The sequence below is a fragment of the Dendrobates tinctorius genome, unplaced genomic scaffold (genome assembly GCF_039654945.1).
Source record: "Dendrobates tinctorius isolate UK_male_01 unplaced genomic scaffold, ASM3965494v1 ptg000044l, whole genome shotgun sequence".
NCBI lineage: Eukaryota > Metazoa > Chordata > Amphibia > Anura > Dendrobatidae > Dendrobates > Dendrobates tinctorius.
The window spans coordinates 18402582-19520575 of record NW_027361712.1 but is presented as its reverse complement, the minus strand read 5'-3'; the positions used below and the strand labels follow the sequence as shown (position 1 = coordinate 19520575).

Here is a 1117994-nt window from a genome sequence, read left to right as displayed (position 1 = left end):
ATGTCACCTTTTTTTTGTAACTTTGGGTTTCATCATCGATTCTCTGCAGGGCAGGTGGAGCCTTCTGCCTGCCCAGGTGTTGACACTGTGGTGGAGAGAATGCACCAGATCTGGGACGAAGTGGTGGATAAGTTGTCTCTCTCCCAGGAAAAGGCCCAGCGGTTTTCCAACCGGCATAGGACCATTGGTCCCCAGTTTAAGGTGGGTGATATGGTTTGGTTGTCATCAAAGAATATCGCTATGAAGGTGGCTTCTCCAAAGTTTAAACCTAGATTTATTGGACCTTACAAGATTTTGGAGATTCTTAATCCAGTCTCTTTTCGATTGGCTCTTCCTGTTACATTTAAGATCCATAACGTGTTTCATAAGTCTCTGTTAAAGAGGTTTGTTGAGCCAGTAGTTCCTGTGGTGGCACCTCTTGACCCGGTATTGGTTGAAGGTAATGTGGAATATGAGGTTGAGAAGATACTGGATTCTCGCCTGGCTAGACGGAGACTCCAATATTTGGTTAAATAGAAGGGTTATGGCCAGGAGGATAATTCTTGGGTCCCTGCATCCGATATTCATGCCGAAAGATTGGTTCGTGCTTTTCATCGGGCCCATCCTGATCGCCCTGGTGGCGTGGATGAGGGTTCGGTGACCCCTCCTCAAGGGGGAGGTACTGTTGTGAGTTCATTTTCCCCTTCACCGTCGATGTCTGATGAACTCCCTCTTCTGGTGAAGGAAGGTAGTGAGGCTGATTACCAAACACCTGGTCTGGTAGATGATGACTGGGTAACAGGAACTTCTGACTGGATATAAGGCAGCCAACGCCCTTCTGAGTCGCTGGTGATTTCTCTGCTGGATTCTTGGAGACCAGTCTGATTCCTGCTTCCAAAGATAAGTTTTTGCTCTGCTATTGAACTTATTAGTTTTGTTTTGTTTACCTTGTTTTTTGGAGTTCAGCCATCCCCGGTCGGGGGTGTGCTGAGTTCCATTTTTGTCTCTGATCAGTTTGTCTCTTTGCTCTGTCTTCAGAATTTACCTGAGTGCTGATATAGTCATTTTGAAGTCCTAGCGACTTCAGGGCCTGTTTTTCCTATCAGACGGTTGGGACATTTTTTGTTAGGGTTTTTTATGGATTGCAGACAGCAGCTTTTCTATCCTGTCCTTTTTAGTTAGCTTGGGCCCCATCGTTTGCTCAACCTATCTTTCTATCTGTGTTAGTGTTTTCATCTTGCTTCACCGTCATTATATGTTGGGGGCTGCGTATTGCTTTGGGGTCTGCTCTGGGGCAGTTTAGATTCCCCCTTTCTTTCTTTAGGCCTATTCAGTTCTCCGGCTGTGATCGAGGGGTCTAGGGCATCGTAGGAACCCCCCACGGCTATTGTTAGTTGTTGTGGATAGGATCAGGGGTCTGCAATCCGATAGCTACCAACCTCTCCGGGTTTCTGGACTTAGCTTGTATTTTTGTTTTTTCCTCCTTCGGTGACTCATTCATAACAGGTTCAGATGTATGTAAACTGCCGCTGTCCGGTCCGCTGGGCGGGGCTTATCCAACTGCTTCCCCCCTCTCTGTCTTGCGCTACGCATTTCTTCTTGTGTAGAGCAAGACAGGGAGGGGGGAGAGCAGTTGAATAAGCCCCGCCCAGCGGACCGGACAGCGGCAGTTTACATACATCTAATCCGATATAAAAAAGGTATTTATGCATGAAAGGTGCTGTCTCAGGGGGAAGCAAAAGTACTAAGAGAATCCTTATGTGACACACAATTGAATGATATCATTATATGATATCTCAAAAAAGGGATGACAGATTCCCTTTAAAAACAATGGATGAAAAGACATCTAGTTATGCGCATGATGTGGCAATAACTAACCTACACCAAACCCCTGACAGCTAGTACAATGCTAGAGAGATGAAAGTGGCTGACCTCTATCGAGGAAGCCACACAGTCTTGTGGTGATACGTGTGGGCTTTGCATCCCTCAATTCCCTCTCAGCTTCCATGGCTCCTTCAAGGCCGCTTTCATCTCTCTAGCATTGGGCTAAATCACTGGGCCGCTTCCTCTTCCATACTACAGGAATTGGTTTGCTATTTTATATATATCAGACTCATTGATTTTGTAGTGAAGCAGCCTTCTTTTTCTTTCTGGCTCATGATTGTGTTCATAAATATGGTGCTATCATTAGGCATATGCAGTTCTATTTATTTGCATTTTTTTGAATGTTGGCATTAGAACACATTGTTCATATTATGATCAGTGTGCCTTTTTTCCCCTTTCTTTGGAGTTTTGTGTAGTCAATTGTACTAGCTGTCAGGGGTTTGGTGTGGGTTAGTTATTGCCACATCATGGACATAACTAGATGTCTTTTCATCCATTGTTTTTAAATGTTTTTATTGAGTTTTGCTGTTTTTTTGCATGTGTTGTCATTGTTCAATAAAATTGCAAAGCATTTGACAAAGTATCTCATACAATCCTTATTGAAAAAATGACTAAGTATGGAATGGACAAGGCAACTGTTAGGTGGATTCATAACTGGCTTAGTGTTCGGACCCAAAGAGTGGTCGTAAATGGCTGCACATCCAGTTGGAAGAATGTCTCAAGTGGGGTACCACAGGGCTCTGTCTTGGGCCCTGTATTGTTCAAAATCTTTATCAACGATTTAGATGAAGGAATTGAGGGTAAACTGATTAAATTTGCTGATGACACAAAGCTAGGAGGGATAGCTAATACTAGAGAAGAGAGAAAAGATTCAAAAAGATATAAATAAACTGGAGAAGTGGGCAGCAACTAACAGAATGGTTTTTAACAGGGAAAAATGCAAAGTACTACATCTGGGCAATAAAAATGAAAAAACCATATACAGAATGGGAGGAATAGGGCTAAGCAACAGCACATGTGAAAAAGACTTGGGTATACTAATAGATCACAGACTGAATATGAGTCAACAGTGTGATTCAGCAGCAAAAAAGGCAAATGCAATTCTAGGATGTATTAACAGAAGCATACAGTCTAGATCACATGAAGTCATTATTTCCCTCTACTCTTCTTTGGTCAGACCTCCTCTGGAATATTGTGTCCAGTTTTGGGCACCACATTTTAAAAAAGACATCAACAAACTGGAGCAAGTTCAGAAAAGAGCGACTTGAATGGTGACCTGTCTGCAAACCCTGTCTTATGAGGAAAGGTTGCAGGATTTGGGAATGTTTAGTTTGCAAAAGAGAAGACTGAGAGGAGACTTAATAGCTGTCTACAAATATCTAAAGGGCTGTCACATTGTAGAAGCATCAACTTTATTCTCATTTGCACAAGGAAAGACTAGAATCAATGGGATGAAACTGAATGGGAGGAGACACAGATTAGATATTAGAAAAAACTTTTTGACAGTTAGAGTGATCAATGAGTGGAACAAGCTGCCACGAGAAGTGGTGAGTTCTCCTCCAATGGAAGTCTTCAAACAGAGGCTGGACAGACATCTGACTGGGATGATTTAGCGAATCCTGCTTTGAGCAGGGGGTTGGACCAGATGGCCCAGGAGGTCCCTTCCAACTCTACGATTCTATGATTCTAAAACATTTTTGCCTTTTATGAATTGTGCGCGTTTCCAAGGTTCTATGCATGCTTCTTTGTTCTTTTGTTTCCTTCCACATTCAATATTAGCATGCTTTTGGAGAACCCCTAGTTATAATACTTGGCAGCGGTACCCTCCATCTCTTCTATATACAATAACTAAATGAATGAATGAAAAACCCGGCATGGGTTCCCCCTATTTTCTATGACCAGCCTGACAAAACTCAAAGTTGGGGGCTGGAACTCTCAGCTGTCAGCTTCAGCAAGTTTGGTTATCAAGAATAGAGGGGTCCCACGCTTTTTTTAAATTATTTAAATAAATCATTAAAAAAAATGGTGTGGTGTCCCCCCCATTTTTGACAATCAGCCTTGCTAAAGCCCACAGCTGCCCAGAAAAGGCAAATCTATTAGATGTGCCAATTCTGGCGCTTTGCCCGGCTCTTCCCACTTGCCTTGAATGATGAGAACCGTTTTCAGCACCCGCCGCCGGGGAACAGCGCTTACTGTAGCGCTTCTTCCATGCCAGCTGTCCTTGTGGAACTGATGCGGCACACGGTTGTCACACGTGTGCCGCAAGTATTACACACACGGACACGAATATTTCTGAAACCGTTTTTCCGGTACCAGAAATAAAAGGACGTGTGAAACCGGCCTTACTGATGGAAGGAGGTTGTTGGCCAAAATCTCACAATACATGACCCCATCCATCCTGTCTTCAATGCGGTGCAGTTATCCCATCTCCTTTGCAGAAAAGCACCCCAAAGTATAATGTTTCCCCCACCATTCTTCATGGTTGGGTCAGTTTTCTTGGGGTTGTACTCATCCTTCCTCTTCCTCCAAACACGGGGAGTGGAGTTAATACCAAAAAGTTCTATTTTGGTCTCACATGACCAAATGACCATCTTAAATGCATTCTCTGGATCTACTAGATGGTCACTGGCAAATTTCAAACGGGCCTGGACATGTGCTGGCATGATCAGGGGACCTTGAGTGCCCTGCAGGATTTTAATCCATGACGGCTTAGTATGTTACTAACGGTAATGTTTGAGACTGTGGTCCGAGCTCTCTTCAGGTCATTGACCAGGGCATCCCTTGTAGTTCTGGGTTGATTCCTGACCTTTCTTAGAATCATCCTTAGCCCCAGACCGAGGAATATTGATAGCCATCTTGTGTTTTTTCCATTTTCTAGTAATTGTGCCAACAGTTGTTGCCTTCTGACTAAGTTGCTTGCCTATTGTCCTGTGGCCCATCACAGCCGTTTGCAGGTCTACAATTTTGTCCTTGGTGTCCTTATACAGCTGTTTGGTCTTGACCATGGAGGAGAGGTTTGAGTGTGTGGACTGATGTCTTTTATACAGGTAACAAGCTTAATCAGGCGCAGTTAATACAGGTAAGGATTGCAGAGTAGGAGGGCTTCTTTAAGAAAAACTAACGGGTGTGTGAGAGCCAGAATTCTTGCTGGTTGGTAGGTGATCAAATACTTATTTTGTGCAATTTATTTAAAAATCATGCAATGTGATTTTCTGTATTTTATTTTTAGATTCTGTCTCTCACAGTTAAAGTGCACCTACAATAAAAATTACAGACCTCGCTATTCTTTGTAGGTGAGAAAACTTGCAAAATCGGCAGTGTATCAAAAACTTATTTTCCCCACTGTATATATCAAGCTTGAATGAGAAGTATGCGAAAAACAGAAGTGTGAACTTGGCCATTTACTAAGCCAGAATACTAGCGCAATTTGCTACATAAAAAAGGGTTTAGACTAGGTACACACTGTGTTTCTGCCCACTGTCAGACGCTTACACTAAGGAGGTATGGGCCTGACAGCAGCCACAAACAGGATGAAACTTAGGCATTAGTCCACTATATGGACACATTGTATATAAATAACTGTATACAGAATTGCACATTTTTCTTTTTTGCACTGGTCCTCTGTTCATAATTCTGAGACTAAAATTTATTTTGTCTACACTGTGGTATGTCCTAAGGTCATTTTTTCAAAAATATACTCTTAGACCACTGGCCTTATCAACCTCCATATTGTCTGTAAACTTCAGTGTACTTTTGGTATTATTTCGCCTATCTACATATAAAATTGTTCAGTTTCCCTCTTTCCCTGTGTTTTTGACTAATGTAATAGCTGACTTCTGCAACGACTACTTGTACTCTAGTTCTGTTGTATATACTGTTAAGTAGAGTTTTTTTTCTCCTGTGTAGGTCATCTGCATTGTTATTAAAATAATCACTTATGGTATACCATGTTGTTTATATTTTTATTTTTAAAAAACCCAATAAAAATAAAATGATGAAAAAATCTCGGATCTGTTTTTGAATTTGTTCCCCCTTACAGCAAGTTGGTAGAAGAAATAGCACTTATATTGCACCATTAATTTCCACAGCGCTTTGCAGACATCTTCATCAGTGCCCCCATTGGGGCTCACAATCCACAATCCCTATCAGTATGTCTTTGGAGGGTGGGAGAAAACCCATACAAAATGGGGAGAACATACAAACTCCATGGAAATGTTAGAGCCCTGTCACACATAGCGATCTCGCTAGCGAGATCGCTGCTGAGTCACAAGTTTTGTGACACAACAGCGATCTCACCAGCTAGATCGCTGTGTGTGACAGCAATCAGCGACCGGCCCCCCTGCCGATATCGCTGATCGCTGCAAGAAACCTCTGGACATTTTTTTCGTCGCTGATTTCCCGCTGGCCAGCACGCATCGCTGCGTGTGACAGGCGGGAGACCAGCGATCAGCTGGTAACTAACGTACACATCGGGTATCCAAGGGACGCGCGTCCCTTGGATACCCGATGTGTACGTTAGTTACCAGCGAGTTACAGGTGTCGCCGCCGCCTCACGCTGGGGACCAGGAGTCCGCGGAGTGTGTACCTTAATTGCCGCCACCGCTGCACGCTGGGGACCAGGAGGCAGCAGGACGCCGCCAGGAGAGGCCGGGGATGCAGGCACGCCCTCTGCTGGTGGAGGACTGGAACAGCAGGCACACTTGTCCGCTGCTCCCGGGCTCGCTCCTCACCTCGGCGTCGGCGTGCTGATCGCAGGTGAAGCTGTCTGTGTGACAGCTCACCAGCGATCACATATTGACTTACCAGCGATCCTGAGACGTTGATATCGTTGTCAGGATCACTGGTAAGTCGCTATGTGTGACTCCAGCTTTAAGTCATCTCCATCTGTATACTTCTGATTAGATACAGAGGGGCCAATTCATTAAAGGGACATTTACCCTGCAAGATAATCGTGAACGAACGTTGATAAAAATGCTTTTTTCATGGTTATGTTGACATGTAAACAGGCAGCAGCACAACAGTTCATTATTCTTGGCAGTGCATTGTCCTGTGTAAATGGGACTCAATCTGTTGAACTATGACAGCCTTGTATAGATCACTCAGTGCGCATCGTTTACTTTGGTCTGCCTGTGTAGATAGGCATCAAAATGACCACCGATCGGTAGAAGTTTACTGGTCAGCAGGCCATGTTCATTCCACGTAAACGGAAGATAAGACTGCTTTGGCTCATGCCAGTCGTAATGAAGTGCTCCCTAGAGTATGAAGCACATAATTCATTAAGAGGCAAACACACCAGGGACTGGAGTAGCATTTCTGGCATTTAAAACGCCGTCTTTTGCTGAATTTGATGTTTCCTGTGCCCAACTCTGCCCATTTTGGAGGAGCTGCTTCACACTGGTTCGAAAATACCAAAAATCGCAAAACTTTTGCACAATTCAGCATTGCAAAAAAAGTGGTGATTCTTTTTTTTCTAAAGCGTTTTACGCCAGTATTCTGGGGAAAAAGATTGAAGAATTGCCAGCAGAGACTTTTTCTGTTGTATTATGTATAAATCAAACAAAAAAAACTTCATACTCCTTCAAAGGTATACAACATCAAATTAAAAAAAAAAGTTGGGGTGCTGTGTAAATTGTAAAGAAAACAAGAATGTAATGACTAGGAAATTTCTTATAACCATTATTTATTCACAACAGAACATAGACCACAGATCAGAAGGTGAAAGTTAGACACTTTTGCATTTCAATTAAAAAAAATAGTTCATTTAGAAATTGATGATAGAAGCACATCTAAAAAAAAAGGAACTGGGCCATGTCTACCATTGTGTAGCAGCCCCTCTTTTTACAACAGTCTGTAAACATCTGGGAAGGGAGGAGACCAATTGCTGGCATTTTGGGAAGGGAATGTTGTCCTGTTCTTGTCTAATGTAGGATTATCGCTTCTGAGCAGTAGAGATGAGCAAATGTGTTCGGAAAACATTTGCCAATTTCAAGTTTGGTACAAACGTAGCACATTCAGATTTGTGTTTGCTTTCATGAGCATTTTTACTCAGAGTCAGAAAAATTGGTCACAGTTCAGTAAATCGCGTTTCCACTAATGCTTTTGTTATTATATTGGCTAGGATAGTGCTGCTATATGATGAGGGGAGGGAGTGTGGAGAAGTTAGAGGAGCATGTGGAGAGGTTAGAGGAGTGGCGCAGTCTTTTTTTATTTTTCCCTTCACTTTATGTGTGTTGATTTCAGTAGCCAATCAGGGCGCAGAAGCCATACACAACATCAGGACACAAGGTCTTCTGTGATTGGCTGCCGTAGTCACATGTCCCTGGCCACATAAAAAGCGGACATCTTTATTTGCTGAACAGACAAAACAGCAGTCATAAAGTCCAATAAAAAATATATTGTCACGGCACCCCCAGACTCAGGGCCTGCTGTTCCGGCCTCGGCCAGTAGGAGGCGCCGGACTATCACATCACCGCCAGACTCGGGGCCTGCTGTCCCGGCCTCGGCCAGTAGGAGGCGCCGGACTATCTCATCACCGTCAGACTCAGGGCCTGCTGTTCCGGCCTCGACCACTAGGAGGCGCCGGACTGTCCTATCACCGTCTGACCCGTGGCCTGCAGTCTCGGCCTTGGTCTCTGGGAGGCGTTGTGCTTCAACCCCGAGTGGTGGCGGCGATAGTCATGAGGCTCCTGCGCAGGCGTCCGCTGGACGCAGGCTTCGCTCCTCGGTCAGTCATGAAGGGGCTGGTGCATTACCATCCAGCCTGGTCCTGGGGGCGGTCCGGATGACATCATCAGGCCACGGGCCTGTAAGGGATGACCTGATCCCTTAAATACCTTGGGACTGCTCTTGCAGGCCGCCGGATATATTCTTGGTTCCCCTGCGTGTTACTGTGTGAATTGCTGTTTTACTGACTCTGACTTTTGCCTGGACTTCTGACTTTGCTTCTGCCTAACGATTCTGTACCTCTGCGACTCTCCTGGTTTATGACACTGACTTCGGCCTGGATTCTGACTCTGCTTCTGCCTAACGACTTTGTACCTCTGCTGCCCTCCTGGTTTATGACTCTTACTTTGGCCTGGATTCTGACTCTGCTTTTGCCTAACGATTCTGTACCTCTGCTGCCCTCCCGGTTTATGACTCTGGCTTCGACCTGGAATCTGACTCTGCTACTGTCTACTGTTTTTGTACCATTTCTGCCTGACTGGTTTAGTCTCGGATATCATTGCCTCTGTGTCCTGTATTGGAACACCTTTCTGGCGACCGTCCTGCTCTGGTCATTGCTCCTATTCAGACAGCGCCTCCTGGGCTCTGCTATAAATCCAGATCCCTGTATAGGGGTAAAGGGTCTCAGTGTTTCTCGGGGTGCTGTCTGGCTGCAGTCCAGACCGCAGGCAGACGCCACATTATATCCGGCCCTAAAAATAAAACTGCTTTTTGTGTCTATACTTAACATAGATAAAAGCAGTTTTCCTCACCTTTTTTTTTTCTTCCTCTTGACTGAGCTGATTCTTGGCCCAAACACCTGTTACATTGCTCAGCCTGGGAAGTCACTCTCAGGCTCAAACATGCTGCAGCCTGGAAGCTTCAAGGAAAATGCTGGCTGTTGGAAATCCACATTCCTGGACCATCACCCCCTGGACAGCGTTGGGGGTCAGGTATTGCCCGCAAAAGCGGCCAAACTGTTGTTACCAGTTTCCCTTTCTTTTGCTAAGAAACGTCTGTGTGTGAAGGCTTATGTGGATTGTGGTGCTGCCGTCAACCTTATGGATTTTTTATGTGCTAAGAGCCTTGGTGTACCTCTGTCAAGGCTTAAAGCGCCTATTCAGACTACTGCGATTAATGGTACATCTATATTCCAAGGAGGCGTGGAATTCTTTACTGCTGAAATTTCTATGTCAGTGGGGACGTTACATAACGAACAAGTGTCATTTTTTGTTATATACAATTTATCAGATCCAGTGGTGTTAGGCATGCCATGGTTGCACCAACATAATCCGATTATTGACTGGCGCATAGGTGACGTGGTACGCTGGAGTCCATGGTGTCAGAGTAACTGTATGTCTTTTTCAGTGAACCAGATTAAAATTAAAACACCTTCTATTCCATATGCGTTTAGGGATTATGAAGATGTTTTCTCTATAGTGGAGTCGGAGAAACTACCTCCTCACAGAGAATACGATTGTCCTATCGAATTGGTCCCTGGTGCCCGTCTCCCTAAGGGGAGAATATTCAACCTCTCCGGTCCTGAGCGTGTAGCCATGAAGGAATACATTGCAGACAGCCTTCGAAAAGGCTTCATTAGACCTTCCACCTCACCTGTAGGAGCTGGGTTTTTCTTTGTAGAGAAAAAAGATGGTGGTCTCAGACCATGCATTGACTACCGTGAGCTTAACGCCATAACGGTAAAAAATCAATACCCGCTGCCACTCATTCCTGATCTGTTTAACCAGTTACTGGGAGCTCGCTGGTTTACTAAGCTTGACCTCCGGGGGGCATATAACCTGGTCCGCATAAGAGATGGGGACGAATGGAAAACGGCCTTTAATACACCCCTTGGCCATTTTGAGTACCTGGTAATGCCCTTCGGACTCAGTAACGCTCCTGCAGTGTTCCAGCACTTCGTCAATGATATTTTTAGAGATATTTGTGGGGTGTATGTCGTCGTATATCTGGACGACATTTTGATTTATTCTGCTGATCCTGTGACTCATGCTCAACACGTCCGTTCAGTACTGCAAAGACTGCGCGAAAACTCTTTGTTCGCGAAATTTGAAAAATGTGTTTTTTTTGCCGAAGAGGTGCAGTTCTTAGGATACATGGTCTCAGGCAAGGGGTTCCGCATGGATCCCGCCAAGATTCAACCCATTAAGGATTGGGTACAACCCAAATCGCTGAAAGCACTCCAGCGATTTTTGGGATTTGCGAATTATTATCGCAAATTCATCAGGGGATTCTCAGAGATTGCCATGCCACTCACGGACCTTACCCGGAAAGGGGCGGACGTGACTAATTGGAATCCTGAGGCAACCAGGGCTTTTTCCACACTAAAAGGGTGCTTCGTGGCCAACCCGGTGTTGATTCAACCAAACTTGGACCACCAGTTTATTGTGGAGGTGGATGCCTCCGAAGTCGGAGTGGGAGCAGTGCTCTCACAAGGCTCTGCATCCCTCACTCAGCTTCGTCCATGTGCCTTTTTCTCCCGCAAATTCTCTGCCACGGAGAGAAATTATGACATCGGCAACCGAGAATTATTGGCAATTAAGTGGGCCTTCGAGGAATGGCGCCACTTCCTCGAAGGCGCCAAACACAAAATTACTGTTATTACCGATCACAAAAACCTAACCTACCTAGAGTCGGCTAAAAGACTAAACCCTAGGCAGGCCAGGTGGGCCTTGTTTTTCTCCAGGTTCGATTTTTTTTAATCACCTTTCGCCCCGGAACCAAAAATGTGAGGGCAGATGCCCTCTCCCGCAGCTTTTGTCACACACACACCGAGGACTATGAACCAGCTCCCATATTGGCAAATGGCATTGTTGTGTCGGCAGTATCTCTGGACCTTCTGGAGGAGATCCGTAGGTCATCAGAACAAGTTCCTGACTCTACGCCCCCCAAAAAATTATTCGTCCCAGCTACTTTTCGCTTACGAGTGTTAAAAGAATCTCACGACTCTGTCCTGGCAGGCCACCCTGGTCTTAATAATACCACTAGGCTGGTAACCAGGAACTTTTGGTGGCCAACGGTGGCCAAGGACTGCAAGGAGTACGTCTCAGCGTGTGAAGTCTGTGCCCGCGCCAAGTCCCCCCATAACCGTCCTGCCGGCTGGCTTCAGCCCTTGCCCACCCCTGAAAGTCCATGGACCCACATCTCCATGGACTTCATTACAGACCTGCCACCTTCCGAGGGGAAAACTTGTATTTGGGTGGTGGTGGACAGGTTCAGTAAGCAGTCTCACTTTGTTCCCCTGTCCGGCTTACCCAACTCTGAAACCTTAAGCAAGTTGTTTGTTCTTCATGTTGTACGTCTGCACGGCGTTCCGGCAAATATCGTATCCGACAGGGGTACCCAGTTCGTCTCGAAGTTCTGGAGGGCGTTCTGTAGACGTATTGGTGTTGAGTTGTCTTTTTCCTCGGCATACCATCCCGAGACGAATGGTCAAACTGAGCGTGCCAACCAAACGCTGGAGCAATACCTCCGCTGCTATGTCTCAGCACATCAGTCAGATTGGGTGGAACATTTGCCATTGGCAGAGTTCGCTCTCAATAATAGATACCAAGACTCCATCAAAACCACCCCCTTCTTCTGTAACCTCGGTCTACATCCGCGCTTTGGATCATTTTCGGCAAAGATGTCGGAAATCCCAGGGGTTGAGCAAAGTATACATCGTCTAAAGACTATTTGGTCCGAAGTAAACTCTAATTTAAAAGGGGCTCAAATTAGACAGACTTCGGCAGCCAATAGACGACGATCCCAGGGGCCGCACCTGGGAGTTGGTGACAAGGTTTGGCTCTCTACAAGAAATATCAAACTTAAGGTACCGTCAGCCAAACTGGGTCCCAGGTTCATCGGACCATATGAAATATTAGAGGTAATTAACCCAGTAGCGTTTCGGTTAAAACTCCTGCAGTCTTTTAAAATTCCTAACGTTTTTCATAAGTCCCTCCTCAAGGTATACCGCTCCCCAATTCGTCCCGTCCGGTCCCCTCCTCCTCCAGTTTTGGTCAAAGGCGCCTTAGAGTACGAGGTCCAAGGCATATTTGATTCCCGTCTAGTGAGAAACTCGGTACAATACTTGGTGCATTGGAAGGGCTACGGCCCAGAGGAGAGGTCCTGGGTCCCCGCTAGTGACATTCGTGCAAAGCGGTTGATTAGCAGGTTTCACCTCCTCCACCCTGACAAACCGGGTTTTGAGGGTCCGGAGGCCCCTCTTAGAGGGGGGGGTACTGTCACGGCACCCCCAGACTCAGGGCCTGCTGTTCCGGCCTCGGCCAGTAGGAGGCGCCGGACTATCACATCACCGCCAGACTCGGGGCCTGCTGTCCCGACCTCGGCCAGTAGGAGGCGCCGGACTATCACATCACCGTCAGACTCAGGGCCTGCTGTTCCGGACTCGACCACTAGGAGGCGCCGGACTGTCCTATCACCGTCTGACCCGTGGCCTGCAGTCTCGGCCTTGGTCTCTGGGAGGCGTTGTGCTTCAACCCCGAGTGGTGGCGGCGATAGTCATGAGGCTCCTGCGCAGGCGTCCGCTGGACGCAGGCTTCGCTCCTCGGTCAGTCATGAAGGGGCTGGTGCATTACCATCCAGCCTGGTCCTGGGGGCGGTCCGGATGACATCATCAGGCCACGGGCCTGTAAGGGATGACCTGATCCCTTAAATACCTTGGGACTGCTCTTGCAGGCCGCCGGATATATTCTTGGTTCCCCTGCGTGTTACTGTGTGAATTGCTGTTTTACTGACTGACTTTTGCCTGGACTTCTGACTTTGCTTCTGCCTAACGATTCTGTACCTCTGCGACTCTCCTGGTTTATGACACTGACTTCGGCCTGGATTCTGACTCTGCTTCTGCCTAACGACTTTGTACCTCTGCTGCCCTCCTGGTTTATGACTCTTACTTTGGCCTGGATTCTGACTCTGCTTTTGCCTAACGATTCTGTACCTCTGCTGCCCTCCCGGTTTATGACTCTGGCTTCGACCTGGAATCTGACTCTGCTACTGTCTACTGTTTTTGTACCATTTCTGCCTGACTGGTTTAGTCTCGGATATCATTGCCTCTGTGTCCTGTATTGGAACACCTTTCTGGCGACCGTCCTGCTCTGGTCATTGCTCCTATTCAGACAGCGCCTCCTGGGCTCTGCTATAAATCCAGATCCCTGTATAGGGGTAAAGGGTCTCAGTGTTTCTCGGGGTGCTGTCTGGCTGCAGTCCAGACCGCAGGCAGACGCCACATATATATACTTTATTAAATATGCAATATACAATGTGACAAGTACAGGGGTATAAAAGGGGGACATATGCACGCTCCAATAGCCACAAAAAGATAGAAGGGCTAGAAGGACCACACTTTCTTGCATCAAAAACATTCCATTTAAATTATTAGATACCATATAGTAGCATAGCCACCATGGATTGGGCAAGTGCCACATAGATCAATAGTATATCCCAAAGATGGCGGCCATATATGAAACAATAGAAGGTCAGAACCTGAAGGATGCAGAAGGTGGAGGTCCGTCAGCCCACCCTGATGTGTGTTTCAGAGTGACAAACTCCTTCCTTGTTTTGTTGGCGGCATTGTCTGTGTCACAGTGCAGAGAGGCTGCTCCTGCGCTAGTGCTGTCGCTGAAAGTGAACTAGTCATTTAAATAGATAGGATCCTGTCCTGTGTGGAATCGATATTCTAGCTGTGAAGCAGATTGTGCAAAAACTGTAGCTGTTTCTGGAGGCATAGTTTGCTGCGCCAAATCCTTTGTGATCAGGAGGCCAGATTTCCACTCAAAAATCATTAGGCCTAATATAGTGTTGCAGCCTGGAGAGCCAATTAGGTTCTCCAAATCGTATGTGATAAAACAGTGTTTCACAGATAAATCAGAAGGCCAGATTTTCACGTAAAAATCATTAGACCTAATATTGGGGTGCAGCCATGAGGCCGAATTAGCTAATTCAAATCATTTGTGTTAAAACTGTGTTTCAGTGGCAAATCAGAAGGCTAGATTTCCACTTAAAAAGCATCAGGTATAACAGTGTTGTTCAAGAACACAATCTAAGAAAATAGTGATTGTTCATTTTTTGACAGGCGACTGACAGCTGTGGGCCTAAAGTTGTGAAAAAGCAGGTAACAAGAGGGGAAGGCTACTTACAACATAAGTGGGGAAAAAGCAAGGTCATGGTGGAAGGAGGAATAGGCTTGGTGTTCGTGGACTTGGATTAGCTGTTAGTGTTAATGAAAGCTCAACTGAACAAACACTGTCTCGCCCTATCCATAGATCAATGACAACATCTGTTACTGGCCAGGATACTCAACTCCCTTTCTTTGGCAGCAGCACAGCGGTATTCCATGTAGATTAAGATCAGAAAGAGCATGTGCTACAGTGAATGGCAAGTGCTGCATCAAGTGGCCTCTCCACCTCTTCCTCCACCTTAACATCACACACTCTTATGAATGAGTCACCGTAGGAGGCAAAAACAGAAATACTAGCTAAGTCCAGAAAACCAGAGAAGTTGGCAGCTATCGGATTGCAGACCCCTGAATCTATCAACAACAACTAGCAGTAGCCGTGGGGGGTTCCTACGGTGCCCTATATCCCTCGATCACAGTCGGAGAACTAAATAGCCTAAAGACAGAAAGGGAAATCTAAACTGCCCCAGAGCAGACCCCAAAGCAATAGGCAGCCCCAACATATGACGGTGAAGCAAGATGAAAAAACACTCACACAGATAGAAAGATAGGCTGAGCAAATGATGGGGCCCAAGCTAACTAAATAGGACAGGATAGAAAAGCTGCTGTCTGCAATCCGCCAAAACCCTATCAAAACAAGGGCCAACAGGCTGATAGGGAAAAAAGCCCTGAAGACGCTAGGCTTCAAAAAGACTATATCAGTACTCAGGTATTTTCTGAAGACAGAGCAAAAAGGAATTCAGCTCACCCCAGCAGGGAATGGCAGAAATCCAGAAAAACAAGGCAAAACAAAACCAAAACACAAATGCAAAAAGCAGAGCACAAAACTTAGCTTTTGAGGAGCAGGAATCAGACTGGTCTCCTAGAATCCCTCAGAGAGGTCACCAGCAAGGCAGAAGGGCGTCGGCTGCCTTATATCCAGTCAGCAATTCCCGTCACCCAGTCATCATCATCCAGCTCAGGTGCTTGGTAATCAGCCTCACTACCTTCCTTCACCAGAAGAGGGAGTTCATCAGATCTCAATGGTGAAGGGGAAAATGAACTCACAACAACACACTGCACAATCCTCAGAGGTGGCAACCTAATCACCCTTGTTTCCCCCACGTAAAATATTTCTAAACGTCCAATTGACTGTGGTTAACCTCAGATGGGTCATTATGCAGAGCTGTTCACACATTCTATTTCATGGGCATTAGAGGTCTACTCCGAAGAATCACAGAATGCAGAGGAGGAAAGCATCTGCACCAATGCCCAAAATTTTTTTATGTTGGATCCGGGGCCGGCCAAAATAGGGTCCGAGCAGAATCCAGACCCTCATCACCAGACGTTAACCACCAAGTGTGAAGGTGATCCTGATGAGACTCAGATTTCAGAGGCGCACATGGACTGTACTGTGGTGTCAGGGCAGGGAGAGGATAAGGGTGACTCTCAGGGTGAGGAATGTGAGAACAGAGAGGATGACGATGAGGTTGTAGATTCCACTTGGTGTGAACCCAGAGGTAAGCAGCTGAATAGCTCAGCAGAGGAGGTGGAGGACAAGGATGATGAGGAGGTTAGATTGCAGCTTCCCACACAGACACAAAGTGATGCAACCATGACAAGCAGTGCATCCTCAACCCCAACTCTGCCTGTGGCCAGCACCAGTCGCAAAAAACAAAAAAAGGGGAAAAAAAAACTCAGTAGAGGCAAAAATTGCAATAATTTGACAACTACATGCATTCACCAACACATGAGCAATCAACATGCCTTAGTGTGGGAATCTCACTGAGCTAAAATGCAGACTAGCGGGCCTCGCCAACCACCAGCCATCCCATCAAGCCCATCTGCTGCTTCTTCCTCCTCTGTCACCACTCCAAGTCGTCTCACACAGGTCTCCATCCGCAGAAACTACACTTGTTTACTCTCTACAGTTGGGGGGAGTGAAAGCCTGTCAGCTACTACGAAAGTAGACATGACTGCTGTTTTTGTGTCACATAGCACAACACATGTTTCCCAATCCACCATAACATCTCCACCTGCACTTCACAGTCCAGTAGTTTGTCCTGTTCTCTGTACTCCACCCTCTCTCAGCACAGCAGCCAGCACTCAGTCCCACAGTGGTGGTCATGTAAAAGAATGTTTCCTCCTACACATGCCAAAGCTAAGAGCTTGAACTTTACCATCTCCAAGCTATTGGCCACGGAAATGCTGCCTTTCTGCCTGATGGATACAGATGGTTTCTGAAAGTTGATGGCTGTGACAGTCTCCCCAGTATTAGTTGTCCAGTCACCATTACTTCTCTAAGAAAGCTGTGCCTGCGCTACACCAGCATGTCGCCAACAACATCACCTGTTCCTTGAAAAAATCTGTGTTTGCCAGGGTACATTTCACCACTGACATCTGAACGAGCAAACATGGGCAGGGGCATTTCATCTCGCTGTCTGGGCACTGGGTGGCTTTGGGGGCAGGTGGTCAAGGGGCTGCTCCACAAGTCTTTGAATCCCCAAGACTTGTGGTACAAACCTAAGTATCTAACAGTTACTCTACTGTTTCTACCTCAGAGGAGGATGCGGAAGGGATAACAATCTCAAATTTCGAGAGTGTCTTCGCACAGGTGGGTGCCATGGCATGGTGACTTACAGCTATCCATGTGGGGCTCATTGTACCAGACAAACTGTTAGTAAAGATGCAGGAGCCGAGGAAAAATTGGAAGACGATAATGATCCGCTCTCTGTTGTCTGTGGTTGGTCAGAGGGACTTGGACCTCATGAAAGCGCCTTTTGCTTCACGATCTTCAAAACGAGGCCCATAATCTTAGGGTTAGAAATAATGCTGACTACTGGGTTTCCACTCTGTTAGATCCACAGTACAAAAGTAAATTTAGCCAGATGCTTCTCCCCCTGAAAAGGGATGCGTGCATGCTGGAGTATCAAAACACGCTTGTAGACAGTCTTAAGAGTGGTTTTTCCCAAGACAGCAGGAAGACACACTGTGTGCTTCCCAGTTCTAGACGACCAACCCCAGAAACGTCAAGGCGTCATCGCAAAAAAAATAGCAGCAGCAATGTAAGTGGCATAGGTAATATCTATGAGTAGTTTCACACATATTTTAGACCAGCCCGTGCACCAGAACAGAGTTCAAGTCTGACACGTTGTGAACGACTGGAGAGGAAAGTGCAGGAGTATCTGGCGCTCAATAGCAATGCCATCAGGTGGGGTTTGGACCCTTTTGTATTTTGGTCTTCAAAAATGGAAGAGTGGTCTGAGTTAGTCGGTTACGCCTTGGAGGTTTTTTCATGCCCGGCAGCCAGCGTTCACTCAGAACGTGTCTTCAGCGCTGCTGGTGCTGCCCTGAAGCATAAGCACATCCGGCTGTCCCCTGAAAGTGTAGACTGCCTAATTTTCATCAAAATGAACAAGTCATGGATCTCCAATGACGTTTGCAAGTCAGTCGCAGATGTGGCAGACTAGGCGATGATGTTTTTAGTGTCATGTATTGATCTCGCGTTATTACAGTCTGTGCCATCTTTGTGGTGTCGTCTGTGCCTGCTGTTGCAACTGCTGCTGTAGCAAACAATTTTTTTAAATGTGACATGGTGGAGGAGTAGGCCTTCTCCTTTCTTCCAACTGTACCTTTAACCAAATCTCACTTCTATCCTCCCTTGAAGTCCACTTTGTCCGCAACTACTCCCTTTCCAATCTCCAAATGGCCGTCACATACCGACCTCCGGGCCCGACCACTGCCTTTATTTACCAATTCTCCACCTGGTTGCTTCTTTCTCTCTGCTGACATTCCCACCATCATCATGGGTGACTTCAACATCCCCATTGACACCCACCAGTCAGCAGCCTCCAAACTCCTGTCCCTTACTTCATCTTTTGGACTTACTCAGCGGTCCTCCTCTGCCACCCACACAGACGGACACACATTAGACCTGGTCTTCACCTGTCTCTGCTCCCTATCTAACTTCACCACCTCCCCTCTCCCTCTATCTGATCACCATCTACTCACTTTCTCATCACTGTCCTCCTCACTTGTCACCCATATCCAGCAACATGTCCACCCCCGCAGAAACCTCGCACATCTAGACACTCGCACACTCTCTGACTCCATTCGGCCACTGTCCTCCATATCTTCACTTCACGGCACAGACACGGCCACTAGTTTCTACAGTGCCACTCTTGCATCAGCCATCAACTTGGTCGCCCCTGTCATGCATAGCAGAATGTGACGAATCAATAGGCAACCCTGGTACAATAACATCACTAAAAAACTTCGGCAAGTATCCAGAATTGCAGAATGGCCTTGGAAGAAAATGCATTCGCAAGATGATTTCACTGCACTCAAACAAGCAACACTCGCATTCAAATTAGCTCTCACCTCTGCTAAACAGGCCTACTCTACATCCCTTGTATATTCCTTATCCCACAACTCCAAACAGTTGTTAAACACTTTTAACTCCCTCCTCCACCCACCACTGCCCCCTCTAACCTTACTAAACTCGGCCGAGGACTTTGCCACGCACTTCAAAAATAAGGCAAGACTTTGTTGTCCGACTACCACAATCCCTTAGTATGCCAGACCAATGCCCTAAACCCTTAACTTATCTCTCCAAAATCACTGAAGGACAGCTTGCTCATATTCTCTCCAAATCACACCTCACCAATTGTGCACTTGACCCCATCCCATCCCTCCTTCTCCCCAACCTCACCACTACACTAATCCCATCCCTAACCCATCTCTTCAATCTATCACTAACTTCTGGTACCTTTCCCTCTGCTTTCAAACATGCCACAATCACACCTATCCTCAAAAAGCCATCCCTTGACCCAAGTGCTATGTCCAGCTATTGCCCCATATCCTTGATCCCATTTGCTTTCAAACTCCTTGAGTAGCATGTCCACGCTGAACTTTCCTCTCAGTTTGCAGCTAACTCGCTCTTCGACAACCTACAATCTGGCTTCAGTCCCCACCATTCCACTGAGACTGCCCTGAACAAACTTACAAAAGACTTACTTACAGCCAAAGCTAACAGACAATTCTCTATACTCCTACTTCTAGACCTGTCCTCTGCCTTTCACACAGTTGACCACTGTCTCCTACTACAGATCCTCTCTTCCTTTGGTGTCAAAGACCTTTTCCTATCCTGAATCTCCTCATACCTTACCAACCACACATTTAGCGTTTCCTACTCCCATAGTACCTCTTCATCTCGCCCCCTCTCTGTTGGTGTCCTTCAAGGCTCTGTTCTAGGACCCCTTCTCTTCGCAATCTATACCCTTGGCCTGGGACAACTCATAAAGTCCTATAGCTTCCAGTACCATCTATATGCTGATGACACTCAGATCTACCTCTCTGGCCCAGTTGTCACCTCTCTGCTCTCCAGAATCCCAGAGTGTCTATCATCCATATTCTCCTTCTTCTCCTCTCGCTTCCTCAAACTCAATGTGGACAAATCCGAACTAATTATCTTTCCTCAATCTCGCATATCTTCCCTACCTGATCTATCACAATAACTAAGTTCACACTTTCCCCTGTCCCAGTAATCCACTGCCTCAGAGTAACCCTTGACTCTGCCCTGTCCTTCAAACCACACATCCAAGCTCTCACCACCTCCTGTCACCTCCAGCTCAAAAATTTATCCAGAATCCGTCCTTTCCTCATCCCTCACTTTACAAAAATGTTTGTGCATGCCCTAATTATTTCCTGCCTCGACAATTGCAACATCCTCCTCTGTGGCCTACCTTTTAACACTCTCGCACCCCTCCAGTCCATCCTTAAGTCTACTGACTGACTAATTAATCTCTCTCCTCGCTACACTCCTGCTTCCCCTCTTTGCAAATCCCATCACTGGCTCCCAGTTTCCCAGTGTATCCAGTTTAAACTACTAACACTGACCTACAAAGCCATCCATAACCTTTCTCCTCCATATATTTCTGAACTAATATCTCAATATCTTCTCTCACGTAATCTCCTGACCTCCCAAGACCTCCTTCTCTCCTCCACGCTTATTCGCTCCTCACCAAATCGCCTCCAAGACTTCTCCCGAATATCCCCCATCCTCTGGAATTCTGTGCCTCAACACGTCCGATTATCCACCACATTTGGATCCTTCAAACGAAACCTGAAAACCCATCTCTTCAAAAACGCTTACAACCTGTAATGACCACACGGCTACCTCAACACCATTGGAGCTACTTCAATCCCCATCCTAGCGTCTCCTTCCCCATAATCCTGTAGAATGTACAGTAAGCCCACAAGGGCAGGGTCCTCTCCCCTCTGTGTCAGTCTGTTATTGTAGTTTGTTTACTGTAAGTGATTTGTATTTTGATGTAACCCCATCTCATGTACATGTAATAATAATAAATGTGGTGACTACAAGTTTGGTCTCCATCTGGTGGTTTGCCTGTGTAAGTAGGGCTCCCAGACAGGCAGGCCTTCACTCACTTTCAGTCAAATACCTGTGTTACTTTCCTTACATTTTTGTACCAATAGTAGGGTATGAAACTGATGTTTGTGCCATCTGAGTGTGGCTGGGAAACTAAAAAAATTGAGCTGTTGCATGAAGTGTCTGGGCTCCCAGCAAAGAAGGCTTAGCCACCATGTCTTAATTGAAACTTCAATTACTTGCTCTAAATGCTGGCCCAGATCCTGATACAACATGCATGGCCTATTGCTGCAGCTGTGCCATTATAAAGTGTTCTACTGTGGGTCAATTGATCAGTCACCTACCTGTGTTACTATCCTTACATTTTTCTACCAATATTACTGTATGAAACTGATGTTTGTGCCATGAGCTGATGCATGAGGTATCTGGGCTCCCAGCAAAGAAGCTTACACCACTCCCTTTGCCACCACCTCTTAATTGACATTTCGATTCAAAGCTTTAAATGATGTCCCAAACCCTGATACCTCATGCATAGCCCATGACTGACTGCTTCTATGGCATTATAAAAAGTTCTTCTGTGGGTCAATTGATCAGTCAATTACCTGTGTTACTTTCCTTACACTTTTCTACCATTATTACTGTATGAAACTGATGTTTGTGCCATCTGAGTGTAGCTGAAATAAAAAATAAAATTGGAGGTGTTGCATGAGGTATCAAGTCTCCCTGCTAAGAATGCTTACACCATTCCCTTTGTAAGGAGGTGGCAGGTACCCTCTTCTGCCTCCCTCCTGTGTGCTGGTCCTGTGCACTTTATGCGGTACCCGGATGGTGTACATGCATGTTAACATGTTAATGTTCTGATGTTGTTCAGTAATGCGTAATGCTATGTACCACTTATGCTTTAATGTTATCCCCTTGTGTTTTACACTGTAAAATGTGCTGTGTATGCCATGTATTACTGTTGTGCTGTGTCTGTTATGCACATGCTAGAGGCAGGGACAGAGGGGGTTAATATAGGGGGCTGGGCCAGCAGCCTCTAGGACACACATCCGCCTGAGGAAGGATGTGTGTCCCCATCTGTGACAGAAGGGACCCCCATATGGGGAATGTGTGTGGGTGTGTCCATCTGGGACGAAACTTGCCCCCGGCTGGGGAGGACATAAGCTGCCAGGACTGTTGGGTACATGGACTGGATATGTGCCCCACCAGAGACTTTGGCTCCTGAGAGCTTACTGAAAGTCATGGACTTTGCTGCTGCAGCCGTTGCTGTGTCTAGGGCCAGAATATAAATCATCTGTCTCTGGTTTATTTCTACATCCCCTTTATTAAAATACAAGTTGCTAGTGTTGGGCCCTATACAGTGTGAAGTGCCATCCTGTCACAGAGAACAGCCGCAGGACTGAGGTAACCCTCTGTGACCCGGGGCTGGGATTAGAACTGTCATTTTATGTGCAAGGGGCCAGGGTGTGGAGTGACTCTGCTGAAGTGGACTCGTCCGCGACTACCACCTTGTCACATTTGGTGTAGTCAGCAGGATTTGACCCAGCAGCCCTGAAACCCTAAGACTGTTAGAGAAGGATCCAGGGTCTACGACCGGGGTGGGAGCAGCTGAGATGGCGTTCCTGACAGCTTTCCCCTTTGGAACAGAACGAGAGACTTTGAACCAGAGATTTGTGATTTGTTGCCCACCGTGAAAGAATTGAAGATGGCGGCTGTTAGGCGTCGGGTTCCTGCCTCTGCACAGCAGGAATCCCGAGCCTTGCCATCTCCGGTCTCCCATTCCTCTCCAGCCGCAGAGGAGCCTGCTCAGCAAAGACGTCTTTCTCGGCATCTTGCTCAGTCTACTACTGTTGGCTTGGTTACTGCTGCTAATCAGGGTTCCGCTATAGTAACCTGCAATAGCCAGCAGCAAGCAGCTCTTGGGACTAAGTCCTTCTTTCGGTCCACTGAGCATGCCCGTGGGAAGTCCTCTCATTGGCGGTCTGAGGTCACATGCTCAGGTCCTATTGCTGCTCCCATTGGACCACTAGGAAGGTCCCGGAAGGACGCTGCTATAAAAGAGTCGCATGGCCGCACTGCAGGGCACTATCATACTGTGGCAAGTGGCAGATATCGCCTGTGCAGCACCTTGCGAACCTGTGCGCTTATCTGACCCAACCCTGGGCGATTAGAGGCGGCTACCTGAGCGGCTCTGTGCACACCTGCACGCTTATCTGGGATTATTATCCCGTGCTGGCACCACTGCAGCAGCGCCGAGCGCTAGTGGACTAAAAGGACTCTATCCTGTGTCCTTGGGACAGAGTCCTGTGTCCGTATTCTAGCGCTCATCTGGCCGAGCCCTGTGAGCTTAACAGGCTTCGGCATTTACTTTGTGCAGCACTGCAGTTCTGTGAAGTAACAGAACTCCCTTCTGTACACACCGGGTGACGCTAACCCGGCTGTGTACATTTATTGTCTGCCGTATAACCTCCGCCATTACCGAGCAGCAGTTCTACATCTCTGCACGGTGGACCCCAGGCTGCGAACGCACCTCATTGTCATTTTTTATTATTTGGTGCGTTCTGCCAGCCTAACATTACAGTATAGTAGCGCGCCAGCGTCTGGCTAGTAATGGTGGATGAACAGCGACTGCTGCAGTACATCCGGAAGCTGGAGGGCAGGTTCGCAGCTCTCAAGCATTCAGCCTCAGCTGCGGATGTTACTGCGGTCGCTGTTCAGGCAGCCACGGAGGCTGTCTCCCGTGTGATCACTGCCCCGACTTTGTCCTGCTTCCCGATGCCCGAGAAGTTCTCGGGTGATAGTGCTTCATGTAGGGGCTTCGTGAGCCAGTGCTCTATACAGCTAGAGCTGCTGGTGGCACAATTCCCCTCAGAGCGGGCTAAAGTGGGATTTGTCATTTCCCTCTTGTCAGGCAGGGCTTTGGAGTGGGCCACACCGCTGTGGGAGTGTTGTGATCAAGTGGTGTAGACCGCTTCTCAGTTCTTGGCCGCTCTGAAGCAGGTCTTCTTGGGACTGCGAGCCACCCATGATACTGCGCTTCAGCTGCTGGCATTATCACAGGGCTCGTCCTTGGTCAGCCACTTCGTCATCCAGTTCCGGACTCTGGCCTCACAGTTGGAGTGGCCAGATAAGGTCTTCGTTCCGGCTTTCTGGAGAGGTCTGGCTGACCGTGTGAAGGACGCCCTGGCCACCAGGGAGGTTCTCACCACACTGGAGGAGCTTATCACCGTCTCCACTTGCATAGACCTTCGCTTTATCGAGCGAAGATTGGAGCGGTCCTAGTGTAGGCAGAGGTTTAGGTTGGCACCTAGTTTTACTAAACCTATGGAATCTCCTGATCAGGCATCCGAGCCTCCAGGGGCTTCCCGTGTGGGATCTAGGCCTGTTATGATTGAGTCACCGTAGGAGGCAAAAGCAGAAATACAAGCTAAGTCCAGAAAACCAGAGAAGTTGGCAACTATCAGATTGCAGACCCCTGAACCTATCAACACAACTAGCAGTAGCCGTGGCGGGTTCCTACGATGCCCTAGACCCCTCGATCACAGCCGGAGAATTACATAGGCCTAAAGAAAGAAAGGGGAAATCTAAACTGCCCCAGAGCAGACCCCAAAGCAGTAGGGAGCCCCCAACATATAATGACGGTGAAGCAAGATGAAAACACTAACACAGACAGAAAGATAGACTGAGCAAAGACGGGGCCCAAAACTACCTAGATAGGAAAGGACAGGAAGGCTGCTGTCTGCAATCTGCCAAAACCCTATCAAAGACATAAGCCAACAAGCTGATATGAAAAAGGCCCTGAAGCAGCTAGGCTTCAAATACTAAATCAGCACTCAGGTATTTTCAGAAGACAGAGCTAAAGGAATTCAGCACACCCCAGCAGGGAATGGCAGAAATCCAGAAAAACAAAGCAAAACAAAGTCAAAGCACCAATGCAAAAGGCCGAGCAGCAAACTTAGCTTTAGAGGAGCAGGAATTCAGACTGGTCTCCAAGGATCCCACAGAGAAATCACCCGCAGGGCAGAAGGGCGTCGGCAGCCTTATATCCAGTCAGCAACTCCACTCAGCCAGTCATCATCATCAGCCTCAGGTGTTTGATAATCAGGCTCACTACCTTTCTTTACCAGAAGAGGGAGTTCCTCGGGCCTCAGTAATGAAGGGGAAAATGAACTCACAACATAGGCCCCGGTCCGCTCGAGCTCCTGAGACTAGTCATGTTTGCCGGCAGTCTGGTCACCTTGCCAACCGGTACCCACAGCGGCCGGGAAAACGCTCACGTCTAGTAGCCATAGGAGGCGGCTCGCTAGAATCAGCTGCATTTTCCTCCAAGCTGTCCTTTAAGGGGACGCTTGAGTTTGGTTCTTCCACTCTGGCGGTGGAGGTTTGCATGGATTCCAGAGCGGAGGGCAATTTTATGTCATCTGCCTTTGCTCAACGGCACGCTATACCTCTGGTTATGATATCTAAGCCAGTTACCGTCAGAGTGGTGAACGGCGCAACTCTGCCCTCACAGATTACCCACCAGACCGCCCCTTTGATAATCTTGGTGTCTCCATCTCATCAGGAGACGATATCCCTCCTCATCATGCCCGAGGGTTTTGACCAGGTCCTTCTAGGAGTCCCCTGGTTGCTGTATCATTCCTCCCATATAGAGTGGTCCTCGGGGAAAATTCTTGGATGGAGTAAGTCATGTGAGGGTAGATGTCTGAGGGAGTGCGTCCAGGTTGCCTCCACTGAGGTTCCCGCAGATCTTTCCTCGCTCCCCAAACACTATCGACAGTATGCGGAAGTGTTCTCCAAAAATGCGGTGGAAACCCTTCCCCCACATCACCCCTATGACTGTCCTATTGACCTCTTGCCTGGTGCTGAACCTCCCCGGGGTCGAGTCTACCCGTTATCTCTCCCAGAAACAGAGGCCATGTCTCAATACATCAGGGAGAATCTGGCAAGAGGATTCATTAGGAAGTCAGTGTCACCAGCGGGGCGGGATTCTTCTTCGTCCAGAAGAAAAATGGAGAACTACGTCCGTGCATCGATTACAGGAGTCTTAACGCCATCACCGTTAAGAACAAATATCCTTTGCCCCTGATATCAGAACTGTTTGATAGATTACGGGGAGCGAGAGTTTTCACCAAGTTAGATTTGCGGGGGGGCCTATAACCTGATATGCATCTGTGAGGGGGACGAATGGAAGACGGCATTTAACACCAGGGATGGCCATTATGAGTACCTGGTCATGCCCTTTGGTCTGTGTAATGCTCTGGACGTCTTCCAGCACTTTGTCAATGATATCTTTCGAGATATGCTATCCACCTCGGTGGTTGTCTATCTGGATGACATTCTCATCTTCTCCCCAGATATGGACTCCCACCGGAGAGAGGTTGGCAAAGTTTTCGCCCGCTTACGAGCTAACTCCCTCTATGCCAAGTTGGAGAAGTGCCTGTTTGAGCAGGAGTCCTTGCCTTTCCTGGGCTATATCATCTCTGCCCAGGGTTTGGCTATGGATCCTGCCAAGCAGCAGGCGGTAATAGACTGTCAGGAACCCCACACTCTCAAAGAGGTGCAGCGCTTTTTGGGGTTCATTAATTACTATCGCCAGTTCATTCCCCACTTCTCCACCTTGGTAGCTCCCTTGGTGGCCCTCACCAAGGAGGGAGCAAACCCCAAGTTGTGGTCGGAACAAGTCTCCAAGGTCTCCTCCATCAAGACCCACTTTGCTAGTGCTCCCATTCTACATCGCTCTGATGTAGATAAGCCATTCATCTTTGAGGTGGATGCCTCCTCCGTCGGTGCTGGAGCGGTCCTCTTCCAGAAGGACTCTCATGGTCGGAAGCAGCCTTGCTTCTTTTTCTCTAAGACCTTTTCACCGGCGGAGAGGAATTATTCCATCGGGGACAGGGAGTTGCTATGAAGTTGGCCTTTTCGGAGTTTAGACACCTCCTGGAGGGGTCCCAGTTCCCCTTCCAGTGTTTACTGAGCACAAAAACTTGGTGTACCTACAGACAGCCCAACGGCTAAACTCTCGCCAGGCCAGATGGTCCCTGTTCTTCTCCCGGTTCCACTTTACCCTCCACTCTCTCTCCGGGGAGAAGAACGTCCGAGCCGATGATCTCTCGCCTCTCTCACAGCTACCTTCTGCACGGGGCCTGGCAGCATTGTTCATCAAGCACGTTTTTCGCTTGCATGGCATGCCAGACAAAATTGTCAGTGACCGGGGTCCCCAGTTTGCGTCTCGGTTCTGGAGAGAGCTCTGTCGCTTGCTCAGCATTGAGCTGAATCTCTCCTCGGCCTATCATCCCGAGACAAACGGGTAGGTAGAGAGGGCCAGCCAGAACCTGGTCACATATCTACGACATTTTGTCTCAGCCAGGCAGGATGACTGGGCATCCTTGCTGCCTTGGGTGGAGTTCGCCCTGAACAATGCTGTGGCCGACTCATCCGGTCAGACAGACCCCATTCCTCCTTAATTACGGCCAGCATCCACGCGTCCTTGTGCCCATACCCGTGTCTTCCACCGACTCTAGGGTGACAGACTGGGCGGTGGAGGCACGTGATATTTGGGACCACACCCAGGATTCCATCAGGGCCTCCAAGGAGAGAATGAGGGTCTCTGCGGACGCACACCGGCGCCCTGCTCCGACCTTCGCTCCCGGCGACTTAGTGTGGCTCTCCACCCGTAATATCAGGCTGCGGGTTGAGTCCACTAAGTTTGTGCCTCGTTACATTGGTCCCTTCAAGGTCCTTGAATAGGTCAACCCTGTGGTCTACCGTCTGGCCCTCCCTCCACACCTGGGTATCACTGACACCTTCCACGTGTCCCTCCTTAAGGCCGTTCACATGTCCCGGTTTTCGGAGTCACCTACCGGGACATCAAGCTTGTCCTCGGACGAATACGAGGTGAAAGCCATCATGGGGTGTAAGGTGCTACAGGGCAAAAAATATTATCTAGTGGATTGGAAGGGTCATAGCCCAGAGGATAGGACCTGGGTGTTAGGAGTCAGGTTTCTGCGTCTGCTCTGCAGGAATCCAGAGCCTCACATTCTGCGGTCTCCTGCTGTCTTTCTACTGCAGAGGAGATTGCTTTGCAGCAGACCACTCCAGAGACTAAGTCCCTCTGTGCTCACGAGACGATCTCCCATTGGAGATCGGGAGTCAAGTGCCCAGGTCCTGTTCCAGATCTCATTGGTCCATCTCGGAGATCTGGAAGGTCCCGCACGGCTACAAAAAGCGCGCATGGCCGTTGCTATGTGTGAATGGTGACGGATGTATGATTCTGGTGAGTGACTCATTATAAAACCCTTTCCCTCTGATATTACGCTTGTGGATAGGGAATTAGTTTAGCAGTCAGCGCCAGTTAGTGGCAAGTCTTAGGCCACTGTGAACACTGCACCTCTACGCTAGCGTCCGACATTGCGCTTGCTTTCCAGCTTTGTCATCGAACGGCAGTGTCCTACGCCGCGCTGCAGTTGCAGCCCTTCTTGGCGCTCGCAGTAGCGACACCGCACACACGGTAGGTCTAGAGGGACGCAGCTCCTCTGTCTTAGGTCCTGCTCCTGTGACCAGATACGGTGTGTGCATTTACCTGAGGCCTGTGTCACTAACAGGCTCAGAGTTTTTGTATGTTTATGTTGCAGCGCCTCTGTGTGTGAACAGAGCTCGCTCTGCGCACTTCGGGTGAAGTTGAACCCGTGCGCATTATACCGCCATATTGCTTCTCTGTCATTACCTAGCAGCGGTGTAACACCTACTGCACGGTGGACCCCGAGCGGTGAACACACTTTATTATTTATTTTTATTTAGTGCGTTCCGCCGTTCCTAACACTGGGAGCCTGTGGAGAACATTTGTGCTCTCTTGCTCATTGCGGCCTTTGAGCATAGCGAGGTACAGGGTTGAGGGGGCCCTAGGAGGGGGGGTAATGTTAGGCGTCGGGTTCCTGCGTCTGCACAGCAGGAATCCCGAGCCTTGTCGTCTGCGGTCTCCCATTCCTCTCCGGCCGCAGAGGAGCCAGCTCAGCAAAGACGTCATTCTCGGCGTATTGCTCAGTCTACTACTGTTGGCTTGGTTACTGCTGCTAATCAGGGTACAGCTATAGTAACCTGCAATAGCCAGCAGCGAGCAGCTCCTGGGACTAGGTCCTTTTTTGGTCCACTGAGCATTCCCTGTTGTGAACTCATTTTCTGGTCTGCCTCTGGTTTCTGGTGAGGGAGCTGGTTGTGCTGACAGAGGAATTGTGAGTTCTCTTTCTGGGCTCCCTCTGGTGGTGGCAGGAGGTAGTGAAGCTGATCTAATTAATAGAGACCTGCCACCTGATAATGAGGAACAGGATTGGACATCTGGAGTCTCAGACTGGATTTAAGACAGCCGACTCCCTATTCCCATGCTGGTGATTTTTTCCTGCCTCCTGAGGTCTTAGTTTCCAGTTCAGTTCCTGCCTTCTCAAGCTAAGTTGTCTTTGCTAATGTTCACATTTGATTTGGTTTGGTCTATTCAGTTTTTTGTGTGGTCAGCCAGCCCCGGCTGGGGCTGTGCTGAATTTCCACTCTTATGTCACTGTATGTGCCAGTGCTTTTTGTCCCTTATTAGATTGGCCTCTTTTTGCTCTATTCTCAGAATATGCCAGAGTGCTGATATAGTGGGAGAAGTCTAGTGACTTCAGGGTATTTTTTGCTATCAGAAGTGTTGGACATTTTTGCAGGGCTTTTTGGCGTGATTGCAGACAGTATCTTTCCTTTCCTGTCCTTTCTAGTTAGTGTGGGCCCCATTGTTTGCTCAGCCTATTTTCCTACCTGTGTTTGTGTTTTCTTCTTGTCTCACCGTCAATACATGTGTGGGGACTGTCTATTCCTTTGGGGTCTGCTCTGGGGCAGTTTTAGATTTCCCCTTTTCTTGCTTTAGGCTTATTTAGTCCTCCGGCTGTGATGAGGCGTCTAGAATCATCGTAGGTACGCTCCACGGCTGCTGTTAGTTGTGTGGTTAGGATCAGGGGTCTGCAATCTGCTTAGTTACCAACCTCTCTGGTTTTCTGTGACTTGACTTGGTCTTGTTTTCCTCCTCAGTGACCCATTCATAACAATTCCCGTTTCTAAGTCCTCTCATTGGAGGTCTGAGGTCACATGCTCAGGTCCTATTGCTGGTCTCATTGGACCTCTAGGAAAGACCCAGAATGACGCTGCTACAAAAGAGTCACATGGCTGGATGGCCATGCGCTAGTATAGACTCTTATGCTTATTTGTGTGCATGATGATGGATGCATGTATCTGGTGACTGACTCATTATATCTCCCCTCCCTTGGATACGCATGTTGGTTAGGGATTCAGAGTTAGAGTCAGCGCCAATGGGTGGCTATACTGACGCCACTGTGCTCCTAGTACTCTGCACACACTAGCGTCCAATGGTGTCGCCCACTGCAGGGCACTATCGTACCACGGCAAGTGGCAGCTACCGCCTGAGCAGTGCCTTGTGCAACCTGTGTGCTTATCTGACCCAACCCTGGGCGATTAGAGGCGGCTGCCTGAGCGGCTCTGTGCACACCTGCACGCTTATCTGGGATTATTATCCCGTGCTGGCACCGCTGCAGCGGCACTGAGCGCTAGTGGACTAGAAGGACTCTATCCCATGTCCTTGCGACAGAGTCCTGTGTCCGTATTCTAGCGCTCATCTGGCCGAGCCCTGTGAGCTTAACAGGCTTCGGCATTTACTTTGTGCGGCACCGCGGTTCTGTGAAGTAACAGAACTCACTTATGTACACACCGGATGACGCTAACCCGCGTGTGTTCATTTATTGTCTGCCGTATAACCTCCGCCATTACCGAGCAGCAGTTCTACATCTCTGCAAGGTGGATCCCAGGCTGCGAAGGCACCTCATTATCATTTTTTATTATTTGGTGTGTTCCGCCAGCCTAACAGCGGCTGACAGTGAAGTTGAGATGTTGCCCACCATGAAAGAATTGAAGATGGTGGCTGACAGAGAAGTTGAGATGTTGCCCGCCGTGAAAGAATTGACGATGGCGGCTGAACGTGAAGTTGAGATGTTGACCGCCGTGAAAGAGGTGAAGATGGTGGCTGTTGGCACGAAAATGAGAGATGTTGCCGCCTTTCATGGGCGTCATGGAAAAGATTTGGTGCCAAAAGGCAGTGGGTTGCACCCCCTGTGAAGAAGGCTCACCCTAAATGGGTGCAGGCGAAGAGGAAGTTCCCTCCCGTACAGCAGAACCCAAAGAAACGGGTAGAACAGCCAAGAGGGATCCCTCCCACGAATGGGTGGATCCCAGAAGAGCAAGATGGTTTGTCTGGAAGAGAGTCGCTATTGCCCAGTGAGATACCTGTCCAAATACAGCGGACGATTGCCGGGAGCTGGAGGACCGCGAATGTAGTGAAGCAGGAGTCGGAAGGAGAAGTCGAGAAGGTGGAAGCAGTGGAAAGAGGGTCTGTCGCAGCCGTGATCCTGAGTTCATGCGGCCGCAGTGGAGGCCTGCCGCAGCCAGATGCTGTGATATTGAGTGCAAGTCCCCAGTCCCTGCACGTACTCCAGCCCCAGAAGCCGTATGCAGTGACAGTAAAAGTGCTCTCCAGCACTGAGGAGAGACAGATGCAGGAAGTGCAGTTTTATGTGCGGCCGCCTGCAATGGTCGCTACCTCCACAGTAAGCCAGAGGGAAGAGGCGCCCTCAAAGAAAATGGTAGCCACAGTTAGGTCACGGGAATGGGAGGCTCCAAGTTTGCAGAGTCAGCCACTGCTGGAGGAACGAAGCCGGAAGCTCCGGAGAAACTGGACTCACTGCTGAGGAATGTGAGAAGCAATAGGAACAGCAGGGAATCCACTTCCAGTGAATCTTCGGGCCACATGTACATAGTGGTGCAGGGCCCGAATGCAGCACATTATGCTGCTCAGATGTCTGGCATCAAATGATGTGGTCCTGTTCCAAAAGGAAAATATTTGTGTTGTGTTGATTGCACCCGAAGAAAAGTACCAGGGACTGCTTCGCGTTCCTGAGAGGGCAGGGAGCCCTGTATGGCGTCAAAGGAGTGAGGCGATCGCGTTGTCTTGATGGTCTCCGTGGATTGCATGTCCATTTTCTCCTGTTACCCTTGCAAAAGTAAACAAAATAGGTCTAAAAGAAAATTTTGGTGAAAGAAAGGTAAATGTTTATTTTTTTCTTCCACATTCCAAAAATTCCTGTGAAGCACCTGAAGGGTTAATAAACTTCTTGGATGTGGTTTTGAGTACCTTAAGGGGTGTAGTTTTTAAAATGGTGTCACTTTTGGGTATTTTCTGTCATATAGTCCCCTCAAAGTCACTTTAAATGTGAGGTGGTCCCTAAAAAAATGGTTTTGCAAATTTTTAAAAATGAGAAATCGCTGGTCAACCCTTATAACCCTTATAATTTCCTAACAAAAGAAATTATGTTTCAAAAATTGTGCTGATGTAAAGTAGACATGTGGGGAATGTTATTTATTAACTGTCTTGTGCAAAACGACTCTCTGATTTAAGGGCATAGAAATTACATTTTTAAAATTGTGAAATTTTAAAAATTTGTCGCCAAATTTTCATTTTTTTTTTCACAAATAAATGTAAATCATATCAAAGATATTTTACCACTGTCATGAAGTACAATATGTCATGAGAAAACAATCTCAGAATCAATGGGATCCATTGACGCATTCCAATATCATGACCTCATAAAGTGACAGTGGTCAGAATTGTAAAAATCGGCCTGGTCAGGAAGGTGAAAGCAGGCTTCGGGGTGAAGGGGTTAAGTTAGAAATGAGAAAAGTGTCCAGAAAGCCCTAGTACTTTTTCATAGAGCAAAATGGCACAATTAATGAAACTTCTCCAAATTAGTGTGAAGACCACTCTTTTATCCAGTCTAGATTTCCTATGATCATGTGCTATGCCTATTCATTATGAGGTGTCCTTACTTTCTCACCTAACTACATAAAGCATTACCAATACTGGTTTTGACATTTCTGGTAGGTTATATATTATGGAAATGTCATGGGTTTTTTTGGGATATGAAAGTATGAGTCACCATGAATTAAAGCATTTTCCACAGACTGTCCTCACCACCTCATTAATTTGCTACTAAATTTGTGTTTTTTTTCCCATTAAATAATGTTTTCGGATTGCTCCATTTATTTGAGATTTGTATGCTCAACCCTTGTTTTCTTCGTCAAGGGGTTCAGACAGCTATAACTGTATAGACAGGTTTGATGGTGTAATATTTGTCTTCAAGTGGAGGCGCCACGGGTCTATATTATGTTGCATGCTGTTTACTTACGTAGTGTTCCTTGTTTCTGTATGTGATGTGCTTTATTATTACGCTCGTTTATCAATGAAACAAATTATGACCAGCAAAATATTCGCTTTCTAAACCTCTATCCTTTCTTCACTTCATCAACCCCATTTCCAGCCATCTGCCATCTGCTGCTATAGATCCAGGCAGTGAGGACCCCTCCCCCTCTATGGATTTTCCATCCTCCACATTCCCATTGTTTGTACATTTATTTTCATTTGACCATGATATTCTAGTGTTCTAACAGTAAGGAAATCTTTTGAATGTTCAACCATTTGCATTTTTCTTTTATTAGTTTTACAAAAATGTTTAGAAAATTTAAGTTTTTGCTGTTTAATCGGACACTTGGCTTTTTATTTCTACCCATATGCATGGTGCCCTTGCCATGACTGAGACTTCACTACATGCACAAATGCACGTGCAGAGCCTGAGACCACGTCATCTGGATAGATTTCCTGCAGTATTTTTCTATGGCTTTCACACGGCACAGTTATTCTATTGTAAAGATCCATAATACAAAGCCCACAACATGCTATGGGCCTATAGTGTCTTTGTCTGTGACTCTGATTTTTCATGGAGGTTTTTGAACACATTTCGTAAGAATCATGAAGAAAAAAATACTAAGGCTGGTTTCACACTTGCGTTTTTTTGCGCTGCTTTTTAGCGCAAAAAAAGCATGCGTTTTTTCCCCTATACTTTAACATGGGTGCGCATATGTGCGCATACATATGCGCACGTACGCGTTTGTATGCGCATGAGGCTTTTTGCAGTGTGCGCTTGGGTGCACAAAATGCATCCTGTTGCATTTTTTGTGCGTCCAACTTGCCCCAAAAAACGTATGTGCACGCAATGCGTTTTTTTTACAGCAAAACACCCATTAAAGTCTATGGGTGCGCATACGTGCGCATTGTAATGCGCACGTATGCACAAAAAAAGCATGCGTTTTAAAAAAAAAATGCACCAAAACCCGCAAAAAACGCACACAAACGCATGATGGGTTTTTTTCATGCGTTTGTGAGCGCAAAAAATGCGCAGCAAAAAAACGCAAGTGTGAAAGTAGCCTAACATGCTTCAATTCTTGTATCTTCTTTTTTTTAATTAGATGTTTTTTATTACATTTTTTTTTTAGAAACAGTACAAAACTTTAAGATGTCATCACAAATCCCATTCCCTCCTACCCAGGTCTGCCACCAGGAATTTCAGGGACCCATACTGGCAAAATTTTCAGGCCCCTTGAGACTCCACCCAGGCTCCACCTCAGCTCCGCCTCCACCCCTCAAACTTTCCACAGTCCCACCACCCACTCTTGGAAAAACTCCACTTCTTCACCACGTCCTCACCAGTCACACATTAACAGTTCCCATCGAGCACCATATCACATATATAGCCATCAGTTTTTGTTTTGGCCAAAAGATTTTTTAAGCCGCCATAAACATTTCTTAAAAAATTAGGTGTATTTTTATTTATTTTTCTTTAAGGGAATGTGTCACATACATTTTTTTTAAATTACCAACAATACCACATACAAGGGACAAATACTGTCACATCATGGCTGGACCACATATTTCCACCACATAGTGAATGAATAATACCGCATACAAAAAACAAATACCGTCACACCATGACCAGATCACATATTATCACCACGTAGTGAATGAATACTATAATACTGATCATTAATAAAAAAACACAATACTAATATTACCATAAGTGCCATTATACACAGGAGCTCTGTACATAGTATATAGTGTAAGTGTACAGGTAACTAACTGACTCACCAGTGACATTATACCCAGTAGCTCTGTATATAGTGTCATTGTACAGGTAACACACTGACTCATTAGTGACATTAGACAAAGGAGCTCTATATACATGTATAATGACAGTGTACAGGTAATACAGGGATCACCAGTGACATTATACACAGGATCTCTGTATATAGTATATAGTGTATAGTGTCAGTGTACACAGGAGCTCTGTACATAGATATACAATGTATAGTATCAGTGTAAGGCACGCCCCACAGGGCTGTGGGGTACTCTGTACCGGGCCTTCAGGGAATGTCGTGGCGGCAGTGACCCGGTCCGTGGCCCTGGGCGTCCATTAAAATAAATGAGGAGGAAAGTTTATAAGGTATAAATTCGTGACGCCACCCGTGGTGTTTGGCAATAAGGGGATGGCCGATGCTACCTAAGGGCCGTTGGTGATGCAGCAGAGTTGTTACAGCTCTCCACGGGTAGAGCTAGGCCCCAGGCAGTTATAGTTCTTATAAAGGATAGTGACGTTGGGGTGCAGGACTGAGGGAATAATGAATAACTGTAGACACATGAACTGTAGTTTCCTTTACCTTTACTTGATGGTTTGGAATGCAGACCGGAGCACTGCTAACAGATGGAAATGGAGTTCCAGACAGCCTGGAAACAATTTAGGGTCCCCTAAGCCAGATAGAGTTGGAGCCCTCCTTGCAGCGCTTTCCTCTGAGGTCCTTGCTTCTTAAAGCTATGCTCAAGCCTCTGTTCCTTATTGTCCTAGTACTTGCCCGCATGGCAGGCAGCTTGAGCCTATTGCAGGTGTCGCTACTTTGTGGTGGCTCCAGGCTCTGATATGCTGCTGTGCCCCAAATGTTTGATGGGCCAGGGGACCTGCAGTTTCCTGCCCTCTGGATTTAGCTGCTGAGACTGTTGTACCCGTGCAGCCACGGACTCCGGCGTCCGGTTCTAGTGCACTGTTCTGGGGTGAGCTTGGTCACAGCTCCACTTCCCAGGTATTTCTAGACTTCTCTCCCCCTCTCTCACTCTCTGTCTGACTCAGACCGCAACTCTAGTCTGGGGACGAGCTCCTCACTCCTCCAGTCCCCACCACAGACTGCCCTGCCCTGCCTCCAGGCCAGAACTAACAGGGAAGCTCCCACAAAACTGGGTTTTGAGCTCCCTCTTCTGGTCTGGAGCCAGGAAAAGTGTTGAATGCTGATGTTACCTGACCAGGGAACGCCTCCTTGCTTCCAGGCATGATATCATCCCCTGTGAGGGAGGCAATGCCACTGTGGCAACCGGACTCCAGGGGTGCCACATGTACAGGTAATACAGTGATCAACAGTGACATTATACACAGGAGCTCTGTATATAATGTTAGTGTACAGGTAATATAGTTATCACCAGAGACATTATACACAGGAGCTCTGTATATACTACATAGTGTATAGTGTCAGTGTACAGGTAACACACTGACTCACCAGTGACATTATACATAGGGGCTCTGTATATAATGTTAGTGTACAGGTAATATAGTTATCACCAGTGAAATTATACATAGGAGCTCTGTAAATACTACATTGTGTATAGTGTCAGTGTACAGGTAATACACTGACATACCAGTGATTTCTCTAGTTGAAGATATTAATCTTCACTTTTCTTCTTCATCCAGCACAGACTGCCATCATTTCTTCCAGCCAGAACTTGTTTCTGCGGAAAACAACAGTTATCAAGAGCACATTGCCCAATTTTTCCCCAACTTCTACAGTACGCCAGATGAAGAAAAAAAGAAACAGTGTTGCCCTGCACAGTAACAGGACCCCCCCTCCAGTGAAAACAGTATCCTCAAAAATATAAAATATATCACAGCAGTAATAATATCCCTTAATTATCCCCTACAGTAATAATGTCCTACATCCTGGTATCTTCCTGCAATAACATCCCCCATCCTGGCCCCATGTATCTCATTTCTGGCCCCCATGTGTCTCCAACCTGCTCCCATATGTCCTCCCATCACAGCCCCATGTGTCCTACCATCCTGGCCCCATATGTCTCCATCCTGCTCCCATACATGTTCTCTCATTGTGTCTCCCCATATGTTTCCATCCTGCCCCCATTTATGTCCTCTTGCCCTGCCTCCATATGTGTCCTCTCATCCTGCCCCCTTATACGTTCTCTCATCCTGCCCCCTTATACGTCCTCTCATCCTGGCCCCATATGTCCTCCCATCCTGCCCGCCTATATGCCTCCACCCTGCCGCCCATATGTCTCCATTCTGCTCCCCTATATGTCTCCATCCTGCCCCCATATTGCGGATTTGAGTTTAAAAAAAAAAGTTCTCCTTACCTGCGTGGGGTCCAGTGGCATCCTATTCTTCAACCATTTGAGGCGTGGACGCACTGGCGCATGACAGTGACATCATACGCTGGTGACATGCGCGTTGTCTTCAACTGCCGGCCTCTGATTGGCAGGTGGCTCCTATTGCAGTGCAGGAAGCGAACCTGAACGGCAATAGGTCGCTACTGAACGTGGGTCCGAGAACGCACGTTCAGTTATTAAAATCCACCATCTATCCGCTATTGGTATAGCCAAGACAAATTGAGCAGGGTGAAACGTGCACGTCGGGGCAGAGGCACATGACTCCCATTCAACACATCTAGTACGCTGCTAGGATCCAGGTAAAGACCACCAGGGCTGCCATTATGAATGTATTTTCAATTGATTGTTCCATGCGAGTCTGCTTAATGGGTGCAGCATATCTGTTATGACATGGGTTGCTCTGACTAATTACCTCATGTGTGAGGTTCATTGTGGTATATACACTGATATGTCAGGCAATAGTGGTTGCACCTAAATAGAGCTATATGAGACTGATGCCTTATTTCCACACCTTTTGGGCTATTGTTGTCACAAAGCATTGAGGACATTTTGGGTGTTGGGCTACAGGACTCTATTAGTAACCAGTTTTGTAGCAGATCATGTAAATCCTTTTGAATAACCATATTTGGTGGTCATTCAGTCCTTTGCCACACAGCAATATTTTTAATAAGGGTGAGCCTTAAGTCCCTCTTTCTTTTTCTTGCATCTTTTTTCTATATACTGATTATACTGATACATTATTGTATTGTTAATGTTGTTACTTATGACTTGTCTTTTGAAACTGTTAAACTGTAAAGCGCTGCGGAATATGTTGGTGCTATATAAATAAAGATTATTATTATTATATACTTGTCATGTAGTTTTTTTTATATTTTTGAATCAATAAAATTTGATTTTATTATTGTTACTTGTGGTTTCATGCTCAATTTGTCTTGGCTATACCAATAGTGGATAGATGGTGGTTTTCAATTGTTGGTAATTTGAGCAAATTACTTATTGTCATACTATTGAATTGGCATTCTTTGGATGTATTACATTCAGTTATTAGTGAACGCTTGAATCTTGTCCCTGATGCCTGGCGGGAACGGGAGCCCCAACAAACATAACAAGGCACAGAAAAGAAAAGTAATATTACAGTTCAGAAAAAAACAATAGCTTATTTGGTTGATACTATTCAACCTATCAGAAAGTATAATGACTTATAACAGTTGAGGATATATGATGTAGGTTGCCATTTCGAATGCGACCAGCGGTATTCTTATGTTTGAGGAGTCATAACTTTAAAATAGATCCAAGAGATATCTTTTCAGTTCTCATGATGCCAAACCAGATCAGTCAATCCAAAAGGCCCAGAGTTTTTGCAAATTTTGTGATTGCATTTCTCTTCAGAAAAATACCTATTTCCAGATTCAGTAACCAGATAATCTTATTTATGAATTCTGGGATCGTATGGGTCACTCGGTTATCCAATATTGTGCTATTCATTTCCTAGCCATAAACAACATTCGAGAAACAGCAGTTTTACCGTATTCATCAATAGTCAGGTCTTCATTGTACCCCAATATGCATACCAAAGGTGTGATGTCTATTTGCACTCAGTAGATCCTATGTATAATGTCCACTACACCTTTCCAGAAGCATTCCAACTTAGGGTAAGACCAAAGCATATGTAATAAGTCTGCTGAGTTTGTCTTACACCTAGCACATAGTGAATGTGGTCTAAGTCCAATGTCGAATAGGAATTTAGGCGTTCTATAGACTTGATGTAGCACATATACCTGGAAGAGTCTGTGAGATTCTCTCCCATTTTGATTTAAAAGAAATAGGATATTTCACTAGTACTAGGTCCAGAAGAGCAGTGTACAATATTGATATGAAACCACAAGAACAATGTGAAATTGCTATTCTGTGTATAATCATTTTTTAGATAGGGATATGTCTTGTGTAGACTCTTTTGTATGGTGTATCCCAAAGGGAGGTAAACTGAGTTGTCCCTTGTATGTCCTGCATCTCTCTCACTTTCCATCAAAGCCGAAGAATTAGTACAGTAGTAGGGAATGTACCCAAGTGGGCCTTAAAGTTGTGAGCTTCTAAAGCTTCATATAACCTAGGGGAGTTAAAATGGTATTGTAGTATGTTGCATGAAGCTCCCCCATCCCCAGTATCATCACAACCTCATTTATGCTGCAGCTGTTCTGCTATAAAGTATGGGACTGTCAGACCTCCATTGCTTTTCTCTGTTTGCAGTGTTTCCAATATAATTATTGGAATTAATTCCCTGAACAGGCCTCTTTGGGATATCCATATAGGGGAGTTATGAAATGCATATTGTAACTGCGGCATCCAAATCATATTAATTAGGTTTGTGCATCCCGCCACTGACAGTGGTAGTTTCCTTGCTTAAAATGTTTACATTTCGTGAGGATTGGGGTGAGGTTTTGTCACGGGTTTACCGCAACAGAGAGGAGCCAGAAGAATGCAGCGTCTGATTTCCCCTACTCCTGCACTGATTAGAAGCACCTCACCTTCTTATTAAATGGTGTAAATTTCTTTTAGCAGTGCAGGTGTTAATCTGTTCTGTTGAGAGCTCCTGGAGCTAAGGCTCTCAACTGTGCACGATAGACACTCCCATCTCCTGTATAAACTAGGCTCTGGCTAGCACTCATAGTCAGAGTAGCTTATGCTGCATGGCTGGAGGTTGTTGTTGGTTATTATAGGAGAAGTTGTTTGGTGGGTTTATCTGTAACTGTTGCTAGGTTTTGAGTGTGTGATAATTCCCTTTCTTCTACTTAGCTTTAACCTCATCCGCCACTCCCCGGTGCATTAATCTGTTATATGTGTGAGTATATTTGCATGTTTGGTATTTTTCGCTAACCGTGTTCGCATACCTTGTTAATCTGATTGGTGTACTACGATATACTACTACTCCCGTCTTCCATGGGTGGGGGAAGGGTACAGACTGAGAGCGGATTCAGGAGCTAAGGGAAGGTATATGGCCCTGGCATCTTCACCATCAGAACTAGTCTGAGGAACAGGGTGAGCTAGGGCGCCCCTAGCAATAGTAACAGGGAAGGATCCCCTGGTCCCGGGACATCCGGCAACAGAACCGTGACACGTTTAGTATGTCATAGTCCTTTATTTTTGCCGTTATATTGATACCTAAATATTTGAATTCAGAAAACCCTTGTAGTCAAAAGCTAGCATAGAATGGAAGTGGCACGATACTGGTGCAGGATTTCCTATCTCTAATGCTGGGGGGGGGGGGCTCTCTAGTCTATCCCTATCCCCCGGATTACTCCGGAAGATGAAGAAGCCAGGATCAGGTGCCTTGCTACGCACCTGACTTACCTCTATCTGTTCCCTCCCCCACCTAGAATGAAGTGAGGCCAAAGTGTATACTATTACACTAACCAGACAGACAAGGGAAAACAAACAAGGATAAATTAAAACTGAAACCATACAAAATACACTCACCAAACAACAGAGCAGAACACACGGGAGGCAAAGGTAGGTGAAACCAAATAGGAGAGAATGAGGATGAACACACAAACAAACTCCAAGCAGAAATCCCAAGTAGAACTCTCCAAACGCCAACTCCAAACACAGAATAACTCCTCCTACTCCAAACTATGCAGAATGAACTATCACTGGCAATTCCCAAATGCTAGTGGCAAGCATATATACCAGAGGGGAGTGTTCAACACGGAACAGCTGAGGCAATCCATGGTGGAAAGCTCCAGGAGATAAACTGAACTGATTAACCATAGCAATGCCTTTCACAGATTTATCTTCACATAGAAGAGCCAAAAGACCGCAGCATCTGATTTCTCCTACTCCTGCACTGTTTAGAAGAACTTCACCTTTATATTAAATGGTGCAGGTTTCTTTTAGCAGTGCAGGGGTTAATCTGCTCAGTTGATAGCTCTTAGAAGCTTTCCATTAAGGCTCTCAGTCTCAGCTGTTCACTGTTGGTTTGAGAAGGCGTTTGGTGGATTTATCTGATACTGCTGCTAGGCTTTGGTTGTGTGCTAATCGCCCTTCTTTCTCCTGCTTTGGTTTTACATCTTCCTCCACTCTCTGGTGTTTACCTCCGTTGTTTGTGTGAGTATATACAGTATATATATATATATATATATATATAAATATATATATGACTACTATTTTTCTTTATACCTATATTACCTTGTTATTCTGGTTGGCGGTACAATTCTAATTCCCTCTTCCTTGGTTGGGGGAAGGGTACAGACTGAGGGCGGATTCAGGAGCTAAGGAAAGGTATTTGGCCCGCCGTCTTCACAGTCAGATGTAATCCGGGGAACAGGGTAAGCTAGGGCGCCTCTAGTGTTAGGGACAGGGAAAGAGCCCCTCGCCCCGGGACACACGTCAACAGAGTCATGACAATGTCAGAGTGAAGAAAACCTGCACTGTTTAGTGTGAAGGTGAAGCAGTTCTAACAAGTGCAGAACTTTGGGTAGCCAGACGCTACCTGGCCCCTCTGTTGCTGTATCCTTGTGACAGATATATTATCACTATTATGTAATGATAGTAGAACTCATTTGCTCCAACTAATCTTTAAACAATAGCGTATTGCATTTTGCTCATTATTTAATGCACTGTTTTTAAAAACAACCGCAAAATCACTACAAAATGCGCAACAAAAAAAGCTCAAAAAGACGCTCTAAAAACAATTAAAGGATCACTCCGGTGACTTTTTTATTGTCGCCTCTGTTAGCTAGCAATGAGGTACAGTATGTGTATTGAGTGTATTAAAATACTTACCGATCACCATCTCTTCTGCTATTTCCAATGCTGCTCCGGTATCACATGACCACAGTAATGTACTGGTGTGCAGAGGATGCAGTTGCCCCAGGCCCCAAGCTCAAAAGAGCCCACCCGGACCTTCTCTGTCTTTTAACTACTGAATATCGGAGTGCCCAGTATGCCGATACAGTTAAGCCCTGCGGTAGAGCATGGAGATTGTGTGTCCCTGTACTACTACTCTCTGTTTTGTGGGCCGCAGGTCACTTTAATCCTGTAGTCTAGATAACGGCCGAGGCGCTGACACACGCTCAGAACATCAAAGTCCTGACGTGATTGTCATTATGCAGCGCCGGGACTCTGATGTCCTGTGTGTGCGTCATCGCTATGACAGCGTGTTGGTCGCCGGTGGAGTCCTCGGGATCCTGGATTAGGTGAGTATATAATTTTTTTTTTAATTATCAAAAATAATTGGGGACTTTGAAACAGTGGGGGCCCTCATATATTATAGGGAGTACTGTCAAGGCTCTTAAAAATCATAGGGCCTATTATTCAGTTTGGGGGCTAATATGGGGCCCATTGTATGGTATAGGAGCTTAAGTGGAGCTCATTATAAAGTTTGGGGGCTAATGTGGGGCCCATTACACAGTATAAGAGTCCATACTCACTTGCGAGAAATACAGACGAGTGCAATCCATTAAAAAAAACGAATTGCACTCGGGCCAATTTTATTTAATAGGGGACATCTCATTTGCGAGATTTTTCTCAGCCGAAATCGGACTGAGAAAAAAATCGCAGCATGCTGCGTATTGCTGCGTATCTCGGACGAGACTCGCCAATGCAAGTCAATGGGTGCGAGAAAAAAATCCGACAGCACACGCACCATGCAATTCATATGCGGCTATACAGTAAAATCACACTGACATGTTATAATACAAAAGACAGAATACATGGATACACGTAGAATAGGGGTATGTGTGTGTATATATATATATATACAGTGGGGCAAAAAAGTATTTAGTCAGTCAGCAATAGTGCAAGTTCCACCACTTAAAAAGATGAGAGGCGTCTGTAATTTACATCATAGGTAGACCTCAACTATGGGAGACAAACTGAGAAAAAAAAATCCAGAAAATCACATTGTCTGTTTTTTTTCATTTTATTTGCATATTATGGTGGAAAATAAGTATTTGGTCAGAAACAAGCAATCAAGATTTCTGGCTCTCACAGACCTGTATCTTCTTCTTTAAGAGTCTCCTCTTTCCTCCACTCATTACCTGTAGTAATTGCACCTGTTTAAACTTGTTATCAGTATAAAAAGACACCTGTGCACACCCTCAAACAGTCTGACTCCAAACTCCACTATGGTGAAGACCAAAGAGCTGTCAAAGGACACCAGAAACAAAATTGTAGCCCTGCACCAGGCTGGAAAGACTGAATCTGCAATAGCCAACCAGCTTGGAGTGAAGAAATCAACTGTGGGAGCAATAATTAGAAAATGGAAGACATACAAGACCACTGATAATCTCCCTCGATCTGGTGCTCCATGCAAAATCCCACCCCGTGGGGTCAGAATGATCACAAGAACGGTGAGCAAAAATCCTAGAACCACGCGGGGGGGACCTAGTGAATGAACTGCAGAGAGCTGGGACCAATGTAACAAGGCCTACCATAAGTAACACACTACGCCACCATGGACTCAGATCCTGCAGTGCCAGACGTGTCCCACTGCTTAAGCCTGTACATGTCTGGGCCCGTCTGAAGTTTGCTAGAGAACATTTGGATGATCCAGAGGAGTTTTGGGAGAATGTCCTATGGTCTGATGAAACCAAACTGGAACTGTTTGGTAGAAACACAACTTGTCGTGTTTGGAGGAAAAAGAATACTGAGTTGCATCCATCAAACACCATACCTACTGTAAAGCATGGTGGTGGAAACATCATGCTTTGGGGCTGTTTCTCTGCAAAGGGGCCAGGACGACTGATCCGGGTACATGAAAGAATGAATGGGGCCATGTATCGTGAGATTTTGAGTGCAAACCTCCTTCCATCAGCAAGGGCATTGATGATGAAACGTGGCTGGGTCTTTCAACATGACAATGATCCAAAGCACACCGCCAGGGCAACGAAGGAGTGGCTTCGTAAGAAGCATTTCAAGGTCCTGGAGTGGCCTAGCCAGTCTCCAGATCTCAACCCTATAGAAAACATTTGGAGGGAGTTGAAAGTCCGTGTTGCCAAGCGAAAAGCCAAAAACATCACTGCTCTAGAGGAGATCTGCATGGAGGAATGGGCCAACATACCAACAACAGTGTGTGGCAACCTTGTGAAGACTTACAGAAAACGTTTGACCTCTGTCATTGCCAACAAAGGATATATCACAAAGTATTGAGATGAAATTTTGTTTCTGACCAAATACTTATTTTCCACCATAATATGCAAATAAAATGAAAAAAAAACAGACAATGTGATTTTCTGGATTTTTTTTTCTCAGTTTGTCTCCCATGGTTGAGGTCTACCTATGATGTAAATTACAGACGCCTCTCACCTTTTTAAGTGGTGGAACTTGCACTATTGCTGACTGACTAAATACTTTTTTGCCCCACTGTATATATATATATATATATATATATATATATATACAGTATGTGTGTATATATATATATATATATATATATATATATATATATATATATATATACAGTGCCTTGTGAAAGTATTCGGCCCCCTGGAACTTTTCAACCTTTCCCCACATATCATGCTTCAAACATAAAGATACCAAATGTAAATTTTTGGTGAAGAATCAGCAACAAGTGGGACACAGTTATGAAGTAGAACAAAATTTATTGGTTATTTTAAATTTTTGTGGAATTTCAAAAACTGAAAAGTGGGACGTGCAATATTATTCGGCCCCTTTAACTTAATACTTTGTTGTGCCACCTTTTGATGCGATTACAGCTGCAAGTCGCTTGGGGTATGTCTCTATCAGTTTTGTACATCGAGAGACTGAAATTCTTGCCCATTCTTCCTTGGCAAACAGCTCAAGCTCAGTGAAGTTTGATGGAGATCGTTTGAGAACAGCAGTTTTCAGCTCTTTCCACAGATTCTCGATTGGATTCAGGTCTGGACTTTGACTTGGCCATTCTAACATCTTTGATACGTTTATTTGTGAACCATTCCATTGTAGATATTGCATTATGTTTGGGATCATTGTCTTGTTGGAAGGCAAATCTCCATCCCAGTCTCAGGTCTTCTGCAGACTCCAACAGGTTTTCTTCAAGAATGGACCTGTATTTGGCTCCATCCATATTCCCATGAATTTTAACCATCTTCCCTGTCCCTGCTGAGCTGAAGAAAAGCAGCCCCAAACCATGATGCTGTCACCACCATGTTTGACAGTGGGGATGGTGTGTTCATGGTGATGAGATGTGTTGCCTTTACACCAAACATATAGTTTGGCATTGTTGCCAAAAAGTTCGATTTTGGCTTCATCTGACCAGAGAAACTTCTTCCACATGTTTGGTGTGTCTCCCAGGTGGTTTGTTGCAAACTTTAAACAGCACTTTTTATGGATATCTTTGAGAAATGCCTTTCTTCTTGCCACTCTTCCATAAAGACCATATTTGTGCAGTGTACGACTTGTTGTCCTATGGACAGACTGTCCCACCTCAGCTGTAGATCTCTGCAGTTCATCCAGAGTGATCATGGGCCTCTTGGATGCATCTCTGATCAGTGTTCTCCTTGTTTGAGATGAAAGTTTAGAGAGACAGCCGGGTCTTGGTAGATTTGCATAGCGAGATACATAGTAGAGTAGCCGGTAATTCATTTCTCAGCTTTTGAGTTCACCTCAGGCCAGGCAGGGCCTCTGGGCATCCTCAGTGGCTAGCGCTGATGTCACTGAGGCTGCCCAGAGGCCCCGCCTGACCTGAGGTGAACTCAGCAGCATGGGAAAATGTTCAGAAACTTTCCCACGCTACTGAGTTCATGCCCGGTCAGGCGGGGAGGCTGCGCAGGCAGCTTTTCATTCATTCTACAGTGGTTTACAGCCGGGCCGATAGCATTAGCACCACTCCCGGTTGTAAACTATTTAACCCCTTGAGATGGATTGCGGCGTGGGATTTGACTGTACGGAGGATAGGTATGGGATATTGTTGCTTTTTCATTTTTGATTTTTTACAGGAGAACGAGGGATTCGCTTGGATTGGGAGTTTAATAAAGATGAGAAACCTGTGTGTTTAATTATTTAATTAAAATACTTTATTCTTAATGCCTGTGTGTTTTATTAACCCTTTCATACTATAAGATTAATAATGGATAGGTGTCTTATTGACACCTCTCCGTTATTAACCGGGCTTAATGTCACCTTACAATAGCAAGGTGACATTAACCCCTTATTACCCCATATGCCACCTCTACAGGGCAATGGGAAGAGAGAGGTTAAGTGCCAGAACTGGCGCATCTTACAGATGCGCCTGTTCTGGTGTGGCTGGGAGCAGATGTTTTAGCCAGGGGGGGCAAAAACAATGGTCCCTTTCTAGGCTATTAATATCTGCCCTCAGTCACTGGCTTTCCCTCTCTGGCGGAGAAAACTGCACAGAAGACCATGCAATTTTTTTTCAGTGATTGTATCCTTTCATTTCACATCTACAGATCCAAAAATGTACACAAACACACTAATAAAATTATTAGTCACTGACATATATAAATCTCACTGATATGCAATGGTTTACTATATGTAAACCATATCTCCTATTTTGTCGGCTTCTGCAATTATTTTACAGTTTCACAGAAGCCAACAAATGAATTAACGGCTATTCTGCTATATATAGTGATGCAGTGACCACTGTGACAGCTAGAGGGTACTGTATGGGTTGCCCAGAACATGCATGCAGGTGTTCCCTTTATTGTAATGGGGAAATGGTGAGTGGCAGGATTGTAAATGGCCGATATGTATCACAGGGGTGGGTGCCCTGCGATGGAAGCCGGAACGTGCTTTGATCAGCATATGTACTGCTGATAGTTTCTGTTGTCACATTGGGAAGTGTTATGAATGGGTCACCGAGGAGGAAAACTAAACAAGCTAAGTCACAGAAAACCAGAGAGGTTGGTAACTATGCAGATTGCAGACTCCTGATCCTAACCACACAACTACCAGCAGCCGTGGAGCGTTCCTACAATGAATCTAGATGCCTCGTCACAGCTGGAGGACTAAATAAGCCTAAAGCAAGAAAAGAGGAAAACTAACTGCCCCAGAGCAGACCCCAAAGGAATAGACAGCCCCCACACATGTATTGACGGTGAAACAAGATGAAAACACAAACACAGGCAGGAAAATAGGCTGAGCAAACGATGGGGCCCAAACTAACTAGAAAGGACAGGAAAGGAAAGACACTGTCTGCAATCTGCCCAAAAAACCCTACAAAAATAATGTCCAACACTTCTGATAACAAAATTAACCCTGAAGTCACTAGACTTCTTCCACTATATCAGCACTCTGAAATATTCTGAGACAGAGCAAAAAAGAGGCCAATCTAATAAGGGAGAAAAAGAAAATTGGCAAATACAGATAAATAAGAGTGGAAATTCAGCACAGCCCCAGCCGGGGCTGGCTGACCACACAAAAAACTGAATAGACCAACAAAATCAAGTGTGAACATTAGCAGAAACACTTAGCTTGAGATGACTGGAACAGAGCTGAAAACCAGGTCCTGAAAAGCCAGAAGGAATCACCAGCACCAGAATAGGGCGTCGGCTGTCTTAAATCCAGTCAGAGATTCCAGAGATCCAATCGTTATCTTCCTCATCAGGTGGCAGATCTCTACTAATTAAATCAACCTCACTACCTCCTGTTACCACCAGAGGGAGCCCGGAAGGAGAACTTACAACTGGTAGACCAGAAAATGAGTTCACAACAGGGAAGGCTTCCAGGTGACTTGATGAGATGGGTGGGACCAGTCACCTACAAACCCACCCAGGGGCGTGTGTCTGAACGCCCAAAGTTTAGCCTGTGTTTGTAAGGCTGGGTGTGTTAAAAGGACCTGCAATGAGGTCATGACCATGTGATCCATACCTCACCTGTTGGTGTGGTTACGGGCCATATAACGTGACCAGGGTGGGTCACATGGGGAGAGTGTATGTACCTGAATGGTTCAGGCTGCAAGGTCTTGTTAGGTCTGTGTTGGGAGATGCTGGGAGTAGGATCGGATTCCTGGAGCATGTGTTGAGGCCCTGAACCCGGTGAAGCCGGTGTGTTGGGAGATCCTGGGAGTAGAATTGGATCCCTGAAAAGCACCTGGTGAGGCCTGTGTGTTGGACGGTTCCAGGAAGAGATGGACTGCAGAGTCACTGACGGCACTGCATTGGGGGAGCTACCCTCCGTCTGTGGATCTGGACTGTCGGTACTGCACAGGGCACAACGACGGTGATCCCAGTTCGGAAGCTTCCTCTGGAACCAGGACTGACAGGAGGTCTGTCTGCGGAGCAGGCGCTCCTAAGAGGTAACCCCAGACAGGGGAAAATAACTGTTGGTGCTTGTAAGGCTCCATGAACATTAAGGAACTGTTTGGCGGGCGGTTGCCCCGGTAACCGGACAGAGAGGTCCGGGTGGTTTAGGTACTGCAAGTTTAAGTGATGTGATGTGTAACATGTTCCTCAGCGGTTTATGATGGCATAATAAACCGTGTGGACTGTTTATGTGGGAAAAAAAACGTGCCTGACCATATTAATCCGCTACCAAGTGAGTGTCCCCCAACACTAACAGTAAGCACTGCCTTACAATAAATATATATATATGTATAGATATACTGTGTATATGGGTCGCCCTCCCAGGGCTGTGGGGTACTCGGTACCGGGCCGGTGTCAGGGGGATGTATCACAGCAGCAGTGACCCGGTCCGTGGCCCGGGGTGCACAAGTAATGGGGGACGTAGTTAATGGAATGGAATAGTTCGTGACGCCACCTGTGGTGTTCGGCAAGGGAGATGTTAAGCCGACACTGCAGACAGCTCCGCTGGGACAGATGGTGTGGTGCAGCAGTGATGGTATAGCCCTCCACAGGCAGGGCTAATGTCCCAGGGTAGTGTAGTGGTGGTTGGCATGGTGATGTAGCAGTGCCGTAAGGGTAGGAAGCAGACAAGACACAGCGGGGTGCAATTTCTGTACCTTTACTTGATAACTGCAGTCCAGGGTCCTGATTACAGATGGTATTGGAGCAGGCTAGCCTGGAAGCAATTCAAGGATTCTATCTCACAGACGGGCTGTGCAGTCTCCTTCCTAGCGCCTTGTGGTGTGAAGCACTCCAGTACTTAGTTACTCTAGAGTTCCTCCTGTCAGATGTTCCCAAGAACCTCACTTGCACGGCAGACAGCTGTAGCCTCTCTCGGGGACTCCTCTCTAGTCCTGGCTCTCTATCCAAGCTGCTGTTGTACCTCAAGTCTTAGATGGGAGTAGGGCATTTACAGCCTCCTACTCCTCTGGTATCTGCTGTAGGACCTTTAGTATCCGTACAGCCGTGGAGACCAGGCTCCAGTTCGTGTCCTCTCAAGCTGAGGGAGCTCTCCTTCCTAGCTCAACCTCCAGCTTCCTTCTACACGTCTGCACACTTCACCCTCCGCAGACTAACTGACCACTCCTTCCTCTTGGCCCTCAGAGGGCACCCCTCCCCTTAATCCTGGTTCAGAGTTCCCCCTGCTGGCCTGGAGTGGAACTGTGTTGCATGTATGGATTGACTGTAAGAGAGACCCATCATTGCCTCCAAGCCTGGCATTACCCTCCCCTGGAGGAAGGCAAAGTCACTGTGGCGGCCATACTCCTGGGGGCACCACATTCCCCCTAGTGCAAGTCAGCACTCCTGGGCTGAACAAAAGCAAACATGAATAACATATAAACAATTGAACAACAATAATTTGTACAAGATTTGAAAAAGGGAAAAATGTACAAAAACCAAGAGCTCAAAAATGGTCCTATGATGATAAGTCCAGCATCAATGTCTATGGTCCATTCCTGGGCAAATGGTGAAAATTTTTGACCACACACAAGTCCTGTGGTTCAATGTCCATAAAGAAAACAAGAAAACTCCAAGGGAACTCTTACAGGTTACCTGTAGGCACAAAACTTGAAAAACAGTTACATATTTACACAATTTCAACAATTACATTACTTTATATACGGTATCTAAGGGGTGGTATACCTTGTGTGGTGCGGATAGACCTGCGTAAGACTGGTGTAGTGGGTAATGTACTGGATACACTACTGGGGGTTCTCTGTAACACAGGGATACTAGACTGACTGTGACTTCTTAGACTCACCAAAGGTATAACAGGTTCACCACTGGCAGGGCGAGGGTTCTCTGGCTCCACTGCTGGTGTGGCATCTGCTACCCGATTTTCCTGATTCTCTTGAGTCACATCTTCCTGTGCTACCGATTGGGGAAACAGTAACACTGGCACCACTATAGCATCGTTCACTCTAGTCCAATTCGCAGGGAATTCTCCAAGCACTGTGCTGACATTCTCTTCTTCCACCATGGGTTGGATGTTATCTGGTTCTTCTTTCCTTTCCTTCAGCTGGCCAGGACACAACTTCAAATGATCTCTCGATACCGCTGCCGAGGTCTCTCCTCCATCTTTACTCACAAGGCATACCTTCGTATTATCAAAGTTCGAGGGCAGAATGGTATAAGGTTCAGCTTCCCACTGATCATCCAATTTGTGCAATCTACTTTCTTTTCAAGACCTGTTCTCCTGGCAACAAAGGAGTGGCAGGTGCATTTTGATTGTAAAGCTTCTCCTGCTTATGCCTTGCCTGGGCCAGACTTTTCTCCACACATTCTTGAACCCTCCTGTACTGTTGCTGCCTCTCCGTGTCCCAGTCAGCATCTGGGGACGCCACTTCTGGGGTCAGGACTCCCATGTCCAAGTCAATAGGCAGCTTACCAGGTCTTGCTCTCATTAAGTAGGCTGGGGTACAGTTTGTGGAGTTCACTGGAATATGGTTGTAAAGGTCTATCAGGTCGGGCAACTTCTCTGGCCACAGATTCCTCTCCTCCAAGGGCAACGTCTTCAGGTCAATCACCACCTGGTTCATCTTCTCGCACATGCCATTGGTCTGTGGGTGATACGGTGTTGTCCGGATCTTCTTACAACCATACAGGTTACAGAATTCTTGGAACACTTTTGCCTCGAAAGCTGGACCTTGATCTGTAAGCACTTTCTCCGGGTACCATGTGGTTTACAGAAGTGCTGTTGGAATGCTCTGGCTGCTGTCCTGGCCGTCTGATCTTTGACAGGCACAACTACCAGGAATCTTGAGTAGTGGTCCACAATGGTAAGTGCATAGATGTAGCCTGACCGGCTTGGAACCAGCTTCACATGGTCCAGGGCTACCAACTCAAGGGGCTGTTTGGTGATGATTGGCTGTAGGGGAGCTCTCTGACTGTCCAGATCCTTTCTGCGCAGGTTACATTGTCCACACTCCCGGCACCACCTCTCAATGGCTTTCCTCATACCAGCCCAGTAGAACCTCTCTTGGAGCAATACTTCCAACTTCTTCTATCCGAAGTGTCCAGCTCCATTGTGGTATGCTTCCAGGACCATTGATGCCTCTCTCTTTGGGACTATCACCTGCCAAACCAGCTCATGTGTGCGGGCATTGATACTCCTCCGACACAACTTCCCTTCATAAATGAACAGCCGGCCTCTCCTTCCACAACTACTGAGTTTCTTCAGGAGCATCCGACTCTAGACGTGAGTCAGCTCGTGTCAGCAGCTCCTTCACCAGGCGGACTGCATGGTCACTATCTTGCGTTTCTGCCCAATCATGATGGGGCAATGGGTTCAGGGTGACCTCCTTCAAGCCAGACCGTCTGTTTCTCACTCCTTGAGCAAGCTGGGCCGCAAGTGGCCGGTAGAAGGGAGGTAGCTCTATCTCTTCAAGAGCCTCAGGGTCTTCTCCGGCATCTGGTAGGTTAGGCATTCTGGACAGCGCATCAGCATTGGCATTCTTGTGCCCTACCCAGTACTTGATGGTAAACTCATAGTTCGATAGCCGAGCCATCCATCGCTGTTCCAGTGCACCTAGTTTTGCAGTGTCCAGATGCGTCAACGGATTGTTGTCCGTGAAGATAGTGAACTTGGCAGAGGCTAGGTAATGTTTGAACCTTTCGGTGACAGCCCAGACTATGGCAAGGAACTCCAGCTTGAAAGAACTGTAATTATCAGGGTTCCTTTCAGTGGGGCGCAGCTTCCTGCTGGCATAGGAGATCACTCTTTCTTTCCCATTCTGTACCTGCAACAGTACTGCTCCTAGTCCCACGTTGCTGGCATCTGTGTACAGCACAAAAGGTTTGTCATAATCTGGGTAGGCCAGAACTTCGTTTCCTGTGAGAGCCGTCTTCTATCTGGTGAAGGACCTTTCCAACTCTTCAGTCCATTCAGAGGTGGAATTTTTCTGCTTGGTCTTCTTGGACTGCCCCACCAGAAGATTTTGCACAGGGGTGGCTATTTCAGTAAAGCCCTAGATGAATCTTCGGTAGTAGCCTACCAGTCCAAGGAATTGGCGCACTTCATGGAGGTTGCTGGGCTTCGGCCAGTCCCGGATGACTGTGACCTTATCAGGATCTGGTGCCACACCTTCTGCACTGACCACATGACCGAGATACTGCACCTTGGGCTTCAGGAGGTGGCACTTGGAGGGCTTCACCTTCAGGCCAAAATTAGACAAAGCTTCAAACACTTCAGCCAGGTGTTCCAGATGATCTTCATAGGTTTTGGAGAAAACAATGACATCATCCAGGTACAACAGGACCGTCTCAAAGTTCATGTGTCCCAGGCAGCACTCCATCAGCCGTTGAAATGTTCCTGGAGCAGTGCAGAGCCCAAATGGCATATAATTGAACTCACAGAGACCCATTGGAGTGGTAAATGCTGTTTTCTCCTTGTCTGCCTCTGCCACGGGAACCTGCCAATACCCACTAGTGAGATCAAAGGTGGAAAAGTAATTAGCAGTTTTAAGTGCAGCTAATGATTCCTCAATGCTAGGTAATGGGTGGGTATCTTTATGTGTAATGCTGTTAATTTTCCTGTAATCAACACACATTCTCATGGTACCATCCTTTTTCTTTACAAACACTATTGGAGCTGCCCAGGGGCTACAACTGTCTCTGATGACCCCTGCCTCCTTCATCTCCCTCAACATACTCTTAGCACACTGGTATTGTGTTGGGGGTATAGGTCTGTACCTCTCCTTTATGGGTGGATGGTCTACCGTGGGGATATGATGTTGAGCCCCCTTTGCCTGCCCAAAATCTAGTGGGTGCTTACTAAATACCCGCTCATACTCTTGTGTCACTCTGTAAACGCCATTTTTCTGGTATGAAGGTGTAGAGTGAGTTCCCACCTGCAGTTGCTGACACCACTCATCTGGCTGCTTCACAGAGCCATTGTCCTCCACCTGATCGGATGAGTCCAAGGGTTCTGCTGCCTGCAAAGAGTTGTTATTAACGGTGAGCAGCTTAACAACTGTGGCGTACCGAGGTATTGTGGCTTCCTCTTCCCCACAATTCAAAAGCTGTACAGGTACTCTCCCCTTTCGTACGTCAACCACCCCTCTGGCTGTCAGGACAGTGGGCCTGCTCTTGGAGTATACAGTTTCTACCAATGCCTGGTAATCTCTCCCTCTAAGACCTATAGCTGCCTGACACCAAACCAACATTTCACATCTGGGTGGTATTGCAATGGGGAAGGCATCACTCACTCTGACGCTGCCAATCTCTCCGCCAGATAGTTCCACCTGTTGTCTTTGCATCAGGGCTCAGATCTCCTTCTGCAGGACTCGTTGTTCTCCGGAACCAGCAGTCTCAGCCACCTGTTGCAACAAGACAATAACCTCAGACAGACAGTTTTCAATTACATTTGTACCAAGAGTCATCATGGGATTACATTCACTTCGGTCAATATCAACAACTATTAAACCTTGAGACTTTAGCTCTACCCGCCCCACTTTGACAGTAAGTTCTTTACATCCTATGTGTGGTAAAGACTGACCATCACTAGCAACTACTGTCAGTTCATCAGTTGGGCCACGGGTAAGCTCTGAATCAGCCCAATACTGCTTGTAAAGGATATAGCCAGTGTCCAGCAAAGCGTTCATGGGGATGCCGTCAATCACCACAGGAAGGATTGGTCTCCCTCCCACATACTTGGCTCTCCAGTTCTTTGGGCCTGGGGATCCTACTCCTGGGGGCTGGCCCTCTGCCCCAGGGGTTGCTCGTTTAAAGGACAATATCTTGCAAGGTGGCCTGCCTTGTGACAGCGACGACAGATGGGACGTCCATCCTGGTCATAGCGATCGTTGTTCCTTCCTTGAAGTAGCGGGGCTCTCCTCCTCCGGAGCCACGGGACATCCTCTGGACTGGAAGCAAGCTGGATCTTGTCTTTGGAGGACACCTTCAGGGACTGCACGGTTTTGGTGAGTGCAGCCATTCCTTTGGTCAGCTCCTGGACTTGAAGACGCAGCTCCTCAGTGGGATCTTTATCCAGAGTTTGAGCATCAGCCTCCACAGGGATGGAAGGGAAAGATGGGGCTTCCTGATGGTAGGTGATCGCTAGGCGCCTAGGGGGCGCTGGACGGCTGTCATTGGATTCCTGCAGTACCCGATTAGCCCTGTCATTAAATTCAGCAAAGTCCAGATCAGGGTTTTGCAAGGTGATGATACGCAACTGTCCTCTGTGGGTACTGGACAGGAGTCCTTCAATGAACTGCTCCTTCAACAGTTTATCTTCTTCCTTTACGCTGTCAGGATCAACTTGCTTGACTGCTCGCAGCGCCTCCTGCAGGTTGAGAGCATAATCCCTGATACTGTCCTGCGCTTTCTGTTTACAGCCAAAGAACCTCATCTTGATTTCAGCTGCAGTGCGAGTGTCAAAGGTGCTCTTCAGTTTGGCCAGGACCTTTGCAACAGTCTCTTTATCAGTGTCTTGCCAGGCTTTCACTTCTCTCAGCGCTGCACCCGTTAGCTGTCCAATCAGGATATTTACTTTCTGGCTTTTAGACAGAGGGTAGACTTTGAACAAACTGCACAGTCTCTCTTTAAATTCACCCAGGGTGTGTGACTCACCCGAGTACTGTGGTAGCCGGGCCGCTCCCGGTATGTAGGGCATGGACAGCGGCATTATGGGGACCGCTGCGGCGGGCGCTCCTCCTGGCGGTACCGCGGGGTTAGCAACGGCGCCTGCCGCTGCATCGCTGTTTGGCGCGGACATCCTCTCCCCCCAGTTAACGTTAGCTAGGGCCGGGGGTTATGTGAGCTCACCGGCAGCCGCATCACAGGCCCGACGCTCCAGGCTGTAGGCCTCAGCTCCTCCTCCTCTCGCGCGCTGTCCTCTCTTCCCGTGCGGCACTTCACTTCTTCGCGCTCTGTGGCAGGCTCCGCCCACAAAGGCCTGCCTCTTTCTTCCCATGCGCACCAAGCAGCGCGGCAATGGCGACAACTGGCGCCAATTACACAGTTCACAATCACAGTCTATGGCACACAGGACCTGGGGATACCGGGCTCCATAATCCTGTTCGTGACGCCAAATTGGGTCGCCCTCCCAGTGCTGTGGGGTACTCGGTACCGGGCCGGTGTGAGGGGGATGTGTCACAGCAGCAGTGACCCGGTCCGTGGCCCTGGGCGCCCAAGTTATGGGGGACGTAGTTAATGGAATGGAATAGTTTGTGACGCCACCTGTGGTGTTCGGCAAGGGAGATGTTAAGCCGACGCTGCAGACAGCTCCGCTGGGACAGATGGTGTGGTGCAGCAGTGATGGTATAGCCCTCCACAGGCAGGGCTAATGTCCCAGGGCAGTGTAGCGGTGGTTGGCAGGGTGGTGTAGCAGTGCCGTAAGGGTAGGAAGCAGACAAGACACAGCGGGGTGCAATTTCTGTACCTTTACTTGATAACTGCAGTCCAGGGTCCTGATTACAGATGGTATTGGAGCAGGCTAGCCTGGAAGCAATTCAGGGATTCTCTCTCACAGACGGGCTGTGCAGTCTCCTTCCTAGCGCCTTGTGGTGTGAAGCACTCCAGTACTTAGTTACTCTAGAGTTCCTCCTGTCAGATGTTCCCAAGAACCTCACTTGCTTGACAGACAGCTGTAGCCTCTCTCGGGGACTCCTCTCTAGTCCTGGCTCTCTATCCAAGCTGCTGTTGTGCCTCAAGTCTTAGATGGGAGTAGGGCATTTACAGCCTCCTACTCCTCTGGTATCTGCTGTAGGACCTTTAGTATCCGTACAGCCATGGAGACCAGGCTCCAGTTCGTGCGCTCTCAAGCTGAGGGAGCTCTCCTTCCTAGCTCAACCTCCAGCTTCCTTCTACACGTCTGCACACTTCACCCTCCGCAGACTAACTGACCACTCCTTCCTCTTGGCCCTCAGAGGGCACCCCTCCCCTTAATCCTGGTTCAGAGTTCCCCCTGCTGGCCTGGAGTGGAACATTGTTGCATGTATGGATTGACTGCGAGAGAGACCGATCATTGCCTCCAAGCCTGGCATTACCCTCCCCTGGAGGAAGGCAAAGCCACTGTGGCGGCCATACTCCTGGGGGCGCCACACACACATATATATATATATATATATATATATATATATATATATATATATATATATACTGCTCAAAAAATAAAGGTAACACTTAAACAACACAATGTAACTCCAAGTCAATCACACTTCATGGGATATTAATTTTTATTTACAATAATAATTTTTGTATATATATATATATATATATATATATATATATATATATATATATACAGTGCTGTGCTAAATAATTGGGACAAAGCAATTTTTTAAGTAAAATCGTAAGTTGGTTACCAGTCAGTGATTCAACCCAGTTTTGACTGCTTTGAACAGGCACTCACACCTGTTCAAAGCAGTTAAAACTGGTTTGAATCACTGACTGGTAACCAACTTACGATTTTACTTAAAAAATGCTTTGTCCCAATTAATTTGCACAGCACTGTATATATATACAGTATATAACACACACCTATACTATGTGTATATACCTTGTCTATCTATTCTATTCGAACCTATTCTATTCTTTACTGTACTCGGCATCTGCCTGCTTTTACTATATCTCTCTATACACACACACACATACATATATATATATATATATATATATATATATATATATATATATATATATGTTTTGAAGATTATTTTGTTTTAATACGATGTGTACAATTTTTATTACAATGCTATTTTAACATGAGATTTAACATAGAGAGAACTGCTGTATGTAAAAGTTCATGTTAAAATCACATTGCATACAGATTGCATGCACATGTCATATGCATGTCATGCAGATGTTCTGTGGAAAAATTGCACGGAAATCGCATTACACTCACATGACACTGGCATAGCACTCGTCCATTTTTTCGGTCCGGAAATCTGACCGTTATTTTTCTCACAAATGGGTATGAGCCCTAATAGTTAAAGTGAGGCCCATTATACTTCTGTGGAGGTCAATATACTGTGTTTTGGGGGAATAGTGGGGAGTCGGGACTACTATGTATAGGGGAGCTGTGTATAGTGTATAGAGAAGATGTGGGCCCAGGACACTATGTAGGGAGAAGCTGTGGGGACAGCATACTCTGTATAAAGGAGCTGTGGGCCCATCATACTGTGTAGAGGAGCTGTACATTGGGAGACTCAGTGGCCATTATTAAATGTTAAGTAAGCACTGAAGAAACATTGTTATAGGGGCACTCAGAGTATTGTTCCCATCAAAGGGGCAAAATGTGGACACTGTTTTCTAGGCACAGTATTGGGGTATCAGCAGGGTGAAGAGTTTGTGCACTGGAGGTTGGGAAAAGATGGGAACGGTGCTGGAAATGATAATTCAAATGTGTCTTTGTTGTAATTTCTGCAGATGAGTCCTGGCTGAAAGAAGTGGTAATATAGGTCTGGGTCAGATGGAAAAGATGGGAAAAGTGAACGACTCCATCAGAAAGAACGTTGTCTGTACGTTACTACTCGTATATATAACTGTACTATAATCAGTTGTATGTTCTGCAGGACTTGTATCTACTACTATATGTAGTATGGTGGTAATATCAGTATGCCACCATTGTCGTAATCAGGGTTACCAATTAGTGGCCCATTCAAATGTTTTGCACCCCCCTGAGCTGGACCGCTCGCAACACCTCTGCGTGACCACATTTGAAACCTGCTGGCTCACCCAGTATTTTTTGTGTGGACCGAAGGTCACTTTATATATGTGTATAAATCACTATTAAAGCCCATACTCATCTGCGTTTAAAATGGATGAGTGCAATCCTATAAAAAATCGGATTGCACTCTGACTAGTGTTAGTCAATTATTCTGTGTTCACTTGCAATTTTTTTCTCAGCTTGGATCAGAAGTTTCTTGCGCAGCAAGCAATGACTCCAGTCACCTTACTGACGTCAGCACTCACCACTGAAGCTGCGTTCTTCATGCACATCCAGATGTAGCTGAGTTGGGCTTGTCGCGAGACAAAATGATTATCGGCGGACAGGTGAGGATTTCTTTGGTTTTTTTCTTTGGATAGTAATAAATTTGTAAAAGAAGGTCAGAGTGTTTCTATTTCAGATAAAGGACTTTACTCTGTGTTTGTTTTTATTACATTTGACTATTCGTTAGTAATAGGGTTGTCTTATAGACATCCCTCCATTACTAACCCCTGGGCTTGATGTCAGCTGACATTACAAAGTTGACACCAACCCCAATACTACAATATTACACCACTTGCCACCACGCCAGGGCAAGTGGGAAGAACAGAGGCTAAATGCCAGAATTGGCGCATCTAATGGATGAGCCATTTCTGGGGCTGTTGAGGGCTAATGTTCTTGATCTGGGAGGGGGCCAATATCTATGGCCCCTTCCTAGGCAATTAATGTCAGCCCACAGCTGTCTGACTAGCCTTTGCTGATTATTAATAGGGGGGACCCCATGTAATTTTTTTGAGGGGTTACTCAACCCTTTTCTGCCATCGGACGGAATAGTACGTCCGATGGCAGCACCCCAGCTTTGATGTGGGCTCCAGCAGTGAGCCCGAATCAAAGTCGGAACATGTCAGCTGTTTTGAACAGCTGACATGTGCCCGCAATAGGTGCGGGTGGAATTGCGATCCACCCACGCCTATTAACTAGTTAAATGCCGCTGTCAAACGCTGGCAGCGGCTTTTAACGTGCGCTTCCGGCCATTGGGCCAGCAATACGTGCACCTCTGACCACAGTCACGTGACCGGGGGTCATCGGTTCATCGGCATAACAATCAGAGATCTATGAGCGCCACCCTGTGGTTGGCGCTCATAGCAATGCAGTAATTCTACTACATACAGGCGATCTAAGCATTGTCTGTATGTAACAGAGGCGATCAATCTATGGCAGTTTCTAGCCTCCCATGGATGTCATGAAGCATGCCAAAAGTTAAAAAAAGTTTAAAAAATATAAAAAAATTAAAAAATATAAACGTTTAAATCACCCCTGTTTCGTCCCACTGAAAATAAAACAATTAAAAAAAATCACACATACATATATTAGGTATCGCCAAGTTCAGAATCGCCTGATCTATCAATAAAAAAAAGGTTTAACCTGATCGCTAAACAACATAGCAAGAAAAAATCTTAACGCCAGAATTACATTTTTTGGTCACCGCAACATTGCATTAAAATGCAATAACGGGAGATCAAAAGAACGTATCTGCACAAACGTGGTATCATTAATAACGACAGCTTGGTGCACAAAAAATAAGCCCTCACCCAAGCCAAGGTCACGAAAAAAGGAGACACTATGGTCTTGGAAAATGGCACATTTTGGGTTTTTTTTTAGCAAACTTTGTAATTTTTTTTTCAAAACTTAGATAAAAAAGAACCTAGACATGTTTGATGTCTATGAACTCGTAATGACCTGGAGAATCATAATGGCAGTTCATTTTTAGCATTTAGTGAACCTAGCAAAAAAGCCAAACAAAAAACAAGTGTGGAATTGCACTTTTTTTGCAATTTCACCGCACTTGGAATTTTTTTCCCGTTTTGGAGTACACGACATGCTAAAACCATTGATGTCATTCAAAAGTATAACTCATCCCACAAAAAAATAAGCCCTCACATGGCCATATTGACTGGAAAATAAAAAAGTTATGGCTCTGGGATGAAGGGGAGCGAAAAACAAAAACGCAAGCCGAAAAAAGCTACGGTCACTAAGGGTTTAATAACCAGTAAAGGCTACGCGCTACGCAGACAGCTGTGAGCTAATAGTATATCTACTGTAAACATGAGCCCCCAGCTGTCGGCTTTCTCTCAGCTGGTTAAGAAATATATGGGGGACCCATGCCATTTTTATCTCTTATTTATTTAATTATTAGCTAAATACATGTACAGTAAGCTACACACGCACTGCACTGATTATATATCTCAATAACATCTATAAATCTATATCTGTATATAAGATTGTTTTAGTAAACTAGCTTGTAATGACAGAGAATTACTGTACATAAAACCTGATGGTAAAAACGCATTGCATACGCATGTCAGAGAGATGTTGAACAGATGCTACTTGCTAAAAATAGCATTGTACTCGCATGACACTTGTCCTACTTTTCAAGAAAAACATAGCACCTATTTTATATATGCTGATGACTGTGAGCCCTTAGAACCATTTTTTCTCCAGAAAAACATGGCAACGAACACCACAAAACTAGAAAAGTCACTTAACCCCTTAACCCCCCCTTCCCCGAACACAAATGAAGAGTTGGGGTCTTTGTTTCTTACACATGGTACAACAAAAGACACATGCAAGTAAAGGTACAGGAACTTATTAAGGCTTTTCTTAATTTTAATTTATTAAGGCTTTTCATTGGTATTTTGACATGAAAAAAATTCATATTTTGCTGCACAGAAGTTCTGCGCTAAAATGTGCAACTTTTGCTTCTCTTGACAATTTTCAAAAGTGATGATGAAGGTATTGGTGCCTGATGGGAGGCCGACACTAACTAACCACGGTCTGACAAATTTACTATAATTTGCCACTAAATATAGCCAATCTTTACATCTAACCATCACAGGAATAGAGTTTAATTTCTAGCACACAAACAAGGAACTGTATAATTACTTCTACTCTATAGTTAGTTCTACTCTACCCAATTCACTTCCCATAGACAATGAATTGATGTCGGGTGACCCTATTTAGACAAATATGATTTTGACCAATCATTAGCTCATTTGTCCCCCTTTTCTCTTATGCCATATGGCATACAAGGTCAGTTTTTTATGCAGGATTGGTCTGTCACAGATGGCCTCTACTCTATTTTAAGTTGGATATGGTAGTCACATTTTCCGGATTTAAATATTATATGAATATGAAATAGCTTGCTCAATGCTATCATGTAGAAATATACTCAGCAAGCATCTAGTGAGTCAGTTTTCCATGATACCTCTAGACTTTGCTGACTGTCTGTGTGGCATCACTGTGGAAAAGGAATCCAGCACAAATCATATGTACTGGCTGCAACAGGATTTTTTTTTTCTTCCCCCACAGCCCTTTTTTCATTGAAGAAATTCAATGGAACTTGCAACAGCTGTGTACAATGGAGTGGGGGTGGGATGGAGCCAGTCCTTTTGTCACTGACCAACATTTCAGGGTATGCAGACGAGCAACATTACAATTGGTTGTTCTAGTTTTCTCTGGCACAAGTTTTATTGCACCTCCTCTAACCCACCAGTGTTGTAGGTTTTTTTTTTTGTTGCACACTTCAAAAATAACATAGAGAAAAGACTAAAAGAAAAGCAAACTGCAACTATTCGTCCTCTGTAGACATTGTCAGCTTCAGAAACATATATGTTAAACTGGAGAGTGACGATAATGGCATGTGGTAAGCCGTTCTTGAGCGCTCTGGTGGACAAAAACAGAAGAGGGCCCCTGGGTAAGAACAATACATGGGTCCTGCACAGTTTAATAGTTTATTGTAATGAGCAATTTCACCGACTTTGGAGATAGAATTGGGCCCCCTTACCTCTTAGGCCCTTGTACTGCTGCCCAGGTTTCAACAATGATATGTCCGTCCCTGCATGACCGTTCAATGAGGGCAGCATGGAGGCTCAGTGGTTAGCACTGTTTCTTTACAGCTTTAGGGAAAAATCCTACCAAAGGCAATATATCCATCACTCTAAAAACATACTGATAAGGAATATACAGTATAATGTGACCTAAAGGAGACATTGATGGTAATAGGAGACATTGATGGTAATTCATTTAACCCCTTAAGCACTGAGCCACTTTGTAGGTTAATGACCGGGCCTCATTTTTTTAAATCTGTCAATTTTTGAGGCATAAACTTAGGAACGCTTCAATGTATCCCACTGATTCTCAATGTCTGTCTGCTATTTCATCCTTCTTCTCCGCTAGATTTCTAAAACTTATTATGGACAAAACAGAATTAATCATCTTTCGCCCATCTCACGTGACCCCCCCCAACGGACCTATCCATTAAAGTTAACGGCTGCCCACTCTCTCCAGTCCCACAAGCTCGCTGCCTCGGGCTTATCCTTGACACTGATCTCTCTTTCAACCCACATGTCCAAGCCCTTTCCGCTTCCTGCCGACTTCAACTCAAAAATATTTCACGGATCCGTACATTCCTCAACCAAGAATCTGCAAAAACCCTAGTCCATGCCCTCATCATCTCCCACCTTGACTACTGCAACCTCCTGCTCTGTGGCCTCCCCTCTAACACTCTTGCACCCCTCCAATCTATTCTTACCTCTGCTGCCCGACTAATCCACCTGTCCTCCCACTATTTTCCGGCCTCTCCCCTCTCTCAATCCCTGCACTGGCTCCCCATTACCCAAAGACTCCAGTTCAAAACCCTAACCATGACATACAAAGCCAACCACAACCTGAGTCCTCCGTACATCTGTGACCTAGTCTCCTGGTACTTACCTGCACGAAACCTCCGATCCTCACAAGTTCTCCTTCTGTACTCCCCTCTTATCTCCTCTTCCCACAATCGCATACAAGATTTCTCCCGCGCATCCCCTCTACTCTGGAACTCTCTACCACAACATTTCAAACTCTCGCCTACCATGGAAACCTTCAAAAAGAACTTGAAGACCTACCTCTTCCGACAAGCCTACAACTTGCAGTAAACACCGATCCACCAAACCGCTGCACGACCAGCTCTACCCTCGCCTACTGTATCCTCACCCATCCCGTTGTAGACTGTGAGCCCTCTCGGGCAGGGTTCTCTTTCATCCTGTACCAGTCGTGACTTGTATTGTTTAAGATTACTGTACTTGTATGTATTATGTATACCCCTCCTCACATGTAAAGCGCCATGGAATAAATGGCGCTATAATAATAAATAATTAGGATAATTCTGAGACTGTTTTTTCGTGACATACTGTACTTCATGATAGTGGTCAAATTTGTTCAATATGACTTGCGTTTATTTGTAAGAATATCGGCAATTTGGCAAAAATTTTGCAAATTTTAAAATTTTCTAACTTTGAATTCTTATGCCCTTACATCAGAGAGTTATGTCACATAAAACAGTTAATAAATAACATTTCCCATATGTTTGCTTCACATCAGCACAATTTTTGAAACATAATTTTTTGTAGGAAGTTAGAAGGGTTAAAAATTGACCAGCGATTTCTCATTTAACAAACAAATTTACAAAACCAGTTTTTTAAGGACCACATCACATTTGAAGTGACTTTGGGGGGCCTTTATGACAGAAAATACCCAAAAGTGACACCATTCTAAAAATTGCACCCCTCAAAGTGCTCAAATGTGCATTCAAGAAGTTTATTAACTCTTCAGGCGCTTCACAGGAATGTGGAAGGAAAAAAAAAACTTTTTTTTTTTACAAAAATGTTATTTTAGACCCATTTTTTTTATTTTCATAAGGGTAACAGGAGAAACTGAACCTCAAAATTTGTTGTGCAATTTCTGCGGAGTATGCCGATACGCTGGAAGGGAAGGAGCACAATTTGACTTTTTGAATGCAAAAATGGATAGAATCAAGAATGAGGTCATTCTACAAACTACACATCTCATTGAATTCATCTAAGGGTGCAGTGAGTATGTTAACACCACAAATGTGTCACAGAAATTTATACCATTGGGCAGTGAAGAAAGAATAATTTCATTTTTAGCCGCAAAAAATTTTGTTTTAGCCCCAAATTTCTAATTTTTAGAGTGCTAATAGAAAAATATTAAGAATTGAGAGTCTTCAGTGGTTGATACCTTTTGATGGTTAACTGAAAAGATGGTAACAAATTTCAAGCTTTCGAGACTACTCATGACTCTTCATCAGGCATTGACTAATAAAACATCTGAAGAATCACATACAGAGGGGAAAAAAGTAGTCAGCCACCAATTGTGCAAGTTCTCCCACTTAAAAAGATGAGAGATCTGTAATGTACATTCTGCACCCCATCCTGACTGAAAAACCCCCCAGAAATGTAGGATTTTTAGCAAATTTATTAAAAAATAAAAACTGAAATATCACATGTGTTCTGCCAAGTACTTTGAGGACTCAGATATGAATATAACTCCTTAATGACCAGAGCTTTTTTCATTTTTGCGTTTTCATTTTTCGCTCCCCTTCTTCCCAGAGCCATAACTTTTTTATTTTTCTGTCAATATGGCCATGTGAGGGCTTGTTTTTTGCGGGACGAGTTGTATTTTTGAACGACACCATTGTTTTACCATGTAGTGTACTCGAAAATGGGAAAAAAAATTCCAAGTGCAGTGAAATTGCAAAAAAAGTGCAATCTCACACTTGTTTTTCGCTTGGCTTTTTTTGCTAAGTTCACTAAATGCTAAAATTGACCTGCCATTATGATTCTCCAGGTCATTACGAGTTCATAGATGCCAAACATGTCTAGGAAAATAAAGCGCAATTTTCCGAGACCCATAGCATCTTCATTTTTCGTGATCTCGGGTCGGGTGAGGGCTTATTTTTTGCTTGCCGGGCTGCCGTTTTTAATGTTATCACTTTTGTGCAGATACGTCGTGGTGACCAAAAAAAGTAATTCTGGCATTTTGATTTTTTTTCTCGCTATGCTGTTTAGCGATCAGGTTAAACCTATTTTTTTATTGATAGGGCGATTCTGAACGCGGAGATACCAAATATGTGTAGGTTTGATTTTTTTTTATTGTTTTATTTTGATTGGGGCGAAAGGGGGGGATTTAAACTTTTATGATTTTTAAACACTTCTTTTTTTTTAACTTTTGGCATGCTTCAATATCCTCCATAGGAGCCTAGTAGCATGCCTTACTTGATCCTCTCTGCTACATATAGGCGATGCTCAGATCACCTATATGTAGCAGAAATACAGCATTACTATGAGACTTCTGGTTGTCATGGCAACACGTTGCTGACCCCCGATCATGTGACAGGGGTCGGCGATGCGCTCATTTCTGGCTGGGCGCCAAAAGTACTAGTTAAATGCCCACTGTCAGTGTTTGACAGTGGGATTTAACTAGTTAATAGGCATGGGCGGATCACGATTCCGCTCGTGCCTATTGCAGGCACATGTCAGCTACTTATAACAGCTGACATGTTGCGACTTTGAGGTGGGCTCATCGCCGGAGCCCACCTCAAAGCATGGGATACTAACCGCTAACGTACTATCCCATCCATGGTCAGTAAGGGGTTAAAGAAGGCAATTAATTTTATTGCAATAATTAAGTGACTACAGAAAACAGGAAATAGTGTGATTTTGTGTACACTTTTGCATAATATAAATCATAAAGGTAAAGTATTTACATTGCACACTACATAAGCAAAAATTCACCAGGAATAGCGACATCATCTGTCCGGAAACATCAACCGTGAGAAGGAAGATGGCGAAGACAGAGAAATTCCTGGGATAGCCACACTGTAGACCCACACGGGCGTCCCCTCCAGTCTACAGGTTAACAGGCTTCTGTCTTAGCTACATAGCTAAAATCTTCCCCAGCTTATGTATGGTGTTGAAAAAACAAATGCTTGCGTATCCATTGTTACACAAAACTATAACAAATTCTATTTGTCCAATATAATATCTCTCTTCTGAGTGGCCAGCTCTTCAGATGTCAAATTACACCGGACAAATACATCATCGGATACGACATGCCAAAGGCTCCTGGTACCGGACATTGTGATAGTAGACAAGGTTCAGAAGGCAGCAATGATAATAGATGTGGCAGTGCCAAGTGACAGCAACATCAGAAAGAAGGAATATGTGAAGCTGGAGAAATATCAGGGTCTCAAAGGAGAATTGGAGAAGATGTGTAAGGTGAAGGCAACAGTGATTCCAGTAGTGATAGGAGCACTTGGAGCAGTGACCCCTAAGTTGGGAAAATGGCTACAACAGATCCCAGGAGCATCATCTCAACTCTCTGTCCAGAAAAGCACAATGCAGGGAACAGCTAAGATCCTGCGCAGAACCCTCAAACTCCCAGGCCTCGGGTAGAGGACCCGAGAATGAGAAAGGGTGAAAAAGACCACCCCCATTGGGGGTGAGAATGAAGTTTTGTTTTTTTATGAATATTTTTATGAAAAAACAAAAAAAAAGTACACATATTTGGTATTGCCGCATCCAGAACGACCCGACCTGTAAAACCCCTTCAGTAAAGACCATAAAAAAAAAACTGAGGCAAAAAGATTCTTTATAATTATATCACCAAACAAAAATTGGAATGAAACACGATAAAAAAAAAATGTAAATAAAAATGATAAAAAAGTTACAGCTCTCAAAATGCAGTGATCCAAAAATAATTATTTTTTTCTATAAAAGTTTTCATTGTGTAAAAGCGTCAAAACATAAAAAAATAAATGTGGTATTGCTGTAATCGCACTGACCCGAAGAATAAAGCTGCCTTATCAATTTTTCCACATGAAGAACTTCATAAAAAACAATTCCAGAATTGCTCTTATGCTTCCCAAAAATCTGAATAGAAAGTGATTTTAAAAAAAGTCAGGTGACTGAAAATACTGCCAATAAAAACATCAACTCGTCCAGCAAAAAAAAAGCCTTCACATGATTTTGTCATAAAAAAAATATATAAATCTGATATCGCTGTAATCGCACCAACTCCAAGAATAAAGTTGTCTAATCGCTTATACCGCACAATGAATGGCGTAAAAAATAAATAAATCCAATTCTTGACCTACTACTGATTTTTTTCATTCTGTCTCCCAAATATTGCAGTAAGGCTTGGCTCACCTTTATCCTGCGCTCTGCGCTTACACCAGGGTTTCCGTGTAAATCTCTAAAATACATGATTCAGATGGAACCCCTAATGGAATATTCTATATACTGTAATGAGGCAGTCGCTGTGGACAAGGTCAGGCCTTTGATCTGGTAGTGTCCGTCTTTTTAGGCGTGCATAAAAGTGCTGTCTGCGACAGTTTTATGTATTTCTGAAAAGAAGGACACCGCTGAACAAAGGCCAGACTGAGTCAAGAGTAGCTCTGCTGCCTCATTATAGTGAATGCATCCCTCAGGGGTTTCATCTGAATCCGTGTCACTTGGAGATTTAGATGGAAACCCCAAAGTAAGGTGCTCAGCATAGAGCGCAGGATAAGGGCTCTTTCAGACAACAGTGTGTCCAGTGCGTGGTGACATTTTTCACACATACCAGACACTTACTGTTAGGAACGGCGGAACGCACTAAATAAAAATAATAATAAAGTGCGCTTGCCGCTCGTGGTCCACAGTGCAGTAGGTGATATAACCGCTGCTAAGTGGTGGCAGAAGCAATATGGCGGAAATGCGCACAGGGTTAAACTTCACCAAGGTGAGCAGAGCAATCTCAGTTAATTCACAGAGATGCCAAATAAGTACAAACACAAAAGACTGAGCCTGTTGAAGTCACAGAACTCAGTAAAAACGCACACACGGTATCAGGTCACAGGAGTAGCCCAAGACGGCGGCACTACATCCGTCTAGACCTACCGTGTGCGGAGCGTCGCAACTGCGGACGCAAAGGGGCTGCTACTGCGGCGCGGCGTGGGCACTGCTGCTAAACGACAAGGCTAAGGCGCAAGAGCAATGTCGGATGATAGCAGCTGTGGATGTTGCAGCAGAGGAATGCTGGCGCTGATTCCAACTCAGTCCCTAACCACATACGTAATATCAAAGGGAAGGGGTTTTATAATGAGTCATTCACCAGAATCATACATCCGTCCTCATACACACAGCGGCAAGTAAGTTTATACAAGCGCATGGCGGAACAGCCATGCGCGCCTTTTATAGCAGCCGGGACCTTACGCAAGCTTCCAGATCTCTGAGATGGACTAATGAGATCAGGAGCCGGACCTGAGCACATGACTCTCGATCTCCAATGGGAGATCGTCCCATGAGCATGCTCAGTAGGAGGACAGAAGGACTTAGCCTCAGGAGAGATTTGCTGCAAGGCAATCTCCTCTGCAGTAGATAAACAGCAGGAGACTGCAGAATGTGAGGGTCTGGATCCCTGCGGGGTAAACGCAGAAATCCGATGCCTAACATTACCCCCCCTCCTAGGGCCCCCTCCTCCCTGAGCCTTCTGATCCACCAACTTGTGCCCATCAGAGATATAGGCCTCAGACTCGTCCGAAGGCAAGTCTGATGTCCCAGTAGGACCGGGAGACCCGGGACAAATGGAAGGCATCAGGGGCAGCAAGATCACCAGGTTTGAGAAGGGACCCATGGGAGACAACGGGAGCAGAAGTTAAAGTGGAACGCCACCGTGTGTCGGCAGGCGTCTCCACCCTTCGTTTAAGGAGGCTATTCCGAGCACAAAAGGCGCAGGCCCGAATATATTTTTTAACATCCCAAGCCCTGCGCGGCCACCAGTAAGACCCTGCCAGGAGTTTTGTGGTCTGCATATAGCCACAGTGACCACCCCTCCTGGACGCGTGTGCCCACGCGAGAACCTTCGGCCGAAGCCGGGGAGAAACAAGGGTCTTGCCCGGCGGCACAGATTTTGGCCGTTGCAGGGCACTGTTGCTCTGAGAAACAGCGTGTTGACAAATATAACCGCAACTGGAGTCTTGTGCCGGACGCGTCTGGAGAATGGCGCGAGACATCTCCATGGGCTCTGGGGGTGGAACCTTTGGCTCGGGTAGTTCCAGAGGCTCAAAAAAATTGGGAGCCGAGGTAACCTTCCGTTTGGATTGAGCACGCTCCATACCGCGCTCCGAAAAATGGAGGTCAATGCGGGTGGAAATGGCAATCAGCTCTTCCAAACTTGCAGGAACCTCTCTGGTAGAGAGAGCATCCTTAACATGCTCCGCCAAACCTCTCCAAAACACAGGGATGATGGCTTTATCAGACCACTCCAGCTCGGAAGCCAGTGTCCGAAAACGGACGGCATACTGACTAACCGAGAGAGAACCCTGAGTCAAAGCAAGAAGCTGAAGAGAGGTGTCGTGCGTGACCCATGGACCGAGGAAGACCTGCTTAATAGCTGTTAGAAACTGAGCAGCAGTCCGAACCTCTGGGTCACCACGCTCCCATAATGGCGTAGCCCATTCCAACGCCTTGCCCGACAGAAGGGAAACAATAAACCCCACCTTGGCCCATTCCGTAGGGAATCGCGCAGCCAGTAGCTCCAGCTGAATAGAGCACTGGCTGATGAAACCCCTACAAGAGGCACCATCGCCAGAAAATTTATCGGGCAACGGGAGGCGGGTAACTGTCGGTGCGAGGGAGAATGTGGACATATGGGAAACCGCGTCTGTGATTGTCTTTACAGCAGCTTCGGTGGATTGTGCAGCTGAGAGAGCCCTCTCAAGAGTGGCCAACCGGCCCTCAAGCTGCCGAATACACTGTAACAGTTGCTGCTGTTCTGCCATCACTAGTCAGACCCTGGCGCTAGTATAATGCTAGGAACAGTGGAACGCACTAAATAAAAGTAATAATAAAGTGCGTTCGCCGCTCGGGGTCCACCGTGCAGTAGGTGATATAACCGCTGCTAAGTGGTGGCAGGAGCAATATAGCGGAAATGCCCACAGGGTTAAACTTCACCAAGGTGCGCAGAGCAATCTCAGTTAATTCACAGAGATGCCAAAAAAGTGCAAACACAAAAGACTTAGCCTGTTGAGGTCACAGTACTCTGTAAAAACACACACACGGTATCAGGTCACAGGAGTAGCCAAAGATGGCGGCACTACGTCCGTCTAGACCTACCGTGTGTGGAGCGTCGCAACTGCGGACGCAAAGGGGCTGCTACTGCAGCGCGGCGTGGGCACTGCCGCTAAACGACAAGGCTAAAGCGCAAGAGCAATGTCGGACGCTAGCAGCTGTGGATGTTGCAGCAGAGGAACGCTGGCGCTGATTCCAACTCAGTCCCTAACCACATACGTAATATCAGAGGGAAGGGGTTTTATAATGAGTCATTCACCAGAATCATTCATCTGTCCTCATACACACAGCAGCAAGTAAGTCTATACTAGCGCATGGCGGAACAGCCATGCGCGCCTTTTATAGCAGCCGGGACCTTCCGCAAGCTTCCAGATCTCTGAGATGGACCAATGAGATTTGTAGTGGGACCTGAGCACATGACTCCCGATCTCCAATGGGAGATCATCCCATAAGCATGCTCAGTAGGAGGACAAAAGGACTTAGCCTCAGGAGAGATTTGCTGCAAGACAATCTCCTCTGCAATCTCCTCTGCAGTAGATAAACAGCAGGAGACTGCAGAATGTGAGGGTCTGGATCCCTGCGGGGTAAACACAGAAATCCAACGCCTAACACTTACACACGTAGACCCATTCAAGTGTGCCTGTGGGCAAAATAGGCTGACAGGTTCGTTTTTTAACAGCCAGGAAACGTGCTGCACAAGTGCACACTCATAACACACTGATGACATCCGTGTCTCATCAGCGTGACATGTACCGGTGGCTGGAAAGCAGTGGAACAGTTAGCACTGTTCCCTGGTGCCGGGTGCTGATGACCACTTTCATCATTCTCCCCTGCTCTGCTGGTGACCAGCATGAGCAGGGGAGATTATTGAGAGTTATATTCATCTGATAACAGTGAGAGCAGGCCGCTGATGGGAGTAGTCATCAGCCGCCGCCTGCGCTATAGATAAATGAAAAATCTGGGTTGGGTTCCCTGTACTTTTGATAACCAGCCAGGCCAAACTGACAGCTAAGGGCTCTGTGTAGGAGTTGTCAGTATGTGTTGGTTGTGCTGGGTTTTTGCTGCATCATCTGTGTTCACTTTCCTTGATTAGTCTTCTACTTAAGCATGCTAGCTTCTTCACCCAGTGTCAATCGTACACTCGCTGCTGCCTGTGTAAGTCTGACCCCTCTGCGCCTGACCCAGCCTGACTTGATTTCTTTCTTGGACTTGACTCTTTGCTTGTGACATAATGTCTCTTTTACCTGCTCCCTGTAAGCTATATTTGCCTTGCTGGTTTTCCTGACCCCGACAAGTAAATTGGATTTCGTCTTTGACTACCCCTTGTTGTACTGCATCATTTCCTCCACCTGACCTCGGATTGTTTGACCTCCCTTTACTTATCCAGTAAGTAGTATTATATTACTTTCTGTTATTGTAGTTTTCCTCTACATTTTTGGGACTTATTATTTACTATAGTGACTCGCGTCACAGCTGGTTATCAAGAATAGAGTACTGGTTTTTCCGGTATCAGAAACATAAGGATGTGTGAAACAGGTGAAAATGTGATGCCAAACATTGTGTAAAATGTTCTCAATAAAAGCTTCAACTAAATCCACAAAAAAGCAAGTCCCCATTCAGGTCTATCATCTATTAATGGAAATATTGTGGGCTTCCACGTTACTGGTAGTACAAAGTCTCTGGAAAAGAGCAATGGCTCCTCGCCCCCCAAAAGAAATCCAGCAAATTCTGCCCCCCTACCTTCTGAGCTCCAGTGTGACTAAACCACATTTAGCATCCACATGTTTGGCATTTCTGTAGCGATGATAGCCCACCTAATTGCATGCCTGAGTTGGGCACTACCAGGCACCGGACACTACAACGTACTGCGCACTACAATGCAGTTTGCAATTTTCATTCAACAACAACCACTGCTGGTTGTTTCTGGAAAACACCCATGAAGTCAAAATCATCACAACACCTGTAGATAAATTCCCAAAGGGGTATAATTTCCAAAATGGGATCACTTGAGGGGGGATTCTGATCTTCTAGCACTTGGGGGCTCTGCATATGAAGCCCACAAATTATTCTAGGAAAATCTGCGCTCCAGGAGGCAAATAGTGTTCTGTCCATTAGTCTCGCCATATGGCTTAGCAGTTCTGTACAGCCACATATGGGGTATTTATGCATTCAGCAGAAATTTGGGACACATTTTGGTGCCTTTTTTACCCATTTCCCAGTATGAAAATGTAAAATCTAGTGCTAAAACAAAATTTTGGTGGTAAAAATGTAATTATTTTTTCTTCACTGCCCACTGGTATAAATTTCTGTGACACGCCTGTGGTGCCAATATGATTTCTGCACCCCTAGAGGAGTTCATTGAGAGGTGTAGTTTGTAAAATGGGGTCACTTATGGGGGTTGCGCTGTTCTGCCATCTCACGGGCTCTGCCAAAGAGACATGGCACCCTCAAAGTAGGCCAGAAAAATCTGAACTCCAATATGGCGCTCCTTCCCTTCTGAGCTCTGCATTGTGTTTCAAAAAGTTTTCTCCTGCTATGCTTGTGAAAATGATAAAATTTAGGGCAAACAACATTTTTGTGGGAATTTTTTTTTTTCCATTTTATGAGATCAATGTTATAAAATTCTGTGAAGCACCTGTGGGTTCAATGTGCTCACCACAAATCTAGATAAATTCCTTGAGGGGTGTTTTTTCCAAAATGGAGTCAATTTTTGGGGGTTTCCATTGTCTAGGCACATCAGGAGCTCTCCAAATGCGACATGACACCAGCAGATCATTGCATCAAAGTCTGCATTCCAAAACATCACTCCTTCCTTTCTGAGCCCTGAGGTGAGCTCAACCAGCGTCGGACTGGCCCACCGGAGAACCGGTGGATTCTCCGGTGGGCCCTGGCATCTGGTGGGCCCTGGCACCTGCAGGAGCCCCTGTCCCCGCTGCTAAAGAGAAATGAATATTCACTGCGAAGCAGTGAATATCATTTCAGGTCTCCACCCCCAGAGGCCCCGCCCCCAGCCCAGTAAGCTGCTCTGCAGACTACAGCTGTAAATCAGGGCCGGCGCCGCCCTCAGTCCTCTCTGCTCCTGGCTCACAGCCAGTGCGCGATGACGTCACTACATCGCGCACCCGCTGTGTGTCTGGCAGAGAGGGCAGCTCCTGACACTGAAGCCGGAACAGCGTGGGAGCGAGGAGGAGAGGTGAGTATTGTGTTTTGTTTTGTTTTTTATATCTCTCTCGCTCTCTCTATCTGTCTCTATCTATCTCTATATCTCTATATATCTCTCTCTCTATCTCTCTTATATGTATCTATCTTTCTATCTCTATCTATTATCTATATCTATCTATTTCTATATCTATCTCTATCTATCGCTCTATCTTTATATCTATCTTTCTATTTCTACATCTATCTCTATATCTTTCTATATATATCTCTATATCTATCTATTATGTCTATCTATCTCTATATCTATCTATCTTACTCTGTCTATCTCTATATCTATTATCTCTATATTTATTATCTATCTAGCTACCATCTATATCTATCTATCTTTATCTATATATATCTCTATCTAATATCTATATCTATCTATCTCTATACCTATCTATCTATTTATCTATCCGTTATCTATCTCTATATCTTTTCTCTGTATCTATCTCTATATCTTTATCTCTCGCTATCTATCGCTCTATCTCTATATCTATATCTATCTCTATATCTATCTTTATATCTATATCTATATATCTATCTCTATCTATCTCTATCTCTATATCTATATCTATAGCTATCTATCTATATATCTCTATCTATCTCTATATCTATCTCTCTGTATATCTATCTATCGCTCTATCTCTAAATCTATCTTTCTATCTCTATATCTATATATCTATCTTTATCTATTTATCTCTATATCTTTTCTCTGTATCTATCTCTCTCTATATCTATATCTATCTATATACAATGTATATATCTATTATCTCTATATCTATATCTATTTCTCTCTATCTCTCTCTCTATATCTATCTATCTATTTATCTCTATCTCTATATCTATCTCTCTGTATATCTTTCTATCTTTCTATCTCTATATCTATCTATCTTTCTCTATCTATCTATTTATCTCTATTATCTATCTCTATCTATCGCTCTATCTCTATCTATCTTTCTATCTCTATATCTATCTCTATATCTATCTTTCTATCTATCTCTATATCTATCTATATCTATATCTATCTATTATGTCTATCTATCTAGCTATCTCTATTATCTATATCTACCTATCTCTATATCTTTCTATCTTACTCTATCTCTATATCTATCTGTTATCTCTATATTTATTATCTATCTTTATCTATCTCTATCTATTATCTATATCTATCTCTCTATTTATCGATCTCTGTATCTATCTCTCTCTCTCTATCTACCGCTCTCTCTATCTCTATCTATCTTTATATCTATATCTATCTATTATCTCTATATCTATCTACCTATCTATCTCTATATCTATCTCTATATCTATATCTGGTTCTCTCTATATCTATCTCTATATCTCTCTCTATAGCTATCTATATATTATCTCTATATCTATCTATATATTATCTCTATATCTATCTATCTATCTCTATATCTATCTATCTCTCTATCTATCTCTATATCTATCTGTTATCTCTATATCTATCTATCTATCTCTATATCTATCTTTCTATATAACACTATATCTATATCTATCTCTATATCTCATTATCTATCTATCTCTATCTCTCTCTCTTTATCTATCTATCTATTGATCTATCCATCTATCTCTATATCTATCTCTATATCTATCTATTATATCTATCTATTATCTCTATTATCTATATCTATCTATCCATCTATCTATCTAGCTATCTCTATCTATCTCTATATCTCTCTCTATATCTATCTATCTTTCTAACTCTATATCTATCTATCTCTATACATATCTCTATATCTAGCTATTATCTCTATATCTATTTTTCTATATCTATCTGTCTCTATATCTATCTCTATATCTATCTATCTCTATATCTATTATCTCTATATCTATCTATCTCTATATATATCTCTATATCTATTTTTATTTATAGCCATCTATCTATATATATTTATCTCTATATCTATATATGTCTATATTATTATTATTATATCTGTATATCTCTATCTATTATCTATCTCTATCTATTATCTATCTCTATCTATATATCTATCTATCTCTATATCTTTCTATCTATAGCTATCTATCTCTATATCTATCTATCTATCTATCTATCTATCCATTATCTATTTTCTATCTATCTCTATATCTATCTACCTATCTATCTATCTATATTTCTTTCTATATCTATCTTTATATCTATATCTATCTATCTCTATGAATCTTTCTATCTATATCTATCCATTATCTACTTTCTATCCATTATCTACTATCTATCTCTATATCTATCTATTTCTACATTTATCTTTCTATCTATATCTATCTAACTCTATATCTATATAGCATTATACCCTATGAGGGGGTGCATTATTCCCTATGAGGGGGGCAGTATTATACCCTATGAGGGGGCAGCATTATACCCTATGAGGAGGCAGCATTATTCCCTATGAGGGGAGCAGTATTATACCCTATGAGGAGGGCAGCATTATACCCTATGAGGAGGCAGCATTATACCCTATGAGGGGGCAGCATTATACCCTATGAGGCAGCATTATACCCTATGAAGAGGCAGCATTATACCCTATGAGGAGGCAGCATTATACCCTATGAGGGGGCAGCATTATACCCTATGAGGCAGCATTATACCCTATGAAGAGGCAGCATTATACCCTATGAGGAGGCAGCATTATACCCTATGAGGAGGGCAGCATTATTCCCTATGAGGGGGGCAGTATTATACCCTATGAGGGGGGCAGTATTATACCCTATGAGGGGGCAGTATTATACCCTATGAGGGGGCAGCATTATACCCTATGAGGGGGTGCATTATTCCCTATGAGGGGGGCAGTATTATACCCTATGAGGGGGGCAGTATTATATTCTATGAGATGGCTGCATTATATTCTATGAGATGGCTGCATTATACTATGTGAGGGGGCTGCTTTATATTCTATGAGGGGGCTACCCCAACTCCTGCTACATAATTAAGACATGTACAACCTTATATTATACCCGGATATTAGCGTGTTTTACCGCATAATTGGTGGTCTGGTATTTAACTCTATGCAGCTACATAGTGGGCCCCAAGAATGATTTTCTATGGTGGGCCCAAGGTGTTCCAGTCCGACGCTGAGCTCAACCAATTGTTTTCCTCCATATATGGGGTACTGGCGTACGGAGAAATTGCACAACTGATTTTTTTGGACCATTTTCTCCTGTTACCCTTGTGAAAATAAAAAATGTGGGGCTAAGAACATTTTGTGGTAAAAATTAGATTTTATTTATTTTCACGTCTCTGCGTTATAAACTTCTGCTCACCACCCATCTAGATACATTCCTTGAGGAGTCTATATTCCAAAATGGGGTCACTTGTTGGGGTTTACACTGTTTAAGCACATCAGGTGCTATCCAAACGTGACATGGCTTCCGCTAATTATTCCAGCAAATTATGCATTCAAAAAGCCCAAACAGTTCTTTTCCTCCACATATGGAGTATCGGTGTGGTCAGGAGGAATTGCACAACAAATTTTGTGGTCCATTTTCTCGTTACCCTTGTGAGAATAAAAAAAATGAGTTTAAAGTAACATTTTTGTGAAAAAAGTTAAATGTTAATTTTTTCCTTCCACAATCCATGAATTCTTGTGAAGCACCTGAAGGGTTAATACAATTTTTGAATGTGGTTTTGAGCACCTCCTTGAGGGGTGCAGTTTTTAGAATGGTGTCACTTTTGGGTATTTTTTCTCATATAGACCTATCAAATTCACTTCAAATGTGATGTGGTCCCTAGAAAAATGATTTAAATTTTGCTATTGATATTTTGTTGTAGTCCTCTTCCTCTCTGAAGAGACAATTTGCATAGTTGTAAAAATGAGAAATGGATGGTCAAATTTTCACTTCCTAACAAAAAAAATGTTTCAAAAATTGTACTGATGTAAAGTAGACATGTGGTAAATGTTATTGATTAACTATTTTGTGTGACATAACTCTCTTGTTTAAGGGCATAAAAATTAAAAATGTGAAAATTGTGAAATTTTCAAAATTGTAGCTATTATTTTTTTCACAAACGCAAGTCATATTGGAGAAATTTTACTATTATCATGAAGTAAATATGTCCCCAAAAAAACAGTCTCAAAATCAGTGGGGTCCGTTGAAGCGTTACAGAGTTATTACTGTATAAATTGACACTGGTCAGAATTGTAAAATTTGGCCTGGTCATGAAGGTGAAAACGGGCTCGGGGGGGGGGGGGGGTTAATGGGTTGACCTTATGACTAGTCCATGGGACATTTGTTTTTCCTGACTAGTCGTCCCACTCGGCACCCCAGTGGACATGATAATATAGAATCATAGAATGCTAGAGCTGAAAGGGATCTCAGAGGACATGGTGTCCAACCCCCTGCTCAATGCAGTATTCGCTAAACCATCTCAGACAGATATCTGTCCAGCCTCTGCTTAAAGACTTCCATTGAAGGAGAACTCAACACCTCTCATGGCGGCCTGTTTCACTCATTGATCATCTTCACTGTCAAAAAAGTTTTTTCTTTCCAATGTTTTTTATTAACATATTAACATTTTAACAGTGTACATCAGAGGCATAGCTAGTGTTTTGGTTCGGGGGGGCGCAAAACTTCTGAGTGGGCCCGTAACCAGGTAACCTTGATTACAACTCAGTGACGCACCTTAATAGTGGATGTAGGAGAACCACAGCAGATGACTGCGATGTTACTGAAAATAATATCTATATAAACAAGGCCAGCGTTGGGGCCCTCTCACACATAGCGACTCACCAGCGATCCCGACGATATGAACTTGTCAGGATCGCTGGTGTGTCGCTTACATGATGGCTGGTGAGCTGCCAAACAGGCAGCTTCACCAGCGATCAGCACCAGCGACGACGAGCGCGCGCATCGCTGTGTACCTTAGATACCAGCGCGCTGGTGCAGGGAGCTGGTAACCAAGGTAAACATTGGGTTTCTAAGCACTGCGCGGCACTTAGAAACCCGCTGTTTACCTTGGTTACCAGCTCCCTGCATCAGCGCGCTGGTATCTAAGGTACACTGCGGGTTTCTAAGCGACGCGCAGCGCTTAGAAACCCGCTGTTTACCTTGGATACAAGCTGGGAGCTCGCTGATCATTCCTCTCCCGCCTGCCACACGCAGCAATGCGTGCTGGCCAGCGGGAGACCAACGATCAAAAAAAAGTCCAGGGCATTTGTGCACGATCAGCAATACCCGGCAGGGGGGCCGGTCACTAATACCTGTCACACACAGCGATCTCGCTGGTGAGATCGCTGTTGCGTCACAAAACTTGTGACTCAGCAGCGATCTCACTAGCGATCTCGCTGTGTGTGACGGGGGCTTTAGGGGCAGGCATACCCCAATGCTGAGCCGCTGCTGCCGTATGTGTCTCTATTACTGCCCCTACTGGGTGGTTCTCTGTGCCCTTTAAATTCTAAAGCAACCCTCTGCAATATAGTGATGCCGGGTGCAATTGCTCTAGAAAACAGTTCCCACATTTTGCCCCTAGAAAGTAATAATGCCCTCTCTGTGCCCCTTTGACAGTCATAGTTACCTGAGTTCCCCTATAACAAAAGGTGCTCACTTTACATTTAATAATGTCCAGAGTCCCCCCCCCCATATAGCTCCCCTATACAGAGTATGATGCTCTCTTATACACAGTATAATGCCCCCTCACGGTAAATATACTGACCCCTTACTATCCCCCAAACTTTTTGATGACCCCCTCACTGTAATCTCCACACTGTATGATGGCCCCCTAGATAGCCTCAATATATATATATATATGCACTCCCTATAGGCAGACTCTACAGTATAATGCAGCCCCCCATAAGCAGACTGTAAGGTAAGGCAGAACCCCCCATAGGCAGACTGTAAGGTAAGGCAGAACCCCCCATAGGCAGACTGTAAGGTAAGGCAGCACCCCCCCATAGGCAGGCTGTAAGGTAAGGCAGCACCCCCCCATAGGCAGATTGTAAGGTAAGGCAGCACCCCCCATAGGCAGACTGTAAGGTAAAGCAGCACCCCCCCATAGGCAGACTGTTAGGTAAGGCAGCACTCCCCATAGGCAGACTGTAAGGTAAGGCAGCATCCCCCATAGGCAGACTGTTAGGTAAGGCAGCATCCCCCACATAGGCAGACTGTTAGGTAAGGCAGCACCCCCCATAGGCAGACTGTAAGGTAAGGCAGAACCCCCCATAGGCAGACTGTAAGGTAAGGCAGCACCCCCCATAGGCAGGCTGTAAGGTAAGGCAGCACCCCCATAGGCAGATTGTAAGGGAAGGCAGCACCCCCCATAGGCAGACTGTAAGGTAAGGCAGCACCCCCCCCATAGGCAGACTGTAAGGTAAGGCAGCATGCCCCCATAGGCAGACTGTTAGGTAAGGCAGCATCCCCCCATAGGCAGACTGTTAGGTAAGGCAGCACCCCCCATAGGCAGACTGTTAGGTAAGGCAGCACCCCCATAGGCAGACTGTTAGGTAAGGCAGCACCCCACATAGGCAGACTGTTGGATAAGGCAGCACCCCACATAGGCAGACTGTTGGATAAGGCAGCACCCCCCATAGGCAGACTGTTGGATAAGGCAGCACCCCCCATAGGCAGACTGTTAGGTAAGGCAGGACCCCCCCATAGGCACACTGTTAGGTAAGGCAGCACTCCCCATAGGCAGACTGTAAAATAATGCACCCCCATAAAAAAATAATACTCACCTCTCTTCCTCGTGGCTCCTGCGCTGCTCTGAGCTCCCGCTCATCTCCTGACAACGGGTGCCAGGCAGTGACATCATTGCGCCCCCTGTCAGTGTCTGGCATCAGATGCTGAGAGGGGGATGATGTGAGGAGCGCTTGCTCCTTCTCTCATCAATGCGGTCAGCTGTATCGGCTAGATGCCGATACAGCTGAACTTGCAACGACAGGTGGGGGGCCCACTGCTGGCATCGGACCCCGCCACCTGCTCAGGGGCCCATTGCAGCCGGGCGGCAGAGCAGGGAGATCGATTCTCCATGCTCTGCCGCAGAATGTAACTGTATGGGCGCGATGTGCATGCCGATACAGTTACAGTAGCGTAGCTCCGGGTGGCCCCCTCAGAGCGTGCCCCCCCCCCGGGTGGCTACGCTACTGGTTTACATGTATTTGTAGTAGTAATAGAGGGGAGAAGAGGGAGGGAGGGGAAGAGGGAAGCGGTAAAGGTGGGGGGAGGGGAAAATAGGGAAGGAATACTAGGGAAAGACAAAAACAAAGGACTAAGAAGTCCCAACAGGTTTTTTAACAATGTATACAGAGCAGTATTACACTCTTAAGACATACAAAATATTGATAGATATCATGAGCGTTTCAGGAAATGCATATACATTTTACATTTTGATCGATGGAATAATTAGGTAATGATTGCTGACTACTCTCTTGTATACTGGGATTAAGGGTAGATTTCCATCCATCAAGCCCATTTTTGAGCGTATTTATTAAATAGTTGTTGACAATTGCAAATTTGGATTAATATAGTCTATGCTGAGAGATTCTATGTCTGAAAATGAGGGTGGATTTGGGTTTTTCCAATGGTATGCCATAGAGCTCTTAGGCTAGTTTCACACTAGCGTATTTGCTCGCAGCACACGGCGCCGCTAAGCCCCGGGGCAGCGAGCTTGTGGGACTGGAGAGAGCGGGCAGCCGTTTACTTTAATGGATAGGTCCGTTGGGGGGGTCACGTGAGATGGGGGAAAGATGATTAATTCTGTTTTGTCCATATTGTTTTAGAAATCTAGCAGAGAAGAATGAAATAGCAGACAGACATTGTGGGATTCTGGTTAATAGGGAGGTGATATCTGGTCCAGAGATGTAGATCTGTGTGTCATCAGCATAGAAGTGATACTGAAAGCCATGAGAATCTATGAACTGTCCGAGGCCAAAGGTGTAAATGGAGAAGAGCAGGGGCCCTAGGACTGAACCTTGTGGGACTCCGACGGATAGGGGGCGCGGTGAGGAGGTGGTGTGCGTGTGGAAGACATCCGGTCTGTTAGGTATGACGCAATCCAAGATAGGGCCAAGTCTGTGATACCAAGAGATGAGAGGGTCTGTAGTAACAGGGAATGGTCCACTGTCAAAGGCAGAGGACAGGTCCAGGAGGAGGAGGACAGAGTAGTGTCGCTTGGCCTTGGCGGCTAGTAGGTCATTGGTGACCTTAGTTAGGGCAGTTTCAGTGGAGTGGTGTGACCGGAAGCCAGATTGTAATCGGTCAAGGAGGGAGCAAGAAGAGAGGTGGGAGGTCAGTTCAAGATGGACGTGTTGTTCCAGTAGTTTTGAGGCATAGGGGAGAAGTGATATAGGGCGATAGCTAGATACAGAGGATTGGTCAAGAGAGGGCTTTTTGAGGATAGGTGTGATTGAGGCATGTTTAAAGCTTGAGGAAAAAGCACCAGTTGTTAGTGATAGGTTGAAGAGGTGGGTTAGGGTTGGGATGAAGACTGTGGTGAGGTTTGGGATGAAGTGGGATGGGATCGGGTCAAGTGCACAGTTAGTGAGATGTGATCTTGAGTAGATTGGAGTCGATCTTCTGTAATGGTGGAGAAGCTGGTTTTGGAGGAGGAGGGCAGGGCAGTTAGGAGGAAGGGCACTGGGGGATGTTGACCAAAACTGTCTCTGATGTTATCAATCTTCTCCTTGAAAAATGAGGCAAAGTCTTCAGCTGAGATGGGTAGGGAGGGAGGAGGTGCTGGGGGCAGAGGAGAGAATTGAAGGTGTTGAATAACTGTTTAGGGTTGTGAGACAGGGAGATGAGAAGTAGGTTTGTTTTGCTGCAGCGAGTGTGGCCTTGAAATTAGTGAGGGACTGTTTGAATGCGATGAAGTCCTCGTTGGAGTGGGATATTTTCCATCTCTGCTCAGCAGCCCTGGAAGCACGCCTCAGTTCTTTGGTCAGACTGGTGTGCCAGCGTTGTCTGTTGATTTTGTGAGCTTGGGTGTGTTTGGGAGGGGTAACGGATTCCAAAGCTACAGCTATTGTGGTGTTATATAAAGCAGCAGCGGCATCTGCATTGTGTAAGGTTCAAAAAAAGATTTTTATTTGCTGAGGTAATCTGGAGAAATTTCACCCCATGCTTCCAGAAGCCACTCCCACAAGTTGGTTTGGCTTGATGGGCACTTTTTCCATACCATACGGTCAAGCTGCTCCCACAACAGCTCAGTGGGGTTGAGATCTGGTGACTGCGCTGGCCATTCAATTACAGATAGAATACCAGCTGCCTGCTTCTTCCGTAAATAGTTCTTACATAATTTGGAGGTGTGCTTTTGGTCATTGTCCTGTTGTAGGATGAAATTGGCTCCAAGCGCTGTTGACAGGGTATGGCATGGCGCTGCAAAATGGAGTGATAGCCTTCCTTATTCAAAATCCCTTTTACCTTGTATAAATCTCCCACTTTACCAGCACCAAAGCAACCCCAGACCATCACATTACCTCCACCATGCTTGACAGATGGCATCAGGCACTCTTCAAGCATCTTTTCAGTTGTTCTGCATCTCACAAATGTTCTTCTGTGTGATCCAAACACCTCAAACTTGGATTAGTCTGTCCATAAGACTTTTCCAATCTTCCTCTGTCCAATGTCTGTGTTCTTTTGCCCATACTAATCTTTTCCTTTTATTAGCCAGTCTCAGTTATGGCTTTTTCTTTGCCACTTTCCCCTGAAGGCCAGCATCCCGGAGTCGCCTCTAGTCTTCACTGTAGATGTTGACACTGGCATTTTGCGTGTACTAATGAAGATGCAAGTTGAGGACCTGTGAGGCGCCGATTTCTCAAACTACAGACTCTAATGTACTTGTCTTGTTGCTCAGTTGTGCAGCGGGGCCTCCCACTTCTCTTTCTACTCTGGTTAGAGCCTGTTTGTGCTCTCCTCTGAAGGTAGTACACACCGTTGTAGGAAATCTTCAGTTTCTTGGCAATTTCTCACATGGAATAGCCTTCATTTCTAAGAACAAGAATAGACTGTTGAGTTTCACATGAAAGTTCTTTTTTTCTGGCCACTTTGAGTTTAATGGAACCAACAAATGTAATGCTCCAGATTCTCAACTAGCTCGAAGGAAGGTCAGGTTTATAGCTTCTCTAATCAGCCAAACTGTTTTCAGCTGTGCTAACATACTTGCACAAGGGTTTTCAAGAGTATTCTGACCATCCATTAGCCTTCTTACACAGTTAGCAAACACAAAGTATCATAAGAACACTGGAGTGATGGTTGTTGGAAATGGGCCTCTATACACCTATGAAAATATTGCATTACAAACCAGACATTTGCAGATAGAATAGTCATTTACCACATTAACAATGCATAGAGTTTATTTCTGAATCATTTAGCTTCATTGGAAAAAAACTGTGCTTTTCTTTCAAAAATAAGGAAATTTCTAAGTGACCCTAAACTTTTGAACAGTAGTGTACACAACTGATGAGACATATGCCACTGATGAGAAATACACCACTGATTAGAAATACACCATTTAATGAATTCAATGCATCTTATTCCTGCATGCCCCTAATTAAAATTAGTGTATAAAGCGGCAGTCTTAATGAATCGAGGTAAATGTGTTTACGTGTGAAATCACTGCACTTGAAGCCATACCTAGTGTCAAAGTTGTATAAGGCCGGGTTCACACATGTGAGAAACTCGGACGTGTCACACACATCAATACCTGGCACTCGGTCGTGCGGCTGGATAGAAAAACATGCAGCCGCATGCTCTGTTCCCAAGTGTCAGAGGCAGTGCCGGGAATTAAGATGCAAGACTCGTATGAGTTTCTCGCATGTGTGATCCCGGCCTAATACAGAAGGTGCGCGCACACCTAATATCTGGCTGCACTATATGCCTGCTGATCAACAACATGAGGGTATGTTAATACCCTGATGATACTAACACTTCAGATCCACACAAACCGATCAGGACTAAATCGCTGTGCCCACAGGCTGCCATTGCTGTCAGCAGAGCAAGACCTGTTTACACGAAATTATGTGCTGCTCAGAATGATGATCTTTGTGGTAAATCTAAGGATCATTTCATCTGAGCAAAGAGCATTTTGCTTGTTTGATGAATGATTGGCAGTCTGGTTACAGAAACAAGCGCTCCTAGGAATCCATGGTCGCGATTATCTTGCACTGTAAATGGACCTTTATCGGAGTGGGATAAACACAAGTGTGCGGCGGCGGTGTACTGGAAGCAGCCATTTGGATGATGAGCGATGAAGCGGAACATCTAACAGGGTGTGGAACTCACAGAATAGGGACAGGCACAGGATATTCACAGGAGGCGGTCAGGTCATGGTTCACAGTCCAGCTATTAGGCCACGGTCACACAGTCAGTATTTGGTATTTTACCTCAGTATCTGTAAGCCAAAACCAGGAGTGGAACAATCAGAGGAAAAGTATAATAGAAACACGTCACCACTTCTGGATTTATCACCCACTCCTGGCTTTGGATTACAGCTACTGAGGTAAAAAAGTCACAAAATACTGAACGTGGCCTAAGGCTGGTTTCACATTAGCGCTTCTTAAGCGCACGCACGGCCGGGGGTAGCTCCGCCCCCGAGCCGGCTCTCTGCCCGGCGTGCCCGCCCCTTGCTTGTAGCGCCGCCTCCTAGCGCACAGCGGCGCCTGCGATCGGCGCACCCTATCTTTAGCATAGGGTGCGCAGATCGTGCGCAGGCCGTGCGATAGTTGCGCTTTGACCTGCACTGCGCACTTTTGACGGTGCGCCGTGCGCGCCAAAATCCGAAAAGTTTGAGGCGGCGCTACAAGCAAGGGGCGGGCACGCCGGGCAGAGAGCCGGCTCGGGGGCGGAGCTACCCCCGGCCGTGCGTGCGCTTAAAAAGCGCTAATGTGAAACCAGCCTAAGGCTACGGTCACACCTTCAGTATTTGGTCAGTATTTTACCTCAGTATTTATAGCCAAAACCAGGAGTGGGACAGTCTGAGGAAAAGTCTAATAGAAACACGTCACCACTTCTGGATTTATCACCCACTCCCGGTTTTGGCTTACAGATACTGAGGTAAAATACTGAGAGTGTGACTGTGGCCATAGTGTGCGACCGGATTGTGGGCCCCTGTACACGGACCGCTTCCTGTGCAGGCCACTCATTGCTTCTGCGCTGTTTCTCTCAGGACACACGAGACCTGAGGCAGCAGGAATCCCACTGGGAGAGGCAGGACCCCCACAAGCAGTGCACTTGTCCACGTTATTTTAGAGCTGCGTCCACAGCGGCCATTACTGCACAGACGATGGTGTCACCACCTTCTCCTCCCAGTCCCACCGCTGCCAGCTCCCAGCATTCTCGGCCGCGTCTGTCCCTCCCTTCCTGTTGATGCACCAATCTGTGTCCCTGAGTGCAGAGCCTGGCAACGACCCCCTCCCAGTGTGATCCCGGACAAGCACAACAACGCGGCTCCCGACCAATAACCCCGCCGTGCACAGAGTATTGGTCTCCTGACGGCGGCGATGTTACGGGGGCGGCCGGTACAGTCGCTGAGCTGAGGAGCAGCCGGCACACGGTGAGTGCGTCCTATGTGTAGCAGTCACATGAGCGGCCGCCCGCGGTGTGCTACGTGTGTTGTCTTCCTCCACGTGTTGCCCTGTGCCCCGCTCCTGCCAGTCCGTCCCGCACCCAGCCACCTTGTGTACGCTGCGCACATTCAGCTGCTCTTCACCCCTGGGTGGCCGCACCAGCCTGCCATGAAGTGGCCACGCACTGTGTATACGGGTGTGCTGCCTCCGTGTTATCAATAGCAGGACACCAGTACCCTCAGCCTGGATTGCTTCCTTCTGGAGGGTTGGTAACTTGGTATAGTGTGCTAGTAAATCTCTCCACCCCTTCTGACAGATGATTTTGGAGAATGCCCCTTTCATTCCTGCTATTATGTTTGGGGTGATAAGTGCCCCTATCGCCAGTGCCATGGAAGGTTAGGACTCCTGTGTAGCCCAGTGTGTAGTGATAAAATCTAGTGGTGAGCGAGTATACTCGTTGCTCGGGTTATTCCGAACATGCTTGGGTTTTTCCAGAGTTGCTCGGGTGACCTCCGAGTATTTTGGCGTGCTCGGAGATTTAGTTTCTGTCGCCTCAGCTGCATGATTTGTGGCTGCTGGACAGGCTGATTACATGTGGGGGATGCCTCATCACTAATAAAATCCCTTAGGGGCCAACCCTAAGAACAGGGTGCCCATCTGGAGTCTGTGCTTTCAATCCCTTATCAGTTACTTCTGGGACCCCACTAAACCCCCAGAAATAAGGGGTCGCTCGTCGCCACAGCAGGAAGCTGACGACGAGAAACGGTCCAGTACGTTCTCACACGACCAGCGACAGACAGCGGGGGAGCCGGTCAGAGGTAAGTATCACACATTGCGATATCACTGCTGCGTCACAAAACCAGTGACGTTATAGCGACATTGCTAGCGATATCTCTACGTGTAACGGGCCCTTAAGTCTCCTATCAATGTCCTTCATGGGCAACTCTTCAGTAAAGTTGTGTATTTCCTCTTCGAGTGGTCCCACACTTGCTGACCGTGTCCAATCAGCACTGATGCTCTTAGATTCTGTAGCAGTGCACTCTTGTGACAAGGGGTATGATAATAGTCTGTTGTACATTTAGACTATGTTCACTGATTCGGGTTTTCATGTGATTTCAGAACAGAATGTTCTCCAAAATCAATTGAAAAACACGTGTACTCTTCGACTATTCTTCCAATTCTTTGCACTGTGAAAGCTTACCCTTAGTGCTTCTGCTTTTCCATGTAGAAAAAGAAGCAACATGCCAATTCTTGAGGCTTTTCTGCTTAAAAATGTTCCAAACTTAATTTTTCAATTAGTTGAAATAGAAAAAACACCCCATACCAAAAATCCACATCAAACCCATTGTGAACATACCCTTATGATATACAGTTAATTTCCAGGAGGAGTAACAGAGGAAAGGTACACTATACGTTGTATTCAATGATGATTCAGAAATCTCTTAAAAGTAGTAGGATTGGTCAGGCAGCAGGTTCCCTTTAACTCCGTCATGGAAATGTGATCAAATGTGCCAGCTTATCCAACAAGCAGACGTGCATGTACGCTCAGTAATAATAAGGACTAGTGCATGCATACCGTATATATACATGTTCTTAATGGGGATAGGGGATAAGCCACTGCCAGGCACCGTGGAAAGTGTTTAATCTGGGAGAGGAAAGGAGTGGCAGTCCAACAGTTTTGATACCTCTGGAGGAGAGTCAGGAAACATTACATCGTACGCTGGATCAGCTGACCTCTGCCTAATGTCAAATTCTCAGCACTTAGTCAGCAAGTTATTTTCTCTGAATGTAATGATCATTTTTAGCTCCTCATGCACATTATATAAAATTGACTGGGACCCTCCCCTGATAGATAATTTCAGTGTGAACCTTTTGTTCCCTTGGGAGATGAGCTGCTACCAGAAGAGTGACAGTGTCTTACCCTCCACTGGTGAATAAAAACACGCACACTTGGGCTAGCCCAAGGATATTGGGGGCAGGGGGAAGAAGAAATGGCTGTTGCCTAAATGAGTTAGACTTGTCACTATTAAAGGTTTATGGCTGGCTTACTATGTGTAAGGCCTCATTCACATGTCCCTGTTTAAGAGGAGAGAGAGCAGAGGAGCATTGCACGGCGAATAAGTCTCCTTACCTTGACAAGCCACAGCTGGCATGTCACTCTCCGCAAGGAGAAACCTTACTTCTTAGACCCTAGTCCAGAGCCTCTCACCTTGCCAAATCAGATCTCATACTTTGCACTGACGAGAGCCAACAGCTCGAAACACCGTGTCTGCAAATTGAGATTCTGATTTGGCTTGTATCCTAAGTCATACTACAAGACTCGTTAAAGGGTTGATTGTGACTTGTAGGATCGCTACTACCAATAGGTGGCGCTGTAGAGTAAAAGTCCTCTTTCTTTCTGAAGAGGCAATTTGCATATTATTTTCCCAGAGGAGCATTGCACGGCGAATAAGTCTCCTTACCTTGACAAGCCACAGCTGGCATGTCACTCTCCGCAAGGAGAAACCTTACTTCTTAGACCCTAGTCCAGAGCCTCTCACCTTGCCAAATCAGATCTCATACTTTGCACTGACGAGAGCCAACAGCTCGAAACACCGTGTCTGCAAATTGAGATTCTGATTTGGCTTGTATCCTAAGTCATACTACAAGACTCGTTAAAGGGTTGATTGTGACTTGTAGGATCGCTACTACCAATAGGTGGCGCTGTAGAGTAAAAGTCCTCTTTCTTTCTGAAGAGGCAATTTGCATATTATTTTCCCAGAGGAGCATTGCACGGCGAATAAGTCTCCTTGCCTTGACAAGCCACAGCTGGCATGTCACTCTCCGCAAGGAGAAACCTTACTTCTTAGACCCTAGTCCAGAGCCTCTCACCTTGCCAAATCAGATCTCATACTTTGCACTGACGAGAGCCAACAGCTCGAAACACCGTGTCTGCAAATTGAGATTCTGATTTGGCTTGTATCCTAAGTCATACTACAAGACTCGTTAAAGGGTTGATTGTGACTTGTAGGATCGCTACTACCAATAGGTGGCGCTGTAGAGTAAAAGTCCTCTTTCTTTCTGAAGAGGCAATTTGCATACGTGTTTAAACAAGTACTTGAAAAAACTGGTACCGGTGTCAATCGGTGGTTTGCATCAGTGTGTCCGTATTCACCATCAGTGTGCACATTTTTAACCACCAGTGTGGTCGTCATTGTTTTTTTTGGAGGGATAACTAAATACATGTGGTCAAAATTGGGCGCTGCAGATGTACGCAGCGTCCAACCTGCAGCGTTTACTGACCGTGTGCACATACCCCAATATATCTGCAAACAGGAAATCACTTTTTTTCCTTCCCAGAAGCCAACTTTCAACTAGCTTTATTTCGAGTGACAAAAAAAAGCATAAAATGAAAAAACGCATCAAAAATGCATGTGGAAAAATCGCATCAAAAACGTATGTAAAAACCGCAGGTGACCTGCCAGTGACCTCAGATGCAGATTTCACCTGCGTCAATTCCTGAGGAAATCCTGATTCATTCCCGATCTTGTTCACATACCTTTTAAAAAAAAAAAAAAAAAATTGCAATGGCCCCCTGAGTTTCCAGATTGTGAGATCCTACAATGCTCCGTGGCTGGTTGTATTGATCTGCTGGTCAGTCTCTTGGCATTCTCGATGAGAAGAGGCAGTCACCGGAAATGGTCTTCCAACAGTCTTGAAGGAGTTCCCAGAGATGCTTAGCACTTGTTGGCCCTTTTGCCTTCACTCTGCGGTCCAGCTCACCCCAGACCATCTCGATTGGGTTCAGGTCTGGTGACTGTGGAGGCCAGGTCATCTGGCGTAGCACCCCATCACTCTCCTTCTTGGTCAAATAGCCCTTACACAGCCTGGAGGTGTGTTTGGGGTCATTGTCCTGTGGAAAAATAAATGATGGTCCAACTAAACACAAAACGGATGGAATAGCATGCCGCTGCAAGATGCTGTGGTAGCCATGCTGGTTCAGTATGCCTTCAATTTTGAATAAATCCCCAACAGTGTCACCAGCAAAGCACCCCCACACCATCACACCTCCTCCTCCATGCTTCACGTTGGGAACCAGGCATGTAGAGTCCATCTAGAGTCCATCCGTTCACCTTTTCTGCGTCGCACAAAGACACGATGGTTTGAACCAAAGATCTCAAATTTGGACTCATCAGACCAAGGCACAGATTTCCACTGGTCTAATGCCCATTCCTTGTGTTCTTTAGCCCAAAGTTGCCTGTCCTTAGTCTAAGTCTCCTCTTAACAGTTGTTGTAGAGATGTGTCTGCTGCTAGAACTCTGTGTGGCATTGACCTGGTCTCTAATCTAAGCTGCTTTTTAACCTGTGATTTCTGAGGCTGGTGACTCGGATGAACTTATCCGCAGCAGAGGTGACTCTTGGTCTTCCTTTCCTGGGGCGGTCCTCATGTGAGCCAGTTTCTTTGTAGTGCTTGATGGGTTTTTGCCACTCTACTTGGGGACACTTTCAAAGCTTTCCCAAATTTTCGGACTGACTGACCTTCATTTCTTAAAGTAATGATGGCCACTCATTTTTCTTTACTTAGCTGCTTTTTTCTTGCCATAATACAAATTCGAACAGTCTATTCAGTAGGACTATCAGCTGTATATCCACCAGACTTCTGCACAACACAACTGATGGTCCCAACCCATTTATAAGGCAAGAAATCCCACTTATTAAACCTGACAGGACACACCTGTGAAGTGAAAACTATTTCTGGTGACTGCCTCTTGAAGCTCATCAAGAGAATGCCAAGAGTGTGCAAAGCAGTAATCATGCCAAAGGTGGCTACTTTGAAGAACCTAGAATATAAGACATACAGTATTTTCAGTTGTTTCACACTTCTTTGCTAATTATATAATTCCACATGTGTTAATTCATAGTTTTGATGCCTCCAGAGTGAATCTACAATTTTCATAGTCATGAAAATAAAGAAAACTCTTTGAATGAAAAGGTGTGCCCAAACTTTTGGTCTGTACTCTGTGTGTGTGTGTGTATGTGTGTATATATATATATATATATATATATATATATATATATATATATATATATACATACACTATGACTTATCTCAGCTAAGACAAAGACTAGATCCTCAGGCTACATTCACACCACGGGCGAAGCCAGGATCAAACCTTGGGGGGGGCATAACCTCATACTGCACACGTCAGCTGCTGCAGAACCTCATACTGCACACCCCTACATTTGAAAATAAAGCCTGCACCTTAAGAAGATGTGGTGAATGCAGTCTATTTATTCCAACTATCAATTGATGTTGATGTGTTACTGAAGATGAGCAATGCCTGTCCTGGGCTATGAAGTGTACCTGACTGGTGCTAAAAAAAAAAAAAAAAAAAAAAGAAGTGTTAGTCTGTGTGCTACCCGGCTTTCATTCTTTTTGGTACAGATAAGATATTGATAGACAGATATGGACAGATAGAGCAGATTTCTGATCTGCTTTTGCTATTGAAAACATTATCTATGAGATAAAAAACCTTTCAGGTGATGCGGTTTTTTAAAAAGCTGATCTGTTTTTGCAGCTGAAAAACGTATCCTCAAAAAACGCAGGAAAAATGCTGAGTGTGAATGTAGCCTTAGATCAGGAATAGACCAGCCATTTATAGGACATTTCATAACTTTCCCAAATTCCTATGAAAAAAATATTCAGCACGTTCTGCATTGAACTACTGTACCCAATTTATTATATATTTTAGGAGTCGGTCCATTTTATACTGACTCCACCAAAATGAGCAACGACTCCACAGCCCTGGTTGTCGGGATCGCTGGTGAGTCGCTATGTGTGACGGGGCCCTAAGGCTAGCATAATTAGGGTAAGTTCACACTGGGCGTTTTTGCTGCTTTTTTTTTTTTTTCTTTTATGCTGCTTTTTTTTTTTTTGCAGCAAAACCTGATTTCTTGGCAGGAAAGAAGCTGCGGCAAAAATGCAGGCTTAGGCTACTTTCACATGTCCGTCGGTGGCATTCCGGCGCCGTGCGGCAAAAAGATGGAGTGCCGGATCCAGCCGTGAACGGAGGGACCGGAAGTATATGCGGCGCATCATACGGCGCCTGACACGGCTATGTTGCAAAGGAGTCGCCGGGGAAGAAAAGGATCCATGAGCCGGTGAACGGGGTATGAAAAAGAGAGAGAGAACGGGGTATGAAAGAGAGAGAGATATCCGGGCATGCGCACAGGGTAAAACCGTGCATGCGGTGGCCGGATCAGGTAGAAGCCTGACCCGGCGGCCGGAATGTGCCATTGAGAAATATTGTCCCGCAGAGCCGGAAGGGCCGCATACGTCCATGTCCGGCTTTTTTCGCCAGACAAAAAAACGCTGCAGCACCCGGCCGCCGGACAGAGGAATTCAGCCGGATCCGGTAAAAACCGGAACAAACGGAAGCACATGCGGCGAGATCCGGTGTATGTGCTTCTCAATGACAAAAAACGCATCCGGCGGTAAAAAAAAAAAAACGGATTCTTTTTTTTTTTTACACACATGCCGGATTGTGCCTGACGGCACAAACCGGATGTGTAAAAGAGGCCTTGTGTGGTTTTTTTTGGTGCGTTTTTTGGTGCGTTTTTTGTGTCTTTGTCCATGCTAATGTCCATGACTTTTCTGCAGAGAAACGCTGCAAATAATGATACCTGCGTTTTTGCTGCGTTTTTTCAACACCTATTCAAGCCAATGGGTGAAAAACGCTGAAATAAGTGACATGCTCTATGTCCCAAAAAAGCATCAAAGCACAAAATCCTGATGACACAAAAAAACAAATGTGTGTGCATGAGATTTCTGACATCTCATAGGCTTTGCTGGTACTGTACAAAGCGGCTGAAAATTAGCATTAAAAAAGCAGCAAAAAAAAATGCAGCAAAAATGCCCAGTGTGAACATACCCTTACAGGGAGGTTCCACTACATTGGTAAATATTTTAGTGCGACACCGAGACCTTTCCCCAGTCGTCACACTGGGTGTAGCCATTTTAGTAGTGCATTCAGATGTCATAAACAAGTGGTCTGTTCTAAAACCCCACCCCACGTTAGCCAGTACACTGGCCCACTATACAGAATAGCTCCCACTCTGCCAATGTAGGCCACACGTTGCATTTTTGCTGCAGTGGTGATGTGTGCAGTAGTTGTGAGTCCACCATTGCAACCTGTAAACAATCACAGGAGCAATGGCAGAGCTGTACTTGAGGTGGGTGGGTTACAGCTTTTTTTTAATTATAACTATGCTCCTGCCAACTTGGTTAGCTAAAGTTATATTCACACGTTGCATTTTTGCATCAGTTTTTCCCCCAGCTTTTATTTATGCAGATTAACCCCTTAATTGCCCACTCTTGCCGCTTAAGGTACTGTAACACTTAGCTATGTACCAGCGATATGACGCGGTCAGGATCGCTGGTACATCGCTAAGTGGTCGCTTGTGAGCTGCCACGCAGGCAGATCTCACCAGCGACATCGCAGGGGACGGGGGTCGCTACTTACCTATCACACTAGGCGATCCTGCGTCCTCCCGCCCGGCTCCACGCTTGTCTCTCCACAGGAAGCTGATAACGAGAATCAGTCCAGGACGTTCTCGCGCGATCAGCGATAACCAGCGGGGGAGCGGTCGGAGGTAAGTATCACACACAACGATATTGCTAGCAATATTGCTATAACGTCACAAGTTATAGCGATATTGCTAGCAATATCGCTTAGTGTGACAGGCCCTTTACAGCTAAAGAACATCTCTAGAATCCGCCCTTTTCTCACCATGGAAACAACAAAAACCCTCACTGAAGCATTGATCCACTCCCGCCTTGATTACTGCAACGCTCTATTAATTGGCCTCCCCTCTCCAGTCCATACTTAATGCAGCAGCCAGCGTCATCTATCTGGCTAATCGGTACTTGGAAACGTCCGCTCTTCTCCAGTCCTTACACTGGCTGCCCATTCATTATAGGATCCAATTCAAAGTGCAGCCGCTGCAGAAATGGTGCATCTATTAAATGCGCCATCGATGACCCTTAGCCTCAGCTCTTCCCAATTGCCCTGGAACGGTGGCAGACAGGGTAATGGTTTTGGGGTTAGTTAATGAAGATGTATCTGTGAGACAGCCCCATTACTAACCTTGTAGTCAAAAGATAATAAAAAAACAAAGGCTGAAGTACTTTAATTGTAAAAGGCACTCCCGACAATTACCCACTTTTTCCCATTTATTAGCAAAAAAAACCAATCCACTGGCTCAGCTGAAATTCCATAATACCGACATTCCACGTCATTTATTTTGTCCCACCTTTTTGATAACCGCTAAAGGCTATGCAGACAACTGTGAGCTGTTAGTAATAGGCTTTATTTCTCCCCTCCAAAATGATTTGTTTGTTTTTTTTTTTTTGTTTTTTTTTCAGTGGATTTGTAGAAATTATGGGTGACATTAAGGCTATGTGCACATGATGCGGATTTGTTGCGTTTCCACAGCAGGCTTTTTTCTGCGCGGAAATCCTCCAAAAATGCAAAAGATTACTAAAGCAAGATTAATCAATGAGAATCCAGAATTGTGCACAAGATGCGGAAAATTCCGTCCTCACTCGCAGTGTCTTATTTTCCTCAGCGTGTCAATTCTTTTTCCGAATCTGCAGCGTTTTTCACCCAATGACTTTTGAGTCACTCAAATCTGCATCAAAAACGCTGGTGTAAAAAGCTTTGCAGATTTGCTGCGGATTTGCTGCCAAAAAACGCTGCAGATTTGTCAAAGGAAATGATGTCAGAAGGAGGAAGAGTGTGTGGACGGAGAATATAGAGTAGTGCCCATCTTGGTTGAAGCAGATCAACAATTGGAGGTTGGACAAAGAAATGACAAAACATTTAAAAAAAAAATAATATATCTTTATTTAGCTAACAAATCTGCAAACAAATCCTCATTCAAGTCATGTAAATTCACATCACAAGCGCATAAAATCCACATAAAAAACGCGCGGAATATCCACTGCATTTTCTGCCAAGAGGCGCAGAAATTTCCGCAAGAAAATCCGCTACGTGCGCACATAGCCTAAAGGTGGAAGAAGTTCTGAAATGATTCTTCTTGTTACATGACAAAAAGTGGGCATTCTAACCAGGGTGTGTAGACTTTATAATATCCTGTACATAAAGTGGTGCTTGAAACTTTGTGAATCCTTCAGAATATTCCATATTTTTGCATAATTTTGACCTAAAATGACCTCATACTTTCACACAAGACCAAAAAGTAAGTAAAGAAAACCACATCAAGCGAGTCAAAAATATTATATTTTGTGGTTTTGTTTTTTTTTTAAATCCGGAAAGTGATCCAATATCACATGTCTGTGAGTGACAAAAGTATGTGAACCTTTAGGATTAGGTGAAAATGGCGTCTACTGCTTTCAAACAATGGGATGACAATCATTAGCGGGCAACCTATTTTATTTAAAGAACATCAGTGTATCATAGAACAAATAAGAGATTTCTGAGAAGCATCAGCCATAGTGAGGAGTATAAATACTTGTTACTCGAGTTTGCCGAGGGTGCTTGGGTATGCAACGAGTGAGCTCCCAAGGCTGTTAGACAGCCACAAAGGATGCAGGGATTGCCTGACAAATACGGGCAATCCCCGCATGTTTTGTGGCTGTTTAACAGCGCAAAACATGCGGCCGCAGGAACTCGAACATGTCACTCTAGCACTCCCAATACCCGAGCACCCTCGGCAAACTCGAGTAATGAGCACTTGCATTCATCACTAATCAGCAATTCTTCTGAGGTCGTCGGGCTATAAAAGTTTACAAATCTCTAGTGTTTGGACTCCACCAATCCACGGTCAGACTGTTTACAAAAGGACAAAATTGAAGACCATTACGTCCCTCCCTAGGAGTGGTCTGCATATAATAGTCTGATGCACATGATCTCAAAGTAGCATCTAAGCACCTAAAGGCTTCTCTTACATTAGCTAATGTTAATGTTCATAACTCATCATCAGAACAACATTAAATATCAATGGTGTGCATGGCAGGATTGCGCAATAAGAAAGCCACTGCTCTCCAAAAAGAACATTGCTGCCCATTTGCCCTTTACCAAAGATGATGTAAACAAGCCAGAAGACTATTGGCACAGTGTTTTGTACTTGGGTGAGATCAAAATAGAGCTTTTTGGTTTAAATGAGAAGCGTAATGTTTGGAGAAAGAAGAAAAACATTGCGTTACAGGATAAAAATCTTATACCATGTGTGACACGGTGGTGGCAGAATCATTGTTTGGGCCTGTTTTGCTACATATGGGACAGGACTTCTTAAGCTGAATCTTAAGAGAACATAGGTTATAATACAGCAGGCAATGACCCAAAAGACACAGGTCGCTCTAAAAATAGATTGATTGAAAAAGAATAAAGTTTTGGCATGTCAAGTAAAAGTCCTGAACTTAAAGGGAACCTGTCACCAGAAATAACACTGTAACCTGCAGATGAACCGCACATCTGCAAGTTAACAGCGTCATGATGCTGTACGGCGCCTGCACGTAGCCAAATGCAACGTGGAGAAAATGATTTTTATTCTCCTTGCCAACATTTGGCTTCAGTCATGGGGCGCTGCTCTGGTTCAGTCACCGCTCTGAGTTGAGCTTACAGAGTGGCACTGAAGCCATGCCACCAGCCCTAACTGACAGCCTAAAATGCTATTAATCTGCAGATATAGGGTTAATCTGCAGGTTAATAGCGCTATAATGCTGGCCGGTGCCTGCACGTAGCCTAATGCTGCAGGGAGAAAATGAACTTTACTCCACAACCAACCCCCATCCCTCCACGGCAGTATTCCCGATTTAGTCACGAGGTCGGCGCTGGTTCAGTAACCTCTTTTGAGCAGCGGCTGGAACAGCGCCTTCGGCACTGATTGACATTGGCTCTGCATTAGGGGTTCAGCTGTCAGTCAGGGCATGGTGTGCCTCTGTATATTTAGAGAGGTGACTGAACCAGCGCCCCCCCATGACTGAATGCTGGTGGGGAGAATCAAGATCATTTTCTTCCAGCAGGCGCCGGAAAGCATCATAACGCTATTAACCTCATATCTGCAGGTTAACAGAGTTATTCCTGGTGACAGGTTCCCTTTAAAGGGACTGTCAGCACAGAGTGACTGTTCAAACCAAGTACAAGCGCTTGGTGCATCATGGCGGGGACAACCATTTAAATTCATTTTTCCACCTTGTTCTTCCAGATGCAGTTATTGTTTCACAAGGGGTCACTCTAGATACTAAAGTCAAATGTTCACATACTTTTGCCACTCTCTGACATGTAATACTGGATTATATTCCTAATTTAAAAAAAATGATAATGTCTAACATTTTTGACTAATTTGATTTGGTCCTCTTTATTTACTCCTATAACTTGTATGAAAATCTGCTGTAGTTTTTGGTCAAATTTATGCCGAAATATGAAAAATTCTGAAGGGTTCACAAACTTTAGCACTAGTGTATGTTGGAGCCATTTAGAAGGGAGGCTGTTGATTTCTCTTCAAACTGAGGTGTCCCAATGTTGTTGAATCATAGAAGTGATCATATTTTTGCGCTGTCCTTTCTATGGCTTCATCAATCTGTACTTTAGCTACATAATTGACTCCTTCTGTACTTATTGTAATATTGTAGTGGATATTGGAGACAAAAAAAAGTAAAATGGAGAGGTTGTAAATGTTACTGTCTATGTTCACCATAGATGGTAATGCCCAGACATTTTCTAGACTCTGCTGTAGTTGATGCACACTTGTGGGAAGTCCAGGTGCTTCTCACAACATTAGAATATCATCAAAAAGTTATTTTATTTCAGTTTTTCAATACAAAAAGTGAAACTCATTATATAGAGTCATTACAGAGTGATCTATTTCAAGTGTTTATTTCTGTTAATGTTGATGATTATATTCAGTAAATGCACTCAATACTTGGTCGGGGCTCCTTTTGCATTAATTCATCAATGCAACATGGCATGGAGGCGATCAGCCTGTGGCACTGCTGAGGTGTTATGGAAGCCCATAAAATCTCACGGTAGAAGGCTGCGCTGTCTCTGGTCTTCATAAAACACGAGACCTACACCAGCAGATGACATGGCTCCTCAAACCATCACTGATTGTGGATACGTCACACTAGACCTCAAGCAGCTTGGATTGTGTGCCTCTCCACTCTTCCTCCAGACTCTGGGACCTTGATTTCTAAATGAAATGCAAACTACTTTCATCTTAAAATACCTTGGACCACTGAGCAACAGTCCATTTTTTTTTTTTTTTCTCCTTGGCCCAGGTAAGACTGTTTTGACGTTGTCTGTTGGTCATGAGTGGCTTGACACAGTGATGGAGACGGAAATTTAATTCTCCAGCAGGACGTGGCACCTGTCCACACTGCAAAAAGTTCCAATACCTGGTTTAAAAACAACAGTATCACTGTGCTTGATTGGCCAGCAAACTCGCCTGACCATAACCCCATAGACAATCGATGGAGTATTGTCAAGAGGAAGATGAGAGACACCAGACCCCACAATGCACATGAGCTGAATGCTGCTATCAAAGCAACCTGGGCTTCCATAAACCTCAGCAGTGCCACGGGCTGATCACCTCCATGCCCCGCCACATTGATGCAAAAGGAACCCCAACCAAGTATTAGCGTGCATTTACAGAACGTACATTTCAGTAGGCCAACATTTCAGATTTTTAAAAAAAAATTTCAACCTGGTGTTATAAAATATTCTAATTTACTGAGATAATGACTTTTGGTTTTCATTGGCTGAAAGCATAATCATTAACAGAAATAAACACGTGAAATAGATCACTCTGTAATGACTCTATATAATATGAGTTTCACTTTTTGTATTGAGGAACTGAAATTAACTTTTTGATGATATTCTAATTTTGTGAGGAGAACCTGTAGGTCACGCCAGAATATGGTGACCCTCATCCTACAACACAGATAGCAGGTGGTCACTCTTGGATCATGTGACACAACGGATCTCAGGAAAACATGAAGTTTACTCATAGAGAAAAGATAGCAGCAGTATTGTATGATGGAATGAAGAAAAAAATGCATTACTGGAGTTCTTTTAAGTTAACCCTTTCCCAGCATAGCCAATTTCCATTTTTTTTCCATTGTGAGTTTTGCAGGCGCATCAATACATGCTGGACTAGGGGGCCATGACATCACCACTGCCATGCCACAGCATCAGCTGGGGAAGGGGGTGGGTCAATGGGAATTGAAAAAGGCCCCCTCCTGTATATAACTTATGGTAAATGCCGCTGCTGTAGGCTTTAAACAGCAGTGACTGGAACTAGTTTAGTTAGAGGATGGTGCAGGCTGTGTGACCCAGCTGGTATCTGCCATCTTATAAGCCTGCTCAATACATGGCATGTTTGGAAATAATTAAAAAAAAATCCTGAAATCTTGCTGTTTTCACCGGACGCTAAGCCTGAGAGGCTGACAGTGCCTGTTCTGTGTAGACCACTTCTCTGCAATCTTCTTATTACACACAGGATTACAATGAATAGTATCACCTAACTGAAGATCATACAATGTCTAATTCACAAAAAGTATACAAAAAAATCAGATTTTCATTTGTATGCAGTCTGATTACTATTTTTATACATCAGTAATTATTGAAATTTACAAGACCAAATACAGTTTTCTATGTTAAAAAATTGCAATGTAGCTGTAAAAATCGGATGCTATTTGGGTGATGCGTATGGAATCCAAATTTAATATATTTTTTTTTTTTGAGCACCCATAGTCTTGAATAGGCCAGCCTCATCTGGCATCTGGAAGAAACTAGTGCATGCTTTAATTAAAAAAAATAAATAAATAAAAAAACACCCATCTGAACACTGCCGTATTGAATAAAATTTGTCCTAGTGCTGTCCATGTAATGGTAATTTTTTTCATGGATGGTACTAGGACTGAAAATACAGTGTTTTTGTGAATTTGCCCAGTAAGTAATAGTCACAGCGCACCTCCTCTCTCCTTAACTGCACTGTGTCCTCTGGACAGATAAAGCATGCCTAGAAAACTCCTATGAATGTTAAAGGGGTTGTCCATTACTAGGACAACCCCTTGTTGATCTAAATGTTTGTCCCTTATAAATTAAAACCTATATTCACCTCCTGTGCCGGTGCCTTTCCATTGGTGTAGGCACTCGTGGTCCTGGGACTTTCGAGCGGTAGTTATGATACATGAGCCCGCCGCCCAATCAGTTGTGGGTCTCCGCCTTCATATGAATTGAACATGAAGAGAAAGTGAGGGAACAGTTGCAGCCCTGACTTTCTCTTCATATTCAATATAATGAAACAAGAGTCAGAAAATAAAAATATAATACAATATTTCACTATAATTTAAGTCAGGGTTCTCAAACTCAGTGGGGTAAATGTGCCATGCATAGAAAAAATTTGAACATGAAGGGCCTTGTTTTTTGTGATAGGAGATTACGTTTTCAGTAATACCATTATTTTTCTTTCTGACTTTTTGATCATCTTTTTGGCATGTGTTTTTTTCATTTTAATGGTGTTTATCATATGGATTATGGTACAGGTTTTCTCTTTTATTTCAATTTTTACAGAGTTTTTTTGTGTACAAATATTATTCCATTATTTTACATTTTTTTTCCCAAGATTGTTATCCTTTTTTGACACTCCATACACTAATATAGTTTTACAATTAGCCCCATATAGTAATTCTGGCCTCATCCTGTAATAATGTCTCCAGTCTTTGAGTAATGTCCCCATCCTGATCCCATCGTGTAGTACTGCCTCCATTCTGGTCCCGTCTTGTAGGAGGATGCGGCCGCACTGGTTGAGGAAGAGAACTGAAGTGACAAAGGCTTCGGGTCTACAGCCTTGTTTGCATATCAAGTATAACTGATTTCATTGTAATGGGGTAATGAACTGACCATATAAAGGTCTTTCTGAACTTTTCTGTGAAAGAGCTACATGCCCATATAAATCGTTTGTGGGTAAAATCCTGTTGACAGATTCCATTTAAAGTAGACTAAGCTGTCCAGTTGATCTGAAAAACTTGTTTTAATGATGACCTTTCACTGCAATTTGCAATATGCAGCAGTGATGTGGCATTGCTATATATAGCACAAGCAATTGCAGGTTCAAGTTCCCTAAGGCCCCGTCACACATAGTGATCTCGCTAGCAAGATCGCTGCTGAGTCACAAGTTTTGTGACGCAACAGCGCTCTCACCAGCGAGATCGCTGTGTGTGACACTGACCAGCGACCGGCACCCCTGCCGGTTATCGCTGATCGTCCTGGAATGGCCAGGACATTTTCTTGATCGCTGGCCAGCACGCATCGCTGCGTGTGACAGGCGGGAGACCAGCGATCAGCGTGCTGGTAACTAAGGTAAAACCAGGGTTTCTAAGCGGCGTGCATCACTTAGAAACCCGATGTGTACCTTAGTTACCTGCGCGCTGATGCAGGGAGCTGGTAACCAAGGTACACATCGGGTTTCTAAATGACGCACGCCGCTTAGAAACCCGATGTTTACCTTGGTTACCAGCTCCCTGCATCAGCGCGCAGGTAACTAACGTACACAGCGATGCCGCACGTTCGTCGTCGCTGGTGCTGATCGCTGGTGAAGCTGCCTGTTTGACAGCTCACCAGCGATCATCTAGCGACTCACCAGCGATCCTGGCAAGTTGATATCGTTGTCGGGATCGCTGGTGAGTCGCTATGTGTGACGGGGCCCTAAGGGACTTAAAAATACTCTGAAAAGTAAAAAAATATATATTTTTAAAATATAAAAGTTAAAATCACATCACGTAAAAAACAAAATACACACTTGATATACATTAGTAAAAGTCCAATCTATCAAAATATAAAATAAATCCGATCGGTAAACGGCGTAACAAGAAAAAAATAGACAGAATTGCAGTTTTTTAGCAACTGCAACAACAGAAAAAACTGTAATAGCAGGCAATCAAAACAAAAACAAGCCCTTGCCCAGTCTATATCCCAAAAATTGAAAGCGTTATGACTCTCGGAAAGTGGCATCACAAGCAAAAAATGTTTGCTTTCACCACTTAAAGGGAAGCTGTCAGCTGTGCACAGTAACCTACAGACAATGTCATGTTGGCGCCGTTATACTGATTAAAATGATACTTCATGAAAATCCGGTTGATGAAATCCGTCTTGTGCTGGTTGTGTAATCTTTATTTTCAGTTTTTAGTTAATAATATGCTCGTGCCAGGGGCGACCTGTGTCGGGGGGTCTTCATGTGGTGTTCTGCTTAGGTATTCATGTGTATGGCTTCTGACAGGTCACTGATCCCTCACTGACCTTCCCCCTAGTTTACATAATGAATATTCTATATGGCTTGGGGGGAAAAAAAAACAAAACAAATGTTGGTTTTTTTTTTTTTTTGTTTTTTTTTAGGAATGTCAGGAGAACAGCAAATAAATTACCATATACTCGTGTATAAGCAGCGTTTTTTTCAGCACATTTTTTTTGTGTGCTGAAAACGCCTCGGTTTATGCACGAGTCAATTGTCCAGAAAAACGGCGGGGGAGGGTGAGTGGCGGAGCAGCAGGTCACAGGAGGCAGGAGCCTGCAGCTGTAACTGTGCCCACTGCTAAAGAAAAATGAATATTCATTTCTCTTATAGCAGTGCACAGTGACAACCTCCGGCTTCCAGAAGACTTCCTACTCACCCAGCAGCGTGCCCTCGCAACGTCTCATTGTCCTGCGTCTTTGCAGCATCTCCATGGTTCCGGCGCAATCACATGGTGCCGCTCATTAAGGTAATGAATATGCACGTGTCTCCACTCCCATAGGCGTTCAGCGCATATTCATTACCTTAATGAGCGGTGCCACATGATCGCGCTGGAAGAGCTGCAGAAAGCCGGAACCAAGGAGATGCTGCGAAGACTCCGGGACCACCAAGACGCTGCAGGACATGCTGGTGGGTGAGTAGGATAGGGGATAAGGAGCCATGCATACCAAGACGGGATGGGGGAGCCATGCATAGCAGGACAGGGTTGAGGGGACAATGCATACCCGGCTTATACTCGAGTCAATAAGCTTACCCAGTTTTCCGTGGCAAAATTAGGTGGCTCGGCTTATACTCGGGTCACCTTATACTCGAGTATATACGGTACTTATAAATGCATTACATAGGCGATTATGCTGCAGTGCTGGCACCACCACCGGCACCTGCCTGCAGTAGGGTTTTTTCCCCAAGCTCTGTATAATATTTATTATGTTAACTAGAAGGCATGTCAGTGACGGATCAGTGACCTGTCAGCAGTCGGCATTATGAATACCTAATCAGAGCATCACATGAAGACCTCCCCACAGGCCGCCCCGAAGCACGAGCATATCATTAACACAAAACCCAAAATAAAGATTAAACAACAACCACAAGACGGATTTCATCAACCAAGCTGTCATTTTAATCAGTATAACGGCGCCAACCTGCCACTGTCTGTAGGTTACTGTGCACAATTCTGCTGACAGTTTCCCTTAGAATAAATATCTATGCATGTTTGGTATCTCTGTAATTGTACCGACCTGTAGAATCATATTCCAGGTTAGTTTTACTGTAAAATCAACTCTGTAAATAAAAAATTGCACAATGAAACTTTTTTTTGCTATTTCGCCACACTGAATTTTTTTCCAGTACATCATATGTTTAATCAATGGAGTCATTCAAAAGTACAACTTGTCCTGCAAAAAACAAGCCTCCAACATGGCTATTTTGAAGGAAAAATTAAAAAAAAAAGGTATGGCTCTTGGAATAATGTTGGATAAAACGAAAGAGCAATAATGAAAAAAAAAAATTGCCTGGTCCTTAAATGGGTTAAATTGAGTATCTCCTCAATTGCTGCATTTGTACTGATTCCTGAAGAGTTTTTTTTTCTGTACCCCTCTATTTTAACCCCTTAATCCCTCAAACCTGTTTTCACCTTCATGACCAGGCCAAATTTTACAATTCTGACCACTCTCACTTTGTGTTAGTAACTCTGGAACGGTTCTGTGATTCAGAGGTTTTGTACTTCATGATAGGGGTAAAATTTTTTCAATATGATTATTATTTTGCGAAAATTGGCGAACATTTAGCAATGATCAAACTTTTAATTTTTGTGCCCTTAAAACAGATTTGTCACAGAAAGTAATGTAAAGTAGACATGTGGTAAATATTTTTAAATCGGCACAATTTTTGAAACCTAATGTTTTTTGTTAGTACCATATTTTTCAGACTATAAGATACACTTTTTTCCCAAAAATTTTTTGGGGAAAACTGGGGTGGGTTTTATAGTCGGAATATACTTACAAGTAGTGTGGTGGCAGGAGTCGGACGATTATGCAGCGGTCCGATACTGCAGGGCGATGATCATACTCCCTTCCCAGGCTGGTGCGGCAGGTTCAGCGGAGCTCTGTAGTTCAGGGGCTGCGCTGGCATTTTGTCAAAGCCCGGATGACCCCCACACATCCATTGCTGCGATGCGGTGGCCTCCGGGAAAATGGCCGCCGGGGGCGATGCATGCTCAGATTGAGATGTCAGCAACGAGAGCTTGTCCCGAAATCTCGGGAGATGAGATCACGTTGCTGAGATCTCAATCTGAGCATGCACCGCCCCCAGCGGCCATTTTCCCCGAGGCCACCGCATCGCAGCAATGGATGTGCGAGGGCTCTGGGCTTTCAGAAAATGTTGGCGGAGCCCCCCCGCACCTTTAGTACCGCCGCACCAGTCTGGTATGGGAGTCATTGCCGGACCACCGAACACCCCCTGTGACCACACTCCATCAGCGCTGCCGATTCCCCCCCTCCCAGGTAAGCTGAATTTGGACTGTAAGACAGACCCCCATTTGAAACATTAATTTTTCTTTCCCTGTTTTCCTTCTGAAAATTTGGGGTGCGTGTTATGGTCCGGTGCGTCTTATAGTCCGAAAAATATGGTAAGTTAAAAGTAGACCAGCAATTTTCTAAATTTTTCAACAAAACTTTCAAAACCATTTTTTAGGGACCACATCACATTTGAAGTGACTCTGAGGGGCCTATATGATAGAAAATACCCAAAAGTGACACCATTCTAAAAAACACCCCTCAAAGTGTACTCAAAACCACATTCAAGAAGTTTTTTTTTTTACTTTCACAAAAAAATTCATTTAGACCTTTTTTTTTACTTTCTCAAGGTGCTCAAAACTACATTGACTAAGTTTATTAAAGGGAATCTGTCACCCCTTTTTTGAGATATCATATAATATCATTCAATTGTGTGTCACATAAGGATTCTCTTAGTACTTTTGCTTCCCCCTGACCCCGCACCTTTCATGCATAAATACCTTTTTTATATCGGTTCAGATGTATGTAAACTGCCGCTGTCCGGTCCGCTGGGCGGGGCTTATTCAACTGCCTCCCCACAGGCCGCCCCGAAGCACGAGCATATCATTAACACAAAACCCAAAATAAAGATTAAACAACAACCACAAGACGGATTTCATCAACCAAGCTGTCATTTTAATCAGTATAACGGCGCCAACCTGCCACTGTCTGTAGGTTACTGTGCACAATTCTGCTGACAGTTTCCCTTAGAATAAATATCTATGCATGTTTGGTATCTCTGTAATTGTACTGACCTGTAGAATCATATTCCAGGTTAGTTTTACTGTAAAATCAACTCTGTAAATAAAAAATTGCACAATGAAACTTTTTTTTGCTATTTCGCCACACTGAATTTTTTTCCAGTACATCATATGTTTAATCAATGGAGTCATTCAAAAGTACAACTTGTCCTGCAAAAAACAAGCCTCCAACATGGCTATTTTGAAGGAAAAATTAAAAAAAAAAGGTATGGCTCTTGGAATAATGTTGGATAAAACGAAAGAGCAATAATGAAAAAAAAAAATTGCCTGGTCCTTAAATGGGTTAAATTGAGTATCTCCTCAATTGCTGCATTTGTACTGATTCCTGAAGAGTTTTTTTTTCTGTACCCCTCTATTTTAACCCCTTAATCCCTCAAACCTGTTTTCACCTTCATGACCAGGCCAAATTTTACAATTCTGACCACTCTCACTTTGTGTTAGTAACTCTGGAACGGTTCTGTGATTCAGAGGTTTTGTACTTCATGATAGGGGTAAAATTTTTTCAATATGATTATTATTTTGCGAAAATTGGCGAACATTTAGCAATGATCAAACTTTTAATTTTTGTGCCCTTAAAACAGATTTGTCACAGAAAGTAATGTAAAGTAGACATGTGGTAAATATTTTTAAATCGGCACAATTTTTGAAACCTAATGTTTTTTGTTAGTACCATATTTTTCAGACTATAAGATACACTTTTTTCCCAAAAATTTTTTGGGGAAAACTGGGGTGGGTTTTATAGTCGGAATATACTTACAAGTAGTGTGGTGGCAGGAGTCGGACGATTATGCAGCGGTCCGATACTGCAGGGCGATGATCATACTCCCTTCCCAGGCTGGTGCGGCAGGTTCAGCGGAGCTCTGTAGTTCAGGGGCTGCGCTGGCATTTTGTCAAAGCCCGGATGACCCCCACACATCCATTGCTGCGATGCGGTGGCCTCCGGAAAAATGGCCGCCGGGGGCGATGCATGCTCAGATTGAGATGTCAGCAACGAGAGCTTGTCCCGAAATCTCGGGAGATGAGATCACGTTGCTGAGATCTCAATCTGAGCATGCACCGCCCCCAGCGGCCATTTTCCCCGAGGCCACCGCATCGCAGCAATGGATGTGCGAGGGCTCTGGGCTTTCAGAAAATGTTGGCGGAGCCCCCCCGCACCTTTAGTACCGCCGCACCAGTCTGGTATGGGAGTCATTGCCGGACCACCGAACACCCCCTGTGACCACACTCCATCAGCGCTGCCGATTCCCCCCCTCCCAGGTAAGCTGAATTTGGACTGTAAGACAGACCCCCATTTGAAACATTAATTTTTCTTTCCCTGTTTTCCTTCTGAAAATTTGGGGTGCGTGTTATGGTCCGGTGCGTCTTATAGTCCGAAAAATATGGTAAGTTAAAAGTAGACCAGCAATTTTCTAAATTTTTCAACAAAACTTTCAAAACCATTTTTTAGGGACCACATCACATTTGAAGTGACTCTGAGGGGCCTATATGATAGAAAATACCCAAAAGTGACACCATTCTAAAAAACACCCCTCAAAGTGTACTCAAAACCACATTCAAGAAGTTTTTTTTTTTACTTTCACAAAAAAATTCATTTAGACCTTTTTTTTTACTTTCTCAAGGTGCTCAAAACTACATTGACTAAGTTTATTAAAGGGAATCTGTCACCCCTTTTTTGAGATATCATATAATATCATTCAATTGTGTGTCACATAAGGATTCTCTTAGTACTTTTGCTTCCCCCTGACCCCGCACCTTTCATGCATAAATACCTTTTTTATATCGGTTCAGATGTATGTAAACTGCCGCTGTCCGGTCCGCTGGGCGGGGCTTATTCAACTGCCCCCCCCTCCCGGTCTTGCTCTACACAAGAAGAAATGCCTAGCGCAAGACAGGGGGGAGCAGGTGAATAAGCCCCGCCCAGCGGACCGGACAGCGGCAGTTTACATACATCTGAATCGATATAACAAAGGTATTTATGCATGAAAGGTGCGGGGTCAGGGGGAAGCAGAAGTACTAAGAGAATCCTTATGTGACACACAATTGAATTGTATCATTATATGATATCTCAAAAAAGGGGTGACAGATTCCCTTTAACCCTTCAGGTGCTTCACAGGAATTAATGTCGTGTGTCAGGGAAAAAAATGAACATTTAACTTTTTTTTCACAAAAACTTTACTTTAGATGCATAGGCCCAATTTTCTTTTTATTTTCATAAGGGTAACAGAAGAAAGAAAAAGAACCCCAGAGTTTGTTGTGCAATTTCTCTTGAGCACACAGATACCCCATATGTGGGGGGAAAACTGTTTAGGTGAATGGCTTGGAAGGGAAGGAGCGCCATTTGACATTTTGAACGCAAATTTATCTGGAATCGTTACTGGACGCTATTTTGGGTTTGAAAAGCCACTGATGTGCCTAAACAGTGGAAAATCCCCCCACAAGTGACACCATTTTGAAAAGTAGACCCTTCAAGGAATTTATGTAAATGTGTGACGAGCACTTTGAACCCCCAGATGCTTCACAGATGTTTATTTGTTTGAACTGTGAAAATGTTGGCTTTGTCCCAAATTTTTTATTTTCACAAGGGTAACAGGAGTGAAATGGACCATACAATTTGTTGTGCAGTTTCTCCTTCACGGATACCCCATATATGGGGGAAAAATATTGAGGCACAGTGCATAGCTCAGAAGGGAAGAAGCGCCATATTGGAGTTAAGATTTTGCTGGAATGGTTGGAGTGTGCCTTCTCACATTGACCGAGCCCCTGAGGTGCTAGAACAGCAGAATTCACCAATAAGTGACATTCATTTTATAAACTACACCTCTCAATGATTTCATCTAGGGGTGCAGTGAGCATTATGACACCACATGTACCTCAGAAAATACCATTGAGCGGTGAAGAAAGAATAATTACATTTTTACCTCAAAAATGTTGTTTTAGCCACTACTTTTTAATTTCATAAGGGCTAATTGGAAAAAATGGACCTGTCAGTTTGTTCTGCAATTTCTCCTGAGTACACTAATACCCTACATGTAATTGGGAACTACTTTTGATGCGCAGTGCAAAACACAGAACATTTAGTGTTGTGGGTGCCATGATTCACTGGGAAAGCCCTGAGGTGCCAGAACAGCAGCCCCCCCCCCCCCTTTCGCATAAGTGCCCCACTTTAAAAACTACACCTCTCACCCCCCTGGAAGAAGCTGGCGTCGGGGTGAGGGGACGCCAGGAGCACATCCACAAATTATTGGTAATTATGACCTAATCTTGGCCTTTTTGGTTGCATTTTTCATTAGTTATCTTAATATCTTGGGGAATTTAGGACTGTTCCTCCCTGCCTACGACCTAATTTATAGTGTTACCATACACTTGGGTATTTTCTGCTAGAATTGTATAGGTGAATGCAACCTTTCTTTGATTGGGGCACTATTTTCTGATTAAATCGGTCTGCTATTGTGTATTATATTTATACTTAACAGGGTATTCTGGCTTAGTCGTTCTCATTATAATGTTACCGGCACTTCTTATACTAGTATATGTTGGCATCTTAAGCACTGTTTATTGATTGCTATATTGAGTGAATATACCTGTATGCCAGCATATGATTGCTATTTATTTCCCTATATTAATATAAATGTTTCTAGATTGTTATAATTTTCCCTATTAAGGATCATTACATTGGTGTGCTCCAGCGTCCCCGTAGACGGCATTTTGCTTTTTTTTTTTGTATATTTAATAAGCATGTAATTAATTTTTGGGATCTCTTCTTAGTCCTGTATATACATTTATTGTATGGTTTGATACCTCTCAATGAATAAAAACGATCCCATAAACATTTGGGCATAGGGGGCACAGCACCACCTGTGGGTGCACTGGAACCATCACAGAGTAAAGCTCACGCCATGCATGCAGATGAAATACTGGAGAAAGAGGAGTACCGAATAATCAATGATTTTTTTATTAAGTGATTTAACAATTCAAAAGCAAATGGTAAAAAAGTACAAAAAGGATGTATATCACATCATGAAGAATAAAGACGAAAGTATCAGCCGGAGATCATTCCATCACCTAAATAAAGCTTTATTTACTGATTGCGCTCAGATGTGCGTGGGTAGTCATGAGGCAAATCACCATAGATGTGAACAGGATGTATGAGCCAAGTGGTATTACTAATTAGTATAGTTATTGTATACTAGTATGTACAAACTAGGCAAAGCAACTGTTTGAATATTCAGTGCGAGTCTCCCTCCATACACCTGTAAGAGGCACTTTGCCCTCCCCCTGTGAAATCCAACCAGGACACACCATTTCTCTGCTTGCCCTGGTAGAGCGCCATCATCTAACCCGGCACGCCCCCTGTGACATCATTCGGGCACAACCAATCCCAGTGTGCCTTGCACTCTTGACGTCAGTGGAGTGTGCCGTCACTTCCTGCGAGTCTTGCCGACTTCCGCATGCCTCACAGAGTGGAGGTGAATAGGGGGAAGACGGTGCAGTGGTCTGAGACATGCAACGCTTCGTGGTCTCTGCTACTCACACGTACAATGGAGCCCACAGTGGACTGCACTTCCAGAAACCTGAAGGTCAGCGTCACAGGCATGTAGCCTGCTTTTCCAAACGCTGAGACAGGGCTGAGTAAGACTTTTTTCTTCTATTTTGCGGAATTTCAGCACAAGCTTTCCGTCAAGGACCAGAAACTAACTGATGCGGAGGAGAGATGCCACCCTTCAGTTCGTTTCCTGTCCTTGATGGGTGGATCCCTCTCTCAGGTGTGCTGTCATGGGTGAAGGGAAAATACCCGATATGTGGCTGTACAGTGCTGCTTAACCACACGGCGAGACTCTGGAGGGACGGAGTGCTATTTGCCTCATTAAGAGCACAATTTTCTAGAATAAAGTGCAAAGTGATGAGCATCGCCATTAACCTTTATTGGTCACCTTTGAAACATCTTCAGCAGGGAGTGGAATAGTGGAGTGTGAGGACGACGGCTGTTTTGCGCAATTGTGCGTCTACGGGTGCTGCCGAAGATGTTTTAAAGGTGACCAATAAAGGTTGAATTTTAATTCTGGTGAGTGCCACCTTTTCTTCTATTTTATGGAAATTTCCTAGAATAGTTTGCAGACTTCATATACAGAGCCTCTAAGTAATAGAAGAGCAGAATATCCCCCTGAAGTGACCTCTGTCTCACGTCCTCCTGCGAGATCTGAAGTTAGAAGATCACTACGTATTGTGAATTGCAGATCTTCCATTTAGCCTGTTTGTTTAGTTTCCTTTGGTGCTGAAGAGGTTAACGACCCTTTCTATTCTGGTCAGAAACATGCAACTCCATTTCATCTGCTTCTGATCTGGTCATTACCTCTAATTATAAAACCTGGCCAGACCTTCTCTTCCTTGTCAGTGAAAACTTTGCTTCCTAGCTCCTTGGAGACGCTATGCTAAATTGGAGATTGTTGTTGTGTGCTGTTTTGGGTATATGCTTTCCTCAATGTCCTGTTCCCATTTGGTTGGTACATTACTATCCTTCCCTGTATACCTGTCTACCTTTGATTGTATGTTTGTTGCTTTATGTTATCCCTGTCTGTCCTACATGATGATACACTAGTATTTCTGTCCCGAGCCTACTGGGGGAGGGGACAGCTTAGGGAATTACAGGAGAACTGTAAGGCTGGTGGCCCAAACATCACCATTAAGAGGTACTTTTGGGAGAAGGGATAGTTACGGCCTCTTTCCCTAATCGCGAATAGTCACAAACAGCATGATGGCCCCATTTTGGAATTTACACCCCCTTTGGGATTTTATCTACAGGTGTAGTGATGATTTGACTCCATGTGTGTTTTCCAGAAACAAGCAGCAATGGATGTGCTGAGTGAAAATTGCAAATCTATTACAGTGCCTGTAGGTTGTAGTGCCTAGTAGGTTATGCTCAGCTTGTGCTTCTGGAGACATGTACCCATAAATTTAGCAGGCTCTCATCGCTACAGAAATACCAAACATGTGGATGCTAAATGTGGAAGGGAGAAAATTTAGGAGCACAGAATTTGCTTTATTTCTTTTGGGGGGCGAGGAGCCATAATGCTTTTCCATAATTCTTTCGTACTATCAGTAACGTGGAAGTCCACATATTTTCGTTAACAGATGATAGACCTGAGTGGAGACTTGCTTTTTGCGGATTTAGTTGAAGCTTTTATTGGGGACATTTTACATAACATTTTGGATCACATTTATCTGGCACTCTATGCTGAGCACTTACATGGGTATTTCCTTCTAAAGGTACTGTCACACTTAGCGATGCACCAGCGATCCCGACCAGCGATATGACGCGGTCAGGATCGCTGGTGCATCGCTAAGTGGTCGCTAGTGACCTGCCACACAGGCAGATCTCACCAGAGACATCGCAGGGGACGGGGGTCGCTACTTACCTGTCACAATAGGCGATCCTGCGTCCTCCCGCCCGGCTCCACGCTCGTCGCTCGTCTCTCCACAGGAAGCGCCGCAGGAAGCTGACGACGAGAAACAGTCCTGGACGTTCTCGCGCGATCAGCGATAACCAGCGGGGGAGCCGGTCGTAGGTAAGTATCAGACACAGCGATATCGCTAGCAATATCGCTATAACGTCACAAGTTATAGCAATATTGCTAGCGATATCGCTTAGTGTGACAGTACCTTAAATCTCTGAATGGCATGATTCAGATGAAACCCCCAACGGATCCATTCACTGTAATGTTACTCTGGACTCCGTTCAGCGGTGTTCTTTTCAGAAGTGCCCAAAACCGTGTCCAACTGCACTTTTATGGACCCTAAAAATCCTGACACTGCAGGATCATAGGTTAAACAGTGTTCTCAATGTCCCCATCTGCCTCATTAGGCCTGTTTCACACTTCTGTTTTTTTTTTGTTCAGTTGCATGCCACCGGACCGTTTTTTTTTTTTTTTTTTTACGGATCCGCTGAAGTAGGAAAGGTTCGGAAATGGAACCGCGTCCTGGAAAAGGAGAGAGAGAGAGATTTTCCGGAACACTACTCAGGGTTAAAATCCCTGCCAAAGCAAATATGCCGGGCGTGTGCAATAAAAAATAGCGGTCCGTCGCTCTGAAAAAACATTTCAGAGTCAGTCTCCTCCACCCGGGAGCCGCTAAAATTCTGACGGATCCATCAAAAAAGGGTGAGACGGACGACCGTCGGTCAAAATCTGCCGCTAATGTAAGTCTATGGGGGAAAAAAACGGATCCGCCAAAAAAGGGGCGGATCAGTTTTTTTCTAAAAGTGGCGGATTTTGACTGACGTCAAAAAACGGAAATGTGAAACAGGCCTTATAGGGAACCTTCCGCCTGGGGTTCCTTGCCCTTCTGAGCTTTGCACTGTGCCTGAAACATATTTCTCGATTTACATGTAGGGTATAGACGCACTCAGGAAATTTATTTTTACAACAAACTGAGGTTTATTTTTTCCTATTAGCCCTTAGAAAAATTAAAAACTTGGGGCTAAGACAATATTTTAGTGGTAAAAATGTTAATTTATTCTTTCTTCACCGTTCAGTGGTATAAAACTCTGTGAGGCACATGTAGTGTCAATATGATCACTGCACCTTTAGATGAATTCATTGGGGAGTCTGGTTTGTAAAATGAGTTCACATGCAGGGGTTTCCCAGTTGTTCTGGCACCTCAGAGGCTCTGCCAATGTGACATGGCACTTTCAAACCATTCCAGCAAAATCTGAACTCCAATATGATGCCTCTTACCTTTTTTGTGCCTCAAAAGTAGTATTCCCCCAACATATGGGGTATCGGCGTACTCAGGAGAAATTGCACAACAAATTGTATGGTGCAATTTGTGAGGAAATTTTTTTTAATTTTTTTATTTTTACGGCTCAGTGTTATAAACTTCTGTGAAGCACCTGAGGGTTCAATGTGCTCACCAGTAGAGTTGAACAAATTTGTTCAGGTCCCTGCTTATTCAGCAAGCTATAGCGCTAACCGAATAAGCTAGAGCGGAAGCCGGATACATGGAGAGCATCAGCTGATCGATGTGCAGCTGCATGTGTCGCGACTGTGTCAGTCGCAGCACATGCATGGAGAGCCCAACACACAGTCTCTCCAATCATGTGTCGTGACTATCACACAGCAGCGACACATGCAGCGACGGCGCAAATCAGCAGATCAGCCAGTGTGCTCCTTGTATCCGGGTTCCCGCTGTAGCTTATTCGGTAAGTGCTATAGCTTCGATCAACTCTACTCACGAACACATCTAGATCAGTTCCCTGAGGGGTCTAGTTTCTAAAGTGGTGTCAGATGTGGGGGATTTTCACTGTTTAGGCACATCAGAGGCTCTCCAAATGCAACATGGCGTCCGCCAATGGTTCCAGCAAATTTTACATTCAAAAAGTCAAATGGCGCTCCTTCCCTTCCATGCTCTGCCGTGCGCCCAAACGGTGGTTTTCTCCCTCATATCGGGTATCGGCATGCTCAGGAGAAATTACACAACAAATTTTGGGATCCATTTTCCTGTTACCCTGGATCTAAAATTAATTTTTTTGTGAAAAAAAGTTGTTAATTTTTTTCAAAAAATTCCTGTGAAGCACCTGAAGGGTTAATAAACTTCTTTAATGTAGTTTTGAGCACTTTGAGGGGTGGGTACAGTTTTTAGAATGGTGTCACTTTTGAGTATCTTCTTTCATATAGACCCCTCAAAGTGACTTCAAATGTGAGGTGGTCCCTAAAAAAAATGATTTTGTAAATTTTGTTGGAAAAATGAGAAATCGCTGGTCAACTTTTAAACCTTATAACTTCCTAACAAAAAAAAAAAAATTGGTTACAAAATTGTGCTGATGTTAAGTAAACATGTGGGAAATGTTACTTATTAAGTATTTTATGTGACACATCTCTGTGATGATTTAAGGACATGAAAATTCAAAGTTTGAAAATTGCGAAATTTTTGCCCAAATTTCCGTTTTGTGTTTTTTTTTCACAAATAATCGCAAGTCATACCGAAGAAATTTAACCACTATCGTGAAGTACATTATGTCACGAAAAACAGTGTCAGAATCACCAGGATCAATTGAAGTGTTCCAGAGTTATAACCTCACAAAGTGACAGTGGTCAGAATTGCAAAAATTGGTCTGTCATTAACGTGCAAACCACCTTCGGGGGTAAAGGGGTTAAATAAATTTCACATCAAAACATTATTTAAACAATAGATCATTTACTGATTACACATTCCCTTTAGGGTATGTGCACACACTCATTATTAGCAGCTGAAAACTCAGCTGCAAATACTGAAGTGTTGGAAGGGGAGACATGGGGTGTCCTTTTTTATGCATTGTTTCCCATTAGTTTGAATGAGTGAAAAACACTGAAAGAATTGACATGCTGCAGATTTGAAACTGCTTCAAATCTGCATGGAAAAACTACAATAAATTTAATAAGCTCCGTAAAAGACAGTCTTTCGTAAACAAAAAGTCCACATGTGGTTTTCCATGTAATTGTACTTTTTTTTTTTTTTTTTAAATGCAATACCAAGTGCTCATTATCCCTTTTTAGGATGGACAGAGGGGTGTTGGGCTTTCTTGAAAGATCACAATGGTTAATCCCATTCATTTGAAAGAAGAGGTCAGGAAACAAAGGATTTTTTGCAGAATTGGGGGTGGACACCAGAGGTGGAGTTAACCTTTTGTTCTCTCATCATTGACCTACAAGAGGACACGGTACCCTCATCTAATATACTTTTATACATTGGACTTGTGGGGAGATCTCCCTCCTGACTCTCGAGTAATAGAAAACTGAGTATGTAATGGGTACATACTTGATACTGGTAATCCGGTAAGTATGGAGATGCACGCAAAAATGAAACCTACAGAAGGTGCTCACACTGTTAGATACTAAGTGAGCACATGGCATCGCTTCTTTGATCTATGGTAAATTGCAGCTTACATGTCTGAATTATAAGTCTCTTGTGTTCACCATCTGCATAAAACACTTTGGTCATTGAGATCAAAATGTGACATGCTTTAAAGGCGGTAATAAGATAAACAGTTGGTGTTTGGAGTTGCCAGATCTAAGATATTAAAGTCCCCTGTTTTTATAATCTGTGGGTGTATTTCAAGAGTCTCAATCTTTTGCTGATGTTGTTAATGCAGATGACAAGTTATCTTATACAAAGTTTTTTTTTTTTTTTTTAAATAAGCTCAAAATTAGTCAAAACATTTTGATAGTCATTTTAAAAAGTTCCTAAAAATATGTGATCACAAAGAGGATTTAGGTTGGCTATCCACTAAAGATTTTGGATTGTTGACAGGGCCAATTGACTATTTGCGAAATGTTAGTGCCTTTTCTTGACAGGAACGGTTGAGGCCAACTATCAGTGGAAAAGTTGATTCACCATTGTTGGAGTTTTTTGGCTGTTTGGGTGTAGTCTGACCCAGAGAAGGTTAAAGATCAGCACAATTATCAAATCACAATTATCAAAAGGATAACTTTAAAGTACAACTAGACAGTGCCGCCAAAGATTTGCTCACGTAGGTTTAGCTATAGGCACCTTGCTTTTACAAATTAAATCTTAATGGGAACCTGTCACCCCCCCCCCCCAGGGCGTTTTTCAGTTAGAGCCACCTTCAGCAGCACTAAGGCTGCATTCTGTGAAGGTGGCTCTTCTTTTTCTGACCCCTAGTAACACTGAAATATCGACTTTTATAACTAGCTCCTCATACCTGTAATGTGTCCCATAGGTATGGTGTGTCCCCCTGTATCAGCCGTCTATCATCAGTCAATCATGCCTGTCCGGTGTCTTGGCGCTGCCGAGCATCTGTCTATCATGATGCCCCTGTGCGTTGCTGCATCCTCCTGATTTGAATGCCGGCGCCTGCGCTGTAACAAGAGTTCTCAGCCATTCGCAGTGCGCGCTGCCCGAGAACCGACATCAGGCTATTACGCCTGTGTGTGTGGAGGCCCCAGATCTCGCCCCACAGTGTGTTATGATGTATTCACAGTGCGGGACTGGGGCCTCCGCAACAGGTGAGGGATATTGTTGCTTTTTATTTTAAGGAGACAATGGCTTCAGGGGATTAGGTGATAACATGCGTATTTATTATTTTTTTCTTCATTTTACACTCAATGAAGACAGTGGGGGCTGACTACAACTCTCAACATTGTACCCTGTTCGTTTGATCTCGGTTCACATCATAGTGCAAGCAGGGGACAATCTTCAGAACCTAGCGCCAGGGATCAGCGCGAATAGTAATGCTGATTCCTAGGCGCCAGTACATGTTACACTGTACGAGTGTGATGGACGTTTAGCGGCCCGTGCTGTTGCTAAAAAACAGAATGTCTGTGTTTTTCCCATGGACAGTCTGTGGAAATACACCAGGGTGTGCAGAACAATTCACTTGAATGGGACTAGGTGTGTAAGTGTCTCTGGTACGTGTGAAAACTGTCACTGACGTGTGAAGGAGGCCTAATTGTGAGAGATCACATCAGTGTTCATCTACTGTACTCTTCCTTTTTCCTTCTGTCTCCCACAACATTCACAATATTATTATTATTATTATTATTATTATTATTACTACTGTATATCTGTGATTATTGTGAATGTTAATTAGCAATGATGTAATAAAAACAAACACCAGCACGAAGCTCTGCACAACCATAAGAATAAACCTTTTAGGTTTTCCTTTCTGATACAGCTCATATTCCATTTATTTTAGCATACCTATATAATGTAGAGATATCGCACTCTACATTTTGTCACCATAGTTTTGCATGTGTGTGTGTGTATGTGTGTGTATGTATGTGTGTGTGTGTATATATATATATATATATATATATATATATATATATATATATACACACGCATGCACACTGCTCCAAAAAATAAAGGGAACACTTAAACAACAGAATCTAACTCCAAACAAGGAGAAACAACGAGCATATATTGCCAAAAATTCAATGAAATGCGTATATCAAAAATTATTTTAATAATTTATCAATAAATTGTACAGAAATTATGTAATATATTAATTACAAAAATGCATGAGCATGTATCAAAATCATGTGACCAACTCCTGAGGAAGCGACATCCTGCGTTGCGAAACGCGTGTCGGGGTATATGACCCGGGTCCGGACGGGACATTATACACACCGTTATGGGTAAATATTCCTTACTATTTCCTCTCTCACAATGCACTAGATGATGTATATGTAAAGGCACAACACTGTGTCAATGAGGTTATCTTAGTATTGGTAATAATTATTTACCCTCATCATGTGATGTTTACTTAGCGGTATTATGATTGATATGCACTAGGTAATTTTAGCACGATGTATTTTCATTGATTCAATTGTTTTTTTCTATACCGCTAAGCACATGTATTGGAATGATTTAACCCCTTACCTACAAAGGACGTAATATTCCGTCCATGTGACCCTGGACCTAACTACCATGGACGGAATATTACGTCCCAGCGATCAGCGGCGCCCACGTGGTGAGCGCCGCTGATCGCGGCCGGGTGTCAGCTAATTATCATAGCTGACACCCGGCACAATGTGTCAGGGGCGGTCACGGACCGCCCCTGACACGTTAACCCCTTGCACACCGCGATCAAACGCGATCGCGGTGTACCGGGGGTTAAAGGGAAGCATCGGCAGGGAGGGGGCTCCCTCCGTGCTTCCCTGAGCCCCCCACGGCAGCGCAATGTGCAGCGCTGCTGCGGGGGGCTCCTTTCCTCCAGGCCCCCGAATCCAAGATGGCGACGGGGGCCTTCGGGGGCCTGAGGAAGCTGGCTTCCTCAGTGCCTGCAAAGCGCAGGCATGAGGAAGTCTGCAGCAGTGCCTGTGACAGATCGCTGATCTGTCACAGTGATCTGTGATGTGACAGATCAGCGATCTGTCACAGGACAGTGATGTCCCACCTGGGACAAGGTAATAAAGTAAAAAAAAAAAAAAAAAAAAGTGTTAAAAATAATTTTAAAAAAATCGCTAAATAAATTAGTAAAAAAAAAAAAAATTCCCCAATAAATCCATTTTTTCAAAATAAAAAAAAACAAAAACAATAAAAGTACACATATTTGGTATCGTCGCATCCGTAATGACCTGCCCTATAAAACTGTCCCATTAGTTAACCCCTTTAGCAAACCCCTTAAAAAATAAAAATAAAAAACAAAGCAAAAAATACTGATTTATTATCATACCACCGAACAAAAAGTGCAATAACGCGCGATCAAAAAGACACATATAAATATCCATGGTACCGCTGAAAACGTCATCTTGTCCCGCAAAAAACGAGCCGCCATACAGCATCATCCGCAAAAAAATAAAAAAGTTATAGCTTGCAGAATAAAGCGATACAAAAATAATTATTTTTTATATAAAATGGTTTTCATTGCAAAAAACCGACAAAACATAAAAAAATGACCTAAATGAGATATCGCTGTAACCGTACTGACCCGAAGAATAAAACCGCTTTATCAATTTTACCGCACGCGGAACTGTGTAAACGCACCCCCCCCAAAAGAAATTCATGAAACGCTGGTTTTTGTTCATTCTGCGTCCCAAAAATCGAAATAAAAAGCGATCAAAAAATGTCACATGCCCGAAAATGGTACCAATAAAAACGTCAACTCGTCCCGCAAAAAATAAGACCTCACATGACTTGGTGGGTCAAAATACGGAAAAATTATAGCTCTCAATATGTGGTGATGCAAAAACTATTTTTACAATAAAAAGCGTCTTTTAGCGTGCGACAGCCACCAAACATAAAAACCGCCATAAATCGTAAATCAAACCCCCCGTTATCACCCCCTTAGTTAGGGAAAAATAATAAAACTAAAAGAAAATGTATTTATTTCCATTTTCCCGCTAGGGTTAGGGTTAGGGCTAGGGTTAGGGTTAGGGCTAGGGTTAGGGCTAGGGCTAGGGCTGAGATTAGGGTTAGGGGTGTGCTGGGGTTCGGGTTGGAGTTAGAATTGGGGCTTTCCACTGTTTGGGCACATCAGTGTTTTACCCCCACATGTAGGGTATCAGCCTACTCAGGACAAATTACAAAACAACTTTTGGGGTCCAATTTCTCCTGTTACCCTTAGGAAAATAAAAAATTGGGGGCAAAAATATAATTTTGCGGAAAAAAATGTTTTTTTTATTTTCACGCCCGGTCGTTATAAACTTCTGTGAAGCACTGGGGGGTTCAAAGTGCTCACCACACATCTAGATAAGTTCCTCAGGGGGTCTAGTTTCCAAAATGGGATCATTTGTGGGGGGTTTCCACTGTTTAGGTACATTAGGGGCTCTCCAAAGGCAACATGACACCCACAGACCATTCCATCAAAGTCTGCATTCCAAAACGTCACTACTTCCCTTCCGAGCCCCGACGTGTCCCCATACAGTAGTTTTCTCCCACATATGGGGTGTCAGCGTACTCAGGACAAATTGGACAACAACTTTTGGGGTCCAATTTCTCCTGTTACCCTTGGGAAAATAAAAAAATGGGGACTAAAAGATGATGATTGTGGAAAAAATACGATTTTTTTATTTTCACGCCCGGACGTTATGAACTTCAGTGAAGCACTGGGGGGTTCAAAGTGCTCACCACACATCTAGATAAGTTCCTTGGGGGGGTCTAGTTTCCAAAATGGTGTCATTTGTGGGGGGTTTCTACTCTTTTGGTACATCAGGGGCTTTCCTAACGCGACATGGTGTCCGATCTCAATTCCAGCCAAAAACGTCAAATGGCGCTGCTTCCCTTCCGAGCTCTGCCATGCGCCCAAATAGAGGTTTACACCCACATGTGGGGTATCAGCGTACTCAGGATAAATTGCACAATATCTTTTAGGGTCCTGTTACTTTTGGAAAAATAAGAATTGAGGGTGAAAAGCTCATTTTTGTGGAAAAAATATGATTTTTTAATTGTACTGCTGTACGTTATAAACTTCTGTGAAGCCCTTGGGGGTTCAAAGTTCTCACCACACATCTAGATAAGTTCCTTGGGGGGTCTAGATTCCAAAATGGGGTCACTTGTAGGGGGTTTCCACTGTTTTGGTACATCAGGGGTTTTCCAATCGCGACATGGTGTCCGATCTCAAATCTAGCCAAAAACGTCAAATGGCGCTGCTTCCCTTCCGAGCTCTGCTATGCGCCCAAATAGTCATTTACACCCACATATGGGGTATCAGCGTACTCAGGACAAATTGCACAATAACTTTTAGGGTCCTGTTACCCTTGGAAAAATAAAAATTGGGGGTGAAAAGATCATTTTTGTGGAAAAAATATGATTTTTTAATTGTACCGCTGTACGTTATAAACTTCTGTGAAGCCCTTGTGGGTTCAAAGTTCTCACCACATATCTAGATAAGTTCCTTGGGGGGTCTAGTTTCCAAAATGGGGTCACTTGGGGGGTTTCCACTGTTTAGGTACATCAGGGGCTCTCCAAACGCGACATGGCGTCCGATCTGAATTCCAGCCAATTTTGCATTGAAAAAGTCAAACGGCGCTCCTTCCCTACTGAGGTCTGCCATGCGCCGAAACAGTGGTTCCCCCCCACATATCGTGGCTTCAAATGTGAAGTGGTCCCTAAAAATAAAATGGTGTTGCAAAAATGAGAAATCGCTGGTCAATTTTTAACCCTTATAACTTCCTAACAAAAAAAAATTTTGGTTCCAAAATTGTGCTGATGTAAAGTAAGCATGTGGGAAATGTTATGTATTAAGTTTTTTGTGTGCCGTATCGCTGTGATTTAAGGGCATAAGAATTCAAAGTTGGAAAATTGCGAAATTTTCAAAATTTTCGCCAAATTTCCGTTTTTTTCACAAATAAACGCAAGTTATTTGAATGCAATTTTACCACTAACATGAAGTACAATATGTCACGAGAAAACAATGTCAGAATCACCAGGATCCATGGAAGCGTTCCAGAGTTATGACCTCATAAAGGTACAGTGGTCAGAATTGTAAAAATTGGCCCGGGAGTTAACGTGCAAACCACCCTTGGTAGTGAAGGGGTTAAGAACCTTAATGGTGATAATTTTATTGATACATGTGTTGTAATGCAGTCTGGTCCCATACTCTCTGGTCATTTCATTGACCCATGGAGTTAGTCACATGATTTTGATACATGCTCATGCATTTTTGTAATTAATATATTACATAGTTTCTGTACAATTAATTGATAAATTATTAAAATTTTTGATATACGCATTTCATTCAATTTTTGGCAATATATGCTCGTTGTTTCTCCTTGTTTGAAGTATCATGTTGAGTCGCCATATAGCATGGGCATTTGAGATTTTTTGCCGGTATTATTATGTGTAGAATCTAACTCCAAGTAGATCAAACTTCTGTGGAATCAAACTGTCCACTTAGGCCTGTTTCACATTTCCGTTGTCGGCGGTCAGCTGAGATCCGCCAAAAGGAAAAAAACAGATCCGCCTCCGTTTTGTGACATACGGATGTCAGCGGCCGCTTTTTAGGACGGATCCTGCGAAGATGAAAAGTTCTGTAAATTTAAAGCGACCGCGGCCTGGAAGGAGGAGAGAGAGAGAATTTTCGCCGATCCCGGAATGCCATTTCATGGTTAAAATGTTCCCGGAGCAAAGCTTCCGGGCATGCGCACTTCAAAATAGCAGACCGTCAAGCAAAAAAAAAAACGTTGCAGAGTCCGTCTCATCCGCCCGGGAGATGCTAAAATTTTGACGGATCCGTCAAAAAATGGGTGAGACAGACGACCGTCAGTCAAGATCCGCGGCTAATGTAAGTCTATGGGGAAAAAAACGGATCCGCCCCTTTTTTGGCGGATCCGTTTTTTCCAAAATTGGCGGATTTTGACAGACATCAAAAAACGGAAGTGTGAAACAGGCCTTAGGAAGCAACACTGATTGACAATCAATTTAACATGCTGTTGTGCAAATGGAATAGACAACAGATGGAAATTATTGGCAATTATCAAAATACTCAATAAAGGAGTGGTTCTGCAGGTGGGGACCACAGACCACATCTCAGTACCAATGCTTTCTGTCTGATGTTTTGGTCACTTTTGAATGTTGGTAGTGCTTTCACACTCGTGGTAGCATGAGACGGACTCTACAACCCACACAAGTGGCTCAGGTAGTGCAGGTCATCCAGGATGGCACATCAATGCGAGCTGTGGCAAGGTTTGCTGTGTCTGTCAGCGTAATGTCCAGAGGCTGGAGGCGCTACCAGGAGACAGGCCAGTACACCAGGAGACGTGGAGGGGGGGCCGTAGGAGGGCAACAACCCAGCAGCAGGACCGCTACTTCCGCCTTTGTGCAAGGAGAAACAGGAGGAGCACTGCCAGAGCCCTGCAAAATTACCTCCAGCAGGCCACAAATGTGCATGCATCTGCACAAACGGTTAGAAACGGACTCCATGAGGATGGTCTGAGGGCTCGATGTCCACAGATGGGGGTTGTGCTCACAGCCCAACACCGTGCGGCCCTCCAAAAAAAATGCTTGAAAAAGGTTCGCTTCCTGAACCGAAACATTGCACTTATGGGCTAAATAAACAGCTCTTATTTATACTGAAAAACCGGTGTGCTGTTCCTGCTTTTTGGATTCTTGCACTGAAAAGGTTTGGTGGTTGCCTTTGGGAGCTTTGCACCTGGACTCTATCTCTCTATCTAGTACGTGTGTGTGTGTGTGTGTGTGTGTATGACTTGCTACATAAACGTGTATATATTGTACGTGTGAGATATATACTGTATATAGATACTCTGAGGCATACCACACATGTTGGCATTAGATACATGGTCGGTTATGTTAGTGTAAGTTTCCTTCAGAGTATTACAGTGACATAGCAGAGCTGAGTCAGTGATGATTACTCTGCTGCTCTCTAAACACCTGCAGTGACAGCAGAGGGGAGCGGTCATCAGAAGCCTGGTACTGTACTACTCCTGTCAGGCTGTGAACACTGCTCAGTTCCTCCAATACTCACCTCATCCTGGACCTCCTGTCACTGCTCGCACTGTGGATGTTGACAGGGGGAAAGTGAAGCTCACAGCATAGCTGCAGGCTTCAATCAAATGGCATTGATCTCCTCGGACAGCTGTGACCAGTACAGTCCAAGGGGCGTGCCCAGATCACAGATGGAGGCAGCCACAGTGTAGGCGATGCTGTCGGAGAGCCACCAACAAAGGCAAATGGCAGGCCCCCAGTAGCTGAAGGAAGATTAAAAGGGGATAACCGGAACTTTGGAAAAAAAAAAAACAAAAACTAACAGGCAGGTGGTAGTTGCTATGTGCCTGCGTGTTGTGTGCAGCGCCATTCTTCGCTGGCACAGAACAGTCACAGACTACTCCTGCTGGCTGATTCAGCTGACGTCAACAGAGAAGTGGCTTCTTTTAACCCCTTTCTTCCATCCGACGTACTATCCCGTCCATGGGACCTGGGCCCCTATGCCCATGGACGGGATAGTACGTCAGCGCAATCAGCGGCGCCCACGTGGTGAGCGCCGCTGATCGCGGCCGGGTGTCAGCTGATTATCACAACTGACACCCGGCACAATGTGTCAGGGGCGGTCACGGACCGCCCCCGACACGTTAACCCCTTGCACACCGGGGGTTAAAGGGAAGCATCGGCAGGGAGCGGCCTCCCTCCGTGCTTCCCTGAGCCCCCCACGGCAGCGCAATGTGCAGCGCTGCTGCGGGGGGCTCCTTTCCTCCAGGCCCCCGAATCCAAGATGGCGACGGGGGCCTGAGGAAGCTGGATTCCTCAGTGCCTGCAAAGCGCAGGCATGAGGAAGCCTTCTGCAGTGCCTGTGTCAGATCGCTGATCTGTCACAGTGATCTGTGATGTGACAGATCAGCGATCTGTCACAGGACATTGATGTCCCATCTGGGACTATTTAATAAAGTAAAAAAAAAAAATAAAAAAAAGTGTTAAAATAATTTAAAAAAAAATCGCCAAATAAATTAGAAAAAAAAAAAATATTCCCCCAATAAATCCATTTTTTGGAAATAATAAAAAAAAAACAAAAGTACACATATTAGGTATCGCCGCGTCCGTAATGACCCGCCCTATAAAACTGTCCCATTAGTTAACCCCTTTAGCGAACCCCTTAAAAAATAAAAAACGAAGCAAAAAATAATGATTTATTATCATACCGCCAAACAAAAAGTGTAATAACGCGCGATCAAAAAGACGCATATAAAGAATAAAACCGCTTTATCAATTTTACCGCACGCGGAACGGTGTAAAATTCATGAAACGCTGGTTTTTGTTCATTCTGCGTCCCAAAAATAGGAATAAAAAGCGATCAAAAAATGTCACGTGCCCGAAAATGGTACCAATAAAAACGTCAACTCGTCCCGCAAAAAATAAGACCTCACATGACTCGGTGGGTCAAAATACGGAAAAATTATAGCTCTCAATATGTGGTGATGCATAAACTATTTTTATAATAAAAAGCGTCTTTTAGCGTGCGACAGCTGCCAAATATAAAAACCGCCATAAATAGTAAATCAAACCCCCCCCGATATCACCCCCTTAGTTAGGGAAAAATAATAAAATTAAAAAAAAAAGTATTTATCTCCATTTTCCCGTTAGGGCTAGGGTTAGGGCTCAGATTAGGGTTAGGGGTGTGTTGGGGTTAGGGTTGGAGTTATAATTGGGGGTTTCCACTGTTTGGGCACATCAGGGGCTCTCCAAATGCAACATGGCGTCTGATCTCAATTCCAGCCAATTCTGAGTTGAAAAAGTCAAATGGTGCTCCTTCCCTTCCAAGCTCTGCCATGCGCCCAAACAGTGTTTTACCCCCACATGTAGGGTATCAGCCTACTCAGGACAAATTGCAAAACAATTTTTGGGGTCCAATTTCTCCTGTTACCCTTAGGAAAATAAAAAATTGGGGGCAAAAATATCATTTTTGTGGAAAAAAATGATTTTTTTATTTTCACGTCCGAGTGTTATAAACTTCTGTGAAGCACTTGAGGGTTCAAAGTGCTCACCACACATCTAGATAAGTTCCGTGGGGGGTCTAGTGTCCAAAATGGGGTCACTTGTGGGGAGTTTCAATAGTTTAGGTACATCAGGGGCTCTCCAAACACACATGACACCCGCAGACCATTCCATCAAAGTCTGCATTCCAAAACGTCACTACTTCCCTTCCGAGCCCCGACATGTGCCCATACAGTAGTTTTCTCCCACATATGGGGTATCAGCATACTCAGGACAAATTGGACAACAACTTTTGGGGTCCAATTTCTCCTGGTACCCTTGGGAAAATAAAAAAAATGGTGACTAAATGTTTGTGGAAAAAATACGAATTTTTTATTTTCACGCCCGGGCATTATAAACTTCTGTGATGCACTGGGGGGGTCAAAGTGCTCACCACACATCTAGATAAGTTCCTTAGGGGGTCTAGTTTCCAAAATGGTGTCATTTGTGGGGGGTTTCCACTGTTTTGGTACATCAGGGGTTTTCCAAACGCGACATGATGTCCGATCTCAATTCCAGCCAAAAACGTCAAATGGCGCTGCTTCCCTTCCGAGCTCTGCCATGCGCCCAAATAGTGGTTTACCCCCACATGTGGGGTATCAGCGTACTCAGGACAAATTGCACAATAACTTTTAGGGTCCTGTTACCCTTGGGAAAATAAAAATTGGGGTGAAAAGATCATTTTTGTGGAAAAAATATGATTTTTTAATTGTACCGCTGTACGTTATAAACTTCTGTAAAGCCCTTGTGGGTTCAAAGTTCTCACCACATATCTAGATAAGTTCCTTGGGGGGTCTAGTTTCCAAAATGGGGTCACTTGTAGGTGGTTTCCACTGTTTAGGTACATCAGGGACTCTCCAAACGTGATATTGCGTCCAATCTGAATTCCAGCCAATTTTGCATTGAAAAAGTCAAACGGCGCTCCTTCCATTCTGAGCTCTGCCATGCACCGAAACAGTGGTTCCCCCCGACATATCAGGTATCTGCGTACTCAGGACAAATTGCACAATAACTTTTGCAGTCCAATTTCTCCTGTTACCCTTGGTAAAATAAAAAAAATTGAACCTGAAGTATTTTATATTTATTATGAAAAAGTTAGATGTTCATTTTTTTTTTTAAATATTCAAAAAAATTCCTGTGATGCACCTAAAGGGTTAATAAACTTCTTGAATGTGGTTTTGAGCACTTTAAGGGGTGCAGTTTTTAGAATGGTGTCACTTTTGGGTATTTTCTATCATATAGACCCCTCAAAGTGGCTTCAGATGTGATGTGGTCCTAAAAATAAAATGGTGTTGTAAAAATGAGAAATCGCTGGTCAACTTTTAACCCTTATAACTTCCTAACAAAAAAAAATTTTGGTTCCAAAATTGTGCTGATGTAAAGTAAATGTGGGAAATGTTAGTTATCAAGTTTTTTGTGTGCCGTATCTCTGTGATTTAAGGGCATAAAAATTCAAAGTTGGAAAATTGCGAAATTTTCAAAATTTTCGCCAAATTTCCGTTTTTCTCACAAATAAACGCAAGTTATTTGAATGAAATTTTACCACTAACATGAAGTACAATATGTCACGAGAAAACAATGTCAGAATCACCGGGATCCATGGAAGCTTTCCAGAGTTATGACCTCATAAAGGTACAGTTGTCAGAATTGTAAAAATTGGCCCGGTCATGAACGTGCAAACCACCCTTGGGGGTGAAGGGGTTAAGCCCTATTGACAGGGCGTAACTGCTGCTTAACTGGGGGAGCCAGCAGTGGTCTGTGACTGTTCTGTTCCGAAGAACTCCTCGCCACCTTTCGTGGCAGCCTGTTCCACTCATTGATCACCCTCACTGTCAAAAAGTTTTATCTAATATCTGAGGCTGGTTTCACATTTGCGTTTTTTAGCGCTGGAAAAAAAACGCATATGTGCGCATGCGTTTTTTCCCCTATATTTAACATGGGTGCGCATACCTGCGCGCTTGTAAGCGCATGTATGCGATTTTCATGCGCTGCGTTTTTTTGGGGTGTGCGTTTGTATTTTCCAGACGCAGCATGTTGCATTTTTTGGCCCTGCAAAAAAGCGCATGCGCACATATGCGCATGTTTTGCGCTAAAAATGGCCATTATAGCCTATGGATGCGCATATGTGCGCACTGGCATGCTCATGTATGCGTTTTTTTGCATATGCGTTTTTTTTTTTTAACCATGGAATTTAGGGGTTTGGGTTAGAGTTAGGGTTAGTTAAGGGGGTTTAGGGTTAGGGTCAGGGTTAGGGTTGGGGTTTGGGTCAGGGTTAGGGTTAAGTATGGTTTGGTTAAGGGTTAGGGTCAGGATTAGGGTTAAGTATGGTTTGGTTAAGGGTTAGGGTCAGGGTTAGGGTTAGGGTCAGGGTTAGGGTTAAGTATGGTTTTGTTAAGGGTTAGGGTCAGGGTTAGGGTCAGGATTAGGGTTAAGTATGGTTTGGTTAAGGGTTAGGGTCAGGGTTAGGGTCAGGGTTAGGGTTAAGTATGGTTTTGTTAAGGGTTAGGGTCAGGGTTAGGGTTAAGTATGGTTTTGTTAAGGGTTAGGGTCAGGGTTAGGGTCAGGATTAGGGTTAAGTATGGTTTGGTTAAGGGTTAGGGTCAGGGTTAGGGTTAGGGTCAGGGTTAGGGTTAAGTATGGTTTTGTTAAGGGTTAGGGTCAGGGTTAGGGTCAGGATTAGGGTTAAGTATGGTTTGGTTAAGGGTTAGGGTCAGGGTTAGGGTCAGGGTTAGGGTTATGGTCAGGGTTAGGGTCAGGGTTAGGGTTAAGTATGGTTTTGTTAAGGGTTAGGGTTAGTTAGGGTTTAGGGTTTGGGTTAGGGTTAAGTATGATTTGGTTAAGGGTCAGGGTCAGGGTTAGGGTCAGGGTTAGGGTTAGTAAAGTCATGGTTTGGGTTAGTGTGAGGGGCCACCTAATGTTGGAAAAAAAACGCAAACGCGGTAAAAACGCACTAAAAACGCATACAAACGCATAAAAACGCTGCGTTTTTTTCATGCATGCTCATAAAAATGCTTGAAAAAAACGCAGCAGTTGTATGCTTTTGTATGCGTTTTTTCAATGCGTTTTTTTGCGGGAAAAACGCGCTGCAAAAAAAAGCAAGTGTGAAACTAGCCTGATCTGTATTTTTTCCCTTTCAGTTTAATTTCATTGCATCTCATGTTTCCATGTGCATGATATAGGAGCGGAGACCCTGGTTCCAGCTATGTCACTTTCCGGTCTGTGTGCGGTCATTCTGATAAATCAAGGTTTTCTTTTTTTTTTCTGCAAACATAGCAACTGTCTGAATGCTGAGCTCTGTATAGCCCTGCCCACACCACTGATTGGCAGATTTCTGAGTACATTGTAAAAATTGAAAGAAAGCTGCCAATGAGTGGTAGGGGTGGGGTTACAAAGAGCAGGAGGACTACATAGCACAAGACAAGAAGTCCTGTAATGATGATCTCCTGCTTATATAACACTGCTTTTATTGAAACGGCCAAGACAGCCTAGTAAGTGACACATCACTTGAAGCAGACTCTCAACCTCTACTTCATGATGCTCTCAAATTACATAGCAAAAACCTATTGACAGATTCCACTGGAATTGCGATCCACCCGCGGCATTTAACTCGCGCTTCCGGCCATCGGGCCAGAAATCCGCGCATCGGTGACCTAGTCACGTGATTGCGGTTCACCTGTTCGTTGGCATGACAACCAGAAGTCTTCTGGAGACTTATGGTTGTCACGCGGTGGTCAGCGCTCATAGGAAGTGAATAATTCTGCTACACACAGAGGCGATCAGATCATCGCCTATATGTAGCAGAGCCGATCGGGTTATGGCAGCTTCTAGTCTGCCATGGAGACTATTGAAGCATGCCAAAAGTAAAAAAAAAGATAAAAAGTTTTTGAAAATATTAAAAAAATAATTCAAAATAAAACAATAAAAAATCAAACATACACATATTTGGTATAACTGAATTCAGAATCGCCTGATCTATCATTAAAGAAATTATTGACCTGATTGCTAAATGGTGTAGTGAGAAAAAAGTTAAAATGCCAGAACTATGTTTTTTTGGCAATGTGAAATTTGCATTAAAACGCAATAACGTGCAATGAAAAGATCGTATCTGCATCAAAATGGTACCATTAAAAACGTCAGCTCGGCACGCAAAAAAATAAGTCCTCACCCAACCCGAAATCACAAAAAATGGAGACGCTACGGGTATCGGAAAATGGCACAATTTTTTTTTTTTTTAACAAATTTTTTTTTCTTCTCTACTTAAATAAAAAAGAACCTAGACATGTTTGGTGTCTATGAGTGACCTGGAGAATCATAATGTCAGGTTAGTTTGAGCATTTGGTGAACATGGTAAAAAAATAAATCCAAAAAACCGATGTGGAATTGCACTTTTTTGCAATTTCACCGCACTTGGAATTTTTTTTTCCCGTTTTTGAGTACACGATATGGTAAAACCAATGGTGTTTTAAAGTACAACTCGTCCCGCAAAAAACAAGCCCTCACATGGCCATATTGACGGAAAAATAAAAAAGTTATGGCTCTGGGAAGAAGGTGAGCGAAAAACAGAAACTCAAACAAAGGCAAGGTCTCAAAGGGGTTATTGTGTACAAAGCTACAATGGAATTGGCATTGCTCAGACCCATTGTGAGACAATATGTAGTTGCAGAGGGCCCTGAGTTCCTTCTGACAATGCTAGACCTGAAGTGTGTCAGCAGTTCCTGCATGATGAAGGCATTGATGCTATGGACTGGCCTGCCTGTTCCCCAGACCTCAATCCAATCGTGCACATCTGGGACATCATGTCTCGTTCCATCCACCAATGCCAAGTTGCACCACAGACTGTCCAGTAGTTTACTGATGCTTTAATCCAGGTCTGTTAGACAATCCCTCAGGAGAATATCTGCCGCCTGATCAGGACCATGCACAGGCGTTGTAGGGAGATCATACAGGCACATGGAGGCCGCACACACTATTGAGCATCATTTCCTTGTCTTGAGGCTTTTCCACTGATGGTGGATCAGCCAGTAATTTGATTTTCCACTTTGATTTTGAGAACAATTCCAAATCCAGACCTCTAAGGGTTATTAATTTATATTGATTATTTTTATGTTTTATTGTTCCAAACCCATTCCACAATGGTATTCTAGTGTTCCCTTTAGTGTACTTTCCCTCTGACTATTCCACTCATGGTTTTTGACTTACAGTTACTGAGGTAAAAAAGGTGACAATCAAAGTGTTCTCGCCAGAAAACCGTCATGAAACACTGAAAGTTGCAAGATTTGCACAATGCTGAGTTGCTCAAAAATGTTGTAACTTTTGCCATTCTCCAGGTTCTACAAGTGCAACTTTGGGTGTTGTTTGAAGCACCTCTTGCAAAATGGTAGGACCTGGGAGGGGGGGACGGGGCTTAGCTATGTCCATCTGTTACATTCTCCATACCCTGATTAGTGTAAGATTTCTAGCAAGGCACACACCACTAATAAGTTGCTCCGAATTCATTAATTGTTATGCGCTTTTTACTGTTTTCGCTGCATCTTATTCCTGCATGGCCTCATTAGGACTGGCATCTTTTTCAATCAGGGCCAAACTTCATATTGTTTCAGGAAACAGCCATATGCATATAGTCACAACGGTCTGATAACTACCCAATCTTTGGTTGAGTGTAAGGCCTTTGTTAATTAAGGGGAAGTAGGGTTAATTGTGGCTTTACCTTGTTCTGATTGGTGTATCCTGTGATATTAGATGTTTTTGGAGGCGCTATCAGTCATTCTAATCTTGCCTCTAGTAATATGGATCCTTGTTGAAAATTCTTCATGAAGGGACAGGAAGTATGAGTCTAAACAAACCCCAGTGGCCAGTGTGAAAGTTACACATTATTTTTTAGTCCCTTTCCAACATTTGCAGCACATTCAGCCTACCACATACTTGGCAGTTAATGGCTGTGATCCGTAACCAGGATCTGCCTCTAAGGATATGTTCCCACGGTGAGCTTTTGATGCGTTTTTGACACTGCCGTCCTACAGTTTTGGCAGAGTGGATGGGAGCTTGTCCCCAATGTGCTTTTTTTTCATTTTTTTTTTTTTACTCTGACCTGCGGCACGTGTTTTAAATCTGCATCATGTTAATTTCTATTCCGGATACGCAGAGTTTTCTGTGCGGATATTCCCCATAGACTTGCATTAGATTATGTATGTGGTATTGCCACATCCATAAAGTCTTTTCTATCAAATTATAAAATTATTACTATGATTGGTAAATACAAAGAATTGCAATACATCAATATTGCTTATAGGAGTTTGATGCTGCAAAAAAATTGCAATAAGAAGTGGAGAAAACGTATCTGTCCCAATATGGAAACAATAAAAATATCAGTTCGTTCTGGAAGAAAACAAGCTCTCGCACAACTCCATGACTGGAAATTAAAGTTAAGCGTCCTAGAAAAAGCCTTTTTTTTTTTTTTTTTTTTTTTTTTTTTTATGGGAAATGTTTAGGAAAAAAATAATTTTAAAACTAAACAGAATCTCACTGCAATTTTTTTTACCCAGTTTTTCCAATACATTATGTGATAAAATCAATGATGCTATTCAAAACTACAATAAGCCCTCCATAAAGCTGTGGAGAGAAAATTAAACAATATTGCTTTTTTTTTCTTTTTAATAAATTTAACATAAAAACCTGATTTGAATAGGTATTTTTCTGATTATAACTTCCCTTTTAGAAGGGATTGTCCAAGTAATAGAGGATGCCTTTAATGAATTTGTATATTTACATTGATTATTTAACTCTGTATTTAAGGTGAATCTGTTACGTTAGATAAGACTAACCTACACAAAAGGGGTTAATCTGCAGGTTAATAGCGATAGGAAGGTGCTCTGCCACCATATTGAAGTGCAGTACTTGGGAGAAAACAAACTGTATTCTTTCTGGGAGCTAACATCTTTCAGTCGTACAGCCATGACGGCGGCACACCTGAATGACTGAAAGCCGGCAACTCCTGTAAGAAATAAGTTTGTTTGATCCTGGGCACCTTTCTAATGCTAATAACCTACAGATTAATTTTATATCTGCAGGTTATTAGCATCTGACTTGACAGGTTCTTTCTAAATTTCCAGACCTCAGCCACATTGCCTCTATTAAGTGCTTATATTCATATTTATTACTATTTTATTGGGAGTAATGAAATTCTAAGCCTTAACTACAACTTATCAAATAGATGAATGTAACATATTAGTTGTTTGTAGTCAGTAGGATTTCATTAACATTGGCTGGAAAATATAAAAGTCTGTTAATCTTTTGTTTTTTACAATCTAACATGCTTTTCTTCTTCTTGTGTAGAAAATCCAAAGAGCAAGAAAATTGGTCAAGATTCATTTCTAATGAAAATCACAACCTGCTTTATGATTCCACCCTTCTAATTGGACCATGTCTCCCACAGCCACCAATGCATCTGGTGTGTACCCAGAAGACACTCCAGGACTTGTGTGCCTGCCTCCTATTTCTGATGACCTTCAGTTGATTTGGACACAGGCAGAGCTCACCAGTGAGTTGGATGATCATCCACAGCTTATCCATACTTTTAGTTACTTTCCTTATCCTACAATGCCAGAAATTGCTTTGCTTTGCTTACGATATGGACTACAAATGGAAAAAGTTAAAGCCTGGTTTATGGTACAACGTATTCGCTGTGGTATCAGCTGGTCCTCGGAGGAAATTGAAGAGACACGTTCACGTTTGGTCTACAATCAGGATCAGTTACATTTCAAGCCTTTGATTGCAGTAGCCAAGAAATCTGGTTTCAGGAATTTAGAAAAATCTTCAGTTCCATCACCAAAGCGTGATGCAGTGAAAGCGATACTTCCACACACTCCTTGTGATGTGGCCCCAGAAACTAAGAAACTGAAATTAAGTGAGACACCTGAGAGACCTGAACAAAGAACCCTAGAGCTGAGGAATGAACAAATGAAGGAAAGCTCAAGCAATGACTCACCAGGCACTTATGGACATTGTAAAACCGCTACTGACATGACTCCTGAACCAAAACTGGTACTTATAAGCCAAGTCAAGCATGAGCCTGAAACAAACTCATTTAGGCTTTCTCCTTTCATTAATGAAGACACCCGTAAAATGTTGTCTTCATCTTGGCATATTTATGATTGTCAGGGAGTGCAAGCTCATGGGTCTAATGTAAACAGTGGAGGGCTTCTTGGAGAAGACTATTACACACGAGTTATACGACGACAGCGAAAAACCAAAGAACAATTGGCAATACTAAAATCCTTTTTTTTGCAGTGTCAGTGGGCTCGACGTGAAGACTACAAACACCTGGAGGAATTAACTGGACTGCCAAGAGCAGACATCATCCAGTGGTTTGGAGATACACGTTATGCACTTAAACATGGACAGCTGAGGTGGTTCCGTGATAGCACCAACAATGAACGCCCCAAATGGTTGGATGAACCACAGTATTATGTAAATCAGAATGGAAGATCGAGTGAACATAACTCTGGAGAACATTCTGAAGTTGTAACATTGGCTCCTGAATTGGGAGCACAGGAATCAGAAAATCAGCCTGCAGGTAAAGTGTTAAAATCACCAGAACATTCTATAGCCGGTAGCCCAGTAATAAAATTAACAGAACCATGCTCAGGAATACCTATGCAAAAAGTAACAGAAATACATTCTAATATATATGCAACGCCTTCAGGGACACCACAATCTGCACATAGCAAATTAAAATCAACTTCTACAATGGTAGCTTCTCCACATTCAGAGCATTTTTATCAGGACCATAATCTGTCTGCTCCACAAAAAAACTATGAAATACTAGAGAGATACTGGGATACTCATCATTGTATACAAGAGGAAGACTTAAATTCACTTATTAAAAATTCTGGTTTAAGTCGAAAGGAGATAATAGATTGGTTTTGTTACAAATCTAAAGAACCTTTTGAAGTTGAAGTATGTCTGGATGAAGAGGAAGATGATCTCGAGGAGGAGGATGAGGATGAAGTTGTTGTAATTCAGGACTAGTGCAATGATTACAAACATATTTTTCTGAGGAATGGTCTATTTGAATAAAAAAAAAGAAATTTATGTTCTACCTATAATAATTTACTTTGGTACACCTTTTTGTATTTATTATTTACATGTAATTTAGTTTTTTTTTCTGCATACTACGAGGGGCTACTGATAAGTCTTTGGCTTTACCAAGAAAGAAACGAGATGGGGAAGATGAAACTTTATATTTATTCCACATACTCTCCGCTGATGTCAACACACTTCTTACAAGTTCTGTAAGCCTTGCAAAAATATGTATTTTGGTTGTGCCTTAAACCAGGCATTCATAACAGTCATGGCATCAGAAATGGTGTGAAATTTGGTAAACTTGGTGTCTCTTCAGGTTTGGAAACAGATGATAGTCGGAGGGAGCTAGATTTGGTGAATAAGGTGGGTGGTCAACCAGCTGGAACCCCAGCTCTGCCAGTTTTGCCTTCGTCATTTGTGCAGTGTGAACGGAGGCTTGTCTTGCAGGAATTCCAATTACAAGGTCCTTTGGACCTCTTCCGCACCTTTTGGCCTTCAGAGCTGCCTTCAGTTGGTCCAAAAGTTCAATGTAATACCTTGCATTGATGGTGGAACCCTTTTGAAGGTAGTCCACTAGCAGCACGCCCTTCTTTATCCCAGAACACAGACGACATCACCTTAGTGGCTGATTTTTGCACCCTGAACTTCTTTGGAGGAGGAGAACCACTGTGTCTCCAATCTTTTGACTGCTCCTTGGTTTCAGGGTCATGCAAGTAAATCCAGGTCTTGTCCATAGTGACCAGTCGATCCAGGAAGTTCTTAGCAGTCTAGAAATGCTGACAGATGGATCAGGAAGTTTTCACTTGCATGCTTTCCTTATCTGTTGTCAAACATTTGGGGACCCACTTTGCAGATGGCTCTTTTATGTCCAAATGTTCATGGAAAATTTCACAAACACATTCATGGGAAATGCCCATGATGTCTGCTATTGCTTTAGCTGAAATTCGCCGATTCTCCAGTATAAGGTTGGTGCACAGCATCGACGATCTCCGGAACAACAACCACTCTCGGTCGTCCAGGCCCGTTTTAAATTTGGCAACCCAGTAGAATATGAAGTGCATTGATCCCCCAATGTCTGCAGCATATCACCATGAATGTTCATTGCGGACTTTCCTTGCAGAAACAAGAATTTTATCACTCCTCTGCTCCCATTTGCTGTCAATAGCATATTGGACTCCGCCATTTTGCTTTTCTGCATGCGTAGGACACTGTTGCCATAAGCTAAAAACACAAAATTTTGAACACATATATTAGATACACAAGGCTTTCATGTGATGTAACATTCGTTACCATAGGAACAAAAAAAAATCATAAAGCCAAAGACTTATCAGCCGCCCCTTGTAAGGACTATTGCACATAAATTGTATTTACGTTCCCCAAAAGTTGAAGGGCCTGATTCATCAATGTAATTTCACCAGAATTTTACAACTTTTGGTGTTTAAACACTAGTTTCTCCCAGTTCTGCCAAAATGGATGGGGCAGGAAGGGGATGTGGTGGCGTTACGCCACAGCTTCTCTAATTCATGACAATCTGTGGTGCTCCCTAAGCCAGAAATCTCACTCCAGCCCATGATTGGAATCAGATTTGTGGCGTGGAGCACGCCACTTATCAGACATTTCAGATTAATGAAAAGGCATGCATCTCTTCATGAATCAGGAGCATCTGACGCCACCATGTCCCCTCATCAAGTTTGATAAGAAAATCACCACTCTTGATGAATTGGGGCCAAAGTTTTCCTTTTGGACATAAACATTAATAAGCCTTCAATGTTTGGTGGTGTGTAGACCTTTTAGAAGACCAGCAAATAAAGGGCAGCGGTACTTTTGAAAATGTCTTTCCTTCATTGTTTGCACGACAGTACCATACTTACAAGTGTGATTGTGACTGGTAACACAGCTCAGTATCATTTACTTGAATGGAAGGAGCATCAGTACTATGTACAACCTCCTATAAAATCGAGCCGCTATGTTTGTTTGTGGCACCTCATCAGCAGGACTAAGTGAGTTAGAAAATCCATCAATCGTATGTTTCTGGTAAAGAATATAAAATGGTCACAGCAAATCTCGGCATGTTGTCAAAGTGCATGAGTCTTAAGGCCTCGTTACACATAACGATGTCCCAGCGACAATGGCGGATCTTAATAGGGGCGGATGGGGCGGTCGCCCCAGGCCCAAGGTTTTTTGGGGGTCCAGGGCACTGGCGTAGCGTGGTGGGGGGGGCGGTCCGCCCCAGGCGGCATGTGTGTGGGGGCGGCGCGGCAGCAGCAATTCCACCCTGCAGTGCAGCGGCGGGCAGGGAGCGATGCGATCACGGCAGCTCCGCTGCCTGCAAGAGTGAATAGCAGGAGCGGCAAGGGTCCGTCCTTCCTGCCCGGAGGCCGCGCTTCCTGTTTCACACAGAGGAGCGCCGCTGAATGACGTCATCATTCAGCGGCCGCTGCTGTGTGAGGGAGGAAGCTCGGGCGATGCTGCGGACAGGTGAGAGGAGAGAGGTGGTGTCTTGTGTGTATGTATGTATGTCTGTGTGTGTATGTGTGTATGATGGAGCAGGCAATGATGGGAGTGATGGTCTAGAAGGCAGTGATGGGGTGAAGGAGCAGACAATGATGGGGTGATGGAGCAGGCAATGATGGGGGTGATGGAGCAGGCAATGATGGGGGTGATGGAGCAGGCAGTGATGGGGTGATGGAGCAGGCAGTGAGGGGAGTGATGGGGTGATGGAGCAGGCAGTGATGGGGTGATGGAGCAGGCAATGAGGGGAGTGATGGGGTGATGGAGCAGGCAATGAGGGGGGTGATGGAGCAGGCAATGAGGGGAGTGATGGGGTGATGGAGCAGGGAATGAGGGGAGTGATGGGGTGATGGAGCAGACAATGATGGGGGTGATGGAGCAGGCAGTGATGGGGTGATGGAGCAGGCAATGATGGGGTGATGGAGCGTGATTTTGTGCGTATTGGCCGTAGGCCTACAGCTTATGTGCAACGTCTTTTTAGGCCATGTCCACACGTGGTGGAATGGTGGCGGGTTTTCCGTATGGACCCGCAGCAAACCAAGTGCTGCGGTCCGTACGGCTGTCAATTCCCGCACGGGGACCGCAGCGCTCAGGTGGGAAGGGGGGTACAGGGGCCCAGGTTTTATGAACAGCCCCGGGCCCATAGTCCACTTAATCCGCCACTGCCCAGCGATCTCACTAACGATCCGACATGGATGGGATCGCTGGGACATAGCTCACCAGCGATTAGCCTAACAATCACATAGACAGCCCCTCCAGCGATCAGCACCAGCGAGCAAGCTGGTTTCCAATGTAAACAGCGGGTATCTAAGAGCCGCGCGGCTCTTGGATACCCGCTGTTTACCCTAGATACCAGCGTGCACCCAGTGTGCGTGCGCTGGTATCTAGGGTAAACAGTGGGTATCCAAGAGCCGTGCGGCTCTTAGTTACCCGATGTTTACGTTGGATACCAGCGTCGCTGATCGCTGGTCTATCGCCACACGCAGTGATGCGCGCTGGCCAGCGGGAGACCAACGATCAAAAAATGGCCCAGGACGATCCTGCACGATCAGCGATAACCGGCAGGGGGACTGGTCGCTTATCCCTTTCATACAGCGATATCGTTGGAGAGATCGCTGATGCGTCACAGAATCAGCGATCTCGCTAGCCATCTCTCTGTGTGACGGGGCCCTTAAAGAGCTTGTCCACTACTTTAGCATTGATGACCTATCTCTAGGAAAGGTCATCAATGTCTGAACGGTCGGGGTCGATCAGCTGTTATCTTGCTCATGGTGGCTGCTGATCACTTGTGGAGCTGGTCATCCTCCGATAGTGGCTGAGGCTTATTAGTACACATTCTTCTCCTTTTCAAATCACTAGGAGGCTGCTGCGCAGTTCCCTGCGGCGGACACTATTTGAAGACAGCCAGCTCTGCAAGTGAGAACTTCCAGCCAGTGGCCGCTGACACCGATAACAGCTGATCAGCGGGGGTACCAGGTCTCGGACCCTGACCGATCAGTCATAGATGACCTATTCTAAGGATAGGTCATCAGTGCTAAAGTTTTGCATAGCCTCTTTTAGGGTCTGTGCACACGGTGCGGTTTCTACTGCGGATCCGCCGCTGCGGATCTGCAGCAGAACTGCAGGTGATGTACGGTACCATTATAGCCTATGTAAAAAAAAAACCAAAACGCTGTGCACATGCGGATTTTTCCGCGGGGAAAAAAAAACAGCATGTCACTACTTTTGTGAGGTTTTGCTGCAGTTTTCCACCTGCTCCAATCTACAAATCCGCAGGTGGAAAATCGCAGTGGAAAACAGCACAAAAACGCCAGTAAAACTGCAAAGAAAAGGAAGAAATCTGCAGGAAAAATGCAGGTCATTTGACCTGCGGATTTAGTAAAATCCGCGCGGAAGGATCCGCACCGTGTGCACATAGCCTTAATTATTTTTTCTGTTTGTTTTTAATAGCATCAAGGTGAGTAGTTGGCAGATATAAACACTAACACAAATTTATGACAACTCATTTCAATTCTGGTATTTAAAAGAAAACAATTTGAAGACAAAAATATATTAGTCCTGTCTTTTATACTTTTAGGGCGATTTTGCCCTGCGGCTTTTCATCTCTACAATGGAGGAGATGGCAAACCGCAGCGGAATCAGGAGAAAGAATTGACATGTCAATTCTTTCTGCGGTTTAAAAACCGTGCGGAAAAATCCGCACCGTCTGCACTGCGGTTTTTAATATCCATAGGATATTATGGTACTGTACACCGCAGCAAAAACTGCAGCGGCTGGCACCCTAAGGCCTCTTTCACACTTCAGTTTTTTACAATCAGTCACAATCCGCCAGGTTTTGAAAAAAAACGGATCCTCAATTTTCTTTTGAGGATCCGTTTTTTTTTCTCCATTGACTTTCATTAATGGCGGATTGTGACGGATTGCTGTCCGTTGCATCCGGTTTTTTTGAGGATCCGCCAAAAGTTGCTGTCCGTCACATCCTCAAAGATTTCAAAACGGAGCTTGCAACGTTTTTTTCTGTGGCGGATTCTCCAGACACTCATTTAACCCGAAATTCTTTCTGGGTGCCGGACAAAAAGAAAATTCATTCTCTCTCTCTCTCTCTCTCTCTCTCTCTCTCTCTCACCAGCGATTCCTTTACATTTCCTCATTTTCAGGATCCGTCTGAAAACGGATCCTGTGCCATCCGTTCACATCAGTTGACAACGGATCCGCTAGTCTGACTTTTTGGCGGATTTGAACTGATGCAAAAAAACTGAAGTGTGAAAGAGGCCTAAGGGTGTGTGCACACTAGGGTGACCGGATCTCATATGGGGGGGAAAAAATGTCAGAATCTTGTTCGTCTGGACCCCACAAAACGATTCCCCTTTCCAGATATTAGCCAAAATTTGAGCTCGATCAAACGACGTTAACCCGTGCCGCTCGTCACTCAAAGTTTGAAAAAATCCAAATTGAGGTATTTTAAGATTTAGGTATTTTGCATAGTCTGTTAGACTATAAAGAATGTGACAACAACATTGCAGAAATAGCCCTGACCAAATTTTCGAACCATTTGTGGTATTTGAATGCAGAGTTGGTGGGATTATCGTTTTTTGATCCCACCATTACAATGAAAAGTTGTTAATGGCTAATAAATTGCTCAGCACAGATGAACCATCAGAGCACGCTAACCTACATGAGTTGATAATTTTACATAGTTATCTAATCTATTCTAGAGCTTTTGTTAAAGTAGTTTTTGAAACGTCAGAATATAATGCTCGGCATTTGCTTACAACTTGCAGGACATATTGCTTTTGTTCTTCATCTTTTGTCAGAAGGTCGTTAAAGTCGGTTACTTCCTACCTCTTTTAATTTTTCTTTCCTAACTTTTGGATTTACAACCCTAGCGTGCTCTGATGGTTCATCTGTGCTACTGAGCAATTTATTAGCCATTAACAACTTTTCATTGTAATGGTGGGATCAAAAAACGATAATCCCACCAACTCTGCATTCAAATACCACAAATGGTTCGAAAATTTGGTCAGGGCTATTTCTGCAATGTTGTTGTCACATTCTTTATAGTCTAACAGACTATGCAAAATACCTAAATCTTAAAATACCTCAATTTGGATTTTTTCAAACTTTGAGCGACGAGCGGCACGGGTTAACGTCGTTTGATCGAGCTCAAATTTTGGCTATCTCAATATCTGGAAAGGGGAATCGTTTTGTGGGGTCCAGACGGACAAAATTCCGACATCGATTTTTTGCGGTCACCCTAGTGCACACTCTGCGGATTCTGCTGCTGTTCCGCAGCGGATTTGGCCGCTGCGGATCCGCAGCAGTTTTTGCTGCGGTGTACAGTACCATAATATCCTATGGATATTAAAAACCGCAGTGCAGACGGTGCAGATTTTTCCGCGCGGTTTTCCTGCGGTTTCTAAACCGCAGAAAGAATTGACATGTCAATTCTTTAGGTGGATTCCGCTGCGGTTTGCAATCTCAATTGTGGAGATGAAAAGCCGCAGGGCAAAATCACAGGCCAATCCGCAGGTCTTTTGACCTGCGGATTTTACAAAATCTGCGCGGCCAAATCTGCACCCCAATCCGCAGCGTGTGCACATACCCTTAGTTTACTTAGTTTCCACTGTGTTTATCTGAAAAAAAACTTGTGAAGGCAGGCTTAGTTTATACTCACATATGCCAGATTGAAAATCAGTTCTATGAATTTTAATTAAGTTGCATTCTGTATATCCATTTTAAGATGAATGAGTCCAGTTGCAGAAAATACTGCATCAAGTTTGCCATATGTGAATAGACACTTATTGTAATATTTACAATAGTATATATTGTAAAACATTAAAGAGCCAGTTAGACTGGGGGGGGGGGGGGCGCAATGCATTGTGAGATTCGTATGTATTAGGCTTATGGATATATAGAAAGCATGTTGGCAAAAAAAGCTATAATGTCCAATACTAGTTTTTACCCAGCTTAAAAGTTTTCACCTACCCACCAGCTGGTTGTCCACTGTTGGAACATCCACCGAAGCCGAGAACAAGATTTTACATTACCTTGAGTGCAGCAGTGGTCATGCCTATGCATCACCACTCTGTTCGTTGTTAGTGATGAGCGAGTATACTCGTTACTCGATATTTCCTGAGCATGCTCGGGTGGTCTCCCGAGTATTTTTGCGTGCTCGGAGATTGTTTTCGTCGTTTCAGCTGCATGATTTGACACTTGTAGACAGCCTGAATACGTGTGGGAATTAGCTAACAAACAGGCATTCCACATATGTATTAAAGCTGTCTAGCAGTTTCAAATGATGCAGCTGAGACGACGAAAACTAAATCTCCGAGCACGCCAAAATACTTGGAGACCACCCGAGCATGCTCGGGAAATCTCCAGTAACGAGTATACTCGCTCATCACTCTTCGTTGTCTATGGGATTGCCCAAGATGGCTGAGAACAGCAATGGGACCACCAGCAATCTGCAAGTAATCGGCTATCTTGTGCATAGGTGATAACTTTAAAACTTGGTACAAACACTTTACAAAATTTGCTGTTCAGCTATCCATGATGTGATATTTTGAAAACGGAAATGTAGCTTGCAAGGTGCAACGAAATATGACAGATCAAAATGTGCTACAACAATTTATACTTCCTTGTTACTTGCTAGTTATTTTGTACGCTAAACATATCTTTTCTATGCTAGTTAGAAGGTACAACTTTAACCCTTACTGTCAGCTGACGGAATACTACCTCAGCTGGTAGTATCCCCCACTTTGAGGTGTGCTCCGGCACCTCAAAGATGGTTGTGCCATCACAACCAGAAGTCTCCTGGAGACCTCTATGGTTGTTGATGACGGATTGCTATGAGCACCACCCTGTGGTCAGCGCTCATAGCAATGCCGTAATTCACCTATATAGAGGTGATCTGTGCAGGCTGTGCATGGAGGCTATTGAAGCATGCCAAAAGTAAAAAAAAAAAAAAAAAAAAAAAAAAAAGTTCAAAAATATAAAAAACAAAAACAACAAAAGTTCAAATCCCCCTTTCGCCCCAATTAAAATAAAACAATAAAAAAATCAAACCTACAAACGTTTGGTATTGCTGCTTTCAGAATTGATCGATCTATCATTAAAAAAAGGATTAACCTGACCGTTAAAATGGCATAGCGAGAAAAAAAAAAATCAAAACTCCAGAATTACGTTTTTTTTGGTCCCCACCAGGGCTGTGGAGTCGTGGAGTCGGAGTTAGTTTTGGTTGGAGTCGGTAGAAATGTACCGACTCCGACTCCAGCTTTAAAAAAATGTATTAATATTTCATAATTGAACTTTCATATGAATTTTATAAATGTTACTCAAATATATATGTTCTATCAAACTATGAACAACAGTGATAAGCAGTTCTGCTGGAGATAGAGACATTTCTTACTTCTTGTGTGTCACTGTTCTCCACTGCCCTTATCTAATCTTATACTTGGTTAACCTCATGCTGCCCCAACCCCCTTACTTACAATGTATGAAACTGAAAGTGAAAATGTGTTGCAAATTCTTCGTAGTAAAGCTCCTCCTCTAGACTAGATCATACTAGGTGTGCGTCTTCCAAGCATCTCACAGCTGCCTGCTACTCAGAAGAGGAAGACTGTAAGAAGTATTATCCTTTCAACAAACTTTGCATCAGTTAACTGTGAGTACATGAGGAATAATAACAGTATAACTGACCACTATATCAGTTGTACGACCTGGCAATAATTTTGTACAATTGTTTTTAGGAAAAACAATTGTCATTTGGATTGTGAATGCAGAATTAAAAACCTGAGAATGTCAAAGAAGCATCACATTAAATCAGCTGTATTTGAACATTTCACCATCACTCAAGATAGAAAACATGTCTGTCAGTGTATGACAAATGATCCAGACGAAAAAAAATGCTGTGAAGCCAAGATGAGTGCATATTCAGGCAAAGATAAAAATGCTCCTACCAGAGCTTCTAATCTAAAGAAACATTTACAGCGCTTTCATCCAGAAGTACTGAAAGCAGTGGATGAGAAAGACTGCATCCAAACCAATGAACCAGTGCCCAGCTCTTCCAGCCAAACAAAGGAGCAGAGAACTTTGCAGCCATCAGTTGCAAGATATTTTGTCAGTGACAAAGTTACTGTGACAATGACAGTAGATACATTTAAAAAACATCATAGAGCTTGTTGTAAAGGATAGTGTGCCTATTTCATTATTTTCACGACCAGCTTTTATGTGTCTGAATGGGGAAATGGCCCGCAAGCTTGTTGTTTCTCTGGAGAGAGAGAGTATTAGAAAATTAGTAATCGAAGAAGCTTTTAAACAAAAGGAAGAACTTAAAAAAACTCAAGGGACGCTTTCTGTTTCTTAAATTGGATGCCTGCACACGTCATAGAGTGAACTATTTTGCCATCAATGTCCGATTTGTTTGTGACAAAAATGAAATAGTTACCAAGACATTGGCAGTAAAAGACACCAAAGCTCATCACACCAGTGAGTTTCTCCAGGTCTTGGTGGAAAAGGTTCTGCAAGACTATGAACTTAAAAAAGAGCAAGTTCTTTCTGTCGTAACTGACAATGCTTCAAATATGATAAGTACTATTAAGCTAATGAATGAGAGTAATGATGGTGACCAGCAGCTAGAAGAACATTCTGGGTCCACAGACACAGAAATGTTTGAAATAGAGGAACACAGTATTGTAACTGAGGAGCAAACTGAAGTTGCTTCAGATGAACAGCAACATGATAGTTTAGATGATCTTGTTGAAACTGTGTCAATATGTTCTTTCATTCATCACATGCGCTGTGTTGTGCATACGCTACAGCTGGCTATAAGAGGCAGTCTGCAAGAAGGACATGCTGCTGCACTGATTGGCAAGGTGAGAAAATTGGCTACTGTTGCCAGAACCCCTAAAGTTGACTCAATTTTGAAGAGACGTGCTGGAAAAGGGGCAATTATTGATCAAGCCACACGATGGGGAAGTACTTAATGATTCAGCGCTTGGTTGAACTGAAAACCTTTCTTGTAGACATGGCTAACCCTCAACTGACGCTAAATGAAAGTCAGTGGAATCAGGTGACTGAGCTGGAAAAATTGCTAGAGCACCCATTTACAGTGACTAAAAAATTACAAGCAGAGGACTTAACTCCAGGTATTTTCTTAAAGGAGTGGAAGAACCTGATGTTTCGCCTGTCCCAAAGAGGAGGGTTAATTGCAAGTGGCATTGCTACATCAATGAAACGGAGAGAGGAGCTACTATTACAAAATAACATTCTTTTGCCAGCTGTTTATGTAGACCCAATGCATCGGATTCTTCTAGATGATCAACAGCTAAGTAAAGGAAAAGAAGCTCTCTTTGAAATAGCAGTAAGGATGAAAGGGTTGCAGAACAATCAGGAGGAACAAGAAGAATTTGGTCGTCCTGCCACATCTTCACCCTCATCATCAACTGATGAAGAATTTAATTTCGAAAAATATTTGGATCACAAGGACCGTGCAAAGCGTTCCCGCATAGAAGAAGAGTCATCCCCATCAAGGAACACAGCCAGTACATTTCAGCAGAATTTTTCATGTGCACTAAAAGAAATTGAGAAATTTGACCGTTCATCAAAAATAACAGTGCAACATGCGATTCCTCTGTATCCTGACATTGTCAGAGATGTTGCCCGAGTGGTTACTGCTTTGCCACCAACACAAGTTAGTGTAGAGAGGTTGTTCTCTGCTCTCAAAATAATTAGATCAGATTTGAGGACATCCATGAAGGAGGATCTGACAGAGGCAATACTTTTTCTGAGGACAAATTTATAGATTTCTTCTTATTAACTGCATAAAAGTGTTTATTGCATATTTACTTACAGTTTAGAAAAGTTTATAAAAGTTATTTGCTATATTCTAATTGTATTCTAATAAATGTAGTTTTTGCTCTAAGTGGTCTGCTTACTTATATGATGGTGAGAAACTGAATAAGCACGATGTTTAATATTTTACAACAGTAAATTTGTTATGAATTGGCCATTTATGAAGGAGTCGGAGTCGCAACTGTGGCTTACCGACTCCACAGCCCTGGTCCCCACGACATTGCATTAAAGTGCAATAACGGGTGATCAAAAGAACATATCTGCACAGAAGTGGTATCATTAAAAATGTCAGCTCGGCGCGCAAAAAATGAGCCCTCACCCAACTCCAGATCACGAAAAATGAAGAAGCTACGGGTCTTGGAAAATGGCGCTTTTTTTTTTTTTTTTTTAGTAAACTTTGGAATTTTTTTTCACCACTTAGATAAAAAAAAGAACCTAGACATGTTTTTGTCTATAAACTCGTAATGACCTGCAGAATCATATTGCCAGGTCAGTTTAGTGAACCTAGCAAAAAAGCCAAACAAAAAACAAGTATGGGATTGCACTTTTTTTTGCAATTTCACCACACTTAGAAAACGGGAAAAAAATTCCATTACATGACATGGTAAAACCAATTGTGTCATTCAAAATTACAAATCGTCTTGCAAAAAATAAGCCCTCACATGGCCATATTGACAGAAAAATCAAAAAGTTATGGCTCTGGAAAGAAGGGGAGCGGAAAACGCAAAATCGAAAAAAGCTCCGGTCATTAAAGGGAATCTGTCACCTATTTTTTCGTATATAAGCTGCGGCCACCGCCATCAGGAGCTTATCTACAGCATTCTTTTAAGGGGTTAAATATTGTATTTGACTGACCAGTTCTCGTGGTGAAGAGTTATTTCCAATGCCTAAGGGACTTTCCCCATCTAGTGAAGAGGAGTCAATCAGCATTCGCCTGATTTACCGAAAGAAAGCTGCTTGCACCCATCAGTTATATGTCCTGAGGATATGCTATAAGAGTGTAGGGTGGGAATACCATTCCGTTATCCACTTTTGGCAGTCTCATATACATGACATTGAAATCATAGAAACCTTCGCAGATCCCAAAAAACGTTCCCTTCTGCTCCATGTACAAGACCTTTGTAACTTATCCTGGGGATATTGCTATACATGTGTATGATTTAAATACCCATTTAGGTTGTATGCTCACGGTAAGTTTTTGACAAAGCATATTTTCGCTGCATCAAAAACGCAGCATCTTACAGTTCCAGCTAATTGGATGGGATATATAGAGATCTGCCCACTGAGCTTCGTTTTTACTCCGCGTAAACTGACCTGCAGTGTGTGGTTCAAATCCACAACGTGTAAATGCTTGGCATACCCGGAAGAGCTATTATGTGCACTTTTTTTTCTATAGGATTGCATTAGATACGGAAAATCCATAGGTAAAAAGGCACAAACATTTTGTCAACGATAAATACCAGGTAGTATCAAAAATGAAGCAGCTTTGTTTAAAACATGAAATACCAACAAGAGACAAAACGATGACGCTGTAGGAGAAATCAGCAGAAATAGGGTCTTATCCGACTTAAATTTCAAATATGTAGTCAGATTATACTTGCCTGATTCAATGTTTTGGCAAAGCGAAAAATATATAATGTAGCAGTTAGCTACAGCAGATTCACGGGTCAGCAAGTGACCGTATCAGAGCCAGAGTAAGGTGAAATGTGAATATTATCTGCGCCGCTGAATAAAACATTCATCCAGTTGTGATAAATTAAAAGATGGTTTATTCTACGCGTTTCGAAGTATAAGTTACTTCATCAGGATATTACCACGTGCATGGTAATTTCCTGTTTAAGAAGTAACTTATACTTCGAAACGTGTAGAATAAACCATCTTTTAATTTATCACAACTGGATTAATGTTTTATTCTGCAGTGCGGATAATGTCCACTTTTCACCTTACTCTAACAAGAGACAAAAAGCGCAACATAAACACAATAAAGTGCATGTTGGAAAAAACGTACGCAAAAATGTAAGTAACCTAATTTAATTAGAAAAACAGCAGCGCTCCAGCTCCTTGGATAAAATGTAACTCCTTTATTGGAAAAAAATATAACTAATTAAAATATGAATGCTCCGGGAAGGATCAGAGGACAGGAGGTAACAAGCGACGCGTTTCGATCACATCCGATGGCAAAGAGGAGCTGGCTGCTACAGATTCCCATGTCTGATTACAGACATTACCAGGTTTATAGTAGACTTTTTTTCAGAGATTTGCAGCAGAAGTTGACCAGTTTTCTGTATTGAAAAGTTTCTAATGGCAAATTACTTTTCTTTAAAAGATTGTTTCCTTTGTTCTGATTATGTGGCAGCTTTGACTTTTGCTCTAAAAAAAAAAGCTTTGCATTTTTTTAACTAATTGCAATTTTTAGATTTTATTTAAATATGTATACTCACATTAAATTAAATTGTGAAAATATAATCTACAAGAAATTAGGTTGATTTTACAATGTCCTGATCACTGTTGTAATGAAAAACTTAGTAAAAAGTCTTGCAAATTTTTAACTGATTTTTTTTTCTTAAGCTGCTAACAAACATTATCAATAAATGTACACATTCATGATAATCCACACTGTACAACAGCCAACTCTAAAGATTTTGTTACTTGGGGCCAAGCCTATATTAAACAGTTTGTAACATGTGCATACATTAATGCACCTGGTAACAAGAAAAAGGATACTGGTATGTTGTGTCTGTCAAAAGGTGCTATTGACATAAAACTCTAACCAGATGTCGGTACCGACCCATCCAATCTACACAGGCAAATAAATCAAACCATAGATGGCCATAAATGATAAGTACAGTTGGGCTCAAAAGTTTACATACCCCGGCTGAATTTTTGCTTTCTTGGCCTTTTTTCAGAGAATATGAATGATCACACCAAACCCTTTTTCTCCACTCATGGTTAGTGGTTGGGTGTAGCCATTTATTGTCAAACTACTGTGTTTTCTCTCTTTAAATCATAATGACAACCCAAAACATCCAAATGACCATGATCAAAAGTTCACATACCTTGGTGATTTTTGCCTGATAACATGCACAAAAGTTGACATAAATGGGTTTGAATGGCTACTAAAGGCAACATCCTCACCTGTGACCTGTTTGCTTGTTTTCTGTGTGTGTGCATAAAAGCTGAATGAGTTTCTGGGATCCAGACAGACTCTTGCATCTTTCATCCAGCCATTAATGTTTCTGGATTGCGAGTCATGGGGAAAGCAAAAGTTATATAAATTTATTTGCATTTTGCAGTGAGAAATAAGCAATTTGGTCCCTCTGGCAAACAATACTTAATACTTGGTGGCAAAGCCCTTGTTGGCAAGCACAGCAGTCAGACAATTTTTATAGTTGACGATGAGGTTTGCGCACATGTCAGGAGGAATTTTGGTCCACTCCTCTTTGCAGATAATCTCTGAATCATTAAGACTTTGAGGTTGTCGCTTGGCAACTCGGAGCTTGAACTCCCTTCATAAAGTTTTCCATGGGATTAAGGTCTGGAGACTGGCTAGGCCACTTCATGACCTTAATGTGCTTCTTTTGGAGCCATTCCTTTGTTGCCTTTGCTGTATGTTTTGGGTCATTGTCTTGCTGGAAGGTCCATCCATGACCCAATTTAGTGTCCTGGAGGAGGCAAGGAGTTTGTTACTCAGGATTTTACGGTACATGGCTCCATCCATTCTCCCATTGATGCGGTGAATTAGTCCTGTTCCCTTAGTAGAGAAACACCCCCAAAACATAATGTTTCCACCTCCATACTTGACATTGGGGACGGTGTTCTTTATGTCATAGGCAGCATTTCTCTTCCTCCAAACACGGCGTGTTGAGTTAAAGCCAAAGAGCTCAATTTTTGTCTCATCTGACCACAGCACCTCTCAATCACTCACATAATCATCAGCAAACTTCAGAAGGGCCTGCACATGTGCCTTTTTGAGCAGGGGGACCTTGTGGGTACTGCAGGATTTTAAACTTTTACGGTGTAATGTTACCAATGGTTTTCTTGGTGACTGTGGTCCCAGCTACATTGAGATCATTAACAAGTTCCCCCCCATGTAGCTTTAGGCTGATCTCTCACCTTCCTCATGATCAAGGATACCCCAAGAGGTGAGATTTTGCATGGTGCCCCAGATCGAAGTCGATTGACAGTCATTTTGTATTTCTTCCATTTTCTTACTAACCAACAGTTGTCTCCTCAACCAGCGTCTTGCTTATGGTTTTGTGGGCCATTCCACCTTTGTGCAGGTCTATGATCTTGTCCCTGACATCCTTAAAAAGCTCTTTGGTCTTGCCCATGTTGTAGAGGTTAGAGTCTGACTGACTCTGTAGACAGGAGTCTTTTATAAAGGTGATTATGTAAGACAGCTGTCTTTAATGTAGGTAACAACTTAATTAGGATGGTCTAACTGCTCTGTAGGAGCCAGAACTGGTAGGGGATCAAATACTTCTCACTGCAAAATGCAAATTTATATAATTTATACTATGTGATTTTCTGGATTTTATTTTTGATGTTCTGTCTCTCAAGTTTAAACTTCACCTACCCTTAAAACTATAAACTGTTCATGTCTTTGTCAGTGGGCAAACTTACAAATTCAGCAAGGGATCAAATATCTCCTTCGCTGTATATGGACATGTAGGTCATAGGAAGATGAATACAATGACACCTTGATATCTGATTTCTTATTCCAGAGAATCTATATATATTTTTTTTTTTTACATGTAATTGAGTTGTTCCAGGCTATAGCCCAGACACAAATCTGAGAATTTGCCTCCGGAGATTTTTACATCACAGAGGGAGTTAACGGTTTGATATGTGATAGCTAGTGATGAGCGAGCATGCTCGCCACTAATCTGTACTCGCCCGAGCATCTCACTGCTTGAGATGCTCGGAGCTCGCCGAGTATTTCCGGGGTTGCTCGGTGGGAGCTTGGGTCCCCTCCCTGCATGTTTGCCACTTTTTAGAGAGCCAATGAACATGGAGGGATTGTCTACCACACACTGTAATGCCGCAGCCATGTTGGTTGTGGCATTACAGTGATTGGCTGGCCACACAGCATCATCAGGTCTATATCAGACCTGGCATCGCCATGCTCATCACAGTCTACTTTGGAATCAGACAGTGTAGGAAGAGGTTCTGCTGAGCTAGGGAGAGATTTGCTTGTTTCTTAGAAAAAGAGAAACATAGAAAAGCACAGTAAAACAAACGTGTAAAAATACTCTGCTGTAAAGAGGTAACAGTAAACAGCAAGTGCTAGTAAAAAGATGATAAAAAAACAGCGTATTTGGTTGATACGTTTTTTGCAAAAAATGTATACTAAGCCGCTGTACCAAACGTCAAGCTATACCGCTCTCAGTAGTCCCTAACTGATGTATTTAAAAACCTGGTCATGTGTATAGTACCTATAGGAGCAGGATTCAGACAGGTAATATCCGATGTGGACGATGGCCTTTTATGTGCATGGCCTACAATGGCGGGCTGGAAAACCTCTCTAATCCACATCGGATATTACCTGTGGTGCATGCAGAGTCCATGGGCAAACTGAAATTGTGCCACAACAAACACATCTCGCCTGACCTTCCTGTCCCAATTACTAGGGGACCGCAGCAAACCACTATTGAACCCACAGAAGTGTCAAAAGGGTGCTGGTTGGATAGCGGATAATGCTTCCAGTCACTTTGCCGCCACCACCATCACCCTGTTTTCCACATGGTCAAGTCTCAGCTGTGAGTCTGGACCGCACATTCCTCACTCTGATCCTCCTTCCTCCCACCATGCCGAGTGCCCGGAGACAACTGAGACACACTTGGACACTCCGAAGAGCTGTTCACTTTTCTATTTATAGTTTTGGGCAGGAGGAAATGCAGAGTGAGGACAGCAGCACACAGAGAGGGAGGCGTAGCACCCCAACAGGCTGGAAGAAGCAGTGTGGTGGCCGCAGACAGAAGGTGGGCAACCGTTCCCCGTAACACCAATACGACGGAAGGTGCCAGTCCAACTGTTAAGTCTTCCCGAGTCCGGTTGTTTTTAAAGACTCCGCCGATAACCCCTAAAAGGCCATTTGCACCACCTGCCAGACCAGCATCAGCAGGGGTAGCAAAACTACCAGCCTGACCACCATCAGCATGATCAGGCACATGGCAGCAAAGCACCTGACTTTGTGGGTAGAACCCCAGGGTCCAGGAACAGTGTCTGTAGGTGACACCACTGCTTCTTCCACTGTTGTGCGTGCAAGCCATTCCCCTGTCTTTGGTGCATGCGAAGATGCCTCCTGGCCTGCACCTGTCATTGCCCACAAATAGCACCATCAGCAAGCACGTCCACGCCCTTGTCCCAGCGCAGCGTTCAGTTGTCCATACCTCAGTCCTTGAAACGCAAGCGCAAATATGCAGCCAATGCCCCACAGGCCACACTACTAAATTCCCACATTTTGCGAATGCTTGTGCCCAAAATGTTGCCTTTTAGGCTTGTGGAGATGGAAGCTTTCTGCAACCTGATGGCGGTTGCCGTCCCTCGGTACTCGGTCCCCAGCCGCCACTATTTCTCCCGATATGCGTCCCTGCATTACACAAGCACGTGTTACTCTCACAAGGAGTGCAAATAGGAAGCTGCTGAGGCAGTACCTTGCTGACCGTACCAACGTCCTTCGTAATTCCTCTGTACCTTATAATTATTGGGTATCCAAGCTTGACACGTGGCATGAACTGGCTCTCTCTACGCCTTGGAGGTCCAGGCGTGCCCTGCCACTAGCATTTTGTCAGAGCGTGTTTTTAGTGCCGCTGGTGGAATTATAACTGATAAGCGCATCCGCCTGTCAACTGAAAATGCTGACAGGCTGACTTATAAAATGAACAAGGGCTAGATTGGGCCAGACTTCTCAACACCACCGATAAACTAAAATCCAGAGTCTTTTTTTGGGAGGTCTATTCCCATGCACCTCTTCACACCCACACCTGGGTATATGCTTCCTGATTTTGGCTATTTGCTGTTATTGTCCTCCTCCTCATCCTCCATCACCATATCGCGAGCGTGACCGTGGTCCATGATGCAATATCCACATAATTTTTTTAAAGGGTGTTTATGATGCCCATAAAAAATTTGCTATACATTATGTTCATGTATACCCCCTCAAGGGTAAATATTTGTCAGCCCATACACTTAGTGCATGGGCATTACATGTAAAGGAGACCCGCTCCTTTCTAATGGGAACATTTTTTTTATGAGGCTCTCCTCCCACGTCTCTTCCAAGAGGCATTGGCGTGCCTCCAAATTTTTGGCAGCTCTTGCATTCACTGCATAGGCAAACAGTATGGGAGGCACACTTCTCAATAATGGGAGCGTTATTTTCAGGAGGCCCTCCTGTACGTCTCTTCAAAGGGGTATTGGGATGAGCCCTGCAACTCACTGCGTACGCAATAACAGTATAGGAGACCCACTGTTTTATAATGGGAATAACAAAGCATAGCCGGCTGATGGCTCTCTAACAAAAATTGAGGGCAGACTGCTGGACCTTTAAGAATAGTAAAGGCCGCCTGATGGCCCTATAAAAATAGACTTTGTGACTTTCAGAGTCCCTCCTTCATAAATGAAACAGCATGTGTCTGCTGTGTCACACCACATGGCCAGATAAGGTTGTAAAATGTTAGAATGACATTTACTAAAGTTCAAAAACACTACATGTGAACATAGCCCAAGGTGTGGAGGAGCATTTATGTTTTAGGTTATTTATTTTGCCTTATATACAAGTCATTACCCTGGAAAAAATGTTCCTTAACATAGTTCCCAGGAATATCCATTTTGGTTTAGTTTTTGTATGTTTTATTGTGAGTCTGTAAAAGTGGCTCTGACAACATTGTTCACAGCAGTGACTTGGGAGTCAGAAATGCTTCCATGGGTCTTCCCTATGCTGTTCCCTTGTCATTTGAGCACTGTTCCCATCGATTTACGCAATTTCTGGTCCCTCTGCAGAGGGACTGGGGAGCCAGCGGAAAAATGCTCGAGTTTCCCATAGACTTACATTGGGGCTTGTTGCTCGGGTCGAGCACCCGAGCATTCCAATTTGCTCAACCTGAGCAACGAGCACCCGAGCATTTTAGTGTTTGCCAATCACTAGTGATAGCCACTGTCCTGATCTCACTGCAGAGCTGTGTAATTATTAAAAAAAAAAAAAAAAAAGTGGTAGCAAAACATGTGTTGGGAGCAGTGGAGTGCCAGACTGGTTGATTTGATTCTTTCATTTATACTCTTGCACTTTATTTTACTAATTATGGTTGATTAATATCAGTATCACTTCATCATGTGCACTTTATTCATCTTTGTATGGGAATTTATTACCATTATGTGATCGGATATTTACTTGTATTCCCATTTATTCATAAAGATTTACTTTTTTTTTTTTACTTATCACATGGTGTTTTGTCATTGATTCTTTGCACTTTCTATTTGTTATTTGCATTAGTATATGTATGATATTTATTTTATATGTTATATATTTTTTATATGTATGAAATTGAGTCTTTGCTGACTTGTCTGCCATTTGTTAGGCTTCGGATTCCAGCCTCTGCACAGCAGGAATCCCAGGCCTTGCCTTCTGCGGTCTTCCATTCCTCTCCAGCCGCAGAGGAGCCTGCTCAGCAAAGACGTGGTTCCCGGCGTCTTGCTCAGTCTACTACTGTTGGCTTGGTTACTGCTGATCAGGGTTCAGCTATAGTAACCTGCAATAGCCCGCAGCGAGCAGCTCTTGGGACTAAGTCCTCCTTTCGGCCCACTGAGCATGCCCGTGGGAAGTCCTCTCATTGGAGGTCTGAGGTCACATGCTCAGGTCTTATTGCTGCTCCCATTGGACCACTAGGAAGGTCCCGGAAGGATGCTGCTATAAAAGGTTTGCATGGCCGCTCGGCCATGCATTAGTATAGACTCAAATACTTATGGAGTGTATGATGATGGATGCATGTATCTGGTGACTGACTCCTTATGAAACCCCTAGCCTTGGTTGAGTCTGTTGTTAGGGCTTAGCGGTTAGTCAGCACCTGTCAGTGGCTAGGGTATACGCCACAGTGCATTCCAGTCTTCTGCACACTAGCGTCCAATGGTGTTGCCCACTGCAGGGCACTATCGTACCACGGCAAGTGACAGCCACGCCTGTGCAACGCCTTGCGCAACCTTTGCGCTTATCTGGCCCAATCCTGGGCGATTAGTGGCATCCGCCTGAGCGGCACTGGGCACACTTGCACACGTTATCTATTATAGTAACTCTTGCTGGTACCGCAGTCACAGCGGCAAGCGCTAGTGGTCTAGAGGGACTTCAGTCCTCCGGTCTAAGGGCCGAGTCCTATAACCTTACACTATGTGCTTCCTCTGCCGAGTCCTGTGTGGTTAACAGGCTCCGGCGTTTCTTTCAGCGGCTCTGTGAAGTAACAGAGTTTGCTCCTGTGCACACCGGGTCAGTAGTTAACCCGCCGGTGTTCACTTAGTACTCCGCCATTACTAAGCAGCAGTTTTCCATCTCTGCACAGTGGACCCCGGGTTGCGATCGCACTTCCTTATATTTTATATTTATTGCGATACGCAACCCTAACACCGTTCCATGCCCCTTACATCACACGTATGAGATTTTGTTTTTCTATTTAATTTTTTAATAAAAAATTATTTTAACATTTCTTGTGTACATCATTTTTGGTATAGTGTGTATAATCATATTTTAATTATTAATAAAATCATATATACTTTTTTAATTTTGTAGTACTTGGAATATTTTTTTCGGGTTACGACAGTCATGGCCAAAAGTTTTGAGAATGACACAAATATTATATTTTCACATGATCTGCTGGCCTCTGGTTTTTATGTGTGTTTGTCAGATGTTTTTATCACATACAGAAATATAATTGCAATCATATTATGAGTAACAAAAGGTTATATTGACAGTTAGAATGAGTTAATGCAGCAAGTCAATATTTGCAGTGTTGACCCTTCTTCTTCAGGACCTCAGCAATTCTCCCTGGCATGCTCTCAATCAACTTCTGGATCAAATCCTGACTGATAGCAGTCCATTCTTGCAAAATCAATGCTTTTATTTTGTCTGAATTTGAAGGTTTTTGTTTGTCCACCCGTCTCTTGATGATTGACCACAAGTTCTCAATGGGATTAAGATCTGGGGAGTTTCCAGGCCATGGTCCCAAAATCTCTATGTTTTGTTCCCTGAGCCATTTAGTTATCACCTTTGCTTTATGGCAAGGTGCTCCATCATGTTGAAAAAGGCATTGTTGGTCGCCAAACTGCTCTTGGACGGTTGGGAGAAGTTGCTCTTGGAGGACATTCTGGTACCATTCTTTATTCATGGCTGTGTTTTTAGGCAAGACTGAGAGAGAGCCCATTCCCTTGGCTGAGAAGCAACCCCACACATGAATGGTTTCAGGATGCTTGACAGTTGGCATGAGACAAGACTGGTGGTAGCGCTCACCTGGTCTTCTCCGAATAAGCCGTTTTCCAGATGTCCCAAACAATCGAAAAGGGGATTCATCAGAGAAAATGACTTTACCCCAGTCCTCAGCAGTCCACTCCCTGTACCTCTTGCAGAATATCAGTCTGTCCATGATGTTTTTCCTGGAGAGAAGTGGCTTCTTTGCTGCCCTCCTTGAGACCAGGCCTTGCTCCAAGAGTCTCCGCCTCACAGTGCGTGCAGATGCACTCACACCTGTCTGCTGCCATTCCTGAGCAAGCTCTGCACTGCTGGTAGCCGATCCCGCAGCTGAAACACTTTTAAGAGACGGTCCTGGCGCTTGCTGGTCTTTCTTGGGTGCCCTGGAGCCTTTTTGGCAGCAAGCGAACCTCTCTCCTTGAAGTTCTTGATGATGCGATAGATTGTTGACTGAGGTGCAATCTTTCTAGCTGCGATACTCTTCCCTGTTAGGCCATTTTTGTGCAGTGTAATGATGACTGCACGTGTTTCTTTAGAGATAACCATGGTTAACAGAAGAGAAACAATGATGCCAAGCACCAGCCTCCTTTTAAAGTGTCCAGTGGTGTCATTCTTACTTAATCATGACAGATTGATCTCCAGCCCTGTCCTCATCAACACCCACACCTGTGTTAATGGAGCAATCACTGAAACGATGTTAGCTGGTCCTTTTAAGGCAGGGCTGCAATGATGTTGAAATGTGTTTTGGGGATAAAGTTCATTTTCTAGGCAAATATTGACTTTGCAAGTAATTACTGTTAAGCTGATCACTCTTTATAACATTCTGGAGTATATGCAAATTGCCATTAGAAAAAATGAAGCAGTAGACTTTGTAAAAATTAATATTTGTGCCATTCTCAAAACTTTTGGCCATGACTGTACTATGTGTGATTATACCTGACACATCTGAAGGTTTCTCTCAGTGATTCAGCTTCCATCAGACAGGTAGCCAGTGGTTCGATACAGCAAAGATCAGAAATCTGCAAAAGACAAAGTTTATTTCTCCTGTTCTGTGTTAGTAACTTGTTTTAAACTGGTAATGTCTCCTTTTATTTAAAATTGTCTCTGAAGGCAGATTCTCTTGAGATCACGGTACGGCCCATAGCCTGGAACAACTCATTTACATATTAGAAAATCGTGGATTACTCTGGAATAAGGGTCCCGTCACACGGGACAGGGATCAGCGACCGGCCCCCCTGCCGGTTATCGCTGATCGTGCTCGAGCGGCCTGGGCCGTTTTTCGATCACTGCTCTCCCGCTGGCCAGCATGCATCGCTGCGTGTGGCAGCGAGAGACCAGTGATCAGCAACGCTGGATGCTGGTTTCTAATGTACACGCTGGTTTCCAAGGTAAACGTCGGGTATCCAGGAGTCGCGCTGCTCCTGGATACCCCACGTTTACATTTGAAACCAGCGTCCAGCGTCGCTGGTCCTGATCGCTGGGGCTGTCTAATGATGTCCCAGCGATCCCATCATGTCGGATCGTTGGTGGGATCGCTGGGACATCATTTAGTGTAACTGGGGCTTAAGACATCAGATCATAGATATTAAGGTGTCATTTTATTCAGCTTCCTATGACCTACATGTCCATATAGACTGCTTAGGAGGGTTGATCTTACTAACAAGATTCCCTTTAAGCATGTGAAATGCCTTCTCATTGGGGTTGGGAGCTAGTGACTGACTCAGACATTCCAGAATATTCCACTTCTTTGCCTTAATAAACTTCTGGATTTCCTCCCACATTCCAAAGACATACTGATAGGGAATTTAGATTGTGAGCCCCATCGGGGACAGTGATGATAATGTGTGCAAACTGTAAAGCGCTGCGGAATATGTTAGTGCTATATACTAATAAATATTCCAGTATGTTTTGGGTGTTTGTCCATTTCTACAGTGAAGCGCTGTCCAATCATCTGCTGCATTTTGTTAAATCTGAGAAGAAAGTATAGCCCTGTACATTTTAGAATTCATTCCGCTGCTTCTGGCTTCAGTCACATCATCAATAAACACTAGTGACACAGTGCCATTGGAAGTCATTCATGCCCGTGCCGTCACACGGCCTCCACATTTTACACAGGATGTGGTGCGCTTTGGATCATGACTCGTTCAAAGTCTTCTCCACACTTTCTGCTACCCATCATTCTGGTACAGGATGTTCTTAGTTTCATCTGTAAAGTGCTGCGGCATATGTTAGCGCTATATAAAAATAAAAATTATTATTACTTGTCTGAAGAATACTTTTCCAGAAGTGGGCTGGTTTCTTTTAATGTTTTTTGGCAAAATGCAATCTGGCCTTTCTATTTTTAAGGCTGATTAAAGGATTGCACCTTGTGAGCCCTCTATTTAATCTCATTAAGTCTTCTATTTATGGTAGACTCCAATACTGACACTTCCTGGAAAGTGTTCTTCACTTGGGTAGATGTTTGAAAGGGTTTATCTTCAACATGGAAAGGATTCTATGATCATCCACCACTGTTGTCTTCAGTGGATGTCCAAGCCTTTTTGAGTTCTCAAACTTTCCAGTGCATTTTTTTTGCAGTATGTACCAAATTGTTGCTTTAGCTTCTCTTAATATGTCTATCATCTCTTTGATAGATTTCTGTTTTTATCAGCCTTATTATGGTCTGTTTCTCTTCCGTTAAGAGCTTCTTTGATCACATGTTGTGGTTTCACAGCAACAGCTTCAAAATGCAAATGCCACACCCAGAATCAGCGCCAGACCTTTAACTGCTTAACTGATGATGGATTAACAAGGTAATAGCCCATACAGCCCATTAAAGTGCTTTTGAGATAATTAGCTCATTACTTTTGGTCCCTTTCAAAAGAGGCAGCTACAAGGTAACGAGCTGTAATTCCTAAACCCTTACTCCAATTAGTATGTGAATACCCTCAAATTAAGGCTGAAAATTTACAATTTAATCTCATATCGATTATTTCATTGTATATTGAATGTTTTGGTAGACAACTAAAATTTACCTTCATGACCAGGCCAAATTTTACAATTCTGACCAGTGTCACTTTATGTAGTAATAACTCAGGAATTCTTCAATGGATCCCACTGATTCTGAGACTGTTTTCTCATGAAATATTGTGTAAGAGAATGGTCAGGCATAATATACTGAGCGGCCATGATGAACCAGGCAGCCATCTTGTGAAAGTGCAACTTTTACAAAAGAGCTAATAAGATGTACTTTGGAAAAGTTAATGGAGGATGTGAAATGAGATCATGTCTCCTAACAAAATTGGCAGATGCGCATGAAGGAAAATTGGATCAATAGGGGAATAGGGTTAACAAATATATGGTCAATGTGTGTATACGTGATAGTGTTGGTAGAGAACAAACTCATTAAAATGTCAAATGCATGAATTTATGGATCAAGCCTGGAAGCAGGGTTAAGATTAAGGACAGTAGCTATAGATACCAATTACTTTTATGGGTTTAGTGTTGTTTGGGGAAACATTAATTAATGTCTTTGTATTATGTCATTATATGGAAAGAGGGAGGCATATCTAAAGAAGAATATAATGCTGTCTGCAGAACCTGCAGGGCACAAATCAGATTATCTAAAGCTGAAAATGAACTGAGGCTTGCAAGAGATGTCAAAAGCAATAATAAAGGATTTTGGGGATATGTCAAAAGTAAAAGAAAAGTCAAAGATGCTATAGGATTTTTACAGGATGAAAATGATGAAATGGTAAGACAGGATGTTGAGAAGGCTGAACTTTTAAATTCCTATTTTGCATCTGTTTTCTCTCAGAAAGGAAATGCAACATCAACTGTTATTCACTGTCCTATTAAGGGAATAGAAGAATCCAGGATATCTATAAACAGAAAGATAGTGAGGAAACACTTAGCTAACCTAAATGAATTCAAGTCTCCAGGTCCAGATGAATTACACCCCAGAGTACTGAAGGAGATAGCAGAAGAAATTTTTGAACCCCTCTCCATAATCTTTGAAAATTCTTGGAGAACAGGAGAAGTGCCAGAAGACTGGAGAAGAGCAAATGTTGTTCCTATCTTCAAAAAGGGGAAGAAGGTGGACCCAGGCAACTATAGGCCGGTGAGTCTGACTTCTATACCAGGAAAGATCTTTGAACAAATTATTAAACAACATGTATGTCAATACCTGGATAAGAATGAAGTGATTAAACAGAGTCAGCATGGGTTTGTAACTAATAAGTCATGTCAGACTAACTTAATTTCCTTCTATGACGGTATCACTGATTGGGTGGATCAAGGAAATGCTGTAGATATAGTATATCTTGACTTCAGCAAAGCATTTGACAAAGTCTCTCATACAATCCTTATTGAAAAAATGACTAAGTATGGAATGGACAAGGCAACTGTTAGGTGGATTCATAACTGGCTTAGTGATCGGACCCAAAGAGTGGTCGTAAATGGCTGCACATCCAGTTGGAAGAATGTCTCAAGTGGGGTACCACAGGGCTCTGTCCTGGGCCCTGTATTGTTCAACATCTTTATCAACGATTTAGATGAAGGAATTGAGGGTAAACTGATTAAATTTGCAGATGACACAAAGCTAGGAGGGATAGCTAATACTAGAGAAGAGAGAGAGAGGATTCAAAAAGATTTAAATAAACTGGAGAAGTGGGCAGCAACTAACAGAATGGTTTTTAACAGGGAGAAATGCAAAGTACTACATCTGGGCAATAAAAATGAAAAAAGCATATATAGAATGGGAGGAATAGGTCTAAGTGACAGCACATGTGAAAAAGACTTGGGTATACTAATAGATCACAGACTGAATATGAGTCAACAGTGTGATGCAGCAGCAAAAAAGGCAAATGCAATTCTAGGATGTATTAACAGAAGCATACAGTCTAGATCACGTGAAGTCATTATTTCCCTCTACTCCTCTTTGGTCAGACCTCATCTGGAATATTGTGTACAGTTTTGGGCACCACATTTTAAAAAAGACATCAACAATCTGGAGCAAGTTCAGAAAAGAGCGACCAGAATGGTGACCGGTCTGCAAACCCTGTCTTATGAGGAAAGGTTGCAGGATTTGGGAATGTTTAGTTTGCAAAAGAGAAGACTGAGAGGAGACTTAATAGCTGTCTACAAATATCTAAAGGGCTGTCACATTGTAGAAGGATCAACTTTATTCTCATTTGCACAAGGAAAGACTAGAAGCAATGGGATGAAACTGAATGGGAGGAGACACAGATTAGATATTAGAAAAAACTTTTTGACAGTTAGAGTGATCAATGAGTGGAACAGGCTGCCACGAGAAGTGGTGAGTTCTCCTTCAATGGAAGTCTTCAAACAGAGGCTGGACAGACATCTGACTGGGATGATTTAGCGAATCCTGCTTTGAGCAGGGGGTTGGACCAGATGGCCCAGGAGGTCCCTTCCAACTCTACGATTCTATGATTCTATGATTCTTTGTTCTGAACCACACGTTTCTCTAGAATTATCATGTAAACGCCCTCTGCGGCAAAATGCAGCTTTATTTGTTCTCATTATGTATAAGAAGCCCCTGTTACTGTTGCTCGGGGCCATTCCACCGCCATTATGCCACTGTGCCACACCATGGCCAGGACTAGGAGCCTTTTTACCGCCAGACTTCCTAGCGAATCTCTGCCCGACTGAATTCCTGTTTTTGTGCCCGCATGATTCAACTTCCCTGACTATTTGTGCCTGTTCTGCCGTGTATCTTCTAATAAACTTCGACCTCAGCTTGATAAGAAGATTGTCTACATCTTTTTCTGGCTCTTTCAGCTCTCAGTAAGAACTTTCTCTTACATATTGTACTTCATGAAAGTGGTATAATTTGTTGGATAAGACTAATTTGTAATTTTTCCAATAAAATTTACAAGACACTTTATTTAGGGACAACATCAAATTTGATGTGACTTTAGGGGACTATATGATAGAAAATACCCAAAAGTGACACCATTCTAAAAAAAACTGCACCCCTCAATGTCCTCTAAACCACATTCAAAAAGTTTAACCCTTTTGGGTGCTTCACCGGAAGATGGAAAAGTTAACATTTTATTTTTTCACAAAAATTTTACTTTAACCCTCTATTTTCCCAAGGGTAAAAATTGAACCTCAAAATTTGTTTTGCAATTTCTCCTGAGTATGCCAATATCCCATATGTGGGAGAAAACTACTGTTTGGGAACATGGCAGGGCGCAGAAGGGAAGGAGCACCATGGCTGGAATCAAGAGTGGACATCATGTCGCGTTTGAAGAGACCCTGATGTCCTTAAAGATGACCTGACAGCAGGATTTTGCTAAGTAAACTTCAGGCAGTGTCATGTTGGCACTGTTAAACTGATTACAATGATACCTGGGGTGAAGAAATCAATCTTGTGGTTCTGGTGTAATCAGTGTTAGAAGTTTTCAGTTAATGAGATGACTATAGGCAGGTCTTATGTTGATGCTCTAGGCCAGAGAAACCAAGAAAAGACCTGCCCACAGGCCCACCCCAAAGCACAAACTGGTTACTCATCATTGTGCAATTTCTTTCGTGCACACTGATACACCATATATGGAGGAAAACTACTGTTTGTTAAATTCAAAACTTGCAGGCATTATTAGTGGACAACGTTTCGCGTTTGGAGAACCCCCTGATGTGCCTAAGCAGTGGAAACCTCCTACAAGTGACACCATTTTGGAAACTAGACACCTCAAGAAATTTATCTACTAGATGTGTGGTGAGTACTTTGAACCCCCAGGTGCTTCACAGAAGCTTATATGGTTGAACTGTGAAAATGAAAAAATACATTTTACAGGAAAAATGTTTGTTTTTGCTCCAAATTTTTCATTTTCATAGGGGTAACAGGAGCAATATGGCCCAAACAAGTTGTTGTGCGCTTTCTCCTGAGTACACCGATACCCCCTATGTGGTCAAAAGAGGACAAGCACCATATTGGAGTTCATATTTTGCTGGAATGGTTTGAAGGAGCCCCTGAGGTGCCAAAACAGCATAAGCCAAACTTTGCCTATCAATTCTTCTAGGGGTGCAGTGAGCATATGAGCGCCACATGTAACTCACAGAAATGTATACAATTGGGCAGTGAAGAAAGAATTTACATTTTTATAGCCAAAATTTTTAGCCCCAAATTGTACATTTTTATAAGGGTTAATAAGAAAAAATAGACTTCTGCTTGTTGTGCAATTGCTCCTGAGTACACTAATACCATACATGTATTTGGGAACTACTCTTGAGGCACAATGAAAAACTCAGAAGGGAAGGAGTGCCATAATTTGGTGCAGTTTACTGTTATGATTTGTGGGAGCCGTGACCCACTGGGAGAATCCCTGAGGTGCCAGAACAGCAGATTCCCCTCTCCCCCATAAGTGACCCCATTTTACAAACTACACCTCTCAATGAATTCATATAATGGTAAAGCGATCATATTGACACAACAGGTGTCAATATGTTATATCATTGGACAGTAAATAATTATATTTTTACCACTAAAATTTAGTTTTAGACCCAGATTTTACATTTTCACATGGGGAAATGGGGAAAAATGGCACCAAAATTTGTCACACAATTTTTGCTGAATGTTGAAATACGCGAAAGGTGGCTGTACAGTACTGCTTAGCCACACGGTGAGACCCTGGAGGGATGGAATGTCATTTAGTTTTTGCATCACCATATTTTGGATGATATGTTTTTGCAGGTCGAGTTTACATTTAACGTTTAAATCAGAGTTATGTCACACAAAATAGTTAATCATAAGTTGAGGATCCAAGAAAAGCACTTCTGAGCATCCGCGCTGCTTTAGTGATAAGAATTCTTCAGAAATCCATATAAATCTTTCAAGTTCTTTATAAACTCCATATAAATCTTGAAAGATTTATATGGATTTCTGAAGAATTCTTATCACTAAAGCAGCGCGGATGCTCAGAAGTGCTTTTCTTGGATCCTCAACTTATGATACCTAGTGGACGCTGTCCACCTGCACGAGCTCTGCAGCAGCTATATGACTGCAACAAACGTTGAGAGTGGTTGTGTCTGAACACAACTCATAAAGGGTGAGTACTTCAGAGTACTATTATATTTTAATTGATTTATACCAGGTGAAGCCCTATGTCTGCGCCCCCGCCCTTGTTTTATCTTACAAAATAGTTAATAACATTTTCCACATGCCTACTTTACATCAGCACAATTTTTTTAGAAACTTTTTTTGTTAAGAAGTTATAAGTGTTAAAAGTTGACCAGTGATTTCTCAATTTTCCATCAGAATTTACAAAAACAATTTACAAAAACATTTTTTTAGGGACCACATCACATTTGAAGTGACTTTGAGGGGTGTATATGGCATAAAATACCCAAAAATGACCCCATTCTTATAATTGTACCCCTCAAGGTGTTCAAAACCATACTCAAGAAGTTTATTAACCTTTTAGGTGCTTCAGAGGAATTAATGGAATGTGGACAAAAAAAATTAACATTCAACTTTTTTCACAAAAATGTTACTTTAGACCCAATTTTTTTTTTTATTTTCAAATGGTAACTGGAAAAAATAGACCTCAAAATTTGTTGCGCAGTTTCTCCCGAGTATGCCGATACCCCACATATGGGGAAAAAACTGGGCACACAGCAGTGCCCGACAGTGGAGGAGCACCATTTGAATTTTGTATGTAAAATTTGATTGAATAATTAGAGGTCACCATGTCGTGTTTGGAGAGCCCCTGATGTGCCCAAAGAGTGGAAACCCCTCACAGGTCACAATTTTTATTGGATTTTTCACTTAACATTAACAATAATAACAGAAGCAACAAAAGTCAGGAAAACATCAACAATCAAAGTTTATCCTTGATACGAGGTTGTATCTCTATAAGGAAAGAGCAATAAGTGATATGGCCCTCAGTTGCTATATTTATACAAAGAGGTTGAAGGCTTTAAAGAGTCTATTGCATGAGGGTACAGAATTGTTTTCATATCACAAGTTTTCTGACATATAATAAAGAGCAACAAAATTAATATAAAGAAGAGAAAAAAAGACACAAAAAAAGGGGAAAGGTATGGAAGGGGAGGGAGTTTGGATAGCAGGGGGGATGTCTCTCCAATTTAGCCTCTTTGTCTCGCTTGTCCGTTCAGGTCATTTTTCAAACATTCAGTCGATCTGGAGACAACCCAGATTATTTTTAAGATTCTCCATTAAGTACCGTTTTGTCGAAGTGAATGGTCTAATGATTTTCTGTTTCATTTTATTACCCAATTTACCAATAAATTGTTTCCACTGCAATAAAAATTTCCCGGCTAATGTCTCCTTATTCAATAGTGCGTCACCCTGTTATATTAACAGATTGTAATGCAATTGGGTCAACAAATCAGAGAGCGACAGAATAGAGGAGCAGAGCCAATTCCTAAGAATCAGTTTCTTAGCCAAAATCAGAATAGTATGCATAAGTTTTGGAAAGTTCTTTATTTTACCATCCTCCATTCCCGATTCATCCCAAAAATGTAGAATTGCTGTCATTAGAGTCAACAGTTTTATGTTACTCCAAAGTTTTGATAGCAGCCCTGATACTGGGTCCCAAAAAGGGGTGATGTAAGGGCATGACCACAATCCATGGGATAAGTCTGATTTTGAAATTTGACATCTGGGACACCCAGTAAGTTTATCAGAACTGAGATCTGGTTCATGGATATTAAATGCATAAATAGCTCCATGCATTATTTTGAATTGAATCTCCCACCAAGATTCATTCATTATGTTTGCTAAAAGCGAACCATCCTTTTCAAATCTTAGAGGGAGCATCAACGTCACCCAGTTGGGACCTCCAGTATTTATAAAAGGTATCGGTGGGGGGTGATAAAATTTAATTGTGGAATAAATTATAGATATCAAAGGAGTACCACCTGGATGTTGAATTAGTCCATCCAACTCATTGTGACTTGACTCAAATGTGACATTTTGCAAATTTGACATTATCGAGAGTGTGATCTGTTTATATTGAGAGAAGTGTGAATTCAAGTGTTTCTCTACAGGTTAGCCATCTGGACTCTGTCTGGTGGAGAAGGTGCGAAATATTATACCCCTCTGCTTCCATGTCATAAATAATCTGATTTCCATGCCATGAGGAAATTCGGGGTTGGCCCACAATGTTAAATATTTGTAAACTCTAAATGAAAGGCTATATCCCTTTCGCACTGCCTTCCACGCCAATATCATGTCTCTAAAAGTAGCTGAGTGCTTTATGACCAGAGGTAAGGATGAAACACGGGAGAGTAGTATCGCTGTCAGGTCTAGTGGATGGACAAAATCTGATTCAAGGGTGGAGTTAGCATATGAATGTCTGTTATGCAACCAGTCTATGGTATACCTCATAAGACAAGCTAGATTGTAAGTTCTGATGCTAGGGAAATTCAAGCCACCATCTTGTTTAGAAGCCATCAACTGTGCCAGGCTGATTCTAGTGTGTTTTTTCTTCCAGATAAATTGGGTAAATTATTTATTGAGAATATTAATATCAGAGTGTTTTAGTAAGAGAGGTATTGTTTGGAGTGGATACAGCAACTTGGCCATGCTGACCATTTTGATGAGCTGAACTCTTCCCATGAGCGTAAGTGGGAGATTTATTTATTATTTATTTATTATTATTTATTTATATAGCGCCATTAATTCCATGGTGCTGTACATGAGAAGGGGGGTTGCATACAAAGTTATAGATATCGTTAACAGTAAACAAATTTACATTGAAAGACTGGTGCAGAGGGGAGAGGACCCTGTCCTTGCGGACTTACATTCTACGGGATAGTGGGGAAGAGACAGAAGGTCGGGGGTGCAGCAGCTCTGGTGGTGATGAGGCGGCAGCTCAGGCGGTGAAGAGGCGGCAGATCCTGCCATCCTTTCAGTTGGTTTGTTATTTTATTTATGGGGGGGGTAGTTTAATGTATATAAAGATGATGGCATCCGGCCAATTTTGATTCCTAGGTAAGTGATAGGAGTAGAAGTAATGGATATGCCTCCCAAAGGAGATTGTCTTAAAATACTCTCTTCCCCCTGATTGTCAAAGGAAGGAGCTCACATTTATCTGTATTTATTTTGAGTCCAGAGTATGCTCCACATTCTTTAAAAAGACTTTTGATAATTGATCTTTAGGGTTGGCCATAAACAAAATAATATCGTCAGCAAAAAAAGCTAATTATACAGTCCATTTATTAATTTGGATGCTCTTGAAGGTGGTCGGATCCGACAGTGTACGCACCAATGGCTCGAACGCTAAAAGCGGACAACCTTGTCTTGTGCCTTTTTGTAACGGAAAGGAACTAGAAAGGAATCCCGGGGTACAAATTTGAGCACTAGGGGAGCGATTTAAAGCACGCAAATAATCAGAAATGGACCCGATAGTGACATTTTAGTCAAGACTTTAAAAATCCATTCCCATTTAACGTTATCGAACACCTTCTTCGATAGTGACCAACGATCGGACATCGTCGCACCCAGATCGAGCGCCCTCCAAATTAACCCTATCAAGGGCCAAAAGGACCTTCCTCATATTTAAGGTTGCTGACCTGCCCTTGACAAACCCTGCCTGTGAGGGAGATATAATATCGGAGAGAATTGAGGCCAGTCTGTCAGTCATGATTTTTTGATTTAGCTTAATATATATATTGATTAAAGAGATTGGCCTATAGGATGACGGGAGCCTGGGATCTTTCCCTGGTTTTAGCAGTAATTTGATATAGGCCCTATTAGCTGATGGGAAATTTTATTGGCCAATTGCTGTAAGGTTGGTGAAATCTCGTGAGAGAGTAACTTGAAAAATTTGTCCGTAAAGCTGTCTGGTCCCAGGGCTTTATAAGTTTTTAGATTTTTAATAGCTGAGATCATCTCCTCAAGTGAGATTGGTTTATTTAGAATTGTTTTCTGCTCTTCTGAGATTACTGGCATCTCAATTTTATTCAATAAAGTGTGCGGGGGTATTATTGGGGTACACCATATAAAGTTTCAAGTCCTCAATATTGGCGGCCAACAGCTTAGGGATTAGTATGAGTGAGACCAGGCAATAGTCAATACGAGACCAAGAGTTTTTTGCATGTGAAAAATGAGTATATTCTCTACCATCTGGATGTAGAAACCTCCAGGCATCTTTTAAGGAGCAATTTGCTAATAAGGGGGCCAAAACCCTATCCTTCGGTAGTATAGATTGACTAGTTTGAGGATCTTGCTTTCTATCCTCCGCCGTAGATAAAACTGAATTAAAGTCTCCCCCGACTATTTTGTTTAGGTTATGATCAGAGTTAATTTTGCCTTCCAAATATTGAAAGTAAGGTTTGTTGTTGCCGTTAGGGCCATAAACATTAAAAATTGAAATATCACACCATTGTGTGGTTAGGCTTAGATGCGAAAATCTACCTTCTTTATTGGTTCGGTGGTCGATCAATTTATGTGTAAAGTGTTTGCTTATTAAAGTAATTATTCCCGCCTTTCTGTGCAGTGAAGAGGAGCCATATACACTGCCCACCCAAAGTCTTCGCATGCTTATAAAGTCTGTCTGGCAAGTGTGTTTCCTGGAGGAGAGCTATATCTGGTTTAAGACGTTTCAAGTGCCTAAGGACCATCAGCCACTTATGAGAAAACCTCAACCCTTTAACATTCCAACATATCACTATCATGGATAAACAAATACATTTACATGTCTAAATGCTCGATCGGTAATAGAACAAAATTCTTGAAAACAGTAGATATTCATCTTCCCTCCATAATCGATGCAGAGCGAGGCAAGTGGAGAGAAAAAAACTTATAGATAGTAAATATTAACCTTAGCAATATCAACAGTAACTTAAAGAACTGCCCTGGTGGGCTGAGTGCAGAGGCGCTCCTACCATGAGGCAAGTTGAGCAGTCTGCCTCAGGCGGCGGTGCATCCCTGAAGAGAGGGGGCGGCAGAGTCTCCTCTCCTGCATCTGCTGATGTTGCTCATACATGGCTGTTCTGTGCGCACAGGACCTGTGATGAGGTCACAGGAGGGGAGAAGTCAGGAGTCACATGATCAGGGCCTCAGTGTCTGCAGGGCTCTGCTGTGCTGGTTATCATGGTGCTGGATGAGGGAAAGTTTGTGTGGGGTCAGGAGGGGTTTACAGTGTGGATGTAGCAGAGCCATGTGTGTACAAGGTGTACGGAGCGGAGCCGTGTGTGTACAAGGTGTACAGAGTGGAGCCGTGTGTGTGTACGAGGTGTACGGAGCAGAGCCGTTTGTATACTTGGTGTACGGAGCGGAGCCGTGTGTGTACGAGGTGTACAGAGCGGAGCCATGTGTGTACTTGGTGTACGGAGCGGAGCCATGTGTATACTTGGTGTACGAAGCGGAGCCGTGTGTGTACTTGGTGTTCGGAGTGGAGTCGTGTGTGTATGGGGTGTACGGAGCGGAGCCGCATGAGTACGAGGTGTACGGAGCGGAGCTGCATGATTAAGAGGTGTATGGAGCGGAGCCACATGTGTACAAGGTTTACGGAGTGGAGCCATGTGTGTACGAGATGTACGTAGCGTGGCCGCGTGTGTACAAGGTGTACGCAGCAGAGCCACATGTGTACGAAGTTTATGGAGTGGAGCCATTTGTGTACTGAGTGGAGCCATGTGTGTGCAACGTGTACAGAGCAGAGCCGTGTTTGTACAAGGCATACAAAGCGGAACCGTGTATGAGGTGTGCGGAGCCGTGCGTGTACGAGGTCGGTGTATGGTGGGGAGCATTCATACCTCCCAACCGTCCCAGATCCAGTGGGACAGTCCCACGGACACATGAGTACATGGCGGAGCCCCGAGGAGCACTTTAAAACTTGCACGTGATGTTCCACCGGAAATGACGTGCTGGAAGCTGACCGGAAATTAGGTAATTTCGGGAGGAGATTGTGACGGAACCATGGAGGCACTTCAGGGAATGCTTCAGATCCATCACCGTGTCCTCCTTCGACAGCATGGACAGCGGGATCACCTTGGAATCGGGGATGCCGACCATGTGAGTGGATCATATGTCCTGCATCAGGAGACTCAAGTGGGCATTACAATGGTAGCCAGACTGCTATAGTATCTTTATAGAATCGTTCTCTCTCTGTTCTTTCTTTCCCTCTCTAATCTTTCTTTCTGTTTCTTTCTCTCTCTCTGTTCTTTCTTTCCCTCTCTAATATTTCTTTCATTCTCTCTTGCTCTGTTCTTTCTTTCCCCCCTCTAATCTTACATTCCCCTCTTTCTTTCTCTCCCTGTTCTTTCATTCTCTCTGTTCTTTCTCTGTTCTTCCTTTCTCTCTCTCTCTTTACCCTTACTTTCTTACTCTCTGTTCTTTCTTTCCCCTCTTTTGTTCTCTCTCTGCTTGCTTTCTTCCCCCTCTTTCTCTCTCTCTGTTCTTTCTTTCCTTCTCTGTTCTTTCTTTCCCCTTTCTTTCTTTCTCTCTGTTCTTTCTTTCTCTCTATGTTCCTTCTTTTCTCTCTCTCTGTTCTTTCTTTCTCTCTGTTCTTTCTCTCTCTCTGTTCTTTCTTTCTCTGTTCTTTCTTTTTCTCTCTGCTCTTTCTTTCTTTTCCTCAGTACCAGTCAGTGTGCCCATAGTACCAGTCAGTGTGATCAGCAGTGCTAAATGGGTGCAATTGGGGCATGGATATGGGTGTGGCTAGTTGTGAAATGGGTGTGGTAAGGGGCATGACTTAAATTTGCCGCTGACAGAATGGTGCACGGGGGCCAGAATGGAGCACAGGGTGACAGAATAGAGCAGGGGCAGGATGGAGACAGATGGGGCAGGATTGGAAACAGATGGGGCAGGATCATGGGGCAGGATGGATACGATGGAGACAGATGGGGCAGGATCATGGGACACCACATGGGGGCAGAATGGATACTCATGAGGGCAGGATGGGAGAACGTACTGCTAGAGCCAGGAATTTGACACACGGGCCAGGATATAACATAGGGGCTAATTGAGGGATTATCTGTGTAGCAAGGTGGATATTAAAACTTAACCATTATTAGGTAAAATTGTAAAAAGCCAAATCAGTCACACAAGAAAAACAAAGGGGTACCGCAGTGAAGGAAGTGCCCTATAATCAATGAACAGAAAGGGGGTTGTTAAAAAGGTACTACTGGCCTCTCAGATCCTCAATATTAATCTGACCTGATAGCAAAATGACTATAGTTGCCCATAGGATGAATAGTATATACATGATCTCATTTATATGGTACAAATAAGTGGTGCTTATAAGAAAAGGATGTTATACCCATACATGTTATTGTGACTTACTTGGGAAAGTGGATGACATATCCTATGGGCAACTATAGTCATTTTGCTATCAGGTCAGATTAATATTGAGGATCTGAGAGGCCAGTAGTACCTTTTTAATAACCGCCCCTTTTTCTGTTCGTTGGTTATAGGGCACTTCCTTCACTGTGGTACCCCTTTGTTTTTGTTTGCCTAATTTAGCTTTTTACAATTTTACCTAATAATGGTTGTTTTAATATTCACCTTGCTACACAGATAATCTATTTTGTGTCACATACCATAGAAGAAAAAAAAGCAGGACAAAGGCACAGCTGTATAACCTCGGGTTAATGAAGCTGCACACACATCAGGGAACACGGGTGCCACTTCCAAGGAAAATTAGTCTGCATATCCATAGAGAAGAAAGTGGATAGGCACATTCCGTCCCGTGCAAAATAATCCTTTATTGTGGCATCAAGTTACCAACAGCGGGCAGATAAAACCATGGAGCAAGTACAGACGACGATCGTTTCACGCTTACATTGCGCTTCAACAGGTGCTTTTTTTCTTCCTCTTGTGTAGTTTAGAATTTGGGATAAAATTAAGTAATGTGTTCTGCAAGCGGTGCTCTAGATAACTGTGTTATTTCCTGCAGAGATGAGCCCTGGCTGGAAGAAGTGATGGCGGTCTGTGCTGGAGGAAAGATGAAAGCCAAAGATGAAGGACTTCACCTAGAAACGTCACTGGTGAGTTAGTGTGTTACCTGTACACTGACACTATACACTGCATACTATATACAGCGGTCCGATGTATAATGTCACCGGTGATCACTGTATTACCTATACATTATATACAGAGCTTCTGTGAATAATGTCACAGGTGATCACTATATTACCTGTACACTGACATTGTATACAGAGATCCTGTGTATAATGTCACTGGTAATCACTGTATTACCTGTACACAGACACTATATACAGAGCTCCTGTGTATAATGTTACTGGTGATCACTGTATTACCTGTACACTGACACTATATACAGAGCTTATACTGTCCTCATGCACTTTAGCAGGGTGTGCAATGAGACATGTAGCTAAACCCCCTGTCTTCTTTAAGAAAAGAGGCTGTAAAATTGTAACCTTCTTTTATTGATTGCAGATGTGACAGGAAAGGGTGAAACTATAGGATGCAATAACAGGAGCATTTCAGAATATATAACTGCATAGAGCATAAAATACAGATAGTCTGCAATACACAGTAACATGAGGTAATACATAGGTACCATGAGGTAATACATAGGTACCATGAGTTAATACATAGGTTCCATGAGGTAATACATAGGTACCATGAGGTAATACATAGGTACCATGAGGTAATACATAGCTGATGATTACCTATTTAATACAACAAACGTTATAAACACAGGATTATAACACCTAGATAGTGCTTACCAACTATGCTTAGAGCAGGCTGTTTAAGAAGCATGAAGAACATGAATGGTGTATTTTCTCCTAAGACACATGGAGGAATAATGGCTGCTGTTCCCCTCACAGTGTCATAAACAAGACTATGATGTAACAGGAACAATCCCACAATACATTGCAAATTAACCCCTTAACCCCCAGTGGTGGTTTGCATGTTCATGACCGGGCCAATTTTTACAATTCTGACCACTGTCCCTTTATGAGGTAATAACTCTGAAACGCTTCCATGGATCCTGGTGATTCTGACAATGTTTTCTCGTGACATATTGTACTTCAGGTTAGTGGTAAAATTTCTTTCAAATAACTTGCGTTTATTTGTGAAAAAACGGAAATTTGGCGAAAATTTATAAAATTTCGCAATTTTACAACTTTGAATTTTTATGCCCTTAAATTACAGAGATACGGCACACAAAAAACTTAATAAGTAACATCTCCCACATGTTTACTTTACATTAGCACAATTTTGGAACCAAAATTTTTTTTTGTTAGGAAGTTATAAGGGTTAAAAGTTGACCAGCGATTTCTCATTTTTGCAACACCATTTTATTTTTACGGACCACATCACATTTGAAGCCACTTTGAGGGGTCTATATGATAGAAAATACCCAAAAGTGACACCATTCTAAAAACTGCACCCCTTAAGGTGCTCAAAACCACATTCAAGAAGTTTATTAACCCTTCAGGTGTGTCACAGGAATTTTTTGAATATTTAAAAAAAAATGAACATTTACATTTTTCTCACAAAAAAAATACTTCAGGTACAATTTTTTTTATTTTACCAAGGGTAACAGGAGAAATTGGACTGCAAAAGTTATTGTGCAGTTTGTCCTGAGTACGCTGATACCTGATATGTGGGGGGAAAACCACTGTTTCGGCGCATGGCAGAGCTCAGAAGGGAAGGAGCGCCGTTTGACTTTTTCAATGCAAAATTGTCTGGAATTCAGATCGGACGCCATGTCACGTTTGGAGAGCCCCTGATGTACCTAAACAGTGGAAACCCCCCACAAGTGACCCCATTTTGGAAACTAGACCCCCTAAGGAACTTATCTAGATGTGTCGTGAGCACTTTGAACCCCCAAGGGCTTCACAGAAGTTTATAACGTACAGCGGTACATTTAAAAAAACGTATTTTTTCCACAAAAATGATCTTTTCACCCCCAATTTTTATTTTCCCAAGGGTAACAGGACCCTAAAAGTTATTGTGCAATTTGTCCTGAGTACGCTGATACCCCACATGGGGGGTAAACCACTATTTTGGCGCATGGCAGAGCTCGGAAGGGAAGCAGCGCCATTTGACTTTTTTGGCTGGAAAGCCTCTGATGTGCCAAATAAGTGAAAACTCCCCACAAATGACACCATTTTGGAAATTAGACCCCCCCAAGGAACTTATCTAGATGTGTGGTGAGCACTTTGAACCCCCAGTGCTTCACAGAAGTTTATAACGCCCGGGCGTGAAAATAAAAAAATCGTATTTTTTCCACAAACATGATCTTTTAGTCACCAATTTTTTTATTTTCCCAAGGGTACCAGGAGAAATCGGACCCCAAAAGTTGTTGTCCAATTTGTCCTGAGTACGCTGATACCCCATATGTGGGAGAAAACTACTGTATGTGCACACGTTGGGGCTCGGAAGGGAAGTAGTGACGTTTTGGAATGCAGACTTTGATGGAATGCTCTGCGGGTGTCATGTTGCCTTTGGAGAGCCCCTAATGTACCTAAACAGTGAAAAACCCCGACAAATGACACCATTTTGGAAACTAGACCCCCTAAGGAACTTATCTAGATGTGTGGTGAGCACTTTGAACCCCCAAGGGCTTCACAGAAGTTTATAATGCCCGGGCATGAAAATAAAAAAATCGTATTTTTTCAACACAAACATGATCATTTAGTCCCCAATTTTTTTTATTTTCCCAAGGGTAACAGGAGAATTTGGACCCTAAAAGTTGTTGTCCAATTTGTCCTGAGTACGCTGATACCCCATATGTGGGAGAAAACTACTGTATGGGCACACGTCGGGGCTCGGAAGGGAAGTAGTGACGTTTTGGAATGCAGACTTTGATGGAATGGTCTGCGGGTGTCATGTGCGTTTGGAGAGCCCCTGATGTGCCTAAACTGTTGAAACTCCCCACAAGTGACCCCATTTTGGAAACTAGACTCTCCCACGGAACTTATCTAGATGAGTGGTGAGCACTTTGAACCCCCAAGTGCTTCACAGAAGTTTATAACACCCGGGCGTGAAAATAAAAAAATCATTTTTTTCCACAAAAATTATATTTTTGCCCCCAATTTTTTATTTTCCTAAGGGTAACAGGAGAAATTGGACCCCAAAACTTGTTTTGCAATTTGTCCTGAGTAGGCTGATACCCTATATGTGGGGGTAAAACACTGTTTGGGCGGATGGCAGAGCTTGGAAGGGAAGGAGCACCATTTGACTTTTTCAACACAGAATTGGCTGGAATTGAGATCAGACGCAAAGTTGCATTTGGAGAGCACCTGATGTTCCAAAACAGTGGAAACCCCCCAATTATAACTCCAACCCTAACCCCAACACACCCCTAACCCTAATCTCAGCCCTAACTCTAGCCCTAACCCTAGCCCTAATGGGAGAATGGAAATAAATACATTTTCTTTTAATTTTATTATTTTTCCCTAACTAAGCGGGTGATAACGGGGGGTTTTATTTACTATTTATGGCGGTTTTTATGTTTGGCGGCTGTCACACGCTAAAAGACGCTTTTTATTGTAAAAATAGTTTTTGCATATTGAGAGCTATAATTTTTCCATATTTTGACCCACCGAGTCATGTGAGGTCTTATTTTTTGCGGGACGAGTTGATGTTTTTATTGGTATCATTTTCGGGCACGTGACATCTTTTGATCGCTTTTTATTCCAATTTTTGGGACACAGAAAGAACAAAAACCAGCGTTTCATGAATTTCTTTTGGGGGGTGCGTTTACACCGTTCCGCCTGCGGTAAAATTGATAAAGCAGTTTTATTTTTCGGGTCAGTACGGTTACAGCGATACCTCATTTATGTCGTTTTTTTATCGTTTGGCGGTTTTATGCAATGAAAACAATTTTATATAAAAAATAATTATTTTTGCATCGCTTTATTCTGCGAGCTATAACTTTTTCATTTTTTCGCTGATGATGCTGTATGGCGGCTCGTTTTTTGCGGGACAAGATGACGTTTTCAGTGGTACCATGGTTATTTATATGCTTCTTTTTGATCGCGCGTTATTGCACTTTTTGTTCGGCGTTATGATAATAAATCATTATTTTTGCTTCGTTTTTTATTTTTATTTTTTTAAGGGGTCCGCTAAAAGGGCTAACTAATGGGACAGTTTTATAGGGTGGGTCGTTACGGACGCGGCGATATCAAATATTTGTACTTATTGTTTGTTTTTTTTATTTCCAAAAAATGAATTTATTAGGGAATACTTTTTTTTTTTTTAATTTATTTAGCGATTTTTAAAAAATTATTTTTACACTTTTTTTAACTTTATTACATTGTCCCAGTGGGGACATAACTGTCATGTGACAGTTCGCTGATCTGTCACGTCACTGTGACAGATCAGCGATCTGTCACAGGCACTGCACAAGGCTTCCTCGTGCCTGCGCTTTGCAGGCACTGAGGTAGCCAGCTCCCTGCAGGCCCCCGTCACCATCTTGGATTCGGGGACCTGCAGGGATGGAGCCCCCCGCAGCAGCGCTGCACATTGCGCTGCTGTGGGGGGCTCAGGGAAGCACGGAGGGAGCCCCCTCCCTGCCGATGCTTCCCTTCTACCCCCGGTACATCACGATCGTGTTTGATCGCGGTGTGCAAGGGGTAAACGTGTCGGGGGCAGTCCGTGACCGCCCCTGACACATTGTGCCGTGTGTCAGCTGTGATAATCAGCTGACACCCGGCCGCGATTAGCGGCGCTCACCACGTGGGCGCCGCTGATCGCTGTGACGTACTATCCCATCCCTAGAAACTAGAATCTATGCATTAAACGGCCAGCAGGTGGTGCTGTTACCTTACAGTATGAAATATATGAAGGATTAATACACACAAAAATACAATGTCTGTAATAATCGAAGACATAAAAAATGACTAGACCTTCTAGACAGCAATTATATGGCGGGACAGAGCACTCCCCGCTTGACATCAGCCGACGTCACTATTGTGTTTATTGAACGAGTTCCCCTACTGGCCTGAGGAACAATTTGGTCTCGCCTTGTTTTCCTATTTTTACTTCCACCTTACGTACGATTCCATCCTTACTTGGGAATGTCTGGGTAATGAGACCTAATGGCAATTCATTTCTTCGAGACTGACAGTCTTTCATTAGTACTATATCGCCAGGCTGGAGGGTAGACTTGTTGGTTTGCCACTTTCTCCTCTGTTGCAGAGTAGGCAGGTACTGTTTTTTCCACTTGCCCCAAAAGGCATTGGAGAGACTCTCTACTTGTTTCCATCGACTCCTGTAATGGTCTTTAACTTTAAATTCTCCAGGTGGAGAGCAATTAGGGTCGGTCTTCTGCGTAAGCAGCAGGGCTGGGGTGAGAACAGTTGGGTCATCAGGATCACTGTAAATTGGAGTCAATGGTCTGGCGTTTATGAGGGCTGACACTTCGGCCATGAATGTTGTCAAGCTTTCGTGTGTCAGTCTTGCAGATCCTTCCTGTAAGAAGATTGAATAGAGGATTCTCCTTGCGACACCTATCATTCTCTCCCATACACCTCCCATGTGTGAAGAATGTGGTGGGTTGAATGTCCAAGTACACCCTTGTACACTTAGATATTTTTCTACGTCATTCATATCCAAGTTGGAAGAGAGTTGCAGTTTTCTTGCTGCTCTGAGTTTCCTCAAAACACTATCTTTTCGCATTGGTCGTTGATTGGTTTAACAGTCGATTTCTCTGGCATAGTTTTCCCATTGTACAGCTCGGATAATTATATTCTTCGACTGCTCTAGCTGTAGAGCTGTGTGGACGTGTTTACCATGGTGCCAGTGGTCCTCAAAGTCTTGAAGTGTAGGTGCTAACTCTGCATGACCGTTCTTACATATCTTCTCCATGAAGGTTAAGAAATGGTCTTTCATCTCTGGTTTATTATGGAAGCTGTGCCTGAGGGAGACAAATCATTTGTAAACTTGTTCTCTGTTGTTAGGTAAGCGTTGTCTTTGAGGCTTGAAGGGTAGAGGTGCAATCCAGCTCTTCATTTTGTCCTGCACCATTCCTTGCTCCATCATCTCTAGGAACAGACTATCTTCAAATGACATTGCTATACGATTATCTTCTTTGGTCTTGTGGAAGACCGTACACCCAAGGTGATCTTGGTCGCAATTCTGAATGCAATCATCATTGGCACGACTCGCTAAGATACTTGGTGCTGAAGTGCTGTGTAGCAACTCCTTTATGAAGTAGTGATTTTCACATGGTTGAAGTAGAGAGAGATCAAGCGTACTGGTAAGCATGTTGTTAACCACTGTCGGTTTGTGTGCTTCTCCTAAACAGTCCTCTCCTACAATGACCCACCCAAGGTCGAGTCTCTGGGCATATGGAGCGTTGTGAGAGCCATTGTTATGCTGCCTAACCTTGTGGACTCGTAGAATATCTCTCCCAAGGAGCAAGACTATTTGAGCCTCTGGGTCAAGGTTAGGAATCAGGAGTTCTATACGCTTCAGATGAGGATGATATGATGCCACTTCAGGCGTAGGTATCTCTGACCTGTTGTCAGGAATCTGGTTACATTCCAATGTGGTTGGTAAGGGCAGACGCATTTGGCCATCTATAGACTCGAATACGTAGCCTGTTGCTCTCCTACCAGCTGTCTCTACTATACCGGCACAAGTTTTCAAAGAGTAGGGGGCACTGGGTCCTCCTTAAAGCTATCAAAGAAGGCAGACTTGGCTAGTGACCTGTTACTCTGATCATCTAAAATCGCGTATACTTTGATGGCTTTGTCCTTTTCATCTGCCGGGTAGACTCTCACTAGGGAAATTTTAGAGCAGGACTTGCCTCCTATGAGATTTCTACAAACTTCTGTAAACTTAGAAGTAATGGCTGGAGTGTCAGTATTTGAGTCATTCAGCTCCCCGCTATGCTTTTGGGGCAAAGCATCCGATGGTGGTTCAGGGTGTGGAACTGAGCTATGTTCGGTGCTGTCACATTCGTTTCACCTTGCACTAACCTCACAGTCCCTGGCGAAGTGGGATGTTGAATCGCAGCATTTGTAGCAGATGCAGTTCTCCTTAAGGAAGGCCTTCCTTTCTTCCAATGACTTTTCTCTGAAAGCTCTGCACTTAAGTAAGAAATGTGGCTTCTTGTGTAAGGGACACTGCCTGCTTGGGTCCTTGGATTTGTCTTCTTGGTGACCGGAGCTGAACTCTTTGCGAAATGAACCTGTGGAAGAAATGTTAGTTTTGTGGACCTCTACAGTTGTTCTACGAGGTTTACTAACAGAGTTATTGGCACATGACAGCATGAAATCAAGGCTAGGATCATTTCTAATTTTTGCTTGTTCTGAGACAAAATCTACAAACACATTGAATGGAGGAAATGGTACATTGTAAGTCTGTTTATACCTAGAACCATATGTAACCCATATGTCTTGCAGGTTATATGGGAGTTTTTGAACTATGGGGTTCCCACCTCTAGCAATGTCGAGATATGTCAACCACACAAGATCTCCTTCTGCTTTGGGTACACACAACTCCATTAACAAGTCAGTTAATTCTCTGAGCTTTGAATAATCCTTGTTCGCTATTCTAGGAAAGTCCTCTATTCAGGGACTTTCTATAACCTCTACTGAGCCATAGCATTCATCAAGTCTATTCCAAATTCTTTTAAGGCTGACATCTGGATAATTTACATTAATGTCTCTGATTCTCTTTGCGTGTTCGGCAGACTCACTTCCTAGCCATTTTACCAAGAGATCCACTTCTTCACTACATGATAGACCTATGTCTCTTATGGTATTTTTGAAGGCGGCTCGCCAAGCCCTGTAGTTTTCAGCGCGATCGCTGAACTTTACAAGTCCCTTAGTGACCAACTCACATCGAGCAAGGAACTTGGCAAAGTCAATCGTGGCTTGATTGGTACTGATGCCAGCTGATGGAGTGTTGTCAGAGTACATGTGTGCTGTGCGATCATACCTGTTAGATGTCTCTGGTTTGGTCCAACTGCTGTAGTACCTTTCTAAAGTGAAGGGGTTCTCTTTAAGCCGGGACAGATACCGGATCTTCTGTTCTGGAGAAAGATTGTTGTAGTCAGTATCATCCCAATGTATATTTCCTTGCTTTTGGTAGGGAGACTGATAGTTGGCTTTCTGGGGGTCCGAATTATCTGGTTGGCTTGACTTGTTGACAAAATGCTGTCTTCGCCTGTGGGTCTGGATCGTCATTTGATTTGGAATGCTGATGGACGTACTCTGCAGTACGCTGCAATGGATCGTGAGTAACTTGCTGTAGGCCTTGCACACTGGTGTGTTTGTCGTCAGAATATACGGCAGCTTCTAAGGCTTCTGCTTCTGCTATGGCAGCTGCTGTTTCTTTTTCAATGGCAAGTTTCTGTAATGTTGCTTCAAGGCGCGCTTTCTCTGCATCCAGGCATGCTTGTTGGCGTACTTTTTCTGCATCCAGGCATGCTTGTTGTAGTTTCAATTCTATCTCTTGCTCAGCAAAGGTGCTTCTTGCTTTTGCCGCTTCAGCTTTTGCGCGGGCAATAGCGGCGGCATTGCTGACGGCTGATGTCTTGAAGGAACCAACTCGTGATCTTGTCTTGAAAGAGGATGCTCGTCCTTGAGACATGATTCAACAGTTAGGCGACTGCTGTGATATCCCTTTGTCGGTTCTGCGTGGATAATGGCGGGCTCCGTATGGTCCGATTATTCGGTCCGACCGTTAGGAGGTTGCTGCAATATCCGTATGCAATAACCGTATGCTTGGATAATGGCGGGCTCTGTAACGTCAGATCTTCAGCGCTTGTTCTCAGCAGTTGTTTCACTATACTGTCCTCATACACGTTAGCAGGGTGTGCAATGAGACATGTAGCTAAACCCCCTGTCTTCTTTAAGAAAAGAGGCTGTAAAATTGTAACCTTCTTTTATTGATTGCAGATGTGACAGGAAAGGGTGAAACTATAGGATGCAATAACAGGAAGCAGGCTTCAGAGCCCGCGAAACACGCGTCGGGGGTGGACATTAGGCACCTGGGGCTCCCTCTCTGGCTTCTTAGATCCCGGTAAGCGCCCACATTCATTTATTTAACCTGGCTGCTCAGGATATATCGCGGTATTATTGCGGTCCATGATGGGAAATTCCTGACCTGCCTCTTATACATTCTTTCTTTTGGTCACTTGACCTGAGTATTTGCTTGCAATAGGATTGCTTTGCCAGAGGGGTGGCCCTCGTGTATTGCTTGTATGCTCCTTGGTGCACTATCCTACTATGTATAATTATTTATATATTTTGTATGCATAATAAACATTTATATTTTACCAAAAAGTATTTTTCTTGCTGTCACCGCGCACTCCAGTTTCTCTTGTTATGGCATAATTTATTGGAGTTGGTGTATTTGTTTGCTGGGAGGCTCACCAGGTGGTGATGTCATCCTGTGCATTTTTATGCACACTGATTTTGTTTTTAATTCTTTTATTGATTGCAGATGTGACAGGAAAGGGTGAAACTATAGGATGCAATAACAGGAGCATTTCAGAATATATAACTGCACAGAGCATAAAATACAGATAGTCTGCAATACAGAGTAACATGAGGTAAGAGGTACCATGAGGTAATACATAGCTGATGATTACCTATTTAATACAACAAACGTTATAAACACAGGATTATAACACCTAGATAGTGCTTACCAACTATGCTTAGAGCAGGCTGTTTAAGAAGCATGAAGAACACGAATTGTGTAGTTTCTCCTAAGACACATGGAGGAATAATGGCTGCTGTTCCCCTCACAGTGTCATAAACAAGACTATGATGTAACAGGAACAATCCCACAATACATTGCAAATTAAACTAGAATCTATGCATTAAACGGCCAGCAGGTGGTGCTGTTACCTTACAGTATGAAATATATGAAGGATTAATACACACAAAAATACAATGTCTGTAATAATCGAAGACATAAAAAATGACTAGACCTTCTAGACAGTAATTATATGGCTGGACAGAACAGAGCTCCTGTGTATAATGTCACCGGTGATCACTGCATTACCTGTACACTGACACTATTATATACAGAGCTCATGTGCATAATGTTACTGTCTCCACCTTCTATCGGTGCCATCTTGTGACTGCAACTTTTGTCTGCGGGAAGTCAGAAGTAGAAGAAACCCTTAATCAGGTCACGTTCACACGTTCAGCATTTTACCTCAGTATTTGTAGGCCAAAACCAGGAGTGAAACAATCAGAGGAAAAGTATAATAGCAACACATCACCAATTCTGGATTTCTCACCCACTCCCGATTTGGCTTACAAATACTGAGGTCAAATACTGACCAAATACTGAACGTGTGACTGTGGCTTTAGGCTGGTTTCACACATCCTGATATTTCCGGTACCGGAAAAACTGGTAGTGGAGATATCCGTGTCTGCCGGGGAAGAAGTGCTACAGTTAAGCACTGTTCCCCGGCCAGGGACACACCTAAAATGAGGCAAGTTGATCACTTTGCCTCAGGCGGCATTGATTCCCTGAAGAAGCGTAAAGATCGATGTTTCAAATATATTCCTATTTAAAAGTGTATGTATTTTACATGTGTGTCAGGTTAGGCTAGTAAAGAGTTAACCAGATTTATTTGTACTGATTTTACTACGGGGGACGCCATTTTGCAGTTCGCCTCAAGCAGCAGAGAAACTAGGATCACCCCTGGCTAAGTGTCAGCCCTTCCAAGACCATTTCTCCCAGAGAGCATCACACGCAACCGTGTCCACCCCCTGGGGAAAAGGAGAGTAAACAGCAAATCGGCTTATCTTTTTTCTGACCTTTTGGAACAAAAGCCCCTTCAACCCTCTGCCTTGTCTTAAAGAAAAAGTATAGCATAGCTATAACCACAATGATAACCGTAATAATATCCGTGTCTCGAGCATTCAGGTGCCTTCGTGTCCTCCTGGTGAAGCGCCCGCAGTGTGATTTGATGATCCCACCAGTGACTGTGGATCCTTCAATCCTCCTGAAGAATGATTGGCTACTGACATGGGTTTCATTTCAGTAGATTTTTATGAAGATTTCCACCTTGTCTGGGGAGGCAAATGTATGAGATATGCCAGAGGCTTCTCTGAATAAGAGGATTGCCGGATATTTGAGTTGGAAGCGGATACCCTCTTGATATAATTTTGTACATAGAGGGCTAAAGGCCTTGCGTCGTCTTGTAACCTCCGCTGAAAAATCGTCAAAGATAGGGGTTTTCTGACCGCGAATCATAATCGGTTGTGTGCGTCTCTGGTATGCTTAAAAAATGTCTGTTTTGTCATTGTAATCCAGGAAGCGCATGATGATTTGACGTGGGCGCTTCAAAAATCTTCCCTCAGCGCTAGATGATGATGGTATAGGCCCCACTCTGTGGACTCTTTCTACCTTATGACCCTCAATTAGCTGCAGTGCTTTAGGGAGATCTACTTCGCAGAGTGCCTTTAAATCTTTTTGTGAAAAGGATTCCGGCAGGCCCACCAAACACAAATTATTTCGTCGTGAACGGTTTTCCAAGTCATAAACTCTATCCCACAACAATGCGTTTTCTTTTGTGAGTGCCAAGAGTTTATTATGATCGCTGTAGGTATCATCTTTGATATTTGACATTCTTTTTTCCAGTTCAGAAATACTCTCCGCATGTTCATCCTAGCTGTCTTGCAGCCCCTTAAGGGCTGCATGCAAAGAGTCCTCAATAGTAGATTTAATTTCTGGCATTATTTTGGCCACAATGCTGGCAACTATGGAAGGGATGTTTAATTGGAGATCCAATTCGCCAGAGGGTGTCAATGCGGATTGAGTGGATTCTGCAGGTCCGCTGTCAGAGGTCATTGTGGAGGACATTAAAGTAGCAGACTCCTTAGAAGGGTGACGTTGCCTCTGGCAACTGCATAATAGATAGATAGTGGTCCATATACTGTATAGATATATTGTAGGAGCAAAAGAATGATTGACCTTTAGTACCCGTAATCTGTCTGGTGCACAGTTGAGCACATCCGGTTATAGATAGTTAGATGAAGATGGCGGAGGGCATAGGAGAGAGAGAGAAAAAATTATTTCTATCATTTAAGTTCACATGGTCGGCGCCTGATCCGGAAGCCACATGAATTAGATAGTAACATGAGTCTTATATCACTGGTTAGAGATAACTTGATGATACAGTGTAATGTTAACTGTTATACTGGGCTGAATGCTGCAACCCACTCATGAGCAAAGCAGCCTACCAGATTTATTGCAGTCCAGTGTGAAATGGTGACAGGGGTTATGACCCGGCCTATAAGCAGAAGCGCAAACTATTATGGGGGGGCAGTTATCCACTACACATACATCCCATAAGCCCCACTGTTCCCTGTAATGCTTTTTTATAATAGCAGTAGAGCCAAAAACATCTCTGATTGCTCACCTCTGGGTGATAAGATCTGTTCCGGCTCTTTGGATCTCTTGCGTGGGGTATGGTAGTCTCCTCAGCTCTTTGTTTGCCTGTCTCAATCTGCAGTCTCCAAGTCCCCCTGCCCTGAATCAAAGACAGAGGGAGAGTGCCACCGATGCCGCCTCCTCTGCAATATGGCTACAGCCTCAGGCTCCATGCCGCTCCACCACAGCCCCCACATTCCACCGGTGGTGAATCCCGCTGCGATGATGCAGGAGCCGTGCTCTCGGAGCTCAACCCAACAGCCAGGCCCAGGACAGGGAGGAACCTCTCGTGCGCTGACGGTACACCTGGCCCCTGTGAGATACACGGTCCGATGTGGTGGGGGGTGGCAGGCGTGGCGATATGGGAGTGTGAGGGGTCCAGAACTGACCAGATGAGGTAGATTGTATCCTACCGGTCCGGAGCCTCCTCACATGCGTCCATCTCCTTCGACAGCCATCTTGGATCCCTTTCTTTTTATTATTTTACTCCATGCTAGTTCAGTTACCACCAGTGACATTATACACATTAGCTCTGTATATAGTGTCAGTGTACAGGTAATAGAGTGATCACAGGTGACTTTATACACAAGCTCTGTATAAAGTGTCAGTCTCCAGATAATACTTTGATCACTAGTGACATTATACACAGGAGCTCTGTATATAGTGTCAGTGTACAGGTATTACAGTGATCACCAGTGACATTATACACAGGAGCTCTGTACACAGTATATAGTGTGCGTGTACATGCAATACACTGACTCACCAGTGACGTCTGTAGTTGAAGTCCTTCATCTTCGCTTTTCTTCTTCAACCAGCACAGACCGCCGTCACTTCTTCCAGCCATGACTCATCTCTGCAAAAAATAACAGTCATCAATAGCTGATCGCTTTCAGAGCACGTGCTCCACATTTTCCCTGACTTCTAAACTTCGTCAGATGAAGATGAAAAGCGACATAGTACCGCCCTGCACAGGAACAGGACTTTCCTTTTGTTCCCTCCATGGGAAAACCGTTTCCTAAAAAGTAAATTATATTACAGTAGTAATAATGTCCCTAATTGGACCCTAAAGAAATTGTCCCATAAATCCATCTTGGCCACCCATGTATATGCATCCTGGTTGTACCATATATATATATATGCATCCTGGCCTCCCATATATCTGCATCCTGGTCCCATGTCCTGCCCCCCATAAATCCATCCTGGTCCCACCGTATGTATCTATCCTGGCCCCTCGTCCTGCCCCTGGCCCCCATGTGTATTCATCCTGGCCTCCCATATGTGTATACATCCTGGCCCTTTCTCCCCTGTATATACATCTTGGGCCCCACCCCCATATGTGTCTCCATCCTGGCCCCCTTCCCCCTGTATATATATCTATCCTGGCCCCCTTCCCCCATATATATATATCCATCCTGGGACCTTTCCCCCATATATATATCCATCCTGGTCCCCTTCCCCCAGTATATATCCATCCAGGCCACCTTCCCCCCCATATATATATCCATCCTGGCCGCCTTCCCCCCCGTATATATATCCATCCTGGCCCCCTTCCTTCGTATATATATCCATCCTGGGCCCTTCCCCCATATATATCCATCCTGGGCCCTTTCCCTCATATATATATCTATCCTGGGCCCTTTCCCTCGTATATATATCTATCCTGGGCCCTTCCCCCATATATATATATCCATCCTGGCCCCCTTCTTCCGTATATATATCCATCCTGGGCCCTTTCCCTTGCATATATATCCATCCTGGCCCCCTTCCCCCTGTATATATATATATATATCCATCCTGGCCCCCTTCCCCCATATATATATCCATCCTGGCCCCCTTCCCCCATATATATCCATCCTGGGCCCCTTCCCCTGTATATATATCCATTTTGGGCCCTTTACCCCATATATATCAATCCTGGGCCCTTCCCCCATATATATATCCATCCTGGACCCTTCCCTCGTATATATATCCATCCTGGCCGCCTTCCCACCGTATATATATCCATCCTGGCCCCCTTCCTCCGTATATATATCCATCCTGGGCCCTTCCCCCATATATATATCTATCCTGGGCCCTCCCCGTATATATCCATCCTGGCCCCCTTCCCTGTATATATATCCATCCTGGCCCCCTTCCCCCCATATGAGAGAGAGAGAAGAAAAAATAACATTGCTCCCAGCAGCGTCCTCCTCCTCATCTGCAGGTCAGTGCGCTCATACTAAAATGTCCACCGACATAGCAGAAGCAGAATGTGTGCGCCCGTCGCATGCAGCGCATGACACTGACGTCATACGCCGTGACAAGTATCCATTGGGGGCGCGCGCCGCAGTGGTTCAGGTAATGAACGCTCCATGCGCGCGCCCTTGCACATACGCGGCCTGCGCTTTTAAAGGGCCCACGCCGTTTAAAACTGCAGACTTTTTTTTTTCTTCTCTCCTTCCCATAGCCAATGGCCCACCGGGGGAATCCCTGGTACCCCGCCAGGCCAGACCGACCCTGGCTGTTTGGTTTTTGCGCAATGATTGTTTACAGCAATACTATTTTTATTTACATTTGTCTTTTTGATCACATTTTATTCCACTTTTTGCTAGGCGATATGATGAAAAAGCATAGTTTTTGCCTTTTTTTTTAATTCAGTGTTCACTGAAGAGGTTAATTAGTGTGACAGTTTTATAGATAAGGTTGTTCCGGACATGGTGATACCAAAAGTTATTTTATGAAAAAAAAAGTATTTATGGGTACGGTACATTTTTAGATATTTATTTTGTGATTTTTTTTTTATATTTGCACAAATTTTTTTCTTTTTACTTAGTCAGTGCTGCATTGACACAAGCTTTTTTGACCATGCACTGCGCATGATCTAGAAAGCTTGCTAGCACTGGTGACCCAATGTCGTCATGACGACGTCTGGTCACCTGGAATGATGGGTCCCTTGTGATGATGTCATGGGAGCGCCGATCAGAGGGCAATCCACTCTCTTCCTGCCATCTAAATGCTGCGATCTATATCGATCACAGCATTTAGGGGGTTAAACTGCAACACCTGGCAGTGAGAGAAGGGGGTCAGCTGTGATGTTTGCGGAACACCCGGCGGCGATCACGTGCATAGTCCTTCCCAACCTGGACATATGGCTATGTCTAAGGTCATGAAGTGGTTAAAGGCTTCCAGTAGTTGAGTCTCCTCCTCATACCATATTTAACAATTTTTTTGGAAAGTCTGTGAGGCTTCCAGTCTTAGTAATAACCAGCAAATCTCCTGCATCCCACTTGAATTTGCCTGAACCCTACCAGGAATCAGCAATTTCGTGAAAATTCTTATGCCATGGACTCTTCATCAGTCAGGGACGGAGATGTGAAGAAGGTATTAGTCTCCATCCAATGTCCGATCAAAAGTGAGATCAGCATAAATACTATTACTATTCACTAATCTATTTATATAATTGCCTTGTAATGTTTTCATTTCCTGTTCTGTCCAGATGTCACCGTATCCCAGAATTCCAAGCGGAGGAAGTTCACCGACCGCCATATTGGGACACCCAAGTGATGGGTGTCTCAATATGGAATCTGCTGCTGGTACCAGCCTATTGCGTGGTACCACCAGCGGAACACCGTCGCACCACACACACACTCTATACTCTGTACACACCACACACACACTCACAGCCTCTTGCGCGGTACCACCAGCAGAAAACCGTCGCACTGTGCCTGCGCGAATTCTGGACAGCTGATCCCGGCGGCAGATGTGCGACGTGTCTACAGGCAGAGGAAGCTGGTCACATTAAAGGGGTTTTCCCCATGAACGAAAGTTCATTTTAAAAATTGTCTGTGTCTGACTGTGTACAGAGCATGCCACATCTCTTGGGCAGGGGGGGGAGCAAAAGACAATACTGACATTACAGCAGGGGATCACAGAGGATTCCTTTTGTGAGGTAAATTATTTCACTGACTGTTTTTAAACAATACTTTACCTCACAAAATGTATCCTCTGTCATCTCTTGCTGTAATATCAGTATTGTCTTTTGCTTCCTCCCCTGCCCAGGAGCTGTGGTATGTTCTCTACATGGTCAGACACAGGGGTGAGAGAGACAGAGCACAGGGGGAAACAGCTCAAACGGGACAGCACATGAGGGGAGAACACAGCACAGGAAGGAGAGATACAGCAGACAAGGGGGATAGCATATGGGGTAGACAGGTCAAAGAACAGAGCACAGACGGGAGAAGTCAGCAGATGGGGAAAGAGAGAATGGATAGGTGGGTGAGAACATGGGGGGAGAGATTCTCAACGCTGCAAAGCCTGCCCCCATCGTGACATTACCGCCCTCCTGATGTGATAGCATCGGGTCTCCATCTAGTTAACTAATAATAATTCTGATGTGAAACAGAATTATGTTCACCTAGTTCTGATTTATAGACTAGATGTGTGTATTTAAATAGTAGGCAGATACTACAGCCATCTGCTATGCAGTAGTGTCATGAACTGGGGTGTGAGGTTGCCTTCAGTTGTCAGGGATTTATTATATTACAACCTGTCCCCCATAATATATGAAGGGCACAAGAAGAGATTCCACAGTAATAGTCAATATAAAACAAATTAAATTTAATTTTTTGATCTGGTGTCCCCTATCATGGCAGTCTTGCTTGTTTTATTTATATGTTTTATATTGACTATTACTGTGGGATCTCTTCTTGTAGCCTTCATATATTTATGGGGGACAGGACCTTTTGTTGATATAATAGGGATTTATTATATCCCACCTTCCAGTTCCGGTTTAGGAACTTGCAGCTCTCTGGCGCCCCTTACCCTCATGTCAGTCAGGGAACTACACCTAGGTTAAGTAGTTGCCAGAAAGGCAGCTTTGCCGTTTACTGGCTATTGGGCAATCTGCAGTGAGGGCGGTATGTATATCCCCAGTCTCAGGCAGGAAATACACACATAAAACCTCTGTTCCATCATTACTAGGGTCTCCCCAATACCCCAGAACACTTTGCTGCCACCAGCTCCTGGTTCTACATAAAAATCAATATTGCTTCAGTAGCCAACCCACACGGTAGTGTAAATTTAAATAACGGGTTACCATCGCCAGAAAAATACCAACTTGAATTGGGCTCAATTTAAAGCAATTCAGGTAATTAAAAACATGCCTGAAATAACTGTTAAGATGGCCGATAAAGGGGACTGGTTGTAATTATGGACACTACCACTTATAGGGATCATATAAATTGTTTATTACAGGATAGTGCTACTTACACTAAGTTGACTTGTGATCATTGTTTCCAGGTAAAAACCTTTAAATAAGGTCTTGCATTGGGGGTTCTTACGAAGTCTCAGTCTGATTTCCTTAAAGGTTGACCATCCCATATTACCTATCATGCATGCTTTGCCCAAAGTTCACAAAGGGGTCTCACCACCTCCCATGCGCCCTGTTACGGTATATTCGGCATTGGTTTGGTTACTGAGCATCTCAGTCAGTCAGTGGTTGGACTCCTTACTACAACCCTTATGTGTTCGTATACCAGGATTTTTTAGGGACTCCAATGATGTCCAAGAAAAATTTTTCTGTCTGGAATGGCAGGAGGGTTTTTGCTGGGTCAGTTGTGATGTGATTGCTCTGTACACCTCGATACGACAGGATTTAACTATTGCAGCCAGAGAATTTCACCTTAAAGAGCATAGTAATTATACTCCTGATTTGTGCCATTTTATTGTTCAAGTCTTGCATTTTTTGATGAATCACAACTATTTTTGTTTTGATCAGAAATACTATGTTCAATGCAAGAGAGTGTCAACAGGTGGTAAGCATTCACCTCTGTTGCGAATTTGGTAATGTCATATTGGGAGGAAATGTTTCTTTACTCAGTTGATAATCCATTTTTGTCTTGCATTTTCTGGTATGGCAGATACATTGATGATACACTTCTTATTTGGACGGATGATGTGTCTGCCATACCAGAAATTGTCACTTATTTAAATTTGAATCAATTTAATCTGCGGTTTACCTACGTTTCAGATCTTTCATGTATATCACTTTTGGATTTGTCATTGAAGTTTGAAGGGTATTGTAGGTAGGTCTATTGTTATTTCTACTTAATCAAAACCTTTGTCAGGCAAGAGCATTTTGCATGCCATTTGTAGTCATCCTCATCACACGATTAGATCTGTCCCAGTTGGTGAATTTACAAGGGTTGTGAGAAATTGTAATGACGCCCTTGTTCTTGATGGGAAATTAAAACATGTAGTGATAGTTTGAGAATGAGGGGCCATCCAAATTGGACTTTAAACAGGGCAATTCAGATTGAGCGTAAAAAGAAGCAATGTGAATTAGTCACATCTAAATCATGCTCTAAAAATGCTTCTAACAGGAAACCAATTTTATCGATAAAGTATAGTCCACAATTTATTCTAATTAGGTCTATTGTTCAGAAGCATATCCCTATTTTATATGAAGATTACATCTTATCCTTTATATTGTCATCTGGCTGCCATATAGTTGCCAAGAAAGCTATTACTATGGGTAACATAATCTCCCCAAGTTTCTTTAACCCTATCAAAAACCACCGTACCTGGTTACATCATCCAGGATTTTATCACTGTGGCAATGCAAGATGTAGGAGGTGTTCACATTCCATTGTAACTCATACATTTTCTGGTAGTGATAATTCTAATCATTACAAGATACAACAATATATTAATTGTAATTCTAAGAATGTTGTCTACTTGATTAGCTGCACAACTTGCAATCTCAGTTATGTAGGATGTACTACATGGAAGATTAGGATTTCGGAACATATTACTGACATTGTATCTTTGACTAGCTCTAATCATAATATGTCTTTTGCCTCCAAACACTATTTCTCAACATCAGAGGAATACCGCATCAATGAAGGTTGCCGGCATTGAAAGACTGATGACATCACCAAGGGGCGGAGATATTAAGAAATCACTGATGACATGATCCTTTCCCTTGGAACTTGTTTCCCTGCAGATCTTAATGATCACAGGGACATTATGTATCATTACTAATGTGCAGCCTTTGATTTTATGTTTTCACGTTTTTTGTAATGAAATTGGCTATATTTGTTTTTATTCAATTGGATTATGTCACATGATTTGCAATCATTATTTTTCATTGGTTATTTTTTATATAAAATCACCTAGTTGTCTTTGTATGTAGCTTTGAGAAAGTACATTAGTTTGTGTTCAAAAAGCGTTGCGCTGCTACCATTGTTCATGTGAACTGTTTTTATCATGACTCTTTTTAACATTTAATTCAATAAATTTTTTGGATCATTTTGGAAGCTGGCGTATTTTTTTTTCTAGTTATTGCTTGTATGTGAGACTACACGGGTTCCGTGCTTCCACACGCCACAAGCTGGTTCAAGTGAGCTGGTTTCCCCCATTTTTTCTTGTAGCGTAAATTTAGAACGGAGGATGTGGCAGTATGTTATAAAGCAAGGAAAATGAAATTAGTAAATTTTTATAGATTTACTCCAGAAAATATTTGCAGTGTTTACAAAAATATAAAAGATGTTACAAACGAGACAAGATACAGTATATATAGATAATTACAAAATAAAAGTGGATTAAGATCTGAAACTCACATATCTCAGTCAATGGCACGCCATGTGGAGGACGGGAGAGGGGCGCCTTCCCCAAGGGAAAATCGTCTATCAGCACAGCTTCCTAGCTGGCACCTTGAGCAAATGACCCCCCCTTTATCTGGGCCTCGGAGCTTTATACCTTTGCCCAAAACTAAGGGTCTTCCACATGGATGACCTCACAGGGTGGCCGGTTATGCCCCCTTTAGAAAGTTATTAAGAAACTACTATTGGTCATAACTCTGGGTGGAAACCTTGCAATGAGACAAACAGGGTTATCATTTTTCTTATTGCCACATTACCTTTCTATCTATACCAAACAAGAACTACCTGCGGGCTAGTGGACTGCGGGAACCCTTTTCTTGATTCCGGATGGGCGCCAAAGCTTCAAAACTCACCTGTGGATAGCTCTAACCCTGCAATTTCCAGAAATATAAATTTCCTGCTTCTATGAATATTCTGTGTTATTATATTCGATCTGAGATAAACAAAGGAACCATGTGCTTTTAGACAAATGCTGAGTTAGCTGATCACAAATCACATTTGAAGTCACTTTGAGGGGTCTATATGATAGAAAATACCCGAAAGTGATTCCATGCTAAAAACTGCACCCCTTAAGGTGCTCAAAACCACATTCAAGAAGTTTATTAACCCTTCAGGTGCTTCATAGGAATTTTTTGAATGTTTAAAAAAAAATGAACATTTAACTTTTTTTCACAAAAAAAATTACTTCAGGTCCAATTTTTTTTATTTTACCAAGGGTAACAGGAGATATTGGACTGTAAAAGTTATTGTGCAATTTGTCCTGAGCATGCTGATACCTGATATGTGGGGGGAACCACTGTTTCGGCGCATGGCAGAGCTCCGAAGGAAACGAGCGCCGTTTGACTTTTTCAATGCAAAATTGGGCGCCATGTCACGTTTGGAGAGCCCCTGATGTACCTAAACAGTGGAAACTCCCCACAAGTGACCCCATTTTGGAAACTAGACCCCCCAAGGAACTTATCTAGATGTGTGGTTAGAATTTTGAACCCCCAAGGGCTTCACAGAAGTTTATAACGTACAGCCATACAATTAAAAAATCATATTTTTTCCACAAAAATGATCTTTTCACCCCCAATTTTTATATTCACAAGGGAAACAGGACACCAAAAGTTATTGTGCAATTTGTCCTGAGTACGCTGATACCCCATATGTGGGGGTAAACCACTATTTGGGCAGATGGCAGAGCTCGGAAGGGAAGCAGCACCATTTGACTTTTTTGGCTGGAGTTGAGCTCAGACGCCATGTTGCGTTTGGAGAGCCCCTGATGTGCCCAAACAGTGGAAACCCCCCAATTCTTACTCAACCCTAACCCCAACACACCCCTAACCCTAATCTCAGCCCTAGACCAAACCCTTACCCTAGCCCTAACCCTAACGGGAAAATGGAAATAAATACATATTTTTAATTTTATTACTTTTACCTAACTAAGGGGGTGATAAAGGGGGGTTTGATTTACTATTTATGGTAGGTTTTTATATTTGGCAGCTGTCATACGCTAAAAGATGCTTTTTATTGTAAAAATAGTTTTTGCATCACCACATTTTGAGAGCTATAATTTTTCCGTATTTTGACCCTCAGAATCATGTGAGGTCTTATTTTTTTCAGGCACGTGACATTTTTTGATCGTTTTTTATTTCAATTTTTCTGATGCAGAATGAACAAAAACCAGCATTTCATGAATTTCTTTTGGGGGGGGCATTTACACCGTTCTGCGTGTGGTAAAATTGATAAAGTGGTTTTATTCTTCGGGTCAGTACGATTACAGCGATACCTCATTTATGTCTTTTTTTATGTTTTGGCGCTTTTATACAATAAAACCAATTTTATATAAAAAATTATTATTTTTGCATCGGTTTATTCTGCGAGCTATAACTTTTTTATTTTTTCGCTGATGATGCTGTATGGTGACTCGTTTTTTGCGGGATAAGATGACGTTTTCAGCGGTACCATGGTTATTTATATGTCTTTTTGATTGCGCGTTATTGCACTTTTTGTTCGGCGGTATGATGATAAAGCATTGTTTTTTTGCTTTGTTTTTTTTGAAGGGGTTCACTAAAGGGGTTAACTAGTGGGACAGTTTTATAGGGTCGGTTGTCATGGACGCTGAGATACTAAATATGTGTACTTTTATTTTGTTTTTTTTTATTTAGAAAAAAAAGAATTTATTAGGGAATTTTTTTTTATTTATTCTGGGATTTTTTAAAAATTATTTTTACAAGTGTTCTTTTTTTTTTAGTTTACTATATTGTCCCAGGGGGGACATTACTATCTAGTGTCAGATCGCTGATCTGACACTTAAAACAGTGCTGCGTCAGACGAGCGATCTGACAGGCACTTCTGCAGACTTCCTCATGCCTGCTTTCAGCTGGCAGTGAGGAAGCCGCCTCTCTGCAGGCACCTGAAGGCCCCCGCGGCCATATTGGATCCGGGGGCCTGCAGGGTGGAGGACTCTCGGAGCGACGCAGCACATTGTCGCTCCGGGGGTCACAGGGAAGCCTGGGGTTAATGTGCCAGTGGCGGTCCGTGACCGCCCCTGACACAGTGTCAGCTGTGATAATCAGCTGACACCCGGCCGCGATCAGCGGTGCTTCCCCCGTGAGCACCACTGATCGCGTGTGACATAATATTCTGTCCTTGGGACTTAGGTTCCAGGTCACATGGACGGAATATTACGTCCAATGTAGGGAAGGGGTTAAAAGTGTTGTCTGGTCTAAAACGACAAGTCTGTAGTCACTCTGTGACTGCAGACTTGTGAATCCTCACAGCGCATGCACAGTGTGCTGTGAGATTCCCAGTATCAGCGCCAGTCACGTCACCCCAAGTATGCGATATGTAAAAATCTGACCACAATTTGATTAGACTGTTTCCAGCACACTCAATGCAATAGTATTGCGTGAGACAGGAAATAGTTTAGTAGGATTCTGGCCAGGAGTATGCATAGCATTCAGTTGCTAGTGGTGGTGCCTGGTGTTAGACACCCACTGATCTCATATCACTGGCATATGTTATGGATAGGCCATCAATATATAGGGGGTTACGGACAACCGCTTTAAGCAATGGAGATACTGCTTTTATAGGAGCTTATAAGTAAATGCCCATACCATACATATAAGGTGCTGCTTGAACGCTTGTAGTTAGCTATCTCAGATGAATGGTCAACTTTGTTTCATGAACTAATGGCAAATTACAAACGTCCCTGAAAAGAGAATAGACTGTAAATAATTAGAAAAAAAAAAAGATTAATCAGACTGTGAAGTTCTTATGTTTAACTGGAGGTAATTTTCACTCAAATTGTTACCAATACAATAGTTTGATTTTGACATAAGTAGCATTATCTGGGACAAACTGAATATTGGTCTATAAAGAATATGTTCTTTTGATAAATAACTGGATTGGAGCTTTTCAAGGCAACATTATGGCCACCTGCAGTTCTGTGAAAAAGTATTTGCCCCCTTCTTGATTTCTTATTCTTTTGCATGTTTGTCACACTTAAATGTTTCAGATCACCAAACAAATGTAAAATTAGACAAAGATAACACAAATAAACACAAAATACAATTTTTAAATGAAGGTCTTTAGTATTAAGGAAAAAAGAAATCCAAACCTACAGCGCCCTCTGTGAAAAAGTGATTGCCCCCTATACCTAATAACTGGTTGGGCCACCCTTAGCAGCAACAACTTCAATCAAGCGTTTGCGATAACTGGCAATGAGTCTTTTACAACACTCTGGAGGAACATTGACCAACTCAGCTTTGCAGAATTGTTGTGATTCGGCGACATTGGAGGGTGTCCGAGCATGAACCGCATTTTTAAGGTCATGCCTCAGCATCTCAATCAGTTTAAGGTCTGGACTTTGACTAGGCCACTCCAATGTCTTAATTTTGTTTTTTTAAGCCATTCAGAGGTGGACTTACTGTTGTGTATAGGATCATTGTCCTGCTGCACAACCCAAGTGCGCTTCAGTTTGAGGTCACAAACAGATGGCCAGTCTCCTTCAGGATTTTTTGGTAGATAGTATAATTCATGGTTCCATTTAGCACAGCTAGTCTTCCAGGTCCTGAAGCAGCAAAACAGCCCCAGACTGTCACTCTACCACCACCATATTTCATTGTTGGTATGATGCTACTTTTCTGAAATGCTGTATTACTTCCACGCCAGATGTAATGGGACATACTCCTTCCAAAAAGTTCAACTTTTGTCTCTTCAGTCCACAGAGTATTCTCCCAAAAGTCTTGGGAATCATCAAGATCTTTTCTGGCAAAACTGATATAAGACTTTATGTACTAATTACTCAGCAGTGATTTTTTGTTTTGGAACTCTGCCATGCAGGCAATTTTTGCCCAGTCTCTTTCTTATGGTGGAGTAATGAACACTGACCTTAATTGAGGCAAGTGAAGCCTGCAGTTGTTTGGATGTTGCTGTGGGATCTTTTGTGACCTCTTGGATGAGTCATCGCTGCACTCTTTGGGTAATTTTGTTCAGCCAGCCACTCCTGGGAAGGATCACCACTGTTACATGTTTTCACCATTTGTGGATAAAGGCTCTCAGTGTGGTTCGGAGGAGTACCAAAGCTTTAGAGATGGCTTTATAACCATTTCCAGGTTGATAGTTCTCAATCACTTTGTTTCTCATTTGCTACTGAATTTCTTGAATCACGGCATGATGTCTAGCATGTGAGGTTATTTTGGTCTAATTCTCTTTTTCAGGCAGGTCTTATTTTACCACTTAACAACCGACCATACATCTTTTAACGGCGGCAGTTAAAGGTACTTAAACCAATCTCCACTTTTTAACGGCGCTGAGGAATAAGTGTATAGTGCCCCCAGAGTTGGAATTTCTCTGGGGTCTGGGATTAGGGTTAAGGGTGTGTTGGGGTTAGGAATGGAGTTAGAATTGGGGGGTTTCCACTATTTAGGTACATCAGGGGGTCTCCAAACACGACATGGTGCCACCATTGACTCCAGCCAATTTTGCGTTCAAAAAGTCAAACAGTGTTCCCTCCCTTCCTAGCCCAGCCATGCGCCCAAACAGTGGCTTTCCCCCACATACGGGGTTTTGGCATACTCTGGAGAAATTGCACAACAAATTTTGTGGTCCATTCTCTCCTGATACCCTTGTGAAAATAAAAAAAAATTGGTTCCAAAGTAATTTTTTTAATGAAAAAAGTAAAATGTTCATTTTTTCCTTCCACGTTGCTTTAGTTCTCGTGACGCATCTGAAGGGTTAATAAACTTCTTTAATGTGGTTTTGAGCACCTTGAGCGGTGCAGTTTTTAGAATGGTGTCACGTTTAGGTATTTTCTGTTATATTGACCCCCAAACTCACTTCAAATGTGAGGTGGTCCCTAAAAAAATGGTTTTGTAAATGTTGTTGGGGAAATGAGAAGTCGCTGGTCAACTTTTTACCCTTATAACGTCCTAACATAGAATATGCCCCCATATGCTGCCAAACAAAATGCCATACTCACCTCTCCTGGGTCCATCGCCACTGTCTGCCGCTTCTTGTGTCAGTGACTGTTCAGCCAGCAGAGGGGTGGCGCACACTAACCACGTCACCGCGCCCCCTGCTGCATAAACTTCACTGACACAGGATGCAGCAGACACAGCGGTGAGCAGCGATGGACCAGGGGACAGGTGAATATCGCTATACTCACCCATACTGCCGCGGTCTCTGCAGCCTCGCTTCTCCACTGTCTCCCTTCCTGTCTTCAGCGGTCACGTGGTACCGCTCATTACACTCATGAATATGCGCATATTCATGAGTGTAATGAGCGGTACCACGCTACCGCTGAAGACAGGAAGGGAGACCGTGGAGAAGCGAGGCTGCAGAGACCGCGGCAGGACAGGTAAGTATGATCTCTCACATCCCCGCTCCCCCTCCCCCGCCGACCCCCAGGTATATGACCCGTGTATAAGCCGAGAGGGGGACTTTCAGCCCCAAAAAATGGGCTGAAAATCTCGGCTTATACACGAGTATATACGGTATGTTTCCAAAATTATACTGATTTAAAGTAGACATGTGGGAAATGTTATTTATTAACTATTTTGTGTGACATCACTCTTTTCAATTTTTTCATAAATAAACGCAAGCTATATCGAAGAAATTTTATGATTAACATGAAGTACAATATGTCAAGAAGATGTAAATACTTATGTCCCCCAAAAAATTTGAGAAAAGTATTCAAGGAGTGATACCTTTATTGGCTAACCAGAGAAATTATATTTGCAAGCTTTCAAGGCTCAGAAGGCCCCTTCATCAGGCAAATACAGTCATATGTTAAAGTTTGGGCACCCCTATTAACCCCTTCATGACCAAGCCTATTTTGACCTTAATGACCAGGCCATTTTTTGCAATTCTGACCAGTGTCCCTTTATGAGGTAATAACTCAGGAACGCTTCAACGGATCCTAGCGATTCTGAGATTGTTTTTTCGTGACATATTGGGCTTCATGTTAGTGGTAAATTTAGGTTGATAATTTTTGCGTTTATTTGTCAAAAAATCAGAAATTTGGTGAAAATTTAGAAAATTTTGCAATTTTCAAATTTTGAATTTTTATTCTGTTAAACCAGAGAGTTATGTGACACAAAATAGTTAATAAATAACATTTCCCATATGTCTACTTTACATCAGCACAATTTTGGAAACAAAATATTTTTTTGTTAGGAAGTTATAAGGGTTAAAAGTTGACCAGCGATTTCTCATTTTTACAATAAAATTTACAAAACCATTTTTTTTAGGGACCACCTCACATTTGAAGTCACTTTGAGGGGTCTATATGGCAGAAAATACCCAAAAGTTACACCATTCTAAAAACTGCACCCCTCAAGCTACTCTAAACTACATTCAAGAAGATTATTAACCCTTCAGGTGTTTCACAGGAACTAAAGCAATGTGGAAAGAAAAAATGGACATTTTAATTTTTCCAACAAAAATTTTCTTTTAGCATCAATTTTTTCATTTTCACATGGGAAACAGGATAAAATGGATCCTAAAATTTGTTGGGCAATTTCTCCTGAGTACAACGATACCTCATATGTGGTCATAAACCACTGTTTGGGCGCACGGCACGGCTCAGAAGGGAAGGAGCGCCATTTGACTTTTTGAATGGAAAATATGCTGGAATATTTAGCGGTTGCCATGTCGTGTTTGGAGAGCCCCTGTGTGCATAAACATTGGAGCTCCTCCACAAGTGACCCCATTTTGGAAACTAGACCCCCCAAGGAACTTATCTAGATGCATAGTGATCACTTTGAACCCCCAGGTACTTCACAAATTGATCTGTAAAAAAAAAAAAAATACTTTTTTTTAACAAAAATTTTCTTTTAGCCTCAGTTTTTTCATTTTCACATGGGCAACAGGATAAAATGGATCCTAAAATTTGTTGAGCAATTTCTCCTGAGTGCACAGATACCTCATATGTGGTCATAAACCACTGTTTGGGTGCACGGCATGGCCCGGAAGGCAAGGAGCACCATTTGACTTTTTGAATGGAAAATTAGCTCCAATCGTTATCGGACACCATGTCGCATTTGGAGAGCCCCTGTGCACCTAAACATTGGAGCTCCCCCACAAGTGACCCCATTTTGGAAACTAGACCCCCTAAGGAACTTATCTAGACATGTAGGGAGCATTTTTTTTCCTCAAAAATGATTTTTAGCACACTATTTTTAATTTTCACAAGGCTAACAGGAGAAATTGGACCACAAATCTTGTTGTCCAGTTTGTCCTGAGTACGCTGGTACCCCATATGTGGGGGGGAACCACTGTTTGGGCACACGGCAGGGCTCAGAAGGGAAGGAGCGCCATTTGACTTTTTGAAATGCAAATTACTTCCAATCGTTAGCGGACACCATGTTGTGTTTGGAGAGCCCCTGTGTGCCTAAACATTGGAGCTCCCCCACAAATGACCCCATTTTGGAAACTAGACCCCCTAAGGAACTTATCTAGATGTGTGGTGAGCACCTTGAACCCTCAAGTGCTTCACAAAAGTTTATGACGCAGAGCCGTGAAAATAAAAACATTTTTTTTCCCTCAAAAAATTATTTTTTAGTGCGCAATTTTTTATTTTCACAAGGGTACCAGGATAAATTAGACCCCAAAATTTGTTGTCCAGTTTGTCCTGAGTACACTGGTACCCCACATGTGGGGGGAACCACTGTTTGGGCACACATCGGGGCTCGGAAGGGAAGTAGTGACATTTTGAAATGCTGACTTTGATGGAATGGTCTGCGGGTGTCATGTTACATTTGCAGAGCCCCTGATGTACCTAAACTGTGGAACCCCCCCACAAGTAACCCCATTTTGGAGACTAGACCCCCCAAGGAACTTATCTAGATGTGTGGTGAGCACCTTGAACCCCCAAGCGCTTCACAGAAGTTTATAACGCAGAGCCGTGAAAATAAAAAATATTTTTTTTTCCACAAAAAAAAAATGATTTTTAGCCAGCAATTTTTTTTTCACAGGGGTAGCAGGATAAATTGGCCCCAAAAGTTGTTGTCCAGTTTGTCCTGAGTACGCTGATACCTCATATGTGGGTGGGGACCACTGTTTGGGTACACGTCGGGGCTCGGAAGGGAAGTAGTGACATTATGAAATGCTGACTTTGATGGAATGGTCTGCGGGCATCATGTTACATTTGCAGAACCCCTGATGTACCTAAACTGTGGAACCCCCCACAAGTGACCCCATTTTGGAAACTAGACCCCCCAAGGAACTTATCTAGATGTGTGGTGAGCACCTTGAACCTCCAAGTGCTTCACAGAAGTTTATAACGCAGAGCCGTGAAAATAAAAAATATTTTTTTTCCTCAAAAAAAATGATTTTTAGCTAGCAATTTTTTTTTTCACAAGGGTAGCAGGATAAATTGGACCTCAAAAGTTGTTGTCCAGTTTGTCCTGAGTACGCTGATACCCCATATGTGGGGGATGACCACTGTTTGTGTACACGTCAGGGCTCGGAAGGGAAGTAGTGACATTATGAAATGCTGACTTTGATGGAATGGTCTGCGGGCATCATGTTACATTTGCAGAACCCCTGATGTACCTAAACTGTGGAACCCCCCCACAAGTGACCCCATTTTGGAAACTAGACCCCCTAAGGAACTTATCTAGATGTGTGGTGAGCACCTTGAACCCCCAAGTGCTTCACAGAAGTTTATAATGCAGAGACGTGAAAATAAAAAATATTTTTTTTTCCTCAAAAAAAATGATTTTTAGCCAGCAATTTTTTTTTTCACAAGGGTAGCAGGATAAATTGGACCCCAAAAGTTGTTGTACAGTTTGTCCTGAGTACGCTGGTGCCCCATATATGGGGAGTAACTATTGTTTGGGCACACGTAAGGGCTCGGAATGGAAGTAGTGGCGTTTTGAAATGCAGACTTTGATGGAATGGTCTGCGGTCGTCATTACGTTTGCAGAGCCCCTGATGTGCCTAAACAATAGAAACCCCCCACAAGTGACCCCATTTTGGAAACTAGACCTCCCAAGTAACTTATCTAGATGCCTGGTGAGCACTTTGGACCCCCAAGTGCTTCACAGAAGTTTATAACGCAGAGACGTGAAAATTAAAAAAAAATTTTTTTCCACAAAAATATTTTTTTAGCCCCCAATTTTTTATTTTCCCAAGGGTACCAGGAGAAATTAGACCCCCAAAGTTGTTGTGCAATTTTTCCTGAGTACGCTGATACCCCATATGTTGGGGTAAACCACTATTTGGGCACACGTCGGGGCTTGGAAGGGAGGAAGCACCGTTTAACTTTTTGAATGCAAGATTGGCTGGAATCAATGGTTGCACCATGTCGCGTTTGGTGACCCCCTGATGTGCCTAAACAGTGGAAACCCCTCAATTCTAACTCCAGCCCTAACCCCAACACACCACTAACCACAGCCCTAACCCCAACACATCCCTAACCCTAATTCCAACCCTAACCATAACCCTAACCACAAGCCTAACCCTAATTCCAACCCTAACCCTAACCCTCTTTCCAACCCTAACCCTCTTTCCAACCCTAACCCTCTTTCCAACCCTAACCCTCTTTTCAACCCTAACCCTCTTTTCAACCCTAACCCTAACCCTCTTTTCAACCCTAACCCTCTTTTTAACCCTAACCCTCTTTTTAACCCTAACCCTCTTTTTAACCCTAACCCTCTTTTCAACCCTAACCCTAACCCTCTTTTCAACCCTAACCCTAACCCTAATGGAAAAATAAAAATAAAAATATTTTCTTTATTTTATTAGTTCTGCCTACCTATGGGGGTGATAATCGGGGGGTTTATTTACTTTTTCTTTCATTTTGATCACTGTGAGAGTGATCAAAATGAAAGAATGGAATCTGCAGCCGGCAAATTCGGGCGGGCGCACTGCGCATGCGCCCGCCATTTTCAAAGATGGCGGCGCCCATCATCCGGACCCGAGGGACACGGGGACGCAGGAGGTACCGGGGGGGGTGAGGGGGGGATCGGAGGCTGGCGGGGAGCAGAGGGAATGGGAGGGGGGCAGATGACAGCGGCGGCAGATCGCCGCTGTCATTCAGTTGCGGGGGGGGCGATCGCCGGTGGGGGGGTGGGATCGGTGTCTCCAGCCATGTCCGATGCTACAGCAGCGTCGGACATGGCTGGATTGTAATATTTCATCAATTTTCATTGATGAAATATTACTATCGCTCTGATTGGCTGTTTCACTTTTAACAGCCAATCAGAGCGATCGTAGCCACGTGGGGGCGAAGCCACACCCCCTGTGGTGAATTACAAAGCCCCCTGTATCTGCGGGTCGGGTGACCTTTCAGTGACCCCGGTCACCCGACCCGCAGGGGGGCTTTGAAGTCATGACGCCACATAGGCGTCACTGGTCAGATTTGAACCAGGTTTCATGACGCCTATGTGGCGTCATTGGTCGTGAAGGGGTTAATGTTAACCTTTTTTCTTTATAACAATTTTGTTTTTTGCAACAGCTATTTCAGTTTCATATATCTAATAACTGATGGACTCAGTTATATTTCTGGATTCAAATGAGGTTTATTGTACTAACAGAAAATGTGCAATCTGCATTTAAACAAAATTTGACCGGTGCAAAAGTATGGGCACCCTTATCATTTTCTTGACTTGAACACTCCTAACTACTTTTTACTGACTTCCTGAAGCACTAAATTGGTTTTGTAACCTCATTGAGCTTTGAACTTCATAGCCAGGTGTATCAAATCATGAGAAAAGGTATTTAAGGTGGCCACTTGCAAGTAGTTCTCCTATTTGATTCTCCTATGAAGAGTGGCATCATGGGCTCCTCAAAACAACTCTCAAGTGATCTGAAAACAAAGATCATTCAACATAGCTTTTCAGGGGAAGGATACAAAAAGTTGTCTCTGAGATGTAACCTGTCAGTTTCCACTGTGAGGAACATAGTAAGGAAATGGAAGAACACAGGTACAGTTCTTGTTAAGCCCAGAAGTGACAGGCCAAGAAAAATATCAGAAAGGCAGAGAAGAAGAATGGTGAGAACAATCAAGGACAATCCACAGACCACCTCCAAAGACCTGCAGCATCATCTTGCTGCAGATGGTGTCACTGTGCATCGGTCAACAATACAGCGCACTTTGCAAAAGGAGAAGCTGTATGGGAGAGTGATGCGAAAGAAGCCGTTTCTGCAAGCACGCCACAAACAGAGTCACCTGAGGTATGCAAAAGCACATTTGGACAAGCCAGTTACATTTTGGAAGAAGGCCCTGTGGACTGATGAAACAAAGATTGAGTTGTTTGGTCATACAAAAAGGCGTTATGCATGGAGGCTAAAAAACACAGCATTCCGAGAAAAACACTTGCTACCCACAGTAAAATTTGGTGGAGGTTCCATCATGCTTTGGGGCTGTGTGGCCAATGCCGCACCAGGAATCTTGTTAAAGTTGAGGGTCGCATGGATTCAACTCAGTATCAGCAGATTCTTGACAATAATGTGCAAGAATCAGTGACGAAGTTGAAGTTACGCAGGGGATGGATATTTCAGCAAGACAATGATCCAAAACACCGCTCCAAATCTACTCAGGCATTCATGCAGAGGAACAATTACAATGTTCTGGAATGACCATCCCAGAACCCTGACCTGAATATCATTGAACATCTGTGGGATGATTTGAAGCGGGCTGTCCATGCTCGGCGACCATCAAACTTAACTGAATTGTTTTGTAAACAGGAATGGTCACAAATACCTTCATCCAGGATCCAGGAACTCATTAATAGCTACAGGAAGCGACTAGAGGCTGTTATTTTTGCAAAAGGAGGATCTACGAAATATTAATGTCACTTTTATGTTGAGGTGCCCATACTTTTGCACCGGTCAAATTTTGTTTAAATGCAGATTGCACATTTTCTGTTAGTACAATAAACCTCATTTGAACCCAGAAATATAACTGAGTCCATCAGTTATTAGATATATGAAACTGAAATAGCTGTTGCAAAAACCAAAATTGTTATAAAGAAAAAAGGTTAACATTAATAGGGGTGCCCAAACTTTTACATATGACTGTACTGAGAAGAGATGGCAACATTTATATAGGAATTATACAAGGACATGAGAGATGCTTGAAACATAGGCCAAGGAAATCAAATTAAGGTTTTTGTATACATGTAGATGAGGCGGAAGTGTTCTATTAGACATCTGAAGATCTTCTTGTAGAGGTGTGAACTGGAAGTGTTCTGTCAGACATCAGGAGACCTTCTTGTGGAGGTGTGAACTGTGTCCATGTAATGAGTCATGAATCCAGGTGTCAAATTCAGTCCTATTATTAGAGATTGAAACATATGTATAAATTTGAACTCCCATATTTTTCTTTCTCTGTCACTATTGGAATGACCTTTCAAAATTAGGACTTTTAGATTTGCCATACTGTGTCCAGGTCTAAAAAAGTGTATTCCTACAGGTGTGTCCAGCTCATTTTTTATCGTATGTCTAAGCAGATTCATCCTTGTTTGAAGTTTTTGTTTAGTTTCTCCTATGTATGTCCCTGCATTGCACCTTGTACATTTTATCATGTACACAACACTGGAGGATGTACATGAAAAATAGTCCATGATCTTATAGTCCTGATTTGTGTTGGGTATGGGGACTTTATCTGTTGGTGATATGTGGGTGCAGGTCTTGCACTTCTTACTGTTACAGAGGACTATGCCTGTCTCTGATGGTGATGCAAGAGCACTTCTGACAAGGCTATTCCTTAGGTTGGGAGGCTGTTTGTAGGAGAGCAGTGGCAGTTCTGGGATGTCATATGTCAAGAAAAAACAGTCTCAGAATCAGTGGGAGAAGTTGAAGCGTTCCAGAGCTATAATCTCAAAGTGACAGTGGTCATAAAAATTGGCTTGGTCATTAAGTACCAAATTGGCTCTGTCACTAAGGGGTTAAGTGATTTCTTGATTGAAAACGGGTGTGGAAGTACTCAGGCCTGGGTGTGGCTAGGAAGTTTGAACTCAGCTTCCCAAAAGTGACAAATCACAGTTAATTTATGTTGTAGGTGAGGGGAGAAGCAATTACACTGTAGGTGTGGATTTGTTTTCCCTTAATAATAAAGACCTTTATTTAAATACTGCATTTTGTGTTTACTTGCGTTATCTTTGAATCACACTAATGATGACCATGTAGTAAACACAAGGCACCACTGAATGGTATATACAATAAAAATATTCTTTATTTGCAGATAATTAAAAACATATATAAACAAGGTGCTGAATGAATGAATTAATGGGGACACACTCACCATAGACTCACCACAAACCAATGCTGTCTAACTGCAATGCAACAAATTTCACAATGTGATAACAATCACAGAGGACCACAATGCCCTATCATGAATAAATAATGAGCCTAAAAAAGAGTCATACATATAAAAAGGACTGTGCATCCACTTCTCACAACTTAAATGCTGGCCTGTGCCAATACTATATACCGTGAATGAATTTAAAAAGATGTATGAATGCACATACCAGCGGTAGAACGGTGGTGAACCCTGGATGTCACTCTGCCCCAACGCACGTTTTGCACAGCTTCTTTGGGAGGCGTCGTTGTGTTATCTTTGTCTAATACGTAAATGTTTCAGATCACCAAACAAATTTAAGAGTAACAAGCATGCAAAAGAATATGAAATCAGGAAGGGGGCTAACACTTTTTCACACAACTGTAAATCTGATGCAATGCTATATGGGAAGATAACATTGCAGCTTTTTAATGTGAATGATCTTTTCTGGAATGTTTTTTTTCTCTTATTTTTAGAAACATTAGATAAACATTAATACACTGCTGCTGAGCACACATAATGATTTTAACCCCTTTCCGACATCGGGTGTAATAGTACGCCGATGTCGGACTCCCTCTCTTTGATGTGGGCTCTGGCAGTAAGCCCACATCTTTCCCGGGACATGGCAGCAGAATAGCCGCGGGTAGAATCGCGATCCACCAGCGGCTATTAACCCGTTAAATGCTGATGTCAAACACTGACAGTGGCATTTAACTCACGCTTGTCACGTGATCGCGAATCACTGGTTTGTTGGCATGACAACCAGAGGTCTCCTGGAGACCTCTATGGCTGTCACTGTCGGCTTGCTGTGAGCGCCACCCGGTGGTCGGCGCTCATACCAACTGAGTGATTCTACTATATAGAGGCGATCTGATCACCGCCTGTATGTAGCAGAGCCGCTCGAGTTTTGGCAACTTCTAGTCTTCCATGGAGACTATTGAAGCATGCCAAAAGTAAAAAAAAGTTTTTAAAAATTTAAAAAAATAAAAAAAATCTAAAAGATCAAATCACCCCCCTTCACCCGATTCAAAATAAAACAATAAAAATATCAAACATACATATATTTTGCATCGCCGCATTCAGAATCGCCTGATCTATTAATAAAAAAAGGATTAACCTGATCGCTAAACAGCGTAGTGAGAAAAAAGGTCAAAACGCCAGAATTATTATTTTTTGTTTGCTGCGACATTGCGTTAAAATGCAATAACGGGCGATCAAAAGATCGTATCTGCACCAAAATGGTATCATTAAAAACGTCAGCTCGGCGCACAAAATATAAACCCAAACCCAACCCGAGATCACGAAAAACGGAGAAGCTACAGGTATTGGAAAATGGAGCAATTTTTTTTTAACAAAGTTTGGAATTTTTTCACCACTTAGATCAAAAAGAACCTAGATATGTTTGGTGTCTTTGAACTCAAAATGAGCTAGAGAATCATAATGGCAGGTCAGTTTTAGCATTTAGTGAATATAGTAAAAAAAGCCAAGCAAAAATCAAGTGTGAGTTTGCACTTTTTTTGCAATTTCACCGCACTTGGAATTTTTTTACTGTTTTCTAGTACACAACATGGTAAAACCAATGGTGTTGTTCAAAAGTACAACTCGTCTCACTCAAAACAAACCCTCACCCGGCCATATTGACGGAAAAATAAAAAAGTTATGGCTCCGAGAAGAAGCGGAGCAAAAAACGAAAACGCAAAACCGAAAATACTTCCGGTCATGAACGGGTTAACTAATTAAAAGTAAAACTGTATTACAGCCACATATAGGTTAATGTGGCATTTTTTTTTTCCTATAGAGGTCTTCATTCATGACCACATTCATTTAGTTCCAGAAATACACACAGTCATCCAATTCTGGCTACAATCACCGACATCAACAAATTATTGAGAAAACATTACTTTAATGCAAAGAGTTAAATACTATAAAAAGGTGACTAATTAAACTTATCTTAAATATGAAGAAAAGGGTGCACATACTGTGTGCCAGAGTGCTACAAAAATGTATCATAGGTAACTGTGACATCAAAAAGGAATACACTAGTGAAGAACACACCTGAAATATGTGAAACATTTTATTAACATGAAACAATATACAAAGTCATGAAACCAGCGAAAACCACACGCAAGGAATCACTATATAAAGTGAGATAGGGCAGATGCTTATGAACAATAAACAATCACAATTAACCACAAATGCACAGTCAGCTAAGTGTGTATACAATAATGGTGGTGATGGTATGCAGGCGCAGAAGAAAGTGTCTGTCCCTTAGGGCCCCGTCACACATAGCGACTCACCAGCGATCCCGTTAATGATATCAACTTGTCAGGATCGCTGGTGAGTTGCTACATGATCGCTGGTGAGCTGCCAAACAGGCAGCTTCACCAGCGATCAGCACCAGCGACGACGAGCGCTCGCGTCTCTGTGTACCTTAGTTACCAGCGCGCTGATGCAGGGAGCTGGTAACCAAGGTAAACAGCGGGTTTCTAAGTGCCGCGAGGCACTTAGAAACCCGCTGGTTACCAGCTCCCTGCATCAGCACGCTGGTAACTAAGGTACACAGAGGGTTTGTAAGCGCTGCGTGGTGCTTAGAAACTCGCTGTTTACCTTAGTTACAACTCCTGCTCGATGATCACTGGTCTCCCGCCTGCCACACGCAGTGATGTGTGCTGGCCAGCGGGAGACCAGCGACCAAAAAAATGTCCAGAGCTTTCAAGAATGATCAGCGATACCTGGCAGGGGGGTCAGTGGCTGATAGATGTCAAACACAGTGATCTCGCTGGTGAGATCGCTGTTGTGTCACAAAACTTGTGACTCAGCAGCGATCTTGCTAGCAAGATCGCTGTGTGTAACGGGGGCTTTAATAAGGATATCCGTTCTAACAGTTGGCACAGGCGCTATTGCAACAACAGATCGCATATTCGCCACTGCATAAGGTATATGTGGTCTATCAGTTAGCACAGGCGCAATCGCGATTACAGGTAACAAAACGGCAAATGGTTTGCCAGTCCATAAGTGCACATGTGCAACCCGGCTGAAAATCCACCACTGGGAACCGAAAGTACCTATGAGCTGTACAGGGTTAGAATATGGAGGGCACATCAAAGGATCGTTTGTGCATGCATAGGCCAAGACTGCCTATGGTACCTAAAATTCAGAATGGCAAAATGCAGGGCCGAGCCATACAGTGGAACGGGACTGATTGAAGAGGAGGGTCACCCTACACAGCAGCTGATGGAAAATGCAGGAACCAGCATAAATCTAAATAGAGAAGAAAAAAAAAGAGTAAGGGCAGCCACACAAACAGAATCAACCCAAGAAACCGGTAAAGTGTAACTCCTCATAAAGACTTGATGGAGAAGAGGATATCAAATTAAAAATTCATCTGGATTCTAGCTGCAGAAGTGGCTTATTACAATTGATTACTGCTTTTTTTGTGACATATTGTACTTCATGATAGTGGTAAAATTTTTCTATATGTCTTGTGTTTATTTGTGAAAAAAAAAAAATTTAACGAACAATTTGGAAAATTTTGCAATTTTCAGCCTTTTAGTTTTTATGCTTTTAAATCACAGAGTGATTAATAGTTAACAAGAAAGTTAATAAATAACATTTCCCATATGTTTACTTTACATCAACACAATTTTTGAAACATAATTTTTGTTTGTTAGTAAATTAGAAGGGTTAAAAGTTGACCAGCGATTTCTCAATTTCCAACAAAATTTAACCCCTTCCTGACATCAGACGTACTATCCCGTCCATGGGACCCGGGCCCCTATGCCCATGGACGGGATAGTACGTCTACCGCGATCAGTGGCGCCCACGTGGTGAGCGCCGCTGATCGCGGCCGGGTGTCAGCTGATTATCACAGCTGACACCCGGCACAATGTGTCAGGGGCGGTCACGGACCGCCCCCAACACGTTAACCCCTTGCACACCGCGATCAAACATGATCGCGGTGCACCGGGGGTTAAAGGGAAGCATCGGCAGGGAGGGGGCTCCCTCCATGCTTCCCTGAGCCCCCCACGGCAGCGCAATGTGCAGCGCTGCTGCCAGGGGCTCCTTTCCTGCAGGCCCCCGAATCCAAGATGGCGACGGGGGCCTTCGGGGGCCTGCAGGAAGCTGGCTTCCTCAGTGCCTGCAAAGCGCAGGCATGAGGAAGCCTTGTGCACTGCCTGTGACAGATCGCTGATCTGTCACAGTGATCTGTGATGTGACAGATCAGCGATCTGTCACAGAACAGTGATGTCCCACCTGGGACTATTTAATAAAGTAAAAAAAAAATAAAAAAAGTGTTAAAATAATTTAAAAAAAATCGCCAAATAAATTACAAAAAAAAAAAATATTCCCCCAAATAAATCCATTTTTTGAAAATAAAAAAAAACAAAACAATAAAAGTACACATATTAGGTATCACCGCGTCCGTAACGACCCGCCCTATAAAACTGTCCCATTAGTTAACCCCTTTAGCGAACCCCTTAAAAAATAAAAATTAAAAACGAAGCAAAAAATAATGATTTATTATCATACCGCCAAACAAAAAGTGTAATAACACGCGATCAAAAAGACGCATATGAATATCCATGGTACCGCTGAAAACGTCATCTTGTCCCGCAAAAAATGAGCCGCCACGCAGCATCATCAGCAAAAAAATAAAAAAGTTATAGCTCGCAGAATAAAGCAATGCAAAAATAATTATTTTTTATATAAAATAGTTTTCATTGCATAAAACCGACAAAACATAAAAAAACGACCTAAATGAGGTATCGCTGTAACCGTACTGACCCGAAGAATAAAACCGCTTTATCAATTTTACCGCACGCGGAACGGTGTAAACGCACCCCCCCAAAAGAAATTCATGAAACGCTAGTTTTTGTTCATTCTGCGTCCCAAAAATCGGAATAAAAAGCGATCAAAAAATGTCACGTGCCCGAAAATGGTACCAATAAAAACGTCAACTCGTCCCGCAAAAAATAAGACCTCACATGACTCAGTGGGTCAAAATACAGAAAAATTATAGCTCTCAATATGTGGTGATGCAAAAAATATTTTTACAATAAAAAGCGTCTTTTAGCGTGCGACAGCCGCCAAACATAAAAACCGCCATAAATAGTAAATCAAACCCCCGTTATCACCCCCTTAGTTAGGGAAAAATAATAAAATAAAAAAAATGTATTTATTTCCATTTTTCCATTACGGTTAGGGTAGGGTTAGGGTTAGGGCTAGGGTTAGGGCTGAGATTAGGGTTAGGGGTGTATTGGGGTTCGGGTTGGAGTTAGAATTGGGGGTTTCCACTGTTTGGGCACATCAGGGGCTCTCCAAATGCAACATGGTGCCTGATTTTAATTCCAGCCAATTCTGAGTTGAAAAAGTCAAATAGTGCTCCTTCCCTTCCAAGCTCTGACATGCGCCCAAACAGTGTTTTACCCCCACATGTAGGGTATCAGCCTACTCAGGACAAATTGCAAAACAATTTTTGGGGTCCAATTTCTCCTGTTACCCTTAGGAAAATAAAAAATTGGGGGCAAAAATATCATTTTTGTGGAAAAAAATGATTTTTTTATTTTCACGTCCGAGCGTTATAAACTTCTGTGAAGCCCTTGGGGGTTCAAAGTGCTCACCACACATCTAGATAAGTTCCTTAGGGGGTCTCGTTTCCAAAATGGGGTCATTTGTGGGGGGTTTCCACTGTTTAGGTACATTAGGGACTCTCCAAAGGCAACATGACACCCGCAGAACATTCCCTCAAAGTCTGCATTCCAAAACGTCACTACTTCCCTTCCGAGCCCCGACGTGTGTCCATACAGTAGTTTACTCCCAGATATGGGGCGTCAGCGTACTCAGGACAAATTGGACAACAACTTTTGGGGTTCAATTTCTCCTGTTACCCTTGGGAAAATAAAAAATTTGGGGACTAATTGATCATGTTTGTGGAAAAAATACGATTTTTTTATTTTCATGGCCGGGCATTATAAACTTCTGTGAAGCCCTTGGGGGTTCAAAGTGCTCACCTCACATCTAGATAAGTTTCTTAGGGGGTCTAGTTTTCAAAATGGGGTCATTTGTGGAGGGTTTCCACTGTTTAGGTACATTAGGGGCTCTCCAAAGGCAACATGACACCCGCAGAGCATTCAATCAAAGTCTGCATTCCAAAATGTCACTACTTCCCTTCCGAGCCCCGACGTGTGCCCATACAGTAGTTTTCTCCCACATATGGGGTATGAGCATACTCAGGACAAATTGGACAACAACTTTTGGGGTCCAATTTCTCCTGGTACCCTTGGGAAAATAAAAAAATGGTGACTAAAAGATCATGTTTGTGGAAAAAATACGAATTTTTTATTTTCACGCTGGGCGTTATAAACTTCTGTGAAGTACTGGGGGGTTCAAAGTGCTCACCACACATCTAGATAAGTTCCTTGGGGCTCTAGTTTACAAAATGGTGTCATTTGTGGGGGGTTTCCACTGTTTAGGTACATCAGGGGTTTCCAATCGCGACATGGTGTCCGATCTCAATTCCAGCCAAAAACGTCAAATGGCGCTGCTTCCCTTCCGAGCTCTGCCATGCGCCCAAATAGTGGTTTACCCCCACATGTGGGATATCAGCGTACTCAGGACAAATTGCACAATAACTTTTAGGGTCCTGTTACCCTTGGAAAAATAAGAATTGAGGGTGAAAAGATCATTTTTGTGGAAAAAATATGATTTTTTAATTGTACGGTTTTATGTTATAAACTTCTGTGAAGCCCTTGGGGGTTCAAAGTTCTCACCACATATCTAGATAAGTTCCTTAGGGGGTCTAGTTTCCAAAATGGTGTCATTTGTGGGTGGTTTCCACTGTTTTGGTACATCAGGGGTTTTCCAATCGCGACATGGTGTCCGATCTCAATTCCAGCCCAAAACGTCAAATGGCGCTGCTTCCCTTCCGAGCTCTGCCATGCGCCCAAATAGTGGTTTACCCCCACATGTGGGGTATCAGCGTACTCAGGACAAATTGCACAATAACTTTTGGGGTCCTGATACCCTTGGAAAAATAAGAATTGAGGGTGAAACGATCATTTTTTTGGAAAAATATGATTTTTTAATTGTACGGCTTTATGTTATAAACTTCTGTGAAGCCCTTGGGGGTTCAAACTTCTCACCACACATCTAGATAAGTTCCTTAGGGGGTCTAGTTTCCAAAATGGTGTCATTTGTGGGGGGTTTCCACTGTTTTGGTACATCAGGGGTTTTCCAATCGCGACATGATGTCCGATCTCAATTCCAGCCAAAAACGTCAAATGGCGCTGCTTCCCTTCCGAGCTCTGCCATGCGCCCAAATAGTGGTTTACCCCCACATGTGGGGTATCAGCGCACTCAGGACAAATTGCACAATAACTTTTGGGGTCCTGATACCCTTGGAAAAATAAGAATTGAGGGTGAAACGATCATTTTTTTGGAAAAAATATGATTTTTTAATTGTACGGCTTTATGTTATAAACTTCTGTGAAGCCCTTGGGGGTTCAAACTTCTCACCACACATCTAGATAAGTTCCTTAGGGGGTCTAGTTTCCAAAATGGTGTCATTTGTGGGGGGTTTCCACTGTTTTGGTACATCAGGGGTTTTCCAATCGCGACATGATGTCCGATCTCAATTCCAGCCAAAAACGTCAAATGGCGCTGCTTCCCTTCCGAGCTCTGCCATGCGCCCAAATAGTGGTTTACCCCCACATGTGGGGTATCAGCGTACTCAGGACAAATTGCACAATAACTTTTAGGGTCCTGTTACCCTTGGGAAAGTAAAAATTGGGGTTAAAAGATCATTTTTGTGGAAAAAATATGATTTTTTAATTGTACCGCTGTACGTTATAAACTTCTGTAAAGCCCTTGTGGGTTCAAAGTTCTCACCACATATCTAGATAAGTTCCTTGGGGGGTCTAGTTTCCAAAATGGGGTCACTTGTAGGGGGTTTCCACTGTTTAGGTAATAATAATAATAATAATATAATAATAATAAATTTTATTTTTATAGCGCCGACATATTCCGCAGCACTTTACATTTCAGAGGGGATTTGTAGACAATAGACATTACAGCATAACAATAATCACATACAGTAGATTATAACAAATACCAAGAGGAGTGAGGGCCCTGCTCGCAAGCTTACAGTCTATGAGGAAAGAGGTAGACACGAAAGGTGGGTGGTAACAGTTGCCCTGATTGTATGGACCAGCCATAATGTTAAGTGTGTAACAGTACAGACACAGAGGGCTAATGGATGCATAAAGCATGTGGGAACATGATGCTGGGAACCTGGTTATGGTACATCAGGGACTCTCCAAACGTGACATGGCGTCCGATCTGAATTCCAGACAATTTTGCATTGAAAAAGTCAAACGGCGCTCCTTCCATTCTGAGCTCTGCCATGCGCCGAAACAGTCGTTCCTCCCCACATATCAGGTATCAGCGTACTCAGGACAAATTGCACAATAACTTTTGCAGTCCAATTTCTCCTGTTACCCTTGGTAAAATAAAAAAAATTGAACCTGAAGTATTTTTTTGTGAAAAAAAGTTAGATGTTCATTTTTTTTTTAAATATTCAAAAAAATTCCTGTGACGCACCTAAAGGGTTAATAAACTTTTTGAATGTGGTTTTGATCACCTTAAGGGGTGCAGTTTTTAGAATGTTGTCACTTTTGGGTATTTTCCATCATATAGACCCCTCAAAGTGGCTTCAAATGTGATGTGGTCCGTAAAAATAAAATGGTGTTGTAAAAATGAGAAATCGCTGGTCAACTTTTAACCCTTATAACTTCCTAACAAAAAAAAATTTTGGTTCCAAAATTGTGCTGATGTAAAGTAAACATGTGGGAAATGTTAGTTATCAAGTTTTTTGGGTGCCATATCTCTGTGATTTAAGGGCATAAAAATTCAAATTTGGAAAATTGTGAAATTTTCAAAATTTTCACCAAATTTCTGTTTTTCTCACAAATAAACGCAAGTTATTTGAATGAAATTTTACCACTAACATGAAGTACAATATGTCATGAGAAAACTTTGTCAGAATCACCGGGATCCATGGAAGCGTTCCAGAGTTATGACCTCATAAAGGTACAGTGGTCAGAATTGTAAAAATTGGCCAGGTCATGAACGTGCAAACCACCCTTTGGGGGTGAAGGGGTTAAATAAACAATTTTTTAGGGATCACATCACATTTAAAGAGACTTTGAGGGGCCTATATGACAGAAAATACCAAAAAGTGACACCATTCTATAAACTACACCCGTCAAGGTGTTCAAAACCACATTCAAAAAGTTTATTAACACTTCAAGTGCTTCACATGAATTACTGGAATGTGGAAGGAAAAAATGAAAAAATTTTTTTTCACAAAAATTTTAGTGTAGACCCAAAATGTTTTTATTTTTACAAGGCAAACAGTAGAAAATGGACCCCAAAATTTGTTGTGCAATTTCTCCTTAGTAAACCGATACCCAGTATGTGGAGGAAAACTACTATTTTGGTGCACGACAGTGCTCGTAAGGAGCACCATTTTTCATCCCCAAAATTTGCTGAAATAATTAGCGGATGCCCTGTCAGGTTTGGAGAGCCCCTGGTGTGCCTAAACAGTGGAACCCCCCACAAGTGACCCCATTTTGGAAACTAGACCCCTCAAGGAATTTGTCTAGATGTGTGGTGAGCATCTTGAACCCACAGGCGCTTCAAAAAGATTTACAATGTTGATCTACGAAAATTAGAAAAAAAATATTTTTCCCACAAAAATGTTTCTTTAGCCCCAAATCTTTTCACTTTCACAAGGATAGCAGGAGAAAATCAACTCCAAAATGTTTTGTGCAATTTTTGCCGATTACACCCATGCCCCATATGTGGTCAAAAACTACTTTTGAGGCACGTTATAAAGCTCAGAAGAGAAGAAGCGCCATACTGGAGTTCAGATTTTGCTGTACTGGTTTGGGGATGCTATGTCACATTGGCAGAGCTCACGAAGTGCCAGAAGAGCACCTTATTTTACAAACTACACCTCTCAATGAGTACCTCTAGGGCTGCAGTGATCATATGGACACCACTGGTGTGTCACATAAGTTTATACCATTGGTAGTGAAGTAAAAATAATTACATTTTTATCACAAAAAATTGTTTTAACCCCAGATTTTACATTTTAACACTGGGAAATGAGCAAAAATGGAACCAAAATTTGTCCTACAATTTCTGCTGAATGTAAAAATACCGCATATGTGGCTATACAGTACTTCTTAGCAATACAGAGAGACTCGGGAGTGACAAAGTGCTATTTGCCTCCTGGAGCGCAGATTTTCCTAGAATAGTTTGTGGACTCCATATACAGGGACACAAAGTGCTAGAAGCAGAATTCCCCCTCAAATTACCCCATTTTGAAAATTATACCCCTTTGGGAATTTATCTACAGGTACAGTTGTGCTCAAAAGTTTACATACTCTGGCAGAATTTTTGCTTTCTTGGCCTTTTTTCAGAGAATATGAATAACACCAAAAAATTTTTCTCCACACATGGCTAGTGGTTGGGTGAAGCCATTTATTGTAAAACTACTGTGTTTTTTCTTTTTAACCCCTTAGTGACAGAGCCATTTTGCAGCTTAATGACCAGGTCAATTTTTACAATTCTGACCACTGTCATTTTATCAGGTTATAACTCTGGAACGCTTTAATGGATCCCGCTGATTCTGAGATTGTTTTTCGTGACATATTTTACTTCATGTTAGTGGTAAAATTTCTTCTATATGACTTGTGTTTAGTTATGAAAAAAACGGAAAGATAGCGAAAATTTGGAAAATTTAGCAATTTTCAAACTTTAAATTTTTATGTCCTTAAATCAGAGAGATATGTCACACAAATTTCTTAATAAATAACATTTCCCATATGCCTACTTCACATCAGCACAATTTTGGAAACAAAATTTTTTTTGTTAGGAAGTTATAAGGGTTAAAAGTTGACCAGCGATTTCTCATTTTTACAACAAAATTTACAAAACCATTTATTTTAGGGACCACATCATATTTAAAGTCATTTTGAGGGGTGTACATGACAGAAAATACCCAAAAGTGACACCATTCTAAAAACTGCACCCCTCAAGGTGCTCAAAACCATATTCAAGAAGTTTATTAACTCTTTACGTGCTTCACAGGAACTAAAGCAGTGTGGGAAAAAATTAACATTTAACTTAAAATTAACATTAACAAATTTACTTCAGAACCGATTTTTTTTATTTTAACAAGTGTTCAAAGAGAAAATGAACCACAAAATTTGTTGTGCAATTTCTCCTGAATACGCCGATACCCCATATGTGGGGGTAAACCACTTTTTGGGCGCACGGCAGATCTCGCAAGGGAAGAAGCGTCGTTTGACTTTTTCAACGCAGAAATGACTGAAATTGAGATCGGACGCCATGTTGCGTTTGGAGAGCCCCTGATGTGCCTAAACAGTGGAAACCCCCAACAAGTGACCCCATTTTGGAAACTAGACCCCTTAAGGAACTTATCTAGATGTGTGGTGAGCACTTTGAACCTCCAAGTGCTTCACAGAAGTTTATAACGTAGAGCCTTGAAAATAAAAAATCATTTTTTTCCACAAAAATGATCTTTTTGCCCCCAAATTTTTATTTTTAAATGGGTAACAGGAGAAATTACACAACCAAAGTTGTTGTGCAACTTGTCTTGAGTACACCCATACCCCATATGTGGGGGTAAACCACTGTTTGGGCGCACGGCAGAGCTCCGAAGGGAAGGAGCACCGTTTGACTTTTTCAATGCAGAATTGGCTGGAATTGAGAATGGACGCCATGTCGCATTTAGAGAGCCCCGATGTGCCTAAACAGTGAAAAAACCCACAAGTGACACCATTTTGGAAACTAGACCCCTTAAGGAACTTATCTAGATGTGTGGTGAGCAGTTTGAACCCCCAAGTGCTTCACAGAAGTTTATAACGTAGAGCCGTGAAAATAAAAAATCAGATTTTTTCCTCAAAAATGATATTTTAGCCCGCTATTTTTACTTCACAAAGGTAACAAGAGAAATTAGACCTCCAAAGTTGTTGATCAATTTGTCCTGAGTAAGCCGATACCCAATATGTGGGGGTAAACCACTATTTGTGGGCACAGCAGAGCTCGGAAGGGAAGGAGAGCTGTTTGATTTTTTCAATGCAGAATTGGCTGGAATTGAGATCGGACGCCATGTCGCATTTGGAGAGCCCCTGATGTGCCTAAGCAGTGGAAACCCCCCACAAGTGACCCCATTTTGGAAACTAAACCCCTGGAGGAATATATCTAGATGTGTGGTGAGCACCTTGAACTCCCAGGAGCTTCACAGAAGTTTATGACGTACATCTGTTAAAATCTAATTTTTCCCACAAAAATTTACTTTTAGCCCCATTTTTTTATTTCAAAAGGATAACAGGAGAAATTGCACCATAGAATTTGATGTGCAATTTCTCCTGAGAACACCGATACCCCATATGTGAGGGAAAACTACAGTTTGGGTGCACAGAAAGGTTCAGACAAGAAGGAGTGATGTTTTCAAACACAGACTTTGATGGAATTGTGTGTGGGTTTCATGTTGTATTTGGAGAGCCCCTGGTGTGCCTAAACAGTGGAAAACCACCACAAGTGACCCTACTTTGGAAACTAGACCACTAATGGAATTTATCTAGACTTACTGTTAGCACCTTAAACCCCTAGGTGCTTCACAGAATTTTACAAAGCTGATCTGTGAAAATGGAAAAAAAATTTTTCCCACAAAGCTGTTATTTAGCCTAATTTTTTAATTTTCACAAGGATAGCAAGAGAAAATTGATCCCAAATTTGTTGTGATATTTTGCCTGAGTACGCTGATACCCCATATGTGGTTGAAAACTACTTTTGAGGCACAGTGCAAAGCTCAGAAGCCCCATATTTTGCTGGACTGGTTTGAGGGTGCCATGTCACATTGGCAGAGCCCTTGAGGTGCCAGAAAAGCAGAACCCCACATATATGACCTCACTTTACAAACTACATTCCCCAATTAATTCATCTATGGGTGCCGTGATAATATTGACACCACATGTGCCTCACAGAATTTTATACTATTGGGCGGTGAAGAACGTTTTTAATATTTTAAAGGGCTAATAGGAAAAAATGGACCTCACTTTGTTGTAAAAATTTCTCCAGATTGCACCAGTACCCTACATGTAAACAGGAAATACTTTTCAGGCACAGTGCAAAGCTAAGAAAGGAAGGAGCGCCATATTATAGTGCAGATTTTACTATTTTGGTTTGCGGGTGACATGACCCACTGGGAGAATCCCTAAGATGCCGCAACAGCAGAACTCCTCATAAGTGACCCCATTTTACACCTCTTAATGAATTAATCTAGGGTTGCAGTAATCATATGCACACCACAGGTGTGTCACAGAATTTTATACTATTGGGCAGTGAAGAAAAATAACTACATTTTTACCACAAAAATTTTGTTCTAGCCTCAGATTTTACATTTTCACATGGAGAAATTAGTAAAAATGGCACCAAAATTTGTCCCATAATATCGGCTGAATGTAAAAATACCCTATGTGGCTGTACAGTACTGCTTAGCCACTCGAGAGGGATGGAGCACTATTTTTGCCTCCTTGAGCCAAGATTTTCCTAGATTAGTTTGTAGACTCCATTTCCTAAGTGCTAGAATAGCAGAATTTCCCCTCAAGTGATGCCATTTTGGAAATTTTCCCCTTTGGTAATTTATCTACAGGTGTACAGTGAAGATTTTTACTCCATGGGTGTTTTCCAGAAACAAGCAGCAGTGGATGTTACCGAGTAAATTGCAAACTGCTATTGTAGCGCCCAGTAAGTTGCAGTGCCCAGTATGTTGTATTGACTAGTACGTTATGCCCAGCTTGTGTTTCTAGAGACACATACCAGTAAATTAAGCAGACTCTCATCACTACAAAAAAACATGTGAGCGCTAAATGTGGTTTAGGTACAATGGGGGCTCAGAACGAAGGGAGGCATTTGGATTTGGGAACGCAGAATTCGCTGGATTTCTTTTTGGGTGCGAGGAGCCGTAGCGATTTTCCAGAGCCTTTTTTGCTGTCAGTAACTTGGAAGCCGTCTATATTTTCATTGACAAGTGACGGACCTAAGTGGGGACTTGCAAAATAGCAAGATTGGAGTGAGTTGAAGCTAAGCGTCTAAGGTCGGTAAGTACCAGCCAATCATGACGTACTGAGTACATCTAAGGTCGGGAATGGGTTAAACAAGTGCTATGTCTATATAGGCATCTTGACAGGTCCCTTTTTAATTTCACTTTCTTATTTGTCCCACTAGACATCTAGAAGAATTAGATCCTTCACTTACTTAATACTTTTGAACACATAATAGTGTGCATTGCATTCAGCTGCTTGTCATTGAGAGAACTTGGCACAGTCACAAAGCTCCCTCTCTGACTAGCACCCAGTACAGGAAGACAAATTAAACGGGAAATAACCCATTGCTGGAATTAGGTGAGGCAATTAAAACATCAGGTTGTAACATCTCATTTGTCACATTACTAGGAAAAAATATATTAACCCCTTTACTATATTCTTTTTTTTAAATCAAATACTTTTTATTGAAGAAAGCATACAGGATAATATTACATACATAAGTATACATTAGTCAGTCAACGAAAAAAGAAACATCCGGCACTGTCCCTGAGAATGAAATACCCGCAAAGCCACTTATAACCGCTATCAGTGTGACACCTGTAACCCTTGCTGAACGGGTGCTCTATCCATGTGAAGAAAAAACATGAAATATCATAGTAGAAAAAGACAGCAGGATGGCACTCACCGTTCTCTTGAAATGATTCACTTTATTTCATATTAATAAAGCATAGGCAATGGCACGGGAGAAATGCAAAAGACGGACGACAGCCGTTTCGTGCACAATGTCTTTTTCTACTATGATAAGTATACATTAGATTACAAATTATAATACTTTCCCCATTTTTAAATAAATGCAAATACACGAAAAACATCCCTCTCCCTTCCTATAACAAGAACCTCCCCCCCATCACGCATCTACAATCCTTATCCATGCATTACTGAGGCAATCCTTATCCATGTTTTTTTCTGAGGCACACCGGCAGCTATCTGATACAGTAACATATACCAGATTGAAGACTGATCCCTCTCCCAGGTACATCAGGGAATTAAGGTTGTTACTCAGGAAATATGTCATGATTGATGTTATTTCTGAGAAGAAGGCAGAGAAATTGCTGCCGGAGTTTCCCACGTGCCCCCACTGGTACCACGTACCCAAAATCCACAAGTCTGCTTCTTGTCCCCCAGGACGCCCAATCGTATCTGGCATAGGATCCGTCATGGAATCCCTGTCCCAGTATATTGATTGGTTGCTGCGCCCTTTATTGGGAGAGATCCCGTCGTACATAAAGGACACCAATGCTTTTCTGCATGTGATACGGGACTTTGCTTGGCAACCCGGCTTCATGCTGGCATCCATAGATGTGGAGAGCTTATATACACGAATTCCCCAGAAGTTGGGTGTGGATACTATTAGAGAAATATTGAACTCCACAGGCAAAGAGCAGGGCTTTGTGGATTTTGTTTGTGAAGCTTTGAATTTCATACTCACTCACAATACATTCACTTTCCATTGTACGTGGTACCGTCAAAATGTGGGTACCGCGATGGGTACCCCGGCAGCATGTACATTCGCCAATCTCTTTTTGGGTGCCCTGGAAGAAAAATATGTCTACAATACCAAACAATTTTTTCAACATATTAGACTGTATCTCAGGTATGTGGACGACGTGTTCATTGTCTGGGATGGCACCAGAGATTCTTTTGACAAGTTTGTCAGTCACCTAAATGAGGTGAACCAGATGAACATGCTGTTTACACACAATTTTGGAGGGACACGGCTGGAATTTCTTGATGTCTTGTTGGAAGTTAAGGATAATGAAATCTGCACGTCAGTTTACAGGAAACCTTTGGCTACCAATTCCATATTGCGTTATGATAGTTTCCATCCATCACATACCATCAATTCATTGCCATATGGTCAATTTTTGAGAGTCTACCGTCTAAATAATACCTTAGAGGGCTTTGAAACACAATCTAGAGAGTTATATAATAGGTTCAGACAACGGGGATATCCTAAGGCTCTATTAGATACCACACTTGAAAAAGTAAAATCTCAGTACAGTAACAAAGTTAGAGGAGTTGTGCCTCTAAAAAATAAAAGAGTCGAAAATGAAAAGAGATTTACCTTCTGTTTTCGATATAGTCCCATGGATCGTCAGATACGAGCAGCAATTAGAAAAAATTGGCATATTTTGGAACAAGATAGGGATTTAAGCGACATAGTATCTAGAGGGCCCCTTATCTCATGTAAGCGGAGTACAAGAATTAGAGATATTCTGGTTAAGAATCGGATCGTCACTAAGCGTGACACTTGGCTGAGTAAAGGAACACCACAAGGGAATTATAGGTGTGGCCATTGTCCTTATTGTAAATTTCATCGTACTGATCGTACACTACACATGGGCGCGGTCACGCATACAGTAACAGATTTGATCACATGTAAGACAGACCATGTAGTCTATGTGATTTTTTGCACATGTCGGTTTTTCTACATAGGTAAAACCATACTTCCACTATACATTCGTTTTCGTGAGCATTTTAAGTCCATTAGAACGGGAAAAGGAGTCCCACGTTTAATTAACCATGTAAGAGATGCACATGGAAATGACCCTAATGTTCTCTCCTTTGCAGGAATCGAGAAGGTGGTTTTACCGCCGCAGGGAGGACATTTAAATAAAATCTTATTAAAACGAGAATCCAGGTGGATTATGAATACACAGGCGACAGGTCTGCTGGGATTTAATGATAGAATAGACATGGCTGTTTTTTTATGAAGGAGTTTATATTTTCCCTCATTTCCCTTGAAGTTGATAGGAGAACTAGGTCACACATGTATACATGTGGCTTTTCTGGTTGGTACCTTTTTTCTGGAGTCTCTTATTGCAGCTTTGATGAACTTCCACATATTTGAGACAAAGACATCTTTTTGAATTTGGTGGGTTTTCTTTCCCGTAGTATTTGAATCGTTTAGTGACTTGTTTTTTGTTTGTATAGTATACGTGCACATACACATTGTGCGTTTTCGGTGCAGCGGTTTTTGTCCGCTATGATTGAGATTTGTCATTGATAGTCCATTATTGTGTTTATCCATAATAAGATACAGCTATGCAGGTACATAGTAGTTTATGAGAATCCTAAAAAACCAGATATTAAGTTGCACACAATTTACATTTTTCATTTCAAGAAAGAAAAAAAAAAAAATTTTTTTTGAGAGAATTTTTTTGAAATTTTATTTTTTTTTTTGTGAGTATATTAATGGTTCAATACAATAATAGTGAGACAGTTTGGTCTCTGGATACATATGATTGTAGATGTTTTCCATAAGAAAAAGGAAAAAAATAGTAGTTTTCGACATATGAAAATAACAGTAGTTTTCGATATATGAATATGCATTGTAATTTATCTCTCGATGTAACCATTTTTCTGCTTGTGCAGTAAGTTGTATTTATGCTTTTGTATGTTGTAATGCATCTCAGCATGTTTTTAATTCACTAATGTCACTTAGACAGCAGCTGTGGAGGGAGGAGGTACGGAGTGATGTGATTACCATTTGAACCCGGCACTTCCCCCCACTGTTTGACCCGTTGAAGCGCTCGAGCAGCGCGAAACGGCCGTTGTCAGCCTTTTTTGCACTCCTTATGTCACTCCCCCGACTTGACATGTTCATGATATGTCAATAAATCGGTGAAACTTCCATCTCGATGAGTGCGACCTCTTTTCTTTGCATGGATTCCCAGGATTGACTGTTTCCAGGTCTGGCACCCGAGATTCCCAGCTGCTGAACTTCTGCATGCCGCACATCATTTGAAGTCACACGGTAACAGCGGTGCCGTCCGCTTTTTATCTTGAGTTTTGTGACCATGCATTACAATGTTGTACACTTTTTTATAACCCTAATATCCTATTTTTGACGAGTTCTGCGGAAGCCAATCCGGGATAGTCCAACCAACCCCCCCAGATATTCTCGTAGTGGTTCATCTTGCCTCTTTTCATATATACGCTTCGCTCCATAAGGATTACAAAATTAACTTTATTTACAAATTCCTTCCTAGTAGGAGGATTTTCATCTAACCAGTGCAATGTGATAGTCTTCCTTGCAACATAAAGCAGTCTGGCTATTGCTAGCCTACCCCATTCATCTGACGTCACCTCCTCTACATGTCCTAAAATACACGTCAATGGATCTCGAGTAATATTTGCTTCCGTCACTATTTCCACTAAATTTAGGACCTCAATCCAAAATGCCTGAAATATTGGACAAGACCATAGCATATGAAGAATATCAGCTTCATCCATCGTACATCTCGGACATCCAGAGTCTGCCCTTAGTCCAGCCTTTTTCATCCACACAGGTGTCCTGTATACCCAATGTATAGTGTATAACTGTGACACCCTCCCAGATTCACTTATAGATATTCTAGGGAGATACTGTAAAACCAACTCCCACTGATCATCTGATATGTCTCCCAAATCCCTTGCCCATTTGGATCTAGCCATCATTGGGTGTCTATCCAAAAACGTATCCAGCAATCCCCTGTAAATTATTGATATAAGACCCCTAGTACCCCTCTGGGGGCCAAGCATATTCAACATACTGTAATTCTGTATCACTATCGGTGACCTTCTCCACTGTCTAGAGAATGCGTGTCACAGCTGCAGATACTGGTAAAACATAGTATGCTCCAAAGGGAACTCTTCCCTAAGTGTTTCAAATGTTTTAAATGACTCACCATCTAGCAATTGCGACACATACCATCAGGGCTGTGGAATCGGAGTCGGAGTCGTGGAGTCGGAGCTCATTTTGGTGGAGTCGGAGTCGGAGTTGGAGTCGGTATAAAATGGACCGACTCCGACTCCTAAAATATATAATAAATTGGGTACAGTAATTCAATGCAGGATGTGCTGAATATTTATTCATAGGAGTTTGGGAAAGTTATGAAATGTCCTATAAATGGCTGTTATATTCCTGATCTAAGGCTACATTCACACACAGCGTTTTTCCTGTGTTTTTTGAGGATACGTTTTTCAGCTGCAAAAGTTGATCATCTTTTTAAAAAACTGCATCACCTGAAAGGTTTTTGAGCTCATAGATAATGTTCTCAATAGCAAAAGCTGATTAGAAATCTGCTCTATCTATCCATTTATCCATATCTGTCTATCCATATCTTATCTGTACCAAAAAGAATGAAAACCAGGTAGTACACCAATATATATTCTGTTCTATCTAAATATCTTGATTATTGGATCATAAAAATGATTAAATGTCTGAGGTTCACATTGTACTACAATAAATTTTTCACTTAAATATAAGCAATATGTGTGGGAGTCGGAGTCGGAGTCGTGGAGTCGGAGTTGGAGTCGGAGTCGGTGTAAGGGAAATTGAGGAGTCGGAGTCGGAGTCGGAGGTTTGGCTTACCGACTCCACAGCCCTGCATACCATATACCTATTCTTCTCCACTGACCAAAATTCCGTAGACTTAGCAGTTCAGTCAGCCGGGGGTCAAACCAAATGGCTGTGTATCTCGTGTATTCCCCTATACCCCTCCATAGCTTTCCCTTTACTATACTATAGACGCCCATACAGAAGACTCCCCATTATTCAAGACAATGAAGGGAAAAATATATTAATCCCACCAACTCACTGTAGACCACCAACTGTTCTTCAACATTACACCACAAGAGAAAAATTATGATCCACTTTTAAGATAACTGACAGGTAAAAAAAGGAGACTCTACATTAGACCTGTTAGTGACTAAAAGTTTGCTTCCCATCATGAGAGTTTTAAAGAGAATCTTTCAGCAGGTTTTGCAATGTAATCTGAGAACAGCATGGTGAAGGGAAAGAGACTCTGATTCTAGTGATGTGTATCTTACTAACCTATGTGTTTTGTTGTTTCAATAAAATCAGTCTTTTATCAGGAGGAGTTTATCACTAGAGGACTAGGTGTCTCTTGCCTCATAGTCCACTACTCCATCACTCTTTCCGTTTTTTTCATAAATAAACGCAAGCTATATTGAAGAAATTTTATGATTAACATGAAGTACAATATGTCAAGAAAAAAACTGTCTTAGAATCAGTGGGATAAGTTGAAGCGTTCCAGAGCAATAATCTCAAAGTGACAGTGGTCATAAAAATTGTCTTGGTCATTAAGTACCAAATTGGCTCTGTCACTAAGGGGTTAAGTGATTTCAACACAATATCATAGTTTAACGCAAGAGCATACTTTGGTGTTTTTCTGCTTTTATCTTTACGGTTTATCCCCATTAGTATGTGATCCATGGACAATGCTACCAGGTGTGCATCTTTGTGAGATGTATGCATGCCTTGAACAGCTGTTTCTGCACTGGATGTCAGCGAGTTACATGTTTGGAAGCTCAGATAATAGATTTAAGGCTATGTGCCCACGTTGCATGTTAAAACGCACACAGAAAACCGGACTCCTTCCCAGAAATCGCGCGTTTTTTTCTGCGCGATTTCACCGCGATTATGATCGCGATTTTGCCGCGACTTTCGTGTGCAATATTCAAGCACTTTCCAAGCGATTTGAAGCATCGCTTGGAAAGTGATTGACAGGTTGGTCACACTCGTCAAACATAGTGTTTGACAAGTGTGACCAGGTTTTTACTATTGAGGCCGCCTATGCGGCATCAATAGTAAAAGATAGAATGTTAAAATGCTAAAAAAAATAAAAAAATCAGGGTATATTTACCTTCCGGCGTCCCACACTGCATTTCCGGGCCTTAGCGTTCCCAGTAATGCCTTGCGAGACCTGTGATGACGTTGGTCTCGCGTTGCTATAGCGATCTCGCGAGACTACGTCATCACAGGGCCTTGCCGTAAGGCATTACTGGGAACGCTTAGGCCGGGAATGCAGCGCGTGACGCCGGAAGGTAAATATACCCCGATTTTTTATTTTGTATTCTTTTTTTTACAGGGGTATGGTACCCAGGGCCTGGAGGACAGTCTCCTCTCCTCCACACCGTGGGTACCAACCGCACATGAGACGCTTAACTTCCCGCATGGTGGGCATAGCCACATGCGGGAAGTAAGCCATTCTCATGCATTCCTATGGGTGCGGAATTGCGGCAATTCTTTGCGATTCCGCACAAAAGAATGAGCATGCTGCTATTTTTTTCCGCGATGCGATTCCGCCGCGGAAAAAAGCGCAGCATGAGCACAGCATGTGCGGAATGCCATAGGAATGCATGGGGGCGTTCTCTACAGGATTTTTAAATGTTTTCGCAGCGTTTTCGTGCCGAAAATCGCGGCAAAAACGCTTAAAAATCGCTACGTGGGCACACAGCCTAAAGGTGCAGCTGGCAACACTCAGGAGCATTGCAAACCTTGAGAGTTTAGAACTCACTGAGCATGCACTGGCTGGGGCAAGTGATATAGAAGAGGGTGGAGGTGGGGAAGATCAGGACTCAGAAATATGTAGCTGGATGACAGTTACAAGAAGGGGTAGGGAGAAAAATGCCAGGAAGCTCAGTCCTAATATAGCACAACCTAGTAAATATGCCTATTTGGCTGATATTCGGAATGAAAGCCCAGGACTAGGATCACTGTAACAGGACGTTGCTCCTAGCAGCCAGGAAAACGACTACTGTAAAATGGTGTTTGTAAAATGGGGTCACTTATGGGGGGTTCTGCTGTTCTGGCACCACAGGAGCTCTGCCAATGTGACATGGCACCCTCAAACCACTGCAGCAAAATCTGCACTGTAATATGGTGCTACTTCCCTTCTGAGCTTTGCACTATGCCACAAAAGTAGTTTTCAACCACCAGGGCCGGACTGGGACTAAAATTCAGCCCTGGCATTTGAAGTTACACAGGCCCACTAGTCACATGGTGACTATATAATATTTTTGTACACTTGTAGGTTACAAGAAGTGAGAGGAGATTAACACGACTATATAACATGTAGTCACAGCTGTGCCCAGTATTTCAGCTCAGCCCTCCCAAAGCTCCGTCCCCTTTTGTACGCACAATAACAGAATTCCTGGCAGAACTGCTATCCATTGGGCAACCAGACCCCCTGGTCATAGCCGCCCCTATCATACCTCCCAAGTTTTGAAGAAGGGAAAGAGGGACAAAGACTGCGGCGTGCAAATTTTAGGCCACGTCCGGCCACACCCATTTCACAACTAGTCACATCCATGTCCACGCCCAACCGCACCCACTAGCACTGCTGATCACACTGACTGGTACTGAGGGCACAGTGGCTGGCATTATGGGCACACTGACTGGCACTAAGGAAGAGAGAAAACAGAGAGAGAGAAAAAAGAAAACAGAGAGAAAGAAAGGAGAGCGAGAGAGAAAGAAAGGAGAGCGAGAGAGAAAGAAAGAACAGAGAGAGAAAGAAAGAGGGGAAAGAAAGAACAGAGAGAGACAGAGAGAGAAAAAGAAAGAAGTAAAGAAAAGAAAGAAAGAACAGAGAGAAAGAAAGAGAGGAAAGAAAAAGAGGGGAAAGAAAGAACAGAGAGAGAAAGAAAAAATAAATAGAGAAAGAAAGAACAGAGAAAGAAAATGAGAAATGAGGGAAAGACAGAACAGAGAATGAGAAAGAACAGAGAAAGAAAGAAACAGAGAGAAAGAAATAAAGATAAGATAAGATAATCCTTTAATCGCCCCACCATGGGGAAATTCAAAGAGATATTCTATGAAGATACTATAGCAGCCCGACTCCCATTGTAGTGCCCACCTGAGCCTCCCGATGCAGGACATATCATGATCCGCTTACATGGCCGGCATCCTCGATTCCAAGGTGATCCTGCTGTCTGCGCTGTCAGAGGACATGGTGATGGATTTGAAGCATTCCTAGTTCCGTCACAATCTCCTCATGAAATTATCTCATTTCCGGTCAGCTTCCAGCACATCACTTCAGGTGGAACGTCATGTGCGAGTTTTAAAATGCTCCTCGGGGCTCTGCCGTGTACTCCTGTGTCCCTGGAAAAAGCCCGCTTTGTATGCTTCGTACACACTTGGCCATGCTCCGTTCATCCCATACACATATGGCTCCGGTCCGTACACCTCGTACACGCGTGGCTCCGCTCCGTACACCTCGCACACGCGCGGCTCCACTCCGTACACCTCGTACACGCGCGGCTCCGCGTCGTACACTCCGTACACACACGGCTCCGCATACCTCGTACACACGCGGCTCCTCTCTGTACACCTCGTACACATGCGGCTCCGCTCCGTACACATCTCCGCTATGTACACCTCGTACACACACGGCTCTGCTCCGTACATCTCGTACACACATGCGGCTCCACTCCGTACAACTTGTACACATCCGGTTCCGCTCCGTACACCTCGTACACACACGCGGCTCTGCTCCGTACACCTCGTACACACACAGCTCTGCTACATCTATCCTGTAAACCCCTCCTGACCCCACACATACTTCCCTCATCCAGCACCATGACAACCAGCACAGCCGAGCCCTGCAGACACCAAGAGGCAGGGCTGTACGCACAGGACCAGTGATGAGGTCACAGGAGGGGTGGAGTCAGGGGTCACATGATCAGGGGTCTGGACAAAGGCTCCTGATCATGTGACCCCTGACTCCTCCCCTCCTGTGACCTCATCAAAGGTCCTGTGTACAGAGAAGAGAGCAGGCAAGCGACGCTGTGAGTGGCTGCGGGGGGGTCTCATGCTAGGGCGTGGATGGAGAGCGTGGGGGTGTGTGGATGGAGTGCGGGGGGGGAGGTCTCATGCTAGGGCGAGAATGGAGTGCCAGTGGCCGCATCAGCTGGCAAGCGGCCTCCAGATAACTGGGCGCTGCCGCCCGCGGCCCACATGACAGCGGCCCAGCGGGAAAATGCCCGGTTGGGTATATTACCAATCCAGGCCTGTCAACCACATATAGGATATCGGTGAACTCAGGAGAAATTGCAAAACAATTTTTGGGGTCCATTTTCTCCTGTTACTTGTGAAAATACAAAATTTAGAGCTAAAAAAAGATTTTTTTGTGGGAAAAATGTGATTTTTTTTTTATTTTCAAGGCTTAACGTTATAAGCTTCTATGAAGTATCTGGGGTTTCAAGGTACTCAATACACATCTAGATAAGTTCCCAAAAGAGTTTAGTTTCCAAAATGGTGTCACATGTTGGGTGTTTCCACTGTTTAGGCACATCAGGGTCTCTCGAAAAGAGACATTGCATATGGTATTTATTCCAGCAAATTTTACATTCAAAAAGTGAAATTGTGCTCCTTCCCTTCCGAGCCCTGCCGTGTGCCCAAACAGTAGATTTCCCCCACATATGGGGTATCTGCAGGCTCAGGATATATTGCACAACAAATTGTATGGACAATTTTCTCCTGTTACCCTTGCGGAAGTAAAAGAAAAAAATAGGTCTACTCTAAAGGAAATTTTTTGTGAAAGAAAAGTAAATAAACTTCTTGAATGTGGTTTTGAGTACCTTGAGGGGTGGGTATTTTCTGGCATATAGGCTCCTCAAAGTCACTTCATGTTAGGAACGGCGGAACAAACTAAATAAAAATAATAATAAAGTGCGTTCGCCGCTCGGGGGCCACCGTGCAGTAGGTGATATAATCGCTGCTAGATGGTGGCAGAGACAATATGGTGATTATGCACACGGGTTAAACTTCACCCGGAGTGTGCACAACGGGCTCTTTTCACACACAACAAAAGATACAAAACACTGAACCTGTTTGTGTCACAGGCTTCAGGTAGAATACACAAAAACGGTAAACGGTCACAGGAGTAGCCCAAGATGGCGGTACTAAGTCCTTCTAGACCTACCGTTAGTGACTGAGAGTATAGCGTCGCAGCCGCAAACGCTCAAGTGGGCTGCTACTTCAGTGCGGCGTGGATACTGCCGCTCAACGACACTGTTATGGCACAAGCGCAATGTCGGACGCTAGCAGCTGTGCCTATGGAGCAATAGCGCGCTGGTACTGGTAATAACTCAATCCCTCACACACGCGTAATATCCAAGGGTAGGGGTTTCAAATGAGTCATTCACCAGATCATGAAGGAGATAGCAGAAGAAATTTTTGAACCCCTCTCCATAATCTTTGAAAATTCTTGGAGAACAGGAGAAGTGCCAGAAGACTGGAGAAGAGCAAATGTTGTTCCTATCTTCAAAAAGGGGAAGAAGGTGGACCCAGGCAACTATAGGCCGGTGAGTCTGACTTCTATACCAGGAAAGCTCTTTGAACAAATTATTAAACAACATGTATGTCAGTACCTGGATAAGAATGAAGTGATTAAACAGAGTCAGCATGGGTTTGTAACTAATAAGTCATGTCAGACTAACTTAATTTCCTTCTATGACGGAATCACTGATTGGGTGGATCAAGGAAATGCTGTATAGTATATCTTGACTTCAGCAAAGCATTTGACAAAGTCTCTCATACAATCCTTATTGAAAAAATGACTAAGTATGGAACGGACAAGGCAACTGTTAGGTGGATTCATAACTGGCTTAGTGATCGGACCCAAAGAGTGGTTGTAAATGGCTGCGCATCCAGTTGGAAGAATGTCTCAAATGGGGTACCACAGGGCTCTGTCCTGGGCCCTGTATTGTTCAACATCTTAATCAACGATTTAGATGAAGGAATTTTGAGGGTAAACTGATTAAATTTGCTGATGACACAAAGCTAGGAGGGATAGCTAATACTAGAGAAGAGAGAGAGGATTCAAAAAGATATAAATAAACTGGAGAAGTGGGCAGCAACTAACAGAATGGTTTTTAACAGGGAGAAATGCAAAGTACTACATCTGGGCAATAAAAATGAAAAAAGCATATACAGAATGGGAGGAATAGGGCTAAGTGACAGCACATGTGAAAAAGACTTGGGTATTCTAATAGATCACAGACTGAATATGAGTCAACAGTGTGATGCAGCAGCAAAAAAGGCAAATGCAATTCTAGGATGTATTAACAGAAGCATACAGTCTAGATCACGTGAAGTCATTATTTCCCTCTACTCCTCTTTGGTCAGACCTCATCTGGAATATTGTGTCCAGTTTTGGGCACCACATTTTAAAAAAGACATCAACAAACTGGAGCAAGTTCAGAAAAGAGCGACCAGAATGGTGACTGGTCTGCAAACCCTGTCTTATGAGGAAAGGTTGCAGGATTTGGGAATGATTAGTTTGCAAAAGAGAAGACTGAGTGGAGACTTAATAGCTGTCTACAAATATCTAAAGGGCTGTCACATTGTAGAAGGATCAACTTTATTCTCATTTGCACAAAGAAAGACTAGAAGCAATGGGATGAAACTGAATGGGAGGAGACACAGATTAGATATTAGAAAAAACTTTTTGACAGTTAGAGTGATCAATGAGTGGAACAGGCTGCCACGAGAAGTGGTGAGTTCTCCTTCAATGGAAGTCTTCAAACAGAGGCTGGACAGACATCTGACTGGGATGATTTAGCGAATCCTGCTTTGAGCAGGGGGTTGGACCAGATGGCCCAGGAGGTCCCTTCCAACTCTACGATTCTATGATTCTATGATTCATGCATCCATTCACACAGCAGCAAGTATGACTATACTAGCACATGGTGGAACAGCCATGCGCGCTTTTTATAGCAGACGGGACCTTCCGGAAGCCTCCAGAGCTCCGAGATGGACCAATGAGATCTGGAGCAGGACCTGAGCACATGACTCCCGAACTCCAATGGGAGATCGTCCCATGAGCATGCTCAGAGGATGGAATGAAGGACTTAGCCTCAGGAGTGATTTGCTACAAGGCAATCTCTTCTGCAATCTCCTCTGCAGTAGATAACGAGCAGGAGACTGCAGAATGTGAGGGTCTGGATTCCTGCATAGTAACCGCTGAAATCTGACTCCTAACATTACCCCCCCTCCTAGGGCCCCCCCCTTCCCTGAGCCTTCCGACCCACCAACCTGCGCCCATCAGTGGCGTGGGCCTCAGACCTGTCCGAAGGCAAGTCTGGTGTCCCGGTAAGTGACACAGAAAACCGGGACACACGGAAGGCATCAGGGGTGGCAAGATCGCCAGGTTTAAGAAGGGACACATGGGAGATGACAGGAGCGGGAGTTAAAGTGGAACACCGCCGAGAGTTGGCAGGCATCGCCACTCTCCATTTAAAGAGGCTATCCCGAGCACATGAGGCGCATGCCCGAATATATTTTTTAATGTCCCGAGCCCTGTGCGGCCACCAATACGACCAAGCCAGGAGTTTCGTGGTCTGCATGTAACCACAATGACCATCCGCATTGGACGTGTATGCCCACGCGAGAACCTTTGGCTGAAGTCGAGGAGGAACAAAGGTCTCACCGGGCGGCACAGAATCTGACCACTGCGGGGCGCTGTTATTCTGGGAAGCAGTGTGTAGACGGTGGCAATCGCAAATGGAGTTTTATGCCGGGCGTATCTCAAAAATGGTGCGAGACACCTCCATGGGCTCTGGGGGTAGAACCTCTGGCTCGGGCAGTTCCAGAGGCTCAAAAAAATTGGGAGCCGGAGTAACCTTCTGTTTGGATTGAGCACGCTCCATACCGCGCTACGAAAAACAGAGGTCAATGCAGGTGGAAATGGCAATCAGCTCTTCCAAACTGGCAGGAATCTCTCTGGTAGAGAGAGCATCTTTAACATGCTCCGATAAACCTCTCCAAAACACAGGGATGAGGGCCTTATTGGACCACTCCAGCTCGGAAGCCGGTGTCCGAAAACGGACGGCATACTGACTAACCGAGAGAGAACCCTGAGCTAGAGCAAGAAGCTGAAGAGAGGTATCGTGCGTGACCCATGGACCGAGGAAGACCTGCTTAATGGCTGATAGTATAATGCTAGGAACGGCAGAACGCACTAAATAAAAATAATAATAAACTGCGTTCGCCGCTCGGGGTCCACCGTGCAGTAGGTGATATAACCGCTGCTAGATGTTGGCAGAGACAATATGGCGATTATGCACACGGGCTAAACTTCACCCGGAGTGTGCAGGACGGGCTCTGTTCACACACAGAGGAGCCGCAACAAAAGATACAAAACACTGAACCTGTTTGTGTCACAGGCTTCAGGTAGAATACATAAAAACGGTAAACGGTCACAGGAGTAGCCCAAGATGGCGGTACTAAGTCCTTCTAGACCTACCGTTAGTGACTGAGAGTATAACGTCGCAGCCGCGAACGCTCAAGTGGGCTGCTACAGCAGTGCGGCGTGGATACTGCCGCTTAACGACACCGCTATGGCGCAAGCGCAATGTCGGATGCTAGCAGCTGTGCCTATGGAGCAATAGCGCGCTGGCACTGGTAATAACTCAATCCCTCACACACGCGTAATATCCAAGGGTAGGGGTTTCAAATGAGTCATTCACCAGATCATGCATCCATCAACATTCACACAGCAGCAAGTATGACTATACTAGCACATGGCGAAACAGCCATGCACGCTTTTTATAGCAGACGGGACCTTCCGGAAGCCTCCAGATCTCCGAGATGGACCAATGAGATCTGGAGCAGGACCTGAGCACATGATTCCCGAACTCCAATGGGAGATCGTTCCATGAGCATGCTCAGAGGATGGAATGAAGGACTTAGCCTCAGGAGAGAGATTTGCTGCAAGGCAATCTCTTCTGCAATCTCCTCTGCAGTAGATAATGAGCAGGAGACTGCAGAATGTGAGGGTCTGGATTCCTGCATAGTAACCGCAGAAATCTGACTCCTAACACTTCATATGTGTGGTGGTCCCTAAAAAATGGTTTTGCAAATTTTGTTGCAAAAATTAGAAATCGATGGTCAACTTTTAACCCTAATAACTTCCTAACATAAAAAAATATATTTTCAAATTTGTGCTGATATAAAGTAGACATGTGGGAAATATTATTTATGAACTATTTTGTGTGACACAACTCTCTGATTTAAAGGCATACAAATTTTTTCAAATGTTCCGATTTGTTTTTCACAACTAAACGTAAGTCAAATCAAAGAACTTTTACAACTATCATGAAGTACAATATGTCAAGAAAAAACTGTCTCCGAATCATTGGGATCCATTAACCCCTTCATGACCAAGCCTGTTTTGACCTTAATGAACAGGCCATTTTTTGCAATTCTGACCAGTGTTCCCTTATGAGGTAATAACTCAGGATCCTAGTGATTCTGAGATTGTTTTGTCGTGACATATTGGGCTTCATGCTAGTGGTAAATTTAGGTCGATAATTTTTGTGTTTATTTGTGAAAAAATCAGAAATTTGGCGAAAATTTCGCAATTTTCAGATTTTGAATTTTCATTCTGTTAAACCAGAGAGTTATGTGACACAAAATAGTTACTAAATAACATTTCCCACATGTCTTCTTTACATCAGCACAATTTTGGAAACAAATATTTTTTTTTGGGAGGAAGTTATAAGGTTTAAAAGTTGACCAGCGATTTCTCATTTTTACAACAAAATTTACAAAACCATTTTTTTTAGGGACCATCTCACATTTGAAGTCACTTTGAGGGGTCTATATGGCAGAAAATACCCAAAAGTGACACTATTCTAAAAACTGCACCCCTCAAGCTACTCAAAACTACATTCAAGAAGATTATTAACCCTTCAGATGTTTCACAGGAACTAAAGTAACGTGGAAAGAAAAAATGGACATTTTAATTTTTCCAACAAAAATTTTATTTTAGCATCAATTTTTTCATTTTCACCTGGGCAACAGGATAAAATGGATCCTAAAATTTGTTGGGCAATTTCTCCTGAGTACACCGATACCTCATATGTGGTCATAAACCACTGTTTGGGTGCATGGCAGGGCTCAGAAGGAAAGGAGCGCCATTTGACTTTTTGAATGGAAAATATGCTGGAATATTTAGCGGTTGCCATGTCGTGTTTGGAGAGCCCCTGTGTGCCTAAACATTGGAGCTCCCCCACAAGTGACCCCATTTTGTAAACTAGACCCCCCCAAGGAACTTATCTAGATGCATAATGATCACTTTGAACCCACAGATGCTTCACAAATTGATCCGTAAAAAAAAAAGTACTTTTTTTTCACAAAAATTTTCTTTTAGCCTCAGTTTTTTCATTTTCACATGGGCAACAGGATAAAATGGATCTTAAAATTTGTTGGGCAATTTCTCCTGAGTACACGATACCTCATATGTGCTCATAAACCACTGTTTGGGCGCACGGCAGGGTCCGGAAGGGAAGGAGTGCCATTTGACTTTCTGAATGGAAAATTAGCTCCAATCGTTATCGGACACAATGTCGCGTTTGGAGAGCCCCTGTGTGCCTAAACAGTGAAAAACCCCCACAAGGGACACCATTTGCAAACTAGACCCCTTATGGAACTTATCTAGATGCATAGTGAGCACTTTGAATCCCCAAGTGCTTCACAAAATTTATAACACAGAGCAGTGAAAATAAAAAAATTTTTTTCCTCAAAAATGATATTTTAGCACGCTATTTTTTATTTTCACATGGCTAACAGGAGAAATTGGACCACAAAAGTTGTTGTCCAGTTTGTCCTGAGTACGCTGGTACCCCATATGTGGAGGGGAACCACTGTTTGGGCGCACGGCAGGGCTCAGAAGGGAAGGAGCGCGATTTGACTTTTTGAAATGAAAATTACCTCTAATAGTTAGCGGACACCATGTCGTGTTTGGAGAGCCCCTGTGTGCCTAAACATTGGAGCTCCCCCACAAGTGACCCCATTTTGGAAACTAGACCCCCTAAGGAACTTATCAAGATGCACAGTGTGCACTTTGAACCCCCAAGTGCTTCTCAAAAGTTTATAACGCAGAGCCGTTAAAATAAAAAAATTCCTCAAAAAATTATTTTTAGTGCGCAATTTTTTATTTTCACAAGGGTACCAGGAGAAATTGGACCCCAAAAGTTGTTGTCCAGTTTGTCCTGAGTAGGCTGGTACCCCATATGTGGGGGGGGAACCACTATTTGGGCACACGTCGAGGCTCGGGAAGTAGGGACATTTTGAAATGCTGACTTTGATGGAATGGTCTGCGGGCATCATGTTACATTTGCAGATGTACCTAAACTGTGGAATCCCCGCACAAGTGACCCCATTTTGGAAACTAGACCCCCCCAAGAAACTGATCTAGATGTGTGATGAGCACCTTAAACCCCCAAGTGCTTCACAGAAGTTTATAATGCAGAGACGTGAAAATAAAAAAATAATTTTTTTTCCACAAAAATAATTTTTTAGCCCCCAATTTTTTATTTTCCCAAGGGTAACAGGAGAAATTAGACCCCGAAAGTTGTTGTGCAATTTTTTCTGAGTACGCTGATACCCCATATGTTGGGGTAAACCACTGTTTGGGCACATGTCGGGGCTTGGAACGGAGAGAGCACCGTTTGACTTTTTGAACGCAAAATTGGCTGGAATCAATGGTTGCACCATGTTGCGTTTGGAGACCCCCTGATGTGCCTAAACAGTGGAAACCCCTCAATTCTAACTCCAACCCTAACCCCAACACACCCCTAACCACAGCCCTAACCCCAACACATCCCTAACCCTAATCCCAACCCTAACCATAACCCTAACCCCAACACACCCCTAACGCTAATCCCAACCCTAGCCATAACCCTAACTACAAGGCTAACCCTAATCCCAACCCTAACCCCAATACATCCCTAACCCTAATCTTAACCCTAATTCCAACCCTAACTCCAATTCCAACCCTATTTCCAACCCTAACCCTAATTCCAACCCTAACCTTAATTCCAACCCTAACCCTATTTCCAACCCTAACCTTAACCCTAATTCTAACCCTAACCCTAATGGAAAAATAAAAATAAAAATAATTTCTTTATTTTATTATTTGTTCCTGCCTATGGGGGTGATAGAGGGGGGGTTTATTTACTTTTCATTCTATTTTGATCACTGTGAGAGTTTATCACAGAGATCAAAATGAATGAATGGAATCTGCAGCCGGCGGGCGCACTGCGCATGCACCCGCCATTTTCCAATTTTGTTCTGACCATATTGAAATTAGGAGGATTTTAAGGAGCAACTGGCATATTTTACTAAATGACCCTATTTTACAGAAATTTCTTCCAGATAACCCTGGTGTCACGTTTAGAAGGGCACCCACTATTAAAAGTATAGTGGCCCCGAGTCGGTTAAAAAATGTTTCTAAAAATATTAATAATGGACCTCTTTGTATATCCAAATCTCCCTTCAAAGGCATTTATAAATGCGGCAAGAAAAACTGTCTGTGTTGTTCTTGTATTACACATAGAGATAAATGTTTTAAATCTACCAGCACTAATGAGGTTTTTCCTATCAAAGATTTCCTTAATTGCGCCACTGATTTTGTAATATATTTAATTGAATGTGAGTGCGGCAAGCAGTATGTGGGTAGAACAGTCCAACCATTACATCTAAGAATAAACTCTCACAGACATAATATTAAGAGGGGTTTTCTAAAACATGGTCTTTCTAAACATTGTACGATTGTACATAATAAAAATCCTAATGTGCTAAAAATTAGCCCTATCGAACATATCCCGGACAATGTGCCCGACAGGATAGGATTACTGAATAGAAAGGAGATTTTTTGGATCTATAGGCTGAACACTTTAAGACCAAATGGGTTAAACGAAATAACTGAGGTTTTTCTGTAAAGACTTTTCAAACTGTTATTTTTTATTCTGAATGATTATTTGGGGTTTATCTACATTTTATTAATGTCTGTTTCTATTCACTTTGTATCATGCTTGCGTTTTTGTCAGTGCGACTTTCTGTTAATTCCATCTGACTGATTTATTTCTGTCAGCGCGATCCTCTGCCGATGTTATTTGACTAATCTATCTTTTTGTCAGTGTGATTTCCTGCTGAAGGTTATAATTTGAATGTTTTTTTCAGCCCTATTGTTCTAAAAGAAACTTTTCTTCTCTGATGAATTTATACCGTCTTGCGGTCTGGACAGGTTTTCCTCCGGTCTCTCCCCCTCCTGGGTGCGATCCGTCTTCTCTGGGTGCTTCCCTCCCTCGTGAACTGTCCTCTTTTTCTGTGAGCCATTGAGTTTTTCACAGATGTCTTGGCAAATCTTTCTTTATAAATCCCTATCATCTAGTACTTTTAAACATGTCCTATTTCTTTTACTTGCACCTCATATCACTGTTTTTTATCAATCCTTCACTTTTTTTATTCAAAAAATTTTTTTATCTCGAATAATTTTTATTATGACAACATTTTTACATAAAACATTTTTATTATATTGAATAAAAGAATCGTTTTAATATATATATATATGTAAATTCATTATCCATTATTTTCTTCTTTTCTTCTTTTTCTTTTTCTCTTTCGTCTGCCTATTTGGGATGATGGTTTGAGCTGTGATTTACTGCTCCCTTTTTTATAGTTCTAGCACAGGTCTATCCTTTTATATATTCATTTCAAATTTTCTCATTCTTCTTTTTATGACCTGCAAATAAATATTTTAAGAGAATTTATTAAGGTGGAAACAATACAGTTTTAAACATTTTTTGTACATTTTTTTGTTACTGATGACCTTTGACATTCTTTCCCTGTAACATGTGACCTTTGGCGCCAATATTTGAAATTTGTATGTATAAAACTGGGAGCCACTCTGTCTGTTTGTACATGTCATCCCCTGAGGAAGAAGTTTGAGACTTCGAAACGCGTTGGGAAAATAAAAGTATACAAGTACACAATCTGGAAAGGAGTCGTTTTGTCTAGCAGCGCACGTTTAAATCCGAAAATTGTTTCTTTGATATCTGATGATCTATGGTCACGGCGGGGCCATTTGGATGTGCAGCAGCTTTGACCTCTATTCCTTTATGCCTCTAACTCTCCTGCTATTGGTGAGTATAATAGCTTGAACTGTATCTCTTTTACCTGGGTAAGACCCTATTGCGCTCTTTCTCTTTTAGTTTTAACCACATCGTCCGGACCGCGGGACACCGGGAGCGATAGCGGCACTAGGTAGGTACCGGGGAGTGGGAGGGGAGGTAATCGGAAGGCGTGGGGAGGAGATGATGACAGCGGCGGCACATCGCCGCTGTCATTCAGTGGCTGGGGGCAGATTGCCCCGTTAACCGGTGGGGGGGTTGGATCAGTGTCACCAGCCATGTCCGATGCTACTGCAGCATCGGCCATGGCTGGATTGTAATATTTAATCAATTTTCATTGATGAAATATTACTATCGCTCTGATTGGCTGTTTCACTTTTAACAGCCAATCAGAGCGATCGTAGCCACGTGGGGGCAAAGCCACGCTCCCTGTGGTGAAGTACAAAGCCCCCTGTATCTGCGGGTCGGGTGACCTTTCAGTGACCCCGGTCACTCGACCCGCAAGGGGGCTTTAAAGTCACGACGCCACATAGGTGTCACTGGTCATAATGGCACAGGTTTTCATGACGCCTATGTGGCGTCATTGGTCATGAAGGGGTTAAAGCATTCCAAAGTTATTACTGTAAGCGCCACACAGGATCCCTGCTCTGTCAGACAGGGTCTCTGGCGTGTCTCTTCACTCACCCATGCTGCAGACAGTTCTTCCACTCCCCATGCTCTGCATGCGTCCAGCAGGCTCTCTAGCCACATATTTAGGGCACGCGCACGTGCGCTTCCGCCCTCTTAAAGGGCCAGCGCGTGCACTTGCTATTTCCTCCCCAGCCAATGGCTGTGGGACTTTATGCATATATTGCTTCCTCCCCAATGGGGAGGTGCCTGAGCAACCTTCCTGTTTACAGTCTATGTATAAGGTCGCATACCAGTGAAAGTCCTGTTTTCTGCACTCTAGTGCAAATCCTGCTTGCTGCACTCTGATGCAATTCCTGCCTGCTGCACTCTGATGCAATTCCTGCCTGCTGCAGTCTGGTGTAATTCCTGCCTGCTGCACTCTGGTGCAATTCCTGCCTGCTGCACTCGGATAAGAACTTGGTCAGCTGCACTCTGATGCAAGCTTTGCCTGCTGCTCCATCCAGTCTGTCCTTCTTGGTCTAGCTGCTGCGCGACTGTTGGTCTGTTCTGGAATGGCACCTGGCGTTCATCGGGAGCCAAGTCTAACCTCACAATCAGAGGCTCTAGTGAACCATCAGGTGATTGCTTAGTCATAGAATCATGTTTGAAGACTTCCATTGAAGGAGAACTCACCACTTCTCGTGGCAGCTTGTTCCACTCATTGATCACTCTAACTGTCAAAAAGTTTTTTCTAATATCTAATCTGTGTCTCCTCCCATTCAGTTTCATCCCATTGCTTCTAGTCTTTCCTTGTGCAACTGAGAATAAAGTTGATCCTTCTACAATGTGACAGCCCTTTAGATATTTGTAGACAGCTATTAAGTCTCCTCTCAGTCTTCTCTTTTGCAAACTAAACAATCCCAAATCCTGCAACCTTTCCTCATAAGACAGGGTTTGCAGACCGGTCACCATTCTGGTTGCTCTTTTCTGAACTTGCTCCAGTTTGTTGATGTCTTTTTTAAAATGTGGTGCCCAAAACTGGACACAATATTCCAGATGAGGTCTGACCAAAGAGGAGTAGAGGGAAATAATGACTTCACGTGATCTAGACTGTATGCTTCTGTTAATACATCCTAGAATTGCATTTGCCTTTTTTGCTGCTGCATCACACTGTTGACTCATATTCAGTCTGTGATCTATTAGTATACCCAAGTCTTTTTCACATGTGCTGTTGCTTAGGCATATTCCTCCCATTCTGTATATGCTTTTTTCATTTTTATTGCCCAGATGTAGTACTTTGCATTTTTCCCAGTTAAAAACCATTCTGTTAGTTGCTGCCCACTTCTCCAGTTTATTTATATCTTTTTGAATCCTCTCTCTCTCTTCTCTAGTATTAGCTATCTCTCCTAGCTTTGTGTCATCAGCAAATTTAATCAGTTTACCCTCAATTCCTTCATCTAAATCATTGATAAAAATGTTGAACAATACAGGGCCCAGGACAGAGCCCTGTGGTACCCCACTTGAGACATTCTTCCAACTGGATGTGCAGCCATTTACGACCACTCTTTGGGTCCGATCACTAAGCCAGTTATGAATCCACCTAACAGTTGCCTTGTCCATTCCATACTTAGTCATTTTTTCAATAAGGATTGTATGAGATACTTTGTCAAATGCTTTGGTGAAGTCAAGATATACTATATCTACAGCATTTCCTTGATCCACCCAATCAGAGATTCCGTCATAGAAGGAAATTAAGTTAGTCTGACACGACTTATTAGTTACAAACCCATGCTGACTCTGTTTAATCACTTCATTCTTATCCAGGTACTGACATACATGTTGTTTAAAAATTTGTTCAAAGATCTTTCCTGGTATAGAAGTCAGACTCACCGGCCTATAGTTGCCTGGGTCCACCTTCTTCCCCTTTTTGAAGATAGGAACAACATTTGCTCTTCTCCAGTCTTCTGGCACTTCTCCTGTTCTCCAAGAATTTTCAAAGATTATGGAGAGGGGTTCAAAAATTTCTTCTGCTATCTCCTTCAGTACTCGGGGGTGTAATTCATCTGGACCTGGAGACTTGAATTCATTTAGGTTAGCTAACTGTTTCCTCACTATCTTTCTGTTTATAGATATCCTGGATTCTTCTATTCCCTTAATAGGACAGTGAAGAACAGTTGATGTTACATTTCCTTTCTGAGAGAAAACAGATGCAAAATAGGAATGTAAAAGTTCGGCCTTCTCAACATCCTCTCTTACCATTTCATCACTTTCATCCTGTAAAAATCCTATAGCCCCTCCAGGATCTCTGCGGCCCATGGCACAGTGGTTCCACAAACTACGTCCGTGACCATTACCTCATAAAGTGACAGTGGTCAGAATTGAAAAAATTGAACATTAATACCATAACCTAAAACTCAATTTTATTTAAACCATTTAAAATTGTATCACACACAAAACTTGTGAAAAATAGCAACCAGCCGGTCCAGTAAAAAATGGTGGCTATTGAGACTAGGCTCTATTACACCCTAGTACACCCTTCCTAACAGCGGAAGTTGGCTCCCTAGTTTGTTTGCAATGTGGCGTGGTGTGGGTGATGTGAGGAATATATGTGAGGAGACTGCAGGCACGTAGGATGCAGTAACGGACTGTACACAGACCAAAGGTGAAAGTGGTTTATTATACAGTAGAAACTCCACACAGGGAGAAAACGGAGGGATAATATTCCCTAATACAGCAAAAGGTTAATGGGGATAACTTAAGGAACAGGGACAAGTTAAACCGACAATACAATAAAATATAACTTATCACTCAGGTGCCAGTCACGGTTGAACTTCTGTCTGTGACTGGTGCTGCCTAGATTGCGTTGCAGTGTGGGTCTGTCACAATCCTGAGGCAAATTATGTAGTATCTTTTGACATTGGCGGTGTCCACCCATGGTCCTGACGATGGCGGCATATCCTCGGGATCCTGATGCAGATCTTGGGTTCAGCAGATGAGGTGATGAAGAGGGATACGACCTTATCCTCAGCGGTGAGTGTCCCAACACTACGGAGATTTGCAGCACTGCCCAAATACAATGGGCAGCCCAGTTCACTGTGCCAAATCGACACACGCCTAACTCCTGTTCAAAGACCTTGTCTCTCACGGTCAGTACTGTCAGCGGGAGCGGCTGTGGCAGCGTTGGCAGCGGTCTCAGCAAGGGCAGTGATGTCAGCTGGGACAGCGGTGTCTGAGCGATACTCAGTCGACGGTCTCCTGTCAAAGCGCTCTGCCGTCTCACGCTCTGCTCTGATCTGCCCAGACGCCTCTCAGCTGATTTTACCTCACAGGCGTCCCGTGTGCCCGAAATTACCGCCCAAACTGTCTGGTCACTCACGCGCTGCAGCTCTGTCCGCTTAGCCACGCCCCCTTTTCTCAAGCACAGAGTACGGTCTAGCGTCTCAAGCTTTCTACCCCGCAATATAGGTGACAGCCCTGACAGTTCCGGACCCTTCACGGAGGAGACATGCCTAGTTAGTTCCTTCCCGTTATATGTACGTGACGCCCCTGTGGCTAGACACGTATGGGACTGCCATCGGGGAAATGGGGACGTTTTTGTGTACTAGAGGTGGTTAAACAAAATGGGAGACAAGGTGACTGTGATAAGTTGCTGTTACCAAAAAGAATCCCAGTGGATTTTTAGAACGGAGTCAACAGCCCCTAGGGGACTTAATGAACATCTTACCTAGAGTGGTTTCATCTGAAATCGCAATGTTGTTTTTTCACTGATACCAGTAGTGATCACTCTACCCTTTGAAAATTTAGGGACCAACCAAGCTTACACACACTTGAGATAGTGTGTGTTACTAATGATTAAGATGACTTTGCTCCAGTCCTCTTGTTATATCTCTTTTGCATATGACAAATTGTATTGGTTTATGGTATTGGAGTGTGTTTTGGTCACCCTTTTGGATTTTTTTTACAGGAGAATGATGGCTTTGAATGGATTGGGAGTGTAATAAAAATGTAAAAAACTGTGTGTTTATTTCATTAAAAGTAGTTTTTCTAATATGTGAGTGTTTTTTTAACCCCTGTCTGACTATTGGATTAATAATGGAGAGGTGTCTTATTGACACCTCTCCATTATTAACCAGGCTTAATGTCACCTTACAATAGCAAGGTGACATTGATCCCTTATTACCCCATATGTCACCACTACAGGGCAATGGGAAGAGGGTGGGTAAGTGTCGGAATTGGGCATCTTACAGTTGCGCCTTTTCTGGGGTGGCTGGGGGCAGATTTTTTTTTAGCCGGTAGGCCCAAAAACAATGGTCCCTCTCTTGGCTATTAATATCTGCCCTCAGTAACAGGCTTGCCCTCTCTGGTGGAGAAAATTGGGGTGGAGCCAACGCCAGTTATTTCTGTGAATTAATCCTTTAATTTAACACCTACAGCTCCAAAATTTGACACACACACTCTACTAACATTATTAGTAAGGGACATATTAAAAAATAAAGGATATGCAATGGCTTACTGTATGTAAACCATGTCTCATATCCTGTCGGGTTCTGTAATGATTTTACAGATGCCGACAATTGATTTTTCACCTATTCTGCTATTTAGATCTCTATGAAATATAAATATATATATGTGTCTCACCAGAGGCGTAGCTAGGGTTTTGCTTTGGGGGGGGGGGCGAAACTTCTGAGTGGGCCCCTAACTAGGTAACTTTGATTACAACTCGGTGACGCACCCTAATAGTGGATGTAGAAGATGACTGCGCTGTTACGGAAAATAATCTCAATATAAAGACCAACATGGATATTACATGGCCAGTGGTAAATACCAGTCCTACAAAACATACAAGTGATTACTGCACAGCTACAGATAGTGCCTTACCGCTGACGTTCTTTCTGATGGAATCGTTCACTTTTGACGTCTTTTCCATCTGGCCCAGACCGACATGACAACGTCTCCAGACACGACTCTGCTACAGAGAATACAACAAAGACATGTTTCACTTCTCATATTCCAGCCCCATCACCATCTATCCCTAACCTGCACAAACTCCTCATCCTGCTGCTACCCCAATACTGAGCCGCTGCTGCCGTATGTGTCCCTATTACTGCACCTGATACCCCAATACTGAGCCACCGTTGCTGTATGTGTCCCTATTACTTCACCTGATACCCCAATACTGAGCCGCTGCTGCTGTATGTGTCCCTATTACTGCACCTGATACCCCAATACTGAGCCGCTGCTGCCATATGTGTTCCTATTACTGCACCTGATACCCCAATACTAAGCCGCTGCTGCCGTATGTGTCCCTATTACTGCACCTGATACCCAATACTGAGCCGCTGCTGCTGTATGTGCCCCTATTACTGCACCTGATATCCCAATGCTGAGCTGCTGCTGCTGTATGTGTCCATATTACTGCACCTGATACCCAATACTGAGCCGCTGCTGCCGTATGTGTCCCTATTACTGCACCTGATACCCCAATACTGAGACGCTGCTGCCGTATGTGTCCCTATTACTGCAACTGATACCCCAATACTAAGCCACTGCTGCTGTATGTGTTCCTATTACTGCACCTGATACCCCAATACTTAGCCGCTGCTGCCGTATGTGTCCCTATTACTGCACCTGATACCCCAATACTGAGCTGCTGCTGCCATGTGTCCCTATTACTGCACCTGATACCCCAATACTGAGCCGCTGCAGCTGTATGTGTCCCTATTACTGCACCTACTGGGTGGTTGTGTGTGACCTCTACATTCTAAAGCATCCCTCTATAATATAGTAATGCCGGGTGCAATTGCCCTAGAAAACAGTGACCACATATTGTCTCCTAGAATGCAATATTGCCCTCTGTGTGCCCCGTTTGACAGTCACTGTAACCTGAGTTCCCCTATAACAATAAGTGCCCACTTTACATCTATTAATGTCCTGAGTCCCCACCTGTACAGCTCCCCTATACACAGTAATATGCCCCCTCACTGTATACATACTGACCCCTTAGTATCCCCCAATGATGGCTCCAACACTGTATGATGACCCCCTCAATAATCTCCACATTGTATGATGGCCCCCTAGATAGCCTCCATATAGTATAATACACTAGATAGTCCTCAATATAGTATAATGCAGCCCCCATAGGCAGACTCTACAGTATAATGCAGCCCCCCCATGGGCAGACTCAATAGTATATTGCAGCCCCCCATAACCAGACTGTAATGTAAGGCAGCACCCCCCAACCCCCCTATAGGCAGCCTGTAATATAAGGCAGCACTCCCCCCCATAGGCAGACTGTAGTATAAGGCACCCCCCATCCCCTATAGGCAGACTGTAGTATAAGGCAGCACCCCCCATTCGCTCCATACACCTTGTACACATATGGCTCCACTCCGTACACCCCATACACACACGTTTCCGCGCCGTACACCTTGTACACAAACAGCTCTGCTCCGAACACTTTTTACACAAACAGCTCCGCTCCGTACACCTTGTACACAAACGGCTCCGCTCACCCCATACATACGCGGCTCCGCTCCTCCGTACACCTCATACATGCATATCTCCGCTTCATACACCTTCTACACACATGGATCCACTCTGTACACCTCATACACACACAGCTCTGCTACATCCACCTTGCTGTAACCCCCCCCCGACCCCACACATAAACTTCACCTTATCCAGCACCATGACAACCAGCACAGCAGAGTCCTGCAGCCAGCCACTGAAGTCCTTGATCATGTGACCCCCTGACTCCGCCCCTCGTGTGACCTCATCACAGGTCCTGTGCGCACAGATTAACTCAGGATGACATTGCTGGCTGTGAGCCCACTGCTGGCACTGGGGCCCCCCACTGCCTTCTCAGGGGCCCATAGCGGCTGGGCGGCAGATAAGGGAGATCGATTCTCCCTGCTTTGCCGCAGAATGTAACTGTATGGGCGCGCTGTGCACGCAGATACAGTTACATTAGTGTAGCTCCAGTGGGCCCCCTCAGAGAGCAGGGCTCGGGGCGACCGCCCCCTCTGCCCCCCCGGTAGCTACGCTACTGTGTCTCACTGATATATATATATGTATATCACACACCGCCTCTAAGATTTCTCCCTAATATCCCCTATCCTCGAATGCCATGCCTCAACACGTCCGATTATCCACCACCCTCGGATCCTTCAAACGAAACCTGAAAACCCATCTTTTCAGGAAAGCTTACAGACTGCAATAACCATTCTGCCACCTCACCACCGCCTGAGCTGCCGCCTCATCACCACCAGAGCTGTTGCACCCCCGACCTTCTGTCTTTTCCCCGCTATCCCGTAGAATGGAAGTCCGCAAGGACAGGGTCCTCACATGCTCACATGTGAATGGAAATGGAATACACAACAGATGGAAATTATTGGCCATTATCAAGACACCCTCTATAAAGAAGTGGTTCTGCAGGTGGGGACCACAGACCACATCTCAGTACCAATGCTTTCTGGCTGATGTTTGGTCACTTTTGATTGTTGGTTGTGCTTTCACACTCGTGGTAGCATGAGACAGACTCTACATCCCACACAAGTGGCTCAGGTGGTGCAGCTCATCCAGGATGGCACATCATTGCGAGCTGTGGCAAGAAGGTTTGCTGTGTCTGTCTGCGTAGTGTACAAAGGCTGGAGGCGCTACCAGGGGACAGGTCAGTACACCAGGAGATGTGGAGGGGGCCGTAGGAGGGCAACAACCCAGCAGCAGGACTGCTACCTCAGCCTTTGTGCAAGGAGGAACAGGTGGAGCACTGCCAGAGCCCTGCAAAATGACCTCCAGCAGGCGACAAATGTGCACGTGTCTGCACAAACGGTTAGAAACTGACTCCATGGGCATGGTCTGAGGTCCTGACATCCACAGATGGGGGTTGTGCTCACAGCCCTCCCAATCCTCTTCTATTTTTCCCACCACACATCTGGGTAAGGAGATTTGGTAGGGTGAACGTTGAGGGATAACGAGGGAAAGCCGAGTGGGATGCCATTGCGTGATTATTTAGGGTGCCAACCTCCGCGGCAAGGTAGGGACACAATATGACGGCAAGTGGAGGGTGTAATAGCTCTCCCCCTTCCCTACTCATCTAAAACATATCTAGTTTTGTGTTAATATCCTGGGTATCTGGTTGCCATTTTTCAGTTTCTTGTAGTTAGAGTGGGTTTTTTTTGGGCACCCAAGGGGGCAACTTTCACTGTTTGGTTGAGTCTATTTGTTGGGCATACCTCCTTTGGCCACCAATTTACACACCCTACATACCTTATTTTCTTTTCTGATCACCGCGGCACACCGATTATAACATTTGACTGTTTGTCTTTACTGTTTTGGTATATAGCTAGGGAAATCTAGGCTGTATTTAGGGTGAACCAACGTTGAGCGGGGGGCGCCACATTGCGTAGGGTGCCAGCCTCCGCTGTTAGGAAGGGTGTACTAGGATGTAATAGGGCCTGACAGGGCCTAGTGTTAATATCCACAATTTTTTATTGAACCGGCTGGTTGCTATTTTTGACAATTTTTGTGATACAATTTTAAATGGTTTAAATAAAATTTAGATTTAGGTTATGGTATTCATGTTAGATTTTTTTGATTGACAATACCTCATCATCTTTGGCTTTTTCTTCTCAGAATTGAAAAAATTGGCCTTGTCAGGAAGGTGAAAATAGGCTTCAGGGTGAAGGGGAAGAGTCATCAAAATAGCAGATACCGAGTATCTACTAAGAAGTGGATACAATTGTATCTAATGTAGGTAATACTTCTTTCTAAGGTTAAAGAACATGGCTGGACTTTACAGGGATACCAGACAGATACCTGCAGATAGCCTTAAAGTTAAATATTTCAGCACTATGTTCACACAATGTGGGTTTTTTAAGCGTTTAATGCAAATTTTCAGCTGCATTTTATAGTACCAGCAGTCTATAAGATTTCCAAAATCTCATGCATTCAGCTCGTTTTTTTGTTGTCAGTATTTTGTGCAATACCTTTGTTTTTGCAAAATGCAGCATGTCACTTCTTTCAGCCTTTTTAACCCATTGAAAGCAATGGGTGGTGCAAAAAACTGTGAAAAAACACAGCAAAAATGCAGGTATCAATTTAGCTGCCAAAACCTGATGAACTAGAATCAGATTTTTTTTTATGCACTAAACTTTCTCAGCATTCACGAGACATACAGTATGTATCATGACAAAAACGCACCAAAAAAAGCAGCAAAAAAGAACTAAGCAGAATCTGCTTTATTGAAGCAAGTTTCTTACTGCTAAGAGAGCAGGTTTTTCTTGCGGAGAAAAATGCATAAAAAACGCAACGTGTAAACATAGCTTAAAGCGTTGTTGCAGTGATATGGAATCATGATTGGAATCATGTGTGTAAGTGTCATGAAAGTAATAACATACTCACTAATCGCCATGTTCTCCTGGTTTCATGTCCATTTCTGCACCACGTGCCTGCATTTGTGACCTAACTGTATATGCTGCATTATCATTGGACTGGCAGTTTTGGTTTTGTATTGCATTATCTGTGGACTGGTATAATTTTATCTTATGTCTAGATATCAATTGTATCCTAAAGTTTTATGGTGTTGTCCTATATCTTTATATCATGTGATACACATTTCGTGGACAATTTGCGCTACACCCTCCTATTAATATATGATTGATTCCTAGGGTATCAATATAGGGATACATGACGGCAGAGCGGGGGCGCCATTTTTGAAGATACATTTAGGGTGGCAACCTCAGAAATTAGGTAGCTAGGTAAGTGTTAGGAAATACTAGGGCTATCTAGTCCTCCCTGTTGTTTATATATCCAACCTAATAGTCCCAGTGTCCTGACTCTGTTGTCGAGTGTCCCGGGACCAGGGGCTCCTTCCCTGTACCTAACGCTAAGGGCACATTAACTCGCCCTGTTCTCCGGACTACTTCTGATGGAGAAGATGCTGGAGCCACATACCTTAGCTTAGCTCCTGTATCTGCTCTCAGACTGTACCCTTCCCCCTACCGATGGAAGAGAGTAGTAGCAGTGAATAGACATGAGTGAATATCTTCGGCTCCCTCGTTATACAGCAATCTATAGCGCTTACTGAGGAAGCTGCAGCGGGAACCCGGATACCTGATATGCTCCGATAATCAGGTGTCCGGTGCTGCAGCTGTATGTGTCATGGTTGTGTGACAGTCAAAACACACAGGCTCTCCAGGTATCCGGGTTCCCGCTGCAGCTTCTTCGGTAAGCGCTATAGCTTGCTGAATAAGGAGGGAGCCAAAGATATTTGCTCATCTCTAATAGTGTACCATAATACACAAACCAGACTAACCAGGTAATGCAAAAGGGATAGAGGAAAATACCAATCATACAAATATACTCACACAAACAGCACAGGTAAAACACCTGGGAGTGGAGGATGGGGTAAAACCAAAGTAGGAAAAAAAGGGCATTAGCACACACCTATAACCTAGCACAGACTCGGATAAATCCACCAAACATCTTCTCATACAATAACCACAAACCAACATCACCTAACCATGCAGAATAAGCTAGTTCTGGCAATGAGTGCTAGCCAGGGCCCAGAATACAGTGGGGCAAAAAAGTATTTAGTCAGTCAGCAATAGTGCAAATTCCACCACTTAAAAAGATGAGAGGCGTCTGTAATTTACATCATAGGTAGACCTCAACTATGGGAGACAAACTGAGAAAAAAAAATCCAGAAAATCACATTGTCTGTTTTTTTTTCATTTTATTTGCATATTATGGTGGAAAATAAGTATTTGGTCAGAAACAAGCAATCAAGATTTCTGGCTCTCACAGACCTGTAACTTCTTCTTTAAGAGTCTCCTCTTTCCTCCACTCATTACCTGTAGTAATGGCACCTGTTTAAACTTGTTATCAGTATAAAAAGACACCTGTGCACACCCTCAAACAGTCTGACTCCAAACTCCACTATGGTGAAGACCAAAGAGCTGTCAAAGGACACCAGAAACAAAATTGTAGCCCTGCACCAGGCTGGGAAGACTGAATCTGCAATAGCCAACCAGCTTGGAGTGAAGAAATCAACTGTGGGAGCAATAATTAGAAAATGGAAGACATACAAGACCACTGATAATCTCCCTCGATCTGGTGCTCCACGCAAAAACCTACCCCGTGGGGTCAGAATGATCACAAGAACGGTGAGCAAAAATCCCAGAACCACACGGGGGACCTAGTGAATGAACTGCAGAGAGCTGGGACCAATGTAACAAGGCCTACCATAAGTAACACACTACGCCACCATGGACTCAGATCCTGCAGTGCCAGACGTGTCCCACTGCTTAAGCCTGTACATGTCCAGGCCCGTCTGAAGTTTGCTAGAGAGCATTTGGATGATCCAGAGGAGTTTTGGGAGAATGTCCTATGGTCTGATGAAACCAAACTGGAACTGTTTGGTAGAAACACAACTTGTCGTGTTTGGAGGAAAAAGAATACTGAGTTGCATCCATCAAACACCATACCTACTGTAAAGCATGGTGGTGGAAACATCATGCTTTGGGGCTGTTTCTCTGCAAAGGGGCCAGGACGACTGATCCGGGTACATGAAAGAATGAATGGGGCCATGTATCGTGAGATTTTGAGTGCAAACCTCCTTCCATCAGCAAGGGCATTGATTATGAAACGTGGCTGGGTCTTTCAACATGACAATGATCCAAAGCACACCGCCAGGGCAACGAAGGAGTGGCTTCGTAAGAAGCATTTCAAGGTCCTGGAGTGGCCTAGCCAGTCTCCAGATCTCAACCCTATAGAAAACCTTTGGAGGGAGTTGAAAGTCCGTGTTGCCAAGCGAAAAGCCAAAAACATCACTGCTCTAGAGGAGATCTGCATGGAGGAATGGGCCAACATACAAACAACAGTGTGTGGCAACCTTGTGAAGACTTACAGAAAACGTTTGACCTCTGTCATTGCCAACAAAGGATATATCACAAAGTATTGAGATGAAATTTTATTTCTGACCAAATACTTATTTTCCACCATAATATGCAAATAAAATGAAAAAAAAACAGACAATGTGATTTTCTGGATTTTTTTTTCTCAGTTTGTCTCCCATAGTTGAGGTCTACCTATGATGTAAATTACAGACGCCTCTCATCTTTTTAAGTGGTGGAACTTGCACTATTGCTGACTGACTAAATACTTTTTTGCCCCACTGTATATGGGAGAGGGGAGTGGCGAACAGTGAACAGCTGAGAGTCTTAATGCAGGAAAGCTTCCAAGAGCTCTCAGCTGAGCAGATTAGAAACCCTGCACTGTTTAATATAAAGGTGAAGTTCTTCTAAATAGTGCAGGAGTAGGAGAAATCAGATGCTGCAGTCTTCTGGCTCCTCTCTATTGCGATAAACCCATGACACCCAGAGTGCATTTTTTTTAAGACATTTGATCTTTGGCGGTTATGGTGGCTTTTGTAATATTTTAATTATAACAATATGTTTTAAAGGGAGATATTTATTATGTCAGCTAACGTACCAAGTACACGGAAAACTGTCAGTGATGTAGGCAAGGCATTTAGGCATTCTGAACTCTGCCAGATCTGCAGCATGGAAAACAGAGATTGTACAAAAATGACAACAAACAGACCAACAAGGGACACATCACTGGAATTAGGGTCTCAGACCCTACATTATGCTGCTCTCATATTACATAGCTGAAATATGGTGACAGATTCCCTTTAATTAGTATGACATTTTTTTTCATTCTTTTCTATTGTCTAAGCCTGGGGGTGCATCCTATACAGTTAGGTCCATATATATTTGGACAGAGACAACATTTTTCAAATTTTGGTTCTAGACATTACCACAATGAATTTTAAACAAAACAATTGAGATGCTGTTGAAGTTCAGACTTTCAGCTTTCATTTGAGGGTATCCACATTAAAATTGGATGAAGGGTTTAGGAGTTTCAGCTCCTTAACATGTGCCACACTGTTTTTAAAGGGACCAAAATTAATTGGACAGATTAAATAATTGTAAATAAAAAGTTCATTTCTAGTACTTGGTTGAAAACCCTTTGTTGGCAATGACTGCCTGAAGACTTGAACTCATGGACATCACCAGATGCCGTGTTTCCTCCTTTTTGATGCTCTGCCAGGCCTTCACTGTGGTGGTTTTCAGTTGCTGTTTGTTTGTGGGCCTTTCTGTCTGAAGTTTAGTCTTTAACAAGTGAAATGCATGCTCAATTGGGTTGAGATCAGGTGACTGACTTGGCCATTCAAGAATATTCCACATTTTTGCTTTAATAAACTCCTGGGTTGCTTTGGCTTTATGTTTTGGGTCATTGTCCATCTGTAGTATGTTGTCTCTGTCCAAATATATATGGACCTAACTGTAATTCTGCAATTTGTCCAAAAAATATAGCCACTGCTGAGGGGGTAATGTATAGGCTGGTGTGGATTTCTCTGGGAATAATAGCTATTGTATGGTTTACATGTATATAAGCACAGGATTGTTTGCAGAGACAGCCACTTACTTATCTTTGAAAGCTGAATAATCTGGGCATTCTTGGAGTAAATGTTAGCTGTAAAACAATATAACCAATCTTAATTGTGAAACCTGAATTATACTTAAAAATAGTACATAACATTTAGGCGATACAAGGTTTTTTTTATTTTTGCAAATATATATTCAATGCAAATTCAACTTCTCAGTTCAATTTTACATGCAGCATTAAAAAAACAGGAAAAATGAAACATCTACAGGTTACATAATATTTTTTTCTTAAACTATCTTTGCAAATATCTGTAAAAAGAGTGTCCAAAAAAATGTATCAGGGCATCAGAAACAAAGTTAAAACTTGAAGGGGAAAATCAGCAGTTGAATACAGGAGCAGCAAAGTGAATGAGATTTAAACAAACCTCATCCAACACTGCAGAAAATTATTGATCAATATATTAATGAATGCTGCAAAGGTTAAATCGGTAGGGTAGCATATTGATTATTCTGCACCACTATTTTACCCCTTTAGTTCCTTTAAGGCCGGTCTCACACATCCAGATAATTCCGGTACCGGGGAAAACGGTACTGGAGCTATCCATGTCCATGTGGATACATGGTATCTCCGCATGGCACACGTGTGGCAACCGTGTGCCGCATCAGAACCACACGGATGGAAAAAGCGGCTACAGTAAGTGCTGTTCCCCTGCGGCTGGTGCTGAACCCGGCTGTCATTCTGCTCTCCTGCTCTGCCAGCAACAGCGAGCAGGAGAGCAGAATGAATGAAAACCTGACGTGGGGTCCCCTTCAGTTTGTGAACCAACCAGACGAAACTTACAGCTGGGGGCTGCAGCCTTCAGCTGTCAGCTTCATCAAGGTTGGTTCTCAATACAGGGGTCCCCACTCGCATGCTCAGAAACTAGCGGTGACGTCACCGCTCATCACTGAGTCTGCGCTCTGCTTCCATTCATTCCCCAGTACTTTACAGTCAGAGCGGTTGTGTTAACAGCGCTCCGCCTGTAAACTAATTAACCCCCGAGATGGATTACGCCTTGGGACGTGACTGAGCGCCGGACAGGTAATGTATATTGTTGCTTTATTATTTTCACCTTTTTTACAGGAGATCGATGGCGTCGCAATGGAATTATTGACACCTCTCCATTACTAATCCGGGCTTAATGTCACCTTACAATAGAAAGGTGACATTAACCCCTTATTACCCCACTTGCCACCTCTACAGGGCAAGTGGGAAGAACCTGTCTAATAGATGCACCTTTTCTGGGCAGTTGGGGGCTGCTGTTTTTAGGCTGTGGGGAGGCCAAGATCAATGGCCCCTTACCAGCCTGAGAATATCAGCCCTCAGCTGTCAGCGTTATTCAGGTTGGTTGTCAAAAATAGGGGGGACCCCACACCGTTTTTTTAAATTATTTTTTATCAAGAATAGAGGGGTCCCACGCTGTTTTTTTCAATTGTTCAAATAAATAATTTTTTCTAAAAAAAGGTGTGGGGTCCACCGTTTTTGACAACCAACCTTGCTAAAGCTAACAGCTGGTATTTTCAGGCTGGTAAGGGGCCATGGATATTGACCCCCCCAGCCTAAAAATAGCAGCCTGCAGCTGCCCAGAAAAGGCCCATCTATTAGTTGCGCTAATTTTGGCGCCTTGCCTGGCTCTTCCCATTTGCTCGCTAACGGTGGCAAGAGGGGTTTATATTTGTGGGATGATGCCGGGGAGACTGTTTGGATGATGCATGATCGCGTCATCCACAAGAAGCAAGCAGGAGTGCTTCTTGTGGATGACACCCATTGGACCGGACCGCCCCACAGGTAAGTATAATAAAACTTATTTTTCAGTTCTTTCAAGTCTGGTTGGGGGTTTACATACAGCGTTATAGAATGCTGTGTATAAGCCCTGAAAGGTGATGTCCGCATCTTATATCAGCCAAAACTGCTGACAGGTTCCCTTTAAGTAGCAGATAAGAGACTTTCCTTTGAAGCAACAAAACGGGACTACTGCATGGCAACTGCAGCATCCCTACATTCCCATTCTTCTCCTGTTGAGGAAGATGTACTTAATACACTCATATATATTTACAGTTATTCTTCTATAGATGCAGTAGTTGCATGCATTGAGTTATGCAAGCTAAATTAGCTTGGTGAAAAAAAACAAAAAAACAAAATTTGTTTACAAAAAAAAAGGTGTCATTTTTCCGAGACCTGTCTCTATTTTTTGGGATCTGGGGCTGGGTGAGGGCTTATTTTTTACGTGCCATTACATACCATTTTGGTGTAGCTACAATCTTTTGATTGCCCGTCATTGCAATGTAGCGCGACGAAAAAAAACCCCCGTAGTTCTGGCATTTTGAATGTTTTTGTCATTATGCCGTTTAGCGATTGGTTTAATTCTCTTTTTATATTCATAGGGTAAACATGGCGATACCAAATATGTGAATATTTGAATTTATTATTGTTTTGTTTTGAATGGGGTGAAATGGGGGTGATTTAAACTTTTATATCTTTTTTTATTTGTTTAAAAACATTTTTTTAACATTTTGCATGCTCAATAGTCTCCTTGGGAGACTACATGTAGAAGCTGCAGTACCTTGATTGCCTCTGCTATACACAGGCAATGATCCAATCGCCTGTGTGTAGCAGAAATGCTCACTTGCTATGAACGCCGACCATGGGGCGGCACTCATATCAATCTACTGCAGACCTCTGGTTGTCATCGGTGACCTGCAATCATGTGATGGGGTCACCGATGGGTAGGTTTAAGTGACGAGCTAACTGGAAGCACAAGTTAAATGCCATTGTCAGAGATTGACAGTGGCATTTAACTAGTTAACAGCTGCGGTGCATGGTAATTCCATCCGCGGCTGTTGCGGGCAGATGTCAGCTGTATAGATCAGCTATTACGCCACATGTCGGAAAGGGGTAAAATCCTCAGATGATATGCGCTAGCCCATGATTTTTATGTGAAAAAATATTACTGTTAACCTTCTAATATCCAATGTGCATGGCCACCTTCAGGGAAAGATGTTTTATAAGTACAATTCTCAGTATTTGTAAAAGGTACGGTATATACCTGAATGGCCCTCAAGCGGTCAACGTTGTTACATGGGGTATATAAAGAATCTCTTCCAAATGCTGTAAAAAAAAAATAAAAAAGTACATGTCTCATTGTTTGCCTTTTTAATGTCCATACTTTAGTTATCCCTATTATTTCTCTTTCCTAGCATTTTATTAGCTGGAGCAAAAAGATGTAATACATTCAGAAACACATTTCAAACACATTCTTATACTATTTTTGCAAACTTACAAAACATGAATAATGCTCAAATGTACAGCATTTCAACTTGTGGATTTTTGAGTGACTGAAATAGCAAGTACAGATTTGTGCAAATTAATTGGGACAAAGCAAAAAAACACATTTTTGAATATTTAATAATAAAATGTTATAATGCACTGTTACATACTAATTTTAGTAAGAAATATGTCCTCCTTTAGCACATATGAGATTTTCAATGCGTTTTGGCATTGATTCTACCAAGTTTTTGCATAAATTCTTCAATTCTTCATCATGGAACCACACTTGTATGGCACTGTTTATCATGCGTTCTTTGGTTGTACAGTCCATTTTGCCAAGACGTCTCTTAACAATGCTCCACTAATTTTCTATAGGATTTTAGTCTGGTGAATTGCCAGGTCATTCCAGCACTTTTACTTTATTTTCTTCCAGGAATTTCTTCACACACTTGGAATTGTGGCATGGAGCCAAATCTTGTTGGAATGTCCCTTCAAATTTACGCATGAATGACACAATAAAACGTTTTAAAACGACTTTGTATTTGGATGAATTCATCATACCATCGACAGGAAATAAGCTCCCTGTACCATCAGCTGTAAAAAAGCCCCAAAACATCTGTTTTTGAGGGTGTTTTACAGTTTGTTGAATATGATCAGCTCACAATGGTTCATTTTTGCTTCTAACCACACTTGCTCTGTACCCTTGAACAAAAAGATGGGTTTCATCACTGAAAATTACCTTTTTCCACTGGCTAGTTGTCCAAGGTTTATATTTTTTTGCCCATGAGAGTCATTTTGCCTTCATTGGCGATGTCAGAAGTTGTTTCTTTACTGACTTTGTTGCCCTCCGACCAACTTCCAGAAGCCTGCGCCGTACAGTCAAATCGCTAATATCAATACCTGCAGCGAACAAGTCTCTAAGGCTGGTTTCACAGTAGCGTTAAAACAAACATGCTGCATTTCGGCGCGCACGGCGCACCGTCAAAAGTGCGCAGCACGCTACTTTCCCACTGGCAGCGCATGATCTGCGCACCCTATGCTAAAGATAGGGTGCGCCGATCGCATGCGTGCAAATGCGATAGTAGGCGGTGATCCCGGATGGGGCGGGCAGGGAGCCGGATCGGGGCGGGGCTTACCGACGCAGTGCGCAGCGTTGTTTCAGCGCTAATGTGAAACCAGCCTTAGGAGGTCTTTGCTTGTTTTTCTTGCAGTAATTTTACTATTTCTAAGTGTTTTATCAGTTCTTCTTGGTGTCGTTTTCCTTTTCCTTCACATTTCCATTTTCGTTTTGGAGAAAACGATCCAGTTTTATTGTGTCTGCAAATTATTCTTGAAATGGTAGATTTTCCAATACCAACGGTGGAAGCGATTTCTCTTACAGTCAGACTTGTATGTTCATTAAGAGTAATAATTCTACACCTCTTCCGTGGAGTAACATCCATTTTTACAGGCACGAATCACACAGAGAAAAAGTACACTAAACCACTCCTCACAGAAACAAGCTCTCAACTGAAGCTGAGGGGGCAGCTAGCTGTTATTTTCAGACTAAAACCAGTCAAACCACATTTTGTTACTCAAGGTTGTACACTCACACCTGTTCAAAGCAGTTAAAACTGGTTTGAATCACTGACTGGTAACCAACTTACGATTTTACTTAAAAAATGCTTTGTCCCAATTAATTTGAACAGCACTGTATAACCCCTTCACACAGCACTGCAGGGTGTTAGATCAAGGCAGGGAAAAGTTGATGTCCCATGATTGGACTAAGTAAAAAATAGAAAAAAAAAGTTTAAAAAAATTGTAAAAATATAAACAAAAAAAAATCAAACTAAAAGAAGAAGAAAATATTATACCATTATATAATAATATATCATATTATGCCTAGGAGCTGTGGTATGATCAGACCATGTTCCTCCAAGGTCACTACACAGTACATAGCAGGGCACACTGATAAATATTCTTGTGCTGAGATAATCTTATGTAACACATCCAGTTGTGGAACTTATAATTATTCCAAGATCTATCAATTAAAACCAACTTAGTTTGGGGGAAAACCCCTTTAAGGCCTCTATGCATTAGACTAACGTATTGATGGGTTGGGCTGACAGTCTAATGTGTCTGGGGGCCTCCGATAGACGATGCCAAAGAACAGAAGCATGTGGCATGTAGGATTAGGGGCTTACAATTCTTTTGTTCTCCAATAGATAAGCTGCGGCCAGAAGTATTTCAAAGTGGCACTCTTATGGATGACACATGAGTGCTTGACCAGCTGAGTGCTCCAGTGAATGAGAAAGTTTCGGAAACAACTGTTGGCAGAGCGATCAGCTAAACCATCATTCTGCCGACAGCTATCTAAAGTGTATGGGAGGCATTACCTGTCTTGCCTCCAATGCAGTGCAAGAGGGGGCCTTATATAGAAGGAGCTGAGGAGCAATATACTGCAGGGGGAACCTGTATATAGAGGGGCTGAGACACCATATAATGCAAGAGGAGGCTGTATATAGAGGGCTGAGGAGCTGCATGACTGTACAGTAGGAATGAGTTATAATCAAGTGGATGAGTAAACAATTATACCAAACAAGTGATAATGATCATCATTTTCATATTTCGGTTGAAACTCAATAATTAACTAAAACAGAAACAGCTGTGCAGGAGGCGTGAAACTGAGTGAGGAACAGCCAAACTATGCTACAAAATTGAGGATGTGAAAGACAGTTTCATGTCATAGGTCAAACACAATGGTAAGACTAAGCACAGCAACAAGGCACAAGCTAGTTATACCGTATTAGCAAGGTTTCTCCAAGGAAAATACTTCAAAACGTGCTGTTAAAACTGTTTAGAAGAATCACCAAGTAATGTTAAGGCAATGTAGAGGACCATAAACTCAGTGGCCAGCCAAGGAAACATTGTGCAGCAGATGTAAGACATATCATGCTTTTTTTCTTTGAAAATCAGGAGATATCCAGCAGTGCGATCAGTTCAGGACTGGCAGCAACCAGTGACAAGTTTGTCCAGAAGTAGTCATTATGGAAGAATTGTAGACCAAAAGCCATATATTCAACATGGAAACTAGGCCAACTGACTCAACTATACACGAAAACACAGGAACCGGTGTGCTATAAAATGGCAGGTGCTATGGACTGATGAGTTAAAATGGGAAACATTTGGCTGTTACAGAATGCAGTTTGTTCACCATAGCGTCTACACTCTACAGGATACAGCAATGGATTGTGCAGGTCCCTTGCGAGCTTGGAACTGAATTTCAGCAAAGGGAGTTGGGGATTTGGTCATGATTAATAATGTCCTCAACGCTGAGAAATAAAAGCATGAAATTATCCATCATGCAATACCATCAGGGATGCATCTGATTGGCTCCAAATGTATTCTGCAGCAAGATAATAATCCCAAACATACAAACAATATCATAAAAAATATCTTCAATGTAAAGAACAAGGATTCTAGGAAATAATGATATGGCCTCCACAGAGCCCTAATCTTAACCCCTTCACTACCAGGTGATTTTTCCATATTCTCCTCCCCTTTTTCACAAGAACCATAACTTTTTTATTTTTCTGGCCATATAGTCATATAAGGGCTCGTTTTTTGAGAGACAACTTGTACTTTTGAACAACACCATTAAGTTTAACAGTGTGAAATAAAAGGTTTTTTTTAACCCCATCACGACATGCGCCATACCTGTACTGCGCAGGTCATGTCTCCACACATCTTTTATGGCACATGTTAGCTGTTTTGACCAGTTGACATGTGCCCGGAACAGCCGCGGGTGGAATCCCCGGGAACATAAGCTCCTAGCCATTGTCTGCCGCCCAGAAAGGAGCAGAGAGCACATGATAGAAATGAATCATCTCCTCCTCCATTACTGCCGCGCTCTATTGTTACCGGCGTAGAACAAAAATACTGATTAAATACTGAGGTAAAATACTGACCAATTTCTGAGGTAAAATACAGACCAAACACTAAGGTAAAATACTGACCAAACACAGGTAAAATGCTGACCAAATACTGAATTAAAATACTGATCTAACACTGAGGTAAAATACTAAAACACTGATATACCCATCATACATATCCATCATCCCATAGTTCCATGCCCATATACCTATCATACATAGATATGGGCACTGGACTATGGGATTGAGGATGTGTCATTGGTATATGGGCACTGGACTATGGGATGGAGGATGTGTGATGGGTATATGGGCACGGGACTATGGGATGTAGGATGTGTGATGCGTATATGGGCACGGGACTATGGGATGGAGGATAATCATTATAATTTGTTATAACTAACCACAGTTAGCTAATTAGCTATTAAGCCCGGGCAACGCCGGGCTCTTCAGCTAGTAAATGAATAAAGGAAAGACATCGCACTACAGCTGATACAAGCAAACTGCCTATACTGTTGTAATGACCAAAATAACACCATATATGATATAAAGCGTAGCACCAACCTGGTGTATTCGCTAAAAATATAGCAGTATTTCAATAGTCAAACCCTATGAAACCAAACAGCATTCATCTATATATATAAAATTGAATGTATGTATCACCAACCAATCACGAAGCATTGTTTCATTTCACCAGAGCTGTCTAAAAGAAGCTGAGCTGTGATTGGTTGCTATGAGCAACAGTTTTCTCACTTCACAACACCTCAACAGACCCTGACCGGATGGGAGAAATCTAGCATCCCCAGAAACATAAGCTCCCAGCCATTGTCTGTCCCCCAGAAAGGAGCAGAGAGCACAGGACAGAAATGAATCACCCCCTCCCTGCCCATATAAACATCACACATCCTCCATCCCATAGTACCATAGGCACATCTTCCCTCTTAAAGGGATCTCCGGTATGGAAGTTAGGGCAAATCCCTCAGCGCACTGATTCTGACCCCAGACTTCTATTAAAGGGATCATTGGTATGGAAGTCAAGGCAAATCCATCCAGCGCTTTGGTTTTGACCCCAGGCCTCTCTTAAAGGGATTCCCGGTATGGAAGTTAGGGCAATTCCACTCAGCGTTCTGTTTCTGACCCCAGGCTCTCTTAAAGGGATCCCCGGTATGGAAGTCAGGGCAATTGCCTTCAAATGCTCTGATACTGACCCCAGGCTCTTTTAAAGGGATCTCCTGTATGGAAGTTCTGGAAAATCCCTCAACTCTCTGATTCTGACCCCAGGATTCTATTAACGGGATCATTGATATGCAAGTCAGGGCAAATCCACTGAGCGCTCTGGTTCTGATCCCAGGCTCTCTTAAAGGGATCATTGGTATGGAAGTTAGGGCAATTCCACTCAGCGATCATCCCATCAAAGCCACCGGACTACTACCCCTAATATCCCACATCATCCAGTCAGCCAGAGCCACCAGACAACTACCACTAATATCCCACATCATCCCGTCACAGCCACCAGCCTACTACCACTAATATCCCACATCATCCCATCAGACCCACCAGACTACTACCCCTAATACCCCATATCATCCCGTCAGCCAGAGCATCCGGACTACTACCCCTAACATCCCACATCATCCCATCAGCCAGAGCCACCGGACTACTACCCTTAATATCACACATCATCTCGTCAGCCTTGGGTCAGAACCAGAGCGCTGAGTGGAACGGTCCTAACTTCCAGACCGGGGATCCCATTAAGAGAGGCCTAGCGTCAGAACCAGAGCGCTGAGTGGTTTTGCCCTGACTTCCATACCAATGATCCCTTTAATAGAAGCCTGGGGTGAGAATCAGATCGCTGAGGAATTTACCTTAACTTCCATACCGGAGATCCCTTTAAGAGAGGTCTGAGGTCAGAACCCGAGCGCTGAGTGGAATTGCCCTAACTTCCATACCAATGATCCCTTTAGGAGAGACTGGGGTCAGAACCAGAGCGCTGAGTGGAACTGCCCTAACTTCCATACTGGGAATCCCTTTAAGAGAGCCTGGGATCAGAACCAGAGTGCTGAGTGGATTTGACCTGACTTGCATACCAATGATCCCTTTAATAGAATCCTGGGGTCAGAATCAGAGAGTTGAGGGATTTGCTCTAACTTCCATACAGGAGATCCCTTTAAGAGAGACTTGGGTCAGTATCAGAGCATTTGAAGGCAATTGCCTTGACTTCCATACCGGAGATCCCTTTAGCCCCTTCATGACCCAGCCTATTTTGACCTTAATGACCTGGCCATTTTTTGCAATTCTGACCAGTGTCCCTTTATGAGGTAATAACTCTGGAAAGCTTCAACGCATCCTAGCGATTCCGAGACTCTTTTTTCGTGACATATTGGGCTTCATGTTAGTGGTAAATTTAGGTCGATAATTTTTGCGTTTATTTGTGAAAAAAACGGAAATTTGGTGAAAATTTAGAAAATTTAGCAATTTTCAAATTTTGAATTTTTATTCTTTTAAACCAGAGTTATCTGACACAAAATAGTTAATAAATAACATTTCCCACATGTCTACTTTACATCAGCACAATTTTGGAAACAAAATTTTTTTTTTGGGTGCTTCACAAATTGATCCATAAAAAAAAGTACTTTTTTCACATAAATTTTATTTAGCCTCAGTTTTTTCATTTTCACATGGGCAAAAGGATAAAATGGATCCTAAAATTTGTTGGGCAATTTCTCCTGAGCACACCAATAGCTCATATGTGGTCAAAAACCACTGTTTGGGCGCACGGCAGGGCCCGGAAGGGAAGGAGGGCCATTTGACTTTTTGATTGGAAAATTAGCTTCAATCGTTAGCGGACACCATGTCGCGTCTGGAGAGCCCCGGTGTGCCTAAACATTGGAACTCCCCCACAAGTGACCCCATTTTGGAAAGTAGACCCCCAAGGAGCTTATCTAGATGTGTGGTGAGCACTTTGAACCCCCAAGTGGTTCACAGAAGTTTATAACGCAGAGCAGTGAAAATAAAAAATCATTTTTTTTTTGCTCAAAAATGTTTTTTTAGCCCGCTATTTTTTATTTTCACAATGGTAACAGGATAAATTGGACCCCAAAGGTTGCTGTCCAGATTGTCCTGAGTACGCTGGTACCCCATATGTGGGGGGAACCACTGTTTGGGCGCACGGCAGGGCACAGAAGGGAAGGAGCGTCTTTTGACTTTTTGAATGGAAAATTAGCTCCAATCGTTAGCGGACACCATGTCGTATTTGGAGAGCCCCTGTGTGCCTAAACTTTGGAGCTCCCCCACAAATTACCCCATTTTGGAAACTAGACCCCCTAAGGAACTTATCTAGATGCATAGTGAGCACTTTGAACCCCCAGGTGCTTCACAGAAGTTTATAACGCAAAATAAAAATAGTTTTTTTCCTCAAAAAATGATTTTTAGCCCACTATTTTTTATTTTCACAAGGGTAACAGGATAAATTTGGACCTCAAAAATTGTTGTCCAGTTTGTCCTGAGTACAATGGTATCCCATATATGGGGGGGAACACTGTTTGGGCACACGCTGGGGCTCGGAAGGGAAGTAGTGACATTTTGAAATGCCGACTTGATGGAATGGTCTGCGGGTGTCATGTTACGTTTGCAGAGCCCCTGATGTATCTAAACAGTGGAAACTCCCCACAAGTGACCCCATTTTGGAAACTAGATCACCCAAGGAACTAATCTAGATGTGTGGTGAGCACTTTGAACCCCCAAGTGCTTCACAGAAGTTTATAAAGCAGAGCCGTGAAAAAAAAAAAAAAATTTCCTCAAAAAATGATTTTTAGCCCACTATTTTTTATTTTGACAAGGGTAATAGGATAAATTTGGACCCCAAAAGTTGTTGTCCAGTTTGTCCTGAGTACGCTGGTACCCCATATGTGGGGGGGGACCACTGTTTGGGCACACGTTGGGGCTCGGAAGGGAAGTAGTGAGTGACGTTTTGAAATGCCGACTTGATGGAAAGGTCTGCGGGTGTCATATTACGTTTGCAGAGCATCTGATGTACCTAAACAGTGAAAAACCCCCAAAAGTGACCCCATTTTGGAAACTAGACCACCCAAGGAGCTAATCTAGATGTGTGGTGAGCACTTTGAATCCCTAAGTGCTTCACAGAAATTTATAAAAAAATAATTTTTTTCCTCAAAAAATGATTTTTAGCCCACTATTTTTTATTTTCACAAGGGTAACAGGATAAATTTGGACCCCAAAAGTTGTTCTCCAGTTTGTCCTGAGTACGCTGGTACCCCATATGTGGGGGGGACCACTGTTTGGGCACACATTGGGGCTCGGAAGGGAAGTAGTGACGTTTTGAAATGCCGACTTGATGGAATGGTCTGCGGGTGTCATGTTACGTTTTCAGATCCCCTAATGTACCTAAACAGTGGAAACCCCCCACAAGTGACCCTGTTATGATTGAGTCACCGTAGGAGGCAAAAACAGAAATGCTAGCTAAGTCCAGAAAACCATAGAGGTTGGCAGCTATCGGATTGCAGACCCCTGATCCTATCAACAACAACTAACAGTAGTCGTGGGGGGTTCCTACGATGCCCTAGACCCCTCGATCACAGCCGGAGAATTAAATAGGCCTAAAGAAAGAAAGGGGAAATCTAAACTGCCCCAGAGCAGACCCCAAAGCAATAGGCAGCCCCCAACATATAATGACGGTGAAGCAAGATGAAAACACTAACACAGACAGAAAGATAGACTGAGCAAAGACGGGGCCCAAGCTAACTAGATAGGAAAGGACAGGAAGGCTGCTGTCTGCAATCCGTGAAAAACGCTATGAAAATAAGAGCCAACAGACTGACAGTAAAAAAGGCCCTGAAGACGCTAGGCTTCAAAAAAGCTATGTCAGTACTCAGGAATATTCTGAAGACAGAGCTACAGGCAAAAGGAGATTCAGCTCACCCCAGCAGGGAATGGCAGAATCCAGAAAAGCAAGGAAAACAAAAACAAAACACAAATGCTAACAGGCAAAGCAGAAAACTTATCTTTAGAGGAGCAGGAATCAGACTGGTGTCCTAGAAGTCCACAGAGAAGTCACCCGCAGGGCAGAAGGGCGTCGGCAGCCTTATAACCAGTCCGTGACTCCACTCAGCCAGTCATCCTCATTAGGCTCAGGTGCCTGATAATCAGGCTCACTACCTTCCTTCACCAGAATAGGGAGTTCACCAGACCTCAGTGACGAAGGGGAAAATGAACTCACAAAATGACCCCATTTTGGAAACTAGACCACCCAAGGAACAAATCTAGATGTGTGGTGAGCACTTTGAACCCCTAAGTGCTTCACAGATGTTTATAACGTAGAGTCGTGAAAATAAAAAATATTTTTTTTTCCACAAAAATAATTACTTAGCCCCCAATTTTTTATTTTCCCAAGAGTACAAGGAGAAATTAGACCCCCAAAGTTGTTGTGCAATTTTTCCTGAGTACGCTGATACCCCATATGTGGGGGTAAACCACAGTATGGGCGCACATCGGGGCTCGAATTGGAGGGATCACTATTTAACTTTTTGAACTCAAAATTGGCTGGGATCAATGGTGGCGCCATGTCGCGTTTGGAGACCCCCTAATGTGCCTAAACAGTGGAAACCCCTCAATTCTATCTCCACCCCTAACCCCAACACACCCCTAACTCTAATCCCAACCCTAATCATAACCCTAACCACAACTCTAACCCCAACCCACCCCTAACCCTAATCCCAATCCTAATTACAACCCTAACCCTAACCCCAACCCTAATTCCAGCCCTAACCCCAATTCCGACCCTAATCGTAATTCCAGCCCTAACCCTAATTCCAACCCTAACCCTAATTCTAACCCTAGCTGTTATGAATGGGAAACCGAGGAGGAAAAAAAGACAACAAGCTAAGTCTCAGAAAACCAGAGAAGTTGGTAACTATGCAGATTGCAGATCCCTGATCTTAACCGCACAACTAGCAGCAGTCGTGGAGCGTTCCTACGTTGGTCCTAGATGCCTCGTCACAACCGGAGAATTACATAAGCCTAAAGCAGGAAAAGAGGAAAACTAACTGCCCCAGAGCAGACCCCAAAGGAAAGACAGCCCCCCACATGTATTGACGGTGAAGCAAGATGAAAATACAAACAAAGGCAGGAAAATAGGCTGAGCAAACGATGGGGCCCGGCTAACTAAAAAGGACAGAAAAGGAAAGACACTGTCTGCAAATCTGCCAAAAAAACCTACAAAAATATTGTCCAACACTTCTGATAGCAAAATTAACCCTGAAGTCACTAGACTTCTAAACCTATATCAGCACTCTGAAATATCCTGAGACAGAGCAAAAAAGAGGCCAATCTAATAAGGGACAAAAAACAGATTGGCAAATACTGATCAATAGGAGTGGAATTTCAGCATAGCCCCAGCAGGGGCAGGCTGATTACACAAAAAACTGAATTGACCAACAAGCGCAAGTGTGAACATTAGCAAAAAACAAACTTAACTTGAGAAGACTGGAAGAGAGCTGAAGTCCAGGACCTGAGAAGCAGACTGAATCACCAGCACCCGGATAGGGCGTCGGCTGTCTTATATCCAGTCTGATACTCCAGAGATCCAATCGTTAACTTCCTCATCAGGTGGCAGATCACTACCACTTAAGCCAACCGCACTACCTCCTGTCACCACCAGAGGGAGAATGGAAGGGGAACTCTCAACTGGTGGAGCAGAAAATGAGTTCATGACAGTACCCCCCCCTTGAGGAGGGGTCACCGAACCCTCATCCATGCCACCAGGCCGATCAGGATGGGCCCGGTGAAAAGCACGAACCAATTTATTGGCATGAATATCAGAGGCAGAGACTGAAGAATTATTCTCCTGGCCATAACCCTTCCATTTGACCAAATACTGGAGTCTCCGTCTAACCGAACGAGAATCCAATATTTTCTCTACCTCATATTCCACATTGCCTTTAACCAATACAGGATCAGGAGGTGCCGCCACAGGAACTACTGGCTCAACAAACCTCTTCAATAGTGACTTGTGAAATACGTTATGGATTTTGAACGTAACTGGAAGAGCCAATCGAAAAGAAACAGGATTAAGAATCTCCAAAATCTTATAAGGTCCAATAAATCTTGACTTAAATTTTGGAGATGCAGCCTTCATAGGAATATTCTTAGATGACAGCCAAACCATATCACCCACTTTAAACCGGGGACCAATGGTCCTACGCCGGTTGGAAAAACACTGGGCCTTTTCCTGAGAGAGTGTGTGACAACTTATCGACCACTTGGTCCCATATCTGCTGCATTCTCACAACCACAGTGTCCACACCTGGGCAGGACGAAGATTCCACTTGCCCTGAAGAGAATCGAGGATGAAACCCAAAATTACAGAAAAAGGGTGACATCAGAGTGGCAGAACTAGCTCTATTGTTCAGCTCAAATTCGGCCAAGGGAAAAAATGAGACTCAATCATCTTGATCAGCAGATATAAAACATCTTAAAAAAGACTCCAGGGTCTGGTTTGTTCTCTCAGTCTGCCCATTGGTCTGGGGTTGAAACGCGGAGGAGAAGGATAACTGAATTCCCAGATTGGAACAAAAGGCTTTCCAGAATCTGGAAACAAACTGGACCCCTCTATCGGACACAATGTTCTCAGGAATCCCGTGCAACCGAACCACCTGTTGTAAAAACAAGGGTACCAACTCAGCGGAAGATGGCAACTTTGGGAGTGGTACAAGATGGACAATATTCGAAAATCTATCACAAATCACCCAGATAACAGTCATTCTCTGAGAGACAGTAAGATCAGAAATATAATCCATTGAGATATGGGTCCATGGCCTCTTGGGCACCGGCAGGGGCATCAGCAACCCACTAGAACGAGAACAGGGTTTAGACCGAGAACAAGTCCCACAGGACTGTACAAAATTCCTGACATCACGAGATAAGGCAAGCCACCAAAACGACCGACTTACCAAACCTCTGGTACCAAAAATACCTGGATGACCAGCCAATGCGGAGCAGTGGACTTCAGACATCACTCTCTTTCTCCACTGGTCAGGAACATACAATCTTCCCATAGGGCAACGCTCAGGTTTATCCTCCTGAAATTCCTCCAGGGTGCATCTCAAATCGGGCGAAATGGCAGAAAGAACTACCCCCTCACCTAGGATAGTAATAGGCTCGGTCACATTAAGAGAATCAGCAAAGAAACTCCTAGAAAGGGCGTCTGCCTTAACATTCTTAGTGCCCGGAAGAAAAGAGACCACAAAATTAAAACGCATGAAAAACAAGGCCCATCTAGCCTGTCTAGGATTCAAGCGTTTGGCCGACTCCAGATAAATCAGATTCTTGTGATCGGTGAGGACCACAAATTGATGTCTAGCTCCCTCCAACCAATGTCTCCACTCCTCAAATGCCCATTTCATGGCCAACAATTCCCGATTCCCCACGTCATAGTTACGTTCAGATGGGGAAAACTTTCGAGAAAAGAAGGCACAGGGATTCATCTTAGAAGTCACAGGGTCTTTTTGGGACAACACAGCTCCTGCACCAATCTCAGAAGCGTCCACCTCCACTTGAAATGGAAGTGAGACATCAGGTTGCCGTAAAACTGGAGCTGAAGTAAATCTCCGCTTAAGCTCCTGAAATGCTGAGACAGCCTCAGGAGACCAATTCAGCACATCAGCTCCCTTCTTGGTCAGATCAGTCAGTGGTTTGACAATACTAGAAAAATTACCTATAAATTTACGATAGAAATTAGAAAAACCCAAAAACTTCTGGAGATCCTTCAAAGAATTAGGCTGAACCCAATCATAAATGGCCTGTACCTTGGCCGGGTCCATTTCAATAGTCGATGGAGACAAGATAAATCCCAAAAATGAAATCCTCTGTACACCAAAGAGGCACTTCGATCCCTTAACAAACAGGGAATTCTCCCTCAAAATCCCTAACACAGTCCGGACATGTTCCACATGGGAATCCCAATCACTTAAAAAGATCAAAATATCATCCAGATAGATGATCAAAAACTTATCCACAAAGTCTCGGAAAATATTCATAAAGGATTGGAAGACAGAAGGGGCATTAGAGAGCCTAAAAGGCATCACCAGGTACTCAAAATGTCCCTCCGGAGTATTAAACACCGTCTTCCATTCATCCCCGTGCTTGATGCGAATAAGATTATACGCCCACTGAGGTCAAGCTTAGTAAACCAGCAGGCACTCTTAACTCTGGAGAATAAATCAGACATCAGAGGTAACGGGTACTGATATTTAACCGTCATCTTGTTAAGGGAACGATAATCAATACACGGTCTTAATGAACCATCTTTCTTGGCCACAAAAAAAAAACCAGCGCCTAACGTTGACAAGGATGGTCTAATATGACCCTTCTCCAACGACTCCTTAATATAGGATCGCATAGCATCATGTTCGGGTACAGATAAGTTGAAAAGCCGACCCTTGGGAAATTTACACCCAGGCATCAACTCAATTGCACAGTCATAACTCCTATGAGGAGGCAAAGACACAGACTTACTCTCACTAAAAACATCAGAGAAATCAGCCAGATAATCAGGAATATCATGAGACTGAGGAGAGGTGGAGAAAACAGGAGCGTCCCTACGAACACACTGACAACCCCAACTCACCACAGACACAGATTTCCAATTCAAAACTGGATTATGAGTTTGCAACCAGGGGAACCCCAGAACAATAGTATCATGCAAATTATGCAGCACCAAAAATTTACAATTTTCTTGGTGGTCTGGGGCAACTCGCATTATCACCTGGGTCCAAAACTGAGGTTTATTCTCCGCCAATGGAGTGGCATCAATACCCCTCAAAGGAATGGGCGTCTGCAGAGGCGTCATGGAGAAACCACAACGTTTAGCAAAGTCCAAATCCATCAGATTCAGAGCTGCTCCTGAATCCACAAAAGCCTTAGTAGAAAATGTGGAATAGAGTAATTGCCAAAAGGAACTTAGGTTGTATACTGCCCACAGCAAATGTGTGTGCAAAACGTTTCTCTCGTTTAGGGCAGACAGAAATAGTATGAGAGGCGTCTCCACAGAAAAAACACAGCTTATTACACCTTCTAAACTCCCGACGTTGCGCCCTAGACAAAACCCCATCACATTGCATAGGTTCAGACATTTGTTCAAAATGTGGCAGCGCCTCCCATGTAGTTTTAAGTTCACGTAAACGCCGATCAACATGAATGGCTAATGACATAGAGCCATCCAGACCAGAGGGAACAGGAAATCCCACCATAACATCTTTTACGGTCTCTGACAAACCTCTCCGAAAGAGAGCTGCCAATGCACTATCATTCCATGTAGTAAGGACCGCCCACTTTCAGAATTTTTGACAGTACAATTCTGCAGGATCCTGACCCTGGTTTAATGCCAACGGGGTTCTCTCAGGTTGATCAACTGCATTAGGTTCATCATACAACAACCCCAAGGCCTGAAAAAATGCATCCACATTAGTCAGAATAGGATTTTCAGGTGTCAGAGAAAAAGCCCAATTTTGGGGATTGCCGCGCAGCAAGGAGATGACAATTTTAACCTGCTGCACAGAGCTCCCCGATGAGTTAGGCTTCAAAGCAAGAAATAATTTACAATTATTCTTAAAATTCAGAAATTTAGACCGATCCCCAGAAAACACATCAAGAGTAGGAATCTTGGGTTCAGCAGCATGTGACTGAATAAGGTAGGTGGAAATTCCCTGTACTCCAGCAGCAAGCTGCTCCACACGATCAGACAGTTGCTTAATCTCCATTAGGAAAAAAATCCTCCTACGGCCCCAGAGAAAAAAAATACATAATAAAAAAAAAAAATTCTGACACTTTTTTTTTTCTTTCTCTAACAATTCTTTCCTGCTTTTGAGTACACTAGAATCTGCGGTATGGCTGGTGATTCTGTTATGAATGGAAAACCGAGGAGGAAAAAAAGACAACAAGCTAAGTCTCAGAAAACCAGAGAAGTTGGTAACTATGCAGATTGCAGATCCCTGATCTTACCTGCACAACTAGCAGCAGTCGTGGAGCGTTCCTACGTTGGTCCTAGACGCCTCGTCACAACCGGAGAACTACATAAGCCTAAAGCAGGAAAAGAGGAAAACTAACTGCCCCAGAGCAGACCCCAAAGGAAAGACAGCCCCCCACATGTATTGACGGTGAAGCAAGATAAAAATACAAACAAAGGCAGGAAAATAGGCTGAGCAAACGATGGGGCCCGGCTAACTAAAAAGGACAGAAAAGGAAAGACACTGTCTGCAATCTGCCAAAAAAACCTACAAAAGTATTGTCCAACACTTCTGATAGCAAAATTAACCCTGAAGTCACTAGACTTCTAAACCTATATCAGCACTCTGAAATATTCTGAGACAGAGCAAAAAGAGGCCAATCTAATAAGGGATAAAAAGCAGATTGGCAAATACTGATCAATAGGAGTGGAATTTCAGCATAGCCCCAGCAGGGGCAGGCTGATTACACAAAAAACTGAATTGACCAACAAGCGCAAGTGTGAACATTAGCAAAAAACAAACTTAACTTGAGAAGACTGGAAGAGAGCTGAAGTCCAGGACCTGAGAAGCAGACTGAATCAGCAGCACCCGGATAGGGCGTCGGCTGTCTTATATCCAGTCTGATACTCCAGAGATCCAATCGTTATCTTCCTCATCAGGTGGCAGATCACTACCACTTAAGCCAACCGCACTACCTTCTGTCACCACCAGAGGGCGAAAAGAAGGGGAATTCTCAACTGGTGGAGCAGAAAATGAGTTCATGACACCTAGCCCTAACCCTAATTCCAACCCTAACCCTAATCCTAATTCTAACCCTAATTCTAACCCTAGCCCTAACCCTGATGGAATAATAAAAATAAAAATATTTTCTTTATTTTATTATACGTCCCTACCTATGAGGGTGATAAGGGGGCGGTGATTTACTTTTTTTTTAATCTATTTTGATCACTGTGACAGTGATCAAAATAAATGAATGAATCTGCAGCCTCGCAGATTCCCGGCGGGCGCACGGCGCATGCGCCCGCCATTTTCCAAGATGGCGGCGCCCATGATCCGGGACGGCGGGACACCAGGAAGGCCAGAGGGAGTTCGGAGGCCTCGTGGAAGATGAGAGGGGGTGATCGGAGGGCGGGGGGACCGGAGGAAAGGCGGGGGGCAGATTTTGACAGCGGCTGCCGATAGGCGCCGTCAGATGGTGGCGGTAGCCGATCGGCGCTGTCAGTCAGTTGGGGGGGTCAGTTCAGTGTCTCCAGCCATGCCCGATGCTATTTCAGCATCGGCCATGGTTGGATTTGTAATATTTCATCAAATTTCATTGATGAAATATTACCATCGCTCTGATTGGCAGTTTCACTTTTAACAGCCAATTAGATCGATCATAGGCACGTGGGGGCTAAGCCACGCCCCCTAGGGTTAACTCTAAGGTGTCCTCTGTGTGCGGGTCGGGTGACCTTTCAGTGATCCCGGTCACCCGACCCACAGGGAGGCTTTAAAGTCATGACGCCACATAGACGTCATGGGTCGTTTTGACACGATGGATGACAGGATGGATTTTCCAACTCAGAAACAGGGCGGTCACACCCTTATATGCACAGAATGCACAATGAAACAAATGAGAAACTGGGTCTGAGCAGAAAAAGTAAATACTGACCTATACTATTACTGGTGGTTCAGTCCCTCTGTCCTTGTTCACATTTACGTCACTTGACAAGTGGAAAGGTTTTAAATACAAGAGTTAGGACTGTCCCACAAGGGTTGCCGTGATGTGGCGGGATGGCTTCTACATTATTTTGATCAAAATTATGTTAACTAAATACCCTTAGTATTACTATTATTACTACCTTCATGCAATTTTTGCAATATATTTTTTTACTTTTTTATTCCAGGATATTTGTTTTGTGTTTTGTTTTTTTAAAATCCACAATTAATCAAATTATTCAGCTTAAGCTTAATAGAGGCACCGTGTGGCTAAGTATCAAAGCTAACTAACTCACTCTAATGTGCACACCTGTGTGTGTGAAAGGGAGGGGATGTACGGGTGCCGTCATGGGAGCAGAGAAATACCGTTATCGGTAAGTAACTACGATTTTCTCTTTCCCCCATGACGGCACCAAGAAGAGAATAACAAAGATTGTACATCTAGGGAGGGACCACTGCCTCCAGAACCCTTTTCCCAAAGGTGAGATCTGAAGAGGAGGTCAAGTCTAGATGGTAATGTTTGAAAAATGTAGAGGGGGAAGACCAAGTGGCAGCTCTACATATCTGGTCTATTGAAGCGCTGGCTTTCTCTGCCCAGGATGATGCCACTGCCCTGCTTGAATGGGCCCTTATGTCCTCTGGGATGGCTGCCCCGCAGGAGGAGTAGGATAGGGTGATGGCTTCTCTTATCCACCTCGCCAGCGTGGCCTTCGATGCTTTTTGACCCTTCTGAGGACCCTGAAAACAGACAAACAGAGCCCTATCCTTCCTAAACTCCCTCGTGGTTGTTATATACTGGACCAGGCATCTTTTTACATCTAAAGTGTGCCATACCTCTTCTGTTTTGTTTTTGGGATTGGGACAGAAGGAGGGTAGGGAGATTTCTGAGATTTCTTGGGTCCTATGAAACTGTGAAGACACCTTGCGGAGATATGCTGGGTCGGTTCTAAGAATTACCCTATCATCCAGAACTTGCGTGAAGGGTGAGTGGGCAGACAAGGCTTGTATATCACTAATGCGGCGGGCAGAAGTTAAGGTTACGAGGAGGCAGGTCTTAAGGGACAATATTTTTAAGGGAGCCTCCGCGAAGGGTTCGGAGGGAGATTTGGTTAGTGCTTTCAATACCAGGTTTAGATCCCAAGGGGGGGTGTTGCATAGGGGGATCGGCCTAGATCTACTTGCGGCCCTCATGAATCTCCTAACCCACCGATTTCCGGCTAAGTCATGATTATACAAAGCCCCTAAGGCCGCCACCTGTACTTTCAGGGTGCTTGTAGCTAGTCCCTTTTCCAACCCTTTCTGTAGGAATTCCAGAATTTCCCCTATTGGGATCTCTCCCATTGGGTCAGAATCTGAAATTGATAGGAATTTTTTCCATACCTTCCCATATGCCATAGTGGTTACTGGCTTTCTACTTTGTAGTAACGTGGTTATCAAGTTTGACGAGAAGCCCCTATTGCTTAGGAGTTCCCTCTCAAAAGCCAAGCTGTCATGTGTAGATTTTTTATATGGGGGTGATACACTGGTCCCTGGGATAGAAGGTCCGGGGTTTCTGGTAGAACCCAAGGGTCTGTGACGGACATTTTCCTCAGCCAGGGGAACCATATTCTCCGTGGCCAGAAGGGAGCTATTACTACTACCGTCGCTTTGTCCCCCCGTATTTTCCTCAGTACTAAGGGGATGAGAGATATTGGAGGGAAAGCGTAAGCCAGACGATAATCCCAGGGAACCGTGAAGGCATCTAGAGCTACTGGGCCCCCCCGGGGATCTATTGAGCAGAAGGCTTCCACTTTCCGGTTCTGACTATTTGCAAATAAGTCTATCTCTGGTCGGCCCCAGAGGTTCACAATCTGGTTGAAGATTGACTGACTTAGTTCCTACTCCCCCTGCTTTAGGCGTGTTCTGCTCAAGAAGTCTGCTGTTCGGTTTTCCGACCCTTTTATGTGAAGGGCTGTCAGTGATTCCAGATTGTGCTCTGCTAGGTGAAAGATGGATTTTGTTACTTCCATCAGTGCTCGAGACCCGGTGCCCCCCTGGTGGTTTAGATATGCTACCACTACCCGGTTGTCTGAGAAGACCCTTGTGTGTTGGGAGCGAAGTGAGTCTAGAAAATGAACGAGAGCTAGTTTCACTGCCAGCAGCTCCTTCATGTTTGAGGAAACTGACTCTTTTTTTTGAGCCCAGGGCCCTTGCGCTACCTGGCTGTCTAGATGTGCACCCCACCCCCAGGGGATTGCATCTGTGGTTAAGATTTTTGTCATTGGTAACGCCCAAGGGACCCCCTTGGTTAGATTGGCTGGGTCTGTCCACCATGCTAAGGAGTGTATTGTGTTTGGTGAGATGTTTAACCGCCTGTCTAAATTCCCGTGTAGGGAAACGTCTGCGTCTAATATTTCCCACTGTAAGGCTAAGTGCACACGTTGCAGAAAATTTCTGCACAAAAACCTGAATCCCTTCCCAGAAACCGCACCTATTTTTCCGCGGCGGTTTTTGCGCGTTTTTGATGCTTTTTTTACCGCAGAGGTTTCTAAACGCATGGGAGAAGCCAAAACCGCGGAAAAATCCGCAAAATTAATGAGCATGCTGCGTTTTTTACCGCAATGCGTTTTTTTCGCGGTAAAAAACGCATCAATGTGCACAAAAAGTGCAAAATGCATAGAAATGACTGTGCAGCTTATTTTTAGCGGTTTTATAGCGGTTTTATAGTGAAAACCGCGGTAAAAACCGCTAAAAAAACGCTGTGTGTGAACACAGCCTAAGACTCGTGTGTGGCTTTGTGCCCACTGTACTGCTGGCATGCAGGCTGTCATTGACCGCAATAGAGACATTGCCTTTCTCAGGGTAGTTACTGGGGAAGCTATCATTTGTGACACCATCTGTGTCATCTTTTGAATCTTCGCCTGTGGAAGATAACATTTTTGTTCGGTTGAGTCCAGTATTATTCCCAAGTATTCCTGTACCTGACTTGGTATGAGTCTGGATTTGGGCAAATTCAGCATCCATCCTAGATTCACTAGAGATCCCATGACCATGTCCAACTGTTGTTTGCAGTGGTGAAAGGTGACGCCTACTACTAAGAGATCGTCCAGGTATGGGACTATCAAGATGTTTTGCTCTCTTATGTGGGCCATTACTTCTGACATTATTTTTGTAAATACTCTTGGGGCAATAGCTAGCCCGAAGGGGAGAGCTCTGAACTGATAATGTTTTATCTCCCCCTGGCTTGTCACCGCCACCCTGAGGTATTTCCTGTGGTCTCTGTGAATAGGTACATGGTAGTATGCGTCTCTTACGTCTAATACAGCCATGAAGCATGATGGGGGAAGCAATTTTACACAAGATTTTATTGTTTCCATCTTGAAACGCTGAATTTCCAGGAACTTGTTCAGTCTCTTTAGATTTATTATGGCCCTGTACGATCCGTCTGGCTTTCTGCGGAGAAAGAGAGGGGAGTAGAAGCCTTTGCCCCTGTCCTGGTAGGGGACTTCTTGTAGTACCCCCTTTTCCCTTAGGTTCGCGACCTCTTGTTGCAGAGCCAGCTGCTCGTGTGATGTCCTTTGGGGCGTTATCACAAAAAAATGATTGGGGAGGGTATTGAATTTTAGTCTAAGTCCTTCTTTTATTATGCTCAGAATCCACGGGCTCGTGGATATTTTTTCCCAGGCCTGGAAGAAGTAGGACAATCTTCCCCCGACCCGGGGAGCACTTTCATTGTGGCTTTTTGTTATCGGGGGGCTTGTTGAACATAAAACCTTTGTTCTTATTTCTTTAATCCTCCCAACCTTCTCTGTTCCCTTTTGGGGGTCTTCGCCGCATAAATCTTCTGTTCCGAAAAGGCCGTTTGTATGCCTGATTAGGGAAACCGGGAAAGGATTTTTTCTTGTCCCCCGCCTTCTCCAAGATGTTGTCTAACGTTTGGCCAAATAAGAACTCTCCTTCACATGGGATTGCGCACAATTTGGTTTTAGTCTGCAAATCCCCCGGCCAGCATTTTAGCCATAAGGCGCGTCTCGCGGCGTTTGAGAAGGAGGCTGCTCTGGCCGCCAACCTAGTTGAGTCTACTGACGCATCTGCCAGGAAAGCTGCTGCTCCCTTCATTACGGAAACTGACCTTTGTATTGTTTCCCTTGGGACTTTTTCTTTTATTTGGGAATCTAAGTGGTCTAACCAAACCATTAAGGCACGTGCCGTGCATGTGGCCGCTATGGCTGGCTTTAGGCCTGTTTCACACTTGCTTTTTTTTGCAGCGCGTTTTTCCCGCAAAAAAACGCATTGAAAAACGCATACAAAAGCATACAACTGCTGCGTTTTTTTCAAGCATTTTTATAAGCATGCATGAAAAAAACGCAGCGTTTTTATGCGTTTGTATGCGTTTTTAGTGCGTTTTTACCGCGTTTGCGGTTTTTTCAAACATTAGGTGGCCCCTCACACTAACCCAAACCATGACTTTACTAACCCTAACCCTGACCCTAACCCTAACCCTGACCCTAACCCTTAACCAAACCATACTTAACCCTAACCCAAACCCTAACTAACCTTAACCCTAACCCTGACCCTAACCCTAACCCTGACCCTAACCCTTAACCAAACCATACTTAACCCTAACCCTGACCCTAACCCTTAACCAAACCATACTTAACCCTAACCCAAACCCTAACTAACCTTAACCCTAACCCTAACCCTGACCCTAACCCTGACCCTAACCCTTAACCAAACCATACTTAACCTTAACCCTAACCCTGACCCTAACCCTGACCCTAACCCTTAACCAAACCATACTTAACCTTAACCCTAACCCTGACCCTAACCCTAACCCTGACCCTAACCCTTAACCAAACCATACTTAACCCTAACCCTGACCCTGACCCTAACCCTTAACCAAACCATACTTAACCCTAACCCTGACCCTAACCCTGACCCTAACCCTGACCCTAACCCTTAACCAAACCATACTTAACCCTAACCCTGACCCTAACCCTGACCCTAACCCTAACCCTGACCCTAACCCTTAACCAAACCATACTTAACCCTAACCCTGACCCTAACCCTGACCCTAACCCTTAACCAAACCATACTTAACCCTAACCCTGACCCTAACCCTAACCCTGACCCTAACCATAACCCTAAACCCCCTTAACTAACCCTAACTTTACCCAAACCCCTAAATTCCATTGTCTAAACTAATGGTAAAAAAAAAAACGCATGTGCAAAAAAACGCATACATAAGCATGCCAATGCGCACATATGCTCACCATAGACTTATAATGGGTGTCTTGCTGTAAAAAAATGCATTGCGCGCGCATGCGTTTTTTTGAGGCAAATCGGACGCACAAAAAATGCAACAAGTTGCATTTTGTGCGCCCGAGCGCATACCGCAAAAAAACGCATGCGCGGTAAAACGCGGTAAAACGCATGTGTATGCGCACATAAGCGCATCCCATGCAAAGTATAGGAAAAAAAAACGCATGCGCTATTTAGCGCTAAATTACCGCGAAAAAAAACGCAAATGTGAAACCAGCCTTAGTCCCCCTCCTGCCGCTTCCCAAGCGTTTTTCAAAAAGTTTTCTGCCTTTTTATCCATTGGATCCTTTAGGGTACCCATATCTTCGAAGGGCAGGGCAAATTTCTTAGAAGCCTTTGCAACCGCCACATCCAGTTTAGGTGCTTTACTCCATAGGGAGCAGGCCGGATCATCAAAAGGGTAGTTCCTCTTGGGTGTTAGAAAGCCTTTCTTGTCTGGCTTTTTCCATTCTCGTTTGATTAGAGAGTGGATTTTCTCATTCACCGGGAAAACTCTCCGTTTTTTTTTGTTCCAGTCCACTGAACATTAATTCTTCCGCCTTTTTTTAGGACGTTCATCTACCAGCCCCATAGTTGTCCTTACGGCTTTTACCAGTGCGTCCATCTCCTCAATAGGGAAGTAGCTGTGTCCCCCTTCTGAGGATGTTGATGATGACTGGGAGGATGATGAATAACTCGTTAGATGATTCACTCCCTGACTCACTAACACTGGACTCTGGAGATCTATGCCCTCGGATCTTCACTGCCTCTCCCCACTCACCCTCAAGGCCCGCCGACCCCGGAGGTGGTGCTACGGGGGAAGCCTACGCGAGGCCTCGACCCAGCTGAGGCAGGGAGCCCCGCTTCCTATTACCGGACTGGTTCGGTCCCCGGCATCCCGCGTCGACTGCAGGTACGTGCTGTAGGTTCCCCGTCAGGGACAGGAAACCAACTGATGTGGGAGAGAGGTACCGCCTTTTTCATCTGTAGGTTTCCTGTCCCTGAGGGCGGATCCCTCTCTCCGTGGTGCCGTCATGGGGGAAAGAGAAAATAATAAATTACTGATAGGGGTTTGTTATAAGTCTCCAAAAACAATGGAAGCAACGTAAAATATCCTCGTAAAGCAAATAGATGAAGCTGTGACTCAAGGAGAAGTCATTATTATGGGGGACTTCAACTACCCTGAAATACGTTGGGCAACCGAAACCTGCAATTCCAGCAAAGGTAATAGGTTTTTGACAACTATGAGAGACAATTACCTTTCACAACTGGTTCAGGACCCAACAAGAAGGGGGACACTGCTAGACCTAATATTAACCAACAGGCCAGACAGCATATCAAATATAAGGGTTGGGGGTCACTTGGGTAACAGTGATCACAAAATATTAAGTTTTCATGTATCCTTTAATAAGATGTGTAGTAGAGGGGTTACAAGGACACTAAACTTCTGGAAGGCAAATTTCTAACAGATGAGAGATGACCTTGGTGCAATTAACTGGAACGATATCATAAAAATACACAAAGAAAATGGGAAACATTTTTAGCATCCTGAATAGGACCTGTGCACAATATATACCGTTTGGGAATAAACATGCTAGAAATAGGAGGAAACCACTATGGTTAAATAGAGCGGTAAGGGGTGCAATAAGTGACAAAAATAAAGCATTTAGAGAATTAATGCAAGTATGTAGTAGTGAGGCATTAAATAAATACAGAAAATTAAATAAATTCTGTAAAAAGCAAATCAAGGCAGTAAAGACTGAGACGATACTCATTGCCAGAGAAAGTAAAAATAATCCCAAAATATTCTTTAACTACATAAATAGTAAGAAACTAAAAAATGATAGTGTTGGTCCCCTTCAAAATAGTCTGGGTGAAATGTTGGATGAGGATCAGGAAAAAGCCAATATGCTAAATGACTTTTTTTCAACAGTATTTACACCCATGGCAGACAATATGATCAGTGATAAAAAAATTCTCCATTAAATGTCACCTGCTTAACCCAGCAGGAAGAATAGCGGCGTCTAAAACTCACTAAAATTGACAAATCTCTGGCCCAAATGGGATACACCCCCGAGTTCTGCAGGAATTAAGTACAATCATAGATAGACCATTATTTTTAATCTTTAAAGATTCCATAATAACAGGGTCTGTACCACAGGACTGGCGTATAGCAAATGTGGTGCCAATATTCAAAAAGGGGACAAAAACTGAACTGAGAAATTATAGGCCAGTGAACTTAACCTCTACTGTGGGTAAAATCCTGGAGGGTTTTCTAAGAGATACTATACTGGAGTATCTGAAGAGGAATAACCTCATGACCCAATATCAACATGGGTTTACGAGGGACTGTTCCTGTCAGACTAATCTGATCATTTTCTAAGAAGAGGTAAGTTCCGGACTGGACCAAGGGAATGCAGTGGATGTAATCTATATGGACTTTTCAAAAGCTTTTCATACGGTGCCACACAAAAGGTTGATACATAAAATGAGAACAATGGGGATAGGGGAAAATATGTGTAAGTGGGTTAAGAGCTAGCTCAGGGAAAGGAAACAAAGGGTCGTTATTAATGGCGCACACTCAGACTGAGTCATAGTTAGCAGTGAGGTACCACAGGGGTCACAAAGGGTCGTTATTAACGGCGCACACTCAGACTGAGTCATAGTTAGCAGTGAGGTACCACAGGGGTCAGTATTGGTCCCGCTTCTTTTTAACATATTTATTAGTGAACTTGTAGGGGGAATACAGAGTAGTATTTCAATATTTGCAGATGACACTAAACTCTGCAGGGTAATCAATACAGAGGAGGACAATTTTATGTTACAGGAGGATTTATGTAAACTAGAAGCTTGGGCTGGTAAATGGCAAACGAGCTTTAATGGGGAACAATGTAAGGTCATGCACTTGGGTAGAACAAACAAGATGTATAATTATGTGCTTACCGTATATACTCGTGTATAAGCCGAGATTTTCAGCCCATTTTCGGGATTCGGGTGGTCTGACAAGGGGGCATCTTTATCAAAGGACAAGAGTCGGATGATGAACGCCTACAGAAGGGTTCAGTAGCAGGGTCCGACTGGCAGAGACGACCGAGAAGGATCTCTGGTCGAGCAATAGAAAGTGCCAAGCCCCACGGCTTTAGGCAGAGGGGGGGAATATGTGGTATGACTGGTGGTCACGTGGTTAATGGGAGGTCTATGTCACAGGGATGGATGCTCCCTGCGATGCAACCCAGAGTATTTTGTCTCTAGTGTACATGAGCACTTAAGATGTCATTTGGTGCACTGGGTCCGGGTTGCTGGTAGCTATGAGAGATGGGAGGGTCTGGCTATCCATTTTGCCTCACCTCTGGGTGAGGGTGTTGACTGTACCCCTGTTTTCCTTCAGGACCTGCCATGAGGTCATGCCCATGTGATCCATACCTCACCTGTGGGTGTGGTTACAACCCACATAATGGAGGTTGTGTTTAGCACATGGGCAGTGAGTGTGAGGGAGTCTGTCAGAGTGTGGACAGACTTCCATGTGTCCAGGTGGGACACTACAGAATAGTCTGTGTTCTTAGGAAGGAGAAGCCCTCCTGTGTGTATGGTTCAAGTCGGAGCCTCTGGGCTGGATATTGTCCTGGCCTGTGTGTGCACAGGGCCTCATGGAACAAAGCCCAGCTAAGGACTGTTTCTGTTGTTTTCGACTGCTGTGAAGGCTGGAAACCGTGTTTTGTTGCTGTGAGGTTTATGGAGCAAATAAACCGAATGGACTCATTTAAACCCTGAGTGTGCCAGTGTTTTACCTCCAAGACCAGCAACGTGAGTAATCCCCGTTCACAGATAGTGTGGAACGTTACACTATTGTAAGTTAAATAAAAGGTTTTTCTATATATTTTGGACATTTACACCTCGTTCTCAGTTTCTAATTCAGAGAGAAAGTTGCAGATACTCACAGACAGTGTGCAGAGACAGAGGAGTAGTCAAATGCTGCTGTGGCTATGGGGAACATAGAGGGAAGCTTATGGGGTGTTACGCTCAGAGAAGGAAAAGATGGAGAAAGTGTAGTGTGTGAAGCAAACCAATGTCCATTGACAGGATGTAAATAAACAAAGGTAGGGGCTGTGTTCACCTGCATAAAATGTAATTCTAAGTATATAAATGGTCAAAGCAAAGCTCAAATACTTATGAATATTACAGCTATTGTTAGGGTCTGTGCACACGTTGCGGATTCTGCTGCGGATTTAAATCCGCAGCATGTCAATTGTTTTGTGTGGATCCTCAGCGTTTTGACACCTGCTCCATTATAGGAATCCGCAGGTGTCAAAACGCAGGGAAAATCCGCAGGCTAATCCGCACTAAATCCGCAAGTAAACCGCAGGTCATTTTACCTGCGGATTAAGCCAAATCCGCGTGGAAAAATCCGCAGCAGAATCTGCAAAGTGTGCACATACTCTTAAGGTTTTTAAATTTTGACATGGATCTCATCAATCTTCTTTAAGTGTTCACTCACACTTGTGTATAAATCGGATTAGTGCAATCTAATAAAAAAAAATCGGATTGCACTCGGACCAATGTTATTCAATGAGGCAATGCAGGTCTGCATATTTCTTCTCAGCTGTATTCAGCATTCACTACGAAATCTGATGTGTGCGAGAAAAAAAATAAAAGGATGCCTTATGGACCATCAGTATGGCATCCGATTTTTACAGATACATAGCAATTATGTAGAAAACTGTAAATGGTCCTGTAAAAGATTAATAGCTGGTGGTTAAAAAAATGGATTGTATACGGACAGCACACGGATGACAAGTGAGGCAGGAGTCACACACAACCATTAAAAAAACGGTCCCATTTTAACGGTCCGAAATCGCACAAAGGTATCTTAACCATTTATCCGTTTTTGATGCGATTTTTCTTAATTGATGTGATTTTAATCGCACATAAGGATCCGTTTGACATCCGTCTGGCGAGATTTTCTCGCAGGGTAGCTAAATGGACATATAATGGAGCCCAATGACAGGTTTCCCCACACAAAGAATGAATAGATCTAGATATATATATATATATATATATATATATATACATATATATATATATTTTATACATGTCATAGAGACACATTAATATATATATTACAAATTCATACAGTTCATCATAGCAGAATAGCCGCAGAAATATTTGCCGGCTTTTGTATAATTATTCTCCTGCCCGACATGAAATGACACATGGTTTACATACAGTTAACCATTTGATTTCATGTTTTTTTTTAGATGTCTATCACTATTAATTAGATGAGGGTTTGTGGATAAAATTTTGGACTTGTAGGGGTTAATTTAAGGGGTTAATTCGTTGTATTAAATTGCAGGGACTCCTGCTGACGTCACTGAGGCTGCATGGAGTCCCCGTAATTTCATACAACTAATTAACCCCTTAAATTAACCCCGACAAGTCCAAAATGTTACCCACAAACCCTCAACTAATTAATTGTGATAAACAGAACAAAAAAAAACATGAAATGAAATGGTTAACTATATGTAAACCATGTGTTATTTCATGTCGGGCAGGAGAATAATTATACAAAAGCCAGCAAATGTTTCTGCGGGTATTCTGCTATGATGAACTGTATGAATTTGTAATATATATATATTAATGTATCTCTATGACATGTATAAAATATATGTGTCTAGATATATTCATTCTTTATTTAACCGGTCTCTGTGATTTTACTGTATTGGAAGAATTGCCGGCTTTTGCTAAAGGACACCGTGTGCGATTTTATCGCAAGTCACACATCTAGTCCGTTTTTAGTCCCATTTTTTCTCGCCCCCATAGACTTGTATTGTCGAATCCGATCCGAAAATCGGTGACAATCGCAGCATGCTGCGATTGCCTCAGTCCGAGGATCGGATCCGATCAAAAATCGCATGATGGGAGATGTCCCATAGAATAACATTGGGACGAATGCAATGCGATTTTTTTTTTATCGCATTGCATTCGTCTGATTTAATCGCCAGTGTGACCCCAGCCTGAGAGGAAAAATAGTACCACTTTTCTGGAAGACAATGGGAACGATTTTTTATATACTAGTGTTAGTGAACCCTAAGAGACATTACGCTGTCTAATGCCAACTAGAAACAGGCAATTAAAGACAACAGAAACACATGGGGCACAACTTTTTCTTAGCACCACTGCCAATCTTAATTTTAAAGGGAACCTGTCAGCAGGATTGTGCACAGTAACCTACAGACAGTGTCAGTTTGGCGTCGTTATACTGATTAGGCTGGAGTCACACTAGCGAGAAAATCAGACGAGTGCAATGCGATAAAAAATCGCATTGCACTCACCCCAAAGTAAATCTATGGGGCAGCTCCCAGCATCCGATTTTTTTTCTCGCCCGTTTAAAACGGGCTGAGAAAATCGCAGCATGCTGCGATTGTCACTGATTCTCGGCCGAGACTCGCCAATGCAAGTCTATGGGTGCGAGAAAAAAATCGGTTTACACACGGACCACAAGTGTGACTTGCGAGAAATATGCACCGGTGTCCTTTAACAAAAGCCGGCAATTCAGTGCGCTATACAGTAGAATCACACTGACAGGTTTAATAAAGAAACGAAAGAATAGATATAGACTCATAGAATACATATATATATATATATATATATATATATACACATGTCATTGAGATATGTATATATATATATATTTTTATTTATATTTCATACAGTTCTACATAGCATAATAGCCGCTAATTCAATTGCTGGCTTCTGTAAAATCATTCTAAAACCCGACATGAAATGACGCATGGTTTACATACAGTAAACTATTTCATTTCATGTATTTTTTATATGCCCCTGACTAATAATTAGATTATGATTTGTGTGTAAAATTAGGGACATCTAGGTGTTAAATTAAGGGGTTAATTCGTTGGAAAAAAATGTGTGGTTTCCAGCGGTAAAAGGATATGGTTGCTTTTTTGTTTTATTTTTGTTACAGGTCGATGGCTTTTATTTGGATTAGTAGAGGAATAAATATGGTCAAAAACTAGGTGTCTTTATTTCATTAAAATAATTTTTAATTAATGTCTGTGTTTTTTTAACCCTTTATTAGTCTAGGGTTAATAATGGCAAGGTGACATTAATCCATTCATATTAACCCATTAGCCTCCGCTACAGGGCAACGGGAATAGCGAGGATAAGTGCCAGAAAAGGTGCATATTATAGATGCGCCTTTTCTGGGGTGTCTGGGGGCAGATTTTTGTAGCCTGGGGGGGCCAAAAACAATGGTCTCTCTCAAGGCTATTAAAATCTGCCCTCACTCATCTGCTTTACCTCTCTGGTTGCGATTTTACCGCGGGAGTCCACGCATTTTTTTTTTCCAACGAATTAACCCCCTAATTTAAAACCTAGACATCCCAAATTTTACACACAAATCATAATCTAATTATTAGTCTGGGACATATAAAAAAAATACATGAAATGAAAAGGTTTACTGTATGTAAACCATGTGTCATTTCATGTCGGGTTGGGGAATGATTTGACAGAAGCCGGAAAAATATGTGTGTATTCTATGTGTATATATCTATTCTTTCGTTTGTGTTTTAACCTGTCATTGAGCTCCATTATATGTCCATTTTGCAAGCCGCCGACAAAATCTCGGCAGACGGATGTCACACGGATGTCAAACGGATGCTTAGATGCACGAAAATCGCATCCTCGCATTAAAATCGGATGACATACGGATCACTGTTCAACTAATATTTGTGTGATTTTGGTCCGTCAAAAACGGTCCGATTTTTTAATCATTGTGTGTGACTCCAGCCTTACAATGCTACCTTGGTTGATAAAATCCGTCTTGTGGTTGTTATTTAATCTTTATTTTCGGTTTTCAGTTAATGAGATTCTCGTGCTTTGGGGCGGCCTGTGGAGGGTCTTCATGTGGTGCTCTGCTTACATTTTCATTTGTATGGCTTATGACAGGTCACTGATTCCTCAGTGACATGCCCCATATTTTACATACTGTATATGTTATGGTTTGAAAAAATACATTCATCCTGCAGGCGCAAGAGCCTGCATTGTAGCAGGATTGCATATATATAATATCCATATAATATCAATATTCATAATATCCAAAAATTTGTCTTCACCAAGATGGCGCTGACCGTGCCAACATCTTGGTGGAGACAATTTTTTTTTCCTCTAGCAAAATGGCGCCGGTGATGGTGCCTGCGCAGTAGCATCTATTGTGAATTTCTTTTTTCTCAAGGAATTTATATCAAAAAATAAAATAAAAATATGAATATTATAGATGCGATCATGCTACAGGGCAGGCGGAATGTAAGTTTTTTATTTCAAACCATAACATACTGTGACGAGGTCAGCTTATGCTGAGTCGACTTTTCTTTAGAGTGGACCCTCTGGGTCGTGGCACCCACCCACCTAGGGCGAGCTGACCTTATGAGGAACCACCCCCTATACAGGGAGAGTCAGGGGCAAGACCAAGGGGGTGAGCCACCCCGACTGCTGGCACCAGACGGCCGGCTCAAGTAGACACTAGATACGAGTGTCTGACGACAAGGACGAGCAGGAAGCAAGACAAGACAAGACATAAGTTCAAGGTATCTTCATTAAGACAACTTCAGGATAACATGCAGTGCAAAAACGTGAGAACAAGCAAACATGGCAAGGTGCGTGCGTGGGCACGACAAGGTCCATAGCATGATGTTGCCAGGTGGCACGCCTGGGTACAGGCAAAGGCACAATGGCATCGGACTCCGGACAGCTGGCAACGATCGACATGATCAGGGCATCAGGCTGCGGACATCAGCTCCAGACATCAGGCCGCAGTCATCAGGCTTACGATCTCTGGCAGCGATCAGCAGGTTCCGGGCATCCGGCAGGCAAACCAGGGTTCAGGCAAGGAGGCACGACAGATCTCCAGGCATGGTGCGTGTTAGGGGACACACCGAGGTCCAAGGCAGGATTCCAGGCAGGGTTCGTGCTAGGGGCACACCAGGGTCCAGGGCAAGGTGCAAGGCAGGGTGCGTGTGTAGGGGACACGCCAGGGTTCAAAGCAAGGTGCAAGGCAAAGTGCGTGTGTAGGGGACACGCCAGAGTTCAAAGTTCAACAAACAAGACAGGGTGCATGTGTAGAGACACACCAAGGCATAAGGTACAAGGCTAGGGTCAGGGTTCAAGGCAGAGTCCTGCGCGTGTAGAGAGACACGCCAGGTTCAGGTTCAAGGCAGAGTCCTGCGCGTGCAGAGGGGCACGCCAGGGTCAGGGTTCAAGGCAGAGTACTGTGCGTGCAAAGAGACACGCCAGGGTCAAGTTCCAAGGCAGAGTCCAGTGCATGTAGAGAGACACGCCAGGGTCAGGGTTAAAAACAGAGTCCTGCACGTGCAGAGGTCACACCAGGGACAGAGTACAGGCCAGGACCTGTGCGTGCGAGAGTGCACGACAGGGTACATGGCAAGGCCTGCGCGTACTTTTACAGAAGCACGGGGAGGTATGCCACGGGGCAGGCGAGGGCCTGCGTGTGCTAAGAGAAGCATGGAGAGCACAGTGCAGAGACAGTGTGAGTGCAAGGAAGCACAGAGAGCACGGCTGGGGCACTGGCTAGCTGGACGAGCTGCAGCACAAACAGGCGGGTAAGGCTGGTTTCACATTTGCGTTGAAACAAAGCTGCGTACTGCGTCGGTAAGCCCCGCCCCGATCCGGCTCCCTGCCCGCCCCATCCGAGATCACCGCCTACTATCGCATTTGCACGCATGCGATCGGCGCACCCTATCTTTAGCATAGGGTGTGCAGATCATGCGCTGCCAGTGTGAAAGTAGCGTGCTGCGCACTATTGACAGTACGCCGTGCGCGCCGAAATGCAGCATGTTGCATTTCGGCGCGCAAGGCGCACCGACAAAAGTGCGCAGCACGCTACTTTCACACTGGCAGCGCATGATCTGCGCACCCTATGCTAAAGATAGGGTGCGCCGATCGCATGCGTGCAAATGCGATAGTAGACGGTGATCCCGGATGGGGCGGGCAGGGAGCCGGATCGGGGCGGGGCTTACCGACGCAGTGCGCAGCGTTGTTTCAACGCTAATGTGAAACCAGCCTAAGACTCCAGCGAACCCGACTGGGGCATAGCAGGCGACACAGCTGTCACTGATCGACGAGCACGGCTGAGGCACAAGCAGGCGGGCATGGCTAGGACGGGCACGGCTGAGGCACAAGCAGGAGGCTAGGAAGGCCAGGCACATGCAAAGGGCACACGAAGAAACAAGGCAAGGCAAAGCGAGAAACAAGGCAAGGCTAGGCGAGAAACAAGGCAAGGCTAGACAAGAAACAAGGCAAGAGAAGGTACGGAACACGGAGCAGAACGTAGGCAGAAACACAGAGCCAAGTCGGAGCGAGAACAGAGCTAGCAGCGGAGCGTAGCCTGAAGCCCAGAGCCGGGTCAAGGCAAAGCCTTGAGACTAGACATGGAAATGTGCAAGAGAGCACCATAAGACAGAGTACGGAAAACCAGGCAGAGACAAGAAACATGAGAAGCACTACAAGGCTCAGAATAGAAAAGACCAGACATGGCGAAACAGGCAAAGGCAGAGAACAGCGGAAGTACTACAAGGCAAAGCAAGGCAAGGACAAACATGACACGAGAGACAACACAAGACATGGCACGAGGCAAAAGGCAGAATACAAGCACAGAGTGTATGCAGAGACGCACGACAGTGCAGAGTGCAGGGGCACAGAATACAGGGAGCGACCGAGCAGCCATGCAGGGAAGCAACACAATACTCAGGCCTCGACCATAGGAAGGGGTGGTCTGATATAGCACCAAAGCACCTACAGTTCCGGGTCAGAATCAGGGAAGGACTTCCAGTTCAGATCCTCCAGGATCATAGAGAGCGTTGCTATGTCAGACTGGGCTGAACCATAGAGAAGGTCACATGATCAGGGGTTCCAGGATTACATAGAGGATTGCAGAATCAGACAGTGCTGGAATATAGGAACACTCACATGATCAGGGGTTCCAGGAATACATAGAGGATTGCAGAATCAGACAACACTGGAACATAGGAAAGGTCACATGATCAGGGTTCCATGAATACCGTGGATTGCAGAATCAGAGCAGAGACGGATGGTTACCAAGCAACGGCGTGCAGCCATGAGGTAAGGCGCGCGTGCAAACCGCTCCAGGCATCTTGCAGCATGAGACATAACGGGCATGAGAATTCAGTGCATGTGCACACTGCTCCAGGAGTCATGCGGCATAACAGACATGGCGGGCATGACAGGCATAACGGACATGGCGGGCATGACACATACAGTATGTACATAGAATAGGGGGCAGGCCAGAGAGGGATCAGTGACCTATCATAAGTCATACAGATGAATATTTAAACAGAACACCACATAAAGACCCCCACACAGGCCGCCAAGGACCACGAGAATATTATTAACTGAAACAAAGATTAAACAACAACCACAAAACGGATTTCATCAACCAAGGTATCATTTTAATCAGTATAACGGCGCCAACCTGACAGGGTCTGGAGGTTACACAGCACAATCCTGCTGACAGGTTACATTTAACCGCATGCCACCAATAGCTGTGATAAAACCACCCGTTTATAGTGATGATTTATAATTCAGCACTTGTGATTCTAGGTCTGTTTTCATAAGCTTCATTTCATCGTATGTGTTTTATTACCTGAATTAGTTGTGTGAATGTTGCTGCTTTCAATAGGAGTATCCATCGGGTTACTTGAGGTAGAGGTCCGGTCACTAAAATAGAAGAGATTACAGTTTGTCTGTGAGGTTAAGCCACTTAGGATATGCAGCGTTTTCTTTTATACCAAAAACCAGAATGGTGGCAAACTATATGAACAATAAGCATGTTTTTGGTGCATTTTTATGTGGCAGCATTTTTAGTTGCTTGTTTCACCCATTTATTTGAGGGTTAGGTTGGTTTCAGACTTGTGTTGAGGAGGGCTGCGGATGGCAGGATACTTCATCCTTTCTTCCTCCGTGAAAAAAAATTTTGCGTTTCCATGCAGTCGCCGCACACATCCAATCGCCGCATTTAATGAACACCATAAAAAAGGCAAATAACAAAGCTTTATCATCATACCGCCAAACAAAAAGTGGAGTAACACGCGATAAAAAGGATGGATATAAATAAACATGGTACTGTTGAAAACGTCATCTTGTGCCGCAAAAAATGAGCCACCCTACAGCTCTATCACTGGAAAAATAAAAAAAAGTTATAGCTCTCAGAATAAAGTGATGCAAAAATAATTATTTTTTATTGTATAAAAGCACCAAAACATAAAAAAATGATATAAATGAGGTATTGCTGTAATTGTACTGACCCGAATAATAAGACTGCTTTATCAATTTTACCACTCGCGGAACGGTATAAACGCCCCACCCCCAAAGAAATTCATGAATTGCTGGTTTTTGTTCATTCTGCCTCCCAAGAATTGGAATAAAAAGCGATCAAAAAATGTCATGTGCGTGAAAATGGTACCAATAAAAACATCAACTCGTTCCGCAAAAAACAAGACCTCACATCACTCTGTGGGCCAAAATATGGAAAAATTATAGCTCTAACAATATGGTGATGCATAAACTATATTTTTGCAATAAAAAGTGTCTTTTAGTGTGTGACAGCAGCCAAACAGAAAAACCTGCTATAGGGCCACTTTCACACGTCCCTGATATCTCCGGTACCAGAGATGTCAGTGTCCGTGTGTGTAATACTTGTAACACACGTGTGGAATGCGTGTGCCGCATCATTACCACAAGGACGGGCGTCAGGGAAGAAGCATTACAGTAAGCGCTGTTCCCCGGTGCCGGGTGCTGAACACGGCTCTCATCATTCTCCCCTGCTCTGCCAGCGATTGGCATGAGCAGGGGAGAATGATGTGAGCCGTTTTCAGCACCCGGCTTCAAGGCGTGTCACATGGATGACATCCATGTGTGCTATGCGTATGCACGTGTGCTGGATGTTTTGTGGCCCATGCTGACATTTAAAAAACGGACATGTCAGCGTGTTTTGCCCACGGACACACGGTCCATGGAAACACACGGACACGTGCACAGACCCATTCACTTGAATTGGCAAATAGCACTCCATTCCTTCCGAGTCTCTCCGCATGGCTGCCCAATGGAATAAAATTCTGTGACACATCCATGGTGTCAATATGATCACTGCACCCCTAGGTGAATTCAATGAGAGGTGTAGTTTGTAAAATGGGGTCTCTTATGGGGGGTTCTGCTGTTTTGGCACCTCATGAGTTCTCCTTCCCTTCTGAGCTCTGCCACGTTCCTAACAGTGGTTTACCCTCACATATGGGGCATCAACATACTCAGGACAAATTGTACAATAACTCTTAGGGTCCAATTTCTCCTGTTACCCTTGGGAAAATACTTTATAAAACTTCTGTGAAGCACTTGGGGGTTCAAAGTCCTCACCACACATCTAGATAAGTTCCTTAGGGGGTCTAGTTTCCAAAATGGTGTCACTTGTGAGGGGTTTCCACTGTTTAGGCACATCCTGGGCTCTCCAAACGCGATATGGCGTCCGATCTGAATTCCAGCCAATTTTGCATTGAAAAAGTAAAATGGCACTCCTTCCCTTCTGAGCTCTGCCATGTGCCCAAACAGTGGTATACTCCCACATATGGGGTAACAGCCTACACAGGGCAAATTGTACAACAACTTTTAGTATCCAATTTCTCCTGTTACCCTAGGGGAAAATTAAAAAAAACTGGGGGCGAAAAGATCATTTTTGTGGAAAAAATATGACTTTTTATTTTTACGGCTTTATGTTATAAACTTCTGTGAAGCACTTATCCTTGGTAAAATAAAAATAATGGATCTGAAGTAAATTTTTTGTGAAAAAAAAGTTAAATGTTCATTTTTTTAACACAGGAAAGATGTATATCTTTGTACCGTGTTAGCCAGTAGATAGAAAAATATTCAGAATTGAGAGTCCTCAGTGGTTGATACCTTTTAATGGCTAACTGAAAAGATGGTAACACATTGCAAGCTTTCGAGACTACTCGGGTCTCTTCATCAGGCATTGACTAATACAAAAACTGAAGAATCACATATTTATACACAACACAGCACAGAAAAAATGCAATAGATAAGATAAGTGACGTGAAGCAGAACTATCATTGTGGGAGAGGGAGAAACGTAAATATTGGACCAGTTCATAGATAAGGAGTCTGGATGTTTTATTGTCCTCTGAGTCAATGCTGGAATGAATGTGTCGCATGGATTTATGTCTTTTTACATCAATTAAGGAATTTGCTCCTAAGACCTTGTGGGGGCATCACAACACATTAGGAGACCCAAATCAGAGGACAATAAAACATCCAGACTCATTATCTATGAACTGGTCCAATATTTATGTTTCTCCCTCTCCTACAGTGATAGTGTCACGCTCACCTCATCCCCGGCACCTGTCACGCTCACCTCCTCCCCGGCACCTGTCGCGCTCACTGCTTCTGCTCTCCCTACAGCGTCGGCGGCCCCCGCTCTGACCGCCGCCGCAGCTCTTCCTGCCTGTGTCCCTGCCGGCCTGTCTGCCTCTGCTGCGTCTTCTGTCGTCATGGCGCCGGCGGTCCCCGCTTCCTCCCGTGCCTCCACATCACTCAGGCACTTCTGGACCTCTCGGCCCGCCTCCTCTGCTGATGCCTGTCCATCTAGTGCCTCCTCTCCTGTCCTGCAGCCAGCCTCGGCTCCTCCTCAGGTACGGAGGCGCAGGCCCCCTTGACTAGGCGCCCTATCTCTTGGTCTCATTACTCTGCCGCACCCTGACCCGGAAGTTCTCCAGCGTGCCCTATATCAGGCAGTCTCTCCCTCTCCTCCCTGCCTGATTATCAATTGTGTTTCACGTTCTGATATCGGGTCCACGCTCTCTAGCGTACCTTCTGTCTCTATGCTTCGTACCTTTCCTGGTTTCCCGCTAGTTTCCCTATTAGTTACGCTCCTGTGTTCCCTTCCAGGTCCTGCCTGTTCCTGCCTTCGTCTGCCTGTTCCAGCGTCTCACCCGCTACCCGTTCATGCCTCCTCCTTGGTTCTCCACCAACATCTCTGCGGCTATAGCTGTCTCCCCTGTGGTCGTCACCATCCCCCGTCTGGTCGCCTGCACATCCCCTGCCTGCATCTTCCTCCGGTTGTCCCCAGGTATCAGATTCCGTGGCGATAGTCTCCCCTGGGTCTGCCCCTAACGCTCCCTGTATAGGGGGTGGTACACCTGGCCAGCTCGCCCTAGGGAGGTTCGTCGTCATGGTCCTGAGGGTTCAACTCCTGGAGCTCTCTAGGTCTCACAGTATAATCAGGCCATGGACCCCACTGGTACCTCGACCCCGACTCAAAAGGAACTTCTGTTCCTACGAGAAAACCAGACAAGGATAATGTCCTTCCTCAAATCTATGGAAGCCCCCCAGATGGCGGGTATTCAGCAGGAGCTCGCACAGCAGCGCGACACTCAGGCCCATATTTTAAACTACATGGCCTCAGTGGATAACCGTCTCCTGGCCCTCCAGTCCGTGGCCTCTGCTCCAGCGTCGGAGGCTACCCCCCACCCACCACCCCAGTTGGCAAAACCCCCACGGTATAACGGCGATCCCAAACTGTGCAGAGGGTTCCTAAATCAATGTCAGCTACACTTCGAGCTGTCTCCCCTGCAGTACCCTACTGATCGGGCCAAGGTAGCTTTTGTTGTGTCTCACTTGGAGGGTGAGGCCCTAGCTTGCGTAAACCCTCTCTGGGAGCGAGACGACCCCATTATCTCCCAGTTCTCCGTTTTTCTGGACACCTTTCGGAGGGTGTTCGATGAACCAGGTCACTTGGTCTCTACTACCGAGGCGCTGTTTAATCTCCACCAGGGCACGCTCTCGGTAGGTCAGTACGCCATTCGGTTTCGTACCCTGTCCTCAGAGTTGGGGTGGAACAATGAGACCTTGGTAGGAGCCTTTTGGCAGGGACTCTCTGGTCGAGTCAAGGAGGAGTTAGCAGGACGTGATACTCCAGCCTCCCTGGAGGACTTGATCTCCCTGGCCACTCGCATCGACTGACGATTTCAGGAGCGATCCCGAGAGGCCGCTAGGGAGAGAAGACCTCGCGTTTTTTCAGCCGCTCCTCGCAGTCCGCCCCGCTCTCGTCCAGTGTCGTCTTCTGTGGTTCTTGCCCAGGAACCCATGCAAGTGGATCGTGTCAAACCGGTGGAGGAGCGTCGGAGAGAGAGGGTCGAACAGAGGCTCTGCTTCTATTGTGGGAGTGCATCCCACTTCCTCCGCTCCTGTCCAATACGCCCAGGAAACGACTCCGCCTAGGACAGGTAAGAGAGGCCTCCCTAGGTAATTGTGATTCCTCTCTACCCTTGATTCTCTCCGTTCTGATGCACATAGACTCCAAACGCTCCTCTGAGTGGGCTTACATTGATTCAGGCGCAGCTGGCAACTTTATTCAGTTCGAGGCGGTTGAGAGACTTCGGATCCCAGTCCGATCCCTGGAGACTCCTCAGCAGATTGCTTCGGTCGACGGTCGACCCTTGCGGATGTCCGATACTCAGGTCACCGAAGAAGTGGAACTTCAGATTGGAGCCTTACACCGGGAGAAACTAGTCTTTTATGTGATGCCTGCGCTATCCCATACCATCCTTTTGGGCCTACCCTGGTTAAGAACTCACAAGCCTGTCTTGGACTGGCGATCCGGGGATATCCTGCGTTGGGGACAGCCGTGTCAAGACTGTCCTCCATCCAACCGAAGAACTCCAAGCCTCCCACTTCAATCTCTACAGACTTACCTTCGGCCTATTGGGCTTTTTCGGACGTCTTTAACAAGAAGGAGGCGGAGGTTCTGCCCCATCGATCTTGTCCCAGGGTCTACTCCCCCTCGTGGTCGGATCTATCCTCTGACTCCCTCCGAGACTCTGGCCATGACCAAATATATCCAAGAAAATTTGGCCAGAGGCTTTATCCGCAAGTCATCTTCGCCTGCAGGAGCAGGGTTCTTTTTTGTCAAGAAGAAGGATGGATCCCTTCATCCCTGCATTGACTAGCGGGGCCTCAATGACATCACCATCAAAAACAAATATCCACTGCCTCTCATTCCAGAGCTATTCGACCGTCTACGGGGAGCACGGGTCTTAACGAATTGGATCTCCGAGGGGCTTTTAATCTGATCCGCATTCGTTCTGGAGACGAGTGGAAGGTTGCTTTCAATACCCGAGATGGCCAATATGAATATCTGGTCATGCCCTTTGGCCTGTGCAATGCTCCCGCAGTGTTCCAGGAGTTCGTCAACGATGTGTTTCGAGACCTTCTCTACTCCTGTGTGGTGGTGTACTTGGACGATATCCTTTTATTTTCCTCGGATCTGGCTACCCACAGAAAAGACGTCCGCCAAGTCTTGCTATGACTAAGAGCATCGGCTTTACGCCAAACTCGAGAAGTGTGCCTTCGAGCAGTCCTCTCTACCGTTCTTGGGCTATATCATTTCAGACTCTGGCCTACGTATGGACCCGGGAAAAGTGTCCGCCGTGCTCAAGTGGCCGCGTCCCCAGGGAATCAAGGCGATCCAATGATTCCTTGGTTTTGCCAATTATTACCGGCAATTTATTCCACACTTTTCTACTTTGACTGCTCCTATCTCTGCCTTAACCGGAAAGGGAGCAAACCCTCACCTCTGGTCCCCGGAAGCTGAAGACGCCTTTCAAACCTTGAGACAAGCCTTCGCTACAGCGCCTGTACTCCATCATCCTGAAGCCAACAAGCCTTTTATCCTCGAGGTAGACGCATCGGCCATCGGAGCCGGGGCGGTTCTTTCCCAGAGATCTTCCGGTCGACTGCTCACCTGCAGTTTCTTCTCCAAGATGTTCTCCACCGCAGAGAGAAACTACGCCATTGGTGACAGAGAGCTACTTGCCATCAAATTGGCCCTGGAGGAGTGGCGGTATCTTCTGGAAGGAGCTGTACATCCATTTAAAATCTACACCGAACACAAGAACCTGGCATACATCCAGACAGCACAAAGACTTAATCCCAGGTAAGTCAGGTGGTTGCTATTCTTTGCCCGGTTTGATTTTGAGCTGCATTTCCGTCCCGGTGACAAGAATCTCAAAGCAGATGCTTTATCCAGGTCCTTTCTGGTCTCCGATAACGAAGAGGAGCCATCACACATTGTGGACCCCAGTAAAGTCATCATGGTCGCACCCATTAGCTTGACTTCGTTACCGCTGGGTAAGACCTTCATGCAAGAAATCGAGAGGAAGCGAGTGCTACACTGGGGTCATGCCTCCAAGCTGGCCGGTCATGTGGGCGTCAAGAAAACGCTTCTTCTCATCTCTCGTTTTTTACTGGTGGCCATCACTTCTTCAAGATGTCCGAAGTTTCATCGCCTCGTGCCCATCGTGTGCTAGAAACAAAGTTCCTCGGCACCTACCCTCTGGACGCTTACACCCGCTTCCGGTTCCTTCGGCTCCCTGGCAGCACGTCGCAATGGACTTTATTACGGATCTGCCTCGGTCTGCGGGCCACACCGTCATCTTGGTCGTGGTGGATCGATTTTCCAAAATGGCCCATTTTATTGCTCTGCCAGGCTTACCATCCGCGCCTGAATTGGCGAAGATCTTCTTCGCCCATGTTTTCTGGATTCACGGCTTCCCCAAGCATATCGTTTCCGACAGAGGGGTTCAGTTCACCTCGCGGTTTTGGAGGGCCCTGTGCCGTATGATGGAAGTAACGTTGGACTTCTCCTCTTCCTACCATCCCCAGACCAATGGCCAGGCAGAACATACTAATCAAGTCCTTGTGACTTATCTCTGGCATTTTTCCAACGCCCATCAGAACGACTGGTCCAGCCTACTCCCGTGGGCTGAATTCACCTACAACAACCATACCAGTGAGTCCTCCTCCAAATCACCCTACTTTATTGTCTATGGCCAACATCCAGGTGTTCCTCTGCCGGTACCTCCTGTCTCGGGTGTGCCAGCGGCCGATCTTCTGACCGAGGAGTTCTCCAGGATCTGGCAGGAGACCAAAACCGCGCTTGACCGTGCTCAAGACAGGATCAAGAGACATGCCGATAAAAGACGCCTGGATTCTCCACTGTACCAACCCGGAGATAAAGTATGGCTGTCTTCGAAATTTGTCCGCCTGAAGCAACCCTCGTATAAACCGAGTCCTCGGTATATTGGTCCGTTTGAGGTCTTGGCTCGTATCAATGATGTGGCCTACAAGTTAAAACTTCCCGCCTCGCTAAGGATTCAGAATTCCTTCCATGCCTCTCTCTTAAAGCCTGTTATCCTTAACCGCTTTCATCCTTCCACTGGCCGCTTGCCCCCGCCTGTGTCCGCACAAGATGTCTTTGAAGTTAAAGACATTCTTGCAATGAAAGATCCAGAGGTAAGACCCTCTTCTTAATTGACTGGAAGGGTTTCGGTCCCGAGGAGAGATCTTGGGAGCCTCGGGAGAACATTCAGGCTCCTCGTATTCTAGCCAGATTCCTTTCCGGCCTTAAGAAGAGAGGGCGTAAGGGGGGGGTACTGTCACGCTCACCTCCTCCCCGGCGCCTGTCGCACTCACTGCTTCTGCTCTCCCTACAGCGTTGGCGGCCCCCGCTCTGACCGCCGCCGCAGCTCTTCCTGCCCTTGCCCCTGCCACCTGCCCCCCTAGACTAGGCGCCCTATCTCTTGGTCTCATTACTCTGCCGCACCCTGACCCGGAAGTTCTCCAGCGTGCCCTATATCAGGCAGTCTCTCCCTCTCCTCCCTGCCTAATTATCAATTGTGTTTCACGCTCTGATATCGGGTCCACACTCTCCAGCGTACCTTCTGTCTCTACGCTTCGTACCTTTCCTGGTTTCCCGCTAGTTTCCCTATTAGTTACGCTCCTGTGTTCCCTTCCAGGTCCTGCCTGTTCCTGCCTTCGCCTGCCTGTTCCAGCGTCTCACCCGCTACCCGTTCCTGCCTCCTCCTTGGTTCTCCACCGCTATCTCCGCGGCTACAGCTGTCTCCCCTGTGGTCGTCACCATCCCCTGTCTGGTCGCCTGCACATCCCCTGCCTGCATCTTCCTCCGGTTGTCCCCAGGTATCAGCTTCCATGGCGATAGTCTCCCCTGGATCTGCCCCTAACGCTCCCTGTATAGGGGGTGGTACACCTGGCCAGCTCCCCCTAGGGAGGTTTGTCGTCGCGATCCTGAGGGTTCAACTCCCGGAGCTCTCTAGGTCTCACAGATAGTTCTGCTTCGCGTCACTTGTCTTATCTATTGTATATTTTCTGTGCTGTGTTGTGTATAAATATGTGATTCTTCAGATTTTGTATTAGTCAATGCCTGATGAAGAGACCTGAGTAGTCTCGAAAGCTTGCAATGTGTTACCATCTTTTCAGTTAGCCATTAAAAGGTATCAACCACTGAGGACTCTCAATTCTGAATATTTTTCTTTTTTTTTAAACATTCCAAAAATTTCTGTGAAGCAGAAGATGAACCAATTAGCGTGGGAAAGTTTCTGCATTTTTTTTCCCACACTCATTAGTTCACCTTAGGTCAGCCAGGGGACTCCGCGCAGCCTCACTGACGTCACTGGCTGACCTGAGGTGAACTAATGAGAGTGGGAAAAAATGCGGAAACTTTCCCACGGTAATTAGTTCATCTCTGGGCAGCCAGGGAGGCTGCGCAGAGATGAAATAATTCATTCTGGCAGTGGTTTACAGGGGGGCTGGTCGCATTAGCACCGGTCCCTGTGTAAACCACTTAACCCTTTCTGATGGATTGCAGCGGGGGACGTGACTGAGCAGCAGAGAGGTAAGGATATGGTTCATTTTGTTTAATTTTTGTTACAGGTCGATGGTTTATTTTTGGATTACCAGAGCAATAAATCTTGTCAAAAACTAGGTGTCATTATTTCATTAAAATTTTTAATTAATGTCTGTGGGTGTTTTTTAACCATTTAATAGTCTAGGGTTAATAATGGATAAGTGTCTAATTGACACCTCTCCATTATTAATCGGCTTAATGTCACCTTCCAATTGCAAGATGACATTAACCCATTAATTTTAACCCATTAGCCACCTCTACAGGGCAATGGGAATAGAGAGAATAAGTGTCAGAAAAGGTGCATCTTATAGATGCGCCTTTTCTGGGGTGTCTGGGGGCAGATTATTGTAGCCGGGGGGCAAATACAATGGTCTCTCTCAAAGCTATTAAAATCTGCCCTCACTCACCTGCTTTACCTCTCTGGTTGTGATTTTGCAGTGGGAGCCCACACATTTTTTCCCCAATGAATTAACCCCTTAATTTAACACATAGACATCCCAAATTTTACAAACAAACCCTAATTTAATTATTAGTCAGGGACATGTAAAAAAAATACATGAAATGAAATGGTTTACTGTATGTAAACCATGTGTCATTTCATGTCGGGTTTGGGAATAATTTTACAGAAGCCAGCAATTGAATTAGCGGCTATTCTGCTATGTAGAACTCTTTGAAATGTAAATATATATATATATATGTGTGTATGTGTCTCAATGACATGTGTGTATATATGTATTCTATTCTGTGTATATATCTATTCTTTCGTTTGGGTTTTAACCTGTCATAGGGATCAATTATATGTCCATTTTGCAAGCCTGCGAGAAAATCTCGGCATACGGATGCCATACGGATTACATACGGATGCTTACATGGGCAAAATACGCGGCCACACCCTGACAACGGATGACATACGGATCACTGTTTAGGGACCATTTCTGCGTATTACGGCCGTAAAATACGGACCGTATTTTTATACATTGTGTGTGACGCCAGCCTTAACGTTACTATTAATTTAAACCTTTAATTAGAGGAGTTATAAGGGGACAGACATGGGAAGGATCATGAAAATGAAAAGACGTGTGCACAGTGGACGCAATCAACCCCGAAATCCAAAAAGTATATAAAACATCATAATATTATCAAAGATTTTTATTATTATTTATTATTTAATCTTTGATAATATTATGATGTTTTATATACTTTTTGGATTTCGGGGTTGATCGCGTCCACTGTGCACACTTCTTTTCATTTTCATGGTTTGTTCTGTTAGGTTTGCGGACTGCAGTCCCCTGAAAATAATCTGTAGTGCCCTCAAGCCTTTTTGAAATTGGTTCAATTTTTAGGGTTACTTGCTTAGACATAGGAAGGATAGCCGGTGAGAATGGGGAGCTGGATTGGGGGATGAGACTTATGAATACTAGGTTCTTCGTGGAGAATTGTAGATGGCAGAAATTTTTAGGCGAAACAGTGGAGTGGTGAAGGAGTATTATTAGCGTATTCCACCCAGGAGCCAAACATTCTCAAATTGTGGACTTTATCTGTGAATATGGCTGATAATATTTCATTAACCATGTACCATGAATGAGAGACGTCTTTTAATCTCCAATAGATAGGGCAGCATGGTGGCTCAGTGGTTAGCACTGCAGCCTTGAAGGGCTGGAGTCCTGCGTTCAAATCCCACCAAGGACAACATCTGCAAGGAGTTTGTATGCTCTCCCTGTGTTTGTGTGGGTTTCCTCCAGGTTCTCTGGTTTCCTCCCATATTCCAAAGACATACTGATAGGGAATTAAGATTGTGAGCCCCATCAGGGACAGCGATGATAATGTGTGCAAACTGTAAAGCGCTGCAGAATATGTTAGCGCTATATAAAAATAAAGATTATTATTATAGATTGAGGCCTGATTTTTTTCCAGACTGAGTCTATGGTTTGTTTAGCCACTAAAAATATAAAAGAGATTAGGGCTTGGGAGTTTTTGGGGATATTAGAAATACATTCGTTTATTAAGTAAAGCTTCCCAGGGTTTATGTTTTAGGTTAATGTCGGTGACAGAATTAGAAATTATACTCCAATACAGAGTCTGTGAACTATGGGGCATAACCACCATATGTGGTACATATCGATGGAATTGCAGCCTTTACAACTGCTGGGGAAGCAGTAGGGCACTGCTTTGGCCCCTCTAGTTGGGGTCAGGTACCATCTACAGGTGCATCTCACAAAATTAGAATATCATCAAAAAGTTAATTTATTTCAGTTCTTCATTACAAAAAGTGAAACTCATATTATATAGAGTCGTTACAAACAGTGATGTATTTCAAGTGTTTATTTCTGTTAATGTTTATGATTATGGCATATAGCCAATGAAAACGACATTATCTCAGTAAATTAGAATATTTAATAACAGAAGCTTGAAAAAATTATTTTAAAATCCGAAATGTTGGCCTACTGAAATGTATATTCAGTAAATGCACTCAATACTTGGTTGGGTCTCCTTTTGGCATCAATTATTGCATCAATGCGGCGTGACATGGAGGTGATCAGCCTGTGGCACTACTGAGGTGTTATGGAAGCCTAGGTTGTTTTGATAGAATATTAACATCAAAGCCAACGACTGATGTTAATATTCTGGGAAGGAGCCAATAGCCATAAAGGTTCCCAGGCTATTAACCCCTTTAACCCCAAGGGTGGTTTGCATGTTAATGACCAGGTCAATTTTTAAAATTCTGACCACTGTCCCTTTGAGGTAATAACTCTAGAATGCTTCCATGGATCCCGGTGAGTCTGACATTGTTTTCTCGTGACATATTGTACTTCATGAAAATGGTAAAATTTCTTTGATATGACTTGCATTTATTTGTGAAAAAAATGGAAATTTGGCGAAAATTTTGAAAATTTCGCAATTTTCCAACTCTGAATTTTCATGCCCTTAAAACAGAGAAATATGTCACACAAAATAGTTAATGAATAACGTTCCCCACATGTCTACTTTACATCAGTACAACTTTGAAACCAAAATTTTTTTTTTGTTAGGAAGTTATAAGGGTTAAAAGTTGACCAGCGATTTCTCATTTTTACAATACCATTTTTTTTAGGGACATCACATTTGAAGTCACTTTGAGGGGTCCATATGATAGAAAAGTTGCACCATTCTAGAAACTGCACCCCCGAAGGTGCTCAAAACTCTTCAGGTGCTTCACAGGAATTTTTGGAACGATTAAAAAAATGAACATTTTACTTTTTTTTTCACAAAAAATTTACTTCAGCTCCAATTTGTTATATTTTACCAAGGGTAACAGGAGAAATTGGACCCCAAAAGTTGTTGTACAATTTGTCCTGAGTTCGCTGATACCCTATATATGCAGGTAAACCACTGTTTGGGCGCATGGCAGAGCTCGGAAGGGAAGGAGCGCTGTTTGACTTTTCAATGCAAAATTGGCTGGAATTGAGATCGGACGCAATGTCGCGTTTGGAGAGCCCCTGATGTGCCTAAGCAGTGGAAATCCCCCACTAGTGACACCATTTGGAAAGTAGACCCCCTAAGGAACTTTGAACCCCCAAGTGCTTCACAGACGTTTATAATGTGGAGCTCTAACAATGAAAAACCTTTTTTCACAAAAAAGATCTTTTCACCCCCAATTTTTTATTTTCCCAAGGGTAACAGGAGAAATTGGACCCCAAAAGTTGTTGCGCAATGTGTCCTGAGTATGCTGATACCCCATATGTGGGGATAAACCACTGTTTGGGTGCATGGCAGAGCTCGGAAGGGAAGGAGCACGTTTTACTTTTTCAACACAGAATTGGCTGGAATTGAGATCAGATGCATGTCGCGTTTGGAGAGCCCCTGATGTGCCTAAACAGTGGAAACCCCCCAATTCTAACTCCAACCCTAAACCACAACACACCCCTAACCCTAATCCCAACCCTAACCATAAACCTAACCACAAACCTAACCTTAACTCACCCCTAACCCTAATCCCAACCCTAACTTAAGCCCCAATCAGAGCCCTAACTTTAGCCCCAACCCAAACCCTAACTTTAGCCACAACCCTAACTTTAGCCACAACCCTAACCCTAGCCCAAACTCTAACCCTAGCTCTAACGCTAATGGAGAAAATGGAAATAAATACTTTTTTTAACTTTATTTTTCACTAACTAAGCGGGTGATAAAGGGGGGTTTGATTTACTATTTATAACGGGTTTTTATATTTGGCAGCTGTGACACACTAAGAGACAGTTTTTATTGCAAAAAAATAGTTTTTGCATCACCACATTGAGAGCTATAATTTTTCCATATTTTGGCCCACAGAGTCATGTGAGGTCTTGTTTCTTGCAGGACGAGTTGACATTTTTATTGGTACCATTTTCGGGCACATGACATATTTTGATCGCTTTTTATTCCAATTTTTGGGAGGCAAAATGAACAAAAACCAGCAATTCATGAATTTCTTTTGGTGGGGGAAGCGTTTATACCGTTCCGCGTGTGGTAAAATTGATAAAGCAGTTTTATTTTTTGGGTCAGCACGATGACAGCGATGCCTCATTTATATAATTTTTTCATGTTTTGTCGCTTTTGTACAATAAAAACTATTTTATAGAAAAAATAATTATTTTTGCATCGCTTTATTCTGAGAGCTATAACTTTTTTATTTTTCCGATGATGGAGCTTTATCGTGGCTTGTTTTTTTGCGGGACAAGATGACGTTTTCAGCGGTACCACGTTTATTTATATCTGTCTTTTTGATCGCGTGTTATTCCACTTTTTGTTCGGAGGTATTAAGATAAAGCATTTTTTTGCCTTTTTATTTACGGTGTTCACTAAAGGGGTTAACTATTGGGACACTTTTATAGGTCAGATTGTTACGGACGTGGCGATACTAAATATGTGAACTTTCATTGTTTAGATTTTTTTATTAGAATAAATATTGATTTTTTAAAATTTTTTAAAATATTTTTACAACTGATTTTTTTATTTTATTTCATTCTTACTTTTACACTATGAGACACTCATTTTGTGCAGGTTGATCGCTTATATGGCATGCAGATCTGCATGCCATATAAGCTGTCAGCGCTGCACTCTGTTCACACTGACTTCAGAGACTTCCTGACATGCACTGCGCATGACAGGAAGTCTCTGAGCTCTGGTAACCCGGTGTAACAGGCCAGATTCAGATTAACCCCCGCCCAGAATATACCAGGGGTTAAAGTGGCCTAGGCCAGTTTATACCCCTCTGGGACAGAATATACCCTGGGTATATTATGGCGTAGGCCAAACTATACCAAGGGGTATAAATTGGCCTAGGCCAAATTATACCCCTCCGGGTCAGAATATACCCCAGCTGCTGTAGATCAGATTTTTCACACTTTTGAGAACCATCAAAAACGGGGCCCCAGGCAGCACACGGGGGTCAGAGACAGCGAACGGGGTCCCAGGCAGCACATGGGGGGGCCCCAGGCAGCACACAAGGCCCAAGAGCGTACTCTGCTCAAACTACCAGCAACAAATGGAAATTGTAGCACAGCGCTGGGCCAATAAAATCATCTACATTTGTTGCCTTTGCATGACAGGGAACATGCACAGTTCAAAGCTGAGGCAGCCGCAGAATAAGGGTAAGTTCACACAGGGAGTTTTTGCAGTTTTTTTTCAACTTTTTTATGCTAATTTTCAGCTGCTTTTTCCATTACCAGCAAAGCCTATGAGATTTCAGAAATCTCATGCACACACATTGTTTTTTGTGTCATCAGGATTTTGTGCTTTACTGCGTTTTTTGGACATAGAGCATGTCACTTCTTTCAGCGTTTTTCACCCATTGGCTTGAATGGGTGATGAATAAACCGCTGCAAAAACGCAGGTATCATTACTTGCTGCTTTTTTTCTGCAGAAAAGTCATGGCCAGCAGGAAGTGACCTCACAGCTAAGAGCTTGGGATGTGGTTAGTGAGGTGTTCATAGTGACATTGAGCTATTGTGAGGTAGTGTCTGGTAGTAGTGAGGTGTCATGATAGTGAGCTATTGTGAGGTAGTGTCTGGTAGTGAGGTGTCCTGATAGTGAGCTATTGTGAGGGATTGTCTGGTAGTAGCCATGTCTTGGTATAGGAGGATGAGCATTAATGTTATGGGTGGTTCTACAGGAAGAAGTTTTTTTTTTTCTCTGGGTGCACTCAACTTTATTAGCATGCACAAAGAGACACAAAAATGCATGAAAAAAACGCACCTAAACCTGCGTTTTTGATGCAGGTTCTTTCCTGGCAAGAAATCAGGTTTTGCTGCAGAAAAAAAAGCAGCAAAAACGCCCTGTGTAAACTTACCCTAAGAGATTTCGCTTGGCTTCCAACCCTAGTCTCCAACCGCTTGTGTGCCTTCCGTATTTGCTGTATTTAGTTCTCATGCTCTGACACATAACCACTTACACAACCAGCAAACAAAAATAGCAGCCCCCAGTGGCTGAAGGAATAAATAATTTAAAACATGAACAGTAACTTTTATACAGCTATATAGTGGGTACGGAAAATATTCAGACTCCTTTAAATTTTTCACTCTTTGTTTCATTGCAGCCATTTGGTAAATTCAAAAAAGATCAATTTTATTCTCATTAATGTGCACTATGAACAAAAACAGAAATGTACGAATTTTTTCAAATTTATTAAAAAAGGAACAACTGAAATATGACATGGTCATAAGTATTCAGACCCTTTGCTCAGTATTGAGTAGAGACACCCTTTTGAGCAAGTACAGCCATGAGTCTTCTTGGGAATGATGTAGCAAGTTTTTCACACTTGGATTAGGGGATCTTCTGCCATTCTTCCTTGCATATCCTCTCCAGTTCCGTCAGGTTGGATGGTGAACGTTGGTGGACAGCCATTTTCAGGTCTCTCCAGAGATGCCCAAATGGGTTTAGGTCAGAGCTCTGGCTAGGCCAGTCAAGAATGGTCACAAAGTTGTTCTGAAGCTACTCCTTTGTTATTTTAGCTGTGTGCTTAGGGTCATTGTCTTGTTGGAAGGTGAACCTTCAGCCAAGTCTAAGGTCCAGAGCACTCTGGAAGAGGTTTTCATCCAGGATATCTCTGTACTTGGCCGCATTCATGTTTTCTTCAATTGCAATCAGTCGTCCTGTCCCTGCAGCTGAAAAAAAACCCCATAGCATGATGCTGCCACCACCATGTTTCACTGTTGGGATTGTATTGGGCAGGTGATGAGCCCAATACAATCTATCTTTATCTCTTCAGACCAGAGAATCTTATTTCTCATAGTCTGGGAGTCTTTTATGTGTTTTTTTTAGCAAACTCTATGCGTGCTTTCATATGTCTGGCACTGAGGAGAGGCTTCCGTCGGGCCACTCTGTCATAAAAGCCCGAATGGTTGAGGGCTGCAGTGATAGTAGACTTTTTGGAACTTTCTCCCAACTTTCCACTGCATCTGTGGAGCTCAGCCACAGTGATCTTGGGGTTCTTCTTTACCTCCCTCACCAAGGTTCGTCTCCCACGATTGCTCAGTTTGGCTGGACGGCCAGGTCTAGGAAGACTTCTGGTAGTCCCAAACTTCTTTCATTTAAGGATTATGGAGGCCACTGTGCACTTAGGAACCTTGATTACTGCAGAAATTCTTTTGTAACCTTGGCCAGATCTGCGCCTTGCCACAAACTGTCTCGGAGCCCTTGACCAGTTCCTTTGACCTCATGATTCTCACTTGGTCTGACATGCACTATGAGCTGTGAAGTCTTATATAGATCGGTGTGTGCCTTTACAAATCAAGTCCTATCAGTTTAATTAAACACAGCTGGACTCCAATGAAGGAGTAGAACCATCTCAAGGAGGATCACAAGGAAATGCACAGCATGTCACTTAAATATAAGTGTCCGAGCAAAGGGTCTGAATACTTATGACCATGTGATTTCAGTTTTTCGTTTTTAATAAATTTGCAAAAATTTCTACATTTGTTTTTTTCAGTCAAGATGGGTTAAAGAGTGTACATTAATGAAAAAAAAATAACTTTTTTGAATTTACCAAATGGCTGCAATGAAACAAAGAGTTAAAAATTTAAAAAGGTCTGAATACTTTCCATACCCACTGTAAATAAATATTTTTACATAAGTACAAAACATTAAAAAAATAGTGATACACTCCCTTTAAAGGATGTTTTTCGATAAATTACATTTACCCCCTATCCATAGTATAGATAATAAAAGTCTGATGGCAAGGAGCTCAGTGGCCACTAGAACAGGGGTCTTGACCCCCATTCTTCCTCTGGGAGGTCAAGATTAAATGGAGTAGCGCACATGCACTTTGCCGTTGTTATGTATTCTCTATAGAGATTACTTAAACAAGTACTGTTCTTTAAGGCAAAGTGTGTAATGCCCCAACATTGTAGTGTATGTGCCTTTAACGTTACCTCATTGTGCAAATCTAATGTTCACATTTCTCTTTGTAGAGCATGTACCTTAGAATTCAGTACATAAAAGTGGTTTATATATGCAGAAAGTGATGTACTTATTATGTTCTGCTATCAGGAGGTTTTTAAGAGTTAACAAAGCAGCCTTGTTTTACATACATGGCACTAAGGTCACAAGGCTGGACCACAGGTCCTGAGCTTAGCACTGAAAGATAAGGAGGCATTTTGTGCGCACCAGGGTGTTACTGGGGAAAACTGAAGTAACAGGTAGGAAACAGGCAGAACTCCAGTAAAAGAGAAACCACAGCCTCAGCTTCAGATAACTGTGTGATAAGAACTGTGCACATAACCAGAAGTTGAGACTCAGGAATCATTGCACCTTTTGTTATATCTGCATTACTATAATGGAAAGTAACTGTGATTGCGGCATGGGAATTGAATCTCTATTAAACCATTGTTTATCTGGATGTACCTGTGTATTCGTGCAACAAGTAAAGTTTATCAATAGCCTCTCTAGCCTCCCTGTTTTCTGTACTATTTGGAGTGCACCACATTACATCATACTTCCAAGATACAGAGGTTAATTAAGTGCACCCTAGCGTTACAAACTTTGCTTTCTTTTGTGCCTTCCATTGTGTGTGACCAATGGCATAGTAGTGCATCTTGGCATTACAAGTGCGTGCTATAACATCACCTCCTCCACATTTGGTAGTTATTGACAGGGGAAGCAGCTGGATCCAAAATTTCTCCTTACTAGCGAACAATATTTTACTTGATTCCCCCAATCTACTCAAGTGGTGATAAAGTTATATTAATCAAGATAAAGTTGAAAATAGAATCTCATCATTTATGTCAACATATTAAAACATTACTCTTCACTGCACAAATTATAGATCTGTAAATAACTTACCGAGAGGATAAGCTGTGCCCAGACAAAGAAGAACCTGAAGATATATCAAATTTAGTTATTTTATACAATTGAAGAATAAAACCTAAGATAAAAACAAAACGAGCAAATATCCTGTAGTAAGTAATCAATAATAGTACACGCAAATAACAGAGTACTTAGCTGGTACTATTTTAATAAAAAAAGAATAAAAGCCATCCTATCGTGACAAGGTGTCAGCAGACCTTAATATAGCTAGGAGCAGAGCATGATCAAGGCCCAACTGTTGCATCAGCCCGTGGAAAGCTATATAGACAAAATGCCCATATCAAAAGGGAGCTCACCTATGTTGGTACAAAAAAAAAAAAACTAACACAAATCTAAAGAAATGAGCTGGAACATATGACTTTTAAGCTTTTTTCATTAAAATGTCAACTAAGTAGCCTCTGTTATTTAGATATACACACGTGGTCACAATTGTGGATACACCTCGTTTAATGACAGAAAAACCCACAATGGTCACAGAAGTAACTTGAATCTGACAAAAGTAATAATACAAAATCTATGAAAATGAACAAATGAAAAAGTCAGACATTGCTTTTCAACCATGCTTCCACAGAATTAACCCTCCGTCAGGAACAATGGATCTGACAGGCGCAGCTCTTCTACTTTCATTTCTCCCTTCTCACCAGATTTTCAGGAAACCCCCTCCCTCTAGATAGTCTCCTGGCTCTAGCTGCTGTGTGAAACCTGATACCACAGTTGGTCTGCAGAGCTTCAGGTAGGAAGATATAGCTGTGCTGGCTTCTCAGGCTCATTGGTCCCGAACACATCACACTTTATAAGGTTGGTATGTAATGTTTTTAGTCATTACTATTGTTTATTTAGCTTGTTTTATGAATGGATAGAGAAAGGTTTGTGGATATTTCATATAAATAAGGCAGATTTTCTTAAAAATGAAAGTGTACTTCTCAGGAGTTTTGAAATTTGTGTATATCAAAGTTATTACTTTTATGTTGAGTAAATGGGTTTGTTTTGCACCTGATAATGTGTAGTCTCTTTTATTACATCCCTATGAAGGTCTGATCACTTTTAGATCACTGAAATTCAGAAAATTAGATATTCTAGGCATTTTTCTAGCCTGCGCTTGACAGGCACATTGTTCCATTACGAGTTAGTGTGAATATTGTTCCTGACGGAGGGTTAAAAAAAATAAAATAAAACTCATGAAATAGGCCTGGACAGAAATGATGGTACCCTTAACTTAATATTTTGCTGCACAACCTTTTGAGGCAATCACTGTAATCAAACAATTCCTGTAACTGTCAATGAGACTTCTGCACCTCTCAACAGGTATTTTGGCCATTCCTCAAGAGCAAACTGCTCCAGTTGTCTTGTGTTTGAAGGTTTCCTTTTTCAGACAGCATGTTTCAGCTCTTTCCAAAGATGCTCAATAGAATTTAGGTCAGAGCTCATAGAAGGCCACTTCAGAATAGCACAATGTTTTCCTCTTAGCCATTCTTTGTTGTTTTTAGCTGTGTGTTTCGGATCATTATCCTGTTGCAAGACCTATGACCTGTGACTGAGACCAAGCTTTCTGACACTGGGCAGCACATTTCTCTCTAGAATCCCTTGATAGTCTTGAGATTGCATTGTACCCTGCACAGATTCTAGACACCCTTTGCAAGATGCAGCAAAGCAGCCCCAGAACATAACAGAGCTCCCTCCATGTTTCACAGTAGGGACAGTGTTTTTTCTTGATATGCTTCATTTTTCCATCTGTCAACATAGAGCTGATGTGCCTTGCCAAAAAGTTCCATTTTTTGTCTCATCTGTCCATAGGACATTCTCCCAGAAGCTTTGTGGCTTGTCAATGTGCAGTTTGGCAAATTCCAGTCTGGCTTTTTAATGATTTTTTTCAACAATGGTGTCCTACTTGGTCATCTCTCATGAAGTCCACTTTGGCTCATACAACGACGGATGGTGCGATCTTACACTGATGTTCCTTGAGCTTGAAGTTCACCTTTAATCTGTTCAGAAGTTTTTCTGGGCTCTTTTGTTACCATTTGTATGATCCATCTCTTTGATTTGTCATCAATTTTCCTCCCATGGAGCTTAAATTTCTGAATAATATGTGCAGCTCTAGTCACAGGAACATCAAGCTGCTTGTAGATGGTCTCATAACTTTTACCTTTAACATGTTTGTCTATAATTTTATTTCTAATCTCCTGAGACAACTCTTTCCTTTGCTTCCTCTGATCCAAGTTGAGTGTGATACACACCATATCACCAAACATTCAGTGAGTATCTGTAGCCCTCTATACAGGCCCACTCACTGATTCCAAGATTGTAGACACCTGTGATGCTAATTAGTGGACACACCTTGATTTAACATGTCTCTTTTGTCACATTATTTCAGGGGTACCATCATTTCTGTCCAGGCTTATTTCATGAGTTTTATTTTTTTTAAATTCTGTGAAAGCATACTTAAAAAGCAATGTCTGACTTTCATTTGTTCATTTTCATATATTTTTGATGTATTACTTTTGTCAGATTCAAGTTTCTGTGACCATTGTGGGTTTTTCTGTCATTAAACAAGGGGTACGAACAATTTTGTCCACGACTGTATGTCTATGCTGGAAAGATAGTCTAAAGGCTCCCAAACACAGTCTTATGTTGGCCAAACTAGCTGATATAGACAGGTTTGGCCAACAGTCTAATGTGTATGTGTGGCGCCCCCAGGACTATGGCCGCCACTGTGGCTTTGCCTTCCTCCAGGGAGGGTAATGCCAGGCTTGGAGGCAATGAAGGGTCTCTCTCGCAGTTAACCTATACATGCAACACAGTTCCACTCCAGGCCAGCAGGGGGGACTCTGAACCAGAATTGAAGGGAGGAGTGCTCTCTGAGGGCCAAGAGAAAGGAGTGGTCAGTTAGTCTGAGGAGGGTGAAGTGTGCAGACGTGTGGGAGAAGCGCGGAGGTCGAGCAGAGAGGAAAGGCTCATCTCCAGTGAGAGCGCATGAACTGGAGCCTGGTCTCCACGGTTGTACGGATACTAATGGTCCTGCAACAGACACCAGAGGAGTAGGAGGCTGTAAATGCCCTACCCCATCTAGTACTTGGAGGCACAACAGCACGAAGTGAGCCAGGAGAGAAATAGCGGCTACAGCTGTCTACCATACGAGGAGTGAGAGTAGAAGAGAATTGAGAGGAACTTCAGTGTAACTCAGTACTAGGAGTACTTCACTCAAATAAGCGCTAGGAGGGAGATTGCACAGCCCATCTGCTGAGAGAGAATCCCTGAGTTGCTTCCAGGCTAGCCTGCTCCGGTACCATCTGTAATCAGGACCCTGGACTGCATTTGTCAAGTAAAGGAACAGAAACTGCACCCCGCTGTGTCTTGTCTGCTTCCTACCCTTCCGGCACCGCTACATCCCCGTGACAACCACATCTACACTGCCCTGGGACTACAGCTTCACCTGTGGGGAGCTTTTACATCTTTGCTGCACCATACCATCAGTCCCAGAGGATCTGCATGCAGCGTCGGCCTAACATCTCACTTGCCGAACACCACAGGTGGCGTCACGAACTATTCATCTACATTCCATCATTTCCAATCTCCCCTTTTTACATTGGGCGCCCAGGGCCACGAACCGGGTCACCGCTGCTGTGACACATCCCGCCGACACCGGCCCGGTACCGAGTACCCCACAGCCCTGGGAGGGCGACTAAATTTTTGGCGTCACGAACAGGATTACGGAGCCCGGTATCCCCGGGTCCTGTGTGCCAGAGACTGTTGTGTGCTATAGACTGTGTGAAATTGGCACCATCACCGCCATTATCCCGCTGATTGGCGCGCGCAGGAAGAGAAAGGGGCAGGCCTTCGTGGGCGGCGCCTGCCACAGAGCGCGAAGAAGTGAAGTGCTGCGCGGGAAGAGAGGACAGCACGTGAGAAGGGGAGGAGCTGAGACCTACAGCCCGGAGCATCGGGCCTGAGAAGCGGCTGCCGGTAAGGTAAGCTCACACAACCCCCCGGCCCTGGCTAACGTTAACTGGGGGAGAGAGAATGTCCGCACCACACAGCAATGCAGCGGTGGACGCCGCCTCCAACCCCTCCGCGCCGCAAGGAGTAGCGCCCACCGCAGCAGTCCCCATAATGCCGCTGTCCTTGCCCTACATACCGGGAGCGGCTTGGCTACCGCAGTACTCGGGTGAGTCACATACCCTGAGTGAATTTAAAGAGAGACTGTGCAGTTTGTTTAAAGTATACCCCCTGTCCGAGAGTCAGAAAGTGAACATCCTGATTGGGCAGCTAACAGGTGCAGCCCAGAGAGAAGTAAAAGCCTGGCAGGACACAGACAAAGAGACTGTTAAAAAGATTTTGGCCAAGCTAAAAAGCACCTTTGGCACCAGCACCGCAGCGGAGATCAAGATGAGGTTCTTTGGGTGTAAACAGAAAGTGCAGGACAGTATAAGGGACTATGCTCTTAACCTGCAGGAGGCGCTGCGAGCAGTTAAGCAAGTTGATCCTGACAGTGTGAAGGAGGAAGATAAACTGTTAAAGGAGCAGTTCATTGAAGGACTACTATCCAGTACCCACAGAGCATAACCCTACAAGACCCTGATCTGGACTTTGCTGGTTTTAAGGACAGGGCTATTCGGGTACTGCAGGAATCCACTGACATTCATCCAGCACCCCCTAGGTGCCCAGCGATCACCTACAGTTGTGGACAAAAGCATTGAAACCCCTGCAATTCTGTCAGATAATACTCAGTTTCTTCCTGAAAATGATTGCAAACACAAATTCTTTGGTATTATTATCTTCATTTAATTTGTTTTAAATGAAAAAACACAAAAAGAATTGTACTAAAGCCAAATTGGATATAATTCCACACCAAACATAAAAAAGAGGGTGGACAAAAGTATTGGCACTGTTCAAAAAATCATGTGATGCTTCTCTAATTTGTGTAATTAACAGGACCTGTAACTTACCTGTGGCACCTAACAAGTGTTGGCAATAACTAAATCACACTTGCAGCCAGTTGACATGGATTAAAGTTGACTCAACCTCTGTCCTGTGTCCTTGTGTGTACCACATTGAGCATGGAGAAAAGAAAGAAGACCAAAGAACTGTCTGAGGACTTGAGAAACCAAATTGTGAGGAAGCATGAGCAATCTCAAGGCTACAAGTCCATCTCCAAAGACCAGAATGTTCCTGTGTCTACCGTGCGCAGTGTCATCAAGAAGTTTAAAGCCCATGGCACTGTGGCTAACCTCCCTAGATGTGGACGGAAAAGAAAAATTGACAAGAGATTTCAACGCAAGATTGTGCGGATGTTGGATAAAGAACCTCGACTAACATCCAAACAAGTTCAAGCTGCCCTGCAGTCCGAGGGTACAAAAGTGTCAACCCGTACTATCCATCGGCGTCTGACTGAAAAGGGACTGTATGGTAGGAGACCAAGGAAGACCCCACTTCTTACCCCGAGGCATAAAAAAGCCAGGCTGGAGTTTGCCAAAACTTACCTGAAAAAGCCTAAAACGTTTTGGAAGAATGTTCTCTGGTCAGATGAGATAAAAGTAGAGCTTTTTGGGCAAAGGCATCAACATAGAGTTTACAGGAGAAAAAAAGAGGCATTCAAAGAAAAGAACACGGTCCCTACAGTCAAAGATGGCAGAGGTTCCCTGATGTTTTGGGGTTGCTTTGCTGCCTCTGGTACTGGACTGCTTGACCGTGTGCATGGCTTATGAAGTCTGAAGACTACCAACAAATTTTGCAGCATAATGTAGGGCCCAGTGTGAGAAAGGTGGGTCTCTCTCAGAGGTCATGGGTCTTCCAGCAGGACAATGACCCAAAACACACTTCAAAAAAGCACTAGAAAATGGTTTGAGAGAAAGCACTGGAGACTTCTAAGGTGGCCAGCAATGAGTCCAGACCTGAATCCCATAGAACACCTGTGGAGAGATCTAAAAATGGCAGTTTGGAGAAGGCACCCTTCAAATATCAGGGACCTGGAGCAGTTTGCCAAAGAAGAATGGTCTAAAATTCCAGCAGAGCATTGTAAGAAACTCATTGATGGTTACCGGAAGCGGTTGGTCGCAGTTATTTTGGCTAAAGGTGGTGCAACCAAGTATTAGGCTGAGGGTGCCAATACTTTTGTCTGGCCCATTTTTGGAGTTGTGTGTGAAATGATCAATGTTTTGCTTTTTGCTTCATTCTCTTTTGTGTTTTTTCATTTAAGACAAATTAAATGAAGATAATAATACCAAAGAATTTGTGTTTGTTTCAGGAAGAAACGGAGTATTATCTGACAGAATTGCAGGGGTGTCAATACTTTTGGCCACAACTGTACCATCAGGAAGCAACATCTTTTCCTTCCATCCCTGTGGAGGCTGATGCACAGACTCTGGATAAAGATCCAACTGAAGAGCTGCGTCTTCAAGTCCAGGAGTTGACTAAAGGTATGGCTGCACTTACTAAAACCGTGCAGTCCCTGCAAGTGTCCTCCAAGGAGAAGATCCAGCTGGCTTCCAGTCCTGAGGATGTCCCGTGGCTCTGGAAGAAGAGGATTCCGCCACTCCGAGGGAGAACCAACGAACCATCTGTCGTAACTGTCGCAGGCCAGGCCACTTCGCCAGGTACTGTCATTTAAACTAGCAACCCCCAGGAATAGGATCCCCAGGCCCAAAGAACTGGAGAGCCAAGTATGTTGGAGGGAGACCGATTCTCCCTGTGGTGATTGATGGCATCCCCATGAACGCTTTGCTGGACACTGGTTCCCAGGTGACCACTATGCCCTATATCCTTTACAAGCGGTATTGGGCTGATTCTGAACTTACCCGTGGCCCCACTGATGAACTGACAGTAGTTGCCAGTAATGGTCAGTCTTTGCCACAGATTGGATGTAAAGAGATTACAGTTAAAGTGGGTCGGGTAGAGCTAAAATCTCAAGGTCTGATAGTTGTGGATATTGATCAACATGAATGTAATCCCATGATGACTCCTGGTACAAATGTAATTGAAAATTGCCTTTCCAAGGTTATTGTCTTGTTGCAACAGGTGGCTGAGACTGCTGGTTCCAGTGAACAACGAGTCCTGCAGAAGGAGATCAAGGCCCTGATGCAAAGGCGGCAGGTAGAACTCTCTGGCGGAGAAATTGGTAGTGTCAAAGTGAGTGATGCTTTCCCCATTGCATTACCCCCCAGATGTGAAATGTTGATTTGGTGTCAGGCAGCTATAGGTCTCAGAGGGAAAGATTACCAGGCATTGGTAGAACCAGTATATTCTGATAGCAGGCCCACTGTCCTGACAGCCAGAGGGGTGATTGATGTACGTAAATGGAGAGTACCTGTATGCCTTTTGAATTGTGGGAAGGAGGAGGCCACAATACCTCGGTACGCCACAGTTGCTAAGCTGCTCACTGTTAATAACAACTCTTTGCAGGCAGCAGAGCCCTTGGTCTCATCCGATCAGGTGGAGGAAGCAGATGGAAGAGTGGTGCCAGCAACTGCAGGTGGGGACTGACTCTACACCTTCATACCAGAAAAATGGGGTTTACAGAGTGACACAAGAATATGAGCGGGTATTCAGCAAACACCCACTAGATTTTGGGCAGGCAAAAGGGGTGCAACATCATATCCCCACTGGAGATCATCCACCCATAAAGGAAAGGTACCGGCCTATACCCCCAACACAATACCAATGTGCTAAAGGTATTTTGAGAGAGATGAAGGAAGCAGGGGTTATCAGAGATAGTTGTAGCCCCTGGGCAGCTCCCATAGTTTTTGTAAGGAAAAAGGATGATACCATGAGAATGTGTGTTGATTACAGGAAAATTAACAGCATTACACATAAAGATGCCTACCCATTACCTAGGATTGAGGAATCATTAGCTGCACTTAAAACTGCTAACTACTTTTCCACCTTGGATCTCACTAGTGGGTATTGGCAGGTTCCCATGGCAGAGGCAGACAAGAAGAAAACAGCATTTATCACTCCGATGGGTCTCTGTGAGTTCAACTATATGCCATTTGGGCTCTGCACTACCCCAGGAACATTTCAACAGCTGATGGAGTGCTGCCTGGGACACATGAACTTTGAGACAGTCCTGTTGTACCTTGATGATGTCATTGTTTTCTCCAAGACTTATGAAGACCATCTGGAACACCTGGCTGAGGTGTTTGAAGCCTTGTCCAACTTTGGCCTGAAGGTGAAGCCCTCCAAATGCCACCTTCTGAAGCCCAAGGTACAGTACCTCGGACATGTGGTGAGTGCAGAAGGTGTGGCACCAGATCCGGACAAAGTCACAGTCATCCGGGACTGGCCAAGGCCCAGTAACCTCCATGAAGTACGTCAATTTCTTGGACTGGTAGGTTACTACCGAAGATTCATCAAAGGCTTCACTGAAATAGCCACTCCTATGCAAAATCTTCTGGTGGGACAGTCTAAGAAAGCCAAACAGAAGAATTCCACATTTGAATGGACTGAGGAGTTGGAGAGGTCCTTCACCCGATTGAAGATGGCTCTCACAGGAGATGAAGTTCTGGCCTATCCAGATTATGACAAACCCTTTGTGCAGTATACTGATGCCAGCAAAGTTGGACTGGGAGCAGTACTGTCACAGGTACAGAATGGAAAAGAAAGAGTGATCTCCTACGCCAGCAGGAAGCTGCGTCCCACTGAAAGGAACCCTGACAACTACAGTTCCTTCAAGCTGGAGTTCCTTGCCATAGTCTGGGCTGTCACTGAAAGGTTCAAGCATTACCTAGCTTCAGCCAAGTTTACTATCTTCACGGATAACAATCCGTTGACCCACTTGGAAACTGCGAAACTAGGTGCACTGGAGCAGCGATGGATGGCTCGGCTGTCTAACTATGAATTTACCATCAAGTACCGAGCAGGGCACAAGAATGCCAATCCTGATGCGCTGTCCAGAATGCCTAATATGCCGGATGCAGGAGAAGACCCTGAGGCTCTTGAGGAAACAGAGTTGCATCCCTTTCACCGGCCACTTGCGGCCCAATGTGCTAAAGGGCTGAGAAACAGAAGGTCTGGCTTGAAAGAGGTCACTCTAAATCCATTGCCCCATCATGACTGGGCAGAAACTCAGGATAATGACCCCGCAGTCCGCCTGGTGAAGGAGCTACTGTCACAAGCTGACTCACGCCCAGAGTCGAATGCTCCTGAGGAAACCCAGTGTCAGGAACACCGCACTGAACTTGCTCACTGAGCCAGTGCGCGTGTCCTGAGTAAAGCGAACAGTGCTCAGCCGAGTAGATGCGTACTTCAGAGCCGCAGGACCTGAAGCACGTGACTGCTGGGGCGTGGCCTAAACTCCGCAGAGCTAGGAGCTGCAAGATAACTCCTAGCAGGGTAACTGCGAGACAAAGTTACCAGGGGGCATAGACAGGGATAATAGTCAAGACGTAGCCAATAAGTCACACACAGAGATAGCTGCAAAGGTACAAGAGGGGCGAGCAGAGAGTAGTCAGGTCACAGGCAATGAGTCATACACAGAGACAAAAACGCAGTACAAAATCAACAGGCAAACACAACGGGAAACAGAATCAGGTCAGAACCATATAAACAAGCTATAGCAACAAACAGGCACACGGGGTCAGCACTCTAGGCCAAAGGCAAAAGTATAACTGGCAGGGATTGAAGCTTCCCAGGGGTTTAAAAAGCTCTCCCAGAACCAGAAAGAGGCCACAATCATTAACCCCAGGTGTGCAGGTCAAAACCTGCACCGAGCTCCAGACATTAACCCCAGGTGTGCAGCTCAAAAACCTGCACTGGGATCATGACACCCAGCAGCTGTGGAAGGAGAGAGGCCGGCTGTTCATTTATGAAGGAAAGCTGTGTCGGAGGAGTATCAATGCCCACACTCATGAGCTGGTCTGGCAGGTGATCGTCCCAAAGAGAGAGGCATCAATGGTCCTGGAAGCATACCACAATGGAGCTGGACACTTTGGATGGAAAAAGTTGGAAGTATTGCTCCGGGAGAGGTTCTACTGAGCTGGTATGAGGAAAGCCATTGAGAGGTGGTGCCCAGAGTGTGGACAATGTAACCTGCGCAGAAAGGATAGAAACAGCCAGAGAGCTCCTCTACAGCCAATCATCACCAAACAGCCACTTGAGTTGGTAGCCCTGGACCATGTGAAGCTGGTTCCAAGCCGGTCAGGCTACATCTATGCTCTTACCATTGTGGACCACTACTCAAGATTCCTGGTAGTTGTGCCTGTCAAGGATCAGACAGCCAGGACAGCAGCCAGAGCATTCCAACAGCACTTCTGTAGACCACATGGCTATCCTGAGCAAGTGCTTACAGATCAAGGTCCCGCCTTTGAAGCAGAAGTGTTCCAGGAATTCTGTAACTTGTATGGTTGCAAGATCCGGGCAACCCCTTATCATCCACAGACCAATGGCATGTGTGAAAAGATGAACCAGGTAGTGATTGACCTACTGAAGACATTGCCTTTGGAGGAGAGATATCTGTGGCCAGAAAAGTTGCCAAATCTGGTAGACCTCTACAACCATATTCCAGTGAATTCCACCAACTGTACCCCAGCCTACATAATGAGAGCAAGACCTGGTAAGCTGCCTATTGATTTGGACATGGGAGTTCTGACACCTGAGGTGATGTCACTAGATGCTGACTGGGACACAGAGAGGCAGCAACAGTACAGAAGAGAACAAGAGTGTGTGGAGAAGAGTCTAGCTCAGGCAAGGCAAAACAAGAAAGGCACTACAACCAGCATGCACCTGCAGTTCCCTTGTCACCAGGAGAACAAGTCCTCAAGAGGAAAAGAAGACTGCATAAATTGGATGACCAATGGGAAGCTGAGCCCTACACCATTCTACCCTCAAACATTGACAATACCAAGGTGTGTCTTATTAGCAAAGATGGAGGAGAAACCTCAGCAGCCGTATCAAGGGATCATTTGAAATTATGCCCTGACCAGTTAAGAGAAAGAATGGAAGAACAAGATAAAATCCAACCCAGAGAGGAAGAAAAGGTCAGCACCATACTTGGAGAATTCCCTGCTAATTGGACTAAAGTAAATGATGCAATAGTGGTGCCCGTGTTGACATTTCCCCACCTGGTAGCACAGGAAGACATAACTCAAGAAAATCCTGAGGATCAGGAAAATCAGGCAGCAGATGCCACACCAGCAGTGGAGCCAGAGAACCCTCGCCCTGCCAGTGGTGAACCTGTTATGCCCATGGTGAGTCTAAGAGTTCCTAGACAATCTAGTATCCCTGTGTTACATAGAACCACCAGTAGTGTATCCAGTACATTACCCACTACACCAGAATTACGTAGGTCTACCCGCACTACACAAGGTATACCACCCTGTTATGATTGAGTCACCGTAGGAGGCAAAAACAGAAATGCTAGCTAAGTCCAGAAAACCAGAGAAGTTGGCAGCTATCGGATTGCAGACCCCTGAACCTATCAACACAACTAGCAGTAGCCGTGGGGGGTTCCTACGATGCCCTAGACCCCTCGATCACAGCCGGAGAATTAAATAGGCCTAAAGAAAGAAAGGGGAAATCTAAACTGCCCCAGAGCAGACCCCAAAGCAATAGGCAGCCCCCAACATATAATGACGGTTAAGCAAGATGAAAATACTAACACAGACAGAAAGATAGACTGAGCAAAGACGGGGCCCAAGCTAACTAGATAGAAAAGGACAGGAAGGCTGCTGTCTGCAATCCGTGAAAAACCCTATGAAAATAAGAGCCAACAGACTGACAGTGAAAAAGGCCCTGAAGACGCTAGGCTTCAAAAAAGCTATGTCAGCTACACTAGCTACACTACAAAGCTATGTCAGCTATGTCCCCTCTGAAATGTAAAGTGCTGCGGAATATGTCGGCGCTATAAAAATAAAATGTATTATTATATATTATTATGTCAGTACTCAGGAATATTCTGAAGACAGAGCTACAGGCAAAAGGAGATTCAGCTCACCCCAGCAGGGAATGGCAGAATACAGAAAAGCAAGAAAAACAAAACAAAAACGCTAACAGGAAAACAGAAAACTTAGCTTTAGAGGAGCAGGAATCAGACTGGTGTCCTAGAAGTCCACAGAGAAGTCACCCGCAGGGCAGAAGGGCATCGGCAGCCTTATATCCAGTCCGTGACTCCACTCAGCCAGTCATCCTCATTAGGCTCAGGTGCCTGATAATCAGGCTCACTACCTTCCTTCACCAGAATAGGGAGTTCACCAGACCTCAGTGACGAAGGGGAAAATGAACTCTCAACACCACCCATCAGATATCGTATATAGCTAAGCAAATGTAAATGTTGAAATTGTGTATATATGTAACAGCTTTCAAGCTTTGTGACTACAGGTAATCTGTAAGAGTTTCTTCTGAATTTTCCAGTTGTTACCTTGGTTCATGGACACTGAACCACAGGACTGTGTGTGGTCAAAAACTTTCTTTGTAAATAGTTCACCATTTGCCCAGGAATGGACCATGGACATTGATGCTTGGACTTGTCATCATAGTACTATTTTTGGAGCTCTAGGGTTTTGTACATTTTTCCTTTTTCAAATCTTGTACAATTATAATTGTTCACCATGTTTAACTGTATTATATGTTTTCATGTTTTGTTCAGCCCAGGAGTGCTGACTTGCACTAGGCGGGAATGTGGCACCCCCAGGAGTATGGCCGCCACAGTGGCTTTGCCTTCCTCCAGGGAGGGTAATGCCAGGCTTGGAGGCAATGAAGGGTCTCTCTCGCAATTAACCTATACATGCAACACAGTTCCACTCCAGGCCAGCAGGGGGGACTCTGAACCGGAATTGAAGGGAGGAGTGCTCTCTGAGGGCCAAGAGGAAGGAGTGGTCAGTTAGTCTGAGGAGGATGAAGTGTGCAGACATGTGGGAGAAGCGCGGAGATCGAGCAGAGAGGAAAGGCTCATCTCCAGTGAGAGCGCATGAAATGGAGCCTGGTCTCCACGGTTGTACGGATACTAATGGTCCTGCAACAGACACCAGAGGAGTAGGAGGCTGTAAATGCCCTACTCCCACCTAGGACACGGAGGCACAACAGCACGCAGTGAGCCAGGAGAGGAATAGCGGCTACAGCTGTCTGCCATACGAGGAGTCAGAGTAGAAGAGCATTGAGAGGAACTTCAGTGTAACTAAGTACTAGGAGTACTTCACTCAAATAAGCGCTAGGATGGAGACTGCACAGCCCATCTGCTGAGAGAGAATCCCTGAGTTGCTTCCAGGCTAGCCTGCTCCGGTACCATCTGTAATCAGGACCCTGAACTGCATTTGTCAAGTAAATGTACAGAAACTGCGCCCCGCTGTGTCTTGTCTGCTTCTTACCCTTCCGGCACCGCTACATCCCCGTGCCAACCACATCTACACTGCCCTGGGACTACAGCTTCACCTGTGGGGAGCTTTTACATCTTTGCTGCACCATACCATCAGTCCCAGAGGATCTGCATGCAGCGTCGGCCTATCATCTCACTTGCTGAACACCACTGGTGGTGTCACAAACTATTCATCTACATTCCATCATTTCCAATCTCCCCTTTTTACATTGGGCGCCCAGGGCCACGGACCGGGTCACTGCTGCTGTGACACATCCCGCCGACACCGGCCCGGTACCGAGTACCCCACAGCCCTGGGAGGGCGACTCATATGGAGGCCCCGGACAACTGATCTTGCCCCGGACAACTGATCCTAGTGAAAGATTTCAATCAGGCATGTCTGATTTCAGACTGATGATCTCTTTGTCCCAGACATAAGCCAACGCCAGACATGTCTGGTGTTTGGTGACTAATTTCTCATAAGGATCACGGGCGCGTTTGCCAAGATAGCCATCGCCCGAATGATAGGCTAAAGCTTTGTTCGCCCTACAGCCATCTAATGTGCATGGCCAGCTTAAGGCTCAGTTCTCAAGATAAATATTTGATGCTTATATCAAAATCTGTCCATATATAACAACAGCTGGCACTTCATAACACAATAACCAACAAGATCGGACTTAAATTAGATTAGCCGAGAAAGAGATCCAGATAATAATACTAAAATCATTTTTATTATACATAGTGTTAAAAAACAAACATAGAATATAGATAAAATTAGCAGAATGCCCAGGGGGGATTTAATACACCAAAAATGTCCAAGATGAAGGTACAACTGTGCAAACTGAATGACATTATTAAGTAAACAGAGTTACATCTAATATATCAAAGGTTATCAGCTCATCACCCAATTTATATTAAATATTCAATATATCATATATTAGATGAAGTAAAAAAATAAATTGTGAAGTCCCCTGATATTAAAATCATAAACATCAAGTGGAACCACTAAATAGCAGCACCCTAAACCATCTACACTGCTTCTGGGGGCAGAAGAAGCAACGGCGAAACATGCGTTGGGGTGAGGGGGTCACCCAATCCTGTCTTCACATTGTGCTCTCTGGTTAGGTAATTATTTGCCTTTTGTTTACTATATATAAATTATGCCTGCTATATTATGTAGTCTATCAACCTAAAACAATTCCATGGCCAACCGGATATACCTCTCAGGCCTTGAACTGGAACCAAAGAACAAACAAAAAACAAAATCTCAAGCCAGAAAATAGTGAGGCTACTGATGGCATAAATTAGTATTATATTAAATGCCTAATAAGTAGAAGAATAACCACAAGAAAGAGAGGATATTTATAAACAGTAACAAATTTTATTGCACATATATTATAAACACATACAATGTATTTATGATGAGGTAGATGGAATAAAGCAGCTAAAAAATAGTGGCATAATGAAAAGATGAAAAGTATAGTGCCAGAAAGAAAAAACATCTCAGGGCTAAAGTCTGCATAGAGCCAGGATAATAATAGAGACTACTCTGAGCCTAATTGTAAAATAGGCCAAGCACCAGGTAAAAGAATCCCAACAGGATATGAGGGCCGATGAATAAATGATTAATTTTGATAGACAGTATTATCTCAGCATGCTCAAAATAGGGCCTATAATTAGGAAAAAATATTAACTATCCAGTTGCACCTAACTAATAGGTATATATATCTCAATGCAAGGCTCAGAATAGTAGCGTCAGAGCCTGAACCATAAAAGGTTAATTACCTTGTGACATGATCCTGGGTGAATGCAGGGACGCCCGTGAGATGCGCTGAAGCCCCGACGTGCGTTTCACCGTCCTCGGTTTTGTCAGGAGGCATGGTTAAAACGTGAAGGGCATGAAGTTTAAATAGGGGAAGTTTGGATCCGTCAGCCAATCGGCGTGCTTCCTGACATGATGTCCCGCCCCAAGGAGGAGCGAGCAGGCGCGCCATGCATGATGGGAGGGAGGACGTGCATCATCACCCAACATCACCATGGCAACGCGTAGTCTAGTTTAAGATCAGCGGTGTAGGTGGTTTAGGTTGCTGCTATTTAGTGGTTCCACTTGATGTTTATAATTTTAATATCAGGGGACTTCACCATTTACTTATTGATTTCTTCTAATATATGATATATTGAATATTTAATATAAATTGGGTGATGAGCTGATAACCTTTGATATATTACATGTAACACTGTTTACTTAATAGTGTCATTCAGTTTGCACAGTTGTACCTTCATCTTGGACATTTTTTTGCCATATTAAATCCCCCCTGAGCATTCTGCTAATTTTTATCTATATTTTATGTTTGTTTTTTTTAACAATATGTATAATAAAAATATGATTTTAGTATTAGTTGGATCTCTTTCTCGGCTAATCTAATTTAAATATTTGATGCTGCAGATTTTCTGCGCCAATTAGCTACTCTTGTTTGTTTTGTTTGCTTGTTTTATTTATCTTTATTTATTGAATTGTGAGATTGTATAAGGGTGGATTCACATTAACGTTTAAGGCCGCAGCGTCGGCCTGAGCACGGCCGCCGTTAAGCCCCGCTCCCTGCCGCGCCTCCGCCGGTAGCTCCACCTATGGGCGCATGATGCTGCATGCATCCTGCGTCCCCTATCTTTACCACTGGGGATGCAGGCCGTGCGCAGGTATTCGCTTGGCGGCGCATGCGTCCTTTTGACGGTGCGCCGAGCGCACCAAATTGCAACAAGTTACATTTGGCGCTGGTCGGCGCACCCGTCAAAAGGACGCATGCGCCGCCAAACGCATACCTGCGCTCAGCCTGCGTCCCCAGTGCTAAAGATAGGGGATGCAGGACGCATGCAGCGTCTTGCGCCCGTAGGCAGAGCTACCAGTGGAGGCATGGCAGGGGGCGGGGCTTAACGGCAGCCGTGTGCAGGCCGACGCTGCGGCCTTAAATGCTAATGTGAAACCACCCTTACTTCTATCACAAGGCACTGAATACGCCAAGAAAGCAAAACAGAAAAATAAAATACATTTTGTAGTTTAAATAAAAACTGTCATAAAGAACAGGAAGTAATGTCTGAACAGTAAAACCACCAAGGTAATCCAAGACAGAAGCACAAGTTCTGCACTAAAGAAACAGGATTTAAGCTTCCATGACAACACAAATTGAGTAAGAGAATGTAGCCATAATAAGGATAACAAAAGAAAAGGCAGAAGAAGCCCAAAGGAGAGCAGTAGGGAGGGAGGAGAGGTGAGGGAAGAGAGCTAGATGAGCATTGATGAAGTCATGTGTTTACCAATTCGATGTTCCCCAAAAAGGACCTGATATTCCGCAGAGGATCTGAATTCCAGCCAATAAAACCAGGTTTTGCAAAAACGATCATAGGATTTATAGGCAGTAGAGCTTAGTTCCTCCATTAACAACACTTCATTAATTTTAGAAAACCTGAGGGGAACTGTTGGAATGGAGTGTTTTCTCCAAAGCAGATGAACGCATGCTCGAGCAGTCACAATTAAATGTCTTAATATAACGTGCCTATGTTTTTATGGGAATGTCACAATGATGGTGAATGTCACGCCCCCTACCGGCGCCGTCACTTACTTGTGCAGCCCCAGGCGCACCTCCCGCCGCGCTCCCACTCCACAGCGTGTCCCCGCTCCCGACATCCGGCCTCCTAGACGTCGGTCCTGCGCGCATGCGTCCGACGTTCCACCCGGCGCTCAGACTGATGGGACCTCTGATGCGGTGGCTCCACCCCCATCATGGCTGCGCCTACCAGCTATATCTTCCCGGTGTCTCCCTAGGTAAGACGCCTGTTAACCTCATGCAGTGTCGCTGTCCGTTCGGCCAGCGTTCGCCCATTCTTCAGGCCCTCTCCTGCTTCTGTGTATTCTCTGCCGGTTCTACCGCTAGCAGCCTCTGTGTCCTCCCCCATTGCTCTCCCTGTGTCCCTGTCTTCCCGGGTCTTGTGTCTCTCTCCTTGCTCTCATCTTGGGTAGGCTCTCTGTGTGTCTCTTGCTTATTAGAGTCTTGGTTTTTTCTTCCCGAGCTCTGTGTCTTATATGTTATATATCTCCCTCTCTTGCAGCCTCCAGTCTCCGCCTGACCCGGTTACTCCCTGTCTCTTAGTTCCACAGTCTCTGTTACCTCCCTCTGTTGTTGCATCTCGGATTCTCTGCCTCTGCCTCCCTGGTGCCTACCCAGTCGTCCCTTTGGCTCTGGCTGTCACGGTTTCATCCCTTGTGGGCCTGCCCCTAACACTCCTTGTATGGGTGGTTCCACCTGGCCAGCTCGCCCACAGGGGCTCTGGAGCCGTGACCCAGAGGGTCCACTCCGGGTTGTACTAGTCTCCTTACCTCTCCATAGCACAACCGTAATAGTGAAGGACAAGAGCTGGGTTCAGGTCAATTGTAAGGTCTGGGAACCTACACAATACTAGTTGTATCTTTTCCTAAAAAGGAGTACTAAGCTTACAGCCCCCCAAAAATATGTATCAGATCACTTTGCTCATCTCCACATCTCCAATACATGGAATTGAATGAAGATAAAATAGAATATAGGCTAGTTGGGACTCTATACCACCGAGACAACAATTTATAACTAGCCTCATGAAAACAAGAGCAAAGAGATGATTTGTGTGTTAGGATGGAATCAGATGACCGCATAGCATCCGATGCGATATGCTAATAACCCTGGGCTACAGATCTGCAGCGAGCGTGAGTGTCAATGATCTGTGCTCCGATCCTCTCGCATGACAGAATCGCAGTACAGGTGCAGAGGAGACGGGGGAAGTAATTCCTTTTGGGATGGAGGAGATGGGGATTTCTAATGAATTGGTATGAGATGTTTTGCGGCTCCAATCATTAATGCTACTAGACCATGTTTTTTGTTTCAAAATTTTTTGAAGGGCAGGACAGTAGGATCTCCTTTTTGTTTTTTTGTGCTTTATTTACTTCTGTCCAGAAAATCTGTATGTTGGGGCATATCCAAAAAATATGAAACATATTCCTATACCTGAGTTACATCTCCAGGAGAGATTTGAGTCAGAAAGTCCTAAATAGTATAGCAACTCCGGAGTTCTGTACAATCTGGTTAGGAGTTTATAAGAATTTTCCTGCAGAAGCGCACACATTGAAAAACCATGGAAGTAAGAAAGTATCTTATCGAATATAGACTTCAGAATCCTTTAGGTTAATGCCCAGCTCATTTTCCCAAGACAAGATGTAAGCTAGAATGAAAGGGGAAGTTAAATTTTAAAAAAATTAGGAATAGGAAAATGTAGTTTAGTGAATAGATCTAGCCACGTCCATTCTCCTGAATTTGGGAACTTTGCTTTAAATTGTTTCAAAATGTGAGTAACATGGACTTGTTGTAGCAGATTTACCAGATGCTTTCTGGCTTCTTTTGGCCAGGAGTTTGCCATAAGTATTTCATTATGTGTCAAATGGGATATACTGTAGCTGGGAAGGTGTGACCACAGATCACATATATATATATATATATATATATATGTATTTAGGGTCCAAAATATTAGGGCCAAAGTCGAGGGTATGTTAGGTGTTTGAATGTTTTTGATTATGTCACTTTTGATTTTTCAAGTTGTTTTGGTGATCTTGTTAATTTTAATATTTGATTGAGGGGGTTTATCTATCCATAAATAGTGGTAAGAATTTTTGGATAAAAGAAGAAGTTTCAAGTTATTAACAATGGGTTGTTTTTAAGATTGCACTAAGTTAAACCATCTGCCCACATGAATATATGTCTGGGAGACCCAAGCCCACTAGTGATTTAGGATAGGTTAGTAATTTATAGGGTAACCTAGATTTTTTTTATACTTTCATGTATAACCAGAAACGATCTTTCTAATTGTATTGAAAAATGCCTTAGGTAGGTGTATGGGCAGCTTACTCATAGTATACAATATCTTAGGAAGAATGTATGATTTTAACATGTTTATTCTCCCCATCCAAAACAAACATGGAAAGTCATATGTTTTTAGAAGAGATGTGATGATGTTATTAATTAACTTTACGAAGTTGAATTAATACTAGTCTTTTGGGTTTCTAGTGACTAAGATTAAGTATTTGACGTAACTTGAAGGCCAATTGAATGGGGCCATCTCTATTTCTTTGGATGAAGCAGAAATACTGAGGGCCTCTATCTTGTCTAGCTTAATCTTAAAATTTGATAGGAAAGGGAGGACTGGGAGCTTTCTACATTTTAATATGGCTTGGCTGCTGCTGCTCTTTCATATGGTGGACTACACTTCTCTCATATCCCAAGATCAGACATTAGAGCAGGTGGAGGTGTTGGTCTGCTCCTATCACCCAAATGTACCTTTCAGGTTATCCCTCAAGTACCCTCACTTGTCTTCCCTTCTTTTGAGGTCCAGGCCATCAGACTCTACACCCCCTTCTCCATGCGAGTGGCGGTGGTATATCGTCCTCCCGGCCCCTCCCATCAGTTCCTGGACCATTTTGCCACTTGGCTTCCGCATTTTTTCTCCTGTGACATCCCTACCCTCATCATGGGGGATTACAACATCCAAATTGCTCTTCCCCTCTCCCCATCTGCTACTCACTTTTTATCTCTAACCTCCTCGTTTGGCCTTTCGCAGCTTACTAATTCTCCAACGCATGAAGACGGAAACTCCCTCGACTTGGTCTTCTCTCGGCTTTGTGCAGTGGATGATTTTGCAAACTCCCCTCTTCCGCTCTCTGACCACAACCTTCTTTCATTCTCTATCAAGAACTGCCAGACCACTCAGGTCACCCCCACTGTCCATACTTATAGAAACATACAGGCCATTAACACGCAGAAACTTATGAAGAACTTGCAGTCTTCATTGGCCCCTATCTCCTCCCTCTCATGTCCTGATTCTGTATTGAAGCATTACAATGAAACACTTCAAAGTGCCCTGGATGAATTTGCACCTCCTATACATAGAACACCACAACACAGACGGCGACAACCCTGGCACACCCTGCAAACACGTTTCCTGCAGCGGTGCTCCAGGTGCGCCAAACGTCTGTGGAGAAAATCCAATCTACATGAAGATTTCATCCATTATAAGTTTATGCTTAGAACATACAACACTGCCCTTCACCTCTCAAAACAAACCTATTTCAACACGCTCATCACCTCACTGTCCAATAACCCTAAACGTCTCTTTGACACTTTTCATTCTCTACTCAACCCAAGAGTACAGGCCCCAACCACGGAGCTTCGAGCTGACGATCTGGCCAATTACTTCAAAGAAAATTTCCTGTCAGATCTGGTCAATTTTATCTCCCAATCACCTCATACCATGCACTGTCCTCCCTCCCCCACTGCATCTAGCTCACTCTCTGATTTTGAACCAGTCACAGAAGAAGAAGTAGTCAGGCTCCTTGCATCTTCCCACCCAACCACTTGCACCAGTGACCCATTTCCGTCACATCTTCTCCAGTCCCTTTCCCCTGCTGTCACCACTCACCTAACTAAAATATTTAACCTCTCTCTCTCTCTTCTGGTATCTTTCCCTCCTCATGCCATCATACATCCACTACTTAAATAACCATCCCTCAACCAAAACTGTGCCGCTAACTATAGACCTGTCTCTAATCTTCCCTTCATATCTAAACTCCTGGAATGCCTGGTCTACTCCCGTTTTATCCGCTATCTGTTTGATAACTCTCTTCTCGACCCTCTCCAATCCGGTTTCCGCTCTTTACACTCTACTGAAACTGCCCTCACTAAAGTCTCTAATGATCTACTAACAGCTAAATCAAATAGTCATTACTCCATGCTAATTCTCTTGGATCTCTGCAGCATTCGACACTGTGGATCATCAGCTCCTCCTCACTATGCTCCGTTCCATTGGCCTCAAGGACACCATTCTCTCCTGGTTCTCCTCCTATCTCTCTGACCGCTCCTTTACTGTATCTTTTGCTGGTTCCTCCTCCTCTCATCTTCCCCTTACTGTTGGGGTTCCTCAAGGATCAGTCCTAGGTCCCCTCCTCTTCTCTTTGTACACTGCCCCTATTGGTCAAACAATCAGTAGATTTGGTTTCCAGTACCATCTCTATGCTTATGACACCCAAATATACGCTTCTTCTCCTGACATCACGCCTGCCTTTCTAGAAAACACCAGCAATTGTCTAAATGCTGTGTCTAACATCATGTACTCACTGAAACTGAACCTGTCAAAGACTGAACGCCTTGTGTTTCCTCCCGCTACTAATGTACCTATACCCGACATTGCCATTTCTGTGTGTGGTTCCACGATTACTCCCCAGCAACATGCCCGCTGTGTTAGGGTCATACTTTACTCCGAGCTCTCCTTTGCCCCCCACATCCAATCACTGGCTTGCTCTTGTTATCTGCACCTCAAAAACATTTCTAGAATTCAACCTTTTCTTACTTTTGACTCCGCAAAAACTCTTACTGTTTCTCTTATTCATTCTCGTCTCGACTACTGTAACTCTCTTCTAATCAGTCTCCTTCTTACCAAACTCTACCCCCTCCAATCTGTCTTGAATGCTGCAGCCAGGATCATATTCCTCGCCAATCGTTACACTGATGCCTCTACCTTGTGCATGTCATTACACTAGCTACCCATCCACTCCGGAATCCAGTACAAACTTATTACCCTCACCCACAAAGGTCTCCATGGCTCAGCACCACCCTACATCTCCTCCCTTGTTTCAGTATACCACCCTACCCGCGCCCTCCGTTCTGCTGATGACCTGAGGTTAGCATCCTCAATAATCAGAACCTCCCACTCCCGTCTCCAAGACTATACACGTGCTGCGCCAATTCTGTGGAATGCACTTCCCAGGTCAATACGATTAGTCCCCAATCCCTACAATTTAAGCGTGCCCTGAAAACGTATTTATTCAGACTGGCCTACCACCTCAACACATTAACCTAATCTATCCCTGTGTGGCACAGTCAAAAGTTTTACCATAGCCAGGTTCCTCGCATCATGTTCCCACATGCTTTATGCATCTATTAGCCCTCTGTGTCTGTACTGTTACACACTTAACATTATGGCTGATCCATACAATCAGGGCAATTGTTACCACCCACCTTTCGTGTCTACCTCTTTTCCTCATAGATTGTACGCTTGCGAGCAGGGCCCTCATTCCTCTTGGTATCTGTTATGATCTATGTGATTATTGTTATGCTGTAATATCTATCGTCTGTACAAGTCCCCTATGAAATGTAAAGTGCTGCGGAATATGTTGGCACTATAGAAATAAAATGTATTATTATTATTATTATGGCGTAATTGCCTAATAAAGTTTTTCATTTGTTTATGGGTTGTGTGCTGTTCCGTCTATGTTATGCTTCTATGGTTTCTACAGATTATTATTTCCATTCTGCGTATAATTGCATTTGCTCTGCTGCCACCTGCTGGTCTTTTTTCTGTATGGCAGCCTGCAGCTAATTAATCCTCATGCATGCCTTCCACTTCCGGTTCAAAGTTCACATCTTCTCTTCCTCCTTCCAGCCATTGTTAGTTTCACTTTCTCTGGGAGAGACATGCTTGTACCGAGCTGTGAAAGGCATCAGTTTTTCGACCACTTTGCTGTATCACTTTGCTAACACTCTGCATGTCTGGAGAACTTATTGTATTACCAATCATACACTGTATTTCCAGATTTCCAATTAAACAAGTCTGGACTGTACAATCACTGGTGTGCATCATCTATCCAGATGCTGAGCAACATGGTCCTGTCTGCCCTGCATTAAGGAAACAAAGGTAGGACCTCTCCCAGCCCCTATTCACCAGCCACATCTTCATTCGCCTCATGTGGGGACAGAACAGTCGAAAAACTGCCTTGAAGCCCGGCCAGAATTACCCTAATTTTCCTATCCACATGCCTGCACTCTGCCTGCTCAAATACTGCAGCCCTAAGAAACCGTCTGCAGCATCACCCCAGACCGCATTGTGTATAGAGACTCTCTGTATATTATACAACATCGCTGCAGATTGTCGGACTGCAAAACCCCACATTTCTCCAAAAGCAGCAAGGGTATCTCGTCAGGATGTCTTAACTAAGCTGCACTGCGAATTCCAGCCCCCAATTCAAAAGTTCAGTTTCTTAAAGAGACAGCGCACCTTAAATCAAAATGGCCGAAAAAGACTCTGCATTGTTCCCCAGTGTCGAAACAGAGCGAATACAACCTGATACTGCCCATTATGAAGAGTGGGAAACAGGCCAAGACTCACGACCAGTACGCTCCCTTAAGCCAACGTTAAAGGTCCTCGAGAACTACCGTTCCACAAAGGATGAGTTCAATGACAGCCTGGACGACCTATGGGAACGAGTCACCTCCCTCATGTCAAGCTACAAAAATGATGTAGCGAGTCTACAGGACACTATAAAATGGCTAGACACGGCCCACGGAAGATACAAGAGACTGTCCGCAAGGTACGTTGCCTTCCTGAAAGACTCTAATAATGACGAAGCCTCATCAGAGTTAAGCAAAGCAGATGCCACAAACAGAGAAAGGGATGCCGCTGTGCAAGGCGCCAAAGATAAAGCGGGGCTCTGTAACGCTTATCTGCAAGAAGCTAGATCTCACAGGTCAGGTTCATCCAAGCACTCTTCTCGGTCATACAAATCATCCTGCTCAAGAACTTCAGCCCTCAGCGACAGAATTCTAGAGGCCCGTTTAAATGCAGAGCGATCCAAACTAAGACGTTCATACACAGAAAAGAAAGCAGAGGCAGAAGCCAAGAAAGCAGAGGCAGAAGCCAAGAAAACAGAAGCAGAGGCCGAAGCCAAGAAAGCAGAGGCAGTGGCAGAAGCCAAGAAAGCAGAAGCAGAGGCCCAAGCAAAGATCCTTCAAACAGAAGCAGAGGTTAGGGCAAAGATTCTTCAAACAGAAATGGAGGAAAAATTGCAATAGCTGAAGTAAAAATACTCGAGCAAGCATTGAAGCAAAACCTCTACCCGATTTGCCTACCGCCACTGGAAGATGACCCAGCTGTCTGTACCAGTGATTACGTGCAGAAACAGATATCTGCAGCACACCTTCTCTAGCGACGTTCAACCCAACAATGTGGAAACGTCCAAGTCAGCCCAACTTACGTTGCCAGTGTTACCCACAGCATTTGCAGAAAGCCAAGACCAACGCCATAATGTGTCCCCTCAGGAGCAGCAATCATCACAAGAGGACCACAAGATGCATTCCAGTCCATCTCCACAGTTCGAGCCGCAGTCATCGAAATCTCCAGAGGTTAAACCACAGCTCAACCCTGCAGCAACATCATTCTACCCGGGAACAATTCACCCTTCTACGCCACAGCTTATACACCTGAGGGGCACCACAAGCTAACACGGTAACAAGAAGTGAAGGATCAGACATGTCCGAGTTTGCCAGGTTTATGGTGAGCAAAGAGCTAATCAGTACCAGCCTCTCAAAGTTTGACGACTGTGCAGAGAACTACAGAGCCTGGAAAGCAACCTTCAAGGCCGCCATTGCTGACCTCAACCTATCTGCGGAACAGGAGCTCGACCTCATGGTTAAATGGTTGGGTCCTGACTCCTCAAACCGCATCAAGAGTCTTCGAACCATCTACGTGGGGCAAGCTGAAGCAGGTCTCGCTGCTGCCTGGCTGGGACTCAAAAGAACCTACGGCAGCACTAAAGCCATAGAAAAGTCCCTATTCAAGAGACTGCAGAATGTTCTAAGGATCAACCTTAAGGAAGCCCACAAGCTTCTGGACTTAAGTGATCTGCTTATGGAGCTGGAACTGGCAAAAAGAGACCCTGGATTATGAAAAAAGAGTCTGGATTATGCTACCTGGACACTGCCCATGGGGTGAACCCAATCGTCTCAAAGCTGCTGCATAGTCTGCAAGAGAAGTGCGCAGTATGCATTTCCAGGTATGAGGAACGACCCTAGCCTAGACTTCCTGGAGTCTAGCACTACAGCTCCAGCAACACCGTCATCAAGGTATGAAAGCGTCACACATAGACGCAAGGACTTGAGAAATATTCAGAAAGACTAACGTGCCACCACCTGCAGTGTCAGCTGATAAACAGTACACTATTCTGTCGAGGGATAAGTCTTTCAATCGTATGTGTCCCATTCACAAAAAACACACTCGTTGAACAAATGTAAAGGCTTCAGGTCCAAAACCATGCAGGAGCGCAAGAAAATCCTCAGTGAACTTGGGGTGTGTTTCAAGTGCTGTGTGTTATGAATGGGTCACCGAGGAGAAAAAGGCAAAACAAGCTAAGTCACAGAAAACCAGAGTGGTTGGTAACTATGCAGATTGCAGATCCCTGATCTTACCACACAACTAGCAGTAGCCGTGGAGCATGCCTACGATGAACCTAGACGCCTCATCACGGCCGGAGGACTACATAAGCCTAAAGCAAGAAAAGGGAAAACTAACTGCCCCAGAGCAGACCCCAAAGGAATAGATAGCCCCCACACATGTATTGACGGTGAAACAAGATGAAGGCACAAACACAGGCAGGAAAATAGGCTGAGCAAATGATGGGGCCCAAACTAACTAGACAGGAAAGGAAAGGGAAGACACTGTCTGCAACCTGCAAAAAACCCTACAAAAATAATGTCCAACACTTCTGATAGCAAAATTAACCCTGAAGTCACTAGACTTCTCCCACTATATCAGCACTCTGAAATATTCTGAGACAGAGCAAAAAGAGACCGAACTAGTAAGGGACAAAAAGCCAATTGGCAAAATACTGATAAATAATGGAAATTCAGCTCGGCCCCCAGCCGGGGCTGGCAGACCACACAAAAAACTGAATAGACCAAGAAAATCAAGTGTGAACATTAGCAGAAAAACTTAGCTTTAGATGACTGGAACAGAGCTGAAAACCAAGAGCTGACAAGCCAGAAGGAATAGTTGGCTGTCTTAAATCCAATCTGAGAATCCTGAGATCCAATCGTCATCCTCATTCTCAGGTGGCAGATCTCCACCGATCAAACCAGCCGCACCACCTCCCGACACCACCAGAGGGAGTCCAGAAGGGGAACCAGAGAATGAACTCACAACAGCTGTGCCTCATTAGAACACATGGCCAAAGACTGCAAAACTGCCATTAAGTGTGAAGAGCGTCATAGTGACAAACACCCATCGGCTTTGCATCCAACCTCAGCAACCAGCGATCCAGCAGTCGCAGTTACCTCTAGTCCGGCTACAAGCCATGGTGGGGAGCCACAGAATAACGCCAAGTCTACCACGGCTGTCTCCTGCTCATGCTCAGAGGTATGCAGGGAGAGCCAAAGTGATAAATGCTGTGCCAGGATTTGCCTAATCAAAGTTTATCCAGAAGGGCAACCAGAGAAGGCAGTAAAAATGTATGCCATCATTGATGATCAGAGCAATCGATCCCTAGCTCGACCTAAGTTCTTTGAAGCCTTAGGAATCAAGGGACCTGCAACGCCCTATACTCTGAATACTGCTCAGGTCGCATAGAGACTAGCGGCAGGAGGGCACAAGGTTTCATTGCTTCTCCTGCCAACGAAGGTGTAGAAATACCCTTACCTACGCTAATCGAATGCGATTAAATACCCAGCCAAAGGGATGAGATTCCTACCCCAGAAGCTGCGTTCCACCAACCACACCTAAGGCACCTAGTCAGCGTTATCCCACCTATGGACACAGATGCTGAAATCCTACTTCTGCTCAGCAGAGACAATTTAAGGATACATAAGGTCCGCCAACAGAGCCATGGTCCTGACTATGCCCCGTACGCACAGTGACTCGACTTGGGGCAGGTAATCATAGGAAATGTGTGCTTGGACCGAACAAGAGTCGATTCCTTTAAGACCTACATACGCCGAGATGGACAAACTACTTTCTGCAAACCATGCCCTCATCATTATGAGGTGAGAGAGAAGCCTCCAGATCCCGTACAGCTGCCTGATGTCATTCCTTCTCCCTATGCAGATGACTTGGGAAGATTGGTGTTTTGTACAACTAAGGATGACAACAAAGTAGCTCCGTCAATGGAAGACAAGGAATTTGTCAGGATAATGGACGATGAGTTCCTTAAGGACGAGACTAATCGCTGGGTTATTCCCCTACCCTTCCGGGTTACCAGGGTAAGACTCGCGAGCAATCGTGAACAAGCCTTGTCCAGATTCAACTCTCTCCAGTGGAAACTTAGCAACAAACCGGAGATGAAAGAACACACTGACACCTTTATGAGCAAGATATTCCATAACAACCATGCAGAGCCAGCACCTCCCTTAAAGGAAAATGAAGAGTGCTGGTACCTACCCTCATTCGGAGTATATCACCCACGGAAACCTAAGCAAATTAGAGATGCCTTTGATTCAAGCGCCAAACATCAAGGCGTGTCTCTCAACCCTATCAAATGCCTTCTCGGCATCAGTGGATATGAGAATTGATGGGACATTCCGGGATTTAGCATGATGAATTAAGTTAATAGACGTAATAGTATTATCTCTGGCCTCTTGGCCTGGCATGAATCCAGCTTGGTCTGGGTGAACGATTCCCGAGAGAAGGGGAGCAAGTCTAGATGCAAGGATCTTGGCAAAGAGTTTTACATCAACATTTAACAGTGAAATGGGGCGGAAGCTAGCACACTGGGTCGGGTCTTTCCCTTCTTTATGTATCACCGCAATATGGGCTCTCAGAGAATCTGGATGTGGGGGGTTATATTTAGATATTGAATTAAAGAAGGTTAACATTCCCGGGATTAGTAAATCTCTGAATTTTTTGTAGTAAAGGGCCGGGAAACTGTCACGACCTGGTGCCTTACCCGTTTTAGAGGCAGAAATAGACGAGCGCACTTCTTGTTCTGTTATGGGTTCCTCCAGCATCAAGATGTCACTGGAGATCAGCATTGGTAAATCTGCTTTCGCAATATATTTCTTTACACGGGAACGAAAACCAAGCGAGGCGGTGGCAGGATTTTTATTATCTGAGTTGTAAAGGGACGCATAAAATGTCTGAAAGGCTTTTGCAATGTCATGGGAGGATTGGACACATTTAGCATGGGCGGTGGAGAATATTTCTGGAATGTAAGACCTAGCTCTTTGCTGTCTTAATGCTTTTGCGAGGGATTTGCTACATTTGTTCCCATGTTCGTAGTAGTGTCGCCTACAACGGGCTAGAATCCGCTTGGCCTTTTTATTATGAAGGTTACGCAAATCGTCTTGCACCTTAATGAGTGCAATTTTTGCTGCTTCTGTAGGGGAAGTTTTATGGCTTGTTTCCAGTATTTTTAATTGGGTTAGAAGGGCATCAAGATCGGCCTCCCTCTTCCGCCTCGCCCTATGTTTTATCAATACTCCTCTGATCACGCATTTATGAGCCTCCCAAACAGTGTTTGGAGAAGTATCAGCACATTTGCTTAGTTCAAAAAATTCTCTCAAGGTCTGGAAAATCTCCTGAGTAACCATAGGATCATCCAGGAGAGAGGAGTTTAGTCTCCACTGCCATTGACGGGAGACCGAGGAGGGCAGGGCAAGCACGATACAACAGAGCGCCTGGTCCGAGAAGGTAATGGAGTCTATATCAGTCTCCTGTATCTTAGAAATATCTTTGTGGTGTACAAAGAAATATTCTAGTCTAGAATAAAAGTCATGGACTGACGAATAAAAAGAGAAGTCCCTTTCCGATGGGTGTAGTAGTCTCCAAGTGTCGATAAGTTGGTGATCATGTAATGTCCTTCTAAGTCTACATAGTGCTGCTAGGGAATTAGATGAAGCTCCAGAAGATGTGTCTACAGATGGGTCAAGTGCGATATTGAGGTCGCCCCCCCGGACCAGAGTACCCTCCGAGAACTCAGAATAGAATCCAGGAGACCCGCCAGTGCAGAGACCTGTCTGATATTAAGTAAAAACACAGAAGCAAGAGTAAAGATGTGGGAAACTATTTTCCCCTTTACCAACATCATTCTACCCATGTTATCCATGCGAGAATCCATAAACTCCCATCGGAGAGCCCAGGAAATCAGGATACCCATCCCTCTAGATTTTGAGTCAGGAGAGCAGCTCTGATATTCCTCTGGGAACCAATGAGAAGATAGTTTGACTGGCTTGGCTGGAATGGCATGTGTTTCTTGCAAGAAAGCGATTTGGATATGGGATTTTCTCAAAAAATTTGTCAGAATGGCTCCTTTGCCTAAACTATGCAATCCCTTTACATTAAGTGAGCCACACTTTACCTCCATTGGGATGGCATGAGGCATAGTGAAAGTAGCTGTGGGTCTCCATGTGTGTATGGGGGGAATGGGCAGGTGGGAGGAGGGGTGAAGGTAAGAAGGGAATAGATAGGGGGGAAAAGAAAAATACAAAAATAGGGAAAGAAGGTAGAAAGTAGTTAATGTGAAGCGCTAAAAAGATGAATGGAGGAGGAAAATTCCTCCATCAGTAGTACTAGTGAGCTCTCCGCACCCCGAGCAAGACGAGGTCAAAGAACCACCTACCAAATCCAAATTGGACTTGCAAGTACTTTGGCGAACACAGAAAACATAAGAACATACATTAACTGAGCAAGATCAGATAATACTACTCACCCATAAGATCCCAACCCAACCCCAATTCACAGAGTATACAATTCTATCAGTCAGAACAGGGGGGAGGAGGGAGGGGGGACCAAGATAAGTTTACACTTGGATATATTAAACTCAGGCATTTTAGATGAACAAAAGCATATAAGCCGCAGCCCCATGAGACAGGATCCCAATAGTTCCCTCCAAGTCTACCTCATCAGACAGGTGGGAGGAAACCTCATAATAGCCATACAACATTTGCAGCAGAGTGTCAGATGGGAGCCTCAGAGGGAGTGGAGCTCATCGCGAAATCGGCCTTCTCCTTTTCCTGCACATGGGAAGATTGTCTGCCCCTATTCCTCCTCTCTTCTCCCTCTGAGGTAGCGGCTGAGGACGTTCAACTTGTAGCCAATGTGGTACAGGGAATGGTGATATGTCCAAAAATTTGAACAAATCCTTGAGCTCATCCGGGTGTTTAAGTGTGAGGACAGAGCCCTCTCTCCATATGATTAGATGGAATGGGTGGCCCCACCGGTAAGTGGCTCCAGACTCCTTGACCTTTTGCAATAGTGGCTGAAGCAGACGTCTCATAAACAAGGTGCGAGCTGAAATATCCGGAAAAAAACGGATCTCCACTCCCTCTAGGGAGACCGGCCCAGATGTCCAAACTTTATGTATGATACTCTCCTTCTCTGAGAAGTAGTGCATTCTGCACAGAACATCTCTGGGGTTCGCGCTGGAAGGTGGCCCCTGATGTGTGTGACTCTATGGATTCTGTCAAACACAGAAGGAGTCTCTGGTGCTCTTTGCGTAATTTGGTTAAAGATGGCCGTGACTTTTTGAGATAAGGTATCTATGGTGACGCTCTCAGGTATACCTCTGAGGCACACCTTATTGCGTCGACCACGATTCTCTTGGCCATCCAGCAACAGCATCATGTCCTGCATAGGAGCCTGTGATGATGAGAACTCCTGTTCCAGAGAAGACAGCCTCTCAGATAGTGACACCGTAGTCTCTTCAACTGAGGCCGTGCGAGCGGATAGTGTGTCCATATAATTTCTAAGGGCTGAAACTGCCCTTTCCTGTGAAGCTTCTATCCTAGCTATCAGGGAGTCTATGTCTGCTTTAGTAGGAACGGCTTTGATCAGCTCCTGCAGGCTGTGGAAGTCAGACTGGGAGACTGCATGGATGGGGCTGCAGTGTACTGTGGCATTGCCTTCTACCTGGGTCTCTCCCTGCCAATCTCCACCAGCTTTATCTTCCTGGTCTACTGCATTCTTGGTGTGCACTGGATCTGGGCTTCGGTGGGGGGTTGAGTCACCCTCCCCAGGTGAGACTTGAGCACTCCTTCCCTGACTCCCCACAGACGTCTCCTCTGACATACCTCGTGGTCTCACAGTGCTGGACACCATTGCTGAGGCTGTTGCTGGCTTCCCCTTCAGCATACTGCTCTGTAACATGTGGGTCAGGACTGTTTCTTTGTGGTAGGAAGGGACCGGAGTGTTGCTGGAACCAGTTCCCCTTCTTCTGGAAGCACACATGGATCCTGTGGGTGAGTTAAAGTGAAGTATATTCTCCCTGTCCCAGGAGCACTAGGAAGCAGCTTCTTCACTCCATCACAGCTAGACCACGCCCCCTAATATAGTTTTTCAACTAGTGGGACATCTCTCGAAAGCACAGAAAATCCATCTTTAAAAACCCTGTTTAATGATATTTATTTGTGCTATAAAGAGAATATTAAAGCTTGGTGGGAGATTAAGGGGATAGAAAATTACATAAAAAGCAAAATAGTGCCAAGATGTCTCCGCATAACAATTAGACCCTCTCCCCATACTACAAACTCTGCTGTATTGGCAGCCTGGACTAAGGAATCAATTGAGCCCTCTGTTCGCTTCATGCAAATTTTGCTCACAAAGGAGAAAAAACTCTTTGAAGAGTCCAGTAAAAAACTAAACCAACTGATTGAAAAAGTGCAAAAATTAAAATTATCTCCTACAGATATCTGTAGAAAAATTTCAAAACAGATTAAAGGAGAGAAAACACTCACAATTTACACAAGACTTGGGTGAATTCAAGGAAAACAAGGCCTACGACTTCCAAACACAAAATACTGTGGAAGTATCTTCATCTGATATTGATACGTCAGACACTGAGCGTTCTGAACAGGGTTTTACCACTTATCGTGATAGAACACAAAACAGATGGCGTACGCCAAGAAACCAATACAGACAAAGGGTGAGGGGGAGGGGAAGGGGAAATCAAGGAACCTTTGGCACTTCTATAACCCCTATGCTGTCATCTTCATCACAAGCGCCTTCTTCGTCTTTTTTAGACAAAAGACCATCCATGAATTACGATCTGAGAAGGCCCCAATAACACAGGGTCAGATAATTAATCTTACATCTTATGTGCTCTCGAGAGAGGAATATGCTGTCTTACAAAAATGGCTTAATTATGTCCCAACAAATTCATTTAATTGTTTCAATTGGGTGAAGGACAGCCATCGGTTCGTTTTTCCAAAAACATGACCTAGAACAATGCAGGGAACAGGGACTCACTGAGGAGGATCTAGAGAGCTATCAAGCTCTGGTTGGTTTGCTACGAGAAAATCAGAGTAACAGAGGCCAAGGGCCAGTTACGAATTTAAAAAGAAAAAGTACCAGGATGCCTCCATGTAATGACATCACTAGTGTTGATATATTCATAAAATTGGTTGAAACAGATCTATGTAGAATTTCCAATACCCGACTTGGCAACCAAATAATGAATAACTTAACGGACAATGAGCCTCTGGCCCTGAGGAGGTTGGAAAAGAATAACAATCTAATTTTTAGTCATCAGTCATCAGAAAAAGGGGGAAACCTGGTAGTCATGGACCACCCCAAATATTTGGAAATGTGTGGATTACTCCTCAATGACAAGGAGACATATGAAATCTTATCAAAAGATCCCACAAAAAGTTTCTCTGATGACTTAATTTGTATTTTGAATCCAGCCAGGGAAAAGGGTTTAATATCACAGAATGAATTTACTTTTCTCGCTCCTGTAACTCCGGTCATACCATCTTTCTACGCCCTCCCAAAAGTTCATAAGGGCTTAACACCCTTAAAGGGTCGTCCAATTGTGGCAGGTATAGACTCCCTCTCACAGAATGTTGGTGTGTACATTGATCAAATTCTGAGACCATTTGTGGTATCACTCCCGGCCTATGTGAGGGATACGTCCCATCTACTTGGTCTACTTGAGGATGTTGTTGTGGAGCCTCATGTCAAGTTGGCATCTATTGATGTGGAGGCTCTGTACAGCAGCATTCCACACGACATTGGGATTTGTGCGGTGGACCATTTTTTGAAGACCAGAGCTGTGGAATGTTCTGAGCATAATAACCTCATTAGACAGCTCCTTCAGTTTACCCTCTCTAGGAACTATTTCATTTTTAATGGCAAGTACTTCCACCAGCTCAGGGGCATGGTTATGGGGATCCCCTGTGCTCCCATATATGCCAACCTGTTCCTGGGCTGGTGGGAGGAAACCATCATTTTCTCTGGGGAGGAGAGGTGGTGGCAGTCATCAATCAGCCTCTGGGCCAGATACAATGATGACATATTGATTCTGTGGTCTGGTTCAGAGGCTGAGTTCAGTCGCTTCATTGAGGAGATCAATGTCAATAACATAGGCATGAAATTTACTTCGGAGTGCCAGGAACATAGCATCACATTCCTTGATTTAACCATCACAAAAAATCATGAGGGAGGGGTGAATATCTGCACCTACCGTAAGCCAACTGCAACTAATAGTCTGTTACAGTGGAAAAACCATCATCCAACACCACTGAGACGAGGAATACCAAAAGGGCACTTTCTCCGTATCAGGAGAAACTGCTCTGACATTGACACTTTCAAAAAGCAGGCAAAAGACCTACACTGTAGGTTTAGGGAAAGAGGATATCCTACTGAGGTTTTGGTCAACTCATACAATTATGCCTTTGGTAAAAACAGGTCTGCACTCCTGAGGGAAAAAAACACCCCCAGGGATAATCCCGAGATGGTAAGGATGATTGGTACCTATGACAATCAGGCTGAGAGGATGTACCAGATCATGAAAAAACATTGGGGTGTACTGTTGGCAGACCCGTCTCTCAAAAACTTGGCTTCACCAAAACCAAGTATTACATATAGGAGGGGCAGATCTATCGGGGATGGCTGGTTCATAGCCTTTACCAGAAACCCAAAAAAACTGGAACATGGTTGGACTGAAAACGTCTAGGCATTTTCAAGTGTGGAAATTGTTCGAAATGTCGCTATATGTCACAGTGCAAGTGTTTCTCTAGTGCGGCCAATGGAAAATAATTCTATATGAGAGATTTTGGCAATTGTAGAACCAAGGGGATGGTGTATAGTGTTGAGCGACTTTTGGTTTTTTAGGGTCGAGTTTCGTTTCATGAAACCTGACTTTTCCAAAAGTCGGGTCGAGCAAAATCGGCCGACTATAGGGAAAAGTCGGGGTCGTCCCGAAACACGAAACCCAATGTAAGTCAATGGAGAATTAAAGTCGGCAGTGAGAGGAGGACAGGAAACACACCAACAGTGCCCATTTGAATGCCAAAAGCATAAATTCTTGTTACTGAAGCTTGTCAACCTTAATTAACTTCATAATACTAGCTACGCACTGAAAAATGGGGGTTATTTGGCTACAGTTGTGGGGGGGAGGGCTGGCTCCAGGTTTTCGTGGGCCCAGGGCCAAAGAGCGCCCCTTTAACACATACCACAACTCATGATGCTCTGATACGGCAGAGAAATAGCAGTATAGTACAATGAAAAATACTTCACTTCTTACATCTCATGACTGATATCCATTTTAAATTCTCCAATACCTCCAAAAACGGACAGTATATAACTCCATACAGTATTATGGCCAGCGCTTAGTGCGCTATACAGAGTAATGAGGCCCATATATTTCTCCATACGGAATCATTATTCCCATATAATGTTTCAAACCGTATATGATGAGCTCCACATAATGCTACAGTATATGTTGGTCCCAATGGATGAAGCTCCACTGTCTTATGGGCCCAAATAATGCTCCATATATAATGGGCCCCATTTCTACTGCTCTAGTGTATAATGGGCCCTGTAAATGCTGCTCCAGTGTCTGATGTCCACCTTTGGAATGCTCCAGTGTATGGTGGGCCCCATATATCATTCACCAGAGTATAGTGCTCCCCAAAAATTGCTGTCCCAACATTGAAAACAATTACATAAGTCTCCTTGCTAGGGAATCCCTGCACTACTCTGAACTCCTTGTCGTCCCCATCTTCCATCTCACTGCACTTGGTTGTTTAGGCCCTCCCACCGGCAGAGACACTTTTGCGTACTATGCGGTGCCCTGTGCCAGTGCCATCGCCCATGAGTATGCCCCCCCACCTGCTCAAGGAACCTGCACTTTCATCTGCACCTTCCTCTTTGTCACCGTGTAAGGTGGTATAGTATGCGGGAAGGGGAACCTGAGTTTCCTCTGGGTCAGATTCTGGCTGTGTAGAGTGCGAGGGGAATGTAGTGGTCTGGGTCAATGTACCAGCAGCAGCATCCAGCAGTGGCTGGACCTCAGTGCACTTGTGGCGTCCCCAAGAGTACGGTTGCCACTGTGGCATTGCCTTCCTCCTAGGGAGTGTGTTGTCAAGCTTGGGAGCAACGAAGGATCTCTCTAGCAGTGAAACCAACACACAACACATTTCCCACTCCAGGCCAGCAGGGAGACCTCTGAACCTGACTGCTGAGGAGCTGCTCTCTGTGGTCGGGAGGAGGTAAGTTAGGGCACTCTGTGCAGGGAAGGGGAAGTGTGTGGACGTGAGAAGGGGAGCTGGAGGATGAGCAGAGTTAAGGCTCACTCCTAGCTGGAGCGCATGGTCCGGATTCCGGTCTCCGAGTTTGTAGGGACACTGACGTTCCTGCAGCAGAAACCGGGGGAAGTAGCAGCTATAAATGCTCTGTACCCAACTAAGGCTTGGAGGCCCCAGCATCGACGTGTGCGAGGCAGAAGGAAAAGGCTACAGCTGTCTGCCATACAAGTAAAGTCTGAGGAACATCTGTTAGACAGGAGGCGTTTCAGTGAACCACGGTCCTGTGAGTGCTTCCCCCACAAGCGCTAGAAAGGAGACGTTCAGGAAGGTACATGTTGGCGGAGTGTTGGAAGGGAGCTTTCCATTCTGGTCCCGGAGGTTGACAGAGGTCCTGACCTGGAGGACACAGCACGGAGGCAGGCATCTGTGTAACCTGCAGACTGTGAGTAAAGCTTTGGAACTGCACGCTCTGGTGTCCTACAGTTATTCCAGCACCGCTACATCTGGGTACCAGCACCTACACCACCTGTGCCTTTCCTCCATCACTACATCTACACTTCCCTGGGACTCCAGCTCCACCTGTGGGGAGCTTCACCATCTTTGCTGCACAACACCATCAGTCCCAGAGGATCTGCATGCAGCGTCGGCCTAACATCTATGTTGCCGAACACCACAGGTGGCGTCAAACTATCTATATAAACTCTTTACCATTATACCACGCCATTTGGGAGGGCGACCCATATGCCGACTGCTGATCGGGCGGCGTTATTCCCACGAACCTCCAAACAGCGTCCCTGAAGGCAAAGTTTTTGGTTTCTGGGGGCAGTATGATTGCAAAGCTGAACCTTAAAGGAATGTCCAAAAGGGCACCACCAGGAGTGGAGCCTGTGGCTTAATTGGACTGCACCCGGGAAACCACTACCATACAAGCTACAGAAAAGATGGACAGATTGCAAGCTTTGTCGATTCTGTGTATGGTGTGGTATGTCCATTTGTAGTTGTGCTAGCGATTTCTCAGCTTTATTCCGTTAACAACCGGGACTCCAGCATGGCCCCGCGGTACGCGTCAAGCTTACTAGAGGGATACGCGAGGCTGTGGCACGTGAGATCGAGCAATAACAGGTCTAGCATTCCAGTACATGTCCGGGGCTGCATGCACGCTACACTGAAAGGACCAGCTTTTGTCGCTTACAGGTGCAGATAACCTGCTGAACTCTGTTAGTGATGGGGATCTGGGATTCAGATTATTCCCCGCGAACGATGATTTCCCAGTAAGTTCAGGTCAACCGCAATTCCGGAGTTAGGCCTAACCATCATTCCTGAAAAAATTACGTGTCCAAACCACAGGTGCTGTAGCTTGCTTAACAGCTCGGCAGCCGTTTTCAGGCCCAGTATGGATTCAACAACATTGTAGAAAGTTGATAAAGGGTACAGTTTCACCGGATAACACGTATATATGTAGCCTAGTTTACACATTAAAAATATATGTCTATAGATCAGGAGGCAGACTCAGATGTTCTCAGGCCCAGTATGGATTTGACCAGATTGTACAAAGTTGAGAAAGGGTACTTTATCACTGGATAGCAGGTATATATAGCATAGTTTCAACATGTAAAATCTCCGTGTTCTCAGTATGGATTTCACAGCAATCTAAAACGTGGAAAAAAGGAAATGCATTTGAGGCATACACAACTATATACTTTTGGTGTTATTTTTAAATCTTCATATATATTTCTGTCTCAGTAATACAGTCCAGCCTCTCCGCAATAGGAAATGAGATGCATACTATTAGTGACATAAAGGCTATTGATTGCAGAAATCTAGGAATTATTATTCATGGGAAAAACTTCCGTCACAATTCTCATAGGCGATGCTGACCCTCAATTAATTTGTGTGTTAAGACAGTGAAAACTTTTTTTGTGATTAAAGTCTTGCTGTATCGCACTTCCGTTGATTCCATCACTGTTACTCATCTCAATCCAATTTTTATCACAGGGAGCGATGTAAACATGGTGCTCACTGGCTATCATGATCTGTCACGTAACTTTGGAGTGCAAAAGACAGAAGCCACAGGCCGTAGGCGAATCTATTTGATTGGCATGAGAGGGCACATTTTGAAATGTGCGCCGGAATGTCACACATTTGTGAGTAGGAAAACTGTGAAAGCTGATGATAAACCACCACTGCATGTAATTGTGAGTCGACATCCATAAGAAATGGAAGCCACTGATCATCTGGAGCTAGAGCCCGGCCAGCAGGACAGGGCATATCTACATCTTAACCATCATCTTTCAGTTCAATCAATTTGTAGTGGCAGTCCCAGTGAAGGATTTGACAGCCCAGACTACACAGCGGAGGAGCAGGGAGGTAAACATTGCAAATGCTGGGACCCTGCCCAAGCAAGGGGGGCACACTCGTGGGCGTCGGTACTGGCACTGGGCCCCTCATAGTACGGCGGTGTGTCTGACGGCGGGTGTGCACCACCACTGTCAGAGACACTTGATTGCACTATGAGGAACCCTATGCCAGTGCCTGCGCCCAAGAGTCGGCCTACCCACCTGTCCAGGGCAACGGCACTCGCACGGTTTTGTGCGCTAGGTGGTGACCCCGGCCATGGGGGGGGCCGCCCACTTAGGGAGGTTTACAAAGTGGCATATGTAGATGTGGGTCATTCAGCTGCTGCAAAAGGCGAAATAGGTCAAGTTCGCGGAATAGGAGGAGGACCAAAGCAAGCCATTTTTCTGGCAACCTATGTGTCATCAAGGGAAGGTGGGACAAAATCCTTGGAAACCCATGCATGGTTCATTTTAATGAAGGTTAGATCATCCACATTTTGGGTTGACAGACGGGTCCTTTTTTCTGTCAGGATTGATCCAGCTGCACTGAAGACTCTTTCCGATAGCACACTTGCAGCTGGGCAAGCGAGCTCCTGTAAGGCATATTGTGCCAATTCAGGCCAGGTGTCCAGTTTAGCGGCCCAATAGTCAAAGGGGAATGACCTGTGCGGGAGAACATCGATATGAGAGGAAAAGTAGTTGTTAACCATAGTTGACAACTGCTGTCTCCTGTCACTTTCCATCGATGCAGTATTACCAGTTGTGTGAGCGGTCCGTGAAAAATCAGTCCTCAACATTGTCATGAAAGCCCTGTCTCCAAAGCCACTTCCGCTGTGTGCACCACGAACACCTCTGCCAAGCTGCCCCGGCCCATACGGCTCGTGTGAGAACGATCACCACTGCTGTGTGCTGGGAATGCCTCAACCAACCGGTTAACCAGAGTTGCTTGTTTAGTAGCCAATATTAGGTCAAGGTTCTTCTGTGGCATGATGTTTTGTAATTTGCCTTTACAGCGTGGATCCAGGATGTTGGCCAACCAGTAGTCATCGTTCATCATTTTGGCAATGCGTGGGTCCCTTTTTAGGATTTGCAAGGCATAATCTGACATGTGGGCCAATGTTCCCGGTGTCAATGATGCACTGCGAGTGCTGGGTGGAGGAGCACTTTCTGGCAAATCCACATCCCTCCAGTCACGCACAAACCCTGTAGCAGACCTTGCCACGCCAACATTTTCACTTGCCCCATGAGATGCATCCTCCTCCCCTAAGTAATCATCCCCATCATCATCCTCCTCCTCCTCTTCTTCCTCCACCTCGTCCAGGAGAGGTCCCTGAGCAGACAATGGCTGAATGTCATCAAGGATTCCCTCCACCTCTTCCTCCTCGTCAATAATGGCTGCAGATGCCTGCTCCTTAAGGTGCGTCAAAGTTTGCATGAGCAGACGCATAAGTGGGATGCTCATGCTTAGGATGGCGTCGTCTGCTGTTGTGAGTTCATTTTCCCCTTCGTCACTGAGGTCTGGTGAACTCCCTATTCTGGTAAAGGAAGGTAATGAGCCTGATTATCAGGCACCTGAGCCTAATGAGGATGACTGGCTGAGTGGAGTCACGGACTGGATATAAGGCTGCCGACGCCCTTCTGCCCTGCGGGTGATTTCTCTGTGGACTTCTAGGACACCAGTCTGATTCCTGCTCCTCTAAAGCTAAGTTTTCTGCTTTGCCTGTTAGCATTTGTGTTTTGTTTTTGTTTTCCTTGCTTTTCTGGATTCTGCCATTCCCTGCTGGGGTGAGCTGAATCTCCTTTTGCCTGTAGCTCTGTCTTCAGAATATTCCTGAGTACTGACATAGCTTTTTTGAAGCCTAGCGTCTTCAGGGCCTTTTTTACTGTCAGTCTGTTGGCTCTTATTTTCATAGGGTTTTTCACGGATTGCAGACAGCAGCCTTCCTGTCCTTTCCTATCTAGTTAGCTTGGGCCCCGTCTTTGCTCAGTCTATCTTTCTGTCTGTGTTAGTGTTTTCATCTTGCTTCACCGTCATTATATGTTGGGGGCTGCCTATTGCTGCCTTAGATTTCCCCTTTCTTTCTTTAGGCCTATTTAATACTCCGGAGGGACATTTTGAGTACCTGGTGATGCCTTTTGGGCTCACTAATGCCCCTTCTGTCTTCCAGTGCTTCATGAACGATATTTTCCGAGACTTTGTCGATAAATTTTTGATTATCTATCTGGATGATATTTTGATCTTCTCCAAGGATTGGGATTCTCATGTGGAACATATTCGGACTGTGTTCCGGATCTTGAGGGAGAATTTCCTGTATGTCAAAGGATCGAAATGCCTTTTTGGAGTACAGAGGATTTCATTTTTGGGATTTATTTTGTCTCCGTCAACTATTGAAATGGACCCGGCCAAGGTACAGGCCATTTATGATTGGGTTCAGCCCACTTCTTTGAAGGCCCTCCAGAAGTTTTTGTGTTTTGCTAATTTTTATCAGAAATTTATATCAAAATTTTCTAGTATTGCCAAGCCATTGACTGATCTGGCTAAGAAGGGTGCTGATGTGTTGAATTGGTCTCCGGAGGCTGTTGCTTCCTTTCAGGAGCTGAAGCGAAGATTTACCTCCGCCCCGGTTTTGCGGCAACCTGATGTCTCACTCTCGTTCCAGGTAGAGGTGGATACTTCTGAGATTGGTGCAGGAGCTGTTTTGTCCCAAAAGGATCCTGTAACATCTAAAATGAATCCCTGCTTTCTTTTCCCGAAAGTTCTCTCCATCTGAACGTAACTATGATGTGGGGAATCGGGAACTGTTGGCCATGAAATGGGCATTTGAGGAGTGGAGACATTGGTTGGAGGGAGCTAAACATCAAGTTGTGGTCCTCACTGACCACAAGAATTTGATTTACCTAGAGTCGGCTAAACGCTTGAACCCTAGACAGGCTAGGTGGGCCTTGTTTTTTACACGTTTTGATTTTGTGGTCTCTTTTCTTCCTGGAACTAAGAATGTCAAGGCAGACTCCCTCTCTAGGAGTTTCTTTGCTGATTCTCCTGTGGTGACCAAGCCTGCTACCATCTTAGGCGAAGGGGTAGTTCTTTCTGCCATCTCGCCCGATTTGAGACTTGCTCTGCAAGAGTTCCAGGAGGACAAACCTGAGCGTTGTCCCAGTGGAAAATTGTATGTTCCTGACCAGTGGAAGAAGAGAGTGATGTCTGAAGTTCATTGCTCTGCATTGGCTGGTCATCCAGGTATTTTTGGTACTAGAGATCTGGTGAGTCGCTCTTTTTGGTGGCCCACCTTGTCTCATGATGTCAGGAATTTTGTGCAGTCCTGTGGGACTTGCTCCCGGTCTAAATCTTGTTCTCGCTCTAGCGGGTTGTTGATGACTTTGCCGGTCTCCAGGAGGCCATGGACCCATATTTCAATGGATTTCATCTCTGATATGCCGGACTCTCAAAGAGTGACTGTTATTTGGGTGATTTGTGATAGTGTCATGTCGGACGCTGTTCACACCACAGCATCCGGCAGGCAGAGGTAGTTCCACCTCCAGCCACTATAGCCTCGGTGGCGCCGGCCTGATCTTCAGGCTCTCGGGGGTTAATCCTGCTGGAGACCAGGTTGGATGGTTAGTCACGCCCACGGTCTTTAAATAGTCATGCTGGCCTATGGGCGTCGCCGATTATAGCTTGTGTTTCATACCAAGTGGTTCCGGTCTGGAGTGGAGGTGTTCAAGAGAGAGAGATTCATATCTGGTGTCGTATGATCCGTCGTTATCCTTTCTCCTTCCCATATTTGTGTTTAGTTGTGCCCTGTTCACATTACTGTTTATTCCTGTGTGTGTGCGGCGCAGTGCAGTTTAAGTTCTCCCTGTCTGTCATTATTTGTGTGGGAGCTTTGGTGGTGACTTCTCACTGGGTGGAGGGTGGAGGGTTAAGTGCAGGGCTGAGCAGGAGATAAGGAAAGGTCAGAGGCTCAGGCATTTGCACCTTCAGCAAAAACCCTGGGTTGAGGGTCAGACAGGGTTTCCCCTAGTAAAGGGACACCACAGGGGCCCCGGGTATTTCAGCCTTAGTTGAACTAAGCCCCGTGACAGATAGGTTCTCTAAGATGGTTCATCTTGTACCACTCCCTAAGTTGCCATCTTCCTCTGAGTTGGTGCCCCTGTTTTTGCAACAGGTGATTCGCTTACACGGGATTCCTGAGAACATTGTATCTGACAGAGGAGTTCAGTTTGTGTCTAGATTTTGGAGAACTTTCTGTTCCAAGCTGGGAATTCAGTTGTCCTTCTCCTCTGCTTTTCACCCTCAGACCAATGGGCAGACAGAGAGAACAAACCAGACCTTGGAGTCGTATTTGAGATGTTTTATTTCCGCTGATCAGGATGATTGGGTTTCATTTTTGCCCTTGGCCGAATTTGCTTTAAATAATAGAGCTAGTTCTACCACTTTGATGTCACCTTTTTTTTTGTAACTTTTGGTTTCATCCTCGATTTTCTTCAGGGCAGGTGGAGCCTTCTGCCTGCCCAGGTGTTGACACTGTGGTGGAGAGAATGCACCAGATCTGGGACCAAGTGGTGGATAAGTTATCTCTCTCCCAGGAAAAGGCCCAGCGGTTTTCCAATCGACATAGGACCATTGGTCCCCAGTTTAAGATTGGTGATATGGTGTGGTTATCATCAAAAAATATTGCTATGAAGGTGGCTTCTCCTAAGTTTAAGCCTAGATTTATTGGACCTTACAAGATTTTGGAGATTATTAATCCGGTCTCTTTTCGTTTGGCTCTTCCTGTCACATTTAAAATCCATAATGTGTTCCATAAGTCCTTGTTGAAGAGGTTTGTTGAACCAGTTGTTCCTGGGGTGGCACCTCCAGACCCTGTATTGGTTGAAGGTAACATGGAATATGAGGTAGAGAAAATACTGGATTCCCGCCTGGCTAGACGGAGACTCCAGTATTTGGTTAAGTGGAAGGGTTATGGTCAGGAGGATAATTCCTGGGTCTCTGCCTCTGATATTCATGCCAAAAGATTGGTGCGTGCCTTTCATCGGGCTCACCGTGATCGCCCTGGTGGCGTGGTTGAGGGTTCGGTGACCCCTCCTCAAGGGGGAGGTACTGTTGTGAGTTCATTTTCCCCTTCGTCACTGAGGTCTGGTGAACTCCCTATTCTGGTAAAGGAAGGTAATGAGCCTGATTATCAGGCACCTGAGCCTAATGAGGATGACTGGCTGAGTGGAGTCACGGACTGGATATAAGGCTGCCGACGCCCTTCTGCCCTGCGGGTGATTTCTCTGTTGACTTCTAGGACACCAGTCTGATTCCTGCTCCTCTAAAGCTAAGTTTTCTGCTTTGCCTGTTAGCATTTGTGTTTTTGTTTTCCTTGCTTTTCTGGATTCTGCCATTCCCTGCTGGGGTGAGCTGAATCTCCTTTTGCCTGTAGCTCTGTCTTCAGAATATTCCTGAGTACTGACATAGCTTTTTTGAAGCCTAGTGTCTTCAGGGCCTTTTTTACTGTCAGTCTGTTGGTTCTTATTTTCATAGGGTTTTTCACGGATTGCAGACAGCAGCCTTCCTGTCCTTTCCTATCTAGTTAGCTTGGGCCCCGTCTTTGCTCAGTCTGTGTTAGTGTTTTCATCTTGCTTCACCGTCATTATATGTTGGGGGCTGCCTATTGCTTTGGGGTCTGCTCTGGGGCAGTTTAGATTTCCCCTTTCTTTCTTTAGGCCTATTTAATTCTCCGGCTGTGATCGAGGGGTCTAGGGCATCGTAGGAACCCCCCACGGCTACTGTTAGTTGTTGTGGATAGGATCAGGGGTCTGCAATCCGATAGCTGCCAACCTCTCTGGTTTTCTGGACTTAGCTAGCATTTCTGTTTTTGCCTCCTACGGTGACTCAATCATAACAGTCTGCGCTTACCAGCCGTGTGCATTCCTCAAAACACTGAAGGACTTTACAGAGGTCTTTCAGCTTCGACCACTGCACACCTGTCAACTCCATGTCTGCTCTCAAAGTGCCTAGCCGTGCATCCTCCCACAAATGCATTATGGCCTGCCTCTGCTCGCACAGCCGCCCAACCATGTGCAGGGTGGAGTTCCACCTTGTTGCAATATCGATAATGAGGCGGTGGTTGGGAAGGTGGAGCAATCGCTGCAGCTTCTGCATACGAATGGAGTGTACAGGCGACCGGCGGATGTTCGCGCACAGTCTTCGCACCTTCTGGAGCAGGGCTGTTAACTCCGGATAATTATTGAGGAAGCACTGCACCACCAGGTTCAAGGTGAGAGCCAAGCAAGGTATGTGGCTGAGTTTTGAAAGGGCTATGACTGCCACAAAATTACGGCCGTTATCACTAACTACCTTGCCTGCCTCAAGATGTACACTGCCCAGCCATGACTCAGTTTGTCGCTGAAAGTACTCGGCCAGCACCTCGGCGGTGTGTCTGTCGCCCAAACACATCATCTGCAACACAGCCTGCTGATGCTTTCCACTAGTTGCTCGATAGGGGGACACCTCGTGTACAACAGTGGCAGCTGCAGATGGAGTGCTCGTACGACTGCGCTCTGTGGACGAGCTTTCGCTTCTGGAGGAGGAGGGTCGAACGCCTACAGCCAACTGTTTCCTATACCGTGGGCTAGGCAGCACTGTCCCACCACCGCTGTCCCCTGTGGACCGTGCATCCACCACATTAACCCAGTGTGCAGTGATGGACACGTAACGGCCCTGGCCATGCCGACTGGACCATGCATCAGTTGTGAGGTGCACCTTTCCACTCACTGACTACTTGAGTGCATGGACAATGCAGTCTTTCACATGATGGTGGAGGGCTGGGATGGCTTTGCGTGAGAAGTGGCGACTGGGTAGGTCATAGCGTGGTACTGCATAGGCCAGGAGTTCGCGGAAAGCTGCGCTTTCCACCAACCGATAGGGCATCATCTCTAACGAGATTAGTTTGGCAATGTGGGCGTTCAAACCCAGTGTAGGCGGATGAGAGACTGAGTGCTTTCTTGACCTACTCATAGTGTCAGGGAGGGTGAGATGGACTTGAGAGCTGCATATGGTGGAAGTAGCGGTGGACAGGGCGGACTGAGAGAGGGTTGATGATGGTAATGGAGTTGGTGTTCTTTCTGATGGCCTAGATTCAATCTTTCATTGATATAACACTGGGATTCCCTGACAGCTGTGGCCTTGCAACGACACCTCAACATTTGCTGCTGTGCTAACCCGTGGGCTTACAGTGGGGGAAACAATGTAGCGTTGCTGACTACCTTCTTTGTGATCAGTTGCACATGTGGTACTTGAGGTTTGGTGTTGTGTCCACGCTTGCAAGTGCATGCTGGTTAAATGTCTAAGCATGCAACTGGTATTCAAATTTTTCAGATTTTTCCCTCGGCTAAAGGTCTTTGCGCACTTCTTACAGATAACCTTGGCCTGATCATGAGGATTCAAAAAAGTGCCACACTGCACTCTTCCTACTTTGGCAAACATTTTGCAGCCTAGCACGCTGTGATATTTTGACCGTCTGGACAAGCTGTCCAGCAACTCTTTTGATTTTTGGAACCTGTCTTTGGAGTGCTCCGGGCCTGCCAGATAACAGCTGTTGCGATGTCGATGTCTGCTGTGGATGCTCCTCCTCCTCATCTGAGCTATTGGAAGCAGCACCCTCTTCCCCCAATGGATGCCAATCTGGGTCAACAACTGGGTCATCCATCACCTCCTCTTCAATGTCATGTGCACCTTCCTCTGTGTCACCGTGTATGGTGGTATAGTGTGCGGGAAGGGGCACCTGAGTCTCATCAGGGTCAGAATCTGGCTCTGTACACTGCGAGGACAATGTAGTGCTCTGAGTGAATGTACCAGCACAGCAGAATCATCTATCAGTGGCTGTGCATCAGTGCACTCCATGTCAGATTCATCTTGGCCTGAGTAATTCACCATTTCACTTGATAATCCAGGCATGGTATGTGAAAACAGCTCCATGGAGTAATCAGTAGTATGGCCTGTGTCTTCCTTCAATCTTGGTTGGGGTGAAGGACACAAGGAAAGGTGTGGTTCATGAACATGAGCCTCCAATGACGACTCAGTGCTTTTATTTTTTACAACTTCAGAAGAGGAGGCGATAGAGCTGGAGGCTGAGTCAGCAATGTAAGACAAAACTTTTTCCTGAAGCTCTGGCTTTAAAAGCGGTTTGCCAACTCCTAGAAAACTAAGCCTTCGAGGCCTTGTGGAGCCAGACGATGACGCAGGCTCAACACCTCCTGCATTCGGTCCTATTTTGCTTTTGCCACTACCATCAGATCCACCACCAACACCATCATTACCAGCTGCCAACCCCCGCCCAATTCCACGGCCTCGTCCACCAGCCTTCCTCATTTTTGGTAGAAATGTAGACAAAATCCAACAAACTATATAGTAATGTAAAACAAGGTACAAGGTGTCTATAGGACAGGGGAGATTTTGAATTTCTGCACACACTTGTGGACACTGGACACTTTTGGATTGTGTGAGGCCCACTGAATATCACAGCGCTATGTCACAGGCTCGATGTCGCAGGTGTGAAAAATGTCACTAGAGGATAACGGAGATTTTGAATTTCTGCACACACTTGTGGACACTGGACACTTTTGGATTGTGTGAGGCCCACTGAATATCACAGCGCTATGTCACAGGCTCGATGTCACAGGTGTGAAAGATGTCACTAGAGGATAACGGAGATTTTGAATTTCTGCACACACTTGTGGACACTTTTTGATTTTGTGAGGCCCACTTAATATCACAGCGCTAAGTCACAGGCTCGATGTCGCAGGTGTGAAAAATGTCACTAGAGGATAACGGAGATTTTGAAATTCTGCACACACTTGTGGACACTGGACACCTTTGGATTGTGTGAGGCCCACTGAATATCACAGCGCTATGTCACAGGCTCGATGTCGCAGGTGTGAAAAATGTCACTAGAGGATAACGGAGATTTTGAATTTCAGCACACACTTGTGGACACTGGACACTTTTGGATTGTGTGAGGCCCAGTGAATATCACAGCGCTATGTCACAGGCAGAAATTGGCTAGTGTATGACAAACTACAAGGTGTATATAGAATTGGGCAGAATAGGAATCTCCCTAGAGTGTAGGTCTGTAAGAACGGAACAAGTCCTCGACTTATCCTTACAGAGCGACACACAGATAGCTTCACTGTGGCCGTGATAACAGCCGTTACACGGTACTGAGAGAGGAGCGTGCACGTACACGGCTGTCCGGTGTACGCAAAATTGTCAAGCTCCGTGTTTTTTAAGTATACGGACTGACACACGCTGTCTCTCTATAGTTTTGAATGTGATCAAACAGCAAATATATTTAACTGTTTGAAAGCTAGACAAAACTAGAAGGTGCAGGTCTGTAAGAACGGAACATGTCCTCGACTTATCCTTACAGAGTGACACACAGATAGCTTCACTGTGGCTGTGATAACAGCCATTACACGGTACTGTGTGAGGAGTGTGCACCGCTGTATGGTGTGAAAAAATGCACGCTCAGTACCTCACCAGGACAAAAAAAAAAAATTGGGATTGCTTTTAAAAAAGCAGTTTGCAGAGCAGTGGGTAAACAGCAATGCAGCCGTCAGGAAGCCTTAGAAGGCAGCCTAACAACCAACACCGCTGATCCAGCAAAATATAGCCTCCACTTGCATTGCACACACAGTGACTGGTGTGTTGTACAGGCAAAATCGCTAGCAGCAGAAGCAGTTTTTGGTGTCTTCTTCCCTGCCTAACGCTCTCCCTACAAAATCAGCAGCAGCTCTCCCTATTCTGAGATCAGCATGAGTAACATGGCGGTCGGCGTGCACGTCCTTTTATACCCCCTGTGACGCCCACCAAAGCAGGCCAATCACTTGCATGCCCTTCTGAAAGATGGTGGTGACCCCTGCCTATGTCATCACGTTGCCCACAGTGTCCGTGGATCCTGATTGGCTGAAAAAGAGCGCAAAACAAACTTTTGAAACGTGACTTTGGCGCTTAAGTCGCCGACCTCGTGGCCGACCTCATCCTAGGGTCGGGTTTCGTTTCATGAAACCCGACTTTGCCAAAAGTCGGCGACTTTTGAAATTTTTCGACCCGTTTCGCTCAACTCTAATGGTGTATAAAGCAACTTGCACATGACCCCTTGATTATATTGGAAAAACTAGTAGAGAACTGAGGACTAGAGTTGGTGAGCACTTGGGCGACATTAGAAATAAAAGATACTCCGATTGCCCGTCATGTTAATGAAAAGCATGACGGACGCTCGGAGGAGATTTCCTTCTCTATGATTGAATTAGTAAAACCCAAGACAAGGGGAGGTGTTATGACTGAGTCCCTGAGGAGGAAAAAACAAAACACAAGCTCAGCCCAGAAAATCAGAGAGGTTGGAAACTAGCGGATTGCAGACCCCTAATCTTATCACACAACTAGCAGTAGCCGTGGAGTGTTCCTACGGTGATCCTAGACACCTCGTCACAGCCGGAGATCTACATAAGCCTAAAGAGAGAAAAGGGAAAAACTGACTGCCCCAGAGCAGACCCCCAAAGCAATAGGCAGCCCCCAACATATAATGACGGTGAAGCAAGATGAAAACACTAACACAGATAGAAAGATAGGTTGAGCAAACAATGGGGCCCAAGCTAACTAAAAAGAACAGGACAGAAAAGTTGCTGTCCGCAATCCGAGAAAACCCTGCTAAAAAATATTACCAACACAACTGATAAGCAAAAAGGACCCTGAAGTCACTAGACTTCAAACCCTATATCAGCACTCAGAATATTCTGGAAGCAGAGCAAAAGAGAACATTGATCAAGGAAAAAGAATCCAGCACACCCCTGGCCGGGGATGGCTAAACTCAAAAAACAAGGTAAACAAAAGCAAAACTAATAAGTTCAATAGCAGAGCAAAAACTTATCTTTGGGAAGCAGGAATCAGACTGGTCTCCAAGAATCCAGCAGAGAAATCACCAGCGACTCAGAAGGGCGTCGGCTGCCTTATATCCAGTCTGAAGTTCCCGTTACCCAGTCACCATCCACCTGATCAGGTGTTTGGTTTCTTTCATCTAAATCAGCCTCACTACCTTCCTTCACCAGAAGAGCGAGATCCTCGGACACAAAAGATGAATGAACAGATGAGCTCACAACAGGGAGGAGACTTTGATAAGGCTATTCTCAAACGTGAGGCCGAGTGAATATTTGGAATGCAATCTGTATCACCAAGGGGGTTAAATGAATCCCTTACTTATGCCTGCTTTATTTAGTACAGTTGCTCTGATTTTCCCATTTTTGACATCTTGTTGTTTAGACTGTCTTGCTTCCTCTACCCCAAGTGTTGCTGGGGGACCCTTTACTAGATCCAATTCTTTTATCTTAATACTATATTAAGTACCTATTATGGCCAACTAATTTATGTATCTTCTATTTCCCTTATCTTTTATATGTTTTGGATACCATAAAACACGCTAGTAATAACTCTATATGTTATATAAACTATAGGGGGAGACAATGGTTAAATCATTCCGCACTATCAGTAATATTATGTGCATTTTTTCTTATTAAAACGGATGCGGAAATATCTATATATGCGGCCTATATTGGCACGCAGTTAGACAGTGCACTCTAAGACTGATTTTGAAAGACTTACACAAGCACAAATGAAGGGTTAAAAGCGCTCTTTATTGAAGTAGTGCGGGACATCTAATAGGAAGTCTGGCCTTAAATCTGTATTGTGCATGCCCCCAAAAACCTGCCGCCTCATAGCCCACAGAAAGGAGCTTGCGCTCCACACTGGAGAGCACGCCTGTAATCATCAGGCATGTGACGCCTTTCTGTGCATGCCCAGAAGAAAGTGTTGTGTCCTAACACACAGAAAGGGGCTTGCGTTCCACACTGGAACGCATGCTTGCAATTATCAGGCATGTAACGCCTTTCTGCGCATGCCCAGAAGAACGTGCTATCTCCTAACACACAGAGGGGCTTGTGTTCCACACTGGAGCGCACGCTGGCAATTATCAGGCATGAGTCGCTTGTCTGCGTATGTCCATAGAAGCGTCACAGGAAACCGTGTTCACTCCATGCTGGAGCGCTCAGCATATACTTTATTTATCTGGAGTGCACGCCTGTAATTATCTGGATACGGTACATTTATGTATGCATGAAAGGACTATAGTGAGCTGACAAGTGCCCGATCTCTGAACACTCAGCGTGTATTTCAGGTATCTAAATCATTCTTTGTGTCCTGCTGTACACATATTATTTTATTACCCCTTTTAATCATACCGCTGGAAATAGGGTTTGATGTTTGGGTCTGTCTGATAAAATTTATTAAGGAGACTTTATTTATGACCTGGTGCGACATGGGAAATGTGGGCGTGTTTGTCTTGGCCGGACATGATTGGTCCTGGGACTCCATTTTAGGATATATAAACTAGTCCTTTATGGAATTGGACAGATCTGCCTCTCTATCTGGACACCTCACATCTATGCATTAGCTGGTTTCTTATTGTGCCTCCTGATGAACCGTATGGACGAGGAAATGCGTCGAGGCTGGAAGCTAAGTTTGGATTAACCCCCAGCTGTTACTTGTGATTTTTCTCTGACAACTGATACCATTCATTGCCTTCTATGGGAACCAATATGGACAAAAGTCTGATGTTCCTTTTTTGAACCATGCTTTTTTACCTCTTGTACGTACTTGTCTGAATTATTGCAGAGAGATTGCTTTGGCTTTATTTGAGAATATATTAAGTGTATTGAATCTGCATTTTTATGGTATATTTTTGCCTAAAAAGACAAGATTTATGCTATCTATTTTTGGTACAAGAGGTTTTCTCATTGTTTACATATAATAGCCTGTATTTGGTTTATTGAATATGTTTAGCCTGTATAATATACTAAGCACTATCTTTTCATCTCTTTTAATTGCTCATTGTTTTCCCACCTGGATTCTTTAAGGGCCATTTTGGGCTAGTCTGGGACAGCCGTCATGGAGTGGGAGCGCCAAAAAATCGTATCTTTTAGGGTGCCAACCTCCGCTGTCTGGAATAGACAGCAGGCGAGTATAGGGCCGTTACAGGTTATTCATGTTTATAGTTTGTATTTACTGCACTAGGGGGGTGTATTTTACCTCAATTTATTAAAGTTTCATGATTTTAAAAGGGATTATATGATTGCACTTATGCTGTACCAAGCTAAGCTTAGATTGCACAAAATTGCTTCAAACAACCTGGCCGTCAAGAGAGCCTTTGAGCCAAGTGACCACGCACCAGGATTCAAAGACATAGACATGCTTGTACCGAGCTGTGAAAGGCATCAGTTTTTCGACCACTTTGCTGTATCACTCTGTTAAAACTCTGCATGTCTGGAGAACTTATTGTATTACCAATCATACATTGTATGTCCAGATTTCCAATTAAACAAGTCTGGACTGTACAATCCCTGGTGTGCATCATCTCTCCGGATGCTGAGCAACATGGTCCTGTCTGCCCTGCATTAAGGAAACGAAGGTAGGACCTCTATCAGCCCCTATTCACCAGCCACATCTTCATTCACCTCATGTGGGGGCAGAACAGGTTGGTGTGCCAATTATTTTTTCTTCCAGCCACTGTTAGTTTCACTTTCTCTGGGAGAGACATGCTTGTACCGAGCTGTGAAAGGCATGTTTTTCGACCACTTTGCTGTATCACTTTGTTAACACTCTGCATGTCTGGAGAACTTATTGTATTACCAATCATACACTGTATGTCCAGATTTCCAATTAAAAAAGTTTGGACTGTACAATCCCTGGTGTGCATCATCTCTCCGGACGCTGAGCAACATGGTCCTGTCTGCCCTGCATTAAGGAAAGGAAGGTAGGACCTCTCTCAGCCCCTATTCACCAGCCACATCTTCATTCGACTCATGCGGGGACAGAACAGGTTGGTGTGCCAATTTTTTTTCTTCATTTTGTTAAAATTTGATACTTCATCAAATTCATTGAAGAGTTCAATGAGTATGGTGAAGGCCCTGGTAGGATTAGCGAGTAGTAGGAGTATTTTTTATCATTGTTAACCACCTTCAATCCCTCTATATGCAGGTCCTGTCTAATTTTTTGTATCAAAGTCTCCATTATGAGAATAAAGATAGATGGGGACAGGGGACATCCCTGCCTTGTTACATTTTGGATATTGAAGCCCTGAGAGAAAACACCACTGACCTGCACTTTCGCTGAAAGGAGTAAAGTGTTGGGATTGCTTGGATAAAGACAACTGGAAAAGCAAATTTCTTAAGTGTATTTACCATAAAATGCCAATTAACCCTATCAACCGCCTTTCCAGCATCTGTTGATAAAAGAATAAAAGGGGATTTTGTTTCCCGAGAGTGTGCGATAGAAAATAGGAGGCGTTATCCGTTCCTTTTCTACCCTTCACAAAACCCGTTTGGTCACAGTGTATCAGTTTTGGAAGATCTTTGCTAATTCTTAATGCCAATGTCTGTCCAGAGCTTCACATCTGTATTTAATAAAGACAATGGTCGATAACTGCTACATAACTCTAGGTCTTTACCTTCTTTAGGGATTATTGATATATAAGCCTCAAGGGACTATTTGGAAGAGGAAATCCTTGTAAAAAAGTATTGAATAATTTTGTTAGGTGAGTGGTAATAGAGGTTTGCTAATTTTTTTTGTAATATATAATTGGAAGCCCATCTGGGCCAGGGGTTTTCTCATTAGGGTTAGTTTTCAGTGTATCTACTATTTTTTTTCTACCATTTCCTGAGAAGTAACTTGAGATATTAGGGTTTCACAGTCGCTTGTTTGAAGCGTAGGGAGATTTAATGAATTTAGGAAATCACTAATTTTATCAGCTGCCTCAGACAGGTTTAGAATGGAGTCTGGAGTTTTTAAATTGTATATTCTTTTCTAGAAAAAGCTCAAAAGCTTCAGCTATTTCTTCTGTTTTATCAGCAGTTGTATTTTTGTCTACTAAAATTTTTCTGATAAAAGATTTTTCTGAGCATTTTTTTAGTAGGGAGGAAGTGAGTTTACTTTCTTTATTAACTTACATAGAAAAAGTTGGCAAGATTTCTGCGTCTTGTTTCCAAAATATAAAAGGATAAGAGTTCTTCTGCTTTTCATATTAATCAGGGGAAAGAGATTGAAAAGTATAAGAAACAAACTTCTTGATGTCTGCTTACTGGGTTTAGGAGATGAAGCTTTCCTCTGCAAAGTCCATGATTCTTCTTTCTGTAAGTGAGGATACACAAACTTCTGGTCTAAAGGCATCCAACACGGTACTTCAACTGGGGGGATTTGAAGGACTTCCCAAGCCTTATGAAGGTCTTCTAGGGAGTGGATGGAGATTTATTTTCCTTCTTTTAAAACAGCCACACCAAAAGGAAAGAGCCATCTGTAATGCAATTTGTTAGTATCAGGCTCCTGACACCGCCGGCGTGCAGCCTCCGCTGAGCAGGGACTCACCCGTACTGTAGGGGCCCCGGGGACAGGAATAGCCGGAAAGTACAGATGCACAGGACCTGAACGCTGAAACTTTAGCAAGCAGGCACAGGACCTACGGTCATGTGACAGCAAGGGGCGGGGCTTAGCATCCTGCTTGCAGAGATGGTAGAAAACCCAGAGTCGGGCAAAACGGAGGTCATACACAGTACGGGAAAACGAGGTACAGAATCGTGAGTCAGAGAATAGTCAGGCGTAGCAGTGGGTCACACACGGGATGGAGGCAGAAGCACCAGAGGAGCGATCACAGGGAGGTCAGGACAAAGCCAGGGGTCATACATGGGACGGACACACAAGTACAAAATCAGAATCCAAGATACGTAAACCGAGGCCAAACCAGATCATACACCAAACAATCGTACCAGGACAGGCGAGAGCACAAACGGAGCAGGGTCGGGTACACTCAAACTAGGAGTATAAACGACAGGGGAGGGTCCTCACCTGAAGCTATAAAAACCCTCCCCAGACCCAGAAGGAGGCTCTACCAATTAACCCCTACACCGCCTGCCCAGCATTCTGAATAAACCATGACAGTTAGCTCTTAGATAATTAAGTAGAGGTTTGACCATTCTTTTTGCTAGGGTAAAAGGAGCAATATTCTGAAAAATCTGAAAAGGTGCATTATCATATGAAAGTGTGGGTGAATCTCTAGCTTTGGAGAGTACAATTGCTGTGGCTACATATCTTAATAGGCCACAGGTAATATGCCTTGGAGAATCCAACAATTTCGGTTTGGGTTTTAGGGCCCTGTGGACTCCCTCGATTGTTATCATTTCCACCATTTCCACTCCTACAATAGAGGTAAAGAATTCTTTAGTGAATTTTTCTAGCGGTTCAGGGACGTAAGAGTCACAGATTCCCTTGATTCTCATGTTTTTATGCCTACTCCTATTTTTTTGTCCTCCAAGGCCAACATAGTTGCATTCAGTTGGTGTTGGTGGTATGACACTCATCCCTCAGAGTGCTGACCCTACGATTGACTTTGACGCTATTGAGTTATCGTCTGACCCTGTTCTTTTGGACAGTTCAGTCCTGCCTGTGGTGACTGATAAGCTGACTTGCTGCGTTCCTAGTGACTATCCCAGAGGACCGCCTGCTACCGCGGTCTGTGAGCAGGCACACGGCTCGTGTTCATCGCAATTGCTGAGGAATCAACACAAAGGACTGTTTCTACAACCCAGAGCACTCAAGCCAGCCAGGACCAGATCCATCAGCATCGTTGGAAGACAGTGCTTTTCGTTTCTCCATAATAGAGACAGAGACTTTGTTCATGATTTGCGATGCCGTCGGGAGATATTCCAGCCTTTCCCATGCAAGAACTGCAAGCGATAAGTTACCCCATTTTTTGCATATCTTTCTATCGTGCATGGTGGTTGTGCTTAATTTCCGTAGTCGCTGTTATTAGTCTTGCCTCCCTGCATGGAGTATTCCTTATTTAACTACCTGTGCAATAAAACTCTGTTAAACCCTTCTGTCTCCAGCTCTCCACTACATTCAATGAACTTCTCTTCTTACATAGACTCCGGGGAATCCACTCTGTGACCTATAAGTTTCAAGTCTGCTCATAGGCCAGATATTTCTTGTAACAAGGGCTTCATGGCTTGGGTAAAAGATTGTTCAAGAAATTATCTAGAAATAGGTGCAGAGTCTGATGAAAAAGTTTCATTTTCTGAATCATCGTTGCTGAAATCAGTATCCTCATTCTGGATTTAGTTTATAGACTGGGTAGTTGGTTTTTTAGAAGCTGGTTGTTGAGTGGAGAGCTTTTTCTTTATAACTGTATCCAGTTTCCCTTGTTGTTTACGTGAGTAGATGCATTCTGTAGAATCTTTTACATGCTCTTTATTCGTTTTGACCATTTTGCATTTGAGTGTGTTTACCATAAAATCACCACTTGTTAATTAGGTAAGAATTATGTGCTCATGTTTGTCAGTTTATTTTCAAATGCTGTTAATACCAGCTAAAATAAACATTTGTAATGAGATGTGGTGAAAAGCAGGTGGCAGTGGCGAACTGAGAACCAAAACATCACAGGAAATTTATATCCAAAACGTCTGTTATAAAGAATGCACCTGTAATCACTTTGATGTGATATAATAATTACACTTGTTGTCATGCACAGTGTAGGACAGACTCAGTGCAACACAAAGGGATAAGGGAAGGGAAACCAAACACTAGGGTAGGGGGAAGTGGAGACCCCCTAGACTGATCTAATGTCGCCCTGTCTGTCCTACCATCCCTATATAGGTTCCACACCTATCACCGAACAGAATACCTAGTTCATGTGGCTCCTGGATACCCGATGCTTACATTAGAAACCTGCTTGCTCGCTGGTCCTGATCGCTGGAGGGGTTGTCTATGTGACAGCTCACCAGCGATCAGCCTAACGATGTCCCAGCGATCCCATCCATGTCGGATCGTTGGTGGGATCGCTGGAACATGTTTTTTCTCTACATAACTCCCTTTAGCACCATATTTGTCCCCTTTTTGCAAGATATACAGTTTTGCTCAAAAGTTTACATAACCCGGCAGAATTTTTGCTTTCTTGGCCTTTTTTCAGAGAATATGAATGAAGAGACCAAAACCTTTTCTCCACTCATGGTTAGTGGTTGGGTGAAGCCATTTATTGTCAAACTACTGTGTTTCCTCTTTTTAACCCCTTAAGGACTGGGGTTATTTTCGTTTTTGCGTTTTTCGCTCCCTTTCTTCCCAGAGCCATAACTTTTTTATTTTTCTGTCAATATGGCCATGTGAGGGCTTATTTTTTGCAGGACGAGTTGTACTTTTGAACAACACCATTGATTTTACCATGTCGTGTACTACAAAACAGGAAAAAAATTACAAGTGCAGTGAAATTGCAAAAAAAGTGCAATCCCACACTTGTTTTTTGCTTGGCTTTTTTGGTAGGTTCACTAAATGCTAAAACTGACCCATTATGATTCGCCAGGTCATTAGGAGTTCATAGACACCAAACATGTATAGGTTCTTTTTTATCTAAGTGGTGAAAAAAAATTCCAAAGTTTGCTAAAAAAAAACAAAAACAAAAAAAAACAACACCATTTTCCGAGACCTGTAGCGTCTCCAATTTTCGTGATCTGGGGTCGGGTGAGGGCTTGTTTTTTGCGTGCCGAGCTGACATTTTTAATGATACCACTTTTATGCAGACACGTTCTTTTGATCGCCCGTTATTGCATTTTAATGCATTGTCACAGAGATCAAAAAAACGTAATTCCGGGGTTTTGACTTTTTTTCTCGCTACGCCGTTTAGCGATCGGGTTAATGCTTTTTTTTATTGATAGATTGAGCGATTCTGAACACGGCGATACCTAATATGTGTATGTGGGATTTTTTTTTTACTGTTTTATTTTGATTGGGGCAAAAGGGGGGTGATTTGAACTTTTTGTTTTTTTTATTTTTAAACATTTTTTTTACTCGTTCGGCTCTGCTACATATGGGCGATGAGCAGATCGCCCATACGTAGCAGATTTACTCCTGTGCTTTCAGACCACCGGGCGGCGCTGAAAGCCATCAGCCTGGAACAACCATAGAGGTCTCTATGAGACCTCTGGTTGTCCAGGCAACATGACGCCGACCCCCGATCACGTGACAGGGGTCGGCGATGAGCTCACTTCCGGCCCGGTGGCCGGAAGTGCTATTTAAATGCCCGCTGTCAGCTTTGACAGCGGGATTTAACTAGTTAATAGGCGCGGGCGGACGGCGATTCCGCTCGCGCCTATTGCGGGCACATGTCAGCTGTACAAAACAGCTGATATGTCCCAGCTTTGATGCGGGCTCAGCGCCGGAGCCCTCATCAAAGTAGGGGAGATGTCTGATGACGGACTGTGTCCGTCATTGGACATTAAGGGGTTAAATCATAATGATAACCCAAAACATCCAAATGACCGTGATCAAAAGTTCACATACTCTGGTGATTTTGCCCTGATAACATGCACAGAAGTTGACACAAATGGGTTTGAATGGCTACTAAAGGTAACATCCTCACCTGTGACCTGTTTGCATGTAATTAGTGTGTGTGCATAAAAGCTGAGTGAGTTTCTGGGATTCAGACAGACCCTTGCATCTTTCATCCAGCCACTCATGTTTCTGGATTGTGACTCATGGGGAAAGCAAAAGAATTGTCAACGGATCTACGGGAAAAGGTAGTTGAAATATATAAAACAGGAAAGGGATACAAAAAGATATCCAAGGAATTGATAAAGCCAGTCAGCAGTGTTCAAACTGTGATTAAAAAATGGAAAATCAGGGGCTCTGTAAAAACAAAACCACTGTCAGGTAGACCAACAAAAATTTTGTCCACAACTGCAAGGAAAATTGTTCGAGATGCAAAGAAAAACCCACAAATAACATCAGCTGAAATACTGGACTCTCTGAAAGGAAAATTAGTGGTGTGGCTGTTTCAATAAGGAGGCACTTGAAGAAAAATGGGCTGCATGGTCGAGTCTCCAGAAGAAAGCCATTACTGCGCAAATGCCACAAAGTATCTCGCCTACAAAACGTAAAAACAGCACAGAGACAAGCTTCAAAACTTCTGGAACAAGGTAATTTGGAGTGATGAGACCAAAATTGAACTTTTTGGCTACAACTACAACCATAAACGTTACATTTGGAGAGAGGTCAACAAGTCCTATGATGAAAAGAACACCATTCCTACTGTAAAGCACGGAGTTGGATCACTGATGTTTTGTGTATGTGTGAGCTACAAAGGCACAGGAAACTTGGTCAAAACTGAAGGAAAGATGAATGCGGCGCATATTAGCAAATACTGGAGGCAAATTTGCAATCATTAGCCCGGAAGCTGCGCATGGGACGTACTTGGACGTTCCAACATGACAACGATCCAAAACACAAGTCCAAGTCAACCTGTCATTGGCTACAGCAGAACAAAGTGGAGGTTCTGGAGTGGCCATCTCAGTCTTCTGACCTCAATATCATTGAGCTACTCTGGGGAGATCTCAAGCGCGCAGCTCATGCTAGACAGTCCAGAAACTTACAGGAACTGGAGGTTTTTTGCCAAGAAGAGTGGGCAGCTTTACCATCTGAGAAAATAAAGAATCTCATTCACAACTACCACTAAAGACTTCAAGCTGTCATTGATGTTAGAGGGGACAATACACGGTATTAAGAAATGGGGTATGTAAAATTTTGATCAGGGATTTTTTGGGTTGTCATTATGATTTAAAAAGAGAAAACACAGTAGTTTTACAATAAATGTCTTCACCACACCACTAACTATGAGTGGAGAAAGTTTTGGTGTTATCATTCATATCCTCTGAAAAATGGCAAAGAAAGCAAAAATTCTACTGGAGTATGTAAACTTTTGAGCAAAACTGTATCTGATCCCTAAACAACATGTTGTCCAGCAGTGCATTTGCTTATTCTGTGTGCTACACAAGCAGCCAATGGATCCACCATGTTTTCATCCCTATGAATGAGTCTATCTCTGGTTGAAATTGCATTTCATTTACAGAAGACAGTGGGAAGAATTTATCAATAATGGCATTTCATAAACCAGTCTCTAACCTACAGATCGCTGAAGTAAAGCTTACTAAAAGGTGCACATCATCTTTAGGGCTATCCAGGAGGTAAAAAGTCGCAACTATGCTGGCAGATTTCAGCTACAATGTAAGATATTACATTCATTCTGTTTCACTGTGCTGGACCATGTTCTCTTTTTGGTAAACCTGACAAAGTTTTTCTTTTTTTAAAGAAATGTCCCAGGGCCAGCACAAAAAGTTTCAAAATATTGTACCTTTTTGTGCCACAAAACTGGCATAGAATTGATGAATATTTCCTGCCACTATGTCTAAGCATTGACGAATTTGTGCCAAATGTGACTGTGTAATGGTTAGAAAGCATGGAGGTGAATTTTGTAAAAAAAAAACAAAAACAAAAAACCTTGATGGGTCCCAGGGTCCAGGGACACCATTGATGTTATTTTATGGTAAGTTACAAGCAGATTTTTCACAAGATATTTGTGATATTCTTACTGGAACTCATTGGCGTGGTCCTTTCTTGTACACGACTTGATGTTGCGGATTGCTTAAAATAATAATTCACATTAGTTTAGTTTTTTTGCATACATTTAGTTTAAACATGATAAAAATATTCAACTGCATTATTTGCTATAATACAATATTTATGACAAATACAATTTAAAACGACTTTGAAAGCATTTTAAAGACAGAAGTATAATATAGCTTCTATTTGTTGTTTATATAAGGAAGGTAATTATGCGAATACTTTTAGCCTACTTCGGGTAGAAAATTGGCTGCCATTAGATGTCAAAGAACAGTGCTTCCTTCAGGGTTTCCATTTAAATTCACAAAAAATGTGATTCAGACTAAACTCCTAATGGAAAATTTCAGAACAATGAGGCAGACACCCATATCCATCTTTTTAGGCATGCACAAAAGTATGCCTAAAAAGAAGGAACACCATTGGAACACAGGCCAAAGGAGTCCAAAATGACTCCTTCTGCCTCATTAAAGTGAATGGTTCCATCTGAATTCTGTTTTATGGGGATACAGAGAGAAGCGCTCAGCATAAAGCACAGGATAAATGTGAACCTAGCCATAAAAGTGATCACAAAATGTTATGTACCCTAAAATGGTACCAATACCATTCATCTCACACAAAAAAAACAAGTTCCCACTTATCTGTCAAAAGAAAAATATGTAGAACTGGTAGTACAAATGTTTTGAAAAAGATACTGGGCTCTCCTTCCCACCTACCACTCCCCCAAAAATGTGCCCAAACTCCAGAGAGTGTCCTCATATTTAGCATTACTGTAGCGAGAGGAAAGAACCCACTTAAAGGGAACCTGTCACCAATATTTTCTGATTTAACCAACGGTTACCACCTTTCAGCCCCATGTGACAGCATTCTATAATGCTGTACATATTAATCAAATTCGCGTTGTAAGGCTAAAGGAGAGAAGAGGTACTGGAACAAGACCAGCAACGCCCATTGGACCAGACTGCCCCGTAAGGGAGATCTTTTTTTTGCTTTGCAGGTTGAATCGGAGTCATATGTGCAGCATTATTGAATACTGTTCACATGGGGCTGAAAGGAGGTGGCCGTATGTTATATTGGAAAAAACTGGAGACAGGTTCCCAATATATTAGCCACTAAAATGGCATATTTGCCATTTTACCCCTTTCTGACATCAGGCGGAATAGTACGCTGATGTTGGACTCCCCCTGTTTGGTGCGGGCTCCGGCGATTCACCCCGGCTGTTAACTAGTTAAATGCCACTGTCAGTTTCTGACAGCGGCATTTAACTCATTGTCAGGAATATGCACACATACACAGCTCTGCTACATTTCCTTGGTAAGTGAATCACATGGTACAGCAACTACACCCCTTGCAGCTTGGGTATACCTGCATACAGCGTGGTGTGATGTGTAACGTGAGACCCTAGTGTGCCAGCTGCACACAAAGCAGTTTGAGAAAACTGGTTAAAAGCAGTTCTGGAAGCACATGGCTTTTTGTCTAGTGCCGTGATCATTTAAGATCAAATATATTAACACAGAATATTCATAGAAATAGAAAGCTCGGGGGGCGGAGCCGGATGTTGATGGAGTAGGACGTGTGGCAGAGAACTCCCCGCAGCCACAGCTACAAAAACGGCCGTAACAACTCACAGACTCACCGGGGTTGTCCAGGATATGGTTAAAAAGCATCAGCAGAAGCCGCCGGACTGATCGGTGCCCTCCCCACAGCATACCCATCAGTTGGGACCTCTGGACGCGTTCCTCCATTCCTCATCAGGGAGGACGCGCTCAGGTAACATGGCGGCGGCGAAGCGGGAAGCACAGGGAGGAAAAGCTACACCGCTGCAGCTGGAGGATTACCGGGCCCAGCTAAGCCCCGTGTCTCCATATAAAGAGCAGAGGGCGCCGGACAGAGGAGGGGGAGGGGAAGGCATAGAGGAATGCGACTCCCGGCGCTGTGCAGTGGAACAGAGAGGGAGGGCTGAACACATGGAGGGAGAAAACATGGAAACTTCAGCAGGCGCACAGGCATCACAGCAACCAGTACAGCAGGGGGTTATGCAGTCCCCAGCGCCCCAAAATGATGCAGCCAAGGGAAGACGATATGATCCTCCACAAATGCAGGGACCTGCAGAAGATTTTTGTCTGTCCGCCACCCCCTCCATGTCCAGATATACACATCCGACCGCCTTTCTTTCCAGCACCCCAGATACCCCTCTTCTACCAGACGAAGACTCACAGAGTATATCCCTGAGGGACTGGAAGCTATATATGGCACACTTGTCCACGAAAGAAGACTTACAATCCATGGTACAGGAGATTAAGGAGGTCTGCAGAGCAGAAATCTCGGCTGTCAGACAGGACATCCAACATATGGCTTATAGAGTAGATTCTCTGGAGAATGACCATGACGAGACGAGGAAATATGTGGCTAACCTACAAGCTACCATGACAGCACAACACGACACCCTCCGTGAGTACCAGCGCCATCTTGAGGATTTAGACAACAGGGGACGGTGTCATAATATAAGAATCAGAGGCCTGCCTGAACATAACGGAGAGGAAAACCTATTCATAATTTTACAAAATATATTCAACAAAATTCTGAAGGCTCCGCCATCTCACAAAATAAGCCTAGATAGATCTCACAGAGCCCTACGGCCAAAAAATTCCTCCCAAACACCTAGAGACGTCATCTGCTGTGTCACTGACTATAAGCTTAAGGAGGAAATCATGCAGCCGGCACGGAAGCTACGTAATATAGAATACGAAAGTCACTCTCTCCAATTACTGACAGACCTCTCCTGGATGACCCTACAAAAGAGGAAGATGCTCAGACCTCTTCTAGACACTCTGAGGGAACACCAGATTCTCTATAGATGGGGATTCCCCTTTAGCCTCTCGGCCAGGAAAAACGGTCGTACAGCCACACTCAGAGAAGCATCTGATCTTCCCCAATTCTGCGAAATTCTGGAGATTCCTATGCCGAAGTTGTCCAACTGGGGGCTGGTTCCCCCTCCGCTGCCCCCTCCGGAGGTCTGGCGTCGGGTGTCTTCTAAAAGGCATCATTCCCCTGCGTCCCCGGGTTCCGGTGGACCGGGGGGGGCCAAACACCCCATAAGAAATGAGACACGAAACACAGCCACACTGCAAATATTGAGCAATCCCTGTTGGCCATACTATTCATCACTTACTAAAGATGACTGCGGGGAGTAGACATGCCTAAAGCTAGTTGTATACTCTTTTTCTTTTCTATATACATCTTTGTTCAAAGATCCTGGTTTCGAAGCGGAGGCTCTGTTATATAGCCGAATCCGTAGACCCTTACGAGTGAATCTGACTCCTAGAGCACCCACGGCTCTAGAGGGAACAACTCTATTGTTATTCAAGCGTTAATTATAGACACTTGACCACAGTTCTTCTTAACTTTTTGAAGACCGGAAAGACTGATTCCGATAACTCACTGTCATGACTTAGGAAAGTCTGACTGACGGCTTCACTGTAATGACCCCTCCCAAAACCCACACCTTCTTAACTTAAATAAGACACGACTGCGTGACATTGGATGTAAAAGGCCACAGCAGCCCCGTTTATTAACACCAAACAAGCAATAACATTTTATCCATAAACGTAGAAATATTCCATAAACATAACCACCAGCAAAAGGAGGGGGGGTAAAGTCCATTGTACATGATTGCAACACCAGCTCCACCACGTGCCCTCAGCCGCACCACACCGGCTCGAGGACACCCAGCCGAGTGTTGCCCAACCAATGTCCTGCTGGGACCCAGCCCAGCAGGGACCCACGTTAACATGCCCCGCTGTGACCCAGCACAGCAGGGTCCCACGTTAACATGTCCCGCTGTGACCCAGCACAGCTGGGACCCACCTTAACCAAGTATACCATTGCACCACCAGGGGTAACCCGCTCCTGCACTGGGTTCACCCCCCAGCTCTTTGTGCAATCCACCGACTTCAAATACCCCCCCCTTTCCGCCGACTGCTGCGACGTCAAACCTCTTCTTCTCTTCACCATGTCGATCTCCAGAAGATCCTAAAATTAGGGCGGGAGGGCGGGACGATTCCGGACGTCTGCAAGGTAAGGAATGACCATCCCCCCACAGTTCTGCCCTATATATCCATCCCACAACTGACCACTCCCTGCCAACTCACATTGCACCATAAGCCCCATAGCTCCAACCCACACCTTCCCCACAAACACAAAAGCACTACACCTTAACCCTTCACTAACCCTCAGGCCTAGCATCCCTCCTTAGTCATGTGCGCCCTCCCTGTAGCCCCTTTGGGGCAGGCGTCCGGGCTTGCCTTGACTTAGGAAAGTCTGACTGACGGCTTCACTGTAATGACCCCTCCCAAAACCCACACCTTCTTAACTTAAATAAGACACGACTGCGTGACATTGGATGTAAAAGGCCACAGCAGCCCCGTTTATTAACACCAAACAAGCAATAACATTTTATCCATAAACGTAGAAATATTCCATAAACATAACCACCAGCAAAAGGAGGGGGGTAAATGAAGAGTCCATTGTACATGATTGCAACACCAGCTCCACCACGTGCCCTCAGCCGCACCACACCGGCTCGAGGACACCCAGCCGAGCGTTGCCCAACCAATGTCCTGCTGGGACCCAGCCCAGCAGGGACCCACGTTAACATGCCCCGCTGTGACCCAGCACAGCAGGGTCCCACGTTAACATGTCCCGCTGTGACCCAGCACAGCTGGGACCCACCTTAACCAAGTATACCATTGCACCACCAGGGGCAACCCGCTCCTGCACTGGGTTCACCCCCCCGCTCTTTGTGCAATCCACCGACTTCAAATACCCCCCTCCTTTCCACCACCGCGAGCACGTATGACACCTTGTACGTGCGAGTACCACCACCAAAAAACCCAACCCGAGCCGACTCTGCGACTCGAGTAACCAATGCTTCTGTACCAAGACAATCGATCAAAACTGATCCCCATTAGACCTCACAATGCCAACCTACACCAAACAACCAGTACAAAAAGGTCAGCCACACCCAAGACCTGCAACTAGCCAACCGCATCGTCCAATCCTATGCACCGCCTGCGCGACCAGTCCCCAACCTGAGCCGCCGCCTCTGCCTCGTTGAGACCGCAACATTGCAGGCGCCTCCGAAAATTGCACTTCACCTAATAATTAATCAAAGCCAACCATTATTGCCGTGAACAAAAGAACCTACATTGGTTCCCCAAACCTCTGATAGATTCTTGAAAATGTGCCCAGTAAAACCCACTATGTAGTCATTCCAAACAGGAGCCCCTATGAACAACAACACGAGCACGGCTCCCAGGCAGAAAATTGCACTCCACCTGATAATAATCAAAGTCAACCATTATTGACGTAACAAAAGAACCTACACTGGTTCCCCAACCTCCGACAGATTCTTGAAAAACGTGCCCAGTAAAACCCACTATATAGTCATGAACAACAACACGAGCATGGCTCCCAGGCAGGAAGAAATGAACCACAGCATTCAGGCCCGATGTCTCAGATCCAACCCCTTGACGCCCCAGTGACCAAGTCTCCACCACACACGTGCTGTACCAAAACGCTGTTGGTCCCATCAACCCTGCGTGATAGCATCTATCTTAAAATATCCACCCAACTAGAAAACATAAACCAATCCACCCCGTAATCACCACGACCCAGAAACGAATTAATTGTGTGCATCACCCGTGCACTTCGAACCCAGAATCACAACACTATTGTTGCCACCCTCTTACCAAAAGTGAGATGTACTCCGCACCCATTCCCCGCTGAACTGCGGACTCGACACTACTCACAAAAGAAAGAAAATCGACTCCACACCACCTGAAGTCCAGGAAAACTCAGACACACATCACGTCTCCCGAAAACCCCAGACACCATAAACCCGGGCCATCCGTCAAAACATTGCACTCACCGGTGCCCGATGCTTGTCCACCACTCAGCCTTAAAGCACCGCAAAAAGCACCCCCAAACGGAGCACAGCCCCAGACAATTACCAGGTCCTTAGAATCATTAAAAGTCAATGCACATCGCACTAGCTTCCCCTGCCACGGCGTACCACCAGCCCGACATTAATGAAAGTAATGTTATAGTTGCAACCTGCTCACCCACTACCTAAATTACACCTCCCCCGCAGCAGCGCTGCGCCACAACCATGTCCCCATAATACCAGCCAGTCCTGACAAGTGCGCATAACGGAATGAATTACATAGCCATGTATTGCCGGACGGGCTACACCCACGCGGGAGACCATTCACACGGCCATCGAAACAACATGTCCTGCCTCATGCTCTATACAGAATTCCCGACAAATGGAACAACACCCGCTGGATAAACAAACCGTTCACCAACCAGGACCCCCGAGACCAGTAAAGCACACGCTGGGTTACCCAACTCAACTGTTGCATCATCCTTGCGCAACACTTCACCCTAGCCCCCCGTCCGGGGGCACCCAAAAAGAAAAGACTCTAAGGAGAGCTGTATACCCAGAAGGCAAAGCAGGACCAGCTGCACCCACAATAAACCTCCTAGCCCATCGTAACGAAAAACTATCCACTCTGTATAATAAACTCCTACGTAGCTGCCATCAACGGCTGTAACAAATACCACCCGATACAGTCTGCCAAAAGCACAATCGGCAACCCTAAAGAACCGCAGTGAGAACCCACCAGTCCTTACGTACAAAAGTTGTTAAAACTGCCCCTGGGCAGCCACGACCAGCAAATTACCGTAAGAACGCCATATGACTGCAGATCATGCAAAAGCCCCCAGTGGATCGTAGACCCACGTATTCAATAACCAAACTCAACCTCCAAAACAGCAGCGCGATGTACACGGGAACCTAATAACGACCCCCGACCTGACACGATGTACTCGTTAACCTAACCTGACTTAGACATAGGGCCCCAGGTGAATCAAACGCGTTGACTTATCCAAACACATGATAACCGCAACTACGCCCTGAGCATGAAGAAACCCTAAGTAGTCAAGGGTTGGACCATGAACAGAAAATAAGCACTGCACCATCCCTAATACCAGATAATCCCCGACTACCACACAGAAACCAAACCACGGACCTCAACAACCAGACATTGACCAACCATAAAACCCCAGCTCCACGCCATATCTACATACCCCCAGAAATTAACCAGGAAAACAAATCCAGTAAAAGGTCAACTCCAAGCCCCCCGGGGGAAATGTCATCCATTGCTGCCAGAAAGGCAGGTTCCCAAAAGATCTGCCGTCCCAAGCATCTCGACCTCTCCTGAACGTCTGCCGCAACAAACCATAATGCCCCTAGTGAACATGAAAACCCTTAGTACACTCAAAGCCCCTATTGGAGAAACGAACCGGGACCGAGGCATATAAATAAAACACACCGTAATGAAAACTCGACCACCTACCCCCTCACCTCTGACGAGCAATAGCACACACCCCACTGTAACGTGAAAGATTAAGCCGCCCGATGCACTCCCCAAACTGCTCACCACGTCAGTGAACTGCCATCCAACCCTTATCAAATACTAGGCCCGGCGATAAAACTGCTCACCACATCAGCGAACTACCATCAAACCCTTATCAAATACTAGGCGCGGCGATAAAACTGCTCACCACATCAGTGAACCACCATCAAACCCTGATCAAATACTAGGCGCGGCGATAAAACAGCTCACCACATCAGTGAACTACCATCAAACCCTTATCAAATACTAGGCGCGGCGATAATCCTCCAGCCAAAAGACCCCATGCCTATAACAATAAACCATAAAACCGGCATGGATATGGCTATCCACCACCGCTCTGCCAATATCCGTATCACCACCTGAATTACTCACAAACCGCCATGGAATCACTACCAGTCATACACAAACACCCAGAGAATGCAAGCACAATTATACCAACCAAAATAAAATGATGTCGTCACCTATAGATATACCCACTATCATAAAAGCAAACTAGCATGAAATTAAAAAATACCTCCCAACACTCCTGAAGTGCACAAAACAGCCTCCTGGACCACAAAGCAACCATTCCCTCACAGATTTGATTGCTGTCCCCATGGACCAGCCGCGCATCTTTCCGAACCCCCAGACAAACACACTACCACCCTAGTGCACCCGAAACCATACGTAGCAACACCCTTCCCAACCAGTATAATCTAGACATTAATAAAGGTTTAAGTGTGCCTTAGTGAGCCTTACTTACTATAGATATACCCACTATCATGAAAACAAACTAGCATGAAAATAAAAACCACCCAACACTCATGAAGTGCACAAAACGGCCTCCTGGACCACAAAGCAACCATTCCCTCGCAGATTCGAACGCTGGCCACATGGACCAGCCGTGCATAGTTCCGAACCCCCGTGACAAACCAACTACCACCCTAGTGCGAAACCATACGTAGCAACACCCTTCCCAATGAATATAATCTAGACATAATAAAGGTTTAAGTGTGCCTTAGTGAGCCTTACTTACTATAGATAAACCCACTATCATGAAAACAAACTAGCATAAAAATAAAACCACCCAACACTCACGAAGTGCACAAAACGGCCTCCTGGACCAAAAGCAACCATTCCCTCACAGATTCGAATGCTGGCTACATGGACCAGCCGTGCATCGTTCCGAAACCCAGTGACAAACCAACTACTACCCTAGTGCGAAACCATACGTAGCAACACCCTTCCCAACCAATACAATCTAGACATTAATAAAGGTTTAAGTGAGCCTTACTTACTAGGCTGACTCAGCGGAACCCCACGGAACAGCCGTCACGTGTCCTCCGCGTCGAGCACCGCAACTGCGATCTTCTCCATGGATCTATGCCGACTGCAGCCCTCCTGGGCCGCAGCGCCAGCGCCCAGACCGTCTGTCCGTCCGGGAACGCATGGCAAAAAGTCACCGGCTCAGAGCCTCAAACAGGGGGGGGGGGAGGTTGGCGCTCCAGCCGCAGGCAACACCTTCTGAATCTGGCACCCAATGCCGGGGGAACGCGACGCCGGACCACATGACCTGTGGCCCTTGGCAGCTGAAGGGTGGCCACATGACCGTGCCACCGCCCGCTTCCCCCCAGCGCCGCGAGAAAGGAAATGAGGCCGGTGACGTCTCACACCACCTCGCCACCGGGCTCCTTGCCGCGTCACGTCACCGGCGTCCACCGATGCCGATGACCGCGTCGGGTCAGGTGACCACGCCGGGTAACGTGGCCGCGACGTGCGCGTCGCCACTGTGTGCCGCGATCCGACTTCTCGACTTCTGGCTCCGGCCCCGCGATGTCTCCTGCAACAGGTCTGCTAATGGGGCTCATCCTGTGCTGTAAACTTAACTCCGGGCTGAGGTGCTCAGGAGGCCGTGATCGTCGCTGCCGCTTCGGAGGCAGAGGGGTCCCATCTTCTCCGCCGTCGCCATCACCGGACCATCACTGCAGCTGTTCCTTCATCCACTGCTGGCCGCGCTGCTCCATCATCCTCTTCATCTGTGCCACGAGGTATTCCATCTTCTGGATCCAAAGATTCAAGCTGAAGTCCCAGATGTGAGGGGCTGACGATACCGGACGTCTGCAAGGTAAGGAATGACCATCCCCCCACAGTTCTGTCCTATATATCCATCCCACAACTGACCACTCCCTGCCAACTCACATTGCACCATAAGCCCCATAGCTCCAACCCACACCTTCCCCACAAACACAAAAGCACTACACCTTAACCCTTCACTAACCCTCAGGCCTAGCATCCCTCCTTAGTCATGTGCGCCCTCCCTGTAGCCCCTTTGGGGCAGGCGTCCGGGCTTGCCTTTGTTGACATATTCATCTGTGATGGTTCTAAATGTTGTTTGTTGTCTCCCTCCTTTCCTAATGTGTTTTCCTAATGTGATTTATCTTTACTTGATTTACATGATGCATGCTGATGTGTTGGCGACGATGGGGAGCAGTCTGGCGGAGATCCACCACGCGGGGATAAGAAAACTACATCTAGAGAAGCGGGGTAGGACTAGGACCCATTCTCAACTAAATACTTACAAACACAACCATGATTCGTATAATAACTATAAATGTTAAAGGGCTTAACTCCAATGTTAAGCGACAATTAGCCCTACAGGAGCTAAAAACCTCAAAGGCAGATGTGGCGTTTATACAAGAAACACAACGACGACACAGGCTCATTTCACTTTGCACGGAGTAAATTTCCCACAGCATACACGGCTCCCTGTGATAAAAAAAGAGCAGGGGTGGCTATCCTCATAGCCAATGGTTGCCCAATTCAAATCACTAAGGTTATCAAAGATCCCAAGGGTCGATACATCATCCTGACCGGACAACTAAAAGGAGCCCCAATTGTTTTATGCAACATATACGCCTCAAACGTAGGTCAAATACCCTTCCTTGAGCGGGTCCTAAATAAGGTTACTCGAGAGCTCCCTTCCACATTGTTTATTGGTGACGATTTTAATGTCCCGTTCTCAGAGGTCAGAGATAGACACTCACTGAGTGGCCGACAGACGGGAGCGCACATAGCCAGGCAAGCAAAAGCCTTTCGTGCTCTGATTCACAAGCATGCCCTTTTTGATTTATGGCGAGTGGCGAACCCCACCTCCCGACAATATACATTCTACTCACACCCCCATTCCACACATACATGCATCGACACTTTCCTGGGGAACCTTCCGGCAATGCGCATCACTGGGAGTCGGAGATTGGCCAGATTACCTGGTCCGACCACGCCCCCGTATTGTTGGACGTATGTGACTCTACCACAACCAGGAGGGTATGCCATTGGAGACTCAATGATCATCTCCTAAAGGTCCCCATGTACCAAACTAAGCTACAAGGCCAATTGGAGGACTACTTTCAACTAAATAAGGGATCTGTCTCCTCCCAATCTGTTTTATGGGAAGCACACAAATCTGTCATGAGGGGTAATTGCATTTCATTGGCATCCCACATGAAAAGAGACGCGGAGCGACAGCACCGGGAGCTCACCAGTCAGCTTGCAACACTAGAGCGAGACATGCTCACTAAACCCTCCATTGCTAAATTAAAATCCATCGTAACTGTAAGGGGTAAGCTAAAGGATCTGGCGGTTGGGAAGGTGGAGAAAATGATGGCGTTTACTAAACAACGATATTATGAGAGGGGTAATAAGGCCCACTCCCTTCTCGCAGCACAGCTTAGGGACCGTAAGGCGCAATCCACACCCTTGGTTATCAGAGATACACGAGGACATCTGACATATGACCCCCAGGGATATGCAGATACCTTCAGGGACTACTACGCCGGGTTGTACTCGCTTCCCTCAACTCTTCCGGCAGACCCAGAAACAAGAACCCATTTAATTGATGAGTATCTCGCCGCTCGATCACTCCCAACACTAGACGCGGAAGCTCTTAACACACTTAACACCCCTATTACCACGGAGGAATTGAACTCCGCAATCAAAGAGCTCCCAAGTGGAAGAGCCCCAGGACCAGACGGTTTCTCATATTTATATTATAAAGTATTCCAAGATACACTTGTCCCTCACATGCAGCCTCTATTTAATTCATTCCTCAGTGGTAACCCGATCCCTACCTCGATGCTGAAATCCCACATAACAGTGATTCCAAAACCTGGAAAGGACCCCTCGAACTGTGCAAGCTATCGCCCAATATCATTGCTAAACACAGACTTAAAAATATTTGCAAAAATCCTGGCCACCAGATTATCAATATTCCTCCCACGGCTGATTCATGGGGACCAAGTGGGATTTGTTTTGAATAGGCAAGCGGGGGATAACACCAGATGAACGATAGACCTTATAGATGCATTAAACCGCCGAGGGGGGGAGGGCTTGCTTCTCAGTCTCGATGCGGAGAAGGCCTTCGATAGGCTGGGTTGGCCCTTCCTGTTTGCCACGCTTAAAAGATTCGGCATCGAGGGACATTTTCTGCAGGCTATTCGGGGCTTATATACGAATCCTGAGGCCTCGGTGAAGCTTCCTCACGCGTCATCATCTGCTTTCCCCATATATAATGGCTCTAGACAGGGGTGTCCCCTGTCCCCCCTATTATTCGTACTTTGTATAGAACCCTTAGCTGCACAGGTCACGGAGAGCCCGGACATTCAGGGAATTCAGGTAGGGGGACACGAGTATAAGTTATCACTTTTTGCAGATGATATCCTTTTAACAATACGGAATCCCCTGATCTCTCTGCCCAACCTACACTCAATTCTAAACGAATATGGCAACCTGTCAGGCTACAAAATTAATGATACAAAAACGGAGGCTCTGCCGCTTAACCTAAAACCATCGACCATCGCAACACTGCAATCGGCATTTACATACACCAGGAAAAAAGACCACTTAAAATATTTAGGGATTTACTTAACAGACACATACAAAACGCTTTGCTCCCATAATTTCCCCTCTTTTTTGGAAGACCTAAAAAAGACACTGACCAAGTGGGAAAAGCTCAATTTATCATTCTTTGGGAGAATGGCCTCCGTTAAAATGACGATACTTCCAAGATTACTATATTTGCTGAAGACATTACCTATACCGATCCCGAGACTGGTGATCCGACGAATCCAAAAATCGTTAAATAACTTCGTCTGGGCTCACAAACGCCACCGAATTGCCCAAAAGGTGTTGATGTCTCCCAGAAAATTGGGTGGCTTAGCTTTCCCTGATATATGGAAATACTACATAGCCACACACCTGAGACGTGTCCCTGCTTGGACCAATTTGACCTCAGTGGATAGATGGAGAGAGGTGGAACAGAGATGGCTGGCCCCTATTCACCCAGCTACCTTACTGTATGGAAAATCCTCAAATGCCATAGATGCGAGTCTTTTGGGACCCATAGCACTCACGAGACGAGTGTGGCGGGCAGCCAGGAAGGCCTTCTCAATAGCACCAACCGAATCTCCACTGACGCCATTTTTATACACAACAGCCTTACAAAACAGTTCAGATAGTCGTGTGAGGACCCCATGGATCCGGGCTAGACTCTTTCGTTTTGTAGATATTATAGACCCTTGCACCAACACAATACTCCCCTTTGCGGCCCTACGAGAAAAATTTAGACTTTCTACACCTATGCCCAGATACGTCGCTTAGCTATATCAATGATCAAATCAACTACATTCCCCAAACTTACCCCATTTGAGGGCCTCTGCAGGCAGGGTCCATCAACTAAGGGATTAATCTCACGATTATATGACATACTCTCGTCGCATATGGAAATACAGCACTCGTACATGACGAAATGGGAAACATATCTGGGAAGAGTGATTCCGAGACAAATGTGGCAGACCATCTGGGAAAGGACAGCAAAGACTTCCATATGCACCACACATAAAGAGAACCAATACAAAATACTGATGCATTGGTACCATACCCCTGAGGTCTTGAATAGACTCTTCCCCAACACACCGGACCAATGCTGGAGATGTAAGCTAGATAAGGGGTCTCTCACCCACATTTTTTGGGACTGTAATGTCCTGGCTCTGTTTTGGAGGGAAGTGGGGAGGTTGATCCACAGAGTTTTGGGGATTGAGGTCGCTTTGGATCCATTCAATTACCTCCTTAATGTTCCACCTATGGGTATCTCCAGGGACTCAGCCAGGCTGCTCCTACATATCTGGACTTCGGCAAAGTGTCTTATATCCTCGTTCTGGAAGAAGACTTCTCCCCCTACCATTCAAGATCTAGAGCAGAGAATCCAGGAAACAAGGCGACTGGAATACCTCACCGCATGTATTAATAACCAGCTGGAAAAATATCAACGGATATGGTCACCTTGGAACCTTTTTGTGAACAATAGCACTTAACCGCCAGTGAGCACAGTTTATATATTTTGATGTGCTGATCTGTATGCAAAATGTGTCAAATACTCCTTCATACCCTTCCCTTCCCTATCTTTCCCTACGTCTCCCCCCTGTCTAAAAGTTTCGTCAAATTTGATGGAAGGAGAGAGAGGAGGGAAATTTTTTCCTTTTTTCTTTTTCTTGAAATGTAACCTTTCGTGTTTATGTTTTAAAAAAAAAAAAACTTTTTCAGATAATAAAATAAACAGTTTAAAAAAAAAAAAAGAAATAGAAAGCTCATACTTCTGGAAACTGCAGTTTAGAGCTACCCACAGGTGGGTTTTGAAGCTTTGGTGCCTGTCAGGAGCTGAGAAAAGGGTTCCTGCTTTCCCCTAGTTGGTAGATAGTTTGTGCTAGGTAGCAATAGAAAGCTAATTTCATAATGAGAAAGATGATAGCCCTGCCGCCACCCTACGAGCCTCACGGCCAGAGTTATGACACTTATGAGTTTTAGTATCTTTTGAAAAGGGGAGTACACTCCATAGCTCCGCCCACTCACTGAGGTCATGGGACAGCGGGTGTAAGGGTAGGAAGCCCAATTAGGAAGTGGTCTTTCTGCCTGGGGACCAGCTGTGGTGAGCTGTGATTTTTACCTGCCACTCTGGGAAGGTCCCCTCCCCCTACTCCACATGGCATACCATTGACTGAGATATGTAAGTCCCTTCATCTTTAATCCATTGTTATTTTGTAATTGCCTGTATATAATGTATCTGTCTCACTTGTAACAACTTTTTATATTTTTGTAAACACTGCCTACTCTTTTTGGAGTAAAACTATAAATATTTACAAAGCCGAAAATCAGTAGTGAGCATGCGCCATGAGTCCAGTTCCTTTCAAATGTTTCCGGCAGCAGGGAACACAGAGATGGCCGCAAAATACTTCCGGGACATAAGAAACAACTGCGTATGCCGGCGCATGCGCACTACCGATTTTCGGCTTTGTCCACAGTTGGGCAAAGCATACTGCGCACGCGCGAGGTCACATTTCAATGCGCATGCACAAAATCTGTACGCAATGTGTAATAATGACAGCGAGTAATGCATATAGCAAGCCGATGAGGGGTGGAGTGAGGGGACAGATGTAACGCCCATTGGACCGGACCGAACATATTAACATACAGCGCGGGAAAAATAAAAAAGGTGTTGTGAGTGATACATGCGGAGTCAGGGGGTTTCAGAAGTAGTTGTGGAACGCATAGCTGACACTCATTTAAATGATATTTGTAGCTGGTAGACCAAAAAAGTGGTGACAGGTTTAAGTAGGCTCTGAAAAATTGCAGATACTCTAGTTTTTGATTCTACAGTGACACCTAGTGGCATAAGAGAAATAATGTTTCATAGTCCTTTTATGCAAATTTACTTCTGGCTTTTACTCTCCTAAACTTGCGAGATTTAAATTTCAGTATGTGAACAGTTTTTTTTTTGTTGTTTAATAATTGGAACTCTTTCTAATGCTATACATCAACAAATAAAAATTTCCCTTCCATTATAGTTAAAATAGGGAGTGGCCCCACCAGAGAAGTTAATACCAACTTAAGGAATTCAAAGAGAGAGATGGAAAAATTTGTAAAGAAAACTGGCACTTCACAGTCTACAATGTCTAACAAGAACCCTTCTCTCCATAAAGAATCCGTCTCTTCTTTAAAGGGATCCTTTGTTACAGATAAAGACAGTGATAGCGATGATTCCACACAAGACTTGCGTCCAGTTTCTCGCTCTTTCATTCAAAAAGCTCTATCTAGTGCATTAGACCCACTCATTAAAGAAATTTGAGAGGTCAAGCAAGATATTATCCAAATAGGAACAATAATAGAATCTTTAGAAGAGACTCAAGAATCCCTTTGTAACTTCTCAGTGGTGATCTCAGAAATGTCAACTTTATCTAAATTTGGCCTTTGAGGCCCTACAGTAGAAGACCAAGAAAATAGAGGCAGCAGAAACAATCTGTGAGTTAGAGGCCTACCAGGGTCTGTTCCTCCCGAATCTGTGCCCTCCACAATAAAAGCTCTATTTATTTCGATCCTGGGTGACAAATATCAAGACGAAATAATAATTGAAAGGGCCCACAAAGCTTTAAGAAAAAGGCCTAACCCTTCCGAACCCCCAAGGGATATAATTTGCAATTTTAAGGTGAAAGAGGACATTCTTAAGAGAGTGAGAGATTCCAAACGCATTGACGGCACTCAAATCTCTATATATCAAATGTTACAAAAAAGAACTGTAAAGCCTCTAACAGATATCCTTCAGAGTAGGAAGATCCTATACTCATGGATGTTCCCTTATGGCATCTCCTTCACACTTAAGGGGAAAAGACTGTCTATACACTCTAGAGATTATCTAAATGAAGCCTTGACTCTCCTGGACCTTTCAGACCTCAACATTGAAGACTGGAATGTGGTCCAAGACTTTACTAAACTCCTACCGGTCCCCCCCACTTGCGGGTTGGGAACCAGTCCCAGCAGGACGACCAGGCAAACAGAGAAAGAAAGTGGGGAAACTCACACCAAAATGTCTTATTCCAGATTGATATTTGGACTTTCAGATATAATCTTTCACTTTTAGATAACTACAAAACAGTAATTTTTTTTCTCTCCTGAAGTCCAAATGGACCCATTCACTGTTTGTGACCCCACAGGTGGTCATCTGAACATATTGTTGTTCTGCATCCCCCTGTTCAAGTTCTCTTAATTGTTGGTTGATGTAATCCATTATTAATCATTTTCTAGAAGAGTTCCATATAATATTATTAGAATCGCATATCACCTCCTCACACTCCCGCACAGTAAAGGGATATTGACATTCCCAATCCAAGTCTTTTTCAACATGCTACCGTACCATTGTTGTTTCCTGGACCCATTAACAAGGTAATAATTGTTTGGCTGATTTTCTCTCTGTCCCTGGTTTGCTACCTATGGTAGCGTAACAGCCTTGTCAGTGACCTGGTTAAAGTGATTATTATAGTGCATTACCCTATGGTGGGAGCATTATACTTAGATCCTGTGGTCTTTATCTAGCACTTTATTCCAAAAGCATATAGACATTATATCTAATCATTATATAGAGCATTTACTTCTCATTCATGTCAGCCGGGAGTACACTGCTCATTAGCACTACACCATGTGCAGAATTATTAGGTAAGTTGTATTTGAGAGGATTTTTTTTTATTATTGAACAACAACTATGTTCTCAATCAACCCAAAAGACTAATAAATATCAAAGCTTAATATTTTTGGGAGTTGGAGTGGTTTTTTTTAGATTTGGCTATCTTAGGAGGATATCTGTTTGTGCAGGTAACTATTACTGTGCAGAATTATTAGGCAACTTAATAAAAACCAAATATATACCCATGTCACTTGTTTATTTTCACCAGGTAAACCAATATAACAACACAAAATTTAGAAATAAACATTTCTGACATTCAAAAACAAAAACAAAAAAAATCAGTGACCAATATAGCCACCTTTCCTTACGATGACACTCAAAAGCCTTCCATCCATAGATTCTATCAGTTGCTTGATCTGTTTACGATCAACATTGCGTGCAGCAGCCACCACAGCCTCCCAGACACTGTTCCGAGAAGTGTACCGTTTTCTCTCCTTCTAGATCTCACATTTTATGAGTGACCACAGGTTCTCTATGGGGTTCAGATCAGGTGAACAAGGGGGCCATGTCATTTTTTTTTTCTTTTAGACCTTTACTGGGCAGCCACGCTGTGGAGTACTTGGATGCATGTGATGGAGCATTGTCCTGCATGAAAATCATGTTTTTCTTGAACGATACCGACTTCTTCCTGTACCACTGCTTGAAGAAGGTGTCTTCCAGAAACTGCCAGTAGGTCTGGGAGTTGAGCTTCACTCCATCCTCAACCCGAAAAGGTCCCACAAGTTCATCTTTGATGATACCAGCCCATACCAGCACCCCACCTCCACCTTGTTGGCGTCTGAGTCGGGAGTGGAGCTCTCTGCCCTTTACTGATCCAGCCTCAGGCCCATCCATGTGGCCATCAAGAGTCACTCTCATTTCATCAGTCCATAAAACCTTAGAAAAATCAGTCTTAAGATATTTCTTGGCCCAGTCTTGACATTTTATCTTATGTTTCTTGATCAAAGGTGGTCATTTTTCAGCCTTCCTTACCTTGGCCATGTCCCTGAGTATGCACACTTTGTGCTTTTTGATACTCCAGTAACGTTGCAGCTCTGAAATATGGAAAAACTGGTGGCAAATGGCATCTTGGCAGCTTCACACTTGATTTTCCTCAATTCATGGACAGTTATTTTGAGCTTTTTTTATCAACACGCTTCTTACGACCCTGTTGGCTATTTGCCATGAAACGCTTGATTGTTCGGTGATCACGCTTCAAAAGTTTGGCACTTTCAAGACTGCTGCATCCCTCTGCAAGACATCTCACAATTTTTGACTTTTCAGAGTCCGTCAAATCTTTATTCTGACCCATTTTGCCAAAGGAAAGGAAGTTGCCTAATAATTAAGCACACCTTATATAGGGTATTTATGTCATTAGACCACACCCCTCCTCATTACAGAGATGCAAATCACCTGATTTACATAATTGGCAGTTGGCTTTCAAGCCTATACAGCTTGGAGTAGGACAACATGTATAAAAAGGATGATGTGATCAAAATACTCATTTGCCTAATAATTCTGCACACAGTGTATATATTTGGCACTGTGGTCATTGTGTCTCACTAGTTTTTATTCTATTTGTGATGTTTACATACGATAAAAATATGGTATTTGCACTATTATATTTATGAGTCGGCACTTTTCATGATTTTTTTTCTTGATACTCTGTTGTAATCTGCTCCTTGCTGACCTTGGTGCTATATATTGGGTTACACTGTGTCTGTGTATTACATACTGATTGGGATACATATATGAGATATATATGAGAGATATATCACCAATTATTGTGGGTCAAAACTTATATTTATTATTATTTTATATTATACTTTGGTGCGTTTGTTTCTGTGTGTATGGTGTTATCTAACCACCTATTAATAAAGGTTTTTTATTATGTTTCATGTCCCACTGTGTAATTTTATCCTCACGGTTTTTAACACTTTTTTCCACTTGATCACTGAATGGTTTACCATTTAATTGCATGCAGATAAGATATTATTTAATTAAGGTGTATTAATACCTTTGATAGAAGATATTATATATATATATATATATATATTTTTTTTTTTTTATATTTTCTGTCTATTTTCTATCCTATATTTTTTTCTGCTATATTTTACTTTGGAAAAAAAATAGCAGGCGCATGCGCAGTGAGATCTACTGGCTAGTACCCGGCAACAAAAGGACATTTTTCCTATTGGTTCCTTTTGATCACTAGACCCTATCACATTGATCACAATAAAAGAAAATAGTAAATCAAATCCCCCTTTGTCATCCCATAGTTAGATAAAAATTATAAAATATTTTTTTTTATATTTTTTCCGTTCTTTGCAGTTGGGCTTAGGGTAAGAATTGAGGGGTTTTAAAAAATAAAAAAGACGATATGACGCTAGTGTTGAACGCAAGTGCTCACTACTTGAGTTTGCATTGTGAATCCCCACTTTTTTTGTTTGGATGTCTAACAGCTGTGAAACATGCAGGGCGGGGACTCGAGCATGTCACCCAAGCACCCACGATATTCGGTGCATAACCGAGCACCCAATGCAAACTGGAGTAGCAAGTAACAAGCTCAATACTAATGACATATTCAATATGACGACCTAATGCTATGAAATTGTGTGTCGTATCTGTAGGTTCAAAATGTTCACTATACACCTGGATAAAATCCTTGTTGGGTGTGGTTTCCAAAATGAGGTCATTTGTTGGGGTTTTTAACTGTTTAGGCACATTAGGGGCTCTCTGAACGCAACATGGCATCCGCTAATTATTCCAACAAATTTTGCATTCAAAAAGTCAATTGACGCTCCTTCCCTCCTGAATGCCCAAACAGTAGATTTCCCCCCACAAATAAGGTATTGGCATATTAAGGAGAAATTGCACATCAAATTCATCAAATTTTGGGGTCCATTTTCTACTGTTATCCTTGTGAAAATAAAAATATTTGGGTCTAAAGTATAAAAAAGGTTTGCGTCTAACTTTTATGTGAAACAAATTAAATGTTAATTTTTTCCTTCCACATTGTTTCAGTTCCTGTGAAGCACCTGAAGGATTAATAAAGGATTCACATTCAGAAATATGTGGTTTTGAGCACCTTGAGGGTTGCAGATTTTAGAATGGTGCCACTTTTGGGCATTTTCTGTCATATAGTCTCCTCAAAGTCACAATGTGAGGTGGTCCAAAAAAATGGTTTCGTAAATTTTGTAGTGAATATGAGAAATCGTTGGTCAACTTCCTAACAGAAAATTTTCAAATTTTAAAAAATTGTACTGATGTAAAGTAGACATGTAGGAAATGTTATTTCATGTGACATCTCTCTGATTTAAGGGCATAAGAATTAAAAGTTTGAAAATTGTGAAATTTTCAAAACTTCTGCCAAATTTCCATTTTTTTTCCACAAATAAATGCAAGCCATGCCTGGCGCTACAGCACACTGCGGGTATTAACCTTTTCGCTGCTTATTTGCACATTTACTTGTTATTTTGCACATAGTTATTTTGCACCTTTAGCAAATAGGGGATTCACTAGTTACCTGCTGTTCTATTTTGCACTAACTCCACATTGCTTATTTATATATTTCCTTGGTTTTTACCTTCAGACTATGCATTTCTTTGCTAGTTACTGATATGTGGCGCCATCTTATGACTAACTTTGGTATATCATTGTGATTTCTTTATTATATTGAACTAGCTGAAGAGCCCGGAGCTGCCCGGGCATAGTAACTAACTACGGTTAGTTATAACAAATTATAATGATTATATCTATATATATATATACAGTGTTGTCCAAAAGTATTGACACCCCTGCAATTCTGTCAGATAATACTCAGTTTCTTCCTGAAAATGATTGCAAACACAAATTCTTTGGTATTATTATCTTCATTTAATTTGTTTTAAATGAAAAAACACAAAAGAGAATGAAGCAAAAAGCAAAACATTGATCATTTCACACAAAACTCCAAAAATGGGCCAGACAAAAGTATTGGCACCCTCAGCCTAATACTTGGTTGCACAACCTTTAGCCAAAATAACTGCGACCAACTGCTTCCGGTAACCATCAATGAGTTTCTTACAATGCTCTGCTGGAATTTTAGACCATTCTTCTTTGGCAAACTGCTCCAGGTCCCTGATATTTGAAGGGTGCCTTCTCCAAACTGCCATTTTTAGATCTCTCCACAGGTGTTCTATGGGATTCAGGTCTGGACTCATTGCTGGCCACCTTAGAAGTCTCCAGTGCTTTCTCTCAAACCATTTTCTAGTGCTTTTTGAAGTGTGTTTTGGGTCATTGACCTGCTGAAAGACCCATGACCTCTGAGGGAGACCCAGCCTTCTCACACTGGGCACTACATTATGCTGCAAAATTTGTTGGTAGTGTTCTGACTTCATAATGCCATGCACACGGTCAAACAGTCCAGTGGCAGAGGCAGCAAAGCAACCCCAAAACATCAGGGAACCTCTGCCATGTTTGACTGTAGGGACCGTGTTCTTTTCTTTGAATGCCTCTTTTTTTCTCCTGTAAACTCTATGTTGATGACTTTGCCCAAAAAGCTCTACTTTTGTCTCATCTGACCAGAGAGCATTCTTCCAAAACGTTTTAGGCTTTTTCAGGTAAGTTTTGGCAAACTCCAGCATGGCTTTTTTATGTCTCGGGGTAAGAAGTGGGGTCTTCCTGGGTCTCCTACATACAGTCCCTTTTCATTCAGACGCCGACGGATAGTACGGGTTGACACTGTTGTACCCTCGGACTGCAGGGCAGCTTGAACTTGTTTGGATGTTAGTCGAGGTTCTTTATCCAACATCCGCACAATCTTGGGTTGAAATCTCTTGTCAATTTTTCTTTTCCGTCCACATCTAGGGAGGTTAGCCACAGTGCCATGGGCTTTAAACTTCTTGATGACACTGCGCACGGTAGACACAGGAACATTCTGGTCTTTGGAGATGAACTTGTAGCCTTGATATTGCTCATGCTTCCTCACAATTTGGTTTCTCAAGTCCTCAGACAGTTCTTTGGTCTTCTTTCTTCTCTCCATGCTCAATGTGGTACACACAAGGACACAGGACAGAGGTTGAGTCAACTTTAATCCATGTCAACTGGCTGCAAGTGTGATTTAGTTATTGCCAACACCTGTTAGGTGCCACAGGTAAGTTACAGGTGCTGTTAATTACACAAATTAGAGAAGCATCACACGATTTTTCGAACAGTACAAATACTTTTGTCCACCCTCTTTTTTATGTTTGGTGTGGAATTATATCCAATTTGGCTTTAGGACAATTCTTTTTGTGTTTTTTCATTTAAGACAAATTAAATGAATATAATAATACCAAAGAATTTGTGTTTGCAATCATTTTCAGCAAGAAACTGAGTATTATCAGACAGAATTGCAGGGGTGTCAATACTTATGGCCAACACTGTATATAAAGCTGAGTGTACGGCCCCGCCCACTCCGCATAGCCACATTCACTATAATATCCCACATCATCTCGTCAGCCAGAACTACCGGACTACTACCCCTAATATCCCACATCGTCCCGTCAGCCAGATCCACCAGACTACTACCCCTAATATCCCACATCATCCCGTCAGCCAGAGCTACTGGACTACTACCATTAATATCCCACATGTTAGGAGTGGCGGAAGGCACTAAATAAAAATATAATTAAAGTGCCTTCGCCACTCGGAGTCCACCGTGCGGAAGCTGGAAAAACTGCAGCTAAGAGAAGGCAGAGCAATCTGGTGGCAGTGTGCAAAGGGTTAAACAGCACTCAATTACACTAAGCAAGCTCTGTTACAATCACAGAGGCTGCAAGCAAAAACCAAACACAGAAACGCTGAGTCTGTTTAAGGTCACAGACTCTCAGCGATGCACATGTGGTATTTATGGTCACAGGAGTAGCCTTAGACAGCAGGACTACTCCGTCTAGACCTACTGTAAAGACAAGTGTGCGTGGCGTCGCAACTGCAAACGCCTGGCAGGACTGCAATGGCAGTGCGGCGATAATTGCGCCGCTGGCAAAACGCCGCTCTCACGCTGGCGCAATGCAGACGCTAAGCTGCTGAGATAGATGGAGCAAATACGCGCTGGCACTAGCGCTGCTACTGGCAGAACTCAAACACTCACACAGACGTAGTATCAGAGGAATGGGGGTTTCAAATGAGTCATTCACCAGTCCAAGCATCCATCAACAAACATACAGCAGCAAGTATGAATATACTAGCGCATGGCGGAACAGCCATGCGCGCTTTTTATACCGAACGGGACCTTCCGGAAATCTCCAAGGCTCCAGGAGGAGCCAATGGGATTCGACACAGGACCTGAGCACCTGACTCCCGAACTCCAAAGGGAGTTCGTCCCATGAGCATGCTCAGATGAGGGAACAAAGGACTTAGCCTCTGGAGAGAGTTGCCGCAGGGAAATCTCCTCTGCAGCAGGAAAAGCGCAGGAGACTGCAGAATGTGAGGACCTAGATTTCAGCAAAGGAGAGGCAGAAATCTGACTCCTAACACCACATCATCCCATCACAGCTGCCGGACTACTACCCCTAATATCCCACATCATCCCGTCAGCCAGAGCCACCGGACTACTACCCCTAATATCCCACATCATCCCGTCACAGCCGCAGGACTACTACCCCTAATATCCCACATCATCCCATCAGCCAGAGCCACTGGACTACTACCCCTAATATTCCACATCATCCCGTCAGAGCCACCGGACTACTACCCCTAATATCCCACATCATCCAGTCAGCGCCAACGGACTATTACCCCTAATATTCCACATTATCCTGTCAGCCAAAGCCATCGGACTACTACTCCTATTATCCAACATCATCCCTTCAGCCAGAGCCACCGGACGACTACCACTAATATCCCACATCATCCAGTCAGAGCCACCGGACTACTACCCCTAATATTCCACATCATCCCGTCAGCCAAAGCCATCGGACTACTACCCCTAATTTCCAACATCATCTCTTCAGCCAGAGCCACCAGACTACTACCCCTAATATCCCACATCATTCCGTCAGAGCCACCGGACTACTACCCCTAATATCCCACATCATCCCGTCAGCCAGAGCCACCGGACTACTACCACTAATATCCCACATCCTAACTTCCATACCGGGTATCCATTTAAGAGGGAAGATGTGGCTATGGGATGGAGGATGTGTGATGGGGATATGGGCAGGGAGGGGGGATTCATTTCTGTCATGTGCTCTCTGCTCCATTCTAGGGGAAGACAATGGCTGGGAGCTTATGTTCCTGGGGATATTAGATCTCTCCCACCATGGCAGTGTCTGCTAAGGTGTTGTCATGGAGTGAGAAAACTATTGCTCATAGCAACCAATCACAGCTCAGCTTCTTTGCTTAGTGATTGGTTGCAAGGAAAACTGTTGCTCATAGCAACCAATCACAGCTCAGCTTCTTTTAAACAGCTCAGGTGAAATGAAAGATGCTTCGTGATTGATTGGTGGTACACACGCACATACATACATTCACTTATATATATATTTATATTTATGTATTAATAAAGATATATATATATATATATACAGTCATATGTAAAAGTTTGGGCACCCCTATTAATGTTAACCTTTTTTCTTTATAACAATTTAGGTTTTTGCAACAGCTATTTCAGTTTCATATATCTAATAACTGATGGACTCAGTTATATTTCTGGATTCAAATGAGGTTTATTGTACTAACAGAAAATGTGCAATCTACATTTAAACAAAATTTGACCGGTGCAAAAGTATGGGCACCCTTATCATTTTCTTGATTTGAACACTCCTAACTACTTTTTACTGACTTCCTGAAGCACTAAATTGGTTTAGTAGCCTCATTGAGCTTTGAACTTCATAGCCAGGTGTATCAAATCATGAGAAAAGGTATTTAAGGTGGCCACTTGCAAGTAGTTCTCCTATTTGATTCTCCTATGAAGAGTGGCATCATGGGCTCCTCAAAACAACTCTCAAATTATCTGAAAACAAAGATTATTCAACATAGCTCTTCAGGGGAAGGATACAAAAAGTTGTCTCAGAGATTTAACCTGTCAGTTTCCACTGTGAGGAACATAGTAAGGAAATGGAAGAACACAGGTACAGTTCTTGTTAAGCCCAGAAGTGGCAGGCCAAGAAAAATATCAGAAAGGCAGAGAAGAAGAATGGTGAGAACAGTCAAGGACAATCCACAGACCACCTCCAAAGACCTGCAGCATCATCTTGCTGCAGATGGTGTCTGTGCATCGGTCAACAATACAGCGCACTTTGCACAAAGAGAAGCTGTATGGGAGAGTGATGCGAAATAAGCCGTTTCTGCAAGAACGCCACAAACAGAGTCGCCTGAGGTATGCAAAAGCACATTTGGACAAGCCAGTTACATTTTGGAAGAAGGTCCTGTGGACTGATGAAACAAAGATTGAGTTGTTTGGTCATACAAAAAGGCGTTATGCATGGAGGCTAAAAAACACAGCATTCCAAGAAAAACACTTGCTACCCACAGTAAAATTTGGTGGAGGTTCCATCATGCTTTGGGGCTGTGTGGCCAATGCCTACACCGGGAATCTTGTTAAAGTTGAGGGTCGCATGGATTCAACTCAATATCAGCAGATTCTTGACAATAATGTGCAAGAATCAGTGACGAAGTTGAAGTTACGCAGGGGATGGATATTTCAGCAAGACAATGATCCAAAACACCGCTCCAAATCTACTCAGGCATTCATGCAGAGGAACAATTACAATGTTCTGGAATGGCCATCCCAGTCCCCAGACCTGAATATCATTGAACATCTGTGGGATGATTTGAAACGGGCTGTCCATGCTCGGCGACCATCAAACTTAACTGAACTGGAATTGTTTTGTAAACAGGAATGGTCACATATACCTTCATCCAGGATCCAGGAACTCATTAATAGCTACAGGAAGCGACTAGAGGCTGTTATTTTTGCAAAAGGAGGATCTACGCAATATTAATGTCACTTTTATGTTGAGGTGCTCATACTTTTGCACCGGTCAAATTTTGTTAAAATGCAGATTGCACATTTTCTGTTAGTACAATAAACCTCATTTGAATCCAGAAATATAACTGAGTCCATCAGTTATTAGATATATGAAACTGAAATAGCTGTTGCAAAAACCAAAACTGTTATAAAGAAAAAAGGTTAACATTAATAGGGGTGCCCAAACGTTTACATATGACTGTATATATATATATATAGATTTTTTTTTATACCTTTTGCATTTTGGTTCATTTTTTACATCTTGTTTTTATATGATACATTCGATTGTGGTGTAGAACCATTTTTGTCCTGTATGGTTTACCTTATATTTTACTGTGTATTTCACATTTGTTGCTTTTAGTTTTGATTCCCTCTTTATTTTGTGCACATAAAGCAGTGGGATAGTAAACAGCCCAGACAGCCAATGATCATTCAACAATATGTGGTGCTTTTTCCAACATGGACATATGGAAAATGCCCATTATTAACCCATTTCGACAGGGCGCTTTTCCAACTTTATTTTTTCCTTCAAAATAGCCATAAGAGGATTTGTTTTTTTTGAGAGAGGAGTTGTAGTTTTGAATAACACCATTCATTTATCATGTAAAGTACTAGAAAGCATGAAGAAATTTCCAAGTGTGGCGAAAATTGTGAAAAAAAGTGCACTTGTTTTGGGGCATTTTCGCTATACAGTTAATTCCTTCATGACCTTGCGATTTTCCATTTTTACGTTTTCGGATTTTGCTCTTTTTCATCCTAGAGCTATAATTTTTCATTTTTTCTGACAATATAGCCGTATGAGGGCTTATTTTTGAGGGATGAGTTGTACTTTTGAATGACACCATTGATATTAACATAAAGTGTACTAGAAAACAGGGAAAAAACCTGTAGCATGTCCATTTTTCAAGATCAGGGGCTGGGAGAAAGCTTATTTCTTTGCGCCCCCTGACATTTTTATTGATACCATTTTAGGGTACATACAATGGACTGCCGGTTATTGCCAAAAATAACATAATTCTGGAGTTTTAATTTTTTTTCTTGTTATGTGATTCACCGATCTAATTAATTTATTTTAGATCGGACATTTCTGAATACAGAGATAACAAATATGGGTATTTTTTATTTTTGTATTATTTTCACTGGGACAAAAGGGGGGTGATTTGAACAAGTTTTGTTCTTTCTTTTACTTATTACTGGCTTTAATAGTCCCTTTGGAGGCTTGAAGCTGCGCTCATCTGATCTTTTGTGCTACACATAGCAGTGCTTCAGCACTGCTTTAGGCTAGTTTCACACTAGCGCTTCCTGGAGCTGCGGAGGGATGCGCACAGCCGCCGTGAAGCTCTGCCCATGGCCGCACCTCCTCCGGTCAACTCAGCCTATGGGCGCATGACGCTGCATGCAACCTGCGTACCCTATCTTTAGCATTGGGTACGCAGGCCATGCGCATGTATGCATTCGCCAGCGCATGTGTCCTTTTGACGGTGCGCTGACCTGCACCAAACGCACCGTGTTGTATTTTGGTGCGATCGGCGCACCGTCAAAAGGACACATGCGCCGGCAAATGCATAGCTGTGCACGGCCTACGTACCCAATGCTAAAGATAGGGTATGCAGGTCGCATGCAGCGTCATGCGCCCATATGCGGAGCTGACCGGAGGAGGTGTGGCCATGGGCGGAGCTTCACGGCGGCGGTGCACATCCCTCCACAGCTCTAGGAAACGCTAGTGTGAAACTAGCCTTACATAGCAGAAATTACGATCTATGAATGCTGGCCACTGGTCGGCGTTCATAAGAGATTCACAATGACAGGCACAGGAGTCTTCTGCAGACCCCTTCTGTCATAAACAACAAATGCCTCGCAATGGTCAGTATGATTACATTGATACCAAACAAAGTTTTTTTTAAAGGTTGAAAAAAAAAATAATTTGTGAAAAAAAATATATACAGCTCTGGCAAAAATTAAGAGACCACTGCAAAATTTTCAGTTTGTCTGATTTTTCTCTTTATAGATATATTTTTGAGTAAAATGTAAATTGCTTTATTATTCTATAAACGACTAACAACATGTCTTTGAATTTCCAAGCACTAAATTTTTTATTTATTTTCAGAAAATGAGAAATGGACAAAATAACAAAAAAAATGCAGTGCTTGCAGACCTCAAATAATGCTGAGAAAACAAGTTCATAATCATTTAGAAACAACAATACTAATGTTTTAACTCAGGAAGAGTTCAGAAATCAATATTTTGTGAAATAACAATAATTTTTAGTCACAGCTTTCATGCATCTTGGCATGCTTTCCACAAGTCTTTCACACTGCTTTTGGGTGAACTTTTGCCACTCCTTGTACAAAAATGTAAGCAGTTCTTCTTTGTTTGATGGCTTGTGACTATCCATCGTCCTCTTGATTACATTCCAGAGGTTTTCAATGGGGTTCAGGTCTGGAGATTGGGCTGGCCATGACAGGGATTTGATGTGGTGGTCCTTCATCCACACACTGATTGACCTAGCTATGTGGCATGGCACATTGTCCTGCTGTAAAAAAACAGTCCTCAGAGTTGGGGAACATTGCCTGAGCAGAAGGAATCAACTGTTTTTCCAGGATAACCTTGTCTGTAGCTTGATTCATACGCTCTTTGCAAAGATTAACTTGCCCAATTCCAGCCTTGCTGAAGCATCTCCAGATCATCACTGATCCTCCACCAAATTTCACAGTGGGTGCAAGACACTGTGGCTTGCACGCCTCTTCAGGTCTCTGTCTAACCATTAGATGACTAGGTGTTTCGCAAAGCTGAAAATGAGACTCATTAGAGAAGATTACCTTACTCCAGTCCTCTATGGTCCAATCCTTATGGTCTTTGTTAAACTGCAGCCTGGCTCTCCTTTGCTTCTCATTGATGAAAGGCTTTTTTCTAGCTTTACATGACTTGAGCCCTGCCTCTAGGAGAATATTACGAACTGTTCTTGCCGTGCACTTCACCCCAGCTGCCATTTGCCATTCCTTTTGTAGGTCACTTGATGTCATCCTGCGGTTGCTGAGTGACATTTGAATAAGATGACATCATCCTGGTCAATGTAGAGTCGTTTTCACTCTCTGCCTGTCTGTAACTTTGTTGTCCCCAATCTCTGCTGCTTGACCTTATTATAATGGACTGCTGTCTTAGAAATCTTAAGGATGGAGGCAACATGATGATCACTGTATCCCTCTGCTAGTAAAGCCAGAATTGAGCCCTTCTTTTCCTCACTCAAGACTTTTCTTTTCAACTCCTTTGGCATGGTTAAAAGTTATTTTTCATTCCTATTACTTTTGGGATATTATTAGCACTTGTTTTGCCATCCAATTTGTCCTATTGCAAAAGGATTGTGAACACCACAGCATGATTTTTTATAGTTTCCTTCGTTAAACAAGATTTGGTTCAGGTGATCACCTAATCAGAAGCACATTAAGTAGAATGAGGTGTACTCTGGTTGGAATTCAACTGACACTGGAATTGAATGGGTGTCAGATATGAAGAGAAGCTGATTTTTATAAAACTGTGCAGTGGTCTCTTAATTTTTGCCAGAGCTGTATATCCCCAGCCTGAACTGGTGATATATCCACCCCTCACTGGGAGCGCCTCAATAACTCGTACTTATAAGGGAAGCTTTTCCGGCAACTATTTGCCCTCGGCGCAGTTCCCTGACTAACCTGAGGAAAGTGGTGGCGCCAGAGAGCCGATCCCTGCTGGGTTCTTCTCTCCCCTCACTCGAGGTGAGCGAAGGCGACACCCCCTTCCCCTGTGCGATTCGTCACAGCTCTTTCCACCTCCTGTCACCTCCACCTCATTTGCACAAGGAAAGACTAGAAGCAATGGGATGAAACTGAATGGGAGGAGACACAGATTAGATATTAGAAAATTTTTTTTGACAGAGTGATCAATGAGTGGAACAAGCTGCCACGAGAAGTGGTGAGTTCTCCTTCAATGGATGTCTTCAAACAGAGGCTGGACAGACATCTGACTGGGATGATTTAGCGAATCCTGCTTTGAGCAGGGGGTTGGACCAGATGGCCCAGAAGGTCCCTTCCAACTCTGCGATTCTATGATTCTATGAAAACATCTCCAAAATCCGTCCTTTCCTCAACCCTCAGTCTACTAAAATGCATGTGCATGCCCTCATCATCTCCCGCCTCGCCTACTGCAACATCCTTTTCTGTGGCCTCCCTACTAACACTCTCGCACCTCTCTAGTCCATCCTTAACTCTGCTGCCCGACTAATTCATCTCTCTCCTCGCTACTCCTCTGCTTCTCCCCTCTGTAAATCTCTTCACTGGGTCCCATTCCCTCAGCGTATCCAGTTCAAATTACTAATACTGACCTACAAAGCCATCCATAACCTGTCTCCTCCATATATTTCCAAACTAATCTCCCGATATCTTCCCTCACGTAATCTCCGGTCCCCTCAAGACCTCCTTCTCTCCTCCACACTTATTCGCTCCTCACCTAATCACCTCCAAGACTCCTCCCGAATATCCCCCATCCTCTGGAATTCTGTGCCCAAACACGTTTGACTATCAACCACATTCAGATCCTTCAGGCGGAACCTGAAAACCCACCCCTTCAAGAAAGCTTACAGCCTGGAATGACCCCACTGAATCCTCAACACAACTGGAGCTACCGCCTCACCAACACCGGAGCTGCCACAACCCCCCAACCTACTGTCTCCTTCCCCACCATCCTGTTGAATGTAAGCCAGTAAGGGCAGGGTCCTCTCCCCTGTGTATCAGTCTGTTGTTAGTTTGTTTACTATAATTACTTTGGTCACTTTTGCATTTTGTCATTGCTCTCACCTCTAGAGGTACTGTACAGTAGCATGAGGCTGTGTCTACAATCCACAGAAGCTACTCAGGTAGTGCAACTTATCCAGAATGACGCAAGCTGTGGCAAGAAGGGTAGATGTGTCTGCCAGCACAGTGTCCAGAGCATGGAACAGATACCAATAGACAGGCCAGTACACTAGAAGACGTGGAGGGGGCTGTAGGAGGGCAACAACCCAGCAGCAGAACCACCACCTCCTCCTTTGTGCAAGGAGAAACAGAAGGAGCAGTGCCAGAGTCATACAAAATTACCTCCAGCATACCACTAACATCCATGTGTCAGCTCAGACAGTCAAACAGACTCCATGAGGGTGGTATCAGGGTCCAACATCCACAAGTGGGTGTTGTGCTTACAGCCCAACAACATGCAGGGCGATTGGCATTTGCCAGATCGGCAGATTCGACATTAGCGCACTGTGCTCTTCACAGATGAGAGCAGGTTCACACTAACCACATGTGACAGGCTTGACAGAGTCTGGAGACGCCATGAACGTTCTGCAGCATGCAACATCCTCCAGCATGTTCGGTTTGGCAGTGGGTCAGTAATGGTGTGGAGAGGAATTTCTTTGAAGGGCCACACAGTCCTCCCTGTGTAAGCCAGGGGTACCCTGACTGCCATTAGGTACCGGGATGAGATCCTCAGACCCATTGTGAGCACATATGCAGGTACAGTGGGCCCTGGGTTCCTTCTGATGCATGACAATGTTAGGCTAAATGTGGCTGAAATGTATCAGCAGTCCCTCCATGATGAAGGCATGGGTGCTATGGACTGGCCTGCCCGTTCCCTAGACCTCAATAAAATCGAGCACATCTGGGACATCACGTCTCATTCCATCCATTGCACCACAGACTGTCCAGGAGTTGACTGATGCTTTAATACAGGTCTCGGAGGAGATACTTAAACATTGTAGGAAGGTCACACAGGCACGTTTCGGCCACACACACTACTAAGCAACATTTCCTTGTCTTGAGGCATTTCCACTGAAGTAGAATCAGCTGTAATTTGATTTTCCACTTTCATTGTATCATTCCAAATCCAGACCTTCATGGGATATTAACCCCTTCACTACCAAGGGTGGTTTGCACGTTAACTCCCGGGCCAATTTTTACAATTCTGACCAGTTCCTTTATGAGGTCATAACTCTGAAACGCTTCCATGGATCCTGGTGATTCTGACAATGTTTTCTCGTGACATATTGTACATCATGTTAGTGGTAAAATTTCATTCAAATAACTTGCGTTTATTTGTGGAAAAAAATGGAAATTTGGCGAAAATTTTTAAATTTTTTTAAATTTTTTTTTGCAATTTTACAACTTTGAATTTTTATGCCCTTAAATCACATAGATACGGCATACAAAAAACATAATAAGTAACATTTCCCACATGTTTACTTTACATCAGCACAATTTTGGAACCCAAATTTTTTTTTGTTAGGAAGTTATAAGGGTTAAAAGTTGACCAGCGATTTCTCATTTTTGCAACACCATTTTATTTTTACGGACCACATCACATTTGAAGCCACTTTGAGGGGTCTATATGATAGAAAATACCCAAAAGTGACACCATTCTAAAAACTGCACCCCTTAAGGTGCTCAAAACCACATTCAAGAAGTTTATTAACCCTTCAGGTGTGTCACAGGAATTTTTTGAATATTTAAAAAAAAATGAACATTTACATTTTTCTCACAAAAAAAATACTTCAGGTTCAATTTTTTTATTTTACCAAGGGTAACAGGAGAAATTGGACTGCAAAAGTTATTGTGCAGTTTGTCCTGAGTACGCTGATACCTGCAGACAGGATATATCTGCAGATATATCTGCTATCTGCAGACCGGATATAACTTCAAGAGAAATGTGCTGTCTTCCAGGTGCAAAAATTAAAGATGTGTCTGACAGGATATCAGGACTCTTCAGACCTACAGATGACTACCCATTCCTGCTAATACATGTGGGGACAAATGACACCGCAAGAAACGACCTGGAAACCATCTGCAGAGACTTTGAAGACTTAGGCAAGAAAGTGAAAGAACTGGGAGCGCAGGTGGTCTTCTCTTCCATCCTCCCAGTGGATGGCCATGGAACAAGGCGGTGGAATAAGATTCTGCAGGTGAACAACTGGCTACGTCGATGGTGCCGTCAGCAACGATTTGGATTTCTGGATCACGGAGTGAACTACTTATACGATGGACTACTTGCTAGAGATGGGGTGCACCTTACGAAGACTGGAAAGCAGGTATTTGGAAGTCGTTTTGCTACACTTGTAAGGAGAGCTTTAAACTAGAACAACGTGGGAAGGGAAGCAAAAGACCAGAAAAAGCCATACACCTGACAAATGCTATTGAGAACTTTGCTATTAGATGTGGAAAGGAAGAACAAAGACGAAAGAATCTAATTAATAAAAATATTGGAGAAAGAGAAACCAATCACAAACTAAAATGTTTCTATACTAATGCACAAAGCATGGGCAACAAACAAGGAGAATTGGAACTACTAACACAGGAAAAGAAATATGATGTCATTGGAATCACTGAAACTTGGTGGGACAATACACATGATTGGAATACAAGACTAGAAGGATACAACTTATTTGCAAGAAACAGACTTGATAAACGAGGAGGGGGTGTCGCATTGTATGTTAGAAACGCGTATATCTGCACAGAGATTGAAGCTTCAGAGACTGGGAGTTCTGTGGAAACTGTTTGGGTAAGAATACAAGGACAGAACAATGGAAAGGACACCATTGTAGGCATTTACTACAGGCCGCCTGTGCAAGCTGAAGATATGGATGAACTCTTTATGCATCAAATGGCCAAGTTCTCCAAAAAATATGACATAGTTGTCATGGGAGATTTCAACTATCCAGACATTTGTTGGGAATCTCTCTCAGGCAAAACTAACAGGTCAAGGAAATTCTTATCCTCTCTTGCTGACAACTTTATCTTCCAAAAGGTAAGGGAGAAAACAAGGGGAACTGCTACCTTGGATCTAATTCTTATAAACAGGGAGGAAATGGTTGAGGAGGTAAAAGTGGCTGGGACTCTAGGAGGTAGCGACCATGCTATTTTAGAATTTTGGATAACTAGAGGCGGAAGACCTGTGAAGACTCAGACGTCAAGGTTAGATTTCAGAAAGGCAGATTTTAAGGGATTCAGAAAGAGAATTGGAGGGATCCAATGGCTGGATATCCTTAAAGACAAAAATGTCCAGGAAGGATGGGAAATCTTGAAAAATGAAATTCTCAAAGCACAGTTGTTAACAATTCCGAATAGAGGGAAGAATAGGAAGCATTTAAGGAAACCAGGATGGATGAACACAGAACTTAAGCACATGCTAAAAAGGAAGAAAAAAATGTTTATAAAATGGAAAGAGGCAGGCATATCTAAAGAAGAATATAATGCTGTCTGCAGAACCTGCAGGGCACAAATCAGATTATCTAAAGCTGAAAATGAATTGAGGCTTGCAAGAGATGTCAAAAGCAATAATAAAGGATTTTGGGGATATGTCAAAAGTAAAAGAAAAGTCAAAGATGCTATAGGATTTTTACAGGATGAAAATGATGAAATGGTAAGACAGGATGTTGAGAAGGCTGAACTTTTAAATTCCTATTTTGCATCTGTTTTCTCTCAGAAAGGAAATGTAACATCAACTGTTATTCACTGTCCTATTAAGGGAATAGAAGAATCCAGGATATTTATAAACAGAAAGACAGTGAGGAAACACTTAGCTAACCTAAATGAATTCAAGTCTCCAGGTCCAGATGAATTACACCCCAGAGTACTGAAGGAGATAGCAGAAGAAATTTTTGAACCCCTCTCCATAATCTTTGAAAATTCTTGGAGAACAGGAGAAGTGCCAGAAGACTGGAGAAGAGCAAATGTTGTTCCTATCTTCAAAAAGGGGAAGAAGGTGGACCCAGGCAACTATAGGCCGGTGAGTCTGACTTCTATACCAGGAAAGATCTTTGAACAAATTATTAAACAACATGTATGTCAATACCTGGATAAGAATGAAGTGATTAAACAGAGTCAGCATGGGTTTGTAACTAATAAGTAATGTCAGACTAATTTAATTTCCTTCTATGATGGTATTACTGATTGGGTGGATCAAGGAAATGCTGTAGATATAGTATATCTTGACTTCAGCAAAGCATTTGACAAAGTCTCTCATACAATCCTTATTGAAAAAATGACTAAGTATGGAATGGACAAGGCAACTGTTAGGTGGATTCATAACTGGCTTAGTGATCGGACCCAAAGAGTGGTCGTAAATGGCTGCACATCCAGTTGGAAGAATGTCTCAAGTGGGGTACCACAAGGCTCTGTCCTGGGCCCTGTATTGTTCAACATCTTTATCAACGATTTAGATGAAGGAATTGAGGGTAAACTGATTAAATTTGCTGATGACACAAAGCTAGGAGGGATAGCTAATACTAGAGAAGAGAGAGAGAGGATTCAAAAAGATTTAAATAAACTGGAGAAGTGGGCAGCAACTAACAGAATGGTTTTTAACAGGGAGAAATGCAAAGTACTACATCTGGGCAATAAAAATGAAAAAAGCATATATAGAATGGGAGGAATAGGGCTAAGTGACAGCACATGTGAAAAAGACTTGGGTATACTAATAGATCACAGACTGAATATGAGTCAACAGTGTGATGCAGCAGCAAAAAAGGCAAATGCAATTCTAGGATGTATTAACAGAAGCATACAGTCTAGATCACGTGAAGTCATTATTTCCCTCTACTCCTCTTTGGTCAGACCTCATCTGGAATATTGTGTCCAGTTTTGGGCACCACATTTTAAAAAAGACATCAACAAACTGGAGCAAGTTCAGAAAAGAGCGACCAGAATGGTGACCGGTCTGCAAACCCTGTCTTATGAGGAAAGGTTGCAGGATTTGGGAATGTTTAGTTTGCAAAAGAGAAGACTGAGAGGAGACTTAATAGCTGTCTACAAATATCTAAAGGGCTGTCACATTGTAGAAGGATCAACTTTATTCTCATTTGCACAAGGAAAGACTAGAAGCAATGGGATGAAACTGAATGGGAGGAGACACAGATTAGATATTAGAAAACTTTTTGACAGTTAGAGTGATCAATGAGTGGAACAGGCTGCCACGAGAAGTGGTGAGTTCTCCTTCAATGGAAGTCTTCAAACAGAGGCTGGACAGACATCTGACTGGGATGATTTAGCGAATCCTGCTTTGAGCAGGGGGTTGGACCAGATGGCCCAGGAGGTCCCTTCCAACTCTACGATTCTATGATTCTATGATATGTGGGGGGAAAACCACTGTTTCGGCGCATGGCAGAGCTCAGAAGGGAAGGAGCGCCGTTTGACTTTTTCAATGCAAAATTGTCTGGAATTCAGATCGGACGCCATGTCACGTTTGGAAAGCCCCTGATGTACCTAAACAGTGGAAACCCCCCACAAGTGACCCCATTTTGGAAACTAGACCCCCCAAGGAACTTATCAAGATGTGTGGTGAGAACTTTGAACCCACAAGGGCTTCACAGAAGTTTATAATGTACTGCGGTACAATTAAAAAATCATATTTTTTCCACAAAATGATCTTTTCACCCCCAATTTTTATTTTCCCAAGGGTAACAGGACCCTAAAAGATATTGTACAATTTGTCCTGAGTACGCTGATACCCCATATGTGGGTGTAAATGATTATTTGGGCGCATGGCAGAGCTCAGAAGGGAAGCAGCGCCATTTGACTTATTTGGCTGGAATTGAGATCGGACACCGTCGCGATTGGAAAACCCCTGATGTACCAAAATAGTGGAAACCCCCCACAAATGACACCATTTTGGAAACTAGACCGCCCAAGGAACTTATCTACATGTGTGGTGAGAACTTTGAACCCCCCAGTGCTTCACAGAAGTTTATAACGCCCAGGCGTGAAAATAAAAAAATCGTATTTTTTCCACAAACATGATCTTTTAGTCACCAATTTTTTTATTTTCCCAAGGGTACCAGGAGAAACTGGACCCCAGAAGTTGTTGTCCAATTTGTCCTGAGTACGCTGATACCCCATATATGGGAGAAAACTACTGTATGGGCACACGTCGGGGCTCGGAAGGGAAGTAGTGACGTTTTGGAATGCAGACTTTGATGGAATGGTCTGCAGGTGTCATGTTGCTTTTGGAGAGCCCCTGATGTACCTAAACAGTGCAAACCTCCCACAAGTGACCCCATTTTGGAAACTAGACCCCCCAAGGAACTTATCTAGATGTGTGGTGAGCACTTTGAACCCCCCCCAGTGCTTCACAGAAGTTTATAATGACCGGGTGTGAAAATAAAAAAATCGTATTTTTTCAACAAACATGATCTTTTAGTCCCCATTTTTTTATTTTCTCAAGGGTAACAGGAGAAATTGGACCCCAAAAGTTGTTGTCCAATTTGTCCTGAGTACGTTGATACCTCATATGTGGGAGAAAACTACTGTATGGGCACACTTCGGGGCTCAGGAGGGAAGTAGTGACGTTTTGGAATGCAGACTTTGATGGGATGGTCTGCGGGTGTCATGTGCGTTTGGAGAGCCCCTGATGTACCTAAACTATTGAAACTCCCCACAAGTGAACCCATTTTGGAAACTAGACCCCCCACGGAACTTATCTAGATGTGTGGTGAGCACTTTGAACCCCCAAGTGCTTCACAGAAGTTTATAACGCCCGGACGTGAAAATAAAAAAATCTTTTTTTTCCACAAAAATGACATTTTTGCCCCCAATTTTTTATTTTCCTAAGGGTAACAGGAGATATTGGACCCCAAAAGTTGTTTTGCAATCTATCCTGAGTAGGCTGATACCCCTTATGTGGGGTAAACCACTGTTTGGGCGCATGGCAGAGCTTGGAAGGGAAGGAGCACCATTTGACTTTTTCAACGCAGAATTGGCTGGAATTGAGATCAGACGCCATGTTGCATTTGGAGAGCACCTGATGTACCCAAACAGTGGAAACCCCCCAATTCTAACTCCAACCCTAACCCCAACACACCCCTAACCCTAATCTCAGCCCTAACTCTAGCCCTAACCCTAACCCTAGCCCTAACCCTAGCCCTAATGGGAAAATGGAAATAAATACATTTTCTTTTAATTTTATTATTTTTCCCTAACTATGGGGGTGATAAAGGGGGATTGATTTACTATTTATGGCGGTTTTTATGTTTGGCAGATGTCACACGCTAAGGCTAGTTTCACACTAGCGCTTTTGAGCGCAGCGACGGCCTGCGCACGGCCGCCACTAAGCCCCGCCCCCTGCCGCGCCTCCACCGGTAGCTCCGCCTACCGGCGCATGACGCTGCATGCGTCCTGTGTCCCCTATCTTTATCACTGGGTGCGCAGGCCGTGCACAGTATGTGTTTGGCAGCGCTTGCGCCTTTTTGACGGTGCGCCGAGCGCAACCAAACTGCAGCAGGTTGCATTTGACACAGGTCAGCGCACCGTCAAAAGGACGCATGCGCCGCCAAATGCATACTGCGCACGGCCTGCGCCCCCAGTGATAAAGATAGGGGACGCAGGACGCATGCAGTGTCATGCGCCGGTAGGCGGAGCTACCTGCGGAGGCGCGGCAGGGGGCGGGACTTAGCGGCGGCCATGCGCAGGCCGTCACTGCGCTCAAAAGCACTAGTGTGAAACTAGCCTAAAAGACGCTTTTTATTGTAAAAATAGTTTTTGCATCACCACATATTGAAAGCTATAATTTTTTCATATTTTGACACACCGAGTCATGTGAGGTCTTATTTTTTGCGGGACGAGTTGACGTTTTTATTGGTATCATTTTTAGGCACGTGACATCTTTTGATCGCTTTTTATTCCGATTTTTGGGACGCAGAATGAACAAAAACCAGCATTTCATGAATTTCTTTTGGGGGGTGCGTTTACACCGTTCCGCCTGCGGTAAAATTGATAAAGCGCTTTTATTCTTCGGGTCAGTATGGTTACAGCCGATACCTCATTTAGGTCTTTTTTTATGTTTTGGCGCTTTTATGCAATGAAAACAATTTTATATAAAAAAATAATTATTTTTGCATCACTTTATTCTGCGAGCTATAACTTTTTTATTTTTTGCTGATGATGCTGTATGGTGGCTTGCTTTTTGCGGGACAAAATGACGTTTTCAGCGGTACCATGGATATTTATATGCGTCTTTTTGATCGCGCTTTATTGCACTTTTTGTTCGGCGGTATGATAATAAATCATTATTTTTTGCTTCGTTTTTTATTTTTATTTTTTAAGGGGTTCGCTAAAGGGGTTAACTAATGGGACAGTTTTATAGGGCGGGTCGTTACGGACGCGGCGATACCAAATATGTGTACTTTTATTGTTTGTTTTTTTATTTCCAAAAAATGAATTAATTTGAGAAAAAAATTTTTTAAAATTTATTTAGCGATTTTTAAAAAAATAATTTTACACTTTTTTTTTCTTTTTTTAACGTTATTACATTGTCCCAGGTGGGACATCACTGTCCTGTGACAGATCGCTGATCTGTCACATCACAGATCACTGTGACAGATCAGCGATCTGACACAGGCACTGCACAAGGCTTCCTCATGCCTGCGCTTTGCAGGCACTGAGGAGCCAACTCTCTGCAGGCCCCCGAGGGTCCCCGTCGCCATCTTGGATCCGGGGACCTGCAGGGAAAGAGCCCCACGCAGCAGCGCTGTACATTGCGCTGCTGCGGGGGGCTCAGGGAAGCACGGAGGGGGCCCCCTCCCTGCCAATGCTTCCCTTTAACCCCCGGTACACCGCGATCGTGTTTGATCGCGGTGTGCAAGGGGTTAACGTGTCGGGGGCGGTCCGTGACCGCCCCTGACACATTGTGCCGGGTGTCAGCTGTGATAATCAGCTGACACCTGGCCGCGATCAGCGGCGCTCACCACATGGGCGCCGCTGATCGCTATGATGCAATATTCCGTCCATGGGAATTAGGTCCAGGGTCACATGGACAGAATATTACGTCCATTTGGGATTGTGTTGCAGCCAATGGCTCGGGGAACATTTCAAGGGTAGAGGGGAGAATGGATTCAATATAATTTGAACAAATTCTTGATATAAACATAACACTGTCTGCAAAAAAAAGTCTAAGTTGAAAGGAAGATGGCTTCAACAAATGGATAATGATCCTAAACACATTTTAAAATCCACAAAAAAATGCGCAAGCTGAAGTTCTCTGATCTGAATATCATTGAAAATCTGTGGCTAGACCTCAAAATAGCAGTGCATGCAAGATGACCAAGGAATCTCACAGAACTAGAAGAATTTTCCAAGGAAAATGGATGAAAATCCTTCAAACAAGAAATGAAACCCTTTTCTGGCTATTAAAAGTGTTTACAAACTATTTTACTTTTCAAAGGGGGTGCTACAAGGTCCTAGCAATTACAAAAATGTCCAAAAGCGTATTATTGCAAGTATATAGGAAACTTCACCATAGAAGAGACTTCCAGAATGCATGAAAAATATAGGGGTGTGTAAACTTACAACTAGCTCATAAGTGGATACAGAGTATCCAAAGCACACCACTCACAAGAAGAGTGTTAGAGAAGTAATACATTTTATTCAAGTTACAGTTCATATAAAAATTCAAAGTCATAAAATGACATTATGGTACATGTAGAGAGGAACGGAGTTCACAAAAGTAAAGTGCACATTAGGTGATAGAGGGAATAAATACAGGCTCTGGGATCATGTGAAAATTTATGTAAGCACCAACATATTCATATGCATGAATTAAGTCATATCCATAATAGTCATTTAATAATAATAATAATAATAACTTTTATTTCTATAGCGCCGACATATTCCGCAGGACTTTACATTTCAGAGGGGACTTGTACAGACAATAGACATTACAGCATAACAATAATCACATAACAGATACCAAGAGGAATGAGGGCCCTGCTCGCAAGCTTACAATCTATGAGGAAAAAAGGGGAGACACGAAAGGTGGGTGGTAACAGTTGCCCTGATTGTATGGACCAGCCATAATGTTACGTGTGTAACAGTACAGATGCAGAGGGCTAATGGATGCATAAAGCATGTGGGAACATAATGCGGGGAACCTGGTTATGGTAAAAACTTTTGGCTGTGCCACATAGGGATAGATTAGGTTAATGTGTTGAGGCGGTAGGCGGTCACTTAAAAGTGCCTGGTGCAGAAAGAAGAAATGTCAGCAGAAATGTAAAAAATGACAGATACCCATAATGGTCAGCCTGTCCGCAGTATCACAGATGCCCCGATGCGCGTTTCGCGTTCTGCTTTTTCACAGTGGCGTGTGCATGTCATGTCTCAGAGAGTGTCTGGTTTATATGGCGCTGGTACTCACTCATGGGCCAATGGTATACTGCACATAGCACCGCCACCCCCGAGTCTCAGGTGTAACAGATCTGGCGCTCACTAATGGGCCAATGGTATGTCGCGCATGGTACCGCTGCCCCCGAGTCTCAGGTGCAACAGCGTCCGGCACTCAGCTCCGGCATGCAGGGAGGAAATCCTCCATGACGTCATATCCACCTGCCGTCGGTGAAAGAGGCCTTAAGTCAGAAGCAAGAGACTCGGGCGCAGTGCGCATGCGCGCCGCCATGTTATTGAAGCCGTGTGTATGGGGAAATCTCCCCAGTAAAGCTGTGCCTGCACAGAGGGATTGCATATAACACCAGCAATATTTTTAAGATGCAATGTTGGCAAAACAGTGTATAATTAAGGGATTAAATAAAGGGAGACTCGATGTATTAAGGGATACCTCAATTTATGTTCACAGACTTATTTTGAAAGCATGCCAATAATTGGTCATATACATACCCTTGTGTAATATAAAATGCCCCATAATACAAAGAAGTGCTACATGATCTATCCACAAAAGACGTTACAGGCGATGCATTAGATTGATAACAAACAATTGGGGCCTACAATATTACACCGTAAATATATCAGTCATAATACATGATAAAAAAAAGGGCGCAAAATTATAAAGATGATATGTAGAGAGTTCCATACAGTTGAGAATGGTCCTTTTCATAACCCCACCTAGACTCCAACTGTGGTCATTAGTCACAAGCATTCCAGGGCGAGTAGACAGAGCCATGCTCCAAACCAAGACATATACAAAAGATGATTTTACTAGAGTAAAGGAATAATAAAAAGACAGAGTAAGGGATAAGAACAAGGCATAACAAGAAGGTTAAAAAACAGCAGAGAATTTAAAGAAATGGGGCAAAGCTGAGTTTTTCATTTAGTCCCACAGGGGCCATAGTGTGCAATTCCACAATCCACCTCGTTTCGGATTGTGCCAAAGTCTGTTTCACATTTCCACCTCTTATACCCCCATGTACCCTATCAATACCTCCAATTTTGAGGCCACATGGGTCCGAATTATGGTGTAACCTAAAATGTCTAGGTAGAGTCTTTAATAGCGAGAGGTCCTCCACCTCCCTCGCCGCAAGAATATCCCTCACGTGTTCCCTCACTCTGACACGTAATTCCCTTGAGGTCAAACCGACATATATTTTGGAACAAGGGCATTGTGCAAAATATACGACATAAGAGGTGGTACAAGAAATATAGTGCGTGATGGTGTATTCTCGGGTACTGTCATCAGTCATGAAGTTCTTTGCTCTGATAATGTTATGTAGGCTAAGCAATTCCCGCATGGGAAGCAGCACCATGTTATGAATGAGTCACCGTAGGAGGCAAAAACAGAAATACAAGCTAAGTCCAGAAAACCAGAGAAGTTGACAACTATCAGATTGCAGACCCCTGAACCTATCAACACAACTAGCAGTAGCCGTGGGGGGTTCCTACGATGCCCTAGACCCCTCGATCACAGCCGGAGAATTAAATAGGCCTAAAGAAAGAAAGGGGAAATCTAAACTGCCCCAGAGCAGACCCCAAAGCAATAGGCAGCCCCCAACATATAATGACGGTGAAGCAAGATGAAAACACTAACACAGACAGAAAGATAGACTGAGCAAAGATGGGGCCCAAAACTACCTAGATAGGAAAGGACAGGAAGGCTGCTGTCTGCAATCTGCCAAAACCCTATCAAAGACATAAGCCAACAAGCTGATATGAAAAAGGCCCTGAAGCAGCTAGGCTTCAAAAACTAAATCAGCACTCAGGTATTTTCAGAAGACAGAGCTTAAGGAATTCAGCACACCCCAGCAGGGAATGGCAGAAATCCAGAAAAACAAAGCAAAACAAAGTCAAAGCACAAATGCAAAAGGCCGAGCAGGAAACTTAGCTTTAGAGGAGCAGGAATTCAGACTGGTCTCCAAGGATCCCACAGAGAAATCACCCGCAGGGCAGAAGGGCGTCGGCAGCCTTATATCCAGTCAGTAACTCCACTCAGCCAGTCATTATCATCAGCCTCAGGTGTTTGATAATCAGGCTCACTACCTTTCTTTACCAGAAGAGGGAGTTCCTCGGGCCTCAGTAATGAAGGGGAAAATGAACTCACAACAGTACCTCCCCCTTGAGGAGGGGTCACTGAACCCTCAACTACGCCACCAGGGCGATCAGGGTGAGCCCGATGAAAGGCACGCACCAATCTTTTGGCATGAATATCAGAGGCAGAGACCCAGGAATTATCCTCCTGACCATAACCCTTCCACTTAACCAAATACTGGAGTCTCCGTCTAGCCAGACGGGAATCCAGTACTTTCTCTACCTCATATTCCATGTTACCTTCAACCAATACAGGGTCTGGAGGTGCCACCCCCGGAACAACAGGTTCAACAAACCTCTTCAACAAAGATTTATGAAACACATTATGGATTTTAAATGTGACAGGAAGAGCCAAACGAAAAGAGACCGGATTAATAATCTCCACAATCTTGTAAGGTCCAATAAATCTAGGCTTAAACTTAGGAGAAGCCACCTTCATAGCAATATTTTTTGATGATAACCACACCATATCACCAACTTTAAACTGGGGACCAATGGTCCTATGTCGGTTGGAAAACCGCTGGGCCTTTTCCTGGGAGAGAGATAACTCTCCCAAAGTTACAAAAAAAAGGTGACATCAAAGTGGCAGAACTAGCTCTATTATTTAAAGCAAATTCGTCCAAGGGCAAAAATGAAACCCAATCATCCTGATCAGCAGAAATAAAACATCTCAAATATGACTCCAAGGTCTGGTTTGTTCTCTCTGTCTGCCCATTGGTCTGAGGGTGAAAAGCAGAGGAGAAGGACAACTGAATTCCCAGCCTGGAACAGAAAGTTCTCCAAAATCTAGACACAAACTGGACTCCTCTGTCAGATACAATGTTCTCAGGAATCCCGTGCAAACGACCCACCTGTTGTAAAAACAGGGGCACCAACTCAGAGGAAGACGGCAACTTAGGGAGTGGTACAAGATGAACCATCTTAGAGAACCTATCACAAATCACCCAAATAGCAGTCATCCTCTGAGAGACAGGCATATCAGAGATGAAATCCATTGAAATATGGGTCCCACAGGACTGCACAAAATTCCTGACATCACGAGACAAGGAGGGCCACCAAAAAAACCGACTCACCAGATCTCTAGTACCAAAAATACCTGGATGACCAGCCAAAGCAGAGCAATGAACTTCAGACATCACTCTCTTCTTCCACTGGTCAGGAACATACAACTTTCCACTGGGACAACGCTCAGGTTTGTCCTCCTGGAACTCTTTCAGAGCACGTCTCAAATCGGGCGAGATGGCAGAAAGAACTACCCCTTCGCCTAAGATGGTAGCAGGCTTGGTCACCACAGGAGAATCAGCAAAGAAGCTCCTAGAGAGGGCGTCTACCTTGACATTCTTCGTTCCAGGAAGAAAAGAAACCACAAAATCAAAACGTGTAAAAAACAAGGCCCACCTAGCCTGTCTAGGGTTCAAGCGCTTAGCCGACTCTAGGTAAATCAAATTCTTGTGGTCAGTGAGGACCACGACTTGATGCTTAGCTCCCTCCAACCAATGTCTCCACTCCTCAAATGCCCATTTCATGGCCAACAGTTCCCTATTCCCCACATCATAGTTACGTTCAGATGGAGAGAACTTTCGGGAAAAGAACGCACAGGGATTCATTTTAGATGTTAAGGGATCCTTTTGGGACAAAACAGCTCCTGCACCAATCTCAGAAGCATCCACCTCTACCTGGAATGGAAGTGAGACATCAGGTTGCCGCAAAACCGGGGCGGAGGTGAATCTTCGCTTCAGCTCCTGAAAGGAATAAACAGCCTCCGGAGACCAATTTAACACATCAGCACCCTTCTTAGTCAAATCAGTCAATGGCTTGGCAATACTAGAAAATTTTGCTATAAATTTCAGATAAAAATTAGCAAAACCCAAAAACTTCTGGAGGGCCTTCAAAGAAGTGGGCTGAACCCAATCGTAAATGGCCTGTACCTTGGCCGGGTCTATTTCAATAGTTGACGGGGACAAAATAAATCCCAAAAAAGAAATCCTCTGTACTCCAAAAAGGCATTTAGATCCTTTGACATACAGGGAATTCTCCCTCAAGATCCGGAACACAGTCCGAATATGTTCCACATGAGAATCCCAATCCTTGGAGAAGATCAAAATATCCAGATAGATAATCAAAAATTTATCGACAAAATCTCGGAAAATATCGTTCATGAAGCACTGGAAGACAGAAGGGGCATTAGTGAGCCCAAAAGGCATCACCAGGTACTCAAAATGTCCCTCCAGAGTATTAAACGCTGTCTTCCATTCATCCCCATGCTTAATGCGAATAAGATTATACGCCCCCTGAGGTCAAGCTTGGTAAACCAGCAAGCACCTTTAACTCTGGAGAATAGATCAGAAATCAGGGGTAATGGATACTGATATTTAACAGTAATTTTGTTGAGGGAGCGATAATCAATACAAGGTCTTAATGATCCATCCTTTTTGGCTACAAAAAAAAAACCGGCACCTAAGGGTGACAAGGATGGTCTAATATGACCCTTCTCCAACGCCTCCTTAATATAGGATCGCATAGCCTCGTGCTCGGGTACAGATAAATTGAAGAGCCGACCCTTGGGAAATTTACACCCCGGGCTCAGTTCAATTGCACAGTCATAACTCCTATGAGGAGGCAGAGATGCAGACTCATTCTCACTAAATACATCATAAAAGTCCGCCAAATAATCAGGAACATCATGCGACTGAGGAGAGGTGGAAAACACCGGAGCCTCACTAAAGGCACACCGACAACCCCAACTCACCACAGACACAGATTTCCAATCCAAAACTGGATTATGAATTTGTAACCAGGGAAACCCCAGAACAATAGTATCATGCAGATTATGCAACACCAAAAATCTGCAATTTTCTTGATGGTCTGGGGCGACCCGCATTACCACCTGGGTCCAAAACTGAGGTTTATTTTTAGCCAAAGGAGTAGCATCAATCCCCCTCAAAGGGATAGGCGTCTGCAGAGGTGTCATCGGAAATCCACAACGTTTAGCAAAATCCAAGTCCATTAGGTTTAGGGCTGCTCCCGAATCCACAAAAGCCTTGGCGGAAAATGTGGACAGGGAGCAGATCAGAGTAATAGCCAGAAGAAACATAGGTTGAACACCCCCAACAGAAAACGTGTGTGCAAAGCGTTTCTCTCGTTTAGGACAGACAGAAATAATATGCGAGGCATCTCCACAGAAAAAACACAACTTATTACGCCTTCTGAACTCCCGACGCTGCTCTCTGGAAAAAACTATCACATTGCATAGGTTCAGACATTTGTTCAACAGGTGGCAACACCTCTCATGCAGCTTTGCGTTCGCGCAAACGCCGATCAACCTGAATGGCTAATGACATAGAATCGTCAAGACCAGAGGGAACAGGAAATCCCACCATAGTATCTTTTACAGCTTCTGACAACCCCTTCCGAAAGAGAGCAGCCAAGGCATTATCATTCCAGGTAGTAAGTACTGCCCACTTTCGGAATTTTTGACAGTACAATTCTGCAGAATCACGACCCTGGTTCAATGCCAGCAGGGTCTTTTCAGCCTGATCAATGGCATTAGGTTCGTCATACAACAACCCCAAGGCCTGAAAAAATGCGTTCACATTAGTCAGACTAGGATCATCTGGTTTCAAAGAAAACGCCCAATCCTGGGGATCGCCACGCAGCAAAGAGATGACAATTTTAACCTGCTGCGCGGAGCTCCCTGACGAGTTAGGCTTCAAGGCAAAAAATAATTTACAATTATTTTTGAAATTCATAAATTTAGACCGATCCCCAAAAAATACATCAGGTGTAGGAATCTTTGGTTCAGCAGCATGTGAATGAGCAAGGTAGGCGGAAATTCCCCGCACTTCTGCAGCGAGCTGCTTCACACGATCAGACAATTGCTTTATCTCCATTGAGAGAAAAAAAAAATTCCCCCTACGGCCTCAGAGATATAGAGGAAAAAATATACACACTTTTTTTTTTTTTTTTTTTTACAATTCTTTCCTGCTATTGAGTACCCTAGGATCTGCGGTATGGCGGGTGATTCTGTTATGAATGAGTCACCGTAGGAGGCAAAAACAGAAATACAAGCTAAGTCCAGAAAACCAGAGAAGTTGGCAACTATCAGATTGCAGACCCCTGAACCTATCAACACAACTAGCAGTAGCCGTGGGGGGTTCCTACGATGCCCTAGACCCCTCGATCACAGCCGGAGAATTAAATAGGCCTAAAGAAAGAAAGGGGAAATCTAAACTGCCCCAGAGCAGACCCCAAAGCAATAGGCAGCCCCCAACATATAATGACGGTGAAGCAAGATGAAAACACTAACACAGACAGAAAGATAGACTGAGCAAAGATGGGGCCCAAAACTACCTAGATAGGAAAGGACAGGAAGGCTGCTGTCTGCAATCTGCCAAAACCCTATCAAAGACATAAGCCAACAAGCTGATATGAAAAAGGCCCTGAAGCAGCTAGGCTTCAAAAACTAAATCAGCACTCAGGTATTTTCAGAAGACAGAGCTAAAGGAATTCAGCACACCCCAGCAGGGAATGGCAGAAATCCAGAAAAACAAAGCAAAACAAAGTCAAAGCACAAATGCAAAAGGCCGAGCAGGAAACTTAGCTTTAGAGGAGCAGGAATTCAGACTGGTCTCCAAGGATCCCACAGAGAAATCACCCGCAAGGCAGAAGGGCGTCGGCAGCCTTATATCCAGTCAGTAACTCCACTCAGCCAGTCATCATCATCAGCCTCAGGTGTTTGATAATCAGGCTCACTACCTTTCTTTACCAGAAGAGGGAGTTCCTCGGGCCTCAGTAATGAAGGGGAAAATGAACTCACAACAGCCCCATCTGTTTCCTGGCCCCAAACAAACTCTTCTGGGGGACCACATAGTGGCTCCAAACCAGATGATCTCTGAGGTTTTTACTCTTCCTTGCCGTAATCAGAGGTCTCTCAGAGATTTCTTTATTCAATACAGAGTCTGTTTGGAGAACAGGCCAGTGTCATGAAAATCTGACGGATGGTATCCCACTGACAGTTAATGGTCGTGATAAATCTTGTATATGTATCCCCCTTGTTCTTGGATCTGCCGGAGCTAAATAGTATTTTCTGTCATGGGGTATATTTTGCCCGATGGTATCCATACTTAATATTCCTCTGGCTGTACCCTCTTGCCAAGAAACACTCCCATAGATCTTTTGCCTGTTTTTCAAATTTGTCCGTTGTCAAATAGGTACACTTGGCCCTCAAAAATTGGCCAATGGGAATGGCCTTGATGGTAGAATGGGTATGTCCAGAGGAAGAGTGAAGGAATTAATTAACCGAGGTTTCCATACGGTGGATATCAGTATGGGCGGACCCAAGGTTGTCGACAGAGAACAATGTCCAAAAAGTTAATCTTACGTTCATGTCATTTATAAGTCAGCCTAATGTTGTAAGCATTATTATTCAGATTGAGCATGAATTTGTCCAATTCAGGGACCAGGCCCTGCCAAATGATTAAAAGGTCATCGATGTAGCAAAACCAGCACTGCACATGGTCCCCATCCCCACCTTCAATGCTGAAGAAGAGATGCAACTTAAATTAGAGAAGGCACATGTGGATGCCGCCTTAGAGAGACTAGCAGCAAAAAGAGAAGCTGCCGCAGCCCTAGCTGAAGCAGAATCGCTAGAAGCCGCACAAAACCCTGAGCTGCATAGCCGAAGCAGTACGTCAAGTCTGAAGTTGCCACTGCAAGATTCGCCACAACGCACATCTCAGTAGGTTAATGAACATCCCGATCCAAATTATAACCGAGAACATGACACATCCAGTGAAGCGAGAGACAGTCATCATGAGGCTCAGCTCCAGGAAAACGTGGAGCAAAACAATTCTGCTAATGACTACCTTGCTCCTCACCAGGTAACCAATGTGAATCACCTTGCTGACACACCGCACGTCAGACGGAAGCAATATGACACCGGCTGGCCCATCACCAGTATACTCTGTTGACAACCAGTTCACAACAGAATTTGCTAAGTTCTTCACACGAAGTGAACTGGTTGCCAAGGGACTCATGAAATTCACTGACCATGCTGAAGGTTACAGAGTTTGGAAAGCTTCCTTCCAAAATGTCACTAGAGGCTTGGGACTACAACACAGGGAAGAGATAGATCTCTTAGTCAAATACCTGGGAGAATAGTCAGTCAAACATGCAGTAAGGATTAGAGACATTAATGTAAACCACCCTGAAATTGGCCTCAAAGAGATCTGGAAGAGGCTGGATGAGTGTTACGGCTCAGCAGAGGTAATGGAGAGAGCATTATTCAAAAGAATCAATGACTTTCCTAAAATATCTAACAAAGGTCTCCAGAAACTTAGAGAACTAAGTGACCTGCTAAAGGAAGTCCTAGTTGCCAAATGTGAAGGTGACCTACAAGGACTTGCATTCCTTGACACAGCCAAAGGTGTTAATCCTATAGTCCAAAAGTTGCCCTACGATCTACAGGAGAGGTGGCTCACACATGGTTCCATGTACAAATACAAACACAGTGTTCCATTACCTCCCTTCTCCGTTTTTGTAGACTTTATACACAAGCAAGCGACAATTAGAAACGATCCCAGCTTTGACTTTGCAATGTCATATACCACACCATCACCAGTTGCAAATCCACGCAGAATGTCTGTGGCAAGGCACAAGACTTATGTCTCTTCTCCAAGTTCCAATTACAGGTCTGCTGGCTGCTCTCAGAGACAAAGGTACAGGACCCTGAAAAGCAGTGCCCGATCCATCAGAAACCTCATCCTCTCCTGAAATGCAGAGCCTTTAGGGGAAAATCTATGCCAGATCGCAGAAGCTTCTTTAAAGAGAACGGTATCTGCTACAAGTGCTGCTCATCCACAAATCATCTCGTCAAGGATTGTAAGGTCACTGTAAAATGCATAGAATGTGGTACCACAGATCATAACACTGCTCTACACCCTGGCCCAGCTCCATGACGTGCACAAAACACGCCAGCTGACAGTGAGCATGGCGGGGAGGAAAGGAACACTGATGCAGCTATGCCAGAGACCACTTCACAGTGTACTGAAGTCTGTAAAGGGACAATAGACAGTAGGTCCTGTTCAAAAATATGCCTCGTCAGAGTGTACCCAAAAGGTCATAGAGACAAAGCGCCATCACACATAGGGACTCACCAGCGATCCCAACAACAATATGACCTTGTCAGGATCGCTGGTGTGTCGCTACATGATCGCTGGTGAGCTGCCAAACAGACAGCTTCACCAGCGATCAGGACAGTGACATGCAGGTAACAAGTGACGCACGTCGCTTAGTTATCCGCAGTGTACGTTAAGATACCAGCGCGCTGGTGCAGGGAGCTGGTAACCAAGGTAAACATCGGGTTTCTAAGCGCCGCGCGGCGCTTAGAAACCCGATGTTTACCTTGGATACCAGCTCCCTGCACCAGCGCGCTGGTATCTAACGTACACATCGGGTTTCTAAGCGCCGCACGGCGCTTAGAAACCCGATGATTACCTTGGTTACCAGCTCCAGCTCGCTGATCGCTGGTCTCCCACCTGCCACACGCAGCGATTCGCGCTGGCCAGCGGGAGACCAGCGATCAAGAAAATGTCCAGGCCATTCGAGCACGATCAGCGATACCTGGCAGGGGGGCTGGTTGCTGATAAAACTTGTGACTCAGCAGCGATCTTGCTAGCGAAATCGCTGTGTGTGACGGGGGCTTAAGACTGTATGCTATCTTGGATGATCAAAGTAATCGATCCTTGGCTAGATCAACATTCTTTGACCTATTCAACATCAAAGGGCCAAGCACCCCCTACTCATTAAAGACATGTGCAAGTACTGTGACAACAGCAGGCAGGAAAGCTACTGACTATCAAATTGAGTCCTTAGACAGACAATTCTGCCTACCACTACCTACAATCATCGAGTGTAACCAGATCCAAGACAATAGATCTGAAATACCTACGCCAGATGTGGCAATCCATCACGCTCACTTGAAACGCATAGCACACCTTATACCGGAACTTGACCTTCAGGCACAGATAGTACTGCTGTTGGGAAGAGATATCCTTCAGGTTCATAAAGTGAGACGTCATATAAATGGACTCCACAATGCTCCCTATGCCCAAAAGCTAGACCTAGGATGGGTCATAATAGGAAACGTATGCTTGGGACATACAGTATGCATGCCCCATCTTCTGTGACAAGCATGCTGACAAATACATTGGAGGAAGGACGTCCATCTCTGTTTCAACCTTGCAACAACAAGTTCCATGTCAAGGAACTATCACACAGCATCCAACTGCCCAATCATTTAATAGACTTTACTCATGACAGCAGTATGGTGTCAGGAAGCTCTAAGGATCAGTTGGGGTGCACAGTCTTCCAGAGAACTAAGCAAGACAACCAAGTAGCAATGTCGGTAGAGGACAAGTTGTTCTTAGAGGTAATGGAAAAGGGACTTGTAAAAGATGAGACCAACAACTGGGTCGCACCACTTCCCTTCAGAACCCACAGACCACATCTACAGAACAACAGAAATCAGGCATTAAAACTTTTCTCCTCCCTTAAACATAATCTGCTAAAGAAACCGGAGATGAAAGATCACTTTTTCTCCTTCATGTCAAAGATTTTTGAGAACTGCCATGCACAACTAGCTCCTACTCTCAAAGACTCTGAAGAATGCTGGTTCCTACCCATGTTTGGAGTATACCACCCTAAGAAACCGGGCCAGATTAGAGTGGTGTTTGACTCCAGTGCTAAGTTTGATGATGTCTCCCTGAATGATGTTCTACTGACAGGACCAGACATCAATAACAAACTGCTGGGAGTACTTATGTGCTTCCGTAAGGATTCCATTGCTTTCATCCCTGACATCCAGCAAATGTTCCATTGTTTCCTTGTGAGAGAGAGAGACAGGAACTTCCTAAGATTCTTCTGGTACAGAGACAATGATCCTAATAAAGAGGTCACAGAGTATCGCATGAGAGTGCACATCTTTGGCAATAGTCCTTCACCTGCAGTCGCCATTTATGGACTCAAAAGGTCGGCTCAAGAAGGAGAAACAGAATACGGATCAGATGTCAGACAATTCCTAGAAAAAGACTTTTATGTTGACGACTGTCTGAAAGCCATGCCTTCAAATGAGACTGCCATCAGTCTTCTCAGGAGAGCCCAAGAGATGCTTGCTTGCTCTAACCTCAGGCTTCACAAAATAGCCCCAAACAGCCAAGAACTTATGAAAGCAAAACCTTCAAAAGACTTATGTAACAGTCTCAGAGAACTGGACCTGGGGTCAGACCCCACACCAATGCAACGCAGCCTCGGGCTTCTCTGGAATCTACGGTCAGACACTTTCACCTTTCAGGTCAGCCAGGAAGAAAAGCCTTTCACACGTAGAGGTGTCCTGTCTACCATCAACAGTCTGTACGATCCCTTGGGTTTCGCAGCTCCTGTTACTATACAAGGCAAAGCCTTACTAAGAGCCTTAACTAAGGAGACAACTGACTGGGATGCACCTCTCCCACCTGATAAGAGAATCCAGTGGGAAGTATGGAAGAAATCTTTAGTAGCCCTCTCCAACCTGAAAGTGCCAAGACCATACACCCCTGTGCCGGCTACAGAAATACAAACCCAAAGACTGTACGTATTTGCAGATGCTTCTGTCAAAGCAATTGCTGCTGTTGCCTATCTCAAAACTGTGAACTCCAAATGTCAGAGCCACATTGGATTTGTTATGGGGAAGGCCAAACTTGCTCCACAACCAGAGCACACTATACCAAGGTTAGAGCTTTGTGCTGCAGTCTTAGCCGTTGAATTAGCAGAGTTCATCGCATCTGAGATGGATATCGACCTGACACAAGCCAAGCTCTACTCAGACAGCAAAGTAGTCCTGGGATACATCCACAATGAAACTAGACGATTCTATGTTTATGTCAACAGCAGAGTGCTACGAATTAGGAGATCAGTTCATCCAAAAGAGTGGCATTACATTCCCACGGACCAAAATCCTGCAGATCACGCAACTAGAGCAGTTGACGCAAGTCGACTAGGAAGCACAACATGGCTCTCAGGACCAAAATTATTGTACACTGAGGAACGTTTTCCAGACACATTTGAACTAGTGGGTGAGTACTCAGATGCTGAAATCCGCCCTCAGGTGTCTACACTTCATACAATGGCTTCTGCTATCCAGCTTAGATCTCACAGATTTGACAAATTTTCAAGTTGGCTGTCACTCATTCGAGCCATTACCTGCCTGACTCATATAGCTCACTCATTCAGGACCATCAGATCTTGTGACACAGAGAAATGTAAAAGGTGGCATCTTTGTAAAAACACCTATGTTACCTCTGACTTGGAATCTTCCAGAAACCACATCATCATCACTGTTCAAAGAGAAACCTACTCTGTGGAAATCCAATGTCTCATTAACAAAGCTCCAATACCAGCGAGCAGCGCACTGAGAAAACCTTACCCATTCATCGACAACAACGGCCTGCTGAGGGTAGGAGGCCGTCTCAAAGAAGCTAAATTGGGGTTGGGAAGAAATTCCCTCTTATCATTCCCGGAAAATTTCATGTTGCTTACTTAATCGTACAACACTACCACAATCTGGTCAAACACCAAGGAAGACTATTTATAGAAGGAGTCATAAGAATTGCTGGCCTGTGGATTGTCGGTGCAAAGAAACTCATCAGTAGTGTCATCTACAAATGCATTAGCTGCCGTAAGCTTCGTGGTTCGACTCAGACCCAAAAGATGGCTGACCTACAAGCAGATAGACTCAGCCCAGACCCTCCTTTTACCAGCGTTGGTCTCGATGTGTTTGGGCTTTGGTCAATTGTTACACGTCATTCGAGAGGCGGACAAGCCAATAGTAAACTTTGGGCTGTCATGTTTACCTGTTTGTCAATCAGAGCCGTGCACATAGAGCTCATTGAGTCACTTGACACTTCAAGCTTCATCAATGCTTTGAGACGTTTCATTGCCATCCGTGGTCCTATCAAACATATACGTTCAGACAGAGGTACCAACTTCATTGGTGCAGCAAAAGAATAGGGAATACCTTCAAATCTAGACTATAAAACTTTAGAGAGGTTCCTAAGTGACCAAAGTTGCACATGGTCATTCAACCCACCTCACTCCTACACATGGATGGATCTTGAGAACGAATGATTTTATCTAGTACGGAGAATTCTTGACTCCACTCTTCAAGAAGGAGCAGCGAGACTTACCCACGAAAGCCTAACCACCTTCATGGCAGAAGTCACAGCTATAATCAATGCAAGGACCTTGGTTACAGTCCCTAATGACCCCGAGGAACCCTTGTTATTGTCTCCAGCTACTCTCCTCACCCAGAAAACAGGACTATCCAGTGCCCCTCCAGGAGGATTCAGCGCAAAGGACCTCTACAAGTGCCAATGGAGATAGGTACAAAGTCTTGCCAATACATTCTGGGACAGGTGGCACAAACAGTATTTGTCTACCCTGCAGCCACAGACGAAGTGGCAATCTACTAGGCCTAATCTGGACATTGGTGACCTCATCCTTGTGAAAGACTGCCAAGTCCACTGGAACCAGTGGCCACTTGGTCTAGTGACTGCAACATTCCCGAGTAAGGATGGCAATATCTGCAAAGTTGAACTGAGGATGGCCAAAGGGAATGAACTTAAGACATTCTTCAGACCAGTAACTGAACTGGTCCTATTGTTGTCTTCTGAGAAAAAGGACAGTAACATCCGTTTGATGTCAGACGGGGAGTGTTCTGTCTCCAACATCTGATGTATAATCCTTGATTATCTGCTTAATGTTTTCAGTGTTTTTGGCTCCCTCTAGTTACCAGAGTCATAACCGCAATGTTATTGTGTTATTTTACTTTCACTTTGATGCTTGTATTTTTCCCTCCGTTGCAGTGCATTCTGGTAAGCTTTGCAGTGCATTCTGGTAGGTTTTGCAAAGCATTATGGTTAGTTCAGCCTCCATTTCTCTTAGTTCTCCATTTTCCTTCAGCCTGCATTCAGGAAGCATCTCATTTCTCTTCTCCCCTTGTGATAGCATCACTGGTACGTATTTATGCTTCCTGTATCTAATTCCTGTCTCATATTAGCCTGGTTAATTAGTCCTTCCCCTGGTTAGCTATTAGTGCAGATGTTGATTTATAATGTATTATGTATAATATGAATTCCTGATGTACCCCGTACTGACTGATTGTATGTATTATGTTTTGTTTGCAGTTTCACCACATCAATATACCATCACGTTCAATAAAAGCACAGATTCAACTACAGTCTCCTTATTGGACCCGGTATAGCGGTTTAGCTGCCTGTATGGCTACAAGAATTCTGCTTCATTTAGTGAGGACAGAACAATTATGGATATGACTTATATCATGCATATGTTGGTGCTTATATAAATGTCACATGATCCCAGAGCCTGTATTTATTCCCTCGATCACCTATTGTGCACTTTACTTGGGTAAACTCCTTTCCTTTCTATATGTACCATAATGTCATTTTATGAATTTGAATTTTTATTTGAACTGTAACTTGAATAAAATGTATTACTTCTCTAACACTCTTCTTGTGAGTGGTGTGCTTTGGATACTCTGTATCCACTTATGAGCAACGTCCTGGCAATGCGCCAGGCTGTCCAACCTTTTGCATCTGCCCATTTTCCTTTTTGTAATTTTTAAAATGTAAAAGATGAATAATATATATACAGTATATATACTGTATATATATATATATATATATATATATATATATACAGTATATATATATATATATATATATATACACACAGCTCTGGCAAAAATTAAGAGACCACCACATCAAAACCCTGTCATGGGCAGCCCATTCTCCAGACATGAACCCCATTGAAAACCTCTGGAATGTACGGTAATCAAGAGGATGGTGGATAGTCACAAGCCATCAAACAAAGAAGAACTGCTTAAATTTTTTCGCCAGAAGCAGTGTGAAAGGCTGGTGCAAGCATGCCAAGATGCATGAAAGCTGTTTTTAAAAATCATGGTTATGCTACAAAATACTGATTTCTGTATATACACTTATCAAAAAAATAAAAGGAACACTCAAATAACACATCCTAGATCTGAATGAATGAAATATTCTCATTGAATACTTTGCTCTGTACAAAGTTGAATGTGCTGACAACAAAATCACATAAAAATCATCAATGGAAATCAAATTTATTAACCAATAGAGGTCTGGATTTGGAGTCACACACAAAATTAAAGTGGAATGTAATGTCCTTAAAACAAGTCAAAATGATGCTCAGTAGTGTGTGTGTGGCCTCCACGTGCCTATATGACCTCCCTGTGCCTGTATGACCTCGCTACAATGCCTGGGCATGCTCCCGATGAGGCGGCGGATGGTCTCCTGACGGATCTCCTCCCAGACCTGGACTAAAGCATCCACCAACTCCTGGACAGTCTGTGGTGCAACGTGACGTTGGTGGATGGAGTGAGACATGATAGCCCATATGTGCTCAATCGGATTCAGGTCTGGGGAACGGGCGGGCCAGTTCATAGCTTCAATGTCTTCATCTTGCAGGAACTGCTGACACACTCCTGCCTCATGAGGTCTGGCACTGTCCTGCATTAGGAGGAACCCAGGGCCAACCGCACCAGCATATGGTCTCACAAGGGGTCTATGGATCTCATCTTGGTACCTAATGGCAGTCAGGCTACCTCTGGCGAGCACATGAAGGGCTGTGTGGCCCACCAAAGAAATGCCACCCTACACCATTACTGACCACTGCCAAAACGGTCATGCTGAAGGATGTTGCAGGCAGCAGATCGCTCTCCACGGCGTCTCCAGACTCTGTCACGTGCTCAGTGTGAACCTGCTTTCAACTGTAAAGCGCACAGGGCGTTCTGTGGCAAATGCCAAGCATCCTGCACGTGTTGGGCTGTGAGCACAACCCCCATCTGTCGACATCGGGCACTCAGACCATCCTCATGGAGTCGGTTTCTAACTGTTTGTGCAGACACACGCACATTTGTGGCATGCTGGAGGTCATTTTGCAGGGCTCTGGCAGTGCTTCTCCTGTTCCTCCTTGCACAAAGGCGGAGGTTGCGGTCCTGTTGCTGGGTTGTTGCCCACCTACGGCCCCCTCCACATCTCCTGGTGTACTGGCATGTCTCCTCGTAGCACCTCCAGCCTCTGGACACTACACTGACATATACAGCAAACCTTCTTGCCACAGCTCACATTGATGTGCTATCCTGGATGAGCTGTACTACCTGAGCCACTTGTGTGGGTTGTAGAGTCCGTCTCATGTTACCATGAGTGTAAAAGCACAACCAACATTCAAAAGTGACCAAAACATCAGCCAGAAAGCATTGGTACTGAGATGTGGTCTGTGGTCCCCACCTGCAGAACCACTCCTTTATTGAGTGTGTCTTGATAATTGCCAATAATGTCTATCTGTTGTCTATTCCATTTGCACAACAGCATGTGAAATTAATTGACAATCAGTGTTGCTTCCTAAGTGGACAGTTGATTTCACAGAAGTTTGATTTACTTGGCGTTATACTCTGTTGTTTAAGTGTTGCCTTTATTTTTTTGAGCAGTGTATATATATATATATATATATATATATATATTGTGAGGTAGCGCTGTCATTTAGTTAGGGGATTCTCGCTAGGCAGCGAACAAATCAAATCCGGCACAGGTTTTCCGTCAAAACATAGCAGTCCATGCGGTTTATTATGCAGCATAAACCGTGACCAATAACATACAGTTCATTTCACCAGCATAGCGTCCATTACAGAGTTTCCCTCTGTTAGCAATGTCCAGCATACACAGGTTCTTCAGCCTCATCATTATCTCACCCACGTCAGGGTTTCCTCATGGCTGTTGCTCCCCACTGCAGACATCCACTCTCTCAGGTCCTTCAGGCATTTTCACACTCTTTACAACCGTGCATTAAACAAACCCCCTGGGTAGGTTTGTAGGTAACCAGGCCCCCCAACTCTTTAGTTACCTGGAGACTTCTCCCTCACATATTAACGCAGCACCTCAGCAATGTCCTTGCTGATCACACATACATAAGTCTCCATCTCAAAGCCACCCACTTTGAGATACATAACGGCCACTCAACACTCTGCCATTCATCCCTTCTCCTGGGACCTCCACCCAGTGCCCCCTAGCGGACACAGTGGTTACTACACCACATACCTCCCCCCTCTGTTCAAATTTGTGGGGTTGAACACACAACATTACATCAGGCTCTCGAGACCGGGCACTCATTACACCTTGCCCCACAGGTCGAGAGAACCTTTTCCATCTGTCATACGGCCTCCTCTCTACGTTCGGCCTCCCCCGCCCCCAGCGGTAAGAATATCGGTCCTGATCTTTGACCCTCCAGTTACAGTCTGTCTGTGTCATCAGACGATGTCTAGTCACCACCTTCGTCTCTCTATTTATTCCGTTCCCCGACCATCTCCCCCAGTACGGTCATCCGTCTTACTTGAGTCTACTGTCTGGCCTGAGTCTGACCCACTCAGCGTCTCAAAGGAACTAATGTCTCTCAGCCTCGTATGGCCCGTCGAACTGCCACTCACTGACATTCTTCGGCCACCTGTCCGGTCACTTCTTGGTGGAACCCTTCGGGTCCTTACATCTTGTTGGGTTGGAGGCGGCCGCCACCTGGTATTCCGTACTTCTTCATTAATTCGCCGACGGTCCAGCTTCAACTGCTCAATTTCTTGCAGGTACTCCACTCGATACTCCACGAGCATCCGAAAGTCTCTCAGGCTTTCCACGGAGCCAACCACCATGATGGGAATCCTATCCACTTCACTGGATATGTGGTCTTCATCATCAGGAGGGATCCTCACCCTCACCACACTGGAGATATTCACAAGGTCCTGCATTACCTTCCTGGATCTTCCAATGATTCTTCCAGCCTCATCATTATCTCACCCACATCAGGGTTTCCTCATGGCTGTTGCTCCCCACTGCAGACATCCACTCTCTCCTCTGGGACTCTCAGACGCTGACAGCCATTACACACAGCCACTCCACAGGTTGTTAGCCAGGCGACAACTCTCCTCATGGGACCTTCCGCTCTGGACCAACCAGGTCCCTACATTCACCCCTTGTGACTCACCCCGGCCACATTATATCGTTCATGGCCACGCCCACTGGGTCACATGTCTATGACCTCATCACAGGTCCTTCAGGCATTTTCACACTCTTTACAACCGTGCTTTAAACACACCCCCTGGGTGGGTTTGTAGGTAACCAGCCCCCCCAACTCTCTAGTTACCTGGAGACTTCTCCCTCACATATTAACGCAGCACCTCAGCAATGTCCTTGCTGATCACACATACCGTATATACTCGAGTATAAGCCGACCCCCCTAATTTTGCCACAAAAAAACTGGGAAAACTTATTGACTCGAGTATAAGCCTAGGGTGGGAAATGCTCCATAGATTATTCCCCCATATGGTGTCCCCAGAAGAATCTCCATAGATTGTTCCCCCATATACTGCCCCCCATAAGAAGCTCCATAGATTATTCCCCCATATACTGCCCCCATTAGAAGCTCCATAGATTATTCCCCCATATGCTGCCCCCATAAGAAGCTCCATATTGTTCCCCCATATACTGCCCCCATAAGCAGCTCCATAGATTATTACCCCATATACTGCCCCCATAAGAAGCTCCATAGATTGTTCCCCCATATACTGCCCCCATTAGAAGCTCCTAAAGATTATTCCCCCATGTGCTGCCGCTGCTGCAGCATGTAAAAATAAAAAAAATTACATACTCACCTCTCCGTCGCTGGGTGTGAGATACTCACCTGTCCTGCGTCCATGGCTGCTCACCGCTATCTGCCACGTCATCAGTCAGTGACGTTCAGACTGCAGGGGGCGCGGCGCGCACTAATCACGTCACCGCGCCCTCTGCTGTCTCAAGTCACTGACCGATGACAGACAGCAGCAAGCAGCCATGGACGCAGGACAGGTGAGTATCGCTATACTTACCCGTCCTGACGCTGTCGCTTGAGCCCCAAGCTTCTCCGCGCTCTCTCTTCCTGCGTTCAGCGGTCATGTGATACCGCTCATTAAAACTCATGAATATGCGCATATTCATGAGTTTTAATGAGCGGTACCACGTGACCGCTGAAGGCAGGAACAGAGAGCGCGGAGAAGCTGGGGGCTCAAGAGACAGCGTCAGGACGGGTAAGTATGACCTGACACCCCGGCCCCCCTCTCCCCCTCCGACCCCCCGGTGTATATGACTCGAATATAAGCCGAGAGGGGGACTGTCAGCCCAAAAAAACGGGCTGAAAATCTCGGCTTATATTCGAGTATATACGGTAAGTCTCCATCTCAAAGCCACCCACTTTGAGATACATAACGGCCACTCAACACTCTGCCATTCTTCCCTTCTCCTGGGACCTCCACACAGCGCCCCCTAGCGGACACAGTGGTTACTATACCACTATATATATATATATTATACCACTTTCAAATGTTCTGAAGGATGTGGAGATACCACATATGCAGCTGTACAGTATTGCTTAGCCACAAGGCGAGATTCGGGTGGGGCAGAGCGCTATTTTCCTCCTGGAGCGCAGATTCCTCCTGGAGTGCAGGGTTTGCTGGAAGAGTTTCAGGACCCCATGTACAGAGACCTCAAGTACTAGAAGAGCAGAATCCCCCCTCAAGTGACCCATTTTGGAAATTTTACCTCTTTGGGAATTTATCTAGAGGTGTAGTGACGATTTTGACTTTTTGATTTCTAGAAACAAGCAGCAGTGGATGTTTCTAAATGAATATTGCAAAAAGCCATTGGGGTGCCCGTCCGTTGCAGTCACCAGTAGGTGGTAGCTTCTGGGGACATGCATCTGTAAATTAGGCAAGTTCTCATCGCTGTAATCTCATCTCCTGAGATCTTGATGCCGAGATCTCCATCTGCACATGCGCTGCTCCCCGACGGCCATTTTCCCGGAGTCCACCGCACAGGAAACCACGGAACTGCGGGGGGGCTCTGGCCTTTCATGAAATGTCGTCAGAGCGCCTCTGCAGCGGTGGACACTCCGGGCAGCAGCGGCGGCGGACACCCCGGGCAGCAGCGACGGCAGCGGACACCGTGGGAAGCAGCGGCGGCGGACACCCCGGGCAGCAGCACCGGGCACCCCAGCAACACCGCCGGGGACACCCGCAGCGCACTGCACATCGGCCACCTCCTCATCCCAACCTGCGGCCTGCAGCATCACCCCACTCCTGCCACCTCCAGCAGCGACCCTGGGACCCCACTTCACCGCAGCCACCACCCCCGGTAAGCAATAAGACGCATGGATTATAAGAAACACCACCATTTTATTAAAAAACAATGTTTTTCCTATTTTACTCCTCAAAATTTGGGTTGCATCTTATAATCTGAAAAATTCAGTAAACAGTAAAATGTAAAACACAAACAAAAAAATGAACATTTAGTTGTGCCGAGTCCATAATTTTACAAACAAATAAAATCTTAAATTATTAATCCTACAGTTGTGGCCAAAAGTATTGACACCCATGCAATTCTGTCAGATAATACTCAGTTTCTTCCTGAAAATGATTGCAAACACAAATTCTTTGGTATTATTATCTTCATTTAATTTGTCTTAAATGAAAAAACACAAAAAGAATTGTCCTAAAGCCAAATTGGATATAATTCCACACCAAACATAAAAAAGAGGGTGGACAAAAGTATTGGCACTGTTCGAAAAATCATGTGATGCTTCTCTAATTTGTGTAATTAACAGCACCTGTAACTTACCTGTGTCACCTAACAGGTGTTGGGAATAACTAAATCACTTGCAGCCAGTTGACATGGATTAAAGTTGACTCAACCTCTGTCCTGTGTCCTTGTGTGTACCACATTGAGCATGGAGAAAAGAAAGAAGACCAAAGAACTGTCTGAGGACTTGAGAAACCAAATTGTGAGGAAGCATGAGCAATCTCAAGGCTACAAGTCCATCTCCAAAGACCTGAGTGTTCCTGTGTCTACCGTGCGCAGTGTCATCAAGAAGATTAAAGCCCATGGCACTGTGGCTAACCTCCCTAGATGTGGACGGAAAAGAAAAATTGACAAGAGATTTCAACGCAAGATTGTGCGGATGTTGGATAAAGAACCTCGACTAACATCCAAACAAGTTCAAGCTGCCCTGCAGTCCGAGGGTACAACAGTGTCAACCCATACTATCCGTCGGTGTCTGAATGAAAAGGGACTGTATGGTAGGAGACCCAGGAAGACCCCACTTCTTACCCCGAGACATAAAAAAAGCCAGCCTGGAGTTTGCCAAAACTTACCTGAAAAAGCCTAAAACGTTTTGGAAGAATGTTCTCTGGTCAGATGAGACAAAAGTAGAGCTTTTTGGGCAAAGGCATCAACATAGAGTTTACAGGAGAAAAAAAGAGGCATTCAAAGAAAAGAACACTGTCCCTACAGTCAAACATGGCGGAGGTTCCCTGATGTTTTGGGGTTGCTTTGCTGCCTCTGGCACTGGACTGCTTGACCATGTGCATGGCATTATGAAGTCTGAAGACTACCAACAAACTTTGAAGCATAATGTAGGGCCCAGTGTGAGAAAGCTGGGTCTCACTCAGAGGTCATGGGTCTTCCAGCAGGACAATGACCCAAAACACACTTCAAAAAGCACTAGAAAATGGTTTGAGAGAAAGCACTGGAGACTTCTAAGGTGGCCAGCAATGAGTCCAGACCTGAATCCCATAGAACACCTGTGGAGAGATCTAAAAATGGCAGTTTGGAGAAGGCACCCTTCAAATATCAGGGACCTGGAGCAGTTTGCCAAAGAAGAATGGTCTAAAATTCCAGCAGAGCTTTGTAAGAAACTCATTGATGGTTACCGGAAGCGGTTGGTCGCAGTTATTTTGGCTAAAGGTTGTGCAACCAAGTATTAGGCTGAGGGTGCCAATACTATTGTCTGGCCCATTTTTGGAGTTTTGTGTGAAATGATCAATGTTTTGCTTTTTGCGTCATTCTCTTTTGTGTTTTTTCATTTAAGACAAATTAAATGAAGATAATAATACCAAAGAATTTGTGTTTGCAATCATTTTCAGGAAGAAACTGAGTATTATCTGACAGAATTGAAGGGGTGTCAATACTTTTGGCCACAACTGTATAAAGTGAACATTGAAACAGGAAAAAAATATTGAAATGCAAGAATTGGTAATTTTTGTTCTCCACACTTCCTCAAAACATGTATTGAAAAGCAATCAAAATGTCATACAAAATGTCATATGTACCCCAAAATAATATAACTGAAATGAGCAGCTTGCTTAACCCCTTTAGACCCAAGGGTGGTTTGCCTATTTTTACAATTTTGACCACTGTCCCTTTATGAGGTAATAACTACAGAACACTTCCATGGATCCTGGTGATTCTGACATTGTTTTCTCGTGACATATTGTACTTCATGTTAGTGGTAAAATTTCATTCATATAACTTGCATTTATTTGTGGAAAAAACGGAAATGTGGCGAAAATTTTGAAAATTTTGCAATTTTTCTACTTTGAATTTTTATGCCCTTAAATCACAGAGATATTGCACACAAAAAACATAATAAGTAACATTTCCCACATGTTTACTTTACATCAGCACAATTTTGGAACCAAAATTTTTTTTTTTTTTAGGAAGTTATAAGGGTTAAAAGTTGACCAGCGATTTCTCATTTGTCCAACACCATTTTTTTAGGGAACACATCGCATTTGAAGTCACTTTGAGGGGTTCATATGATAGAAAATACCCAAAAGTGACACCATTCTAAAAACTGCACCCCTCAAAGTGCTCAAAACCACATTCAAAGAAGTTTATTAACCCTTCAGGTGCTTCACAGGAATTTTCTGAATGTTTAAAAAAATAATGAACATTTAACTTTTTTTTTTCACAAAAAAAATTACTTCAGGTCCAATTTTTTTTTTTTTTACCAAGAGTAACAGGAGAAATTGGACTGCAAAAGTTCTTGTGCAATTTGTCCTGATTACGCTGATACCTGATATGTGGGGAAAACCCACTGTTTCGGCGCATGGCAGACCTCAGAAGGGAAGGAGCGCCGTTTGACTTTTTCAATGCAAAATTGGCTGGAATTGAGCCCCTGATGTGCCTAAACAGTGGAAACCACCCACAAGTGACCCCATTTTAGAAACTAGACCCACAAGGAACTTATCTAGATGTGTGGTGAGAACTTTGAACCCCCAAGGGCTTCACAGAAGTTTATAACGTACAGCCGTACGATTAAAAAAAATCATATTTTTTCCACAAAAATGATCTTTTCACCCCCAATTTTTATTTTCTCAAGGCTAACAGGACCCCAAACGTTATTGTGCAATTTATCCTGAGTACATTGAGATACCCCATATGTGGGGGTAAATGACTATTTGGGTGCATGGCAGAGCTCGGAAGGGAAGCAGTGCCATTTGACTTTTTTGGCTGGAATTGAGATCGGATGCCATGTCATGTTTGGAAAGCCCCTGATGTGTCTAAACAGTGGAAACCCGCCACAAATGACACCGTTTTGGAAACTAGACCCCCCCTAGGAACTTATCTAGATGTGTAGTGAGAACTTTGAACCCCCAAGGGCTTCACAGACGTTTATAACAAACAGCCGTAAAATTAAAAAATTATATTTTTTCCAAAAAAATGATCTTTTCACTCCCAATTTTTATTTTCCCAAGGGTAACAGGACTCCAAAAGCTATTGTGCAATTTGTCCTGAGTACTCTAATACCCCACATGTGGGGGTAAACCACTATTTGGGCGCATGGCAGAGCTCGGAAGGGAAGCAGCGCCATTTGACTTTTTTGGCTGGAATTGAGATCGGACACCATGCCGCGTTTGGAAAGCCCCTGATGTGCCTAAACAGTGGAAACCCCCCACAAATGACACCATTTTGGAAACTAGACCCCCCAAGGAACCTATCTAGATGTGTGGTGAGCACTTTGAACCCCCAAGGGCTTCACAGAAGTTTATAACGCCCAGGCGTGAAAATAAAAAAATCATATCTTTTCCACTAACAAGATCTTTTAGTCCCCAATTTTTTTAATTTCCCAAGGGTAACAGGAGAAATTGGACCCCAAAAGTTGTTGTCTAATTTGTCCTGAGTATGCTGAAATCCCATATGTGGGAGAAAACTACTGTATGGGCACACGTCGGGGCTCGGAAGTGAAGTAGTGACGTTTTGGAATGCAGACTTTGATGGAATGGTCTGCGGGTGTCATGTTGCCTTTGGAGAGCCCCTGATGTGCCCAATCTGGAAACCCCCCACAAGAGACCCCATTTTGGAAACTAGACTCCCCAAGGAACTTATCTAGATGTGTGGTGAGCACTTTGAGGCCCCAAGTGCTTCACAGAAGTTTATAACGTAGAGCTATAAAAATAAAAAAAATCATTTTTTTCCACAAAAATGACATTTTTGCCCCCAATTTTTTATTTTCCCAAGGGTAACAGGAGAAATTGGACCCCAAAAGTTGTTGTGCAATTTGTCCTGAGTAGGCTGATATCCCATATGTGGGGGTAAACCACTGTTTGGGCGCATGGCAGAGCTTGGAAGGGAAGGAGCACCGTTTGACTTTTTCAACGCAGAATTGGCTGGAATTGAGATCAGACGCCATGTTGCGTTTGGAGAGCCCCTGATGTGCCTAAACAGTGGAAAATCCCCAATTCTAACTTCAACCCTAACCCCAACACACCCCTAACCCTAATCTCAGCCCTAACCCTAACGGGAAAATGGAAATAAATACTTTTTTTAAAATTTTTATTATTTTTCCCTAACTAAGGGGGTGATAAAGGGGGGGGTTGATTTACTATTTTTAGCGGGTTTTTATGTTTGGCAGCTGTCATACGCAAAGATGCTTTTAATTGTAAAAATAGTTTTTGCATCACCACATTTTGAGAGCTATAATTTTTCCATATTTTGACCCACCGATTCATGTGAGGTCTTATTTTTTGATCGCTTTTTATTCTGATTTTTGGGACGCTGAATTAACAAAAACCAGCATTTCATTAATTTCTTTTGGGGGGGAGAGTTTAGACCGTTCCGCGTGTGGTAAAATTGATAAAGCGGTTTTATTCTTCGGGTCAGTACGATTACAGCGATACCTCATTTATGGTTTTTTTATGTTTTGGTGCTTTTATGCAATGAAAACAATTTTATATAAAAAAAATAATTATTTTTGCATCGCTTTATTCTGTGAGCTATAACTTTTTAATTTTTTTCGCTGATGATGCTATATGGTGGCTCGTTTTTTGCAGGACAAGATGTCGTTTTCAGCGGTACCATGTTTATTTATATATGTCTTTTTGATCGCATGTTATTTCACTTTTTGCTCGCCGGTATGATGATAAAGCATTGTTTTTTGTTTTGTTTTTTTATTTCTATTTTTTAAGGGGTTCACTAAAGGGGTTAACTAGTGGGAGTGTTTTATAGGGCGGGTCATTACGGAAGCGGCGATACTAAATATGTGTACTTTTGCAAATAAAAAAGTACCAGCAAAAAGTGTCATATGCCCATGCTATAAGGCAACTCAATATCATATTATAGAAAAGGAGAAACAGCGAGTAAATGTAGCCAAAAGTATGAAAAGATGATTATATTTATCAAACAAGTTAAACTTTAATAAATATTTACAATACAGGCATCATTTATAGAACAACATGCATAGGCATATATCAATGTCATGTGACTGACTCCAAAGGTCAATGTAATGACCAAGAAAGACGGAACAAATAATGCGAATATATATATCGTTCAAAGAGAAAGAGTTTTTTTCTATTTGTTTGTTATTCACATATTCTCTAGAGCTGGGGTTTTAAAACAGTGTGAACTTCCCCAAAAATCCACTATTAGTATGCCGCAAAATAAATACCTACACATAGACACAAATAAACTCTTTTGCAATAAAGTGCACAATCAAGAGAGGTCTATAAGAAGATAAGTGCAGAGTAATTACCCATAGCGGTATGTGTGCAGTCCCGTCTGGACCTCGGTCAGATACCCCGACGCGCGTTTCATGATGTCGCTTCCTCAGGGGGCTGATCGCGCTGATGTACCATTCCGTCCCCGGTCATATGGGCCGGGTACCGTGGACGGGATAGTACGTCTGATGTCAGAAAGGGGTTAAAAAACAAGCAATCTTCCTGAGATAAACCACAGGTAAAACCTGTCAGTCAGCGGTCTTCTCATACAGAACACAGGAGCACTTGGTAGAACGAGCACTCCTCGTATGGTAATGTTGGCTGAGATGGCATAAAAATAGGCATATTACTATTACATCAGAATTCCAGGTTAGACTTTAACAGTTTTCTGACACTTACACTGCCTGTTCCCGATTGAGATCTAACATATGGAGACTCTGCAGATGATGAATGGCTGAAATTAAACACATGAATTAATTAAAAGTAGAATATGTTTAAAATGAGAACAAATTTCACGTAACACTTTAAAATTCATAAGCCTGTCCACCAGGCAGTTACAAAGAAAAGGTTAATTAAAACTAATCTGTCAGCAAGATTTTGCTAAGTAAACTACAGACAGTGTCAGGTTGGTGCTTTTATACTGATTAAAATGAAACCTGGGGTGAAGAAATCCGTTTTGTGGTTTTTGTGTAATCAATGTTAGAAGTTTACAATAGAATCCCCAAAGACAAATATGGGCAGAAATAATACCTATATTCAGCAATCAATAATCCAAGTGGATTTTAACCTTTTTACATACCCATAAATTCTTAAGTTTAATGATGTAAACTCCAAAAAATATTATTAAAAGGAAAGAAAAAAGGGGAGTGCAATACATAAAAATATTTTTTAAAAAATAGCATTTATTTATTACAAAAGATATATTTGCATAGATACAATTTAAAAGAGACAAATAATGTTTCACATGTGACCCTAGATATTGTACTGTATATCCAGGACAAATGCCAGGCAGATATCATAAAAGCACAAAAACATAAATAACTATATCAATGTCAAAAATATTCAGTATTATTACAAACAATTATGACCATTAATTGATATGATTACAATGGCATTACATATATATAGGGACCTGCCCTCATTAAACAGCCAAAAGTAACTACTAAAAAAAACAAAATAAAGCTAATGCTTTTAGTGCTTACCCATATAGTATGGTGCCTGGTTGCCCTGGAGCTACATGTCACCCCTGACGTGCGTTTCGCATTTGCTTTTTCAAAAGTATTCTTATTATTAACAGTGACAGCAGACGTAGCGCGATGGGAGCAGTAGTCTAATCAGCCCACGCCTGCGGGTCACAGTCACGACTGCGGGCTCACGCTGACATCAGACAGCATGAACCTGCAGCGCTCTGACCGACAGTACCGGCGATAGCGTTACCGTGGGTCATAGTCATAGCTGCGGGTTCGCGCTGACATCTGACAGCATGATCCCGCAGCGCTCTGACCATTTATCTTACCAGCTGTAGCGTTGTCACCGATAAAAACTACTGCGCCAGTGTTTCCCAAGCTGTCACACAGATGAAAGCGTGGAAAACACCATAGGAAGCCGGTAAGACGCAAAACAAAAACTCAGCAAATCCGCAAACCTTTTTATAGATGCGCTTTTGCTACAAATTTGACTGACTCAATTGAAGTCAATGGGTGCAGAAACGCAAAAAGAATTGACATGCTGTAGAAAAAAAACACACTTCAAATACACACGGAAATTTACTGATCATGTGCACAACTCTTCAGGATTGTTTTTGAATAAGGATTACATAACGTTTTTGGCCCATTTCCGCATGGAAAAACTGCTGCGAAAATGCATCAAAAATGCACTGTGTGCACATAGCCTTAGAGATTCCTTATAGATGCAAGTAAAATGGATTTATGCAACATCTGTTGATAGTACAGTTCACATTGTGAACCTATCACATTTTTAATGATTTAATATAAAAGCAAAAGTAATAACAATCATTTCACAAATTATAAACAAGGAATAAACCAAGTGGGAGACAAACTTTCTTCCTTGACACAATCATCTCAATTCCCAGGTTTTCTTCTTTGTTGATGTCACTCTCATGATGCGGTGCGCAAGGAAGCGTCTGTGCCAAGGCACTGTAACTGATGCTAGTCGTGCTCAGTGCTGCTGATATGCTGCTCCAGATGCAAAGCAGGAACGCTGGGCTGCTGTATGTAAAGGCAACCATTGTGCTGGTGAGTCAGCAACAACCCAGCAATCCTGCTCTTTATCTACTTGGTGGATAAGAGTGCAGCTCTGCACTGAAGTTACAATGTTCTGAAGACTCCAGCTTGTCAGTGTACTCATTGTGCCCCTCCCCCACTGTGTCACAGCAAACAGGTGAGCGGTCAGGTGCTGACAACAGAAACGACCTACTCAAAGAAGAGGTAAGCTGGACAAGAAGGGTTTTATTTCCAATACCTGTATATGGGCAATTTATATGCATTTTGTGTGTGTGTTTATACTGTTTGCATAAGTATAAAGTGTATATAAGAGCTGTATGCAAATGTGCAGTGCATGTGTATGTATACTGTCTGTGCGCTGCCTGCCTGCTTACGCACTGTCTGTGCACAGCCACTGACTGTGTGTACACAGTGCGCATTAACTGTGTCCGTGTGCAGCTGGCCTGTGTATGCACTGTCTGTGCACAGCCACTGTCTTGTGTATACACTGTGTGTGCGCAGCTGCTGTCTGACTGTGCACAGCCTGTCTGTGTATACATGCTGTGTGTGTATGTACACATGTGCGCAGAGTGTGTGTATGCGCTGAGTGTATGTTCATATACTGTATATAGTGTAGATATCTCAATTTGCCATGCGCCACCTTCCCAAAGTCCACCGCATTGAAAACCATAGAAGTGTGGGGGGTCCAGTGACATTTTTTTGAAAGCTCAAGGCCTACTGCATCCTCGTACTGCCGAACACCCCATCCTCCCATCTCTGGGCCCGCAGCATCTCTCCACACCTGCAGCCATCAGCAGCGACCCTACCTCTCGGGACCTGGCTCCACCATCTTGCGCGCCCCCCAGTTAAGGCAGCTACTGTAAAAGCGGACTATAAGACGCCCCACCATTTTATTCAAAAAATATATTTCCTATTTTCCTCCCCAAAACATGGGGTTCATCTTTTAATCTGCAAAATATGGTGTGTTTGTGTGTGTATATATATCAAATTCGGCACGTACGTTGCACATTCAGATTTGTCCTTGGATTCCCGAGTTTTTTTCGAAAAAGTCAGCCAAAGTTGGGTAAATGACCGAGTTCACTAAGGGCTCTTTCAAATGTCAGAGTTTCTGGTAGCGGCATCCATCACAGGACAGATGGATTATTATTTTCTTGGTGGACAGGTAAGGAATATTGTGGTTTATTATTTTAATTATGTTACAGGAGACCTTGGCTTCAGCGGAATGGGTGATGACGTGAGTATGGTTTAATTTAGATTCATTAAAGGAGTTTGTGTCATTCTTTCAATTAAATGACTTTACTCTGGCTGTGTGTTCATTTAAAATATAACTATTTTAATTCTTCATGAAAGCTTACAGCCTGCAATGACCCTGCTGCCTCCCCACCACTACTGGAGCTACCGCCTCACCAACACCGGAGCTACTGCAGCCCCCCAACCTACTGCCTCCTTCCTCACTATCCTGTAGAATATAAGCCAGCAAGGGCAGGGTCCTCTCCCTTCTGTATCAGTCTGTCATTGTTTGTTTAATGTAAGGGTATGTTCCTACGGTCAGGATTGCATCAGGATTTGACGCAGGTAAAATCTGCACCTGAGGTCACTGGCAGGTCACCTGCGTTTTTTATGCATTTTTACATGCGTTTTTGATGCGGATTTGTATGCGTTATTTGTAAGCTAAATATGTATTATTTAACAAAGAAAAAAAGATTTGTGATGTAATTTTTAGTCCAACCTCCTCTTTAACATTTGTCCAACCCACACTCCATTACAAACACAGATAGATGGAATGAGATAGACAGATCTATAGATAGATTTACAGATAGATAATAGATAGATCTATAGATATATCCAGGGCCGGTTTTAGGCAAAGTGGGGCCCTAGGCAAAGATTAAATTGGGGCCCCAAAAGCTAACATATTGGACATCACACAGAAGCATTTCGGTTGTATTTATATGCGCTGAGTTCAGGCCGCTAAATGAGTGTGATCGACAATATTGAAGTCGTTCAACACTTGTTTCCCGGCCTCTTTCCACCGTCTGAGAAAGAATGATGGGGACAGAACAATCACTAATGGATCACTAACAAATCACCATACAGTATCATGTTATCAGCAGCACATCTACAGTTTACACCCCATAGTCCTCCATATAATATAATCTGCCCCATAGTCCTCCATATAGTATAATAAACTCCTCAGTTCTCCATATTGCATAATACACTCCCCATAGTCCTCCATATATTAAAATACACTGCTCAGTCCACCATATAGTATAATTATTATTATTATTATTATTATTATTTATTGTTATAGCGCCATTTATTCCATGGCGCTTTACATGTGAGGGGGGTATACATAAAAACAAGTACAATAATCTTAAACTATACAAGTCATAACTGGTACAGGAGGAGAGAGGACCCTGCCCGCGAGGGCTCACAATCTTCAAGGGATGGGTGATAATACAGTAGGCGAGGGTAGAGCTGGTCGTGCAGCGGTTTGGTCGATCGGTGGTTACTGCAGGTTATAGGCTTGTCGGAAGAGGTGGGTCTTCAGGCTCTTTTTGAAGGTTTCGATGGTAGGTGAGAGTCTGATATGTTGTGGGTGGGATCAACCCAGAATGCACCTCTCTGTGATGTCACATAGGAAAGTCTATAAGGCATTTCCTGGGCAAACCAGCTCGGAACAGCTCAAGTCGTCGTGCTAGAAAGATCCAGATGAGCGGAGAAGTGCAGCTCCGCCTCCACCCACCTTAGCCGCATGGTCTGCCTAAGGAACAATATGGAACTGTGAGTGTAATCTCTTTGTTTTCTCCACTTTTATTTTATACCTGTACTGTACATATTTTATGTCTCAATTTTATAGCAACTTTTATCTGTAATCACTGTCCTCTTTCGGAAAATAAATGAAATTATTTAGATCTGTCTCCATGCTCTAAGAATCGAACTATACGCCTTTGATAGATAATCGCTACTAATTCAAGGGGGTTGCCACGGACCCTCTTAATTTAACACTGTGAATTAAGTAACCGTGACTGGTGGCAGCGCGTTGTGTACGGCTATTACGGCTTGCTGGCAGTCTAGAAGGGTCTTATATTGCTGAGTAAGGGGCTTCAGCCACAGCATTGATAATTCCCTTACTGCAGAAGCCTAATTGCCGGTTCACAACAGGCAGCCCGTCCGGCGACTAATTATCCTAGGTGCAGTTCCCTGACTGACCTGAGGGTAAGGGGGGCGCCGGAGAGCTGCGAGTTCCAAAGTGGAACTGAGAGAGTGGGATATACATAAATCCCCGCAGTACTTGGAAGATTGATAGCAGTGGTGGGGCATCCAAATTAAACTCCCCCTGCGGCAAATTGTAGAGCGAGATTAGCTTGCTGGATATTTTTGGTCACATGGTGCCAGTGTTGGGATAACTAAGATAAGCCCCACTGCGCCTGTGATAGCCGTGTGCCGGCATTGTGTCACGCCCCTCCGTCCGCTGATACACCCGTGTCAGTGGTGGGACTGTGACATAGTGGTGACACAGGGTCCGCTGTCCGTCGCGTTTTGGTGGCAGCGGGACTCCCGTTAGTGTCGCCCGTAAGTGGACGAACGGCGGTGGGCTGTTCGTCACATATTATACACTCCCCATAGTGCTCCACATAGTATAATGCACCGCCATAGTCATCCATGTAGTACAATTCACTTCCCATAGTATAATGCACACCATAGTTCATCATATAATGTATTCCCCATAGTCCTCAATACAGTATAATGCAGCCCACATAGAGCATAATGCAGCCACCCCACAGAGTATAATGCAGCCCCGCCATACAATATAATGTAATCCCCATAGAATATAATGCAGCCCCCCCACTTATAGTATAATGCAGCCACCCCTTAGAGCATAATGCAGCTACCCCTCAGAGTATAATGCAGCTATTCCACAGAATATAATGTAACCCCCCATAGAATATAATGCAGCCCCTCCATAGAATATATGGCAACCCCCTCATAGAGTATAATGCAGCCCCTTATATAGTATAATGTAGCCCTTCTCATATAGTATAATGCAGCCCCCATAGAATATAATAAAGCCCCCATACAATATAATCTAGCCCCCACAGATAATGCCGCCCCCCATAGAATACAATGTAGCCTCCTCATATAGTATAATGTAGCCCCCTCATAGAGTATGATGCAATCACCGCCCATAGAATAAAATAAATATAATACAGCCCCCCATACAATATAATGTAGCCCCAAATAGAATAAAATTCTGCCCACCTCCCCATAGAATATAATGTAAAATGTACCCCCTTGGTATATAACTCAGCTGCATAGTATAAAGCACAGCACCACCATGGTATATAGAACAGCCCACCATGGTATATAGCACAGTACCACATGGTATATAGCACAGCCCACCATGGTATATAGCCCATCATGGTATATAGCCCAGCACCACATGGTATATAGCCCATCATGGTATATAGCCAAGCACCACATGGTATATAGCCCAGCACAGTGTACAGCCCAGCATAGTATACAGCCCAGCACAGTATACAGCCCAGCATAGTATACAGCCCAGCATAGTATATAGCCCAGCATAGTATATAGCCCAGCACAGTATACAGCCTAGCATAGTATAGAGCCCAGCACAGTATATAGCCCAGCACAGTATATAGCCCAGCATAGTATACAGCCCAGCATAGTATACAGCCCAGCATAGTATATAGCCCAGCACAGTATACAGCCTAGCACAGTATACAGCCCAGCATAGTATATAGCCCAGCACAGTATACAGCCCAGCATGGTATATAGCCCAGCACAGTATACAGCCCAGCATTGTATATAGCCCATCATAGTATATAGCCCACCATAGTATACAGCCCAGCATGGTATACAGCCCAGCATGGTATACAGCCCAGCACAGTATACAGCCCAGCATGGTATATAGCCCACCATAGTATACAGTCCAGCATGGTATACAGCCCAGCACAGTATACAGCCCAGCATGGTATATAGCCCAGCATAGTATACAGCCCACCATAGTTTATAGCCCAGCATGGTATATAGCCCACCAATGCCACAATAGTATATAGCCCAGCACAGTATACAGCCCAGCATGGTATAAAGCCCACCAATGCCACCATAGTATATAGCCCAGCACAGAGTATAGCCCAGCATAGCATAAAGTCGCTCCCCCCCCAGAATGGCCCCACAGTCCAGTACTCATACTGATATATTAAAAAAAAACAAAAAAATATTCTCACCTTCTCCTTGTGCCCGCGCTGCTGGCTGCTCCTGTCTCCTGCTCTGCCGGCACACAGTGAGAGTGCGATGATGTCATCGCGCACCCGCTGTGTCAGTGGCAGAGCGGGGAATGATGGGAGAGGGAGCGTTGGCTGACGCTCTCTCCTCCATTATTGCTTTGAACTGTACTGGCAGTCGCCGGTATAGTTCAATGCGGCGGCGGGGGGAGTCGGCACTGGGGGAAAGCGGGCCCCCTGCTTCAAGGGGCCCTATAGCAGCTGTGTAATGTGCTGCTAGCTGAAGGGCCCCTGGGGGAGCGGGGGCCCTAGGCAGCTGCCTGGTCTGCCTGCCCCTAACGCCGGCCCTGGATATATCTATAGCTATATCTATCCATCAAAAATTGAAAGCAGCACGCCTGCCAGTATAATGATATTTAATTCAGCCCATTAGGCTATGTGCCCATACAATGCGACGTTTCAGTCCAGAAAGGGTGCGGACCTTTCTCAAGCTGCTTGAATTTTCCAAGGCGTGCTGCTTTCAATTTTTGATGGATACTTTAAAGGTTTGGTATATGCCTGGGAGCGTGCACCCTCTTTTTTCTTATATTATCTGTGATGCTTTTTCATTTTTCCATTATAGATATGTGGCGCCCCTGAGGCTTCAGTCGCCACAGAGGTACTGCACCTTCTCCTAAGGTGTAGTGCCCCACCATCCAGGTAAGGTGGGAACTCCTGACCACGCTCCACACCTGCATTCCACACACAGGATAGTTCAGTGGGGCCACCTAACAGCTTTATGCTGGGGGTTAGCAGAGCACCCCTCGTGGAACGCTGCTTCGTAACACGAGATGTGCTGGGAGGCGGGTGGATAAGATGATACAAAAGAGTGGGAAGAGTGAAAGTTATTGGTTAGTTGGTTAGAGAAGATGGGTGTATGAGGGACGTGCTGCAGCAGGTCCCAGTGATCTGGGCTGCTGGCACGAGAAAGACCAGAGAAAGAGACTGATAAGATTGATAACCCTAACCTTCCATAAGAGAGAGAGAGAACAGATCGGAACGAAGGAGAATAGAAGGACGGTGGGAAGCAGGTTGAGAAAGAGAGAGAACCCTTCCAGTCCAGAGAGCGCAAAGGCCGGGGCCCGGTCCCCGAGGTTGATTGGATCTTTATGTCCGGCATCAGACACCGGAGGAGTAGTGAGCCGCTAATGCCTTGCTCCTATCATAGACTTGGGACACAACAGCAACTGAATAGAGAGCCCGGATGCAGTGAGGAGTCCCCGAAGCAGGCTACAGCTGTCTGTCATACAAGTAAAGACTAGGAACACCTAGAGAGAGGTATTCCAGGGTAACTAAGTACTGGAGTGCTTCACACCTAAAGGCGCATTGGAGGAGTCGTTCAGTAAGGTACATGTTGGCGGAGTGTGGAAGGGAGAAACCTATCCTGTCTGGAGGTTGGCTGGAGCCCTGACCTGGAGAACACAGTACGGAGGCAGGCAGTGGTGTGAACTGCAAACAGTGAGTAAAGCTTTGGAACCGCATACTCTGGCGTCCTCCAGTTATTCCAATGTAGGGTCGGTGGGCGAGCTGGGGGGTGGTCCCTCTTCTTACCGTGCAGAGACGAAACAGAGACAAAATGGAGACAGATTCTGGGTGCAACAGGTCCAAGCTTTATTCACTCGCTGTCCGCCTGACAGCCTCACAGCACTCCGCAATTTTCCCTCAAGGCTCTCTGGTTACAATACGCCACAGAACACCGCACTTTCGCCAGGGACGTATATATACGTACCGTCCCTTTACTCTTGTTGACGCTTTTGACAGGTCCGTCACTGTGGCCGCCTTAGGCCCGTAAACCAGCAGTAATTTCACTGATCACAACGTCTTTCTTAACACGGTATCCGTAACCTCTGTGCCTCGTCGATATAACCTCTGTGTCTCGTCTATTTTGCGGTATTCCTGTCAGGACCACCCCCTGACGTTCTCTCTCCTCAGTCCCCCTGGTTTGGATTCTCTTCACAGCACACAGACTGTCACAGTCCTCTTGTCACTGGAGCTCCCCCTGGGGACTGGAACCTTCTGGAACCCTCCCTCAGTATTTATAGCATTCCCGGTCCCCTGTCACTGTAACCCCGCCCCCCATGACCAACGGTTTCTAAAGCCCTAAGCTGATGTCAAATCCTTTGCTCACGCTCCTCCCTGCCATCTAATGGTCAACCCAAGGTACTGCACGTCCACTACACTTTCCTAGCTGTTTCCCCACTGTAATAACTGACACCTGTCTAAACTGTGCAAACCTATCTTTCTCTATACTGACACGTCCGTCCGTAAGGTCACCTTCCCTACACTCCCCCTTCCTTTGTCCATTGTCGTCCTTGACAATCGTCATCCCTGCCTTCGTCGTTCCGAAGCTTCACCTACACTCTGTTGTCGGACCAGCTGTTGGGCCAAACCCACTACCTGCGGGGGCCGAACCATACTGGGAGCACTATGCTCTGAGCAGCCTACTGCTACTCACCAGCGCGCACGCCACATGACGTCTTTCAAATTGGGCTAGGTACACCCATATTCTCTCTATGGCGTGTACCTTCCCCTACTCTCCCCTACTGTCACCTTCCACTATTCGGTACGCCATGATCGAGGTATCACACCTACCAGATCATTACCAGCGCCCGCCTTCCTTCTTCAGGGGTGTCCGTGGTGTTGGGGACCTGACCTAGGACGGCTGTCTCTCTCACGTCTTCCAACTCTTTTATCCATCTTTCAGTTACACGTCATGGTCAGCGTCTCAGTCTCCCAGACCCTCTTCACACATAGACCCCTCTTCGGATATCACACTTCCCATTGGTCCCTCAGACCTTCTCTTGACCGGACCTGTTGCACTTACTTGTGCATATTATACAACAAAATAACTTTACAATATCACAAGTACCCCATTTTTTATATATTTTTTTTCCATTTTCTTTTGCTTCTAAAACCAACATATAACAATACAACATCACCTGTTCTCCTTCCCCCCTTCCTTTGTCATTGACACTTCCCCTCTTTTCCGCATCCTTGCCATGTCAGGTGAAGTAACTGCAACTAAAAAAAACATTTTTCTGTAACCTGGACGGAAAACTGTCCTCGTGGCCTGCACAACGGTGCAACGAAATTCTGTCAGTCCAGACCATCTCCTGATGACCGGTAGCAAGGGGCCCCACCGCCATGGAGCTACTGGGATGCTGGGAGTGTCCACAACAGTCCTCTTTACGGGGGTTCGCTTCCTTCGGGCTCCGCCAGTACTGCCACCACATAATACCCGCGGGGGCAGTACTCCTTATAGTAGGACACTAAGTCCCCTTCATGTAGAGCCCGACCATGGCGAATTGAGGCCACATTAATATAGACCTTCTGGCCTGTTTCGTCACGGATAAACCCGTATCCCCGGTCCAGATTGGCATAGACCAGCCGTCCCCTAGATCTCTTCTTTTCCATGCCGGCCTCTCCTTGAGTGTGGAGCAGGTTCCACACTTCCTGCTCCCGGGCCTTCTTCTTCTTGATCACCTCTGCTACCCACACAGAGGGTACAGCACGGGCACTGGAGTCCGGTGGGCGGGACTCCACTGAGAAAGACCGCGAGACAGAAGCTGATGATGATCTCTGCGGCCCAGCAGCCACTGGGGTCAGAGGGCAAACGGGAACAACCGGGTCCTCGGGGATTGGAATCACAGGATCCGCTAAGCCGGCCGCAACCGAATCCAGCACCGGCATTACCGCAGCCTCAGGACAGGCCGCATCCACTACTGCTAACGGAGCCGGAGTAACGGCCGGTTCCAACAAGGCAGCTACTCTTGGCAAGGGGAGCGCAGCAGCGTCTTCTTTGGATGAGCGCCGCACTGGTGGCTCCGAACGGGGGAACCCAGGGACTTGAGCGGGGGCCTCGCTCAGCTCCGCATACACCACGGGACCCATGGTAACTAGGCCTTCTGGTACGCAGGGGGCCGCGTGCTGCGGCAGAAGGGTGGGAGCCGCTTGCGGAGGCACTGATAGGGCCGGGGGTACTCTCACCTTCCCCGGCACTGCGGCCTCCATCACATCAACACGCGGCTTCCCCCGCAGCCTCCGTCCTTCGCTCCACTGTCCTGCGGGCCTTTCCTCCAGACTCGGGGGCTCCGCTGAGAAGTCCTTTGTCGGTATTGGTGGCGGCTGCTCTCGCTGACTCCGCTCAGGCTCCGCTCCCCAGCTCAGCATCCCGCTACCTGCCCGTGGTCCTGAGGGCGACTTCTGGCACAGCTCCATCTCCCGCCGCCATTGCCACTCTAGGCGGCCGATGCCCCGACACCCGCAGCGTCTCATACCGTCTGTTGGGCAGCAATCGAATGGCGCCAGACAGCTGCAGCCAAGCTTTTCTTCTGTGCCACTCCTCCTGCTGGGTGGGGCGTTGGCAGGCCTTTCCACCCATCTGCCAGGGTCCAATACATGGGAGCGTCGGTCTCCGGGCACATACTGCTGTCCACGGGGGTACGTTGGAGGGGCCCCAGTCCATTCAACACGACTGCAAACTCCCGGACCTCTCCCCTGCGCTGTAGCAATGCCGCCATCTTGCGCAGCACCTGGTACCGCCCCGGATCTTCTGTCAGCACCACTGAGTCACCACAGCGCTCCCAATTTGTAATCCACAGGTAAGCCAGTTGTAATCCACAAGTGTTTTCACTCCACACAGCATAGTCCAAATCTCTTTCCATTACTCGAGGCAGGCCTGCCGCAGAAGATGGGTTATTAGCGGCGGCGATCCTGCCGACTACGCCAAATGTAGGGTCGGTGGGAGAGCTGGGGGGGTGGTCCCTCTTCTTACTGCGCAGAGACGAAACAGAGACAAAATGGAGACAGATTCTGGGTGCAACAGGTCCAAGCTTTATTCACTTGCTGTCTGCCTGACAGCCTCACAGCACTCCGCAATTTTCCCTCAAGGCTCTCTGGTTACAATATGCCACAGAACACCGCACTTTCGCCAGGGACGTATATATACGTACCGTCCCTTTACTCTTGTTGATGCTTTTGACAGGTCCGTCACTGTGGCCGCCTTAGGCCCTTAAACCAGCATAATTTCACTGATCACAACGTCTTTCTTAACACGGTATCCGTAACCTCTGTGCCTCGTCGATATAACCTCTGTGTCTCGTCTATTTTGCGGTATTCCTGTCAGGACCACCCCCCTGACGTTCTCTCTCCTCAGTCCCCCTGGTTTGGATTCCCTTCACAGCGCACAGACTGTCACAGTCCTCCTGTCACTGGAGCTCCCCCTGGGGACTGGAACCTTCTGGAACCCTCCCTCAGTATTTATAGCACTCCCGGTCACCTTTGACTGTAACCCCGCCCCCATGACCAATGGTTTCTAAAGCCCTAAGCTGATGTCAAATCGTTTGCTCACACTCCTCCCTGCCATCTAATGGTCAACCCAAGGTACTGCACGTCCACTACACTTTCCTAGCTGTTTCCCCACTGTAGTAACTGACACCTGTCTAAACTGTGCAAACCTATCTTTCTCTATACTGACACGTCCGTCCGTCCGTCAGGTCAGCTTCCCTACACCAGCACCACTACACCTGGGTACCAGCCTCCATACCATTCTGCGCCTCTCCTCATCCATTGCACCTACACTGCCCTGGGACTACAGTTCCATCTGTGGGGAGCTATACCATCTCTGCTGCACCACATCATCAGTCCCAGCGGATCTGCATGCAGCGTTGGCTTACCACCTTACTTGCCAAACACCACGGGTGGCGTCACGAACTATTCATATAAACACTAACACCATTGACATCACCGCCATTGATATTGGGCGCCCAGGGCCACGGACCGGGTCACCGCTGCTGTGACACATTCCAGCCTTGACACCGGCCCGGTACCGAGTACCCCGCTGCCCTGGGTGTGCGAGGGCAACCCAATTTTGGTGTCATGAACAGGGTGACGAGACCCGATGCCATCGGGTTCTGTGTGCCTTGGATTTACAATTTTTGAAAATGTGCAGAAGACCAAATTTAATAGACTGTAAAATGGACATTAGAATTGGCCGCTGGCGCGGAGAAGGGCGTGAAGAGATGGGAGGTCCTAAGAAAAGACCGCGAAGAGTCTTGGGCCGTCCCTGCCTGAATTACTATGTGACCAATGCATGGCCCACCCCCCGAGGGATTCGTATACTGGCTTGGTATGGAGGCACGGGAAGAAGACACCGCCCTCGGAAGGAGGGGCAGAGAAAGCCAGTGGTGAGCAGAAGGGCGGAGCAAGAAGGAGAACGCCAGAACATCATCTTGGAGAGTGAGGGAAGGAGGCCTGCGGAGCGCGGGGAACTGAATCTCCCTGGCGCCATGGCTGAAGGCTCTGACTTGATCTCAAGAATGAATCCCCAACAGCTGGAGGACGAGATTATCCAGCTGACATGCCGCCTGTGACTGAGGCGAGAAGCGCTATGGACATTAGACCTGCAGCGCGCCCAAGAAGGGCCCACACTTGCGGTACCCGCGACACCGGTACCCGCCGCTGCTGCACCGGATCTTTTCCTGGCAGACGCCACAGAGCTTGGAGCTGCTGCCATGCCACCAGCACCGTACTCTGTTCCTTCTTTGCCGCTGATACCGGAGGAGTTGTACTCAGCCCAGGGAGCTGAAGCGGAGGAAGAGGAGCCCCTGCTCGGACCTGGAGCGGCTGCGCAGGTCCCGCCAGCCGCCCCAGCAGAACTGGAGCTGCTGACGCTGCTATTGGCTCCACCGCTATCCCCGATGTCCCACCAGGCAGCATCCGCTGCCACACCACCTGCACCGGAACAGAGGCCGCACCGTCGGGAACTCCCAGGTATTTACCCCGGGCTTCCTAATGGGTTGATGAGGAGGAGGACCATGCTGGTGGGGGGACGGCTAGAGCCGGCATGCCCGATCCGACAACTACAGGTCAGAGGGGGATCTGGATCGTTTTGAGACGGTGATCTTGGGATCCCTTTACTGCCAAATCCCCAGGCAGTTGCTCATCAGCACCAACACATTGCAGAAGCCTTAGGAGCTAGACCTCGTATCAGACAAGACCCCATAGCAAGGAACCAGAATCAGGATAAGAACAGTTCCAGTTCAACTACCAGAACCCCAGGAGGGGACCACAACTGAAGCTTACATTTACCAAATCTCGTTACCCAGGAGGGTTTTTGTTGCACCAGTTGTGCTTTGTTGCTTTTTGCTATCATGTTTTTCCAGTAGCACTTTTGTTGCCTGTTTCTACAAATGGAACTGTGGAGATCATAGACGCTGATTGATCCAAAAACTTTCATTGTAAATAGTTTGCACCTCTTTAGGTGCCCTTTCTTGGTTTTACATAAAAAGAGACTCTTTGCGAAGATAATGTTTTTGCATGGACACTTTTCGAAGAATGATGTCTACCTCAAGGGACACTGCACGAAATCCCGGCTGGGAGCAGTGTTCACCACCTTACAAGAATTTTGAATGTTTTATGATAACGTATTTGATAATGTTGTGTCTTATGAAAAGTAAATGTATTTTATAGCATGTTTGATACAGAGAATTAGAAAAGCTTTTAGATAGAATGTGAGAATTGAATAAAGAATACAGAATTGAAAGTGACAGGTGACAGGCCAAGAGTAGATGGTCAGTGTCTTGCGTCCAGTAGAAGAGAAAAAGAAAAAGAGAATAACTGATAGAAAATGTAATAAAGAAAATGTGTTGAGTATAGCACTTTGAATTGAGAATTGCACTTAAGTAAATTTTTGATACGAAGATAGGAAGTTAACCTGTTTGTAACGTTTAAGAAATGTGCCTCCTACATTAGGAAGATCAGATAAGTATTGTTGAATAGCATTTAAAAACTTTTGTGTGTTCCTGTATTGTACTTTTGTTGTCTTACAGCCCGCGGACGTGCTGTGTTTAATGGGGGGGTATGTGGCGCCCCTGAGGCTTCAGTCGCCACAGAGGTACTGCACCTTCTCCTAGGGTGTAGTGCCCCACCATCCAGGTAAGGTGGGAACTCCTGACCACGCTCCACACCTGCATTCCACACACAGAATAGTTCAGTGGGGCCACCTAACAGCTTTATGCTGGGGGTTAGCAGAGCACCCCTCGTGGAACCCTGCTTCGTAACACGAGATGTGCTGGGAGGCGGGTGGAGTAAGATGATACAAAAGAGTGGGAAGAGTGAAAGTTATTGGTTAGTTGGTTAGAGGAGAGAGAAGAGAGAAGATGGGTGTCTGAGGGACGTGCTGCAGCAGGTCCCAGTGATCTGGGCTGCTGGCACGAGAAAGACCAGAGAAAGAGACTGATAAGATTGATAACCTAACCTTCCATAAGAGAGAGAGAGAACAGATCGGAACGAAGGGAATAGAAGGACGGTGGGAAGCAGGTTGAGAAAGAGAGAGAACCCTTCCAGTCCAGAGAGCGCAAAGGCCGGGGCCCGGTCCCCGAGGTTGATTGAATCTTTATGTCCGGCAACAGACACTGGAGGAGTAGTGAGCCGCTAACGCCTTGCTCCCATCATAGACTTGGGACACAACAGCAACTGAATAGAGAGCCGGGACGCAGTGAGGAGTCCCCGAAGCAGGCTACAGCTGTCTGTCATATAAGTAAAGATAGGAACACCTAGAGAGAGGTATTCCAGGGTAACTAAGTACTGGAGTGCTTCGCACCTAAAGGCGCATTGGAGGAGTCGTTCAGTAAGGTACATGTTGGCGGAGAGTGGAAGGGAGAATCCTATCCTGCCTGGAGGTTGGCTGGAGCCCTGACCTGGAGAACACAGTACGGAGGCAGGCAGTGGTGTGAACTGCAAACATTGAGTAAAGCTTTGGAACTGCATACTCTGGCGTCCTCCAGTTATTCCAGCACCACTACACCTGGGTGCCAGCCCCCATACAATTCTGCGCCTCTCCTCATCCATTGCACCTACACTGCCCTGGGACTACAGCTCCACCTGTGGGGAGCTATACCATCTCTGCTGCACCACATCATCAGTCCCAGCGGATCTGCATGCAGCGTTGGCTTACCACCTTACTTGCCAAACACCACGGGTGGCGTCACAAACTATTCATATAAACTCTAACACCATTGACATCACCGCCATTGATATTGGGCGCCCAGGGGCACGGACCGAGTCACTGCTGCTGTGACACATTCCCGCCTTGACACCGGCCCGGTACCGAGTACCCCGCTGCCCTGGGTGTGCGAGGGCGACCCAGATATATCTATCTATAGATACATAGATCTATCTATAAATATATCTATCTGGCTATTAGAATAGGGTGGCCCGCCCCCCCAAAAAAAATGACGTGGGCTCCAGCGCAGTTTTCTGCACCAGAGAGGGAAAGCCGGGGGCCAATATTTGTAGCCTAGGAAGGGGATAATACCCATGGATCTTCCCAGGCCATGAATATCAGCCCCCAGCTGTCTGCATAGCCTTTACCGACTATTATAATAGAGGGACCCCCCCTAAAAAAATGACGTGGGGTCCCCATATATTTTATAGCCAGAAAGGCTACGCAGATAGCTGTGGGCTGATATTCCTAGCCAAAAGAGGGTCCATGGATATTGGCCCTCCCCTGGCTACAAACACCAGCTCTCTGCCGCCCCAGAAATGACGCATCTCTACGATGCGCCAATTGCGGCACTTAGCCCCTCTCTTCCCACTGCCATATAGCGGTGACATATGGGGTAATAAGGGGTTAATGTCACCTTTGATTTTAAGGTGATATTAAGCCCGGTTAATAATGGAGAGGAGTCAATAAGACACCTGTCCATTATTAATCCTATAGTTAAAGGGTTAAAAAAAAACAGCCAGAAAAAAGTATTTTTTTTTTAACTTCGTTTATTGAACCATAGACAGGGTATACAACATACACATTTGCACAAGGTGATATACACTGTAGAGAGTACATATATTCCACATAGCATTAAATGTAAGGCGAAATGTGCATACCAGTATACATACAAAATAAACATAATATCAATTAAATTACACTTGTCTTCGTATTATTGCTCAAATGATAAGACCTATCTAACTTCTAAACCATAACTATAACTACAAAACTACCACTAGTTTGCAGCCTGGTTCCATACAATCAACTATCATGCGACGCCTCCACTCTACAGGGTAAGATGAGAGGAGTTCCACCTCTCCCAGATTTTCTCAAATCTACCCGGGCATCCTCTGTTTCAGTACAAGGTACGCTCATACGGAATGATCGAGTTCACCAAATCAATCCAGATCCTAAGGGAGGGACACGAGCTTCCCATCAACCGCAGTGCCAGTACCTTTCGTGCAATAAATAGCGTCTCACGTAAAAAGATCCCAATATAGTGACCCCATGTCTCGTCATCCCATACCCCGAACAAACAAACCAGTGGCTCAAGGGAAACAGGAACTTGTACCAGGGAAGATAGTAATGATGTCACCTCCTTCCAATATTGTGCAATAATAGGACACTGCCAGATCATGTGAATAAAGTCTGCATCTAATGAATGACATCTTAAACATTACGATGACTGGAATCGGCCCATCTTAAAGAGTCGGGTCGTCGGAGTCAGATATGATTTATAATATATAACTGTATCATTCTGTTATTAATGGATGGAGACACCCTAATTGGAGACTCCAAAATTTCTTCCCAATCCTCTCCCTGTATATCAGGGATGAGCCTTTCCCATTTCCCTCTAACTGAATTTATGGCGGATTCTGCCCGTACTGACAGCATGTATGTGTACCGAGAGGAGACGAGACCCTGGGGACCTTGCGATTTAAAGATTCCTATCAAGGGAAGTGATGAAATACTGTTGTCTATACCCACTGTGGTACAGTAAAGGGTGTTTTACTGGATGGAAGATATGTTTCTCCTAGCAGATTAATGTTTGGCCGGGTTTTTCCTTTAAGATCAGCCCATGTGATGTCTACCTCACTGGTGGGAGGGGTTAGGCCCTATGTAATGGAGGTTGGTGATTGACACAGTGTGAGTGTGTTTCTGGAAACTACAGGAACTTGTGTGGACTCAGCCTGGAACTTGTATATAGGATTTCCGTGCTGCAGGACTATGGCAGCAAGACTCGGAAGAACCCTGGGAATGGCACCTGGCGGACGCCGCAGGACCTGGCAGCCGCTTAGGCCTGTTTCACACTTCAGTTTATTCTGTCAGTTAAAATCCGCCAAAATAGCGGAAAACGGATCCGCAGGCGGACTGACAGAAACGGGGGTCAGCGGATCGGCAGATGTACGGATCCGCCGAAGGTAAAAATTTAAAGGAACCGTGCCTGGGGAAAAAGAGAGAGAGAGAGAGAATTTTATCCAGCAGCCAGACAGAAATGCGGGTTAAATCCAGAAATAGCGGATCCGGACACCAAAAAAAGTTACATGGTCCGTCCGGGCCGCAGAGCGGACGCCAAAATCTTGGCGGATCCGTACAAAAGCGGATCCAACGGACGACCATCCGCCAAGATCCGCCGCTAATGCAAGTCTATGAGGAAAAAAACGGATCCGCCAAGAAAAATGGCAGATCCATTTTTTTTCAAATCGGCAGATCTTGACTGATGGTCACAACCGGAAGTGTGAAACAGGCCTTAGTTACACCCGTCCCGTGCAAGGGGTGAGTCTGGGACCAGTGGTTCTCCAAGCTGGAGTATGTGTTTTATTTCCCTTATGTTTTGTTAAGCTGCTGGTTACTGAGTGACATTAAAACCACTGAAATTGGACTTTATGCCTGTGTGTTGCCTCGTTACTGCCGCCCAGCTATTGCCTACCAGAGCGAATCCCTACAATTGGTGGACTGAATGCGGGCACAAGCAGTGAGGCCAGTCTGTTTTTATTTTTGATTTGCACCCCAGCCTATGTCCTGGGTGAAACGAGTGTCAGAGACCCAGGCGGGGAACTTTCCAGAAATGGAGGCCACGGTAAAAACGTTCATAGAGGCCATGCGACAGCAGCAGCAGGCTATGCAGCAGCAACAGGAAGGCCATGCGGCAGCAGCAACAGGAGGCCATGTGACAGCAGGCTATGCAGCAGCAGGCTATGCAGCAGCAGCAGGTAACCAATCAGCTGTTGATACAGCATATCACGGCAACGCAGACAAAAGGAGCTGGCCGGGGAATCCATGAGGTCCGGAAAGCGGTTCGTCTAGCGATTCCCAAGATGGAAAAATTGGACGATGTGGAAGCATACCTGGAGATGTTCGAAGGAGTCACTGAGAGAGTAGCTACCCCAGGACCATTGGGCGGATGTCCTCGCTCCGTTTCTGACCCCAGGACCTTTGAAGGCGTATCAGGACCTACCCCCCGAGCAAAGGGCGGACTACACAGTCGTCAAGGGTGAGATACTGGCTCGTCTTGGGGGTAAATGTGTTAGTGTGGGCCCAGCGGGTACACCAGTGGGCGTTTACCCCCTCCAAGCCGGCCTGGTCTCGGTATTACGACCTGTTGCACCTGTTACAAAAGTGGTTGCAGCCTGAGGTGTTGTCCCCCATGGCCATGCTGGACCGCATAGTGACTGATAAATTTTGGAGGGCTTTACCCCACTCCCTCCAGACATGGGTCGGTCAGGCATCCCCTACTAATGCTATGCAGATGACAGACCTCATAGAAAGGTATGGGGCTACCAAAGAGTTACAGGGAGGGACCCCTCGAAAGGTAACAGGAAGGTTCCCTAAGTCCCTGCCCCTGGTTCGGCGAGGGGAAGTAAGGAGTCCAATAATCTGCTGGCGGTGCCAGGAACCAGGTCATATGAGAGCTGATTGCCCCCACCTGACTGAGCCCATGGACATCAATTTTGGGTACCGCCAGTCCCATTATGCCGAACCAATGTGTGCAGTGGGCACCCCGAAAGGCCCCAATATGGAACATTTGTGTCGGGTGGAAGTGGAGGGCACCCCGGCTATGGCCCTATTGGACTCAGGGAGTCTTGTAACCCTGGTACGAGCCAGCTGGATACACACCGAGTATACAGGTCGGAAAATTGGGGTGTTGTGTATACATGGAGACTTAAAAGACTATCCCACCGCACTAGTGGTAATCAGCACGCCAGCAGGGAGGCAGTGCCACGAGGTGGGGGTGGTGACTAATTTACATTATGAAGTGATAATTGGAAGAGACTTTCCGTTGTTTTCTGTGCTGTGGCCGTCGGTTGTCCCGTCCACTGAGCAACTGCCAGCACCAGAGGCAACCAGGTTACATTCTCCAGAAGGGGGGCATGAACCTGGTGGCCCGGAGGAAGAAGTGCTGCCGGTAGGAATAACCTTCCCTTTGGTGGAGGAGGGGGAGAGTTCTCCCATAGAAGTATTGGCTGGAAAGGTGGAAGACTTGCCGCTGGGACCCGAGTTGTCAGACTTGAATGTATCAGGTGATAATTTTGGTACAGCGCAACTCCGAGACCTCACTTTAGCCAGGGCCAGAGAAAATGTACTGTTTGTCAATGGGGAACCCCAACAACCTGGGGCAGATACAGTGTTTCCACGCTTTGAGTTGAATCAGGATTTGTTGTACCGAGTGGAGAAAATCCGTGGGGAAATGGTAGAACAGTTACTGGTACCTCAGACATATCGCAGGCTGGTAATGGATTTAGCGCATGCGCATGTACTTGGGGGGCATTTGGGCCAAAAGAAGACCCTCGACCGAATTCTGCAGCGATTTTACTGGCCAAGGGTTCATGAAGAAGTTAAACGGTACTGTAGCTCCTGTCCAGTATGCCAGGTAACCAGTCCCCAACCCCACTTTCGGAGCCCTTTGGTGCCTTTGCCAATTATAGAGGTACCCTTCGAGAGAGTGGCCATGGACCTGGTGGGACCTCTCAATAAATCGGCAAGGGGACACCAACACATTCTTGTAGTTCTAGACTATGCTACCCGATATCCTGAGGCCATTCCCCTGCGCCACACATCAGCTAAGCTTATAGCAAAGGAACTCATGGGTATGTTTTCACGGATGGGAATTCCGCAAGAGATTTTAACAGACCAGGGAACCACCTTTATGTCAAAAATAATGAAGGAACTCTGCCGGGTGTTAAATGTTAAACAGTTGCGTACCTCGGTCTATCATCCCCAAACAGATGGTCTGGTAGAAAGATTCAATAAGACACTGAAGAGCATGTTAAAAAAGGCAGTTTCCAAAGATGGGAAGGACTGGGATCTGTTATTGCCATATTTGTTATTTGCAGTGCGGGAGGTACCTCAGGCATCTACGGGGTTCTCGCCATTTGAACTATTGTACGGCAGACATCCACGGGGCTTAATAGATATAGCCAAAGAGGCATGGGAGAACCAACCTACTCCCCACAAAAGTGTGATAGAACATGTTGCAAAAATGCAAGAGAGAATGGACACAGTCCTACCTTTGGTCCGGCAACATATGGAGGCAGCACAACGGTCACAGAGTCGGTTCTATAACCGGGAGGTTCGGGTAAGAACCTTTAGCCCTAGGGATCAAGTTTTGGTGCTTGTGCCTACCGTAGATAGCAAATTTCTTGCAAGGTGGCAGTGACCCTACGAGATCATGGAGAAGGTGGGGCTAGTAGTCTACAAGGTACACCAACCAGGTCGGAGAAAGTCAGAACAGGTTTACCATATTAATTTCCTTAAACCCTGGAAAGATAGAGAGCACCTTGGTGGGGATAGTCCGCTGCCAGCGTTTCAGATGGAAAAGGCTCTGTTACCTCGGGGCGAGGCAGGAGAAGCCCAACCCGCGGTCAAAATTGCAGATACTTTGTCTCCTAAACAGGTTCAGGAGGTCCGGGAGTTCATCAGCCGAAATACAGATGTTTTTTCGGAGCTCCCTGGACGCACCTCCCTAATCCAACATGACATTGTCACAGAGCCACAGGCTAAGGTCCGACTAAAGCCATATCGAGTGCCTGAGGCCCGGCGACAAGCCATCAAGGAAGAGGTAAAATTGATGCTACAGTTAGGGGTCATAGAAGAGTCTGACTGGGATGATTTAGCGAATCCTGCTTTGAGCAGGGGGGTGGACCAGATGGCCCAGGAGGTCCCTTCCAACTCTACGATTCTATGATTCTCAGAGTGAGTGGGCCAGCCCAGTAGTTCTAATACCCAAGCCTGATGGGTCTCTAAGATTCTGTAATGATTTTAGAAAACTCAATGACATTTCAAAGTTTGACGCCTACCCCATGCTCCGGGTTGACGAGTTGATAGAGCGCTTTGGGCAAGCACGGTATTTTACAACTCTGGACCTCACAAAAGGTTATTGGCAGGTACCCCTAACAGAGGCGGCGAAGGGAAAGATGACGTTTATAACACCTGAGGGGCTGTTCCAGTATAAGGTGTTACCCTTTGGGTTGCATGGCGCTCCAGCAACGTTCCAGCGGTTAATGGATATTGTTCTCCATCCCCATCACCGCTATGCCTCAGCCTATCTAGATGATATTATTGTGTTCAGCACCGATTGGGAAAGCCACTTAGCAAAAGTACAGGCAGTGGTAGACTCCCTGCGACAAGCAGGGCTAACTGCCAACCCAAAGAAGTGTTTCATAGGGTTGGAGGAAGCCCGGTACTTGGGTTATGTCATTGGGAGGGGAGTTCTCAAGCCCCAAGTAAACAAGGTCGAGGCAATTCAGAACTGGCCCCGTCCCCTCACAACAAAGCAGGTAAAGGCCTTTTTGGGTTTGGTGGGATATTACAGGCGATTCATTCCCAACTTTGCAACCCTGTCCGCGCCTTTAACAGATTGTTTAAAAGGGAAAAAAATCTGTGATGGTCCACTGGAATGATCAGTTAGAGGAGGCCTTTACAAAATTAAAAGGGGTACTGTGTGGTACACCAGTTCTGATTACTCCAAATTTCAAAAAAGAGTTCGTAGTGCAGACTGATGCCTCGGAGATAGGCCTCGGTGCCGTGCTGTCTCAGGAAGTTAACAGGGAAGAGCATCCCGTTAGCTTCCTAAGTCGGAAACTTACCCCAGCTGAAACCCGGTACAGTATTGTGGAGAGAGTGCCTGGCCATCAAGTGGGCACTGGAATTGTTGCGCTACTATTTGCTGGGGAGAACATTTCGGTTGGTGACCGATCATTCCCCTCTTACGTGGATGAGTCAAACTAAGGAGAGAAATGCCCGAGTCACCAGGTGGTTCCTGTCCCTGCAAAACTTTAAATTTTCAGTAGAACATCGTGCAGGCAGACTACAGGGGAATGCAGATGCCCTGTCCAGAGTTCACTGTATGTCATGTGTACACCTCTCTAGGGTTGAACATAGGGGGGAGGTATGTGGTACAGTAAAGGGTGTTTTACTGGATGGAAGATATGTTTCTCCTAGCAGATTAATGTTTGGCCGGGTTTTTCCTTAAAAACGGGACCTGCAATGATGCCAGGGTCACGTGATCAGCCCATGTGATGTCTACCTCACTGGTGGGAGGGGTTAGGCCCTATGTAATGGAGGTTGGTGATTGACACAGTGTGAGTGTGTTTCTGGAAACTACAGGAACTTGTGTGGACTCAGCCTGGAACTTGTATATAGGATTCCCGTGCTGCAGGACTATCGCAGCAAGACTCGGAAGAACCCTGGGAATGGCACCTGGCGGATGCCGCAGGACCTGGCAGCCGCTTAGTTACACCCGTCCCGTGCAAGGGGTGAGTCTGGGACCAGTGGTTCTCCAAGCTGGAGTATGTGTTTTATTTCCCTTATGTTTTGTTAAGCTGCTGGTTACTGAGTGACATTAAAACAACTGAAATTGGACTTTATGCCTGTGTGTTGCCTCATTACTGCCGCCCAGCTATTGCCTACCAGAGCGAATCCCTACACCACACACCTCATATGTGACTGAAAGGCTGACCTTAATTGCAAATAACGGAAAAACTGGGATCTCGGGACATCTCATTTAGCCTGTAGTTGTTCAAAAGACAACAGGGTTCCATGGTTATGCAAATCACCTATTGTGGAAACATTGTGATAAGTCCACAATTCGGCGGATGGATGTTCAAGCAATTCCGGAAAATAACCATTATTCCATAAGGGCATTTCTGCTATAATGACTCTGAATCCAATCACCTTTTTAATCTGTCTCCACACTGATCGCGCCAGACGAAGTAGGGGTAACAAACGGGGGACATTTATTTTTTCCAATTCCAGAAAGTCCAGCGGGCAATTGGTACTTGCGGCATGAAGCAGGTGGTTCTCAGAGTTAGGGAGATAATCACCGGGCATCCACTTATTGTGACGGACTCGGCTTCTGCTGAGCCCATTTTCCTTTTTAGAGTGGACCCTCTGGGCCGTGGCACCCACCCACCTAGGGCGAGCTGACCTAGTGAGAACCCACCCCCTGTACAGGGAGTGTCAGGGGCAAGACCAAGGGGGTGAGCCACCACGACTGCTGGGACCAGACAGCCGGCTCAGGGGGACACTACGGGAGTGTCTGACGACCAGGGACTGGCAGGAAACAAGACAAGACAAGAGGTAAGTGCAAGGTATCTTCATTAAGATCTTCAGGAACACATTCAGTGTAAAAACGTGAGAACAAGCAAAACGTGCAAAGTGCGTGCGTGGGCACGCCAAGGTCCATAGCATGGTACGTGCCAGGTGGCACACCTAGGTACAGGTAAAAGCACAATGGCATCGGACTCCGGACCGCTGGCAACGATCGACATGATCAAGGCATCAGGCTGCGGACATCAGCTCTGGACATCAGGCCGCAGTCATCCAGCTCACGATCTCTTGCAGCGATCGGCAGGTTCCGGGCATCCGGCAGGCAAACCAGGTTTCAGGCAAGGAGGCACGTCAGAAATCCAGGCATGGTGCGTGTTAGGGAACACGCCAAGGTCCAAGGCTAGGTGCGTGTGTAGGGGACACGCCAGGGTTCAAAGCAAGGTGCATGTGTAGGGGACACGCCAGGGTTCAAAGCAAGGTGCGTGTGTAGGGGACACGCCAGGGTACACAAAACAAGACAGGGTGAGTGTGTAGAGACACGCCAAAGCACAAGGTAAGACAGAGTGCGTGTGTAGAGACACGCCAAGGCACAAGGTAACAAAGCAGAGTCCTGCGCATGCAAAGAGGCACGCCAGGGTCAGGCGAGGCAGAGGCCTGCGCGTGCAGAGAGGCACGCCAGGGTCAGGCGAGGCAGAGTCCTGAGCGTGTAGAGAGGCACGCCAGGGTCAGAGTTCCAGGACAGGGTTAGGGCCTGTGCGTGCAAGAGGGCACGACAGGGGACATGGCAAAGCCTGCGCGTACTTTTACAGAAGCACGGGGAGGTATGCCATGGGCAGGCAAGGGCCTGCGCGTGCTTTAGAGAGCACGTAGAGCACAGTGCGGAAACAGCGTGAAGTGCAAGGGAGCACAGAGGGCACGGCTGGGGCACTGGCTAGCTGATCGGGCTGCGGCACTGACAGACGGGCAAGACTCTAGCGAACCCGACTGAGGCATGGCAGGCGACACAGCTGTCACTGACCGACGAGCACAGCAGAGGCACAAGCAGGCGGGCACGGCTAGGGTGGGCACGACTGAGGCACAAACAGGAGGCTAGGAAGGCCAGGCGCATGCAAAGGGCACACGAAGAAACAGAGCAAGGGAAGACAAGACAAGAAACAAGACAGAGCTTAGGCAGAGTACGGAACCAGGGACGGAAGCATAGGCAGAAACACGGAATCAGGTCAGAGCAAGAACAGAGCTAGCAGCGGAGCGTAGGCCGAAGCCCAGAGCCGGGCCAAGGGAGAACCTTGGGACTAGCCTAGGAACGTGCAAGAGAGCATAATAGGAAAGAGTCTAGCAGCGGAGCGTAGGCCGAAGCCCAGAGCCGGGCCAAGGCAGAGCCTTGGGACTAGACATGGAAAAGAGCACAAACGGAAAGAGAGGAGGAATGGTGCGTGTGCCAGGGAGCACTACAGAGCACCATAGGAGAGAGCGAGGCAGAGCAAGCAAAGACTGAGACCATAGGGAGGAACAAGGCAGAGCAAGGCAAGGTACGAAACAAGGCATAGCGAAAACAGGCAAGGCAGAGAATAACAGAAGGACTACAAGTCCAAGCAGGACAAGGACTAACATGGCACAACGGACAAACATAAGACAAGGCACGGGACAAGAGGCGGAGTACGAGCACAGAGCGTGTGCAGAGACGCACGACAGAGCAAAGTGCAAGGGCACAGAATAGAGGGAGCGCCCCACAGACCAAGCAGCCATACAGGGACACCACACAATACTCAGGCCCTGAGCACAGGAAGGGGCGGTCTAATAAAGGGCACAGCACCTCCTCTTCCGGGTCAGGACTAGGGGAGAACTTCCTAGTTCAGATGCTCCAGGATCACAGAGCGCAGTCACATGATCAGGGTTTCAGACATGACGAGATGATCACAGAACCAGACAGTGCAGGATCTTAGGAAACATCACATGATCAAGGTTTCAGACATGACGAGATGATTGCAGAACCAGACAGTGCAGGATCCTAGGAAAGGTCACATGATCAGAGTTTCAGACATGACGAGATGATCATAGAAGGCAAAGCAGAAACGCAGGCATCTTGCAGCTCAGCAGACATGAGGTGAGTGTGCACATTGCTCTAGGGAACAAGCAGGATAGCAGACATGAGATGCGTGTGCACACCGCTCCAGGGTCATGAGGTAAAACAGACATGGCGGACATAACAGACATGGCGAGCATGACACTTATAGCTCTGGCCTGTCCAGCCAGGTAATACAGGAAGAAGTCCGGTAATGCTGCCCCCCCTTTAGGTCTTTGCAGGGTAGATAGCTTGAGTTTGGGTCTGGTTTTCCCCCATATAAAAGACGTAACCTGGAAGTTCAAATTCACAAAAAAGGACCTAAGCACCACGACAGCACTGTGTTGAAGAGAATAGTTGAGCTTAGGAAGTAATATCATTTTAATTAAATTAATGTGTCCCGGCTACAGACAGCGGAAGTTTACTCCAAATTGTGAACTTAGCTTTAGGCTAAGTGCACACGTACCGGAACTATCGCGGAAATTACCGCGAGAATTCCGGAATTCCAGTCCGCGGGAAAACCGCATTTTAAATTCCCGCGATTTTCCCGCGGAAAAACTAGCATTTTGCAAGCGTATTTAGCTTGCAAAATGCTAGCGTTCTCCAAGCGATCTGTAGCATCGCTGGGAGAACTGATTGACAGATTGGTCACACTCATCAAACATAGTGTTTGACGAGTGTGACCAACTTTTTACTACTGGGGCCGCCTATGCAGCATCAGTAGTAAAAGATAAAATGTAAAAAAAAAAAAAAATGGTGTTATTCTCACCCTCCGACGTCCCGCGCATCCGTTCCCAGTAATCCTTTGCGAAAATGCCCGCGATGACGTCCGTTCTCGCGGGATCGCGATGTCTCGCGGTTATTCGCGATGACGTCGCGCGAATGACCGCGAGACTTCGCGATCCCGCGAGAACGGACGCCATCGCGGGCATTTTCGCAAAGGACTACTGGGAACGGGAGCGTGAAGAGAAGCGGAAAGACTGCGCGGGACGTCGGAGGGTGAGAATAACAATATTTTTTATTTTTAAATTCTATTTTTTACAGGGATACGGTACCCAAAGCCCGGAGGACAGTCTCCTCTCCTCCAGACCGTGGGTACCATCCGCCATTGTTCTGCTTACTTTCCGCATGGTGTGCACAGCCACATGCGGGAAGTAAGCGGAACAATGCACTCCTATGGGTGCGGGATCGCCGCGATTCCGCAAATTAATGAGCATGCTGCGGTTTTTACCGCGAAGCGATTCCGCCGCGGTAAAAACCGCAGCATTAGCACAGCATTGCGGAATCCCATAGGAATGCATGGGATGCTTATTTTTCGCGTTTTCGCGGCAAAATCGTGCGGTTAAAACAGCCGCGGAAACGCAAAAAAAACACCACTTGTGAACTCAGCCTTAACCATCTCTAGTAACGGGTGTATGTTAAGCTGCAAATATAGCGTGCTGCTCTGAGAAATATGAACACCCAGATATTTAAAACTGGATACAGTGGGCAATGAGGAGAGAGTCTCGAGTCGTGGCATCGGGGCATGGAAGAGAGGCATCAGGGCAGACTTCTCCCAATTTATATACAAGCCGGAATATTTACTGAATTTATTTATAGTGGATATAACTCTGGTCAGTGTTTCCTCTGCTCTATCCATAAATATTACCATGTCGTCAGCATATAAGCCTATGGTGTCTATTCGATCCGCTATTTCTATGCCCACAATATTAGGGGAGGATCTTATGCGAATTGCCAATGTCTCGATTTGCAAGAGCAAAAAGGGCCAGGGAAAGGGGACACCCCTGACGGGTACCCCTATGTAGCGAAAAGGACTCAGATATGGAATTGTTCACAGTGACACGGGCTTGGGGCTGTCACGATCCAGGTTGGATCTGACAGATTAAATGCACAAAGTAACCTTTTTTTTTCCTTTGGCTGTGTGCCAAAGGTGGTTTTGCCCCCGGTGGCCATTAGGGTCACTGCACTGTGGTTATTTCAGTTGTAGTTTTCCCCCCGGTGGCCATTAGGGTCATTGCACTCTGGTTACCTTAGTTTGTGCACGTGATTATGTAACAGGTGTGATTGCTCTATAAAAGAGTATCAGGTGTGTTAATCACTGTTGGTGATAGTTCCTCATTTGCAAGCAAGCCTGGGTAAAGAATGGAGCTGAAGGAGAGTCACGGGCAGCCCAGTCAGAGTGCTGGATTAGCAGCTATGGTGTCTGCAAGGAGGGCTGGCATGGATTGGTGGAGTGTCAGCTATGGTGTCTGCAAGGAGGACTGGCATTGCTTGGAGGAGTGGCAGCTATGGTGTAGAGCTGCACTCAGGATGCTGGACTCGGTTGCGGAAAGCTGGACTCAAAATTTTTGGCCCTTTGGCAGAAAAGCTGGACTCATTTGCTGGACTCTGTTCTAGACAGCTGCACGCAGGTGTGGACTGTTTGCTCCAAGGCTGCACTATGGTGCTGAGAAGAGTCCAGGACAACTCAGTCAGAGTCCTGGAGTGGCAGCTATGGTGTCAGCGAGGAGTTCGTGGAAAGCTTGGTGGAGTGGCAGCTATGGTGTAGAGCTGCACTCAGTTGCTGGACTCTTTTGCTGAAGCTGCACTCAGGTGCTGGACTCCGTTGCTGGACAGTGCACCCAGATGTTGGACTCGGTGGAGGAAAAGATGCACGCAGGTGGTGGGCTCTGTTGCTGGGAGCGCAAGCAACAGAGCAAAGCTAAGTGGTGTTCCCCTGTTTTGTCACTTTTCCTTATGTGTGTTTAGTGCAGTGGTGGGATTAGTTTCCGCACCGACCAATTCCCTAGTGAGGGTTTAGGTGCAGGGCAAGTCAGGGTTTTTAGGTTCCTGATCGGCGCCCGGTGCGGAACCGGCCTAGGGAATGTTAGGAGTGTAGAGACACTGACTCAGGGGAGTGCAGGAGGTCTCCTCTTCCCCGTTCCTTATCGCAGGGCCACCATTGTTATTGTTACCCAGGTTTTCCCTATTCCCTTGTCTTATTGTATTAGTTACCGGCTTGCGGGCTGCGTCACATAGGACAATTACACGTGCCGCGTCCTGTTGTATCAGTTACCGGCCTGCTGGCCGTGTCACTCAGGATGGGGCACGTGACAGGGGCTTCATATATATTAATTCATTTTAGAAAACTGTCACCAAATCCATATTTCTGTAGACATGCATGGAGGAAGGGCCATTCAAGGGAATCAAAAGGCTTGGCCGCATCTAACGATGCCAGTGCCTACTTATTGTCTGGCACCAGAGAGCTATATTTGACCACCGACTGGACTCGTCTAATATTGATGGAAGTACTCTTACCAGGCATAAAGCTGGTTTGGTCAGGGTGTATAAGTTCCAGTATGATTGAGTTCAACCTGGTGGCCAAAATTTTTGTAAAGGTCTTATAATCCACATTCACTAGTGATATGGGGCGATAAGATCCACAATCAAAAGGGTCCTTCCCCTCCTTTTTAAGCACTATTATATTGGCCCCATAAAAGGATTCTGGCATAGGTTACCCCTCCCAAATCCCCGAAACACCATTAATAAAAGTGGCGCTAATATATCCCGGTATTTCCTGTATAATTCCATGGGAAACTCATCCGGCCCCGGGGCCTTCCCAGAGGCCATGTCCTTCATGGCATTCTCTATCTCCTGCACAGCGCACATAAGGAAAAAATTCCCAAAAATTAAAAAAAACACATTTGAAAGGTTAACTCACCAAAACCTTGACTAATGCACTAGCAGGATGCAGCAGACCTCCACTGATAAAGGCTGGGGCAGCACAGGTGAAAAACCACTGATGAGAACAGCCAGTAACCCAATATGGTCTGCCTGCCTAGTGGAAAAAAATGCACACAAATAGGGCTTGCATAGGACATAAGTCACACACATAAGTGTGGTGCAAAGTGTCCAAACAGCCTATTAATGATGCCCATAGTATTAGCAGGTGGGCTGCTCAGCACTGTATATATGCATCACACAGAAAAAACCAAGCCAACATGAAGAGGTCTAGCTGCATCCTGCAAAAATGATAAAAAGTGCAAAAACATGACAAGATATGGGGTATTAGTTACTATTTTGGCCAAAGTAGATTAGCTCACAACCCAATGTCAAGGGTCCCCAGATTTTGTGAGTCCCTAACACTAAATCTGAACAGCACACATAAGGAGAAAATTTCCAAAAATTCAAAAAAACACATTTGAAAGTTAACTCACCAAAACCCTGACTAATGCACTAGCAGGATGCAGCAGACCTCCACTGATAAAGGCTGGGGCAGCACAGGTGAAAAACCACTGATGAGAACAGCCAGTAACCCAATATGGCCTGGCTGCCTAGTGGAAAAAAAAAATGCACACAAATAGGGCTTGCATAAGTCACACAGATAAGGGTGGTGCAAAGTGTCCGAACAGCCTATTAATGACACCCATAGTATTAGCAGGCGAGCTGCTCAGCACTGTATATATGCATCACACAGAAAAAACCAAGCCAACATGAAGAGGTTCTCTATCTCCTCCAAGGTAAATTCAGCGTCCATGAAGGCCCGCTGGGAAGGACTTAATGTGGGAAATGCTATATCCGACAGGTAGTCTAAACACCCCTGGCTATCAACGTCATTTTTAGCGTTGTATAATGATCTATAATAATCATGGAAACAGTTCAATATTTCTTCACTTGAGGATACCAAAGTGTCATCTGATTTGCGAATCTGTAATATTGTATTAGTTGTATTATGTTGACGTACCAGGTAAGCCAATAATTTTCTTGCCTGGTTCCCCAGCTCAAAATAGGATTGACGGGCAAAAAATAGTTTGCGTTTGAATTTAGTGTCTATATGTTGAGTATATAACCTTTGAGCAGTCAACCACCCCATTCTGTTGCCACTAGTTTGGTCAGATATGTAAGCGGTCTCTGCATCCTTCAAACACCGCTGCATCTCAAAATCCTCCCTCGATGTCACCCGCTTGATGTAAGAGATCGTAGAGGATAAGCAACCCCCTCAGATATGCCTTAAGAGCATCCCAAAATATGTTAATATTCCGGGGTTCAGGGTGGGACGAGACGAAACAGCGCAACTGATCAATTGTTCTATTGGGCGATTCCACCAACTTCAGCCAAAAAGGGTTCAATTTCCTTACTATCCTGTTATTTAGCGATCCGCATTTAAGCTTAAGAATGATCGGACTGTGATCTGAAATCTCCCTACTGCCATGTTCAATACTATCCACCCATATTGCCAGACCACTGGATCCAAAAGTATAATCTATGCGTGACAAGGAGCGTTTTAGTGGATGAATGACAGGTATACTCCCTTGTGTCAGGGTGGCGTATTCTCCATAGATCTAACCATCCGCTACCCTCCATAAACAGTGACAGTTGGGATATAGCCGACGGGGGTGTCCTCCCTGTACCCCATCGCCCAACCTCAATTTATCAAGACGGTTATTCATGACCAGACTAAAGTCTCCCATGCACATGACATCTGCATCCGGATAGGTCAGGGCAAAACTCAACGCCTTCTGGAGAATTTACACATTAGCCGGAGGAGGATTATAAATACATAAAATGACATACTTCCTAGAGTTAATGAGTGCATGCACAAACACGAAACGCCCCTCAGGATCCCTCCGAGCCTTCCTGGCCTCACACCTAACGTCCTTAAGTAGTGAGACCCCCCTCGAATAGCTGGTATGAAATGCATGAATAAACCATTGTACCCACGGTTTTTGCACACACCGAGCTGTGTCTCTGGTCAGGTGTGTCTCAACCAAAGCCACAATGTGAGGGCGATATTGCCTAATCTGCGAGAGCACCTTAATTTTCTTCCGGGGAATTTTAATACCTCTCACATTCCAGGTCATGCATATTAATTCAGAACCCATTTTTGCTTATCTGGATATGATGCATATTGGTGCCCGAGTAAAATTTAGAGACATTAAATAGATAACAGGACTGCCGTTGGCTGTGACTTTTACCTAAATAACAATTAAAACTAAAATTAAAACTTTTGAAAAAGAGAAAGCAGAATAAGAATCTAACAACGTAGGAGCAGAGTCCCATGTCCCTATCAAAAAACAGACAAGGGGATACCATCACTGAACACAGTGTCTGGTATTGTTGGTGACTGGAATCCCGCTGAGGAAGTCCCAATTAGGCCTTTAGATGAGGGATCCAGGTTGACAGGAAGCATACTAGGATTCCTTTGCAGGGGATCCCTTATGGGACCGCAGCCATTCAGTCGCCTCCGCTGGATCCGTGAAAAACACAGAGGTACCCCCGTGGACTACCCGGAGCCGGGCCGGATAAATCTTTGAGTACATAATGTTCCTCTCCCTGAGCCGTTTCTTGATTTCGATGAATTGTGCCCGTTGCTTCTGTAATTCCATGGAAAAATCCAGGAAGATCGAGATCACAGCATTATCAAACTTGATGGGACTTTTTTGCCGTGCAAGTCGCAGAATGGTCTCTCTGTCTTTACAGTTGAGGAGACTGGACCAGGAAAGGTCTGGACGGCGCTCCCGGAGGAAGGGGTATAGTAGGCACCCTATGAGCCCTTTCAACAGCGAACACTGAGGAGAACTCATCCCCCAGAGGTCCTGAGCCAGCTTTCCAGAAACTGCTCAGGATGCTGACCCTCTGAACGTTCCGTTCCGGCAGACCAATGACGCGTATATTATTCCGACGCATTCAGTTCTCCAAATCGTCCGCCTTCTGCCTCCAAGCGTTCAGAGCCTGCCACCTTTGTTAACTTAGCCTCCATAGGTGTAATAGTGTCCTCTACCTGGGACACTCTTGTCTCCACTTCCGTAATGCGTCCCCTCTTGGCCTGCATATCTTGATGAAGTCTCCCCACTTCAGTATAAACGTCCTCTATTTTCCCAGTCAGGGATGTCCTGGTTAGGGAGATGGCCTGCATCAGCTGTTTGGACGTTTGTTTGAGGGTCAGTTCTTCCTGCTCATTCTCCTCCTTACCCCCAGAGAGACAATTTTTGCGCTGAACTTGTGGAGGGTTATTTGTGGACGACCGTGTATTTTCAGAGGGGTCGGGTCTGGCAAATTCTTTTAGTCTTTCTGCTGCTGCCGATCCTTTAAATCGACTCATGATCAATGGTGGTGCAGTGTACCAGGATAACTAGAGGTGCATACTCCGGGGTTTCTTTCCTTTCAATTGTAAACACAGCAGGGCAAAGATTAATGCTATGACCAGGGAGCAGCTTCTATGCAGAGAGGATCATATAAATCAATGAGGGTGATATCTGGAGTTATATCAGTAAGGCTTCTTGTGACCGGGAGGGGGGGAGAAATCCGCAGCACCCGCAGAGACAACAGTGGTGGTGGGAGCAGAAGTCCCCACAATAATAGCGCCAACAGGCAAGTGGGTCTATCAATAAGAGGGGAAACGCAGGGCCCAATTTTTCCAGGGCACTCACCGCGCATCCCCTCAGTTCCTCAGGATGTAGATCACCGCCTGGTAACGCTGCAGCAATGAAGGCAGGACGCCGCAGCTCTCACTGATAGAGCGCGAGTCTAAGATGGCCGCCGACCCATGCAGGCCCCACCGCCCCTCCCGGCTTTTCCAGCCGCCAGCTCACTAGAGCCGTACTGCGTCCTCCCACCGGGGTCCAGGGGGGTCCCGGTATCCAGAGGCACCGAATGCCACCGGGTATGTCACAGTAACAAGGCGTCAGATACAGGATACAAGCAGGATGATCAGGAGCTCCTGCAGCGTGCGTCCTTCTTCCACAGCTACATAGCCATGCCCCCAGAAAAAAGTACTTTAATGAAATAAAACACCATACACAGTTTTCTATATTTTTATCATCTGCCCAAATCCAAGCGAAGCCATCGATCACCTGAAAAAAAAAATAAACCAACCGTATACTCCCTGTCCAATGTAGTCCTTAATCACGAGTGTCCCACAACGAATCCAGCTCTGCTACATCTGAATGCATGACATCTGGATGCTTGTACACTGTGTACGTGACCGGAGATAACCCCCGGTCATGTACATGGCAGTTCTCACGATAACACTGCAGTTCTCGCGATAAGCTAAGTTATCGCAAGAACTGCATTGGACGCGGACTTCCGGCAGCGGGACAGGTAAGAACTTATGTTAATTAGTAGATATGCGTAGTAAGCTGCGTTTACACAGTTACTACGCATGTGACTAATCATTAGATGCGGTTTTACCGCATCTAATGATTGTCTATGGGAAATTTACGGTGTGGCGACAGAGCGTTGCCGCATTGTAAACAGACATGCTGCGTTCTGAAAAGACGCGCTGCATGTCTGTTTATGCAGGTCTGCCGCCTGCGTCTTTTAACGCATAGTGGAGACAGGATTTTATGAAATCCCCTCCACTATGCAGTAACATCTGGACGCTGCGTTTCCTGACCGTGTAAACATACCCAGTGATATCTGTAATTTGTATCTAACCCCTTCTCATGTACAGCACCATGTAATCAATGGTGCTATATAAATAATAATAATAACTATAGGATTAGTAAAGGACGGCTCACAGCTGTCAGTTTTGCCTTGCTGGTTATCAAAAACACAGGGGAATCCATGTCAATTTTTTTTAAATCATTTATTTATAGCGCAATTTTGGGTCAATTGATGCCACTTTTTCTGATGTCTGCCAGTAATTTTAGCTGTTTTGGCAGTTTTTTGGCACCCCCTGAAGGTGTTGTCTATGCGTTACGTTTTGCCTGCCATTGAAGTCAATGGGTTTTGGGTATGTTTGGCGAACATAAGGATGTTGGCCGATCTGAACCTTGAAATGTTGCTCATATCTACTAGCATCCAGCCTGGAATCTTGGGGCGTGTCTCATTAGAACACAGCATGGTTACACAAACCACGTCCACCCTCATATTGGCAGTGTCTGAATTGATCTTCCTAGTTTGCAAGTCTCTGCTACTGTGCAGTGACTCACGGCATCTGCGCAGAAGATCAGTGCAGATACTGCCCATACAAGGGTGGACAGGGTTCACACAGGGCCGCCATCAGGGCATGACAGCCCTTACTGCTGTATGGGGCCCGATGAACAGCAGTACAGAAGGGGGCCCCGCAGATCAGGGGCCCCGCTCCTGTGCTTCCAGTCATCGGGCCCCAAGTCCTGCGTGTCATGGGGCACCAGGCGGGCCCCAAGTGTGCGCTGCGGCCGGGCCTGCAGCGGCGCAGCGCACACATCAGCAGAGCTGCCAGCCACAGCGGCCGACATCAGAGTTGCAGAAGTGCTGAAGGACCTGTGGTGACGTCATCATTACCACAGGCCTTCACCATTGATCAACCCGCCCCCTGATCACATGATGATGACGTCACCACAGGTCCTTTCAGTTCACACAGCTGCAGCTCCATCTTCAACACAGGAGCAAGGCCAGGTAAGAAAAAAGTTTTTTTTATTTTATTATTGAAAGGGGCAATATATTTCCCTGGCAGAATGGAGACTCGGGGGCAGGATTGGAGACACACGGGCAAATATGGAGAAATGGGGGCAGAATGCAAGACATGGGGGCAGAATGCAGATATGATAGGGGCAGAATGCAAGACATGGGGGCAGAATGTAGACATGATGGGGGCAGAATGCAGGACATGGTGGGGGCAGAATGCAGGACATGATGGGGGCAGAATGCAAGACATGATGGGGCAGAATGCAAGACATGGGGGCAGAATGCAGACATGATGGGGGCAGAATGCAGACATGATGGGGCAGAATGCAAGACATGGGGGCAGAATGCAGACATGATGGGGGCAGAATGCAGACATGATTGGGGCAGAATGCAGACATGATGGGGGCAGAATGCAGACATGATGGGGGCAGAATGCAGACATGATGGGGCAGAATGCAAGACATGGGGCATAATACAAGACATGATGGGGGCAGAATGCAAGACATGATGGGGGCAGAATGCAGACATGGGGGCAGAATGTACCAGTAAGACAGGATGGGGCAGAATGTGATAGTGAGACACAGGAGGGGGCAGAAAGTGAGACATGGGGGCAGAATGCAAGACATGGGGGCAGAATGTGACAGTAAAACACAGCAGGGGGCAGAATGTGACAATGAGACACAGGAGGGGGCAGAATGCGAGACATGGGGGCAGACTGTGACAGTGAGACACAGGAGGGGGCAGAATGTGACAGTGAGACACAGGAGGGGGCAGAATGTGACAGACACAGGAGGGGGCAGAAGGTGACAGTAATGACACAGGAGGGGGCAGAATGTGAGACACAGGGGCAGAATGTGACAGTAAGACACAGGATGGGGCAGAATGTGACAGTGAGACACAGGAGGGGGCAGAAAGTGAGACATGGGGGCAGAATGCAAGACATGGGGGCAGAATGTGACAGTAAAACACAGCAGGGGGCAGAATGTGACAATGAGACACAGGAGGGGGCAGAATGCGAGACATGGGGGCAGACTGTGACAGTGAGACACAGGAGGGGGCAGAATGTGACAGTGAGACACAGGAGGGGGCAGAATTTGACAGACACAGGAGGGGGCAGAAGGTGACAGTAATGACACAGGAGGGGGCAGAATGTGAGACACGGGGGCAGAATGTGACAGTAAGACACAGGAGGGGGCAGAATGTGACAGTGAGACACAGGAGGGGCAGAATGTGACAGTAAGGCTAGTTTCACATTAGCGTTTACGGCCGCAGCGTCGGGCTGTGCACGGCCGCTGCTAAGGTCCGCCCCTGCCGCGCCTCCGCCGGTAGCTCCGCCTACAGACGCATGACACTGCATGCGTCCTGCGTCCCCTATCTTTAGCACTGGGGACGCAGGCCATGCGCAATATGCGTTTGGCGGCGCATGCGTCCTTTTGACGCTGTGCCGAGAGCACCAAATTGCAACCTGTTGCATTTGGCGCTGGTCGGCGCAGCGTCAAAAGGACGCATGCGCCGCCAAACGCATACTGCGCACGGCCTGCATCCCCAGTGCTAAACATAGGGGACGCAGGACGCATGCAGCGTCATGCGTCTGTAGGCGGAGCTACCGGCGGAGGTGCGGCAGGGGCGGACCTTAGCAGCGGCCGTGCGCAGCCCGACGCAGCCCGGCGGAGGCGCGGCAGGGGCGGGGCTTAGCGGCGGCCGTGCGCAGCCCGACGCTGCGGCCGTAGATGCTAATGTGAAACTAGCCTAAGACACAGGAGGGGGCAGAATGTGACAGTGAGACACAGGAGGAGGCAGAATGTAAGGCACACAGGCAGAATGTGACAGTAAGACACAGAAAGGGGAAGAATGTGAAAGTAGGACACAGGAGGGGGCAGAATGTGAGTGAGACACAGGAGGGGCAGAATGTGAGGCACGAGGGCAGAATGTGACAGTAAGACACAGGAGGCGGCAGAAGGTGAAAGTGAGACACAGGACGGGGCAGAATGTGAGACACAGGGGGCAGGATGGGAGACACATGGTGCAGGATCATGGGGCAGGATGGATACGATGTAGACGGGGCATGATCGGGAGATCATATGGGGGCAGAATGGATACTCATGAGGGCAGGATGAGAGAAAATATGGCTGAAGCCAGGAATGAGACACACGGGGGCCAGGATGGGGGATATTATTACCATAGGGGCTAATTAAGGGATATTATTACTGCAGTGATGTATTTATTTTTTTTTTTGAGGATACTGTTTTAAATGGGGGGGGCGGTCCTGTTACTGTGCAGAGCGACACTATGTCGCCTTTTTTTCTTCATCTGGTGTAGTGTAGAAGTAATGTGTTCTGCAAACGGAGCTCTAGATAATGCTGTTATTTCCTGCAGAGACGAGCCCTGGCTGGAAGACGTGATGGCGGTGTGTGCTGGATGAATGATGAAAAACAAAGATGAAGAACTTCACCTAGAGACGTCACTGGTGAGTCAGTGTGTTACCTGTACACTGACACTATACACTATATACAGAGTGCCTTTGTACAATGTCACCAGTGGTCACTGTATTACCTATACACTATATACAGAGTGCCTTTGTACAATCTCACCAGTGATCACTGTATTACCTGTACACTGGCACTATATACAGAGGTCCTGTGCATAATGTCACCGGTGATCACTGTACTACCTGTACACAGACACTACATGCTAAGTACAGATCTCCTGTGTATAATAACACTTATGGTGATAGTATTATGTTTTTTTATTAATGATCAGTATTGTAGTATTCAGTCATCATGTGGTGGTATTTTGTGGTCTGGGCATGGTGCCGTGGTATTTGTTCCTTGTATGTACTATTATTCTGTCACTGGTGGTAATATGTGGTCTGGTCAAGGTGTGGCTGTATTTGTTACTTGTATGTGGTATTATTGGTCACCATGTGGTGGTAATATGTGGTTGGGACATGGTGTGGTGGTATTTGTCCCTTGTATGTGCTATTATTCTGTCTCTGTGGTGGTAATATGTGGTCTGGTCATGGTGTGGCTGTATTTGTTCCATGTATGTGGTATTATAGGTCACTATGTGGTGGTAATATGTGGTCTGGTCATGGTGCAGTGGTATTTGTTCCTTGCATGTGATATTATTCGGTCACTATGGTAGTAATATGTGGTCTGGTCATGGTGTGGCTGTATTTGTTCCTTGTATATGGTGGTAATATGTGGTCTGGACATGGTGCTGTGGTATTTGTCCCTTTGGATGTGATATTATTGGTCATTTTAAAAATTGAAAAATAAATAAAAAATATCCCTAAATTGTATTGGATATTTTAGCAAATGTTTAATAGGTTAGAGTAGAGTAGGGCCCGGCCAAAAGAGTCTACCTTGTTGTGGTGGCAGATTTAAAAATTCTTTTGGCCAAAACAAGAGCTGCTGGCTAGATGTGTGATCTGGTAACGGGAACTGTTAATGTGTGACTGATGAGAAGTGCAGTTTTTCCAAGAGAGGTGGGACTGTGGACAGTTTGAGGGGTGGAGGTGGGGCTGGGGGTGGAGCCTGGGTGGAGTCTCAAGGGGGCCCCAAAAATTTTGCCAGTATGGGGCCCCGAAATTCCTAGTGGTAGCCCTGGGTTCACATAACCGCAAGCGTGCATGGCGCATATGCAGGATTACAACGCCAAATAGGTTAGTGTGACGTCCATTATAATGAAGTCAGGAGGCAGGGAAGAAGCCTGGAAGAAATCATTAACATAAAAGATTATAAATGAATTTCTCAAGATCTGCACCACAGCTATGAGGCATAAAGTCAAGACTGGTTTAACCACTCTATTACCTGTATGCCCATAGTAATAGATCAAAATCGTCCAGGGAGTGACAGATTTATTTATATCAATAATCTCCTTACTGTAGTATGTGTGAAGGTGACAGGTCCTCTTTAAGCTAGAATGCTAAAGAAAATTATTTCACTTTGAAATGAAAGTTACATTCAACTCTAACTAACATCTTTAGAGACATATGCTCACCTTGCAGTTACTTCTAGCATCACTGCAGCAAGCTAAAATCATAGATGCATTCTCTGATACGGATGTACACATTAGATTTCAAACAAGGAGTCATCTGTTTCTTTAGAAAGAAGTCAGTTTTTTAAATTTCCACTTGTCTTACCTGCCCATCTGTCCATATTGATAAAAGCACTGTTGAGGAGTAACTGGAATACAAAATGGTTAAGTAAAGTTATGTCTATTTTCCACCATTTAAAAAAATTCCTCACGTCACTCACTGAATGTTTTGATTGGAGTAATAACATGATATGCTCCTTATGTTCTTATTCCATTTACAAAGGGTATTTTCTCAGATGGTATTAGTCTGCAGCACTATCGAAAACTATGATTCAAAATTGCACTGTATTAACAGAGTTGTGATCTCAATCCGATCACCCCTGAAGCCTCTTCTCACCTTCATGGCCAAGCCAATTTTTACAATTCTGACCAGCGTCACTCTGGAACGCTTAAATAGATACCAGTAATTCTGAGACTTTTTTTTTCGTGACACATTGTATTTTATGTTAGTGATAAATTTTGGTCGCTATTTTTTGTGTTTATTTGCAAAGATATCGGAATTTTGGAGAAAATTTTGCAAACTTTAATTTTTATGCCATTAAACCAGAGCGTTATACCACACAAAATACTGTAGTTAATAAATAACATGTATCACATGTCTACTTGACTTCAGCGTCATTTGTGAAACATAATTTTTTGTTAGGAAGTTAGAAAGGTTAAAAGTTTATCAGCAATTTCTGACAACATATTAGACAGCACCACGTTCGAGAGAAATTGCGCAAGAAATTGTGGGGTCTAGTTTCACCTTTTAACCCTTGGATACCTGACAAATTTGAAGCAAATACAAAAATTGCATTTTTACTAGCAAAATTTCATATATCCACATCTCAATGTCATAAAATTCTGTGAGGCACCTATGAGTTCGAAGTACTCACTAAACCCCTAGATGAATTCTTTGAGGGGTCTAGTTTCCAAAATGGGGTCACTATTTTTAGGGACCACATCACATTTGAAGTGACTTTAAGAGATCTACATGACAGAAAATAGACAAAAGTGACACCATTTAAAACACTGCACCCCTCAAACTGCTCAATACCACATTCAAGAAGTTTATTAACTCTTCTTGTGCATCACAGAATTAATGTGCAAGGAAAAAATTAGAATTTTACTTTATCCCATAAAAATATTGTTTTAGCCCCAAATTTTGCATTTTCACAAGGGTAACAGAAGAAAATGGACAGTACAATTTGTTGTGCGATTTCTTCTGAGTATGCGGATACCCCATATGTGATGGAAAACTACTGTTTGGGTGCACAGCAGGGAAAGAGCGCCGATTGACTTTTGGAGTACAAAACGGACTGGAATATATATGGGCATCATGTTGCATTTGTAAAGTCCCTGATGTGCCTAACCAGTAGAAACCCCCGACAAGTGACTCCATTTTGGAAACCACACCCCTCAAGGAATTTATCTATAAGTGTGGTGAGCACCTTAAACTCACATGGGCCTCACAGAATTTATAATGCTAAGCCGTGAAAATGAAAAATACATGATGTATAGGTACATCAAATATCGTGAAGGGGTTAAAGTTAACCTGTCATGTCCGATAATGCTATTAATCTGCAACCATATGGTTAATCTGCAGGTTAATAGCTTTATGAAGGTGCCCAGCCACTAAACTGAAAGTGCAGCACCTGGGAGAAAATGAACTTTATTTCTCCCGGGCGCCGCTGGTTTTTAGCGTGTCCAGAGCAAATACCGTCAATGCTCTAAGCCCTGTTTATATGGGTAAAAGGGTGAATACAAAAGTGTTCCCTGGGACATGCTAAGCAGAGTAGCCAATGAAAATACTGTCCAAGAATGCCCTGTTAAAAATTATTTTCCATGTAAAGTGTGATAACAGTTACTCACCAAGTCTGTCTGAGGCGTTCGCTCAAAAAGGCTACCTCTGACACACCTGGAGCAAGCCACTCCATCTCATAAAGCCCAAACCATAGCCTTCACCCTTTAATCCCTATAAAGGGATTTGGACTTGCGACTGGGCCCCCTGGGTGGCATCCACAGAGTAGTTCACAGTCAAAGTATCGAGCCTGAGTGAATGATAAAGTGGTTGGGTCAGTAACACAAGAAACATAACCAGCGACAGAATCAGAAGGCCATACTTTAGCCAGAGGAATAGCTGGATCAGGTACTGAGAGTTCAGTCAAAAGTCAAGTGAGGCAAGCTAAAGTAAGTGGAGACAGCAGTACTCAGGGTTAGGAGTTGGGTGAAAAACAGGTCAATCATAAGAGAAGAATAGCATCAGACTAGAGAAAATAAACCAAGCACTATAACTGGAAACTCCCAGCAGTATATAAGCTGTTGGACAAAATACACACTCATTCTTTCTAGCTGGACAGCACCACAAGTCCCAATCACACCAGTTTCACTGGCTGGATAGTGGCTGTGCTGTCTAGTGATATTGGCTACAAAGTTTCCTCTACCAACCAGTGCCACCCACAAAATGAAAACAAAGGCACCTCATGGAAGAACATGATATCACTGAAGCTGGTTCCGGTAGGGATGTATCCATTTGAAAATTGTCACTAGAAGTGGGTTATCTCAAGAATTTTAGACAAAGCTTGAAAGTGCAAATTCTGCTGCAAATTTGATTTAATAGTTTTTAAGGTTGAAAAAAGACAAATCCATCGTGTTCAACCTGGAACCTAACAAGTTGATCCAGAGGAAGACAACTCCCCACCCCCATGAAGCAAATGCTAAAGTGGGGAAAAAAGTATTTAGTCAGCCACCAATTGTGCAAGTTCTCCCACTAAAAAAGATGAGAGGCCTGTGATTGACATCATAGGTAGATCACAACTATATATTTTGTTGTGCAAGTTCTTCTGAGCATGCCGATACCCCATATGTAGGGGGAAGCTACTGCACACGGCAGGGCTCGTAAAGGAAGGAGCGCCATTTGACTTTTTGAATGTAAAATATGCTTGAATAATTAGCAGTTGCCATGTCACGTTTGAAGAGCCACTGGTGTGCCTAGACAGTGGAAACCCCCAACAATTGACACCATTTTGGAATCTAGATCCCTTAGGGAACTTATCTAGATTTGTATTTAGCACCTTGAACCCACAGGTGCTTCACAGAAGTTTATAATGTAGAGCTGTGGAAATATAAAAAACACATTTTTACCAAATAAATCTTTTTAGCTCCAAATTTTGCATTTACATAAGGGTAAAAGGAGAAATTGCGTCAGAACAGCAGAACCCCCATAAGTGACCCCATTTTACCAATTATACCTCTCTATGAATTCACCTAGATGTGCAGTGATTATATGGATGTCACAGGTGTGTCATAGACTTTTATACCACTGGGCAATGAAGAAAAAATAATTTACATTTTTACCACCAAGATTGTATTTTAGCCCCAAGTTTTACACTTTCACACAGGGAAGAGGGTAAAAATGGCACCAAAATTTGTCCCACAATTTCTGCTGAATACAGAAGTACCCCATATGTGGCTGTACAGTACCACTTTGCCATACGGAGTGACTCGGGAGGGACAGAGCGCTCTTTGCCTCTTGGATCGCAGATTTTCCTAGACTAGTCTGTGGATTACATATAAAGTGCTAGAAAAGCAGAATCCCCCTCCTCAAGTGACCCCAATTTGGATATTATAACCCTTTCGGAATTTATCTACAGATGTAGTGACGATTTTGACTCCATGGGTGTTTTCCAGAAACAGGCAGCAGTGGGTGTTTCAGAGTGAAAATTGCAAATTGCAGTTGTAGTGACCAGTACATTATGCCCAGCTCATGCTTCTGGAGACACACACCTGTAAATTAGGCGGGCTCTCATCACTACAGAAATGCCAAACATGTGGGCGCTATATGTGGGTTAGGCATACTGGGGCTCAGAAGGGAGGGGGGCATTTGGATTTGGGAGCGGAGAATTTGCTGAATTTCTTTTGGCGAGCGAGGAGCCAATTTGCTTTTCCAGAGGATTTTTGCTACCAGTAACGTGGAAGCCTCCTATATTTCCATTAACAGATGACAGATCTGAGTGGTGACTTGATGTTTTTGTGGATTGAGTAGAAGCTTTTACTGGGAACATTTTACGTAACGTTTGGGATCACAGTTATCCGGCACTCTACCCTGAGCACTTACTTTGGGGTTTCCATCTAAGTCTGATTGACGTGATTTAGATGAAACCCCCAATGGATCCATTCACTATAATGAGGCAGCAGATTACTCTGGACTCCGTCTGGCCTCTGTTCCGCGGTGTCCTTTTCAGAAGTGCACAAAACTGTGGCCGACGGCACTTTTATGCAATCCTAAAAAGATGGACACCTACGAATCAGTACAGCGCATGACACAAAGGGGTTAAATATTTCCCTTTCTACAATCTCTACAGAAACATTAACTGCATTTTTGTCGGGGTGTGAGGACGTTTTTTCTGAGAGGGGGTGTCAGGATTTGCCTAGTCATCGTGAATATGACTGTCCAATTAATCTGACCCCCGGAGCTAAACTACCAAAGTCCAGACAGTATAATCTTTCTGGTCCTGAGACAAAAGCCATAAAGGATTTCATTGCGGAAAGTCTAGAGAAGGAACACATCAGACCATCATCTTTGCCTGTGGCGTCAGGGTTCTTCTTCGTGAAGAAAAAAGAGGTCAGTCTACGTCCCTGTTTAGATTTCCAGGAATTTAATCAAATTAACATCAGAGATCCATACCCCCCTTCCTCTAATTCCTGATTTGTTTAGCCAGGTGGTGGGAGCTAATGTGTTCTCCAAGTTGGATGTAAGGGGGGCCTATAACCTGCTTAGAATCAGAGAAGGGGATGAATGGAAGATGGCGTTCAATACCCCTGTGCGTCATTTCAAGAGTCTTGTCAGGCTTTTTGGTCTGAGCAATGCACCTGTGGTATTTCAGTACTTCATCAATGAGATTTTGCATATTTTGGTGGGTAGGTTTGTGATGGTCTATCTGGATGATACTTTGGTTTACTCTCATGATTTGGAGACACATCTGGGGCATGTTAAACAGGTGCTACAAATATTAAGAGATAACAAATTATATGCTAAACTAGAAAAATCGTCCAGGAGATGCACTTTTTGAGGTACCTGTTGTAATCTTGGTTGAACAAGTAGCTGCTTGTAGTATCTGCGCACGTTCTAAAGTATCGCTATAAAATAACTGCTGTCATTAGTCCAGCAGCGGTTTGTATAGAGCTATCTCAGGATCTTAAGATCCACAATGTCTTCCAAAGTTCTTTGCTCAAGAAGTATGTGGAACCTCTTGAGCCCTCACCCCTACCGCCGCCCCCAATATTGGTCAATGGAAATCTCGAGTTTCAGATTTCAAGGATTGTAGATTCTCGCCTTCAATGTTGTTCCCTACAATATTTGGTGCATTGGAAGGGTTATGGCCCTGAAGAAAGAATGTGGGTCTCGGCATTGGAGGTGAATGCTCCCAGGATGGTTCATTCATTTCACACCTTGTCCTGAGAAGTCTGGTCCTGAGCGTCCGAAGGCCACTCATAGAAGGGGGAGTACTGTCACGGGTATGCCAGAAGCTGCAGAAAGTCGCACTGCTTCTAGCTGCAGAAGGTCTCTGTGTTTGGCTTTGCAGACACCTTCTTAACCCTTCTGACTCTTTGACCCAGCGGCATCCTTTCTCGGGCTCTAACTGACACACCTGGACCTGGGTGTTTATAGACTCCCAGCCTGCTGCTGGGAGTTGCCGGTGATATTTCCATTTCCCCCTGTTGAGGCTTAAAGCTATAGCAGTCAGCTATATTTCTCTTTGGTGTTGCTGGAGGACGTCTGTCTTACATCTCTGAGTCTCCTCAAGATAAGTGTTCCCCTTGTTCGTCTATCCCAGCTGTCTTTACTGTTAGGGGGATCGACTAGTGCTCACCCCATCATTCCCTAAGCAAGGCTTATCGCCAGGGTCAGGCAGGAATTAGGTTCCTGCTCGGTGATAGGTGTAGAACCTATATAGGGACGTTTAGGGCAGACAGGGTGACTTTAGATCTGCCTAGGAGTCTCCACTCCCCCCGTCCTAGTATTGGGCTCCCTTCCCTTCATTCCTTCGTGTTACACTTAGTCTTTCCTAGACTGTGTGTAACAGAAAAATTGTGAATGCTATGTCGCATTTGAAGAACCCCTGACATGTGAAAACAACAGAAACCCCCCACAAGTGACCCTATTTTGTAAACTAGAACCCTCAAAGAATTCATCTAGGGGTTTAGTGAGTACTTCGAACTCATAGGTGCCTCACAGAATTTTATGACATTGAGATGTGGATATATGAAATTTTGCTAGTAAAAATGCAATTTTTGTATTTGCTTCAAATTTGTCAGGTACCCAAGGGTTAAAAGGTGAAACTAGACCCCACAATTTCTTGCGCAATTTCTCTCGAACGTGGTGCTGTCTAATATGTTGTCAGAAATTGCTGATAAACTTTTAACCTTTCTAACTTCCTAACAAAAAATTATGTTTCACAAATGACGCTGAAGTCAAGTAGACATGTGATATATGTTATTTATTAACTACAGTATTTTGTGTGGTATAACGCTCTGGTTTAATGGCATAAAAATTAAAGTTTGCAAAATTGTCTCCAAAATTCCGATATCTTTGCAAATAAACACAAAAAATAGCGACCAAAATTTATCACTAACATAAAATACAATATGTTGTCAGAAATTACTATTAGGCCACATGTCAGGGCTGAGAAAGAAGGAGTGCTATTTGGCTTTTGGAGCACAGATTTTATTAGAATAGTTTGCGGGTGACATTTAAGGAGCCCCGAAGGTACCAGAACAGCAGAAATACCCCAAAAGTGACCCCATTGTGGAAACTGCACCTCTTAATGAATTCATCTACAGCTGCAATGACCATTTTGTAACACCCACACCAGGCTTTATTCTGGAGAATTGCAAATCTGCCAGTCTAGTACCCATACAGTGTGCCCCCATACAGTGTAGCGCCACAGTGACCAGCATCTGCGTCTAGCGATACGCACCCGTAAATTAAGTGCCTTCTCTCCATTACAATAATGCCAAACATGTGCCCTCTTACTGTGGTTTAGGCACAGTGGGGCTTAGGAGGGGGAATTTGCATTTGGGAGTTCAGAATTCACTGGAATTTATTAGAGGGGACGGGTGCTATGTCACTTTTCCAGAGTCTTTGTTCTACCAGTAACGTGGGAATCCCCAAAAGTTCCAGTGACAGATGACGGACCTGAGTGGGAGCTGGTATTGTGTGGGATAAATTAGGGTTTTAATTAGTAACATTATGGGGTACATAATATTCGCTTTCAGAATAAGGCTGTGATCACATTCTTGCGTTCTACGCTGAGCACTTACATGGGGGTTTCTGTGTAAATCACATAAAAATGCATTTAGATGAGGGAACCACCTACCATAAGGCAAATGGAGACACTTCGTACTCCATTTGGTGTCCGCTCCTGCGGTCTCCATCTTTTTAGGCGTGCACAGATCTGTGATTGCCCACACTTGTGGGCTACAAAGACGCCTAAAATGATGGGACACTGCTGGAACACAGACCAGTCCAAAGTGACTCCATCTGCCTCATAAGTTAGTGGTTCTCTCAGTGTTTTGTCTGGATCGCGGTTTTTCGGAATTTAGACGGAAACCCCAACGTAAATGATAAGCGGCGAGCGCAGTGTAAATGTGAGCCGAACATTATTCTGATTTTTGGGAGGTAGAATGAACAAGTAGGCAGCAGTACAAGAATAGTTCTTATTTTTGCGCTGTGCACCGTGCAGTATAAGTGATGAGGCGAATTTATTATTCTGGTCGGTGCAATTACAGCAATACCAGATTTATAGTATTTTTTTTTTCAGGTTTTGCTGCTATCACACAATAAAAATGCTTTTTTACAAAAAGTCTTGTTTTTTTTTCCGCCATATTCTGAGAGCTGTACCTTTTTTTATTTTTTGGCTAACAGAGCTGTATGAGGGCTTATTTTTTGCCGGATGATTTTTTTATACCAGTATGGGGTACATAATATTTTTTGATTGCTTTATATTCTTATTTTTAGGCACCAAATGAACAAAAAAACAGCAATTTAGTTATTGTTTTTATTTTATTTTTTGCGCCCTTCACCGTGTGGTAAAAGTGATAAGACAGATTTGTTTGTTGGGTCTGTACTATTACAGCAATACCAGATTTATATAATTTTGTTTTGTTTTTTTACACACTAAAAACAATATCTTAGCAAAATAAATTTGTTTTTGCATAGTCCTATTCTGAGAGCTGTAACTTTTATTTTTTTGCCGAATGAGCCATTTTAGTGCTTGTTATAAGCGGAACGATTTGTCATTTTCATTTGTATCATTTTTTTACATATGACTTTTTAATTGCTTTTTATTCACATTTTTGTGAGTCACTATGATGAAAAAGCAACATTTTTGGTGTGTTTATTTTTTTTTACAGCATTTGCTAAACGGAATAAATAACGTGCCAGTTTCATAGAGCAGGTCATTTCAGACGCAGCAATACCAATTAGGCCTCTTTCACACTTCAGTTGTTTGATGTCCGTTAAAATCCGCCTTTTTTTTTGCGGATCTGTCATTTTTTCCCATAGGCTTGCATTATCGGCAGATTGTGACGGATGGTCGTCCGTTCCATCCACTATTCGGCGGATCCGCCAGAATTTTGGCATTCACTGTCTGGAGTGGACGGACTCTTTGTAACGTTTTTTGTCTGATCCACCGCCATCCGCCATCTTTTATAATGGGCGCCTATGGGCGGCGGATCCGTTGCTATTCGCCATTTGGTGGAATCCACCGGCGGAATCCACTTTTTTGAGCTGAGCATGCTCCAAAAAGTTGATACTTTTCCAGACAGCCCCAAAACTATATAAACCTGCAAGGTGGGGTTCATTCCTCATCATGCCAGCCATCAAGCAACAAATACCTTATATGATCCTTTGTATAGTATCTTACAAGTGTCTTTATACTTGCAGAATCTTCGAGGAACCCAGCCAGACCGCAAGGAACGCAGCCAGGCCAGAACTGACCCAGCCAGACCGCAAGGAATGCAGCCAGGCCAGAAATGACCAGCCAGAACACAAGGAACGCAGCTAGGCCAGAACTGACCCAGCCAGACCGCAAGGAACGCAGCCAGGCCAGAACTGACCCAGCCATGTCCCCCAAGTTCAAGTAGTGATGTAAGTATAAAGGCCAGAAAGCTTATGTGATCCTTTGTATAGTAGCTTACAAGTGTCTTTATACTTGCAGATTCTTTGAGGGACCCGGACGCCGCCAATCATAATGTCTTCTTCTGGGAGCCCCCGTCACAGCGTCGGCGAATTGAGGTAATTTAAAAAAAAATTTCATTTTTTTTTTCTCTGACGGTAACAGTTTTTTTTAACTCTATATGTATGTATTCTGTTTCCACAGGAAGCTGAATCAGAGAGACTTCCAGGAGACGGGCAAGGTGGAGAAATACCAGGAGAGAGCGCGCAGAGTGTAAGTTTCGCAGATACAGATACGCGCATACATCACACTATACCCAACACATACATTCATCACAGCACACACAATACCTATTCCTCCATAAAAGCACATAATCATTTTTTTCTTTTTTATAGTCTTCACAATCCAGTGCCCGAACTAGAGTTACTCCCAGAACCTCCCAGAGTCATCGAGGTGATAATCATGGTGGTCAGCGAAGAGTAAGTAACATTTTTTTTTTTGTGTTTTATTAATTATTAACTTCATGTGGATTAATTAAGTTGTTTTTTTTGTTTTTTCACAGGCTCCACAGCGTGGTCCCGAACAAGATGTGGAAGAAATGTATATTGATGTGGACACGCATCAATGAGGTGCAAGAGCGGGAGCCGCTGTGGAACATGGTGGACCGCCACCATGCTGACCAACCAACCACTCCATGACAATAGCAGGAAGTATGTTTTGTCGTTATAGACAACTGGGAGGATCTCGAGGAGAGGGACATGGATAAAGCGTGTAAGTATTCACTGTTCAGTAAGTTATGTTGCAGCATGTAATGTTTCCAATACTAACCAATTTGTGTTTTCACTTTCCAGGGCAGATGGTTATCACGAGGTGGCGGTCACTCAGGGATCGCTTCAAAAGGGACTTCAACAAGGAGCTGCAGACCCCGAGTGGATCGGGAGGACGCAGGAGCAGCCGGTATAAATACTACAGAGCCCTGTCGTTCCTCCGGTCGACGATGGTGAGCAGAAGGTAAATATTCCACACCCCATTTATAAAGTAAAAATGTTTACATGTTTTTCTTTCAGCAAGGGCAATATAATCTCAATATATTAATATATATATATTTTTCTTTTACAGCACCGTCTGCAGCACTCGGGAGCCTGCTTCTGAGTTTGCTCCCTCTGGAGCGATCCCACAGGAGACCGCCACCGGGGACCACGGCGAGAGACCCGACCCCTCTGCACCTTCCCTCTTGTCTGGTCCCTCGGCCCCATCCGCCCCATCCACCAGCACTGGAGCAGTAGGGCAGACTTCATCACATGAAGCTGCAGGTGACGAGTTAGAGTTCCCTTTACCCCACCCCTCTGACACTGTCGCAATATGTAGAACAACTTTTGGTTTTGGACGGCAGCACCAGAGAGGTCAGGAAAGGATGTTTTTGACTGAGTTTTTGCAGCTGAATGCATCCTTCCAAAACGCCATAAAACTTTTAGGGCAACAAATAACTTCTGGGTTCAACATGATAAATACAAACATCATGGAACTCAGAAGATTTATGGAGAGGAAGCATTCAGATGCAAACCAGTCGCCGATACATTGTTTTTTTTCAATCGGTACTCAGGCACATGGAAAATCTAGCTCCTGACCTACAGATGCATGTGATGCAAGGCTGTCACAATGCTCTAGTGCAGGCTATGTCCCAAGCCCCTCCACCTACCCATCACCTACCTATTCCAACACCTTCCCCCCCCTCATTCCACTGTCAATCCTCCTACCGTCCATACTCCTACCATCCATTCTTCTACCGTCCATCCTTCTCCGTTGCCGGTTTCCCCATTACATTCTTCCCATTACCTTCATTCACCATTGCATTATTCCCCGTTGACTTCACCGTACCCACCCCCACACACACCTTCAATGTTCCCAACAACCACATCTGTCCAGCAACTCCCCAATCTCATGTTTTCCACCCCCTTCCACTTCTGATCCTGCCCAAACCCGTTCCCAGTCCACCCCCACTCGAAGTGGTCCACCCTGTTAGCCCCTTTGGTAATATCTACACCCACCAGTACCGTCAGTTGTAAAATTGTTTACACAATTGTAAATAGAACATTTTTTGGTTCATTATTGTCTTTCCTTTTTTGTAGTGCTTTGTTAAAAAACATACACAACTTTTGGTAAAGGTACTAAAAGAGTAAAGGTACACAAATTGGTGTACAGGTCAAAACCATACAAACGTTTGGTAATGGTACAAAAGGTGTAAAGGTATTCAAATTGGTGTACAGTTCAAAAACATGCACAACTTTTGGTAAAGGTACAAAAAGGGTAAAGGTACACAAATTGGTATACAGATCAAAAACATACACAACTGTTGGTAAAGGTACAAAAAGGGTAAAGGTACACAAATTGGTGTACAGGTAAAAACAATACAAATTTTTGGTAAAGGTACAAGAGGTGTAAAGGTACACAAATTGGTGTACAGGTCAAAAACATACACAACTTTTGGTAAAGGTACAAAAGGTGTAAAGGTACAGTACAGACCAAAAATTTGGACACCTAATTCAAATAATTTTCTTTACTTTCATGACTATGAAAATTGTAGATTCACTCTTAAGGCATCAAAACTATGAATTAACACATGTGGAATTATGTAATTAACAAAAAAAGTGTGAAACAACTGAAAATATGTCTTATATTCTAGGTTCTTCAAAGTAGCCACATTTTGCTTTGATCACTGCTTTGCACACTCTTGGCATGCTCTTGATGAGCTTCAAGAGGTAGTCACTGGAAATGGTTTTCCAACAGTCTTGAAGGAGTTCCCAGAGATGCTTAGCACTTGTTGGCCCTTTTGCCTTCACTCTGCGGTCCAGATCACCCCAAACCATCTCAATTGGGTTCAGGTCTGGTGACTGTGGAGGCCAGGTCATCTGGCGCAGCACCCCATCACTCTCCTTCATGGTCAAATAGCCCTTACACAGCCTGGAGGTGTGTTTGAGGTCATTGTCCTGTTGAAAAATAAATTATGGTCCAACTAAACGCAAACCAGATGGAATAGCATGCCGCTGCAAGATGCTGTGGTAGTCATGCTGGTCCGGTATGCCTTCAATTTTGAATAAATCCCCAACAGTGTCACCAGCAAAGCACCCCCACACCATCACACCTCCTCCTCCATGCTTCACGGTGGGAACAAGGCATGTAGAGTCCATCCGTTCACCTTTTCTGCGTCGCACAAAGACACGGTGGTTGGAACCAAAGATCTCATATTTGGATTCATCAGACCAAAGAACAGATTTCCACTGGTCTAATGTCCATTCCTTCTGTTCTTTAGCCCAAACAAGTCTCTTCTGCTTGTTGCCTGTCTTTAGCAGTGGTTTCCTAGGAGCTATTTTACCATGAATCATAGAATCATAGAATTGTAGAGTTGGAAGGGACCTCCTGGGCCATCTGGTCCAACCCCCTGCTCAAAGCAGGATTCGCTAAATCATCCCAGTCAGATGTCTGTCCAGCCTCTGTTTGAAGACTTCCATTGAAGGAGAACTCACCACTTCTCGTGGCAGCCTGTTCCACTCATTGATCACTCTAACTGTCAAAAAGTTTTTTCTAATATCTAATCTGTGTCTCCTCCCATTCAGTTTCATCCCATTGCTTCTAGTCTTTCCTTGTGCAAATGAGAATAAAGTTGATCCTTCTACAATGTGACAGCCCTTTAGATATTTGTAGACAGCTATTAAGTCTCCTCTCAGTCTTCTCTTTTGCAAACTAAACATTCCCAAATCCTGCAACCTTTCCTCATAAGACAGGGTTTGCAGACCGGTCACCATTCTGGTCGCTCTTTTCTGAACTTGCTCCAGTTTGTTGATGTCTTTTTTAAAATGTGGTGCCCAAAACTGGACACAATATTCCAGATGAGGTCTGACCAAAGAGGAGTAGAGGGAAATAATGACTTCACGTGATCTAGACTGTATGCTTCTGTTAATACATCCTAGAATTGCATTTGCAAGGCCTGCTGCACAAAGTCTCCTCTTAACAGTTGTTGTAGAGATGTGTCTGTTGCTAGAACTCTATGTGGCATTGACCTGGTCTCTAATCTGAGCTGCTCTTTTGTTTTCAATGTTTTATTTATTGAAAATTATTGGCAACATGACAGCAATGCAGTAAATCCAACAATGCAGGCGTAATACAGCACAAGTAAACAATACAGTGTTCAGAGGACCGTGCCGGTCTCAAGAATGGTTATGAAAAAGCTGAAGATTGACCAAGTCTACAGGGATGTAAACACCAACTCCGCCGTCAGAACATTGTTACCATGAAGAACGATCAATTCTTACTTGTTATTAACACATAAACATACATTTGGAACAGAACTGGTGCCCCGATGTTCAATAATAAACCTTCTGATGAAACAATTGACTTAGTAGGAACCAAATCAGAGCCTAAAGAAAGGGGTGAAAAAACCACAGGAGTGTACCAATAGAACAGATGGGGGGTAGGGAGTCGAGGGGCGGGGGAGGTTGGTGGGAGGTCCGTAGACACGCTGCTCAAGTCTAAGATTCAAGATGTAGGGTTCTGATTTCCTGTACGACACCCAAGGAGTCCAGACATGCGAGAAGGCAGAAAAGCTATGTGTAGAAAGTGCTACCAATTTTTCAGAAAGATACAGTTGGTCAATTTTAGCTAATAACTGGCTCAAGCTTGGTATATTAGACGTATGCCAAAATGTAGGTAGGAGGAGCTTGCCAGCTGTAAGTATGAAGGAGGCCAGTTTAGATATGGCTTTATTATTTGGAACAATTGGAAGATTGAGGAAAACATGTTCCGGTGTGAATTTTATATGGGTACGTACTACCTCATTCAAAACCTGGGATACCGTTTCCAAAATTTTTGTATGGTGTGACAGGACCACCAGATATGTAGATATGACCCTCTGTCCTTCTCGCATCTCCAACACAAGTCCGACAAGGTGGGAAGCCTTTTGTGCAACATGAGGGGTGTTGTATACCAGTGAGTCAATATTTTATAGCTATTTTCTTGAGCTCTCACACAGTGTGAAGGGCCATATGAAAATTTATATATTAGGTTAGTTTGGGAGTCACAAAAAAAGTGACCTAACTGTCCTTCCCATCTCCGCACAAAGGCTCTTTTTTGAGAAACTTGCTGTAAAAGCAACATATTATAGAGGGCGGAGAGCACTTTTTTCGGGGTTTTTGTTTGGGAGCACAGTATTTCAAAAGTGGTTAAAGGTCGTGTAATGTCGCATTTATCATGGCTTGGCGTAGAGATTCATAATTTAAGAAGGTATAATTAGATATTGTGGGTAGTGCTTTCATATCTTGAAAGGGTATAATAGTCCCCTCTTTATATAACTGATCCAATAGAGGTGATTTATCTGTTGATGTAGGTTTCACCAATCCCGCTGCCATGACATCCGAAACCTTAGCAAGCGGTGAGGGGGGTCGGCGTTAAATAAAATGCCACTGACTTCCAGCATTTAATTGCCGCCCTAGTAAGGAGATTCGGGAAGGTAATTTTAGGTGTCGCTGCAGGAGAGGATAACAGAGCGCAGTTGAGTCGGAGCCATCTGCTCTTCAATATTGAGCCAGGGTTTCTCGCCAGTCTTCCTGACCCATTCAACAGTCCTTGATAGGACAGCAGCCAAATAGTAAGTGCGGATATTAGGGGCTCCCATGCCACCTTTCCCTCTGGGCAATGAGAGTGTATGTGAGTTAAGTCTCGGCCTATGTTTATTCCAAATATACTTAAAGATAGAACAATTGATCTGGGCTAGGAACGACCTAGGCAAATCTATGGGCAGCATCTGAAATAGATAGATTAATTTAGGCATGAGGATGCTCTTGATCAGGTTTTTTTCTGCCCATCCAGGATAGGTATGGGGCCCTCCATCTTTTAGTCTGGTCTGCAACAAAACTAAGAAGCGGTTTTTAATTTAAACTGAATAAGTCTTTAAAGGACGGACTAATTTTAATACCCAGATACTTTATATAATTGCCCGGCCAGTGGAAGGGGAATTGTGACTTAAAATCATTTATAGTGCTAGCAGGTATATGTATGCCCAGTGCTTCGGATTTAGATGGGTTAATTTTGAATTTAGACAGAGCCGTATCTCTCTAGAATCCGCATAAGGGCTGGTATGCCTCTGTGGGGACAAAACATAGTAACTAATAAATCGTCAGCAAAGGCCATGGTTTTATGCGTTAAACCCCGTATGGACACCCCCTCTATGTATTTGCATAAATTTATAGCTTTGATAAGCGGCTCCATCACCATTATGAATAATAATGGCGAGAGAGGGCATCCCTGCCTTGTTCCATTATGAAGCTCAAATGAGTTGGTAAGGGAGTTATTAAGTTTAATTCTTGCTGTGGGGTGAGAATACATTTGCAATATTGCCGCTACCAGCAGAGGGGGAAAATTAAAGCTAAGGAGGGTTTCCTGCAAGAAGGTCCAATCTACTCTGTTGAATGCTTTTTCCGCGTCTGTGCCTAATAGCACCAAGGGTATCCTATGGAAATCAGAATATTGCAACAAATGTAGAACTCTCCATGCATTTTCCTTGCCCTCTCTACCGCTAATGAAGCCAGTCTGATCTGGGGAGATCAGTTTAGGTAAATACTCCGCAATGCGCCGCGAGCATACTGGCATATATTTTTGGATCCACATTCAGTAAGGAAATGGGTCTGTAGTTACTACAAAATTCTGGGTCCTTGCCTTCCTTGTAGATTAGAGAAATATGAGCTTCCAGGGATTGGGGAGGGAAGAAGTTACCTTGGAGTATTTCATTACAAAGATTAAGTAAGTGAGGTTCTAGGGAGTCCGAAAAGGTTTTATAATAGATAGCAGGAAATCCAGCGGGGCCGGGGGCCTTCCCTGAGGTACTGTTCGAAAGAGTAGATCGGACCTCCCCTCGGGTGAAGGGCCTAGTGAGGAATTTTTGTTGTTCTGATGTAAGTTTGGGGAGATTAAGGCTAGCTTAAAAGGACTGGATTTCTGCTTGTTTTCGTAACCTGTCCGCGTCAGATTCATCAGGTTTCAAATTGTAAAGGCTTGAATAATATTTTAAGAATTCCTGTGAAATTTGTCCAATGTCAGATGTTTTACTGCCACTGGAGGTTTTCAGGGGGTGAATAAAAGTCTTAGCTTGTCTAACTTTGATTAATGACATCATTAAGTCTAGAGGCCTTATCGCCATGTACATACATATAATTTCTCCAACTAATGTACTGCTTTGCGGACTGCTTATTCAGCAGATCCTTTAGTTGTAAGCACTTGGCTGTCAGTGCCTCCAGATTCTGACGTAGTAAGGTTCTATTATGTTGTTTTTCTAAATTAACTGTCTCTTCATAAATATCTTGTATTGCCTTTTTGCGCTGTTTGTTGAGGTGAGAAGCTATAGAAATTAGTTCCCCTCTGACCACTGCTTTGTGAACCTCCCATATCATTGGAAAGCTCACCTCTGGAGAAACATTATTCTTAAAATAGTCTGTTAGAATGTTTCTGACTCGTTGTTTGTTAGTGTCTGAGGTTAGAATTGAATCATTTAGCCACCATGAGCGATACCCGGAATGGGGTTTTGAAGTTGAAAACCGTACTGCAACTATCGAGTGGTCCAAGTGTACTGAGGGAAGAATTTCTGCTTTAAATAGGTTCGGCAACAAAGATCTAGGTAGGAAAATATATTCGATTCTGTGGTAGGAATTATGGGGATGGGAGAAAAAAGTGTAGTCAAGGTCATTAGGGTGCATATGTCGCCACACATCTATTAATGAAAGACTATGCAGGGATTTCTTTATCCTGTTAATATTTTGGTATGAAATCTGACATTTTTTTGTGGACGAGTCCAAGATTGAGTCTAGAGGTATATTAAGGTCTCCTCCAAGAAGTGGTATGCCCTCTAAGAAGGAGCGGAATTGATTTAGTTTGGATGTAATCCATTTAATTTGTTTTTTGATGGGGGCGTATAAGTTGCCAATAGTGACCAAGGTTCCTGCCAGTAGGCCTTGTATAAAAATATATCTCCCCTCTGGGTCAACCAGTGAGTCAGATAGTAAAAAAGAAGTATTCTTGTCAAATGCAATTGACACCCCTCTAGAACTCTTCTAGGGGGAAGTTGCTTGGTACCACTGGTTGTAATATGAACTATCAAAAGAGGGAAGTTTCTCAATTTGAAAGTGCATTTCTTGCAAAAGAAGAATATTAAAATTTTCCTTTTTCAACCAATTCAGTGTCTGTGCTCTTGGGATAGGTGAATTTAAGCCATGTGTGTTAAAGCTTGCTAATTTTAGTGTACTTTGATTAGCTTCCATATAAATTGAAGTGAGTGTGCGGACCTTTGTTCTGCAGTGTGACCTCACAGGACCAACCCGGGGAGGACATGGGCAAAAACAAGGGGTAATTGTAGTATAGTGGTATTAAGTTTACTTTAACTGGGGTAGTGCACTGGTCAATGCCAGTGCAAATAATAGTAACATAAACCATGTTGATTTGAGACAATTAACATTTCAAAAGGGGGGGGGGGAGTGATTATGATGCCGCCAGTGTCACAGGCCTCATGTATAAACACCTCTTTCCCATCTCTTGGAGCAATGCCTGCCCCCTCACTCACAGTCAAGATATATCAAAGTGGATCGAGCAGGCCCCCCGAGAAAGGAAACAACAATAAACTGTACTGAGTAGTGCTCTACTCACATGAGGTCCATGAAATCCGCCATAGATATCGATTGATGCCGCAGTTTGACCTTTCTACCTGAAACGAAAATTAGAACACAAAAAGAAAACACAGGTATACAATAAAGTCAAACTAAGCAGCCTCCAGATGACTCTATCGTTGCTGATCGGCCATATCCAACAGGCAGTTCCCATGTCGTGGACAAGTCCTTGTCTTAGGCCATCAGCTCGTCAGTTTTCTTCAACCGGATAAATAGATTTAGGCTTTGCTGCTTTACGCCGGTTTCGAGTGGACCTTGCTGATTGGACCAGATTCCAAGGCTCGGGCCGGGACAGAGGGTGTAGTGAAGGAACTGGATGGTATTGCTCTATATCCGGATACTTTTCCAGAACTATCCCCAGCTCTTTGCACGCCTCTTGGATTTCTGCCGAGTTCCTGGCCTGGATGCGTTTGTCCTTGGAAGTTATTGCAATGCCAAATGGGTACAACCAGCGGTATTGGTTATGGCGCAAAGCCTCAGTAAGGGGTTTTAGAAGATGTCGTCCTGAAAGATTAAGATTGGGGAATCCTCAAATGTTATACTTTCTGCTTCCCTTGAACGTCTTATTATTAAATCCTTAGTACGATAATCCAAAAAACGGCAAATGACATACCGGGGAGGGTCTCCCATTTTGGGTCTTGGTTTTAACGACCTATGTGCCCTTACTATCTCAAATTGTGAGGGGTCGTCTTGAGACAGAAGTTTAGAAAATATTTCAATCAAGGTTGTGGACAGCGCTTCAGCCGCTACTGATTCAGGGATGCCCTTTATCCGCAAGTTATTCCTTCTTTCTCTATTGTCATAATCCTCAAGGATAGAATATATTTGGTTGATATGTTCTCCTTGGCTCTGTGAGTAAGCTATAGCCTCATTGGTTTGCTGGATTATGGTAGAATTGGATGCCTCGAGCGTGTCCACCCTGTGGCCTATTTGTGAGATTTCTTGCTTAATGACGGATAAGTCTTTGACTACCGGTTCAAGAGATTTAGTAAGTATCCTCTTTATGAAGGATCTAGAGACAGGTTGGTCTCCCATGCTACCATTGTCCTCCATATCGCTTACTATGTCTGATTCAGAGTCGCCTTGAGAGTGCTGATCCATGGGCACTAGAGGTTTGGATTTAGTCGCGGTGGATTTAGTTTGTTTTTTATTAAGGAATATATTCATATCTACTTGAGTTAGAGAAGCTTTAGATCCAGAAGAAACTGATGTGGATCTACCAATCTTGACCATCTTTAGACGTTGCAATTCAGCGATATCGGGTAGCTATTTTAGCGTCATTCACATTCCTCCCGTATAAATTTTCATGAAGGTAGTCACATTTTTAAAGGATGCGCAAGTAGTTAGGTTTGTCCTTTATTTTGAGATAGATGGATGCTAATCCTCAAAGTGACCACTTGGTGTCACTATTATCTCAGCAATGAGTCTGATTCTAAAGAGAGTGTCCTGAATCTTTATTTCTGCTTTCCTGGGACCTCTAGTCTGAGAAGAAAAACACTCAGAGGAAAAATAAAACGAGGGTTAACTCTTCAGGACATACAGTGTCCCCTTTCTTCCCCAATCTCCTTCGCCTTTATGGCCTCTCCTGTTTCTCTCCCTTCCTTCCTTCTCCTCCTCCCCTCCTTCAGACCCAGACCCTGTTTTTTGATGTCTTCAGTGAATTATATTTTTATTGTATATTTTCTCTCCCTCCTTCCCGTCTCCCCCTCTCTTCAGCCATGACTCTGGGTGTGATTTTATCTCAGAGCCGGTTTGTGCTGTGCTCCCAGCTTCAGCCCTAGCGTTGCCTCTCCCTGCAATATGGCGCCGGCCAGGGGCTGGAAAGAGTCCAGAATGTTACCAATGTCCCCGGGTCTCGCTCGGGTAGCTTCAGATCCCGGTGACAGGCAGGCCTGCAGCCAGGGAAGTCAGGAGCAGGAGAAGAATTCACCACACTCCCCAGCAGAGGTATGTAATCTGTCTGAGCTGCTGTTAACCTGCAATTTCCGAGGCTGGTGACTCGGATAAACTTATCCTCCGCAGCAGAGGTGACTCTTGGTCTTCCTTTCCTGGGGCAGTCCTCATGTGAGCCAGTTTGTTTGTAGCTCTTGATGATTTTTGCCACTGCAATTGGGGACACTTTCAAAGTTTTCTCAATTTTTTGGACTGACAGACCTTCATTTCTTAAAGTAATGATGGCCACTCATTTTTCTTTACTTAGAATTTTTATTATGGCAAGAAAAAAGCAGCTAACAGTCTATTCAGTAGGACTATCAGCTGTGTATCCACCAGACTTCTGCACAACACAACTGATGGTCCCAACCCCATTTATAAGGCAAGAAATCCCACTTATTAAACCTGACAGGGCACACCTGTTAAGTGAAAACCATTTCCGGTGACTACCTCTTGAAGCTCATCAAGAGAATGCCAAGAGTGTGCAAAGCAGTAATCAAAGCAAAAGGTGGCTACTTTGAAGAACCTAGAATATAAGACATTTTCAGTTGTTTCACACTTTTTTGTTAATTATATAATTCCACATGTGTTAATTCATAGTTTTTATGCCTTCAGAGTGAATCTACAATTTTCATAGTCATGAAAATAAAGAAAACTCTTTGAATGAGAAGGTGTGTCCAAACTTTTGGTCTGTACTGTACACAATTGGTGTACAAGTCAAAAACATACACAACTTTTGGTAAAGGTACAAAAGGTGTAAAGGTACACAAATTGGTGTACAGGTCAAATTCAAACACAACTTTTGTTAAACAAATTGGTGTACAGGTACCAAAAATAAAAAACCAAAAGGGAAAACTTACAAAGTTTTGGTTATAAAAAAGGAACCTTGGTATAATCTAAAAAAAAAAAATTTTTTTTTTAAATCATGTCATCTTGCCAGTCAACTCTTCCTTCTAGTGAGAGAAAGTAGTCTGCAAATGTGTTCCGCATTTTGGAAACTGACACAGAACTCAGGACACTTGTATGTTGGTAATCCCACAAGGTGGTTTCCGACACATTTTCATCAATGGAAACTGGTTCCTTGGAAATGACAAAATTGCGCAGGACCACACACGCCTTCACCACCTCATCCACTGTCTCAGTTTTCAATTTTATAGCAGTTAACAGGACTTGCCATTTTGCAGTTAAAACCCCAAAATCGCACTCCACCACTCTTCGCGTTCTTGTTAAGCAATAGCTGAAGATTTTTTTTTGCTTTGCGTCAATCCACTACTCCCGTATGGCTTGAGAAGATGTTTGGAAAGTTGAAATGCTTCATCTCCAACACACACAAATGGCATTGGTGGGCCTGAGGTTCCAGGGAGTGGTCTTGGAGGTGGGAATTAAAAAGTTTCTCCATATAAACGACGCCCCATTGCAGACATCTTAAAAACCTGGGAATCATTTGATCGACCATACGCACCAATATCCACCGCGATGAATTTGCATTTTGAGTCTGCAATGGCCATCAGTACAATTGAAAAAATTTTCTTATAATTGAAATATTCTGAACCAGATCCAACGGGTTTCACAATCCTTATGTGCTTCCCATCCACTGCACCAACACAATTTGGAAACTGGCATATTTCTTGAAATTGGTCAGCAATCTCCAGCCATCTGTCCTGTGTTAGATGTGGTATGTACTCCTCCTGTAAACAATCCCACAATGCCCGGCAGGTCTGTTGTACTTATTTCGGATATTGTCGATATCCCCAGCCTGAACTGGTAATGGAGGGAGGTAAGCAATTCTCCAGTTGCAAGGAATCTGTAAAAAAAAAAGGCAAAAAAAATAATTAATACAAACTACCAGCAACAATATTACACTAGAAGTCTGCAGAATCAGAAACCATTTAAAAAAAAAGAAACTTACCGAAGGGTCACCATCAGACGCTCCGCCGGTGATATTGAAAACCGCAAGTAGGTGTCCCTTCCCTGGATTTGATCTCCAACACGCTCAACCAAAATCTCGAAGTAGTCCAGTCTCATCCGCACATAATTAAAGAACTTCTCTGGGTTATTCCTCAATTCAAGATAAAGCGTTGAAAAAACAAAGAGGGTCATTCGCTGTGCAGTAATAGGATGAATCCACAGACATCTCTTCCTTCGCCAACGCAGGATGCACTGTCTTGGTTCCTCCTTGTGCCGAGCAACCAATGCCAAACGATTGGCCTCAAAATCAAAGTCCGCACATATGCTCACAATCTTCGCTATAACTCCTTCCATCTCTGCCACTAGCTCTACAACCTTTCAAAGATGTGGTGTTAAATATAGTTTTCCAGTAGTTTGCAGTATCCAATCACGCTTGGGAGCAGTTTCCAGTAGCCAATCACGTTCGGGATCATCCCATTTGGGAGGTCTGGAAACAACGGATCCGTCGAAAAACGGATCCAACGGATGGAAAAAATGGATGTAACGGATGGTACGGATCCGTATAGAGATCCGTCAAAAAACGGATCCGTATCATCCGCTTTTTCACATTTTTGGCAGATCCGTTAGTTCGCCACGATGTCGGATTTTGACTAACGTCAAACAACTGAAGTGTGAAAAAGGCCTTATGTGTCCTTTTTTGTTGATTTGTTTTTTGTTTTTTTGTTTATTATTGTTTTATCAGAAAGGCTGCATTTTGAGTGGCAAAATGAATTTTAGTGATTTGTGTGCACATTTTTGTGTGCTTTTTTTTACTCTTACATATTTTACTTTTTTTTACACTTTATCACTGTGGAACATGTATAATTTTTACTTTGATCACTGGTTTCATACACTTCTGTACTCATTTACAGCAGTGCATGAGAGCATTCAGGGTCTCACCGACAATCACAGACTCAGTCTGTTAGAGACATCTTATTGCTGGATCTTGCAGGCCATCGTTCCCACATGACCTCAGAGTACCATCGGGACCCATCGGGTAACCATCGGGACCCACGATTCTCATTGCGGGGGTCCGATGGCTACTAAGGGGGCTTTGTGACCTCCTTTTAACTTAAATACCGCTGTCATGATTGACAGCGGTATTTAAGGGGCTAATTGGCCCCGATCGGTCGCAAAACAGGTCGGGTCGATATTGCCGCTCAGCGTCGCCATTCCCTTATTCCTCAGTGCTGTTAGAAAGCAGCGCTGAGTAATAAGTACCCTTAATGACCGCCGTTAAAAGGCATATTGGCGGTCGTTAAGGGGTTAAACCATAAGGAAGTGATGAACTCAGAACAGCTGAGACAACTCAGAAATGAGGGCTCCAGGAGACAAACAAAACTGCTTAACCAATGCAAGAACAAAACAAGGAAAATATGAACTGCTAATAGGATGGTGAAGCAGTTTTAACCAACCCAAATATACAGTGGGGAAAAAAAGTATTTAGTCAGCCACCAAGTTCTCCCACTTACAAAGATGAGAGAGGCCTGTAATTGACATCATAGGTAGACTACAACTATGAGAGTCAAAATGAGAAAACAAATCCAGAAAATCACCTTGTCTGATTTGACAAGATTTATTTTTCATATTATGGGGGAAAATGAGTATTTGGTCACCTAAAAACATGCAAGATTTCTGGCTCTCACAGACCTGTAACTTCTTCTTTGAGAGGCTCCTCTGTCCTCCACTCATTACCTGTACTGTAGTAATGGCACTTGTTTGAACTTGTTATTAGTATAAAAGACACCTGTTCACAACCAACCTCAAAGAGTCACAATCCAAACTTCACTATGGTGAAGACCAAAGAGCTATCAAAGGAAACCAGAAACAAAATTGTAGCCCTGCAACAGGCTGGGAAGACAGGATCTGCATTAGGCAAGCAGCTTGGTGTGATGAAATCAACTGTGGGAGCAATAATAAGAAAATGGAAGACATACAAGACCACTGATAATCTCCCTCGATCTGGGGCTCCACGCAAGATCTCACCCCGTGGGGTGAAAATGATCACAAGAATGGTGGGCAAAAATCTCAGAACCACACGGGGGACCTAGTAAATGACTTGCATAGAGCTGGGACCACCGTAACAAAGGATACCATCAGTAACACACTACACCGCCAGGGACTCAGATCCTGCAGTGCCAGACGTGTCTCCCTGCTTAAGCCAGCACATGTCCGGGCCCATCTGAAGTTTGCTAGAGAGCATTTGGATTATCCAGAAGAGTATTGGGAGAAAGTCATATTGTCTGATTAAACCAATGTAGAACTGTTTGATAGAAACAAAACTCAGAACGCAAGCTGGAGCGTGACTTGCATGATTATTCTAACGAACAGGTGTACGAATGGGGCAGGTGGGAGAACACTAGCAAATCAAATACTCCTAAATCAATATTAAGACGGCCCAAACAATACACCAGCGAGAATCAAGCTCAAAGACAAGTCAAATTCAGCTCGTTGGATCCGTAAACATCAAATGGAGCCACATCTGATTCTGACAGAGACAACTAAACAGTCAAAAAACTCTTATTTAAAAAAAAAAGACATTTTTTGCAGCAAAAAAAAAAGAAAAACAAGAGAAGGAAGGGAAGGAAGCACCGAACAAACCAGAGGCACGCAGAGGTACCATCTGAGGAACCCTCATTAAGAAATTTTGATGTGATAAATTTATTGTTAACTGATTTAACTGCAGATCAAAGTGAGTTATTGTCTTTTGGACTATCCTTTGTCCCAAGTTGTGACTTTAATCTTTTTTCAACAATATGTGACAGCAATAAGTTTATTAGAAATATTATGTTAAAGCTACATTTTGATGATCGTTCAGCTGAATTTGAAAGGACTAGTAATGTTTCTGATAACGTATTTGAAAAGTGCTGTTTTTTGAAGCAAGTGTCAATTATGTGTTTGCAGGATTTGCAAGATCAGGATATGCATAGTAACGATAATTCCATTTCTTGTATAAAGAATATGCACATCCCTAATCCTAGTTACTATCCAGTGAAAACAACAAAACCTGTGATGGATAGGTTTCAGAGTATTGTTGAAAGTGAACTCAGAACTTTATCTGAAAACGTATACACCAAACATTCATCCAACAATAATCTGAAACCGCCTTTGAAAAAAGCACTGCAGGAGCTCAAAGCAAATGACAACCTTGTAATTAAAAACTCAGACAAGGGTGGGTCAATTGTTCTAATGAATAAAGCTGACGATAGTGAGTGGGTAGAAAAAATGTTAAATGATCAAGCAATCTATAAATGGCTGCCAGATAATCCTTCCTTAAAAATAAAAGATCGTATTTTTAAGGTTACAGATGAAGGGTACAGTATTGGCTTTTTTTTAGTGCAAAGGAAAAGGATTATTTGAAAGTTTCTAATCCGGTCACTCCTATACTCTATGCACTACCTAAAACTCAAAAAAATCCACCCTCCTCCCATGAGACCTATCGTCTCAGGAATTGGATCAGTGGGAGAAAAATTGGGTGAATGGTTGGATCTTCTTCTTCAACCTTTGGCCCAAAGGGTTCCAGGATTTATTAAGGATAGTACTGATGTTCTATGTACAATGGAAAGTCTGGTTTGGGATACAAATTTTTCTTGGATGACGACAGATGTCATTTCTTTATACACATCAATTCCTCATAGAGTGTCAATTTATGCTCTGGCATTTCACTTGCGGAAATATAGTAACTTCTCACCTGAATTTCAAAATTTTATAGTAGAGGTTGTTGATTTGCTAATTTTAAATAATTATTTTTTCTTTAATAAGGATTATTATATGCAAATTAACGGCGTCTTCATGGGGGCCAAATATTCCCCCTCATTAGCTAATTTAGTTATGAGTTGGTGGGAAGAGTTATACATTTACAGTGCAGATAATCCATACATGAATTCTATTCATTATTATGGCAGACACAGACGATATCATCATGATATGGAATTCTGATGTATCTGCCGTACAGGATTTTAATTCTTAACTTTAATCCCCTCAACTTGAAATTTTTGGTGCGACATGAAATTTCTTGCATTGACTTTCTGGACTTAAAAATTTAGAAGGAATATCTGGCAAACCCATTATAACACGGACATTTAGGAAGGACACAGCAGGGAACATAATACTCCACGCTAAAAGTCACCACCCGAAACATACGATTAAAAGTATACCAGTGGGTGAAATGACGCGTGCAAAACGCAATTGCAGTCTGCATGGTGACTATGAGAAAGAAGTACACAATATTAAAAAGCGTTTAAGCCAGAGAGGATATAATCAATGGAGTCTGAATAGGGCTGAAAAAATTGTAGCCAAAAAAACACGCTTTAAAGTGCAGCAAAACGCAAATTATAATCCTACTAATCCTGTAACGCTAGTACTACAATATAGTAATCAATTTTCCTCTATTAAAAAATCATTCAGGATAATCTATCTATCTTAAAGGAAGACCCAGAAATTGAGGGGATTATAAAAAAAGGATTGAGAATTGTGTCTAGAAAAGCACCCTCCATAAGACAAAGCCTATCACCAAGCTTTTTAAATACATCCAGCACATACAACTAATTGGCTTAATACTAAAGGCTTTTGTAAGTGTGGTACAAACTCATGTAAAACATGTAAATATATTAAAAAATGTACTAGGTTTGGAGATTCCCGCGATTGTCATTTTTTCGACATTAAAAATTTTATAAACTGCAACTCCAAAAATGTTGTATATATTATGGAGTGTACAATCTGTCATCTGAAATATGTGGGTAGCACTAAAAAACAAGAATTAGGGAGCACATCTATGACATAGAAAACGCTAATGTTAACAGAAATACATCTCAAATATTGAAACATTTTATTGATTGCCATAAGGATAAATTAGACTCATTAGCAGTTTATGGTATAGAAAAAAATATTAAACCAATTAGAGGGGGTGATCTTGAAACCACACTGAGAAATAGAGAAGCCTGGTGGATTTTTAAATTAAACACCAGAGTACCACTGGGTTTAAATAAAAGGAAAGATATTATGCTATTCTATTGAATATAAGATAGTTAAGGGGAATTGAGCATGTCATATGTAATAAATGTTTAATAAATATTCAAGAAATAATATACCGTATATACTAGTGTATAATCCAACCCCTCTAATTTTGCCAGAAAAAACTGGGAAACCTTATTGACGCGCGTGTAAGCCTAGGGTTAAATGGTGGTCCAAGAAGATGCTCCATAGATAACCCCCCCATATGCTGCTGCACAAGGGTTAATTCTGGCCCAAGAAAATGCTCCATAAATACCCCCCATAATATGCTGCTGCACAAGGGTTAATGCTGCCCCATAAGATGCTCCATAAATACCACCATAATATGCTGCTGCACGAGGGTTAATGCTGCTCCATAAGATGCTCCATAAATACCCCCCATAATATGCTGCTGCACAAGGATTAATGCTGCTCCATAAGATGCTCCATAAATACCCCCCATATGCTGTTGCAAAGGGTTAATGCTGCCCCATAAGATGCTCCATAAATACTCCCCATATGCTGCTGCACAAGGGTTAATGCTGCTCCATAAGATGCTCCATAAATACCCCCCATAATATGCTGCTGCGCAAGGGTTAATGCTGCCCCATAAATACCCCCCATATACTGCTGCACAAGGGTTAATGCTGCCCCATAAGATGCTCCCTAAATATCCCTAATTTGCTGCTGCTGCAATAAAAAAAAATGACATGCTCACCTCTCCATCGCTGGGGGCCAGGTACCAGTGGAGCTGGACAACTTTTTCTACATTTATATCTTCAAGCGCCATGACACAGTGTCTCCGTGCTCCGATATCCAAGATGCCTTCTCTGGTGAGCTGTTTTTTTGTCAATTTAACAGAAACAAAACTCGTCGTGTTTGGAGGACACAGAATGATGAGTTGCATCCAAAGAACAGCATACCTGCTGTGAAGCATGGGGGTGGCAACATCATGCTTTTAGGCTGTTTCAATGCAAAGGGACCAGGAAGACTGATCCGTGTACATGAAAGAATTAATAGGGCCGTGTATCGTGAGATTTTGAGTGCAAACCTCCATCCAACAGCAAGGGCATTGAAGATGAAACGTTGATGGGTCTCTCAGCATGATAATGATCCCAAGCACACCACCAAGGCAGTGAAGGAGTGGCTTTGTAAGAAGCATATGAAGGTACTGGAGATCCCGAGCACACCACCAAGGCAACGAAGGAGTGGCTTTGTAAGAAGCATATGACGGTACTGGAGTGGCCTAGCCAGTCTCCAGATCTCAACCCCAACCTTTGGAGGAATTTGGAAGTCCGTGTTGCACAGCGACAGGCCCAGAGGGGAGGAGATCTGCATGGAGGAATGGGCCGACATACCACCAACAGTGTGTGCCAACTTTGTGAAGACTTACAGAAAACGTTTGACCTCTGTCATTGCCAACAAATGATATATAACAAAATAAAGAGATGAACTTTTGTTAATGACCAAATACTTATTTTCCACCATAGTTTGCAAAATAAATCTTGCCATATCAGACAAGGTGATTTTCTGGATTTGTTTTCTCATTTTGACTCTCATAGTTCTGGTCTATCTATGATGTCAATTACAGGCTTCTCTCATCTTTTTATGTGGGAGAACTTGCACAATTGGTGGCTGACTAAATACTTTTTATCCTCACAACAAACCTGTGACAAAAATGTATCTAAAACTCAGGAACAATGTAAAATCTGTAATACAATTTATTTAAAACAGAAAATCAACTTTTTAATTAAATTATTTTTATACTTAAAATTTACAATGTTCTTTATGGCCAAACATACAGGTTAATAAAATGCCTTATAAAGGTGATATAATCTTTTTTTCATTACACAATGCAAAAATATAAGAAAACTGGCCTAAGTGGAAGTATTTTTAAGTACACACACTTGGCAAGCTCTCTACCTGTCTGTGATGGAGGAGTAATGGCAACTGGTCGAGGTGTAGTAGACCTAACAGAAAACAAGCATCATTAAATCAAAAAAGCTCAACAAAGTTCAACTGGGTTCAGCAAGTACTTGTGGATACAAAACATTCAATAGGCCTCTAAGCTTTAACTTTAGTTCTCTACTGTCACTATAATTAGATACTTCCTCAGGATGTAGGAAATATATGTGGATAAGGATCTCACCTGCTGCTACTTTGTGACCTACTTATGGAACTCTGAAAAGCAAAACAAACAGCTTTAATAAAAACATGAAACTGAATATATAGGAAAAAGAAGCATCATGTATAAATAAAAGAATTGGATGATAAACACACACACACCTAAATATATAGTGACAAAGTCACTGGTAAAGTGCTGGAGGGGAGATATATTTCACTACACCTAATGGTGTCAATGATATAAAACTCAGAGTTTTTCCTCCAGCACATTAAGTGTTGTGAAGGATTAAGCTAATTTGCATAATGGGCTGGTTTTTATGTGGACATCCATAGAGCGGGAGGGAGGATGTCCACCTTATCGCCACCCCTCGGTGTGGTCTGGGGCTTAAGTAGCTGGCCTCCAAAGGCAGCAGTGTTCAGTGTCTGGAGTGGAACACTCCAGAGAAGTTGTTGTGCTAGAAACAACCTGAACCGTGTGTGTGTTCTGCTAGCGGTGAGAGGGGGAAGCCCCGCTCTCAGAAGGTATGTGTTTTCTGCTATCATTTTGTTTTGTTTACCTGTTTTGCCCAGAAAGCTGTATTTGTTTTACTACACCTTGGTTTATGCTTTACATAATAAACCAAAGGAAGCTCTTAAAGCCGCAGTGTTCCCGCGTCTATCTCCGTGTACTGCCGAGTGAGCCAATCTACCACAATATATACAATGTTCAAAAAAATAAAGGGAATACTCCAAGTCAATCACACTTATGTGAAATCAACCTGTCCAGTTATGAGGCAACACAGATTGTGAATCAATTTCTCCTGCTGTTGTGCAAATGGAACAAACAGGTAGCAATGATAGGCAATTAGCAAGACAACCCCTATAAAGGAGTTGTTCTGCAGGGGGTGATCATAGACCATTTAGCTGTTCTCATCCTTTTTAGCTGTTTTGGTCGCTTTTGCATTTTGTCATTGCTCTCACCAATAGAGGTACTGTACAGTTGTTTACAACCCACATAAGTTGCTCAGGTAGTGCAGCTCATCCAGGATAGCACATCCATGAGAGCTGTGGCACAATAGGCACATTTTGGAAACTAGACCTGTCAAGGAATGTGTGGTGAGCATCTTGAACCTCCAGAAGCTTCACAGATGTTTGTAACGTTAACTTGTGAAAAAAATTTTTCCCACAAAAGTTATTTTAGCCCCAAAGTTTTTTATTTTCACAAAGGGTAACAGGAGAAACTTCACCAACAATTTGTTGTGCAATTTCTCCTGATTATGACAATACCTGATTTGTGGGGGAAAACTACTGTTTGGGCGCACAACTGGCAAAGAAAGGAAGAAGTGATGTTTTGGAACTCAGACTTTAATTGAATTATGTGCTGTGTCATGTGGTGTTTGGAGAGCCCCTGGTGAGCCTAAACAGTGGAAATGCCCTACAAGTGACCTCATTTTGGAAACTAGATCCCTCAAGAAATTTATGTAGACATATGGTGAGCACCTTGAACTACCAGGTGCTTCACATAAGTTAATAACGTTGAGCCAAGAAATTTAAAACAAAAAAAAAAATCAAATTTTCTTCCCACAAATCTGTTATTTTAACCCCATATTTTTTCATTTTCACAAGGATAGCAGGAAAAATGGACCCCAAAATTTGTTGATCTGCCATCGTAGGATTTCCATGGCTTACCCACTTCGTCAGGGCTGGCGGTAGAGCTCTCAGATACTTGTTCATGACGACTCTCTGGATTATCTCTGGCGCTGTCAGCACCTCGGGTTGTAGCCACTTCTTCGTCACGTGGATCAGGTCGAACATCTGTGACCGCGGTGGTTTATCCGGCTGATAAGTCCATTGATGCACTCTCTGTGCACGGACAGCGGTCGTCACTCCCAGCCGGGCCAAGATCTCGGCTTTCAGTTTGTCAAAGTCCTGCGCGGCTTCAGGTTCTAAGTCATAATAAGCCTTTTGGGCCTCACTGGAAAGAAACGGGGCAATCAGTCTGGCCCATCGTGCCTTCGGCCATTTTTCTCGCACCGCCGTCCGTTCAAACGTGGTCAGGTATGCCTCGACGTCATCTTCGGTCGTCATCTTCTGCCAGTACCGACTCACGTGAATCACTCTCGACTCGGCTTTCAGGTTAACCTCAGGTAAGCTTGCCAGGCGCTGCGCCACCTGCTGGAGAAGCGAACGATCGGTAGCTGTCATGTCCACCAACTCCTTCAGCTGGGCCATCATCACCCGATTAGCGTCTTGCTGGACGGCGGTGGACTGTACCAGCGCTTTCACCATGTCCTCCATGTTCATGCTTCCAACGTGATGCCCGTGTTCTCCACCACAATGTGAAAAAACACTCCGGGATCGCCTTTCCTGGGGTCAAAGGTCACGTGTGTTCAGCATGAAAATCCCGTCCAGCCAAACCACAGTTACCGTGGGCACTGCTTTCATTCACGTGTGTCTCTCACACAGACAGGCTCTCTGTGTCCCCAGGCTGAGACACTCACACAACCCTCTGGCATCCTTTTATATCCGCCTCCCATTATTCATTAGTAACCAGGTGATATACTGACCAGACTAGGCCACATAGGAAAGGTATCTGGGCGAGATATACCTGCCCTCATCCACTATTCCCACATGATTCTCACAACGCCTAAAACCAGACACCGCCGGATCACCGGCCAGACAGTGTCCTCAGTGACTCCATCTGCTATATTATAGGGAATCTGGGGGTTGCATCTGAATCACGTATTTCAGAGATTTATATGGAAATCTCGGTGTAAGTGTTCGCGCAGGATAAATGTGAGCCAAGCTTTACTGTGATCTTTGGGAGGCAGAATGAAAAAAAAACAACAGCAGGTGAAGAATTGATTTTATTTTTTTTTTTCAAGCTGTTCCTGGTGAAGTATACATAGTGTTCAAAATAATAGCAGTGTGTTCAAAAATATGAGTTAATCACAAAACCTTTATAGTAGTTTTTATTTCCATGCATTGGGAACATTGCACACTGTTTTCTAATTCAAAACATGAAGAGAAATGTATATAAATTTTTAACCAATTTACAGAAAACAACAAGAAATGAACATTAGGCTGTTCTAAAAACAGCAGTGTCTGCATTTACCTTTACAAACTCACAATATGTACTTTTTTGGGGGATTTATGTAGTGCCCGCATCTCTGACTGCAGTCCTCTCTCTGAAGAGACATCAGAATACTCACCGCAGAGGCTCACATCCTTCTCCTTTTGGGGTTTGCGGCTGCCCGGGATGCGTGCAGTCCTGGCAGATCTTCAGGCACTGTGCTTAGAGCGCGTGCACAATTTTTCTTTCTTAAAGGGGTCACGCACATTTCTCTAAAGTGTCCCCAGACAATAGCTAGAGGTCTATTACTATTTAAAGTGCCTCCTCCAACATGGAGGTGCCTGTGCATTGTCATGAGTTTGTTCCTAACACGCTTGTCAGTTCTCAGGTCCCAGTACTTGCATCTCAGCCTGCTGCACCCGCCAGTGCTTCCTTCAATGGTAGCCAAGTCTGTTGCACCCGCCAGTGCTTCCTTCAACAGCAGTCAAGCCAGCTTGAACCCGCCAGTGCTCACCTTAATGGCAGCTGAGCGAACTACACCTGCCAGTGCTCATCTCTCCTTCACACTGTCTTGTCTGCACCTGCAGTTCCTGTCATCTTCTCTGCCTGCATCTGTTTGACATTTCCCCAGGCCATCCCAGCTACCTGTTCCTAGGGGTCATCTGCCATCTACCCAAGGTCAGTCATGGAGTAGCACCTGGATCACCTCCGTCGTCTCTTCATGGATCACGGTGTCGTTAGCTGCTGCATGTCCGTGGTCAAATTGGGCGAGTCTCCAAGTCATGCTCCTCCAGGTCTTCCTTGGGCTTTGGCACAGTGGTTCCACCACCCAGACCGTTGCAGTTTACACAGGCCATGGAATCCACTGACTCCCAGGCGTCTTCCATATCGGACCTATACCAGAAGGTCTCCCACAAGAAGGATCAGAAGGACAAGATTCTGTCCTATCTACAGCCTTTGAATACCCGTCTTGATGCACTGGTAGTAACGGCTGCTTCCATATCCTCCCAGGCGGCAGTCACCACCACGGTGACCCAACAGGCAGCCAGCTATGCACCAGATTCTGGACCTCGTCTGTCGGCTCCCCCACGCTTTCGCGAGGAGCGAACCCTGTGTTGGGGGTTCATTAACCAGTGCACGCTGCACTTCAAACTCCTGGCTCATCAGTTCATCTCAGACCGAGCCAAAGTGGCCATCATGTCACACCTATCTGGTGAGGCCCCAGCATGGCTCAATCCTCTGTGGGAAGGAGGGAATCTGTTAGTTTCGAACCTACAGTCCTTCTTGGAAGCCTTCCGTAAGGTCTCCGACAAGCCCGGTCGTGTTTCTTCTGCAGTCTAGTCTCTGCTCCAGTTACCCCAAGGTAACCTCTCTGTGGGTCAGTATGCGGTCAGTTTCCATACCTTGTCTTCTGAACTTGCTTGGAACAATGAGGCTCTGGTGGCAACCTTCTGGGAAGGTCTCTCCAAGCGAATCAAGGGCGAACTGGCAGGTTCATCCTTGATCCAGAGAAGTGGAAGATAACCACCTCTCTGGATGACCTGGTGTCTCTCGCAAACCAAATTGATATTAGATTCCAGGAATGGACCAAAGAGGTGAACCGCGAGAGAAGATCAGTACACCTGACTCCCACCTTTCAATGACTGGTTATTAAGTAAGTTCCTGCTGCAACTTCTTTGCTTGAACCTATGCAGATTGATCAGGTGAAGCTATTCAAGTGACACCAAGAGGTTCATCAGGCCAAAGGGACATGCTTCTACTGCGGCAGCTCCAAACACCTTATTCGTTCCTGCCCAAAACAGGGAAACGCCAGTGTCTAGGGTAGGTAGGAGAGGCTACCCTGGGCAAGACTTCTACCTCTCCATCGTTGACCCTGACTGTATCTGTCTCCTGTGGCAATGGGTCTTTTGTTGAATTGACCAACCTGGACTCTGGCTCCGCGGGTAACTTTTGCTCAACAGGCTGTGGTCGAGCGATACAAGATTCCGGTCCTATGTCTTCCAGATTTGTTGGTGGTTTCTACCATGGATAGAAAGCCCCTTCCCGAGACCATCAAGTTCATCATGAAGTCCGTTGAGCTTCAGGTGGGGATGCTGCAGTCGGAGAAGATTTCTCTTCATGTGCTGTCTGGTCTCTCTTATCCTCTACTTCTAGGTCTCCTGTGGCTGCAAAAACATAAACCTGTTCTGGACTGGAGGCCTGGAGAAATACTCCATTGGGGCTCGGGATGTCAAGAAATGTGCCTTGCTCCCGTTCGCCCTGTCAGGTCTCCTGCTTCTGCTAATTTGCCAAGCCTGCTTGCGGCATATTGGACGTATGTGGACATCTTCGACAAGAAGGAGGCTGAGACCGTGCCAACTCATAGGCTGTATGACTGCCCAGTTGACCTCCTGCTGGGCACCTCACCTCCACGAGGCCGAATGTACCCCCTATCCCAGGCTAAGGCTCGCGCTATGTCAGAGTATATAGAAGAGAACCTCACTAGGGGATTTGTCATGGTCTGCCTGAAATATCTGTTACGGTCCTTGTAGGGTTAATCCTATGTGGCCTCGCTTTGATTTGGGGAGGGCTATAAGTAACCGCACTGGTGCTATGCTCGTTGTCAGTGATACGTCTGTTCCTGGCTGAGTAGCTGATCCTTGTATACCTGTATATATTGCCTGCTTCTATACAATTGCTCTGTATATGAACCGGTCTGTTTCCCGTTTGATACTCATCTGCTGATTCTGTACTTTCTGTGTTGCTCTTGGTTCTACCCCAGCTACGTCCCTGACTTCCCGTCCGCCTGTCCCCCTGGTACTGCATTGCTCTCTCTGGCTTCTGACTCCCGGCTTGCTTCTTACCACTCTTACCAGTCGGCTGTTAGTGTTACCTGCTTGTTACTGCCCTCTGATCTGTTTTCGGCATTACTGACTATTCTCCCGGCTCTGCCTGATGGGTTCCACTATCCCTGCTAGGAGTTCGGGACCTAGCTCCACCCCCAGTCACTTCCCCAGTGATCACGTATTGCAGGTCCTGTTCCTCCTGCAGCACACTTTCATCAATGTTCACTTTCCGCTCCAGGAGTTCTCGGGTTTCCACAGCACGTTTTTCGACATGCGTACAGTCTCCGGTGGTGAGTCTGATAAGGTGTCCATCACAGGATTTATCCAGAAATTCTCATCTCCTGCTGGAAACCCTGCATTGACTACAGGGGGCCTTAACCAAATCACAGTAAAAAATAAGTACCCACTACCCCTGATCTCCGAACTGTTTGATCACCTGAAGGGTTCCAGAGTCTTCACGAAGCTTGACCTATGAGGGGCATACAACCTGGTTCAAATTCGCCAGGGAGACAGCTTTCAACACCCGTGATGGCCATTACGAGTATCTCTTTATGTTGTTTGGACTTTAATGCCCCAGCTATCTTCCAAGAACTGGTGGACGACATCTTCTGTGACCTGCTCTATATGTGTGTGGTAGTATACTTGGACGACATCTTGGTATTTTCTTCTGATCTGCCAACACATAGGAGAGACATTTGCCAGGTTCTACTAAGGTTAAGAACTAACCATCACTATGCCAAATATGAAAATTGCATCATTGAACAGTCCTCCCTTCCGTCTCTGGGGCACATAGTTTTTGAGACCGGCCTGAAGATGGATCCCGAGAGGGTAACCGCTGTCATTAAGTGGCCCCGTCCAGACTGTCTTAAGGCTATCCAGCGGTTTCTCGGGTTTGCAAATTATTATCGCCATTTCATTTAGCATTTTCCTTCATGGACTACTTCTATTTCTGCCCTGACAGGCAAAGGAGCCAATCCTAAGGAATGGACTCCTGAAGCAGAAGACGCCTTTGTATCCCTCAAGCAGGCATTCTCTCGGCTCCAGTGCTGCATTGCCCAAACCATAACAAGCAGTTCTTGTTGGAGGTGGATGCATCTTCCACACGGGCCGGAGTCATCCTCACTCAGAAGTCTTCATCCGGTTGCATGGTGTCCTTCGGCTTTTTCTCTAAACTCTTCTTGACACCAGAACGTAATTACTCTATTGGCGATAGAGAACTGCTTGCGATCAAGCTGGCACTGGAGAAGTGGTGGTACTTGCTGGACGGAGTGTCGCATCCTGTGGTAATTTACACTGACCACAAGAATCTGTCTTATCTGCAGTCTGCTCAGCGGCTTAACCCCAGTCAAGCCAGGTGGTCTTTGTTCTTAGCTTGGTTCAACCACACACACTTTCGTCTGGATGACAAAAATGGTAAGGCGGATGCGCTCTCCAGGTCCTTCCAGGCCTCCGACCAGGAGGAGGAGCTTAAATATACAGTTAATTATAGAAGGATAGGGAAAATGAAGGGAGGTCAGCTCACCAGTCTCGGTTGCGATCCATAATCCTCCTGCGCACGGAGTCACCTTGATCAGGGGTGTTGACTGAAGCAAAATAAAGGATGGAATCTCCAGCGCTGGACTTCAGTTAAAAATACATCATTTATTGTAAATTCTTAAAATAGAACAGAAAAAAGTATGGATAAGGACATACAGGCAGATGGGGTCTCTGGTGGTCTCCAACCAACGCGTTTCGACCTAGAGGGTCTTACTCATGGTTCCATGAGTAAGACCCTCTAGGTCGAAACGCGTTGGTTGGAGACCACCAGAGACCCCATCTGCCTGTATGTCCTTATCCATACTTTCTTCTGTTCTATTTTAAGAATTTACAATAAATGATGTATTTTTAACTGAAGTCCAGCGCTGGAGATTCCATCCTTTAAATATACAGTTAGGTCCATATATATTTGGACAGAGACATTTTTCTAATTTTATGCAAACAAATGTACCAGCAAAGGTCCTAAATTAAATACCCATTTTATATGGCAACTCAAATCTAACTATGCAAGCAAGGAGAAACAATGAGTATATATTGCCAATGTTGTATCAAAAAAATCTTGTAATTTATTAATTAATAGATTAATATACAAAAGTGCAAAAAATGCCTATCATACATATTACCTGGGTATATTTTACAATCTAATGACTAAATCCATAGGTTAGACATGACCAAAGGATACAAAACAGGGTAAAGTTATGACACATGCAAATAAATAATATCATTGCATACGAATTCCATATAATTCAAAAATAGAAAAACATGTGCCAACCAATACAGTGTAAGAAAGTGGATTAAAATTTCCAGTGCTGTGACTACCACATATCCCCCAAAACACTGTACCGCTTCATGTACATAATAAAAAAGCGAGTGATGAAATTTATAAAAGGTAATTACCCATAGGCGTTCAGTAGTCCTGTCCTGATCCCAGTCACATACCCCGACACGCGTTTCGCGTACACAAGGTGTCGCTTCCTCAGGGGGCGTGGCCCAATCTGGGCCTCAGTCCGGTATATATAGTGATTGTGACGAGCGTCAGCTTACGCTGAGTCGTTCTCCTTTTGAATGAGTGGACCCTCTGGGCCGTGGCACCCACCCACCTAGGGCGAGCTGATCTAGTGAGAATCCACCCCCTATACAGGGAGTGCCAGGGGCAAGACCAAGGGGGTGAGCCACCACATCAGCTGGACCAGACGGCCGGCTCAGGGAAACAAGACAAGGTGAGACAAGACGTTAGTTCAAGGAAACTTCATTAAGGAACACTTCTGGGTACAACAGGTGCAAAACATGAACACACAAAGTACATAAAGCAAGATGCGTGCAAGGGCACGCCGAGGTCCAAGGTATGAGGAACACTTCAGGGTATAACAGGTGCAAAACGTGAACACACAGAGTACACAGAGCAAGGTGCGTGCAAGAGTACGCCGAGGTCCAAAGCATGGTACGTGCAGATGGTAGACAGAGGCACGAGGACATCGGACAGCAGGCAACGATCAACCGGGACATCAGGTTCTGTAGCTCTGAAGGTGATCAGTAGGTTCCGGACATCCGGTAAGCAAACCAGGGTTCCATGCAAGGAGACAAGACAAGGTTAGAAACAGGATGCGTGTCAACGAACACGCCCGGGTCAGGTTCACAGGACGGAGGCCTGCGCATGCCAAGGGGCATGCCAGGGACAGGTACAGGGACGGTGGTCTGCGCGTGCGAAGAGACACGCCAGGGAGAGATACAGGACGGAGGCCTGCGCGTGCAGAGGACACGCCAGGGACCAAGATAGGGTACGGTGGCATCGGAATCCGGGGTGCTGGCATCGACCGACAGGGTCCAGGAATCAGACTGCGGAAATCAGCTCTGGACATCAGGCCGCAGTCATCTAGGTCCGGACCTCTGGCAGCGGTCGGCAGGTTACGGAATCCGGCAGGCAAGACAGGGTTCAGAGCAGAGCAAAGTATGCAAAAGACTTTGTGCAAAAGTAGCACGAAAAGGCACAGTGTGAAAACCAGCGTGCGTGCAAGGGAGCACGGAAACCATGGCTGGGGCTCCGGCAGGCGGTACCGACTGTGGCATAAGCAGGCGGGCACGACTTAGAGGCGGCACAGCTGCGGCTCACACAGCCGGTAACCACTATAGCACTGGATGGCGGGCACGGCTGAGGCACACAGGCGAGCACGACTAGAGGCGGCACGGCTGAGGCACAACAGGCAGGTGCAGGCGACCAGGTGCGTGCACGAGGGCACGGAGCCACAAGGCAGGGCTAGGCAAATGTACAGGACAGAGACGTGTGCGAAACAGCACTGCAAAGCCTAGTACGAAAAGTGCAAGGGCGCATGAAACATCAGAGACAAGGCATAGGGTAAGAGGCAGAGTCCTGCGCATGCAGAGGGCATGCCAGGGGCAAAGTACAAGACGAGGCCTGCACGTGTGGAGAGACACGCCAGGGACAGGGACAGAGTCTAGCAGCGGAGCGTAGGCCAAAGCCCAGAGCCTGGCCAAGGGAGAGCCTTTGGACTAGACAGAGTACAGAGCGGAGGTCTGCACGTGTAGAGAGGCATGCCAGGGACTGGGTACAGAACGGAGGCCTGCACGTGTAGAGAGACACATCAGGGACAGGGAACAAGGAAGCATAGCGAGGACAAACAAAGCACGAAGGACAACATGAGACAAAGCACGAGACAAGAGACGGAATACGAGCACGGAGCGTGTGCAGAGATGCACGACAGAGCAAAGTGCAAGGGCACAGAATAGAGGAAGCAACCCAGCAGACCAAGCAGCCATGTAGGGAAGCAACACAATACTCAAGCCCTGAGCATAGGAAGGGGCGGTCTGATATAGGGCATAGCACCTCCACTTCCGGGTCAGGACCAGGGAAGAACTTCCAGTTCAGATCCTCCAGGATCACAGGGAGCAGTCACATGATCAGGATTCCAGACATGCAGGGATGATTGTAGAACCAATGCTGAAACCTAGACATTTCACATTATCAGAATTCCAGACATGCAGAGATGAATGCAGAACCAGCCTCTGCTGGAACATAGGAAGGACACATGATCAGGAGTTCTAGACATGACGAGACGATCACAGAAGGTAGAACAGAAATGCAGGCATCCCGCAGCTCAACAGGAACAGGGACAGGTAAATATCGCCACTGCCAGGGGCTCAGGACACCGGCACCTGGCCCCCAGCAACGGAGAGGTGAGTATGTCATTTTTTTTTTGTATTGCAGCAGCAGCAGCTTCAAATAAGAGGTATTTATGGAGCATCTTATGGGTCAGCATTTAGCCTTGTGCAGCAGCATATGGGGGGTATTTATGGGGCAGCATTAACCCTTGTGCAGCAGTATATTATGGGGAGTATTTATGGAGCATCTTACAGGGCAGCATTAACCCTTGTGCAGCAGCATATTATGGGGGGTATTTATGGAGCATCTTACGGGGAAGCATTAACCCTTGTACAGCAGCATATGGGGAGTATTTATGGAGCATCTTCTTGGGCCAGCATTAACCCTTGTGCAGCAGCATATGGGGGATATTTATGGAGCATCTTATGGAGCAGCATTAACCCTTGTGCAGCAGCATAGTATGGGGGGTATTTATGGAGCATCTTATGGGGCAGCATTAACCCTTGTGCAGCAGCATATGGGGGGTATTTATGGAGCATCTTCTTGGGCCAACATTAACCATTGTGCAGCAGCATATGGGGGAGTTTATCTATGGAGCATCTTCTTGGACCACCATTTAATCCTAGGCTTATATGCGAGTCAATAAGTTTTCCAAGGTTTTTGTGGCAAAATTAGGGGGGGATCGGCTTATACACAATAATTGTTTTATTTTAAATGAGGTGAAGGGGGTGATTTTAAGTTTTATTTTTAAAAACTTTTTTTACTTTTTGCATGCTTCAATAGTCTCCATGGGAGACTAGAAGCTGCAGTATTTTGATTGCCTCTATTACACACAGATCACTTGTGTATAGCAGAAATGCTCAAAAGCTATGAGCGCCGACCACTGAGTGGCGCTCACAGCAATCTGGCTATGACAACCACAGAGGTCTGCTGCAGACCTCTGGTTGTCATGCAAACCCATCGGTGACCCGCAATTATGTGACAGGGTAACTGATGGGCGGAACCAGTGACGCACTTCCTGTAAGCGCGAGTTTAATGCCGCTGTCAGAGATTGACAGCAGTATTTAACTAGTTAATAGCCGTGGGAGGATCGCAATTCCACCCGTGCTGTTTCAGCTGTACAGATCAGCTGTCATGTGCCTGGAAAGTTGCGGGCTCAGCGCCGGAGCCCTTACCAAACATTGGGAATCTGACATGTGCATATTATTACTGCACATGTCGGAAAGGGGTTAATAGAAAATGGACCCCACAATTTATTATGCAATTTCTCTTGAACATGGCAATATTCCATTTATGGTTGTACACTGCTGTTTAAACACTTGCTAAAACACTTGTTAAAAAGGAAAAAATAAATGTATATTAAATGGAAAGCGGGGTGCATATCTAAAGAAGAATATAATGATGTCTGCAGGGCAAGCATTAGAAGAGCTAAAGTCAGTAATGAAGTGAGGCTTACAAGGGACAATTAAAAAGGTTTTTGGGGGTCTGACAGAAGCATAAGAAAAGTCAAAGATGCTAAAGGATTTTTATAGGCTGAAAAGGATGAATAGGTCAAAAATGATGTTGAGCCAGCCAAACTTTTAAATTCCTATTTTGCATCTGTGTTCTCAAAGAAAGCAATTGTAACATAAATTCACTGTGCTACAGAAGGAATAAAATAATACAAACTATAAACAGAGAGATGGTGAGGGAACACTTAGCTAATTTAAATGAGTTTAAATCTCCTGCTCCAGATGAATTACATCCTAGGGTACTGAAAAAGTTAGCAGAGGAAATTGCAGAACCACTAGCCAGAATCTTTGAAAAATCCTGGAGAACAGGAGAATTCCAAAAAGATTGGAGAAGGGCAAATGTTGTCCCTATCTTCAAAAAAGGAAAGAAGATGGAGTCAGGTATTACAGGCCAGTGGGCCTTACTTCTATACCAGAAAAGATCTTTGAACAAATTATTAAACAGCATGTATGTACTCTAAGTACTTGGATAAGAATAGTGTAATTAACCAGAGCCAGCATGGGTTTATAGAAAACAAGGCATGCCAGACTAATCTAATTTCCTTCTATGGTGGAATCACTGACTGTGTGGATCAGAAAAATGCAGTAGATATAATATATTTTAACTTCAGCAAAGCATTTGATAAAGTATCTCATACTATTCTTATTGAAAAAATGATCAAGTATGGGATTGACAAGTCTACGTTAGTTAGATTAATAACTGTCTCAATGATCGTACTCAAAGTGGTTGTTCTGTCTCCAACATCTGATTTATTATCTGCTTGTTAATGTTTTCAGTGTTTTTGGCTCCATCTAGTGACCAGAGTCATAACTACAGTGCTATTGTATTTTACTTTTACTTTCTAATCTTTTTTCCCCTCTGTCGCAATGCATTCTGGTAAGCTTTTGCAAAGGATTATAGTTATTCCAGCCCCCATTTTCCCTCCAGTTCTCCATTTTCCCTCAGCCTGCATCCTGGAAGCATCTCATTTCTCTTCTCCCCTTGTGAGCGCATCGCTAGTATGTAATCATGCTTCCTGTATCTAATTTCTGTCCCATATTAGCCTGATTAGTTTTCCCCTGCTCAGCTAGTAGTGCATATGTTGATTTATAATGTATATATGTATTCCAATGTACCCGGTACTGACTGAGTGTATATATGTTTGTATTGTAGTTTCAGCGCGCCAATATACAGTCATATGTAAAACTTTGGGCACCCCTATTAATGTTAACCTTTTTTCTTTATAACAATTTTGGTTTTTGCAACAGGTATTTCAGTTTCATATATCTAATAACTGATGGACTCAGTTATATTTCTGGATTCAAATGAGGTTTATAACAGAAAATGTGCAATCTGCATTTAAACAAAATTTCACCGGTGCAAAAGTATGGGCACCCTTATCATTTTCTTGATTTGAACACTCCTAACTACTTTTTACTGACTTCCTGAAGCACTAAATTGGTTTTGTAACCTCATTGAGCTTTGATCTTCATAGCCAGGTGTATCAAATCATGAGAAAAGGTATTTAAAGTGGCCACTTGCAAGTAGTTCTCCTATTTGATTCTCCTATGAAGAGTGGCATCATGGGCTCCTCAAAACAACTCTCAAATGATCTGAAAACAAAGATTATTCAACATAGCTTTTCAGGGGAAGGATACAAAAAGTTGTCTCAGAGATTTAACCTGTCAGTTTCCACTGTGAGGAACATAGTAAGGAAATGGAAGAACACAGGTACAGTTCTTGTTAAGCCCAGAAGTGGCAGGCCAAGAAAAATATCAGAAAGGCAGAGAAGAAGAATGGTGAGAACAGTCAAGGACAATCCACAGACCACCTCCAAAGACCTGCAGCATCATCTTGCTGCAGATGATGTCACTGTGCATCGGTCAACAATACAGCGCACTTTGCACAAGGAGAAGCTGTATCGGAGAGTGATGCGAAAGAAGCCGTTTCTGCAAGCACGCCACAAACAGAGTCGCCTGAGGTATGCAAAAGCACATTTGGACAAGCCAGTTACATTTTGGAAGAAGGTCCTGTGGACTGATGAAACAAAGATTGAGTTGTTTGGTCATACAAAAAGGCGTTATGCATGCGCTGTATTGTTGACCGATGCACAGTGACACCATCTGCAGCAAGATGATGCTGCAGGTCTTTGGAGGTGGTCTGTGGGTTGTCCTTGACTGTTCTCACCATTCTTCTTCTCTGCCTTTCTGATATTTTTCTTGGCCTGCCACTTCTGGGCTTAACAAGAACTCTACCTGTGTTCTTCCATTTCCTTGCTATGTTCCTCACAGTGGAAACTGACAGGTTAAATCTCTGAGACAACTTTTTGTATCCTTCCCCTGAAAAGCTATGTTGAATAATCTTTGTTTTCAGATCATTTGAGAGTTGTTTTGAGGAGCCCATGATGCCACTCTTCATAGGAGAATCAAATAGGAGAACTACTTGCAAGTGGCCACTTTAAATACCTTTTCTCATGATTTGATACACCTGGCTATGAAGTTCAAAGCTCAATGAGGTTACAAAACCAATTTAGTGCTTCAGGAAGTCAGTAAAAAGTAGTTAGGAGTGTTCAAATCAAGAAAATGATAAGGGTGCCCATACTTTTGCACCGGTGAAATTTTGTTTAAATGCAGATTGCACATTTTCTGTTAGTACAATAAACCTCATTTGAATCCAGAAATATAACTGAGTCCATCAGTTATTAGATATATAAAACTGAAATAGCTGTTGCAAAAACCAAAATTGTTATAAAGAAAAAAGGTTAACATTAATGGGGTGCCCAAACTTTTACATATGACTGTACCACCACGTTCAATAAAGCACAGATTCAACCTACAGTCTCCTTATTGGACCCCAGAATAGCGGTTTAGCTGCCTGTATAAGCTACATGAATTCGGCTTCATTTAGTGCGGACAGAACAGTGGTAATAAACGGTTGCACATCCAATTGCAAGAGTTTCAAGTGGGTTTTACACAAGGCCATGTCCTGGCTCCAGTGTTGTTCAACATTTTTACAAAGAATATAGATGAAAGGGATAATATAGAGAATAGAGATTAGATACTGGAAAAAACTTTTTCAAAGTGAGGGTGATCAATGAGTGAAACAGGCTGCCACGAGAGTTGGCGATTTCTCCTTCAATCAGTGTAATTAACATAAGTATCATAGTTAACCATAAAATGGCGCCATCAGTGGTTTACAGGCAAAGTAAGTAATCATGCATGATGAATGCAGTATTTCATAACTGAGACCCACAAATGAAATGTGACATAGAAAAAAATGGTAAGAAGTAAACAGTGATATAAGGAAAAAATCAAGTAACCAATAACCAAATGTTGTGTCACAGAACCGAGGTGGGCAAATGCAAAAGGTAGATGGTAGTAGAAATTTACCAAAAATACACTGTGGCCCTGGAGTCCCTACGTACGTTTTGACAGACAAGCCTTCTTCTGGGGAGTCAAAAAGTGAGGGTGATCACTGAACAGACATCTTTCTGAGATAGTTTAGTGAATCCTGCATTGAGTAGGTGGTTGAACACGATGATCATCGAGGTTCCTTCCAACTCTAGCATTCAATGTTTAGGCGCACAGTTGCAAGCAATGATTAAGTATCTTTATCCAAAACACATCTGCCTATTGTCTCCCTGTGATTGTGACATTCATCATGTTTTAATAAACTGAACTTTTATGAAGATCTGGTGGTTGGAACTTTTATCTTTTATCTACATTTCGTGCGATGAACTTTTAAAGTGCGTGAGCGGACTCTTTCTTTATATTTTTCTATTCAATGACTGTGATATATCCATAATTCCAAGATGATATTGCGTTTCTTTGGTTTCCCAAGGTCAAAAATCAACATATTTGGAGTGACAGAACTGGTTATGTTCCTGATCACAGATACATACATGAATTGTGTTGATATGACATGTAAATATTGCATTTCCATTGTGCAAAGAGATGTCCCTGGCATGGACTGGAGACGTCCTGTCTGCCTAGGGGCAGTTATCTTCTCCTGTTTATTATTAGCACCTATATGATAGCGAGGAAACATGCAGAGAGCAATTGGTCTCCCAGACTGACTGACTGCTTGCTAATTCACTTATCACAGAGGAGATGATGCCAGAAGTCCACTGGAGTTTTGTCTAATCTATAGCAGAGTCCACAAAAAAAAGTCAGCATACACATGTCAACGAAGTTTTTTTTTTTTTGCATACAAGAAATACGATGCCACACTAACGGTTAAAACAGACGCAGACAAAAGAAGGATGAAGTTAGACTAAAAACACTGTTCAAAATCAATCTGTTTTTCATGTATGCAAAAGAAATTAGAAATTAGAAGTCTGAATGGGGCCTTAAAATTAGTGAGGTTTAGTATGGGAACTATTCTGTCACAAATGTCATATAGAGTCCATGTAAATACATTGTTTTTCTGCGTTTCCTGTACAGTTCATCCCCATTTAGTATGTGCTCCATGGACAATGCTACCAGTTGTGCATCTTGTGAGACATATGCATGCCTTTAACAGCCCTTTGAAGGCAAGTATACTGTGTCTGTGCTCGATGTCAGCATGTTACCCGTTAATGGATCTACCGTAAATATGAATCTTGTATCACTCAGGAGCACTGCGAACCAGGAGAAGAGTTTAAACCTCACTGAGCAAGCTCTGTCTTGGCCCAGTAATATGGAGGAGGGTGGAGGTGGGGAAGTTCAGGACCCAGAAGTAGGCAGCTGGGTAACAGTTAGAAGGGAAGTTGAAAAGTACCAGGGAGCTCATTACTGAACTGGCACAACCAAGTAAATATTCCTGTTTGGTTGATATTAGGAATGCAGGCCCGAGACTGTGATCACTACAGCAGGACGTTGCTCTTAGCAACCAGGAAACCAACTGATGTAGGAAGGAGGGAGATAGGAGTGCAGCAAATGCCAGACAGATGTTGGTGGTAGGGGACTTTACAATTAGGACAAATATGGTCATCTACCGTCGAGACCATGAATGCCGAACAGTGTGTTGCCTGCTGCGTGCTCGGGTTCGGCATATTACCGGATTGAATAGACAGATTGCTGGGTGGGGCTGTTGAAAACCCAGCTGTCATGGTACACATCGGTACAAATGATAAAGTTAGAGGTAGGTGTAAAATCCTTAAAAATACTTGCAGGAAAATAGGAGAGAAGCTGAAGGTCAAGACCTCCAAGGTGCTGTTTTCAGAAACACTGTTGGTGCCACCAGCATCACACAAAGACAGCAGGAGCTTAGGGAGATAAATAAGTGGCTTAGATATTGGTGCAGGAAGGAAGGGTTTTTTTGTTCATGGAGAACTGGGCCAACTTCTCTGTTGGTTACATGCTCTAATGCAGGGACGGGCTACACGTTAATGGGGAAGAAGCAGTTGTGCTTGGGAAAAAAAATAGTTGGATGGAGGAGCTTTTAAACTAGGATCTGGGGGGAGGGAGGATAGTTGTGCAAATAAAGGGACAGAGTAGACAGAGATAGTGAGAAAGTAGGGGTCAATGAGGATTTAGGGGGGCTAGGATATGCAAGGAAAGTAGGGAGGTAAGAGTAATAAATGTGCTAATAGTATTAACCCCTTACTGCCATTGGACGTTATAGTACGTCCAATAGCAGTACTCCCGCTTTGATGAGGGCTCCAGCGGTGAGCTTGCATCAAAGCTGGGACGTCAGCTGTTTTGAACAGCTGACATGAGCCCGCAATAGGCACAGGTGGAATCGCGATCCACCCGTGCCTATTAACTAGTTAAATTCCACTGCCAAACGCTGACAGCGGCATTCAACGCGCGCTTCCGTCCATCGTCCGGAAATACGTGCACCGCTGACCCCCGTCACGTGATCGGGGGTCATCGGTGCGTCGGCATAACAACCAGAGGTCTCCTTGATACCCCTATGGTTGTTGATGGCGAATTGCTATGAGCGCCACCCTGTGTCATTCTGCTACATAGAGGCGATCTGACTATTGCCTCTGTAGCGGAGCCGATCAAGCTATGGCAGCTTCTAGCTTCCCATGAAGGCTATTGAAGCATGTTAAAAGTAAAAAAAAAGTTTTTAAAAATAAGAAAAAAATAAAAAAAATAAAAGTTTAAATCACCCCCCTTTTGCTCCATTCAAAATAAAAAAAATAAAAAAATTACACAAACACACATTAGGTATCGCTGTGTTCAGAATCACCCAATCAATTAAAAAAAAGGTTTAACCTGATCTCCAAACGGCGTAGCTAGAAAAGAAATTGAAAAGCCAGAATAACATTTTTTTGTCGCCATGACATTAATAATAATTTTATTTCTATAGTGCCAACATATTCCGCAGCACTTTACATTATAGAGGGGACTTGTACACAGAATAGACATTACAGCATAGCATACCAATAAACACATAGATCAAAACAGATACCAAGAGGAATGAGGGACCTGCTCGCAAGCTTACAATCTATAAGGAAAAAGGGGAGACACGAAAGGTGGAAGGTAACAATTGCTTTTATTGTTTTTATGGTTTGGACCTTCCCTAGTGTAAGAATCGGGTGTTCCTGTTGCTGCATGAACCAGTTAATAGTCTAAATATGTAACAGTACAGACACAGAGGGCTATTAAATGCAAAATGCATGTGAGAACATGATGCGTGGAACCTGGTTATGGTAAAAAAATTTAGAAATGAGCCACACAGGGATATTTACGTTAATGCGTTGAGGCGATAGGCCAGTCTGAACAAATGAGTTTTTAAGGCACGCTTAAAACCGTGGGGTATGGGGATTAATCGTACTAGCCTGGGTAGTGCATTCCAAAGAATTGGCGCGCTCGTGAAAAGTCTTGGGAGACGGGAGTGGGAGGTTCTGAATAATGAGGATGTTAACCTCAGGTCATTAGCAGAACGGAGGGCATGGGTAGGGTGGTAGGCTGAGACGAGGGAGGAGATGTAGGGTGGTGCTGAGCCATGGAGGGCTTTGTGGGTGAGGGTAATAAGTTTATACTGAATTCTGGAGTGGATGGGTAGCCAGTGTAAGGACTGGCACAAGGTAGAGGCATCAGTATAACGATTGCTGAGGAATGTGATCCTAGCTGCTGCATTTAGGACAGATTGGAGAGGGGAGAGTTTGCTAAGAGGGAGACTGATTAGTAGAGAGTTACAATAGTCCAGACGAGAATGAATAAGAGAAACAGTAAGAGTTTTTGCAGAGTCAAAAGTAAGAAAGGGTCGAATTCTAGAAATGTTTTTGAGGTGCAGATAACAAGAGCGAGCCAATGATCGGATGTGGGGGGTGAATGAAAGCTCTGAATCAAGTATGACCCCAAGACAGAGGACATGTTGCTGGGGAGTAATGGTGGATCCACACACGGAAATGGCAATGTCGGGCATAGGTAGGTTAACAGAGGGAGGAAACACAAGGAGTTCAGTTTTTGACAGGTTCAGTTTCAGATAGAGGGAGGACATGATGTTAGAGACAGTAGTAAGACAATCACTGGTGTTTTCCAAAAAGGCAGGCATGATATCAGGAGAAGTGTATCATCGGCTTAGAGATGGTACTGGAACCCAATCTACTGATTGCTTGACCAATAGGGGCAGTATACAAAGAGAAAAGGAGGGGGCCTAGAACCGATCCTTGAGGAACCCCAACAGTAAGTGGAAGATGAGAGGAGGAGGAGCCAGCAAAAGATACAGTAAAGGAGAGGTCAGAGAGATAGGAGGAGAACCAAGAGAGAACAGTGTCCTTGAGGTCAATGGAACGGAGCATAGTGAGGAGGTGCTCATGATTCACAGTGTCGAATGTTGCAGAGAGATCCAAGAGAAGACATTGCATTAAAATGCAATAACGGGCTTTCAAAAGATCGTATCTGCACAAAAAAGGTATCAATAAAAGGTCAGCTCAGCGCGCAAAAAATAAGAACTCACCCAATCCGAGATCACGAAAAATGGAGATGCTGCGGGTATCGGAAAATGGCGCAACTTTTTTTTTTTTTTTTTTAGCAAACTGGAATTTTTTTCACCACTGGGATAAAAAAGAACCTTGACACGTTTAGTGTCTATGAACTTGTAATGACCCGGAGAATCATAATGGCAGGTCAGTTTTAGCATTTAGTGAACCTAAAAAAAGCCAAACAAAAAACAAGTGTGGGATTGCACTTTTTTTTGCAATTTCACTGCATTTGGAATTTTTTTCCCGTTTTTGAGTCCACGACATGGTAAAACCAATGATGTTGTTCAAAAGTACAACTCATCCCACAAAAAATAAGCCCTCACATGGCCATATTGACAGAAAATTTTTTTTTATGGCTCTGGGAAGAAGGGGAGCATAAAACAAAAATGCAAAACCGGAAAAAGCTCCGGTCATTAAGGGGTTAAATGTCTTCTGGCAAGTGCAATAAGTCTTGTAAACAAAAGGAATGAATTGGAGACCCTTACAATGGCCACAGATTATGATGTGGTGGGCATTACAGAATCCTGCCTTGACGAAAGCCATTACTGTGTGACAAACGTAGAAGGTTACACAACATTTAGAAAGTTCAAGAAAGACAAAAAAAGGTGGAGGGTGTGTATTTTCGTTAAATCCAACTTAAGACCTGTGCTCCATGATGGCATTGGGGGGGAGCAGCGACAATGTAGAGTCAGTATTGGTAAATATACATGGGGATTGCAATAATGGAAAGCTGCTAACTGGCGTACGCTACAAGCCTCCTAATATAGCTGAACAGGTAGAGGATGAAAGGCAGCAATAAATGGAAAAAGCAGTATATAATAATAGGGCCCTTATTATGGGGGATTTTAACTATCCAGACATTCAGTGAGGCATAGAATCTTTTGGTTGTGGTAAAAGCTGCAAATTCTTATCCTCAGTTCGTTCAGGACAATTACATACCTTCCAACTTTTGAAGGGAAAGAGGGACAACAGCTGTGGCGCGCGCAGCGGCAAATTTTAAGTCACTCCCCCGACCACACCCATTTCACAACTAGTCACATCCATGTCCACGCCCCAACCCCACCCATTTAGCACTGATGATCACACTGACTGGCACTGAGGGCACAGTGGCTGCCATAACGGGCACAGTGGCTGGCATTATGGACACAGTGGCACTGTGGGCACACTGACTGGTACTGAGGAAAAGAAAGAAAGAACAGAGAGAGAGAAAAAAGAAACTAGAGAGAGAAAAAGAAAGAACGAACAGAGAAAGAGAGAACAGAGATAAAAAAGAAAGAACAGAGAGATAAAGAAAGAACAGAGATAAAGAAAAAAAGAGGGGAAGAAAGAGAACAGAGAGCAAAAGAAAGAACAGTGAGAGAAAGAACGAGGGGAAGGAAAGAGAACAAAGAGCAAAAGAAAGAACAGAGAGAGAACAGGGAAAGAGAGAAAGAAAGAACAGAGTGAAAGAAAGAGGGGAAAGAAAGAACAGAGATAAAGAAAGAACAGAGAGAGAGAAAGAAAGAACAAACAGAGAAAGAAAGAACAAAGAAAAGAAGAACAGAGAGAAAGAGGAGAAAGAAAGAACAGAGAGCGAAAGAAAGAACAGAGAGAGAAAGAGGGGAAAGAAAGAACAGAGAGAGAGAAAGAAACAGAAAGAAAGAACAGAGAGAAAGAAAGAGGCAAAAAAGAAAGAACAGAGAGAAAGAAAGAACAGAAAAAGAAAGAGGGGACAGAAAAAAAGAACACAGAGAGAGAAAAAAAAGGGAAAGAAAGAACAGCGAGAAAGAAAGAACAGAGAGAGGAAAATAAAGAACAGAGAAAGAGGGGACAGAAAAAAAGAACAGAGAGGGATAGAGAAAGAAAGAGGGGAAAGAAAGAACAGGGAGAGAAAAAGAAAGAAAGATGGGAAAGAAAGAACAGAGAGAGAACAAAAGAATAGAGAGAGAAAAAAAGAAAGAATGGAGAGAGAAAGAACAGAACAGAGAGATAAAGAAAGAAAGAGGGGAAAGAAAGAACAGAGATAGAACGAAAGACCAGAGAGAGAAGGAAAGAACAGAGAAAGAAAGAAAAGAGAAAGAAAGAAAGAAAAGAGAAAGAAAGAAAGAACAGAGAAAGAAAGAACAGAGAGAAAGAGAAAGAACAGAGAGAAAGAAAGAGCAGAGAAAGAAAGAAAAGAGAGAAAGAGAAAGAACAGAGAGAAAGAACAGAGAGAAAGAAAGAACAGAGAGAGAGAAAGAACAGAGAGAGAGAAAGGAAGAACAGAGAGAAAGAAAGAGGGGAAAGAAAGAACAGAGAGAGAAAGGATGAACAGAGAGAGAGAAAGAAAAGGGAAAGAACAGAGAGCGAAAGAAAGAACAGATAGAGAAAGAAATAGGGGAAAGAAAGAAAAGAGAGAGAAAGAAACAAAGAAAGAAAGAAAGAACAGAGAGAGAAAGAAAGAAAACACAGAGAGAAAGAAAGAACAGAGAGTGAAAGAAAGAGTGGAAGAAAGAAAGAACAGAGAACAAAAGAAAGAAGAGAGAGAAAGAAATAGGGGAAAGAAAGAACAGAGAGAGAAAGAGGGGACAGAAAAAAAAGAAAGAGAAAGAAAGAAGAGAGAGGGAGAGAGAAAAAATAAAGAACAGAGAAAGAAAGAACAGAGAGAGAAAGAAAGAAGGGAAAGAAAGAACAGAGAGAGAAAGAAAGAAGGGTAAGAAAGAACAGAGAGAGAAAGAAAGAGGGGAAAGAAAGAACAGAGAGAGAAGGAAAGAACAGAGAGAAAGAAAGAACAGAGAGATAGAAAGATTAGAGAGAGATGAAGAAAGAACAGAGAGAAAGAACAGAGAGAGGAAAAAAGAAAGATTAGAGAGAAAGAACAGAGAGAGAAAGGAAGAACAGAGAGAAAGAAAGAGGGAAAAGAAGGAAAGAACAGAGAGTGAAAGAAAGAACAGAGAGAAAGAAATAGGGAAAAGAAAGAACAGAGAAAGAAAGAAAGAATAGAGAAAGAGGGGAAAGAAAGAACAGAGAGAGAAAGAACAGAGAGAGAGAAAGAAAGGATGAACAGAAAGAGAAAAAGCAAGAACAGATATAGAGAAAGAAAGGGGAAAGAAACAACAGAGAGCAAAAGAAAGAACAGATAGAAAGAAATAAAGAACAGAGAGAGAAAGAACAGAGAGAAAGAAAGGAAGAACAGAGATAGAGAAAGAAAGGGGAAAGAAAGAAAGAACAGAGTGAAAGAGAGAACAGATAGAAAGAGGGGAAAGAAAGACCAGATAGAAAGAAACAAAGACAGAAATAAAGAAAGAACAGAGAGAGAAAGAGCAGAGAGAAAGAAATAACAGAAAGAAAGTAATAACAGAGAGAGTGAAAGAAAGAGAGGAAAGAAAGAACAGCGAACAAAAGAAAGAAGAGAGAAAGAACAGAGAGAAAGAGAAAGAAAGAACAGAGAGAGAAAGAAAGAAAGAAAGAAAGAAAGAAAGAGGGGACAGAAAAAAAGAAAAGCGAGAAAGAGAAAGAAAGAACAGAGGGAGAGAAAAAAAAGAAAGAACAGAGAGAAAAAAGAAAGAGGGGAAAGAAAGAGCAGAGAGAGGAAGAAAGAACAGAAAGAAAGAACAGAGAGAGATAGAAAGGACAGAGAAAGAAAGAGGGGAAATAAAGAAAGAACAGAGAACAAAAGAAAGAACAGAGAGAGAAAGAGGGGAAAGAAAGAATGAACAGAGAGAGAGAAAGAAAGAACAGAGAGAAAGAACAGATAGAAAGAAAGAGGGGACAGAAAAAAAGAAAAGAGAGAAATAAAGAGAAATAAAGAACAGAGAGGGAGAGAAAAAAAATAAAGAAAGAGAGAAAGAAAGAATAGAGAGAAAGAAAGGGGAAAGAAAGAACACAAAGAGAGAGAAAGAACAGAGAAAGAAAGAAGAGAGCGAAAGAAAGAACAGAAAGAACAGAGAGAGAAAGAAACAGAGAGAAAGAAAGATTAGAGATGGAAAGAAACAACAGAGAGAGAAACAGAGAAAGAAAGATTCTATAAATATACTATAGCAGCCCGGCTCCCATTGTAGTGCCCACCTGAGCCTCCCGGTGCAGGACAAATCATGATCCGCTCACATGGCCGGCATCCCAGATTACAAGGCAATCCCGCTGTCCGTGCTGTCATAGGAGGACACGGTGATGGATCTGAAGCTTTCACTGAAGTGCCTCTACATGGTTCCGTCACAATCTCCTCCCGAAATTACCTCATTTCTGGTCAGCTTCCAGCACGTCACTTCTAGTGGAACGTCACGTACGAGTTTTAAAGTGCTCCTCGGTGCTTCACCATGTACTCCTGTATCCGCAGGAAAAGTAAACTCACGGCCGGGAAAGCGGGGCAGACTCTCTAAATCGGGACTGTCCCGCTGGATCCAGGATGGTTGGGAGGTATGAATTGCTCCCCACCATACACCTTGGACATACACGGCTCCGCACACCTCATACACACAGTTCCGCTTTGTATACCTCGTACACATACGGCTCTGCTCCGTACACCGTGCATATACACGGCTCCACTCCGTAAACATCGTACACACACGGCACTGCTCCGCACACACAGCTCAGCTCCGTACACACAGGGCTCCATTTCATACAGCCCGTACACACGCAGCTCTATACACTTCATACACACAAGGCTCCATTCCGCACACCTCGCACACACACGGCTCCATTCTATACACCAAGTACACACACGGCTCCATTACATACACCCCGTACACACGTGGCTCCGCTCCGTACACCCCGTACACACACATGGCTCCATACACTTCATACACACAGGGCTCCGTTCCGTACACCTCGTACACACAGGGTTCCACTCCGTACACCTCGTACACACGCAGCTCCACTCCGTACACATGCGGCTCCTCTCTGTACACCCCATACACATGAGGCTCCGCTCCGTACACCTCATACACACGTGGCTCTGCTCCGTAGACGTTGTACACACATGGCTCCACTCCGTACACCTCGTACACACACAGCTCTGCTACATCCACCCTGTAAACCCCTCCTGAGGCCCCTGATCATGTGACTCCCGACTCCTTTCCTCCTGCGACCTCATCACAGTTCCTGTGAGCACAGAGCAGAGTAGCGATGTCATTGCTGGGATTTATTAGCAGTGAGGGGCTGCGGTGGGTCTCTCTGGGAGGACGAGGAATGGATGGGGTCGGTGATGGTGGGGCTTATCAGTGCAGTGTGGGAAAAGTAAACTCACGGTCGGGATAGCGGGGCAGGCTGTAAAAATCGGGACTGTCCCGCTGGATCCGGGATGGTTGGGAGCCTTGCAGTTATCTCTCTTAAGGTACTGTCACACTTAGCGATGTACCAGCGATCCCGACCAGCGATATGACCCGGTCAGTATCGCTGGTACATCGCTAAGTGGTCGCTAGTGAGCTGCCACACAGGCAGATCTCACCAGCGACATCGCTGGGGACGGGGGTCGCTACTTACCTGTCACACCAGGCGATCCTGCGTCCTCCCGCCCGGCTCCACGCTCGTCGCTCGTCTCTCCACAGGAAGCGCAGCAGGAAGCTGACGACGAGAAACAGTCCTGGACGTTCTCGCGCGATCAGCGATAACCAGCGGGGGAGCCGGTCGCTGGTAAGTATCAGACACAGAGATATCGCTAGCAATATCGCTATAACGTCACTAGTTATAGCGATATTGCTAGCGATATCTCTTAGTGTGACATGCCCTTTAGTTTGTTGATTAACCAACCAGGAGAGGTAATCTGCTGGATCTGGTTTTGCTACATAGAGTAGACAATTTCAGATCTTCAGATCAGAGAACATTTGGGATGCAGTGACCATAATATGGTACGTTTCAATGTAAAAGTCAACAAAACATTTCAAAAGGAAAATGCAAAAACCTGGAACTTTAGGAAAGCTGATTTCAATAAATTAAGGGAAGAGATTAATTGTGTAGACTGAGACCATGTCATGGTAACTGGGAATACTGAACATAAATGGGACATTTTTCAGGATATACTACTAGAATCCTGTAGAAGACTTATACCCTCTGGTAATAAAATGTCCAGAAATAAAAAGAACCCATTATGGATAAATAAGACAGTACAAAGTTTAATAAGACAAAAACAAAGGGGTTCAAAATCTTGAAGGCAGAGAATACAGAAATAGCATTTCAGGAGTATAAAAATCTGAATAAGAAATGTAAAAAAGAACTCAATCTAGCAAAGTTAGCTACTGAAAAACAGATAGCCAGTGACATTAACTGCTTCAAGACCTTTGACGTACTCAGTACGTCTTTGCTGGCTGGTACTTACGGACGTTATACGTACTGAGTATGTCCAGGTGATTATACAAGCACAGGAGGTGTCCGTCTTTTAGGATTGCATAAAAGTGCAGTCAGACACAGTTTTGTGCACTTCTGAAAAGAAGGACACCATTGAACAAAGGCTAGACGGAGTCCAGAGTAACTCTGCTGCCTCATTATAGTGAATGGCTCCATGGAGGGTTTCATCTGTCATGTCTCATTCAGAGATTTAGATGTAAAACCCTGATGTAAGTGCTCAGCGTACAGTGCCAGATAAATGTGATCATTATAGTGCTTTGAAGAAAGCACTATCATGAAATCCGAACGCTGCTAACTTATTATAGATGACACCGGACCGTTTTTTTGACGGATCCGTTTAATGCAGAATTTTAAAGGGACCGCAGTCCGGGAAGGAGAGAGAGAGACAGAGGGACAGAGACAGAGAGAGAGAGAGACAATTTTTTCCCACCGCCAGAAAGGATTTCAGGGTTAAATCCCCGGCTGACTTCCTTTCTCCGGGCATGCGCACTGTAAAATGCGGATCCTACAGCAAAAAACACCTTGCAGGGTCCATCCAGGCATGCCGGCGGACGCAAACATTTTGGCGGATCCGCAAAAAAACGGATCCAACGGATGGCCATCCGTCAAGATCCGCCGGTAATGCAACTCAATGGGGAAAAAAACGGATCCGCCAAAAAAATTGCGGATCCGTTTTTTCAAAAACTGGCGGATTTTGACTGATGGTCAAAAACGGAAGTGTGAAAGAGGCCTAATCCGAACGCTGCTAACTTGTTCTTATTATTATAGTGCTTTGAAAAAAGCACTATCTTGTAATCCGAACGCTGCTAACTTATTATAGTGCTAGAAAAAAGCGCTATCTTGTAATCCAAACGCTGCTAACTTATTATAGTGGTTTGAAAAAAACACTATATTGTAATCCGAACGCTGCTAACTTATTCTTCTTCTTTTTCTTCTTCTTATTATAGTGGTTTGAAAAAAACACTATATTGTAATCCCCCGCCCACCAAATCGGACCCTGAGGGGCCCCGCCCACCAAATCGGACCCTGAGTGGCCCCACCCACCAAATTGGACCAGAGGGGCTCCGCCCACAAAATTAGACCTTAAGGGGCTCCACCCACAAAATCGGACCCTGAGAGGCCCCGGCCACAAAATCGGACCCTGAGGGGCCCCAACCACAAAACAGGATTCTGAGGGGCCCCGGCCACAAAATCGGACTCTGAGGGGCCCCAACCACAAAATCGGACCCTGAGGGGCCCCGGACTACAAAATCAGACCCTGAGGGGACCCACCCACAAAATCGGACCCTGAGGGGCCCCGGCCACAAAATTGGATCCTGAGGGGCCCCACCCACAAAATCAGACCCGAGGGGCCCCACCCACAAAATTGGACCCTGAGGGGCCCCGCCCACCAAATCGGACTCTGAGGGGCCCCGCCCACCAAATCGGACCCTGAGGGGCCCCGCCCAGCAATTGAAGCCCTGAGGAGCCCAGGCCGCCGAATCGGATCCTGAGGGGCCCCACCTACCAAATCAGACCCGGGGGGGTCCCACAGGCCAAAGTGACCCCTGAAAGGCACCCACAGTTAAAACGGATCCTGAGTTGAAAGTCTTGCAGGGGCAGCAGGCAAGTCTCTCTTAAAGGGGCAGCCCGGGCACCATTTCAAAGCACTATCTGTACTTCCTTCAGGAAATACACATCTAGTTATTATTATAGTGGTTTGAAAAAAACACTATATTGTAATCCGAACGCTGCTAACTTATTCTTCTTATTATTCAGTTGATTTCCGCAATTAATGCGGCCCGAACCGCTACACGCACAGACTCCGTTGAGGTGTCGTTTCGAAGCCAGTGTCCATGAGAGGTGTGCTAAGTATTTTTCGTGTCGATCGGATTTGTAGTTTTTGCGCAATTTGTGTTTGAAATTTTTTTTCCCGTCATTGGAATGCACTGTCTCCAATGTTTTTCAATGGGAAGCTTAAAACGTGCCCTGAGGCGATTGAAATGGCAGTTGAGCTCATTGATATGCGCAGGCACACCCAGTTACTATGCCAACGCCTACGAACGTCACATGACGACCCCAGGAGAGAGCTTCTGTCACATAATATCAGCTCTTAAAGCAAAACCCACAGCACAAATGCAAATCTAGCTTCATCACATGACGCATGCCCCTGAGAGAGAATGTGTGCGCCAAAGTGGATTTAGAAGCCCAGTGAGCCACCCTGGCTCTTAAAGGGCCGACGCGCCAAAGTGATTCTTAAAGAGCCGGTGCACCAAAATGAGTCTTAAAGGGCCGGCGCGCCAAATCGAAAGCTGAGTGACCCAAGGCTCCAAATCGGAGGCTGATAGACCTTGGCCTACAAAAAGGAGGCTGAGCAACCCTGGCATCCAAATCGGACCCAGAGTGGCCCCGCCCACCAAATCGGACCCAGAGTGGCATCGCCCACCAAATCAGACCCAGAGTGGCCCCGCCCACCAAATTGGACCCTGAGGAGCCCCACCCACAAAATCGGGCCCTAAGGGGCCCTGGCCACAAAATCGGACCCTGAGGGGCCCCGGCCACAAAATCGGACCCTGAGGGGTCCCGGCCACAAAATCGGACCCTGAGGGGTCCCGGCCACAAAATCGGACCCTGAGGGGCCCCGGCCACCAAATCGGACCCTGAGGGGCCCTGCCCACCAAATCGGACCCTGAGGGGCACTGCCCACTAAATCGGACCGAGAGGCCACGCCCACCAAATCGGACCCTGATGAGCCCCGCCCACCAAATCAGACCCTGAGGGGCACCGCCCACCAAATCGGACCCAGAGTGGCCCCGCCCACCAAAATGGACCAGGAGGCTCCACCCACAAAATCAGACCATAAGGGGCCCCACCCACAAAATCGGACCCTGAGTAGACCCGGCCACAAAATCAGACCCTGAGGGGCCCCAACCACAAAATCGGACCGTGAGGGGCCCCGGCCACAAAATCGGACCCTGAGGGGCCCCACCCACAAAATCGGACCCTGAGGGGCCCCGGCCACAAAATCGGAACCTGAAGGGCCCCGGCCACAAAATCGGACCCTGAAGGGCCCCGGCCACGAAATCGGACACTGAGGGGTGCTGGCCACAAAATCAGACCCTGAGGGGCCCCAACCACGAAATCAGACCCTGAGGGGCCCCGGCCACAAAATCGGACCCTGAGGGGCCCCAGCCACAAAATCGGACCCCGAGGGGCCCCGGCCACAAAATCGGACCCTGAGGGGCGCCGGCCACAAAATCGGACCCTGAGGGGCCCCAACCACAAAACCGGACCCTGAGGGGCCCCACCCACAAAATCGGACCCTGAGGGGCCCCGGCCACAAAATCGGACCCTGAGGGGCCCCGGCCACAAAATCGAACCCAGAGGGGCCCCACCCACAAAATTGGACCCTGAGGGGCCCCGCCCACAAAATCGGACCCTGAGGGGCCCCGCCCTCAAAATCGGACCCTGAGGGGCCCCGCCCACCAAATCGGACCCTGAGGGGCCCCAACCACAAAATCGGACCCTAAGGGGCCCCGGCCACAAAATCAGACCCTGAGAGACCCCGGCCACAAAATCGAACCCAGAGGGGCCCCGCCCACCAAATCGGACCCTCAGGGGCCCCGCCCACAAAATCGGACCCTGAGGGGCCCCGCCCTCAAAATCAGACCCTGAGAGGCCCCGCCAACCAAATCAGACTGAGGGGCCCCGCCAACCAAATCGGACTCTGAGGGGCCCCACCCACAAAATCGGACCCTCAGGGCCCCCAACCACAAAATAGGACCCTAAGGGGCACCACCCTCAAAAACGGACCCTGAGTAGACCCAGCCACAAAATCAGACCCTGAGGGGCCCCAACCACAAAATCGGACCCTGAGGGGCCCCGGCCACAAAATCGAACCCTGAGGGGCCCCACCCTCAAAATCGGATCCTGAGGGGCCCAACCAACAAAATCGGACCGAGGGGCCCCACCCACAAAATCGGACCCTGAGGGGCCCCGGCCACAAAATCGGAACCTGAGGGGCCCCGGCCACAAAATCGGACCCTGAGCGGCCCAACCACAAAATCGGACCCTGAGGGGCCCCGGCCACAAAATCGGACCCTGAGGGGCCCCAGCCACGAAATCGGACCCTGAGGGGTGCCAGCCACAAAATCGGACCCTGAGGGGCCCCAACCACAAAATCAGACCCTGAGGGGCCCCGGCCACAAAATCGGACCCTGAGGGCCCCTAACCACAAAACCGGACTCTGAGGGCCCCAACTACAAAATCGGACCCTGAGGGGCCCCAACCACAAAATCGGACCCTGAGGGGCCCCGGCCACAAAATCGGACCCTGAGAGACCCGGCCACAAAATCGAACCCAGAGGGGCCCCACCCACAAAATCGGACCCTGAGGGGCCCCGCCCACCAAATCGGACCCTGAGGGGCCCCGCCCACAAAATCGGACCCTGAGGGGCCCCGCCCTCAAAATCGGACCCTGAGGGGCCCCGCCCACCAAATCGGACCCTGAGGGGCCCCGCCAACCAAATCGGCCTCTGAGGGGCCCCACCCACAAAATCGGACCCTGAGGGGCCCCACCCTCAAAATCGGACCCTGAGGGGCCCCACCCTCAAAATCGGACCCTGAGGGGCCCAACCAACATAATCGGACCCTAAGGGGCCCCAGCCACAAAATTGGGCCCTGAGGGGCCCCACCCACAAAATCAGACCCTGAGGGGCCCCGGCCATAAAATCAGACCCTGAGGGGCCCCGGCCATAAAATCAGACCCTGAGGGGCCCCGGCCACAAAATCGCACCCTGAGGGGCCCCACCCACAAAATCGGACCCTGAGGGTCCCCACCCATAAAATCGGACCCTGAGGGGACCCACCCACAAAATCGGACCCTGAGGGGCCACACCCACAAAATAAGACCTTGAGGGGCCCCACCCACAAAATTGGACCCTGAGGAATCCCGGACACTAATTCAAATCCTGAGGAGCCCAGGCCACCGAATCGGATCCTGAGGGGCCCCACCCACCAAATCAGACCCTGAGGCCAAAGTGGCCCCTGAGAGGCACCCACATTTAAAACGGATCTTGAGTTGAAAGTCTTGCAGGGGCAGCAGCCAAGTCTCTCTTAAAGGGGCAGCCCAGGCACCATTTCAAACCACTATCTGTACTTCCTTCAGGAAATACACATCTAGTTATTAAGTTGATTTCCGCAATTAATGTGGCCCGAACCGCTACACGCACAGACTCCGTTGAGGTGTCGTTTCGAAGCCAGCGTCCACGAGGTGTGCTAAGTATTTTTCGTGTCGATCGGATTTGTAGTTTTTGCGCAATTTGCGTTTGAAATTTTTTTTTCCCATCATTGGAATGCACTGTCTCATTGCTTTTCAATGGGAAACTTAAAACGTGCCCTGAGGCGATTCAAATGGCAGTAAAGCTCATTGATATGCGCAGGCACACCCAGTTACTATGCCAACGCCTACAAACGTCACATGACACCTCCAGGACAGAGCTTCTGCCACATAATATCAGCTCTTAAAGCGAAACCTACAGCACAAATGCAAATCTAGCTTCATCACATGACGCATGCCCCTGAGAGAGAATGTGCGCCAAAGTGGATTTAGAAGCCCAATGAGCCATCCTGTCTCTTAAAGGGCCGGCGCGCCAAATCGAAAGCTGAGTGACCCCAGGCTCCAAGTCGGAGGCTGAGCCACCCTGGCCTCCAAATTGGAGGCTGATCGACCCTGGCCTCCAAATCGAACCCAGCGTGGCCCCGCTCAAAAAAAATCGGACCCAGAGTGGCCCCGCCCACCAAATCGGACCCAGAGTGGCCCCGCCCACCAAATCAGACCCAGAGTGGCCCCGCCCACCAAATCTGACCCAGAGTGGCCCCGCCCACCAAATCAGACGCAGAGTAGCCCCGCCCACCAAATCGGACCCTGAGGGTCCCCGCCCACCAAATCGCCCCCCTCCCGAGTGGCCCCGCTCACCAAATCGGCCCCCGAGTGGCCCCGCCCACCAAATCGGCCCCCGAGTGGCCCCCACAGTTAAAACGGATCCTGAGTTGAAAGTCTTGCAGGGGCAGCAGGCAAGTCTCTTTTAAAGGGGCAGCCCGGGCACCATTTCAAAGCACTATCTGTACTTCCTTCAGGAAATACACATCTAGTTCTTATTATTCAGTTGATTTCCGCAATTAATGCGGCCCGAACCGCTACAAGCACAGACTCCGTTGAGGCGTCGTTTCAAAGCCAGCATCCACGACTGGTGTGCTAAGTATTTTTCGTGTCGAACGGATTTGTAGTTTTTGCGCAATTTGCGATTGAAAATATTTTTTACCGTCATTGGAATGCATTGTCTCAATGCATTTCAATGGGAAAATTTTGCCATAGGAATACATGGGGCAGTCGTGATGCGATTCAAATTTGAGGACCAGTTGCAGCAGTTAAGCTCATTGATATGCGCAGGCAGACCCAGTTACTATGCCAACGCCTACGAACTTTACATGACCCCACCAGGACACAGTTTCTGCCAGATAATATCAGATCTTAAAGCGAAACCCATAGCACAAATGCAAATCTAGCTTCATCGCATGACTCATGCCCCTGAGAGAGAATGTGCGCCAAAGTGGATTTAGAACCCAGTGCGCCAAACTGGCTCTTAAAGGGCCAGCGTGCCAAATCGAAAGCTGAGTGAACCCAGGCTCCAAATCGGAGGCTGAGCCACCACGGCCTTCAAATCAGAGGCTGAGCCACCCCGGCCTTCAAATCAGAGGCTGGGCCACCCCGGCCTCCAAATCGGAGGCTGAGCCACTTCGGCCTCTAAATCGGGGCTGAGCCACCCCGGCCTCTAAAATTGGAGGCTGAGCCACCCCGGCCTCCAAATCGGAGGCTGATCGACACCGGCCTCCAAATCGGAGGCTGATCGACCCCGGCCTCCAAATCGGAGGCTGAGCCACCCCGGCCTCCAAATCGGAGGCTGAGCCACCCCGGCCTCCAAATCGGAGGCTGAGCCACCCCGGCCTCCAAATCGGAGGCTGAGCCACCCCGGCCTCCAAATCACAGGTCAAAGTGTCACCCACACTTAAAATGGATCCTGAGGGGCAGCAGGCAAGTCTCTCTTAAAGGGGCAGCCCAGGCACAATTTCAAAGCACTTTCTGTACTTCCTTCAGGAAATACACATATAGTTATAGTGGTTTGAAAAAACCACTATACTGTAATCCAAACGCTGCTAACTTATTCTTCTTATTATAGTGGCTTGAAAAAAACACTATATTGTAATCCGAACGCTGCTAACTTATTATAGTGGTTTGAAAAAAACCACTATATTGTAATCCGAACGCTGCTAACTTATTCTTCTTATTATTATTAAGTTGATTTCCGCAATTAATACGGCCCGAACCGCTACACGCACAGACTCCGTTGAGGTGTCGTTTCGAAGCCAGCGTCCATGAGAGGTGTGCTAAGTATTTTTCGTGTCAATCGGACTTGTAGTTTTTGCGCAATTTGCGTTTGAAATTTTTTTTTCCCGTCATTGGAATGCACTGTCTCCATTGCTTTTCAATGGGAAACTAGATGTGTATTTCCTGAAGGAAGTACAGATAGTGGTTTGAAATGGTGCCCGGGCTGCACCTTTAAGAGTGACTTGCCTGCTGCCCCTGCAAGACTTTCAACTCAGGATCCGTTTTAAGTGTGGGTGCCTCTCAGGGGCCACTTTGGCCTCAGGGTCTGATTTGGTGGGTGGGGCCCCTCAGGATCCGATTTTGTGGGTGGGGCCCCTTATGGTCCGATTTTGTGGGTGGGGCCCCTCAGGGTCCGATTTTGTGGCCAGGGCCCCTCAGGGTCCGATTTTGTGGCCGGGGCCCCTCAGGGTCCGATTTTGCGGGTGGGGCCCCTCAGGGTCCGATTTTGCGGGTGGGGCCCCTCAGGGTCCGATTTGCTGGTGGGTCCCCTCAGGCTCCGATTTTGTGGGTGGGGCCCCTCAGGGTCCGATTTTGTGGCCAGGGCCCCTCAGGGTCCGATTTTGTGGCCGGGGCCCCTCAGGGTCCGATTTTGTGGCCGGGGCCCCTCAGGGTCCGATTTTGTGGCCGGGGTCTCTCAGGGTCCGATTTTGTGGTTGGGGCCCCTCAGGGTCTGATTTTGTGGCCGGGCCCACTCAGGGTCCGATTTTGTGGGTGGGGCCCCTTAGGGTCTGATTTTGTGGGTGGAGCCCCCTGGGTCCATTTTGGTGGGCGGGGCCCTTCAGGGTCCGATTTGGTGGGCGGGGTCACTCTGGGTCCGATTTGGTGGGCGGGGCTCCTCAGGGTCCAATTTGATGGGCGGGGCCCCTCTGGGTCCGATTTGGTGGGCGGGGCCCCTCTGGGTCCGATTTGGTGGGCGGGGCCCTTCAGGGTCCGATTTGGTGGGCGGGGTCACTCTGGGTCCGATTTGGTGGGCGGGGCTCCTCAGGGTCCGATTTGGTGGGCGGGGCTCCTCAGAGTCCGATTTGGTGGGCGGGGCACTTCAGGGTCTGATTTGGTGGGCGGGGCCACTCGGGAGTCTGATTTGGTGGGCGGGGCCCCTCAGGATCCGATTTGGTGGGCTGTGCCACTCGGTCTGATTTTTTTAGCGGTGCCACACTGGGTCCGATTTGGAGGCCAGGGTGGCTCAGCCTCCGATTTGGAGGCCGGGGTGGCTCAGCCTCCGATTTGGAGCCTGGGGTCACTCAGCTTTCGATTTGGCGCGCCGGCCCTTTAAGACTCATTTCAGTGCGCCGGCCCTTTAAGAATCACTTTAGCACGTCGGCCCTTTAAGAGCCAGGGTGGCTTACTGGGCTTCTAAATCCACTTTGGCGCACATTCTCTCTCAGGGGCATGTGTCATGTGATGAAGCTAGATTTGCATTTGTGCTGTGGGTTTCGCTTTAAGAGCTGATATTATGTGGCAGAAGCTCTGTCCAGGGGGTCAAGTGAAGTTCGTAAGCGTTGGCATAGTAACTGGGTGTGCCTGCGCATATCAATGAGCTCAACTGCCATTTCAATCGCCTCAGGGCATGTTTTAAGCTTTCCATTGAAAAGCATTGAGACAGTGCATTCCAATGACGGGAAAAAAAATTTTGAAATGCAAATTGCACAAAAACTACTTTTCCGATCGACACAAAAAATACTTAGCACACCTCTCGTGGACGCTGGCTTCGAAATGACACCTCAACAGAGTCTGTGCGTTTAGCGGTTCGGGCCGCATTAATTGCGGAAATCAACTGAATAATTTGTGATTGGCGCATTATAATTGTAATACTAGATGTGTATTTCCTGAAGGAAGTACAGATAGTGGTTTGAAATGGTGCCCGGGCTGCCCCTTTAAGAGAGATTTGCCTGCTGCCCCTGCAAGACTTTCAACTCAGGATCCGTTTTAACTGTGGGTGCTTCTCAGGGGCCACTTTGGCCTCAGGGTCCGATTTTGTGGGTGGGGCCCCTCAGGGTCCGATTTTGTGGGTGGGGCCCCTCTTGGTCCGATTTTCTGGCCGGGGCCCCTCAGGGTCCGATTTGGTGGGTGGGGCCACTCAGGATCTGATTTGGTGGCCGGGGCCCCTCAGGGTCCGATTTAGTGGGTGGGGCCCCTCAGGGTCCGATTTGGTGGTTGGGGCCCCTCAGGGTCCGATTTGGTGAGCGGGGCCCCTCAGGGTCCGATTTGGTGGGCGGGGCCCCTCAGAGTCTGATTTGGTGAACGGGGCCCCTCAGGGTCCGATTTGGTGGGTGGGGCCCCTCAGGGTCCGATTTGATGGGCAGGGCTACTCTGGGTCTAATTTGGTGGGCGGGGCCCTTCAGGATCCGATTTGGTGGTCGGGGCCCCTCTGAGTCCGCTTTGGTAAGTGGGGCCCCTCAGGGTCTGATTTGGTGGGCGGCGCCACTCTGGGTCCAATTTTGTGGACGGAGACCCTCAGGGTCCGATTTGGTGGGCGGGGCCCCTCAGGGTTCGATTTCGTGGGCGGGGCCCCTCAGGGTCCGATTTGGTTGGCAGGGCATTTCAGAGTCCGATTTGGTGAGCGGTCCCCTCAGGGTCTGATTTGGTGAGCGGGGCCCTTCAGGGGCCACTTTGGCCTTTGGGGCCCCTCAGGATCCAATTCGGTGGCCTGGGCTCCTCGGGGCTTGAATTGGTGGCCGGGGCCCTTCAGAGTCTGATTTGGTGGGTGGGGCCCCTCTGGGTCCGATTTGGTGGGCGGGGCCCTTCAGGGTTCGATTTGGTGGGCGGGGCCTCTCAGGGTTCGATTTGGTAGGCTAGACCCCTCAGGGTCCGATTTGGTGAGCGGGGCCCCTCAGGCTCCGATTCGGTGAGTGGGGGCCCTCAGGGTCCGATTTGGTGGGTGAAGCCCCTCTGGTACCGATTTTTTTGGCGGGGCCCCTCTAGGTCCGATTTGGTGGGTGGGGCCTCTCGGGGTCCGATTTTGTGGGTGGGGCCCCTCAGGGTCCGATTTGGTGGGCGTGGCCCCTCAGGGTCCAAATTAGTGGGCGTGGCCCCTCAGGGTCCGATTTTGTGGGTGGGGCCCCTCAGGGTCCGATTTTGTGGGCGGGTCCCCTCAGGGTCCGATTTGGTGCGCGGGGCCCCTCAGGGTTCGAATAGGTGGGTTGGGCAACTCTGGGTCTGATTTGGTGAGCGGGGCCCCTCAGGGTCCGATTTGGTGGGTGGGCGGAGCCCCTCTGGGTCCAATTTGGTGGGCGGGTCCCCTCAGAGTCCGATTTGGTGGGCGTACCACTCAGGGTCCGATTTTGTGGGTGGGGCCCTTCAGAGTCCGATTTTGTGGGTGATTTTGTGGCCGGGGCCCCTCAGGGTCCGATTTTGTGGCCGGGGCCCCTCAGGGTCCGATTTTGTGGCCGGGGCCTCTCAGGGTCTGATTTTGTGGCAGGGGCCCCTCAGGGTCCGATTTTGTGGCCGGGGCCCCTCAGGGTCCGATTTTGTGGGTGGGGCCCCTCAGGGTTCGATTTCGTGGGCGGGGCCCCTCAGGATCCGATTTGGTTGGCAGGGCCTTTCAGAGTCCGATTTGGTGAGCGGTCCCCTCAGGGTCTGATTTGGTGAGCGGGGCCCTTCAGGGGCCACTTTGGCCTTTGGGGCCCCTCAGGATCCAATTCGGTGGCCTGGGCTCCTCGGGGCTTGAATTGGTGGCCGGGGCCCTTCAGAGTCTGATTTGGTGGGTGGGGCCCCTCTGGGTCCGATTTGGTGGGCGGGGCCCTTCAGGGTTCGATTTGGTGGGCGGGGCCTCTCAGGGTTCGATTTGGTAGGCTAGACCCCTCAGGGTCCGATTTGGTGAGCGGGGCCCCTCAGGCTCCGATTCGGTGAGTGGGGGCCCTCAGGGTCCGATTTGGTGGGTGAAGCCCCTCTGGTACCGATTTTTTTGGCGGGGCCCCTCTAGGTCCGATTTGGTGGGTGGGGCCTCTCGGGGTCCGATTTTGTGGGTGGGGCCCCTCAGGGTCCGATTTGGTGGGCGTGGCCCCTCAGGGTCCAAATTAGTGGGCGTGGCCCCTCAGGGTCCGATTTTGTGGGTGGGGCCCCTCAGGGTCCGATTTTGTGGGCGGGTCCCCTCAGGGTCCGATTTGGTGCGCGGGGCCCCTCAGGGTTCGAATAGGTGGGTTGGGCAACTCTGGGTCTGATTTGGTGAGCGGGGCCCCTCAGGGTCCGATTTGGTGGGTGGGCGGAGCCCCTCTGGGTCCAATTTGGTGGGCGGGTCCCCTCAGAGTCCGATTTGGTGGGCGTACCACTCAGGGTCCGATTTTGTGGGTGGGGCCCTTCAGAGTCCGATTTTGTGGGTGATTTTGTGGCCGGGGCCCCTCAGGGTCCGATTTTGTGGCCGGGGCCCCTCAGGGTCCGATTTTGTGGCCGGGGCCTCTCAGGGTCTGATTTTGTGGCAGGGGCCCCTCAGGGTCCGATTTTGTGGCCGGGGCCCCTCAGGGTCCGATTTTGTGGGTGGGGCCCCTCAGGGTTCGATTTCGTGGGCGGGGCCCCTCAGGATCCGATTTGGTTGGCAGGGCCTTTCAGAGTCCGATTTGGTGAGCGGTCCCCTCAGGGTCTGATTTGGTGAGCGGGGCCCTTCAGGGGCCACTTTGGCCTTTGGGGCCCCTCAGGATCCAATTCGGTGGCCTGGGCTCCTCGGGGCTTGAATTGGTGGCCGGGGCCCTTCAGAGTCTGATTTGGTGGGTGGGGCCCCTCTGGGTCCGATTTGGTGGGCGGGGCCCTTCAGGGTTCGATTTGGTGGGCGGGGCCTCTCAGGGTTCGATTTGGTAGGCTAGACCCCTCAGGGTCCGATTTGGTGAGCGGGGCCCCTCAGGCTCCGATTTGGTGAGTGGGGGCCCTCAGGGTCCGATTTGGTGGGCGAAGCCCCTCTGGTACCGATTTTTTTGGCGGGGCCCCTCTAGGTCCGATTTGGTGGGTGGGGCCCCTCAGGGTCCGATTTTGTGGGTGGGGCCCCTCAGGGTCCGATTTGGTGGGCGTGGCCCCTCAGGGTCCAAATTAGTGGGCGTGGCCCCTCATGGTCCGATTTTGTGGCTGGGGCCCCTCAGGGTCCGATTTTGTGGTTGGGGCCCCTCAGGGTCCGATTTTGTGGGTGGGGCCCCTCATGGTCCGATTTTGTGGCTGGGGCCCTTCAGGGTCCGATTTTGTGGTTGGGGCCCCTCAGGGTCTGATTTTGTGGCCGGGTCTACTCAGGGTCCGATTTTGAGGGCGGGGCCCCTTAGGGTCCTATTTTGTGGTTGGGGGCCCTCAGGGTCCGATTTTGTTGGTTGGGCCCCTGAGAATCCGATTTTGAGGGTGGCGCCCCTAAGGGTCCGATTTTGTGGCCGGGGCCCCTCAGGGTCCGATTTTGTGGTTGGGGCCCCTCAGGGTCTGATTTTGTGGCCGGGTCTACTCAGGGTCCGATTTTGAGGGCGGGGCCCCATAGGGTCCTATTTTGTGGTTGGGGGCCCTCAGGGTCCGATTTTGTGGGTGGGGCCCCTCAGAGTCCGATTTGGTTGGTGGGGCCCCTCAGGGTCTGATTTGGTGGGCGGGGCCTCTCAGGGTCCGATTTTGAGGGCGGGGCCCCTCAGGGTCCGATTTTGTGGGCGGGGCCCCTGAGGGTCCGACTTGGTGGGCGGGGCCCCTCTGGGTTCGATTTTGTGGCCGGGGCCTCTCAGGGTCCGATTTTGTGGCCGGGGCCCCTTAGGGTCCGATTTTGTGGTTGGGGGCCCTCAGGGTCCGATTTTGTGGGTGGGGCCCCTCAGAGTCCGATTTGGTTTTCGGGGCCCTCAGGGTCCGATTTGGTGGGCAGGGCCTCTCAGGGTCCGATTTTGAGTGCGGGGCCCCTCAGGGTCCAATTTTGTGGGCGGGGCCCTCAGGGTCCAATTTTGTGGGTGGGGCCCCTCTGGGTTTGATTTTGTGGCCGGGGTCTCTCAGGGTCTGATTTTGTGGCCGGGGCCCCTCAGGGTCCGATTTTGTGGTTGGGGCCCCTCAGGGTCCGATTTTGTGGTTGGGGCCCCTCAGGGTCCGGTTTTGTGGTTGGGCCCCCTCAGGGTCCGATTTTGTGGCCAGCGCCCCTCAGGGTCCGATTTCGTGGCCGGGGCCCCTCAGGGTCCGGTTCTGTGGCTGGGGCCCCTTAGGGTCCGATTTTGTGGCCGGGGCCCCTCAGGGTCCGATTTTGTGGTTGGGCCGCTCAGGGTCCGATTTTGTGGCCGGGGCCCCTCTGGGTCCGATTTTGTTGGTGGGGCCCCTCAGGGTCCGATTTTGTGGGTGGGGCACCTCAGGGTCCGATTTTGTGGGTGGGGCACCTCAGGGTCCGATTTTGTTGGTTGGGCCCCTCAGGATCCGATTTTGAGGGTGGGACCCCTCAGGGTCCGATTTTGTGGCCGGGGCCCCTCAGGGTCCGATTTTGTGGTTGGGGCCCCTCAGGGTCTGATTTTGTGGCCGAGTCTACTCAGGGTCCGATTTTGAGGGCGGGGCCCCTCCTGGTCTGATTTTGTGGGCGGGGCCCCTCAGGGTCCGATTTGGTGGGCGGGGCCCCCAGGGTCCAATTTTGTGGGTGGGGCCCCTCTGGGTTCGATTTTGTGGCCGGGGTCTCTCAGGGTCCGATTTTGTGGCCGGTGCCCCTCAGGGTCCGATTTTGTGGTTGGGGCCCCTCAGGGTCCGATTTTGTGATTTGGGGCCCTCAGGGTCCGATTTTGTGGGTGGGGCCCCTCAGTTCGATTTGGTTGGCGGGGCCCCTCAGGGTCCGATTTGGTGGGTGGGGTCTCTCAGGGTCCGATTTTGAGGGCGGGTCCCCTCAGGGTCTGATTTTGTGGGCGGTGCCCCTCAGGGTCCAATTTTGTGGGTGAGGCCCCTCTGGGTTCGATTTTGTGGCCGGGGTCTCTCAGGGTCCGATTTTGTGGCCGGGGCCCCTCAGGGTCCGATTTTGTGGTTGGGGCCCCTCAGGGTCCGATTTTGTGGTTGGGGCCCCTCAGGGTCCGGTTTTGTGGTTGGGGCCCTCAGGGTCCGATTTTGTGGCCGGGGCCCCTCAAGGTCCGATTTCGTGGCCGGGGCCCCTCGGTCCGATTTCGTGGCCGGGGCCCCTCAGGGTCCGATTTTGTGGGTGGGGCCCCTCAGGGTCCGATTTTGTGGGTGGGGCCCCTCAGGGTCCGATTTTGTGGCCGGGGACCCTCAGGGTCCGATTTTGTGGATGGGGCCCCTCATGGTCCGATTTTGTGGGTGGGGACCCTCAGGGTCCGATTTTGTGGCCGGGGCCCCTCAGGGTCCGATTTTGTGGCCGTGGCCCCTCAGGGACCGATTTTGTGGCCGTGGCCCCTCAGGGACCGATTTTGTGGTTGGGGCCCCTCAGAGTCTGATTTTGTGGGTGGGGCCCCTCAGGGTCTGATTTAGTGGATGGGGCCCCTCGGGGTCCGATTTTGTGGGTGGGGCTCCTCAGGGTCCGATTTTGTGGTCGATGACCCTCAGGGTCCGATTTTGTGGCCGGGGCCCCTCAGGGTCCGATTTTGTGGTTAGGGCCCCTCAGGGACCGATTTTGCGGGTGGGGCCCCTCAGGGTCCGATTTTGTGGGTGCGGCCCCTCAGGGTCCGATTTTGTGGGTGGGGCCTCTCAGGGTCCAATTTTGTGGCTGGGGCCCCTCAGGGTCCGATTTTGTGGTTGGGGCCCCTCAGTCTGATTTTGTGGGTTGGGCCCCTCAGGGTCCGATTTTGTGGGTGGGTCCCCTCGGGGTCCGATTTTGTGGGTGCGGCCCCTCGGGGTCCGATTTGGTGGGTGGGGCCACTCGGGGCCCGATATGGTGGGTGGAGTCACTCGGGGGCCGATTTGGTGGGCGGGGCCCCTCAGGGCCTGATTTGGTGGGCGGGGCTATTCTGGGTCCGATTTGCTGGGCGGGGCCACTCTGCGTCCGATTTCTTGAGCGAGGCCACGCTGAGTCCGATTTCTTGAGCGGGGCCACGCTGGGTCCGATTTGGAGGCCAGGGTCGATCAGCCTCCAATTTGGAGGCCGGGGTAGATAAGCCTCCGATTTGGAGCCTGGGGTCACTCAGTTTTCGATTTGGCGCGCTGGCCCTTTAAGAATCACTTTGGCGCGTCGGCCGTTTTAGAGACCGGGTGGCTCACTGGTCTTCTAAATCCACTTTGGCGCACATTCTCTCTCAGGGGCATGCTTCATGTGATGAGGCTAGATTTGCATTTGTGCTGTGGGTTTCGCTTTAAGAGCTGATATTATGTGCCAGAAGCTCTGTCCTGGGGGCATCATGTGACGTTCGTAGGCGTTGGCATAGTAAATGGGTGTGCCTGCGCATATCAATGAGCTTTACTGCCATTTGAATTGCCTCAGGGCACGTTTTAAGTTGCCCATTGAAAAGCATTGAGACATGCATTCCAATGACGGGAAAAAAAAATTTCAAACGCAAAATTGCGCAAAAACTACAAATCCGATCGACACAAAAAATACTTAGCACACCTCTCGTGGATGCTGGCTTCGAAACGACACCTCAATGGAGTCTGTGCGTGTAGCGGTTCGGGACGCACTAATTGCGGAAATCAACTGAATAAAAAGAAAAAGTTAGCAGCGTTCGGATTACAACATTAATACTAGATGTGTATTTCCTGAAGGAAGTACAGATAGTGGTTTGAAATGGTGCCCAGGCTGCCCCTTTAAGAGAGACTTGCCTGATGCCCCTGCAAGACTTTCAACTCAGGATCCGTTTTAACTGTGGGTGCCTCTCAGGGGCCACTTTGGCCCCAGGGTCCGATTTTGTGGGTGGGGCCCCTCAAGGCCCGATTTTGTGGGTGGGGCCCCACAGGGTCCGATTTTGTGGCCGGGGCCCCTCAGGGTCCGATTTGGTGGCTGGGGCCCCTCAGGGTCCGATTTGGTGGGTGGGGCCCCTCAGGGTCCGATTTTGTGGCCGGGGCCCCTCAGGGTCCGATTTGGTGGGTGGGGCCCCTCAGGGTCCGATTTTGTGGCCGGGGCCCCTCAGGGTCCGATTTTGTGGCCGGAACCCCTCAGAGTCTGATTTTGTGGGTGGGCCCCTCAGGGTCCAATTTTGTGGCCAGGGCCCCTCAGGGTCCGATTTGGTGGGTGGGGCCTCTCAGGGTCCGATTTGGTGGGCGGGGCCCCTCAGGGTCCAATTTGGTGGGCAGGGCCCCTCAGGGTCCGATTTTGTGGGCTGGGCCCCTCAGGGTCCGATTTTGTGGCCGGGGCCCCTCAGGGTCCGATTTTGTGTCAGGGTCCCCTCAGGGTCCGATTTTGTGGTTGGGTCCCCTCAGGGTCCGATTTTGTGGTTGGGGCCCCTCTGGGTCCAATTTTGTGGGTGGGGCCCCTCTGGGTCCAATTTGGTGGGCGGGGCCTCTCAGGGTCCGATTTTGTGGTTGGGTCCCCTCAGGGTCCGATTTTGTGGTTGGGGCCCCTCAGGGTCCGATTTTGTGGACGGGGCCTATCAGGGTCCAATTTTGTGACCGGGGCCCATCAGGGTCCGATTTTGTGGCCGCGGCCCCTCAGGGTCTGATTTTGTGGGCGGAGCCCCACTGGGTCCTATTTGGTGGGCGGGACCACTCTGGGTCCAATTTGGTGGGCGGGACCACTCTGGGTCCAATTTGGTGGGCGGGGCCTCTCAGGGTCCGATTTGGTGGGCGGGGCCCCACAGGGTCCGATTTGGTGGGCGGGCCCCCTCAGGGACCGATTTGGTGGGCATGGCCTCTCTGGGTCTGATTTGGTGGGTGGGGTCACTCTGGGTAAGATTTGGAGGCTGGGGTCGCTCAGACTCCAATTTGGAGGCCGGGGTCGTTGAGCTTCCGATTTGGAGGCCGAGGTCAAAGAGCCTCCGATTTGGAGGCAGGGGTCGATGAGCTTCCGATTTGGAGGCCGGGGTCGATGAGCCTCCGATTCGGAGGCCGGGGTGGCTCAGCCTCCGATTTGGAGGCCGGGGTGGCTCAGCCTCCGATTTGGAGGCCGGGGTGGCTCAGCCTCCGATTTGGAGGCCGGGGTGGATCAGCCTCCGATTTGGAGGCCGGGGTGGATCAGCCTCCGATTTGGAGGCCGGGGTCGCTCAGCCTCCGATTTGGAGGCCGGGGTCGCTCAGCCTCTGATTTGGAGGCCGGGGTCGCTCAGCCTCCGATTTGGAGGCCGGGGTCGCTCAGCCTCCGATTTGGAGGCCGGGGTGGCTCAGCCTCCGATTTGGAGGCCGGGGTGGCTCAGCCTCCGATTTGGAGGCCGGGGTGGCTCAGCCTCCGATTTGGAGGCCGGGGTGGCTCAGCCTCCGATTTGGAGGCCGGGGTGGCTCAGTCTCCGATTTGGTGTGTCGGCCCTTTAAGACTCATTTGGGTGCGCTGGGCCTTTAACAATCACTTTGGCGCATTGGCCCATTAAGAGCTAGTTTGGCTCACTGGGCTTCTTTTAAATCCACTTTGGCGCACACATTCTCTCTCAGGGGCATGTGTCATGTGATGAAGCTAGATTTGCATTTGTGCTGTGAGTTTCGCTTTAAGAGCTGATATTATGTGGCAGAGGCTCTGTGCTGGGGTTCAAGTGAAGTTCGTAGGCGTTGGCATAGTAACTGGTTCTGCCTGCGCATATCAATGAGCTCAACTGTCATTTCAATCGCCTCAGGGCACGTTTTGCCATTTCCTATTGAAAAGCATTGGAGACAGTGCATTCCAATGACGGGAAAAAAAATTTTCAAACGCAAATTGCGCAAAAACTACAAATCCAATCAACACGAAAAATACTTAGCACACCTCTCATGGACGCTGGCTTCGAAACGACACCTCAACAGAGTCTGTGCGTGTAGCGGTTCGGGCCGCATTAATTGCGGAAATCAACTTAATAATAATAAGAAGAAGAATAAGTTAGCAGCGTTCGGATTACAATATAGTGGTTTTTTCAAACCACTATAACTAGATGTGTATTTCCTGAAGGAAGTACAGATAGTGGTTTGAAATGGTGCCCGGGCTGCCCCTTTAAGGCCTGTTTCACACTTCCGTTTTTTCAAATCCGTCAAAATCCGTTGGTTTCCGTAAAAAAACGGATCCGCCATTTTTTGCAGGATCCGTTTTTTTTGTCCCATAGACTTCCATTAGTGGTTACCGCGGATCCGTCAAAAAAACGGATCCGGTTTTTTAAAAACGGATCCGTTTGCATCAGTTTCCATCAAAAAAACGGAAACGGATCCGTTTGGCGGACACAAAAACGGAAGTGTGAAACAGGCTTAAGAGAGACTTGCCTGCAGCCCCTGCAAGACTTTCAACTCAGGATACGATTTAACTGTGGGTGCCTCTCAGGGGCCACTTTGGCCTCATGGTCTGATTTTGTGGGTGGGGCCCCTCAGGGCCTGATTTTGTGGGTGGGGCCCCTCAGGGTCCGATTTTTTTGGGTGGGGCCTCTCAGGGTCCGATTTTGTGGCCGGGGCCACTCAGGGTCCGATTTGGTGGCCGGGGCCCCTCAGGGTCCGATTTGGTGACCGGGGCCCCTCAGGGTCTGATTTGGTGGGTGGGGCCCCTCAAGGTCCGATTTTGTGGCTGGGGTCCCTCAGGGTCCGATTTTGTGGCCGGGGCCAATCAGGATCCGATTTTTGTGGCTGGAACCCCTCAGGGTCCAATTTTGCAGGTGGGGCCCCTCAGGGTCCGATTTTGTGGCCGGGGCCCGTCAGGGTCCGATTTTGTGGGTGGGACCTCTCAGGGTCCGATTTGGTGGGTGGGGCCCCTCAGGGTCCAATTTGGTGGGCAGGTCCCCTCAGGGTCCGATTTTGTGGGTTGGGCCCCTCAGGGTCCGATTTTGTGGCCGGGGCCCCTCAGGGTCCGATTTTGTGTCAGGGGCCCCTCAGGGTCCGATTTTGTGGTTGGGTCCCCTCAGGGTCCGATTTTGTGGTTGGGGCCCCTCAGGGTCCGATTTTGTGGCCGCGGCCCCTCAGGGTCTGATTTTGTGGCCGTGGCCCCTCAGGGTCTGATTTTGTGGCCGTGGCCCCTCAGGGTCCGATTTTGTGGCAGGGGCCCCTCTGGGTCCGATTTTGTGGGTGTGGCCCCTCTGGGTCCAATTTGGTGGGCGGGACCACTCTGGGTCCAATTTGGTGGGCGGGGAATCTCAGGGTCCGATTTTGTGGTTGGGTCCCCTCAGGGTCTGATTTTGTGGTTGGGGCCCCTCAGGGTCCGATTTTGTGGCCGGGGCCTATCAGTGTCCAATTTTGTGACTGGGGCCCATCAGGGTCCGATTTTGTGGCCGGGGCCCCTCTGGGTCTGATTTTGTGGCAGGGGCCCCTCTGGGTCTGATTTTGTGGGTGGAGCCCCTCTGGGTCCAATTTGGTGGGCGGGACCACTCTGGGTCCAATTTGGTGGGCGGGACCACTCTGGGTCCGATTTGGTGGGCGGGGCATCTCAGGGTCCGATTTGGTGGGCGGGGCCCCACAGGGTCCGATTTGGTGGGCGGGGCCACTCTGGGTAAGATTTGGAGGCTGGGGTCGCTCAGCCTCCAATTTGGAGACCGGGGTCGTTGAGCTTCCGATTTGGAGGCCGAGGTCAAAAAGCCTCTGATTTGGAGGCCGGGGTCAAAAAGCCTCTGATTTGGAGGCCGGGGTCGATGAGACTCCGATTTGGAGGCCGGGGTGGATCAGCCTCCGATTTGGAGGCCGGGGTGGCTCAGCCTCCGATTTGGAGGCCGGGGTGGATCAGCCTCCGATTTGGAGGCCGGGGTGGCTCAGCCTCCGATTTGGAGGCCGGGGTGGCTCAGCCTCCGATTTGGAGGCCGGGGTGGCTCAGCCTCCGATTTGGAGGCCGGGGTGGCTCAGCCTCCGATTTGGAGGCCGGGGTGGATCAGCCTCCGATTTGGAGGCCGGGGTGGATCAGCCTCCGATTTGGAGGCCGGGGTGGATCAGCCTCCGATTTGGAGGCCGGGGTGGCTCAGCCTCCGATTTGGAGGCCGGGGTCGATCAGCCTCCGATTTGGAGGCCGGGGTGGCTCAGCCTCCTATTTGGAGGCTGGGGTGGCTCAGCCTCTGATTTGGAGGCCTGGGTCGATCAGCCTCCGATTTGGAGGTCGGGGTGGATCAGGCTCCGATTTGGAGGCCGGGGTGGATCAGGCTCCGATTTGGAGGCCGGGGTGGCTCAGTCTCCGATTTGGTGTGTCGGCCCTTTAAGACTCATTTGGGTGCGCTGGCCCTTTAACAATCACTTTGGCGCGTTGGCCCTTTAAGAGCTAGTTTGGCTGACTGGGCTTCTTTTAAATCCACTTTGGCGCACACATTCTCTCTCAGGGGCATGTGTCATGTGATGAAGCTAGATTTGCATTTGTGCTGTGGGTTTCGCTTTAAGAGCTGATATTATGTGGCAGAGGCTCTGTGCTGGGGTTCAAGTGAAGTTCGTAGGCGTTGGCATAGTAACTGGGTCTGCCTGCGCATATCAATGAGCTCAACTGTCATTTCAATCGCCTCAGGGCACATTTTGCCATTACCCATTGAAAAGCATTGGAGACAGTGCATTCCAATGACGGGAAAAAAAATTTTCAAACGCAAATTGCGCAAAAACTACAAATCCGATCGACACGAAAAATACTTAGCACACCTCTCATGGACGCTGGCTTCGAAACGACACCTCAACGGAGTCTGTGCGTGTAGCGGTTCGGGCCGCATTAATTGCGGAAATCAACTTAATAATAATAATAATAAGAAGAAGAAGAAGTTAGCAGCGTTCGGATTACAATATAGTGGTTTTTTCAAACCACTATAACTAGATGTGTATTTCCTGAAGGAAGTACAGATAGTGGTTTGAAATGGTGCCCGGGCTGCCTTTTTAAGAGAGACTTGCCTGCTGCCCCTGCAAGACTTTCAACTCTGGATCCGTTTTAAGTGTGTGTGCCTCTCAGGGGCCACTTTGGCCTCAGGGTCTGATTTGGTGGGTGGGGCCCCTCAGGATCCGATTTTGTGGGTGGGGCCCCTCAGGGTCCGATTTTGTGGCCGGGGCCCCTCAGGGTCCGATTTTTTAGCCGGGGCCCCTCAGGGTCCGATTTTGTGGCCGGGGTCTCTCAGGGTCCGATTTTGTGGCTGGGGCCCCTCAGGGTCTGATTTTGTGGCTGGGGCCCCTCAGGGTCTGATTTTGTGGCTGGGGCCCCTCAGGGTCCGATTTTGTGACCGGGGCACCTCAGGGTCTGATTTTGTGGTTGGGGCCCCTCAGGGTCCGATTTGGTGGGTGGGGCCCCTCAGGGTCTGATTTTGTGGGTGGGGCCCCTCAGGGTCCGATTTTGTGACCGGTGACCCTCAGGGTCTGATTTTGTGGTTGGGGCCCCTCAGGGTCCGATTTTGTGGCCGGGGCCCCTCAGGGTCCGATTTTTTAGCCGGGGTCTCTCAGGGTCCGATTTTGTGGCCGGGCCCCTCAGGGTCTGAATTTGTGGGTGGGTCCCCTCAGGGTCCGATTTTGTGGGTGGGGCCCCTCAGGGTCTGATTTTGTGGCTGGGGTCCCTCAGGGTCTGATTTTGTGGGTGGGGCCCCTCAGGGTCCGATTTTGTGACCGGGGCCCCTTAGGGTCTGATTTTGTGACTGGGCCCCCTCTGGGTTCGATTTTGTGGCCGGGGTCTCTAAGGGTCTGATTTTGTGGCTGGGGCCCCTCGGTCTGATTTTGTGGCTGGGGCCCCTCAGGGTCTGATTTTGTGGGTGGGGCCCCTCAGGGTCTGATTTTGTGGGTGAGGCCCCTCAGGGTCCGAATTTGTGACCGGGGCACCTCAGGGTCTGATTTTGTGGTTGGGGCCCCTCAGGGTCCTATTTTGTGACTGGGGCCCCTCTAGGTTCGATTTTGTGGCCGGGGTCTCTCAGGGTCCGATTTTGTGGTTGGGGCCCTCAGGGTCTGATTTTGTGGCCGGGCCCACTCAGGGTCTGATTTTGTGGGTGGGGCCCCTTAGGGTCTGAGATTGTGGGTGGAGCCCCCTGGGTCCATTTTGGTGGGCGGGGCCAATCTGGGTCCGATTTAGTGGGTGGTGCCCCTCATGGTCCGATTTGGTGGGCGGGGCCCCTCTGGGTCCGATTTGGTGGGCGGGGCCATTCAGGGTCCGATTTGGTGGGCGGGGTCACTCTGGGTCCGATTTGGTGGGCGGGGCTCCTCAGGGTCCGATTTGATGGGCGGGGCCCCTCTGGGTCCGATTTGGTGGACGGGGCCCCTCTGGGTCCGATTTGGTGGGCGGGGCCCCTCTGGGTCCGATTTGGTGGGCGGGGTCACTCTGGGTCCAATTTGGTGGGCGGGGCCCCTATGGGTCCGATTTGGTGGGCGGGGTCACTCGGTCCGATTTGGTGGGCGGGGCCACTCTGGGTCCAATTTGGATGCCAGGGTGGCTCAGCCTCCTTTTTGTAGGCCAGGGTCTATCAGCCTCCGATTTGGAGGCCGGGGTGACTCAGCCTCCGATTTGGAGGCCGGGGTGACTCAGCCTCCGATTTGGAGGCCGGGGTGACTCAGCCTCCGATTTGGAGGCCGGGGTAGCTCAGCCTCCTATTTAGAGGCTGGGGTGGCTCAGCCTCCGATTTGGAGCCTGGGGTCACTCAGCTTTTGATTTGGCGTGTCGGCCCTTAACCCCTTCCTGACATCCGACGTACTATCCCGTCCACGGTACCCGGGCCCGTATGACCGTGGACGGGATAGTACGTCTACCGCGATCAGCGGCGCCCACGTGGTGAGCGCCGCTGATCGCGGCCGGGTGTCAGCTGATTATCACAGCTGACACCCGGCACAATGTGTCAGGGGCGGTCACGGACCGCCCCCGACACGTTAACCCCTTGCACACCGCGATCAAACATGATCGCGGTGTACCGGGAGTTAAAGGGAAGCATCGGCAGGGAGGGGGCTCCCTCCGTGCTTCCCTGAGCCCCCCACGGCAGCGCAATGTGCAGCGCTGCTGCGGGGGGCTCCTATCCTCCAGGCCCCCGAATCCAAGATAGCGACGGGGGCCTTCGGGGACCTGAGGAAGCTGGCTTCCTCAGTGCCTGCAAAGCGCAGGCAAGAGGAAGTCTTCTTCAATGCCTGTGACAGATCGCTGATCTGTCACAGTGATCTGTGATGTGACAGATCAGCGATCTGTCACAGGACAGTGATGTCCCACCTGGGACTATGTAATAAAGTAAAAAAAAAAATTAAAAAAAAAATGTAAAAATAAATTATAAAAAAAATCGCCAAATAAATTAGAAAAAAAAAAAAATATTCCCTCAATAAATCCATTTTTTGGAAATAATAATAAAAAAAACAATAAAAGTACACATATTAGGTATCGCCGCGTCCGAAATGACCCGCCCTATAAAACTGTCCCATTAGTTCACCCTTTTAGCGAACCCCTTAAAAAATAAAAATAAAAAACGAAGCAAAAAATAATGATTTATTATCATACCGCCAAACAAAAAGTGTAATAACGCGCGATCAAAAAGACGCATATAAATATCCATGGTACCGCTGAAAACGTCATCTTGTCCCGCAAAAATCGAGCCACCACACAGCATCATCAGCGAAAAAATAAAAAAGTTATAGCTCACAGAATAAAGCGATGCAAAAATAATTATTTTTTATATAAAATAGTTTTCATTGCATAAAACCGACAAAAACATAAAAAAACCGACCTAAATGAGGTATCGCTGTAACCGTACTGACCCGAAGAATAAAACCGCTTTATCAATTTTACCGCACGCGGAATGGTGTAAACGCACCCCCCCAAAAGAAATTCATGAAACGCTGGTTTTTGTTCATTCTGCGTCCCAAAAATAGGAATAAAAAGCGATCAAAAAATGTCACGTGCCCGAAAATGGTACCGATAAAAACGTAAACTCGTCCTGCAAAAAATAAGACCTCACATGACTCGGTGGGTCAAAATACGGAAAAATTATAGCTCTCAATATGTGGTGATGCAAAAACTATTTTTACAATAAAAAGCGTCTTTTAGCGTGTGACAGCCGCCAAACATAAAAACCGCCATAAATAGTAAGTCAAACCCCCCGTTATCACCCCCTTAGTTAGGGAAAAATAATAAAACTAAAAAAAAAGTATTTATCTCCATTTTCCCGTTAGGGTAAGGCTGTGTGCACACGCTGCGGATTAGGTGCGGATTCATCCGCGCGGATTTTGTAAAATCCGCAGGTGAAACCGCAGGTCAAAAGACCTGCGGTTTTACCTGCGGATTGCTCTGCGGTTTTGTCCTGCGGTTTTTCATCTCCTCAATAGAGGAGATGGCAAACCGCAGGAGAATCCGCAGAAAGAATTGACATGTCAATTCTTTCTGCGGATTGAAAACCGCAGATAATCCGCGCGGAAAATTCTGCACCGTCTGCACTGCGGTTTTTGATTCCCATAGGGAATCATGGTACTGTACACCGCAGCAGAAACTGCTGCGGGTCCGCAGCAGCCAAAACCGCTGCGGAACCGCAGCAAAATCCGCAGCGTGTGCACACAGCCTTAGGGTTAGGGCTAGGGTTAGGGCTAGGGTTAGGGCTCAGATTAGGGTTAGGGGTGTGTTGGGGTTAGGGTTGGAGTTATAATTGGGGGTTTCCACTGTTTGGGCACATCAGGGGCTCTCCAAATGCAACATGGCGTCTGGTCTCAATTCCAGCCAATTCTGAGTTGAAAAAGTGAAATGGTGCTCCTTCCCTTCCAATCTCTGCCATGCGCCCAAACAGTGTTTTACCCCCACATGTAGGGTATCAGCCTACTCAGGACAAATTGCAAAACAATTTTTGGGGTCCAATTTCTCCTGTTACCCTTAGGAAAATAAAAAATTGGGGGCAAAAATATCATTTTTGTGGAAAAAAATGATTTTTTTATTTTCACGTCCGAGTGTTATAAACTTCTGTGAAACACTTGGGGGTTCAAAGTGCTCACCACACATCTAGATAAGTTCCGTGGGGGGTCTAGTGTCCAAAATGGGGTCACTTGTGGGGAGTTTCAATAGTTTAGGTACATCAGGGACTCTCCAAACGCACATGACACCCGCAGACCATTCCATCAAAGTCTGCATTCCAAAACGTCACTGCTTCCCTTCCGAGCCCCGACGTGTGTCCATACAGTAGTTTTCTCCCACATATGGGGTGTCAGCGTACTCAGGCCAAATCGGACAACAACTTTTGGGGGTCCAATTTCTCCTGTTACCCTTGGGAAAATGAAAAAATTGGGGACTAATTGATCATGTTTCTGGAAAAAATACGATTTTTTTATTTTCATGCCCTGGCATTATAAACTTCAGTGAAGCCCTTGGGGGTTCAAAGTGCTCACCTCACATCTAGATAAGTTCCTTAGTGGGTCTAGTTTTCAAAATGGGGTCATTTGTGGGGGGTTTCCACTGTTTAGGTACATTAGGGGCTCTCCAAAGGCAACATGACACCCGCAGAGCATTCCATCAAAGTCTGCATTACAAAACGTCACTACTTCCCTTCCGAGCCCCGACGTGTGCCCATACAGTAGTTTTCTCCCACATATGGGGTATCAGCATACTCAGGACAAATTGGACAACAACTTTTGGGGTCCAATTTCTCCTGGTACCCTTGGGAAAATAAAAAAATGGTGACTAAAAGATCATGTTTGTGGAAAAAATACGAATTTTTTATTTTCACGCCCGGGCGTTATAAACTTCTGTGAAGCACTGGGGGGTTCAAAGTGCTCACCACACATCTAGATAAGTTCCTTGGGGGGTCTAGTTTACAAAATGGTGTCATTTGTGGGGGGTTTCCACTGTTTAGGTACATTAGGGGCTCTCCAAAGGCAACATGACACCCGCAGACCATTCCATCAAAGTCTGCATTCCAAAACGTCACTACTTCCCTTCCGAGCCCCGACGTGTGCCCATACAGTAGTTTTCTCCCACATATGGGGTATCAGCATACTCAGGACAAATTGGACAACAACTTTTGGGGTCCAATTTTTCCTGGTACCCTTGGGAAAATAAAAAAATGGTGACTAAAAGATCATGTTTGTGGAAAAAATACGAATTTTTTATGTTCACGCCCGGGCGTTATAAACTTCTGTGAAGCACTGGGGGGTTCAAAGTGCTCACCACACATCTAGATAAGTTCCTTGGGGGTCTAGTTTACAAAATGGTGTCATTTGTGGGGGGTTTCCACTGTTTAGGTACATTAGGGGCTCTCCAAAGGCAACATGACACCCGCAGACCATTCCATCAAAGTCTGCATTCCAAAACGTCACTACTTCCCTTCCGAGCCCCGACGTGTGCCCATACAGTAGTTTTCTCCCACATATGGGGTATCAGCATACTCAGGACAAATTGGACAACAACTTTTGGGGTCCAATTTCTCCTGGTACCCTTGGGAAAATAAAAAAATGGTGACTAAAAGATCATGTTTGCGGAAAAAATACGAATTTTTTATTTTCACGCCCGGGCGTTATAAACTTCTGTGAAGCACTGGGGGGTTCAAAGTGCTCACCACACATCTAGATAAGTTCCTTGGGGGGTCTAGTTTACAAAATGGTGTCATTTGTGGGGGGTTTCCACTGTTTAGGTACATTAGGGGCTCTCCAAAGGCAACATGACACCCGCAGACCATTCCATCAAAGTCTGCATTCCAAAATGTCACTACTTCCCTTCCGAGCCCCGACGTGTGCCCATACAGTAGTTTTCTCCCACATATGGGGTATCAGCATACTCAGGACAAATTGGACAACAACTTTTGGGGTCCAATTTTTCCTGGTACCCTTGGGAAAATAAAAAAATGGTGACTAAAAGATCATGTTTGTGGAAAAAATACGAATTTTTTATGTTCACGCCCGGGCGTTATAAACTTCTGTGAAGCACTGGGGGGTTCAAAGTGCTCACCACACATCTAGATAAGTTCCTTGGGGGTCTAGTTTACAAAATGGTGTCATTTGTGGGGGGTTTCCACTGTTTAGGTACATTAGGGGCTCTCCAAAGGCAACATGACACCCGCAGACCATTCCATCAAAGTCTGCATTCCAAAACGTCACTACTTCCCTTCCGAGCCCCGACGTGTGCCCATACAGTAGTTTTCTCCCACATATGGGGTATCAGCATACTCAGGACAAATTGGACAACAACTTTTGGGGTCCAATTACTCCTGGTACCCTTGGGAAAATAAAAAAATGGTGACTAAAAGATCATGTTTGTGGAAAAAATACGAATTATTTATTTTCACGCCCGGGCATTATAAACTTCTGTGAAGCACTGGGGGGGTCAAAGTGCTCAGCACACATCTAGATAAGTTCCTTAGGGGGTCTAGTTTCCAAAATGGTGTCATTTGTGGGGGGTTTCCACTGTTTTGGTACATCAGGAGTTTTCCAAACGCGACATGGTGTCTGATCTCAATTCCAGCCAAAAACGTCAAATGGCGCTGCTTCCCTTCCGAGCTCTGCCATGCGCCCAAATAGTGGTTTACCCCCACATGTGGGGTATCATCGTACTCAGAACAAATTGCACAATAACTTTTACGGTCCTGTTACCCTTGGAAAAATAAGAATTGAGGGTGAAAAGATCATTTTTGTGGAAAAAATATGATTTTTTAATTGTATGGCTTTATGTTATAAACTTCTGTGAAGCCCATGGGGGTTCAAAGTTCTCACCACACATCTAGATAAGTTCCTTAGGGGGTCTAGTTTCCAAAATGGTGTCATTTGTGGGGGGGTTTCCACTGTTTTGGTACATCAGGGGTTTTCCAAACGCGACATGGTGTCCGATCTCAATTCCAGCCAAAAACGTCAAATGGCACTGCTTCCCTTCCGAGCTCTGCCATGCGCCCAAATAGTGGTTTACCCCCACATGTGGGGTATCAGCGTACTCAGGACAAATTGCACAATAACTTTTAGGGTCCTGTTACCCTTGGGAAAATAAAAATTGGGGTGAAAAGATCATTTTTGTGGAAAAAATATGATTTTTTAATTGTACCGCTGTACATTATAAACTTCTGTAAAGCCCTTGTGGGTTCAAAGTTCTCACCACATATCTAGATAAGTTCCTTGGGGGGTCTAGTTTCCAAAATGGGGTCACTTGTAGGGGGTTTCCACTGTTTAGGTACATCAGGGACTCTCCAAACGTGACATGGCGTCCGATCTGAATTCCAGCCAATTTTGCATTGAAGAAGTCAAACGGCGCTCCTTCCATTCTGAGCTCTGCCATGCGCCGAAACAGTCGTTCCCCCCCACAAATCAGGTATCAGCGTACTCAGGACAAATTGCACAATAACTTTTGCAGTCCAATTTCTTCTGTTACCCTTGGTAAAATAAAAAAAATTGAACCTGAAGTATTTTTTTTGTGAAAAAAAGTTAGATGTTCATTTCTTTTTAAATATTCAAAAAAATTCCTGTGACGCACCTAATGGGTTAATAAACTTCTTGAATGTGGTTTTGAGCACCTTAAGGGGTTCAGTTTTTAGAATGGTGTCACTTTTGGGTATTTTCTATCATATAGACCCCTCAAAGTGGCTTCAAATGTGATGTGGTCCTAAAAATAAAATGGTGTTGTAAAAATGAGAAATCGCTGGTCAACTTTTAACCCTTATAACTTCCTAACAAAAAAAAATTTTGGTTCCAAAATTGTGCTGATGTAAAGTAAACATGTGGGAAATGTTACTTATCAAGTTTTTTGTGTGCCGTATCTCTGTGATTTAAGGGCATAAAAATTCAAAGTTGGAAAATTGCGAAATTTTCAAAATTTTTGCCAAATCTCCATTTTCATTTTCAGGGTCTGGATTTTGTGGCCGGATCCCCTCAGGGTCCGATTTTGTGGGTGGGGCCCCTCAGGGTCCGATTTTGTGGCCGGGGCCCCTCAGGGTCCAATTTTGTAGGTGGGGCCTTTCAGGGCCCGATTTTGTAGCCGAGGCTCATCAGGGTCTGATTTTGTGGTTGGGGCCCCTCAGGGTCCGATTTGGTGGGTGGGGCCACTCTGGGTCCGTTTTGTTGGGCGGGGCTACTCAGGGTCCGATTTGGTGGGCGGGGCCCCTCAGGGTCCGATTTGGCGGGAGGGTCCCCTCAGGGTCCAATTTGGTGGGCGGGGCCCCTCAGGGTCCAATTTGGTGGGCGGGGCCCCTCAGGGTCCAATTTTGTGGCCGGGGCCCCTCAGGGTCCGATTTTGTGGCCGGGGCCCCTCAGGGTCCGATTTTGTGTCAGGGGCCCCTTAGGGTCCGATTTTGTGGTTGGGACCCCTCAAGGTCCGATTTTGTGGTTGGGGCCCCTCAGGGTCCGATCTTGTGGCCGGGGCCTATCAGGGTCCGATTTTGTGACTGGGTCCCATCAGGGTCCGATTGTGGCCGCGGCCCCTCAGGGTCTGATTTTGTGGCCGCGGCCCCTCAGGGTCTGATTTTGTGGCAGGGGCCCCTCTGGGTCCGATTTTGTGGGTGGGGCCCCTTAGGGTCTGATTTTGTGGGCGGAGCCCCTTTGGGTCCAATTTGTTGGGCGGGACCACTCTGGGTCCAATTTGGTGGGTGGGGCCTCTCAGGGTCCAATTTGGTGGGCTGGGCCACTCTGGGTCCAATTTAGTAGGCGGGGCCCCACAGGGTCCGATTTGGTGGGCGGGGCCCCTCAGGGTCCGGTTTGGTGGGCAGGGCCTCTCTGGGTCCGATTTGGTGGGTGGGGCCTCTGGGTCCGATTTGGTGGGTGGGGCCACTCTGGGTAAGATTTGGAGGCTGGGGTCGCTCAGCCTCCGATTTGGAGGCCGGGGTGGCTCAGCCTCCTATTTGGAGGCCGGAGTGGCTCAGCCTCCTATTTGGAGGCCAGGGTGGATCAGCCTTCGATTTGGAGGCCGGGGTGGATCAGCCTCCGATTCGGAGGCCGGGGTGGATCAGCCTCCGATTTGGAGGCCGGGGTGGCTCAGCCTCTGATTTGGAGGCAGGGTTGGATCAGCCTCCGATTTGGAGCCCGGGGTGGCTCAGCCTCCTATTTGGAGGCCGGAGTGGCTCAGCTTCCTATTTGGAGGCCGGAGTGGCTCAGCCTCCGATTTGGAGGCCGGGGTGGCTCAGCCTCCGATTTGGAGGCCGGGGTCGATCAGCCTCCGATTTGGAGGCCGGGGTCGATCAGCCTCCGATTTGGAGGCCGGCGTGGATCAGCCTCCGATTTGGAGGCCGGGGTGGATCAGCCTCCGATTTGGAGCCTGGGGTCACTCAGCTTTCGATTTGGTGTGTCGGCCCTTTAAGACTCATTTCGGAGCGCCGGCCCTTTAACAATCACTTTGGAGCGTCGGCCCTTTAAGAGCTAATTTGGCTCACTGGGCTTCTTCTAAATCAACTTTGGCGGACATTCTCTCTCAGGGGCATGTGTCATCTGATGAAGCTAGATTTGCATTTGTGCTGTGGGTTTCGCTTTAAGAGCTGATATTATGTGGCAGAAGCTCTGTCCTTGGGGCGTCATGTGACGTTCGTAGGCGTTGGCATAGTAACTGGGTCTGCCTGTGCATATCAATGAGCTCAACTGCGATTTCAATCGCCTCAGGGCACGTTTTGCCATTTCTCATTGAAAAGCATTGGAGACAGTGCATTCCAATGACGGGAAAAAAAAATTTCAAATGCAAATTGCGCAAAAACTACAAATCCGATCGACACGAAAAATACTTAGCACACCTCTCGTGGACGCTGGCTTCGAAACGACACCTCAACGGCGTCTGTGCGTGTAGCGGTTCGGGCCGCATTAATTGCGGAAATCAACTTAATAATAAGAAGAATAAGTTAGCAGCGTTCGGATTACAATATAGTGGTTTTTTCAAACCACTATAACTAGATGTGTATTTCCTGAAGGAAGTACAGGTACAGATAGTGGTTTGAAATGGTGCCCGGGCTGCCCCTATAAGAGAGACTTGCCTGCTGCCCCCGCAAGAATTTCAACTCAGGATCAGTTTTAACTGTGGGTGCCTCTCAGGGGCCACTTTGGCCTCAGGGTCCGATTTTGTGGTTGGGGCCTTTCAGATTCCAATTTGGTGGGCGGGGCCCCTCAGGGTCTGATTTGGTGAGCGGGGCCTCTCAGAGTTCAATTTGGTGAGCGGGACCCCTCAGGGTCCGATTCGGTGGGCGGGGCCCATCAGGGTCCGATTTGGTGGACGGGGCCCCTCAGTGTCCTATTTGGTGGGCGGGGCCCCTCAGGGTTGGATTTGGTGGGCAGGGCCCCTCAGGGTCCGATTTGGGGGGCGGGACCCCTTAGGGTCCGATTTGGTGGTTGGGGCCTTTCAGAATCCGATTTGGTGGGCGAGGCCCCTCAGGGTCCGATTTGGTGAGCGGGGCCCCTCAGAGTTCGATTTGGTGAGCGGGGCCCCTCAGGGTCCGATGTGGTGAGCGGGGCCCCTCAGGGTCCGATTTGGTGAGCGGGGCCCCCTCAGGGTCCGGTTTGGTGGGCAGGGCCCCTCAGAGTCTGATTTGGTGGGCGGGGCCACTCTGGGTCCAATTTGGTGGGCGGGGCCACTCTGGGTCCGATTTGGAGGCCGGGGTTGCTCAGCCTCCGATTTGGAGGCCGGGGTCGATGAGCCTCCGATTTGGAAGCTGGGGTGGCTCAGCCTCCGATTTTGATGCCGGGGTGGCTCAGCCTCCGATTTGGAGGCAGGGGTAGATCAGCCTCCTATTTGGAGGCCGGGGTCGACCAGCCTCTGATTTGGAGGCCAGGGTGGCTCAGCCTCCGATTTGGGGGCCGGGGTGGCTCAGCCTCCGATTTGGAGGCCAGGGTGGCTCAGCCTCCGATTTGGAGGCCAGGATGGCTCAGCCTCCGATTTTGATGCCGGGTTCAATCAGCCTCCGATTTGGAGCCTGGGGTCACTCAGGTTTCGATTTGGTGCGCCGGCTCTTTAAGAATCACTTTGGCGCGTCGGCCCTTTAAGAGCCAGTTTGGCGCACTGGGCTTCTAAATCCACTTTGGTGCACATTCTCTCTCAGGGGCATGCGTCATGTGATGAAGCTGCCCCATGTCTTCCTATGGCAAAATTTTCCTATTGAAATACATTGAGACAATGCATTCCAATGATGGGGAAAAAAATTTTCAAACGCAAATTGCGCAAAAACTACAAGTGCGATCGACACGAAAAATACTTAGCACACCACTCGTGGACACTGGCTTCAAAACGACACCTCAACGGAGTCTGTGCGTGTAGTGGTTCGGGCAGCATTAATTGCGGAAAATCAACTGAATAATAATAATACTAGATGTGTATTTCCTTGAAGGAAGTACAGATAGTGGTTTTGCGCTGCCCCTTTAAGAGAGACTTGGCTGCTGCCCCTGCAAGACTTTCAACTCAGGATCCGTTTTAAATGTGGGTGCCTCTCAGGGGCCACTTAGGCCTCAGGGTCTGATTTGGTGGGTGGGGCCCCTCAGGATCTGATTCGGTGGCCTGGGCTCCTCAGGATTTGAATTAGTGGCTGGGATTCCTCAAGGTCCAATTTTGTGGGTGGGGCCCCTCAGGGTCCGATTTTTTGGGTGTGGCCCCTCAGGGTCCGATTTTGTGGGTGGGTCCTCTCAGGGTCCGATTTTGTGGGTGGGGCCCCTCAGGGTCCAATTTTATGGGTGGGGCCCCTCAGGGTCCGATTTTGTGGGTGGGGCCCCTCATGGTCTGATTTTGTGGGTGGGGCCCCGGTTCGGGCCGCATTAATTGCGGAAATCAACTTAATAATAAGAAGAATAAGTTAGCAGCGTTCGGATTACAATATAGTGGTTTTTTCAAACCACTATAACTAGATGTGTATTTCCTGAAGGAAGTACAGGTACAGATAGTGGTTTGAAATGGTGCCCGGGCTGCCCCTATAAGAGAGACTTGCCTGCTGCCCCCGCAAGAATTTCAACTCAGGATCAGTTTTAACTGTGGGTGCCTCTCAGGGGCCACTTTGGCCTCAGGGTCCGATTTTGTGGTTGGGGCCTTTCAGATTCCAATTTGGTGGGCGGGGCCCCTCAGGGTCTGATTTGGTGAGCGGGGCCTCTCAGAGTTCAATTTGGTGAGCGGGACCCCTCAGGGTCAGATTCGGTGGGCGGGGCCCCTCAGGGTTGGATTTGGTGGGCAGGGCCCCTCAGGGTCCGATTTGGGGGGCGGGACCCCTTAGGGTCCGATTTGGTGGTTGGGGCCTTTCAGAATCCGATTTGGTGGGCGAGGCCCCTCAGGGTCCGATTTGGTGAGCGGGGCCCCTCAGAGTTCGATTTGGTGAGCGGGGCCCCTCAGGGTCCGATGTGGTGAGCGGGGCCCCTCAGGGTCCGATTTGGTGAGCGGGGCCCCTCAGAGTTCGATTTGGTGAGCGGGGCCCCCTCAGGGTCCGGTTTGGTGGGCAGGGCCCCTCAGAGTCTGATTTGGTGGGCGGGGCCACTCTGGGTCCAATTTGGTGGGCGGGGCCACTCTGGGTCCGATTTGGAGGCCGGGGTTGCTCAGCCTCCGATTTGGAGGCCGGGGTCGATGAGCCTCCGATTTGGAAGCTGGGGTGGCTCAGCCTCCGATTTTGATGCCGGGGTGGCTCAGCCTCCGATTTGGAGGCAGGGGTAGATCAGCCTCCTATTTGGAGGCCGGGGTCGACCAGCCTCTGATTTGGAGGCCAGGGTGGCTCAGCCTCCGATTTGGGGGCCGGGGTGGCTCAGCCTCCGATTTGGAGGCCAGGGTGGCTCAGCCTCCGATTTGGAGGCCAGGATGGCTCAGCCTCCGATTTTGATGCCGGGTTCAATCAGCCTCCGATTTGGAGCCTGGGGTCACTCAGGTTTCGATTTGGTGCGCCGGCTCTTTAAGAATCACTTTGGCGCGTCGGCCCTTTAAGAGCCAGTTTGGCGCACTGGGCTTCTAAATCCACTTTGGTGCACATTCTCTCTCAGGGGCATGCGTCATGTGATGAAGCTGCCCCATGTCTTCCTATGGCAAAATTTTCCTATTGAAATACATTGAGACAATGCATTCCAATGATGGGGAAAAAAATTTTCAAACGCAAATTGCGCAAAAACTACAAGTGCGATCGACACGAAAAATACTTAGCACACCACTCGTGGACACTGGCTTCGAAACGACACCTCAGCGGAGTCTGTGCGTGTAGTGGTTCGGGCAGCATTAATTGCGGAAAATCAACTGAATAATAATAATACTAGATGTGTATTTCCTTGAAGGAAGTACAGATAGTGGTTTTGCGCTGCCCCTTTAAGAGAGACTTGGCTGCTGCCCCTGCAAGACTTTCAACTCAGGATCCGTTTTAAATGTGGGTGCCTCTCAGGGGCCACTTAGGCCTCAGGGTCTGATTTGGTGGGTGGGGCCCCTCAGGATCTGATTCGGTGGCCTGGGCTCCTCAGGATTTGAATTAGTGGCCGGGATTCCTCAAGGTCCAATTTTGTGGGTGGGGCCCCTCAGGGTCCGATTTTGTGGGTGTGGCCCCTCAGGGTCCGATTTTGTGGGTGGGTCCTCTCAGGGTCCGATTTTGTGGGTGGGGCCCCTCAGGGTCCAATTTTATGGGTGGGGCCCCTCAGGGTCCGATTTTGTGGGTGGGGCCCCTCATGGTCTGATTTTGTGGGTGGGGCCCCTCAGGGTACGATTTTGTGGCCGGGGCCCCTCAGGGTCCGATTTTATGGCCGGGGCCCCTTAGGGTCTGATTTTATGGCCGGTCCCCCTCAGGGTCTGATTTTGTTGGTGGGGCCCCTCAGGGTCCGATTTTGTGGCCGGGACCCCTCAGGGTCCGATTTTGTGGTCGTGGCCCCTCAGGGTCCGATTTTGTGGCCGGGGCCCCTCAGGGTCCGATTTTGTGGCCAGGGCCCCTCAGGGCCCGTTTTTGTGGGTGGGGCCCCTCAGGGTCCCGATTTTGTTGGTTGGGCCCCTCAGGATCCGATTTTGTGGCCGGGGCCCCTCAGGGTCTGATTTTGTGGCCGGGGCCCCTCAGGGTCCAATTTTGTAGTTGGGGCCCCTCAGGGTCTGATTTTGTGGCCGGGTCTACTCAGGGTCGAATTTTGAGGGCGGGGCCCCTTAGGGTCCTATTTTGTGGTTGGGGGCCCTCAGGGTCCGATTTTGTGGGTGGGGCCCCTCAGAGTCCGATTTGGAAGGCGGGGCCCCTCAGTATCCGATTTGGTGGGCGGGGCCTCTCAGGGTCCGATTTTGAGGGCGGGGCCCCTCAGGGTCCGATTTTGTGGGCGGGGCCCCTGAGGGTCCGATTTGGTGGGCGGGGCCCCTCTGGGTCCAATTTTGTGGTTGGGGCCCCTCAGGGTCTGATTTTGTGGCCGGGTCTACTCAGGGTCCGATTTCGTGGGTGGGGCCCCTTAGGGTCTGATTTTGTGGGTGGAGCCCCCTGGGTCCATTTTGGTGGGCGGGGCCACTCTGGGTCCGATTTGGTGGGCGGGGCCCTTCAGGGTCCGATTTGGTGGGTGGGGCCACTCTGAGTCTGATTTGGTGGGCGGGGGCCCTCAGTGTCCGATTTGGTGGGTGGGGCCACTCTGGGTCCGTTTTTGGTGGGCGGGCCACTCTGGGTCCGATTTGGAGGCCAGGGTGGCTCAGCCTCCGATTTGGAGCCTGGGGTCACTCAGCTTTCGATTTGGCGCGTCGGCCCTTTAAGACTCATTTCGGTGCGGCGGCCCTTTAAGAATCACTTTGGCGCTTCGGCCCTTTAAGAGCCAGTTTGGCTCACTGGGCTTCTAAATACACCTTAGCGCACATTCTCTCTCAGGGGCATGTGTCATGTGATGAAGCTAGATTTGCATTTGTGCTGTGGGTTTCGCTTTAAGAGCTGATATTATGTGGCAGAAGCTCTGTTCTGGAGATGTCATGTGACGTTCGTAGGCGTTGGCATAGTAACTGGGTCTGCCTGCGCATATCAATGAGCTCAACTGCCATTTCAATCGCCTCAGGGCACGTTTTGCCATTTCCCCATTCAAATGCATTGAGACAATTCATTCCAATGACGGGAAAAAAAATTTTCTAACGCAAATTGCGCAAAAACTACAAATCTGATCGACACGAAAAATACTTAGCACACCTCTCATGGACGCTGGCTTCGAAACGACACCTCAACGGAGTCTGTGCGTGTAGCGGTTCGGGCCACATTAATTGCGGAAATCAACTTAATAATAATAATAATAAGAAGAATAAGTTAGCAGCGTTCTTTCCTGAAGGAAGTACAGATAGTGGTTTGAAATGGTGCCTGGGCTGCCCCTTTAAGAGAGACTTGGCTGCTGCAAGAATTTCAACTCAGGATCCGTTTTAAATGTGGGTGCCTCTCAGGGGCCACTTTGGCCTCAGGGTCTGATTAGGTGGGTGGGGCCCCTCAGGATCCGATTTGGTGGCCTGGGCTCCTCAGGATTTGAATTAGTGGCCGGGATTCCTCAGGGTCCAATTTTGTGGGTGGGGCCCCTCAGGGTTTGATTTTGTGGATGTGGCCTCTCAGGGTCCGATTTTGTGGGTATGGCCCCTCAGGGTCCGATTTTGTGGGTGGGTCCCCTCAGGGTCCGATTTTATGGGTGGGGCCCCTCATGGTCCGATTTTGTGGCCGGGGCCCCTCAGGGTCCGATTTTGTGGCCGGGGTCCCTTAGGGCCCGATTTTGTGGCTGGTGCCCCTCAGGGTCCGATTTTGTTGGTTGGGCCCCTCAGGGTCCGATTTTGAGGGTGGGGCCCCTCAGGGTCCGATTTTGTGGGTGGGGCCCCTCAGGGTCCGATTTTGTGGGTGGGGCCCCTCAGAGTCCGATTTGGTGGGCGGGGACCCTCAGGGTCCAATTTTGTGGGTGGGGCCCCTCTGGGTTGAATTTTGTGGCCGGGGTCTCTCAGGGTCCGATTTTGTGGCCTGGGCCCCTCAGGGTCCGATTTTGTGGTTGGGGCCCTTCAGGTTCCGATTCGGTGACCTGGGCTCCTCAGGGCTTGAAATGGTGGATGGGATCCCTCAGGGTCAGATTTTGTGGCCGGGGCCTCTTGGTCCAATTTTGTGGGTGGGGCCCCTTAGGGTCCGATTTTGTGGGCGGAGCCCCTCTGGGTCCAATTTGGTGGGCATGGCAGCTCTGGGTCTGCTTTGGTGGGCGGGGCCCCTCAGAGTCTGATTTGGTGGGCGGTGCCACTCTGGGTCCGATTTGGTGGGCGGGGCCACTCTGGGTCCGATTTGGAGGCCAGGGTGGCTCAGCCTCCGATTTGGAGGCCGGGGTGGCTCAGCCTCAGATTTGGAGGCCGGGGTGGCTCAGCCTCAGATTTGGAGGCCGGGGTGGCTCAGCCTCAGATTTGGAGGCCGGAGTGGCTCAGCCTCAGATTTGGAGGCCAGGGTGGCTCAGCCTCCGATTTTGATGCCGGGTTCAATCAGCCTCCGATTTGGAGCCTGGGGTCACTCAGCTTTCGATTTGGCGCGCTGGCCCTTTAAGACTTGTTTTGGTGCGCTGGCCCTTTAAGAGCCAGTTTGGCGCACTGGGTTTCTAAATCCACTTTGGCGCACATTCTCTCTCAGGGGCATGCGTCATGTGATGAAGCTGCCTCATGTCTTCCTATGGCAAAATTTTCCTATTGAAATGCATTGAGACAATGCATTCCAATGATGGGGAAAAAAATTTTCAAACGCTTATTGTGCAAAAATTACAAATGCGATCGACACGAAAAATACTTAGCACACCACTCGTGGACGCTGGCTTCGAGACGACACCTCAACGGAGTCTGTGCGTTTAGCGGTTCGGGCAGCATTAATTGCGGAAAATCAACTGAATAATAATAATACTAGATGTGTATTTCCTGAAGGAAGTACAGATAGTGGTTTGAAATGGTGAACGGGCTGCCCCTTTAAGAGAGACTTGCCTGCTGCCCCTGCAAGACTTTCAACTCAGGATTCGTTTTAACTGTGGGTGCCTCTCAGGGGCCACTTTGGCCTCAGGGTCTGATTTGGAGAGTGGGGCCCCTCAGGGTCCGATTTGGTGGGCGGGGCCACTCTGGGTCCGATTTGGTGGGCGGGGCCACTCAGGGTTCGATTTGGTGGGCAGGGCCACTCTGAGTCCGATTTGGTGCCCGGGGCCCCTCAGGGTCCCATTTGGTGGGCGGGGCCCCTTAGGGTCTGATTTGGTGGGAGGGGCCCCTCAGGGTCCGATTTGGTGGGCAGGGCCACTCTGGATCCGATTTGGTGAGCGGGGCCACTATGAGTCCGATTTGGTGGGCGTGGCCAATCTGAGTCCGATTTGGAGGCCAGGGTGTCTCAGCCTCCGATTTGTAGGCCATGGTCGATCAGCCTCCGATTTGGAGCCTGGGGTCACTCAGCTTTCGATTTGGCGCGCCGGCAATTTAAGACTCATTTTCGTGCGCCGGCCCTTTAAGAATCACTTTGGCGCTTCGGCCCTTTTAGGGGTCCGATTTTGTGGGTGGAGCCCCTCAGGGTCCGATTTTGTGGCCGGGGCTCCTCAGGGTCCGATTTTGTGGGTGGGGCCCCTCAGGGTCAGATTTTGTGGGTGGGGCCCCATGGGGTCAGATTTTGTGAGTGGGGCCCCTCAGGGTCAGATTTTATGGCCGGATCCCCCCAGGGTCCGATTTTGTGGGTGGAGCCTCTCAGGGTCCGATTTTGTGGTCGGGGCCCCTCAGGGTCCGATTTTGTGGCTGGGGCCCCTCAGAGTCCGATTTTGTGGGCGGGGCCTCTCAGGGTCCGATTTGGTGGATGGGGCCACTCAGAGTCCGATTTGGTGGGCGGGGCCTCTCTGGGTCCAATTTGGTGGGCGGGGCCTCTATGGGTCCGATTTGGTGGGCGGGGCCTCTATGGGTCCGATTTGGTGGGCGGGGCCACTCTGGGTAAGATTTGGAGGCTGGGGTCGCTCAGCCTCTGATTTGGAGGCCGGGGTCGATGAGCCTCCGATTTGAAGGCCGAGGTCAAAGAGCCTCCGATTTGGAGGCCGGGGTCGCTCAGCCTCCGATTTGGAGGCCGGGGTCGCTCAGCCTCCGATTTGGAGGCTGGGGTCGCTCAGTCTCCTATTTGGACCCCAGGGTCGATCAGCCTCCGATTTGGACCCCGGGGTCGTTCAGCCTCCGATTTGGAAGCCGGGGTGGCTCAGCCTCCGATTTGGAGGCCGGGGTCGCTCAGCCTCCGATTTGGAGGCCGGGGAGGCTCAGCCTCCGATTTGGAGGCCGGGGTGGCTCAGCCTCCGATTTGAAGGCCGGGGTGGCTCAGCCTCCGAACACCACATGACGCCCCCAGGAGAGAGCTTCTGCCACATATCAGCTCTTAAAGCAAAACCCACAGCACAAATGCAAATCTAGCTTCATCACATGACACATGCCCCTGAGAGAGAATGTGCGCCAAAGTGCGCCCCTGCCCACCAAATCGGACCCTGAGGGGCCCGCCCACGAAATTGGACCCTGAGGGGCCCCGCCCACCAAATCGGACCATGAGGGGCCCCGCTCACCAAATCGGACCCTGAGGGGCCCCGCCCACCAAATCGGACCCTGAGGGGCCCCACCCACCAAATCGGACCCTGAGGGGCCCCACCCACCAAATCGGACCCTGAGGGGCCCCACCCACCAAATCGGACCCTGAGGGGCCACACCCACAAAATCGGACCCTGAGGGGCCCCGGCCACAAAATCGGACCCTGAGGGGCCACACCCACAAAATCAGACCCTGAGGGGCCCCGCCCACCAAATCGGATTCTAAAAGGCCCCACCCACAAAATCGGACCCTAATGGATCCCGGCCACCAATTCAAACCCTGAGGAGCCCCGGCCACCGAATTGGATCCTGAGGGGCCCCACCCACCAAATCAGACCCTGAGGCCAAAGTGGCCCGTGAGAGGCACCCACACTTAAAACGGATCCTGAGTTGAAAGTCTTGCAGGGGCAGCAGGCAAGTCTCTCTTAAAGGGGCATCCCGGGCACCATTTCAAACCACTATCTGTACTTCCTTCAGGAAATACACATCTAGTTCTTTTTCTTATTATTATTCAGTTGATTTCCGCAATTAATGCGGCCCGAACCGCTACACGCACAGACTCCGTTGAGGTGTCGTTTCGAAGCCAGCGTCCACGAGAGGTGTGCTAAGTATTTTTCGTGTCGATCGGATTTGTAGTTTTTGCGCAATTTGCTTTAGAATTTTTTTTTCCCGTCATTGGAATGCATTGTCTCAATGCATTTGAATGGGGAAATTTTGCTATAGACAAAACATGCCCTGTGGCGATTGAAATGGCAGTTATGCTCATTGATATGCGCATGACCTCTCCAGGACAGAGTTTCTGGCAGATAATTTCAGCTCTTAAAGCGAAACCCACAGCACAAATGCAAATCTAGCTTCATCACATGACGTATGCCCGAGAGAGAATGTGCACCAAAGTAGATTTAGAAGCCCAGTGAGCCAAACTGGCTCTTAAAGGGCCAACGCGCGAAAGTGATTCTTAAAGGGCCGCGCACCGAAATGAGTCTTAAAGGGCCGGTGCGCCAGATCGAAAGCTGAGTGACCCCAGGCTCCAAATCAGAGGCTGAGCCACCCCGGCCTCCAAATCGGAGGCTGAGCCACCCTGGCCTCCAAATCGGAACCAGCGTGGCCTCGCTCAAACAATTGGACCCAGAGTGGCCCCGCCCACCAAATCGGACCCTGAGGGGCCCCGCCCACCAAATCGGACCCTGAGAGATCCCGCCCACCAAATCAGACCCTGAGGGGCCCCGCTCACCAAATCGGACCCTGAGGGGCCCGCTCACCAAATCGGACCCTGAGGGGCCCGGCTCACCAAATCGAACTCTGAGAGGCCCCTCTCACCAAATCGGACCCTGAGGGGCCCCGCCCACAAAATCGGATTCTGAAAGGCCCAACCACAAAATCGGACCCTGAGGGGCCCCGGACACAAAATCGGACCATGAGGGGTCCCAGACACAAAATCAGACCATGAGGGGCTCCACCCACAAAATCGGACCCTGAGGGGCCCCAACCACAAAATTGGACCCTGAGGGGCCCCGCCCACCAAATCTGACCCTGAGGGGCCCCGCTCACCAAATTGAACTCTGAGGGGCCCCGCTCACCAAATCGGACCCTGAGGGGCCCCGCCCACCAAATCAGACCCTGAGGGGCCCCGCTCACCAAATCGAACCCCCGAGGGGCTCCGCCCACTAAATCGGACCGAGAGTGGCCTCGCCCACCAAATCGGACCCTGAGGATCCCCACCCACCAAAATCGGACCCTGAGGAGACCCGCCCACCAAATCGGACTGAGGGGCCCCGCCCACCAAATCAGACCCTGAGGGGCCCCCCACCAAATTGGACCCAGAGTGGCGCCGCCCACCAAATCGGACCCAGGGGGCCCCACCCACAAAATCGGACCCTAAGGGGCCCCAGCCACCAAATCAGACCCTGAGAGGCCCCATCCACAAAATCGGACCCTGAGGGGCCCCCGGCCACCAAATCGGACTGAGGGGCCCCGACCACAAAATCGGACCCTGAGGGGCCCCGGCCACAAAATCGGACCCTGAGGGGCCCCACCCACCAAATCGGACCCAGAGGGGTCCCACCCACAAAATCGGACCCTGAGGGGCCCCGGCCACCAAATCGGATCCTGAGGGGCCCCACCCACCAAATCGGACCCTGAGGGGCCCCGGCCACAAAATCGGTCCCTGAGGGGCCCCACCCACAAAATCGGACCCTGAGGGGCTCCGGCCACAAAATCGGACCCTGAGGGGCCCCAGCCACAAAATCGGACCCTGAGGGTCCCCAACCACCAGATCGGACCCTGAGGGGCCCCGCCCACCAAATCGGACCCTGAGGGGCCCCGCCCACCAAATCGGATTCTAAAAGGCCCCAACCACAAAATCGGACCCTGAGGGGCCCCGCCCACCAAATCTGACCCTGAGGGGCCCCCTTGACCAAATCGGACCCTGAGGGGCCCTGCTGACCAAATCGGACCCTGAGGGGTCCCACCCACCAAATCAGACCGAGTGGCCCCGCCCACCAAATTGGATTCTGAGGGGCCCCGCCCACCAAATCGGACCCTGAGGGGCCCCGCTCACTAAATCGAACCCTGAGGGGCTCCACCCACCAAATCGGACCCTGAGGGGCACCGCCCACTAAATCGGACCGTGAGGGGTCTCGCCCACCAAATCGGACCCTGAGGAGCCCCACCCACCAAATCGGACCCTGAGGGGCCCTGCCCACCAAATCGGACCCTGAGGGGCCCCCCACCAAATTGGACCCAGAGTGTCCCCGCCCACCAAATCAGACCCAGGGGGCCCCACCCACAAAATCGGACCCTGAGGGGCCCCGGCCACCAAATTGGACCCTGAGGGGCCCCACCCACCAAATCGGACCCTGAGGGGCCCCGCCACAAATTCGGACCCTGAGGGGCCCCGGCCACCAAATCGGACCCTGAGGGTCCCCACCCACAAAATTGGACCCTGAGGGGCCCCGCCACAAATTCGGACCCTGAGGGGCCCCGGCCACAAAATCGGACCCTGAAGGGCCCCACCCACAAAATCGGACCCTGAGGGGTTCCGGCCACAAAATCGGTCCCTGAGGGGCCCCGGCCACAAAATCGGACCCTGGGGGGCCCCAACCACCAAATCGGACCCTGAGGGGCCCCGGCCACAAAATCGGACCCTGAGGGGCCCCACCCACCAAATCAGACCCTGAGGGACCCTGGCCACCAAATCGGACCCTGAGGGGCCCCGGCCACCAAATCGGACCCTGAGGGGCCCCACCCACCAAATCGGACCCTGAGGGGCCCCGCCACAAATTCGGACCCTGAGGGGCCCCGGCCACCAAATCGGACCCTGAGGGGCCCAGCTACAAATTCGGACCCTGAGGGGCCCCGGCCACAAAATCGGACCCTGAGGGGCCCCACCCACAAAATCAAGCCCTGAGGGGCCCCACCCACAAAATCGGACCCTGAGGCCAAAGTGGCCCCTGAGAGGCACCTACAGTTAAAACGGATCTTGAGTTGAAAGTCTTGCAGGGGCAGCATGCAAGTCTCTCTTAAAGGGGCAGCCCAGGCACCATTTCAAAGAACTATCTGTACTTCCTTCAGGAAACACACATCTAGTTCTTATTATAGTGCTTTGAAGAAAGCACTATCTTGTAATCCAAACGCTGTTAACTTCTTCTGCTTCTTATTATAGTGGTTTGAAAAAACCACTATATTGTAATCTGAACGCTGCTAACTTATTCTTATTATTCAGTTGATTTCCGCAATTAATGCGGCCCGAACCACTACATGCAGACTCCGTTGAGGTGTCGTTTCGAAGCCAGCGTCCATGAGTGGTGTGCTAAGTATTCTTTGTGTCGATCGGATTTGTAGTTTTTGCGCAATTTGCATTAGAATTTTTTTTTTCCCGTCATTGGAATGCACTGTCTCAATGCTTTTCAATGGGGAAATTTTGCCATAGAGAAAACATACCCTGAGGCGATTCAAATGTAAGTTAAGCTCATTGATATGCGCAGGCACACCCAGTTACTATGCCAACGCCTACGAATTTCACATGACACCCCCAGGACACAAATTCTGCCAGATAATATCAGCTCTTAAAGCGAAACCCACAGCACAAATGCAAATCTAGCTCAATCACATGACACATGCCCCTGAGAGAGAATGTGCGCCATAGTGGATTTAGAAGCCCAGTGCGCCAAACTAGCTCTTAAACGGCCAACGCGCCTAAGTGATTCTTAAAGGGCTGGCGCGCCAAATCGAAAGCTGAGCCACCCCGGCCTCCAAATCGGAGGCTGAGCCACCCCGGCCTCCAAATCGGAGGCTGATCAACCCTGGCCTACAAATCGGAGGCTGAGCCACCCCGCCCACCAAATCGGACCCAGCGTGGCCCCGCCCACCAAATCGGGCCCTGAGGGGCCCCACCAAATCAGACCCAGAGTGGCCCTGCCCACCAAATCGGACCCTGAAGGGCCCCACCCACCAAATTAGACCCAGAGTGGCTCCACCCACCAAATCAGACCGAGGGGCCCTGCCCACCAAATCGGACCCTGAAGGGCCCCACCCACCAAATTAGACCCAGAGTGGCCCCACCCACCAAATCAGACCCTGAGGGGCCCCGGCCACAAAATCGGACCGAGGGGCCACACCCACAAAATCAGACCCTGAGGCCAAAGTGGCCCCTGAGAGGCACCCACAATTAAAACGGATCCTGAGTTGAAAGTCTTGCAGGGGCAGCAGGCAAGTCTCTCTTAAAGGGGCAGCCCGGACACCATTTCAAAGCAATATCTGTATTTCCTTCAGGAAATACACATCTAGCTATTATTATTCAGTTGATTTCCGCAATTAATTTGAAAATCTTTTTTCCTGTCATTGGAATGCATTGTCTGAATGCATTTCAATGGGAAAATTTTGCCATAGGGAAAACATGAGGCAGTCGTGAGGTGACAGTTAAGCTCATTGATATGCGCAGGCACACCCAGTTACTATGCCAACACCTACAAAATTTGAATCACCGCAGCAGGACACAGTTTCTGCCAGATAATATCAGCTCTTAAAGTGAAACCCAAAGCACAAATGCAAATCTGATCGACCCTGGCCTACAAATCGGAGGCTGAGCCACCCAGGCCTCCAAATCGGACCCAGAATGGCTCCGCCCACAAAATCAGACCCTAAGGGGCCCCCACAGTTAAAACAGATGCTCAGCTGAAAGTCTTGCTCTTCTTCTTCTTCCCGCAATTAATGCGGCCCGAACCACACTACACACACAGACTCCGTTGAGGCGTCATTTTGAAGCCAGCGTCCACGACTGGTGTGCTAAGTAATTTTTGTGTCGATCGGATTTGTAGTTTTTGCGCAATTTGCATTTGAAAAAAAATGTTCCTGTCATTGGAATGCATTGTCTCAATGCATTTCAATGGGAAAATTTTGCCATAGGAATACATTGGGCAGTTGTGAGGCGATTCAAATAACAGTTAAGCTCATTGATATGCGCAGGCAGACCCAGTTACTATGCCAACACCTACGAACTTTACATGACCCCACCAGGACACAGTTTCTGCCAGATAATATCAGCTCTTAAAGCAAAACCCAAAGCACAAATGCAAATCTAGCTTCATCACATGACACATGCCCTGAGAGAGAATTTGCGCCAAAGTGGATTTAGAAGCCCAGTGCAACAAGCTGGCTCTTAAAGGGCCGGTGCACCAAAATGAGTCTTAAAGGGCCGGCACACCAAATCAAAAGCTGAGTGACCCCAGGCTCCAAATCGGAGGCTGATTGACCCCGGCCTTCAAATCGGAGGCTGAGCCACCCCGGCCTCCAAATCAGAGGCTGATCGATCCCAGCCTCCAAATCGGAGGCTGAGCCACCCCGGTCTCCAAATCGGAGGCTGATCGACCCCGGCCTCCAAATCAGAGGCTGACCGACCCCGCCAAATCGGACCCAGAGTGGCCCCGCCCACCAAATCGGACCCTATGGAGACCCCCCACCAAATCGGACCCAGAGTGGCCCCGTCCACCAATCGGACACTATGGGGCCCTGCCCAACAAATCAAACCTAGAGTGGCCCCGCCATTTGAAAGGTAAACTTGCCTCCTTCAGCAAGAAAATAGCCAAACAAACCACACATCCATGATTTGATCACAAAATACAGTTTAAAAGTTAATTTTCATAAACCTGCAGTAAGGAAAAATGACCTTCAGGTGGCGCCACAGTACCCCAAAGCACACTACCAACACATTTGTAACATGCACTGCTTTTTTGCTCATTACTTCGCCACACACACACACATATGATACACCATTTTAAAGGTAAACTTGCTCCCTTCAGTAAGAAAACAGCCAAACAAACTACACTTTCACAATTTTATCACTAAATACAGTTTAAACATTCATTTTCATAAACCTGCAGAAAGACACAATGACCTGCAGGTGGCACCTCAACCAGAAAACATTTTTTGGCCTCTACTTATCAAAACAGTTTATTGTATTACCAATCTACATATATAAATATCTGTCTGTGTTCATCAGCTCATGAAATACATTTACATTTGACCAGCTTGCTTTTGCTAAAATTGCCTGCACCCCTGGCGACCAATGTGCGAAAATTTTGCACGGGCCAAGCTAGTAAATGTTATTTAAAATGTGCCCAGTAAAAGCTTCAACTCAATCCACAAAAAAGCAAACCCTCACTCAGGTCTGTCATCTGTTAGTGGAAATATTGGGGATTCCACATTACTGGTAGCACAAAGGCTTTGGAAAAACAAAATGGCTCCAGGCTACCCAAAGGAAATTCAGCAAATTCTCCGCTCCCAAATTCATATGCCCCCCTCCCTTCTGAGCCCCAGTGTGCCTAAACCACATGTAGCGCCCACATGTTTGGCATTTCTGTAGTGATGAAAGACCACCTAATTTACAGGTGCGTGTCCCCAGAAGCATGAGCTGGGCATAATGTACTGGTCACTACAACGGCAGTTTGCAATTTTCACTCGGCAACATCCACTGCTGCCTGTTTCTGGAAAATGCCCATGAAGTCAAAATCTTCACTACACCTGTAGATAAATCCCCAAAGGGTTATTATCATTCCAAAATGGGGTCACTTGGAGGGGGTCTGCTCTTCTAGCAATTAGGGGCTCTGTACATGGAATCCGCAAACTCTTCTAGGAAAATCTGCGCTCCAGGAGGCAAATAGCGCTCTGTTCCTCTCGAGTCTCTCCATATGGCTAAGTAAGTAGTACTGTACATCCACATAAGGGATATTTCTACAATCAGTAAAAATTGTGGGACAAATTTTTGTGCCATTTTTATCGTTTTCACAGCATGAAAATGTAAAATTTGGGGCTAACTCAATTTTGGTGGTAAAAATGTAAATTATTTTTTCTTCACTGCCCAATGGTATAAAATTCTATGAAACACTTGTGGTGTCAATATAATCACTGCACCTCTAGATTACCGTATTTTTCCGACCATAAGGCTAGTTTCACACTTGCTTTTTTTTGCAGCGCGTTTTTCCCGCAAAAAAACGCATTGAAAAAACGCATACATAAGCATACAACTGCTGCGTTTTTTTCAAGCATTTTTATGAGCATGCATGAAAAAAACGCAGCGTTTTTATGCGTTTGTATGCGTTTTTAGCGCGTTTTTACTGCGTTTGCGTTTTTTTCCAACATTTTTAGGTGGCCCCTCACACTACCCAAACCATGACTTTACTAACCCTAACCCTGACCCTAACCCTAACCCTGACCCTAACCCTAACCCTAACCCTGACCCTAACCCTTAACCAAATCATACTTAACCCTAACCCAAACCCTAAACCCTAACTAACCCTAACCCTAACCCTGACCCTAACCCTGACCCTAACCCTAACCCTAACCCTTAACAAAACCATACTTAACCCTAACCCTGACCCTAACCCTGACCCTAACCCTTAACCAAACCATACTTAACCCTAATCCTGACCCTAACCCTGACCCTAACCCTGACCCTAACCCTTAACAAAACCATACTTAACCCTAATCCTGACCCTAACCCTGACCCTAATCCTTAACAAAACCATACTTAACCCTAATCCTGACCCTAACCCTGACCCTAACCCTGACCCTAACCCTGACCCTAACCCTTAACAAAACCATACTTAACCCTAATCCTGACCCTAACCCTGACCCTAATCCTTAACAAAACCATACTTAACCCTAATCCTGACCCTAACCCTGACCCTAACCCTAACCCTGACCCTAACCCTAACCCTGACCCTAACCCTTAACAAAACCATACTTAACCCTAATCCTGACCCTAACCATGACCCTAATCCTTAACAAAACCATACTTAACCCTAACCCTGACCCTGACCATAACCCTAACCCTAAACCCCCTTAACTAACCCTAACTCTAACCCAAACCCCTAAATTCCATGGTTTAAAAAAAAAAACGCATATGCAAAAAAACGCATACATGAGCATGCCAGTGCGCACATATGCGCATCCATAGGCTATAATGGCCATTTTTAGCGCAAAACGTGCGCATATGTGCGCATGCGCTTTTTTGCAGGGCCAAAAAATGCAACATGCTGCGTCTGGAAAATCCCAACGCACACCCCAAAAAAACGCAGCGCATGAAAATCGCATACATGCGCTGACCAGTGCGCAGGTATGCGCACCCATGTTAAATATAGGGGAAAAAACGCATGCGCAGGTGTGCGTTTTTTTCCAGCGCTAAAAAACGCAAATGTGAAACCAGCCTAAGGCGCACTTTTTTCCCCAAAAATTTTGGGGGAAAGTGGGGGGTGCGTCTTATGGTCGCAATACACGGTCTAACCTGGTGGCTGGTGGCATCGGGCGTGGCTCTGCGGTGCGGTGGTGGCAGCGGGCGGCGCTCTGCGGTGCGGTGGTGGCAGCGGGCTGTGCTCCGGTGCAGGGGCGGCGGCTCCGCTGGCATTTCTTCGCAGCCCGGAGGCCCCCGCAGTTCCCTTGCTGGCCGCCGCCATGTTGCGGTGGCCTCCGGGAGCATGGACGCCGGGAAGATGGCCGCCGGTCCGGGGACGGCGCATGCGCAGCTTCAGATCTCGTCCCGAGATCTCGGGTGACGAGATCTCGTTGCCGAGATTTGAATTTCGTCCCCCGAGATCTCGGGACGAGATCTGATCCCGCGCATGCGCCGTCCCCGGACCGGCGGCCATTTTTTGGGTCTAGTTTCCAAAATGGGGGTTTCCATTGTTTAGGCACATCAGGGGCAATCCAAATGTGACATGGCGTCCGCTAATTAAGTAAATTTTACTTTCAAAAAGTGAAATGGCACTCCTTCCTTCCGAGCCCTGCCGTGTAGATTTCTCCACATATGGGGTATTGGCATGCTCAGGATAAATTGCAGAACAAATTGTATGGTCCATATTCTCCTGTTACCCTTGCAAAAGTAAAAAATATTTAGGTCTAAAGGAAAATTTTTGTAAAAGAAAAGTAAAAATTTATTTTTTCCTTCCACATTCCAAAAATTCCTTTGAAGCACTTGAAGGGTTAATAAACCTTCTTGAGGCTGTGTGCCCACGTTGCGTTTTTGTAAGCGTTTCCGCAGCGTTTGTGCCGGATCAGACGCTGCAGAAACGCTTACAAGATGCATACAATTAATTTGCATGCATTTTTGGCTTTTTGTGCCAATGCATGCGTTTTTAACCACTCAGGAATCGCTTAGCGGCTAAAAACGCAGCATGCTCATTAATTTCAGCATAGCTGAGCGTTTTTAGCATTCCCCCAATGTTCCCAGAAATCGCGTGTCAAAAAAACGCGTCAAAAACAAGCGACTTTTTGACAAAAACCGTGCAAGAATCGCGTGGAAAAAGACGCGCGTTTTCTGGGAAGGGGGATGCGATTCCTGAGAGTTGAAAAACGCTAGTGTGGGCACATAGCCTGAATGAAGTTTTGAGCACCTTGAGGGGTTCATTTTTTTTAGAATCGTGTCACTTTTGTGTATTTTCTGTCATACAGGCCCCTCAAAGTCACTTCCATTTTTTTAGGGACCACCTCACATTTGTTTTGTAAATTTTGTTGTAAAAATGAGAAATTGCTGGTCAACTTTTAACCCTTATATCATCTTAACAAAAAAAATGTTGTTTCCAATATTGTGCTGATGTAAAGTAGACATGTGGGAAATGTTATTTATTAACTATTTTGTGTGATATGACTCTCTGATTTAAGGGCATAAAAATTAAGTTTGAAAATTGCTAAATTATCAACATTTTCTCCAAATTTCCATTTTTTCCACAAATGAACGCAAGTTACATCACAGAAATTTTACCAATATCATTAAGTACAATATGCCATGAGAAAACAGTCCCAGGGCAGTTTCACACGTCCAGATAATTCCGGTACTGGAAAACCCGGTACCGGAGCTATCCATGTCCGTGTGCATACGGAGGCCATCCTTGTGACATCCGTGTGCTATCCGTATGTCCGTGTGTACCATCCGTGTGCTGTCCGTGTGCTGTATTTGAAAAATTATTTTCAATGTTAACCCTTTGACTTTTAAAAACGCACACGGATCGCACACGGACAGCATCCGTGTGCGGTACGTGTTTACACGGACCCATTGACTTGTATTGGTCCGTGTGATCCGTGCTGTTGCACAAAAACAGACATGTCAGCGTGTTTTGCATACGGACACACGGTCCGTGAAAACACACTGACATCTGCATAGACACATTCATTCGAATATGTCTACGTGTGTCAGTGTCTCCGGTACGTGAGAAAACTGTCACTACATGTACCGGAGACACTGACGTGTAAAACTGCCCTCAGAAGCAGTGGGATCCATTGAAGCGTTCCAGAGTTATGACCTCAGAAAATGACAATAGTCAGAATTGTAAAAATTGGCCTGGTCAGGAAGGTGAAAACAGGCTTCAGGGCAAAGGGGTTAAAGCTGCATATCAGGCAGTGTAAATAGACCTTAAGAAGTGATCATTCTTAAGGGGGTTTTACACATAGCGATATCGCTAGCGATATCGCTAAAACGTCACTGGTTTTGTGACATTATAGCGATATCGCTATGTGTGATAGTGATACTTACCTCTGACCGGCTCCCCCGCTGTCCATCGCTGATCGCGCAAGAATGTCCGGCTCCATTTCTCGTCGTCAGCTTCCTGCTGGGACTTCCTGCTGTGACGACGAGCGACGCGTAGAGGCGGGCGGGAGGACGTCAGGATCGCTGTGTGTGAAAGGTGAGTATCGTGCGCTCACTAGCGATCATTTAGCGATGCACCAGCGATCCTGACCGGGTCGGATCGCTGGTGCATCGCTAAATGTAAAAGGGCCTTTAGTCTCATTATCAGCAGCAGCCTGTATTGCGATGAAACAACATAAGCACGTAAAGTTATATTCACATGTCCAGCAATCCGTCAGAACAGTTCCTGCAGAAATTTATTAGGAAAAAAGTTGTGCTGGCACAAATTGTTAGTCCATTACTCACTAACTGATCTCTTCTGGATCCGTTTTTTTTTTTTAACACTGGAGTCTGTCATGGCGGTAACTGGCACGGAGGTTTGCCCTTGCGGCAGGCAATCCCACTAACGTTTGTTTTCTTTCTCCATGGCTGCTCAGCATTGTGGTTCCATCTGGCATTAGGGGGGTGTGGTCAGACTCTGCAGAAATTTAACCCTGCTGTGTCTTACAGAGATATGGCTCCCCAGCCTCTCTCATGCCAACAGGTTCAATTTAAGGCAGCTCCTCCTGGCATCTCCTCGCCTCAATGTTGGTTCCAATCCCATTTGTTTCTGTGCATGCTATCCTGTATTCTGACTCTCGTTACCGACTCGGCTAGTTTTCAGTCCTGTCCGACCTCCCCACTCCTGACTGATCCTGTGCTGCCTGCCTGTCTTTGCCCTTCAGTACTGCACCTCTGTCCCTTCAAAATTCACAGTGATCTGCTGTGAACTCACTGAGCTGAACTGCGGTGACTTTATCACTGACTTTTTCCCACGGTGCTGAGGTCACCGCAGGTCAGCCCTGCTGGGAACGCAGCCTTACTGAATGGCAGTAACCACGATGATGTCACCGCTGGTCAATGATGCTGCGCTCGCAGCATCTCAGTCACCAGTGGTTCTCAGCCTGGACGGTCATATCTTGGCACCGTCCAGGTTGAAAACTATTTATCCCCAGACATGGATTAAGGTGTGAGACAGAACGATGGACAGCTGAGGGTTATTGTTTTTTATTTTGGTTTTATTACAGGAGACGAGGGATTCAGTGGAATTAGGAGCTAGGTTAGTATTACTGTTTGTTATTTTTAAATAAAAATGTAAAACTGTTTTTGTTTTATTTCTACTAAAGAATTTTATACTTGCTGTGTCTTTATTTACAATATCAATATCTTATAGACACCTCTCCACTACTAAGCCGTACGCTTGATATCACCAGACAATACAAAGGTGACATCAACCCCACAAATATGAACCCCACTTACCACCGCTACAGAGCAAGTGGGAAGAGTCGGCCAAAGCGCTAAAATTGAAGCATCTACATACAGTGGGGGGGAAATAAATATTTGATCCCTTGCTGATTTTGACAAAGACATGAACAGTCTAATTTTAAGGGTAGGTTAATTTTAACATTGAGAGATAGAATATCAAAAATAAAATCCAGAAGATCAAATTATATAAATTTATTTGCATTTTGCAGTGAGAAATAAGTATTTGATCCCTCTGGCAAACAAAACTTAATACTTGGTGGGAAAACCCTTTTTGGCAAGCACAGCAGTCAGACATTTTTTGTAGTTGATGATGAGGTTTGTGCACGTCAGGGGGAATTTTGGTCCACTCCTCTTTGCAGATCATCTCTAAATCATTAAGATTTTGAGGCTGTCGCTTGGCAACTCGGAGCTTCAACTCCCTCCATAAGTTTTCTGTGAGATGAAGGTCTGGAGAATAGCTAGGCCACTCCATGACCTTAATGTGTTTCTTTTTGAGCCATTCCTTTGTTTCCCTGGCTGTATGTTTTGGGTCATTGTCTTGCTGGAAGCCCCAGTCACGACCCATTTTTAATGTCCTGGCGGAGGGAAGGAGGTTGTCACGGATTCCACGGTACATGGCTCCATCCATTCTCCCACTGACGCCATGAAGTAGTCCTGTGCCTTTAGCAAAGAAATACACCCAAAACAATGTTTCCACCTCCATTCTTGACAGTGGGGACAGTGTTCTTTGGGTCATAGGCAGAATTTCCTCCAAACATGACGAGTTGAGTTAATGCCAAAGAAACCAATTTTTTTTTACCACAGCACCTTCTCCCAATCACTCACAGAATCATCCAGATGTTCATTGGCAAACTTCAGACAAGTCTGCACATGTGCCTTCTTGAGCAGGGGGACCATGCGGGCACTGCAGGATTTTAAATATTTACGACGTAATGTGTTACCAATGATTTTCTTAAAGACTGTGGTCCCAGCTGCCTTGAGATCATTAAACTCTCCCAGTGTAGTTTTAGGCTGATCTCTCACCTCCCTCATGATCAAGGATACCCCAAGAGGTGAGATTTTGCATGGTGCCCCAGATCAATGTCTATTGACAGTTATTTTGTATTTCTTCCACTTTCTTACTATTGCACCAACAGTTGTCTCCTTCTCACCCAGCGTCTTACTTATGGTTTTGTAGCCCATTCCAGGTTTGTGCAGGTTTATGATCTTGTCCACAACATCCTTATAGAGCTCTTTAGTCTTGCCCATGTTGTAGAGGTTAGAGTCTGACCGATTAAGGGGAAGGTGCCAAATTTTTTTTTCTTCAGCAATTGAAAAATGTAAAGAATTAGGCTATGTGCACACGTGTGGAATTCTATTCTGCAGGAAATATGCGAGAAAGCCGCATTTTAAATTCCCGCTATTTCCCGCGGAAAAACTAGCGATTTGCAAGTGTAATTAACTTGCAGAATGCTAGCGTTTTCCAAGCGATCTGTAGCATCATTGGAAAACTGATTGACAGGTTGGTCACACTCGTCAAACATAGTGTTTGACGAGTGTGACCAACTTTTTACTATTGAGGCAGCCTATGCGGCATCAGTAGTAAAAAGATATAACATTTAAAATAATAAAAAACAATAAAAAATGGTGTTTTTCTCACCTTCCAGTGTCCAGCTCAGCGTTCCCAATCATCGTGATTCTCCCGGCAAGACTCGTTCCCAGCGATGCCTTGCAACAATGACCTTTGATGACGCCACGGTATGTCGCAAGGCATCGCTGGGAACGGGAGTTGCTGGGAGCATCTCTGAGGCCTGCTGACGCTGCGAGGACTGCCGGAAGGTTAGAATAACATGATTTTTTATTTTAATTCTTTTTTTAACAGGGATATGGTACCCAGAGCCTGGAGGAGAATCTCCTCTCCTACAGACCGTGGGTACTATCCGCAAATGTTACGCTTACTTTTCATATGGTGGGTACAGCCACGTGCAAAGCAAGCGGAACAATGCATTCCTATGTGTGCGGATTTTCCTGCGATTCCGCAAAAAGAATGAACATGCTGCGTATTTTTCCACGAAGCATTAGCACAGCATGTGCGAAATGCCATAGGATTGCATGGGATGCTTTTTTTTGCGTTTTCGCTGCAAAATTGCGCGTTTAAAAACGCCGCGAAAACGCAAAAAACGCTACATGTGAACTCAGCCTTAATGTTAACATTTTCTTAAAAAATATTATAAATTGTTTATAATTTAGTAAAATATGAAAAATATTTTAAAAAAGTTAATTTCAATTCTGCTGCCTCACCACCACCAGAGCTGCTGCACCCCCGACCTTGTCTCTTCCCCATTATCCCGTAGAATGTAAGTCCGCAAGGACAGGGTCCTCTCCCCTCTGTACCAGTCTGTCACTGTAAATTCGTTTACTGTAAACGATATCTATAACTTTGTATATGAGGCTAGTTTCACACTAGCTAGCTTCACACTAAGCCCCGCCCCCTGCCGGCTCCCTGCCTGCCTCATCCGGTCATCGCCGCCTATAATCGCACACGGCTGCATGCGATCTGTGCACCCTATCTTTAGCATAGGGTGCGCAGACCGTGCGCTAGTAGGATTTTAGCGTGCGCTGCGCACTTTTGAAGGTGCGCCGAGCGCGCCAAAATGCAACATGGTGCGTTTGGCGCACCTTCAAAAGTGCACAGCGCACGCTAAAATCCTACTAGCGCACGGTCTGCGCACCCTATGCTAAAGATAGGGTGCACAGATCGCATGCAGCCGTGTGCGATAGTAGGCAGCGATGACGGGATGGGGCGGGCAGGGAGTCGGCAGGGGGCGGGGCTTAGCGGCGCCAAGCGCTGCGTGGAAAATAAGCTAGTGTGAAACTAGCCTAACCCCTTCTCATCTACAGCACCATGGAATTGATGCGCTATATAAATAAATAATAATTATTTCCACTTTTAAACACTAGGGGAAGCCGCTACTGAAATTTGACACAAAAACCTACTGTACACCTAGCTCACATTACTGCACTGCAGTAAATATGGGCTGAATCTGCTCACATGTGTGTGATGTCACTCCTCTCCTCCCTGTCTGGGTGTTTGCTAAGGGAAGATGACATTTAGAAACACATTGCGGAGCTATTTTGTTGGTGACAAGTTATACTGACAAGTAGACAGTCACAGAGGATGGCAGGCAGCAAGGATTCTGTTAGTTGGTGCTGCTCGCTATATCAGGCTCACACGCTGACGCTCACATGCTGATACTTACACACTGACGCTCACACGCTGAAGCTGACACTCATACACTGACGTTCATGCTCGCACTCACGCTCACACTCATCCCGACACCCTCATTACTAAGCCGATAAGTAAACCCAAACAAACCTACCCACACATTGTCACCAGCCTATCTAGGAACGTTAACATAATGAAAGTGTTAGGAGTGGCGGAAGGCACTAAATAAAAAATATAAATAAAGTGCCTTCACCACTCGAGGTCCACCGTGCAGTTGATGTGGAACCGCTGCTAGAGGGTAGCAAAGCACTATGGCGGTAATGTGCACAGGGTTCAATATCACCCAGGTGCAACAAGCAGTCTCAGTTTGTAGACAAAGAGCTGCTATAACAAAAAATGAATAAAGTAACGCTGAGCCTGTTAGCAGCACAGAGACTCAGCGGCACACACATGATAGTTGGTCACCGGAGTAGTTAAGAATACCGGCACTATCTCCGAAGGACCTACCGTAGTACTTGTGTGCGAGGCGTCGCAACCGCGGACGCACTATTAGGCTACAACTGCAGCGCGGCGAGGAAGATGCCGCAGAGAGGCACCGCAAAAACACAGGCGCGGTGACAGGCGCTAGCAGGTGTTGCTGTGGAGCAAGGCACGCTGGTGCTGGCGCAGTTACTGGCTAGAACACAATCCCTCACACATGCGTATTTTCAGAGGGTAGGGGTTTCCAATGAGTCATTCATCAGATCATGCATCCATCAACAAACACACAGCAGCAAGTAAGACTATACTAGCGCATGGCGGAACAGCCATGCGCACTTTTTATAGCGAACGGGACCTTCCGGAAGTCTGCAGAACCAATGGAATCAGGAGCAGGACCTGAGCACCTGACTCCTGAACTCCAGTGGGAGGTCTTCCCAGGAGCATGCTCAGAGAAGGGAGTGAAGGACTTAGCCTCCGGAGAGAGTTGCTGCCAAGCAATCTCCTCTGCAGTGGACAAAGAGCAGGAGACTGCAGAATGTGAGGGTCTAGATTCCTGCATAGTCAGGGCAGAAATCTGACTCCTAACATTACCCCCCCTCCTAGGGCCCCCCTCCCTGAACCCTCCGATCCACCAGCCTGTACCCAACAGTGGCACAGGGCCCAGACTCGTCCAAGGGTGAGCATGATGTCCTGGTAGGTGAAACGGAAAGCCGAGACACACGGACGGCACCCGTGGAGGCCAGGTCGCCAGGTTTCAGAAGGGACACCCGGGAGATAATGGGAGCGGAAGTTTCAGGGGAACGCCGCCGTGTATCGACGGCCGTCGCCACACTCCGTCTGGGAAGACTTTCCCGCGCACATGAGGTGCATGCCCGAATAAACTTTTTCACGTCCCGAGCCCTGTGCGGCCACCAATACGATCCGGCTAGAGACTTCATGGTCTGCATATAGCCACGATGGCCATCCGCATTGGACGCGTGTGCCCACGCGAGAATCTTAGGCCACAGGCGAGGGAGGACAAAAGTCTCGCCGACCGACTCACAGTCAGACCACTGCGGGGCGCTGTCTTCCTCGGAAGCAGCATGTAAATGTTGACAACCGCACATGGACACTTGAGCCGGGCGTGTCTCAAAAATGGCGCGAGACACCTCCATAGGCTCTGGAGGTAGAACCTTTGGCTCGGGCAGCTCCAGAGGCTCAAAAAAGTTGGGAGCCGGAGTACCTCTCCGCTTGGAGTGAGCACGCTCCAAACCTCGCTCCGAAAAGCGGAGGTCAATGCGAGTGGAGATGGAAATCAACTCCTCCAGAGTGGTAGGGATCTCTCTGGTAGAGAGCATCCTTCACATGCTCCGCCAAACCTCTCCAAAACACGGGAATAAGTGCCTTATCGGACCATTCCAACTCAGACGCCAGTGTCCGAAAGCGGACGGCGTACTGGCTAACAGAGAGGGATCCCTGGGAGAAGGCCAGCAATTGCAGAGAGGTATCATGGGTGACCCGTGGACTGAGAAAGACTTGCTTGATGGCAGTTAATAAGTGGGCAGCGGTCCGAATCTCAGGGTCACCACGCTCCCATAAAGGCATAGCCCATTCCAACGCCTTGCCCGACAGTAGGGAAATAATAAAAGCCACCTGGCCCGCTCTGTAGGGAATTGCATAGCCAGCAGCTCCAGGTGGATTGAGCACTGACTGATAAAACCCCAATACTATTCTATACTTGGTCACTTATTTATCTTTACCACCAGGTGTTTACTCACGATAAGGGTCAGAGTGAGGTTTTTGACACTGTATACCCCTTTGCTCTGCTTCTGCTTGTGTCACCCTTTGTCTGTCATTGTTTGTGCTTTTCTACCTGTGTTATTTAATAAAGATTTGGGATTTTACCATACCTTGGACATCTATGCACTGATTTCCTTTTGCTGCTTCTTATTGATTACAGTGTGTCCTACACTGATTTTCCATGGGCTGAGTGTGTTGGTTTTCTTTTCATCTGCACCCACACGTAATATATGATGTTATACTGTTTCAGCCTTGTGGTCTGTCATTTTTATTTATCTTTGATAAAACCCCTGCAGGAGGCGCCATCCCCAGAGTATTTATCGGGCAACGGGAGGCCGGTAACTGTCGGCGCAAGGGCGGACATGGACATATGCCCTACCGCATCTGGGAGTGCTTGTACAGCAGCATCAGTGGCTTGCGCAGCTGTGAGAGCCCTCTCAAGGGTGGCCAAGCGACCCTCGAGCTGCCGCACACACTCCAGGAGTTGCTGCTGTTCCGCCATCTCTAGCCAGACCCTGGCGCTAGTATAATGCTAGGAGTGGCGGAAGGCACTAAATAAAAAATATAAATAAAGTGCCTTCGCCACTCGGGGTCCACCGTGCTGTTGATGTGGAACCGCTGCTAGAGGGTAGCAGAGCACTATGGCGGTAATGTGCACAGGGTTCAATATCACCCAGGTGCAACAAGCAGTCTCAGTTTGTAGACAAAGAGCTGCTATAACAAAAAATGAATAAAGTAATGCTGAGCCTGTTAGCAGCACAGAGACTCAGCGGCACACACATGATAGTTGGTCACCGGAGTAGTTAAGAATACCGGCACTATCTCCGAAGGACCTACCGTAGTACTTGTGTGCGAGGCGTCGCAACCGCGGACGCACTATTAGGCTACAACTGCAGCGCGGCGAGGAAGATGCCGCAGAGAGGCACCGAAAAAACGCAGGCGTGGTGACAGGCGCTAGCAGGTGTTGCTGTGGAGCAAGGCACGCTGGTGCAGTTACTGGCTAGAACACATTCCCTCACACATGCGTATTATCAGAGGGTAGGGGTTTCCAATGAGTCATTCACCAGATCATGCATCCATCAACAAACACACAGCCGCAAGTAAGACTATACTAGCGCATGGCGGAACAGCCATGCGCACTTTTTATAGCGAACGGGACCTTCCGGAAGTCTGCAGAACCAATGGAATCAGGAGCAGGACCTGAACACCTGACTCCTGAACTCCAGTGGGAGGTCGTCCCAGGAGCATGCTCAGAGAAGGGAATAAAGGAATTAGCCTCCGGAGAGAGTTGCTGCCAAGCAATCTCCTCTGCAATCTCTTCTGCAGTGGACAAAGAGCAGGAGACTGCAGAATGTGAGGGTCTAGATTCCTGCATAGTCAGGGCAGAAATCTGACTCCTAACATTACCCCCCCTCCTAGGGCCCCCTCCCTGAACCCTCCGATCCACCAGCCTGTGCCCAACAGTGGCACAGGGCCCAGACTTGTCCAAGGGTGAGCCTGATGTCCTGGTAGGTGAAACGGAAAGCCGAGACACACGGACGGCACCCGTGGAGGCCAGGTCGCCAGGTTTCAGAAGGGACACCCGGGAGATAATGGGAGCGGAAGTTTCAGGGGAACGCCGCCGTGTATCGACGGCCGTCGCCACACTCCGTCTGGGAAGACTTTCCCGCGCACATGAGGTGCATGCCCGAATAAACTTTTTCACGTCCCGAGCCCTGTGCGGCCACCAATACGATCCGGCTAGAGACTTCATGGTCTGCATATAGCCACGATGGCCATCCGCATTGGACGCGTGTGCCCACGCGAGAATCTTAGGCCACAGGCGAGGGAGGACAAAAGTCTCGCCGACCGACTCACAGTCAGACCACTGCGGGGCGCTGTCTTCCTCGGAAGCAGCATGTAAATGTTGACAACCGCACATGGACACTTGAGCCGGGCGTGTCACAAAAATGGCGCGAGACACCTCCATAGGCTCTGGAGGTAGAACCTTTGGCTCGGGCAGCTCCAGAGGCTCAAAAAAGTTGGGAGCCGGAGTACCTCTCCGCTTGGAGTGCGCACGCTCCAAACCTCGCTCCGAAAAGCAGAGGTCAATGCAAGTGGAGATGGAAATCAACTCCTCCAGAGTGGTAGGGATCTCTCTGGTAGAGAGAGCATCCTTCACATGCTCCGCCAAACCTCTCCAAAACACGGGAATAAGTGTCTTATCGGACCATTCCAACTCGGACGCCAGTGTCCGAAAGCGGACGGCGTACTGGCTAACAGAGAGGGAGGATCCCTGGGAGAAGGCCAGCAATTGCAGAGAGGTATCATGGGTGACCCGTGGACCGAGAAAGACTTGCTTGATGGCAGTTAGCAAGTGGGCAGCGGTCCGAATCTCAGGGTCACCACGCTCCCATAAAGGCGTAGCCCATTCCAACGCCTTGCCCAACAGTAGAGAAATAATAAAAGCCACCTGGCCCGCTCTGTAGGGAATTGCATAGCCAGCAGCTCAAGGTGGATTGAGCACTGACTGATAAAACCCCTGCAGGAGGCGCCATCCCCAGAGTATTTATCGGGCAACAGGAGGCGGATAACTGTCGGCGCAAGGGCAGACATGGACATACGCCCTACCGCATCTGGGAGTGCATGTACAGCAGCATCAGTGGCTTGCGCAGCTGTGAGAGCCCTCTCAAGGGTGGCCAAGCGACCCTCGAGCTGCCGCACACACTGCAGGAGTTGCTGCTGTTCCGCCATCTCTAGCCAGACCCTGGCGCTAGTATAATGCTAGGAGTGGCGGAAGGCACTAAATAAAAAATATAAATAAAGTGCCTTCGCCACTCGGGGTCCACCGTGCGGTAGATGTGGAACCGCTGCTAGAGGGTAGCAGAGCACTATGGCGGTAATGTGCACAGGGTTCAATATCACCCAGGTGCAACAAGCAGTCTCTGTTTGTAGGCAAAGAGCTGCTATAACAAAAAATGAATAAAGTAATGCTGAGCCTGTTAGCAGCACAGAGACTCAGCGGCACACACATGATGGTTGGTCACCGGAGTAGTTAAGAATACCGGCACCATCTCCGAAGGACCTACCGTAGTACTTGTGTGCGAGGAGGCGTCGCAACCGCGGACGCACTACTAGGCTACAACTGAAGCGCGGCGAGGAAGATGCCGCAGAGAGGCACCGCAAAAACGCAGGCACGGTGACAGGCGCTAGCAGGTGTTGCTGTGGAGCAAGGCGCGCTGGCGCAATTACTGGCTAGAACACATTCCCTCACACATGCATATTATCAGAGGGTAGGGGTTTCCAATGAGTCATTCACCAGATCATGCATCCATCAACAAACACACAGCAGCAAGTAAGACTATACTAGCGCATGGCGGAACAGCCATGCGCACTTTTTATAGTGAACGGGACCTTCCGGAAGTCTCCAGAACCCTGAGAAGAACCAATGGAATCAGGAGCAGGACCTGAGCACCTGACTCCTGAACTCCAATGGGAGGTCGTCCCAGGAGCATGCTCAGAGAAGGGAATGAAGGACTTAGCCTCCGGAGAGAGATGCTGCCAAGCAATCTCCTCTGCAATCTCTTCTGCAGTGGACAAAGAGCAGGAGACTGCAGAATGTGAGGATCTATATTCCTGCATAGTCAGGGCAGAAATCTGACTCCTAACAGAAAGTACATAGGCTGTAACCAGACAGCAACTGTTAATTTTAAAGAAAAAAATTGCATGGGCTCCCACGTAATTTTAATAACCAGCGGAGGGAAAGCCGATGGCTGGGGCAGATGTTTACAGCCTGGGAAATGGGTAATACGCATGGAGCTTCCCAGGCTATTAATATCAGCTCACAACTGTATACTTAGCCTTTACTGGCTATTAAAATGAGGGATCCCCCCAAAAAATTATGTGGGGTACCCCTACAATTAATAATCAGCAAAGGCTATGCAGACAGCTGCGGGCTGATATTAATAGCCTAGGAAGGGCCATGGATATTGCCCCCCAGGCTAAAAACATTAGCTCTCATCTGCCCCAGAAAAGGCGCATCTATAAGATGCACCAAATCTGGCGCTTAGCCTCGCTCTTCCCACTTGCCCTGTAGCGGTGTCAAGCGGGGTAATATTTGTGGGGTTGATGTCACCTTTGTATTGTCTGGTGACATCAAGCCCACGGCTTACTAATGGAGAGGCATATTGAAGACACCTATCCATTACTAATCCTATAGTTACAGTCATATGTTAAAGTTTGGGCACCCCTATTAATGTTAACCTTTTTTCTTTATAACAATTTTGGGTTTTGCAACAGCTATTTCAGTTTCATATATCTAATAACTGATGGACTCAGTTATATTTCTGGATTCAAATGAGGTTTATTGTACTAACAGAAAATGTGCAATCTGCATTTAAACAAAATTTGACCGGTGCAAAAGTATGGGCACCTCAACATAAAAGTGACATTAATATTTCGTAGATCCTCCTTTTGCAAAAATATCAGCCTCTAGTCGCTTCCTGTAGCTATTAATGAGTTCCTGGATCCTGGATGAAGGTATTTGTAACCATTCCTGTTTACAAAACAATTCCAGTTCAGTTAAGTTTGATGGTCGCCGATCATGGACAGCCCGCTTCAAATCATCCCACAGATGTTCAATGAAATTCAGGTCTGGGGACTGGGATGGCCATTCCAGAACATTGTAATTGTTCCTCTGCATGAATGCCTGAGTAGATTTGGAGCGGCGTTTTGGATCATTGTCTTGTTGAAATATCCATCCCCTGCGTAACTTCAAATTCGTCACTGATTCTTGCACATTATTGTCAAGAATCTGCTGATACGGAGTTGAATCCATGCGTCCCTCAACTTTAACAAGATTCCCGGTGCCGGCATTGGCCACACAGCCCAAAAGCATGATGGAACCTCCACCAAATTTTACTGTGGGTAGCAAGTGTTTTTCTTGGAATGCTGTGTTTTTTTAGCCTCCATGCATAACGCCTTTTTGTATGACCAAACAACTCAATCTTTGTTTCATCAGTCCACAGGACCTTCTTCCAAAATGTAACTGGCTTGTCCAAATGTGCTTTTGCATACCTCAGGCGACTCTGTTTGTGGCATGCTTGCAGAAATGGCTTCTTTCGCATCACTCTCCCATACAGCTTCTCCTTGTGCAAAGTGCTCTGTATTGTTGACCGATGCACAGTGACACCATCTGCAGCAAGATGATGCTGCAGGTCTTTGGAGGTGGTCTGTGGATTGTCCTTGACTGTTCTCAGCATTCTTCTTCTCTGCCTTTCTGATATTTTTCTTGGCCTGCCACTTCTGGGCTTAACAAGAACTGTACCTGTGTTCTTCCATTTAATTACTATGTTCCTCACAGTGGAAACTAACAGCTTAAATCTCTGAGACAACTTTTTGTATCCTTCCCCTGAAAAGCTATGTTGAATAATCTTTGTTTTCAGATCATTTGAGAGTTGTTTTGAGGAGCCCATGATGCCACTCTTCATAGGAGAATCAAATAGGAGAACTACTTGCAAGTGGCCACCTTAAATACCTTTTCTCATGATTTGATACACCTGGCTATGAAGTTCAAAGCTCAATGAGGTTACAAAACCAATTTAGTGCTTCAGGAAGTCAGTAAAAAGTAGTTAGGAGTGTTCAAATCAAGAAAATGATAAGGGTGCCCATACTTTAGCACCGGTCAAATTTTGTTTAAATGCAGATTGCACATTTTCTGTGCAATAAACCTCATTTGAATCCAGAAATATAACTGAGTCCATCAGTTATTAGATATATGAAACTGAAATAGCTGTTGCAAAAACCAAAATTGTTATAAAGAAAAAAGGTTAACATTAATAGGGGTGCCCAAACTTTAACATATGACTGTATATGCTAAATTAAGACACAGCCAGAATAAAGTCCTTTAATTGAAATAATGACACAGACTCCTTTAAAAATCTTAATTGAACCATACTTACTGAACGCCTAATCCACCGATGCCCTCGTCTCCTGCAACAAAAACAATAAACCACAAATATTCCTCACCTGTCCGCCAAGAAGATAATCCATAATGTCCCATGACAATCCTGATTACTTTGAGGCTATGTAGCCACATATGCAGAAAATTCCTGACTGAAAACCAGACTCCCAGAAAACGAGCGTTTTTTTCCGCACGTTTTTTCCGGAGCGTCCCCAGTCTCATAGAAAACATAACATCAATTTCGTAAACCAACTTCAACCAACTCGTTTTTGCATGCCTCATCTGCCCACCCCAAATCAACTATTTCCGGTATTCCCATTGGCCAATTTTTACGTGCCAGAAGAATTTGTTCAGAGGAGTTACACTTCGAGGAACAATCAAAAATCTTAAAGAAGCGCTTTCAAGATAGAGGGTTTGGCCATCGTGTTATCCAAAGAGGATACAAGAGAGCTAAAAATACATCAAGGGATCAACTTCTACATAAAAATCTACCTATCTCGTCTTGGGAAGATGGTGAAAATCAGGTAAGGTTCATAACAAACTTTAATAGTAGATGGGTGAATCTCAAAAAGATTTTTGAGAAACATTGGGGTGTTCTCCTCTCTGATCCGATTCTCAAAAAATGCTTACCACCCTCTCCTCAATTGGTGGCTAGAAGGGCTCCTAACTTACGAGATTTGTTGGTACACAGTTTCTATGATGTCAAAAACAAGGAGAGAACTAAAAGAAACCCCGAACGTAAGGGTTTTTTTCCCTGTGGCCTTTGCAAGGGCTGTGCCAATATGAAAAAGGCATTTACCTTCCATAATTTTGACCAGTCCAGAAAGTTTGATATTAGAGCACACATCACGTGTACATCTAGAGGCGTGGTTTATTATGCAGAATGCCCGTGTGGCAAAATCTATATAGTTATGACAAGCCGTGAACTCCGGGTGAGGGTACGGGACCACTGTCTAGATATAGATAAAGCCAAATCTGTAGTGGATGTTACAAACTTGAAGACCCTTCCTAGACATTTTCACAAATATCACCAATGCGATTCGAGGTTTCTCTCCATTAAGGGTATAGATGTCATGGATTTCGGACTGAGAGGGGGGATTTATCTAAAAGATTGGCCAAAAAGGAGTGCCAATGGATATTTAGATTAGGGACTTTGAGTCCCCAAGGATTATATGAAAGCTCTGGCTTAAGCGCATATCTCTAATAGCCTTAAAGTGTTGGGTGGGGGGGTTTAAATTTCATTTTATTTTTTATTGTTTTTAATTGTTTGTCCTCTTTATTATTATTTTCTAGTTACTTCTGCCATGATGTGATCATGTTGGTCGTCTGTCCTTGTTCTACTTCTTGAACGATGAAGAGTCTGTTTTTTACATCGGTTGAACATTCTGCTCTGGATGTTTTATATATAAAAAAAATCTTCATTGATGATTGTTGTTCCATCATTAGTGTTTATTATGTGGGTTAATGGGGATTATAGGGGATTTAATAATGTCGCACTGTCTTTTTAAAATAGTCATGCTATTTGGCTGCATTATTTTTTGTATTGCTCTGAAAAATAGTTTATAATGTGTTGTAGTATATTTGTGAACACATTATCATAAACATCTCACTTTACTATAATATGTACAATTCATTATATAAAATTTTTGATATTGTCATTAATTAAGCTTTTGTCACTAATTAGTTTGTTATATATATGGATAATCATTATGTAGATATTAATTATGTATGTTTATTATTGTGTTATATAGCACTATGCACCTTATTTCACTAATTGGTGCATTTTTCTGATTGCATCTTACCTTATTACCTTTTATATATATAGTGGTGCTTTTTTCTTTAAAGCACCCATATTGTATGCTGTTTATTATATATGTTGGTTCACTTATATTGGTCCCTCATCCCCTTAATATTGTTTCTTTTATAAGATTTTCCCCATATTCTATGTGCTTTTAGCCATGTTTTCAGAGGTAGAGCGCATGCAGATACACAGGACCGCCTGGGATTTATGCCGTGATCGGTAGTGGCTTGCGGTGTCTGCGCGTCCTGGCAGGACCTGCGGTTACCAGGTCACGTGATCGCCTATTGTATCCCTGATTGGTCGGCGTGTCCATGTGATCTGGTGCATGCGCCGTTTTATACCTCTCTATACAGTGATCAATAGGACCTTCGCAGGCGCGGATTCAGCGTTTCATTAATTTTACACAGACTACACATGTTCATGGACCAATGGTGAGGAGAGGTCATGTATTTAGACTGGTAGCGCCCCCTCCCCTGACACGCCTTCGGAAGAAGCTGTGCGAAACACGTGTCGGGGCAGAAGGGCCGTCCAGGGATTCCCTCCAGCTTACATTGTAAAGGTATTAACCATTTCTAGCCTACCTCTCTTGCGGCTAGTGCCGTTTAGGGGTTACATTATAGAGGGGTTGTCACAAGTGCTTTATCTATTCGATGGTCAGTGACCAAAGTATGTACTACATTATTCCCAATATGGGGATTGGTGGCCTTGTTGTTTTTTCCCCATACGCAGTTATTAAGGGTGTGCTTTAAATGTCAATGATAAATTGCTATTTGGAAATTTCCTATGGACTTTGCTAGTTCCTTTTTCCATTTTGTCTGACACCTTTCTTTTTTGTCATCATGTGTTTTTGGATTTTGTCAATAAAGATGTTGTTTTAATTTATACCATTGTGTGGTACCACATCTTTCACTTTTAGTTACCATAAAGTGATTATATTGTTACTGTGGTATATTACCCTTAATTGGGATTTCGCAAGTAACTGGGCAATTTTGTGATTATATCTCATAGAAAATAGTTAGAAATGAGGATTTTTCCGCGAAATTAATGAGCATGCTGCGTTTTTTTACCGCAATGTGTTTTTTTCGCGGAAAAAACGCATCAATATGCACAAAAAGTGAAGATTTCTTTAAGATGAATGGGATGCTTCTTATAAGCGTTTAAGCATTTTTGCCGGTAAAAACGCTTAAAAAATGAGAAAAAAAACACATACGTGTGCGCACACCGTGAGAGTAGTCACATCAGTGATTTGACTGCTCTCAAAGACAGCCAGCGATATGCTGATAGGAGGCAGTGAGAGTTCACCGGAGTTTATTAGATCCGGTCCTCTCCCTTACGGCACCACTGCTGCGTGGGAAAGTTCTCACACAGCGGGCAGGTGCCATAAGTGAGAGCAAAGCTGATGAACTCCGGTGAACTCTCACAGCTGTGCAGAGATACACTGTGGGAGGATTACATCCTTTCAGTGTATTGCTGGCGGCCGAGTAGAGTGGTAACATCTCCTGATGTGACTGTTCTACATGTGAGATCGCCGTAGGACCCTCGGATTACCTGGACTACAATGGAAAGGTGAGTACAGTTTGGTTTATTATTTTACATTATTTCTAGGAGGCGACATCTGCCAGCATGATCCCGCAGCACTGTGACCGACAGTACCGGTGGTAACATTATCGCAGGTGACAGTCACAGCTGTGGGGTCACGCTGACATGTGACAGAATGACCCCGCAGCGCTCTGATCAGCATTCTTGCCGGCAGCTACAGTCATCGCACGCACTGAGCAGTGTGTGCAATGACGGGGGAAAATAAAGCCCACAGCATACGCTGCAGGCTACAACAAAATGACTGCGATCTTGTCCCACAGTTGTCATCTGGACAGCCCAGGGGGGCGTGCCCAGGTCACAGCTAAAGGTACTGTCACACTTAGCGATGTACCAGCGATCCCGACCGGCGATATGATGCGGTCAGGATCGCTGGTACATCGCTAAGTGGTCGCTAGTGAGCTGCCACACAGGCAGATCTCACCGGCGACATCGCTGGGGACGAGGGTCGCTACTTACCTGTCACACTAGGCGATCCTGCGTCCTCCCGCCCGGCTCCACGCTCGTCGCTCGTCTCTCCACAGGAAGCGCCGCAGGAAGCTGACGACGAGAAACAGTCCTGGAGGTTCTCGCGCGATCAGCGATAACCAGCAGGGGAGCCGGTCGTAGGTAAGTATCAGGCACAGCGATATCGCTAGCAATATCTCTATAACGTCACAAGTTATAGCGATTTTGCTAGCGATATCGCTTAGTGTGACAGGCCCTTAAGAGGCAGGAGGAGCAGCCTTAATGCAAAGGATGCTGTCGGAGTCCGACCATTTGCCCCTATGCCCGTGGCTGCCGAAGTGAGGTGTGCAAGTGTCGTGCCCACAAACACACGCCCCCGCTAGTGAAAATGGCAGCCCCCAGTGGCAAACATAAAAGTCAATAAGTAAAAAACTATTAAAGTAGTTAATTAAATTTTGTATTAAAAGTAATTGATTGAATAATCAATAATTATTAATACAAAAATTAAAATCACGGCACAGAAGTCTTTTATAAAGGCGACTATGTAAGACAGCTGTCTTTAATGCAAGTAAAGACTTGATTAGGAGTATCTAACTGGTCTGTTGGAGCCAGAACTTTTAATGGTTGGTAGGGGATCACATACTTATTTCTCACTGCAAAATGCAAATAAATTTATATAAAATTTATACAATATGATTTTCTGGATTTTATTTTTGATATTCTATCTCTCAATGTTAAAATTAACCTAACCTTAAAATTATAGACTGTTCATGTCTTTGTCAGTGGGCAAACTTACAAAATCAGCAAGGGATCAAATACTTATTTCCCCCACTGTAGATGTGCATTTTCTGGGCAGCTGTTGGCTGATATTTTTAGGCTAGGGGGGTCAATATCCTTGGCCCCTCACCAGCCTGAGAATACCAGCCCCCAGCTGTCAACTTTAGCAAGCCTGGTTGTCAAAAATGGGAGGGACTCCAAGCCATTTTTTAAAATTATTTATTTAAATAATTTAAAAAAACAGCGTGGGGATCTCTCCATTCTTGATAACCAGTCTTGCTGAAGCTAACAGTTGAGGGTTGCAGCTTCTAGCTGTGAGTTTTACCTGGCTAGTTGTAGAAAATACAGGGGAACCCACGTCGGTTTTTTCATTTATTTATAGCGCAGGTGGCCTGTGATGAATACTCCCATCAGCTGCTCCTGCTGTAACTGTTATTAGCGGCAGCAGGTGTAGGTTCATGAGAGTAATAGTCCCATCAGCCGCTGTCTTCTGTCACTGTTCTCACTTGAATGCAATTCTGATTATTCTCCTCTGCTCGCACTGATTGCCAGCAGAGCAGGGGAGAATAAGGAAAGCAGTCTTCAGCACCCGGTGCCTGGGAACAGCGCATACTGTACCGCTTCTTCCCGGGCGCCCGTCTGCGTGGTGCAGATGCGGCACACGGTTGCCATACATGTGTCAGTAGTATTACACACACGGACACTGTCATCTATGGTACCGGAAAAAAACAGACATTTGAAACCGGCCTAAGAGACAGTGCTTTAGATAACAGCAGAAGAAGCTATATAATAAGGGACGTCATTACATATAACTAGAGAGGATGGTATGTAATAAAAGACAGTGTTATACATAATAAAAGAGGAAAGTATAACTAAGGACAGCACTATACATAATAAGTGAGTACACTATATATTAAGGGACTGTGCTATACATAATACGGCTACATTCCTGTATCTGTGTGCAGTGTCTGTGTGCTGCACGCTTTTACAGACACATTGAGCATGTCCTATTCTGATCCTCAAAATCAGAGCATTACAAAACATTTTCTGACCCTCATGGATCTCATCCTCAGATCCGTGATTATCACAGATGTGTGAGTGGGCCTATAACTCTATGAGTCCGTGTGCTGTTAGATAAAAAAATCTGAAAGCACACGGACACTTCACACAAATGTGAGAATGTAGAATAAGGAATTTTTCAGATAACATTATTACTTCAAGTCATACAGAACAGATACAGACTAATATTTACATCCAGGCACTTACCACTGATATCTCATCTGATTAGAGCCGTTTTCTGATGTTTCTTCTCCATCTGGTCAGACCTTCATGTCGACGTCTCCCAGCCACAACTCATCTTGTCACATTGATCATCGCAGCCCTGGAAATAACAAGTTCACATAAATTGTATACATACACGTGTCTCACTGTAAATACCCCACCATTAAAAATATAAAGTGATAAGCAACACTATTCCCCCATTAACTATAATCTCTTGTACGCAATAATATGAATTATTCAGTCTGTGACGCTCGCCAATTAACTGTAAGGCTATGTGCACATGGAAAATATGTACGGTTTCACAGCACAAGCAAAGTGAATGAGAGCCCTGAAGTCTTGTGCACATGTTGCATATTTTTTCCTTGCAGATTAAAATATGCATTATGTTAGTTCTTGCAGCGTATTTCACTTATACTCATGAGTGTGGGAAAATACGTAAGACAAAAATGTAAAAAATATTGCAAAAAAATACATGTATTTCACGTAACATTCTTCCTGCCAAAATATTAGCATATGCAGTAGAACTTTCTCCTGCAAATCCTGAATGTGTGCAAATGTGCAAATAGCCTTGGTCCCTCTCCTATGTCCCTCCATTCATTATAAGTACTTGATAGCATCATAATGAATTTGGGGTTGGGAGAGGATGCTATCAGGTACTGAGCATCTTCCGCTACCTCAAAATTCTTTACAAGTCTCTGACAGCTTATTCTCCCACCTTTCAATTTATTATAAAGTTTACTATGCACCTTACCCCACTCCTCAATAAATTTTATGTCACTGATAGCATCACAGCGATTAGTGAATGGGGAGGACCCTATCAGCGGCTTAGCACTCTCCTCCACCACCCAAATCATTTTATATCCATATCTAATGTCCTCATCCTCTGTTCATAAGTCCATTATAAATCCGCCTTACAAACATCCCAATCCCCCACATCCCTCATTGTCCTCCTTCCTTCCTCCGAATCCCAACATTGTCCTCTCCACCACCCACATTATTGCCCTTTCCACCACCTCTATCATTGCCCTCTCCACCACCACCTATATCATTGCCCTCTCCATCTCCACATGATTGCCCATTCTCCCATGATTGCCCATTCCTCAACCACCACAATCATTGCCCACTCCCCCACAACCCCCATCATTGCCCTTTCCACCACCACCTTCATTACCCTCTCCACCACATCATTGCTCTCTCCCTCACCAACTCCATAATTGCCCTCTCCACCACAGTCTATATCACTGCCTTCTGCACCCACGATTACCCATTCCCCCACTATTGCCCATTCTCCCACCACCCCCATTATTGCCCACTCCCCCACTACCCCAATCATTACCCTCTCCATCACCACATCCATGATTGCCCTCTCCACTACCACCCCCATCAATGCCCTTTCCACCACCATCATCATTGCCCTCTCCCCCGCCACTGCTCTCTCCACCTCCATCATTGCCCTCTCCCCACCACACCCATCATCGCCCTCTCCGCCACCACCTCCCCATCATCGCCCTCTCCTCCACCCCATCATTGCCCTCTTCACCACCACCTTCTTCATTGCCCTCTCCATCACCTCCATGATTGCCCTTTCCCCTACCTCTATGATTGCCCTTTCCACCACCCCCATCATTAAGCCCGCTCCACCGCCACCCCATCATTGCCCGCTCCACCACCCCCATTATTGCCTGCTCCACCACCATCCCCATCATCGCCCTCTCCCACTCCTCAATAAATTTTAAGTCCCTGATAGCATCACAATGAATTGTGAGATGGTGGAAGACACTATCAGGGGCTTAGCACCCTCCTCCACCACCTAAATCATTTTATATCCATATTTAATGTCCTCATCCCCTATTCATAAGTCCATTATAAGTCCCCCTTACTCCCATCACAATCCTCCACATCCCTCATTGTCCTCCTCCCCTCATTGCCCTATCTTCCACCACCCCCATCATTGCCCTCTCCCTCACCCCTATAATTGCCCTCTCACCACCTCCATCATTGCCCTCTCCACCATCACCTCCATCATCACCCTCTCCCCCACTGCCATCATCACCTTCTCCTCCACTCCCATCATTGCCCTCTCCCCCACCCCTATCATTGCCCTCTCACCACCTCCATCATTGCCCTCTCCACATCACCTCCATCATTGCCCTCTCCCCCAACTCCATCATCTCCCTCTCTCCCACCCCATCATCGCCCTCTCCTCCACCCCCATCATTACCCTCTTCACCATCACCCCCTTCATTGCCCTCTCCACCACCCCCTTCTTCATTGTCCTCTCCATCACCTCGATGATTGCCTTAACCCCACCCCTATCAATGCCTGCTCCACCACCCCCATAATTGTCCCATCCACCACCTCCATTTTTGCCCTCTCCACCCCCCATGATTACTCACTTTCCCACCATTGCCCATTGCCCCACCACTCACATCATTACCCTCTCCACCACGTCCATTATTGCCCTCTCCAATTCTCATCATTGCCCTTTCCAACACCACCATCATTGCCCTCTCTCCCACCAACTCTATCATTGCCCTCTCTCCCACCACCTCCATCATTGCCCTCTCCCCCACCTCCATCATTGCCCTCTTCACCACCATTTCCATCATCGCCCTCTCCCCCAACCTCACCATCGCCCTCTCCCCACAACCTCCATCAAACTCTCCTCCACAACTATCATCACTCTCTTCACCATCACCCATCACTGCCACCTCCACCACCCCTACCATTGCCCTCTCCACCACCACCTTCTTCATTACCTTCTCCATCACCTCCATGATTGCCTTTCCCCACCACATCATTGCACTCTACACTGCCACTCCCATCATTGCCCTCAACCACCTCCATTATTGCCAGCTCCACCACCCCCATCATTGCCCTCTCCACCACCTCTATCAATGCCCTCACCACCACCACCATCATTGCCCTCTCCCCAACCATCTCCATCATTACCCTCTCCACCACCCCAGCCATTGTTCTCCCCCACCTCCCCTCAATGTATTGATAAAAAAACACACACATACACACACACCTCTCCGCATGTTCCCCCACAGCCGTAGCATCATCGCCGCCGGCAGTTTTCTCTCTCTCTAACACAGACGCGTGCTGAATGCTGAAGTCATCCAGCCGCGTGGCTGTGTCAGACAGAAAGCGCGGACAGGAAGCAGAGGACTGATCCCTGCAAGCCGCAAATGAGGGCAATCTGGCCATGGGCTCCCAGGAGCCGGAGAAACATGCCAGATTGCCCTCATTACCTGCCCTGCAGGGGCCCCCCTTCACCTCCGGGCCCCAATGCGGCTGCACCAGCAGTTTGTCCGCCCCTGCATTGCCGCCTGTTAATAGAATAGACGACAACGTATGCCACATTAATGGATCAGTTGCCCATTGACTCTGTAATGCTGGTGGGTGTGGACCCACTACGACACGGGACGAGTTTACCCTGGAGGGGCATGACTAGGCTACTACCTGGTGTTCAGTAGAGCCTCCGGTGGTAAGATTAGGCTTGGCCACAGGTAGTCGCCAGATGGAAAACTAGCCGGGTCGGAATGAGAATCAGAATTAAGGAAATCATGTACGGAAACAAATGGGGTAGGAACCAACGTTTGGGACAGGAATGCTAGGAGGAGCTGCCTTAGATAGAACTTGTCCACATGGGATAGGCTGGGGAGCCAGATCATAGAATCATAGAATCGCAGAGTTGGAAGGGACCTCCTGGGCCATCTGGTCCAACCCCCTGCTCAAAGCAAGATTCGCTAAATCATCCCAGTCAGATGTCTGTCCAGCCTCTGTTTGAAGACATCCATTGAAGGAGAACTCACCACTTCTCGTGGCAGCTTGTTCCTCTCATTGATCACTCTAACTGTCAAAAAGTTTTTTCTAATATCTAATCTGTGTCTCCTCCCATTTAGTTTCATCCCATTGCTTCTAGTCTTTCCTTGTGCAAATGAGAATAAAGTTGATCCTTCTACAATGTGACAGCCCTTTAGATATTTGTAGACAGCTATTAAGTCTCCTCTCAGTCTTCTCTTTTGCAAACTAAACATTCCCAAATCCTGCAACCTTTCCTCATAAGACAGGGTTTGCAGACGGGTCACCATTCTGGTCGCTCTTTTCTGAACTTGCTCCAGTTTGTTGATGTCTTTTTTAAAATGTGGTGCCCAAAACTGGACACAATATTCCAGATGAGGTCTGACCAAAGAGGAGTAGAGGGAAATAATGACTTCACGTGATCTAGACTGTATGCTTCTGTTAATACATCCTAGAATTGCATTTGCCTTTTTTGCTGCTGCATCACACTGTTGACTCATATTCAGTCTGTGATCTATTAGTATACCGAAGTCTTTTTCACATGTGCTGTTGCTCAGCCCTATTCCTCCCATTCTGTATATGCTTTTTTCATTTTTATTGCCCAGATGTAGTACTTTGCATTTTTCCCTGTTAAAAACCATTCTGTTAGTTGCTGCCCACTTCTCCAGTTTATTTATATCTTTTTGAATCCTCTCGCTCTCTTCTCTAGTATTAGCTATCCCTCCTAGCTTTGTGTCATCAGCAAATTTAATCAGTTTACCCTCAATTCCTTCATCTAAATCGTGGATAAAGATGTTGAACAATACAGGGCCCAGGACAGAGCCCGGTGGTACCCCACTTGAGACATTCTTCCAACTGGATGTGCAGCCATTTACGACCACTCTTTGGGTCCGATCACTAAGCCAGTTATGAATCCACCTAACAGTTGCCTTGTCCATTCCATACTTAGTCATTTTTTCAATAAGGATTGTATGAGATACTTTGTCAAATGCTTTTCTGAAGTCAAGATATACTATATCTACAGCATTTCCTTGATCCACCCAATCAGTGATTCCGTCATAGAAGGAAATTAAGTTAGTCTGACATGACTTATTAGTTACAAACCCATGCTGACTCTGTTTAATCACTTCATTCTTATCCAGGTACTGACATACATGTTGTTTAATAATTTGCTCAAAGATCTTTCCTGGTATAGACGTCAGACTCACCGGCCTATAGTTGCCTGGGTCCACCTTCTTCCCCTTTTTGAAGATAGGAACATTTGCTCTTCTCCAGTCTTCTGGGACTTCTCCTGTTCTCCAAGAATTTTCAAAGATTATGGAGAGGGGTTCAAAAATTTCTTCTGCTATCTCCTTCAGTACTCTGGGGTGTAATTCATCTGGACCTGGAGACTTGAATTCATTTAGGTTACCTAAGTGCTTCCTCACTATAATTCTGTTTATAGATATCCTGGATTCTTCTATTCCCTTAATACGACAGTGAAGAACAGTTGATGTTACATTTCCTTTCTGAGAGAAAACAGATAAAAAATAGGAATTTAAAAGTTCAGCCTTCTCAACATCCTGTCTTACCATTTCATCATTTTCATCCTGTAAAAATCCTATAGCATCTTTGACTTTTCTTTTACTTTTGACATATCCCCAAAATCCTTTATTATTGCTTTTGATCTCTGCAGGACACAGCAGGGTCAAGTTCCTGCAGAGTCCAGCCACGAACCCTTAAGGCCAGATGGAACCACCAAGTTGAGAAGCCGTGCAGCAGTGTGTAGGAGAAAAACAAACTTTAGCAGGATGGCCTGCTGCGAGAAGAAACAGCACAGTGAGTGGAGCAGCGCTGAGGAGCCATGCCAGTTACCACCGTGACAGACCAGTGTGAGCAGGCGCCGGGCAGGTTAGAATCATAGAATCATAGAATCGTAGAATCGTAGAGTTGGAAGGGACCTCCTGGGCCATCTGGTCCAACCCCCTGCTCAAAGCAGGATTCGCTAAATCATCCCAGTCAGATGTCTGTCCAGCCTCTGTTTGAAGACTTCCATTGAAGGAGAACTCACCACTTCTCGTGGCAGCTTGTTCCACTCATTGATCACTCTAACTGTCAAAAAGTTTTTTCTAATATCTAATCTGTGTCTCCTCCCATTCAGTTTCATCCCATTGCTTCTAGTCTTTCCTTGTGCAAATGAGAATAAAGTTGATCCTTCTACAATGTGACAGCCCTTTAGATATTTGTAGACAGCTATTAAGTCTCCTCTCAGTCTTCTCTTTTGCAAACTAAACATTCCCAAATCCTGCAACCTTTCCTCATAAGACAGGGTTTGCAGACGGGTCACCATTCTGGTCGCTCTTTTCTGAACTTGCTCCAGTTTGTTGATGTCTTTTTTAAAATGTGGTGCCCAAAACTGGACACAATATTACAGATGAGGTCTGACCAAAGAGGAGTAGAGGGAAATAATGACTTCACGTGATCTAGACTGTATGCTTCTGTTAATACATCCTAGCATCTTTGACTTTTCTTTTACTTTTGACATATCCCCAAAATCCTTTATTATTGGTTAGTAACGCTATTAACCTGCGGATTAACCACATATCTGCAGTTTTAACAGAATTTTTTTCTGATGACAGGTTCCCTTTAATGGATATACAGTTGTGCTCAAAAGTTTACATACCACAGAATTTTTCTTTCATGACCTTTTTTCAGAGAATATGAATAACACCAAAACTTTTTCTCCACTCATGGTTAGTGGGTGGGGAAGCAATTTATTGTCAAACTACTGTGTTTTCTCTTTTAATGACAACCCAAAACAACCAAATGACCCTGATCAAAAGTTTACATACCCTGGTAAGTTTGGCCTGATAACGTGCACAGAAGTTGACACAAATGGGTTTCACTTGCTACTAAAGGTAACATTCTCACTTGTGACCTGTTTGCTTGTAATCAGTGTGTGTACATAAAAGTTGAGTGAGTTTCTGGGATCCAGACAGACTCTGGCATGTTTTATCCAGCCACTGACGTTTCTGGATTGTGAATCATGGGGAAAGCAAAAGAATTGTCAATGTATCTACGGTAAAAGGTAATTGAACTGTATAAAACAGGAAAGGGATATAAAAGGATATCCAAGGAATTGATAATGCCAGTCAGCAGCATTCAAACTGTGATTACAAGTGGAAAATCAGGGGCTCTGTAAAAACAAAAGCACTGTCGGGTAGACCAACAAAAATTTTGTCCACAACTGCAAAGGAAATTGTTTGGGATACAAAGAAAACCCCACAAATACCATCAGCTGAAATACAGGACTCTCTGAAAACTAGCGGTGTGGCTGTTTTAAGATGCACAATAAGGAGGCACTTGGAAGAAAAATGGGCTGCATAGTCGAGTCGCTAGTAGAAAGCCATTACTGGGCAAATGCCACAAAGTATCTTACATACAATACGCAAAACAGCACAGGGACGAGCCTCGATACTTCTGGAACAAGGTAATTTGGAGTGATGAAACCAAAATTAAACATGGTCACAACCATAATTGCTACATGATGAAAGGAACACCATTCCTACTGTAAAGCAAGGAGGTGGATCGCTGATGTTTTGGGGATGTGTGAGCTACAAAGGCACAGGAAACTTGATCAAAGTTGAAGGAAAGATGAATGGAGCATGTTATCAGCAAATGCTGGAGGCAAATTTGCAATCATCAGCTTGGAAGCTGCACATGGGACATACCTGGATATTCCAACATAACAACGATCCAAAACAAAAGGCCAAGTCGACCTGCCATTGGCAACAGCAGAACAAATTGAAGGTTCTGGAGTTGCTATCTCAATTTCCTGACCTCAATATCATTGAGCCACTCTGGGGAGATCTCAAGTGTGCAGTTCATGCTAGATAGCCCAGGAATTTACAGGAACTGGAGGCTTTTTGCCAAGAAGAGTGGGCAGCTGTCATGTCGGACGCTGTTCACACCACAGCGTCCGGCAGGCAGAGGTAGTTCCACCGCCAGCCACTATAGCCTCAGTGGCGCCGGCTTGATCTTCAGACTCTCGGGGGTTAATCCTGCTGGAGACCAGGTTGGATGGTTAGTCACGCCCTCGGTCTTTAAATAGTCATGCTGGCCTATGGGCGTCGCCGATTATAGCTTGTGTTTCATGCCAAGTGGTTCCGGTCTGGAGTGGAGGTGTTGCAGAGAGAGAGATTCGTATCTGGTGGCGTATGATCCGTTGTAATCCTTTCTCCTTCCCATATTTGTGTTTAGTTGTGCCCTGTTCACATTACTGTATATTCCTGTGTGTGTGCACGGCGCAGTGCAGTTTAAGTTCTCCCTGTCTGTCATAATTTGTGTGGGGGCTTTGGTGGTGTGACTCCTCACTGGGTGGAGGGTGGAGGGTTAAGTGCAGGGCTGAGCAGGAGACAAGGAGAGGTTGGAGGCTCAGGCATTTGCACCATCAGCAAAAACCCTGGGTTGAGGGTCAGACAGGGTTTCCCCTAGTTATAGGGACATCACAGGGGCCCCGGGTATTACAGCCTTAGTGGAACTTAGCCCCCCGTGACATTACAATCGGCCCACATTTTTTCAGGAGTCCATGGATCCATTAGATTCCATAACCCACCAGTTGGCGGCGCTGTCCTTACAGGTCTCCGAGTTGAAAGGGGCAGTTCAGCAGCTGGGCCTGGTAGTAGCGAAGGTCCAAACGGCATCTGCAGGTATCGGTGCAGAGCCGAAGTTTCCGCTGCCAGAACGATTTTCAGGGGATCGCAGCAAATTTGTCGTATTTCGGGAGGCCTGCAAGTTATACTTCCGCATGCGGCCAATCTCCTCAGGTAATGAGGCCCAGTGGGTAGGGCTGGTGTTGTCATTACTGAGTGGTGACCCCCAAGCATGGGCATTTTCCTTACCAGCTGACTCTGCTACATTTCATTCTGTTGATAATGTTTTTTCTGCCCTCGGGCTCATTTACGATGATCCTGACCGACTGGCTCTAGCGGAATCTAAAATCCGCGCCCTCCGCCAGGGGGAGCGCTTGGCAGAGGACTATTGTTCGGAATTTCGCTGCTGGGCCGTAGACACACAGTGGAATGACCCAGCACTGCGGAGCCAGTTTATTTATGGGGTATCAGGGAGGGTTAAACAAGCCCTCCTGATGTATGAGACTCCGGCATCGTTGGAGTCTGCCATGAGTTTGGTGATACGTATTGATCGCCGTTTTTGTCAGGCGGCACAGGAGACTCTACCTCTGGGGGCAAGCAGAGGTGCAAGTGTGGTTGAAGTAGATGAGTTCCCTGAACCTATGCAGATTGCTGGCGTGGCACAGGTTAAGCGTCGCGCTCCGGGATTCCGGAAACCTGGAGCATGTTTCTACTGTGGTAAAAGTGGTCATTATGTTAACGTTTGCCCGGTACTACCTAAGAGGGTCACATCGGCGGAAAACTGTTAAGCTCAGAGGGTATGGAGGAGACCCAACTGAGCGTATGTATATCCTCCATGATGGTATCACAATGTATGCTCCCTGCCAAGGTTATTATTGCGGGCAGAGAGCTACCAATATCAGTGTTTGTGGATAGCGGTTCCGCCACCAATCTCATAGATGAGGAGTTTGCACACACCGCCGGGTTTAAGATCGAAAAACTTCCTCACCCCATACAGGTGGTGACCATTAATGCTGTTCCCCTCCCTCAAGGGGAGATTACGGAGTTTGTGGCAGAGGTGAAACTCCACATTGGGGTCCTACATTCTGAGTCGGTTACATGTAGGGTCCTCCGTAATCTCCCAGCACAAATGGTCCTGGGTTTTCCATGGTTGTCCAGGCACAACCCGGTAATTGATTGGAAAACTCAGGACATAGTACAATGGAGTGGTTTCTGCCAAGACAATTGCTTGGCCACATGTGTGTCCGCCGTGACGCCCAGCCTGCCGGAGGCTTTGCAGGATTTCGCGGATGTTTTCTCTGAGAAGGGTTGCTCAGAACTGCCTCCACATAGAGCCTATGACTGTGCGATTAGGTTAAAACCCGGGGCCAAATTACCTAAGGCCAGGATGTTTAATATTTCTGGTCCTGAGAGACAAGCTCTGAAAGACTACATCGCGGAGAGTCTGAGCAAAGGACACATCCGGCCTTCGTCCTTGCCTGTAGCCGCGGGGTTTTTCTTCATTAAGAAGAAAGATGGGGGGGGTTACGCCCGTGTCTGGATTTCCGAGAGTTAAACCAGATTACTATCCGTGATCCCTACCCAATGCCGTTAATCCCGGATTTGTTCAACCAGGTAGCGGGGGCTAAATGGTTCTCCAAGCTGGACCACAGGGGGGCGTATAACCTCATAAGGGTCCGTCAGGGGGATGAGTGGAAGACGGCGTTTAACACTCCTGAGGGTCATTTTGAGAGTCTGGTTATGCCGTTTGGGTTGACCACTGCGCCTGCCGTTTTCCAACATTTTATTAATGATGTATTTGCTCATGTCCTGGGGAGATTTGTGATTGTATACCTCGATGATATCCTCATTTATTCTAACGATCGGGACACTCATTTGGAGCATGTCAGGCAGGTGTTACAGTTGCTCCGGGAGAACCAGCTCTATGCTAAGCTGGAAAAATGTTTATTTTTTGTCCAGGAGTTGCCCTTTTTGGGATATATTGTGTCCGCAGCCGGGTTTAAAATGGACACCGCTAAGGTGCAAGCGGTGCTGCAATGGGAGAGGCCGGAGAGTCTGAAAGCACTCCAGCGGTTCCTTGGGTTTGCGAATTATTATAGGAAATTTATAAAACACTTTTCGACTATCGTCAAACCGCTCACGGACATGACAAAAAAGGGTGCCGATCTGGCGAACTGGCCTGAGGTGGCTATACGTGCATTTGAGCGTCTGAAGAATAGTTTTGCTTCAGCCCCCATTCTGGTGCAACCAGACGTGTCTAAACCTTTTGTGGTGGAGGTTGATGCGTCGGAGGTGGGAGTGGGGGCAGTACTGTCTCAAGGCTCGTCCTTGAGCGAGATGCATCCATGCGCCTACTTCTCCAAGAAGCTGTCGCCGGCCAAACGGAATTATGATATCGGCAACAGGGAGTTGTTGGCCATCAAACTGGCTTTTGAGGAATGGCGACACTTCTTGGAGGGGGCGGCTCACCAGGTCACAGTCATCACCGACCATAAGAATCTGCTCTATCTGGAGTCGGCCAAGCGTCTGTCTCCTAGGCAGGCTCGCTGGGCCTTGTTTTTTACTTGTTTCAATTTTCTTGTGACTTACCGTCCCGGCGCTAAAAACACCAAGGCGGATGCTTTGTCTAGGTGTTTTCCGGGGGGAGAACCTCGGGAAGAGCCAGTACCCATCCTCCAGAAAGGGGTAGTGGTCTCGGCTCTCACGACGGAGGTAGAGGCGGAGATTGCCGAGGCCCAAGAGGAGGTACCACCAGGACTTCCCGCCAACAAATCATTTGTACCCCTGCATCTTCGGCTTAAGGTGTTGAAGGAACACCACGACTCGGTACTGGCTGGTCATCCAGGGGTGAGGGGCACCTTAGAGCTGGTATCGCGTCGTTTCTGGTGGCCCAAAATCCGGCAGGACGTGGTCTCATACGTGGCAGCTTGCATCAGGTGCGCTAGGGCTAAGTCACCCCGTACCCGTCCTGCTGGCACGCTACAGCCTCTGGGGGTACCCAATAGGTCATGGACAGAAATCTCCATGGATTTCATCACTGACTTGCCAGCCTCGGCGGGGAACACGGTCATCCTGGTGGTGGTTGACCGTTTTTCAAAGATGGCGCATTTTGTGGCATTGTCTTCATTGCCCAATGCTAAGACGTTGGCTCAGGTATTTGTGAAGGAGGTGGTCAGACTCCACGGAGTACCGTTGGACATAGTATCTGATAGGGGTATGCAATTTGTGGCGAGGTTTTGGAAAGCTTTTTGCTCACGTTTGGGGATCAAGTTGTCACATTCATCGGCGTTTCATCCACAGTCTAATGGACAAACTGAGCGCATGAATCAAAATCTAGAACAGTATTTACGATGCTTTGTGTCCGACAACCAGGAGGAGTGGTCTACTTTCCTTCCTCTGGCCGAATTTGCGTTAAATAATCACCGCCAAGAGTCATCGGGAGAGTCTCCATTCTTTTGTGTGTACGGTCAACATCCTCAGTTTTGTACCATATGTCAGGGTGATTCGGGGGGTGTCCCGGAGGAGGATCAGCTAGGAGCCCAATTGTCATCAGTCTGGAGGCGGGTGAAACAGCGTTTGTTGAGCATGAGTGCCAGGTACAAACGGGTGGCTGACAGTAGACGCGTGCCAGGTCCGGACCTGTGTGTGGGTGAATGGGTGTGGTTAGCTACGAAGAACATAAAACTAAAAATTCCATCTTTGAAACTGGGTCCAAGGTTTATTGGGCCTTTTAGGATTTCTGCCATCATTAACCCAGTGGCTTATCGGTTGGAACTTCCTGCGGTGTACAAGATACACAACGTGTTTCACAGGGCTTTATTGAAAAAGGTGGTAGGCTCTGTGGACACGACGCCGATGCCACCTCCAGTCATGGTGGATGGCGATTTAGAGTTTGAGGTCGCCAAGGTAGTGGACTCTCGAGTAGTACGCCGTACTCTTCAGTATTTGGTGCACTGGCGGGGGTATGGTCCGGAGGAGAGGTCTTGGGTTCCAGCCTCAGACATACATGCGGATCGGCTGGTCACTTCTTTTCACCGTTGTCATCCGGACAAGCCGGGTCCTATGAGTCTTGAGGGTCCGGAGGTCCCTCGTAGAAGACGGGTTAATGTCATGTCGGACGCTGTTCACACCACAGCGTCCGGCAGGCAGAGGTAGTTCCACCCCCAGCCACTATAGCCTCAGTGGCGCCGGCTTGATCTTCAGGCTCTTGGGGGTTAATCCTGCTGGAGACCAGGTTGGATGGTTAGTCACGCCCTCGGTCTTTAAATAGTCAAGCTGGCCTATAGGCGTCGCCGATTATAGCTTGTGTTTCATGCCAAGTGGTTCCGGTCTGGAGTGGAGGTGTTGCAGAGAGAGAGATTCGTATCTGGTGGCGTATGATCCGTTGTTATCCTTTCTCCTTCCCATATTTGTGTTTAGTTGTGCCCTGTTCACATTACTGTATATTCCTGTGTGTGCGCGGCGCAGTGCAGTTTACGTTCTCCCTGTCTGTCATAATTTGTGTGGGGGCTTTGGTGGTGTGACTCCTCACTGGGTGGAGGGTGGAGGGTAAAGTGCAGGGATGAGCAGGAGACAAGGAGAGGTTGGAGGCTCAGGCATTTGCACCATCAGCAAAAACCCTGGGTTGAGGGTCAGACAGGGTTTCCCCTAGTTATAGGGACATCACAGGGGCCCCGGGTATTACAGCCTTAGTGGAACTTAGCCCCCCGTGACAGCAGCTTTACAATCTGAGAAAATAAAGAACCTCATCCACAACTACTACAAAAGTTCTCAAGCTGTCATTTGGATGTTTTGGGTTGTCATTATGATTTAAAAAGTGAAAACACAGTAGTTTGACAATAAATGGCTTCACCCAACTATTAACCATGAGTGGAGAAAAAGTTTTGGTGTTATCATTCATATTCTGTAAAAAAAGGCTAAGAAAGCAAAAATTCTGCCGGGGTACCTAAACTTTTGAGCACAACTGTATGTCACACAAATGACTCACACTTCTTTACAAAGTAATGGTTTATGTACATTCTGCAACTGACAGGTACATTTTATACATAATTTCCATTTTATTTAGATTTCAAAAAGTAGAGTGGTTCTATTAGAGGGCTTTTCCTCTTTCTAACCAAAATCCTATTCAGATCATAGTCATAGGCGGCACTCTTGTGTTGGTGAGTGAGGTGCCCAAGTAGGGTATCCAGCCCGTTAGGTATGACGTAAAAAAATTATTGGCGCTTTAGAATTACATTGAGAAATGAAGTTCCTTTGTGAGAACTAGAGGAACTCCAAGGGAGGACCCGCTGGACTGCGCAACGTACCTCCCTCGGGTGAGCTGACTAGGTAGACCACCCCCTATACAGGGAGCGTTAGGGGCAGGCCCAAGGGAGACTATCACCATGGCAGCTGGTACGCAGGGGTGAACAACAGGAATCACAGCAGGAGACAAGGCGGACTGGCGGGAGGACTGACACGGCTGAGACACAGGAACACGGGCAGGACTGAGATGCAGGCTGGCATGGCTGTGACACGAGAACACAGACGGAATGGAAACACTGACAGACAGGCATGGCTGAGACACGGGAACACGGGCAGGACGGAGACACTGGCTGGCAGACACGGCAGAGACACGAGAGCACGGGCAGGTTGGAGACACTGGCTGGAAGACACGACAGAGACACGGGAGGTCGGACAGGATGGAAACACAGGGAGGCAGGCACTAGGAGAGAGCAAAAACGGAGGACGTAGGTAAGGTCAGGGGATAGGCAGGATAGGCAGCAAGAGCTTAGGGCAGGGAAGGCAGAGAGCGCAGGGAGACGTGGGGCCAGAATCACTTGTGGGGCACAAATGCCAGTCAGGCACAGCCAAGAGGAAGGGGCGGCCTGATAAGCAGAGTGCGCGGCGGGACTTCCGGGTCATGGTCCTCCAGGAGCATAGAGCAGACGGGAAGGAGCGGCAGACATCACAGGGAGAGGTGTGCGCATGCGCTGCAGAACCCAGTGTACCGCAGAACCCAGTGCGCGCGCACACCCGACGGGAGACAGGAGCCGGAGCAAGCGCCAGGTGACGAGCGGGAGTGCATCGGGACACCGAGGACCGGTAAGTATGCCAGGGCTCCGGGGGCAGCGGCAGCTTTACATCCTTTTTATTTTGCAGTCAATGTTTTGGTTTTTTTTTAAAGTTTTCGGTCTTAATTTAGACCTTAATTAGAACTGAATGCTGTGAAGAAGGAGGAACTTGGAAGCAAAAGCGCAAGGTATTGTGAACTGCGCTGCACAATAGAATAGAATACTGAGTGCTAAAATCCTATTCAGGCGGCACAATTGGCTGATTTCAATAATTGTTTGCAGCGCAGTTGACTGATGCCAATAAACACTAACTGGACCAGTGGTGGAAATTCAGTGTAGTGGAAGGGCAAGTAAAAGCTAATTTTATTATTTTTAATACAGGGAGAAGGATTTTGGGTAGAAGGTAGGAAGAGGAAAACCCCTTTTCAGATTCATTATACTTGTTCCTCACCTTCAATTGAGTGACCATAGATCTTAGCTCGTCATTTTCTTTCTTTATAGCTTTCAGCTCACTATGGGAGCAGATATTTGTTAATTTGTTAACTATAGCCTTAGTGATATACATTTTCAAAAACACAAAATACAAGGTAAAAAAAAAACGCGATTAAAACCTTTGTTGAGTTTCAATCTTCTGTAAAGCCACCTGGAAAGCATCTTGAGCCTTATTAAGGCATTGTTTGTAGAAAGTCACGTGAAGTTCATGCTGCTGCTTTTGAAAACGCCATGCCTATAATAAAACAAGGACAGAGATTACAGCCATTGCATTGATCAACAGAAGTGCTGCGGAATATGTTGGCGCTATAGAAGTAAAATGATTATTATTGTTATTATTATTATTATTATTATTATTATTATTAATAAACACTGGATATAATGGTGACAAGGGGTAGCATCAATTCAGTCTCCTCTACCACATTTCAGCACTTCATATACACGGATAGGTGTACTAATAGGGTTAATAGGCATTTAATAACTGCTGGTAGATCGCACTGACAATTTTGAATAAGATGCCTTATATCATTTAGATAATTGCACAGAAAAAGTTTCTGCTGTGTTCATGAGGGAAACTTTTAGATGCCTCTCTAATTACCATTAGCCACTGTGTTTCTACCTGCATATGTCATGCAGGTGTCTGGATACAACGAACAGAGATTATGAGGCGGAAAAAGTCAGGGGTTGATATAATGCTATTTATATACAACATTAACTTTAAGCAATTAGTGTAAGTAAATAAGCAAATCAACAGTAGAAATAATAACAATAAGTTTAGAATAACCAAGAAAATCTTTACTATTTAACATTAATGTCTTTTTCACAAAAGGTGGCGCGACCAGTCATGGGAGTCACCACGTAAGTTCTCTCTTGAAGCTCTGGCCCTAGAGGGTGTCACCAGGTTTACCTGCTAGGCCGCAAGTCTGTTTCTGACGTAGTCTATCAAAGCAAGTTGAGCTCCCCACGCACCAACCAGCCCACTCCCAACCTTCAATCCTAATCCCAGCTGACCCCTGAACCGTATGTGAAAACTGGAAGTGATGGCCCTGCTCACTCGCACTGTTCCGCAGTCACAGGCGTGCCTCTCCTGTCGCAGTCTCTGCAAGGCTCTTCTCAGCTTGATTGTCGAAAGAAGTCTCACAGGCTGGGGGAAGAGAGGACTGAGCCTCATACCTTTATAGGTGTAGTCGGGCCTCGGAGTGTAGATCCTGTCTCTGACCAGTGTAAGCAGTCCTTGGACATCTTCCGGGGAATCCAGTCCTTGCCAGGTGGTAACCGACTGTCAGGCTGGTCTCAGTGGTGTCCCTGGTGCCAAATCTCCCCGTAGTTAGGTGCGCAGGGCTTTTATATCAGGAAAGTGCTTCCTGTGGATTACCTGATCAAGTCCAGCACATGAGTTCATTCCCCCTGCAAATCTTCCAGCACACTCTGGTTCTACCTGATTTCGACTGGCCAGCAGATGACAGAAATTCTTCAATAACCCCTTACTGCCATTGGACGTTATAGTACGTCCAATGGCAGTACTCCCGCTATGATGACGGCTCCAGCGGAGAGCCCGCAACAAAGCCGGGACATGTCAGTTGTTTTGAGCAGCTGACATGTGCCCGCTATAGGCGCGAGTGAAATCGCGATCCACTCACACCTATTAACTAGTTAAATGCTGCTGTCAAACGCTGACAGCGGCATTTACCGCGCGATTCTAGCCATCGGCCGGAAATACGCGCAACGCTGACCCCCGTCACGTGATCAGGGGTCATTAGTGAGTCGGCATAACAACCAGATGTCTCTTGATTGTTGAGGTCTCTTGGTTGTTGATGCCAGATTGCTATGAGCGCCACCCTGTGGTCAACGCTCATAGCAATGCTGATCAAGCTTAGGCAGCTTCTAGCCTCCCATGGAGGCTATTGAAGCATGCCAAAAGTTAAAAAAAAGCTTTTAAAAATATGAAGAAAATAAAAAAAATAAAAGTTTAACTCCTTAACGTCCAATGACGGACACAGTCCCTCATTGGACGTCTCCCCTGCTTTGATAAGGGCTCCGGTGCTGAACCCGCATCAAAGCCGGGACATGACAGCTGTTTTGAACAGCTGACATGTGCCCGCATTAGGCGCAGGTGGAATCGCGATCCACCTGCGCCTAATAACTCGTTAAACGCCGCTGTCAAACGCTGACAGCGGCGTTTAACCGGCGCTTCCGGCCGCCGGGCCGGAAATGAGCGCATCGCCGACCCCGGTCATGTGATCGGGGGTCAGCGATGCATTGGCATAACAACCAGAGGTCTCCTGGAGACCTCTATGGTTGTTGATGCTGCATTGCTATGAGCGCCACCCGGTGGTCGGTGCCCATAGCAATGCAGTAATTCTGCTACATATAGACGATCTGCTCATCGCCTATAAGTAGCAGAGCCAATCAAGTATGGCATGCTTCTAGCCTCCCATGGAGGCTATTGAACCATGCCAAAAGTAAAAAAAAAAGTTTTAAAAAAATATGAAAAAAATACAAAAAATATAAAAGTTCAAATCACCCCCCTTTCTCCCCATTCAAAATAAAACAGTTTAAAAAAATTTTTAAAAAAAAAATATTAACCCGATCGCTAAACGGCGTAGCAAGAAAAAAAATCAAAAACCCAGAATTACGTTTTTTTGGTCACTGTGACATTGCATTAAAATGCAATAACAGGCGATCAATAGAAGGTATCTGCATAAAAGTGGAATCATTAAAAACGTCAGCTTGGCCCGCGAAAAATAAGCCCTCAACCAACCCCAGATAACGAAAAATGATGACGCTTCCCTTCTCAGAAATGGCGGGGTTTTTTTAACAAATTTTGGAATTTTTTTTCACCACTTAGATAAAAAAGAACCTAGACATGTTTGGTGTCTATGAACTCGTAATGACCTGGAGAATCATAATGGTGGGTCAGTTTTAGCATTTAGTGAACTTAGTAAAAAGCCAAGCAAAAAACAAATATGGGATTGCACTTTTTTTGCAATTTCACGGCACTTGGAATTTTTTTTTTCCATTTTGTAGTACATGACATGGTAAAACCAATGGTGTCATTCAAAAGTACAACTCGTCCCGCAAAAAACAATCCCTCACGTGGCCATATTTACGGAAAAATAAAAAAGTTAATGCTCTGGAAAGAAGGGGAGCGAGAAACGAAAACGCAAAAGGGAAACTACCCCCAGTCCTTAAGGGGTTAAATCACCCCCCTGTCGCCCCAATCAAAATAAAACAAAAACAAAAACACACATATACATAGTAGGTATCGCCGCGTTCAGAATCGCCCGATCTATTAATAGAAAAAAAAAAAGGTTTAACCTGATAGCTAAACGGTGTAGCGAGAAAAAATTGAAAACGACAGAATTACGTATTTTTGGTCACCGCGACATTGCATTAAAATGCAATAATGGGCGATCAAAAGAACGTATCTGCACAAAAGTGGTATCATTAAAAACATCAGCTTGGCGCGTAAAAAATAAGCCCCTCACCCAACCTGAGATCACGAAAAATGAAGACGCTACATGTCTCGGAAAATGGCGCAATTTTTTTTTAGCAAACGTTGGAATTTTTTTTCACCACTTAGATAATAAAGAACCTAGACATGGTTGGTGTCTATGAACTCATAATGACCTGGAGAATCACAATGGCAGGTCAGTTTTAGGCTATGTGCACACGTTGCAGATTTTTAGCATTTTTGCTGCGTTTTGTCGTGGTGAAAACGCTTGCACAACGCAACACATTGTATTCAATGGCATTCCGCAAATGCTGTGCTAATGTCAATCAATCAATCAAATTTATTATCGCCAAGTACATATTACATATATACAAGGAATTCTTTGTGGCAAAGAGGCAACATAATATATAACAACAGATACAACAAGTAACATCTAACAAGACAGATACAGTATATAGTCTACACATGACGATTTAATTGTTGAACAGAGAGTGGATAGAAGCTGTTCATATGGCGGTTGGTACTGCATTTGGGGACTCTGAAGCGACGTCCTGAAGGGAGTAGTTGGAATGAGGAGTGTCCCGGGTGAGAGGGATCGGATGAAATTTTCAATGCGTGGGATCGAATACTCTTATCATAAAGATCCTGGATTTTAGGCAGGGGGGAGCCTATAATTCTCTCTGCTGTTCTGAAAGTCCTTTGTAAGCGGAGTTTGTCATGCGCAGTGGCTCCCCCATACCAGACTATCAGAGAGGAACAAATCACAGATCTGATGACAGCATTAAAGAATAAGATCAGCAGATTCTTAGACAAACCATATCTTTTCAGCTGACGCAGGAAGAACATCCTCTGTTGTGCTTTTCTTATAACAGCATCCACGTTTTTCCCCCATTTAAGATCATGAGAGATGATAACACCAAGGAATTTGGTCTCTGTGACCCTAAGAACCACTTCGTCATGGATGTAGATTGGAAGTATCTCATGTTGATCTTTCCTAAAATCCACAACCATCTGAGCAGTTTTTTTAGTGTTGAGTACAAGATTATTGGCTTTACACCAGTCACATATTCTTTCCACCTCACTCCGATACAAGTCTTCAGCATTTCCCCTGATGAGACCAATCAGTGTCATATCATCGGCAAATTTCAAGATTTTTACTGAGTCTGCTGAAGAGATGCAATCATTCGTATAGAGAGAAAACAGTAACGGGGACAAAACACACCCCTGAGGTGCCCCGATGTTTGTGACCAAGGTGTCCGAAGTGAATGGTCCAACTTTTACACTCTGTATCCTGGCTGTCAGGAAGTTATAAATCCACAAGCATAAGTTGAGAGGGACTCCAAGAGCTACCATTTTCTTATGAAGTAAATTCGGATCAATGGTATTGAACGCTGAGCTAAAGTCCATGAAAAGAATCCGGACATATGAGTGCCGTTCATCTGTATGATCCAAAATGTACTTCAGTGCCAGATTGACAGTGTCGTTTGCCGAACGATTCTCCTTATAGGCAAACTGAAGCGGGTCCCATAGCTTCTGCGTGAATTTTATCAGGTGGGACATCATAATTCTTTCGAAGACTTTCATAGCTACAGATGTGAGTGCTACTGGTCTATAGTCGTTCAACTCAGAGGATCCCACTTTCTTGGGGACAGGGATAATTGTGGAATTTTTCCAACACTGAGGTACAACGCACTCTTTCAGTGACACATTGTATATATTTGTCAGTATAGGGGCAAGCTGGGTAGCACATACTTTCAGACACATTGGAGATACACCATCAGGGCCAGGTGCCTTTTTGACCTTAAGTCCCTTCAGGATGCGTATCACCTCTGCCTCGGAGATCACTACATGGGTGTTGCACAATGAATGATCTTTATATGAACAGACTGAGGAGCTTAGAGATGAATAGCCACTGTGTGTAGAGCTTGCCTCAAATCTGCAGTAGAATTCATTTAACTCTGCTGCCAGACTTCTGCTGGGGTTCACTATAGTGGGGTGGCTTTTATAATTGGTGACCTCTCTTAATCCTCTCCATGCAGATCTAGTATCTTTTGATGAGAACCTTTCCTCCAGAATCTTTGCATACTCGTGTTTGGCTAACTTGATCTCTTTAGATAGCGAGTTCCTAAGTTTCTTGAATTCAGTAATATCGCCTGCTTTATAAGCCTCCTCTTTTCTCTTACGGATCAACCTGACTTTATTTGTAAACCACGGCTTGTTGTTTCCCCGAAAGTGGACAGATTTGGATGGAATAAACGTGTCTTCACAAAAACGGATATATGAGGACACTGCATCAACCCATTCATCCAGACCCGAGCATGTTTCCTGGAATACCTCCCAGTCCGTGCATTCAAAGCATGCTTGCAGTTGCAATTTTGCCTCCTCAGACCATGTCTTCTTTGTATAAACTGTAGGTTTGGATGTTTTCAACCTTTGCCTGTAGGCTGGAATTAAATGAATTAGACAATGATGTGAAAAGCCCACTGCTGCTCTCCTCACTGCCCTGTAGGCCCCTTTTAAGACAGTATAGCAGTGATCAAGCGTATTGTTCTCTCTCGTGAAGCAGTTTATATGTTGAGTAAATTTGGGGAGATCCAGGTTGAGTTTTCCTTTGTTAAAGTCCCCCATTACGATCACAAATGCTTCAGGAGATCCTTTCTCCCATTCTGATATTTTGCAAGCTAATTCACCAATAGCAGCTTTAACAGATGCTTGAGGGGGAATATATACTGCAACCAGAACCATAGATGAAAACTCTCTTGGAGTGTAAAATGGTCTACAATTGAGTGCAAGGTACTCTAGATCTGGAGAGCAACCTTTTCCCAGTATGTTAACATCACAGCACCAGCTAGTGTTGATGTAGAGACATACCCCACCCCCCCTTTGTTTACCTGAAGCTACACAATCACGGTCAGCTCTGTAGATAACAAAACCAGGTAGATCCAGACTACAATCAGGGATGGTGTCATTCAACCAGGTCTCAGTAAAACAAAGAGCAGCTGAATTGGCCATATCAGATCTCATGTTACAAAGTAAGTTCAGTTCCTCCATTTTGTTAGATAAGGAACGGACATTAGCCAAGTGGAGTGAAGGAAGAGCTGTTCTGAACCCTCTCCTCCGAAGGCGTGCCAGGACTCCTCCTCTCCTACCTCTCTTGCAGTACACCTCCACAGGTTTCACAGAAGTAATGGATTTTATGTACTCAATTGTTGAATTAGCAATCATGCTCCAAGAAGGGGAGTCCATGAGAAATTGCGGATGATTCCAGAATAATAAATCGTCCCTTGAAATCATAAGAGTAGGTTTACAGAGTGCAGTGGCCATGACTACACTCAGCTTGTAGCTATAAAGACTGAACAGTCACAGCTTAGCAGAGTTAAATGTACAACTTTCCATAAAGGGTGCTCCCAGCACTGCTGGGGGGGAGGGCATGGGTGCAACAAGACAGGGACATCAGGGGACACGCCAACAGTCAGTCCAAACCTGCCCAGCTCACCCTTTCAGCTCCACCTGGATCACAAGATCTCCAGAACATCTCCTGCACCGCACACTCCACCAGCTTTTCCTATCCCGGGATCATCTGCATGCTGGAAATGGGTACAAGGCAGGTAGCCAGCAGCTTCACTCTCTCCCAGCTGAAACCAGGCACGGAGCTCCACGAGGACAGAAAGACACCGGTCCCAGCTGGTCGCAGTCTCCACACTACTCCCAGCTCTGCCGAATCCTGTAGCCCTACAGCTCCATGTGGACCACAAGATCTCCAGAACAACTCCAGCACCGCACACTCCACCAGGTTTCCTATCCTGGGATCATCTGCATGCTGGAAATGGGTACAAGGCAGGCAGCCAGCAGCTTCACTCTCTCCCAGCTGAATCCAGGCACGGAGCTCCACGAGGACAGAAAGACACCGGTCCCAGCTGATCGCAGTCTCCATACTACTCCCAGCTCTGCCGAATCCTGTAGCTACGCAATGGTGAGTGAACCAAAGGGAGAATTAACAATTAAACGGGGTAAAAAACTAAAAAACTCAGGAGCCTCATGCCAGAGCAGCCATCTCTCGGCGCTCCTCCTCCTGAATGCAATTTGAATGTTGCGTATCTTTATGCGGCGGAATCGCATCGCGGAAAAATACGCAGCATGCTCATCTTTTTGCGGAATCGCGGGGATTACGCACACATAGGAATGCATTGTTCCGCTTACTTTCCGCATGTGGCTATGCCCATCATGCGCAAAGTAAGCGGAAAATGTGCGGATGGTACCCAGGGTCTGGAGGAGAGGAGACTCTCCTCCAGGCCCTGGGTACCATATCCCTGTTAAAAAATTAATTAAAATGAAAAATTGTGATATTCTCACCTTCCGGCGTCGCCCCGCAGCGTTCCCAGGCCTCAGCAAGTCCCGTTCCCATTGATGCCTTGCGACAATGACCTGTTATGACGTAGCGGTCTCGCTTGATGCTATGTCATCTGGGGTCATTGTCGCAAGGCATCGCTGTGAACGGGACTTGTCGGGAGCATCGCGAGGATCGGGAACGCTGCGGGAGACACGGGAAGGTAAGAATATCACAATTTTTTATTTTTTTTTTAAATATTTTTAACATTATATCTTTTAACTACTGATGCTGCATAGGCAGCCTCAATAGAAAAAGTTGGTCACACTTGTCAAACACTGTTTGATGAATGTGACCAACCTGTCAATCAGTTTTCCGCGGGAAAATCGCTGGAATTTAAAATGCGATTTTCCCATGGAATGGAATTCCGGAATTCTCGCGGTAAATTCTGCGGGAATTCCGCTACATGTGAACCCATCCTCAAGGTGCTCAAAACCACATTCAAGAAGTTTATTAATTTCACAAAAAAATTACTTCAGGTCCAATTTTTTTTTATTTCACCAAGGGTAACAGGAGAAATTGGACCACAAAAGTTATTGTGCAATTTGTCCTGAGTACGCTGATACTTGATATGTTGGGGGGAACCACTATTTAGGCGCATGGCAGAGCTCGGAAAGGGAAGGAGCGCCGTTTGACTTTTCTAACGCAAAAATGGCTGGAATTGAGATCGGACGCCATGTTGCGTTTGAAGAGCCCCTGATGTGCCTAAACAGTGGAAAACCCTTCATCCATTTTTCACTAGTTCAGCGGTGCCCTCCATTTAATCATTTTCTAAACAGTGGAAACCCCCCACAAATGACACCATTTTGGAAACTAGACCCCCCAAGGAACTTATCTAGATGTGTGGTGAGAACTTTGAACCCCCCAAGGGCTTCACAGAAGTTTATAATACCTGGGCGTGAAAATCAAAAAATCATATTCTTTCCACAAACATGATGTTTTAGTCCCCCAATTTTTTTATTTTCCCAAGGGTAACAGGAGAAATTGGACCCCAAAAGTTGTTGTCCAATTTGTCCTGAGTACATTTTGGAGACTTTGCAGACTTTGATGGAATGGTCTGCGGGTGTCATGTCGCGTTTGGGGAGCTCCTGATGTGCCTAAACTGTGGAAACCCCCCCACAATTGATCCCATTTTGGAAACTAGACCCCCCAAGGAACTTATCTAGATGTGTGGTGAGCACTTTGAACCCCCAAGTGCTTCACAGAAGTTTATAATGTAGAGCCATAAAAATAAAAAAAATCATTTTTTTTCCACAAAAAATGATATTTTTGCCCCCAATTTTTTATTTTTCCAAGGGTAACAGGAGAAATTGGACCCCAAAAGTTGTTGTGCAATTTGTCCTGCGTACGCTGATACCCCATATGTGGGTGTAAACCACTGTTTGGGCGCATGGCAGAGCTTGGAAGGGAAGGAGCACCGTTTGACTTTTTCAACGCAGAATTGGCTGGAATTGAGATCAGATGCCATGTTGCATTTGGAGAGCCCCTGATGTGTCTAAACATTGAAAAACCCCCAATTCTAACTCCAACCCTAACCCCAACACATCCTTAACCCTAATCTCAGCCCTAACCCTTGCCCTAGCCCTTACTAAGGGGGTGATAAAGGAGGGTTTGATTTACTATTTATAGCGGGTTTTTATGTTTGGCAGCTGTCACACGCTAAAAGACGCTTTTTATTGTAAAAATAATTTTTGCATCACCACATTTTAAGAGCTTTAATTTTTCCATATTTTGACCCACGGAGTCATGTGGGGTCTTATTTTTTGCGGGACGAGTTGACGTTTTTATTGGTACCATTTACGGGCACATGACGTTTTTTGATCGACTTTTATTCAGATTTTTGGGACGCAGAATTAACAAAAACCAGCATTTCATGAATTTATTTTTTTGGGGGGAGGGGCGTCTACACCGTTCCACGTGTGATAAAATTGATAAAGCAGTTTTATTCTTCGGGTCAGTACGATTACAGCGATAACTCATTTATATCATTTTTTATGTTTTGGCGCTTTTATACAATAAAAACAATTTTATATAAAAAATAATTATTTTTGCATCACTTTATTCTGCGAGCTATAACTTTTTTACTTTTTCACTGATGACGCTATATGGTGGCTCGTTTTTTGCGGTACAAGATGACGTTTTCAGCGGTACCATGTTTATTTATATCCATCTTTTTGATCGCATGTTATTGTACTTTTTGATGGGAGGTATGATGATAAAGCATTGTTTTTTGCCTTGTTTTGGTTTTTTTTTGAAGGGGTTCACTAAAGGGGTTAACTAGTGGGACAATTTTATAGGGTGGGTCATTACGGACATGGCGATACTAAATATGTATGCTTTTATTGTTTTTTTATTTACAAATAAAAGAATTTACTAGGATTTTTTTTTACTTTATTTAGGAATTTTTAAAAAATTATTTACACTTATTTTTTTAACTTTATTATATTGTCCCAGGTGCAGACATCACGGTCTAGTGTCAGATCGCTGATATATTGGATCCGGGGGCCTGCAGGGAGGAGGCCCCCGGAACAGCGAATTCACAATCGAAATGAAAGCTTCAACTCAATCCACAAAAAAAAAAAGTCCCACTCAGGTCTGTCATCTGTTAATGGAAATATAGGGGGTAGTACAAAGGCTCTGGAAAAGATAGCTCCTCACCCTCCAAAAGAAATTCAGCAAATTCTCCACTCCCAAATCCAAATGCCCCCTCCCTTCTGAGCCCCACAGTGTACCAAAACCACATATAGCGTCCACATGTTTGGCATTTCTAAAGCGATGAGAGCCCGCCTAACTAATGGGTGCATGTCTCCAGAAGCACGGGCAAGTCTTAAAGGGAATCTGTCACCCCTTTTTTGAGATATCATAAAATGATATCATTCAATTGTGTCACATAAGGATTCTCCTAGTACTTTTGCTTACCCCTGACCCCGCACCTTTCATGCATAAATACCTTTTTTATATCAGTTCAGATGTATGTAAACTGCCACGGTCCTGTCCGATGGGCGGGGCTTATTCAACTCCTCCCTGCCTTGCTCTACACAAGGAGAAATGCGTAGAGCAAGACAGGGGGGGGAGAGCAGGTAAATAAGCCCCGCTCAGCGGACCGGACAGCGGCAGTTTACATACATTTGAACCGATATAAAAAAGGTATTTATGCATGAAAGGTGCGGGATCAGGGGGAAGCAAAAGTACTAAGAGAATCCTTATGTGACACACAATTGAATATCATTATATGATATCTCAAAAAAGGGGTGACAGATTCCCTTTAATGTACTGCTGACTGCATCGTACTGGTCACTACAATGGCAGTTTGCAATTTTCACTCGGCAACATTCATTGCTGCTTGTTTCTGAAAAATACCCATGGAGTCAAAATCAACACTATACCTGTAGATAAATTTCCAAAGGGGTATAATTTCCAAAATGGGGTCACTTGAGGGGGGATACTACTCTTCTAGCAATTAGGGGCTCTGTATATGGAGTCCGCAAGCTATTCTAGGAAAATCTGTGCTCCAGGTGGCAAATAGCAGTCCATTCCTCCCGAGTCTGTTATGAATGAGTCACCGTAGGAGGCAAAAGCAGAAATACAAGCTAAGTCCAGAAAACCAGAGAAGTTGGCAACTATCAGATTGCAGACCCCTGAACCTATCAACACAACTAGCAGTAGCCGTGGGGGGTTCCTACGATGCCCTAGACCCCTCGATCACAGCCGGAGAATTACATAGGCCTAAAGAAAGAAAGGGGAAATCTAAACTGCCCCAGAGCAGACCCCAAAGCAATAGGCAGCCCCCAACATATAATGACGGTGAAGCAAGATGAAAATACTAACACAGACAGAAAGATAGACTGAGCAAAGACGGGGCCCAAAACTACCTAGATAGGAAAGGACAGGAAGGCTGCTGTCTGCAATCTGCCAAAACCCTATCAAAGACATAAGCCAACAAGCTGATATGAAAAAGGTCCTGAAGCAGCTAGGCTTCAAAAACTAAATCAGCACTCAGGTATTTTCAGAAGACAGAGCTAAATGAATTCAGCACACCCCAGCAGGGAATGGCAGAAATCCAGAAAAACAAAGCAAAACAAAGTCAAAGCAACAAAGCAAAAGGCCGAGCAGCAAACTTAGCTTTAGAGGAGCAGGAATTCAGACTGGTCTCCAAGGATCCCACAGAGAAGTCACCCGCAGGGCAGAAGGGCATCGGCAGCCTTATATCCAGTCAGTAACTCCACTCAGCCAGTCATCATCATCAGCCTCAGGTGTTTGATAATCAGGCTCACTACCTTTCTTTACCAGAAGAGGGAGTTCCTCGGGCCTCAGTAATGAAGGGGAAAATGAACTCACAACACGAGTCTCTCGGTATGGCTAAGCAGTACTGTACAGACACATATGGGGTATTGCCACTTTCAGTAGAATTTGTGGGACAAATTATGGTGTCATTTTTACCCACTTCTTGTGTGAAAATGTAAAATCTGCAGCTAAAACATTTTGGTGGTAAAAATGTAGTTATTTTTTCTTCACTGTCCAATGGTATAAAATTCTGTGACACAACAGTTTTATTAATATGATCACTGCACCCCTAGATGAATTTATTAAGAAGCATAGATTGTAAAATGGGGTCACTTATAGGGGGGAGTTCTGCTGTTTTGGCACCTCATGGGCTCTCCCAGTGGGTCATGGCACCTGCAAACCATTACAGTAAAATCTGGCGCTCCTTGCCTTCTGAGCTAGGCTCCGTGCCTGAAAATCATTTCCCGATTACATGTAGGGTACTGTCGCACTCAGGAAAAAACGAAACTCAGTTTGATGTAAGAAAAAAAAATTCCTATTAGTCGTTGGAAAAATTTAAAAACTTGGGGCTCAAACAACATTTTAGTGTAAGAAATGTGATTATTGTTTCTTCACCGCTCAATGGTATAAAATTCTGTGAAGTACATGTAGTGTCAGTATGATCACTGCTCCACTGGATGACTACATTGGGGAGTGTAGTTTGTAAAATGAGTTCACAAATAGGGGGTTTCTGTTCTAGCACCTCAGAAGCTCTGCCAATGTGACATAGCACCCACAAACCATTTCAGCAAAATCTGAACTCCAATATGGCGCCTCTTCCCTTCTGAGCTTTGCACTGTGCCTTAACAGTAGTATTGTCCCACATATGAGGTATCGGCATACTCAGGAGAAATTGCACCACACATTTTATGGTGCAATTTCTCCTGTTACCCTTATGAAAATGCAACATTTAGGGCTAAAATAACATTTTTGTGGTGATTGTATTATTTCCACGGCTCAACGTTATAAACTTCTGTGAAGCGCCTGGGGGTTCAAAGTGCTCACCACACATCTAAATACATTACTTGAGGGGTGTAGTTTCCAAAATGGGGTCACTTGTGGGGGTTTTCCGCTGTTTAGGCACATCAGGGGCTCTCCAAACGGGACATGATGTCCGCTAATGATTCATAGGGCTCCATTGTATGTCCATTTTGCAAGCCTGCGAGAAAATCTCGCCATACGGATGCAATACGGATTACATACGGATGCTGACATGCGCAAAATACGCGACCACACCTTGATTACGGATGACATACGGAGCACTATTTAGGGGTCTGTCATCCGTATTACGCATGTAAAATACTGACCGTATTTTACGTTGGTTAGTGTGACCCCGGCCTATGACAGGTTTAATAAAGAAATGAAAGAATAGATATAGACACATATATATATATATATATATATATATATATGCATTCTATGTATTCTATGTGTCTATATCTATTCTATCGTTTCTTTATTAAACCTGTCAGTGTGAGTTTACTGTATAGCGCACTGAATTGCCGGCTTTGCTAAGACACCGGGTGCGTATTTCTCGCAGGTCACATGTGTGTGGTCCGTGTGTAATCCGTATTTTTTGCGCACCCATAGACTTGCATTGGCGCACTACGGCCGTAGTACGCTGACAATCGCAGCATGCTGCGATTGGCACGGAGCGTAGAATACGGATGAGAAATATACGGCTGGTGCGAGGGACCCCATAGAGAATCATTGGTCCGTGTCTAATGCGTGCTTTTAGCGCCTCTCAATTGTCCGTATTCCTCGCCAGTGTGACCCCGGCCTAAGAGTGTCTAGTGTTCCCTTTATTTTTTTGAGCAGTATATATATATATATATATATACACACATACTGTATACACACACACACACACATATATATATCTATATATATATACATACGCAAATATATACAGTCATATGTAAAAGTTTGGGCACCCCTATTAATGTTAACCTTTTTTCTTTATAACAATTTTGGTTTTTGCAATAGCTATTTCAGTTTCATATATCTAATAACTGATGGACTCAGTTATATTTCTGGATTCAAATGAGGTTTATTGTACTAACAGAAAATGTGCAATCTGCATTTAAACAAAATTTGACCGGTGCAAAAGTATGGGCACCCTTATCATTTTCTTGATTTGAACACTCCTAACTACTTTTTACTGACTTCCTGAAGCACTAAATTGGTTTTGTAACCTCATTGAGCTTTGAACTTCATAGCCAGGTGTATCAAATCATGAGAAAAGGTATTTAAAGTGGCCACTTGCAAGTAGTTCTCCTATTTGATTCTCCTATGAAGAGTGGCATCATGGGCTCCTCAAAACAACTCTCAAATGATCTGAAAACCAAGATTATTCAACATAGCTTTTCAGGGGGAAGGATACAAAAAGTTGTCTCAGAGATTTAACCAGTCAGTTTCCACTGTGAGGAACATAGTAAGGAAATGGAAGAACACAGGTACAGTTCTTGTTAAGCCCAGAAGTGGCAGGCCAAGAAAAATATCAGAAAGGCAGAGAAGAAGAATGGTGAGAACAGTCAAGGACAATCCACAGACCACCTCCAAAGACCTGCAGCATCATCTTGCTGCAGATGGTGTCACTGTGCATCGGTCAACAATACAGCGCATGCATAACGCCTTTTTGTATGACCAAACAACTCAATCTTTGTTTCATCAGTTCACAGGACCTTCTTCCAAAATGTAACTGGCTTGTCCAAATGTGCTTTTGCATACCTCAGGCGACTCTGTTTGTGGCGTGCTTGCAGAAACGGCTTCTTTCGCATCACTCTCCCATACAGCTTCTCCTTGTGCAAAGTGCGCTGTATTGTTGACCGATGCACAGTGACACCATCTGCAGCAAGATGATGCTGCAGGTCTTTGGAGGTGGTCTGTGGATTGTCCTTGACTGTTCTCACCATTCTTCTTCTCTGCCTTTCTGATATTTTTCTTGGCCTGCCACTTCTGGGCTTAACAAGAACTGTACCTGTGTTCTTCCATTTCCTTACTATGTTCCTCACAGTGGAAACTGACAGGTTAAATCTCTAAGACAACTTTTTGTATCCTTCCCCTGAAAAGCTATGTTGAATAATCTTGGTTTTCAGATCATTTGGGAGTTGTTTTGAGGAGCCCATGATGCCACTCTTCATAGGAGAATCAAATAGGAGAACAACTCGCAAGGGGCCACCTTAAATACCTTTTCTCATGATTTGATACACCTGGCTATGAAGTTCAAAGCTCAATGAGGTTACAAAACCAATTTAGTGCTTCAGAAAGTCAGTAAAAAGTAGTTAGGAGTGTTCAAATCAAGAAAATGATAAGGGTGCCCATACTTTTGCACCGGTCAAATTTTGCTTAAATGCAGATTGCACATTTTCTGTTAGTACAATAAACCTCATTTGAATCCAGAAATATAACTGAGTCCATCAGTTATTAGATATATGAAACTGAAATAGCTGTTGCAAAAACCAAAATTGTTATAAAGAAAAAAGGTTAACATTAATAGGGGTGCCCAAACTTTTACATATGACTGTATATATATATATATATATATTACATATATATCTCGCAGTTTGCGGATTATAAGACACTCCGAAATATAAGACGCACACCAAATTTTGAGGAGAAAAATAGGAAAAAACTTTTTTTTAATAAAATGGTGGTGCTTCTTATAATCAAAGCGTCTTATTGCTTACCGGGGTGTGTATGTGTGTGTGTGGCAGTGGTGAAGCGGGGTCCCATGGTCGCTGCTGGAGGAGGCAAGAGTGGAGCGTTCTGCAGGCCGCAGGCTGGGATGAGGAGGTGTGTGGATGTGTGGTGCGCGGCTGCGGGTGTCCGCTGCTGCCTGTGCCCGATGCTGCGGGAGCTCTGCCGACATTTTGTGAAAGTTCAGAACCCCCACAGTTCCATTGTTTTCTATGCGGTGGACTCCCGGAAAATGGCTGCCGGGGGAGGCGCATGCGCATATGGAGACCTCGACACCAAGATCTCGGGAGATGAGAACTCAGCGCTATTGGTTTGTTGCACTAATAGGCTTGCGAGATACGAGGACAATCGCAGCATTCTGTGATTTTTTTTCTCAGCTTTAATCGGACTGAGAAATGAGATGTAACCCATTGAATAACATTGGTAAGAGTGCAATCCGATTTTTTATCGGATTGCACTCTTGTTTTTCTCGCAAATGAGCATGGGCCCTTAAACTGAATTGCTGGTTGCCGAATGAGTTAACTGGGTCGGCAACATTATCCTTATTTTATCAGATGTGTTGAGGACATGATTTTGTGGCACATACTATTATAGAAGTATGGCCGGGGTCACACTGGCGAGGAATACGGCCGAGTGAGAGGCACTAAAAGCACGCATTAGACACGGACCAATGATTCTCTATGGGGTCCCTCGCACCAGCCGTATATTTCTCATCCGTATTCTACGGTCCGTGCCAATCGCAGCATGTTGCGATTGTCAGCGTACTACGGCCGTAGTACGCCAATGCAAGTCTATGGGTGCGCAAAAAATACGGATTACACACGGACCACACATGTGACTTGTGAGAAATACGCACCAGGTGTCTTTTAGCAAAGCCGGCAATTCAGTGCGCTATAAAGTAAACTCACATTGACAGTTTTAATAAAGAAACGAAATAGATATATACACATAGAATACACACATATATATATGCATTCTACGTGTCTTTATTATTTCGTTTCTGTTAGAAACCCTGTCATAGGGCTCCATTATATGTCCATTTTGCAAGCCTGCGAGAAAATCTCGCCATACGGATTACATACGGATGCTTTCATGCGCAAAATACGCGACCACACCTTGATTACGGATGACATACGGAGCACTGTTTAGGGGCCATTCATCCGTATTACGCATGTAAAATACTGACTGTATTTTGCGTCGGTGAGTGTGACCCCGGCCTATGACAGATTCTCCTGGTCTCAAAACTCTCCAGTCCAAAATTGGCTGCTGGTGGAGGAGCCCATGAAAGTCTATGGGTGTGGAAAATAATAAAATCTGATGCCCTACAAAGCAACAGCCTAGAATCCTTTTTTTTTTTTACAGATACATTGCATCCTTCAACATAGGAAATTGTAAAATGGTCTTCTAATTAATAACTGCTGCTGTATTTAAAAAAAAAAGGTTGTGCACTGATGAAAAAGAAGAAAAAAAATGATTGCATTTTCTAGCTGAAACTGTGATTATTTTTTTATATGCTTCTATGAACCTGACCTAACAGTATTCAGAGGAGCTACTCTGGCTCTCTTTCTTAAAAGGCAATAATAGCAAACCAAAGTTTTTGATCACTTTCTTGATTAGGCCACAATCTGGAAAAATAACATTCTAATACAAAGTCATTCATTATCATTCTTCTACATTACCTACCTGTGAAATACTGTGAAAACCTTTCTGTAGAGACTCTTTACAACTTTTAAAATAGATCTTCTCTAGCGGTTTCAGCTGTGTAGAGATCCATAGTTATGGAGTTATATTTTTTACACATTACCATATATATTCAATCTGTGATTTAAGGATTACACCAAGGTTTGGGTCACTTGTGATATCAAGGAAAGTAAATGATTAGTAAAGGTCACTGAGGTCAGTGAATTTCAGATAACATATCTATTGTACTACGGATCCATTTTGTTATAACTTATTATGAATAGAAGCCATAGTACATGTGAGTAGATTCATAAAATGTATCATCACAAAATTCTTAGTTAATAAATAAGTAATTATTGAATACTGTTTCCATACTGAACAAGGCTTACCAAAGTCAAAAATATGTACGGTACATAGTTTTTGAGATGTGGCATGGCAGTAGGGCAGCATTATGCAACACCACACTGCAACATGTGAACTCTACATCAGACAATAAAAAAGTGTTTGCATAGAAAGGAATTTTTTTTCTCCATGGATTTCACAAAATCTATTCATACAACTGTTTTTTTGTGGCATTTTGTGAAAATTTCAAGAAAAAAAAATTTAACAGTACTGCGACCAAACAAACATGTTTTTGGCACATTTTTCAAAGTAGTCTAAAAAAAACCCTGTAGCAACCAATCAGATCTCATCTTTAATTTTACTATATCACTAAAAAAACATAAAAGCTGAGATTCAGTTGCTATAAGCAACAAAACATTATTGTAATTTAATTTTTTTGGAAGATCAAAAATCCAAACATTTTAGGCTATGTGCACACACAATGTTTTTGTGTTTTTTCCTGCTCCATTGTTTATCCAAATAAGAAGCAGTACCAGCCAAAGCTATGAGATTTCAGAAACCTCATACAAGCTCTTTTTTATTTCCTGACTTAATTTGAGAAGCACTGCAATTTTTTAAATCTGTGGAAAAACAGCAATCTTGTTCAACACTCAAATTCCAAATTTCCAGATAAAAAGAGCTTTATAAACACATTAAAATGATAATGTACGAAAAACACACAGGTTTAGGGCTCGCTCACAATGCCGTATAATACAGATGAGTGCAATGCGAAAAAACATCGCATTGCACTCTGACCAATTTTATGAAATGAGTCGGTGCTCATCTGAGATTTTTTTCTTAGCTTGAATCGGACGGACGATAAAAATCGCAGCATGCTGTGATTGGATGTAAGAATCGGACAGCACTTGCCAATGCAAGTAAATGGATGCGAGAGAAAAATCGGACTGTACACGGACTTACGCCTGATTTTTACGCACACATCTCAAAAGGAAACCCAACATTTCATCAGCCAAGTACAGTAAATTCACAGCCCAAAATATAAAATAGATGTCCTGTAGATATTTAATGTCACAATCCCCATACATATAATAAACTAGCACCCTTTATTGCCTTTCATGTGACACTGAAGGTTGTTTAGACTTATTAACCCCTTCCTTACATTGGACGTACTATTCCGTCCATGTGACCTGGGACCCAAGTTTGTCCCAAGGCCGGAATAGTATGTCCAATGCGATCAGCGGCGCTCACAGAAAATAAAAAAATTGGGGAATAAAATATGATTTTTTTATTTTCAAGCCCGGGTGTTATAAACTTCTGCGAAGCACTTGGGGGTTCAAAGTGCTCACCACACATCTAGATAAGTTCCTTGGAGGGTCTAGTTTCCAAAATGGGGTCACTTGTAGGGGTTTCCACTGTTTAGGCACATCAGGGGCTCTCCAAAGGCAACATGACACCCGCAGACATCAAAGTCTGCATTCCAAAACGTCACTACTTCCCTTCCGAGCCCCGACGTGTCCATACAGTAGTTTTCACCCCCATATGGGATATTAGCGTACTCAGGACAAATTGGACAACAACTTTTGGGGTCCAATTTCTGCTGTTACCCTTGGGAAAATAAAAAAATTGGGGACTAAAAGATCATGTTTGTGGAAAAAATATGATTTTTTTATTTTCACGCCTAGGCGTTATAAGCTTATATGAAGCCCATGGGGGTTCAAAGTTCTCACCACACATCTAGATAGGTTCCTTGGGGGATCTAGTTTCCAAAATGGTGTCATTTGTGGGGGGTTTCCACTGTTTAGGCACATCAGGGGCTCTCCAAACGCGACATGGTGTTCAATCTCAATTACAGCCAAAAAAGTCAAATGGCGCTTCTTCCCTTCCAAGCTCTGCCATGCGCCCAAATAGTGGTTTACCCCACATATGGGGTATCAGCGTACTCAGGACCAATTACACAATAACTTTTGGGGTCCTGTTACTCTTGGGAAAATAAAAATTGGGGGTGAAAAGATCATTTTTTGGGAAAAAAATATGATTTTTTAATTGTACGGCTGTACGTTACAAACTTCTGTGAAGCCCTTGGGGGGTTCAAAGTTCTCACCACATATCTAGATAAGTTTCTTGGGGGTCTAGTTTCCAGAATGGGGTCATTTGTGGGGGGTTTCCACTGTTTAGGCACATCAGGGGCTCTCCAAACGTGACATTGCGTCCGATCTCAATTCCAGCCAATTTTGTGTTGAAAAAGTCAAACGGCGCTCCTTCCCTTCTGAGCTCTGCCATGCGCCGAAACAGTGGTCCCCCCCACATATCAGGTATCAGCGTACTCAGGACAAATTGCACAATAACTTTTGCAGTCCATTTTCTCCTGTAACCCTTGGTGAAATAAAAAAAATTGGACCTGAAGCAATTTTTTTTGTGAAAAAAAAGTTAAATGTTCTTTTTTTTTAAACATTCAAAAAATTCCTGTGAAGCACCTGAAGGGTTAATAAACTTGAATGTGGTTTTGAGCACCTTGAGGGGTGCAGTTTTTATAATGGTGTCACTTTTGAGTATTTTCTAACATCTAGACCCCTCAAGGTGATTTCAAATGTGATGTGGTCCCTAAAAAAAAATGGTGGCAAGCTCCTACATAAAGTTCCCCTGACCTGTGGGGTGTTGGCAGAGCTTCGCATTAAGTTTCTGAGTCTTGCCATGTGTGTTTGGTATTCAGCTCCTGTCCTTCCTGCGTTCAGTTCTAGAAAAGATGATGCCTGTTTTTCCGCCTACTCTGGGGGCTAAGTACCCAGATCTGCTTCTGTTCTGTTTGTTATCAGCTTTGGGGCAGCTGATGTCTGAGTTCCTGGACTTGTCCTATGTGGTGGTACCAAAGCCCTTGTCTTGATTCCTGCTGTGTGTTGCTCCTGAAGTCCTTCTGTGTCTTGAATCCTGTACCCAGTAACTGTGACTTTTTGCTAACTGACTTTCTGTGAACAAACCTGGGTTCATCTTGGAAGTTGGAGTCCGGTGTTCCTACTATGCAGTACTCAGCTTGTTATTTGGTGCAATCCCCGGCCGGCTCCAGTCCAACCCGGCGGTGCTTGCACCAGACCGCTAGAGCTCCTTTTTAGGTCGCTGCCAGATGTCCAGAGGCTGACGACCGTGGCCTCTTGTCCGGACCCTGATGACCATGGCCTGATGTCCGGTGTTTGACGACCACTCCCAGATGTCCGGTGCCTGACATCCTCCGCCAGATGTCCAGATCCTATCCTTCGCTGTCTGATGCCCGGAGCCTGCCGATCGCACCAGATGTCAGGAGCCTGATGACCGAGGCCTCATTTCAGGAGCCTGATGTCCACAGCCTGATGTTCGCAGCCTGTTGGTCACTGCCAGATGTCCGGAGTCCGATGCCAGTGTTCTGATGTTCTACCTGAGATCCAAGTTCTGATGTCCTAATGTCTGCTTAGTGCCTGCTGTCCTATCTGAGACCTGATGTCTGCCTTGAGCCATGATGTCCTGATATCCAGATGTCCTGCCTGAGACCTGATGTCTGGCTTGTGTCTGAGTCCTGAAGTCTGACTTGTGCCCTGATGTCCTGCCTGAGTCCAGATGTCCCGTCCATGTTCCGAAGTCCTGTCCATGTTCTGATGTCCAGCCTGTGTCCAGATGTCCATTCCGTGGTCCTTGTAGTCCAGTCTGTGCTCTTGAGTCGGTCCGGTTCGTGTTCCTGGTGTTAAGGATCTGCAACACAGGACTAGGGTAGAAGGGGGAAAACTGACCCTGCACTATGACTAGGCTGATAACCTATGATGGAGTGGGCAACCCATTCCTTGCGAATAGACCCACCGACGATCCTAGGTTAAACTCAAGCGAAGACCTGTAGATAGGGGGTTCCCTGAAAGATCTAAGGACTGGGTACAAAAATGGGTCACCTCCAAATAGAAAACACAGAGAAGGCTGCAGAACCAACTGAAAACAGAAACTAAGACTAGAAGAACCAAAGGTCCCAGCACTGCACAAATTAAAGCACACAGAAGACAAAGCAAAGCACCAAGCCAGAACTCAAGCGGATTAACACTGTTGTCCAGCAAGGACTGGGAGGCAGGTGCAGGTTAATAAAGAGTGATACAATCACCTGACCCAAGACAAACCCAGCACCAGAGGAAAAAGACCAGTAGCCAGAACACCACAAGAAAATGGTGGAAACAGATTCGAACACCTGGATGAATTCCTCCTCCGTGGTTCTCAGGAGTCTCCAACTGTTTTGCCAGTGACGGTCCCGCGAGTGAGCCCTGGATCTGACTGATGCCCGATGCTATAGTCCCAACGTTCCTGTGCTATCCATGTCTTGTTTATGTTCCGTTGTCCTGCCGGTTCCCTGGGGTATTACCCGTGAAGGCTCCAGCAATTGTCAGAAGACTGTCCGAGGTCGGTGTCTGATATTCTCCTGCTGTGCCTATGCTACGCCTGAGGGCTGAGAGAGATGCCATCCTAGTATGCCCGAGCCAGATAACCCTGGACTGCATCAATCTGTAATGACCCTAGCCATCGTCTGAAGTCTGCCCGAGGTCGGTGTCTGATGTTTTCCTACTGTGCCTGTGCCTCTCCTGTGGTCCGAGAGAGAGGTCCTCCTAAAATGCCAATGCCAGAAGTACCTGGAATGCATCAACCCGTGATGACCTCCTGCTTCATCTGTCAATCTGAGATACTTATCTTTCTTGATGTGCATAATCGGGAACCTGGTGTCTGGATATCTTTTTGCTTCATTTAAGTAAACTTTATGTTTCTTCATACCTGAAGTAGTGCAGTGTCTTTTAGTTCTGCATATGGCCATCTTGTCCACAAGCTCAGCTGCCACAGACCCCGGTCGCTACCCTTCCCTAGTCCGGGTAGGCCCAGGTCTCCCTCTGTGGTCCAGTGGGTCCACATTCTACGATCACCAGGGCCGCATACCCCGCCGTCGCTATGGTTCGACTACCTGGGAGCGTTGGCTGGTAAGCCATGCTACATCCGCGATCGTAACACCTTCATGCTTAAAATTTGCAAGACGGCAGTCCATTACAACAAGGTCAAGCAGCAGACATTGGGGACAACAAAGCTACAGATTGGCAGAGGGCAAAAATGACTCTCCACTGATTGGTTTGCCCACCTATCTCTACATATATACTGATTGGGATGACCGTCATCTTATTCGAAGGTCACTCAGCAACCGCAGGAAGACATCAAGTGACCTACAAAAGGAAAGGAAAATAGCACTTGGGGTGAAGTGCACAACAACAACAGTTCATAACAAGCTCCTAGAGGCAGGGCTCAAGTCATGTAAAGCTAGAAAAAAGCCTTTCATCAATGAGAAGCAAAGGAGAGCCAGGCTGAAGTTTGCCAAAGACCATAAGGATTGGACCATAGAGGACTGGAGTAAGGTAATCTCATGAGTCTAATTTTCAGCTTTGCCCAACACCTGGTAGTCTAATGGTTAGACAGACCTGGAGAGGTGTACAAGGCACAGTGTCTTGCACCCACTGAAAAAATTTGGGGGAGGATCGATGATGATCTGGGGATGCTTCAGCAAGGCTGAAATTGGGCAGGTTAATCTTTGCGAAGCACGTATGAATCAAGCTGCATACAAGGTTATCCTGGAAAAACAGTTGATTCCTTCTGCTCAGGCAATGTTCCCCAACTCTAAGGACTGTTTTTTCCAGCAAAACAATGCGTCATGTCACACAGCTAGGTCAATCAATGTGTGGATGAAGGACCACCACATCAAATCCCTGTCATGGCCAGCCCAATCTCCAGACCTGAACCCCAATGAAAACCTCTGGAATGTAATCAAGAGGAAGATAGATAGTAACAAGTCATCAAAGAACTGCTTAAATTTTTGTATCAGGAGAGGCATAAGTTCATCCAAAAGCAGTGTGAAAGATTGGTGGACTTAACTTGTTTTCTTAGCATTATTTGAGGTCTGCAAGCACTGCATTTTTTTGTTATTTTGACCATTTCTCATTTTCTAAAAACAAAATATAGAATTTAGTGCTTGGAAATTCGAAGAAATGTTGTCAGTAGTTAACAGAATAAAAGAGCAATTTAGATTTTACTCAAAAATATACCTATAAGGAGAAAAATCAGACAAACTGAAATTTTGTAGTGGTCTCTTAATTTTTGCCAGAGCTGTATATAATAGATAGATAGATAGATAGATAGATAGATAGATAGATAGATAGATAGATAGATAGAATAAAAGCCGGCAAATCATGCGCTGTGTACCGTTAAATCACAGATTGACAGGTTAGAATAGATCTGGAAGGACGAACAGGAACATGAATCGCCATGGCAAGACAAGCCGCTGCATGGGATGTACCATCGACAGATAATGGAGGTGGCTGACATGGAGAAATCCAACCAATGGCTGGAGAAAGCTGGACTCCGAGACAGCACAGAGGCACTAATCATAGCAGCACAAGAACAAGCACTAAGTACCAGATCCATAGAAGCAGGAATCTACCACACAAGACAAGTCCCAAAGTGCAGACTTTGCAAAGAAACCTCAGGAACCGTCCAACACATAGTGGCAGGATGCAACATGCAAGCAGGAACAGCGTATACTGAACGCCACAACCAAGTAGCAGGAATTGTATACAGGAACATCTGCACAGCATATGGGCTAAGTCCCCCTAAGACCAGGTGGGAGACCCCAGAAAAAGTGGTGGAGAATGAAAAGGCTAAAATCCTGTGGGACTTAAATATCCAGACGGATAAGCAGGTATTGGCTAACCAACCAGACATTGTCATAGTAGACAAGGATCAGAAGACAGCAATGATAATAAATGTGGCAGTGCCAAGTGACAGCAACATCAGAAAGAAGGAATATATGAGAAGCTGGAGAAATACCAGGACCTCAAAGGAGAAATGGAGAAGATGTGGAAGGTGAAGGCAACAGTGATTCCAGTGGTGATAGGAGCACTTGTAGCAGTGACCCCTAAGTTGGAAGAATGGCTACAATAGATCCCAGGAGCAACATCTAAGCTCTCTGTCCAGAATAGCGCAATGCTGGGAACAACTAAGATCTTGCGCAGAACCCTCACACTCCCATGCCTCTGGTATAGGCCCGAGAATGAGACAACTAAGACCACCCACAGTGGGGGTGAGAAGGAAGTTTTATATATACAGTATATATTTATTACATAGATGCATAGAGAGAAGAAAAGCCGGCAATTCATCTGCACTGTACTGTAAAATCACTGCAGGAGCTGACAGGATAGAATAGATGAATTACATACAGTAAATGCAAATAGACAAATAGAATAGGTAGATATATAGATGTCTGTGACATATACAATTAGAACAGTGTGTGTGCAGTTTACTGTACATGTATTTAATTAATAAAAGATTATTTTTTGGGAAAAAATGGTGTGGACTCTCGCGCAATTTTCATAACCAGCAGAGGGAAAGCCAACGCCTGGGGGCAGATGTTAATAGCCTGGGAAGGGGGAAATACCCATGGAGCATCCCAGGTTATTAATATCAGCTCACAACTGTATACTTAGCATTTACTGGCTATTAAAATGGGGGACCCCCAAATTAATAACCAGCAAAGGCAATGCAGACAGCTGCACGCTGATATTAATAGCCTAGGGTCTCACGCCGTCACAACTAATAGAGGTTTGAGTCAGCTAACTGTAGCCTATACGGTCAGCTCTGGTCTTACCATATTCAGGAGTGTTATGCTTTGATTATGACTCTGATTTCATTTTTGTCCACATAACCCCAGCAGTTTTATATTTATGCTGTTTATATCCTACTGATCCTGTGGTGTTATTATCTATTTCTAGTGAGGGGCTCACTTGGTAGCAGTTCTCATTACATCCATGTACATTGATTAATATTATGGCTGCGTACCTACTATAGGCTATCACTGGATTTGTACCTCCCTGATATATTTCTCCTCCTTGTGCTGCTATTATTTTCTGCTCCCATGTTTTGACATAGTGCTTGGCGTCCCCTATAATGGCATTCCTGCTTTTTATGTTTTGTCTTTTAAATATTGTTTAATAAAATTATTTATTTTATTTAGACTCCGTGAGATCTCTTCCTTGTCCTGTGTACTTAAATAATATTAGCTGTTGCTTTCAAAGTGATCAGAATATCATTGTGGGACATTATGGATTATCTCCTCGGCGGACAGGTAAGGAATATTGTGGTTTATTATTTTATTTTTGTTGAAGGAGACGTTGGCTTTGGTGGATTAAGCGTTCGGTAAGTATGATTATCAAAAGTGGAACAAATTGTATAAAAAGTAAGAGTCAAGCACAAACATAACTTAGGATCATATAACAATCTGTGCAATAAAGACAAATGAGAATGTAATAGATAAAAAGATTTTTATTAGAGTAAATAATAGTAATGGTATAATAATATCAGCTGAATAAAATATTGGCGCACGTTTTATGAAGTATGTAAAAATAAACCCTTAAAGGGAATCTGTCACCCCTTTTTTTTTTAATATGAGCTGCCGGCATCGACATCAGGGGCTTATCAACAGCATTCTGTAATGCTGTAGATAAGCCCCCGATGTAACCTAAAAGTTAAGAAAAAAAGAGTTAGATTATACTCACCCCGGCGTTCGGTCCGGTCCGATGGGTGTCGCCTTCCGGTCTGGCGCCTCCCATCTTCATACGATGCTGTCCTCTTCTTTCCTTCCTGTCGTGGCTTCTGCGCACTGCTCGTATGAAGATGGGAGGCGCCAGGCCACAACACCCATCGGACCAAGACCGGACCGCCCCCCCGTGAGTATAATCTAACTCCTTTTTCTTCTCTTTCAGGTTACAACGGGGGCTTATCTACAGCATTACAGAATGCTGTAGATAAGCCCCGAATGGCGATGCCGGCAGCTCATATCCGAAAAAAGGGGTGACAGATTCCCTTTAATAGGGAAAAATATTACAAAAAATGCCCAAAAGAGCCAAAAAATATATATTAAAAAAATAATAAAAATTATATATCAATAATACGGTATATACACTGCGTGCAGAATTATTAGGCAAGTTGTATTTGAGAGGATTCTTTTTTATTATTGAACAACAACTATGTTCTCAATCAACCCAAAAGACTCATAAATATCAAAGCTTAATATTTTTGGAAGTTGGAGTGGGTTTTTTAGATTTGGCTATCTTAGGAGGATATCTGTTTTTTCAGGTAACTAAAGGTATTACTGTGCAGAATTATTAGGCAACTTAATAAAAACCAAATATATACCCATCTCACTTGTTTATTTCCACCAGGTAAACCAATATAACACAAAATTTAGAAATAAACATTTCTGACATTCAAAAACAAAACTCAGTGACCAATATAGCCTCCTTTCTTTACGATGACACTCAAAAGCCTTCCATCCATAGATTCTGTCAGTTGCTTGATCTGTTTATGATCAACATTGTGTGCAGCAGCCACCACAGCCTCCCAGACAATGTTCCGAGAGGTGTACTGTTTTCTCTCCTTGTAGATCTCACATTTTATGAGGGACCACAGGTTCTCTATGGGGTTCAGATCAGCTGAGCAAGGGGGCCATGTCATTATTTTTTCTTCTTTTAGACCTTTACTGGCCAGCCACGCTGTGGAGTATTTGGATGCATGTGATGGAGCATTGTCCTGCATGAAAATCATGTTTTTCTTGAACGATACCCAGTTCTTCCTGTACCACTGCTTGAAGGTGTCTTCCAGAAACTGGCAGTAGGTCTGGGAGTTGAGCTTCACTCCATCCTCAACCCGAAAAGGTCCCACAAGTTCATCTTTGAAGATACCAGCCCATACCAGTGTGACGCCCCTGAGGTTTTAGTTGCCACAGAGGTACTGCACCTCCTTCTGAGGTGTGGTACCCCACCATCCAGGTAGGTTGAAGGCTCCTGACCACGCTCCAACACTTGCATCCCACACAACACAGTACTTCAGCAAAGCCACATTGCGGCTCCCTGCTTGGAGTGTAGCAGAGCACCTTTGGTAGCTCCCTGCTTGGAACACGAAACGTGCTGGGAGGCGGGTGGAGTTAGAATACATAAAAGAGCAGGAAGGTTTTAGGAGTTCAGTTCAGTTGATTTCAGTTCAGTTGAGTGGAGAGTGAGGAAAGAAGATCCCTGGGAAGAGGGATGGAGGAAGGAGTTGGTGCAGCGGACTTCAGTGACCTGGATCTGCTGGCACGGGAAAGGAAAGGAGAAAGACATTGAACAGCAACCTAATCTTCCATAAGGAGAGACTAGTACGGAACGTAGGAGTAAAAGGGAACAGAGGACATGGGTTAGGAGAGAACCCTGCCTAGAAGTTCTAATCGCAAGGCCGGGGCCCGGTCCCGGAGGTTGTATGAATACTAATGGTCCTGCAGCAGACACCGGTGGAGTAGTGAGCTGTAAATGCACTACTCCCATCTAAGACTTGAGGGCACAACAGCAACTTGGATAGTGAGCTGGGACTCAGGAGTAAGGAGTCCCCGAAGCAGGCTAGAGCTGTCTGCCGTACAAGTATAGTTCTTGGGAACATCTGTAAGGAGGAACTCCAGTGTAACTCAGTACTAGGAGTACTTCACACCAAAGGCGCTATAAGAGGAGACGTTCAGAAAGGCACATGTTGGCGGAGTGTTGGAAGGGAGCATTCCATCTGACCTGGAGGTTGACTGAGTTCCTGACCCGGAGGACACGGCACGGAGGCAGGCACCTGTGTGTACCACAGACTGTGAGTAAAGCTTTGGAACTACATGCCCTGGTGTCCTCCAATTATTCCTGCGCCAACACACCCTGTACCACTACATCTGGGTACCAGCTTCTACACCGCCTGTGCCTCTCCTCTACCCCTACATCTACACTGCCCTGGGACTACAGCTCCACCTGTGGGGAGATTCACCATCTTGGCTGCAACACTCCACCAGTCCCAGAGGATCTGCATGCAGCGTCGGCTTAACATCTCAATTGCCGAACACCACAGGTGGCGTCACGAACTATTCATTTAATCAACTACATTTCACCGTTTCAATTCCCCCATTACTTGGGCGCCCAGGGCCACGGACCGGGTCACCGCTGCTGTGACACATCCTGCCGACACGGCCCGGAACCGAGTACCCCCACGGCCCTGGGAGGGCGACCCAACTTGGCGTCACGAACAGGATGACGAGACCCGATGCCATCGGGTTCTGTGTGCCTAAGACTTAAAATTTTTGAAAATGTGCAGAAGACCCAATTTAATAGACTGTAAAATGAACGCTAAAAATGGCCGCTGGCGCGGTGAAGAAGGGCGTGATAACATGGGAGGTCCTAAGAAAAGACCGCGAACTGTCCAGGGCCTCCCCTGCCTGAATTACTATGCAACGGCAACATGGCCCACCCCCCGAGGGGTTCGTATACTGGCTTGGTATGGTGGAGCTGGAAGAAGACGCCGCCCCAAGAAGGAGGAGCGGAAGCCAGTGGCGGGACAGGAGCCGAGACAGGAAGAACGCCAGAACGCCATCTTGGAAGGAGAAGGGAGGAGGCCTGCAGAGCGCGAGGAGGTTATGCTGGATCTCCCTGGCGCCATGGCTGAAGGCTCCAACCCAGTGTCTGAGATGAACCGCCAGCAGCTGGAGGACGAAATAGCCCAGCTGACACGCCACCTGCAACTGAGGCAGGAAGCGCTATGGACCTTAAATCTGCAGCGTGCCCAGGAGGGGCCTACACCTGCGGTACCCGCGACACCGGTACCCGCCGCTGTTGCATCGGATCTTTTCCAGGCAGACTCTGTGGAGCCTGCGACCACTGTCATTCCACCGGCAGCATATATTGTTCCCTCTCTGCCGCCACCACCGGAGGAGTTGTACAAGGCCCTGGGAGCCGAAGCGGAGGAAGAAGAGCTCCCGTCCGGACCTGACACAGCCGCGCAGGTCCCTCCGGAGACCCCTGCGGACCCGGAGTCGCCATTGACTCCACCGCCATCCCCGGTATCCCACCGAACAGCACCCGCTGCCACCATGCTTGCACTGGAGCAGAGACCACACCGCCAGGAGGCTCCAGGTACGTCTGATGTCCCTACACCTGGGAAGGCCCTGGGGTGTACCGCGGTCGCAGCGGATGGCCAGGTCGTGTTAGATCTGGTCTGGGACCGGGATACCAGTCCCCCGGGGAGGACACCAGAACCCCTAATGGTGGTGCCGCAGTACGCAACAAGCCAGGATCGGTCTCGGGAAGAACGGGAGGAAGATGAACATTGGGCTAGCTGCCAAGCAACCATACACCAGCTGGCAGCTGAGCAACGGGCGAGGGAGCAGCGCAAGTTGGCTGTGCTGGGCCCTGATTTGGACCGGAAAGAGCAGGTCCGTGCCGGTCGCTACGGTCCCCGGGACTCAGCAGGTTGGGGATACGTTTTAAATGTGAACCACGAGAGGGGGTTCGGCTTTATCCATGACCCCAGCCGAATCTCCGATCTGTTCTTCAATCGGAGGGATGTGGAATCACACTTGAGGAAGGGGGACCCTGCCAGAAACCTACACCCGGGAGATCATGTGACGTTTACCAGACACGAAGGATTGAGAGGCTGGTATGCAATGAATATCAGACGGGTCCCGGAGGATCTCATCAAGACCTGCAGGCAGAAACTGTCTACTGCCCCTTCACCCCAATGTTTACTAAAACAGTGTTTGTGCCTATCCCCATGTGCCAAGCTGGATCAACACCAGTCCTGCAGCCCAGAGTACAGAAGGCTACAAATTTGACTCCGATGGAAGAGGATTACCTGCGGACTGCCAACGCTTTTTTCTCCCCTGGAAGCAGTTCCAGTTACCAGTTTCCAGAAATCCCAGGAGGAGATCACCACTAGCAATCTCCAGCAAAAATAACTCTCGTTACCCAGGAAGGTATTTGCACCGTTGTGACTTTTGTTTTCTATTTGTGATCATCATGGTTTAGTTTTGTTTTTCCAGTTGTTGCCCAGTTGTATTGACAGCTTTCACACTTGATCTGCAGAGAACATGAACGCTGAATGGTCCAGAACTGTTATTGTATATAGTTTGCACCTCTTTAGGTGCTCTCTCTTGGTTTTACATAGGACTTTCTTTGTGGAAGAATTACCTCATCCTAAGGACATTTCCAGACATTCTGGCCGGACCCGTGTCTACTCTTTGCACTTATTGATAATGGTTAATATATTTTTGAAACAGAAAGCTAGAACGTGATAATGTTTAATGACAGATTTTATAGGGTATAATTGAGAAAGGAATATAGTGAATGTTTTACAAATGTAGAAATATAGTAAACGGTATACTAAAGAAATTTTGAAGTACAATTGCCTTGAATGTGAATAAAGAATTGAAGTTACAGGTGATGAACCAGACACCAGCGGTTGTCAAATAAGAAAGTAAAGCATATGCAAGGTAACAGGAAGAAAATGTGTCGCTAGAGAATGTGAATTGATATTGAGTTGCTTCCATAGCACTTTAAATTAGGTAGTATAACTTTAAATTTAGATAGTTAGTTAAAACTGTTTGTAACGTTCAAGAAACCGTGCCTCCCACATTGGGAAATTTAGTATAAGAAATGTTTATTCAGCATTATAAAACTTTTGTATGTTCCTGTATTGGTAACTCTGTTTAACTTGCAGCCCGCGGACGCGCTGTTTAACGGGGAGACTGTGGTGCCCCTGAGGATTCAGTTGCCACAGAGGTACTGCACCTCCTCCTGAGGTGTGGTACCCCACCATCCAGGTAGGTTGGAGGCTCCTGACCACGCTCCAACACTTGCATCCCACACAACACAGTACTTCAGCAAAGCCACATTGCGGCTCCCTGCTTGAAGTGTAGCAGAGCACCTTTGGTGGCTCCCTGCTTGGAACACGAAACGTGCTGGGAGGCGGGTGGAGTTAGAATACATAAAAGAGCGGGAAGGTTTAGGAGTTCAGTTCAGTTGAGTGGAGAGTAGAGAGAAGATCCCTGGGAAGAGGGATGGAGGAAGGAGGTGCTGCAGCGGACCTCAGTGACCTGGGTCTGCTGGCACGGGAAAGGAAAGGAGAAAGCCATTGAACAGAAACCTGATCTTTCATAAGAAGGAGAGACTAGTACGGAACATAGGAGTAAAAGGGAACAGAGGACGTGGGTAAGGCGAGAACCCTGCCTAGAAGTTCTAAGCGCAAGACCGGGGCCCGGTCCCCGAGGTTATATGGATACTAATGGTCCTGCAGCAGACACCGGTGTAGTGAGCTGTAAATGCACTACTCCCATCTAAGACTTGAGGGCACAACTTGGATAGTGAGCCGGGACTCATGAGTAAGGAGTCCCCGAAGCAGGCTAGAGCTGTCTGCCGTACAAGTATAGTTCTTGGGAACATCTGTCAGGAGGAACTCCAGTGTAACTCAGTACTAGGAGTACTTCACACCAAAGGCGCTATAAGAGATGTTCAGAAAGGCACATGTTGGCGGAGTGTTGGAAGGGAGCATTCCATCTGACCTGGAGGTTGACTGAGTCCCTGACCCGGAGGACACGGCATGGAGGCAGGCACCTGTGTGTACTACAGACTGAGTAAAGCTTTGGAACTACATGCCCTGGTGTCCTCCAATTATTCCTGCGGGAACACACCCTGTACCACTACATCTGGGTACCAGCTTCTACACTGCCTGTGCCTCTCCTCTACCCCTACATCTACACTGCCCTGGGACTACAGCTCCTCCTGTGGGGAGCTTCACCATCTTGGCTGCAACACACCACCAGTCCCAGAGGATCTGCATGCAGCGTCGGCTTAACATCTCACTTGCCGAACACCACAGGTGGCGTCACAAATTATTCATTTAATCAACTACATTTCACCGTTTCAAATCCCCCATTACTTGGGCGCCCAGGGCCACGGATCGGGCCACCGCTGCTGTGACACATCCCGCTGACACCGGCCCGGTACCGAGTACCCCCACGGCCCTTGGAGGGCGACCCACCAGTACCCCACCTCCACCTTGCTGGCATCTGAGTCAGAGTGGCGCTCTCTGCCCTTTCCTGATCCAGCCTCGGGCCCATCCCTCTCGCCCATCAAGAGTCACTCTCATTTCATCAGTCCATAAAACCTTAGAAAAATCAGTCTTAAGATATTTCTTGGCCCAGTCTTGACGTTTTATCTTATGTTTCTTGTTCAAAGGTGCTCATTTTTCAGCCTTCCTTACCTTGGCTATATCCCTGAGTATGGCACACCTTGTGCTTTTTGATACTCCAGTAACGTTGCAGCTATGAAATATGGCAAAACTGGTGGCAAATGGCATCTTGACCCTTGATTTTCCTAAATTCATGGGCAGTTATTTTGCACCTTTTTTATCAACACGCTTCTTGCGATCCTGTTGGCTATTTGCCATGAAACGCTTGATTGTTCGATAATCAAGCTTCAAAAGTTTGGCAATTTCAAGAATTAAGCACACCTTATATAGGGTTTTGATGTCATTAGACACCCCCCTCATTACAGAGATGCAAATCACCTGATTTACATAATTGGCAGTTGGCTTTCAAACCTATACAGCTTGCAGTAGGACATGTATAAAAAGGATGATGTGATCAAAATACTAATTTGCCTAATAATTCTGCACACAGCGTATGTATATATGGCTCAAAGAAAATGCATATCTGCATTTTATGCAATATTATTTTTCCCTATTAAAGGTTTACTATTATTTACTTTATAAAACATGCGCCATTATTTTATTCAGCTGATATTATTATACAATTACTATTATTTACTCTAATAAAAGTCTTTTTATCTATTACATTCTCATATGTCTTTAGTGCACAAATTTTTATATGATCCGTTCGGTAAGTATGGTTTAATTAAGATTATTAAAGGTGTCTGTGTCATTATTTCAAATAAAGGACTTTATTCTGTGGGTCTGTGTTTTTATACAATATCACTATGGAGTTACTAATGGATAGGTGTCTTATAGATGCCTCTCCATTACTAACCTGTTTGCTTGATACAAAGGTAACCTCAACCACACAAATATGAACCCCACTTGCCACCGCTACAGGGTAAGTGGGAAGAGTGAGGCTAAGCTCCAGATTTGGTGCATCTTATAGATGCGCCTTTTCGGGGGCTGCTGAGAGCTAATGTTTTTACTCTGGGAGGGTCCAATATCCATGGCCCCTTCCCAAGGTTATTAGTATCAGCCTGCAGCTGTCTGCATAGCCTTTGCTGGTTATTAATTATAGGGGTAGCCTGGGATGCTCCATGGGTATTACCCCCTTCCCAGGCTATAAACATCTGCCCCCAACCATTGACTTTCCCTCTGCTTGTTATTAAAATTATGCAGAAGCCCACACAATTTTTTTTCTTTAAAATTAACAGTTGCTGTCTGGTTACAGCCTATGTAAATTTTTCCTGTTAACGCTCTTACATAGGCTGGTGACAATGTGTATTTGTGTGTTTGTGTTCACTTATCGGATTAGTAATGAGGGTGTAGGACTGACACCTTTTCATTACTAAGGGTACCGTTACACCTAGCGATGCACCAGCGATCCCGACTAGCGATATGACGCGGTCAGGATCGCTGGTGCATCGCTAGGTGGTCGCTAGTGAGCTGCCACACAGGCAGATCTCACCAGCGACATCGCTGGGGACGGGGATCGCTACTTACCTGTCAGACGCGGCGATCCTGCGTCCTCCCGCCCGGCTCCACGCGTCGCTCGTCGGTGCCATAGGAAGCGCCGCAGGAAGTGACCGACGAGAAATGGTCCAGGAGCTTCTCGCGCGATCAGCGATGAGCAGCGGGGGAGCCGGTCAGAGGTAAGTATCACATGTAGCGATATCGCTAGCAATATCGCTGCAACGTCACAAAATCGGTGACTTTACAGCGATATTACTAGCGATATCGCAGTGTGTAACGGGGGCTTAAGCCTAGAGCTACGTGTCAATGACAGCTGCTGCCCTAATCCCATTACTCTGATGCCACACTGCATCAGCATGAAAAAGGTGGTGTTGAACCAAGAAATTACATCATAAAACTTTTTTAAAAATATCTTTATTCAGCTAAAAAAAAGCCTTCATTGCTGTACAAAAACGCATACAAAAACATACGAAGTTGCGACAAAAATGCACTTTTTTTCCGCCGCGTTTTTCCTGCCAAGTGATGCAGAAACCTTGCAGAAATTTCTGCAAGCAAATACTCAACGTGCACACATAGTCAAAAAATCAACTCTTGCTGATGTTCTTACAACTCTGCATTGCATCCGTTATTCCTCCTGAAAAGGTATTACTAAATTGCATTCAGTTATTTTCAGGAGATCCTATTGAAATGAGTGGAGAGTTGTGCATGCATGGCTATTGATTCATATTGGTGAATTAGTGCCTAGGCTCTATTCTCCAGACATATACGAGTCTTAGGGCTCATACCCATATGTGTGAAAAAAAGTTCCGATATCTTGGCTGAAAAAACGGACGAGTGCCATGCGAGTGTCATGAGAGTACATTGTGGGTGTAATGCGATTTTCACACCTAGCATCCGACTTACATCCGAGTGCAGTGCGATTGGTATCCGAGTGCAATGCGATTTTAACATGAGCTTTTACGTACAGCAGCTTTTTGTCATTTACACTTCGTTTTCAAAGGAAATATTCATAAAAACACACATACACACAATATATATATACAGTATGTATATATATACACACACACTACTGTTTAAAAGTTTGGGGTCACCCAGACAATTTTGTGTTTTCCATGAATACTCATGCTTTTAATAATCAAATGAGTTGCCAAATTAATTTAAAATCTAGTCCAGACATTGACAAGGTTTAAAAAAAGATTTTTATTTGAAATAATAATTTTCACCTTCAAACTTTGCTTTCGTCAAAGAATGGTCTCTTTGCAGCAATTACAGCATTGCAGGCCTTTGGCATTCTAGCAGTTAATTTGCTGAGGTAATCTGGAGAAATTTCACCCCATGCTTTCAGAAGCCCCTCCCACAAGTTGGTTTGGCTTGATGGGCACTTTTTGCGTACCATACGGTCAAGCTGCTCCCACAACAGCTCAATGGGGTTGAGATCTGGTGACTGCACTGGCCACTCCATTACAGATAGAATACCAGCTGCCTGCTTCTTCCCTAAATAGTTCTTGCATTATTTGGAGGTGTGCCTTGGGTCATTGTCCTGTTGTAGGATGAAATTGGTTCCAATCAAGCGTTGTCCACAGGGGATGGCATGGCGTTGCAAACTGAAGTGATAGCTTTCCTTATTCAAAATCCCTTTTACCTTGTACAAATCTCCCACTTTACCAGCACCAAAGCAACCCCAGACCATCACATTACCTCCACCATGCTTGACAGATGGCGTCAGGCACTCTTCCAGCATCTTTTCCGTTGTTATGCGTCTCACAAATGTTCTTCTGTGTGATCCAAACACCTCAAACTTGGATTCGCCTGTCCATAACACTTTTTTCCAATCTTCCACTGTCCATTGTCTGTGTTCTTTTACCCATATTAATCTTTTCCTTTTATTAGCCAGTCTCATATATGGCTTTTTCTTTGGCACTCTGCTCTGAAAGCCAGCATCCCGGAGTCACCTCTTCAGTGTAGACGCTGACACTGGCATTTGCGTGTACTGTTTAATGAAGCTGCCAGTTGAGGACCTGTGAGGGGTCAATTTCTCAATCTACAGACTCTAATGTACTTGTCTTGTTGCTCAGTTGCGCAGCGGGGCCTCCTACTTCTCTTTCTACTCTGGTTAGAGCCTGTTTGTGCTCTCCTCTGATGGGAGTAGTACACACCGTTGTGGGAAATCTTCAGTTTCTTGGCAATTTTTCACATGGAATAGCCTTCATTTCTAAGAACAAGAATAGACTGTGGAGTTTCACATGAAAGTTCTCTTTTCTGGCCATTTTGAGAGTTTAATGGAACCAACCAATGTAATGCTCCAGATTCTCAACTAGTTCAAAGGAAGGTCAGGTTTATAGCTTCTCTATTAAGCCAAACTGTTTTCAGCTATGCTAACATACTTGCACATGGGTTTTCAAGGGTATTTTAACCATCCAATAGCCTGCTTACACAGTTAGCAAACACAAAGTACCATAAGAACACTGGAGTGATGGTTGTTAGAAATGGGCCTCTATACACCAATGAACATATTGCATTACAAACCAGATGTTTGCAGCTAGAATAGTCATTTACCACATTAACAATGTATAGAGTGTATTTCTGAATCTTTTGATGTCAGCTTCATTGGAAAAAACTAACTGTGCTTATCTTTCAAAAATAAGGAAATTTCTAAGTGACCCTAAACTTTTGAACGGTAGTGTGTGTATATATATATATATATATATATATATACACTGTATATATATATATACAGTATATATATATATATTATAGATAGATAAAAAGCCATCAATTTGTGTGCGTACAGTAAAATCATATTGACAGGTTAGAATACAATAGATATATACACAAAGAATATATACTGTGTATATACACATATATATATGCAGAATGTCAGTCACACACACACTCATATACTGTATATGTATTTATATTGCATAGAGAGATAGAAAAAAAGCTGGTAAAACATATGCCGGGTTCTGTAAAATCGCCTATTTCTCTGATGCCCTCTAATAAAAGTAAAATAATAAACCAACAATATACCATACCTATAAATATAAAATACCTAACGGTGCTAAGCGCAAGACCTTAGAGTGCACAGCAGCAAGTAATAGGACAAAAAAACACTCAATTTGTCCAGAAACATATAAAATAAAAATATATAGGGTTAACTTGCGCTAAAGTGTACACAGGTTATATGCTAAATATCCAGCTAAAACAAGTACAATGACCGCATGAGAGGGCGAATTACCTTGAATAAACTTTAGTTGGCAAGGGAGGAATTATACCAAGGAAGAGAATCTTCAGGAGTGAATCCAAGGAAAAAGGTCCTTTCCACTGATAATCAGTCGCTCTGAGATAACAGTTGTCTCTGTTGCATACAAGGGGGTCTAATCTCCCTGCACGCCGCTGTCCTAGCCGGAAACTAGCTGGAGATATGAAGCGCCGACCTATGCAGCTTACAGACGCTGCATAAGGGGCAAGCCTGCAAAGTCCAAAAACACTGCAGGACCTTGTGTGATGTCACAGTCACGTGATGTGTCACGTGACAGGCAGAGAATAGCTAAGGAGCGCTGTGAGAGCCAAAAACAGGCAGAAATCCTACGCGTTACGGAATTCTCGGATTCCTTCTTCAGGGTTGGCTCCAGAGAGTGAAAGTGCCCCTTATATAGCCAACAGAGACATATCATCACACATTACACTCACACTGTTATCTCAGAGCGACTGATTATCAGTGGAAAGGACCTTTTTCCTTGGATTCACTCCTCAAGATTCTCTTCCTTGGTATAATTCCTCTCTTGCCAACTAAAGTTTATTCAAGGTAATTCGCCCTCTCATGGGGTCATTGTACTTGTTTTAGCTGGATATTTTGCATATAACCTGTGTACACTTTAGCACAAGTTAACCCTAAATATACCATACCTGTCCGTTGTTATGTCCCACGCCGTAATCCATATCTGGGGGAGAAATAGTTTTCAACCTGGACAGTGCCAAGATGCGACCGCCCCGGCTGAAAACCACTGGTGAATGAGCTGCTGGGAGCGGAGCTTCAGTGACTAGCAGTGACGTCACTGAGTCTGCGCTCCCTCACAGCCTGTACTGAGGTGACCTCTGGAACGTGGGAAAATGCCAGTGATGAGTTACAATTTGACTATGGGGTTAGTAATAGGGGCGTCTTTTTGACACCTCTCCATTACTAACCACGGGGCTTGATGTCACAAGGTGACATCAAGCCCTGAAACTATTACCCCAGTTGCCACCGCTACAGGGCAAGTGGGAAGAGCGGGGGCTAAGTGCCAGAATTGGCGCTTCTTAGAGATGCGCCTTTTCTGGGGAGGCTGAGAGCTGATGTTTTTAGCCAGGGAAGGCCAGTATCCATGGCCCCTTCCTTGGCTATTAAAATCAGCTCGCAGCTGTCTGCATATCCTTTGCTGGCTGTTAATTATAGGGAGAGCCCATGTCATTTTTTTGGGAGTCCCCCATTTTAATAGCCAATAAAAGCTAAGTATACAGCTATGAGCTGATATTAACCCCTTAACCCCACAAGTGTGATATGTACGTTAACGATCGAGGCCAATTTTTACAATTCTGACCACTGTCCCTTTATTAGGTAATAACTCTGGAATGCTTCCATGAATTCTGATGATTCTAACATTGTTTTTCTTATGACATATTGCACTTCATGTTAGTGTTTAAATTTCAATCATATAACTTGCGTTTATTTGTGAAAAAAACTGAAATTTGGCGAAAATTTTGAAAATTTCGCAATTTTCCAACTTTAAATTTTTATACCATTAAATCACAGAGATATGGCACACAAGAAACTTAATAAGTAACATATCCCACGTTTACTTTACATCAGCACAATTTTGGAACAAAATTATTTTTTTTTTAGGAAGTTACAAGGGTTAAAAGTTGACCAACGATTTCTCATTTTTACAACACCATTTTTTTTTAGGGATCACATCACTTTTGAAGTCACTTTGAGGGGTCTATATGATAGAAAATATCCAAAAGTGACACCATTCTAAAAACTGCACCCCAGACGGTACTCAAAATCACATTAAAGAAGTTTATTAACCCTTCAGGTGCTTCACAGGAATTTTTTGAATGTTTGAAAAAAATTTACATTTAACTTTTCTTCACAAAAAATTACTTCAGGTCCAATTTTTTTATTTTACCAAGGGTAACAGGAGAAATTGAGCTGCAAAAGTTATTGTGCAATTTGTCCTGAGTACACCGATACCTGATATGTGGGGGGGAACCACTGTTTCGGTGCATGGCAGAGCTCGGAAGGGAATGAGCGCCATTTGACTTTTTCAACACAAAATTGGCCGGAATTCAGATCGGATGCCATGTCACATTTGGAGAGTCCCTGTGTGCCTTAACAGTGGAAACCCCCCATAAGTGACCCCATTTTGGAAACTAAACCCTCCAAGGAACTTATTTAGATATATGGTGAGAACTTTGAACCCCCAAGGGCTTCACAGAAGTTTATAACGTAAAGCCTTACAAAATCATGTTTTTTCCACAAAAATGATCTTTTCACCCCCAATTTTTACTGTCCCAAGGGTAACAGGACCCCAAAAGTTATTGTGCAATTTGTCCTGAGTAAGCTGATACCCCATATGTGGGGGTAAACCACTATTTGGGCGCATGGCGCACACCCCTAAACCTAATCTCAGCCCTAACCCTAGCCCTAACGGGAAAATGGAAATAAATACATTTTTTTAATTTTATTATTTTTCCCTAACTAAGGGGGTGATAAAGGGGGGTTTGATTTACTATTTATAGCAGGTTTTTATGTTTGGCAGCTGTCACACACTAAAAGACGCTTTTTATTGTAAAAATAGTTTTTGCATCACCACATCTTGAGACCTATAATTTTTCTATAATTTGACCCACAGTGTCATGTGAGGTCTTATTTTCTGCAGGCCGAGTTGACGTTTTTATTGGTACCATTCTCGGGAACGTGACTTTTTTGATCGCTTTTTATTCCGATTTTTGGGACGCAGAATGAACAAAAACCAGCATTTCATGAATTTCTTTTGGGGGGGGGCGTTTACGCCGTTCCTCGTGTAGTAAAATTGAGAGACCGGTTCTATTCTTCCGGTCAGTACGATTACAGCGATACCTCATTTATTTAATTTTTTTATGTTTTGACGCTTTTATACAATAAAAACAATTTTATATAAAAATAATTATTTTTGCATCGATTTATCCTGCGAGCTATAACTTTTTTTAATTTTTTTCGCTGATGACGCTGTACGGTGGCTCATTTTTTGCGGGACAAGATGATGTTTTCAGCGGTACCATGGTTATTCATATCGGTCGTTTTGGTCGTGTGTTATTGCACTTTTTGTTCGGCGGTATGATGATAAAGCATTGTTTTTTGCTTTTTTTAAGGGGTTCACTAAAGGGGTTAACTAGTGGGACAGTTTTATAGGGCGGGTCGTTATGGACGCGGCAATACTAAATATGCGTATTTTTATTGTTTTTTTACTTACAAAAAAAATAATTTATTGGGGATATTTTTTTTTCATTTAGGAATTTTTTATTATTTTTACACTTTTTACTTTATTATATTGTCCCAGGATCTGACAGGCGTTGCACAGGCTTCCTCAGTGCCTGCTCTCATCAGGCACTGAGGAAGCCGCCTCCCTGCTGGACCCCGAAGGCCCCTGCGGCCATATTGGATCCGTGACATCGTACTGCTCTGGGAGTCTTAGGGAAGCGCAGTGAGCCCCCTCCCTGCGCGATTCTTCCCTGTGCCCCAGTACACTGCGATTATGTTTGATCGCAGTGTGCCAGGGGTTAATGTGCCGGGGGCGGTCCGTGATAATCAGCTGACACCTGGCCGCGATCAGAGGTGCCCCCCCCGGGAGCACTGCTGATCGCTATGGTGTACAATCCTGTCCATGGGAATTAAGTCCCAGGTCACATGGACAGGATAGTACGTCAGATGGCAGAAAGGGATTAATAGCTTACAAAGCTCCATGGGTATTGCCCCCTTCCCAGGCTATAAACATTAGCCCCCGCCCGTCGGCTTTTGTTTACGAAAATTGCGCAGCAGCCAACACCATTTTTTTTGAAAACAATCTTTTATTAAATACATGTCCAGTAATTTGCACACACACTGTACTAATTGTATTTGTCACTCACATCTATACATCTACCTATTCCATTTGTCTTTATTGTATGTAAACCATCTCTTGTATCCTGAAGGCTCCTACAATGTTTTACAGAACCCGGCGAATGTTTTACCGGCTTTTCTTCTATCTATCCCTTTATGCAATATAAATACATACATATACTGTGTATAATAATAATAATCTTTATTTTTATATAGCGCTAACATATTCCGCAGCGCTTTACAGTTTGCACACATTTTTCATCACTGTCCCCGATGGGGCTCACAATCTAAATTCCCTATCAGTATGTCTTTGGAGTATATATATATATATATATATATATATATATATATATATATATATATATATATATATATATATATATATATATACACACAGGAAGAGTTCAGAAATCCATATTTTGTGTCTTGGCATGCTTGCCGCCAGTCTTTCACACTGCTTCTGGCGCAAAAAGTTAAGCAGTTCTTTGTTTGATGGCTTGTGACTATCCATCAACCTCTTGATTACATTTCAGAGGTATTCAATGGGGTTCAGGTCAGGAAAATGGGCTGCCCATGACAGGGTTTTGATGAGGTGGTCTCTTAATTTTTGCTAGAGCTGTAGATGTCAGTGACACAGACATATCAAGAATATATATATATATATTTTTCATTTACACTATTTCTCCTTTTCAGAGAAGAACAATAATTTATTGCTTGGAAATTCAGAGACATGTCAGGAGTTTGTAGACTAAAAACAATTTACATTTTACTCAAACATATACCTAAAAAGAGAAAAATCAGACAAACTGAACATTTGGAAGTGGTCTCTTAATTCTTGCCAGAGCTGTATAATATATATGTATTCTATGTGTATATATCTATTCTATTCTGTCAGTGTAATTTTATTGTACACCGCACATGAATTGCCGGCTTTTCTAAGGACACCGGTGCGTAAAAATCTGACAGCACTCGCATGGTGCGAGTGCTGTGCGTTTTTTTCTTGCATCCATTGACTTGCATTGGCGAGTCTCGTCCGAGATCCACAGCAAATCACAGCATGCTGCAATTTTTTTTCTCAGTCTGATTTCAGCTGAGAAAAAAAAATATCGCAAATGAGATGTAACTCACTAAATAACATTGTTCAGAGTGCAATCCGATTTTTTCTCGGACTGTACTTGTCCATTTTTCCTGCGAATGAGTATGATCCCTTATAGGTTAAAACCACATCGCTCATAAATTTATGACATGTGATTGATAAGCCATAAATGTCCTAGATTAGACTGTGGATATTTGTGGACAGAATAGACAACTGGTGCAGAAAATGCTTTTACCAAGCGTGAGATAATATAATGTTGACAGATGTTTATGATTTGAGAAGAACCTTTGGAATATAGTTATATAAAGGAAATTTATAAGCTAATGTACTAAAATATTAGGTTGTAACCTTCATTTATGAAAAATGATCTTTGAAGCCAAAAAGTTGTTTATGTACTGAGTTACTATGAAATGATTGTAACCTGACCTTTGACTTGCATACATGCATAGTAAAGTTCCACTAGGAACTTGATAACTTGACAACCTAAAAAGTCCACTCATGAAAAGAGGCTCAAAGTACATTTGAATGCTAATTGCACATACTTTAGTACACATAGTTTTGCAAGAATGTAGGCAGTAAGGGGTACTTCACACTAAGTGAGATAGCTAACAAGATCGCTGAAGCGTCACCGATTTTTGGACGCATCAGCAATCTCGCTGTGTGTGGCACGCATCAGCGACTGGCCCCCCCGTGTATCGCTGATCGTACAGGAATGTCCTCGGCCGTTTTTTGATCGTTGGTCTCCCGCTGGCCAGCATGAATCGCTGCGTGTGGCAGTGGGAGACCAACGATCAGCGAGCTCCCAGCACTGTAAGCAGATGCTGGGAGCTGGTAACCAGGGTAAATAGCGGGTAACTAAGCGCGCGCGTCCCTTAGTTACCCGCTGTGTACCCTGGATACCAGCGTACTCGCGCTGGGAGCTGGTATCTAAGGTAAACAGCGGGTAACTAAGCACCACACGCGCTTAGTTACCTTCTGTTTACCTTGGATACTAGCTCCCAGCGCGAGCACGCTGGTATAACTAAGCGTGCGCGTCCGTTAGTTACCCGCTGTGTACCCTGGATACCAGCGTGCTCACGTTGGGAGCTGGTATCTAAGGTAAACAGCGGTTAACTAAGCGCCACGTGCACTTAGTTACCCGCTGTTTACCCTGGTTACTAGCATCCTCGCTGGTCCTGATCGCTGGCGAGGCTGCCTGTTTGAGAGCTCACCAACGATCAAGTAGCGACGCACCAGCGATCCTGACCAGGTCGTATCGTTGTCGGGATCGCTGGTGCGTCTTTAGTGTAACGGGACCCTAAATTAAATAATAATAATGTGTCAAATGGGGGTCCGTCTTACAGTCCGAATTCAGCTTACCTGGGAAGAGATCCGGCACAGGTGGAGGAGTGGTCACAGGGGTCATTCAGTGGTCCAGGCTCGTGCGTTGGCGCCTCTGTGCTGGGGCAGGTTGGTTGTGCTGGAGCAGCTGGGCTGTACTGGGGCAGCTGGGCTGGGCTGTGCTAGGGCAGGTGGGCTGTGCTGGGTCAGCTGGGTTGTGCTGGGGCTGCTGTGCTGGGGCAGCTGGGCTGTGCTGGGGCAGCTGTGCTGGGGCTGGGGCAGCTGTGCTGTGCTAGCTGTGCTGGGGCAGCTGGGCTGTGCTGTAGCAACTGGGCTGGGGCAGCTGTGCTGGGGCTGGGGCAGCTGTGCTGTGCTGGGGCAGGTGGGCTCTGTGGGGTGAGGGTGGCGGCTCTCTGTGCTCCGGTGCAGGGGCGGCGGCTCCGCCGGCATTTCCTCCAAGCCCGGAGGCCCCCCGCACATCCCTTGCTGGCCGCCGTCATGTTGTGGTGGCCTCCGGGAACATGGACGCCGGGAAGATGGCCGCCGGTCCGGGGACAGCGCATGCGCAGGTTCAGATCTCGTCCCGAGATGTCGGGGGACGAGATCTCGTTGCCAAGATTTGAATCTCGTCCCCCGAGATCTTGGGACGAGATCTGAACCTGCGCATGCGCCGTCCCCGGACCGGCGGCCAGCAAGGGCTTGGAGGAAATGCCGGCGGAGCTGCCGCCTCTGCACCGGAGCACAGAGAGCCGCTACCCCTGCACCGGAGCACAGCCTGCTGCCACCACCGCACTACAGAGCCCCGCAGCACCCGCACCAGCCTCCAGCCATGATCGGAGGTTAGTATATTGCGACCATAAGACGCACCCCCCACTTTCCCCAAAAATTTTTGGGGAAAAAAGTGCGTCTTATGGTCCAAAAAATACGGTATGTAAAAAAGAAAATGTAATTTAAAAATAAGAATCCAAAACCCCTCAAATTAAAGAACACAAAAAGGAAAAAAAATTATGCCAACAAATACACATTTATGTAAAAACAAAAATATACAAAAAATAGTAACCAAATTTGATCCGCAACAACATGATCTATTAAATTGTAACATATTTAAACTCTATAGTGAACACACAAAAATAACTTTGCTTTTCATCAGAATGATATACGTAAAGTGAGATAAAAAGGGCTCTCAAGAAGTCGTCTCTAAATAAAAAGGTACTCCTGAAAACGTTTATCTTATCCCGCAAAAAAAACAAACTCCCACTCAGTTCAGTCAGCAGAAAATTAAAAGCTAAATATAGGCTTTAGAATATGGCGATGCAAACAATTTTTTTCTATAAAATTGTTTTTTATTGTGTAAATCATAAAAAATACGTAAATGTGGTATCGCTGTAATTGTACTGAACCAGAAAGAAAGCTGTTTTATCACTTTTACTGTACGGTGAAAAACAAAAAAATTATTGAATTGCTGTGTTTTTTACTATCCAAAAATCAGAATAGAAATCGATAAAAAAAAATGTAATTTACTCCAAACTGGTACGAACAAACTAATAAAAACTTCAACTTATCCTGCAAAAAAACAAGTCCTCACATGACTGTCTGCTAGCAGAGAAATAGAAAAAGTATGTCTCTAAATATTGTGAGGCAAAAAATTAGTTTTTCCTAAAAAAAAGAAAAAGTAGCAAAACCTATACGTTTTAGTGTATAAAACTAGCAATACCTTAAAAGAATACATGCAACTGGTATTTCTGTAATCGCACTGACTCAAAGAATAACGCTGTCTATCACTTGTACGACATGGTGAGCAGCATAAAAAAATAAATGAATAAAACCAATTCTTGACCTGCTGTTCATTTTGCCTCCCAAAGATCAGAACTCGGTTCACATTCATTGTGCATTCTTTTCACGGCCCAATATTATAAAATTCTATGAAGCACCGGTATGTTAACCCTTTAAGGACTGAGTAATTTTGTAGGCTAGTGACCAGGCCTAAATTTTGAAATCTGACCAATGTCACTTTATGTGTAATAACTCTGGATCAGTTCAACGTATCTTACTGATTCTGAGAATGTTTTCTCGTGACATATTGTACTTCATGATATTGGTAAAATTTCTTTGATATGACTTGCATTTATTTGTGAAAAAATCGTAAATTTGGCAAAAATTTTGAAAATGTCAGTTTTCAAACTTTTAATTCTTATGCCCTTAAATCAGAGAGTTATGTAACATAAAATAGTTAAAAAATAGCATTTACCACATGTCTACTTTACATCACCATTTCAAAACAATTGTTTTTGTTAGGAAGTTATAAGGGTTAAAAGTTGACCAGCGATTTCTCATTTTTCCAACAAAATTTACAAAACCATTTTTTTTAGGGACTTACATTCGAAGTGACTTTGAAGGTACTATATGACAGAAAATAACCAAATCCAGGTGTGAAAAACTTGATGCATCATTTCCAAGAAGACTCATCGCTGTACTAGCTCAAAAGGGTGACCATGACCATGTGACATTTCAGTTTTTCTTTAAGAAATTTGCAAAAGTTTCTACATTTCTGTTTTCTTTTCAGTCAAGATGGGGTGCAGAGTGTACATTAATGAGAAAAAAATGAACTTTTTTGAATTTATCAAATGGCTGCAAGGAAACAAAGAATGAAAAATGTAAAGGGGTCTGAATACTTTCTGTACCCACTGTAAAATTGGCTGGAATTGAGAGCGGACACCATCAATCATTTGGAGAGTCCCTGATGTGCCTAAACAGTGGAAACCCCCCACACGTGACCCCATTTTGGAAACTAGACCCCTCAAGGAACTTATCTAGATGTTTAGTGAGCGCTTTGAACCCCCAGATGCTTCACAGGAGTTTATAACATATAGCTGTGAAAATAAAAAAATCAAATTTTTCCCGCAAAATGTTTCTTTTAGCCCAAAATATTTTATTTTCTTAAGTGTAACAGGAGAAAATGGACACCAACATTTGCTGCGCAATTTCTCATGAGTGTGCCAATACCCCATGGGTGGATGAAAACTACTTTTGAGGCACAGTGCAAAGCTCAGAAAGGAAGAAACGATATACTGGAGTTCAGATTTTGCTGGAATACTTTGAGGGTGCCAGGTCACATTGGTAGAGCCCCTGAGGTGCCAGAACAGCAGAAATCCCCCATAAGTGAAGTCTTTGTTTTCAATGTTTTATTTATTGAAAATTATTGGCAACATGACAGCAATGCAGTAAATCCAACAATGCAGGCGTAATACAGCACAAGTAAACAATACAGTGTTCAGAGGACCGTGCCGGTCTCAAGAATGGTTATGAAAAAAGTGAAGATTGACCAAGTCTACAGGGATCTAAACATCCACTCCGCCATCAGAACATCGTTACCATGAAGAACGATCAATTCTTGCTTGTTATTAACATATAAACATACATTTGGAACAGAACTGGTGCCCCGATGTTCAATAATAAACCTTCTGATGAAACAATTGACTTAGTCGGAACCAAATCAGGGCCTAAAGGGGTGAAAAAACCACAAGAGTGTACCAACAGAACAGATGGGGGGGTAAGGAGTCGAGGTGCAGGGGAGGTTGGTGGGAGGTCCGTAGACACGCTGCTCAAGTCTAAGATTCAAGATGTAGGGTCAGGCGTAATCATAGAAATTAATTTTTCTGATTGCCTGTACGACACCCAAGGAGTCCAGACATGCGAGAAGGCAGAAAAGCTATGTGTGGAAAGGCTACCAATTCTTCAGAAAGATACAGTTGGTCAATTTTAGCTAATAACTGGCTCAAGCTTGGAATATTAGACGTATGCTAAAATGTAGGTAGGAGGAGCTTGCCAGCTGTAAGTATGAAGGAGGCCAGTTTAGATATGGCTTTATTATTTGGAACAATTGGAAGATTGAGGAAAACATGTTCCGGTGTGAATTTTATATGGGTATGTACTACCTCATTCAAAACCTGGGATACCGTGTTCCAAAATTTTTGTATGGTGTGACAGGACCACCAGATATGTAGATATGACCCTCTGTCCTTCTCGCATCTCCAACACAAGTCCGACAAGGCGGGAAGCCATTTGTGCAGCATGAGGGGTGTTGTAAACCAGTGAGTCAATATTTTATAGCTATTTTCTTGAGCTCCCACACAGTGTGAAGGGCTATATGAAAATTTATATATTAGGTTAGTTTGGGAGTCGGGAAAGAGAGTTAGGTCACTCTTTTTCTATCTCCGCACAAAGGCTCTTTTTTGAGAAACTTGCTGTACAAGCAACATATTATAGAGGGCATAGAGCACTTTTTCCGGGGTTTTTGTTTGGGAGCACAGTGTTGCAAAAGTGGTTAAAGGTCGTGTAATGTCGCCATTTATCATGGCTTGGCGTAGCGACTTCCTTAGAGATTCATAATGTAAGAAGGCATAATTAGACATTGTGAGTAGTGCTTTCATATCTTGAAAGGGTATAATAGTCCCCTCTTTATATAACTGATCCAATAGAGGTGATTTATCTGTTGATGTAGGTTTCACCAATCCCGCTGACATGACATCCGAAACCTTAGCAAGCGGCGAGCGGGTCGGCACTAAATAAAATGCCACTGACTTCCAGCATTTAATCGCCGCCCTAGTAAGGAGATTCGGGAAGGTAATTTTAGGTGTCGCTGCAGGAGAGAGGATAACAGAGCGCAGATGAGTCGGAGCCATCTGCTCTTCAATATTGAGCCAGGGTTTCTCTCCAGTCTTCCTGACCCATTTGACAGTCCTTGATAGGACAACAGCCAAATAGTAAGTGCGGATATTAGGGGCTCCCATGCCACCTTTCCCTCTGGGCAATGAGAGTGTATGCGAGTTAAGTCTTAGCCTATGTTTATTCCAAATATACTTAAAGATAGAACAATTGATCTGGGCTAGGAATGACCTAGGCAAATCTATTGGCAGCATCTGAAATAGATAAGATTAATTTAGGCATGAGGATGCTCTTGATCAGGTTTTTTCTGCCCATCCAAGAAAGGTACGGGGCCCTCCATCTTTTAGTCTGGTCTGCAACTAAACTAAGAAGCAGTTTATAATTTAAATTGAATAAGTCTTTAAAGGACGGGCTAATTTTAATACCCAGATACTTTATATAATTGCCCGGCCAGTGCAAGGGGAATTGTGACTTAAAATCATTTATAGTGCTAGCAGGTATATGTATGACCAGCGCTTCGGATTTAGATGGGTTAATTTTTAAATTAGACAGAGAGACGTATCTCTCTAGAATCCGCATAAGGGCTGGTATGGTATGCCTCTGTGGGGACAAGTCATAGTGACTAATAAATCGTCAGCAAAGGCCATGGTTTTATGCGTTAAACCCCGTATGGACACCCCCTCTATGTCTTTGCATAAATTTATAGCTTTGATAAGCGGCTCCATCACCATTATGAATAATAACGGCGAGAGAGGGCATCCCTGCCTTGTTCCATTATGAATCTCAAATGAGTTGGTAAGGGAGTTATTAAGTTTAATTCTTGCTGTGGGGTGAGAATACATTTGCAATATTGCCGCTACCAGCAGAGAGGGAAAATTAAAGCTACGGAGGGTTTCCTGCAAGAAGGTCCAATTCACTCTGTCGAATGCTTTTTCCGCGTCTGTGCCTAATAGCACCAAGGGTATCCTATGGAAATCAGAATATTGCATCAAATGTAGAACTCTTTATGCATTTTCCTTGCCCTCTCTACCCCTAATGAAGCCGGTCTGATCTGGGGAGATCAGTTTAGGTAAATACTCCGCAACGCGCCTCGCGAGCATACTGGCATAGATTTTTAGATCCACATTCAGTAAGGAAATGGGTCTGTAATTACTACAAAGTTCTGGGTCCTTGCCTTCCTTGTAGATTAGAGAAATATGAGCTTCCAGGGATTGGGGAGGGAAGGAGTTACCTTGTATTTCATTACAAAGATTAAGTAAGTGAGGTTCTAGGGCCTCAGAAAAGGTTTTATAATAGATAGCAGGAAATCCATCGGGCCGGGGGCCCTCCCTGAGGGACTGTTCGAAAGAGTGGATCGGACCTCCCCCCGGGTGAAGGGCCTAGTGAGGAATTTTTGTTCTTCTGATTTAAGTTGGGGAGACTAAGGCTAGCTAAAAAGGACTGGATTTCTGCTTGTTTTCGTAACCTGTCCGCGTCAGATTCATCAGGTTTCAAATTGTAAAGGCTTGAATAATATTGTAAGAATTCCTGTGAAATTTGGCCAATGTCAGATGTTTTACTGTCACTGGAGGTTTTCAGGGGGTGAATAAAAGTCTTAGCTTGTCTAACTTTGATTAATGACATCATAAGTCTGGAGGCCTTATCGCCATGTACATAAATACGATTTCTCCAACTAATGTACTGCTTTGCGGACTGCTTATTCAGCAGATCCTTTAGTTGTAAGCGCTTGGCTGTCAGTGCCTCCAGATTATGACGCAGTAAGGTTCTTTTATGTTGTTTTTCTAAATTAACTATCTCTTCATAAAGATCTTGTATTGCCTTTTTGCGCTGTTTGTTGAGGTGAGAAGCTATAGAAATTAGTTCCCCTCTGACCACTGCTTTGTGAGCCTCCCATATCATTGGAAAGCTCACCTCTGGAGAAACATTATTCTTAAAATAGTCTGCTAGAATGTTTCTGATTCGTTGTTTGTTAGTGTCTGAGGTTAGAATTGAATCATTTAGCCTCCATGAGCGATACCCGGAATGGGGTTTTGAAGTTGAAAACCGTACTGCAACTATCGAGTGGTCCGAGTGTACTGAGGGAAGAATTTCTGCTTTAAATAGGTTCGGCAACAAAGATCTTGGTAGGAAAATATAATCGATTCTGTGGTCGGAATTCCGGGGATGGGAGAAAAAAGTGTAGTCAAGGTCATTAGGGTGCATATGTCGCCACACATCTATTAATGAAAGACTATGCAGGGATTTCTTTATCCTGATAATATTTTGGTGTGAAATCTGACATTTTTTGTCCAAGATTGGGTCTAGAGGTATATTAAGGTCCCCTCCAAGAAGTGGTATGCCCTCTAAGAAGGAGCGGAATTGATTTAGTTTGGATGTAATCCATTTGATTTGTTTTTTGTTGGGGGCGTATAAGTTGCCAATAGTGACCAAGTTTCCTGCCAGTAGGCCTTTTATAAAAATATATCTCCTCTCTGGGTCAACCAGTGAGTCAGATAGTAAAAAAGAAGTATTCTTGTCAAATGCAATTGACACCCCTCTTGAACTCTTCTGGGGGGGAGTGGCGTGGTACCACTGGTTGTAATATGAACTATCAAAAGAGGGAAGTTTCTCAATTTGAAAGTGCGTTTCTTGTAAAAGAAGAATATTAAAATTTTCCTTTTTCAACCAATTCAGTGTCTGTGCTCTTGGGATAGGTGAATTTAAGCCATGTGTGTTAAAGTTTGCTAATTTTAGTGTACTTTGATTAGCTTCCATATAAATTGAAGTGAGCGTGCGGACCTTTGTTCTGCAGTGTGACCTCACAGGACCAACCCGGGGAGGACGTGGGCAAAAACAAGGGGTAATTGTAGTATAGTGGTATTAAGTTTACCTTAACTGGGGTAGTGCACTGGTCAATGCCAGTGCAAATAACAGTAACATAAACCATGTTGATTTGAGACAATTAACATTTCAAAAGGGGGGGAAGTGATTATGATGACGCCAGTGTCACAGGCCTCATGTATAAACACCTCTTTCCCATCTCTTGGAGCAATGCCTTCCCCCTCACTCACAGTCAAGATATATCAAAGTGGATCGAGCAGGCCCCCCCGAGAAAGGAAGCAACAATAAACTGTACTGAGTAGTGCTCTACTCACACGAGGTCCATGAAATCTGCCATAGATATCGATTGATGTCGCAGTGTGACTTTTCTACCTGAAATGAAAATTAGAACACAAAAAGAAAACACAGGTATACAATAAAGTCAAACTAAGCAGCCTCCAGATGACTCTATCGTTGCTGATCGGCCATATCCAACAGGCAGTTTCCATGTCGTGGACAAGTCCTTGTCTTAGGCCATCAGCTCGTCAGTTTTCTTCATCCGGATAAATAGATTTTGGCTTTGCTGCTTTACGCCGGTTTCGAGTGGACTTTGCTGATTGGACCAGATTCCAAGGCTCGGGCCGGGACAGAGGGTGTAGTGAAGGAACTGGATGGTATACCTCTATATCCGGATACTTTTCCAGAACTATCCCCAGCTCTTTGCACGCCTCTTGGATTTCCGCCGAGTTCCTGGCCTGGATGCGTTTGTCCTTGGAAGTTATTGCAATGCCAAATGGGTACAACCAGCGGTATTGGTATTGGTTATGGCGCAAAGCCTCAGTAAAGGGTTTTAGAAGACGTCTCTTATTTAATGTCGATGCTGCTAGGTCCTGAAAGATCAAGATTGGGGAATCCTCAAATGTTATATTTTCTGCTTCCCTTGAATGTCTTATTATTAAATCCTTAGTACGATAATCCAAAAAACGGCAAATGACATCCCGGGGAGGGTCTCCCATTTTGGGTCTTGGTTTCAACGACGTATGTGCCCTTACTATCTCAAATTGTGAGGGGTCGTCTTGAGACAGAAGTTTAGAAAATATTTAAATCAAGGTTGCGGACAGCGCTTCAGCCGCTACTGATTCAGGGATGCCCTTTATCCGCAAGTTATTCCTTCTTTCTCTATTCTCATGATCCTCAAGGATAGAATATATTTGGTTGATATGTTCTCCTTGGCTCTGTGAGCAAGCTATAGCCTCATTGGTTTGCTGGATTATGGTAGAATTGGATGCCTCGAGCGTGTCCACCCTGTGGCCTATTTGTGAGATTTCTTGCTTAATGACGGATAAGTCTTTGCCCACCGGTTCAAGAGATTTAGTAAGTATCCTCTTTATGAAGGATCTAGAGACAGGTTGGGCTCCCATGCTAACATTGTCCTCCATATCGCTTACTATATCTGATTCAGAGTCGCCTTGAGAGTGCTGATCCATGGGCACTAGAGGTTTGGATTTAGTGGCGGTGGATTTAGCTTGTTTTTTATTAAGGAATATATTCATATCTACTTGAGTTAGAGAAACTTTAGATCCAGAAGAAACTGATGTGGATCTACCAATCTTGACCATCTTTAGACGTTGAAATTCAGCGATATCAGGTAGCTATTTTAGCGTCATTCACATTCCCCCCGTATAAATTTTCATGAAGGTAGTCACATTTTTAAAGGATGCGCAAGTAGTTAGGTTCGTCCTTTATTTTGAGATAGATGGATGCTAATCTTCAAAGTGACCACTTGGTGGCACTATTATCTCAGCAATGAGTCTAATTCTAAAGAGAGTGTCCTGAATCTTTATTTCTGCTTTCCTGGGACCTCTAGTCTGAGAAGAAAAACACTCAGAGGAAAAAAAAACGAGGGTTAACTTTTCAGGACATACAGCGTCCCTTTTCTTCCCCAATCTCCTTCGCCTTTATGGCCTCTCCTGTTTCTCTCCCTTCCTTCCTTCTCCTCCTCCCCTCCTTCAGGCCCAGACCCTGTTTTTTTATATCACCAATGTCCCCGGATCTCGCTCGGGTAGCTTCAGATCCCGGTGACAGGCAGGCCTGCAGCCAGGGAAGTCAGGAGCAGGAGAATTCACCACACTCCCCAGCAGAGGTATGTAATGAGTGCTGCCGGCCAGTAGCTGTCAGCACATGTGAGGAGGCGGGGGAGGGCTCAATGTGATGGAGTCAGGCTGCAGAGTCTCCTGTTCACTGCTCCAGTGCCCGGGTCTCTCAGACAACTAGTGAGGGGGAAGTGCGGCCACTCAACAGGGATGGGGAGGGAAAGTGTCCAACAGTCTCCTCAACGGTACCTCTGTGACTCTGAATGTCTTTCCTACACAACAGCTCACTATATGAAGATGGCGTCTGTCCTCTTTTCACTGGCACCTGGGACTTGACCAGCTCTCAAATCCGGGCAGCCGTTTTTCCCTCTTGTACAATTTTAAGCTTCTGGAGGAGCAGGATGGGTTCCGGACACTATTGGTGTTCAATTTATAGCCAAGGGGTCACTTCCCTCTTTATAATCCTTTAGCTTCAGCAGGAGCACCTGGTAGACATGTCTTGTCTCAAGCTCAGCCAGGCCACGCCCCCTTAAGTGAAGTCATTTTACAAACTATACCTCTCAACGAATTCATCTAAGGGTGCAGTGATCATATTGACACCACATGTGCCTCACAGAAATTTATACTATTGGGCGGTGAAGAATGAATAATTACATTTCTTCCACTAAAATGTGGTTTTAGCCCCACATTTTTAATTCATAAGGGCTAATAGGAAAAAATGGACATCTCATTTTGTTGTGCAATTTCTCTTGTCTGCGCTAAAAATCCTACATGTAATCAGGTACTACTTCTGAGGCACAGTGCAAGGCTCAAAATGGAAGGAGCTCCATATTATTGTGCAAATTTTACCATTATGGTTTAAGGGTGCCATGACCCACTAGGAGAGCCCCTAAGGTGCCAGAACAGCAAAACTCCACATAAGTGATCCCATTTTACAAAATACACCTCTTGATGAATTAATCTAGGGGTGCAGTGATTTTATTGACACCACAGAGAGGTCACATAATTTTATACCATTGGGCAGTGAAGAAAAAATAATGACATTTTTAACACAAATATTTTGTTTTAGCTCCAGATTTTACATTTTCACAGGGGAAAATGAGTAAAAATGGTACCAGAATTACCCCACAATTTCTGTTGAATGTAGAAATACCCCATAAGTGGCTGTACAGTACTGATTAGCCACATGTTGAGAATCGGGCCAGATGGAGCGCCATTTGCCTCTTGGAGCGTAGATTTTCCTAAAGTAGTTTGAGGACTCTATATACACAGCCCATAAGTGCTAGAAAAACAGACTCCCCCTCAAGTGACCCCATTTTGTAAATTATACCCCTGCCAAATATGTGGATGCTAAAAGTGGTTTATGCACACAGGGGCTCAGAAGGGAGGGGGGCATTTCGATTTGGGAGAGCAGAATTCACTGAATTTCTTTGGGGGGTGAAGAGCCATTTTGCTTTTCCAAAGGCTACCAGTAACATGGAAGCCCCTATATTTCCATTAACAAATGACGGACCTGAATAGGGACTTGCTTTTTTGTGGATTGAGTTGAAGTTTTATTGGGAACATTTTACATAATGTTTGGGATCACATTTATTCTTCTACGCTGAGCACTTATATTGGGGTTTCCATCTAAACCTCAGAGTGACATGATTTAGATGAGACACGCGAGGAATCTATTCACTATAATGCAGAAGCAGAGTTAGGCCGGGATCACACATGCGAGAAACACGGCCAAGTCTTGCATGTTAACCCCTTCATGACCTAACCTTAATGACCTGGCCATTTTTTGCAATTCTGACCAGTGTCCCTTTATGAGGTAATAACTCAGAAACGCTTCAACGGATCCTGGCGATTCTGAGATTGCTTTTTCGTGACATATTGGGCTTCATGTTAGTGGTAAATTTAGGTCGATAATTTTTGCTTTATTTGTGAGAACAACGGAAATTTGGCGAAAATTATAAATTTCCCACATGTCTAATGTCCCACATGTCTACTTTACAGCACAATTTTGGAAACAAAACTTTTTTTGTTAGGAAGTTATAAGGGTTAAAAGTTGACCAGCGATTTCTCATTTTACAACAAAATTTACAAAACCATTTTTTTTAGGGACCACCTCACATTTGAAGTCACTTTGAGGGGTCTATATGGCAGAAAATACCCAAAAGTGACACCATTCTAAAAACTGCACCCCTCAAGCTACTCAAAACTACATTCAAGAAGATTATTAACCCTTCAGGTGCTTCACAGGAACTAGAGCAACGTGGAAGGAAAAAATGGACATTTTAATTTTTCCAAGAAAAATTTTCTTTTAGCATCAATTTTTTCATTTTCACATGGGCAACAGCATAAAATAGATCCTAAAATTTGTTGGGTAATTTCTCCTGAGTACACCGATACCTCATATGTGGTCATAAACCACTGTTTCGGCGCACGGCAAGACTCAGAAGGGATGGAGCGCCATTTGACTTTTTGAATGGAAAATATGCTGGAATATTTAGCGGTTGCCATGTAATGTTTGGAAAGTCCCTGTGTGCCTAAACATAGGAGCTCCCCCACAAGTGACCCCATTTTGGAATCTAGACCCTGCAAGGAACTTATCTAGATGCATAGTAAGCATTTCGAACCCCCAGGTTCTTCACAAATTGATCCGTAAAAAAAAAGTACTTTTTTTTTTTCACAAAAATTTTCTTTTAGCCTCAGTTTTTTCATTTTCACATGGGAAACAGGATAAAATGGATCTACAATTTGTTGGGCAATTTCTCCTGAGTACACTGGTACCTCATATGTGGTCATAAACCACTGTTTGGGCGCACGGCAGGGCCCAGAAGGGAAGGTGCACCATTTGACTTTTTGAATGGAAAATTAGCTCCAATCGTTAGCGGGCACCATGTCGCATTTGGAGAGCCCCTGTGTGCCTATACATTGGAGCTTCCCCACAAGTGACCCCATTTTGTAAACTAGACCCCCCAAGGAACTTATCTAGATGTGTGGTGAGCACTTTGTACCCCCAAGTGCTTCACAGAAGTTTATAATGCAGAGCAGTGAAAAAAAAATCATTTTTTTTCCTCAAAAATCATTTTTTTAGCCCGCTATTTTTTATTTTCACAAGGCTAATAGGAGAAATTGGATCACGAAGTTGTTGTGCAATTTGTCCTGAGTACACCGATACCACATATGTGGGGGGAACCACTGTTTGGGCGCATGGGAGTGCTCGGAAGGGAAGGAGCGCCATTTTGGAATGCAGACTTTTATGGAATGTTCTGTGGGCATCATGTTGCATTTGCAGAGCCCCTGATGTGCCTAAACAGGAGAAACCCCCCACAAGTGACCCCATTTTGGAAACTAGACCCCCCAAGGAGCTTATCTAGATGTGTAGTGAGCACTTTTAACCCCCAAGTGCTTTACATAAGATTATAAACTCAGAGCAGTGAAAATAAAAAATCATTTTTTTTCCTCAAAAATGATTTTTTAGCCCGCTATTTTTTACTTTCACAAGGCTAACAGGAGAAACTGGACCACAAAAGTTGTTGTGCAATTTGTCCTGAGTACACCGATATCTCATATGTGGGGGGGGGGGGACCACTGTTTGGGCGCACGGCAGGGCTCTGAAGTAATGGAGCGCCATTTGACTTTTTGAATGGAAAAATAGCTTCAATCGCTAGCGGATAACATGTCGTGTTTGGAGAGCCCCTGTTGCCTAAACTTTGGAGCTCCCCCACAAATGACCCCATTTTGGAAAATAGACCCCCTTCGGAACTTATCTAGATGCATAGTGAGCACTTTGACCCCCAGGGGCTTCACAGAAGTTTATAACGCAGAGCCGTGAAAATGAAAATAAAAAAAAAATTTTTTCCTCAAAAAATGATTTTTTAGCCCGCAATTTTTTATTTTCACAAGGGTAACAGGAGAAACTGGACCCCAAAAGTTGTTGCACAGTTTTTCCTGAGTACGCTGGTACCCCATATGTGGGGGGGACCACTGTTTGGGCACATGTCTGAACTCGGTAGGGAAGTAGTGACGTTTTGAAATGCCGACTTTTATGGAATGGTCTGCGGGCGTCATGTTACGTTTGCAGAGCCCCTGATGTGCCTAAACAGTAGTAACTCCCCACAAGTGACCCCATTTTGGAAACTAGACCCCCCAAGGAACTTATCTAGATGTCTGGTGAGCACATTGAACCCCCAAGTGCTTCACAGAAGTTTATAACGCAGTGAAAATAAAAAATCATTTTTTTTCCACAAAAATAATTTTTTAGCCCCAATTTTTTTATTTTCCTAAGGGTAACAGGAGAAATTAGACCCCCAAAGTTGTTGTGCAATTTTTCCTCAGAACGCTGATACTCCATATGTTGGGGAAAACCACTGTTTGGGCACACCTTGGGGCTTGGAAGGGAGGGATCACCGTTTGACTTTTTGAACGCAAAATTGGCTGGAGTCAATGGTGGCACCATGTCGCGTTTGGAGACCCCCTGATGTGCCTAAACAGTGGAAACTCCTCAATTCTAACTCCAACCCTAACCCCAACACACCCCTAACCACGACCCTAACCCCAACACATCCCTAACCCTAACCATAACCCCAACACACCCCTAACCCTAATCTTAACCCTAATTCCAACCCTGACCCTAATTCCAATCCTAACCCTAATTCCAACCCTATCCCTAATTCTAATCCTAACTCAAATTTTAGCCCTAATTCTTCCCTAACCCTAATAGAAAAATAAAAATATTTTATTTATTTTATTATTTGTCCCTACCTATGGGGTGATGGGGGGGAGTGATTTACAATTTTTTTATTTTGATCACTGTGATAGATCCTATCACAGTGATCAAAATGAATGAATGGAATCTGCCGTTTGGCAGATTCGACAGGCCCACTGCGCATGCGCCCGCCATTTTGGAAGATGGCGGTGCCCATGATCCGGGACGGCGGGACACCGGGAGCCACAGCGGGACTCAGAGGGTACCGGAGGGGTGATCGGAAGGCGGGGAGGAGTGGAGGGAAGGGGAGGGGAAGCAGATGGCGGCGGCAGATCGTCCCCGTCACTCAGTGGCAGGGGCTGATCGCCCCCGTCAGTCGTGGGGGGGTCGAATCGGTGTCTCCAGCCATGGCCGATGCTATTTCAGCATCGGCCATGGCTGGATTGTAATATTTCGTCAAATTTCATTGATGACATATTGCTATCGCTCTGATTGGCTGTTGAAAGTGAAACAGCCAATCAGAGTGATGGTAGCCATGGGGGGGCGAAGCCACCCCCCCTGGGGTGAAGCAAGGGCTCCTGTATGTGCAGGTCACCCGACCCGCAAGGGGGCTGTCAATTCATGATGCCACATAGGCGTCATGGGTCGGATTGCACAGACTTTCATGACGCCTACGTGGCGTCAAAGGTCGGGAAGAGGTTAATACCACCGGCACTCGGGAGCGGAGTGTGCGGCCACATAGCAATACATGGAGCTGCACGCTCCGCTCCCGTGTGCCGGTGCTGGGTATTAACATGTGAGACTCAGCCGTGTTTCTCGCATGTGTGATCCCGGCCTTACTCTGGACTCTGTATGGTCTCTGTTCAGCAGTGTCATTCTTTTCAGAGGTGCATAAAACTGTGGCCGACGGCACTTTTATGCACACCTAAAAAGACAGACACCGCCAGATCATAGACCAGATGGCGTCCACAGTGCCTCCATGTGCCTCATTTTAGGGGATCTTCCGTCTGGGGTTCCATCTGAATCACGTATTTCAGAGATTTACAAGGAAACCCCGGTGGAAGCGCTCAGCGCAGGATAACTCGTTTTTGTATCCCCATATTTTGAGAGGTATCATTTTTCCATATTTCAGCCCACAGAATCATGCGACAGCTTGTTTTTTTTCGAAGGATGAGTAGACGCTTTTATTGGTACCATTTTCGGTCACATGACCTTTTTTGATTGCTTGCTATTCTGATTTTTGTGGAGGCAGAATGAAAAAAAAAACAGCAATTCAGTAATTTTTTTTCCGTTCTGTGTGTGGTAAAATTGGTAACACAGCTTTATTCTTCGGGTCAGTACGATTACAGCGATACCTCATTTATATAATTTTTTTAAGTTTTGGCGCTTTTACTCAATAAAAACTTTATAGAAAAAATAATTATTTGTGCACCGCTTTATTCTGAGAGCTATAACTTTTTTATTTTTGATGGAGCTGTATGGCGGCATTTTTTTGCGAAACAAGATGATGTTTTCAGTGGAACCATTTTTATTTACATTCGTCTTTTTTTATCACCTTTTGTTCCACTTTTTCCAAGCAGTATAATGATAAAGCATAGTTTACTACATTTTTTTTTATTCTTTTAAAGGCCTTCACTGAAGGGATTAGCCAGTGTGACACATTTATAGATTGGGTTGTTCCGGATGCGGTGATACCAAACGTGTACTTTTTTGTTGTTTTTTTTTTTTTTTTTTTAATGAGTATTCACTAATTTTTTTTATTACCGTATTATCATTTCGTAATATTTTTTTTTTTTTTTTTTACATATTTTTACATTTATTTTTTACTTGGTCCCTTTTTTTTTATTTGCTTGCAGGTATAATGCATTGCAATGTACTAGGATTGCAGTGCATTACACCTTTACTGAAAGCTTCTGACACCATGCTGTGAGCATGGTGTCAGAAGCTTTCCGTAGCTTGGTGACCTGTGGGTCGTCTTGATGACCCCAGGTCACTATGGCAACGATCACCGATCTTAGGGCAGAGGTAACTCCCATCCCTTTGCCTGTCTCCTGAATGTTGCAATTGCGCTCGATCGCAGCATTTAGGGGATTAACAGCTAGGAGCGGGGATGACACTGCTGTACTGATTGGTCTGGATGTGCAGATATTTCAGCATCTCCTGCGCGATAATGCTGTGATCAGTCAGTCAGATTGACTGACCGATCACAGCGATCTGGGTGTGGGGACTGAATGCATGGGTCTCTGCACCTCTTCTAGTGCTTGTCAGCTGTCTGTGACAGCTGTTGTTACTGTTTACACACAGTGACCATTTAAATCCATGACGGATATAGCCCGTCATGGTGCGGGAGCTGACACTACCATGATGGGCTATGTCCGTCATTGGACGTTAAGGGGTTGAAGAAGGTCTTCACACCCCTGCGTGAATATGTTGAGGGGTGTTGTCATAAATGGATTTATACAAAACAAAGTCTGGGGTTGTTGGATTTCTGCAACTTATCTGAAGAAAAGCAGGCATGCAGTGTCTATTCAGAGTAAATAATAGGTAGCTAACAGTTGTTGGACAAACTTTGTGTGCATCCTCATTGCCAAAGAGGTGCTAACCAATGCCAGGTACCTGCCCTAAGGTAGACAGTAAGGTCGGAGTTACACGAGTATATAACATGTTTTATCTGATATCAATTGGCCCAATGTTATACTATGGGGCAATGCAGATGGGTGATTATTTTCTCACTAGATGGTGGCCCGATTCTAACGCATCGGGTATTCTAGAATATGTATGTAGTTTCGCGGGCGGACTGCACCTGTCGCTGATTGGTCGTGACCGGCCGTGTGCGACCAATCAGGCTAGCGCCGGTCGTCTCCCGGCTAGGTCGCCGCTGACCTCCGTGTGGCAGGAGATGACCCGTGGCAACTGTCGGGAGATCAGCGGCTAGCGCCGCAGATCTCCCGACAGTAGGGGTGGCGTGCATCGTTCGAATTCCACTACAATTCACGGCCGGACTGCGCCTGTCGCTGATTGGTCGCGGCCGACAGGGCGCGACCAATCAGTGATGCGGGATTCGCAGCCGGACTGCGACAAGTGCAGTCCGCCTGCAAAACTATATATTCTAGAATACCCGATGCGTTAGAATTGGGCCACCATTTAGTTTTAGATAACTCTCCACTGCTTCCATACAGACACACAGGGCATAACATGTTATATAGGATAGGACACACAGGGCAGGGCACACAGGGTGGAATGGAGTGGCCGCACCGGCCAGGCACAGATAGCCGCATAACTCCGGCTGTGACGCATAACGTGTCCCATACGCCGGCGCTGCAGTGACAGCCGCCTCTCCCCACAGTCCCCCTGTGCCGCCCCCTTGCCTGTTTCTGCCCCCCACGCCCACAAACCGGTCACCGTCCCCCTCACATAATGCAGGATACGGTCCAGGTAGAAGTTGTCTCTGTCTCCCTCCATAGCTGCGCTGCTCAGTTATTGGAGTCAGTGCGTTGCCAGGTAACTACAGCTGGTGCCTAACTCACCGCGAGAGCAGGCGGCATATCGCGAGCCTTCCCGCAGCGGACGACACGCCGGCCTCATACACGGGAGTGCGTGGTACCGCATCACGGATGCGTAAACATTACAGCTGTTCCTGTGAGGGCCTCATTCCTACAACTGCGTCCTACAAGATTCTGTCTCTCTGTTTGTAACGGAAATCCCGCGTCGCTGATTGGTCCGCGACCAATCAGCGACGCGGAATTCGCGGCCGGACTGCGCCAGTCGCTGATTGGTTGCAGCCGCCTGGGCGCGACCAATCAGCAATGCGGGATTTCCGTCACAAACAGACAGACAGAATTAGACGATTATATAGTGGATGTCGATTTGGCATGAGAAAACAATGGCAGCATGCTGCCATTGGCAGCGAAACCCAGCTCACATGCTCCCACACAAGTCTATGAATGCATGTGAAACATCGAAGTGCATTTAAATGTCATCCTAGTGCAGGCCGATATACGCTGAGACAGGCACTGGTGGAGATGGAGAAATTACTTTCTTCATCTCCTCCGCACCAGTGCTCCAATTCGTTCAAGTGAAAGGATCAGAGAACAGAGCACTGACACTCAGCTCAAGCTTGCAGCATAGTTTGAGCTCTCGCATCGGATGTTATACACTCGCATGAGCTTCTTATCAGAGACCTAAGTAATTGATGCAAAAGGAGCCCTGACTAAGTACTCAGTGCATTTACTGAACATAAATTTCAATAGGCCAACATTTCGGATTTTAAAATCATTTTTCAAGCTGGTGTTATAAAGTTAAAAAGTATTCTAATTTACTGAGATAATGACGTTTGGGTTTTCATTGTCTGTAAGGGTCCCGTTACACATAGCGACGTTCCAGCAATCCCGACCATGATACGACCTGGTAAGGATTGCTGGTATGTCGCTACAGGGTCGCTAGTAAGCTGTCAAACAGGCAGATCTACTCAATGACGCAGCAACAATACGGCGATCCGTATAACGACCTCAGCGGTCGTTGGGACCTTGTCACACAGTAGCTATTCTGATGACTCAGACCTCAATAGGCGTGAGTTCTGAGTCGCCAACGAGGTTGCTCGTCGTTATTACGGCGTCAAACACAGCGATGCATGCTGGCTAGCGGGACACCAACGATCAAAAAATGGCCTAGGACATTCGAGCACGATCAGCGATATCGCTGTGGGGGGCCGGTCGCCGCTATGTGTCACACGTAGCGAGATCGCTGGCGAGGTCGCTGTTGCATCACAAAACCTGTGACGTTCCAGCGATCTCGCTAACGATCTCGCTATGTGTAACAGGGCCTTAAGCCATAATTATCAACATTAACAGAAATAAACACTTGAACTAGATCACTCTCTTTGTAATGACTTTATATATGAAATAAATTAACTTTTTGATGATATTCTAATTTTATGAGTACTTGCAACTCTAGTGTTTTCAGCCTCATGTCACATTTCAAAGATGTCAAATATAAAAGCTTTAAAACAAAGCAACTGGTATACTCACATTGTCTGAAATTGGCAGATATTTGCAGGCAGTTTTGCATACGCTGCATAAGTCTGTGCAATGGGGGAGAAGGGACCATATTAGTTATTAACTAAAACTACATGCTGGATCAGAATCTTGAGGTCAGGGTTCAAATATAATCAGCAACATCCACAAAAACACAGAAGACAGGTGTGAGTCTAGGGGCAGTGTAAATTTAAAACTATTGTATCTTTTTTTTTGTCCATGAGACACACTCAGTGACTCTTTGGGTGTAGTCATACATTCACGTCAGGGCTGTGGAGTTGGTAAACCAATGTTCTGACTGCATTATTTTTCCATACCCCGACTTCAGCATAACTGACTCCTTCATAAATGACCAATACTCTTCCAAATTTACTGCAGCAGTTCTTGTAATAATGCTTGTAGACATTAAATTGTAGAGGCCTGTGCAAGCAGTTTTAGGACTTTGTAAGTTGATATTCAAGAGGAAGAATTTAAATATACATATATCAGTGTCAGCCCAATTATTTCGAAGTATCAGTGAACTGCAATTATCAGCTCCCAAGGCTAAAGATGAGTGTGGTTTTAAAGCGAACCGGTCAGCTGTTTTGGCTGCTATAAGTTGCGGCCACTGCCACTCCCATCTTTTTGTGATGCCACCCTCCTGCTAGATTCATAGCTCCCTGGCATCGCGCTCCTATGCAGGCGAATTTCTCTGCCCTGTGGAGGGCAGAGCAAAGAACTGCAGTGCGCAGGTGCTGGGAAAGGTTAGAGAGACCCAGCGTCTGCGCACTGCAGGAATCTGCTCTGCCCTAAACAGGTTAGAGAAATACGCCTGCGCAGGAGCACAATGCATGAAGCAAGCAAGAGGGTGGCGTTGCAAGAAGATGGGAGGCGCTAGACCAAGAGCGACGACTACCATCGGACCGGACTGAACGGATCGCCCCGCCCCCCCGGGGTGAGTATAATAATACTTATTTTTCTCATCTTGCAGGCCGGAGAGATAAGCCCTGAAAGGCAGTGGCCGCATCATATAGCGGCCAAAACAGCTGACAGGTTCCCTTTTAAGCAATTAAACCTGACTGCAGGAAGGTTCCTTCCTGAATTCGGGACATCACCATAGAAACTTGTGACTCTCAGGCTTCCAGCAGTCTGCTCTAAGGTGGGTGTATCTTGGCGTTGGTGAAGCAGCTTAGCATACATTTTTTGCAAAAAACGTATCAACTAAATACCGTTTTTTATCATCTTTTTACTAGCACTTGCTGTTTACAGTTACATATAATTTTTACAACAGAGTATTCTTACGCGTTTGTTATACTGTATTTCTTCTGTGTTCCAGCAGTCTAAGACTGGAGTCAAACCAGCAATTTTAAAATCGGTCTGACTTTGTTCCTGCAAAGTTGGACTAGTGTATTGCAAGAGTCATGCGTTTTTCATGCAAGTACAATCCGATTTTTTTCACACCTAGCATCTGATTTACATCGGAATGCAGTGCGATTTTAACATGAGCTTTTAAACAGAGCAATTTTTTTTATCATTTACACATAGTTTTCAAAGGAACTATGCTTCAAAACACACACATATTTATATACACATATATATATATATATATATATATATATATATATATACACAGTCATATGTAAAAGTTTGGGCACCCCTATTAATGTTAACCTTTTTTCTTAATAGCAATTTTGGTTTTTGCAACAGCTATTTCAGTTTCATATATCTAATAACTGATAGACTCAGTTCTATTTCTGGATTCAAATGAGGTTTATTGTACTAACAGAAAATGTGCAATCTGCATTTAAACAAAATTTGACCGGTGCAAAAGTATGGGCACCCTTATCATTTTCTTGATTTGAACACTCCTAACTACTTTTTACTGACTTCCTGAAGCACTAAATTGGTTTTGTAACTTCATTGAGCTTTGAACTTCATAGCCAGGTGTATCAAATCATGAGAAAAGGTATTTAAAGTGGCCACTTGCAAGTAGTTCTCCTATTTGATTCTCCTATGAAGAGTGGCATCATGGGCTCCTCAAAACAACTCTCAAATGATCTGAAAACAAAGATTATTCAACATAGCTTTTCAGGGGAAGGATACAAAAAGTTGTCTCAGAGATTTAACCTGTCAGTTTCCACTGTGAGGAACATAGTATGGAAATGGAAGAACACAGGTACAGTTCTTGTTAAGCCCAGAAGTGGCAGAACAAGAAAAATATCAGAAAGGCAGAGAAGAAGAATGCTGAGAACAGTCAAGGACAATCCACAGACCACCTCCAAAGACCTGCAGCATCATCTTGCTGCAGATGGTGTCACTGTGCATCGGTCAACAATATAGCGCACTTTGCACAAGGAGAAGCTGTATGGGAGAGTGATGCGAAAGAAGCCGTTTCTGCAAGCACGCCACAAACAGTCACCTGAGGTATGCAAAAGCACATTAGAACAAGCCAGTTACATTTTGGAAGAAGGTCCTGTGGACTGATGAAACAAAGATTGAGTTGTTTGGTCATACAAAAAGGCGTTATGCATGCGCTGTATTGTTGACCGATGCACAGTGACACCATCTGCAGCAAGATGATGCTGCAGGTCTTTGGAGGTGGTCTGTGGATTGTCCTTGACTGTTCTCACCATTCTTCTTCTCTGCCTTTCTGATATTTTTCTTGGCCTGCCACTTCTGGGCTTAACAAGAACTGTACCTGTGTTCTTCCATTTCCTTACTATGTTCCTCACAGTGGAAACTGACAGGTTAAATCTCTGAGACAACTTTTTGTATCCTTCCCTGAAAAGCTATGTTGAATAATCTTTGTTTTCAGATCATTTGAGAGTTGTTTTGAGGAGCCCATGATGCCACTCTTCATAGGAGAATCAAATAGGAGAACTACTTGCAAGTGGCCACTTTAAATACCTTTTCTCATGATTTGATACACCTGGCTATGAAGTTCAAAGCTCAATGAGGTTACAAAACCAATTTAGTGCTTCAGGAAGTCAGTAAAAAGTAGTTAGGAGTGTTCAAATCAAGAAAATGATAAGGGTGCCCATACTTTTGCACCGGTCAAATTTTGTTTAAATGCAGATTGCACATTTTCTGTTAGTACAATAAACCTCATTTGAATCCAGAAATATAACTGAGTCCATCAGTTATTAGATATATGAAACTGAAATAGCTGTTGCAAAAACCAAAATTGTTATAAAGAAAAAAGGTTAACATTAATAGGGGTGCCCAAACTTTTACATATGACTGTATATATATATACAGTCATACAGTCATATGTTAAAGTTTGGGCACCCCTATTAATGTTAACCTTTTTTCTTTATAACAATTTTGGTTTTTGCAATAGCTATTTCAGTTTCATATATCTAATAACTGATGGACTCAGTTATATTTCTGGATTCAAATGAGGTTTATTGTACTAACAGAAAATGTGCAATCTGCATTTAAACAAAATTTGACCGGTGCAAAAGTATGGGCACCCTTATCATTTTCTTGATTTGAACACTCCTAACTACTTTTTACTGACTTCCTGAAGCACTAAATTGGTTTTGTAACCTCATTGAGCTTTGAACTTCATAGCCAGGTGTATCAAATCATGAGAAAAGGTATTTAAGGTGGCCACTTGCAAGTAGTTCTCCTATTTGATTCTCCTATGAAGAGTGGCATCATGAGCTCCTCAAAACAACTCTCAAATGATCTGAAAACAAAGATTATTCAACATAGCTTTTCAGGGGAAGGATACAAAAAGTTGTCTCAGAGATTTAACCTGTCAGTTTCCACTGTGAGGAACATAGTAAGGAAATGGAAGAACACAGGAACAGTTCTTGTTAAGCCCAGAAGTGGCAGGCCAAGAAAAATATCAGAAAGGTAGAGAAGAATGGTGAGAACAGTCAAGGACAATCCACAGACCACTTCCAAAGACCTGCAGCATCATCTTGCTGCAGATGGTGTCACTGTGCATCGGTCAACAATACAGCGCAATTTGCACAAGAAGAAGCTGTATGGGAGAGTGATGCGAAAGAAGCCGTTTCTGCAAGCACGCCACAAACAGAGTCGCCTGAGGTATGCAAAAGCACATTTGGACAAGCCAGTTACATTTTGGAAGAAGGTCCTGTGGACTGATGAAACAAAGATTGAGTTGTTTGGTCATACAAAAAGGCGCTATGCATGGAGGCTAAAAAACACAGCATTCCAAGAAAAACACTTGCCCACAGTAAAATTTGGTGGAGGTTCCATCACGCTTTGGGGCTGTGTGGCCAATGCCGCGCCGGGAATCTTGTTAAAGTTGAGGGTCACATGGATTCAACTCAGTATCAGCAGATTCTTGACAATAATGTGCAAGAATCAGTGACGAAGTTGAAGTTACGCAGGGGATGGATGTTTCAGCAAGACAATGATCCAAAACACCGCTCCAAATCTACTCAGGCATTCATGCAGAGGAACAATTACAATGTTCTGGAATGGCCATCCCAGTCCCCAGACCTGAATATCATTGAACATCTGTGGGATGATTTGAAGCGGGCTGTCCATGCTCGGCGACCATCAAACTTAACTGAACTGGAATTGTTTTGTAAACAGGAATGGTCACAAATACCTTCATTCAGGATCCAGGAACTCATTAATAGCTACAGGAAGCGACTAGAGGCTGTTATTTTTTGCAAAAGGAGGATCTACGAAATATTAATGTCACTTTTATGTTGAGGTGCCCATACTTTTGCACCGGTCAAATTTTGTTTAAATGCATATTGCACATTTTCTGTTAGTACAATAAACCTCATTTGAATCCAGAAATATAACTGAGTCCATCAGTTATTAGATATATGAAACTGAAATAGCTGTGGCAAAAACCAAATCTGTTATAAAGAAAAAAGGTTAACATTAATAGGGGTGCCCAAACTTTAACATATGACTGTATATATATATATATATATATATATATATATATATATATATACAGTTGTGGCCAAAAGTATTGACACCCCTGCAATTCTGTCAGATAATACTCAGTTTCTTCCTGAAAATGATTGCAAACACAAATTCTTTGGTATTATCTTCATTTAATTTGTATTAAATGAAAAAACACAAAAGAGAATTAAGCAAAAAGCAAAACATTGATCATTTCACACAAAACTCCAAAAATGGACCAGACAAAAGTATTGGCACCCTCAGCCTAATACTTGGTTGCACAACCTTTAGCCAAAATAACTGCGACCAACCGCTTCCGGTAACCATCAATGAGTTTCTTACAATGCTCTGCTGGAATTTTAGACCATTCTTCTTTGGCAAACTGCTCCAGGTCCCTGATATTTGAAGGGTGCCTTCTCCAACCTGCCATTTTTAGATCTCTCCACAGGTGTTCTATGGGATTCAGGTCTGGACTCATTGCTGGCCACCTTAGAAGTCTCCAGTGCTTTCTCTCAAACCATTTTCTAGTGCTTTTTGAAGTGTGTTTTGGGTCATTGTCCTGCTGGAAGACCCATGACCTCTGAGGGAGACCCAGCTTTCTCACACTGGGCCCTTCATTATGCTGCAAAATTTGTTGGTAGTCTTCTGACTTCATAATGCCATGCACACGGTCAAGCAGTCCAGTGCCAGTGGCAGCAAAGCAACCCCAAAACATCAGGGAACCTCCGCCATGTTTGACTGTAGGGACCCTGTTCTTTTCTTTGAATGCCTCTTTTTTTCTCCTGTAAACTCTATGTTGATGCCTTTGCCCAAAAAGCTATACTTTTGTCTCATCTGACCAGAGAACATTCTTCCAAAACGTTTTAGGCTTTTTCAGGTAAGTTTTGGCAAACTCCGGCCTGGCTTTTTTATGTCTCGGGGTAAGAAGTGGGGTCTTCCTGGGTCTCCTACCATACAGTCCCCTTTCATTCAGATGCCGACGGATAGTACGGGTTGACACTGTTGTACCCTCGGACTGCAGGGCAGCTTGAACTTGTTTGGATGTTAGTCGAGGTTCTTTATCCAACATCCGCACAATCTTGCGTTGAAATCTCTTGTCAATTTTTCTTTTCCACATCTAGGGAGGTTAGCCACAGTGCCATGGGCTTTAAACTTCTTGATGACACTGCGCACAGTAGACACAGGAACATTCAGGTCTTTGGAGATGGACTTGTAGCCTTGAGATTGCTCATGCTTCCTCACAATTTGGTTTCTCAAGTCCTCAGACAGTTCTTTGGTCTTCTTTCTTTTCTCCATGCTCAATGTGGTACACACAAGGACACAGGACAGAGGTTGAGTCAACTTTAATCCATGTCAACTGGCTGCAAGTGTGATTTAGTTATTGCCAACACCTGTTAGGTGCCACAGGTAAGTTACAGGTGCTGTTAATTACACAAATTAGAGAAGCATCACATGATTTTTCGAAAAGTGCCAATACTTTTGTCCACCCTCTTTTTTATGTTTGGTGTGGAATTATATCCAATTTGGCTTTAGGACAATTCTTTTTGTTTTTCATTTAAGACAAATTAAATGAAGATAATAATACCAAAGAATTTGTGTTTGCAATCATTTTCAGGAAGAAACTGAGTATTATCTGACAGAATTGCAGGGGTGTCAATACTTTTGGCCACAACTGTATATATATATATATATATATATATATATATATACACATATACGCGATAGAAACCCCGGGCAGCAGCGGCAGACACCCCGGGCAGCAGCAGTGGGCACCCCCTTATCCCATCCTGCAGCAATGTTACCGGTAAGGTATATGCGCATTATAAGATGCACCCCCATTTCCCCCACAAATTTGGGGGGAAAAAAGTGCATTTTATAATGAGTAAAATATGGTATACTGTATGTAATCCACCTATTTTATCCTGTGGGCTCCTGCTGTGATTTTACAGTACGTGGCTGCTGAATTACCAGCTTTTCTTCTACCTATGTAATATATATATACATACATATATATGTATGTCACTGATGTCTATATATCTGTCTATTCTATCCTTTCACGCTGTGATTTTACTGTACGCGGCAGATGAATTGCCGGCTTTTCAAAGGAGATAGGTGTGTAAAAATCGGACAGTACTCCCATGGTATGAGTGCTGTGCGGTTTTTTTTTCTTGCACCCATTGACTTCTATTGCGGGATGCAGTCTGATTTCCAATTACAATTGCAGCATGCTGCGATTTTTTTTCCAGTCCGATCGTGATCCGATCTGGAAAAAAAAACACAAATGAAGATAGAATAACATTGGTCCGAATGCAGTCCGATTGCTGGCATGTCATAAGAACCTCATGTGAGCCCCAGGAACGAGAGTGCCAACGCCATAAGTGAATATAGGTGTCTTTATTTTAACGGGGCCAAACATGAGGAATGAGAAGGAGTTGTCTAAGTAGATATACAGGATGGGCTATTTATATGGATACACCTAAATAAAATGGGAATGGTTGGTGATATCAACTTCATGTTTGTGGCACATTAGTATATGGAAGGGGGGAAACTTTTCAAGATGGGTGGTGACCATGGCGGCTATTTTGAAGTCGGACATTTTGGATCCAATTTTATTTTTTTTCCAATGGGAAGAGGGTCATGTGACACATCAAACTCATTGAAAATTTCACAAGAAAAACAATGGTGTGCTTGGTTTTAATGTAACTTTATTCTTTCATTTGTTATTTACAAGTTTATGACCAAGATCAATGGCCTCTTACCAGCCTGAGAATAGCAGCCCCCAGCTGTGAGTTTTGCCGGGTTGGTTCACAAACTGGGGGGGGGCCCCACGTCGGGTTTTCATTCATTCTTCTCTCCTGCTCGCTGTTGCCGGCAGAGCAGGAAAGAAGAATGACAGTGGCGTTCCGCACCAGCCGTAGGGGAACAGCGCTTTACTGTAGCACTTCTTCCCCGGTGACCGTTCATGTGGTCCTGATGCGGCACACGTGCTGCACACAGTTGCCACACGGAGGTACCACGTATCCACACGGATAGCTCCGGTACCAGAATTATCTGGACATGTGAGACCGCCCTTAACCTCACTGTGAGCGTGAGAAAGTTCTCACGTTCGCAATGCCGTCAGAAAGGTCATCAGAGTTCGGCGCTCATGCTGACGTCATTGAGTTGAACTGAGTTAATTAACAACAATAATGTTCACGCGATCAGCATAGGATATTAATACCATTATTTACAAATTGGGATTGTTTCACTATTTACAAATTGCCTGAGGCAAACAATTCCTAGCTAAAGATCCTTTGTATAAAATGTAACTTTTATTAATTTAAATAATATATAAGGTATGTGCGATGTTAAACCACATATAGTGTTAGGTCCTTAAACTAGCTATTTTGTTGAAGGAGATTCATTATTTTATAACGATGGTCTTTGTGAAGATCTCATATATGATAATTCTGTTTCAGGGTATGGCTATATTGTTGATTTTAGTGTGTGAGAAAAATCCCTGAACCGGAAAGGGGGTGACATTCACTGTATTAGAATCAGAGAGACAATGGTTGTAACCACAGCTATTAGGTCATTTATAAGGTGATAGACTTTCTGTATAATAGCTGTTCCAATTTTCCTCACTAACTTGAAACCACCTGAATCTCTATCAGTATGATAATTGTGAATTTCATTGCACTATGTGGTTGCGGACAACACATTGTTGCTTAGTTGAGAAAGGCTGGTTTCTCACTTGCGTTTTATCACGCAGCGCATCGTGCGCTATCGGTCGCACGCGCAATTGTCCCCTATCTTTAAAATGGTGGGCGCAGTGTCCGGCGATTGCACGCGTGCCTTAGTGTTTCAGTGCGCTGCGCATTTTCCGGGTGTGCGATCAGACGCGCTGGATGCTACATGTTGCATTTTTTGTTCCACCCAACGTCGTTAAAAAATCGCATGCGCGCGTCAATGCATGCAATGCGGAAAAAAAATAGCATTAGAGTCTATGTGGTCGCTGACGTGCGCTGTGTAGTGCGCATGTCAGCGCTTTGTGAGCATGCGCGATTTCAGAGTAAACAATGTCTAGACACTTGTTTAATCCACCCCCTAAACAAGCAACATTGTTTTGGAGGAAAGTAGATAAAAGAAGGGGTCTGTAGTGCCACATCATTACTCTCCAGACAGACTGCCAGAGAAAGAAGACAAGAAAACACAACAGTAACCCAGCCAGAGGCCATCCACTACTTTGGAGAACACAGCAGCTATAATGTGAGTATTCTAAAATCAATTTATGTGAGCCTGTCCTTTAAAATATATAATGTACTAATTTTTTTATTTTTATTTTCCCAGCATGTCTTTTGGGTCCGAATATTCTCCTCCAAGGGAAGAATTGGAAGAAGCAGAGCGTGAGGTGAGTATTTTGCTGCCTTTGTGTATGTATACCTGCCTCTACAAATGGGTAATTATTTCTGTTCTTTTACAGACCTCAGCATCAGACCAGGCAAGTGAGCGGGAACAGCCGGAGCAGCGTACACAAGCTGAGGTGAGGAGACGCAATTGTAAGTATCCATTCTACCTTTTTTTATAATTATTTTTTCTATTCCTGTTTTTCTGTCCTGTTTTTCTCTCTTTCTTCTTTTTTATCTATATCATTCTCCACAAATTCCAAGATTATAAATGTATTTCTTTTCTAGGTTCCACAACGGGATGAAGACCTGTATATTGACAATGAGCACCTGATCAACCTTGTCCAGGAGCGTGTCCCGTTGTGGGACAGCCGTGACCAGCAGTACAAAGACATTGTGGTGACCCAGCAGCTCTGGAATGAGGTGGCCGCAGTGTTGACGGAGGGCTGGGACAGCGCCTCTGCAGCTTTAAAAAAGCGTTTAGTAAGTATTTCTCTGTTGTGTGATGCTGCATTGACTCTTGGTCCTGATGATACTTGTGTGTTTAGTGCAAGACATATTCTTGCAGTAAACACACAAGTGTCCTCAGGAGCTACAGTGAATGCATTGTGTATTGAATTATTTTTGGATGCCGCATTGACAAGGTCACTCAGGTGTGTGTGATGATACAGATGTTGCCATCAGTGCATTGTATAATTTTCAACAGTGAACAAAGTCTGCACTCGTTGGCGCTCGATGAAGGACCGCTTCAACACTGATGTTCGTGCTGAGGGACAGGTTCGCAGTGGTTCAGCGGCAAGGACCAGAACAAAGTACCGCTATCATCATGCGTTGGAATTCCTACGACCAGTCCTTGCCACCAGAGCGTAAGTATAATTTTTGTTTTTTTGTTTTAATTGAATGTAATCGGTGCTTTGATATTCCACAGCTGATCCTTCTTGTAAATGCATGATACCAATGTTTTACTTTTGTTTCCACAGCACCTGGAGCAGCACCCTGCAACTTGTCCCTGGAGCGGTTCTTCATCGATCGACCTCAGACCCGTCCCAGCCATCCAACAGCCAGGAAGCAAGTTGCAGGTCAGCAACACAGAGAGCTGGTGACCAGGAAGCTGGTCAATCAGGTGTTCCCCTGTCCCAGGTCTCTGCCACTGGTTATGCGGGCACTACCCGCCATCGGCAGAGGGCCTCTGACAGGCCTGTCTTGCCCGAGTTCATGCACTTGAGCGAGGCCTTTCATGCCAGCCTCAAGACGCTGTCCGAAAGAGTGGAAAGTGGTTTTTCACTAATGGAACGTGGTTTTAACCACATGGAACACCTCATCCACTCTTCCGACCAGCGCCTTGAACGGCTGGAGGCCGACCTCAATAGACCAGCGCACCATTTCTTTAGTAAAATTGAACAGGGCACGGCGGATCACCTTAGTCCTGAGCAACAGCTGAATGTGTTACACGCCTGCAACACTGCTTTCTTGCAGGCTATGCAGCAGAATCAGTGTGTGCAGCAGTCAGTGTTGTCATTCCCACCTGTGCCACCACTGACTCGCTTCACCACAGTACCGACTTCTGCTGCATATCACTGCACGGCCACATGCATTCCTAGCCAAGCCGGACACCACTATAAAAACACCAATGCCGAGTGCTGCTGGACACTCCACCACCATGTCAAGCGCTGCTCCTGTCTGGAGCAGCAGTACTGCCACCGTTACCTCATCTTGGCGCACCACAAGCGCACCGCCACAACTCCTCATCATTCAAGGAGCACCTCCAGTACTCATCATCAGAGGAGCACCGCCACCTCTTCTCCTCATCGGAGCACCGCCACCACCCCTCTTCAGAGGACCACCACATCTCCTCATAGGAGCACCACCACCACTACTCTTCAGAGGTGCACCACCACCGCTTCGCCTCCTCATAGCACCGCCACCACTCCTCATGAGAAGAGCACCGCCACCACTTCGCCTGATAGGAGCACTGCCACCACTTCTCCCACCAGAAGCACCGTGCACACTTCTCCTTCGATGAGCACCAACACCTCAATTTCTCCTTCAAGGAGCACCGCCAGCGCCACCACCGAGCAGCCTAGGGGAGACCCACATTCCGTATTTTATTCTTCACAGACACGATCCACCATCTCTAGGCGGTCATCCAATGTAAGGCGGTCACACGGTGGTAGTCGGCACAGGCAGGTGACTCCTGTCCCAAAGAAGAAGAAACAAAAGACTTTGTTAGTCAGTCCCCCCTCTCCTTCCAATGTTTCTCAACCTGCCTCCATTTCCATGGCTGAGCTCCCTTCCCCCCGTAATTTAGTAGCCCCTTCACCTAGAACCCCTTCCTCCATTTCCAGCCGTTCCTCGTCTCTCCACACCCCCAAAGTATCCCACTCTTCCCCCAAACATCCTTCAAAAGGAAAATAATCTTTTTTTTCCAAAAAAATAAATGTGCAATTTTTATTGTTCAGAAAAAGGTTTGTTTAATGTGTCTTTCGCCGCCTACAAACACTGCGCCGTACACACACTGCGCGATACATTTTGCGTTTTTGTCAACACATAGCTCCATTACTGACACATGTTTCGCGTGTCAATATTGGAGATATGTGTAGTCAAAATATGACTTATATTTTCCACAACAGTCTCTTCAGTCAGGTAATATAGCACACACTGAATAGAGGATGGTGTTGAGTGCAAGGCCTATCTATTGTTACCTTGGCTTGTATCCTAAACAGTTAATTGACTATGGTGTGTTAACATCATTTAACTTTTTTGGATACAATCCAAAGTTATTCTAGGTAGACGTTGTAATTACCCTCACCCTCTATTCAGTGTGTGTGTTGAAAAACTGAGGAGATGATGTGGAAAATACACCCCATAAGCAATACCCTGGCCTTGTATCATAACTATCACACCTGGCCAGGTGAATACACGAGTTTTAACCTGCAGTGTTGCTTCAGTCTGCATATATTTCTATCAGACTGTAGCGATGCTGCAGTTTACCTCTTATGTGTATAATCCTGACAATGTGTGATAACCTTATGAAGTCTGGATTCGTTACTTTAGGCATCCTAACTTCAGCATGACACCAGGCCTGGGTATTCTAGAAGTTGTATCAACTTTATTATGTATACAGTCTTGAGTTCAAACTGGCCACAGTGATAATAGAAATAATATCGATAGTCAAAGCGTTCTGTATGATAAATACTTAGGGATGATGCTGCATTCCAAAATAAAGATTTTTTTACATCCTGACAGGTGACACAAATATTAGTTGTATTATCTCCACCGTCGCATCACATTGAACTTAAAGTGTAAAGATAAAAAAGATCATACAAGTTGTGCGTATGTATAGTCACCTGGTCAGGAGTACTAGCAAATTCATGATGCACAAAACCCAGCATCGTGAATTCACTATTACACCTGGCCAGTTGATTATTGTATTGAAGTGTAAAAAGACAGAGTGCACTCGGTACAGGTATCAACACAAGTTTTTTTTATTAACATACACACAAAAGTAAACTTGGTTACACCATTTGCTCTTGCCAGGCCACCCGTCCTACATCTGAGTTGAAGTAGGCCGCAAATTGGTCCCTAAGTTGGCCTATTTCAACGGATGACCTGAGAGGGTGCTGATTAAATTCAGGCAAGGGGTTAGGAGTTCAAAGTTCGGGTGCTCTCTAACCATGACAAAATTGTGTAGAACCACACAGGTCTTCACCACCTCATCCACTGTTTCCAGTTTCAGATTAATGGCTGTGCTGAGAATGCGCCATCTGGAGACAAGTATACCAAAGGCACACTCTACAGTTCTTCTTTCCCTGCTCATCCTGTAATTAAAAATTCTTTTGGTGTGGTCCAATTTCCGGCTGGCGTAGGGTTTGAGGAGGTTTTGGCACATCTGGAATGCCTCATCCCCAACCATTACAAAGGACTGTGGCGGACCTTCGGTGTTGGGAAGAGGCCGTGGCATGGGGAAATTGAACTGGTTGCCATCCACCCACCTTTCGTGTCTACCTCTTTCCTCATAGACTGTAAGCTTGCGAGCAGGGCCCTCTTTCCTCTTGGTATTTGCTATAATCTACTGTATGTGATTATTGTTATGCTGTAATGTCTATTGTCTGTACAAATCCCCTCTGAAATGTAAAGTGCTGCGGAATATGTCGGCGCTATAAAAATAAAATTTATTATTTATTATTATTATTATTATACAACCTCTGGCCCATGTCAGAGTTCTTAAAAGTCTGGGAGTCATTCCCACGGCCAAATGCCCCAATGTCCACTGCAACAAACTTACAGTCTGCATCAGAAATGGTTATGAGTACTGTAGAGAAGTACTTTTTATAGTTATCATACTCTGATCCAGTTCTTTTGGGTTTTATAATCCGGATGTGTTTCCCATGCACCGCACCCAAACAGTTAGGGAAATTGCAGACTGTCCAGAATCTTTCTGCATTTTCAATCCACTTTTCCAAGGTGGGCAGGGGCAGAAATTCGGGACAGAGAACATCCCACAAAGCCTGGCAGGTGTCCGCAACTATTTCAGACAAGGTGGATATTCCAAGCTGGTACTGGAAGTGCAGTGAAGAGAGGGTCTCTCCAGTAGCCAGGAATCTGTGAAACAAAGAAACAACAAAAATTAATATTTGTGTATATGGATTATTACCACACCAAAAACCAAAATTTAAAAAAAAAAGCATAAAAAAAAGCAGCCTTTTCGTTACAAATGGCATAAAAATAATGCTGCAGCCTTTGGTTAAGTACATGGCAGAACAAGAATTCTGCCAGCTTTGGAATAGTACATCTGAGAACAAATAAAATTATGCAGGCATTGGTTTTGAAATACTACGTACCGTAATGTGACCAGGAGCCGTTCCTCGGGAGGAATCGCACGACGGAGCTGTATGTCCTGTCTCCGGATGACATCTTAGACACGGCCAAGCAAATACATGAAGCTTTGTTGGGACATCCGTGTATAGTCCATAAAGTTATCTGGGTTTGCCTGTAGCTCGCTGTAGAGGGTGTGGTACGCTCCACAGCTCTCACGGAGTTCAACAATCGGATGTATCCACAAACGCCGCCGTTGCCGTCTTCGCTGTCTCTCTCTCCCTTTGTTCATGGCAAGCAACTGCATATGCCTGAACCATCCTAATGTCCAGATCCAAGTTGAAGTAAAAACTCTTCCAGCGCAGATCCATGTCGTCACGATAAAAAGCAAGCAAATGTGAAGAATTAAGCTGAAAACAGGGTCTATATAAAAAATTCCCATAACACACGCCCAGTGCTGTCCAATTGGTGAAGTCTGTTGCACTAACTGGTCAAGGATTTTTCCTCCTGTGATGTGACACCATGCGCATAAAAAACGCAAACCCATGGAAAACGCTTGAAAACGCATACAAACGCTGTTTTTTTTTGGCTTAACGCGCACGATGATGCGACAAAAAAAAGCAGCGTTTACAAACGTGTGTATGCGTTTTTGTCACACGTTTGATGTGTGCACCAAACGCAGAGCAGAAAAACGCTAGTGTGAAACTAGCCTTAACCCTTCAACACTTGGTAAGCTCTTCCTGCCCTTGTTTCTTTACCCTAAATCACTTTTTTTATGCATACTTTGTACTATAGGCATCATATGGAGCGTCATTACCTGGTACTGCACCATGTGTTATGGAAGCCCTTATATTTGGTGTTTAAAATTCTGGCGTTATGAATCCATAAACATGAGCGGTTAGGTACATTTGTCTGAGGGTGATACCCCCGTACTTTGGGACGTTCCTGGAAACAAGTATCATGTCTTTGTAATATCCGTGGGCTTTTACAATATATTGTGTCCTCAATAAATATTTTTCAGTAATTTTTTACCGCAAACTCCTTGTTCTCTGGTATTTTCAATTGTATTGGGAGTAAGTAATAGGTGTTTGGCTGGTTTTTACTGTGCATCCATAATACCAATTATGCAGCTGGGTTGTTTGACAGTACTTATATATTGCAATGCATTAAACCTGTCAGTATAAGGGCAGATGCAGAAGAGCATATTTTTGGTCTGAGTGTGATCCGACAAAACATCAGCTCGCGCTAAGACCAATGTTAGTCTATAGGGCTTTTCCCATGTCCGATTTTTTCCTCAGACACAGACTTTTCGAAAAAAAAAAAAAAACTACATGCCCGAGTTTCATCTGGTATTTGGATCAAACTCGGCCATACAAGTAAATGAGTGTATGGGAGCCTCAGACTGCACTTGGATAACATCTGAGTACAGTCCGATTTCCAAGCATTGACAGAATGAAGAAGATGGAGAAATATTTGTGTCCATCTCCTGTGTGTGAATGATTCCTGATGGCTAAGGCCAGATTCATATTGTGTTAACACTGCACGTTCAACGCATAGCGTTGACGGGCTGCGTTAACGCTATAGCATAACGCGATATGTGTTATGCTATACTGCTAGCGCAGATGCTCCATCTGCGCTTGCGGTGACGGAGCCTCAGACACTGCAGCCCGCGTCTGAGGCTCCTTCACTGAATGACGGCACATCGCGAACACGTGCCACTTTACAGCGTGCGTCGCGATGCGCCCGACAATGGAGGGCAATGGCAGCGTTAACGAACTACGTTACACCGCGTTATGCCGTCTAAGGCCTCTTTCACACTTCAGTTTTTTGCCATCAGTCAAAATCCGCCAAAATTTGAAAATGGCGGATCCGCTTTTTCTTGTTGCGGATCCGCCAATTTCCCCATTGGGATACATTAGTGGCGGATTTTGACGGATGGTCGTCCGTTGCGTCCGATATTCGGCGGATCCGCAAAATTCTTTGCGGATTCTGTCTGAGGGGGACGGAGCATGTAACGTTTTTTTTCGCCGTCAAAATGGCGGATGACGGCGGATCCGCAGTCATCAGCCATGCGGTAGAATGGGGCCCTATGGGCGGCGGATCCGCGATTTTGCGGAATCCGCCGGCAGGATCCGCAAAATCGCACTGCGCATGCCCAGAAAAAAAGATACTTTTCCAGACAGTCCCAAAACTATATAAGATGGGCTAATTGGGCCCAGACATGCAGTAGCAGCCAGACAGCAAGCCAGCCAGACCACCACCAAGCCTGCAAGACAGCCACCAAGCCTGCCAGACCACCCAGCCTGCCAGACACCCACCAAGCCTGCAGCCACAGCTATCAAGAGGCCTGCCAGTACCAGCTTTACCAAGTGTGAGTATACCTATGACATTTCTGTGTATGGCCTGCAAGTGTGTAGCCTGTGTGTGTGTGTGTGGTCTGCGAGTGTTGCATGTCTGTTTTTTTTTTTATATTTTTTTTTTCTGTTGCTTGTGTACTGCATTTTATTTTCATACAACTGTAATTATATTGTATTTTTTATGCTGTGATTGCTGCGATTGAGTGGTGTATGGTATGTGGTGTAATTGGGCCCAGACAATCCGGCACCAGCAACACTGAATACTCCAAGCAAGATATCCGACTCCAGCCTGCCTGACAGAGAATTCAACTAGAGCTATAAAACCTGTCTGCCCAGCTGCAAGTCTACCACCTGCAAGACCCCTGGAGCGTGTGTGTGTATGTGTGTGGCCTGTGTGTGCATTTTTATTTTTTTATTTTTTTTCTGTTGCATGTGTACTGCTTTTTATTTTCATAAAACTGTAATTATATTGTATTTTTTATGCTGTGATTGCTGCGATTGAGTGGTGTATGGTATGTGGTGTAATTGGGCCCAGACAATCCGGCACCAGCAACACTGAATACTCCAAGCAAGATATCAGACTCCAGCCTGCCTGACAGAAGATTCAAATAGAGCTATAAAACCTGTCTGCACAGCTGCAAGTCTACCACCTGCAAGACCCCTGGAGCGTGTGTGTGTGTGTGTGTGTGTGTGTGTGTGTGTGTGTTTTGCATTTTTTTTTTTTTTTTTTTTCAATTTTTTTTTCTGTTGCATGTGTACTGCATGTTATTTTCATACAACTTTAATATTGTATTTCTTGCTGTGATTGTGTGGTGTAAGGCTGGTTTCATATTTGCACTTTATAGCGCAGTGATAACCTGCACACGTCCGCCACTAATCCCCGTCCCATCTGGTCATCACCGCCTACTAGCACACATGGACGCTTGCGATCTGCACACCCTATCTTTAGTATGGGGTGCGCAGATCGCAAGCGTTCATGTGCGCTAGTAGGTGGGGATTAGTGGCGGACGTGTGCAGGAAATAGCTGTGCTATAAAGTGCAAATGTGAAACCGGCCTAAATGGTATTGTATGTGGTGTTATTGGGCCCAGACATCTACATCAAACACCAGCCTGACTGTATCAGTCAGGCTGGTGTTTGATGTAGATGTCTGGGCCCAATAACACCACATTCAATACCATTTAGGCCGATTTCACATTTGCACTTTATAGCACAGCTATTTCCTGCACACGTCCGCCACAAATCCCCGCCTACTACCGCACATGAATGCTTGCGATCTGCGCACCCTATCTTTATCATAGGGTGCGCAGATGGTGCGCTGGCAGGATTTTACCGTGTGCTGCGCACTTTTGAAGGTGTGCCCTTGTGCGCCAAACGCAGCATGTTGCATTTTGGCGCGCACGGCACACCTTCAAAAGTGCGCAGCACACTGTAAAATCCTGCCAGCGCACCATCTGCGCACCCTATGATAAAGACAGGGTGCGCAGATCGCAAGCGTTCATGTGCGGTAGTAGGCGGGGACTAGTGGCGGATGTGTGCAGGCCATCGCTGCGCTATAAAGTGCAAATGTGAAACCGGCCTAAATGGTATTGTATGTGGTTTGGGCCCAGACATCTGGCAACAGCCACACTGAAGAAACCAAACCAGACATCAAACACCAGCCTGACTGATAGAATTTCAAACTCCGCTGCAAATCTTCCACCTGCAAGACACCTGGAGTGTGTAGCCTGGCTGTGTGTTATGCGTGTTTGCGTTTTTTTATTTTTCATGTATTGTGGTATTTAAAATAAAGAGCAGAGTAGCTCCTATTTTTTGGAAAAAAAAAAATAATAAAAAAATAAATAAATAAATTGTTTTGAAAAAATCTCCTTTGTATCATTTTAAAAAAGGTAAAATTAAGTTACCATAAAGGTAATTGAAGTGTTCTGGTATACAAGTGTGGTTAAAAGTGAGATTGCAACATACCATGAAAAAATGGGTATACACAACTGAGTTTCAGGGAATTCAAAACCATGCAAACACAGTGGGTATACACAGAAATTAAACACCTTCAATCACTGGTTACATACGCTGTTGAGAGTTTCAGGGAATGCAAACACTGGTATACACAGCAATTACACACTACACGCCTTCAATCACTGGTTACACTCGGTGAGACCTTTAATCACTGGTTACACTCTCGGTGAGAGTTTCAGGGAATGCAAACTGGTATACACAGCAATTACACACCTTCAATTACTGGTTACACTCAGTTACAAAACACAAAGAAAGTAGGTTTACACAAAATATTACACACCTTCAATCACTGGTTACACTCTGAGATAAGGGAATGTAGACATGCAAACACTTAAAATTGCGTATAATTAGTTTCAGGGAATTACACATACAAAATGTGGTTTGTTTTTTTTTTGGTTTTTTTTAAACTTTCATATCATTTTCTTTCAGTTCACACAATGAAGCGCCACCATACCGGCAGACACGGCCAGCCCAACCGTAGCAGAGATTCAGACCGCAGCAGGGATCAACGCAGCAGACATGACCGGTCAGACCGCAGCAGAAACAACCCTGACCGCAGCAGAGAGGAACAGCCACACCGCGGCGTACAGGCAACCATTAGTTTCCCTGTATGTATAAAGACCTGAAAGCTTATTATGATCCTTTGTATAGTAGCTTAACAAGTGTCTTTATACTTGCAGATCACTTCAAGCACTACCAGCAGGGTCGCAGCAGAGAGAGCAGCAGCAGAGAGAGCCAGCCAGGCTGCAGCAGAGAGGGCCAGCCAGACCGCAACAGAGACTGCCAGCCAGGCCGAAGCAGAGACTGCCAGCCAAACATTTTCCCTGTAAGTATAAAAGCCTGAAAGCTTATTATGATACTTTGTATAGTAGCTTAACAAGTGTGTTTATACTTGCAGATCAGTTCAGGAAGCAACACAGCTGCCCCAAGCCGTAATGTCTTCTCCTGAAAGCTCCCCCTCACATCATCAGCGAGCTGAGGTAAAAAAAAATTTGTTTTTTTTTATTTAAAATAATTTTTTTGTGGTTAAAAACACTATCCTATTATGTTTTAACAGGAAGCTGATTCAGAGGAGCTTCCAGGAGGAGACGTGCAGGGTGGAGAGACACACGGAGGGGGTGCGCAGATTGTAAGTTTAGCACATACACAGATACATAATGCTACACCCAACACAAACATTCATCACAGTGCACACACCATAACTATGCATCCATCCAAACATTTTTTTTTTTTCCCCCCCCAGTCTTCAGAATCCGGTGCCCGCACTAGAGTGACTCCCAGGACATCCCAGGGTCGTGAAGGTGATGCCTCTGGTGGTCGGCAAACGGTAAGTAACCCTATTTTGATAATTGTTTAAATGAACATCATGTGTTTGAATATAATGTAATTTTTTGCTTTTTGTTTTTTATCTTCACAGGTTTCACAGCGTGCTCCCCGCAGACATCAGGAGGAGGGTGTCATTATTGATACTGATGACCTCATCCATGAGGTGGAAATCCGGGAGCCGCTGTGGAACATGGCAAACCGTCTTCATGCCGACCAACCAACCACCCGACGGCTCTGGGATGAAGTCTGTTCTTCAGTTATTGACAACTGGGAGGAACTCAATGCGAGGGCCAGGGATTTTGTGCGTAAGTATTACAACTTCAGTAACTTATATTTCCAGCATTTGAAGTGTTGAATACTAAACCTTTTTTTTTTTTGCTTCACAGGTGACAGGGTTATCACACGGTGGCGGTCGCTCCGGGATCGCTTCAAGAGGGACTACAACAAAGATTCAGACCCCGAGTGGATCGTCGGGAGGACGCCGGGGACCCCAGAACAAAAACTACAAAGCCCTGGCGTTCCTGCGATCTACAATGGCGTGCAGAAGGTAAATATTCCCCAAACAATTCCTGTAGTAGAAATGTTTAACCAATTTTTTTTTCAGCAGACTTAAATTAAATATCAATATTTTTAATATACATTTTTTTCTTCTTTTTTTTTTTAGCACCATCTGCAGCACTCGGGAGTCTGCATCAGAGTTGCGTCCCTCTGGAGTGATCCCTAGTGAGACCGCCCCCGGTGACCACATCGAGGTATCCGACCCCTCTGTACCTACCCTCTTGTCTGATCCCTCTATCCCCTCCACCAGCACTGGAGCAGCAGGGCAGACTTCATCACATGAAGCTGCTGGTGACGACTTGTTCCCTGTTCCCCACCCCTCAGACACTGCCGCAACATCTCGACCAACTTTTGGTTCTGGCCGGCAGCGTCTGAGGAGTCAGGAAAGGCTGACCTTGTCTGACTGTTTGAGTCTAAACTCAACTGTTCAACACGGTTTCCACACTTATGGACAACGGTTATCTTCTGGGTTGACCATGATCAATCAAAGTATCATGGAACTCAGAAGATACATGGAACAGATGAGTTTAGAATCAAACCAGACACCGAGACATACCTTTTTTCAATCTGTTGTCCGGCAAATGGAAGGTTTAAGTACTCACCAGCAGATGCGTGTGATGCAAGCCTGTCAGAATGCTCTAGTGGAAGTGCTTGCTGAAGCATCTCTTCCTCCCCCTGTCTATCCTTCCACAGTCCATCCTCCCCCTGTCTATCCTTCCACAGTCCATCCTCCCCCTGTCTATCCTTCCACAGTCCATCCTTCCCCCGTCCATCCTTCCACCACCATCCATCACACAGCCGTCCCTCCTCCTACCACTCCCTCTCCTTTCTCTAGTTCCCCATTCCATTCTTCCCAGTACCTACCTTCCCCATTGCATTATACCCCAATGCCCTCGCCATACCCACCCCCACATACACCTTCAATGTACCCACAAACCTCGTCTGTCCATCCACTCCCGTCCCAACCACATGTGTTAAACCCCCCTTCCACTTCTGGTCCTCACCAACTCCCTCCCCAGTCCCCTACCCCCCCCTCGATGTGGTCAACCCTGTTAACCCCCCCTCCAATACTATCTCCACCCAGCATTATCATAGTTTGTAATTTTTCTGTTGTAATATACCAAAAAAAAAATTAAAAAAAAGGTAATATACCAAAAAAATTAAAAAAGGTAATATTATACCAAAAAAAAGTTACCAAAAAGGTAATATACCAAAAAAAAGTTACAAAAAAAGTGAAAAAAAAAAAAAAAAAAAAAAAAAAATACAGTTAATACAAATTGTCAGAAATAAACTGTTTTTTTTCAAAAAACTTTATTGTGATGTTTATTTTTTGCTTCTTTATTCAAATTACACCAGTGGTGTAAAAGGTAAACACAACACTTGGTAACACAACACTTGTTAACACAACACACAACACTGGGTAATATTTCACAGTACACCGGTGGTGTACAAGGTACAAAAAAACACTTGGTAGCACAACATTTGATAACCAACACTTGTGAACATTTCAAAGTGTAAAACGCTTGGTGCACAACACTTGGTAACTTTACGCTTGGTACACAACACTTGGTAACTTTACGCTTGGTACCCAACAATTGGTAACACTGCAAAGTGTAAAACTAACCAAATCACATGGTAAAACACAATGCTTGTGCAAAGCAAACACTTGGTAAAATTTCAGATAAAAAAAAAAAAAAAATTACTCACAATTGGTATGAAGAAAATTATATCATGTCATCTTGCCAGTCCACTTGTCCCTCTGGTGTAACAAAATAATCTGCAAAGGTATCCCTAATTCTTGCCACTGAACCAGTACTCCAAAAAGTTTGCTGCTCATAATCCCACAAGGTGGTTTCATACACATTTTCATCGATGGAAACTGGTTCCTTTGAAAGGACAAAATTGTGCAGGATTACACAGGCCTTTACCACCTCATCCACAGTCTCTGTTTTCATTTTCATGGCCGTTAACAGTACTCTCCATTTGGCAGTTAAAATTCCAAACGCGCACTCCACCACTCTGCGCGCTCTGGTTAACCGATAGTTATAGATTCTTTTCTGGTGTGTTAATCCACGACTACCATATGGCTTCAGTAGGTTTTGAAAGTTGAAAAGCATCGTCGCCAACGCACACAAAAGGCATTGGTGGGCCTGTTGTTCCAGGGAGTGGTCTTGGAGGTGGGAAGTTAAAATTGTCTCCATACAAGCGACGGCCCATGGTGGAAATCTTGAACACCTGAGAGTCATTAGAACGACCGTATGCATCAATGTCCACGGCAATGAATTTGCAGTTTGCATCCGAAATGGCCATAAGCACAATAGAAAAGTATTTTTTATAGTTGTAAAACTGTGAACCAGATCCCATGGGTTTCACAATCCTGATATGCTTGCCATCCACGGCACCGATGCAGTTTGGAAACTGGCAGATTTCTTGAAACTTCTCTGCAATCTCCAGCCAACTCTCCTGTGTTGGCTCTGGGATGTATTCCTCCTGTAGAGAATCCCATAATGCCCGGCAGGTCTGTTGTACAATTCCAGCAATAGTGGAAATCCCAATCCGGAACTGGAAATGGAGGGAGGTGAAGGATTCTCCAGTTGCCAGGAATCTTAAAAAAAGGGAAAAAAAGTAAAATTAATACAAACTACAAGCCATAACATAACAATAAAAGCCTGCAGAATCTGAAACATTTTAAAAGGTAGATAACTTACCGAAGGGTCACCATCAAACGCTCCGCCGGTGATATAGAAAACCGCATGTAGGTGTCCCTTCTCCGGATTTGTTCTCCAACACGATCCACCAATATCTCAAAGAATTCCATCCGCATGCGCACGTAGTTGAAGAACTTGTCCGGATTCTCCCTCAATTCCAGGTACAGTGTGGAAAAAACGCCACGGGTGAACCTCTGTGCATTAATGGGATGAATCCACTGGCGCCGTCTCCTCATACGCAGGATTCGCAGTCTTCTTTTCTCCCTCTCGATAGCAATAATTGCCAACCGATTCAAGTGAAGATCCAATTCCACACAGAAGCTGTCAATACTCGCAATAACTCCTTCCAGACTCGCACTAACTCCTTCCATCGCTGCCACTAGCTCTAAAACCTTTCAAAGAAATTGTATCACAACACCCTAGATATATTTCTCCCTAGTTTCCAGCATCCAATCACATTTGAGAGCATTTTCCAAGAGCGAATCATATTTGGGAGCATCCCATTTTGGAGGTGTGGAAAAACGGATCCGCAAGAAAACGGATCCAACGGATGACAAAACGGATGCAAACTGATCCGTTTTGTTGAGGATCCGCAGTAAAATCGGTATGGCGGATCCTCAACAAAACGGATCCGTTCCATCAGTTTGCATCCGTTTTGTTTCCATTTTTTGCGGATCCGCCATTTTCAAATTTTGGCGGATTTTGACTGATGGCAAAAAACTGAAGTGTGAAAGAGGCCTTACATACTGCCGAGACATAATGTGAACCCAGCCTAAGCCTAGAATGATAATATTTCAATAAATTAAAAGTTATTAAGGAAAATGCATTATTATCATACCCTCTTAAAGGAAAAACCGTCATGGGTTGAGCAACAGCCAGTGCACATTTTTTTGAGATGGAAAAAATATAAGCTTTTTAATTATGCTACCACTGTAAATGAGGACAAAGATATGCTAAAACCTGTCCATTGCATCTATATACAGTTAGGTCCATATATATTTGGACAGAGACAACATTTTTCTAATTTTGGTTCTAGACATTACCACAATGAATTTTAAACAAAACAATTAAGATGCAGTTGAAGTTCAGACTTTCAGCTTTCATTTGAGGTTATCCACATTAAAATTGGATGAAGGGTTTAGGAGTTTCAGCTCCTTAACATGTGCCACCCTGTTTTTAAAGGGACCAAAAGTAATTGGACAGATTAAATAATTGTAAATAAAATATTCATTTCTAGTACTTGGTTGAAAACCCTTTGTTGGCAATGACTGCCTGAAGTCCTGAAGTCTTGAACTCATGGACATCACCAGATGCTGTGTTTCCTCCTTTTTGATGCTCTGCCAGGCCTTCACTGCGGTGGTTTTCAGTTGTTATTTGTTTGTGGGCCTTTCTGTCTGAAGTTTAGTCTTTAACAAGTGAAATGCATGCTCAATTGGCTTGAGATCAGGTGACTGACTTGGCCATTCAAGAATATTCCACTTCTTTGCTTTAATAAACTCCTGGGTTGCTTTGGCTTTATGTTTTGGGTCATTGTCCATCTGTGGTATGAAACGATGACCAATCAGTTTGGCTGGATCTGAGCACACAGTGTGGCTCTGAATACCTCAGAATTCATTTGGCTGCTTCTGTCCTGTGTCACATCATCAATAAACACTAGTGACCCAGTGCCACTGGCAGCCATGCATGCCCAAGCCATCACACTGCCTCCGCCGTGTTTCACAGATGATGTGGTATGCTTTGGATCATGAGCTATACCACGCCTTCGCCATACTTTTCTCTTTCCATCATTCTGGTAGAGGTTGATCTTAGTTTCATCTGTTCAAAGAATGTTCTTCCAGAACTGTGCTAGCTTTTTTAGATGGTTTTTAGCAAAGTCAAGTCTAGCCTTTTTATTCTTGATGCTTATGAGTGGCATGCACCGTGCAGTGAACCCTCTGTATTTACTTTCATGCAGTCTTCTCTTTATGGTAGATTTGGATATTGATACGCCTACCTCCTGGAGTGTTGCTCACTTGGTTGGCTGTTATGAAGGAGTTTCTCTTCCCCATGGAGATTATTCTGCGATCATCCACCACTGTTGTCATCCATGGGCGCCCAGGTCTTTTTGCATTGATGAGTTCACCAGTGCTTTCTTTCTCAGGATGTACCAAACTGTAGATTTTGCCACTCTTAATGTTGTAGCAATTTTTCGGATGGGTTTTTTGTTTTTTTGCAGCTTAAGCATGGCTTGTTTCACCTGCATGGAGAGCTCCTTTGACCGCTTGTTTCCTTCACAGCAAAACCTTCCAAATGCAAGCACCACACCTCAAATCAACTCAAGCCCTTTTATCTGCTTAATTGAGAATGACATAACGAAGGGATTGCCCACACCTGTCCATGAAATAGCCTTGGAGCCAATTGTCCAATTACATTTGGTCCCTTTAAAAACAGGGTGGCACATGTTAAGGAGCAGAAACGCCTAAACCCTTCATCCAATTTTAATGTGGATACCCTCAAATGAAAGCTGAAGTCTGAACTTCAACTGCATCATTGTTTTGTTTAAAATTCATTGTGGTAATGTCTAGAACCAAAATTAGAAAAATGTTGTCTCTGTCCAAATATATATGGACCTAAGTGTAGCTGTGTGAAAAGTTTGGAAGAGTCAAATAAGCTGAAAAGCAACTTTAAAACGAAGAGTAATGTTTTGTGGTTAGATTAATTTTTAGACTAATATTTCATATAATATGGTGTCATATGGTGTCATGTTGTCAAACAGTTTGTGTCAGTAATCCAGAATAAAACTGTTTGAAAAGTTGCGAAATATCTTTGCAATTTTGCAGTTTTATGCCAGTTGTACAGTTTTTTGGTTTTTTTTTTTTACGAAAGTCAGTAGAGCTTAAGCAAGAGGGGGCATGGTCAAGCACAGGCCGACAAATTAATCATACTCTACATCACTACTGTGGCTTAAAATAAACTTCTTATTGAATAAGGCACATTTTACATCAATGACCCTGCCAGTCTTGAGGAATCAGCCAATATCTGGGGAAAAATCAGTTAGGCCAAGTTCACACTAGGTTCTTATGCTGCGCTATTTTTCTGCAGCAAAATCTGCACTCTTGGCAGAAAATAAGCAGGATAAAAAAATGCAAGTTTTTAGTGCGTTTTTTGCTGCGTTTTTCAAAATCCCAAAGTTCAGCATGGCTTCCACCACAGAGACATGGACACAGGTCACCAATACAAGACATGTGTTCAAGAAAAAATACACATACAAATTTAACAGTGCGGAGGTGAATTGGTCTGGAATAATTTACCTAAAGGGCTTGTCACACTAAGCAATATCGCTATAACGACACTGGTTTTTGTGACGTTATAGCGATATCGCTATGTCTGATACTTACCACCAACGGCTCCCCCGCTGGTTATCGCTGATCTCGCGAGAACGTCCTGGGCCATTTCTCGTCGTCAGCTTCCTGCTGGGCTTCCTGCTGTGGAGACGAGCGACGCATGGACGCGGGCGGGAGGACGTCAGGATCGCCTTGTCTGACAGGTAAGTAGCGACCCCCGACCCCTGCTATGTCGCTGGTGAGATGTGCCTGTGTGGCAGCTCACTAGCGACCACTTAGCGATGCACCAGCGATCCTGACCGCGTCATATCGCTGGTCGGGATCGCTGGTGCATCGCTAAGTGAGACAGTACCTTAAGGCACTGGCATTGAGTTTGTAAGACACTGTTTAACTTTCACACTTTGTTCAGACATTGAGTTGTTCAGGCATTGTTCAATCTCACAGGATGGTCAGCCACAGGCATTGTTGAATCTCACACCTTGGTCAGCCACAGGCATTGTTCAATATCACACCTTTGTTGGCCAATGTTTACTTTATACACATCACTAATTTAATTAAATTGTACTAATTCAAACTGCCATCCTTAGGTGACCAAGACAAGATGCCTGGAAAAAAATCACAAAAATAAATGGCTTTCATATACTGCTATAATTGTTTTTTTTAATAAAAAACACTACAAAACCTGATACCAGCATTTTTGCAGTGGTTTATTTCATCACCCATTGCTTTTAATGGGTGAAAAATACTGAAAAAATGCTGAAAGAAGTGACATGCTCTATGAAGAAAAAAACATGCAAAGCATGAGATTTCTGAAACCTCATAGGCTTTGTTGGTACTGTAAAACGCAGCTGAAAATTAGCATTAAAAACACATTTAAAAAAACTCAACAAAAATGCCTAATTTGGACTTAGGCTGGAGTCACAAACAACGATTAAAAAAATCGGTCCGATTTTAACGGTCCGAAATCGCACAAAGGTTTCTTCACCATGGCTCCGTCTGTGATCCGATTTTCCAGCGTAGAACCGATTTTATTCGCATTTAAGCATCCGTTTGACATCCATCTGGCGAGATTTTCTCGCATACTTGCAAAATGGACATCTAATGGAGCCCTATGACAGGTTTTCAAACATAAAGGAAAGAATAGATATAGACACATATACATATATATGTGTGTGTGTGTGTGTGTGTGTGTATTCTAATTCATGCAGTTCTTCATAGCAGAGTAGCCACTGTAACATTTGCCGGCTTCTGTAAATTCATTCCCCTACCCGACATGAAATGACACATGGTTTACATATAGTTAGCCATTTCATGTTTTTTTTTATGTCTATCACTAGTAATTAGATGAGGGGTTTTGTGTAAAATTTTGGAGTTGTAGGTGTTAATTTAAGGGGTTAATTCGTTGTAAAAATTGCAGAGACTCCCTGCAGCCTCAAGTAACGTCAGCGGAATTCCCAGCAATTTTTTACAACGAATTAACCCCTTAAATTAATACCTACAACTCCAAAATTTTACACAAAAACCCTCATCTAATTACTAGTGATAGACATAAAAAAAAACATGAAATGAAATGGTTAACTATATATAAACCATGCGTCATTTCATGTCGGGTAGGGGAATGAATTTACAGAAGCCGACAAATGTTACAGTGGCTATTCTGCTATGGAGAACTGCATGAATTATATATATATTGTATTCTATGTGTCAATATCTATTCTTTCATTTCTTTATTTAACCTGTCAGTGTGATTTTACTGTATTGCTAAATGAATTGCCGGCTTTTTGTAAAGGACACCGGGTGCAATTTTATCGCAACTCACATATCTGGTCCGTTTGTAATCCGATTTTTTATCGCTCCCATAGACTTGCATTGGCGAGTCCGATCCGAAAATCTGTGACAATCGCAGCATGCTGCGATTATCTCGGTCCGAGGAAATGTTCAGAAAAAAAATCGGATGATGGGAGCTGCCCCATAGAATAACATTGGGACGAATGCAATGTGATAAAAAATCGCATTGCATTCGTCCCAATGTTATTCTATGTTGCTGCTCCCATCATGCGTTTTTTTATCGCATCCGTTCCTCGGACGGAGACAATCGCAGCATGCTGCGATTGTCACCGATTTTCGGATCGGATTCGACAATGCAAGTCTATGGATGCGATTAAAAAACGCATTGAAAACGCACCACATATGTGACTTGCGATTAAATCGCAAGACTTCTCCTGGTCAACAGGAAAGAGCATCAGGCATTGGCATTGGATGTCAATTTGATGCTTAGATGCGAATAAAATCGGTTCATCGCCGGAAAATGGGATGACAGACGGATCCCTGGACAAGAATTCTTTGTGCAATTTCGTACCGTTAAAATGGGACCGATTTTTTATTCGTTGTGTGTGACTCCAGCCTTATGTCGGGGTCACACTAACCGACGCAAAATACGGTCAGTATTTTACATGCGTAATACGGATGAATGGCCCCTAAACAGTGCTCCGTATGTCATCCGTAATCAAAGTGTGGTCGCGTATTTTGCGCATGTAAGCATCCGTATGTAATCCGTATGGCGAGATTTTCTCGCAGGCTTGCAAAATGGACATATAATGGAGCCCTATGACAGGGTTTCTAACAGAAACCAAAGAATAGATATAGACACATAGAATGCATATATGTATTCTATGTGTATATATCTATTCTTTCGTTTCTTTATTAAAACTGTCAGGGTGAGTTTACTGTATCTCGCACTGAATTGCCGGCTTTGCTAAAAGACACCTGGTGCGTATTTCTCGCAAGTCACATGTGTGGTCCGTGTGTAATCCGTATTTTTTGCGCACCCATATGTCATGATTTGTAGTTTTGCCCTGTCCTGTATTTTGTATAATATGTCATTTAACTTTTCTCTGGTTCATTTGCTGTAAATTAACCATGTCTCCTTCCCCCAATACTTTGCAATGTCTTGTGATGTACCTGGACCATAATCTAATTTAGGCTTGTGTCAACAGCTAGTGGAACTTTGGCTATTGATTTCCTAAGCAGAAGATAACCTACAATACACACCCTGTAGACTCAGTGGAGCCCTTACATTTCTAGAATCTTCTGATGGACCAAACCATTGAATAGTAGGTGTGACCCCTACCCCCCTTCAGATGGGCTGATCCCAGGAGCCCTGACGATACATTCTTGTTTTAAGATCAGATGTGAGTTGGATGCTAAAAGAGAAGGACGAGGCTGTCTGAGGAAGCCTCGGCCTCTGTGTGATCGTGGTGGATTTCTGGGACTCTTAAAGGACTATGGTTTTGTGATCTGGCACAAGGATTGTCGGGAGGTGCCCCCGAATCAGTTTCCTGTGGACTTATTTTGGGACTCTGCAAATTACCTTCGTGTTGTTCCTGTTTTCTGGTCAATAAATCTGTTGGATCGTTCCCAGGCCTGTTGTCCCTCCTTGCTCTGGAGAATACTCCCGTCACACCATAGACTTGCATTGGCGTATTACGGCCGTAGTACGCTGACAATCGCAGCATGCTGCGATTGGCACGGAGCGTAGAATACGGATGAGAAATATACGGCTGGTGCGAGGGACCCCATAGAGAATCATTGGTCCGTGTGTAATGAGTGCTTTTAGCGCCTCTCACTCAGCCGTATTCCTCGCCAGTGTGACCCCGGCCTTAGACTTAGGGCGGTTTCACTCGTCCAGATATTTCTGGTACCGAAAAACACGGTACCGGAGATATTCATGTCAGTGTGTTTACGTGGCACATTCGTGTGGCAACCGTGTGCTGCATCAGTACCACACGGACGGCCGCAGGGGAAGTAGCGCTACAGTAAGCGCTGTTTCCCTGCTTGTGGTGCTGAACGCGGCTGTCATTCTTCCCTGCTCTACCGGCAACAGCGCGAGCAGGGAAGACTGAATGAAAAAAAAAAACGGCATGGGGTCCCCCTTATTTTTTTAACCAACCCGGCAAAACTATACAGGTCATTTTCCCACGGTGCTGAAGTCACAGGAGTTCATGCCGTCAGCGAGCACAGACTCAGTGACGTCACCGCTAGTCCCTGAGCCTGTGCGCGCTGCTTTCCATTCATTTCCCAGTAGTCTACAGCCCGAACGGTCGCATTAGCACCGCTCCGGCTGTAAACTGATTAACCTCCAGAGATGGATTTACGCCGTGGGACTTGACTGAGCGCCGGACAGGTCTGGTATATTGTTGGTTTGTTTTTTTTATTTTTTTACAGGTTATCAATGGCTTTCAGAAGGCTCCGGGGCGGCCTGTGGAGGGGGTCTTTATGTGGTGCTCTGCTTACATATTCACCCTTATGGCTTATGATCCTTCACTGACCTACCCATTATTTAACATACTGAATATACTATTGTTTGAAAAAAAATAATAACAACATTCATCATGCAGGCACCGGAGCCTGTGCTGCAGCAAGATGTATAATATGCATCTAATAATTTTATTTAGGCATTTTGTTTTGTTGGAAAAAACAAATCTTGATCAAAATGGTACTGGCGGCCGAGCAAGTGCAGTAGCATTTATCAAGTTCCGATAAATGCTCCTGCGCAGGTGCCGCTATTTTGCCAGAGAAAAAAATTAGGCTCCATCAAGATGGCGCCAGCGGCACCTGCACAGTAGCATTTATCGGAATGCGACAGATGCTAATGCACAGGTGTCATTTTGATAGAGAAAAAAAATTGGCTCTATCAATATAGCGCCTGCGCAGTAGCATCTATTGGAACGCAATAGATGCTACTGCACAGGAATGGCCGCCAGCGCCATTTTAAGATTTTTTTTCCCAACAAATCGCCTAAATACGATATATAATGTGCATATATTCATTTTATCATGCCACAGAGCAGCCACGGCTGCTGGCGCATGCATGATGAATGTTAGTTTTTTTTTCTTTCAAACAAAAGTATATTCAGTATGTAAAATAGGGGGCAGGTCAGTGAGGGTTTAGAGACCTATCATAAGCCCATACAGATGAATAGCTAAGCACAGCACCACATGAAGACCCCCCCCCACAGGCCGCCCGGGAGCACGAGAATCTGATTAACTGAAAACTGCAAATAAAAATTAAACAACAACCACAAGACAGATTTCACCATCCAAGGTATAATATTAAGGCCGGGGTAACACTTGCAAGAAACTCGCACGAGTCTTGCATCTCAATACCCGGCACTGCCGCCGGCACTCAGGACCGGAGCCTGTGGCTGCATGTATTTCTATGCAGTTGAGCGCTCCAGTCCCGAGGGCCGGCGGCAGTGTTGGGTATTGAGATGCGAGATTCGTGCATGTTTCTCACAAGTGTGACCCCAGATGGTGTGAACTCATTTTCTGGTCTGCCTCTGGTTTCTGGTGAGGGAACTGGTTGTGCTGACAGAGGAGTTGTGAGTTCTCTTTCCGGGCTCCCTCTGGTGGTGGCAGGATGTACTGAAGCTGATCTAATTAACAGAGACCTGCCACCTGATAATGAGGAAGAGGAGTGGACATCTGGAGTCTCAGACTGGATTTAAGACAGCCGACTCCCTATTCCCATGCTGGTGATTTTTTTCTGCCTCCTGAGGTCTTAGTTTCCAGCTCAGTTCCTGCCATCTCAAGCTAAGCTGTCTTTGCTAATATTCACATTTGATTTGGTTTGGTCTATTCAGTTTTTGTGTGGTCAACCAGCCCCGGGTGGGGCTGTGCTGAATTTCCACTGTTATGTCACTGTATGTGCCAGTTTGCTTTTTGTCCCTTATTAGATTGGCCTCTTTTTGCTCTGTTCTTAGAATATGCCAGAGTGCTGATATAGTGGGAGAAGTCTAGTGACTTCAGGGTATTTTTTGCTATCAGAAGTGTTGGACATTTTTGCAGGGTTTTTTGGCATGATTGCAGACAGTATCTTTCCTTTCCTGTCCTTTCTAGCTAGTGTGGGCCCCATCGTTTGCTCAGCCTATTTTCCTACCTGTGTTCGTGTTTTCATCTTGTCTCACCGTCAATACATGTGTGGGGGCTGTCTATTTCTTTGGGGTCTGCTCTGGGGCAGTTTTGGATTTCCCCTTTTCTTGCTTTAGGCTTATTTAGTCCTCCGGCTGTGATGAGGCATCTAGAATCATCGTAGGTACGCTCCACGGCTGCTGTTAGTTGTGTGGTTAGGATCAGGGGTCTGCAATCTGCGTAGTTACCAACCTCTCTGGTTTTCTGTGACTTGGCTTGGTCTTGTTTTCCTCCTCGGTGACCCATTCATAACACCCGGCCTTATTAGTATAACGGCACTGACCTGACAATGTCTGTAGGTTACTGAGCACAATCCTGCTGACAGGTTCCCTTTAATGGGAATCTGTCACCCCTTTTTTTGAATATGAGCTGCCGGCACCGACATCAGGGGCTTATCTACAGCATTCTGTAATGCTGTAGATAATTCCCCGCTGTAACCTGAAAGATAAGAAAAAAGAGTTAATTATACTCACCCTGGCGTTCGGTCCGGTCCAATGGGTGTCGTCGTCCGGTCCAGCGTCTCTCATCTTCATACGATGCCGTCCTCTTCTTTCCTTCCTGTCGTGGCTCCTGCGCAGGCGCACTGCTCTGCCCTGTTGAGGGCAGAGCAGAGTCCTGCAGTGCGCAGGCTCCGGGACAGGGCAGAGCAGTGCGCCTGCGCCGGAGCCACGACAAGAAGGAAAGAAGAGGATGGCATCGTATGAAGACGGGAGGCGCTGGACCGCATCACCCATCGGACCAAGACCGGACCGCCCCCCGGTGAGTATAATCTAACTCCTTTTTCTTCTCTTTCAGGTTACATCGGGGGCTTATCTACAGCATTACAGAATGCTGTAGATAAGCCCCTGATGTCGGTGCCAGCAGCTCATTTTCGAAAAAAGGGGAGACATATTCTCTTTAAGAGGGTGGTACTAATCAGCAATTAACAGCTATCTCCACTTGTATGCTTATATAGGAAACATTGTCTATCACCAATTAGGAAAGTCAAATTGAACCTATCCTCACGTGTTGTGGCCACACATTGTTTTTCCATTATTTTAATACAATGAGGCAAAAAGCACAACAGCTGAAATGTGTGAACGCAATGGACTGCTAAGTCCATGATGATAAGGAATTGTAATAAACCACAAATTATACTGAATATTTCCCACAAACCTATAAATCAATCTTCTCTGCTTCTCCCTCTATAATATGTTGCCCATAGTTTGCACAGAATGTCCTTGCTGATGGTTGAATTGAAATAATTTTCAGTTGTAAAATACACACCATAAATATTCAACAATGTTACTACATTCCTACAGTGTGCTTTTTATATAGCATAGAAAGTGGTTTTTATTAGAGTATGTTTCCAAGTTCAGGATTTGCTGCGGATTGGACGCTGCGTACAGCCGCAGCGTCCAATCGGCAGCGTCCAGATGTTACAGCATAGTGGATGCCTCTGGCATCCCTGCGCATATGCACAGGCGGCACGTCTTTATAGACCGCAGCATGTCTATTTAGCTTGCGGAGATGCTTGGTCTCCACAAAATAAATAGCACCGTTCTAGGAATAGGATGCGGTAATTCCACATGTGTTCAATGAACACTTGCAGAATCACCGTGCGTACAAAAGCTGGCAGCGCTTTGGGGGGGTATCCGCTGTGTTCAAAGCGCTGCCAATCCGGAACGTGGACACATACCATTACACACCGGAAGACGGTCAGCATCCAATGTATGAAAATAAGCATGTAAGAGCAAGTACTAGGGCGAAAGGCAGCACAACTCAGCATTGGGTCACTGCCAACATAACTGCAGTCTTCAGCAGCATTTAATCAACCCTGAGCTTACTCTGCTCAGCAATTATTCAGATTCTTCTTAACCCTCACCCTACCTGAAGCAGGCAGAAACCAGAACTTAAAAGATAAAGAATTGAAGTTTAGTCTGGGCGGAAACGTCAATGTCATCATAGACTTTGTGTATTAAACTAGTAACATTGGTTACAGTTAAGATCAGCACAATGTGTGCTAGCACATGAAGAAAAGTACCCTACCATTACAGAAACTTTCCAAGAGCATGGGGATTAGAGAAACTGAGGAGCTTTGAAGTGCAGCACAGGCTGATAGTCAGCTGATACGTGGATTAGTAGAAAGACACCAAAGTGGGTCAATGAGAAAAAATAATACCAGGCACATGAAATTCTGGCCACAGGAATCTGTCATCAAGCCTGCATCACATGTACCTTTACCTAAAAAGACTGCACACAGTGTTCACTGAGAAATCATTAATAGTTAGCTCTCATTAATTAACCCTCCGTCAGGCGCAATAGATCTGACAGGCACACAGTAATTAGTTTCACTTCTCTCTCCTTGCCCACTTATCAGAAAACCCCACCCCTCCTAGTTATCTCCTGACTCTACAGGCTCTGTGAAACCTGATATCGCAGTGACTCAGCAGACCTTCTAGTGAGCAGATATCAACACTTTGGCTTCTCAGGCACATTGCGCCTGATTTCAACACAAATTGAAAGGTTAGTATTTTCTTTTTTTATTCATCACGATTGTGTATTTAGCTTGTTTTATGAAGGATTAATGCTAAGTTAGTGTACATAAGTACTGTTTTCTTAGACAAAAGGAGGGTGGCTTCTAAGGCACATTGCGCCCTAAGGCCTCTTTCACACATCAGGTTTTCTGCTTCAGGCGCGATCCGGTGCTTTTGACTAAAACCGGATCCGTCGAAATGCAATGCCGGATCCGGTTTCCCCCCCATTGACTTGCATTAGAGCCGGATCGAGCCGGATGGCCATGCGTTTCATCCGATTTTCGCCGGATCCGGCAATGTGACGCGATCCGGCGTCTGGAAAAAACGTTGACTGTAACGTTTTTTGTATCCGTCGAAAAAGGCGGACACGCAGGATCCGGCGTGTCCGGCTTTTTCATACAATGAAAGCCTATGAGCGCCGCAATGCGCCGGATCCGGCAACAGCCGGATCCGCCGGCCGGATCCGGTTTCTTTGGTCTGAGCATGCTCAGTAGCTCTGCCCACAGGACATATATAAAAGCAAGACAATGGGACCCTCAGCCACACCCAACATGCCACCCAAGCCAAGAACCAGGAGCAGGAGAAGGCAGCAGACATCTGCAGCAGCAGCACCATCAGCACCACCCCAAATGGAGCAGCATGCTGAACAGCGGGAGGGGAGTCCAGCAGCAGATGAGAGACGGTAATTATCAAATCCCCCATTCCTCCAAACTAGGGCTATGGAATATCAAGATATTCATTGGCCCTTTGTTTCTCTTTATTCAACAGCCGCCCAATAGATGCAGCAGCAGCAGCAGCAGCAATGGCAGCAGCAGAAACACCACCCACAGCCATGGAGTCTGGCCATGAGGAAGACAGCACATCTTCAGGGAGCCCTCCCTCGCATCGTCAGCGTTTGACGGTAAGTTTTTATTTCCAAAATCCATCATCTCTGTAATATATGTGTATTCATTGCCTTTTATTTCAAAACAGGAATCACAAGATGAAGAGGAGCTCCCAGAAGAAGAAGGAAGGGGTGGACAGACACTTGGAGTGGGCTCACAATTGGTAAGTTTTTTGCATCAAACGCAGAAACACAACATCACACTACACACAACACATAGAAAACAATGTTCTGCAGACCACACACAGCAAACAAATGCCTACATCCAAAGACATAACATTTTTTGTTTTCTTCTCTAGTCTTCCCAATCTGGTGCTCGGCCAAGAGGTCCTCGCAGTGCCTCCCAGGGTCGTCGGCGACAGCAACGCGGCGGTCACCAGCGTGTAAGTATAAATATTTTTGCTTTGTTTTTTTTGCACTTTTTATTTCATTTCTTTTGTGGAGGCTAATTATGTTATTTTTGTCTTTTTCTTTAACAGCCTTCACAGCGTGCTCCCGACTCTGACGGTGAGGATGGAGGGATTGATGTGGACCGCCTCATCGATCTCGTCAGAGAAAGGGAGCCGCTCTGGAATATGGCTGACCGACGCCACGCTGACCTGATCGTTACCCGACGACTCTGGGAGGAAATCTGTTCGCTCCTTGTGGACCGCTGGGAGGACCTCGAAGCTCGGGCCCAGATTAAAGAGCGCAAGTATATACAGTACCGGTTGCTTGATTTAAACCAGTGTTTCCCGAACTCCAGTCCTCGTGGTCCCCACGGATCATGTGTTCAGGATTTCTATTTACTTTGGAAATCCTGAAAACATGACCCCTGGGGACCATGAGGACTGGAGTTTGGGAAACACTGATGTTGTATACTAACCACTTTGTCCTTTCTCGTTTCAGGGGAGAGAATTGTGAAGCGGTGGCGGTCTGTGAGGGATCGTTTCAAGAAGGAGTTCAATAAAGAGATGCGGGCCCCGAGTGGATCTGGAGGACGCAGGAGCAAGTACAAGTACGCACGAGCCCTGTCGTTCCTCCGGGAGACAATGCTCACCAGAAGGTAAATATTACACACCACATGTGACAAAAAAATGTTTAGATGTAACTTTTTTTTTTCAGCCAGGGCCATACCATGTCACTATTTTAATTGTTTTTTTTTCTCTTTATTCCACAGCACGGTGAGCAGCACTCGGGAGCCTGCACGATTGGACCCTTCTGAGGCGATCCCTGAGGAGACCGGCACCGAGGGACACTTCGACCGCCCCGGTACATCTGCACCTTCCCAGCCTTCCCACACATTCGACCCATCTGTCCCATCCACCAGCACAGGAGCATCGTGGCCGCCTACATTACATGAAGCTGCTGGTGAGGAGATCGCTTTCCCTTTACCCCACCCTTCTGCCCCTGCCACCTCTAGTACACCTGCGGGTACTGGGCGGCAGCTGCAGAGGGGTCAGGAAAAGACTTATGCGCCAGAGTTCTTGCATCTGAATGCATCTTTCCAGAACTGTCTAAAAGTCTTGTCAGAGCAAATCTCCGCAGGCTATCAGCAGATCAACTCCAGCATTCTGGAGGTGAAGACACTTCTGCAAACCATGCATTCAGAAGCAAGATCTTCGCCAAACCACACCTTTTTCAGGTCTGTTGTGGAGCGCATGGAAACGCTCTCTCCTGCCCAGCAGATGCATGTAATGCATTCATGCCACGCTGCTCTCCAGCAAGTTACCTCCCAACCTCCTCCTCCCACCACAGTAGTTCCTCCACCTGCACTCCCTCCAGCCACTTTCCATCCTCCCCCTCCTATTACATCTACACCCCCTCCAGCCACTTTCCATCCTCCCCCTCCTATTACATCTACACCCCCTCCAGCCACTTTCCATCCTCCCCCTCCTATTACATACCATCCACCTCCCCAGCACCATCCACCTCCCCAGCACCATCCACCTCCCCAGCACCAGCAACCTCCCCAGCACCAGCAACCTCCCCAGCACCAGCAACCTCCCCAGTACCAGCAACCTCCCCAGTACCAGCAACCTCCCCAGTACCTGCAAACTCCCCAGTACCAGCAACCTCCCCAGTACCAGACATCTCCCCACTTCCAGCAACCTGCCCCGTACCAGACATCTCCCCACTTCCAGCAACCTGCCCCGTACCAGACATCTCCCCACTTCCAGCAACCTGCCCCGTACCAGACATCTCCCCACTTCCAGCAACCTGCCCCGTACCAAACTCCTTCCCCATACAACTTGCCATCAACATCATCTGCTCCTACAGTCCCTGCCCAACCCTCCACTCCAGCACCCACCACCTCTTCTGCTTCCCACATGTCCACCCATTCTGTAGTTTTTTCCACACCTTCACCTCTAACTGTTCCTTCCCCACCACGATCCCAGTCCTCTCTCCACACTCCCAGTGTCGAAGTGTCCCGCAGCCCCTACAGCAGTATTTCCACCACACACTACACAGATTTATAATGTGTGTATTTAAATAAAAATGACCAGTTTTATGGTTTCAAAGCTTTATTAAACAAGTTTATTAAAATTTTAAAAAAGTTTACTAAAAAAAACATTTTTCAATAAAAGTTAAATTATTTTACACTGGTTGTCTGTCATTTCTTTCTGCGGCGAAAAAGGTTAAATACAGGGTATTTAAAAGGTGAAATGGTATTCAAAACTAGGTATATAACTGTGGGTAAATTTTAGCTTTTTGCCACCGTTGTGTTCCTGGTTGTGTTTGAAGCAAAGTATTTCACCTAAAAAGTTGTGTTTATTGTTGGTGATTTCATAACAATGTACACAACTTTTGTTAAAAGGTGAAATACTTTGCATAAAACACAACCAGGTACACACCTGTGGCCTAAAGCTAAAAATAGAGACCATGACAAGATAGCCAACTTTGGTTGGCAAAGGTATATACTGTTGGTACAGAAGGTACACAAGTTTGGTTGGGCACAAATCTTTCACACTCTGTCATCCTGCCAGTGTACTCTGCCTTGAGGTGACATAAAGTATAGTGCAAAATTGTCCCTCATTACTGAAACCGTCACAGAACTTCTAGTGGTAATGTCATGGTAATCTTGCAAGGTGGTTTCTTCAGAGGTGTCCTCAATGGAAATGGGTTCCTTGCAGATAACAAAATTGTGGAGTACCACGCACGCTTTGATCACCTCGTCCACAGTTTCTGTCTTGAGGTTGATCACAGTCAATAGGACCCGCCATTTGGCTGTCAGAATACCAAAGGTACATTCAACCATTCTTCTTGCTCTTGTGAGGCGGTAATTAAAAATGCGTTTTGGTCTTGTCAATCCTCTGCTAGAGTACGGTTTCAAAAGGTGTTCTGACAGCTGGAAGGCTTCATCCCCTACACAGACAAATGGCATAGGTGGACCAGATGTTTGCGGCAGCGGTCTAGGTGGTGGGAACTGGAAGGTGTTTCCATACAGTTTACGCCCCATGGCAGACAGTTTGAAAACTTGAGAGTCATTGGAGCGGCCATAGGCCCCAATATCAACTGCAATAAATTTGTATTCCGCGTCAGCGATGGCCATGAGGACAATTGAAAAATATTTCTTGTAATTGAAATATTCCGATCCCGATCCAGCTGGCTTTACAATGCGGATATGTTTCCCGTCCACAGCGCCCAAGCAGTTGGGAAACTGACATATCTGTTGAAACTTGTCAGCAATTTCAATCCACCTCTCTGTTGTGGGCTCTGGTAAAAACTCTTCAGCTAAGGAGTCCCACAGTGCACGGCATGTGTACTTCACTATTCCAGATATGGTGGAAATCCCGAGTCTGTACTGGAAATGCAGTGACGAAAGGGATTCTCCAGTTGCAAGAAATCTGTGGGGAATTAAAAAACAATAAATTAGTTTTAAATCACAGCATTACATACCAAAACTGAGCTATAACACTTGGAGATACAAACTACCACCAACAAGATTGCAGTGAAAGTGTGCTCTGATGCGATCACATCCAATAAATGTGGCTTACCTTAAAGTCACCATCAGACGCTCTGTGGGTGAAAAAGAGAAGCGGCAATAGGTGTCCGCTTTTCTTATGAGGTGTGCAATGCGCTCCACCAAGTAATCAAAATTCTCCATTTTCATCCTAACATATCCAAAAAATTTATCCGGGTTTCGTCGAAGGTCCATGCAGTGTAGAATAAACCCCACGCGTCATTCTCTTGGCTGTGATGGGGTGGATCCACAAACGTCGTCTACGATGCCTGATGCGCTGCTGTCTCGCTCTCTCCTTCTCCAGAACAATCACCCTCAAACGATTCGCCTCCGCTATAAAATCCGCCAAATTCTTCAAAATATTTCCAATGACAACATCCATCTTCGCCAGTAACTTGCTCTTCTCTCCAACCTGCACTTTCTCCTCTACAACCTGTCAAAGAATGGCTGTAGGAACATGCTATATATAGTTTTCCAGTAGCCAATCCCGTTCGGAAGGCCACAAGGGTCAATTTTAAAAACCGGATCCGGCGTAATCCGTCGAAAAACGGATAGAAAAACGGATGGACCGGATGAGACGGATCCGGTTTTGTCTGTCAAGAAAAAGACGGATCCGGCAGAAAACCGGATCCGTCACATCCGGTTTTACTAAACATTTGCCGGATCCGGCGTTCCGGCATGACGCCGGATCGCGCCTGACGCCGAAAACCTGAAGTGTGAAAGTAGCCTAACACATACTCTTTCTCTCTTGCTTCAGATTTTCTGCTGCAATGGCCAGAAAACAGTATGATTCATCTAAACCCCTTCATTTAGAAGAAATGAAGATTTTTTTGTTAGAAGATGATGAGGAAGAACCAGCAGTAACTGAGGATTTAGAGGAATCTAGTGACATTTCATCTGAAGATGAGGTAGCAGAATGTAACACTGATTCTGGAACAGAGCAGGATGGTGATGACACTGATACAGAGGAAACAGACACAGATCTAGCTTATTATTTGGGCAAAGATAAAAATACAAAGGACGTCCCAAGGACGTTCCAGAACAAACACCGACTCTACCACCTTCTAAAAGACGCAGTTGTACTACCTGCTCATTTGTATCTGGTTTCAGAAGGCTTTCTAAATATGACTGCAAAATATGTAAAGAATCAATCTGCCTTTCCCATGCAACTTTCGTCTGCCAGCCTTGCTTTTCTAAGTGTACCTGTGCTGCTTCTGCTGCAATTGAAACCACTGAAGATGAGTAGAAAATAATTAAGTAACATCTAAGTGCAATATCCTTTAAGTTTTTTTCCATAATTTTATATTTAAGCAATAGTTAAGTAAAGATAACTGGAGCCTATTTGGCGGTACTACCGAAAAGTGGTACTTTTAGTTTTAATAAGTTTATGGTTAATAAATGTTTTTTTTTGCATCTGATTTGGTGTAATCTCTTTTAATACATTCCTATGAAGGTCACTGACTACTTCTATAGTCCTGAAATTGAAATATGTAGCTACTATAGGTGGTTTTCTGACCTGTGCTTGTCAGGCACATTGCGCATGAACTGAGGAGAATCTATATTGCACCTGACGGAGGGTTAAAACATCAGTGATTTTTATTGTACAACAATTTTCCTCAGTGCTTAAGGTACTGTCACACTTAGCGATGTACCAGCGATCCCGACCAGCGATATGACGCATTCAGGATTGCTGGTACATCGCTAAGTGGTCGCTAGTGAGCTGTCACACAGGCAGATCTCACCAGCGACCGCTGGGGACGGGGGTCGCTACTTACCTGTCACACTAGGCGATCCTGACGTCCTCCCGCCCGGCTCCACGCTCGTCTCTCCACAGGATGCCCAGCAGGAAGCTGACGACGAGAAACAGTCCTGGATGTTCTCGTGCGATCAGCGATAACCAGCGGGGGAGCAGTTCGTAGGTAAGTATCAGACACAACGATGTCGCTAGCAATATCGCTATAACGTCACAAGTTATAGCGATATTTCTAGCGATATCGCTTAGTGTGACAGTACCTTTAGTCAGTATGTTGTTTTTTCCATCAAAGCCACATCAGATTATTTTTGCATATGTGAAGTTTTCTCAAGCTTCTCCTATCAAACAAACATGTAAATTAGGCAGCACACAGATGGCATACAACTGCTGTCTGATCTTTTTACTGACCCATAGGCTTGCATTGGTGAATTTGATTCATAATGCAAATAAACATGTCTTCCTCACTTGGTGTAGAACACTCAGTCTGCAACAAAACATAACATGTGAATAGCTCCATAGATTATAACAGGTATGAGCTCTATCCATGAAAAACTGACAGCTGAATGAGCCCTTAGGACTTGGAAACAGATATAGAGCCTGTATGTCAGAGGAGAAAGTCCACATGGCTCCTTTTAGTATAGGATACACATAGCTTCTTTACACTAACGAGCAGTGACAACAGGTTTATAGGGTGAATATCTCCAATATTTGGCCTTTCGAAATATAGAACAATAATATTAATATACACTAAGGCTTTATTCACACATCAGTGTTTTTGGTAAGTATTTCTTCAGTGTTTGTATACCAAAACCTCTATAATTAGGAGGAGAGATAGGGTCATCTGCCGTCGAGACCATGAAAGCCGAACAGTGTGTTGTCTGCCAGGTGCAACATATTGCAGATCGGATAGACATATTGCTGGGTGGGGCAGGGGGGAACCCAGCGGTCATGGTACACATCGGTACCAATGACAATTTTAGAGGAAGATGGAAGGTCCTTAAAAATGATTTTAGGGAACTAGGAGAGAAGCTGAAGGACAGGACTTCCAAGGTGGCGTTTTCAGAAATACTGCTGATGCCACGAGCATCACTGGATAGACAGAGGGAGCTTAGGGAGATACAGACATGGCCAAAAGTATTGACACCCCTGCAATTCTGTCAGATAATATTCAGTTTCTTCCTGAAAATGATTGCAAACACAAATTCTTTGGTATTATTATCTTCATTTAATTTGTCTTAAATGAAAAAACACAAAAGAGAATGAAGCAAAAAGCAAAACATTGATCATTTCACACAAAACTCCAAAAATGGGCCGGACAAAAGTATTGGCACCCTCAGCCTAATATTTGGTTGCACAACCTTTAGCCAAAATAACTGCGACCAACTGCTTCCGGTAACCATCAATGAGTTTCTTACAATGCTCTGCTGGAATTTTAGACCATTCTTCTTTGGCAAACTACTCCAGGTCCCTGATATTTGAAGGGTGCCTTCTCCAAACTGCCATTTTTAGATCTCTCCACAGGTGTTCTATGGGATTCAGGTCTGGACTCATTGCTGGCCACCTTAGAAGTCTCCAGTGCTTTCTCTCAAACCATTTTCTAGTGCTTTTAGAAGTGTGTTTTGGGTTATTGTCCTGCTGGAAGACCCATGACCTCTGAGGTAGACCTAGCTTTCTCACACTGGGCCCTAAATTATGCTGCAAAATTTGTTGGTAGTCTTCTGACTTCATAATGCCATGCACACGGTCAAGCAGTCCAGTGCCAGAGGCAGCAAAGCAACCCCAAAACATCAGGGAACCTCCGCCATGTTTGACTGTAGGGACCGTGTACTTTTCTTTGAATGCCTCTTTTTTCTCCTGTAAACTCTATGTTGATGCTTTTGCCCTAAAAGCTCTACTTTTGTCTCATCTGACCAGTGAACATTCTTCCAAAAAGTTTTAGGCTTTTTCAGGTAAGTTTTGGCAAACTCCAGCCTGGCTTTTTTATGTCTCGGGGTAAGAAGTGGAGTCTTCCTGGGTCTCCTACCATACAGTCCCTTTTCATTCAGATGCCGACGGATAGTACGGGTTGACACCGTTGTACCCTCGGACTGCAGGGCAGCTTGAATTTGTTTGGATGTTAGTGGAGGTTCTTTATCCCACATCCGCACAATCTTGCATTGAAATCTCTTGTCAATTTTTCTTTTCTGGCCACATCTAGAGAGGTTAGCCACAGTGCCATGGGCTTTAAACTTCTTGATGACACTGCGCACGGTAGACACAGGAACATTCAGGTCTTTGGAGATGGACTTGTAGCCTTGATATTGCTCATGCTTCCTCACAATTTGGTTTCTCAAGTCCTCAGACAGTTCTTTGGTCTTCTTTCTTTTCTCCATGCTCAATGTGGTACACACAAGGACACAGGACAGAGGTTGAGTCAATTTTAATCCATGTCAACTGGCTGCAAGTGTGATTTAGTTATTGCCAACACCTGTTAGGTGCCACAGGTAAGTTATAGGTGCTGTTAATTACACAAATTAGAGAAGCATCACATGATTTTTCGAACAGTGCCAATACTTTTGTCCACCCTCTTTGTTATGTTTGGTGTGGAATTATATCCAATTTGGCTTTAGGACAATTCTTTTTGTGTTTTTTCATTTAAGACAAATTAAATGAAGATAATAATACCAAAGAATTTGTGTTTGCAATCATTTTCAGGAAGAAACTGAGTATTATCTGACAGAATTGCAGGGGTGTCAATACTTTTGGCCATGACTGTAAATAAGTGGCTTAAAAAATTGGTACAGGAAGGAAGGGTTTGGGTTCCTGGAGAACTGGGCCGACTTCTCTGTCGGCTACAGGCTCTACGGTAGGGGCGGGCTGCACCTCAATGGAGAGGGTACAGCTGTTCTTGGGGAAAAAATGGTAAGACGGTTAGAGGAGCTTTTAAACTAGGATCTGGGGGGGAGGGAGGGTAGTTGTCTACTCTTTCCCCTTATTAGAACAGAGAGAGGGAGGCAATAGGGGTAACTGAGGATTTAGGGGGCTGGGATATGTAAGGAAAGCAGGTAGGTAAATAGGATTAACAAGCGTGCTAATAATGTCTGCTGGCAAGTGCAAGAAGTCTAGCAAACAAAATGGATGAACTGGAGACTCTTATGACGGTCGCAGAATATAATGTGATGGGCATTACGGGAACCTGTCTTGGCAAGAACCTTGCCAGGGTAACAAATGTAGAGAGGTAGAATACATTTTGAAAGGACAGGAAAGATAAAAAGGTGGAGGGGTGTGCATCTTCGTAAAATCCACATTAAAACCTGCGCTCAATGAAGACATGGGGGGGGGGGGGGAGTTAGAGCAATGTAGAGTCACATGGGTAAAAGTACAAGGGGATGGTAATAATGGAAAGCTGTAATTGGAGTTTGCCACAAGCCTCCTAATATAGCTGAACAGATAGAGGATGAAATGCTACAACAAATTAAAAAGGCAGCAAACAGTAACAATGGGACATAGAATCTTCTGGTTGTGCTAAAAGCTACAATTTCTTATCCACAATTCAGGACAAGTACCTCTCTCAGCGGGTAGATGAACCAACCAGGGGAGGTAATCTGCTGGATCTGGTTCTGTCAAATAGACCAGATACAATTTCAGATCTACAGGTCAGGAAGCATTTGGGAAGCAGTGACCATAACATGGTAAGTTTCAATGTAATTTTCAAACATTCAAAAGGGGAAATGTCAGAACCTGGAACTTTAAGAAAGCTGATTTTAACAAATTAAGGGAAGAGCTTAATCGTATAGACTGGGACAACGTCATGGTACCTGGGGATACAGAACATAAATTGGGCATTTTTAAGTAAATACTACAAGAATCCTGCAAAAAACTTATACCCTCTGGTAATAAAATGTCAAGGAATAAAAAGAAACCATTATGGATGAACAGGACAGTACAAAGTTTAATAAGACAAAAACAAAGGGCATTCAAAATCTTGAAAGCCGAGAATACTGAAATAGCGTTTCAGGAGTATAAAGATTGAAATGAAAAAAGAAATCAAGCTGGCAAAGTTATCTAAAGAGAAACAAATTGTCAAATACATTAAAATAAGTCCCAAAATTTTTTTTAAATACATCAATACCAAAAAGAAAAAAATAGATGGTATCGGCCCCTTAAAAGATGACAATAACAAGATAATCACAGAGGACAAAGAAGAGATATTAAACAGGCACGTCTCATTCGTGTTCACCAATGAACTGTCTGTTTCCGGGATCATTCAAAAGGCAAAAATCATATCATATGTGAGGTATTGGTCGATATTTTGGCCAAGATATACCTCACATATTTATATGTATTTTGTGCACTTTATTTTTCAGGGTGCAGCCAAGCCCAGCACTTTGGGTCATGTATATGTGGCGCCCCTGAGGCTCAGTCGCCACAGAGGTACTGCACCTTCTCCTAAGGTGTAGTGCCCCACCAACTAGGTAAGTTGGGAACTCCTTTCCACACTCCAACACCTGCACCCACACACAGGATAGTTCAGCAATGGACCAGATTGCGGCTCCATGCTTAGAGGATAGCAGAGCACCTTTCGTGGGTCCTTGCTTCGTAACACGAGATGTGCTGGGAGGTGGGTGGAGTTAGATATAAAAGAGTGGGAAAGTTTAGGATTACAGATTCAGTCTGACAGAAGGTCGGAGGAGTAGTAGGACACTCCAAGAGGAGTGGGAATCCCTGGAAGAAGGGATGGAGGAAGGAGTGCTGCAGATGCCTCAGTGACCTGAGCCAGCTGGCACGGGAAAGGAGAGTAAGGAGAAAGACGTAGAACTGCAACCTAAGCTTCCAAAAGAGAGAGAAGGAACAGCGTGGAACGAAGGAGTAGGAGAACAGAGAGGAGTTGTGGGTTGGAAGAGGAGCCCTGCCTATATGTTCTCAGCGCAAGGCCGGGGACCGATCCCCGAGGTTGTATGGACACTTATGGTTCTGCAGCAGGCACCGGTGGAGTAGTTGGCTGTAAATGCATTACTCCCATCCAAGACTTGGGACACATCAGCAACACGGATAGAGAGCCGGGATCCAGGAGGTCCCTGATCAGGATACAGCTGTCTGTCAGACAAGTAGAGTTGTTAGGAACATCTGACAGGAGGAACTTCAGAGTAACCACGGTACTGGTGCTCTTCACACTAATAAGCGCAATAGCGGAGTCGTTCAGGACAGGAACATGTTGGCGGAGTGTTGGAAAGGAGAAGCCTGACTTGCCCGGGAGGTTGATTGAGTCTCTGCCCCGGAAGACACGGCATGGAAGCGTGCACCAGTGGTTACCAAGAACTGTGAGTAAAGCGTTGAAACTGCAAGCCCTGGTGTCCTCCCTTCCTTCTTGCATCCGCCAGCACTGCTACATCCCCTGCGCCGGACACTACACCATCAAAGTGTCCCCACATCTACACTGCCCTGGGACAACAGCCCTGCCTGTGGAGGGCTATACCACCATTGCTGCATCCCACCATCTGTCCCAGAGGATCTGTCTGCAGCGTCGGCTTAACATCTCCCTTGCCGAACACAACAGGTGGCGTCACAAACTATTTCATTTAATTAACCACACACCACCATTGACATTGGGTGCTGTTATGCTTGAGTCACCGTAGGAGGCAAAAACAGAAATGCTAGCTAAGTCCAGAAAACCAGAGAAGTTGGCAGCTATCGGATTGCAGACCCCTGAACCTATCAACACAACTAGCAGTAGCCATGGGGGGTTCCTACGATGCCCTAGACCCCTCGATCACAGCCGGAGAATTAAATAGGCCTAAAGAAAGAAAGGGGAAATCTAAACTGCCCCAGAGCAGACCCCAAAGCAATAGGCAGCCAACATATAATGACGGTGAAGCAAGATGAAAATACTAACACAGACAGAAAGATAGACTGAGCAAAGACGGGGCCCAAGCTAACTAGATAGAAAAGGACAGGAAGGCTGCTGTCTGCAATCCATGAAAAACCATATGAAAATAAGAGCCAACAGACTGACAGTGAAAAGGGCCCTGAAGACGCTAGGCTTCAAAAAAGCTATGTCAGTACTCAGGAATATTCTGAAGACAGAGCTACAGGCAAAAGGAGATTCAGCTCACCCCAGCAGGGAATGGCAGAATACTGAAAAGCAAGGAAAACAAAAAAAACAAAACAAAAATGCTAACAGGCAAAACAGAAAACTTAGCTTTAGAGGAGCAGGAATCAGACTGGTGTCCTAGAAGTCCACAGAGAAATCACCCGCATGGCAGAAGGGCGTCGGCAGCCTTATATCCAGTCCGTGACTCCACTCAGCCAGTCATCCTCATTAGGCTCAGGTGCCTGATAATCAGGCTCATTACCTTCCTTTACCAGAATAGGGAGTTCATCAGACCTCAGTGACGAAGGGGAAAATGAACTCACAACAGTACCTCCCCCTTGAGGAGGGGTCACCGAACCCTCAACCACGCTACCAGGGCGATCAGGGTGAGCCCGATGAAAGGCACGCACCAATCTTTTGGCATGAATATCAGAGGCAGAGACCCAGGAATTATCCTCCTGACCATAACCCTTCCACTTAACCAAATACTGGAGTCTCCGTCTAGCCAGACGGGAATCCAGTATTTTCTCTACCTCATATTCCATGTTACCTTCAACCAATACAGGGTCTGGAGGTGCCACCCCAGGAACAACTGGTTCAACAAACCTCTTCAACAAGGACTTATGGAACACATTATGGACTTTAAATGTGACAGGAAGAGCCAAACGAAAAGAGACCGGATTAATAATCTCCAAAATCTTGTAAGGTCCAATAAATCTTGGCTTAAACTTAGGAGAAGCCACCTTCATAGCAATATTTTTTGATGATAACCACACCATATCACCAATCTTAAACTGGGGACCAATGGTCCTATGTCGATTGGAAAACCGCTGGGCCTTTTCCTGGGAGAGAGATAACTTATCCACCACTTGGTCCCAGATCTGGTGCATTCTCTCCACCACAGTGTCAACACCTGGGCAGGCAGAAGGCTCCACCTGCCCTGAAGAAAATCGAGGATGAAACCCAAAGTTACAAAAAAAAGGTGACATCAAAGTGGCAGAACTAGCTCTATTATTTAAAGCAAATTCGGCCAAGGGCAAAAATGAAACCCAATCATCCTGATCAGCGGAAATAAAACATCTCAAATACGACTCCAAGGTCTGGTTTGTTCTCTCTGTCTGCCCATTGGTCTGAGGGTGAAAAGCAGAGAAGGACAACTGAATTCCCAGCTTGGAACAGAAAGTCCTCCAAAATCTAGACACAAACTGAACTCCTCTGTCAGATACAATGTTCTCAGGAATCCCGTGTAAGCGAACCACCTGTTGCAAAAACAGGGGCACCAACTCCGAGGAAGATGGCAACTTAGGGAGTGGCACAAGATGAACCATCTTAGAGAACCTATCACAAATCACCCAAATAACAGTCATTCTTTGAGAGACCGGCATATCAGAGATGAAATCCATTGAAATATGGGTCCATGGCCTCCTGGGGACCGGCAAAGGCATCAACAACCCACTAGAGCGAGAACAAGATTTAGACCGGGAGCAAGTCCCACAGGACTGCACAAAATTCCTGACATCGTGAGACAAGGTGGGCCACCAAAAAGAGCGACTCACCAGATCTCTAGTACCAAAAATACCTGGATGACCAGCCAATGCAGAGCAATGAACTTCAGACATCACTCTCTTCTTCCACTGGTCAGGAACATACAACTTTCCACTGGGACAACGCTCAGGTTTGTCCTCGTGGAACTCTTGCAGAGCAAGTCTCAAATCGGGCGAGATGGCAGAAAGAACTACCCCTTCGCCTAAGATGGTAGCAGGCTTGGTCACCACAGGAGAATCAGCAAAGAAACTCCTAGAGAGGGCGTCTGCCTTGACATTCTTAGTTCCAGGAAGAAAAGAGACCACAAAATCAAAACGTGTAAAAAACAAGGCCCACCTAGCCTGTCTAGGGTTCAAGCGTTTAGCCGACTCTAGGTAAATCATATTCTTGTGGTCAGTGAGAACCACAACTTGATGTTTAGCTCCCTCCAACCAATGTCTCCACTCCTCAAATGCCCATTTCATGACCAACAGTTCCCGATTCCCCACATCATAGTTACGTTCAGATGGAGAGAACTTTCTGGAAAAGAAAGCACAGGGATTCATTTTAGATGTTACAGGATCCTTTTGGGACAAAACAGCTCCTGCACCAATCTCAGAAGCATCCACCTCTACCTGGAACGGGAGTGAGACATCAGGTTGCCGCAAAACCGGGGCGGAGGTAAATCTTCGCTTCAGCTCCTGAAAGGAAGCAACAGCCTCAGGAGACCAATTCAACACATCAGCACCCTTCTTAGTCAGATCAGTCAATGGCTTGGCAATACTAGAAAATTTTGCTATAAATTTCCAATAAAAATTAGCAAAACCTAAAAACTTCTGGAGGGCCTTCAAAGAAGTGGGCTGAACACAATCATAAATGGCCTGTACCTTGGCCGGGTCCATTTCAATAGTTGATGGAGACAAAATAAATCCCAAAAATGAAATCCTCTGTACTCCAAAAAGGCATTTTGATCCTTTGACATACAGGGAATTCTCCCTCAAGATCCGGAACACAGTCCGAATATGTTCCACATGAGAATCCCAATCCTTGGAGAAGATCAAAATATCATCCAGATAGATAATCAAAAATTTATCGACAAAGTCTCGGAAAATATCGTTCATGAAGCACTGGAAGACAGAAGGGGCATTAGTGAGCCCACAAGGCATCACCAGGTACTCAAAATGTCCCTCCGGAGTATTAAACGCCGTCTTCCATTCATCCCCCTGCTTAATGCGGATAAGATTATACGCCCCCCTGAGGTCAAGCTTGGTAAACCAGCAAGCACCTCTAACTCTAGAGAATAGATCCGAAATCAGGGGTAACGGATACTGATATTTAATAGTAATTTTATTGAGGGCACGATAATCAATACAAGGCCTTAAAGAACCATCCTTTTAGGCCACAAAAAAAAAAACGGCACCTAAGGGTGAAGAGAATGGTCTAATATGACCCCTCTCCAACGCCTCCTTAATATAGGACCGCATAGCCTCGTGCTCGGGTACAGATAAATTGAAGAGCCGACCCTTTGGAAATTTACACCCCGGGCTTAGTTCAATTGCACAGTCATAACTCCTATGAGGAGGCAAGGACGCAGACTCATTCTCACTAAATACATCATAAAAGTCCGCCAAATAGTCAGGAACATCATGCGACTGAGGAGAGGTGGAAAAAACCGGAGCCTCACTAAAGGCACACCGACAACCCCAACTCACCACAGACACAGATTTCCAATCCAAAACTGGATTAAGAATTTGCAACCAGGGAAACCCCAGAACAACGGCATCATGCAGACCATGCAATACCAAAAATCTGCAATTTTCTTGATGGTCTGGGGAGACCCGCATGACCACCTGGGTCCAAAACTGAGGTTTATTTTTAGCCAAAGGAGTAGCATCAATCCCCCTCAAAGGGATAGGCGTCTGCAGAGGTGTCATCGGAAATCCACAACGTTTAGCAAAATCCAAGTCCATTAGGTTTAGCGCTGCTCCAGAATCCACAAAAGCCTTGGCGGAAAATGTGGACAGGGAGCAGATCAAAGTAATTGCCAGAAGAAACTTAGGTTGAACACCACCAACAGAAAACGTGTGTGCAAAGCGTTTCTCTCGTTTAGGACAAACAGAAATAATATGCGAGGCATCTCCACAGAAAAAACACAGCTTATTACGCCTTCTGAACTCCTGACGTTGCGCCTTAGACAAAACTCTATCACATTGCATAGGTTCAGACGTCTGTTCAACCGGCGGCAACACCTCTCGTGCAATCCTGCGTTCACGTAAACGCCGATCAACCTGAATGGCTAATGACATAGAATCGTCCAGACCAGAGGGAATAGGAAATCCCACCATAGTATCTTTTACGGCTTCTGACAAACCCTTCCGAAAGAGAGCAGCCAAGGCATTATCATTCCAGGTAGTAAGGACCGCCCACTTTCGGAACTTTTGACAGTACAACTCTGCAGAATCTCGACCCTGGTTCAATGCCAACAGGGTCTTTTCAGCCTGATCAATAGCATTAGGTTCGTCATACAACAACCCTAAAGTTTGAAAGAATGCGTTCACATTAGTCAGAATAGGATCATCTGGTTTCAAAGAAAACGCCCAATCCTGGGGATCGCCACGCAGCAAAGAGATGACAATTTTAACCTGCTGCGCGGAGCTCCCTGACAAGTTAGGCTTCAAGGCAAAAAATAATTTACAATTATTTTTGAAACTCAAACATTTAGATCGATCCCCAAAAAATACATCAGGTGTAGGGATCTTTGGTTCAACAGCATGCGAACGAGCAAGGTAGGCGGAAATTCCCCGCACTTCCGCAGCGAGCTGCTCCACATGATCAGACAATTGCTTCATCTCTATTGAGAGAAAAAAAAAATTCCCCCTACATCCCCCCTACGGCCTCAGAGATATAGAGGAAAGAATATACACACTCTTTTTTTTTTTTAAGCACAATTCTTTCCTGCTATTGAGTACCCTAGGATCTGCGGTAAGGCGGGTGATTCTGTTATGATTGAGTCACCGGAGGCAAAAACAGAAATGCTAGCTAAGTCCAGAAAACCAGAGAAGTTGGCAGCTATCGGATTGCAGACCCCTGAACCTATCAACACAACTAGCAGTAGCCGTGGGGGGTTCCTACGATGCCTAGACCCCTCGATCACAGCCGGAGAATTAAATAGGCCTAAAGAAAGAAAGGGGAAATCTAAACTGCCCCAGAGCAGACCCCAAAGCAATAGGCAGCCCCCAACATATAATGACGGTGAAGCAAGATGAAAATACTAACACAGACAGAAAGATAGACTGAGCAAAGACTGGGCCCAAGCTAACTAGATAGAAAAGGACAGGAAGGCTGCTGTCTGCAATCCGTGAAAAACCCTATGAAAATAAGAGCCAACAGACTGACAGTGAAAAATGCCCTGAAGATGCTAGGCTTCAAAAAAGCTATGTCAGTACTCAGGAATATTCTGAAGACAGAGCTACAGGCAAAAGGAGATACAGCTCACCCCAGCAGGGAATGGCAGAATACTGAAAAGCAAGGAAAACAAAAAAAACAAAACAAAAATGCTAACAGGCAAAACAGAAAACTTAGCTTTAGAGGAGCAGGAATCAGACTGGTGTCCTAGAAGTCCACAGAGAAATCACCCGCAGGGCAGAAGGGCGTCGGCAGCCTTATATCCAGTCCGTGACTCCATTCAGCCAGTCATCCTCATTAGGCTCAGGTGCCAGATAATCAGGCTCATTACCTTCTTTTACCAGAATAGGGAGTTCACCAGACCTCAGTGACGAAGGGGAAAATGAACTCACAACAGGGTGCCCAGGGCCACGGACCGGGTCACTGCTGCTGTGACACATCCCCCTGACACCGGCCCGGTACCGAGTACCCCACAGCCCTGGGTGTGAGGGCGACCCAATTTTGGCATCACGAACAGGATGACGATACCCGATACCATTGGGTTCTGTGCGCCTGAAATTTGTGAGACTTTGTGCTTTTGAAAATGTGCAGAAGACCTGATTTAATAGACTGTAAAATGGACATTAGAAATGGCCGCTGGCGCGGAAAAGAAGGGCGTGAAGAGATGGGAGGTCCTAGGAAAAGACCGCGAAAAGTATTGGGCCTTCCCTGCCTGAAGTACTATGTGAAAGATACATGGCCCACCCCCCGAGGGGTTTGTATACTGGCTTGGTATGGAGGCGCTGGAAGAAGACGCCGCCCCAGGAAGGAGGGGCAGAAGATGCCAGTGGTGGGAAAGAGGCCGAGGCAGGAAGAGAAACGCCAGAACGCCATTTTGGAGAGTGAGGGAAGGAGGCCTGCGGAGCGCGGGGAAACGCATCTCCCTGGCGCCATGGCTGACGGCCCCGACCCGATCTCCGGAATGAACCGCCAGCAATTAAGAAGACGAAATCACCGAATTGACCACCCGTCTGCAGCTGAGGAAGGAAGCCTTAGAGAAGCTGAGACGGCAGCGCACCCCGGCGGGGCCTACACCAGCGGTACCCTCTCCATCGGTCCCCCCCCGCTACCGCACCGGACTGTCCCCGGGCAGTGCTGATCTATACGTCTACCCTGACCATACGGCTGAGTGCCGCCTGCTCGAAGGAGTTACCGGAGGACCCGGGAGTGGAAGCGGAGCTCCCGCCCGGACCTGACGCGGCTGCGCAGGTCCCTGCAGAGACCCCTGCAGACCCGGAGCCACCATCCGCTCCATCACCACCTGCACCGGAGCAGATGCCGCACCGCCAGGAGGCCCCAGGTATGTCGGATGTCCCTCCACCTGGGGAGGCTATGGGGTGTACCGCAGTTTCAGCAGCTGGCCAGGTCATCCTGGATCTGGTCTGGGATCGGGATGCTAGTGCCGTGGGTGAGAGCAGGTCCCGGGAAGAGCGGGAGGAAGAAGAGAACTGGGCAGGGTGCCGGGCCACCATCCGACAGCTGGCAGCAGAATACCGGGAGAGAGAGCAGAGGAAGAAGGCTGTGTTGGGCCCGGATCTGGCCCGGAAGGAGAGGGCCCGGAAGGAGAGGGCCCGTGCAGGTCATCATGGCCCCAGGGATGCAGCCGGATGGGGGCAAGTGCTGAATGTGAACAAGGAGAGGGGTTTGGATTCATTGCGGACCCCAAGCGCATTAGTGACTTGTTCTTTAACCGGAGGGATGTTGAGCCACATCTGCGGGACATCCTGATAGAGATCTGCAGCCTGGGGAGTATGTGACATTCACTCGGCATGAGGGGCTCAGAGGGTGGTATGCCCTGAATGTACGTTGCATTCCGGAAGAATTTATTGAAAGGTACAAGCCAAAGCGACCCGTTGGTGCCCCTCCGCCCACCGTTGCCACCCAGACTGTTTGGGTACCTGCTTCCAGGAACCAGGCTGCTTCTGCATCAGCTCCAACCCGGCAGCCTAGACCAAAGATCCCTGGCTTGACACCGTGGGAAGAGGAGTACTTAAGGATTGCCAACGACTACTTTGAATCTGGTAGCAGTTCCAGTTCAGCTTCCAGAACCCCAGGAGGGGATCAGCACTAAGAATTATACTTTTCCAAATCTCGTTACCCAGGAGGGTTTGTTTGCACCAGTTGTGCCTTGTTTTTGCTATCATGTTTTGGTTTTCCTGGTAGCACTTTTGTTGCCTAGTTTTTGCAATGGCAGCGTTTTTCCCAATTTGAACTAGCGACCATGAACTTGGAGTGATCCAAAAACTTTTATTGTAAATAGTTGCACCTCTTTAGGTGCCCTCTCATGGTTTTACATATAGAAACACTTTGCGAAGATAATGTTTTACATAGACACTTTGCGAAGACACTTTTCGAAGATGATGTCTACCTCAAAGGACACTGCAAGAGATCCCGGCTGGGAGCGGTGTCCAGCACTTACAAGAATAACTGTTGAATGTTTTACTGTGAAGTATTTTATAATGTGTTTTATGAGCATTAGTAACTGAGAAATGGCTTTTATATAAGAATTAGGAATGTCTGATCTAGAGATGAGTGATCTGAATAAAGAACTGAAAGTAGACAGGTGACGGACCAGATATTTGCGGTCAGTGTCTTGCGTCTAGAAGAGACAGTGAGAGTAGAAAAATAAATGTGTACTAGAGAAGGAAAACTGAAAAATGAGAGAAAAATGTGTTACAGAGAATAGCACTTTGAATTGAGAATTGCACTTAGAATTAAAAAAATTTTAGATAGAATTTAAGATAGAATTGTTTGTAACGTTCAAGATGAGTACCTCCTATACTAGGAAGATTAGTATAAGCAAAGTTTGTTATGCATTGCAAAATTTTTGTATGTTTCTTTTCTGTCTACTTTGTTGTCTTGCAGCCCGCGGACGTACTATGTTTAACGGGGTGTATGTGGCGCCCCTGAGGCTCAGTCGCCAGAGGTACTGCACCTTCTCCTAAGGTGTAGTGCCCCACCAACTAGGTAAGTTGGGAACTCCTTTCCACACTCCAACACCTGCACCCACACACAGGATAGTTCAGCAATGGACCAGATTGCGGCTCCATGCTTAGAGGATAGCAGAGCACCTTTCGTGGGTCCTTGCTTCGCAACACGAAATGTGCTGGGAGGTGGGTGGAGTTAGATATAAAACAGTGGGAAAGTTTAGGATTACAGATTCAGTCTGACAGAAGGTCGGAGGAGTAGTAGGACACTCCAAGAGGAGTGGGAATCCCTGGAAGAAGGGATGGAGGAAGGAGTGCTGCAGATGCCTCAGTGACCTGAGCCAGCTGGCACGGGAAAGGAGAGTAAGGAGAAAGACGTAGAACTGCAACCTAAGCTTCCATAAGAGAGAAGGAACAGTGCGGAACGAAGGAGTAGGAGAACAGAGAGGAGTTGTGGGTTGGAAAAGGAACCCTGCCTATAGGTTCTCAGCGCAAGGCCGGGGCCCGGTCCCCGAGGTTGTATGGACACTTATGGTTCTGCAGCAGGCACCGGTGGAGTAGTTGGCTGTAAATGCATTACTCCCATCCAAGACTTGGGACACAACAGCAACACGGATAGAGAGCCGGGATCCAGGAGGTCCCTGATCAGGCTACAGCTGTCTGTCAGACAAGTAGAGTTGTTAGGAACATCTGACAGGAGGAACTTCAGAGTAACCACGGTACTGGTGCTCTTCACACTAATAGGCGCAATAGCGGAGTCGTTCAGGACAGGTACATGTTGGCGGAGTGTTGGAAAGGAGAAGCCTGACTTGCCCGGGAGGTTGATTGAGTCTCTGCCCCGGAAGACACGGCATGGAAGCGTGCACCAGTGGTTACCAAGAACTGTGAGTAAAGCGTTGAAACTGCAAGCCCTGGTGTCCTCCCTTCCTTCTTGCATCTGCCAGCACTGCTACATCCCCTGCGCCGGACACTACACCATCAAAGTGTCCCCACGTCTACACTGCCCTGGGACAACAGCCCTGCCTGTGGAGGGCTATACCACCATTGCTGCATCCCACCATCTGTCCCAGAGGATCTGTCTGCAGCGTCGGCTTAACATCTCCCTTGCCGAACACAACAGGTGGCGTCACAAACTATTTCATTTAATTAACCACACACCACCATTGACATTGGGCGCCCAGGGCCACGGACCGGGTCACTGCTGCTGTGACACATCCCCCTGACACCGGCCCGGTACCAAGTACCCCACAGCCCTGGGTGTGAGGGCGACCCATATACAGGGGTGTTCACATGGGATGCATGTAGAGAGTGCTGGCCAGCCTGCCTAATCGAATAGTAGGGCGTGACTAATAGGCTGAGAACCAGTCACTATGCATTACCTACATGTGAACAGTGCCCTATACAGGCCTCTATTGTGCAAATGTATACTAAGCAGTCACCCCCTCCATGAATGAGTAGGTGGTGAGTGGCTGTCTATTTAGTGTTTTGCACCTTTGCTTTGCAGGATCTTTGCTATATGGGATGGCTACATCCTGTAGAGCATTTGTTCAAAGACCTGGGCAAGTAAGCTGCCATTTTTTCTGCTGTATCCTTGATACACATAACATTGCGGATTATAGTTAGATTAGTGATGAAATGTACAGTTGGTGGAGAAAGGTTGAACTTGATGGACCTAGGTCTTTATTCAACATAAGTAACTATATAACTATTGTGAGAATCATGTGGGAATAGTGTATGAGGGCAGGTATATCTCGCCCAGATACCTTTCCTATGTGGCCTAGTCTGGTCAGTATATCACCTGGTTACTAATGAATAATGGGAGGTGTATATAAAAGGATGCCAGGTAGTTGTGTGTCTCAGCCTGAGTACACAGAGAGCCTGTCTGTGTGAGAGACACACGTGAATGAAAGCAGTGCTTTTTGCATTTGTTTTGGTTTTGTTTTGCCTTGTTTTTCTGGATTTCTGCCATTCCCTGCTGGGGTGAGCTGAATTCCTTTTTGCTCTGTCTTCAGAAAATACCTGAGTACTGATATAGTCTTTTTGAAGCCTAGCGTCTTCAGGGCTTTTTTCCTATCAGTCTGTTGGCTCTTGTTTTGATAGGGTTTTGGCGGATTGCAGACAGCAGCTTTTCTATCCTGTCCTATTTAGTTAGCTTGGGCCCCATCATTTGCTCAGCCTATCTTTCTATCTGTGTGAGTGTTTTTTCATCTTGCTTCACCGTCATTATATGTTGGGGGCTGCCTATTGCTTTGGGGTCTGCTCTGGGGCAGTTTAGATTTCCCTTTCTGTCTTTAGGCTATTTAGTTCTCCGGCTGTGATCGAGGGGTCTAGGGCACCGTAGGAACCCCCCACGGCTACTGCTAGTTGTTGTTGTTGATAGGTTCAGGGGTCTGCAATCTAATAGCTGCCAACTTCTCTGGTTTTCTGGACTTAGCTAGTATTTCTGTTTTTGCCTCCTACGGTGACTCATTCATAACGGTAACTGTGGTTTGGCTGGACGGGAGAAGCCCACCAGTTGGTAGTTAGGTTGTACCTTGTTTAGTTAGTGCCGGACAGGCAAGGATTTGTTTTGTTTTTATTTCCTTTATGCATTGTTTTCACCGTTAATAAACCTGACCCAGTGTCAGTTATACCCGGACCCTGGCTGTGCGCCTGAGTTTCATGCTGAACGCACGTGACCTTTGACCCCAGCAAAGGCGATCCCGGAGTGTTTTATCACACTATGTAATCAGTGTTGTATCCAAAACCCAGAACAGGTGTCTTTCTATTAAAGCTCATACCCATATGTGTGAAAAAAAATTACGATATCAGGACCTAAAAAACTGACGAGTGTCATGTGAGTACAATCCAATTTTTCACACCTAGTATTGCGATTGCAATGTTATTTTAACATGAGCTTATACATAGAGCAATTCTCTGTAATTTACACATAGTTTTCAAAGGAAATATTCTTCAAAACAAACACACACACACACACATATATATATATTAGTAGCATTTCATCAGATTCAGGTTCATAGAGGCAAGAATCTACCACACGAGACAAGACACAAGGTGCAGACTATGCAAAGAAACAAACCTCAGTGACCATCCAACACATAGTGGCAGGATGCAAAATGCAAGCAGGAACAGCATATACTGAACGCCATAACCAAGTAGCAGGAATTGTATACAGGAACATCTGCACAGCATATGAGCTAAAGGCCCCGTCACACACAGCGATCTCGGAAATCGCTGATTTTGTGACGCCACAGCGATCTCGCCAGCGAGATCGCTGTGTGTGACAGGGATCAGCGACCGGCCCTCCTGCCGGCTATCGCTGATCATACTGCAACGGCCTGGGCTGTTTTTTGATCGCTGGTCTCCCGCTGGCCAGAACGCATCGCTGCGTGTGGCAGCGAGAGATCAGCAACGCTGGACGCTGGTTTCCAAGGTAAACAGTGGGTATCCAGGAGTCGCGCGGCTATTAGATACCCAATGTTTACATTAGAAACCAGGGCCGCTGGTCCTGATCGCTGGAGGGACTGTCTTGTGACAGCTCACCAGCGATCAGCCTAACGATGTCCAAGCGATCCCATTATGTCGGATCGTTGGTGGGATCGCTGGGATATCGTTATGTGTAACGGGGCCTTAAGACCCCCTAAGACCAGGTGGGAGACCGCAGAAAAAGTAGTGGAGAATGAAAGGGCTTAAATACTGTGGGAAAATGGCTAAAATAGATTCCAGGAGCAACATCTGAACTCTCTGTCTAGAAAAGTGCAATGCTGGGAACAACTAAGATCCTGCGCAGAACCCTCAAACTCCCAGGCCTCTGGTAGAGGACCCAAGAAGGAGAAAGGACAATAAAGACCACCCCCATTGGGGGTGAGAAGGAAATTTTTATTTTGGTTATATACACACACACTGCTCAATAAAATAAAGGGAACCCTTAAACAACAGAATATAACTCCAAATAAATCAAACTTCTGTGAAATCAAACTGTTCACTTATGAAGCAACAGTTAATGACAATCAATTTCAGATGGAGATTATTGGCAATTATCAATACACCCTCAATAAAGGAGTGCTTCTGCAGGTGGGGACCACAGACCACATCTCAGTACCAATGCTTTCTGGCTGATGTTTTGGTCACTTTTGAATGTTGGTTGTGCTTTCACACTCGTGGTAGCATGAGACGAACTCTACAACCCACACAAGTGGCTCAGGTAGTGCAGCTCATCCAGGATGGCACATCAATGCAAGCTGTGGCAAGGTTGGCGGTGTCTGTCAGCGTAGTGTCCAGAGACTGGAGGCGCTACCAGTAGACAAGTCAGTACACCAGGAGGTGTGAAGGGGGCCGTAGGAGGGCAACAACCCAGCAGCAGGACAGCTACCTCCGCCTTTGTGCAAAGAGGAACAGGAGGAGCACTGCCAGAGCCCTGCACAATGACCTCCAGCAGGCCACAAATGTGCATGTGTCTGCAAACTGTTAGAAACCAACTCCATGAGGATATCCACAGATGGGGGTTGTGCTCACAGCCCAACACCGTGCAGGGCAATTGGCATTTGCCACAGAACATCAGGATTGGCAAATTTGCCACTGGCGCCCTGCTCTTCACAGATGAAAGAAGGTTCACACTGAGCACATGTGACAGAGTCTGGAGACGCCGTGGAGAGCGATCTGCTGCCTGCAACATCCTTCAGCATGACAAGTTTGGCAGTGGGTCAGTAATGGTGTGGGTTGGCATTTCTTTGGAGGGCCGCACAGCCCTCCATGTGTTCGCCAGAGGTAACCTGACTGTCATTAGGTATCGAGATGAGCTCCTCAGACCCCTTATGAGACCATATGCTGGTGCGGTTGGCCCTGGGTTCCTTCTAATGCAGGACAATGCCAGACCTCATGTGGCTGGACTGTCAGCAGTTCCTGCAAGATGAAGGCATTGAAGCTATAGACTGGCCCGTCCGTTCCCCCAGACCTGAATCCGATTGAGCACATCTGGGACATCATGTCTCGTTCCATCCACCAATGTCACGTTGCACCACAGACTGTCCAGGAGTTGGCGGATGCTTTAGTCCGGGTCTGGGAGGAGATCCCTCAGGAGACCATCCGCCGCCTCATCAGGAGAATGCCCAGGCGTTGTACAGTAGGGAGGCCATACAGGCACGTGGAGGCCACACACAATACTGAGCATCTTTTCCTTGTCATGAGGCATTTCCACTGAAGTTGGATGAGCCTGTAATTTGATTTTCCACTTTGATTTTGAGTATCATTCCAAATCCAGACCTCCATGGGATATTCATTTTGATTTACATTGATAATTGTTATGTTTTATTGTTCCAAAAACATTCCACTATGCAATGAATAAAAATTTGCAACTGGAATACTGTATTTCATTCAGAGATAGCTAGAATGTGGTATTTTAGTGTTCCCTTTATTTTTTTGAGCAGTATATATATATTTTAGATTAGATATTTATTATACAGGGCTTTGTGTGTGGTGTGAGCGTGGCTATGTGGACTGGGCATGGCTTGATACATACACACATATACAGCTCTGGCAAAAATTAAGAGACCACTGCAACATTTTCAGTTTCTCTGAACTTTCTTCATTGAATTGAATAGATAGATGAAAAGCTGGCAATTCAGCAGCCGTGTGCAGTAAAATCACAGCGGAACCCGACAGAATAGAATAGATAGAATACATACAGTATATACGCATAGGATAGATATCAAGATATTAATGACATATATAGTTAGTAAAGTGAGTGTGCAGCTTACTGTATATGTATTTAATGATTATTTTTCTGAAAAACAAAATGGCATGTGCTCCAGCATAATTTCCCAAACCAGCAGAGGGAAATCCGACGGCTGGGGGCAGATGTTTATACAGTTGTGGCCAAAAGTATTGACACCCCTGCAATTCTGTCACATAATACTCAGTTTCTTCCTGAAAATGATTGCAAACACAAATTCTTTGGTATTATTATCTTCATTTAATTTGTCTTAAATGAAAAAAACACAAAAAGAATTGTCCTAAAGCCAAACTGGATATAATTCCACACCAAACATAAAAAAGAGGGTGGACAAAAGTATTGGCACTGTTCGAAAAATCATGTGATGCTTCTCTAATTTGTGTAATTAACAGCACCTGTAACTTACCTGTGGCACCTAACAGGTGTTGGCAATAACTAAATCACACTTGCAGCCAGTTGACATGGATTAAAGTTGACTCAACCTCTGTCCTGTGTCCTTGTGTATACCACATTGAGCATGGAGAAAAGAAAGAAGACCAAAGAACTGTCTGAGGACTTGAGAAACCAAATTGTGTGGAAGCATGAGCAATCTCAAGGCTACAAGTCCATCTCCAAAGACCTGAATGTTCCTGTGTCTACCGTGCGCAGTGTCATCAAGAAGTTTAAAGCCCATGGCACTGTGGCTAACCTCCCTAGATGTGGACGGAAAAGAAAAATTGACAAGAGATTTCAATGCAAGATTGTGCGGATGTTGGATAAAGAACCTCGACTAACATCCAAACAAGTTCAAGCTGCCCTGCATTCCGAGCTTACAACAGTGTCAACCTGTACTATCCGTCGGCGTCTGAATGAAAAGGGACTGTATGGTAGGAGACCCAGGAAGACCCCACTTCTTACCCCGAGACATAAAAAAGCCAGGCTGGAGTTTGCCAAAACTTACCTGAAAAAGCCTAAAACATTTTGGAAGAATGTTCTCTGGTCAGATGAGACAAAAGTAGATCTTTTTGGGCAAAGGCATCAACATAGAGTTTACAGGAGAAAAAAAGAGGCATTCACAGAAAAGAACACGGTCCCTACAGTCAAACATGGCGGAGGTTCCCTGATGTTTTGGGGTTGCTTTGCTGCCTCTGGCACTGGACTGCTTGACCGTATGCATGGCATTATGAAGTCAGAAGACTACCAACAAATTTTGCAGCATAATGTAGGGCCCAGTGTGAGAAAACTGGGTCTCCCTCAGAGGTCATGGGTCTTCCAGCAGGACAATGACCCAAAACACACTTCAAAAAGCACTAGAAAATGGTTTGAGAGAAAGCACTGGAGACTTCTAAGGTGGCCAGCAATGAATCCAGACCTGAATCCCATAGAACACCTGTGGAGAGATCTAAAAATGGCAGTTTGGAGAAGGCACCCTTCAAATATCAGGGACCTGGAGCAGTTTGCCAAAGAAGAATGGTCTAAAATTCCAGCAGAGCATTGTAAGAAACTCATTGATGGTTACCGGAAGCGGTTGGTCGCAGTTATTTTGGCTACAGGTTGTGCAACCAAGTATTAGGCTGAGGGTGCCAATACTTTTGTCTGGCCCATATTTGGAGTTTTGTGTGAAATGATCAATGTTTTGCTTTTTGCTTCATTCTCTTTTGTGTTTTTTCATTTAAGACAAATTAAATGAAGATAATAATACCAAAGAATTTGTGTTTGCAATCATTTTCAGGAAGAAACTGAGTATTATCTGACAGAATTGCAGGGGTGTCAATATTTTTGGCCACAACTGTAGCTTGGGAAGGGAGTAATACCCATGGAGCTTCCCATGCTATTAATATCCGCTGACAGCTCTACACTTAGCCTTTACTGGCTATTAACATGGGGGGTCCCCCCTCCCAACAAAAAAGACATAGGATCCTCCTATAAATAATAACCAGCAAAGCCTAAGCAGACAGCTGTGGGCTGATAATACTAGACTAGGAAGAAGCCATGGATATTGCCTTCTTCCCCAGGCTAAAAACGTCAGCTCTCAGCCACCCCAGAAAAGGCGCATCTCTAATTTGTACAAATTCTGGCACTTAGCCTTGCTCTTCCCACTTTCCCTAATGTGGTGGCAAGTGGGGTAATAGATGGCATGGTTGATGTCACCTTTGCATTGTCAGGTGACATCAATGAGATATTAATACCCCAATGAATCCTTAATAGTAGCAGATCTGTATGTCTACTCCAACACCTTAAATCATGCTAACACAACTCATTCAAAATATATATCTTTGAAGGAAAAGAGGAGTAAGACTTTTTTCAATCAATAAAATATACAATTTTATTAATCCCTAAATTAGATACACATTAAAATTAAGAAAGGTACAAGAACAAGAAAAAAGGGACATTGGGTCTCAAAAATATTTATATGCTGCCTGGTAAGTGACCATGATCATATAACTTTTTCTTGTACCTTTCTTAATTTTAATGTGTATCTAATTTATGGATTAATAAAATTTTATTGACTGATAAAAGTCTTACTCCTCTTTTTCTTCTAAGATATATATTTTGAAGGAGTTGTGTTGACATCAATGAGATGTAGCAGAGCAAGACCCATCGTGGGACAAATGGATTATCTTCTCAGCGGAAAGGTCAGGAATATTGTTCTTTATTTTAATTCTCTTGCAGGGGACAATTGCGTCACTAGAATGGGTGATGCAGCAAGTATGGTTTCATTATTTATTAACCCCTTCCCGACCAGTGACACAGCGTATGCGTCATGAAAGTCAGTGCCAATCCGACCAATGATGCATATGCTGTCATGAATTGATAACCCCCTGCGGGTCGGGTGAACGGGGTCACTGAAAGGTCACCCTACCCGCAGATACAGGAGGCTTTGTGCTTCACCCCAGGGTGGGTGGCTTCACCCCCTGTGGCTACGATCGCTCCGACTGGCTGTTAAAAGTGAAACAGCCAATCAGAGCGATAGTAATATTTCATCAATGAAATTTGATGAAATATTACAATCCAGCCATGGCCGATGCTGCAGTAGCATTGGACATGGCTGGAGACAGCGATCAGACCCCCCCACCGGCTGACAGCCGCTATCTGCCGCCGCAGTCATTATCTCCTCCCCCTCCCCTGCCCTTTGCTCCCTCCGCCTTCAAATCACCGTCCCTCCACCCCGGTACCTCCTGAGTTCCCGTGTCGCTTCCGGTGTCCTTCCTCCCTCCTGCATGCGCGCCGCCATCTACCAAAATGGCAGGCGCATGCGCAGTGCGCTCATCGAATTTGCAAGCGGCAGATTCCATTCTTTCATTTTGATCACTCTGATAAACTCTCACAGTGATCAAAATGAAAAAAAATAGTAAATCACTGCCCCCTTTATCACCCTCATAGTTAGGGACAAATAATAAAATAAACAAAATATTTTTATTTTTCCATTAGGGATAGGGTTAGAATTAGGGTTGGAATTAGGGTTAGGGTTGGAATTAGGGTTAGCGTTGGAATTAGGGTTAGGGTTGGAATTAGAGTTAAGATTAGGGTTAAGGTTATGTTGGGGTTAGGGTTGGGATTAGGGTTAGGCTTGTAGTTAGGGTTGGGATTAGGGATGTGTTGAGGTTAGGGTTGTGGTTAGGGTTTCAGTTAGGGGTGTGATGGAGTTAAGGTTGAGTTAGAATTGAGGGGTTGCCACTATTTAGGCACATCAGGGGGTCTCCAAAGTCCAAACATGACATGGCGCCACCATTAATTCCAGCCAATTTTGCGTTCAAAAAGCTAAACAGTGCTCTCTCCCTTCCGAGCTCTGCCATGCACTCAAACAGTGGTTTACCCCAACATATGGGGTTATCAGCATACTCAGGACAAACTGGACAACAAATTTTGCGGTCCAATTTCTCCTGTTATCCTTGTGAAAATAAAAAAAATTGCGGGATAAAAAAATCATTTTTTGAGGAAAAAAAAATGATTTTTTATTTTCACGGCTCTGCGTTATAAACTTCTGTGAAGCACTTGAGGGTTCAAAGTGCTCACCACACATCTAAATAAGTTCCTTGGGGGATCTAGTTTCCAAAATGGGGTCACTTGTGGGGGAGCTCCCATGTTGAGGCACACAGGGGCTCTCCATACGCGACATGGTGTCCGCTAACGATTGGAGCTAATTTTCCATTCAAAAAGTCAAATGGTGCTCCTTCCCTTCCAGACCCTGCCGTGTGCCCAAACAGTGGTTGATGATCACATATGAGGTATCGGTGTACTCTCGAGAAATAGCCCAACAAATTTTAGGATTCATTTTATCCTGTTGCACATGTGAAAATGAAAAAATTGAGGCTAAAAGAAAATTTTTGTTAAAACAAAGTACTTTTTCATTTTTACGGATCAATTTGTGAAGCACCTGGGGGTTCAAAGTGCTCACTATGCATCTAGATAAGTTCCTTGGGGGGTCTAGTTTCCAGAATGGGGTCACTTGTGGGGGAGCTCCAATGTTCAGGCACACAGGGGCTCTCCGAACGCGACATGGCAACCGCTAAATATTCCAGCATATTTTCCATGCAAAAAGTCAAATGGCACTCCATCCCTTCTGAGCCCTGCCGTGCGCCCAAGCAGTGGTTTATGACCACATATGAGGTATCGGTGTACTCTCGAGAAATAGCCCAACAAATTTTAAGATCCATTTTATCCTGTTGCCCTTGTGAAAATGAAAAAAATTGATGCTAAAAGAAAATTTTTGTTGGAAAAATTAAAATGTCCATTTTTTCCTTCCACGTTGCTTTAGTTCCTGTGAAGCACCTGAAGAGTTAATAATCTTCTTGAATGTAGTTTTAAGTAGCTTGAGGGGCGCAGTTTTTAGAATGGTGTCACTTTTGGGTATTTTCTCCCATATAGACCCCACAAAGTGACTTCAAATATGAGGTGGTCCCTAACAAAAATGGTTTTGTAAATTTTGTTGTAAAAATGAGAAATCACTGGTCAACTTTTAACTCATAACTTCCTAACAAAATAAAATTTGTTTCCAAAATTGTGCTGATGTAAAGTAGACATGTGGGAAATGTTATTTAGTAACTATTTTGTGTCATATAACTCTCTGGTTTAACAGAATAAAAATTCAAAATTTGAAAATTGCGAAATATTCAAAATTTTCGCCAAATTTCTGATTTTTTCACAAATAAACACAAAAATTATCGACCTAAATTTACCATTAACATGAAGCCCAATATGTCACAAAAAACAATCTCAGAATCGCTAGTATCCGTTGAAGCATTCCTGAGTTATTACCTCATAAAGGGACACTGGTCAGAATTGCAAAAAATGGCCTGGTCATTAAGGTCAAAATAGGCTTGATCACGAAGGGGTTAAAAGGAGTCTGTGTCATTCTTCAATTAAAGGACTTTATTCTCGGTGTGTCTGTTTTTATACAATATCACTAAGGGGTTAGTAAAGGGGGTGTCTTATTGACGCCTCTCTATTACTAACCTCTGGGCTAGATGTCACCTGACAATAAAATGGTGACATCAACCCCCCAACTATTAGGCTATGTGCCCACGCTAGCTTTTTTAAACGCTCAGGAAACTGATCCGCTTCCCAGAAAACGCGTGTCTTTTTTCCGAGCGATTCTTGCGCGTTTTGTGCAAAAAAGCCGCGCGTTTTTGACACGTTTTTTGACACACGTTTTCTGGGAACATTGGGGAAGGCTAAAAACACTCAGCAATGCGGAAAGTAATGAGCATGCTGCGTTTTTAGCCGCTAAGCGATTCCTGAGCGGTTAAAAAAGCATGCATTGGCACAAAAAGCCAAAAAAGCATGCAGATTAATTTGAAGCATCTTTTAAGCGTTTCTGCAGCATCTGATCCGGCACAAACACTGCGGAAACGCTTAAAAAAAGCAACGTGGGCACACAGCCTTACCCACTTTCCACCGCATCAGGGCAAGTGGGAAGAGCGAGGCCAAGTGCCAGAATTGGCACATCTTATAGGGGGGCAATAACCATGGCCCCTCCCAAGCTATTAATATCAGCTCACAGCTGTCTGCATAGCCTTTGCTGGTTATTAATTATAGAGGGACCCTACGTCTTTTTTTGGGTGGGTCCCCAATTTTAATAGGGAGTAAAGGCTAAGTATAGAACTGTGAGCAGATAATAAAAGCCTGGGAAGCTCCATGGGTATTACCCCCTTCCCAGGATATAAATATCTGCTCTCAGCCGTCGGCTTTCCCTCTGTTGTTTAACAAATTACTTAGGCGCCCACACCATTTTTTCGGAAAAATAATCATATATATATATATATATATATATATATATATATATATATATATATATACACAGTAAGCTGCACATGCACTGTACTAATTGTATATGTCACTGACATTTATATATATCTATTCTATGCGTATATACTGTATGTTCCTATTATTTTCTGTTGAGTCACGTTGTAATGTGAAGGGTTAATACTAAAATCAGAGCTGAAGTTTCACTTCTCCATTTTTCCTGAAGGTTTCGTTTCTCCGTTTTTGTTGCTGTAAGATAAATTTTGTAATTAGGTAAAAGTTCAAACTGTCGAGAAACCAGACTGTTCCCATCAGGTGCAAGATAAGGGAGGTGGGGTGTAAAACTCTGAAGAATATGCCATTATACTACTTTCTATTTGGATCAGGGCTGTGGAGTCGGTAAGCCAAACCTGCGACTCCGACTCAGACTCCTCAATTTCCCTTACACCGACTCCGGCTCCAACTCCACGACTCCGACTCCCACACATATTGCTTATATTTAAGTGAAAAATTTATTGTAGTACAATGTGAACCTCAGACATTTAATCATTTTTATGATCCAATAATCAAGATATTTAGATAGAACAGAATATATATTGGTGTACTACCTGGTTTTCATTCTTTTTGGTACAGATACGATATGGATAGACAGATAGATATGGATAAATGGATAGAGCAGATTTCTAATCAGCTTTTGCTATTGAGAACATTATCTATGAGCTCAAAAACCTTTCAGGTGATGCAGTTTTTTAAAAAGATGATCAACTTTTGCAGCTGAAAAACGTATCCTCAAAAAACACAGGAAAAACGCTGTGTGTGAATGTAGCCTTAGATCAGGAATATAACAGCCATTTATAGGACATTTCATAACTTTCCCAAACTCCTATGAATAAATATTCAGCACATCCTGCATTGAATTACTGTACCCAATTTATTATATATTTTAGGAGTCGGAGTCGGTCCATTTTATACCGACTCCAACTCCGACTCCACCAAAATGAGCACCGACTCCGACTCCACGACTCCACAGCCCTGATTTGGATACTGACATATATGTAGTTTCCGGTTTTCTTGCAATATTATTGGCTTACAAAGTGAAATGATGTTATTGGTAGTTGAGAACTTTGCATAATTAAGCTAAATGTTATAAAAGACGTGACTAAAATAAAGGGGCTTAGTGATCTGCCTCGATCCTCCCGTACAGAGACCCACGTCTCCGTGTGGTCATTTGAGTTGCAAGCAACACTCTGTAGAATAATTTGGACATCACTGGCTCAACCGTGAAGGGTTAATTTAGCCCTCCCTAAATAGCTACCCCGACAGCTGGCCGCCCAACGTGGGGCCCCCAAACAGGAACGCCTCTACCCCCGGAGGAAAACAAGACAAAGGACCCTCGGAGCGGACACGGGTGCTGGAAAATTGGGACTGATCATCCCCCACGACAACCACGGTAAGTTGGCAGTTATACTGTTCAGACTGACCGTTGGTGTGGTTTTCCTGTGCTTGTTGCTGCAAAGAGGATCTGAGGTTTGTCCCCATGGTGGGGTGATTCATGGGTGGAATCATATAGAGGAGCAGTCCCGTTGGGGGCCCAGTGTTCGAACCGTACCTCATAAGGGATGGACACCCCGGATTGACCAGTGATTGTGGCTCTCTTTATAGTCAAAATATCCTGAAGTCCTGATAAATTGTTAGTAATCGGGCGTGAAGTGATCGAAGACTGGGTAGGATACGTAACTCAGGTATATATAGATATATATAACCAGAGGTGTCCGGAGAGATAGCCTGAGACGCCCTCCTCCTTTCACTGAGTACTGCGAATTTTGGGCTTCCCAGAGGGGGTTGACCCGGTGGAACAAACTGAGACGGCCGCTCCAGTATTGTGCACAACTGAAGTAAGGATATTTAGCTGTAAATGAGAGAATCCGTGGAAGGAAAAGAAGAATTTTGTGGCTTGGCACATGAATTGTGTGACGAAGGTGTTAGGAAGATGAGAGGAAGTGAATTCTGATTGTTTCTGTTACTGCTATGTTGAAGAAGGAAAAATTGTCTATAATTATGATAGGGACTGGATGTATTGTGTTTCAAGAAAGTGAATGTGCTGTAAGGAAGTGATTAAAGAAGGAACTGAGACTAAGATTGATACTAATGTGTCAGACAGGCAAATAGTTAAAAGTGATGATTTGAAAAAAAGAGGTCTCCCTGCTAGATGACAATTGTACAAGGAGACCGGGAGTAGCAGCCCCCACCTTTGCTGACGGTATCTATTATCATCCACTGCTAGCCTCAGTCCCCGCTATGTCTAATATTGCTAGTGGTTATGAGTATAATCCCTTCACCCCATCACAAATAGACACTCTTTGCAATCAATTACCCAATCCAGAGACTTCCCCCATGGCTTTCTACAGGCAAATGGCATCAAATAGAGAGATTTATTCCACTCCCCGAAGAGATCTATTACACATACTTCGTGTAAAAGTAGGGGAGGGGTATTTTCCAATTATTGAGGATGGCATAATGTATAATGTGAATCTGGATGGGGGAACCTATAAGAGTGGTGTTGATTTCTGCAATGTTTTAAAGGTTTGGGCACAAGATAAATTAGCGGACCAAGCCATCTCTCTCACAGATATCACACAGGCCAAAGGGGAGACTGCCGAGAAGTTCTATGGGCGTCTTATGGTAGTATTTAGAGAGCTGGGATTCTCACTGTATAATGAAGCCCATACACATCTTTTTGTGGCAGCTTTGATGTCCGGCCTCAGACCCGAATTGCAAGAGGCAATAATTTCGGTTAGACTTGACGTTGAGAATTCCACCCCGGACAATGCATTGAAAGTGATAAAAAAAAGTTTTCACAAGAATTAAACCCGTTCTGCAGCAGCAAGGAAACAGAAAAATAAATCAACAGCGGCAGCTGTGACAGCCCCTGCTCTAACAGCAGCCCCCACCATCGTGCCCAGCGCGGCTGTGAGCACACAGCAAACTCTGGCCCCCCCTCAGACTTCAGCTCCTAATCCTATGACTGAGAACCTTTCTCCCCAGCCCCTCCCTGCCAATGCTGGCACTGCCCGATTCGGACACTTTCAGAGAGATTGTCATACAGGCCGCTGTTTTAATCGGGGTAGATGGCAGACCCAATTAATATACTTTTATAAACCCCATAAAACCCTTCCCTGAGGTTACTATTCAGTTTGTAATCTCTCCCACATGTCCTGTAAATTTATTAGGGGCAGATTCATTACCACAGTTCCGCTCCGGAATACAATTCCAAGATGATGGTCAGATGGTTCTTACGTTATATAATCCCTATGTAGATGAAGACAGTGAGGAAATCTGTATTTTTCATGCCTTTCCCACAGATGCCACAAGGGGCCCAAAACAGTCCCAACCAGTTTGCAAAAAAAAAATATGAGCAGGTGTCTTTTGCCATTTCTGCCACTGTTAGCCTCCTTAAGTATCTGGCAGCACTGAACTGTCGGGTTTCGGCCTTGAGACTTCAGTTCTGCCTTGGTCAAGTGATATTCTGGGGTCACTGTCTCCTTCAGGGTGTCAGACACCTCGCAGAAGAAAGAAAAATAGCTGCCAGCTCCCTTCCTTTTCCAAAAGATGAAACTAGATGAAACTGAACTCCAGCGTTTTCTTGGACTATGCACTTATTATTGTCAGTGGATACCGGATGCATCCCACATAATGCAACCCCTTTACAATGCCTTGAAAGACGGTATAATGAACTATAAGTAAAGATGGCAGTGATGAGGATTACCTCCAATATAATTGTTCCCAACTTCTGATAGAAGAAACAGCTACTCCACCAAATGTCAGTGAGAATCCACTCCCAAATCCTGATCTGGTGTTATACACGGATGGTTCAAGATATGCTGACGAGTTTGGTAGATTCCACACGGGATATGCTGTTACCACAGAGGACACTGTAGTGAACGCAGCTGCGCTCCCGCCCTCACAGTCAGCACGAGAAGCAGAACTTCAGGCTCTGTCCACTGCATGTACTTTGGCCAAGAACAGACGGGGTAATATATACACGGACTCACGGTATGTATTTGGTATTGCTCACGATTTTGGGGCTCTATGGGCCAATCGAGGGTTTATTACTACTGCCGGAACTTCAGTGAAAAATCCTGAAGCTGTTAAAACCCTCATGGACTCGACAAATTACCTACTCAGGTGGCCATTATCAAAGTTAAGGCGCACAGTCCTAGGACCAGTCGATAGACTGTTAGCAACGCATCTGCGGATATGCAAGCAGAAGCCGCCGCTCTCTTACCCATTGAACTAACCATACCAACTATGGTGACCACACGCTCTCAGCGTAAACAGTTACAAGAAGCATTGACCTTACGAGAACCTGATGATCTACAACAGACCGCTTAATGACGATGCAGAGAAGGTCTCCAAAGGAAGAGGTGAAGCAATGGAAAACTGATGGGGCACGTATGGATAATGGTCTCTGGAAAAAGGACCGACTTGTGTGTCTCCCTAATCGGATGTACCCTGCTATTGCCATATGGGCACATGGACCTATACATCGAGGAAAGAATCAGGCTCTCGCACTGGTGCAAAAATTCTACTGGGCCCCGGTTCTCCAGTTGGCCGGAAGCATTCCCTGTTACCAACATGACTGCAAAGACCACAGCGAAGAAACTGGTGATGGAAGTTATATGCTGATATGGGGTTCCAGAATTTGATGAAAGTGATCAAGGTCCGGCCTTTTCTTCTCATGTGTACCAAGAAGTTCTGACAATGCTTGGATCCACTGTAGCCCTCCATACTCCGCACCACCCACAATCCAGTGGGAAAGTTGAGAGGCTGAATGGCACACTGAAGGGACAATTGACCAAAATGATGCAGGAGACTACGGCTCCATGGCCAGAGCTCCTATACCATATTCGTACTACCCCTATTGCAAAACATGGCCTGTCCCCATATGATATTGTTTGGTGCTAGGCCCCCAATTGCAAATTTCCAGCCTCAGCAGTTATCAGAAGAAACTGACCGTGCTGTTCAATATGTTATTCCGCTTAGTAAAAATCTTGCTAACACCTATGTTCTAGTTTTCTCTTCTTTTCCTGATTCAGCAGAAACCGACACCTGTTATAACCTGAAGCCTGGTGACTTGGTAGTCGTGAAGAGGCATGTCAGGAAGCACGGACTAGAACCCTTGTATGACGGTCCCTATCAAGTTCTCCTCATCACCCCTATATCAGTGAAACTAGAAGGAAGACCGACTTGGATTCACGCATCGCACTGCAAGCTGGTTAAACAAGCCAATAGCAAATGAAGGGGCATAATGTTTTGGTTTTTCGCATTTTCCATATTATTATTGGTAGAAGTTAAAAGTTAAAGTTAGAAGATATTCAATGACTCAGAGATCAATACGATAAAGACAATGATTGTAATAAGGACAGTTGGTGGTTAGACACTTTCTCCTTTCTCAATCCAGCCAATTGGTTTAGGGGAATTGGGGGTTGGATAGCTGGGATCTTACAAAGCTTGTTACACATTGCTGCCTGTATCCTTGTAGTATATGTGATACTAAAACTTGTTCTTTGGTGTATTCCTGTATGTATTAGGAAATTCTGCTCTAAGACAGCTAATGATGATACCAAAGGTGTCATTGCCCCTGCTCTTCTCTGCACCGATCTCAAAAGGCTACTTGATGAAGATGTTGAAGTCAAGCACATGGCTACCTACAAAAGATCTCCACCACCGTCATCAAAAATTGTTATTCATGAACAGCAGTAAACAGGGGGGACGGGTGCCATGACTGGTAACACGGCATCAGTCATGTGAAGACCAGTACCCCTCAAGCTGTTAGCTTGGGATAGCACCTCTGGTGCTGCATATGTGTTAACAAAATTTATCTAGGGGGGAAGGTGAAGGGTTAATACTAAAATCAGAGCTGAAGTTTCACTTCTCCATTTTTCCTGAAGGTTTCGTTTCTCCGTTTTTGTTGCTGTAAGATAAATTTTGTAATTAGGTAAAAGTTCAAACTGTCATGAAACCAGACTGTTCCCATCAGGTGCAAGATAAGGGAGGCGGGGTGTAAAACTCTGAAGAATATGCCATTATACTACTTTCTATTTGGATACGGACATATATGTAGTTTCTGGTTTTCTTGCAATATTATTGGCTTACAAAGTGAAATGATGTTATTGGTAGTTGAGAACTTTGCATAATTAAGCAAAATGTTATAAAAGTAGTGACTAAAATAAAGGGGCTTAGTGATCTGCCTCGATCCTTCCGTACAGAGACCCCCGTCTCCGTGTGGTCATTTGAGTTGCTAGCAACACTCTGTGGAATAATTTGGACATCACTGGCTCAACTGTGAAGGGTTAATTTAGCCCTCCCTAAATAACTACCCCGACAGTAATTTTACTGTATGCGGCTGCTGAATTGCCGGCTTTTCAGGACATGGGTTTGTAAAAATCGGACAGCACTCGGTATGTTTACTGTGAGATTTTTTGCTTGCACCCATTGACTTGCCTTGGCGAGTCTCATTCGAGATACGCTGCAAATCGCAGCATGCTGCAATTTTTTTCTCAGATATCAGCTGTGAAAAAAATTGCAGATGAGATGTAACCCATTGAATACCATTGGTCAGAGTGCAGTCTGATTTTTTTTTTATCAGATTGCACTAGTCCGTTTTTCTCGTAAATGAGTATGAGCCCTTATAGTTTTTCTCCTGAAGTTCCACTCCTAGTTTTGGCATATAAATACTGATGAAGTACTGACGTGTGAATAAGTCCTAAGTCCTCATTTACACATCTTTGTTAAAAAAAAACTGACGCACTACCATTTGTTTCACGTACTTGTTTTATCAGTGTATGGTCCACGTGTCCGTTTTTACTATCACTGTTGTGCATCAGTGTGTCATCAATGTACGGTCTCTGTGTGTCCATTTTCACCATCAATGTGTCAGTGTTTTTCACAGATAAAAAAAATAAAAACATTTCAAAGCTATCCTTTGCAATGATAAATATGAACAGCACACAGATGGCATCCGTGTGCTGTACGTGTTTTTTACTGACCCATTGACTTGTACTGATACTTTTCATCTGTGATAATGGAAAAAAATGGACACGTCTACGGGAGTTTTGCACGGGCACACGGTATGTAAAAAAAAAAACACAGACATGTGAATAGTGCCATGTGAATATAATGGGTACATGTTGCATCCGTGAAAAAAAACTAATACAACACTTATATGCAACATGGATATCTGAATGAAACCTGTATTTACACTGCTCAAAAAATAGAGAGAACACCAAAATATCACATCCTAGATATCACTGAAGGAAATATTCTAGTAGAAAATTTTTATTCATTACATTGTGGAATGTGTTGAGATTAAAACATAAAAATGATCAATATAAATAAAAACTAATATCTTAGAGGTCTTGACTAGGAATGATACTCAAAATCAAAGTGGAAAATCAAAATTACAGGCTGATCCAACTTCAGTGGAAATGCCTCAAGACAAGAAACTGATGCTCAGTAGTGTGTGTGGCCTCCACGTGTCTATATGACCTCCCTACAATGCCTGGGCAGGTTCCTGATGAGGCGGCGGATGTTCTCCTGAGGGATCTCCTCTCTGACCTCGATTAAAGCATCAGTCAACTCCTGGACAGTCTCTGGTGCAATGTGGCATTGGTGGAAACGAGACATGACATCCCAGATGTGCTTGATTGGATTGAGGTCTGGTGAGCGGGCAGGCCAGTCCATAGCAGTAATGCCTTCATCATGCTGAACTGCTGATACACTTCAGCCACATGAGGCCTAGCATTGTCATGCATCAGAAGGAACCCAGGGACCACTGCACCTAGATATGGTTTTACAATGGGTCTGAGGGCAGTGCGACCCTACAAAGAAATGCGTCCCCACACCATTACTGACCCACTGCTAAACAGGTCATGCCGGAGGATGGTGCAGGCAGAACGTTCTCCATGGTGTCTTCAGACTGTCACATGTGCCTAGTGTGAACCTGCTCTCATCCGTGTAGAGCACAGGGCGCCAATGCAGAATCTGCCAATCTTGCTATTCTCTGGCAAATGACAATCGCTCTGCAAGGTGCTTCACTGTAAGCACAACATCCATTTGTGGACGTCGGGCCCTCATACCACCCCCATGGAGTCTGTTACTAACAGTCTCAGCAGACATATGCATATTAGTGGCCTGCTGGAGGTCATTTTGCAGGGCTCTGGCACTGTTCCTCCTTGCACCAAGGAGGTAGCGGACCTGCTACTGGGTTGTTTGCCCTCCTACGGCCTCCTCCATGTCTCCTGGTGTATTGGCCTGTCTCCAGGTATCTGATCCATGCTCTTGACACTGTGCTGATGAGACATATCTACCCTTCTTACTACAGCCCACATTGATGTGCCATACTGGTTGAGCTACACTACCTGAGCAACTTCTGTGGGTTGTAGATACCGCCTCATGCTACGGTACAGTACCTCTGGGTGAGAGCAATGACAAAATGCAAAAATACCCAAAACAGCCAAAATGGATGACAACAGAGAAATAGTCTGAGGTCACCCCCTGCAGAAAAACTCTATTATAGGGGTTGTTTTGCTAAGTTTCTTTCATTTCTACCTGATATCTGTTTAATTTGCACTACAGCATGATAAATTGATTAACAATCAGTGTTGCTTCATAACTGGACAGGTTGATTTTGCAGAAGTGTGAGTGACTTGGAGTTACATTGTGTTGTTTAAGTGTTCCCTTTATTTTTTGTATATAGAAAGTACACTGGAAAAATTTTCAATATCCAAAAAGTTATATGTAGGCTGCATTCAGACTATGCTTACTCAATGTGTATTTTGCAGCAATTTTGCAAAAATGCAGTAAAATAGCTGCGAAAGGTCTAAAAAGGCCTTGGGGTAACACAATGCATATTAGGTGCACATTGTTCTGCAGCTTATTTGCAGTAAAATCTGTGTGTAAGGTCATATTCAGACCTCCACGTGGCACGTATGTGATGTAGCAGTTTTTTTTCAGATACAAGTACCTATTATAATCTATGGTGCTATTCATATGTCAATGTTTTCACACACTGGGTGTCCGTGCAAAACTCAGAGACATGTACGTTATTTTCCAGTATCACGGATGAAAAGAGCCAATACAAGTCTATGGGTCTGTAGAGATCCAGCGTTAGTGGGTGCTCTCGTCCGCTGACCCGGCTGTCTTTAGAAATACTGCATGCACCCGGGCTCATATCACTGAATGCCTGCTCTCTCCTCGTGGGAAGAACACTACACCGGCAACACAGGGTGAGGGTAAAATAGTGGGGCAATAATTTATTGGACCAACACACAATAGCATATCGAACAGTCCAAGCAAATACCCAGGATGGTGCAAAATACAGAGTCTCACCCCTCCGCTAACTCGCCGGGATTAGAGCCGTTTTCAGGTTTGAGTACCCCCACCAGTGGTCCCCGCTTTTGGCGGGCCCCCACAGTAAGGAGGTAACGAGAAACTTAGGAAGCTGACAGCCCATTGATGTACAAGGTCAGGTGACTTGATTGTCCCAACCTGTATTCTAAACGTCTTTCAGGATTCAGTGATGGTCAATGAAGCAGCTCTGTATTTCTTCAATTGGAGCCATGATGCCATGACTTCTGTAATGTAGGGTCTCTCTGAATACAGATAGATCCTCCATTTTATAGGTCACAATTATCATTCAGTCATTCCACCACAGGCTTGGAGGAAGGTGGAAGGAGGCCATTCTTCATTACTGGAGTGTTCAAAAAACATGCATAGATTGTCCTTTATATTTCAGAGCAGCAATGGGTCAACATATCAACAAACATTGTGCCTTTGTTTCCCAAAGATAGTAGAACAATACAAGGACTGCAATACAAGGACAGATACAATAGCTAATCCGCAGCCAATCAACAAATGGCAGCCATTGAACATTAATTCAAAGACAATAAGGGTCAACAGTCATTCTCACATGAACTTTAGCTCATGTGACTGGGCCTACTGTAATATGTCTGGATAATTCAGATTAAATGTGATGTTACCACAGGGTCCATGAAAACACGTTCAGCACATGAATGACATCCATATACCATCCATGTGCTGTGTGCATTTTACGTTGTAAATGATAGAAGCTTTGTAATTCATTTGTTTATTCGTCCATTAAAAACCCAAATGGTAAAAACGGACACACGGATGACACACTGATCCAAAACACTGATGACTCAGTATTATTTTTTTCACAAACTGTTTACATTGGGACGTGTGAATGAGGTCGCTTTATTTGGGTTTTGGAGCATGTTTCATCCTCTACACAAAGGCTCATTTAGACATCAGTTTTTATCATACACGTTCTGTGTATTTCACGGAAAGCACTTGTATCTATGTCTATGGGGTATTTCACATGGAGTGAGGGGTCCGCAAAAATGCATGGAGAGCAGGGCTGTGGAGTCGGTAAGCCACAGTTGCGACTCCGACTCCTGGATTTTATCAGGCTCAGACTCCGGCTCCTTCATAAATGGCCAATTCATAACAACAAATTTACTGTTGTAAAATATTAAACATCGTGCTTGTTCAGTTTCTCACCATCATATAAGTAATCAGACCACTTAGAGCAAAAACTACTTTTATTAGAATACAATTAGAATATAGCAAATAACTTTTATAAACTTTTCTAAACTGTAAGTAAATATGCAATAAACACTTTTATGCAGTTAAGAAGAAATTTGACCTCAGAAAAAGTATTGCCTCTGTCAGATCCTCCTTCATGGATGCCCTCAAATCTGATCTAATTATTTTGAGAGCAGAGAACAACCTCTCTACACTAACTTGTGTTGGTGGCAAAGCAGTAACCACTCGGGCAACATCTCTGACAATGTCAGGATACAGAGGAATCGCTTGTTGCACTGTTATTTTTGATGAACGGTCAAATTTCTCAATTTCTTTTAGTGCACATGAAAAATTTTGCTGAAATGTACTGGCTGTGTTCCTTGATGGGGATGACTCTTCTTCTATGCGGGAACGCTTTGCACGGTCCTTGTGATCCAAATATTTTTCGAAATTAAATTCTTCATCAGTTGATGATGAGGGTGAAGATGTGGCAGGACGACCAAATTCTTCTTGTTCCTCCTGATTGTTCTGCAACCCTTTCATCCTTACTGCTATTTCAAATAGAGCTTCTTTTCCTTTACTTAGCTGTTGATCATCTAGAAGAATCCGATGCATTGGGTCTACATAAACAGCTGCCAAAAGAATGTTATTTTGTAATAGTAGCTCCTCTCTCCGTTTCATTGATGTAGCAATGCCACTTGCAATTAACCCTCCTCTTTGGGACAGGCGAAACATCAGGTTCTTCCACTCCTTTAAGAAAATACCTGGAGTTAAGTCCTCTGCTTGTAATTTTTTAGTCACTGTAAATGGGTGCTCTAGCAATTTTTCCAGCTCAGTCACCTGATTCCACTGACTTTCATTTAGCGTCAGTTGAGGGTTAGCCATGTCTACAAGAAAGGTTTTCAGTTCAACCAAGCGCTGAATCATTAAGTAAGTAGTGCCCCATCGTGTGGCTTGATCAATAATTGCCCCTTTTCCAGCACGTCTCTTCAAAATTGAGTCAACTTTAGGGGTTCTGGCAACAGTAGCCAATTTTCTCACCTTGCCAATCAGTGCAGCAGCATGTCCTTCTTGCAGACTGTCTCTTATAGCCAGCTGTAGCATATGCACAACACAGCGCATGTGATGAATGAAAGAACATATTGACACAGTTTCAACAAGATCATCTAAACTATCATGTTGCTGTTCATCTGAAGCAACTTCAGTTTGCTCCTCAGTTACAATACTGTGTTCCTCTATTTCAAACATTTCTGTGTCTGTGGACCCAGAATGTTCTTCTAGCTGCTGGTCACCATCATTACTCTCATTCATTAGCTTAATAGTACTTATCATATTTGAAGCATTGTCAGTTACGACAGAAAGAACTTGCTCTTTTTTAAGTTCATAGTCTTGCAGAACCTTTTCCACCAAGACCTGGAGAAACTCACTGGTGTGATGAGCTTTGGTGTCTTTTACTGCCAAGGTCTTGGTAACTATTTCATTTTTTGTCACAAATAAATCGGACATTGATGGCAAAATAGTTCACTCTGTGACGTGTGCAGGCATCCATTTTAAGAAACAGAAAGCGTCCCTTGAGTTTTTTTTAAGTTCTTCCTTTTGTTTAAAAGCTTCTTCGATTACTAATTTTCTAATACTCTCTCTCTCTCTCCAGAGAAACACCAAGCTTGCGGGCCATTTCCCCATTCAGACACCTAAAAGCTGGTTGTGAAAATAATGAAATAGGCACACTATCCTTTACAACAAGCTCTATGATCTGTTTTTTTTAAATGTAATGTTTTCGTCTGGATCATTTGTCATACACTGACAGACATAATGTTTTCTATCTTGAGTGATGGTGAAATGTTCAAATACAGCTGATTTAATGTGATGCTTCTTTGACATTCTCAGGTTTTTAATTCTGCATTCACAATCCAAATGACAATTGTTTTTCCTAAAAACAATTGTACAAAATTATTGCCAGGTCGTACAACTGATATAGTGGTCAGTAATACTATTATTATTCCTCATGTACTCACAGTTAACTGATGCAAAGTTTGTTGAACGGATAATACTTCTTACAGTCTTCCTCTTCTGAGTAGCAGGCAGCTGTGAGATGCTTGGAAGACGCACACCTAGTATGATCTAGTCTAGAGGAGGAGCTTTACTACTAAGAATTTGCAACACATTTTCACTTTCAGTTTCATACATTGTAAGTAGGGGGGTTGGGGCAGCATGAGGTTAACCAAGTATAAGATTAGATAAGGGCAGTGGAGAACAGTGACACACAAGAAGTAAGAAATGTCTCTATCTCCAGCAGAACTGCTTATCACTGTTGTTCATAGTTTGATAGAACATATATATTTGAGTAACATTTATAAAATTCATATGAAAGTTCAATTATGCAATATTAATACTTTTTTTTAAAGCTGGAGTCGGTACATTTCTAACCAAAACTAACTCCGACTCCGACTCCACGACTCCGACTCCACAGCCCTGATGGAGAGTTGTCCAATATTAATCCAAGTGTCAGATCAAAGTCACCAATGCAAGTCTATAGATCCGTGAGAAAACTGAGACAGCACTCGGATGCCATTAAGGTGCTATCTGTTATTTATGGACTGTTTGCATGCTATACCTTCTAAACCAGACCTGGGCAAACTGCGGCCCCGTGTGCACATCTGGCCCTTTGGCTGGTCCTGTGTGGTTGACAGAACCTGGGAACAGAAGAAATGGAAACAGTGGCCCACAAGCTGCACCACACTCCCATTTCCCTGGACAGCACCTCATTTTCACGTTCTCTGCATACTGAAGATGCAGATGCCGATGAATTTATTGTCGAGGAGGGAGCTATTGGCTTTTTTTTCCACCATTCAGCCTGTGTGACTATGAATCTGTGCAGCAGGCATAGTGATGTAACACAGGTGCTGTGGGGGTCATACTGCATATTAAATGTATATATTTTCCACAAGTGTTCTTTAAGAGAAGCATTAATAAAATATATGGAACACACCTTGTGTAATGCATGTTTTGCATAGAATATGTCCACAGCTAGTGATGTAATAAGCTGTTTCCTGACGCATGTGGCACACATTGCAGTGAAACCAGTCCATACCTTAAATAAAAGAAAACTGAATTTCAGATTGATCATAATTTGAAATATGCAATACATGTTAGGGAAATTTTTCACATATTGTGGGCTAAGCTGAAACAAAAATTGAAAGAACAAATAAATTGCCACGATTCTAAAGTGTTATGTTTGGCACAAACAGCGAGTCTTAGATCGGGGTCACACTACCATATAACACGGCAGAGTGTTATGCAATAAAACGTCGCATAGCACTCTGCCTAGTGTTATACTATGGGGTAGCTCAGAACTGCGATTATTTTCTCATAGTAAGCACAATACCCAAGCCCATTTTCCTAAACAAGGAGCAGGTAACACTCAGTATGCTGAAATATCATGTAGGTCATGTCACAATTGTGACATAGAGATCAAGAGTGTCACTCATATTTGAATAAAATCAAATACTTTATTTAAAAAATATATAAAACTAGCTAAGAGCCTGACGTTGCCAGGCATAGTAACTAACTGTGGTTAGTTATAACAAATTATAATGATTATCCTCCATCCAATAGTCCAGTGCCCATATCCAGTACCCATATACCTATCATACATATCCTCCACCCCATAGTCCAGTGCCCATATACCCTTCACACATCCTCCATCCCATAGTCCCGTGCCCATATACCCATCATACATATCCTTCATCCCATAGTCCCGTGTCCATATACCCATCATACATATCCTCCATCCCATAGTCCCGTGCCCATATACCCATCACACACCCTCCATCCCATAGTCCAGTGCCCATGTACCCATCATACAAAAATGTATGTAAAGCACTGTGGAATTAATGGAGCTATATAAGGCTGGTTTCATATTAGCGTTTTTTAGCGCAGCGCATCGTGTGCGTCCATGCCCATGCGCCCCTATGTTTAACATGGCGGGCACATGGTCTAGCGCTTGTGTGGCGCCTCTGAGGCTTCAGTCGCCACAGAGGTACTGCACCTTATATTAAGGTGTAGTGCCCCACCATCCAGGTAAGGTGGGAACTCCTGACCACGCTCCACACCTGCATTCCACACACAGGATAGTTCAGGGAGGCCACCTAACAGCTTCAGGCTGGGGGTTAGCAGAGCACCCCTCGTGGAACCCTGTGTCATGGGAAGCCTAGGTAACTTTAGGCAGAAAACCCGGGGCCCCTGCGGTGTCCCTCAGACTAGGGGAAACCCTAGGGTTTACACTGAAGGTGTGCCTGCCTGGGCCTCCACCCTGTCCTTGTCTCCTGTCCAGCCCTAAGCTTAACCCCCCACCCTCCCACCCAGTAAGGAGACCAAGCACCAGACCCCACAAATAAGTATGGACAGGGATAACTGAAATGCACCACACCGCGTACACACAGGGGAATACAGTAATGTGCAAGGGCAACCAAAGAATACAACACAGGGAGGCAAAATGGCAACAATGGAATATACTACACCAGCAACCGTATGCTCCTTAGACCACCACTCCAGACCGGTATCGCTTAGCACAAGGCAAGAGCTATAGTCGGCGACGCCCATAGTCACACAGGGCAATTTAAAGACAGAGGGCGTGGCTAAGCCCTCAGCCAGAATGACAGCCTGGTTAACCCAATCCAAGCCGGATCAGAAGACCAACCAGCGCCGCTAAGAACCATGTGGTAGGATGGGGTATTACCGCTGTCTGCCGGACACCCTGGTGCGAACAGTGTCCGACATGACAGTACCCCTTCTACGAGGGACCCCAGGAACCTCACAATGTCGAGGACCCGGCTTGTCCGGATGGCAGCGATGAAACACTGTAATCAGTCGGTCCGCATGTATGTCCGAGGCCGGCACCCAAGTCCTCTCCTCAGGACCATAGCCACGCCAGTGGACCAGGTACTGTAGAGTGCGACGCACTACCCGAGAGTCAACCACCTTGGACACTTCAAACTCCAACGTGCCATCCACCAAGACGGGAGGTGGTGGCACGGGAGAAATATCAACAGCACCCACGACTTTCTTAAGTAACGCCTTGTTAAACACATTATGTATCTTGTATACGGCAGGTAACTCTAAATGAAATGCCACAGGGTTGATAATTGCAGAGATCCTAAATGGACCAATGAACCTGGGCCCCAACTTAAGCGATGGTATTTTGAGTTTGATGTTCCTTGTAGACAACCACACCCAATCACCCACACACAGGTCCGGAACAGGTACACGTCTACCGTCAGCCACACGTTTATACCTAGAACCTACATTCAGCAAGCGCTGCTTTACTCTCCTCCAAACGGATGACAATTGTGCTCCCAACTGGTCCTCCTCAGGGACGCCCGCAGAGCTCCCTTGGCGCAAGGTACAGAATTGGGGATTTTGACCATAAACACAAAAGAAAGGAGATTCCCCAGACGTTTCCTGATAATGATTGTTTATCGCAAATTCAGCCAGAGGAAGAAACGCCGACCACTCTTCCTGATTGTCAGACACAAAACAGTGTAAGTATTGTTCCAGGTTTTGGTTCATACGCTCAGTCTGCCCATTCGACTGAGGATGGAAAGCCGATGAATGAGACAATTTAATCCCTAGGCGTGAACAAAAAGCTTTCCAAAATTTTGCCACAAATTGTGTACCTCTATCAGATACAATGTCAGACGGGACACCATGAAGTCTGACCACCTCACGAATAAATACCTGAGCAAGGGTCTTCGCATTGGGCAATGATGGCAAAGCAACGAAATGCGACATTTTAGAGAACCGATCAACTATTACCAGAATGACAGTGTTCCCAGCCGAGGAGGGCAAATCCGTAATGAAATCCATGGAAATCTCAGTCCATGGCTTACTGGGCACACTGAGAGGATGCAATGTGCCAGCAGGACGGGAGCGTGGTGTCTTGGCCCGTGCGCACGTGGTACAGGCTGACACATATGAGGCCACGTCCTGCCGGATTTTGGGCCACCAAAAACGACGTGATACAAGTTCCAGAGTGCCCTTAACTCCTGGGTGACCCGCCAGGACAGTATCGTGATGTTCCCCTAACACTTTTAAGCGTAGGTGTAGTGGCACAAATGATTTATTAGGAAGCAGATCCAGCGGTACCTCCTCCTGAGCATCAGCAATCTCTGCCTCAACCTCTGTCGTGAGAGCAGAGACGACAACTCCCTTTTGGAGGATAGGCACCGGATCCTCACGTGGCTCTCCACGCGGAAAACATCTGGACAAGGCGTCCGCCTTAGTATTCTTAGAACCTGGTCGGTATATCACAAAAAAATTGAACCGGGTGAAGAATAATGCCCAGCGAGCCTGTCTGGGGGACAGGCGTTTAGCAGACTCTAAATAAAGCAGATTCTTATGGTCTGTTATAACAGTAATCTGATGGACAGCCCCCTCCAAGAAGTGTCGCCATTCCTCAAATGCCAACTTGATGTCCAACAATTCCCTGTTACCAATATCGTAATTACGCTCGGCCGGCGACAGTTTCTTGGAGAAGTAGGCACACGGATGCAATTCGCCCAAGGATGGACCCTGAGACAGTACCGCCCCCACTCCAACCTCAGATGCATCCACCTCCACGGTAAATGGTAGGGAGACATCAGGCTGAACCAGGATGGGAGCTGAAGCAAAACTGTTTTTGAGGAATTCAAACGCGCGCACAGCAGCCTCAGACCAGTCAGAAAAATTGGTACCTTTTTTAGTCATGTCGGTGAGCGGCTTAGCAATCATAGAAAAATTCTTAATAAATTTCCTATAATAGTTTGAAAAGCCCAGGAATCGCTGAAGCGCCTTGAGATTATCAGGCCGCTCCCACTGCAGCACCGCTTGCACCTTAGCGGTGTTCATTTTAAACCCTGAGGCGGAAATTACATAACCCAAAAAGGTGGACGACAAATACACATTTCTCAAGCTTGGCATAGAGCTTGTTTTCCCTGAGCAACTGCAACACCTGCCTAACATGCTCTATGTGTGCATCACGAACGCGTGAGTAAATAAGAATGTCATCAAGGTATATATTAACAAATTTCCCCAAGAGATGAGAAAAGACATAATTTATGAAATGTTGAAATACTGCTGGCGCGCTCGTCAACCCAAATGGCATCACCAAATTCTCAAAATGACCCTCAGGGGTATTAAATGCCGTCTTCCATTCATCCCCTTGACGGACTCTTATGAGATTGTACGCCCCCCTGAGGTCAAGCTTGGAAAACCATTTGGCACCAGACACCTGGTTGAACAAATCTGGTATCAGTGGCATCGGGTAGGGGTCACGAACCGTAATCTGGTTGAGTTCCCTGAAATCCAGACACGGGCATAATCTGCCATCTTTCTTCTTGACAAAGAAGAACCCCGCCGCCAATGGAGATGATGAAGGCCTGATGTGCCCTTTGCTTAGACTTCCTGCAATGTATTCTTTGAGAGCTTGCCTCTCAGGACCTGAGATATTAAACATCCTGGCTTTTGGTAACTTGGCCCCCGGTTTTAACCTAATAGCACAGTCATAGGGTCGGTGCGTTGGCAGCTCTGAACAACCTCTTTCAGAAAATACATCAGCAAAGTCCAGCAGTGGCTCTGGGATGCTGGGAGTCACAGCGGAGATACACGTGGCCAGACAACTCTCCTGGCAGTATCTGCTCCACTGAATTATGTCCTGGGTTTTCCAATCAATCACCGGATTGTGCATAGACAACCATGGAAACCCCAGAACTACCTGAACAGGTAAATTACTGAGCACCTTACATGTTACCCGCTCAGAGTGTAGGACCCCAATGTGGAGTTTTACATCAGCCACAAACTCTTTAATCTCCCCTTGTGAGAGAGGGGTGGGAATGGTAACCACCCGGATAGGATTAGGCAGCGTCTCCACCTTAAATCCCGCAGTACGCGCAAACTTTTCATCAATGAGATTAGCGGCTGAACCACTATCTACAAATACAGTAATTGACAGCTCTTGGCCCCCGATAACTACCTTGGCAGGGAGCATACACTGGGAGACCACCACGGAGGATATGCAAAGGCTCAGACTAGACTCCTCCAAACCCTCTGAGCCTAGCAGTTTTCCGCCGGCACGTCTTTCTTAGGTACCAGGGGGCAAGCATTAATAAAATGTCCTTTTTTGCCACAAAAAAACAGACCCCTTGCTTTCTGGGAAAGGGACATTTATGCTTGTTATTATGTGTATGTGATATACCAGCGATCTGCATAGGTTCCACGGATTCACCTGAGGCAACCTCCCCAGAGACTGCCCTTCCCCCCACAGGCAATGTCTCCTGCGACCTCTGACGAAAGCGGCGATCAATGCGTACTACAAGCACCATAGCAGCCTCCAGAGAGGCAGGAGTCTCATACATTAGCAGAGCTTGTTTAACCCTTCCAGAAACCCCATGCAAAAATTGACTCCTTAGTGCAGGGTCATTCCATTGCGTGTCCACAGCCCAGCGACGAAATTCAGTACAGTAATCCTCCGCCAGTCGTTCACCCTGGAGTAGAGAGCGTATTTTAGATTCTGCTAACGCCAGTCTGTCAGGATCGTCATAGATTAAACCCAGAGCAGAAAAAAAAAAGGTCTACGGACTCAAATGCAGATGAATCAGAAGGTAGTGAAAACGCCCATGCTTGTGGGTCACCACCCAGCAAGGAAACTACCAAGCCCACACGCTGAGCCTCATTTCCTGAGGAGAGAGGACGCATGCGAAAATACAATTTGCAGGATTCACAAAATACAACGAACTTACAGCGATCACCAGAAAATCGTTCAGGGAGAGGTAACTTAGGTTCAGCTGCCCTGACTGCTGCCTCAGTTTGCACAGCAGGAACTGAGAGGCCTCGTTGCTGGACCGCCCCCCTCAGTTCAGTGACCTGTATGGACAGAGCCTCCAGCTGCTTGTTTATGGAGACTATAGGATCCATGGTAAATAATTCCTATTTTTTTTTCTCTTTTTGGGCCGACTATAATGTCATGGGAAGCCTAGGTAACTTTAGGCAGAAAACCCGGGGCCCCTGCGGTGTCCATCAGACTAGGGGAAACCCTCTCTGTCCCTCAACCCAGGGTTTACACTGAAGGTGTGCCTACCTGGGCCTCCACCCTGTCCTTGTCTCCTGTCCAGCCCTAAGCTGAACCCCCCACCCTCCACCCAGTGAGGAGACCAAGCACCAGACCCCACAAATAAGTATGGACAGGGATAACTGAAATGCACCACACCGCGTACACACAGGGGAATACAGTAATGTGCAAGGGCAACCAAAGAATACAACACAGGGAGGCAAAATGGCAACAATGGAATATACTACACCAGCAACCGTATGCTCCTTAGACCACCACTCCAGACCGGTATCGCTTAGCACAAGGCAAGAGCTATAGTCGGCGACGCCCATAGTCACACAGGGCAATTTAAAGACAGAGGGCGTGGCGAAGCCCTCAGCCAGAATGACAGCCTGGTTAACCCAGTCCAAGCCGGATCAGAAGACCAACCAGCGCCGCTGAGAACCATGTGGTAGGATGGGGTATTACCGCTGTCTGCCGGACACCCTGGTGCGAACAGTGTCCGACATGACACCCTGCTTCGTAACACGAGATGTGCTGGGAGGCGGGTGGACAGAGATGATACAAAAGAGAGGGAAGAGTGAAAGTTAGTAGTTGGTTAGAGGAGAGAGAAGATGGGTGTCTGAGGGACGTGCTGCAGCAGGTCCCAGTGATCTGGGCTGCTGGCACGAGAAAGACCAGAGAAAGAGACTGATAAGATTGATAACCTAACCTTCCATAAGAGAGAGAACAGATCGGAACGAAGGAGAATAGAAGGACGGTGGGAAGCAGGTTGAGAAAGAGATAGAACCCTTCCAGTCCAAAGAGCGCAAAGGCCGGGGCCCGGTCCCCGAGGTTGTTGGATCTTTATGTCCGGCAACAGACACCGGAGGAGTAGTGAGCCGCTAACGCCTTGCTCCCATCATAGACTTGGGACACAACAGCAACTGAATAGAGAGCCGGGACGCAAAGTGGAGTCCCCGAAGGAGGCTACAGCTGTCTGTCATACAAGTAAAGACTAGGAACACCTAGAGAGTGGCATTCCAGGGTAACTAAGTACTGGAGTGCTTCGTACCTAAAGGCGCATTGGAGGAGTCGTTCAGTAAGGTACATGTTGGCGGAGTGTGGAAGGGAGAATCCTATCCTGCCTGGAGGTTGGCTGGAACCCTGACCTGGAGAACACGGTACGGAGGCAGGCAGTTGAGTGAACTGCAAACAGTGAGTAAAGCTTTGGAACCGCACACTCTGGTGTCCTCCAGTTATTCCCGCACCACTACACCTGGGTACCAGCCTCCATACCATTCTGCGCCTCTCCTCATCCATTGCACCTACACTGCCCTGGGACTACAGCTCCACCTGTGGGGAGCTATACCATCTCTGCTGCACCACATCATCAGTCCCAGCGGATCTGTATGCAGCGTTGGCTTACCATCTTACTTGCCAAACACCACGGGTGGCGTCACGAACTATTCATATAAACTTTAACACCATTAACATCACCACCATTGATATTGGGCACCCAGGGCCACGGACCGGGTCACCGCTGCAGTGACACATTCCCGCCTTGACACCGGCCCGGTACCGAGTACCCCCGCTGCCCTGGGTGTGCGAGGGCGACCCACTTGCATGCGCACGTATGCGTTTTCGTGCGCATGCGTCTTTTTGTCGTTTTGTATAACCTCATAACGTGACAGTAGTCAGAATTGTAAAAATTAGCTTGGGCATTAACCCCTTTCCTACATTAGACATACTATTCCGTGCATGTGACCTGGGACCTAAGTCCCAAGGACAGAATAGTACGTCTAATGCGATCAGCTGCGCTCACGGGGTGAGCGCAGCTGATCGCGGCCGGGTGTCAGCTGATTATCCCAGCTGACACCCAGCACAATGTGTCAGGGGCGGTCATGGACTTCCCCCGACACGTTAACCCCTTGCACACCGCAATCAAACATGATCGCGTTGTACCGGAGGTTAAAGGAAGCAACGGCAGGGAGGGGGCTCCCTCCGTGCTTCCCTGTGATCCCCACAGCAGCGCAATGTGCAGCGCCGCTGCGGGGGTCGCCGTCCCTGCAGGTCCCCGGATCCAATATGGCGACGGGGACCTTCGGGGGCCTGCAGGGAGCTGGCTTCCTCACTGCCCGCAGAGCGCAGGCATGAGGAAGCCTGCAGCAGTGCCTGTGACAGATCGTTGATCTGTCACAGCGATGGGACATTATAATAAAGAAAAAAAAAAAAAAAAAAAAAAAAAAAAAAAAAAAAAAAAAAAAATCGCTAAATAAATTTAAAAAAAAAATAAAATTCATTTTTTGAAAATAAACAAAAATGTGCACATATTTGGTATTGACGCGTCCATAATGACCCACACTATAAAACTGTCCCATTAATTAACCCCTTTAGCGAACCCCTTAAAAAATAAAAATAAAAAACGAAGCAAAAAATAATGATTTATTATCATACCGCTGAACAAAAAGTGCATTAACGCGCGATCAAAAAGACGCATATAAATATCCATGGTACCGCTGAAAACGTCATCTTGTCCCGCAAAAAACGGGATCAACGAAAAAATCAAAAAGTTATAGCTCGCAGAATAAAGCGATGCAAAAATAATTATTTATATAAAATTGTTTTCATTGCAAAAAACCGTCAAAACATAAAAAAATTATATAAATGAGGTATCGCTGTAACCGTACTGACCCGAAGAATAAAACCGCTTTATCAATTTTACCGCATGCAGAACGGTGTAAACGCACCCCCCAAAAGAAATTCATGAAAAACTGTTTTTTGTTTATTCTGTGTCCCAAAAATCGGAAAAATAAAAAGCGATCAAAAAATGTCACGTGCCCGAAAATGGTACCAATAAAAACGTCAACTCGTCCCGCAAAAAATAAGACCTCACATGACTCGGTGGGTCAAAATATGGAAAAATTATAGCTCTCAAAATGTGGTGATGCATAAACTATTTTTACAATAAAAAGCGTCTTTTAGCGTATGACAGCAGCCAAAAATAAAAACCCGCCATATATAGTAAATCAAACCCCCCGTTATCACCCCCTTAGTTAGGGAAAAAAATAATAAAATAAAATAAAAATTATTTATTTCCATTAGGGCTAGGGTTAGGGTCAGAGCTAGGGTTAGAGCTAGGGTTAGGGTTGGAGTTAGAATTGTCGAGTTTCCACTGTTTGGGAACATCAGGGACTTTCCAAACGCGACATGGCATCCGATCTCAATTCGAGCCAAAAAAGTTAAATAGCGCTGCTTCTCTTCCGAGCTCTGCCATGTGCCCAAATAGTGGTTTACCCCCGTATATGGGGTATCAGCGTACTCAGGACAAATTGCACAATAACTTTTGGGGTCCAATTTCTCCTGTTACCCTTGGTAAAATAAAAAAAATTGAACCTGAAGTATTTTTTTACTCAGGACAAATTGCACAATAACTTTTGGGGTCCTGTTACTCTTGGGAAAATAAAAATTGGGGGTGAAAAGATCATTTTTGTGGAAAAAAATGATTTTTTTTTAATTGTACGGCTGCACGTTATAAACTTCTGTGAAGCTCTTGGGGGTTCAAAGTGCTCACCACATATCTAGATAAGTTCCTTGGGGGTCTAGTTTCCAAACTGGGGTCACTTGTGGGGGGTTTCCACTGTTTAGGCACATCAGGGGATCTCCAAACGTGGCATGGCCTCCAATCTGAATTCCAGCCAATTTTGCAGTGAAAAAGTCAAACGGCGCTCCTTCCCTTCCGAGCTCTGCCATGCACCCAAACAGTGGTATCGGCATACTCAGGACAAATTGCACAATAACTTTTCCAGTCCAATTTCTCCTGATACCCTTGGTAAAATAAAAAAATTGAATCTGAAGTAATATTTTTTGTGAAAAAAAGTTAAATGTTCATTGTTTTAAACATTCAAAAAATTCCTGTGAAGCACCTGAAGGGTTAATAAACTTCTTGAATGTGGTTTTGCGCACCTTGAGGGGTGCAGTTTTTAGAATGGTGTCACTTTTGGGTATTTTCTATCATATAGACTTCTCAAAGTGACTTCAAATGTGATGTGGTCCGTAAAAATAAAATGGTGTTTTAAAAATGAGAAATCGCTGGTCAACTTTTAACCCTTATAACTTCCTAACAAAAAAAAATTTTGGTTCCCAAATTGTGCTGATGTAAAGTAAACATGTGGGAAATGTTACTTATTAAGTTTTTTTGAGTGCCATAGCTCTGTGATTTAAGAGCATAAAAATTCAATGTTGGAAAATTGCGAAATTTTCAACATTTTCGCCAAATTTCCATTTTTTTCACAAATAAATGCAAGTTATATGAATGAAATTTTACCACTAACATGAAGTACAATATGTCACGAGAAAACAATGTCAGAATCACCAGGATCCATGGAAGAGTTCCAGAGTTATTACCTCATAAAGGGACAGTGCACAAAATTGTAAAAATTGGCCCGGGAATTAACATGCAAACCACCCTTGGGAGTAAAGGGGTTAAGTAACAAACTGGCTGTCACTAAGGGGTTAAATACTGTGCTTGCATAGTTAATATTAATCCCAGCAAAATGGTGCTGGCGGCACATGCGCAGTAGCATCTATCACTTGCTGGAGCCAATATTTTTTTGCTCCACTATTTCACACATCAGTCAGGCATTCTTTACTCGTATCACTACCGTAATTTAATTACTGTAGTCCCAAGACCTATGACATATGGGGTGTGGTGGGTTACTGGTTCTCTGCACTGTTGGCAACATTACCTCTTTATTTATATTTATGCACTTATATTTTTAAGTCCATTCATGTATATCTTGGCTATTCATCTGCTATACCATGGTCCAACATCTCTATAAGAGACTATGGCAGTAGTCTATTAAAGACTTTCTTCTTATATTATTTTTATACGGACTTTACCACATATGAGCCCATTTATTACAGGTGATTATCAAGTTACGTGGACGGATAGGTGATTTGTCCTATATACACATTTTTTATGGTATAATTACATATACTTTTTGAACTTATGGAGCAAGATCAAGATATATTTGTAATTATATGGTATATTACTTATATGTCTCATATTGTCTTTTTACATTTCACCTATGATATATGTGAGTCCTTGTATGGACATCGCAATGCAGAAGACTATATTAGACGTCTTTATCCAGGAATACCCACCTTTTTCCTGTACTTCCTGTATAATTTTAGGAAAACTTGTTATATAGGTTTTTAATATGTTCACAAAAAAGATGATCATCGCCTGCATGTAACAGAGCCGATCGGGTTATGGCAGCATGCCAAAATTTAAAAAATAATGTTTTTAAAAATATATAAAAAAGTTCCAATCACCCCCCTTTTTACCCCATTCAAAATAAAACAATAAAAAAATCAAACATACACATATTTGGTATCACAGCATTCAGAATAACCTGATCTATCAACAAAAAAGCATTAACCTGATCGCTAAACGGCGTAGCAAGAAAAAAAGTAAAAACGCCAGAATTACTTTTTTTTGGTCGCTGCGACATTGTATTAAATGCAATAATGGGTGATCAAAAGATCGTATCTGCAAAATAGTATCATTAAAAACGTTAGCTCGGCACGCAAAAATAAGTCCTCATCCGACACAAGATCACGAAAAATGGAGATGCTATGGGTATCGGAAAATGGCGCATTTTTTTTCTTTTAACAAAGTTTGTAATTTTTTTTCACCACTTAGATAAAAAAGAACCTACACATTTTTGGTGTCTATGAACTTGTAATGACCTGGAGAATCATAATGGCAGGTCAGTTTTAGCATTTAGTGAACTTGGTAAAAAAGCAAAACAAAAAACTGTGGTATTGCACTATTTCTTTGCAATTTCACCGCAAGATATGTTAAAACCAATTATGTCGTTCAAGAGTACAACTCGTTCCGCAAAAAACAAGCCCTCACATGGCTATATTGACGGAAAAATAAAAAAAGTTATGGCTCTGGGAAGGATAGCAAAAAACGAAAATGCAAGACCAAAAATACCTCCAGTCATAAAGGGGTTAAACTGCAACATGTCAAATATGTCAGCGTTTTTTTTTTCACCATAGAACACAATGATGAAGTGCAAAACCTTTACAAAAACACAACCATAAATTGTTTGCTGCATTATTCTTGCTTTTTTGGTGAATTAAACCATCTTTATTAAACACGTACTGTAGACAACTGACACATATGCACCAAAAAACGCAGCAAAACCTGCTTTTTGTAATTAAATTTTTTCTGCTAATAGGGCAGGTTTTGGCTACAGAAAAAAATGCATCATAAAAGAAACATGTGAACATAGCCTAACTCTACATATGAGTATTTCCTGAGTTTTTGATGTTGCAGATTTTCTGTAGTATTCCTTCACCCATTAACCCCTTTACCCCCCGAGGGTGGTTTGCACGTTAATGACTGGTCCAATTTTTACAATTCTGACCACTGTCCATTTATGAGGTAATAACTCTGGAACGCTTCAGGCTATGTGCACACGTAGTTTTTTGGGTGTGCGGATTTTGGAGAGAAAACCGCAGGTAAATCCGCAGGACAAAAGTCCTGCGGTTTATCTGCAGCTTTGCCCTGCGGTTTTACACCTCATAATGGATGAGGTGTAAAACTGCAGCGTTTCTGCACCAAACAATTGACATGCTGTGGATTGTGAACCGCAGCAAAACCGCGCGGAAAAATCCGCAGCATGTGCACTGCGTTTTTTTCCATTGAAAATAAAGGTACTGTACAACGCAGCAGAATCTGATGCGTTTCCGCAGAGCCAAAACCGCTGCGGAAACGCAGCAGATTTCACTACGTGTGCACATACGGATCTTGGCAATTCGAAGACTTTTTTTTCGTGACATATTGTACTTCACATTAGAGGTAAAATTTCTTCAATATAAATTGTGTTTATTTTTGTAAAAAATGGAAAATTTGGTGAAAATTTTCAAAAAAATTTTATACCCTTAAAAATCGTTAACACCGTATATACTTGTGTATAAGCCGACCCCCTAATTTTGCCACAAAAAACTGGGAAAACGTATTGACTCATGTATAAGCCGAGGGTGGAATCCATAGACTATGCCCCCATATGCCGCTCCATAGAATATGCCCCCCATATGCTGCCCCATATGCTGCCCCATAAAATATGCCCCCATATGCTGCCCCATAGAATATGCCCCCATATACTGCTCCATAGAATATGCCCCAATATGCTGCCCCATAGACTATGCCCCCATATACTGCTCCATAGACTATGCCCCCATATGCTGCCCCATAGAATATGCCCCCATATGCTGCAAAAAAAAGCCATACTCACCTCTCCTGGGTCCATCGCCGCTGTCTGCCGCTTCTTTTGTCACTGACTGTTCAGCCAACAGAGGGGCGGCACGCACTAACCACGTCACCGCGCCCCCTGCTGCCTACACGTCACTGACACAGGATGCAGCAGAGACAGCGGTGGTGAGCAGCAATGGACCGGGGGACAGGTGAATATCGCTATACTCACCCATCCTGCCGCGGTCTCCGCAGCCTCGCTTCTCCATTGTCTCCCTTCCTGTGTTCAGCGGTCACGTGGTACCGCTCATTACACTCATGAATATGTGCATATTCATGAGTGGTAATGAGCGGTACCACGTGACCGGTGTAGACAGGAAGGGAGACAGTGGAGAAGCGAGCGAGGCTGCAGAGACCACGGCAGGACAGGTATGATCTCTGACACCCCCGCTCCCCCGCCGACCCCCAGGTATATGACCCGTGTAAAAGCCGAGAGGGGGACTTTCAGCCCCCAAAAAATGGGCTGAAAATCTCGGCTTATACATGAGTATATACGGTAAGTAACATTTTCCACATGTCTACATTACATCAGCACAATTTTGGAAACAATTTTTTTTTTTTTGTTAGGAAGTTATAAGGGTTAAAAATTTACCAGCGATTTCTCATTTTTACGACAAAAATTACAAAGCTATTTTTTTAGGGACCACCTCACATTTTAAGTCACTTTGAGGGGTCTATATGGCAGAAAATACCCCAAAGTGAGACCATTCTAAAAACTGCACCCCTCAAGCTGATCAATACCACATTCAAGAAGTTTATTAACCTTTCAGGTGTTTAATAGGAGCAGAAGCAACGTGAAGGAAAAAATGAACATTTAACTTTTTAGTCACAAAACTGATATTTTAGCAACTTTTTTTTATTTTCACAAGGGTAAAAGGAGAAAATGGACAGATAAAGTTTTTGTGCAATCTCTCCTGAGTACGCCGATACCCCATATGTGGGGGGAAACCATTGTTTGGGTGCATGGCAGGGTTTGGAAGGGAAAGAGCGCCGTTTGACTTTTTCAACGCAAAATTGGCTGGAATTGAGATCGGACGCCATGTCGCGTTTGGAGAGCCCCTGATGTGCCTGAACAGTGGAAACCCACCCCCACACAAGTGACCCCATTTTGGAAAACTAGACCCCCAAGGAACTTATCTAGATGTGTGGTGAGCACTTTGAACCCCCAAGGGCTTCACAGAAGTTTATAACGTAGAGCCGTGAAAATAAAAAATCATATTTTTTCCACAAACATGATCTCTTAGTCCCCAATTTATTTTCCCAAGGGTAACAGGAGAAATAGGACACCAAAAGTTGTTTAATTTGTCCCATATGTGGGAGAAAACTACTGTTTGGGCATCGACCCCTATACAGGGATCATCAGGGGCAAGCCTAGGGGTCTCTTGGACCACAGTAGCCGATACCAAGGGGGCGGCTCAGATAGTGAACGGGGGAGCAATACAGAGAGGGACCGTGAGAGAACGGTGGACACAAGCGTGCGGGAGCCAGGGGTATGGATCCAGGGAGGACAGACGGACCCAGGACGAACATTGGAGGACGCAAGAACAGGACTCCAGGAGAACTGAAGCGGGAGACAACTCAAAGAGAGGGAATAGGTATATGCTGCCAGAGCAGCACACAGGAGAACGGGCGTATAGGATGCAGACAGAGCAGTGCAACAGGGCACGGACGAACGGGATGCTGGCAGAGCAGTGCAACAGGGCACGGACATACGGGATGCTGGCAGAGCAGTGCAACAGGGCAAGGACGTGCAGGAGCGCAAGCGCACAAAGGAGCAGGTGCCGGCCTGAGTCACAAAGTGGAAAGCTATACGATAACCAGGCACCTCTGCCTAGGGGAGGTAGCTTAAAATACCCTATGCCTTACACGGATAGGTTGCCAAGGATTTCCGGGTCGGGGCATAAAAAGCTGGAGAGGTGCGCGGCCGCCCTCTAAGGATCCCAGGGCGCATGCGCAGATACCGGAACTCACGGCAGAGCGCGTGACCGGAAGTCGGAGAGGAGCACGGCGGGGCCGAGTGAGGACCCATGCACAGAGCCGGAGGAGCCATCTGAAGCAGAAGGCGAGCGGGCAGCAGCAGACCGGGTAGAGGGCCGACAGGCAGCGGCAGGCACAGCAGCGGTAAGACTTATCTAGATGTGTGGTGAGAACTTTGAACCCCCAAGTGTTTCACTAAAGTTTCTAATAACCGAGGGGTGAAAAATAAATTTTTTTCCCACAAAAATGATATTTAGCCCCCAATTTTTTATTTTCCCAAGGGTAACAGGTGAAATTGGACCTCAAAAGCTGTTGTCCAATTTGTTCTGAGTACGCTGGTACCCCATATGTGGGAGAAAACTACTGTTTGGGCACAAGACAGGGCTCGGAAGGGAAGTAGTGATGTTTTGGAATGCAGACTTTGATGGAATGGTCTGCAGGCGTCATGTTCCATTTGCAGAGCCCCTGATGTGCCTAAACAGTAGAACCCCCCCCAAGTGACCACATTTTGGAAACTACTGTACTGTACGGTTGGAGTTGATCAGAAAGATCAACACCCACCATGTTTTTGTTGTACCCCAGCTCACAGTCCGGTTTTCAGACCTGTGTAGAGGTACCTCGTACAGTGCTGAGGGCACTGCCATCACCGTGTATGGAGGTCAAGAAAAAGACATCCCTCTTGTCCTTGACCACCATCAGGTGGACGCTACATTAGGCCCTGATGTCACCCCTTCTGAGCATCTGCCCAAGTAGCGTTTTCGGGAGGCCTCTCTGATTTTTGCGGACAGTACCGCAGGTTGCAGTACGTCACGCAGACAGGGATTTGAAGAGTGGGATGCTGGTATAAAAGTTATCAGTGTAGAGGTGATAACCTTTATCCAGCAGTGAGTGCACCAAATCCCACACAATGTTCCCACTCACTCCCAGGCCAGGGGGACATTCAGGGGATTCAATCCTGGTGTCCTTCCCTTCGTAAACTCTAAACCTGTGAGGTACTCTCACACAGCTTATAGAGTTTAATTCCGTACCTGGCCCTTTAGCTGGGCAGGTACTGATGGAATCTGAGCATTCCCTTAAAATGAACTAAGGACTCATCCACGCAGATGTCCCTTTGGGGCACGTACTCTCCAGCAAACTTTTTGTTAAAGTGTTTGATGATCGGCCGAACATTGAACAGACGGTCAAAGTTGGCATCATCTCATGGGGGACACTGTGCATTATCGGTATAATGCAGTAATTTGTGGATGGCCTCAAAACGCATCTGCGCCATGACTATTCGGAACGCTGGATTGCTGTATAAAACATCAACACTCCAATACTGCTGAAGTTCTGAAGGACTAGGCCCCAAAACTGCATCATTTCAACTGCATCTACAGGAGACCAGTTAGAAAATGATGAACCAGGGTTTTGTGCCAAAAATTGACGAGCATATAAATTAGTTTGGCCCACTATGAGGTTAACAAAATCCTCAGAGAAAAAGACTTTGGAAAAGTCTATTTCTGTGAGGCCGGTGGTGTAAAACCTGATTCCTGATTCTGCCACAAAATCACGAATCAGAGGCTTGTAATTTCCAGGGGGGCGAGGTCCATACGGGGTGCACTGGTTCATCTTCATCTTCTAGAATGGTGGGCGCTGCCTCATCTTCTGTCCTTGGACGTCTGCATGGCGGTTCAGCAGGACCCGAGGAGGATGAGGAGGAAGAGGATTAGGAATTTGAGAAATAAAGAAACGTGGGATCCTCTCCCTCGCTATCAGTGTTGGAGGCAAGGAAAGCATATGCCTCCTCCACTAAACAGCATTGTTGGGACCAACGGGACGGGCGGGACAACATTTTAAGAATATAGTGATTGTCAGCACTTTATTTTTAACTGTTTGTGTGTGTGTGTGTGTGTAGCGGGGATAGTCATTGGTGTAAACTTTTGTCTGAAAAGAAAAATCTAAAAGAAAAAAGCACAATCAGGGAGAAAAAAATGTCTGTGAAAGGAAAAGTGTAAAACAGCAGGCACGAGCTCTGTTGAGTGAACTGTGTCACTTATCAAAGTTCTGCGGCTGCTGGATGTGCGCACAGAGGTGGCAAAAAAGAAAAGTGTCTAAAACAGCAGACAGGAGCTCTGATGAGTGAACTGCGTCATTTATCAGAGTTCAACGGCTGCTGGGTGGCGCAAGGGGGTGTTGAGAAATAAAAATGGAAAACTGCAGGCACGAGCTCTGATCAGTGAACTGCGCCACTAATCAAAGCTCAGCGGCTGCTGGATGTGCGCACGGAGGTGGCGCAAAGGGGGGTGAAAAAGAAAAGCGAGCACGAGTGTTGATTGGTGAACTGCATCACCAATCAACGCTCGGCAGTTGCTAAATGTGCACACGGAGGAGGCGCAAAGGGGGGGGTGAAGGGTAAAAAGAGGGGGAAGAGAAGGGGGATTGCGGTGGATGAAGAGAGATCGTACAGGGATCAGGGATTAAAATACTTACAGTTGTAGTCTATCTTCTGTCTTGTCATCTTTCTGTGTTATGGACAGACGAATCCAAGTTTGAGGTGTTTGGATCACACAGAAGAACATTTGTAAGACGCAGAACAACTGAAAAGATGCTGGAAGAGTGCCTGACACTGTCAAGCATGGTGGAGGTAATGTGATGGTCTGGGATTGCTTTGGTGCTGATAAGTGGGAGATTTGTACAAGGTAAAAGGGATTTTGAATAAGGAAGGCTATCACTTAATTTTGCAACGCCATGCCATACGCTGTGGACAGCGCTTGATTGGAGCCAATTTCATCCTACAACAGGGCAATGACCCAAAGTACACTTCAAATAATGCAAGAACTATTTAGGGAAGAAGCAGGCAGCTGGTATTCTATCTGTAATGGAGTAGCCAGTGCAGTCACCAGATCTTAACTCCATTGAGCTGTTGTGGGAGCAGCTTGACCGTACGGTACACAAAAAGTGGCCAGCAAGCCAAACCAACTTGATGTAGGGGCTTCTGGAAGCATGGGTTGAAATTTCTCCAGATTACCTCAGCAAATTAACTGCTAGAATGCCAAAGGTCTGCAATATTGTAATTGCTGCAAATAGAGAATTCTTTGATGAAAGCAAAGTTTGAAGGAGAAAATTATTATTTCAAATAAAAATCTTTTTTTTCGAACCCTGTCAATGTCTGGACTAGATTTTAAATTCATTTGGCAACTCATTTGATTAATAAAAGTATGAGCTTTCATGGAAAACACAAAATTGTCTGGGTGACTCTAAACTTTTGAACGGTAGTGTGCTTGTAAATATATAAAATATATATATATATATATATATATATATATATATATATATATATATATATATATATACACACACATATATATATATATATATATATATATATATATACACACACATATATATATATATATATATATACATATATATATATATATATATATATATATATATATATATATATATATATATATATACACATATATATATATATATATATATATACATACACACACATACACACACACACACACACACACACACACACACACACACAGTACAGACCAAAAGTTTGGACACACCTCATTCAAAGAGTCTTCTTTATTTTCATGACTATGAAAACTGTAGATTCACTCTGAAGGCATCAAAACTATGAATTAACACATGTGGAATTATTTAATTAACAAAAAAGTGTGAAACAACTGAAAATACTGTATGTCTTATATTCTAGGTTCTTCAAAGTACCCACCTTTTGCTTTGATTACAGCTTTGCACACTCTTGGCATTCTCTTGATGAGCTTCAAGAGGTAGTCACCGGAAATGGTTTTCACTTCATAGGTGTGCCCTGTCAGGTTTAATAAGTGGGATATCTTACCTTATAAATGGGGTTGGCACCATCAGTTGTGTTGTGTAGAAGTCTGGTGGATACACAGCTGATAGTCCTACTGAATAGACTGTTAGAATTTGTATTATGGCAAGAAAAAAGCAGCTAAGTAAAGAAAAACGAGTGGCTATCATTACTTTAAGAAATGAAGGTCAGTCAGTCCGAAAAATTGGGAAAACTTTGAAAAAGTGTCCCCAAGTGCAGTGGCAAAAACCATCAAGCACTACAAAGAAACTGGCTTACATGAGGACCGGCCCAGGAAAGGAAGACCAAGAGTCAGCTCTGCTGCGGAGGATAATTTCATCCGAGTCACCAGCCTCAGAAATCACAGGTTAACAGCAGCTCAGATTAACCCCTTTCACCCCCAAGGGTGGTTTGCACGTTCATGACCGGGCCAATTTTTTCCAATTCTGACCACTGTCCCTTTATGAGGTAATAACGCAAACATTTCCATGGATCCCAGTGATTCTGACATTGTTTTCTCGTGACATATTGTACTTCATGTTAGTGGTAAAATTTTATTCAAATAACTTGCGTTTGTGAAAAAAACGGAAATTTGGCGAAAATTTTGCAATTTTCCAACTTTGAATTTTTATGCCCTTAAATCACAGAGATATGGCACACAAAAAACTTAATACGTAACATTTCCCACATGTTTACTTTACATCAGCACAATTTTGGAACCAAATTTTTTTTTTTGTTAGGAAGTTATAAGGGTTAAAAGTTGACCAGCGATTTCTAATTTTTGCAACACCATTTTATTTTTACGGACCACATCACATTTGAAGCCACTTTGAGGGGACTATATGATAGAAAATACCCAAAAGTGTCACCATTCTAAAAACTGAACCCCTTTAAGGTGCTCAAAACCACATTCAAGAAGCTTATTAACCCTTCAGGTACGTCACATGAATGTTTTTAATATTTAAAAAAAATGAACATTTAACTTTTTTTCACAAAAAAAATACTTCAGGTTCAATTTTTTTTTATTTTACCAAGGGTAAAAGGAGAAATTGGACCCCAAAAGTTATTGTGCAATTTGTCCTGAGTACGCTGATACCTGATATGTGGGGGGGAACCACTATTTCGGCGCATGGCAGAGCTCGGAAGGGAATGAGCGCCGTTTGACTTTTTCAAATCAAAATTGTCTGGAATTCAGATCAGACGCCATGTCACGTTTGGAGAGCCCCGATGTACCAAAACATTGAAAACCCCCCACAAGTGACCCCATTTTGGAAACTAGACCCCCAAGGAACTAATCTAGATGTGTGGTGAGCACTTTGATCCCCCAAGGGCTTCATAGAAGTTTATAACGTACAGCCGTACAATTAAAAAATCATATTTTTCCCACAAGAATGATCTTTTCACCCTCAATTCTTATTTTTCCAAGGGTAACAAGACCCTAAAAGTTATTGTGCAATTTGTCCTGAGTATGCTGATACCCCACATGTGGGGGTAAACCACTATTTGGGCGCATGGCAGAGCTCGGAAGGGAAGCAGCGCCATTTGACGCTTTTGGCTGGAATTGAGATCGGACACCATGTCGCGTTTGGAAAGCCCCTGATGTACCAAAACAGTGAAAACCCCCCACAAATGACACCATTTTGGAAACTAGACCCCCTAAGGAACTTATCTAGATGTGTGGTGAGCACTTTGGGGGTTCAAAGGGTCACAGAAGTTTATAATGCCCGTGCGTGAAAATAAAAAAATCGTATTTTTTCAACAAACATGATCTTTTAGTCACCAATTTTTTTATTTTCCCAAGGGTACAAGGAGAAATTGGACCCCAAAAGTTGTTGTCCAATTTGTCCTGAGTACACGGATATCCCATATGTGGGAGAAAACTACTGTATGGGCACACGTCAGGGCTCGGAAGGGAAGTAGTGACGTTTTGGAATGCAGACTTTGATGGAATGGTCTGCGGGTGTCATGTGCGTTTGGAGAGCCCCTGATGTACCTAAACTATAGAAACTACCCACAAGTGACCCCATTTTGGAAACTAGACCCCCCAAGGAACTTATCTAGATGTGTGGTTAGCACTTTGAACTTCCAAGTGCTTCACAGAAGATTATAACGCCCGGGCGTGAAAATAAAAAAATCATTTTTTCCACAAAAATTATATTTTTGCCCCAATTTTTTTTTCCTACGGGTAACAGGCGAAATTGGACCCCAAAAGGTGTTTTGCAATTTGTCCTGAGTAGGCTGATACCCTATATGTGGGGGGTAAACCACTGTTTGGGCGCATGGCAGATCTTGGAATGGAAGGAGCACCATTTGACTTTTTCAAAGCAGAATCGGCTGGAATTGCGATCAGACGCCATGTTGCATTTGGAGAGCACCGGATGTGCCCAAACAGTGGAAACCCCCCAATTATAACTCCAACCCTAACTCCAACACACCCCTAACCCTAATCACAGCCCTAACCCTAGCCCCTAATGGGAAAATGGAAATAAGTAAATTTTCTTTTAATTTTATTATTTTTCCCTAACTAAGGGGGTGATAACGGGGGGTCTGATTTACTATTTATGTTTTTATGTTAGGCAGCTGTCACACGCTAAAAGACGCTTTTTATTGTAAAAATAGTTTTTGTATCACCACATATTGAGAGCTATCATTTTTCCATATTTTGACCCACAGAGTCATGTGAGGTCTTATTTTTTGCAGGAGGAGTTGATGTTTTTATTGGTATCATTTTCGGGCACGTGACATCTTTTTATCGCTTTCTATTGCGATTTTTAGGACGCAGAATGAACAAAAACCAGCGTTTCATGAATTTCTTTTGGGGGGTGCGTTTACACCGTTCCGCGTGATGAGACGGTTTTATTCTTCGGGTCGGTATGGTTACACCGATACCTCATTTAGGTCGTTTTATTATGTTTTGGCGCTTTTATGCAATGAAAACAATTTTATATAAAAAATTATTATTTTTGCATCGCTTTATTCTGCGAGCTATAACTATTTTTTTGCTGATGCCGCTATATGGCGGCTCGTTTTTTGCGGGACGAGATGACATTTTCAGTGGTACCATGGATATTTATATGCGTCTTTTTGATGGCGCGTTATTGCACTTTTTGTTCAGCAGTATGATAATAAATCATTATTTTTTGCTTCGTTTTTTATTTTTATTTTTTAAGGGGTTCGCTAAAGGGGTTAATTAATGGGACAGTTTTATAGGGCGGGTCGTTACGGACGCGTCGATACGAAATATGTGTACTTTTATTTTTTTTTTTGTTTTTTTTATTTCCAAAAAATGAATTTATTATTGAATTATTTTTTTTTTAATTTATTTAGCGATTTTTTTAAAATTATTTTTACACTTTTTTTTTTTTAACTTTATTACATTGTCCCAAGGGGGACATAACTGTCATGTGACAGATCAGCGATCTGTCACAGGCACTGCACTTATCATAGAATCATAGAATCGTAGAGTTGGAAGGGACCTCCTGGGCCATCTGGTCCAACCCCCTGCTCAAAGCAGGATTCGCTAAATCATCCCAGTCAGATGTCTGTCCAGCCTCTGTTTGAAGACTTCCATTGAAGGAGAACTCACCACTTGTCGTGGCAGCCTGTTCCACTCATTGATCACTCTAACTGTCAAAAAGTTTTTTCTAATATCTAATCTGTGTCTCCTCCCATTCAGTTTCATCCCATTGCTTCTAGTCTTTCCTTGTGCAAATGAGAATAAAGTTGATCCTTCTACAATGTGACAGCCCTTTAGATATTTGTAGACAGCTATTAAGTCTCCTCTCAGTCTTCTCTTTTGCAAACTAAACATTCCCAAATCCTGCAACCTTTCCTCATAAGACAGGGTTTGCAGACCGGTCACCATTCTGGTCGCTCTTTTCTGAACTTGCTCCAGTTTGTTGATGTCTTTTTTTAAAATGTGGTGCCCAAAACTGGACACAATATTCCAGATGAGGTCTGACCAAAGAGGAGTAGAGGGAAATAATGACTTCACGTGATCTAGACTGTATGCTTCTGTTAATACATCCTAGAATTGCATTTGCCTTTTTTGCTGCTGCATCACACTGTTGACTCATATTCAGTCTGTGATCTATTAGTATACCCAAGTCTTTTTCACATGTGCTGTCACTTAGCCCTATTCCTCCCATTCTATAAATGCTTTTTTCATTTTTATTGCCCAGATGTAGTAGTTTGCATTTCTCCCTGTTAAAAACCATTCTGTTAGTTGCTGCCCACTTCTCCAGTTTATTTAAATCTTTTTGAATCCTCTCTCTCTCTTCTCTAGTATTAGCTATCCCTCCTAGCTTTGTGTCATCAGCAAATTTAATCAGTTTACCCTCAATTCCTTCATCTAAATCGTTGATAAAGATGTTGAACAATACAGGGCCCAGGACAGAGCCCTGTGGTACCCCACTTGAGACATTCTTCCAACTGGATGTGCAGCCATTTACGACCACTCTTTGGGTCCGATCACTAAGCCAGTTATGAATCCACCTAACAGTTGCCTTGTCCATTCCATACTTAGTCATTTTTTCAATAAGGATTGTATGAGAGACTTTGTCAAATGCTTTGCTGAAGTCAAGATATACTATATCTACAGCATTTCCTTGATCCACCCAATCAGTGATACCGTCATAGAAGGAAATTAAGTTAGTCTGACATGACTTATTAGTTACAAACCCATGCTGACTCTGTTTAATCACTTCATTCTTATCCAGGTATTGACATACATGTTGTTTAATAATTTGTTCAAAGATCTTTCCTGGTATAGAAGTCAGACTCACCGGCCTATAGTTCCCTGGGTCCACCTTCTTCCCCTTTTTGAAGATAGGAACAACATTTGCTCTTCTCCAGTCTTCTGGCACTTCTCCTGTTCTCCAAGAATTTTCAAAGATTATGGAGAGGGGTTCAAAAATTTCTTCTGCTATCTCCTTCAGTACTCTGGGGTGTAATTCATCTGGACCTGGAGACTTGAATTCATTTAGATTAGCTAAGTGTTTCCTCACTATCTTTCTGTTTATAGATATCCTGGATTCTTCTATTCCCTTAATAGGACAGTGAATAACAGTTGATGTTACATTTCCTTTCTGAGAGAAAACAGATGCAAAATAGGAATTTAAAAGTTCAGCCTTCTCAACATCCTGTCTTACCATTTCATCATTTTCATCCTGTAAAAATCCTATAGCATCTTTGACTTTTCTTTTACTTTTGACATATCCCCAAAATCCTTTATTATTGTTTTTGACATCTCTTGCAAGCCTCAATTCATTTTCAGCTTTAGCTAGTCTGATTTGTGTCCTGCAGCTTCTGCAGACAGCATTATATTCTTCTTTAGATATGCCTCGCTCTTTCCATTTTATAAACATTTTTTTCTTCCTTTTTAGCATATGCTTAAGTTCTGTGTTCATCCATCCTGGTTTCCTTAAATGCTTCCTATTCTTCCCTCTTTTCGGAATTGTTAACAACTGTGCTTTGAGAATTTCATTTTTCAAGATTTCCCATCCCTCCTGGACATTTTTGTCTTTTTAGGATATCCAGCCATTGGATCCCTCCAATTCTCTTTCTGAATCCCTTAAAATCTGCCTTTCTGAAATCTAACCTTGACGTCTGAGTCTTCACAGGTCTTCCACCTCTAGTTATCCAAAATTCTAAAATAGCATGGTCACTACCTCCTAGGGTCCCAGCCACTTTTACCTCCTCAACCATTTCCTCCCTGTTTATAAGGATTAGATCCAAGGTAGCAGTTCCCCTTGTTTTCTCCCTTACCTTTTGGAAGATAAAGTTGTCAGCAAGAGAGGATAAGAATTTCCTTGACCTGTTAGTTTTGCCTGAGAGAGATTCCCAACAAATGTCTGGATAGTTGAAATCTCCCATGACAACTATGTCATATTTTTTGGAGAACTTGGCCATTTGATGCATAAAGAGTTCATCCATATCTTCAGCTTGCACAGGCGGCCTGTAGTAAATGCCTACAATGGTGTCCTTTCCATTGTTCTGTCCTTGTATTCTTACCCAAACAGTTTCCACAGAACTCCCAGTCTCTGAAGCTTCAATCTCTGTGCAGATATACGTGTTTCTAACATACAATGCGACACCCCCTCCTCGTTTATCAAGTCTGTTTCTTGCAAATAAGTTGTATCCTTCTAGTCTTGTACTCCAATCATGTGTATCGTCCCACCAAGTTTCAGTGATTCCAATGACATCATATTTCTTTTCCTGTGTTAGTAGTTCCAATTCTCCTTGTTTGTTGCCCATGCTTTGTGCATTAGTATAGAAGCAGTTTAGTTTGTGATTGGTTTCTCTTTCTCCAATATTTTTATTAATTAGATTCTTTGGTCTTTGTTCTTCCTTTCCACTTCTAATAGCAGAGTTCGCAATAGCATTTGTCAGGTGTATGGCTTTTTCTGGTCTTTTGCTTCCCTTCCCATGTTGTTCTAGTTTAAAGCTCTCCTTACAAGTGTAGCAAGGCGACTTCCAAATACATGCTTTCCAGTCTTCGTAAGGTGCACCCCATCTCTAGCAAGTAGTCCATCGTATAAGTAGTTCACTCCGTGATCCAGAAATCCAAATCGTTGCTGACGGCACCATCGACGTAGCCAGTTGTTCACCTGCAGAATCTTATTCCACCTCCTTGTTCCATGGCCATCCACTGGGAGGATGGAAGAGAAGACCACCTGCGCTCCCAGTTCTTTCACTTTCTTGCCTAAGTCTTCAAAGTCTCTGCAGATGGTTTCCAGGTCGTTTCTTGCGGTGTCATTTGTCCCCACATGTATTAGCAGGAATGGGTAGTCATCTGTAGGTCTGAAGAGTCCTGATATCCTGTCAGACACATCTTTAATTTTTGCACCTGGAAGACAGCACATTTCTCTTGAAGTTATATCCGGTCTGCAGATAGCGGCCTCTGTTCCTCTCAACAGGGAATCCCCCATGACCTCGTGCCTGCGCTTTGCAGGCACTGAGGAAGTCAGCTCCCTGCAGGCCCCCCGAAGGTCCCCGTCGTCATCTTGGATTCGGGGACCTGCAGGGATGGAGCCCCCCGCAGCAGTGCTGCACACTGCGCTGCTGTGGGGGGCTCAGGGAAGCACGGAGGGAGCCCCCTCCCTGCCGATGCTTCCCTTTAACTCCCGGTACACCGCGATCGTGTTGATCGCGATGTGCAAGGGGTTAACGTGTCGGGGGCGGTCCGTAACCTCCCCTACCACATTGTGCCGGGTGTCAGCTGTGATAATCAGCTGACACCCGGCCGCGATCAGCGGCGCTCACCAAGTGAGCGCCGCTGATCGCGCTAGACGTACTATCCCGTTCATGGGCATAGGGGCCCGGGTCCCATGGACAGGATAGTACGTATGATGTCATAAAGGGGTTAAAGACCAGGTCAATGCCACACAGAGTTCTAGCAGCAGACACATCTCTACAACTGTTAAGAGGAGACTTTGTGCAGCAGGCCTTCATGGTAAAATAGCTGCTGGAAACCACTGCTAAGCACAGGCAACAAGCAGAAGAGACTTGTTTGGGCTAAAGAACACAAGGAATGGGGACATTAGACCAGTGGAAATCTGTGCTTTGGTCTGATGAGTCCAAATTTAAGATCTTTGGTTCCAACCACCATGTCTTTGTGCGACGTAGAAAAGGTGAACGGATGGACTCTACATGCCTAGTTCCCACCGTGAAGCATGGAGGAGGAGGTGTGATGGTGTGGGGGTGTTTTGCTGTGACACTGTTGGGGATTTATTCAAAATTGAAGGCATACTGAACCAGCATGACTACCACAGCATCTTGCAGCAGCATGCTATTCAATCCGGTTTGCGTTTAGTTGGACCATCATTTATTTTTCAATAGGACAATGACCCCAAACACACCTCCAGGCTGTGTAAGGGCTATTTGACCAAGAAGAAGAGTGATGGGGTGCTACGCCAGATGACCTGGCCTCCACAGTCACCAGATCTGAACCCAATTTAGATGGTTTGGGGTGAGCTGGACCGCAGAGTGAAGGCAAAAGGGCCAACAAGTGCTAAGCATCTCTGGGTACTCCCTCAAGACTGTTGGAAGACCATTTCCGGTGACTACCTCTTGAAGCTCATCAAGAGAATGCCAAGAGTGTGCAAAGCAGTAATCAAAGCAAAAGGTGGCTACTTTGCAGAACTTAGAATATAAGACATATTTTCAGTTGTTTCACACTTTTTTGTTAATTATATAATTCCACATGTGTTAATTCATAGTTTTAATACCTTCAGAGTGAATTTACAATTTTCATAGTCATGAAAATAAAGAAGACTCTTTGAATGAGAAGGTGTGACCAAACTTTTGGTCTGTACTGTATAATATATATATAATATATATATATATATATATATATATATATATATATATATATTATATTATATTTCATACAGCGCTAGATAGCAGAGTAGCCAATAATTCAATTGTCGGCTTCTGTAGAATCATTACAGAACCCGACAGGATATGAGACATGGTTAACATACAGTAAACCACTGCATATCCGTTAGATTTATTTATGTCCCTCACTAATAATGTTAGTACTTTAGTGTGTAAAATTTTGGAGCTGTAGGTGTTAAAGAATCACGGAAAAAACTGGCGTGGGCTCCCATGCAATTTTCTCCGCCAGAGAGGGAAAGCCAGTGACTGAGGGCAGATATTAATAGCCTAGAGAGGGACCATGGTTATTGCCCCCCCAGGCTAAAAACATCTGCCCCCAGCCACTCCAGAAAAGGTGCATCTGTAAGATGCGCCTATTCCGGCACTTAGCCTCTCTCTTCCCATTGCCTTGTAGCGGGTGGCATATGGGATAATAAGGGGTTAATGTCACCTTACTATTGTAAGGTGACATTAAGTCTGGTTAATAATGGAGAGATGTCAATAAGACATCTATCCATTATTAATCCAATAGTCTGAAAGGGTTAAAAAACAAAAACACATTAAGGGTACCGTTACAAGTAGCGACGCACTAACGATTCCGACAACGATACGCTCTGGCTAAGATCGTTTGTGCATCGCTAGTAAGCAGTCATACAGGCCGATCTTCATAACGACGCATCAGCGATGTCACTAACGACCACGGCGATCGTTGGTACCATGTCACACACTGTCTAATAGCGATTCAGACTTTGAATAGGCATCCTTCAGCGCTATCTACAGTGTTCGAAATTATTATGCAAAAAATATTTCCTCATATTTTCTCTAAATTACCTATATGAATTGCAGTCATTGTTATTTTCCAGTCATCTAATATTCTAGTATAATTGCAATGTTTTTGAACAAACTGCCTATGAAAACAGTATATTTTTAAAAATAATAAACACTCAAAATGCATGTTCCAAATTATTATGCACAGCAGAGTTTTCAACCTTTTTATTTTTATTTTGAACAAAAAAAATGGTCAATTGTGAAATTATAAGTATTATCAGCTTATTACAAAATGAAATCAAACAGTTTTCAAGTCAAAACTTTATTCTAGGTGATGTTACATTTGCACATAGGACCCCTTGTTCGAAAGAAGCTTCTGAACTCTCTCGTCCATTGAATTTGTCAGTTTTTGGATGGTTTGTGCTTCAATTGTTTTGCATGTGGACAGAATACCCTCCCAGAGCTGTTGCTTAGATGTGAACTGCCTCCCGCCATCATAGACACTCCTTTTGATGATGCTCCAGAGGTTCTCAATGGGGTTGAGGTCAGGGGAAGATGGTGGCCACACCATAAGTTTGTCCTCTTTTATGCCCATAGCAGCCAGAGATGCAGATGTGTTATTTGCAGCATGAAACGGTGCATTATCATGCATGAAAATGATCTTGCTGCGGAAAGCACGGTTCTTCCTCTTGAACCATGGCAGGAAGTGCTGTTTTAGAAACTCCACATAGATTATGGAGTTCATCTTTACCCCTTCAGGGATCCTAAAGGGGCTGACAATCTCTCTCCCCATGATTCCAGCCCAAAACATTACTCCACCTCCTCCTTGTTGGCGCCTTAGCCGTGTTTTCATGGGGTGTCCATCAACCAGCCATCCTCCACTCCATCCAGACCATCGAGCGTTGCACGGCACTCATCGGTGAACAAAACAGTTTGGAAGTCAGTCTTCATGTATCGTTTGGCCCACTGGAGCCGTTTCTGCTTGTGTGCAGTGGATAGAGGTGGTCGACAGGATGGCTTACGCACAGCTGCAAACCTCTGAAGGACCCTGCATCTTGTTGTTCGGGGGACGTTGGAGGCACCAGCAGCTTCAAAAACTTGTCTGCTGCTATGACAAGGCATTTTTGCAGCTGCTCTTTTAACCTGACGCAATTGCCTGTTGGAAAGAGTCCTCAATTTTTCCTTATCAGCACGCACAAGTGTGTGCTGGGAATCAGCTACATACTTCTTGATTGTGCGATGATCACGATGAAGTGTCTTGGCAATGTTGATTGTAGTCATGCCTTGACCTAAATACTCCACAATTTGTTGCTTCTCAGCAGCCGAGACATCCTTTTTCTTTCCCATTTTGCCAAAAAATGTAGGCTGCTTAATAATGTGGAACAGCCTTCTTAAGTAGTCTTGCCTTTATTTGGACACACCTGCCAAACTAATTTGCACAGGTATCTGCAATTGCTTTCAGTGATATAAAGAGCCCTGACACACATCACCATCAATGAGTTTAAATGACAAACAAAAAAATACTAACCTTATCACTCCTAAACTCTTTTTGCATAATAATTTGGAACACAGTTTATATGAGTTCGGAGTCGCCAACGAGGTCGCTCGTCGTTGATAAGGGGCGTCAAACACAGCGATGCATGCTGGTCAGCGTGACGCCAGCGATCAAAAAATGATCCTGAACGTTCGCGCACGATCAGCGACATCGCAGCAGGGAGTCGGTCGTTTCCGCGTGTCACACTTAGCGAGATCGCTAGCGATGTCGCTGTTGCATCACAAAATCGCTGTCGCTTCAGCGATATCGCTAGCGATCTCGCCGTGTGTAACGGGGGCTTAAGAATAAAGACTTTTAATGAAATAATTAAACACACATTTTTGCCATCTTTATTAGACTCCCAATCCAATTGAAGCCCTTGTACTCCTATAAAAAAAATCCCAAATAAAAAAGCAACAATATCACATACCTGTCTGCCGTACAGTCAAGTCCCACACTGAAATCCATCTCAAAGGGTTAAATAGTTTACAACCGGGAGCGGTGCTAATGCAACCGGCCTGGCTGTAAATCACAGAGGAATGAAGGAAAAGCTGCCTGCGCAGACAGGTTTGGAATAGTGTTGCTTTTTTATTTTGGCCTTTTTTTTTTTTTTTTTTTTTTTTTTTACAGAACGATGGCTTCGATTGGATTGGGAGTTAAATAAAGCTGGAAAAATGTGTTTATTTATTTCACTATTTCTTAATGTCTGTGTTATTTTTTAACCCTTTCAGACTAGTTGATTAATAATGGATAGGTGTCTTATTGACACCTCTCCATTATTAACCCGGCTTAATGTCACTTTACAATAGCAAGGTGACATTAAGGGTATGTGCACATGGTGCAGATTTCCTGCGGATCCGCAGCGGATTTTTCCACGCAGAAACGCTGCAAATCCGCACTGTGATTTACAGTACAATGTAAATCAATAATAATAAAAAAAAAAAAAAAAAAAAGCTGTGCAGATAAATCAGTGCGGATTTGCTGCGGATTTAAAAGAAGTGCATGTCACTTCTTTTGTGCGGTTTTCCACCTGTTCCATTCTCCAAATCCGCAGGGGGAAAACCGCACAAAAACCGCAAAAAAAAAAGGAAGAAATCCGCAGGAAAAAAGCAGGTCATTTGACCTGCGGATTTCTTATAATCCGCGGGAGGATCCGCACCGTGTGCACTTAGCCTAACCCCTTATTACCCCATATGCCATCCGCTACAGGGCAATGGGAAGAGAAAGGGTAAGTGCCGGAATTGGCGCATCTTATAGATGCGCCTTTTTTGGGGTGGCTGGGGGAATATTTTTTTAGCCGGGGGTGGGGGGGGGGGCAATAACCATGGTCCCTTCTCTAGGCTATTAATATCTACCCTCAGTCACTGGCTTGCCCTCTCTGGCTGAAAAAATTGCGCGGGAACCCACGCAAGTTTTTTTCCGTGAATTAATCCTTTAAGTTAACACCTACAGCTCCAAAATTTAATACACACACACTACTAACGTTATTAGTGAGGGACATATATAAATCTAACAGATATGCAATGGTTTACTGTATGTAAACCATGTGTTATAATCCTGTCTGGTTTTGTAATGATTTTACAAAAGCCGACAGATGAATTTACAAAAGCCGACAGATGAATGATCACCTATTCTAGTATGTATTGCTCTATGAAATACATATATATATAAGAATTTTTTGGCACAGCCAGCTCACCGCTTTGAGGAAAACCAGGAATAAGTCCAGCCTGTGGTAGCAGTTCGCACAGAAAACGGATTGGGATAAATCCTTGCATGTAAAAGAAATAGTATTGTTTCTCCAACGATCAGCCCAATGGTAGATTAAAATATAACTTATTTTTACATTAAAAAGGTTCCATGTTTCTTCAGTAACAATTTTGCATATAGTCAATCCCTTTTGGATGACATATTTCGACACTACATATAGGTAGTTTTTGTTTCTCGCTGGAGAAACAATACTATTATATATATATATATATATATATATATATATATTGTATATATGTGTCACAGACATAGAATAGGTATATATATACTGTATCTATTCTATGTGTATACATGTATTCTATCTTTTGTAGTATATCTTGTCAGTGTGATGTTACTGTATAGTCGCATATGAATTGCCGTCTTTTCAAAGGACACGGTACATAAAAATCGGACAGCACTCGCTCGCATGGTGCGAGTGCTGTCCAAGTTTTTTCTCGCACCCGTTGACTTGCATTGGCAAGTCTCGTCCAAGAATCACAGCAATACACAGCATGCTGTGATTTTTTTCTCAGTCCGATTTCGTTTGAGAAAAAAAATGGCAAATGAGATGTCACCTATTGAATAACATTGGTCCGAATGCAATCCGATTTTTTTTATCGAATTGCACTCGTCCGTATTTCTCGCCAGTGAGTATGAGCCCTTAAATGATACCTTGGTTGATGAAATCTGTCTTGTGGTTGCTGCTTAATCTTTATTTTAACTTTTGAGTTACTGACATGGTGGTGCTTCGGGACGGCCTGTGGGGGGGGGGGGGGGGGTCTTCATGTGGTGCTCTGTATAGCTATACATAATTCAGCAGCATAATCGTGCATATTTACTGTGTATATAATCAATATGGTTGAGGTTATCCGGATATTTAAAAAGAAAAAAATCAATTTGAAAATGGCACCTGCCGCCCCTGTGCAGTAGCAGCTATCAGTGATAGATCCCCCGCCCCCCACACACAGTTTGCCCCGGAGCATGAGCAAATCATTAACCGAACATACAGATTAAGGCTGTGTTCACACGTTGTGTTTTTGCATCAGTGTTTGTATACCAAAACCAGGAGTGGAACTTACAGAAAAAAACTATAAGGCTAAGTGCACACTTTGCAGAAAATTTCTGCACAAAACCCTGAATCCCTTCCCAGAAACCGCACCTATTTTTCCGCGGCGGTTTTTGCCCGGTTTTGATGCGTTTTTTACCGCAGCGGTTTCTAAACGCATGGGAGAAGCCAAATCCGCAGAAAAATCCGCAAAATTAATGAGCATGCTGCGTTTTTTACCGCGATGCGTTTTTTTCGCGGTAAAAAACGCATCAATGTGCACAAAAAGTGCAAAATGCATAGAAATGACTGTGCAGCTTATTTTTAGCGGTTTTATAGCGAAAACCGCGGTAAAAACCGCTAAAAAAACGCTGTGTGTGAACACAGCCTAACTGAAAGACTGGCAGCACATGTTCACTGTTTTGGAGACACTCCTGGTCTTGGCATACAAATACTGATCAAAAATACTGACGTGTGAAGTAGGCCTAAGGCTGTGTTCACACGTTTTTTTCGCGGATTTACCCAAAAAATCCGCTCAAAAAACACTTAAAAGAAGCTTCCCATTCATTTTAATGCATTTTGCACTTTTTGCACATAATGATGCGTTTTTTTCCGTGAAAAAACCGCTGCGCGGCAAAAAACGCAGCATGCTCATTAATTTCTCTGAAAATTCCGCATTTCTGGATATTTTCTATGTGCCTGGGGATGCACAGAAAAAACACCAGATTTCTGGGAAGGAGTCCTGCTTTTATGTAGAAATTTTCTGCATAGTGTGCACATAGCCTAAACAAACACAAGACAGATTTCATCAACCAAGGTATCGTTGTAATCAGTATAACAGCGCCGACCTGACACTGTCTGTGCACAATCATGCTGATAGGTTCCCTTTAAATTCCCACCCCTGTGCTAGTGTTTCTAATTTTACATCGCTTTTTCCTGGGAAATTCTATAAAACATTAAATTACTAATGCCTTTCCAAAAAATTAAAAAAACAAACAAACCATGAGCGCATGTGTATTATGCCTCCATTCATGACCTCTGCGCACCCCCGCCTCACACGATGCCTACACAGCAGTGGACAGAGGATGCCCCATAGCTGCCATGTATACAGATTTCACGGAGCTGCTTTGAAGGGGTGACCTCCACCACATGTTCAATATTCCACACGGAATATCTCAGCTGCACGGAGTCTTCTCACAGAGCTGTGGAGCACACCTTCAGAGCGCGCTCCTGTTACCACACGACATACCTTCCCCACCACCACTGCGCGCCGCCTCTACAGTGCCGACTTATACCCAGTCACGTGTCATTTTCCCGCTTCTTAGTGGGCGGTCCTGTGCAGTAGGAGACGGTGTCTATTGGTGGGAGCGATTATGAATTCTACCGGCAGTGACTGCGAGGACTCGAGGAGCCGGACGCTGTGCTGCTGTGTGCAGCGTCAGCACCAGCACTAGAGGCGTCAAGTGCTGTGCTGGGGAGTCTGGCACTAGGCTGGGCGAGGAGTCGGACACTGCTGTGCAGAGGCGTCAGGTGCTGGGCTGAGGAGTCAGACACTGCTGTGCAGAGGCGTCAGGTGCTGGGCGAGGAGTCGGACACTGCTGTGCAGAGGCGTCAGGTGCTGGGCTGAGGAGTCGGACACTGCTGTACAGAGGCGTCAGATGCTGGGCCGAGAAGTCGCACACTGCTGTGCAGAGGCGTCAGGTGCTGTCCCGAGGAGTCAGGTGCTGGGCTGAGGAGTCGGACACTGCTGTGCAGAGGCGTCAGGTGCTGGGCTGAGGAGTCGCACACTGCTGTACAGAGGCGTCAGGTGCTGGGCTGAGGAGTCGCACACTGCTGTGCAGAGGCGTCAGGTGCTGTCCCGAGGAGTCAGGTGCTGGGCTGAGGAGTCGCACACTGCTGTGCAGAGGCGTCAGGTGCTGTCCCGAGGAGTCAGGTGCTGGGCTGAGGAGTCGGACACTGCTGTACAGAGGCGTCAGGTGCTGGGCTGAGGAGTCGGACACTGCTGTACAGAGGCGTCAGATGCTGGGCTGAGGAGTCGCACACTGCTGTGCAGAGGCGTCAGGTGCTGGGCTGAGAAGTCGCACACTGCTGTGCAGAGGCGTCAGGTGCTGGGCTGAGAAGTCGCACACTGCTGTGCAGAGGCGTCAGGTGCTGGGCTGAGAAGTCGCACACTGCTGTGCAGAGGCGTCAGGTGCTGTCCCGAGGAGTCAGGTGCTGGGCTGAGGAGTCGGACACTGCTGTGCAGAGGCGTCAGGTGCTGGGCTGAGGAGTCACACACTGCTGTACAGAGGCGTCAGGTGCTGGGCTGAGGAGTCGCACACTGCTGTGCAGAGGCGTCAGGTGCTGTCCCGAGGAGTCAGGTGCTGGGCTGAGGAGTCGCACACTGCTGTGCAGAGGCGTCAGGTGCTGTCCCGAGGAGTCAGGTGCTGGGCTGAGGAGTCGCACACTGCTGTACAGAGGCGTCAGGTGCTGTCCCGAGGAGTCAGATGCTGGGCTGAGGAGTCGCACACTGCTGTGCAGAGGCGTCAGGTGCTGGGCTGAGGAGTCGGACACTGCTGTACAGAGGCGTCAGGTGCTGGGCTGAGAAGTCGCACACTGCTGTGCAGAGGCGTCAGGTGCTGTCCCGAGGAGTCAGGTGCTGGGCTGAGGAGTCGGACACTGCTGTGCAGAGGCGTCAGGTGCTGGGCTGAGGAGTCACACACTGCTGTGCAGAGGCGTCAGGTGCTGGGCTGAGGAGTCGCACACTGCTGTGCAGAAGCGTCAGGTGCTGTCCCGAGGAGTCAGGTGCTGGGCTGAGGAGTCGGACACTGCTGTACAGAGGCGTCAGGTGCTGGGCTGAGGAGTCGCACACTGCTGTGCAGAGGCGTCAGGTGCTGGGCTGAGGAGTCGCACACTGCTGTGCAGAGGCGTCAGGTGCTGGGCTGAGGAGTCGCACACTGCTGTGCAGAGGCGTCAGGTGCTGGGCTGAGGAGTCGCACACTGCTGTGCAGAGGCGTCAGGTGCTGGGCTGAGGAGTCGCACACTGCTGTGCAGAGGCGTCAGGTGCTGGGCTGAGGAGTCGCACACTGCTGTGCAGAGGCGTCAGGTGCTGTCCCGAGGAGTCAGGTGCTGGGCTGAGGAGTCGGACACTGCTGTGCAGAGGCGTCAGGTGCTGGGCTGAGGAGTCACACACTGCTGTGCAGAGGCGTCAGGTGCTGGGCTGAGGAGTCGCACACTGCTGTGCAGAGGCGTCAGGTGCTGTCCCGAGGAGTCAGGTGCTGGGCTGAGGAGTCGGACACTGCTGTGCAGAGGCGTCAGGTGCTGGGCCGAGCTGTCTGTCACTGGGCTGAACCAAAGCAGAACTATAACTAGAGCTCAGCACAATCGCCTTAGGGGAGAGAAATGTATGGCTGTATAAGGGCTCATACTCGCTTGCGAGAGACTCGCGCGAAAACCTGGGCCTGGAGCGTGCAGCTGCATAGAAATACATGTAGCTGCACGCTCCGGTCCGAGTGCCGGCGGCAGTGCCAGGTTTTCATGCGAGAGTTTCTCGCAAGTGAGTATGAGCCCTAAGGCCTCTTTCACACTTCAGTTTTTTTGCATCAGTTCAAATCCGCCAAAAAGTCAGACAAGCGGATCCGTTGTCAACTGATGTGAACGGATGGCACAGGATCCGTTTTGAGAGAGAGAGATTTTTTCCTTTTCATCCAGCACCCAGAAAGAATTTCGGGTTAAATTAGTGTCTAGAGGATCCGCCAGAGAAAAAAACGTTGCAAGCTCCGTTTTGAAATCTTTGAGGATGGAGACGGACAGCAACTTTTGGCGGATCCTCAAAAAAAACGGATGCAACGGACGGCAATCCGTCACAATCCGCCATTAATGGAAGTCAATGGGGGAAAAAAACGGATCCTCAAAAAAAAATTGAGGATCCGTTTTTTTCAAAACATGGCGGATTGTGACTGATTGTAAAAAACTGAAGTGTGAAAGAGGCCTAAGGCTTACTATGGCAGAAATGATGGAAGACTGCTCAGTCCCAGCTATTTACCTAAATCTCCATTTTAGGTTGCTAAAGTGGGTATAGTTTGGGACAGCTGATTATCAGGTAGATGACACTAAAGGTAACCTGCCCTGAATATATTTTATACCTAATACTATGACATTTATGTACAGGTGCTTTCATGCTAATAAAATCCCTATTTTATTATAGAAATCTGTTTTGATCTTTCTCAGCAATGAAGCATTGAAATCGTATGCAAATGATCTGCCAGTGCTTTTGGGATGGACATTGCTCTTACAGACAGCGCTTCTGCGTTCTCTATTACCTGTCCACCGCTCGGTTCCTTTGTCAGAGAGGTCACTAGTTAATGTACTCAGGCACTGGAGGATTTCAATTGAAAATACACAAACTTTATTTAGTGCAGCAAAGAGCCTGTACACAAAAACAGACCACCGGTTCCGTCAGAACAACCTTTATCAGGGCCATTGAGGACAGACAAAAACTTGCAACTTGTCCTTCTCAATGGCCCTGATAAAGATCGTTCTGACCGAACCGGTGCTCTGTTTTTGTGTACAGGCTCTTTGCTGCACTTAATAAAGTTTGTGTTTTTTAATTTGCAAGTCTCCAGTGCCTGAGTATTATTTGATCTATATACTGTTTTCTACCACATAGCACGGATCATTTAATTGAACTGCTGAGTGCCCACCAAAGTCTTTCTACTCTTACTGTGACCTGCCTTCCCTTTCCAATATTTCACGCAAGCATCATCAGTGCCTGCAGTGGAGCCCACGTGTTAAGGTCGTCTTGAGGTCACTAAATGCACTGGCGGTGCTTTCTCGCGGTCTCGGCCGTGGGAGGTCGGTCGCAGAACAGAAAGACGTCAACAAACTGGAGCAAGATCAGAGAAGAGCGACCAGAATGTTGATCGGTCTGCAAACCCTGTCCTATGAGGAACGGTTACAGGATTTGGGAATGTTTAGCTTGCAAAAAAGACTGGGGAGACTTTATAGCTGTCTACACCTATCTCAAGGGCGGTCATATTGTACAAGGATCATCTTTATTCTCATTTGCAAAAGGAAAGACTAGAAGCAATGGGATGAAACTGAATGGGAGGAGACACAGATTAGATATTAGAAAAAACTTTTTGACAGGGTGATCAATGAGTGGAACAGGCTTACATGTGAGATGGTGAGTTCTCCAATGGAAGTCTTCAAACAGAGGCTGGACAGACATCTGTCTGGGATGAATTAGTGAATCCTGCTTTGAGCAGGGGGTTGGACCAGATGACCCAGGATGTCCCTTCCAACTCTACCATTCTATGAGAAAAAAATGCGCCTACGTTACATAGGTGAAGTGAGTTCATTGGCTGTGAACCCCAAAGACCTGCACTGCAAACAGGAGAACTTTCTCACGCTCACGGTGCCCTCATGCAGGGAATAGGAGTTCACAGGGAGACACTGAGAACACGCTGCTCAGTATCTCTGCTAGATGACAGGCTGTATGGTCGCATCATGAAACCATGGAGCCTGCCATCATTGGTATGCAAGTCAGGGCAATTCCACTCAGCACTCTTGTTCTGACCCCAGTTTCTCTTAAAGGGATCATTGGTATGGAATTTAGGACAATTCCACTCAACGCTCTTGTTCTGACCCCAGGCCCCTCTTAAAGGGATCCCCGGTATGGAAGTGAGGGCAAATCCACTCTGCGCTCGGATTCTGACCCCAGGCCTCTCTTAAAGGGATCTCCGGTATGGAAGTTAAGGTAAATCCCTCAGCGCTCTGATTCTCACCCCAGGCTTCTATTAAAGGGATCATTGGTAGGGAAGTCAGAGCAAATCAACTCAGCGCTCTGTTTCTGACACCAGGCCTCTATTAAAGGGATCCCTGGTATGGAAGTTAGGACCATTCCACTCAGTGCTTTGGTTCTGACCCCATGCTGACAGGATGATGTGGGATATTAAGAGTAGTAGTCCGGTGGCTCTGGATGATGTGGGATATTAGGGGTAGTAGTGCGGTGGCTCGGAATGATGTGGGATATTAGGGGTAGTAGTGCGGTGGCTCTGACGGGATGATGTGGGATATTAGGGGTAGTAGTCTGGTAGCTCTGGCTGACGGGATGATGTGGGATATTAGGGGAAGTAGTCCGGTGGCTCTGGCTGACAGGATGATGTGGGATATTATAGTGAGTGTGGCTATGCGGAGTGGGCGGGGCTCTACACTCAGCTTTATATATATATCATAATTTGTTATAACTAACCGTAGTTAGTTACTATGCCCGGGCAACACCAGTCTCTTCAGCTAGTACTGTATAATCACGCTATTGCAGGGCGCAGGATTCCGGGGCTACTATTACACGTCAAAGGGCACTGATGGGAGGAGGGTGGTATGGTAATGAAGACAGGAGACAGATTTCTTGCAGGTACTGCACGCCCCAAAGCCTGGAAGAAATCATTAGCGTACAGAAATAAAATACGATTTCTCAACACCAATAATATTAGGTATACATGTAGGACTAGTTTAACATTTCTATCACCAGTATGCCCATATTAATAGGTCATATACGTTCCAGGGGTGACTGATTCCCTTTAGGCTATGTTCACACGTCGCGTTTTTTTTCGCGGTTGTTTTAAACGTGCGATTTTGCCGAGAAAAATAAGCATACCATGCATTCCTATGGGATTCTGCAATGCTGTGCTAATGCTGCGTTTTTTTCCGCGGCAGAATCGTTTCGCGGTAAAAAACGCAGCATGCTCATTAATTTAGCGGAATCGTGACGATCCCGCACCCATAGGAATGCATTGTTCTGCTTACTTTCCGCATGTGGCTGTGCACACCATGCGAAAAGTAAGCAGAACATTTGTGGATGGTACCCACGATCCGCAGGAGGGGAGACTCTCCTCGGTAGTGATGGGCTCTCCGGCTCTTTTTGGTGATCTGGCTCTCATGGCTCCTCTCACCAAAAAGAGCCGGCTCTTTTTGGATCCTAAATAGATCCCTATTGCTTACATGTGCAGGCGTCTGAAACGCCGCCCACCTACTGTGTAAACCCCGCCCACTTTCTATGAACCAATTCGTTTGCTGAGTGGGTGGAGTTGCGCCTGCCGAACAATGGGATTTTAGGCCCAGTGAGAGCCATTCGGGGATTTTAGTGGCTCTCACTGGGGTGCCGGCTCCCATAGTTCACAGCAGGGAGCCGGCTCTTTGTGTCGGATTGCTCGCGACCGACACATCACTACTCAGGGCTGTGGGAACCATATCCCTGTAAAAAATAGAATTACAATAAAAAATATTGTTATTTTTACCTTCCGGGCATCCCGCGCAGCCTTCCCCCCTCTCTCCACGTTCCCGGTCCCAGTAATCCTTTGCGAGAATGACCGCGATAACGTCGTGATCTCGCAGGAGCACTACATCTCGCGGTCATTCGCGATGACGTCGCGAGAGCGCGAAGTCTCGCTGTCATTCACACAAAGGATTACTGGGGCCAGGAGAGAGGCGGGAAGGCTGCGCGGGATGCCGGAAGGTAAGAATAACAATATTTTTTATTTTTTTAATTATTTTTTACATCTCTTTTACTACTGATGCTGCATAGGCAGCCTCAATAGTAAAAAGTTGGTCACACTCGTCAAACACTATGTTTGACGAGTGTGACCAACCTGTCAATCAGTTCTCCAATTGATGCTACAGATCGCTTGGAAAACGCTAGCATATTGCAAGCTAATTACGCTTGCAAAACACTAGTTTTTCCGCGGGAAAATCGCGGGAATTTAAATGCGATTTTCCAGCGGAATAGAATCCAGAATTCTCGCTGTAACTTCCGCGAGAGTTCCGCTAAGTGTGCACATAGCCTTAAGGGTATGTACACACGATGCGGATTAGCCTGTGGAATTTTCTGCAGAGAATCCGCATCTCTTGGCAGAAAATGCAGAGTTAAACGCTTGCGGTTTTCCTGCGGATTCCTTTGCGCTTTTGTTGTGCGGATTTGGTTTGTGAACTTTCTGACTCGAGAGAGAGAGATATTTTTCTATGTGCCAGAATGGAAACCGCAGCTGTGGATTCGCACGGAATTTTCAGCAGCATGTGCACAGCGTTTTTGTGTTTCCCATTAACATTGTGTGCACAAAGCACTGCGAATTTGAGGCAATTCCGCGAGTCCAAAAAAGCTGCGGAAACACATCAAAATCTGAAACTTGCACATACCCTAAAAGGAAACAGTCATGGCAAGAAAAACATTATTAATGTGCAGATATGGGGTTAACCTGCAGTGTAATGGTGTTCCAAAGCTGTTTGGCTGCTGCACTGACAGCCCAGTTGCCAGAATTTCAGTCATACAGTCATGGCCAAAAGTTTTGAGAATGACACAAATATTAATTTTTACAAAGTCTACTGCTTCATTTTTTCTAATGGCAATTTGCATATACTCCAGAATGTTATAAAGAGTGATCAGCTTAACAGCAATTACTTGCAAAGTCAATATTTGCCTAGAAAATTAACTCTATCCCCCAAAACACATTTCAACATCATTGCAGCCCTGCATTAAAAGGACCAGCTAACATCGTTTCAGTGATTGCTCCATTAACACAGGTGTGGGTGTTGATGAGGACAGGGCTGGAGATCAATCTGTCATGATTAAGAATGACACCACTGGACACTTTAAAAGGAGGCTGGTGCTTGGCATCATTGTTTCTCTTCTGTTAACCATGGTTATCTCTAAAGAAACACGTGCAGTCATCATTGCACTGCACAAAAATGGCTTAACAGGGAAGAGTATCGCAGCTAGAAAGATTGCACCTCAGTCAACAATCTATCGCATCAAGAACTTCAAGGAGAGAGGTTCCCTTGTTGCCAAAAAGGCTCCAGGGCGCCCAAGAAAGACCAGCAAGCGCCAGGACCGTCTCTTAAAAGTGTTTCAGCTGCGGGATCGGGCTACCAGCAGTGCAGAGCTTGCTCAGGAATGGCAGCAGGCAGGTGTGTGCATCTGCACACACTGTGAGGCGGAGACTCTTGGAGCAAGGCCTGGTCTCAAGGAGGGCAGCAAAGAAGCCACTTCTCTCCAGAAAAAACAGCATGGACAGACTGATATTCTGCAAGAGGTACAGGGAGTGGACTGCTGAGGACTGGGGTAAAGTCATTTTCTCTGATGAATCCACTTTTCGATTGTTTGGGACATCTGGAAAACGGCTTATTCGGAGAAGACCAGGTGAGCGCTACCACCAGTCTTGTCTCATGCCAACTGTCAAGCATCCTGAAACCATTCATGTGTGGGGTGGCTTCTCAGCCAAGGGAATAGGCTCTCTCTCAGTCTTGCCTAAAAACACAGCCATGAATAAAGAATGGTACCAGAATGTCCTCCAAGAGCAGTTTGGCGATCAACAATGCCTTTTTCAACATGATTGAGCACCTTGCCATAAAGCAAAGGTGATAACTAAATGGCTCAGGGAACAAAACAGAGATTTTGGGACCATGGCCTGGAAACTCCCCAGATCTTAATCCCATTGAGAACTTGTGGTCAATCGTCAAGAGACGGGTGGACAAACAAAAACCTTCAAATTCAGACAAAATAAAAGCATTGATTTTGCAAGAAGGGACTGCTATCAGTCAGGATTTGATCCAGAAGTTGATTGAGAGCATGCCAGGGAGAATTGCTGAGGTCCTGAAGAAGGGTCAACACTGCAAATATTGACTTGCTGCATTAACTCATTCTTACTGTCAATATAACCTTTTGTTACTCATAATGTGATTGCAATTATATTTCTGTATGTGATAAAAACATCTGACAAACACACATAAAAACCAGAGGGCAGCAGACCATGTGAAAATATAATATTTGTGTAATTCTCAAAACTTTTGGCCATGACTGTAGAGCCAAAAAAGAGATGACCTAGTTACAAAAGGCGCTTCCAAAATAACATACTACCTACAAATGAACTGAAGCATATGCCAAGTAAAAATTCAAGGGTTTTTTATTTAACAGATGTTAGCACACAATTTTTTAAAAAAGGATTCAGTGGATAAATACACACATATGGACCTGAAAACACAGTAATTTATATACCCACGCCATAAGCATATTCAAAAAATGGATAAATATCCAGAGCATATAAAGAAAAAAACTAAAATATAAAAAAAAAATATTTTTAAATAGGGTTCCTCAGAAAAGGCTACCTTATGTATAGAGCAAAGCTTTGTTGAATGTTAATTAATGTCATATAATTCAATATATTTCTCTTTTGAAAACAGTACTTTTGGACTTATGTCAGCCACATTTGGTATTCAATATAACATGCATGAAGCATGGATACATAAATAAGGGGGAAAAAAAAGTTCACTTGCAGCTCTATTTAGATGCCCATAGAGCTTATGGCTCTATACAAAAACCTTTATGGCTCCTCACAACAGATTGTCTACATATATATTCTCTCTCAAATTGCTTGCTATTTCTACATCCAAAGGCAATAAATAAATAACATTAAAGTGCATAGTGCTAAATAATGTTCAATACTTGTGCAAAAATATACTTAGATTACTTGCAGAGACAAAACCATATAGTGTGCTAGATAAGCTACCAGGTATAGCAGTAATCAGAGATGAGGTAAGGTTATGTTAAGGTGCAGTGGTTAAAGTGCAAGCATGCTACTAGAGGTTTATAATAGGCAGCTAGACATGATGGAGGAAGCAAATCCACTAGATACAAGGGGTATACATGACCTGGTTAACAGGGAGCGTCCCGACGTACGTTTCGCGTACGTTGGCTTCTTCTGATGGGGGTGTAGGCCCACTACACCCCCATCAGAAGAAGCTAACGCGAAACTATGCAGTTTAATGTTACTTATTTATTGCCTTTGGATGTAGAAATAGCAAGCAATTTGAGAGAGAATATATTTGTAGACAATCTGTTGTGAGGAGCCATAAAGGTTTTTATATAGAGCCATCAACTCTATGGGCATTTAAATAGAGCTGCAAGTGAACTTTTTTTTTTCCCTTATTTATGTATCCATGCTTTATGAATGTTATACTGAGTACCAAATGTGGCTGACATAAGTCCAAAAGCACTGTTTGCAAAGAGAAATATATTGAATTATATGACATTAATTAACATTCAAGAAAGCTTTGCTCTATACATAAGGTAGCCTTTTCTGAGGAACCCTATTTAAAAATAAAAATTTTTTATTTATTTTCTTTATGTGCTCTGGATATTTATCCATTTTTTGAATATGCTTATGGCGTGGGTATATTAATTCCTGTGTTTTCAGGTCCATATATGTGTGTATTTATCCACTTGTCCTTTTTTAAAAAAATTGTGTGTTAATATCTGTTAAATAAAAAAACCCTTGAATTTGTACTTGGCATATGCTTCAGTTCATTTGTAGGTAGTATATTTCAGTCATAGAGGTGGGCTGGTACAGCTTCAGTCACCACTTCAGCTTCAATGAGCAGTAACTGTAACCATGCACCGACACTGGGTCTTTACATATTGAGAAAGGAGCCAATATGGTGCGTTGGTATTAATAAAAACCGTTTTAAGATGCCAAGGCTCTTCATTCGTTTTTTGCTATTATACATAATAATAATCTTTATTTATATAGCGCCAACATATGCCGCAGCGCATTACAGTTTAACAGTTTCATACACAAGTCATAAATAACTGTAAGGTAGCGCACACTGAGTGTATTGGGGGACACTCTTGGCTGCATATAAACCAGGTCCAGCACAGGCTTTTCACATAACACAGTCCATGCGGTTTATTGTATACGGAATAAACCACAGCAGCATGAAGAAAACATTAAGTCTTACAGCAGACCACACGAAAGTTCATAGTGGAGCTCCGCTCCCTTAGCCCTGTGTTCACACAGGCTGGACTTTGTCCAGTAATCAGGCTTTACAGTCTCAGTTAATTTCCCCCCCTGTCTGGGGTTACCTCTTAGCTGCTTCTCCCTCTGGACATCCATTCCCTCCTTGGGACTGTCCGATACACACAGGCCTCACACGGTCAGCGGCATCCCCATGTGCGCTTCAGGAAGGTAGCCCACCTTCCAGCATGACAGCCTTCCGGGACCTTTCCACACGGACCAATCAGATCCAGGCACTCATGTGACCTACCCTGGTCACCTTATATGGTCCGTAGCCACGCCCACTGCATCACATGGCTATGACCTCATTGCAGGTCCTATATCAGACACCCATGCATACACACATACAGGCTTACTATGGGCGATTTAGACACACGCCCCTGGGTGGGTTTGTAGGTGACTGGTTCCACCCATCTCACCAGCCACCTGGAAGCTCTCCCTAATACAGAGTAACCTTCAGCAGAATATCTGCTGATTAATAGCGATTCCAGCTTCCATCACAAGGCCACCCAGCTTGTGATACATAACGGCCATTTACCATCCTTTCTCCATTCATCCTATTTCCATTACCACAATGTACATGCCTGTCCTGAGACACCCACACAGCGCCCCCTAGCGGACAGTGGTCACTGCTCCACATACCTCCCCCCCTCTGTTCAAACTTGTGGGGTTGAATACATGACATCACCCAGGGGTCTCGGGACCGGGCACCCATGTCACCTTGCCCTACAAGTCAAGAGGACGTCTCAGTCTGTTTTGGGAGTCATACGGCATCCTATTTACGTTAGGCCTCCCCCAGCGGTCAGTATATCGGTCTCGGGCTTTGGTCTTCCCGTCAAAGTCCGTCTGCGTCACTAGACCCTGCTTTGTCTCCACATTTCTGCAGTGCACTCCGTCACCCAACCTTTCTTTAGCTGGCTGGCTTCCCCAGTGGGTACAGTCAGAAGTCTCAGTCGCATCAACTGTCTGGCCTGAGTCTGACCCATTTAGCATGTCACAGGAGCTAAGGTCTCAGTCTCGTACTGCCAGAAGAACTGCCACTTGCAGATTTGCGACATTCACATTTTGCTGAAGGTCTTTGGCCACCTGCCACCTTATTAATTGGGGTGTACCTTCTGGTCCTTATACCCTGGGATGCAGGCTGCTGCCATCGGATGTTCCGCATCTCTATTAATCTGCAGTTGGTCCAGTCTCAACTGCTCTATCTCCTGTAGAGTTCCTTAGGCTTTCCATGGAGCCAACCACAATGATAGGAATCATACCATCTTCACTGGATACCTGGACTTCATCATCAGGAGGGACCCTCACCCTCGCCACACCGGAGATATCCACAAGATCTTGCATCACGTTACCAAGCCTTCATACGACTCTCCCTACCAGATATTTGGGTACGGGAATTATATCTTCCCCCAAGCCCAGCTGATTCTTAGCTTCCCTTGTCAGCTCTAGACAACGAGCAGCTTTCATATTACTCCACCTGAGCATCTGTTTAGCGTGGAGACATTGCAGATGCATATCCGTCAGGACAGCTACCTGCTTTGCTGTGTCTTCCCTGTTTGATAGTACCACCAACTGCCGAGTCTCAGGTGCCCAGTGCACCTTACGTGCTTTGACCGCCTTTTTAAAAGCCTCATGCACACCTTCATCGGTACAGGCTTCTTGCACGTCTTCATGTACGTCAATCACGCACTTGAAGTTCGTGGACTTGCTCTCTTCCTTGACAAGGCTCTGGGTTTACCACGGACACTTCCCTCAATACAGTTGTCCCGACCAGGGGAATATCTTGTTCAGCTTTCCACTCCAAATCTTCAGGAGATTTTACCTCTTTGAGACCCCTTGCCAAGATGGGTACTGGCAGTTCCATCTTGTCACCACTCTGGCCCGGCCGCTGTAAGTCTTCGTCCACCAACTTCTTCTCTTGCAGAAGACCTCTTACAGTTTCTTTGAGCACTTCCACATCTTCCCTTAGGGTGTTGTTCACGCTTTGCTACGTTGAGAGGTGACCTCTGAGCTCCAAGACTTCTTTCTCGAGCTCCTTCACTCTGTGCTCAGCCATTTATCTCAGGGCCTTGACTGCCGAGAGCTTGGACTCTAGGTGGCGCAGCCGCTCCAACTGCGCGGAGTTGGCGACTTCCATGCTCGCCACCTTTTGACATTCTTTCGCCAGCTGTTGACACATCTCTTTGCGCCCTTGCTCCAAGTCTCGTAGGTGCGCTTCTACCTGGTGAAAACTGTCAACTCGCTCTTTCCACATGCACATGGGTCGCCCCCGCTGTCATCACCCATGGCTGTGGGGTACTCGGTACCGGGCCGGTGTCAGGGGGATGATGTGCCACAGCATCGGTGACCCGGTCTGTGGCCCTGGGCCCCAATATCGATGGCGGTGGTGTTTGTAATGTAAAGTTTGTGACGCCACCCGTAGTATTTGGCAAGTGAGGTGTTAGCCAACGCTGCGTGCAGATCCTCTGGGGCTGATGGTGTGTCGCAGCTTAGATGGTGTAGCTCCCCACAGGTGAAGCTGTAACCCCAGAGCAGTGTATAAGTGATGGGCACAGGGATGTAGCAGTGCCGACAGGTTAGGAAGCAGACACAACAAAGCGGGGTGCAATTTCTGCACCTTTACTTGGTAACTGCAGTCCAGGGTCCTGATCAGATGGTATTGGAGCAGGCTAGCCTGGAAGCAACTCAGGGATTCTCTCTCTCAGATGGGCTGTGCCGTCTCCCTAATAGTGCTGTGTGTGTGAAGCATTCTAGTCCTTAGTTACTCTGAAGTTCCTCCTGTCAAATGTTCCTAGACTTCCACTTGCACAGCAGACAGCTGTAGCCTCTCTCTGGGACTCCTCTCACTCTCAGAATCCCCGGCTCTCTATCCGTTTTGCTGTTTTGCCTCAAGTCTTCTAGTGGAGCAGGGCATCTACAGCCTCCTACTCCTCGGGTATCTGTGGCAGGGCCGTTAGTACCTTACCACCGTGGAGACCCGACTCCAGTTCTGTGTGCTCTCAAGCTGAGGGAGCTCGCCTGCTGCAGCTCAACCTCCAGCTTCGCATTCCCCATCTGCAGACTTCACCCTCTGCAGACTAGCTAACCTTACTTCCTCCTGGCCCTCAGAGATCACTCCTCCCCTCAATCCTGGGTCAGAGCTCCCCCTGCTGGTCAGGAGGGGAACTGTGTTGTATGCATGGATTGACTGTGAGAGAGACCCATCATTGCCTCCAAGCCTGGCATTACCCTCCCCTGGAGGAAGGCAAAGCCAGTGTGGTGACTGTACTCCTGGGGGCGCCACACACACTTCCTTGGTCAGGTTGTTAACGACCCTCTAGCTGTCGGGTGATAACTGTCAAATTGGAGTCACCACTCACCCTGTCATCCAGGAACAGCAAGCCTCCATTCATAAAGGTGTCGGACCCCTTTTCTGGAGGTACCCCGTTTCCCACAGTCACACGTTTGGTCACCCCAGCCAAATCCCCGAGTTGGTCAGACCCACACTTTCAGTCACCTGGAGCTCTGGACTATTGACCTTAGGTGGTGCTACCTCCTCCTTTGAGCCACCCCACACTTCATCAACTTCCCCTGCATCTTCAAACAAGACAAAGTCCCGGCCCCTCTCAAAGGGATACACTAAGTGTCGTGGTATACTGCCACCTTGGCACTCAACCCTTTTGGACCCCTCAATCAATACTCTGTCCACAGTATATTCCACAGTGACCCCATGGTGGCATTGAACCTTGACCTTTTTCTCGGTCAGACAGAAAACGAAAGGAGTTCCTGTCAGAGTCACCTGACTCTTTGAGTCCAGCCGTCCAGAGACTCCTTCACGGTGTAGCATCACAATACACACCTGCGGCCCGTCATCATCCGGAAAGAATGTGCCGCACTCAGAAAAAGTCATACACAAACACCGCTGATCCCCAGACATGTCCACTGAGGTAACCAGTGCTGCCCCTTTTGAAAACTCTGCCCCTTTTTGGACCACTATCCCCTTTTTGGACTTTGCCTCCCCCTGGGACTCCACCCCTTTTTGGGTTACTGCCCTCTTTCTGGATTTCCCCATGTCCCTTCTACAGGCCTTCTTAGACCAAAGTTCACACTATACAGTTTATGTCTTTCAGGCTTGTACTGGCCCTTTAAGCACGACACCACACCAGCTCCTACCGGCTGCCGCTCACAAACAGCTGCTGGCGTCACTGCAGCTCCTGCTGCGCCGTATTTGTGGACGCACCGATCCACAGCAACCTTTGTAACCCCGCCGAGTTACAGGAAGCCACTTGTCACCTTCGTGACCCCGCTGAGCCACCGCAAGCTGACTTGAGAGGGAGAAAAAAAAACACAAAACACATGTGGCCTGTCCGTGTGTTATTCAGGGATCCGACCATCCTCTGTTAGGAGTGGCGGAAGGCACTGAATAAAAATATAAATAAAGTGCCTTCACCACTCGGGGTCCACCATGCGGTAGATGGAGAAACCGCAGCTAAGTGACGCAGAGCAATCTGGCGGTAATGTGCACAGGGTTAAGATGGCACCCAGATGCACAAAGGAAACTCTGTTAAATGCACAGAGCCAATAAAGAAAATAACACAACGTTGAGCCTGTTCAGAACACAGGGACTCAGCGGTGCACGAGCGGTATATGGTCATCGGAGTGGTTAAAAAACGGCACTCACTCCACAAGGACTTACCGTAAACACTCGTGAGTAACTGCACTGCAACTGCAGGCGCAAACAATAGCTGCAACAGCAGCGCGGCGTGAGACTTGCTGCAAGGTAACACGGCAGTAACGCAAGCGCGATGTTAGACGCTAGCAGGTGCAATAGTGGAGCAAATGGCGCGTTGGCGCTGACAACTGGCTATATGTGTTATAACTCATTCCCACACACAGCCGTAATAACCAAGGAAGGGGGTTTCAAATGAGTCATTCACCAGTCCATGCATGCATCCATCCACATACACACAGCAAGTATGACTATACTAGCGCATGGCGGAACAGCCATGCGTGCTTTTTATAGCAAACGGGACCTTCCAAAGGTTTCCAGAACTCTGAGCTGAGCCAATGGAATCTGGAGCAGGACCTGAGCACCTGACTCCTGAACTCCAATGGCCGATCGTCCCATGAGCATGCTCAGAGGAAGGAACGAAGGACTTAGCCTCCGGAGACAGTTGCTGTGAAGCAATCTCCTCTGCAATCTCCCTTGCTTTAGACAAAGAGCAGGAGACTGCAGCATGTGAGGGTCTAGATTCCTGCCTAGTAATGGCCGAAATCTGACTCCTAACATCCTCCCAGGGTTTCCCAACACACCGGCCTCACCAGGTCCAAGGTCGCAGCACGTGCTCCAAGGATCTGATTCTTTTCCCAGAATTTCCCAACACTGACCCTCCAGGACCTGGCACTCTGAACCATTCAGGTACACAGTCTTTCTCACTGACTACGGTCAGTACAACACGGACACCTGTCTGTTACCTGCTGGTTCGGCCACACAGGTTCCCGGGCGCCTCTTTTCCTCAGAGGTATCCCACAAATGATCAACAGTCTCTTTCTCTGACCTCGGTCAGCATAACTCACGGTTTTCATGACCGTTTGCTCCCCTGGCACAGAGTCACCAGCACTGCAACATGTGCTTCCTGGAACCGTTGCGCTTAGCAACCAAGATTTGCAGACCTCGTCCATTGCCCCTAGCAACAAGACTACAACAATGCCCTTAGCATTCTCCACCAATTGTAAGGTAGCGCTCACTGAGTGTATTGGGGGACACTCACTTGGCAGCAGATAAACCAGGTCCGACACAGGCTTTTCACATAACACGGTTCATACGGTTTATGGTATACGACATAAACCATAGCAGCATGAAGAAAACATTAACAGTCTTACAGCAGACCTCACGAATACTCACAGTGGAGCTCCGCTCCCTTAGCCCTGTGTTCACACAGGCTAGGCTTTGTCCAGCAATCAGGCATTACAGTCTCTCAGTTAATTCCCCCCCCCCGTCTGGGGTTACCTCTTAGCTGCTTCTCACTCTGGAGGTCCATTCCCTCCTTGGGACTGTCCGATACCCACAGGCCATTACACACAGGCCTCACACGGTCAACAGCGTCCTCATGTGCGCTTCAGGAAGGTATCCCACCTTCCAGCATGACAGCCTTCCGGGACCTTTCTAGACGGACCAATCAGATCCAGGCATTCATGTGACCTACCTTGGTCATCTTATATGGTCCATAGCCACGCCTACCGGATCACATGGCTATGACCTCATTGCAGGTCCTATATCAGACACCCATGCATACACACATATACAGGCTTACTATGGGCATTTTAGAAACTCCTCTGGGTGGGTTTGTAGGTGACTGGTTCCACCCATGTCACCAGCCACCTGGAAGCTCTCCCTAATACAGAGTAACAAACCCTCAACAGAATATCTGATTAATAGCGATTCCAGCTTCCATCACAAGGCCACCCACCTTGTGATACATAACGGTCATTTACCATCCTTTCTCCATTCATCCTATTTCCATTACCACAATGTACATGCCTGTATGCCTGTCCTGGGACACCCACACAGCGCCCCCTAACACATCGTTAACAATAATACAATAATTAAAGCAAAATAATACGACCCTGCTCGTGAGAGCTTACAATCTACAATGAGGTGGGGGAGATACAAAGTACAGGTGTGAATTTACAATTATGTATTTACAATGATATGATAGTCCAGCCATCTTGAGGGAGTGGGGGATGGATAAAGGCCACATGAGCTGGTCACCAGCCAGTATTTGTAGTGCTGTTGGGTGCGGTGGAGTTTGATAGAGGGTTATTCTCAGATAGTGAATGGGCTACACACACACATAAAATGACTTTGATTAGGGACCGTGATAGGCCGCTCTGAACAAATGTGTTTTGAGGGAGCGCCTAAAATTGTGCAAGTAGTGGATAGTCCTAATTTCTTGGGGTAGAGTTACAGAAGATTGGTGCAACGCGGGAGAAGTCTTGGAGCCAGGAGTGGGAAGTATGGATTAGTGCAGAGGTTAGTTGAAAGTTGCTTGCAGAGCATAAAGATCGGGTAGGCCGGTAAACAGAAATGAGGGAGGAGATGTAGGGGGTGGCACACTGTGGAGAGGTTTGTGGGTGAGAACAAGCAGTTTGATTTGGATCCTATAATGAATGGGCAGCCAGTGCAACGACTGCCAAAGAGCCGATGTGTCCGAGTACCGATTAGCCAGATGGACAACCCTGGCTGTTGTATGAAGGATGGACTGGAGAGGGGAAAGTCAAGTGAGGGGGAGGCCAATTAATTGTTAGGCGTCGGGTTCCTGTCGCTGCACAGCAGGAATCCCGAGCCTTGCATTCGGAAGTCTAAAATTATAACTCCAACCCTAACTCCAACACACCCCTAACCCTAATCACAGCCCTAACCCTAGCCCCTAATGGGAAAATGGAAATAAGTAAATTTTCTTTTAATTTTATTATTTTTCCCTAACTAAGGGGGTGATAACGGGGGGTCTGATTTACTATTTATGTTTTTATGTTAGGCAGCTGTCACACGCTAAAAGACGCTTTTTATTGTAAAAATAGTTTTTGTATCACCACATATTGAGAGCTATCATTTTTCCATATTTTGACCCACAGAGTCATGTGAGGTCTTATTTTTTGCAGGAGGAGTTGATGTTTTTATTGGTATCATTTTCGGGCACGTGACATCTTTTTATCGCTTTCTATTGCGATTTTTAGGACGCAGAATGAACAAAAACCAGCGTTTCATGAATTTCTTTTGGGGGGTGCGTTTACACCGTTCCGCGTGATGAGACGGTTTTATTCTTCGGGTCGGTATGGTTACACCGATACCTCATTTAGGTCGTTTTATTATGTTTTGGCGCTTTTATGCAATGAAAACAATTTTATATAAAAAATTATTATTTTTGCATCGCTTTATTCTGCGAGCTATAACTATTTTTTTGCTGATGCCGCTATATGGCGGCTCGTTTTTTGCGGGACGAGATGACATTTTCAGTGGTACCATGGATATTTATATGCGTCTTTTTGATGGCGCGTTATTGCACTTTTTGTTCAGCAGTATGATAATAAATCATTATTTTTTGCTTCGTTTTTTATTTTTATTTTTTAAGGGGTTCGCTAAAGGGGTTAATTAATGGGACAGTTTTATAGGGCGGGTCGTTACGGACGCGTCGATACGAAATATGTGTACTTTTATTTTTTTTTTTGTTTTTTTTATTTCCAAAAAATGAATTTATTATTGAATTATTTTTTTTTTAATTTATTTAGCGATTTTTTTAAAATTATTTTTACACTTTTTTTTTTTTAACTTTATTACATTGTCCCAAGGGGGACATAACTGTCATGTGACAGATCAGCGATCTGTCACAGGCACTGCACTTATCATAGAATCATAGAATCGTAGAGTTGGAAGGGACCTCCTGGGCCATCTGGTCCAACCCCCTGCTCAAAGCAGGATTCGCTAAATCATCCCAGTCAGATGTCTGTCCAGCCTCTGTTTGAAGACTTCCATTGAAGGAGAACTCACCACTTGTCGTGGCAGCCTGTTCCACTCATTGATCACTCTAACTGTCAAAAAGTTTTTTCTAATATCTAATCTGTGTCTCCTCCCATTCAGTTTCATCCCATTGCTTCTAGTCTTTCCTTGTGCAAATGAGAATAAAGTTGATCCTTCTACAATGTGACAGCCCTTTAGATATTTGTAGACAGCTATTAAGTCTCCTCTCAGTCTTCTCTTTTGCAAACTAAACATTCCCAAATCCTGCAACCTTTCCTCATAAGACAGGGTTTGCAGACCGGTCACCATTCTGGTCGCTCTTTTCTGAACTTGCTCCAGTTTGTTGATGTCTTTTTTTAAAATGTGGTGCCCAAAACTGGACACAATATTCCAGATGAGGTCTGACCAAAGAGGAGTAGAGGGAAATAATGACTTCACGTGATCTAGACTGTATGCTTCTGTTAATACATCCTAGAATTGCATTTGCCTTTTTTGCTGCTGCATCACACTGTTGACTCATATTCAGTCTGTGATCTATTAGTATACCCAAGTCTTTTTCACATGTGCTGTCACTTAGCCCTATTCCTCCCATTCTATAAATGCTTTTTTCATTTTTATTGCCCAGATGTAGTAGTTTGCATTTCTCCCTGTTAAAAACCATTCTGTTAGTTGCTGCCCACTTCTCCAGTTTATTTAAATCTTTTTGAATCCTCTCTCTCTCTTCTCTAGTATTAGCTATCCCTCCTAGCTTTGTGTCATCAGCAAATTTAATCAGTTTACCCTCAATTCCTTCATCTAAATCGTTGATAAAGATGTTGAACAATACAGGGCCCAGGACAGAGCCCTGTGGTACCCCACTTGAGACATTCTTCCAACTGGATGTGCAGCCATTTACGACCACTCTTTGGGTCCGATCACTAAGCCAGTTATGAATCCACCTAACAGTTGCCTTGTCCATTCCATACTTAGTCATTTTTTCAATAAGGATTGTATGAGAGACTTTGTCAAATGCTTTGCTGAAGTCAAGATATACTATATCTACAGCATTTCCTTGATCCACCCAATCAGTGATACCGTCATAGAAGGAAATTAAGTTAGTCTGACATGACTTATTAGTTACAAACCCATGCTGACTCTGTTTAATCACTTCATTCTTATCCAGGTATTGACATACATGTTGTTTAATAATTTGTTCAAAGATCTTTCCTGGTATAGAAGTCAGACTCACCGGCCTATAGTTCCCTGGGTCCACCTTCTTCCCCTTTTTGAAGATAGGAACAACATTTGCTCTTCTCCAGTCTTCTGGCACTTCTCCTGTTCTCCAAGAATTTTCAAAGATTATGGAGAGGGGTTCAAAAATTTCTTCTGCTATCTCCTTCAGTACTCTGGGGTGTAATTCATCTGGACCTGGAGACTTGAATTCATTTAGATTAGCTAAGTGTTTCCTCACTATCTTTCTGTTTATAGATATCCTGGATTCTTCTATTCCCTTAATAGGACAGTGAATAACAGTTGATGTTACATTTCCTTTCTGAGAGAAAACAGATGCAAAATAGGAATTTAAAAGTTCAGCCTTCTCAACATCCTGTCTTACCATTTCATCATTTTCATCCTGTAAAAATCCTATAGCATCTTTGACTTTTCTTTTACTTTTGACATATCCCCAAAATCCTTTATTATTGTTTTTGACATCTCTTGCAAGCCTCAATTCATTTTCAGCTTTAGCTAGTCTGATTTGTGTCCTGCAGCTTCTGCAGACAGCATTATATTCTTCTTTAGATATGCCTCGCTCTTTCCATTTTATAAACATTTTTTTCTTCCTTTTTAGCATATGCTTAAGTTCTGTGTTCATCCATCCTGGTTTCCTTAAATGCTTCCTATTCTTCCCTCTTTTCGGAATTGTTAACAACTGTGCTTTGAGAATTTCATTTTTCAAGATTTCCCATCCCTCCTGGACATTTTTGTCTTTTTAGGATATCCAGCCATTGGATCCCTCCAATTCTCTTTCTGAATCCCTTAAAATCTGCCTTTCTGAAATCTAACCTTGACGTCTGAGTCTTCACAGGTCTTCCACCTCTAGTTATCCAAAATTCTAAAATAGCATGGTCACTACCTCCTAGGGTCCCAGCCACTTTTACCTCCTCAACCATTTCCTCCCTGTTTATAAGGATTAGATCCAAGGTAGCAGTTCCCCTTGTTTTCTCCCTTACCTTTTGGAAGATAAAGTTGTCAGCAAGAGAGGATAAGAATTTCCTTGACCTGTTAGTTTTGCCTGAGAGAGATTCCCAACAAATGTCTGGATAGTTGAAATCTCCCATGACAACTATGTCATATTTTTTGGAGAACTTGGCCATTTGATGCATAAAGAGTTCATCCATATCTTCAGCTTGCACAGGCGGCCTGTAGTAAATGCCTACAATGGTGTCCTTTCCATTGTTCTGTCCTTGTATTCTTACCCAAACAGTTTCCACAGAACTCCCAGTCTCTGAAGCTTCAATCTCTGTGCAGATATACGTGTTTCTAACATACAATGCGACACCCCCTCCTCGTTTATCAAGTCTGTTTCTTGCAAATAAGTTGTATCCTTCTAGTCTTGTACTCCAATCATGTGTATCGTCCCACCAAGTTTCAGTGATTCCAATGACATCATATTTCTTTTCCTGTGTTAGTAGTTCCAATTCTCCTTGTTTGTTGCCCATGCTTTGTGCATTAGTATAGAAGCAGTTTAGTTTGTGATTGGTTTCTCTTTCTCCAATATTTTTATTAATTAGATTCTTTGGTCTTTGTTCTTCCTTTCCACTTCTAATAGCAGAGTTCGCAATAGCATTTGTCAGGTGTATGGCTTTTTCTGGTCTTTTGCTTCCCTTCCCATGTTGTTCTAGTTTAAAGCTCTCCTTACAAGTGTAGCAAGGCGACTTCCAAATACATGCTTTCCAGTCTTCGTAAGGTGCACCCCATCTCTAGCAAGTAGTCCATCGTATAAGTAGTTCACTCCGTGATCCAGAAATCCAAATCGTTGCTGACGGCACCATCGACGTAGCCAGTTGTTCACCTGCAGAATCTTATTCCACCTCCTTGTTCCATGGCCATCCACTGGGAGGATGGAAGAGAAGACCACCTGCGCTCCCAGTTCTTTCACTTTCTTGCCTAAGTCTTCAAAGTCTCTGCAGATGGTTTCCAGGTCGTTTCTTGCGGTGTCATTTGTCCCCACATGTATTAGCAGGAATGGGTAGTCATCTGTAGGTCTGAAGAGTCCTGATATCCTGTCAGACACATCTTTAATTTTTGCACCTGGAAGACAGCACATTTCTCTTGAAGTTATATCCGGTCTGCAGATAGCGGCCTCTGTTCCTCTCAACAGGGAATCCCCCATGACCTCGTGCCTGCGCTTTGCAGGCACTGAGGAAGTCAGCTCCCTGCAGGCCCCCCGAAGGTCCCCGTCGTCATCTTGGATTCGGGGACCTGCAGGGATGGAGCCCCCCGCAGCAGTGCTGCACACTGCGCTGCTGTGGGGGGCTCAGGGAAGCACGGAGGGAGCCCCCTCCCTGCCGATGCTTCCCTTTAACTCCCGGTACACCGCGATCGTGTTGATCGCGATGTGCAAGGGGTTAACGTGTCGGGGGCGGTCCGTAACCTCCCCTACCACATTGTGCCGGGTGTCAGCTGTGATAATCAGCTGACACCCGGCCGCGATCAGCGGCGCTCACCAAGTGAGCGCCGCTGATCGCGCTAGACGTACTATCCCGTTCATGGGCATAGGGGCCCGGGTCCCATGGACAGGATAGTACGTATGATGTCATAAAGGGGTTAAAGACCAGGTCAATGCCACACAGAGTTCTAGCAGCAGACACATCTCTACAACTGTTAAGAGGAGACTTTGTGCAGCAGGCCTTCATGGTAAAATAGCTGCTGGAAACCACTGCTAAGCACAGGCAACAAGCAGAAGAGACTTGTTTGGGCTAAAGAACACAAGGAATGGGGACATTAGACCAGTGGAAATCTGTGCTTTGGTCTGATGAGTCCAAATTTAAGATCTTTGGTTCCAACCACCATGTCTTTGTGCGACGTAGAAAAGGTGAACGGATGGACTCTACATGCCTAGTTCCCACCGTGAAGCATGGAGGAGGAGGTGTGATGGTGTGGGGGTGTTTTGCTGTGACACTGTTGGGGATTTATTCAAAATTGAAGGCATACTGAACCAGCATGACTACCACAGCATCTTGCAGCAGCATGCTATTCAATCCGGTTTGCGTTTAGTTGGACCATCATTTATTTTTCAATAGGACAATGACCCCAAACACACCTCCAGGCTGTGTAAGGGCTATTTGACCAAGAAGAAGAGTGATGGGGTGCTACGCCAGATGACCTGGCCTCCACAGTCACCAGATCTGAACCCAATTTAGATGGTTTGGGGTGAGCTGGACCGCAGAGTGAAGGCAAAAGGGCCAACAAGTGCTAAGCATCTCTGGGTACTCCCTCAAGACTGTTGGAAGACCATTTCCGGTGACTACCTCTTGAAGCTCATCAAGAGAATGCCAAGAGTGTGCAAAGCAGTAATCAAAGCAAAAGGTGGCTACTTTGCAGAACTTAGAATATAAGACATATTTTCAGTTGTTTCACACTTTTTTGTTAATTATATAATTCCACATGTGTTAATTCATAGTTTTAATACCTTCAGAGTGAATTTACAATTTTCATAGTCATGAAAATAAAGAAGACTCTTTGAATGAGAAGGTGTGACCAAACTTTTGGTCTGTACTGTATAATATATATATAAATATATATATATATATATATATATATATATATTATATTTCATACAGCGCTAGATAGCAGAGTAGCCAATAATTCAATTGTCGGCTTCTGTAGAATCATTACAGAACCCGACAGGATATGAGACATGGTTAACATACAGTAAACCACTGCATATCCGTTAGATTTATTTATGTCCCTCACTAATAATGTTAGTACTTTAGTGTGTAAAATTTTGGAGCTGTAGGTGTTAAAGAATCACGGAAAAAACTGGCGTGGGCTCCCATGCAATTTTCTCCGCCAGAGAGGGAAAGCCAGTGACTGAGGGCAGATATTAATAGCCTAGAGAGGGACCATGGTTATTGCCCCCCCAGGCTAAAAACATCTGCCCCCAGCCACTCCAGAAAAGGTGCATCTGTAAGATGCGCCTATTCCGGCACTTAGCCTCTCTCTTCCCATTGCCTTGTAGCGGGTGGCATATGGGATAATAAGGGGTTAATGTCACCTTACTATTGTAAGGTGACATTAAGTCTGGTTAATAATGGAGAGATGTCAATAAGACATCTATCCATTATTAATCCAATAGTCTGAAAGGGTTAAAAAACAAAAACACATTAAGGGTACCGTTACACGTAGCGACGCACTAACGATTCCGACAACGATACGCTCTGGCTAAGATCGTTTGTGCATCGCTAGTAAGCAGTCATACAGGCCGATCTTCATAACGACGCATCAGCGATGTCACTAACGACCACGGCGATCGTTGGTACCATGTCACACACTGTCTAATAGCGATTCAGACTTTGAATAGGCATCCTTCAGCGCTATCTACAGTGTTCGAAATTATTATGCAAAAAATATTTCCTCATATTTTCTCTAAATTACCTATATGAATTGCAGTCATTGTTATTTTCCAGTCATCTAATATTCTAGTATAATTGCAATGTTTTTGAACAAACTGCCTATGAAAACAGTATATTTTTAAAAATAATAAACACTCAAAATGCATGTTCCAAATTATTATGCACAGCAGAGTTTTCAACCTTTTTATTTTTATTTTGAACAAAAAAAATGGTCAATTGTGAAATTATAAGTATTATCAGCTTATTACAAAATGAAATCAAACAGTTTTCAAGTCAAAACTTTATTCTAGGTGATGTTACATTTGCACATAGGACCCCTTGTTCGAAAGAAGCTTCTGAACTCTCTCGTCCATTGAATTTGTCAGTTTTTGGATGGTTTGTGCTTCAATTGTTTTGCATGTGGACAGAATACCCTCCCAGAGCTGTTGCTTAGATGTGAACTGCCTCCCGCCATCATAGACACTCCTTTTGATGATGCTCCAGAGGTTCTCAATGGGGTTGAGGTCAGGGGAAGATGGTGGCCACACCATAAGTTTGTCCTCTTTTATGCCCATAGCAGCCAGAGATGCAGATGTGTTATTTGCAGCATGAAACGGTGCATTATCATGCATGAAAATGATCTTGCTGCGGAAAGCACGGTTCTTCCTCTTGAACCATGGCAGGAAGTGCTGTTTTAGAAACTCCACATAGATTATGGAGTTCATCTTTACCCCTTCAGGGATCCTAAAGGGGCTGACAATCTCTCTCCCCATGATTCCAGCCCAAAACATTACTCCACCTCCTCCTTGTTGGCGCCTTAGCCGTGTTTTCATGGGGTGTCCATCAACCAGCCATCCTCCACTCCATCCAGACCATCGAGCGTTGCACGGCACTCATCGGTGAACAAAACAGTTTGGAAGTCAGTCTTCATGTATCGTTTGGCCCACTGGAGCCGTTTCTGCTTGTGTGCAGTGGATAGAGGTGGTCGACAGGATGGCTTACGCACAGCTGCAAACCTCTGAAGGACCCTGCATCTTGTTGTTCGGGGGACGTTGGAGGCACCAGCAGCTTCAAAAACTTGTCTGCTGCTATGACAAGGCATTTTTGCAGCTGCTCTTTTAACCTGACGCAATTGCCTGTTGGAAAGAGTCCTCAATTTTTCCTTATCAGCACGCACAAGTGTGTGCTGGGAATCAGCTACATACTTCTTGATTGTGCGATGATCACGATGAAGTGTCTTGGCAATGTTGATTGTAGTCATGCCTTGACCTAAATACTCCACAATTTGTTGCTTCTCAGCAGCCGAGACATCCTTTTTCTTTCCCATTTTGCCAAAAAATGTAGGCTGCTTAATAATGTGGAACAGCCTTCTTAAGTAGTCTTGCCTTTATTTGGACACACCTGCCAAACTAATTTGCACAGGTATCTGCAATTGCTTTCAGTGATATAAAGAGCCCTGACACACATCACCATCAATGAGTTTAAATGACAAACAAAAAAATACTAACCTTATCACTCCTAAACTCTTTTTGCATAATAATTTGGAACACAGTTTATATGAGTTCGGAGTCGCCAACGAGGTCGCTCGTCGTTGATAAGGGGCGTCAAACACAGCGATGCATGCTGGTCAGCGTGACGCCAGCGATCAAAAAATGATCCTGAACGTTCGCGCACGATCAGCGACATCGCAGCAGGGAGTCGGTCGTTTCCGCGTGTCACACTTAGCGAGATCGCTAGCGATGTCGCTGTTGCATCACAAAATCGCTGTCGCTTCAGCGATATCGCTAGCGATCTCGCCGTGTGTAACGGGGGCTTAAGAATAAAGACTTTTAATGAAATAATTAAACACACATTTTTGCCATCTTTATTAGACTCCCAATCCAATTGAAGCCCTTGTACTCCTATAAAAAAAATCCCAAATAAAAAAGCAACAATATCACATACCTGTCTGCCGTACAGTCAAGTCCCACACTGAAATCCATCTCAAAGGGTTAAATAGTTTACAACCGGGAGCGGTGCTAATGCAACCGGCCTGGCTGTAAATCACAGAGGAATGAAGGAAAAGCTGCCTGCGCAGACAGGTTTGGAATAGTGTTGCTTTTTTATTTTGGCCTTTTTTTTTTTTTTTTTTTTTTTTTTTTACAGAACGATGGCTTCGATTGGATTGGGAGTTAAATAAAGCTGGAAAAATGTGTTTATTTATTTCACTATTTCTTAATGTCTGTGTTATTTTTTAACCCTTTCAGACTAGTTGATTAATAATGGATAGGTGTCTTATTGACACCTCTCCATTATTAACCCGGCTTAATGTCACTTTACAATAGCAAGGTGACATTAAGGGTATGTGCACATGGTGCAGATTTCCTGCGGATCCGCAGCGGATTTTTCCACGCAGAAACGCTGCAAATCCGCACTGTGATTTACAGTACAATGTAAATCAATAATAATAAAAAAAAAAAAAAAAAAAGCTGTGCAGATAAATCAGTGCGGATTTGCTGCGGATTTAAAAGAAGTGCATGTCACTTCTTTTGTGCGGTTTTCCACCTGTTCCATTCTCCAAATCCGCAGGGGGAAAACCGCACAAAAACCGCAAAAAAAAAAGGAAGAAATCCGCAGGAAAAAAGCAGGTCATTTGACCTGCGGATTTCTTATAATCCGCGGGAGGATCCGCACCGTGTGCACTTAGCCTAACCCCTTATTACCCCATATGCCATCCGCTACAGGGCAATGGGAAGAGAAAGGGTAAGTGCCGGAATTGGCGCATCTTATAGATGCGCCTTTTTTGGGGTGGCTGGGGGAATATTTTTTTAGCCGGGGGTGGGGGGGGGGGCAATAACCATGGTCCCTTCTCTAGGCTATTAATATCTACCCTCAGTCACTGGCTTGCCCTCTCTGGCTGAAAAAATTGCGCGGGAACCCACGCAAGTTTTTTTCCGTGAATTAATCCTTTAAGTTAACACCTACAGCTCCAAAATTTAATACACACACACTACTAACGTTATTAGTGAGGGACATATATAAATCTAACAGATATGCAATGGTTTACTGTATGTAAACCATGTGTTATAATCCTGTCTGGTTTTGTAATGATTTTACAAAAGCCGACAGATGAATTTACAAAAGCCGACAGATGAATGATCACCTATTCTAGTATGTATTGCTCTATGAAATACATATATATATAAGAATTTTTTGGCACAGCCAGCTCACCGCTTTGAGGAAAACCAGGAATAAGTCCAGCCTGTGGTAGCAGTTCGCACAGAAAACGGATTGGGATAAATCCTTGCATGTAAAAGAAATAGTATTGTTTCTCCAACGATCAGCCCAATGGTAGATTAAAATATAACTTATTTTTACATTAAAAAGGTTCCATGTTTCTTCAGTAACAATTTTGCATATAGTCAATCCCTTTTGGATGACATATTTCGACACTACATATAGGTAGTTTTTGTTTCTCGCTGGAGAAACAATACTATTATATATATATATATATATATATATATATATTGTATATATGTGTCACAGACATAGAATAGGTATATATATACTGTATCTATTCTATGTGTATACATGTATTCTATCTTTTGTAGTATATCTTGTCAGTGTGATGTTACTGTATAGTCGCATATGAATTGCCGTCTTTTCAAAGGACACGGTACATAAAAATCGGACAGCACTCGCTCGCATGGTGCGAGTGCTGTCCAAGTTTTTTCTCGCACCCGTTGACTTGCATTGGCAAGTCTCGTCCAAGAATCACAGCAATACACAGCATGCTGTGATTTTTTTCTCAGTCCGATTTCGTTTGAGAAAAAAAATGGCAAATGAGATGTCACCTATTGAATAACATTGGTCCGAATGCAATCCGATTTTTTTTATCGAATTGCACTCGTCCGTATTTCTCGCCAGTGAGTATGAGCCCTTAAATGATACCTTGGTTGATGAAATCTGTCTTGTGGTTGCTGCTTAATCTTTATTTTAACTTTTGAGTTACTGACATGGTGGTGCTTCGGGACGGCCTGTGGGGGGGGGGGGGGGGGTCTTCATGTGGTGCTCTGTATAGCTATACATAATTCAGCAGCATAATCGTGCATATTTACTGTGTATATAATCAATATGGTTGAGGTTATCCGGATATTTAAAAAGAAAAAAATCAATTTGAAAATGGCACCTGCCGCCCCTGTGCAGTAGCAGCTATCAGTGATAGATCCCCCGCCCCCCACACACAGTTTGCCCCGGAGCATGAGCAAATCATTAACCGAACATACAGATTAAGGCTGTGTTCACACGTTGTGTTTTTGCATCAGTGTTTGTATACCAAAACCAGGAGTGGAACTTACAGAAAAAAACTATAAGGCTAAGTGCACACTTTGCAGAAAATTTCTGCACAAAACCCTGAATCCCTTCCCAGAAACCGCACCTATTTTTCCGCGGCGGTTTTTGCCCGGTTTTGATGCGTTTTTTACCGCAGCGGTTTCTAAACGCATGGGAGAAGCCAAATCCGCAGAAAAATCCGCAAAATTAATGAGCATGCTGCGTTTTTTACCGCGATGCGTTTTTTTCGCGGTAAAAAACGCATCAATGTGCACAAAAAGTGCAAAATGCATAGAAATGACTGTGCAGCTTATTTTTAGCGGTTTTATAGCGAAAACCGCGGTAAAAACCGCTAAAAAAACGCTGTGTGTGAACACAGCCTAACTGAAAGACTGGCAGCACATGTTCACTGTTTTGGAGACACTCCTGGTCTTGGCATACAAATACTGATCAAAAATACTGACGTGTGAAGTAGGCCTAAGGCTGTGTTCACACGTTTTTTTCGCGGATTTACCCAAAAAATCCGCTCAAAAAACACTTAAAAGAAGCTTCCCATTCATTTTAATGCATTTTGCACTTTTTGCACATAATGATGCGTTTTTTTCCGTGAAAAAACCGCTGCGCGGCAAAAAACGCAGCATGCTCATTAATTTCTCTGAAAATTCCGCATTTCTGGATATTTTCTATGTGCCTGGGGATGCACAGAAAAAACACCAGATTTCTGGGGAGTCCTGCTTTTATGTAGAAATTTTCTGCATAGTGTGCACATAGCCTAAACAAACACAAGACAGATTTCATCAACCAAGGTATCGTTGTAATCAGTATAACAGCGCCGACCTGACACTGTCTGTGCACAATCATGCTGATAGGTTCCCTTTAAATTCCCACCCCTGTGCTAGTGTTTCTAATTTTACATCGCTTTTTCCTGGGAAATTCTATAAAACATTAAATTACTAATGCCTTTCCAAAAAATTAAAAAAACAAACAAACCATGAGCGCATGTGTATTATGCCTCCATTCATGACCTCTGCGCACCCCCGCCTCACACGATGCCTACACAGCAGTGGACAGAGGATGCCCCATAGCTGCCATGTATACAGATTTCACGGAGCTGCTTTGAAGGGGTGACCTCCACCACATGTTCAATATTCCACACGGAATATCTCAGCTGCACGGAGTCTTCTCACAGAGCTGTGGAGCACACCTTCAGAGCGCGCTCCAGTTACCACACGACATACCTTCCCCACCACCACTGCGCGCCGCCTCTACAGTGCCGACTTATACCCAGTCACGTGTCATTTTCCCGCTTCTTAGTGGGCGGTCCTGTGCAGTAGGAGACGGTGTCTATTGGTGGGAGCGATTATGAATTCTACCGGCAGTGACTGCGAGGACTCGAGGAGCCGGACGCTGTGCTGCTGTGTGCAGCGTCAGCACCAGCACTAGAGGCGTCAAGTGCTGTGCTGGGGAGTCTGGCACTAGGCTGGGCGAGGAGTCGGACACTGCTGTGCAGAGGCGTCAGGTGCTGGGCTGAGGAGTCAGACACTGCTGTGCAGAGGCGTCAGGTGCTGGGCGAGGAGTCGGACACTGCTGTGCAGAGGCGTCAGGTGCTGGGCTGAGGAGTCGGACACTGCTGTACAGAGGCGTCAGATGCTGGGCCGAGAAGTCGCACACTGCTGTGCAGAGGCGTCAGGTGCTGTCCCGAGGAGTCAGGTGATGGGCTGAGGAGTCGGACACTGCTGTGCAGAGGCGTCAGGTGCTGGGCTGAGGAGTCGCACACTGCTGTACAGAGGCGTCAGGTGCTGGGCTGAGGAGTCGCACACTGCTGTGCAGAGGCGTCAGGTGCTGTCCCGAGGAGTCAGGTGCTGGGCTGAGGAGTCGCACACTGCTGTGCAGAGGCGTCAGGTGCTGTCCCGAGGAGTCAGGTGCTGGGCTGAGGAGTCGGACACTGCTGTACAGAGGCGTCAGGTGCTGGGCTGAGGAGTCGGACACTGCTGTACAGAGGCGTCAGATGCTGGGCTGAGGAGTCGCACACTGCTGTGCAGAGGCGTCAGGTGCTGGGCTGAGAAGTCGCACACTGCTGTGCAGAGGCGTCAGGTGCTGGGCTGAGAAGTCGCACACTGCTGTGCAGAGGCGTCAGGTGCTGTCCCGAGGAGTCAGGTGCTGGGCTGAGGAGTCGGACACTGCTGTGCAGAGGCGTCAGGTGCTGGGCTGAGGAGTCACACACTGCTGTACAGAGGCGTCAGGTGCTGGGCTGAGGAGTCGCACACTGCTGTGCAGAGGCGTCAGGTGCTGTCCCGAGGAGTCAGGTGCTGGGCTGAGGAGTCGCACACTGCTGTGCAGAGGCGTCAGGTGCTGTCCCGAGGAGTCAGGTGCTGGGCTGAGGAGTCGCACACTGCTGTACAGAGGCGTCAGGTGCTGTCCCGAGGAGTCAGATGCTGGGCTGAGGAGTCGCACACTGCTGTGCAGAGGCGTCAGGTGCTGGGCTGAGGAGTCGGACACTGCTGTACAGAGGCGTCAGGTGCTGGGCTGAGAAGTCGCACACTGCTGTGCAGAGGCGTCAGGTGCTGTCCCGAGGAGTCAGGTGCTGGGCTGAGGAGTCGGACACTGCTGTGCAGAGGCGTCAGGTGCTGGGCTGAGGAGTCACACACTGCTGTGCAGAGGCGTCAGGTGCTGGGCTGAGGAGTCGCACACTGCTGTGCAGAAGCGTCAGGTGCTGTCCCGAGGAGTCAGGTGCTGGGCTGAGGAGTCGGACACTGCTGTACAGAGGCGTCAGGTGCTGGGCTGAGGAGTCGCACACTGCTGTGCAGAGGCGTCAGGTGCTGGGCTGAGGAGTCGCACACTGCTGTGCAGAGGCGTCAGGTGCTGGGCTGAGGAGTCGCACACTGCTGTGCAGAGGCGTCAGGTGCTGGGCTGAGGAGTCGCACACTGCTGTGCAGAGGCGTCAGGTGCTGGGCTGAGGAGTCGCACACTGCTGTGCAGAGGCGTCAGGTGCTGGGCTGAGGAGTCGCACACTGCTGTGCAGAGGCGTCAGGTGCTGGGCTGAGGAGTCGCACACTGCTGTGCAGAGGCGTCAGGTGCTGGGCTGAGGAGTCGCACACTGCTGTGCAGAGGCGTCAGGTGCTGTCCCGAGGAGTCAGGTGCTGGGCTGAGGAGTCGGACACTGCTGTGCAGAGGCGTCAGGTGCTGGGCTGAGGAGTCACACACTGCTGTGCAGAGGCGTCAGGTGCTGGGCTGAGGAGTCGCACACTGCTGTGCAGAGGCGTCAGGTGCTGTCCCGAGGAGTCAGGTGCTGGGCTGAGGAGTCGGACACTGCTGTGCAGAGGCGTCAGGTGCTGGGCCGAGCTGTCTGTCACTGGGCTGAACCAAAGCAGAACTATAACTAGAGCTCAGCACAATCGCCTTAGGGGAGAGAAATGTATGGCTGTATAAGGGCTCATACTCGCTTGCGAGAGACTCGCGCGAAAACCTGGGCCTGGAGCGTGCAGCTGCATAGAAATACATGTAGCTGCACGCTCCGGTCCGAGTGCCGGCGGCAGTGCCAGGTTTTCATGCGAGAGTTTCTCGCAAGTGAGTATGAGCCCTAAGGCCTCTTTCACACTTCAGTTTTTTTGCATCAGTTCAAATCCGCCAAAAAGTCAGACAAGCGGATCCGTTGTCAACTGATGTGAACGGATGGCACAGGATCCGTTTTGAGAGAGAGAGATTTTTTCCTTTTCATCCAGCACCCAGAAAGAATTTCGGGTTAAATTAGTGTCTAGAGGATCCGCCAGAGAAAAAAACGTTGCAAGCTCCGTTTTGAAATCTTTGAGGATGGAGACGGACAGCAACTTTTGGCGGATCCTCAAAAAAAACGGATGCAACGGACGGCAATCCGTCACAATCCGCCATTAATGGAAGTCAATGGGGGAAAAAAACGGATCCTCAAAAAAAAATTGAGGATCCGTTTTTTTCAAAACATGGCGGATTGTGACTGATTGTAAAAAACTGAAGTGTGAAAGAGGCCTAAGGCTTACTATGGCAGAAATGATGGAAGACTGCTCAGTCCCAGCTATTTACCTAAATCTCCATTTTAGGTTGCTAAAGTGGGTATAGTTTGGGACAGCTGATTATCAGGTAGATGACACTAAAGGTAACCTGCCCTGAATATATTTTATACCTAATACTATGACATTTATGTACAGGTGCTTTCATGCTAATAAAATCCCTATTTTATTATAGAAATCTGTTTTGATCTTTCTCAGCAATGAAGCATTGAAATCGTATGCAAATGATCTGCCAGTGCTTTTGGGATGGACATTGCTCTTACAGACAGCGCTTCTGCGTTCTCTATTACCTGTCCACCGCTCGGTTCCTTTGTCAGAGAGGTCACTAGTTAATGTACTCAGGCACTGGAGGATTTCAATTGAAAATACACAAACTTTATTTAGTGCAGCAAAGAGCCTGTACACAAAAACAGACCACCGGTTCCGTCAGAACAACCTTTATCAGGGCCATTGAGGACAGACAAAAACTTGCAACTTGTCCTTCTCAATGGCCCTGATAAAGATCGTTCTGACCGAACCGGTGCTCTGTTTTTGTGTACAGGCTCTTTGCTGCACTTAATAAAGTTTGTGTTTTTTAATTTGCAAGTCTCCAGTGCCTGAGTATTATTTGATCTATATACTGTTTTCTACCACATAGCACGGATCATTTAATTGAACTGCTGAGTGCCCACCAAAGTCTTTCTACTCTTACTGTGACCTGCCTTCCCTTTCCAATATTTCACGCAAGCATCATCAGTGCCTGCAGTGGAGCCCACGTGTTAAGGTCGTCTTGAGGTCACTAAATGCACTGGCGGTGCTTTCTCGCGGTCTCGGCCGTGGGAGGTCGGTCGCAGAACAGAAAGACGTCAACAAACTGGAGCAAGATCAGAGAAGAGCGACCAGAATGTTGATCGGTCTGCAAACCCTGTCCTATGAGGAACGGTTACAGGATTTGGGAATGTTTAGCTTGCAAAAAAGACTGGGGAGACTTTATAGCTGTCTACACCTATCTCAAGGGCGGTCATATTGTACAAGGATCATCTTTATTCTCATTTGCAAAAGGAAAGACTAGAAGCAATGGGATGAAACTGAATGGGAGGAGACACAGATTAGATATTAGAAAAAACTTTTTGACAGGGTGATCAATGAGTGGAACAGGCTTACATGTGAGATGGTGAGTTCTCCAATGGAAGTCTTCAAACAGAGGCTGGACAGACATCTGTCTGGGATGAATTAGTGAATCCTGCTTTGAGCAGGGGGTTGGACCAGATGACCCAGGATGTCCCTTCCAACTCTACCATTCTATGAGAAAAAAATGCGCCTACGTTACATAGGTGAAGTGAGTTCATTGGCTGTGAACCCCAAAGACCTGCACTGCAAACAGGAGAACTTTCTCACGCTCACGGTGCCCTCATGCAGGGAATAGGAGTTCACAGGGAGACACTGAGAACACGCTGCTCAGTATCTCTGCTAGATGACAGGCTGTATGGTCGCATCATGAAACCATGGAGCCTGCCATCATTGGTATGCAAGTCAGGGCAATTCCACTCAGCACTCTTGTTCTGACCCCAGTTTCTCTTAAAGGGATCATTGGTATGGAATTTAGGACAATTCCACTCAACGCTCTTGTTCTGACCCCAGGCCCCTCTTAAAGGGATCCCCGGTATGGAAGTGAGGGCAAATCCACTCTGCGCTCGGATTCTGACCCCAGGCCTCTCTTAAAGGGATCTCCGGTATGGAAGTTAAGGTAAATCCCTCAGCGCTCTGATTCTCACCCCAGGCTTCTATTAAAGGGATCATTGGTAGGGAAGTCAGAGCAAATCAACTCAGCGCTCTGTTTCTGACACCAGGCCTCTATTAAAGGGATCCCTGGTATGGAAGTTAGGACCATTCCACTCAGTGCTTTGGTTCTGACCCCATGCTGACAGGATGATGTGGGATATTAAGAGTAGTAGTCCGGTGGCTCTGGATGATGTGGGATATTAGGGGTAGTAGTGCGGTGGCTCGGAATGATGTGGGATATTAGGGGTAGTAGTGCGGTGGCTCTGACGGGATGATGTGGGATATTAGGGGTAGTAGTCTGGTAGCTCTGGCTGACGGGATGATGTGGGATATTAGGGGAAGTAGTCCGGTGGCTCTGGCTGACAGGATGATGTGGGATATTATAGTGAGTGTGGCTATGCGGAGTGGGCGGGGCTCTACACTCAGCTTTATATATATATCATAATTTGTTATAACTAACCGTAGTTAGTTACTATGCCCGGGCAACACCAGTCTCTTCAGCTAGTACTGTATAATCACGCTATTGCAGGGCGCAGGATTCCGGGGCTACTATTACACGTCAAAGGGCACTGATGGGAGGAGGGTGGTATGGTAATGAAGACAGGAGACAGATTTCTTGCAGGTACTGCACGCCCCAAAGCCTGGAAGAAATCATTAGCGTACAGAAATAAAATACGATTTCTCAACACCAATAATATTAGGTATACATGTAGGACTAGTTTAACATTTCTATCACCAGTATGCCCATATTAATAGGTCATATACGTTCCAGGGGTGACTGATTCCCTTTAGGCTATGTTCACACGTCGCGTTTTTTTTCGCGGTTGTTTTAAACGTGCGATTTTGCCGAGAAAAATAAGCATACCATGCATTCCTATGGGATTCTGCAATGCTGTGCTAATGCTGCGTTTTTTTCCGCGGCAGAATCGTTTCGCGGTAAAAAACGCAGCATGCTCATTAATTTAGCGGAATCGTGACGATCCCGCACCCATAGGAATGCATTGTTCTGCTTACTTTCCGCATGTGGCTGTGCACACCATGCGAAAAGTAAGCAGAACATTTGTGGATGGTACCCACGATCCGCAGGAGGGGAGACTCTCCTCGGTAGTGATGGGCTCTCCGGCTCTTTTTGGTGATCTGGCTCTCATGGCTCCTCTCACCAAAAAGAGCCGGCTCTTTTTGGATCCTAAATAGATCCCTATTGCTTACATGTGCAGGCGTCTGAAACGCCGCCCACCTACTGTGTAAACCCCGCCCACTTTCTATGAACCAATTCGTTTGCTGAGTGGGTGGAGTTGCGCCTGCCGAACAATGGGATTTTAGGCCCAGTGAGAGCCATTCGGGGATTTTAGTGGCTCTCACTGGGGTGCCGGCTCCCATAGTTCACAGCAGGGAGCCGGCTCTTTGTGTCGGATTGCTCGCGACCGACACATCACTACTCAGGGCTGTGGGAACCATATCCCTGTAAAAAATAGAATTACAATAAAAAATATTGTTATTTTTACCTTCCGGGCATCCCGCGCAGCCTTCCCCCCTCTCTCCACGTTCCCGGTCCCAGTAATCCTTTGCGAGAATGACCGCGATAACGTCGTGATCTCGCAGGAGCACTACATCTCGCGGTCATTCGCGATGACGTCGCGAGAGCGCGAAGTCTCGCTGTCATTCACACAAAGGATTACTGGGGCCAGGAGAGAGGCGGGAAGGCTGCGCGGGATGCCGGAAGGTAAGAATAACAATATTTTTTATTTTTTTAATTATTTTTTACATCTCTTTTACTACTGATGCTGCATAGGCAGCCTCAATAGTAAAAAGTTGGTCACACTCGTCAAACACTATGTTTGACGAGTGTGACCAACCTGTCAATCAGTTCTCCAATTGATGCTACAGATCGCTTGGAAAACGCTAGCATATTGCAAGCTAATTACGCTTGCAAAACACTAGTTTTTCCGCGGGAAAATCGCGGGAATTTAAATGCGATTTTCCAGCGGAATAGAATCCAGAATTCTCGCTGTAACTTCCGCGAGAGTTCCGCTAAGTGTGCACATAGCCTTAAGGGTATGTACACACGATGCGGATTAGCCTGTGGAATTTTCTGCAGAGAATCCGCATCTCTTGGCAGAAAATGCAGAGTTAAACGCTTGCGGTTTTCCTGCGGATTCCTTTGCGCTTTTGTTGTGCGGATTTGGTTTGTGAACTTTCTGACTCGAGAGAGAGAGATATTTTTCTATGTGCCAGAATGGAAACCGCAGCTGTGGATTCGCACGGAATTTTCAGCAGCATGTGCACAGCGTTTTTGTGTTTCCCATTAACATTGTGTGCACAAAGCACTGCGAATTTGAGGCAATTCCGCGAGTCCAAAAAAGCTGCGGAAACACATCAAAATCTGAAACTTGCACATACCCTAAAAGGAAACAGTCATGGCAAGAAAAACATTATTAATGTGCAGATATGGGGTTAACCTGCAGTGTAATGGTGTTCCAAAGCTGTTTGGCTGCTGCACTGACAGCCCAGTTGCCAGAATTTCAGTCATACAGTCATGGCCAAAAGTTTTGAGAATGACACAAATATTAATTTTTACAAAGTCTACTGCTTCATTTTTTCTAATGGCAATTTGCATATACTCCAGAATGTTATAAAGAGTGATCAGCTTAACAGCAATTACTTGCAAAGTCAATATTTGCCTAGAAAATTAACTCTATCCCCCAAAACACATTTCAACATCATTGCAGCCCTGCATTAAAAGGACCAGCTAACATCGTTTCAGTGATTGCTCCATTAACACAGGTGTGGGTGTTGATGAGGACAGGGCTGGAGATCAATCTGTCATGATTAAGAATGACACCACTGGACACTTTAAAAGGAGGCTGGTGCTTGGCATCATTGTTTCTCTTCTGTTAACCATGGTTATCTCTAAAGAAACACGTGCAGTCATCATTGCACTGCACAAAAATGGCTTAACAGGGAAGAGTATCGCAGCTAGAAAGATTGCACCTCAGTCAACAATCTATCGCATCAAGAACTTCAAGGAGAGAGGTTCCCTTGTTGCCAAAAAGGCTCCAGGGCGCCCAAGAAAGACCAGCAAGCGCCAGGACCGTCTCTTAAAAGTGTTTCAGCTGCGGGATCGGGCTACCAGCAGTGCAGAGCTTGCTCAGGAATGGCAGCAGGCAGGTGTGTGCATCTGCACACACTGTGAGGCGGAGACTCTTGGAGCAAGGCCTGGTCTCAAGGAGGGCAGCAAAGAAGCCACTTCTCTCCAGAAAAAACAGCATGGACAGACTGATATTCTGCAAGAGGTACAGGGAGTGGACTGCTGAGGACTGGGGTAAAGTCATTTTCTCTGATGAATCCACTTTTCGATTGTTTGGGACATCTGGAAAACGGCTTATTCGGAGAAGACCAGGTGAGCGCTACCACCAGTCTTGTCTCATGCCAACTGTCAAGCATCCTGAAACCATTCATGTGTGGGGTGGCTTCTCAGCCAAGGGAATAGGCTCTCTCTCAGTCTTGCCTAAAAACACAGCCATGAATAAAGAATGGTACCAGAATGTCCTCCAAGAGCAGTTTGGCGATCAACAATGCCTTTTTCAACATGATTGAGCACCTTGCCATAAAGCAAAGGTGATAACTAAATGGCTCAGGGAACAAAACAGAGATTTTGGGACCATGGCCTGGAAACTCCCCAGATCTTAATCCCATTGAGAACTTGTGGTCAATCGTCAAGAGACGGGTGGACAAACAAAAACCTTCAAATTCAGACAAAATAAAAGCATTGATTTTGCAAGAAGGGACTGCTATCAGTCAGGATTTGATCCAGAAGTTGATTGAGAGCATGCCAGGGAGAATTGCTGAGGTCCTGAAGAAGGGTCAACACTGCAAATATTGACTTGCTGCATTAACTCATTCTTACTGTCAATATAACCTTTTGTTACTCATAATGTGATTGCAATTATATTTCTGTATGTGATAAAAACATCTGACAAACACACATAAAAACCAGAGGGCAGCAGACCATGTGAAAATATAATATTTGTGTAATTCTCAAAACTTTTGGCCATGACTGTAGAGCCAAAAAAGAGATGACCTAGTTACAAAAGGCGCTTCCAAAATAACATACTACCTACAAATGAACTGAAGCATATGCCAAGTAAAAATTCAAGGGTTTTTTATTTAACAGATGTTAGCACACAATTTTTTAAAAAAGGATTCAGTGGATAAATACACACATATGGACCTGAAAACACAGTAATTTATATACCCACGCCATAAGCATATTCAAAAAATGGATAAATATCCAGAGCATATAAAGAAAAAAACTAAAATATAAAAAAAAAATATTTTTAAATAGGGTTCCTCAGAAAAGGCTACCTTATGTATAGAGCAAAGCTTTGTTGAATGTTAATTAATGTCATATAATTCAATATATTTCTCTTTTGAAAACAGTACTTTTGGACTTATGTCAGCCACATTTGGTATTCAATATAACATGCATGAAGCATGGATACATAAATAAGGGGGAAAAAAAAGTTCACTTGCAGCTCTATTTAGATGCCCATAGAGCTTATGGCTCTATACAAAAACCTTTATGGCTCCTCACAACAGATTGTCTACATATATATTCTCTCTCAAATTGCTTGCTATTTCTACATCCAAAGGCAATAAATAAATAACATTAAAGTGCATAGTGCTAAATAATGTTCAATACTTGTGCAAAAATATACTTAGATTACTTGCAGAGACAAAACCATATAGTGTGCTAGATAAGCTACCAGGTATAGCAGTAATCAGAGATGAGGTAAGGTTATGTTAAGGTGCAGTGGTTAAAGTGCAAGCATGCTACTAGAGGTTTATAATAGGCAGCTAGACATGATGGAGGAAGCAAATCCACTAGATACAAGGGGTATACATGACCTGGTTAACAGGGAGCGTCCCGACGTACGTTTCGCGTACGTTGGCTTCTTCTGATGGGGGTGTAGGCCCACTACACCCCCATCAGAAGAAGCTAACGCGAAACTATGCAGTTTAATGTTACTTATTTATTGCCTTTGGATGTAGAAATAGCAAGCAATTTGAGAGAGAATATATTTGTAGACAATCTGTTGTGAGGAGCCATAAAGGTTTTTATATAGAGCCATCAACTCTATGGGCATTTAAATAGAGCTGCAAGTGAACTTTTTTTTTTCCCTTATTTATGTATCCATGCTTTATGAATGTTATACTGAGTACCAAATGTGGCTGACATAAGTCCAAAAGCACTGTTTGCAAAGAGAAATATATTGAATTATATGACATTAATTAACATTCAAGAAAGCTTTGCTCTATACATAAGGTAGCCTTTTCTGAGGAACCCTATTTAAAAATAAAAAATTTTTATTTATTTTCTTTATGTGCTCTGGATATTTATCCATTTTTTGAATATGCTTATGGCGTGGGTATATTAATTCCTGTGTTTTCAGGTCCATATATGTGTGTATTTATCCACTTGTCCTTTTTTAAAAAAATTGTGTGTTAATATCTGTTAAATAAAAAAACCCTTGAATTTGTACTTGGCATATGCTTCAGTTCATTTGTAGGTAGTATATTTCAGTCATAGAGGTGGGCTGGTGCAGCTTCAGTCACCACTTCAGCTTCAATGAGCAGTAACTGTAACCATGCACCGACACTGGGTCTTTACATATTGAGAAAGGAGCCAATATGGTGCGTTGGTATTAATAAAAACCGTTTTAAGATGCCAAGGCTCTTCATTCGTTTTTTGCTATTATACATAATAATAATCTTTATTTATATAGCGCCAACATATGCCGCAGCGCATTACAGTTTAACAGTTTCATACACAAGTCATAAATAACTGTAAGGTAGCGCACACTGAGTGTATTGGGGGACACTCTTGGCTGCATATAAACCAGGTCCAGCACAGGCTTTTCACATAACACAGTCCATGCGGTTTATTGTATACGGAATAAACCACAGCAGCATGAAGAAAACATTAAGTCTTACAGCAGACCACACGAAAGTTCATAGTGGAGCTCCGCTCCCTTAGCCCTGTGTTCACACAGGCTGGACTTTGTCCAGTAATCAGGCTTTACAGTCTCAGTTAATTTCCCCCCCTGTCTGGGGTTACCTCTTAGCTGCTTCTCCCTCTGGACATCCATTCCCTCCTTGGGACTGTCCGATACACACAGGCCTCACACGGTCAGCGGCATCCCCATGTGCGCTTCAGGAAGGTAGCCCACCTTCCAGCATGACAGCCTTCCGGGACCTTTCCACACGGACCAATCAGATCCAGGCACTCATGTGACCTACCCTGGTCACCTTATATGGTCCGTAGCCACGCCCACTGCATCACATGGCTATGACCTCATTGCAGGTCCTATATCAGACACCCATGCATACACACATACAGGCTTACTATGGGCGATTTAGACACACGCCCCTGGGTGGGTTTGTAGGTGACTGGTTCCACCCATCTCACCAGCCACCTGGAAGCTCTCCCTAATACAGAGTAACCTTCAGCAGAATATCTGCTGATTAATAGCGATTCCAGCTTCCATCACAAGGCCACCCAGCTTGTGATACATAACGGCCATTTACCATCCTTTCTCCATTCATCCTATTTCCATTACCACAATGTACATGCCTGTCCTGAGACACCCACACAGCGCCCCCTAGCGGACAGTGGTCACTGCTCCACATACCTCCCCCCCTCTGTTCAAACTTGTGGGGTTGAATACATGACATCACCCAGGGGTCTCGGGACCGGGCACCCATGTCACCTTGCCCTACAAGTCAAGAGGACGTCTCAGTCTGTTTTGGGAGTCATACGGCATCCTATTTACGTTAGGCCTCCCCCAGCGGTCAGTATATCGGTCTCGGGCTTTGGTCTTCCCGTCAAAGTCCGTCTGCGTCACTAGACCCTGCTTTGTCTCCACATTTCTGCAGTGCACTCCGTCACCCAACCTTTCTTTAGCTGGCTGGCTTCCCCAGTGGGTACAGTCAGAAGTCTCAGTCGCATCAACTGTCTGGCCTGAGTCTGACCCATTTAGCATGTCACAGGAGCTAAGGTCTCAGTCTCGTACTGCCAGAAGAACTGCCACTTGCAGATTTGCGACATTCACATTTTGCTGAAGGTCTTTGGCCACCTGCCACCTTATTAATTGGGGTGTACCTTTCTGGTCCTTATACCCTGGGATGCAGGCTGCTGCCATCGGATGTTCCGCATCTCTATTAATCTGCAGTTGGTCCAGTCTCAACTGCTCTATCTCCTGTAGAGTTCCTTAGGCTTTCCATGGAGCCAACCACAATGATAGGAATCATACCATCTTCACTGGATACCTGGACTTCATCATCAGGAGGGACCCTCACCCTCGCCACACCGGAGATATCCACAAGATCTTGCATCACGTTACCAAGCCTTCATACGACTCTCCCTACCAGATATTTGGGTACGGGAATTATATCTTCCCCCAAGCCCAGCTGATTCTTAGCTTCCCTTGTCAGCTCTAGACAACGAGCAGCTTTCATATTACTCCACCTGAGCATCTGTTTAGCGTGGAGACATTGCAGATGCATATCCGTCAGGACAGCTACCTGCTTTGCTGTGTCTTCCCTGTTTGATAGTACCACCAACTGCCGAGTCTCAGGTGCCCAGTGCACCTTACGTGCTTTGACCGCCTTTTTAAAAGCCTCATGCACACCTTCATCGGTACAGGCTTCTTGCACGTCTTCATGTACGTCAATCACGCACTTGAAGTTCGTGGACTTGCTCTCTTCCTTGACAAGGCTCTGGGTTTACCACGGACACTTCCCTCAATACAGTTGTCCCGACCAGGGGAATATCTTGTTCAGCTTTCCACTCCAAATCTTCAGGAGATTTTACCTCTTTGAGACCCCTTGCCAAGATGGGTACTGGCAGTTCCATCTTGTCACCACTCTGGCCCGGCCGCTGTAAGTCTTCGTCCACCAACTTCTTCTCTTGCAGAAGACCTCTTACAGTTTCTTTGAGCACTTCCACATCTTCCCTTAGGGTGTTGTTCACGCTTTGCTACGTTGAGAGGTGACCTCTGAGCTCCAAGACTTCTTTCTCGAGCTCCTTCACTCTGTGCTCAGCCATTTATCTCAGGGCCTTGACTGCCGAGAGCTTGGACTCTAGGTGGCGCAGCCGCTCCAACTGCGCGGAGTTGGCGACTTCCATGCTCGCCACCTTTTGACATTCTTTCGCCAGCTGTTGACACATCTCTTTGCGCCCTTGCTCCAAGTCTCGTAGGTGCGCTTCTACCTGGTGAAAACTGTCAACTCGCTCTTTCCACATGCACATGGGTCGCCCCCGCTGTCATCACCCATGGCTGTGGGGTACTCGGTACCGGGCCGGTGTCAGGGGGATGATGTGCCACAGCATCGGTGACCCGGTCTGTGGCCCTGGGCCCCAATATCGATGGCGGTGGTGTTTGTAATGTAAAGTTTGTGACGCCACCCGTAGTATTTGGCAAGTGAGGTGTTAGCCAACGCTGCGTGCAGATCCTCTGGGGCTGATGGTGTGTCGCAGCTTAGATGGTGTAGCTCCCCACAGGTGAAGCTGTAACCCCAGAGCAGTGTATAAGTGATGGGCACAGGGATGTAGCAGTGCCGACAGGTTAGGAAGCAGACACAACAAAGCGGGGTGCAATTTCTGCACCTTTACTTGGTAACTGCAGTCCAGGGTCCTGATCACAGATGGTATTGGAGCAGGCTAGCCTGGAAGCAACTCAGGGATTCTCTCTCTCAGATGGGCTGTGCCGTCTCCCTAATAGTGCTGTGTGTGTGAAGCATTCTAGTCCTTAGTTACTCTGAAGTTCCTCCTGTCAAATGTTCCTAGACTTCCACTTGCACAGCAGACAGCTGTAGCCTCTCTCTGGGACTCCTCTCACTCTCAGAATCCCCGGCTCTCTATCCGTTTTGCTGTTTTGCCTCAAGTCTTCTAGTGGAGCAGGGCATCTACAGCCTCCTACTCCTCGGGTATCTGTGGCAGGGCCGTTAGTACCTTACCACCGTGGAGACCCGACTCCAGTTCTGTGTGCTCTCAAGCTGAGGGAGCTCGCCTGCTGCAGCTCAACCTCCAGCTTCGCATTCCCCATCTGCAGACTTCACCCTCTGCAGACTAGCTAACCTTACTTCCTCCTGGCCCTCAGAGATCACTCCTCCCCTCAATCCTGGGTCAGAGCTCCCCCTGCTGGTCAGGAGGGGAACTGTGTTGTATGCATGGATTGACTGTGAGAGAGACCCATCATTGCCTCCAAGCCTGGCATTACCCTCCCCTGGAGGAAGGCAAAGCCAGTGTGGTGACTGTACTCCTGGGGGCGCCACACACACTTCCTTGGTCAGGTTGTTAACGACCCTCTAGCTGTCGGGTGATAACTGTCAAATTGGAGTCACCACTCACCCTGTCATCCAGGAACAGCAAGCCTCCATTCATAAAGGTGTCGGACCCCTTTTCTGGAGGTACCCCGTTTCCCACAGTCACACGTTTGGTCACCCCAGCCAAATCCCCGAGTTGGTCAGACCCACACTTTCAGTCACCTGGAGCTCTGGACTATTGACCTTAGGTGGTGCTACCTCCTCCTTTGAGCCACCCCACACTTCATCAACTTCCCCTGCATCTTCAAACAAGACAAAGTCCCGGCCCCTCTCAAAGGGATACACTAAGTGTCGTGGTATACTGCCACCTTGGCACTCAACCCTTTTGGACCCCTCAATCAATACTCTGTCCACAGTATATTCCACAGTGACCCCATGGTGGCATTGAACCTTGACCTTTTTCTCGGTCAGACAGAAAACGAAAGGAGTTCCTGTCAGAGTCACCTGACTCTTTGAGTCCAGCCGTCCAGAGACTCCTTCACGGTGTAGCATCACAATACACACCTGCGGCCCGTCATCATCCGGAAAGAATGTGCCGCACTCAGAAAAAGTCATACACAAACACCGCTGATCCCCAGACATGTCCACTGAGGTAACCAGTGCTGCCCCTTTTGAAAACTCTGCCCCTTTTTGGACCACTATCCCCTTTTTGGACTTTGCCTCCCCCTGGGACTCCACCCCTTTTTGGGTTACTGCCCTCTTTCTGGATTTCCCCATGTCCCTTCTACAGGCCTTCTTAGACCAAAGTTCACACTATACAGTTTATGTCTTTCAGGCTTGTACTGGCCCTTTAAGCACGACACCACACCAGCTCCTACCGGCTGCCGCTCACAAACAGCTGCTGGCGTCACTGCAGCTCCTGCTGCGCCGTATTTGTGGACGCACCGATCCACAGCAACCTTTGTAACCCCGCCGAGTTACAGGAAGCCACTTGTCACCTTCGTGACCCCGCTGAGCCACCGCAAGCTGACTTGAGAGGGAGAAAAAAAAACACAAAACACATGTGGCCTGTCCGTGTGTTATTCAGGGATCCGACCATCCTCTGTTAGGAGTGGCGGAAGGCACTGAATAAAAATATAAATAAAGTGCCTTCACCACTCGGGGTCCACCATGCGGTAGATGGAGAAACCGCAGCTAAGTGACGCAGAGCAATCTGGCGGTAATGTGCACAGGGTTAAGATGGCACCCAGATGCACAAAGGAAACTCTGTTAAATGCACAGAGCCAATAAAGAAAATAACACAACGTTGAGCCTGTTCAGAACACAGGGACTCAGCGGTGCACGAGCGGTATATGGTCATCGGAGTGGTTAAAAAACGGCACTCACTCCACAAGGACTTACCGTAAACACTCGTGAGTAACTGCACTGCAACTGCAGGCGCAAACAATAGCTGCAACAGCAGCGCGGCGTGAGACTTGCTGCAAGGTAACACGGCAGTAACGCAAGCGCGATGTTAGACGCTAGCAGGTGCAATAGTGGAGCAAATGGCGCGTTGGCGCTGACAACTGGCTATATGTGTTATAACTCATTCCCACACACAGCCGTAATAACCAAGGAAGGGGGTTTCAAATGAGTCATTCACCAGTCCATGCATGCATCCATCCACATACACACAGCAAGTATGACTATACTAGCGCATGGCGGAACAGCCATGCGCGCTTTTTATAGCAAACGGGACCTTCCAAAGGTTTCCAGAACTCTGAGCTGAGCCAATGGAATCTGGAGCAGGACCTGAGCACCTGACTCCTGAACTCCAATGGCCGATCGTCCCATGAGCATGCTCAGAGGAAGGAACGAAGGACTTAGCCTCCGGAGACAGTTGCTGTGAAGCAATCTCCTCTGCAATCTCCCTTGCTTTAGACAAAGAGCAGGAGACTGCAGCATGTGAGGGTCTAGATTCCTGCCTAGTAATGGCCGAAATCTGACTCCTAACATCCTCCCAGGGTTTCCCAACACACCGGCCTCACCAGGTCCAAGGTCGCAGCACGTGCTCCAAGGATCTGATTCTTTTCCCAGAATTTCCCAACACTGACCCTCCAGGACCTGGCACTCTGAACCATTCAGGTACACAGTCTTTCTCACTGACTACGGTCAGTACAACACGGACACCTGTCTGTTACCTGCTGGTTCGGCCACACAGGTTCCCGGGCGCCTCTTTTCCTCAGAGGTATCCCACAAATGATCAACAGTCTCTTTCTCTGACCTCGGTCAGCATAACTCACGGTTTTCATGACCGTTTGCTCCCCTGGCACAGAGTCACCAGCACTGCAACATGTGCTTCCTGGAACCGTTGCGCTTAGCAACCAAGATTTGCAGACCTCGTCCATTGCCCCTAGCAACAAGACTACAACAATGCCCTTAGCATTCTCCACCAATTGTAAGGTAGCGCTCACTGAGTGTATTGGGGGACACTCACTTGGCAGCAGATAAACCAGGTCCGACACAGGCTTTTCACATAACACGGTTCATACGGTTTATGGTATACGACATAAACCATAGCAGCATGAAGAAAACATTAACAGTCTTACAGCAGACCTCACGAATACTCACAGTGGAGCTCCGCTCCCTTAGCCCTGTGTTCACACAGGCTAGGCTTTGTCCAGCAATCAGGCATTACAGTCTCTCAGTTAATTCCCCCCCCCCGTCTGGGGTTACCTCTTAGCTGCTTCTCACTCTGGAGGTCCATTCCCTCCTTGGGACTGTCCGATACCCACAGGCCATTACACACAGGCCTCACACGGTCAACAGCGTCCTCATGTGCGCTTCAGGAAGGTATCCCACCTTCCAGCATGACAGCCTTCCGGGACCTTTCTAGACGGACCAATCAGATCCAGGCATTCATGTGACCTACCTTGGTCATCTTATATGGTCCATAGCCACGCCTACCGGATCACATGGCTATGACCTCATTGCAGGTCCTATATCAGACACCCATGCATACACACATATACAGGCTTACTATGGGCATTTTAGAAACTCCTCTGGGTGGGTTTGTAGGTGACTGGTTCCACCCATGTCACCAGCCACCTGGAAGCTCTCCCTAATACAGAGTAACAAACCCTCAACAGAATATCTGATTAATAGCGATTCCAGCTTCCATCACAAGGCCACCCACCTTGTGATACATAACGGTCATTTACCATCCTTTCTCCATTCATCCTATTTCCATTACCACAATGTACATGCCTGTATGCCTGTCCTGGGACACCCACACAGCGCCCCCTAACACATCGTTAACAATAATACAATAATTAAAGCAAAATAATACGACCCTGCTCGTGAGAGCTTACAATCTACAATGAGGTGGGGGAGATACAAAGTACAGGTGTGAATTTACAATTATGTATTTACAATGATATGATAGTCCAGCCATCTTGAGGGAGTGGGGGATGGATAAAGGCCACATGAGCTGGTCACCAGCCAGTATTTGTAGTGCTGTTGGGTGCGGTGGAGTTTGATAGAGGGTTATTCTCAGATAGTGAATGGGCTACACACACACATAAAATGACTTTGATTAGGGACCGTGATAGGCCGCTCTGAACAAATGTGTTTTGAGGGAGCGCCTAAAATTGTGCAAGTAGTGGATAGTCCTAATTTCTTGGGGTAGAGTTACAGAAGATTGGTGCAACGCGGGAGAAGTCTTGGAGCCAGGAGTGGGAAGTATGGATTAGTGCAGAGGTTAGTTGAAAGTCGCTTGCAGAGCATAAAGATCGGGTAGGCCGGTAAACAGAAATGAGGGAGGAGATGTAGGGGGTGGCACACTGTGGAGAGGTTTGTGGGTGAGAACAAGCAGTTTGATTTGGATCCTATAATGAATGGGCAGCCAGTGCAACGACTGCCAAAGAGCCGATGTGTCCGAGTACCGATTAGCCAGATGGACAACCCTGGCTGTTGTATGAAGGATGGACTGGAGAGGGGAAAGTCAAGTGAGGGGGAGGCCAATTAATTGTTAGGCGTCGGGTTCCTGTCGCTGCACAGCAGGAATCCCGAGCCTTGCATTCGGAAGTCTAAAATTCCTCTCCGGCCGCAGAGGAGGCTGCTCAGACCAGCTCTGTGGGTTTGGTTGCTGCTGCCACCTCTGGTCCAGCTATAGCAATGCATGCTGGTCAGCAGTGAGCTACTTCAGGGACTAAGTCCTCCTTTCGGTCCACTGAGCATGCCCGTGGGAGGATCTTTCATTGGAGATCGGAGGTCACAACCTCAGTTCCTTCTCCAGCTTGGATTGGACCATCAGGAAGGTCCCGGAAGGACGCTGCTATAAAAGGTTTGCATGGCCGCTCAGCCATGCGCTAGTATAGACTTTATTACCAGACTATGAGGAGTGAGTGTTGTATGCATGTATGAATGTCTCTGGTGGATGACTCATTAAGAAACCCCTACACTTGGTATGCATGTGTTGTGCAGCCTAGCCTGTTATTTGCCCAGGCTTAGATGAAGGTAGAGGCAGAGTCTGAGACTGGCATCAGTGTCCACTGCATGCCACGGTGCACATGCTCGACACTCCATCATAGTCAGCGTCTATAGTCGCGTCCGCAGGTGCGACGCCGCACGCTCAGAAGGTCTAGTGGGACTCTGACCCCGTGTCCTTGGGGCAGAGTTTTGCGACCGCATTCTGTGCGCTCCGTTGCTGAGCTCTGTGAGCTAAACCGGCTCCGGCATTTATGTTCTGCGGTAGTGCGGCTCTGTGAGGTAACAGAGTTCGCCCTGTTCGCACTGGGTGATGTTAACCCACGTGTGACCTTTTGTATACCGCTTTATACTTCCGCAGCAGTTTACCACCCCTGCACGGTGGACCCCAAGCTGCGAACGCACCTTACTATTATTTTATTATTTGGTGCGTTCCGCCAGCCCTAACATTAATAGAGCATTACAGTAGTCCAGGCGGAAATGGATCAGGGCGACAGTGAGGGTTTTTGTTGTTTCCATGGTGAGAAAAGGGCGAATTCTAGAAATGTTCTTTAGGTGTAAGTGGCAAGAGCGGGCAAGAGATTGTATATGGAAGGTGAAGGAAAGATTGGTATCAAACATAACACCCAGACAACGCGACTGCTGCCGGGGTGTTATTACGGTGCCACGCACGGAGAGGGAAATGTCAGATTTAGAGAGGTTAGTAGACGACGAGAGCAGAAGTTCAGTTTTGAAGAGGTTGAGTTTCAGAAAGAGAGAGGACATGATGTTTGAGACAGCGGACAGACAGTTACTGGTGTTCTGTAGTACAGCAGAGGTAAGGTCAGGGGATGACATGTATAGTTGTGTGTCATCAGCATAAAGATGGTGCTGAAAGCCAAATCTGCTGATGGTCCAACTGGGGCTGTGTAGAGAGAGAAGGACAAGCACTGAGCCCAATTGTGAGAGGAAGAGGAGATGAAGTGGAGCCAGCGAACGATACACTGAAGGAGCGATCAAGAACCATCTGGAAGAACCATTTCCTCCAGCCATGGGGTAGCAGTGGCTTTCCATGACTTTACAGGTGTTGTGCCTGTACACTACCATCACTTATATCTATCATTTTCCAGATGGTATTGCCCTATTTTGTGTGCGCTTCTGGCCCTCTCAAGAGCTTTACTAAAAACCAACATGAGCAGACAACTCCTGCCAAGAAACTAAGGAAACAGCCTCCAGGTCAAATGGTAATATAGACCAAGGGTCCACACACATAAGTTTTACATATATAATGCATAAATATTAGTGATGGGCGAATGCACTTGGTAACGTCTTATCCGAGCATGCTCAGGTGTTATCTGAGTATCTTATGTTCGTGTTCCTGTGGCTGCGTGATTTGCCGCTATTGGACAGCCTGAACAAATGTGGGGATTTCCTAACAAACAGGCAATCCCCACATGTGTTGAGCATGCCCAAGATACTCGGATATCACCCAAGCACTCTCGGATAAGCCATTATCCGAGCACGTTTGCTCATCACTAGAGTTGAGCGATACCGTCCGATACTTCAAAGTATCGTATCGGATGGTATCGGCCGATCTTTAAAAAAATTTCCCACGCAGCAATGGCATAAAGTGAGACTAGGGACTTTTTTTTTTTTAAGTGGCGGAGGAATACAGTGCGGAAGGATACCTACCTTCCGTCATTGGATTCCTGCAGCCCGTAGAGAACGGCAGCATCATCTGATGCTGCAGTTCTCTACCCAAGATCGTCGTGGGACACACTCGTGGACTGCTTCGGATCGTGGGTGAGTATTTTTGTGGTTTGTTATGTTAATATTTATTCCGGAAAAGACAATGGCTTCGGGGAACAATGTGACAAGTATTGGTAAGTATGTTACTCTATGTTATATGTACTGTATGTCTATGTATGTATTGTATGAATGTATTGTATGTATGTAGTATATATGTGGTATGTATGTAGCATGTAGTATGTATGTAGTATGTATGTAGCATGCATGTAGCATGCAGTATGTATGTAGCATGTAGTATATATGTAGTATGTATGTAGCATGTAGTATGTATGTAGCATGTATGTAGTATGTATGTGGTATGTATGTAGCATGTAGTATGTATGTAGCATGCATGTAGTATATATGTAGTATGTATGTAGTATGTATGTAGTATGTATGTGGTATGTATGTGGCATGTAGTATGTATGTAGCATGCATGTAGTATGTATGTAGCATGCATGTAGTATGTATGTAGTATGTATGTAGTATGTAGCATGTATGTAGTATGTATGTGGTATGTATGTAGCATGTAGTATGTATGTAGCATGCATGTAGTATATATGTAGTATGTAGTATGTATGTGGTATGTATGTGGTATGTATGTAGCATGCATGTAGTATGTATGTAGCATGCAGCATGCATGTAGCATGCATGTAGTATGTATGTAGTATGTATGTAGTATGTATGTAGCATGTAGTATGTATGTAGTATGTATGTAGTATATATGTAGTATGTATGTAGTATATATGTAGTATGTATGTAGCATGTAGTATGTATGTAGCATGCATGTAGTATGTATGTAGTATGTATGTAGCATGTAGTATGTATGTAGTATGTATGTAGTATATATGTAGCATGCATGTAGTATGTATGTAGTATGTATGTAGTATGTATGTAGCATGTAGTATGTATGTAGTATGTATGTAGTATATATGTAGCATGCATGTAGTATATATGTAGTATGTATGTAGCATGTAGTATGTATGTAGCATGCATGTAGTATGTATGTAGCATGTATGTAGTATATATGTAGTATGTATGTAGCATGTAGTATGTATGTAGTATTTTTTTTATTTTTTTTTTTTTAACATTTAACACATTAGCCGGATGATGGGACTACTACTGTCCCATCATTGGCTAATGTGTCAATCACTGTCATGGTAGCAGGCATCGCCAGATGGGACTTGTAGTCCCATCGGACGATGCTTGCACAGACCCCCGGACATCAGCACAGCCCCCCGGCAGGCCGGCACAGCCCCCCGGCAGGCCGGTACAGACCCCCACAGGGTGCACAGCCCCCCGGCAGGCCGGCACAGCCCCCCGGCAGGCCGGTACAGACCCCCACAGGGTGCACAGACCACCGGCAGGCCGGCACAGCCCCCCGGCAGGCCGGTACAGACCCCGGGCAGTCCACACAGCCCCCCGGCAGGCCGGCACAGCCCCCCGGCAGGCCGGCAGAGACCCCCGGAAGGCCCGAAATGACGGCGCATCATGATGCGCACACACCGCGCATCATGATGACGTCAGTCTGTCAATCAACTTTGAACTTCCGATTCCGATGCCGAATTCCGATATTGAAAAAATATCGGAAGTCGGAATCGGAATTCCGATACAGCAAGTATCGGCCGATACCCGATACTTGCGGTATCGGAATGCTCAACACTACTCATCACTTGTAAATATATAAAGAAATAAAACCAAGCAAAAATACACAGAGTATGCACACAATTAGTCTTTTTCTGAGTTTTTCGGAAGGAAATTCTCCAATTGTGTGTGCACACAATGTCTTTTTGAGGTGGAATCCAGCTAAAAAACCTATAAAAATAAAACTGAAAACAGTTAACATAAAGAATTCTACATAAAACAACTTGCAGTTCATATGTTCAGGCTGGAAGGACACTGGACCAGACCTGTATATTGTGACTTGGGTAATTCCTTTACTTTAGACTACATTGCTATCTATCATCGTGGTATCAGGCGTGAAGCAGCAACAATATCAGTGAGAGTATCGGTTATACCTCCTGATGAACCGCCACGGCAGGGAAACGCGTTGAGGGTTCTCCATAGACATGATAAGTGACCATTTATTGTTTATTCAGTATATCTGACTGTATCTATCCCTCCATGTGGGATCAGCTGTTTATCATGCCTCTGAAGGATATTTTAGGTCACATGATATCATGATATGGTTAATATGCATTTTTATCGTTATATTTTGGTATTTGTGTCTGGTCTGCACTAGTCCTAGGGCATTCTGATTTTTCATCTCTGCACTATCTGAGAATTGTTTTCCCTTCTGTGATCTAGGGGATTACTAGGGAAGCGAGGGATAGTCCTCGTTGAGTGGGGGCGCCAATATCGTACTATTAGGGTATTAGGGTGCCAACCTCCACGGCCAGGAAGGTATCAGCTAGGCCTTAGTATAGGGCTGTGCAGCACTTTAGACCAGGTCTCTTTTTTTCTATTTTTGGCATTTTCCAGTTTTTCATTGGGAAGGTGTTTTTTAGTAATTATCCTAATAAACTGTGTGTTTTTAAGGGGATTTGCATGTTCACACCCTTTTTTTTCAAATCTCCATGAGATTAGTTGATTTTTTTCTATCAGATCACTAGTGCATATACATTTAACAAGCCACAACATAAATATTGCACTCTTGTAGTAAATGTGAAACTACACCTATTATGTGACATATACCTAATGTTCACTTTGTCTGTCTGAGGCATACAGTGGGTACTGAAAGTATTCAGACCCCTTTAAATTTTTTACTCTTTGTTTCATTGCAGCAATTTGGTAAATTCAAAAAAGTTCATTTTTTTTCTTATTAATGTACACTCTGCATCCCATCTTGACTGAAAAAAAGCAGAAATGTAGAAATGTTTGCAAATTTATTAAAAATGAAAAACTGAAATATCACATGGTCATAAGTATTCAGACCCTTTGCTCAGTATTGAGTTGTACAATACAAAATAATATTGTGGTACCATGTTAGCCAGAAAAGTAGATGTAAATACTTATGTCCCCCCCAAAAATTGAGAAAAGTATTCAAGCAGTGATACCTTTATTGGCTAGTACAGCCATGAGTCTTCTTGGGAATGATGCAACAAGTTTTTCACACTTGGATTTGGGGATCCTCTGCCAGTCTTCCTTGCAGATCCTCTCCAGTTCAGGTTGGATGGTGAACTTTGGTATATATAGGTGCTTCAACAAAATTAGAACATCATCAAAAAATTAATTTCAGTTATTCAATGCAAAAAGTGAAACTCATATTATATAGTCATTACAAACAGAGTGATCTATTTCAAGTGTTTATTTCAGTTAATGTTGAAGGGAATCTGTCACCCCTTTTTTCATCTGTCAGCTGCCGGCACCGACATCAGGGGCTTATCTACAGCATTCTGCAATGCTGTAGATAAGCCTCCGATGTAACCTGAAAGATAAGAAAAAGGAGTTAGATTATACTCACCCGGGGGGCGGTCAGGCCGACGGGTGTCGCGGTCTGGTCCGGCGCCTCCCATCTTCATACAATGCCGTCCTCTTCTGTCCTTCCTGTCGTGGCTCTGGCGCGGGCTCACTGCTCTCGCGGGCGCACTGCTCTGCCCTGTTGAGGGCAGAGCAGAATACTGCAGTGCGCAGGACCTCTGCTGGCGCCTGCGCACTGCAGGACTCTGCTCTGCCCTCAACAGGGCAGAGCAGTGAGCCTGCGCAGGAGCTACGACAGGCAGCAAAGAAGAAGACGTCACCCTTAGAAGATGGGAGGCGCCGGACCGGACCATGACACCCATAGGACCAAAACTGGACCCGGAACACCCTGGGTGAGTATAATACAACTCATTTTTCTTATCTTTCAGGTTACATCGGGGGCTTATCTACAACATTACAGAATGCTGTAGATAAGTCCCTGATGTCAGTGCCGGCAGCTGATAGGCGAAAAATAGGGTGACAGATTCCCTTTAATGATTATGACTTAGAGCCAACGAAAACCCAAACGTCATTATCTCAGTAAATTGGAATAATTAACAAAAAACACCTGCAAAGGCTTCCTAAGCATTTAAAAAGGTCCCTTAGTCTGTTTCAGTAGGCTCCACAATCATGGGGAAGATTCTGACTTGAAAAATGTCAGCGCCGGAGGCCACATCAAAGGGAGAGTGTCAGACATTGGCGTTCTGTTATTATTTATTTATATAGCACCATTAATTCCATGGTGCTGTACATGAGAAGGGGTTACATACAAAGTTATAGATATTGTTAACAGTAAACAAATTTACAGTGACAGATTGGCACAGAGGGGAGAGGACCCTGTTCTTGCCGACTTACATTCTACGGGATAATGGGGAAGAGACAGAAGGTCGGGGGTACAGCAGCTCTGGTGATGATGAGGTGGCAGAATGGTTATTGCAGGCTGTAAGCTTTCCTGAAGAGATGGGTTTTCATGTTCCGTTTGAAGGATCCAAGGGTGGTGGATAATCAGATGTGTTGAGGTATGGAATCCAATGGGGGATAGTCGGGAGAAATCTTGGAGGCAGTTGTGTGAGGAATGAATAAGTGTGGAGGAGAGTAGGAGGTCTTGGGAGGATCAAAGATTACGTGAGGGAAGATATTGGGAGATTAGTTCAGAGATATAGGGAGGGGATAGGTTGTGGATGGCTTTGTAGGTCAATGTTAGTAGTTTGAACTGGATTCGTTGGGGAATTGGGAGCCAGTGGAGGGATTTGCAGAGGGGAGAGACTGGAGTAGCGAGGAGAGGTGGGTTTGTCGGGCAGCATAGTTGAGGACAGACTGAAGAGGTGCAAGAGAGTTAGCAGGGAGGCCACAGAGGACAGTTGCAGTAGTCAAGGCGGGAGATGATGAGGGCATGTACAAGAGTTTTAGTAGATTGAGGGCTGAGGAAGGGATGGATTCTGGAAATACTTTTGGGCTGGAGTTGGCAAGAGTTTGGACGTGTGGTTTGAAGGACAGGGCAGAGTTGAGAGTTACTCCAAGGCAGCGGATTTCAGGTGTGGGAGAGAGCGTGATGCCGTTTACCATAATAGATAGAACGGGTAGGGAAGATACGTGAGATGGAGGAAAGATGATGTGTTCAGTTTTGTCTACATTGAGATAGGTGTAGGTGATGCAGGGGTCTCAAACACATAGTTCCCAGTGCATTGTGCCCAGCTTGTGTTTTTTTTAGAAACATACAAGATAAAAAGTGGGCACATTACAGACAATTTGCAAAGGAAGTAAAGCAAAGCCCCTTACTTCCAATAAAACAATAAAAAAGAGGTACAATCATTGTTTCACTATCACTTTACAGTGACTGGGGAAACTGATTAAAGTACCCTTATAACAAAATGTATAACATATATAGTTTAATCAGAAAATGGGCTAGAACCAGATAAAATATATATCCCAAATAGATAAACTATGCAAAGTGCCCCTGACGAACCATTTGTGAAATGCACATTGGGTCTCTGGTGGATAAGTAAGTTACTTGCTATGTCTATTATATGACTGTTTTATGTCTCTTGGGCTGGAGTCACACACAACATATAAAATTACGGTCCATTTTTCACGGACCTGAATTGCACAAATGTTTCATGAACAGTGATTCGTATGTCATCCGATTGTAATGCCAGGATGCGATTTTCTCGCATTTAAGCAAACGTGTGACATCTGTATGGCAAGATTTTCTCGCCGTCTTGCAAACTGGACATACTGTATTCTGGATCTCAATGACAGGTTAAAACACAAATGATATATACACATAGAATACACATATATATATATATACACATGTCATTGAGACACGTGTGTGTGTGTATATATATATATATATATATATATATTTACATTTCATAGAGTTCTAGATAGTATACTAGCCGCTAAATCAATTGCCGGTTTCTGTAAAAACATTACAGAACCCGACATGCTATGACACATGGCTTACATACGGTAAACCATTTCATTTCATTTAGTTTCTGAACTTTTTCCCACGCTCCTTAGTTCACCTCAGGTCAGCCGGGGACTTTGGGCAGCCTCAGTGACGTCAGCGGTCAGGGCTGCCACTAGGAATTTCAGGGCCCCATACTGTTAAAATTTTCAGGGCCCCCTTGAGACTCCGCCCAGGCTCCACCCGTCAAACTGTCCACAGTCCCACCGCTCTCTCTTGGAAAAACTCCACTTCTCACCAACCACACATTAACAGCTCCTGTCACCAGATCACACATATAGCGGGCAGCTTTTGCTTTGGACAAAAGATTTTTTTAAGCCGCCACCATAAGAGGGTAGACACTTTTGGCCGGGCTCTACTCTACTGTAACCGATTAAATATTTGTTAAAATATGCAATACACTTTAGGTATATTTTTATTTATTTTTCAATTTTTAAAATGACCAATAATATCACATACAAGGAACAAATACCGCTACACCATGTCCAGACCATATATTACCACCACATAGCGACCTATAATACCACATACAAGGAACAAATACCACCGCACCATGACCAGACCACATATTACCACCACAAAGTGACCAAATAATAGCACACACAAGGGACAAATACCACCGCACCATGCCCAGACCACATATTACCACCACATGGTGACTGAATACTACAATACTGATCATTAATAAAAGAAAACATAATACTATCACCATAAGCGGCATTATACACAGGAGATCTGTATTTAGTATGCAGTGTCTGTGTACAGGCAATATAGTGATCAATGACATTATACACAGGAGCTCTGTATATAATGTACAGGTAACACAGTGATCACTGGTGACATTATACACAGGACCTCTGTATATAGTATACAATGTATAGTGTCAGTGTACAGGTAACACACTAACTCACCAGTGACGTCTCTAGGTGAAGTGTTATGAATGGGTCACCGAGGAGGAAAACAAGGCCAAGCCAAGTCACAGAAAACCAGAAAGGTTGGTAACTACGTGGATTGCAGACCCCTGATCCTAACCACACAACTAACAGCAGCCGTGGAGTGTACCTACAATGATTCTAGACGCCTCATCACAGCTGGAGGATTAAATAAGCCTAAAGCAAGAAAAGGGAAAATCTAAAACTGCCCCAGAGCAGACCCCAAAGGAATAGACAGCCTCCACACATATATTGACGGTGAGACAAGATGAAAACACAAACACAGGTAGGAAAATAGCATAAAAGCCGTCCCACCATCGACAAGGTGACTGGTCGGGGAGGTTCTACACTGTCTAATATTAAAAACCTTATCATGTGTCAAAGTTGACATCTGTGTGAATAAGGGCAGACAAGGACCGGGTCCCAACCACTGGACACCAGTCAGGGGAAGCCTTTAAGTACAATTTCCAGCTCAGGAGAGGGAGGCCACACCCCAGCTTGCACAGAATGCAAAAATACAAAGAAAAACCACAAAAATTGAGCTTGGTTTGAGTTGATACACATGCAGCATATAAATGCATGTTCACATGGCCAAAAAGCATACAAAACCTACAAAAGACAAAATGAAAAAAAACCCTGCTGTAATTAAATAAGTAAAAAGCAAAAGTGCATTTAAATCATACAGAGTTCTTAGTAATACTGTATTTGATCAAACAGCATCCAAGCCGTCCCACCATCGACAAGGTGACTCTGTGGTCGGGGCGGTCCTACACTGTCTAATATTAAAAACCTTATCATGTGTCAAAGTTGACATCTGTGTGAATAAGGGCAGACAAGGACCGGGTCCCAACCACTGGACACCAGTCAGGGGAAGCCTTTAAATACAATTTCCAGCTCAGGAGAGGGAGGCCACACCCCAGCTTGCACAGAATGCAAAAATACAAAGAAAAAAACAAAAATTGAGTTGGTAGGAAAATAGGCTGAGCAAACGATGGGCCCACACTAGCTAGAAAGGACAGGAAAGATACTGTCTGCAATCACGCCAAAAAACCCTGAAAAAATGTCCAATACTTCTGATAGCAAAAAATACCCTGAAGTCACTAGACTTCTCCCACTATATCAGCACTCTGGCATATTCTGAGAACAGAGCAAAAAGAGGCCAATCTAATAAGGGACAAAAAGCAAACTGGCACACACAGTGACATAAGAGTGGAAATTCAGCATAGGCCCAGCCGGGGCTGGCTGACCACACAAAAAACTGAATAGACCAAACCAAATCAAATGTGAACATTAGCAAAGACGACTTAGCTTGAGAAGGCAGGAACTGAGCTGGAAACTAAGACCTCAGGAGGCTGGAAAAAATCACCAGCATGGGAATAGGGAGTCGGCTGTCTTAAATCCAGTCTGAGACTCCAGATGTCCACTCCTCTTCCTCATTATCAGGTGGCAGGTCTCTGTTAATTAGATCAGCTTCTCTACCTCCTGCCACCACCAGAGGGAGCCCAGAAAGAGAACTCACAACTCCTCTCTCAGCACAACCAGCTCCCTCACCAGAAACCAGAGGCAGACCAGAAAATGAGTTCACAACAGTGAAGTCCTTCATCCTTGCTTTTCATTTATCCAGCACAGATCGCCATCACGTCTTCCAGCCAGGACTCATCTCTGCAGGAAATAACACAGTTATCTAGAGTTCCGCTTGCAGAACACATTACTTATTTTTTCCCAACTTTTACATTACACCACATGAAGAAAAATAGGTGACATAGTGTCGCTCTGCACAGTAACAGAACCACCCCCCCATTTAAAACAGTATCCTCAAAAAATTAAATACATCACTGCAGTAATAATATCCCTTAATTAGCCCCTATGGTAATATTCCCCATCCTGACGCCCGTGTGTCTCATTCCTTGCTTTAGCCATATGTTCTCCCATCCTGCCCTCATGAGTATCCATTCTGCCCCATACGATCTCCATCGTATCCATCCTGCCCCATGATCCTGTGCAATCTGTCTCCAATCATGCCCCGTATCTCCATTCTGCCCCAGTCTCCAGCATTCTGCCCCATGTCCAGCATTCTGCCCCATGTTCAGCATTCTGCCCCACTCTCCAGCATTCTGCCCCATGTCCAGCATTCAGCCCCAGTCCAGCATTTTGCCACATGTTCAGCATTCTGCCCCATATCCAGCATTCTGCCCCATATTCTGCATTCTGCCCCAGTCCAGCATTCTGCCCCATGTTCAGCATTCTGCCCCCAGTCCAGCATTCTGCCCCCAGTCCAGCACTCTGCCCCCCAGTCCAGCACTCTGCCCCCAGTTCAGCATTCTGCCCCAGTCCAGCACTCTGCCCTCAGTTCAGCATTCTGCCCCCATGTCCAGCATTCTGCCCCATGTTCAGCATTCTGCCCCACTCTCCAGCATTCTGCCCCATGTCCAGCATTTTGCCACATGTTCAGCATTCTGCCCCATATCCAGCATTCTGCCCCATATTCAGCATTCTGCCCCATGTTCAGCATTCTGCCCCCAGTCCAGCACTCTGCCCCCAGTCCAGCACTCTGCCCCCAGTCCAGCACTCTGCCCCCAGTCCAGCATTCTGCTCCCATGTCCAGCATTCTGCCCCCATGTCCAGCATTCTGCCCCATGTCCAGCACTCTGCCCCCAGTCCAGCACTCTGCCCCCGGGCCCCCCGGATCACCGCTGTCAAAAAAAAGAAAAAAGTTCTCCTTACCTGGCCATGCTCCAGCAGCGGGCGAGGCTCAGTCCCTCCACACTGCAGCGCGCTCTAGCCGGCGACTGACACCGACGTCAGGCGCCAGCGAGGTGCATGTTGCGGCAGACGTCAGCTACCAGTCTCCGATTGGCTGGCAGCTGTTAACTATTGACGTGCGGGCTGCCGCTAGCCAGGGCCCGGTTTACCTGCCGGTAGGGGCCCGGTGAACAGAGGAGACCGGGCCTGATGCGTGCCCCCTCTGCCCACCGGTTTCCATACGTCAGTCAGGGCAGTAATGCCCTGATGGCGGCCCTGTCAGCGTTAGTCACTGAGGCTGCACAGACTCCCCGCCTGACCACCGGTGATCTGACAGCATGGGAAAAAGTTCAGAAACTTTCCCACGCTAATCAGTTCATCTCTGGTCAGGCGGAGAGGCTGCACAGACCTGATTTAATTCATTCTGCAGTGGTTTACAGCTGGGTCGGTAGCATTAGCACCGGTCCCTGTTGTAAACTAGTTAAAGGGAATCTGTCACCTATTTTTTCGACTATAAGCTGTGGCCACCGCCATCAGGGGCTTATCTACAGGATTCTGTAATGCTGTAGATAAGCCCCTGATGTAACCTGAAAGAAGAAAAACGAGTTATATTATACTCACCCAGGGGTGGTCCGGGTCCGATGGGTGCCACGGTCAGGTCCGGCAACTTCCATCTTCTAGCGATGACATCCTCTTTGCTTCCTGTCGCGGCTCCGTTGAGGGCAGAGCAGAGAACTGCAGTGTGCAGGTGCCGGGAAAGGTCAGAGAGCTCCTGCGCACTGCAGTACTTTACTCTGCCCTCAACAGGGCAGATAAAGTACGCCTGAGCCGTGACGGAAAGCAAAGAAGAGGACGCCATCGCTAGAAGATGGGAGGCGCTGGACCGCCCCTGGGTGAGTATAAGCTAACTCGTTTTTCTTCTCTTTCAGGTTACATCGGGGCTTATCTACAGCATTACAGAATGCTGTAGATAAGCCCCTGATGGCAGTGGCCGCAGCTTATAGGCCAAAAAATAGGTGACAGATTCCCTTTAACCCTTTGTGATGGATTGCAGCGGGGGACCTGACTACGGTGGACAGGTATATATATTGTTGGTTTTTTATTTATTTTTTTTACAGGAGAACAAGGGATTCAGTTGGATTGGCAGCATAATAAATTTGGTCAAAAACTTTGTGTAATTATTTCATTAAAATAATTTTTAATTAATTTTTAATGTGTGTCTTTTTTAACCCTTTACTACTATAGGATTAATAATGGATAGGTGTCTTATTGACACATATCCATTATTAACCTGGCTTAATGAATGTCACCTTTCAATAGCAAGGTGACATTAACCCCTTATTAACCCATGAGTCACTGCTAAAGGCAGTGGGTATAGAGAGAGGAAAAGTGCCAGAATTCGCTCATCTTATAGATGCACCTTTTCTGGGGTGGCTGGGGGCAGATTGCTTTAGCCATGGGGAGCCAATAACCATGGTCCCTTCCTAGACTGTTAATATCTGCCCTCAGTCACTGGCTTTCCCTCTCTGGCGGAGAAAATTGCGTGGTAGCCCACGCAATTTTTTTCTGCGATTATAGCCTTAAATTTAACCCCTAGAGTTCCAACTTTTTCCTAACACAAACTAATAAATTTATTAAACACTGACATATATAAATCATTTTGATATGAAATGGTTTACTATATGTAAACCATGTGTCATATGTCGGGTTCTGTATTGATTTTACAGAAGCCGGCAATTGATTTAGTGGCTATTATGCTATGTAGAACTCTATGAAATATATAAATATATATGTGTGTGTGTGTCTCAATGACATGTGTATATGCAGTACAAACCAAAAGTTTGGACACACCTTCTCATTCAAAGAGTTTTCTTTATTTTCATGACTATGAAAATTGTAGATTCACTCTGAAGGCATCAAAACGATGATTTAACACATGTGGAAATTATATAGTTAACAAACACCGTGGCTACGATCGCTCTGATTGACTGTTGAAAGTGAAACAGCCAATCAGAGCGATAGTAATATTTCATCATGGCCATCTGCCATGGCTGGAGACAGTTATCTGACCCCCCCACGACTGACAGGGGCGATCTGCCCCCGCGACCGAGTGATGGCAGCGATCTTCCTCTGCCGTCAGCATCTGCTCCCCCTTCCCTCTGATCCCCTCCACCTTCCGATCCCCCCGGTATCTTTCGTGACCCGGTGTCCCTCCGCCATCGGTCATGGGCGCCGCCATCTTCCAAAATGGCGGGTACATGCGCAGTGTGCCCACAGAATCTGCCAGCCGGCAGATTCATTCATTCATCGCAAGTACATTTTGATCACTGTGATAGACCCTATCACAGTGATCAAAATTAAAAAAAAGTAAATACCCCCCCCCTTATCACCCCCATAGGAAGGGACAAATAATAAAATAAAAAAATATTTTTATTTTTCCGTTAGGGTTAGAATTAGGGTTAGGGTTGGAGTTAGGGTTAAGGTTGGAATTAGGGTTAGTGTTGGAATTTGGGTTAGGGTTGGGATTAGGGTTAAGATTAGGGTTAGGGGTGTGTTGGGGTAAAGGTTGGGTTTAGGGTTAGGCTTGTGGTTAGGGTTAGGGTTCGGTGTTACGATTGGGTCACCGAGGAGGAGAGCAAGTCCAAGCTAAGCCACAGAAAACCAGAGAGGTTGGTAACTAAGTGGATTGCAGACCCCTGATCCTATCCACACAACTAGCAGTGGGCGTGGAGTGTTCCTACGATGATCCTAGATGCCTCGGTACAGCCGGAGAGCTAACTAAGCCTAAAGCAAGAAAGGGGAAATCTAAGCTGCCCCAGAGCAGACCCCAAAGGAATAGATAGCCCCCAAACATGTATTGTCGGTGATGTTAGGAACGGCGGAACGCATTAAATAAAAATATAATAAAGTGCGTTCGCCGCTTGGGGTCCACCGTGCAGTAGGTGTAACAACCGCTGCTGAGTGATGACAGAGGAGCAATATGGCAGTATGATGCACACGGGTTCAACTTCACCCAGAGTGTGCAGAGCGGGCTCTGTTCTCACACAGAGGTGCCGCAACAAAAACATACAAAACACTGAACCTGTTAGTGACACAGGCTTCAGATAGCATACAAAACGCTGAACCTGTTAGTGACACAGGCTTCAGGTAAATGCACACATGGTATCTGGTCACAGGAGCAGGACCCAAGACAGAGGAGCTGCGTCCCTCTAGACCTACCGTGTGTGCGGCATCGCTGCTGCGAATGCCAAGAAGGGCTGCAGCGTGGCGTAGGACACTGCTGCTTGACAAAGTCAGATAGCAAGCGCGATGTCGGACGCTAGCGTAGTGCGGTGTGCACAGTGGCTTAAGGCTTGCCACTGACTGGCGCTGACTGCTAAACTAATACCCTATCACCATGCGTAATATCAACGGGAAGGGGTTTCAAATGAGCCAGTCACCAGAATCATACATCCGTCACCATTCACACATAGCAAGTATAGCCTATACTAGCGCATGGCAGAACAGCCATGCACGCCTTTTATAGCAGCCGGGACCTTCTGCACGCTTCCAGATCTCTGAGATGGACCAATGAGAACTGGAGCGGGACCTGAGCACATGACTCCCGATCTCCAATGGGAGATCGTCCCATGAGCATGCCCAGTAAGAGGACAGAAGGACTTAGCCTCAGGAGAGATTTGCTGCAAGGCAATCTCCTCTGCAATCTCCTCTGCAGTGGAAAAATAGGAGGAGAGTGCAGAATGTGAGGATCTGGATCCCTGCTGAATAAACACAGAAATCCGACTCCTAACAGGTGAGACAAGATGAAAAGACAAAAGCAGGCAGGAAAATAGACTGCGCAAATGATGGAGCCCGCACTGACAGGACAGGAAAGGAAAGATGCTGTCTGCAATCACGCAAAAAACCCTTCAAAAAGTCCAACATGTCTGATGCAAAAAACACTGAAGTCGCACAACTTCGCCCACTATATCAGCACTCTGGTATATTCTGAAAGCAGAGCAAAAAGAGGACAATCTAATAAAGGACAAAAACAAACTGGCACAAGCAGTAACATATGGACAGTGATTCAGCACAGCCCCAGCTGGAGCTGGCTGACCCACACAAAACAGATAGACAAAACCAGATCAAATGCAAACAGAATAGCAAATGAACACTTAGCTGAACATGCAGGGACTGAGCTGGAAACATCAGACCTCAGGAGGCAAGAAGAAAATCACCAGCAGGGAAAGATGGAGTCAGCTGTCTTAAATCCCAATCTGAAACCCCAGATCTCCAATTATCATCCTCATTGTCAGGTGGCAAGCCTCTGTTAATGAGATCAGCTCCATTACCTCCAGTAACCACCAGAGGGAGCCCAGAAAGAGAACTCGCATCCCCTCTGTCAATCTGACCAGCTCCACTTCTGGCCTCCCTTCAGTAATAACCAGAGGGAGGCCAGAAAGCGAATTCACAACAGTACCCCCCCTTGAGGAGGGGTCACCGAACCCTCATCCATGCCACCAGGCCGATCAGGATGGGCCCGGTGAAAAGCACGAACCAATCTTTCAGCATGAATGTCAGAAGCAGAGACCCAAGAATTATCCTGGCCATAACCCTTCCATTTGACCAAGTACTGGAGTCTCTGTCTAGCTAAACCAGAATCCAATATTTTCTCTACCTCATATTCCAAATTGCCTTTAACCAATACAGGGTCAGGAGGCGCCGCCATAGGAACTACTGGCTCCACAAACCTCTTCAACAGAGATTTATGAAACACCTTATGCATCTTAAACGTAACTGGAAGAGCCAATCGGAAAGAAATGGGATTAAGGATCTCCAAAATCTTATAAGGTCCAATGAATCTTGGCTTGAATTTTGGAGACGCAACCTTCAAGGAATCTTCTTTGAAGACAACCAAACTATATCAAACACTTTAAACCGGGGACCAATGGTCCTATGCCAGTTGGAAAACCGTTGGGCTTTTTCCTGAGAGTGGGACAACTTATCCACCACTTGGTCCCAAATCTGCTGCATTCTCTCTACCACAGTTTCCACACTTGGGCAGGTCGAAGATTCCACCTGCCCTGAAGAAAATCGAGGATGAAACCCAAAGTTACAGAAAAAGGGCAACATCAAAGTGGCAGAACTAGCTCTATTGTTTAGCGTGAATTCGGCCAAGGCCAAAAATGAGACCCAGTCATCCTGATCAGCAGATATGAAACATCTCAAATAGGACTCCAAAGTCTGGTTTGTTCTCTCAGGCTGCTCATTGGTCTGAGGATGAAATGCAGAGGAGAAAGATAACTGAATTCCCAGTTTAGAACAAAAAGCTCTCCAAAATCTGGAAACAAACTGAACTCCTCTGTCCAACACAATGTTCTCAGGAATCCCGTGCAACCGAACCACCTGTTGTAAAAACAAGGGCACCAACTCAGAACAAGATGGCAACTTTGGAAGTGGTACAAGATGGATCATCTTAGAAAATCTATCACAAATCACCCAGATAATAGTCATTCTCTGAGAGACAGGAAGATCGGAAATAAAATCCATTGAGATATGGGTCCATGGCCTCCTGGGCACCGGCAGGGGCATCAACAACCCACTAGAACGAGAACAGGGCTTGGACCGAGAACAAGTCCCACAGGACTGCACAAAATTCCTGATATCACGAGATACGGCAGGCCACCAAAAAGACCGACTCACCAAATCTCTGGTACCAAAAATACCTGGATGACCAGCCAACGCGGAGCAATGAATTTCAGACATTGCTCTCTTCCTCCACTGGACAGGGACATACAATTTTCCCATAGGGCAACGTTCAGGCTTGTCCTCCTGAAATTCCTCCAGGGCACATCTCAAATCGGGTGAGATGGCGGAAAGAACTACACCCTCATTTAGAATGGTAGTAGGCTCGGTCACATTAAGAGAATCTGCAAAGAAACTCCTAGAAAGGGCCTCCGCCTTAACATTCTTAGTGCCCGGAAGAACAGATGTGGCGCCCCTGAGGGTTCAGTCACCACAGAGGTACTGCACCTCCTCCTGAGGTGTGGTGCCCCACTATCCAGGTAAGGTGGAGACACCTGACCACGCTCCAACACCTGCATCCCACACAACATAGTAGTGTAGCAAAGCACCCTTTGGTGGCTCCCTGCTTGGAACACGAAGCGTGCTGGGAGGCGGGTGGAGTTAGTTTGCACTAGAAGAGCGGGAAGAGGATAGGATTTGGGCAGTTAGTCACAGGAGTCTGACGAGGTCAGTCTGTGAAAGGAGATGCCCTGAGTGGGATGGATGAAGGAAGTGCTCCAGCTGACCTCAGTGACCTGGGTCCGCTGCCACAAGAAAGGAACATTGATAGAAAGCCTGACTCTCCATAAGAAGGAAAGGATTAGTATGGAACGTGAGGAGAATAAGAGAACTAAGGATTAGGGTTAGAGGAGAACCCTTCCCAAGTTCTAAGCGCAAGGCCGGGGTCCGGTCCCTGAGGTTGTATGGATACTAATGGTCCTGTAGCAGACACCGGAGGAGTATAAGTTGTCACCACTTTATTCCCACACAAGACTTGGGGGCACAACAGCAACGATAGTGAGCCGGAACTTGGTAGCAAGGAGTCCCCGAAGTAGGCTACAGCTGTCTGCCGTACAAGTAGAGTTCATAGGAACATCTGACAGGAGGAACTCCAGTGTAACTTAGTACTGTGAATACTTCACTCAAAGGCGCTAAGAGGGAGATGTTCAGAAAAGGCACATATGTTGGCGGAGTGTTGGAAAGGAGTACTTCATCTTGCCTGGAAGTTGGCCGAGCTCCTGACCCGGAGGACATGGCACAGATGCGGGCACCTGTACCACAACAGACTGTGAGTAAAGCTTTGGAACTACATGCCCTGGTGTCCTCCACTTATTCCTGCGCCAGCCTGTCCGACAACGCTACATCCCTCCTGCGCTTGACACTATACCGTCTAAGTGCCACTTCACCTACACTGCCCTGGGACTACAGCCCTGCCTGTGGAGGGCTATAACATCATTGCTGCACTACACCATCTGTCCCAGAGGATCTGTCTGCAGCGTCGGCTTAACAATTGCCGAACACCACAGGTGGCGTCACGAATCGCTTATAAACTTTCACCACCATAAACAACCCCTTTTGTAATGGGGCCCCAGGGCCACGAACTGGGTCACTGCTGCCGTGACAACTCCCGTTAAGATGATCAACCAGCCCGGTACCAAGTACCCCACAGCCCTGGTGAGCGAGGGCGCTCCAACTTGGCGTCACGAACAGGATAACGAGACCCGGTGCTACCGAGTTTTGTGTGCCTACGATTTATTGGACTTAACAGCTTGTGAATAACAGCAGAATAACCAATTTGATAGACTGTAAAATGAACGCTAAAAATGGCTGCCACCATGGAGAAGAAGGGCGTGACAACATGGTTGGTCCTAAGAAATGACCGCGAACCGTCCTGGGCCTCCCCTGTCTAAACTTCTATGCGACAGCAACATGGCCCACCCCCGGAGGGGTTCGTATACTGGCCTGGTATGGAGGAGTAGGAAGAAGACACCACCCCCAGAAGGAGGAGCCGGTGGCGGGAAAAGAATCCAGACAGGAAGAAGAAGGGGAGAGCACCATGATGGAAGGAGAGAGGAGGCCTGAAGAGCGAAGGGAGGTTAAGCTGAACCTCCCCGGCGCAATGGCTGAAGGCTCTGATCTGGCTTCCTATCTGGACTGTCAACAGCTGGAGGGTGAGATAACCCGGCTGACTCATGAACTGCGGCTGAAGCAGGAGGCGCTCTGGAAGAAGAAATGGCAGCACGCCCTGGAGGGGCCACCATCAGTGGTACCCCAGTCACTGGTACCTGTCACTGCTGCACCGGATCTTCTCCATACAAACCCTGTGGAGCCCGCGGCTGTTGCAATACTACCGGTAGCGCCTATCCCCAGCTCCCCGCTGTTATCACCGCTGGGTGAGGCCTGCCAGGAGGAGTTATCCGAGGGCCTGGGAGCTGACCTGGAGAAAGAAGTTGAGCTCTCGCCTGGACCTGACGCGACTGCGCAGGTCCCACCGGAGACCCCCGCGGACCCAGAGCCGCCAGCTGCCCCACCATCATCTGCAACCTTGAGTCCGGCAACGCCGGTGAACATTGTACACCGCCGGGAGGCTCCAGGTATGATCGCTACCCCTCCCAACGGGTTACCCCCCCCCGAGTTTTCATATAGTGAGGCCGGCATGCTTGAACTCCACATGGGACAATTAGATGAGCTATGCTCTCAATTCAGCAGCACTAAGCTTACTGCAATGGGGAAGTGGAAGAAATCCCTGCTGAGAAGAGTGAGACTGGAGCAGGCGCGTCCCATTGGACATCTTCTGATCTCAGCGGAGGAGTCTGAGCAGCTGATGGATGTCACCGTACATCATGGGTTTCCTTTGCCACAAGTTTAGGACCCCCGCCTCAACCCTTACAAGCGCCCACAGACGTCAGTAACACCAGGCGTCAGGCCAAAAATCAAGACGGTGGTACCACCTGAAATTGAAGAACCACATCCATTGGTGCCAATTGCGACTTCTGCAGAAGTACAGACAGCAGGAATACCACCCACTGTAGTGATCACCCCTGCCAAAGTACCTCAGGAAGTAATCCACCCAGCTGCCACCACCTCGTCCTATGTGAACCCACAAGCAAGAAGAGAATGTTCACAAGTCCTTCCCTCGAAGCAGCCCAAGTCATCAGCTTCCAGTACCCCAGGAGGGGACCACCAACACTAACTATGAAAAATAACTAACTTCTGTTACCCAGGAGAGTATTTGCACCGTTGTGCTTTAAAGTTATTTTTGTTTGTTCCAGTTTTGTTGCCCAGTTGTATTGGCAGCATTTCTCACATTTCAACTGTGGAGATCATGGACACTAAATGAACCATAACTTTAATGTATATAGTTGCACCTCCTTAGGTGCCCTCTCTTGGTTTTACATAGCCCTTTTATGGATAAGAACTACCTCATCATGGAGCATGGCTCCACCCAAAAGGACACTGCAAGAGATCCCGGCTGGGAGTGGTGTCCAGCACTTACAAGACTTATTGATGTGAAGTATTTTATAATGTGCCTTATGAAAGTATTAATAGAGAATAGCTTTTATATAGAATCTAGTTAATAGCAATAACTTTTAGAAATGTTTTAATAAAGAGATGAAAGATTTGAATAAAGATAAAGATTTGAAAAGATGCAGATGACGAACCAGGCATCAACGGTTGTCACTTAAGGGTAATAATAGAAAGTAGAAAATGTGAAAGATGATGATGACACTTGAAAGTGGTAGTGTGTTTACTGCTAATAGCACTTTGAATTAGGAACTGTAGTAAGATATAGATAGTTAGTTAAAATTGTTTGCAACGTTCAAGACTCAGTGCCTCCCACATTGGGATGTTTAGATAAGAACTGTTTATTAGCATTATAAAAATTTTGTGTGTTCCTGTATTTGTCAATCTTTGTTTTCTTGCAGCTCGCGGACGTGCTGTGTTTAACGGGGGGTATGTGGTGCCCCTGAGGGTTCAGTCACCACAGAGGTACTGCACCTCCTCCTGAGGTGTGGTGCCCCACTATCCAGGTAAGGTGGAGACACCTGACCACGCTCCAACACCTGCATCCCACAAAACATAGTAGTGTAGCAAAGCACCCTTTGGTGGCTCCCTGCTTGGAACACGAAGCGTGCTGGGAGGCGGGTGGAGATAGTTTGCATTAGAAGAGCGGGAAGAGGATAGGATTTGGGCAGTTAGTCACAGGAGTCTGACGAGGTCAGTCTGTGAAAGGAGATCCCCTGAGTGGGATGGATGAAGGAAGTGCTGCAGCTGACCTCAGTGACCTGGGTCCGCTGCCACAAGAAAGGAACATTGATAGAAAGCCTGACTCTCCATAAGAAGGAAAGGATTAGTACGGAACGTGAGGAGAATAAGAGAACTAAGGATTAGGGTTAGAGGAGAACCCTTCCCAAGTTCTAAGCGCAAGGCCGGGGTCCAGTCCCTGAGGTTGCATGGATACTAATGGTCCTGCAGCAGACACCGGAGGAATATAAGTTGTCACCACTTTATTCCCACACAAGACTTGGGGGCACAACAGCAACGATAGTGAGCCGGGACTTGGTAGCAAGGAGTCCCCGAAGTAGGCTACAGCTGTCTGCCGTACAAGTAGAGTTCATAGGAACATCTGACAGGAGGAACTCCAGTGTAACTCAGTACTGTGAGTACTTCACTCAAAGGCGCTAAGAGGGAGACGTTCAGAAAAGGCACATATGTTGGCGGAGTGTTGGAAAGGAGTACTTCATCTTGCCTGGAAGTTGGCTGAGCTCCTGACCCGGAGGACACGGCACGGATGACTGTGAGTAAAGCTTTGGAACTACATGCCCTGGTGTCCTCCACTTATTCCTGAGCCAGCCTGTCCGACACTGCTACATCCCTCCAGCACTCGACACTACACCATCTAAGTGTCACTTCACCTACACTGCCCTGAGACTACAGCCCTGCCTGTGGAGGGCTATAACATCATTGCTGCACTACACCATCTGTCCCAGAGGATCTGTCTACAGCGTCGGCTTAACAATTGCCGAACACCACAGGTGGCGTCACGAATCGCTTATAAACTTTCACCACCGTAAACAACCCCTTTTGTAATGGAGCCCCAGGGCCACGGACCGGGTCACTGCTGCCGTGACAACTCCCGTTAAGATGATCAACCGGCCCGGTGCCGAGTACCCCACAGCCCTGGTGAGCGAGGGCTCTCCACAGAGACCACATTAAAACGCGTGAAAAAAAATGCCCACCTAGCCTGTCTAGGATTCAAGCGTTTGGCTGATTCAAGATAAATCAAATTCTTGTGGTCGATCAGGACCACAACTTCATGTCTAGCTCCCGCCAACCAATGTCTCCACTCTTCAAATGCCCATTTCATGGCCAACAATTCCCAATTCCCCACGTCATAGTTACGTTCAGATAGGGAGAATTTTCGAGAAAAGAAGGCACAGGGATTCATCTTAGAAGTCACCGGATCTTTTTGGGACAAAATGCCTCCTGCACCAATCTCAGAAGCATCTACCTCCACCTGAAATGGGAGTGAGACATCAGGTTGCTGTAGAACCGGAGCAGAAGTGAATCTCCGCTTAAGTTCCTGAAATGCCGAGACTGCCTCTGGAGACCAATTCACCACATCAGCGCCCTTTTTGATCAGATCAGTCAGTGGTTTAACAATACCAGAAAAATTACTTATAAATTTACGGTAGAAATTAGCAAAACCCAAAAACTTCTGGAGAGCCTTCAAAGAAGTGGACTGAACCCAATCATATATGGCCTGTATCTTGGCCGGGTCCATTTCAATAGCAGACGGGGACAAAATAAATCCCGAAAATGAAATCCTCTGTACACCAAAAAGGCACTTCGATTCCTTAACATACAGAGAATTTTCCCTCAAAATCTGGAACACAGTCCGGACATGTTCCACATGAGAATCCCAATCACTGGAAAAGATCAAAATATTATCCAGATAAATGATCAAAAACTTATCCACAAAGTCCCGGAAAATATCGTTCATAAAAGATTGGAAGACAGAAGGGGCATTACTGAGCCCAAAAGGCATCACCAGGTACTCAAAATGTCCCTCCGGAGTATTAAACGCCGTCTTCCATTCATCCCCGTGCTTGATGAAAATAAGATTATACGCCCCCTGAGGTCAAGCTTGGTAAACCAAGAAGCACTATTAACTCTCGAAAATAAATCAGAGATCAGGGGTAACGGACACTGATATTTAACAGTGATTTTGTTAAGGGAACGATAGTCAATACATGGCCTTAATGAACCATCTTTCTTGGCCACAAAAAACCCCAGCACCTAAAGGTGAAGAGGATGGTCTAATATGACCCTTCTCCAAGGACTCCTTAATATAAGATTGCATAGATTCATGTTCGGGTACTGATAAGTTGAAAAGCTGACCCTTGGGAAATTTACACCCGGGCATTAACTCAATTGCACAGTCATAACTCCTATGAGGAGGCAAAGATGCATACTATCATAAATGAAAAAAATATAATTTTTGACAACCAACGGCGCTGTGTGGGGGTATAGCAGCTGCAAATTAGCAGACTACGCCACCTATTCGTCTGAATATTAAAACCATTAAAAATAAAACAGGAATTTGCGCTAATAATACCCGCATAAGAACCACTCTCTATAGGGAAAGCAAAGATGGATGCCAGAGAATTTTAATATGCATCTATGTAAAACAATAATAATGACCCCCTTACTCCTGTGGGGGGGTGTGCTATAAATATGTATCTCACTGTAAAAAGTGAGTAGCAGTTTAAAAAATACAACCAGTCTCACTGCCCAATAAACATGAATGAGTCTGTCACTAGGAAGAAAAAATCATACTGACCGTCCAAATTACTGTTCATGTCATGGGCAATGGTAGCAGTCTTGAATTCAGAACATAGCAACTCCTCTCCTGATGGGCTTTGATGAATTCCAGTAGTGGTGTAATACTCAGTCCAAAAAAATGCAGGCTAGTAGTGGGTAGACTCCTCCGTGATGTGTAACAAAGTGATTAGAAAGAGGATGACCAGTAAATTTATTAGTAATATTGCGAAGATGTTCAGCAATTCGTACCCGCATTGGACGAATAGTTCTTCCAATGTATAGTTTACCACATGGACAGATTACTTAGCTGCTGCGATCTGACGAGGGCATGCATATTCAGCTTAGAATGGCCGTTGAAAGCTGAATATGCATGGCCTCGTCAGATCGCAGCAGCTAAGTAATCTGTCCATGCGGTAAACTATACATTGGAAGAACTATTCGTCCAATGCGGGTACGAATTGCTGAACATCTTCGCAATATTACTAATAAATTTACAGGTCATCCTCTTTCTAATCACTTTGTTACACATCACGGAGGAGTCTACCCACTACTAGCCTGCATTTTTTTGGACTGAGTATTACACCACTACTGGAATTCATCAAAGCCCATCAGGAGAGGAGTTGCTATGTTCTGAATTCAAGACTGCTACCATTGCCCATGACATGAACAGTAATCTGGACGGTCAGTATGATTTTTTCTTCCTAGTGACAGACTCATTCATGTTTATTGGGCAGTGAGACTGGTTGTATTTTTTAAACTGCTACTCACTTTTTACAGTGAGATACATATTTATAGCACACCCCCCCACAGGAGTAAGGGGGTCATTATTATTGTTTTACATAGATGCATATTAAAATTCTCTGGCATCCATCTTTGCTTTCCCTATAGAGAGTGGTTCTTATGCGGGTATTATTAGCGCAAATTCCTGTTTTATTTTTAAAGATGCATACTTACTCTCACTAAATACATCAGAAAAATCAGCCAAATAGTCAGGAATATCATGAGACTGGGGAGAGGTGGAGAAAACAGGAGTGTCACTAAGAACACATTGACAACCCCAACTCACCACAGACTCAGATTTCCAATCCAAAACAGGATTATGAGTCTGCAACCAAGGAAAACCCAGAACAATAGTATCATGCAAATTGTGCAACACCTAAAATTTGCAATTTTCTTGGTGGTCTGGGGCGACCCGCATTATCACCTGGGTCCAAAACTGGGATTTATTCTCCGCCAAAGGAGTAGCATCAATACCCCTCAAAGGGATAGGAGTCCGCAGGGGTATCATAGGAAAACCACAGCGTTTAGCAAAGTCTAAATCCATCAGATTCAAAGCTGTTCCTGAATCTACAAAAGCCTTAGCGGAATATGTAGACAAGGAGCAGATCAGAGTAATTGCCAAAAGGAACTTAGGCTGTACACTGCCCACAGCAAATGTGTGAGCAAAACGCTTTTCTCGTTTAGGGCAGACAGAAATAGTATGAGTGGTGTCCCCACAGGAAAAAAACAGCTTATTACGCCTTCTAAACTCCTGATGTTGCGCCCTAGACAAAACCCTATCACATTGCATGGGTTCAGACGTTCGTTCGAAAGCTGGCAATGCCTCTCGTGTAGTTTTATGTTCACGTAAACACCAATTAACTTGAATGGCCAATGACATAGAGTCGTCTAGACCAGAGGGAACAGGAAATCCCACCATAACATCTTTTACGGTTTCTGCCAAACCCTTCCGAAAGAGAGGTGCTAGGGCATCATCATTTCTTTTAGTAAGGACCACCCATTTTCGGAATTTTTGACAATATAACTGCAGAATCCTGACCATAGTTCAATGCCAATAAGGTTTTCTCAGCTTGATCAATAGCATTAGGTTCATCATACAACAAACCCAAGGCTTGAAAAAATGCGTCCACATTACCCAGAATAGGATCTCGGTGTCAAAGAAAAGGCCCAATCCTGGGGATCGCCGCTCAGCAGGGAGATGACAATTTTAACCTGCTGCAAAGAGCTCCCCGATGAGTTAGGTTTCAAAGCAAAAAATAGTTTACAATTATTCTTAAAATTCAAAAATTTAGACCGATCCCCAGAAAACACATCAGGACTAGGGATTTTTTGTTCAACAGCAGATGATTGAGCGAGATAGGCAGAAATTCCCCGCACTTCAGCAACGAGCTGCTCAACACAATCAGACAATTGCTTAGTCTCCATTTAGAAAAAGAAAAAAAATCTCCTGAAGCCCCAGAAAAAAAAGAGGAAAAAATATACAAGAAAAAAAAAATGCTGACGCTTTTTTCTTTCTATATTCCTTCCTACTTTAGAGTACCCTAGAGTCTACAGTTAGGCTGGTGATTCTGTCACCAAGGAGGAGAGCAAGCCCAAGCTAAGCCACAGAAAACCAGAGAGGTTGGTAACTGTTAGGCATCAGATTCCTGGCACTGCACAGCAGGAATCCAGAGCCAGACATCCTATGGTCTCCCATTCTCCTCCAACCGCTCAGACTCCTGCTTAGCAATCACAGCGAGTCAGGCATTCTCCTCAGACTCGTTCTGTGAGCCTGGATGCTGCTGACACCTCCGGTGCAGCAATGGTAGCGCAACCTGCTTTGCAGGGAACCGCTCCAGAGGCTAAGTCCTCGTGCCGTGCTACTGGGCATGCCCGCAACGTGCCCTCTCAGTGGAGAGCAGGGGTCACATGTGTAGGTCCTGTGTCGGATCTGATTGGTCCTTCCTAAAGTATTGGAAGGTCCCGGAAGCGCATGGCTATAAAAGCCCCGCATGGCGGCTCGGCCATGCGCTAGTGTAGCATATTATTCTGTGTGTGTATGGTGATGGATGCATGGACTGGTGTCTGACTCATTATGAAACCCCTACCCTCTGATATTACGAGTGGTGACTGAGTGTGCATAGTCAGCTCCAGGGTTGTGGCAAGCTACACGCCACTTGCTCCACGCCTACACTAGCATCCGTCGGAGCCCGGTTCTCGGCGCCGACGCTTGCGGCCTTAGCTGCCGCTGCGCTGCAATACCAGCAGCTATTGGTGTTCGCGGCTGCGACGCCACACGCCGGCTCCTGTGACGTTAACAGGGCCAGCGCCTTTGCATATATTTTTGCCAAGCGACTCTGTGTCTGAACAGAGCCGCTCCTAGCGTTCGGGTGACGTTAACCCGTGCGCACTACGGCACCTTCTGGTGCATCTACCATTGTCCAGCAGCGGTCTAGTCACCTACCGCACGGTGGACCCCGGGCGGCGAACGCACCTCCTATTATTTATATTTGGTGCGTTCCGCCGTCCCTAACATTACACTAGCGCCAGGGTCTAGCTGGCAATGGCAGACGTGCAGCAGTTGCAGCGCTATATTCGGCAGCTGGAGAGCAGGTTGGCGGCTATTGAGAGCGCCAACTCAGCAGCGAATACCGCGCTAGCTGCTGCCCAGACAGTCGCCGAGGCTGTCTCACGTGCGCCCACTCTTTTGCCCATGCCGACACTTTCTCGCCTCCCGCTTCCCGACAAATTTTCGGGTGACAGCGCCACCTGTAGGGGATTCGTCAGTCAGTGCTCAATTCAGCTTGAGTTACTGGCTGCACGGTTTCCTACAGAGCGGGCTAAGGGGTTTATTGTGTCATTTTTGTCTGGCAGAGCATTACAGTGGGCCACGCCATTGTGGGAACGTGATGATCCTGTGGTTCAGGGTGCTGCGCAGTTCCTCGAGGCCCTGAAGCAGGTCTTTTTGGGACCACGGATCACGCACGACACCTCTTTACAATTACTCTCCCTAACACAGGGGTCACTCTCGGTCAGCCATTATACCGTCTGGTTCCGGACATTGGCTTCCGAGTTAGAGTGGCCGGACAAAGCCTTAGTTCCGGTGTTTTGGAGAGGGTTAGCTGAGCACGTTAAAGACGCTCTAGCTACCTGAGAGGTTCCCACAAGTCTGGAGGATTTGATTGCCGTTTCCACCCGCATTGACCTCCAGTTTACGGAGCGCGGGCTGGAACGGGCACAATCCAGACGTAGGGATAACTTGGCTCCCACATTCACCGAACCACTAATATACCCGGCACAGGAGCTTTCACCCTCTGAACCTATGGAGGTGTCTCGCACCGGCTCTAAGCCACGACCGATGCGAAGCTCTGCACGTTGCTATCAGCGCCGACAGTTTGGTCACCCGGCTAGCACATGTCCTCTGCGGGCGAAAAGGTGTCCACGCCCAGTGGCCGTTAGGTAGTGGGAAGTCCAATATGAAACCCTTCTCACCCAAACCGGTATTCCGGGGCATCTTAGACAGTGGGTCCTCCACCTGGGAGGCAGAGGTTACCGTGGACTCTGGGGCCGAGGGGAACTTTATGTCTTCTACGTTCGCACAGAAACACGCCATTCCCCTGGTATTATTACCTCAGCCTCTGACCATCAGGGTGGTTAACGGAGTACCGTTACCCTCTCAGGTGACCCATCAGACAGCTCCACTAGGGCTCACTATCTCACCCTCTCATCATGAGACTCTGTCCCTGCTAATCCTGCCAGACGGCATCGATCAGGTGCTGCTCGGGGTTCCCTGGCTTCGGTGCCACTCTCCTCATATCGAGTGGGCGACAGGGAAGATACTGGCCTGGAGCAAGGACTGCGAGGGGAGATGTCTGAGGGGCAGTCCCAGGTGGCTTCCACTGAAGTGCCTGCGGATCTCTCCGCACTTCCTAAACCCTACCACCAATACGCGGACGTCTTCTCCAAAAAATCTGCAGAGACGCTCCGGCGGCACCGTCCTTACGACTGCCCGATAGACCTCATGCCAGGCACAGAACCTCCTAGAGGCTGTGTGTATCCACTATCTCTCCCTGGGACGGAAGCTATGTCACAATACATCCGGGAGAACCTGGCTAGAGGCTTTATCAGAAAGTCGGTGTCACCGGCTGGTGCAGGGTTCTTCGTTCAGAAGAAGAGTGGAGAGTTACGCCCCTGCATTGACTACAGAGGTCTGAATGCGATCACGGTTAAAAACAAATACCCTCTACCGTTGATCTCTGAGTTGTTTGACAGGTTGCGAGGGGCCCAGATCTTTACTAAGTTGGATCTGCGAGGAGCATACAACCTGATCCGCATTCGCGAAGGAGACGAATGGAAGACAGCTTTTAATACCAGGGATGGCCATTACGAATATCTGGTTATGCCTTTTGGCCTTTGTAATGCGCCAGCTGTCTTCCAGGATTTTGTCGACGTCTTCCGCGACATGCTTTCTACCTCGGTGGTGGTATATCTGGATGATATACTCATCTTTTCGCCAGATTTGACTACCCACCGGAGGGACATCTGCAGGGTCTTCGACCGTCTGCGGGCGAATTCCCTCTTTGCCAAGCTGGAGAAGTGCCAGTTTGAGCAGGAGTCCTTGCCGTTCCTGGGCTATATCATCTTGGCCCAGGGGCTGGCCATGGATCCTGCCAAACTGCAAGCGGTAATGGACTGGCAAGAACCTCATGCACTCAAAGCGGTGCAGCGCTTTCTGGGGTTCGTGAACTATTACCGCCAGTTTATACCACACTTTTCCACCCTGGTAGCTCCTTTGGTTGCTCTCACCAAAAAAGGAGCTAACCCCAACGCTTGGTCTGAACAGGTCTCCAAGGCCTTCTCGGCTATAAAGTCTCATTTTGCTGGCGCTCCCATCCTACGTCGTCCCAATGTGAACAAGCCATTTATACTAGAGGTAGATGCCTCCTCTGTCGGTGCAGGAGCAGTTCTTTTCCAAAAGGACGCTCAAGGTCGGAAGCATCCCTGCTTCTTCTTCTCAAAGACCTTCTCACCGGCAGAGAAGAATTACTCCATCGGTGACAGGGAGCTGCTAGCCATGAAGTTGGCCTTTTCAGAATGGAGACATCTCCTGGAGGGGGCTCGGTTTCCCTTCCAGGTATATACGGACCATAAAAATCTGGTCTATTTACAGACTGCCCAGCGCCTGAACTCCCGTCAAGCTAGGTGGTCGCTCTTTTTTTCTCGCTTCCGCTTCACCCTGCACTACCTTTCTGGAGAGAAGAACGTCCGTGCTGATGCTCCCTCACGCTCGGTGGTCTCGGCGGAAGAAGGAGAGGCTGAGCCTCGGTTTATTCTCCCGCCGGAGAGTTTTACGACCGTGGCTCCAGTCGCTCTCGAGTCAGTGCCACCAGGCAAGACCTTGGTGCCTTCTCAGCTACGGCCGGAGGTCCTCGCCTGGGCACATGCCTCCAGGGTGGCTGGTCATTTTGGCAATAAACGGACCACCGAACTCCTGGCAAGGCCATATTGGTGGCCACATATGGCTCGAGATGTCAAGGAATGCTTGCAAGCATGCGTCTCGTGTGCTCGAAACAGACCCTCTAGACAGAGGCCGGCGGGGCTGTTGTATCCCCTGCCAGTGGCGGATAGACCGTGGGAGATGGTTGGCATGGATTTCATAGTTGGCCTGCCCAAGTCTGGTGGCAGTACGGTCATCTGGGTGGTCACCGACCATTTTTCCAAAATGGTGCACCTGGTGCCACTCGCACGCCTGCCTTCCGCTCAAGGTCTGGCCACTTTGTTTATTAAGCACGTATTCCGTTTGCATGGCATGCCGGACAAAATCGTGAGTGACCGAGGTCCCCAGTTTGGATCTCGGTTTTGAAGGGAGCTCTGCAGCCTACTCAGCATCGAGCTAAATCTGTCCTCCGCCTACCATCCCGAGACGAATGGCTTGGTCGAGAGAGCCAATCAAACCTTGGTCACCTATCTACTGCATTTTGTCTCTGCCAGGCAGGATGACTGGGCATCCTTGCTACCTTGGGCTGAATTTGCCCTAAACAATGCGGTGGCTGATTCCACTGGACAGACGCCCTTCCTCTTAAACTACGGTCAACATCCACACATCCCTGTCCCGATGCCAGTGTCCTCCACTGACTCCAGGGTGGCAGACTGGGCAGTGGAGGCCCGGAACATTTCGGATCGCACTCATGATGCTATCCGGGCATCTAAAGAAAGGATGAGGGCGTCCGCCGACACGCATCGGCGGCCCGTGCCAAGCTTCTCCCCTGGCGACATGGTATGGCTCTCTAACCGAAATATTAAACTGCGGGTCGAGTCTCCCAAGTTCGCACCGCGATACATTCGACCATTCAAAGTCCTCGAGCGACTTAGCTCGGTGGTCTACCGCCTGGCTCTTCCTCCACATTTGGCCATTTAGGACGTGTTCCATGTGTCCCTCTTCAAACCAGTTCACATGATCCGGTTTTCTGAGTCATCTGCCGGGTCATCAGACTTATCGTCTGACGAGTTTGAGGTTAACGCCATCGTGGGGCGCAGGTTTGTCCGTGGCAAAAAATTTTATTTGGTGGACTGGAAGGGTCATGGTCCCGAGGCTCGGACCTGAGAGCCGGTGGAAAACATTCATGCACCGCTCCTGATCGTGGCCTTTGAGCGCAGTGATGCTCGGGGTGGGGGGGCCCTAGGAGGGGAGGTAATGTTAGGTGTCGGATTCCTGGCACTGCACAGCGGGAATCCAGAGCCAGAGATCCTGCGGTTTCCCATTCTCCTCCGACCGCTCGGACTCCTGCTCAGCAATCACTGCGACCCAGGCATTCTCCTCAGACTCGTTCTGTGAGCCTGGATGTTGCTGCCACCTCCGGTGCAGCAATGGTAGCGCAACCTGCTTTGCAGGGAACCGCTCCAGAGGCTAAGTCCTCGTGCCGTGCTACTGGGCATGCCCGCAAGGTGCCCTCTCAGTGGAGAGCAGGGGTCACATGTGCAGGTCCTGTGTCGGATCTGATTGGTCCTTCCTAAAGTATTGGAAGGTCCCAGAAGCGCATGGCTATAAAAGCCCCGCATGGCTAGTGTAGCTAGTGTAGCATATTATTCTGTGTGTGTATGGTGATGGATGCATGGACTGGTGTCTGACTCATTATGAAACCCCTACCCTCTGATATTACGAGTGGTGACTGAGTGTGCATAGTCAGCTCCAGGGTTGTGGCAAGCTACACGCCACTTGCTCCATGCCTACACTAGCATCCGTCGGCGCCAGGTTCTCGGCGCCGACGCTTGCGGCCTTAGCTGCCGCTGCGCTGCAATACCAGCAGCTATTGGTGTTCGCGGCTGCGACGCCACACGCCGGCTCCTGTGACGTTAACAGGGCCAGCGCCTTTGCATATATTTTTGCCAAGCGACTCTGTGTCTGAACAGAGCCGCTCCTAGTGTTCGGGTGACGTTAACCCGTGCGCACTACGGCACCTTCTGGTGCATCTACCATTGTCCAGCAGCGGTCTAGTCACCTACCGCACGGTGGACCCCGGGCGGCGAACGCACCTCCTATTATTTATATTTGGTGCGTTCCGCCGTCCCTAACAGGTAACTATGCGGATTGCAGACCCCGATCCTATCCACACAACTAGCAGTAGCCGTGGAGCGTACCTATGATGATCCTAGGCGCCTCGGCACAGCCGGAGAGCTAACTAAGCATAAAGCAAGAAAGGGGAAATCTAGACTGCCCCAGATCAGACCCCAAAGGAATAGATAGCCCCCAAACATATATTGTTGGTGAGACAAGATGAAAAGACAAACGCAGGCAGGAAAATAGACTGAGCAAATGATGGGGCTCACACTGACTAGACAGGACAGGAAAGGAAAGATGCTGTCTGCAATCATGCAAAAACCCCTGCAAAAAGTCCAACACGTCTGATGCAAAAAACACTGAAGTCGCACGACTTTGCCCACTATATCAGCACTCTGGTATATTCTGAAAGCAGAGCAAAAAGAGGCCAATCTAATAAGGGACAAAAACAAACTGGCACAGGCAGTAACATAAGGACGGTGATTCAGCACAGCCTCAGCCGGAGCTGGCTGACCCACACAAAACTGAGATAGACAAAACCATATCAAACAGAATAGCAAATGAACACTTAGCTGAACATGAAGGGACTGAGCTGGAAACATCAGACCTCAGGAGGCAAGAAGAAAATCACCAGCAGGGATAGAGGGAGTCGGCTGTCTTAAATCCCAATCTGAAACCCCAGATCTCCAATCGTCATCCTCATTATCAGGTGGCAAGCCTCTGTTAATCAGATCAGCTACATTACCTCCAGTAATAACCAGAGGGAGCCCAGAAAGAGAACTCGCAACCCCTCTGCCAATCTGACCAGCTCCACTACCTTCAGTAATAACCAGAGGGAGGCCAGAAAGTGAATTCACAACAGTTGGGATTAGGGTTAGGGGTGTGTTGGGGTTAGGGTTATGGTTAGGATTGGGATTAGGGTTGGGGTTAGGGTTACGCAACATGGTGTCCACTAATAATTGGAGCTAATTTTCCATTCAAAAAGTCAAATGGTGCTCCTTCCCTTCCGAGCCCTGCCGTGCGCTCAAACAGTGGTTTATGACCACATATGAGGCATCGATGTACTCAGAAGAAATTGCCCAACAAATTTTAGGATCCATTTTAATTGGTTGCCCATGTGAAAATGAAAAAAATGATGCTAAAAGAAAATTTTTGTTAGAAAAATTAAAATGTCCATTTTTTTCCTTCCACGTTGCTTTAGTTCCTGTGAAGCACCTGAAGGGTTAATAATTTTCTAGAATGTAGTTTTGAGTAGCTTGAGGGGTGCAGTTTTTATAATGGTGTCACTTTTGGGTATTTTCTGCCATATAGACCCTCAAAGTGACTTCAAATGTGAGGTGGTCCTGAAAAAAATGGTTTTGTAAATTTTGTTCTAAAAATGAGAAATCGCTGGTCATCTTTTAACCCTTATAACTTCCTAACAAAAAAAAATGTTTCCAAAATTGTGCTGATGTAAAGTAGACATGTGGAAATGTTATTTATTAACTATTTTGTGTCACATAACTCTCTGGTTTAACAGAATAAAAATTCAAAATTTGAAAATTGTGAAATTTTCAAAATTTTTGCCAAATTTCTGATTTTTTTTTACAAATAAACGCAAAAATTATCGACTTAAATTTACCACTAACATGAAGCCCAATATGTAATGAAAAAACAATCTCAGAATCGCTAGGATCCGTTGAAGTATTCCTGAGTTATTACCTCATAAAGGGACACTGGTCAGAATTGTTAAAAATGGCCAGGTCATTAAGGTCAAAATAGGCTTGGTCATGAAGGGGTTAATATATGGATATAGCACTCTGAACAGCCAACTTCTTTTTCAATGACCTTGTGTGGCTTACCCTCCTTGTGGAGCCTACTGAAACAGACTTAGGCCTCTTTCACACATCAGTATTTTTGATCAGTATTTCATCAGTATTTGTATGCCAAAACCAGGAATGTCTCCAAAGTAAGGAACAGGAGTCAGTCTTTCAATTATATTTTTTTCTCGGTAAGTTCCATTCCTGGCTTTGGCATACAAACACTGATGCAAAATACTGACCAAATACTGACGTGTGAATGAGCCTGAGGCCGGGGTCACACTAGAGAGGAATACGGACGAGTGAGAGGCGTTAAAAGCACGCATTACACACGGACAAATGATTCTCTATGGGGTCCCTCGCACCAGCCGTATATTTCTCTACGGTCGAATGTCACCATTCGATTGTAAGGTGACATTAACCCTTTGTTAGTTAAACCCATTCGCCACCGCTACAGGGCAACGGGAAGCCCACGCATTTTTTAACAATGAATTAACCCCTTAAAATAACAACTACAACTCCCAAATTTTGCACACAAACCCTCATCTAATTATTAGTCAGGGACATATAAAAAAACATGAAATGAAATGCTTTACTGAATGTAAACCATGTGTCATTTCATGTCGGGTTGGGGAATGATTTGATAGAAGCCGGCAATTTAATTAGCGACTATTCTGCTTTGAAGAACTCTGTGATATATAAATATATATATATATGTTTGTCTCAATGACTTGTGTGTGTATATATATATATATATATATATATATATGCATTCTATGTGTCTATAGCTATTATTTCGTTTCTGTTATACACCCTGTCATAGGGCTCCATTATAAGTCCATTTTGCAAGGCGGCGAGAAAATCTCGCCATACGGATGCAGACATGCGCTAAATACGCAACCACACCTTGCTTACGGATGACATACGGAGCATTATTTAGGGGTCATTCATCCGTTTTATGCATGTAAACTACGGACCGTATTTTGCGTCGGGTAGTGTGACCCCGGCCTTAAGGGACCTTTTTAAGCACTTAGGAAGCCTTTACAGGTGTTTTTGTTAATTGTTCTAATTTACTGAGATGATGACTTTTGGGTTTTCATTGGCTGCCTGTAAGCGATAATCATCAACATTAACAGAAATAAACACTAAGGCTGTGTGCACACGTGCGGAATTCCCACAGATTTTAAGCGTTTTTGCTGTGAAAATACATACAAAAAGCAACCCATTGAATTCAATGGCATTCCGCACATGCTGTGCTAATGCTGCTTATTTTTCCGTGGCGGAAACGCATCGCGGAAAAATACGCAGTATGCTCATTCTTTGTGCTGAATCGCGGGAATTCCGCATACATAGGAATGCATTGATCTGCCTACTTGCCGCATGTGGCTATGCCCACCGTGCGCAAAGTAAGTGGAAAATGTGCGGATGGTACCCAGGGTCTGGAGGAGAGGAGACATTCTTCCAGGCCCCGGGTACCATATCCCTGTTAAAAAAAAGAATTAAAAATTGTGATATTCTCACCTTCCGGCGTCCCCTGCAGCCTTCCCAGGCCTCAGCGATGCTCCTGGCAAGTCCCGTTCCAAGCGATGCCTTGCGACAATGACCTGTGATGGCGTAGCGGTCTCGCGTGATGCTACGTCATCTGGGGTCATTGTCGCAAGGCATCGTGGGAATGGGACTTGCCGGGAGCATCGCGAGGATCAGGAAGGCTGGGGGGATGCCGGAAGGTAAGAATATCACAATTTATTTATTTTTTTAAATTATTTTTAACATTATATCTATTTACTATTGATGCCGCATAGGCAGCATCAATAGTAAAAAGTTGGTCACACTTGTCAAGCACTATGTTTGACAAGTGTGACCAACCTGTCAATCAGTTTTCCAAACGATGCTACAGATCGCTTGGAAAACACTAGCATTCTGCAAGCTAATTACGCCTGGAAAACGCTAGTTTTTGCAGGAATTCCGCATACGTATTTCCCGCGGCAGGGAGTTGCAGAAATTTCCGCTGCAATTCCGCACGTGTGTACATAGCCTGAAAATAGATCAATCTGTTTGTAATGACTCTATATATGAGTTTCACTTTTTGTATTGAAGAACTGAAATAAATTAACTTTTTGATGATATTCTAATGTTGTAAGAAGCACCTGTAGATGTTTTGTGGGATCTGATTTTTTTTTTTTTCGCACCCATAGATTTTTATGGGTGAGTCTCATCAGCAAAAAAGTAGTGCATGCTGCAATTTTTTTTTTGTCACGGACAGTCAAGCTTGTAAATCCCTTTTGAATAACATGGGTCAGCACCCTGCATGAACCCTTGCAATCATGGGAGACCTGTTAGGCACTGCCACAAGTAGGGTCTAACAGGCCATCATACCTAGACGACCCATAGGTTATATTTTGACCTCTGGGTGCTATGACAACTATCGGCTCCCCACAAAATCATTGCAGGGGTGTTGATGGTAGTGAGAGTAGCAGCCCACTCACAACCTGTTATCTGGAGCGTTAAACAGCCAGGGACGGTGCTGACACTGGCCCTGGCTTTCACTCCTTGAGCTCGTCTGTCAAATAGGCTTCATTCACATGGATAGCACTCAGTACAAAAAAATACAGACATCTGGAAGAGCCCTTAGGGTATGTGCACACGTTGCGGATTCTGCTGTGGATCTGCAGCGGATTTGGCCCTGCGGATCCGCAGCAGATTCTCCTGCGGTGTACAGTACTATGAAAGTCCATGTAAAATGAAAAATGCAGTGCACATGCTGTGGATTTTTCCGCTAAGATTTTCTGCGGATTTGAATCCGCAGCATGTCAATTCTTTGTGTGGAATCAGCAGCGTTTTTACACCTGCTCCATTATAGAAATCCACAGGTGTAAAAACACATGCGAAATCTGCACAAAATCTGCAGAAAATCTGCAGGTAATCCGCAGGTACTATTTCCCTGTTAAAAAAAAAGAATTAAAAATCATGATATTCTCACCTTAATTTACCTGCAGATTTAGCAAAATCCGTGCGGAAAAATCTGCAGCAGAATCCGCAGCAGAATCCGCAACGTGTGCACATACCCTTAAGCTGAGCCTCTGTGGGGATTGTGCCAAGCACAACTTCTGTGCCCACTTGATCATCGGGATGTACCTTTACATCCATTTTCGGGAGCACTATGCTAAATACAGTATGTCAAAATGGCTGCTCCAATGTGGGGAAAGGGTGGAAAAAAAGCAACAAAATAATAGAAATCTTGTAATGTTCACACTGGCCATTGGGTCTTATTTCTGTTTTGTCCATGAGACCTTTCAGCAGATTCATTAATATTACAGGTAGGATAACGACAAAACGTAACTCCACTGTACACAGTGGATAACACAGAACCCACCATTCACTATATGTAATGTTAAATTTCACCTCATCCCCCTCCCTTTACAATTTTATTTAATTCTAGCCAACATAAACCATTTACTGCGCTAAACCTTTATTGCTATACTAGACTGAATGTTGTACTTCCTGCTCAGGATTCTGATTATCTACTGTCTAGCTGTGCCTTCACTCCTGATGATTCCAACAGATGTGCTGGAAATATTCGGAGCATCACAACCAGGATATTCTAAGGGTAAGTTTCGATATATTGGAAAATAAAAATGCAATGTAAATAAATATATATATATATATATAATGTATATCGATTTATGAGCCTCTTGTGAGTTTTTTTATGCTGCAAATTTTTGCTGAGTAAACAACACAGTGTCTTACAGTTCCAGCAATGTGCATGGAATTTATAGAAGTTTCATGCCCACTGTGCTGTTTTTTACTAAGCATAAACTGACCTGCGGTGCATGTATCAAATCCCTAACATGTCAATTTCTATTGCGGGTACGAGTCTTATGTGATTTTTCCCATAGAATTGCACGAGCTGTCAAAAATCTGCAGGTAAATAATGCATATGCATTGTTAGTGTATTTTCGCTGCTGAAAAGTAGTTGAAACTATGTACTGTAATACCACGAACATTCGTGAGGCTAGGTTCCAGAACCCGTTGCCAATCAGGAGGAAACGCAAATGTTTGGTATGCGTCACTAAAATGCTAATGCTTGTGGCGACGGATAAATGGGGTAGACTGGCGGTAGTCAAAATGCTATATGTTGCAAGAAAGACTATTACATTGCATTGGCTGGATGAAGACCCTCCTACTAGAAAGGAATTTGTGAACAGAGTAAACTTTGTGGTACTTATGGAACAGAGTGTATATATGAAAAGAGGTAAAATGAATCACTATGAGGACATCTGGGGGCGGAGCTGGCTGGACTTTCCTGGGTTAGCCTCTCTGGATCTTAAGACAGGATATTAGGGTTATAGAAATGTGAACAACATTGTACTATATGGACAAGGATTGTGCAAGCGTGGCAGGGGGGATAGGGGAGGTTTTACTTTGTTTTTTGGGGGGGGGGCTTTTCTTGTGTTTTTATAAACGTAAGAAAAGTAATATTGTCTTCAATAAAAATTATTTGATTTAAAAAAAATGCCAATGCTTATTTCTAGAGTTAAACCCCTAAGTATGCTCCTAGTTCCTTTTAATATAAAATTACATATACTGTTCACATTAAAAATATTTAATTAATAAATAGTAGTATGGGTACTTCTCACCAGTGATCAGTCTTCAGTCAATATTTAAGATAATGATGAATTAGCTGTGCAGTTCAGTGAAGATAATGAAAATGACTGCACAGTGTACTTGAGGAGTTACAGCTACTCAGAATCCCCCTCTTAAGGTAGAGGAAACTCTTCTGCCAGGACTACTTCTGCCAGGGCTTCTTTGGGTGATTTGAGCGAAGGTTTTGGTTTCCGATTGAAGAACCAAGTTATTTTGCTCTACTGCTGCAGTTTTTTTCATAGTGGCATAGAGGGTTTTGTATGTCTCCATGACTAAATTTAAGTCATTTATCGTTTTCAGAGCACGTTCAAAATAAGAATCCCACTCTTCTATATAGGATTGCAACTGCTGTTGAACGCTCAAGGTTATTCCAAGGTGTTCAATTGAAGGGCCTTCATCTTCCTCTTGCTGTTCTTGAGCTGATTCCTCTCCCTCTTCACTGGCTGAATAGATCAGCTCAAGCAAGTCATAATACGTTAAGAGGGTCAGAGTGGGCATCGATGAATGTGTTTACTTCTTCTGTGCAATCATTAAATCCTTCACCCCCAAGCAATGTTGCCAGTCCCACAGCCTTGTTGACAGCCTCATTGTGAATCTCCTCAGGCGAGAAGACTTGTAGGGGGACTGCATCTGGCCATAGTTTTTTCCAGCATGGATTGAGTTTCATTTTTCATTTCTTTGAGGGCAGACTGAATTATTGTAAGGTGATGCTATGGTGAATTTCTTCCAGTATTTTTGTAAGGTGAAGTCCTCCATCATATCCATTACATTGACTAGGTGTTGCAGAAAGTTACGTGTGTAGAGGGACTTAAATGCACAGGTCACGCCTTGGTCCATAGGTTGTATGAGGGAGGTGGTGTTGGCAGGGAAGAAATCAATCTGCACACCATCATATGACACATCTAGGTGGTGCCCCCGGCATTGTCCCTGAGTAGCAACACCTTAAATTCAAGGCCTAGGTTGAGAAGATAATTCTCCACTTCAGGTAGGAAACATTGGTGTAACCAGACGGATACTATAACTTTGGTAACCCAGGCCTTGGGGTTATGCATCCAGTAGACAGGCAGCACATTCTTATTCTTGAGAGCCCTGGGGTTTGCTGACTTATAAATCAGGCCTGGTTTGAGCAAGTGCCCAGCAGCATTCCCACACATAATGAGCATGATTCTGTCCTTTTGTGCCTTAAATCCAGGAGCGTTGACCTCTTCCTTCATCAAGTATGTTTTCAATGGCAATTTCTTCCAGAATAAGTCAGTCTCATCCATGTTGGAGACCTGTTCAGGTCTGTATCCCTTCTGCTGGATGATTTGATTGAAGGTCTCCGGATACCTCTCTGCAGGCTTCTACGCCAGCAGAAGCAACATCTCCATGCAATCTTGCACTCTTTAGGTTATTACGGTTTGAAAACCCCTGCTGGGGTCAAAAAATTTCCAGAGTGTGGTGTTGACGATGTTCCTGGCTATGGGTCATGCCATATTGGCATCCTACACTTGTAGCAGTCTCGCCAGATTTCAACGAATCTAAAACTTTATCTTTTTCTTGTAGTGTCCATCACCTTCTTCTGACTAGAGTTGAGCGAATTTTTCAAAATTTGGTTCCGATTACAATTGGCGGCAAATACTGTATTTGCAATATTCGCCGAACACAGCCGAGAATCATTGGAGTCAGTGGGAGTAGAAATATGTTCGGACTCGATCATTAAACATAAATTCGGCACAAATAGGGTACCAATATTGCACGAGTATGGCAAATTCAGATTTGGCAACCGATTCCAAACATATTCTCTCAACTCTTCTTCTGGCGCTTAGGAACACTGCTAGAAGCCTCAGAATGTGCAGGACGTTTAGGCATCTTTAGAGTTCCCTCGTACAGTACTGTACAGAAAGCATACGAGCTGAAACCTATCAGCAACAGCTAGTAGTGTAGCCTGCAATGTGATTGGCTGCTTCCAACCTTTCCAGCCAATAGTGGGTCTTAATGTAGCCTACGTCATAACCCACAACTGATACAGTACAATATCCATTCTCTATGAACACAAAGCATCTGAGCTAAGCACTTTGGGCAGAGACTGACTGCCATATGCTGTGGCTCGTGCGATGACTGCATCGCAGTGCAAGGGCTTGCCCGCCACCTCTCCTGACCTGAGCATGACAGCGTAGTGTATTACTATGCAGCTGGCAGTTTCAAGTGGGGAGAACAGACCGTCGGTGCGCAGTTTGCGGTGCAATCCTCGCATGAGTTATACAGTGCAGATGTCTGTATCTGCCCTTCTACAGGACTTTGCGGATCTGTGAAAAAATCGCAAATGCAAATTGCTAGGTTCCAATGAGAATTTTGTGAATTCTTGAATACACGAGGTATTACTGTAATCCACAAATGAAGTTTTGTTAAAGCCAAATATCAAGAAGCATCAAAAACAAAGCAGCTTTATTTAAAACACAACAACACAACATTTTCTAATGTAATTTTATCAAATTCTTGGTCTCTTTTTGGTATGTCATGTTTTAAATAAATATGCTTTATTTTTTATACTTCCTGGTTTTTGGCTTTGACAAAACATTACTGTTGTGAGTTCATTCTCCCCTTTGTCACTGAGGTCTGGTGAACTCCCTATTCTGTTAAAGGAAGGTAATGAGCCTGATTATCAGGCACCTGAGCCTAATGAGGATGACTGGTTGAGTGGAGTCACGGACTGGATATAAGGCTGCTGACGCCCTTCTGCCCTGCGGGTGATTTCTCTGTGGACTTCTAGGACACCAGTCTGATTCCTGCTCCACTAAAGCTAAGTTTTCTACGTTGTCTGTTAGCATTTGTGTTTGGTTTTTGTTTTCCTTGCTTTTCTGGATTCTGCCATTCCCTGCTGGGGTGAGCTGAATCTCCTTTTGCCGGTTGCTCTGTCTTCAGAATATTCCTGAGTACTGACATAGCTTTTTTGAAGCCTAGCGTCTTCAGGGCCTTTTTCACTGTCAGTCTGTTGGCTCTTATTTTCATAGGGTTTTTCACGGATTGCAGACAGCAGCCTTCCTGTCCTGTCCTATTTAGTTAGCCTGGCCCCGTCTTTGCTCAGTCTATCTTTCTGTCTGTGTTTGTGTTTTCATCTTGCTTCACCGTCATTATATGTTGGGGGCTGCCTATTGCTTTGGGGTCTGCTCTGGGGCAGTTTAGATTTCCCCTTTCTTTCTTTAGGCCTATTTAATTCTCCAGCTGTGATCGAGGGGTCTAGGGCATCGTAGGAACCCCCCACGGCTACTGCTAGTTGTGTTGATAGGTTCAGGGGTCTGCAATCCGATAGCTGCCAACTTCTCTGGTTTTCTGGACTTAGCTGGCATTTCTGTTTTTGCCTCCTACGGTGACTCAATCATAACAGAATCACCCGCCATACCGCAGATCCTAGGGTACTCAATAGCAGGAAAGAATTGTGTTTAAAAAGAAAAAAAGAATTTTTTTTTTTTCTCTCAATGGAGATAAAGCAATTGTCTGATCGTGTGGAGCAGCTCGCTGCTGAAGTGCGGGGAATTTCCGCCTACCTTGCTCGTTCGCATGCTGTTGAACCAAAGATCCCTACACCTGATGTATTTTTTGGGGATCGATCTAAATTTTTGCGTTTCAAAAATAATTGTAAATTATTTTTTGCCTTGAAGCCTAACTCGTCAGGGAGCTCCGCGCAGCAGGTTAAAATTGTCATCTCTTTGCTGCGTGGCGATCCCCAGGATTGGGCGTTTTCTTTGAAACCAGATGATCCTATTGTGACTAATGTGAACGCATTCTTTCAAGCTTTGGGGTTGTTGTATGACGAACCTAATGCTATTGATCAGGCTGAAAAGACCCTGTTGGCATTGAACCAGGGTCAAGATTCTGCAGAGTTGTACTGTCAAAAGTTCCGAAAGTGGGCGGTCCTTACTACCTGGAATGATAATGCCTTGGCTGCTCTCTTTCGGAAGGGTTTGTCAGAAGCCGTAAGGGATACTATGGTGGGATTTCCTGTTCCCTCTGGTCTGGACGATTCTATGTCATTAGCCATTCAGGTTGATCGGCGTTTACGTGAACGCAGGATTGTACGAGACGTGTTGCCACCGGTTGAACAGACGTCTGAACCTATGCAATGTGATAGAGTTTTGTCTAAGGCGCAACGTCAGGAGTTCAGAAGGCGTAATAAGCTGTGTTTTTTCTGTGGAGATGCCTCGCATATTATTTCTGTTTGTCCTAAACGAGAGAAACGCTTTGCACACACGTTTTCTGTTGGTGGTGTTCAACCTAAGTTTCTTCTGGCAATTACTCTGATCTGCTCCCTGTCCACATTTTCCGCCAAGGCTTTTGTGGATTCGGGAGCAGCGCTAAACCTAATGGACTTGGATTTTGCTAAACGTTGTGGATTTCCTATGACACCTCTGCAGACGCCTATCCCTTTGAGGGGGATTGATGCTACTCCTTTGGCTAAAAATAAACCTCAGTTTTGGACCCAGGTGGTCATGCGGGTCGCCCCAGACCATCAAGAAAATTGCAGATTTTTGGTGTTGCATGGTCTGCATGATGCCGTTGTTCTGGGGTTTCCCTGGTTGCAAATTCATAATCTAGTTTTGGATTGGAAATCTGTGTCTGTGGTGAGTTGGGGTTGTCGGTGTGCCTTTAGTGAGGCTCCGGTTTTTTCCACCTCTCCTCAGTCGCATGATGTTCCTGACTATTTGGTGGACTTTTATGATGTATTTAGTGAGAATGAGTCTGCGTCCTTGCCTCCTCATAGGAGTTATGACTGTGCAATTGAACTGAGCCCGGGGTGTAAATTTCCCAAGGGTCGGCTCTTCAATTTATCTGTACCCGAGCACGAGGCTATGCGGTCCTATATTTAAGGAGGCGTTGGAGAAGCGTCATATTAGACCATCCTCTTCACCCTTAGGTGCCGGGTTTTTTTTTGTGGCCAAAAAGGATGGTTCTTTAAGTCCTTGTATTGATTATCGTGCCCTCAATAAAATAACTATTAAATATCAGTATCCGTTACCCCTGATTTCGGATCTATTCTCTAGAGTTAGAGGTGCTTGCTGGTTTACCAAGCTTGACTTCAGGGGGGCGTATAATCTTATCCGCATTAAGCAGGGGGATGAATGGAAGACGGCGTTTAATACTCCGGAGGGACATTTTGAGTACCTGGTGATGCCTTTTGGGCTCACTAATGCCCCTTCTGTCTTCCAGTGCTTCATGAACGATATTTTCCGAGACTTTGTCGATAAATTTTTGATTATCTATCTGGATGATATTTTGATCTTCTCCAAGGATTGGGATTCTCATGTGGAACATATTCGGACTGTGTTCCGGATCTTGAGGGAGAATTCCCTGTATGTCAAAGGATCGAAATGCCTTTTTGGAGTACAGAGGATTTCATTTTTGGGATTTATTTTGTCTCCGTCAACTATTGAAATGGACCCAGCCAAGGTACAGGCCATTTATGATTGGGTTCAGCCCACTTCTTTGAAGGCCCTCCAGAAGTTTTTGGGTTTTGCTAATTTTTATCGGAAATTTATAGCAAAATTTTCTAGTATTGCCAAGCCATTGACTGTTCTGACTAAGAAGGGTGCTGATGTGTTGAATTGGTCTCCGGAGGCTGTTGCTTCCTTTCAGGAGCTGAAGCGAAGATTTACCTCCGCCCCGGTTTTGCGGCAACCTGATGTCTCACTCCTGTTCCAGGTAGAGGTGGATGCTTCTGAGATTGGTGCAGGAGCTGTTTTGTCCCAAAAGGATCCTGTAACATCTAAAATGAATCCCTGTGCTTTCTTTTCCCGAAAGTTCTCTCCATCTGAACGTAACTATGATGTGGGGAATCGGGAACTGTTGGCCATGAAATGGGCATTTGAGGAGTGGAGACATTGGTTGGAGGGAGCTAAACATCAAGTTGTGGTCCTCACAGACCACAAGAATTTGATTTACCTAGAGTCGGCTAAACGCTTGAACCCTAGACAGGCTAGGTGGGCCTTGTTTTTTACACGTTTTGATTTTGTGGTCTCTTTTCTTCCTGGAACTAAGAATGTCAAGGCAGACGCCCTCTCTAGGAGTTTCTTTGCTGATTCTCCTGTGGTGACCAAGCCTGCTACAATCTTAGGCGAAGGGGTAGTTCTTTCTGCCATCTCGCCTGATTTGAGACTTGCTCTGCAAGAGTTCCAGGAGGACAAACCTGAGCGTTGTCCCAGTGGAAAGTTGTATGTTCCTGACCAGTGGAAGAAGAGAGTGATGTCTGAAGTTCATTGCTCTGCATTGGCTGGTCATCCAGGTATTTTTGGTACTAGAGATCTGGTGAGTCGCTCTTTTTGGTGGCCCACCTTGTCTCATGATGTCAGGAATTTTGTGCAGTCCTGTGAGACTTGCTCCCGGTCTAAATCTTGTTCTCGCTCTAGTGGGTTGTTGATGCCTTTGCCGGTCCCCAGGAGGCCATGGACCCATATTTCAATGGATTTCATCTCTGATATGCCGGTCTCTCAAAGAATGACTGTTATTTGGGTGATTTGTGATAGGTTCTCTAAGATGGTTCATCTTGTACCACTCCCTAAGTTGCCATCTTCCTCTGAGTTGGTGCCCCTGTTTTTGCAACAGGTGGTTCGCTTACACGGGATTCCTGAGAACATTGTATCTGACAGAGGAGTTCAGTTTGTGTCTAGATTTTGGAGGACTTTCTGTTCCAAGCTGGGAATTCAGTTGTCCTTCTCCTCTGCTTTTCACCCTCAGACCAATGGGCAGACAGAGAGAACAAACCAGACCTTGGAGTCATATTTGAGATGTTTTATTTCCGCTGATCAGGATGATTGGGTTTCATTTTTGCCCTTGGCCGAATTTGCTTTAAATAATAGAGCTAGTTCTGCCACTTTGATGTCACCTTTTTATGTAACTTTGGGTTTCATCCTCGATTTTCTTCAGGGCAGGTGGAGCCTTCTGCCTGCCCAGGTGTTGACACTGTGGTGGAGAGAATGCACCAGATCTGGGACCAAGTGGTGGATTAGTTATCTCTCTCCCAGGAAAAGGCCCAGCGGTTTTCCAATCGACATAGGACCATTGGTCCCCAGTTTAAGATTGGTGATATGGTTGGTTATCATCAAAAAATATTGCTATGAAGGTGGCTTCTCCTAAGTTTAAGCCTAGATTTATTGGACCTTGCAAGATTTTGGAGATTATTAATCCGGTCTCTTTTCGTTTGGCTCTTCCTGTCACATTTAAAATCCATAATGTGTTCCATAAGTCCTTGTTGAAGAGGTTTGTTGAACCAGTTGTTCCTGGGGTGGCACCTCCAGACCCTGTATTGGTTGAAGGTAACATGGAATATGAGGTAGAGAAAATACTGGATTCCCGTCTGGCTAGACGGAGACTCCAGTATTTGGTTAAGTGGAAGGGTTATGGTCAGGAGGATAATTCCTGGGTCTCTGCCTCTGATATTCATGCCAAAAGATTGGTGCGTGCCTTTCATCGGGCTCACCCTGATCGCCCTGGTGGCGTGGTTGAGGGTTCGGTGACCCCTCCTCAAGGGGGAGGTACTGTTGTGAGTTCATTTTCCCCTTCGTCACTGAGGTCTGGTGAACTCCCTATTCTGTTAAAGGAAGGTAATGAGCCTGATTATCAGGCACCTGAGCCTAATGAGGATGACTGGCTGAGTGGAGTCACGGACTGGATATAAGGCTGCCGACGCCCTTCTGCCCTGCGGGTGATTTCTCTGTGGACTTCTAGGACACAGTCTGATTCCTGCTCCTCTAAAGCTAAGTTTTCTGCATTGCCTGTTAGCATTTGTGTTTGGTTTTTGTTTTCCTTGCTTTTCTGGATTCTGCCATTCCCTGCTGGGGTGAGCTGAATCTCCTTTTGCCGGTTGCTCTGTCTTCAGAATATTCCTGAGTACTGACATAGCTTTTTTGAAGCCTAGCGTCTTCAGGGCCTTTTTCACTGTCAGTCTGTTGGCTCTTATTTTCATAGGGTTTTTCATGGATTGCAGACAGCAGCCTTCCTGTCCTGTCCTATTTAGTTAGCCTGGCCCCGTCTTTGCTCAGTCTATCTTTCTGTCTGTGTTTGTGTTTTCATCTTGCTTCACCGTCATTATATGTTGGGGGCTGCCTATTGCTTTGGGGTCTGCTCTGGGGCAGTTTAGATTTCCCCTTTCTTTCTTTAGGCCTATGTTGTGAGTTCATTTTCCCCTTCACTACTGAGGCCCGAGGAACTCCCTCTTCTGGTGAAGAAAGGTAGTGAGCCTAATTGTCAAACACCTGGGGCTGATGATGATGACTGGCTGAGTGGAGTTAATGACTGGATATAAGGCTGCTGATGCCCTTCTGGCCTGCGGGTGATTTCTCTGTGGACTTCTAGGAAACCAGTCTGATTCCTGCTCATCTAAAGCTAAGATTTCTGCTTTGCCTTTTTGCATTAGTGTTTTGTTTTCCTTGCTTTTCTGGATTCTGCCATTCCCTGCTGGGGTGAGCTGAATATCCTTTTGCCTGTTGCTCTGTCTTCAGAATATTCCTGAGTACTGACATAGCTTTTTTGAAGCCTTGCGTCTTCAGGGCCTTTTTTACTGTCAGTTGGTTGGCTCTTATTTTCATATGGTTTTTCACGGATTGCAGACAGCAGCCTTCCTGTCCTTTCCTATCTAAGCTAGCGTGGGCCCCATCTTTGCTCAGTCTATCTTTCTGTCTGTGTTTTGTTCTTTCTTCTTGCTTCACCGTCATTATATGTGGTGGGCTGCCTTTTGCTTTGGGGTCTGCTCTGGGGCAGTTTAGATTTCCCTTTCTGTCTTTAGGCTATGTAGTCCTCCGGCTGTGATCGAGGGGCCTAGGGCATCGTAGGAGCCCCCCACGGCTACTGCTAGTTGTGTTGATAGGTTCAGGGGTCTGCAATCCCATAGCTGCCAACTTCTCTGGTTTTCTGGACTTAGCTAGCATTCCTATTTTTGCCTCCTACGGTGACTGAATCATAACAGGCCTATTTAATTCTCCGGCTGTGATCGAGGGGTCTAGGGCATCGTAGGAACCCCCCACAGCTACTGCTAGTTGTGTTGATAGGTTCAGGGGTCTGCAATCCGATAGCTGCCAACTTCTCTGGTTTTCTGGACTTAGCTAGCATTTCTGTTTTTGCCTCCTACGGTGACTCAATCATAACACATTACATGCATTTTTATTCTGAAGCAGAACGGGTTTTCCTCATCTCATGCGATTCTAAACATAAAACTAAACAGGGCCGGCCCGAGAGATTACGCCGCCCTAGGCGAAACTATTTTGTTGCGCCCCTACTATTCTTGGCAGTAGATGAAAAGTTGGGATATAAATTTAGGAGCAAAATAAACCACAACAACAATGATTAATTAACTCTCTCCTAACTCTTTAATCTTCTGAGAAGTTGTATAGGACAAATATATACAAAGTAATCAATAACACAAAACAAAAACGACCATAGGTAATTAAAATTTTTGTTTCCTTGCCTTTTTTTTAAAAGGATGACACTAAGTCACCGAGATTAATTTGTTTAGCAACTTCAGATTCTATCGAAATTGTTGCCAACCCAACCAACCTCTCTTGCGTCATATTTGCCCTTAAATATGTACACTTTCCATTCCATCCCTAAAACTTTTTGCCTTTTGAAAAGATTTTTAATAATTTTTTCTATTTTTTCTCTGGCGCCCACTTTGGGTCGGCGCCCTAGGCGGCCGCCTAGTTCGCCTATACGTTCGGGCCGGCCCTGAAACTAAACATAGTCGTGACGCCATTATTCGCCTCTTCATTGTCGTCTTCATCATAGAGACAATCCACCATGTGGTCTGTTGTATTTATCACTGACATCAGAAATTGGCAGCATCAAAACTCATCGTGGGAACACGTCCCCATGTTGAGCTTTTGGTGAGTTTTGATGTAGTAGAATTTCTTCACTGAATCAGTAAATTAGGTTACTTGTATTTTTGATGCTGTGGTTTGTCTCTTGGTATGTCATGGTGGTATGTCATGTTTTAAACTAAGCTGCTTTGTTTTTGATACTTCCTGGTATTTAGCTTTGACAAATTGATACATTTCATGCAGTGGGGTATCTAGAGTCTGATAGGCCCAGGTGCAAAATTTGCACCGATGCAAAATGGCTGCCCATCCTGATTTTCTTTATATACAGTGGCATATAAAAGTTTAGGTACCCCCAGTAGAAATTAATGTTGTTGTGAACATTTAAGCAAGTTGAAGATGAAATGAAGTCTAAAAAGGCCTAAAGTTAAAGGTGACACATTTCCTTTGTATTTTAGGCAAAAAAACTAATATACGGTATATATAAATATTTATTTTATATATATATATATATATATATATATAGTGACAAAGTCACTGGTAAGGTAATAGAGGGGAGATATGTGTCACTGCGTTTAATGGCATCAGTGATATGAAAACAGAGTATTTTCCTCCAGCACACCACGTGTTGTGAGAGTTCAGTTAAAGTTGCATAAGAGGCTGGTTTCATGGGGACCTTCATAGAGCGGGTGGGAGGAGGTCCACTTTATCTCCACTTGTAGAGCTGCCAGAACCTGTGTGATGTCATTATCATATGGTTAGTCACATGATGGAAAGAGTCACATGGTCTGGGGCTTAAGTAAATGGGCTCCACAGGCAGTCTGGGTTCAGCAAGACTGGAGAGATTAGTCTCCAGTGGCTTTGTGTTTTTGTAGAGGAGAGACTGAACCTGTGATGCTCTAGAGCGGGGTGCCACCTGCAACATATGGACTGTGTTGCAGCGTTTTTGTTTTTCTTTGTTGTCTTCTCTGTTTTAGCTCTAAAGGAGGAGTTTATTTTCCCTCATGTTGGTTTATGCCGCTTAATAATAAACTGTCCCAGGATTTAAAGAGATGGTGTTCTTATTTTTCCTACCTCCATGTACCGCCACGTGAGTTGAACAAAACAGAATTCATCATCTTTCCCCCATCTCACGTGACCCCCCCAACAAACCTATCCATTACAGTAAATGGCTGCCCGCTCTCCCCAGTCCCACAAGCTCGCTGCCTCGGGGTAATCATTGACGCTGATCTCTCCTTCAAACCACATATCCAAGCCCTTTCCACTTCCTGCCGACTTCAACTCAAAAATATTTCACGAATCCGTTCATTCCTCAACCAAAAATCTGCAAAAACCCTAGTCCATGCTCTCATAATCTCTCGCCTTGACTACTGCAACCTCCTGCTCTGTGGCCTCCCCTCGAACACTCTTGCACCCCTCCAATCTATTCTAAACTCTGCTGCCCGACTAATCCACCTGTCCCCCCGCTATTCCCCAGCTTCTCCCCTCTGTCAATCCCTTCATTGGCTCCCCATTGCCCAGAGACTGCAGTACAAAACCCTAACCATGACATACAAAGCCATCCACAACCTGTCTCCTCCATACATCTGTGACCTCATCTCCCGGTACTTTCCTGCACGCAACCTCCGATCCTCACAAGATCTCCTTCTCTACTCCCCTCTTATCTCCTCTTCCCACAATCGCATACAAGATTTCTCTCGCGCATCACCCCTGCTCTGGAACTCTCTACCACAACATATCAGACTCTCACCTACCATCGAAACCTTCAAAAAGAGCCTGAAGACCTACTTCTTCTGACAAGCCTATAACTTGCAGTAACCACCAATCGACCAAACCGCAGCATGACCAGCTCTACCCTCGCCTACTGTATTTTCACCCATCCCTTGTAGATTGTGAGCCTTCGCGGGCAGGATCCTCTTGTTAGGCGTCGGATTCCTGGCACTGCACAGCGGGAATCCAGAGCCAGACATCCTGCGGTCTCCCATTTTCCTCCGACCGCTCGGACTCCTGCTCAGCAATCTCGGCGAACCAGGCATTCCCCGCAGACTCGTTCTGTGAGCCTGGATGTTGCTGCCACCTCTGGTGCAGCAATGATAACGCAACCTGCTTTGCAGGGAACTGCTCTAGAGGCTAAGTCCTCGCGCCGTGCGACTGGGCATGCCCGCAACTTGTCCTCTCAGTGGAGAGCAGGGGTCACATGTGAAGGTCCTATGTCGGATCTGATTGGTCCTTCCTATAGTACTGGAAGGTCCCGGAAGCGCATGGCTATAAAAAGCCTGCATGGCGGCTCGGCCATGCGCTAGTGTAGCATATTATGCTGTGTGTGTATGGTGATGGATGCATGGACTGGTGTCTGACTTATTATGAAACCCCTTCCCTCGGATATTACGAATGGTGACAGTATGTTGGGTTAGTCAGCTCCAGATTGTGGCAGGCTACACGCCACTGAGCCTTCCTCACCTACACTAGCGTCCGTCGGTGCCCGGCTCCTCCGGCATCGTCGCTTAGCGGCTTCAGTTACGGCCGCGCTGCAGTAGTAGCAGCTTTTGGTGTTCGCGGCTGCGACGCCACACGCCGGCTGACCTGTGCAGCTAACAGGTTCAGCCTTTACGTCTAAGTTCATACTTTGGCGTCTCTGTGACTAAACAGAGTCCGCTCTCAGGCTCTCGGGTGACGTTAACCCGAGCGCTGTATCGCACTTCTAGCGTATCTGCCATTGTCCAGCAGCGGTCTTGTCATCTACCGCACGGTGGACCCCGGGCGGTGAACGCACCTTCCATTATTTATATCTGGTGCGTTCCGCCGACCCTAACATTACACTAGCGCCAGGGTCTGGCTGGCAATGGCAGACGTGCAGCAGCTGCAGCGCTACATTCGGCAGCTGGAGAGCAGGTTGGCGGCTATTGAGAGCACCAACTCAGCTGCGAATGCTGCGCTAGCTGCTGCTCAGACAGTCGCTGAGGCTGTCTCACGTGCGCCCACACTTTTGCCCCTGCCGACAATGTCTCGCCTCCCGCTCCCCGATAAGTTTTCGGGTGATAGTGCCTCCTGTAGGGGATTCGTTAGTCAGTGCTCCATCCAGCTGGAGTTGCTGGCTGCACGGTTCCCTACGGAGCGGGCTAAGGTGGGATTTATTGTCTCTCTGTTGTCTGGCCGGGCATTACAGTGGGCCACGCCATTGTGGGAACGTGGTGATCCCGTGGTACAGGGGGCTGCTCAGTTCCTCGCGGCTCTGAAGCAAGTCTTCTTGGGACCACGGGTCACCCACGATACGGCTCTCCAACTGTTATCTTTAACACAAGGCTCACTTTCGGTTAGCCATCATGCTGTCCAGTTTCGGACACTGGCTTCCGAGTTAGAGTGGCCGGACAAAGTGTTGGTCCCGGTGTTTTGGAGAGGCCTGGCTGAGCACGTAAAAGATGCTCTAGCTACTAGGGAGATTCCCACCAGTTTGGAGGAGTTGATCGCCGTTTCCACCCGCATTGATCTCCGCTACACGGAGCGCGGGTTGGAACGAGCGCAATCCAAACGTAGGGTTAATTTGGCTCCCACCTTTACTGAGCCGCTGAAATTTCCCGCACAGGAGCACCTCTCCTCTGAGCCTATGGAGGTGTCTCGCACCGGCACTAAGTTGCGTCTGTTGCGAACCTCTGTGCGCTGTTATCGGTGCCGACAGTTGGGCCACTCGGCTGGCACATGCCCTCAGCGGACGAAAGGACGACCACGTTCAGTGGCCGTAGGTGGTGGTCAATCCAAGGTGGGACCCTTTTCACCCAAACCGGTGTTCCAGGGTACATTAGATAGTGGGTCCTCCTCCTGGGAGGCAGAGGTCACCCTGGATTCCGGGGCCGAGGGGAACTTTATGTCCTCGACTTTTGCCCAGAGACACGCTATCCCTCTGGTGATACTCCCCCAACCTCTGACCATCAGGGTGGTAAATGGGGCACCGTTACCATCTCAGGTGACCCATCAGACAGCCCCACTCGGACTCTCTATTTCACCCTCACATCGGGAGACTCTGTCCCTGCTAATTATGCCCAATGGCATCGATCAGGTGCTCCTCGGAGTTCCCTGGCTTCGTTGCCACTCCCCGCATATTGACTGGGCTTCAGGGAGGATACTGGGCTGGGGCAAGGACTGTGAGGGAAGGTGCCTGAGGGGCAGCGTTCAGGTGGCTTCCACAGAAGTGCCAGCGGATCTCTCCTCGCTCCCCAAACCCTACCACCATTACGCGGACGTCTTCTCTAAGAAGTCTGCGGAGACGCTCCCACCGCACCGTTCCTATGATTGCCCGATTGATCTCCTGCCAGGCACAGAGCCTCCCCGAGGCTGTGTTTACCCTTTATCACTCCCTGAGACGGAGGCTATGTCCCAGTATATCCGGGAGAACCTGGCTAGGGGTTTCATCAGAAAATCGGTGTCACCGGCTGGTGCCGGATTCTTCTTCGTACAGAAGAAGAACGGAGAGCTACGCCCCTGCATCGACTACCGAGGTCTCAATGCTATCACGGTTAAAAACAAATACCCCCTACTGTTGATCTCGGAGTTATTTGACAGGTTGCGGGGGGCCCGGATCTTTACTAAACTAGATCTGCGGGGTGCATACAACCTGATCCGCATTCGCGAAGGAGACGAATGGAAGACAGCTTTTAATACCAGGGATGGCCATTACGAATACCTGGTTATGCCTTTTGGCCTTTGTAATGCCCCAGCTGTCTTCCAAGATTTTGTCAACGACGTCTTCCGCGACATGCTCTCTACCTCGGTGGTGGTCTATCTGGATGATATACTCATCTTTTCGCCAGATTTGACCACCCACCGGAGAGACGTCTGCAGGGTCTTTGACCGTCTGCGGGCGAACTCGTTATTTGCCAAGCTGGAGAAGTGCCAGTTTGAGCAGGAGTCCTTGCCGTTCCTGGGCTATATCATCTCGGCCCAGGGGCTGGCCATGGATCCGGCCAAACTACAAGCGGTAATGGACTGGCAGGAACCCCATTCCCTCAAAGCGGTGCAGCGCTTTTTGGGGTTCGTGAACTACTACCGCCAGTTCATACCACACTTTTCCACACTGGTGGCTCCTTTGGTTGCTCTCACCAAGAAAGGAGCTAACCCCAATGCTTGGTCAGAACATGTCTCCAAGGCCTTCTCGGCTATAAAATCACATTTTGCTGGCGCTCCCATATTACATCGTCCCGATGTGGATAAGCCGTTTATCCTTGAGGTAGACGCTTCTTCCGTCGGTGCAGGAGCAGTCCTTTATCAAAAGGATGCTCAAGGTCGGTAGCACCCCTGCTTCTTCTATTCCAAGACCTTCTCACTGGCGGAGAAAAATTACTCCATCGGCGACAGGGAGCTGCTAGCCATGAAGTTGGCTTTTTCTGAATGGAGACATCTCCTGGAGGGAGCCCGGTTTCCCTTTCTGGTATATACGGACCATAAAAACCTGGTCTATCTACAGACAGCCCAACGCCTGAATTCCCGTCAGGCCAGGTGGTCGCTCTTCTTCTCACGATTCCGCTTCACCCTCCACTACCTCTCTGGAGAGAAGAACGTCCGTGCGGATGCTCTCTCACGTTCAGTGGTCTCAGCGGAGGAGGGAGAGGCTGAGCCTCGGTTAATTCTCCCGCCGGAGAGTTTTACGACCGTGGCTCCAGTTGCGCTCGAGTCGGTACCACCGGGCAAGACCTTGGTGCCTCCTCAGCTACGGCCGGAGGTCCTCGCCTGGGCACATGCCTCCAGAGTGGGTGGCCATTTTGGTAAAAAACGGACCGCCGAACTCCTGGCAAGGTCATATTGGTGGCCACATATGGCTCGAGATGTCAAGGAGTACGTGCAGGCATGTGTTTCGTGTGCTCGGAACAGACCCTCTAGACAGAGGCCGGCGGGGCTGTTGTTTCCCCTGCCAGTGGCGGATAGACCATGGGAGATGGTTGGCATGGACTTCATAGTTGGCCTGCCCAAGTCTGGTGGCAGTACGGTCATCTGGGTGGTCACCGACCATTTTTCCAAAATGGTGCATCTGGTGCCACTCGCATGCCTGCCTTCCGCTCGAGGTCTGGCCACCTTGTTCATTAAACACGTATTCCGTCTACATGGCATGCCGGACAAAATCGTGAGTGACCGTGGTCCCCAGTTTGCGTCTCGGTTTTGGAGGGAGCTCTGCAGTTTACTCAGCATCGAGCTAAATCTATCCTCCGCTTACCATCCCGAGACGAATGGCTTGGTCGAGAGAGCCAATCAGACCTTGGTCACCTATTTACGACATTTTGTCTCTGCCAGGCAGGATGACTGGGCATCCTTGCTACCTTGGGCAGAATTTGCCCTAAACAATGCGGTGGCTGATTCCACTGGTCAGACGCCCTTTCTCCTAAACTATGGCCAACATCCACGTGTCCCTGTCCCGATGCCAGTGTCCTCCACTGACTCCAGGGTGGCAGACTGGGCAGTGGAGGCCCGGGACATTTGGGATCGCACTCAGGATGCTATCCGGGCATCTAAAGAAAGGATGAGGGCGTCCGCCGACATGCATCGGCGGCCTGCGCCAAGCTTCTCCCCTGGCGACATGGTATGGCTCTCCACCCGAAACATTAAACTGCGGGTTGAGTCTCCCAAGTTCGCACCGCGATACATTGGACCATTCAAGGTCCTCGAGCGACTTAGCTCGGTGGTCTACCGCCTGGCTCTACCTCCACATTTGGCCATTTCGGACGTGTTCCATGTGTCCCTCCTCAAACCAGTTCACATGGTCCGGTTTTCTGAGTCATCTGCCGGGTCATCAGACTTATCGTCTGATGAGTTTGAGGTTAACGCCATCGTGGGGCGCAGGTTTGTCCGTGGCAAAAAATTTTATTTGGTGGACTGGAAGGGTCATGGGCCCGAGGCTCGGACCTGGTGGAAAATATTCACGCACCGCTCCTGATCGCGGCCTTTGAGCGCAGTGAGGCTCAGAGAGGGGGGGGGATAATGTTAGGCGTTGGATTCCTGGCACTGCACAGCGGGAATCCAGAGCCAGACATCCTGCGGTCTCCCATTCTCCTCCGACCGCTCGGACTCCTGCTCAGCAATCTCGGCGAACCAGGCATTCCCCGCAGGCTCGTTCTGTGAGCCTGGATGTTGCTGCCACCTCTGGTGCAGCAATGATAACGCAACCTGCTTTGCAGGGAACTGCTCTAGAGGCTAAGTCCTCGCGCCGTGCGACTGGGCATGCCCGCAACTTGTCCTCTCAGTGGAGAGCAGGGGTCACATGTGAAGGTCCTATGTCGGATCTGATTGGTCCTTCCTATAGTACTGGAAGGTCCCGGAAGCGCATGGCTATAAAAAGCCTGCATGGCGGCTCGACCATGCGCTAGTGTAGCATATTATGCTGTGTGTGTATGGTGATGGATGCATGGACTGGTGTCTGACTTATTATGAAACCCCTTCCCTCGGATATTACGAATGGTGACAGTATGTTGGGTTAGTCAGCTCCAGATTGTGGCAGGCTACACGCCACTGAGCCTTCCTCACCTACACTAGCGTCCGTCGGTGCCCGGCTCCTCCGGCATCGTCGCTTAGCGGCTTCAGTTACGGCCGCGCTGCAGTAGTAGCAGCTTTTGGTGTTCGCGGCTGCGACGCCACACGCCGGCTGACCTGTGCAGCTAACAGGTTCAGCCTTTACGTCTAAGTTCATACTTTGGCGTCTCTGTGACTAAACAGAGTCCGCTCTCAGGCTCTCGGGTGACGTTAACCCGAGCGCTGTATCGCACTTCTAGCGTATCTGCCATTGTCCAGCAGCGGTCTTGTCATCTACCGCACGGTGGACCCCGGGCGGCGAACGCGCCTTCCATTATTTATATCTGGTGCGTTCCGCCGACCCTAACACCTCTCTCCTCCTGTACCAGTTATGACTTGTATTCTTTAACATTATTGTACTTGTTTTTACATGTAAAGCGCCATGGAATAAATGGCGCTATAACAATAAATAATAATAATAATAATAATAACTGCTACAAGTGATATTGCGAATGTGGGCAAAGTCCCGGTAACACCAGTAGCAGCCGTGGTCAAACCATATGTACTGGGTAAAGGAGGCCACAAGCCAGCAGACGACGTCAGGCAAAATGGAGGACCTACTCAAGCATCTGGTGAGCAAGCAGCAGCAACAACAGCTGGCACATCAGGAGTAAGTTGCGCATCCATCAACTACAACAGCAGCAGCAACAGCATCAGGACCAGTTCAGACTACAGCAGTAGCAGATCGAGTTGCTTGCCGAGGCTGTTCGTGGGAGACTGGAAGCCCAGCCCACAAGTCCAGACGACACGCATGTCCGGAAGGCGGTAAGACAAGCGATGCAGAAAATTACCCCGGGTGATGATATAGAGGCATTTCTTATTCAGAGAGGAGTGGAGCGAGAGAGACATCCGCCAGACCACTGAGCGGAGGTGCTGGCCCGCTATCTAACCGACAAGCCTTAGAAGGCTAATTATGAACAGGTCTTAAAAGATGCCTGGGAATATGACAAACTAAAAACTGAGATACTGGCACGCTCAGGGGTAACTATGTCTGTCCGAGCACAAAGGGTTCATCACATGGCGTATTGCAGTGATAAACCTCCTCGCTCCCAAATGTTTGACTTGCTGCATCTGGTGCAGAAATGGTTGCAGCCGGGGTCCTCCACCCCAGCCCAGATGGTGGAGCGGGTTGTAATGGACAGGTTTATCCATTCCCTTCCAAGGCCGGTACAGTCCCATTAGGTCAGGGTTGTGAGAGACTTGCTACAACCCGTGATGATTGGTGGGATTTCAGCCTGTTTTGGGACTTGTGGGGAAATGCTGGGATGCTAAGTGACTCAGACAGAAGCCAACTCAACTTTGATCAATCCCCGTCACAGTCAGTGGTGGAGGAGTTTCCCTTGTGTGTCCTGGCAGGCAACGAGGATGAGACTGTGGTCAGTGAGGCCGAGGTTCCTGATCTTGGGGTTTATGGGAAACATTTTGGCTCAGCTCAGATGTGGGATCTTACCCTAAAAAATGCATTAAAAAATGTGTCTGTGATAGATGGGGTTGTTCAAGAACCTGAGGCTGACACCAGGTTTGCACACTTCGCCGTTAATGGCGAGCAGGGCTGCCACTAGGAATTACGGGGCCCCATACTGGCAAACTTTTCTGTGCCCCCTTGAGACTCCGCCCAGGCTCCACCCCTCAAACTGTCCACAGCCCCACCACTCCTGGTAAAACTCCACTTCTCACCAATCACACATTAACAGTTCCCATCACCAGATCACACATATAGCCTGCAGCTTTTGTTTTGGCCTAAAGATTTTTTGAGCCACCACCACGACAAGGTAGACTCTTTAGGCCAAGCTCTGCTCTATCCTATTAATCATTTGTTAAAATATCCAATACAATTTAGGTATATTTTTATTTATTTTTAAATTTTTAAATTGACCAATAATATCACATACAAGGGACAAATACCACCGCACCATGACCAGACACCATATTACCACCACATAGTGACCTATAATACAACATACAAGGAACAAATACCACCACACCGTGTCCAGACCACATATTACCACCACAGTGACCAAATAATATCACATACAAGGAACAAATACCACCACACCATGACTAGACCACATATTACCACCACATAGTGACCAAATAATAGCACATACAAGGAACAAATACCGCCACACCGTGGCCAGACAACATATTACCACCACATATTGACTGAATTCTAATACTGATCATTAATAAAAAAAACACAATACTAATCTCACCATAAGTGCCATTATACACAGGACATCTGTACTTAGTATGCAGTGTCTGTGTACAGGTAATAGAGATTACCGGTGACATTATACACAGGAGCTCTGTATTACAGTATCAGTGTACAGTTAATACAGTGATCACCAGTGACATTATACACAGGAGCTCTGTATATAGTGTATATTGTAAAGGAAAGACAAGAAAAAAAGAGGGAACAGCACAGTACCTCACTTCGGGTGCACGTCCCCAGACAAAAAGTCCTATTTTCAGCCACAACATCCAATATTCATTCCAAATAAAGGCAGCACTCCATAGTTAGTTTTTCAAGTGCCTTGATATGTAGGTCCAATAAACTCACTACCACTTGAAAAACTAACTATGGAGTGCTGGCTTTATTTGGAATGAGTAAAGGAAATACAGTGATCATTGGTGACATTATACACAGGACCACTGTATATACACTGTGCTGCACTATTATACACAGGAGCATTGTATATCGTTTATAGTGTACAGGTAATCCAGTGATCTTCAGTGACATTATGCACAGGAGCTCTGGATTTAGTGTCAGTGTACAGATAATACAGTGGCCACCAGTGAAATTATACACAGGAGCTCTGTACATAATATACAGTGTATAGTGTCAGTGTACAGGTAACACACTGACTGACCAGTGACGTCTCTAGGTGAACTCCTTCATCTTTGCTTTTTATCTTCATCCAGCCAGGGCTCGTCTCTGACGGAAATAACACAGTTGTCTAGAGCACCGCTTGCAGAACACATTACTTAATTTTTTCCCAACTTCTAAACTATACCAGATGAAGAAAAAAGGCAACATAGTGTCGCTCTGCACAGTAACAGGACCCCATTTAAAACAGTATCCTCAAAAAATAAAATAAATACATCACTGCAGTAATAATATCCCCTAATTAGCCCTTATGGTAATAATATCCCCCATTCTGGCCCCCGTGTGTCTCATTCCTGGCTCCAGCCATATGTTCTCCCATCCTGCCCCCATGTTATGTCCCATCCTTCCCCGTCTGTCCTGAGATCCTGCCCCATCTGTCCCGTAATCCTGCCCCATCTGTCCCGTGATCCTGCCCCATCTGTCTCCATCTTGCCCCATGAACTTTCCCCATCTGTCTCTATGGTGCCCCATGATCCTGCCCCATCTGACTCCATCCTGCCCCATGATCCTGCCACATCTGTCTCCATCCTGCCCCATGATCTGGCCCCATCTGTCTCCATCCTGCCCCATCTGTCTCCATCCTGCCCCATGATCCTGCCCCATCTGTCTCCATCCTGCCTGTTTCTCCCATCCTGCCTCCATGTCTCCCATCCTGCCCCCATGTCTCCATTCTACCCTCGTGTCTCCCATCCTGCCCCGTGTCTCCCATCCTGCTCCCGTGTCTCCCATCCTGCCCCGTGTATCTCAGCCATCTTGCCCCATGTCTCCCAGCCATACTGCTCTGTGTCTCCCAGCCATTCTGCCCCATGTCTCTCAGCCATCCTGCCCCCGTGTCTCCCATCTTGCCCCCTGCCGCTTTCAATAAAAATAAAAAAACCTTTCTCCTTATCTGGCTGTGTTCCTGCGGTGTTCAAGGGCGCACTCGCCGGCGAATGACAATGATGTTATACGCCGGCAACGTGCCTGCTGACGTCAGCTACCAGCCTCCGATTGGCTGGCAGCTTTTAGTTACTGTACCAGCAGAATCCTGCTTTTAGGGCCTGGTGAGCAGATGACACAGGGCCCGATGAGGGCCCCCTCTGTTCATCGGGCCCCATACACCCATCAGCGCAGTAATGCCCTGATGGCAGCCCTGATGGCGAGCTACTGTATCAGGTGACCATACTGAGGGGAGATAGTGGAGCAGCTGTTGGGTCCAGGTCCTAGCAGCGGAGAGGTTTAGACATGGCCCATTCACATGTTTTGGGGAGACATCTGGGGTAGAGTAAACACAGGAAAGGATAATGCAGAGGTTCTATTGGCCAGGGTGTTATCGGGAAATTCTAAATTATTGTAGGTCCTGAACCACCTGTGACTAACGCTAGTACAAGTCTGTGACGAGCGCCAGTACAAGTCTGTGACCAGTGTCAGTAGTAATCCATAAGTAGCGCCATTAAAAGTCCATAAGCAGTATAAGTCTGTGACCAAATGTGAACCAGGCTCAGGAGAGGATCCAGCTGTAGCAGAGGACCGTTTCTGTGGGCTGTTGCTTCCAGCACAGATGTACAGGACAGGGAGTGGGTTGGGGCCGTCGATAATGGAACAGAGACTACCAGTGCGATAAGCACACTGCATACCAAGTGACTCGCATATCTAGAACTTGAGGCCTAGCGGGAAATACCGGTGACCCCTGCTAGGGCCAGTGTAACAATCCAAGGTGTTTATAGAGACTACAATGGGGACAGACCTAGTACTGAGAGTGACACTCGTGAAGTTGAGACATAAAGGCATTAACAGTCGCTAACCTGCTAGCAGGGCCGGCGTTATGAGCAGGCAGACCAGGCAGCTGTCTAAGGCTCCCGCTCCTCCAGGGGTCCCCAGCCAGCGGCACATCACACAGCCGCTATGGGGCCCTGCAGGGGGGCCTGCCTGCCCCCAGCGCCGACTCCTGCCGCCGCACTGAAGGAGGCAGTGATGGAGGAGAGAGCGTCAGCTGACGCTCCCTCTCCCATCATTCCCCGCTCTGCCTCTGACACAGTGGGGGCGCGATGACGTCATTGCGCTCTCACCGTGTGTCAGACAGAGCAGGAGGAGACAGGAGCAGCCAGCAGCGCAGGCATGAGGAGAAGGTGAGGAATGTTTTTTTTTAAAATCAGTGTGAGTTCTGGACTGTGTGGCCACTCTGGGGGGGACTAAATACAATGCTGGGCTGTATCATACCATGCTGGGGGGGCTATATACCATGCTCGGCTGTATCATGCCATGCTGGGGGGGCTATATACCATGCTGGGCTGTATTACACCATTCTGGGGGGCTATATACCATGCTGGGCTGTACTATACCATGCTCGGATGTATCATACCATGCTGGGGGGCTATTTACCATGCTGGGCTGTATCATACCATGCTGGGGGGGCTATATACCATGCTGGGCTGTATTACACCATTCTGGGGGGCTATATACCATGCTCGGATGTATCATACCATGCTGGGGGGGACTATATACTATGCTGGAGATCAACATCCGACACTGCGGAGACACCATCACGTGTTTCTCAACGCAGTGATTCTAGAGCACTGCCCCCATCCCTTATGGGAAATATGTAAAACATGCAAAACAGAAGCCGCGGAGACACCATCACATGTTTCTCAACGCAAGCAATGACTAGCCAGGTCTTTCACCGGGAAGGAACAACCACGGGAAGGGCAGTCTCCAATGAAGGAAACCACCTATGCCAAAACATGGTATCCATCCACAGACAGCTGTTTCGGGGTATTTGCCCCTCATCAGTGTGGAGTAGGAAACTGGCTAGTAGGAGTAATGCCTAGTAGAAGACTGTGAAAAATGAGGATGATTGACCTCATGGAGATCAACATCCGACACTGCAGAGACACCATCACGTGTTTCTCAACGCAGTGATTCTAGAGCACTGCCCCCATCCCTTATGGGAAATATGAAAACATGCAAAACAGAAGCCGCGGAGACACCATCACATGTTTCTCAACGCAAGCAATGACTAGCCAGGTCTTTCACCGGGAAGGAACAACCACGGGAAGGGCAGTCTCCAATGAAGGAAACCACCTATGCCAAAACATGGTATCCATCCACAGACAGCTGTTTCGGGGTATTTGCCCCTCATCAGTGTGGAGTAGGAAACTGGCTAGTAGGAGCAATGCCTAGTAGAAGACTGTGAAAAATGAGGATGATTGACCTCATGGAGATCAACATCCGACACTGCGGAGACACCATCACGTGTTTCTCAACGCAGTGATTCTAGAGCACTGCCCCCATCCCTTATGGGAAATATGTAAAACATGCAAAACAGAAGCCACGGAGACACCATCACATGTTTCTCAACGCAAGCAATGACTAGCCAGGTCTTTCACCGGGAAGGAACAACCACGGGAAGGGCAGTCTGCAATGAAGGAAACCACCTATGCCAAAACATGGTATCCATCCACAGACAGCTGTTTCGGGGTATTTTCCCCTCATCAGTGTGGAGTAGGAAACTGGCTAGTAGGAGCAATGCCTAGTAGAAGACTGTGAAAAATGAGGATGATTGACCTCATGGAGATCAACATCCGACACTGCGGAGACACCATCACGTGTTTCTCAACGCAGTGATTCTAGAGCACTGCCCCCATCCCTTATGGGAAATATGTAAAACATGCAAAACAGAAGCCGCGGAGACACCATCACATGTTTCTCAACGCAAGCAATGACTAGCCAGGTCTTTCACCGGGAAGGAACAACCACGGGAAGGGCAGTCTCCAATGAAGGAAACCACCTATGCCAAAACATGGTATCCATCCACAGACAGCTGTTTCGGGGTATTTTCCCCTCATCAGTGTGGAGTAGGAAACTGGCTAGTAGGAGCAATGCCTAGTAGAAGACTGTGAAAAATGAGGATGATTGACCTCATGGAGATCAACATCCGACACTGCGGAGACACCATCACGTGTTTTTCAACGCAGTGATTCTAGAGCACTGCCCCCATCCCTTATGGGAAATATGTAAAACATGCAAAACAGAAGCCGCGGAGACACCATCACATGTTTCTCAACGCAAGCAATGACTAGCCAGGTCTTTCACCGGGAAGGAACAACCACGGGAAGGGCAGTCTCCAATGAAGGAAACCACCTATGCCAAAACATGGTATCCATCCACAGACAGCTGTCTCGGCAAATACCCCGAAACAGCTGTCTGTGGATGGATACCATGTTTTGGCATAGGTGGTTTCCTTCATTGGAGACTGCCCTTCCCGTGGTTGTTCCTTCCCGGTGAAAGACCTGGCTAGTCATTGCTTGCGTTGAGAAACATGTGATGGTGTCTCCGCGGCTTCTGTTTTGCATGTTTTATATACCATGCTGGGCTGTATCATACCATGCTGACGGGGCTATATACCATGCTCTGCTGTATCATACCATGCTGGGGGGCTATATACCATGCTGGGCTGTATAACACCATTCTGGGGGGTGCTATATACCATGCTGGGCTGTATTATACCGTGCTGTGCTGTTTTATACCATTCTGGGGGGGCTATATACCATGCTGGGCTGTATTATACCATTCTGGGGGGCTATATACCATGCTGGGCTCTATTATACCGTGCTGGACTGTATTATACCATTCTGGGGGGCTATATACAATGCTTGGCTCTATTATACTGTGCTGGGCTGTATTATACCATTCTGGGGGGCTATATACCATGCTGGGCTGTATTATACCATGCTGGGCTGTATTACACCATTCTGGCGGCTATATACCATGCTGGGCTGTATTATACCGTGCTGTGCTGTATTATACCATTCTGGGGGGGCTATATACCATGCTGGGCTGTATTATGCCTTGCTGGGCTGTATTATACCATTCTGGGGGGCTATATACCATGCTGGGCTGTATTATACCGTGCTGTGCTGTATTATACCATTCTGGGGGGCTATATACCATGCTGGGCTGTATTATACCATTCTGCGGGCTATATACCATGCTGGGCTGTATTATACCATGCTGGGCTGTATTATACCATTCTGGGGGGCTATATACCATGCTGGGCTGTATTATACCATGCTGGGCTATATTATACCATTTTGGGGGGCTATATACCATGCTGGGCTGTATTATACCATTCTGGGTGGGGCTATATACCATGCTGGGCTGTATTATACCATGCAGGCCTGTATTACAACATTCTAGGGAGGGGCTATGTACCATGTTGGACTGTATTATACCATGCTGGGCTGTATTATACCATGCTGCGGGGGCTATATACCATACTGAGCTGTATTATTCCATTCTAGGGTGCTATATACCATGCTGGGCTGTATTATACCATGCTGGGCTGTATTATACCATTCTGGGGGGCTATATACCATGCTGGGCTGTATTATTCCATTCTGGGGGGCTATATACCATACTGGGCTGTATTATACCATGCTCGGCTGTATTATACCATTCTGGGGGGGCTTTATACCATGCTGGGCTGTATTAGACCATGCTGGGCTGTATTATACCATTCTGGGGGGGCTATATGCCATGCTGGGCTGTATTATACCATGGTGGGCTGTGTACCATGCTGGGCTGTATTATACAGCCCACCATGGTGTACAGCCCAGCATGGTATACAGCCTGTATACCATGGTGGACTGTATTATACCATGGTGAGCTGTATTATACCATGGCGGGCTGTATTATACCATGGTGGGCTATATACCATGCTGTGCTGTAGACCATGGTGGACTGGGCTGTATACCATGTGGTGCTGGGCTATATACTATGCGGCTGTGTTATATACCATGGGGGGTACATTTTACATTATATTCTATAGGGGGAGGCTGTGTTATATAATATGGGGGCTACATTATATTCTATGGGGAGGTGGGCTTTATTAAATTCTATTTGGGGCTACATTATAATCTATGGGGAGGCTGTATTATATTTATTATAGTCGATGGGGGCTGCATTATACTATATGAGGAGGGCTACATTGTATTCTATGGAGAGGCTACATTATACTATATAAGGGGCTGCATTATATCCTATGAGGGGGTTACCATATATTTTATGGAGGGGCTGCATTATACTATATGGGGGGTGGAACTGCATTATATTCTATGGGGGTTACATTATATTCTGTAGAGTGGCTGTATTATACTCTGGGGTAGCTGCATTATTCTCTAATGGGTGGCTGCATTATACTATAAGAGAGGGGCTGCATTATAGTCTATGGGGGTTACATTATATTGTATGGAGGGGCTGCATTATACTTTGTGGGGTGGCTGCATTATGCTCTATTGGGTGGCTGCATTATACTATATGTGGGCTGCATTATACTGTATCGAGGACTATGGGGAATACATTATATGAAGAACTATGGGGTGCATTATGCTATGGGAAGTGAATTGTAATACATGGGTTACTATGGCGGTGCATTATACTATATGGAGAACTATGAGGAGTGTATTATACTATATGGAGGACTGAGCAGTGTATTTTAATATATGGAGGGCTATGAGGAGTGTATTATACTATATGGAGGACTGAGGAGTGTATTATACTATATGGCCGGGGTCACACTGGCGAGGAATACGGCCGAGTGAGAGGCGCTAAAAGCACGCATTAGACACCGACAAATGATTCTCTATGGGGTTCCTCGCACCAGCTGTATATTTCTCATCCGTATTCTACGGTCCGTGCCAATCGCAGCATGCTGCGATTGTCAGCGTACTACGGCCGTAGTACGCCAATGCAAGTCTATGGGTGCGCAAAAAATACGGATTACACACGGACCATACATGTGACCTGCGAGAAATACGCACCAGGTGTCTTTTAGCAAAGCCGGCAATTCAGTGCGCTATACAGTAAACTCACACTGACAGTTTTAATAAAGAAACAAAAGAATAGATATAGACACATAGAATACATATATATATATATACTAGCTGAAGAGCCCAGCGCTGCCCGGGCATAGTAACTAACTGTGGTTAGTTATAGAAAATTATAATTATCCTCCATCCCATAGTCCCGTGCCCATATACCCATCATACATATCCACGATCCCATAGGCCCGTGCCCATATACCCATCATACATATCCTCCATCCCATAGTCGAGTGCCCATATACCCATCACACATCCTCCATCCCATAATCCCATGCCCATATACCCATCATACATATTCTCCATCCCATAGTCCCATGCCCATATACCCATCACACATCCTTCATCTCATAGTCCCATGCCCATATACCCATCATACATATCCTCCATCCCATAGTCCCGTGCCCATATGCTCATCATACATATCCGGCATCTCATAGTCCCATGCCCATATACCCATCATACATATCCTCCATCCCATAGTCCCGTGTCCATATACATATCCGCCATCCCATAGTCCCATGCCCATATACCCATCATACATATCCACGATCCCATAGGCCCGTGCCCATATACCCATCATACATATCCTCCATCCCATAGTCGAGTGCCCATATACCCATCACACATCCTCCATCCCATCGTCGAGTGCCCATATACCCATCACACATCCTCCATCCCATAGTCCCATGCCCATATACCCATCATACATATTCTCCATCCCATAGTCCCATGCCCATATACCCATCACACATCCTTCATCTCATAGTCCCATGCCCATATACCCATCATACATATCCTCCATCCCATAGTCCCGTGCCCATATACATATCCGCCATCCCATAGTCCCATGCCCATATACCCGTCATACATATCCTCCATCCCATAGTCCAGTGCCCATATACCCATCACACATCCTCCATCCCATAGTCCCGTGCCCATATATATATAGCCCATCCAATAGTCCCGTGCCCATATACCCATCATACATATCCTCCATCCCATAGTCCCGTGCCCATATACATATCCGCCATTCCATAGTCCCGTGCCCATATACCTATCATACATATCCGCCATCCCATAGTCCCGTGCCCAAATACCCGTAATACATATCCTCCATCCCATAGTCCGGTGCCCATATACTCATCACACATCCTCCAATCCATAGTCAACCATTATGACATCATAATGAGCGTCGCCATGGCAACCATTGTGACATCATAATGAGGGGCGGGGCTTGACACGCACACACTGCTTCCCCAGTATGCAAATAGGGGCATTGTGACATCATAATGAGGGGCGGGGCTTGACGCGCGCACACACTTTTCCCCACAGTATGTAGATAGGGGCAAAATTGTTTGGTGAATTGGAACGCGCGGGGTTAAAATTTCGCCTCACAACATAGCTTAGGACGCTCTCGGGGTCCAGACGTGTGACTGTGCCAAATTTTGTGGCTGTAGCTGCGACGGTGCGGATGCCTATCCCGGACATACACACATACACACACACACACATACATACATACACACATACATACACACTTTGAGCTTTATATATATATATATATATATATATATGCATTCTGTCTGTATCTAATCTTTGGTTTCTGTTATAAACCCTGTCATAGGGCTCCATTATATGTCCATTTTGCAAGCCTGCAAGAAAATCTCGTCATACGGATTACATACGGATGCTTACATGCGCAAAATACGCGATCACACCTTGATTACGGATAACATACGGAGCACTGTTTAGGGGCCATTCATCCGTATTGCGCATGTAAAATACTGACCGTATTTTGCGTCGGTTAGTGTGACCCCGGCCTAAGGAGGACTATGGGGAGTGTATTATACTATATGGAGGACTGAGCAGTGTATTTTAATATATGGAGGGCTATAAGGAGTGTATTATACTATATGGAGGACTGAGGAGTGTATTATACTAACTGGAGGACTATGGGACAGATTATATTATATGGAGGACTATGGGGTGCAAACTGTAGATGTGCTGCTGATAACAGATCACCATACAGTATCATGTTAGGGTGTGTGCACACGTTGCGGATTAGTCTGCGACTTTTTCTACAGAGAATCCATATCTCTTGGCAGAAACCACAGGGTAAAACACATGCATTTTTCCTGCGGATTCCTAGCATGTGTACAGCGGATTTAATGCAGGTTCTAGTGAGGTTTGGCAGTGCGGATGAGAGAGAGAGTGATTGATTTGTATGTCCCGGAACATACACTGCAGCTGCGGTTCCGCAAAAAAGAAGTAACATGCTGCGGAAAATAAACCGCAGCAAATCTGCACGGAATTTTCCGCAGGATGTGCACGGCGGATTTGGTTTTCCATAGGATTACATGGTACTGTAAACCGCATGGAAACTGCTGCAGATCCGCAGGACCAATTCCGCTGCGGATCCGCAGCAAAAACCGCAACGTGTGCACACACCCTTAGTGATCCATTAGTGATCGTTCTGTCCCCATCATTCTTTCTCAGATGGTGAAAGAGGCCGCGAAACAAGTATTGAACGACTTCTTCAATTTTGTCGATCATTTAGCGGCCTGAACTCAGTGCATGTAAATACAATCAAAATGCTTCAGTGTAAGGTGCAATATGTTTGCATTTGGGGCCCCATTTTAAACTTTGCCTAGGGCCCCACTTTGTCTAAAACCGGCCCTGCCTACTAGATAACAAGAACAGTGTATGTAATAAAATTCTGCTTAGATAATGTATTTAGTTGCATTGCTGTGTCATAACATACTGTATTAACATTCTTACTGTAACACACTATATAGTGCTTACTTGTATGTATATATATATATATATATATATATATATAGTTATTCCACAAAATATTGATTTCTGAACTCTTCCTGAGTTATAACATTAGAATTGTTGTTTCTAAATGATTATGAACTTGTTTTCTTTGCATTATTTGAGGTCTGAAAGCACTGTTTTTTTAATTTTGACCATTTTTCTTTGTCAGAAAAAAAATACAAAATTTATTGCTCGCAAATTAGGAGACATGTTGTCAGAAGTTTATAGACTAAAAGAACAATTTACATTTTACTCAAAAATATAGCTATAAAGAGAAAAATCAGACAAACAGAACATTTGAAAGAGGTCTCTTAATTTTTGCGAGAGCTGTATATATATATATATATTACTTATAAATATATTTTCCTTTTTGTGTTAGTTAAATGAATAGTGTTGGTTAAATACCACTGTCTTCTCATTGTCTGCGCTGTTGCATCCAAGTAACGTGCTTACAATATCAGCAGGTTTGTTGGACTTTAGGGCCCTAAGGGTCCCGTTTCACTTAGCGACGCACCAGCGATCCCGACAACAATATGACCTGGAAAGGATCGCTGGTGCGTCGCTAAATGGTCGCTAGTAAGCGTCCAAACAGGCAGATCTCTTCAGCGACCCAGCAACGATCCGGCGATCCTTGTAACAACCTCGCTGGTCGTTGGTACCTTGTCACACAGCAGCTTTTCAAACGATTCCCGCCTGCATCCCTGAGTTCTGCATCGCCAACCAGGTCGCTCGTCTGAGTCAAACACAGCGATGTGCGCTGGCCAGCGGGACGTTGACGACGAAAAAATGGCCCAGGACATTCCAGCACGATCAGCGATATCCAGCGGGGGGTGTTCGCTGCTGCGTGTCACATGTAGCGAGATCAATGGCGAGATGGCTGTTGCGTCACAAAATCGATGACACTTCAGCGATCTCGCTAGCAATCTCGCTATGTGAGAAGGGGGCTTTAGAAGAGGACACCCTGTAGCTATATAGAGTCAGGGACAATTTAAACACTTTCGAGTCATATATTCAGACACATGAAACCAATGGAGGCATATTTAAACACAGGAGCAGGATCCAATGCATACATACAATGCTCTTAGTGGGAATGCAACATGGGAACCGCATCTGTGCAGCTCTTCTTCAGGTGTCTTCTAGTGGAAACTCATACTGGCAGCTTTTGAATGGCTCCCAAGAAAGTGACCATGTTGAATATACATATGTGCTATTTGATGTGTGCCAATTCACTTAACACAATACAGCTGGATTCTCTATTAAAAAACATTGGTTCATTTTAAAGAACTGTTTATACCAACGGACTCCAGGGTTTCAATGTTCATTTATAGCCTCATAACAATTGTCACCAGGTGACAAGTCCCAAGTGGCAGTAGTGTTTTTTGTCTTATGACTGAAGTTACCCAGGAGGCTGAATCCAGGCCACATGGCATCTGAACACAATGACTACAAGTAGACATAAGAAGTATTCTGCTCTTATTGGCAGTGACAAGTAATCATATTGATAAGTATGGGAATTGATTTAGTTATATACATATATGTGGCTTAACTCAAAATTAAAATTCTGTATTGTTGTCAAGCTTTGATAAAGGACCATGTAGGTCAGAAATGCTCCTATTCATATATTCTGTAATGTACAAAAAATTGAAAATCTTACATTTTATGACCATACTCCTATATCTGGGACCTTGCAATATATTACCGTATATACTCGAGTATAAGGCCTCTTTCACACTTCAGTTTTTTACAATCAGTCACAATCCGCCAGGTTGTGAAAAAAACGGATCCTCAATTTTCTTTTGAGGATCCGTTTTTTTTCCCCATTGACTTGCATTAATGGCGGATTGTGACGGATTGCTGTCCGTTGCATCCGTTTTTTTTTGAGGATCCGCCAAAAGTTGCTGTCCGTCACCATCCTCAAAGATTTCAAAACGGAGCTTGCAACGTTTTTTTCTCTGGCGGATCCTCCAGACACTCATTTAACCCGAATTTCTTTCTGGGTGCCGGACAAAACAAGAAAAAAAAATTCTCTCTCTCTCTCTCTCTCTCTCTCCTTCCCGGCCAGCAGTTCCTTTATTTCCTCATTTTCAGGATCCGTCTGAAAACGGATCCTGTGCCATCCGTTCACATCAGTTGAGAACGGATCCGCTTCTCTGACTTTTTGGCGGATTTGAACTGATGCAAAAAACTGAAGTGTGAAAGAGGCCTAAGCCAACCCGAGAATAAGCCGAGGCACCTAATTTTGCCACGGAAAACTGGGTAAGCTTATTGACTCGACTAGAAGCCGGGTAGGCATTGTCCTCTCATCCCTGTCCTGGTATGCATGGCTCCCCAGTCCCTGTCCTAATATGCATGGCTCCCCAGTCAATGTTATTGTATGCATTTCTTCCCCATCCCTGTCCTGCTATGTATGGCTCCCCAGTCCTTGTCTGCTATGCATGGCTCCCCGGTCCTTGTCCTGCTATGCATGGCATGGCTCCCCGGTCCTTGTCCTGCTATGCATGGCTCCCCGGTCTCTGTCCTGCTGTGCATGGCTCCCCAGTCTCTGTCCTGCTATGCATGGCTCCCTGATCCTTGTCCTACTATGCATGGCTCCCCCATCCCGTTCTGGTATGCATGGCTCCTTATCCCATATCCTACTCACCTATCAACATGCCCTGCAGCGTCTCGATGGTCCCGGCATCTTTGCGGCATCTCCTTGGTTCCGGCTTCCAGCAACTCTTATGGCGCAATCACGTGGCGCCGCTCATTAAAGTAATGAATATGTGCTCGATGCCTATGGGAGTGGAGACGCCTGCATATTCATTACCTTAATGAGCAGCGCCATGTGATCGCACCGGAAGAGTTGCTGGAAGCCGGAACCATGGAGATGCTGTGAAGATGCCAGAACCACCGAGATGTTGAGAGGGACACGCTGGTGGGTGAGTATGATGTCTTCTGGAAGCCGGCGGCTGTCACTGTGCGCTGCTATAAGAGAAATGAATATTCATTTCTATTTAGCAGTGGGCACAGTGAGAGCCCCCGGTTCCTGCCTCCTGTGACCCGCTGCTCCGCCGTTCCCCCTCCATCGATGACTTTCTGGACAATTGACTCATGTATAAGCCGAGGGGGGCGTTTTCAGCACAAAAAAATGTGCTGAAAAACTCGGCTTATACACGAGTATATGTAGGGACGTGTACTGACCTATGGACCTGTCTGAAGAGGAACAGTGAATGTAAGATGGGCATTAAATATTCTTGGCGTGAATTTGTATACATGTATGGGGAAACAGCTAGAATTAGGAAGAGATGGTGAAGGACCGGATTTTGGCCACTAGAGGGAGACAAAGAATAGCAGGAAAAGGAGAAGGTGCAGTACTGAGGTTTGGCCTCTTGAGGGAGACTAAAGAGAGCAGGGAAAGGACTTAACAGCAGCTAATGCTTAGGAAACCGCAAAGTCATGGTGGGCGGAGTTACGGGGGCTCAGGAGGGGAATTCCCAGACAGGGGAATAAAAAGGGAGGGAGAGAGCCCAGGAGGGTCCAGTCCAGGAAGAGTTCAGCGCAGCGCAGGAGGAGACAGAAGAAGGACGAGCTTCGGAAGGGACTGGAAGGAGATACAGTCAGGGGGGTGGCCCTGACAGGATAGCCGCAGGACAGAGGATGCCCGGGGTACCAGACGGACGGACTCGGCCAGGGGAAGCACTGTGGTGGTGGGCCTAAAGCAGCCACAGTGAAAGAACCAGGAGGGATGTCGCTTTAAGGGAAAGCTGGAGGTGAAAGGTACCCGGGCCTGTGCGTAGAAGCTGTCATTGTGCTGTGGTCGTCGGGAGGATGACCAATAAAGAGGACCTATTTGAACGCACGTTGGTTTCTGTCTCCAGTCTGTTCGCAACGAAAAAGGACCACCCCCAGACGGCCCACGTATCTACATATATACGGTACCTTTATATGCATGTCTACTTAGGCTAAGTTCACACTAGGTGCTTTTGCTCCGTTTTTTATGCTTTTTTATGTTAATTCACAGCTGCATGTTACATTACCAGCTATGTCTATGAGATTTCAGAAATCTCATGCACAAACTTTGTTTTTTTGTCCTCAGTATTTTGTGCTCTGCTTGTTTTTTTTGGACATAGAGCATGTCACTTCTTTCAGCGTTTTTTCAGTGTTTTTCGCGCATTGAATTGTATAGAAAAATGCATAAAAAATGCACCAAAAATGCCACAAAAAAGGCAGCAAAACCTGCGTTGGCGCAGCTTCTTTCCTGCCAAGCTCTCAGGTTTTGCTGCAGAAAAAAAAACGCTGCAAAAACGCCCCTTGTGACCTTAACCTTACACTGACAAATAATCTTTCTAGTTGAGTGTTCAGGAGGTTAATTGCCCTAATGAAAAAACACAGCACAGATTAAAAGTATTAGGCCGGTGTCACACTAGAGAGGAATACGGACGAGTGAGAGGCGATAAAAAAAACGCATTGCCCACAGACCAATGATTCTCTATGGGGTAGCTCCCATCAGCCGTATATTTCTTTCGTATTTTCTATGGTCCGTGCCAATCGCAGCATGCTGCGATTGTCAGCGTATTACGACCGTAGTACGCCAATGCAAGTCTATGAGTGCGCAAAAAAATCGCATTACACACGGACCACCCGTGTGACTTGCGAGAAATACGCCAGACTTTTCCTGGTCACAGGAAATGGGCCAATCCATCATCAGGAAGCTTAGACATGCAAATTAGCTCAAAAAGCGCTCCAGACATACAGGAAGTACGCCTCCATAGAGTACAGCATCATGGCACCCTACCAGAATCTGAATGTGGAGCTGCTATCTGTTCTTGTGCATGATTGCCCGGAATTATGGGACCAACGGGACGCACATTATGCCGACTGGGCAAGAAAGAAGGCTGCAGGGAGACGCATATGTCGCAAAATGTTCCCTGATTTTGGTGATCGGCCACGTGAGGAGCAGCAGCACATATGTACGTGCACATAAATTATGTATGTCAAATTACCTGCCATCCCAAAAAAATTTAACAAGTAGCCCCCCCACATCCTGTGCTTCTGATATTGGGCTCTTGTGGCTTGTAAATTATTTTTGGACCCACTGTTTGACCCTGAGAGAATGTCACCCTGTCCCCAAGCTCCTCATAATGCCTAGCAAAAACAGTTTAAAGAGTTGCTAATTGCCACATGAGCTACTGTGACCCTGTGCATCTGGCCTGGTTGAACCAGTGCTATATGCCACCCTGGGTAGAACTCACACCCTAGTAGGCCACATGACTTTGATACTAGTTCAAAAACTTGCTTTCGGCAAATTGTAAGTTTTCATTCTTTTATGTCACATTGCAGTCGAAGATGTGATGAGACGCTGACGCAGCATCGGTGACCAGTATCGCCGTGAGCGCCAGCAGCGGGCAAGAAGTGGTTCAGGGGCCCACACAAAGCGGAAATATGTTAACTTCGACTGCCTGTCGTTCCTCGCTCCAATTATGGATCTCAGACCGTAAGTATAACAAAAACACCACATGACACAAATGCTTTATAGGGCCCGATCTAAATTTCCTTTTTCTACATTTTATATTTAATCACAGAACTCAGTCTAACATCACTGAAAGGGAGACAGGGTCTGAATCAGAGGCCATCATCGATCCTGTAGGTGGAGGGGTCGAGGTGTCTGGCCCATCTTGTGACCTTCCAAGGAGCCAGGCACAAGTCACTTCTCCGGCTCAACCTGATCCTGCCCTAGAACCAAGGTCGCCACCAGAAACACCACCACCAGGAACAGAGCCAAAACAAGGACCGTCAGCTGCATCACCACCTGACATCCAGGATGAACAGGGCAACAGCAGCAGCCCAAATGTTCGGCTAGAGGGCTCCCCCCAGCCTGCTGTGCCATCCAGGCGACGTAGACGAAGGCGCCATATCCCTGCCACTGATACCACGACCAATGTGGATACAGGGGACCAAAATTCTCATAACAGAGTTGCCACTGATGATGGGGAGGAGAAGTACTCACGCAGCCTTACCCATTATCTTCGTTCCCTTCCCCGTGAGGTGCGGCTACGTGTGCGAGGATCCATTCAGATCCCCAAGTGCTTGCTCAATCAGGGTCTGAGGATCCTCCTACACGTGGGTCTACACCTCACACCCTCCTCCCCTACCCAACATTGACATCATCATTCCCAAATGTCAGGGTATAACCCAGCACACCAATATGGCCACTTGTTCCCAGCCAATGTTGGAGGCTGTCCCCAATCTAGTTGGGGACGACATGGCCATTTTGTTGGTTTTGACTCACGGCCCTACCAGCCTCAACAGGAGAGTCGTCTCCAATATAGTGCCCAGTATCCACTTCAAGCCCATGAGCCAGCCCACTACCTCCATCATGGACAAGAGTATGCCCCCACACAGGCCGAGGGCCAAGGTGGCCACACTAGCCATCAGGCAACACAGGCTGGGCTGCCGCCTCCCCCCCTACATACTACAATTTATAACTTTGTGTGTGTTTTTGTGGTAAAATGCTGTATTGTAACATTATAAAAATTTGTTTGTGTTCTAAGGCCAATTCTGGCCATTTTGCTAAATAACAAAAGGCTTCACAAGGCCTTTAAAAAAAGGATACATAAAAAGTTTTAACTTTCAATTGTTGTTGTCTTTATCAATGATGGACTTACATCACGACATGCTGCCATATGCTTACACATTGATTTATAAACAGAGAAAAGACATAAGGGGTTGTAATATATATAGTTTCCCAAAGCCCAAAAACAAACATTTACAACATAGACACAGCATGCTCTTGCCAAGAAGTTTCCCCCTCAGGTGACAAAGTAATTTGTGAAAATATCACACACTTTGAGCCCAGAGAGTGGTCTACGTTGAGGGTTGATAGGTGGTCTCGCCCTACGTACATTGTCTGACCCACGCACAACACCAGCAGAGGAGGAACAATCATGTATCCTGGTGAAGTTATGGCCAACGCCACATGCTTTAATTACTTCATTTACATTTTGTTCACTCAGCTGAATGGCAGACTGGAGGACCCGCCATTTGGCCCATTGAATGCCAAAGGAACACTCCACCAGTCGCCGACCACGTGATAGGCACAAGTTACAAATTCAGCGCCGGTGGTCCAGGTTGTGCCGGGGATATGGCCTCATGACATTGCGCATTAACTGAAATGCCTCATCTGCCACAAGGACATAAGGGACTGATTCTTGAGTGGATCCTGGCAGCTGGCATGGTGGTGGTAGATCCAACTGGTTGGTGCGTAGCCGCCGACCCATAATGGAAGTATTGAAGACTCTAGAGTCTCCCGTCCTTCCATAGGACCCAATGTCAACAATTATAAACTTGTATTGAGGGGCGGCCACAGCCAACAATACAACAGAAAAGTATTGCTTATAATTGAAGAATTGTGAGCCACAGTTCGGCAGCTTACGCACCCGGATATGTTTGCCATCAAGGGCCCCAATACAATTAGGAAACTGGCATTCCTCCTCAAAGTCCCTTGATATCCTCAACCAGTCTTCCATCCTGGGCTGGGGCATGATGAGTTGATGTAGTCTTGACAATATTTGACTACATGTCGACCTGACTATGCCAGAAATGGTAGATCTTCCAATGAGAAACTCATGGTGGAGGGCAGCATAAGACAGGCCATTTGACAGGAAGCTGAAGAACAACAGAAATGGAACATTTTAGAATGCACAAATTAACAAAACACCAGGTACATACATACCAAACTTGTTAGTGATTCATATCTACTAACACACATATATTTTGTCGCGCAATCACTACGTGATATTCAGTACATATTACACATAACATTCTGGTCTGTAAGTTTATATATATCTGGAATAAGATGAGGGCATTAAACTTAGGACAAAATAAAAAACATACTTTGGGCAACACACCATGAACATAGAGAATGTGGTTGTTTAGTACATACCGTAATGTGAGTAGAAGTCGCTCCTCTGCAGATATAGCTTTGCGCATCCCAGGGCGCACTGTCTCCCAGAGTAGATCAAATGTTGCAAGGCTCATGCGACAGTATTTGTAAAATTTTTCCGGATGATCCCGCAGAGAAGAATAGAGGGGATGAAAATGACCTCTTGTGAGTCATTGCCTCAAAAGTGGATGGACCCACATGCGTCTCCTCCTCCTCGGATCCACAATCAGTGGGTATGGCTGGCCAAAGCGACTGGACAAAACCCAGTTGAAGAGAACACGGTCAGTTGGGGTGAACTGAAGTGTGTCAGACATGTTTGCTAACAACCAGCAAGACACCCACACAAGCAGAGCACCAAAATGGGCAGATTGGAGGCTGCCACCTGATGTTGAGGCAATAAATAGGGTTGGTGCTGATGATTTAAATTATGTGCAGGCCTCAAAACTGTTAAATGTCCATTTTGCAAGGTTGGGAGAAAAAAACGGTATACGGATGCCATACGGATTACATACGGATGCTTACATGAGAAAAATACGCGGCCACACCCTGACAACGGATGACATACGGAGCCCTATTTAGGGACCATTTATGCGTATTACGGACGTAAAATACGGTCCGTATTTTTCTACCTTGTGTGTGACTCCAGCCGTATTTAGAGACATTGACCATTCAGTAAACCAGTACCCTGCTTTGTGCAGAACTCCGGAAAAGTGCAGTCTACAGATGGGTACTTATTTTGGCTGGTAATTCGATATACCTAGGAGCGTAGGGTTCTTATTCTGGAACATTGGGAAATCAGTTATTTTCATGTTGGAGACACTGAGTTCCAACATGATTTCTAATACATAAAGTTGGTTGGTTTCACCCTTTAGGCCATGTGCACACGATGCAGATATGCAGCGTTTCCGCAGCGGATTTTACCGCGCAGAAACGTTGCATATCCGCATTGCGATGTACAGTACCTTTAAAATGAATGAAAAAAAAAAAACGCTGTGCGGTACAAAATCCGCAGCATGTTACTTCTTTTGTGCGGTTTTCTATTTCCCCTGTCACCAAATCCGCAGGGGGAAGACCGCAATGGAAAACCGCACAAAAACCGCATGAAAACCGCGTGAAAAATGGAAGAAATCTGCAGGAAAAATGCAGGTCATTTGACCTGCGGTTTTCTTCCATTCTGCACGGAAAAATCCGCAGGGCTCAAAACCCCGTCTGCACTCAGCCTAAAACTTCTTGTTTCAACAGGCACAGCCTGGCCAAAGTTCCTAGAAGATCAACACATACATCAGACTATGCTGAAACTTGAGATGGTAAACAGACTAGTAGTGAGCAGAGGAATGTCTCGCTAATGGCAACAGCAGACATAAAATACATACCCCAGTCTCACTTCTCTGAAGGTCAGTGAAGCACAAACAGGCAGAGCCATAAAGAGTGACCTCCTGCCCTTAAAGGCTTTACAGCATTGTATGCCTCCACAAATGCCAAGTGACACAAAGCATAAGAAAAGCCCCATGTAAAAACAACAGATGATGAACCCAGCAGCAAAAATGTGAAAATGTACAAATATGTGGGCTATTATGGCGACTAGTGAAAATCAGTGCAATATATACTGATATTCTGTACTGAATAGTTGCAGTAACAACACAATCATCTCAGGATAAAGTTTTAGTATATCTATAATAAATGAAATAACTTTGCAATAAGTGGCATACTGTATTGAGTCTACAGTTACTTATTGTGTTCTGTATTGGTGTATTCATATTTCCTTCTATTGGACATCTATTTCTTACTAGCACACATTTACTAAGAGCCTGCATATACATTAGGCGAAAGCTGTCCAAACCAGTTGATATTGGTGAAATCGACCAACAGCCTAACGTGAAATGGGTTCTCCAGAATGAATTTCATTGGCGGATGCGTTTGTTGAAATAAGCAGTTGGGCGAAGAGTCTGGTAGAGGCTCTCTCACGCTTAAGGTACTGTCACACTTAGCGATGTACCAGCGATCCCGACCAGCGATATGACGCGGTCAGGATCGCTGGTACATCGCTAAGTGGTCGTTAGTGAGCTGCCACACAGGCAGATCTCACCAGCGCTGGGGACGGTGGTCGCTACTTACCTGTCACACCAGGCGATCCTGCGTCCTCCCGCCCGGCTCCACGCGTCGCTCGTCGTCACAGCAGGAAGCGCCGCAGCAAGCTGACGACGAGAAACGGTCCAGCCTGTTCTCTCGCGATCAGCGATAACCAGCGATATCACAAGTTATAGCGGTATTGCTAGCGATATCGCTTAGTGTGACATGCCCTTTAGTCAAGCATCATTGGGATGCATAATATTCATGGGACACCATAGAAAAAGTTTTAATTGCCCACCCACCTGTATGAGGTTTGATATCTCCCAACTTTTATAAACAGGCAGATAGTTATTTATTGTGGCATATACTCATTAAATGTATCCCTATTGAAGCCATTATAGAGTTTAATGCTTTCAAGAATGCCCCAATCCACATACACAGAGTATAATATCCTCACACCTGTCAGTATGTTAGCCCACTCTAAGCATGATGCTCCCACAGCCATCACTTAGTATGATACCCCCACACAGTATCATTATCTCCACAACCCCTTCCTCACACAGCATGATGGCCCCTCAGTATTATGGCCCCAGTAACGCCAACCCTCACAAGGTGTCATGGTCCCCACAGCCCCCTCCCTACACAGTATAAATAATAATAATAATAATACATTTTATTTCTATAGTGCTGACATATTCCGCAGCACTTTACATTTCAGAGGGGACTTGTACAGACAATAGACATTACAGCATAACAATAATCACATAGATTATAACAGATACCAAGAGGAATGAGGGCCCTGCTCTCAAGTTTACAGTCTATGAGGAAAAAAGGGGAGACACGAAAGGTGGGTGTTAACAGTTGCCCTGATTGTATGGACCAGCCATAATGTTAAGTGTGTAACAGTACGGATGCAGAGAGCTAATGGATGCATAAAGCATGTGGGAACATGATGCGGGGAACCTGGTTATGGTAAAAAACTTTTGACTGTGCCACATAGGGATAGATTAGGTTAATGTGTTGAGGCGGTAGGCCAGTCTGAATAAATGCGTTTTCAGGGCACGCTTAAAATTGTGGGGATTGGGGACTAATCGTATTGACCTGGGAAGTGCATTCCAAAGAATTGGCGCAGCACATGTATAGTCTTGAAGATGGGAGTGGGAGGTTCTGATTATTGAGGATGCTAACCTCAGGTCATCAGCAGAACGGAGGGCGCGGGTAGGATGGTATACTGAAACAAGGGAGGAGATGTAGGGTGGTGCTGAGCAATGAAGAGCTTTGTGGGTGAGGGTAATAAGTTTGTACTAGATTCTGGAGTGGATGGGTAGCCAGTGTAATGACTGGCACAAGGTAGAGGCATCAGTGTAACGATTGGCGAGGAATATGATCCTGGCAGCTGCATTCAAGACAGATTGGAGGGGGGAGAGTTTGGTAAGAGGGAGACCGATTAGAAGGGAGTTACAATAGTCGAGACGAGAATGAATAAGAGAAACAGTCAGAGTTTTTGCAGAGTCAAAAGTAAGAAAAGGTCGAATTCTAGAAATGTTTTTGAGGAGCAGATAACAAGAGCGAGCCAGTGATCAGATGTGGGGGACAAAGGAAAGCTCAGAGTCAAGTATGACCCCAAGACAGCGAGCATGTTGCTGGGGAGTAATAGTAGAACCACACACGGAAATGGCAATGTCGGGTATAGGTACATTAGTAGCGGGAGGAAACACAAGGAGTTCAGTCTTTGACAGGTTCAGCTTCAGATATAGTGAGGACATGATGTTAGACACAGCGTTTAGACAAATGCCCCCCAGTGTGATGCTCCCAGGGCCCCCACTCAGTATGATCTCCCTCCATAGTATGATACCCCCTGACACAATATCTCGGCTCTAACAACACCCTGCACAGTAGGATTGACCCTCAGTATGATGCTCTCACACAAGGGCAGACACTGACAGCTTGGGGCCTCTGTGCAAGAAATGTGTCTGGACTCCCCTCCTTTTATTGCGACAAACCTATATATATATATATATATATATATATATATATATATATATATACACACACACATACACATACACAGTGGGTATGGAAAGTATTCAGACCCCGTTAAATTTTTCACTCTTTGTTTAATTGCAGCCTTTTGGTAAATTCAAAAAGTTCCTTTTTTTCTCATTAACCTACAGTCTGCACCCCATCTTGACTGAGAAAAACAGAAATGTAGAAATTTTTGCAAATTTATTAAAAAAGAAAAACTGAAATATCACATGGTCACCCGTAATAACGGGGAAAATACATAAGTAAAGCATGGCAAAAATCTGGAAAAAATTGTATTTTACACAACTTTCTTCCTGCCAACACATTAGATATGCAGCAGAATTTTCTACTGCAAATCCTGAACGTGTTCACATAGCCTTAGTCCCTGTCCTGGTCCTTGATAGCACCAAAATGAATTTGGAAGTGGGAGAAAACGCTGTCAGGTATTGAGCATCCTCTGCCACCTTAAAATTAATTACAAGCCCCTGACAGCGTCTTCTCTCACCTTTTAGTTCATTATAAAGTGTCCTATGCACCTTATTGCCTCCTCTCCCAATTTCCAATAAATTTTAAATCCCCGATAGCATTAAAATGAATTGTAAGATGGGGGAGCACGCTATCAGGGGCTTTGTATCCTCCTCCACCACCCAATTCATTTTACATCCATATCTAACATCTTCCTCCACCTCCCCCTGTTTGTAAGTCCATTATAAGTCCCCCTTCCTCCCATCTCAATCGCTCATTGCCCTCCTCCCTCCGCATCCCATCATTGTCCTCTCCTCCACCTCCATCATTGCCCTGTCCATCACCTCCATCATTGCCTTCTCCATCAGCCCAATCATTGCCCTCTCCACCACCCCATCATTGCCCTCTCCAACTCCCCATCATTGCTCTCTCCACCACCCCATCATTACCTTCTCCCCCACCTCAATCATTGACCTCTCCACCACCCCATCATTGCCTTCTCCACCAACCCAATCATTGCCCTTTCCATCACCTCCATCATTGCCCTTTCCACCACCTCCATCATTTTTCTCTCATTCAACCCCCATAATTGTCCTCTCCACCACCTCCATCATTGCATTCTCCCCCACCACCCCATCATTGCCCTTTCCACCACCTCCATCATTGCCTTCTTCCCCACAACCTTCATCACTGCCCTTTCCACCACCTCCATCATTGCCTTCTCCCCATCACCCTCATCATTGCCCTTTCTACCACCTCTTTCATTGCTTTCTCCCCCACCACCCCATCATTGCCCTCTCCACCACCTACACACAGACAGACACACACCATTCACCTCTCTACATGTTCCACGCAGCTGCAGCATCATCATCACTGGCAGCTTTCTGTCAGGCGCGTGCTGAATGCTGACGTCTTCCAGTTGCACTGCTGTGTCAGACAGGAAGCATGGGCAGGAAGCAGGATGGATCCCTGCAGCTCCATTGCTATTTTCTCTGGCCAGGGCCCCCCGGTGCCTTCGGGGCAGGATAAACAGGCCAAATTGCCCTAAGTGTTAGCTGCCCTGCAGGGGCCCCTTTCCACCTCCGGGCCCCCATGCAGCTGTGAGCAGGTTACGGGATGCAGTGATGGCCAGAAGACAGAGCAAGGGTTAATGATTTTAATTAACAAAGGTATACTCCGTGCAGGAAGTTTTAAAGGTGAATGGGAGAAAGAAACAGGCAGTTCAGATTAAAGGAATATACTAATTTTGGGGAAACAACATTGGTGACAACAGTATGGTTCTGGAAGGTGTATCTTATCCAGTCAGACAATCTCCTCAGGCAGTAGGGTCCACGAAGTCAATGATGGCGCCAGCAATGGCCAGCGTGGGGTTGGTCCAGTGTAATCCTGTAGATAGCAACGATACGTGTCCCGGCAGCAGTTAGTCTCTGATTCCTACCACGATGTCCTCAGTCCATGTATTGATGTGGCAGGAGGGGTATGAGCCAGAGCACTGACTGAGCCCAATGTGGCTTGGCAAATATACACCGGGGAGGCAGGAAACAGTTTACGGTCACCTACTCGGTCTCTCTTAAGCAGCACGTGCGCAGCACTAACGGACCCCGAACGTTCAGCACCTCGCTCAGCGGGGACTAACTGACATGCATCATGTTTATGCTTACAGTCTCTGCGGATAGCAGCAGGGATGTTCAGGCATGGGCCTGTGTTGCCTCAATGCCCAAGGGACCAAGCACTCACTTGTCCCTGCTGCACGCTGTCTACTCCTGACAAGTTCTGCTGCTTCCACGTCCGCTGAGGCTTTTTTAGCTGAGCCACACCCCCTGCTGCTGGATGTAAGGATTGGTCCGGTCCCCTCAGCTTTACCCTGGACAACAGAGGAGACAGCCCTGACAGTTCCGGACCCGGCGCAGAGCAGGTACCCCCGGTACGGTCCTTCTTCTTACACAGCTGCACGCATACAGTATGTCCGCCCCTGATTGTGATGTATGATAATTTCATTAATTCCCTTTGTATAGAAACATAGCTAAACTTCACTCAGGAAAATTATGTTTTCAATTAAGGTGCTTTCACACTGTGTCTTGTCACCCATTCGCTGGTCCCATCTGAACTTACGTCTAAACATCCTGCAAAGCGGAATTCAGGCGTATGCTCCAACGCAGCCATAGACTATATTGGTGCTGACAGAACAAACACATCATGCATCAAGCTGTGATACTTTCAAAAGGGAGTTTGCCTAGGTACCAACCATGCAAGGTGCCCAAACTTTTTGTAATTATTAAAATGCAAAAGATGAATGTACTGTGTATATATATACTGTATATGTGTGTAAGACCAAAAAGAGAAAGTACCGAACAAAGGTCAGAAAATAGGACAAATAAAATTAAGGTTAAAATTACCTTTATTAATGAGGGTAAAATTGTAGCACTACAGAAATGAGGTGCCCGCACGGACAAATGAACATTACATAAATGAGCTAAAAATTGAGTAAATAATCAAATATATGTGGAAAGTTACTCAATATTAGTCCAAAATATAAAATAATATAAATAAAATGATAAAAAATAAATTATGAAAGGTCAATAAGTATTAATAGATCAATGTAGAAACAACACACCAGGTACAGTGCCTTGCGAAAGTATTCGGCCCCCTGGAACTTTTCAACCTTTTCCCACATATCATGCTTCAAACATAAAGATACCAAATGTAAATTTTTGGTGAAGAATCAACAACAAATGGAACACAATTGTGAAGTTGAACGAAATTTACTAGCTACCGTATTTAAAATTTTTGTGGAAATTCAAAAACTGAAAAGTGGGTCGTGCAATATTATTCGGCCCCTTTACTTTCAGTGCAGCAAACTCACTCCAGAAGTTCATCGTGGATCTCTGAATGATCCAATGTTGTCCTAAATGACTAATGATGATAAATATAATCCACCTGTGTGTAATCAAGTCTCTGTATAAATGCACCTGCTCTGTGATAGTCTCAGGGTTCTGCTTGATGCACAGAGAGCATCATGAAGACCAAGGAACACAACAGGCAGGTCTGTGATACTGTTGTGGAGAAGTTTAAAGCCGGATTTGGATACAAAATGATTTCCAAAACTTTAAACATCCCAAGGAGCACTGTGCAAGCGATCATATTGAAATGGAAGGAGTATCATACCACTGCAAATCTACCAAGAATCGGCCGTTCCTCTAAACTTTCATCTCAAACAAGGAGAAGAATGATCAAAGATGCAGCCAAGAGGCACATAATCACTCTGGATGAACTGCAGAGATCTACAGCTGAGGTGGGGCAGTCTGTCCATAGGACAACAATAGTCGTACACTGAACAAATCTGGCCTTTATGGAAGAGTGGCAAGAAGAAAGCCATTTCTTAAAGATACCCATAAAAAGTGTTGTTTAAAGTTTGCAACAAGCCACCTGGAAGATACACCAAACATGTGGAAGAAGGTGCTCTGGTCAGATGAAACAAAAATTGAACTTTTTGGCAACAATGCTAAACGATATGTTTGGCGTAAAGGCAACACAGCTCATAACCCTGAACACACCATCCCCACTGTCAAACATGGTGGTGGCAGCATCATGGCTTGGGCCTGCTTTTCTTCAGCAGGAAGGAAGATGGTTAAAATTGATGGGAAGATGGATGGAGCCAAATACAGGACCATTCTTGAAGAAAACCTGTTGGAGTTTGCAACAGACCTGAGACTGGGATGGAGATTTGTCTTCCAACAAGACAATGATCCCAAACATAAAGCAAAATCTATATTGGAATGGTTCACAAATAAACGTATCCAGGTGTTAGAATGGCCAAGTCAGAGTCCAGACCTGAATCCAATCGAGAATCTGAGGAAAGAGCTGAAAACTGCTGTTCACAAACAATCTCCATCAAACCTCACTGAGCTCGACCTGTTTGCCAAGGAAGAATGGGCAAGAATTTCAGTCTCTCGATGTACAAAACTGATAGAGACATACCCCAAGTGACTTGCAGCTGTAATCGCAGCAAAAGGTGGCGCAACAAAGTATTAAAGGGAATCTGTCACCCTTTTTTTGCCCTATCAGCTGCCGGCATTGACAACAGGGGCTTATCTACAGCATTCTGCAATGCTGTAAATAAGCCCCCGATGTAACCTGAAAGATAAGAAAAACACGTTAGATTATACTCACCGGAGGGGGCGGTCCGGTCCGATGGGTGTCGCGGTCCGGTCCGGCTCCTCCCATCTTCATACGATAATGTCCTCTTCTTCCCTTCCTGTAGTAGTTCCGGCGCAGGCGCACTGCTCTGCCCTGTTGAGGGCAGAGCAGAATCCTGCAGCGCGCAGGCGTCGTTGCCTTTTTTGTTTATTAGGTGTTTTTAATTCTTGATTAAATAAAATTATTTTTACAATAGTTTTTTGGAATCGTACTTTTTCTGTTCACCTTTTGCTATTATTATGGTGTAACAGACGGGTTGTTCAACTACTTGTAAATTGAACTAAACTTTTAATTGTTATTTCTATAGAGCAGGAGGGTGACGAGCAACTAGGATATTTTAGCTTTTGGGCTGTGCAACAATATCACATTGGTTGTATGGAATTCAATGTTTATGGGCAACGACTATTAAAAAAACACCTTAATATGTGCTTAACAAATAAGTAGAAGTGGTGATTGGTACAATGTGGTCCATTGGCCATGACAGTAGTCTGTGGCCGCTGGACATGCCCATGAGAACTGACTCTTACCTGAACGGCATTCGCAGCTCTTCTTAATTACCCAGCAACACCATATGTGCGTCATGCCAAAACTATGATATCGTGCCAGGCCGGCTGCAAATGCCGGGAGGTAGGAAAAAATTCTCACGACTTTCGCACAGCATACAGAGATTACTGCTATGGCCGATGGACCGGTTTGTGGTGATCAATTTGCACCAACTCTACAAATTAGTATTTTAACCACTAGAAAACATAATGTAAAGTGCCAGAAAACTGAATTGTATAAAAAAAATGCATATTTTAAAAACATTTCTTTTGTTGACTAGCCTTTGCACCAGGCCAAATATTTGTTATTTTTGGACTCTGGCCTGAGGTCAAAATGTTCTCAGCTGCCTAATGTCAGTGTTATCAGTAGACTCCAGATTATCTAATATATAGTGTGACCTGTAACTTGGTGAATCACAATGCCATATGCTGTTCTGCAGCATATACTTTGCCTCAGGCTATGTGAATCAATAGTATCAAAAATACAAATTTGGTCAAGAGTATTAAGTAAAACATACGCATAATAAGGCTTAAAGGTAATCTAGATTTCAACCCCCAAACTATTTATATGGACATGTACTTTTAAAGACAAGTCCAGGAATACATTTACATAGCTAGTCTGTTCCTTCACTGAGAAATCAACATTTGAATTGTAGATCTGAAGCTTCTGTCACTCCAGCTGTTTTTACTGCGCACATGGAGTGTGACTGGAGGTTAAAAAGTTGTTAGTAAAGTAGGACTGAGCAGCGCTGAGCGGGGAGTAGAGCTGGAGTGACAGAGGCTTCAGAACTTCAGAACTTCTTCAAATAGCATGTCAATTCAAATGCTAATTTCTCAGTAACAAAGGAATGAATTGGCCATATCAATGTAGTGGTGGACTTGTGTTTAACCCCTTCGCACCCGAGCCTGTTTTTGCCTTCGTGACCGGGCCAATTTTTTCAATTCTGACCAGTGTCACTTTATGAGGTCATAACTCTAGAACGCTTCAACGGATCCTACTGATTCTGACATTGTTTTCTCATGACATATTGTACTTCATGATGGTGGTAAAATTTTTTAGATATGATCTGCGCTTATTTGTTAAAAAAATCAAAATTTGGCAAAAATGTAGAAAATTTTGCAATTTTCAAACTTTTAATTTTTATGCCCTTAAATCAGAGAGTGATATCGCACAAAATAGTTAATAAATAACATTTCCCACATGTCTACTCTACTTTACATCTGCACAATTTTGGAAACATAATTTTTTTTTTTAGGAAGTTATAAGGGTTAAAAGTTGACCAGCGATTTCTCATTTTTACAGCAAAATTTGCAACACCATTTTTTTTAGGGACCACCTCACATTTGAAGTGAGTTTGGGGGGTCAATATGACAGAAAATACCCAAAAGTGACACCATTCTAAAGACTGCACCTCTCAATGTACTCAAAACCACATTCAAGAAGTTTATTAACTCTTCAGGTGCTTCACATGAATGAATGGAATATGGAAGGAAAAAATAAACATTTAACTTTTTTTCACAAACATTTTGCTTCAAAACCATTTTTTTTTATTTTCACAAGTGTAAAAAGAGAAAATGAACCACAAAATTTTTTGTGCAATTTCTCCCGAATACGCCAATACCCCGTATGTGGGGCTAAACCACTGTTTGAGCACACGGCAGAGCTCAGAACGGAAGGAGTGCCATTTGACTTTTTCAATGCAGAATTGGCTGGAATTGAGATCGGATGCCATGTCGCATTTGGAGAGCCCCTGATGTACCTAAACAGTGGAAACCCCCCACAAGTGACCCCATTTTGGAAATTAGACCCCCCAAGGGACTTATCTAGATGTGTGGTGAGCACTTTGAACCCCCAAGTGTTTCACTAAAGTTTATAATGTAGAGCCGTGAAAATAAAAAAAATAATTTTTTTTCCACAAAAATGATCTTTTAGCCTCTAATTTTTATTTTCCTAAGGGTAACAAGAGAAATTGGACCCCAAAAGTTGTTGCCCAATTTGTCCTGAGTACGTTGGTACCCTATATGTGGGAGAAAACTACTGTTTGGGCACACGGTGGGGCTCGGAAGGGAAGTAGTGACGTTCTGAAATGCAGACTTTGATGGAATGGTCTGCGGGTGTCATGTCGCGTTTGCAGAGCCCCTGATGTACCTAAACAGTGGAAACCCCCCATAAGTGACCCAATTTTGGAAACTAGACCCCCCAAGGAACTTATCTAGATGTGTGGTGAGCACTTTGAACCCCCAAGTGTTTCAGTAAAGTTTATAATGTAGAGGCGTGAAAATAAAAAAATAATTTTTTTTCCACAAAAATGATCTTTTAGCCCCCAATTTTTATTTTCACAAGGGTAACAGGAGAAATTGGACCCTAAGAGTTGTTGTCCAATTTGTCCTGAGTACGCTGGTACCCCATATGTGGGAGAGAAAACTACTGTTTGGGCACACAGAGGAGCTCGGAAGGGAAGTAGTGACGTTCTGAAATGCAGACTTTGATGGAATGGTCTGCGGGCGTCATATTGCATTTACAGAGCCCCTGATGTACGTAAACAGTGGAAACCCCCAATTCTAATTCCAACCCTAACCCCAACACACCCCTAACCCTAATCTCAGCCCTAACCATAACCCTAACCACAAACCTAACACCAACACACCCATAACCTTAATCCCAGCCCTAGCCCTAACCCTAGCCCTAACCCTAGCCCTAGCCCTAACCCTAAATCTAACCCTAACCCTAGCCCTAACCCTAACCCTAACCTGTGTACCTGCTTTTTTTTCTTTACTTTTTTTTATTTTTGTGACAAGATCGCTGCCCTGCGATCTGACTCATAGTAACGCCACTTCTCCTCTGATCTCACACTGACAGATGATCAGAGGTGAAGCAGCATTACTATGTGACAAGATCGCTGCCTGGCACATAATAACGCGACTTCTCCTCTGATCTCACAATGACAGATGATCAGAGGTGAAGCAGCGTTACTGTGTGACAAGATCGCTGCCTGGCACAGCTGTGCCAGGCAGCGATCAGCTGTGCCAGGCAGCGATCTAGTCACACAGTAACGCTGCTTCACCTCTGATCATCTGTCAGTGTGAGATCAGAGGAGAAGCCGCGTTACAATGAGTGAGATCGCCGGGAAACAAGCAGCTTTCCCAGCGATCGCTCCCATTGGCTGCTGTGACGCTGACGTCATCAGGACCTGAACCAATCAGGTCTCGATGATGTCGGGGGTCACAGCATGCATTGTGCATCGGGATCCCCGCGTTGTAAGGTATGTGAGGGTCCCGGGGGGCACAAAACCGCCGACAGTAGATAAACGTCGGCTCTGCACAAAGCCCAGCAAGCGCCAACGTTTATCTACTGTGGGTGGTCGGGAAGCGGTTAAAGGAGCTACAGCGCATGTAAAAATACAGTAGTTTAGGTTGTGAAATCCTGCTGACAGATTACCATCAAGAGGTTGCCCAGTCATATGATATTATTGTTTATTTTTAGAGCACCTTTGATTCCATGAGTCTGTACATGAGAGGGGGTTACATACAAAATTAAAATAAATCACAATGAACAAACTACCAACCACAAACTGGTACTGTGGGGAGACGGCCCTGCCCTTGCGGGCTTAAAGTCTAAAGGATAAGGAGGAAAGAGACAGTAGGTTGAGGGTTGCGGCAGCTTCGGTGGTGGTGAGGTGGCAGCAGAGTCATTGCAGGCTGTATGGGTTTTCAAATTCTGTCTGCAAGTTCTGAATGTGGTGGACAATCGGACGTGTTGGGGCACAGAATTCCAGAGGACAGGAGATTCTCTGGAAAATTGGGTGAGGAACGTGCAAGTATGGAGGAGAGAAGGAGGTCTTGAGAGGACCAGAGATTACGTGTGGGACAGTAATGGTAGATTACTTCAGAGATATATAGAGTTGACAGATTATGGACAGCTTTATAGGTCATCATGAGCAGTTTAAACTGGATAAGTGTTGGGGAATTGGGAGACAAAGGAATTTGGAAAGTGGAGAAACAGAGGAGTAGTGTGGAGAGAGATGGATAAGTCAGGAAGCTGACACTGGAGAGGTGCAAATGTAATGAGAAGAGGTCCGTTGGATGCAGTGAATAGCCGGAGACAGAGAAGGGGTTAACAATGGTTTACTGAACAGGCAATTAACAAGTAATACTCCATGCAGGGAGGCAAAACGGCAATGCGCTGACGGCATCCGTTACATAGCGGCACTAATGCTATGTAACAGATGCGTTAGCACCGCCATAGACCGCCATTATGTAGCGCATCGCTAACGCATGCCATAATCGGCATGCGTTTGCGATGTGCCGTCATTCTGTGACGGACCCTCGGACAGGGGCTGCAGCATTCGGGGGTCCGACAGGGAAGCTGCGCTAGCGTGATCGCTAAACGCGATCACAAAATGACAGTAGCGTTAATGCAGTCCGTCAACCCCTGTTTTGCCTATGATAGAGGATACACTGCCTAGAGACTACTCCCTAAGGCTACCAGCTTCCGCGGCCTGTGAGCATGCCCATGTCCCTTGTCCGGCACCATTTTTGAGGAATCCACATAAAGGACTGTTTCCACATTTCGGCACACTCAAATCAAGCAGGACCAAATCCATCAGCACTGTCGGGAAACGGTGCTTCTTGTATCTCCATAGCAGAGCCAGAGACTTTTTCCACGATTTGCTATGCTGTCGGGAGATTTTCCAGCCCTTTCCCTGCAAGCACTGCAAGAGAAAAGTTACCATGTTTTTATATATCTTATCCCTGGGCATTGTGTTTGTATGTAATTTCCCCTGCTCTTTTACTGGTCTTGCCTCCCTGCGTGGAGTATTACTTGTTAATTGCCTGTTCAGTAAACCTTGTTAACCCCTTCTCTGTCTCCGGCTATTCACTGCATCCAACGGACCTCTCCTCCTTATATTTTGACATAGTTGGCAGGATAGTCTGGTAGCGCGGAGGCGGCAGAACAGGTGGCTGGGCCCAGAACCAGTATCTCTCTGGGGTCATGCTGAGCAACTTGTCGAAGTTTACAAGGTCTAATACTATGTTATGGAGTTGGACAGAACGTATGAGGGGTATGATGAGAATGCACCCTATGACCCCTGCACTCGAGGCCGAGGTAGCCATTATGGCTTTGGATGGGGAGGCTCGAGACTCTGTGATGCTACTTACCCCCCCGAGACTGTGATACGTTTACTAAAGTACTCCAGATCTTAGAGGCGACCCATGGGGACCCCACTGACATAGGGGAACTTAGGACTCACCTGTTTAGCCATATGCAAAGAGAGGGGGAGACGGTTACGCAATATATGAATGCCTTAAAGAATTACACACCGCAATTGTCAGAAAAGATGGGGTGGAGATAGGGCTGACAGATGTCGGTCTGCATGACTTGTTGGTGACTGGCCTGCGAATCGCCCTGATCAAACAGACCCTGAGAGAGTGGGTGTGGGTGTTAGGAGTCAGATTTCTGCCCTGACTATGCAGGAATCTAGACCCTCACATTCGGCAGTCTCCTGCTCTCTGTTCACTGCAGAAGAGATTGCAGAGGAGATTGCTTTGCAGCAACTCTCTCCGGAGGCTAAGTCCTTCATCCTATCCTCTGAGCGTGCTCGTGGGACGATCTCCCATTGGAGTTCAGGAGTCAGGTCCTCAGGTCCTGCTCCTGATTCCATTGGTCCAGCTCAGGGTTCTGGAGACTTCCGGATGGTCCCGTTCGCTATAAAAAGTGCGCATGGCTGTTCCGCCATACACTAGTATAGTCATACTTGCTGCTGTGTGTTTGTTGATGGATGCATCTGGTGAATGACTCATTTGAAACCCCATTCCTATGATATTACGAATGTGTGAGGGAATGAGTTAGAGCCAGTATTAGCGCCACAGCAACACCTGGTAGCGTCTGACATCGCGCCTGCGTTTTAGCGGTGTCTCTCTACGGCACTATCCTTGCCACGCTGCAGTTGCAGCCTATTTGTGCGTTTGCGGTTGCGACGCTTTACACACAAGTAATTACGGTAGGTCTTTGTGGATGTAGTGCCGTTATATATAACTACTCCGTTGACCATCTACCACTTGTGTGCCGCTGAGTTCCTGTGTATCTAACAGGTTCAGCACTGTTATATTTATTATTTACAATTAGCAGCTCTGTGACTTCAACAGAGCTTGCTTAGTGCACCTGGGTGATATTTAACCCCATGCACACTACTGCCTTAGTGCTCTGTCATCACCTAGCTGCGGTTTTTCCGTCCACCGCACGGTGGACCCCGAGCGGCGAACACACTTTATTTATATTTTTATTTAGTGTGTTCCGCCGTTCATAACAGTTGGTAGACTCTTGTATCACTTTTGCTGACATAGGGAGAAAGGCCTGCTCAAGTGAACAGGAGCAGGTTGGAGAGATGTGAAGAGAACTGTTGAATATTCAAGGAGAACTGGCTCAAATGAAAGAGAAAGTTGAAGCCGGCCAGTGTATCGCCGGAAGTCAAGATGAAGCAAATGTCCGCAACAAGGCCAGAAGAGCCCGATGACCGAGGTCTTTCGCATGTTACAACTGCGGGGAGATAGGACATATGGCTAGGGAATGTCTGTGACGTGCCATACCCCGACCACACCGCCCGTTAAACTAGAGGACTCCGAGCCTGCGGGACATCGCCTGGAGCCAGAATAGAAAGGAAGGAGTAGTGAAAGTCCCACGAATCTAGTGTCCACATGCCCTCTGGTATGGTCCGAGTTCGATGGCCGGGCCATGCGTTGCCTGGTGGAAACCAGGTCTCAAGTGACCACGATGCCAGAAGCTTATTTCCCTCGGCACTTCCCAAAAACCCTCAGGCCCGAGTGGGGCCCGGTAGTAAAGCTGATGGCTGCAAATCAACTGTCCATCCCGGTCGCAGGGATGGTATGGATGCAGGTCTCCCTGTGTGGGAAGGATCTTGGACGGAGGGGTACTGTGCTGACCAAGGGAGAGGCTGGCCATGGTCATATTGTTACATTGGGGATGAATATCCTGAAAGAATTTGGGAAACTGCTGAGTGATGAGCCATCGCACTTGTCTTTAAACCAATGGACTCCACACACACCCCAGCGGTGGCTGTTTCAACACTTAATTCGTACAGCCCAGGTGCAGGAAGTCTCCAGTCAAGGGGAAACGCTAGGAAAAGTGATTGTGCCGGCATCCACGCAACTCACCTTACCACCAGGGCAAACTGCTAACCCTGCCCGTCTGAGCACATGCCCCGCTGGAGGGGTGGAAGTCCAATTAGAACCTTCGGTAGTACAACAATTGCCTGCAGGACTCTTAGTGGCCTGAACGCTGGCCGTGGTACGAGAAGGGACGGTGCTGGTATGCTGCGTGTGACAGACCAGGAGATTGTCGTGAAGTCGCATGGGTAGTGTGCATGCCCGAAGAAGTCATATCTCCCCAGGACATACAGTTGGCGGTGTATCCGGAAGACCCGTGGTCGGTGAAAGTCACTACCTCTCCGACGGCCGAACCTTAATGCGTCCAAGAGGGTCGGCGCATCTTAGAACAGATGCACGCTGAACTGTTCAAACTCATGCCCACCCAAGTACATCAAGTAGAAGCATTACTGGGGCTATATCAGTCTGTTTTTTAGAACCATGAGGATGACTTCAGCTGCACCACGGCGATTACTCACGAGATACCAACTGGAGAACCAGCACCCATTCGAAAGCGCTACCGGAAGATTCCCCCCAGTTATATCAGGAAGTGAGAGAAATGCTCGTTCAGATGCTGCGGGCAGGGGTCATTAGGGAGAACCAGAATTTGTGGATGGCTCCCATTGTGCTGGTGCGGAAGAAGGACGGGTCCCTGAGGTTCTTTGTGGCCTAACATATGCTTAATGCCTGTACTGTACGAGATTCATACCCTCTGCCCCGGATTGAGGAGTCTCTGTCCGCGTTGGGGAAGGCCAAATTCTTCTCGACTCTGGATCTCGCCAGTATCTACTGGCGAGTGCCCATGTCGGAAAAGGATTGGGCGAAGACGGCCTTTATACTTCCTATGGATCTCTTTGAATTCAACAGGATGCCGTTCGGCCTGGCCAATGCCCCTGTACGTTCTAACGGCTGATGGAGAGATGTCTAGGTGATTTGAACTTTGAGGCCACACTTATCTATCTGGATGACATCATCATGTATGCTGCCTCATTTGAAGACCATCTACGGAGGCTGGAGCAAGTGTTGAGCCGTTTACAGAAGTATGGGCTAAAAGTAAAACCTCAAAAATGTCACTTGTTCCGGACTCAGATCGAGTACCTTGGTCATGTCGTTTCCGCCGAGGGAGTGAAGCCATCGCAGGAGAAGATTGCAGTGATTAGAGACTGGCCGACCCCGGAGAACGTAAAAGATGTATGGGTGTTCCTGGGATTGACGGGATACTACCGTCACTTCATGAAGAATTTTGCTCAGGTGGTGCAACTGTTACTCGAACTCCTGAAGGGGGTACCCCCAAATGCCAAGAGTTGATCTATCCGATGGGAGGCGCGGCAGGAGAAGGTGTTTTGTGAGTTAAAGAAGGCACTGACCGAAGCTCCGGTACTGGTTTATGCAGATTTCTCTATACCGTTCATTCTCCATACTGACCGAAGTTTGCACGGACTCGGGGCTGTATTGTCGCAGGTGCAGAACGGAAGAGAAAGGGTGATCGCTTATGCTAGCTGGTCCCTTCACGATTCCGAATGCAACCCGGACAACTACAGCTCCTTCAATCTGGAGTTTCTGGCATTGGTGTGGGCCATGATGGAGAGATTCGCAGAATACCTGTCCAGCTCGGAGGTGCTAGTGCACACCGATAATAACCCATTAGCACATCTGGAGAACGCCAAGTGTTGTGAATTCTTTTGATCTGACTTCTGAGTCGGGGCTCCCTCTGGTGGTTACTGCGGGTAGTGGAGCTGGCCGGGTTGACAGAAGTCTGCCACCTGACGACGATGATTGGAAATCAGGGGTTACTGACTGGGAAGATATAAGTGAACAGGCTTCCCTCAGTTGCTGCTGGTGATTAGTTTCTTCCTGTGCATTTTGAGGTCTGCTGTCTCCTGCCTGATCCTGCATTTTTCAGTTAAGTTGTTCATTTGCTAATCCTTTGCATCTGATCTGGTTTTGCCTCTTTCTGCTTTGCTGTGAGGGTTCGGCGTGCTCCCTGCTGGGGCAGTGCTGGACCCCGCTCCATATGTTACAGCTTGTGTCAGTTTGTTCAGTCCCCTGTTATTTTAGTTTCTTTTGCTTTGCTGCCAGTTTACACCAGAATTCTGATATAGTGGGGGAGAGGTTGTGAGAACTCAGTGCTTTTTGTACATCAGACATGTTGGATTTTTTAGGGTTTTTGCGTGATTGCAGACAGTGTCTTTCCTTTCCTATCCTATCTAGACAGTTTGGGCCCCATCATTTGCTCAGTCTATTTTCTGCCTATGTTTTTGCCTCATCTTGTCTCACCAACAATATATGTTTGGGGGCTATTTCTTTGGGGTTCTACTCCGGGGAAGTTTAGATTTCACCTTTCTTGCTTTAAGCTTAGTTAGTTCTCCGACTGTGCTCAGGTGTCTAGGGCATCGTAGGTACGCCCCATGGCTACTGCTAGTTGTGTTGTTAGGATTAGGGGTCTGCAATCCGCTAAGTTACCAACCTTTCTGGTTTCCTGGTGGCCTAGCTTATTCCTGCCATCCTCCTCAGTGACCTATTCATAACAGCCAAGCTAGGGGCCTTGGAGCAACATTGGGTGGCCCGGAAGCAGAAGTTCCAGTACAGAATTGCCTATAAAAGGGGAGCAGAGAACATGCATGCTAACGCCCTATCCAGAGCAAGACATGGACCGCAAGGATAGAGTAGCGATGAGTTGCTAGAGGAAGAGGAGGTTCCCTGGTTCTGACGGACCGCTGGGACGGTGGCGGCCACGCTGGACCAAATACAGACCCCCATCATGAAGGAGTGTTGGGAAGATCTCAGGATGAGTGGGTTCGATTGAAGCACGAAGATCGTGAACTTGCCTTTTCCTGAGAGTGGGACAACTTATCCACTACTTGGTTCCAAATCTGCTGCATTCTCTCTACCACAGAATTCACACATGGGCAGGCCGAAGCTTCCACTTGCCCCGAAGAAAATCAAGGATGAAACCCAAAGTTACAGAAAAAAGGAGACATCAAAGTGGCAGAACTAGCCCTATTTTTTAGCGCGAATTCGGCCAAGGGCAAAAATGAGACCCAGTCATCTTGATCAGCAGATATGAAACATCTCAAATAGGATTCCAAAGTCTGGTTTGTTCTTTCAGTCTGCCCATTGGTCTGAGGATGAAATGCAGAGGAGAAAGATAACTGAATTCCCAGTTTGGAACAAAAAGCTCTCCAAAATCTGGAAACACACTGGACTCCTCTGTCCGACACAATGTTCTCAGGAATCCTGTGCAAGCTGTTGTAAAAACAAGGGCACCAACTCAGAAGAAGATGGCAACTTTGGGAGTGGTACAAGATGGACCATCTTAGAAAATCTATCACAGATCACCCAGATAACAGTCATTCTCTGAGAGACAGGGAGATCAGAAATAAAATCCATTGAGATATGGGTCCATGGCCTCCTGGGCACCGGCAGGGGCATCAACAATCCACTAGAACGAGAACAGGGCTTGAACTGAGAACAAGTACCACAGGACTGCACAAAATTCCTGACATCACGAGATAAGGCAGGCCACCAAAAAGACCGACTCACCAAATCTCTGGTACCAAAAATACCTGGATGACCAGCTAACGCGTAGCAATGAATTTCAGAGATTACTCTTCTCCTCCACTGGTCAGGGACATACAATTTTCCCATAGGGCATTTTTCAGGTTTGTCCTCCTGAAATTCCTCCAGGGCACGTCTTAAATTGGGTGAGACGGCGGAAAGAACTAGGTCTGTCTAGGATTCAAGCGCTTGGCTGATTCAAGATAAATCAAATTCTTGTGGTCAATGAGGACCACAACTTAATGTCTAGCTCCCTCCAACAAATGTCTCCACTCTTCAAATGCCCACTTCATGGCCAACAATTCCCGATTCCCCACGTCATAATTATGTTTAGATGGGGAAAATTTTCGAGAAAAGAAGGCACAGGGATTCATCTTAGAGGTTACCGGATCTCTTTGAGACAAAACGGCTCCTGCACCAAACTCAGAAGCATCTATCTCCACCTGAAATGGGAGTGAAACATCAGGTTGCCGTAGAACCGGAGCAGAAGTAAATTCTATTAAGCTCCTGAAATGTCGAGACAGCCTCTGGAGACCAATTTACCACATCAGCGCCCTTTTTGGTCAGATCTGTCAGTGGTTTAACAATACCAGAAAAATTACTTATAAATGTACGGTAGAAATTAGCAAAACCCAAAAAGTTCTGGAGAGCCTTCAGAGAAGTGGGCTGAACCAAATCATAAATGGCCTGTACCTTGGCCGGGTCCATTTCAATAGCAGACGGGGACAAAATGAATCCCAAAAACAAAATCCTCTCTACACCAAAGAGACATTTCGATCCCTTAACATACAGAGTATTTTCCCTCAAAACCCGGAACACAGTCCGGACATGTTCCACAGCAGAATCCCAATCACTGGAAAAGATCAAAATATCATCCAGATAAATGATCAAAAACTTATCCACAAAGTCCCGGAAAATATCGTTCATAAAAGATTGGAAGACGGAAGGGGCATTAGTGAGCCCAAAAGGCATCACCGGGTACTCAAAATGTCCCTCCGGAGTATTAAACATAGTAACTTATCGCTTGCAGTTCTTGCAGGGAAAGGGCTGGAAAATCTCCCGACAGCATAACAAATCGTGGAAAAGTCTCTGGCTCTGCTACGGAGATACGAGAAGCACTGTCTCCCAATGGTGCTGATGGATTCGGTCCTGCTTGACTTGAGTGCGCCAAAGCGTGGAAACAGTCCTTTATGTGGATTCCTCAAAAATGGCGCCGGACATGGGCCCGCTTACAGGCCGTGGCAGCTGGCTGCCTTACGGAGTAGTCTCTAGGCAGTTTATCCTCTATCACAGGCAAAACAGGGGTATCCGAAAGTACGGGTTCAGACGGTAAATTACTAGCGTCAAAGGAAGCCTTAAATTCAGCACGCTGAGGATTGCTTGACATGGAGTTGTCAGCGCGAGCAGCGGAGAGGGAGTCAACCATCTCTTGTCACCTTCCTGCCAAGTCTGACCCGTTCCCGCGCTCAGGTCTCCTTATATACCCCGCACCCCCTGCTGTCCAACAGAAAGGTCTCTCCCTCCTAGAAGAAACCTCCTCCGCCAACAGTAGTGACAGTCCCGATAGTTCCGACCTTAAAGGGCACCGGACACCGCTGACTCTGTCTCGGCTCATCTTCTTACACCAGACGGTCACCAGAAAGGCCACAGAGGAGGATATTGCAGTAGAAAATGATAAGGGCATGCAATAGATATTGATCACCGATTTTTACAGTTGGTCATCAATATCTGATCTGTGGGGGTACGACACCCAGCATTGTCACTGATCAGTTGTTACCAGCTCTGGTTAGATGTAGACATTGTTCGGATCTTATCTGCTGTACAGAGCTAAGAGCTGATTGGTGGAGACGAGTGTCAGCCCTTCACTACCTGATATTGATGATCTATCCTAAGGAAGGCTGAAAAAATGTTCACAAAGACATTGCTTGAATAGACTTTGAGGTACAATAAACCCATAGTACCTCATGCCACCACCACAAGGTCATATCACAGCTCCATGTTGTACAGATATATAAAAGTCACATAAGGTGGTCTATTAAAATACATAAAGCTTTGCAGTGACTCAGTATACACCTGATTTATTTTTTCTATCTGATATCTTCATTTATTAAAAGTTTTGTAATTTACAAAGCAACAAAATCCACAAAGAAAAAAAAGGAAAGCAACAAAACAGCCCCAAGCAAAAATGACAACTTGTGTGAATGCAGTTTCAAAGAAGTTGTCCAGTGATAAGATATTGATGACAAGTTTAGGATTGTTTTCTTTTTTCCTTTGTGGATTTCAATAGGTAATCATAAAATATTAGATAATTGATAAATGAATAGAATAATCGCTGATTGTTCAATAATAGTGCATTTCTACACTGCACATTGATTGGAGCTCAAGCCTGATCTAATAAGTCACAGCTGCTCTTTAACCCCTTCCTGACATCCGACGTACTATCCCGTCCACGGTACCCGGGCCCGTATGACCGTGGACGGGATAGTACGTCTACCGCGATCAGCGGCGCCCACGCGGTGAGCGCCGCTGATCGCGGCCGGGTGTCAGCTGATTATCACAGCTGACACCCGGCACAATGTGTCAGGGGCGGTCACGGACTGCCCCCGACACGTTAACCCCTTGTACACCGCAATCAAACACGATCGCGGTGTACCGGGAGTTAAAGGGAAGCATCGGCAGGGAGGGGGCTCCCTCCGTGCTTCCCTGAGCCCCCCACGGCAGCGCAATGTGCAGCGCTGCTGTGGGGGGCTCCTTTCCTCCAGGCCCCCGAATCCAAGATGGCGACGGGGGCCTTCGGGGGCCTGAGGAAGCTGGCTTCCTCAGTGCCTGCAAAGCGCAGGCATGAGGAAGCCTTTTGCAGTGCCTGTGTCAGATCGCTGATCTGTCACAGTGATCTGTGATGTGACAGATCAGCGATCTGTCACAGGACAGTGATGTCCCACCTGGGACTATTTAATAAAGTAAAAAAAAAAAAAAAAAAAGTGTTAAAATAATTAAAAAAAAATCGCCAAATAAATTAGAAAAAAAAAAAAATATTCCCCCAATAAATCCATTTTTTGGAAATAATAAAAAAAAAACAATAAAAGTACACATATTAGGTATCGCCGCATCCGTAATGACCTGCCCTATAAAACTGTCCCATTAGTTAACCCCTTTAGCGAACCCCTTAAAAAATAAAAATAAAAAACGAAGCAAAAAATAATTATTTATTATCATACCGCCAAACAAAAAGTGTAATAACGCGCGATCAAAAAGACGCATATAAATATCCATGGTACCGCTGAAAACGTCATCTTGTCCCGCAAAAAACGAGCCGCCACACAGCATCATCAGTGAAAAAATAAAAAAGTTATAGCTCGCAGAATAAAGCGATGCAAAAATAATTATTTTTTATATAAAATAGTTTTCATTGCATAAAACCGACAAAAACATAAAAATGAGGTATCGCTGTAACCGTACTGACCCGAAGAATAAAACCGCTTTATCAATTTTACTGCACACGGAACGGTGTAAACGCACCCCCCCAAAAGAAATTCATGAAACGCTGGTTTTTGCTCATTCTGCGTCCCAAAAATAGGAATAAAAAGCGATCAAAAAATGTCACGTGCCCGAAAATGGTACCAATAAAAACGTCAACTCGTCCCGCAAAAAATAAGACCTCACATGACTCAGTGGGTCAAAATACGGAAAAATTATAGCTCTCAAAATGTGGTGATGCAAAAACTATTTTACAATAAAAAGCGTCTTTTAGCGTATGACAGCTGCCAAATATAAAAACCGCCATAAATAGTAAATCAAACCCCCCGTTATCACCCCCTTAGGTAGGGAAAAATAATAAAATTTAAAAAAAAGTATTTATCTCCATTTTCCCGTTAGGGTAAGGCTGTGTGCACACGCTACGGATTAGGTGCGGATTCATCCGCACGGATTTTGTAAAATCCGCAGGTGAAACCGCAGGTCAAAAGACCTGCGGTTTTACCTGTGGATTGCTCTGCGGTTTTGTCCTGCGGTTTTTCATCTCCTCAATAGAGGAGATGGCAAACCGCAGGAGAATCCGCAGAAAGAATTGACATGTCAATTCTTTCTGCGGATTGAAAACCGCAGATAATCCGCGCGGATTGGGTTGGAGTTATAATTGGGGGTTTCCACTGTTTGGGCACATCAGGGGCTCTCCAAATGCAACATGGCGTCTGATCTCAATTCCAGCCAATTTTGAGTTGAAAAAGTCAAATGGTGCTCCTTCCCTTCCAAGCTCTGCCATGCGCCCAAACAGTGTTTTACCCCCACATGTAGGGTATCAGCCTACTCAGGACAAATTGCAAAACAATTTTTGGGGTCCAATTTCTCCTGTTACCCTTAGGAAAATAAAAAATTGGGGGCAAAAATATCATTTTTGTGGAAAAAAATGATTTTTTTATTTTCACGTCCGAGTGTTATAAACTTCTGTGAAGCACTTGGGGGTTCAAAGTGCTCACCACACATCTAGATAAGTTCCGTGGGGGGTCTAGTGTCCAAAATGGGGTCACTTGTGGGGAGTTTCAATAGTTTAGGTACATCAGGGGCTCTCCAAACGCACATGACACCCGCAGACCATTCCATCAAAGTCTGCATTCCAAAACGTCACTGCTTCCCTTCCGAGCCCCGACGTGTGTCCATACAGTAGTTTTCTCCCACATATGGGGTGTCAGCGTACTCAGGCCAAATTGGACAACAACTTTTGGGGGTCAAATTTCTCCTGTTACCCTTGGGAAAATGAAAAAATTGGGGACTAATTGATCATGTTTCTGGAAAAAATACGATTTTTTTATTTTCATGCCCTGGCATTATAAACTTCAGTGAAGCCCTTGGGGGTTCAAAGTGCTCACCTCACATCTAGATAAGTTCCTTAGTGGGTCTAGTTTTCAAAATGGGGTCATTTGTGGGGGGTTTCCACTGTTTAGGTACATTAGGGGCTCTCCAAAGGCAACATGACACCCGCAGACCATTCCATCAAAGTCTGCATTCCAAAACGTCACTACTTCCCTTCCGAGCCCCGACGTGTGCCCATACAGTAGTTTTCTCCCACATATGGGGTATCAGCATACTCAGGACAAATTGGACAACAACTTTTGGGGTCCAATTTCTCCTGGTACCCTTGGGAAAATAAAAAAATGGTGACTAAAAGATCATGTTTGTGGAAAAAATACGAATTTTTTATTTTCACGCCCGGGCGTTATAAACTTCTGTGAAGCACTGGGGGGTTCAAAGTGCTCACCACACATCTAGATAAGTTCCTTGGGGGGTCTAGTTTACAAAATGGTGTCATTTGTGGGGGGTTTCCACTGTTTAGGTACATTAGGGGCTCTCCAAAGGCAACATGACACCCGCAGACCATTCCATCAAAGTCTGCATTCCAAAACGTCACTACTTCCCTTCCGAGCCCCGATGTGTGCCCATACAGTAGTTTTCACCCACATATGGGGTATCAGCATACTCAGGACAAATTGGACAACAACTTTTGGGGTCCAATTTCTCCTGGTACCCTTGGGAAAATAAAAAAATGGTGACTAAAAGATCATGTTTGTGGAAAAAATACGAATTTTTTATTTTCACGCCCGGGCGTTATAAACTTCTGTGAAGCACTGGGGGGTTCAAAGTGCTCACCACACATCTAGATAAGTTCCTTGGGGGGTCTAGTTTACAAAATGGTGTCATTTGTGGGGGGTTTCCACTGTTTAGGTACATTAGGGGCTCTCCAAAGGCAACATGACACCCGCAGACCATTCCATCAAAGTCTGCATTCCAAAACGTCACTACTTCCCTTCCGAGCCCCGATGTGTGCCCATACAGTAGTTTTCACCCACATATGGGGTATCAGCATACTCAGGACAAATTGGACAACAACTTTTGGGGTCCAATTTCTCCTGGTACCCTTGGGAAAATAAAAAAATGGTGACTAAAAGATCATGTTTGTGGAAAAAATACGAATTTTTTATTTTCACGCCCGGGCGTTATAAACTTCTGTGAAGCACTGGGGGGTTCAAAGTGCTCACCACACATCTAGATAAGTTCCTTGGGGGGTCTAGTTTACAAAATGGTGTCATTTGTGGGGGGTTTCCACTGTTTAGGTACATTAGGGGCTCTCCAAAGGCAACATGACACCCGCAGACCATTCCATCAAAGTCTGGATTCCAAAACGTCAGACAAAGCTTTGGCCCGCAGCCCCCAATGCCCCTCTTAGCAGCTCAGCCCTGCCCTGCCCTGCCCTGCAAATGCCAGCTTCTCCACCATGCAGAAGATCAGTTCTCCACCCTTCTGTCAAGATCACACCTCACCACTTGTGCCCTCGACCTGCTCCCATCCCACCTCATCCCTAACTTGGCCACAGTCTTCATCCCAACTCTAACACACCTCTTCAACCTTTCACTTACAAATGGTCTTTCCCTCATCCTTCAAACATGCCTCAATCACACCCATCCTCAAAAAGCCCTCCCTTGACGACCCATCTTCTGTGTCTAACTATCGCCCGATATCTCTTCTCCCTTACACCTCAAAACTAATGGAACAGCATGTATATTTTGAACTGTCCTCCCACATCTCCTCCTGTTCCCTCTTTGACCGGTTACAATCTGGCTTCCGACCGCATCACTCAACTGAAACTTCCCTAACTAAAGTCACTAACGACTTACTAACCGCCAAGAGCAAGCGACACTACTCTGTCCTCCTTCTCCTGGACCTGTCCTCTGCCTTCGACACCGTGGACCTTTCCCTTCTGCTACAGATTCTCTCATCTCTTGGCATCACAGACTTGGCCCTATCCTGGATCTCATCATACATAACAGACAGAACTTTTAGTGTCTCCTTCTCACACACCACCTCCTCACCTCGCCCCCTGTCTGTCGGTGTTCCTCAAGGCTCTGTCCTAGGACCCCTACTATTCTCCATCTACACCTTCGGCTTGGGATAGTTCATCAACTCCCATGGTTTGCAGTATCACCTCTACGCCGATGACACGCAGATCTACCTATCTGGACCCGACCTCACCTCCTTACTGACCAAAATCCCACAATGTCTGTCTGCTATCTCAGCCTTCTTCTCTGCTCGCTTTCTCAAACTGAACATGGACAAAACAGAATTCATCATCTTTCCCCATCTCACTCTACCCCTCCACCAAACCTATCCATCAATGTCAATGGCTGCTTGCTTTCTCCAGTCCCGCACGCTCAGTGCCTTAGGGTGATCCTCGACTCTGCGCTCTCTTTCAAACCACATATCCAAGTCCTCGCCTCCTCCTGCCGCCTCAAACTCAAAAATATTTCCCAAATCCGCTCATTCCTCAACCAAGAAACCACAAAAACACTAGTGCATGCTCTTATCTCCCGCCTCAACTACTGCAACCTCCTACTCTCTGGCCTCCCATCTAGCACTCTGGCTCCGCTCCAGTCCATCCTACACTCTGCTGCCCGACTAATCCACCTGTCTCCCTTCTATTCCACAGTCTCCCCCCTATGCCAGGCCCTTCACTGGCTTCCTATTGCCCAGCGGTCCAATTCAAAACCCTAACCATGACATACAAAGTCATCCACAACCTGTCTCCTCCATACATCTGTGACATGGTCTCCAGGTACCTACCCGCATGCAACCTTCGATCCTCTCAAGAGCTCCTTCTCTACTCTCCCCTTATCTCTTCTTCCCACAACTGCATACAAGACGTCTCCTGTGCTTCCCCCCATACTCTGGAACTCTCTGCCACAACACATCAGACTCTCACCATTAACGGAAATCTTCAAGAAGAACCTGAAGACCCACCTGTTCCGACAAGCCTACAGCCTGCAATGATCCTCGGTCTACTGAACCACCGCCCGACCTGCTCTACCCTCTCCTACTGTATCCTCACCCATCCCTGTAGACTGTGAGCCCTCGCGGGCAGGGTCACCTTTCCTTATGTACTTGTGTGTCACTTGTCTTACACATGTTTATTATACTTGTCTATATTTCCCCTTTTCACATGTAAAGCGCCATGGAATAAATGGCGCTATATAAATGCATAATAATTATAATAATAATAATAATAAAGCTTTGTAATTTTATTATTTGGCATAAAGCTTCTTTTGTATGTATATACCGAATGTAAAATGTATTTTTAAATAATAATAATAGTAATGACTAAAATAAGAAATAATTCAGACATTCAATATTTCACTTTCAAGTGCAGGAAGGTAGAACCATTCTGTCTTTAGCACACTTTATTGCTTCTGCAGCTAAAACCAATGGGGGCTGTTTACTCGAAAAGGTGCAAAGTTGCAGATAACAACCAATTATAAATAGCCTTTCATAGGTTTATTGCAACTTAGATAAATAAAGGAATGTAGCTGATTAGATGCTTTGGATTTTTGCAATTTGAATTATGAAGGATATGTGTCATGATCCAGGTTGGATATGACAGAGTAAATGCACAAAGTAACCTTTTTTTCCCTTGGCTGTGTGCCAAAGGTGGTTTTGCCCCCGGAGGCCATTAGGGTCATTGCACTGTGGTGATTTCAGTTGTAGTTTTCCCCCCAGTGGCCATTAGGGTCATTGCACTTTGGTTACCCTAGTTTGTGCACGTAATTATGTAACAGATGTGATATCTCTATAAGAGAGTATCAGGTGTGTTAATCACTGTTGGTGATAAGGTATTCATTTGCAAGCAAGCCTGGGTGAAGGATGGAGCTAAATGAGAGTCACAGGCAGCTCAGTGAGATTCCTGGAGTGTCAGCTATGGTGTCTGAAAGGAGGGCTGTCATGGCGTGGTGGAGTTGCAGCTATGGTGTCAGCAAGGAGTTTGTGCATGGATTGGTGGAGTGGCAGCTGTGGTGTAGAGCTGCACTCAAAATGCTGGACGTTGTTGCTGAGAGCTGGACTCAAGCATGCTGGACTTTTTGGCAGAAAAGCTGGACTCATTTGCGGGACTCTGTTTCTGGACAGCTGCACGCAGGTGTGGACTCTGTTTGCTCCAAGACTGCACTATAATGCTGAGAAGGTCCGTTTCTGGACAGCGCACCCAGATGTCGGACACAGTGGAGGAAAAGATGCCCACAGGTGGTGGGCTCTGTTGCTGGGAGCGTAAGCAACAGAGCAAAGCTAAGTGGTGTTCCCCTGTTTTGTCAATTTTCCTTATGTGTGTTTAGTGCAGTGGTGGGATTAGTTTCCGCACCGACCAATTCCCTAGTGAGGGTTTAGGTGAAGAGCGAGTCAGGGTTTTGAGCTTCCTGATCGGCGCCCATTGCGGAACCGGCCTAGGGAACGCTAGGAGTGTAGAGACACTGACTCAGGGGAGTGCAGGAGGTCTCCACTTCCCCGTTTCCCTATCGCAGGGCCCCCATTGTTATTGTTACCCAGGTTTTCCCTATTCCCTTTGTCTTATTGTATTAGTTACCGGCCTGCGGGCCACGTCACATAGGACAATTACATGTGCCACGTCCTATTGTATCAGTTACTGGCCTGCTGGCCGTGTCACTCAGGACGGGGCACGTGACATTATCACCAACCTCACATTTTTTCTGGTTAGCCTCAGGTTATGTTCAGACCTGTGAGTATTTGCTGCTGGGCCTCACTGAGGTGAGTGAGGAGCTGCATGGTGTGTTGAAGCAGTTCAGCAGCAATTATCAGGGTCTGGAGCCTCCCGTTTGGCTCAACCAGGAAATCAAATAGCAGCTGGCAAAGAAGCCCCCTAGAGTCGCTGCTGGGGAGCGGGACTTGCCTTTACAGGCGGACGTACCCAGACAGGTGGGTGGAGTTGGTCCCCAAGGTGCTGTCTGGGGTTCCCCGAGGTGAAGGGGTGCATCCCTGTAGTTAGCAGACTGGTGTGATAGTCCGCAGGGTTTACGCCAAATCTTCCATGCCACCGAAGTAGCCGCCCCTCCTGGTCGTTCAGAGGAAGGCGACCAGGGAGTGTATTTTTCCTCCATTTCTCAGGCCCCTCCCTCACCGGTGTGAGCAGCAGGTGTGCTGTGGGGGAGTAGGGGCAAATCTCTACCCTCGCCATTAGCCAACCCTGGAGGCGCAGACCTAGTAGTGTAAAGGGTTGAGGGGTGGTGTACCCCTTGGTGGAGTGCAGGGGTGTGAGTGTGGTGACACTGGGGGATGCCTCTGTTGTCGATCCTGGAATGAGTTCACCGAAATATGACAAACGAGTGTGTGACAATAAACATTCAGGTCCGGACGTGTGTGAACGAGCAGGTATGGGTGGCCACCAAAAAACATCCTGTGAAGTGTGTTGCGGAGTCTTACCAGCTCTTACCGAGCATACACATACTCATACATAACTCGTTCCCCAGGTCGACGCTTTGGAGATGAGTGGTGCCTCCAGAACATACTTTGCCAATACCAGCGGTGCGTTTGTCATAAACCTGAGGTGCAGGTAGTTGCAGGGTTGAACTCTGGATCTAGGCGTCTCCGCTGTAGGTGGTGCCCTGATGAGGAGTGGTCTTGAGGGTCCAGAGGCCCCTCATTAAGGGGAGGGTACTGTCATGATCCAGGTTGGATCTGACAGAGTAAATGCACATAGTAACCTTTTTATCCCTTGGCTGTGTGCCAAAGGTGGTTTTGCCCCCGGTGGCCATTAGGGTCATTGCACTTTGGTTACCTTAGTTTGTGCACGTAATTATGAAACAGATGTGATAGCTCTGTAGTGACCAGCAGATTCTCAGGATGCAATGACGAGACACGAGACAGGGTATAAATTGTATAATCAACTTTTATAAATTGGAGCCCCTAGGGCTATGCTGAACAGGCAGAAAGGGGTAAACACAAATCTGTCCTCGCAGGGACTCAATAAAATAAACAATACTTTGCTAAGGAAGCTGGGAGTACCCCGGCTAGTCCGGGTGTAGAAAGCCGACACGTGGCCAAACTATAGTACTTATGGCTATAGTGCACTTATCCTTCCTTGCGTCACTCGGGATCGCAGATGCGGCCGCTTAGAGATCGTTGATGCGGCTGTCTTAACGCCTCAATATCCCGGGAAGATTTGGGCTCGACAGGCCCTGAAGAAACGATGGTGGTGGGGCGCAACCGGCCCTGAAGAAACGATGCCGGTGGGGAGCAACAGGCCCTGAAGAAACGATGACGGTGGGGCGCAACAGGCCCTGAAGGAACGATGCCGGTGGGGCGCAGCAGGCCCTGAAGAAACGATGTCGGTGGGGCGCAACAGGCCCTGAAGAAACGATGATGGGGGGCGCAACAAGCCCTGAAGGAACGATGCCGGTGGGGCGCAGCAGGCCCTGAAGAAACGATGTCGGGGGGCGCAACAGGCCCTGAAGAAATGATGTCGGTGGGGCGCGGTAATGCGCAGTTCCCCAAATGACCAGTAGCTGTCCTCTGATAAGGGTCCCTCCACAGCCGGGAAATGGGCCTCTAATGTCGCCTAGGACGAGGCGGTGTCCCCTGAGGCTGGTGATGACAGGGTCGCCGCGGTGGGAGAAGGCCGGGGGGCAGTGTCCAGGCCTCTGTGGCCATTTTATGTCTAGTCACAGCCGCGACCTGAGGTAAGGGATCTGTCTCACAAAGGGGGGGGCGGGCGTGTCTCTCTGCGAACGGGGGCGGGAAGTGGCCTCCAGTAAAAGTCTCTCACGTCTCCCTTGTCGGTGAGTGCACAGTATTCTCCTCACATGCTCCTGTCGGTGTCCCTCCAAGTCACTTGGCTCCCTGCCTCCTGTCACACTCTCTCCCAACTGCCACTTCAGCGCGCCCCCTGCTCCTTTTATCCTTGCCCTGCCCCCTGTTTCCCTGACAACTTCAGTCAAGTCTCTCCCTTTACTGTCCTTCCAGTATCGTTCCCTCAGGAACCCTGATGGCGGTCCCCTGGGTACCTGCCTGGTCACTACCTGGGTGTCCAACTCCCCACAGCTCTATAAGAGAGTTTCAGGTGTGTTAATCACTCTTGGTGATAAGGTATTCATTTGCAAGCAAGCCTGGGTGAAGGATGGAGCTAAATGAGAGTCACGGGCAGCTCAGTGAGATTCCTGGAGTGTCAGCTATGGTGTCTGAAAGGAGGGATGGCATGGCATGGTGGAGTCGCAGCTATGGTGTCAGCAAGGAGTTCGTGCATGGATTGGTGGAGTGGCAGCTGCGGTGTAGAGCTGCACTCAAAATGCTGGACGTTGTTGCTGAGAGCTGGACTCAAGCATGCTGGACTTTTTGGCAGAAAAGCTGGACTCATTTGCAGGACTCTGTTTCTGGACAGCTGCATGCAGGTGTGGACTCTGCCTGCTCCAAGGCTGCACTATAGTGCTGAGAAGGTCCGTTTCTGGACAGCGCACCCAGATGTCGGACATGGTGGAGGAAAAGATGCACGCAGGTGGTTGGCTCTGTTGCTGGGAGCGTAAGCAACAGAGCAAAGCTAAGTGGTGTTCCCCTGTTTTGTCACTTTTCCTTATTTGTGTTTAGTGCAGTGGAGGGATTAGTTTACGCACCGACCAATTCCCTAGTGAAGGTTTAGGTGAAGGGCGAGTCAGGGTTTTGAGGTTCCTGATCAGCGCCCGGTGCGGAACCGGCCTAGGGAACGCTAGGAGTGTAGAGACACTGACTCAGGGGAGTGCAGGAGGTCTCCACTTCCCCGTTTCCCTATCGCAGGGCCCCCATTGTTATTGTTACCCAGGTTTTCCCTATTCCCTTTGTCTTATTGTATTAGTTACCGGCCTGCGGGCCGCGTCACATAGGACAATTACACGTGCCGCGTCCTGTTGTATCAGTTTCCGGCCTGCTGGCCATGTCACTCAGGACGGGGCATGTGACAATATGGCTGCTGATAAGACAGATACTTGAGCTCAAAACATATAGCTGTAGATGAAAACGGAGTTGGACTGTCTGTCATTGTGCATAAGTGCCTTTATTATATCCTTGTTCTGTATAGAAGAAGCTGATTTAACATTTTGCATACTTTGCCGTTTTAAACCTATAATGAAAACAAAAATGACTTGAATTTTGCAAGATCTGCATTATATCAGGATGTGTTTTATCCCATGCAGACAGTAAAGTATCACAACTATTGCTACCTTGATGTTAATATATATATTATGTAGCACACACTTCATGTACAAGGGTTTAAATATATGATTGGAAAAATTGCATATTGTGGATCAGTATGGGCTACCCTCACTAACCCATTAACATGTATGTAGTATAAAGGTAGATTACAAAGTCATTTTATAGAGAGGTATCCAGAACAGAGGACTTGAAGCCCAGATTATAAGAGGGCAGTGCATTGATCACTTGCTGGACTTCAAGTTGTTGATAAATTCTGAAATGATTTCAGAAATGCTCAGCACCACATGGATCTCCTGTAAATATGCAGCTTGCAACCCTCAGGAGCATTGCAAACCTGGGAAGGAGTTTAAAGCTCACTGAGCATGCTCTAACTGGAGTCAATGCTATGGAGGTGGGCAAGATGGTCCTCCCAGAACACGAGAATCTCATTAACTGAAAGCTACAAATAAAGATTTATCAGGCTCCTGGTGGTGCAGCATCACGGGGGGCGGAACGCCGGCTCCAGTAATGTGCACACAGTGGTGAGAGGGGGCTGCTCCTGGCACACATGAAGCCCCTCCACAGGCCATCCTGGAGTACATCATTAACTCAACACTAGAGTTGAGCGAAACGGGTCGAACGATTTCAAAAGTCGCCGACTTTTGGCAAAGTCGGGTTTCATGAAACGAAACCCGACCCTAGGATGAGGTCGGCCACGAGGTCGGCGACTTACGTGCCAAAGTCGCGTTTCAAAAGTTTGTTTAGCGCTCTTTTTCAGCCAATCAGGATCCACGGACACTGTGGGCAACGTGATGACATAGGCAGGGGTCGCCACCATCTTTCAGAAGGGCATGCAAGTGATTGGCTTGCTTTGGTGGACGTCACAGGGGTTATAAAAGGGCGTGCACGCCGACCGCCATCTTACTTCTGCCGATCTTAGCATAGGGAGAGGTTGCTGATTCTGTAGGGAGAGCGTTAGGCAGGGAAGAAGACAAAAAAACTGCTTCTGCTGCTAGCGATTTTGCCTGTGCAACACACCAGTCACTGTGTGTGCAGTGCAAGGGGAGGCTATATTGTGGTGGATCAGCGGTGTTGGTTGTTAGGCTGCCTTCTAAGGCTTCCTGACAGCTGCATTGCTGTTTCCCCACTGCTCTGCAAACTGCTTTTTTAAAAGCAATCCCAATTTTTTTTTTGTCCTGCTAAGGTACTGAGCGTGCATTTATTCACACCATACAGCGGTGTACGCTCCTCACACAGTACCGTGTAACGGCTGTTATCACAGCCACAGTGAAACTATCTGTGTGTCACTGTGGAAGGATAAGTGGAGGACTTGTTCCGTTCTTACAGACCTACACTCTAGGGAGATTCCTATTCTGCCCAATTCTACAATTCACTTTTTTCACACCTGTGCCATCGAGCCTGTGACATAGCGCTCTGATATTCAGTGGGCCTCACACAATCCAAAAGTGTCCAGTGTCCACAAGTGTCTGCAGAAATTTAAAGTCTCCCTTATCCTGTAGTCACTTTTTTCACACCTGCTGCATCGAGCCTGTGACATAGCGCTCTGATATTCATTGGGCCTCACACAATCCAAAAGTGTCCAGTGTCTGCAGAAATTCAAAATCTCCCTTATCCTGTAGTCACTTTTTTCACACCTGCTGCATCGAGCCTGTGACATAGCGCTCTGATATTCATTGGGCCTCACACAATCCAAAAGTGTCCAGTGTCCACAAGTGTCTGCAGAAATTCAAAATCTCCCTTATCCTGTAGTCACTTTTTTCACACCTGTGCCATCGAGCCTGTGACATAGCGCTGTGATATTCAGTGGGCCTCACACAATCCAAGTGTCCAGTGTCCACAAGTGTCTGCAGAAATTCAAAATCTCCCAGAAATTCAAAATCTCCCTTATCCTGTAGTCACTTTTTTCACACCTGTGCCATCGAGCCTGTGACATAGCACTGTGATATTCAGTGGGCCTCACACAATCCAAGTGTCCAGTGTCCACAAGTGTCTGCAGAAATTCAAAATCTCCCTTATCCTGTAGTCACTTTTTTCACACCTGTGCCATCGAGCCTGTGACATAGCACTGTGATATTCAGTGGGCCTCACACAATCCAAGTGTCCAGTGTCCACAAGTGTCTGCAGAAATTCAAAATCTCCCTTATCCTGTAGTCACTTTTTTCACACCTGCTGCATCGAGCCTGTGACATAGCGCTGTGATATTCAGTGGGCCTCACACAATCCAAGTGTCCAGTGTCCACAAGTGTCTGCAGAAAATCTAAATCTCCCTTATCCTGTAGTCACTTTTTTCACACCTGTGCCATCGAGCCTGTGACATAGCGCTGTGATATTCAGTGGGCCTCACACAATCCAAGTGTCCTGTGTCCACAAGTGTCTGCAGAAATTCAAAATCTCCCAGAAATTCAAAATCTCCCTTATCCTGTAGTCACTTTTTTCACACCTGTGCCATCGAGCCTGTGACATAGCGCTGTGATATTCAGTGGGCCTCACACAATCCAAGTGTCCAGTGTCCACAAGTGTCTGCAGAAATTCAAAATCTCCCAGAAATTAAAAATCTCCCTTATCCTGTAGTCACTTTTTTCACACCTGTGCCATCGAGCCTGTGACATAGCGCTGTGATATTCAGTGGGCCTCACACAATCCAAGTGTCCAGTGTCCACAAGTGTCTGCAGAAAATCTAAATCTCCCCTGTCCTATAGACACCTTGTACCTTGTTTTACATTACTATATAGTTTGTAGGATTTTGTCTACATTTCTACCAAAAATGAGGAAGGCTGGTGGAAGTGGCCGTGGAATTGGGCGGGGGTTGGCAGCTGGTAATGATGGTGTTGGTGGTGGATCTGATGGTAGTGGCAAAAGCAAAATAGGACCGAATGCAGGAGGTGTTGAGCCTGCGTCATCGTCTGGCTCCATAAGGCTTCGAAGGCTTAGTTTTCTAGGAGTTGGCAAACCGCTTTTAACGCCAGAGCATCAGGAAAAAGTTTTGTCTTACATTGCTGACTCAGCCTCCAGCTCTATCGCCTCCTCTTCTGAAGTTGTAAAAAGTAAAAGCACTGAGTCGTCATTGGAGGCTCATGTTCATGAACCACACCTTTCCTTGTGTCCTTCACCACAACCAAGATTGAAGGATGATGCAGGCCATACTACTGATTACTCCATGGAGCTGTTTTCACATACCATGCCTGGATTATCAAGTGAAATGGTGAATTACCCAGGCCAAGATGAATCTGACATGGAGTGCACTGATGCACAGCCGCTGATAGATGATTCTGATGGTACAATCACTCAGAGCACTACATTGTCCTCGCAGTGTACAGAGCCAGATTCTGACCCTGATGAGACTCAGGTGCCCCTTCCCGCACACTATACCACCATACACGGTGACACAGAGGAAGGTGCACTTGACATTGAAGAGGAGGTGATGGATGACCCAGTTGTTGACCCAGATTGGCATCCATTGGGGGAAGAGGGTGCTGTTTCCAATAGCTCAGATGAGGAGCATCCACAGCAGACATCAACATTGCAACAGCTGTTATCTGGCAGGCCCGGAGCACTCCAAAGACAGGTTCCAAAAATCAAAAGAGTTGCTGGACAGCTTGTCCAGAGGGTCAAAACATCACAGCGTACTAGGCTGCAAAATGTCTGCCAAAGTAGGAAGAGTGCAGTGTGGCACTTTTTTGAACAAAATCCTCATGATCAGGCCAAGGTTATCTGTAAGAAGTGCGCAAAGACCTTTAGCCGAGGGAAAAATCTGAAAAATTTGAATACCAGTTGCATGCTTAGACATTTAACCAGCATGCACTTGCAAGCGTGGACACAACACCAAACCTCAAGTGCCACATGTGCAACTGATCACAAAGAAGGTAGTCAGCAACATTCCATTGTTTCCCCCACTGTAAGCCCACCGGTTAGCACAGCAGCAAATGTTGAGGTGTCGTTGCAAGGCCACAGCAGTCAGGAAATCCCACTGTTATATCAACGAAATACTGAATCTAGGCCATCAGACAGAACACCAACTCCATCACCATCATCAACCCTCTCTCAGTCCGCCCTGTCCATCGCTACTTCCACCATGTGGAGCTCTCAAGTCCAGCTCACCCTCCCAGACACTATGAGTAGGTCAAGAAAGTACTCAGTCTCTCATCCGCGTACACTGGGTTTGAACGCCCACATTGCCAAACTAATCTCGTTTGAGATGATGCCCTATCGGTTGGTGGAAAGCGCAGCTTTCCGCGAACTCATGGCCTATGCAGTGCCACGCTATGACCTACCCAGTCGCCACTTCTTCTCTCGCAAAGCCATCCCAGCCCTCCACCATCATGTGAAAGACCGCATTGTCCATGCACTCAAGCAGTCAGTGAGTGGAAAGGTGCACCTCACAACTGATGCATGGTCCAGTCGGCATGGCCAGGGCCGTTACGTGTCCATCACTGCGCACTGGGTTAATGTGGTGGATGCAGGGTCCACAGGGGACAGCGGTGGTGGGACAGTGCTGCCTAGCCCACGGTATAGGAAACAGTTGGCTGTAGGCGTTCCACCCTCCTCCTCCTCCTCCTCCTCCAGAAGCGAAAGCTCGTCCACAGAGCGCAGTCGTACGAGCACTCCATCTGCAGCTGCCACTGTTGCACACGAGGTGTCCCCCTATCGAGCAGCTAGTGGAAAGCGTCAGCAGGCTGTGTTGCAGATGATGTGTTTGGGCGACAGACACACCGCCGAGGTGCTGGCCGAGTACTTGAAGCGACAAACTGAGTCATGGCTGGGCAGTGTACATCTTGAGGCAGGCAAGGTAGTTAGTGATAACGGCCGTAATTTTGTGGCAGCCATAGCCCTTTCAAAACTCAGCCACATACCTTGCTTGGCTCACACCTTGAACCTGGTGGTGCAGTGCTTCCTCAAAAATTATCCGGAGTTAACAGCCCTGCTCCATAAGGTGCGAAGACTGTGCGCGCACATCCGCCGGTCGCCTGTACGCTCCGTTCGTATGCAGAAGCAGCAGCGATTGCTCCACCTTCCCAACCACCGCCTCATTATCGACATTGCAACAAGGTGGAACTCCACCCTGCACATGGTGGAGCGGCTGTACGAGCAGAGGCAGGCCATAATGCATTTGTGGGAGGATACACGGCCAGGCACTTTGAGAGCAGACATGGAGTTGACAGGTGTGCAGTGGTCGAAGCTGAAAGACCTCTGTAAAGTCCTTCAGTGTTTTGAGGAATGCACACGGCTGGTAAGCGCAGACGACGCCATCCTAAGCATGAGCATCCCACTTATGCGTCTGCTCATGCAAACTTTGACGCACCTTAAGGAGCAGGCGTCTGCAGCCAATGTTGACGAGGAGGAAGAGGTGGAGGGAATCCTTGATGACATTCAGCCATTGTCTGCTCAGGGACCTCTCCTGGACGAGTTGGAGGAAGAAGAGGAGGAGGAGGATGATGATGGGGATGATTACTTAGAGGAGGAGGATGAATCTCATGGGGCAAGTGAAAATGTTGGCGTGGCAAGGTCTGGTACAGGGTTTGTGCGTGACTGGAGGGATGTGGATTTGCCAGAAAGTGCTCCTCCACCCAGCACTCGCAGTGCATCATTGACACCGGGAACATTGGCCCACATGTCAGATTATGCCTTGCGGATCCTAAAAAGGGACCCCCGCATTGCCAAAATGATGAACTATGACGACTACTGGTTGGCCAGCATCCTGGATCCACGCTATAAAGGCAAATTACAAAACATCATGCCAAGGAGAACCTTGACCTAATATTGGCTAATAAACAAGCAACTCTGGTAAATCGGTTGCTTGAGGCATTCCCAGCACACAGCAGCGGTGATGGTTCTCACACGAGCCGTACGGGCCGGGGGCAGCTTGGCAGAGGTGTTCATGGTGCACACAGCAGAAGTGGCGTTGGAGACAGGGGTTTCATGACAATGTTGTGGACTGATTTTTCAAGTACCGCTCACACAACTGGTAATACAGCATCGATGGAAAGTGACAGGAGACAGCAGTTGTCAACTATGGTTACAAACTACTTTTCCTCCCATATCGATGTTCTCCCACACAGGTCATTCCCCTTTGACTATTGGGCTGCTAAACTGGACACCTGGCCTGAATTGGCACAATATGCCTTACAGGAGCTCGCTTGCCCAGCTGCAAGTGTGCTATCGGAAAGAGTCTTCAGTGCAGCTGGATCAATCCTGACAGAAAAAAGGACCCGTCTGTCAACCCAAAATGTGGATGATCTAACCTTCATTAAAATGAACCATGCATGGGTTTCCAAGGATTTTGTCCCACCTTCCCCTGATGACACATAGGGTGACAGAAAAATGTCTTGCTTTGGTCCACCTCTTCCTGGGACTTGACCTATTTCGTCTTTTGCATCAGCTTAATGTCCAACATCAACATATGCCACTTTCTAAAACTCCCTAACTGTGCTGCCTCCCCCCCCCATGGCCGGGGTCACCACCTAGCGCACGACACCGTGCGAGTGCAGTTGCCCTGGACATGTGGGTAGGCCGACTCTTGGGCGCGGGCACTGGCACAGGGTCCCTCATAGTGCAATCAAGTGTCTCTGACGGTGGTGGTGCACACCCGCCGTCAGACACACCGCCGTACTATGAGGGGCCCAGTGCCAGTACCGACACCCACGAGTGGGCCCCCCTTGCTTGGGCAGGGCCCCAGCATTTGCAATCTTTACCTCTCCCTGCTCCTCCGCTGTGTAGTCTGGGCCGTCAAATCCATACTGTGCCTGACACCGTCTGAGCCTGCCTCCTGATGTATAGACATATCTTTTGAATGTGTACGCTATCCATATATGTTATCCGGGGATACGGTACCCTTTCTCACCTTTGTGCAATCACTTGCAAGCCATACTGGGCCTTACACCGTCTGAGCCTGCCTCCTGATGTATAGACATATCTTTTGAATGTGTACGCTATCCATACATGTTATCCGGGGATACGGTACCCTTTCTCACCTTTGTGCAATCACTTGCAAGCCATACTGGGCCTTACACCGTCTGAGCCTGCCTCCTGATGTATAGACATATCTTTTGAATGTGTACGCTATCCATACATGTTATCAGGGGATACGGTACCCTTTCTCACCTTTGTGCAATCACGTGCAAGCCATACTGGGCCTAACACCGTCTGAGCCTGCCTCCTGATGTATAGACATATCTTTTGAATGTGTACGCTATCCATACATGTTATCCGGGGATACGGTACCCTTTCTCACCTTTGTGCAATCACTTGCAAGCCATACTGGGCCTTACACCATCTGAGCCTGCCTCCTGATGTATAGACATATCTTTTGAATGTGTACGCTATCCATACATGTTATCCGGGGATACGGTACCCTTTCTCACCTTTGTGCAATCACTTGCAAGCCATACTGGGCCTTACACCGTCTGAGCCTGCCTCCTGATGTATAGACATATCTTTTGAATGTGTACGCTATCCATACATGTTATCCGGGGATACGGTACCCTTTCTCACCTTTGTGCAATCACTTGCAAGCCATACTGGGCCTTACACCGTCTGAGCCTGCCTCCTGATGTATAGACATATCTTTTGAATGTGTACGTTATCCATACATGTTATCCGGGGATACGGTACCCTTTCTCACCTTTGTGCAATCACTTGCAAGCCATACTGGGCCTAACACCGTCTGAGCCTGCCTCCTGATGTATAGACATATCTTTTGAATGTGTACGCTATCCATACATGTTATCTGGGGATACGGTACCCTTTCTCACCTTTGTGCAATCACGTGTAACCCATACTGGGCGTGAGAACGGCTGGCGAGCTGTTAAGCAAGCTACAGCACCTGTGGTTTGCACACGTAAGTTTTTCATTTTTTTCAGGAATGATGGTTAGGCCTAATTCCGGAACTGCGGTTGACCTGCACTTACTGGGAAATCATCGTTCGCGAGTAATAATTGTAATCAGTGATCCCCATCACTAACGTTGTTCAGCGGGTTATCTGCACCTGTAAGAGACAAACGCTGGCCTTTTCAGTGTAGCGCACATGCAGCCACGGACATGTAAGGGCATGACACACCAGTTATTGGCCAATCTCATGTGCCAGAGCCTCACGTGTCCCTCTAGTAAGCCGGACTCGGACCGCGGGGCATGACGGAGTCTCGTTCGTTAACGGAATTAAGCTTGCAATGTGTGCATCTGTTCTGTAGCTGGCATGGTTGAGGTTGCCCGTGTTGAGTCAAATTACGCCGTAGGCTCCACTCCTGGTGGTGCCCTTCTGGACATTCCTTTAAGGTTCAGCTTTGCAACCATACTGCCCACGTAAAACAAACACTTTGCCTTCATGAACGCTGTTTGGAGGGTCATGACTGGTGGGAATAACGCCGCCCAATCAGTTAACCTGCTAGAGAGATCCTTCGTTGCTCCCAAGCATGATATCACACTCCCTAGGAGGAAGGTAATGCCACTGTGGCGACCGTACTCCTGGGGGCGACACAAGTGCACTGATGCCCAGCCACTGCTCGATGAATCTGCTGGTACATTGACCCAGACCACTACATTCCCCTCGCACGCTACCCGGCCTGAATCTGACCCTGATGAAACTCAGGTTACCCTTCCCATATACAGTTCCATCTTACACGGTGACAAAGAGGAAGCTGTAGATGAAAGTGCAGGTTCGGCCCACCCGCCATCAGACACACCACCGTACTATCAGGGGCCCTGTGCCAGTGCCGTCGCCAATGAGTGGGCCCCCCCTGCTTGCTCAGGATCACAGCACTTGCAAGGTTGAAATACTGTGCAGTGAGATGGAAGATTGGGACGACGAGGAGTCCAGACTAGCACAGGGATTCCCTAGCGAGGAGACTTATTTGATTGTTTTCAATGTTGGGACAGCAATTTTTGGGGAGCACTATACTCTGGAGAATGATAGATGGGGCCCACCATACATTGGAACATTCCAAAGGTGGACATCAGACACTGGAGCAGCATTTACAGGGCCCATTATACACTAGAGCATTAGAAATGGGGCCCATTATGTTTGGTGCATTATTTGGGCCCATAACACAGTGGAGCTTCATCCATGGGGACCAACATATACTGTAGCATTATGTGGAGCTCATCATATACTGTTTCAAACATTATATGGGACCAATGATTCTGTATGGAGAAATAGATGGGCCTCGTCATGAGATGTAAAAAGTGAAGTATTTTTCATTGTACTATACCGCTATTTCTCTGCCGTATCGGAGCATGATGAGTTGTGGTATTATGTGTTAAGGGGCGCTCTTTCGCCCAGGGCACATGAAAACCTGGAGCCAGCCCTACCCCCCCACAACTTTAGCCAAATAACCCCCATTTTTCAGTGCGTAACTTGTATTATGAAGTTAATTAAGGTTGACCAGCTTAAGTAAGAAGAATTGATGCTTTTGGCATTCAAATGAGCACTGTAGGTGTGTTTCCTGTCCTCCTCTCACTGCCGACTTTTATTCCCCATTGACTTACATTGGGTTTCGTGTTTCGGGACGACCCCGACTTTTCCCTATAATCGGCCGATCTTGCTCGACCCGACTTTTGGAAAAGTCGGGTTTCACGAAACGAAACTCGACCATAAAAAAACAAAAGTCGCTCAACTCTACTCAACACTGAAAATATAGATTAAACAACAACCACAAGATGGATTTCATCACCAGGTATCATTGTAATCAGTATAACGGTGTCAACCTGATACTGTCTGTAGTTACTGTACACAATCCTGGTGACAGGTTCTCTTTAAGTATATAGCGAGAACTTGTGTAAATAGCATATAGTAAGGTGCTGTGTATATTTTATAGTGTAGATATATTTGTATATAATATGGTGCTGTGCGTATATTAAATAGTGTGGACTATATACCATATACAACATCTCTACACTATGTAATATACACACAGCTTTGGACTGTGCTTTATAACCTAGTGTGAGATATGAAAAAATGATATCTAAATGATGGATATCAATATACAGTTTGGACCAAAAATACTTGCTTCATATAAGTCAGCCCCCCCTCCCTTGGCATTCATTTCCCAGGATCAATGGTTTTCTTTAATTCTAGTTTGAAGCTCTCTCCACTGTGGACACAGATCCTGTGTCCAGCAATTAGCACACAGGTGTGAACTCTCCTGTAGGACCAGCCAAACTGGATTCCTTTGTCTGACTCAAGCACATGTAGACATCGTGGCACCACAGGTCACAACAAGGCTCTGAGGTATTGAACCTGGAAAATGACCTATAATAACAGAATGCAATATCTCTGAAATTAGCCAAGCACATAATCAGAATCAACATTCCTTTCCCCACACGCCCATACCATTTAACCACCTCCAGAACCCTACGTTATGGAGTTATACAGCATAGCTACCAGCAGTTAAATACAGTAGCCATATTTGGTCTCCCTGCACAGATAAAATCCAGTGGAACCCAGTGGCGGTGCCATTTGGATCTATGGGCGGAAAGTTATTCGCCATCCACAGTTCTGCCTGGAAAATCATACTCTCAGATATGGGAGGTGGAAGGTGGAGCGCCTGCCAGGGCCGGGGGGTACTCAGTACTGAGACGGTTCTTAAGGGGATGTGTCACAGCAGCAGTGACCCAGTCCATGGCCCTGGGCATCCAATGAAAATTATGATAAAAGGGGAATAAAGTTTATAAGATATAGATCATGACGCCACCTATGGTATTCGGCAAGGGACCGCTGGGGCTGATGGTGATGGTGATGCAGCAGATTTCGTACAGCTCTCCACAGGTAGAGCGAAGTCCCAGGGCACTTATGATGTTAAAGATAGTGGTGATGGTTGTAGTGCAGAGGGGATGGTTGTAGTGCAGAGGGGATGATGCAGTAAATAACTCTGAAGACACAGCAGGGTGCAGTCTTCACACTTTTACTCACGGTTTGTGGTGCAGTCCAGGGCATTGATTACAGATGGTACTGGAGATCCGGGCAGCCTGGAAGCAATTTTGAATCCCCTAGGCCAGATGGTGTTGGAGGCTTCCTTACTGCGCTGTTCTCGAAGGGCCTTGCTGCCTGAAGCTATGCTCAGTCCTCTGTTCCTTACTGTTCTTTAGTCCTTGCCTCTATGGCAGGCAGCTTGAACCTTTTACAGGTGTCACTCCTTCGTGGTGGCTCCGGCTCTGGTATGCTGCTGTGCCTTCAGGTGTGTGACGGGGCCAGGAGGCCTGCAGTCTCTTGCCCTCCGGATTTGGCTGCTGGGACTGTTGTACCTGTGCAGCAATGGACTCCAGCCTCCGGTGTCAAGCGCTCTTCTCTGGGGTGAGCTTGGTCACAGCTCCGATCCCCATGCTTTCCTAAACTTCCACTTTTCTCTTTCTTTACTCTGCTCTTGGGACGAGCTCCTCACAGCTCCTGTCCCTTGTACAGACTCTCACAGACTGCAACTAACTAACTCCACCTCTAGCCCAGAACTTATAGGAAAGCTCCCCTGAAACTGGGTATAGAGCTCCCCCTTCTGGTCTGGAAAAATGTTGGATGTTGGTAATACCTGGCTTAGGAAACCCTCCTTGCTTCCAGGCATGACATCACCCCCTGTGAGGGAGGCAATGCCACTGTGGCAACCGGACTCCTGGGGTGCCACAAAGGCAGCCCAGCCCAGGTGTGGGCGCAGAGTGTGGGAGGGAGCAGCCTAGGAGATAAGTGGCAGTTCCTCATTTTGAGCTTAGTTCTTCTACTGGCAGGAGGTCTGTTACGTGACGCGGCCAATGGAACCATGTAACTAAGATTTGGACCTGTGATCCATCAGCGCTTCCTTGTTGTCATATGCTACATAACATGGTAATTGCAACCTATCTATACCCTATCCTTGTACTACACTCTTGACTGTATACCTGTATATTGTTCTGTAAATATATGCCTGTATATTTCTGGTGCGCCTTTCGGTGACTAAATATAAAATTATTCTTTGGCTGCTCTTTTACTTCGATACATGAATCCCCACATCTCCTCGCTCCGTTGGTTATTATACATTACCTGGGTTCGTCTCTGACCTGATATAAGCCTGCTGTCGGTCGAGGCTTATTTCGAATGAGGAACTGGTGGCAGCAGACCGTACTGTTTTAGTGAGGAACTCTAGCAGTTACGGCCGAGAGGTTTATGCAGGATATATACACTCACTGGCCACTTTATTAGGTACACCTGTCCAACTGTGTGTTAAGACTTAATTTCTAATCAGCCAATCACATGGCGGCAACTCAGTGCATTTAGGCATGTAGACATGGTCAAGACAATCTCCTGCAGTTCAAACCGAGCATCAGTATGGGGAAGAAAGGTGATTTGAGTGCCTTTGAACGTGGCATGATTGTTGGTGCCAGAAGGGCTGGTCTGAGAATTTCAGAAACTGCTGATCTACTGGGATTTTCACGCACAACCATCTCTAGGATTTACAGAGAATGGTCCGAAAAAGAAAAAAAATCCAGTGAGCGGCAGTTCTGTGGCCGGAAATGCCATGTTGATGCCAGAGGTCAGAGGAGAATGGGCAGACTGGTTCGAGCTGATAGAAAGGCAACAGTGACTCAAATTGCCACCCGTTACAACCAAGGTAGGCAGAAGAGCATCTCTGAACGCACAGTGCGTCGAACTTTGAGGCAGATGGGCTACAGCAGCAGAAGACCACACTGGGTACCACTCCTCTCAGCTAAGAACAGGAAACTGAGGCTACAATTTGCACAAGCTCATCGAAATTGGACAGTAGAAGATTGGAAAAACGTTGCCTGGTCTGATGAGTCTCGATTTCTGCTGCGACATTCGGATGGTAGGGTCAGAATTTGGCGTAAACAACATGAAAGCATGGATCCATCCTGCCTTGTATCAATGGTTCAGGCTGGTGGTGGTGGTGTCATGGTGTGGGGAATTTTTTCTGGGCACTCTTTGGGCCCCTTGGTACCAATTGAGCATCGTTGCAACGCCACAGCCTACCTGAGTATTGTTGCTGACCATGTCCATCCCTTTATGACCACAATGTACCCAACATCTGATGGCTACTTTCAGCAGGATAATGCGCCATGTCATAAAGCTCGAATCATCTCAGATTGGTTTCTTGAACATGACAATGAGTTTACTGTACTCAAATGGCCTCCTCAGTCACCAGATCTCAATCCAATAGAGCATCTTTGGGATGTGGTGGAACGGGAGATTTGCATCAGGGATGTGCAGCCGACAAATCTGCGCCAACTGTGTGATGCCATCATGTCAATATGGTCCAAAATCTCTGAGGAATGCTTCCAGCACCTTGTTGAATCTCTGCCACGAAGAATTGAGGCAGTTCTGAAGGCAAAAGGGGGTCCAACCCCTTACTAGCATGGTGTACCTAATAAAGTGGCCAGTGAGTGTATATCTCCAGCCTGGACTGGTGATATACACACGTGGTCAAAATTGTTGGTATCCCTCGTTTAATGACAGAAAAACCCACAATGGTGACAGAAATAACTTGAATCTGACAAAAGTTATAATAAATAAGAAATCTGTGAAAATGAACAAATGAAAGTCAGACATTGCTTTTCAACCATGCTTCCACAGAATTTTAAAAAAAATAAAACTCATGAAATAGGCCTGGACAGAGATGCTGGTACCCTTATCTTAATATTTTGTTGCACAACCTTTTGAGCAATCACAGCAATCAAACGATTCCTGTAACTGTCAATAAGACTTCTGCACTTCTCCACAGGTATTTTGGCCCACTTCTAAAGAGCAAACTGCTCCAGTAGTCTTGTGTTTGAAGGTTGCCTTTTCCAGACAGCATGTTTCAGCGCTTTCCAAAGATGCTCAATAGGATTTAGGTCAGGGCTCATAGAAGGCCTATTCAGAATAGTCCAATGTTTTCCTCTTAGCCATTCTTGGGTGTTTTGAGCTGTGTGTTTTGGGTCATTATCCTGTTGTAATACCCATGACCTGCGACTGAGACCAAGCTTTCTGACACTCGACAGCACATTTCTCTCTAGAATACCTTGATAGTCTTGAGATTTCATTGAACCCTGCGTAGATTCTAGACACCCTGTGCAAGATGCAGCAAAGCAGCCCCAGAACATAACAGAGCCTCCTCCATGTTTCACAGTAGGGACAGTGTTCTTTTCTTGATATGCTTCATTTTTCCATCTGTGAATATAGAGCTGATTTGCCTTGCCAATAAGTTCAATTTTTGTCTCATCTATCCATAGGACATTCTCCCAGAAGCTTTGTGGTTTGTCAACATATAGATTGGCAAATTCCAGTCTGGCTTTTTTAAGATTGTTTGGCAAAATCCAGTCTGGCTTTTTTATGATTTTTTATCAACAATGGTGTTCTCCTTGGTCGTCTCCCATGAAGTCCACTTTGGCTCATACAATGACGGATGATGCGATCTGACACTGATGTTCCTTGAGCTTGAAGTTCACCTTTAATCTGTTTAGAAGTTTCTCTGGGCTCTTTTGTTACTATTTGTATTATCCGTCTCTTTGATTTGTCATCAATTTTCCTCCTGTGATCACGTCCAAGGAAGTTGGCTACAATCCCATGGAGCTTAAATTTCTGAATAATATGTGCAACTGTAGTCACAGGAACATCAAGCTGCTTGGAGATGGTCTTATAACTTTTACTTTTAAAATGTTTTTCTATAATTTTATTTCTAATCTCCTGAGACAAGTCTTTCCTTTGCTTCCTCTGGTCCATGTTGAGTGTGATAAGGTAGTGTCACACTTAGCGATGCACCAGCGATCCCGACCAGCGATATGACGCGGTCAGGATCGCTGGTTCATCGCTAAGTGGTCGCTAGTGAGCTGCCACACAGGCAGATCTCACCAGCGACATAGCAGGGGTCGGGGGTCGTTACTTACCTGTCAGATGCGGCGAACCTGATGTCCTCCCGCCCGCTTCCATGCGTCGCTCGTTGGCGCCACAGGAAGCCCAGCAGGAAGCTGACGACGAGAAACGGCCCAGGATGTTCTTGCGTGATCAGCGATAACCAGCGGGGAGCCGGTCGGAGGTAAGTATTAGACACAGCGATATCGCTAGCAATATCGCTATAACGTCACAAAAACCAGTGACGTTATAGCGATATTGCTAGCGACATCGCTTAGTGTGACATGCCCTTTACACACCATGTCACCAAACAGCACAGTGAGTATCTGTAGCCCTCTATACAGGCCCACTCACTGATTCTAAGATTGTAGACACCTGTGATTCTAATTAGTGGATACACCGTGATTTAACATGTCCATTTTGTCACATTATTTTCAGGGGTACCATCATTTCTGTCCAGGCCTATTTCAAGAGTTTTATTTTTTTTTTAATTCTGTAGAAGCATGGTTGAAAAGCAATGTCTGACTTTCATTTGTTCATTTTCATAGATTTTTGATTTATTATTACTTTTGTCAGATTCAAGTTATTTTTGCGACCATTGTGGGTGTCACGACTGCGGCCACGGATGCAGCCCAGCAGGCGCCTCCACGCCGACGGCGAGGGGGTGGGCATCCCGCGGGGTTGCCATATGGACCCTCTATACCACAGAGGGGGACCCGGGCCTACCCCAACTAGAGAAGGGCAGCAACCAGGATTCTGTGGCAGCTGAGCATGTGGACAAAGACGACACGTAGGACTAGATAACACCGCACAACTTCAGGTATCAAGAATGTAAAGTTTACTAAGGTAAAGTCACAGTACATAGACGAAACAAGGCTATGCCAGATTCCCGATTCCACACCTCCCAGAAGGGTACCACCCAGTGGACCCCAAGGCACCGACGGATCACCGAGGCACACATAGGCGGGACATCGGGACACAGGCAGGACATAAGGGTACATAAGGACGTCAGGACACATGCCGGACAACAGTACATCAGGCTAGACATCCAGACATCAGGCTGGACACCAGGCTGGGCATCAGTACATCAGGACACAGGCAAGACATCAGGGTACACAAGATCATCAGGACATCAGGCTAGACATCAGGACATCAGGCTGGACATCAAGCTGGGCATCAGGACATCAGGACACAGGCAAGACATCAGGGTACACAAGATCATCAGGACATCAGGGTACACGAGGACATAAGGACAATCAGGGTCACCCACAGGACAACAGAGTCACCGGCAGACATCAGACAGGAGTCGTTTGGTTCCGGACATCCAACATGACCTACAGGCACCATTGCAGTCATCAAGCTCCAGGCAGCAGTCACCAGGTTCCAGACTGCAGTCATCAGGCTCCGGGCATCAGACCTAGGAAGGAACTCAAGCGTGATGGTGCTAGAACCGCAGGATTGCTGCGCCTGCATGGAGCTAGCTCCGCATGGTTGTCAGAGCACAGGGTAGTAGATGCTCAGCAGGAACACCGGTTACAAGAGACTCAGAGTCACTGGGTGCGAGGCTCCAGACACAGAGGGATTCCAGGAACATAACACAGCAGACAGTTCAGACATGGTTAGGTACAGGATAGGTACAGGATTAAGGATTCAAGCCTGGATACACCGCCTCCATGGCAGGGCGAATTTAGACAGGGTCAGGTACAGGATAGGTATTGGATCAAGAATTCAGGCCCGGGTTTACCGCCTACGGGGCAGGTCGAGGGAACAGGACAAAGCAGGAATCAAGGCAGGGCATTTGGTACCAAAACAGAGACAGGCGAGGTCCAGGAACACAGACACAAGACACACATGGCAAAGTTCAGGAGCTTTGTGAGTTGTGAATAGCTCTGACCCCGCCCATAGGGCAGGGTAAGTTTATAAAGGAGCTGCCCCTCAGCAATTGGCTGGGGACAGCATTTCAAGTACACACTAACCCTGATAAAAGCTGGGGAGGTGTGGCCGTGCACGCCCTAAGCACACACAGAAACCATTACAGCACAATCACTGCAGGAACTGAGGCTCAGGGCACCCGGTAGTGACTGCAAGCCTAGACACACATGGAAAGTCATGCACCAGCTTCAAATGACCTCACAACCCGCGGACAGCTTCTACAGCGGCAACCAGGGACCGCACATGCGGACGGTCAAGCAGCAGAGCAAAGACCTACCAACACATGTGCAGCTACGCAGCAGAGAAGGGAACTGAGCAGGCTCCATTCAGGTAACAGCCAACATTATCCCAGCTCAATTAGGGGGAAAGGAGCAAAGGGTTAAAGCAAACACATGCATTGTCACGCCGACAAGCAAATACAGACAGAACAGCGTGACAGTGGGTTTTTCTGTCATTAAACGAGGGGTACCAACAATTTTGACCACGTGTGTAGCATTGTGGGTAACAAATAATCATTTGATAGAGGATGTATAACTGATGGAGAAAGGTTGAATTTGATGGACCGAGGTCTTTTTTCAACCTATATCACTATGTCTATATATATAAAACTGAGTGTACGTATGTATGTGTATGTGTATCAAGCCATGCTCACTCCACATAGCCCTGCCCACTCCGCATAGCCACACTCACTCCACACGCAAATCTATAATAATAATAAATATCTAATATATATATATTATAATATCTAATATATATATATATATATATATATATATATATATACACACACACAGTGCTGTGCAAATTAATTGGGACAAAGCATTTTTTTAAGTAAAATTGTAAGTTGGTTACCAGTCAGAGATTCAAACCAGTTTTAACGGCTTTGAACAGGCATTCACACCTAATTTTCGGGGGGCGATGTCCATACGGGGTCTGCATTGGGGTGCGCTGGTTCAGCTACGGGAATGGTGGGCGCTGCCTCATCTTCTGTCTTGGGGCATCTGCGTGGCGGTTCCGCAGGACTGGAGGAGGAAGATGAGGAGGAGGAAGAGGATGAAGATGAAAAATCAGAAAAGTACAGAAATGTGGGATCCTCTCCCTCGCTATCAGTGTCGGAGGCAAGGAAAGAATATGTCTCCTCAACTGAATAGTGCTGTTGGGACGAACGTGATGAGTGGGACATTTTTTGTGTGAATATGGTACTTTGTGTGTACTTTATTGATAACTGTATGTGTGGGAGGCTAGTGATTGGTGTAAACAATTCTGAAAAGAAAAAGCTAAAAGAAAAAAAGCAAATAGGGAGAAAAAAATGCCTGTGAAAAAGTCTAAAACAGCAGGCCCAAGCTCTGATAAGTGAATTGCATTACTTATCAAAATTCTGCGGCTGCTGGATGTGCACGCGGAGATGGCGAAATAAAAGTGTCTAAAACAGCCGGCATAAGCTCTGATAAGTGAGCTGTTTCACTTATCAAAGTTCAGCGGCAGCTGTATGTGCACACGGGGATGGCGCAAGGGGGGGTGAAATAAAAGGAAAACGGCAAGCATGAGCTCTGATAAGTGAACTGCGTCACTTATCAAAGTTTGGCGGCTGCGGGATGTGTGTACGAAGTTGGCGCAAAGGGGGCTGAGAAAAAAAGCAAGCACGAATGTTGATAGGTGAACTGCGTCACCAATCAACGCTCGGCGTCTGCGCAAAGAGAGGTGGAGGGGGGTAAGAAGAGGGGTAAGGGGAGGATGAAGAAAGATCGGGCCGGGATCAACAGTTAAGGTTGTAGTCAGGTGGCGCAAAGGGGGGTGAAAAAAATGGAAAATGTGCGTGAAGAGGGGAGGAGTAAAAAGAGGGGGAAGGGGGATGGGGGATTGGGGTAGATGAAGGGAGATCAGGCAGGGATCAGGGATAACACTTACAGTTGTAGTGTCTCTTCTTTATTCTTTCTTCTTTCTTCAGCAGGGATTGTAGTGTTACAGGCTGCTGTGGCACCACAATACCCAGCACAGGAGAAGCTCTTGCTGTGTGACCGCTCTGCAGGAATCCTCAGCTAGAGTAAGGACCCCTGCAGAACAGTCAGACAGGTCACAGGCAGGTGACAGACAGGTCACAGAGCAGTCACACCGCTGCTGTGACTTGTCATTGGTGGCATTGAATGATCACATCAATCCCAACAATCACTGCTGGCCCTGCGTAGGATCGGAGCTCACAACTCTGATTCCTATGCAGGGCACAGATCGGTCACAGCATGGCCGCAGCTGTGCCCTGTGATTGGCGCGATCGATAATGACATCGATCGCGCCAACCAGCCACTGCAGGCCCTGCTGGCCTGTCCTAGGCTTTGGCCTAAGATCGGTGCTATTACAGCACCGATCCGGGCCGGTATCAGCAGGGCACAGAGCGGTAATACCGCTGCTGACCCCTGCGATTGGCGCGATCGACGATCGCGCCAATCCAGGGGGTTTTCGTCGGTGCCTGGCATTGCTAGGCACCGGCCAAGGATCAAGTACATTGGTACTTGATCCTAGCCTGAAACCTCATTGTTTCAGCCAATCTGATTGGCTGAAACAATGAGAAAGGCTGCAATTGGTTGTTCAGAATTGAGCAGCCAATCACAGCGCTCGGGAGGCCGAGAGGTTGGGATCAGAGCCCGGGAGGCCGACACCATCTTCCCTACGGTAAGATGGCGTCAGAATTTTTATGGCTCTGATGGGATGATGTGGGATATTAGTGGTAGTAGTCCGGTGGGGGATATTAGTGGGGGGTTACCTTCTCCTCTCCTGATCTGGAACCACTTGGCCAAAAAGCAGGCTTGCTAGGGGGAAGACTTTCTGCCCTGGACGTGCTGGGTCATGTGACTGCTGGGAGGCGAGAGGAACAGGAAGTAGGGCAGCCTAAGAGCGTGCGAAGCTCAGAGCAGTGGGTGCAGGGGACAGGGCAGGTTGCAGCTGCACACAGGGGAGAAGAGAGAACTCCCGTTCAGAGGTCATTTCCAGGGGGACTATGCAGAGAGACTGCATCTTGTGAGTACGAGAGACCAGAGTCTGTAGTGACTGGAGAGGTGCGCTCTGACCCCGTGCAGAGACAGTGACCCCCGTGCGTAGCCCCGGTACCTGCGGTGTTGGTGCAGAGGCCCTGACTCCTGTTGAGAGACTTATAGAGACACAGAGCCCTTGATTCCTGCGGAGAGACTGTTTAGTTTTGGAGTATAGACTCAGTGCAGGGGACACCCGTAATGCCTTGTGTCCCCCCTGCCTTTCTTCATTAACCCCCGAGAGCCCTGTTGTGGGACCATAGAATCATAGAATCGTAGAGTTGGAAGGGACCTCCTGGGCCATCTGGTCCAACCCCCTGCTCAAAGCAGGATTCGCTAAATCATCCCAGTCAGATGTCTGTCCAGCCTCTGTTTGAAGACTTCCATTGAAGGAGAACTCACCACTTCTCGTGGCAGTCTGTTCCACTCATTGATCACTCTAACTGTCAAAGTTTTTTCTAATATCTAATCTGTGTCTCCTCCCATTCAGTTTCATCCCATTGCTTCTAGTCTTTCCTTGTGCAAATGAGAATAAAGTTGATCCTTCTACAATGTGACAGCCCTTTAGATATTTGTAGACAGCTATTAAGTCTCCTCTCAGTCTTCTCTTTTGCAAACTAAACAATCCCAAATCATGCAACCTTTCCTCATAAGACAGGGCTTGCAGACCGGTCACCATTCTGGTTGCTCTTTTCTGAACTTGCTCCAGTTTGTTGATGTCTTTTTTAAAATGTGGTGCCTAAAACTGGACACAATATTCCAGATGAGGTCTGACCAAAGAGGAGTAGAGGGAAATAATGACTTCACGTGATCTAGACTGTATGCTTCTGTTAATACATCCTAGAATTGCATTTGCCTTTTTTGCTGCTGCATCACAATGTTGACTCATATTCAGTCTGTGATCTATTAGTATACCCAAGTCTTTTTCTCATGTGCTGTTGCTTAGGCCTATTCCTCCCATTCTGTATATGCTTTTTTCATTTTTATTGCCCAGATGTAGTACTTTGCATTTTTCCCTCTTAAAAACCATTCTGTTAGTTGCTGCCCACTTCTCCAGTTTATTTATATCTTTTTGAATCCTCTCTCTCTTCTCTAGTATTAGCTATCCCTCCTAGCTTTGTGTCATCAGCAAATTTAATCAGTTTACCCTCAATTCCTTCATCTAAATCGTTGATAAAGATGTTGAACAATACAGGGCCCAGGACAGAGCCCTGTGGTACCCCACTTGAGACATTCTTCCAAATGGATGTGCAGTCATTTACGACCACTCTTTGGGTCCGATCACTAAGCCAGTTATGAATCCACCTAACAGTTGCCTTGTCCATTCCATACTTAGTCATTTTTTCAATAAGGATTGTATGAGATACTTTGTCAAATGCTTTGCTGAAGTCAAGATATACTATATCTACAGCATTTCCTTGATCCACCCAATCAGTGATTCCGTCATAGAAGGAAATTAAGTTAGTCTGACATGACTTATTAGTTACAAACCCATGCTGACTCTGTTTAATCACTTCATTCTTATCCAGGTACTGACATACATGTTGTTTAATAATTTGTTCAAAGATCTTTCCTGGTATAGAAGTAAGACTCACCGGCCTATAGTCGCCTGGGTCCACCTTCTTCCCCTTTTTGAAGATAGGAACAACATTTGCTCTTCTCCAGTCTTCTGGCACTTCTCCTGTTCTCCAAGAATTTTCAAAGATTATGGAGAGGGGTTCAAAAATTTCTTCTGCTATCTTTTTCTGTACTCTGGGGTGTAATTCATCTGGACCTGGAGACTTGAATTCATTTAGGTTAGCTAAGTGTTTCCTCACTATCTTTCTGTTTATAGATATCCTGGATTCTTCTATTCCCTTAATAGGACAGTGAAGAACAGTTGATGTTACATTTCCTTTCTGAGAGAAAACAGATGCAAAATAGGAATTTAAACGTTCGGCCTTCTCAACATCCTGTCTTACCATTTCATCATTTTCATCCTGTAAAAGTCCTATAGCATCTTTGACTTTTCTTTTACTTTTGACATATCCCCAAAATCCTTTATTATTGCTTTTGACATCTCTTGCAAGCCTCAATTCATTGTCAGCTTTAGATAATCTGATTTGTGCCCTGCAGGTTCTGCAGACAGCATTATATTCTTCTTTAGATATGCCTCCCTCTTTCCATTTTATAAACATTTTTTCTTCCTTTTTAGCATGTGCTTAAGTTCTGCGTTCATCCATCCTGGCTTCCTTAAATGCTTCCTATTCTTCCCTCTTTTCGGAATTGTTAACAATTGTGCTTTGAGAATTTCATTTGTCAAGATTTCCCATCCTTCCTGGACATTTTAGTCTTTAAGGATATCCAGCCATTGGATACCTCCAATTCTCTTTCTGAATCCCTTAAAATCTGCCTTTCTGAAATCTAACCTTGACGTCTGAGTCTTCACAGGTCTTCCTCCTCTAGTTATCCAAAATTCTAAAATGGCATGGTCGCTACCTCCTAGGGTCCCAGCCACTTTTACCTCCTCAACCATTTCCTCCCTGTTTATAAGGATTAGATCCAAGGTAGCAGTTCCCCTTGTTTTCTCCCCTACCTTTTGGAAGATAAAGTTGTCAGCAAGAGAGAATAAGAATTTCCTTGACCTGTTAGTTTTGCCTGAGAGAGATTCCCAACAAATGTCTGGATAGTTGAAATCTCACATGACAACTATGTCATATTTTTTGGAGAACTTGGCCATTTGATGCATAAAGAGTTCATCGATATCTTCAGCTTGCACAGGCGGCCTGTAGTAAATGCCAGCAATGGTGTCCTTTCCATTGTTCTGTCCATAGAGACTGCAGAGCCTACAGCGACTAGAGAGACGACAAGTGCAGCTGCTGATGGCGCCGACGCGGGAGAAGATGACCCTACAAGCAAGTACTCAGCAGAGTGATAAGTTCCAAGAACACCTGTTTCTAACTGTTATTCTTTTTTACTGTTTGATATACAGTACTGCTTTAAATCCAGTTTAACCCCCACTGCTTTCTCCCTGCGAGGAGTATCATATCCCTGTAAATAAAACCCTTTAACTTTTGATCTGTCTCGGTTCCGTACCATACCAGCACCTGCACGTTTATTACAGTAGTCCGGTGGCTCTGGCTGACAGGATGATGTGGGATATTAGTGGTAGTATTCCAGTGGCTCTGGCTGATGGGATATTATGGGTAGTAGTCCGGTAGCTCTGGCTGACGGGATGATGTGGGATATTAGGGGTAGTAGTCCGGTAGCTCTGGCTAACGGGATGATGTGGGATATTAGTGGTAGTAGTCCGGTTGCTCTGGCTGATGGGACGATGTGGGATATTATGAGTAGTAGTCCGGTAGCTCTGGCTGACGGAATGATGTGGGATATTATGAGTAGTAGTCCGGTAGCTCTGGCTGAGGGGATGATGTGGGATATTAGTGGTAGTTGTCCGGTGGCTCTGGCTGATGGGATGATATGGGATATTAGGGGTAGTAGTCTTGTGGCTCTGGCTGACTGGATGATGTGGAATATTAGAGTGAGTGTGGCTATGCGGAGTGGGTGGGGCTATGCACTCAGCTTTATATATATAGATATAATCATTATAATTTGTTTTATCTAACCACAGTTAGTTACTATGCCCGGGCAACACCGGGCTCTTAAGCTAATATTATATAGAGGAACAAATTGTTTATTTTTTATATAGGGGTTTAAATATATTATTGTTTATGCAGATTGAAATTGTTCTTTACAGCAAATGTACTGTTTATACAGGACGATGTGCTGCCGATAATAATAATTATTAATGGAATTGTCCTCTACTAGGGCAACCTCTTCTTGATCTAAATGTTTGCCCCCCCAAAAAAATAAAAAGCTGATACTTTCTGTGCTGCTGTTCCAGTGGTTTCAGCACTTGCTGTCCCGGTGCTCTCATGCAGCAGTATGACTCGTGGTGCCCGATGCCCATTCATCGTTGGCGTTTCTGTCCCTGCCTTTGGACATTTTGGACATGAAGAGGAAGTCATGGCTACAGTTGAACAACAACAGCATGAGACCCCTGGGGAGAGCGAGTGCCGACACTGCTGGGAGAGCGAGTGCCGACACTGCTGGAATGGCACCAGGTTGTTTATTTTATCAGCCCCAAACATTTAGATCAATAAGAGGTTGTCCTAGTTAGATCAAGAAGGGGTTGTCCTAGTAGTGGACACCTCCTTTAACCCCTTTCTGACATCGGGCGTACAGTTGTGGCCAAAAGTATTGACACCCCTGCAATTCTGTCAGATAATGCTCAGTTTCTTCCTGAAAATCATTGCAAACACAAATTCTTTGGTATTATTATCTTCATTTAATTTGTCTTAAATGAGAAAACACAAAAGAGAATGAAGCAAAAAAGCAAAACATTGATCATTTCACACAAAACTCCAAAAATGGGCCAGACAAAAGTATTGGCACCCTCAGCCTAATACTTGGTTGCACAACCTTTAGCCAAAATAACTGCGACCAACCGCTTCCGGTAACCATCAATGAGTTTCTTACAATGCTCTGCTGGAATTTTAGATCATTCTTCTTTGGCAAACTGCTCCAGGTCCCTGATATTTGAAGGGTGCCTTCTCCAAACTGCCATTTTTAGATCTCTCCACAGGTGTTCTATGGGATTCAGGTCTGGACTCATTGCTGGCCACCTTAGAAGTCTCCAGTACTTTCTCTCAAACCATTTTCTAGTGCTTTTTGAAGTGTGATTTGGGTCATTGTCCTTGCTGGAAGACCCATGACCTCTCAGGGAGACCCAGCTTTCTCACAATGGGCCCTACATTATGCTGCAAAATTTGTTGGTAGTCTTCAGAATATATAATGCCATGCACACGGTCAAGCAGTCCAGTGCCAGAGGCAGCAAAGCAACCCCAAAACATCAGGGAACCTCCGCCATGTTTGACTGTAGGGACCGTGTTCTTTTCTTTGAATACCTCTTTTTTTCTCTTGTAAACTCTATGTTGATGCCTTTGCCCAAAAAGCTCTACTTTTGTCTCATCTGACCAGAGAACATTCTTCCAAAACGTTTTAGGCTTTTTCAGGTAAGTTTTGGCAAACTCCAGCCTGGCTTTTTTATGTCTCAGGGTAAGAAGTGGGGTCTTCCTGGGTCTCCTACCATACAGTCCCTTTTCATTCAGATGCCGACGGATAGTACGGGTTGACACTGTTGTACCCTCGGACTGCAGGGCAGCTTGAACTTGTTTGCATGTTAGTCGAGGTTCTTTATCCAACATCCGCACAATCTTGCATTGAAATCTCTTGTCAATTTTTCTTTTCCGTCCACATCTAGGGAGGTTAGCCACAGTGCCATGGGCTTTAAACTTCTTGATGACACTGCGCACGGTAGACACAGGAACATTCAGGTCTTTGGAGATGGACTTGTAGCCTTGAGATTGCTCATGCTTCCACACAATTTGGTTTCTCAAGTCCTCAGACAGTTCTTTGATCTTCTTTCTTTTCTCCATGCTCAATGTGGTACACACAAGGACACAGGACAGAGGTTGAGTCAACTTTAATCCATGTCAACTGGCTGCAAGTGTGATTTAGTTATTGCCAACACATGTTAGGTGCCACAGGTAAGCTACAGGTGCTGTTAATTACACAAATTAGAGAAGCATCACATGATTTTTTGAACAGTGCCAATACTTTTATCCACCCTCTTTTTTATGTTTGGTGTGGAATTATATCCAATTTGGCTTTAGGACAATTCTTTTTGTGTTTTTTCATTTAAGACAAATGAAATGAAGATAATAATACCAAAGAATTTGTGTTTGCAATCATTTTCAGGAAGAAACTGAGTATTATCTGACAGAATTGCAGGGGTGTCAATACTTTTGGCCACAGCTGTACATTTATGCCAATGACAGACTCCCTCCCTTTGTGGGCTCTGGCGGTAAGCCCACATCTTTCCCGGCACATATCGACTGTTTTGAACAGCTGACATGTGCCCGGATAGTCGCAGGTGGAATAGAGCTCCACCTACGGCTATTAACCTGTTAAATGCCGCTGTCTAACTCTGACAGCTACATTTAACAAGTGCTTCCGGCAATCGCGACGGAAATCCACCCACCGGTGACCCCGTGACATGATCGCAGGGTAGCCGGTTCGCTGGCATCACAGCCAGAGGTCTCCTGGAGGTCTCCTCCCAGAAACAATTCTGACCACTGTCCCTTTATGAGGTAATAATTCTGGAACGCTTCTTTGGATCCTGGTGATTCTGACATTGTTTTCTCGTGACATATTGTACTGCATGTTAGTGGTAAAATTTACTTGATATAACTTGTGTTTATTTCTGAAAAAAAACAGGAATTTGGCTAAAATTTAGAAAATTTTGCAATTTTTCAACTTTGAATTTTCATGCCCTTAAATCACAGAGATATGGCACACAAAATTCTTAATAAGTAACCTTTTCCACATGTCTACTTTACATCAGCCCAATTTTGGAACCCCAATTTTTTTTTGTTAGGATATTTGTCATTTTTACAACACCATTTTATTGGGGGGACCACATCACATTTGAGGGGTCTACTGTATGTGATAGAAAATACCCAAAAGTGATACCATTCTAAAAACTGCACATCACAAGGTGCTCAAAACCACATTCAAGAAGTTTATTAACCCTTCAGGTGCTTCACAGGAATTTTTTGAATGTTTACAAAAAATGAACATTTAACTTTTTTTGCAAAAAAATAATTAATTCAGGTCCAACTTTTTTTCTCCCAAGGGTAAATTGGGAGAAATTGGACCCCAAAACTTATTGTACAATTTGTCCTGAGTATGCTGAGACTCTATTTGTGGGGGAGAACCACTGTTTTGGTGCATGGCAGAGCACGGAAGGGAAGGAGCGCCGTTTTGACTTTTTCAACGCAAAATTGGCTGGAATTGAGATCGGACGCCATGACGCGCTTGGAGAGCCCCTGATGTGCCTAAGCAGTGGAAACCCCCCACAAGTGACCCCATTTTGGAAACTAGACCCCCCAAGGAACATATGTAGATGTGCGGTGAGAACTTTTAACCCCCACGTGCTTCACAGAAGTTTATAACGTAGAGGCAAAAAAATAAAAAATTATATTTTTTTCCACAAAAATGATATTTTCACCCCCAATTTTTTATTTTCCAAAGGGTAACAGAAGAAATTGGACCCCCAAGAGTTATTGTGCAATTTGTCCTGAGTACGCTGATACCCAATATGTGGGGGTAAACCACTGTTCTGGCGCATGGCAGAGCTCAAAAGAGAAGGAGCACCGTTTGACTTTTTCAATGTAGAATTGGCTGGACTTGAGATCAGGTGCCATGTCGCATTTGGAGAGCCCCTGATGTGCCTAAACAGTAGAAAACCCCCCAATTCTAATTCCAACCCTAACACACCCCTAACTCTAATCCCAACCCTAACCCTAGCCCTAAACCTAACCCTAACCCTAATCTCAACCCTAACCCTAATGGGAAAATGGAAATAAATACATTTTATTTATTTTAATATTTTTCCCTGACTAATGGGGTGATAAAGGGGGGTTTGATTTACTATTTATAGCGGGTTTTTATGTCTGGCAGCTGTCACACGCTAAAATATGCTTTTTATTGCAAAAAATATTTTTTGCATCACCACATTTTGAAAGCTATAATTTTTCCATATTTTGGCACGCACACAGGGTCTTGTGAGGTCTTATTTTTTTGCGGGACGAGTTGACGTTTTTATTGGTACCATTTTCGGGGCACATGACATTTTTTGATCGCTTTTTAGTATGATTTTTGGGAGGCAGAATGAACAAAAACCAGCAATTCAGGAATTTCTTTTGGGGGGTGTAAAATTGATAAAGCAGTTTTATTGTTTGGGTCAGTACGATCACAGTGATACCTCATTTATATTTTTTTTTATGTCTTGGCGTTTTTATACAATAAAAACAATTTTATATAAAAAATAATTAATTTTGCATCGCTTTATTCTGCATTTATTCCCATTTTTTGCGGGACAAGATGATGTTTTCAGCGGTACCATGTTTATTTATATCCGTCTTTTTAATCGCGTGTTATTCCACTTTTTGTTTGATGGTATAATTATAAAGCATCTTTTTTTTGCCTTTTTTAAGGGGTTCACTAAAGGGGTTACCGTATATACTCGAGTATAACCCAACCCGAGTATAAGCCAATGCCCCTAATTTTGCCACAAAAAACTGGGAAAACTTATTGACTCGAGTATAAGCCTAGGGTGGAAAATGCAGCAGCTACTGGAAAATTTTAAAAAATAAAAATAGATATCAATAAAAGTAAAATTAATTGAGACATCAGTAGGTTAAATGTTTTTGAATATCCATATTGAATCAGGAGCCCCATATAGTGCTCCATACAGTTCATGATGGGCCCCTTAAGATGTTCCATACAAAATACACCCCATATAATGCTCCATAAAGTTCATGATGGGCCCCATAAGATGCTCTATACAAAAAATATGCCCCATATAATGCTGCACAAGGGTTAATAATGGCCCCATAAGATGCTCCATAGAATAATATGCCCCATATAATGCTTCATAAAGTTTGATGTCCCCATAAGATGCTCCATAGAATAATATGCCTCATATAATGCTGCATAAAGGTTGATGGCCCCATAAGTTGCCCCATAGATGTATATGCCTCATATAATGCTGCATAAAGGTTGATGGCCCCATAAGATGCTCCACAGATATATATGCCCCATATGCTGCTGCAATTAAATTTTTTTAAAAAAATTGACATACTCACATCTCTTCACTTGAAGCCAGGTGCCTATGTCCTGAGCAGGCGGGGACACCGGCGTGCTATGGGGGCCAAGTGCCGGTGTCGCCGCTGGCTCAGGGCCCCCGGCACTTGCAATACTCACCTGTCCCCATTCCACTGCCACGCGCCGCTCTGTCTTCCGGGTCTCTGCAGTGACTGTTCAGGCAGAGGGCACGCACTAAACATGTCATCGTGCCCTCTGACCTGAACATCACATCCAGAGGACGTGGAAGACAGAGTGGCGCGCGATGGTGGAACGGGGCATAGCTCTCTCCATCCTCCCCATAATACTCACCCTCCCGACCGCTGAAAACAGAAAGAGCTGCGGCTCCGGAGACCATCTGAGAAGCAGGGATGGCAGAGATCGTGGCAGGAGGGGGTGAGTATGACCTGACAGCCGCGCTCCCTCTTCGCCGCCGACTCTTGGGACAATGACTCGAGTATAAGCAGAGAGGGCAACTTTCAGCCTAAAAAAATGGGCGTAAAATCTTGGCTTATACTCAAGTATATATAGTAACTAGTGGTACAGTTTTATAGAGCGGGTCGTTACAGATGCGGCAATACTAAATATGTGTACTTTTATTGTTTTTGTTTTTTACATAAAGAAATGTATTTATTGGGGAATTTTTTTTCTTTATTTAGGAATTTTTTTTAATATTTTTCCACATTTTTTTCTACTTTCACTTTACTTTCACTGTATTATATCAGATCGCTGATCTGACACTTTGCAGCACACTGTGTCAGATCAGCAATCTGACAGGCAGTGCAGGAGGCTTGCCGGTGCCTGCTCTCAGCAGGCACTGACAAGCCACTTCCCTGAAGGACCCAGCGGCCATCTTGGATCCGGGGTCTTGCAGGAAGGAGGCCCTCGGAACGCGATCACATCACGTTGTTCTGAGGGTCTCAGGGAAGCACGCAGGGAGCCCCCTCCCTGCGCGATGCTTCCCTATGCTACCGGAACACTGCAATCATGTTTGATTGCAGTGTGCCGGGGGTTAAAGTGCCGGGAGTGGTCCTTGACTGCTCCTGGCACATGGTGCCGGGTGTCAGCTGTGATAATCAGCTGACACCAGCCACGATCAGCCGCACTCCCCCCGTGAGCACGGTTGATCGCGATGACATACTATCCCCTCCATGGGCATACGGGCCCAGGGCACATGTATGGGATAGTACGTCATATATCAGAAATGGGTTAATATTATAGCAAGCCACTATCTGCATAATAAAGGTGCTGAGAAGGAACTTACATAACAATCCCAAGATAGAAGTTCAGCAGGGGAGCAACACCCAAGAGACAGGGCATGAGTAGAAGCCCCACAATGCATCCCCATGCGTATCGCCATAACCCGTACGGCTTCATCAGGGGAAGTTCTGTAGTAATAGCCAGAGAGGTTTAAATACCTGTTCAATGTCAGCTAAATTGCTGTCCGGTGTCCGCCGGGTATCGGAAAATGGAGCAATTTTTTTTTGTCTTTGCAAAGTTTGGAAATTTTTTTCACCACTTAGATAAAAAAGAACCTAGACATGTTTAGTGTCTATGAACTTGTAATGACCTGGAGAATCATAATGGCAGGTCAGTTTTAGCATCTAGTGAACTTAGTAAAAAAGCCAAACAAAAACAAGTGTGGGATTGCACTTTTTTTGCAATTTCACAGCACTTGGAATTTTTTTTTCCGTTTTATAGTACACAACATGGTAAAACCAATGGTGTCGTTCAAAAGTAAAATTCGTCCAATAAAAACAAGCCCTCACATGGCCATATGGAAAAATAAAAAAGTTATGGCTCTTGGAAGAAGGAGAGTAAAAAACGAAAACGCAAAAACGAAAAAAGCTCCGGGTGTTAAGGAGTTAAGCACTCTTCACCCAACAAATTAGTGTTTTCCTCATTTGTCGAGTGACTGGCAGCCTGTTTAGGGAACCGTTACACTTAGCGATGCACCAGCGATCCCGACAACGATATGGATCGCTGGTACATCACTAAGTGGTCGCTAGTGAGCTGCCACACAGGAAGATCTCACCAGCGACATCACTGGGGTCGGGGGTCGCTACTTACCTGTCACACCAGGCGATCCTGCGTCCTCCCGCCCGGCTCCACTCGTCGCTCGTCCTCACAGCAGGAAGCGCCGCAGGAAGCTGACGACGAGAAACAGTCCTGAACGTTCTCGCGCGATCAGCGATAACCAGCGGGGGAGCCGGTCGTAGGTAAGTATCACACACAGCGATATCGCTAGCAATATCGCTATAACGTCACTAGTTACAGCGATATTGCTAGCGATATCTCTTAGTGTGACATGCCCTTAAAGGTCTAGAACCAGTCTATAAAGAGCAGGGGCGAGGAACCTCAGGCACCTGGGCCGCATGCGGCCCGCAGTAACTTTTCATGCGGCCCACGGGCTGGTCCCCGGAGTCCCCAATGCTCGGGCGGCAGCCATATCCTGTCAGCTGCCGGCCCTTTAACCCCCAAGTGCACGGCACGCAGCGTTCCTTACAGAACGCTGCCTGCCTGCCCTGCACATGAATGATGACGTCATCTGGGTGGGCAGGGTTAGCATCGATCGTTCAGCTGGCAGGCATCTAATGTGTATGTGCACCTTTATGTTCCTGGTCAATAGAGCAGGTTCTCAGCGGCACTTGAATTCTAGACTGTCAGCTATATTTCTAGCTGATTATCCAGTTTGAAGCAAAACATTTGTAATTTTTTGTGCATTGCTTCCGTACTACCAGTTAATAAAGTGATGTACTGTAATGCTTCTCCGCAATATAATAGATTGTAAATATAATGAACAAAAGTGTCATGGTTAGCAGCAGATTGTGTATACCTGTAAGATAGAAAGAGTGTGCAGCCAACGATGCATTCTTTTCTAGAATTTGTCCTTTTATGGTTTACTGCACTTGTACAAATGTTGAAGCCATTAATTAGATAAATTTGTGCATCGTCATTAACAAAAAGAAAAAACTTTGGCTTTTTATGAGAATAAGAGAGTAACTGCACTTAGCTAAATTAGCTTCTAATAAAAAATGAAGCGAGTAGGAAGGAAATGACAGACAAAAGGCATGAATTGAGCTGTAAGTTATGCCAACCAAGTTTGAAGATGTACATTAAAATTTGTAAAAATGATCTATTATTTAACCACGTGCTTCAAAAAAAGAATACCCTCATGTTCACAGCCCCACTATACAAGTTTCACAGTGTGCAGGCGTTATATGGTGCTTAAACGGTATTTCCACATTATCACCGCGACACGGATTTGACCACTGGGACCCCACAGTCACTGATATGACAGATTGGAAAGTAGAGGCGTCCTCATATGCATGTCTCAGTTAATTTTCAATGGGACTGCTAGAGATAATCAAGTACAATGCTCCATTTTGTCGGAGCACAGTTGGAGTGATAATTTGTAGATGAGTCCACAAGTTATATATGTTGGTAACAGAACAGTACCTTGCCTATGTCTATGGGTCCATACTGTACAACACTATACCTCTGATTACATACAAAGACACAGTAAAAACCATACACACTGCAACACTACTGATATGTTTAGTCTAAGGCCGGGGTCACACTGGCGAGGAATACGGCCGAGTGAGAGGCGCTAAAAGCACGCATTAGACACGGACCAATGATTCTCTATGGGGTCCCTCGCACCAGCCGTATATTTCTCCTCAGTATTCTACGGTCCGTGCCAATCGCAGCATGCTGTGATTGTCAGCGTACTACGGCCGTAATACGCCAATGCAAGTCTATGGGTGCGCAAAAAATACGGATTACACACGGACCACACATGTGACTTGCGAGAAATACGCACCCGGTGTCTTTTAGCAAAGCCGGCAATTCAGTGCACTATACAGTAAACTCACACTGACAGGTTTAATAAAGAAACGAATAAATAGATATATACACATAGAATACATATAAATATATATATATATATATATATATATATATATATATATATATATATATATATATGCATTCACGGTGTCTATATCTAATCTTTGGTTTGTGTTATAAACCCTGTCATAGGGCTCCATTATATGTCCATTTTGCAAGCCTGCGAGAAAATCTCAGCCATACGGATGCCATACGGATTACATACGGATGCTTACATGCGCAAAATACGCGACCACACCTTGATTACGGATGACATACGGAGCACTGTTTAGGGGTCATTCATCCGTATTACGCATGTAAAATACTGACCGTATTTTGCGTCGGTTAGTGTGACCCCGGCCTTAGCTTGAAATGCACACCTCAATGGCTTAATATTATCTGGATCAACCAATAAATTTGTCATTAGATCTTGCGGAAATCTCTAGCACTATGAACTATCTTTTGTTATTTATCCATGTTTTACCTCAATTTCTATCCCTGGAGTGTGTTATTCTATTTACTCTATTTCATTTACAAAGATTTGTTTTCATGTGAAGAAAGAATTTATACTATATTTGAGAATCAAAGGTCTTATGTGTGCCTTTGTTCCTTATGTTAAATCGCCTGACTCTGTGTTTTCTTTAGGACAACCACTGACAGACATCTCTGGCAATGGCTTATCTCTTAGATAACGAAAGGCTATGCAGTCCATATTCAACATGTTGGAGCCTTATCTACCCCCACCAATCATCTGTTTTGGCCTGCATACACACTAGACTGTCAGCCGAACCTGCCGATAGCGGCGTGTTTTGCTGACACTAGTCTAAAGGGCCTGTCACACTAAAGGCCCTGTCACACTAAGTGAGATCGCTAGCGAGATCGCTGCTGAGTCATTAGAACTGTAACGTTATAGCGATCTTACCAGCGAGATCGCTGTGTGCGACAGTGACCAGCGACCAGCCCCCCTGCCGGGTATTGCTGATCATGCCCGAAATGTCTGGACATTTCTTTGATCGCTCATGTCCCGCTGAGTCGCTTGTATTGTCACGTTTGACACCTAGCCTAACGACCTCGTTAGCGACTCAGAAGCAAGACAAGGCGGGGATTAGCGTTCCCGTTTCCACGCCTACCTCGGCTCCGATTGGTGGTCACTACAGCGTCCTGATTGGTGGGCTTCGTTTTAAAAGAAGCTAACAAAGTAGCACTTCAGTTCTTTGTTCCTGACCCGGGTGTGTCCAAGTTGAGATCCTGTTTTTGTCCAACGGCTGCGACTCAATTTTGGATCATCTGCTTTTCCATCTTCGTTGCTTCTCTAGCCAGTTAATGGTAGGTATTTTTTGAATGAAATGGAGCGCTAGTACGTCACCTTCTTTTAAATGCTCGGCCAATCAGGACGCGGTAGCGTCCACCATTCAGAGCTGAGAGGGCGTGAGAAAGGGAGCGCAATCCACGCCTGTGTAAATACAGCGTCACACAGTACATCCCTCATCGAGGTGTGAATTGTCAATGGAAAATGCAATGTGACAGGGTCCCAAAGACCACCGACATCGTTACAAAGGTCGCTATGACACGCTAGATCGTTGGTCGGTCGTTGGGTAGATTGGACTGTCTGACATCTCTATAGCGACCACATAGCGATGCGGCAACGATCCCTGTCGTGTCGTATCGCTGTCGGGATCGTTAAAGCGTCGCTAGGTGTGACGGGACCTTAAGCGATATCGCTAGCAATATCGCTATAACGTCACTGGTTTTTGTGATGTTATAGCGATATTGCTAGCGATATCGCTATGTCTGATACTTACCTCCGACCGGCTCCCCCACTGGTTATCGCTGATCGCGCGAGAACGTCCTGGGCTGTTTCTCGTCCTCAGCTTCCTGCTGGGCTTCCTGCTGTGACGACGAGCGCCACATGGACGCGGGCGGGAGGATGTCTTCATCGCATCGTCTGACACGTAAGTAGCGACCCCCGACCCCTGCGATGTCGCTGGTGAGATCTACCTGTGTGGCGGCTCACTAGCGACCACTTAGCGATGTACCAGCGATCCTGACCGCGTCATATCGCTGGTCGGGATTGCTGGTACATCGCTAAGTGTGACAGTACCTTAATGATTATGCCTGTTGACTGATCTTCCCAACTCCTCCGGCAGAGACAGCTCTCCTGTGTTTTCTGTTAGAGAGCCGCTGCCAGACTTCTCTGATAGTGGTGACTTCTGTCGCCAACAACTAAAGGATTGGCCATCCGAAACTGACCATGCTGGATCCTTAGCTCCTCTGACATCATCCTCTATTAGGGAAGACTTGGGAGATTCCCATACACATTAGATGGTTGGCCAAGCTAGCTATTAGTTTAATAAGCATGGGGCCTTCAGTTTGGTTCGCTTTAACTGCGAGGTGTCTGGTTTTTACAACTCTATTTTTGTAAGGATGCTAAAAGGTTACCAATTATGGCCAGTTAAATGCAGCCTAAATAGGCATTGACACTTCAAGACAGTTGTTAAAAACACTTATTTCATGATTACCTTGCAGTGTAAGGCCACTTTCACACTTCAGGCTTTCGGTATCCGGCATGGTGCGGCGAAAAACCAGACTGCCGGATCCGGCGCCTGTTACGACCAGATCCGACTTTTTCCCCGTGCCGTATCATTGCTGCCGCATTGCGCCGGATGGCAATGCGGCGCGTCCGTTTTTTTCCGGATCCGGAGAAAATAGCTGGTCCGGCGTCTGGAAAAAACGTTGCATGCAACATTTTTTCCCAACGCCGGACCGGTTTTTTGCACTGCGCATGCCCGGAAACCTTCTCTGCCAGGAATATATCCGGCAAAAAGAAGGATCCGGTGTCTGCTTATGCGGCCGGATCCGGTAGTCCGGTTTTTTGCCGGATACCGAAAGCCTGAAGTGTGAAAGCGGCCTAAACAGGCTGCCGATCGCCTGATGAATGAGCAAAAGACTCGTTCATAGGGTGAAATAATCTTTTATGCAGCAAAGCCGTTTTCAAGAGGTTATGGGTAAGTGCACACAACATGTTTTGAATCTTTTGCCAACCCAGTTTTCAAGCAGAAGATAATTCAGAATACTGTGGCATTTTTTTTTCCTGAAGCTTCTTTTGTCCAAGTTTTTGGTTATTTTCTGGTTGTTTTTTTTCACTGCATTGAATAATAATGAAGAAACATCTAGAATTTTTTTTTTCATACAAAGATGATGGCAGAACGCTCCAAAACCCAGGCTTCTTCCGAGATTTCCCATTGACTTGTATTCAGATGTCTTCCAAAAGAGAAATGTTTGAAGAATGGTCAGCTCACTTCTTTTGGCGTTTTTAGAAACCTGAAAGACGTCCAAACACTGAACATGTGCATAGCGAGTTATTTTTACATAGAAACTCATATGGGTTTTTCTGACAGATTTAGCCATTGGAGGTTTTCTAGAGGATTTTCCCATGATTTTTGTGCAGTCTTTTTACTGTCGTTTTCTGTTTGTTTTTTTTTCCTCTCTATTGAATAATCAAGAAGCTGCTTTTTTTTTAAAGCAAAAACAATGGGAGTCTTTTGAGCTCTTCCATTGACTTCTATTGTAAAGTACAGAGTGTCTTCCAAGTGGAAAACGGCAGAAGAATGGACATGTTACTTCTTTTAACCACTTTGTGTTTTTAGAAACCTGGAGTGGATAAAAGACGTTCAAAAGCTTGAACATATGCACAGCAAGTCGTTTTTACATAGAATTGCTTAGTTTTGTTCTTTTCTTTTTTTTTCCTGGTGGTTTCAGCATCAAAATCAACCCCGAAAAACGTTGTGTGCACATACTCTTAGGCTGGGTTCACATAGCGTTTGGCCCTACGTTTAGTGGCTCTGTTGGGGCTTACTTTCAAATCCCCACAAAATGGGATTCAGGTGTGGGTGCCAGCACGGCCATTGTCTATAATGGTGCAGACGGAGTCACAGTATGCTCTCCAATGCATCACTTTTGGCTGCAAATGCCTACTGGATGTACGTTACTATGTATTGCTGTCCACCTCCATATACAGCCGACAATGATACAGTATGATATGTGGTGTGACTCCGTCTTCACCATTAGGGCTCATACTCACTTGCGAGAAACTCGCACGATTCTTGTGCGAGTCTCTCGCATGAAAACCCGGCACTGCCACCGGCACTGGGATTGGAGCGTGCAGCTGCATAGAAATACATGTAGCCACACGCTCCAGTCAGAGTGCCGGCTGCAGTGCCAGGTTTTCATGCGAGAGACTCGTGCGAGTCTCTCGCAAGTGAGTATGAACCCTTATCGTCAATGCAGGGCCAGTTTCAGGCAAAGTGGGGCCCCAGGCAAAAGTTTAAAATGGGGCCCCAAATGCTAACATTTTCACATCACACAGAAGCATTTCTGTTGTATTTGCATGCGCGGAGTTCAGGCCACTAAACGAGTGTGATCGACAATATTGAAGTCTTTCCACGCTTGTTTCCCGGCCGCTTTACAGCAACTGAGAAAGAATGATGGGAACATTAGATCAATCTGTCCCCATACAGTATAGTGTTATCAGCAGCACACATCTACAGTTTACATCGGTGATGTGCTGCTGAGAACAATGATTTCTGTTCCGGCATAAACAATCCAATCACTCGATGAATATGCAGCACCTTGCTTATTTAGTATAATGCACTCCATAGTCCTCCATGTATTATAATGTGCACCACAGTCCCCCATATTGTAAAATGCACACCCCATAGTCCTCCATATAATATAATCCATATAATATAATGTGCCCCATAGTCCTCCATATAGTATAATACACTCCAGAGTCCTCTATATAGTATGATACACTCCCTATAGTCCTCCATATACTGTAATGCAGCCTCCCATAGAATACAATGTAACCCCCTCATAGAGTATGATGCAATCACCCCTCATAGAATATAATACAGCCCCCATATAATATAATGTAGCTCCCTATAGAATATAATGTAGCCCCATCAAAGAGTATGATGCAATCCTCACTCATAGAATATAATACAGCCTCCCCATAGAATATAATGTAGCCCCCATAGAATATAATACAGCCCACCTCCCCATAGAATATAATGCAGCCCCCCATAGAATATAATGCAGCCCCCCATAGAATATAATACAGCCCCTCCATAGAATATAATATAGCCCACCTCTCCATAGAATATAATGTAGCCCCCCCATAAAATATAATACAGCCCCCCCATAGAATATAATTGAGCCCACCTACCCTTAGAATATAACGTAGCCCCCATAGAATATAATAGACCCCCCCATAGAAACTAATGTAACCCCCCCGAAAATGGCCCCGCAGTGCTGTATTCACTGATATATAAAAAAAACACACACAATCCTCACCTCGTGCCCCGCGCTACTCCAAGCTCTGCTCCAGTCTCAACGGCGGCACACAGTGGGTGTGCGATGAAGTGACATCATCACGCACCCGCAGTGTCAGAGGCAGAGGAGAATGATGGTGGGAGAGGGAGCATCATCTGACTGCGGCGACAGTGCTTGGGGGGGGAGTCGGCGCTGATGGCAGGCGGGCCCCCCAACTCAGGGGCCCCATAGCGGCTGTGTGTGTGCCGCTATCAGCGGCATGCCACTGGCTGGGGGCCCCTGGGGGAGCAGGGGCCCTAGGCAGCTGCCTGGTCTGCCTGCCGCTAACGCCAACCCTGCGTCAGTGTCCCTATTGGTGCATATGCCCAAATCCAGTTTTGCTCAGGTTCCGACATAAGCCCCAACGAAGTAAAACGCATATTTTTGCTGCATCAACAATGCAGCATCTTACAGTCCCAGCAAAGTGGCTGGGATATATAGAAACCTCCTGCCCAATAGGCTTTTTTTTTTTTAACTCAACGTAAACTGACCTTTGGTGCGTTTCAAATCTCTAACGTCAATTTCTCTCTGTGAGTACGCAGAGTTTTATGTGCAAATTTTCAACATAGAAAGGCATTAGATGCAAAAAATCCAAAGGTAAAATATGTGTATGGGTATGTTCGCACGGTCAGTAAATGCTGAGTGTTGGACGCTGCGTACATCTGCAGCGTCAAACCCGCAGCGGCCAGATGTTATAGCATAGTGGATGGGATTTCAAGAAATCCCATCTCCACTATGCATTCAGAGACGCCTCCAGCTTCCCTGCGTAAACGGACATGCGGCACGTCTTTCCAGACCGCAGCATGTCTATTTATGTTGGGAAGACGCTCAGTCTCTGCAGCATAAATTACCCATAGGATTTAATTAAATTTGGTAAAACTGCATTATCTTTCTAGTCACATGCGTATTAAGTGTGTGAATGCAGCTTACTACGCATGGGAACTACTGTATATACTCAAGTACCGTATATACTCAAGTATACTGTAAGCTGACCCGAGTATAAGCCGAGGCCCCTAATTTTGCCACAAAAAAACTGGGAAAACTTATTGACTCGAGTATAAGCCTAGGGTGTGAAATGCAGCAGCTACTGGTAAATTTCAAAAATAAAAATAGATACCAAGAGTAAAATTAATTGAGACATCAGTAGGTTAAATGTTTTTAAATATCTATATTGAATCAGGAGCCCCATATAATGCTCCATACAGTTCATGATGGGCCCCATAAGATGTTCCATACAAAATACGCCCCATATAATGTTCCATAAAGTTTTTTAATGGGCCCCATAAGATGCTCCATACAAAAAATATGCCCCATATAATGCAGCACAAAGGTTAATAATGGCCCCATAATTTGCTCCATATTAAAATATACCCCATATAATGCTGCATAAAAGGTTAATGATGGCCCCATAAGATCTTCCATAGAATAATATGCCCCATATGCTGCTCCATAAAGGTTGATGGCACCATAAGATGCTCCATAGAATAATATGCACCATATGCTGCTTCATAAAGGTTGATTGCCCCATAAGATACTCCATAGATATATATGCCCCATAGATTGCTCCATAAAGGTTGATGGCCCCATAAGATGCCCCATATAATGCTGCATAAAGGTTGATGGTCCCATAAGATGCTCCATAGATATATATGCCCCATATGCTGCTGCGATAAAAAAGACATACCTCTCATCGCTGGTGGGCTGGTGCCTGTGTCCTGAGCAAGCGAGGACATCGGCGCGCTATGGGGGCCAGGTGCCGTGCTGGCTCAGGGCCCCGGTACCTGCGATATTCACTTGTCCCCATTCCACCGCCGCATGCCGCTCTGTCTTCCGGGTCTCTGCAGTGACTGTTCAGGCAGAGGGCACGCACTAGCCACGTCATTGCACCCTCTGACCTGAACGTCACAGCCAGAGGACGCGGGAGACAGAGTGGCGCGCGGCGGTGGAACGGAGACAGGTGAATATCGCATGGCTCCCCCGTCCTCCCCATCATACTCATCCCCTCCTGGCGTGGTCTCTGCACTTCTTGCTTCTCCAATGGTCTCCGGTGCCGGTAGCTCCTTCCAGTGTTCAGTCATGTGGTACCACTCATTAAAGTAATGAATATGCGCTCCACGCCTATGGGAGTGGAGTGGCATGCATATTCATTATTTTAATGAGCCGTACCACGTGACGGCTCAACACAGAAAGAGCTGCGGCGCCAGAGACCATCTGAGAAGTAGGGAAGTGCAGAGACCCGCCAGGAGGGGGTATGATTTGACAGCCGCCGGCTCCTGCACTCCCCCTCCCTTGCCTTCCCCTGGGACAATGACTCGAGTATAAGTCAAGAGGGGCACTTTCAACCTAAAAAATGGGCTGAAAATCTCGGCTTATACTCGAGTATATACGGTAATTTAAACAAAGGTGTACCTTGTGCCACAGCCAGAGGTTCGCATCCACTACAGTTCTCGCGATGAGCTGAGCGCGAGAACTGCCGTGCATGTGACCACCGGGGACGGGGCTATCTCCAGTCACTTGCCAAGTTGTCATGATCAGCTGACCGCGGGAACTACAGTGCACGTGACTGCCGGGGACATCTCTGGTGATCATATTCAAGCTCCGCTGAGTCTGGATGTCAGGCTGAATGGCGACATGCCACCATTCAGCCTAGTATCCAGATGTAGCAGAGCTGGACTTGTCGTTGGACAGAATAAATATCTTCTTGGCAGACAGGTAAAAATATTGTTGCTTTATTTTATTTTCCTTCCAAGAGATTGAGGGCTTCGGTGGAATAGGCAATGCAGTAAGTATGGTTTAATTAAGATTTATTAAAGGAGTCTGTTATTTTTGCAATTAAAGGACTTTATTCTAGCTGTGTTTTTATTTACCATGTTACTATAGGATTAGTAATGGACAGGTGTCTTACAGACGCTTCTCCATTACTAAGCCGTGGGCTTGATGTCACCGGACAATACAAAGGTGACATCAACCCCACAAATATTACCCCACTTGCCAGCACTACAGAGCAAGTGGGAAGAGATGGGTAAAGTGCCACAATTGGTGCATCTTTGGATGTGCCAATTGTGGGGTGGCTGCAGTCTTCTATTTTTAGGCTGGGGAGGGCCAAAATCCATGGGCCTCGCAAGCCTGAGAATACCAGGCCGCAGCTGTCTGCTTTTCCCTTGGCTGGTTAACAAAAATAGGGTGACCCCGCTGGAGGGGATCCCACTATTTTTGCTAACCATCCAAGATAAGCAGAATGCTGCGGCCTGGTATTATCAGGCTGGTAAGGTTTTAAAAAAAATGCACACAAAAATGCAATAAAAAACCCCCAAGTAACCTAATTTATTTAATAGGTGCAGAAGATTTGCAATATCAAAAACTCACCAAATAATCATGGCTGGAATGTAGCCTAAGGGTACCGTTACACATAGCGATGCACCAGCGATCCCGACAACGATGTGGATCGCTGGTGCATCGCTAAGTGGTCGCTAGTGAGCTGCCACACAGGCAGATCTCACCAGCGACATCGCTGGGGTCGGGGGTCGCTACTTACCTGTCAGACGTGGCGATCCTGATGTCCTCCCGCCCGCGTCCACGCGTCGCTTGTCGGCGCCAAAGGAAGCCCAGCAGGAAGTGCCCGACGAGAAATGATCCAGGACCTTCTCGCGCGACCAGCGATGAACAGTGGGGGAGCCGGTCGGAGGTAAGTATCACATGTAGCGATATCGCTAGCAATATCGCTGCTACATCACAAAATCGGTGACTTTACAGCGATATTGCTAGCGATATCGCTATGTGTAACGGGGGCTTAAGTGTTAGAAATAACCCTTCAAATATGTCAATGGGTTCATACTGTTCATCCATATGCCTCTGATTTCATACAAAGGTTTGCCGCTTTCCTTCATATGACTGCTCAAGAATGAAAATAATCCCTGGTTCCATCCTGGTTCCTGAGGTTTGTATATCCTGAGTAACAAATTTGATGTGTCTATTCTAGGAATCTGGAAATATAAATTCCCAAGGGGGCCTATAAGTCTTCCTACACTAACTTAGCGCTCACCTCAAGGAGAAACTTTACCCCTTACACCCCAGGAATCTATAAAGAAAGCCAAAAATTACCACTCACATAGTGTGTGTATCTGTGACCCATGCTGGGGCTCTATGGACTATCAGTCACTGTAGCAGCGTTTACACTTTGCCGCCGGACCATACGCAGGTTTTGGAGATAAACATAGTCGTCCTGATTATCTGCTTGGTGAGACCAGAATAGACCCTTGTCCTGAGAACTGTGCACAGATCAGACAATGGCATGCCTCATAGTCTAAGGTGCTTCGGAAATAAAAGGCGTAAGAAACACGTCATGTTTTCTGAATGGCAACTGTGAGATATTATCTGGGAAACCATATGGGTTCTGTGAAAAAGCTTTATTCTTTGTAATATGTGATCACTATATGTGGGCCAAGGAAAATATACATGACTTCTCGGAGATGCCAAAAAGGATTCATAATCATTATTAAAAAAGCAAACATCCAGCCCGAACCATGAGAGCGAGACAAAAGGAGGAACAATATCAGACCCAAAAGTCCATATCCAGGAAAAGCGTGACCCAGCATTGCTCCCGGTATCCTGGGGCTCCTGTAGTGAGGTTCCTCCTTTTGTTCCATCGCTTTGTTGAGTTCTGTGAGTTATTTTTGAGTCCTATGTGTGATTTACAAGCCCCGGTAAGGAGGGCAGCTTTTCTTTCACGCAGGCTTGATACAGTGTGTGAATAAGTACTGAGCTCACAGCCAATATGTTATTGAAGACTCATTTACTCACAGCATTTGTTTCCAGTGTAAATATGATCAGCATATAATATGCATTGTGCTGTGGAATATGTCGGCGCTATGTAAGTAAGAGCATAGAGGTGCCGGGTTATAGTGTTCACTGGTATAACAGGAAGGTAAAATCCCTCTTCCCATGATCACTGATTTGTGTGAATGATATAAGCAATCTATTTATATAATTGCCTTGTAATGTTTTCATTTCCTGTTCTGTCCTGATGTCATCGTATCCCAGAATTCCAAGCGGAGGAAGTTCACCGACCGCCATATTGGGACACCCAAGTGATGGGTGTCTCAATATGGAAACTGCTGCTGGTACCAACCTATTGCCCGATACCACCAGCGGAACACCGTCGCACCACACACTATACGCTGTACGCACCACACACACACACACGCACTATACGCCGTACACACACACTCACACACACGCAGCCTCTTGCACGGTACCACAAGCGGTACCACCAGCGGAACACCACCACACTGCGCCTGCACGAATTCCGCGCAGGCGCAGTGAATCGTTCGGCTGATCCCGACGGCAGATGCGCGACATGTCTACAGGCAGAGGAAGCCAGTTTTCCCACAAACAAAGTTCATTTTAAAAATTGTCTGTGTCTGACCGTGTACGGCGCATACCACATCTCCTGGGCAGGGGAGGAAGCAAAAGACAATACTGACATTACAGCAGAAGATCGCAGAAGATTCTTTTTGTGAGCTAAAATATTTCACTATTGTTTTTAAACAATATTTTATCTCACAAAATGTATCCTCTGCAATCTGCTGCTGTAATGTCAGCCCCCCCGCCGTCAGGAAAACAATAAAGGGGGGGACTCTTGGCTGCATAGACCCTTAATTGGCTTTATTTAACGTTGAGCCTTTATGGGGTTAATAAATAAGGTCATGTGAAGTTCACTGGGCAGTTTTTAATATGGTCAGTAACAAGCTAGAACTGTTTTTTGCTGGTTCTTGGCGCCCTTTTTGAACAAAGGTGATTGGTCAGTTATCTCTTGGTGGGCTAAGGTTGCTTCTATAAATAATCCCATTTGTTTACACTCTGGCACTTAGTCACTGACTGAAGATAAGAAGATCCCACCCGCCCTCCCTATTTCGTAGCTGCTTTTTCTTTGTCGTGATGTTCTTTTTGTATGGAAATCGCCCATTAATTGGGTGGATTGGATATGGTGTTGGAAATATGATTAACTGTTATGGCATTTATTGTATGGACTTATTTATTAATTTACTATGTAACCCAAAAATAAACATCACGGCCACTTTTTATGCCAATTCTGTTAGTCTAGTGTATATATTTGAATGAATGGGCTTTATGCGGCCATGTCAGTATTGTCTTTTGCTTCCTCCTCTGCCCAGGAGCTGTGTCAGCTCAGACACAGGGGTGAGAGAGACAGAGCACAGGGGGGAGACAGCAAAAACAGGACAGCCCATGAGGGGAGAACACAGCACAGGAAGGAGAGAGACAGCAGACAAGGGGGATAGCACATGGGGTAGACAGGTCAAAGAAGAAAGCACAGATGGGAGAAGTCAGCACATGGGGAAAGAGAGAGTGGATAGGTGGGTGAGCACATGGGGGGAGAGATTCTCAACGCTGCAAAGCCTGCCCCCATCGTGACATTACCGCCCTCCCGCTGAGATAGCATCGGGCCTCCATCTAGTTATTTTCATAATCATAGTAATTTGAATTAAAGGGGTTGTACAGAGTACTTCAATATGGAGGAGGTCAAACCCACTGAGTCACCCACGGATTGGAAGGACGGAAAAGCCCCGTCTGAATGGAGCAGAGGTCCAGCATGCTTACCTCCTCTCATTCTTTATAGGACTGTCAGAAATAGCTGGGTACTGTACCAGCAGTCCCATAGACAATGAATGGAACAGAAGTCTGCATGCTCACCTCCACTCATTCTGTAAGGGACTGTCATAAATAGCTGGGTGCTGTACCAACAGACCCATAGACAAGGAATAGAGGTCCAGCATTCTAACCTTCACTCATTTTCTATATGGAGAAGAGGTCTGCATGCTCACCTCCACTCATTCTCAATGGAACTGTCAGAAATAGCTGGGTTCTGTACCAGCAGTTCCATGGACAATCAATGGAGAAGAGGTCTGCAGGCTCACCTCTACTCATTCTATATGGGACAGTCAGAAATAACTGGGTGCTGTATTGGCAAACCCATAGACAATGAATGGAGCGGATGTCTGCATGCTCACCTCCACTCATTCTCTATAGGACTGTCAGAAATAGCTGCATGCTGTACCAGCAGTCCTATAGACAATGAATGGAGGGGAGGTCTGAATGTCCACAGCAGATGTCCCCCCTGCGATCTATAAGGGCCCCATTACATGTAGCAATGTCCCAGTGATCCCACCAACGATCCGACGTGGATGGGATCGCTGGGACATAGTTAGACAGCCCCACCAGCGAACAGGACCAGCGAGCAAGCTGGGTTCCAATGTAAACAGCGGGTAACCAAGAGCTGCGCGGCTCTTAGTTACCCGCTGTTTACCCAGCGTCGCTGATCGTTGGTCTCCCGCTGCCACATGCAGTGATGCGCGCTGCCAGCAGGAGACCAATGATCAGAAAACGGCCCAGGACGATCCTGCACGATCAGCGATACCCGGCAGGGGGGCCGGTTGCTGATCCATGTGACAGCGATCTCGCTGGCGGATAGCGCTGTGTGTGACGGGCCTTAAGTTACATGGGAATGTGTGGCACATCATCACAAGAGAGAAGTAAACAAATACTGCTGACAAACAGATAGCAATGTTTTATTTAGCCAACCCCCTTGCTGTTTGCCCTCTTTAACCCCTTCTGACATCATGACTTGCCAGTGCTTGGTGTGCTGGGCCATGAGGATAGTGCGGGCGTAGCAGCATTACTGACAGTGGTAGTTACATGGTGCGATCCTGCCATAGGCTCCATTCTGATGATCGCGGGGAGCTGAAGGTCGCCATGCCAATCGGGGGGCATGCTGACGGCCTCTGTCGGTGACAACCAAGTACTCCTGCGAAACAATGAAACATAACAATGTAATCACCGCATTCCCCCAGTTCAAACGAACATAATAAAAAAAGCATATTCTATCAAAAGTCTGCACAATAAATGCTGATAAAAGAAATTAAAATGTCAGAATTGCCATATTTTGGTCATCGCGCTTCCTCAAACAACTCAATAAAATGCAGATGTTGGATGACCCCAAAATGAGACAGTCACGCATTACAGCTCTGGAAGCAACCAAAACGGAAAGTGCGCGTTTCTGGGGGTTATTGCCCTGTGCCCCGGCCAGGAGAGGGTGGCACTGATGGCGGGAGATCAGGCCATCGGCCTCACCTGCCCGGTGTGGAGCCCATATGCCTGACTCTGGAGCTGAGGAGGGGGCTTGGAATGTAACAGCCGTCTATGCAGTGCAAACACAGCCCTGGAATGGAGGAAGCCGGGCACGGACCCTTCCCACATCTGGGTGTTTATTTGGCAGGACGGAGCGGTGCGCCCGCCAGGGGGCGGAGTCTGCGGAGGATATAAGCGAGCTAACAGCCAGCGCCGGGGACAGCAGCAGAGAGGAGCACGGCGGGGAGGCTGCAGGTGTGAGAGGAGCCGCCACATACATCGGACGACCCAGCTCTGACCCAGCGGCGACATGCTGAGGACACCCTGAGACAAGCGACCGGGAGCTGGTGAGGGCTCGCCCCCTACACGGGGACCGGGTATACAGTGCATGGAGGGGCACACAGGGCATGAGTACTTCCACCTTGTGCCCAGCCTGCCATGGTGTGTAGGTGCCCAGCATGCCCGCTCTCTGCAGGTCCCCTATAGTGTATGGCTGCTCACTTCACTGCTGATCCATCCATCCCGTAGTGTATCTATTATCATATGTAACATAATATATGTAGATGATAGATTTATAGATAGCAGATGGCTAGATATGGGATATATCATTGATGATAGATGTCAGAGAGAGATGGGATAGATAGCTATGGGATAGAGATAGATAGTTATGGGATAGATAGATTATAGATAGTTATCATACATAAATATATACATTGGATGAATGGATTCTACCATCTATACAGATTGCCCAGAAAGCTCCTTGAGGGCCACATGTCCCATGTTCTGATATCACCTGGCGTCTTTCTGCTTGGCACCATGTGGTGGGTGTAATGGGACCCTCGGTCAATATAACAATGTCCCAGCAGTCCCATATAACCAAGGACACAATAGCCCGAGAGGATCTCTATGGCCCTTCACAAGCTTTTCATTAGACCTGCTGTAGGCTGGACATTGTTATAGGTCATCTCGGACATATAGGCACTGGAATGCTACTTGCCAGACACATATTTTAACATGGGAGACCCCTTATTATGGTTCGGACCAGGGGCGTATATGTAGGGGTGGGCACCTAGCCCCTAGTTCCTGTCCTTCTGCCACATAAGATGACCTGTATTAATAATGGCACATAATAGGTGTGGGGCTCTGTTATGGATTTTTGCAGTCGGACCCCAAAGAATTATCTTTACTATAAATTATTACAGTAAGAATCTTCTAGATGGTTTTAATAAGCGAGTTCTAGTGTAATGTAAGTGCTGAGATGTATGGCTAGTATGTGAGCGGCATATTAATATTGGGTGATGTCTGGCTCCACATTGCAGGCTGTAGGGATGTATGTGCTGAGATATAATATTTTATCATAATGTAAAATGTCGGGTTGTAGCTGGATCTGAAAACTGCTGCATACAGAATACGATGAGCATTAGTTCTTGTAAAGGATTTGTTGGGAATAATTTCATCTAATAAAATGTAACATTGTTGCAGTACACCATATGTCCCGTTTACCTAGAATGGCCTTATTGCAACTTCTCGTGGTCTGTGTATTGTAAAGTCAGTAGGACTTTTAGCTGTGGACGGAAGCAACAATCTCAGAGATATGACCCGGTCAGAGCAAGATGGCTACAGATGGAGGCCTTACACTTGCCACATTGATGTACCTGACTAGTGGACACAGACAGAAGAGGGCCCCTGTGTAAGGACAATATATGGGCCCTGTGGAGCCCGAGAGCTCATCATAATGCACAATTCCACCTGCTATGGAGGAAGACGTGGGCCCCCTTACCTCTCGGCCCCTGTGCAGCTGCACAGGTTGCACCAATGATATGTCCGCCCCTGATGTTCCTACCTCTTACGTTCTGCATAGAGCAGCCATTGTAATATAAATGCTAGTCTATGAAATCCCTTACTTACCTTCTTGAATTTTTTTTTTCGTAGGTGAAAACCTATTTTTTTATATACTATTATCAATTTGGCAAACAAGATGGCAGAAGGTGCCCGACTAAGAACTAGTGCTGAGAAGATCCCTGAGGATCAGGCACAGGATTCCGGCTCTGCTTCAAGTTCTGGCGGAGGAGGTGGCGTGGCCCTTAAGAAGGAGATCGGGCTAGTAAGTGCCTGCGGTATTATTGTAGGTGAGTCTAATATTAATTATTTTTTCAGTAAAGTTTTTTTTTTTTTTTTTTTTAAATGTCATTGTTGATTTCTGTGCATTCACTTGAATTAGCAGCGCCCATTAGTTCTAATACTAAGATGTTTGAGATCCTCTGTATATTGGCAATGGAACTCCTGCCACAGTGTTACTTATTGCAATAGGGAAATGCTATAGATTGAAAACCCATTTAATCCTTATTAATGGTTGTCCTCTATTGTGAAATGTTCTTCTTAAATTGAATACTTGGAAAAGTGTGGAACAGTGCTTCTGGCAAGAGCGTAGGAATAAGTTGCACAAATGCAATTAGTCATGCCTCCGATAAGACTAGCCAGACACAAAATGTGCAGGTTATTTGCAGGAAATTATACTGTTGTGCCAAGTCATCAAAATAGGTTTTGTACCAGGCCATGCAGATGCTAGTGAAACAGCTTCAATCCTCTGAAACATCTTTTGAAGCTTCTGAAATAGTTAACTGTGCGTGACTCTGAACGTCACATAGAAGTAAATGAAGATAGTTGTGCTAGCGCGGCCACCTCTTCATCCATAGCATACAAGATCCACCAGCGCTCCATCCATAGCGTCCAAGATCCTACAGCACTCCCATCTATAGCATTTGAGATCCACCAGCGCTCCATCCATAGCGTCCGAGATCCACCAGCGCTCCATCCATAACGTCTGAGATCCTACAGCGCTCCATCCATAGAGTCCAAGATCCACCAGCACTCCATCCACCGCTTCCGAGATCCACCAGCGCTCCATCCATAACGTCCGAGATCCACCAGCGCTCCATCCATAACGTCCGAGATCCACCAGCGCTCCATCCTAAACGTCCAAGATCCACCAGCACTCCATCCACAGCTTCCAAGATCCACCAGCGCTTCATCCATAGCGTCCGAGATCCACCAGTGCTCCATCCATAGTGTCCGAGATCCAGTTCTTGGGCTATGTGCGGGTCTGAGAGGAAGAATCCAATCTATTGAACATTTATGGCATATTTTATGGATTTGCCATAAGTGCCCAATATAAGAATACCATATAGTTTATCAGAGTGCAAAATGATTCTGCTCATTAGTAAGTGGCTATACCACAAATGTGGGGGCATTGCAGTAGAAGCAGAACACTTGCCTCCCACAGCGGCATTATTCCTACTATTGTCGGCGCTACTGTTCACAACAGGTGGCATGGCATTGTTGTATCATGTAAACACTGTGGCTAAACAGCATCCGCTGATCTCAACACTGTCACGTCACTCGCTGAGAACTACGCCCCCGACATCGCAGGAATGGTGCCGCTGCAGTAGGTAAGTATATATTGTTTTTTTGGGGGGTGTCCTGATGTGAATAACCACAGTTGACCCCTTTAAGTTTCAGTCTCCTATCTTCACTTATTCATTTTTAGACCCCCATCTGTAATACATGCGATACATAAGCATTAATTAGTTTTCCCAGAATTGTGGATTGAAACCTCTTAAAATGTCAAATGTTTTGCGCAGCTCTAAATTGTTCAAAAATTTATCAACTTTTGTTGCCAGTTCTGGACAACTTAACCTATGAAAAGCCTGGTCAAGCACGCCTGAAAAGCTCCTCATGCATTTCTGGCGCAGGCGCACGGCAGTTGAAGATTGTAACGAATTTATATATTAAAAACCGCATGCCTCTTAATCGTGAAGAATGATGTTCAGATTGCCACTGTATGTCCAGGGTGCTGCCGTCCTCACTTGCTTTCATGTATAAGCTTAGTTGTGGAACTACACTTATTTCCTTCCCATGCGCTTTCCTCCTTATTTGTAGTGTGATTTCTCTGCTCCCCTCCCACATCCTGCTATCTCTAACATGAGAGGAGGGATTTCTAAAAGATTTTTTTTTTTTTGCAGGCCACTTACCTAGGCTAGTGCTCTCCATCTATCACTGCATCGAGGTTTCTGTTGGAATCCTCGAAAAACTGGTGTCATTATTTGCTTGCACAAGACCAAACTTTCTGACACTGGGCAGCACATTTCTCTAGAATTCCTTGATAGTCTTGAGATTTCATTGTACCCTGCACAAATTCTAGACACCCTGTGCCAGATGTAGCAAAGCAGCCCCAGACCATAGCAGAGCCTCCTCTATGTTTCACAGTAGGGACAGTGTTCTTTTCTTGATATGCTTCATTTTTCCGTCTGTGAACATAGAGCTGATGTGCTTTGCTTTGCCAAAAAGTTAAATTTTTGTCTCATCTGTCCATAGGACATTCTCCCAGAAGCTTTGTGACTTGTCAATATGTAGTTTTGCAAATTCCAGTCTGGCTTTTCTATGATATTTTTCAACAATGGTCGTCTCCCATTAAGTCCACTTTGGCTCATAAAATGACAGATGGTGCGATCTGACACTGATGTTCCTTGAGCTTGAAGTTCACCTTTAATCTGTTTCCAAATATTTCTGGGCTCTTTTGTTACCATTCGTATTATCCGTCTCTTTGATTTTTCATCAATTTTCCTCCTTCGGCCATGTCCAGGGAGGCTGGCTACAGTCCCATGGAGCTTACATTTCTGCATAATATGTGCAACTGTAGTCACAGGAACATCAAGCTGCTTGGAGATGGCCTTATAACTTTTACCTTTTACCATGTTTGTCTGTAACTTTCTTTCTAATCTCCTGAGACAACTCTTTCCTTCGCTTCCTCTGGTCCATGTTGAGTGTGATACACACCATGTCACCAAACAGCACAGCGAGTATCTGTAGCCCTCTATACAGGCCCACTCACTGATTCCAAGACTGTAGACACCTGTGATCCTAATTAGTGGACACACCTTGATTTAACATGTCCCTTTTCTCACATTATTTTCAGGGGTACCATCATTTCTGTCCAGGCCTATTTCATGAGTTTTATTATTTTTTTTAAATTCTGTGGAAGCATGGTTGAAAAGCAATGTCTGACTTTCATTTGTTCATTTTCATAGATTTTTGATTTATTACTTTTGTCAGATTTAAGTTATTTTTGTGACCATTATGGGTTTTTCTGTCATTAAACGAGGGGTACCAACAATTTTGACCACGTGTCACGTGTGTGTATCTATTTGTGTAGCAGAAATAAGCAGGGGATGAATTGTGGATATATAAAGACATCTACATACCGTATATGCCCTAAGGTTATCTGTCATTTTATTTCTACAGAATATACATGTTCATCCAGTTGAACCCTGCCCCACTGTCCCATCCTCCTTATCAATAGGTGCAGATGGAGGGGAGAGGGGAAGGAAGCTACATGTTGCTGATCGCATGGCTTTAGATTTTAGGAAACGGCCCATTCATATTGCTGACTATGCCTGTAGGAAAGACTGAGCAGGCAGCTAGTAACCCGGCCACGTGTGCTGTACAAAGTGTAGTGGTGTGCGTATACCATGTACAAAGGCCAGATCATCATTAATGTCACTGACCTTCAGTACAGTGCATGCAGTTAATTACCCAATACTAATATTTCTCTCTCTCTATATATATATATATATATATATATATATATATATATATATATATATATATATATATATATATATATTTATAATTTATTATATTTATTAATCTACAGTATCTCTCATTATCATTGAACAAATATAGCACTTCCAGGATTACTCACATGTGCACAGTTGGCCTTTTTGTTACCTTATAACATATTTTAGAGATTCTGGGAGTCTTGTATTTTTTTTTTTATTGTATTTAGCAAAAATACACTTATTGGAATAAAAAAAGAAAAGGCGGAAGAGAGACCTCAGTGATGTCACTGGCGTCTGTTTAGCTGATCGTATCATGGATTTACACCACTGACACAATGGTTGACAGAACATGATGTGTAGGCTGACCTTCGTGTAACGGCGTGTACCTGCACTTTTTTTTTTTTTTTTCTCGCTCCCTTGTGTCTCATATTTGTAGTCATGTTTTTATGGCATTAGACAGTTATGCATTTCCATGGACGTGGCCTGCGACACATGTCTGCATCTCGTTCTGCATTAGATACGGTGTCGTAGACATAGCAGCTCGTCGTGTCCTAGGGCAGTGATTCTCCAGCAGTGTGTCAGGCCTAATGTGTGTCTCCATAGACAGGCTGGATGTCGCGGTACATTAGCGAGGCAGCAGAAATGCCCAAAAACAACTCCAGTCTACTTTTTGCATATAAGAGTTGCATAAATATTGAGCTTTATCTATATTGTTTTATATATGTACAGTGGGTATGGAAAGTATTCAGACCCCTCAAAAAATGTTCACTCTTTGTTTCATTGCAGCCATTTGGTAAATTAAAAAAAAATTCATTTTTTTTTCTCATTAATGTACACTCTGCACCCCATCTTGACTGAAAAAAAACAAATGTAGAATCTTTGTAAATTTATTAAAAATGAACTTCTTTGAATTTACCAAATGGCTTCAATGAAAGAGTGAAAAATTTAAAGGGTCTGAATACTTTCCGTACCGTGTGTGTATATAACTAACACTAACACACACACACACACACACACACACACACACCTGTATATAGACACATTTTGCATGATTTGCCATAATAATGATACATGCTAGCAAGTATCGCAAGGCTCAAAAAGGAAGATTATCCTATTGTCCTAAACCTATACCTAATACACCAATTTAAGACTTACCATGATATTTTTTTGTGCTATTCACTTTTCAATCATGCGGTTGTCACACACCTGGCTGCTGATCAGAGTTCACATTAACGGACATAGGTTGTGTTGTTGGGACTGCAAGATTGCGCAGAATTAAAATTCCACTGCAGAGCTGAAATCTCAATGCTGCCTCTACTGGGAGTGGGAGGCACATTAAGTCATACAACAAGATAGAATTACAGAAAATTGTATTTGAATTTATTACCTTAAGGGAAAAATGTCACAATTTACAAATAGCAGCAAGTTTGTACAATTTATTCCATAGATATGATTTTTACAAACCCTTCCGCCATTTTTCTTCAACAAATCTACCCCATGTGGATATGTCTCAAAAGATTTGCTATATTCCTGTAAAAAATAAAAATAATGAAATATTTATTTTGTTTTTCTGTGGTCCTAACGAGGATATAGCTGTGATGTCCGTCTGCGGATCTGGACTGCAGTAGGGACAGCACCCCGAGACCCTTAACCCCTATACAGAGATCTGGAATTGTAGCAAGGCCCAGGGGGTGGCTGTCTGGAGGAGCAGTGCGCCAGAGCAGGACGGTCGCCAATAGGGAAGAAGGCGGGGAACCAAAAACGTAGTCAGAAATCAGGAGAGCAGCGGAGGTACAGAAACGGCAGGCAGTGGTAGTCGACAGTCCAGGCCAAGGTCACAAACCGGGAGAGCGGCAAGTTACAAAAACGGCAGGCAGTAGCAGAGTCGAATATCCAGGCCAAGGTCACAAACCTGGAGAATGGCAGATGTACAAAATCATCAGGCAGTAGAGGGGCCAGAAATCCAGGCTGAGGTCAGAGTCAAACAATAGCAAATCACACAGTAGCACATAGGGGAACCAAGAATATATCCAGCGGCTTGCAAGACCAGTCCCAAGGTATTTGAGGTATCGGGTTATCTCTCACAGGCTCCCAGACTGATGATGTTATCAGGACCGCCCCCAGGACCAGGCCAGATGGTGATGCACCAACCCCTTCATGATTGACAGAGGAGCGGAGCCTGCGTCCATCAGATGCCTGCGCAGGAGCCCCTTCTCTGTCGCCGCCATCACTCGGGGGCGAACCACGGCGCCTCCCAGTGGCCGAGGCAGGAACAGCAGGCCCCGAGTCTGACGGCGACATGACAGTCCGGCGCCTCCTAGTGGCCGAGGCCGGGACAGCAGGCCCCGAGTCTGACGGCGACATGACCGTCCGGAGCCTCCTAGTGGCCGAGGCTGGGACAGCAGACCCAGAGTCTGATGGCAACGTGACAATTGCATTGCAGAATATAGATTTTGGGGAAAAAGTAATTGTCATTGGTGGTAGATGTTGAGTTGTATAGAATTCTATACAACTCAAGTGGACACGTACTTTTTTGCCCTGTGGATTTTTCCGCGCAGAATTGAAGAAATCCGCAGGTCAAATTACCTGCATTTTTCCTGCGGATTTCTTCCTGTTTTCCAATGCGGATTTCCCCCTGCGGATTTGGAGAATGGAGCAGGTGGAAAACCGCACAAAAGAAGTGACATGCTGCATATTTTGAACCACAAGAAAACCGCGCGAAAAATCCGCAGCGTCTGCAGTGTTTTTTTTTTTTTTTTCTCTATTGATTAACATGCTACTGTACATCACAATGCGGATATGCAATGTTTCTGCGTGGTAAAATCCGCTGCGGATCCGCTGGAAATCTGCATCGTGTGGACATGGCCTAAGGCTGAGTTCACACGTGGCGTTTTTTTCGCGTTTCCGCGGCGGTTTTAACCGCGCGATTTTGCCGCGAAAACGCAAAAAATAAACATCCCATGCATTCCTATGGGATTCCGCAATGCTGTGCTAATGCAGCGGTTTTTACCGCGGCGGAATCGCTTCGCGGTAAACGCAGCATGCTCACTAATTTGCGGAGTCGTGGCGATCCCGCACCCATAGGAATGCATTGTTCCGCTTACTTCCCGCATGTGGCTGTGCACACCATGCGGAAAGTAAGCAGAACATTTGCGGATGGTACCCACGGTCCGGAGGAGAGGAAACTGTCCTCCGGGCTTTGGGTACCATATCCCTGTAAAAAATAGAATTTAAAATAAAAAATATTGTTGTTCTCACCCTCCGACGTCCCGCGCAGCCTTCCCGCTTCACTTCACGCTCCCGTTCCCAGTAGTCCTTTGCGAAAATGCCCGCGATGGCGTCCGTTCTCGCGGGATCGCGAAGTCTCGCGGTCATTCGCGCGACGTCATCGCGAATTACCGCGAGACAACGCGATCCCGCGAGAACGGACATCATCGCGGGCATTTTCGCAAAGCACTACTGGGAACGGCTGCGCGGGACGTCAGAGGGTAAGAATAACACCATTTTTTTTTTTTTTTTTTTTAACATTCTACCTTTTACTACTGATGCCGCATAGGCAGCCTCAGTAGTAAAAAGTTGGTCAGTTCTCCAAGTGATGCTACAGATCGCTTGGAGAACGCTAGCATTTTGCAAGCTAATTACGCTTGCAAAATGCTAGTTTTTCTGCGGGAAAATCGCGGGAATTTAAAATGCGATTTTCCCGCGGAATGGAATTCCGGAATTCTCGCGGTAATTTCCGCGAGAGTTCCGGTACGTGTGCACTTAGCCTCAGTCTTCTTCTAGGCAGAATTATCTCCTGTCTCCATACATTGTTGCTTTTCACTCCTGGCAGCACCCTCCTTGTGTGCACCTTCCTTCTGCAGTATCTCGGCAAACACAACAGCTACTTTTCAGCATTTTCATTTTCTGTCCCTTCCCCCTTCTCTGCATTCCCTTCTTCCCATCCCCTATACCTCCCATAGATTATGGTAGTAGATTTTCTCTTTTTCCTATGAATAATAGATGAGCGGCCACGTGATGGCTATTTATAGAGACCAGTGACGTGGGCAGATGTAGTAATTCTGTATACGACGCTGGTGGTGACGGAGAGGAGATGTTGTAATACGGATTGAATGGCGTCTTCTTATACAAAGATTCTAATAGGAAAAAAAAGATTATATTTGTTTTTAGAAAGGTGATCTAATCAATCTGCAGTTGGTCACCCAACATTCCCAGGCTCCTGAACAGCAAATGCTTTACTCACCAGAGATCTAGATGTATAACTACTACTAGCAGGTATATAATACCGCCCCATGGGGCACAGTCTTGTGTGTTCACCTTCAGTCGCATCTTCTCCAGTGGAAACAAATGGCAGCTGCTAATATTAGAAAGCTGGAAGGGCGAGGAGTCTTCAGCGTGCATCTAAGGGCATATTCCAAGAATAGTGGGTTGCCTATGTGTGACGCATATAGGAAAGATTCGCCCATATACATTGATTTTTCTAGTTGCTTACATCGTCTCATGGTCGGGGATAATTGGGATACAATGCCAAGTGCATCTTAGTAACAGATGTATGCCATTTCTGAAAATAGCAGTGACACATATGTATGGAAATGTCGCTTGATGTTTCAAAAGTTCGAAACAAAATTGTGGATATAGATATTTTGGAAGAAAAAAAAATGTTAAACCAGCTCGCCCTTTAGGAAGTTCAATCGGCATAGATGTCCTTTATCAACGCCACTGCATGGATGGATGCGACTATTCACTAAGGACTGTCCACTGATGGATGCGTTATGCTGGGTTTAGACATCACGACCATTAAAGGGGTAATCTGATGAATTTTCATCCTAACTCACTACCTATTTAATGCCATGATCTAATCCATTTTCTAATATACTTGAATTAAAAATTCCCTATCCTTCCCTCACTACACGATCTAACTGCTTTTCCTTTTTTTTTTCCCCGTACTTCCTTTTTGTGATGACGCTTCGTTTAAAAATCCCAGTGCATGCTGGGCTACTGAAATGACGCATCATCAGTGAGAAGAGGCTGCGGTCCATGCCACAGCCCCCCTCCCCTGACACGCTGGCAAAAGAGCGCATTGTCAGAGAGACCAGCGTCGCCCCTGCAAGTGACGTTTAATAGGGAATTTTTAATTCAGGTATATTAGAAAATAGTTTAGATTATGGCAGTAAATAGATGGGGATTTAGGATGACAATCGATTTTGAATTTTGAACAGCCCCTTTAAATGACAATGTAAGATAATTGGCGGCCGTTTAATAGACTGCTTAGACAGGCCGACCAGAATTCTGGGACAGGCTGCCAGAATATCGTTGATCACCCAGGCTTTTTTAAGGTAAAGAATAATTAGGCATATCGAATTTTAGTATGCCCAATCCTTGTGTTCTCAGATGCTCTGGTATCAGAGGCGTCTGACAGCAACTTATATAGGAAATTACAACCAAATGTGCAGTGAATGCAGATGAGATATTTGCGTGTACTTTTAGTGCATTGTATGCTAATTTGGAAATCACATGACCGCCGCTATGACCTTTGTTCTAATAATTGCTGTAAATGTTTTCTCAGCCTTCGGACTTCAGTAAACTTACTCTAAGGTATGAAGTCCACTGTAGTGTCTCCGACTGCATGATCACCTGGCATGATCAGAGGTGTAAGGCCCTAAATTCTTAACTATTTTCCAGGACGATTATACTTTGTAGATACAAAAGAACAAAGGTTACAAAAAAATGCAATACCTGGCAAATTTAGAGTACAACCTCCTAATGCTAAGGGCAAAGTCAGAGGTTGTAATTTTTAACGATTTCAATACTGAATAAGTGTTTCTATGAACAGTCATTCTGCTGGTCATAGGCCTATGTGAGAAGGCCTTAAAGGGAATCTGTCACCAGGTTTTTGACAATCTGAGAGCAGATTATGTAGAGACAGAGTGATTCTAGTGATGTCTCACTTACTGGGCTTCTTGCTGTAGTTTTGATAAAATCACAGTTTTATCTGCAGGAGATTATCAATAGAGGACTAGTAAACCTGCTGCCATTTATCCCTCCATATTCACTAGCTCTGTATATCCTCGCCCACACCACTGATTGGCTGCTTTCTGTGTACACTGTTCATTGGCAGAAAGCTGTCAATCAGTGAGGTGGGCGGGGTTTTACGGTGATCAGCATTTAGAGAACTGCTAGATCTGCAGCAAAGAAAACAGTAATTTTATCAAAATGACAGCAAGCAGCCCAGTAAGTGACACATTTGTGGAATCGGGGTCTCAGCCTCTACATTACGCTGTTCTCATATGGGGTAGCAAAAACCTGGTGACAGATTCCCTTTAAGATGATGCGAGAAAGCTCTGTCAATGCTTTTGCTTCATGGAAAGCAAGGGACCGTGCATGTTGAAATCCAAAATGTCCTATTCCACTCTGCGGATGTACAGATTTCACCCCATCACCACCAATAAGACCAATATAAATTAAAAAAAAAAAAGCTTATTAACAAGTCAAACTCACGTGAGTGAAAATACAAGTTATACTTCAGTTACTACAGTTTGAATTGTTAATTAGCGAATTTCTATCCATTGTCAAATGTTAAGATTTTTCATCGGTATCTGGCAGTGACTTCCCCCTTCTCATTCAAAACTTATAAATTTAGCCAAATACTAGTGCAGATGGGGATTGGGAGAGCATAAGGAGAAACCCAATGATGGCACGATTCACATTAGGTGATAGTCACCGCTCACTTGCTCTGCTTCCCTGTATAGTGACCACTGTACAGGTAATGGCTCATACCGACAACACTTGTAGATATCAACATACTTCAGTCTACAAATTCCAAAGGTCAATTGCCCCTATTCATCATTAGTGTGTTTTGTTTTTGTTTTTTTTTTTTAAGTGGCTTTCATTTCTGTATTGTGATATCAGTTGCCATTTTTGGCATGAAATTAATCAAAATTTTACACATGACTAATGAATTTGACGCAAGCTTAAATGGGCATTCTTCCTGTATTGGATTGTTTGTTTTTTCCTGATTTTTGGCTCCAGAAGTCTCAAAAATGCACCAAATTTTTCAACTTAATTACTAGACTCCGCTCACAAATGTGGAAAAAAAACAGGAAAGCACATATAGGATGGTCTTTAAGGCCAGTTTCACATGTCCTGATATTTCCAGTACCGAAGGTGTCCTTGTGTAAATTTGTCACATCCGTGTGGCATCTGTGTGCTATCCTTGTGTACCATCCGTGTGCTGCCCGTGTAGATGCGTACCAGAGCCTAGTTTTGGAACAGTTTGACTCAAATTTAACCCTATAACTTTAACAACGCACACAGATGGCACACGGACGGCAGTACGTGTTTACATGGACAAATTGACTTGTATGGGTCCGTGTGATCCGTGCAGCTGCACAACAACGGACATGTCTATGTGTAGGGCACACAGACACACGGTCCGTGAAAAAACACCATTATGTGCATGGACCCATTCATTTGAATGGCTCTGTGTGCCATTGTCTCCGGTACGGGTAAAAACTGTCACCACACGTACCAGAGACACTGATGGGTGAAACAGGCCTAAAAAGGTGAAAATTGAATTCAGTGCAAACAAACAAAATCAAAAAAAGCAGAACCAGAAAAAAAACAGGCGCAAATGCAATAATGAATTGAGGCCAGTGTGTCTGGTGCTATGAACAGCTGCTAAGGCAAGATAACTGTCCCACTAATCATGTGTAGAAAAAAGGAGAAAAAATTACCTTAAAAAATATGCTAATGTTTTTTAATGACTGGGTTTAATTAATAAAAAATGTGTGTGAATGTGACACATTTCCTTTAACATTCCAATAAGACTGTGATTTGTTAGCAATGGAAGAGTTGCCTTTCTTCTTGCAGCCTAGTGAATTTTATGAAACTCTTATCAGTTTTGCTGATTTCCGTCTCTGATAAGCTCTAGCTGCCTTATTTCATTTCATACTAATCCAAAACATTCTGTAATGGGAGGGGGCAGTGCGCTGTACCCTTAGCACTCTGTAAAAATAATTATTGCCTTCATTCCTGATGGCAAAAATATTAATGCCACACCTCATAAGTTCAATGGTTATTATTGTTCAGATGTATTCCTAAAATATACTGTACTAGATATGTGCCCGATGCTATCGCATCAGGAGAGCAGTAACATCACTATGGGGGCAGCTTTGTAGCGCTGGAGGTGGTGGCCCACCCACTTCCGTGCAGTCACAACTGGCAGGAAAGACGGTGTTTTACGGTCTGTGCTGGAGATGGTGTGCGGCTCCACCAGAGGGTGGCCGCATCCAATCTCCAGCACAGGCCTCACGCCGCGGTCTTTCCTGCCGGCTGCGACTGCACAGAGGTGTGTGGGCAGGCAGCAGCGGGATCCGGCACGTGTAGTCAGGCAGTGGGTCCTGGCAGGGGTCCGGCGGCATCCCTCACTACTCCTCCCTCATTACCCCCTTTATTACACCTCTCTCGTTATACCCCCTTGTTACACCCCTTTCACAGCCTCATGATCGCAGTGGCGGCCTGGATCCGAGCACCATCGGGATCCAAGTGGCGGCTGGGATCCCAGCAGTGGCCAGGATCCCAGCAGCGGTCGGGATCGCAGCAGTAGCCTGGATCTGAGCGGCGGTTATAATATAATAATTTTTTGGTTGGCTGTATTTGCCAAAACAGTCAAGATTATAGCATAGTTTAGTCGGGTATTACAGTAGTTGGTTACTATAAACTATCTGCACGTGATTGGTTTGCATAAGGCTTTAAAAAGTTAATTCAAAGTTCTTATTACTTTTTCTTCGAGTCTTTATGGTTCTTTGTCTAGGTCACTGGTCACCTCTGCAGTCTAGCAGCGGTGGCCCAGCATGCACAGTGCTTATAATATGGCTGGCCATTATCACAGGAGTGCACCTTTAGCTCCGGATACCAGCTGGCTATTACTGCGTTCCACCAATCCTGTAGAGGCAAATCTGCCACATATAGCAGAATTGGAGAGTGCACAGTTCAGGCGATCAGTGCACTGATTCCACTGGTCTGAACTGGGAATCAAGCATGAGCGCACGGCCCCTTAGCAAGCAGGAAGTTGGGAGGCAGGGGAATCAGGGTCACGCAGGTAACTCGCATGCCTTCTCAGCGCTGTCTCACTGACTGCGGTCAATTCTCTGCTTCCCCTAGTGTCAGGCCATCATGCTGAGTTGCCTCTTGCAGCACTGCTGCACTTCCTGCTGTCTCCACTTGGTTATAGGTTGGCGTGGCCAGTCTATGCAGAAATTTAACCCTGCTGTGTCCTGCAGAGTTTAGGTTCTCTGGCCTATCCAGCTCCTGCCTCCACTCTTTGCCTGAGCTTTGGTTCCTACTGCACTTTGTCTCCAACTATCCTGTCTAAGAGCATTGATTCTCCTGTTGCTAACCATGCTAGTATACCCTGTAGAGTGTAGCGATTGTACTCGCTCAGGTGCAACGGGTGTCAATCAGGAGTCCCGTTCCTTTTAAAGTTCACAGGGTTTATTGCTCCACAAACCCACAAACAAAAGAGAACAAAATAAATAGCCTTCAGCTCAGGCAAAACCCAGTCCAAATGTCCAGTACTTTAGGTTCAGTCCTGGAGCCTCAACACACAGGAGGCTTCCCCCTCCCCACATACAGCTCTGTGTTAATCAGTAGTCTACATTATAAAGGTATAGCCACACACTGGAACCCACCACCTGACTAGTCACGTGACTGTGACATCACCACAGGTCTTTAAATACATATAGAAGTTTGGTGACGTCCATTACTGCTTATGTGCACCAAAGAAAACACTCTGGGCTACATCACAGCGACAAGCCATCTCTGAGACACATGCCTCCGATCGACCATACGACCCTTAGCCACGCCACAACCCGTTTTGTATGACCTCTTCGCTGCTGACCTCGGCTTAGTATTCTGAACCTGTGCTGCCTGCTCCGACTTAGTACTGTCTGACTATGTCTGCCTGTGCCCTCTGTACCACATATCACTGCCTTGACTTTTTAGTATATACCTATACAGGCATATATGAGGCTTTCATGTTCAGGTCAGAAGATTCGTGGTCATTCTGTGCAGGTACGGACTGCGAAACACAGATGTGTGAAACGGTCTATAGTAGAGCACAGTTTTACTAAACATAACGAAAGACATTGTTTAGATTCTCCCTTGGCTGTATTTGTGTATTTATTTCTGTGGGCCTCACAAAAAAGACAAGCTGTATTTCTGATATCTGCAGTAATGTCTTGGTTCACTTATTGCAGGGTAAATCAAATCATAAAGGGGCATTTACACTCCAAGATAATCATGAACAAGCATTGTTGTTTTGCTGTATAGACCGGCTGTCAAAGCTCATTCATAAGGTCATTCTCTCTGGTGCATTATCCGGTGTAAACAGGACTCGAGCTGCCGAGAACCTTGGCAGCCTATGTGCACTGAGCAGAGTTATTTGCGAGTGTATCTACCCAGTTATATTGTCTTCTCTATTTATTACCAGGTACATGAATAGTGCTTCACGTATTCCTGGGTAAAAGGATAGTGCCTTGGTTTTTTATGTCCACCTAGGGTCATAGATATTGTAGGAACAGAGTTAGGAGTGTCATGCTGGCCATAGAACTATATTAAAAATAAGTTGCAAACTTGAGGGATGTGCTTAACATAAAAAAGAATATTCACATTACGTCTACGTGATTTGTGTGACTGCCCTTGGCCTTCAAATTGGAATCAAAGCATCAATTCTTCTAGGCACATGCGCACCCAGTTTCTGAAGGAGATCGGCACAAAGATTGTTCCAGACTTCTTGAAGAACTGACCAGATGTTTCGTGTATGTAGGTTTGCGGAAGTTCTTCTGTCTCCATGTAATCTCACACAGACTCGGATGTTGAGATCTGGACTCTGTGGAGGCCATATCGTTATTTCCAGGACACCTTATTCTTCTATTGCGATGAAGATAGATCTTAATGACATTGCCTGTATGTTGGGGGTTGTTGTTCTGCAATAGAATAAATTTGTAGCAAATCGGTTGCCTCCCCGATGGTATTGCATGGTGGATAGGTATCTACCTGTATTTCTTAGCATTGGGGATATTGTTAATCTTGACCAAATACCCTACTTTTGCCTGCAGACACTCGTTATTGTACTGCTCTCTAGCCCTTAAGCAAACAAATTGCTTTTTGTCACAGACCGTTATTTCACATTTTGACTCATCAGTCCATAACACCTGCTGCCATTTCATTTTTTTTCCTGTATCCCACTTGCAATGTTTTCATGAATAGTTGAGTCAATTAACTTTATTTCCATGTCAAAGATATGTTTTTTGTTGAAATTCTATCAATATAACCACTTTCGACAGGTTTCACCAAACAGTAGATGAGTCACACTATTAACTACCAGTTCTGAGCTGATGGCACTTCTGGACATCTTCTGGTTTCAAATGCAAGTAAGCAAGATGTCTTTGGTCTGCTGCACTAAAGGCCATTTAGCGATGCACCAGCGATTCCCGACAACGATACGACCTGGCCAGGATCGCTGGTGCATCGCTAAATGGTCACTAGTGAGCTGCCAAACAGGCAGATCTCACCAGCGATGCAGCAGCGGTCGGCAGTCGCTACTTACATGTCAGACGCAGCGATGATGACTTCTTCTGCCCGCGTCCATGGCTCGCTCGTCGGCGCCAGCAGGAAGCCGACAACGAGAAAATGGCCTGGGACGTTCTCGCGCAATCACCGATAACCAGCGGGGGAGCCGGTCGGAGGTGAGTGTCACATGTAGCAATATCGCTGCTGCGTCACAAAATCGGTGACGCTTTAGCGATATCGCTATGTGTAAAAGGCCCTTAAGTTTCCTTGGCCGACTACTGCATCTCCATTCTTTAACGTTGCCAATTAATTTGTGTCCTCCATGATGAGAAATACAGGCAGATAATTAGCTATTAAACAATACCATCAGGGAGGCATTCAGATTGGCTCTAAATTTATTCTGCTGCAGAACAACCCCAAACATACATTATGGAATATCTTCAGTGTAGAGGAACAAGGAGTCCTGGAAGTGATCATTTGGCCCCGACAGAACCCCGATCTTGACACCATCGAGTTTGTCTGGTTTTTCATAAGCAGACAGAAGGATTTGCCACATCCAGAGAAGATCTGGAGTTACATCCTCCAGATGTTTAGAACAACCTAATCTGTCTTTCTAGTTCAGAAACTGTGTGTATGTGTACCTAGAAGAATTACAAGGACAAAAGATGGTCACCCCAACTATTGATTTGATTTACATTTTTATTTTGTTTATTCACTTTCCATTTCATTAATTGATAAAAAGTAACTTATCATTTCTATTTTTGAAAGCATTCTTACTTTTCATCATTTTTTTTTTTCTAACCCTGCCTAAAACTCACATTTATATACACTCGCATGAACGCATCAGACAAGATTTTACACAACTTTTCCCAGACTTGTTCCAATGTAGCACATTGTAGCCTGGTTTTTGTACAGTAGGTAAGATCTTGTAGCTTTTAGGATTATCCTCAGGTAGGTACATTCAGTCTCATGACATGCCAAGCTGTAAGCAGTTAATTCTTATCACAAGACTGTCTGGGTTTAGACCTTATAACATGCTGAACATGTAATAGGATTCTGTGCTTTCTGGAAGCAGTAGGAATTCCTTCATGAGCTTTTCCATGACAGGGTGCTTTAATGGCAATGTAACCTTTTTATATTTGGAAAATGTAAGTCAGCAAATCCTAAATTGGTATTAAAGCAATTAGTCGGAAATAATGGTCCAAGAAAGGGAAAATATATGAAACTTCCAGCAAATGTCTCATCCTAGTAGTCAAAAAACTAAAAAACCTAATAAGGTTGTAGAAGGAATCTCATATGGTGATTTAGAAATGGGTAAAGAATGAATGTGTATTGTACTCTACTGAGACTTGTAATAACTTTTTTTTGCACCCCACATATTGCTGTGAACACAATTATTTCTCTTCTTGACCCCACTAACATTCCATGAAATCCTGTCTTATAGGAAATATTATCGGCTCTGGCATCTTTGTGTCTCCAAAGGGAGTATTAGAAAATGCAGGTTCGGTGGGTATGGCCCTTATTGTGTGGATCGTCACCGGAGTAATCACTGCAGTGGGCGCCCTATGTTATGCAGAGCTTGGAGTCACCATACCCAAATCTGGGGGAGACTATTCTTATGTTAAGGACATCTTTGGTGGATTAGCAGGGTAAGTGTTGGCATTTTACAATGAGAATATAGCAATTTTTTTTTATAGCTCTTCAGTGTTAAGCCAAATATATTTTGCTTTGCAGTTTCCTCCGGCTCTGGATTGCTGTCCTGGTAATTTATCCTACAAACCAGGCAGTCATCGCATTGACGTTTTCAAATTACGTACTGCAACCCCTCTTCCCAACGTGTTTTGCGCCTGAATCAGGACTGCGTCTATTGGCAGCTGTCTGTCTACGTGAGTAGAAAAGTCCTATCCTATCTTAATCGGATTATACATATTCCCATTTTTATATACATTTTTGAGCATCTACGTTAATAGATTGTGATAAAGCAATTATGGAGACTTAGTACACTCTTGGAAGATATTTATTTTAGCTATTAGTGGTCTACTGCAGAGATTGCAGGCTGGGAAGTAGATCCAGAAAGAAATAGTTTTTTGGCAATGCGATTATTATAAAGCAGTTAAAGAGAACTTGTCACCAGATCAAAAAGCTGATCCCCTGAGTTTTACTTGTTTGCTTCAGTTTCAGGGTCTCTAACACTTTCGTATAGAAAAAAATCAGTCCTGTTCTCATCCAGGAGCATTCTGTTTTTTCTCGCATTGCACACTTGTCCGATTTATACGCTAGTGTGATCAAACCCTTACATATATTCAGCTTTTTTATTTTCTGCCATTTTTAATGGCCTTTATAAAGGAGTGTTGCAGTCTAAAGACATGCCCCCAGATAATCCTATGAGTCTCTCCCCCCAAATCGGCCCTGCCCTTATAAAGACCTTAAAAACCGGAACTGTTTCCTAAATTAAAAATAAAATACTCAGGGTAGCAGGGGAAATAAAATAAGAGCAAAAATGGTCACTTTTGATCTGGTGACAGGTCCTCTTTAAATTGTCATGTTAAAAAGAAAAAAAAAAAATCTTGGGTACGAGCCAAGGGTGCGATAAAAACTTTATGGGTATTCTACTTTACTGATAATTTTCTGTAGTAAAGCCATAATAAAACTGCCCAATCCACTTGATAGTAAGCATTATCCCATCTTTATAGATAGGTACAATTCTAAAATGCTTGTTAAAGCAAGTAACTTTGCACTTGTTGTTAAAATTCCTGTCCGTTCTCAAATGAACAGTAATTTTTTGCTTTACTGTTTACAGCTTAATACCCGGGCAATCGGCCACTGCTGCAGCGGTGGCTTCACATGCACAGTGTTTGAGATCATTCCAATAGAACTTCTAAGCACTGCACTAAGGGTTAAGAGCACACTAAAAAAATCATAATTGGTTCATTTAAAGCTCTTCCCAAATTATTGCTAAAAAATAAGTAAAAAAAATGCTCTCCTAAATAGTTGCTAATCAAAGCTATAGAACCAGATGGTTATACTTTAAAGAGCACCTGTCACCAGGTCCAAAGTGGCCGCTGCTTGCCGTTATGTTTGATCATTCTGTATTTATCTTTATTTTTTTTTTTTTATAGCGTTATAAGATTTCAGAGATGTGGGCTTTTTTATTTAGTGCTAATTTTTATGGTCTTTAACCAAGGGGTGTTGCTCACAGGGTTCTGTGGGCAGCAAGTCTTTGAAGTATTACCTTATGAGCACTGCCCCCTTGGTAAAGGCCATAAAAATTAGCCTTAAGAAAAAAAACCCATGTATCTCGAACTGTATGGCAGGACGTGGCCCAGTGGGCAAATAAAATTCATCATAATTTACACCACAAAAGTGATTCATGACTGAAAAGTACTCCCCTTATAGTTTAGTTAATAGGCAGGGCCTTAATACAGATAAAAAAAGGTAATGGTCCTCATTAATCAAAACTATCTAAAAGAACAACAATCCATGTTGCCCCTAGCAAAAAAATCAGAATTCAGCTTTACATTTTTAAAAATCTCCGATAAAATGAATGAATAGGAGCTGATGAGCAGGGCTCGGCAGCGGCTGCTACAAAAATCTCTTGTAAAATGAATGAATAGGAGCTGATGTGCAGGGCTCGGCAGCGGCTGCTACAAAAATCTCTTGTAAAATGAATGAATAGGAGCTGATGTGCAGGGCTCGGCAGTGGCTGCTACAAAAATCTCTTGTAAAATGAATGAATAGGAGCTGATGTGCAGGGCTCGGCAGCAGCTGCTACAAAAATCCGGTAAAATGAATGAATAGGAGCTGATGCGCAGGGCTCGGCAGCAGCTGCTACAAAAATCTCTTGTAAAATGATTGAATAGGAGCTGATGTGCAGGGCTCGGCAGCGGCTGCTACAAAAATCTCTTGTAAAATGAATGAATAGGAGCTGATGTGCAGGGCTCGGCAGCAGCTGCTACAAAAATCCGGTAAAATGAATGAATAGGAGCTGATGTGCAGGGCTCGGCAGCGGCTGCTACAAAAATCTCTTGTAAAATGAATGAATAGGAGCTGATGCGCAGGGCTCGGCAGCAGCTGCTACAAAAATCCGGTAAAATGAATGAATAGGAGCTGATGTGCAGGGCTCGGCAGCAGCTGCTCCAAAAATCCAGTAAAATGAATGAATAGGAGCTGATGTAGCCGCTGCCGAGCCCTGCACTGCAAAAATCTCTTGTAAAATGAATGAATAGGAGCTGATGTGCAGGGCTCGGCAGTGGCTGCTACAAAAATCCGGTAAAATGAATGAATAGGAGCTGATGTGCAGGGCTCGGCAGTGGCTACTACAAAAATCTCTTGTAAAATGAATGAATAGGAGCTGATGTGCAGGGCTCGGCAGCGGCTACTACAAAAATCTCTTGTAAAATGAATGAATAGGAGCTGATGTGCAGGGCTCGGCAGTGGCTGCTACAAAAATCTCTTGTAAAATGAATGAATAGGAGCTGATGTGCAGGGCTCGGCAGCAGCTGCTACAAAAATCCGGTAAAATGAATGAATAGGAGCTGATGCGCAGGGCTCGGCAGCAGCTGCTACAAAAATCCAGGAAAATGAATGACTAGGAGCTGATGTGCAGGGCTCGGCAGTGGCTGCTACAAAAATCTCTTGTAAAATGAATGAATAGGAGCTGATGCGCAGAGCTCGGCAGCAGCTGCTACAAAAACCTGGTAAAATGAATGAATAGGAGCTGATGCGCAGGGTTCGGCAGTGGCTGCTACGAAAATCTGTTAAAAATAATGAATAGGAGCTGATGCGCAGGGTTTGGCAGTGGCTGCTACGAAAATCTGGTAAAATGAATGAATAGGAGCTGATGCGCAGGGTTCGGCAGTGGCTGCTACGAAAATCTCTTGTACAATGAATGAATAGGAGCTGATGCGCAGGGCTCGGCAGTGGCTACTACAAAAATCCGGTAAAATGAATGAATAGGAGCTGATGTGCAGGGCTCGGCAGTGGCTACTACAAAAATCCGGTAAAATGAATGAATAGGAGCTGATGTGCTGGGCTCGGCAGTGGCTGCTACAAAAATCCGGTAAAATGAATGAATAGGAGCTGATGTGCAGGGCTCGGCAGCAGCTGCTACAAAAACCTGGTAAAATGAATAGGAGCTGATGCGCAGGGTTCGGCAGTGGCTGCTACGAAAATCTGTTAAAAATAATGAATAGGAGCTGATGCGCAGGGTTTGGCAGTGGCTGCTACGAAAATCTGGTAAAATGAATGAATAGGAGCTGATGCGCAGGGTTCGGCAGTGGCTGCTACGAAAATCTCTTGTACAATGAATGAATAGGAGCTGATGTGCAGGGCTCGGCAGTGGCTGCTACAAAAATCCGGTAAAATGAATGAATAGGAGCTGATGTGCAGGGCTCGGCAGCGGCTGCTACAAAAATTTGGTAAAATGAATGAATAGGAGCTGATGTGCAGGGCTCGGCAGCGGCTGCTACAAAAATCTCTGGTAAAATGAATGAATAGGAGCTGATGTGCAGGGCTCGGCAGAGGCTGCTACACATTAAATGAAATTGTGCTGTTCAGCTCTGTTCACTGTTTATAGCCAGCCGCCAGAGTAAGTATTGGCAGATTGATGGGGGAGTCGGACCTCCACTGTTCTGATATTCATCGGTCATCCATTTTGAATGCTTGGAAAACCCCTTTAAGCTGGCCATTTATTGGGGGCCATATTCAGCCCTTTTTGAATGACTTGTAATTCTCGGCTGGTCTGTGCAATTTTTTAGGCCATTTTTTAATTAGAATAATAATTGGGTAGATATTTCTAGTGATGAAATGGATTTACATGTAGGAATCGCTGGGTCCTTTAGGATCTGCATTATTTCTGTTTACATGGAGAAGATCAGTGTGAAGTCCGCTATGGCACAGAATACATTGCACATGGCAGACAGATGCACACAGTGGAATAGTATATACCATGTATATTTAGCCCAGTATCTCCTCAGCTTATGAAAGCTTGGCAGACATTACCACCCAGACACTGTAATGAGATGACTCAACAATATGTTTAGGTCACGATATAAGGACTTTACATTTTCATGTAGGAATCTCCTTATCAATGCTGTTAACAAGTCATTACTGGGCCTTGTGGTTCTGGCCACAGCCCTCGTCTGAGAGGATGATATGGGGGATGGGTTGTTTTGGACTGCTGCTAGATATGGTGCCTGGCTGCCAAGAGGAGACAATCCTGCTTAAACTGGTTCCCTGGAAGCTCAAAACATGGAGGAGGGGGGTCTGGATTATGCAAGCACAGCTGGGCCTGAAAAGTCATTATTCAGACAGGCTGATTACTCAGGGCTGACTCGGCAAGAAGCTGGAGGGAAGTGATAGGAGAAATCCTCTGTTTGTGTAAGACTAAAACAACCTAGACTGTCTGTGTATTCTGTGTATTTGGTTCAGTAGAATGTCACACATGTTTGTCAAACTTTTGTTCAGTGCGATAGCGAGTATGTGTATCTACAATCTCATCTATGCTGCATGTTTGCTTCTTCTGCAGATGTGGCGACTTGTGTCCTCCAGATCTTCTTGTACCTCAGGGTCACTGATAATGGTGACGCACACCAGGGTCCTATCAGACAGTCCTCAAACGTATAGGCCTTGACACTTCATAAAAGCTGCTATTCCATTCCCTGACATGTTAAGCAGCTTTCTATGCTTTTTAAAAAATATTTGGAGGTCAAGAATTTTACTTTGACAAGAACTCTGCATTCTGTGGTGGAAATGTTAGCAAATGTTTATATTGCAATCCAAAATCATGTGATGTTTCAATCTAATCCTGAACACCTTCCTCAGATTGCAGCTAGAGATAGGTGTAGAAAAGTAGCCGCCATACACATTAGACTAATGTTGACTGAACCTGTCGATATTGATTGGTTCGGTCGTCAGCCTCACCGGACAGATGACTTTTGATTTTGGACTGCCAATCCTTTTTTTTTTTTTTTTTTTTTTTTCTCCCTGAGATAAGCCGCCACCAGAGATGTCTGGCCGTGGCTCTCTCATAGAGGACACAAGTGCTTAATAGAGAGAGTGCTCCTTTGTATGGGAGAGACAGCCGAGAACTGCCGAACAATCAGCCAAACCATCTATCGTGCGACAGCCATCTGAATGTATGAATATATGGGGGCTTTAGTTCTAGCATCTGAGTGCCTCCACAACTTATGCCTGTACTGCTTCCCTACTTTCCTACACTGATCCCTGTTTGCAATACCTGAGGAAGGTCTTGTGGAATAGACCGAAACATCAAACAATTTTGGATTGCAATAGATATAATCAATAGCATTTCAACAATGGAGTTCCGAGTTCTTTTTTCTGTATGTTTGGAGTTGAATCCTAGTGGAGCACTTGTCGTCATTGAGTGCCCAACCCATCATACTAATTAATAGTGGCTAGAAAAATATCCTACTTAAGGGCCTGTCATACTAAGCGATATCGCTATAACGTCACTGGTTTTTGTGACGTAGCAGCGATATTGCTAGCGATATCACTATGTGTGATACTTACCTCCGACCGGCTCCCCCGCTGATCGCGAGAGAACGTCCTGGACCGTTTCTCGTCAGCTTCCTGCTGGGCTTCCTGTGGCGCCGACGAGCGACGCGTGGACTGGAGGACATCAGGATCGCCTCGTCTGACAGGTAAGTAACGACCCCCGACCGCTGCTTTGTCGCTGGTGAGATCTGCCTGTGTGGCAGCTCACTAGCGACCACTTAGCGATGCACCAGCGATCCTGACCGCGTCATATCGCTGGTCGGGATCGCTGGTGCATCGCTGAGTGTGACAGTACCTTTAGGCTCTTTTAACGTCACCTTTGAACCTTGCGTTTGGTAGATAAGCTAGAAAAATCTTTCAGCATATATACCGTATGTCAAATATAACCATTAGGCTCCACTGACCCAACGTAGGTTAAAACACGATCCTTCTGGCCTCCATCTGTCTGTATATATTACTATACACACGTGCTATACACTTTTTTTACTGTATGAAAAAGCTTAGTAAGCTAGGTTTTCATGCAGAGACAGCCTGGCATATGGCTGAGTCTTCTGTCCGAGTGTAGGTCGGACATTATTTCCAAGATATACAGTGGGGCAAAAAAGTATTTAGTCAGTCAGCAATAGTGTAAGTTCCACCACTTAAAAAGATGAGAGGCGTCTGTAATTTACATCATAGGTAGACCTCAACTATGGGAGACAAACTGAGAAAAAAAAATCCAGAAAATCACATTGTCTGTTTTTTGTTTTTTTTTCATTTTATTTGCATATTATGGTGGAAAATAAGTATTTGGTCAGAAACAAGCAATCAAGATTTCTGGCTCTCACAGACCTGTAACTTCTTCTTTAAGAGTCTCCTCTTTCCTCCACTCATTACCTGTAGTAATGGCACCTGTTTAAACTTGTTATCAGTATAAAAAGACACCTGTGCACACCCTCAAACAGTCTGACTCCAAACTCCACTATGGTGAAGACCAAAGAGCTGTCAAAGGACACCAGAAACAAAATTGTAGCCCTGCACCAGGCTGGGAAGACTGAATCTGCAATAGCCAACCAGCTTGGAGTGAAGAAATCAACTGTGGGAGCAATAATTAGAAAATGGAAGACATACAAGACCACTGATAATCTCCCTCGATCTGGTGCTCCACGCAAAATCCCACCCCGTGGGGTCAGAATGATCACAAGAACGGTGAGCAAAAATCCCAGAACCACGCGGGGGGACCTAGTGAATGAACTGCAGAGAGCTGGGACCAATGTAACAAGGCCTACCATAAGTAACACACTACGCCACCATGGACTCAGATCCTGCAGTGCCAGACGTGTCCCACTGCTTAAGCCTGTACATGTCCGGGCCCGTCTGAAGTTTGCTAGAGAGCATTTGGATGATCCAGAGGAGTTTTGGGAGAATGTCCTATGGTCTGATGAAACCAAACTGGAACTGTTTGGTAGAAACACAACTTGTCGTGTTTGGAGGAAAAAGAATACTGAGTTGCATCCATCAAACACCATACCTACTGTAAAGCATGGTGGTGGAAACATCATGCTTTGGGGCTGTTTCTCTGCAAAGGGGCCAGGACGACTGATCCGGGTACATGAAAGAATGAATGGGGCCATGTATCGTGAGATTTTGAGTGCAAACCTCCTTCCATCAGCAAGGGCATTGATGATGAAACGTGGCTGGGTCTTTCAACATGACAATGATCCAAAGCACACCGCCAGGGCAACGAAGGAGTGGCTTCGTAAGAAGCATTTCAAGGTCCTGGAGTGGCCTAGCCAGTCTCCAGATCTCAGCCCTATAGAAAACCTTTGGAGGGAGTTGAAAGTCCGTGTTGCCAAGCGAAAAGCCAAAAACATCACTGCTCTAGAGGAGATCTGCATGGAGGAATGGGCCAACATACCAACAACAGTGTGTGGCAACCTTGTGAAGACTTACAGAAAACGTTTGACCTCTGTCATTGCCAACAAAGGATATATCACAAAGTATTGAGATGAAATTTTGTTTCTGACCAAATACTTATTTTCCACCATAATATGCAAATAAAATGAAAAAAAAACAGACAATGTGATTTTCTGGATTTTTTTTTCTCAGTTTGTCTCCCATAGTTGAGGTCTACCTATGATGTGAATTACAGACGCCTCTCATCTTTTTAAGTGGTGGAACTTGCACTATTGCTGACTGACTAAATACTTTTTTGCCCCACTGTATGTATAATTGATGGTTCGGATATGATGTGTAAAGAGTATGAGGCCTCATTCAGACAGCAGAATTTTGCATTAGTATTTGTAAATCTTGAGGTGGAATATACACAGAGGAAAGAAACTAAAGAAATATACTGTATGTACTTATTCCATGTTTGGATTCCACACCAGTGTTCTTTTATCCTGGATTTTGTTTATTGTACTCATTTATATAGCGCCATTAATTCCACAGTGCTTTACAGACATTATTGGCACTGTCCCCCATGGGGCTCACAATCTAAATTCCCTATCAGTATGCCTTTGGAATGTGGTGGGAGGAAACCGGATTACCCGGAGGAAACCCACACAAATACGGGGAGAACATACAAACTCCTGGATAACGTATAGTGCATTTTGAAACTAGAACAAATACTCCAGATTAATAACTAAGGGCTTGTTCAGACCAGTGTGTAATCGGTCTATGGTCTGCTTGGAAAAAAATCGCAGCATGCAGTAATTTGGTCCGTTTTACAGACCAGAATAATGCATGCAGTGAAAGGCAGCTGCGGCCCCCTTCAATGTAGACAAATGCACAGAGCCAAGCACTTCCACAGGCCTAATTTTCAGTTGGTCAATCTGATCCCAACCTAAAGCCGATCACATGTAGACTGTGGCCTCTGTTTATAATAAAGGCCCTGTTATACGCAGCGATATTGTGAACGATATCGTTGCAACGTCACCAGTTTGGTGACGTTGCAGCGATGTCGAAATGACACTGTTGCGTGTGACACGTAGGAACCATCAGTTGGCTGATCGTTAATCGTTGCCTAATGGTCTGGGCCATAAATCTTATCGTTGGTCTCCCCACTGGGCAGCACACATTGCTGCGTGTGACAGCGAGAGACCAACAATCAGCGAGCTCCCAGCACCATACAGCAGACGCTGGGAGCTGGTATCCAGGGTAAACGAGTAAAGAAGAGCCGCGCGGCACTTAGATATCAGCTGTTTACCCTGGATACCAGCGTGCTCACTGGTCCTGATCGGGTATCCAGGGTAAACAGCGGGTAACTAAGAGCCACGCGGCGCTTAGATACCCGCTGTTTACCTTGAATACCAGCGTGCTCGCTGGTCCTGATCGCTGGTGAGTCTGCCTAAGTGACAGCTCACCAGCGATCAGCTAACTATGTCCCAGCGATCCCATCCACGTCAGATCGTTGGTGGGATCGCTGGGACATTGAAGCGTGTAACGGGGCTATAAGGCTGTGTGCTGCGATTTTCGGTGCAAAAACGTTTAAAAATCTTGTACAGAACGCACCCCATGCATTCCTATGGCATTCCGCACATGCTGTGCTAATGCTGCGCTTTTTTCCGCGGCGGAATCGCATCGCGGAAAAAATCGCATCATGCTCATTCTTTTGTGCGGAATCGCAAAGAATTGCCGCGATTCCGCACCCATAGGAATGCATGAGAATCGCTTACTTCCCGCATGTGGCTATGCCCACCATGCGCGAAGTTAAGCGTCTCATGTGCGGTTGGTACCCACGGTGTGGAGGAGAGGAGACTGTCCTCCAGGCCCTGGGTACCATACCCCTGTAAAAAAAAAAAAAATAAAAAAAAAATAAAATAAAATAAAAAATCGGGGTATATTTACCTTCCGACGTCCCTCGCTGCCTTCCCGGGCCTCAGCATTCCCAGTAATGCCTTGCGGCAAGGTCCTGTGATGACGTAGTCTCGCGTGATTCTAGCGGTGTCGTGAGATCGCTATAGCAACGCGAGACCAACGGCATCACAGGTCTCGCAAGGCATCGCTGGGAACGGGAGCGTCGCTGAGACAGCGCGGGACATCGGAAGCTAAATATACCCAAAATTTTTTTTATCATTTTTAACATTATCTTTTACTATTGAGGCCGCATAGGCGGCCTCAATAGTAAAAAGCTGGTCACGCTTGTCAAACACTATGTTTGACGAGTGCGACCAACCTGTCCATCACTTTCCAAGCGATGCTTCAAATCGCTTGGAAAGTGCTTGAATATCGCACGCGAAAATCGCGAACATAATCGCGGTAAAACCGCGCGATTTCTGGGAAGGAATCCGGTTTTCAGTGTCCGGATTTAAACGCTACGTGGGCACAGCCTGAGAGTGATTTGTCAGATACAGGTGCTTCTCACAAAATTAGAATATCATCAAAAAGTTAATTTATTTCAGTTCTTCAATACAAAAAGTTAAATTAATACATTATATAGAGTCATTACAAACAGAGTGATCTATTTCAACTGTTTATTTCTGTTAACTTTTTAATGATATTCTGATTTTGTGAGAAGCTCCCGTATATCATACAATTGAATGCTGTGATGGTGCCCATTGACCTATAATGACAGTTCCACAAAGCTTATACAATTTGATATTCCTTTAAAATATAAAAAAAACTTTACATGATATTTATCAAACTGTATACTTGATACCCACCATTTCACTATTGCTCCATTCATAGTACCTGGAACATTTTAGGAACTTTTTAATACACAGATTTGTCCTGTTGTAAGGTGGCGCAGGACGGTAGCCATGGGCTAGGTACTTTTCTCTTATGCCCCTGCACGTTACATGATGGTGGAGGTCCTGGCTGTGTGTGGATCAGTTTTCATTTGTGTCAGTCTGAATGTATCTATTGTAGAGAGTCTGTGATAGTTTTCACATTATTCATCTCCTCCTTTGCCCTCAGTTTCACCGTTCTGCTTTGTTATTCTGAAGTGTGTTTGTATGGTTTTCTGCCTTCCTCTGCTCCCTCCCAACTTGGTTAATATTTTCTTTCCTCCCATCTGTCTTCCAATTTCTTACTGAGCTTGAAAACAAGTTGTCTGGCCTGGCAGAATGCCGTGATCTGTAAGACCCTGTGTGTACATGAGTGATTTCTAGGTACCGGCGTAAGGATAGGACAATCTAAATCCCTGTGGGCCAGTGACGTCATTGCTGCCAGCAGTCATTCCCACAGATGTAGGCTAGAATTTGTGAATCAACATGTTCCTAAACTCGGTTAGATAAACACATTGCTCCTTCAGGTCACGAGACGATACTTGTCGGAACAATACTGGTTAGGCATTACGTAATACATGTTACCTTATTAACCTACTTTCACGACAGAAGGTAACGTTAGCCCTTAGTACTATTAGTCCTTCTGTAAATAGTGCCCTTGAACTAAATAATTGATTCTGTTCTTTAACAAACACATCCCTACATGGGGTGGCCATGCACAAGGCAACCATTCAGCTAGCCCTCAAACAATTTGAGTATGCAGTGTGTATCCTATAAGTACGTCACCCAGCTTTCCACACACTCTTCTTACCTCTGCTCCTAGTATTCACTTGGTATGTCTTTACCCCAGTGTTATTTATGAGCTTGTTTACTTTGGCTTGAGCATATGCATCTGGTCCACTCTTAATTCTTTGACCAAGATGAGCACAGACCACTCCTCTCTGCTTCACACCTGAATGCCCTTTGTAGCACATATATTGCATAGCACCAGTCTGCCAATATTTTAGTCTGCAGTGTGTATCCTATAAGCGTGTATCATGCAAGTGTGAGATAAGAATTAATCCAGAATTGAACCAGAATAGAACTGAGGGTAACTGGAGAGTCACTGTAAACAATGTTTCTGTTTTCACTCTCACTCCTATAATCCTTCACTTTCTGCTACCCCCCCCCCAATTCCTAGCAAGGAACTGTTCATCTCTTCTCCAATCCTCCCCATCCATCTCAACTCCTCCTCAGAACTGTTCCTCCACATACAATCCTTTGTCTCCAAACAGCCACCTCATGCCCTCTCCTGCTCCCACCTACTAACACTTTCTCTGCTCCTTCTCACTGCTGGTGATATCTCTTCAAATCCTGGTCCTCCTCACCACATCCCCCACAGTCATTTCTACCTCCCATCCATGCTCTATCACACATTTCCATAACCTCTCTCTCACCTTATACCCATTCGCCCGGCCCCCGCTTCCCCAGTCCCACTAACAGGAGCTCTATGGAACGCTCGCTGTGTCTGCAACAAATTTTCCTACATCCATGATCTTTTTATTACTAACAAACTTTCCTTCCCTGCCATCACTGAAACCTAGCTCACCCCCTCTGACACAGCCTCTCCTGCTGCACTTTTGTATGGTGGATTCCACCTTTCCCACACCCGCTGCCCCACCAGCAAGCATGGTAGAGGAGTTGGTTTTCTCCTGTCAGATAACTGCTCCTTCACCCCAATCCCACTACCACACTCTGTTACCTGTTACCTTCCCTTCCTTTGAGGTGCACTCTGTGCGCATCTACTTCCCCTCCAACTGGCTGTCATTTACTGCCCCTTAGGGCCAGCCACCACCTTCTTTTGACCACTTCACCACCTGGCTACTTCATTTCCTCTCAACTTCAACATCCCCATTGACACTTACCGCTCAGCTGCCACTAAGCTTCTATCTCTCACTTCCTCCTTCGGCCTCACTTAATGGTCTTCTGCAGCCACCCACACACAAAGCCACACACTGGACCTCATCTTCACCCACCTCTGCTCACTATCTAACCTCTCTAACTCGCCTCTTCCTCTTTCTGACCACAACCTACTTACATTCTCTTCCCTCTCCTCTCCAGGTCCACAATCCCCATCCCACAAACTTGCACACCCTCGCAGAAATCTTAAACACCTCGATCTACACTCACTGTCTGAATCCCTTCTCCCTCTTACAGACATAAGTTTCCTACACAATGTGGATGCTACTGCCACTCTATATAACACAATAGCTGTAGCTTTGGAATCTGTTGCCATTCTCACACATACCAAAGCTCGTAAAATCAACACACAGCCCTTGCACACCATCCTGACCAAAGAACTGAGACGGGCTTCCAGGACTGCTGAGCGGAGATGGAAAAGATCCCACTCCAACAAGGACTTCATCGCATTCAAACAGTCCCTCACTACTTTCAATGCCAAACTCGCTACAGCTAAACAAACCTACTTCTCATCTCTCATATCCTCCCTGTCTCACAACTCTAAACAGCTATTCAACATCTTCAATCCTCTTCTCCTTCCCCCAGCACCTCCTGCCTCTCCACTCCACAGAAGATTGATAACATCAGAGACAGTTTTGGTCCACAACCCCCAGAGCCCTTCCTCCTAACTGCCCAGTCCTCCTCCAAAACCAACTTCTCCACCTTTACAGAAGATCGACTCTCTACTCTCAACATTACATCTCACCACCTCACAATCACTTCATCCGAAACCTCACCACAGTCTTCATCCCAACCCTAACCCATCTCTTCAACCTATCACTAACTGGTGTTTTCCCCTCAAGCTTTAAACATGCCTCAATCACACCTATCCTCAAAAAGCTTCAAAACTACTGGAATACGTCCATCTTGAACTGTCCTCTCACCTCTCTTCTTGCTCCGTCTTCGACCGCTTACAATCTGGCTTCTGGCTGCACCACTCCACTGAAACTGCCCTAACTAAGGTCACCAATGACCTATTAACCGCCAAGGCCAAGTGGCACTACTCTGTCCTCCTCCTGGACCTGTCCTCTGCCTTTGACACAGTGGACCATTCCCTATTACTACAGACCCTCTCATCTCTTGGCATCACAGACTTGGCCCTATCTTGGATCGCGTCATACCTAACAGACCGGACATTCAGTGTCTCCCACTCGCACACCACTTCCTCACTATGCCCCCTATCTGTCGGAGTCCCACAAGGTTCAGTCCTAGGGCCCCTGCTCTTCTCCATTTACACCTTCGGCCTGCGACAGCTCATAGAATCTCATGGCTTTCAGTATCACCTCTATGCGTATGACACACAGATCTACATCTCTGGACCAGATATCACCACGCTACTAGCCAGAATCCCTCAATGTCTGTTCGCTATTTCATCCTTCTTCTCCGCTAGATTTCTAAAACTTAATATGGACAAAACAGAACTCATCATCTTCCCCCATCTCACTTGACCCCCCCCCCCCCAACGGACCTATCCATTAAACGGCTGCCCACTCTCCCCAGTCCCACAAGCTTGCTGCCTCAGGGTTATCCTTGACACTGATCTCTTTCAAACCACATATACAAGCCCTTTCCACTTCCTGCCGACTTCAACTCAAAAATATTTCCCGGATCCGTACATTCCTCAACCAAGAATCTGCAAAAACCCTAGTCCATGCCCTCATCATCTCCTGCCTTGACTACTGTAACCTTACTCCTGCTCTGTGGCCTTTCCTCTAAAGCCCCCGTCTCACATAGCGAGATCACTGAAGCGTCACCGATTTTGTGACGCAACAGCGACCTTGCCAGCGATCTCGCTACATGTGACACTTAGCGGGGACCCCCCCCCCCGCTGGATATCGCTGATTGTGCTCGAATATCCTGGGCCACTTTTTCATCATCAGCATCCCGCTGGCCAGCGCACATCACTGTGTTTGACGCCGACGAGCAACCTCGTTGGCGACGCAGAACTCAGGGACGCAGGCGGAAATCGTCAGAAAATCTGCTGTGACAAGGTACCAATGACCGCCGACGTCGTTATACGGATTGCCGGATCATTGCTGCATCGCTGAAGAGATCTGCCTGTTTGGCAGCTTATTAGCGACCATGTAGCGACGCACCAGCGATCCTTACCAGGTGGTATCGCTGTTGGGATCGCTGGTGCGTCGCTATGTGAAACGGGACCCTTACATTGTCGCACTCCTTCAATCCATTCTAAACTCTGCTGCCCGACTCATCCACCTGTCCCCCCGCTATTCCCCTGCCTCTCCCCTCTGTCAATCCCTGCACTGGCTCCACATTACACAAAGACTCCAGTTGAAAACCCTAACCATGACATACAAAGCCATCCATGACATACAAAGCCATCCACAACCTGTGTCCTCCATACATCTGTGACCTCGTCTCCCGGTACTTACTTGCTCGCAACCTCCGATCCTCACAAGATCTCCTGCTCTACTCCCCTCTTTTCTCCTCTTCCCACAATCGCATACAAGATTTCTCCCGCGCATCACCCCTACTCTGGAACTCTCTACCACAGCCTATCAGACTCTCGCCTACCATCGAAACCTTTAAAAAGAATCTGAAGACCTACCTCTTTCGACAAGCTTACAACCTGCAGTAACCACTGATCGGCCAACCACTGCACGACCAGCTCTACCCTCGCCTACTGTATCCTCACCCATCCCTTGTAGATTGTGAGCCCTCGCAGGCAGGGTCCTCTCTTCTCCTGTACCAATCGTGACTTGTGCTGTTTAAGAATACTGTACTTGTTTTTATTATGTATACCCCTCCTCACTTGTAAAGCGCCATGGAATAAATGACGCTATAATAATAATAATGAGCAAAAGTGATAGATATCATGCACAGATCTTTAGCAAATCCGTATGTCTCCTGTCAGAGATTTGTCTGTCTGATGTATGGTAGCTGCTTAGCTTCCTCTATAAATGTAATGTATTGATGTGGGCACAAGGTACAGATATCAGAACAGAAAGTGGTCAATCAGACTAATATTGCTCCAAATTGGTGACTATATTGTCTATCACGCACAGTGGCTCAGTGGTTAGCACTGCTGATTTGCACCACTAGGGACCTGGGTTCAAACCCCACCAAGGACAACATCTGCAAGGAGTTTGTATGTTCTCTCCGTGTTTGCGTAGGTTTCCTCCGGGTTCTTCGTTTTCCTCCCACACTCCAAAGACATACTGATAGAGAATCTAGATTGTGAGCCCCAATGGGGACTGTGATGATAATGTCTGTAAAGAGGTGCAGAATAAGATAGCTCTGTATCACATGTAACCAGCATCTGGGAAACAACTTAAGAAATAGGATTATTACGTCAGGATTCTTATTACAGCCGAGGAAGATGAGAATTAGATTTATCTTAATAAAATATAAAAATGTCTGACATCTGTGAGCGATTAATTTCACGGCCTATAAAGCTGGTTTTACACTGACTGCTTTCTGCCTATTAACAACTACTCAATTTCCTTTTGTTTAAGGCGTTTTTATTTGGGGCAGCACAAACTGAATGGTGAAGAAACAATTGTTAAAATCATTTGTTTCCCATACACTTTGCATAATAATTATTTCAAGGACACATGGAACAGTTGTATTAGTGTAGAAATAATCAGTTTGCTCATTTGTCATCTGATCACTGCCCCATTTACACAAGCAAATGATTACAAACGAGTATTCATATGAATGCCCTTTGTCCAAATCCAGTAGATTCGCTTTTTAGTAAAACTAATGTGTATGTTAACTCCTTTTAAGTCGTTTTCTTTTGAGATTGCTACAATACCGGTTGAAAGTTTGGATACACTTATTCATGCAGTGGTTTTCCTTGGTCTTATTGGAATGTGCACATTGTAGATTCAGACAGCAAGCAGCAAAAACCACGATAGAAAACCAGCATCAAGGAATAAAGTGACACCTGTGAGACAAACCAGGTTATATGTTTAATATTTGCTCAAAAGTTAACCCCCTTATACCTTGATAACTTTACACACTCTTGGCATTCTCTTAAGCAGCTTGAGCGGTTCACCTTGTTCACTGAAAGCCATTCGGTTATCCTTCGTCAAGAGTTCAGTTGTAGAATCATAGGCCTTCAGAAAATTTTTACAACCATCAGGTATTTTTGAAGCGGCAGTGTTACACAGTTCCATACAGTGCTGAGCCAAAATCTGGAGCTGTCCTAAGCCAAAATATTGCAAGACCCACCCAACTAAGTAATGGGAATTAATACTCCATTACTTTAAAACATGAAGATCAGTTAATCGAGAAAATTGTTAGAACTTTGAAAGAATCCTCAAGTACAGTTATAACAAACATCAATCACTATGATGAAATTAGCTGTTATGAGGACTGGTCCAAGAAAGGATGACCAAGAATGGTTTCTGCTGCAGATAAGTTCATCAGAATTACCAGGTTGCATTACAATTCTTGCCATTGCCTTTTTGATATCCCTGGGTGAAGGGATATGCTGCCCGGTTACTCCCGATAGGGACTACATGTGCCATTCCCCTGATGAATCAAGGTGTTGAGGAAACCTGTCGGGAGGCATAGTCAGCGCAGGGCTGGCTAAGTCGACAGGGATAGCTGTGGACTGCCCTTGTAAGGCTGAGTGCACACGTAGATTTTCCTCCTGTGGATTTTTCCGCGCAAATTTGAAGAAATCCGCAGGTCAAATGACCTGCATTTTTCCTGCGGATTTCTTCCTGTTTTTGTGCGGTTTTCCACTGCGGTTTTCCCCCTTGCGGATATGGAGAATAGAGCAGGTGGAAAACTGCACAAAAGAAGTGACATGCTGCATTTTTTGTACCGCACAAAAACCGCGCAGAAAAAAACGCAGCGTCTGCACAGCGTTTTTTTTTAAATTGATTTACATTGTACTGTAAATCACTTTGCGGATCCGCAGCGTTCCTGCGCGGTAAAATCCGCTGCGGATCCGCAGAAAAAATGCATTGTGTGCACATGGCCTTAGGGCGCGAGACTCGGTGTGCCAGGATCAGCCTACTAACAGGCACTGACAGGGATAATACCGGGACCCCCATTTTTGGAGACTGCAGAGGAAGGAGAAGGAAGACAATATCTGGTGAGAGTGTGCCAGATGCTACATTTGCATGCTATATGTGAACAAAATGTAAGGTTAGCCCTTTTTGAATAATATTTTCTCCCATACAGGGATTTGGGCTCTTTATTTGTTTACATGAACTTTTCATATGGTGTCATGAATATCATACATATTTTCTTCCCAAACAGTGAGTTGAACTATCTCCTATCAACTTTGTGTGTTGATATCATAGTTTCTAATAATTTTATAGAGGTGATGAACCTCTTTTTAGGAACTGAGTAGTAAAAGTTACCGTAGTTTTAAAACTGCACTTTTGCCATTTTTTTTCTCTTGCAAATGGGAATGGTTGGTGATATCAACTTCCTGTTTGTGGCACATTAGTATATGGGAGGGGGGGGGGGGGGGGAATTTTAAGGTGGGTGGTGACCATGGCCATTTTGGATCCAACTTTATTTTTTTCAGTGGTAAAAGGGTCATGCATTTCTTCTGCAGTGTTGCTATTAGTGTGTCAAGAGTGAGAGAAGAGGGTTGCATTGACAATCCAACACAATGGGCAGCACGCTGAACACATTTTATAATTGGTTATAAATTTGTAAATAACTCATGAAAGAATAAAGTTATGTTAAAACCAAGCACACCATTGTTTTTCTTGTGAAATTCTCAATAAGTGATGTGTCACATGACCCTCTTTCCATTGGAAAAAATAAAGTTGGATCCAAAATGGCCGACTTCAAAATGGCCGCCATGGTCACCACCCTTCTTGAAAAGTTTCCTCCCTTCCATATACTAATGTGCCACAAACAGGAAGTTGATATCACCAACCATTCCCATTTTATTTAGGTGTATCCATATAAATTGCCCACCCTGTAGTTTGCTGTATGGTTATTTTAGGTTGTATGTTGCTTTATGGTTACTTTTAGGTTTTAGATGCAATAAATATGTTAAAATAAATGTATAAATTTTAAAGGGACCCTGTGACCCCCCCCCCCACTGGCATTTTTAAGTAAGAGCCACCTTGTGCAGCACTAATGCTGCATTCTGTCAAGGTGGCTCCTTTATTTAGGGTACCTTCCACCGCTGAAATAATCTTTTAGATGGGGTGCAGAGTGTACATTAATGAGAAAAAAAATGAACTTTTTTGAATCTACCAAATGGCTGCAATGAAACAAAGTGTGAAAAACTTAAAGGGGTTTGAATACTTTCCGTGCCCACTGTAGGTATGTAGAGGGTATAATGTTCCCATAAAGAAGCCCTGCGTGTTTGGACAGTAAATAACAGGATGGGGCTTCCTGCATCCAACAAAGGATGTAAGATGGTGATGGGGGGGGGGGGGGGAAGGGTTGTGCTGTAACCACCCCCGATGCCGACCTCTGTTTATCAGTCACTGCACATAGTATTCCATACACACCCCTCATATATGTTATCGCATATGTCTGTGTTCTTCCATTTCATATAGTGCTTATTATCTGTGCATTTTGTCTTGGTTCATTAACGATTATCGCAATGTCTCAGGGACGCATTTTTGGGTGTAGGCATGAGAGAGCTGTTCTAGACTCCATGTAAGTGCAGCTCTTCTTTTCGCCCTTTCACCACATGCACGCTGTGACACTTAGGAAGTGTCCTGTTAGTGCTCAGTAAAATTCTCTGGATCATTTGTTGTCTGACCTGCCTCAACATAGGCACTAGAAATACGCCATAGCTGGTTAGTAAATTGGCAAGTTGCCTCCTCTTCTCTGCATCTGTTCATAAAGATTTGCGACGGTATAATAAGCAGTGCTTTATGTACAGCTATATATGTGTCAGAGCTGAGCACTCAGGAAGTCCTGCGCAATGATGTATTCAGATCAATACGGGCAACTGATCCAATCCTCTGAGGTTATGCAGTATATTACTGAATCCCCGTATATGCAGCCAAACAATATGTCATTGTGTGCTTTGCCGCAATACAGTATTCAGGGTATCTATATGAGGGTTGAGAAACATTTGGCTGGGGGATCTCGCTGAAAATTCAGTTCTAGGTAAATGAATATTGCTATTATATAAAAAAAACAACTGTTTTCCAAATCACTTAAGTTAATTCTGAAACCTACAACAAGGCTTTGATATACAGAATGAAAGAAGATCCCATTTGGTCACATATAAAAATGAACCTTGCATGTGATGTATTGAAGTGCCATTCATTTAGTAGCTACAGGTGACAGGCATCACTGGGTAGTGCTTGCTTTAAATCCTTCTGTCACTACTATATCAAGCAGCTGGCGTTATTCTGTGTTATGGTGGATTTTGACAAGCTGTCGGTGAACAAGATGAATTTCTAGCCATAGATATGTCGGTGAGTAAGAGGAGGCGACGGTACTCCCGAAGATCCCCTGTGGGATATGTCATTACATCGGGAAGGATGCAAGATACTGGCTAGAAGGGAACATGCGCGGGGGACAAGTTCAAATACGGCACCTGGTCAGGTGTGTTAATAGAAGGGAGACACGAGTGAGCCGGGCTGGCCCCTCCGGCACCAATGGACGGTACAGGGGTTGGTCTGGGCTAGGACAACAGGCAGGGTGGGGTTTGGCTGGGGCAAAGAAGGCTCGGCGTTCCTTGGTAGACTTTGTTAGGACAACTGGCGACCTACGGGAAAACCCGGTGCCCCCCCCTGCCAGGGCCATTGTGTCAAGGGAAGCCAGCGCAGCAGCAGCTTTCCCAGGAATGGGTGTACCACCTCTGTCAGAGAAACACCAATTGGACTTTAATATTCACTGCATGATCAGAATTGTGTAATCCACTTGTGTTTGTGCTGTTTTCCATTGTTTAACTGCTTCCCAAGTTCTGCAAATCTCTGCCATACTGGAAGCAATAAATAGTTTGGTGTCTGTTCCTACCTTGTGGTGCATCTGGTCACCTGCTTACAGGTGATCAACGGCGTGGATTGTTTGTACCAGCACGAAAATCATCAGTCAGTATCTCATCACCCCATGTAAACAGAAGATGTGCTGCTGGTAATATGATATTTTATGGGGAAAGAATGATTGTTTTAAATGGCCTCTGTCAACTGTTCAAACCAAGTACAGGCGCTTTGTACCTGAGGGTGTGGCCAAATATATAACTACACCCTCACACCTACTTGTTTTCCATCTATCTCCGCACATCTCTGACTTTATAAAACCAAAAGCTATCAAAGAGGGGAAAGGGGTGGAGATAGACTGAAAAGAAGCAGATGGGCAGGTGCACTTAAATGATTGGCCCCGCCATGGTGCACCGAGCGCCTGTAAGAAATAAGTGACAGATATATGTACAGGTAGTAAATAGCATTAAAGCCAATCTGTCACCAGATTGTTCCATACAAACCGTATATTACTGAATAGAATATTTAGACCTGATGAGGGCAATGAACATTAATTTCAGAAAGTCTGTATAGTTGTGATATAAAAATGAGCATGAATAAATGTTCATTATAATATAGTGCAGAAAAACTGTAAAAGGATTATTCAGCCAATCTAACATGCATTTAAAAGTAAGGACACAAGCCTCATCCATAGGGATGAGCGGACCTGTGGAAACTCCAAAGTTCGTGTTGGGTACCAGAACTGTACCAAAACTTGAACCAGAACTCAAACCCCATTGAAAACAATGGAGACACAAACTTTGGCACTGGGCAAGAAAAATAACTCTCACCTGAAAAGAGCTAAAATTGAGCATTTAATGAAAAAAATGCACCGTTGCAGGAAATAGCAGAGCATGAACATGACTAAATGCATCATTTATCACCGCAAGATCAATGCGGCCATCATCAGCCCCAGCCATTCCTACTGTGTACGGGTTTCCCATGTGCAGTGTGCACTTACTGCACCAGTGTTGTATATTATGGCCCATTCACAAACATTGCATTTAGGTGCAAAATGTGCAGTAAAGACATTTGTCACATGCCTGTCTTTTCTCAAGCCTGGGTAAGTAAATAAAGGCTACTTTTAGTAAATGTAGCACCTAAATACAAGGTAAATGAGTGAGCCTACTTGTTAAGGAGAAGTAGCAGAAGTGATAGGCTATAAAGTGGCTTGTCAGAAAGAAATGTTCGGTATGTGAAATAGTTTCTAACCATTTGTCTATTATTATTTTTTTTTTTAGTGCTGCTCACCTGGGTGAACTGTGCCAGTGTACGATGGGCCACTCGAGTTCAAGACATGTTTACGGCTGGGAAGCTGCTTGCATTGGGACTGATCATAATTATGGGAATTGTCCAGATCTGCAAAGGTAGGTCAATATAATGCATTTATGTATGGCATGTAGGATAAGAAAAGATTTAGTCTCTGGTATAATGTAGCTGGATATGTGCACTGTGCACGTGACGCCGCTGGCGCCTTTTCTTTGTACTTTCCACTATAGTGTAAAGTCCGCAGAGTGAACATACTGCCTCTTTTAACCATTTCACAGATTCTAAACCCCAAAGCAGGCAAAAGAAGAAAAGACTGAACATGCGCTGCAATTCAACTGCAAAAAGAAATGAACATAGTACACAGCAGTGTAAAAACAACACTGCTGTGTACTCTGTTCATTTCTTTTTGCAGTTGGATTGCAGCGCTTTTTCAGGGGGGTTCCAGGCAGAATCCACCTGAAAGAGTTCATGTGCACGTAACCTAAGGTTGTTTTCTCTAGGATGGGCAATGACTAATGAATGATAACGAACCTCTGGGATACCCACAATCCTGAGGATGAAGGGAACAAACTGCTGGTGTAGCTCTGCATCCATATATATATAGTGTAAGATGGCATCCAGACAGGTTCTTGAGGGTATATATGTGTCATCAAGGCTGGTAGCCTCGGTGATGTAAGCCCAGAAAAGCAGGCTCCAGCATATGTATATTGCTGAGAGCGTTAATAGGGCCAGGTTTATGAGCAGTTAGGGACGTGTGTGACTGGCAGCTCACATTTACCTACCCAGGGGTGTAGTACGTCAGGTAAAAAGGAGACTAGTTGTCTCAGTCAGTGACAGAGTGGAGGGGAAAAGCCCTCCTTTAAGGAACATGCCAGAGTCTTTTGCTCTGGCTATTTTGCTGTCTGGGCGAACTGGACCAACTTGTATGTGCCACTGTACTTGGACTGATTTTGCCTCCCTTTTATATAATTAATTTACTGCAATGTGTATGAAGTTCGAATAAACCGAAATTGCTTCCCGTGTGTACCTCAAGTGCTGCCGAGTGAGCTAAAACTTTCTAATGTGTGTGTGTGTGTGTGTGTGTATGTATATGTATGTGTGTGTATGTATGTATGTATGTATGTATATATATATATATATATATATATATATATATATATATATATATATATATATGCATAGCGTCTAGATCATGGGAAGTAATTATCCCCCTCTACTCCTCCTTGGTCAGGCCTCATCTGGAATAATGTGTCCAGTTCTGTGTACCACATTTTAAAAAAGACATAAAACTGGAGCAAGTTCAGGGAAGAGCTACCAGGATGGTGAGCGGACTGCAAGGTGTGTCCAATGAGGAACGGTTAAAGGATCTTGGAAGGTTTAGCTTGCAAAAAAGAAAACTAAGAGGAGAGTTAATAGCTGTCTACAAATATCTGAAGGGATGTCAGTGTAGAGGGATCATCATTATTCTCATTTGCACATGGAAACACGACAAACAGTGGAGTGAAACTGAAAGGGAGAAGATACAGACTAGATATTAGAAAAAAACTTTTTGATAGTGAGCGTGATCAATGAGTTGAGCAGACTGCCATGAGATGTGGTGAGTTCTCCTTCAATGGAAGTCTTCAAACAGTGGCTGGACAGACATCTGTCTGAGCAGGTTTAGTAAATCCTGCATTGAGCAGGAGGTTGGACACGATGACCCTGGAAGTCCCTTCCAACATTCTGTGATTCTATAACATATAAACAGGGCCGGACTTTCATCTGGCAATTCTGGCAAATGCCAGAAGGGCCTGTTTGGTTGTGGGCCACCTCGTCTGCTACATTGTTAACAGAATTGGTGTTCTCAAGACACCATACTGTTAGGCGTTGTGACGGAGCACAGTGTCACTGACTCCGTCACTTACCCCATCAGGCCACAGATATTCGAAATATTGGTCTTGTAGTAAATCTTCATTTCCTCCATCCAGGGTAATATTCGTAAGATATCCCATCTGGTTCATGGGGACGGGGACAACATGGGCCTGTGTGATTGCAAATGCCGGGGCTGAATTTCAGGCCCAGTCCGTACCTCCATATAAACACCTACAGTATATTTAATGATGGCATAGTCTAGTGAATGGCTTCAGTTTATGAGATGGAAAAACCCTTTAATTTCTTAAGTGTGACTTCTTAACCTGTCTCCCACACACTTCTAAGGTTTTATAATATCAAGTGGAAAATATGCCTTTCTATGGCAAGGTGGAGGAGGATTGTCTTTTGCATTTTTTTGATAAAAAAAAAAACATGTTAACTAAGTACCCTATATTATTTTCATGCACTATTGCTGTTTATTTTTTTACTACAGGGTATTCAATCATTATTTTTCTGTCTCTGCATACATATGACCGATGCCATGCATACTCTAAAGGTCTCATCATAAACATATAGATTCTATATGGATAAACAATGTTTTCTTTTCTTTTAAATGTAGGAATCTGTATGAATCCAACTGTATTTCCCATTAGGTGCAGAATTATGGAGGAGGAATATGATATTCTGCATGTTGGCACCATGTGGCAGCACACAGAATGCCTATGACTCCATACTAGATAGCCCTGCCAAAGGCATGGATCTGTACAGACCTTGTAGCACGTAGATGCACAGATATGGGGATGAGGAACGCTGGAGTACATGTTGGTTTGTTCAGAGACATGCAGTTGTGAATGAGATTCTGGAGGAAATATAATTTACTTGCTTCTTTGATTTCTGTTCGCAATGTGCCTGCACTTACTATGATGCCTATTTTAAATCAGGGGAATATTTCTGGCTGGAACCAAAGAATGCTTTTGAGAATTTCCAGGAGCCGGACATTGGTCTCATTGCACTGGCGTTCCTTCAAGGATCCTTTGCATATGGTGGCTGGAACTTTCTTAACTATGTCACAGAAGAGCTGGTGAATCCCTACAAGTAAGACTGAATATGGAATATATGAAATAGATATTCTAAGGGTTACTGTCAAATGAAGAATCAGTGAATCACCTGTTTCAGCTACAGAAGGTCCACGTCTGCCATGTTTGTACATCTATGAATCGCAGCAGCGCATGGTAATTTTACAGTGCACTACAATATTACAGTATTGCAGTGTATTGTACAAGCATTCTAGTGAAGAAAAACCCAAGGGAAAAATTTTTTTTTAAAAAAAGCAAAAAAACCCCATTTTCCTGGAGTATAACTAAGTCTAAAATAAATTAACATATTTGGTGTCACCATGTGTTTAGCTGTCCGAACTAATAAAATATCATAGTATTTATTCCATATGGTAAACAGGGAGGGAAAAAGTGAAATGGCAGACTAGTTTTTATCAGTTTGTCTCCCAAAAAATTAAGTAAAAAGAGATCATAAGATTGTGTGAACCTCAAAATGGTGATAATTAAAACTCCCTCTTACATACCCTCATATAACTTTATCGAGCTAAAACGGAAAAAAAAAAAATGTTTTCGAAGAGGAGGAACAAAAGTGGAATATGAAGCGGGTTTCACTAGAACTTCATAAATCAGAAGTTGGCCTTGACATTCCCTCCTACCCCAAGTGGAATTATATCTTCCGGGCCATTGTCGCCTGTCTATGAGAAGACATCCAAATAAAAAATGAAGACCGTACCTGAAAAGTTGGTGAAAAATTCTTTGTTTCTTTATTCTGCCATCTGTGGCGACGTTTCTATCTTACATCATCTTTTTCATGTAAGATCGACACATCGCTGCAGAATAAAGAAGCAAAGAATTTTTCACCAACTTTTGAGGCGCTGTCTTAATTTTTTATTTGGATGTCTGGGTATTTTCCGGGAAGGATTCTCTAGAATTGACGTGCCCCTCTATTGTGGGAAAGTTGACCCCGGTGCTGTGGATTTTTTATTCTTTGATTGTCTATGAGAAGACATCACTGCTGGCTGAATTTATGATGCCTCCTCTATAGCAGAGTAGACCACCAAGTGCCCACCACTGGTATAAGATTTGAAGATTGTCCTTTATAAGTTAGATATGACCTTGGTATGAATGACCCCTAACAACGCAGCTTACTCCAACTCCAGGTGATTGCTGAATCATTGTGTCATTTGTGACTTACCATTGTGAAGGCTTAGGAAAAACCACAGCAAATGTGAGAGTAGTTTATGTGTAACTAGATTTATTACTCAACAGTTTTGGTAAGTAATGTATAATACTGAATATTGGTTGTTATCCGGGATATTAAATATAAAGACTACTCCTCATTTCTTCAGGTGATTTTTCTTTTTCCCATTTAGGAAATCAGTATAGCGGCAATGCTTACTTCTGAAGCTTACATACATCTGGAAGTATGCTCATTTCATTCCTTGCTATGGAAAATCCACATGGACATGCAATTTCATGTCACATGTGTCACAGGTTACCACCATGCAGAATGACGGAGCCTGTACATGTCACCGCTCTGCATTCTCGGTGATCCAGAGTAACCTGTTCATACATCATTGATGGCCTTTCTAGGAACGGAACCATGGGCAGATCCATGAACATCATGGAATGGGTCACAGTTACGGAATATGATCATGTGTAGGTCTCCCTACCCCCAGTGGCAAGACCTGGCTAATTCTTGTGTCTTTCACCAGGAACCTCCCACGTGCCATCTTCATCTCTATTCCACTTGTCACCTTTGTTTATGTTTTTGCTAACATTGCCTATGTGACAGCCATGTCCCCTCAAGAGCTACTGGCTTCCAATGCCGTGGCTGTGGTGAGTATCTCTACATCAGTAAGTCTTGTAAGCTGCCTATGGTGTGGTATTATATACAGTACATGTCACAGGTTGCCAAGTTAATCTCCTAACATAAGGATATACCTGGACAAACGTATTGGGACACGGCTTTTAATTATTGAATTCCGGTTTTTCGTTCAGTCCCATCATCTCAGGTATTAAATCATAAATGTGCAATCCAAATCAAAATAGTGTTACTGTAGCAATAGCAAATCAAAAATAGCCAACCATTCCTATTCACACTAGTGAAGGAGGGCAAGCAAGATAAGACTGAGTATAAAAAATACATTTTATTAGGGAATTTATATGATAGGAAAAGCAACAGTGCCTCACAATGTGGGGGAAGGCCTGACAAAAAGTACCCATAGAGGCCAGCAAGATGAGAACAAATATGTATAGCAGGGTAAATGTAACAAAGAATATCAAAGCACCTGGTGCATAAAGCAAACTCTCAGCATAAAGATAAGCACAATACCAGTGAAAGGGACAGAGCTCTAAGAAAGGTATGTGTTGCTGTCAGCAGTATATGTCCCTGAGTAGCAAACAGGCAGTGGCAAAAGTAACAAAGTGCAGCAATGCATGGAGGTAGCCAACATATAGATCTTCACCCCTTATTGACCAGAGGTGTTTTAGGTTTTGCATTTTCATTTTTCGCTCCCTTCTTCCCAGAGCCATAACTTTTTTTTATTTTTCGGTCAATATGGCAATGTGAGGGCTTGTTTTTTTGCGGGACAAGTTGTACTTTTGAACAACATCATTGGTTTTACCACATCGTGTACTCGAAAGCGGGCAAAAAATTCCAGGTGCGGTGAAATAGCAAAAAAAAGTGCAATCCCACACTTATTTTTTGTTTAGCTTTTTTACTAGGTTCACTAAATGCCAAAACTGACCTGCCATTATGATTCTCCAGGTCATTACGAGTTCATAGACACGTATAGGTTCTTTTTTATCTTCTTTTAAGTGGTGAAAAAACTTTGTTAAAAAAAATTGCATTTTCCGAGAACCATAGCGTTTTTCGTGATCTTGGGTTGGGTGAGGGCTTATTTTTTGCATGCCAAGCTGACGTTTTTATTGATACCATGTTGGTGCAGGTATGTTCTTTTAATCGCCCGTTATTGCATTTTAATGCAGTGTTGCAGTGACAAAAAAAAGGAATTCTGGAGTTTTGACTGTTTTTGTCTCTATGACGTTTAACCATCAGGTTAATCCTTTTTTTTTTTTTTTTTATTCAAAGATCGGGCGATTCTGAATGCGGTAATACCAAATGTTTTTATTTGATTTTATTGTTTTATATTGAATGGGGCGAAAAGGGGGTGATTTGAACTTATATTTTTTTGTTTTATTTTTAAAAACATTTTTTTTTTCCCTTTTTGCATACTTCAATAGTCTCCATGGAAGATTAGAAGCTGACTTAACCCGATCGGGTGGGCTACATACACGCGATGATCAAATCACCTGTATGTAGCAGAATTGCTGACTTGCTATGACTTGCTCATAGCAATCCAGCACTGATAACCACAGAGGTCTCCAGGAGACCTCTAGTTTTCGTGCCAACCCATCGGTGACCCGCGGTCACGTGACAGGGGTCACTGATGTGCGTGTTTCCGGCACGATTGCCGGAAGCGTGTTAAATGCCGCTGTCAGTTTGACAGCGGCATTTAACTGGTTAATAGCCGCGGGTGGACTGCACTTCCACCCACGGCTGTTCCGAACACATGTCAGCTGTACAAAACAGCTGATATGTGTCAGGTAAGATGTGGGCTCACCGCCAGAGCCCACATCGAAGGGTGGGAGTCCGACATCGGCGAAAATTTATGCCTGATGTTGGAAAGGGGTTAAATAAAGTGACAGTGCATGCAGAAGAGAAAAAGCACTTAAGTGGCAAGTATAGATTAATTTACCTCTAGTGTAGAGTCTAGGGCTAGCAAAGGGTTAGTTAAGCGTTCCCCGGCCCCGAAGCACGTTTAGATAACACTTCCCCAAGGAGCATTATCTCAGGTGTATAGATCCAAACCTTCACCATGGAGTCCTTCTTTTTTAACAATTGTGGAAAAAATGGGTCGTTCTGTTGAGCTGTAGTCACTGATAGCATTGCAATCCTGTAATAGGAGACACCAATGTTACAAGTCAGTTAATTAAATTTCTTCCCTCCTAAATATTCCATGAACTGAGAGCAGCAACAAGGAAAAGTGGAAGTGTTAAGGAATTACAGCAAGTCATGAAATGACGACCACATGGTGTTACAGAGCAAGGTTGCCAAGTGCTGAGGTGTATAGTGCATGAAAGCCTCCATTGTTCATCTGATTCCATAACTGCAAATCTCCAGTCTCCACTGGCATTAAAAAACTCTTCATAGCATGTGTTTCCTTGGTCAGACATCTGCATGCAAGCCTTACATCACCAAGCACAATGTCAAATGGAGTGCCCTAATGTAAATAGCCACCGGACTCCGCAGTGGAAACATGTCCTGTGGAATGATGAATCACGCTTCTCTATCTGGTAGTCTGATTGAACATTCAGAGTTTGGCATATACCGTGAGAACGTTACTTGTCTGACAGTATTGTGCCAAGTTGCCAACTGTAAAGTTTGGTGGAGGAGTGATAATGTTATGGGGTTATTTTTCAGGTGTTGGCTTAGGCCTCTTACTTTCATTGAAGGAAAATCTAAATGTTTTATCATACCAAGACATTTTGGGCAATTGTGCATTCCTATCTTTTTGGGAACTGTTTATGAAAGGCCCTTTTATGTCCCAGCAAGACTGTTCCCCAGTGCCCAAATCAAGCTAAAGGCATGGTTGGGGGAGTCTGTGTTTGTAAACTTGAGTGGCCACAAAGAACCCTGACCTCACCCCCATAGAATGTCTTTTGGCTGAACTAGGATGGAGATTGAGATAGGTCCTTTTGTCCAACATCAGTGTTTGGACAAATGCTCTTCTGAGTGATTGTGCAAAAATTCCCATAAACAAACTCCAAAATCTTGTAGAAGGCCTTCCCAGAAGAGTGGGAGCTGTTTTAGCTGAAAAGGACAGGCCAACTCTATACTAATGCCTGGATTTGCAACCGCAACTTAAAAAAAAGTTGGGACGCTGTGTAAAAATTTAACGATAACAAGAATGTAATGATTTGGAAATCTCCTATAGCTGTATTTTATTCACAACAGAACATAGAACATTAGGAAAATTATCTCATTTAGAAAATGAAGGCAGTAACACATCTCAAAAAACTTGGAGCAGAGATATTTCTACCATTGTGTAGCATCCCCTCTTTTTTTTGCAAGTCTGTAAACATCTAGGACGTGAAGAGACCAATTGCTTGAGAAAGAATGTTGTCCCGTTCTTGTCTGATGTAGGATCCTTTCTACTCCATAGTCCGGGATCTTTAGGATGTTTGTTTCATAATGAGTCCATTTTTTTTTTTTTTTTTTTTGGTAAAAGGTCTGGACTACAGGTGGTGAGTTCATCCCCCGAACTCTTCTTCTGTGAAGCCATGCTCTTGTGATAGATGCATTTTGTAGTTTAGCATTGGCTTTCTGAAATATACAAGGCCTTCCCTGAAATAGACATTGTCTGGTTTTGGCATATGTTGTCCTAAAACCTCTATATAATGCTCAGCATTGATAGTGCCTTTCTACATGTGTAGGCTGCCCACGCTATAGACCCTAAGGGCCCCGTCACACATAGCGATCTCGCTAGCGAGATCGCTGCTGAGTCACAAGTTTTGTGACACAACAGCGATCTCACCAGCGAGATCACTGTGTGTGACAGCAATAAGCGACCGGCCCCCCTGCCGGGGATCGCTGTAGGAAAGCCCTGGACATTTTTTTTGGGTCGCTGGTCTCCCGCTGGCCAGCATGCATCGCTGCGGGAGACAAGCAATCAGCTGGTAACTAACGTACACATCGGGTATCTCAGGGACGTGCATCCCTTAGATACCCGATGTGTACATTAGTTACCAGCGCGCTGATGCAGGGAGCTGGTAACTAACGTACACATCGGGTATCTAAGTGACGCACGTCCCTTAGATACCCGATGTGTACCTTAGTTACCAGCTCCCTGCATCAGCGCGCTGGTAACTAATGTACACAGCAACGCCGTGCACTCGGCGTCACTGTGCTGATAGCTGGTGAAGCTGTCTGTTTGACAGCTCACCAGCGATCATGTAGCGACTCACCAGCGATCCTGACCTGTTGATATCGTTGTCGAGATCGCTGGTGAGTCGCTATGTGTGACTCCAGCTTTATGCAGCCCTTTACTATCAGAGATGCAGGCTTTTGAACTGAGCACTGATAACAAGCTGGATGGTCCCTCACCACCGGATAAAACGAGTCATTTCTGGATTTTGTTGATATATGTATGGCTTCTTATTTGTGTGATAAAGACTTCACTTGAAATTGTGGATTGAGACAATTATTTCTGGAAATATTCCTGATATCATGCATTGACTATTCCAGCTTTTTGTTAATCTTGTCCCAACTTTTTTCAGATGTTTTGCTGCCATCAATTTCTAAAGGAGTTATTTTTCCCAAGTGAAATGGAAAGTGTATGTGTTCTGTTGTGAATAAAATACGGCTATAAGGGATTTCCAAATTGTATTCTTTTCTTCACATTTTTTTTTTTTTTAAATCTGGGTTGAAGAATGAATGGTATATCATAAAACTCCTGTAGATGCAATGTATAGGTGTCTCAATACTTTTGTCCACATGGTGTATGTATATCCCATTCATGCTTCTTTTTTTTTCTGCTCAGACATTTGGTGAAAAATTGCTAGGTGTCATGGCCTGGATAATGCCAATATCTGTTGCTTTGTCCACATTTGGAGGAGTGAATGGATCTCTATTTACTTCTTCCAGGTAAGAGTCGGTGCATAAAAAAGTATGTGTATGTATATACAGTGCATAAAAAAGTCTACACACCCCTGTTAAAATGCCAGGTTTTTCTCATGTAATCATATCAAGAAAAATCATTTCAGAATTTTTTCCACCTGTACTGTCACCAATAATATGTACAATTCAGTTGAAAAATAAAAAAATCTTTTTAGGTGGAAAAAGAAAAATAACTAAAATAATGTGGTTGCATAAATATGCACACCCTTAAACGTTTGCTGAAGAAGCACTCTTTGAATTTATGACAGCATTCAGTCTTCTTGGATAGGAGTCTATCATCACAGCACATCTAGTACTGTCAACCTTTGCCCACTCTTCCTTGCAATAGTGATCCAAATGTGTCAGATTCATCTCCTTTTTACATCGCCCTCTTCAGGTCAACCCACTAATTTTCAATTGGATTTAGGTCTGAGCTACTGCTGGGCTATTCCAAAACTTTGAGCTTCTCCTGTTGTTGGCTTTGCGCTGAACATACCTTTTTGGAATTATAGCCAAAAAGTTTAACCTTGGTCTCATCAGTCCATAACTTGTCTTCCAACATTCATTTGGCAAACTTGATGTAAGTTTTGGCAAAATATAGCTGAGCTTGGATGTTTTTCTTTGTAAGAAATGGCTTCTGTCATGTCACCCTACCCCAAAAGCCAGACATATGAAGAATATGTGAAATTATCACATGCAGTGCATAAGTAGCATTTGCCAGAAATTCCTGCAGCTCCTTTAATGTATCTGTAGGTCTCTTGGCAACCTCCTGGACCAATTTTCTTCTTGTCTTTCATCAATTTTTGAGGGACGTCAAATTCTACATAATGTCACTGTTGTGACAAACTTAAGCCACTTCTTGATGAACATCTTCACAGTGTTCCATGGTATATCTAATGCCATGGAAACATTTTATACCCTCCTTCTGACTGACAATTTTCAATAATGAGATCATGTTTGATGGTGGGGATGGTCTTTTTGTATTTAGCCCAAAAAGTTCTACTTTGGTCTCATCTGAACAGAGCACCTTCTTCCACATGCTAGAAACATGATTTCTCATGGCTTGCATTCAAAGATGACTTTAGTCTTGCCACTCTTCCATGAAGGCCAGATACAGGTGCTTCTCACAAAATTAAAATATCATCAAAAAGTTAATTTATTTCAGTTCTTCAATACAAAAAGTGAAACTCATTATATAGTCCTTTAGCTTGTAGTGAACTAAAAAACACACACAAATGAATTGGATTTTACTCCAAGTTAGGTAGTTATTACCTTAAGGTGTAATCTGAGTGGATGTCGGGACTCCAGAGGACCAGTAAAGAGCACTGTATATCCTGATGTGAAGTCAGATTGAATGTTATTTGCCAGATAAACGTGAGTTAATACCACGGCTCTTCAGGAGCGCTGTCCCGGCCGGTGACAGACACTCCACGCTCCCCTCTTCCAGCGGCGTGCAGTGTGCACGATGTGAAGCTGTGGTGAGATGAGCCAACAGGACCTTCGTGATGTCACCGTTCACGTGATAGATCACAGGGAGCGCCATGGACCAATTCCTCTCTGACTAGTTTCGGAAAAAACACTGTTTCCTTCATCAGAAGTGACACCATAGTCACTTTAAATGTGCCTGGTCATGCACTAGGCGCTGGGCATGAAGCCTGTATCAAATAGTACCTGGGTGGGTGGGGGTGTCATGTAGACATCAGCGACACAGTATCCACTGTAGGTCAGCTTCCATTATCACACTGAATGCGATTACCTACTATACTCATGAGTAAGACTGCTTCGTGCAGTTGAAACACGTTGACCTTGTCATGTCGACCATGAAAATTTTCTTGTGTGCACTATATTTTCAGTCCTGTTGAACCGGACTCCAATTTTTTTCTATTATCCTTGATGGGAGGCCAGGGGGAGACTGAGCCCTAAGTGGATGAGCATAGAGCAACTGGGTGAGCTGGAATCAAGTTTTTGTTACCAATAGACAACACCAAAAGCGTCTTACCTGGGCCAAGGAGAAAAACAACTGGACTATTGCTCAGTCATCTAAGGTGTTTTCAGATTAAAGCAAATTTTGCATTTCATTTGGAAATCAAGGTCCCAGATCCTGGAGGAAGAGTGGAGAGGCACACAATCCAAGCTGCTTGAGGTTTAGTGTGAAGTTTCCACAATCAGTGATGGTTTGGGTAGCCATGCCATCTGTTGGTGTAGGTCCACTGTGTTTTATCAAGACCAAAGTCAATGCAGCTATCTACCAGGAAATTTTAGAGCACTTCATGTTTTCCTCTGCCGACAAGCTTTTGGGAGATGGAAATTTCATTCTCCAGCAGGACTTGGCACCTGACCACACTGCCAAAAGTACCAATACCTGGTTTAAAAACAACAGTATCACTGTGTGCTTGATTGGCCAGCAAACTCACCTGACCTTAACCCCATAGAGAATCGATGGGGTATTGTCAAGAGGAAGATGAGACACCAGACCTAACAATGCAGACGAGCTGAAGGCAAAGCAACCTCGGCTTCCATAACACCTCAGCAGTGCCACAGGCTGATTGCCTCCATGCCACGCCACATTGATGCAATAATTGATGAAAAAGGAGCCCTGACCAAATACTGTATTGAGTGCATTTACTGAACATTAATTTCAGTAGGCCAACATTTCGGAATTTAAAATCATTTTTTTAAGCTAGTGGCATAAAGTATTCTAAATTACTGGGATAATGACTTTTGGGTTTTCATTGGCTGTAAGCCATAATCATCAACATTAACAGAAATAAACACTTGAAATAGATCCACTGTGTTTGTAATGGCTCTATATAATGAGTTTCGCTTTTTGTATTGAAGAACTGAAATTAACTTTTTCATGATATTCTAATTTTGTAAGAAGCACCTGTATATGGAGTATATGACTAATAGAGTCTTCCACCTGAGTTGTGGATCTCTGCAGCTCCTTCAGAGTGACCGTGGGCTTCTTGGCTGATTCTCTAGTTTGTGTTCTCCTTTCTTGGGATGTTAGTTTAAGTTGACCGCCATATCTTGCTAGGTTTGCAGTTGTGTCATTTTTGGATGATGGATTCAACAGTGCTCCACAAGATGTTCAAGGCTTTTATAACCTAACCCTGCTTTAGCGGTATCATACTACAGGGGGCTGAACACAAATGCACGTAACAATTTTTCGATTTATAGTTTTATTATAAAACTATCATTTCCAGTACAGATATTTATCGTTTGAATATCGTGTGTATATATATTATTGTAGCCAGAATCTTATTAGATTTGTTTCCTTTGACAGGTTATTTTTTGCTGGGGCAAGAGAGGGTCATTTACCAAGTGTCCTAGCCATGATCCACATTAAACGATGCACCCCAATCCCAGCACTTCTTTTCACGGTAGGCCTCCAATTTCCCAACTGCTCATTTCTACTCTGCTTTGACATTTTTATATCTTTTACCGTCTTGATTTTTCAGATGCTAATATTGCTTTATTCCATGTTACTCTCCCAATAGTGCCTGTCCACGCTACTCATGTTGGTAACTAGTGACATGTATACTCTGATCAATTATGTTGGCTTCATCAACTACCTGTTCTATGGTGTTACCGTGGCGGGGCAGATTGTCCTCAGATGGAAGAAGCCAGACATCCCTCGGCCAATAAAGGTTAGCAGGACTGACAGAAGTATTTATGATATTAGACATTTCTTACATATTAACAGGTGGGTGTTGGTGTGTGTTTATACTGTATGTGGGGCATTTAACCACAGCAACAATGACAGCTTCATATACATTAGGCCTCTCATGTCCTATTACCTAAGTGTAGTAAATAGTTTACTAAAAAATCCATTACAGGAACATTGATTACCATTGGCCCATGTAGACAAGCCACCCTTCAGACATGAGATAGCAAACCTCTGACTGTGTTTTGAGGTGTATCTAGGATTTCTGATACCCGTAGCAAGAATTCAGTTTGCCCTTCCCCAAATGGTTTGAGTAATTGTCATGTGACCAATCATTTCTGTGACATGCGATTTGCACACTTGGTCACGTGCCGACAAGCTGCTCTTTCTAATTCTCTCAATGTTCATTGAAAAACTAAGAGAAGCAGGAAGAAAAGCAAGTTGTCATGTGATTGTAAGTGTTAAAATTGCATATGAGTGACGTTTCCATGTGATGACTGCTGTAACCTGCTAGAGCTGAATCCTGACAGTGAGTATATTACATGCCATTAGGATTGGCATGCTATATGGCTTCATTTTATAATTAAAGATCTTGTCCTGTCCAGGTTTACGATGAAAGTTTGTAGGTTTCTGAATTCACACAGCGCTCACACTGCATAATTTTAGGATTCTCCCTTGTTGTCGTGGCAAGAGTGGACAGTCATGTGAGAACAAGCAAGGGATTTGTATACTTCTGGCCACATTCCCACAAGACATGTCTGGCTTTGTCAATTCATTTTCATTGAGTGAGGCCACACATGTCTATTCAGAATGTGACCATATGTATGTAAATCGCCGGCACCAGAGAATCCTGATAGCATGCAGTGCACACTGTGAGAATTCAGAAGTCTGTAGTCACGTAGAATGACTGCAGACTCATCACAAACTTGAAAAAGTATGCCCCTAACATAAATAAAAACATAGTAACCCATAACTTGTCTGACCACAGCACCTTCTCCCAATCACTTACAGTATCATCCAGGTGTTCATTGGCAAACTTCAGACGGGCCTGCACATGTGCTTTCTAGAGCAGCAGGGGGAACTTGCGGGCACTGCAGGATTTTAAACCTTTACGGCGTAATGTGTTACCAATGGTTTTCTTGGTGACTGTGGTCCCAGCTGCCTTGAGATCATTAACAAGTTCCCCTCGTGAAGTTTTAGGCTGATCTATCACCTTTCTCATGATCAATCATACCCCACAAGGTGAGATTTTGCATGGTGCCCCAAATAGAAGTTGACAGTCATTTTGTATTTCTTCCATTTTCTAACTATTGCACCAACAGTTGTTTCCTTCTCTCCTTCTCACCCAGCGTCTTACTTATGGTTTTGTAGCCCATTCCAGCTTTATGCAGGTCTATGATCTTGTCCCTGACATCCTTAGAAAGCTCTTTGGTCTTGCCTATGTTGTAAAGGTTAGAGTCTGACTAATTACTTGAGTCTGTGGACAGGAGGCTTTTATAAAGCTGTCTTTAATGCAGGTATAGAGTTGATTAGGAGTGTCTAACTGGTCTGTAGGAGACAGAACTCTTAATGGTTGATCAAATATTTATTTCTGACTGTAAAATGCAAATAAATTATAATTTATACAATGTGATTTTCAAAATTTTATTTTTGATATTCTATCTCCCAATGTTAAAATTAACCTACCCAAAAATTATAGACTGTTCATGTCTTTGTCAGTGGGCAAACTTACAAAATCACCAAGGGATCAAATAATTATTTATTGCACTGTAAATGTATCATAGAGAAAACAAAGATGTTCTGCATTAAAAAATGAGGAAGCATGGTAAGAATTTTCTTGAGAATCATCAGACATTTAGAGAATCAGATAAAAAGGGAAGCAGTGACTTGATATGTAGTAATCCCCTCTTCTTCTTACCACAGGTTAACCTCATATTTCCAGTTATCTACCTCCTCTTCTGGGCTTTTCTGCTGGTCTTCAGCTTGTATTCTGAACCTGTTGTCTGCGGAATAGGCCTGGCCATCATGCTTACTGGTGTCCCTGTGTATTTCCTTGGAGTCCATTGGCAAAACAAGCCCCAATGTTTCAATGACTTTGTTGGTGAGTATCTCAGTTCTTTGTATCACTCCTTGATTCAGATATGAATTAGCGCTTTGCCCTTATTTACATCGAGAGTAGAGTAACTGTAAATCTGTTTTGTGTTCCACTTCCTTCAGATGCTATGACACGAGCGGGCCAGAAGCTGTGTGTGGTGGTGTATCCTCAGATGGACAGTAAAGATGAAGATGAGAGTGAGGAGACAAAAGAGCAGAAAGCTCCAATCTATAAGCCAGGATCTGAAGATGGAGATGGTGCTCATGCCTGAGCTTTGTTACTCCTCCATTGAACATTCACTCCAATCCCACTGCCCCTAAAATCCCATGCCGTCAGGACCACATCATACAGCCCTGCAGAGATAGATGGAACCTGTGTGTATTTGTCAATGTGTATGTGCGCCTCAGTGTGCACATAGACTATGCTGGCTATTAGATTTCCTGTCTCCATTGCCCTCAGGTATTTGTGGTGTCCCAGGGTATAAATCACTCAGTTTAAAGTCAGTGCTACGTAATTGTTTGTACTGGTAAGACATGCAGTCGTGCATTGTTTCTCTGTAGCTCTGTCTTTTACTGTAGTATGGAACTGTTCTTTATCACAACTATGTACAGTGCCCTTATTTTCCTGATGGGCCGCAGAAGGAAATGCAACACTGGTGTGTCTGGTGGCCTAATGTCTATGCACCTTCTTTGAGAGGAACTCTGAACTCTTAAGTTTGTGTCTATCTTGAGTCCCAGGAAACCTGCATCAAAAACATAAAAATTATAGATTGGCCACAACGGACTTTAAGTATACCAGATCGAGGTACCTGAAAAGCTTGTTGGCCCACCGTGTGCACACTCCTTCCATGAATCTGCTGCTTAGAAAAGAACATTTCACATGGCATTACCAAAATAATATTCAGTGCTAAATGAAGGTTTACACCTGACAATCATGAGATCCACACGAAAATGAGTCCTTGAACGGTCTGCACCCCACATGTGGACTTTATGGCACATGGCATTCCAACGGTGCAACCTGCTACATTGGATGGTGTTCTACATTGTGGTCTCGGGTTTCCTTTCCCTGTCTGTACAAAGGCATATCAGACTTTATTTCCGTTTAAAGCTGCAGTTAACAGAACCCCTTGAAGGCACTCCAGTCTCCTACTACCCAAATGTCCTTTGTACACTCCAGGAGCTCTGGGTAATTATTTGCCAGGTGTTTCAATTCTCCAGAAAACTCTACATGTTTTATATATATATATTTTTTTTTATTTAGGATCTATTGTCTTTGAATGTAATAAAATGGATCTTGTGCCTTTTGGTGATTTGCCTATATGAGTGAAGTAATGTGCGTTCTGTTTGATACATGTTAAACATAAGAACACACTTGATTTACTACAAATGTTCATTCCTGTTAAAGAATCACTCCCTCCCACCAATGTTTTTATCCCCTTAATATATTGCAGGCATCATATATAGCATTGTGGACTTACAATTACTCATTTTGCTCTTCTACCCAGTTATTTCTTCCATTTGGCATTAGGTCTATGACATACAAATTGCGCAATTTACTCATTTCTACCCAGTTAATTATTCAATTTTTCCATTAGGTATATGACATTACAGAATTAAAAACTGATTAACTGAATCCTTCTAAGCTCTAAGTAGAAACAGGAGGTCACTTTCCCTGTATGAGTCATAATTCACTGCAAAAGTCCCTGGTAGGGGGGGAGCAGAACAGCCGGGTCAAAAGTTGAAGAGGGGAATGATTTATACAGGGAAAAGATTTCCTATTTCTATATAGAGCAGATTAAAGAGCAGAATTAGGTGGGTAGAAAGGCTAAATGAGCAATTGTAAGTACACAGTGCCATATAATATGATGACTGCAGTATATTAAGAGAATAAAAACTTTGATGGGAGGAGTGCTTCTTGAAGATTGCTGTGCTCATTTCTACATGAAGTATGAAGCTGTGATCACATCAATGGTGCATCAACATAATGGAATTCAACTTTTGGATATATTTCTAGTATTGCTAAGAAACTATGAGGACAGAAAACATGCCATCTAAAAACAGTCTACATGTGTTCATAAACTCGCTGTTCCTTTTGTGACTTGACCTAATTCTTGAGGCTAATGCACTACTATGGATTTTATTGAGCCAAACCTTGTGAGGCTGCAGTGTGCAGGAAAATGCTTAAAGTTAAGAAAGACAGATCAATTATAAGAAAAATCAAAAAATATACCATAGAAACAATTCTAAGACTTTCCTTAAGTTTTCTTGTGCTCAGATCTGGCAGGATTTGGACTTTTTCATTTTTTTTTTGTTGACTTGCTGTCCCATGGTATGCGATAGAAGAATTAATTCACATGCGGTAATTTTTCTCCAAAACTCACCTAAAGTAAATGGCAAAATACAAATCAGGGAAAAACCTCCAAAAAGAAGTCTAAACGTTACTTCAAACTGAGTTTAGTTAACACCCATGTAAGATGCAAAAGAAGAAATCGTCTGCCTGTTTAGGGTTAGTCAGGATCTCTCACAACACACTGTACAAAAGTAGACAGCTACAGCCATAACACCCTAAGGAGAGGTGTGGCAGGATTGCAGCTGCTGCTTCTAGCCTCCTGCTGCTTCATAACACACAGGAACCTATCTTACCAAAATACATCCATTCTGAACTTAAAAGCCTCTCCACTGTGATTAGACGCTATACACTCCCAGTCTTCTCTCACACACTTGTATTTACCCTTACAGAAGCAGGAAGTTTCACACAGCTGTCAAACAGTGAGACAGCAGAAGGCTGAATCACTGAAGGGCCAGAGCTATTATCACTAAACAATAGATCAATCTGATATATGATGTACAGTGAATCAGTTTGGAAATAAAGAGGAAATTCTATCTGATAAAACTACCACCTAAAATTAGTACAAGGCTTATTTCTTTTGTACCAGTAACTTATACTAAATCGAAAATATTTTTGTAAAATATCTGCATGTTTGGGATGTTAGGCTTTATAGTGGCTCAGTTACTAGTTTTCATAATACAAACTGTATACGATATTAAATAGATATCTTAGAACTAATGAGGCTGAAGTATTTACTTCTACAATCCATGTCAGAATTTGTTTTATAATCCTGTTACTAGGTTTAGCTATAACATGAAATAGATTATGAGTCAGTCCAAATGTATTCAGTCTCTGACCACCCAGCCCGATTGCTCAGTACAAGCTACAGGTGCCAATGTGAGATCTCAGCAGCAGCAGGGAGGAGGGACCCTGAGGAGCTGTCATGATAGGTGGGAGGAGATTGAGTTTGCGTTTCATAAAGGATTATACAGTCATACTGACATGGATTTAAAAGTCTGCAGTTTGTATTGTGAAATCTAGAGACATATCTGGTTTAACAATAACCGTTATCCTTTACAAATTATGTTTTATAATATTACAAATATGGTTGCAGTTCAGCACATGGGAGTGCAATCTTGATAGTTTGGTATCTAATGGTGATATGTCTTAATTTTTAAGGGCTGTCCAGAGCTACAATATTGATGACTGAGGCTGTGTGCCCACGATGCGATTTTTTAAGCGTTTTTGCCACGATTTTCGGCGCAAAAACATTTAAACTCGTACAGAACGCACCCCATGCATTCCTATGGCATTCCGCACATGCTGTGCTAATGCTGCGCTTTTTTCCGCGGCGGAATCGCATCGCGGAAAAAAACGCAGCATGATCATTCTTTTTGCGGAATCGCAAAGAATTGCCGCGATTCCGCACCCATAGGAATGCATGAGAATCGCTTACTTCCTGCATGTGGCTATGCCCACCATGCGCAAATTTAAGCATCTCATGTGCGGATGGTACCCACGGTGTGGAGGAGAGGAGACTGTCCTCCAGGCCCTGGGTACCATACCCTTGGAAAAAAAAGAATAAAAAATCGGGGTATATTTACCTTCCGGCATCACGCGCAGCCTTCCCGGGCCTCAGCGTTCCCAGTTACTCTAGCGGTCTAGTGAGATCACTATAGCAACGCAAGACCAATGTCATCACAGGTCTCGCAAGGCATCGCTGGGAACGGGAGCGTCGCTGAGGCTGCGCGGGACGTCGGAAGGTAAATATACTCCGATTTTTTTATTTTTTTATCATTTTTAACATTCTATCTTTTACTATTGAGGCCGCATAGGCGGCCTCAATAGTAAAAAGCTGGTCACACTTGTCAAACACTGTTTGATGAGTGTAACCAACCTGTCAATCACTTTCCAAGTGATGCTTCAAATCACTTGGAAAATGCTTGAATTTCGCACACAAAAACGCGAACAGAATCGCGGTAAAATGCGCAGAAAAAATGCGTTTTCTTGGAAGGAGTCCGGTTTTGAGTGTCCGGTTTAAAACGCTACGTGGGCACATAGCCTTAGGCTTATGATAAGTCAACAATAACAGAACGGTGGAGATGCCAGGTGTCAGATGAGAGGTTACAGTGTGGTCACATTTATGAATGTGACATTTTAACCCCTTCACCCCCAAGGGTGGTTTGCACGTTCATGACCGGGCCAATTTTTACAATTCTGACCACTGTACCTTTATGAGGTCAGAACTCTGGAACGCTTCCATTGATCCCGGTGATTCTGACATTGTTTTCTCGTGACATATTGTACTTCATGTTAGTGGTAAAATTTCATTCAAATAACTTGCGTTTATTTGTGAAAAAAATGGAAATTTGGCAAAAATTTTGAAAATTTTGCAATTTTCCAACTTTGAATTTTTATGCCCTTAAATCACAGAGATACGGCACACAAAAAACTTGATAAGTAACATTTCCCACATGTTTACTTTACATCAGCACAATTTTGGAACCAACATTTTTTTTTGTTAGGAAGTTACAAGGGTTAAAAGTTGACCAGCGATTTCTCATTTTTACAACACCATTTTATTTTTAGGACCACATCACATTTCAAAGCCACTTTGAGGGGTCTATATGATAGAAAATACCCAAAAGTGACACCATTCTAAAAACTGAACCCCTTAAGGTGCTCAAAACCACATTCAAGAAGTTTATTAACCCATTAGGTGCGTCACAGGAATTTTTTTGAATATTTAAAAAGAATTGAACATCTAACTTTTTTTCACAAAAAAAATACTTCAGGTTCAATTTTTTTTATTTTACCAAGGGTAACAGGAGAAATTGGACTGCAAAAGTTAATGTGCAATTTGTCCTGAGTACGCTGATACCTGATTTGTGGGGGGGAACGACTGTTTCGGCGCATGGCAGAGCTCAGAATGGAAGGAGCGCCGTTTGACTTTTTCAATGCAAAATTGGCTGGAATTCAGATCGGACGCCATGTCACGTTTGGAGAGTTCCTGATGTACCTAAACAGTGGAAACCACCTACAAGTGACCCCATTTTGGAAACTAGACCCCCCAAGGAACTTATCTAGATATGTGGTGAGAACTTTGAACCCACAAGGGCTTTACAGAAGTTTATAACGTACAGCGGTACAATTAAAAAATCATATTTTTTTTCCACAAAAATGATCTTTTCACCCCAATTTTTATTTTCCCAAGGGTAACAGGACCCTAAAAGTTATTGTGCAATTTGTCCTGAGTACGCTGATACCCCACATGTGGGGGTAAACCGCTATTTGGGCGCATGGCACAGCTCAGAAGGGAAGCAGTGCCATTTGACGTTTTTGGCTGGAATTGAGATCGGACACCATGTCGCGTTTGGAAAACCCCTGATGTACCAAAACAGTGGAAACCCCCCACAAATGACACCATTTTGGAAACTAGACCCCCTAAGGAACATATCTAGATGTGTGGTGAGAACTTTGAACCCCCATGGGCTTCACAGAAGTTTATAACATAAAGCCATACAATTAAAAAATCATTTTTTCCACAAAAATCTTTTCACCCTCAATTCATATTTTTACAAGGGTAACAGGACATAAAAGTTATTGTGCAATTTGTTCTGAGTACGCTGATACCCCACATGTGGGGGTAAACCACTAGTTGGGCGCATGGCAGAGCTCGGAAGGGAAGCAGCGCCATTTGACGTTTTTGGCTGGAATTGAGATCGGACACCATGTCGCGTTTGGAAAACTCCTGATGTACCAAAACAGTGGAAACCCCCCACAAATGACACCATTTTGGAAACTAGACCCCCTAAGGAACTTATCTAGATGTGTGGTGAGCACTTTGACCCCCCCCAGTGCTTCACAGAAGTTTATAATGCCCGGGCGTGAAAATAAATAATTCGTATTTTTTCCACAAACATGATCTTTTAGTCACCATTTTTTTATTTTCCCAAGGGTACCAGGAGAAATTGGACCCCAAAAGTTGTTGTCCAATTTGTCCTGAGTATGCTGATACCCCATATGTGGGAGAAAACTACTGTATGGGCACACGTCGGGGCTCGGAAGGGAAGTCGTGACGTTTTGGAATGCAGACTTTGATGGAATGGTCTGCGGGTGTCATGTTGCCTTTGGAGAGCCCCTAATGTACCTAAACAGTGGAAACCCCCCACAAATGACACCATTTTGTAAACTAGACCCCCCAAGGAACTTATCTAGATGTGTGGTGAGCAGTTTGAACCCCCCAGTGCTTCACAGAAGTTTATAACGCCCGGGCGTGAAAATAAAAAATTCGTATTTTTTCCACAAACATGATCTTTTAGTCACCATTTTTTTATTTTCCCAAGGGTACCAGGAGAAATTGGACCCCAAAAGTTGTTGTCCAATTTGTCCTGAGTATGCTGATACCCCATATGTGGGTGAGAACTACTGTATGGGCACACGTCGGGGCTCGGAAGGGAAGTAGTGACGTTTTGGAATGCAGACTTTGATGGAATTGTCTGCGGGTGTCATGTTGCCTTTGGAGAGCCCCTAATGTACCTAAACAGTGGAAACCCCCCACAAATGACCCCATTTTGAAAACTAGACCCACTAAGGAACTTATCTAGATGTGAGGTGAGCACTTTGAACCCCCAAGGGCTTCACAGAAGTTTATAATGCCAGGGCATGAAAATAAAAAAATCGTATTTTTTCTAGAAACATGATCAATTAGTCCCCAATTTTTTCATTTTCCCAAGGGTAACAGGAGAAATTGGACCCCAAAAGTTGTTGTCCAATTTGGCTTGAGTACGCTGACACCCCATATGTGGGAGAAAACTACTGTATGGACACACGTCGGGGCTCGGAAGGGAAGCAGTGACGTTTTTGGAATGCAGACTTTGATGGAATGGTCTGCGGGTGTCATGTGCGTTTGGGGAGCCCCTGATGTACCTAAACTATTGAAACTCCCCACAAGTGACCCCATTTTGGACACTAGACCCCCCACGGAACTTATCTAGATGTGTGGTGAGCACTTTGAACCCCCAAGTGCTTCACAGAAGTTTATAACACTCGGACGTGAAAATAAAAAAATCATTTTTTTCCACAAAAATGATATTTTTGCCCCCAATTTTTTATTTTCCTAAGGGTAACAGGAGAAATTGGACCCCAAAAATTGTTTTGCAATTTGTCCTGAGTAGGCTGATACCCTACATGTGGGGGTAAAACACTGTTTGGGCGCATGGCAGAGCTTGGAAGGGAAGGAGCACCATTTGACTTTTTCAACTCAGAATTGGCTGGAATTGAGATCAGACGCCATGTTGCATTTGGAGAGCCCCTGATGTGCCCAAACAGTGGAAACCCCCAATTATAACGCCAACCCTAACCCCAACACACCCCTAACCCTAATCTGAGCCCTAACCCTAGCCCTAACCCTAGCCCTAACCCTAACCCTAGCCCTAACCCTAGCCCTAACCCTAGCCCTAACCCTAAGGCTGTGTGCACACGCTGCGGATTTTGCTGCGGTTCCGCAGCGGTTTTGGCTGCTGCGGACCCCAGTACCATGATTCCCTATGGGAATCAAAAACCACAGTGCAGACGGTGCGGAATTTTCCGCACGGATTATCTGCGGTTTTCAATCCGCAGAAAGAATTGACATGTCAATTCTTTCTGCGGATTCTCCTGCGGTTTGCCATCTCCTCTATTGAGGAGATGAAAAACCACAGGACAAAACCGCAGAGCAATCCGCAGGTAAAACCGCAGGTCTTTTGACCTGCGGTTTCACCTGCGGATTTTACAAAATCCGCGCGGATGAATCCGCACCTAATCCGCAGCGTGTGCACACAGCCTTACCCTAACGGGAAAATGGAGATAAATACTTTTTTTCTAGTTTTATTAGTTTTCCCTAACTAAGGGGGTGATAACGGAGGGTTTGACTTACTATTTATGGCGGTTTTTATGTTTGGCGGCTGTCACACGCTAAAAGACGCTTTTTATTGTAAAATAGTTTTTGCATCACCACATTTTGAGAGCTATAATTTTTCCGTATTTTGACCCACTGAGTCATGTGAGGTCTTATTTTTTGCGGGACGAGTTGACGTTTTTATTGGTATCATTTTCGGGCACGTGACATTTTTTGATCGCTTTTTATTCCTATTTTTGGGACGCAGAATGAACAAAAACCAGCGTTTCATGAATTTCTTTTGGGGGGGTGCGTTTACACCGTTCCGCGTGCGGTAAAATTGATAAAGCGGTTTTATTCTTCGGGTCAGTACGGTTACAGCGATACCTCATTTAGGTCGTTTTTTTATGTTTTTGTCGGTTTTATGCAATGAAAACTATTTTATATAAAAAATAATTATTTTTGCATCGCTTTATTCTGTGAGCTATAACTTTTTTATTTTTTCGCTGATGATGCTGTGTGGTGGCTCGTTTTTTGCGGGACAAGATGACATTTTCAGCGGTACCATGGATATTTATATGCGTCTTTTTGATCGCGCGTTATTACACTTTTTGTTTGGCGGTATGATAATAAATCATTATTTTTTGCTTCGTTTTTTATTTTTATTTTTTAAGGGGTTCGCTAAAAGGGTTAACTAATGGGACAGTTTTATAGGGCGGGTCATTACGGACGCGGCGATACCTAATATGTGTACTTTTATTGTTTTTTTTTTTTATTATTTCCAAAAAATAGATTTATTGAGGGAATATTTTTTTTTTTTTTCTAATTTATTTGGCGATTTTTTTAAATTTATTTTTACATTTTTTTTTAATTTTTTTTTTACTTTATTACATAGTCCCAGGTGGGACATCACTGTCCTGTGACAGATCGCTGATCTGTCACATCACAGATCACTGTGACAGATCAGCAATCTGTCACAGGCATTGAAGCAGACTTCCTCTTGCCTGCGCTTTGCAGGCACTGAGGAAGCCAGCTTCCTCAGGTCCCCGAAGGCCCCCGTCGCTATCTTGGATTCGGGGGCCTGGAGGATAGGAGCCCCCCGCAGCAGCGCTGCACATTGCGCTGCCGTGGGGGGCTCAGGGAAGCACGGAGGGAGCCCCCTCCCTGCCGATGCTTCCCTTTAACTCCCGGTACACCGCGATCATGTTTGATCGCGGTGTGCAAGGGGTTAACGTGTCGGGGGCGGTCCGTGACCGCCCCTGACACATAGTGCCGGGTGTCAGCTGTGATAATCAGCTGACACCCGGCCGCGATCAGCGGCGCTCACCACGTGGGCGCCGCTGATCGCGGTAGATGTACTATCCCGTCCACGGTCATACGGGCCCGGGTACCGTGGACGGGATAGTACGTCGGATGTCAGGAAGGGGTTAATAATGTTTCTACATCTTTGCACAATCTCGCTCCAGTAGGTGGGTGGCTAAGAAATTGAGGAAAGATCTCTAGACATATCTAAACATGCAACAAATGTATCATCCTGTGTGACATTTAGATAAATGTGCCCAAATAATGGTAACTTTACCCCCAGGAAACAGTAACTTAAAAAATGCAACACATGTATTACTGACATGGTTAGAGGCTGTAAGTTACTTCTGTCATGAAAAATGTGTTCACAAACATGGCTAGGTGATATAATGCAGTGTTGGATTATATATTACTTTTTGATTCACTCCTAACTTTGGCTAAAAACTGCAATTGTGATTTCAGTCTGTCTTATAGATGTCAGTGAACCTGCAGTTTTTGTAACCGTGGTGTTTTTCCTGAAGTGTCTTCTCTGTTGTCGCCAACGTTTTTAAAATGAACTTGACACTTTGGATAGCATTATTAACCTGCAGATCTGTGGTCATGTGCACAGCAAGTCGCTTTAAATGGTAGTTCGTATCTTCATTATTTTTATCGCTTATTGAGTGCTTTTTCAGGTAGGTTCCAGGCGGAATTCGCATGAAAAAGACTATGTGCACCATTAAGCTGCCTTCTCACAATGAGCTTTTGGTGACAAGGTTTTGATTTTGCAGATTTTCTGCAGCATTCCTGCACCTATTATATACAGTATATTTAGTTACTTGCGTTTTTCCATTGTGTTTTCGAGTGCATTTTTTACACGCATTTTTATTGCGTTTTTGACACTGCATTTTTTTATCTATTGTTGGCAAGACATGTTTTAAATAAAGCTGCTTTGTTATTGATACTTCCTGGAATTTGGCTTTGACAAATTGTTAATGATATAGTCATGGCAGATTACATTACACTGCGCAAATGCACAAAAAACACATGCATTTTTTTTATCTGTGGATTTTGCACATCTAATGCAAGTCTATTAAAAAAATCTGCACATAAATTCATCGTACCCACATGACAAATTGACATGTTGCAGATTCGAAACACATCTGAATCTACACATACCTGGAAAGCAATTGTTTACTGTTAATCCCCCCCCAAACACATTAGGCTAGTTTCACATTTGCGTTTAAGGCCGCAGCGTCGGCCTGCGCACGGCCGCTGCTAAGCCCCGCCCCCTGCCATGCCTCCGCCAGGTTGCGTTTGGCGCTGGTCGGCGCAGTGTCAAAAGGACACATGCGCCGCCAAACGCATACCTGCGCGCGGCCTGCGTCCCCAGTGCTAAAGATAGGGGACGCATGCAGCGTCATGCGCAGCTACTGGCGGAGGCACGGCAGGGGGTGGGGCTTAGCGGCGGCCATGAGCAGGCCGACGCTGCGGCCTTAAACGCAAATGTGAAACTAGCATTAAATAGCTGTTGGGACGAATAAACATTTGACCAACAGCAATTGCTCCTACATAGGGACACTTGGCTCCACCAAGAGCTCCTGTGCTCCCTATGAGAGAGCCTCTGGCAGACTCCTCTCGCAGCTGTCATGTGTCTGGATTTGAACCCTTGGGCTTGTACTTTGTGGTTGGCTTCTCTACCACCAAGTCACAGCAGATAAACCTTTCCTCTGGGTGTTTAGTTTCTGTTATCCTTGCTTCAGTCTTTTTAGGGTAACAGGTGTTTTCATTTGCTCATTTGTCAACTATCATCTTTCGGGTGTGGCTCTATATACTTTTCCCTGCTGATATTTCCTGCTGGTGATAGTCTCATTTGTATGTCCAGTCATACTGGTGTAGCTTAAAACAGTCGGTGAAAGAGCAGCTAGGGTTTATCTCTCTGCTGTTTATGTTCTTTACCATCCACCTATCTTCTTTTTCTTTTAAGGAAGAAGGCGGCATATTCTCTAATAGTATGTACTTAATCCTTTATTTTTTATTTCATGGTTTGTTTTACTCACTCTGAGATCTGTTTCTATTTTAACACACTTTCTCTTCTGCTCAGCCCTCCAATTCTGTAGGAGGAATGTGAAATGCCCAGAGGCCTTTCAGGCAGCATAGGTCCGTGTTGCTATTCTCTAGACCAGTGATGGCGAACCTTTTAGAGACCGAGTGCCCAAACTGCAATCTAAAACCCACTTATTTATCGCAAAGTGCCAACACGGCAATTTAACCAGAATACTGAGGTTTTAGATTAGTAAAACAACTCCTACATTAGCACGTTATAGCAAATAGCTTGTAAGCCCTGCACTCCAAGCCTAAGATACTAGCCACCGATTGCAGTGGAGGTCTGTTCTTGAGAATGGAGAGAATTTTTATTCAAAAGTAAAATTGCCACATATGATGCTCCATACTGTATAATGGCCACACGTAATGCTCCATACTGTATAATGGGCACACAGTGCTCCATACTGTATAATGGCCCCGACATGATGCTGCATGCATTATAATGGCCCCATATGATGCTCCATACTGTATAATGGCCACACATGATGCTCCATGCTATATAATGGCCACACATGATGTTGCATACAGTATAGTGGCCCCACATGATGCTCCATACTGTATAATGGCCCCGCATGATGCTCCATACAGTATAATGGTCCCACGTTATGCTCCATACTGTATAATGGCCCCACATGATGCTGCATGCAGTATAGTGGCCCCACATGATGCTGCATACAGTATAATGGCCCCACATGATGCTGCATGCAGTATAGTGGCCCCACATGATGCTGCATACAGTATAATGGCCCCACATGATGCTGCATGCAGTATAATTGCCCCACATGATGCTGCATGCAGTGTAATGGCCCCACATGATGCTGCATGCAGTATAGTGGCCCCACATGATGCTGCATAGAGTATAATGGCCCCACATGATGATGCATACAGTATAATGGCCCCACATGATGCTGCATACAGTATAATGGCCGCACATGATGCTGCATACAGTATAATGGCCCCACATGATGCTCCATACTGTATAATGGTCCCACATGATGCTGAATACAGTATAATGGCCCCACATGATGCTGCATACAGTATAATGGAGCCACATGATCATGCATACAGTGTAATGGCCCAACATGATGCTGCATACAGTATAATAGCCCCACGTGATGCTCCATACTGTATAATAGCCCCACATGATGCTCCATACTGTCTAATGGCCCCACATGATGCTGCATACAGTATAATGGCTTCACAGCGCTCCATGCAGTATAATGACCCCACATGATGCTGCATACAGTATAATAGCCCCCATGATGATGCATACAGTATAATGGCCCCATATACTGCTCCATACTGTATAATCACCTTGCATTAAAAAAAATAAAAACTACTCACCTCTGCCGTTCCAATGCTGATCTGGTCTCTTCATCTATCAATCCTACCTGTGGGCACGCGCGCCATCTCAGCAATAGTGCCGCTGCCACTCTCCTCAGCCCGCGCGCCATCCCCGTCCTCAGCACATGCGCAGACTGATGGAATGTCGCGCGGCCTGATGGGAGAGTGCAGAGGAGAGTGGCCGCAGCACCGGCGCTAGTGATGAGGGTCCAGGAGATTGCGAGCGGGCTGACGTTGCGGCGCTAGTTTTGAGGAAATGGCGCGCGTGCCCACCTGGAAAAATAAAAGTGGATCCAGCTCACTCACAGGGCTTATTTAAAAATTAGAAGATTTTTATTGGATGATCCTTAAAAAGTTCAAAATGACAAAACAGACATCTCAGATGGCACAGCAATGACAGGGGGTGATGTGTAATAAGACAATACGCGTTTCGTGTTGCTCAAATCAATACTGACAGGACAATTTCTTAGAGCACATCATATCTGCTCAACAGATAAGCTTTTTGACAACCAAGCATCCGAATTAAAAAGACATTTTAAAGCCCGGCATTACAGAAATTATATCATTCAATTAGGCTATGACTGAGCCAAAGATACTCCAGGTGATCAACTTCTAAAACCAGCCTGACGTAGTACTGATAGTCAGGTAAAGCCCGCGTTACACACTGCGATATCGCTAGCAATATCGCTGTAAAGCCATTGATTTTGTGATGTAGCAGCGATATTGCTGCATGTGATACTTACCTCCGACCGGCTCCCCCGCTGGTTATCGCTGATCGCGCGAGAAGCTCCTGGACCATTCCTCGTCAACCACTTCCTGCTGGGCTTCCTGTGGCGCCGACGAGCGACGTGTGGACGCGGGCGGGAGGACGTCAGGATCGCCGCGTCTGACAGGTAAGTAGCGACCCCCGACCCCAGCGATGTCGCTGGTGAGATCTGCCTGTGTGGCAGCTCACTAGCGACAACTTAGCGATGCACCAGCGATCCTGACCGCGTCATATCGCTAGTCGGGATCACTGGTGCATCGCTAGGTGTAACAGTACCCTTAGACTGAATACACCTTATCACACTGGAGAGAAATGACAAAAATTCTTAAACGATATTGGCCAATTCTACTATCTGATACTGCCTTGAGTAGTTTTGTACCTTCTGCTCCATTATGCCAAGAAGGTCAAAGACCTTTAATTATTGTTTTGTAGCCAGTATATTCCACCATCACCACAAACATTTCTCTCTAAGTTATCGAGTCCTAAATGAGGTTGCTACTCATGTGGCGACTGTCTGCAGATTGATAGAGCTTTTGATTTTTGTAACTCTACGAACTCTAGAACTTTAAAAATCCTTCATTTCATTAAATCTTGCTTCACTGGCATTATTTACTGGGCTACTTGGCCATGCAAACTTATCTGTATGAGCCAAACCTCAGTTGAATTTCGAGCCAAAATTTTGAAACATGTACGTGACATTAAAAATGCTGCAAAGATTGTCGAACCTGACAAGATAAAAATAGTGTAAAAATATTTCCAGATATTTTAAGGAGTACCACAATTACAATTTATGAATTATAGGCATAGACAAGATCCATCTAGGAGCCAGAGGTGGTAACATGAAAAAAGCTCCTGGAGCCGAAGGTAATTTACTGGATCACCAATTTGGACAATCCGAAAGGTTTAAATGATTTTGTCAGCTTTGCTTAATTTCTCCCGATTCACGATAGTGCTGTGGGTTCTTGGGTTTATGCCTTTTGTAGTGTTCATTTTTTTGACATTTCACTGTACAGTGGACTAATTTTATGCTGTGTTATTATTTTTATATAACATGCAGATGGGATGATGAGTTGGTTTCATCATTGAATAGTAAATTGCATTGAAGAGCAACATTCACGAGTATTCTGTATTTTGGTGTATCCGGATCTGGAATGTATATCTTGATTGTTTTTTTTTTTTACTTAAAAAAACTTGGGGTTTAATATACAGTTGTGGCCAAAAGTATTGACACCCCTGCAATTTTGTCAGATAATACTCAGTTTCTTCCTGAAAATGATTGCAATCACAAATTCTTTGGTATTATTATCTTCATTTAATTTGTCTTAAATGAAAAAACACAAAAGGGAATGAAGCAAAAAGCAAAACATTGATCATTTCACACAAAACTCCAAAAATGGGCCAGACAAAAGTATTGACACCCTCAGCCTAATACTTGGTTGCACAACCTTTAGCCAAAATAACTGCGACCAACCGCTTCCGGTAACCATCAATGAGTTTTTTTACAATGCTCTGCTGGAATTTTAGACCATTCTTCTTTGGCAAACTGCTCCAGGTCCCTGATATTAGAAGGGTGCCTTCTCCAAACTGCCATTTTTAGATCTCTCCACAGGTGTTCTATGGGATTCAGGTCTGGACTGATTGCTGGCCACCTTAGAAGTCTCCAGTGCTTTCACTCAAACCATTTTCTAGTGCTTTTTGAAGTGTGTTTTGGGTCATTGTCCTGCTGGAAGACCCATGATCTCTGAGGGAGACCCAGCTTTCTCACACTGGGCCCTACATTATGCTGCCAAATTTTTTGGTAGTCTTCAGACTTCATAATGCCATGCACACGGTCAAGCAGTCCAGTGCCAGAGGCGGCAAAGCAACCCCAAAACATCAGGGAACCTCTGCCATGTTTGACTGTAGGGACCGTGTTTTTTCTTTGAATGCCTCTTTTTTTCTCCTGTAAACTCTATGTTGATGCCTTTGCCCAAAAAGCTCTACTTTTGTCTCATCTGACCAGAGAACATTCTTCCAAAACGTTTTAGGCTTTTTCAGGTAAGTTTTGGCAAACTCCCACCTGGCTTTTTTATGTCTCGGGGTAAGAAGTGGGGTCTTCCTGGGTCTCCTACCATACAGTCCCTTTTCATTCAGATGCCGACGGATTGTACGGGTTGACACTGTTGTACCCTCGGACTGCAGAGCAGCTTGAACTTGTTTGGATGCTAGTTGAGGTTCTTTATCCAACTGTCATGATCCAGCGTGGATATGACAGTTTAAATGGATAAGTGAACTTTTTTTCCTTTGGCTAGGTGCCAAAGTGATGTGATTGCCCCCGGTGGCCATTAGAATTATTACACGTGGTGTCGTTCATTCTAAGTTGCCCCGGTGGTGGTGAGCGGTAGTGCACTTTAGTTTCTTTGGTTTAGTGCACGTAATTATAAATCAGGTGTGAGGCTCTATAAAAGAGTTCAGGTGTGTTTGATGACTGTTGGTGATATTGTGTTCGTCATTTGGGAAGCAAGCCTGGGTGAGGAAGGAGCTGAACATGAGTCCTGCGCAGCCCAGCAAGAGGGGACGAGTGGCAGCTATGTGGTCTGCAAGAAGGGCTGGCATGGCGTGGTGGAGTCACAGTTTATGGTGTCGGCAGGAAGTGCTTGCATGGCTTGGTGGAGTGACGACTATGGAGAGAGTTGCTCTCAGCATGCGGGACTTGGTTGCTGAGAGCTGAATTCAAGCATGCTTGACTTTTTGGGCAGGAGCTGAACTCATCTTTGGGACTCTGTTACTGGACAGCTGCAACTGGTGGTGGACTCTGCTCCAAGGCTGCACTATGGTGAAGGATCCAGTTATGGTGATGGATCCGGGTGGAGGAGAAGATGCACACAGGTGGTGGGCTCTGTTGCTAGGAGCGTACGCAACAGAGCAAAGCTAAGTGGTGTTTCCCCTGTATTGTCATTCTCCCTCATGTGTGTTTAGTGCAGTGGGGGGATTAGTTTCCGCACCAACCAGTTCCCTAGTGAGGGTTTAGGTTCAGGGCGAGCTAGGGTTTTTAGGTTCCTGTGCGTCGTCCGGTGCGGAACGGCATAGGGAACGTTAGGAGTGCAGGGACACTGGCTCAGGGGAGTTCAGGAGGTCTCCACTTCCCCATTCCCTATTGCAGGGCTCACCATTGTTAATGTTACCCAGGTTCACCCTTTATTATTTAAATTCGCCTTACTGGAGGCGGGGTTTCCAGATTTATGTGTAATACCTAAATTCGCCTGTTGGAGGCGGTGTATCCAGCTGCACGTCTTATTATTTAAATTCGCCCCACTGGAGGCGGTGTATCCATGGTCACGTGTGTCATATGGGTTCGCCTTGCGGTACTCGCTGCGTCCAGACACACGTGACCGTGACACCAACATCCGCACAATCTTGCGTTGAAATCTCTTGTCAATTTTTCTTTTCCGTCCACATCTAGGGAGGTTAGCCACAGTGCCATGGGCTTTAAACTTCATGATAACACTGCGCACGGTAGACACAGGAACATTCAGGTCTTTGGAGATGGACTTGTAGCCTTGAGATTGCGCATGCTTCCTCACAATTTGGTTTCTCAAGTCCTCAGACAGTTCTTTGGTCTTCTTTCTTTTCTTCATGCTCAATGTGGTACACACAAGGACACAGGATGAGGTTGAGTCAACTTTAATCCATGTCAACTGGCTGCAAGTGTGATTTAGTTATTGCCAACATGTTAGGTGCCACAGGTAAGCTACAGGTGCTGTTAATTACACAAATTAGAGAAGCATCACATGATTTTTTGAACAGTGCCAATACTTTTGTCCACCCTCTTTTTTATGTTTGGTGTGGAATTATATCCAATTTGGCTTTAGGACAATTCTTTTTGTGTTTTTTCATTTAAGACAAATTAAATGAAGATGATAACAAATCATTTTCAGGAAGAAACTGAGTATTATCTGACAAAATTGCAGGGGTGTCAATACTTTTGGCCACAACTGTATGATGGTTACATATATTTTTTAATTATTATTTACGGTACTTTGCATTTTTTTATTATGTTTTATTATATATTTTTTTTATTCTTTTATTGTTTAACCTTTTTTTTTATCATATTTTTTCATTTTTTTGGCTTTTCTATCTAATTCTGCTCACTATCACATATAATATTTGTAATATTGTGCATAATAATCTAATTTATGTTATTATTTACATTTTTTTTTATTTTTTCACTCACACACTTCACTTATTTAAAAAGGCTTCCCAGATGTGATTCAGAGATGTGACAACAAAAATATCCACAAGATGGCAGTATTTCTGCAAAAACGAGATTAAAATGTAACTAGATTCATGTTTTCCACATGTTTTATACATATTTATAAATTTGATAAAGCTTTCTTATATGTAAAGATTTAAAATATGGAGACTTAAAACATTTATGCCATTTGTATACTTTTAACCTCATCCCATCTTCAAGATGAAGATTTTTGGTTCACTGTGGGCGTGAGTGTGTTCCTTGTCATCGCTGCCTCCCAGCATCCTATTGGGGCTTGCCCTGTGCTGTCATTCATAGTGTGACTTCTGGGATGCTGGCAGTGGCGAGCAATGTGGCGATGGTCAGCACACACGCGCCCAATTACACAACTGTACCATAGGTGACTTATACACTACATATGGACTAGGGACACTGCCCCAGTACCCCCTGATGAAAGCTGCATGAAAAACGTGTGTCAGGGTACTGCATTGTATGGTTTGATACATAACGGCATATGGTAGGTATGAATTATTATTGTGGATTATTCATTATTATTGCTGCCAGGGTATTTCTAGCCAGATTTGAGAAATAATGGTTTATAGTCCTTCCCGTTGTCTCTGGAAGAGGCCATATCACTAGCAGTGCGTTTGGACAGACGACTTAGAGATAAGAACACATTTGAGGGTGTTTCAGTGACTTCTCCCTATCATCCTACTGAGGCAGGATAACTGATGCAAATTGGTGCCTGCAGAGAGTCCAAGGAAGAAATTGAACTTGAAACACCTGCTCTTGTCTGTCTATACTTTTGTCGAGCGGGTCATGTAATGATTCAGTGTTTCAGATACAGTAATAAATTTCTAAAAGGTAAGGAGAGAAAAAAAATCATTAATATGTATGAATACTGGTTCTCTCAGATTCATACTACTGGTTGTTTTTACAAGTGTCTTTGGTTACCAAATCTGGAGTTATAGTTATCTCTGCATTTGTTGACTAAGGGCCCCATCACACATAGCGATCTCGCTAGCGAGATCGCTGCTGAGTCACAAGTTTTGTGACGTAACAGCGATCTCATCAGCGAGATCGCTGTGTGTGATAGCGATCAGGGACCGGCCCCCCTGCCGGTATCACTGATCGCTGTAGGAAAAGCCCTGGACATTTTTTTGGTAGCTGGTCTCCCACTGGCCAGCACGCATCGCTGCGTGTGACAGGCGGGAGACCAGCGATCAGCTGGTAACTAACGTACACATCGGGTATCCAAGGGACGTGCGTCCCTTAGAAACTCGATGTGTATGTTAGTTACCAGCGCGCTGATGTAGGGAGCTGGTAACTGACGTACACATCGGGTATCTAAGGGATGCACGTGCCTTGGAAACCCGATGTGTACGTTAGTTACCAGCTCACTGCATCAGCGCGCTGGTAACTAACGAGCACAGCGACGCCGTGCGCTCGGCGTCGCTGTGCTGATCGCTGGTGAAGCTGTCTGTTTGACAGCTCACCAGCGATCATGTAGCTGGTTGATATTGTTGTCGGGATCGCTGGTGAGTCGTTATGTGTGACGGGGCCTTAAGGTTCCACCTCAGATCTCATTGACAGTGATTTTGCTATCGAGTGTGGGTACATGGTTTCAACTCTTTTTCATCCTATTCAAGTATCTACATGATGAATGAACATTCACTTTCATCATCGTTGTGCCAATCTTTTAAGCTGTACACTCTCCTCACCTCCATTTTTTGGAGTCTCCCCCATTTTGTCTTTTAAACTCATTAATTTTTAACTTGTGTAATTTAATTAAATACTGTTTTTATTCACATATTTTTTTTGTCTCTTCACTTCTTATCTATGTGGCACCATACCACTATAGATTATGTATAATTTACACTATTGAAGTGTCCTTTTGCCAACCTAAGTTAGGACTATGGGAACAGCCACAGTTGTGAAGATTCAATGCTTGTCATGATTATTTCACTCTGTGTCTGCTCCTCGTTCTCCTCATCCTCCACCTCCTCTGCTGAGCTACTCAGCTGCGTGTCTCTGGGTTCACACCAAGTGGGATCTACAACCTCATCATTGTTCTCTTTGTTCTCCCATTCCTTGCCCGGAGAGTAACCCTACTCCTCTTCTTGCCCTGACACCACAATACAGTCCGCTTGCACCTCATGTATCTATGTCTTATCAGGATCACCTCCACCTCTGGGAGTTAACATCTGGTGACGAGGGTCTGGATTCTGCTCGGACCTTACTTTGTTTGGCCCCGAATCCAACTGAAAAAGATTTTGGTCATTTGTGCAGATGCTTTCCTTCTCTGGATTCTGTGAATCTTTGGAGCAGCCCTCTGATGCCCATGGAATAGAATGTGTGAACAGCTCTATAGACTCGCCCATCTGTGGTTCCCCACAGTCAGTTGGGCTATTGGAGAGTTGTTACGCAGGGGGAAACAAGGGTAATTGAGGTGCCACCTTTGAGCACTGTACTGTTTGTGACGCTAAAGCGGAGGAAGAGGAGGAGAGGCCACTTTATGCAGCGCTTCTCATCTACTGGAACACATGCACTTTCTGGCCCTTATCTACAAGGTGTAGATGAGGGTGTCCAACAAGCTTGCTGCCTCAGGGTAACCCTGGACTCTAACCTCTCCTTCAAAACACATATCCATGCCCTTTCCACTTCCTGCTGACTCAAAAATATTTCCTGGATCCATAAATTCCTTAATCAAGAATTTGCAAAAACCATGGTCCATGCACTCATCTCCCTCCTTGACTACTGCAACCTCCTGCTTTTTGGCCTCCATTCTAACAGTCTCACACACCTCCAATCTATGCTAAACTCTGATGCCCTATTAATCTACCTATCACTCCACTATTCCCCAGCTTCTCCCCTTTGTCAATACCTTCACTGGCTCACTATTACCCAGAAACTCCAGTTCAAAACCCTGACCATGGCATACAAAGCAATTTACAACCGGTCTCCTCCATACATCTGTGAACTAGTCTCCTGGTACTTACCTGCCTTCAAACTCTGATCCTCTCAAGATCTCCTCTACTCTCCTCTTATCTCCTCTTCCCACAATTGCATACAAAATTTCTCCAGTGCATCACCTCTACTCTGGAACTGTCTATCCCAACATCAGACTCTCGCCTACCATGTAAACCTTTGTCAGGAATCTGAAGAACCAACTCTTCCGACAAGCCTACAACCTACAGTAGCCATCATTCCACCATACCACTGCGCAACCAGCCCTTACCTCACCTAGTATATCCTCACCCATCCCTTGTAGGCTATGAGCCCTCCCGGGCAGGGTCCTCTGTCCTCCTGTACCAGTCAGTGAATTCTATTGTTTAAGATTATTGTACTTATTTTTATTATGTATACCCCGTTTCACATTTAAAGCGCTATGTAGTGAATGCGCTATAACAATAAATAATAATACCACTGTGCAGCTGCCAAAGAAAGGGAGTTGAGCAGCCTGTCCAGTAACAAGTTGTCAAAATGCTGCGCAATTGTACTATTTCTACTCTGGGGAAATTGATGCCACTATAGTGGTGTGTGGTAATAATTTTTTGAAATGTGGAGACTCCAAGTTGAGTCTCCATCTGGCGGGTTGCCTGTAGTGGAATTGCCCCATGATACTATTTCTACTCTAGGGAAATTGATTCCACTTTAGTGGTGTCTGCCCCTAATTTTTGGTAATGTTTGAACTCCAAGTTTGGTCTCCTTCATGTGTGTTGCCTGTAGTAGCATGGCTCCCCGACCGGCAGGCCTGCATTTACTTTCAGTCAACTATCTGTGTTATTATCCTTACATTTTTCTATGAAAATTATGTTTGTGCTATCTGAGTGAGGATGAGCAGAAAAGCAGTTTGAGCTGTTGCATGAGGTATCAGGGCTCTCAGCACAGCAGGCCTAAAGAGGTCCCTCACCCACCTCTTAATTTGAACTTAAATTCAAAGCTATTAATGCTTGCCCACATCCTGGCTCATAAATGGTCCATGCCTGACTGCTGCTGTGCTACTATAAAATTTCTACTGTGGGTCAATTGATGTCACTTTTCCTGGTGTCTGCCCCTAATTTTTGGAAATGTTTGGACTCCAAGTTGGGTCTCCTTCATGCATGTTGCCTGAATTTGGCTAGGCTGTCACTCATCCACCTGATTATGTTTAAACTAGAAATGCTGGTCCAAGCCCTGTGCCAGGCTCTGTCCCATTCATCCATGCTGCGCAATTATACTATTTGTACTCTGGGTCAACTGATGCCACTTTCCCTGGTGTCTGCCCCTAAATTTAGCTGTTTTGGCTGCTTTTCGGCCCCCCCCTGATAGTGTTGTCTATGCGATTGGTTTTGCCTCCTATTGAATTCAATGAGGTTTGCATGTCTTCGACGAACTGTTGGACGAACATTGGGAAGTTCGCCAGTCCGGAGCAAAGCAAATTTTGAAAGGTTTGCTCACCTCTAGTGGAGACAATACAGAGAGGGGCAGTGGGAGGAGTGGAAATCTGTTCCGGCTTCTGAGTTAAAACTTGCATGTTCATTAAATTTTTAAATTTGCTCTTCCAAAAACGTAAATTATTAGTGCGGAGACAGAAAGCAAAAGGTTGACGCGTTTTCAATGCAATTTGGCATTATCAAAGCCTGATGGAAATATTTTCCCTTCACCCTTAACCCCTTTCTGACATCTGACGTACTATCCTGTCCATGGGACCCGGGCCCCTATGCCCATGGATGGAATAGTACATCATAGCGATCAGCAGCGCTCACGTGGTGAGCGCCGCTGATCGCGGCCGGGTGTCAGCTGATTATCACAGCTGACACCCGGCACTATGTGTCAGGGGCGGTCACGGACCGCCCCCGACATGTTAACCCCTGCCACACTGTACCGGGGGTTTAGGGAAACATCGGCAGGGAGGGGGCTCCCTCCGTGCTTCCCTGAGACCCCCGCAGCAGCCCAATCTGCAGCGCCGGCATGAGGAAGCCTGCAGCACTGCCTGTGACAGTTCGCTGATCTGTCACAGCAATGTGACAGATCAGCGATCTGTCACATGACAGTTATGTCCCCCCTGGGACATTGCAATAAAGCAAAAAAAAGTGTAAAAATAAATTATAAAAAAATCGCTAAATAAATAAAAAAAAAATTCTCTAATAAATTCATTTTTTGGAAATTAAAAAAAAACAAAATAATAAAAGTACTGTGGGAATAGATAGCTCAGCTGGGATCCTTGCTTTGGCACAAGCGTGTGGCTATGGAGTCACTTCAGCAGACTAGCAAGTTCCACATGGATATGGACACGGCATATTTATTGTGCACACTTGTTATTCAATGTTACAAATGCCAAACATGAAATAAAACATCTAAGGCCGTCTGGCCACTAACTAACAATAGCAGGCTAACCACAAAATAAACCTATATAACAGCAAAGAAGTCCATGTAATCTTACTGTGTCAGCTCCCAGCTCAGCAGACGAGATAGACTGAGAGATCCCAGCTCCTCCTGATTATATCAGCTGGACCAGTCAGGAAACCAAAACCTGGATTGAATTAGTGGAGGGGGAACTACCAGTCCTTTCCATGCTGATCACTAAGGAAACCAGGACTGGATTACAGTGAAATAAACTGGCTTCATCATCAGTACAGGGATACATATGAAATGAAACGGGGAGAAATATACCTGTTTTCTAGTACCTCTCCCCTTGGCACCTCACAGTACATATATTTAGTATCGCCGCATCTGTAACGACCCGCCCTATAAAACTGTCCCATTAGTTAACCCTTTTAGCGAACCCCTTAAAAAATAAAAATAAAAAACAAAGCAAAAAATAATGCTTTATTATCACACCGCCGAACAAAAAGTGCAATAACGCGCGATCAAAAATACGGATATAAATAACTATGGTACAACTGAAAACGTCATATTGTCCCACAAAAAATGAGCCGCCATACAGCATCATCAGTGAAAAAATAAAAAAATTATAGCTCGCAGAATAAAGCGATGCAAAAATAATTATTTTTTATATAAAATTGTTTTTATTGCATAAAAGCGCCAAAACATAAAAAACGACATAAATGAGGTACCGCTGTAATCATACTGACCCGAAGAATAAAACCGCTTTATCAATTTTAAAATTCTTGAAATGCTGGTTTTTGTTCATTCTGCGTCCCAAAAATCGGAATATAAAGCGATAAAAAAGTCACATGCCCGAAAATGGTACCAATAAAAACGTCAACTCGTCCCGCAAAAAATAAGACATCACATGACTCGGTGGGTCAAAATATGGAAAAATTATAGCTCTCAAAATGTGGTGATGCAAAACTATTTTTACAATAAAAAGCGTCTTTTAGCGTAAGACAGCTGCCAAACATAAAAACCCGCCACAAATAGTAAATCAAAACCCCTTTATCACCCCCTTAGTTAGGGAAAAATAATACAATTAAAAAAATGTATTTATTTCCATTTTCCCATTAGGGCTAGGGTTAGGGCTAGGGTTAGGGTTAGGGCTGAGATTAGGGTTAGAGGTGTGTTGGGGTTAGGGTTGGAGTTAGAATTTGGGGTTTCCACTGTTTGGGCACATCAGGTGCTCTTCAAACGCAACATGGCATCTGATCTCAATTCCAGCCAATTCTGCGTTGAAAAAGTCAAACGGTGCTCCTTCCCTTCCAAGCTCTGCTATGCGCCCAAACAGTGTTTTACCCCCACATATGGGGTATCAGCCTACAAATTGCAAAACAACTTTTGGGGTCCAATTTCTCCTGTTACCCTTAGGAAAACAAAAAATTGGGGGCAAAAATATCATTTTTGTGGAAAAAAATATGATTTTTTTTCACGCACGGGCGTTATAAACTTCTGTGAAGCACTTGGGGGTTCAAAATGCTCACCACACATCTAGATAAGTTCTGTGGGGGGTCTAGTTTCTAAAATTGGGTCATTGTGGGGAGTTTCAACAGTTTAGGGCAGGGGTCTCAAACTCGCGGCCCTCGGGACAATAGTTTGCGGCCCTCACCTCATGGACCCTCAGGACAATAGTTTGCGGCCCTCACCTCAGCTGGGATCACACATGCGAGAAACACGGCAGAGTCTCGCATGTGAAATCCCAGTCACACGTAGTACCACTCATTAATGTCATGAATATGGACGCCACTCCACTCTCATAGGCGTGGCGCCCATATTCATGAGTTTAATGAGCGGTACCACGTGATGTGTGAATGCGCGCTCATACAGGAAGATGTCGGCGCTGGACCATCGGAGCTGCAGCAGGAGGAGGTGAGTATTGGCTAGACAGTCACAGCAGCCTGCTGTCAGCAGGCAAGGTGTATGAGTCACACTCACAACACATGCAGCAGGAGCAGCCAAGCAGGGACCGGACCGGGCCACAGACTCAGGTGCGCCGGGTTCAGAATGAGCAGTCTTCTATATCTGCTGTATTACCATTTTCATTTTATTTATTTATTACTGATTGATTTATTTTTTTCTTAGGATTTTGTTAATTTATTTTTATTTTTTAACACAAAATAAGATGAAAAAATAAAGACATTTGATAACATTGGAATGTTTTTGTAAGAGCTTTTCTTGTGGAAAACCTGATGTGGCCCAGCCTCACTCAGATTCTACCTCCAGCGGCCCCAGGGTAAATTGAGCTTGAGAACCCCTGGTTTAGGCACATCAGAGGCTCTCCAAACGCGACATGACACCCGCGACCATTCCATCAAAGTCTGCATTCCAAAACGTCACTACTTCCCTTCCGAGCCCCGACGTGTGCCCATACGGTAGTTTTCTCCCACATATGGGGAATCAGCGTACTCAGGACAAATTGGACAACAACTTTTGGGGGCCAATTTCTCTTGTTACCCTTGGGAAAATAAAAAAATTGGTGACTAAAAGATCATGTTTGTGGAAAAAATATGATTTTTTTATTTTCATGCCCGGGCGTTATAAACTTCTGTGAAGCCCTTGGAGGTTCAAAGTGCTCACCACACATCTAGATAAGTTCCTTAGGGGGTCTAGTTTCCAAAATGGGGTCACTTGGGGGTGGTGTCCACTGTTTAGGTACATCAGCGGCTCTCCAAAGGCAACATGACACCAGCAGACCATTCTATCAAAGTCTGCATTCCAAAACGTCACTACTTCCCTTCCGAACCCCGACGTGTGCCTATACAGTAGTATTCTCCCACATATGGGGCATCAACGTACTCAGGACAAATTGGACAACAACTTTTGGGGTCCAATTTCTCCTGATACCCTTGGGAAAATAAAAAAATTGGGGACTAAAAGATCATGTTTGTGGAAAAAATATGATTTTTTTATTTTCACGCCCGGGCGTTATAAACTTCTGTGAAGCCCTTGGAGGTTCAAAGTGCTCACCACACATCTAGATATGTTCCTTGGGGGGTCTAGTTTCCAAAATGGTGTCATTTGTTGGGGGTTTCCACTGTTTAGGCACATCAGGGGTTTTCCAAACGCGGCATGGCGTCCAATCCCAATTCCAGCCAAAAAAGTCAAATGGTGCTGCTTCCCTTCTGAGCTCTGCCATGCGCCCAAATAGTGGTTTACCCCCACATGTGGGGTATCAGCGTACTCAGGACAAATTACAGAATAACTTTTAGGGTCCTGTTACCCTTGGGAAAATAAAAATTAGGGGTGAAAATATCATTTTTGTGGAAAAAATGTGATTTTTTAAATTTTTCGACTGTACATTATAAACTTCTGTGAAGCCCTAGGAGGTTCAAAGTTCTCAACACACATCTAGATAAGTTCCTTGGGGGGTCTAGTTTCCAAATTGGTGCCATTTGTGGGGGGTTTCCACTGTTTTGGCACATCAGGGGCTTTCCAAACGCGACATGGCGTCCGATCTCAATTCCAGCCATAAAAGTCAAATGGCGCTGCTTCCCTTCCGAGCTCTGCCATGCGCCCAAATAGTGGTTTACCCCCACATATGGGGTATCAGCGTACTCAGGACAAATTTCACAATAACTTTTACTGTCCTGTTACCCTTGGGAAGATAAAAATTTGGGGTGAAAAGATCGTTTTTGTGGAAAAAATATGATTTTTTAATTGTACGGCTGTACGTTATAAACTTCTGTGAAGCCCTTGTGGGTTCAAAGTTCTCACCACATATATAGATAAGTTCCTTGGGGGGTCTAGTTTCCAAAATGAGGTCACTTGTGGGGGGTTTCCACTGTTTAGGCACATCAGGGGCTCTCCAAACGTGACATGGCGTCCGATCTGAATTCCAGCCAATTTTGCATTGAAAAAGTCAAACGCGCTCCTTCCCTTGCGCCGAAACAGTGGTTCCCCCCACATATCAGGTATCAGCGTACTCAGGAGAAATTGCACAATAACTTTTGCAGTCCAATTTCTCCTGTTACCCTTGGTAAAATAAAAAAATTGGACTTGAATTAATTTTTTTGTGAAAAAAAGTAAAATGTTCATTTTTTTTAAACATTCAAAAAATTCCTGTGAAGCACCTGAAGGATTAATAAACTTCTTGAATGTGGTTTTGAGCACCTTGAGGGGTGCAGTTTTTAGAATGGTGTCACTTTTGGGAATTTTCTATCATATAGACACCTCAAAGTGACTTCAAATGTGATGTGGTCCGTAAAAATAAAATGGTGTTGTAAAATTGAGAAATCGCTGGTCAAATTTGAACCCTTATAACTTCCTAACAAAAAAAAAATTTTGGTTCCAAAATTGTGCTGATGTAAAGTAAACATGTGTGAAATGTTTTTTGTGTCCCATATCTCTGTGATTTAAGGGCATAAAAATTCAAAGTTGGAAAATTGCAAAATTTTCAAAATTTTCGCCAAATTTCCGTTTTTTCACAAATAAAAGCAAGTTATTTGAATGAAATTTTACCACTAATATGAAGTACAATATGTCATGAAAAAACATTGTCAGAATCACCGAGTTCCATGGAAGTATATCAGAGTTATTACCTCATAAAGAGACAGTGGTCAGAATTGTAAAAATTGGCCCGGTCATGAACGTGCAAACCACCCTTGGGGGTAAAGGGGTTAAATACCACCATGAACGAATCCGATGAATGATAGGAATAACATGATAAACTAATTAGATGAAGAAAAAAGGTAAATATCAACAAGGAAAAATGTGAAAAAACCAAGAAAAATACATATAAAAACAATGTAGATCAATAAAATGAATAAACCTTGAACATAATCAATTATAAATGGCACAGCGCAAGTTCATCACGACACCTGGTGCCCAAGTGGAATATCCAGAAGGCTTCACGGTCCAGCAGATGTCTTTTTATATCCCCTCCCTGCATTGACCTTTTCAATATCAAAACCCTAGAATGAAGACACTTGCCGTTGGTGATGTGAAATAAAATGTTTAACTGCAGAAGAAATTCAGAATTATTCGCTCCATTCAGTATTATGGTCCCCACAGCACCCTACACAGTACTAGTATTATTGCCGCTCCCACAGTGCCTTACTTAGTATGATGGCCCCTTATGTCAGCCCCCCACTCAGTATGATATAACCATGTGCTAAAAATCAGTATGATGGCATCGCAGTCCCCCACAGCCACCACTCAGTTTTTCCCCACAGCCCACCCCCCACTTAGTATGAGGGTCCCCACAGCCTTCCCAACACTCAGTATGATTGCCCCTATGACAGCCCCCACTCAGTATAATGAGTATAATGGCCCCCACAACCAGCCTTTCACTCAGTATGATATCCAGCACCCCCCACTTAGTATCATGTCCTCCACATCCCACCACCTCCTAGTATGATATACCCCAGCCCCCACTCAGTATGATGTCCCCACAGCCCACCCCAGTCAGTAAGATGGCCCCATTGCCAGCCCCCACTCAGTATCATGAACCCCAAAACCAGCCCTCCACTCAGCATGATGGTCCCCACAGGCCCCCACTCAGTATGATGTCCCCCACAGCTCTCACTCAGTATGATGTCCCCCCACAGCCCACTCCCCACTCAAGATTATGAACCTCACAACCCGTAGGACATCACTAAGTATAATATCCCCCAAAGCCCCTTCGTCGTAAGATGGACCCACAGCCCCCCACTCAGTATGATAAACCCCACAGTCCACGCCTCACTCCGTATGATGTCTCTCACATTCCCAACTCAATATGATGTCCCATTAGCCTACACCCCACTCAATATGAGTGTCTCCAAAGCTCCTGACATTAAAAAAAATAAAAAATAAAATAACCACTACTCACCTCACCTCATCCTGTTCCCCCACCGGTCTGTTGAATGTGAGTATTGAGACTCCGCATTGCAGTCACTATGTAAATGGTATCCGAGTCCTGAGGCGTCCTGTGGATACTGCTAAAATTGTGGTAACATGTTGAGGCAGGTGGCAAGCAGTGACGTAGTCTGCTGCTATGGGCAGTACACCCCTGAATAAAACGGATTTCAATTTCTTGTAAATACATTTTAAAAAACAACAATTTCAAAAAGTTGGGGCATTGTGTAAAATGTAAAGAAAACAAGAATGCAAAGATTTGGAAATGTTATATCCATATTTTATTTACTACAGAACATGGAAAAATGTCTAACTCTCTACTTCTGATTTGTGTTCTATTTCATATGAAAAAATTGACTAATTTAGAAATTGATGGCCCGTAGATCACAAGCATCCAATATTGGTTCCTTGTGTACAAGGATTTCTCCAGAATCTCTGAAAATTTTTATAATATAATCTACCGTGGCTGGTGAGATATTTAAAGTATCTGCAATTTTATGTTGAGGAACATTATTCTGGAATTGTTCTACAATATTTAGATATAGTGGTTCACAGATTGGTGACTCTCTGATGATCTTTGCTCTTTTTATACAATGTCATGTGACTTAGTTAAAAATTGACCCTTCAACTACTTTTCATTAGTACCACTTATTTTCCCAGCCTTTCGTTAATCTTGTCCCATCAATTTCTAAATTAGTTATTTTTTTCAAATGAAATAGAAAAATGTCTAACTTTTACCTTCTGATATGTGCTCCGTTGTGCATAAAATCTGGCTATAAGAGATTTCCAAATCATTGCATTCTTGTTTACATTATATCTTATACAGCATCCCAACTTTTCTGGAATTGTGGTTGTATAATAGGCATGCTTTATTTATTTTGACCTTTTACATTTTCCCATCTTAAGAGACTAAAAGTAAAAGAATGATTTGTATGTTACGGACTTCTCAGTATTCATAGGAAAAGGAGAACTAAGAAGTGGTATGTTTTAGAAAACCTAATAATGAGTACCTAGGGAACCTTCGTAGTTGCTCTACAATGCAGACTGACTGTAAGTCATGGGTTATATTTCTGGATATTTGGAAAATGTTAATTTATATTGCTGGAATAGAAATATTCTTCTATTGTATATGAAGGGAATTTGTTTTATCAAGAATTGTATATAATGCATAATTTGAGACTATGCTCTTAATTGAAGTGCATTATGGGATGTCATGCCCTTTATAAATGACTGGCATATAAAGTGATAAGCCAAGAGACTGTTCTTAACACTATTCATTGTACCCTTTGTAAAGATAATATATCTTATTAATATGTAACAGGGCCAAGGTGGTAGTCATGGCGAGGGGCGTTTGTTCCAACATGCCCTGGTACCCTGTTGCAATTACACAGTGTCAATTCTGAGGTGTGGTGTGCGTAGGAGGGTGGACTGACCTGTGGACCTGTCTGATGTGGAAAGAGCATGTAAAAGATGATGTGCACTATTCTTTATTATATATGTATGGGATAACAGCTGGAGTTAGTACAGGGCAACGTAGTACCGGGTTTTGGCCACAAGATGGAGAGAATAGTGAGAAAAGGACTCAATAACAGCTTTAGGCTAGGGAAACCGAAGAGTCATGGTGGGCGGAGTCTCGGGACTGGGAAGGGGATTTCCAGAGGGAGGAGATAAAAGGAAGGAGAGTCCTAGGGGTAGGGCAGATACCCAGGATGCAACAAAAGGGAGAAGCGCTGAGGAGAAGACAGAGGGAAGACGAGCTCAGGAGAGACAGAGAAGAGAGACAGAGACTCGGAGGGGGGTGGCCCTGAGAGGACAGCTGCAGGTCAGGAAGGCACTGACTAACGGAGGCCTGGGGTACCGGATGGCTGGACACTGAAGGAGCAGTAAGTGTTGCAGCGGGCAGACTCAGCCAGGGGAAAGTGCTGTGGCCGTGGGCCTAACAGCAGCCACGGTGAAGGAACCCAGAGGGGCTTTACCAATAGGAGCAGGAGAGAGGTGACGGGTACCCATGGCCTAGGGGCAGAAGCTGTTGTGTCTGCTGCGGATGTCAAGAAGACACTCAATAAAGTTTGGACCTGGTTGAACGAGCTTCTGTGTCTGTCGTCAGTCCGTCCCGCGGCCAAAAGGGACCACCCCCCAGTCGACACACATACTACATGTGTGCAGTGTGTTTCACTCACTTGTGGGTCAGAGTTCTCCGCAGCTTGCAGGGTCCCGGTCTTTTGCAGCAACACACAATACCCATCAGAGTCCAATTTCAACTTTAACACAACTTTACTCAGTTCGTCCAGTTTTGATACAGACACCGCACAGCAATCTTCATACAGGATAGACATTCCCAGCATTGGACTGGGCAGCCAAGGACCTACCAGTAACTAACTCCAGAGCCCCTCTTTTCAGGTACATGCACATGTGACATTACCCCAATCACAAGTTTATATAACAATGAGCTGGGTAGATTGGTAAATTAATAAGATGCCGTCTATGCCTGTACATAGTGATTCAAGTACACGGTGTCAAGTAATGCTCATATAAGAGGGTGGTGGGATACTTTTGCAGAGGGGCCCACCAGAGGATTCTCCTGTTCTCCTGTGGGCAAGTCCAAGCCTGGACATTCCTGTCCTTGAACTATCCCTAGTTCCTCCTGTCACCACTTGCTCCCGTACTGTATCCTCTGGTACTACAGCTCCCTGAGCAGACAGTCTAGCTTGTTCCTGGTGCTTCCCATCCATTTTCCCCATCCTGGGTGAAAATATAAGATCCCCAGGCCAGTCCTTGTCAGACCATAAGTCTTGGACGTCACAGAAGTTTCCCATAAGCGTAGCCTCTGTTTCTCTCATGCTGCACTGTTCTGTTTGTGCCTGTGTGTCCGTCCACCCATAGGGCCTGGATTGATGAGCCTCTGTCATAACACAGCTCCAGTCTATCACCTCACTGGTCGCTGTTCCTCTTCCTATACAACACTAACTTCCTCAGGAACACATTCTCTTCACCCTTCTATACCTTCTCCCATTAGCTATATCCTATTGCTTAACTATTTCCTATCTTAACCCACTCTAGGTCACCTAGGCTACAAGATGCTCTGGTGCGGTACGCTACTCCTGGGTCGTTGGAAGCCACCATGGCCCATGCTGTCTGGGTGGATAGAAGCCTCAGGGAGAGATAAACAACAAATCTTCCCCCTGTTGTCCTTTCTGGGGTGGAGGACACGTTGGTGCAGATGGATGAACCTATGCAGGTGGGAGGAGTCTCTTCTAAAACAGGGTTGCCTGCGGTTCGTTGTGGTATGGGGCATGTTTCTATTGTGGGCAGACTGGTCATTTCATCAATGTCTGTCCAGTTCGAGCTAAAGTACATTCACCATTTCAAAAGCCGCATCCCCCTGGTTGTGTGGAGGGAGATGACCAGGATGTGTATATTTCCTCCATCTTTTTGTCTCAGTGCACCATCTCTGCCGAAGTGGTGGCTGGCGGAGTAACTGACACTGGTGGATGCTGGTGGATAGTGGAGCTGGAGTCAATTTGGTGTATTCTTGCTTTGTCCAGACCCATGGCCTGAGGGATAGGATGCTGGCGAGACCCCTAAGCATTCAGGCAATTGACTCTGTCCCACTCAGCCAGGGGAGGGTGCCAAAAATTATAGATAATATAAACCTGCATATAGGTGTTGAGAAGAGCCTTAAGATCAAATACTTAATTAACCTCAAGACATAAGAGATTGAGAGGACCTACCCACAAAGTGTATTATTTTATCTTACATGAGCTTTTTCAGATCAAAGTGTGATACTAAAGATGGCTGCCATTTCCTGTTTTTCACCACACACCATGTGCTCATGGATCTGGAATTTCCTGTTTTCACACACCATGTGCTCCATGATTACACCCATGACGACGCCCACTCTGATGACCTCATGGACCAACCCAGCCTGATAACCTCATGGATCCGTCCACGGACTAGCTCACTGCTCACCCCACTAACCAATGGAATACATCCGAACACTCCAATTTTAGACTTAACTGAGCCTCCTCACAAGGGAAATATGAACCTATGTTTGAATCAATAAAGCTCTCTCTCTCTTGCTCTCTTGGAGCTGTGCCATAGATTGAACAGAGAGGTTACATCCGACTGAGTCTGGTGTGATTCTTTTAGTGTGCTCTGATAAATACCCATTGGGCCAGGAGCAGGCAACTAGTGAACATTTCTTATTTTTCAACCTAACATTTTTGGCCTCCCAACTTGGGGCCAGCAGAGGATGAAGCCCTAAACCCTGAGGACCGGAGAATAGAACGGCAGTATGCGCTGGATGCCCCGAACCAGTAGACTGATCACCTCCTTATCAGAACACGGTAAGTCTGCTGATTTTTCTAATCTGTAGTCTTTACCTGTGTCCTTTGGGGTATCCTGTGCAGATTGCCTGACTGTGTCCGGTTATCGCAGTATCTGTAAGACGGCAGAAGGGTCTCTCCGCTACTGGCCATTTAATTGCAAGAACCGTCACGTATATTAGTTGCCTGCTGCCTGTTATGTGTTGTGTTGAGTGGTAAATAAGAGTGGGTTTTTCAGCAGTGTCTGAGAAAAATAAAAAAGGATATTGTCTGTAGTATTTCAGGTTTGAGTCATCTCCCCCATCTTATTGTTTGTTTGGTGTCGTGTAAAACAATGTAAAAGGCCTATTAAGTTGTGTGGAAGGCCAGAAGGGGGGAGGTTACAGCCCCTGGAGTGGAAGACTGTCTTGAAAGAAGGGAAAGGTATCCTAGAAGATAATGGATTATTGTCTACTGCCAGGGCATGAGAAAGAGTCTCTGAAGTCTGTATAGAGAACATTTGGTAGAAGAGGAAAGGAATAAAAAGGACAGAGTTTTGAGTTATGTATATTACAAAAATGTATCCTGTGAGCAGCCACCGCCGTATAATGGTGGCACAGGGCCATGTGCTAATATTGATGGCAGTGATTTTGTTGGTAAGCCATGTGTTTCTTCTGGCAGTCATTTTGGCGAAGGCAAATGTGTGTCTTATGGCAGCCATTTTGGCAAATGCAAATGTGTTTCTTCTGATGGCAGCCATCTTGGGAATGGCAAATGTGTTTCTTTTGGCAGTCATCTTGGGAATTGCAAATGTGTTTCTTTTGGCGGCCATTTTGGGAATGGCAAGTGTGTGTCTTATGGTGGCCATTTTGGCGAAGGCAAGTGTGTGTTGCTTCTGACATAAAAATATTCAGAACTGAGAGTCCTCAGTGGTTGATACCGTCTTCTGGCAGCCATTTTGGCAAAGGCAAGTGTGTGTTTCTTCTGATGGCAGCCATTTTTGTGTACAGAGCCATGTGTTTCTTCTCATGGCAGCCATTTTTGTGTACAGAGCAATGCGTTTTCTTCGGATGGCAGCCATTTTGGAAATGGCAAATGTGTTTCTTCTGGCAGCCATTTTGAGAATGGCAAATGTGTTTCTTCTGGCAGCCATCTTGACGAAGGCAAATGTGTGTTTTCTAGCAGCCATTTTGGTGAAGGCAAGTGTGTTTCTTCTGTCAGCCATTTTGGGAATGCCAAATGTGCTTCTTCTGGCAGCCATTTTGGGAATGGCAAATGTGTTACTTCTGTCAGCCATTTTGGGAATTGCAAATGTTTCTTCTGAAAATGTGTTTCTTCTGGCAGCCATTTCGGGAATGGCAAATGTGTTTCTTTGGGCAGCCATTTTGCCAAATGGCAAATGTGTTTCTTCTGGCAGCCATTTTGGTGAAGACAAGTGTGTTTCTTCTGGCAGCCATTTAGGGAATGGCAAATGTGTGTCTTCTGGCGGCCATCTTGGCAAAGGCAAATGTGTTTCTTCTGGCGACCATCTTGGAACTTCGCCCCAGATCATACAACAGTTCATGGTTGTTGCCTGTGATATGATTTTCAGTTCTGAATAGGAGAAAGTAGGTCTAGAGTGACGAATCTACCTAGAGGGGCGCGTAACTTAGAGTGATGGACACAGTGCGTAGCTAATAAATTGAGGTTTGCCATGTGACCTAGAATGATGGACTCGGCACTGAAGGACCTGATAATTTGATTAATAATTTAATCAATATGAGGTGTATGTTGAAATTGAGTTTTGCCGCGTAACTTAGAGTGATGGACTCAGTGCGTAGCTAATAAATTGTAGGTTTGCCACGAGACCTAGAGTGATGGACTCGGCACTGGAGGGCCTGGTAATTTGATTAATAATTTGATTAATACAAGGTAATTTTTGTAAACTACAGAACACGGAAATCAGACAGGAACCACGTAGCAAGAACACAATTCAGGAAGACACACACACCTTCCAGTGATGAACATCTTAGATTAAGGCAACACACCACACCACCAAATCCTTGTTACCCTGTAATGACCACTAACAGCCAATACTATATTCCTTCGGGAAGTGAACAGGCTTTACCCATGTTCCCTGTTACAATGAGGTCCAATGGGCCACAGACCCTTTCCCCTATCACTTCTGTGGTGAACCCAACAATCCATCTACCTGGATCATCCCCGGCACCGACCTTTTCTGCTGTCACTTCCATACCCAGTACCTCACAGGCTCTGTCGCAGCCAAGTGCATACCTGTACGGGACGGTGGAAACAGTATCAAGGGGGACTCAATCTGGGAGGGGGATACCAATATCACAGGAAGCGCAAAGGAGAAGGAATGTTGGCAACCTATTTTTGAAAAAGAACTTCCTGAGGGGCCCTTGTTAATGGTGGGAAAGGTGACATAACAACAATGAAAACTGACGCTATTGATAATGCTGACCAATTCTTGGTTAGAGCACATTGGAAGTATGGCTAGAGCTATAGTGGAAGCAGGAGGGGTGACTATTCAAGCTGACAGTCAAATCATTGTTGAGTCACGTGTTCAGATAGCTGTTGGGGACATAGCGTAGCGGTGACTAAATCTGGCAATCTTCCATGTAGAATGATCATACACGCAGTGAGCCCTACTTTTGACCCTATTCATCCAGACGTTAGTGCTCAACAACTTCGTGCAACAATAATTCACATTTTGGAGTATGTGAATATTAGTGAGCAGATTGAGACCTTGAAAATTCCCGCTATTGGTGTTGGCATTTTCGGTTTCCCTGTTCATGCATGTGCAAGAGAAAATGTTGGAATTATAATGAACAAGAGTAGCCCCCCAAGCATTTGCTGCCTCTCCGAAATTAAATCAGGTTAATTAGTAATGAGGACAGGATTGTTAAAGCTTTTAAGACTGCCTGCATCACCTGGACTCCCCCATGATATTGGTGCTGCTCAAATAGAGCCCCTCATTCAGGACTGTTACCTCCTCCTGCTCCTCATACACAAGTGATTACATCTGCTCTCTTCTGTACAGAGCTATGGCCAGAACTTTGCGACCGCTCGTAAATCCACAGTTGGGAAAGTTCCCCGCAAGCAGCTGGCCACTAAGGCCGCCAGGAAGAACGCTCCTGCCACTGGCGTAGTGAAGAAGCCACATCGTTACCGGCCAGAAACAGTCGCTATCTGTGACATCTGCTGCTACCAGAAGTCCACCGAACTGCTGATCCGGAAGCTTCGCTTCCAGGGCCTGGTGAGGAGATCACCCAGGACTTCAAGACTGACCTGCGTTTCCAGAGCTCGGTAGTGATGGCCCTGCAAGAGGCCAGCGAGGCTTATCTGGTGGGACTGTTCGAGAACAACAACCTAAATACCTGTCGCTGCAACGTCATATAAGACTTCAATGTTCCCTCTTGATTACGGATAATGTCACTCTTATCCGCTGCACCATCCTCAACCCGTCCTCACTGCTTCCTCTTTCCAGGGGGGATGTGGATGATATTGATGCTCTTGGTGAAGACTCCTTTACATGCTCAGAGGGTCATGACTGTCTCGACCAAGTGCAGGAAGAATCAGCCTCCAAGGAAAACGTGTCTGAAGAAGGCCCATTCTCACATGCTGACCTGACATTCTTCACTGATGGTTCCAGATTTGCAGATGAAACCGGAAGGTTCTGTGGCGCCCCTGAGGCTTCAGTCGCCACAGAGGTAATTGAAAGTGACAGGTGACAGGCCAAGTACAGATGGTCAGTGTCTTGCGTCCAGTAGAGAAAGAGAGAAAAGAAAGAAGAAAAAAAGAATAATTGCAATAAAGAAAATGTGTTGAGTATAGCACTTTGAATTAAGAATTGCACTTAAGTAAATTTTTGATACTAAGATAGGAAGTTAGCCTGTTTGTAACATTTAAGAAATGTGCCTCCTACATTAGGAAGATTAGATAAGTATTGTTAAACAGCATTTAAAATTTTTGTTTGTTCCTGCATTGTACTTTTGTTGTCTTGCAGCCCGTGGACGTGCTGTGTTTAACGGGGGGTATATGGCGACCCTGAGGCTTCAGTCGCCACAGAGGTACTGCACCTTCTCCTAAGGTATAGTGCCCCACCATCCAGGTAAGGTGGGAACTCCTGACCACGCTCCACACCTGCATTTCACACTCAGGATAGTTCAGTGGGGCCACCTAACAGCTTCAGGCTGGGGGTTAGCAGAGCACCCCTCGTGGAACCCTGCTTCATAACACGAGATATGCTGGGAGGCGGGTGGAGTGAGATGATACAAAAGAGTGGGAAGAGTGAGAGTTAGTTGGTTAGTTGGAAAGAGAGAGAGAAGATTGAAGATGGGTGTCTGAAGGACGTGCTGCAGCAGGTCCCAGTGATCTGGGCTGCTGGCACGAGAAAGACCAGATAAAGAGACTGATTGATAACCTAACCTTCCATAAGAGAGATAGAACAGATCGGAACGAAGGAGAATAGAAGGATGGTGGGAAGCTGGTTGAAGAAAGATAGAGAACCCTTCCAGTCCAGAGCGCAAAGGCCGGGGCCCGGTCCCCAAGGTTGATTGGATCTTTATGTCCGGCAACAGACACCGGAGGAGTAGTGAGCCACTAACGCCTTGCTCCCATCATAGACTTGGGACACAACAGCAACTGAATAGAGAGCCGGGACGCCGCAGTGAGGAGTCCCCGAAGCAGGCTACAGCTGTCTGTCATACAAGTAGAGACTAGGAACACCTAGAGAGAGGCATTCCAGTGTAACTAAGTACTGGAGTGCTTCGCACTTAAAGGAGCATTGGAGGAGTCGTTCAGTGAAGGTACATATTGGCGGTGTGTGGAAGGGAGAACCCTATCTGGCCTGGAGGTTGGCTGGAGCCCTGACCTGGAGAACACAGTACGGAGGCAGGCGTGTGTGTGAACTGCAAACAGTGAGTAAAGCCTTGGAACCGCACACCCTGGTGTCCTCCAGTTATTCCAGCACCGCTACACCTGGGTAACACCATCTATACCAGTCTGCGCCTCTCCTCATCCATTGCACCTACACTGCCCTGGGACTACAACTCCACCTGTGGGGAGCTACACCATCTTTGCTGCACCACACCATCAGTCCCAGCGGATCTGCATGCAGCGTTGGCTCAACACCTTACTTGCCAAACACCACGGGTGGTGTCACGAACTATTCTAATAAACTTTAACACCATTAACATTATCGCCATTGATATTGGGCGCCCAGGGCCACGGACCGGGTCACTGCTGCTGTGACACATTCCCACCTTGACACCGGCCCGGTACCGAGTACCTCGCTGCCCTGGGTGTGAGAGGGCAACCCAGTTTCATACGGGATATGCCGTGGTTACACATGACCAAGTCATCTCAGCCGGATCCCTACCACCTCACATGTCTGCACAAGAAGCGGAACTTAAGGCTTTGACACTGGCTTGTCAGGAAGCGACGGAGAAGGTGGTCAACATCTACATGGATTCAAGATATGCTTTCAGAGTGGCTCATGACTTCAGCAGCATCTGGCCAGCCAGAGGATATGTAATATCCAGTGAAACTCCTGTTAAACATGCTGCTTCCATACAAGAACTTGTGACCGCTCTAGATCTACCTTCAGAGGTTTCAGTGATCAAGATCAAGCTCATCGGAGATTGGATTCTCCAGAAGCAAGGGGAAACTTCTTTGCTGACAAAACAGCAAAAGCTTATGCTGTAGATCCATTTGGGAAAGAGAAAGCTGCGGTGTACGTGTCACAAGACACTGAAGAAGGGCTTCAAAGCTCTTTTATGAGGTTTATCCATCTGCATCATGACAAGACACCAGATGATGAAAAGAATTCATGGCAAGAAGGAGGAGCTAAAAGGATGAAGATATGAAGATGGAATCTGGAGGATGAACAAAAAGATCTGTCTACCCTGTAATCTGTACCCCTCAGTGACAGAATGGGCACACGTATCTCTCATAGAGGCAAGAATCAGATGAATGACTTGATTTGGAAGACTTATATGGCACCTGGGATCTCTACTGTCACCCAATAATATTGCAAGTCCTGCCTTGTGTCTACAACATGCAATCCAGCAGCGCCTCATAAAGTTACTCAGAAACATTTGGCTAAACCACTCTATCCCTTTCAGAGGATTCAAATCGATCATATTCAAATGTCAAAAGTAGGGAAGTACAAGTATGTATTGGTAGTGACTGACATGTTCTCAGGATGGCCTGAAGCCTTTCCAGTAACCAACATGACTGCCAGAGTGACTGTTAAGAGGCTGATGACTGAAGTGGTATGCAGATATGGGATCCCGGAGGTAATTAAGAGTGACCAAGGACCCGCATTCATTGCAGCACTGACTAAGGAACTATGGACATTGGTAGGGGCTGTTTTGGGTTTACATACTCCATACCACCCTCAGAGTAGTGGAAAAGTAGAAAGACTGAATGCCACCTTGAAAAAATAAAATACTGAAAGCCTGTCAGGATGGACAGACATTATGCCCATTGCCTTATACTCAGTCAGAAACACTCTAAGGGGTCCCACTAAACTCACACCATATGAGATTCTTTTTGGGGGGGCTTCCAAGGTTGAGTCATTGTTTTCCACAACAGGAAGTGATACTCTTGTAAATTATGTCATTGCCCTTACTAAAGAACTGTCACTAACACATGCATTAGTTTTATCATCCATTCCAGATCCAGATTCCACTGAAGGTACTCATACTTTCCAACCTGATGACTATGTGCTGGTAAAGAAGTTAATCAGAAAGACATCCCTGGAGTTGAGATTTGAGGGTCTCTACCAAGTGCTTTTGACAACTCTTACTCTGGTCAATCTTGAAGGAAGTCCGACGTGAATACACGCCTCTCACTGCAAGACATTCATGCCTCCATCAGGACTTTCTACATAATGTTGCTTGTCGTGTTAATTTCTTTTCAGGGTTGCAGATGACCTCCTGGATCCACCTCTCATACTGTAAACTTGTCAGACAGGTAGGGACAGAGTAGGGTCTGACCCGCTCGTCAAAGTCCAGCTACAAAGGGAGGTTTTCCACAAAGGAAAACTTGCCTCAAACTGGTGAAGACTCTAATTCCCCCCTCCCGGACAAGACGGTCAGATCTAGGATGTGTACATCAGGGTTAGTCACATGTGTATTCTTTGTAACCATGGTGATGGGAGATTGGAGAGTAATGGACCCAGCAGGTAGGAAAGTCCTTAGAACGCGGGTAGCGCACTCCTATATACCTCCATAATTGATCACACATTCTCTAGTATCTATAGCATCCATATTGTCATGATGCCTCTGATGTCATAGTGACACTTAACACTGATGGGTTAGGGAACCACGGTAGGATCAAAAAAAGAAGTTTAATAAAGTATTTAGGGGGGTGTTATGAACGGGTCACCGAGGAGGATGGCAGGAACAGGCTAAGCTACTAGGAAACCAGAGAGGTTGGTAATTCAGCGGACTGCAGACCCCTGATCCTAACAACACAACTAGCAGTAGCCGTGGAGCGTTCCTACGATGCCCTAGATGCCTTGGCACAGCCGGAGAACTAACTAAGCCTAAAGCCAGAAATCTAAATGCCCCGGAGCAGATACCCAAAGGAATAGATAGCCCCCAAACATATATTGTCGGTGAGACAAGATGAGACACAAACATAGGCAGAAAATAGACTGAGCAAATGATGGGGCCCAAACTGTCTAGATAGGACAGGACAGAAAAGATACTGTCTGCAATCAAGCAAAAACCCTAAAAAATCCAACACATCTGATATACGAAAAACCTGAGGCCACACAACCTCACCCCCACTAGATCAGCACTCTGGTGTGAACTGGAGGCAAAGAAAAAGATACTACTATAACAGGGGACTGAACAGACTGACACAAGCCGTAACATATGGATCGGGGCCCAGCGCTGCCCCCAGCAGGGAGTACGCTGAACCCTCGCAACAAAGCAGAAAAAGGCACAACCAGATTAGATGCAAAGGATTAGCAAAAGGATCACTTAACTGAACCATGCAGATCAGGCAGGAGACAGAAGAACTCAAAATGCACAAGGAGGAAATCACCAGCAACCACTAAGGGAAGCCTGCTCACTTATATGCTCCCAGACAGTAATCCCAGATTCCCAATCATCGTCGTCAGGTGGCAACCTTCCATCAAATTGGCCAGCTCCACTGGCTCCACAAACCTTTTCAACAAAGATTTATGGAAAACGTTATGAATCTTAAACGTAACTGGAAGAGCCAAATGGAAAGAAACGGGATTAAGGATTTCCAAAATCTTATAAGGTCCAATAAACCTTGGCTTCAATTTTGGAGATGCAACCTTCATGGGAATATTTTTTGAGGACAACCAAACCATATCACCCACTTTAAACCGGGGACCAATGTTCCTATGCTGGTTGGAAAACTGTTGGGCCTTTTCCTGAGAGTGGGACAACTTATCCACTACTTGGTCCCAAATCTGCTGCATTCTCTCTACCACAGAATCCACACTGGGCAGGCAGAAGCTTCCACCTGCCCTGAAGAAAATCGAGGATGAAACCCAAAGTTACAAAAGAAAGGAGACATCAATGTGGCAGAACTAGCCCTATTGTTTAGAGCGAATTCAGCCAAGGGCAAAAATGAGACCCAATCATCCTGATCAGCAGATATGAAAGATCTCAAATAGGACTCCAAAGTCTGGTTTGTTCTCTCAGTCTGCCCATTGGTCTGAGGATGAAATGCAGAGGAGAAAGACAACTGAATTCCCAGTTTGGAACAAAAAGCTCTCCAAAATCTGGAAACAAACTGGACCCCTCTGTCCGATACAATGTTCTCAGGAATCCCGTGCAAACGAACCACTTGTTGAAAAAACAAGGGCACCAACTCAGAAGATGGCAACTTTGGGACTGGTACAAGATGGACCATCTTAGAAAATCTATCACAGATCACCCAAATGACAGTCATTCTCTGAGAGACAGGGAGATCAGAAATAAAATCCATTGAGATATGGGTCCAAGGCCTCCTGGGCACCGGCAGGGGCATCAACAAACCACTAGCACGAGAACAGGGCTTGGACCGAGAACAAGTCCCACAGGACTGCACAAAATTCATGACATCACGAGATAAGGCAGGCCACCAAAAAGACAGACTCACCAAATCTCTGGTACCAAAGATACCTGGATGACCAGCCAACGCGGAGCAATGAATTTCAGACATTACTCTTCTCCTCCACTGGTCAGGGACATACAATTTTCCCACAGGGCATCATTCAGGTTTATCCTCCTGAAATTCCTCTAGGGCACGTCTCAAATTGGGAGAAATGGCAGAAAGAACTACACCCCCATTTAGAAAGTTAGTAGGCTCGGTCACATCAAGAGAATCCGCAAAGAAACTCCTAGAAAGGGCGTCCTCCTTAACATTTTTAGTGCCCGGAAGAAAGGAGACCACAAACTTAAAAAGCGTGAAAAGCAAGGCCCACCTAGCCTGTCTAGGATTCAAGCGCTTGGCTGATTCAAGATAAATCAAATTCTTGTGATCGGTGAGGACCATAACTTGATGTCTAGCTCCCTCCAACCAATGTCTCCACTCTTCAAATACCCACTTTATGGCCAACAATTCCCAATTCCCCACGTCATAGTTTCATTCAGATGGAAAAATTTTTCTAGAAAAGAAGGCACAGGGACTCATCTTAGAGGTTATCGGATCTCTTTGAGACAAAACGGCTCCTGCACCAATCTCAGAAGCAGGGCTGGAGTTTGGGACAGGCAGGCCAGACAGATGCCTGGGGCCCCCACCTACAAAGGGTGCCCCCTGCATCTGCAGCCCACTTATCAAGTGCCCAGAGGGTGTACAGCAGTGAATAATGCTGTGCATTGCTCTGAAGTCTTGGAGTGTCTCTCGCAAAGCCCCTTGAGCCCCCCTGTCTCTTTCTCCCTGCAGTCAGGTTAAAAGTTGAGAGTGAGGGGGAGGGGCCGATTACAGCACAGTGACAGCCAGGAAGATGCCTGAAGCTCTGTATGTCTCCTCTTGAGCCCTCATCATGGCTGCTCCAAGCACTGTCACGAGAATGGATATGGATAAGTGAAGCCGCAGAACCTGGTAAGAGCAGCAATAACAGGTCAGAGTGCAGTGATTTACTCACTGTGGTCCCAGAGCTCTGTGCTGATTGCTGTAGGATCAAGATTCACAGCCACATATAGCAGCGATCAGCATCAGCTCTGACCCCAGTCACTAAATCACTGCTTGTAACGTGACAGGGCGACCTTCTGTCACTACTGTCTGGATGACATAAGACAGGGATACTGTCTGCTGAATCAGGGGATTTATGATACAGAAATAAATGAATTCCCATGTGAAATAATAAGGGTAGACCATACACATATATAGTACAGGTGTGCATAGGAATCAGCGATTTTGGTGCATTTTTTTTTTGTTGCCAAAGCCTGTAAATGTATGATTTTACAATGTTAGCATTTGGGGCCCCACTTTAAACTTTTGCCTAGGGCCCCACTTTGTCTAAAACCGGCCCTGCTCAGAAGCATCTATCTCCACCTGAAATGGGAGTGAAACATCATTTTGCCGTAGAACCGGAGCAGAAGTGAATCTCTGCTTAAGCTCCTGAAATGCCTAGACTACCTCTGGAGACCAATTCACCACATCAGTGCCCTTTTTGGTCAAATCAGTCAGAGGTTTAACAATACCAGAAAAATTACTTATAAATTTACGGTAGAAATTAGCAAAACCCAAAAACTTCTGAAGAGCCTTCAGAGAAGTGGGCTGAACCCAATCATAAATGGCCTGTACCTTGGCCGGGTCCATTTCAATAGCAGACAGGGACAAAATCCTCTGTACACCAAAAAGACATTTCGATCCCTTAACATACACAGTATTTTCCCTCAAAAACCGGAACACATTCCAGACATGTTCCACATGAGAATCCCAATCACTGGAAAAAAATCAAAATATCATCCAGATAAATGATCAAAAACTTATCCACAAGGTCCCGGAAAATATCGTTCATAAAATATTGGAAGACGGAAGGGGCATTAGTGAGCCCAAAAGGCATCACCAGGTACTCAAAATGTCTCTCCGGAGTATTAAACGCCGTCTTCCATTCATCCCCGTGCTTGATGCCAATAAGATTATACGCCCCCTGAGGTCAAGTTTGGTAAACCAACAAGCACTTTTAATTCTGGAAAATAAATCAGAAATCAGGGGTAACGGGTACTGATATTTAACAGTGATTTTGTTAAGGGAACGATAGTCAATACATGGCCTTAATGAGCCATCTTTTTTGGCCACAAAATAAAACCAGCACCCAAAGGCGAAGAGGATGGTCTGATATGACCCTTCTCCAATGATTCCTTGATATAAGATCGCATAGCATCATGTTCAGGTACCGATAAGTTGAAAAGCCTACCCTTGGGAAATTTACAACCGGGCATTAACTCAATTGCCCAGTCATAACTCTTATGAGGAGGCAAAGATGCGGCCTTACTCTCACTAAATACATCAGAAAAAGCTGCCAAATAGTCAGGAACATCTTGAGACTAGGGAGAGGTGGAGAAAACAGGAGTGTCACTAAGAACACAGTGACAACCCCAACTCACCACAAACACAGATTTCCAATCCAAAATAGGATTATGGGTTTGTAACCAAGGAAAACCCAGAACAGTAATATCATGTAAATTGTGCAACACCAAAAATTTACAATTCTTTTGATGGTCCGGGGCGACCCGCATTATCACCTGGGTCCAAAACTGGGGTTTATTCTCCACCAAAGGGGTAGCATCAATCCCCCTCAAGGGAATAGGGGTCTGCAAGGGCAAAGTCAAGATCCATCAGATTCAAAGCTGCTCCTGAATTAGCAAAGGCCTTAGCAGAAAATGTAGGCAAGGAGCAGATCAAGGTAACCGCCAACAGGAACTTAGGCTGTACACTGCCCATGGCAAATGAGTTAGCAAAACATTTTTTCTCGTTTAGGGCAGACAGAAATAACATGAGAGGCGTCCCCACAAAAGAAGCATAACTTATTACGCCTTCTAAACTCTTGACGTTGCGCCCTAGACAAAACCCTGTCACATTGCAGTTTGTTCAAAAGGCAGCACCACCTCTCGCGTACTTTTACATTCACGTAAACGTCGATCAATTTGAATGGCTAATGACATGGAATCGTTAAGACCAGAGGGGGACAGGAAATCCCACCATAACATCTTTTACAGTTTCTGGCAGACCTTTCCGAAAGAGAGCTGCTAGGGCATCGTCATTCCATTTAGTAAGGACCGCCCACTTTCGGAACTTCTGGCAATATAACTCTGCAGCATCCTGACTCTGGTTCAATGCCAATAAGGTTTTCTCAGCTTGATCAATAGCATTAGGTTCATCATACAACAACCCCAGGGCCTGAAAAAACACATCTACATTAGCCAGAATAGGATCTCCAGGTGTCAGAGAAAAATCCCAATCCTGAGGATCGCCGCGCAGCAGGGAGATGACAATTTAAACCTGCTGCACCGAGCTCCCTGATGAATTAGGCTTCAAAGCAAGAAATAGTTTACAGTTATTCTTAAAATGCAAAAATTTTGACCGATCCCCCGAAAACACATCAGGAGTAGGGATCTTTGGTTCTACAGCAGATGATTGAGCGCGATAGTCAGAAATTCCCCGCACTTCAGCAGCGAGCTGCTCAACACGATCGGACAATTGCTTAATCTCCATTAAGGAAAAAACCTCCTACAGCCCCAGAGAAAAAGAGGAAAAAAATATATAAAAAATTCTTGTTTTCACACACCACGTGCTTCATGGATCCGCTCATGACGACGCCCACTCTGATGACCTCATGGTCCAACCCAGCCTGATGACCTCATGGATCCGCCAATGGATTAGCTCACTGCCCGACCCACTAACCAATGGAATACATCCGAACACTCCCATTTTAGAGTTAACCGAGCCCCCTCACAGGGGATATACTGTATGAACCTATGTTTGAATCAATAAAGCTCTCTCTCTCTTGCTCTCTTGGAACTGTGCCATAGATTGATCAGAGAGGTTACATCCGACTGAGTCTTGTGTGATTCTTTTAGAGCACACTAATCAATACCCATTGAGCCAGGAGCAGGCATCTAGTGAACATTTCTTATTGTTCATCCTAACATAGGGACTCATCATGAAGAGTCCCTGTCGTGCTACGTCTTGGAGTGTATGCCAACTCCCATCGTCTTAGGCCTCCCTTGGTTGAAGAAACACAACCCGGTCATAGATTGGTGGTCCAGGGAAGTAGTCAGCTGGGAACAGACCTCTAAGGACTGCAGCCTAGACCTACGATCTCTGCCGTCCTTCTCCAACCTACCCCTTCTACTCCGGTTGGGGCAGCGGAAGTGCTGCCAGGAAGTAGGGGGCAAGACTCAACCCTCATCACAAGTAAACCCTGAGTCTCGGAGTCCTCTTAAGAGGAGGGTTCAGGGGAGGGTGGTGGTTTCCTTTGTGCGTAATGGAGGTATGAGTTTGGTGACACAGGGGGACTCCTCTGCTGTCGGTTCCTCAAAGGTAGTAATAATAAGGGTATTTAGTTAACATAATTTTGATCAAAATAATGTAGAAGCCATCCTGCCACGTCAAGGCAACCCTTGTATTTAAAACCTTTCCACTTGTTAAATAGAAGAGTTAGGACTGTCCCACAAGGGTTGCCTTGACGTGGCGGGATGGCTTCTACATTATTTTGATCAAAATTATGTTAACTAAATACCCTTATTATTACTATTATTACTACCGTCATGCAATTTTTGCAATATATTTTTTACTTTTTTATTCCTGGATATTTGTTTTGTGTTTTGTTTTTGGTTTTCTATGTGTTAAGGTCATGTGTTCATATGCAATTACATTTTGCATGCACATTAATTTACTTTTTCTGCTCAGATCCAGTTTCTTATTTGTTTCAATGTGCATTCTGTGCATATTAGGGTGTGACCGCCCTGTTTCTGAGTTGGAAAATCCATCCTGTCTGGCCTATACTATTACTGGTGGTTCAGTCCCTCTGTCCTTGTTCACATTTACGTCACTTGACAAGTGGAAAGGTTTTAAATACAAGAGTTAGGAATGTCCCACAAGGGTTGCCTTGACGTGGCGGGATGGCTTCTACATTATTTTGATCAAAATTATGCTAACTAAATACCCTTATTATTACTATTATTACTACCTTCATGCAATTTTTGCAATATATTTTTTTACTTTTTTATTCCTGGATATTTGTTTTGTGTTTTGTTTTTGGTTTTCTCTGTGTAAAGGTCATGTGTTCATATGCAATTACATTTTGCATGCACATTAATTTACTTTTTCTGCTCAGACCCAGTTTCTTATCTGGTTCCACTCTGTTTTAAGTGTAGCTTTTTTCCTTTCAGGACCACAGAGGGTTAATGTCAGTTTTCCCCCACTGGCAATCTGCTGTAACTGCAATATTGCTGAGTCAGCTGTTGTGGATGGTGACCACTCACACTATCCTTTATATGGTCACCTGATGCATCAGCTGACTGTTGGTGATAGAGTTTCTCTATGGAGACCAGCCTTGCAGGAGCAGCTCTCTGGTATCAGCCACTTCTGGTGATTGGAGTCCTGTTGCTGTGCTATCTGCGGTGTGGAGCTTGGCAGCGGTGTCTGGAAGTTAATTGCTGTGTTTTCTCTTTGTCCCCTTAGTGTTTGTCACTGTCCCCTGTGTGGTATTATCTGCAGTTGTGAGGCTAGCGCCCCTTGCCAGCCAATGCACTAGCCAGGGCAGTAATAGGTGACAACAAGGGACGAGGTTCCTGACGGTGGAGGGGCGGGAAGGCCTCACTTAGGGCATTAGGGGACTGTAGGGACAGGCTCAGCTTTGAGCTCAGGTGGTGACCGTCCCCCATTTCCCTATTAGTAGGACCTTCCTCTTCCCATTTTCTATCCCATTGTGTGTGTTGCGCCATCTGCTGACCGACCACCCGTTGGGTCGTGTCACATTGTGACAGGTCTGAATGCTTTCCGTACCCACTGTATACATCACAGCAGAAAAGGGCTGGGACATAGACATACCAAGAGACATGGGGTTATGGCATAGACAGCACAGGAGACATGGGGCTGTGGTATATACGTCACAGGAGACATGGGGCTGGGTCAAAGACATCACAGACATGGGGTTACAGCATAAGTGCCCTAGGGTTATGAAGCCAATAATGCCCTCCCAACCCAAAGCAAAGGAATTGGTCAGAGACTAAGGTAACAGGACCCCTACTGCACATCCTCCCTCCGATGGGTTTGGTAACAAGCTTTGATGATCACTTCCACTAAAATTGCTACCTTTTTCTCAAAAAAAGTCAGCAAAAGTAAACAAAATCGTATACTTTAGGGATGTGACTTAACAGCGAGTGTAATTTCAAAGTTAGATACAAAATCAATCATTTTTTGCAGATTTACACAATACAAGGAAAAAAATAGCAATATTCGTCCTTAAGATCCTATATTTTAAATGTCAAACCCAAGGATAGTAATAGAAACTAATTTAGCGTAACTATAATGGGGTCCATTTGGTTTCAATAAAGGTGTCCAAGATTTTGCAGATACCCTAATAAAAAAAAACAGACCCCCATTATAGATTATTATCATTATTATTTATTTATATAGCACCATTGATTCCATGGTGCTGTACATGATAAGGGGTTACATACAAATTACGGGTATCATTAGAGTAAACAAACTTTCAATGACAGACTGATACAGAGGGGAGAGGACCCTGCCCTTTCGAGCTTACATGCTACAGGATGGTGGGGAAGGAGACAGTAGGTTGGTGGGTTGCAGCAGTTCCGGTGTTGGTTGAGGTGATATTTCTGGTAGTGGTGAAGAGGTAGCGGGGTCATTGCAGGCTGTAGGCTTTCTTGAAGAGGTGGGTTTTCAGGTTACGTCTGAAGGATCTGAATATGGTTGATAGTCGGACATGTTGGGGCAAAGAATTCCAGAGAATGGGGGCTATTCGGGAGAAGTCTTGGAGGCGGTTGGGTGAGGAGTGAATAAGTGTGGAGGAGAGAAGGAGGTCTTGGGATGACCGAAGATTACGTGAGGGAAGGTATTGGGAGATTAGTTCAGAGACATATGGGGGAGACAGGTTATAGATGGCCTTGTAGGTCAGTATTAGTAATTTGAGCTGGATACACTGAGGGAATGGGAGCCAGTGAAGAGATTTGCAGAGGGGAGAAGCGGAGGAGTAGCGAGGAGAAAGATGAATTAGTCGGGCAGCAGAGTTAAGGATGGACTGGAGAGGTGCGAAGGTTGTTAGCAGGGAGACCACAGAAAAGGATGTTGCTGTAGTCGAGGCTGGAGATGATGAGGGCGTGCACAAGCAGTTTAGTAGATTGAGGGTTGAGGAACGGACGGATTCTGGAAATATTTTTGAGCTGGAGGCGACAGGAGGTGGACAGAGCTTGGATGTGCGGTTTGAAGGACAGGGCAGAGTCAAGGGTTACTCTGAGGCAGCAGACTTCCGGTACTGGGGAAAGCGTGATGTCATTAATTGTGATAGATAGGTCAGGTAAGGAAGATCTGTGAGATGGAGGAAAGATGATGAGTTCAGATTTGTCCACATTGAGCTTGAGGAAGCCAGAGGAGAAGGAGGAAATGGCTGATAGACACGCCGGGATTCTGGACAGCAGAGAGGTGACGTCTGGGCCAGAGAGGTAGATCTGAGTGTCATCAGCATAAAGGTGGTACTGGAATCCATGTGACTTTATGAGTTGACCCAGGCCAAGGGTATAAATTGAGAAGAGTAGGGGTCCTAGGACAGAGCCTTGGGGAACTCCAACAAAGAGAGGGTGGGATGAGGAGGTAGTGTGGGAGTGGGAGATGCTGAATGTGTGATTGGAAAGGTATGAGGAGATCTAGGATAGGGCGAGGTCTTTGATGCCAAAGGAGGAGAGGATCTGTAGTAGGAGGCAGTGGTCAACTGTGTCGAATGCAGAGGACTGGTCTAGAAGCAGGAGTATAGAGTATTGTCCATTTGCTTTGGCTGTAATTAGGTCATTAGTAATTTTGGTCAGGGCTGTCTCAGTGGAGTGATAGGGGCGGAAACCAGATTGTAGATTGTCAAAGAGCAAGTTAAATGAGAGGTGGGAGGAAATTTGGAAGCGAATGGGAGCAGTGATATTGGGAGATAGCTGGACATAACAGTTGGGTCGAGGGTTGGCTTTTTAAGGATAGGCGTGATTGTGGCATGTTTGAAAGCAGAAGGGAAGGTACTGGACATTAGTGATAGGTTGAAGGGGTTGGTTAGGGATGGGATAAGTGTGGTGGTGAGGTTGGGGAGGAGGTGGGATGGGATGAGGTCAAGTGCACAGGTTGTGAGGTTTGATTTGGAGAAGAGACGATTAAGCTCCCCTTCAGTGATGTTGGAGAGGGAGATTATGGGGTTTGGGCATTGGTCTGGTATACAAAGGGGTTGTGGTGGTTGAACAATGAAGACTTGCCTTGCTTGGTCGATCTTATTTTTGATGTGTGTGGAAAAGTCCTCAGCAGAGATGAGGGAGGTTGGAGGGGGCAGTGGTGGGCGGAGGAGGGAGTTGAAAGTTTTGAATAACTGTTTTGGGTTGTAAGATAGGGAAGATACGAGGGTTGTGAAGTAGGCCTGTTTAGCAGAGGTGAGGGCAGATTTGAAAGCGAGTGTTGCCTGTTTGAATGCAGTGAATGCAGTTGTGTTGCAAATTTGTTTTCTTCCAACGCCCCTTTGCAGCCCTGGACACTTGCTGGAGCTTTTTAGTGGTGTTATTGTGCCAGGGTTGTCTGTTGTCTGCATTCTGCCATGAACGAGAGGGGCGACAGTGTCAATAGCTGATGTGAGAGTGGCATTGTAGAAAGCAGTGGCACTGTGTTTCGTGGAGTGAGGATATGAATGCCAGTGGTAGAATAGAGTCAGAGAGCGTGTGTCTAGGTGTGCAAGGTTTCTGCGGGGGTGCGCATGTCGCTGAACATGGGTGCCAGGAGAGGAGGACAGGGATGAGAAAGTGAGTAGATGGTGGTCGGATAGAAGGAGATGGGAGGTGAAGTTAGAAAGAGAGCAGAGGCGGGTAAAGACCAGGTCTAATGTATGTCCATCTGTGTGGGTGGCTGAGGAGGACCACTGAGTAAGTCCCAAGGATGAAGTAAGGGACAGGAGTTTTGAGGCTGCTGACTGAAGGGTATCAATGGGGATGTTGAAGTCACCCATGATGATAGTGGGGATGTCAGTTGAAAGAATGTGAAGAAGCCAGGTAGAGAATTGGTCAATGAAGGCAATGGTCGGGCCTAGAGGTCGGTATATGACGGCTACTTGGAGGTTGGAGGGAGAGTAGATGCGGACAGATTGGACTTCAAAAAAGGGGAGGATTAGGGAGGGAAGAGGTGGGATCGGGTTGAAGGTGCAGTTGGAAGAAAGGAGAAGACCCACTCCTCTACCGTGTCTGTTGCCAGGGCGAGGAGTGTGGGTGAAGTGGAGGCCGCCGTAACACAGCGCGGCAGGGAAGGAGGTGTCAGATAAACACATACATGTGATGGTTTTTGCATCTGTCATGCAACAAATACAGCTTGTACAAAACTGACGCTATTTTCCTCAAGCAGCATTTGGGTATTATGATATAGAAAGTGTAATCACTGTGACAGGTGTGATAATTTATGCCCTCAAATTGCCCATCATGCTATCCTCTTCAAACTGTAACCACTCCTCACACTCTCCCACTGTAAGCTGGTGCTGAGATGCAGTACGCAGGGATTGCAGAGCAATGCGGTATAACAATATTGTTTAATTTAACAATAAAGATGTAAATAATCTCGCAGGGAGTTAATCAACAGTAAACAATAGAGTTGAGCGACTTTTGTTTTTTTAGGGTCGAGTTTCGTTTCGTGAAACCCGACTTTTCCAAAAGTCGGGTCGAGCAAGATCGTCCGATTATAGGGAAAAGTCGGGGTCGTCCCGAAACACGAAACCCAATGTAAGTCAATGGGGAATAAAAGTCGGCAGTGAGAGGAGGACAGGAAACACACCTACAGTGCCCATTTGAATGCCAAAAGCATCAATTCTTCTTACTTAAGCTTGTCAACCTTAATTAACTTCATAATACAAGTTATGCACTGAAAAATGGGGGTTATTTGGCTAAAGTTGTTGGGGGGAGGGCTGGCTCCAGGTTTTCATGTGCCCTGGGCGAAAGAGCGCCCCTTTAACACATACCACAACTCATCATGCTCCGATACGGCAGAGAAATAGCGGTATAGTACAATGAAAAATACTTCACTTTTTACATCTCATGACGAGGCCCATCTATTTCGCCATACAGAATCATTGGTCCCATATAATGTTTGAAACAGTATATGATGAGCTCCACATAATGCTACAGTATATGTTGGTCCCCATGGATGAAGCTCCACTGTGTTATGGGCCCAAGTAATGCTCCAAACATAATGGGCCCCATTTCTAATGCTCTAGTGTATAATGGGCCCTGTAAATGCTGCTCCAGTGTCTGATGTCCACCTTTGGAATGTTCCAGTGTATGGTGGGCCCCATCTATCATTCTCCAGAGTATAGTGCTCCCCAAAAATTGCTGTCCCAACATTGAAAACAATCAAATAAGTCTCCTCGCTAGGGAATCCCTGTACTAGTCTGGACTCCTCGTCGTCCCCATCTTCCATCTCACTGCACAGTATTTCAACCTTGCAAGTGCTGTGATCCTGAGCAAGCAGGGGGGGCCCACTCGTTGGCGACGGCACTGGCACAGGGCCCCTGATAGTACGGTGGTGTGTCTGATGGCGGGTGGGCCGAACCTGCACTTTCATCTGCAGCTTCCTCTTTGTCACCGTGTAAGATGGAACTGTATATGGGAAGGGTAACCTGAGTTTCATCAGGGTCAGATTCAGGCCGGGTAGCGTGCGAGGGGAATGTAGTGGTCTGGGTCAATGTACCGGCAGATTCATCGAGCATAGGCTGGGCATCAGTGCACTTGTGTCGCCCCCAGGAGTACGGTCGCCACAGTGGCATTACCTTCCTCCTAGGGAGTGTGATGTCATGCTTGGGAGCAACGAAGGATCTCTCTAGCAGGTTAACTGATTGGGCGGCGTTATTCCCACGAGTCATGACCCTCCAAACAGCGTTCATGAAGGCAAAGTGTTTGTTTTACGTGGGCAGTATGGTTGCAAAGCTGAACCTTAAAGGAATGTCCAGAAGGGCACCACCAGGAGTGGAGCCTACGGTTTAATTCGACTCCACTTGGGAAACATCAACCATGCCAGCTACAGAAAAGATGCACACATTGCAAGCTTAATTCCGTTAACGAACGAGACTCCGTCATGTCCCGCGGTCCGAGTCCGGCTTACTAGAGGGACACGTGAGGCTCTGGCACATGAGATTGGCCAATAACTGGTGTGTCATGCCCTTACATGTCCGTGGCTGCATGTGCGCTACACTGAAAAGGCCAGCGTTTGTCGCTTACAGGTGCAGATAACCCACTGAACAACGTTAGTGATGGGGATCTGTGATTACAATTATTACCCGCGAACGATGATTTCCCAGTAAGTGCAGGTCAACCGCAGTTCCGGAATTAGGCCTAACCGTCATTCCTGAAAAAATTAAAAACTTACGTGTGCAAACCACAGGTGCTGTAGCTTGCTTAACAGCTCGCCAGCCGTTCTCACGCCCAGTATGGATTACACATGATTGCACAAAGGTGAGAAAGGGTACCGTATCCCCAGATAACATGTATGGATAGCGTACACATTCAAAATATATGTCTATACATCAGGAGGCAGGCTCAGACGGTGTTAGGCCCAGTATGGATTGCACGTGATTGCACAAAGGTTAGAAAGGGTACCGTATCCCCGGATAACATGTATGGATAGCATAGTGTACACATTCAAAATATATGTCTATACATCAGGAGGCAGGCTCAGACGGTGTTAGGCCCAGTATGGATTGCACGTGATTGCACAAAGGTTAGAAAGGGTACCGTATCCCCGGATAACATGTATGGATAGCATAGTGTACACATTCAAAATATATGTCTATACATCAGGAGGCAGGCTCAGACGGTGTTAGGCCCAGTATGGATTGCACGTGATTGCACAAAGGTTAGAAAGGGTACCGTATCCCCGGATAACATGTATGGATAGCATAGTGTACACATTCAAAATATATGTCTATACATCAGGAGGCAGGCTCAGACGGTGTTAGGCCCAGTATGGATTGCACAAAGGTTAGAAAGGGTACCGTATCCCCAGATAACATGTATGGATAGCGTACACATTCAAAATATATGTCTATACATCAGGAGGCAGGCTCAGACGGTGTTAGGCCCAGTATGGATTGCACGTGATTGCACAAAGGTTAGAAAGGGTACCGTATTCCCAGATAACATGTATGGATAGCATAGTGTACACATTCAAAATATATGTCTATACATCAGGAGGCAGGCTCAGACGGTGTTAGGCCCAGTATGGATTGCACGTGATTGCACAAAGGTTAGAAAGGGTACCGTATCCCCAGATAACATGTATGGATAGCGTACACATTCAAAATATATGTATATACATCAGGAGGCAGGCTCAGACGGTGTTAGGCCCAGTATGGATTGCACGTGATTGCACAAAGGTTAGAAAGGGTACCGTATCCCCAGATAACATGTATGGATAGCGTACACGTTCAAAATATATGTCTATACATCAGGAGGCAGGCTCAGACGGTGTTAGGCCCAGTATGGCTTGCAGGTGATTGCACAAAGGTGAGAAAGGGTACCGTATCCCCGGATAACATGTATGGATAGCGTACACATTCAAAATATATGTCTATACATCAGGAGGCAGGCTCAGACGGTGTCAGGCACAGTATGGATTTGACGGCCCAGATTACACAGCGGAGGAGCAGGGAGAGGTAAAGATTGCAAATGCTGGGGCCCTGCCCAAGCAAGGGGGGCCCACTCGTGGGCGTCGGTACTGGCACTGGGCCCCTCATAGTACAGCGGTGTGTCTGACGGCGGGTGTGCACCACCATCGTCAGAGACACTTGATTGCACTATGAGGGACCCTGTGCCAGTGCCCGCGCCCAAGAGTCGGCCTACCCACCTGTCCAGGGCAACGGCACTCGCACGGTGTCGTGCGCTAGGTGGTGACCCCGGCCATAGGGGGGGAGGCAGCACAGTTAGGGAGTTTTAGAAAGTGGCATATGTTGATGTTGGTCCTTTTTTCTGTCAGGATTGATCCAGCTGCACTGAAGACTCTTTCCGATAGCACACTTGCAGCTGGGCAAGCGAGCTCCTGTAAGGCATATTGGGCCAATTCAGGCCAGGTGTCCAGTTTAGCGGCCCAATAGTCAAAGGGGAATGACCTGTGTGGGAGAACATCGATATGGGAGGAAAAGTAGTTTGTAACCATAGTTGACAACTGCTGTCTCCTGTCACTTTCCATCGATGCTGTATTACCAGTTGTGTGAGCGGTATTTGAAAAATCAGTCCACAACATTGTCATGAAACCCCTGTCTCCAACGCCACTTCTGCTGTGTGCACCACGAACACCTCTGCCAAGCTGCTCCCGGCCCGTACGGCTCGTGTGAGAACCATCACCGCTGCTGTGTGCTGGGAATGCCTCAAGCAACCGATTTACCAGAGTTGCTTGTTTATTAGCCAATATTAGGTCAAGGTTCTCCTGTGGCAAGATGTTTTGTAATTTGCCTTTATAGCGTGGATCCAGGATGCTGGCCAACCAGTAGTCGTCATCGTTCATCATTTTGGCAATGCGGGGGTCCCTTTTTAGGATCTGCAAGGCATAATCTGACATGTGGGCCAATGTTCCCGGTGTCAATGATGCACTGCGAGTGCTGGTTGGAGGAGCACTTTCTGGCAAATCCACATCCCTCCAGTCACGCACAAACCCTGTACCAGACCTTGCCACGCCAACATTTTTACTTGCCCCACAAGATGCATCCTCCTCCCCTAAGTAATCATCCCCATCATCATCCTCCTCCTCCTCTTCTTCCTCCACCTCGTCCAGGAGAGGTCCCTGAGCAGACAATGGCTGAATGTCATCAAGGATTCCCTCCTCCTCTTCCTCCTCATCAACATTGGCTGCAGACGCCTGCTCCTTAAGGTGCGTCAAAGTTTGCATGAGCAGACGCATAAGTGGGATGCTCATGCTTAGGATGGCGTCGTCTGCGCTTACCAGCCGTGTGCATTCCTCAAAACACTGAAGGACTTTACAGAGGTCTTTCAGCTTCGACCACTGCACACCTGTCAACTCCATGTCTGCTCTCAAAGTGCCTGGCCGTGTATCCTCCCACAAATGCATTATGGCCTGCCTCTGCTCGCACAGCCGCTCCACCATGTGCAGGGTGGAGTTCCACCTTGTTGCAATGTCGATAATGAGGCGGTGGTTGGGAAGGTGGAGCAATCGCTGCAGCTTCTGCATACGAACGGATTGTACAGGCGACCGGCGGATGTGCGCGCACAGTATTCGCACCTTCTGGAGCAGGGCTGTTAACTCCGGATAATTTTTGAGGAAGCACTGCACCACCAGTTTCAAGGTGTGAGCCAAGCAAGGTATGTGGCAGAGTTTTGAAAGGGCTATGGCTGCCACAAAATTACGGCCGTTATCACTAACTACCTTGCCTGCCTCAAGATGTACACTGCCCAGCCATGACTCAGTTTGTCGCTTCAAGTACTCGGCCAGCACCTCGGCGGTGTGTCTGTTGCCCAAACACATCATCTGCAACACAGCCTGCTGACGCTTTCCACTAGCTGCTCGATAGGGGGACACATCGTGTGCAACAGTGGCAGCTGAAGATGGACTGCTCGTACGACTGCGCTCTGTGGACGAGCTTTCGCTTCTGGAGAAGGAGGAGGAGGAGGAGGGTCGAACGCCTACAGCCAACTGTTTCCTATACCGTGGGCTAGGCAGCACTGTCCCACCACCGCTGTCCCCTGTGGACCCTGCATCCACCACATTAACCCAGTGCGCAGTGATGGACACGTAACGGCCCTGGCCATGCCGACTGGACCATGCATCAGTTGTGAGGTGCACCTTTCCGCTCACTGACTGCTTGAGTGCATGGACAATGCGGTCTTTCACATGATGGTGGAGGGCTTTGCGAGAGAAGAAGTGGCGACTGGGTAGGTCATAGCGTGGTACTGCATAGGCCATGAGTTCGCGGAAAGCTGTGCTTTCCACCAACCGAAAGGGCATCATCTCAAACGAGATTAGTTTGGCAATGTGGGCGTTCAAACCCAGTGTACGCGGATGAGAGACTGAGTACTTTCTTGACCTACTCATAGTGTCTGGGAGGGTGAGCTGGACTTGAGAGCTGCATATGGTGGAAGTAGCGGTGGACAGGGTGGACTGAGAGAGGGTTGATGATGGTGATGGAGTTGTTGTTCTTTCTGATGGCCTAGAATCAGTCTTTCGTTGATATAACAGTGGGATTCCCTGACTGCTGTGGCCTTGCAACGACACCTCAACATTTGCTGCTGTGCTAACCGGTGGGCTTACACTGGGGGAAACAATGTAGCGTTGCTGACTACTTTCGTTGTGATCAGTTGCACATGTGGCACTTGAGGTTTGGTGTTGTGTCCACGCTTGCAAGTGCATGCTGGTTAAATGTCTAAGCATGCAACTGGTATTCAAATTTTTCAGATTTTTCCCTCGGCTAAAGGTCTTTGCGCACTTCTTACAGATAACCTTGGCCTGATCATGAGGATTTTGTTCAAAAAAGTGCCACACTGCACTCTTCCTACTTTGGCAGACATTTTGCGGCCTAGCACGCTGTGATGTTTTGACCCTCTGGACAAGCTGTCCAGCAACTATTTTGATGTTTGGAACCTGTCTTTGGAGTGCTCTGGGCCTGCCAGATAACAGCTGTTGCGATGTCGATGTCTGCTGTGGATGCTCCTCATCTGAGCTATTGGAAGCAGCACCCTCTTCCCCCAATGGATGCCAATCTGGTCAACAACTGGGTCATCCATCACCTCCTCTTCTATGTCATGTGCACCTTCCTCTGTGTCACCGTGTATGGTGGTATAGTGTGCGGGAAGGGGCACCTGAGTCTCATCAGGGTCAGAATCTGGCTTTGTACACTGCGAGGACAATGTAGTGCTCTGAGTGAATGTACCAGCAGAATCATCCATCAGCGGCTGTGCATCAGTGCACTTCATGTCAGATTCATCTTGGCCTGGGTAATTCACCATTTCACTTGATAATCCAGGCATGGTATGTGAAAACAGCTCCATGGAGTAATCAGTACTATGGCCTGCGTCATCCTTCAATCTTGGTTGGGGTGAAGGACACAAGGAAAGGTGTGGTTCATGAACATGAGCCTCCAATGACGACTCAGTGCTTTTACTTTTTACAACTGAAGAAGAGGAGGCGATAGAGCTGGAGGCTGAGTCAGCAATGTAAGACAAAACTTTTTCCTGATGCTCTGGCTTTAAAAGCGGTTTGCCAACTCCTAGAAAACTAAGCGTTCGAGGCCTTATGTAGCCAGACGATGACGCAGGCTCAACACCTCCTGCATTCGGTCCTATTTTGCTCTTGCCACTACCATCAGATCCACCACCAACACCATCATTACCAGCTGCCAACCCCCCGTCCAGTTCCACGGCCTCTTCCACCAGACTTCCTCATTTTTGGTAGAAATGTAGACAAAATACAACAAACTATATAGTAATGTAAAACAAGGTACAAGGTGTCTATAGGACAGGGGAGAATTTGAATTTCTGCAGACACTTGTGGACACTGGACACTTTTGGATTGTGTGAGGCCCACTGAATATCTGAGCGCTCTGTCACAGGCTCGATGGCAGAGCTGTGACCAAAGTCACTAGAGGATAAGGGAGATTTTGAATTTGTGCACACACTTGTGGACACTGGACACTTATGGATTGTGTGAGGCCCACTGAATATCTGAGCGCTCTGTCACAGGCTCGATGGCAGAGCTGTGACCAAAGTCACTAGAGGATAAGGGAGATTTTGAATTTGTGCACACACTTGTGGACACTGGACACTTATGGATTATGTGAGGCCCACTGAATATCTGAGCGCTCTGTCACAGGCTCGATGGCAGAGCTGTGACCAAAGTCACTAGAGGATAAGGGAGATTTTGAATTTGTGCACACACTTGTGGACACTGGACACTTATGGATTGTGTGAGGCCCACTGAATATCTGAGCGCTCTGTCACAGGCTCGATGGCAGAGCTGTGACCAAAGTCACTAGAGGATAAGGGAGATTTTGAATTTGTGCACACACTTGTGGACACTGGACACTTATGGATTGTGTGAGGCCCACTGAATATCTGAGCGCTCTGTCACAGGCTCGATGGCAGAGCTGTGACCAAAGTCACTAGAGGATAAGGGAGATTTTGAATTTGTGCACACACTTGTGGACACTGGACACTTATGGATTGTGTGAGGCCCATTGAATATCTGAGCGCTCTGTCACAGGCTCGATGGCAGAGCTGTGACCAAAGTCACTAGAGGATAAGGGAGATTTTGAATTTCTGCACACACTTGTGGACACTGGACACTTATGGATTGTGTGAGGCCCACTGAATATCTGAGCGCTATGTCACAGGCAGAAATTGGCTAGTGTATCACAAACTACAAGGTGTATGTAGAATTGGGCAGAATAGGAATCTCCCTAGAGTGCAGGTCTGTAAGAACGGAACATGTCCTCGACTTATTCTCACAGAGTGACACACTGATAGCTTCACTGTGGCTGTGATAACAGCCGTTACACGGTACTGTGTGAGGAGCGTACACCGCTGTATGGTGTGAAAAAATGCACGCTCAGTACCTCAGCAGGACAAAAAAAAAAATTGGGATTGCTTTTAAAAAAGCAGTTTGTGGAGCAGTGGGTAAACAGCAATGCAGGAATGTCAGGAAGCCTTAGAAGGCAGCCCAACAACCAACACCACTGATACACCACTATATAGCCTCCCCTTGCACTGCACAGTGACTGGTGTGTTGTACAGGCAAAATCGCTAGCAGCAGAAGCAGTTTTTTTTTCTTCTTCTCAGCAGGACAAAAAAAAAAAATTGGGATTGCTTTTAAAAAAGCAGTTTGCGGAGCAGTGGGTAAACAGCAATGCAGGAATGTCAGGAAGCCTTAGAAGGCAGCCCAACAACCAACACCACTGATACACCACTATATAGCCTCCCCTTGCACTGCACAGTGACTGGTGTGTTGTACAGGCAAAATCGCTAGCAGCAGAAGCAGTTTTTTTTTCTTCTTCTCAGCAGGACAAAAAACAAAAATTGGGATTGCTTTTAAAAAAGCAGTTTGCGGAGCAGTGGGTAAACAGCAATGCAGGAATGTCAGGAAGCCTTAGAAGGCAGCCCAACAACCAACACCACTGATACACCACTATATAGCCTCCCCTTGCACTGCACAGTGACTGGTGTGTTGTACAGGCAAAATCGCTAGCAGCAGAAGCAGTTTTTGGTGTCTTCTTCCCTGCCTAACGCTCTCCCTACAAAATCAGCAGCAGCAGCAGCAGCTCTCTCTATTCTGAGATCAGCATGAGTAACATGGCGGTCGGCGTGCACGCCCTTTTATACCCCCTGTGACGCCCACCAAAGCAAGCCAATCACTTGCATGCCCTTCTGAAAGATGGTGGTGACCCGTGCCTATGTCATCACGTTGCCCACAGTGTCCGTGGATCCTGATTGGCTGAAAAAGAGCGCAAAACAAACTTTTGAAACGCGACTTTGGCGCGTAAGTCGCCGACCTCGTGGCCGACCTCATCCTAGCTGCCAAAAGTCGGCGACTTTTGAAATTTTTCGACCCGTTTCGCTCAACTCTCGTAAACAAGAATTAAGGACAGAACTAGAATTAATGCGACAGTCTGAGGGTTAAACAGCACTTATCGTGACTCCCGCTTGTCCTCCTTAGTATACAGTCTGATGGGGGTTGTAGTACCGGCAACGGCAGGCGTAGAATCCTCAAATGGGGTCCTCTGTTAATGATCCAACTTCTGGAGGCAACGAGCAGTCTCCGGTTCTGCCAATTCAGCCCCTAGTCCATAAATCTGTGCAGCCAAATTGAAGGAAACTGCAGGAGTCCCTGTACCAAGTGTGGGCTGATGCGTGCTGGCTAGCAGAGGGAACTGCACCTCAGTGTCCTGTAGCTGGCCCATACTTCTCCGTATGAGCGCTACCCAACGTTTATCCGGGCGCACAGCGCTCTCCTCTGTCACTGTCCCGCTGGAGTGTGTGGGTAAGCCTGGTAGCAGCATGTTTTGGCTCTACTGCGTTGGATGTGGAGAGTGCTGCACACCCTGCTGTGCTCTCACTGCCGGCAGGAAACTCACTGTTCCTTCGCTTACTTTTTCCTCACCGCTCGGCTTAGCCATGCCCCCTCTCCCCGGGTCATGGGCCCTCTCCGGTCCCCTATACTTTCCCCCGGGCAACATGGGATGCAGCCTCGGCAGTTCCGGACCCAGCATGATGAAGGTACCCACCGCCCAGTCTTCCTTCATACATTCCCCCTCTCATAGAATCATAGAATCGTAGAGTTGGAAGGGACCTCCTGGGCCATCTGGTCCAACCCCATGCTCAAAGCAGGATTCGCTAAATCATCCCAGACAGATGTCTGTCCAGCCTGTGTTTGAAGACTTCCATTGAAGGAGAACTCAACACCTCTTGTGGCAGCCTGTTCCACTCATTGATCACTCTAACTGTCAAAAAGAGTGATCAATGAGTGGAATAGGCTGCCACGAGAGGTGGTGAGTTCTCCTTCAATAGAAGTCTTCAAACAGAAGTCTCCTGTCACGACCACGCGTGGCTGGACACAGCACCTCCAGCAGGGTGGATTTAGATGACACACGTGACCCTGGATACACCGCCTCCAGTTGGGCTAATTTAAATAATAAAACGTGCAGCTGGATACGCCGCCTCCAACAGGCGAATTTCGGAAATACATGTATGTCTGGAAACCCTGCCTCCAGTAAGGCGAATTTAAACAATAAAAGGGAAAACCTGGGTAACAATAACAATGGTGGCCCTGCGATAGGGAACGGGGACGTGGAGACCTCCTGCACTCCCCTGAGTCAGTGTCTCTATACTCCTAATGTTCCCTAGGCCGGTTCCACACCGGGCGATGATCAGGAGCCTAAAAACCCTGACTCGCCCTGCACCTAAACCCTCACTAGTGAAGTGGACGGTGCGGAAACTAATCCCACCACTGTACTAAAACACACATAAGGAAAAGAGGCAAAACAGGGAAACACCACTTAGATTTGCTCTGTTGCTTACGCTCCCAGCAACAGAGCCCACCACCTGCGTGCATCTTTTCCTCCGACCGGATCCAACACCAAAGTGCAGCCTTGGAGCAAACAGAGTCCATCACCTGCGTGCAGCTGTCCAGAAACAGAATCCAGCATATGAGTCCAGCTTTCCAGCAACCAAGTCCAGCATCATGAATGCAGCTCTACACCATAGCTGCCACTCCACCAAGCCATGCAAGAACTCCTTGCTGAAACCATAGCTGCAACTCCACCAAGCCATGCCAGCCCTCCTTGCAGACACCATAGCTGCCACTCCAGGACTCTCACTGAGCTGCCCGGGACTCTCCTTCAGCTCCATCCTTCACCCAGGCTTGCTTGTAACTGAGGACTATCACCAAGAGTGATTACCACACCTGACACTCTTTTATAGAGCAATCACACCTGTTTTACAATTACGCGCACAAAACTAAAGTAACTGAGCGCAATGACGCTCGCCACCATCGGGGGGCAAATTTAGAACAAAGGATACCAAGTGCAATAATCCCAATGGTCACCAGGGGCAAAAACCACACTAAATCACCCAGCTTTAGGAAAAAAAGGTTACTTGTGCATTTTCTCTGTCATATCCAACCTGGATCATGACAGTACCCTCCCCTTAATGAGGGTCCTCTGGACCCTCAAGACTGCTCCTCATTAGGGAACCACCTACAGCGGGGACGCCCAGATCCAGAGTTCACCCCAACCTCTACCTGACACTTCAGGTTAATGACAAACGCACCCCTGGTATAGGCAATGTATGTTCTGGAGGCATCACATATCTCCAAAGCGCCGACATGGGGAATGAGTTATGTATGTGTATGTTCGGTATGAGCTGGTAAGACTCCGCAACACACTTCCACAGGATGTTTTTTGGTGGCCACCCATATATGCTCGGTCACACACAGGTCCGGACCTGAACATTTATTGCCACACATCCGTTTGTCATAATTCGGTGACCTCATTCTGGGATCGACAACAGGGGCATCCCCCTGTGTCACCACACTCACACCCCCGATATTCACCAAGGGAACACCACCCTCCAACCCTTTACACCACGAGGTCTGCGCCTCCCAGGGTTGGCTAATGGCGAGGGTTGAGATTTGCCCCTACTCCCCCGCAGCGCACCTGCTGCTCACACTGGATGGAGAGGAAGGGGCCTGGGATATGGAGGAAAAATACACTCCCTGGTCGCCTTCCTCCACACGACCAGGAGGGGGTGGCTTCTTCGGTGGTATAGAAGATTTGGCGTGAGCCCCACAGACTATAACACCAGTCTGCTCACTACCAGGACGTACCCCTTCACCTCGGGGAACCCCAGACAGCACCATGGGGACACCAACTCCACCCACCTGTCTTGGTGCGTCCGCCTGTATGAGCAAGTCTCGCTCCCCAGCAGCGACTCTAGGGGGCTTCATTGCCAGCCGCTATTTGATTTTCTGGTTGAGTCAGAGGGAAGGCCCCAGACCCTAATGACTGCTGCTGGAACTGATTACACACTGTTATGAGCGGTGGAACGCACTAAATAAAATTATAAATAAAGTGCGTTCACCGCTCAGGGTCCACCGTGCGGTAGTTGGTAAAACCGCTGCTAGATGGTTGCAGAGCTATTAGGCAGGGAAGTGCACAGGGTTTGGACGAGACCCAGATGCAGAAAGCAAGCTATGTTGAACACACAGAGTTGCAAGCACAAAGACATAAA

At 45.1% G+C, this 1117994-nt stretch overlaps 3 protein-coding genes and 2 long non-coding RNA genes across 9 annotated transcripts; 3 read left to right on the top strand and 2 right to left on the bottom strand.

Moving 5' to 3' along the window:
- The first annotated feature begins 85605 nt into the window (after positions 1 to 85605).
- On the top strand, positions 85606 to 136593 carry HOMEZ (homeobox and leucine zipper encoding). 3 transcript variants are annotated; one of them, XM_073575385.1, is made up of 2 exons: positions 85606 to 85646; positions 133014 to 136593. In XM_073575385.1, exon 2 carries the CDS (start codon positions 133101 to 133103, stop codon positions 134706 to 134708), a length of 1608 nt encoding a protein of 535 aa, XP_073431486.1. In that variant the 5' UTR covers positions 85606 to 85646; positions 133014 to 133100; the 3' UTR covers positions 134709 to 136593. The 3 variants fall into 3 exon arrangements, with proteins under 3 accessions (XP_073431486.1, XP_073431484.1, XP_073431485.1); XM_073575383.1 differs by lacking the exon at positions 85606 to 85646 and adding an exon at positions 85700 to 86145; XM_073575384.1 differs by lacking the exon at positions 85606 to 85646 and adding an exon at positions 86285 to 86423.
- Positions 136594 to 208353: 71760 nt separating this feature from the next.
- RNF212B (ring finger protein 212B) lies at positions 208354 to 793842 on the bottom strand. 3 transcript variants are annotated; one of them, XM_073575552.1, is made up of 15 exons: positions 793783 to 793842; positions 759860 to 759961; positions 678910 to 678962; positions 615780 to 615895; positions 615620 to 615680; positions 505064 to 505095; positions 504838 to 504884; positions 476227 to 476269; positions 436209 to 436263; positions 368557 to 368608; positions 309068 to 309101; positions 290652 to 290725; positions 256832 to 256893; positions 253786 to 253833; positions 208354 to 209044 (listed from the first exon to the last, which is right to left on the bottom strand). In XM_073575552.1, exons 2-14 carry the CDS (start codon positions 759957 to 759959, stop codon positions 253786 to 253788), a joined length of 777 nt encoding a protein of 258 aa, XP_073431653.1. In that variant the 5' UTR covers positions 759960 to 759961; positions 793783 to 793842; the 3' UTR covers positions 208354 to 209044. The 3 variants fall into 3 exon arrangements, with proteins under 3 accessions (XP_073431653.1, XP_073431655.1, XP_073431654.1); XM_073575554.1 differs by lacking the exons at positions 678910 to 678962; positions 759860 to 759961; positions 793783 to 793842 and adding an exon at positions 633207 to 633318; XM_073575553.1 differs by lacking the exons at positions 678910 to 678962; positions 759860 to 759961; positions 793783 to 793842 and adding an exon at positions 616834 to 616962.
- LOC141089237 (uncharacterized) lies at positions 695078 to 698287 on the top strand. Its single transcript, XR_012232218.1, has 3 exons — positions 695078 to 695364; positions 697795 to 697973; positions 698046 to 698287. It is a non-coding gene; the product is annotated as an uncharacterized lncRNA (long non-coding RNA).
- Positions 793843 to 997029: 203187 nt separating the features above from the next.
- Positions 997030 to 997766, bottom strand: LOC141089097 (uncharacterized). The gene is made up of 2 exons (XR_012232173.1): positions 997608 to 997766; positions 997030 to 997281 (listed from the first exon to the last, which is right to left on the bottom strand). It is a non-coding gene; the product is annotated as an uncharacterized lncRNA (long non-coding RNA).
- Positions 997767 to 997810: 44 nt separating this feature from the next.
- SLC7A8 (solute carrier family 7 member 8) lies at positions 997811 to 1054904 on the top strand. Its single transcript, XM_073575382.1, has 12 exons — positions 997811 to 997951; positions 999537 to 999733; positions 1016238 to 1016442; positions 1016528 to 1016679; positions 1038179 to 1038304; positions 1040999 to 1041152; positions 1042828 to 1042951; positions 1047718 to 1047821; positions 1051120 to 1051216; positions 1051334 to 1051483; positions 1053424 to 1053601; positions 1053718 to 1054904. Exons 2-12 carry the CDS (start codon positions 999583 to 999585, stop codon positions 1053864 to 1053866), a joined length of 1590 nt encoding a protein of 529 aa, XP_073431483.1. The 5' UTR covers positions 997811 to 997951; positions 999537 to 999582; the 3' UTR covers positions 1053867 to 1054904.
- The last annotated feature ends 63090 nt before the right edge of the window (positions 1054905 to 1117994 follow it).

Coding starts and splice junctions, on each gene's coding strand:
- HOMEZ (XM_073575385.1), top strand. CDS start 133,101: ATGTCTCCCACAGCCACCAATGCATCTGGTGTGTACCCAGAAGACACT.
- RNF212B (XM_073575552.1), bottom strand. CDS start 759,959: ATGGACTGGTTTCACTGCAATGTGTGCCACATGCGTCAGGAAACAGCT. Junction 678,963..759,859: donor CAAAACATGCATTACACAAG/GTGTGTTCCATA, acceptor CCCATTGCACAG/ACTTATGCAGCGTATGCAAA. Junction 290,726..309,067: donor GGGCACAGCTTATCCTCTCG/GTAAGTTATTTA, acceptor CTTCTATTTTAG/TGACCGGACCTCTACCTCAA.
- SLC7A8 (XM_073575382.1), top strand. CDS start 999,583: ATGGCAGAAGGTGCCCGACTAAGAACTAGTGCTGAGAAGATCCCTGAG. Junction 1,016,443..1,016,527: donor ATCTTTGGTGGATTAGCAGG/GTAAGTGTTGGC, acceptor TTTGCTTTGCAG/TTTCCTCCGGCTCTGGATTG. Junction 1,051,484..1,053,423: donor ACATCCCTCGGCCAATAAAG/GTTAGCAGGACT, acceptor TTCTTACCACAG/GTTAACCTCATATTTCCAGT.